The sequence below is a fragment of the Schistocerca serialis genome, chromosome 9 (assembly GCF_023864345.2).
Source record: "Schistocerca serialis cubense isolate TAMUIC-IGC-003099 chromosome 9, iqSchSeri2.2, whole genome shotgun sequence".
Taxonomy (NCBI): domain Eukaryota; kingdom Metazoa; phylum Arthropoda; class Insecta; order Orthoptera; family Acrididae; genus Schistocerca; species Schistocerca serialis.
In genome coordinates, this window is record NC_064646.1 from 187130172 (window position 1) to 188237328 (window position 1107157).

Genomic DNA, 1107157 nt, shown 5'->3' on the forward strand with positions numbered 1-1107157 from the left:
AGAACGTGTTTGCTACCTATCTACCATATATTTTTGTGATTTTATGCTTGTCTACACGCTGGGACAAATAGTAGAATGTTGACGATGATCTCACTTAACAAAGTCTAATCATACCCAACATTGTTGTACATGATGTAGCTTAAGGCCGACATCATGATAGTAATTTAAAATAAAGAAGTTTGTACAGTCAAACAGCGAAAATATCATTCAAATACGTGTGCAATGATCTTGTCATCAGTGGGAGATGGAACATCAATATCCCTCTCCCCTACTTCAATTTACAAGCTCCTGGTACTCATTCGATAAAACCTCTGTCTCCTCAGAGGTTAGAGTATAGCTGTCACAAGGCAGGATGAAAGGGGAGTGTTGGAGGAAGAAGACCTCAAAATACTCGTACATTGATCCAACTGTACAGCATGGTACGATGTCACCAGAGCTGTGGTGAAGATTGCAACTGTCTGGAAGGTTAACGGGATTAGGTTACCGCGAAAACGTCTTGCAGTAATAGCAACACTTTCTGTGGGGGTTGGTGCACGGCCTGGAACAAGGAAGCAGCTCATCCAGAAGTTAAAATTGGCTGCAACTGTGGTGGTATCTGCAGGTGTGGTCGAAACGACTAATGACTGTTGCAGCAGGATGTGCAATGCAACAGAAGACCATCCCTTTGCCAAGTAAATGCAGTCCTCTGACGAAAAAGTCATGATGCCTTTCTCCTCTAAAATATTCCGAGGATAACATAGTCCATTCGGAACTCCATACGAAGAGAGGTCCATTATTAATGATACGTCAATGACGACGTTATTGGAGATGGAGCACAAAGCCCTATTGGGAAGGCATGGAAAGCAAATGGGGAAGGTCGGAGATTTCAACCGTTGTTCTCCGGAAGCGTTTAGAGTGTCTTACCACAGCGCAACCTCGCTTAGTGGTGGGTAACTACTATTTTCATTTATGTGGCACTATTATTTTCATTTGTTATGCTAACAGAACGAGTGAGTATGTGAAAGCAGCGTGTATGAGGGGTATTCAAAAGAAAAGGTACCAAACCACACTGTGAGTGTAATTGAAATCTTTATTTAAAAGTAATCACCAGAGGTCTGAGCACAACTATCCCACTGATTCACTAACCCGAAGGATTACCTGCTCGCAGAATTCCTGTGGTTGTGACACTGTATCCTTTAGATCCTAGTCCAACTTGAAGTTGTAAGTGGGCTGCTTCTGTGTTGGCAGCGCTCTGTAGCGCTTTGCATTGGATCTCTGACTGTGCTTTCTTTGTAAGAGACTCTGTAGCTGGTTGGAATCGTTGTTGGAAGTTAATCGCCAGTAGCGTTGGGCAGTTGGAAGTTAATCGGCAGCAGTAATGGAAATACTTCTGGGTAGTTGGAGGTGAACAGCCAGCAGTGATGGATGTTAAATGTGAGAAGTTAGCATTAATGGAGGGTAGAGGTCTGAAGTGTTAGCGTAGGCTAACGATCTGGAAGTATCCGGCTTGGAGATTGAAAATTATTCATGATTATATATCTTTGCGCTGCATGTCAATGACGATTTATATTCGTGTTTGAACTGGATGTCACATTATTAAGGTAAAAAATGCATTCTTTGGTTTGCAACAAAATCTTTCCTTTGCTAACCACATGTCTGTTAGTAGTTAATGGCTTTAGTAGTTAGAATCTTTTATTTAGCTGGCATATTGACGCTCGCTGTATTTCAGTAGTTCGGATAATGAAGATTTTTATGAGGTAAGTGCATAATGAAGTGTATAGGTTATTGGCAGGATTGCTTCTTATTCAGGGCCATTCTTTTGCATTAATTATTTGAAATCAGGTGGTAATTTTTTGAGCAGTCAGATTGCGTTGTCTAGAATATTGTGGAGCAGTGTTGACATGATGAGAAAAAGTAAAGAGAAAGTAGGCTCAGTACGTTCAGTTTTACTCAACTGTGTCAGAATCAAATAACGTAGATGTTTCATCTCCTCAGAAATTCAGCAATTTAAGTACAGATTCACACATTTAAATAAAGAAGTTTCAAAGTGCTTACCTTTGAGATGTTTCTTTCGCAGACCAAATACAAGGAGCCAGCCGTTGTGGCCGAGCAGTTCTAGGCGCTTCAGTCTGGACCCGCACGACCGCTACGGTCGCAGGTTCGAATCCTGCCTCGAGCATGGATGTGTGTGATGTCCTTAGGTTAGTTAGGTTTAAGTAGTTCTAAATTCTAGGGGACTGATGAACTCAGATGTTAAGTCCCATAGTGCTCAGAGCCATTTGAACCATTTTTGAAAACAGAATGAAAACAAAAACAATTGAAATGTGTGACAAGTTATCCACAGAGTTCTTTTGGTAACAATCCTAAAAGAAATGTGTGTTAGTTGAGTTCGATGAGTATCGGATCTCGGACTTCGAAACAGACGGTGAGCATGACTTTGCCTGCTGAGGGATCTAATGACCCTCCCTTGGCCACTAGAAAAATTATTAAATATTCCCGATAAGAGAAAGAAGAACAACCAGACAAGCAGCCTCGAAATTTTCCACTACAAAATTGATTATTACTACTGTCCCCTACACTTACCAAGTCCTCATTCCTTTCTGGTTTTAAATGATTTAAATAAATCTGTCCTTTTCATCAAAAGTAAAATATTTAGTGCTGTGGATGTTAATTACTATCTTATTGGCTGAAAAAGAGTAAATTATTAATTTTGCCGTAGTACGTGGCGTCTCCGGAGTGAAATCGGGCGCACCCAATGTTAAAGTTCCTCTGAGCAGCCAGTGTAAGAAACAGCTTGTCAAGATCTGCATCGTAACGTAGCTCTCAAAAATTCTTGATACTGTTATAGAAAAGCAAGTCAGATGGATACTATTCTGAACAACTATGATAGTCTGTGTCGGTAGTGCAAGTTCCACAAATTTCACAAAAGAGAATCTGTTCATTCCAAAAGACCGTGATATTAAACAGGGATCTCACAGTACTACCTAGCATTCAAAATTCTAAGTCTTCTGCTTACTTGCACTTTCTACCGTAATTACTAGGACAGGAAAGATGAGCATAATATTCACTTCAAAAATCAGGAAAAGTTTACCTTTTAATATAACAATTATTATTTCATAAAACGTTCTTCTCAATGGTCAAATATTACGAGATTCATCATATTATAAGAGTGTTGTTGTTGTAGTCTTCAGTCCAGAGACTGGTTTGATGCAGCTCTCCATGCTACTCTATCCTGTACAAGCTTCCTCATCTCCAAGTAACTACTGCAACCTACATCCTTCAGAATCTGCTTAGTGCATTCATCTCTTGGTCTCCCTCTACGATTTTTACCCTCCGCGCTGCTCTCCAATACGAAATTGGTGATCCCTTAATACCTCAGAACATGTCTTACCAAACCGATCCCTTCTTCTAGTCAAATTGTGCTACAAATTACTTTTCTCCGAATTCCCACCTAATCTTCAGCATTCTTCTGTAGCACCACATTCGTAGGCTTCAAATCTCTTCTTGTCTACACTATTTATCGTCCATGTTTCACTTCCATACACGGCTAAGCTCCACACAAATACTTTCAGAAAAGAGTTCCTGACACTTAAATCTATACTCGATGTTAACAAATTTGTCTTCTTCAGAAACGCTTTCTTTGCCGTAGCCAGTCTACATTTATATTCTCTCTACTTCGACCATCATCATTTACTCCCCAGATATCCAATCTCATCTACTACTTTAAGTGTCTCGTTTCCTAATCTAATTCCCTCAGCATCACCTGATTTAATTCGAAGACACTCTATTATCCTCGTTTTGCTTTTATTGATGTTCCTCTTATTCCATTCCGTTCAACTGTTCTTCCACGTCCTTTGCTGTCTCTGAGAGAATTACAATGTCATCAGCAAACTTTAGAGTTTTTATTTCTTCTCCATGGATTTTAATTCCTACTCCTTATTTTTCTTTTGTTTCCTTTACTGCTTGCTCAATATACAGACCGAATAACATTACAACAGCGCATACTGACAAAAATTTATATTTTCTTATATCTCGCAGCAATGGTAGCTGTCGTTTTCTTTTTAACAATAGAAGTACACTTCCTTTGAAAATACTTCCTTCCGTTGTCAAGTCGACTATCAGAGATAAAACATTAGTAAAGCCACGGAATACAAAAGTGTGTTAAAATTCACGGAACGCTAACAAGCCATCGATATTATTTACAATGCTGCGCTCTCGCAGGCGACAGTGACAATTCAGGTAATTAAATTATACTGTATAGCTCTTGTGAGGTCACAGAACTGTTCAACGTTTTTAGTATTCTTTCGTTGTTTTATGATTCCAGTTGGTTGAAAAGTTTTCTATCTGCTGGATTAATTGCATATAATAAATTATTCTTATCCATCCGGGAGAAGCTGCATAACGAAATTAACGGGTTAAACCTGTAGAATGAGATTTAATTTACAAATAGTAAAGTTTCAAAAAAATGGTTCAAATGGCTCATAGCTCTTGTGGGTCACAGAATTGCTTAACATTTTTAGTTTTCTTTCGTTGTTTTATGATTCCAGTTGGTTGAAAAGATTTCTATCTGCTGGATTAATTGCATATAATAAATTAGTCTTATCCATCCAGGAAAAGCTGCCTAAGAAAATTAACGGGTTAAACCTGTAGAATGAGATTTAATTAACAAATAATAAAGTTTCAAAAAATGGTTCAAATGGCTCTGAGCACTATGGGACTTAACTACTATGGGACTTAACATCTAAGGTCATCAGTCCCCTAGAACTTAGAACTACTTAAACCTAAGTACATCACACACATCCATACCCGAGGCAGGATTCGAGCCTGCGACCGTAGCGGTCGCGTGGCTCCAGACTATAGCGCCTAGAACCGCTCGGCCACCACGGCCGGCAATAAAGTTTCCTTTCGACAAAAAAATTAAATGTCTCAGATCATCAGATACACATGTGACAGAACAAATACTTTGAAATAGTGGTAATTTGTTCGTTGGTTGTCAGTCTTTTTGATTTTAATGTACACAATGCATAGTATCATACTGTATGTTTTATTAAAGTTCGTACGTTTTGTATACAATTGCAAGTAATACGACGAACACGACGGGGAGATGCTGTCGAAGAATGCCGATGGTTGCAGAGACGGACATCGTCATGAGGTGCTGTTGAATGCGACGATGGTGATGGTGGAACAGTGGAACCGAAGGTGGGAATGGTCTGGATCCAGACCTCACAGCGCCAAGATCGACTCCCCGCCGCATGAAACAGAATACAACAAGAATAAGCAAAGACAGATACTAATAATCCGACAGCGCCTAACTGAAAAGAAACGGATTAGCGTTCAATTTCTAACTGGTCGCTGTAGCAATCAGTATTTTTCGGTTTGTGTATAGATTCACCTTTTCGTGTCCACAAACGAAAAGAAAACGCGAGGGAGCCATGTAATCTGAAGATAGCACTTCCAACTACACCATTGTCTATAATATCCGCAGATACATATACTCCGACACAAAGTCTTCAAAGAAGAATCGGTGCATTCACAGTACATGTTCCTAGCAATTGAGCAGTAAATCACTGCCTATGCTTAGTCACATGTCTGGCAAAAAAAATCACTCCCGTCACGACAGCAAAATCACTGTCCACGGCACAACAGTCCAGTTGAAGATCGTTGCATGAAAGGATAACTCCACATCACAGCAATAAGTATTCACTGTTCACGGATATCGCAGAAACCGATAAACACATTTCCAAAAGATACTGTTCGTAACGGACACTAGTCAGGGTTTATGTTACACAATAAAACTGCACAATTAGATCACAATTACGTTTACAGAAACATTTTACCTCTTGACCTTTTCAGGAAACCAAAAGGAAGATTCCGTCTGTGACCTCAGGTATGCTCTGAATGTGAGCAACAATTCCCTATTTATCTGTTAGGTAAAAACAAAAAATCAAACCCGAAGTCTAAACAAGGAAAGGACTATGCATGAAAGAAAACAAAGACAAAACACTGAGAAGAAAATAACTAATATAATAGACTCTCATGCTAATCAGCCAGTTCAAAAATCGTTCAAATGGCTCTGAGCACTATGGGACTTAACTTCTGAGGCCATCAGTCCCCTAGAACTTAGGAGTACTTAAACCTAACTAACCTAAGGACATCACACACATCCATACCCGACGCAGGATTCGAACCTGCGACCGTAGCGGTCGCGCGGTTCCAGACTGAAGCGCCTAGAACCGCTCGGCCACACGGGCCGGCGATCAGCTAGTTACCAAAGAATAAACTTGTAAATGCATCACACATATACTCTATCACATTCAGCAGAGAAATATAACTTCAGATAATCTGATTTGAATACTAGCATTGCTTGCTGCAAAACATGACTTACATATTTACATAAACTTATACTAAGGTAAAAATAATCATAATTCAAAATCATTTATCATGACAGTTGACTCATGGATTATTTAATCACAAAGAACACACATAACAAAACATTTCATATGTCCAACCAAAATCATATACACTATAACTACGTAAGAAACACTCAATTTTTACTGTCTTTAACAGTCATTTGTAAAATGGTTTCGCATCTTGATGTGGGTAAACACCTTTTCTCTTCATCGTAGCAGGACATGCAAGTACATATGCCCCTGGATGTGGTATATTTACAATCATATATGGGTATTTAAACGTCATTTGCCATTTGCGGTTCTTCTTCTCCAAGACTGAAGGTTGAACATGTGATTTCAGCAATATGAAGTCACCTTCAGCATATATTTGTCTTCTCTTCAGCTTTCGGTCATGATAATTCTTCATTCTTGTGGCCTTCTCCTTCATATTCAGGTAGGCTGAGCTAATCTTTTCTTCCCATGCAACTTCCTTTCGAGGTAATCTTGATAAAGTCTTTATCCATTCATTATCTTTTGTTTCTTTAAACATAAGCTCCTCTGGCGTGTAACCTGCGGTTATGTGCTGTAGCGTATTCACGATTCCTTCAAAATAGTCTAAGAAGTCTATCCACTTAGTTTGTTTTGTGGCACAATATGTCCGCATGAATCTGTTCAGTTCGGGAAACACGCTTTCTATGGAACTGGCCTAAGGATGGTAAGCTTTATATGGGCTTACAAGTCTTATTCTTTGAGCTATGTCGTTTAGAAAACTGACAAAGATTTACATTTAGATTCACAAACAAATTCCCTTAAAGAGCATGAGGACATACACAAGACATCTACAGCTCAAATTTTCATTCAAACGACTAGCAGTTAATGTCATTACTGCTTTTCAGACTGATACCGGTGTTTTTAAGGTAAGATTTTCGAAACGAGAAAATTTTTTATGTTTTTCTTCGCATCGTAGCCCTCAATCGTGACGTTCTTTGCCCTGAAGGTACAATCAACGGTCTCCACGCATGTGACGAATGCATATTTTGGAGTATCTGGATGTAAGTTCTCTACTAAATCTTTTAATTTCCAGTGCAGCCTTGCACAATTGGACCATACCTTCATGAATACTATTTTCTTTTTCTTACAGATTTTCTGATGATGCCCCAGAAGAGCGGAATGCTTCAATATGAATATTGTTCTCCCCAGCAACCAAGACTGTTTTCCTTTCGAAAATGCAGTTTCTTCTATTCTAGTAGCATTCGACAAGTCCGCTTCGTTCTTTATAAAATACCCTCAGCTGGCCAGTTACTTCACACCGCAAAGGCGGCGTCTTTCTAAACAGTCCGTGTACGCAGGCTAAGCGGCAACACATACCTCGTAAACAGGCAGTTATCTAGGACGTTTCCCATGCTCACACCCGGGAACGTACTTCCCAACACTTTCTGAACTTTCTACACTGCAAGGGCAACTTTACTCATTCCTGATTACGGACTCCCGAAATGTGCCCCCACACCATCTCCACAGAAGAGCGCTCAAAATTCGCCTCCTGCAACGCGCCAGGGCTGGCGACTCGACTCCTCGATTGCGCCAACTGCCCACCGCTGCGCGACTTTCTTTTCGCATGCAGAAGTTTCAGCCAATCAGCCTCCAGAGAAGAAAGTAGGCACTTGTGTCAATTTCCTGTTAACGCTCGTAGTACTACGTAAAATTTTGCAGTCCGCCCACATTTTCAAGTTTGTTGCCAAAGGGTGCTAGGAAATGCCTACCATCCTGTGAGAAACATTCATCATTGAAAACTACCAGGTCAGGCCAGGCCACCACACTTTAGCCTATTAACCAAAGACCGGATATTTTTCTCGAGTTTCCGCGTCCCCGTTCCCCAGAAGCCAAGAAACCGACACTGTCGTTGTCAATAGCGACCAGCATTCGTCGACGGTAGCGACCTAAAACGATTTATTGCGACAAATATGGTACAATATCCCTAAGGTCAAGTAGCCTCTTCAAGGATTCTAAATGTAAACTCTTTACTTCTGTCCTCAAGCCTAGTAAAGATGAAACTATTTTCAGTTGATTTGCTTTTTGGAAAATACTAAGTTTGGAAAATTATTAAATTAAATTAGGAATTGGGGCTTGGTCAAGAAGGGAATCGATAAAGTTATCTGTGAAAATCTATGAAGTTCGTTGGGTACAGTATGTTTCAGCTAACCAGAATTGAGAATGATGGCGCATTTCGTAAAAATGATGTATGTGGTTGTGCTGAGAAACAGAGTATTCAGGAAAAGAATGAGATGGATAGTAACCAACGGTTCTGAAAGTTTCGAGAATTTTAGAGAATTCTGTGACTTTCTTTTGATGGGACAAAGAAGACAGTATGGCGTGCTAAGCGGTCGACATTCCCAAATTTCAGATTACTGAATGTTGATGAATTGCGTAATAATGAGGGAGCATACAAAACTGATAACAATCGTGGGAACCTTACAACTGTTTACTAGTTGGTAAAAGTTGATATTCTTTTGATAGCAAGTCTCGAGTTCTGTAATTAAGCTGGCTACTATTGACAGGAGTTGCTACGTGCATGAACATGATAATGCTGAAAGGTAACGCTTTGAGGACTGTATAAAAGATTGAGAATGAAGCAAAATTTACTAACAATATTTATTTTATAAAACCAGACATGAATTATGCTAATCAAGTTACTTATTGAATACTGTAAAGAACTAATAGGTGGTTTAAGACCACAATGGTCAAGGATCTTGTGTGGCAGAAGTGAGTCAAGTAATCTGGCCCTAAAAATGTGGATAACGCAATCTGAATTCATTTGACGCTGAGCAGACTTTGATTCATCAAATCTACTGTGGTTTCACTGCACAGGTGCAGCTGAGAGCAAGTGGCGATTGAGATCTTTACGCCCTGACAATGCCTGAGCGGCAGTACGTTACCCTATTTACTTCAAGCGACGATGTAACTTGCATTTGGCCAAATGTGTGCGGGGGAGGCGAGATGTGAGGCGGCACCTGTGAATCGATCGCGGCCACAAAACAAATGCAAAATTCTCACGGTCTAAAATCAGGCAGACAGATCGCAATTTAGTCTCTACCAGAGCCCTGAAATAATGACTGATTTCAGTGTGTGACGCACCCATTCACTGATCGTACCAAGGACCAATTTGGCTCACTTATACGACAGAGGGCACAAGGACACCAAATGTCAAGACTGGTAAATCAAAAAGTGTGCCCTCGGCAAACGAGTGGTCCGAGACGTTTGAAGTCACTCTATCGGTACAGTAAGAACTTCACCACAGGCTTCCCAGTCTAAACTACTCACAAGTGAAGTCAGACTTAGGATAGGTCCCAAGTACCAACCACACAGGCCAGAACTTCGACCAGAAGTGCCCGTACCAGACCAAAGTCCAGCACCCGAGTGCCTCGCATCTCTTCAGAAAAAAATCCGTTTTCCCGCAAAGTGCACGAACGACACCGCCTTCACGCCATCTTGGGTAAATCACAGGGCTCTAGAGGCCCTAAATCTCCCCTCCCACACGACAGCACAAACTCATGTCAAACCAGGGCAATAGTTAAGAAACCTGTGTCTCTGGACAAAAAGTAAACCGCCAATTACTGTTTTTTTTTTTTTAAGTTTTCGTGGAGGGGGAAGATGATTTTCACCAAAGTCATGCCACTTCCCACAGCAACAAGAGAGCAGATACAGTCTTAAAGATCTTTATCTAAATCGCTTGTTCATTGGAGCTTGTTAGTCCTAGCTATGTGGTGTAATAAAGAATCTATCTCCGTTTCTCAAAATGGTTCAAATGGCTCTGAGCACTATGGGACTTAACATCTGAGGTCATCAGTCCCCTTGAACTTAGAACTACTTAAACCTAACTAACCTAAGTACATCACACTCATCCATACCCAAGGCAGGATTCGAAGCTGCTGACTGAAGCGCTTAGAACCGCTCGGTCACAGCGGCCGCCTAAACATTTCTCATACGCCGGATTTTTCTTATACAACCGAGGCAGCTGGGGAATTGGTTCACTGGCCAGCTTCCACTATCTGAAAACACGAAAACAGGTGAATTTTTATTACACATGGCTCTGCACACAATGCCCAGTTTATGACTCCCCTGTGAAGGTGTGTTCCTTCAGTCCATCGCCCCCAGCCCAGCCTTCCAACAGCGCCACAGCAGGTAGCTTGGCATTGTTCTGGTGGAGACCTGTCTTGACAAGGGTCGGCCCTGTCTGCCATGTATGGCTGTGGTCCCGTCCGGCAAGATTTACTGAGGGATAGACTTGCCACCAATTGCTTTCAATTCCAAACATGCCATTTCTATGAGCTAAGAACCATAAAAATACCTCACGCTCTTAGTACCCTACCAGGTTCCATTAAAGTCTGCTCAGGCCATTAACGTTCTAGAGTCTCGCTCAAGGTGCGTCACGTTGTAACGAAATCTTTAATAATTTTCCATATGTGGGAAATAGGTGGGAGAGTAACTTTTCCTCTCTCAGTGCAACTATGAGCAAATGTGTGTTTTTACGTCAGGGACTCCATGTTAGGACGGTCTTAATAGCAGCATGCATATTGTTAAAGTAGGAATATGGCAATAATATTTTAGACAGGAACTTCTTTTACTTATCTTCAATTAGGCGTGTTGTAAAGAGCCCTTTTTGCAGCAGGAAACCGAAAGTACTATACATATAGCGCTTCATCTTAAACAGTTTTTTGGTTGGACCACGTTATGGGCTGCTTCACGTTGGGCTATGGTTCTAAGAAACTCATAAAGCAAGTAACAGAAGTTTCATTAGACACTACAACATTGGGCAGGAATTTCCACAGCTTGCTAGATACGAAATTCTGGAAATGGATTCTGAACTAATTACTGCATAAACTATGAGTTCAATGTAATGGAGGATACAGTCTCTGAGACTAAAAATTATTAAAAAGGTATGGGTGAAGGAAATTTTTCTATAAATCGAGCAGACCCATGCTTCTTTCAGTAGTATTTGAAAATATGTTATGTGTTGTCTCCTGGAAGTGGAAAAAGTACTAAAGAAATATTTTCATTCGTGTGAAAAGAAACAAAGGGAAAAACTAAGATAATAATCGTAACTTCAATGAAACAAAATCAAAGAAAATACAATGTTCATTGTTAACTCTAATTGCGTGGACACTGAATACTAGTAAAACTTAGATCTGTTCTAGTCCTTGTAAGAATAAGACGCAAACTTGCACGCTGACATTCTGTTACGTGGATGGAAAGGTCTGTGATTTAATAATTTCTGTTTGTTATCTCAGAATGTAATTATCGTTCGTTAACATAAAATAACGGTTTTTATGTAATGTTCGTATGTCTATAAAGCATCTTTCCTTCAAGTTATTGCTATTTTCATTCTAGCAGATGTACATTAATTGTTGGCCGCCACTGCTGCAACGTTCTCTAAATTCACCAAAGGCTGGGCACGACGCTCACATATTCGCTAAAAAACTGGCTTCATTAATCAAGAGACATAAAATGTGCAAGCAATACAAGCACATATGGCCAGAATTTTAAGTTATTTCAGGTTCACCAGGACGCAGCCAGCCGCGTGTGTTGAACAACGTCGCAGCTCTTTTTTTTTAAGCTTTTTATAAATGTTTTCTAAGTCATTAGCAGCTGTACATGCAGAACCAAAATTTACTTGAAAATAAGACAGCTTATGTTCTCCTATTTAATTTCTTGTTTAAGAGAAAATTCGTCGTCATACTGTAACGAAGCTAGCCACATCTTTAAGCAAGTAGTAATGATCGTAAGACTTTCGCCTTTAACTTTGCATGAAATCGACAGCATTCTCTGAACAGTGTTGTATGTATCCAACTTATATGAATTCGTATGTAACTTAAAGAACTTTATATTTTTCATCAACTTTAGGGAAATTAAAGTGCAACGTTTTTTTGCTCCCCTTTATTCATCACACAATTTTTTTGATAAGTTAGTATATACTATAACGGTGCACAACGTGGGGCCAGATAATCATAATCTTTATGTATACAATGATGAACATTTTTCAATATTTGTTGATAACTGAAATTTTGTACATGTAAATACCTTTTTTTAATGTGTTAAGGAGATTGTAGTTTCTTTTTTATGTACGGCTATCGGGAACCTTGATCTTGAAAGAGAAACATACTAACTATTGAAGAAAACAGACCAGTAAAATTAAACGACATAAACAGAGTCAACAGTCTACACAAGATAAGGAACTGTGTGCATGTTTTTGCAGTTTACAGGTCCCGTATCACTGAGACTGCAGGGCACACAGCTAAACAGATTTGCGTATAAAATTCTTAAATAATTTACGCCGCACCAGTTGCTTGACCCTTAACTAACATCAAGAGTAACTTTCTCGTACCAATAAAAGAATTTTATATATGCATTTGTGTGTAGTTAGTTGTTATTAGTGCAACATTGTGTGTTCGTACTTACTGGGTTCTCATTGCGTATCATTACGGTTAGGCCAAAGAGGGAAGACAGGACTGACGTGGAAGAAATCCCCAGTGCAGAACATCACGACAGTTTAGCAGATTTAGACAGTACTGTGAACATGAACAGAATGACTTACGAAACCCAAATATGCGGGACAGAAGGGCGTGGCGAAGGTTTTGAGATACTAAATCCCGAGCGCCGAGATGTGTTTAGTGAAAGTGTACTTATGGTGTTAGGTAACAATAAAGTTGTCGATTTTACGGGGTAGGCAGCAGTCACAACTGATCCTTTGCCAGTAATTGCACAGAAATTGGAACTAATTTCTGTATTGCTATAGAAGTCATAATTTCATGAAAAGGAAAGAGAGCAGGAATGTTGAGAAAAACAAAGAGTCCTAGAGCAGGAACGCGAAGAAAAACAGAAAATCTTAGAACAGGAACGAGAAGAAACACAGAGACAACTTCTCGCTGACTTTGAAACATTATAGTATCAAGGAAGGTGTGTCACGTGTACGTAGTGACATTAGCGCTTTGAAAACAAGGTGCCAAGACTTACCACAAACTGTGGAATAACTTAGTGACGATGTGGCAAGTTTACATCTGAATCAGGATCAGTTAGAAGAAAATGTGGAAACGCTGGCCACATCGTAGACGAAATAAACAAAGACATGAAAAAGACAATTAAAGAGGAAGTTAAGTTAGAAGTTGCGAATGTAGCATCAGACGTAGCCTCTGGCAAGGAACATAACAGCCAAGAACTGCGAGAGGAATCTGATAGTCTTAAGAATTTAGTTCAGTCCACGTTTGCAGCGTGGCAGTATCAAAGTACCAAGCAGGTCCGAGAACCTAAAAAAGAAATAGAGGGCGAAAGACATTACGAACAAAGGAATGTGTCTCGTTCTTCATCTTAGCAAGGGAAAAGATACATCACCATTTGAAACTGTGTTTCATGGAGATGCAAGTCGTGTAGGTTCACATTTCCCGGAGGTAAACAGAATGAGTACTAGCTTAGACCAGCAGTACCAGAATTGGCCAGTCTGATGCAGGAGAAAGGCTTGATTAAGCATCGGCATTTCCAGAAATTTAATACGTTGCTGCGGTAATGGACTCTCGAGTCCGGTATGACCAGTGAGTAAGTAGGTAAGTAATTCCAGAAATTTAATGAAACCAAAAAGACAGTCCACCCTGTTGTATTTGTAAAGAACTTCAGTAGTGTTTTGCCTCGTTCGTGGACAGAGCGACAAAAAATACAATTTGCAATATCACACATAACGAGAGACGCCTCGTTGAGGGCGCTACAAGTGGCGGAAAGTTTTCACATTTTCACAGAGTTCGAAGAATGTTTCCTTGGAGGATTTTGGTCAAGTTCTGCACAAGACCGTTTACGTAAACTAATATTTGGTGCAGAAGCAAATAACCCAAAACATGGCAGTCTCAAGAAATATATTGAGAAGTATCTAAACACGACAAGGTATGGGATGAGCCAATGTCACACATAGATGTGCTGCGAATATTACAGACACGTGTGCCTACCTCGAAAAATGTGTGCATGTGCCAGAAACAGATGTCGAAAACTGCTTTGCTGTGGTTGACCCGTTGGACCTCACACAAGAGGATGATTTTTTTAGGTCATCAGTCTTCTGACTGGTTTGATGTGGCGCTCCACAAGTTCTTCTCCTGTGCCAACATCTTCATTTCTGAGTAGCACTTGCAACCTACGTCCTCAGATAATGGATGTATTCCAGTCTCTGTCTTCCTCTACAGTTTTTGCCGTCTAAGTCCCCTCTAGTACCATCGAATTCATTCCCTCATGTCTTAACAATGTCCTTTCCTCTCCGATACTGCACAGAACCTCCTCATTCCCTACCTTAGCAGTCCACCGATTTTTCAACATTCGTGTGTAGCATCACATCTCAAATGCTTCGATTCCCTTCTGTTCCGGTTTTCCCACACTCCTTGTTTCACTATCATACAACACCAGACGTACGTTTTCAGAAATTTCTTCCTCAAGTTAAGGCCTGTGTTTGATACTAGTGCAGTTCTCTTGGCCAGGAATGCCCTTTTTGCCATTGCTAGTCTGCTTTTGATGTCCCCACTGCTCTGTCCGTCATTGGTTATTTTAGCCTAGGTAGCTGAATTCCTTAACTTCATCTACTTCGTGACCATCAATCCTGATGTTAAGTTACTAGCTGTTCTCATTTCTGCTACTTCTCATTATTTTTGTGTTTTTCCGATTTACTCTCAATCAGTATTCTGTACTCATTAGATTGTTCAGTCCGTTCAGCACATCATGTAATTCTTCTTCACTTTCACTCAGGATAGCAAAGTCATCAGCGAATCGTATCATTGATATCGTTTCACGTTGACTTTTAATTCCACCGCTGAAACTTTTTTTTATTTCCATCATTGCTTCTTTGATGTACAGATTGAAACCTAAAGGATTTATTGCTGGCCAACTCCTTCTACTCCATTGACGAATTTCTCAGTAAAACTGATTTTATATATATATATATATATATATATATATATATATATATATATATATATATATATATATATATAAGCACAATATAACTTTTGCGCAATTGCAGTGTAGTAATGTGTTCATTGTAAATGTGTGTGTGTGTGTAAGTACAATCTAACTTCTGCACCATTTCAGTGCAGTAATGTGTTCATTGTAAACAAGTATTATAGTAGTTGTATTACATGTTTATTACCTTATAAATAAATAAAAACTTTTTTATTTTAAATTCAGTGCATTAGTATTTGTAAAATGACTTTCATATAGTGTTCATCAAAAAATGACGATCATTCCACTTGGGACCTGTGGAATGGTACATTAGCTTATTTGTTTTAGTTGTAAATATTTGTCATGTATTGTTGTTTTTCTGACATGTTCCACATCCTGGAGGACCTCCTCACTATGGATCAATTGGAATGAAAGTAAATCTAATCTAATCAAAACAGCAGGGGAAAGACTTCATACCTGTCTTACACCCTTTTTAATTCGAGCACTTCGTTCTTGGCCACCCTCCTTATTATTCCCTCTTGATACTTGTACATATTATGTATTACCCATCTCTCCCTAAAGCTTACCCATAAATTTTTCAGAATTTCGGGCATCTTGCACCATTTTACATTGTCGAACGCTGTTTCCAGGTCGTCACATCCTGTGAAAGCGTCTTGATATTTCTTTAGTCTTGCTTCCATTATCAACCGCAACGTCAAATTTGCCGCTCTCGTTCCTTTACCTTTTCTAAAGCCAAACTGATCGTCATCTAGCACATCTTCAATTTTCTTTTCCATTCTTCTGTATATTATTCTTGTCAGCAACTTGGATGCGTGAGCTGGTAAGGTATTGTGCGGTAATTCTCACACTACTCTGCTCTTACAGTACTCGGAATTATGTGGAAAATATTTTTTTTCAAAAGTCAGGTGGTATGTTGTCAGACTCATACATTCTGAACTCCAACGTGAATAGTTGTTTTGTTGCTAGTTTCCCCAATGATTTTAGAAATTCTGAGGCAATGTTATCAATTCCTTCTGCCTTATTTGATCTTAAGTGCTCCAAAGCTCTTTTAAATTCTGATTCTAATACTGGATCCCCTATCTCTTCTAAATCGACTCGTATGTCTTCTTCCCCCTCATAGAGGCTTTCAATGTATTCTTTCCACCTATCCGCTCTCTACTCTGCATTTATAAGTGGAGTTCCCGTTGCACTCTTAATGTTACCACCCTTGCTTTTAATGTCAGCGAAGGCTGTTTTGGCTTTTCTGTATGCTGAATCTGTCATTCCAACAACCATTTCTTTTTCGATTTCTTCACATTTTTCATGCAGCCATTTTGTCTTAGCTTCCCTGCACTTCCTATTTATTATATTCCTCAGCGACTTGTATTTCTGTATTTCTGAATTTCCCTGAAAATTTCTGCACTTCCTCCATTCATCGAACAAATGAAGTGTTTCTTCTGTTACCCATGGTTTCTTCGCTTTTACCTTCTTTGTACCTATGTTTTTCCTTACAACTTCTGCGATGGACCTTTTTTAGAGATTTCCATTCCTCTTCAGCTGTACTACCCACTGAGCTACTCCTTATTGCTGTATCTGTAGTCTTAGAGAACTTCAAGCACACTTCGTCATCCCTTAGTACTTCTGTATCGCACTTCTTTACGTATTGATTCTTCCTGACTAATGTTTTAAACTTCAGACTACGCTTCATCACTACTATATTGTGATCTGAATATATATCTGCTCCTGGGTACGCCTTACAATCCAGTATCTGATTTCGGAATCTCTTTCTGACCGTGATGTAATATCTAACTGAAATAATCCCGTATCACCCGGCCTTTTCCAAGTATACCTCTTCTTCTTGTGGTAGAATTTGGAAATTTGTGGTAAGTTCCTATGGGATCAAACTACAGAGGTCATCGTTTCCTAGGCTTACACACTACTTAATCTAACTTAAACTAACTTAGGCTAAGGACAACGCACACCCACCAACGCCCGAGGGAGGGCTCCGACTTCCGATTGGGGGACCCGCGTGAATCGTGGCAAGGCGCCGTAGACCGCGCGGCTACCCGGCGCGGACCTCCCCTTGTGATTCTTGAACAGAGTATTTGCTACTACTTGTTGAAACTTGTTACAGTACTCAATTAGTCTTTCTCCTCTTCATTTCTTTCCATAAGCCTATATTCTCCTGTAACCTTTTCTTTTACTCCTACGCCTACAACTGCATTCCAGTCTCCCATGAATATTATATATTTCGTCTCCCTTTACGTACTGTATTACGCTTTTAATATCCTCATATACTTTCTCCGTCTCTTCATCTTCAGCTTGCGACGTCGGCATATATATCTGAACTATCGTTGTCGGTGTTGGTTTGCTGTCGATTCTGATAAGCACAATTCTATCACCGAATTGTTCACAATAACTCATTCTCTGTCCTACCATCCTATTCATAACGATTCCTTCTCCCGTTATACAATTTTCTGCTGCTGTTGATATCATCCTATACTCATCTGATCAGAAATCCTTGTCTTCTTTCCATTTCACTTCACTAACGCCTACTATATTGAGCCTTTGCATTTCCCTTTTTAGATTTTCTAGTTTTCCTACTACGTTCAAGCTTCTGACATTCTACGCCCCGATTCGTAGAACCTTATCCTTTCGTTGATTATTCAAACTTTTTCTCATAGTCACCTCCGCCTTGGCAGTCTTCTCCCAGAGATCCGGATGGGGGACTATTCCGGAATCTTTTGCCAATGGAGAGATCATCAAGACATTTTTCATTTACAGGCCACATGTCCTGTGGAAACACGTTACTTGTCTTCAATGCAGTGGTTTCCATTGACTTCTTCATCCTCATGCTGATTCTTCCGCCTTAGAGGATGCTAAGAGGGTGTAGTAATGGGAAAAGGGATGGAAATCATAATAACCATTGGAGTGATGGAAACCATAAGAAAGTGGTTTCAAGCCTTATAACAACAACAGCAATGTGAACATCGGTTTCTCTAACCAAGATTCAAATAACAACGTTAATCGTAGTAACAGTATACAGCAGTCTGATAATCCCAGTTATTGTAACTACCATAACAACTGCAACAATCCAAATCACAAAAGACGAGGTGACAATGGATTTAATTCCAACAGGCATAAGAACATGCACACTTCAAACTGGTCTTGGCAGGATCTCAGACCCAGCAGCTGGAATCCACAACAACAACAACATGTACCGCTAAAACATGTTACCGCGAAACCAGTAATTGAGACATAACACCTGTCGCAGTGTAGCAAATAAAATCAAATACTGCCGCGCTGTGTACGTATTGTGGAGGTAACGGAAAGTCATCGAAATTAACCTTCAGTATCGTCAAACTAGGCACGGCCCCTGTAAGCCTACGTCAGGTGGTCGCGACACAAAGTGAACGCATACAATACAATCTCATAAACATGGTTAGATACGGTGACGGTCAAGACCTCAGGCAAGAGTCGTCCGAGGAAAACCGCAAATGAAAAAAGGAATGTGTCGAAATTTCCGCGGTGTAAATGGTATTCAAGTGCAATTAATAATCGATACTGGCGCATCAGTTTCGGTTATGAATAGTAATTTCAACAGACGTGTGAACCAAGTTGAGAGGTTACCCATCCTGCCAGTACAGAATCTCAAAGTAGTGGGTGCCACTCGGGTGGAGAGTCAGGTACTTAAGCACCAGGCGCAGGCTGAGGTGGTTTTCGGGAAAGAAGCAATAAAGTGCACTTTTCTTTAAGTGAGTACTGTGTTGGTACCTGTCATCCTACGTTGGGGCATTATGCAAGAGAGGGACACACAAATTGACCTCTCCTCTGGACTTATTAGCTTTAGGGTCCACGATATCAAATTGGTACTGGAGATAGTAAAAGGTGTAGATGGCAAGTTTTGTCAGGCAGTTAGTGTCCAGTATATCCGACCGAACATATTGTGGGTAGACGATAATCAATCACAAGAGGGTTACTGTCAGATTGGGAATTATCGCACGTCAGAAACACAAGAAATAGAAAGTTAAAGGATCTCAGCAACTAAGCCCGCCACAGCAAGGTGAATTATCACACCTTTTGAAACAATATGAAGCTGTATTCTCGGAGAAACCAGGCGGTATTCGGGGAAAGGTATATGACAAGCAAGTTTATAAGCATCAAACATACTGTCGAGCTGCCTACTCGGTGCCGTGGACCCGAAAAGAGACTGTCATGATGGAAATGAGAAAGATGCTGACTTGGGGTATAATAGAACCGTTATTTTCCCCATATAGTAGCCTATTATTGTCTGTTGTTAAGTCAGACCATATCTTTAGCTTGTTACTCGACGCTCGGGATATAAATAAAATAATAATCCGAGAGAGGAATGTACTCGAGAATTCAGAGGAACAGCTACAAAAGACTTTTGGTATGAAATATCTCACCTCGATTTATATGAGGTCATCCTACTGGCAAGTAGCGTTGTCTGAGTTACCCGGAAAATACACTGTGTTTGTATTTACTGGATATAGTTGCCAATTTAAGGTATTACCGTTGGTATCAATGTAGCTGCGGGCGAGTTTATTGTTGCATTTGATACTGTGTTAGATCCTGAACTGACAGATCAAACTGCTGTCTATGTTGATGACTTATTTGTTACCACCAGTACTTGGCAAGAGCACGTATAATTGGTGGAGAGTTGGCCGCCATCGCTACATTTTATAAATTCACCTAAAGCTGACCGTAGAGCTCACATATTCACTAAAAAATGGTTTCATTAATCAAGAGAAGTAAAATGTGTAAGCAATACAGACACATATGGCCAGAATTTTAAATTATTTCAGGTACAGCAGGACGCAGCCAGCCGAATATGTTAGAAAACGATGCAGCTTATATTCCTGTACTTTTTTCAGCTACTTATAAATGTTTTCTAGCTCAACAGCAACACACATTTACCTTGAAAATAAGATAGCTTACGTTCTCCTATTTAATCTGTTGTGTAAGAGAATAATCGTCATCACACTCTTAGGAAGCAAATAGTAATAAGTGTGAGACGTTCGACTTTAACTACGTATAGTATTACATGAAATGGACATCATTCTCTTAAAAGTGTTATACATGTATCCAACTTACATGAATCTCGTATGAAACTTAAAGAACTTTATATTTTTCATGAAGTTTATGGAAATTTAAGTGCAACTTTTTTGTTCCCCTTTATTCGCCACATACATTTTTTCGGTAAGTTAGGATATTTTACAGTTGCAGTACTGAAATGTATTAAAAGCGGTCTACTCTTTTTGAGTCCTATTAATCCAGGTAGGCATTGCCAGGTATAAATCTCCTACTCCCTTCTCCAACTGTACTCCTACCAGGTTTAATGGTCTAATTTGCTGTTATCTTAGTAAAAGCACTTTTTGCCATGTAACCACGTACTTTTTATTCACCTTGTAGTCAAAAGGGGGGATATTAATAGTTTATTGATTTTCTTGCTTACCAGAGCAGTATGACGTAGACAATGTCGTCTATTCCTGGTTTTATATATATATAGGGTGTCCCAGCTATCTTGTCGATCCAAAATATCTCTGGAACAATAACAGCTATTGGAAAACGACTTTCACCGGTATCAATATAAGGCTGGGGCCCATGAATGTACATATTAGGAAACATGCTAAAACGAAAGCGTATGTGTTTTTAACACAAACTTATGTTTTTTTAAATGGACCTCCTATATTTTTTCTTCAGCAATCCATAGCATGACAAAGCACATACACAATGGCGTTGATTGCGTCGCAATATTCCCATTACATCCCGTGATATTGAGACGCGAAGTAGACGCTTGAAACACCTGACATGCGCTGCTAGCGCACGTCCTGAGGCTCAGGAGTGAACCCCATGCTGCCCGTAATCGCGATGTGATTGACATGCGTTGAAACGTCCCCTTTGAACAATTTATATACGACTGTGCTTAACCTGACACACAATATTTTGTTAGCGCAACGCAATCTGACTTTCAAAATTCCCTACAAAAGAATGGCCCTGACTAACATTAAACTATACCTTTCACAAATCACTTACCTCACAAAAATCTTCGCTGCTCAAGCTACTGCAATACAGCGAGCGCCACTACTGCCAGCTAAATAAAAGATTCAAACTATGGAAGGCACTAACTACTGATAGGGATAGTTAGCAAATGAAAGATATTAATAGAGAACAAACAATGTATTTACCTTGATATCATCATATATAAATATAGCAGTTCATGACAAATTACAAAACTCCGCCATCTCTCTCCCCACATCCACCACTGCTGGCGGCTCACCTCCAACTGCGCAACGCTACGCGCTGTTCACAGCCAGCTGCCTAACACTACAATGGCGAGTATTACAACAATGCAAAGCAGACACAGACTGCCCACAGCACAGCCAGTGATTTTCATACAGAGGTGGCGTTACCAATAAAAAAAACCTAAACAGCCTACTTACATAGAGAAAACATAAACAGCCTACTTACATAGAGAAAACATAAACAGCCTACTTACATAGCTACTTACATAGAGAAAACATAAACAGCCTACTTACATAGAGAAAACATAAACAGCCTACTTATATAGCCCGCATGCTCCCCACAAAAAATTTTACAAAATATTTTTGGGCAGTGGCCAATAATGATTTGATAAAATTTTTCATAATTACAATAACAAAGGTATAAAATGCACACACCTATTGATACAATGTTGGTGAAAAGCTAAAAATTTCTCACAGTCCATAAAGACAGTCCACATTGTTCATCACAGTAAAAATGCAGAGTTTTTCTCAAAGTCTGAGCAGTAAAAGAAAATGCACATAGAAGTGGTGGATTTCCATGCAGTCTTGAAGAAGTAGTGTTGTCCTTCCAACGGAAAGACAGTGCTGACTCTTGACATGCTGACAGATCATGGGCCACAACAGAGCAAACCCACAGCAGAGTCAGTCGTAGTTTGGAAGAATATTGGTAGGTAGGTCATCACAGAGCAGACCCACTGTAGTCCTGATAGAGAGTATGGTATTGGTGGGCCACCAGAGGTGCAGACCCACTGCAGACCTTGCAGAAATAATGGCGTTGGTGGGTCATCAAAGATGCAGACCCACTGTAGTCCTTGTAGAGATGGCCAGCAGCCATCTGTTGTGACTGTGCAGGTGCACAATCACCACTGAGGAGTCTTGCGGATAATACAGAAAGTCCATAAACCACCACTTGTGCACTCACAAAGTTTTCGGAACTGTCCTTAGAACGAGCAATGCTGTTATCCAGTCCCTTGCTGAATTATCAACACACGTGCAAACACTAACAGTCCCTACTTCTCACATATTGTCCATATACTATGACCAACGGAAATGTGTGCAGTGAAATGAATGCTTACAAGTTACTTAGTTTGATAAACTGGTGTCAATTACAATTTTATAACATGAGAATACAATAACAAAGTACAAAATACATCATTAAAAACATAACAATACAGATAACATTTGTAGTACAGGCTTTACAAAAGAATCGAACTAACATATACATCAGTGGAATTATGACATGAGTACATACATAAAAGATCACAATAATTTTTGAAACATCAACTTCACACATGAGCATTAAACAGAACAGAATTAATAATGTCTAACATCTTTACAAAGTAAATAACATATTATTAATGCCAATTATATTTGAGGATAACAGTATTCCTCATCATAGTGAATGTAGCTTAGTATTAGAAGAAGAAAAAATCGTATGAAACTACACAGAGACAGGAAGAAAACAAATACACAAGGGTATACAAACACATAGTGGGATAACACCAATAGGAAAGGACAGGGTTCGTTTTCAGTGTAACATTTGGTACTGCAGTCCAACCCAAAACTTCATATATCTTTCCTCTTATTTCATCCTTTGTTTCCACCAAAAAAATTCTATCTAAGCATGCTTTCTGTATATATATGTTCACACATTTCTTACCTCAACATTTATTTCCAAGAAAATCCTACCTAAACCTGTTTTCTCAATGCATTTCTTCCAATTCATCGCAACTCATTCTCTTAGAGGCTACCCCCTCTTAAGCTAACTTAAATCTACTGAGCTCAGATGCTAAACTAAGGGACGAGGCAATGCAGCAGCACATAAAAAAAATATATAAACAGCAATGAAAAAAATGGAAAATCGCAAAGCAAGCTACAGTAAATCTAAATTAACAGAAAAAATGCAAAATTACAACTAATATGAGCCAATGTGCAGCAACAAGAAAAGCTTAACAGAGTAATACAAAGCTAAATTTAGCAGCACTATGCCTGGCAAACAGCAGTAACTTATACCTAAACATGACATAGCTCAAGCAGAAAAAATATTACAGTAAAAACAACAATGCAGATACGGGAAATGTATATTCACATCTTAATGTCTATGTAATTAAAGTGGTGCACCACAACAACTTATTGTAAAAGAAATATTACCATGTACTTGAAAAGAAAATTATGTGTTACTGTTACTAGTTCCTTCTTATTGTTCTTTCCTTTCCAAGTGCTCCTTTTTTAAAGAATGTGGATCATAAAATAATTATTGAATAGATCTGTTGACAGAAAGTGTTCACATTAGCAAATGCATTTCATTTTATAAAAGCAATGCTGCAACACAGCTGGAAACCAGATATCAAATGAAATAAGCAACTATGAAAAGCAAAGCATAAAAATATCATTCAATAGTCATGTGGCATTTCGTAAGTCAGTAGCTCTCAACTCTTATAGAACGACACTTGTCATAATCAGGTGTGCATATGTACGAATATTTCCCATCAATTCATAAGCATTGCAGTAATTAGCACAAAGTACGAGTAATCATATGTTTTCAGGTAATGAGCGTCTAATATTTGCGATGCTTTCTACAAAGGAATGTCAATAGCAAGGTTAATGGAAGTAATGAGGGTGTCGCATTTGCAATATTTTCTCTAAAGGAATGTCAATGGCGAGGATAAAGGCCTGCCTTTTTTCCTTTTTTTTTTCTACCTGTGCTTCCGGAAAGGCACACCCTAATGGCTTGTTCTCCAGGTGTTTGACACAGCTGCGTGCCCACGACGCATTACGTGCAGGTGGTCACTTAACTTTCTTACGGAAATATTTACGACACCAGTTTCTGCTACAGTGACAGTCTCACATAAAAATATTTCACAGGTCAAGAATTAGCGTTGCAAATCTGTAGAAAGAAAATCCTATAAATATAAGTGTCCAAAAAAATTTTCGCCGGCATTGTGATACATTCACGCATTTACACACACATTTCATAACTCTTAAAGTACGATTCTCGGTTTCCAACATCCTTTTTCACAAGTCAGCGTCCCTAACCACTATTCATTACTCCTTACCTTATTCGTCGACACTTCTTCAATATTGCATCATAACAGATAAGTATCATAATCAAATAACTCATATAGCATCAGCCTATTAATCATAAACATACCTCAGCAGCATAATACCCATCGTCGTCGTAAAAATAACATCATAACACCTCAGTCAAATCTCAAAATCGTCGTAGCTTCCTCCAATAATTAAAAAAATTCTCTGTTCATGTCAAAAGTGTCATCTGCCTCAAACGTACTTTAAAAATCATGAATCCATACCAAATATATCATTCAAAGCTCTCATAGTATCACAATGGTTCCGAAAAAATATGAGCATTTCACAAAGTACAGACAAAATACAATTTCATAAGTGTGAAGTTATCCAACTGTGTAATTGCGTAAACATGTGTCACTGATGTAGTAAAAAAATGTTTATCTCTCAGTTAAATGATCAGATAGCTGTGTAATTTGTGTGTTAGAGAAATATGGTACCGATGTGTAAAGTTGTATAAGCAAATACCATATTAGCTAGGGTTCCTTGTGGTTGCCACACACATGGTACACAAAGTAAGCGTGTACCCCCCTGAGGATTAATGTAATTATACCCTCAGGTGTTACGGATTACAGCAATAGAATGAAATATATCACGGAAAACTTTCTTTGTAATTCAAAAATCTTGAAAAATAAATGGCTTAAGTACAAAATCTCTCAAATGCGTGTCCTGTAGCGCTAAATGTGCGTCTTGCTGTAAGATAATTCTGTGGAAGTGTCGTACTTATCGTCCTCCGAAAGCCAAGTTCTGCAGAAGTCAATGTACTTACCTCATGATAAACAAAAGTGAAATACTTTATGTATAGATATCTTAGTTATTACGCTTATTGCCGTGATGAAGAAAGTACTGTGCTGTAACGTATTGTTGTGCTATGGAAAAGGCAGTCTCATTGTAGCTATACCACAAAAGTTACTACTAAAACCTGTTTTACTTTCCAGAATAAAACAGAAAACTGTGCAGATATAAAACAGATACACCGCAAAAGCAACATTGTATATTGTCACTCATTAGTAGCGTCGTGATAAAATCGTGTAGCTGTCACATAAACTAACCACTGTGTCATCTGGTATCTCACAGAAAGTACTTTAAAACCAGAATGTATTTTCAAGTAAACCAAAATGTTGCATTAAAATCTCATTAGCAGTACTGGTAAATGTTCTAAGTATGTGAGCCTTATAGTCGTTACGTAATCGTGCAACTAACAAGCAAGAATGTACAAATACAACACTGTGTCGTCTGTTCACTATAACAATGCATTCGTAATTTCTGTTTAAAAATGTTCTCTTGGTTCTTGACTGGATATTTCACTTCAAACATTGTTACATGTTAACAGATTCTAAATCTGACAAAGCATACTAGAAATGTGAAGTGAAAAGTTTGATGGCAAAGACAAAGTTAAAAAGCAGATTATCTTTCAATAAACGGTTTTACATGTGAAATGTGGTGTAAACCTTTACTCTTCCTAGTACGCAGAGTTTCAACTTCAACGCAATTATCATGTGGTATACGTCGGATTCTGTAAGGTCCATTGTAAACTAGAAAGAATTTGTGACTCAAGTGTTTCTTCTTATGTGACAATGAATGAGCTTTAATGAGAACTTTCTGACCAATATACAATTTCTTTGCATTTGCTTTACCGTGTACTTTTCTCCTTTTGTCTGCTGCAGATTTTATATTTTTAAGAGCCAAATCAATTATGTCTTTGTGTCGAAGTTTACGTGTATTTGGGAAAGGTACAAGCTCTCTGATTCTGTTCGGTGGTTCTTCATTCTTTAGTACAAGAGTAGGTGGTAAAGCAGTGGCATCATGAGGCATTTCATTCAGCACATTTTGAAATAAGTGTAAATATCTGTCCCAATGCTGATGCTTTCTGTGACAATAAAGTCTGCAAAGCTTACTGATTTCTTTCATAATCCGTTCAGACGGGTTACTATGTGGTGAGTACAATGAAATAAAAACAGGTTTGATTTTATGGTTGCGAAGCATGCGTGACCAAACAGCAGATCTGAATTGCGGTCCGTTATCTGAAATGACTTTACTAACGTGTCCAACTTCACGTAAGAAATTTTTAACAAAGGCGTTGGATACAGACCGTCCAGTGGCTTTACGTAACGGTGTGAAAGAAACAAATTTTGAAGTAAGTTCAACAGCGACTAGAACGTACGAAAATCCATTAGATGTTCTGACAAGCGGTCCCAAGAGATCAACAGCAGCAAATTCTTTTAATTTAGAAGGAATGATAGGAAACAGCGGAGCACTATGGGAGATAGTAGATGGTTTCGCCTTTTGACAAAGTTTACAAATAGACAAGACTCTTCGAATTCTCTTTTCCATATTGTTAAAATAACAAGTCGTTCGAAGAATATGATAACATTTTCGTGGGCCAAAATGTGCGTAGCTGAAATGAATGTACCAAATGAGCTTATTAACAAAATCGTCGGGAATGCAAAGTACCCATAGCTTGTCATCAACAGTGCAGCGTTTGAAGAGTATGTTGTTTCTAACCAGGTAATAATGCCGAATCTGAGTGTGTGTCTTTTCATGCCATTTACTTTTGATGTCTCTCCAAATCGGATCTTTATCTTGTTCATGAGCAATGTCTTTTAAAGATGTGGTGATGAAGTTTTCAAAGGCGACTTTCTGAATGTAAAGAAAACTGAAATTTTTCTCGAGGTTGCCTTCTTTGTTACTTTTCTCAAGCCCAGCCGGTGCGCGTGACAGTGCGTCCGCAACAATGTTCTCCTTGCCGGGAATGTAGACTATTGCGAAGCGGAATTCTTGCAGAAACAATGCCCAACGTTTTAACCTGTCATGATTTAATTTTGAAGACATAAGAAATTGTAATGCACGATGATCACTGTATACTTTTACGTGCTTACCAGAAAGAAAGAAACGGAATTTGTTAAATGCCCAAACGATAGCTAAAGCTTCTAATTCAGTAACGGAATAATTTTTTTCAGATTTTGTTAGCACTCTGCTAGCAAAAGCAATGGTTTTCTGAATGGTAGTGTCATTTTCTATGGCTTCTTGAAATAAATGGGCACCAAGACCGACTTTAGAAGAATCCGTGCTAAGGCAGAAATCTTGTGACAGATCTGGATGAGCTAAGATTGGCGCGTGAAGTAACGCTTCTTTCAAAGAATTGAATTCCAACTGTGCTTGTTCGTCCCAGTTCCAAATAGTATTTTTTCCAGTGAGAGAACAAAGTTTTGGTGTAACAAGAATTTGCATATTCAGAAAACGACGGTAAAAATTTACGAGACCTAGAAAACTGCGGACTTGTCTTTTTGTGGATGGAACTGGAATGGCTCTGATTGCTTCTAACTTTTCAGGATCCGGCTGAATGCCTTCAGAAGAAATAATATGTCCCAAAAACTTCACCTTTGTCCTACCGAATTCAGACTTTTCCAAGTTAACTGTAATTCCAGATTCTGCAAAAATACGTAACAAACTGTTGAGGATGCGATTATGTAGTTCCCATGAAGCTTCTGCTATTAGAATATCGTCCACATATAAGGTGATGTGACGTTTTAAGAACTCAGGTAATATGGAATTTAGCCCGCGAATGAATGCTGCTGAAGAAATGTTCAAACCAAAAGGAAGTTTCCGAAACTGATAACAAACGCCGAAACAAAGGAAAGCTGTGTATTTTCTACATTCTGGATGAAGTTCGATCTGATAAAAGCTGGATCTGAGATCAATGGAAGACAACACTTTTACACCATTAAAATTTTGAAGAAGTTCTTCCATCGTCTGCGGCCTGTCTGTTTCAGGAATAATGATAGTATTGATTTGTCTCGAATCTAAGACAAGCCTGATCGATCCATTTTTCTTCTCAACAACATGTAATGGATTGTTGTATGAGCTTACTGCAGGCTCAATAATGCCCTCGTCGAGCATAGATTGTATTTCTGTTCTAACGCGGTCCCTATAATGTGCTGGAATTACATATGGTCTAACACAAAATTTAGTATGCTCACGAACACGAAATTGGTATTGAAATCCCTTGATTGTTCCTGTTTTATGAGTAAAAACTGTGGAATGTTCTTGTAAAATCTCAAAAAGGTCCTGCCTATCAGTGTCATTACAATTCTCAATTGTTTGAATTTTATTCTGAATTAACTTATTAGTGTCAAATGCGCCGTCGACATCATCCCTGTCAGTACTTGCAGAGTGATTGTTAGTGTCTAGTTCCGTAGAAAATTCCGAACTGTTGTCTAACAGAAGGTAAAGCCGATTGATTTCTTCGCCATGGTTTGAGAGCCAATCTTCAAATTTCAAAGCTATTGACTTACCTTCCTTCTCTAAACCTATTTCAGCATCGTGAAAGTTTAAGATTGCTTTGTATTCATTCAAAAAGTCTGCTCCCAATATAATTTCCGTCGACAATAATGGAACAATGAGAAAGCTCATAGAGAAGCTGTGGCTTTGACAATAGAATTCTAAGTTGGTTTGTTGGCGTACATTTACACTTTTTCCAAAGATTGCACCTTGTAATTTAATCTTACGTAACGGAAGTGTGCGACAATCGTTCGATTTGTTGCATTTGCTAAAGGCTGTTTCACTAATTACTGAAATGGGACTGCCAGAGTCAAGTACTGCCGTAAATTTTACATCATTTACTGTAATGTGAATCACAGGATATGCAATATTGTTATGTTTTATGTCGTGTTCCTGGAGTAAGATGTCCCTAATGTCTTCCATTTTTACGTAATTACTAGCTAGGGCAGCTGCGTCGTTAGTGTCATAAGAACGTTTAGTGGCTGCCAGCGGTGTGAGTCATTGCCTATTGTCTCTTTGTTGGCGAGCGTCGTTATTGGGATTTGGAGACCTAACTTCTACAAATTCACCGTGACGAGAGGGCCCTGCCCTGTTTAAATCCCGCCAGTTCTGATGCAATTCAGGTCTGTCGTTACGATCACATCGTCTGTCGTCATGTCGGTAGTTCCTGTAGTTCCTTTCTTGTCGGTTAAGTGGTGGAGAATTTCTCCCTGAATCGTAACTGCGCGTTGGACCGTTGCGTCTAAAGTTATTCTGTCTCCCTTGATAATAATTATTTTGGTTCCCAAATTGTCTGTTTCTCTGATTGTCTCTGTGATAGTCACTACCGCGGAGAGGTGATCTTTCCCTGTAATTATTACTACTCTGCCAACGGTTGTAATACGGGTGGTGTCTGTTTCGGTCACGATTTGTGTTGTGAGAATAGCCTTGTCGCGTCCAGTTATTATTTCTTTCATCGCGGAATTGCGACTGATGTGATCTGTAATTGTTGTGCTCCTGTGTTCCGCGATTGTCAGTGTCACTTTCCAGTTCTTGTAACAGACCCTGAAAAGCTTCAATGTCGTCTTTGCAACGTCCTGCCAAAATAATATGTCGTAAATGTTCAGGTAATTTGATTAAGCAAATGCGGATGAGTTCTGAGGGGCTGTATGGGTTTGACAGGTACTGATTCTTGTGCAACATGTCTTCAAAATATTTCACAAGACTGGAGAATTCAGATTGTTCGAAATGTTTCATCATTATGATGCCATGTTTTACGCGGTCTTGTGTGGCTTGAGACCAATATGCTGAGAGGAAGGCATGGTAAAATTCTCCTTCACTGTGGCAATCGTGAATGACCGATCGCATTCTTACAGCTGGTTCATTCTCTAAGTAGCCACACATAAATTCTAATCTGTGCTCCAATGACCAGTTGGGAGGAAAACAATGAGAGAATTGATGGAGCCATGCTTGTGGGTGAATGTCGTTGCCAGAATTCTTAAATGTTTTGAATTTACGTGTAGTAATTAACAGCTTATAGTCAAAATCATCATGTCGTCGAGTCGCATATCGGTCATTGTTAGGTCGTGTCGGCCGTTCCATCTCAAAATTCGGTGCACATTGCCAATTTCTTTCATAACTTCCGAAATGCCCTGTGTTATTATTTTGTGGCTGTTCCGTATTTCTGTGTCCCTCTTCCCGTATTGGGGCGCGAGTATCCTCTGAAATACGTAATTCTTGTATTAACTGTGTCAGCTGATCTTGTATTTCCCGGATTTCTCTTTGGTGTTGCGTATTAATCTGATTCTGATTTTGTTTGAATTTCCTAATTTGTTCGCACTCTTCAGTGTCAGTGAAGGCTACAGGTCTTGTGTCATTCAGATCATCATCTACCTTTGTAGATAAGTTAGTGAACTGATCTGAAAGTTCAGCTACTTTATCCGATAGTGAAATTATTTCCTCTTTATGTTTTTCTGAACCAAGTTTCAGAGTATCTACTGTGTCCTTTAAGTTTTCCTGAGTTTTTGCAAGTTGCGTAACCGAATTGGTAGATGCAACTGAGTCAATTTTAGCTTGCAAGGTGTCGTGATTTTCATGAACAATGGTTTGCAGTTTTTTTATGGCTGCTTCGTGATTCTGTAATACATTTTCATGCCGCGAAAAAATAGGTTGAAAATGCTCACAAATTTGTGTTTTTACGTCATTACAGACTTTTTGACATTTCGATTCAATGTTATGTAACTCAGTAGTTAAATCTTCACGTGTTTGTTCAAGCGTGGTGTGAAGATTTTGTTCCATTGCGTCTAACTGTTGCTGTGTTTGTCTCTGGTGTTGTTCCATTGTGTCTAACTTTTTAAGATTTTGTCCCATTTGTCTCTGATTTTGTTCCATTTGTTCCATTAATTGCAATAATAATGTATTAGTGTCTGGAATCTGTTTCTCTACGCTTTTCGGCAGTGCATTTGCACCGGCAACATTCACATTTTGACAAGCAGAAAATGTGTCTTGACTTATTTGAGAAAACGGTGATGACCCAAAACCTGAATCTACAGTATTTGCGATATTGTGTTCTGTCATTCGCGATTCCTGAGGCGAGCTGTTGCCGACCAATCGATCGATAACGCTTCCCTGTTCACTACCTGTTTCACTGTCTACACCATTGTTTGCCGCCCGCTCCATTTCCCTATGCGCAATTACCAAATTACTACTTTGAACATTAGTTAATTCATTACTCTGCGGCGCTAACACACTGCTTTCATTTTCACTGTCATTTCTCAGTTTACTTTGGAGCCTAGTATTACGTTTTTCACACGCCATTATTGTCACAGTATTTCACACGACAACACAGAAAAACACAATTTGAAGATCAAAAATAAGAGAACACATTAACATAGCACTGAAAATAATATCTAGTTAATTGCAGCTGCGAAATACTTGGTGCAAATCTACATGCATGCCACAACTGTTTTACTGTACAACAATGAAAGTCTGCAACTACAAAGGAGATTTTCTCTACAATTACGCGCTAGCAATAAACAATAGCTACACTAATTACACAAACTACAAGAAAAAATCAGAAGATTCCAGTGAGGTATCCTCGGCTAAGGGTCGACATATGAAACGTCCCCTTTGAACAATTTATATACGACTGTGCTTAACCTGACACACAATATTTTGTTAGCGCAACGCAATCTGACTTTCAAAATTCCCTACAAAAGAATGGCCCTGACTAACATTAAACTATACCTTTCACAAATCACTTACCTCACACAAAAATCTTCGCTGCTCAAGCTACTGCAATACAGCGAGCGCCACTACTGCCAGCTAAATAAAAGATTCAAACTATGGAAGGCACTAACTACTGATAGGGATAGTTAGCAAATGAAAGATATTAATAGAGAACAAACAATGTATTTACCTTGATATCATCATATATAAATATAGCAGTTCATGACAAATTACAAAACTCCGCCATCTCTCTCCCCACATCCACCACTGCTGGCGGCTCACCTCCAACTGCGCAACGCTACGCGCTGTTCACAGCCAGCTGCCTAACACTACAATGGCGAGTATTACAACAATGCAAAGCAGACACAGACTGCCCACAGCACAGCCAGTGATTTTCATACAGAGGTGGCGTTACCAATAAAAAAAACCTAAACAGCCTACTTACATAGAGAAAACATAAACAGCCTACTTACATAGAGAAAACATAAACAGCCTACTTACATAGCTACTTACATAGAGAAAACATAAACAGCCTACTTACATAGAGAAAACATAAACAGCCTACTTACAGCGTAATCACACTTCCATACTTATCAAGAGGTCCGAAACGAATAATACGGTCTGCTGCCATCCTGCATTAACGTCGTACATTCCAGCAGGTATTTATCGCATAGGCTAGGGGTGATGCGGTTCTGTAACATATCTGTGTATCGCAACGTTAGTCACACAGTTAACTTCGCTCATCGTTCATCCGTTACTAAAAAGGTAATGCCGTTCAACGCTAAAACTTTACTTTACTGTAGATCTAGCGCAAGTGACAGTTAATCATTCACTCGTGATAGTAAAATTCATGTTGATGGTTTTAGCGAAACGAGCAAGTGGACTAAAAGTTTTACCGTTGTTTAGGTAAAAATGTTTTGATTTGGGAAGTTCAGGTAGGACATAGAAGATGAATGTAAATATGTTTAACCAATTAGTTTAATTATCACATAATTATCAATGTTATGTTTATCTAATGCGTTAAATGACAAATTGTTGCAAACAAATGTTTCTTAACATCACTGGGTAAAATGGCCCTTTGTAGAAACTTCCACTGTGATACCAGCACTACATACTAAACATAGCGTTCACATCTCATGCTCAAAGTGATGCCCATTGGCCTGCATACATAGGGTCACTCTGCGGATGAAGGATGCCCTACTTCGTGCTACTGTCTCCTCTTTGATGGCTGTACAAGCATCAATAATGCGTTGCTTCAGGTCCTCTGGTGTTGTTGGTTCATGTTGCTAAACAGCATCCTTCACTGCTCCCCAAAGAAAATAATCCAGCGGTGTAAGGTCCGGAGATCGGGCAGGCCACCTAACTGGGCCACCTCGTCCAATCCACCTACCAGGGAACTTACGGTTCAGAAGTCGTCGTGCTCGTAAGGCGTTATGTGCAGGGCATCCGTCATGCTGAAACCACATGACCAATCTCCGGTTCAGAGGTACGGTGTCCAAGAGAACAGGAAGATTGTGTCGTATAAATCTGGAGTATTGTCTGCCATTTTGGATGCCATTTATAAAGAAAGGTCCGATAATGGTATCTCCAATAATCCAACACCAAACATTAACTTTCCACAGACATTGATGCTATACCTGACGGAGCCATTTTGGATTGTCTGCAGACCAGTAATGAATATTCCTCATATTGACGATTCCTTTGTTGGAATGAGAGTTGATAGCAGCAGACCGTATTATTCGTTTCGGACCTCTTGATAAGTATGGAAGTGTGATTACGCATGTCAATCACATCGCGATTACAGGCAGCATGGGGTTCACTCCTGAGCCTCAGGACGTGCTATGGATTGCTGAAGAAAAAATATAGAAGGTCCATTTAAAAAAAACATAAGTTTGTGTTAAAAACACATATGCTTTCGTTTTAGCATGTTTCCTAATATGTACATTCTTGGGCCCCAGCCTTACATTGATACCGGTGAAAGTCGTTTTCCAATAGCTGTTATTCTTCCAAGGATATTTTGGGTGGACAAGATAGCTGGGACACCCCACACACACACACACACACACACACACACACACACACAGTATATATATATATATATATATATATATACTAACTCCTGAACGTAATGGGGAAGCTAGGAAAACTGAAAAGGGCATTGCTGAGGCTCAATATAGATATAGTGGCCATCAATGAAGTGAAACGGAAAGAAGGAAAGGGTTTCTGGAAAGAAGATTATAGGTAACATCAATAGCAGCAGAAAATGGAATAACAGGAGTAGGATTCGTTGTGAATAGAAAGTAGGGCAGAGAGTGAGCTACCGTGAACAATTGAATGATACACACTAACCGATTTCCGCGTTTCCCTAGTTCATCGGCTACACTTCGTTCTATACCTGTGATAGTTAAGTTTGGCCAATGAATAGTGAGGTTGTGTTCGCCTTGCTCGGGCATGCTGGTTTTCGAAAGAAGGAAGTGGCAGCTGTAGTTTAGCAGTCAGCAGGAGTACATTTGTTGTTGTTGTGAGCAGACAGACAGTGCTGGCCCAGAAATGGTTGCTAGTAGTTGTATGTGATAGTCTGACAACTTAATGGTCTCTTCGGTCATGTAACTGCTGTGAAGAGAAGACGTGATATTATTTCTGTTTTGTCGGCTACTGTGGGCTGTCAGCACCGACACAAACAAGGATGAAGAGAAGTGGCGATGGCCGGTGACGGGAATTCAAAACGATCTGTACAATAAACTTTCTAATTAACGGGACACTTTGCTTCTAAAAAGAAAAGAAACATAACTTCTTTGATGTGCTTCTGTCCCTCCTATGCCCAGTTACTTCTCGCAGAACGCAAGCTAAGTACCGTCTTCCTATCACTCACTACCGAAACTCTGGAAGTCTGCTACCGAAATGGATCCGACTCCCGATGGTGGGCTGGTTAAGTCAGCGTTGGCAGGGGGCGCTGAACTCTGTCTTCGAGATATGGCGCTGCCCGCTCTTTCCATTGAAGCGCGGGTGAAAGCCTTCTTGACGCCGTTCCGCGGCGCTGCGTTGGTATGTGTGCAGTCGATACTTTAGCACCTCACAGATTTAAAGTGTTAATGTGTGTCGCACTGAAAGGGGCAGAGGGAGAGAGAGAGAGAGACTTATATGAGGGCAGTAAGAAGTTTATGGGTAAGTGAGAACAACAAGCATATAGCACTCCTCTCTATTTGTTCGCCCACCAACACAGGATAATGTGTACAATTTCTCCGTGATTTTAAATTTTACATTGGAGCAATGTGGTTGCTCACGTACTCTTGTTAAAAGTGCAGGATAACGGCACGAACGGCTACTACAAATGTGTGTCACATCTTGCTCTGTTTATACAGGGTGTTACAAAAAGGTACGGCCAAACTTTCAGGAAACATTCCTCACACACAAAGAAAGAAAATATGTTAATGTGGACATGTGTCCGGAAACGCTTACTTTCCATGTTAGAGCTCATTTTATTACTTCTCTTCAAATCACATTAATCATGGAATGGAAACACACAGCAACAGAACGTACCAGCGTGACTTCAAACACTTTGTTATAGGAAATGTTCAAAATGTCCTCCGTTAGCGAGCATACGTGCATCCACCCTCCGTCGCATGGAATCCCTGATGCGCTGATGCAGCCCTGGAGAATGGCGCATTGTATCACAGCCATCCACAATACGAGCACAAAGAGTCTCTACATTTGGTACCGGGGTTGCGTAGACAAGAGCTTTCAAATGCCCCCATAAATGAAAGTCAAGAGGGTTGAGGTCAGGAGAGCGTGGAGGCCATGGATTCGGTCCGCCTCTACCAATCCATCGGTCACCGAATCTGTTGTTGAGAAGCGTACGAACACTTCGACTGAAATGTGCAGGAGCTCCATCGTGCATGAACCACATGTTGTGTCGTACTTGTAAAGGCACATGTTCACAACACAGGAAGAGTATCCCGTATGAAATCATGATAACGTGCGCCACTGAGCGTAGGTGGAAGAACATGGGGCCCAATCAAGACATCACCAACAATGCCTGCCCAAACGTTCACAGAAAATTTGTGTTGATGACGTGATTGCACAATTGCGTGCGGATTCTCGTCAGCCCACTAATGTTGATTGTGAAAATTTACAATTTGATCACGTTGGAATGAAGCCGCATCCTGTAACCTCCCCACAGTAAAATAATATAAATAATATTCACATTTAGTGTAACCTCCCAAAAGAAAAGTTCCGTAACCTCCCAACAGTAAAAAATATAATTATTTATAGCATTCAGCGTAACCTCCCACAGATAAATTCCGTAACCTACCAATAATACAATGTGACTAACCACTCAATTAAATTGCGACTCACTTAAATAATCTTTCAATAAATGACTATGAATTTAAACCGGTAAACTTTGGACGACAGCAGCGCTGCGACATGGCCCTGAAAATTCATTACGAATAAATTGAAAAATCTTACCTCAATTAGGTCGCCGGATAACGCGTATATATCTGCTCCTATAAGAAATTTTTCTGGCGCAGCTCAGTGCAATGCTGGCAGATAGATTTGTCATGTATAAAAGGAAACAACTGATTTTTCTTTACAATAATCGCGATGACCATGGATTGGAGAAATTTGTGAATGCTTTAAATTGAGATGACTGATTGTCAAAAGTTACTTTTTAAGAGAAAGATTAGTATTATTAACTGATTTTTTTAAAACATTTACATGGGACCTGATATAACAATACTACATATGCGCGAGGCTGTTTGTACCTTATACTACAACGCTTAGGCTCCGCCATCGCTCCACACGACCGACCCAGCCAACACGATACACCAGACTGCTCGCTAGCAACTACTTACTCCAACTACCACACAGTTCCTACTGCATACAACACTACTCTCTGGTCTGAGATTCTCTTATACCTTACATATCGCAGGCAGCGCGTGAGCAATCCATCGAAATTACATCTGCTCAAGTGCGCTAGCAATGAATTTCTTAATCATGGACCTCTTACATAACCCTCCACTGAGGGGGCAAAAATTTGGCAGCGATGGTGAGTCAATTGGACTTGCGATGAGCAACAAATTTTTTTATAATCTATTTAGTTACTAAGTCTACAGTCACAGAAGCATATACATTATTGATAAGTGCAAAACATATTAAGAAATGAAATAGAGTGCACACGTACTCTATAAGTCTTTACCATTTGACAAGTATTTAAACATATTGAGAAATGAAATAAAGTGCACATGCACTGTATAAGTCTTTAGCATTTTACAAGAACTGGATACATTAATAAAAGAAATAAAGTGCACACACACTGTAAAGTCTTTACCATTTTACAAGAACTAGGAAAGGAATGGGAAGGTTTGCATCATCGTTGTAGCACAGTACGTTGCATGTAGCTGCACTGAAAGTTCATATCTTTCTACAGAAGCACAACACCAAGTGAGACACTCTGAAGTTCTCTTCCCTGAAGTATTTATCAGTGTAGCCAAGACGCTGAAATGTTGTATTCATATTGTATGTTATCATTTTGGTAGTACATTAGGTACACCAAACAGTAGGACCATAATAACATCTCCATCGTTCAAGGTGGTGGACAGCTTGATATGTCAACACCACATTCTTGTAGAATGCATACTCTTACATCAACGTAGAATTAGTGCAAAAACCAAATATTGTGCTCCATGATCATGAGGATGGACAGGACATACGGATATTGCAGTAATTGGTGGTAATTAGGTCAGAAGGTGAAGGACATTAAGTCTTATGCTCATCATCATTCAGAATTACATTAGTGTATCAACTGATCTGAATAATTATTGGCACTCATTGGCCATCTACTAAACATTTATGTACTATGTATGGAGTATTACAGAACATTAATCATAAGTCATCTAATTACAGTAAATATTGGCATAGCATTCATGCATGTCATCTTATAACAGTAATTACTGGCATTCATTTATGCATAAGTCATCTCATTACAGTAATCATTGGCATCATAAGACATCTCATTACAGTAATTATTACAGAACATTATTCATAAGTCATCCAATTACAATAATTGATAGCACAGCATATTCATGACTCATCTCATTACAGTAATTATTGGCATCATGTCATCTCATTACAGTTTACGGTGACCATTGGCATCATAAGACATCTCATTACAGTAATCAGTGGCATTCATTGGCCAGTTACTAAACATGTAGCAAGTATTGAGTATTACAAAACACTATTCATAACTCATCTGATTGCGGCACTCATTGGCCAGTTACAAAGTATTCATATAGCTTTACAAAACATTATTCAGTATTATTCACAAGTCATCATTCAAAACAGGAGTTATTGAGTGTAGCATCAAGCTACTGGTGTTTATATATGATATCATGTAAGTGACATAAGACACATTTAAAATATAAGACATTGGAACTATTACTCAAAGTCTGTAGTCCAATAATACATAGACATAAGCGAATCAATACTTCAGAAAAATTTGCATTATATTTAGGACTAAAAATATATCTTAAACTGGTAGCATTATTTAGTTGTAAACTAGTAATAGTTGGGACTGGTAATAATTTTTTTGTGCTAGCAATGCATTGCTGGGGCATGAAGATATTTACTTTTGACTTATTGCTGGAATTAAGGATTAATAACATCATTCGTCATGAGTCAGCTGTAGCAAGGTTATGAAACAAGTAAAGTATATGTGATCACATTCATAAATGATAAGACACAACTGGGTAAAAAAAATATGCCAGTATTAGAACAGGTTTAATAACTAACTGCTTATAGCATATTATTGTCATGATAGCTTCTCCTGGAAAAATACCAAATGGGTTATTGACCTGAAAAAATATATATATATTATGCTCTAAAGTGGTAAACTTCGAATTAACAGCTAATGAAACGTGAACTTAATATGTATGTACTCTAGCTGTCTTTCCCAAAACATTCAGTCATTATACTATGCGACATAACACATACTGTCAAAAGGAACTGCAACAAGTACATAAATAACTACATACCATTTCTTAATTAATACAAAATATATAAATCTCATCATCTGCAAAGACAAACTTCATTATTCATATTACCATATTCTTCATATAACTATTCATCATCATTTATTATCATCTGCAAAATAGACACTTCATTATTCATTATTCATATTACCATTTAAAAAATGGTTCAAATGGCTCTGAGCACTATGGGACTTAACATCTGAGGTCATCAGTCCCCTATAACTTAGAACTACTTAAACCTAACCAACCTAAGGACATCACACACATCCATGCCTGAGGCAGGATTCGAACCTGCGACCGTAGCAGCAGCGCGGTTCCGGACTGAAGCGCCTAGAATCGCTTGGCCACAACGGCCGGCTATTACCATTTACTTCATACAACTATTCATAGTATAGAGTTCCTTACTTCTAGCATATTTCATCACTAAAATTAACATGTGTAGTTCTGTCTGACAGCCTGCATCAATCGCCTTGTATTCTGAAGGAAAAATAATTAGTTAAGACTGCTATTATACAGTGTGTATAGTATATTCTTGTTAATGCTTGTTCATTCTGAGCCATTTACTCTTCATGACAAGGTATTTCATTTTCTTTCGTTCATTCTGATGGTAAAATTTCCATTTCATAGTAAACCACTGTGGTTGTATAATTTATTTCTTTTACATGGTATTGCTTTCTGAAAATGATGAAAAAGGATTAATATCTTGCATTTAAATCATATACCCATAAAATAAAAACTTGTTTCTAGTGATATGACTAAGCATACAGCATAGCATGACAAAAGATGTATTATGTCAAAAACATAGTTTCCAAGTGCAAAAATGTACACACAGTATCATAATGCAGTAGCAAAAAATGTAGAATAGTCAGGATATTGAGATATCATAAGGAAAAATGTCAAAGTCAACTGGTGTTTGTTACATCTGAAAGATTTCATAGTGCATACAGAGAAAAGTCTACTTTCAATAGGAAAATAATCATACATACACAAAAAGTGGAAAATGTGCAAGGTCTGATATATAACCACAAGAAAAGCGACCTGCTAACCTTACCCTACCGGCTACTTGCCAAGAAAAAATATAATCATCATCAGTAAGTGGTCATATAAATATCTGGAAACTGCATTACAGTGTGATAAATCATAAAGTATGTTCATCCAATAAAGGGTTTAATATTGGAGACATGGTGATTGCCTTCGGTTTTTCTAGTTCTCAAAGTTTCGACATGTACTACGTTGGGGTGAGGAATGCTGCGTATTCTATATGGACCTGCGTATAGAAGCTCAAATTTACTGCATCTACTCTTTCCTCTGTTGGATATATAGTGTGTGTGTACTAATATCTTCTGTCCTATGTGAAAGTCACGGCAAGTACAAACCTGTTTTTGCTGTCTTCTCCGGCGCTCTGCGGCACGCTTGATGTTGTTGAGTGCAATGTCAATTATTTCATGGTGGCGTAGTCGACGAGATGTAGGAAAAGATACTAATTCTTTAATTTTGTTAGGTGGTTCAACATTTTCCAATATAACAGTCGCAGATAGCATAGTAGATTCATTTGGTATGGAGTTAATTACATCCTGGAATGAGAGTATGTGTGCGTCCCAATCAATATGATTTTTATGGCAGTATATTCTACATAGTTTACCAATTTCTTTCATTAGCCGTTCAGAAGGGTTCGAAGAAGCGTGATACCTGGATATATAGATCGGAGAAATGTTTCTAGCTCGTAACATACGTGTCCATATCGCAGATCGAAATTGTGGTCCATTGTCGGAAATTACTTTCAATACATGCCCTACATGAAACAAAAAATGTTTGGCAAATGCATTCGAAATAGATTTAGCAGTAGCTTTGCGCAACGGAGTGAAGGTAACAAATTTCGAAGTGAGTTCAAACAGCGATAAAGATGTAGCAAAAACCTCTATTAGTTCTGGGAATCGGTCCAAAAATGTCTACAGCGGCCATGTGTCTCAATTTAACAGTTACAATGGGATGTAACGGAGGAATATGTGAAGTCGTGTCTGATTTAGCTTTCTAGCAGATTTTACATGACGCTAAAACTCGTCGAATACATTTCTCCATGTTGGCAAAATAACAGTTCTGTCTCAGTATACGAAAACGTTTTCTGGCTCCGTAATGTGCGTAACTTAAATGAGTATACCAAATTAATTTGTTAACAAGTTCGGCAGGAATGCATAATAACCAGTTGTTGCTGTCAGGGTGAGACCGGCGAAACAGAATGTTATTGCGTACAGTGTAATGGTTTCTAATGGTAACGTTATTCTTATCTTGCCAAAGGTGTTTAATTTCTTTCCAAACGTTGTCTTTGCATTGCTCCTGTGCTATGTCTCGTAATGACGACGAAATGAAATTTTCAAATGTAACTTGTTGGATGTACAGGACGCTAAAATTTGCTTGGCAGAAGTTGGTTGCGATGTCTTGCTGATTGTTGCTGAGAGAACGGGATAGTGCGTCTGCTACAGCATTTTGTGTACCGGGAATGTGAACAATTGTAAAATTAAATTCCTGTAAATAAAGTTTCCATCTGCTTAATCTGTCATGTGTAAATTTAGCGGAAAGTAAAAACTGTATAGCTCTATGATCTGTGTAAACGGTAGTGTGTCTTCCATAAAGAAAATGCCTAAATCTGGTAAATGCCCATACAACACATAATGTTTCGAGTTCTGTAACAGAATAATTGCGTTCAGCAGGTGACAGAATGCCACTTGCCAAGGCGATGTTTTTAATTACTGTATTACAGTCTTCTTCAATTTCCTGAAAAGTGTGTACGCCTAAAGCTGTGTTAGAACTGTCGGTGGCAATGGAAAAATTTCTGGTAGGATCTGGGTGTGATAAAAGTGGTGCGTTGAACAAAGCTTTTTTTAGATCGACAAATTCAGACTGTGCTTGGCTATACCACGACCAAATAGCGTTTTTACCCGTCAACTGGCACAATCTAGGGCTGTCTAAAGCAGAGTAATGAATAAATTTACGGAAAAAGTTAATTAAACCCAAAAAGCTGCGTAGTTGTTTCTTCGTCGTAGGAAGATGTCACGTAAAGCTTGAAGTTTTTCCGGGTCAGGCGCAATGCCTTCTGCTGAAATTACATGTCCAAGAAATTTTATGGAAGTTATGCCAAAGTGTGATTTGCTAAGATTAACTGTGAGTCCTTGTGTACGAAAAGTTTGCAACAGTTGTTCAAGAATCAGATTGTGTTCAGACCAGTTAGCTTCTGCGATAAGGATGTCGTCTACATATGTTGTGATTCTGTCTTTTAGTTCTGTCGGAAGTATAGTATTCAAACCGCGAATAAATGCTGCTGAAGAAATTGTTAAACCGAACGGTAATTTGCAAAATTGATAACAATCACCAAAACAGAGAAATGCTGTGTACTTTCTGCAGTTCGGATGGAGCTGAATTTGCCAAAATCCCGATTTCAAATCTAATGTGGAATAAACTGCAGTACCATGAAATTTCTGTAGAAGTTCTTCTAGTGTCTGTGGGCGATCTGTATCATTAATAATAATGTCATTGACATGACGCGAATCAAGTACGAGGCGAAGTGAGCCATCCTTTTTCTTAACAATATGGAGCGGGTTTATGTACGGACTAACTGCCGGTTCAATAATTCCTTGGTCTAGCATAGCTTGTAATTCTTTCTCAACTTGTTCTCTGTAGATATACGGAATAGGATAATGTTTGGTTTTAAATGTGTCATGCTGTTTAACTTGAAATTCATACATAAAACCGGACATAGTACCAGGGATGTTGTCAAAAACCGGAGCTTGCTGTAAAAGAATTTTGCGTAGCTCTGTACGTTCGTCGTCTGTATTTGCACTGCTTTGCTTTACTTTCTCAGAAATCATTTGCATAATGTCATAGTCAGCTTCGTCTGGTGTATTGTATTTGTGTACGTACATATCTGTGAACAATGTGGAATGACAGTCCCTGTTACGCGATGTAGAAGTGACCTCTGTTCGATTAATTGCCTGTTCATCTGCAGATAAAGCGTGCTGAAATTCTAATGCCAGTTGTACACTATCATCCTTTAACATTAAATAGGAATGTTGTACCAGAAAATTCGTACCTAAAATAAGGTCTGTTGTCAGTAAGAGAACAATCCTAAAATTTGAGTGGAACGTATGACCTGCAATACAAAATGATAATTGTGTCTGTAATTTTACATCTACTCTTTACTAGATACTGCTCCTTTTACTTTAGTTTTTCCTAATGGTAACGTAGGATAAATATTCTCTTTGTTACATTCGTTGAAGGTTTCTTCATTTATAACTGACATAGGTGATCCAGAATCGATTACTGCTGAAAATGTGGATGATCCAATCTTTACTTCAATGACAGAGTGGGAAATGGTTTTTTGAATAACAGGTTTTTCATGCAAAAGAGAGTCTCGGATGTCGTCAAAAGTAATAACATTTTCGTGAACAACATTCTGCGTGTCAAAAGTAGTGCTTACGTTGTTGGAAGATGCAACCTGTACTGTATCTAGTCAAATTCTTTCTGACGTACCGTTATTTGCGGAAGGATGCTGTGGCATATCAACTATTTGTACCGTTCTGCTATTTCGTCCTGACGCATTAGGTTCGGGATGATACCTGCTGTCTGGTTCATTAATGATAATCTGTGGTTGCGGATGATTCTGCTGCTGGTAAGACCTACTGTTATTAAATGTACGCTGAAATCTGTGTTCATTACTTTTACGCCTATCACGATAGTCATTGCTATACGGCGCGTTGCGATAGGAGTTGAAATGATGTGTTTTCTGTACGTACTGATTTCCTTGTTGCGGTGCGTAACTGTTTGGTGGAGCCGACGCTATACGTTTAGGCGGCGAAACATTAAGGCTTGGTTGACCTTGCACATTACATTGTTGGTTAGGTATGGTAACCGGCTGGTTTTGTTGCTGTTGCGGGGAAAAACCTCTATTGTTACCAAAATGTGTTTCCTGTTGCTGATAATTTTGTCGATACTGATAATTAAAATTTTGTCTGTTATGAAAGTTCTGGTGGTTGTCGTTCCTGGAGCGTCTATTACCTTTGCTATTGAAATAGCGTGGCTGATCGTAATTACTGTATGTTTGTTGGCCTTGATTATGATGTGAAAAATCTTTGTTTATGAAAGAATAATCTGATTGCTGAACTTCCAAAAGCTGTAACAGATCTCTGAATGCCGAAATATTTTCTTCCTGCTGTCCTGTTAAAAGTGACACTCTTAACGATCGTGGCAATTTAGAAATACATAATTGGATAAGTGCTGATTCACTGTGTGGCTCACTTAAGTATTGGTTTTGTTGTACCATGTGTTCAAAAAATTGCGTGACAGTGGGAAAATTTGAGTTTTCGTAATTCGGTAGGCTAATTAATTGATCCTTGATTCCGCGCTGTGTCGTCTTCGACCAATACGCTGACAGAAAAGCATTCTGAAATTCTTCTACCGGGTAGCATTGTCTCGCGATCGGTCTCATACGAGTTGCCGGTTCGCCTTCCAAAAAACTGCAAATAAATTCAAGTTTGTGTGTTACGGGCCAAGTTGGTGGAAAAGCAAAGCCCACTTGTTGTATCCAGTCCAAGGGGTGAATCTGCGTTCTGTCATTCTTAAATACCTTAAATTTTCTCACGGATAGAAAGTGCTTATAATCAAAATTATCGTCTCTGTATGTCTGAGCAGGTTCAGGATTGTATGATAATCTGTTTGTCTGTGACTGTTCGGAATCTAAGTCACGTACACTCTGTAAATTACCTAAATTACACTGGCTGTGTGAATGTGACAAATGTTCACAATGTGGCGTATGCTGTGACGTGTTAGAGGCTGAAACATTTTTCATTGGAATTCGGGTGGTTGATGGAAAGAAACTGGTGACGTATCGTCTGATTTGATGTCATTGTTATTTTCGATAACGTCAATACGACTGGCCAATTCATCAAATTTTTCAGTCAGTGCTTTTACGTGGTCGTCGTTTTTAGTGTCACAAGCATTAATTTGTTTTTGTATTTTACGTTTGGTTTTGTTCAATTTCTTAACGTCAGCTTTGATGGCATCAGGATCCTGTATTAATTCTGATTGTTCAAGTCTGTTGATCACTGTCTGAAAGGCTACTGTGTGTGTGTCTGTTTTTGTTTTAAGATCGGAGATTTCATCATGCAATTCGGTGTTCAGCTGTTTGATTTCGTCTGATACTGTAGCAATATTGTTGTCTACGTATGTTTTTGCATTCGTAAACATTTTACGCTTATCTTCCTGTCTCTGTGCAGTAATTGTTTCCATGACTTGTTTCTTTACTTTGTTCTGTTCCTGTATGAATTTACGGTAACGCGTTTCACTACTTTGCACGTGGTGATTAAAACGTTCGTCAATTAGGCTGTTTTGTTGTTCAAATTTCTTGTCGACTTTCGCGTCCAGCGTGTGTGAAAGTTCTTCTGACATTAATTTAAACTCGTCGCGTAACTGTGTTGCGTTTTCAGAACATTGTTTAGCGACTGCACTAATTTCATCTCTAAGTAATTTCGTTGTGGCTGCATGTGTATAGCGTATCGCTTCACTATTATTCCTGGCACAGGCCTTAATTTCCTCACGTAATTGTTTTTTAGTTTCACTACATTGCTCCGCAACGGCTGCAATCTGTTCAGTAAGCTGTTCAATAGAGGTGTCAAGTTTTTCATTAATTTGTTTGAACGACCTGTCGTGTTTTTCATTCGACTGTTTGAAACTTTCATTAAGTTGTTTGAAATTGTTGTCATGTTTTTCATTAAGTTGTAGCAATAATTCCATAAATCGATCCATGCCAAAATTAGCTGCTGTATTCTCTGTGCTGTGTGATGGTGTATCTGCATGTGTCACGTTTTGAGTACCGGTAACCATTTGGTCATTGTCTGATTCACAAAAAGGTTTGCCAATCGGCTGTGCACTGTTAGTCACTACATCGGAATCAAATAAATCTGACGTGTTTTGTGTATATTGTTCACCTTCGTTAGAAACATTTATCTGCTCACTGTATAAATTTTGCAAATCAGGTGTGTTAAACTGGGCAGCGTTCATTGTAACGGAAAGTGCCGCGTCATCAATTGTCGTTAAATTTACAGAGGACGCAATTGAATCTGTTTGCTCATCATTTAGATTAGAATCATGACTGGTGGTCGGTACGCACTGATTGTCTGTAACTGTAGGATTATCATTAAGACACTGAGTGTCGCTAGTATTATCATTCAAATTATTCAAATCGGCTTTTTCACTCATCACGGATCGCGATGTACTGTTAGCAGTTTTTCGCGGCATTTTCACAAGTCAACGATAAGCACAAAATCAAACAAAGACAAAACAAAAATGGAACAAATACAGTGACAACAAAGAGCAATAAATTGCCGATGGTCTGTGAAAGAAAGGGTGACAAATCAGTAAATGCGTTGCGCCAGATGCAAACTACATTTAGCATCAGGTAAATAAAAGCAGATATATGACTACTTCTCAGAAATACACAAAAAAAAACGATCCTGGCAGGTTGTCGACAAGTGTAACCTCCCCACAGTAAAATAATATAAATAATATTCACATTTAGTGTAACCTCCCAACAGAAAATTCCGTAACCTCCCAACAGTAAAAAATATAATTATTTATAGCATTCAGCGTAACCTCCCACAGATAAATTCCGTAACCTACCAATAATACAATGTGACTAACCTCTCAAATTGCGACTCACTTAAATAACCTTTCAATAATTGACTATGAATTTAAACTGGTAAACTTTGGACGTCAGCAGTGCTGCGACATGGCCCTGAAAATTCATTACGAATAAATTGAAAAATCTTACCTCAGTTAGGTCGCCGGATAACGCGTATATATCTGCTCCTATAAGAAATTTTTCTGGCGCAGTTCAGTGCAATGCTGGCAGATAGATTTGTCATGTATAAAAGGAAACAACTGATTTTTCTTTACAATAATCGGGATGACCATGGATTGGAGAAATTAGTGAATTCTTTAAATTGAGATGCCTGATTGTCAAAAGTTACTTTTTATGAGAAAGATTATTTTTAACAGATTTTTTTAAAACATTTACATGGGACCTGATATAACAATACTACATATGCGCGAGGCTGCTTGTACCTTATACTACAACGCTCAGGCTCCGCCATCGCTCCACACGACCGGCCCAGCCAACTCGATACACACGACTGGCCGTTAGCAACTACTTACTCCAACTACCACACAGTTTCTACTGCATACAACACTGCTCTCTGGTCTGAGATTCTCTTATAGCTTACATATCGCAGGCAGCGCGTGAGCAATCCATCGAATTTACATCTGCTCAAGTGCGCTAGCAATGAATTTCTTAATCATAGACCTCTTACAATCCGTAAAGAGAACATTTGCACTGAAATGAGGATTGACACATTGTTGGATGAACCATTCGCAGAAGTGTACCCGTGTAGGCCAATCAGCTGCTGATAGTGCCTCCACACGCTGTACATGGTACGGAAACAACTGGTTTTCCCGTAGGACTCTCCATACAGTGACGTGGTCAACGTTACCTTGTACAGCAGCAACTTCTCTGACTCTGACATTAGAGTTATCGTCAACTGCACGAAGAATTGCCTCGTCCATTGTAGGTGTCCTCGTCGCTCTAGGTCTTCCCTGGTCGCGAGTCATAGGCTGGAATGTTCCGTGCTCCCTAAGACGCCGATCAATTGCTTCGAACGTCTTCCTGTCGGGACACCTTCGTTCTGGAAATCTGTCTCGATACAAACGTATTGCGCCACGGCTATTGCCCCGTGCTAATCCATACATCAAATGGGCATCTGCCAACTCCGCATTTGTAAACATTGCACTGACTGCAAAACCACGTTCGTGATGAACACTAACCTGTTGATACTACGTACTGATGTGCTTGATGCTAGTACTGTAGAGCAATGAGTCGCATGTCAACAAAAGCACCGAAGTCAACATTACCTTCCTTCAATTGGGCCAAATGGCGGTGAATCGAGGGAGTACAGTACATACTGACGAAACTAAAAAGAGCTCTAACATGGAAATTAAGCGTTTCCGGACACATGTCCACATAACATCTCGTCTTTATTTGTCTGTGAGGAATGTTTCCTGAAAGTTTTGCCGTACCTTTTTGTAACACCCTGTATACTGAACTCAACTCATGATCGTGTTAGTCTAAGTCGATACTCCAGAATGAGATTTCCACTCTGCAGCGGAGTGCGCGCTGATATGAAACTCCCTGGCATATTAAAACTGTGTGCGGGAGCGAGACTCGAACCCCTTTCTTCCAGGATGCTAGTTCTGCAAGGTTCGCAGAGAACCTTCTGTGAAATTTGGAAGGGGGGAGACGAGGTACTGGCAGAACTGAAGCTGTGACAACGGGTCATGAGACGTGCTCGGGTAGTTTGGTGGGTAGAGCACTTTGCCGCGACAGGCAAAGATCCCGAGTTCGAGTCTCGGTGCGGCACACAGATGTAATCTGCCACGAAGTTTCAAGACGACAATTCATTCATCAAATAGATCTTGCACTTTTCGTACCATTTTTGTTAAGGAATTCCTATTTGCTTGACTATAGAGAGAGCAGCAGGTGTTTGAACTGTGTAAGGCTTTTGTAAGTTTTGAAGTACAATAACAATTACAAAGTTAATGCAAAACTTCAGTTTTATGAGATAGTAGAAGGGAGCAAGTGGGGGACATAGCGCAAGGACTATGTGTCAGTACTTACAGTAAATATTCTCCTGCTTAATCTAAATTGATATTTTCCATCAAAAAACTGTTTCTGCTCGTAGTAGGAGCTCACAATGAACAACTTCTGGATTGGTACATTATTCTCAAGTCAGCTAAAGTAGGTCACTTCGAAAGATTCGAGACGGCAGCTTCTCGACATTTTATTCACTTGTTTTGTAGTGTTGGGGCATTGCGAGGTGATTTCGATGAAATTTAACAAAATTGTTTAGTTTTGGCATGCTAATATACAAGATTTTAAATGAAACGAAATGTTCCGTTGAACTTTATAAGTTATGGATGTCCGTAGAGCCACAGCTGAGAATAGTTAGATTTCATTTTGTTAATTTGGGCCCTATTCATTTTTGAAGGAACTCACATTTATAGATCAATATATTTTATCAAACGTCTGACATCTGTCGACTGTCCTGCCAGGATTCAAACGTACAGGGGTTACGTTTTTAAATAGGTCGTTTAACAAATATATTTCTTAATGGAAAAATTAAGTATATACAAAACAATCTGAAGATTGTGGGGGAGAGCTTAATAGGTCAGATGTTTTGATAGAGGCGAATCACAGCAGAGAACTTGAAATGAGAGATACTTGGCAGGAGAAATTGAACTGCACGGCGAATATTATAGGGAGAACGGTAGAGCACTGAGGAAGTGGAAGGACAGGAAACTATAAATCAGTGATAGCAACATGATGAGCTGCAGGATGTTTTAACAGAAGCTTTTTGCGCGTTTTGGTGTTAGCCACAATGAGAGTCTGTATATAAAAATGGATACATATGTAATATAAACGTTTGGAGATACTTAGGGATGGCATACAGCACACAGAAGGTACGTCAAATAATTGCATATAAGGCATACGCCCCGGCAACTGGAAGTGAAGATCTAGTGTGTCATTTCATTTCACAGCATTGGTAGTCATCCGCGGCACCCTTACAGTACAGCGGCACGTCGACGACCTTCTACTCCCCGTTTTATTGCCATTCATGGCACGCCATATTGAGTTTAAATTTGAGCAAGATAATGTCCGCCCACACACGGCGAGAGTTTCTGCTCCTTGTCTTCATGGTCGCCAACCCTACCTTCGACAGCGAAGCTGCCAGATCTCTCCCCAATTGAGAACATTTGGATCATTATCGCTGGGCCTCCAACCAGCTCGGGATTTGGCGCTCTAAGGAGCCAGTCGGACAGAATTTGGCACGATATCCCTCAGGAGAAAAGCCAACAACTCCGTCAATCACTGCCAAGCCGAATAAATGCTTCCATAAGGACCAGACTTCGACCAACGCGTTATTGACTTGCCCAATTTGTGAAGCTCTTTCTCTTGAATAAATTGCCAATTGTTCTGAAACTGTAGTCATTTGTTTGTCTCTACATGTACGTCACATCTACCGATTTCCGTCTCACTCGGATAATTCCTTCATGTGCATCGTTTTTTGTTTTTTTTTTTTTTTGTTTTAATGGAATTTTATGTTGTTATCCTCTGATGTGTAGCTCTGCCTTCACGAACTGTAAAAGGACTGAAAATTAAGTTCATTTGTATTATTATCGGTTGTCAAGAAGGATATTTTATATTCAGTGAATTATTTGGAAAAGTGAACCTACGTCTGCATAACACGCAGCCCGAACCACACTCCACCCAAAGCATACGCTAAAAGACATACGGTATTTTCTTGTACTCAGATCTATGGAAAAAAGCCTTGGTCGCTTATAAACTTCTCAAGCCCGCTCAGGAGAACGCATTTCCGTATTCTCTCTTTTTCCAGTATTGCTAGGAATAAGTCGGTTCATCACGAAGGATCACTGACTACAGACTCTGTGAGAGCACCACGTCCGCACCCGAGGGCACACGTCTTCTGCGCCGCAAGACAGCCGTCAGCCGACTCTCCATATTTTTGAGCTCCACCAAACCGCTCCATGAAACATTCAGGCCTCTCGGCCAAACAGGCATACACGCAGATAATTTCGTTGGCCCACTCAAACTAGTAACACTTGTAAGTAGGCTGTTTGGGTTTTTATGTTGGTAACGCCATGTAGAGCTCTGTATGAAAATCACTGACTGTGCTGTGTGCAGTCTGTGGCTGGTTGGCCTCATTGTTGGTATATTCGCTTGTGTTGTGTTGCGCAGTTGGATGTGAACAGCGCGTAGCGTTGGGCAGTTGGACGTGAGCTGCCAGCAGTGGTGGATGTGGAGAGAGAAAGGCCAGAGTTTTGAGAGGTTGCTATAAGTGGACGATCTGGACCAGAAAAAGGAATTTGTACAGATGGATGTTAAGTCCTGAGACTGGTTTAATACAGCTCTACATGCTACCCTATCCTGTGCAAGCTTCTTCATTTCCCAGTACATACTGCAACCTACATCCTTCTGAATCTGCTTAGTGTATTCATCTCTTAGTCTCCCTCTACGATTTTTCCCTCCACGCTGCCCTCCAATGCTAAATTTGCGATCCCTTGATGCCTCAGAACATGTCCTACCAACCGGTCCCTTCTTCTTGTCAAGTTGTGCCACAAACTCCTCTTCTCCCAAATTCTATTCAATACTTCATCATTAGTTATGTGATCTACCCAACTAATCACCGGACGGTGTGGCCGAGCGGTTCTAAGCGCTTCAGTCTGGAACCGAGCAGCCGCTACGGTCGCAGGTACGAATCCTGCCTCGGGCATGGATGTGTGTGATGTCCTTAGGATAGTTAGGTTTAAGTAGTTATAAGTTCTAGGGGACTGATGACCTCAGATGTTAGGTCCCATAGTGCTCAGAGCCATTTGAGCCATCTAATCTTCAGCGTTCTTGTGTAGCACCACATTTCGAAAGCTTCTATTATCTTCTTGTCTAAACTATTTGTCGTCCATGTTTGACTTCCATACATGGCTACACTCCATACAAATACTTTCAGAAACGACTTCCTGACACTTAAATCAATACTCGATGTTAACAAATTTCTCTTCTTCAGAAACGCTTTCCTTGCCATTGCCAGTCTACATATCATATCTTCTCTACTTCGACCATCATCAGTTATTTTGCTCCCCAATAGCAAAACTCCTTTACTACTTTAAGTGTTTCATTCCCTAATCTAATTCCCTCAGCATCAACCGACTTAATTCGACTACATTCCATTATCTTCGTTTTGCTTTTGTTGATGTTCATCTTATATCCTCCTTTCAAGACACTGTCCATTCCGTTCAACTGCTCTTCTAAGTCCTTTGCTGTCTCTGATAGAATTACAATATCATCGGCGAACCTCAAAGTTCTTATTTCTTCTCCATGGATTTTAAAACCTACTCCGAATTTTTCTTTTGTTTCCTTTACTGCTTGCTCAATATACAGATTGAATAACATCGGGGAGAGGCTACAACCCTGTCTCAATCCCTTCCGAATCACTGCTTCCCTTTCATGCCCCTCGACTCTTATAACTGCCATCTGGTTTCTGTACAAATTGTAAATAGCCTTTCGCTCCCTGTATTATACCCCTGCCAGCTTAAGAGTTTGAAAGAGAGTATTCCAGTCAACATTGTCAAAAGCTTTCTCTATGTCTACAAATGCTAGAAACGTAGGTTTGCCTTTCCTTAAACTTTCTTCTAAGATAAGTCGTAAGGTCAGTGTTGCTTCACGTGTTCCAATATTTCTACAGAATCCAAACTGATCTTCCCCGAGGTCGGCCTCTACCAGCTTTTCCATTCGTCTGTAAAGAATTCGTGTTAGTATTTTGCAGCTGTGACTTATTAAACTGATAGTTCGGTGATTTTCACATCTGTCAACACCTGCTTTCTTTGGGATTGGAATTATTATATTGTTCTTGAAGTCTGAGGGTATTTCGCCTGTCTCATACATCTTGCTCACCAGATGGTACAGTTTTGTCAGTACTGGCTCTCCCAAGGCCGTCAGTAGTTCTAATGGAATGTTGTCTACTCCCGGGGCCTTGTTTCGATTCAGGTCTTTCAGTGCTCTGTCGAACTCTTCACGCAGTATCACATCTCCCATTTCATCTTCATCTACATCCTCTTCCATTTCCATAATATTGTCCTCAAGTACATCGCCCTTGTATAGACCCTCTATATACTCCTTCCACCTTTCTGCTTTCCCTTCTTTGCTTAGAACTGGGTTTCCATCTGAGCTCTTGATATTCATACAAGTGGTTCTCTTTTCTCCAAAGGTCTCCTTAATTTTCCTGTAGGCAGTATCTATCTTACCCCTATTGTGATAACCCTCTATATCCTTACATTTGTCCTCTAGCTATCCCTGCTTAGCCATTTTGCACCTCCTGTCGATATCATTTTTGAGACGTTTGTATTCATTTTTGCCTGCTTCATTTACTGCCTTTTTATATTTACTCCATTCATGAATTAAATTCAATATTTCTCTGTTACCCAAGGAGTTCTAGTAGCCCTCGTCTTTTTACCTACTTGATCCTCTGCTGCCTTTACTACTTCATCCCTCAGAGCTACCCATTCTTCTTCTACTGTATTTCTTTCCCCCATTCCTGTCAATTGTTCCCTTATGCTCTCCCTGAAACTCTGTACAACCTCTGGCTTAGTCAGTTTCTCCAGGTCCCATCTCCTTAAATTCCCACCTTTTCGCAGTTTCGTCAGTTTTAATCTACAGGTCATAACCAATAGATTCTGGTCAGAAGCCACATCTGCCCCTGGAAATGACTTACAATTTAAAACCTGGTTCCTAAATCTCTGTCTTACCATTATATAATCTATCTGATACCTTCTAGTATCTCCAGGATTCTTCCATGTATACAACCTCCTTTCATGATTCTTAGTGTTAGCTATGATTAAGTTATGCTCTGTGCAAAATTCTACCAGGCGGCTTCCTCTTTCATTTCTTAGCCCCAATCCATATTCACCTACTATGTTTCCTTCTCTCCCTTTTCCTACTCTCGAATTCCTATCACCCATGACTATTAAATTTTCATCTCCTTTCACTACTTGAATAATTTCTTTTATCTCATTATACATTTCATCAATTTCTTCATCACTTGCAGAGCTAGTTGGCATATAAACTTGTACTACTGTAGTAGGCGTGGGCTTCGTGTCTGTCTTGGCCACAATAATGCGTTCACTATGCTGTTTGTAGTAGCTTACCCGCACACCTATTTTGTTATTCATTATTAAACCTACTCCTGTATTACCCCTATTTGATTTTCTATTTATAACCCTGTATTCACCTGACCAAAAGTCTTGTTCCTCCTGCCACCGAACTTCACTAATTCCCACTATATCTAACTTTAACCTATCCATTTCCCTTTTTAAATTTTCTAACCTACCTGCCCGATTAAGGGATCTGACATTCCACGCTCCGATCCGTAGAACGCCAGTTTTCTTTCTCCTGATAACGACGTCCTCTTGAGTAGTCCCCGCCCGGAGATCCGAATGGGGGACTATTTTACCTCAGGAATATTTTACCCAAGAGGACGCCATCATCATTTAACGATACAGTAAAGCTGCATGCCCTCAGGAAAAATTACGGCCGTAGTTTCCCCTTGCTTTCAGCCGTTCGCAGTACCATCACAGCAAGGCCGTTTTGGGTAGTGTTACAATGCCAGATCAATCAATCATCCAGACTGTTGCCCCTGCAACTACTGAAAAGGCTGCTGCCTCTCTTCAGGAACCATACGTTTGTCCGGCCTCTCAACAGATACCCCCTCCGTTGTGGTTGCACCTACGGTACGGCCATCTGTATCGCTGAGGCACGCAAGCCTCCCCACCAACGGCAAGGTCCATGGTTCATGGGGGAATACATTATATATATATATATATATATATATATATATATATATATATATATATATATATATGATGACTTTTGAACACTATTAAAGTAAATACATTGTTTGTTCTCTATCAAAATCTTTCATTTGCTAACTATGCCTATCCGTAGTTAGTGCCTTCAGTAGTTAAAATCTTTTATTTAGCTCGCAGTATTGGCACTCGCTGTATTGCGGTAGTTCGAGTAACGAAAATTTTTGTAAGTGATTCATGAAAGGTATAGGTTATTGTTAGTCAAGGCCATTCTTTTGTATGGATTATTGAAAGTCAGATTACGTTGCGCTCAAAATATTGTGTGTCAGTTTAGTGATGATCAGAAGAATAAAGAGAAAACTGTTTGAGTACGTTGACTTTTTTGCTCAGCTGTTTGAAAATCAAATAGCGTAGATGTTTACCAGCACATTCATTGATAATTTTTTTACGGGGACGTTTCACACTCTATTCGCTTCAGACATGCTACCGACCCACTTCACATCTCGCTTACTACTGACTTCCTACGAACGCTAAAGTGCGGTCTCTCCCGCCAACAATGCTTTATGGTGCAGACAATCCCTGCTACCATTACAAAATGTATCAATGCGCGGTCTTTCTCGCTCTTTTCGTAAAATGTATCCATACGCGGTATCTTCCGCCCTTTTTAAAATTATATCAATGTGCGGTCTCTCCCGCCAACAATACTTTGGTGCAGACATTCCCTGCTACCACAATTATTTCCAAAATGACAAATATTAATTATTCCTACTTAATCCTATTAATAAAATATAAACATTTCTCATAAATTGTGGTTTGACAATAGACAATAGCAATATACACGTCTTACACCCATGATAACACAAGGCCCTATATACGCGTAAGTCTGCGCAACCGAGAGGAGCTCGCAAATCTTCATTAGACTGTTCTTCCTACAGCCCGGATCTCTAACCTTCCGGTTTCCATCTGTTTGGCCCAATGAAGAAGGCACTCCATGGGAAGCAGTACGTGGATGATGGGGAAGTTATTGATGCAGCAACACGTGTTTCCGATGTCGACCTATAGAGTGGTACCATGCAGGCATACAGGCCCTCCTAGAATGGTGGCCTATGGGCTCCTCATTGAAAGGAAGCTATGTTGAAAAATAGGGGTTTGTAGCCATAACAGTGGGGAATAATATGATGTATTGGAATCCTGAATGAAACCAAACAGCTTTCAGAAAAAAATGTGTTATTGAACGCCCCTCGTAAGTACTAATAACACTCTTCTGTAAAATGCTGATTACTACCAGCCTTTTAATAACTTTATTCCCGTCAGATGGTGGTGAACAACTACCACTACGGAAAAATCACTCGCTCTTGAGCCAGCCCAGTATGTTTCTACAACAATCCATTTAGGAGGGTTTGGGAAAGATCGGGTGATCACCTCGAGGCTGGAGAAAGGCTCCTTTCTCCGGATACCTAAAACCGGCTGTAGAGTACAAAATAGCAAAAGGACGAGCGCGCAGGCGCGGGGGCTACAAGCACTGAGTAACATAGACTACTGGCCATTAAAATTGCTTCACCACGAAGATGACGTGCTACAGACGCGAAATTTAACCGACAGGAAGAAGATGCTGTGATATGCAAATGAACAGCTTTTCAGAGCATTCACACAAGGTTGGCGCCGGTGGTGACACCTACAACGTGCTGACATGAGGAAAGTTTCTAACCGATTTCTCATACACAAACAGCAGTTGACCGGCGTTGCCTGGTGAAACGTTGTTGTGATGGCTCGTGTAAGGTGGAGAAATGCGTACCATCACGTTTCCGACTTTGATAAAGGTCTGATTGTAGCCTATCGCGATTGCGGTTTATCGTATCGCGACACTGCTGCTCACGTTGGTCGAGATCCAATGACTGTTAGCAGAATATGGAATCGGTCCGTTCAGGAGAATAATACGGAACACCGTGCTGGATCCCAACGGCCTCGTATCACTAGCAGTCGAGATGACAGGCATCTTATCCGCATGGCTGTAACGGGTCGTAGAGCCACGTCTCGATCCCTGAGACAACAGATGGGGACGTTTGCAAGACAGCAACCATCTGCACGAACAGTTAGACGACATTTGCAGCAGCATGGAGTATCAGCCCGGAGACCATGGCTGCGGTTACCCTTGACGCTGCATCACAGGCAGGAGCGCCTGCGATGGTCTACTCAACGACGAACCTGGGTGCACGAAAGACAAAACGTCATTTTTTCGGCTGAATCCATGTTCTGTTTACAGCATTATGACGGTTGCATCCGTGTTTGGCGACATCGCGGTGAAGGCACATTGGAAGCGTGTATTCGTCATCGCCATACTGGCGTATCACCCGGCATGATGGTATGGGGTGTCATTGGTTACACGTCTCGGTTTCTTCTTGTTCGCATTCACGGTACTTTGAACAGTGGGCGTTACATTTCAGATGTGTTACAACCTGTGGCTCTACCCTTCATTCGATTCCTGCAAAACCCTTCATTTCAGCAGGATAATGCACGACTGCATGTTGCAGGTCCTGTACGGGCCTTCTGGATACAGAAAATGTTCGACTGCTGCCCTGCCCAGCACATTCTCCACATGTTCACGTCTGGTCAATTGTAGTCGAGCAACTGGCTCGTCACAATACGTCAGTCACTACTCTTGATGAACTGTAGTATCGTGTTGAAGTTGCATGGGCAGTTGTACCTGTACACGCCATCCAAGCTGTGTTTGACTCAATGCCCAGGCGTATCAAGGTCGTTATTACGGCCAGAGGTGGTTGTTCTGGGTACTGATTTCTCAGGATCTATGCACCCAAATTGCGTGAAAATGTAATCACGTGTCAGTTCTAGTATATTTGTCCAATGAATACCCGTTTATCATCTGCTTTTCCTCTTGGTGTAGCAATTTTAATGGCCGGTAGTGTATACAGCGTTGCGTTGAAAGTAAGAGGCCAGTTGCCGCTTCCCGGGAACCCGACCTCGTGTTAACGAAATATCGGCACCGGCGTGATTATGCCAGGGAAGTGAAGCGTACGTGCCGAGAACGCGGATGGCGTCGGCGGGCAGATCGTTCGGAAATGAGAGCGCTATCTGGTGAGCAGGATCAGCGCCGGGCGGCAGGTGCGTGCGACTGGCGGCTGGCTAGCACGGTGGTCCGGCGCGCTAAGCAAACACCGGCTGATAAATGGAGGCAGATTGCGCCCTGACCTGGCGCCCGTCATAAAGACGTCGCTGCCGGCCTGCACTAGCTGAGCCGGTCCCGGGCCCGGGTCCGGCACCTGCGCCGTGGGAGCCAGACGGACTTCTCGGCTAGTGTGGCAGCGCAGATGGTGCTGCGAGGCGCACGCTGGTCAAATCCGCTGTCGCCGACCGTGCGGTGGGACATCCGAAGTCGCGATTTGTAAGGCACTGTTCCAGTGCACGGTCACGACAATAGCCAACTAGCGGTCAATGCGTGTTGGACGAATGGTAAGGGACCTGTAAACTTCTGTAGAGTGCAGACTTTTCGTCGACTGACCACAAGGCCTATCGCCAGCCTGCACTGCCGCATGGTCCAGCTCAGTGACAAAGGGAGAGTGTACAGATCAAGCTAAATCAATAAATTTGACTTCAGATTCTGGTTGTTCGTTAAATTACCTTTCGTTTGATATGCCCCTAGAGGTGATAAAATAATTACATCAGAAACCTTATAATTAATTTTTAATCATAAAATCTCAAATTAATTTCCCCCACGACTTGTTACCACCGTCGAATTGGTGAACGAAGTGATTAGGAGCTCGTAGAGGACGAATTTTCAGGGGCCAAATACAGTTAAATCTGCAATCCCGCAAGATGGCGAACATCGGCAGAGGCTAGCCAGCCATTAGCTTCAAATCCAGGTCACGGCTCCGCCGCTGAAGGACGCACGAAAGCCTGCCGTTCCCGCGTCATTCCTACCTCTGTAAGAGCATCAACCTCCGAGCAGGAGGACCCGCATCGCTAAACAGGGTTGCTAATGGTAACAGCCACGGTGGTTGGGTTGACTATACGCCCCTCCTCTTGTCGGCAGAAGCATATTATCGCGTAATTTTTATTTTTTGTAAATGAGTTCAATTAGAATGACATCATGCAACGATAACTGTGCCGTTATTCCTATTGCATAAAATGTTTGTTAAAAGCCACGGCTAATTTTTGTCAGGGCGCTATCGCCAGAAATATCATACGTATCCCAACATGAGGTCATCCGTCTTACTCACGATGGATTAAAAGTCTTTGTTTAATATTACGCGATAATCCATTAAACACAATGCTTAATTATTTTTTCTTCAGTGGGGCTTGATGCTCCAGGATAACTGCCTATGTGCAATGGCAGCGTACACATTTATAGATATTACTATTAATAAAAAACTGAAGCCGGCCGGTGTGGCCGTGCGGTTCTAGGCGCTGCAGTCTGGAACCGCGTGACCGCTACTGTCGCAGGTTCGAATCCTGCCTCGGGCATGGATGTGTGTGATGTCCTTAGGTTAGTTAGGTTTAAGTAGTTCTAAGTTCTAGGGGACTGATGACCTAAGATGTTAAGTCCCATAGTGCTCAGAGCCATTTGAACCAAAAAACTGAACCTCTGGCCTAATATGACTGGGAAAATATTACAAGACGCCGTTTTCAGTTTATTGACATTATTCTTTTTAATGGTTTTAGCATTAAGTGACTGTTAAAAGAACTTATATGATTTTTGTCATCAATGGCGTCGCTACAATAGTGAGCTTACACAAAATGGCCAGGGCAACATTTAATTATTACGTAACTGAATCATATGCAGGATAGGTACACACTACTGACAAAAATACATATTACCATAATTAATTTCATATATATTAAACAAAATGCTATTATTACTACAGATAATTGTATCAGTTACAGGCTGTGAACAATAAGCGACCGTCGGCTAAAACATCAGAATCGATAAGACAAAAAAAAAAAAAAAATACGTTCACTCTTCTTCTACAAAAGGACAAAGATCATAATACAAATTGCTATTCTGAGAGCGCAGATCACGCTTCAATTGTTGAGTATCGATAACTTATTTATACTCTTTTTAACCGGAGGCTGTGCTATAATATCGTGCTGAAGGCTCCTCGGGTAAGTGGCGAGAGACGGCAAGGAAAGGCAGTTGTTAGTAGGGGACTGAGCTGGAATAGTCATCAGTTCGGAGCCAGCCGCCATGTTGGCATCGCTGATCAAGTTTAGTAAACCGTTTTCCGCCGTCGTCGTTCCACTCACGAGACGACAGATAGTAATTTCTATCAGTACCTACATTCAGCGGCGTCGACGGTTATACTAATTATCGTGCGGCAGGCCAAAGGCAGGGAGATGTTTAAGGTGATTGCTCAGTAATTGTGTGAAGTGCCTTGTCCGGGCTTCTGTTACCTTTCTTGCCGACAGTCAGCGCTCTCCATGGTTTCTCTCCTCGCACTCTCGCATAGTTCAGGAGCTGGACCAAGCTGATTCAAAGCTCTTCAATCGATTGAATGATTTATGTGTAGTATTTTTGACCTGCAGCATGAAGAGACAAGAACTACTTTTTATAGATGTACCACCACACATATGAATCAGGCTACCTTAACTTTCTGTGGTTTTACCAGAACAGACGCGTTTTCTCTGGTCTTTAACTTCAAAAAAATGGTCCAAATGGCTCTGAGCATTATGGGACTCAACTGCTGTGGTCGTAAGTCCCCTAGAACTTAGAAGTAATTAAACCTAACTAACCTAAGGACAGCACACACATCCATGCCCGAGGTAGGATTTGAACCTGCGACCGTAGCGGTCGTGCGGTTCCAGACTGTGGCGCCTTTAACCGCTCGGCCACTCCGGCCGGCTCTTTAACTTCCCCGGTTTTCCAGTTTATTATTTCAATCAAACATCAACTAATCCCCTCCTACAACAAAAGTAGTTCGATGCCAGCCACATCGGGGCAGCAGCCGAGAGTTAAGTGGATAACACATCTCACCACTGTAGAGGGAATGGAGAATTCGTCTTTTCCTGTAATCATCTTACTTAAAGTTCATTAGTTATCATGCCATCATCTCTACCAGACCTCTGACGGCTACACATTGATGATAAATTGCTGGAAACAGCATCCACCGTACAATATCTAGAGTAACTATCCATAGCGACCTTATGTGAAATAATCACATGGAATAAGTAATAGGAGAAGCAGATGCCAGGCTGAGAGTCAGCCGGCCATGGGGGGTCGAGCGGTTCTAGGCGCTACGGTCGCAGGTTCGAATCCTGCTTCGGGCATGGATGTGTGTGATGTCCTTAGGTTAGTTAGGTTTAAGTAGTTCTAAGTTCTAGGGGACTGATGACCTCAGAAGTTACGTCCCATAGTGCTCAGAGCCATTTGAACCCATTTGAACTGAGAGTCAAAGTAAGAATCTTAAGAAAATATAACTCATCCACGAAGGAAACGGCTAGCAAGTCTTGTTCTGTCGATTCTTGAATGCTATTCAACAATCTGGGACCCATACTAGGTAGGAGTCACAGACGTGATAGAGAGGATCCAACGAAGAGCGGCATGTTTCGTCACGGGGACGTTCAGCCGGCGAAGGAGCGTTACAGAGATGCTCAACAAACTAACTCCAGTAGCAGACGTTAAGAGAGAGTCGTTTTCCATCACAGAGAGGTTTACTGCTGCAATTTCGAGCGAACACTTTCCGGGAAGAGTCGGACTCGTATTACATACTTGAAAATGACCATAATGAAAAAAATTGGGAAATTAAAGGTAATACAGATGCTTATCGAAGCGCATTCCTTTGGGAAATGGGAAGCGGGAATCTGCTAGTGGTTCCAGACGTACCCTCCGCTACACACCGTCAAGCGGCTTGCGCAGTACGATGTAGATGCAGGTTCCACAATGTATTTCGAATGGCGGCATTCACACAGGCCGTCAACGTACGGGACGGATCGGAGCGAGATGTAAAAATAAAGCTTTGGGGAGTTTTATGGCATTCATCAGTCTATTATTTACATAGTCGACTTACAAATCCGCAAAGCCCTAATACACTCTCTGATCAAATGTATCCGCCCACGCCTGTGTACAGCGGAATTAATCACCTGATGTTACGAGTCATGGGTGCAACAGTGTAAAAGGAGGCAGGGAATATAGTGTTGTGAGCAGAGAAGTAGTGACAGCACAATGTATAGATCAGGAACGTTCAGTGACTTCAGATGTGGTTCACTCATTGGATGTCAGCTGAGTGACAAATCCAGCAAGGAAATTTCAGCGCTTCTACAGCTGCCCAGGTTTACTGTTAGTGATGTGATGGTGACGTAGAAACATGAAGGAACACTGTCAAACCAAGGCCTCCTGTTCTGACTAACAGGGATCGTCGAGCTCTGGCAAGGGTGGCTGCAAAAATCACAAAGGAATCAATCGAGAGTTCCTAAGTGTCACCAAAAGTTCAGCTAACACAAAGACTGAGCGTGTGGACTTAACAGGATGGGGTACAATGGTGGAGTGGCCCCTATAAGCCACGCATTTCTGTAGTCAGTGCCAAGCGAGGTGGAGTAAAGAGCGGCGTCACTGCACGGTGATTTACTGACTGATTTGGGGTGATGGATCACATGGCAGTCCGATGGAAGGGTTTAGGTTTGGCGAATGTCTGCCTTTTATACCCAGTTTATATTTTTTGTGATTTCCCCAAGTCGTTTGATCGTGTAGATCGTGTTACAGTTTTAGAAAACTAAATGTTTAAGGGATCGTTAGCTTTACCACTTAAATTTTGATTAATAATATGCACTGGCGGCCGAAGACTTCCGGCAGCCTTGTCAAAGAGGGCGGAGGGGCGGACATAGGTTCAGGACACTCTTGTCCTTGGGATAGGAAATTGCCCCTAAAGGTGGAAGAATTAGGAATGATCAACGGCGTGAGGCAGTAGAAGGCAATGTAAACCACTGCATTCAAGACACGTAATGTGTATCCACAGGACATGTGGCCTGTAACTCAAAGAGAGTCATGACGATCTCTCCATTGTCAAAAGATTCCAGAATAATACCCCATTCGGATCACCGGGAGGGGACTACCAAGAACGAGGTGAACATGAGAAAAAGATCGAATAATCAACTAAAGGATATCGTACTATGAGTCGGGGTGTGGAATGTCAGAAGCTTGAACGTGGTAGGGAAACTAAAAAATCTGAAAACGGAAATGCAAAGGCTCAACCTAGATACAGTAAGACAAGAATTTCGGGTCAGATGAGTATAGGGTAATATCAGCAGCTACAGAAAATTGTATAACGGGAGTGGGACTCGTTGTGAATAGGAAGGTAGGGTAGAGAGTGTGTTACTGAGAACAGTTCTGTAATAGAATTGTTCTTATCAGAATCGACAGCAAACCAACACCGACGATGATATCTCAGGTATAAATGCCGATGTCGCAAGCTGAAGATGAGGAGATAAAGTATATGAGGATATTGAAAGGGTAATGCAGTACGTAAAGGGAGATGAAAATCTAATAGTCATAGAGGACTGGGAAGTCATGGGGGACTGGAAAACATTTACATCTACATCTACATACATACTCCGCAATCCACCATACGGTGCGTGGCGGAGGGTACCTCGTGCCACAACTAGCATCTTCTCTCCCTTTTCCACTCCCAAACAGAACGAGGGAAAAATGACTGCCTATATGCCTCTGTACGAGCCCTAATCTCTCTTATCTTTGAGGTCTTCCCGCAAAAGATAAGTTGGCGGCAGTAAAACTGTACTACAGTCAGCCTCAAATGCTGGTTCACTACATTTCCTCAGTAGCGATTCACAAAAAGAACGCCTCCTTTTCTCCAGAGACTCCCACCCGAGTTCCTGAAGCATTTCCGTAACACTCGCGTGATGACCAAACCTACCAGTAACAAATATAGCTGCCCGCCTCTGAATTGCTCCTATGTCCTCCCTCAATCCGGCCTGATAGGGAGCCCAAACGCTCGAACAGTACTCAACAATAGGTCGTATTAGTGTTTCATAAGCGGTCTCCTTTACAGATGAACCACATCTTCCCAGAATTCTACCAATGAACAGAAGACGACTATCCGCCTTCTCCACAACTGCCATTACGTGCTTGTGCCACTTCATATCGCTCTGCAATGTTACGCCCAAAAATTTAATCAACGTGACTGTGTCAAGCGCTACACTACTAATGGAGTATTCAAACATTACAGGATTCTTTTTCCTATTCATCTGCATGAATTTACATTTATCTATATTTAGAGTTAACTGCCATTCTTTACACCAATCACAAATCCTGTCCAAGTCATCTTGTATCCTCCTACAGTCACTCAACGACGACACCTTCCCGTACACCACAGCATCATCAGCTAACAGCCACACATTGCTGTCCACTCTATCCAAAAGATCATTTATGCAGGCCGGCCGCGGTGGCCGAGCGCTTCTAGGCGCTTCAGTCCAGAACCGCGCGACTACTACGGTCGCAGGTTCGAATCCTGCCTCGGGCATGGATGTGTGCGATGTCCTTAGGTAAGTTAGGTTTAAGTGTTTCTAAGTTCTAGGGGACTGATGACCTCAGATGTTAAGTCCCATAGTGCTCAGAGCCATTTGAACCATTTTCATTTATGTAGATAGAAAACAACAGCGGACCTAACGTACTTCCCTGGGGCACTCCAGATGATACACTCACCTCCGATGAACACTCACCATCGAGGACAATGTACTGGGTTCTATTACTTAAGAATCCCATATGCTCGTACCTTAATTAGGAGTCTGCAGTGGGGCACCTAGTCAAACGCTTTCCGGAAGTCAAGGAATATGGCATCCGTCTGATACCCTTCATCCGTGGTTCGCAAGATAACATGTGAAAAAAGGGCAAAGGTGACAGTGTGGTTCGGGTTGACGGCATCGTGTATAGTAGTCCTAGAGGAAGAAGTAGAAGAAAAGATTACAGGAGAACATGGGCTTGGGACAAGGGATGAGACAGGAGAAAGACTAATTGAGTTCTGTAAGCAATTTCAGCTAGTAGTAGTTAATACTCCCTTCAAGACTCGCAAGAGAAGGAGGAGGTATACTTGTAAAAGGCCGGGTGATGCGGGAAGATTTCAGTTAGATTACATCATGGTCAGATACTGCATTGTAAGGCTTACCCAGGAGCAGATATAATCTCAGATCACAATGGAGAAGTGATGAAGAGTAGGCTTAAGTGTAAGAGATTAGTCAGGAAGGACCAGAACGCAAATAAGTTGGATACGGAAGCACTAAGGACTGACGAAATACGCTTGAAGTTCTCTAAGGCTATAGAGGCAGGGAACAGCTCAGTATGGAGCACAGTGGCTCTAAAAAGGGCAATCAAGAAGCTGGAAACGAAAACATAGGTACAAAGAAGGTAACTGCGAAGAAACCATAGGTAACAGAATAAATACTTCAGTTGATCTATGAAATGAGGAAGTAAAAAAATGTTCTTGTAAATTCAGGAATACAGGAATACAAGTCGCTGAGGAATGTAAAACATAGGAAGTGCATGGAAGCTAAGACGAAATGGCTGCATGAAAAATGTGAACAAATCGATAAAGAAATGATTGTCGAAAAAACTTACTCAGCATATAGGAATGACAAAACAACCTTTGGTGAAATAAAAAGCAGGCTTGGTAACATTAAGGGTGCAATCCGAATTCCATTGTTAAATGCAAAGGAGGGACCGGATAGGTGGAAACAGTACACTGAAGTCCTGTATGAGTGGGAGGATTTGTCTGATGTGATTGAAGAAAAAACAGGAGTCGGTTTAGAAGAGATGGGGGAATTTAATGGATCTTTGGAAGACTTAAGATAAAATAAGGCAGAAGCGACAGATAATATTTCATCAAAAGTTCTAAATTCATTGAGGAAAGTAGTAACAAACCGACTATTCATGTTGGTATGTAGAATGTGTGAGTCTGGCAAAATACCATCTGACTTTCGGAAAAATGTCATCCATACATTCCGAAAACCGCAAGAGCTAAGTGCGAGAATTATCGCACAATCAGCTTAACAGCTCATGCGTCCAAGTTGCTAACAAGAATATATACAGAAGAATGGAAAAGAAAATTGAGAATGTGTTAGCTGTAGAAAGAGATCTATTGCACAGAATGACGCCACATTTGAACAGCATGTTATTGACGCAGGGGGAAATGAATGTCATGGAACAAAAAAATTAACTAAAATTTGACCAATAGATGGTGCTGAAGCGTCAGAATATGCAAACCAACATACGCGCGGGACACTGCAGTTTGCATCCAAGACCTCCAAAATGAGTGTCTCCATGAAGAACAGCGCGCTGCTGGGGAAGCTCTTTATATAAGAACTTTGAGTGTGCGCCAGTAGCCCTGCAGAAGTTCCGGACACCTAAGGGATGGGAAAAGTCTCTGGTCCGATGTCTGCTAAGGGTCTGCAGAAAATGATTACAAATATGAAAAGACATGTCCTTCTGAAGTGCAGTATGGCAGAGGGGGAAAGCGGTTGATTCACGTCTGTTTGACATATGGCCACAGTCTGCGGGAGGGATTGAGCAGTCAAGTTCACACATTCAGTGCACTTGGAATAGCCCAAACGTTGGATATGCATGAGAGCACAGTGCATTAAATCATACGAAACATCCTGTATTACTATCCACACCAACTCGCCCGTGTTCAGGAGTCTGCCTACCTGCCAGCAATACAAACGTTAGCTCTGAAATTTTTTGCTATCGTGGAAATGGGTAATGAATGGCCAGGGAAAATTCTGTGGACAGACGAAATCCATTTCCACTCCAAAGGATATGTCAATTCGCAGAATTGCAGAATATAGGCGACGAAAAATCTGCGCACACAACAACCGGTACCACTTCATTCTGCAAAGGTGGCAGTGTGGTGCGGGTTGACGGCATCACGTATCGTAGTGTGTATATTTTCGACGAAGTGAGTCCTGTGGGTCCTCTTACCTGTACCGTCACTGGTAAACGTTACGAGAGTCTTTCGCGCACAAACGTCATTCCAACCCTTCGACAGTGAGTTTGAGTATGATCATTTTTATGCATGAAACCGCTCCTTCGAGTCAGTGAAGCTGCTACCGCAGAGGCAACTAGAATTATCAGCCGCCGTTTCCTTACCGCCTGGCCGTTGAGATCACCTGATATTAATCGATGTGACACCTGTCTGTGGGGTTATCTGGAAGATGTGCTCAGCGCTGAACTGAAGACATGCATTGCGCAATGCATTTTGAACGTTACCTCAGAGCCACTGCGATCTGTTGTGTAGCATACTGTTTCTCGATTTCAGCTTGTGGCAGAAAATGGTGGACAGCATATTGGTCTTGCGCTAGACTCACGACAGTTAGAAACAGGTGTCATTTTGTTTTTTAAGCGGTTTAAGAACGGATGTAATTTCGCTTTTTATGCTGTTTTGGTCTCAGACAGTTAAAAACCGAGTTTTCCTATTCGATATGGTACGACATTGCATGGTGGATAGGCATACCTATCTATCAGTGCCACAACTGTTGACTGCCGAATTTTTGCAGTCATGCACATTGAACAATACGGAGGGTGTAATGTACAATTGAAGCCATAGCCACTGCGATTCATCTGTCATTTGTAGCCGACCACATTTACGTGCATTGATAAATTTTTCTTTAGTTCTTTTTTTCATGACATTTCCTTCTACATCAATAGTACGCTGTTCAAATTCGATGTCATTCTGAGCAATGGTTCTTTTTCTACAGCGTTTTGAAATTGGAAATGAAAGTTGACACCATGTATATTTGTTTCTTTTGGGAAAAAAACTATCGATCATGACCACCGACTACTCAATGTTTCAAGCTTAATACTTCTACAACAGTAACGTAAACAGTCGTGTTTTAGCAACACAACAAACAACGAAGTCGTATCACCAGGAGCAACGCTAATGTCGTTTGAGCGGATCCTCGTCGTAACTTCACTTGGAGAAGCGCACGTAGAAACTGCCGCACGCTAGTTGCTTCTAAAGGTAGGCCAGCGCGATTGTGGCGGTACGGCTGTAACAAGTTCTGCGAAACCCGAGCTAGCCCATTAGCGGATGTGTGGCACGTGCGTGCCCCTTCCCGTCCTTAATCATTGCCCATTACAAGCGAAACTTACAGCTGCGGCGCAGGAAGTCGCTAAGTTGCCCGTATCACGTCTTAAATCTCTACACGCGATTTACCTTAGGCCTGCGACTGTTTCACCCACACGCAACTCAAGTTAGTCGCAACATGTACATACGCGTGTTTGTGCAAAATGTTAATTCAAGAAATTTACTCGTAACGAGGTATCGTCGAAATTTCGTTTTCAGCAACTTGTTCCTCAAAATATAGAGAAGACGAAAACTTACTCTTCCGTCTTTTACCCTTTAATTGAAAAGCAACAGCGATATCTAATAATTGTTGTACGAGTAAACACTTATAATTTATACAGAAACCAGATGGCAGTTATAAGAGTCGAGGGGCATGAAAGGGAAGTAGTGGTTGGGAAGGGAGTGAGACAGGGTTGTAGCATCTCCCCGATGTTATTCAATCTGTATATTGAGCAAGCAGTAAAGGAAACAAAAGAAAAATTAGGAGTAGGTATTAAAAACCATGGAGAAGAAAAAAAAAAAACTTTGAGGTTCTCCGATGACATTGTAGTTCTGTCAGAGACAGCAAACGACTTGGAAGAGCAGTTAAAAGGAATGGACAGTGTCTTGAAAGGGTAAGATGAACATCAACAAAAGCAAAACGAGGATAATGGAATGTATTCGAATTAAGTCGGGTGATGCTGAGGGAATTAGATTAGGAAATGAGACACTTAAAGCAGTAAAGGAGTTTTGCTACTGGGGAGCAAAATAACTGATGATGTTCGAAGTAGAAAGGATATAAAACGTAGACTGGCAATGGCAAGGAAAGCATTTCTGAAGAAGAGAAATTTGTTAACACCGAGTATAGATTTAAGTGTCAGGAAGTCGTGTCTGAAAGTATTTGTATGGAGTGTAGCCATGTATGGAAGTGAAACATGGACGATAAATAGTTTGGACAAGAAGAGAATAGAAGCTTTCGAAATGTGGTGCTACAGAAGAATGTTGAAGATTAGATGGGTAATTCACACAACTAATGAGGAGTTATTGAATAGAATTGGAGAGAAGAGAGGTTTGTGGCACAACTTGACTAAAAGAAAGGATCTGTTGGTAGGACATGTTCTGACGCATCAAGGGATCACCAATTTAGTATTGGAGGGCAGCGTGGAGGGTAAAAATCGTAGAGGGAGACCAAGAGATGAATGCACTAAGCAGATTCAGAAGGATGTAGGTCACAGTAATTACTAGGAGATGAAGAAGCTTGCACAGGATAGGGTAGCATGGAGAGCTGCAGCAAACCAGTCTCAGGACTGAAGACCACAACAACAACATACACCTATATCTACACCCAAAAAGACAGCTTATGGTGTGTGCCGCATACTTTATGTATTACTGTCGCCTCCTTCCTTTCCAGTTCCAGCTGCGAAGAGTACTCAGGAAGAACGATTGTTGGTAAGCCTAGGTGTGAGCTGGAATTATTCTAATTTTGAATTTTCGTCTTTTCGCCAATCACACAAAAAAAGGAAAATAGACTTGCCACGAAGGAATTATCCGAATTGGCGGAAATCAGTAGATGTGATGTGCATGTATAGACAAACAAATGATTATACAATTTCAGATTCATCCAAAAGAACGAGCTTTACAAATTGAGCAAGTTTGTAATGCGTTGGGTCACCTCCGGTTCTTCAGCAAGCAGTTATTTGGTTTAGCATTGATTGACAGAGATGTTAGATGTTGTGCTGAAGGATAGCGTGCCAAATTCTGTCCAATTGGCGCATTACACCGTCAAAATCTCGAACTGGTTGGAGAGCCCTGCCCATAACGCTCCAGACTTTATCGATTGGGGAGAAATCTGGCGACCTCGTTGGCTAAGACAGGGTTTGGCAAGCATGAATACAAGCTGAAGAAACTCTTGCCATATGCGGACGGGCATTATCTTGCTGGAATGTAAGCTCACGTTGTCTTGCCATGATGAGCGACAAAAGGGGCGTAGAATGTCGTCGACGTGTCGCTGTGCTGCAAGGATGCTAAGGATGACAACCAAAGAAGTCCTGCTATGAAATGAAACGGCGTCCCGGACCATCACTCCTGATAGTTGGACCTTATGGCGGGAGACAGTCGGACTGGTATCCCACCGCTCTATAGTGCGTCTCCAGACACACTTCGGCCTGGAATCTCGTTGACTGGAGTAGAACTGCCTTCAGTGATGAATCCCTCTTCGAACTGAACACCGATGAGCATCTGAGACGTATCTGGAGAAGCGCCAGACAGTGATGGGGTACCAACCCGACTGCTGCCTCCATACGCCCTGACAACCAGGAGTGATGGTCTGAGGTCCGTTATATTTTCATGTCATCCGCCACGTCTTTACAGCACTTCATTATTATCCAGCCTCGGCTTACATTTCAGCAAGATAATGCCCGCCCGTACATGGCGAAAGTTTCTATTGCTTGCCAAACCCTATCTTGGCTATCAAGGTAGCCGGATCTCTCCCCAGTTGACAACTTCTCGCGCGTTATAGCCAGGGCCTTTCAACCAGCTCGGGATTCTGACGATGTGACGCGCCAGTGGGAAAGAATTTGGCACGTTATCGCTCAGGATTACATCCAGAAACTCAGTCAATGAACGCCAAGTCGAATAACTGCTTGCATAAGGACCAGAGGTGAACTACCGCCTTATTGACTTGCTCAGTTTGTTAAGCTCTTTCTTTTGAATAAATCACCCAGTTTTTCTGAAACTGTAAGCCTTTGTCTGTACATGTGCACGACATCCACCTACTTCCGCCTCATTCGGATAATTCCTTCGTGGAGCATCGTATGTTTTTTTCCGAGTATATAAGCAGATGAAAACATTATATTCGTTGACTATTCCAGGGACGTGCACTCTCGGAATTTTAAGAGAAAACCACACCATGATGCGCAACGCCTCTCGAGTAGCATCTGCTACTGGGGTTGGATGAGCATCACTGTTACAATTTCGAGCTCAGTATCTGAATATTTGACGAAACGCATCGCTCTTCTTTGGACCTTTTCTGTTTGCTCTATCGATCCCAGATGATCCGGGCCACAGACTGATCAACATTATTCACGTATCGGTCGCGCGAGTGTTTTGTAAGTTACCTGTCTCGTCGGTGAACTGTAACATCTCTCTGGATTCTTCCAATGAATCTGTCTGTTCCACCCTTATAAATAAATAAATGTCGCGTGACTAGGGCCTCCCGTCGGGTAGATCGCTCGCCTGGTGCACGTCTTTCGATTTGACTCCACTTCGGCGACTTGCGCGTCGAGGGGGATGAAATGATGATGAGTAGGACAACACAACACCCAGTCCCTGAGCGGAGAAATCTCCGACCCAGCCGGGAATCGAACCCGGGCCCTTAGGATTGACAGTCTGTCGCGCTGACCACTCAGCTACCGGGGGCGGACTTCCAGCCTTATGTACTTATGTGTTTTAACTGACTTATTAGTCTCAGTCATTCATTGGGTACGCACGTACGGCAGTGACCATGTTCGTAGCACGATGCTGGATTGCCACGCACGAGGGGCCCGGTTTCGATTCCCGGCTGGGAAGGGAGATTTTCTGCCCTCAGGGACTGGGTGTTGTTCTGTCCTCATCATCATTTAATCCCCATTGTCGACGTGCAGCTCGCCTAATGTGGCATCACACTCAATAAGACCTGCACTTGGCGGCCGAACTTCCCGTCTGGGAACTCCCAGCCACCGACGCCATACGATAATTTCCATTTCTACAGCACAGTATTTTGTCGTCAGATGATACATTTATGGCGGACAGCATAAAATTTATGCGCTGCCAGATGGCACATGCTATTTTGATTTAGTAATATTGTAACAGTATACTGTAACATTTTAGTGAGTGAAATAACTCTATTTCATACTAAAAACTCCCATATTTTTTAAATAAATTTATATCAACATTTCATTACACTCTAGAAGCCCCACATAATGCAAAAATAAAAGTATGTCATATGTCTCAACGCTTCGAATATGGGTAATGTCCGACACTTATGCACTTATTTAAAAAAAAATCCAAAATTTATCGTATACTGAAATTTTTTGCTAGCTCCAGTATGGTCGGCCGTGGTGGCCGAGCGGTTCTAGGCGGTACAGGCTGGAACAGCGCGGCCGCTACGGTCGCAGGTTCGAATCCTGCCTCGGGCATGGATGTGTGTGATGTCCTTAGGTTAGTTAGGTTTAAGTAGTTCTAAGTTCTAGGGGACTGATGACCTCAGAAGTCAAGTCTCATAGTGCTCAGAGCCAGCTCCAGCGTAAGTCCAGTTTTCGATCTCTATCGCCATATCTGATATGTCAAGAGAGTCCGTTGAGTCCTGATCCACATCCACTGCACTCCCCAACTCATCGGTAACGAATTTCACTGCCTGCACTCCCCAACTCATCGGTAACGAATTTCACTGCCGCACTTAGCCGAAGCTCGCCTGTATTCTCTGCATTACAACGTATTGGTTTTAGGTCAGGGCTCGGCGTATCCCACCTCAGCCTGTAGGCAATTTTCTACTCTATGCACTCCTATCCGATTTGCATTGATACTTTTCCGTAATACATCGCGATAATTTAAGAAACTCGAGAAACTCCTTTTTATTGTACCATCTTGTAATTTTTGTGATATACACTTCGAGTCTCGAAGGGCTTGTAGCACGGGCACTTCAAAGCAACTCTCTGTTTTTGAACACTTGTTACAACTTCGAAAACTATTGGACTCATTTCGAATGAGGTTCTGCTACCGTGAGTATCGGAGTTGTACGGGCACAAATTTTTTATCCTTCCAAATAAAACTCCTTTTCGATATTAGGACCCGTTATTAAGAAACAGTAGAAACCGGCGTTGCGATCGTTTTTGTAGCATTCCTCTACAGGGTGACTAACCTGCTGCATTATATTGATGGTCTTCCCCATAAATTTCCCTATTTCTGTTGTCACAGACAACGGATGTCACTTACTGGAACGGTGTTGGACAGTACCAAGTAGAGACACCTTTGAAAGGCTGTTGCCTATGGTACTCTGGCAAATGATTGCCAAGTAATAGCGAATCGGTAGTTTGTACGAAGGGGTACCATTGTCCTGCAGCTAGACGTCAATGCCGCACTGCAGTTCTCTTGTGATTGTTGCTTTATACTGTTAAGACCGGGTCTTCAAGCCCTGCTGGCTGGTGAGCTCACGCGTCACGTTGGACTGGAATCGCTGGCGGTCAGACCGTCAGCAGTTTGCGGCTATCCTCTGCGTTCACGATCCTCACGATTTATAGTGGTACTGGATAGAGTAGCTGGAACAAAGGACTGAATATTAAAACTTCGTCAATGATAAGCCTATTACTGTGGCAGAGAGAATAAGCAGAGACTGACTTCGCACATGCTCCTGAAGAAAGAGAGAAGAACTTGAACTTCCATGAACGACAGCAAACTGATAAAATTAGTAAAACTTAACGTCTCAACATAGGTATGAATAGAGCACGGTAATTAATGTGCCAATACCCAGTTTGATCATTTTTGGGAAGTCCACAGCAGTATAAATGGTATTGAAATTTTAAGAGTTTGCGTTTGGACGTGAGATACAGGCCAATAATTTTTGATTTATTTGTAAAGTTTATCAACTACCGTATTTTTCTGTTCTTGTTTACGACTGCGCAAAACAAGCGTGACGACAAGTGTCGCCGGCCGCGGTGGCCGTGCGGTTCTAGGCGCTTCAGTCCGGAACCGCGGGACTGCTACGGTCGCAAGTTCGAATCCTGCCTCGGGCGTGGATGTGTGTGATGTCCTTAGGTTAGTTAGGTTTAAGTAGTTCTAAGTTCTAGGGGACTGATGACCTAAGATGTTAAGTCCCATAGTGCTCAGAGCCATTTGAACCATTTTGAACGGCAAGTGTCAAATACGTCGCAAGGTCTAAAAATAATTTTAAGCCTGTACGATTTTGATATAAGGGGTATCTGTTACGCTCTGTGGGACAATGATAATGGTAACTGGATAATTATTATTATTATTATCTTTGTTGCGTAATATGCTCCATACGATGTGTTTTCGTTAAATCTTAGGATTCAACATGATCTTCATTGGGAGCTACGCTTAGTACACTAAGAATTTTTATTCAAAACATATTAGAACTGGAAAATAAATGGCGAATAGATTTGGATATTTTGTCTTCTGAAAAACGAACTTCTAATCAGAATGTAAGTAGTGCCAATTTTTTTAAGTATGCGTCTAGATTCCCTCGTATTGTATTTGATACAGGGATTTTGCACTGTAGCCAATTGAATCAGGAAAGATTCTTTCGTTATTTACTCAAAGGAGTACGCAGAAAATTTTATTTTAATCTGACTGGGTATGTTACTGATTTTTTAAAGTGGTTGCTTGACCTTAAATTCATATTTAAATATAACTTTTTTCATTCCTTCATAACCTAACGGTTACAGAGTTATAACTGTACTGGTATTAAAGAATCAGCTCTTTCTATCAACCATAGAAATAGGTTTCTGAACTACTTGTTACTTTATTTTACCAAAATCAGCACACTCGTGATCGTGGTGTTGAGTCGAAAACATCTAATTATCCCACTACTTGTGTATTATATCCGAATTAAGCTTACTTATAACAAAAACGGGGAAAGTTGGAGCAGGACTCACGCACCGAGGGTTCCGTGCAAACTTATTATATAACACTGAAGAGCCAATGAAACTGGCACACCTGATCGTGTAGGGCATCCGAGAGCACGCAGAAGTGCCGCAAAACGACGTGGCATGGACTAATGTCTGAAGTAGTGCTGGAGGGAACTGACACCATGAATCCTGCAGGGCTGTCGATGAATCCATAAGAGTACGAGGGGGTGGATACCTCTTCTGAACAGCACGTTGCAAGACATCCCAGATATGCTCAGTAATGCTCAAGTCTGGGCAGTTTGGTGGCCAGCAAAGGTGTTAAAAGTCAGAAGAATGTTTCTGGAGCCACTCTGTAGCAATTCTGGACGTTTGTGGTGTCGCATTGTCCTGCTGGAATTGCCCAAGTCCACCGCAATTCACAATGGACATGAATGGATGCAGGTAATCAGACAGGATGGTTACGTATGTGTCACATGTCAGAGTCGTATCTAAATGTATCAGGAGTCCCATATCAATACAACTGCACATGTCCCACATCATTACAGAACCTCCATCTGCTTGAACAGTCCCCTGGTGACATGCAGGGACCATGGATTCATCAGGTTTTCTCCATGTCCGTACACGTCCATCCGCTCGATACAATTTGAAATGAGACTAGTCCGAAATGATTCAAATGGCTCTAAGCACTATGGGACTTAACACCTGAGGTCATCAGTCCCCTAGACTTAGAACTACTTAAACCTAACCAACCCAAGGACATCACACACATCCATGCCCGAGGCAGGATTCGAACCTGCGATCGTAACAGCCGCGTGGTTCCGGACTGAAACGCCTAAAACCGCTCGACCACAGCGGCCGGCGACTATTCCGACCAAGCAATATGTTTCCAGTCATCAATAGTCCAATGTCGTGCTGACGGGCCTAAGCAAGACGCAAAGCTTTGTGTCGTGCAGTCATCAAGGGTACACGAGTGGGCTCTGAAAGTCCGTATTGATGATATTTCGTTGAATGGTTCGCAAACTGACACTTGTTGATGGCTCGCCAATGAAATCTGCAGCAATTTTCGGAACAGTTCACTTCTGTAACGCTGAACGATTCTCTTCAGTCGTCGTTGGTCCCGTTGATGCAAGATCTTTTTCCTACCGCAGCGATGTGTTACCGGATTCCTGATTTTCAATGTACACTTGTGGAATGGTCGTACGGGGAAATTCCCACTTCATCGGTACCTCGGAGACGCTGTGTTCTATCGCTCATGCGCCAACTATAACACGACGTTCAACTCACTTAGGTGTTGATAACTTGTATCAGCAGTAACCAATCTAAGAGCTGTGCTAGACAATTGTTGTCTTAAATAGGCGTTGCTGACCGCAGTGCCGTATTCTGCCTGTTTATATACGTCTGTATTTGAGTACGCATGGCTATACCAGTTTGTTTGGCGCTTCAGTGTAGATAGATCATCCATTCCGACTATTTTTGCCTGTTATCGATATCGAAACTGGCAAGGTATAAAAAATCTGTCTTAAATGACATTATCTTTTGACTGCATTGAAGTAGAAGCTTAAATGCTTTACGACACAAAGGAGCGTGGACCCTAGTAAGTGACGGAAATATCAACTTCATACGCCCACCCGTTCTTAAGAAAATGGGGTCTTGCCTGACGGACGGACAGACAAACAGACGGATGACAGAAATGATAAATTTTTTTGTGTGAGACAATCACAAATGAACGATTTTCAGCTTTTTCTTTTACATTTACAGTGAAAGCTTACTGCTTGCCAAATTTCATAATTCTTTGTCAACGGGAAGTACCCTACATGTTTTGACGAGTGAGTTTGCGAGTGTCAGAATATGTGACGTAAATGGACGTATCTTTTGAGTGCACTGATATAGAAACAAGTTTTTTACACCACCAATACACCTTAGACCTTAGTATCTGAGATAAATTTGAAATTGATACGCCTTCGGGTTACTAGGAAAAAGGAGTCTTAACCCACGCACAGACACAATCGGATAACAAATGACAAGAAAAAGTTTTTGTTTGAGATAATTACACATTAACAATTTTCAGATTTTTTGCTTTAATTTAACTGTGAAACCTTGCCTCTTGCCAAATTCCATGATTCTAGGCCCAAGAAGGTGTCATAGTGGTGTTAATGAGTGAGTTTAAGAGTATCAAAATATGTGACATAATTGGTTGTATCTTTTGATTGCATTCACGTAGAAGCGTAAGTTATTTACACTGACACAGAACCAGAGATCTTCGTATGTGACATAAGTTTCAACTTCATACGTTTACCAGTTCCTGAGAAAAAAGTGTCTTAACAGACGGACTGCCAGGCAAGCGGGCAGTCGGATAACAAATGAGAAATTTTTTTGTGTGAAATAATTACAAATTAACAATTTTAGAATTTTCTTCTTTTAGTTTTACCTTAACACTTTGCTACTTTCCAAATATTATGCTTCTAGGCCAAAGGGAAGTACCATCCAGGTGTTGATGAGTGATTTTGAGAATATAAAAATGTGTGACGTAAATGGGCGTATCTTTGACTGTGTTAACTTAGCACTGCATTTTTTACAGACGAACAACAAAGTGATCCTGTAGGGGATCCACTTTAGTTGATTGAGGTACAGAACCATAAAAATAAAACAAAAATTGTATTTAGTCTTATTTGGGACCTCCACATTTCAGCTATAGTACTCAAACAGCACGTCTGAGCTGAGAATTAAAATACGCTCCTTTTAATATCTTCCCAGCGTGTTATCAAAAAAAATCTTATACATCACCAAATTTCAATTGCTGACACCAATTTCATACTCTTTATGAAAGTTACTTGAACTAGAGAAACTGTGTACAGCGTTTCTGTATATCTTAAGCTCTCTCATGCAGCATAAGATAAATCCAAGAGACTAATTACAACAAATAGTAACCTTCCTGCCAAAAGATAGAATATGAGGACACACGTCACAAGGCCGTGTCGAACACAACACTTAGCTAAAAAAAACTGTTTTAAACCTTACAGGTGTTTCAAAAAGACTTTGATGTTGTGGTTCTGTGCAAGCTTCTTCATCTCCCAGTACCTACTGCAACCTACACCCTTCTGACTTTGCTCAGTGTATTCATCTCTTGGTCTCTCTCTACGATTTCTACCCTCCACGCTGCCCTCCAATATTAACTTGGTGATTCCTTGATGCCTCAGAGCATGTCCTACCAACCGATCCCTTCTTCTAGTCAAGTTGTGCACAAACTCCTCCCCATTTCTATTTAGTACCTCTTCATTCGACTTCGCAACTTTAAAACTTTAAATATTCATATATATATTTACTGAAAGAAGATATAGAGCTGGGTTTATTGTTGTTCTGTAGGGAAACACACCAAGTTTTTTTTTCTTTTTTTTTCCTTAGACTAAAGATGTTGCATGTGGCTTCCGTTGGTTATCGTGCACACATCCCATCGGAAGTCAATTTCTTCCCAAACTCGCTGCAGCATTGCAGGTGTAACTCGCTCAGTGGCGGCGTCAGTTGAGGTAGAGAAGCCAGCACAGGAGTTACAAACGCCATATCCTTGATGAATCCCCATAAAGAAATCAAGTGCTATCAGATCTGGGGAAAGTGCGGGGCCATGTAATTGGCGCATTGCGGCCAATCCATCGACCTGTAAAGAAGTCACTGAGAAAATCCCGGACGTCAGCCAGGTAGTGGAGTGGTGCACCATCTTGCATGAAGTAAACATTTCGTTCTTGATCATCCTCATCGATGTGGTAGTAAGGTTAATATACATAATATGGTGTCAATTGCTGCCAAGCGCAATTCTTCGTTAAAAACTATTTAATTATAGTCTCGATATTCTGAGTGGTGAAAATATGTAACAATAAACACCCAGTGAAATCAGGTGAATAAAATGGTATCTTTCAATTGATAAACTACACACAGAATTCAAAGACGTGCTAGATAGTATAAAATGAGCTCAAAGCACTAACTGCAAAATTGGACTTGTGGGGGAATAAAAAAGTCCAACAGTCTCCATAGAGTTAACTACACTCCTGGAAATGGAAAAAAGAACACATTGACACCGGTGTGTCAGACCCACCATACTTGCTCCGGACACTGCGAGAGGGCTGTACAAGCAATGATCACACGCACGGCACAGCGGACACACCAGGAACCGCGGTGTTGGCCGTAGAATGGCGCTAGCTGCGCAGCATTTGTGCACCGCCGCCGTCAGTGTCAGCCAGTTTGCCGTGGCATACGGAGCTCCATCGCAGTCTTTAACACTGGTAGCATGCCGCGACAGCGTGGACGTGAACCGTATGTGCAGTTGACGGACTTTGAGCGAGGGCGTATAGTGGGCATGCGGGAGGCCGGGTGGACGTACCGCCGAACTGCTCAACACGTGGGGCGTGAGGTCTCCACAGTACATCGATGTTGTCGCCAGTGGTCGGCGGAAGGTGCACGTGCCCGTCGACCTGGGACCGGACCGCAGCGACGCACGGATGCACGCCAAGACCGTAGGATCCTACGCAGTGCCGTAGGGGACCGCACCGCCACTTCCCAGCAAATTAGGGACACTGTTGCTCCTGGGGTATCGGCGAGGACCATTCGCAACCGTCTCCATGAAGCTGGGCTACGGTCCCGCACACCGTTAGGCCGTCTTCCGCTCACGCCCCAACATCGTGCAGCCCGCCTCCAGTGGTGTCGCGACAGGCGTCAATGGAGGGAAGAATGGAGACGTGTCGTCTTCAGCGATGAGAGTCGCTTCTGCCTTGGTGCCAATGATGGTCGTATGCGTGTTTGGCGCCGTGCAGGTGAGCGCCACAATCAGGACTGCATACGACCGAGGCACACAGGGCCAACACCCGGCATCATGGTGTGGGGAGCGATCTCCTACACTGGCCGTACACCACTGGTGATCGTCGAGGGGACACTGAATAGTGCACGGTACATCCAAACCGTCATCGAACCCATCGTTCTACCATTCCTAGACTGGCAAGGGAACTTGCTGTTCCAACAGGACAATGCACGTCCGCATGTATCCCGTGCCACCCAACGTGCTCTAGAAGGTGTAAGTCAACTACCCTGGCCAGCAAGATCTCCGGATCTGTCCCCCATTGAGCATGTTTGGGACTGGATGAAGCGTCGTCTCACGCGGTCTGCACGTCCAGCACGAACGCTGGTCCAACTGAGGCGCCAGGTGGAAATGGCATGGCAAGCCGTTCCACAGGACTACATCCAGCGTCTCTACGATCGTCTCCATGGGAGAATATCAGCCTGCATTGCTGCGAAAGGTGGATACACACTGTACTAGTGCCGACATTGTGCATGCTCTGTTGCCTGTGTCTATGTGCCTGTGGTTCTGTCAGTGTGATCATGTGATGTATCTGACCCCAGGAATGTGTCAATAAAGTTTCCCCTTCCTGGGACAATGAATTCACGGTGTTCTTATTTCAATTTCCAGGAGTGTATATAGAGTACACCTGCCACAAGATGAAAGCGAAAAACTGCTGTATGAAAAGGAGACGACGGAATTCCCCTGGGTAACAGCTGCAGAAATAGATTTGGAGACAGACTGACACAATTCTGACGATTGTGCAACCACTACCTATTAGTAGATCCACAACGGCGGTTCATGGGAAAGGAAGCTGTATTGCTTCTACGAGAACACGTCTTCCTGTTAACTACCCACTATATGTTACTCAGTAGATGGCTTGGTGTACTAATCTAAAGCCTAAGGTGTCCACTTGGGTACGGGGAACGCCAGTATCTGTAGAACGACTGCAGCAGAGAGGCACAAATGCAGTGCAGAACAGCGGGTCGAAGGAAATCTCAGCGCATCTTCGGCTGGCTTAAATATAAACGTGAAGGCTCCGAAGGGAGTTTCCCCGGCGGTGTGTGTGGTGTGATGAGTGAGCTGCCGGCGGCGCGTCCGGATGTGCTGGTAAGCGGCACGATTTTTAATGGCGGCGCCTTACAGAAACCAGGGGAGAACTTTAGAGTCGTCGTGGCCGCTATTCAGAGGGAAAAATATCACGGAAACTTTCATCGTTAAGGCGCGCACGTGAGGGAGTAAAAGTTAAAATCGTAAAATTATGGTGCGACCGCGTCCGAAGGGACGGTCGCGCTCTTTAACGGCTGCGTGCGAAGGGCGCATAACCGCGCCCACTTCCGTCAACAGGTCATTCAAACTTGTCTGCTCTGCCTACCGCGGGCTGCGGCGCCGTAATCCCGCCGCCAGCTGGCGATTTGATTTATGACCGATGGAGCACGCTCTGCGTGGCTGTTCTTCTCATCAGGAGTGCAATTAAAGAAATTAATGGGCTCGTAATTCCCACCAACGCCACTGGGAGTTATTGAATATGTGTGAAGGTACGATGAGGATGTCATACCAAGAGCGTTCATTCGGCAGTGGAGGGACTCTTTCCGTCTGAGATACGAGCATAAACACAGCGTCCGAGGGCACACGCTAGTTGCTAGCGTATAGCATTTCAAGATTCTCCGCACCCGCCAGGGATTTGGAGCCCTACTTAACAAGTGCTGGCTCGTCGTAACAGAAATTTCTTCCCTTTCATTACTTCCAAGTGTTCATATTTACATCTATCCGGGGTCTGTTATTGAACTGAGCTTCCGTTTTTCGATTAATACACTGCGCAGCAGAAGTACAGGATTTATTTTTCGACATCCCGTAATTGTTTCCTGTCGGGACGCAAAAGCTTGAAATTTGGCTTAAAGGTGCCTACAAACTTCCTCTGTTATGGTGCAAAAGCCTGGTGCCTAGCGAATGCAACCTCGGGCTCGGCGACACATGCGAGAAAAGTGTCGACGCATGCGAGAAAAGAAGCCTGAACTCAGAAGCTCATCTGAAGTGTAAGGTGGGTTAATGATGTCATACTGTAAACAATTTTCACTACAATTCTGCCCAAGGGCACAGTGGACACGTTAAACAATCTAAAGGTCGTCCCAAACACTCTGACCCACGTTTCACCCTTTCATTTGACACTTCTGCGATGGAGATCAGAACGGTGATGGTTCAAATGGCTCTGAGTACTATGGGACTTTACTTTTGAGGTCATCAGTCCACTAGAACTTAGAACCACTTAAACCTAACCAACCTAAGGACATCACACACATCCATGCCCGAGGCAGGATTCGAACCTGCGACTGTAGCGGTGCACGGTTCCGGACTGAAGCGCCTAGAACCGCTCGGCCACAGAACGGTGACGCCCAGCATTGAAATCAGGGGCCGAGGGAAAGATTTCGGACACACCGTCGCTCGGAATCGACACGAAAAGCCCTCGGATGGTGGCACAAAGGGCGTCAATGAAACACCCCTTTCCTTGGGACGTTGATTTCCACACATTTCGCGGTCGAAAACGACAACCTTTGATGCTGATACACGTTCGGCCGTTTCAGCTCCTCTCTGAAGTCATGTTGGGGCTTCATCTCCATTAAACGTGATCGTGCTCCTTTGAAGTGCAAGGTGACCGCAAATTTTGCTCTCGTGTGCCATTAGGAACCATTTAACATCATTCGACGAAATCTGAACGTGATTCGAAGCAGTAAAGAGTGCTTATGCTTTTCGGCCCTCTTGTTTCACGCCCTCCGGTGATGTGACCATGGAGGAGTGCGCACATACGTGAATACAGCGGCAAAGGGTCATTTTAAGGCGCCTAATTCGGCAATATCCTAGGTGGCACCTGCCCACATTTATTGAGAATTTTAAAAAGTTGCTTTACAGAGAACACCTGCAAAGTGGTCCTACTCGCCTGCAGGCAGGCAGCCACGTGACACACCACCGATACCATCAGCGTCGAAGCTTCTCAAGAACGTCGTCCTGTAGTTCATCGCAGTGAGAATTGTCGTTTCCGACTACGAAATCAGGGGGAATCAACGTCCCGTCCCTAGGAAAGGTGTGTTTTCATTGACCCACTTCTGAGATCTTGCTGAAGCGATTCTGAGCGGTGATGTCCCTGAAATCTTTGTCTCGGCGACCCGTAAAAAAAAAAAAAAAAAAAAAGCTTGATTTCAGCCATGGATGTCACCGTTTCCACATCCGTCACAGAGGCGTCAAGGGGCAAAATACGTGTAAGATGAGGTGTGACGTCGTTCCCATCGTGCGACACGGCCACGGTGGCGTCGGTCAGAATGGTTGTGAAATTTGTTGCTGATGTGACATCATTAACCCACCTTGTAACCTCCCCCTTCCTAAATCGCCATACTGGATTGCGATATAATTGATCGTGGTCGCGTACGCCTACTAAAATTTTACAGTGAGTATGGATATCCTTACCAAAGGAAAACAATACCGGTTAATAGGAGGAAATTGTACAATAGACACTTCTCAAGGAAGAATCTAGTCTAAACGTATTCTAAATACTCATGGTAATTTATAAATGGGTGGAAATAAAGTGAACTGCTCGCGAACCACGCACGAGGAAAGGGGTACTTCGTAATATTTAATACAAAGGAACTATGGATTAGCAAAAAAAGGGTAATTAAACGGTCGCCAGTCTACAAGGGCAATGAATATCCAAAATTATAAGAATGATAATGGTAAAGAAAACTAAGCAAATAACAGCTGACCTGGTAACAAGGTTCTCGCGCTTTTCTACAACACAGCAGTTCACGAGAAAATAAATGAATCAGAAAGCACTGAGTTTCCAATTGCTTAATCTGAAATACTAAATTTCGATAGTAAAGTTGAATGAAGTTGCTTGTTGAATTAATAACTCGCTGTAATTTGGTTGCACAAAATGACTTTCAGTATAACGTATGCAAAATTTAGAAAAGGCAAGCAATTTTCTTTTGATTATTGAAAGATTGAACTGAATTTGCTTTAAGCAAATGAGCAAATGATTTACTTTTAACATAACAATAAGGTAGGTGCCAAGCCAACAGAAGTCACTCGCTAAGCCAAATACAGAATAAATTAAATTGTGCACTTTTAATTTATGCTTCATCGTTAGTTATTACCGCGCGGGGTAGCCGTTCATCGATAGTTACTGTGTCATGCATTGAACTCAAAATAAGCACATTTTTGTTTCTTTTCCCCTGATAGCATGTTAAAGTCATGTCAGCTGACTTATAAAGAATAGTTGTGTGCAAAGGTGCTGCAGCAGATTTTTCTGCTCGAGGTATTTCGCTTCTAGATTTCTTCACTGTGCCTGTAATGGTTGCACTCTTACGTTTCAAATTTTCTGCAAGGCATTTCGTTGTGCGCCGGCCGCGGTGGTCTAGCGGTTCTGGCGCTGCAGTCCGGAACCGCGGGACTGCTACGGTCGCAGGTTCGAATCCTGCCTCGGGCATGGGTGTGTGTGTTGTCCTTAGGTTAGTTAGGTTTAAGTAGTTCTAAGTTCTAGCGAACTTATGTCCTAAGATGTTGAGTCCCATAGTGCTCAGAGCCATTTTGAACCATTTCGTTGTGCAAAAATTGTCGCGGGTTATGTTTCTTCCTGCGGAAACAAAGGGCTGCGTAAGACACGTTAAAACATGCTTTGCAAGGGGAACATCTGAGGAACGCTGCTCATCTTTGCATAGGTAAGGAAACCCATTCACCAGATACTTAGAATTCGTATGAACTGCAAGTCAAAACTTTATTCCAAATTTGTCTAGTTTATTGCTCATGTATTGAATGAAAGAGCATCTAGCCTCAAAATGGAAACAGTTGCTCATCCACAGTAATATTTTCACCTGGAATATAACACACCAAGGAATTGGCAATGAAAGGATTCCACACACGGGTGGCAGGTGCAAAACGATTTGTCTTTAGTCTATGTGAACGTGTGCTCTTTTCGTCAAATCGCATAAACTGCAAAATTTCGGTGAACTTATTTCTGCTCATTGTGCTCCGAAAAAGTGCTGGTCCTCATGTATTCGATCATAACACCTTCAATGGAAAGCTTTTTGCTCCATATAAGCCTCTTAAATACGTAAGCGATATTATAGCTTCTATTGCGTTGACGCTAATGGTCCAATCATCATATTACAGCTCTTGGCGTGCTCTATTTCCTATACACTTCTTTATATTTTGAAGCATGCTGTCATCAATTAGCAATCACCATTCACTAGAATATATACGTTTCCTGACAAACTTCTTCGCACAGACTGTAGGTCCCGGTGCTACCTTCAAGATGTTCTGCTGTGGACGTCTTACACGAATAACTTTCGTAGGTGTAACAGTCCATGTTGATCCGTCATTAGCTGTCTCACTACTCCCAATTGAAGGATTTCCTTGCAACTGAATTTTTCCTTTCACTCTGCCACGAACGCCTCTGGTGCTGTTAGCTGGAGGTAAGCGCACACTGAATTTAAAATTACAATACAGAAGAATGGAAAACATTCATAATGCTTTCTGAAATATCAGTTGCGACAAAATATAAAAGAATAATACTATGTTTATACAAACGTACCTGCTATAGGTAAAGCAACATTCGTTTGCAGTTTTTCGGCTTGCTCTTGTCCAGTAGTTGCAACATCGCTGTCTGAAGAGTCACTGATTTCATTGCTGGGAGGGATATATTCCTCATCATCAATAGCGCTTGCAGCGTCATGTTCTCGTAATTCATCAGCTTCACAAACATCACGAGGGTCTTCTCCTTCCGATTCACCGTCTGACATTCACATCAAATATTTTAAAATTTCTTCAGCAGACAAACCGCGTCTTTGAACCGCCATTACGAAACAATTGAAATGTGGACAACACAAACTGCGCCACTTGAGCAACAAATCACCGTTGCTCATCGACAATGGATCTGCAGAATACAATAATCCAATTAGGGCTGTAAACAGCGTTATCTCTGGATATGGCAGAAAGCTATTGTTTACATTTCGGTACCCGCCAAAAAGACGGATTCCGGTCCTTGCAGTTGGAGTTGTTGGGACACTTTTCAGATTGGTCCTACTGGGTAAATTCTTTGCAGACGCCTACCTAACAATTATTGATGGAAAGTCATAGAAAATGTGACCAGTAGAAGAATCCATTAAGAAGAAATAAGTCTACAGAAGTAGAATACCCGTCAAAATGAGGGGCGCCGTCCTTGTAGTGTTAAGCGAAGTGCGGTGCGTGAGACAAATAACGTGACGTGTTACTCTACCGATTTACTTGGAAACTATTGCCAAATACGAATTAATCCTCTCCGCTGGCACAATATTAAAACATTCTAGATAAGCGGCGCCACCCTTGCTTTAACACATAACACAGGGTTAAACTTCTCCCTAATCCCCACTCAGTAATTAATATCGCAGTAGCTAATTTCTTATATAATGATACTGAGATCCGGTCACTTGAATGGAAGAAAAGGGAATGAAGATTAGGTTTAATATCTCGTCGACATCGAGGTCATTAGAGACGTAGCATAAGCTCTGATTCTGTCAAGGATGGGGACGGAAATCGGTCACGCCCTTCCAAAGGTATCATCCCAGCCAGCATTTGCATGGAGCGACTTAGAGAAATCGCGGAAAACCTAAATCCGGATAACTGCACACCGGTTTAATCGTCGCTCTTCCAAATGCGAGTTCTGCTAACCACTATGCCACTTTTCCCGATACTGGACTGCAAAAGGCATTCTTTCCTTATTTTTTTTATTTTTTTGTCATTAACTTTAGTCTTCTGACTCGACTGATGCGGCTCGCAATAAATTTCTCTTCTGTCTTGATCTGTCCATCTCAGATTAGCGGAGGAGGAGATTAGTGTTTAACGTCCCGTCGACAACGAGGTCATTAGAGACGGAGCGCAAGCTCTGGTGAGGGAAGGATGGGGAAGGAAATCGGCCGTGCCCTTTCAAAGGAACCATCCCGGCATTTGCCTGAAGCGATTTAGGGAAATCACGGAAAACCTAAATCAGGATGGCAGGAGACGGGATTGAACCGTCGCCCTCCCTAATGCGAGTGCAGTGTGCTAACCTCTGCGCCACCTCGCTCGATTCAGATTAGCGCTTGGACGCTATGCCCTCAATTATTTGTTGGAAGTCTTTCAGTATCTACCTTTCTCGATAGTTGTTCCCCTTAATAGTTCCTTCCAGTACCTTGGAGGTTATTCTTTGAAGTCTTAACGCAAGTCGTTTTATCCTGTCCGTTTTTCTTATCAGTGTTTTCCTTACGCTACTTTCTTCACCCATTCTGCGGAGAAGCTCCTCATTCCTTAACTTACCAGTAGATCTAATTTTCAACATTCACCTGTAGCGCCACATCCCAAATGCTTAGATTGTCCTCTGTTCCAGTTTTCGCACTGTCCATGATTCACTACGATACAATGTTGGGTTCCAAACGCACGTTTTCAGAAAATTCTTTCTCAAATTAGGAATCACGTTTAATACCAGCGGTCTTTTCTTGGCCAAAAATGCCATTTTTGCTAGTGCTGGTCTGATTTTATGCCCTCCTTGCTTCATAAATCGTATTGCTCCCAAGGTAGCAGAATTCCTTAACTTCGTCTATTCGCCATCACAATTTTAATGTTAAGTTTCTCGCTGTCCTCATTTCTGCTACTTCTCATTACCTTTGACTTTTACGACGTATTCCCGATCCGTATTCTGTGTCCATTAGACTGTTCATTCAGTTCTTCTCCACGTTCACTCAGTGCAGCAGCAGCAGCATCAGCGAATCTTATGAGTGATTTCCTTTCATCCTGAATTTTAATCTGACTCTTGAACCTTTCTCTTTATTTCCGTCAATACTTCTTCGATGTACAGATTGAACGGTACGAGTGCTTGACTGCATCCCTGCCATACACCCTTTTTAATCCGAGCACTTCATTCTTGGTCTTCCGGTCTCATGTTCCCTCTTGGTTCTTGTAAGTACTGTATATTACCCATGTTTCCCTACAGATTATTTCTATTTCTCTCAGAATTAAGACATCTTGCACCATTTTACGTTGTAAAATGCTTTTTTTAGGTCTACAGATCCTATGAGCGTGTCTTGATTCTCCTTTAGCCTTGTTTTCATTACCAAGCGCAACGTGAGAACTGCCTCTCTGGAGCATTTACCTTTCGTAAAGCCAAACTAATCATCTAACAGATCCTTAACTTTTTCCCATTCTTCTGTATATTATCCTTGTCAGCAGCCTGGATGCATGTGCTGTTAAGCTGATTGTGCCATAGTTCTCGCACTTACCTGTCCCCGCTATCTTTGGAGTTGTGAGGATGATATCTCTCCGAAAATCTGATGGTATTTGCCAGACTCACAAATTCTACACACCAATTTGAATAGTCGTTTGTTTTCCACTTGCCCAAATGATTGTACAAATTCCGAAAGAATGTTGTCTACCACTTCTGCCTCATTTTATCTCAAATCTTCATGAGCCACTCTAAATTCTGACTCTAATACTGGATCCCCTATATCTTTCACATCGATTTCAATTTCTTCTTCTATCACACCATCAGGCAAGTCCTTCTCCTTACAGAGGCCTTCAATGTTGTCTTTCCATCTAGCCGCTCACTCCTCTGCTTTTAACAACGGAATTCGCATTGCAGTCTTGCATACGCCCACTGTAGCAAATTTCAGTAGCCAATAATTTTTTGTAAATGACTTTATGCGTCGTACCGTAGGCTAAAGAAACAAAAAGAAATATAAGGCAGAAGCGCACTAACCTAAAACAGAAGTAATCAAGAAAGAATGAATACCATTCCAAAGAAATACGCGAGCAAGTAGAAGAATGTTTTAGGATATCTAATTCTAAAGCCGGCTGAAGTGGCCGAGTGGTTCTAGGCGCTTCAGTCTGGAACCGCGCTACCGCTACGGTCGCAGGTTCGAATCCTGTCTCGGGCATGGATGTGTGTGATGTCCTTAGGTTAGTTAGGTTTAAGTAGTTCTAAGTTCTAGGGGACTGATGACCTCAGAAGTTAAGTCCCATAGTGCTGAGAGCCATTTTTTTTCTAATTCGAAATGTGGTTTTCAAATTAACAACACTCTAAAAACGTTGAGAAGTGCATACAGACAAATTCGATATCTCTGGGATATGGAGCTTTGGCTGTAATAATTGTGGTAAGTACTATATCGACCAAACCGACCGCTCGTTTAATGGAAAATTTCAGATGCATTTAAAGACACGTAACAAAGCCGCCTTATGACTGCATTTACCAGAAACAGACCATACCATAGGAAGCACTGAGAACAGTGTGCGTAATTCATACAGCGCGTAAAAAGGCCGTGCTCTCTGTTTGTCACAAACGTTTAAAATTTGTAAATGCCAAAGTCAGGAGCCATCAACAGTGTTCAATGGACAAAGTGAAATCGAGAACAGCTACTTTGTTTTGTTTAACAATGTTTTACATTAGGCTCCGAATGCCTCTCTTATGTATATCGTGTCTTAATATAGAGCAGAATGCATTACATATTTGCTTCGTTTCTTAATGTTGATTGTAGTATCATCGGGTCTGAGCCTTCTTTGTTTATACTCTTATAATGTATTATTTTTATCCAAAATCACAGCAAGAGTATCAGTTAAACATATCCTTTTTAATCATTTTAAAAGTAACTTTATTCGTATTTTAAATACGAATTCCATTACCATAATAACTTACAATCAGGTAACAAAAGTTATGGGATAGCAATATGGACATACTCGTATACAGATAGTAATAGTATTGCGTACACAAGATACAGAAAGGCAGTGTATTTGCGGAGCTGTCATTTGTACTCAGGCGTTTCATGCGAAAAGATGTCCGTTGTATTTATGGAAATTAACAGACGTTGCTCACGGAATGGTGGCTGGAGCTACAAGCATGGGACATTCCATTTCGGAAATAGTTAGGAAATTCAATATTCCGAAATCGACAGTTTCAACAGTATGGTTAGAGTACCACAGCAGTAGCACCGGCACATGATCAACATGCCATATATTGTTCTTAATACGGTGAGGAAGTTGCCTTCCACCTAAATATTAAGTTGTGGATGTATGTGTACGTAATTTTCAAGTATCTGAAATTTTCCGGTTTTATTGCATTGAACATTTTCAGTTAAATTCTGTTCTAATTAAGCTCTATTTAAACAATGCATTGGAGTCTGTTTTGCTATTCAAATTGTTGAGCCTGCCTACAAATACAAGCTAAATTTTTCTTTAACTGTACGGCAAGTTGAAAAAACGAGTGACTGCAGTACACGCGAGGTGCCTATTTGCTTCCAGCACCCTGAGTGGCATGCGTAAGTTCTTATTAATGTTGACCAGCTTGCAGTCTTCTATAGTTGTTGTCACTTGCACAGAAAACAGCACGTCGGTTGATAATCAGTTATCTTGAATTTACAATGAAATGTAAACCCTTAGCTGCTTACAGGCGTTGACATACGTCAACGGGGACAGATGAAAATGTGTGCCCCGACCGGGACTCGAACCCGGGATCTCCTGCCTACATGGCAGACGCTCTATCCATCTGAGCCACCGAGGACACAGAACATACTGCGACTGCAGGGCCTTATCTCTTGCACGCATCCCGCGTAATCCACATTCTCAACGTATTGTCCCGCACTACATTCGTAGTGCCCCCGCCCATTATACTCATTACTCGAGGCGCGTTGCCGATTCCCGTAAGAGTTTGGGCACTGTTTGTGCATTCGCACAGAAGAAGAAGAAGATGGTCAAGTGGCCGGTGAGCCGTATATATATATATATATATATATATATATATATATATATATATATATTAAGATGGTATCTTTTCTTTCGGACATGTCCACGGAAGACAAACAAAGGGGTCCTGATATAAAATCAAATGACGTTCCAGATCATATTATACACTAAATGTTCGGACATGTCCGAAAGAACAGATATCATCTTAGTATATAAATAATTCTCAGCATCTTAGTATATAAATAGTTATCTTCAGGCTGTAATAAACTCTTAGCGAGGAACTGATGTTTTATAAATTATTAAATTTCCAATTAATTAATTTATTTGGGATGTCACTTGCTTTTTATTGACAGAATACGAGAAACCGCACAACTATATTCCACTTTCTGAATCATAAATAATCTCCAGGCTTCACACTTTCATAAAAAACAATGAACTGAGGTTTTGCATAATTACTATCAAATTGTTCTTAATTACGAGTCCACATAACCAAAAATTGCGAATAAAGTCTTAACTGACACGGACCGCGGCAGAGAACATTTCTGTCCTACGAGACTGCCGAACCAGTTCTGATCTTAACAGCCAGACCACTTCTCCCGCCATCCAAGTTAGGCGCTAACGGAAGATCTCCGAAGTGCTACGTTTGCCTTTTTGTTTAACAACTGTCTATTAATCTGCTGGTAATTAGCACATTTGAAATAATGGAATGATAGCCTGTTATTGAGAGACGCTTTTACATGAAATTCATGTAAACTCACTCTTTAGTTTTCCTAATATTAATAACAGAAGATTATCATTTTGGCGCTCAACTGCCGAAAGCAGCAGCCAATGGCGGAGAAGGACCATAATTTAAGTGGTCTTCCTCACGATACCCGTACCGAACAAACCATCTGTCATCAGAACCTCACACCACATTACTTCATCTTGCCACTGCTGCCTTTTCAACTTCTTTAAGAGAAACTTTTGTACCCGAAAATGAAGGCTGTAAGGCCAGAAATATTCCAACTTACTCTCCGCCCGAACCTTGGACTTCCATCTGTTGTGCTATTCAGATTGTTGAGCATTCCTGTGAAACCAAATTTTGTTTAATTGTTTCAGATAAATTGTTCTTCGATTAAAGTCTGTCTGAAAGTTCATACTGAATCTCGGTTGCGCTACTTAGATTCCTGAGACTGCCTATAAAATCAAATTTTGCTCAATTGCTTCAAGTTAAAGACTTTGTAATGTCTCTTGCAGCGGTCTCTCCGCGATATTTTCAGAAATTTTATAAATTATATAACTCAGTACATATCTCGAAATATCTCTTCTTATCTTACCGATTATCAATGCAAAGTAGTTTCAAGCCCAATTGTTCCTTGGAGCGTCCATTTACTCCATGGAATAGCTTCTCTGCTATCTATGTTTTCTCTTATGAAAAGAATGAAGGAATTCTTGCCGATTAGTCGTGAAAGAAGGAGGATGTATATGAATGTATTGTTGAGCTAGTCGCCATCTTGATGAGATTCTGTGTGAGAGGGAATTTAATACATGAACTAAACTAAAGTAAGTGTGTTCGCGTATTATTTAACTGATTATTATTGACAGTGTCTGCTTACTACGCTGTGTTGCACGGGATCAGTGGGGAACGTCTGATTTACACTGGACGAACCTGCCGTTTTGTATGCTCAAGATATCCAGTTACTTCAAATAAATAGGCTAACACGGTCTTACCAGCACATCTCCGGTCTTCCCCATGTGATCACCGAAAGTTAATGATTATTACAAATGTTTTCAGGAGATCGGCTGACAATTTTCGTCGCACCGAGACTTCGAAATGGCTTCACTGCCTTATGGAATTTAAGTTAAGCTCAATTTAATCAGGATAGAACAGTATTGAACTGTGTGAATGTGATAAGCCTGCTTTGTGAATGAAAATTCCCTTAACATACGCATGTTTTTACTTTCCTGATCAGTGAAGCTAAATCAGGCCGGTGTGAGAGGGATTTTTTTAAATTTTAGATCCCACATAAAAAAAAAATATTAAAACTTGCCTTAATTAAAGTCTGTTTAAAAATTTGTTCTGGATCTCGGTTGTGGTACTCACTCTGCTGAGCCTGTCTATAAAATCAGAAGTTGCTTAATTGTTATATATATGCTACTAGTGTATTGTGTACTGGCAAACAAAAAATAATCGTATTTTTGCTGTAGTCTCGACTTGGATTTGGTCCTTCCACTCCAGCAGCCCGTGTCCTACTACCCTAACACACCGTTTTCTTACATCGGAAGGAGTGCGCAGAACGGAAATTCTTCGAAGAATCGTGTAAGTTTACGGAGAGCACTGAATGTCCGTTGCAGCTCCGCCGCTCAGTCCGACCTCTGGGGTAATGGCTGCCAAAATAGTTCGCCGTTCTTCAATAATAAGCGCTTCCTCTTACTGGACAATTGCATTGATCTGGACTGTGCGTGGTCGGCTAACAATATCCGTCCCCTGAACCGTTTGTGCCACAACTTGGCTCTTGCAAGGGACATGCAGTGGCATTTTTTGATGAATGCCCGTTCCTCGCACGGCTTACACTTACGCTGTCAAGAGACACACTACAGCCGTTCGTTCTTATTTTTAAACCTTCATTTCTCTCTACTGAACACGACTGGGTGCATTGGATGGCCTCCGCTTGAGGTGCTCACTCTGTCGTCACCTGGGTTTGCGCCCATGTCTCTCTAGCAACGAGTTTGGACCTCAGCGCTCTTACACAGACCACATCTTATTCCGTAGGCAATGGTATTACAATCCGTTCAACGGCTCGTTTCTTTCTGAATGACCCTAATAATTCGCTTTCAAGGTACCATAATTTCTTCAATTCATCTACTTGTTGGTCAGCAATTTTGATGTTAAGTTTATCGCTCATTTCTGCTATTACTCAGTTCTCTTTTCACTTTACTCTCAGTCCATTTTCTGTACCCAATAGACCGTTTATTCCACTCAACGAACTCAGTTTCACTGAGAATAACAACGTCATCCGCGATCATTGATACACTATAGATATGTTAGTATATGTAATACTGATATACTCGTCATTCTTACACCTGAATTTTAATTGCACTCCCGAACCTTTCTTTTATGTCCGTATTGCTTCTTCGTAGTATTGATTGAACAGTAGAGGCTCAGGACTAAATACCTGTCTTGAGCCCTTTTTAATCAGAGCAATTCGCTCTTGATCTTCCATTCCTGTTGTTGCTTCTTCGTTCTTGTACATAATGCGTATTACCCATCTTTCTCCTACAGCGTATTGCTACTCTGCTCAGGATTTCGAACAATTTGCACTGTCTCAGGTCGTCGAGCCCTTTTTCTACGTCGAGAAACCATGTGCACTTGTTTTTAAATGTTCTGCTACAGTTGTCAAGGGTAAAGTCAGAGCAGCTTCTCCGTCTATCTTCCCTGTCCGAAGGCCAAACTGTACATCCAACAGTTCCTCAATTTTTTCCCATTCTTCCGTATCTTATTCTTGGCAGCAAGTTTGAAAGAGTTCTATTACAGGGTATAGCACGAAAAACCGCCCCCGAGTTCTAGACTGCACATTGTCGCTCGCCAGTTGTCATCTACATACACTTATGCATTAGTTATTTGTTGTTTGTTTATTACCTAATTATTACATTTTTATCTATTTGTTGCTGTATCTACCCGTGGCGGGCAACAATTCCTGCGTAACTGGTTAGCATTCTGCACTCGGGGTCGGTTTTCCGCGCGTCACCCTGTATTATCGCGTGAGTAGTGCGGTACTAAATATCCTGTTGTTGTTACATTTTACTAATGACTCAATACAAGGGTTGCCAAATGCCTGCACAGAAATGATTAATACAAAATAAAGGAAGATGTCCTATAGTCTGTTTACTGATTAGAAGCTATCCGATACGTAAAAGAAGATTTGAGCCACGAATTTGTCACAGGAAACAATGACAGTCACGTATAAGTATGGCTTATGGCCTTTGTCAATCTATATTCAAATTAATCCATATTCAAACAAGATGAGATCAGTTAACTACCGAAATGACGTCAAGAAGAATTCGATTGCCTCACATTTATTTTACAAATAACTGCCCACTTGGGAAAAGCTAAAAATGGCGAACGTCTTAGTTCAAAATAACGATAAGCACATGAAGTATCAAACTGTGTCAGTTACAAGTAATGCATGTATAGTTGGTCCGCATGATACTGGGAAAAACAGTGTAAAAGAGGCGCTACAACAGAGATCGCGACTGAATAGACTTTAAATGATGTGGCAGAAATAATTGCGTAGTCCATGATATTGAGGAGAGCTTAAACATTAACCAGCATTAATAGGTGCACAAGGCAACTTAACGTGCAAGTCAATGGTAACTCGAGATTCACTGTAACACATGTGTGTCCCGAAATGTGAAGGAATGGAATTGAAAAGTTAAAAATCATGAGTATAGTTGTAAAAGGACTCTAAATGCTCTTTGAGGCGTCTGTCACGGTACGTGCGTTTCCCCCCACCCCCCCTTCACCCCCCCACCCCCCCGCTCCCCCTTCGCCGTTGGAGATTTGAGTCCTCTCTCGAGCATGGGTGTGTGTTGTCCTTAGTGTAAGTTAGTTTAATTAGTGTGTAAACCTAGGGATCGATGACCTCAGCAGTTTGGTCCCATAGTCCTTACCACAAATTTCCAATGTCCAATTTTCCTGAACTTCACACTGCGCTGAACTCGATTAAATCCTGACATTCTGTCTGTCGCCTCGGATCTCGAATGAACACTAACTGCTTTCCATCGATATCAGAACCAGGAAGCTGTTGTTCTCTACCTCTTTCCAAAACAGAAAGTTTTCTCCACTGCTCTCCGGAACAGAATGTTCGTTGTACTCTTCGTTTCTCTAAATCTGGCGTCTCTACAAAAGTAATTCCGCCAAAATCTCACGTCAGCCAACTATTGCTCATGCTTATTCGTTTGCTCTATCGGAAGAGAGAAAATTTTCCATTCGAGCCCCCACCCCATGTCGTCTTATCAACTTCAGGAAGATCTACACCACATATTTGCAGCCAATAAGAGTATCAATCTTGGCGTCAGCCTACGCCACATGAGGAAAATGCTCGTTTCTCTCCCTCGCATGCTGTTTTTTTTTTTTTTTTTTCAAAATGTCAATACGTGTGCTAAGGCTATTTGATCAGCACACTTCCTAGTGGCGCCAATATGTCGCCTGGGGGCATATACGGTCATCAGTCTCTGAGCTGATTTTTCGGTGCTGGAGCCAACCACCCCTGCAACAGGGGTGTCTTAACCGTTAATCAGTGAAATGTCGTCCCCTGTGTCTACCGCTGAGGCCGAAACATGACAAACCCCTTCTAGGCTTGTAAAGCGACCGCCCCGGGCAGGATCTGCTCTGAACATATTACGTGAAGGTTCTGCATTGTGCGAGTGACAAAACGAGGTCACCTTGCCAGAAAATGTGAGCGAAATGCATGTGAAACTCAGTCATCCTAAAATTAACTCACACAAACAGAAAACTATTATGTCAGTGAGATTAGACTTGCTTGTTGCTTGACCTGATAAGAAAAATACTGAGTTGTCTGTCTAGATTCTATTAAAGTGAGCTAATGACAAGAGTGGTTGCAATTTTTTCTACTCTGTTTTAAACGAAATTACTGATGGAAACCAATCTTAACTAACTTCTAACCGCAGCGAGCCGATGTCTCCGTCAAAATGCAAGTAATGAGACACATTCCAGCAGCTTACATTTTCCCCTTATTAATCTTCCTCTTTGTCGTCTGTTGTCAGACTGGATTATCATATTAGTCGGAGTAGGAAGGAAGTGAGAACTGCGGGTCCAGCTACCATTTATGAAACGTAGAAACCTGAAGAAAATAGTGACACACTTAATTTCCGAACCCTTGGTTGTTTTCGAAAACATTTACCAATTGACAAGAGCCAATCAACAGATTAGTAGGCAAAAAGATATGAACTGGATCTGACAGATCTCTCTCAACTTGTGCCGTTAAACTGTTTGCGCTATAGGTGTCGCACTTATCTGCCCTTGCTATCTTCTCGATTGTGAGTACTGTATTTTCATAGTCAGTCTACAGACAAGTTGCAATTTTTTCATGTTGCACTTTTGCAGTTAGGGCCCGCCATCTAATAACTTTTGTCTGGGCCGTAGTTCTCCACTCAGTCGACTTAGCCAGAATCAGAGGCCCACATCGTACAGCTGAGGCCACGCACCACCACGTGGAGGTGAGACCACATGGGGATCTTTTCTGCTCTTTCTTTGTGTAAATAGCAGCTGTGTTATAGTGATCAGCCAGAACATTATGACCACAGACCTACTACCGATATAACACCGTTCAGGTGATAGCACCGTCAGTTGGCGAGGACTGACTGCTAGTCAGACACATGCACGGTTCACGTACTATCAGCGAGCCTGCTGTCTGTGTGCAGAATGGGTAAGGCGCGCGAACTATCCAAGTTTGACAGAGGGCAGAGTGTGAAGGCCCATGCAGCATGACCACTTCGACTAATGCACTACTTGTCGTATGTTAGAGAAGTGCTGTAGGGAGGTTATTCAACACGTGATGAAACCAAAGTGGAACCACGTCCACGATGTCGAGGGGTTGGGCGACCACCCCTCATTACAGATGTCGAACGTCGAGGGCTGGACAGAGTGGTAAAACAGGACAGGCGACGAACTGTGGTAGAACTAACATTAGACGTTAATTCTGGGCAGAGTAGAAGTGTGTCTGAACACACTGTGCAGCGAACGCTCCAACGATGTGCCCTCCGCAGCCACTGTTAACACCACGACATTGGCAGCTATGACTGAAATGGGCACGTGACCATCGGCACTGAACTTGGCGTAATGGGAGAGCGTTCCATGGTCTGATGAATATCGATACCTTCTTTATCAAGCCAATGGGAGGGCACAATTCCGTAGTCTTCCAGGGGAACAGCTCCTTGACACGTGTACTGCGGAACAGAGACAACCTGACGGAAGCTCGATTATACTCTGGGAAACATTCACGTTGGTGTCCATGAATTCAGTGGGGCCCATGCAAAGCACCATGATGGTTAAGAAATATCGTACAATGGTTCAATGGTTACAGACCAAGTACACTCCTTCATGACCATCGTGTTTCCTGACGGCAGAGGCATTTTTCAGCAAGATCATGCACCGCGTCACAAGGCCAGGAGTTCGATTGAGTGGTTCGAGGAACTCGGTGGCAACTTCCTATTGATACGCTGGTCCCCCAACTGGCCAGATGTGAGCTCGATCGAATACATCTGGGATGTGAATGTACTTGGCGTCAGAGCTCATCACCCCCCTCCCCGGAGTTTACGGGATTTAGGTGACTTGTGTGTGCAGATGAGATGCCAGCTCCCACAAAGGACCTACCAAGGCCTCATTGATTCCATGCCGCGACACCACGTCGCCACTTTCATCCATGCCAAGGTGGAGATACCAGCTATTAGGTAGGTGGTCATAATGTTCTGGCTGAACAGTGTACAAAACTATCGAACATCATATTGGAGAGAGGAAATTATAAGATAAAAATAAGAATAGCGACAAAAGAAGATCCTCGTTCACCACGTTGACAGTTACCGTCGGCGGATCTGCTCACAGACCCCTACAGTCGTCAGCAACAGGGTGCAGTGGTAAGGACCTAGCTACGATCCAGAGCACCAAGAAAAAATTATTGGCAATAACACATTTGTTAAGCAGTAATATAGGATTGCCTACCAAGACATCGCGGTACAGTAGGACCGGAAGAGTGACAATCTCGTCAACAGGAGGAGGTCACCATGCACTCGACTTGCATTTCCGCCAGCACATTGGCATTTCGGGTAGCAGTGGTTATATCACTGGGCAGCCAGCTCTAAATATCGACCTCCAAAGTGCTCTTATTGATGGCGAAGATTTGCACTCGGGAGGCACACCCGCAGGTCCTTTTGGAGTACTCGCTGTCATGCAGGGGTCAGCCTTCAGCACCCATTTAAGGGACAGGTGCCAGCAGCATTGATGTCAGCAAGAGGAGCGGGATGAGCAGCAGCAGTGGCCCTTCCTGGCGGAGCTGGACGGTGGACAGCGTCCTGGCCACGGAAGTCAAGCCTACAGTGTGATGGGAGTCTCCACGCCCCATCACCGTTGCTTCGGAAGTTGGCACTGCAGTTGGCCATGTCAGACTCCTTCCAGCAAGACTTGTGGCTACACAGGAGATGGAAGACGGCTAGGCGTGCTGAAGGTCGACTCCCATAGCTCCACTCTCGCTGGGTAGCTGTAACTTAGACAAGGGCTGAGACTACGCACTGGGCAGTTGGCAGTCAGCACTCAGTAAAGAGGCACTTACGTTGGCACTTTCAATGCGCTCTGTGACAGTGGAGATGGAAATGACATCAGGTGTCCTGGTTTTCTATCTCAGTTACACTACTGGCCATTAAAATTGCTACACCACGGAAATGACGTGATACAGACGCGAAATTTGACCGACAGGAAAAAGATGTTGTGATATGTAAATGATTAGCTTTTCAGAGCACTCACACAGGGTTGGCGCCGGTGGCGACACCTACAACGTGCTGACATGAGGAAAGTTTCTAACCGATTTCTCATACACAAACAGCAGTTGACCGGCGTTGCATGGTGAAACGTTGTTGTGATGCCTCGTGTAAGGAGGAGAAATGCGTACCATCATGTTTCCGACTTTGATAAAGGTCGGATTGCAGCCTATCCCGATTGCGGTTTATCTTATCGCGACATTGCTGCTCGCGTTGGTCGACATCCAATGACTGTTAGAAGAATATGGAATCGATGGGTTCAGGAGGGTAATACGGAACGCCGTGCTGGATCCCATCGGCCTCGTATCACTAGCAGTCGAGATGACAGACATCTTATCCGCATGCCTGTAACGGATCGTGCACCCCGTCTCGATCCCTGAGTCAACAGATGGGGACGTTTGCAAGACGACAACCATCTGCACGAACAGTTCGACGACGTTTGCAGCAGCATGGACTATCTGCTCGGAGACCATGACTGGGGTTACCCTAGACGCTGCATCACAGACAAGAGCGCCTGCGATGGTGTACTCAACGACGAACCTGGGTGCACGAATGGCAAAATGTTATTTTTTCGAATGAATCCAGGTTGTGTTTACAGCATCATGATGGTCGCATCCGTGTTTGGCGACATCGCGGTGAACACACATTGGAAGCGTGTATTCGTCATCACCATACTGGCGTATCACCCGGCGTGATGGTATGGGGTGCCATTGGTTGCACGTCTCGGTCACCTCTTGTTCGCATGGACGGCACTTTGAACAGTGACGTTACATTTCAGATGTGTTACAACCCGTGGCTCTACCCTTCATTCGATCCCTGCGAAACCCTGTATTTCAGCAGGATAATGCACGACCGCATGTTGCAGGTCCTGTACGGGCCTTCTGGATACAGAAAATGTTCGACTGCTGCCCTGGCCAGCACATTCTCCAGATCTCTCACCAATTGAAAACGTCTGGTCAATGGTGGCCGAGCAACTGGCTCGTCACAATACGCCAGTCACTACTCTTGACGAACTGTGGTATCGTGTTGAAGCTGCATGGGCAGCTGTACCTGTACACGCCATCCAGGCTCTGTTTGACTCAATGCCCAGGCGTATCAAGGCCGTTATTACGGCCAGAGGTGGTTGTTCGGGGTACTGATTTCTCAGGATCTATGCACCCAAATTCCGTGAAAATGTAATCAGATGTCAGTTTTAGTATAATATATGTGTCCAAAGAATACCCGTTTATCATCTGCATTTCTTCTTGGCGTATGAATTTTGATGGCCAGTTGTGTAGCTCTTCTAGTGCCTCCAAACTTTGGCAACTTCACCTTTCAGAGGCTTTTTTTCTGCTGATTCGGCATGTGTATACTTATTGTTTTGTTGTGCCTAGGCCTTCCTTGAGGCACTCTCCTTGGCCACTAGTATGACGTTGTCTCTCGGCTACCACGATGATATTATGCTTCGGTTGCAGACTTGGGCGGTGGGTCGTCCCCTGCTGCCGCCATAGCATCCGTGGTTGCCACAATTCGTTCAGCATTTTCTTCTGACAGTGTGTTGATCGTTGACACAGGTGGTTCGGCTTCCTAGAGTTGCCGAGGTAGAACTTGGACGAATGTTTAGATATTATCCTCGGGTGTAAGAGGGCCACAGGCAGTCAGGAAATGAACCGTGCCACGATGTGCCTCTACAGACAGTGGACAGTAGTCCCCCTGGCGAGTGCCGGCGGTAGGGGCCTCGTACCGGAGTGGCAGGCGAGACACCGCTGCTCCGCCGCAGCCGCCGCTGCCGGCGCTCGGCGTCGCGTCGCGTGGCGCGGCGGCGGCTGCTGCTGGCGGCTTGTTAGCGTGCGCTGTCGTGATTACCCGTGATTTAACGTGTCGGGGCGCGCAGTGCCTAGCGCCGCCCGCCACCGGCCATTAGCCGCTGCTGGCATCGGGGCCGCGGCCGGGGGGGCGAGGGGGGCGCGCCACTTGGCTAACAGGTGACACTGTCACAGCACGGCGATTACCCGCCATCGATCTGCTTCGGCGGCTGCGAAAGGCCGCGGCGCGGCGCAGCGGCCCGCCTCGCCCCGTGCCTTTGTGTAACAGTTACCGCGGCCCGGTCCGACGCCGCCGCCGCCAATGCCGACGTCTCTGCGCCGCGCCAGGCGACGCCGCGTGGAGGAACGCGGGACATCGTTGCCCTCGAATTGGCTTCGTCATACATAGTGTCACCAACATATTTGTGAAACTCATTTTTCGTAACACTCGACCTAATATGCGAGTGGCGTTCAATGAGTAATGCAACACTTTTTTTCGCGGAGTTTCTGTTGAAACAATGCGGAACTTGTTGTGGGACATCATGGAATATTCTCGCTTCACAGAATGAGATTTTCACTCTGCAGCGGAGTGTGCGCTGATATGAAACTTCCTGGCAGATTAAAACTGTGTGCCCGACCGAGACTCGAACTCGGGACCTTTGCCTTTCGCGGGCAAGTACTGGCAGAAGTAAAGCTGTGAGTACCGGGCGTGAGTCGTGCTTTGGTAGAGCACTTGCCCGCGAAAGGCAAAGGTCCCGAGTTCGAGTCTCGGTCGGGCACACAGTTTTAATCTGCCAGGAAGTTTCATTCTCGCTTCAGTTCCTATAGTCTCATGAAGTTCCGACAGGTGCAGGCCCTATACATAGCCTTAAAAAAGGCGTCTGTAACTGAGGTGCGTTCCAAGCAGACAGTTTCTTTCGGTGGAAAACCAGAGAATAGGCACTTGCTGAATTTCTACGTGAACAAAAGCCTGGTGAGTCGTTGGGTGAGGCGTCTTTCATCATCGCAACAAGGACGCACAAACCTATCCGATCTACAGCGTGCCATGTGGCCGCACACAGCTGTGACTCCTGCAATGTTACAACATGCGGACACTCTCATTCGAGGTAATCCACCTATCACAATAAAAGGCCTCGCTGCAAAAATGGACGTCTGTTGGTAGTGCTGACACACACGTTCGCCAGGTGTGGTACACACATGTGTGTGCCCGCTAGTTTCGTCACCGACTAACAAAAGATCATAAAGAGTAACTAAGGACTATTAGTGCGGAGCTGCTTAACGCGTTAGGAGGTTGAGCGTGACAATTTTTGTCGAATATGCTCACATGAGGTTGAACCATGGGTTCATGACCTCGAACCGGGAACAAAATGGCAATTCATAGAGTGGGGTCACACCACCTCTCCTCCGAAGAAAAAGTTCAAAGCCGCAGCCTCAGTCAGGGCGACGGTCTTCTGGGACTCTGAAGAGGTCATTCAGTTTGATATCCTCGCGACGCAACTATCTGCTCGAAAGTTTTCTGTGGTACCCTCAGGAAATTGAAGAGGCTACTTCAGTACGTTCATCACCACAAATATGCATACGAACTTCTCCTCTATAATAACGTAGCACAGTTGGGCCTCACAGTGGATTCATGTAAACAGATTGCGATGTTAGACAGATTATTTCAGGGGAGAATCTATATAACTTCTATCCCAATGTATGCTTTGCCAATGAAACAGCATCCCTTTTCTGATTTGTGTCTGTCATTTTTTAGTAAAATTTATCAGCTAGTTGTACAGGGTGATCAAAAAGTCAGTATAAATTTGAAAACTGAATAAATCACGGAATAATTTATACAGAGAGGTACAAATTGACACAGATGCTCGGAATGTCATGGGGTTTTATTAGAACCAAAAAAAATACAAAAATTCAAAAAATGTCCGACAGATGGCGCTTCATCAGATCAGAATAGCAATAATTAGCATAACAAAGTAAGACAAAGCAAAGATGATGTTCTTTACAGGAAATGCTCAATATGTCCACCATAATTCCTCAACAATAGCTGCAGTCGAGGAATAATGTTGTGAACAGCACTGTAAAGCATGTCCGGAGTTATGGTGAGGCATTGGCGTCGGATGTTGTCTTTCATCATCCTAGAGATGTCGGTCGATCACGATACACTTGCGACTTCAGGTAACCCCAAAGCCAGTAATCGCACGGACTGAGGTCTGGCGACCTGGGAGGCCAAGCATGACGAAAGTGGCAGCTGAGCACACGATCATCACCAAACGACGCGCAAGAGATCTTTCACGCGTCTAGCAATATGGGGTGGAGCGCCGTCCTGCACAAAAATCGTACGTTCCAGCAGGTGTTTATCAGCCAGGCTGGGGATGATGCGATTCTGTAACATATCGGCGTACCTCTAATCCGTCATTTTAGCAGTTACAAAACCAGAATCACGCATTTCCTCGAAGAAAAACTGCCCTATAACGGTAGGTGTGGTAAATCCAACCCATACCGTGACTTTCTCGTCGTGCAATGGAGTTTCCACGACAGTTCTAGGATTTTCGGTAGCCCAAATTCTGCAGTTGTGAGCGTTGACAGACCCTCGGAGCGTGAAATGAGCTTCGTCGGTCCACACCACGTTACTCAACCAATCGTCATCTTCCGTCACCTTTTGAAACGCCCACACCGCAAATGCCCTTCACTTCACTAAATCTCCAGGTAACAGTTCATGATGCCGATGGATTTTGTACAGATAGCATCGGAGGGTACGCCTAAGTGCCAACCAAACAGTAGTGTATGGAATGCCCGTGCGACGTGCGATTGCACGAGCGTTGACTTCCTTGTGCTTAGACGAACCCGCTACAGTCTACATTTCTTCCTGAACCGTCCCAGCAGCATTACGCCTTGTGCTCGGTCGGCCACTACGGGGTCAATCGTTTAAACAACACGTGGCTTCGAACTTCGAAATCATTCTCGCCACAGCTGCATTTGTCAACGGACCTTTACCGTTTCGAATCCCCTTCCTATGGCGATAGAATCGTAACGCTGAACTAGCACATTCCCCATTCTGATAATACAGCTTCACTAAAAGCGCCATTTCAGGTAACGTCAACATGCTGCGATTGCTGGTACATCTGATTCTCTCTCTCATTACAGCTCCTTTTATACACGATTGTCATGCGCAATCACTGACGTTTTGCTGTCCAGCGCCATCTGTCGGACATTATGTGAAATTTTTTTTGTTCTAATAAAACCCCATGTCATTCCAAGCATGTGTGTCAATTTTTACCTATCTATCTACATTATTCCATGGTTTATTAAGTTTTCAAATTTATACTGACTTTTTGATCACCCGGTATATAATATCACAAACTTATTTGTGAAAATCATTTTTTGTAACAATCGACCTAATACGCGAGTGACGTTCAATAAGTAATGCAACACTTTTTTTCACGCAGTTTCGGTTGAAACAAAGCGGAACTTGTTGTGAGACATCGTGCAATATTCTCGCTTCAGTTCTTACAGTTTCATGAAGTTCCGATAGGTGTCGGTGCCATACATAGCCTTCTAACAGGCGTCTGTAACTGAGGTTCATTCGAAGCAGAGAGCTGTCATTGAGTTTCTTTTGGTGGAAAACCAGAGAATAGGCACTTGCTGAATTTCCACGTGAACAAAAGCATAGTCAGACGTTGGGTGAGGAGTCTGTCATTATCGCAACAAGGACGCGCAAACCTATACGATACGGCTGGTCCCGGCTGAGGTTCGAGTCCTCCCTCGGGCATGGGTGTGTGTGTTTGTCCTTAGGATAATTTAGGTTAAGTAGTGTGTAAGCTTAGGGACTGATGACCTTAGCAGTTAAGTCCCATAAGATTTCACACACCTTTGAACGTTTGAACCTATCCGATATACAGCTTGCCATGTGGCCGCACGCACCTGTGAATCCTGCAATGTTGGAAGGATCAAAATCAAACGCCTCGCAGCAAAACTAGACGATTCTGTTGGTAGTGCAGACACACACGTTCGCCAGGTGTGGTACACACATGTGTGTGTCCGCTAGTTTCGCCACCGCCTAACACAAGATCATAAAGAGTAACTAAGGACCATTAGTGCGGAACTGCTTACGCGTTGCGAGGTTGACCGTGACAATTTTTTGTCGAATATGCTCACATTGGGTTGAACCATGGGTTCATGTCCTCGAACCGGTTACAAAATGGCAATTCATAGAGTGCGGTCACACCACCTCTCCTCAGAAGAAAAACTTCAAAGCCGCAGCCTCAGTCAGGGCGACGGTCTTCTGGGACTCTGAAGAGGTCATTCAGTTTGATATCCTCGCGACGCAAAGATCTTCTCGGAAGTGTACTGTGGTGTCCTCAGGAAATTGAAGAAACGACTCCAGTACGTCCGTCAACACAAAAATGCAAACGAACGTCTCCTTCTTCATGACAACGCAACACATTTGGGCCTCACAGTGGATTCATGTAAACAGAGTAGATTGCGATGTAAGAGAGATTATTTCTGGGGAGAATCTGCATAACTTCTATCCCAATATATACTTTGCCAATGAAACACCATTCCTTTTCTGGTCTGTGTCTGTCATGTTTGAGTAAAATTTATCAGCTAATTGTTAATAAAACTTGTCATTATTTCGCAAACTTAAATACGCCACTGTTCCCGTTCACACAAGTCTCCGCACACGAGATGAGCTGCCGGCCGGTGTGGCCGAGCGCTTCTAGGCCCTTCAGTCTGGAACTGCGCAACCGCTACGGTCACAGGTTCTACTCCTGCCTCGGGCATGGATGTGTGTCCTGTCCTTAGGTTATTTACGTTTAAGTAGTTCTAAGGTCTAGGGGACTGATGACCTCAGATGTTAAGTCCCGTAGTGCTCAGACCCATTTTTCGAGATGAGCTCACAAGACTTCATTGGACTGTTCTTCCTCACCATCTCTACAACTCGGAACTCGCACCTCCCGACTTGGCCCTATGAAGGGTGCACTCCCTGGAAAGCAGACCCTGGATGATTGCGGGGTTATCGATGCAGAGAGACGATTGCCCCCGACGTCGACGGATAGAGCGGTACAGTGTAGGCATACAGATCCTCACAGTGAATCCAAACTGAGCTTTTCTCTAAAGTTTTCGGTTGCAAAAGGAGGAGAGTCTGGCGGTCCACAGGGAGATCGAGTTACAATCTTATGCCGACCGCTGATAGGTGTCCAAACGATTTCACAGGCAGCTTCAATTTCTGTCTCGGTGGATTTGAGTTTCTTGTCTACTGAGACAAATACAACGCCTTCATTTCCCATTAGCCTATCCGTTCGACACACATTTAAATTTTCCCCAAAAACCTCGCTGCAATCAATTTAAACCAGCTTTCTGTGGCTAGTACTATGTGAACTTCACTGTTTTTCAGGAGCGCTTCAGACTATGGTATATTGTTGAGAATGCTTCGATAGTTAACAGGTGGTATTTTAATATTCACGCCTATGAATGGCACATTCCTTTGGATCTTACACAACTGATTTCGAATCTCATCTACATCTATTCGGACAGCCAGGCAGCTCTGAAATCATTGGCAGCTCCTGCAACAAGATCTAAGATCTCTGGCCACTCAGGGATCTGTGGCAATGAACAAGCCGACAGATTGGCTAGGATGGGGACAACAACTCCATTTATTGGACCGGAACCTGTCCTGACAATCACCATGGCTATGATCAAATTAGAACTACGGAACTGTCTCAGGAAGCAGCACGTAGGATACTGGACCAAGGTCCAGAAACAAAAACGTGGTAAGGTAATGACGCCCAAGCCATGTTTTAAGAGAAGCTCTGTAATTCTGGGATTGAACAGGAAAGAGATCAAACTCATGACTGGACTGATGACCAGCCATGGGAATTTCAAAAAGCACCTACACACAATGGGTATAACGGAAGAGGACCCTAAATGTAGGATTTGTGATGAGGGTGAAGAAACTGCATCACATCTAATCTTTGAATGCAGGGCATTGGAGAGTAAAAGATACAGAATCGTCGGGACAACTAGACCTGAAGAAATTATGTCTAACAAAAAACTGGTAGAGGGACTCTTTGCACTATTTAAGAGCACTGGTTGGCTTTACTAGATAGACAGGGAGCGATACCGCACAATAAACTTAGTTTCGGTGAGGGCAGTGGCGGGTTGGACCTAAGCTATTTTTGCTTCCCTGTTATAATCAAATCAAATCAATTTCGAATCTTCTACGGTGTGGGCACGGTGAAGAATCTCCTGATATGAAAAAACCCTTGTGTGCACCCCACACACAGTCAACCACCTGGTCAGCAGCCTCTGACGTGTAGTGCACTCCTGACCCATTTATGTGGAGTCTACGGTTCTCCACTCTTTTGTGTAATTACAGGACGTTGCAGACTAGCTTGTCACAGAGCCTTCGAAGTCTGTGGTTCAATCCTTCCACTAGACTCAGAACCATGAAACCACGATCATTTCTAGGGAAAATTCTGCAAATTGTGAGCCTCGTTCTAACTCCATGTGCAGGGCTGGTCCGCTCGATCTCTCTGCCAGTCACTGGCATGATCCAAGTATGAACTTGGAGCCCATACACAGATATAGAATCTTTCCAGGTGGCGTTATTGTTAGATTTATTTGTTTTCGTCAAGCTGATTTAAAGTTTATAATTGGCCTTTTTCTGCGCCACAATGTGCAGATGGTTGCACTTTGTTCCCTCAATGACTGCTGGAATAACCTCTTCATCATCTTCAATGTGCAAGCCGTCGCATATGTGTCTGAGTGATGCTAAATATTATTTTTACACAAAGAAAAGTATTATCTTCTCAATAACCTTAAAATCGTGAGTTACAATCTTAACTTTTGTATGTGAATTGATGAATTTGCTTACGGCACTTTCGTTGCCTATTCCTGTTGTCACTTTCAGATCTTAAATTAATAATCAAATTAATTAATTTAATAAGGTTACACCTCAAATTGCTGTTGTACCCCTTTACTACCACAATAAAATAAAAACAGTGGATAGTTGATGGAGTATGAATCATAACAGTGGCACATTTAAGTTTACAGAATAATGACAAGTTCTATTGATATTTTTCTAACTACAATTAGCTGATAAATTTTGCACAAAAATGGCAGACACAAATCAGAAAAGGAATGGTGTTTGATTGGCAACGCATACATTGGGGTGCAAGCTACACTAATTCTCCCCTGAATTAATTCCTTTTACAGCGCGCTCTGACTTTGTTTATACGAATCCACTGTGAGGCCTAGCTCTATACAAATGGAATCGACTACGACCAAGTAAACCACAGACTATGATTCACCTGAGAATAGAGAGCTGTGAATATCATTTAACAACCCTACCGCGGTGCAGCAATATTTTACCCTTTCAACTTGATTCTGGTGGCAGCTAAGGGCGAGGACCGACACAATGCGGCAACTGTAATGTTTTGACACATTCAGGAAAATTTGCAAACTACGAAGCAGATTTCAGTGTGAACCCATTCACTGGTCTGGCCAAACCAATTTGACTTACAAGCACGATAGTGTGTGCAGGAATTGTCAAGCATCAGGCAGTCGACTTATGACGAATAAGTTGACTCTCGTGACACACGATATGTCCGAGATGATATGTAGTTCACAGTCAGTATCGTTGGCAACTGACATTGGCTCATAGTCCCCCGTATTATATAGACCACAAGTCTCACCCACTAGGGAAAGATCTGAAGTTCTCCACCAACGGAGGACCAGAAGACGAAGAAAGAAAAGAATTACAACCACTTTCCACTAAGCCTTGGTACAGGAGCCGAATAAACAAAATGAAACTGCCCCCACATTGCACAAAAAATCAAACTACCCTGTACTCATTGAATCTCCCCTCTTGATTGGTAGCCTGGTAGCCAACTCAGACACAGCACTGGGGCTGCAAGCCTCCACTTTGCATATCCTGAGAAGATCCTATCAGCGACTCCAAATCTCTCTTCTATGAAACAAGATTTTAGACTGGGGAGGCGACGTTCTCATGATAAGCATGGCCATGTTTTGGCAAGAAATATCAGCTTAGATGAAACCACAATCAATAATTTATGGAGAGAGCTAATCTTTTCAGATTCTGAAAGAAGGCTGTTACGTTTCCCAGACAGTCATTCCTGTCGAATATATGTTTCTGCCACTCGCTTAAAGAACCTGGCGGCAGAGAGGATTACAGTCTTTCCTCCACTAAACACGTACACCAGCCACTACGTCTGTATCGTTCCAGCTTCTAACAGGAGAATGCTTGGAGTTTTATGACCTTCGTACCGTTTGCACAAAGGGCCAGTTTGCAGCATTCTCTCCTAAATGGCTTCCTCCACCCACTTTATGCCAAATGGGTACCTTCACGACTGACTGGCGCCTGGCACAGGTAAAATGTTTTGTGAACTGTCACCCCTCTGTCTGACCCTAAATGGGAAGCGGGATATTGCTTTGGCCAGAAGACTCTCTGCAGATACGATCCACTGAGTGCTGCTTCGCAGAATAACTCACTGCTGGTTCGCTGCACTCAGTATTTATGGCCCCTGATGCACTTCTCTCCCTGTCTCCATCGCCTCCATTACGGCCCCTCGGGTACAATTTCGGTACAGCTTACTCATGCAGTAATAAAAACAATCTGCTCACAATTTCCTCACGTAAAAAGTCATAAACCACAAATACCAAATGCATTACTGGCGGACACCGAGATCATGACCCAAAATATGTCCGTTAATCTGACAGACGAGGTTGTTAAGGTGAGAGAGTGGTGTGCCAGCTCTCAAATGAGGCGCCCAGGCATACACACTGAGGGCATCTGGTGTCCCTTGCTGCCATTTTTCTAAGAGGCACCATTATCTGTCATATTTTTGAAATGCTCATACCTTCTCGCGTTTGTGTCCTCTTGGCACAGAACAAAGCAGGTTGCCAAACAGACGAAGTGAATCCCACTGGCTCAGTTTCAGTGGAAGACAACATCTCGAGCCTGTTGATTGGGGGGATATCCTGACTCCTTCCTGGTTCCTGTCAACCCCATACAGCAGGCAGGGCACTCTTTGGTGATCCATGGACCTGATTCTCATATTTACTTCTCGTGAGCCACTTCGTCATGTGACGCGACAGCAGTGCTCCTTGCACATGAAATCACAACTGCAGCGTCCTTTGACGTTAATATTCATGGGGTAACGCATCGATATCAATGTCACTCCTTTCACAAGACGCCAAGCCACGTTAATAAATGCCTCAAAACACGAGTTTTTAAGAGTACATTCATTTAATGTTCATCCCATCTTCAGATGTTTACATTTATTTACGTGTTCGATCATTGTTTATTCTCGCTGGCCGCGCCCGGGTTCCCGGGTTAGATTCCCGGCGGGGTCAGGCATTTTCTCTGCCTCGTGATGACTGGGTGTTGTGTGATGTCCTTAGGTTAGTTAGGTTTAAGTAGTTATAAGTTCTAGGGGACTGATAACCATAGATGTTAAGTCCCATAGTGCTCAGAGCCATTTTGATCATTGTTTCTTTGCTTACGAGATTTTACAATAGCTGTCTTAAAAACTTCCATTGCAAAATTCTGCAAGTCCGTTAGTAAAGAAACAGTATTGACGACACACCATTAAATCTAAAGATCTGGAGATAGGATGCCAAGCACATTGAACTGTCATGAGAAAATAAATGCCTATGAAAGCAAATAGTTGCAGCTAATTCATTATAAAATGTCTTAAACAGTTGAAACTTATTTATTTAAATGTGTGAATCTGTACTTAAATTGCTGAATGACTGAGGAGATGAAACTTCTACGTTATCTGATTCTGAAACAGTTGAGTAAAACTGAACGTACTGAGTCTACTTTCTCTTAACTTTTCCTTATCATGTCAACACTGGCCCACAATATTTAGCGCAACGCCATCTGACTGCTCAAAAAAAATTACAACCTGACTTCAAATAATTAATACAAAAGAATGGCCCTGAGTAATAAGCAATCGTGCAATAACCTATACGTTTCATAAAGCACTCACCTCACAAAAATCTTCATTATGCGAACTACTGCAATATAGCTAGCTTCAATACTGCCATCTAAATAAAAGATTCTAACTACTAAACCCACTAACTACTAATAGGCGTGTGGTTAGCAAAGCAAAGATTTTTTGCAAACCAAATAATGTATTTTGTACCTTAATAATGTGACATCCAGTTCAAAAACGAACATAAATCGTCATTGACATCCAGTACAAAGATATATTATCATGAATAATTTTCAATCTCCAAGTCGGATACTTCCAGATCGTTAATCTACGCTAACACTGCAGACCTATAGCCTCCATCAGTGCTAACTTCTCACATTTAACATCCATCACTGCTGGCTGTTCACCTCCAACTGCCCAGCAGTACCTCCATCACTGCTGGCGACTAACTTCCAACTGCCATTACACTACTGGCGATTAACTTCCAGCAATGGTCCAACCAACCATAGAGTCTCTTAGAAAGCAAGCGCAGTCAGATATGCTACGCAAAGCGCTACACAGCGCTGCCAACACAGAAGCAGCCCACTTACACAGTGTTCTAATACATCCACAATGAACATGAATTATTACTGATGTCAGTACGAGAAAGGCTTCGGTCGCAGGTTCGAATCCTGCCTCGGGCATGGATGTGTGTGATGTCCTTAGGTTAGTTAAGGAGTTTTAAGTGTAAGGCACTGAAGACCTCAGACATTAAATCGCATAGTGCTTAGAGCCATTTGAACCATTTTTTGTGTACGAGAAAGAATAGATGGTATTGTTGAGCGCTGTGTTTCGTAGAAAAGTGCCTTTTAATAGCGTCTTACTTCGCAACAGATCGTGATTCAATACACAGCAAGTAAACATGGTACAGTAACAATCCCTCGTCCATATCTCCTGGAACTGGCGACGTTCAACATCTACTTTTCTCTTCTTAATGGAAGACATTTTGCGAATAAACTAGGTACAGATGCACGGAAACACCAGCACGAAATTAGCAAACAACTAACACACATTTTTACGCGTGAATGGACAACAGACAACGAGTCTGTTCACCAAGTTCTGTCCTCTGCTACCCTAGTTCAAATCGGCACATGTCATGAGTAGTCGATAATTTTAGTGCAACTGTCGCCTACTAGCCAACTTTTGAGTTCTGTTGATGTCTAGCACAGACGTAGTAGGCAGTAAACAGTAAATAACGTGTGTATGTTGGTAGCATTGATCCAGAAGTGAAAATACTTCTCCCCACACTTCTGCACGGTAGTGGGCTGTTTACCCCACTCTCCGCACTCCCATTAGCCATAACTTCGTACTAATACTGGAAACGTGCTTCTTTTTGCAGCTGAAATCAAGCGGCAACGAAATGCCGTTGTTCTTGTGCGAAGTAAGCAAAACGTTCTCTGGTCTGCGTCGTGAGCAAACTCGAGGCGAGTCGAGTGTCGACGCAAATATTCGAAAATGTGGTCCCGGGCGCAGTACAACTTGAACGTCTCGCTCTGTCTCCAATGAATTTCTTCCGCGAGCGGGATTGAAACCAGTCGAGGGCCGGAACCGCCGTTGCCGACCCGTGCTGTACGGGATGCCTATAACTACCAGACTCATCACTTGCAGTCAAGTGGACAAGTAGTGACAGATCCGCACATCCTGCAGTGCAGACAGGATTCACAGGAGCAGACACCTTAATAAACTCTGGTACACGACTCTTCACAGTTCTACCAACATACCGATTCACAACAGCCAATCGCTTGACAGTACTCAGGGAGATTTCCAGCTGCTGAGGGACGTCAGCTAACTCATCCTGTGTTTCGGAACAGCATTCACAGTGAGATTGCATTGTGGCTGGTGCAATATTATGTGACAGTAAAGAAATAACTTTAAATTAAACCCGGTGATCGCCTTTTAATCTCTTGAGCTAAAAGTAGCAGCTTGAAGCAGTTAGTACGTCAAAAGTGATTTCTGTTAAGGCAACATAATAATTACGAGACCTGTTGTTGGGAATCAACACTTTAATGAGGCCAGAATATAGATTAAGGCTAAACCGTCGTAAGTAATTAGGAGTACCAGAGTTGAGATTAGCGATAAACTTAACATCCACATTGGAGACCAAGTACATATAGTAAAGGAAACGAAGGAATGACAAACTGCCTATTGGCTTCTGTCTCGGGTTCTTCGGCCGACGTTCATCTAATGATTTTTCTGACGTTTCGCCAGCACGAGTGGCTGGCGAAACGTCAGAAAAGTCATTAGATGAACGTCGGCCGAAGAACCCGAGACAGAAGCCAATAGGCAGTTTGTCAGCAAGTGGCCACGAAAGCCTTAACAATTTTGTAAACGAAGGAATGATAGGTTTGGTTCTTAACAACTTTACTGCTACCAGTCAAGATTTTATTTTATTTATATTTCACAGAAGGGTTTCAAAAAATGTTTCCCATTTTGAAATGCGTTTTCCTCTGTGTAAGCCATCAGTTTTTTCGTAATTTTTTTGATGTGTGTGGTACTGCACTGTTCCGTTGCCTTTACTGCAGAGTATGAAAACGCGCAACTTTTTTGGAAGAACTTGTACTTACAGTTATCTTGTGGTCCATTTGTGCAGAGTGTCACGCATGTTAAACATCACTATTTTCTGTGCACAGTGAGACGTGGTTTTTACTGGTATTAAGGAACAACGTGGACGGGAGGACCCACCAATGTAACTTTCTTTTTACACAACCTGTTTATTTAACAATATATAATCATCAATTTGTTTCGTTTACAAATTGACAAATTTGTGAAATGAATAAGCTTTTACAAGAGAAGTCAAAACAAGAACAACATGATAATAATTACAAGGGCCGGACCTACAGCCCGCCCGTTATCGGGTGAAACAGCGGTGTTTACTACCGCGCTAGACACAGTTTCTCTCATTAAACGCCCTTCTGCAACACATGAAAGCATGTAAGTAATATTGTGGCAAGAGAGTTTCAATTACTCTAACAAATACCAAAAACCTTTTTTTTTTTTTTTTTTTTACTAGGAAACTGTATGTCGAAAGGTTCGGGGTTAAGATACGCACCTATGCTTAAAGGTTAAACAAATTAGGAAACAATTATGTCAATGATGAGTGTTACTTCAAAGCGGCGAGCAATCTTGTCATTTCAATCAGCAACAAGGTGCGACTGGATCCCAACCCGTCCCTTTTGACTGTCTTATTCTGACTGAAGCCCTGGTGACAGTTGACTGTTAATATGTCAAATTGCTTCTCCGTTATGAAGGTCACTCTGAAGGAACTTTTTAAAACATTACGTATGAGCACTTATTACAAGAGAACTCACTCGGTGGAACCACTCGATCCAGTTAAAAATACATCAATAACGACCCTATTTTTCAAAGACAGGAACGCACATCTTAGTACAACAGGTAGTTCAGATTATATCAAATACAATTACAATCAAGGAATTGAACCGATTGACATCTAAATCTAACCTCAAGACCCCTGTTTGTTTAACGGCAACCTGTGCCTTGGTACAATTGCTCCGACTGTATTTCCGGCCAGGAGCTGATTCATTAAGACATTAATGATCGGGCATGAACTATAAAGGAATGGTAATATATCTGAATAAATTTTCAAACGACAACTAGTGTCTAGTACAATACTACGGTCTATTTTTACGACCAAAGAGCCGGTCGAGTTAAACTCTGAGGGTCGGGTACAAACCAGAAAATAATAGTGAGGGCAGGTAGACGATGACACAAATCACGACGAGTATTATAGAATGTTACTTCCCTTTATCACCAAGCAGCTCCATGGACTCACGGTGCGTCGCGGCGGTTACTGTGTGATGCCGATGACAGCCAGGTAGAAGGAGGCAATCAGGTCACGAGCGGTCGTCCGACTCGAATGTTGCCAACCAACAGACGGGATCGACGCTGATCTTGGTGAAGTCCTCCGGTAACCTTCCTCGGCGCAGGCCCTCCTTGCACAGCTCGTGGCTTGGGCCGCTCGGATCTCGTGACCGCCTCTTGTCGCGACGCTACCGCCAATCCTCTAACTTGGTGTCTCCTCCCTCGGGCCAGCGAACCCGTATGTATATATCCACAAGCAAAGAGCTTCTGAGGGCACAACTCACCGATACCAACTGTTCCTCACAGATATTGGCAACGAGGCCGCAAGAGGGATGGTCGATACTACCCTTGAGCTAGTAACGCCAGACAGGTCTACTAACTTAATGGCGCCACGGGTCACACAGTACACATCAACAAATAGTGACAAAGATGTTTTTAGATGTAGTCAGCAGAGATAATGCTACAGAATGTGATATACCTTTGTGCAGGGTATTTAACCTAAGAGTCTGGGTCATAATTTGCTAGCTCTGGTACGAAAGCATATCATACTCTGCGCAAGAGCTGTACCATTATCTCTGTTGACTGCATCTAAAAACATGTTTGTAACTGCTTGTTTGTGTACGGTTGCATTCTCAATGTATACTCTGCACAGAAAAAACTGTATGTGATGCTTAACATATGTGAGACAAGAACACAATAAGTTCAAATTTTTTACAAATTTCGCCACTAACTACATATAAAGATCGATAATCAAACACAACCTTCGCTTTTTTTTTTGCTTGAATACATGGTGTCTGTTCTTATAAGAGAACAGACGCCACGCAGATCCCGCAGCTATGAAACATTATATGCAAACTGCAGGGGATAACTGCTATCAGCTGAAGTGGGATACCACACATTCAAATAATTGACAAGCCTGGCTGGGCACTGGATCCACTTTCTTCAGTGCGAATGCACAAATACATCCAACCTCCTGTGGGAATCTCTAAGTAGCGAAATGGAGTATGATGGACAGGGACTGCTGATAGATGGTGCGCTCCGTGGTAGTGTGGAGCGGCCGTGAGACGTGTCGAGATAGTCCTTGCGGTTCCGATGTCACCGTGTCCCTGATGGCGCAGTGGTTACCGCACATGCCTAGTAAACAGGAGGTCTCGGGTTCGAATCCCCGTCGCGTACGTATTTTCGTTGGTCTCCGTTGATTCCGCTAAGTGTCCCACTGCAGCTGATAGATCCCGCTTCAATGTACATAAAACACTGACTTTTGTATGTATTGTAGTAAAGTCAACAGAACAATTCAGAACCTCACACACCAGAAACATTAGCAAAAAATGGCATAGTGTACAGAGAAAAATGCACTTGAAAATGGAAACATTTCACAAAACGCTTGTGTAAAACGCAAGTAAAAGAACAGAGTGATCGGGAGCAGAAAAACAGATCTATTGTTTCCGCAATGGAAGGCTTTCACAGACCATTTCTAATGGATCCAATCAGAAGTGAAGGAATTCTGCTACCTTCGAAGGAAAATAACGCATGATGTACGATGCAAGTAGGGTATCAGAAGCAGTCTAGCGTAGGCAAAGAGAGCGTTCTTGGCCAAATGAAGTCTGTTAGTATCAAACAACGGCCTTAGTGTGTGGAAAAAGTTTCTTAATATGTATGCTTGGCTTATAGCACTGTACGGAAGCGAATCATTGACAGTGGGAAAAACGGAAAAGAATACAGACGAGGAGTCTGAGATGTGGTGCTTTGTAAGGATATGGAAAATTGGGTGGGCTGCTAAGGTTTTAAGGCTGTCCAGAAAATCTGCAACGAAACGAACATGCGGAAAACTCTAAGAACGGACAGGATCTTAGGAAATGCCTTCGACGGTACTAGAGGGACATGTTGCGGGTAAAAACTGTAGGACAAGACAGACATCAGAACATACAGGCGGTTCTAGGCGCTACAGTCTGGAACCGCGCTGCTGCTTCGGTGGCAGGTTTGAATCCTGCCTCGGGCATGGATGTCTGTGATGTCCTTAGGTTAGCTAGGTTTGAGTAGTTCTAAGTCTAGGGGACTGATGACCTCAGATATTAAGTCCCCTAGTTCTTGGAGCCATTTGAACCATTTTTTGAAAATCGTCATAACTTCTGAACGGTTTCCATTAGAACATTCAAACTGCACGGTTTGCCGCGGGGTATGATGGGACTTAGTGTGCGCATGCATGGTTTGGTTTAGCCACGAAGCCCATTTTCTTTTGGATGGGTTCGTCAATAAGTAAAATTGGCGCATCTGGGGGACTGAGCATTTCGCGACCGAGAAGTCTCTTAACCCTCAACGGGTGATTGGGTGGTGTGAAGTGTCTAGTTTTAACTGGGCTGGCAGAGCTGTGTAGCGCTTTGCATTGGATCTCTGATTCCGCTTTCTTTGTAAGAGACTCTGTGGCTGGTTGGACTCGTTGTTGGAAGTTAATCACCAGTAGTGTTGGACAGTTGGAAGTTAGTCGCTAGAAGTGATGGACGTACTGTTGGGCAGTTGGAGGTGAACAGCCAGCAGTGATTGATGTGAAATGGGAGAAGATAACATTGACGGAGGATAGAGGTCTGAACGTTAGCGGAGGCTAACGATCTGGAAGTATGCGACTTGGAGATTGAAAATTATTCATTGTTATATATCTTTGTACCGGATGTCAATGACGATTTATATTCGTGTTTGAACTGGATGTCACATTATTAAGGTAAAACAATATATAATTTGGTTTGCAACAAAATCTTTCCTTGCTAACCGCATGCCTATTAGTAGTTTGTGGCTTTAGTAGTTAGAATCTTTTGATTAGCTGGCAGTATTGACGCTCGCTGTATTGCAGTAGTTCGCGTAATGAAGATTTTTGTGAGGCAAGTGCTTAATGAAATGTATAGGTTATTGTTAAGATTTCTTTTTAGTGAGTGTCATTCTTTTGAATTAATTATTTGAAGTCAGGTTGACATGATAAGAAAAAGTGAAGAGAAAGTAGTCTGTGTACGTTCAGTTTTACTCAGCTGTTTCAGAATCAAATAAAGTAGAAGTTTCATCTTCTTAGTCATTCAACAATTTAAGTACAGACACACACTCATTTAAATAAAGAAGTTTCACAGTGACGGAATAATAGGTGTGATATTCCTTGACGGCACGATGACTATCGAACGGTACGAGAATATTTTGGAAGATGATTTCATCCCCATTATCCAAAGTGATCCTGCTTCCGACAAGATGTGGTTCATGCAAGACGGAGCTCGACCCCATCGAAGCAGGAGAATGTTTTCTGCCCCGTAGGAGCACTTTGGTGACAGCATTCTGGCTCTGGGGTACCCAGAGACCACTGGTATCGGCCTCGATTAGCTGCCCTGGATCTGACCACATGCGACTCCTTTTTGTGGGGCTGTATTAAAGACAAGGTATACAGCAATAACTCCAAAACCATTGCTGAGCTGAAAACAGCCATTCAGGAGGTCATCGACAGCATCGATGTTCCGACACTTCAGCGGGTCACGGAAGATTTCGCTATTCGTTTGCGCCACATCATCGCCAATGATGGCAGGCATATCGAACATGTGTTAGCAAATTTGTGGTAAGATCTTATGGGCCCAAACCGCTGAGGTCATCAGTCCCTAAGCTTACGCACTACTTAATCTAACTGAAACTAACTTACGCTAAGGACAACACACACACACCTATGCCCGAGGGAGGACTGGAAGCTCTGACTGGGGGAGCCGCACGGACCGTGACAAGGCGCCCCAGAGCGCGCGGCTACCACGCGCGGCTATCGAACATGTCATAACCTAAATCCGATGTGAAGTGACGTTAACATGTTGAATAAAATGTGTGCATGTCGTAATTTGTAACTAATTTACGTTTTTTATATAATTCAATATTTGTAGCTCCGAATATAACAAGTAACTGAAGTCGTTGGATGCAAGCACCACTCTGAGGTGAAGAAGTTGGCACAGAAGTGGACATCTTGGCATGCTGTATCAAACCTGTAAAAACACAGAGGAATACAAAGTAAAAAGAAGAGACAAAATAGTGTCAGTATACATAGGAAGAAACGTGCTTATAATGAAATTGAGATCCCTTCATTTTGACGGCAGTTATAATGAATATATCGATAACAATGTCGACAGCAAGACGGAATAATCTCAATAAAAAACTTTGAGTTTTGATGTCTTGTTTATGTGTCAAGTTACGAAAAAGAAATCACTCCTTCCTCCTCTACTGACAATTTGATGTTTTGATTCGAACTGTGAGGGAACCTCGGATTACGCAGCTGGTAACGCATTGCATGTGAGAAATAGGGACCTGAGTTCGAATCCCGACGCGACGGACAGTTTTAACTTCTCACAAGAATTCAGAATAACATATACCCCGCTCAGGCGTATAAATGTGTCGTCTACATCTATAATCACTTCACATTCCCGTATTCCTTTCAAATGAAACGAATTTAGAACGCTGTGAGATCTGGTATGCATCCGGAAACAACATTTGCTGCTGCAACAACCGCACTCTGATAATAGTTGCAGGACGTTACGTACCAATGTTGTTAATCAGTCCCACATAGGATTTCACTTTGAGATTTTTCTCTTTTTGCCACAGTCGAAACCTACACCTAGCTATCGATGTTTTCAGACTGGCACTATTGTTTTTCTTGTTGCGGTCTTCAGTCCGAAGACTGGTTTGATGCAGCTGTCCCGCGTCAGCCTCTTCATCTACGAATAACTTCTGCAAACTACATTCTTGTGAATCACCTTACTGTACACATCTTTTCGTCTCCCTTCCACCCCCCACACTTACGTCCAATACTACATTCGTGATCCACTGATATCTCAGAGTATGTCCAGTCAATCGGTCCCTTCTTTAAGTCACGTTGTGCCACAAGTATCTTTTCTCCCCAGTTCTGTTCAATACCTCGTCATTAGTTAGGTGATCTACAAATCTAATCTTCAGCATTTTTCTGTTGCTGCACATTTCAAAAGCCTCTGTTCTGCTGTTCTGCTCTTGTCTAAACTATTTCTCGACCATGTTTCAGTTCCATACATGGCCACTCTCCAGACAAATGCCTTCTGAAAAGACTTCTACACTCTTAAATCTATATTCGATGTTAACAAATTTCTCTTCTTCAGAAACACTCTTTTTTCCACTGCCAGTTTACATTTTACATCCTCTCTACTTCGATCGACATCAGCTATTTTGCTGCCCAAATAGCAAAACCCATTTAGTACTTTCAGCGCCTCTAATTCCCTCAGTATCATCTAATTTAATTCGACTACTTTCCAATAAGGATATTGTTTTTGTTGCTGTTTATCCTACAGTCTCCTTTCAATACGCTCGCCATTCCGTTCGATTGCTCTTCCAAGTCCTTTGCTCTCTCTGACAGAATTACTACGTTATCGGCAAACCTCCTAGTTTTTATTTTTTCCCCCTGAACTTTAATTCATACTTCAAAATTTTCTTTGGTTTCCTTCATTCCTTGCTCAGTGTACAATTTTAATGCCATCTGGAATAAGGTACAACGCTTCTTCACCCCCTTCTTATCCACTGCTTCCCTTTAATGTCCCCCGAATCTCTGCCGCCTGGTTTCTGTACAAGATGTAAGCAGCCTTTCGGTTCCTATATTTTACATCTGCTACCGTCAGAATTGAGAGTATTCCAGATAACACTGTCAAAAATTTTCTTCAAGTCTACAAATGCCGTAAAGGTACTTTTGCTGTTTTTCAACCTATCCTCTAAGAGAAGTCGTAGGGTCAGCATTGCCTCCTCCATGGTGGCAGTATTATTCCAGCAATGAAATAGACTCCAGTCTACACGCCTCTTGCTTCACAAGAGCACGCATACACATCCCTCGATAATTCAAGGAGTGCTGTCTTCTTCAACTACTCAAGTAACTAGCAGCTGTCTAAATCGTTCATCTGGCAAATTAATTCTATAATCGTGAGGTACAACCGCTGAATCGGCGAGAAAAGGAATACATGGAAAATACTGACAACAAGAAGGGCCAGGACGTCTATTAAGACATCAGGGAATAACTTACATGGTTCTAGAGGGAGGTGTAGAGGATAAAAACTGTAGAGGAAGACAGAGATTTGGATACCAGTACATACAGAAAATAATTTAGAACGTAGGTTGCAAGTGCTACTCTGAGATGGCTCTGAGCACTATGGGACTTAACTTCTGAGGTCATCAGTCCCCTAGAACTTAGAACTACTTAAACCTAACTAACCTAAGCACATCACACACATCCACGCCCGAGGCAGGATTCGAACCTGCGACCGTAGCGGTCGAGCGGTTCCAGACTGTAGCGCCTGCTACTCTGAGATCAAAAGGTTGGCACAGGAAAGGATTTCGTGGCGGGCCGGATCAAATCATTCAGAAGACCGATGACTGGAAAAAAAGACTCATGAAGTATGACAGCTATCCAAACAGAACATACTCGCACGTCGTCGCTACCTTGTGTCTTGCTGCTATTGTTTACAATACTCTGTCGTGTCACGGGCAATTACACCCGTATTTATACGCCCTGCACTTCGTGAGGGCGTTCCTTTTACCATAAATTATAGAGGGTTATTGTTATGACCTAAGATAATTTCGGAATAAGTACGTCTACAAGGCATTTACCATCACTGTGAAAACAATGAGATTTTTAACGTTTGTTCCCCTTTTTGTGAAAGTTCCTTGTACTTCTTAGCACGGAGCACTTCCGACGTCTAATACGACGTAGCAGAGGGATATCTTATCGGGGCACACGTCACGGTATCAGATTACACGGCGTGGAGGACGCTCCCCTGACCAGAATTCATCGCCCGCTCATTGGCCTCACCCTTTGGCCCGACTTCCGAGGCGACGTCTCACAGAACGGTGCGTGGCCGCATATGATTTACATTGCCCCGCGTCCTCTCGTTAATATTAAAACGTGCCGCAAATACATCTGCGTCGCTGGGGCCCAGAGATGTCGCGGGGGAGGTATTAATATTTCAGTAAATATTTATAGCCCTTTGCTGCCACTACAGTGGAGTAACCGATGCGCTGGCGCAGCGACGAGGTGATGCTTCACTTGTGATTATCTTATCGCCCCGCCCATCCCTCGTGCCGTCGAAACGCAAAGAAAAATTCAGACATAAATGCCTGCGGGACGAGATAAAAATTTTCCTGGAAGATATTTCACGGTCAGTTACTACACATATTTTTTTAAAGTCTAAAAATTACATAATTTCCATCTTTCCTGTTGGGTAACAGAAAAGTCCAAGGACTTTCCCACTCAAGGTGTGCGTGTTTAGAAAGTTACGTACCATCTCAACTGATGTTACGCTCTAGAGTCACTCTCCCATTTTTAGAGCATAGTTACATACATGTTAGCACGGTTAACTTACATAATTTAGTTGTATGTTTATCTTGATCACGGGTATTTTATCAATTTCCTAATACGTTTCGGTCACTGGCCATAGTCAGAAGTCACAAAATAGATTTACACAGAGCATCTCACCAGTGTTGTCGGTACAAATCATAAGTGCGAACCGAATTTGAAGAGGTTTTATGTGACAAAATGAGTCATTAAATTAATAAAATATTTGTAGTCCAGACAAACAGACAAACATAAGAGAGGAATTCAATAACTAATGTAACACGTTTCTTTCCCCGCCAATTTCGGATGAAAAAGGTGGAATTTCTGGTGGGACACATCGGAATATTTTCGCTAAAGCAACAATAGTTTCATGAAGTTCCGATAGATGGCGGTGCTACAGGTATCCTTCAAAATGGCGTCTGTAGCGTAGGTGCGTTCCAAGCAGAGAGCTGTCATTGAGCTTGTTTTGGCAGAAAGCCAGAGCTTCGCAGATGTTCACAGGCGGTTGCAGAATGTTTCACCTGGCAGTGAACAAAAGCACGGTGAGTCGGGCGAGGCGTCCGTCACCGTCGCAACAACGTCGCGCAGACGTGCCCGATTTCCGGCATGCGGACTGGCCGCACACAGCTGTGACTCCTGCAACGTTCGAACGTGCGGACACTCTCGTTTCACCTGGTCGACGGATCACACTCAGACACCTAGCTGCACAAGTAGACGTATCTGTCGATAGTGCTGACACACTCGTCCACCAGTTGTGGTACACAAAGATGTATGCCCGCCGGGTTCCTCGCGGCCTAACAGAAGACCATAAAGAGCAACAAACGACCGTCTGTGCGGAGTTGCTTGCGCGTTACGAGGCTGATCGTGAAATTTTTTTTGCCAAACATTGACACAGGTGATGAAACATGGGTTCATCACTTCCAGCCGGGAACAAAACGGCAGTCCAAAAGTGGCGCGCCGGCCGGAGTGGCCGAGCGGTTCTAGGCGCTACAGTCTGGAAACGCGCGACCGCTACGGTCGCAGGTTCGAATCCTGCCTCGGGAATGGATGTGTGTGATGTCCTTAGGTTAGTTAGCTTTAAGTAGTTCTAAGTTCTAGGGGACTGATGACCTCAGAAGTTAAGTCCCATAGTGCTCAGAGCCATTTTGAACCATAAGTGGCGCCTCTCCATCTCTCCTCCGAAGAAAAAGTTCAAAGCCCCAGCCAAAGCCAGTAAGCTTGTCGCGCCGGTCAACTGCAACTCTGAAGGGGTCATTCCGTTTCATGTCCTCCCTCATGGTGCAACGATCAGCTCTGAAGTGTATTACGCTACCCTCAGGAAACCTAAGAAACGACTGCAGCGTGTTCGTCGCCACAAAAATGCAAACGAACTTCCCCTTCTCCACGACCACGCAACACCTCACACAAGTCTGCAAATACGAGAGGATCTCCCAAAACTTCAATACTTATTGAACGCCCCTCGTATAATAAAACTATACCGTTATACACTGATCAGCCAGAGCATTATGATCACCTACGTAATAGTTGGTATGTCCACCTTTGGTACGGATAACAGCGGCGACGGGTCGAGGCATCGAAGCAATGTGTCCTTGGTAGGTCACTGGAGCGAGTTGACACCACATTTGCACACACAACTCACCTAATTCCGTAAATTCCGGGAAGCAGAAGGTGAGCCCTGACGTCAATCACACCCCAGATGTTTTCGATCGTGTTCAGACCTGGCGAGTTGTGGTGCCAGAATATGAATTGGAACTCGCCTTTCTGTTCCTCGAACCACTTCATCACACTCCTGACCTTGCGACATGGCACATTATCTTTTATGGTTGGTTGGTTGGTTTGGGGAAGGAGACCAGACAGCGTGGTCATCGGTCTCATCGGATTAGGGAAGGATGGGGAAGGAAGTCGGCCGTGCCCTTTTAGAGGAACCATCCCGGCATTTGCCTGGAGTGATTTAGGGAAATCACGGAAAACCTAAATCAGGATGGCCGGACGCGGGATTGAACCGTCGTCCTTCCGAATGCGAGTCCAGTGTGTAACCACTGCGCCACCTCGCTCGGTATCTTTTATGAAAAACGCAACTGCCGTCGGGATACTTTATCGTCATGAAGGGGTGTACGTGGTCTGCAGATTGTGTACGTTACTCCTTGGCCATCATGGTGCGGTGTACGAGCTCCAGTGAACCCATGGATGTCCACGTGAATGTTACGCAGAGCGTAATGGAGCTGCCGCCAACTTGTCTCCGTCTTGTACTACAGGTGTCAAGGAGCTGTTCCCGTGGAAGACGATGGTCAAGTTCCCATTTCAGTCGTAGTTGTCGTTATCGTGGTGTTAGCATTGGCACATGCTTGCTTCGTCCGCTGCGGAGGCCCACCGTTGGGAGTTTTCGGGCCGCCGTATGTTCAGACACACTTGTTCTCTGCCCAGCATTAAAATCTGAAGTTAGTTCCACCACAGTTTACCAATCCGCCTAGCCTACGACGTCCGATATATGTGATGAGGGATGGTTGCCCAACAGCACAACGTCTGGACGTGGCTTCATCTTGGTTTCGCCACCCGTTGAAGACACTCACCACAGCAGTTCTAGAACACCCGACATGTCATGCAGTTTCCGAAATGTTCGTGCTGAGCCTTCGGGCCATAACAATCTGCCCTCGCTCAAACTCAGATGGCTCGCGCGCCTTCTCAAGTCTACATACAGACAGCACGCACACTGGTACTAGACTCATGCTCATAAATTAAGGATAATTGCAGAATGTGCTGCCACACAACGTGGCACTACACAAAACTGGCCCTAGCATAGGCGCATAGAGAACACACACGACGAAAACCCGGGGAGAGTCACTGTGCAAACTATTCCCCCAGTGACCCTGTACTGTGTTCTTGACACAAAACTTTACGGGCCCTCCTGTGACCAGGGGTCAGTGGAATGCACCTTGCAGGTCTCCGGGCGAATAAAACATGTCTGTTCAGTCGTCTGTAGACTGTGTGTCTGGAGACAACTGTTCCAGTGACTGCAGTAAGGTCCCGAGCAAGGCTACCTGCAGTACTCCGTGGCCGTCTCAGGGCACTGATGGTGAGATATCGGTCTTCTTGTGGCGTTGTACACTGTGGACGTCCCGTACTGTAGCGCCTGGACACGTTTCCTGTCTGATGGAATCGTTCCCATAGTCGTGAGATCACACTTTGTGGCACACGAAGGGCCCGTGCTACGACCTGCTGTGTTTGACTAGCCTCCAGTCGCCCTAGTATTCTACCCGTCATAATGTCATAAATATGTGTTCTTCGAGCCATTTTCAACACACAGTCACCATTAGCACGTCTGAAAACGCCTGCACACTTACTCGCTGCACCGTACTCTGACATGCACCAGAACACCTCTGCGTATGTGGACTGCTGCCAGCGCCACCATGCGACGACGGCAGGTCAAATGCACCGCATGGTCATACCCCTACGTGATTTAAACCCTCAAACCGCTCACCAGAGCGTTGTTTCACCATGTATCAGCATTATCCATAATTTATGAGCATGAGTCTACATGCACCGGGCATGTGTCTGACTAGTAATCATTCCACGCCAGGTGACGGTGCTGTCGCCTGGGCGCGTCTATATCGATAGTAGGTCGGTAGTCATAATGTTCTGGCTGATCAGCACATATGGATGGTGCTTGTTCTCTTGGATTTGCATGTCCTCGCTCTGTGACGTATCGCGTTTGCGACTTAACGTGTCACAATGTGGTGCCGCACACGCAATACACACCAAATAAAGGTCTCCCTTTAAGAAGAATAACACAGATCCGCAGTCCTGGATCGGGCACGCCAACTAAGTGGTGCTAACACCACACCCAAGTCCACGAAAGGGATGCTTAGTAGAGCGCAGAGCAGCACCAGTTGCAAAGTATCGCCTATAGGCATGGCGTCTGGTACCCACGAATATGCCGTCATGTCACCGAGCCAGAAGGTCGCTGCAATTGACGAGCTATTAAATGACATTGGGGCGGAATTAAAGGCCAAACACGTATCGAGTAGTGTACTGAATACGATAAGGAATAAAATATTCCCTTTGGCTTTCCAACTCACGTCAGCAGAAGCAAAGGTTGAGCTGCTGCAAGAGCAGAACAAAGATCTACTGCGCGAACTTCAGCACTCAGCTGACCCAGTTAAGGACCTTAGAATTGAGTCTCTCACAAAACAGGTCAACAAACTCGAGGAAGACAATACAAAACTCGCTGAAATAAACCAAGAGCTCAGGGACCAAATTAGGGATCTGACAGGAAAAGTTACTGAACAGGCACAGCAACAGGCCAAGACACTAACATACGCTGCGGCACTCTCCACTGCACCCAAAGAACACAAACGCATTGAGGTGGCAAAAGCCAAGCAGGCAACCACTCTCTTCATAAAGTCTACCAACAACCAAGACACAAAAACAATAAAACAAACGTTGACAAAACACATCAACCCAAGACGAGACAACCTACACATTAAGTCAATAATAAACACGAAGACAGCTGTGATTGTCGAAGCAGCAACACAGGAGGACTGTAGGAAAATAATAGAAAAGACGAAAGATATTGAGAATATCGCGTGTGAGGGGCCCAGAAAGCGGCAACCTTTGGTGATAGTCTATCGAGTGACAGACACTATCTCGGATAGACAATTTCTTGAGTGTCTATACGACCAAAATCTCAGTGACGATTTCACAAAAGACAAATTCGACAAAGACGTGAAAATCAGATTCCGCACAGGGCCCAAAGAAAAGGGATACAACCATCAAGTGTTGGAAGCCACACCCAGAATTTATTGGTACGTCACCAAAAAAGGAAGGGTGTACATAGACTTCCAATCCCTATCTGTCAAATACTTTACGTCAGTGAGCCAGTGTTACAACTGTTGTGACCTTGGCCATACAACCAAAGCCTGCGCAGACACAGGTACGACCTGTTCAAGGTGTGGTAAAAAGGGCCACAAACGCGCGGACTGTCGAGCATCAAAGCCCATAGATTGCATTCCGTGCAGGAACAGAAACCGAATTTGCAATAAGAGCAGGGGTGGCGTCTGCCAGACATACAAACAGCTGCTTCATAGACTAATTGACAGGACTGATTATGGCAACTGAACATCCCCCTGAGTCAACCAACATGCTCCATAAATTAACCCCTGAAAAAACAGGATCATACAAGTCACCATCCACCAGGCACAGAAACCATCTACGTGCAATACTCTGGCGTAAGAGGCAAAAACTATTACCTGACGACTACCCCAACAATGGTCACATTCCAGGCTTGATACACAATACAAACCTGGAGGACAGCCATCATGCAATCACTGAATACATAGACACTCACAGGACAAATGTCACCAGAAGCCGCCAAACTAATCAAAAGACAAATAATGTACTGGATGACATTCCAGACGACCCTTATGAACAGGATAGACGAACTCGAAGACGAACTACTGAGAATAGACATGATAACCCCAAATCCTGATACCGACAGACCAGAAAACCATACCACACATGACCAACCAAAGCAACTGCACAAAACAGCGTTGCTAACGACTCAAGATCACCCATCCACTCCAGCACAACGACGCACATACGACACTACAAAATGCGAAGGACGCGTCAAACCAATCAAATTCGTACAAGGTGAGACCTTGAACCCAACGGTGCTAAACACAACCGTAACGCAAGCCAGCACAACTGGAGCCGAAACGGAAAACATGGACAAATCAGACACCTCAGACTGTAATCAAATCAAACGCAAAATAACTCTCTCTGACTCACTGACAGAAGAAGAAGACGACGTCTATTATTGCCCTTACGCCAGAGATTGTAGAGTTCATAACAATGATATTCGAAACCGTAATACCGACCTTGAACAGGCCACAGCGCCGGCAGACACCACGAATGCCACACAAAAAGCCGCAGCAACAACCGCAACAAAAGTCTGCGGAGGGTCTGGCAATAGAGGCGACAGTGCGCATAACATACCAAAAGCTGTTATGTCTGTCACAGATAGCGTAGACGAGCAGTCAAGTGGGAACCAAATCACGTCAAATCAATGTAGAATGGAGGCACAAACAACCAACACATCTGATACACATCAAGACTGCACAAATGATACACACACAAAAAACAAACGAATCATTACAGCCTTTAGGAAACTAAACCGCATAGAAAACCCAAACAGCCTAAGAGAGTCAAGAAAGTGAAAGCGTGTGACGACCAATCGCGGCAGTCGCAGGCTGCCTCAAAACCTAGTGATACGAAAGTGCATACCCCTGATGATACCAACACCTTCGCAGCCCCCCAACCAACTACCTCAATGCCGACACCCAAGGAAACCCCCACAACAACCAACGAGGAAGCCAATCCAGCGTCCCCCACAGAGGTGCACAGCAAGGCCACTACACCATCACGACAAGTCACGGCTGCAGAGACGCCAACACACGCCATCGACACCGATAGTTTTAGTTACGACAAAAATTAAGTAGGCTAGAAAAAAAGAGACATCTTAAAACAGCACAGCGGATGCTCATCCGCACCCTACACCCGTACGGCCAATCTGTTTGTTTCCGTACATCAGAGTAAACCGACAGACTGATTCTCAAAACGGAGAATATTCCAACAGATCCAGACAGCCTACTAGATCTGCTCATGCAGGTGTGCGCCCGCAGGGAGGAACCATTCGATATGGACAAGCTTTACAAGGATCACGTAAGGGCTCATGGGAGAACATACTTCGATTACAGTCAAACTGGCAGCAAGTGCTACGCCACCATTAAACACCCAAACTGCTAATAGCACAGCTTAATGCTATGCGGAGTATACTTGTAAATTCGGAGCTCCCACGGGTCCTACGTGAACTAAAAAGTGACATTCTGTGCATATAGGAGCCCTACACTAGACAAGGGCATATCCCCAACTTTCCTCCAAGTGCGGTGACAGTTGCGCAGGGGACAGGCTGCATGGCATCTGTCATAATCCTAAACAAAGAAATACATCCAGTCAAAATTACAGAGCTCTGTTCCGAGCACCTAGTTACAGTTGAAGTCACACACAAGGGGGATATTTGGATCATCGCGTCGCTGTACGCCCAATTCTGTCATTGCATCAAACCATAGGCAGACCTCATCAGAGATGTTGCGCAATACGCTGGCAACAGAAAACTTCTCATCTGTGCAGACATAAATGCCAGATCAACCCTATGGCATTCAGACAGAACTGACGACAGAGGTAGAATAATAAATGACATCATCCAAGAAAACAGACTACATGTACTCGACAAGGAAGGACATCACCCGACTCACATCGGACACAACGGTCATTCATCAAACATATCACCCTCGTTAATAATGCCGCCATCAACCACGTACGAGACTGGACCGTACATGACCAGATCACTGCTAGCGACCACAACATCATCACACTAACCTTAAGTGGCACACCAAACGTCAACACAGAAACACTACCAAAAAGACTATTACTTGACAGAACAGACTGGGACAGAGTCAGACAAAAAATACATGAGCACATACCGCAAGACATTACCGGCAGTGTTGATTACAGAGCACACATGCTGACAGATATCATCACACACACACACAGAACACTTTCATACCCACGCAAAGAATGACAAAACACCAAAATATTCCCTGGACTACACAATTAACACGACTCAAACAAGACTCAAAACGTAAACGTAAGCTTTACCAACGAGCAATTTCAGATAGAGAAAGACAATTACGACTACACGACTACCGGCTTGCTAAGGACAAATATAAACTTGAGCTGAATAAGACCAGGAAAGACCATTGGAACAGCCATGTAGCAGCACAAACACAACTAAACATTTGGGGGGAACCATACAAAATCGTGACAGAGAAAATTAAGAGGCCACTGGTTCTGGGAACGCTGCGACAGGAGGATGGTGAGATGACTAAGGGCTGGAGACGCACAGCGGAGTTCCTGCTGAGCAAACTCCTGCCCGACGATATCGCAGACACGGACACACCACAAAATGCAGCACTGAGACGCGAAGTGGACACAGTATACACCACACCAACCGTCACCTGTCCATTTGCGCAGGAAGAAGTGGCGACAGAGGTCTCAGAACTAAAAAACAAAAAGGCGCCTGGACCGGATGGTATCCACTCTGAGGTACTGAAACAAATTGCACCGCAGATCACCCAGTTTCTCACAACGTTGTTAAACGATGCATTAAGGCTGGGTCGTGTGCCTGCAGTGTGGAAGACCTCGAAGGCGGTTATCATCAAAAAGGCTCCAGACAAAGACCCATCAGACCCCAAGTCATACAGACCAATTTGCCTTATCAATACACTCGGTAAAGTACAAGAAAAACTACTCTGCAAAAGACTACAAGCACACCGAACACTACGGGGACTGACATCACACCAATACGGCTTCAGGGAAGGGAAATCTATAGACGACGCAATTAACAGAGCACTCCAAATAGTACACGACACACCCTCCAAATACACACTTGTAATTATGATAGACATCTCAGGTGCCTTCGACAACCTCTGGTGGCCGGCCTTGTTCAAGAGGCTCAGACACCTGCAGGTACCGGAGTCTCTGTATAATAGTTTCATGGACTACTGCAAAGACAGAACGGTCGTTTGGCAAATGGACAACCAGAAAGTGACTAAACGAATTACAAAAGGCTGTCCACAAGGGTCGATCTGCGGCCCCATCTTCTGGGACATAGTTATAGAACCGCTCCTACAGTTACTAGAGGAGCACATCCTGACAGATGGAGTTGTCGCTTATGCTGATGATCTACTAGTCGTAGTTTCAGCAAACAACTGTGCCCAGCTAGAAGAAAGAGCCAATGGAACACTTAGGACAATAACCCAATGGTGCACAGATAATAAATTAAAGATAGCAGGAAACAACTTACGCATTGCTAAAGGGTATCCTGCGCAGGAACCCAATAGTCAAAATCGGGGACACAAACATAAAAGACTAGCAGTCACACGCTATCTAGGAGCATACATTGATGAACGATTGAACTTCCACGAACACATGCGAATATGCACAAACAAAGCAGAAAAGATACTACACAAACTGGCTAAGCTAAATTCGGAACAATTCAGACTACCTCTGTCAGTGACACGAACATACCATTGCGCTCTCTTCGAGTCAGTACTACGCTTTGCTGCCAGTACGTGGGCCCACAGGTTAAATCTCTCAACCAACAGAACAATTGTACGTCGAGGCCAAAGAAGTGTTCTACTTCGACTAACAGGGGCATTCAACACAACGTCAAACGACGCACTATGTGTCGTCATGGGAATCTTCCCCATAGATATCACCATCAGGTACCGCGCAGCAATGTACTGGCTTAGGATGGGGAGAATAGACCAGGTTCGGCAGATCACTGGTGTACCGATTGAGACAACACGCCAACTCAGAGCATGGCGAGTGGATACCTGGCAGAGCGAGTGGGCCAACAGCGATAAGGGCCGCCGTGTATACAACTTCTTCCCTGACATCCGGGAAAGACTAAAACTAAAACATGTTGATCCCAGCCACGGTATGGTACATTTCATCACAGGACATGGCCCTTACCCCACGCACCTGTACCGCGTGAGTCTGCAGCAGACTAATAGATGCACATACGGGGAAGAAGGTTCCCCTGAACATATTGTCTTCTTCTGCGGACAACGCACGAACATAAGGCACACAGTACACATAAAACGCCTGAACATACAGAACGAACTATATACCATAATACGCGACCCGGAAAGGTGGACTGAACTCAACAAACTAATGGACGAAATCTCGAAGATCCAACAAATAGAATACTTGCGCAACAGACCCTACCGAAGGCAAGTCGGTCCAAACAGACGTCACGATGCCCAGGGGGACACAGATATGATTAGCACCACGAGTGATGAAGAAGAAACAGATACAGACCAGGGCACCAACACAGATATTGAAGCGTCCAGCGCGGATGATCCATAGTGTCAACCAAGTCAAATTCAAAGAACAGAGTGGAACAACCGACAAGAGGTGCACAAGTCACACACAATCCTAAAAACAGATTGCACCTTATATGTAAATAGTTAACAGCATCTCCATGTCTAATGAAATGAAATGAAATGTCGTGTGACGAGGGCCTCCCGTCGGGTAGACCGTTCGCCTGGTGCAAGTCTTTCGATTTGACGCCACTTCGGCGACTCGCGCGTCGATGGGGATGAAATGATGATTAGGACAACACAACACCCAGTCCCTGAGCGGAGAAAATCTCCGACCCAGCCGGGAATCGAACCCGGACCCTTTGGATTGACAGTGTCGCGCTGACCACTCAGCTACCTCAGCTACCGGGGGCGGTTCCATGTCTAATAAGAGCTTAAAGCTGGGTACCTCTTCAAGGGACCTACGCCTTCCGTTAAGAGGCAGCGCACAGTCTGGATGGAAGGATCTTAATTGTGGTCCCTCTCTTTTGAGCCCAACCCGACGGATACCTATGGTAGATGGGGGAAACCACCGTTCAGGTTATGAAACGTCCCCTTTGAACAATTATACATGACTGTCCTTAAATTGATACACAATATTTTTTTTTAGCGCAACGCAATCTGACTTTCAAAAATCCCTACAAAAGAATGGCCCTGACTAACATTAAACTATACCTTTCACAAATCACTTACCTCACAAAAATCTTCGCTGCTCAAGCTACTGCAATACAGCGAGCGCCACTACTGCCAGCTAAATAAAAGATTCAAACTATGGAAGGCACTAACTACTGATAGGGATAGTTAGCAAATGAAAGATATTAATAGAGAACAAACAATGTATTTACATTGATATCATCATATATAAATATAGCAGTTCATGACAAATTTCAAAACTCCGCCATCTCTCTCCCCACATCCACCACTGCTGGCGGCTCACCTCCAACTGCCCAACGCTACGCGCTGTTCACATCCAGCTGCCGCTGCCCAACACTACAATGGCAGACAACAATGCAAACTAGCCACTGACTGCACACAGCACAGCCAGTGATTTTTATACAAAGGTGGCGTTACCAATAAAAAAACCTAAACAGCCTATTTACATAGAGAAAACATAAACAGCCTACTTACAAGGTCGTGTTGTCGGCGGGGCCGGGAGGTGCTTGCACCTTATGTACTCTACTAGGAGCCTTGTAGGCTCAACACAAACCGTTAGCGTCGTTACCTTATTACTTTTACCACAAGTAACCTTTCATTAGCAACTTTGAGCCAAGCGCAAAATCAGTTACCTCTCTATTGTATATCGTAAATAGTTTAGCAGGCTGGACATGGAGGTCTTAGTCTTAGTTTCTAGCTTTAACTTACTCTAATCTCTTCTAGTTAAGTTAATTTTTAGGATGGTAGATGTTAAAGGTATGGTGAGCGACGGCCAGCGTCTTGAGGGTCATTCCAAGACACGGGCCGCCGCCCACAACCAGGTGACGGGCAATATTATACCTATCCCTTCTCTATTCAGTTATCTTCCTTCCTTCTTTCTAAATATTTAATTTCGTTTTGTTTATTAATATCTTACTTGATTTTGTATTAGTTATAAGTTTTTCTAATGCTGCACAAAAAAAATATCAAATGGATCTAAACAAATAGAGCCCGCCTCCACGTGGCGGGACACGGGCAACGGTGTGAGTGGAGACGGGAGCCGGGGTGGTGTTACTTTCAGTCACTCCGGACCCCGGACCCAGTCACAGCGGATAAGTGGCAACATACGACCAACCATAAGAAATTAGACGGTGGGTCATAAAATATAAGCAGCTACTGAAAAAAAAAGTGTCCGGAAGATCAGATAGTTCGATCGACAGCTATAAACAAGACATGACGGAATAAGTATCAGATATTTAGCTGCAGTGGGGCTCTGAGAGAACTCAACGGCGAGATATGAAAATTTGCGCCGGTCCGGGATTCGAACATGGATTTTCCACTTTACTCGAGCAGTTGCCTTAAACGCATCGGCCATGCGAGCACGGCCCCCCGATCCAAATGTCCATCTGCCGCACGCTGCCGTCACGTGTTTCTACAGGAGGTAGTGTTGGTCAAACCTACAAATGGGTGGGAAATCTTATGGGACTTAACTGCAAAGGTCATCAGTCCCTAAACTTACATACTACTTAACCTAAATTATCCTAAGTACAAACACACACACACACGCCCGATGGGGGATTCGAACCTCCACCGGGACCAGCCGCACAGTCCAGGACTGCAGCGCCTTAGACCGCTCGGCTAATCCCGCGCGGCAATTTCCTATAATGATATGTCCGGAAACCAATACCTGCTAAGGTATAGGCCGTTGAAGATCTGCAGTTCACTGCCTCCATTTTATTTACAGATGAAGTTGGATTCACAAGAAATGTCATAGTAAATTACCACAAGGCGCACTTCTTGGTAGATACAAGTCTTCGAGAGATCATGATGGCGGGACATCAAGATCATTTCAGTATGAATGTATGGGCAGAAATTATCGATGACATATTAATATTGCCATACTCTTTATCAAAGAGATTAAAATGTCAGTCCGGAACCGCGCGACTGCTACGGTCGCAGGTTCGAATCCTGCCTCGGGCATGGATGTGTGTGATGTCCTTAGGTTAGTTCGGTATAAGTAGTTCTAAGTTCTAGGGAACTGATGACCACAGATGTTAAGTCCCATAGTGCTCAGAGCCATTTTTGATTAAAATGTGTATCATCAACTGCTGCGCGATGCATTGCCAGCGACATTGGAGAACGTTACCCTTGCAGAAAAACAGCGACTGTGCTTTATGGATGACGGTGCACCATCCCATTTTGTACATATAGTGTGCTAGTGCTCCACCGCAACGTTTGGTGGGCGATGGGTTGGTCGAGGCGTTCCAGTAACATGGTCTGCCTGTTCACGAGATATAAATCCATTGGATTTCTGCTAAGGGGACATTTAAAGCCATCGGTATACGCCCAACCTACTGACAACGTGCATACATTACAGGAGCATGTGACCAATGATTGTGACGCAATCCGAATGGAGCCAGGTGTATTTGAAAGAGTACGAGATTCATTGAGAAGAAGGACTAAAAGATGTTCAAAAAATGGTTCAAATGGCTCTGAGCACTATGGGACTCAACATCTTAGGTCATAAGTCCCCTAGAACTTAGAACTACTTAAACCTAACTAACCTAAGGACATCACACACACCCATGCCCGGGTGGTCAAGGAAGACGCTGCGGAGATAACCGGCAAAAGTTCCTCGGTAAGATGGTTTTCGGGTGAGTGTGCTATGCGAGGTCACAACTTTGTACCAGAAGTCAAGGACTGCATGCAGACCACTCAGCTACCGGGGTCGGACACTATCTCTGCTGTGACCGCTTGTATTTCCGGGTGGTGGTGGTGTGTGTGGTAGTCAGTCGGTTGGGACGGAGCAACGAGGAAGTCTCCGCAGAGCGAGCCAAGCCGGGACCGCCGGCGGCGTCCAAGCGCTGTCGGATCGTGAGGCGCTAGCTGCGCGAGTGACGAAGTTCATTGCCCACCGAACCTGGACGCTGAAGTTGAGTGATCAGTTAACCTGTTACGAAACCTCAACTATTGTGACATCTCTTCGTTTATTTGCGGGTTGTTGCACCCTGGGCAGTTCGGGCTGGGAACAAAGTATAATGTGTTGGAGTCGGCGAAATCTTGCAGCCGTCTTCCCATATTGTGATTCATTATGAAATTGACTGTTACTTGCCAGTGAACTGCACTAGCGGTGTTTAGTGCCCTGTGGCCGTTAACGCCCCAGTTACCTGTCATGGTCGTTAGTGTAGTTTTCCGGCAGTGTGCCTTTCCTCGTCGTGTTGATGCTGTCTGGCACGGCGTGTAGTTCGACAGCGTCTTAAGTTGTTTGGTTCATATTTTGCTTAGACTAGTTATTGTTCCCTTGGCTGTTTTTAGATGCCAATTTCTGAAGAGGTAGTGTTGTTCGTATCCTCGTCCTCGGCTGATATTTTCCCTAGTTGTGCCGTTGGTCGGACGGAAGGAATTTGCTGAAATTGTTGGTCGGAACTTGGACCGTACCCAGTTCGGGTTGCCATCCGATTATTTAACTTCAGCTCTTAGCTGCCTGTCTCACCGTACCTTACGTTTGACCTACCTTCTCAGGCCGATCTTGGAACACTACTGAGCACCACTTGTTCTGTTTGTTTTAGATTGAGATTTTCATTGTAGTTTGAAGTATTGCACGAGGCCTCCGGCCGTGTATTAATTCAGTTCTTTTTTAATTTTACATAAAGGCCTTCAGCCGTGTTAAATTAAAATTTTGAAGATTGATTTTATTTTTAAAAAATATTTTTTCCTTAAAATTTGTTCTATCTCAAATTGTTTGTAATCCAGGCCCTAAGCTGCTAGTTGTTCGATGTGTTATGTGTGCCTTCAGTCAAGGTTTTACGTGAACCACTCTTAATAAGGCCTTCAACCGTGTGTACTCTTTAAAGAAATTTTTTTATAAGAAGCAAGGGGTTTATTTTAAATTGTTTGTCTGACTTGTTGTTCAGGCCTTCAGCCATTGTTTCAAATTTGTTTGTGGCCTTCAACTGTGCAATAAGTTAATATTTCTTTAATTAGGCTTTCGGCCGTTCTGTTGTATGTTTAAAAATAAATTTCTTGGTTAGAAAAAATTCTTTATTAATGTGTTGTCCTTCAGACTTGTAGTGTAGGTCTTCAGCCGCTAATTATTTTCAATTGCATGTTTTTCTTTAATTTTAACTTCTATTTTTAATTGCTTTTGATTTCTAAGCCTTCAGCCTTTCTTGTTTTTGGTGTGGTTTTGGGCCTTCAGGCCAGAGAGCATCTCAAATTTTCTGTAACTAGGGCTTCAGTCGTATTGTATAATTGTGATCTTTTAAAGCAATGTGTAAATAAGTGGTTCTAAGGAAAATAAAGTTGTGTGTTTGATTGTGCAATTCACAGTGTTTACGGCCCCATTCACAATCGTAACCTTATCCTGTGTAGTCTCTGAGTACCTACCAACCAGGTTTCAACTACCATATGTACGAAGATGTGACACCTCTCTCTCAAACTCCCATAAAAGCAACTACGACTACAAAAATGGTTCAAATGGCCCTGAGCACTATGGGACTTAACTTCTGTGGTCAGTAGTCCCCAGTACTTAGAACTAATTAAACGTAACCAACCTAAGGACATCACAAACATCCATGCCCGAGGCAGGATTCGAACCTGCGAACCGTAGTGGTCGCGCAGTTCCAGACTGAAGCGCCTAGAACCGCTCGGCCACTCCGGCCGGCGAACTACGACGACAGCATCTCATTTTACGTTAACGCAATGTATTTCTAGGGGAACTTTCATGTAAGGGAAATGTATTCGCAGCTGTGAATAAGGAAATGGCGAACATGAAAACTTGTGCCGGACTGGGACTCTAGCCACTTTGGCTATCCGTGCACGACTCACGGCCAGTCCCAAACCTCTATGTCGTCGTTCCTGCATGAAACTGTGTACTCGTACACACATTATGTAATTCCGGTTCTGGGGAGGACATTTTAACTGAAAGCCTCTTCCCGGTGTCGTTGGATAAATGTGATATTGCAGTGCCTGCGTTGCTAGGAAGAACGATGCATCGTTCTTCCTAACGACACTGGCAGTGCAATATCGTAACTTTCATGTATTAGCAGAATATGCTTTGCAGAGTTTAAACAGGTCGGTAGTGCCTGGATTCCACTCTTACTACAAACTGTTCAAGACTGTAGACACAAAATAAAGCATTTCATAGTTAACATTGCCGGCCGCGGTGGTCTAGCGGTTCTAGGCGCTCAGTCCGGAGCCGCGCGACTGCTACGGTCGCAGGTTCGAATCCTGCCTCGGGCATGGATGTGTGTGATGTCCTTAGGTTAGTTAGGTTTAAGTAGTTCTAAGTTCTAGGGGACTGATGACCATAGATGTTAAGTCCCATAGTGCTCAGAGCCATTTGAACCATAGTTAATATTGGACTGCTGAATTTCTTTTACACATAACGTCGAAATCCCATGATGTGATACCTCTATGCATCCCAACACATTCCACCGGTATTCGGGCTAGTCTATGCGGAAAGTTCCATCACTGGAGCCCTCATTAACGTTGTTGGCTTATCTCACATAATGTGCGCCGCAGTATTTTTTTAAAGCTAATCAGAATATCTAAACAAGGTCTTTGATAAATAACAATATGCAAAGGGGAGTGTATGGTTAATACTCGTGACTTATCTACCGACATACTGAACTGACCACTTTTTTCTTCATAAATCGAATACCACACGCATTAACGCTGTCGATACAATATAACGAGGGAAGTATAGCGATGCAACACACGCTAGAATTAAGGGTTAAACGTTCCCCAAAAAACCTGATAATGTGAAGGCGAAGTCTGGTTACACAGAAAATAACGGACAATTATAATACATGAAGTGTCCTGTAATGACCCGCAAATACCTGTGTATGTAATTTCCTGGCCGATTACAACTGTGTGCCGTGAACGGTATCTATTGAAAGAATATGATCGTTACATTCAATATACTGAATGGTATATAAAAGATATGTTCAATAAACTATGTATATTCAGATTTAATTCAAAGAGAATTTAATGTAAATTTGGTTCAGTGTCACAATTAAATAAAATTAAACGATTGGTGTACAATTACAACACATCACGATCACGAGTGGAGAAGGTGGAAGAAACACAGATACTTGATAAATCGACATATGTGCATGTAAAACAGATGCAAAAGAAAGATGAATTCAAAGAATGTATGGAATTTTGCCTGATAATGACACACTCAGCTACTGACTCCTCCACCTGGCATGATTTATTAAGCGCACCGAAAGTATGAGATGCTAAGGACATGGGAAATGCAATTAAATTTCGGTAAAACATTATTGATTGACTCATATAGAGCCTTTTCAGCCACTGCAGGTCTCGCATCTATGATCTTTTTGTTTCTTTCTTTTCACGGGCAAGTGCCCTACATATTGAACTAACCAAGCACTATGCGCGCCCTCCTTAACAGCTTTACTTCCGCAGGACTGAACGCTTTTTCAAATATATTTAGATGCTCCTGCGCACAAAATGATCAAAATTAGAGTCGCTTTACTTTCGAACGGGGTGTCTCCTCAAGCTCTGTTATGAAGTAGAAGATGACCAACTGAATCCCTGTCACCGACTGACTTGATGATTAACACAAAGAATAGGGATAATGATGCCATGTACTTGAGAACATACTGCATTCCTTTAACAAAGCACATTGGTATTCAGTACATTCGCCTCTAGAATGGTGGACCGAAGGGGATAACAACAACAGCATCATCCAAGTTCAAGTACAACATTTTATTTAATAAAACATGCAGCAAAATATCCACAGCATCTTCGTGAGTCAGTGGCGTGACAGTGACGAATTATTGCAAACAAATCTTACTACAATTGTTTGGATTATTTCTCATAAATCGTTGAAACTTCTACTTCAAATCCAAAATTATTTGCAGGTGTTAAGTTAATGAATTTAACGAATTTAAAAGTAAACAAAATTCAGAATCTTGAAAACATAAGTTTAAACCATTTGCTAGTTGCATTAAAAATGAAAAGGTTGTTCTTAAAAAAAAAAAAAAAACAACTGAACGAAGTGGATCAGTAAAAGCATCCATGATTAAAGTTAGCAACATTATATAAGATACAACAATAGTAGAATGTTTAAGGAAACTGCTTGGTTCCCCAAGGCTCCGTGTGAAACCGCGGTGGCTTTACGGTGAGGTGGGACACCGAAAAACTGTCCGGGAAACACCGGCCGCTTCCGCGCGCCGGGGCACGTTCACAGCCAGCCAGACCAAATGGAGCACTGCCGAAAACTATTTCAAAAAAAACGAAAGTTGTATTACGTAATTATAGGCCAGCTAACACACGAAGTAACACATCGTTAGAAGGAGGCGTGAGAGGGGCGTGATAGTTAAATGAGCAGGCTCATCTGACAACGCCTAATGCTGCAGAAGGTCTTTTAAAATTTGTCAGTAGCGACAACAAAATTAACTTAAGCATTAATGCCGAAATTGAAGAAATCATTTCATAACACGCCAGACAGAGATGGGGTTAAATATGTGGCCTAAATATTTCGCCAGCTAGCACCAAAATCATAATTACAGACGCGCGGGGTAACCGAGCGATCTGAGGCGCCTTGTCACGATCCTCGCGGCTCCCCGCGTCGGAGGTTCGAGTCCTCCCGCGGGCAGGGGTGTGTGTGTCGTCCTTAGTGTACGTTAACTTCAGATAGATTAAGCAGTGCGTAAGCTTAGGGGCTGATTCCCTCAGCTGTTTGGTCCCATAAGACCTTACCGCAAATTTCCAATTTTTTTCATAATTACATTTTGGGCGAATTTTCAGGGAACTATTGCTATTACTAAGCAATTAGAATAACTCAACCTGCATCTAATGGCCTTTACGTAAGAGTAATCATTACACTCCTAGAAGTCCAACTCAAAACAATGTTCTTACTCAGGTCGTAGTTTACAGACAACTAGGAACCCACGACATAACACGCGGCCAAAAAGCTTGATCAATATGTTTACTTAAAGATGCTTATACAACTAACAAGGAAGGAGTTCTATATTTCAAGACTTTTAAAAATAACCCACAATAAGACAGCCGTTACGGCTTGTACCGCAATACTACACTACTGGCCATTAAAATTGCTACACAAAGGAGAAACGCAGATGATAAACTAGTATTCATTGGACAAATATTTTATACTAAAACTGAGAGGTATTACATTTTCACGCAATTTGAGTGCATAGATCCTGATAAATAGATACCCAGAACAACCACCTCTGGCTGTAATAACGGCCTTGATACGCCTGGGCATTGTGTCAAACAGAGCTTGGAAAGCGTGTACAGGTACAGCTACCCATGCAGCTTCAACACGATACCACAGTTCATCAACAGTAGTAACTGGCTTATTGTGACGAGCCAGTTGCTCGGCCACCATTGACCAGACGTTTTCAATTGGTGAGAGATCTGGAGAATGTGCTGGCCAGGGCAGCAGTCGAACATTTTCTGTATCCAGAAAGGCCCGTACAGGACCTGCAACATGCGGTCGTGCATTATCCTGCTGAAATGTAGGGTTTCGCAGGGATCGAATGAAGGGTAGAGCCACGGGTCTTAACACATCTGAAATGTAACGTCCACGGTTCAATGTGCCGTCAATGTGAACAAGAGGTGACCGAGACGTGTAACCATCACGCCGGGTGATACGCCAGTATGGCGATGACGAACACACGCTTCCAATGTGCGTTCACCGCGGTGTCGCCAAACACGGATGCGACCATCACGAAGCTGTAAACATAACCTGGATTCATCAGAAAAATTCGTGCACCCAGGTTCGTCGTTGAGTACACCATCGCAGGCGTTCTTGACTGTGATGCAGAGTCAAGGGTAACCGCAGCCTTGGTCTCCGAAATCATAGTGCATGCTGCTGCAAATGTTGTCGAACTGTTCGTGCAGATGGTTGTTGTCTTGGAAACGTCCCCATCTGTAGACTCAGGGATCGAGACGTGGCTGCACGATCCCTTACAGCCATGCGGATAAGATGCCTGTCATCTCGACTGCTAGTGATACGAGGCTGTTAGGATCCAGCACGGCGTTCCGTATTACCCTCCTCAACCCACCGATTCCATATTCTACTAACAGTCATTGGATCTCGACCAAGACGAGCAGCAATGTCGCGATACGATAAACCGCAATCGCGATAGGCTACAATCCGACCTTTATCAAAGTCGGAAACATGATGGTACGCATTTCTCCTCCTTACACGAGGCATCACAACAACGTTTCACCATGCAATGCCGGTCAACTGCTGGTTGTGTATGAGAAATCGGTTGAAACTTTCCTCATGTCAGCACGTTGTAGGTGTCGCCACCGACGCCAACCTTGTGTGAACGCTATGAAAAGCTAATCATTTGCATATCACAGCATCTTCTTCCTGTCGGTTAAATTTCGCGTCTGTAGCACGTCATCTTCGTGGTGTAGCAATTTTAATTCCCAGTAGTGTAATTAAAAGAGCGAGTAGTAAAACACGAATTCACTCGGGAATAGAGTAGTTTAGAGTAGTCACAGCCTTTGACCTGTTCTGGGAGAACGCTTTGCACTCTGCGTACAGTCCGTCAGCTGTGTAAGTGGTGGCATAATAGCAGGCGGCGACGCCTGTAACTTCGACGCTCTATAACGTCGTTGGACGACATATCCGGACACGGGTTTCTCTCCTCGATGTTTTACTCGACACACGCTCTAAAATCCCTCGTAGTTTGTTGCAACATTTGTGGGACTGGCTGTGTAACGGAGGGGTTACGATCTAGAAGTCACAGTCAAAGATACTTCTATAATTAACAAGTGTTGTTGTTGTTGTTATGGTCTTCACTCCTGAGACTGGTTTGATGCAGCTCTCCATGCTACTCTATCCTGTGCAAGCTTCTGCAGCTCCCAGTACCTACTGTAACCGACATCCTTCTGGATCTGCTTTGTGTATTCGTCTCTTGGTCTCCCTCTACGATTTTTACCTTCCACGATGCCTTCCTATACTAAATTGGTGATCACTTGATGCCTCAGAACATGTCCTACCAACGGATCCCTTCTTCTCTTCTTCTAGTCAAGTTGACCCACAAGCTCCCCTTCTCCTCAATGCTATTCGATACCTCCTCATTAGTTATGTGATCTACCCATCTAATCTTCGGCATTCCTCTGTAGCACCACATTTCGAAAGCTTCTATTCTCTTCTTGTCCAAACTATTTATCGTCCATGTTTCACTTCCATACATGGCTACACTCCATACAAATACTTTCTGAAACGACTTCCTGACACTTAAATCTATACTCGATGTTAACAAATTTCTCTTCTTCAGAAACGCTTTTCTTGCCGTTGCCAGTCTACATTTTATATCCTCTCTACTTCGGCCATCATCAGTTATTTTGCTCCCCAAATAGCATAACTCCTTTACAACTTTAAGTGTCTCATTTCCTAATCGAATTCCCTCAGCATCACTCGACTTGGGGAGAAGCTACAACCCTGTCTCACTCCCTTCCCAACCACTGCTTCCCTTTCATGTCCCTCTACCCCTATAACTGCCATCTGGTTTCTGTACAAATTGTAAATAGCCTTTCACTCCCTGTATTTTACCCCTGCCACCTTTAGAATTTGAAAGAGAGTATTCCAGTCAGCATTGTCAAAAGCTTTCTCTAAGTCTACAAATGCTAGAAACGTAGGTTTGCCTTTCCTTAATCTTTCTTCTAACATAAGTCGTAGGGTCAGTATTGCCTCAAGTGTTCCAATATTTCTATGGAATCCAAACTAATCTTCCCTGAGGTCGGCTTCTACTAGTTTTTCCATTCATCTGTAAAGAATTCGCGTTCGTATTTTGCAGCCGTGACTTATTAAACTGAAAGTGCGTTTATTTTCATATCTGTCAACACCTGATTTCTTTGGGTTGGAATTATTATATTCTTCTTGAAGTCTGAGGATATTTCGCCTGTCTCATACATCTTGCTCACCAGATGGTAGAGTTTAGTCAGGACTGTCTCTCCCAAGGCTGTCAGTAGTTATAATGGAATGTTGTCTACTCCTGGGGCCTTGTTTCGACTCAGGTCTTTCAGTGCTCTGTCAAACTCTTCACGCAGTATCATATCTCCCATTTCATCTTCATCTACATCCTGTCCCATTTCCATAATATTGCCCTCAAGTACATCGCCCTTGTATAGATCCTCTATATACTCCTTCCACCTTGCTGCTTCCACTTCTTTGCTTAGAACTCGGTTTCCATCTGAGCTCTTGATACTCATACAAGTGGTTCGCTTTTCTCCAAAGGTCTCTTTAATCTTACTGTAGGCAGTATCTGTTTTACCCCTAGTGAGATAAGCCTCTGCATCCTTACATTTGTCCTCCAACCATCCCTGCTTAGCCATTTTGCACTTGCTGTCGATCTTATTTTTCAGACTTTTGTATTCGTTATTGCCTGCCTCATTTACTGCCTTTTTGTATTTTCTCCTTTCGTCTATTAAATTCGGTATCTCTTCTGTTACCCAAGGATTTCTACTAGCCCTCGTCTTTTTACCTACTTGATCCTCTGCTGCCTTCACTACTTCATCCCTCAAAGCTACCCATTCTTCTTCTACTGTATTTCTTTCCCCCATTCCTGTCAATTGTTCCCTCATGCTCTCCCTGAAACTGTGTACAGCCTCTGGTTTAGTCAGTTTATTCAGGTCCCATTTCCTTAAATTCCCACATTTTTGCAGTTTCTTCAGTTTTAATCTACAGTTCATAACCAGTAGATAGTGCTCAGATTCCACATCTACCCCTGGAAGTGACTTACAATTTAAAACCTTGTTCCTCAATCTTTGTCTTGCCATTGCATAATCTATCTGATACCTTCTAATACTTCCAAGCTTCTCCCATATATGCAGCTTTTTTTCATGATTCTTGAACCAAGTGTTAGCTAGCATTAAGTTGTGCTCTGTGCAGAATTCTACCAGGCGGCTTCCTCTTTCATTTCTTACCCCCAATCCATATTCCCCTACTACGTTTCCTTATCTCCCATCTCCTACTACCGAATTCCAGTCACCCATGACTATTAAAATTTCGTCTCCCTTCACAATCTGAATAGTTTCTTTTATCTCATCATACATTTCATCAATTTCTTCGTCATCTGCAGATGTAGTTGGCATATAAACTTGTACTGCTGTGGTAGGCGTGGGCCTCGTGTCTATATTGGCCACAATAATGCGTTCACTATTCTGTTTGTAGTAGCTTACCTGCACTCCTACTTTTTTATTCATTATTAAACCTACTCCTGCATTACCCCTATTTGATTCTGTATTTATAACCCTGTATTCACCTGACCAAAAGTCTTGTTCCTCCTGTCACCGAACTTCACTAATTTCCACTATATCTAACTTTAACCTATCCATTTCCCTTTTTAAATTTTCTAACCTACCTGCCCGATTGAGGGATCTGACATTCGACGCTCCGATCCGTAGAACGCCAGTTTTCTTTCTCCTGATAACGACGTCCTCTTGAGTAGTCCCCGCCCGGAAATCCGAATGGGGGACTATTTTACCTCTGGAATATTTTACCCAAGAGGACGCCGTCATTATTTTACCATTGACAAGTGAAGATTTCTAAATCTAAAGAATCTTAAAAAACGCAATAAGACAGCCATTAAGAATTGTATCGCAATACCATTTAAAAGAGGGAAATAGTAATTTAAACTCACGAATTCACTCGGTAATAGTAAAGTTTAGAGTAGGAAAGCCTTTGACCTGTTCTGGGGGAACGTCTTGAAGCTCAACACACATTTTAACGACCGCAAGATTCATGTAAAAGGTCGAAGTTTTAATTCACTGATGCAATATTCAGACAGCGAACCGTCCGCTTGCATCTAGTAGGAGATGGCCGCGAATCCACGTTTCAGTTATCACTCGCAAATTGACTTCCCTAGATATAGCGCCACAGGCACAAACAGCGGACGCGGGTCATTTCACCGTCGCGTTCCTTGCAAACAACTCCGCTGGCCGTCCAAAACACCCGACTGCCCATACAGACTCACGACTTCCTCGGCTACCAGCAGAATCCTCCGTAGTCACTTTCTTCAAGCCGCGGTCCTTTCTCCAACCCTTTACTGCTTGAAAACCAACTCCCAACTACCGAGACACCGCTGTCGCACCTTAGAGGCGCGCTCAAGCAAAGAGGGCCACCCAAGGGGACAACCGACAATCGAGAGACATCTAAGCGAGCCTCCCGGCTGAATACTGAATCCACGAAAATTTCCTAGTTCCACCTGCGCTGATGAGAGGAGGGGTGGAATAACACCAAACCTGGTTTTGGGGAAATGGGCGGGGAGAAGCGGGTGGCATTACATTCAAAAAGCTGTAATTATAATTTTGGTGCTAATTGGCGAAATATTTAGGCCGCTTATTTAAGTCTCTCTCGGTAAGCTTTACTGAAGCAATGTAACATACAGTTTCCGAGACTGGAGATGCTAACTTTTGTAAGAATAATTATCCGATTTGGGTTTTGAGCCGGCCGCGTTTGCCGAGCGGTTCTAGGTGCTTCAGTCCGGAACCGCGCGACTGCTACGGTCGCAGGTTCGAATCCTGTCTCGGGCATGGATGTGTGTGATGTCCTTAGGTTAGTTAGGTTTAAATAGTTCTAATTTCTAGGGGACTGATGACCTCAGATGTTAAGTCCTATAATGCTCAGAGCCATTTGAACCATTTTTTGGGTTTTGATTCGAGCAGTGACTTAAACGGTCGTCTGAGGCAGACCTGATATACGGCCACGCCTTCTGATGTGATCTAAGATGTCACCGAAGCAAGAGCTGGTGGTTGCAAAATCGCCAGGCTGTGTGGGTTTGCAGTGTTCTCTTCTGTCTTTGTCAGGTAGCTGATTTTCCTTAATCGGCGAGAAGTCGGTTGCCAGGAAATTCACGGTGCTGAATGATCCAATTCAAGTATCTTACTCTCGATAGTAACTGGAGACATCTCTGGTGGATGAGCGTTTCAAACACTGGTCTCCATCTGCATTTTTCTTTTCTCCTGGAATCCCCGATGTTTTTCGGTATACAGGAGAAAAATAAACTTCAGATGTAAACCCATGTTCGAAACCGTTATCCTTCACAGAGCATCACATTCATAGGAGACAAAGCCTGTCTACGCAGCAGCAAGCTCCATTTTCTCGACTGGCTATCGAGGCAATCATTCGTGATCACTGAATAACAAAAAGCATTGGGACATGTTCCGCCAACAGTCTGTCAGTACACAAAGTCACATTTACTGTCTGAGGTGTAGCCTAGTGGCAGGTGTCAGCGCCTATAACTTCCACACTCTATAGCGTAATTCGACGACCTTTCTGGACACTGGTCTTTGTCCTCGATTTGTTCCTCAACACACTCTCTGCAATTCCTCGAAATATGTCGCAACATTTCTGGGACACCTGAGCAATGGAAGAGAAACAATCTAGAAGTCACAATAAAATGTTTAATACTGAATACTAAACCGAAAATTTCCTAGTTCCACCTGCAGTGATGAAAAGAGGGGTGGAACAACACCAAGTTTGGTTTTGGGTGATGCATGCTCCACAATGTTAAATTTTATGAGATTAAATGAAAAGTGATAATTGTCATAGGTGGACATTGCAAGCTTGCAGCAGACAGAATTGAACCGTTGACTCCGACGCATTAACAGTTATTTAATTCTCTAGCGCACAAATGAAGGTGTGGATAAAATATATGGTCCATTATATCGTTGCGGACACCGCAGTTCCGATGAGCTCTAACCACAGTGCTTGGTCCAGTAGACCCTCGCCGTTGAGCATGACCCTTTTCTATCGACTGGCCCGATACATGTTTCATTGAAGTGCAAGAGACGAAATAGCGCAGTGTGACGTAGTTATTTTCCGAAGTTGGAACAAAATATTCCCGTTATGACAAAAAAAGGCCGCGTTATGACCAATTCGACGGCGCCTCCTGACAATTCCTTTCAAGTTCCTACAATGTTTGAAGACTACCAGTTGCGTGATTCCATCCTTTTCACTCACACAAGGTGGGACACTTCTGGATGTAAATGTATACCATACCTCTAATGCAAAAGTCGACCCCGAGAAAGATTTGCATGTGTTCTGTAGAAACACGCGAGGCCATATGAGTTTTACGACTTATCTTGGAGGATAAGTGAGAAACACGAACTTACGTTCATAGCATTAGCAGATTTAGGATTTAGAAAATATTGTGCTTGTGAAACACAGCTAGCTCTTTATTCTCACGAAGTAACGACTACTAGCGACAGGGGAAGTCAGTTTCAAAAAAAAATGTTCAAATGTGTGTGAAATCTTATGGGACTTAACTGCTAAGGGCATCAGTCCCTAAGCTTACAGACTACTTCACCTAAATTATCCTAAGGACAAGCACAAACACCCATGTCCAAGGGAGGACTCGAACCTTCGCCGGGACCAGATGCACAGTCCATGACTGCAGCGCCTTAGACCGCTCGGCTAATCAAAAATGTGCAAATGTGTGTGAAATCTTATGGGACTTAACTGCTAAGGTCATCAGTCCCTAAGCTTACACACTACGTAACCTAAATTATCCTAAGGACAAACTCACACACCCATGCCCGAGGGAGGACTCGAACCTCCGCCGGGACCAGCCGCACAGTCCATGACTGCAGCGCCATAGACCGCTCGGCTAATCCCGCGCGGCCGGACGTCAGTTTCACTCCACATTTTCAGATTTCCAGAAGGGTTTTGATACCGATAAGCGACTTTCAATTGAGTTGCATGACTATGGGGTGTTGTCTCACTTGTGTGACTGGATTAGTGGTTTCCTGCCAGAAAGGTCACAGTTCGTAGTAATTGACAGAAGGTTATCGTGTAAAACTGAAGTAACATCTGGCGTTATCCAAGGAAGTATTACAGGCCCTCTGCTGTTCATGGTCTACACAAACGATATAGGAGACAATCTCAGAGGTCCTCGTAGATTGTTCTCAGATGATGCAGTCATCTACCTTCTTGTAAAGTCGTCAGGTGATCAAATCCAATTGCAAAATGATTTAAACAAGATGTCTGTATCGTGCGAAAAGTGGCAATTCACTCTAAATAATAAAAAGTGTGAAGTCATCCATATGTGTACTAAAATAAATCTGCCAAATTTCTGTTACATGTTAAATCACGCGAATCTGAACGCTGTAAATTCAACTGAATACTTAGGGATTACAGTCACGAATAACTTAAATTGAAGTTTGACCGTTGGGTAAAGCAAACCAAAGACTGCGATTGGCAGAAAACTTATAAAGTGCAACAGGTCTACTAAAGTGACTGCTTACAATACACTTGTCCGCCATCTTCTGGACTATTGCTGTACAATGCGAGATCCGTATCAGACGGGACTGACGGAGAACATTGAAAAAGTTCAAAGGAGGACAGCTCGTTTTGTATTATCGCGAAATAGGGGAGACAGTGCCATGGACAAGATACGTGAATTGGAGTAGCAAAGGCTTTTTGCTCATGAAACTTCAATCAAAAAATTTCTCCTTTAATGGTGTCCACCTACACAGAGAGAAACAATCATCATGATAAAATAACACGAATCCGACCTCGCACAAAAAGACTTAGGTGCTAGATTTTCCAGCGCGCCGTTCGAGAATGGAACGGTAGCAAAATAGCTTTAAGCTGGTTCGATGAATCTGAAACGTCCCCTTTGAACAATTAATTATACAAGACTGTCCTTAAACTGACACACAATATTTTGTTAGCGCAACGCAATCTGACTTTCAAAATTCCCTACAAAAGAATGGCCCTGACTAACATTAAACTATACCTTTCACAAATCACTTACCTCACAAAAATCTTCGCTGCTCAAGCTACTGCAATACAGCGAGCGCCACTACTGCCAGCTAAATAAAAGATTCAAACTATGGAAGGCACTAACTACTGATAGGGATAGTTAGCAAATGAAAGATGTTAATAGAGAACAAACAATGTATTTACCTTGATATCATCATATATAAATATAGCAGTTCATGACAAATTTCAAAACTCCGCCATCTCTCTCCCCACATCCACCACTGCTGGCGGCTCACCTCCAACTGCGCAACGCTACGCGCTGTTCACATCCAGCTGCCGCTGCCCAACACTACAATGGCAGACAACAATGTAAACTAGCCACAGACTGCACACAGCACAGCCAGTGATTTTCATATTGAGCGCTACGTAACGTTGCCAATAAGAAAACATAAACAGCCTACTTACATAGAGAAAACATAAACAGCCTACTTACATAGCCCCCATGCTCCCCACAAAAAATTTTACAAATTGGTTTGGGCAGTGCCCAATACAGATTTGAAAAAATTTTTCATAATTACAATAACAAAGATATCAAATGCACACACTTATTGATACAACGTTGGTCAAGAGCTCAAATTTTCTCACAGTCCATAAAGACAGTCCTAATCGTACATAACAGTAGAATAGCAGTGTTTTTCTCAAAGTCTGAGCAGTAAAAGAAAATGCACACGGAAGTAGTGGATTTCCATGCAGTCTTGAAGAAGTAGCGTTGTCCTTCCAACGGAAAGACAGTGCTGACTCTTGACATGCTGACAGATAATGGGCCACAACAGAGCAAACCCACAGCAGAGTCAGTCGTAGTTTGGAAGAATATTGGTAGGTAGGTCATCACAGAGCAGACCCACTGTAGTCCTGGTAGAGAGTATGGTATTGGTGGGCCACCAGAGGTGCAGACCCACTGTAGTCCTTGTAGAGATAATGGTATTGGTGGGTCATCAAAGATGCAGACCCACTGTAGTCCTTGTAGAAATAATGGCGTTGGTGGGTCATCGTAGATGCAGACCCACTGTAGTCCTTGTAGAGATAGCCAGCAGCCATCTGTTGTGACTGTGCAGGTGCACAATCACCATTGCAGAGTCTTGCGGATAATATAGCAAGTCCATAAACCACCACTTGTGCACTCACAAAGTTTTCGGAACTGTCCTTAGAACCAGCAATGCTGTTATCCAGTCCCTTGCTGAATTAGTAACACACGTGCAAACACTAACAGTCCCAACTTCTCACATATTGTCCATATACTATGACCAACAGAAACGTGTGCAGTGAAATGGAACTTACAAGTTAATAATATGATGAACTGGTGTCAATTACAATTTTATAACATAAGAATACAATTACAAAGGTACAAAATACATCATTAAAGAACATAACAATTCAGATAACATTTGTAGTAACAAACTTTACAAAAGAATCGAAATAACATATACATCAGTGTTACAGGAATTATGACATAAGTGAATATATAAAATAATGAGAATGGTTTTCGAAACATTAATTTCACACATGAGCATTAAATCAGAACAGAATAAATAATGTCTAAACATCTTTACAAAGAAAATAACTTAGTATTTGAAAAATTCTACAACATAAATCTTATTAGCTAAACACATAAAGACAGGAAAAAGACAAATACACAAGGGTACATATACACATACCAGAATAACACAGGAGAAAAGGACAGGGTTTGTTTTCAGTGTAACATTTGGTACTGCAGTATTTTGCGAACAAAACCTTTTTTGTTCTTGGAGATCTCCCTTCGTTCATCATTATTCCCAAAAAGTCCTATCTGTACCTCTTTTCTGTATTCTAACCATATTTCTTTCAAAATAAATATGGCTCATTGTACAATACTCATTTAGGCCCAAATCGTTTTCATATAACTTTCAAAGCATTATTTCCCTATTCTCCATAGTTAGGTTCTTATATAGTCTACCCCCTCATAATATAACTTAAATCTACTGAGCTCAGATATTAAACTATGGGACGAGGCAGTGCAGCAGCACAAAACAATTAACACAAACAGCAATGACAAAAAAATGGAAAGTTGCAAAGCAAGCTACAGTAAATCTAAATTACCAAGCAATTCAACATTACAACTAATATGAGGCAATGAGCAAAAAAAAAAAAAAAAAAATCTGGCTTAGCAGAGTAACACAAATTAAAATTCAGCAACACTATGCCTGGCAAACAGCAGCAGAAAATGATATACCTAAACATGACAAAGCTCAAGCAGAAAAAATATTACACTAAAAATGGCCATGTCTAATACCTATGCCACATCTTAACACTAAGGTGATGCATCACGATAACTTACTCTATGAAATAAATTACCAAATATTGTAAAGAAAATTATGTATGCAGTTCCTGTGAAGGGAAATATCTTTTTGTGCTCCCTCATTTTTTTGAAATATATCACAAAACTATTATTTACTGGATCTGTAGACAGAAAATATTTATATTAGTACATCTATAAAATTTTATTTGAACCAATGCAGCAGTGCAGCTAGAAACTAGATATCAAATGAAATAAGCAACTATGTACACAGCAAAGCATAAGAACATCGTTCAATAGCCATGTGGCATTTCATAAGTTAGTAGAAAAATCTCTCAACTAGAGAGACAGTAGTCATAATCAGGTGTATAGACATAAAAATATTTCTCGTCATTTCATTAGGCATCCAGTGTAATCATATGTTTTCAAGTTCGACCGTGTCGTTTTTGCGATGCTTTCTACAAAGGAATGTCAGAAGCGAGGTTAATGGCATCTTTTTTTTATATTTTTTTTTTCTACCTGTGCCGCTGAAAAGGGCTCGCAATAATGGCTTTTCCTCCAGGCAACTGGCACACCTGGCCGCTCGCAACGCATTACGTCACGGTCACTTACCTTTCTTACCGACATATTTACGACAGCAGTTTCCGCTACAGTGACAGTCTCATATAAACATTTCACAGGTCGAAAATTTGCGTAACAAATGTGTAGAAAAAAAATCCTGTAAATATAACAGTGTTCAAAAAATTTTCGCCAGCATTGTGATACATTCACACATATACACACATTTCATAACTCTTAAAGTACGATTCATGGTTTCCAACATCCTGTTTCACAAGTCAAGAGTCCCTACCCACTACTCATTACTCCTTACCTTATTACATATATATATATTCGTCGACACGTCAATCTTGCGACGACACTTCAATATTTCATCATAATAAATACATAGCATAACCAAATTCCTCATATAGCATCATCTTATTGATCATAAACATATCTCAACAGCATAATACACATTGTCGTCGTAATAATAACATCATAACACCTCAGTCAACTCTCAAAATCGTCGTAGCTTCCTCCAATAATTTCAAAACCTAAAAAAATTGTCTGCTCATTTCAATAGTGTCATCTACCTCAAACGTACTTTAAAAATCATGGTCTCACACCAAATACATCATTCAAAGCTCTCATAGCATCACAATGTGTCCGAAAAAATATGATCAGTTTACAAACTACAGACAAAATACAGTTTCATAAGTGTGAAGTTACCCAACTGTGTAATTGCGTAAGCATGTGTCACTGATGTAATAAAAAAAGTTTATCTCTCAGTTAAATGATCAGATAGCTGTGTAATTTGTGTGTTAGAGAAATATGGTACCGATGTGTAAAGTTGTATAAGCAAATACCATATTAGCTAGGGTTCCTTGTGGTTGCCACACACATGGTAGACAAAGTAAGCGTGTACTCCCCTGAGGATTAATGTAATTATACCCTCGGGTGTTATAGATTATTGCAATGGAATGAAATGTATCACGGAAAACCTTCTTTGTAATTCAAAAATCTTTAAAAATAAATGGCTTAAGTACAAAATTAATCTCTCAAATGCGTGTCCTGTAGCGCTAAATGTGCGTCTTGCTGTAAGATAATTCTGTGGAAGTGTCATAGTTATCGTCCTCCGAAAGCTAAGTTCTGCAGAAGTCAATGTACTTACCTCATGATAAACAAAAGTGAAATGCTTTGCGTATAGATATCGTAGTTATTATGCTTATTGGCGTGATGAAGAAAGTACTGTACAGTAACGTATTGTTGTGCCACGAAAAAGGCTGTCTCATTGTTGCTATACCACAAAAGTTACTACTAAAACATGTTTTTCTTTCCAGAATAAAACAGAAAACTGTGCAGATATAAAACAGATACACCGCAAAAGCCACATTGTAAATTGTCACTCATTAGTAGCGTCGTGATAAAACCGTGTAGTTGTCACATAAACTAACCACTGTGTCGTCTGGTATCTCACAGAAAGCACCTCAAATCCAGAATCCACTCTCAAGCAAACCAAAATGCTGCATGAAAATTTCATTAGCAGTGCTGGTATATGTTCTAAGTATGTAAGCCGTATATTCGTTATGTAATCGTGCAACTAACAAGGAGGAATGTATAAATAACAACACTGTGTCGTCTGTTCGCAATAACAATGCATTCGCAATTACTTGTCTAAGTTACCTATGTTCTTGACTGGATGGTTAGTTAGCTTTAAAACATAGTTGCATGTTAACAGTTTCTCAGTGTGACAAATTATACAAGTGGTGTGAAGTGAAAATTGCAAAGACTAAGTTAAAAAGCAGATTATCTGCAAATAAACTGTTTTACATGTGAAATGTGGTGTAGCCCTTTGCTCTTCCTAGTATGCAGAGTTTCAACTTGAATGCAATTATCATGCGGTATTCGTCCGTAAAGAATACTGGAATTTCTCTCAAGGTTAGCGACTATGTTATTTTTCCCTGAGCCAGCGGGCGCACGCAACAGCCTGCGGTGCGAGTCATTGTCTGTTCCTTTGTTGGCGCGCGTCGTTATTGGGATTTGGAGACCTAACTTCTACAAATTCACGTTGCCCAGAGGGCCCAGCTCTGTTAGAAACCCGCCAGTTCTGATGAAATTCACGTCTGTCGTTTTGTCGGTAGTTTACATAGTTTCTTTCTTGTCTGTCACGTGGTGGAGAATTTCTCCCTGGGTCGTAACTGCGTGCTGGACCGTTGCGTCTAAAGTTATTCTGTCTCCCTTGATAATAGTTATTTTGGTTCCCATATCGTCTGTTTCTCTGATTGTCTCTGTGATAGTCATTACCGCGGAAAGGTGATCTTTCCCTGTAACTATTACTCTGCCAGTGGTTGTCATATGGGTGGTGTCTGTTTTGGTCACGATTTACGTTGTAAGAATAGGTTTGTCGTGGCCGTTTATTGTTTCTGCCGTCACGGAATTGTGACGGATGTGACCTGTAGTGATTGTTTTCCTGTTTTCGCATCCCGCGACTGTCTGTGTCAATTTCTAATTCTTGTAACAGTCCCTGAAAAGCTTCAATGTCGTCTTTGCAACGTCCTGCCAAAATAATATGCCGTAAATTTTCAGGTAATTTGATTAAGCAAATGCGGATGAGTTCTGAGGGGCTGTATGGGTTTGACAGGTACTGATTCTTGTGCAACATGACTTCAAAATATTTCACAAGACTGGAAAATTCTGATTGTTCGAAGTGTTTCATCATTATGATGTTATGTTTTACACGGTCTTGTGTGGCTTGAGACCAATATGCTGAGAGGAAGGCATGGTAAAATTCTCCTTCACTGTGGCAATCGTGAATGACCGATCGCATTCTTACAGCTGGTTCATTCTCTAAGTAGCCACACATAAATTCTAACCTGTGCTCCAATGACCAGTTGGGAGGGAAACAATGAGAGAATTGATGGAGCCACGCTTGTGGATGAATGTCGTTGGCAGAATTCTTAAACGTTTTGAATTTACGTGTAGTAATGAACAGCTTATAGTCAAAATCATCGTGTCGGCGAGTAGCATATTGGTCATTGTTACGTCGTGTCGGCGGTTCCATCTCAAAATTCGGTGTACCTTGCCAATTTCTTTCATAATTACCGAAATGCCCTGTGTTATTATTTTGTGGCTTTTCCGTATTTCTAAGTTCCTCTTCCCGTGTTGGAGCGCGAGTGTCCTCTGAAATACGTAATTCTTGTATTACCTGTGTCAGCTGATCTTGTACTTCCCGGATTTCTCTTTGGTGTTGCGTATTAATTTGATTCTGATTTTGTTTGAATTTCCTAATTTGTTCGCACTCTTCTGTGTCATTGAAGGCTACGGGTCTTGTGTCATTCAGATCATCATCTACCTTTGTAGATAAGTTAGTGACCTGATCCGAAAGTTCGGCTACTTTCTCTGATAATGAACTAATTTCCTCCATGTGTCTTTCTACTGTGTCCTTTAAGTTTTCCTGAGTTTTTGCAAGTTGCGTAACCGAATCGGTAGATGCAACTGAGTCCATTTTAGCTTGCAAGGTCTCATGATTTTCATGAACAATAGTTTGCAGTTCTTTTATGGCTGCTTCGTGATTCCGTAATGCATTTTCATGCCGCGAAAAAATAGGTTGAAAATGCTCACAAATTTGAGTTTTTACGTCATTACAGACTTTTTGACATTTCGATTCAATGTTATGTAACTCAGTAGTTAAATCTTCACGTGTTTGTTCAAGAGTTTGTTCCAATGAGTCTAACTTTTTAAGATTTTGTTCCACTGTGTCTAACTTTTGCTGTGTTTGTCTCTGATTTTGTTCCATTGTGTCTAACTTTTTGAGATTTTGTTCCACTGTGTCTAACTGTTGCTGTGTTTGTCTCTGGTGTTGTTCCATTGTGTCTAACTTTTCAAGCTTTTGTCCCATTTGTTGCATTAATTGTAATAACAATGCACTGGTGTCTGAAACATGTTCCTCAGTGCTTTTCGGCAGTGAAGTTGCACCGGCAACATTCACATTTTGAAAAGCGGAAAATGTGTCTTGACTCATTTGAGAAAACGGTGAGAACCCAAAACCTGAGTCTGCAGTATTTGCAATATTGTGTTCTGTCATTCCCGATTCCTGAGGCGAGCTGTTGCCGACCAATCGATCGATAACGCTTCCCTGTTCACTACCTGTTTCACTGTCTACACCATTGTTTGCCGCCCGCTCCATTTCCCTATGCGCAATTACCAAATTACTACTTTGAACATTAGTTAATTCATTACTCTGCGGCGCTAACACACTGCTTTCATTTTCACTGTCATTTCTCAGTTTACTTTGGAGCCTAGTATTACGTTTTTCACACGCCATTATTGTCACAGTATTTCACACGACAACACAGAAAAACACAATTTGAAGATCAAAAATAAGAGAACACATTAACATAGCACTGAAAATAATATCTAGTTAATTGCAAGCGCAGCTGCGAAATACTTGGTGCAAATCTACATGCATGCCACAACTGTTTTACTGTACAACAATGAAAGACTGCAACTACAAAGGAAATTCTCTCTATAATTACGCGCTAGCAATGAACAGAATCTACAATAATTACACAAACTACAAGAAAAAAATCAGAAGATTCCAGTGAGGTATCCTCGGCTAAGGGTCGACATATGAAACGTCCCCTTTGAACAATTAATTATACAAGACTGTCCTTAAACTGACACACAATATTTTGTTAGCGCAACGCAATCTGACTTTCAAAATTCCCTACAAAAGAATGGCCCTGACTAACATTAAACTATACCTTTCACAAATCACTTACCTCACAAAAATCTTCGCTGCTCGAGCTACTGCAATACAGCGAGCGCCACTACTGCCAGCTAAATAAAAGATTCAAACTATGGAAGGCACTAACTACTGATAGGGATAGTTAGCAAATGAAAGATGTTAATAGAGAACAAACAGTGTATTTACCTTGATATCATCATATATAAATATAGCAGTTCATGACAAATTTCAAAACTCCGCCATCTCTCTCCCCACATCCACCACTGCTGGCGGCTCACCTCCAACTGCGCAACGCTACGCGCTGTTCACATCCAGCTGCCGCTGCCCAACACTACAATGGCAGACAACAATGTAAACTAGCCACAGACTGCACACAGCACAGCCAGTGATTTTCATATTGAGCGCTACGTAACGTTGCCAATAAGAAAACATAAACAGCCTACTTACATAGAGAAAACATAAACAGCCTACTTACAAATCCTCTACCAGGCTCTTAACACTGAATCGCAGAGTAATCATGCAGATGTAGATGTAGAGGTAGAGAAAGCTTTTGACAGTGATGACTGGAATACAACCTTTGAAATTCTGAATATAGTGTGGATGAAATATACGGAGCGAAAGGTTGTCTGCAACAACTTGCATACATCGGAGTCGAAGGGGATGAAAGAAAAATGTTAACTGAAACGGGTGGGAGACAGATTTGTAGCCCATCCACGATGTTCTTCTGCCCCTATGGTAAACATGCTGTAAGGGAACCAAGCAGAACTTTAGAAGAGGAAGGGGAATTTACGTTCTTGGAGAAGAACTTGAGACTAAGATTTTCCGCTGTTACTATAGTTCTGTCAGACATTGCAAGGGAGTTCCAGGAGCAGCTGAACGGAATAGATAATGTCTGGAAAAGAAGTTGTACAATGAACGCCAACAAAAATAAAACGAGCGTAATGGAATGTAGTCGAATTAAAGAAGGAGACGACTTTTGTTATTTGCATTACAAAATAACTCAAGGTGGCTGAAATAGACAACATATAAAATGCAGGCTTACAACAGCAAGAACAGCGTTGTTTAAAAAAAGAAATTTGTAAACGTCGAATAGAAATTTAAGTTAATAATTGGATTGTATACCACTACTTTATTTCCGATAAAAGCAATCGATTTTGGTCATCAGTGTGACCTTCTTCGTGTCCCAAAAAGGTGTTCAGTTGTGCATTGTACAACTGCAAAGCCCAATGAAACCCCATAAACGTTCCATTCTTAGCACAGCAGCCTATAAAATTAAAATAGCATAGCTGCGTATTATAAAGTGCAATTTTACTTTCACTAAAGCTGTTTAACACCGCCTACGAAAATTAAATGTAAGTATTTGAAAGTACGAGGCTTTTATTTTAAAGTAAGGTCCGTTTTGTTGTGGACACTAGTAGTTCACGCGAATACCGCAACGAGCGCTTGCGTCGTGTACCGGCATGCCTTAGGAACAACTATTCTCAGTTTCAGGTCTGTAGCTAACATGTACGGTTCTGTTAGGTGCTTTCAAAATGTTTAAGACTATCAATTCGCCCGCTGCGTGTGAGGTTCGCTCAGTGATACGGTTTCTGTCAGCAAGAAACACGTCTGCTGCAGAAATGCATCGGCAGATTTGCGAAGTGTACGGTGATACTGTTATGAGTGAAATCAAAGTGCGTAAGTTGGTTCGAGAATTCAAAGATGGCCGGGACAACGTGCATGATGAAGACCGCTCCGGTCGCCCTTCTTTGATTACAGACGATTTGGTAGCTTCAGTTGAAGCGAGGATTCGTGATAACAGGCGCTTCACACTAACAGGTCTCTCAAACGAATTTCCTGACGTGTCAACATCAGAGCTTTACAACATTGTTTCTGAACACCTAAAGTTTAGGAAACTGTTCTCCTGTTGGGTCCCAAAACTCCTGACAGACGACCACAAAAAATAAAAATTGAGTGTGCGATGAAGTTCTTGACTCGTTATCATGAAGAAGGTAACAGCTCCTTGAGTCAGATCGTAACTGAAGACGAAACATGGGTTTCACATATCACGCCCGAATCGAAGCAACAGAGCATGGAATGGACACATACACACACACCCCTACACATACACACACGCGAGCGCGCGCGCCTGTGATGGTGAAGGCCAAACAGACTCTGGGTGAAGGCCAAACAGACTGTCTCAACGCAAAATCATGGCGTCGGTGTTTTGGGATAGGCATGGTGTTTTGTTGGTCGACGTCTTCATGCAACGAAGAACCACTATCAATGCAGAAACATACTGCCAAACCATGAGAAAGCTACGCAGAGCGATTCAAAGCAATAGATGCGGCATGAAGACAAAGGGAATTGTCGTTCTCCATGACAATGCAAGACGTCACACTGCAGGTCAGACACGCGATTTATCGGACAATTTTGTCTGGGAAGTTTGAGACCACCCACCCTACAGTCCTGATCTTGAACCGAGCGATTACCATCTGTTCCTCCACCTCAAACAACACCTCAGTGGCAACCGTTATAATTCACGTGAAAACGGCAGTGAATTCTTGGTTATTGGAGCAGGCGGCAAGTTTTTATGGAGAGGGTACTTTAAAATAAGTTGAGAGGTATGATACGTGTTTGAACAAACTTGGCAACTATGTCGAAAGTTAGAGTGAAGTATGTACTTCCCGAAAATGAATTTACTTTTTTGAAATAACCTTTCGTTGTGTACTTATGTTCAAACGGACCTTACTTAAAAAAAACACGCCTCGTATTTCCACGTGCTATTTGTCTGTAGAGTAGCCTCACTTCAGAAGCAAAACATCAATGATAAACAGTTCAGACGAAAAGAGATGTTTTTAAAAAGTGCTGCAGTGGGAGAACGCTTAAGATTAGAAAGGTAGTAGGGGAGTGTGGTTTGACTGAAGTAAGCTGATTCAAATGGATGTAGGCTGCAGTAGTTTGGAGATGAATAAGCTAACACGACTGACCGTCGTGGAGAGCTGCAGCAAACCAGTCATCGAACTGAAGAATGCAACAATTGCTGCTCTGTTGGATTTATTCGGGCCTTTGTGTCTGTGTGATGATATTTTTACAAACATTGAAACGAGCAGCTGGTACGACCATTGCTGTGTGAGCATGACGTGCTGACGCTCGGCACTGGGAAGTGCTATCTGCCTGGCACACTTTCGTGCTAATCACACAAACGATATTCAGACTGGTGTAAGTCTTATATTACTTTTAGCCAGCAAAGTGCTTATCACAGAAATTGAAACTGTTCTGTGATTCCAAAACTGTTAAACGTAAATGAGAGTAATTCTCTTTATTCGTTTATAATATAAATTAATCACATTTCTCACCGTATACAGGCACCTACTTTAGGAGTGAAAGCCATCCCAAAGAGCACAATTAACTTATGCGGAATAAATCGTTCAAATTTCTTTATTGGTGTCGCTTGATCTAATTTGTTGTAGTAGTAAAGAGAGAAACACTCCAGACCACAAGTGGCCCATCGGGACCATCCGATCGCCGTGTCATCCTAAAAAAAAAAATTGTTCAAATGGCTCTGAGCACTATGGGACTCAACATCTGAGGTCATCAGTCCCCTAGAACTTAGAAATACTTAAACCTAACTAACCTAAGGACATCACACACATCCATGCCCGAGGCAGGATTCGGACCTGCGACCATAGCAGTCATGCGGTTCCGGACTGAAGTGCCTAGAACCGCAAGGCCACAGCGGTCGGTTTGTCATCCTCAGTTGAGGATGCGAATAGGAGGGGCGTGTGGTCAGCACACCGCTCTCCCGGTCGTTATGATGGTTTTCTTTGACCGGAGCCGCTACTATTCGGTCGAGTAGCTCCTCAGTTCGCATCTCGAGGCTGAGTGCACCCAGAAAAATGGCAACAGCGCACGGCGGCCTGGATGGTCATCCATCCAAGTGCCGGCCACGCCTGACAGCGCTTAACTTCGGTGATCTCACGGGAACCATTGTAGCCACTGCGGCAAGGCTGTTGCCAGTACTAAGGAAAAGGAGAGAAACAAATCAGTTCTTTTAAAGACTAGATTTTTTTCTCGAAACTGGTTCACAAGCGAAGTGAATATTTTCTCAAAAATGAATCTATGAATAGTTGAATATTTTATGCTCAGATAAAAACAAATTGTCTGTGCAAAAATTTAACAAATCAATTTCCACTATGGATTGCACGTTTATGTGCCATAAATAATCGTTTGAGCAAAACTCTCTTGTGACAGGATTTTCTGATACCAAATGTTTTAACTGAACAGAAGATTGCTATGGAACAGCGATAGGCTATTCAAATTCTGTGCAGATCGTAACCGCAAATTAAAACCAGATCCAAGATCCAGACAAGTAAACACACCGAGGACGAAACACAACGTGAGAAATTTACCTGGAAAGTTGTCAGCTGCTCCGAGCAAAAGCCGGGTTAGCCCCAAAAAGGAGACACTTACTCGATCGATTCAGCGTAAACTGCCATGCTGCTACCAGTCGCCTCCCTCTCTCAGTGAGAAAATTATCACCTGGAGGAGAGGATTTACAACTTTCACACAGTGACGAACAAGAATTGTTCTCAACACGCTGAAATGCCAGGGAGGCCTGCCAAAACGTCTCCACCATCGCGTACAGTATGCCCATTAACTGCCCAGACGTTGGTACTGTCGTGCACGATTTCGTACACAACGGTAAGGACAGGTGAGCTGCACACTGTCGTAGAAAAGCTGGACAGGAGCAGAAATGATTAGTAAACACGTTAATACAGTAATCGAAGAATTACTTAACGTGTATTTGTCAACTACTAAGACTGATTACAAAATGGTTCAAATGGCTCTGAGCACTATGGCACTTAACATCTTAGAACTACTTAAACCTAACTAATCTAAGGACATCACACACATCCATGCCGGAGGCAGGATTCGAACCTGCGACCATAGCGGTCACGCGGTTCCAGACTGAAGCGCCTAGAACCGCACGGCCACATCGGCCGGCTACTCATTACAAATAATGCAGCAAGAAACAGAGTCTGGCAGTCAATGTCAACAAGGATGAGGCCATCTCAACCAAATCACGGGCAATGGTGTCGGAACCGCAGCTAGGCGGCATCTCCGTACCGTCACGCACCGAATAGGTTCGAAGCGCGAATAGGCTGTCCGGCTGCCGCCGGCCGTCACATACCGCGGCGGCAGAGGGCCCTCGTGGAACAGAGCTGCTGAAGGCGTAACTTAGCTGTTAGGTCCATTGCATCCCGCACCAACGCTATCGTTGTCTGATGCGAATTACTCGCCATTAAAATTGCTACACCAACAATAAATGCAGATGATAAACGGGTAATCGTTGGACAAATATATTATACTGGAACTGACATGTGATTACATTTTCACGCAATTCGGGTTCATAGATACTGAGAAATCAGTACCCAGAACAACCACCTCTGGCCGTAATAACGGCCTTGATACACCTGGGCATTGAGTCAAACAGAGCTTGGATGACGTGTACAGGTACAGCTGCCCATGCAGCTTCAGCACGATACCACAGTTCATCAAGAGTAGTGACTGGTGTATTGTGACGAGCCAGTTGCTCGGCCACCATTGACCAGACGTTTTCAATTGGTGAGAGATCTGGAGAATGTGCTGGCCAGGGCAGCAGTCGAACATTATCTGTATCCAGAAAGGACCGTACAGGACCTGCAACATGCGGTCGTGCATTATCCTGCTGAAATGTAGGTTTTCGCAGGGATCGAATGAAGGGTAGAACCATGGGTTGCGTCGGCCGGGTGGTCGAGCGGTTCTGGGTGCTACAGTCTGGAACAGCGCGACCGCTACGGTCGCAGATTCGAATCCTTCCTCGGGCATGGATGTCCGTGATGTCCTTAGGTTAGTTAGGTTTAAGTAGTTCTAAGTTCTAGGGGACTGATGACCTCAGAAGTTAAGTCCCATAGTGCTCAGAGCCACTTGAACCATTAGAACCACGGGTCGTAACACATATGAAATGTAACGTCCACTGTTCAAAGTGCCGTCAATGCGAGCAAGAGGTGACCGAGATGTGTAACCAATGGCACCCCATACATCATGCCAAGTGATACGCCACTATGACGATAATGAATACACGCTTCCATTGTGCGTTCACCGCGATGTCGCCAAACACGGATGCGACCATTATGATGCTGTAAACAGAACCTGGATTCATCCGAAAAAGTGACGTTTTGCCATTCATGTAACCAGGTTCGTCTTTGAGTACTCCATCGCAGGCGCTCCTGTCTGTGATGCAGCGTCAAGGGTAACCGTAGCCATGGTCTCCGAGCTGATAGTCCATGCTGCTGCGAGCGTCATCGAACTGTTCGTGCATATGGTTGTTGTCTTGCAAACGTCCCCGTCTGTTGACTCAGGGATCGAGACGTGGCTGCACGATCCGTTACAGACATGCGGATAAGATGCCTGTCATCTCGACTGCTAGTGATACGAGGCTGTTGGGATCCAGTACGGCGTTCCGTATTACCCTCCTCAACCCACCGATTCCATATTCTGCTAACAGTCATTGGATCTCGACCAACGTGAGCAGCAATGTCGCGATACGATAAACCGCAATCGCGATAGGCTACAATCCGACCTTCATCAAAGTCGGAATCGTGATGGTACGCATTTCTCCTCCTTGCACGAGACATCACAACAACGTTTCACCAGGCAACGCTGGTCAACTGCTGTTTGTGTATGAGAAATCGGTTGGAAACTTTCCTCATGTCAGCACGTTGTAGGTGTCGCCACCGGCATCAACCTTGTGTGTATGCTCTGAAAAGCTGATCATTTGCATATCACAGCATCTTCTTCGTGTCGGTTAAATTTCGCGTCTGTAGCACGTCATCTTCGTGGTGTAGCAATTTTAATGGCCAGTAGTGTATTTACTTTAATAATGTTCAAAAGTCGTCATATATGTATCAATTCATGACATCCATCTTTACAAATTTGCTTTTTCTGGCGGACACACGTCCCGGTCATCTGCTTATGGTAACCTCTCAAAACTCTGGCATTTCTCTCTCCACATCCACCACTGCTGCGGCTCACCTCCAACTGCGCAACGCTACGCGCTGTTCCCATCCAACTGCCCAACACTACACAAGCGAATATTCCAACAATGCCAACCACCCACAGACTGCACACAGCACAGGCAATGATTTTCATATAGAGCGCTACGTGGCGTTACCAACACAAAAACCTGAACAGCCTACTTACACAGGTACACTGCACAATCTATTTCACTGGTTCAGACATTTACGCTACAGCACCTATGCCGATGACCCTTTTGGTTGGCTGACATCATCTGGACAGTTAAATTCTAGAATTTCCTCACACTGAACATGTACAATATCGGTGTCCCATACTTGCAACCGTCGGTAGGAAATGCAGATTCGTTAGACAAGAAATGCTCAACTATCTTCCAAGGCTGTGCCACCTCGCGGACACCACAGATCAGCCAGCATGTTGCCACATTATTTTTGCAACCAGCAGCCCAGCAGGAGAGAGCTTAAGCCTCCGTGCATTCACAGCGCTGGGGCCACCCAAGTCCATTACTGGTCCCTCACAGGAATGCCTTTGGGAATGGAAATTCACGAATCTTACACCAGAAGCTGTGTCGCTACCACTCGGGTCCGTACACCGTCGTAAGTAAACTTACGGTGTACTCAACGAATGTAAGATTTTACCACTTTACTGATATTTACGCCCGAAAGAGCGTGAATAGAGCACTTGGTTGGCGGAGCGGACACAAGAAAAAATCACGATCATATGTGGGAGCTGAATCTAAACTTTGGTAAAATAACTCCCTGAATTCTGATTATTCAACAGCACGAATCACCGCCTTGTTAATATCGGACTGCGTGAGGCACTTTTAGCATTTGTTAAAACTGAAGTCTGCATGGAGCGTTCATGATGACAGAAAAACGTAAACCTAATCTCAGGGATTGTTTTTCGTGTTATCAGATTAAAATATTGCTGCAGGATATCTTTACTGTAGTGAAATTTAATTAAAAGAAACCTTGCACTGAAAACAAGTATTTCCATTTGTCATAATATAATAATCTTCGTCTTGCCGAGAAGCGGCCAATATCTGAACTTAATGGAATTTTCTTAGTTTTTGCATACACAACATAAAATAGTATATTCACTTTCTTTTCTTTAGTAATTATGGTGTAAGTCTTTTAATACGTCCGTTGATGACGGAACGCAATGAAATTTATAATGAAATTTTTCCTACGCATAATGTCTGCCAAGAATGGTCCATTGTTCGATCTCTCTTGTCGTTTATCTAACGTGCTGAAAACCTTACAAATAATATTTTTATTTCTGCATAAAGGTCACTCCGCATATCACGGAAAAAATACACAGTCAGCATAAATTATCGTATGTTATTTAAAATTTACGACTTACAATGCTTAGTGGACGCCGTAGCGTGTATTAGCTTCGAGACTAGAACAATGAGTGAGAACTAAGGTTGGTCTTTTTCGTTTCTTTCGTCAGCGAGTAAAAGAATAATTAGCACAGAGATCTTATACCGTTATCTTATAGAGTCTGTTTGTAATATTATTGTTTCATTTTATTATAAATTACCGTTATGAGAGCTAACTGCACGCTCATTTTCAGAGTTTTCTGCTATTTTCATTTTACTTTGTGTCTGACGTTTCGTCGCACGTTTTAATATTTTGTACAGTATATCGGTACAAAGCCCCTAACGATGTATTTCCGTCCCGCACAGTTAAGAATCTTAAGCTGCCAATTTTACTCGATATCGCAGTGATACACTATGTGATAAAGTATCTGAAAATGACTTTCAAGTTCATGACTCAGTCCATCGGTATGCTGGAATTCAGTATGGTGTTGGCCCACTCTCGCAGGCATACGTTCAACCAGGTGTCTTGGGGAATGGCAGCACATTCTTCACGGAGTGCTGCACTGAGGAGAGGTATCGACGTCGGTCAGTAAGGCCTGGCACGAAGTCGGCTTTCCAAAACATCCCAAAGGTGTTCAATAGGATACAGGTCTGGACCCTGTGCTGGCCAGTCCATTACCGTGATGTTATTGTCGCGTAACCACTCCGCCACAGGGCGTGCATTATGAACAGGTGACGATAGTGTTGAAAGATGCAGTCGCCATCCCCGAATTCCTCTTCAACAGTCGGAAGCAAGAATGTGATTAAAACATCAATTTAGGCCTGTGCTGTGATAGTGCTACGCAAAACAACAAGGGGTGCAAGCCCCCTCCATGAAAAACACGACCACACCATAACACCACCTCCTCCGAATTTTACTGTTAGCGCTACACACGCTGGGAGATGACGTTCACCGGGCATTCGCCATACCTACACTTTGCCATCGGATCGCCACATTGTGTACCGTGATTCGTCACTTCACACAACGTTCTTCCACTGTTCAATCGTCCAATGTTTACGCTCCTTTACCAAGCGAGGCGTTGTTTGGCATTTACCGGCGTGATGTGTGGCTTATGAGCAGCCGCTCGACCATGAAATTCAAGTTTTCTCACCTCCCGCCTAACTGTCATAGTACTTGCAGTGGATCCTGAAGCAGTTTGGAATTCCTGTGTGATTGTCTGGATATATGTCTGCCTATTACACATTACGACCCTCTTCAACTGTCGGTGGTCTCTGTCAGTCAACAGACGAAGTCGGCCTGTACGCTTTTGTCCTGTATGTGTCCGTTCACGTTTTTGCTTCACTACCACATCGGAAACAGTGCGCCTAGGGATGTTTAGCAGTATAGAAATCTCGCGTACAGACGTATTACACAAGTGATGCGCCGGCCGCGGTGGTCTAGCGGTTCTAGGCACTCAGTCCGGAACCGCGCGACTGCTACGGTCGCAGGTTCGAATCCTGCCTCGGGCATGGATGTGCGTGATGTCCTTAGGTTAGTTAGGTTTAAGTAGTTCTAAGTTCTAGGGGACTGATGACCACAGATGTTTAGTCCCATAGTGCTCAGAGCCATTTGAACCATTTGAACACTGTGATGCCCAATCACCTGATCACGTTCGAAATCTGTGAGTTCCGCGGTGAGCCACTTTCTGCTCTCTCACGATGTCTAACGACTACTGACATGGCTGATATGGAGTACCTGGCAGTAGGTGGCAGCACAATTGGGGTGTCCGGATACTTTTGATCACACAGTGTATATGTAATGGCACTATCGCAGCGTGACTGTATGTGTCACATGCGCTACCTTTCCAAATTTCGAGGATTCTTTAACATACTGTATAATATTCTATTTAAGAACTACCAGGCTATACATACTTTGGCGCCATAGCTAAAAAGGTGAGGTTTCTTAGCTAGTATCACTGTTGCGATTCTCTTACGAAAAGTAGCTGAAGGCTACGAAGTATTTCTATTTTGGGCTGTAGGTCATCTCTTGAATGTCACCCAAGCGATGGAGCAGTGAGGCGTCATGCTGATAATCCACAGACGTGAAAGGTATCAATCAAACGGTACTACTAGTTGACAGCTGTCAGCTTTCGCTGTGTAAACGACTGGATCAGAGTTCCCTTGTGTCAGAGGCTCAGGAAATGCCGCTCCGTAGGTGACACAAATATTTTGCATCAGTTGACAGGTGGAAAGAGAAGCAGATGTATAAAAAAACTTCAAAGGTATTCCTACCGTTGTAAAAATAAGGTAAACCTTAAAATAAGTCACAATGACATAAGCTCGATCTAAATCTCTGCAACTTCCGATGTATTTCTCGTAATCGTTCACGACGTGTCGCTTTGTGGTATGAATTCCAGTGTGCACGCAATAAAAAGCTGTCTCTGCAGCTGCTGCAGGCTTGTACGTTCACAAACGGGTACACTACTAAAACAGCTCACTCACTGTGTTGCTAAAAACCCATTTCTCGGAAGGTACTAAATGTAAAATATAAAAATGTTGAAAAAACGGTTCAATGTTAAGTGAAATGATTCGTTTAAAAGGAACAAATGAAACAGATTATCGAAACATTTCACACGCCTCATTTGCTGCATGGAATCTCGTGCATCATTCAAAGGCGACTCTAGTGTTTCATAATCTGATTAACTTCTTATTTTTAGACACATCACAACAAACTGATATATTTTTCATTTTTTTTTTTTTTTTTTACTTTCTGATTTGGTTCAGAGAGCCTTTGTTGTTGTTGTGGTCTTCAGTCCTGAGACTGGTTTGATGCAGCTCTCCATGCTACTCTATCCTGTGCAAGCTTCTTCATCTCCCTGTACCTACTGCAGCCTACATCCTTCTGAATCTGCTTAGTGTATTCATCTCTTGGTCTCCCTCTACGATTTTTACCCTCCACCCTGCCCTCCAGTATTAAATTGATGATCCCTTGATGCCTCAGAACATGCCCTACCAACCGGTCCCTTCTTCTTGTCAAGTTGTGCCAGAAACTCCTCTTCTCCCCAATTCTATTCAATACCTCCTCATTAGTTATGTGATCTACCCATCTAATCTTCAGCATTCTTCTGTAGCACCACATTTCGAAAGCTTCTATTCTCTTCTTGTCTAAACTATTTATCGTCCATGTTTCACTTCCATACATGGCTACACTCCATACAAATACTTTCAGAAACGACTTCCTGACACTTAAATCTATACTCGATGTTAACAAATTTCTCTTCTTCAGAAACGCTTTCCTTTCCATTGCCAGTCTACATTTTATATCCTCTCTACTTCGACAATCGTCAGTTATTTTGCTCCCCAAATAGCAAAACCCCTTTACTTCCTTAAGTGTCTCATTTCCGAATCTAATTCCCTCAGCATCACCCGAATTAATTCGATTACATTCCATTATCCTCGTTTTGGTTTTGTTGATGTTCATCTTATATCCTCCTTTTAAGACACTGTCCATTCGATTCAGCTGCTCTTACAGGTCCTTGGCCGCCTCTGACAGAATCACAATGTCACCGGCGAACCTCAAAGTTTTTATTTCTTCTCCATGGATTTTAATTCCTACTCCGAATTTTTCTTTTATTTCCTTTACTGCTTGCTCAATTTACAGATTGAATAACATCGGGGATAGGCTACAACCCTGTCTCACTCCCTTCCCAACCGCTGCTTCCCTTTTATGCCCCTCGACTCTTATAACTGCCATCTGGTTTCGCTGCAAATTGTAAATAGCCTTTCGCTTCCTGTATTTTATCCCTGCCACCTAAAGAATTTGAAACAGAGTTTTCTAGTCAACATTGTCAAAAGCTTTCTCTAAGTCTACAAATACTAGAAACGTCGGTTTGCCATTCCTTAATCTATTTTCTAAGATAACTCGTAGGGTCAGTATTGCCTCACGTGTTCCAGCATTTCTACCGAATCCAAACTGATCTTCCCTGAGGTCGTCTTCTACCAGTTATTCCATTCGTCTGTAAAGAATTCGTGTTAGTATTTTGCAACCGTAGCTTATTAAACTGATAGTTCGGTAATTTTCACATCTGTCAACACCTGATTTCTTTGGGATTGGAATTATTATATTGTTCTTGAAGTCTGAGGGTATTTCGCCTGTCTCATACATCTTGCTCACCATATGGTTGAGTTTTGTCAGGACTGGCTCTCCCAAGGCTATGAGTCGTTGTAATGGAATGTTGTCTACTCCCGGGGCCTTGTTTCGACTTAGGTCTTTCAGAGCTCTGTCAAACTCTTCACGCAGTATCGTATCTCCCATTTCATCTTCGTCTACATCCTCTTCCATTTCAGCCGGCCGAAGTGGCCGTGCGGTTAAAGGCGCTGCAGTCTGGAACCGCAAGACCGCTACGGTCGCAGGTTCGAATCCTGCCTCGGGCATGGATGTTTGTGATGTCCTTAGGTTAGTTAGGTTTAACTAGTTCTAAGTTCAAGGGGACTAATGACCTCAGCAGTTGAGTCTCATAGTGCTCAGAGCCATTTGAACCATTTTTGAACCTCTTCCATTTCCATAATATTGTCCTCAAGAACATCGCCCCTGTATAGACCCTCTATATACTCCTTCCACCTTTCTGATTTCCCTTCTTTGCTTAGAACTCGGTTTCCATCTGTGCTCTTGATACTCATGCAAGTGGATCTCTTTTCTCCAAAGGTCTCTTTAATTTTCCTGTAGGCAGTATCTATCTTACCCCTCGTGAGATAAGCCTCTACATCCTTACATTTGTCCTCTAGCCATACCTGCTTAGCCATTTTGCACTTCCTGTTGATCTTATTTTTGAGACGTTTGTATTCCTTTTTGCCTGCTCCATTTACTGCATTTTTGTATTTTCTCCTTTCATCAATTAAATTCAGTATCTCTTTTGTTACCAATGGATTTCTACTAGCCCTTGTCTTTTTACCTACTTGATCCTCTGCTGCCTTCACTATTTCAGCCCTCAAAGCTACCCTTTCTTCTTCTACTGTATTTCTTTCCCCCATTCCTGTCAATTGTTCCCTTATACTCTCCCTGAAGCTCTGTACAACCTCTGGTTTAGTCAGTTTCTCCAGGTCCCATCTCCTTTAATTCCCACATTTTTGCAGTTTCTTCAGTTTTAATCTACAGTTCATAACCAATAGATTGTGGTCAGTGTCCACAACTGCCCCTGGGAATGTCTTACAGTTTAAAACCTGGTTCCTAAATCCCTGTCTTACCATTATATAATCTATACGAAGCCTTCTAGTATATCCAGGGTTCTTCCATGTATACAACCTTCTTTCATGATTCTTGAACCAAGTGTTAGATATGATTAAGTTATGCTCTGTGCAAAATTCTACCAGGCAGCTTCCTCTTTCATTTCTTAGCCCCAATCCATATTCACGTAGAACGTTTCCTTCTCTTCCTTTTCCTACTGCCGAATTCCAGTCACCCATGACTATTAAATTTTCGTCTCCTTATAATTTCTTTTATCTCATCACACATTTCATAAATTTCATCATCTGCAGAGCTAGTTGGCATATAAACTTGTGCTACTGTAGTAGGCGGGGGCTTCGTGTCTATCTTGGCAACAATAATGCTTTCACTATTCTGTTTGTAGTAGCTTACCTGCACTCCTATTTTCCTATTCATTATTAAAGCTACTCCTGTATTACCCATATTTGATTTTGTATTAATAACCCTGTATTCACCTGACCAAAAGTCTTGTTCCTCCTGCCACCACCTAACTTCACTAATTCCCACTATTTCTAACTTTAACCTATCCATTTCCCTTTTTAAATTTTCTAACCTACCTGCCCGATTAAGGGATCTGACATTCCTCCCTCCGATCCGTAGAACGCCAGTTTTCTTTCTCCTGATAACGACGTCCTCTTGAGTAGTCCCCGCCCGGAGATCCGAATGGGGGACTATTTTGCCTCCGGAATATTTTACCCAAGAGGACGCCATCATCATTTAACCATACAGTAAAGCTGCATGCCCTCGGGAAAAATGACGGCTGTAGTTTCCCCTTGCTTTCAGCCGCTCGCAGTACCAGCACAGCAAGGCCGTTTTGGTCAATGTTACAAGGCCAGATCAGTCAATCATTCAGATTGTTGCCCCTGCAATTACTGAAAAGGCTGCTGCCCCTCTTAAGGAACCACACGTTTGTCCGGCCTCTCAACAGATACCCATCCCCACCATAGTTAAGGTCCATGGTTGATGGGGGGGGGGGGGGGGGCCAGAGAGCATATAATCCGTATATATTATAAAAATATATGTATACATTTATGTATGTATGTTCCACATCTCCTCCTGAACTGCAGAGGCCGCGCGGTTAGAGGCCCCATATCACGGATTGTGCATCCCCTCCCGCCGGAGGTTCAGTTCCTTCCCCGCGCATTGGTATGTGTGCTGTACTTATTATAAGTTGAAGTTAGTTTAAGTAGAGTGTAAGTCTAGCGACCGATGACCTCAGCAGTATGGTCCCTTAGGAATTCATACACATCTGAACACGTTTTGAACTGCTGGATCCATTTTAAGCAAACTTCCTACACATACACGTTACAGCCAAGCAACAATCGCTGTGGGGGTAGGAACCACCTACCTGTAAAGGGATGTGGGTAAGGGTGAAAAATAAGCGTAGCCCTAGCTCGTGAAATGTGAATTCCCAGTCTTTATTAGTCCATCATTTGCAGACGAGAGCACTTAGCGACTTGCAACAAACTTTACAAATACTTTCAAACCTCCACAAAAAATTTTCACTCTGACGACCTATACAAAATTATGAAAGGAAAACTGTTTATACCTTACCACTTTTCCGCTGTCCATGCAGCGAAAGTACCGCACGAGTAATGACGTTACAGTTTATTACTTCTTCATTACTGTTTGCATTCGTGACACATTTCAAAGACATTATGGGCACATACTACTGAATTTAAGTGCAAAATTGCATCATTATACGATACACATTTCAGCATGAATGACGTCATAAATAGTGAGATGCGTGAAAAGCTACCGCATTATGCGTGACGTTTAAATTTATTACATCTTTGCTACTAACTCCATTCGCAGCGCACTTTGCAGACGATATCCACATATTCCGCTGAATGTACCTACATAATCATATCGTTGTACGACACACAGCTCAGAACATATGATGCCATAAAAATTAAGCACAGCTAGAGATAAACACCTGGGAGCGCAGCGTTTTCCCGCTAGTATAATGCATTTAAATATCGTATCGGTATTCTATTAATTGTTATTAAGAGTGTATAGATAAGGAAAAAGCAGAAAAGTTTCAATTTACGCTGTTAATCTGACATTTATTTTATTTTTTCATAATGAAGGAAAAAATTGCACGATTTCCACACCAGTATAACTTTTTACCCGCAAGTAGCTAGGTCCTGGAAAGATGAACTTTTTGACACTTCATTTACATAGCTAGCGGCAGCTGTTCTTGAAAAATTTCAATTTTTCTCAAGTAACTAAGTTTTTCTTAATTTCCCTGACTATTTTCAAGCAATCAATTACTTTTTTGCAAAAAAAGGTCAGTTTGATATCCGATTCGTCCTTTTCCCACTCTTCGTTGGCGACGAAAATTCGGACGAAAATCTTCCATCACTAATTACGTTTTTCTTCATTACCCGTATTTCTTTCAAGCAATCAAAAGATTCAAATGTCAAATGTGTGTGAAATCGTATAGGACTTAGCTGCTAAGGTCATCAGTCCCTAAGCTTACACACTACTTAACCTAAAATATCCTAAGGACAAACACACACACCCATACCCGAGGGAGGACTCTAACCTCCGACGGGACCCAAAAGATTCCTTGGACAACTAGACTTCTCGCTGCTCTATTTGATAGCCCATTTTTTCACTTCCCATTTTTCATTTAGCTAAGAAAATTGGGATAAAAATCTGTTGTGTTTGTTTCTAGAGAGCTTCGTTTTCACTACGAACATTTGATCAAAATGTAAACAAAAAACAATTATAGATCGATGAAGAAGCCCATATTCAGTTGCAAATATTGAAAATATTGTACAGTAGTTTGACTTAATGTTTTAGCTCTAGAGAGTGATAAGCAACTATCAGTATTCTCGAGAAGACCTATACGTTCACTGGAGCCATCGAACTCGAAAACTCACACGAAGTTGTTTAGAAGAAGTCGTTAGCAGCTTACGCGTCATTGACCCTAGTCCTCTTATTTAACTTTAGAAGGTGATTAGTGCTCTTAAGTAGAGTTATAATGCCGCGTTTGAAGGCTTTAATTTTATCGGCATAACCGGTCCTGTCCGGGCAGGTATGCCAATCTCCAGACCACTACGTTCACATTAATTACACAAATAACGTGTTTAACAACATTTCATAACAGTTATGGTGCTGCGTGAAAAAGTATTTAGGCTATTAGCATCATTTTCCCTTGATTTAGAATGACTAAACAAGCCTTTAAAACCCCACACTGTATGCTATACATTTAACGTCAGTTATCGAAAGAAACAGAAAGGAACGAGAAATCCCAAATTGACTTCCTTGTGTTCCTATCATTTTTTTAAATCCTCCGTTAGTTGTAAGAATTTTTGTGAAACCACACATTATTCCTAAAAAAAACAGTGACTATTTTGATCGTACGAATTCATACATTCATACGCCGTTCTTTTAAATTGCAGTTCTTCACAAGAAGTAACATTTTGATTTATTGTTAAAGACTTCGTGCTAAGTAAAGCTGCATAGATATTATCGTAGTTGCTACAACTATAACTTAGGTCTTGACAAAACATGTTGGACAAATGTTACATAATAACGTAATGTAATCTTCAGAGCGCACGCTGTTGTGAAATTTACGCACTACGAAATTAATTCAACAAGAGAAATTTTCTATCACCCTGAAAACGGCAGAGTTATTTTACGTACATACTGTCACTTAATTTAATGATAATTGCAAAATAACTGACTTTTCTCGACTGTTGACTGTGTGCTGTACTTATTAATGGTCACATCCAACATCGGTGGCCTTGTAACCACTGACACGAACAGTACCATTTCAGTTCCGTAACTGTTACTAACGTCTTTGAAATTCAAATAGCTGTAAACATTATTCTGGAATCTCCTGCATGTCTAGTGTTAAGCCTCAAATCCTCAGTTTCAGCCTTCCAACTCCTAAATTTGCAGAAGCACGGGACACAGCTAAAGCAGTCAACTAAATTCCAATTCTTTGGAACATATTGGTTCCGTTTATATTTCTTCAACAACTTTTTAAGTATTACATTCGCTATTCGTCGTCTAAAGCTAATGAGATGACAATGCAGATGACAAGCAAGCTGTTAACTACTTTCTCATGCGATTTTTCAACTTACTTGGCTGCAGTAAATGTTAATGTCGTGTGACTAGGGCCTCCCGTCGGATAGACCGTTCGCTGGGTGCAGGTCTTTCGATTTGACGCCACTTCGGCGACTTGCGCGTCGATGGGGATGAAATGATGGTGATTAGGACAACACAACACCCTGTCCCTGAGCGCAGAAAATCTCTGACCCAGCCGGGAATCGAACCCGGGCCCTGAGGATTGATATTCTGTCGCGCTGACCACTCAGCTACCGGGGGCGGACTTTGGCTGCAGTAAACGCACCAGACTTGCAGAAAATAAATTATATCTACATGTAATTCCCTGTATCTACCATCTGATGAGTCATATTCTCGACGTTTTCACAGTTCCGCATACTGCCGCGTTGTTTACGCTGTAATGTGGCTGAAGTACCTCCTTCTGATTTTTATACGCTTTGGATCGTTACCCCATTTCGCGCGAAGCGTGATTATTGACTCCATTTGCATCCCACAAGTAAGAAATACCAGGAGAAATAGAGTAGTTCACATCGCCACAATATGTTTACTTTTCAAAATTTTTCATCTGGCTTTTCACGTCATGATTAGACAATTCTTACTTGAAACTTCTGAAGAGAGCTTCTGTGAAGTTTGTGAGGCAGGAGACGAGGTACTGGCGGAATTAAAGTTGTGAGAAGGGGTCGCGAGTCGTGCATGGGTAGCTCAGTTGGTACGTCATCAACGAATGCTAATGAAATCAACAACAAGAAATTGCTGTACATGGACGTTAAAGCATTTCCAGTGTGTGAGGCAAGAACACTCACTTCGTTTATATATTCTTTCCTCTACTAAGTCTTTAACGAGGGAGGAGAGTCAATATCTGACTTTCAACAACACAGCATTCATGAGAAACAAGCGATTCTCACGAATCCATAGACAAGAGAAAAGTTTTTACCATTTACCCACATTATCTAAAAGTAAAAAGGGAACACACGGCACGGACCACAAACCAAAGATATGAGCCCAAAGAAACCGTCGCCAAACGAGATGCGTATCTCATATGCACTACCAACACATACTAATTTCTAAATGCAAAAAATTTAATACTTTAGAACATCAACTGTCTTGTCGTTCAGACAAAAAGAAAGTCACCTTTGCACATTCCTGTGGTTTAACCACAAACTGCAACTGTGTTCCAGGGAATTTCACACTCATGAAGAGAGAACATAACTTCATTACATATAATGAGGAATGATTTTAGTTTCATCACACAACAAGCAGAAATTTTCTTACTTTACTTCAGTTCGATATATTCCTAAGGGGAGAAATTGTTTCTTAAACAGTTTTTAACAGTTCTAGGAGTCACATTACTTTGAGTTTTCTGAATGGCAAAGAAGCCAGGCCGATGAAAGCATTTTTGGTGAGAGCAAGGAAGTGGTACAAGGAGAGTTGCGAGGCCCTAAAAACAAAACAAAAAAAAAACAAAAACAAAAAAGGGAAGATGGTCGAACACTTAACCCGCGAAAAGCAAACGTCCCGAGTTCGAATCTCGGTCCGTGACACAGTTTTAATCTGCCAGGAAGTGTCATATCAGCGCACTTCTAGAACTTCTCATTTACTTACTTTTGTCCATGGTCCTTTCATTTGATTAGTGAGCTGCTGTATCCTATTTTATGATCACTTTGTAGCAGTGTTCATATCTGCTTTCTTTCAATTATAATAATGTATAATTTCCTTTCCAAGTATATCGACTAGTGAAACCCATCGAATTTGTTCATATTCATGCTATTATCAACTTCCAACTACATATTCTGTATGTTTTGATAATTTTATTATTTTTTATTTTCTCTAGAATCATATCGAATCATTAAAATAACAATGTAAGCTATTAACATGTCTTTGTAAGTAATTCTTCTGCATCTGTACCAGCGATTATCTTCCTTGACTTCGCGAATTGTAAGTAGTGATTACAATATGTTGCCTAATTTTAGAGTGGAATGATTAGAAATTGATTATGTCATTTCGTAAGAAAGAATTTATGTCTACTGACGATCGGAAAAAATACCTGCGTTCTGTTTCATTAGAAAGAATTGTGTGTCATTTTATGAGCGCTGTAAGAGAGTTTCTACTGATATTTACAGCGCAACATGAGATAACCACCATACGTATCGTCACTATACAGGTAAATGTGCTGTGCTTCTAGCAAGATGTTTACGCTGAATTTACGTCGCTTAACCTCAGAATACTTGCTCTTAACTCGGGGTGAATATAGCTAATCGCTACTATAACATACGCGTGGTTATTCGTACAGATAAATTATAATTTCCAATTATTTTAAAAGCTTACTGCGTCTTACGAAAATTAGAATGTCCTCGTGTCTCATTCCTCTCAGGTCACTTCTTGTTTTTCGTATAGAATCACAGTGCAAATAGCAATTGCTACGAAGTGAATTAAAGTGAAGAAATTTTTAGAACAAATTCCAGCCAATATAAAAATGTAATATTAAATATATCCATTTTGTTGAGGGGATACCAGACTCTAAACGAGGCAGTTAGTCATCAGGATACTGGCGTACATTTAGAAACAGTTGATGTCATACTCCGTTCGGGGTAAAAATTGTAAGTGGTGGTACCCGATTTAAAAATACATACACTTTACTAAACAAACGGAGTTGCTTTCCAGATTGTCATTTATTGACTAATTTGCTTTACATTTGAATGATTATTTAAATTTTGTTGATTATGAGGTTATTTTCTGAAAATTCTGCGTCGGTTTTCCCGACAAGCGAACAGGAAAAATTACGTGCTTTTTAAACTAAATTCGAGAATTCTTCCAAAGAGAATACTTACAGTGACACAGTTTTGCAGTGATAGTTTTCTCAAAAGCAGGCGCGAAACTATTTAAATGTGGGGAACAAGGCTGCCTACATAGTGCAGTTTGGTACCGTTGCAACGTAAGCAATGCTTAACGAGGTTCTGAGCGATGTTTTGGCCTTATGTGAACAGTTTCTGTCTACTGTTTACCAATAATTTCGCGAGGAACTGTAAGAACTTTATGCGAGAGCTTCTGACTGGTTTTAAAACTGTCAATTTACTAAATAATACAGTTGCTCCAGTAGCACAGTAGCCTATAAAGATACAAATATTAACACTATGACAAAGGACTCACCCCACAGTACGACAAAGAACTCACCCTATTGCGTGTATCATTCGCTGAAGTATTTGTTTTATTACATTAAATCATTCTTAACCGGGAAGTCATACACATAATACATATGTTTTTGCGAAAGGCAACAGGCTACTCTAATTTTATTCTTCTGCTATCTACATGGTTTATATTTAGTATTTGAAACTACCATAATTATCTTTCGCTGCCTCCTCTTTCTCGTCTAATGTCTATAAAAAAAAGTTTTGCTTTTTGTCCTCACTCATACATTAGTATCATCATCATCGTCAGTTTTCTGCAGTGTTAACAGGTCATTTGTGTCTGTATTTCCGGCAGTCCATCGCTTCTCCCTTGAACGCAGCTGTATGTGCTGCTGTCTAGACCTTGCTCCAGGAATTCCGCCATGCGGTCTTTTCCTCCCTCCTCCCCCGTTACTCGTGCCCTTCTAAGGCTGTTTTTATTAGCTAGTTTCTCTTTCCTATTTTCCTCTTTCTTCTTCTTTTTTTCCACTCATTGGCTGTCTCTGCTCTCCCACTTTTTTCATTACCTCGTGGTTTTAGTTGCTGTGCTGCACTTTCAGTTGCTTTCTTTTCTGCTTTCTAGGTATTTAAAACTTAGCACATGCTCTAATGTTACTCCATTGAGCATTCTCTTCATCATTTTATTTTCTGCTATTTTCTTGTGTTTTCACACTGATTTTCATTCCGTAGCTCTTTTCTTCAGCTACAACGACCTCCGCTGTTTCCTGAAACTCTTTTTCTTCCATTACTAGAAGGATCATACCGTCTTTAAACCTCGAACTCTGTACCCTTCGTCCTCCAGTTTTTACCCCCATGTCGTCCAGTGGGCATTGCTCAATCATATTTATCACATTCAGACTGGATATTAATCTAATCCAGTTTGTACTTTCTCTTCTCACTTTCACTTCTACTTTTACGTTTAAATGTAACGAGTTTGTAAATCTCCAGCTTTGCCAGTCAAATGATATCCCTTTTCATAGTTGTAAGCTTATCCGAAGCATCGTGATCAAATGCCTTTTCCAGGTCGACAGCCACGTGTGTAAGCTGTCCCTCAATGTGATCAGTATGATTTTTAGGAGAGGTACAGGCGAAGAAACAATGTAACATAGCAGCCAAAATGATGGCTACGCTACTGCTCTCAGGCACGTAGTACGCGTTGTGATTTAATATTTGAATCTGTTCACTGATATTTTAGTTTTTTTAACCAACAAGTTGTTTATGTTATTTACTTTTAAAGTGTTTCGGATACCTGATACTCTTGAATTTTGGTCTCTTGACTAATTCGTTGCTAAAACTGAATGTTGTGCGTGTCGTTTATAATATACAGGGTGTTGCCGGGGGTTGGGGTGCGAATGGCCAATATTCAGAGAAATGACAGGAACGATCATTCGAAGCTCTCCTAGTGCAAGCTCTTTGCTTACCACATTTCGAGAGGTGGTAGTATGGATAAAAACAAGAAAAACTGTAGTAATCACGGGCTCCAAAGTGCGTAATTTAACAGATAAGAGCACTTGTTCATCTTCGCTACTGTGAAACCCGTTTCTACTGAACAAGTGCTCAAAGCTCGTAAGGGGAGGTTTACTATCTTTTGGTTCAAAAATCGATTTTTTTAATTGCATTTTTGGATCAACAAAAGTGTTTAGCATCCACCCCTGCAACGGATTTTCCTAATACGGAACGGAAATGTTTGTTATTCGTGGTTGAACAAAAAATAATGCACCTGCCTGAAATCGGCCTTTTTCATGCACCAGTTTTTTTTTCTTTCGGAGGAAGAGTTACTGTACCGGTGCTTGGGAGGAAACGCACAAAATTCAAATGAAAGTTTGAACACGTGTGTTTGGAAGTTAGCCCCCAAGCATTTGCATTCTGGTGCGAAGACTGTGGAGATTACGACTTTCCTGGCAGTGGGCAGCTTCAACGAAGGGTATTCAGCAATTCTGAAGTCCATGACAACGATGGACGTCACCCTGGGACTCTATTCGACGCAGTTCGCCAAGCATTCGGACGACCACCTGATTCAAGCGGCCGAAAACCGCTTCTCACCGGCCGTACGAGCGGCTCTGGAGCAGCGCAGGATGGCCCAGATCTAGCAGAACGCCCTCTATGAGGAAGAAGAAGGGCTAGTTTATGGACCTGATATAGCAGACAGAACGTAAGTTGCATAATATTGCATTTATATGTAGTCCAAACTTCAAACGCGTTTTTCTCCTAATGACTTTTTTTATCGCGCAGTATGGTAACTTCAAATCTACTGAACCGAATGGCATGGTTCTTTGTTTCTGACGAAGCTAACTAAATTGTCTAGGAGTTGGACCACTTTTATTCCGATTCATCAACTATAAATAGTTTTACTTGGTCGACGAAGTCGAAAAATCGATGAAAAAAGTCCCTATTTTTTTCAAATGGCCACCATTTTGTTTCTTATGGCCCAAATAACTTAAGCGAGGTACAACTCCTAAACACTCTTATATACTTTGCTAACGTCGACTCAATTTTTATTTCAGAAGAGCCGGCTGACCTGTGACATACCACACGTGGAGGTGTACATCGAAATTTTGTTTCGTTCCGACGGCACTTCCGCCTTTGCTCTTCGATATTTCTGCTAGAAAAAATTCCAGTTTGTAGAGAAAATATTCATAAATATTTTGACCAAATTTGATATTGATATCTACAAGACATTCGAAGAAAAAAATTCTCAAAGAACATGCTTTTTTCGGGCCAAAGGTAGTAAACCTTCCCTTAAAGTACCCATTTCAGTTCAAATCTTTACTAGACTTTTTTTCCTGTTTTGGGCCCTACTACAACCAAAATATGAAACGTACAGGGCTTGCGGCAAAAGAGATTTGTTTCAAAATATGAAAGATAAAGGAGTGTTCATAGCGCTCTTAACGTATGCATTTTAGAGCCCATCTTTTTTGCTTCGAATGATCGTTTCTTTTATATCCCTAAATGCTGACCATTTCGTCCTGGGACACCCTTTAACCTCAAAAGGGTACAGTAGTGTTTCACTTAACTAAAAAACTAGTCGTTTGATGAAGTCTCTATGAGAACTTCACATAGCAAGGTTTGAACAGTACGACGCGACAGCAGAGACCGAAGGGATAAGGTAAACTAGCACCTCTACAACGACGAAGGTGCGCTATGTAATTACAAGTACCGGACCTCCATTAGTGGACATTTATGAGTGCTTGAATTCTGCTGCGGACACTTTCAGTGGGGTGTCTGAAAGTCTGTGGAGAAATAGCAGCCCATTCTTCCTCAGGAGGCGAAGCTAGAGGAGGTATTGATGTTGTACGCTAGGGCCGGGAGAGAGGTCAACATTCTAACTCATCCCAAAGGTGTTTCGTTGGTTTGAGGTCAGAACTCTGGGCAGGCCGATCGATTTCAGGAACCTTGTTGTCCAAAAAACCTTGCCTGAGAGATGCTGCTTTATCAAAGGGTGCATTGTCTTGCTTATACAAACAATTATCATCTGCGAACTGTTCTTCTAGTCTACGTAGTATGTTGTAAAAGTGTTCATATCCTGCCTCATTTAGCGGTTCCTTAAGTGCAATACGGGGATCATACACTGACAACGAGAAACATCTCAATACCCTAACACCACTGCTCCACAGTTCGGTGTTGGTACTACACATGATGGTATGTAACGTTCTCCAGGGATTCGCCAAACCCATACCATTCCTTCGGATTACCACACGCTATACCGTGAATCATCACCACAAATCACTCATTTCCAGTCATCCACTATCCTGTGGCGTCGCTCTTTACACCACATCACGGGTCGTCTAGCACTGACTAGATTTACCTATGGTCACTACTTCGCGTTTCCACTTCAGATCACATTACCAACAGTCGACTTGGGCAGTTTTAAGAGGGTTGCAAAGCCCCTGATGGAGTTTTTACGCAGATGATATCCAATGTCTAGTCCACGTTCAAAGTCAGCTCTTCTGATCACTCCATCCTACTGTTCTTGCCTCTCTACTGACAACATAACACTCTTCGCCTCCAATTATACTAACGGGTACTGTTCGTGGAAAGAAAGATTGTTGGTATGCTTCTGTGTGGGCTCTTATCTCTCTGATTTTATCCTCATGGTCTTTTCACGAGATATACGTAGGAGGGAGCAATATAATGCTTGACTCCTCGGTGAAGGTATGTTCTCGAAACTTCAACAAAAGCCCGTACCGAGCTACTGAGCGTCTCACTTGCAGAGGCTTCCACTGGAGTTTATCTATCATCTCCGTAACTATTTCGCGATTACTAAATGATCCTGTAACGAAGCGCGCTGCTCTCCGTTGGATCTTCTCTATCTCTATCTCTTCTATCAATCCTATCTGGTACGGATCCCACACCCAGTGAGCAGTTTTCAAGCACTGGACGAACAAGTGCACTGTAACCTAGTTCCTTTGTTTTCGGACAACATCTTCAGGTTTAATTAGACCAGGAAAAGAGGTAACGACGATAAAAGTTACAGAAGTATGACATTACAAGCATTACCATCATAAGCTGCAAAATTAAAATATAGCTTTAATGAAAATAAGCTCACACAAAGTAAAACTAAGCTAGGTATGCATTTATCAACGCATAAACATTAAATTACTACTATTGACAGTAACATGGAGGTTTTGCGTTGAACAAACTAAGGGTGGTACCTTTAAGTAGTAGAGAAACTTTAAATTTATGCTGCAAAAAGAAAAGAACCTGACAAGAGTCCTAAAGAACAGAATTAGTTTTCTTTAATGTTTATGATGATTCCTCCAGTAGGTACGCAGTACCGGGTGTTCTTCGTTCCAAAAAGAAATTAATTTGTTAATGAAGATAGGAGGTAGTCAGCGCGGAGTACACCTAGTGATAGGCATAAATATACTAGCGCATCACTCGTGCTCGAACTGCTCACTCTAGCGGTCGCTCTATGTCTCACACTGTTATCACTAGACGTCTTTATAATTGCCGGTCGTTGTGGCCGAGCGGTTGTAGGCGCTTCAGTCCGGAACCGCGCTTCTGCTACGGTCACAGGTTCGAATCCTGCCTCGGGCATGGATGTGTGTGATGTCCTTAAGTTAGTTAGGTTTAATTAGTTCTTAGTCTAGGGGGCTCATGACCTCAGATGTTAAGTACCATAGTGCTTAGAGCCATTTGAACCATTTTTTCTTTTTATAATTCGTATTGTTCGCAGAAAAGTTACTGTTATTCTTGGAACTGTATTTCCTCTTCTCCCTTTTTTTTAGTAATGGTTCTCAATATATTTGTATTATTATTCATTTAAATGAAGGGTCTTTCTTGAAGTTGTATTTTAACAAATGGAAGACTCGAGCTATGCTGATCAGATATGTTCGTTAATTTTTCAGCGTTGTTTAAAGTGTAGAAATGAGAACGAAAATGTACGAAGTACAGTGTACTGCAAGGTTGTTTTCTACGCCTCTTTTATCTTTTATTGTATGACGCATCACACTTACGGAAATTTATTTCTTGTTCACGTCTTCTAGTTTATTTTATTTTGTGATGGAGGAATCCCTTTGACGCTGTTGTTTTAATATACTAGCCTATGACATATGCACAATTTTTTTACTTTAGTTACCAAATTGCACTTTACAGCGCCAGGTATGTGTGGTTCTCATAGTATTTTGTTGTTGATTCAAAAATGGCTCTGAGCACTATGGGACTTAACATCTGTGGTCATCAGTCCCCTAGAACTTAGAACTACTTAAACCTAACTAACCTAAGGACATCACACACATCCATGCCCGAGGCAGGATTCGAACCTGTGACCGTAGCGGTCACGCGGGTCCAGACTGAAGCGCCTCGAACCGCACGGCCACACCGGCCGGCTGTTGTTAATTGTGCAACCTCTGATGTTAATGTTTGTAATGTCAAGCTTTTGTAATCTTTATTGTAGTTGGTTCTTTTTCCTGTTCCAAACAGACCTGAAGATGTTCTGCAGCACAGATTGCAATCGGCAGTCAGCAGTAAAAGAAGTGATCCACGCGGCGTTTGTTTACTTTTTACAGCAGCAGGGATCACAGTTCCGTATGAAACGTCGTCAATTATGAGTCTCGATACTTTTCATCAGGTCAAGGAATTCCCTTGTTTCACGGAAGATGAGTTTTATTGATGCTTGCAGTTAATAGCTTGTTTTATGTATTGAGTGACTAAATCGCTCAAGTAGTATATTTAACTACACAGGGTGTCACAGGAGGAATGATCATTATTCAGGGATATAACAGGGAAAGGTTTCTGTTGGTTCAGGCAACCTTCATTTCGATTACGAATTTGTGCGTATCGATAGCGGGAGAGTTCTTTGGCATATTTTTCGACCTCTCGCTGGTGGACCTAAATATCCCTCTGCTACAGAGGAAGTATATAGATGTCACGAGTGATTGTGGAGTGAGTATCTTGGCCAATCAACGCCTAGAGCGTAGTCGTGCCATGTGAGCATGAATTTGAGGGAAGGAATGAGGCTGTGGAAGGGAGGTAGTTGTAAGGCGGCAGCTGTATAGCAGAAGCTGTTCTGTGGCAGTCAGCCTGTTTTTGTCTGATGTGCGCAGTCCTAAGAGGTTCTTCCATTTAATGCAGTGCATGTTATTATGAGTTAGTCGGTGATGAGCAATTTTGCGCGTGAACTGCGTGTTGGTGCGAGCAGACAGTGCTGAGCCGTAGCAGGCCGATTGCAAGTTGTTTGTATCAGACAAGCTGTGATCTCATAATTCTATTGCCATTCAGTTGAAAAGAAGGAGTGCATGATATTGGTACTGGTGTTGAGAGTGGCTGCAATGTTAGTTTTGAGAGAGCAAGCTATGTTTTTTATTTATTGACTTTGACAAGCGCATGTTGCTCCTTCCTGTGTATTGTTCTCAGTGAACCGAGGTGAGGTTAAGTTCCTTGTTCTTACGGCTTGACGTGTGTCCAGTGGCAGTGTGCCTCATTGGGTTTCCCGACGAACAACGTAGGAGAGTGACTATTAGGCTGAGCCCAAAATTCGGTGTTTGGTTACTATCACGTCCAACATTTAACTCGCGATCGGGAGTTAGTGAATCATTGTTTTCACTCAGTCGGAAAATACTTACGTATTTTCTTAATATTACCGATTCAGGAATTGAGCCACATGTAACTTTATTAAGTGTAGCAGATGCCATGTGTTGTATTAAATTATACAGTGATTGTAGTAATTATTCTAATAAAATGGTTCAAATGGCTCTGAGCACTATGGGACTTAACATCTATGGTCATCAGTCCCCTAGAACTTAGAACTACTTAAACCTAACTAACCTAAGGACAGCACACAACACCCAGTCATCACGAGGCAGAGAAAATCCCTGACCCCGCCGGGAATCGAACCCGGGAACCCGGGCGTGGGATTATTCTAATAAACCAGAAGTTTATTTGAATCTTCCTGTTCCTTCACTTTGGTCAGACTAATACTCCCATCTCATGCATTTTCTAATAATCAATAAATATTTTGAATAAAAAGTTCTCGGACTTCCCCAAGGGAAAACCGCGCTGCACTAACTAACGGAGTGATCGAAGGGTCCGAGGAGGTTAAGCAGCGAGGCTGCAGTTCCTCCATGATCTTCTTTGGTGATGTGATGACCTCTCTTGTAACTTGACATAACTCTACTTCTTCAGGTTGTTGAAGTAAGCGATGGCGGCATGACCTTCTGGGGCAGACTTCTTCCTGCCGGAGCACCACTCTTCCTTTATCCACTTCTCCGAGACTCGGTAGATGTGCTCCTAGTCCAGGGGGGGGGGGGGGGGTGAAGATCGGTGGGCGTTGATTATGCGTAGCTCCTTCCTGAACGCCACCTTGTACAACAAGCGACGAATGTGGCTGTGGTCCTACGGATAGTGGTGAAGGGGAGGCTTGGGGTTGTCAGCTGGTGTGAATGGGTATGGATTGTACCAATGGGGCAACTGGTATCCCCTGATGTACACAAGCAGCCGGCTGTAACGCCAGTCTCGCTCACAGCATCGCGGTATACGAGGTGCGACAACAAAGTAATGAGTCTGATGTGAAAAAAAAATGTTGCTTACCGTTTTAGTCGAGATTAATGATGTCTCCTTCAAAGTAGTTCCCTTCTGATTGCACACACTTTTTCCAGCGCTTCTGCCATTGATGGTAACATTTCTGGAACTCATCTTCTGTAGTATCCTCCAAGACCCTCGTCACAGCTTTCTGGACATCTTGTGTTGTTTGAAAATGGTGTCCCTTGACCGCCGTTTTGACTCTTGGAAATAGAAAAAAGTCGCACGGAGCGATATCTGGTGAATAAGGTTGCTGTGGTAGTACTGAAATTTGTTTTGAGGTTACAAATTGCTGTACTGAGAGAGCAGTATGGGATGGCGCATTATCGTGATGCAGAAGCCAATTATCAGCAATGTTGGCGCGGACACGACGAACTCTTTTACGAAGTCTTTCTAAAATTTCTTTGTAGTAATATTGGTTAACTGTTTGTCCAGGGGGCACCCACTCTGTAAGAACAATTCCCTTGGAATCAAAGAAGCATACAAGCATGCATTTCACTTTTGACTTTGACTTGCGAGCTTTTTTTGGTCTGGGTGACCCCTTTGAGCACCATTGCGTACTTTGGCTTTCTGTCTCTGGATCGTACTGAAAAAAACAACTTTCATCACCGGTGATAACACGGCTCAACAATTCTGGATTGATTTCCGTTTGCTCTAACAGATCGGCTGCCACATTTTTCCGTGTTTTTCGCTGTTGTGGTGTAAGCTGACATCCATCCGTGAGGTTGATGGTCGTCCACTGCGGTCTTTATCTTCAACAACGAAAAACTTGAGCTCTTGATGTAAACTCCTCTCCAAAGGCCTTCTGAAGTTTACCGTAAGTTGTCGTCACGTTTTCGCCTGATTTAATGCAAAAAGAAATGGCATACCGTTGCGCAGTATTATGCGGTGTCATTTCCGTGACGAGAGACACAAACACGTGTTTACTGATTACAGCACAACTCACGACTGAGCAGTTGCATCGATGTGCCGCTTGGACTAGAAGCAGCTTATAGACCAAGGTCAAAGATATTGTGCCTACGCAAGCCTGCAGGGTTGCCACATCTTGCAAAGACAATAAGTCTCATTACTTTATTGTCGCACCTCGTATGAGCATACCAGCAATCGGCGTTCGATGTGGCCGCTTCTGCTGCGCAATCGCTGGATCTCACGCTGGGTACTGTCCCTAATTAGGACGTTATCGGTGATTTTTCTTTGAATGGTGTCTTTAACTACACAGGCAAGAAGCTGCTAGTGCGAGCCACAACAGGGATTTCATCAGCTTTAACCGGTGACACTCAGCCAAAGCGGATTTCTCGGGATAGTGTAGGCGATAAAACCTCTCATGCTCCTTCCTGCGTTGTTCTGCAGTTTGTACTGTTTGTCCGACGCAAGACGGCCACAATCGTAAGGTATCTTGTAGACCCCAGGTGTCTTTAACTTGTCTTAGTAATTGGATTTTTGTCAGAGGCCTGAAAATCGATTTGACCTTGTGTCTGTTCAACAGGCGGATTATCTTCCCCGACATGGAGCCACAGAATGGCAAGAAAGCAAATCTTTTTTCCTGCCTCTCGTCGGTGTTCTTATTGTGATTCTTGCATGAAATCCCTTAATTTGATGAACGTTATAGCCATTGTTACCAAAGTCCTTGTGTAGCTGGCTCACTTCAGGGAGTAGGTTTTCAGCGTCTGAAATCATCCATGCACGATGCAGCAATGTTTTTTTTAATGTCGAAAAATTGAATATTTTGGTGGGCCACTTGGCAACAGAATCAGGGATTGATTGCACTATTATAATAACATACGCTGAGCATTAAATACCTGAATAAGAGAAACATTATCATTTCTGAGCATTTTTATTTTCGCGATGTGGTCATACTCGGAGCAACACTAAGGGACCAGAAGATTTATAGACTTTAAAAGAAATGCAACATTACACAATTAAAAAAAAGTTGGTTCAGAAATAATAGGAAAACGATAATGTTCCTTCTGCCTCATGCTGCGTACGGCCCATCATCGTGATCGTAATTTCTGGTGATGAACTAACACAAAATAATTATCAAATAAGTAAATGAGGAGATGGAAATCATCAAGGTTAATTTACTAAAATAAGCGCACTTATCCTTAACACACTTTTTTTTTAATGCTACGCACCTTTCCACATTAAATTACAATAGATGACCATTGTGGTTAAATACTTTATACATAACAGTCAAAATGTCCTTTTGATGCTGCCTGCTCGTAATCAGTTACAAGAAACTACATGTTTTCTGATTGGAAAAAATAACAATTAGCATATTCACTCAATATTTTCACATGAAATATAAAATACCGTTGCGAAACGCAGCAAGTCCGCGTCCGCCTTTCATGCAATACAAACAGTAAAAGGTGAGTCGCCAAATGCCTCGTTTGTCTTGAAACAACAAAATTCTTTTTTATATCATTAATCGATACATGTACATAGAGATTTACAGACACCGCGCAAGAACGGTAAAGATAAGGAATAATCGATTCTGTCGCTGCTATGCGATGGTTCATTTCTTTTACTTTACAATTCTTCGATAACTTTAGGCCAGCAGGCGTTTACTACTGAGCGTATATTAATGTTTGTTAGACGAAAATTACTAATATTACACAGTATAAGAGGTTTGTTTCACAGTATCAGAGACAAAGAAGTGAGCATAGCTCTTAAGGTACACCCTAGAATCGATGTTTACATTTTTTTCTTTGCAAATGTTCCTTCCTGTCATATACCTGAATAATGACTATTCCTCCCGGGACACGCTGTGTGGGACTGTGTTGTTACTTTGCAATAGGTTTCATGCAAATTTTGGGAGAGATGTTTACTGAAACAGTACATTAATGCACATCGATTTTTGATCTTCTCCGATTCTTCTCTGTATTCGTTAGTCCCTCTTCACGTTACTGTTTTTCTTGAAATTTATTTTATTCCTCTCCCCTTCACCCACTCCCCCATCCCTCAGTTTACTGCTTTCCGTATGCTCCCCGCAAAAGTTTTTGTAGACGTCAGTTTATGTGGAGAGGTTTCGTCGCCCGCATCCGTAAGTCAAACCCCTCGAGTTCGGTAGCAGGGACAGCCGACTGGCTAGCCCTGACGCTCCTCCAGCCTGCGGAGCGGGTGCGCGTAGACAATAACTCGGAACGAGCGCAGCACCACCTGGTACGCGGGCGCCGCTATAAAACCCCTTCCCGGGGCGGATTTAAATTCTCCACCCCCGCCGCCCCCGCCGTCCTTCGCGCCGACGACAGTGAGGAGAGAGAACGCGTTTGTATCTGGCGGGAGGTGGCACCGCTCGCCCGGCCGCTCTTGTTAGCGACACGAAGGGTGGCGGCCGGGGCCGTTCTTTAACAGCGCGCCAAGCGCAGCGATAAAACTAACTGCTTCCCCCAGCTCGCTCCCTCCGGCGTCGTTTGCTGGCTCCAGGCGCACCTGCCGCCACTTCGCGCCGCGCGAGTCAATTGTCCGGAAGGCCGCGCACTCTCCGTCACTTCGGATCCCGAGTCCGCCTCATCCTCTCCTAAAGACGCACGGCAGCTCCTAAAGAGCAGTCGAAACACTCACCCTGTTTCTTACCTCCACACGAGAGGGGGAAGCCAGTGAAAATGGGGCTACACTGTGTCGCAGTAGCAGTTACTTCCCCATCAAAGCCTTGTTCGCAACTGTATCATTAAATAAGATATATTCTTCTTACAGGACTGTTAATGCAGGCATAGATACAAGGAGCGAGGGTCGTGGGGCTAATGTTCAGAGATTTGCTATTATTAACGTCCTGTACGGAACACCGGCTACTGGCACATGTATAGTTGTCACGTCCCGGCACAGCCTCACTATACCAGAATGAAGTGAGTACGAACTGCGTAGCGCAATCGGGACGTTAACGACAATGGGTTAGTTATAAATTGCTGTCAACCTTTATATCGGAGATGAGAGGGAGAGAATCTCCTTGGTTTGAAGCAAATAAGTTTCCTGAAAATAGGTTACAGAACTGCAATAGGCAGAAAAGATTGGTTAGTTTCTATCAAGTTTATTCTCACATATACTTATGTGAGGTGTTGGACCATAAACCCCTTAGTAAGATTCAGTCTATTTATTCGGACTTGATGCTTCAAAGCTAATTGCCAGTACATATAAGAAACAAGTACAAAGCAATCACTTATTCTTGGTTAGCACTGAAATCTCTCTAAGTAATTGAGACAAAGACTGACAGCCTCTGGTCAACACTATTCCAATGAAACTCTAAAAATCCTACTTGACCTGCAGTTCCTGGGTGTCCACCAGAGTCTATCACCGTCTTCTCGTAGCTGAAGTCTTTATCAGCTGTATCGGCTGCTATGGGCCTACTCGGCCCCACTGGCGTCTCGCTGTGGAATCTCCAAACTGCCGGCACTGGCTCTGAATCTGCATCTGAATCTCTGCCTTTAGCCACTCCGCTGCCTGGCCTTTTATATCGTTTCTCATGTACTTGGGTGCACACAAATTAATTTGTTTCACACGACCCTTTCATTTCTAAGTGATCGGATAGCACAAGACTGCCTATGGTTCCACACGACACTCTCGTTTCTAATTGGTAGGCTTGCGCAAGAATGCCTTCGGTTCCACACGACACTTTCGGTTCTAGCTGCACTCAACTTAGTTTGGTTCCACACGAGTCTTTTCCGCACATGACTGACACTCTCTCTTGCTGTATTATCGCCCTGGTGTTCGCGTCTTTCATTGCGCAAGTTTGATTCATGCTGCTTCCTCTGGCAGCAAGTCAAACACTAAGTTATTTGATCAACAAGCCATACTTGGCAGCCTCCGCCGCTTATGTTGTCCCTACGTCCTGGTGGACTATTTCTTAATGTCGGCTGGCTGTTTGCCTATGGAGCCTAGACTCTTATTATGGTCACAAAAGCAAGAATAAAAATTAAAATTTTCTACAGTCACAACATAGTTTCGAATTTGAGTCATAGAACGCCCAGGTTGTCCTCTCCTCGCCGCCTAAGGGCATCTAGGTACATCCTCGGACAGTAAGCAGGCTATATCAGCGTCCAGATCTTTGAACAACGTGGTCACTCATTGCCACTTTTTCGACACCTACTCTGACTTGTGGACCGGTGTTCCGTATAGTGTAAATTTCTTACCCTTCTGACAAAATGTTATTTCTCAGTGTGCGTATTATTCACTTGGCCTCAGAGACTCGTGTTCCCTTTGTCGTGGAACAGTTAATGAGATCGATGTTTCTCTTTAGGTAAATTTTGAAAAGACTTTGTTTTTTGTGTTTGTTTTATTCATATCCAATTTTTCTATAACACATACTCACACAACCTGTATCATTTGTTTTGTTCATCAGATTGGCGGACATGAGCAGAGCACCCACCAACATTTCTGTGCGGACTAAAAAGGTTTTAGGTCTTCCATTAGCTACAAGTTCGGATGAGGACTCGACCTCTACTCAGAAGACTGTTACGTTCCTTCGGAAGATGATGAGGACGTTACAACGCAGCTCTGACAGTTGAAACTTCCCCTTTGAATGAAAAGAATGACTGTGCTGATAAAACTTCTACGTTACTTGATTTTCAAACTCCAGAGTGAAACTGAACGTACTGAGACTGTTTTCTCTTTACTTATTCTGATCATTTCTAAACTGACACACAATATTTTAGCGCAACGCAATCTGCCTTTCAATAATCCCTACAAAAGAACAGCCCTGACTAACAATAACTTATACCCATCATGAATCACTTACCTCACCAAAATCTTCGTTACTCGGACTACTGCAATACAGCGAGCGCCAGTACTGCCAGCTAAATAAAAGATTCTAACTACTGAAGGCATATAGTTAGCAAATGAAAGATTTTGGTAGAGAACGAACAATGTATTTACCTTAATAATGTTCAAAAGTAGTTTTATATATATATATATATACTCCTGGAAATTGAAATAAGAACACCGTGAATTCATTGTCCCAGGAAGGGGAAACTTTATTGACACATTCCTGGGGTCAGATACATCACATGATCACACTGACAGAACCACAGGCACATAGACACAGGCAACAGAGCATGCACAATGTCGGCACTAGTACAGTGTATATCCACCTTTCGCAGCAATGCAGGCTGCTATTCTCCCATGGAGACGATCGTAGAGATGCTGGATGTAGTCCTGTGGAACGGCTTGCCATGTCATTTCCACCTGGCGCCTCAGTTGGACCAGCGTCCGTGCTGGACGTGCAGACCGCGTGAGACGACGCTTCATCCAGTCCCAAACATGCTCAATGGGGTACAGATCCGGAGATCTTGCTGGCCAGGTTAGTTGACTTACACCTTCTAGAGCACGTTGGGTGGCACGGGAAACATGTGGACGTGCATTGTCCTGTTGGAACAGCAAGTTCCCTTGCCGGTCTAGGAATGGTAGAACGATGGGTTCGATGACGGTTTGGATGTACCGTGCACTATTCAGTGTCCCCTCGACGATCACCAGTGGTGTACGGCCAGTGTAGGAGATCGCTCACCACACCATGATGCCGGGTGTTGGCCCTGTGTGCCTCGGTCGTATGCAATCCTGATTGTGGGGCTCACCTGCACGGCGCCAAACACGCATACGACCATCATTGGCACCAAGGCAGAAGCGACTCTCATCGCTGAAGACGACACGTCTCCATTCGTCCCTCCATTCACGCCTGTCGCGACACCACTGGAGGCGGGCTGCACGATGTTGGGGCGTGAGCGGAAGACGGCCTAACGGTGTGCGGGACCGTAGCCCAGCTTCATGGAGACGGTTGCGAATGGTCCTCGCCGATACCCCAGGAGCAACAGTGTCCCTAATTTGCTGGGAAGTGGCGGTGCGGTCCCCTACGGCACTGCGTAGGATCCTACGGTCTTGGCGTGCATCCGTGCGTCGCTGCGGTCCGGTCCCAGGTCGACGGGCACGTGCACCTTCCGCCGACCACTGGCGACAACATCAATGTACTGTGGAGACCTCACGCCCCACGTGTTGAGCAATTCGGCGGTACGTCCACCCGGCCTCCCGCATGCCCACTATACGCCCTCGCTCAAAGTCCGTCAACTGCACGTACGGTTCACGTCCACGCTGTCGCGGCATGCTACCAGTGTTAAAGACTGCGATGGAGCTCCGTATGCCACGGAAAACTGGCTGACACTGACGGCGGCGATGCACAAATGCTGCGCAGCTAGCGCCATTCGACGGCCAACACCGCGGTTCCTGGTGTGTCCGCTGTGCCGTGCGTGTGATCATTGCTTGTACAGCCCTCTCGTAGTGTCCGGAGCAAGTATGGTGGGTCTGACACACCGGTGTCAATGTGTTCTTTTTTCCATTTCCAGGAGTGTATATCCTGGGGGAGTTGCTAGTCTCCTACCAGGCGCCTCCCCAGGTGGCGGATAGGGGAATGCTCACCAGATATGGTGGGTACCGGGGAAATAAAATACCCGGGGTGGACCAAAACTAGCAAACTAGGGCACGACGGTTCCACATGTCAGTGGCGGTTTCCCGACAGCGTCTGTTCCACATGTTAGTGGCGGCTGATTTGTGTTTCAAGGCTCCACAACCTTGATCCTACCAACTGGCACATGTCAGACCAAAATACAATTACAAGTAAAATCATGGTTCGTGTATGTAATAACAAAAGTACCCCTGGTGGTGAAATCCACCCACCTAGCATATAGGTGGCAACCGGTCTATCGGATTCTGGGGAGACCGGACCTACACGACTTGTGAGTGGATCGGAGCACTCTGGAAAACTTCCCAAAAATGAAGATTACATTGGAACAGTAAACATACGGAAACTAATACAAACCGGAAATTTATACACATTATCAGAAGAATTAAAGAAGCTGAAAATCCAAATCCTAGCAGTACAAGAGACCAGATTTCCTGATAATCAAATCACTGACTACAATGGCTTCAGAATTTTCAAAAGTGGAACGGACAGAAAAATTGGTAAAGGGGCAAACATGCTTGGTATGGCCTTTATGGTCGAAAAATCCTCAGTTAAATTTGTAAAATCTGTAAAAACTATTAGCAATAGACTAATGTTTCTTAGGTTGAAACACAAGAATAAATATTACACCCTAATTAATGTTCACGCACCCTGCAACGTTGACAATAGAAAGGACCTAGACAATGGGGCTAAATTTTGGGAACGATTAGAACTTGAAATGTCAAAGATACCGAGGAATGATGTCAAAATACTTCTTGGAGATTTCAATGCACAGATTGGCAGAGAAAAGAAATACAGGAAGACGGTTGGGCTATACCCAGCACACAAATTGACCAACAAAAATGGCATGCGACTAATCCAACTTTGTCAACAATTCAACATGAAAATCAGCTCAACGTCGTTCAATAAGAAACCAAAAAAACAGAAGACCTGGAGATCCCCTATAAGCCAATTGGGAGAATTTCAAATTGACCATGTGGCCATCTCATATAACTTCCAAAAAGAGATCAGAGATATCCAGGTTAGGAGAGGTGCAAATATTGACTCAGATCATTATCTCACAAGAGTTCGGGTCCAATTCACCCCAAGAAGGAAAACACCAAGAATTCCACCAGCAATCCCAAAATTTGACCTACAAAAACTAACAGAATCAGAAACAATTAAAAAATGGGAAAATTCTCCCGCAAACAACTGGGAAACATTCAAGGAAAAAATCACAAAAATAGCGAAGGAGCGAATACCACTGAAGAAGAAGCACAAACATCCATGGTGGAATATGGAATGCGAAAAGGCAATTGAAGTTCGTACAGAAGCCTTTGCGAAGTACAGTTCAAATAAAAATGAGAAAACTCTTCAAAACTTTTTAGAAACACGGAAACTTTCAAATAAACTTATTAGACAAGAGAAGAGAAAGTATGTAACTCAGCAACTGGAATCAATAGAAGCAGATTTTAAAAATTATAATACGCATGGATTCTACAAAACTTTTGCAAACCAAATTAAAGGGTATATCCCTCAAAATGTCTGTTTTCGGAAATCAGATGGGAATCTGGTACTAAGCGACGAAGAAAACTGTGAAGAATTAGCCAAATATTTTGAAACGCTACTAAACTGTCCAGAACCAACAGAAGCTCTTCCAATATCCAGCACTAAAGCCCCGCAACAGCAAGACTCTGTACCGCCAACTGAAGAAGAAATTATCAAACACATAAACAAACTCAAAAATAACAAAGCATCAGGAGAAGATGGAATTGTAGCCGAATTTCTCAAAAGTCTAGGGTCTAACTCAAGAAATGAGCTAGTTAAAATTATTCAAAACATATGGGTTTACTGAAGAAATACCAGAAGCTTGGAAATGTGCCCTAATACATCCGTTACATAAAAAAGGGGATAAGTCGGATGTGAACAACTATAGAGGAATCTCCTTACTTGCCGTCACATACAAGATATTATCAGCTTGTCTTCTTGAAAGAACACAAAAACTGCTAGAACCCAAAATCTCAGATTTCCAAGCTGGTTTCAGACCAAACAGATCATGTCCAGAACAAATTTTAAACTTGAAATTGATTACAAGGATGAGACAAATGCGAAGGAAGCCTACAGTATATGTCTTTGTCGACTTTAAAAAGGCATATGATTCAATTCACAGACCCACACTATTTAAAATTCTTGAAGAACAAGGACTGGATAAGAAGACACGGAACATCATAGAGCAGACATTAACAAATACAAAATGCAAAGTGAAATTCATGGGAAAACTTTCAAAATCATTTGAGATAAAAACTGGGGTTAGACAAGGTGATGGATTATCACCTCTGTTATTGAACTTAGTTCTGGATAGAGTCATGGCAGAATGGGAAAAAGAACTCAAAAAAGAAAAGTACTGGAAACCAATATCACTGGGAACCAAAAAAGATGACCTACAAATCCCCTACTTAGCCTACGCAGACGATCTTGCAATAATGGCAGATCCTAGTGAAATGGCAGTCAAACAGATAGAAACCTTAAAAGAGTGTGCAGGAAAAGTTGGCCTACAAATATCTTTTGAGAAAACGGTGTTTACAACAACAAATCTAGAAATTTCTAAGTTACAAACCAAATATGGAGAAATTAAGAGGGTACCATACTTCAAATATTTAGGAGAGATAATTTCTGAAAAATACTCACAACAAGAAAGAATAATAAAAGCTCGTAGGGGTCTAGGGCTGGTCCAAAACATTTACAATAAAAAATGTCTATCTATAAATACAAAAATTAAACATTATAAGTCGGTAATTAAACCAATAATGCTATATGCCAGCGAAACCTTGACACTTAAAAGGAAAACAGATATGGAAAACCTGAAGAAAGAGGAAAGGAAAATCATTAGGAAAATTCTGGGACCAAGATGGACCAAAGAGGGGTATAGATTACAGAAAAATTCTAAAATTGAAGAATATTCTAACATAGAGATAGACATGAGGAAGAGGCGTCTAAAATTCTATGGCCACATAATGAGACTTCCCGATCACAGACTTACAAAAAAAATAGTAAGATACGTAGCATCCCTTGTTAATGGAGGAGAATGGATCAAAAATGTAAAGAAAGATCTGGAATTAGCCAACATTACTACTGAAGACATGAACAAAAGAAACAATTTCAAACTTAAAGTTGACAAATGGGAGGTCAAACCAGAGACAAAAGCGCCGAGAACTGGAACAAAATGGAGCGAAGAAAGAAAAGCTGAATTCTCGCAAAGAATGAAGACCTGGTGGGCAAACAAGAAGAATAAGAAGCCCCAGAAGTGAACCATCTTTACTTAGCGTCTTCCATGTTGGGAGCTCTACGACTAATAATTATATATATATATATATATATATATATATATATATAGAATTTAACAGAGTTCCTTTTTCTGACGGACAGACGTCCAGATCGTCCGCTCATATTAACATCTCAGAACTCTGGCCAACTACACTGGCGAATAACTTTCAACAACGAGTCCAACCAGCCACAGACTGCACACAGCGCAGTCAGCGATTTTAATGCAGAGCGCTACGTGGCGTTACCAACATAAAAACCTAAACAGCCTACTTACACAGTGAACTCTCGTATGATGAAGGCGAGCAGGCAAATTCAATGAGAGCAGAATATGTGGGATCAGCTACCGACAAAGAGAGCCGCGAGTATATAGTCAATGGCAGGCCATCAAGGGGTGATTTTAGAGGGAGGAATTATATTTGGATAAAAGACACCCATAAACAGCCGCTCGAGCAAAAATATTATAAATATTAAAACATCCACTCTCAAAGACCCTGCGAAAATTTACGTCATCCCTACCCTGATGACTGGGGACTCCTTCTCACTCATGATATTCCCGAAGAAATTGTCACATGGATCTGAAATTGAGTTCTAGGCGAGAGAATAGTAATTTTAGTGATAACTTATATCCGCCGACAAAGGTCGATGAAATAAATGTGTTATTAATATTGTTGATTTTAAGCTGTATTTACAAATCGGCTAGAGTCACTATCGTCCCTTTTTTTTCCACAGGGCCGCGCATGCAGTTCGATATACCACGCTGTGATGTCAGAAAAGCGATTCAATATCCTTATCAGAGCATTACGATTTGATGACTCCAGTACTCACCGTACCAGGGAAGGAAAGGATCCGGTAGCTGCGATTTCTGAAATATTCAGTAGGTTCATAAAAAGCTACCAGCAACTCTACGAAATCGGGGCCCTTTGCCTGTGTCGAGGAGACACTTGTCCCATTCCGGGAAAGAAACAAGTTTAGGACGTATATACCTAATAAACTTGCTAATTATATCATAAAATTAGTTTTCCTGGCTGACGCTCGACATTTTTACCTTTCACACGCTTACATCTACGTCGGAAAATATAGTGATGGGCTGACTCTCACCATTGAAGAAAGAAAGTTAAAAAGCCGAATCGAGCGAAGTACGGTTAGCCAAGCCTTTCTACTGCACCAATAGGAGCATCGCCGTAGATAATAAGTTTATGACTATGAATCTAGCAGAATATTTGTGGACAAGTCCTTGACAGTCATGGGGATGCTAAAAAAATTCCAAAAATTACTGCTGTTCAGTCATATTTGTGTGGAGTCACCAGATCACCAGAGGATTGACACTTTTATCGCATGTGCCTAAAAAATCCATGGCTATCATTCTCCTTTCACCAGTGGATCACGAAATATACGTAGACAATAACAATAACAAGCCGGAGATAATTTCATTTTGTAATTGCTCGAAATCTGGAGTCAACACGTTGGATATGAAGTACAGCATGTATTAGGCCAACCGAAAAACCAGGAGATTGCCTCTGGTAATTTTTTATCATTTCTATTCATTTTCTGCAGCAATGGCTACGTCATCTACGAAACATATGACAAAAACAAAGATCTACGTCGACTTGACTTCATAAACAAATCAGGGCTGTCACTGGCAGCAAACCGTCTGCGACGACGACTTACCATTTACAACCTCCCAGTGGGTGTCACAGCAACAATAAAATATTTCCTGACAAGCATCCATCCTGGAGACGGCCCATACCAGAGAGAGACGAAGACTAATTGCTCGGCTTGCTCTATGGAAATATGCACGGATTATGTCTCGAAATTATAATATAATTCTAGCATTCATCCATTTGTTTCATATCTTCTTGTGACATGGATCTGTCGTCTAAATTGTTTTTATACTTTATATGTTTCTTCTTAGTTAACTGTTCTTTTCTATTTCTTTTTATTTTACACTTTTTGCATGAATGACATCTGCATGTGCTTTTAATTTCGTTTCGGGCAAAGTGTGATAATTAGCTACATAAAATGTTCGTAACTTCATAAAATAGCGTTAGTTCCTAATCCCACGCTAATAGTCATATTTCATTTGGCTCCTCCGTTGAGGCCTGTCGCACTAGAATGGTTGTGCCAACAACTGTGCCGCTGCCTTCATCATTTAACCGTTTATCGTTTACCACTCTACATTCAAACTATTCTCAATGTACGAGGCGTGTGTTTTAAGGAAGGTCCGTTTTGTTGTAGACACTAGTAGCTCGCGCGCATACCACAACGAGCGCGTGTGTCGTGTAGCAGCATGCCTTGGGAACAACTGTGCTCAGTTTCAGCTCTGTAGCTAACCTGTACGGTTCCGTTCTGTGCTTTCAAAATGTTCAAGACTATCAATTCCCCCGCCGCGTGTGAGGTTCGCTCAGTGTACAGCTTTTGTCAACAAGGAACCTGTCTGCTGCAGAAATTCATCGACACATTTGCGAAGTGTGCGGTGATACTGTCGTGAGTGAAAGCAAAGTGTGTAAGTGGGTGGAATTCAAAGATGGCCGTGACAACGTCCATGATGAGGACCGCTCCAGTCGCCCATCTTTCATAACAGACGATTTGGTGGCTTCAGTTGAAGCGAGGATTCGTGAGAACAGGCGCTTCACAACAACAGGTCTCTCAAACGAATTTCCTGATGTGTCGAGCTCAGTGCTTTCCAACATTGTTTCTGAACACCTGAAGTTTAGGAAACTGCGCTCCCATTGGGTCCCGAAACTCCCAACAGAGGACCAGAAAAACCAAATATTTGAGTGTGCGATGAAGTTCTTGACTCGTTATCACGAAGAAGGTGACGGCTTCTTGAATCAGATCGTAACTGGAGACGAAACATGGGTTTCGCATATCGCGCCCGAATCGAAGCAACAAAGCATGGAATGGAGACACACACACTCGCCTATAAAGGTGAAGGCCAAACAGACTCTGTCCCAGCGCAAAATCATGGCGTCGGTGTTTTGGAATAGGGATGGTGTTTTGTTGGTCGAAAAAGGGAACTGTCCTTCTCCATGACAATGCAAGACCTCACACTGCAGCTCAGACCCGCCATTTATTGGACAGTTTTGGCTGGGAAGTCTTGGACCACCCACCCTACAGTCTTGATCTTTCGCCGAGCGATTACCATCTGCTCCTCCACCTCAAACAACACCTCAGTGGCAACGACGACGTGAAAACGGAAAACGGCAGTGAACTCTTAGTTATCGGAGCAGGTGGCAAGTTTTTATGGAGAGGTTATTTTAAAATTGATTGATAGGTATGATATGTGTTTGAACAAACTTGGCAACTATGTCGAAAAACAGCGTGAAGTATGTACTTTCTGAAAATAAATTTCCGCTGTGGCCGAGCGGTTCTAGGAGCTTCAGTCCGGAACCGCGCGACTCCTACGGTCGCAGGTTAGAAAGTCTTTAGGTTAGTTAGGTTTAAGTAGTTCTAAGTTCTAGGGGACTGATGACCTCAGATGTTGAGTCCCATAGTGCTCAGAACCATTTTGATAATAAATTTACTTTTTTGAAATAACCTTTCGTTGTGTACGTATGTTCAAACGGACCTTGCTTAAAAACCAGGCCTTGTATCAAACTGGCCAAACATGAGAGAACTAGAAAACTATTATAAGCTTGTAGTGACAATTAAAATTCGTGACAGAACGCAAAAAGCTCGATAAATGATAATTTTATGGAAGAGTTTACTTTTGAGATACCGGCTTGGTCTTGTTGCTCCATCTTCTTTAAAGATGTTATATCTCTGTCGTTGTCTCTGTCTAAACAGAATTAGTCAGGAAGTTTATGCCACCATTCCTCTTCCACCTTTCCTTCCTGATATGGTATTTGCTCATGTCGTTTCCTTTTTGGCTATATTGTATGAGAAAGTTTATGTTACTAGCTTCATAAAATAGCGTTAGTTTCTCTGACTCTTGTTCTCGGCTGTGCGGTACTGGTGATGCGGCAGAGTGCTGTCACTGTGAGACATGAAAGAGGCGCTAGTGTCTCCATGGTCGTGCTGCGGAGAGGATTCATGGATTCGAGCAGTCGGCTGGACTCAAGTAGAACGGACACCTCTCTCACAAGCAAGTAGCAAGTCCGACATCGGGGCCACTGGAGCGCCGTCGATGGTCAGTGCGGCAAGGAGGTCTGTGTAGGCTGTCAAGGCTGGAGGCTCAGCCTATGTTTAGAGATGGACAGCCAGTGACAGGGAATTGCTGCAGAGACCTCGAGGAAAGCAGTCCTGCGGAAAGCCAAGAACCTCACCGAGTTGGCTTACAGTGGATGGACACTTCCAGCATGGGTGGTGCTGGTTCGCTGTCAACAACTTGTAGGAGCCCATGCTGTTTTCTCCAGTCTCTACAGAAAGGTGAAAAAAATCTTTAGCATATTGCAAGGAGCACAAACGGAGTGTTTTTGATTTCCTGGTGATATCCTCGTGCTCTTGTGTTCAAGTTAGGTCACAGTGTTTTAGGCAAAGACGCATTAAGTGAGCGTAATTGTAGCTCACTTCATCTGGAAGTTGTGAGTGTTTAGTTACGGCCTGTTGTGGCTGTTCCACATGTCGTCTTGCTAAGTGAATATTGTGTATTGCACCTGGAGTGCGCTAAAGTGAATATTGTGTCATAAAGCAAGTCGGCTCATGTCAGTATGTGCGGTGCGTGTGATTGCGCAGAAGTCAAATTCAATTTAAAATCTTGTTACAGTGGTGGATCGGTTACTCTGTGGCTTATATTTTGATTCAGTATGGATCTTTTTATTGAATATGTTGTTCATTCATGTATATTACGAATTGTAATTGGTGTACTGATACTTAGACGTAAGCGTGGGTAGTTGAGTAGAATGTTAATAGGTGTATTGCTGACTGGACGAAGGTAGCAATAGCCACGCAACCTGTAGCTAGTAACAATTTTACTCAGTTAGAAAAGTGAACATTTCGTTGTATAACGAGTTGCTATTTTCAAGAGTGATGGAGACAAAATGCCGTATATTGGAAAGGTACATCGTTATTTGGGTTGCCCATGGGAGGCCATGTTGAATTGTTTTGTGTGAATTATTGTTACTATTTCAAGGAGAAATTCTGTGTTATTAAAGCTCTGTTTCAAGTTTATTCAGGTCACGAAGAATCGGTTGTTTATACTAGTATTTTCTGTCTTTTTAAATTGGTTTTTGCGTGGTAAATAAAGCAGTAGTAAAAATATTAAGCCCCACGGCTGCACCACCCACAGCCCAAACACTTCTCCACATAATTCACAAACTACAGTAGTGACACCAATATTTTGGTTTGTCAGTATATAGCTGGATGTGTGATATTGAGCCACGTTATTTATTTATCAATTTATTTTTAAAAATTCGATCATGTAAGTGAGGGAGATAAGAGAAGAGGAGTATGGTACACATTTTTTGAGACTTGGCTGTTTGTTGTGGCTCCTGGAGACAAGAAGTGACAAGAAGTGAGAGTGAGAACGAAGAGGACAAAGATAATGTTAGTCTTAGGCCGCACGTAAAATTGATCTCACCAGGAAACAAGAAAAAAAATCTTCTGTCGTTGTTGTGGGAGGAGTGTGTGTATAAGGGGCAGTCAAATGAAAACAGGACAGATGGAAATAAGTAAGTAAACAGTTTATTATTTCAAAATTAGTCGCCATAATTCCTAATACATTTCTCCCACTGTGAGACAAGACGCCCAACGCCTTCCTGGACAAATGTTTGCAGTTCTACAGAACCATGTTCGTACACAGACGTGTACCCTTTTGTGCGAAGCAAATCTACAGCCACAACTGAGAGAGGCCAAACCGTTTTGGCTTGTCCTCTCATTTATTTTCTTCAACTGCCCTCTCGGGGAATGATGTTGGGAAGGTGATCGGGTATCAAGGGCTCTAATTACTCTTTGCTGAATTTAAATGTGATAGGTCTTACTCCATTTTCTACATTTTTCAAGATCTCTTGGTGGACATTTTGTGCGGGAGAGGCATGTGGGACAGGGGACTGGCGCTCCATTTCAAAGACACCCTCAGCTTTCTCTCGGCTGGAGGGAAGGCAACGAGGATTGCGTGTCTCTCTCAGGGCAGCGCTGTGGGAAAGAAGCCACAACGGTTTTTTTTCTGTCATTGCGTCCTTTTGACTTGTACCCTGGTGACAGGCGCTGAGACCCACGACCAGGCACAGTTGGCAGCTATCTTAATTTTTTCGGAGTTTGTGTAGATAACTGAATTTCTCTTGAAACTCTGTTCTGGACCACCGGAGAGGAGAAGTCGTGAAACAGAGATTGGAGATTGGATGCGTTAAGAGTATTCACTGTGTCAGTAGCTCGGACAGAGTTTTTGCAAGTGCTGATCCGGACTGCTGGTCAGCATAACTTGGGCTCGGTTTCGCGACTTATGGGAACATCGTGTACAGCTACAGCTCGTTAAGGTGGTCAGCAGTCCCGATTACACCCTACAGTGTAGTCCATCGCTGATAGCTGAATCCACACGAATTGCCACAGCGTTTAGTAAATTATTCGGGTATATCTTTTTATAACGGGTTTTATTCAAAGGATTTAATTCTTGAGATGGTTTGTTTAAGATGAATTAATAGTTTTAAACATGGCTGCTTGGTTCAGTGGCCGTTCCTAAACTAAAATTGAAACAAATGAGCCCTCGGTCACAATTACTTTTAGCGTTATTGACCAGGTTTCAATACTTCTAAGAGCGCCTTCATCAGAATTAAAACAATTAAAATGGCCTATAAATCTGCAACTATGTTATAGGCCATTTTAATTGTTTTAATTCTGATGAAGGTGCTCTTAGAAGTATTGAAACCTGGTCAATAACGGTAAAAGTAATTGTGACCGAGGGCTCATTTGTTTCAATTTGAAATAATTATTTTTTTTTCTTTTTTTTTTTTTTTTTTCTACAGGCAGCTGCAGTGCCCCCAACACCGCCCCTACCCACACAGCGCCCAAAGCAGGTCTAATTTACAAGTGGGATGACTGTACCAGAAGTTAGCAAATAGCAATCTTTTAGGATAATCAGCCCACTGAGAGTGGACGAAAGGGGATTACGATCATTTGATAGACCCCCACTTCAACTCTGGCAACTAATTATTCATGGAAACTTGTTTTACTTGTCATGTTTTTGAATAGTCACATACCGTCATAATATTTGAACATTTCCTTCATTTCTGCTTTAAATCAATAAATCTCATTGTGATAGCAAATCCCTCTATCGTTTCAGTAATTATAGAAGCACATATGAATACCAAGCAATTAATCACATTTTTGGGGGAGGTTATTAAGTACATGTAAATTATGTAAAGGGGCCAATCCATGAATTGTCATTAAAAGACAGGGCCAAACAGATTCTTTTTCATTCAGATATCCTTGCGCAGAACAGGGAGAGTGACAGTTCCTGGCATGGTGTGTATGGTTCAAATGGCTCTGAGCACTATGGGACTCAACTGCTGAGGTCATTAGTCCCCTAGAACTTAGAACTAGTTAAACCTAACTAACCTAAGGACATCACACACATCCATGCCCGAGGCAGGATTCGAACCTGCGACCGTAGCGGTCTCGCGGTTCCAGGCTGCAGCCCCAGAACCGCGCGCATGGTGTGTATCTTCACAACATTGAGATGCAGGTTTTACTCAAATCAGTGCACTAGTTTCATCTCGCGACCAAGCATCCTTTCATGTCTTTCTTCAGAACTTCAAAAAATTAAAATCGCCTGGGGAGAGAAACTCGAAGCGCAATAATAAGTCCAAACGCCCAGGAATGTTGACGGACTGCATCATTCTATTGCAGGATAATGCCCTCCAACATGTTGCCAAGGTTGTTTCGATTACGCTGTAGAAGTTTCGCAGGAAAGGCCTTACACATTCATCATACAATGTCAATATCTCCCTATACGTTTTCCATATTTTTGGAGCCCTGAAGAAAGACATTCGTAGACGTCCATTTGCCTCATATGAACAGATGCATACCTGGGTGCAGTCATGGTTCTGCAGGCATTCGTAAACATTTTCCGAGGAGGGTAGTGACCATCCTGTCTCACAATGGGATTAATGTATTAACAGTTATGACGATTAAGTTCGAAGTAATAAACGGATTAATAAGAAGTTTACTTACTTTCTGCTATTTACATCGTTTTCTTTTTACTGCCCCTCATACAAGAGCAACTGGCTTGACAGCTCGGCAGGAGCCAGTGCAGGAGGTTATCTGAAGCCAACTTCCGAGCAAAGGACAATAGATTTCGTGGTGGAACAAGAGAGCTCTGTTAGAAACGTGTCTTGAGGCAGTCTCCGAGGAGGGTGAGTTTCTGAAACTGGGTCTATGTTCCCTTGAGGTCACTCACCACAGGAAACTACGTTACAGTCCGCAGAATGGAAAAAGTGAAGTTGCATGGCGTTGTTGGGTGGGAGAATCCGAATAGCATGTTCAGCCCCCTAAGTGGAAAGATTCGTGGGCAATGACAGCTTTCCTTCCCGAAGTGTGACACTTGTGTGTTAAAACGTATCCGACAGGTGTAAATGACTGTAGTGTGTGTGTGTGTGTGTGTGTGTGTGTGTGTGTGTGTGTGCTTGAATGTGGTGTGTGTGTGTCTGAATGTGGTGCCCGTGTTTGAGTGTGGTGTGTGTTTGAGTACGGAGTGTGTCTGAGTGTGGCGTGTGTTTGTGTATGGTGCGTTTGTATGTGGTATCAACGTCTCTATTCGACGGACAGTCACCATCAAGTGTGTCACGTTTCCCGCACTTCGTGACCCACCGAGGGGAGGTTTGGAATTTGACACAGAACATTGATGCAAAGTTTTCGACCAGGAACTTCATACCACCGTACTTCTTCCACTTTGCCTTGAAGGCATAGAGAAAGGAGCAAACAGCCTGTGACATACTCAGTCGTTTATTCGTGCAAGTTCTGGCCTCATCTGACATTGTTTAGCTTCGGCGATCAGACGAGAATCGATGATTCAGTGAAGCAAGGCCGTTGACATGTGCGGGTTAACTCTCCATGCATAGCGCAGCCCCGGTGCGACTGCTGCTCAGATTACTCCCATGGCCAACGACATTCTGTAGATTATGAAAGCCAGTAAGAATACATCTGGTTTTTTTTACCACGATTATTATGTTTACAAAATCACTGTGTTCACATGCTTCATTCATCAAATAGACGTTAATGCAGCACAATGATGAATCATTTTAACTTTCAATACACTTGTCACTGTCAGTGTAATAACCCTTCCATTCTGAAGTCGTAAAGATTTTTAAGAGGGCCGTTGACAGTTTCATTGATCTTATACCAAACATTTCTAGTCATACGTGATACACAAACAGCAGCCAGACCATGAGACAAAGTTTCCAATGGATGCATTACCCTAGAGCAACCTCCAAGGTAGCTTTATCACAGTTTTCAGCAACTACATAAGTGACCACTGTTACTTCAAACGATACAGGAACACGTAAGACACAAAACAAATGCTGGTACGGTGGAAAAAGGACGCATGCGAAATTACACATAAAATCAGAAAGAGGGGTCTTTTACATGTCAACACAACAGCTTCTCTTTCCACAACACAGTGCATTGAAACCAATTTAGTGGCACTTCCTCCCAAATGGGTTATAATAATTACTTAATAACTATTCTTATTATAGGTCGAAAGTAATGCAAATAGACGAAAATCGTAATACCGACACTGTTTTTTAACTTTTGCAAGGGGTGTCCAGAAACTAAGTTCCGATCGGTCGCGAAATGGAAACCACAGTGAAAATCCTATGAAGCTTTGCACGCATATGTTGGACAGTGTCTCTAGTATGCCTTCGATCTCGTCACGTTGCAGTTTGCAATTCTGAGATCACAGCGAGTACGTAAAGATGCCTAGAAAATAGCGTCTCCCGCCATTTGTGAGTGCCTGTTGAGAGATTTCGCATGATTTCATGCAGCTCACATAACGTAAATCTCATGAATTTTCTTCCTCGTGACAATTCTTAGCTGCACACTGCAACGGCCATGAAATCGCTCCTGTGGCATTTTCGATGGGATATGTTTGATCACCCGCCACCAGCCCGGACGTGGTTCTCTCTGTTTTTAATCTCTTCTCACATGAACCACTAGCTATGGAGAAAACATTTTGGCACAGACAAGGAAATGCAGACGAGAGTAGGGAACTTACCGAAACGACAGGTGGCTGTCTTCTGTGACAAGGGTATTGGTAAGCTGGTACAACGCTACAACAAGTGTCTAAGTCGGAGCGGCGACAGTGTAGAGAAGTGGCTGCAAGGTGTTGCTAACTGTTTCAAATAAAATATTTCTGATTTTCACTGTGGTTTCCATTTCTAATTTGTCCTCGACCCTCCTAGTTATTACTGTGGATATTCACATATTCATTCACATCTGCGGAAACGTGTCATGGTCAGGGTTTTCTGCTCTGTAGATTGCTCCTCGTCCTACACTAATGGACATATTTCATTTGGTTCCTCCTTTGAGGCCTGTCGTACTAGCATGGTCGTGCCAACAGCTTTGTCACCGCCTTCGACTTCGTTCATCATTCATCATTTAACCGTTTACCGTTTACCATTCTACAATGTATTAAACTGCCCAAAAATGAGAGAACTGGAAATCTATTATACAGGGTGAGTCAGCTAACTATTAAAACCTAGAATAACCCGAAAGTATGATAGTAGCTGAAAAGTTTGTGGGACGAATGCTGCATGGGACAACGGGAGCCATAATACGACGTTGGTCTTTTGCTGCTAGGTGAGGTCGCGTCGGAGATATGAAGGTCAACTTTGTTTTTTTTTTAATTGGGATGCTATAGTTTGGTAGTTATTTTCTGATAACGGCTAACGAGACGAATCCAATGATGTGTAACTGTAAGGTCTTTGAAGGTCAACGAAGGTCACAAAGGTGGCATGAAAGTCCATTTACAGGTGTTCGACGTGATGACCATTGGTATCAATGCAGTGCTGCAATCTTCTTATCATGGATTCAGTGGTATTCCTTATCACTTCGGCGCTTATCGAAGCACGTGCTCTGACAATTCTCTCTCGTATATAGTGCAAATAGTAAACATTCGCCTAATACGGCGTATCCATCTAACATGCCATGGACATGTAAACGCCATTCGACGGTTTCTCAATACAGCACTAATAGGAACGGTAAGAGCATTATCACCTAATCAAGTGAATGTGAATGATGTATTTCTTCGAAGAGCAAGTCTATATGCTTATCATTTACGGACAATGCCAACAAAATTCAGTGAGAGCTAGAGACTTAAACGCTGAAAGATATGCTCAACGTACTCACACTACACGTCGTACATTTAAATATATGTCTGTGATGAATTGAGAACAACTGGATCTTTAACGTATCAGAAACATATCCAGCAAAGGAAAGTTACTAACGAGGAAATGGAAATTGATACTCTTGCCATTGTGGTTCGAAATCCTTGTGTCAGTTCGCGTCAGATCGCAAGGGAATCTGTCATGAGCCAGAGTTGTGTTGTTCGTGTTCTGCATCGCCTTAAATATCATCCTTACCGTAACAGTCTCCGTCAAAAATTAACTGGTACGGATTGTGTGCATCGCATTGAATTCTGCCGATGGGCTCATCTTCATTCTCAGAGGGATGACACATTGATTTTATTTACTGATGAGGCTACATTCACGAACCATGAGAATGTTAAATTGATTAACTGCATTACTGGGCAACTGAAAAGCCATGTTGGCTGCGGCGAGTTACATACCAAAAACCGTGGTGGCTGAATGTATGGTGTGGGATCCTGGAGGACAGAATTATAGGCCCCTATTTCATCGAAGGAAAATTCATTCAGACAACAATCTAGAAGGTGAAACCGCAGCAGAACTCCATGCAGAATTTGCAGGCTTGGCAAGGCGTACAGTTAGTGAGAGTGACAAATCTGACTCACGAAAAAACGTCGCAGTGCTATGGAATCGCGTTCGTCGATTCCTGGAGGTATTAGGGGAAGATCACAATTTGAGGGCGTCATGCAATTTATGCAGGAAGCAGAGAAGAAGAGGCAGGAGAAAGTGAAGATAGCCACGAAGGAGATGAGGGACGTAATCACTAAATTGACGTAGGAGCAACGGATGGTAACTGAACAGCTTGTTGGAAGTGTAGAGCAGGTTAAGAAGGAAGTCGCACGTATTAAAGAAGAGGCAGAAAGCGTCAAGAAAACATCGACAGAGACGCAAGAAATCGTGAACAAGGCAAAACGCGATGCAAGGGCGGCAACATTAGCAGCCGAAGGTGCACGTAAGGACGCTTTGTTAGCTAAAGAGCATTCAAAAGACGCCAAAACCAGATGTGCGAAACCAAAAAGGTACTTACCAAGCTCCAAAGACGGGGAGGAATGATCGTAAATGAAACACAAGAAAAGAACAGTGAGAACGTAAACCGCTTCGAACAGATTATGAACAAACAGGCAGAAATTTCAGAGGTTAAAGAAGAGCAGAGTCGGATCAACTCACAGCGGAACGAGCTAGCAAAAGACGTCCTGCAAGCAGGTGAGCGGGTTGAGCAATTGCAACCATGGTCTGGTACAGCAGCATTCCAACATGATCAGGGAAGCAGATAAGATTATGTATTACTACATTTTGATGCGCAGTATGAGGCTACATCACCAGCACAAAGGCGAATACCGCAGGGAAAGGCACCAGCCGCCATAGGGCACACGACAGAGTGCGCCGTCGATGACGCAGAACAAGAACACGATTGTGTAAGCATTACTCCGTAAGTCTGACGACAGAAGACGAGGCCTTAAGGGGCTCCGGAACGCCCTATACTTGCAATGTTAAAATAACGCTTATAAATTACATCTTTCCTCACCAAGTATTTGAGGTAGGAAGTTGAACTTTTTACAGATTATTTATTGAAATATGGGCTACAACTTAACACAGGGATTTTACAAAATTTTAGTTCAGTTATTAAGGATGATTTTTTTTCAATTGCAATTCACAACATTTTTTTGCAATTTTTTATTTATATATTCAAAAATATACAGTTTTTTGGAAAAAGGCTGTGTTAAATTATGCAGAAGGTACTGTGTAACATTTACTGAAAGTTTGAAACAAATATGTTTGGAAGATCCTTAGAAAACGTGTAATTAGTATGAGAAAATAAAAGTTTTGGGAATCGAGCGACAAAGATTGGATTAACTTTTTAGTGCATTCCAGGTCCATAGGATGGATTATCTTCATCCTCTGCAAACTCCTCCTCCAGCTTCCTCTTGTTCCTCCTCCTGTTTACTCTTGCTTGTATTTCTAGACTCTTTACAGCCCTGTCTGCAGCCCGAAGGCGTTCCTTGTCTAAAGCAAGCATCGCTCGTTGTTGTGTTCGTAGATTTTGCTACCGTTTTCTTCAGTTGCAGTTACTGCAACACTGTTCCAAAAGGTGGTCATGTATGAACACTTATCACATTTCAGTTGTATTTCACTAGCAAGTCCTACGTGCTTTATTATGGAGAGTTCCAGACCAACTTCACTACAATGAATACATCTTACACAGTTCGAAAAAATTCCTTTGAGAACCGACATATCAAATATTTCATTCACATCCGATTCGCCCATAAAACATTCATAGTTTTCACTCATTGAACCGAGCTTCTTCTGTGAAGTATTTTCTTTCCCACTTTGACTGCTATGGGGAGGTGTACTTGAGAGGTTAGGTTCACTCACTTGGTTATCGTCTTTATCGTTTACAGTAATAACACATACCTTTGGCTTTCCAACATTTCTCCTTTTCTTAAAAGCCTTCAGAGGATTTCTAATAACTTTACTTTTACTCATTATTATACTTCAACAAAACAGAGACTCAAGAAACAGAATTAATTACGAATATTTTCGAGATAACGACAGATTAAATAAACATGAAACAATCGACAATCACACCAGCGATATATATTGAACCATCACAAGTTAGCCACAACACATACTTTATCTCACATCACTAAAATGTACCTGATGAACACGGACGTTAATAATAACACCATTTGGTAGCAGTCTAACAGCGCCACAGTGGGTCACACCCATGTAGAACACATTTCAAAAAAAATTTAAAAATAGTTGTAGTCTTCGGAATTGAATAAATTATATATCTATTAAAAGGTAATAGTCTGCAGATTCAGGAAACGCAAAAAAGTAAAAATTAAACTTTTCATGATTTTGAGCCTTTCCGGAGCCCCTTAACAGTGCACGAGGATCTACATCTATATCTACATCCATACTCCGCAAGCCACCTGACGGTGTGTGTCGGAGGCTAACTTGAGTACCTCTATCGGTTCTCCCTTCTATTCCACTCTCACATTGTTCGTGGAAAGGATTGTAGGTATGCCTCTGTGTGGGCTCTAATCTCTCTGATTTTATCCTCATGGTCTCTTCGCGGGATATATGTAGGAGGGAGCAATATACTGCTTGACTCCTCGGTGAAAGTATGTTCTCGAAACCAACAAAAGCCCGTATAGAGCTACTGAGTTCTCTCCTGCAGAGTCTTCCACTGGAGTGTATCTATCATCTCTGTAACGCTTTCGCGATTACTAAATGATCCTGTAACGAAGCGCGCTGCTCTCCGTTGGATCTTCTCTATCTCTTTTATCAACCCTATCTGGTACGGATCCCACACTGATGAGCAGTATTCAAGCAGCAGGCGAACAAGCGTACTGTAACCTACTTCCTTTGTTTTCGGATTGCATTTCCTTAGGATTGTTCCAATGAATCTCAGTCTGGCATCTGCTTCACTGACGATCAACTTTATATGATCATTCCATTTTAAATCACTCCTAATGCCTACTCCCAGATAATTTATGGAATTAACTGCTTCCAGTTGCTGACCTGCTATAGTGTAGCTAAATGATAAGGGATCTTTCTTTCTATGTATTCGCAGCACATTACACTTGTCTACATTGAGATTCAATTGCCATTCCTTGCACCATGCGTCAATTCGCTGCAGATCCTCCTGCATTTCAGTACAATTTTCCATTGTTACAACCTCTCGATGTACCACAGCATCATCCGCAAAAAGCCTCAGTGAACTTCCGATGTCATCCACAAGGTCATTTATGTATATTGTGAATAGCAACGGTCCTACGACACTCCCCTGAGGCACACCTAAAATCATCCTACTTCGGAAGACTTCTCCCCATTGAGAATGACATGCTGCGTTCGGTTATCTAGGAGCTCTTCAATCCAATCACACAAGTGGTCTGATAGTCCATATGTTCTTACTTTGTTCATTAAACGACTGTGGGGAACTGTATCGAACACCTTTCGGAAGTCAAGAAACACGTCATCTACCTGGGAACCCGTGTCTATGGCCCTCTGAATCTCGTGGACGAATAGCGCGAGCTGGGTTTCACACGATTGTCTTTTTCGAATCCCATGCTGATTCCTACAGAGTAGATTTCTAGTCTCCAGAAAAGTCATTATACTCGAACATAATACGTGTTCCAAAATTCTACAACTGATAGACGTTAGAGATATAGGTCTATAGTTCTGCACATCTGTTCGACGTCCCTTCTTGAAAACGGGGATGACCTGTGCCCTTTTTCAATCCTTTGGAACGCTACGCTCTTCTACAGACCTACGGTACACCGCTGCAAGAAGGATCGTTTGGACACCGATTTTCGGAGACACTTGCTACGGCAAATGTCGAACCATTCGACACAAATATTTCTTATCCCTTCAAAATTTCCAAAATATACAAAAAGAATAACAATAGATTACATCCAAAAGTTTGGATAGCTCAATACGATGAAGTGCTAGTGGAATCATGGCCACTGAAATACGAGCTGGAATTTATCTGCGGACTTTTAGAGGGTTCGATGGCGGCACATATGATCAGAGATGCTGAGAGCTGTCACTCATGCAAAGAGTTCAAGGACATGTTCCTTAACACATATTGGTTGCAGAATACGCAAGAAAGAATCAAGCAAGAATTGTACTGGACAAAGATCTAGACACGTCAGGATGCTGTAGTCTGGTGAAGTTCTTTGAGTCGCTAGTCAAGAACAATCTGTTTTTGGACCAGCCGTACAGTCCCAGGGAAATTATGAGGCACTGTTACGTCAAATTACCTGTGTACCACCAACAACTCCTCATCCGAAGGTGCAGTGCTTCCACTGACTTCTTCCACAGCGCGTTAGGCGAATTAGACTATGTTAACGAGAGACAAAACACAAGAGGCAGGAACAGAAACTATAACCGCGGTTGGCAAGGTTCTTCAGAAGAGAACGACAACAGACGAAATGGGGGAAAATGTCGAGCACATTGAAATAGCAGTTCAAACTAAGGTTGTCACCTTAAGAAAGCACCATACAGACAGCACAGAAAGACATATACATTGTACAGTAACAAATTAACCAAAAGTATAGCAGATAACGGGAAACACAGAAAAGAAAGTTCAATCAAAAAAAAGGCTTATCCCTGAAATACAATTCCTCAGATAAATCATTGCTACACAAAATTCAGGCCTCTTAGCGGCCTCAACATGTTTCACCAAAATACAGTTCAAACATACAGCGCACTGCTCCATGATTTACAGGCCCGTAAGAGGCCACACAGTGGTTCATCAACTAGAACCTTGGCAATTTCAATGGGTATCAGGACAAAATGGTGCTCTACAAGCCTATCTTAAAGGAAGCATGCTTAAAGGAAACCCCTCTTTCAATAGCAATTTGTCTCTCCTAGCTAGCGTGAATGACCTTGGCTGATTCATTAGTATATCATCAACACAGACTTCCAAGACGATAACAGCCACACAAATCTGTGAATATCCTAAGGAAACGACATCTCTATGTAACATGGAAAACAATAAAAACTTTTCAAACATATTTAAACACATCAACATTTAAGACTGAGAAATTCCAAGAATCAGGCACGTACAACTCAATGCAGTGCAGTGTATGCTCGAGTGATAAGCAGGGATTTAAGTCCAAGATATAAATAATATATCACATATTGGAAGTATGACATTAATTACTCCACATCTGCAGAATAGAGAACTTTCCGCGTCTCAAACATCTATGATGTATATATGCAGAACAACGACGAATGAACATTTGCATCAAGGCCAGGATCAAATACAGCAGTTCACCTGCTCACTAGCCACATTCTCTAACCACTGTGCCACATTATCACAGTGCCCCCCTCCTCAGTAGGAATGTAGACTGAGAAGGGTGGTGCGCTACGGTATTCTGTGAAGTTGTGCAGAACCACTCGGCGTAGTGATTAGTGCATCTGCCTAGTGAGCAGGAAACCTGGGATCGAATACTGGTCTTGAGACAAATTACATTCTTCGCTTCAGTTTGCATATATACAAAATAAACATCACAATTATTATATCATTCAAAAGCAGTAGTGGAGAGTGAACAACAGATAAAACACCAGACAAACAAAAGTAACAACGAGCTACTGAAACTGCCCTCTCACTTTCTCTACCTCCCTCACCCCTCTCTGTCTCTGTCCCTCTCTCTCTGTCACACCCACGAAAATACACTCCTGGAAATTGAAATAAGAACACCGTGAATTCATTGTCCCAGGAAGGGGAAACTTTATTGACACATTCTTGGGGTCAGATACATCACATGATCACACTGACAGAACCACAGGCACATAGACACAGGCAACAGAGCATGCACAATGTCGGCACTAGTACAGTGTATATCCACCTTTCGCAGCAATGCAGGCTGCTATTCTCCCATGGAGACGATCGTAGAGATGCTGGATGTAGTCCTGTGGAACGGCTTGCCATGCCATTTCCACCTGGCGCCTCAGTTGGACCAGCGTTCGTGCTGGACGTGCAGACCGCGTGAGACGACGCTTCATCCAGTCCCAAACATGCTCAATGGGGGACAGATCCGGAGATCTTGCTGGCCAGGGTAGTTGACTTACACCTTCTAGAGCACGTTGGGTGGCACGGGATACATGCGGACGTGCATTGTCCTGTTGGAACAGCAAATTCCCTTGCCGGTCTAGGAATGGTAGAACGATGGGTTCGATGACGGTTTGGATGTACCGTGCACTATTCAGTGTCCCCTCGACGATCACCAGTGGTGTACGGCCAGTGTAGGAGATCGCTCCCCACACCATGATGCCGGGTGTTGGCCCTGTGTGCCTCGGTCGTATGCAGTCCTGATTGTGGCGCTCACCTGCACGGCGCCAAACACGCATACGACCATCATTGGCACCAAGGCAGAAGCGACTCTCATCGCTGAAGACGACACGTCTCCATTCGTCCCTCCATTCACGCCTGTCGCGACACCACTGGAGGCGGGCTGCACGATGGAGACGGTTGTGAATGGTCCTCGCCGATACCCCAGGAGCAACAGTGTCCCTAATTTGCTGGGAAGAGGCGGTGCGGTCCCCTACGGCACTGCGTAGGATCCTACGGTCTTGGCGTGCATCCGTGAGTCGCTGCGGTCCGGTCCCAGGTCGACGGGCACGTGCACCTTCCGCCGACCACTGGCGACAACATCGATGTACTGTGGAGACCTCACGCCCCACGTGTTGAGCAATTCGGCGGTACGTCCACCCGGCCTCCCGCATGCCCACTATACGCCCTCGCTCAAAGTCCGTCAACTGCACTTACGGTTGACGTCCACGCTGTCGCGGCATGCTACCAGTGTTAAAGACTGCGATGGAGCTCCGTATGCCACGGCAAACTGGCCGACACTGACGGCGGCGGTGCACAAATGCTGCGCAGCTAGCGCCATTCGACGGCCAACACCGCGGTTCCTGGTGTGTCCGCTGTGCCGTGCGTGTGATCATTGCTTGTACAGCCCTCTCGCAGTGTCCGGAGCAAGTATGGTGGGTCTGACACACCGGTGTCAATGTGTTCTTTTTTCCATTTCCAGGAGTGTATATAACTTTTGTCCACAGATTCACAAAATGCATTCCACAGCTGGTAAAACTACATAACACAAAATATTTTAACAATATATTAAAGTTAAACTTTCAAAACGCTGTAGGAATGACACCACTGGTCAGAATGGCGTCAAATTGCAACGGAATACTGTCGGAGAAGAGGAAAACGTAGGGCAGAAGGAAAAAAATAGTATGAAAATTGATCAAGGATGGCACTGTATGTGTCAGAATACGTAAATGTAAACACCTGCAATACGCAGGACCCATTGAAGTTGGTGTAAACACTCCGGGTACATGGCTTTTCCTCTTTTCGCATCTGCGACGTCCGTCATGACTGTTTCAATGCACGATCGCTCTTTGCTTGTAATGGTGACTGTGCTCACGTCGCTCCGCAGAAGTACCGGACACTTAAGGGTTTGAAAAATGGCATTGGTCCGATGACTGCCATGGGTTTGGAGAAAATGATTCGGAAATTCGAAAAGGCAGTTTGTTTTGGTGTGCACCCTGGTAGAGGAAGGAAACGAATTGATTTGACGTCACTGGAAGCAGTGGCCACAGCACTGCAGCAGGGGACGAGTGGTGGTGTGCAAACGTGCAGTTCACGGAGAATTGACAGATCATTGGACATACCAGCAAGCACGGTGCGTAAAATCCTAAAAACATCCTTCTTTGCTATTCATTCAAAATTACCATGTGTACGAGTTGCTTCCTGTTGACCTGCCAGCGAGAGAGACTTTTGCTTTAGAATTTCTTGCTCGCATGGAAGTGGACGACGATTAGCCGCGGAAGATTTTGTGGACAGACGAAGACTACCTCCATCTGGCAGGACATGTCAATACACAGAATTGTCGAACATGGACAATGAAAGATCCACAAGCAAATCAATCAGTACCGCTTCATCCTGAAAAGTTCACTGTGTGGAGCGGGTTTACAGCATCATTTATCATAGGGCCATCTTTTTTCGAAGAGACAGATGCTTCCGGTCCTGTTACCTGTACCGTCACTGGTAATCGCTATGAGTGTCTTTTGCGCAACCACGTCATTCCAGCTCTCCAACAGCGTGGATGTATGGATGGGACCATTTTTATCCAAGATAGCGCACCTCCGCACATTGTAAATCGAGTTAAGCAGCTGCTGAAGCGCCATCTCGGAAATGCCGCCATTTCCCTACAGCCTGGCCGTCGCGATCACCTGATCTTAATCCTTGTGACTTCTGGCTGTGGGGCTGCCTGAAAGATATTGTGTTCAGTGATCCGATAGCAAACTAAGTTGCATTGTCAGCACGAATTGCGCAACACAGCCTGAACGTGACCCCGGAAACACTTCCATCAATTGTGGAACACGCTGTTTCTCGATTTCAAATTGTTGCGAAAACGGTGTACAGCATATTGAACATACAGAGTGATTATAATTATGCACATAAATTAAGGATAATGCTGATATGCTGATACATTGTGAAACAATTGTCTGGTGGGCGGTTTGCGGGTTTAAGCCACCGTGGGGTACGTCCATGCGGTGCATTTGACCTGCGGTCGTCGCACGGTGGCGCTGGCAGCAGTCCACATACGCAGAGGTATGTTGGAGCATGTCAGAATACGGTGCAGCGAGAAAGTGTGCAGGCGTTTTCAGACGTGCTAACGGTGACTGTGTGTTGGAAACGGCTCAAAGAACACATATTGATGACGTTATGAGGGGTAGAATACTAGGGCGACTGGAGGCTGGTCAAACACAGCAGGTCGTAGCGCGGGCCCTCCGTGTGCCACAAACTGTGATCTCAAGATCATGGCAATGATTCCATCAGACAGGAATTGTGTCCAGGCGCTACAGTACGGGACGTCCACAGTGTACAACACCACAAGAAGACCGATATCTCTCCATCAGTGCCCGCAGACGGCCACGGAGTGCTACAGGTAGCCTTGGATCAAATGGCTCTGAGCACTATGGGACTCAACTGCTGAGGTCATTAGTCCCCTAGAACTTAGAACTAGTTAAACCTAACTAACCTAAGGACATCACAAACATCCATGCCCGAGGCAGGATTCGAACCTGCGACCATAGCGGTCTCGCGGTTCCAGACTGCAGCGCCTTTAACCGCACGGCTACTTCGGCCGGCCAGGTAGCCTTGCTCGGGACCTTACCGCAGCCACTGGAACAGTTGTATCCAGATACACAGTCTACAGACGATTGAACAGATACGGTTTATTCGCCAGGAGGCCTGCAAGGTGCATTCTACTGACCCCTGGTCACAGGAGAGCTCGTCAAGCCTGGTGTCAAGAAGACAGTACATGGTCATTGGAACATTGGTCCCAAGTTATGTTCACAGTCGAGTCTAGGTATAGTCTGAACAGTGATTCTCGCCGGGTTTTCATCTTGCGCGAACCAGGAACCAGATACCAACCCCTTAATGTCCTTGAAAGGGATCTGTATGGAGGTCGTGGTTTGATGGTGTGGGGTGGGATTATGATTGGTGCACGTACACCCCTGCATGTCTTTGACAGAGGAACTGGTGTATCAGGACGTCATTTTGCACCAGTATGTTCGCCTTAGGGGGGTGCAGTGGGTCCTACCTTCCTCCTGGTGGATGATAACGCACGGCCCCACCGAGCCCCCATCGTGGAGGAGTACTTTGAAACAGAAGATATCAGACGAATGGAGTGTCCTACCTGTTTTCCAGACCTAAACCCCAACGACCACGTCTGGGATGCTCTCGGTCGACGTATCGCTGCACGTCTTCAAACCCTTAGGACACTTCAGGAGCTCCGACAGGCACTGGTGCAAGAATGGGAGCTATACCCTAGCAGCTGCTCGACCACCTGATCCAGAGTATGCCAATCCGTTGTGCGGCGTGTGTACGTGTGCATGCTGATCATATCACATATTGACGTCAGGGTACATACGTAAGAAACAGTGGCCTTTTGTAGCACATGCGTTTCGGGACGGTTTTCTCAACTTATCACCAATACCGTGGACATGCAGATCTGTGTCATGTGTCTTCCCTATGTGCCAGTTTTGTGCAGTGCCACGTTGTGTGGCACCATTCTGCAGTTATCCTTAATTTATGAGCATATATATATATATATATATATATATATATATATATATATATATATATATATGTGTGTGTGTGTGTGTAGTTTATGCCCCGTGGTGAAAACTGTTTTTAGTACTACGAGGAAAACAGCATCGTCACCAGCACTACATCAATAGAACATGTAGAGAAATATTAACAAATACACTCCTGAAAATGGAAAAAAGATCACATTGACACCGGTGTGTCAGACCCACCATACTTGCTCCGGACACTGCGAGAGGGCTGTACAAGCAATGATCACACGCACGGCACAGCGGACACACCAGGTTGGTTGGTTGGTTTGGTTGTTTGGGGAAGGAGACCAGACAGCGTGGTAATCGGTCTCATCGAATTAGGGAAGGATGGGGAAGGAAGTCGGCCGTGCCCTTTCAGAGGAACCATCCCGGCATTTGCACGGAGTGATTTAGGGAAATCACGGAAAACCTAAATCAGGATGGCCGGACGCGGGATTGAACCGTCGTCCTCCCGAATGCGAGTCCAGTGTCTAACCACTGCGCCACCTCGCTCGGTGGACACACCAGGAACCGCGGTGTTGGCCGTGGAATGGCGCTAGCTGCGCAGCATTTGTGCACCGCCGCCGTCAGTGTCAGCCAGTTTGCCGTGGTATACGGAGCTCCATCGCAGTCTTTAACACTGGTAGCATGCCGCGACAGCGTGGACGTGAACCGTATGTGCAGTTGACGGACTTTGAGCGAGGGCGTATAGTGGGCATGCGGGAGGCCGGGTGGACGTACCGCCGAATTGCTCAACACGTGGGGCGTGAGGTCTCCACAGTACATCGATGTTGTCGCCAGTGGTCGGCGGAAGGTGCACGTGCCCGTCGACCTGGGACCGGACCGCAGCGACGCACGGATGCACGCCAAGGCCGTAGGATCCTACGCAGTGCCGTAGGGGACCGCACCGCCACTTCCCAGCAAATTAGGGACACTGTTGCTCCTGGGGTATCGGCGAGGACCATTCGCAACCGTCTCCATGAAGCTGGGCTACGGTCCCGCACACCGTTAGGCCGTCTTCCGCTCACGCCCCAACATCGTGCAGCCCGCCTCCAGTGGTGTCGCGACAGGCGTGAATGGAGGGACGAATGGAGACGTGTCGTCTTCAGCGATGAGAGTCGCTTCTGCCTTGGTGCCAATGATGGTCGTATGCGTGTTTGGCGCCGTGCAGGTGAGCGCCACAATCAGGACTGCATACGACCGAGGCACACAGGGCCAACACCCGGCATCATGGTGTGGGGAGCGATCTCCTACACTGGCCGTACACCACTGGTGATCGTCGAGGGGACACTGAATAGTGCACGGTACATCCAAACCGTCATCGAACCCATCGTTCTACCATTCCTAGACCGGCAAGGGAACTTGCTGTTCCAACAGGACAATGCACGTCCGCATGTATCCCGTGCCACCCAACGTGCTCTAGAAGGTGTAAGTCAACTACCCTGGCCAGCAAGATCTCCGGATCTGTCCCCCATTGAGCATGTTTGGGACTGGATGAAGCGTCGTCTCACGCGGTCTGCACGTCCAGCACGAACGCTGGTCCAACTGAGGCGCCAGGTGGAAATGGCATGGCAAGCCGTTCCACAGGACTACACCCAGCATCTCTACGATCGTCTCCATGGGAGAATAGCAGCCTGCATTGCTGCGAAAGGTGGATATACACTGTACTAGTGCCGACATTGTGCATGCTCTGTTGCCTGTGTCTATGTGCCTGTGGTTCTGTCAGTGTGATCATGTGATGTATCTGACCCCAGGAATGTGTCAATAAAGTTTCCCCTTCCTGGGACAATGAATTCACGGTGTTCTTATTTCAATTTCCAGGAGTGTACAATGCAAAGTAATAAAACACTTACTGAGCAAAAGATGCCTACGTCAGAAACGTTTGTAGTTTACGCAGTCAGAGAATACGTAAATTGAAAGTGCTTCATGATGATAATGAGTAGGCCACTGATGATGCCTTAATAAATAGAGGCGAAACGTGCACACATATTGCCTTTATTTAGTTGCATACAGACGGTCCTAAACTAAACATTATTAATGTGTTGGTGTGCTTGTCCCCCTCACCTCACCCCCAACATATCAGAATACTCGTGTTTGTTAGTACACCACCTCCGAGATTCGGTGAGGCGCGCCGACAGAGTAAGTAATAAAACATGTATTGACCAAAACGTCCTTAGCTCAGAACTGTTTGTGGTTTATGCTTGCGTGTACCATAAGAGAATATGTAAATTGAAAGTGTTACATACAAATGACAATGCGCATGTATTGGGTTGGTGCTTAAATTTGTAACGTTTTTCCATACGTTCAGATACACGTAACAGAGACTTTAGTCATCATTCACTATTTACAACAGTCTGCCACCGCTGGGGTAGCTTTTCGATTCTGCGACTGTAGAAATCACGTGGTTTTGAGGCGAAGAACTCGTCGAGTAGTGCTCGGAACGCATTTTCATCCAGAAAGAAAGTTCCTTGAAGATTCTTCGATAGAGATCGAAAAAGATGAAAATCTGAAGACGCTAGATCAGACGAATAAGGTGGGCGCAGAATAATTTTCCAACCCAAACTCCTGTGTAGTGTTTGTCGTCAAGTGTATTAGTATGCAGCCGGGTGTTATCGTGATGTAGCACACTTCACGCAGTCTTCCTGCTCGTTGTTCTTGGATTTCGTCCGCAAGACGTCTCACTTGTTGACAGTACATGTCAGCAGCGATGGTTACACCTCGGAGAAACGATTCATGGTACAACACACCGTTGTTGTCCTACTAGATGCACAACGTTATCTTTTGTGGATGCGCGCAGGTCCTATTACGGGGAGTTGCTCCATTGTTTGGGCTCAACCGTTCTTTTCTTTTCCTTACGTTAGAATAAAGACAGCATTTCTTGTCACCGGTAATGATATACAATATGAATGGTCGGTATTGTTCAGTGGATGACGACCAAGCAGAGATTCACTGTATGTATGACCACCTCATGATCTTGGCTTAGAGCATAAGGTATCTATTCACCCGATTTTTGAACCTTCCCCATTGAAGGCAACTATCGCACGATGGTAGAATGATCACAGTCCATCATATTTGTCAGTTCTCGAGTACAGTGACGAGGATCATTGTGTATTAATGCGTTTAAACTATCTTCATCAAACCCCGAAGGTCTCTCTGAACGTGGAGAGTCACTGATATCAGAACGATCCGCCTGCATACCAGAAAACCATTTTCTCGCCGTGCTCTGTCCAGTGGCAATACACCATATATGGCCCAAATGTTTCTGACTGCCTCCACTGCTGTCACCCCTCTATTGAACTCAAACACAAGAATATGTCCAAATTGCTCCGATTTCTCCACTTGGCACTCCATCTTCTAGCGTCCACAGCTTTGCAATATGTAAACTCAAATAGTAACAGTCAAATGGGACTTAACTGCAGTGGTCATCAGTCCCCTAGAACTTAGAAAAATGGTTCAAATGGCTCTGAGCACTATGGGACTTAACATCTATGGTCATCAGTCCCCTAGAACTTAGAACTACTTAAACCTAACTAACCTAAGGACATCACACACATCCATGCCCGAGGCAGGATTCGAACCTGCGACCGTAGCGGTCGCTCGGTTCCAGATTGTAGCGCCTAGAACCGCTCGGCCACCACGGCCGGCTAGTAACAGTCAACTACAAACAAAAAATGATATTATACAAATAAACTCATAGCGACCGAAATACCAACATGCAAAACAAAGCCGCTACGAATTTACGCACTAACCTAATATTTCATGCTACTGCTGATGCCTTAATAAATAGAGGCGAAACGAGTCGCGCAAAACAAACGTTTTGCCTTTATTCAGTTGAATACAGATGGTGGCAACACAAAAATTATTAATGTAATGGTGTGTGTGTCACCCCTCCCTAGCCGACACTTCCGGGCTTTGGTGAGGTGCTGTTGGCCCCCCCCCCCCCGGATCGAATCTGCTCAGCGGATTAACGACAAGGGTCGGTATGCCTGCATGTGTTTTTAGGTGGTTTCCCACATCCGATTAGGTGAATACTGGGCTGGTATCTACGTTCCACTTCAGTTACACGATTCACAAACAGTTCGATAAAACGTTCTCACACTACACGCAAACAGATGGGGAGCACAAATTCCGTTCCGGAAGGGGTAGGGGAGGGGGAAGAAGCGAGGGTGGCCACAGGAAGGGCATTCATCCATCCTGTGCCTGCCGAATCCAGAACAGAATAACGTATCAACTCTGTGAAGGTAAGACCAAGTAAAAAGAAGAAAGAAGATGCCCTCCACTTCTTTTTTTCCACTGTCCAAAATCCATTGGTAGATACCCAATTTAGAATGTTTAGTGAGGTCGGTCGAATGAGATGTGAGGCAGGATGTCTCTGACATTTATGGGATATGCACAGTATCGACCGATCACTCAGACACTCGTGACAGAGTTAGTCGCGTGCAGTTTGCGGTAAGGAACTTAGACCTCTGCGTCCATATCAGAAATCAAAGATTCTCGTGCAACGACTAGCACGACAATTTCGCATATTACCAAACATACTGCACGCTCGGTCGGAAGAACCATAACTAATTCAAAACCTCGACAAGTAGGAAAGCAAAATAATGGAATACGAACGATGATAGCAATTTCAGACGTAACAGTACTAAACCCGGTAACTAACTTTCAGACATTCGCCGTGTAAGGGATTTGTTTGCTGTATTCTGTTCCTACACGTACTTTGTACATGCATGCATGCATTTATTTTATTACAGGCAAATTTCCTTTAGATTTCAGTAAGTATCTAAATCAAAAAGAGTGAAGTTATTTATTTAAAAAATATTCATACACCAGTTCCACTGAGTGGTAAGCAAAATGTGACTTAAAAACATTACAGCAGGGACACAATTCGAAATCGTAATAGCGATGGATAAATTTCTGCTGGAGGTTCTATTTACGTTTTATTGTCTCTAAACGCTGTTTGAGGTATGTAGTTAGCTACAAGTCTCATAGACCACATTCACAATAAATGTTGTGATGCGGATCATGTCAACTGAACAAAATTTGCACACATCCCTAAAAAAAAAAAAAAAAAAAAAAAAAAAAAAAAAAAAAAAAAAAAAAAAAAAATTATGCTGCCAAATGCCAACCTTTGACATGTTTATACTTCTGCTTATTTATGTTCAAGATATCCTCGATGTCACTGGAGAAGTTTTTAAAAAATTAACTTTAATCCACAGTTGAAAACACTGTAGCGATCAGTCAGACCTTTTATTTCCATGGGTCAAATACGTTTATTGTTGTGCATTTCAGAGAGCAAGATGTCTAAATATCATCAAACACATAAATCGCCCACTTTAATCTTCTCAGAACCAGATCGTTATTAGAAACGAGTCTCACGATTTTTGGAACCCATTCTCTAAAATACCTTTCTCCCTTAAGCTGTTGGTAGGAGGTCGCGAGGAGGAACTGAGAGAGGCTGCGGACAGGAGCACTGATGGACGAAGGTAGGTAGAAGTGTTCAAGATCCCGTCTGAGGCACCTCATTAATCTGGCAAAAATACACAAGAGTACGAATGAATGCGAACATGCATTTAAACAAAGTACAAAGATTTACTGGCAATAGATGACAACTATGCTGAACATATTTAAAGTTGTAATTGTGTTTCTGACAATATTTCATCCTAACTTTGCAAACAGAAGCTGTTGAAACAAAGAAATTACAAGTACGAGGGGCGTTCAGCAAGTAAAGCAAAACATTTTTTTCCTCCCAATTTCGGCTGAAAAATGCTGCATTTGTTGTGGAACATCGTGGAAAAAAATATTCAAATGTGTGTGAAATCTTATGGGACTTAACTGCTAAGGTCATCGGTCCCTAAGCTTACACACTACTTAACCTAAATTATCCTAAGGACAAACACACACACACACACACACACACACACACATATGCCCGAGGGAGGACTCGAACCTCCGCTGGGACCAACCACACAGTTCATGAGAACATCGTGGAATATTCTCGCTTCATCCCCTATAGTTTAATGAAGTTCCGATAGATAGAGCTATATGTGGCCTTCAGAATGACGTCTGTAAGTGAGATGCATTCCGGGCTATCACTGAGTTTCTTTTGGCGGAAAACCAGATCACTGCAGATATTCATAGGCGCTTGTAGAATGTTTACGGAGACCTGGTGTTTCGTTGAACGAGGCGTCTGTCATTATCGCATCAAGGTAGCGCAAATCTGTCGATTTCCCGCGTGCCAGCAGACCGCACAGCTGTGAGTCCTGCAATGTTGGAACGTGCGGACCCTCTCACTCGAGGTGATCGACGGGTAGAAGTGAAACACATCGCTGCTCAACTGGACGTCTCTGTTGGTAGTGCTGATACACTCGTCCACCAGTTTGTGATACTCAAAGGTGTGTTCCTGCCGGGTTCCTCGCCTCCTAACAGTAGACCGTGAACAGCAAAGAAGGACAGTCTGTGTGGAATTGCTTGCGCGTTACGAGGCTGATCGTGACAATTTTTTCTCGAACATCATCACAGGCGATGAAACGTGGGCTCATCACTTCGAACCGGAAACAAAACGAAGAAGATATGCAAAGCCGCGCTCTCAGCCGATAAAATCGTAGCGATAGTCTTGTGGGTCTCTGAAGGGGTTATTCTGTTTGACGTCTTCCCTTACGGGACAACGATCAACTCTGAAGTGTATTGTGCTACCCTCAAAAAACTGAAGAAACGACTTCAGCTTATTCATAGCTGTAAAAATGCAAACGAACTTCTCTTACTCTATAACAACGCAAAGCCTCATACAAGTCTGGCCACTCGAGAGAAGCCCACAAAACTTTATTACATTCTACATCTACATCTACGTGATTACTCTGCTATTCACAATAAAGTGCCTGGCAGAGGGTTCAATGAACCACCTTCAAGCTGTCTCTCTACCATTCCACTCTCGAACGGCACCCGGGAAAAACGAGCACTTAAATTTTTCCGTGCGAGCCCTGATTTCTCTTATTTTATCGTAATGATCATTTCTCCCTATGTAGGTCGGTGGCAACAGAACGTTTTCGCAATCGGAGTGGAAAACTGGTGATTAAAATTTCATGAGAAGATCCAGTCGCAACGAAAAACGCCTTTGTTTTAATTATTGCCACTCTAATTCACGTATCATGTCTGTGACACTATCTCCCCTATTTCGCGATAATACAAAACGAGCTGCCCTTCTTCGTACCGTTTCGATGTCATCCGTCAGTCCCACCTAATGCGGATCCCACACCGCACAGCAGTACTCCTGAATAGGGCGGACAAACGTGGTGTAAGCAGTCTCTTTGGTAGACCTGTTGCACCTTCTAAGTGCTCTGCCAATGAATCGCAGTCTTTCGTTTTCTCTACCCACTATATTATCTATGTGATCGTTCCAATTCAGGTTATTTGTAATTATAATCCCTAAGTATTTAGCTGAATTTACAGCCATCAGATTTGTGTGACTTATTGCGTAATCGAAATTTAGCAGATTTCTTTTAGTACTCATGTGAGTAACTTCACACTTTTCTTTATTCAGGGTCAATTGCCACTTTTCGTACCATACAGATATCTTATTTAAATCATTTTACAAGTCGTTTTGATCATCTCATGACTTTACGAGACGGTAAATGAGAGCGTCATCTAAGACGGCTACTCAGATTGTCTCCTATGTCGTTAATATACTCGTAGATCAGGAACAATAGAGGGCCCGTAACACTTCCCTGGGGAACACCGGATATTACTTCTGTTTTACTCGATGACTTCCCATCTATTACTACGAACTGTGACCTTTCTGACAGGAAAACACGAATCCAGTCGCACAACTGAGGCCATCTCCGTAAGCACGCAGTTTAGTTGGAAGACGCTTGTGAGAAACGGTGTCAAGAGCACTCTCAATTTCGACTTCCGTGTGTTTGGCGCAGTGAAGAACGCACTCCGCAGGAAGTAGTATGTGTATTATGGGGAGGTTATTGATGCAGGAAGACACTGTCTATGACGTCGAGCAGTTCAGTGGTACCGTCTGGGAATACAAGCACCCCCCCCTCTCCGTCACCCCCCTCTCCCTCCCCCCCCCCCCCTTAAGGTGGCGTCAGACCTTTGCACTGAACTGAGATTATGTTGAAAACTAAGGTTTTTTAGCCAAAAGAGTATAAGAGAGGGAAGTAAACTTTCGCCCATGGTATTGAATCTATACGTCGTAGAAGCAATAACGGAAATAAAAGAAAGGTTCAAGAGTGGGATTAAAGTTCAAGATGAAAGGATATCAATGTTAAGTTTCGCTGATGACATTGCTATCCTCAGTACGAGTGAAGAAGAATTACAGGACTTCTTGGATGGAATAAACAATCTAATAAGTAGAGAATATGTATTGAGTGTAAAGATATGAGAAGTAGCAGAAATGAGAACAGCGAGAAAATTAATATTATAATTGGTGATCACAAACTAGATGAAGTTAAGGAATTTCATTACCTAGACAGCATGACAACCGATGATAGACGGAGTAAGGAGGACATTAAAACAGTCGAGTACTGGAACAAAGGGCATTCCAGGCGAAGAGAAGTCAGCTAGTATCAAACACAGACCATAATTTGTGGAATAAATTTCTGGGCATGTGCGTTCCGAGCACAGCATTGTATGACAGCGAGATGTTGACTGTGAGAAAACTAGTACAGAAGAGAATCGAAGCATTTGAGATGTGGTGCTCCACAAGAATGCTGAAAATTAGTTGAAATGATGTACTGTTTCTCCTGAGTGGAGTTGGATTTAAAAAAACGTAAACTAAATATTACGATAAATTTTATAAATAATCGACAAGTACGCCAAAGAAGAAGAGATAGAACTACAATGGACATGCTATTCCATAGACTCTTGCCCTTGTATGCATGAACTATCTTTCCTTTGTTTTACCTGCTTGGATTCGAACCTAAGAAGACGTTCTTGTGTAAAGCTCATCTTGCTGTCCCAGCTGATAATGTAAGTTGTACTTAAAACCCGAAAAATATGATGGTTATTTTGTGTATGTGGTCAATCAATTGGTAGTCTGATACCTGGATTGTCTTAAGTAAATATGGGCGTTAACAAAGAATTTTCATTGTTACGCGCCATCTTAGAAAAATCTTTAACATTTTTCTTGTAGCTCATGTACAAGACGTGCCGTCGGTTAGGACAATTAACTTTATTTCAGATCCCACGAGACCGGAGGCAGCTACTAATAATTTAACAATTTTACTTACAGATTTTCTTTATATAACGAGATAACATCACAGGCAGAAAAGGTCTGCTCAAAGGATTCCAGTTCCATAATAGGATTTCACATGTAGATGCTACTCTTGCTGTCTTATATTGGGGAATCGAGACGAAACCACGATGTTAAGTTACGTATTGCAGTAGTGTACATCGAACAGACTTGGCAAATAGTCTCTGGTGCAATAAGCAAACGACTTCTCACGAGCCTGGAATAGTATCAGTAGTGTTGAGTAAATAAGAAAAGGACAATTAATTATCGACGATTACGTAACTACCCTGAGAACTGAGCTAGTTTACTGAGTGCTTATACACGTCGGGCTAAATTAAACAACATGTTACACTGTTAATAATATTCCTACATTAGTTATTTCTCTTTTATGCTGAGTCATTGCATTAATGTGTGTTTCTTTTTTAAATAAGTCACGGCTCATATTCATTCTATTACATTACACTGACAGCAAAGGAAAAGGAGTCACAAATAATTTTGATTTTATTACATTAAGGTAACGAATGAGGAGGTACTGCACAGAGTCGGCGAGGCAAGTAATCTATGGAAAACACAGACAACAAGAGGGGACAGGGTGACAGGACATCTGGTAATATATCAGGGAATAACGTCCATCATACCAGAGGGAGCTCTAGAGGTTAAAAAGTGTAGAGGAAAACAAAGATTGGGATACAGCCAGCAAATAATCCAGGACGTAGGTTGCAAGTGCTATTCTGAGGTGAAAAGGTTGGCCCGGGAGAGAAATAAATTCGTGGCGGGCCTCATCAAACCAGTCAGCACACTGATGACCCAAAAAAAAAAAGAGTGGGGAATAATATGGTTTATTGGAATCCTAGGTGAAACTAACTAATGATAAAGAGTAGTGTGAGGGAATGGATGGAGCAGAAGAGGAATAAATGAAGGGGGAATTAGCTGGGAAGAAGAAATACAAGAGAGGAGAAAACCTCTTGGATTTTTTAGGAAATTAGAGAGACGAACAAATAAGTGCTCTTCCAAAGTCTTAAGGTGAAGTTTACCTGGGAAGTTGACGTACACCATTATAGTAGAGTTGTTTGTCTGAAAATGTGACCAAATGGAATCTAGATTTACTTTCCGCATTCAGAGATAATGCTGATATTTTGTTCACAGAAAATGTTCCTTTGAGATATGTCAGAGCCTCGGATGCTCATTTTCACACAAGTAAACAATTACGCTAACACTTAAACTGATTAAATACTATTTTCAAAATTAAAATAACTATTCATTGCTGAAGTTGTTGAGATGGGATTAACTGAGCTCTGAGACACGTCATCGACATAGTTTGGTCTGCACATTGTTGTTGTAGTTGTCGTCTCTAAACTTTCCCTTTCATTTAGCAATAATTTGTAATATTAACACTGTCTTGAAAACAGCCTAGTTATTACTAGAAGAATTGTCTATCGCATTAGCCGTTGGAAAGATGATAGCAGCGAAAACATTCCCGACACTGACTTGCCTTCATAAAAGAGGGACATCTACTGCCTATAACACAGTAGGATATGTATCTTAGCGGCACTGATGTCTTGGAGCCGATAACAGTTAGGGGGTGTACTTCCTCTCCACGTTGGCACGGAGCTGCTCCGAGTGAAACATTTCGTTATACGGTGTCTCACTATGTCTTGAGACTACATCACGACTTCAACGGCTCCATAGGAACACAGATGGCACCACAGTGATTGCGAAGCGACTAAAAACTATAAAGGATTTTGTATCTGCACTGTAACCATTAGATCCGTAGGCATGTCTCGATTGTTACAGCCGGCCGCTGTGGCCGAGCGGCTCTAGGCGCTTCAGTCCGGAACCACGCGGCTGCTACGGTCGCAGGTTCGAATCCTGCCTCGGGCATGTGTGTGATGTCCTTAGGTTAGTTAGGTTTACGTAGTTCTAAGTCTAGGGGACTGACGACCTAAGATGTTAAGTCCCATAGTGCTTAGAACCATTTCACCCATTTCGATTGTTCTTGTCCTATGCTAAATACATAAGACGAATAAACATTAGAAATTAGTTTGATTCTTCCTTGTTAAGGGGCCACATTTGTACGGGAAGTATTGCCATTGTGATGTTCGTTAGTAAGAACAGGCACTTTTAGTACAGAATGAGATTTTCACTCTGCAGCTGAGTGTGCGCTGATATGAAACTTCCTGGCAGAGTAAAACTGTGTGCCGGAGCGAGACTCGAAGTCTGGACATTTTCTTTCGAGAGCAAGTACTCTACCATCTGAGCTACCCAAGCACGACTCACGATTCATCCTCACAGCTTTACTTCTGCCAGTGCCTCGTCTCCTACTGGGTAGCTCAGATGGTAGAGCATTTGCCCGCGCAAGCAAAAGGTCCCTAGTTCGAGTCTCGGTCCGGCACACAGTTTTAATCTGCCAGGAAGTTTCATATCAGCCCACACTCCGCTGCAGAGTGAAAATCTCATTCTGGAAACATTCCCCAGGCTGTGACTAAGCCATGTCTCCGCAATATCCTTTCTTTCAGGAGTGCTAGTTCTGCAAGGTTTGCACGAGAGCTTCTGTAAAGTTTGGATAGTAGGAGACGAGGTACTGGCAGAAGTGAAGCTGTGAGGATGGAGCGTGAGTCGTGCTTGGGTGGCTCAGATGGTAGAACACTTACCCGCGAAAGGCAAAGGTCCTGAGTTCGAGTCTCGGTCTGGCCCACAATTTTAATCTGCCAGGAAGTTTCACTTTTAGTGCAGCCTAAGTACGTCACGCTTCAGATGGAACCATTTGGTTCGAACTATTCGCCAACAGATGTACTGCAAATGTGACAGATTTGTTAATCGAACGGTTGATGAAATATGAAAAATTATTTGGTCTATCATAGTAATGTGGAGCGTACTTTATGAAATCCCAACATACGTAAATTTGAAAACGCTTACTGTGTTTGAACCTAGTTCTCTCTCTATAATTTATACAAGCCATATTTCCCTGCATCACCTAGCTTACGATTCCTTAGTGCCTCTTTTAACCAAGGTTGCCTCGTAAACTTTTTTTCTTCCCGGTTAGATTTAGTACCTCCTCTTTCGTTATTTCACCTACCAAGCCAGTCTTCAGCATTATTCTACAGCATCATATTTCAACAAATTTCATTGTGTTCTTGTCTAAAGTGTTTATCGTCCAAAGACAAACGTTAGGAAGTGGAATGTAATGGAAAGGTAGTGGGTCTCTTTGCCTATTTGTGCGCAACAGATTACTTTTACTGACTTTAAAAATTGATTAAAAACAATCTTGACCAAAATACAATATTTATTTGAATGGTAACCAGTTTCGGGCAGAATGTGGCCATCTTAGCACCATTTATACTGACGTATAAATACGGAATGGATTTAGAGGGAACTTTTAATAGAAATTTAAAAAAGTAATTATACCCATGATGGTTGGTGGTGGCGGTGAAGAGAACAGGTGTCGTGGCTCTACGGAAGTCAGCTGCGTAGAAGAGCAATGGAGTCACTGCTTAAATACACGGTGTTCCCCCCACCGCATAACGCGTTACGTCAGCAATAGCCAATCAGGCGTGCAGGACGTAACACAGTAATAACGATACGGTATATTCTGAACAGTTACACAAAAGTTAATAACAAATGAACAAATAGGTACATTACATTATATAAAGTAACTGCTATAGACAGCTTTCGTCAATATGTGACGAAATATATACAGAAGAGATAACCAGTAATAATCAGTCGCGAAAAGATGGGTAGCGTTCTGTGGAGATTTGCCAAAAGCTCGTTGATGGTATGACAGCCAAGATAGTGGTAGACTGACGCCAATAATTTCCATGGAAACGGCGTAGACATACCAGTCTGCACCATTCAACGGAGACGAGTTCAGAGCTGCAGCAGCGACTGGGTATTAAGAAAGTACTGGCGTGCAGGAAGAAATGTAAAAATTGTCTGTCAGGTACTCTACAATGCACCTAAACGTAGTGCCAGTCAAAACAGTGCTTGAGCGAAGCCGTTATTTACCATGGAGGCGGCGTGGAAATGAAGATGATTTCAAAGCTGCCAATGGGACTAGCTGTTACAGAATACTGGTGTGAAAGAAAGACAACTGTATGTCAGATCTCCAGATTATGATCAAGTGGCCAAAGATGGAGTAAGGAAAGCAAGGGTACAAAATATCATAAGCATGGCCGCTGTCGCAACTCTGAAATCGTCTCCACTGGATGACGCGTATCGAAACCTACACGCCGTTTCCATGGGAAGCATTGGCATCAGTTAATCACTATCTTTGCTGGAATAAATCTACCAGTTTTCGGCAAATCCTCTCAGATGGCTATCGGTCTTGTCACAGTAAGCTTTTGTGTAACTATTCTGTATACACCTTATTATAATAACCGTTTTACGTCCTGTACGCCTTATTAGCTATTGTGGACATAATGCGGTACACTGTGAGCGGAGTATCGTATATTTACGCAACAACTCCGTTGCTCTCCTCAGCAGCTGACACCTGCTTTCTTCACCGCCACCATCTACCATCATGGGCATAATTTTTTTAAACGTTGGTTACATATCTAGTATTTTAAATGTCACTGCCGTTAAGACTTCCCTCTAAATCCATTCTGTATTTACATTTCATTATAAACGGGCTAAAGATAGTTACATTCTGACCGAAACCGGTTACCAGTCAGGTAAATACACTGGTCAAAACAATTAGGGGATCAGTTGAGATATCTAGGTTCTGAAGTATTGTCATCGGCAGAATGAACTAAAATGGTTCCACGTCTTTCTGTCGGATCTACTGAGTAGAGACAACAACATTACGGTCACCGAGACGGTGGTAATAACGGAAAGTTGCTGCAGAGAGGGTTATTGTTGACTTGTGTTTACTTTACCAAACGAATTACACAAGCAGTTGGGTTCAGATAGTGAGCAAGTAGTGCAATGCAACAAAAACGTGACTCACCCGAAGCTGTGGCATGAAGAGCTGTAGGACGGTTGGAAGCAGGACAGACACAGATGGACGCGATTTCAGACAACAGGAACCGTTAAAAGAAGGCAAGACCAAGGTCGTCCACGGACAGCATCAACAACAGATGAGCGTTGGTTAACAGCCCGTCGAGACAAGAGGCTGAATGCAACTCGGGTGCAGCGTACCCTCCAGGCAGCAACAGGACGCGCAATATCGACACAAACAGTCCGAAATCGCCTTGGAGGATGTGGCGTCTACGCACGGGGGCATGTGGTGTGTGTCCCATTAAAACTACGACATCATTTAGCCGGCTGAAACTGGGCGGAGGAACATCAGGATCGGAGTAGTAACGAATGGCCTCGGGTGGTGTTCACAGATGAGTCAAGATTTTGTGCTCAGCCGAACAGTCGTCGTTCCCTCATCTGGAGAGAACGTGGAACTCGGAACAATCCTGCTTATGTGCAAGGAAACATTGCCATATCATGGTGGTGGGCGAATGGTGTGGGAAGAAGTCAGTATTGGCGGACATACAGACCTCTATTCCGCTCAGAGTGACGCTTTGACTGCTCAGAATTATTGAGACGAGATCCTTCGACCTTTTGTTGCGCCCTACGCTGGTGCCATAGGAGGTCGGTTCCTTCTGGTGGACGATAACGCTCATCCCCACAGAGCCGCATTGGTGGACACCGTGGTTGAAGCTGAGGGAACTGAACGAATGGAGTGGCCAGCCTGTTCACCGGACTTAAACCCGATTGAGAATGTCTGAGATGGACTTGGCAGACGCACTGCAGCCAGGCCAGCACCTCCCACAACTGTTGCAGAGCTGTATATTCCACTCGTGGAAGAATGGCCAGATATCCCTCAAGAGCTGTTTGATAACCTCATACTGTCCATGCCACGCAGGTGTGCAACTGTACTGGCCGGCCGAAGTGGCCGAGCGGTTCTAGGCGCTACAGTCTGGAAACGCGCGGCAGAAGGTCCGAATCCTGCCTCGGGCATGGATGTGTGTGATGTCCTTAGGTTAGTTAGGTTTAAGTAGTTCTAAGTTCTAGGGGACTGATGACCGCAGAAGTTAAGTCCCATAGTGCTCAGAGCCATTTGAACCATTTTTTGCAACTGAACTCGCCGTCCGAGGTGATCCCACATCATATTATAGGGCAACGAGATCTAATTGTTTTTAGCTGTGTATTTTACTACAGTGAAGTATTTTAATGGGGGTAGGACGTCAAACGGGGTGACTTGGAGCAGGAGAGGCATCACAGGACATTTTAATTTCCACTATCTATACTTTTACAAATAAATTCATAAAACTTTGTCAGCATGACCAGGAAGGATTCAGAATTTACACTCACAGCAGTGGAAGTTCGAAAACATAAGAAAATAATTTTTTTTTACATGTGAAATTTCATCATTTCTTTCACTTACTAATGGCAGCATTTGTTGCTATAGGTACACTTTTCTTCATAAGTAAGAGACATTCTTCGATGAATTTTGCACAGCATACAAACCATACGCAAAGGTGTATGAAACTCTAGGATTTTACAAATGTATTAAAAACTGTGGTAAAAATTGAGGTAATTAAGTAGAAAATTTGTGTTTTTTCTAGCATGAAGTTTAAAATATAACAGCTCATTCGTTTTTTCATAAATTAAATAAAGTCTAGAGTTTGATACACCTGTAAGTATGGTATGTATGCTGCGCAAAATTCATCGAAGAATCTCTCTAACTTATGAAGAAAAGTGTACCTATAGCAACAAATACAGCCATTAGTAAGTGAAAGAATGATGAAATTTCACACGTAAGAAAAAATTTATTTTGTTACGTTTTCGATCTTCCACTGCAATGAGTGTGAATCCTGAATCCTTCCTGGTGATGCTGACAAAGTTTTATGAATTTATTTGTAAAATTATTGAAACGTCCCCTTAGAAAATTTATAAATGACTGTGCTTAAACTGACACACAATATTTTTCGCGCAACGCAATCTGACTTTCATTAATCCCTACAAAAGAATAGCCCTGACTAACATTAACCTATACCTTTCACAAATCACTTACCTTACAAAAATCTTCGTTACTCGAACTACTGCAATACAGCGAGCGCCACTACTGCCAGCTAAATAAAAGATTCAAACTACTGAAGGCACTAACTACTGATAGGCATAGTTAGCAAATGAAAGATTTTGATGGAGAACAAACAATGTATTTACCTTAATAGTGTTCAAAAGTCATAATATATACAGCAGTTCATGGCATCCAGTCTTACAAATTTACTGTCTCTGATGGACACACGTCCAGATCATCCGCTCTCAAAACTCCGCCATTTCTCTCCCCACATCCACAACTGCTGGCGGCTCACCTCCAACTGCGCAACGCTACGCGCTGTTAAACATCCAACTGCCCAACACTACAATAGCAAACAACAATGCAAACCAGCCACAGACTGCACACAGCACAGCCAGTGATTTTCATACGGAGTGCTACGTGGCGTTAGCAATAAAAAAAACTAAACAGCCTACTTACAGTATAGACAGTGGAAATTAAAATGTCCTGTGATGCCTCTCCTGCTCCAAGTCGGTCCGTTTGACGTCCTACCCCCCCCCCCCCCTTAAGGTATTTTAGCCAGACCGCTGACTGTCTGCACAAGAAATGGTCTCAAAACTTGCATTTATTTACGTTCAGGGACAATCCCATTTTGAGAGTCAGGGAGGCGAGGGAGGAGGGGGAAGATTTCAGCTATGTGAAATAGTTTGTCTCGACGTGCCTGTTTTCACGGTCAGTCATAAATTTGCCTTCGGACCTCCACTCAGCTTGCTCTAGCGCCGCGTAACTACGCGCTCTGGGGTGTCACACTGACGCCGCTTACAGCGTAAAGAATTTGGGCCTGGGCGACTCCGGTTGCTTTCCCCCTGAGCTGTCAGGGCGCGTGTGCGTTAAGCGGCTGAGTGTTTTCGATCGACGAGCACGGAGCAATAACATTTCCCAAATGGCGGTAGAACACGTGTATTCCGACAGGCAGGCGATCGAGCCCGTACATCAAAGCCAGCGAGCGGCTTCATTTTCTGTCTCCTGCAGGAACAGCCACGGGGAATGGCTCGGGCGGACGGCGTGGCGTGGGAGGTAGCAAAGGGTGACGGGTAGGGGTGGGGGTGGTTGGGGGGGGGGGGGGAGTGGCTGAAGTGTGGGAGAGGAGGTCCGGGGCAGGAAAGGGTGGCCAGCACGAACACGATTTATCGACGATAATTCCAAACACGAATGCTCTTCTGCGGTCTGAGCCGGAAGGGGGTGGACTTTACAGCATTTCGGGCCTCTTTCTAATGTCCCAGTATTATTTCCTGCGTTATTAATAGACAGTGGCCCAGCAGTAGCTCATCAGCGTGCCGCACAGCCAACTTACATTAATGAAGGACCCTGACTCGTTCTGCTTCGTTCCTGGCGGTGAGCAGCCAGCGTTCTGTCGTGACTGTGTGGAGGGTGCAAATCAATTACACACCTTCACGCTCGATCCAGATAACAGATGTCGGAAATTTACTGTGTTATGACGGGTAGAAAAATATGACTTGTGTGACGCATCGTGTCGTGAATTGTAGCAATAAAGACGTGGATCTGAGCCAGTTGCTTGATTTTGTCTTCAGTTGTAGAGATATTAGGTAAGAAATGTTTCTCTGCACGACACACAGAACTGTACTTACTACAAGCGTAATGTCGCACAATGAATCTGTGGAATACGTAGCAGTGTCGTGTGACCGGCTTAATTAGCTGTTTTTCAGCGCTTGTGATCCCTAGTAGGAAAACAGTTTGTGAAACATCCCCTTTGAAAAATTAATGAAGGACTGTGCTGATAAAACTCTTACGTTATTTGATTTTCAAACAGCTGAGCAAAACTGAACGTACTCAGACATTCAGTAAACTGACACACAATGTTTTTAGCGCAACGCAATCTGACCTTCAGTAATCCCTACAAAAGAATGGCTCTGGCTAACAATAACCTATACCTTTCATGAATTCTTACCTCACAAAAATTTTCGTTACTCGAACTACTGCTATACAGCGAGTGCCAATACTGCCAGCTAAATAAAAGATTCCAACTACTGAAGGCATTAACTACTGACAGCATACTTAGCAAATGAAAAATTTTGATAGAGAACAAACAATTTATTTACCTTAATAGTGTTCAATACACACACACACACACACACACATATATATATATATATATATATATATATATATATATATATAAGTTCATGACATCCAGTCTTACAAATTTACTCTTTCTGATGGACACACATCCAGATCGTCCGCTCTCAAAATTCTGCCATCTCTCTCCCCACATCCACCACTGCTGGCGGCTCACCTCCTACTGCGCAACGCTACGCGCTGTTCACATCCAACTGCCCAACATAGCACAGTCAGTGATTTTCATACAGAGCGCTACCTGACGTTACCAACATAAAAACCTAAACAGCCTACCTACAAGTTGCTTTAATTTATTGCGTGAAACTTGAAAGCTGCGTCTGGCACAACAGATCTGACTCAAGGAGTGGAATGTTTGTTATAAACCAAAGTCTGAGTCACGCAAGAGGAGCAAGAGTAATGCTTGTTTATTTCTCTGAAGCATTAGTGTAACTGATCGCTAAGTTTGTCCACTGTGCACAGCGAAAACTCCACCACATTAAAAAAAAAACTGGATGTACAACAGGATATTTTTGTTATTTTTGGGTCGCCCAACAGGGAAAAAGCTGAGGCTGTTATTTATTTGCTCTAATCATTGATACAAATCGCAGTAAAATTAAAATACAGCAAAGTTATCTAAAACTCATTTCAAATTACAAAATGACTCTTAACGCCATGGGAAAGTACCAAAAAGGGTGGAAGATTGTTTGGAAAAAATGTTACAAGATCATCTCATCTGGGCAGCTCGCAGGATCAGAGTTAACGATAACCAATTTAAGCAATGCAAGTTGGGTTGCAAAGTGAGCAAATAACGAACTGCCCAGAATGTAGACCACAGTACCACAGTTTGTGGCGCTTCCATTCTCCAAACCAGCTAGCGTGCACAAATGGGCACCATCCATCCGGAGGCGACTTCGTCTCATTGACGGCCCAGAGACGAATGCCCAGAATCTACGTTCACAGACTGCCGCTCTATGGGGTATTACAAACTCAATGACAAAACTACAGAAATTGATTCCTCATGTAACAATGTAAGTAGGCTGTTTCTGTTTTCTTAGTGGGAACGCCACGTAGCGCTCTGTATGAAAATCGCTGGCTGTACTGTGTGCAGTCTGTGGCTAGTTTGCATTGTTGTCTGCCATTGTAGTGTTGGGCAGCTGGATGTTAACAGCGCGTAGCGTTGCGCAGTTGGAGGTGAGCGGCCAGCAGTGGTGGATGTGGGGAGAGAGGTGGCGGAGTTTTGAAATTTGTAAGACTGATTGTCATGAACTGCTATATATATTATGACTTTTGAACACTAGTAAGGTAAATACATTGTTTGTTCTCTATCAAAATCTTTCATTTGCTAACTATGCATATCAATAGTTAGTGCCTTCGGTAGTTTGAATCTTTTATTTAGCTGGCAGTAGTGGCGCTCGCTGTATTGCTGTAGCTTGAGTACCGAAGATTCTTGTGAGGTAAGTGATTTGTGAGAGGTATAGGGCCATTCTTTTGTAGGGATTTTTGAAAGTCAGATTGCGTTGCGCTAAAAATATTGTGTGTCAGCTTAAACACAGTCATGTATAATTGTTCAAAAGGGTCATGACATCCAGTCTTACAAATTTCAAAACTCCGCCATCTCTCTCCCCACATCCACCACTGCTGGCGGCTCACCTCCAACTGCACGAAACATTTTACATCTATTGTCTTTCTAGTTGAGAGATTGCTCATTTTGTTTAATATCTGGTTTCCAGCTGTGTTGCAGCATTGGTTTTATAAAATAAAATAAAATGCATTTGCTAATGTGAACACTTTCTGTCAACAGATCTATTAAATAATTACTTTATGATGCACATTCTTCGAAAAAGGAGCTTTTGGAATGGAAAGAACAATAAGAAGGGATTAATAACAGTAACTGCATATATAATTTTCTTTTCAAGTACTTGGTAATTTTTGTAGAATTAGTTTTTGTGGTGCACCACTTTAATGACATAGATAAAAAATATTGTGTGTCAGTTTAAAGACAGTCATGTATAATTGTTCAAAAGGGGACGTTTCAACAAGAACAAAAAAGGCCATGTCATCATTGGTGCTGAAATGCATCATTACTAGTTTATTCGACCTCCATTTCCTAGGAGCTGTGCTGTAAGCCTGTAACGCCAGGTGGTGCACACTGGTTATGTATCAGAGGAAATATTCAAAGTGACCCCCTCCAGCCTGAATAGGGGGCTACGTTCGTCGCCTCACTGAATTCCGTACACGATCAAAAATGCCTGGTGTAGTTCGTACTGTATCAAATGCTGCTACAATGGATGCATGGAGAGTAGGTCCATCCACAACAGCACTCGAATACACAAGGGACTTGACAAGTAGTCACAGGTTAAAAATACAGGATGTGTAAGTGAGGAAAGTGTGGATTCAGGTAGCTCCGGTTCAAATGGTTCAAATGGCTCTGAGCACTATGGGACTTAACACCTATGGTCATCAGTCCCCTAGAACTTAGAACTACTTAAACCTAACTACCCTAAGGACATCACACAACACCCAGTCATCACGAGACAGAGAAAAACCCTGACCCCGCCGGGAATCGAACCCGGGAACCCGGGCGTGGGAAGCGAGAACGCTACCGCACGACCACGAGCTGCGGACGGTAGCTCCGGATAGACAGACTCAAATACGAAACACAGTTGTTGACGAGAATACTCGGGCATTGCAGTAAGCAAGAAATCTGTGTACTTATGTCCAGTAAGTCCTCCTGGAAAGACCTAGGGCTCCAATAAGCAGTCTCCAACAATAGTTTACCAGATGTTAATTGAGGACATCCGTTAGTGAGACGATTGGACTGTTGCATCAGAATTTGTGTCCATCCACACGTGATGGTTGAGCAAATTTTGGATTCCGTCCCTTGTGAATGTCACTTCATCTGTGAAAAACACGACAGCTGCGAAGTCAGGAGTCATAAAACACTGCTGTCGGAATCACTGGCAGAACGTTATCCTTGGACAAGGCTTGTAAGCGCTGCAGATGGTAAGATACAGCACGTCTTCACGTAAACGTCTCGAGATCGTCACGTACGGCACATTCCTCTGCAAGCCTAGCCGCCCTGTGCTGACGTGAACGATAAACAGCTCAGACAACAAGATAACAGAAACCTTTGAAATGTGGTGCTACAGAGAATTAGAAGGGTAGGTCGCATATCACTAGGGGTAAGACAGATACTGCCTACAGGAAAATTAAAGAGACGTTTGGAGAAAAGAGAACCACTTGCATGAATATCAAGAGCTCAGATGTAACCCAGTTCTATGCAAAGGAAGGAAAGCAGAAAGGTGGAAGGAGTATATAGAGGGTCTATACAAGGACGATGCTCTTGAGAACAGTGTTATGGAAATGGAAGAGGATGTAGATGAAGATGAAATGGGAGATATGATACTGCGTGAAGAGTTTGACAGAGCACTGAAAGACCTAAGTCGAAACAAGGCCCCGGGAGTAGACAACATTCCATTAGAACTACTGATAACCTTGAGGAGCCAGCCCTGATAAAACTCTACCATGTGGTGAGCAAGATGTATGAGACAGGCGAAATACCCTCAGACTTCAAGAAGAATATAATTCCAATCCCAAAGAAAGCAGGTGTTGACAGATGTGAAAATTACCAAACTATCAGTTTAATAAGTCACAGCTGCAAAATACTATCGCGAATTCTTTACAGACGAATAGAAAAACTGGTAGAAGCCGACCTCGGGGAAGATCAGTTTGGATTCCATAGAAATGTTGGAATACGTGAGGCAATACTGACCCTACGACTTATCTTAGAAGATAGATTAAGGAAAGTCAAACCTATGTTTCTAGCATTTGTAGAGTTAGAGAAAGCTTTTGACAATGTTGACTGGAATACTGTCTTTCAAATTCTGATGGTGGAAGGGGTAAAATACAGGGAGCAAAAGGCTGTTTACAATTTGTACAGAAACCAGATGGCAGTTATAAGAGTCGAGCGGCATGAAGGGAAGCAGTAAAGGAAACAAAAGAAAAATTCGGAGTAGGAATTAAAATCCATGGAGAAGAAATAAAAACTTTGAGGTTCGCCGATGACATTGTAATTCTGTCAGAGATAGCAAAGGACTTGGAAGAGCAGTTGAATGGAATGGACAGTGTCTTGAAAGGAGGATATAAGATGAACATCAACAAAAGCAAAACGAGGATAATGGAATGTAGTCGAATTAAGTCGGGAGATGCTGAGGGAATTAGATTAGGAAATGAGCCACTTAAAGTAGTAAAGGAGTTTTGCTATTTGGGGAGCAAAATAACTGATGATGGTCGAAGTAGAGAGGATATAAAATGTAGACTGGCAATGGCAAGGAAAGCGTTTCTGAAGAAGAGAAATTTGTTAACATCGAGTATAGATTTAAGTGTCAGGAAGTCGTTTCTGAAAGTATTTGTGTTTAGTGAAGCCATGTATGGAAGCGGAACATGGACGATAAATAGTTTAGACAAGAAGAGAACAGAAACTTTCGAAATGTGGTGCTACAGAAGAATGCTGAAGGTTAGATGGGTAGATCACATAACTAATGAGGAGGTATTGAATAGAATTGGAAAGAAGAGGAGTTTGTGGCACAACTTGACTAGAAGAAGGGATCAGTTGGTAGGACATATTCTGAGGCATCAAGAGATCACCAATTTGTTATTGAAGGGAAGTGCGTGGGTAAATATCGTAGAGGGAGACCAAGAGATGAATACACTAAACAGATTCAGAAGTATGTAGGTTGCAGTAGGTACTGGGAGATGAAGAGTAGCATGGAGAGCTGCACCAAACCAGTCTCTGGGCTGAAGACCATGACAACAACATCGCGTAACTTACGCGGAAGTACTGGAGGGAGAAGCAGTTTGTGGCATAACTTGACAAAAAGAGAGGATCGATTGATAGAACACTTTCTGAACCATCTAGTAATCACCAATTTAGTATTGGAGGGGAATGTAGGGGTAAAAATTGTAAAGGCAGACCAAAAGATGAACGTAATAATCAGGTTCAGATGGATGTAGGTTACAGTAGTTATTCGGAGATGAAGAGGCTTGCACATGTAGCGTGAGCAGCAGCATCAAACAGTCTCCTGACTGAAGAGCAAGACAACAGTACACTGTAATTATTACATCAGTGTTGGAATAGGTCACAGTATTTGTCTTGTTCAGTGTCAAATACATCGCTTTTTCTTTCGAGATGTTTAGTGAATTAGTCCGGTTGTTGGTGTTCTTACCGCGGGAGCCTTGGATTCTACTGCTCAGTCGTTTGATCACAAGCAGTTGCCAGAGAGAAACCTGCCAGCAACGATACCCGAATGCACACACACACACACACACACACACACACACACTCACTGAGGAACCAGCCGGCGGCAGCGGGCGAGAGTAACGCGATCAGTGCGCACGCAATATCCGTGTGAAGCGGCGCGTACAAATGTCACGCGGAGGTCTTTGTGTGCGTGCGGGGGGACGCGTGCGTGCGTCATCGCCCCCGCCCCCGCCCTCTGCCCACCACCACCCAGCTCCGTATGTCACGTCGCGTCACGACCAGCAGGAGTCGCAGGCGCTAGGACTCGCCGTGCAGCAGCGGCGCCCAGCTGATGACTGGACGCAGCTCCGCAGTCGCGAAAAAGCATTCCGTACGGGACCGCAGCGGCGGGCGTTGTGCAGTCGGACCTCCTGCTATGAGAATTTATGAACTAGCCCAAGTCTCCAGAACGAATTTTCGCTTTGCGCCTGTGAGGCCGGCTGGTCGGTCCTGACTGGGTGGCTCTGTAAGTAGAGCTTTTGCCCGGCGAACAGAAAGGTCCCAGGTTCGTGTCCCGATGCGATACACAGTTTTAATCTGACAGAAAAAGTCAAGCAGGAGATTTGTTAAGCAGTAGAGTAACTGACAGAGAAAAGTACCTCTTTAACGCAAGGTGTCAGCTAAAAAGATCATTTTTAATTAATGCCTTCTAGATCTTTTCCGTTCAGCCATAATCCGATACACGATGCTCTACAAATCGTGAGGAACAATTACAACACGTTACCAACACGACAGACATTTCAGTCATGTCGCCGGCCGCTAGTGGCCGAGCGGTTCTAGGCGCTTCAGTCTGGAACCGCGCGACCGCTACGGTCGCAGGTTCGAATCCTGCCTCGGGCATGGATGTGTGTGATGTCCTTAGGTTGAAGTAGTTCTAAGTTCTAGGGGACTGATGACCTGAGATGTTAAGTCCCATAGTGCTCAGAGCCATTTGAACCATCAATCATGTCATAGATTTCTAAGATATGATAATTCATACACATTGTAAAAATGGATGTGAGTGTGTGAGTGTGTGTGTGTGTGTGTGTGTGTGTGTGTGTGTGTGTGTGTGTATGTGTGTGTGTGTGTGTGTATGTGTGTGTGTGTGCTTCACATCTCCCCCTAAACCACTGGACCGATTTCAACCAAACTTGGAACACGTATCCCCTACTGTCAGACAGCAATCGTTGTGGGCTAAGAACCACCTGCCTATCATAGTTCAGAAGATATGGTGACACAAACACTGAGATGCATGAAAAACTGCCGTACGATGTATAACTTTTAAATAGAGCTACAAGCTCTATTCACAATAAATTTCCCAGGCGGTTTCCATAAGTGCCACTAAATGCACCTAGAAAATTATGTCATGGAACCACACATAGTACAAGAGATGTGGCGTCGTAAGCACTGAGATGCGTGAAAAGCTGCCGCATCGTGCATGACATTTAAATTTATTACTTTATTGCTACTGACTCTATTAGCAACATATTACGCATCTATCCATACATGTCGCTGATTGTGCCTATACACATATCTCATTGTTTAAGAGATATGACGTCATAAACACTGAAATGCCTCAAAAAATTCCGTTGGACAAGTAACTGGGAATATTGAAACTTCCTGGAAGATTAAAACGGTGTGCCAGACCGAGACCCGAACTCGGGTCCTTTTCCTTTCGCGGGCAAGTGCTCTACCGGCTGAGCTACCCAAGCACGACTCACGACCCTTCCTCACAGCTTTAATTCCGCCAGTACCTCGTCTCCTACCTTCCAAACTTTACAGAAGTTCTCCTGCGAGGACGGGGCGTGAGTCGGGCTTGGGTAGATCAGATGGTTGCCGGCACGGTAGCTCAGTGTGTTCGGTCAGAGGGCTACGTGCTCCCTGTAATAAAAAAAACTGAGTCAAGGAATCAACGATCAACTTGAACGGATGCCTTGTGTCGTCCGAACAGACCAAACGCAACGAACTATATCGTGAAGAAAAAGAAGGTAGAGCACTTTCCCGTGAAAGGCAAAGGTCCCGAGTTCGAGTCTCGGTCTGGAACACAGTTTTAACCTTCCACCAAGTTTCATATCAGCGCACACACCGCTGCAGGGTGAAAATTTCATTGTGGAACTAGAAATATTGTTAATAATCAAACTCTGAGTTAAATAAACGTTACAGAGACTCTGTATGTTGCATACTACGTTTCTTAATTTGTATACTCCACTTGCACATTTCTGTATCATGCATATCTCTTTGTACGACTCCTTCATAATTTAGAAGCTGATTTCATGAATACATGGAAATGAAATTTTTTCGGAATTGCGCTACAAACACAATTCCCTTTCTCATTTCTAGGAGAAAATTTTCAGCTAGTAGTAAATAAAATACCCTCAACTTGCAGTTGTGGCTTTTATTTCATGATTTCATGATTGATTACGAGACTTCATGTCTCATCTTCAGCTACAGCTGTGCACATAGTAAAAATTTTAGTCAGTCAAAGAATATGTTGTTGTTGTTGTGGTCTTCAGTCCAGAGACTGGTTTGATGTAGATCTCCATGCTACTCTATCCTGTGCAAGGTTCGTCATATCCCAGTACCTACTGCAAAGTACATCCTTCTGAATCTGTTTAGTGTATTCATCTCTTGGTCTCTCTCTGCGATTTTTACCCTCCACGCTACCCTCCAATACTAAAATGGTGATCCCTTGATGCCTCAGAACATGTCGTACCAACCTATCCCTTCTTCTAGTCAATTTGTGCCACAAACTCCTCTTCTCTCCAATTCTATTCAATACCTCCTCATTAGTTATGTGATCTACCCATCTAATCTTCAGCATTCTTCTGTAGTACCACATCTGGAAAGTTTCTGTTCTCTTCTTGTGTAAACTATTTATCGTCCACGTTTCACTTCCATATATGGCTGCACTCCATACAAATACTTTCAGAAACCACTTCCTGACACTTAAATCTATACTCGATGTTGATAAATTTCTCTTCTTCAGAAATGCTTTCCTTGCCATTGCCAGTCTACATTTTATATCCTCTCTACTTCGACCATCATCAGTTATTTTGCTCCCCAAATAGCAATACTCATTTCCTAATCTAATTCCCTCAGCATCACCCGATTTAATTCGACTACATTCCATAATTCTCGTTTTGCTTTTGTTGATGTTCATCTTATATCCTTCTTTCAAGACCATGTCCATTCCTTTCAGCTGCTCTTACAGGCCCTTTGCTGTCTCTGACAGTGTTACAATGTCATCGGCGAACCTCAAGTTTTTATTTCTTCTCCATGGATTTTAATTCCTACCCCGAATTTTTCTTTTGTTTCCTTTACTGCTTGCTCAACATACAGATTGAATAACATCGGGGAGAGGCTACAACCCTGTCTCACTCCCTTCCCAACCGCTGCTTCCCTTTCATGTCCCTCGACTCTTATAACTGCCATCTGGTTTCTGTACAAATTGTAAATAGCCTTTCGCTCCCTGTATTTTACCCCTGCCACCTTCAGAATTTGAAAGAGAGTATTCCAGTCAACATTGTCAAAAGCTTTCTCTAAGTCTACTAATGCTAGAAACGTAGGTTTGCCTTTCCTTAATCTATTTTCTAAGATAAGTCGTAGAATCAGTATTGCCTCACGTGTTCCAACATTTCTACGGAATCCAAACTGATCTTCCCCGAGGTCGGCTTCTACCAGTTTTTCCTTTCGTCTGTAAAGAATATATACATAAGATTATTTCTTGTACAATATGCATCGTAAGCTAACCAGTCTACCTGTCATAAGGTTGGGTTAGAGGTCTTGCGCTAAAACCATGTAACATAGCAGCTATAACTAGTCGCACCAATACCAATACCAGCTCAATAACATTTTCTGTCTTCAAATGTTGAAATCGTGCTACAGTTTCCGGGTAAAGTGAACCTTGAGTGTATAACCTCTCTCTAACACAGTAATATTGACAAGTATTACGCCCCACAGTCTATGCATTCGAAACGAAGTTATGCCAAGATCCTCTTGTAGGAACCTCACGAGATAATACAGAACAGATAACAGAAATAGTAATTAATAACAGCAAATACTAACACTAAGTCAATAATATTTTCTGTCCTTATATGTTTGTCATTACACATTGTTATCATTCATGTACGAGGGGGAATGAACCTAAATGCGCTGTTAGGTATGCATGCATGTCGGGATGAACATTGCATCGTAATTCAAAATAAGGAAGGCACTGCAATGTCGTATTCATCCGCAGACACTGGGCAAGCGACTTTCGAGAAAAATGTCTACCGTGTACGGGAATATGAATAGTAGCTGTACGAGTACAGGTCGTAGACACATCGTTGACGACACATGGAAGCCTGGGTCTGAACGGGAGTGGTGCTCGGATATCCTAATGGTAGCCGGTACGGTAGCTCAGCGTGTTCGGTCAGAGGGTTAGCCGCCCTCGGTACAAAAATATTCATAAAATAAAATAAAATATAATAAAAAAATATAAAAAACCTGAGTTAATGGAACGACGAGGAGCTTGAACAAGCGTCATGGGACGTCCGCCCGAGCAAATAGCACGATCAGTCACGACCAAAATGAGACAAAAAAAGCTAAGGCAACCGCTCGCGATATGCAGGAAGTCGGGGCTCGAGTCGCGGTTCGTCGCAAATTTTCATTGTTGTCATGCCACTATACAGCTGATGGTTGTCCGTATTCGCAACTGCGAATACATTTCTTCATTTTAAGACAGTTAGATCTTTATTTTTTCAGCTGCTAATAGGTGGAATATATGCTTCTGTATGGATACTGTTTTTGTTTCAAGCACTGTCTTCTCTCCGGTAAGAGTTTATCCAGCTGCAACAGACTGAGTGTTGTTGCTTGGTACCGCTGTGGGTAGTCGAAAATGATGACGTCGGTCTTTTCTTCTGCGTCACAGTCATTCAATGCTGTGTCAAGCCGTTGTAGACGGTGTAAGTCTTTTGAGAAATCAGAAACTAAATATTGTCAGAAAAAATGTTCTATGGTAAATCCCAAAGAAGTACCACAGTCACGTGAGGGTACTCTGCACTATGTATAATTAATATTTTCTCGTATGTTGGTATGACAGGTGTCACTTGTTACTCCATAAAGCTCTGATTCTCCGTCCCACATCCTGGCTAAGGTCTGTGTATGGAACACGGCCATACGTATTAGTTCTACGGTGGATATCACTCTGATCAAGAGTCTCGACAATTTCGTTTCCTCTGATTAGTCCACAACATCGTAACCCTCTTGTCGCAAGGTGTAGTATTGCTATTCGTTCTGGTATTTGGTGCACCAATTGATTGTTAATGTCCATGTTGTTGTGGTGGTGGTGCAAATTAGCAAGTAACTCCGTTTTAAAAGTTAATTACATCCTCACGGCCGGCCGGAGTGGCTGTGCGGTTCTAGGCGCTACAGTCTGGAACCGAGCGACCGCTACGGTCGCAAGTTCGAATCCTGCCTCGGGCATGGATGTGTGTGTGATGTCCTTAGGTTAGTTAGGTTTAATTAGTTCTAAGTTCTAGGCGACTGATGACCTCAGAAGTTAATGCTCAGAGCCATTTGAACCATTTGAACCGTCCTCACGGTTCAAACAAAATAGTGTCAATGTGGCGAGAAGGATACGTAAATTACGAATATCGATTATACTGGCTATATTCTCCCTGAAGACCATCTAGCTAACACGTTCTGCCTTTGACGAGCGCAGGAGCTATGACACTCTGTGCCTATAAACGTCACTGTCCCAAATAAACTTAAATTCGTACCATGACACCTGCGCGTTACAAATACCCTGTCTGTCTGTGACATGGTTTCAGCTTGGTGCCTGGCCTGGACTAATTAGTTACGTATCGTACACGGAAAAGGGGACTGCTGTATTGAGCAGTGTAAGTGGTTATATTAGAAGAATGTTAAATGTTAAGACAAATGCAAGAGTTGCAATGTAATTGGAAGATTATGACCAGGAGATAAGTGACCGTCTAGATCCGATGACGTACTGAAAGCTAAGCGCGCAGCAGACGCAGCGTATCATACGGTGTATGAATCGGTCAGTCTAGGCGTCTTCTCTCTCGGGGGATGTACAGAGGAACCTGCACAACATAAAAGCTCTATCACCTTGGCTGTACGAGTTAACGGTACAATAAAATCGAGAAAGATGGTGTACATTATGACCGATAGCACGCGTTCCTCGCTCACCGAAGTATTAACTAGCGAAAACTTTGATCTCTCTTCTTCAGCTGCACGTGGAAAAGACGAACACAAACTCGGGAACTTACGCTCCGAAGTTTGACCAGATGATATTATGGTCAGCTTTGATGTTGTTTCTTTGTTTACCAAAGTACAATTCAACGATCTCTGGAGCATATCAGTTCTATTTTCGCGCAGAACATAAGCTGTTTTACGTACTTTTACCTCAAGCTACTTCATGTGGAATGGTGATTTCGACAACACCTGGAAGGCGTCCCATGGGAAATGCACTCAGTTCGGAGACTGCCAATTTCTTCATGAAACATTTCGAAAGAGAAGGGCTGGACTTGGCACATTGCAAACCAGACTTGTTGTAGAGATAGATCCGCAATGCCTCCACCGTGTGGAGACATTATGAGGAACACCTCAGAGTACTCTTAAGACATCTGAACAGTCTCCATGCCATCATCAGGTTCACTACAAAAAAAAAAAAAAAAAAAAGAAATAAAGCCACACTAGCTTTCCATGATGTGTTGGTTACGAGGAATAGTGAGAACCCAGGGCCACAGTATGTATATAAAACCGACACACGTGGACCAATACCTGCACAAAAATTCAATTTTTTTCCCTAGCCAGAAAAGAGAAATGGTTAATACGCTCGTAATGCGCGCAAGCACATCGGACGCGAGTTGCTACATCTGGAATGCGTTCTCAGGAGCAATGGGTACTGCACTAGCTGTATAAGAAGAGTCACGAAACGTAACAATTGGCGAAATAACAGGTAGGAAGAAGGAATGTCGGGGAAGGTCTTTCTGCCACACATCCCAGGGGTGACGCACAGAATCGACCGTACATTGTGCAAACATATTTACAAGCCGACCAAGAAGATCAAACGACAAAACGGACACACTCGCCATGTTGGGAATATACTGCATGACTGGAAGAATCATCAGCGCTAGGATCATCAAACATAAAGGGTACACCAGTTTTAGGCAGGTGGATAAATACAATGCAATATCGTATTTTTAATCGTTTTTTAACAGTTGCACAGTTATATTCTGCAGCAACATTGAGGTTAGGGCCAGTTTTTCCAGCTCGGTTTTTGTTTGAATATCATATGTGGCAAACTATCCGAGCAGGTTCTACTTCCACATCTCCATGGATACTCCGCAAATCACATTTAAGTGCCTGGCAGAGGGTTCATCGAACCACCTTCACAATTCTCTGTTATTACAATCTCGCATAACGCGCGGGAAGAATGAACACATATATCTTTCCGTACGAGCTCTGATTTCCCTTATTTTACCTTTGTGATCGTTCCTCTCTATGTAAGTCGGTGCCAACAAAATATTTTCGCATTCGGAGGAGAAAGTTGGTGATGGGAATTTCTTGAAAAGATTCCGTCGCAACGAAAAACGCCTTTCCTTTAATGATGTCCATCCCAAATACTGTATCATTTCTGTGACAATCTCTCCCATATTTCGCGATAATCCAAAACTTGCTGCCTTTCTTTGAACTTCTTCGATGTACTCAGTCAGTCCTATCTGCTAACGATCCCACGCCGTGCAACAGTATTCTAAAAGAGGACGGACAAGCGTAGTGTAGGCAGTCTCCTTAGTATGTCTGTTACATTTTCTAAGTGTCCCGCCAATGAAACGCGGTCTTTGGTTAGCCTTCCCCACAACATTTTCTATGTGTTCCTTCCAATTTAAATTGTTTGTAATTCCTAGGTATTTAGTTGAATTTACGGCTTTTAGATTAGATTGATTTATAGTGTAACTGAAGTTTAACGCGTTTTTTTAGCACTCATGTGGATTACCTCACTCTTTTCGTTATTTAAGGTCAACTGCCACTTTTCGCACCATTTCGATATTTCTTCTAAATCGTTTTGCAGTTTTCTTTGATTTTATGATGACTTTATTAGTCGATAAACGACAGCGTCATCTGAAAACAACAGAAGACGGCTGCTCAGATTGTCTCCCAAATCATTTATATAGATAAGGAACAGCAAAGGGCCTATAACACTACCTTGGGGAACGCCAGAAATCACTTCTGTTTTACTCGATGACATTCCGTCAATTACAACGAACTGTGACATCTCTGACAGGAAATTAGAGATCCAGTCACATAACTGAGACGATATTCCATAAGCACGCAATTTCACTACGAGCCGCTTGTGTGTAGTTTTTCCACGTAGTTTTTAGTAGCTTTCTTCCCGTAAAAATATTCAGAAATCGTAAAAGAGACAGAGGAGAAGTTCCTCTAGATGCCATGTTTGCAGCAGTGAAGACGTTAAATAAAGGACGGATTACCAATTCGTAAAACTCCAGTTGATTATCAAAACAATTATCAAAATTTAACTGTAAGAAAATTCCTCAAGATGAAATTGACGGACGGTGAAAATATAGTTCAGCCTTCCACCACCGTTTGTTATTTTCCAAGCAAAAACAGTGTTTTCTCATTATGGCGAGAAAGAATTCAAGAAATGCGTTCATAAGACAGTTGAGGTTTACTATGTTTTAAAGCCAAGACAAATCAAAACTTCGGCTAATGATCTATAAGTGTTAAGTTTAAATAAACCTAATAAATAAAAATGGGTGTCGCTGACATAAATGCTTCGCTGATTTGTTGAAAAGACAGCCAAATGTGACAAGCTTACCACGAGTTTCTAGCATCAACCTAAAAGTACGGAAACTTTTTTCAGTAATACGACAACAGTTCACAGAAGACGTAATCTACCTGGTGTGTAGAAAGTAAGATTTGGTCTCACAAAACTCGCATATACATGAAAGTTATAAGGGTGCACTCAAAAGTGACTTGGCTAATGCAGGATATTTTCTTAAATACTTACTTAAATTACTATTCTATTGTGCATACTGGTCTTCAATATGCATTAGTAGCTTATCACTGTCAATGTTCGATATTACTTTCCTTAACAGAACTTTTTATAATAAATAATTTTATTTTTGCTATCTAAATACAGCGTGGCAACCAATCCCAGTGTCTGTGACAACTAACCTGGAGTCGGGCCAAGTTGGCACAAAAATTTCCTCCTACAGAACTGTTCTTTTTGGAAAGTCAGTTATTACTAAGGCCTCGAATTAGTGGTAAAATATAGGCAGGGACACATACCACGAGATGAAAAGATAGAAAGGGAAACTGTTAACACTGCCTCATCAAAAGTTAAAAAATCATAAATTGTCGCAACCAGTCCTGGTGTCTCCTACACCTTTACACATTTCAGGTAATAGCTCCAAACTCACGGTAATCGTAAACGCAATAAACACAGCCTGAGAGGCAAAAATGAAGCACCCAGAAGGAGAGGAGGAGAGAAATGACATCTCACGGGTTGAGAGGGTATGTCGTGTTATTTCAGTGATTACGAAGTCAAGTTAATTCACAAAAGAATTTGGCAGTACCAGTTCACTTACCAGAATGAGGCTACACGCCAAACAGCTGGATACAATTTTGAACGAAACTAGACGCATTTTGACTGGCTGCCTATGACCAATTCCTGTGACCCACAATGTAACAAATTACGGGTATAGCGTCACCTGACAACCGCAGAAGAACACTAGCAGAAATGGAGGAAAAAAGAAACAGGAAATCGATCCCACATATCCCCTGTCGGCAAAATGCTAGGCAAAGGTCAAGAAGGAGTTTCATGTACACAACATCAGCAGTTCCATCAGTACCTGGAACTCGTCGAACAGAGCTACGCTGAAATTCATCAACCAGAGTGGTTGGGGAGAATGTCAAAGAGGAACATGCCACGGGATTCCATCTGTCGTAAGTGTGACATGGAGGGCACTAGATCAAATGAGGACAGGAGTGTCGCGATGCAAGAAGAACATTAGGAAGTACAGTTTCATTCGTGAATACGAGTTCTGTGAGTGTGGCGACGTGCAGGACCCTCTCCTAGTCTGCAGAAACATGCCCGATCCTTGCGACACAAAAAACCTATTTGCAGCAGGTGATAAGGCCGTACAGAAAGAGGGATTCTGGAGCTTACAGTACATTTGACAGAAAATCAACAGCATCTTGTAGAATTTTGTCATTAATTTGATTTACTTTGTTGTATTTTCATTTCTTGTACTGTATTTTTATTATTTTATGTTATCTAAGTCCTGGACATGAAAATAAATAAATGAGAATGATTTACGTATGTTTGCAGGTGGGGATATTCAGCCACCAAAGAATTGTTAAAATTCATGGTGAAACCTTCAGCTGTCATTTATTTTGCCCAGTTGGCCACTAGTTTCCGTCAGTGACCATTATCATGGCTTCAATGCCGTGTTAGAAAATCGCTACGTAAACAAGAGCACTTCATCTCAGATACAAGAGAAATAAAAACCTAGCTGGCAAACAAAAGCTGAACGAATCGAAAATGAGCGTAAGGGGAACAATGAGAAAAGCGTTCAATGATTTTGAAAGGAAGACGTTGTCAACCGACCTGAGTGAAAACCCTAAGAGTTTTGATCGTATGTAAAATCAGTAAGTGCGTCAAAATCATCTATTCATTCTCTCAGCGACCACACCGGCACCGAAACGGAAGATAACAGAGAGAAGGCTGAAATAAAGAATTCGGTCTGCTGAAGTTGTTTCACCGCGGAAAATGTTAACACTTTCCCTCCCTTCAACCGTCGTGCGAAAGTCGCAATGGCAGATATTGAGATATCCGATCGTGGAACTGAAAAGCAGCTACAATCGCTTAGTAGTAGAAGAGTGTCAGGACCAGATGAGATACCTGTAAGATTCTATAAAGATTATGCGAAAGAGCTTGCTCCCCTTCTGGCAGTAATTTATCGTAGATCGCTTGAGCTACGAAAGCTACCTAACGACTGGAAGAAAGCTCAAGTCATTCCTGTCTTTAAGAAAGACCGTAAGACAAACACCTCCTCTATAAAAATCAAAAATGCTCAAATGTGTGTGAAATCTTATGGGGCTTTACCGCTAAGGTCATCAGTCCCTAAGCTTATACACTACTTAACCTAAATTATCCTAAGGACACACACACACACCCATGCCCGAGGGAGGACTCGAACCTCCGCCGGGATCAGCGACACAGTCCATGACTGCAGCGCCCTAGACCGCTCGTCTAATCCCGCGCGGCTCTATAAAAATCAGCACGGATTTCACAAACAGAGATCCTGCGAAACACAGCTCGCTCTGTTCCTCCATGAGATCCACAGCGCAGTGGTCAACGGCCCTCAGGCTGGTGCCGTGTTTCTTGATTTCAGTAAGGCATTTGACGCCTTCCCGCATTGCCGTGTAATGAAAAAAAAATACGGAGAATCGGAGGAGACTTGCGATTGGATTCAAGACTTTATGGCAGATACAACACAACACGTCGCTCTTAAAGAACAAAATCGACAGATGTAAAGGTAATATCTGCAGTACCACGGGAAGTGCTATAGGACCGTTGCTGTTTACGATGTATGTAAATGATCTAGCAGAAAGCGTAGAATGCTCTTTAAGGCAACTCGCAGATAATGCAGTTTTTCATATCTAAGTAACAACGCCAGAAAATAGTAAGAATTTGCAGAACGAGCTGCAGAGAATTGATGGATGGTGCAGGCTCTGACAGTTGACCCTGAACGTAAATAAATGTAACATACTACGCACTCATAGGAAAAAAAATCCACTACTGTACAGCTAAACTATTAATGACGAACAGCTGGAGACAGCGCCTACCGTAAAATATCTAGGCGTAACTATCCAGAGCGACCTTAAGTGAAGTGACCTCATAAACAGATAGTGGGAAAAGCTGATACCAGATCACATTCATCGGAAGAATCTTAAGCAAATGTGACTCATCCACGAAGGAAGTGGCTTATAAGGCACTTGTTCGCCCTATTCTTGAGTACCGTTCATCTACCTGGCATCCCTATCATGTAGGACTTACAGAGGAGCTAGAGAAGATCCAACTAAGAGCGACGCGTTTCGTCACGCAATCGTTTAGCTGGCGAGAGAGCGTTACGGAGATGCTAAACAAACTCCACTGGCTAACGTTACAAAAGAGGCGTTGTGCGTGACGGATAGATTTACTATTGAAATTTTGGAACAAGACTTTTCAGGAGGAGTCGGACAACATATCGCTTCCCCCTACATACATATCGCATATTAACCACTAGGAGAAAATTCGAGAAATTAGAGCGAATACAGAAATACAGAGGCTTACCGACCATCATTCTCCCCACGCACTATTCGCTAGTGGAACAGGGTTGGAGGGATCAGACAATGGTGCCGAAAGTACCCTCCGCCACACACCATTAGGTGGCATTCGGAGTATGATGTACATGTAGATGCAGCTGGTGTAAACAGCAGCAGACTATACCGTAATTTGAACAAAAGTATTTTGCTATTTTAAGTCCACCATAGTACGTAAAAAATTTCTCACGATAATAACTGTGTACGATAATGGAAAAGGAAGAGAACGAAATGTAGTAGTTGAATATGGATTGGGGCTAAGAAATGAAAGAGGAAGCCGCCTGGTAGAATATTGCACAGAGCATAACTTAATCATAGCTAACACTTGGTTCAAGAATCATGAAAGAAGGTTGTACACATGGAAGAACCCTGGAGATACTAGAAGGTTTCAGACAGATTATATAATGGTAAGACAGAGATTTAGGAACAAGGTTTTAAATTGTAAGACATTTCCAGGGGCAGATGTGGACTCTGACCACAATCTATTGGTTAGGAACTGTAGATTAAAACTGAAGAAACTGCAAGAAGGTGGGATTATAAGGAGATGGGACCTGGATAAACTGAAAGAACCAGAGGTTGCACAGAGTTTCAGGGAGAGCATAAGGGAACAATTGACAAGAATGGGGGAAAGAAATACAGTAGAAGAAGAATGGGTAGCTTTGAGGAATGAAACAGTGAAGGCAGCAGAGGATCAAGTAGGTAAAAAGACGAGGGCTAATAGAAATCCTTGGGTAACAGAAGAAATAATGAATTTAATTGATGAAAGGAGAAAATATAAGAATGCAGTAAGTGAAGCAGGCAAATAGGAATACAAACGTCTCAAAAATGAGATCGACAGGAAGTGCAAAATGGCTAAGCATGGATGGCTAGAGGACAAATGTAAGGATGTAGAGGCTTGTCTCACTAGGGGTAAGATAGATACTGCCTACAGGAAAATTAAAGAGACCTTTGGAGAGAAGAGAACCACTTGTATGAATATCAAGAGCTCAGATGGCAACCCAGTTCTAAGCAAAGAAGGGAAGGCAGAAAGGTAGAAGGAGTATATCGAGGGTTTATACAAGGACGATGTACTTGAGGACAATATTATGGAAATGGAAGAGGATGTAGATGAAGATGAAATGGGAGATGAGATACTGCGTGAAGAGTTTGACAGAGCACTGAAAGACCTGAGTCGAAACAAGGCCCCGGGAGTAGACAACATTCCATTAGAACTACTGATGGCCTTGGGAGAGCCAGTCATGACAAAACTCTACCATCTGGTGAGCAAGATGTATGAGACAGGCGAAATACCCACAGACTTCAAGAAGAATATAATAATTGCAATCCCAAAGAAAGCAGGTGTTGACAGATGTGAAAATTACCGAACTATCAGTTTAATAAGTCACAGCTGCAAAATACTAACGCGAATTCTTTACAGACGAATGGAAAAACTGGTAGAATCCAACCTCGGGGAAGATCAGTTTGGATTCCTTAGAAATGTTGGAACGCGTGAGGTAATGCTGACCCTGCGACTTATCTTAGAAGAAAGATTAAGGAAAGGAAAACCTACGTTTCTAGCATTTGTAGACTTAGAGAAAACTTTAGACAATGTTGACTGGAATACTCTCTTTCAAATTCTAAAGGTGGTAGGGATACAATACAGGGAGCGAAAGGCTATTTACAATTTGTACAGAAAGCAGATGGCAGTTATAAGAGTCGAGAGGCATGAAAGGGAAGCAGTGGTTGGGAAGGGAGTGAGACAGGGTTGTAGCCTCTCCCCAATACTATTCAATCTGTATATTGAGCAAACAGTAAAGGAAACAAAAGTTCGGAAGAAATAAAAACTTTGAGGTTCGCCGATGACATTGTAATTCTGTCAGAGACAGCAAAGGACTTGGAAGAGCAGTTGAACGGAATGGAGAGTGTCTTGAAAGGAGGGTATAAGATGAACATCATCAAAAGCAAAACGAGGATAATGGAATGTAGTCGAATTAAGTCGGGCGATGCTTAGGGTATTAGATTAGGAAATGAGCCATTTAAAGTAGTAAAGGAGTTTTGCTATTTGGGGAGCAAAATAACTGATGATGGTCGAAGTAGAGAGGATATAAAATGTAGACTGGCAATGGCAAGAAAAGCGTTTCTGAAGAAGAGAAATTTGTTAACATCGAGTATTGATTTAAGTGTCAGGAAGTCGTTTCTCAAAGTATTTGTATGGAGTGTAGCGATGTACGGATGTGAAACATGGGCGATAAATAGTTTAGGCAAAAAGAGAATAGAAGGTTTTGAAATGTGGTGCTACAGAAGAATGCTGAAGATTAGATGGGTAGATCACATAACTAATGAGGAGGTATTGAATAGAACTGGATAGAAGAGGAGTTTGTGGCACAACTTGACTAGAAGAAGGGATCGGTTGGTACGACATGTTCTGAGGCATCAAGTGATCACCATTTTGGTATTGGAGGGTAGCGGGCCGGCCGGTGTGGCCGTGCGGTTAATGGCGCTTCAGTCTGGAACCGCGTGACCGCTACGGTCGCAGGTTCGAATCCTGCCTCGGGCATGGATGTGTGTAATGTCCTTAGGTTAGTTAGGTTCAAGTAGTTCTAAGTTCTAGAGGACTGATGACCACCGATGTTAAGTCCCATAGTGCTCAGAGACATTTGAACCATTTTGAGGGTAGCGTGGAGGGTAAAAATCGCAGAGAGAGACCAAGAGATGAATACACTAAACAGATTCAGAAGGATGTACGTTGCAGTAGGTACTAGGAGATGAATAAGCTTGCACAGGATAGAGTAGCATGGAGAACTGCATCAAACCAGTCTCAGGACTGAAGACCGCAACAACAACACAACGATAATTTTCGCCAAGAAGCAAGTCGACATCGATTAGCTGTTGAAACTAGTAGCGAACGGTGCAAAATAAATGACAGTTGGAGGTTTCACCACGAATTTTAAGAAATTAGAATAGCGTTGCACCGCCTCTGGTCTGGACGCATGCGCTGACTGTGTTGGGAAGGATATCTCAGTGCCCTTGTACCCTCTTCTGGGGTAAGCAGGCCTTCAACTGTTGTAACTGGTCGTTGATATCCTCGACACTGGCACAAAGACGGGGTTGACGTCCGAGCTGCTCCCATACATGTTCCATCAGAGACACATCTTGGGATCTTGTTGGCCACTGCAGTACCTCGACGTCACGTAGACAGTTGTTAAAGAGATTTGCAGTATGTGTACGAACATTGTCCTGTTGAAAAATTGCATCAAAATACTGCCACGTGAGAGGTAACTCATGAGGACAAAGAATGTCTGTTCCGTACGTTTATGCAACCAGTGTTGCCTCCATCACAACCAGCTGTGAACTGAAGTCGTACCCGATGCCTCTCTGCATCATGATACTAGGAGTAACACTGGTGTGCCTCTCCGTAACATCGGAGTAACGGGACCTCTCGATAGGTCGCTGCCAAACTCGCTGACAATAGTCATCCGGGATGAAGGGTATCAGACGGACGCCATATTCCTTGACTTCCGGAAAGCGTTTGACTCGGTGCCCCACTGCAGACTCCTAACTAAGGCACGAGCATATGGGATTAGCTCAAAGACTTCTTAAGCAATAGAACCCAGTACGTTGTCTCGATGGTGAGTGTTCATCGGAGGGGAGGGTATCATCTAGAGTGCCCCAGGTAAGTGTGGTAGGTCCGCTGTTGTTTTCTATCTACATAAATGATCTTTTGGATAGGGTGGATAGCAATGTGCGGATGTTTGCTGATGATGCTGTGGTGTACGGGAAGGTGTCGTCGTTGAGTGACTGTAGGAGGATACAAGATGACTTGGACAGGATTTGTGATTTGTGTAATGAATGGCAGCTAACTCTAAATACAGATAAATGTAAATTAATGCAGATGAATAGTGAAAAGAATCCCGTAATGTTTGAATACTCAATTAGTAGTGTAGCGCTTGACACAGTCACGTCGATTAAATATTTGGGCGTAACAGAGCGATATGAAGTGGGACAAGCATGTAATGGCAGTTGTGAGGAATGCGGATAGTCGCCTTCGGTTCATTGGTAGAATTTTGGGAAGATGTGGTTCATCTGTAAAGGATACCGCTTATAAAACACTAATACGACCTATTCTTGAGTACTGATCGAGCGTTTGGGATCCCTATCAGGTCGGATTGAGGGAGGACATAGAAGCAATTCAGAGGCGGGCTGTTAGATTTCTTACTGGTGGGTTTGATCATTACGCGAGTGTTACAGAAATGCTTCAGGAACTCGGGTGGGAGTCTCTGGAGGAAAGGAGGCGTTCTTTTCATGAATCGCTACTGAGGAAATTTAGAGAACCAGCATTTGAGGCTGACTGCAGTAAAATTTTACCGCCACCAACTTATATGTCGCGGAAAGACCACAAAGATAAGATCAGAGAGACTAGGGCTCGTACAGAGGCATATAGGCAACCATTTTTCCCTCGTTCTGTTTGGGAGTGGAACAGGGAGAGAAGATGCTAGTTGTGGTACGAGGTACCCTCCGCCACGCACCGTATGGTGGATTTCGGAGTATGTATGTGGATGTAGATGTAGTTTAGAACCGCGGTTTATCGATAAACACAACTTGATGAGATTCATCACCGGTCGATGCTTCGTGGTCACACCACCATTCCACACGCAGCCGTCTGTGTTGAGATGTTACCGGTAGCCTACGCATCGGACATTAATTCCGTAGTCCATCTGCTAGTAGGGCCCGAACAACGGCGCGGCATGATTCTGAATGTTGCAGGGAGAGCATTATTTGTTCCCAAATTGTAAACGCAGAAGTGAAGGTGTTACAATGTGCTCGGTGCACAGTATGGTGTGAAAAGTGTTTACCAGGGGGAAGTTAAAGTCCAGCACAAGCGCTGTGGTGCAGATGGGGATCCCAAGGGTAACACAACAACAACACCATTAATAGCTAAAAAATTTTAACAGAAAATTTATTTAACAATTGGCAAACTTGTATTTATGATGATGAAATCTGAAGAGAAAAAAATTCTTAGATCTTGCTCAGCTTTAACAGTCTCAGGTATATTTAAAATTATGACCTCTTGAAAGAGATAAAAATTAGCTTTAACAAATCTCAAGAAAATGGTATTTTATGTAAGATGCTTGCTTTACGTATTTATTAACTATTAAGGTAATCAACATCTTGAATTACAAGCAGCTCCCTGAATTCGTGTCAAAACTTGAAGCTAACAAATAGTTACGTTGTAAAACGACTGATTAATATTACAATATCAAGAATACTAACACAAACAACACCATAAACATTTATCAAGACACACAACTGGCTAAAATCGTAAAATCGACATTAAATAACTGGACAGCAATAATTTACTGAGATTAAAATGTGGTTAAATAACCCGACAGCTTAGCCGAGCGCGCTAACGCGCTACTTCCTGGACTAGGATAGGCGTGCCGGCCCCGTATCGCATCCGCCCGGCGGATTAACGACGAAGGCTTGTGTGCCGGCCAGCCTGGATGGGGTTTTTAGGCGGTTTTCCATATCCCACTTGGTGAATACCGAGCTGGTCCCCATGTTCCGCCTCAGTTACACTCGTCGCAGTTATTTGAAACACTTCCGCACTATCTCACGATTCACACTAGACGCAGACTGTTGTGGTACACTGATTCCGTCCCGGGGAGGTACGGGGTGGCGGCAGGAAGGGCATCCGGCCATCCCTAACACTAACACTGCCAAATCCGTTGTAACCACGCCGACCCTGCGATCGCTCCGGGACTATGGTGTAAGCGAAAGAAAGAATTAAAATGTAATTAAATCAATTTCGTACACTCGCACAGACTGTAAGGAAATATTGATAGGCACGCACTTAAACACTGTTCAGTTGCCAAGTGGCAAGAAAATTAAGCGACGCACTTGAACAAACCTTTAAATATAATAACTTTAACACAACTATTATGTACATAACTTAGTCCCCTAATAAGCCAAGGGAATCTCTGATCCGTTCTCCTTCATCACAATAATATTACAAATACGGTCAATAAAATTCTTCTGCGTTTGAGGCCGCATTCTCAATTATAAAATTCCGACGTTTTGACGACTATTGCAAGACGCCTTCCTCAGGATGATTAGCTACCTGCATTACACCCTGACGAAGACTTCTTGAAATAGTCGCCGAAGCGTCAGAATTTTATAATTAACAATGCGGCCCCAAACGCAGAAGAATTTTATTGACTGTGACAACGGCCGCCGAAGCCTACGTTTACAATTATAAATACGGTTACTGCATTTTATAGTTCCCTTAATCCATCAACTAATCAAACCAGACCATTTGGATTGCCATAAACAACTCGAATTGCTTACCCAACAATTTGGACGGAAAGGCGACAAATTACAGGACCGAGGAGTAGCGTACTAAAACAGATTAAGTTTATAACATTATTAAGGAGCAATAGCTGGCCACACCGAAAGCTTATATTGCTTAAAGACGTGCTAGGAACATGAGCATTGACACAAGGTTAAACTCCCTTATCTGACAACGATGAAAACAATGTACTAAGTTACTGCCAGCTTGCACTAATGAGTTTCAATGTATGTGATTACAGCATGCACGACACGGCGAGGAAGCATCTACAGTTGTGAATGCTAACAGACTGGATAATGAAACTTCCTGGCAGATTAAAACTGTGTGCCCGACCGAGACTCGAACTCGGGACCTTTGCCTTTCGCGGGAAAGTGCTCTACCATCTGAGCTACCGAAGCACGACACACGCCCGGTTCTCACAGCTTTACTTCTGCCAGTATCTCGTCTCCTACCTTCCAAACTTTACAGAAGCTATCCTGCGAACCTTGCAGAATTAGCACTCCTGAAAGAAAGGATACTGCGGAGTCATGGCTTAGCCACAGCCTGGGGGATGTTTCCAGAATGAGATTTTCACTCTGCAGCGGAGTGTGCGCTGATATGAAACTTCCTGGCAGATTAAAACTGTGAGCCCGACCGAGACTCGAACTCGGGACCTTTGCCTTTCGCGGGCAAGTGCTCTACCATCTGAGCTAACCAAGCACGACTCACGGCCGGGGTACTCACAGCTTTACTTCTGCCAGTACCTGTCTCCTACTCCTACTCTACTCAGTTGGTAGAGCACTTGCCCGCGAAAGGCAAAGGTCCCGAGTTCGAGTCTCGGTCGGGCACACAGTTTTAATCTGCCAGGAAGTTTCATATCAGCGCACACTCCGCTGCAGAGAGAAAATCTCATTCAGGAAACATCCGCCAGGCTGTGCCTAAGCCATGTCTCCGCAGTATCCTCCCTTTCAGGAGTGCTAGATCTGCAAGTAAAGCTGTGAGGACCGTGCGTGAGTCGTGCTTCGGTAGCTGAGATGGTAGGGCACTTGCCCGCGAAAGGCAAAGGTCCCGAGTTCGAGTCTCGGTCGGGCACACAGTTTTAATCTGCCAGGAAGTTTCATATCAGCGCACACTCCCTTGCAGAGTGAAAATCTCACTCTGGAGACTGGATAATGTAGTTCAGCTGACCAAGCTATACCACAAAGCCACATGCAGATGTATGCTTGAGCCTGCTTAACTTGTGACACCTTGAAGCAGCATGCATAGTTATAGGCATTAACCTCGATTCATAATAAACGTTCACAACCAGCTTGTGATCCAACTCGACACTTTATAAACAGTCGTTATACGCAGGTTTGCCAGACGTGCAGCAATGCTCAGTGCTTTCAATCGCCGAAATTAGTCCCATGAGACATCGTACCCAGTGGTATCAACATGCAAGAGGCCATCATTTCACAGCTCCACGGATCACTCTACCGAAGGACAACCGTAGCCGACCAAGGCAGCAGCAGCCGATTGATTCCGGGCCTTCCTCCACACCCCGTGCGGGCACACAAGACTCCTCTCGGTTCCGATCGACTTCTCGAAATTCTCGCAAAGTTCTTCTTTCTGTATCAAAGCGACCCCTCGCACTGAGCGCCGAGGCTCATGGTGACCCTCTTTTGAGGGGGTCAGATTTGGTCGGCAGACCGTTGAAAACTAGTACGCCTGGGGTCACTTTCCCATGGACCAACACCGGCCCTCTGTTACATCCGAAAGCCCCACAAGTCTTGGTAACCGGTGAAAATGAGGACCACAGTACGGTCTCTTTCGAACTCCTTTAAGTGCTGATAAAGCACATACGAGTAATAGGCATCTCCGTGACCTTCAGAGTGATCAGTCAACAACTGAACTGTTCACGCCTCTTATATACGTTGCCCGGTCTAGTAAAAACGCTAAACCTGAATAACAGTAATGCTCTCTGGTGCCGTTCTAGCTGTCACAGGGAACTGCAATTCAAATCATTTTCACTACTGGTCCTTAAAATTGCTACACCACGAAGAGGACGTGCTACAGACGGGAAATTTAACCGACAGGAAGAAGATGCTGTGATATGCAAATGATTAGCTTTTCAGAGCATTCACACAATGTAGGCGCCGGTGTCGACACCTACAACGTACTGACATGAAAAGTTTCCAACCGATTTCTCATACACAAACAGCAGTTGACCGGCGTTGCCTGGTGAAACGTTGTTGTGATGCCTCGTGTAAGGAGGAGAAATGAGTACCATCACGTTTCCGACTTTGATAAAGGTCGGATTGTAGCCTATCGCGATTGCGGTTTATCGTATCGCGACATTGTTGCTCGCGTTGATCGAGATCCAATGATCTGAATATGGAATCGGAGAGTTCAGGAGGGTAATACGGAACGCCGTGCTGGATCCCAACGGCCTCGTATCACAAGCAATAGAGATGACAGGCATCAACAGATGGGGACGTTTGCAAGACAATAAACATCTGTAAGAACAGTCCGACGACGTTTGCAGCAGCATCGACTATCAGCTAGGAGACTATGGCTGCGGTTACCCTTGACGCTGCATCACAGACAGGAGCGCCTGCGATGGTGTACTCAACGACGAACCTGGGAGCACGAATGGCAAAACGTCATTTTTTCGGATGAGTCCAGGTTCTGTTTACAGCATCATGATGGTCGCATGCGTGTTTGGCGACATCGCGGTGAACGCACATTGGAAACGTGTATTCGTCATCGCCATACTGGCGTATCACCAGGCGTGATGTTATGGGGTGCCACTGGTTACACGTCTCGGTCACATCTTGCTCGCATTGACGGCAGTTCTAACAGTGGACGTTACATTTCAGATGTGTTACGACCCGTGGCACTACCCTTCATTCGATCCCTGCGAAACCCTACATTTCAGCAGGATAATGCACGACCGCATGTTGCAGGTCCTGTACGGGCCTTTCTGGACACAGAAAATATTCAACTGCTGCCGTGGCCAACATATTCTCTAGATCTCTCACCAATTGAAAACGTCTGGTCAATGGTGGCCGAGCAACTGGCTCGTCACAATACGCCAGTCACTACTCTTGATGAACTGTGGTATCGTGTTGAAGCTGCATGGGCAGCTGTACCTGTACACGCCATCCAAGCTCTGTTTGACACAATGCCCAGGCGTATCAAGGCCGTTATTACGGCCAGAGGTGATTGTTCTGGGTACTGATTTCTCAGGATCTATGCACCCCAATTACGTGAAAATGTAATCACATGTCTGTTCTAGTATAATACGTTTGTCCAATGAATACCCGTTTATCATCTGCATTTCTTCTTGGCGCAGCAATTTTAATGGCCAGTAGTGTACATTATCGCAAGTCCAACCAGTCTTCCGGGTGCTTCACACCTTTTTGACTGACAGTGTGAATGAATATTTGAGTCCAACAAATGGCAGCCATTGCGGAAGACTGTGAAGAGTCTGAAAAATTTGCCGCTTGCACTCAGAGGTGACGCCGTAACAACGCCAACGCACACATGCCCGCTTTATTGCAGTAGCTTCCGCTTCAGGCAGCCCGTTTTTCTGCTCCGGCGTCGTTACCCGCGACACGGCTGGCTGGCGAGTAAGTTACGCCAACCATCGTCTTCACGTCCACCAACGCGGCCACAATGCGACGGGAATAATGCCCGAACTCGGCCCGCCGGCTATCTCCGCAGATTATCTAAATTTGCCGCAATTATCAGATCCATATTTCTGTCGTGCGCTCGAGCACCCACGACATGTCGGCGCGGTTACGGCGGCAGAGCGCGGCGGAAACGCTTCCGGAGCGAATAAAAGAAACATGGTAATGAGCCGGCGAATAATGGGCCCCGAACTGCCGCCCACCCCGCGACAAACTCGGGGACGCTCGCCACGGAGAGGCGAGCCGAGCTGCTGCTTTCAGTTCTGTGCAACTTCTGTCCCACCCTGTGCCCTGCGTGACTGGTAGGGCAACTTTTTAAAGAGCTATATCATCAGCAAACGTCCACCTCTTCGAAAATATTGTTTCAAGTACAATGAGATGGCGCCAGGTAGCGGTGACAGAAAATAAGACGTAACCAGAGAAGTACAGAACTACGTGAAAATTTTATCAGAACACTCACGACATGGGGAAACATTGTTTAGTATGCAAAGGTAGATCAAAAATACAAAAGAAATAACTGGGCGTACTGTTATAGAGATAAGTAAAACGCTGTGGATTTGGATTGAGAAGGGAAGCGTGCTAGGTTGTCCGTGCAGTTGTGCAAAGCCACTGTGCACCGCTCGCGAAGTGCTTAGTGCACCTGCCTACCGAGCAGGAGACCCGGAATCGAATCCTGACATTGAAACAAATTTTCATTTGTCGCTTCAGTCTGCATTCATGCATCATGAATGTTTGACACTTCAATAGGTGTCTGTGACCATATAAGGTGAAACCTCTCGAGGAGACAACAGCTTTAAGCCGATCCCCTCTCTAAACGACAACATTTTTAAGGAAAGGAAATAAACTTCCATAAGAACAATCCATCTTTATCCCATTTAAGATGACCACCTCTTTTCCGACCAACGACAACTCTTTAACTAACAATGTCTTTCCTTTAAGACGGCCGGCCGCGGTGGCCGAGCGGTTCTAGGCGCTTCAGTCCGGAACCGCGCGACTGCTACGGTCGCAGGTTCGAATCCTGCCTCGGGCCTGGATGTGTGTGATGTCCTTAGGTTAGTTAGGTTTAAGTAGTTCTAAGTTCTAGGGGACTGATGACCTTAGATGTTAAGTCTCATAGTGCCCAGAGCCATTTGAACCTTTAAGACGACACTAGCCAGTCATAGAAGAGGGAGTTACAGTACTGTATTACTGTAAGGTTTCTCGTCGACAATGTGGCACATCAATCTCTAGAATTTCATTTTCATTTTTACTTCTAATAGCAAACAGTTCTGTTTTTTCCTCTGTAGTAAAGAGTCATTGCTTCTTCAAGTAAGAGAAAACTAGTTAATCTTTCACTTGAAAAGCGAATTTTTGTTATCAGAGAGAGTGAAAAAGGAAAGTCTGAGCGTTGGTTAGCGAATGACTTTAACTGCGGAAAAAGTCAAATACAGAATACAATTGCAAATAGGGAAAAGTATGTTAAGGAATGGGAAGAAAACGCCAGCAAAAATTCAAAGGAAATACGGTGGCAACCATTTCAAGATGTTAATAATGCAGTCTCAAAGTGATCTAATAGAGCACGTGTCAAAGGTTTGCCTATTAGTGGACCGATGTTGCAAGAAAAAGCTCTCAAATTTTCCTCTGCTCGCGGAATTCCTAATTTCAATGCAAGCAACGGCTGGTTGGGCCAGTTCCGTGTTCGACACAGTATTGTTTTCCGAGCGTTCTGTGGAGGAAGAGCAGAAGTTAATCAAGATGTTGAATCCGACTGGAAGTCGAGGCTGAGCGTAATTACAAGTGCATATTGTGATAGAGACATTGACAAGGATGAAGCAGGTCTATTTTTTAAACTTATTCCAGACAAAACACTGACTGTGAATGCTGGACAGTGCAGAGGCGGCAAGACAGAGAAACAAGGATCAACGTTCGGTCTTTGTGCTAACCTCTACGGTGAAAAAGAAGAACCAGCAGAGATACATACAGCAAACCGTGCTTCAAAACCAGTAGCATTTCCTTCAAAAACAATGACATTTTCTTACTTGGTGTCTCTTGGCATTCAGATAAAAATGCATGATTGACGTGTGACATGTCTCGTTCTTGGCTGAATAACTTAAGTTCGATAATGACCATCCAGAAACGTAAAATCCTACTTTTCGTGGATAGTGCACCATGTCTTTGCAACGAAAAGTTATCAAATGTGGAAGTAAAATTTTTTCTGCCAACATAACACCGTGTATTCAACCTCTTGATCTAAGAGTGACCCGGCCTTTAAATTATCGAAAGAAGTTTCTGCGTTCCCTAGTTACGAAAATAGACAACACCACGACCTAGCTGAGTCTGTGAGCATAGGTGATGCTGTCATCTGTATTAGAAGCGCGTGGAATGCAGTGGAAAACGATACAGTTAGATAATCCTTCATTAATCCCGCTTTTTAGTCTTCACAAAATGTGGACGCTGGAAAAGCAAGCAAGACTGGCATTCCTTGCCACGTCAGCCAGCCGGCCGAAACCAGAAGAGAAATCTCTTCTGATCCGAAGCGACACACATCGTTGGTACCGACGTGAGCCACCACCGGCAGGTAGCTGCACCTTCTGCTCTTCATGGTATCCGGAAGGACCCTTTCCACATCTGTAATGACTCCACCCAGTACACACAGGGAGTTCACACTGGACTCCTTCCCCTCCTTTGCAGCCAAGTCCCTAAGGCTCTCCATTACGCGCCTAACGTTGGATCCCACACCTACTAGCAAACCCACCCTCTGTGAATGTTCAGACCTTGTGGGTTGAGAGGTTTCCTCTACGACAGGGGGAGCATCTGCATCTGACTCAGCGAAACCATCAGCCACAGATAGTGCCTGAAACCTGGAGGTGTAACCCAAGGGTCACCAACTCAACTCGCATCTATACACATCAATCACAGTCTCTATCCATACTAACGAAGGTGTACACTTGACAGTTAACAAACGCAGAACTGCGCATGATAAATAACTAAGCACGAAATTAACGACTTTAAACCAAAGAGCACTCAAACATGAAAGAAATTACAAAAATAAACTATTAACTACACAGGTAACTGAAAATAAGTCGCTCCTGTTTGTAGCTTGTAGAAATACGTAAAAGGCGTATTCCGAAAGTAGGGTCGGATCAGCCGTGAAATGGAAACCACATTGAAAATCCGTTAAAGCTTTGCATAAGAGTGTTCCACAATATCTCTAGTATGTCCACTGTTCGCATCTGTCTTTTTAGTTTTGAGCGTACATTGAGCACATGAAGATGCCTGGAAAATAGTGTCTCCTGACAAGTATGGGTGCCCATGAGAGATTTCACCTGATTTGATGCAGCCCACACAACATAACAGTCAGGCATTTCCTTCTTCATAACAGTTCATGGCCGCACTCTGCAGGGCCAACGAGGACGCCCCAGCAGCGTTTTCGATGGGAAGCGTTTGATCGGCCTCCACACAGCCCCTCCCATGGACCATGGACCTTGCCATTGGTGGGAAGGCTTGCGTGTCTCTGCAATACAGATAGCCATATCGCAGGTGCAACTACAGCAGAGGGGTATCTGCTGAGAGACCAGACAAACGTGTGGTTCCTGAAGAGGGGCAGCAGCCTTTTTAGTAGTTGCGGGGGCGACAGTCTGGATGACAGACTTATCTGGCCTTGTAACATTACACAAAACGGCCTTGCTAGGCTGGTATACGGAAGGCTGAAAGCAAGGGGAAACTACGGCTGTAATTTTTCCCGAGGGCATACAGCTTTACTCTATGATTTAATGATGATGGCTTCCTGTTGCGTATAACATTCAGGAGACAAAATAGTTTCCCATTCGGATGTCCGGCCGGGAGGACGCTGTTATCAGGAGAAACAAAACTGGTGTTCTATGGATCAGAGCGTGAAATATCAGATCCCATAATCGGATAGGTAGGACAGAAAATTTAAAAAGGGAAATGGATAAGTTAAAGTTAGGTATAGCGGGAATGGTGAAGTTCGGTGGCAGGAGGGACAAGACTTCTGGTGGGGTGAATACAGGGTTATCAATACAAAATCAGAGAGGGGTAATAAAGGAGGAGGTTTAATAATGAATAAAAAATAGGAGTGCGGGTAAGCTACTACGAACAGCATAGTAAACGCATTATTGTAGCCAAGATAGACACGAAGCCCAGGTAGACACGAAGCCCAGGCCTACCATAGTAGTACAAGTTTATATGCCAACAAGCTCTGCAGATGACGAAGAGATTGAAGAAATCTATGATGAGATAAAAGAAATTATTCAGATAGTGAAGGGAGACGAAAATTTAATAATCACGGGGGACTGGAATTCGATAGAAGTGCAGGAAATGTAGTAGGTGAATTTGGAATAGGGGTAAGGAATGAAAGAGTAAGTCACCTGGTAGAATTTTGCACAGAGCATAACTTAATCATAGCTAACACTTGGTTCAAGAATCATTAAAAAAGTGTGTATACGTGGAAGAGGCCTGGAGACTCTGGAAGGTTTCAGATAGGTTATATAATGGTAAGGCAGAGATTCTGGAACCAGGTTGTAAGATATTTCCAGGGGCAGATATGGACTCTGACCACAATCTATTGGTTATGAACTGTAGATTAAAACTGAAGAAACTGCAAAATGGTGGGAATTTAAGAAGATGGGACCTCGATAAACTGAAAGAACCAGAGGTTGTAGAGAGTTTCAGAGAGAATATTAGAGAACGATTGACAAAAAAGGGTGAAAGAAGAAGAATGGGTAGCTTTGTGAGATGAAATAGTTAAGGCAGAAGAGCATCAAGTAGGTAAAAAGACAAGGGCTAGTAGAAATCCTTGGGTAATACAAGAGATATTGAATTTAATTGATGAAAGGAGAAAATATAAAAATGCAGTAAGTGAAGCAGGCGAAAAGGAATACAACGTTTCATAAATGAGATCGACGGGAAGAGCGAAACGGGTAATTAGGGATGGCTAGAGGACAAATATAAGAATGTATAGGCATATATCACTAGGGGTACAATAGATAATGCATACAGGAAAATTAAAGACACGTTTGGAGAAAAGAGAACGACTTGTATAAATATGAAGAGCTCAGATGCAAAACCAGTTCTAAGCAGAGATGGGAAAGAAAAAAGGCGGAGGGATTATATAGAGGGTCGTACAGGGGCGATGTCCTTGAGGGCAATATTATGGAAATGGAAGAGGATGTAGATGAAGATGAAATGGGAGATAAGATACTGCGTGAAGAGATTGACAGAGCACTGAAAGATCTAAGTTGAAACAAGGCCCTGGGATTAGACAACATTCCATTAGAACTACTGATAGCCTTGAGACAGCCAGAATATAATAATTCCAATCCCAAAGAAAGCAGGTGCAGACACATGTGAAAATTACCGAACTATCTGTTTAATAAGCAGTGGCTGCAAAATACTAACACGAATTCTTTACAGACGAATGGAAAAACTGGTAGAAGCCGACCTCGGGTAAGATCATTTTGGATTCCGTAGAAATGTAGGAACACGTGGGGCAATCCTGACCCAACGACTTGTTTTAGGAGATAGATTAAGGAAAGGCAAACCTACATTTCTAGCATGTGTAGACTTAGAGAAAGCTTTTGAAAATATTGACTGGTATCCTCTCCTTCAAATTTGAAGGGGGAAATGTTAAATACAGGGAGCGAAAGGCTATTTACAATTTGTGCAGAAACCGGGTGGTAGTTGTAAGAGTCGAGGGGCATGAAACAGGAGCAGTGGTTGGGAAGGAAATGAGACGGGGTTGTAACCTATCCCCGATGTTATTCAATCTGGATATTGAGCAAGCAGTAAAGGAAACAAAAGCAAAAATTAGAGTAGGAATTAAAATCCACGGAGAAGAAGTAAAAGCTTTCAGGTTTGCCGTAGACATTGTAATTCTGTCAGAGACAGCAAAGGACCTGGAAGAGCAGTTGAACGGAATGGACAGTGTATTGAAAGGAGGATATAAGACAATCATCAACAAAAGCAAAATGAGGATAATGGAATGTAGTCGAATTACATCAGGTGATGCCGAGGGAATTAGATGAGGAAATGAGACACTTAATTAGTGAAAGTGAAACATGGACAATAAATAGTTTAGACAAGAAAAGAATAGATGCTTTCGAAATGTGTAATTAAGTAGTAGAGGAGATTTGCTATTTGGGGAGCAAAATAACTGATGATGGTCGAAGTAGAGAGGATATAAAATGTAGACTGGCAATGGCAAAAAGGCGTTTTTGAAGAAGAGAAATTTGTTTAAATCGAGTATAGATTTAAGTGTCAGGAAGTCTTTTCAGAAAGTATTTGTATGAAGTGTAGCCATTTACGAAAGTGAAACATGGACAATAAATAGTTTAGACAAGAAAAGAATAGATGCTTTCGAAATGTGGTGATGCAGAAGAATTCTGTAGATTAGATGGGCAGATCTCGTAACTAAAGAGGAGGTACTGAAGAGAAGTGGGGAGAAGAGAAACTTGTGGCACAACGTGACTAGAAGCAGAGTTTGTTTGGTAGGACTTGGTGTGAGGCATCCAAGGGATCACTAATTTAGTATTGGAGGGCAGCGTGGAGGGTAAAAATCGTAGAGGGAGACCAAGAGGTCAATAAACTAAACACATTCAAAAGGACATCGGTTGCAGTTGTTACTTGGAGATGAAGAGGCTTGCTCGCTGCATCAAACCAGTTTCTGGTCTGTAGACCACAACAAAAATACAGCCCGAACTTTGCTCCCTCTGATTTTCATCTCTGTTGTCATGAACCGATGTCTATGAAGTCAATGTTTTGGCACAGACAACGAACTGCAGATCAGTGTAGAGAATCGGTGAAAAGTGCAGGCGGCTGCCTTCTATGACGAGGATATTGGAAAGTTGGTACAACGCTACGCAAATGCCTCAGGCGGAGAGGCGACTGCGTAGAGACGTTGCTGTAAGGAGTGGCTAACTATTGCAAATAAAATACTTTTTGATTTTCACAGTGGATTCCATTTCACGACTGGTTGGACGTTACTCTCGGAATATGCCTATCAACAATCGAACGGTGTATTCGCTTTGCTAGCTGCAGGAAAGCGAAGTGCACTCGCACTGACGTTATAACCGACACTGAGCTCTTCTAATCAAAACGAGCAGAAACGTATACGACACGAGGGTCGATACAAGCGGCGATAACAACGGTGGTAAAATGGCTCTGAGCACAATGGGACTCAACTGCTGTGGTCATAAGTCCCCTAGAACTTAGAACTACTTAAACCTAACTAACCTAAGGACATCACACACATCCATGCCCGAGGCAGGATTGGAACCTGCGACCGTAGCGGTCGTGCGGTTCCAGACTGTAGCGGACAACGGTGGAACTCCACTCTACACTGTTATTAAAATTTCAAGATGTGGGGCCTTCCAGATCCCCCGATATGAATCTATGTTACTTCTGCTAATGGGGATATCTGGAAGATCGTGTCTATCAGGGAGCTATCGAGACTCTTCTTGATCTAACCGATAGCGTACGATGACATATCGCTCTGATTACTCCGGATATGCTGCGAGCAGTTGTCGACCATGCTGTGTTGCGGATGCAGCATGTTGCTGAGTCGGAAGATCATATTGTAACTTTTGACCATATCCTAGTAAACATGCCGGAACTACCTTTATTATTGATCTTTCCTCCCCTTTCCTGCAGCTACATATTTTTCTCACTGCTTACAGCGTCATGTTTTCACCTAGTGTCAGGAAGAGTAACTATTATTTTTTTCTGCATTCTCCGCGAGCTCACCGATCAATGAACACACCTCCGATGTTTCAGCGTCCTGAGAACCACCCGGTATATTGAGGATCCGGTAGACATCGTCGGAAGCTCCGTGTGGCTCTTTGAATACGGTACTGTTGTGTATATAAATGTTGCAACGCCAGACGACTTTAGCGAAATGCAGGAACATGTGCAGAGCTTTGATTTGATCCATAATGGATATGCGGTCGTAGTTCCAACAATCAATGTTAAAATGGCAGTTCAACCATCAGTTTACAGTGTAACAAACAACAGAATTTACGCGTTTTGCAGGTCGCACTATCATCAGACATGCCGTACAAAAACCTGTAAAAGTGAAGAATACAAAATTTTAACAGTAACAATAAACTACAATAACTTGGTTCTTCCCTTGCAGTAGTGTTTCCTTGAGACACAACGGAAGCACCAACTTTTTTTTCGTTTGTTTGTTTATGTTTTATATTGGTCGCTTTTGCAGGTTCTTGCACAGAAATTCTGTTGATAGTTTGAGCTTGATTTCTAGTGTTTTGTGCACCTACACTAGTTCAGCTGGGCGGTCTGTTGCTCAGCAGTTAACTGCACGTCTATTCGCCCGCGCACATCTCACCCCTGTTATATATGGCCCGTGGTGCACCGCTGCTGCCTTGGCACCGGTTTCAGGTAGCGCCGTTTTGATATTCACGATGTACTTTAACCATGGGAGGATGCGGACAAGTTGCAAACTTAGTCGTTTCGCAATGCTCTCACGCTTGGCCCGAAAGCCAATGATCATGCCCTTTTTAATGTCACGTAAATCGCTCAATTTCCGCATTACGACAACGACTGCATTGTTTCCCGCTTCCCCCCGACATGCTTTGTATACCTTCCACTGCTACTGTTGCCACTACCGCCTGTGAATGGTTTTACTCGATGACGTCGAACATAGGAGGTGGTCACATTAATGTGATTGGACCATGTAAGTATACTGAATTAATCCGTCATTGGAAACGAGGTTATTTCGTTACTAAACACTCTTTCTTTGTACAGAATTGGACTGCACAGCTGCTCAGGATTCTCCACGTGTGTTACATTTCTCAGAAAAGTCTCAGGATTAGACAGAAGAACTACAAAGCCCAAAGTCGAAAAACGGCCACCGACTAATACGCATCGACGAATAACCATACCGGACAAAAGATTAGTCACTTGTAGCAAGGTAAAACCGTAACAAGACGAAAAAGGGAGTCAAGAAGTTCCATTAGGTACGGTACACCCAGATGAAGACATTCACTGATTATTAGATCCAGTATGGCTAGCATGTAGAGAGGATGTTGATATTTACGTTTTTCGCGATGACACACGTTGCTTGTGTAACTAAATGGTTCAAATGGCTCTGAGCACTATGCGACTTAACTTCTGAGGTCATCAGTCCCCTAGAACTTAGAACTACTTAAACCTAACTAACCTAAGGACATCACACACATCCATGCCCGAGGCAGGATTCGAACCTGCGACCGTAGCGGTCGCTCGGCTCCAGACTGTAGCGCCTAGAACCGCACGGCCACTCTGGCCGGCGCTTGTGTAACTGCGTAACCTCTTTTGATGCTAGTCAGTTCTCAGGATGAGCATTACTGCAAAGGGCATTTGATTCTAAGGCTTTATGTCACGGTGGAAAACACTAAATAAATTACTTTTTCTCTCTTAACAACATGTGGGCAGGGTGGGTTCTTCCTTGGATCGGGTATGAGGTAGAATGAAACAGCATTTTTAAATAAGATAACTTTTATTGAAAGTTTTGTACAATGGTTTCCTTACTGGATTGTTCTGGCTGGGAGAGCGGCAGCTGTGTCGTTTGCGAAGCCTTCTGCTGCGTGAGTGCCGGCGTCTGATTACCCCTGGCGGTGTGTATCCCCTGTCGTTGTTTCGCCCATTTGACTGAAGACGCGCATCGTGAGGTGGCCCGTTTAATTATTGAGAACGAAGTCGTGAATCGGATGGTGATTCCTTGGATGTGGCGTCCCAGTGTTTCTCTTCTCTATGCGGCCGCATGTGTCAGTGTTGTGCGTCGGGCAGCGGAGCGGCGCGTGCGGGGGAAGGCCAGTGTCCTGGACTCAAACAACGGACTCCAGCTTGCCAGTCTTCGGCTGTCAGATCTTCATCACCAGCTCACAGGTGACTGCTGATGTGAGGCCGTCTCCTTCCCGTCCTCACGAGTCACCCGGGTACGTAAAAATCAGCCTTCAAATGCCTTCTAACTTCTGTCTTCTGGCGGTGAGGCTGCTGCTTGCTATTCCATTACAGCGGCGGACTTGGTGCTTCTGTGTACGATGTAGCCTCTTCCTGCATGACGGTCTTCAGCACCGACTGGACTGTACTGGAACTGAACTCGAACCTAAGCTGAACTGAAAACTACTGTCATACTCACTGCGTCTCGCGTATTTATTTACTTCAGTTCACTGGAGGTGAACGACTTCACGGTCATTGCCTCTTCTGTCACACTGAAAAGCTTCTCGAAGAATATTCTTAACGTTGGTCATTGGCTCTTGGAATGTAGGCGAGGGCCTTTGATCACATGTGACAATTGAGAAACACGTGAGCCAGTCGGGTGATGCCCTGACGGCTGAATTGACAGCTTCCGCTTATATGGAGAGGGCGATGGCTTCTCCTGAACGTGCTGACTTGGAAGTGCCGGCCGTTGCCACTGCTGCTCTGCCCGCTGTTTGCCAGTTAATATTTATTTCTAATTTCTACACACTGATCTTGCCAAAAGCCGAGAAGCGATTCTTCTTAGTGTTGTAGCCCACTGGGGCACTCTGGGATGCTCTCTGGGGCACTGTGGGATGCTCTCTGGGCACTGTGGGATGCTCTCTGGGCCTGTTTTTGATGCTGTCTGTTGACTCTCTGATTATCTATCGCTCAGTTTTTGATCCTTTATCTCTTATTTTTTATTTTATTATTCAGTATAAAGTTGTGAAGCATCCTTATCTATCTCGTGAAATTTTTTTTTAAAAAGTATACCTCTACTTAACTTTAAGCTCTTATCTTTTAGATCTATTCATTAATTAATATTCATTATTATAATGTATGGGTTGCAGGGGTTCCGACCCCTGGGGAGGTGGGTGGGTGTATATGCATGGCTGTGTTGACTTAGCTGCTGCAGCTACATACAGCGCCAGTGGCTACGTAGTTCGCCTGGCTGCCGCTAGAGCTCGGAGGATCGCGCTATAATTCTAAAGTAAACTAAGTGTTTCATTTATTTTCTAATTTCTACTTTACTTCACATTGATTTCAGTAATTTATTTACCTATCTTAAGTATCACTCAACACTTGACATCCTTCCATGAGATAAGGTTGAGGTGGTGTAATGGGGCAGTCGAGGTGCAATAAGATCCCATGTGTTCGCGAAACCAGGAACTTCTGCGTGCAGTCCTATGAATGAACGTGACTGTTGTCATGCTGGAAGGTGGGAGTGTCCACAACATGCTCACAAGAAGATGTAGAAGAAAGGAATACACTAGGCCACAACTGAGAATGTAGAAATAAACGACCTGGTTCACGTTCACGGTATCCTGAACGAGTCCCCCCAGGTGACTCGTAGTTCTTTCGTGAGTTTGTGCGGGATGCACAGGAGGCCCAAAGGTACTGCAGCCCATTCTTCCTTCCCTGACTCCAAATCCTTCAACGTGCCCCTCCCTCCCTATCCTCACTCCTTCCCCGTTGCCCCCTCCTTCCCCTCTCTCAGTGTCCTGACCTACGTCGACCTGGCTAGTTCCGCATATTGTTCGTAATTTTGCCCCTCCTGCCTGATCTCTTTCATCCTTTCCAGTGTTTAGGTCCCCATTTGAGGTTTGACCTCCAGTTCTAAATTTTCTGTTTTTAATGTGAGCCTCCCTCCCTAATGTCTATGGCAAGGATTCCTCTCCCTCTTTCCTTCTCCTCCTTCTTCCCCACTGTAGTCCCCTCTATCCCACTAGTTCACCAACATGTATACCCAGTCCTTGTGGTGGGGCTGTTATGTATCCATCTGGCTAAGCCCCCTGACAACACAGCTATCACACTGCTGATACCTGAGCTATTTCATCCCCAAGTATGCCAAGGAGTGGTTGCCTATCTTCCTGGAGCATCAGAACTCCCAGCAAAAGTCACTGTGCCAGGTGGCCCATGATGGGCTGGATGGCGTGCATGGGGTGAGCACATGATCGGAATGGATGGTATCAGGGTGGGTGCTTGGCGCACGAAACATATCAAACTGCAAAAATCTGGCCATTCTCAAATGGCCGTATCTACGAATGGTAAAGTATCACTGAATAATACTTCGTATGACCTGGCAGCCATCGCTTCCCTGGTTAGACCCTGGTAGGAGGGTCAGGTTCGACATCTTGAAATGAAACGCCTTCCCTGCTACCTCATCTGTACTAAGATAGTGGAGCCTCTCAGTAAGATGCGATCGGACTCCCTGTTGATCAAAGCTTCTTCTGCCTCCTAATCTGCTGCTCTTCATGCTTGTAACATGATCCAGAAAGTAATTTTTCATAAGGGCCTCAACCTAAAAACTGATGAGGAATTCCGGGCTAATCTGGAAGGACACAGTGTTCATTTTATTCGATGTGAGCAGAAGGATCATAAAGACAACCGCACTGATACTGGCGCCTTCATTCTGGCTTTCGAGGCAGATACCCTCTGATAAAAGCTCTAGGTTATGTGCTACAGATGTGACTTGAAGATGTACATCCCACCAACTATGAGGTGCTTTTGGCGCTTGCGTTCTGGGCATATGACTTCCTGCTGTATGGCGGACCCTCTGTATGGTGGCTGTGGACACACACACCATGAGGGAACCCCCTGTGTGTGTCAATTGTCATGACCATGACTGCCACTCTCCAAGCTCGCCAGATTGCAAAACTTACAAGAATGAAAACAAGGTCCAAGAGTACAACTCCCTGGATCATCTATCTTACGCTGAGGCTCACCAAAAATATAATAGTGCCACTTTCTTCAACTTTTGCGTCCTTTACACCCTTTTACCCTCCTGCCTCTTTCTTACCCCAGCTCCATCTTCCCGTCCCCTCTCTCTAGGAGAGATTCCCACACCCCTCTGGGGGCCACTCCTCTCCCCAGCCAAAGAAGTGCCCCCTTTCTTCGACACCTGCCGGTGATGGTATTCCCCATGGGACCCCTCCCCCTGGTGTCTCTCAGGCTGGAAGCCTACTACTACAATTCGTCCACAAGATGAACCATCTGTGCACCCTAAGGTCACCCATTCCCTTTTGGTTCCAGAATTGGAATTGTAACGAATATTATCGTCACCTACGGGAAATACAACGCCTTTGTTAATTTATGGCAAGTCTTGAGTTTGAGTCCTGTTATGTTAATGACATAATCTTAGTTACTAGAAAAGGCATAAAAGCCCTAAACCAGGGTCGTAATTAAAAAAACAACTCTGTCAAATGGCAGTGTCATCATTTAAAACTTATTGTAAGACTGTTGTTCAGCAACACAGAAAAAAATTTGTTTCCTGTTATTCTGCGTTCTGTCTTGCTCTTCAAGAAACGCTCTACTGTGATGACCACTCTCCAGAGTTCCATGGTTTTTGGGCGTTCTGTCAGAAAAATGCCGTCCCCAGAATAGCATCTGGAGGGGTCTAAACTTTGGCTCGAGCCGATGTCATTAGTGACTGAATCCTACTTTGTACCAACTGGGAAGCAACAGCGGTTAGAGTACAAACGACTCCGGCAATCACCATTTGCAATGTCTGCCTCCCACCAGGTAGGTCATTTCCTTACGTTGAACGGTCTACCTTAATACAGCAACTCCTGCCCCCATATCTCCTCTTCGGGGACTTCAATCCACACCGCTCCCTGTGCAATAGTGCCAGTTTGACAGGTAGGGGTCTTCCAATTGACCAACTTTTTACAGATTTGTGTCTCCTCAATGACGGTTCCCCTATCCACAACAGGGGCGCTCGTGGCACCTTTACTACTATCGATCTCACGATCTCTTCCCCTGCCCTCGTGGCTTCCCCATGATGATCTTTGTGACAGTGGCCACTTTCCGGTGATTCTATCGTTCCCCTGCCACCGCCAGGCAGACAGGCCCCCATATTGTGGATTCCACAAGGCCAATTGGTTTTTATATACTTCTTCTGTGCATTTCGACACCTCTCTCTCGAACTGCATGGATGCAGTCGTGCAGGGCATCTCTGCTGCCACTTTTCTTCGTGTTGCTGTCACTGCTGTGCCCTTATCCACAGGTCCCCCTCGCCGTCGACCGGTACCATGATGGCCCAGTGGGCCATGGACGTAGCAATCGCTATCCAGGATCGTCGACAGGCGCAGCAGTGATTTAAACGACACCCTTCACAGACCAGTCTCCTCTCTTTTAACCGTCTCCATCCTAAGACGCTCTATCTTATTATGCAAAGTAAAAAGAAATACTAGGAGCACTATGTTTCCTTTCCGGGAATGTATGCTTCATTATTGAAGGCTTGGTCCAAGCTGCATAGCCTTCTGGCCCGCCGGCGACGGTCAACCATACAGGGTCTTATCCTCCACGTTGCTCTGTGTACTGATCCATTGGTCCATGTAGAACACCTCGCGACACACTTTGCGACAGCATCGACATTCTCTTCCTGTCCTGTTACTTTCCTCTGGCAGAAATGTTGAGATGAACAGACTCCCCTCTGTTTCAGCTCCCACCAAGCTGAACATGTGGGATCCTGCCCACTCGGTTCTTATAGGGTGCCTAAGAAGCTGTTTCCGCGGATAACTAGACAACATACAAGCAAATCATTTTAATGGAGTTTATGACAGTGATTCAATTGACAATACTTAACTTTCGTTTCTACATGATGGGTCGTGAGCAAAGGCTACATGCAAACAATCAGTTTCCTTTGATAGATACAATTTCCATGGAAGCTAATCACGCAAGTTCATAAGTAACTGCTATCCTTGATATCACTGCAGCTCTTCTAGTGCGGCTCTTCTAGTACTCGCTTCCAGTGCGTGGCCACGGCTAGGCGGCGCATCGCTTTTATGCTCTTCGTGTTGATGCCACTCCTATCGTGATGACGTCCTAGTCAGCGTGCTGTTGGTTCACGTCGTCTCACAGCTATCTCTCCCGTATCGTTCTTGACCTTCGTGCTGGTGCTTGTTACGCCGGAACAGAGCTCTGTACAGAATTTTTGCAGGCTCTTACCTCTGAACATGACATGGCGCCACATCCGGATTCCATCCACAACTAGATGATCCAACACTTGGACGTTACAGGGTTCTCAACCGCATTTGGCTCACAAATGCCTACCCTTCTCAATGGCGAGACAGTATAGTTACCCCGTTCTTAATCCTGGGAAGAACCCAATGTTCTGGACAGCTACCGCCTGATTGACCTGACGAGCGTACTTTATAAACTGCCTGAGAGGATGAAACTTCCTGGCAGATTAAAACTGTGTGCCGGACCGAGACTCGAACTCTGGACCTTTGCCTTTCGCGGGCAGGTGCTCTATCAACTGAGCTACCCAAGCACGACTCACGCCCCATCCTCACAGCTTTAATTCCGCCAGTACTGCGTCTCCTACCTTCCAAACTTTACAGAAGCTCTCCTGCGAACCTTGCAGAACTAGCACTCCTGAAAGAAAGTTTTAATCTGCCAGGAAGTTTCATATCAGCGCACACTCCGCTGTACAGTGAAAATTTCATTCTAGAAACAACCTGAAGGCTGTGGCTAAGCCATGTCTCGCAGTATCCTTTCTTTCAGGAGTGCTAGTTCTGCAAGTTTCGCAGGAGAGCTTCTGTAAAGTTTGGAAGGTAGGAGACGAGGTACTGGCGGAATTAAAGCTGTGAGGACGGGGCGTGAGTCGTGCTTGGGTAGCTCAGTCGGTAGAGCACTTGCCAGCGAAAGGCAAAGGTCCCGAGTTCGAGTCTCGGTCCGGCACACAGTTTTAATCTGCCAGGAACTTTAATATCAGCGCACATTCCGCTGTAGAGTGAAAATTTCATTCTATGCTTGAGAGGATGGTTAGCTTCCGACTATGTTGGGTACTCGAATCTCAGGATATTTTGTGTGACTTCAAGGGAAGGACGATCTCCAACTGACCGTTTACTCAGATTGGAAACAGCAATCCGACAGGCTTTTAGTAACAGCTGGCACCTTGTTGCGGTCTTCTTTGGCCTCCATACGGCATAAGACAGGGGTTGGCGACATCACATTTTAGTTAACCTCCATGACTGGGCTTTCGCGGCCCCAATCCGATTTTTATCAGCAGGTTTTTATCCTACTGGTTCTTCCAGATTCGAATTGGCACTTCACTCAACGCCCTTCAGATTCAGGAGAACGGTATACCACAGAGTTCTGTGTTAAGTGCCACAGTCTTCCTCATAGCCATCAATGGGCTTGTAACCTCTTCTGGGCCTTTGGTTACCCTGACGCTGTATGTTGAAGATTTTTGTATCTGGTACAGTTCCCACTCGGTAGCATCTGCTGAGCGCCGGCTCAAAGGCGCCATCCGACCGGTCTCTGCATGGGCTATCTCCCATTGCTTCCAGTTTTCTCCCTCCAAATCGCGGGTTATGCATTTTTGCCTTCGACCCATGTACACCCCGATCAAGAACTTTATTTAGGCGATCCGCTCCCAGATATTGTAGCACAGTCCCATTTCTTGTGCCTAATTTTTTATAAAAAGCTGACGTGGCTGCCCCATTTTCGCCACCTGAAAATGATATGCATGCGGAAGTTTAATGCTCTCCTCCTCCTGGCCCACACATCTAGGGATGCAGACTGTGCTAATCTTCTCCATCTGTACCATGCTCGGGTCTTGTCCATACTAGATTATGGTAATGTTTATGATAATGCAGCTCCTTCCCCTCTGAAAATACTTGACCCAGTTCACCATTGTCAGGTGCGTCTGGCTATTGGTGCCTTTTGTGATAGTCCCATTGACAATCTCCTTGCAGAAGTGGGGATTCCCCCTGTACAAACACGACGGAGCCAATTCCGCCAACTCCTGGTTTCTTACGCAATCGCCATTCGCCAATTCCCTGACCACCCTGTGCATCCTGTTCTCTTCGCAAATGAGGGATGTATGCCTCCTGATAACCACTCACAGGTGGGATTGCCGGTTGGAATGCATCTGAGTTCCCTCTGTCAGGATATCTATCTCCACTCACTGGAATGCAAACTGTGTATTTCCTTCCACACATCCCTTGGAAGGTGCCTAGACCATGGATTAGGACCGACCTATTCCAGTGTCCTAAAGTCTCTATCGCCCTTATTGTGTTCCGGGCTCTACTATGTTCCATCGTTGCTACTGTCTTGTACACTGATGGTTCTCAGACGATAGGTAAGTTCGGATACGTTTTCACGTCTCCTACTGACTTAGAGCACCACTTATTGCCGGAATCATGTACTGTGTTCACGGCAGAGCAGCTAGCCACTGACAGGGTCCTCCACTTTGTTACTCAGGCCTCCCTCCACAGTGTTTTAATATGTACCGACTCAATGAGCAGGCTGCAGGCAATCAACCAATGCTACTCTCATCACCATTTGGTCTCTGCTATCCATCACCTTCTCTCTACCCTTGACCATGCCGCCTGTTCAGTTGTCTTTCTCTGGGTCCCAAGACATGTGGGTATCCCATGGAATGAACTGGCTGATCGTCTGGCTAGAGAAGCGGATACTTGCTTCTCATTCCCTTTCATGATTCCAGCCGCAGATATGTGGATCTTCGTCAAATATCTCTTTACCCAGAAGTGAAATGACATCTGGTGCGCTTCTGCTCCACACAGTCAAGGAGACAACTGCGGTTTTGTGCTCTTTCTTTAGTTCCTCTCGGAATGAGTCTACTGCCTTATGCCGTCTACGCGTTAGTCATAAAAGGCACACCCATTGTTTCCTCTTGCGTAAAGAACCACCCCTACAATGTGGTTGTGGAGCCAGACTGATGATATCCCATATATCGGTGGAATGTCCCTTCTTTTGGCCATTTGTATTAAGTATAGTCTTCCAGATTCCTTACTTTTAATATTAGCAGACGATACGCGGGTGGTTCAACTAGTTCTCAGTTTCCTTCATGACAGTGGTCTTTATTTTCAGATATAAGGTTTTGCTTTACTTCTGGTGGCCTGGTGGTTGTGGTTGAGTGGTTCATGTTTCCTCGGTCTGGGACCACATGACCACTCCCACATGGAAACACAGCACTTTTTTCCAGCTTTTATATTTGGTCTAACTAGTTTTAGCTGATCCTCTCTCTTCCGTGAGTAAATTTAGAATCGTGGGACTGATGATCTGTTTAGTCCCATAACCACTCTCAATCAGTCAATCAATCAACCCAAACGAGTGGCCTCACGTTATGGCACAGGAAACACCCAACCACATCACAGAAACACCTCTAGCCCGAACCGCACCTTCCACCAACTACGGGCTCAATGCTTCATTCGACCGGCAGTGCTCTCGACAACTTGCCTGATTTGAAAATAGGAAAAATCACGACTCGTCGATTCACGCCTCCATTCAGCTGCTGTCCAGTTTCTGTGTTGTTCGTCCTGCAGAAGAAGTGCTGCTATGAGCAATGGCATTTTGCACGGTAACCGTTTCCAGTTGTTGATGGGAGCGCAATGCGCTGGAAGCTATGTTTCTGTATGATTTCCTGTCCTACTCGGCGTATGGCGAAAACATTTTATAACTCGAACTGACGGTGACACAGAGAACCGGTGGAACAAACTGCCAGTGCTTGAGGTCGACGATGGTGGAGTTTGTGAAGTGAAAGGCTTGCAAGAAGCAGAAGTCCAGAGCCAAACATATGTACTGTAACTTTGACAAAGTTGTTAAAAAACGCTTGATGGAGCAACAAGTGGCTGAAAAGGGCTTTGCCTTCCTGCAGCCCGCAATCCGTCCCAGTGATGAAGTAAGGCTGTTTGGAATCCACAGTCCAGGCAGAGAGTAATCATAAAGCCATAAGTCATAGCACACGAAGAAGACGGCAGGGTCAGTCGTCGAAGTATTGTGCGCAAATGGAATTACAAATTCGGCTGAACATACAGAAGCACACGATTAATTTGTAGCCACTCATTTCCGTGTATAAATGGCTAACAGAAAAAGGCCAAATGAAATACATTGCGGCGATAAAAGTCGTGGGATACCTCCAACTATCGTGTCGGACCTCCTTCTGTCCGACGTAGTGCAGCAGCTCAACGTGGCACAGACTCAACAAGTCTTTGGATGTGCCATGCAGATATATTGAGCCATGTTGCTTCTATGGCCGTCTATGATTGTGAAAGTGTTACCGGTACAGCATTTTGTGCACGAACTGACTTCTCGATTATGTCCCACAAATGTTCGACGGGAATCACGTAGAGCGAGGCGATCTGGGTGGCCAAATCATTCGCTCGAATTGCCCAGACCATTCTTCAGACCGAACGGGAATAATTATGGCCCAGTGACATGGCGTATCGTCATTCATAAAAATTCCATCGTTGTTTGGGAACTTGATATTCGTGAGTGGGTGCAAATGATCTCCAAGTAGACGATCATAACTGAGCTGTGCTGCGGCTCGCGTTGGTGCTGTTTGTAGGTTTATGCCCTCTGTTGGAGGCCAGACCACATATCCTTTAGTTGGCATGGTTGCAGTTGTCCGTCTTCTTCTCGTCTTGGCTGGCACCCCTCGTTTCGTAAGCGTTGCCTGTCCGCTAGTGGCAGCAGCGGCGGTTATCGATATGTAGTAACTGTTGCCCTATCTTTGGGGCGACGTCGTGTGAGTATGGGAGTTCGGTTGGGGATTCAGGAGGAGCCAGGTCCGCACAGTGCGAGAACAAGCTGGGACCGCTGGCGGCGCGCATGGACTGCCGGATGGAGGGGCTGTGGTCACGAGGGTGCACGACCTCGTCGTAAACCAGATTCTGCAGGCTTTCAATTCAAGTAGAGAAACCTCCACCATTGTGACACCTCGCGATTCTCCAGTGACTTGGGTTTGTGTTGCTGCTCGTAGTGTTGCCGAGGTGAAGAGCAGCGAGTGGAGTCCTTGGGGAAGGCGGATCTGGTTAGTCTGATTAGCTTTCCTCGAGTTCTTATTACTATTTACTGAGTTCAGCTTGTTACAGTGTGTTAAGTTCAACCAGCGGTATTTGTCCTGCCTGGTGGTCGCTAACGCCCCAGGTACCTGCCCTTGGGGTCAGTGTATGTAATGGCAGTGTAGGTTTCCTCGCCTCGCCGCTGCTGTCCGGTGAGGCGTCTAGTTTTGACAGCTTTCTTGACTGTAGGCCGTTTGTGATTCTTCTACTCTGGTGGCAGTGAGTTGCGGGCGCTCTAAGCGCAGTATTCTGGGGGCGTAGTGGAGTCCGCCGCTTTGGCGTGTTGTTCCATTCTTGCATTTGGTATATTGGACGTCCGGTAGCTTCAGCAAGATTATCATTAGTCATTCGTTTGACTGCCACTAGTCCTAGTTACCATCTTGTGAAGTGAATGTAACTCTTGGCTGGCTATCTCATCGCTTGCGAAAGTGTATGTTGCCGGGCCTTCTCAGAGGTCGATTGCTGGAGCAATGTCTGTGACTGGTCCTTGTGTTTTATTATTGTATTATTTATTACCATACCTTGCAATGTTTACATTAAAGGTTATGTATACCTAGTTATAGTTCCGGTCGTTTTCTGGAATAAATCTAGCAGTGTAATGGTTGTGTTACAAGGTTACGATCATCTATCTTATTTTACCCGTTTGGTGGTCAGTTGCTTGTTTCTTTTAGTTAACCTTTGTTTGTATTTGCGGTTTTACAGCAGGTTTCTAAATTTTTTATATAATTGCCGTTCCTGGCGTATAAGGCCTTTAGCCAGGATTGTGGTCATTTGCTTTGAAAAAATATTTCGATATTTCTATTTTAGTAGTAAGCCTTAAAACCTTATTCATAGCCATTCCCGGCGTCTGATACCTACTGCTGTGTTTATGGCCACTTACTCTTTAATATTTCAATACCTACAAGTTGTAATTGCAGCGAGTTCTTAAACATTCCTCATTTATTGCCATTCTTGGCGTGTAAGGCCTTCAGCCGTGATCACAGTGGCTTGTTTTTTTAAACATTTGCTAAACTGTAACGCACTGGAAACACTATTATTTACACAGTTGTTTATTCCTTCATTAATAACGTGTGTTATTTTTTATTTGTTGTTGAGTCTGGAATTGTGAAAGGCAATCAATAGTAGCTGATAACGGCCCCACAATCGTAACCGAATCTGCCTTCCCTTGACTATAAGGTTTCAATAACCTTCCCCAGTCAGTGATCCATGTAATCATAGCTCGCACCGTTATGAAGCCACCAACAACTTGCACAGTGCCTCGTTGACAACTTTTGTCCACAGCTACTTGGGGTCTGCGCCACGTCCGAAACCTACCATCAGCTCTGAAATCGGGACTCGTCTGACATACTACAGTTTTCTAGTCGTCTAGGGTCCAATCGATATGGCCACGAGCCCAGGAGAGATACTGCAGACGATGTCGCGCTTTTAATAGAGGTTCAAATGGTTCAAATGGCTCTGAGCACTATGGGACTCAACTGCTGTGGTCGTAAGTCCCCTAGAACTTAGAACTACTTAAACCTAACTAACCTAAGGACATGACACACATCCATGCCCGGGGCAGGATTCGAACCTGCGACCGAAGCGGTCGTGCGGTTCCAGACTGAAGCGCCTTTAACCGCTGGGCCACACCGGCCGGCCTTTAATAAAGGAACTCGCGTCGGTCGTCAGCTGCCATAGCCCATTAACGCCAAATTTCGCCGCACTGTCCTGACAGATACGCTCGTCGTACATCCCACAATATTTTCTGCGGTTATTTCAAGCAGTGTTGCTTGCCTGTTAACACTGACAACTCTAAGAAATACTGCTACTCTCAGTGGTTAAGTGAAAGCCGTCGGTTATTGCGTTGTCCATGGTGAGAGGTTATGCCCGAAATTTGTTATTCTCGGCACACTCTTAACACTGTGGATCTCGGAATATCGAATTAGCAAACGATTTCCGAAATGGAATGTCCCTAGAGAGCCTATATATGGAGAGAGTGGCCAATCGGTCCGTAGCCGCCATGTTTTTACCAGATCGCGCGCGGGATGTGCAGTTAGGTAGCGACGCAAGCAGAAAGCTAACCACTTCTCGAGTAAAATAAGGCATGTGTTTGACGCATGAGACCAAAGCAGATCTTCCAGCTTAATACTCAGTACATGATTAAAACAAATGCCATTCGTCTATGTTTATATAGGCCTAATAAATATGTGAGCCAATGGAAGTATCATGAAGCAGTGTGTATGTCTGCCGAATTTCAACAGCTGTATTTTATGATGCTATATAAGCACTGACAACTGATTAATGAGAAAAAGAAGTTTCATTTAATGTATCTCAGAGTACATGATGCTATTTCAAGCCGGCCGCGGTGGTCTAGCGGTTCAGGCGCTCAGTCCGGAACCGCGCGACTGCTACGGTCTTGTGTCTTGAAAGGAGGGTATAAGATGAACATCAACAAAAGCAAAACGAGGATAATGAAATGTAGTCGAATTAAGTCGGGTGATGCTGAGGGAATTAGATTAGGAAATGAGACACTTAAAGTAGTAAAGGAGTTTTGCTATTTGGGGAGCAAAATAACTGGTGATAACTGATGATGGTCGAAGTAGAGAGGATATAAAATGTAGACTGGCAATGGCAAGGAAAGTGTTTCTGAAGAAGAGAAATTTGTTAACATCGAGTATAGATTTAAGTGTCACGAAGTCGTTTCTGAAAGTATTTGTATGGAGTGTAGCCATGTATGGAAGTGAAACATGGACGATAAATAGTTTGGACAAGAAGAGAATAGAAGCTTTTGAAATGTGGTGCTACGGAAGAATGCTGAAGATTAGATGGGTAGATCACATAACTAATGAGGAAGTATTGAATAGGATTGGGGAGAAGAGAAGTTTGTGGCACAACTTGACTAGAAGAAGGGATCGGTTGGTAGGACATATGTTGAGGCATCAAGGGATCACCAATTTAGTATTGGAGGGCAGCGTGGAGGGTAAAAATCGTAGAGGGAGACCAAGAGATGAATACACTAAGCAGATTCAGAAGGATGTAGGTTGCAGTAGGTATTGGAAGATGAAGCAGCTTGCACAGGATACAGTAGCATGGAGAGCTGCATCAAACCAGTCTCAGGACTGAAGACCACAACAACAACAACAACAACAACAACAACAAGCTTAGTGACTGATGACCTTAGCAGTTAAGTCCCGTAAGATTTCACACACATTTGAACATTTGATCTTATGACATTTTCTTATGCTGGCAAAACACATCATTCTGTACATATCTTTTAGGAACTCTATACCACAGAAAATCGGAAAAATGTCAATACTTAGGTACTCTACTGAAACAGCACAAAGTAATTCAAAACAGGTAACTGAATATCCACACGGTAATTATAATTTACAGAAATGTGAGTAGCCAAGACTACAGTGCCAAGTGCGAGTCGCCAATAGGAAGTACGGAGACTTAGGGTTCCGTATACATGTTAAAACACCATTAAAAGTCTAGAAAATAACGTTCAAAAAAAACCTGGATAGAGCAAGATTCTAACTCACGACCTTTGGATTACAAATTTTAAACTCAACCATTTTTTTTTAATCTCATTTCTTTCGTTGTATCTGCTCGGGGCGGACGTCGCAAGACACCCGTTTCAGGTCGTCGTTGATCCATTAACACTCAGTTTTTTTTTTTTTTTGTTTTGTTTTTTTTTCCGACGGCAGCTAACCCTCCGACCGAACACGCCGAGTTACCTTGCCGGCCCCTGTCTGCTACAACGCCAACGCCACGTTCGTAGAGCTTCAGTGTTTATATACTTTTACTTTCATGGAGGGGATGTATCAGTAAAAAGATTGTTTTGTAATTTTTTAATTTCGTTTTGTAGGCATTATAAGCATATAGAAAGAAATTCATTGTTCGATACACAAAGAAACCAAACGAGCTTTCTTACAGTTTCTTCATTTCTTGGGAAAACGAGCATTTTCACTTCGGTTTTTGCACCCAACACCGGAGCAACCAGGAATTCCTCTTGACTGTACTTGATGATTTTGTAATTCATATTATCAGTGACGCTCAGTAAATCACTTTAAATAAAAATTTTGCCCCTAAAATTGCTGTGAAATTTTAAAAGTATCGTCATAGATCCGATCAACAGAGTGACTGTAAGGCAATTTACGCAAATAGAACCGACAGAGAACATGCAAAAGTACTTCAATATTACCGTATTACAACCTGTACATAATTGTACAATGCAACTGACGTCCGAAGCGTTGAAGAGAACCAATGGTACAGAATTACACATAGTATTTACTTATACTCGTACCAAGTCAGCGTCCTCGGCTCTTAGCCAGTCAGCGACGCTATCACCATTGGCCACTCTCTCCCTCTATATAGGGTGTTACAAAAAGGTACAGCCAAACTTTCAGGAAACATTCCTCACACACAAGTAAAGAAAAGATGTTATGTGGACATTGGTCCGGAAACGCTTAATTTCCATGTTAGAGCTCATTTTAGTTTCGTCCACCTACGCTCAATGGACCATGTTATCATGATTTCATACGGGATACTCTACCTGTGCTGCTAGAACTTGTGCCTTTACAAGTACGACACAACATGTGGTTCATGCGCGATGGAGCTCCTGAACATTTCAGTCGAAGTGTACGTACGCTTCTCAACAACAAAATGGCTCTGAGCACTATGGGACTCAACTGCTGTGGTCATAAGTCCCCTAGAACTTAGAACTACTTAAACCTAACTAACCTAAGGACAGCACACAACACCCAGGCATCACGAGGCAGAGAAAAATCCCTGACCCCGCCGGGAATCGAACCCGGGAACCCGGGCGTGGGAAGCGAGAACGCTACCGCACGACCACGAGGTGCGGGCTCTCAACAACAGATTCGGTGACTGATGGATTGGTAGAGGCGGACCAAATCCATGGCCTCCACGCTCTCCTGACCTCAACCCTCTTGACTTTCATTTATGGGGGCATTTGAAAGCTCTTGTCTACGCAACCCCGGTACCAAATGTAGAGACTCTTCGTGCTCGTATTGTGGACGGCTGTGATACAATACGCCATTCTCCAAGGCTGCATCAGCACATCAGGGATTCCATGCGACGGAGGGTGGATGCATGTATCCTCGCTAACGGAGGACATTTTGAGCATTTCCTGTAACAAAGTGTTTGAAGTCACGCTGGTAAGTTCTATTGCTGTGTGTTTCCATTCCATGATTAATGTGATTTGAAGAGAAGTAATAAAATGATCTCTAACATGGGAAGTAAGCATTTCCGGACACATGTCCACATAACATATTTTCTTTCTTTGTGTGTGAGGAATGTTTCCTGAAAGTTTGGCCGTACCTTTTTGTAACACCCTGTATAGGCTCTCTAGAATGTCCCACGCGTCTAGCTCCACCTACCATTCGGAGTTCAAAGCCTGTTAATTCCCGTTGCGTGGCCGTAGCCACGTTGGAAACCTTTTCACAAGAATCGCCTGAGTACAAATGACAGCTCGGTGAGTCCACTGGCCTTTTAAACCTAGTGACCGCCGTCTGTATAAGACTATAAGTGCTATCGCTATCCCGTGACTGGACTGTGCGGCTGGTCCCGGCAGAGGTTCGAGTCCTCCCTTGGGCATGGGTGTGTGTGTGTTCGTCCTTAGGATAATGTAAATTAAATAGTGTGTAAGCTTAGGGACTGATGACCTTAGCAGTTAAGTCCCATAAGATTTCACCCACATTTGAACCTTTTTATCCCGTGACTTGGTCACCTCAGTGTAAACTGCAAAGGAAATGTCGACGAACATTGTCAGTGTATTATTGGACACGTGAGCGGTTAGCGGATGCGGCTGCCGGCGCAGTTTGTCCTGCGGTGGCCTTCCAGCCGGCGCGGCCGGGCCCCCGCGGTGACGAGTGGTGTAGTGTGTGAGTGTGCACGCTGCCGCCGCCGCCGTCGCCCCCGCCGCCCCCGCAGCCTTCCGGTGTCGCCCGCTGTGCTCGGCGAGGCCAGACGGCGATATTTTTCCACGCCAGGGCCCTCTACCCTGCCATGCGCGGCCCGGCCCTTCCTGCTGGCCACGGGGAGCCGGCCCGCTCATATCCACCCACACACCCACACACCCTAATGGAGTCATGCGCGCCGCCACACTGTGCTCCGCGGGCGATTACAGACGGCTTCCTGCCGCCACTCCCCACACCGCCTGTCGGCGCCGCCTTAAGGTGTGCCTAATGGCGGTTGCCTGCCGGAAGCGCCTGCGAGTAATCAAAAAGCTGCAGGTGGGCTTGTCTAGCGGTAACTGGCTGTAGTTCATTTGGATTACAATACAACATCACTCCTGCGCAACTGTACTCAATGACTTTTCATTTTGAAGGTAAAATCTTTTAGCCTGTTACACCATGTCGAGTTTGATATGGCGCGTGCCGCTATCCTGTGATGTTTAAGAGCGCGCGCTGTAATCGATTATAGTTCGCTGTTATGGTGCGGGTGGTGCTCCGGTAGTGATTTGCTATTACGTCGCTGGCGTGTGTGTGCGGTGGCCGGCGGAAAGCGAGAGGGTAGTCGGTTTCCGGGTATTGCACGGAACGTGAAGTTCGCTCTGCCTGACCAGCTGGTGACGATTCAAATGGCTCTAAGCACTATGGGACTTAGCATCTGAGGTCATCAGTCCCCTAGAACTTAGAACTACTTAAACCTAACTAACCTAAGGACATCACATACATCCATGCCCGAGGCAGGATTCGAACCTGCGACCGTAGCACCTGCGTGGTTCCAAACTGAAGCGCCTAGAACCGCTCGGCTACAGCGGCCGGCCCTGCTGGTGACTAGCGCTAAGGTTGTTGTGCCTCGCAATATGAGCAGAGTGGTCTGGGGCGGAGGTGACTCGCCGCTGTGCTGGTCATACGGTGGTGATTAATTGGAGTCGGCGTACTTGATCTGCCTGCCTGTCTGATGTGCAGGTCCGGTGGGGTCCTGTGATACTCTGGCCAGGAGACAACTAGTTGCTGAATTTTGGAGTCGTCTGCCAGGTTAGGGTGTGGGCTCTGTTGGCTCGTCAGATTTTCCGCTCGAAGCTCCAGCAGCGGCTTCTGAACTTCATTCTGATGTGGGACGGTGCTGATGGAAGTTTTGCTGTGTGTGTGTCGCACGTTACGATATTTGTTGGTACTAATTTGCTCAACTGGAGTATCTTTTGGTTATCCCGCTGAGTGGGTCGTTGCCCACCCGGTCTGCTCGGCGCTACCTTTGGGGGTGCCTGTTTGTTCCTTTTTGAAGAAATTCACATAGGTGGTTCCTGTTACCTGCCCGGAGTTGCGTTCATGTATGGTATATTTGGCATTTGACGTGTTAGGTAAAGTCTGCCTAAGAAAGGCGGTTTTGGACAGTATATGCATAGTGAATTACTGCTGATTGGTTTATGTGGTCTTCTGGGACCTGGACAGCACGATATCGTCAATTTGGTTTGTGTAACGGCATTTAGTGGTATGTTCTGTATTTTCATCTCACTGTATTATTATTAACTTGGTGGAATAGTCGCGTTTGCTGTCGTTAAGGCATTTCTAAGACTATAGTTTGATTATTCATGTCCGCTTGGCTTTTAATGTTTTGTTTTAAGAAGCGAGAATAGTTTATTAAGATTTGTGTGTTGGCTTCCGGCACTTGTTAAGAGCGCCCGAGTTAACGGCGCCGTGGTTATCATGTGCTGTCGGAATGTTATATTATTATCTGATTTTTGAATTTTTATCTTGATATTATCTGTCGTGTGTTACAGAACATAACCAAGGTCCGTAAATGATGGGCAGTTGTGGGAGGCATGTCGCGGAGCACTCAGCGCTTTATTTCGGGGACTGTTTCTAGTGGGAAGGTTCCGAAGTGTTGAGAGCTCGCTCGTCTGTGATTGCGTTGGGAGTTGCCCTTTCCCTCTGGTTGTATCAAATTATTATTTTGTTATTATATGTATTGGTTGTGTGTTGCCCTTATTTGATTCTATGGTGCCAAATGCCACTATCTCTCTCAAAGTTTTTTTATGTAAATGATTTTAAGTTGTATTGCCAAGTTAACTTATTATTGTATTTTGTCTCTTGGGTAAACTCTAAAAGCACTATTGTAAAAGGTTCTTTGATTTTATGGCGGCAAGCCGCCGTTATTGTTTTTAAAGCTCATTCTTTTAACCATTTGTTAACTTCTGTAAGTTATATGAATTTGTTGTTACTTAAAAGAGTTTAGTTTTGGCAATTTAATAAATTTTGTACAGAGTCTGCTGTTCGGATAGTATTGGGAGGAAATCCTTGGATAGTTGTCCTATTAGAACACACATTCCAGGGTTCGTCTCCAATTTCTTCTTCACGTTCGAGGATTAGATCACAGTGATACGATCTTCCTCAAGATCTTCTGGCGTTCACGGTTAGCTGCTCAGATCCTGAATAAGATCCCAGCAGATGCTAAAAATCGATCGTGTGCAAAAAAATTCAAGAGGAACATCAAGCAAGTTTGTAACAGTTGTGCAGTGTGATATTTGTGTGGAGATAGAATGTGTTGACATTACTGCGGAGCCCAAGACACTTCAGGCAAGTTTTCGCTTCCACATTCGTTAATATGGCCAACTCACAATCAGACTGTCACATTCCAACGTAACCAAGAACTCGGGCTAAGCTACAGACCAGACTGTCACCAAACCAGGTTTTTTGCTTTCACATCTGTCGGCTTCGCCAGCTCACTACCAAACTGTCACTTTCCAACCTAACCTAGTCCTTGGGCTGCGCTACAAATCGGTCTGTCACCACAGACAGGTTGTCCACTTTCACGTTCGTTGACATGGCCAAGTCGTAAGCAAACTGCCACGTTCCAACCTAACATGGACCTTGTGCTAAGCTGCAGATGAGTCTATCACCACAACCAGGTTTTTGCTTTAATGCTCATTTCTTCACCATCTCACAACCACACTGTGCAGTGTACTCTAACGTAGACCTCCGGCTAAGCTACAGATCAGTCTGTCTCCACAAGAAGGGTTTTTTTGCTTTCACTTTCGTTGGATTCACCAACGCACAATTGACCTTTCACGTTCCAACTGGCCGGCCGGTGTGGCCGAGCGGTTCTAGGTGCTTCAGTCTGGAACCGCGCGACCGCTACGGTCGCAGGTTCGAATCATGCCCCGGGCATGGATGTGTGTGATGTCCTTAGGTTAGTTAGGTTTAAGTAGTACTAAGTTCTAGGGGACTGATGACCTCAGATGTTAAGTCCCATAGTGCTCAGAGCCATTTGAATCACGTTCCAACTAAACCTAGACCTCGGGCTTTCGCATTCGTTGGCTTCGAAATCTCACAAACAGACTACCTACAAAAGTCCTCTTATTTCAGCAAGAGCCCCATGCTGCTCAGAAATGTGTCTACATAGATGTGTCACTACGCACAAGTATTCCAACCCCTATCAAGCGGCCTAATGACTTAGAACATTTTACCTTCATTGATAACGGCAACAACCTATACACTTCCAATGTTCTTCCCAATTTTATATTTTTTTATTAGTATTTCATTTGACCCTCTAATGGCTACACAGATTCACTGGTTGGCTTTATTCTTTTCGTTCTTCTTTTCCTCCCAAAACTTCTTCATCCTTATGGTATTTTCCCATTCGCTTGGGGACGTAATTCAGCTGACATATTTACGCAGTAAAATAGTCCGTGAGATTTTATTAGCTTATACTTAGCTAAGGCGGCCTGGGTATTACGTAGTAGTCTGCAATCTCATGCCGGAGACGTCAAACGTAATTTAGATCATCATATATTTTCGTACGAAAGCTCCACGTTCGAACAGTAATTAACAAATTGAACTATAAAGGTAATTACTGATAATCTGTACTAATTATACAAAATAAACCACATATTTTGCGTTCATTCTTTAAACAAATGTGTTATACTGCGAATTCTTCCGTAGCTCCACGTTTAAAATGCTTCTGTTCTCTTCGTGTCTTTGCTGGTTATCGCCCGCATTTCAGTTACCTCCACTGAAACGCTAAAAGAAAATATCTTTAGAAAAGACTTCCTAACACTTCAATTTATATCCGATGTTAACAAATTCCTCTTTTTCAGAAATGCTTTTCTTGCTGTTCCCAGTCTGCATTTTGTACCTTCTCTACTTCGATCATCTTCAGTTATTTCGCTGCCCATACAATGAAACTAATCTACCTCATTTCCTAAACTAACTCCTTCATAATTGTCTAAGTTACTTCAGCTACATTCCATTACCTTTATTCTAGTTTTGTTGATGTTAATCTTATAAATTGTTTTCAAGATATTACTTATTCTGTTCAACTGATCTTCCTAGTTCTTTGCTGTGTCTGATAGCATTATAGTATCAACATCAAACCTAGAAACTTTTATTTCATGTGCCTTATATTTAATTCCCTTTCCAAATTTCTCCTTGGTTTTATTCTCTGCTTGATCAATGTACAGACTGAACAACATGTGGGATAAGCTAAAACACTGTCTTATCCCCATCTTAACTGTCATTTTCGTTTCATGTCAATCGACTCTTAAAACCACAGTCTGGTTTCTTTACGATTACAGGTAGTCTTTCGCTCTCCTTATTTTATGTCTGCTATCTTAAGAATTTAGAAGAACGTATTTCAGTAAACATTGCCATAAACTTTCTGTAAATTTGCAAATGCTATAAACTTACGTTTGCCTTTCATTAATCTGTCTTCTACGATAAGTCGTAGGTTCAACATACAACCATTATTTGGTAATGTAAAGATCTAGTGATAGACTTGTCATTCATTGAACCCCAGTCACGCACACAAAACACTCACTATATACTAGGACCATAATTGTGATATCTGCTTTCCATTCTGAATACTGCAACTTTCCATTTCTTTGTTAAAAAATTGAGTGAGTGAGATGTTAAGGTCAGAAATTAGAAAATTGTAGCGAAATGCAGGAAGATCTGCAGCGGATAGGCACTTGGTGCAGGGAGTGGCAACTGACCCTTAACATAGACAAACACATAGAAAGAATGATTCTTTATTGTATGATTATATGATAGCGGAACAAACACTGGTAGCAGTTACTTCTGTAAAATATCTGGGAGTATGCGTGCGGAACGATTTGAAGCGGAATTATCATATAAAATTAATTGTTGGTAAGGCGGGTACCAGGTTGAGATTCATTGGGAGAGTCCTTAGAAAATGTGGTCCATCAACAAAGGAGGTGGCTTACGAAACACTCGTTCGACCTATACTTGACTATTGCTCATCAGTGTGGGATCCGTACCAGATCGGGTTGACGGAGGAGATAGAGAAGATCCAAAGAAGAGCGGCGCGTTTCGTCACAGGGTTATTTTGTAACCGTGATAGAGTTACGGAGATGTTTAGCAAACTCAAGTGGCAGACTCTGCAAGAGAGGCGCTCTGCATCGCGGTGTAGCTTGCTCGCCAGGTTTCGAGAGGGTGCGTTTCTGGATGAGGTATCGAATATATTGCTTCCCCCTACTTATACCTCCCGAGGAGATCACGAATGTAAAAGAGATTCGAGCGCGCAAGGAGGCTTTCAGACAGTCATTCTTCCCGCGAACCATACGCAACTGGAACAGAAAAGGGAGGTAATGACAGTGGCACGTAAAGTGCCCTCCGCCACACACCGTTGGGTGGCTTGCGGAGTATAAATGTAGATGTAGATGTAGATGTAGAAAGAGGGTAGGATGTTATTATTATACATTGGTGGTTTTTTTTTATTTAAGGTTTCCTGAAAAAGAAAAAACGAAATTATACAGCGAAAAGTGTTTTGAAGCGAGGTAGGTATTTTCTTATTTTTTACTTGTGATACATTTTTACCACATTCCTATTCTGTGATTTGTTAGTAATCCGGCACCATGTAAAATATATGCTTGAAAGCAACTTCTTAACCGCTTTTTCAAAAAAGATTTTGCTAGTGTATTTAATCTCAGGCAACTTTTCAGTTTTGGTTTTATGTTTATACTTTCTTAGTAAATGTAAATCCATTATAGATCTAATTTCATAGTCATGGAAAGATTTGTTTGTGTAGTAATTACAAGAATATTTTATATGAACTAGTAAATGCACTCACATGGTACAGATGAAATCCTCAGTGCTTTGAACAGACCTATGCAATATACCCGATTACTGTGTTTGTTATTGTTACGCCACTTTTCTGTAACTGAAAACAGTACTCATATTTTCTATTTTGTTCCACAGAAACGAACTCCATAACTAAGGACTGAATACATATATGTATAGTAAGTAACTAAAAGGCACTTGCTATTACACATTGATCATAGTTTTTTAGCGGCGTAACATGTTGATGACATTCTGCTTGCAAGTATCGTGTTTTGATACCACATCAAATAAGAATCGATATTCATTGTTATAAATGTTTTGTTTCTTACGCAGTCGTTAGCGGTACCGTCTATATTTAGTTCAACAGTGTCATTTTCCCTCTACTACCTTGGAACTTACTCGCTGAAGATATTCATATCGGGTATCCAACCGGAACATAACGTCATCTTGACACAATATTTCTGCGGTCCGCCTGGCCGCATTCTTAAGGTAAGTCGTCGCACTAACTCTCCTGGCCGCGTGTAGTGGCCGCACGGTTTGAGACGCCATGTCACGGACTGCGCGGCGTCTCCCGCCGGAGGTTCGAGTCCTGCTTCGGGCATGGGTGTGTGTGTTGTTCTTAGCATAAGTCAGTTTGAGTAGTGTGTAAGTCTAGGGACTGATGACCTTAACAGTTTGGTCCGTTAGGAATTCGCACCCTCTTTTTTTTTTTTTAACCCGCCGGAACAGAAATCAAATAGCAGCGGCGGTTCCTTAATACCGCCTGTAGGTCCTCTGCGCGTGCGCGGACGTAACCGCCCTCTGCGCAAAGGACGACAGCTCACCTGTTGGCGAAAACTCTCGCAAACGATAAATCTATATCAAACACTGTTGACATCTTTTGATGGCCGAAACAAAGACCGTTATTTTTTTAATGTCAGAAAACAGGATTCCAACTCTTACTTAAAGGATACCGACTTATCTCTGTTTATAACATTGTCAGACACCGGATTTCAATAGCTTCTTTCACTATAAGTCCCAATAACGCGACGCAGGGGTGATCACTTGCGTCTCATCATACAACATTTTATGTCATTCTGTAAGACAATTTTCCGCAACAGCGGATGTGTCTGGCTGAAATGAACGCGTGTGGCGATGGTGTTGCTCGCATCGATCCTGGACCGTACGAATTTGTGCAGTACCAGCTTTCCCGCAATGGCAGGGAATTTTATAGACACCGGACTTCTTCAAACCCAAATCATCTAGTCTTGGCTGGCGGGTGGAATACACCGTTAATATCAAATCTTTTAAAAATTATTCCTATTTTTGAACATATGCTTCCGCGAAAGGTAGGAACGCCACCGATTTGCTTGTACGAGGGTAAGTCAATTATTATCCGCAAAGTAGTTATAAAATTTTATTGTCATCAAATAGGAAACTTACAAGAAAATCATTTTTCGACATAGTGTCCTTGCGTTTCAACGCACTTGGTCCATTGTTGTACAAGCTTCCTGATGCGCTCATAAGAGAAGGTTCTCGGTTGAGCTGCGAGCCAGGAATGCACTGCTTCTTTCACTGCTTCGTCCGAGGCAAATCGACGTCCCCTTAATGCGTGTTTGAGTGGACCAAACAAGTGATAGTCAGAAGGGGCAAGATCGGGACTATATAAAGGATGTTCAGTACTTCAAATTTGAGTTTATGGAGCGTTTCAGCGGTGTGGGCAGCAGTATGCGGACAGGCATTGTCGTGCAAAACACAACAGCTTTTGACAGCAATCCTCGACGTTCGCTTCGAATTGCAGGCTTTAGCCTGGCAGTAAGCAAATCACTGTTACGAATACTGTTTATTGTTGTGCCCCTTTTCTCCCCATAATGTTCCAGTACTGGATCTTGTGCGTCCCAAAAGACCGTACGCATCAGTTTTCCTGCGGTCGGTTGGGTCTTGAACATTTTCTTGCAAGGCGAATTTGGATATTTCCATTCCATACTCTGCCTTTTACTCTCCGGCTGGTAATGATGAATCCATGTTTCGTCACCAGTAATGATCCTGTCTTAGAAGTTGTCCCCTTCGTTACCATAGCGATCCAAATGTATTTTACAGAAGTCCAAGCGCGTTTGTTTATGCAACTGTGTGAGTTCTTATCGGGCCAAAACTTTATGAAACCTAAGTCTGTTGTGGATGATCTCGTAGGCAGAACCGTGACTAATTTGCAGACGATGTGCTACTCCGTCAATAGTTAATCGTCTAAGAGACTCACTTCACGTGAAAGCTCAACGGTTTCTTCATTTGTGGCGGTAAACGGTCGTCCGACTCGTTCATAGTGCGTAACACTTGTGCGACCATTTCGGAATTTTTCAATCCATTCGTAGATGCTCCGCTGTAGCAAAACACTGTTCCCGTACTGTACCGAAAGTCTTCGATGAATTTCGGCCCCTGATACGCCTTCCAGCCACAAAAAACGACCACTGAACGTTGCTCATCTTGGGTGCAAATACACAGCGGAGCAGCCATAATTAACAGCACGACACCGATATTGCAAAGATACAATAACAAATAAACAAAGCATACATCATCAACGTAAAACCAAAGTACTACCAAAATAAACAAAAATATAACTAAATTTCGGATAATAATTGACTTATCCTCGTATCTTCTGTTTGTTCCCGCGAGGCTCCAATGTGTACAGCACGACGGATCTGATTGTCGATATAACCATCCTGCTTCAACAGTGTTTTTAGGTGATACAGTTTTTGTGTCAAACTATCTGCATCTGAGTTGGTATAAGCTTCTTTTACGAATGTACGTATGATCCTTTGCGCTGGGACCCTGCGGTTTCATTTCAGTTGTGGTGAGTAAGTGCGACGGCTTACTTACCTAAGACAGCGGCCAGGTGGACCGTCGAAATATTGTGTCAAGATGACGTTAGGTTCCGGCTAGGGACTCGATAAGATTATCATCAATTACTACGCCACGAAAATTTACGGAGCTTTATTCACTGATGTCTCAACGCATGTCCTACCATCCTGTCCCTTCTTCTTGTCAGTGTTTTCCATATGTTTCTTTCTTCGCCGATACTGCCGACAACATCCTCATTCCTCATGTTATGTGTGCACCTAATTTTCAGCATCCTTTTGTAACATTATATCTCAAACGCTTCAGTTCTCTTCTGTTCCTTTTTTTCCGCTATCCATGCTTCAGTACCATGTAATTCTATGCTCCAAACGTACATTCTCAGATATTTCTTCTTCAAATGAAAGTCTCTTTTTGATACCAGAAGACTTCTCCTGACCAGGAATGCCCTCATTGCCTGTGGTTGTCTGCCTTTTATGTCCTCTTTGCTTCGCCCGTAAGTTTAGTTTACTTTCAAAATAGCATAGTTCCGTAACTTTGTCTATTTCGTGATCACCAATTTTTATGTTAAGTTTTTTGCTATTCTCATATCTACTACATCTCATTACCTTTATATTTGCCGGTTTACTCTCAAACCATACTCTGTAGTCATTAGACTGCTCATTCTGTCCAGCACATCCTGTAATTCTTCGTCAGATCCACTGGTGATAGAAGTGTGATCAGCGAACCTTTTCATTGAAATCCTTTAACCCAGAAATTTAACCCCACTCTTGAACCTTTCTTTTATTTCCGTCATTGCTTATTCAATGTATAGCTTGGACAGCAGGGGCGAAATACAGCATCCCTGTTTTACACCGTGTTTAAACGAGCACATCGTTCTTGGTCTTCCAGTCTTATTATTGCCTGTTGGTTCTAATACATACTGTACATTATCCTTCTTTCGCTATAGCTTAAAACTACGAGAGTTGGAACTTTAATAGTGGCAATTACTTATTTACAGCTTGTACAAAATAGATACGTGTGTTTTACTGACCTTCAAAGTAGTCACCAGCATGGTGTACAGCCCGTTGCCAGCGATGTGGAAGTCGTAGGATACTCTTAGCAGTGCCAGTTGCGTTGACAGTTCGAGAGGCGCGGTCTATTGCCGACGAATTTGTAGCAGAAAGTGTCATCACTTCTGTCTCTATGCTGTTCATTTTTGGAACACAACCTACGACCAGCTTAGAGACAGAAGTGATGACATTTTCTGCAGGACCTGACCATCATTTTGCAGGACAATGCTCAAGCACGTACAGTGCAAGCTGTTACTGATTCTGGCCGTGCGGTTCTAGGCGCTTCAGTCTGGAACCGCGTGACCGCTACAGTCGCAGGTTCGAATCCTGCCTCGGGCATGGATGTGTGCGATGTCCTTAGGTTACTTAGGTTTAAGTAGTTCTAAGTTCTAGGGGACTGATGTCCACAGATGTTAAGTCCCATAGTGCTCAGAGCCATTTTGTTACTGATTTGTTTGATTGGTGGGGTTGCTAAGCGCTATACCACCTACTGCACTCTCCTGACTTAAGACCTCGTAAGTTCAACTCGGTTTCTAAACTGAAGGAAACACTTCACAGCATTCGCTTCAGAACTGCTACAAATTCGTCGGGCAATAGACCGCGCGCTGACCGCAGCTAGTGGTCGTGCGGTAGCGTTCTCGCTTCCCGCGCCCGTGTTCCCGGGTTCGATTCCCGGCAGGGTCAGGGATTTTCCCTGCCTCGTGATGACTGGGTGTTGTGTGATGTCCTTAGGTTAGTTATGTTTAAGTAGTTCTAAGTTCTAGGGGGCTGAAGACCATAGATGTTAAGTCCCATAGTGCTCAGAGCCATGTGAACCATTTTTAGACCGCGCCGCTCGAACTGTCAACACAACTGGCACAGCTAAGAGTATCCTACGACTTCCACATCGCTGGCAACATGTTGTACACAACGCTGGTGACTACTTTGAAAGTCAGTAAAGCTTCGAAACACGTATCTATTTTGTACGAGCTTTAAATAAATAGTTGCCACTACTAAAGTTCCAACCCTCGTATTTTTCTCAGGATTTGTAACATCTTGCACCGTTTTACATTGTGAAACGTCTTTTCTTGGTCGACAGATCCTATGACCGTGTCCTGATTTTTCTTCAGCCTCGCTTGCAACATCAAACGCAACGTCAGAACTGCTTCACTTGTAGCTTTACCTTTCCTACAGACCAAATGATCGTCATCTAAGAGATACTCGCATTTCCTTTTACATTCTTCTATATATTTTTCTTCTCAGCAGCTTGGGCCCATAAGCTATTAAACTGACAAAGTGATAGTTCTCGCACTTATGTGCCATTGCTGTCTTCGGAACTGTATCTATGATACTTTTCCGAAAATCTGATGGTACGTAGCCAGTGATCTCAAGTTTACCTCCCACGTACGACTCTAGTAATGACCACGACCAACAGATCATAGAAGTCACTCAATTTGAAGGCCTACTGGAGACTAGCTCCGACTCAAGCGCAACAGGACAGGCGTGCGTTAGTGACGTTTGGGCCGGGGATTGGGGAGGTATGGTTTTTACATTTGACCAGGCTAAAGATACACAAACAGGTTGAAAGACTTTAATTAACTCTTTTTGGGTATTAGACCGACTCATTATGAAGCGTTAAAATAACTAAAATACTGACTCGTGATCTTCTTTGCAGCGGTCCTCTCCACGGCGACAAACTGCACGATCCTAGTGATGGTCTCCCCCAATACAAGATGATTATGCTAAATGGGCACAAACTGCAGGAAGTGCAGATATGCCTCGCCTTTGAGACGTTGTGGAACGATGATTGGTCCTCCCGGGGCGGACGCCAATAATCCCCGCCCACACATTGGATCTGAACCGGTGCTGATGGTACGCTGCCACCATAACATGGGGAATGTCCGAGGCGCACAAGCGTGCGTTCTGAAGGTTGACGATACCGCAGGGTCGCATAATACAGCCGCTATAACACTTCTGTTTGACGAGAGCACATTTGCTCAGACGTTTTAAGCCTTGGTGTGATTACATGTAAGTACATTCTATTTGTACATAATTTATAGAAGTAAACCTATCAAGTGCATATTATTCCTATCCATGTTATTATATTTTTAGGTATTCCATGTAACATTATATTCTGATGAATATGGCTCTGGTGCAATTTAAATTTGACAAAATTGACAAAATTTTGTGCAACTGAAGTGGCTGTATATACGTCCTGTAAGTATTCAGCGTACGGTTGCTGGATCACGGCCAATCAAAGGTTTCAAAAAATTTTAAACTAAATAAATAAAAAAGCTACACACACGTGGGCAGTGCCCAATATCCACCCTTCCTCCATTCCCACCCGAACACCTCACTTCAATCTCCGAATATCCATCTGTCAGTTTCCATGATCCCTTAGTCTAAGACAAATGACCAAGAACAGTGCAAACATGTGCAGCTTTCTATGGTATAGGCTATGTCCAAAAAACTATTTACTTGAAGATATCTATACCATGTGCATTTAGCTGCCGGCCGGTGGGGCCGAGCGGTTCTAGACGCTTCAGTCTGGAACCGCGCGACTGCAGGTTCAAATCCTGCCTTGGGCATGCATATGTGTGATGTCCTTAGGTTAGTTAGGTTTAAGTAGTTCTAAGTTCTAGGGGACTGATGATCTGAGATGTTAAGTCCCATAGTGTTCAGATCCATTTGAACCACTTTTTTCAGTTAGCTCATATGGTTAGGAAATGAGACACTTAAAGTAGTAAAGGAGTTTTGCTATTTGGGGAGCAAAATAACTGATGATGGTCGAAGTAGAGAGGATATAAAATGTACACTGGCAATGGCAAGGAAAGCGTTTCTGAAGAAGAGAAATTTGTTAACATCGAGTGTAGATTTAAGTATCAGGAAGTCGTTTCTGAAAGTATTTGTATGGAGTGTAGCCACGTATGGAAGTGAAACATGAACGATAAATAGTTTGGACAAGAAGAGAATAGAAGCTTTCGAAGTGTGGTGCTACAGAAGAATGCTGAAGATTAGATGGGTAATTCACATAACTAATGAGGAGGTATTGAATAGGATTGGGGAGAAGAGAGGTTTGTGGCACAACTTGACTAAAAGAAAGGATCTGTTGGTAGGACATGTTCTGAGGCATCAAGGGATCACCAATTTAGTATTGGAGGGCAGCGTGGAGGGTAAAAATCGTAGAGGGAGACTAAGAGCTGAATACACTAAGCATATTCAGAGGGATGTAGGTTGCAGTAGGTACTGGGAGATGAAGAAGCTTGCGCAGGATATAGTAGCAGGAGAGCTGCATGAACAAGACACAAAAATGAATGCAAGCAAAAACAACACAAACATACAATTTCAAACAGAAGTAGTTAGATCCAAGCAAACTGAAAAAAAATTAAAACGCTACAATTCTCACATCAAAATATAAAACATGAATATCTAAATAATTTTATACGTATTATAGACCACTGAAGATGCCGAACATGAATAGGCGAAACATGTCTGGTACACAAGAATAAATTTCAGTTTTCTTATCTATATGATGAAACATAATTGAAGTTGTTATTTGCTACTGATGAAAATGGCTGAAAATAATGACAATACTACGAGCTGTGAGGTATAGTGAAAAAATAACAGAAAGTTACAAAAGAATTTATTCTTGTTGTTCGTTTACCTTATTGAGAGGTGTGCAGTTGCTACTCTGAGATGGAAAGGTTGACACAGGAGAGGAATTTGTGGTGGGCCGCATTAAACCACTCATAATACTGGTGACTCAAAAAAAACTTTTATTTTTGTTAGACGAAAATAGATTAAAATTTGATACATGTAAGCAAAATATATTACTGTTAAATGAAAAGTTATATACAGAAGTAATACTGTGCAATTTCTTGAAATAAAAATTATTTTATTTTGTTTCCATGTCGTACTCTTACTGTATGAACGGTGAAAAAGTCGTAGGCGAAGACTTTCTTCCTTACGTCGCTTAGTAGGAGCTGTCAATGAGAAAAAGTTTCCTAAATGTTTGGCGTTATGTGTAAAGTTTGTGGCAAGTCACTGAGTGCGCTCATTCTCAAACACTTGGTGAATTAAGTCTGGGAATTCACGCGTTGCGGGAAACGCTTCTTTTTCCCCAACAGCCCCACCGCTTTAATTAGCTAGTTGGTTCTTACCCAACAGCGATTGTTAACTGACAGTAAGGTATTGTGTACCAAGTTTGGTTTAGGACGAGATATGCAAATACACGCACCCACTCATACATAAATACATCCCTTTTTTAACATTCATGGATATGAGATAACTTGTTTTCTCCATTAACAGTTGCATTTGAAACTTCCCGACAGATTAAAACTGTGTGCGCCGACCGAGACTCGAACTCGGGACCTTTGCCTTTCGCGGGCATGTGCTCTACCATCTGAGCTACCGAAGCACGGCTCACGCCCGGCCCTCACAGCTTTACTTCTGCCAGTGTCTCGTCTCCTACCTTACAAACTTTACAGAAGCTCTCCTGCTAAACTTGCAGAACTAGCACTCCTGAAATAAAGGATACTGCAGAGACATGGCTTAGCCACAGCCTGGGGGATGTTTCCAGAATGAGATTTTCACTCTGCAGCGGAGTATGCGCTGATATGAAACTTCTGCAAGGCTCGCAGGAGAGCTTCTGTAAAGTTTGGAAGGTAGGAGACGAGATACGGGCAGAAGTAAAGCTGTGAGGGCCGGGCGTGAGCCGTGCTTCGGTAGCTGGGATGGTAGAGCATTGCCCGCGAAAGGCAAAGGTACCGAGTTCAAGTCTCGGTCGGCGCACACAGTTTTAATCTGCGAGGAAGTTTCATATCAGCGCACACTCCGCTGCTGAGTGAAAATCTCATTCTGGAAACAGTTGCATTTGATAATAAATAATGAATCTAAAATAAAGTACTAGTGACAATGGAATAAGTATAACACACTATCGTTTCAGCTAATGACGATATAACAACTATTTTTGTTTTTGTTTTTGTTATGTCAGTGAACTTCAAAGCCTCTAATTTTGAAGGAAATCGAAGAGGACCACTTCGTAAAGTCTCCCCGTAAGTTCAAACCAGTGGACTGACGATTACTGTGACGGCAGCACTGCACTTTTCTCGCCTGGTTCCGAGTTGCCCCTGGCGACTACGCTGCCCGCGGCGCGCCGCCGGTGCCGCTACTGTGGTGTCGCCGCGACGGAAGCGCGCTGGCGGGCGCGCCCTGTCGCCGCGCCTTATCTGCCATCTGCTTTTCGGCGTCGGCGTCAGGAGGCGCCGCGGCGCGTGACGCCTGGCTGCGGCGCGGCGTTTGACACAGGATTTCCAGCGGCGCGCTTCCGGCGGATGGCCGCCGCCTCAGGGCGTTGCCGCTGGCACCGGCCGGCCGTGGCCGCGCAGGGGCGCGCCCCGCTATTAGGCAGGCGCTCTCATTAGGTACACGGCGGCGCGGCGCCGTCTGTGCTTTGTTCTGCCGCGGCCCGCTTCCTTCCCGAGATGAGTAACGCTCGTCGCTCTAAACGGTGCTCACTCTGTCGCCGAGCAGGAAATTCGCCCTCGTGTAAGTCGAGCTGGAAGCTCTCCATCAAATCATCCGGTCGCACGTTGTGCCTTTGTCGACTAATTCCGACTACGAACTGGAGCAAAGGCCCCCATATACAGGCCGATCAGTCAGCCAAAGTCTCCACTCCCCTGCCGGGCGGGCCTACCTCGACCGTTCACCGTTGGGTGGGCGATTTTATAGCAGTCGGGTCCGCGGTGTGTGTGCGTCGATTGACTGGCGGACCTCTACCTCTCGCCGCGACCATTACCTGCCATCCCACCTTTCGTTAGTGCAGGCAGGTAGTGTCAGTGACGCAGTCACAGTGTGCCCACACATACTTGCACAGACAAAGTAGCGCCAGGTATCTGGGCGTCTACATTGATGAGAAGTGGACCTTTACACCTCATATTGGTCGAGTTGCCACCAAGGCTATTACTTTCTTCGGTAAAATAATAAGCATTGGCCAAAGGCAGTTTCATCTGCCTGCAGAAGCCAAAAAGATTTGTCACAATGCTATATTAGCACCAATAGTCGGGTACAGCTAATGTATATGGACCCACAGACTCACTTTGGTGAGGCCAGCTATGATGATGAGGCGAATAAAAGGAATGTCATCATAAGATGTATCGGAACGACGCCCACTGACGCTCTGTTGCCAATAATGTGGCTATGTCGTTTGTGTTATGATGATGACGAACAAGTCGTCGCCAGTGTTGAATAGTGGCCAATGCTCAAAAGAAACATATGAATCGCAGCAGGTTTGTCAGTAACGTCGGTAAGGTGCTGGCTGCATGGTCTGGATCTGCAACGACTAAAATAATTAGAAGTCGTTGGTAAAAAATAATACATATTGTACTTAACTGGTTGTACAGGATTCTTCTTGGCTGCATACATATAATTATAAACAGATAGCTATTCAGTCCTCACTTAGGCCATAGGTTACTAAGCGCCTTGTTAGAGGTTGCTTCCTATCGGCTAAAGGCTATGCTACTTTACTACTTGACGTCCCGAGCATGAGTGGGCGAGAGCTCGCTAGAAACTTGATACAAGCCGCGGTGCGGCGCTAGCGGCGTTAGCAGCGCTGGTCGAGACTCACGGGTCCAACGATACTAATACAGTCCGTCGTCGATAACTGCAACCCCAACAAGTGTGGTATCGAACGTTATCACAGTTTGGATCTTCTAATGAGACAGAAAGCAGCCGTTCACTGGCTTAAGAAGAGTAATCCAGGTAGGGTAACTCAACTAACTGGAATGCTATTAGGTACAATTAAGAATATTAAAATTCGAATAAGAGAGTTGTGGCAGTCGCAGTGGCAGACGTCAGACATGGATCGAAGAGTATTCGACCTCTTTCCGAACATCTATGAAAGACTGGAAATTAAATATTTGCAATTAACACCGGGACATGGTGCTTATCCTGCGTATTTACACAGAACAGGGAGAAGGCCGACTCTCGAGTGTGGCTGTGGAGCTCCTACGAGAACGCCAGAACATATCATATGTTACTGTCCAGACTTTGCACAGGTTGCCTCTGAGGAGAAGCGATTTCTCTGGACAAATGTGAGTCGGGATATTATTCTTAACCGAGAGAAATACTTCGTATTCCAGAGGATGGTTAATAAAGTCTCCAGGCACGCTAAACAAGAATTCGTGCAAAACAACTAATGATTGAAACTTAGGAGAAAAAAGTCCCACCCCCAGCATGAACTGAGGTGTGCTGGCATCCATCTCAAAGTCAGAATACGAGAAGTTATGACCTGGCTACATCTCGTTACATTAATACTCGTTTGAGACAGTGTAGAGGGCAGGGTAGCTGTGCTGGTAAGACTCCCCTGTCTTCTAGAAGATAGAGAAGGAGGCTGACTCAGGGTGGTTCCTCGCTGATGATTGCTTCCGCAATAGTCCACACTACGAACAGTTGACGCGGGACGAAAGAGACCATCCTTTAACATGCAGAGAATGAACATCTAAATCATATTTCGTAACCGTGCAAGCAATAGGTTGTTGCAGGCCCAAAAGACGCAAAATTGTAAATTAAATCGTTTTTGTATAAAATGGTAATGGTATAAGGTAGTTATTATATTAATACAAGGGTTGTGGAGGGAACTGTAAATTAAAAATTACAGACAGTGGTTAACAGCTAGTACGGCCCCGCTCAACGTGCCTAGGGAAGGGCAACGTCCTGGGGATTGTCCTGGGCGGCTAAGACGCCAAATGTAGATTAGGAATAGTATGCACTGTCTAAGATGTAGAGTATGTAAAGTAGCATAGAAATGTCTACTAAAATGTACTTTGGTGGAGAGCTTGGTTTGGATAATAAACCTGGGGGAAAACTTGGGAACTTGTGCCCATACACAATCAGATGGGTCAGTCAGTGGGTGAGGGAGGGGGGTGCTCGGCCGACCAGTCGACCAGCCCCCATGCCGAGCTGGTCTGCCCAAAACGTTCGCCTTTGCACCGGGCGAGATTACAGTCGTCGGCTCCAGCGTCCGGTTGCGTCGGCCCCACCAGCCGTTGCCTGCCACCCCACACCCCATCGTTAACTCTTCCCTTTTGGCATGGTGAAAACTGCCTTCCTGCCGCCATCCTGTAACCCACCCCTGGGACAGAACTCCCAGCTCTCTGCATGTAGTGCTATTCACGTGGAAAAAAGTGAGTTTCTTCAAAATGTTGGCGAATCCTGTATCGGAGGCGGGGTTGAGTGCATATCCAGTTCAAAAATGGTTCAAATAGCTCTACGCTCTATGGGACTTAACATCTGAGACTTACAACTACCCCAACCTTGTAAGTAGGCTGTTTAGGTTTTTATGTTGGTAACGCCACATAGTGCTCTATATGAAAATTCTGACTGTGCTGTGTGTAGTCTGTGGTTGGTTTGCATTGTTGGAATATTTGCTATTGTAGTGTTGGGCAGTTGGATTTGAACAGCGCGTTGCGATGCGCAGTTGGAGGTGAGCCGCCAGCAGTGGTGAATGTGGGGAGAGAGATGGCAGAATTTTGAGAGCGGACTTTCTGGACGTGTGACCATCAGAAAGAGTAAATTTGTGATATTGGATATCATGAACTGATATATATGATATATATGATGACTTTTGCACATTATTAAGGAAAATACATTGTTTGTTCTCTATCAAAATCTTTAATTTGCTAACTAAGACTATCAGTAGTTCGTGCCTTCAGTAGTTAGAATCTTTTATTCAGCTGGCAGTATTGGCGCACGCTGTATTGCAGTAGTTTGAGTAACGAAGATTTTTGTGAGGTAAGTGATTCGTGAAAGGTATAGGTTATTGTTAGTCACGGTCATTCTTTTGTAGGGATTATTGAAAGTCAGATTGCGTTGCGCAAAAAAAAAAAAAAAAAAAAAAAAAAAAAAAAATGTTGTGAATCAGTTTAGTGATGATCAGAATAAGCAAAGAGAGAAATGTCGTCTGAGTACGCTCAGTTTTGCTCAGCTGCTTGAAAATCAAATAACGTAAGGGGTTTATCAGCACTGTCATTCATAAAATTTTTCCAAGGGGCGGTTTCAACCTAACTAAGCTAAAGACATCACACACATCCATACCCGAGGTAGGATTCGAACCTGTGACCGTAGCAGCAGCGCAGTTCCGGACTGAAGCCCCTATAACCGCTCGGCCACCGCGTTCGGCGCAGTGAGCTGTGTGAAACAGAGTAATAATGACACAAAAGGGGTCACACGTCAAATGTGTTCAAATGTGAGTGTGAATTCCGAAAGGACCAAACTGCTGAGGTCATCGGTCCCTACGCTTACACACTACTTAAACTAACTTGCGCGAAGGACAACACAGGCACCCATGTCCGAGGGAGGACTCGAACTTCCGACGGAGGAGGCCGCGCAGTTCGTGACATGGCGCCTCTAACCGCACGGCCACTTCGCGTGGCTGGATCACATTTCTCAGTGATCTAAAACACACATAATGAACAATTGTAACCCTTGTCTTAAAATGAAATGATCAACTTCATCCTTCACACTCTAAAGGAAAGAGGAACACATTCACGAGTAATGTGATTTGAAAAAACAAGTGATGGAGCTAAAACAGATCTAAATTATCGGCCCTGTTGAATAAAACTCTATTCTTGACTACGACTTAAACAATGTTTTAACAATACTTGGACAAAATATGAGGCATTAAAAGATTAAAACAAGTTCCCCACAGTATGATTTTAAAAGCACCCTGGGTGACATGAACCACAGATTAGCTAAAATCTGTCATTCTCTAAGGGAAACAGATCTCTAATCTTAACCAAGAACAGAGCTATCGAAATATATTAGGTTTTTGTAGCAATTATAAAAAACACATTGCAAGGATGAAGGTGTCTTATGTCACACATAATTTTTCAAAACACTGCACCAACAAGCATCAACGTGAGTACACAAAACTTAAAGGCGCTCTACCAAAAAAAAAAAAAAAAAATACTGAAAGGTCTCGAAACCATCTGACTACACAGTGTACAACTCGCAATAAAGTCTTGAACACAATCCTCTCAAACACCTTGAGACCACTAAACAATATTAATCGGTGGCGTACATTAATTTCAAGGATGACAAATGTTTGCAGATCAAACTGCAAAGCTATTCGTTTATTCGTATGGACTGTCCCTTCATTTGCTACGATGAAAATCCAGAAGCAGTACGGCGAAATCCGACCAAATTTCTAAATGACACGAGCAGCACATGTGGCGCTTGTTGAAGTTTGGATAAAACACACAGCACATACACAATTCTTAGTCCGGACGGAGAAATAGCTGAGCTAGCAGGCATAACACTTTCATGTCACGCTTAGTTTAAACACCAAATACATCTGAATTCCACTTCAGTTACAGATGACCCTGCAAACGTCTACTGCAAATGCTGCCACCGAACTTCCGTCCAAGGTAACACTTTGCCATCTCAGCCGTATCAAATTCACATCTGAACAGCTCCCCCGTTGTCCGACAAAACTTATACCTCTTGATTCGCTGGAGATGACAAGACCTTGAGCCAGACCGCGTATAGTGCTTTAAAGCCACATCGCACGAGTCGGCCTACACCTGGCGAGACGTCGGGAAAGGCGTTACCAAGAGACGCGGCCTCGATATCTTCGAATATCGATACTGGACAAGCTCAACTGGACAGGGCATTGTTACGTCACGTTCAGCGTCACGTGCATAGCTGTCATAGGAAGTGGAGGCGAGCAAGCAACTGCCGGTATGCCTCGTCGATGTCAAAGGGTGCGATATCAGTATGTGAGTTCGAACGGGTCTCTGGGAAACAGGTTTGCTGTATCTTAACAATGCGGCTTTACAGGGCAAGCTGCTATGACGGTGATACGTGAGTGAAAACAGTGGACATAAGAGGGTCGACCACTGCCACGAGCGCGTTACAAAACGTGACCAGACAACTAAATGACCAAATGACGACCGTCTTATCTGCATGGCAGTAACCGACAGAACACCTTTTCCTCAGTGTTGGCTTGCCTTTGGAGGACTGCAAAGGCTGTAAACATATCTGCGTCGAAGCCGCCAACTGAGGACAACTTGCGGCACGCGTGCCACTCCGTCGGCTTCCATTGCCCAGAAACTACCAAGTCAAATGCAAAGGGCATGTGAAAGCCGTCACTGGAGTGTCGAGGGGCAAAATGTTGTACTTTCGGACGATTCCGGGTTCAGTTTGTCCTACAGTGCATTAGACGCTACTGAGGTGAACGCAATCGAGCGGAATGCATTGAAGAGTGTCGCAGCAGACAAAAACCAAGTTCGATGCTTTGGGAGATTTTGGCTATAACATCCTATCTAGTTTCCTATGTATTCAGTACTATTTGAACAGCAAGCGCTAAATCACGCTGTTTTTAAAGCTCGCGGCACTGTCCCTCCTGCATGCAGCTCCATATGCCACAAACATATCCCGCAACCATGTGGTTCATGTCGGATGATACCCTGTACCACTACGAGTCACTTACTTTACTGTTCCACTCTCAGTTGGAGCGAGGGAGAAACGATTGTCTTAATGCTTCCAAGCGATCCCAAATTTTTCTCGTCTTCTGTTCGTGGTCCTTGCGTGAAATCTAGGGGAAGATGGCTATCGATCGACCACCTAAGGAAAATGTGTAATAAAAACCTTCGGATATTTAATAAACATTTTATTATCAGTGTAACTTGAAAATTTTCTTTTGCATTTCACTATAGCAGGCACAGAAGTCATAAATATACACCAGTAATGAAATATTTGAAAAATAAAAAGATGTCATTGACCCAATCAATAGACCGGTTTCCTTCAGTGGGCTAGGCATTTTCCGTAAATGGAAACAATAACTGTCTAATAATTGGCAAATATTACACACATCCGAACAAGTATCAGTAGATTTCATTTTTTTTTTATTTTTAGCAGCTTTTTGTTGGCGTCTGAAACCGAATAACATGTATTCGAAACCAAGGAGGCTGAAAAAGGTAATGTCATATTTTAAGGTAAAAAAAAAAGCAAATTTCACTGGCTATCAAAACACAGACTATTAGGAAACATATGTATAATAAAAACAATTACTTAAATTTTGCTCATAGTGGCCTACTTCGTCCTAATATTAAACAAAATTTGAGGAAGCTCACTCAAGGCAACTCGCGCTGCGTAGGTTAACAACACCAAGTCTCCGTCCACAGCACGTAACTTTATATTGGCAATACGTCAAAATTCTGTGAATTGCTCATTCTCTCCAATGATGGCTGCAAAAATTTAATCACTATTACCACATCACTACGACGTTTCAATCATTAATGCTAGTCAATTACAAGAACATAGTGCAAAGTCTACCATTTTTCACTGTTGTTTCGTGCCTTCGTGGAACAAGTCAGCAAAAAGAGGACAAATCTGTGGCAACACAAGGTAGACTTAATGCCAGCTAGTATGTGCCTATTGTTAGTAGCCAGAAAGAAATCGAACTGGCCCGTCGGTGGAGTCGGTGCATGGATAGGAACCCCTCCCTACGTTGATGGGAGTAGACCCGCAGTGCAGTTACCAGCGTATGCCGGTTCTCTACATTTTCTAACAGCGTTCCGCGCGGAGAACGTAGTCTTCCTTCCATGAATTCCCATTAGCCTTTACGAAGCACTCCCGAAATTCTCATGTGTTGATCGAAACTACAAGTAGTAAACCCAGCAGCAAATATCTGAATTTGTTCAATCTCTTCCTTTCATTTGACCTGGTGAGGATCGTGCTGCAGAGATGTGTTCCACTTTCTCAGAATTCTCCCAGTTAACTGAAGACGACTATTCGCCTTCCCTACTACCTACCTTATACGCTCTTTTCATTTCAAGTCGTACTGCAACGTTGTGCCTACATATACAGGGTGGTCCATTGATACTGAATGGGCCAACTATCTCACAAAATAAGAATCAAATGAAAAAACTACAAAGAACGAAACTCGTCTAGCTTGAAGGGGGGAACAGGGATGGCGCTATGGTTAGCCCGCTAGATGGCGCTGCCATAAGTCAAACGGATATCAACTGCGTTTTTTTTTTAAATAGGAACTCCCCTTTTTATTACATATTCGTCTATTACGTAAATAAATATGAATGTTTTAGTTGGACCACTTTTTTCGCTTTGTGATAGAGGGCGCTGTAATAGTCACAAACATATACGTACGTGGTATCACGTAACGTTCCACCAGTGCGGACGGTATTTGCTTCGTGATACATTACCCGTGTTAAAATGTTTACCAATTACGGAAAAGGTCGATATCGTGTTGATGTATGGCTATTGTGATCAAAATTCCAAACGGACGTGTGCTATGTATGCTGCTCGGTATCCTGGACGACATCATCCAAGTGTCCGGACAGTTCGCCGGATAATTGCGTTATTTAAGGAAACAGGAAGTATTCAGCCACATGTGAAACGTCAACCACGACCTGCAACAAATGATGATGCCCAAGTAAGTGTTTTAGCTGCTGTAGCGGCTAATCCGCACATCGGTACCAGACAAATTGCGCGAGTATCGGAAATCTCAAAAACGTCGGTGTTGAGAATGCTACATCAACATCGATTGGACCTGTACCTTATTTCTATGCACCAGAAATTGCATGGCGACGACTTTGAACGTCGTGTACAGTTCTGCCACTGAGCACAAGAGAAATTACGGAACGATGACAGATTTTTTGCACGCGTTCTATTTAGCTACGAAGCGTCATTCACCAACAGCGGTAGCGTAAACCGGCCTAATATGCACTATTGGCAACGGAAAATCCACGATGGCTGCGACAAGTGGAACATCAGCGACCTTGGAGGGTTAATGTATGGTGCGGCATTCTGGGAGGATGGATAATTCTCCCCATTTTATCGATGACAATCTAAATGGTGCAATGTGGGCTGATTTCCTACGTAATGTTCTACCAATGTTACTACAAGATGTTGCACTGCATGACAGAATGGTGATGTACTTCAACATGATGGATGCCCGGCACATAGCTCGCGTGCGGTTGAAGCGGTATTGAATAGCATATTTCATGACAGGTGGATTGGTCGTCGAAGCACCAAACCATGGCCCGCACGGTCACCGGATCTGACGTCCCCGGATTTCTTTCTGTGGGAAAAGTTGAAGGATATTTGCTATCGTGATCCTCCGACAACTCCTGATAACATGCGTCATCGCATTGTCAAAGCATGTGCTAACATTACGGAAGGCGAACTACTCGCTGTTGAGTGGAATGTCGTTACACGTATTGCCAAATGCATTGAGGTTGACGGACATCATTTTGAGCATTTATTGTATTAATGTCGTATTTACAGGTAATCATGCTGTAACAGCGTTCTCAGAAATGATAAGTTCAAAAATGGTTCAAATGGCTCTGAGCACTATGGGACTTAACATCTGGGGTCATCAGTCCCCTAGGACTTAGAACTACTTAAACCTAACTAACCTAAGGACATCACACACATCCATGCCCTAGGCAGGATTTGAACCTGCGACCGTAGCGGTCATGCGGTTCCAGACTGAAGCGCCTAGAACCGCTCGGCCAAATGATAAGTTCACGAAGGTACTTATATCACATTGGAACAACCGAAATAAAATGTTCAGACGTACGTACTTTCTGTATTTTAATTTTAAAACCTACCTTTTGCCAACTGCCCGTCTAAAATTGTGAGCCATATGTTTGTGGCTATTACAGCGCCATTTGTCACAAAGCGAAAAAAGTGGTCCAACTAAAATATTCATATTTTTTTACGTATTACACGAATATGTTATAAAAAATGGGCGTTCCTAGTTAAAAAACGCAGTTGATATCCACCTAGCGGGCCAACCATCTGGTTTTCCCCTTCAAGCTAGACAAGTTTCGTTCTTTGTAGTTTTTCGTTTGACGCTTATTTTGTGAGATATTTGGCCCGGTCACGATCAGTGGACCACCCTGTATAACGTCGTGACTTTGTCACGCCGCACACCTCTAATACAGTATTCCGAACATTAGAAGATTATTTCTCCCAGTCGACTGTCTTAACTTACACTTTTTCCTACACTTATAGCAAGCTGCCATTCATCACATCAAACAGAAATTCTGTCTAAGACATCCTGCATCCTGACCTACAGTCACTCAACGACGACACTTTCCACTACACTGAAGAGTCACCAGCAAACGTTGCGGACTGCTGCTCGTGTTGTGAGCGATTTCATAGACAACTGTAACGAGAGGTGCAGATCAGAGTGGTGCAGCAAATGTCATTGCAGGAAAGCTGGGCAGCAACAGAAATGATTAGCAAGCAAGTTATCATGACAAACAGAAGATTAACTTAACTGGTATTTCTCCAAGCATACAATGACTCAATACAAATACTGCAGCAAGAAACAGAGTCCAGCTTTCACAGAGTCGACAAGCATGAACGATGGAGTTGGAGTCGCGACTTAGGCGGTACCTGTGTTGTGAAGTGGTTCCAAGCGTGAGTGGGCTGAGTTGCTGCCGCCAGCCATCCTACACTTCGCGGCAGAGGGTGCTCTTAATCCAGAGCCGCTGGAAGTGTGGCTCGGCGGACATGCTCCATTGGGTCTTCCGGATCTTGTAGGACCACTGTCGACGTTATGGAAACTTACTTCATTGCTAACACTGAAACGCCAGCAGGGTGACATCGATACGCGATACCACAGCTCACCCTTCCCATCAGATCACTTTTGTAAACAGGGTGTTCAGAAACTATTCCTTCAAATTAATGCTAGATATAGAGAACATCAGAGCAAATATACACTACCGTTTGTGAAAATTGCAACACCAAAAAGGAAACACATGAATTCAATTAATTTAATACTACAGGTTAGGTACATGACAAGTAACAAATGATTACCTCTTCAAATCTGTACATGTCCTTTGAGACCTACTATTCAGTATGTCGTGTGGCCACCATGCGCTGCAATTAGAGCTGCTATATGCCGTGGCATTGAATAAAAAAGGTTCTGAATACGTTCCTGAAGGATTTCCCTCCACACAGTTTGTGTTGGAGCCCACAAATTTGTGACACCAGTTACTGGAGGACCGTGAGGCACCAGGTACCGACCAACCGTATCCCAGACATGTTCGATGGACGACATGTCTGGCGCACGTGCAGCCCAGGGAAGTAATGGTACCCGTCACTCTTCGAAGAAGGTCTGTACATTCCTCGCAATATGTGGCCGGGCATTGTCCTGTTGAAATGTGGCCTGTGGAGATGCCTGAATCAGTAGGAGTACCTCAGTCTCCACAACCTCCGTTGGGCACCGGTTATCGGTTGTTGTAACCAATGGCGCCCCAAACTATGACACCTGGTGTTTGCCCGCTATACCGTTCCACAATGCAACCCTCCAGGTTGCGCTCACCACGGTACCGCCGGACACGTATGCGGGCATCACTGTAGGACACTTTGAAGCGGGACTCATCCGAAAAGATTACATGTTGCTGCAACTCAGCACCCCAATGACGGTGTTCACGTGCCCATTGCAATCGGAGGAGCTTGTGGTTTCCGGACAATGGAAGCCGACGTAATGGCGTGCTTGAAACCTGTCCAACCTACAGCACACTGCGACGAACTGTCGATGCAGACAAGTTCACACTTGTTGCAGTGCTCCAGCAACGAGCCAACACTGTAAATGACGCTGTACGGTCCGTAATGGCCATGCGGACAAGATGCGTAGCAGCATGTCCAGTACGAGCCGAAATGTCACAGTATGACAACCCCGTTTCCCGGAGACCGATCATTCGGCCCCGTTCTAACTGGCTCACTTGACGATACGGCTCCCTTAGACATCGACGAGGCATACTGGCACTGTATTGTTTCCACCTTTTGTGAGAGCTTTGCACCGACTACGCTAGGTGCAACACCAACCCTCTCCTGACCGACACGAGAGGCCTATGTGTACCCCATCTCACTGCATAACATATCACGTATTGCTTGCAGACCTGTCGCCACTCCCACCAAGTGTAGCGCTATTCGGGTAATTCCTTTTCGGTGTTGCACTTTTCACAAACGGCAGTGTATTTCCACAAGAAACTTATGGTCTCTGAAGTCAGCTTGTAATGTTATCGAACATTTTGTTAGTGGTGCGGACATAAGCTTTTGTGTCGGTGCCACTGAGTGGGAATGTGTACTGATATTCAAAACTGCTCTGTGCGCAAATGGTTGACTCTGAGGTCTGCTTGGAAATGCACAGATTCATTTGCGAGTATCACCGCCTTGTCGCAACACCGGTGATTTCCTTGTAAACACTTCGATTCAGTCGCAAGTATTACCACCTTGTGACAACAACAGTGAATATGAAGCGGTGCTAAAATGGCTGGCTGACATGCATGGCTCTAAATGGTTCAAATGGCTCTGACGCACTATGGGACTTAATATCTGAGGTCATCAGTCCCCAAGAACTTAGAACTACTTAAACCTAACTAACCTTAGCAAGGGGCACTTCCTGTGTATGACACTGCTGTAACTAAAATGTTAAACTACCTTCGGTGTACAAGACATGTATTCGCAGTTGCGAATATGGACAACAGTCAGCTGTATAGTGGATTGATGACAATGAAAATTTTTCCCAGACCCGGACTCGACACCAGATTTCCAGCTTATTGCGAGCGGTCCCCTTACCATTTGGCTATCCGGAAGTTTGGGTCTGGCCTTGGATGGGGCTCGGATAACCAAATGGTAAGGCGACTGTTCGCTAAATACGGCTTCGTGTCCCGGTCTGACACACATTTTCACTGTCGTCATCTCTCTGTACAGCTGCTGGTTGTCCATGTTTGAAACTTCCAATACATTTCATAACGGGCCCCAATGGCTGCTGCTTTGGACATGCGTTTATGTCCCAAAGAACACTACAAGATTGCCAGTGCTACTCATTTGCATTAACTTGCATTTTTCTACTTTTCCAGTAAACTGCCATTTGTCACACCAAATAGAAATTTTATCTGAGTCATCCTGTATCCTCCTACATTCACTCAACAACGACAGTTTCCTGTACATTACAGCGTACTCACCAAACAGTCCCAGACTGATGTTCATTCGACCCGTAAAATTGTGTCCGAATATAGAAAACAGGGACGGCCCTCCCACACTTCCCTGGGACATTCCTGGCGACACCCTTGTCAATGATGAACGCTTGCACTCCAGGACAACGGACTGAGTTCCATTCCTGAAGAATACTTCGAGCCATTCACGTATCTGGAAACCTATTACGTATGCTCCGACCTTCATTTACGGTCTGCATTTGGGAACTGCAACAAGACAGTTCCAAGGCACATGGGACGAAGAACGTACAAGCCCTCTTCGAAGAACGACCGGTGTAACTGCTTCCTTTGTTTGCGCATACTCCTTAACACATTGCCGATCGATGTTGCCTGGAACACGGTCGGTCGGCAGCATGTTGATTCTGGTTCTAATGCAACCACTATCGATGCTTTGAGGACGCGCCTACATATCATGATGCAGTGTGTTCTGCGGCATTATATCCATGCCTTATTTGTCTCCATGCGATGTGGTCTAGAGGCTCGTTCGGCAGCTTGGCACCGTACTAAATTCTAACACTCAAAGAGCTTGTACAGGTTTGTAATTCTAATCATTTGTTTAGTATCATTCCCTAATCTGTGTAATAAATTTCACTGTAATCGCTGAGGAAAAGGTTGTAAGGTGTAGCACCTTTCCAAACATGTAGCTATTTTGACACCGACAGGACAGTATATGGGGACATGAAATGAAGCAAGATAAGAACAGTTTGTTGCACTTTTATTTGCACTTTCTTGTGTGACTATTGCATTTGGCTCCTTTTCCCTTCTATTCCACATCTAGGCATTTTTTACTGATTTTTACCTGCTTGTTTAGTAGATTAGACAGTATTTTTTTTCTTCTTGCATAGGATTTAAAGATACTGTCTAATCAGATTTTAACAATGGTCAACAAATGTTAAAATACAATTTATGGGAAGCACAGTAACTATTCATACCCCAGGTACAACGGTCAGCTTGAGCAGCAACAGTGAAACTCAGTAAAAGCTGGTCAAACTGCAGCTGTCAAATCAAATCAAACCTAAAAACAGTCAGTGCTGGCATGAGCAGTTCCTATTTGTCGATTGCGTACTATCTTTTTGGCAGCATTGGTGTTTTACCAGAATAGATTTTTCACAACAAAATCAGGCCGCAAGATAAGAAGGAGAAGTTGCGTGCCCTTTCCAAAGAGATCAACACTCAGTTTATCGAAACTAATGGCATCCTTCTGCGATGTGCCGCCTCTGAAGTAAATATTGCAATCGATGAGCTTGCATGAAAGAAACAGAATAAACCAGCACATTCAGACCAACAAATGTTCAAAGACCTCTGAGCCACGCAAGTCGCAACCTGAATAAAGTTCCGTGATACAAGCCTTCACTTCATGATCTGAAAAACAGCGATCATTGAATTAGTTTAGTGACAATCTTGCAACGGCATTATTCCCCTCAAGGATTCCAATCGACAAGGTAAATAACCCCGCACTCATGTCATTTCTTGAGAAGTACACACAAAGGTCAATAACGAATGAGAACTCGGAGAAAAAGTTACATACAACCAAATTTTGAGAAAATAAAAGGCGGTCGGCAAACGTGAAATGGGATTCGTTTGGATCAAATGTTGTGAGCTAAAAATATATACACTACTGGCAATTAAAATTGCTACACCAAGAAGAAATGCAGATTATAAACGGGTATTCATTGGACAAATATATTATACTAGATCTGACATGTGATTACATTTTCACGCAATTTGGGTGCATAGGTCCTGAGAAATCAGTACCGAGAACAACCACCTCTGGTCGTAATAACGGCCTTGATGCGCCTGGGCATTGAGTCAAACAGAGCTTGGATGGCGTGTACAGGTACAGCTGCCCATGCAGCTTCAACACGATACCACAGTTCAACAAGAGTAGTGACTGGCGTATTGTGACGAGCCAGTTGTTCGGCCACCATTGACCAGACGTTTTCAATTGGTGAGAGATCTGGAGAATATGCTGGCTAGAGCAGCAGTCGAACATTTTCTGTATCCAGAAAGGCCCGTACAGGACCTGCAACATGCGGTCGTGCATTATCCTGCTGAAATGCAGCGTTTCGCAGGGATCGAATGAAGGGTGGAGCCACGGGTCGTAACACATCTGAAATGTAGCGTCCACTGTTCAACGTGCCGTGAATGCGAACAAGAAGTGACCGAGACGTGTAACCAATGACACCCCATACCATCACGCCGGGTGGTACGCCAGTATGGCGATGACGAATACACGCTTCCAATGTGCGTTCACCACGATGTCGCCAAACACGGATGCGACCATCATGATGCTGCAAACAGAACGTAGATTCATCCGAAAAAGTGACTTTTGCCATTCGTGCACCCAGGTTCGTCGTTAAGTGCACCATCGCAGGCGCTCCTGTCTGTGATGCCGCGTCAAGGGTAACCGCAGCCATGGTCTCCGAGCTGATAGTCCTTGCTGCTGCAAACGTCGTCGAACTGTTCGTGCAGATGGTTGTTGTCTTGCAAGCGTCCCTATCTGTTGACTCAGGAATTGAGACGTGGCTGCACGATCCGTTGCAGCCATGCGGATGAGACGCCTGTCATCTGGACTGCTAGTGATTCGAGGCCGTTGGGATTCAGCACGGCGTTCCGTATTACCGTCCTGAACCCAACGGTTCCATATGCTGCTAACAGTCATTGGATCTCGACCAACGTGAGCAGCAATGTCGCGATACGATAAACCGCAATCGCGATAGGCTACAATCCGACGTTTATCAACGTCGGAAACGTGATGGTATGCATTTCTCCTCCTTACACGAGGCATCACAACAACGTTTCGCCTGGCAACGCCGGTCAACTACTGTTTGTGTATGAAAAATCGGTTGGAAACATTCCTCATGTCAGCACGTTGTAGGTATCTTGTGTGAATGCTCTGAAAAGCTAATCATTTGCATATGACAGCATCTTCTTCCTGTGGGTTAAATTTCGCCTCTGTAGCACGTCATCTTCGCGGTGTAGCAATTTTAATGGCCAGTAGTGTATTTTGAACGTATTGTATATTTTTAATGAATGGGTTAAACTCATGCTTCTAAAAATGTACCAACTCGAGATAACAAGTGCCTGCGCTATAATGCAGTCATTCAACGACTCATGAATGAGCCAAAGGGCTTATAATGCGAAACAGTTAGGCTGGTGGTGACTGATCAAGCACGCTACATGCTTTTGGCTTTTCGATAATTGCAGGGCATGTAAGCCAACCTCAACAATGTGACATGTATTGCACATGATGGGAGCCGTGTTTGTAAAAGTATCAGTTGGCATTACTGCCGTATAAGTGACTTCATTACTGCTCTGAAGAAGATTCTGGTAAAGACTCCTAGTCGTTAAGTTACGTTTCAAGAAATGATTAAATCAATACCTTCGCTACGCGGTAACAATGGTAATGTTAGTGATGATAACGCATTAACACAGAGTTGTTAAAGACGTTATTCCGAAATTTCTTCACAAAATAACACGAAGTAAATATTTCAGAATCCGAATCAAGAACAACTGACGAGTAGCTTAGAAACAGATATCTTCGTTATATCGAACCAGCTTAAAACACCTACGAAAGCCAAGGCCCCTGGTTTACACTGTATTCCAGTCCGATTCATTTGTGAGTGTGTTGATACAGTAGTTCCATACTTAGCAGTCATATGCTAGACTGGAAAGTTGCACAAATCACACGAATACCAAAGAATGGAGAAATCCGCTGAATTACAAACCCATATCAAACTTCGATTTGCAATAGGCTTTAGAAACACATGCTGTGTTCGAAGATTATGAATTACCTCGAAGAAAAAGATTTTGACAAATAGCCAACATGGATTCAGAAAATACAGTTCTTGTGAAAAACGACTAGCTCCTTATTCTCACGAAGTAATGAGTGCTATCGACAGGGGATATCAAATTGATTGCATATTTTTAGATTTCCAGAAGGCTTTTAACCACCGTTCATCACAAGCGACTTCTAATTAAGCTGAGTGCCTATGGAGATATCAGTTGTGTGACTGGATTCATGATTTCCTGTCGTAAGGTCCACAGTTCGTAATAACTGACGGAAGGCATGGAGTAAAACAAAAGTAATATCTGGCGTTTCCCAAAGAAGTCTTACAGGTTCTCAGTTGTTCCTGATTTACATAAACGGTTTAGGAGACAATCCAAGCAGCCCTCTTAGATTGTTTGCAGGTGATCCTGTCATTTACCGTCATGTAAAGTCATCGGATGATCAAAATGAATGGCAAAATTATTGTGTCCTGCCTACTCGTCGAATGTGGGGTGCCTAGGAAACCTGCTTTCTCGGATAGCTAGACAACAATTCAAGGACATCGTATTAGTGGATTTTTATTACAGTAAGATAAATGACAATACTTTGAGCATTTCCAATGGCGTGTTGCAAGCAAATGGCGACAGATAAATGAAGACGAGGATGATGTTTGGTTTGAGGGGTGCTCAACTGGGCGTCCATCAGCGCCCGTACAAAGTCACATTTTTTACACAGTCCAATGTTTAACTCAATCCAATCTAGAAACTGTCACGAATGATGGTGCAGATGAAGATGATGAAATGATGAGGACAACACAAACACCTTATTTTTTTCTTTATTGATTTTCAATTCCCCCCGAAGGGGGCGGCCTGGCAGCAGCTTACTACGCTGCTCTACAGCCTATAGACTTTTTTTAAATAAAGGAAGAAGAAAGAAACAAGGAAAAACAGGCGATAAAATGGTGATTTAAAGTGTAAAATGGCGTAAAATTGCGGAAAGTTAAAACAGAAAGCAAAAGGGGTTGGCAATGTAGATAAAATACACAGGAATCAGACAAGTAACAAAGTAGACACACAAATAAAAACACATGGCGACAGTCTGGTTTCTGTTCGCAAGAGATAAAAGGCACACCCAGCGACAGTATGATGGCCGTTCGCAACAAGTCCCAAAAAACACAACACGGAACACTCACTGTAAAACACGCACTGTAGAACACTCACTGTAGAACACTGCACGAAAGTGGCAGCACAAAGACGACACTCCCGAGCCAAAGGCAGATGGGGGGGGGGGGGGGGCGACCTGCAGGAGGGGGAAAAACAAGGAGGGAGGAGAGGAAAAAACGAAAAGGGAGGGAACCAAGGAGGGAGAGGACTAATAAAGGGGGAGAAGGGCAGACGTGAGAGGGAATGAGAGGAGGCAGAGGAGGGAAATGGAAAAGGACGCGGGGGAGAGAAGGGGGCAATGAGAGGGGAGGTGGGGAAGAAAGAGGATGGAAGGGGGGGGGGGATAGGGAGCCCGGGAAAAGGACAGAGGAAAGGAGGGGGAGTGAGGATCAGAGTTGATAGGATGGGTAAATGGAGGGAGAGAGGGCATCATCCGGGAGGGGGAGTTGATGGAAGCCACCTTGGCAAAGGAGATGTAGGGTGTAGAGATGGAGGATAGGGGGGACACAACGGTGAAGACGTGGCAGGGGAGCGGGGATCGGAGAGGAGAGGAGCTACCAGGGGGTGAGGGGGTTCAAGACGGCGGGAGCTGTAGAGGATGCGGATGTGTTCGAGGAAGAGGAGCAGATGGGGGAAAGGAATGAGATCATAGAGGATCCGCGTGGGGGACGGGAGGCGTATACGGAAGGCGAGGCGGAGTGCATGACGCTCAAGGATCTGGAGGGACTTACAGAATTTGGGGGGGGGGGGCAGATATCCAGGCAGGACTGGCATAACAGAGGATGGGACGGATTAAGGATTTGTAGGTGTGGAGGATGGTAGAGGGGTGCAACCCCCATGTCCGGCCGGACACAAACACCCAGCCCCAAGCAGAGAAAATCCCAACCCGGCAGGGAAGCGAACACGAGATCCGCGGCAGACAAATAAGAAGGCTCTTCAGTGTATACACTACTGGCCATTAAAATTGCTACACCACGAAGATGACGTGCTACTGAGGCGAAAATTAACCGACAGGAAGAAGATGCTGTGATATTCAAATGATTAGCTTTTCAGAGCATTCAGACAAGGTTGGCGCCGGTGGTGACACCTACAACGTGCTGACATGAGGAAAGTTTCCAACCGCTTTCTCATACACAAACAGCACTTGACCGGCGTTGCCTGGTGAAACGTTGTTGTGATGCCTCGTGTAGGAGGAGAAATGCGTACCATCACGTTTCCGACTTTGATAAAGGTCGGATTGTAGCCTATCGCGATTGCGGTTTATCGTATCGCGACATTGCTGCTCGCGTTGGTCGAAATCCAATGACTATTAGCAGAATACGGAATCGGTAGGTGCAGGGGGTAATACGGAACGCCGTGCTGGATCCCAACGGCCTCGAATCACTAGCAGTCCAGATGACAGGCGTCTCATCCGCATGGCTGTAACGGATCGTGCAGCCACGTCTCAATTCCTGAGTCAACAGATGGGGACACTTGCAATACAACAACAATCTGCACGAACAGTTCGATGACGTTTGCAGCAGCATGGACTATCAGTTCGGAGACCATGGCTGCGGTTACCCTTGACGCTGCATCACAGACAGGAGCGCCTGCGATGGTGTACTCAACGACGAATCTGGGTGCACGAATGGCAAAACGTCATTTTTTCGGATGAATCCAGGTCCTGTTTACAGCATCATTATGGTCGCATCCGTGTTTGGCGACATCGCGGTGAACGCACATTGGAAGTGTGTATTCGTCATCGCCATACTGGCGTACCACCCGGCGTGATGGTATGGGGTGCCATTGGTTACACTTCTCGGTCACCTCTTGTTCGCATTGACGGCGCTTTGAACAGTGGACGTTACATTTCAGATGTGTTACGACCCGTGGTTCTACCCTTCATTCGATCCCTGCGAAACTCTGCATTTCAGCAGGATAATGCACGACCGCATGTTGCAGGTCCTGTACGGGCCTTTCTGGATACAGAAAATGTTCGACTGCTGCTCTAGCCAGCACATTCTCCAGATCTCTCACCAATTGAAAACGTCTGGTCAATGGTGGCCGAGCAACTGGCTCGTCACAATACGCCAGTCACTAATCTTGTTGAACTGTGGTATCGTGTTGAAGCTGCATGGGCAGCTGTACCTGTACACGCCATCCAAGCTCCGTTTGACTCAATGCCCAGGCGCATCAAGGCCGTTATTACGGCCAGTGGTGGTTGTTCGGGGTACTGATTTCTCAGGATCTATGAACCCAAATTGCGTGAAAATGTAATCACATGTCAGTTCTAGTATAATATATTTGTCCAAAGAATACCCGTTTATCATCTGGATTTCTTTTTGGTGTAGCAATTTTAATGGCCAGTAGTGTACAATAACATGTAAAGTTTCTCCACATACAAGAAGCTGTTCAGCTCAAAGCAACTGCGACATTGTGCCAGAAACGCTGAAATGATGTTTGTAATCCAATGTAACAGAACCCTCTAAACGGGATAAAGAATGTTAATGTAGATGGTTTACACCCAAATAACATCATGTGCACTTTTTTTGCACCTTTTTGTATTTGTTTTCATAGTCTTTTTCCCTCCTTTTCTGACCATAATTCGCACCATAAAATTCTTTCACTAGTAATCACACTCCCTTGCAATTTTCACAAACAGTAGTGAATGCAGAATTCGTTTATGTCAGAAACTTGCAACGAGCAACTCGGTAAGAGCCTTAGAACACTGACGTTGATGGGGTGTGACGACCAGCGTAGGTATGGAAGGAAGACGGAAGCGTGCCTGAGCCGCAGAAGGCACGCGCCCACACGCGCACGCAGGTTTGCTCGCGGTGCGTGAGACACGCATCGCCTGTCCGCCGAGACGCGCGTTCCGCCCGCGTTTATCTGAAGCGCGGCTCGCTCTCTTCCCGAGGGACGCGACCTCCACGAGTTCCCCAGGGGACACTAAATACGGCCCACTGGCAGCGGCAGCGGCGGCCGTATGTGCGATAGCAGAGGCTTCTATTGTCCGGCGCTGTGCGTCGCGGGAGCTCAATCAGCCGAGATAGCGGGGGGCGTGCGAGTACCCGTCTCTACCGCGCGCTGCTAATAAGGATGGAACGTCTCAGAAGGGAAGGCCACCACGCTGGGGATCACGAATTTACTCCAAACTTTGTACACATTTAGTAGACCATTAAAACGTCATAATGTACAAGGAGTAAGGTGCACTACACTGGCAATTACGAGAAAATCAAAAGAGAAGTTTTACTCGTCTATTATGTAACTGATCAAAATCAAATAGGGGTAATGGAGGAGTAGGTTCAATAATGAATAAATAAATAGGAGTGCGGTAGACTATTACAAACAGCAAAATGTTCAAATGTGTGTGAAATCTTAAGAGACTTAACTGCTAAAGTCATCTGTCCCTAAGCTTACACACTACTTAACCTAAATTATCCTAAGGACAAACAAACACACCCATGCCCAAGGGAGGACTCGAATCTCCGCCGGGGCCAGCCGCACAGTCCATGACTCCAGCGCCTGAGACCGCTCGGCTAATCCCTCGCGGCTAAACAGCATAGTGAACGCATTATTGTGGCCAAGATAGACACGAAGCCCACGCCTACCACAGTAGTACAATTTTATATGCCAATTAGCTCCGCAGATGACGAAGAGATTGATGAAATGTATGATGAGATAAAAGAAATTATTCAGATAGTGAAGGGAGACGAAAATTTAATAGTCGTGGGTGACTGGAATTCGATAGTAGGAAAATGAAGAGAAGGAAACGTAGTGGGTGAATATGGAATTGGGGGTAGGGAATGAAAGGGGAAGCCACCTGGTAGAATTTTGCTCAGAGCACGACTTAGTCACAGGTAACACTTGATTCAAGACTCATGAAAGAATGTTTTATACCTGGAAGAGGCCTGGAGATACTGGAAGGTTTCAGATAGATTATTTAATGGGTAGACAGAGATTTAGCAACCAGGTTTTAAATTGTAAGACATTTCCAGGGGCAGATATGGACTCTGACCACAATATATTGGTTATGAACTGTGGATTAAAACTGAAGATACTCCATAATGGTGGTAAATTAAGGAAATGGGACCTGGATAAACTGACAGAACCAGAGGTTGTAGAGAGTTTCAGGAATAGCATGAAGGAACAATTGACAAGACCGGGGGAAAGATATACAGTAGATGAAGAATGGGTAGCTTTTAGAGATGAAATAGTAAAGGCAGCAGTGGATCAAGTAGGTAAAAAGACGAGAGTTAGTAGAAATCGTAGGGTAACAGAAGAAATATTGAATTTCATTGATGAAAGGAGAAAATATAAAAATGCAGCAAATGAAGCAGGCAAAAAGGAATAAAAACGTCTCATAAATGAGATAGACAGGAAGTGCAAAATGGCTAAGCACGGATGGCTAGAGGACAAATGTAAGGATGGAGAGGGTTATCTCGCTAGGGGTAAGATAGAGACTGCCTACAGGAAAATTAAAGAGGCCTTTCGAGAAAAGAAAACCACTTGTATGAATATCAAGAGCTCAGATGGAAACCCATTTCTAAGCAAAGAAGCGAAAGCAGGAAGGTGCAAGGAGTATATAGAGGGACTATACAAGGGCGATGTACTTGAGGTCAATATTGTGGAAATGGAAGAGCATGTAGATGAAGATGAAATGGGAGATATGATACTGCGTGAAGAGTTTGACAGAGCACTGAAAGATCCAAGTCGAAACAAGGCCCCGGGAGTAGACAACATTCCATTAGAACTACTGTTTACGCTGGAAAAAATTAGCTCCAGGTTTGGCCATCAGGTGCAAAAATCTGGCGCTGGAATGCAAAAAATACGCATAGAAAAATTTCCATATTTAATGTATTAGTAACAGGACGTGGGCAGAAAAAGTGAAACGAGTGAGAACGCGTAATGTTGATTTTATTACTAACAGCTCTTACAAAAATTATTCAGTACGAGCATCGGAGTCGGCGACGAGATGCTGCATTCGTAAAACGACATGATCAACAGTTGCTCGCAGCAGCTGCAGTGGAATCTCAGCAGTGTGTTTCTGTATATTGGGCTTTTCAGGTAGAGAACGAACGTGCTCTGGCAAACGCGTTTTTGTACATATCCCCAGAGCCAAAAGTCAAATGGTTTCAGAGCAGGTGATCTTGCGGGCCATGTATCTGGAAAACCTCTGAAGATAACACATTTGTGGAATGTTTCATTACGCAGACATTTCACTGGCCGAGCGACATGAGGTGTCGCCCTGTCTTGCATAAAAATCATGGTTTCCACACAGTTGCACTTTTAAAAAACAGGAATCAAATGCTGCTGAAAGAGGTCTCGATAATATGCAGAAGTCACAGTGCCCCTGACAGGCTCCCTAGGTGTATTCTCTTCAAAGAGTAGTGGGTTGAGAATAAAGATGTTTGTGAATCCACATCACAGTCACATACGCATGGTACAATGGATGTTCGTGCACAACACACGGTTTAACAGTATCTCAAATTCAACAGTCCCGTGTAGCCACTGCAGCTTGTAGTGTAAAATGTGCCTCGTGGGTCCGTATAATCTTGCCGAGCCACAAAGTCGATCCTTGCCAGAAACCGAAGAGCAAATTCAGAACTTTGCTGCGGATCATGAAATTTCAGTTACTTTACCGTCTGGATCTTGTACGTGTGCATGAAAAAAAAGAGTGTAGAACCTGTAAGACGTCGTGGCCTCCTGACCTTCATTGCTTACATATTCTGCCCTCACAATCATATTCCACACATCAAGACGCTTCATTCGAACCCGAACTCGATAAGATAAAATCAATGTTGTATGAATTCATGTAAACGATATGCAAATAACAAGTTACCACTGGGGTTGAAATACTGGAGGCTGGCATACACACACACATTCCAGACACGACGGTCACAGGAGCTTTTAGTTCGAGAGAGGCAAACCACACACCGGGAGGCCGGTCCCTTCAGAGGATAAGTCAACCTCGGTCGCTCGTGGAGCAGACAGCGTGTGCTCGAGTGAAAGGGGAAACGACCCCGTGTTCGGCTTAAAAGCAAATTCCGCTACATTGTGTGGGAGCGTCCAGCCTACACATTCTTTACACATAGCACGCAGTTTCAGAGATTTTCACAGGGAGACAGCAAACGCCAAACGCCGATACTACAGATTTCCGGATTGGTCGCCTTAAACGAAACGTCCCGTTTTAGAAGAGCAATGCTGATTTGCAGACGATATTTCTGACGCCTTGAGCTGAAGGAGTAATGGAAGAGACCGAAAGATATACCCCATCAAGTCTGGCGTGGAGAGGCGCCGTTCCGTTGTCGCTCTTGGAGTGAGGAACAAGTCTCTCCTCCGTACTTCACTGGGAGAGCACCTCTGTCGAGAGCGAATCGAAGTGCGACTCTATTTTTAGTCCTTGCGATTAAGCGTTGTTCACTGTGTTGGCCGACACACTTACTGTGCGGTGTGAACGGACAGAGTTACAGTTAAACGCCTGCGAGCGAATTTTTGAGTGGCATCGCGGTGGACTGGTTATCTGACCGGTGTACCACGCCAATAGTTAGACTAGGGGCGAATAGGAATCCTGGACTTCATCAAGGCGTAGGGGGAGTTTGATTGGCGAAGGTCAATCCAGATAGAACGAGAGTTATCTTATTTGTCAGCAGCGAGCGGCGCAGACAGCAGTCATCGCAGCTTACGGTATTGTGTGCTACAGCTATTGCGAGCCCCTTATTTCCTCCACAACAGTACACTTCATTGCATTTCACACGTGACAGCCTCGACCGTACCTAGCAACATTCTAAAGTATAATTATTCAAGTTGAGTAGGCGCGCCTCTCAGCCATTCTGCCAAGTCAATAACAATCTTAAACTTTGTATAGAAATTTCATTAGCGAATCCTATCCTTGAGAGGTAACTTCACATTCCGAAAAGAACCAGGCTATAACTTGTTCAATTCATAACTAAAAGTGCCATTGTGATTTCTCAGAATTTTTGCAAAATAAATAATAATTTTCGTTAGTTTCATGTTTTTCTTACACTAACTAGCACTACTCCAGTTCCCAAGTATCCCACTAGTTACGTAAGTAATTTTGTGAATTTTTGTGTCATTTCCTTACAGCGGACGACTCCAGAAGCTATTTATTGCTGAAAGTTTTTCAGGCATTTCTCTTTAGAACGTTAGGAGCGTCTGTCTGACTTCTGTAGTAGTGTGGGGGTGGAAATTGCATCTTGCAGGAGCCACAGGGTAAAGCGTACATCTCAGATTAATCCGTTGCGCAGAATAACAGAATAGCAGATCAGTCCCACACCACAGAAACCTTCCATACTGTTGACTGTGGACTGGACAATTCTTGTGACATTGCATTACCACTACCTGGGGCACGTACTGCATGGTCAGTTGCAGCAACAGCCGCGCCGTCAATAACTCCCATTGGGATAGGACGTCTTCTCCTTCCAGGTGCCACAACAAACTCACCCGAATTTTCGAATTTCAATAACATCTTCTTTAAAGTATTTAATCGCATGGGACCTTTCCTCAGACCCTTCAGTGGGCGATGCCTTCTCAGTGTAGTGATGTCATTTCTGCTGTTCACATAAAACAATTTCACTTACAGTGCACGGTCCCGCGTCTCGACAGCCGTACTGTTCACTCACGTTCTAGCTTGTCAAATAAAAGCGTGGACGTCATACAGTCAAACAGACAGTGTACAGCGCCAGGTTTGCACCTGGTGGCCAAAACTGGAACTAACTATTTCCAGCGTACATCGGTTCCACATTAGCGCATTAACAAATTTACCACGTTTCGCTGCCATATGATAGTTACAAATCCCAATGGACCTCTGTGAATAGCTGCACTTTAATTATAACCACCCGGTATTAGTAAGTTGAAAACCACACGAGACAGTGTATTCCACTCGCCAGTAGGGTTCAGACAACGACATAGATACTCTCTTTTGGAGGATATTTACGCTGGATGGGATGGAGCCCTTGATAGGTTAGCATCATCACTTCGAGTAAACGATCTCTCTGTCAGCATATGGCTAAAGGAAAACGTAGATCGCCCAAATTTTACGTACGCCAAACAGGTTGAACTTCTGTTGTCCACTTTAGAACATTGTAACGTAGGAAATAATAAAACAGCTTTTGATACTCAATTGAAAAATGGAGACATCAAGTACGACATCTAGATTATCTTGATATCTGTCATTACGTTCTGTAAAAAGAGCGGCAGGTGTTCTCTGGTGGTGGATGGTGTGTTGGGGTGAGTCACTGCAGCTCGTTGTCAGTAGTAGCCTTTACTTCTGTCCCAGAGTATTCCATGAGGTTCTTGCCTACATCAGACGAGGGCTTGGACAGCGAGTATCGTGGTCTCGGTCGCCTGTGTACAAATGTAGTAGTGACGTAGCCTGGCTGTCACTTACATATGGCTCAGGACAGTGGCACAGGGACCCCTTGGCATGATCGCACTTAGGGTGCCGACAACGCTGGCACAGCTGTGGAGCGAGATGGCATGAATGGTCTTGGCTATGACGGTGCTGCCTGGCTGGCAGTGTCCGGTGCCGACGGGTGTCCAGTGACTCAGTAATTGAGAGGGCCTCTAAAATGAGATTTTCACTCTGCAGCGGAGTGGACGCTGAAATGAAACTTCCTGGCAGATTAAAACAATGTGCCGGACCGATACGCGAACTCGGGACCTTGGCCTTTCTCTGGCAAATGCTCTCCCGACTGAGATACCCAAGCACGACTCACGACCCCTCACAGCTTCATTTCTGCCAGTAGCTCGTTCCCTACCTTCCAAACTTCACAGAAGCTCTGTTCGACACTGGCCCATCAATGATGCAGTTGCACTCTCTGGCAGATGGTCCTGTCAAGATGATGGAGCTGTGTCGGCATCACGCCAGAAGCGCGTCCTACAGCGGACGCCAACTCTATGACTCGCCGACGGCCAGTATTTATCTACATCTATATCTACGTCTGCATTTATACTCCGCAAGCCACCCAATGGTGTGTGGCGGAGGGCACTTTACGTGCCACTGTCATTACCTCCCTTTCCTGTTCCAGTCGCGTATGCTTCGAGGGAAGAACGACTGCCGGAAAGCCTCCGTGCGCGCTCTAATCTCTCTAATTTTACATTCGTTATCTCCTCGGGAGATATAAGTATGGGAAAGCAATGGATTCGATACCTTATCCAGAAACGCACCCTCTCGAAACCTAGACGGCATGCTACACCGCGATGCAGATCGACTCTCTAGCAGAGTCTGCCACTTGAGTTTGCTAAACATCTCCGTAACGCTATCACGCTTACCAAATAACCCTGTGACTAAACGCGCCGCTCTTCTTTGGATCGCCTATATCTCCTCTGTCAACCCGGTCGGGGTACGGATCCCACACTGATGAGCAATACTCAAGTATAGATCGAACGAGTGTCCCGTAAGCCACATCTTTTGTTGATGGACCACACTATTCAAGGACTCTCCCAACGAATCTCAACCTGGCACCCGCCCTACCAACAGTTAATTTTATATGATCATTCCACTTCAAATCGTTCCGTACGCATACTCCCAGATATTTTACAGAAGTAACTGCTACCAGTGTTTGTTCCGCTATCGTATAATCATACAATAAAGGATCCTTCTTTCTATGTATTCGCAATTCATTACATTTGTCTATGTTAAGGGTCAGTTGCCACTCCCTGCACCAAGTGCCTATCCGCTGCAGATCTTCCTGCATTTCGCTGCAATTTTCTAATGCTGCAACTCCTCTGTATTCTACAGCATCATCCGCGAAGAGCCACATGGAACTTCCGACACTATCTCTTAGGTCATTTACATATATTGTGAAAAGCAATGGTCTCATAACACTCCCCTGTGGCACGCCAGAGGTTACTTTAACGTCTGCAGACGTCTCTCCATTGAGAACAACATGCTGTGTTCTATTTGCTAAAAACTCTTCAATCCAGCCACACAGCTGGTCTGATATTCAGTAGGCTCTTATTTTGTTTATCAGGCGACAGTGTGGAACTGTATCGAACGCCTTCCGGAAGTCAAGGAAAATGGCATATACCTGGGAGCCTGTATGTAATATTTTCTGTGTCTCATGAACAAATAAAGCGAGTTGGGTCTCACACGATCGCTGTTTCCGGAATCCATGTTGATTCCTACAAAATAGATTCTGGGTTTCCAGAAATGACATGTTACGCCAGCAAAAAACATGTTCTAAAATTCTTCAACAGATTGATGTCAGAGATATAGGCCTATAGTTTTGAGTTTTGTGCATCTGCTCGACAACCCTTCTTGAAAACTGGAACCACCTGTGCTCTTTTCCAATCATTTGGAACCTTCCGTTCCTCTAGAGACTTGCGGTACACGACCGTTAGAAGGGGGTTAAGTTCTTTCGCGTACTCTGTGTAGAATCGAATTAGTATTCCGTCAGGTCCAGTGGACTTTCCTCTGTTGAGTGATTTCAGTTGCTTTTCTATTTCTTGGACACTTATTTCGATGTCAGCCATTTTTTCGTTCGTGCGAGGATTTAGAGAAGGAACTGCAGTGCTGTCTTCCTCTGCGAAACAGCTTTGGAAAAAGGTGTTTATTACTTCAGCTTTGCGCGTGTCATCCTCTGTTTCAATGCCATTGTCATCCCAAAGTGTCTGGATATGCTGTTTCGATCAACTTACTGATTTAACGTAAGACCAGAACTTCCTAGAATTTTCTGTCAAGTCGGTACATAGAATTTTACTTTCGAATTCACTGAACGCTTCCCGCATAGCCCTCCTTACGCTAACTTTGATATCGTTTAGCTTCTGCTTGTCAGAGAGGTTTTGGCTGCGTTTAAATTTGCAGTGAAGCTCTCTTTACTTTCGCAGTAGCTTCCTAACTTTGTTGTTGAACCACGGTGCGCTTTTCCCGTCCCTCACAGTTCTACTCGGCACGCATTTTACGATTGCCTTGTACTTTTTCCATAAACGCTCAGCATTGTCAGTGTCGGAACAGAAATTTTCGTTTTGATCTGTTAGGTAGTCTGAAATCTACCTCCTATTACTCTTGCTAAACAGATAAACCTTCCTTCCTTTTTTATATTCCCATTTACTTTCATATTCAGGGATGCTGCAACGGCCTTATGATCACTGATTCCCTGTTCTGCTCTTACAAAGCCGAAAAGCTCGGGTCTGTTTGTTATCAGTAGGTCCAAGATGTTATCTCCACGAGTCGGTTCTCTGTTTAATTGCTCGAGGTAATTTTCGGATAGTGCACTCAGTATAATGTCACTCGATGCTCTGTCCCTACCACCCGTCCTAAACATCTGAGTGTCCCAGTCTATATCTGGTAAATTGAAATCTCCACCTAAGATTATAACATGCTGAGGAAATTTATGTGAAATGTATTCCAGATTTATACGCGCCACAGCGGTTTCGTTGGTCTGTGATTGCGGCAGGTGTAAGGTATGCCATGTGTCGAAGAGTCCCTGGTTTCGGCAATCAGCCGGTCACCGACCGGCAGGCGGGCTACTCCGCAATGCCGCATCAGCGTACTGCAGCAAGTGGCTCTCTGGAGCTATGTTTCCCCTTGCGTTTGCCGCCAGTGTGACATTATTAACCCACCTAACACCTAACATGAACTTTTGAGCTATGGCCTTTTCTTCGCAAGTGTCGACACCTTGCTGTTTGAAGCGTATCCCAGCCCGAAGATAACATCGCAGAGCGCCAAGCTTTTGGACCATTACATAGGAAGATTGCAGGCACCTTTGAACCAGATTTCAAACTTCTGCATCGTAATGGGAGACAATTATGGATCCTCAAAGAAGTTAACCTTCAATTACGCTGCGCCCTGTAGCTACACCTAGGTATTTGTATGAGTTTTCTGATTTATGGCTCATTGAAATTGTAGTCGAAAGGTACAAAGTTTTTAGATTTCTTAAAATCTGAAGTGAGTTTCCAATCTTTGCACCACTCTGAAATCTTATCAATTTCTGCATGAGTATTATAGCAGCGTCTTTCGTACGATTCACTACGTCCATTGAGAATGGCGAATTCCAGCAGCTATTTAGACGGATAAATTAGCTGGTTATAATATGCGGATATGAAGCCAGTGACTATTTTTTTTTAAATTTTGATACGATTTATTTTCTGTACCATTAACTAGTTTGGACACACTGCATGCTCTTCATCAGATGGAGGTTTTACAGGAATATTATGTAGACGATGTACAACAAGACGCTGACGTCGTGGTGCTGGTAATAATAATGGCGTGTGACGAGGGCCTCCCGTCAGGTAGACAGCTCGCCTGGTGCGAGTCTTTCGATTTGACGTCAGTTCGGTGACTTGTGCGTCGATGGGGATGAAATGATGATGATTAGGACAACACAACACCCAGTCCCCGAGCGGAGAAAATCTCCTATCCACCCGCGAATCGAACACGGGCTCTTAGGATTGACAGTCCGTCGCGCTGACCACTCAGCTACCGGGGGCGGACGTGGCGCTCGTGGAAATGACGGAAATTTAGTTACCTGTACCTAAACGTTTACGAAACGAAAAGGTAGTCACGTTTTAGGATACTTACATTGCATTGACTCGTGTTAGCTATGGGAAATCCATCCTCATAATGCACATTTTGCAGGTTATGAGCACATATACACAGTTGCACTTGACTTCACAGTCATTCACTGTAAGTAAACACCGACCGTAAGTACATAGAATGTAAGTATGCTAGATACCACATTTTTCCGCCTCGCAGTCTTTGACTTGAGGCACTGTGCACTATAGAATAAATATTTAAAAGCACAGATAATGTATGTGCGGAAACACTGCAAGCTGCAAGTGTGATCTTATGTTGACAATGTGTACTATGTGATCAAAAGTATCCAGACACCTAGCTGAAAATGACTTACAAGTTCGTGGCGCCCTCCATCGGTAATGCTGTAATTCAGTATGGTGTTGGCCCACCCTTAGCCTTGATGACAGGTTCTACTCTCGTAGGCATACGTTCAACCAGGTGCTGGACGGTTTCTTGGGGAATGGCAGCCAATTCGTCACGGAGTGCTGCACTGTGGAGAGGTATCGATGTCGGTCAGTGAGGCCTGGCACCAAGTCGGCGTTCCAAAGCATCCCAAAGGTGTTCTTTAGGATTCAGGTCAGGACTCTGTGAAGGCCAGTCCATTACAGGGATGTTATTGTCGTGTAACCACTACGCCACAGGCGGGCAGGTGCTCGATCGTGTTGAAAGATGCAATCGCCATCCCCGAATTGCTCTTAAACAATGGGAACCAAGAAGGTGCTTAAAACATCAATGTAGGCCTATGCTGTGATAGTGCCACGCAGAACAACAAGAGGTGCATGCCACCTCCATGAGAAACACGATCACACTATAACACCATCACCTACGAATTTCGCTGTTGGCACTACACACGCTGGTAGATGACGTTCGCCGAACATTAGCCATACTCACACCCTGCCATCGGATCGCCATATTGTGTACCGTGATTCGTCACTAGACACAGCGTTCTTCCACTGTTCAATCGTCCAGTGCTTACTCTCCTTACACCAAGCTAGGCGTCGTTTGGCATTTACCGGCGTGACGTGTGGCTTATGAGCAGCCGCTCGACCATGAAATCCAAGTTTTCCTACTTTCCACCTAACAGTCATAGTACTTACAGTGGATCCTGATGTAGTTTGGAATTCCTGTTTGATGGTCTGGATAGATGTCTGCCAATTACACATTACGACCCTCTCAACTGTCGGTGGTCTCTGTCAGTCAACAGACGAGGTCGGCCTGTACGTTTTTGTGCTGTACCCGTCCCTTCACGTTTCCACATCACTATCACATCGGAAACAGTGGACCTAGGGATGTTTAGGAGCGTGGAAATCTCGCGTACAGACGTATGACACAAGTGACACAAAATCACCTGACCACGTTCGAAGTCCATGAATTCTGCGGAGTGCCCCATTCTGCTCTCTCACGATGTCTAATGACTACTGACGTTGCTGATATGGAGTACCTGGCAGTAGGTGGCAGCACAATGCACTTAATATGAAAAACGTATGTTTTTGGGGGTGTCCGGATACTTTTGATCACATAGTGTACATGTAACATGAATCAAAAATTTCCACAAAAAATAAACAAATAGAGTGAAATCTTTACGACAAAGCGTGAGTTACACCTCTATATGACAGAGCTTTTCTTCGTGGGTTCATTGGCAATATAAATAATAAAGAACAAAATGGTTATGAGCAAACACATCCTGACACAAAACATTCTACAAAAACGACATAATATATATTCATCCTCCTCCATAGCTACTATTATTAATAGGTGTAAGGACTATGTCAGTCTGGCTTTTTCTTTCTTTTTTTTTTTTTTACTCATATCTGTTTCGCTCTTTGTTATTTATGCCGTCTTGGTACTACGAAGAAAAGTTCTGTCTCATATAAGGCAGTAAGACGTTCACTCTTTAATTATACGGTAAACATTTTGCTCTAATTCTTTATGTTTTGTGTAACGTTTTGATTCATATTACGTGTACGAGTACTTTGTCAATTTATGACATCGTCAATTTCTTCACAGGTAACTGATAACCTACAAAAAGTTTGAAAACAATGTTAATGTGTCTGGCAGGTCTCCGTGAGTTGTGGGTGGCAGCTGATCGGCCATGGATCAGGATACAGTCCCATATCACCTTCGGTGTCTCGTAGCGTCGAAACCACGATCACAGTCGACTCGTTGTCATCAGCGTCAAATAGGATGCGACAAGCTCCTAGGTAGGTGAATCTAAATCAGTTGCTGACGACTGTATAAAGACGATGTTGCGACATGTATTGCATATTTCTGCTTCTGTCCCACCGTACAGTGTGTCCATAAAGTCCCGCCATCATTTAAAAAACACACACAATTTAGAAACTATAAGAGACAGAGAATTGTGGTTTGCTGTAAAACGTTTAGCAGCTCTCAAAGTTTTTTCCTTCGTGCTTTGATGTGGTTTTGAAATGGAATGCTTCAAAATGGCGACAGACCGGGTAAAGTCGGGAGGTGTCATCTGGCGTGCAGAATTGTGAGAAATATACTGTGGGATTATCGAAGCTGATACGGGAGAACACCAACGGCAAACAACAAGCACAGTGTGATAGTTCAAAAACTTTGAAGAGACACGCATTGTAAAGACCTTCCTCAAAGTGGGCATCCAGCTGTGTCTCAAGAACACATTCACAGAGTGCAAACTGCACTTCAGCACAGCCCCCAGAACTCATTTCGTCGTCCAGTACACTAATAGCAGGAAGCAAATCAACTCAAAAAAATGTCTCTGAGCACTATGGGACTCAACTGCTGTGGTTATAAGTCCCCTAGAACTTAGAACTACTTAAACCTAACTAACCTAAAGACATCACACACATCCATGCCCGAGGCAGGATTCGAACCTGCGACCGTAGCGGTCGTGCGGTTCCAGACTCGCCTTTAACGGCTCGGCCACTCCCGCCGGCGCAAATCAACTGTTACTAAAGTGTTACATAACCGGTTATATGCCTTCTTGCACGCAGAGTGCAAGTGATCCGAGCATTGCAGTCTAATGATTGTGCTCTGCGGTACGTATTCGCGTGTTCCACCCTGGCCTCCACAGGCGCTGACAATGACTAGCTGAAAAAGTGCCTGTTTTTAGAGGAGGTAACGTTCTGGAATTGTGAATCACTACAAAATTAGGACTTGGGGCACTGGAAAAACATACAACACACGTGAACACGTTCGTGATAGACCGAAACTTAATGTCTGGTATGGCCTATTGCACGGTAGGGTGATAGTCCTACTTTTCTTCGAAGAGAAAACCGTAATGGGAAAAGTTTATCTGGACAAGCTCGAACAATTCCTGCTACCAAAGATCGAAGATGCGGCAGCCGTTCGTCGCCTTACAGCAATGCAGTTTGAACCCGATGCCACGCCGTTAGACTTCTGTTTGTGGATTACATCAAGGTTTGCGTGTACGCAACATTGGTCAATGACATTGCTACCCTTCGACCACGAATCAATGAAGTGATCAGAATTGTTGATGCTGCAGTACTGGCCAGTTCTGGGGCATAACTCAAATACCGCCTGTAAGTGGTACCACACGCTGAAGTTCTGGTACAACAGAAAAAAAACCATTGAGAGCTGCTAAATGTTTTACTACAAACCACGATGCTGTATCTTTAATAGTTTCCAATTTATGGTTTTCTGTAACGATTCCGGGTATTTATGGACTCCCTGTATAAACTGTACAGATACTAATCACTCATGTTTTCCACACACACGTTGTGACGTTGGAGGCAGTCAGAACAAGTGACTAGTCGTTGGAAGACTCTAATACTCCAGTCACAGAAGGAAATACGATAACAACAGCGTGCAGGAGGCATAGCAGCCGAGCCACTGTAGGTCTCGTACTGAAGTGCAGAACCCTCGCGAGGGCGCGCCTGGCGGCTGCGAGTGACAACTTTAAGACACGCACTGATTACCGGCCGCCCTCGGGCGAGAGCGGGGTGGGGGTCTGCGAAACAGGGGCGACAGCGAGAGGGGGGAAGGTCGGTGGGAGGTGGAAGGGCGGGAGGAAGGGAGGGAGGCAGTCGCGAAGAGTGTGCCCTGCGACGTCCAACTTTCGTTATTTACTTAATTTGTCAGGGTGACCCCCATATAAGTTGCGAGCACGGAGCAGACCAGAGGGAAATTAACTCGTAACTGCCGGGGAGCAAGACGTGGGGGTTGGGGGGGGGGGGGGGGGGGATGTTCGATGTCTCTGCAGGGTTTGTGTTCACTCACATGTGTCCAAGTGGCCGTGGGGCTGGGAGCGAGTGGGTGACAACTTCCGGCTGCTTCCCGATACGTCGCATCCCTAACAGGTGAAGTTGCGCACTTGTGGATAAACGTACAGAATTGATCAAAGCTGTTCGGGTTTTTCCTTAGTAAACGGAGTGCACTGCACAGTAAGAAAAATAAAGACGTCTTTGTAGGATTTGTCGACCTATAAAAAGCTTTCGACAAAGTAAAATGGTGCATGATGTTTGGGATTCTCAGGAAAAGTAGATGATATGGAAGACGGATAAAAGGTCGAAGAATTTACGATAAGAATTAAAAATCAAGAGAGAAGTGCTCGCACTAATAACGGCGCAAGACAAGGACACAGTATTTCTCTCCTCTCCCACCCCCACCCCCCAACTCTGTTCGACCTCTCTATCAAAGAAATAATGAAATATTTTAGTTGCCACGTGTGCAGAGTTTAATGCTTTGGAAATGTAAAATTGCATCATCTCACAAGAAGGTGTGCACATCAAGATTGCCGATGACTGAGGCTAGCTGCTTATTGTAAACTAGGTGCATTAACGTGCGTTTTATAATTTTTTTATAAATTCTTTTGGTACCTGTGGGGCAAGTAACGCATTTCTGTAAATTGTGTCGTTTTCTGTAAAAAGCAGCACTAACCTCTAGTCAGATAAAACAACTTAGGTTTCTTGGTTAACGGCCAGGAAAATGAAAATGGTGAAATTTTTCTCTGATTTGTACATTTGAAAACGCTTATGCTATTCACAGTAAGTCATTACACAAGTATGCTACTCGTCAGTGCTGTGTTTTCCAAAGAGGTACATAGTTTCAGACGCGCTACCAGAAGCTGGTCACTCGTGGCGTCTCCGAACGAGGCGCGCCTGACATTTCTCACGTGCGTCGGGGACTGTGGCTATATTGAGCCAACCACGAGGAATTTCGGTTGTGTGAAAGCGTGTATTCTATTTCGTTCGGACGCCCCTGGCCTCATAACTGTGAGGTAGTGGACTCTGGCAGCAGCCTTCATCAAGCTGCATCGTGCTCGCTGGGTGGGACTGAAACATGCTCTACATGCAACACTTTTCATCGATGTCAGAGTGCATTCGTTTAGACGCGTTAGTTTATCGAGTCATAGTTAGCCGGAGTAAACTTTCATGTGATGTGATTGCTCAAAATAAAATGTAACTTGGCTTTCCTTTATGATCAGTACTGGGTTACATGTCCACATGGATAGCAATATGCAGTCGTATCTCAATCATCCGTGAGCATATGTGGCATCCAGACCCACTCTCATTCTGTTATGTGTGAGGAAATTGAATTACGAAAAATATTTTTTGTGAATATTGTAAAACTGTGTATATTATGCGCCTTTGTGTAACACCAGAAATTGCTTATAATCGCCTGTGTAAACCTGCTCGTTAGGAACCTCAAATAGTCAGCACCAGAATCATTGTACAAAGCTATCTGCATTCGCCTGCTTACTCCCTTTGTTAATTCTCTGAATTACATGGTTTGCATGTTCGCACCCAACAATCGTTGTCTTTGTCCTGTTTAGCGGCTATGGTTAAACAAGCCACGCACTTGGTTCGTAGCACCACATGTTATTCTCCATTTTTGCATTTGTTTTGTATTTCAGTCTTCCGGTAAGTATTTTACTGCTCGCTGCAGTTCCGCAGACAGCTCTATTCTTCAGGTCAGAGTCCTCAGCTCGTGGTCTAGTGGTTAGCCTTGCTGCCTCTGGATCACAGGGTCCCTAGGTCGATACCCGGCCGGGTTGGGGATTTCCTCTGCCCGGGGACTGGCTGTCTGTGTTGTCTTCATCATTTCATCCTCATTCGTGACAGTGGCTAAAGTGAACTGAGTAAAATTTGGGACTTTGTACGGGCGCTGATGACCGCGCAGTTGAGCCCCCCACATATCCTGTGCAGCAAGCTACGTAAATTTAAGTATTAACTGTGTTTTTCTTACCAGTCACTTCTTTTTCCGTGTGTTTTGTTTTAGGTTCAAATGGCTCTGAGCACTATGGGACTTAACATCTATGGTCATCAGTCCCCTAGAACTTAGAACTACTTAAACCTAACTACCCTAAGGACATCACACAACACCCAGTCATCACGAGGCAGAGAATATCCCTTGCTTTTAGGAAGCTTGAATTTTCGGGTACTAGTAATAGTGTTCCACAGATTTCGTGTTTGTTGTGAATACTGTCCGGTGACAGTTAGTGCTTATTTTCATTGTTTCCAACAAGAAGTGTCTAGTAAGCACAGTTTACTCAGCTATCAGTCGCCTTTAGTGGATTAGCAATCGAGTTAAAAGTTGATTTCTTAACTCTCCCCAAGGGGAATGGCGGGTTCAACGGCGTTCGCGTCGCACGAGACGGAGGGTCAATGTGGAGGCTGGCCGTGTGGCATCGCCCGCTCTGCCTGTGAGTGGACATGTGGCCGCTCCTTCAGCAAGGTCCGAGCAGGCACACGGGGGGAGGGGTTTATTAGTGATTGGGAGCTCCATGTTAGGCGGCTGATGGAGCCCCTTGGGGAAATAGCGGAAAGGTCGGGGAAGAACGCCAGTGTTCACTCTGTCTGCTTGCCGGGGGGCCTCATCAGAGATGTGGAGGAGGCCCTGCCAGAGGCAATAGAGAGCACTGGGTGGACCCGACTGCAAATTGTTGCTCATGTCGGCACCAATGACTCCTGCCGTCTGGGTTCAGAGGCCATCCTCAGTTCATAGAGGCGGTTGGCGATGTTGGTGAAGGCGGAATGCCTCGCTCGCAGGGTGGAATCTGAGCTAACTATTTGTAGTGTCATTCCCAGAACCGATCGCGGTCCGCTGGTTTGGAGCCGAGTGGGAGGCTTAAACCAGAGGCTCATACAATTCTGAGGAGATCTGGGGTGCAAATTTCTCGACCTCCGCTATCGGGCGGAGAAATGTAGGGCCCTCCTGAATAGGTCAGGCGTGCACTACACGCAGGAAGCGGCTACAAGGGTAGGGGAGTACGTGTGGAGTGCACATGTGGGTTTTTTAGGTTAGAGAATTCCCTCCCTAGTCCCGACAAGACACCTCCTGAGACACGGCAGGGTAGGAGTAGGGAAAATGCAACAGGGAATAACAATATTAATGTGCTAATAGTAAACTGCAGGAGCGTCTATAGAAAGGTCCCAGAACTGCTCTCATTAATAAACGGTAACAATGCCCACATAGTACTAGGGACAGAAAGTTGGCTGAAACCAGACGTAAACAGTAATGAAATTCTAAACTCAGATTGGAATGTATACCGCAGACAGGCTGGACGGTGAAGGGGGAGGCGTATTTACAGCGATAAGAAGTGCAATAGTATCGAAGGAAATTGACGGAGATCCGAAATGTGAAATAATTTGGGTGAAGGTCACGGTTAAAGCAGGCTCAGACAGGGTAATTGGATGTCTCTATAGGCACCCTGGCTCAGTAACTGTTGTGGCTGAGCACCTGAAGGACAATATGGAAAACATTTCGAGTAGATTTCCCCACCATGTTATAGTTCTGGGTGGAGATTTTTAATTTGCCGGATATAGACTGGGAGACTCAAACGTTCATAACGCGTGGCAGGGCAAAGAATCCAGTGAAATTTTTTTGAATGCTTTATCTGAAAACTACCTTGACCAGTTAAACAGAGAACCGGTTCGTGGTGATAACACATTAGACCTTCTGGTGACAAACAGACCGGAACTATTTGAAACAGTTAACGCAGAACAGGGAATCAGCGATCATAAAGCGGTTACTGCATCGATGATTTCAGCAGGAAACAGAAATATTAAAAAAGGTAGGAAGATTTTTCTGTTTGGCAAAAGTGACAAAAATCAGATTTCAGAGTACTTGACGCCTCAACACAAAAGTTTCATCTCAAGTACAGATAGTGTTGAGGTTCAGTGGACAAAGTTCAAAACCATCGTACAATATCCATTAGATGAGTATGTTCCAAGAAAGATCGTAAGAGATGGAAAAGAGCCACCGTGGTACAACAACTGAGTTATAAAACTGCTACGGAAGCAAAGGAAACTTCACAGCAAACATAAACATAGCCAAAACCTTGCAGACAAACAAAAATTACACGAAGAGGAATGTAGTGTGAGGAGGGCTATGCGAGAGGCGTTCAACGAATTGGAAAGTAAAGTTCTATGTACTGACTTGGCAGAAAATCGTTAGAAATTTTGGTCTTATGTCAAAGCGGTAGGTGGATCAAAACAAAATCTCCAGACACTTTCAGACAAAAATATTACTGACACAGAGGATGACAGACTAAAGGCCGAAATACTAAATGTCTTTTTCCAAAACTGTTTCAAGGAGGAAGACTGCACTGTAGTTCCTTCTCTAGACTGTCACACAGATGACAAAATGGTAGATATCGAAATAGATGACAAAGGGATAGAAAAACAATTAAAGTCACTCAAAAGAGGTAAGACCGCTGGACCAGATGGGATACCAGTTCGATTTTACACAGAGTACGCGAAGGAACTTGCCCCCCTTCTTACAGCGGTGTACCGTAGGTCTCTAGAAGAGCGTAGCGTTCCAAAAGAATGGAAAAGGGCACAGGTCACCTCCGTTTTCAAGAAGGGATATCGAACAGATGTGCAGAACTATAGACCTATATCTTTAACGTCGATTAGTTGTAGAATTTTGGAACGTGTATTATGTTCGGGTATAATGAATTTTCTGGAGACTAGAAAACTGCTCTGTAGGAATCAGCATGGGTTTCAAAAAAGACGATCGTGTAAAACCCAGCTGGAGCTGTTCGTCCACGTGACTCAGAGGACCATAGACACTGGTTCCTAGGTAGATACCGTGTTTCTTGACTTCCGCAAGGCGTTTGATACAGTTCCCCGCAGTCTTTTAATGAACAAAGTAAGAGCATATAGATTATCAGACCAATTGTGTGATTGGATTGAAGAGTTCCTAGATAAAAGAACGCAGCATGTCATTCTCAATGGAGAGAAGTCTTCCGAAGTAAGAGTGATTTCAGGTGTGCCGCAGGGGAGTGTCGTAGGACCGTTGCTATTCACAATATACAGGGTGGTCCATTGATCGTGACCGAGCCAAATATCTCACGAAATAAGAGTCAAACGAAAAAACTACAAAGAACGAAACTTGTCTAGCTTGAAGGGGGAAACCAGATGGTGCTATGGTTGGCCCGCTAGATGGCGCTGCTATAGGTCAAACGGATATCAACTCCGTTTTTTTTTTCATAGGAACCCCCATTTTTATTACATCTTCGTGTAGTGCGTAAGGAAATGTGAATGTTTTAGTTGGTTCACTTTTTTCGCTTTGTGATAGATGGCGCTGTAATAGTCACAAACATATGGCTCACAATTTTTGACGAACAGTTGGTAACAGGTAGGTTTTTAAATTAAAAAACAGAACGTAGGTAAGTTTGAACATTTTATTTCGGTTTTTCCAGTGTGATACATGTACCTTTGTGAACTTATCATTTCTGAGAACGCATGCTGTTACAGGGTGATTACCTGTAAATACCATATTAATGCAATAAATGCTCAAAATGATGTCCATCAACCTCAATGCATTTGGCAATACATGTAACTACATTTCTCTCAACAGCGAGTAGTTCGCCTTCCGTAATGTCCTCACATGCATTGACAATTCGCTGACGCATGTTGTCAGGCGTTGTCGGTGGATCACGATAGCAAATATTCTTCAACTTTCCCCACAGAAAGAAATCCGGGGACGTCAGATCCGGTGAACGTGCGGGCCATGGTATGGTGCTTCGACGACCAATTCACCTGTCATGAAATATGCTATTCAATACCGCTTCAACCGCACGCGAACTATGTGCCGGACATCCATCATGTTGGGAGTACAGTCGTGCTCAAAAGTATCCGAACGACCTGAATTGCATTTCGCCTGATTCGCAAGCAACACACATATCGTAGCTGTCTCGCAGGTGCTCTAATCGTTCCTGGGTACAGTCGTTTCACTATTGAAAATAGTTCCAACAAGTCACCACTAGAAAACACTGCTCTGTATCGCAATAACTCAAGATGAAAAGTAATACCACGATATCACAAATATCAGTGGACACCTTATGACAGATAAGACTGTCCTTAAGGTTTATAAGCTCACATTTACTGCGTTAAATGACATATCTGAAATGTTACCACTCTCATTATTACGTCAGATAGGTAACGCACGCAGTAAGTTCGTCGTAGTCATGATTTCCTCTTCAAAGTAACATACTGGTCATATTTTTTAACACAACATGACATTAAAAAATTAAGTTACGCACTAGCAGCTAGTTGAGAATATGTATGAACTTTAAATGACACGACGAACCGTTTCGTTGTGCACATGGATTCAAACTCAGGTCATGCAGACTAAGCAAAGATTTCGTGACTGATGGAAACTAAACTCGTTCCTGACTATATGTGTATATGTGTGGATGGATATGTGTGTGTGTGCGAGTGTATACCTGTCCTTTTTTCCCCCTAAGGTAAGTCTTTCCGCTCCCGGGATTGGAATGACTCCTTACCCTCTCCCTTAAAACCCACATCCTTTCGTCTTTCCCTCTCCTTCCCTCTTTCCTGATGAGGCAACAGTTTGTTGCGAAAGCTTGAATTTTGTGTGTATTTTTGTGTTTGTTTTATATATATATATATATATATATATATAATGGAGTTAAGAATTTCCAAAAAAAAAATTCTGTAACAAAATCGGAAGAAAACTTTTACGCATCAAGTCCTTTTGGTAGCTCGACTCAGTAAGTTGTGTTAATGGTCATAGATCTCGGCTTTCTGTCTGCCAAGCTGCTTCACAATACAAGCGTCTCTGAAGAAATTCGAATTGACTGTCAACGATACGAATTTCAATATTGTTCTTCACTTAAGACTCATATGCCAGGGTAATAACTATGAAGGAAATGAACCTCTTGATTACTATAGGGCCTCTATGCTAAATTTCCACAATAGGAATTAGGAACTATCTGCAGACATTCACTAACAGCGGCTGTGGCAACTTACTTTTTCTCTGGGTAGCTTCAAATACGGGCAATTGGCAAGTGACAGAAAGTGAAATATATTGTAGATTCACTTCAGTTACACTAATTGCTTCAGCACCGAGAGGAAAGGGGCGATAAAAATTTTGTCGATGTGTGCTTTCGGTTGCCCAGACGTCATATTAGCTAGTCTCGCGTTTTACCTCAAAACTACGGTCGTATTCAAGAGTGATGTACTCAGACTTCAGTAAAGTCTTCCTCTGGGAAGTGCTGCAGTCTACAATGTTGCCAGATCGAGCATATTGCCGCACATAGATTTCTGAGGGGAGCACGACCGTACTGTCTACCTTACGTGAACGACGCGGTGGTCAAAACATCTCCACATATTGCGCGTGAATGGGTTCGAATCCTGGCCTGGCACTAAAGTTTTCATTATGTATTATCAAGTTCTAGCATAAGAATACCTATCTGTTGGTGGATAATAATTTTGATTTTTAAGGTATTGTCATTCGTTGTCAACACTAACGTTATGTGACATTTTTGACTCCCAGTGAGACACAGAATTATTTGCGAGATCACTGTAAGTTCAAGGATGTTATTCCGAGCTGCTGGTGGAAAAAAATCGGTAGCTGACGTCTCTTTGTGTGTAGTCAACAAGGTTATGTGTGGGATTCGATTCCCAGTCAGCACTGAACTCTTCGTCATATTATTTCTAGTTCAAACATGCTCGCTGCTGGCGTAACAAACCTGTATTTGATCTTCGTTTTCTCTAGAATATAACAACGATAGGTGCCGTGTTGGAGTCCTGGGAAGGAAAAAATTAATGTTTCGTCTCGTCATTTCAGTTAAAACATCTAGCTACTGCCGAGAAAATCCGATATGTCACAGTTGATTGTGCTTCGACATCAATCCGATTAGGTCCCGTGTTCGAATCCCTGTCCAACGCAAAGCTTTACCTCACGGCATTTCAAGTAAGTTACTTGTGAAGAAGCTATATTTACCATCTCTCGTAGTTCGTTAACAGGGACGATAGATGCTGGGTGGGAATTTGCGTCCGCTAAAGTGTTTACGTTACGTAATTTAAAGTTGATATTTACTAACTGACTCTGTCTAAAATCGAGGTATATCACTCTCTGTATGCCTAGTCAGGAATGAGTGTTAGTTTCCATCAGTCACGAAATCTTTGCTTAGTCTGCATGATTTAGGTTTGAATCCATAAGCCGGCCGCGGTGGTCTCGCAGTTCTAGGCGCGCAGTCCGGAACCGCGCGACTGCTACGGTGTCAGGTTCGAATCCTGCCTCGGGCATGGATATGTGTGATGTCCTTAGGTTAGTTAGGATTAAGTAGTTCTAAGTTCTAGGGGACTGATGACCACAACTGTTAAGTCCCATAGTGCTCAGAGCCATTTGAACCCATATGCACAACCAGATGGTTCGTCGTGTCATTAAAGTTCATACATATTCTCAACTAGCTGCTAGTGAGTAACTTAATTTTTTAATGTCATGTTGTGTTAAATAATATGAACGGTATATTGCTTTGAAGAGGAAATCATGACTACGACGAACTTACTACGTGCATTACCTATCTGACCTAGTAATAAGAGTAGTAACATTTCAGATATGTCATTTATTGGAGTTAATGTGAGCTTACAAACCTTAAGGACAGTCTTATCTGTCGTAAGGTGTTCCGTGATATTTGTGATATCGTGGTATTAACTTTTCTTCTTGAGTGATTGCGCTACAGAGCAGTGTTTTCTAGTGGTGACTTGTTGGAACCATTTTGAATAGTGAAACGACTGTACCGAGGCGCGATTGAGCCCCTGCGAGACAGCTGCGATATGTGTGTTGCTTGCGAATCAGGCGAAATGCAATTCAGGTCGTTCGGATACTTTTGAGCACGACTATACGTCGCCATTCTGTCATGCAGTGAAACATCTTGTAGTAACATCAGTAGAACATTATGTAGGAAATCAGCTTAAATTGCACCATTTGGATTGCCATCGATAAAATGGGGGCCAATTATCCTTCCTCCCATAATGCCGCGCCATACATTAACCCGACAAGGTCGCCGATGTTCCACTTGTCGCAGCCATCGTGGACCTTCCATTGCCCAATAGTGCATATTATGCCAGTTTACGCTACCGCTGTTGGTGAATGACGCTTCGTCGCTAAATAGAACGCGTGCAAAAAAATCTGTCATCGTCCCGTAATTTCTCTTGCGCCCAGTGGCAGAACTGTACACAACGTTTAAAGTCGTCGCCATGCAATTCCTGGTGCATAGAAATATGGTACGGGTAAAATCGATGTTGATGTAGCATTCTCAACACCGACGTTTTTGAGATTCCCGATTCTCGCGCAATTTGTCTGCTACTGATGTGCGGATTAACCGCGACAGCAGCTAAAACACCTACTTGGGCATCATCATTTGTTGCAGGTCGTGGTTGACGTTTCACATGAGGCTAAACACTTCCTGTTTCCTTAAATAACGTAACTATCCGGCGAACGGTCCAGACACGTGGATGATGTCGTCCAGGATACCGAGTAGCATACAAAGCGCACGCCCGTTGGGCATTTTGATCACAATTGCCATACATCAACACGATATCGACATTTTCCGCAATTGGTAAACGGCCCATTTTAAAATGGGTAATGTATCACGAAGCAAATAGCGTCCGCACTGGCGGAATGTTACGTGATACGACGTACTTATACGTTTGTGACTCTTACAGCGGCATCTATCACAAAGCGAAAAAAGTGGTCCAACTAAAACATTCATATTTCTTTACGCACTATACGAATATGTAATAAAAATGGGTGTTCCTATTTAAAAAAACGCAGTTGATATCCGTTTGACCTATGACAGCGCCATCTAGCGGGCCAACCATTGCGTCATCTGGTTTCCCCCTTCAAAGTAGACGAGTTTCGTTCTTTGTAGTGTTTTTCGTTTGATGCTTATTTCGTGATATTTTTTACCCGTTCACTATCAATGGACCACCCTGTATATAAATGACCTTGTGGATAACATCGGAAGTTCACTGATGTTTTTTGCGGATGATGCTGTAGTATATCGAGAGGTTGTAACAATAGAAAATTGTAATGAAATGCAGGAGAATCAGCAACGAACTGACGCATAGTGCAGGGAATGGCAATTGAATCTCAATGCAGACAAGTATAATGTGCTGCGAATACATGGAAGGAAAGATCCTTTATCATTTAGCTACAATATAGCAGGTCAGCAACTGGAAGCAGTTAATTCCATAAATTATCTGGAGTAGATATTAGGAATGATTTAAAATGGAATGACCATACAAAATTAATCGTCGGCAAAGCAGACTCCAGACTGAGATTCATTGGAAGAACCCTAAGGAAATGCAGTCCTAAAACAAAGGAAGTAGGTGACAGTACACTTGTTCGCCCACTGCTCACCGGTGTGGGATCTGTACCAGGTAGGGTTGATAGAATAGAGAGAGAAGATGTAACGGAGAGCAACGCGCTTCGTTACAGGATCATTTAGTAATCGCGAAAGCGTTACGAAGGTGATAGATCAACTCCAGTGGAAGACTCTGCAGGAGAGACGCTCAGTAGCTCAGTACGGGCTTTTGTTGAAGTTTCGAGAACATACCTTCACCGAAGAGTCAAGCAGTATATTGCTCCCTCCTACGTATATCTCGCGAAGAGACCATGAGGATAAAATCAGAGAGATTAGAGCCCACACAGAGGCATACCTACAAGCCTTCTTTCCACGAACAATACGAGACTGGAATAGAAGGGAGAACCGATAGAAGCACTCAAGGTACCCTCCGCCACACACCGTCAGGTGGCTTGCGGATTATGCATGTAGATGTAGATATAGATCATCATCATCATCATCAGATCAGATCTCTCAATACATTCTTCGAAAATCACTAGATTTAAGAGGTACACGACTTTCTGGTGTGCAGTTCGGATTTTAATGCTAGTTGAGACCACAGAAATGCACGAGTGCCTATAAGATCTCTTATGCTGAAATTAACTAATATATTTCGTACTGCAACACGTGAACAAATGTTACGTTACAGCTTGCGAAAGTTTGATCGTTGTCACTGAATATTTTTGGGTTAGACTAAGTTATCACACAAGTCTGCCTAAAATCTGGTTAAAAAAATTATTAAAAATGTTCCAGAATTTTATTACACAGTCATGTTAAAGCTTCAAGGCAAGGGATGTATTTCAAACTAAACTGGGTTTTCAAAACTAAAATTTCATTGTGTCTAATAAGGGAAATTTACAACGACCGTGTTTCAAGTTTTGCCTTATGTCAGTGAGACATTGACATTCAGTGTGTTCAAACATCTCAGTAAGGAATGCAGAGCAGAAAGTTAGGAAACATTAGAAAAAATAAAAACAAATATACAGATCAGAGAGCAGACTGGTATGCATGACACAATTAGGAGATCTAGAAGGCTACCTGAGGGACGGATGATAGCAAAAAGAACTTGAAGGAGTAACGTAGACGCATATTGCTGAAATCAGTGCATGGAGACATCTGGAGTTGTCTTTTATCGAGCAGTGGATACTAAATACAATCAAGCACAAGGAACTACAAGTAAACAGAAACACTCTCGACCGTAAGAAACCTTTATTTGTGTTGTTACCGGTTTCGGTTAGTAACTGACCAACTTCAGGCCACATAACATGATGGTAGGCGGTGGCGGAGAAGGGAGCAGGCGTTGCGAAGTCGTTCGTCTGCTATACTCCAGGAGAACGTTCTTAGAAGTTTCTTCCTCAAATTAAGGCCTATGTTTGATACTAGCAGACGTCTCTTGGCCACGAATGCCATTTTTGCCATTGATAGTCTACTTTTGATGTCCTCCACACTCCGTCCATCACTGGTTATTTTATTGCCTAGGTTGCAGAATTCCTTAACTTCATCTACTTCGTGGCCATCAATTCTGATGTTAATGTTCTCGCTGTTCTCATTTCTGATGCATCTTATTACTTTCGTCTTTCTTCGATTTACTCTCAGTTCATATTCCGTGCTCATTAGATTCCTCATTCCATTCAGCAGATCATGTAATTCTTCTTTACTTTCACTCAGGATACCAATGTCATCAGCGAATGCTATCGCTGATATCCCTTCACCTTGAATTTTAATTCCACTCCTGAACCTTTCTTTTATTTCCATCATTGCTTCTTCGATGTACAGATTGAACAGTAGGGGGGAAAGACTACGTCCCTGTCTTACACCTTTTTCAATCCGAGCACTACGTTCTTGGTCGTCCACTCTTATTACTCCCTCTTGGCTCTTGTACATATTGTATATTACCCGTCCCTATAGCTTACCCCTATTTTTCTCATAATTTCGAACATCTTCCTTCATTTTACATTATCGAAGGCTTTTTCCATTTCGACAAATCCAATGAACGTGTCTTGATTTTTCTGTAGTCTTGCTTCCATTATCAACCTCAACGTCAGAATTGCCTCTCTCGTGCTTTTACCTTTCCTAAAGCCAAACTGATCGTCATCTAGCATATCATCAATTTTATTTTCCATTCTTCTGTATATTTTTCTTGTCAGCAACGTGGATGATTGAGCTGCTAAGCTGATTGTCCGATAATTTTAGCACTTATGAGCTCTTGCAGTCTTCGGAATTGTGTGGATGATATTTTTCCGAAATCAGATGGTATGTCGCCAGACTCATACACTCTACACACCATCGTGAATAGTCGATTTGTTGCCACTTACCCCAATGATTTTAGAAATTTTGATAGATTATTATCCATCCCTTCTGCCTGATTCTAATACTGGGTCAACTATCTCTTCTATATCGATTCCTATTTCCTCTTCTATCACAGCATCCAAATCTTCCCCCTTACTGACACTTTCAATTTATTCTTTCCACCTATCCGCTCTCTCCTCTGCATTTAGCAGTGGAATTCGCGTTGCACTCTTAATGTTACCACACTTGCTTTTAATGTCACCGAAGGCTGTCTTGACTTTCCTGTATGCTGAGTCTGTGCTTCCGACAATAATTTCTTTTTCGATTTCTTCACATTTTTCATGCATCCATTTCATCTTAGGTTTCCGGCATTTCCTGTTTATTTTATTCCTCACCGATTTGTATTTCGGTATTCCTAAGTTTCCCCGAACATTTTTGTGCTTCCGCCTATCATTGATCAAATGAAGTATTTATCCTGTTACCCAAGGTTTCTTCGCAGTTACTTTCTTTGTATCTACGTTTTTCTTTCCAACTTCTGTGATTGCCCTTTTTAGAGATGTCCATTCCTCTTCAACTGTACTGCCTACTGAGCTATTCCCTATTGCTGTATTATAGCCTTAGAGAACTTCATACGTATCTCGTCATTCTTTACTATTGACTCTTCCTGACTAATGTATTAAACTCAGCCTACTCCTCATCAATATTATATTGTGATATGAGTCTTTATCTGCTCCTGGGTACGCCTTACAAGACAGTAATGTAATCTAACTGAAATCTTCCGGTATCACCAGGCCTTTTCCAAGTTTACCTCCTCCTCTTGTGATTCTGGAACAGAGTATGCGCTATTACTAGCTGAAACTTGGCAGAACTCAATTAGTCTTCTCTCATTCCTTGTCCCAAGCCCATAGTCTCCTGTAACGTTTTCTTCTTCTCCTTCCCTTACAACTACATTCTAGTCTCCCATGACTATTAGATTTTCGTCTCCCTTTACGTACTGTACGAGAAGGTACCTGGATTCCGCTAAGAATGATTTTGAAGTAATAGGCTCAACATCAGAAGAGGCACCAATGTTGGCACTCAAAAGGGGATCATGGAGGAATTTTATAAGGGAGACTATGCTCCAGACTGAACGCTGAAAGGCGTAATCAGTCTTAAATGATGATGATGATTTACGTACTGTATTACCCTTTCAATATCCTCATATACGTTATCTGTCTCTTCGTCTTCAACTTGCGACGTCGGCATATATACCTGAACTATCGTTGTCGGTGTCGGTTTGCCGTCGATTCTGATAAGAACAACCCAATCAATGAACTGTTCACAATAACACACTCTCTGCCGTACCTTCCTATTCATAACGAATTATACTTTCGTTATACCATTTTCTGCTGCTGTTGATATTACCCTACAATCATCTGACCAGAAATCCTTGTCTTCTTTCCATTTCACTTCACTGACCGCTAATATATCTAGATTGAGCTTTTGCATTTCCCTTTTAAGATTTTCTAGCTTCCCTACTACGTTCAAGCTTCTGGTATTCCACGCTCCGATTCGTGTAACGTTATCCATTCATTGATTATTCAATCTTTTTCTCATGGTAACCTCCCCCTTGGCAGTCCCCTCCCGGAGATCCGAATGGGGGACTATTCCGGAATCTTTTTCCCATGGAGAGATCATCATGACACTTCTTCAATTACGGGCCACATGTCCTGTGGATACACGTTACGTGTCTTTAATGCAGTGGTTTCCATTGCCTTATGCATCCTCATGTCATTGATCACTGCTGATTCTTCCGCTTCTACAAGCAGTTAAAGGCATCTTGCGTAGACACAGGTAACAGAACACTTGTTTTCTGCGTTTATTGTAAACTATGAATGAACCGTTAAGTTTTAAGTTTTCTGCTTATGTTTTGTGACAAGTTTGTTGTGGCCCCTCCTGTCTTTAATCTTTTAAATCAAATGGAAGATTATACTTGAAATGGTTCAAATGGCTCTGAGCGCTATGGGACTCAACTGCTGAGGTCATAAGTCCCCTAGAGCTTAGAACTACTTAAACCTAACTAACCTAAGGACATCACACACATCCATGCGCGAGGCAGGATTAGAACCTGCGACCGTAGCGGTCGCGCAGTTCCAGACTGTAGCGCCTAGAACCGCTCGGCTACTCCGGCCGGCAATTGTACTTCATTGATACCGCATTTTGTAAAATACTTCCAGATTAGGGTTGGTGTCATTCTGTGATACACCTGCTGTCCGAAGACGAAAGTGAGACACTAACATATAGCCCAGATGGGAAAAGTCCTGCACACTGTGTGTGCATGCGTACCATCTAATAGCCCACACCACATGGCACCAGATACATTATTGTCTCAAGAAAACTGTACCAGTTGTTACGCCATGTGTTTGTTGCTCGTTTCTGTCAGTATTTTTGTTCAAATAGCACTGATGCATCTCCCAATTTCTTTGATAACGCAATATTAAAAAGCAACGCAAATTTTATGAATAAAAATTACTCGTTCTTTAAAAAAGGTATGTTTAATAATGAAAATTTTAGCACTGGTTGTATGCTTAATTGATATTTCGGTATTTTTGCCCGGTTATTAGTGAATATGAAAAACATCTGTTATAACAGAGACCAAATGAATGCTGAAACATACCGGTTAATCAGAACTACAATAACGCTTTTACCCGGTCGGTTTTCACCATCCTTAATTCAGAACTAAAAGCGGAAAAAAGCCGTCATGGGAACAGGGAGGTGAGCCGAGGGTGGGAAGAGAAGAGAAAAATATGTAAGACAAAAAAACAGCGGTGACCGCGGTGTGGTTTTCCGCTCGGCGAGGCTGGCCCTAGGGAGCGACGGTGCGTGACCAGCAAGCGAAATGAGCGCCAGGCCGGAACTCAGCAGATAAGGTGGACTGCGCTGCTGGCCCGGCTCTGCTCTGCTCTCTATGGTAATGCGGCCGGCGTCCCTCTCCGTCGCCTGAAGCGGCGTGGTCAGCGGTCAGCCGAGGAGGCGCCCCGGGCGGCGACACACAGTACTCGCCAGCTGCCGGCGTTCCACGTGCTAGAATGTCTACACTGCTTGACAACTGCTGAGGGACAGAGATATTGTTGGATAATCACAGGAAATGATGGACGACAAGACACAAAGTACATAGATAACAGAGATGGGGTCGTACACTACTAACCATTAAAATTGCTACACCACGAAGATGACGTGCTACAGACGCGGAATTTAACCGACACAAGAACATGCTGTGATATGCAAACGAATAGCTTTGCAGAGCATTCACACAAGGTTGGCGCCGGTGGCGACACCTACAACGTGCTGACATGAGGAAAGTTTCCAACCGAATTCTCATACACAAACAGCAGCTGACCAGCGTTGCCTGGTGAAACGTTGTTGTGATGTCTCGTGCAAGGAGGAGAAATGCGTACCATCACGTTTCCGACTTTGATGAAGGTCGGATTGTAGCCTATCGCGATTGCGGTTTATCGTATCGCGACATTGCTGCTCACGTTGGTCGAGATCCAATGACTCTTAGCAGAATATAGAATCCGTGCGTTCAGGAGGGTAATACGGAACGCCGTGCTGGATCCCAACGGCCTCGTATCACTAGCAGTCGAGATGACAGGCATCTTATCCGCATGGCTGTAACGGATCGTGCAGCCACGTCTCGATCCCTGAGTCGGCAGATGGGGACGTTTGCAAGACAACAACCATCTGCACGAACAGTTCGACGACGTTTGCAGCAGCATGGACTATCACAGCGATTCCCAAAGTGGACCCCAAGGGGTCGATATCGGTTTCCTAGGGGTCGACATAAACGAAAACTGATTTAATTAAATTGACACAAGTTCTTATTTAAAACTTTCAAGATAGGTAGGTACTGTATTCTTTATGCTGTGTTACGTGTACTAAGAATAATTAATATTTTTGTAGGAAATAGCATTGTTGTAATAATGTAAAGTCTCAAGTTCGTCCAAGATGAAAAACTCGGCAAGTCTGTGTGGACAAGTTTGTGCAAGATAATGAGTTCTGGGGGTCTGAGGTAACAGTTCATTTTGGAAAACGGGTCACTTGTCCAAAATAGTTTGGGGATCCCTGGACTATCAGCTCAGAGACCATGGCTGCGGTTACCCTTCACGCTGCATCACAGACAGGAGCGCCTGCGATGGTGTACTCGACGACGAACCTGGATGCACGAATGGCAAAACGTCATTTTTTCGAATGAATCCAGGTTCTGTTTACAGCATCATGATGGTCGCATCCGTGTTTGGCGACATCGCGTTGAATGCACATTGGAAGCGTGTATTCGTCATTGCCATATTGGCGTATCACCCGGCGTAATGGTATGGGGTACCATTGGTTACACGTCTCGGTCACCTCTTGTTCGCATTGACGGCACTTTGAACAGTGGACGTTGCATTTCAGATGTGTTACGACCCGTGGCTCTACCCTTCATTCGATCCCTGCGAAACCCTACATTTCAGCTGGATAATGCGCGACCGCATGTTGCAGGTCCTGTACGGGCCTTTCTGAATACAGAAAATGTTCGACTCTGCCCTGGCCAGCACATTCTCCAGATCTCTCACCAATTGAAAACGTCTGGTCAATGTCAATGGTGGCCGAGCAACTGGCTCGTCACAATACGCCAGTCACTACTCTTGATGAACAGTGGTATCGTGTTGAAGTTGCATGGGCAGCTGTACCTGTACTCGCCATCGCAGCTCTGTTTGACTCAATGCCCAGGCGTATCAAGGCCGTTATTACGGCCGGAGGTAGTTGTTCTCGGTATTGATTTCTCAGGATCTATGCACCCAAATTGCGTGAAAATGTAATAACATGTCAGTTCTAGTATAATATATTTGTCCAAAGAATACCCGTTTATCATCTGCATTTCTTCTTGGTGTAGCAATTTTAATGGCCAGTAGTGTTTATTTATAACGAAAAATGGTACCGATATTACCGCATTGGAAAGTAGGATAACATGCATAAGAAACGTTCTGGTTTTTCACCGGTCAGGCTCGCAACATACAGGTCGATATCGGAGTCCAAGTAATGAATATGTCCTCCTCGGGCACTAATGCACATTTTGCACCCGTTATTCATGGTGGCTAACAAACTGTTCAGGAGTCCTTGTGGGATATTGTACCTCTCCTCTTTCAAGGTGGTTTGCAAATATTTGGGGAGACGGTGTTCGTTGAGAAACACGTCTTCCAAGAGCATCCGAGGCATGCTCCAGAGGGTTTACGTCCACGGAGTATGCAGACGATTCCATACATTCAATATCTTCACCTTCCGGAGTGTACAACAGCTCTACGGTCTTATGTGGGCGGACACTGTCATCCACAGACAGAAAGTCGGGACCTACAGCAACCCTAAACAGACGGACCTAATCTCCCTACTGTAACAGTACCTCACACGAAGATATCCAGCGGTGGTCGCTCGTTGTACATAATGCCTGCGCACATCATAACGCCAAGGCCATACCGATGATGTTCATGAACATTTTAGTTTTGTAACGCGTCCGCCTCTCTCCATACTGAATGGTGGCCAGAATCATTTGCCACAGTAAAAAGAGTTTCGTTGGAGAATATCACTCTTGACCCCAACCAACATGCTCCCCGTTCCAAAGAACTCTTACTCGGCGAAGGCATTTAACAGCCTTCCGAGCATGCAAACCTGCCTGATTTAATCGCCACGAAATGGTTCTGACCGAGACGTATGTTCATAAACGGAAGGGTTTCACGACCGGATGATTCACCAGCAAAACAGACACTTCTACCGATAGTGGTTGCAAGGTCTACAACGATCTAACTATGAGTGAGATGGCTGTTCCTTTTCGCCACTGGTGCTACGTATCGATCCTCCTGCGGTGTGGTGGTCTGCCTACGATGGTCCGTCTACGACCCTTCAGCGGTCTGTTTTAACAGCGAGATGACACTTTTAGACACCCCCATTACTGTGCCCATAGTAGTGGCACTTTGGTCGGCCAGGCCGGCCTCTATGGACGAGCGGTTCTAGGCACTTGAGTCCGGAACCGCGCGCCTGCTACTGTCGCAGGTTCGAATCCTGCCTCGGAAATGGATGTGTGTGATGCCCTTAGGTTGGTTAGGTTTAAGTAGTTTCTAAGTCTAGGGGACTGATGACCTCAAATGTTAAGTCCCATAATGCTTAGAGCCATTTGAACCATTTGAACATCTAACAGTCTAGCTGCTCGTCCACAATAATAAACACTCATCTGGTGACTTGCACACATGTTGCCGTACCACTGGAATGTCGAACTAATCTGTTCCACAACAACCTTCGTAGCACACTGTACTGCATGAACTGTCGAATCAATGCAGAGGGTTGGTGTACAGGCTTCGCTGCAGTTAACACGTTCCGCCCTCTGCATTTTCTCCTACTATATAAACAAATTGAGGATGTGTTGAATGACAATATGTTTGGGTTTAGGAAACGTAAAGGCACTAGAGAGGAAATTCTGACGTTTCGATTGCAAGACGTTTCGAATGCAAGACTAAAGAAAAATCAAGACACGTTCATAGGATTTGTCGGCCTGGAAAAAGCGTTCGACAATGTAAAATGGTGCAAGACATTCGAAATTATGAGAAAAATAGGGGTAAGCCACAGGGAGAGACGGGTAATACACAATATTTATAAGAACCAAGAAACGATAGTAAGAGTAGACGACCACGAACGAAGTGCTCGGATTAAAAGGAGTGTAACGTAGGGATGTAGTATTTCGCCCCATTGTTCAATCTCTACATCGAAGAAGCAGAGATGGAAATAAAAGAAAAATTCAGGAGTGAGATTAAAATTCAAAGTGGAAGGATATCAGTGACACGATTCGCTGATGACATTCCTGTCCTGAGTGAAAGTGAAAAAGAATTACATGATCTGCTGAATGGAATGAATAGTCTAATGTGTACAGAAAATGGATTGAGAGTAAATCGAAGAAAGACGAAAGTAATGAGAAGTGACGTTTGAAGTCAGTTGTGCATTTTGCGACATATTTACACTTAGTCTTAAATATGGATATTTGTGGGAATGCACTTTGTTTGTTTCATCACAGTCTGTGCGTGTAAAATGTCATCAACTTTTAATGCATATCCATTGTCAAATTTGTGAGTATCCGTTGAAACTGTCCAGATTAACTTTTATTCACTTTTCTTTTCTCTAGTCGATTTCAGTGGGTTCATTTTTTGTTACGTAATCCTTAGATTTAAGAAATTTGCGAATTTTTCTTTATATTTGTTTTTGTTTACCTTAGGTTGTGATGCTGTGTAGTGGTATACAACCCGATATCTACCTTGTCTACCTTGCTTTTATTTTCTTCTGTTAGTACGTAGCGGATTGTAAGTCCTTTGATCCAGTTCACGGCATTGCGTTTCTGGGTTCAGAAAATATATTGGTGTAATGTATTTCAGGGCTGTTCTCTTTGTACTCACTAGCTACAACCTGACAACTTGCCAAATTTCAATTGCTTTTGTACGCACAAATCTCTACTCTTTGCTGTCGATTACAACAGACACGATGGTGAGTCTCCTAGGTCGAAATCAGAAAGTCTTGAGTTGCTCCATACTTTTCTGTTAACTGCTTTATACCAGGATGCCTTCACGTTTGATGGTAGAGTCCGACACTTTTTTTTCAGATGGCTTTCGAATCATAGGCTGGAAATTTTAATTCTGTCGCGTTTTTACTTTTGTTTTCCATCAGTTTGAGATATATTTCCCTTGTTTTCGTCATATCCTGCATCGAAATGTTTATATAAATATAAAACTGAATTCGATTAAAAATAATTTCAGATGATGAAATCCGGTTAGGACACATTGTACATTTATAGGCGTATTCACAATTAACTGTAGTGATTTCGTTGAGCAAATGGGAAGTTAACCTGTTGAATGATCTTTCCCTAAGTCATGCATTGCACGTATAAATAAGGCTTCAAACTACATACTAACATCTACGAGCTTTATTCCACGGCTTACTGCAAGGAGAGTTAGAGAGTGTCAAATTTAACTTCGAATAATTTTCCACGGGTTGCAGTGATCCAAAGGCGACATGATTCTGGTAGCCGTGTCTCAAGAATGGGTATCGCTTAAGCCACGCAAATGAGTTTTGCAACGATATGTATGTCTGCCAGGGGTAGCCCATGAAATTCGCGGAGTTTCCTCACGCTATGCTCTTGTACACTTACCCGTACGCGTGCGAGTACATTTTCTGCGGTTAGCGGCGATGGTGTGCTTCATGTTGGATCTGTAATCGATACTTGATATTTTCATATGGGAGACAACCTTTAATTTTCCTGAGTTTTTCATGGCTTTGCTGCTGACACCAGTTCGTACTGGCCAGTGATTTGTAGGACCCTCTTTACATCATTTTTATTGGTAATCACGAGACCCACGTCATGAGCGTGACTGCCCTACATGGGAGCATTTATGTTTATTCCGCATAACTGTTGTTCAGAGTGCCTAGTAGAGGTTCTAACGCGATGGCGAACTGGGCCATCGGCACTAGACATCCTTGTCTTACCGAACTAATGCAGTGAAAAGTTCTCGTTAGCTGATTGTTTATTGGGATTCTGGACGAATCATGGCTTAATATTCAGTGTTAGTTTGAGAAAGCGTAGTGGAAAAACCATTGCCTTCATCTTTTCGAATGGGTAATGATGGTTTACTGTGTCAAGTGATTTTTGAATGTCCAGTTTAACAGTTATCGCAGTTTCAGGTGAGCAATTGAAACAAAAAAAATTCAAATATTATAGTTTTGAGGCCGCAAATAGAATAAAAATCGTGAAATTTGTATGAATTTTTTACAGAAATTATCGAGACCGGCAGAAGGTGTCACGTAGGTTTCGAAACATGGTTGGGTAAAGAGAGAAAGAAATACATTGTGTTTTGCAGGACGCGCAGTTTAAAAACCCAAATTTAGTCTGCAGACATCTACATCTACATCCATACTCCGCAAGCCACCTGACGGTGTGTGGCGGAGAGTACCTTGAGTACCTCTAACGGTTCTCCCTTCTATTCCAGTCTCGTATTGTTCGTGTAAAGAAGGATTGTCGGCATGCTTCTGTGTGGGCTCTAATCTCTCTGATTTTATCCTCATGGTCTCTTCGCGAGATATACGTAGGAGGGAGCAATATACTGCTTGACTCTTCGGTGAAGGTATGTTCTCGAAACTTCAACAAAAGCCCGTACCGAGCACAAGGAAAAAAGTCAACAGGAGCTTCCAAGCCTAGCGAGGCTGTATTTGTTTATATCAACAGACAGTTATGGCCGTTGAATGACTGATACTGCTCTAGAAATCCTACGGAAACATCAAAAGATATGGAGGCGGTACGGGGCGTAATCTGTGCCCCTGATGGCTCTCATGCGTCTCCTCCGTTCTGACCCTCGACTGTGTTCGACCTCTGGAGACGACGTGGGGACCAGACGTGGCGTGGTGAGCGATCGAGGCGTGTGTCGCCGGCGCCAGACGGCCGGCATCACCCCCCCCCCCCCCTCCCATCCTGCCCCCTCGCCCCACCCCCCTCCTCCCCAGAGTTCTTTTAAAGAGCGCCGCTGGTCCGGCGTAACTCGACCCGGGGCGTCTAAACTGCGCCCCCAGCACCCCCTGGGGACAGAAACGGCCGCCTCATGCGGGCGCCTTGTTCTTCATCGCAGCAGGGTGGCGGCAGCGGCAACCGTCCGGCCCATCACACCGACACGCTCTGCCTTCCCCGTAAGGTCACTACACGCCGAGGTCCAGCCAGTACTCGACGTACAGTCCACTCGTGTTATCGTCACCACGCGCTACAACGAGTTTTCTATGCTAACAAGGGAACCTCCACATCGCACCCCCCTCAGATTTAGTTATAAGTTGGCACAGTGGATAGGCCTTGAAAAACTGAACACAGATCAATCGAGAAAACAGGAAGAAGTTGTGTGGAACTACGAAAAAAATAAGCAAAATATACAAACTGAGTAGTCCATGCGTAACACAGACAACATCAAGGGTGGTGTGAGCTCAGGAGCGCCGTGGTCCCGTGGTTAGCGTGAGCAGCTGCGGAACAAGAGATCCTTGGTTCAAGTCATCCCTCGAGTGAAAAGTTTACTTTCTTTATTTTCGCAAAGTTTTGATCTGTCCGTTGGTTCGTTGACGTCTCTGTTCACTGTAATAAGTTTAGTGTCTGTGTTTTGCGACTGCGCCGCAAAACGGTGCGATTGGTAGACGAAAGGACGTGCCTCTGCAATGTGAACCGAAAACATTTGATCGCAAGGTCATAGGTCAACCGATTCCTCCACAGGAAAACACGTCTGATATATTCTATACGACACTGGTGACGGCATGTGCGTCACATGACAGGAATATGTTGTCGACCCACCTAACTTGTACACTTGGCGAAAGGGTAAAAAGATTCTTCTTCCTTGCCCGATTTAAGTTTTTCTTGTGGATGTGACAATCACTCCCAAAAAAGTGATGAAAACGTAAGAATTTGTCACATAAACTGCAACAAATGAATGCAACAGTTTCACAGTCGCACAGTTTTCCCTGTGCTCTGTCAAAACGTATGTTTCTAACGTTTTCAGATTTTTCCGTGTGTAGACCATCAGTTACCTCGCATCGGACGGACGGACGGACAGACAGATAATAATTGTCTGAAAATAAAAAATTAAACTTTTCACTCGAGGGAAGACTTGAACCAAGGACCTCTCGTTCCGTAGCTATTCACGCTAACCACGGGACCACGGCGCTCCTGAGCTCACACACTCCTTGATGTGGCCTATCTTGCGCAAGGACTACTCAGTTTGTATAATTTTGCTTACTTTTTTCATAGTTCCACACAACTTCTTCCTGTTTTCTCGATTGATCTGTGTTCAGTTTTTCAAGGCCTATCCACTGTGCCAACTTATAACTAAACCTGAGGGGGATGCGATGGGGAGGTTCCCTTGTAAGCGCTCCACAAACGACGCAACCGGCGCGTCTGCAGCTAAGCGGGAAGAGACATCCCCGTAGGCAGGTTGAGATCGCATCATGACGCTGCGACCCCTTCCCACAAGTCTGGCGGTACTTTTTCTTGCAGCTTTGGTCAGTTTTGATCGTAACCGCTTTCTTTACCTGTGTGTTGCGTACCTATCAAGTGTTATCTCAATTCAGCCACTTTGTTTACATATGTGATCAGCGTCTGGGCTGCGCAACCTACAGAACATTTTGGTATACATACCTATCCTCCTGCCTGTTACTTAAAAATAAACAGTATTTACGGCAAAATTAAGGACTGTCATTGTTTAATTCAGGTTTTATTCGAAAATTGTTGATTTGTATCGAGAAACTAAGGGAAGTTGTAGCCAAAGAAAAAATATGTATACAGATATATCATATAGCGCTAAAAAACGCAATTTCCTCAAAAAAGTTAAAATTTTAAAAAGTGCAAAACAAAAACACATCAAACATAGCTTCAGTATGTCGTTGAGCGCGTGTAAAACATGTTTCTGTTACTCATTAACAGCTTTCACACTTATAAATAATAACAGGAAACTCTTGCCCTTGATCATGTTGAATAAATTTCTACTGGGTGCAAAATGACATCAATAATTACATAATGTTCATGCAGGAAAGTGTATTTGCATCAACAGCAATTGCTTTGCATACACAAAATAGCAGAAGTTCAGTAATGAGTTAATTTTTTTACTTACAAAATGCAGTTTATATTTTGTAAGGATGTAAAGTACGCAAGAAACTGATACCGAATAACGTGCGGTTCTAGTTAATTGCAAAACAAACAGTCAAACAAACTAGAAACAGAGAGAGGTCCTCAGCTCCCAGTTTCTCTGTCACACATTCATTTATTTTTCTTTCCCACCAATGCAACCAGTACCACCGGTAATACTATCGTTTACTACATCGTTCATCTATTGTTCTATTGTACTAAAACTACTAGTTTTGGTAGAGCGCAAATCTAGGCAGGTGGCGTATCGCCCGTGTAGGCGAGTCAGTAGCGGCCTTGACACGAAATGGTTGGGCCTTAAGGTAATAGATGGTCGTTACGAAACCAGGTGGCTCAAAGTCATAACTTCAAGTTGCAGTATTGTGAGTTAGCAGCAATTTAAAATGTTAGTAAAAACTCCGAAAAAATTTACACATTATGATGTATGGGTAGCTACAAATTAGTTACAAAAATGACCTTTAATTGTGCAAAAGGTAAATATTTTACAGAAATATTTGATACGGCACTGAATGCAGCGTATCTTCAAATTTTATTTACAAATGTTCAATGTGGCTTAATCTTGTAGCACAACAAATGTCTCGTCTGTAAACAGTTTCCTCCCAAACTCTATGAAGCAAGTCTTGATGTTTGATAGCAACTGACTGTGTTGTATGTTGTCCACAGTTCGTTGACTTTTCCTAGAAGCAGAGAAAGAAACACTCTGTGTTTAATGTAACCCCATACTTAGGAAGTCCATTGGGGTTAAATCAGGTGATCCTGGTGGACAGAATATTCCACGACTTCCAATCCATTCGGCACTTTCCTACAGATATATACGATAACTTCGCGTTGATAATGTAGTGACGCACCGTCTTGCTGGGAAATAAATTCTGTTTCCACATTCTATTGTAATTGAACCGTTAGATAATGTTCAACCATGTCCAGGTAACACTGCAGAACTTGTTCAGTTGCTGCTTCGGAGACTTCCAGCCGACCTTGACCTGGCGTCCTATGTGATATACAGCTAGTTTTGGTGAAACAATTGTACCACATAATAACAGCTTGTTTTTGAGGTGGTGCCTTGCGGTATTTCGTCCTCAGTTTTCTCCAAACTGTAGTAGAGGATCTGGATTCACGAAACCCTCAACAACACTATGCAACCCTACACCGTTACAGGACTCCATGATGATTGTTGGAATAACTCATTCGAGCAGGCCACCTAGCAGGAAGGCCCGGAACTAACAGCATTTGGTGGGATTAATACTTGAAGATACACTGCGTTCCGTGCTGTATCAAACATTTCAGTAAGTTATTTACCCGTTTCACAATTAAACATTACTTTTGTTCAAAAAATGGCTCTAAGCACTATGGGACTTTGAGGTCGTCAGTCCCCTAGACTTCCAACTACTGAAACCTAACTAACCTAAGGACACCACACACATCCATACCCGAGGCAGGATTCGAACCTTCGACCGTAGCAGCTGCGTGTTGCCGGACTGAAGCGCCTAGAACCGCTCGACCACACCGGCCGGCTGATTACTTTTGTATAACTAATTTGTAAACACCCTGTAGTTTCCAAAAGAAATGTCTTGAAAGTCACCACGAAAAAATCTAACAATTGAAGTTAAAAGTTTAAAATAATTACTTGGGTGAAAGCAAACTGCGTTGTTAGCAACAATGAAAAACTAGACGAACTTGCTTAAGAAACCATAACAGCACGGTTATGTTTAAATACAAAATTAACGTCATATAGAATTTTACAGCGTTTTCTAATCTAGCACTAATTTCCTTTAGCAAGAAGACTGGAATTCATCAAGGCAATTAAAGGACAGTCACTACGTAGCAGCTCAAGACGAAATCCCAGCGAAATCTTGGTTCCACAAAATAACAACGATGAGGCTAAACCAAGGGAATTTTCCAAGCCTTTTGTTGGGCTTCGGTCTTTGTGGCACATACACACACACGTACACACACACACACAACGCCCCTTGTTAGGGACTCAGCAAGAAGAATATATCATGGAAAAATGTACCTATCTCTTTGCCCTGTAGCACTCTGTTGGGATTCGGAGTGGTTTCTGTCGACGACATAGTTATAAGATACCTATACAAAAATAGCCTAGGCGAGGTGTGTTCAGTAAGTAATGCAACACATTTTTTTCCCTCGGCCAATTTCGGTTTAAAAAATGTGGAATTGGATGACACATCGTTGAATATTACCGCCTTAGCCCCTATGGCTTAATGAAGTTCCGATGGATGGCAGCACTGTACCTAGCCTTCAAAATGGCGTCTGTGACGGAGGTGCGTTCTAAGCAGCGAGGCGTCGAGTTTCTTTTAGCGGAAAACCAGAGCATCGGAGACATTCGTAGGCGCTTGTAGAATCTCATCGGAGACCTGGCAATGAAGAAACGGACGGTGAGTCGTTGGGCCAGATGCCTGTCATCGTCGCAACAAGGTTGCCAAACCTATCTGACCTTCCACGTGGCGGCCGCCGGTCAGGAAATTGAAGAAACGATTTCAGCATGTTCGTCGCTTCAAAAATGCAAACTTACTTCTCCTTCTCCATGAACAACGCAAGCACTCACACATATCTGCACACCAGAGATGAGCTCACATAACTTCATTGGACTGTTCTTCCTCATCCATCCTGTGTCTCGTATCTTCCGACTTCCATCCATTTGGGCCCAATTAAGAATGCACTCTGCGGGGAGCAGTACGTGGATGGTGGCGAGGTTATCGAAGCAGGAAGACTTTGGCTCTGACGTCAACCAGTAGTGCGGCACCGTGCAGGTATTAAGGCCCTACCAGTAAGGTGGCGTAAGGCCGTCGCATTGAACGAAGGTTGTGTTTAAAAATTGGGTTTTGTAGCCAGAAGAGTGGGGAATAATATAGTGTATTGTTAGCCTCATAAAACCAACCTGCTTTCAGAAAAAAAACGTTGCATTACTTATTAAACACTCCTCTTATACAGGGTGAGTCACCTAACGTTACCGCTGGATATGTTTCGTAAACCACATCAAATACTGACGAACCGATTCCACAGACCGAACGTGAGGAGAGGGGCTAGTGTAATTGTTTAATACAAACCATACAAAAATGCACGGAAGTATGTTTTTTAACACAAACCTACGTTTTTTTAAATGGAACCACGTTAGTTTTGTTAGCACATCTGAACATATAAACAAATACGTAATCAGTGCCGTTTGTTGCACTGTAAAATGTTAATTACATCCGGAGATATTGTAACCTAAAGTTGACGCTTGAGTTCCACTCCTCCGCTGTTCGATCGTGCGTATCGGAGAGCACCGAATTACGTAGGGATCCAAAGGGAACGGTGATGGATCTTAGGTACAGAAGAGACTGGAACAGCACATTACGTCCACTTGCTAACACCTTTTTATTGGTCTTTTTCACTGACGCACATGTACACAGGTACACGTACACACGTGGTTTCCGTTTTCAATTACGGAGTGGAATAGAGTGTGTCCCGACATGTCAGGCCAATAGATGTTCAATGTGGTGGCCATCATTTGCTGCACACAATTGCAATCTCTGGCGTAATGAATGTCGTACACGCCGCAGTACATCTGGTGTAATGTCGCCGCAGGCTGCCACAATACGTTGTTTCATATCCTCTGGGGTTGTAGGCACATCACGGTACACATTCTCCTTTAACGTACCCCACAGAAAGAAGTCCAGAGGTGTAAGATCAGGATAACGGGCTGGCCAATATATGCGTCCTCCGCGTCCTATGAAACGCCCGTCGAACATCCTGTCAAGGGTCAGCCTAGTGTTAATTGCGGAATGTGCAGGTGCACCATCATGCTGATACCACATACGTCGACGCGTTTCCAGTGGGACATTTTCGAGCAACGTTGGCAGATCATTCTGTAGAAACGCGATGTATGTTGCAGTGCTCTCCGATACACACGATCGAACAGCGGAGGAGTGGTGTTCAAGCGTCAACTTTAGGTTACAATATCTCCGGATGTAATTAACATTTTACAATGCAACAAACGGCACTGATTACGTATTTGTTTATATGTTCAGATGTGCTAACAAAACTAACGTGGTTCCATTTAAAAAAACGTAGGTTTGTGTTAAAAAACATACTTCCGTGCATTTTTGTATGTTTTGTATTAAACAATTACACTAGCCCCTCTCCTCACGTTCGGTCTGTGGAATCGGTTCGTCAGTATTTGATGTGGTTTACGGAAGATATCCAGCGGTAACGTTAGGTGACTCACCCCGTATAAGAGGATTGTTTCATAAGTAAAGCAACGTTTTTTTTCTGAAAGCAGGTTGGTTTTATAAGGCTAACAATACACTATATTATTCCCCACTCTTCTGGCTACAAAACCCAATTTTTAAACACAACCTTCGTTCAATGCGACGGCCTTACGCCACCTTACTGGTACGGCCTTAATACCTGCACGGTGCCGCGCTACTGATTGACGTCAGAGCCAACGTCTTGCTGCATCGATAACCTCGCCACCATCCACGTACTGCTCCCCGCAGAGTGCATTCTTAATTGGGCCCAAATAGATGGAAGTCGGAAGATACGAGACACAGGCTGCACGATGGATGAGGAAGAACAGTCCAATGAAGTTATGTGAGCTCATCTCTGGTGTGCAGATATGTGTGAGTGCTTGCATTGTTCATGGAGAAGGAGAAGTAAGTTTGCATTTTTGAAGCGACGAACATGCTGAAATCGTTTCTTCAATTTCCTGACGGGCGGCCGCCACGCGGAAGGTCAGATAGGTTTGGCAACCATTGTTGCGACGATGACAGGCATCTGGCCCAACGACTCAGCGTCCGTTTCTTCACTGCCAGGTCTCCGATGAGATTCTACAAGCGCCTATGAATGTCTCCGATGCTCTGGTTTTCCGCTAAAGGAAACTCGACGCCTCCCTGCTTAGAACGCACCTCCGTCACAGACGCCATTTTGAAGGCTAGGTACAGTGCTGCCATCCATCGGAACTTCATTAAACCATAGGGGATAAGGCGGTAATATTCAATGATGTGTCATCAAATTCCGCATTTTTTAAACCGAAATTGGCCGAGGGAAAAAATGTGTTGCATTACTTACTTCATGAAGTTTTCTATAAAGGTATCCCTTCTTTTAGGTAGAATAGTGTGATGGAGCTCTTTTATTCACAATTCGATTCGGTATCTCTTCATTAGTTACTCGATCTCTCCTACCTGATCTTCAACATTTTTCTGGTGCAGAATATTCCTTAGCATTTACTCTGTTGTTGTCTGTAGAGTTTGTTGTCCACGTTTCACTTTCATATAAGGCTTAATTCTAGATAAATACTTTCAGAAAAGATTTGCTAGCACTCAGATTTATCGGGTGATCCAAAAGTCAGTATAAATTTGAAAACTGAATAAATCACGATATAATGTAGATAGAGAGGTACAAATTGACACACATGCTTGGAATGGCATGGGGCTTTATTAGAACCAAAGAGAAAAATACAAAGTTCAAAAAATGTCCGACAGATGACGCTTCATCTGATCAGAATAGCAATAATTAGCATAACAAAGTAAGACAAAGCAAAGATGATGTTCTTTACAGGAAATGCTCAATATGTCCACCATCATTCCTCAACAATAGCTGTAGTCGAGGAATAATGTTATGAACATCACTGTAAAGCATGTCCGGAGTCATGGTGAGGCATTGGCGTCGGATGTTGTCTTTCAGCATCCCTAGAGATGTCGGTCAATCACGATACACTTGCGACTTCAGGTAACCCAAAGCCAATAATCGCACGGACTGAGGTCTGGGGACCTGGGAGGCCAAGCATGACGAAAGTGGCGGCTGAGCACACGATCATCACCAAACGACGCGCGCAAGAGATCTTTCACGCGGCTAGCAGTACTTTGTTTTTGTTTTGTTTTTTTTCTAATAAAACCCCATGTCATTCCAAGCATGTGTGTCAATTTTTACCTCTCTATCTACATTATTCCGTGGTTTATTAAGTTTTCAAATTTATGCTGACATTTGATCACCCAGTATGTTCAAAGTTAACATATATTTCAACAGTTTACGTCCTCTCTATTTCTGCGGTTACTTTGCTCCCTATATAGCACTATGTTCAGCGTCTCATCTCCCAGTCTAAATGTCTTGGCATAACCCGGCTTACTTCGGCTATACTGTTCCATTGTTTTATTTATGTTAATCTTACAATCTCCTTTTAAGACACCATTATCATCGGCTTACGAAGTTTACCTTCCTTCTTCCTGGACTTAAATTCCCTTTCCAAGCATCTCCTTCGTTGCTTTTCCATTTCTCCTGGCTTAGTGCAGCCACTGAGTAACTTGGGGGATAGGCCATAATCCTGTCTCACTCCCATCTCAATTACTGTCTCCCTCCCACTCTTATCAACTATATAACCCAATCCGACACTCCCTCATTCATTACACTCCATACGCGAAACAATTGCAGTTAAGACTCGTGACACGCAAGCCACCCGAATGGAGACGGCTACAGATTTCCACCAGTGTATGAGCAATAGAAAATAAAAGTCGCACGAGACTGCCAAATCACACTAAATATTTATTAGTGTTGTAGTCACCTCCTTGGTCAACTATAATCTGCACGATGATGACAAATCTGCAACCAATGTTTACGTTTAATTGATAAATTAGTGCCCCTCCCTGTCACAAAAATACTTTTTTCTTCTTGCTGTGCAATGTACTGAAAGCCCTACGGCTCTACCTTTAGATGCTTTGAATCGAAATGTGCCCTCTCGATTGATAAAGTTCATCTAAGGAACAATCCACCAACTAAAAGACATTAAAAAATGCGAATGTTATGAAAGTTTCGAGTGCGTATTTCGCCACGTCACTAAGGCATATTGCAACGGCGGTGGGATTAGCTTTTATACTTATAAAGGACGTAAAGGCCTACTATAAAAATGTGATAGCTATCTGAAAAGATGACAGTTATCTGTAAGGTATATTCCTATTGCAATTAGAAAAAAAAGACGATATCTCAGACAAGTGCGTTTTGGTTGTCTGCTGTCGTTCTGTGCGTGGCTCCCGACCGTGAAAATTTAATAAAATTCTTACAGTGAGAAAACGTAGAAATTAATGTAATCAGACATCGATATTAACGAAGATAGGTTATTTCTCTATCAAGAAAATTATTAAAGAAACATAACAAAACAAGTTCGAATCGTTTGGTCGTTGAAAATATGTTATTCACATAGGGTATTTTATCTACGAAATTTTTGATGTTTCCATTTATGAAAAACATTTTCAGGAACGAACGAGACGTTTAAGGCTCACAGAAAATCCTAGAACCCAGAAACTTTGCACATTTTGTTTGGCAACCTCACTGCCCTTAGATAAACGTCGTTTCCGGACTGTGTTCTAAAGAAGGCTGTTGAAATAAGTGGTCGACGGCCTGATTAATAGAGACAATGACTTCATTCTCAGTAAAGCGAGGAACCCAGAGCTTAGCCAATTGAAGCCACTGGCCTCGGTTGAGTAACTTGCGCTCCCGACAGGGGTGCAGCACATCTGAGATCGGTCCCCCCCCCCCCCCCTCCCATCTCCATCACCATACTCCACCCGACGCAGCGTGCAGCTGGATAGTGGGAGAAGGGGTGTGTGGCGGTAACAATATAAACGAGGCGCAATGTGGCGAAGATGTCCTACGTTACCATCCATCATGCCAATTCCCGCACCTTCTACCCCTCTGCCGGTGTGCCCCAGGGCTCTGTCCTCTCCCCTCTCCTCTACCTCCTGTACACAGCCGATATGCCCCAACCCCTCCCCCCTCCAGTGCACCTCTTGCAATATGCTGATGACACCGCATTCCTCGCCCTCGCTCCTACCCTCCAACGGTCCCAACGCCTTCTCCAGAATCACCTTGACCTTTTTGCTGCATGGTGTAACCAATGGCTCCTGAAACTAAATCCTTCCAAGACCCAGGCAATCATCGTAGGTCGTACCACTCGCTCCTTCCGGCTCCTGGATTTCTCCCTTACTGTCTGCACGCGTCCTGTCCGTCTCACCCCCACCCTCACCTACCTTGGCCTCACCATTGACCGTCACCTCACCTGGATCCCTCATCTCCGATCCATCCAATCCAAAGCCCACAACCGCCTCCGCCTCCTCAAACTCCTCTCTGGCCGGACATGGGGGTTGCACCCCTCCACCATCCTCCACACCTACAAGTCCTTAATCCGTCCCATCCTCTGTTATGCCAGTCCTGCCTGGATATCTGCCCCCCCCAAATTCTATCAGTCCCTCCAGATCCTTGAGCGTCATGCACTCCGCCTCGCCTTCCGTATCCGCCTCCCGTCCCCCACGCGGATCCTCTATGATCTCATTCCTTTCCCCCATCTGCTCCTCTTCCTCGAACATATCCGCATCCTCTACACCTCCCGCCGTCTTGAACCCCCTCACCCCCTGGTTGCTCCTCTCCTCTCCCATCCCCGCCCCCTGCCACGTCTTCACCGTTGTGTCCCCCCTACCCTCCATCTCTACACCCTCCATCTCCTTTCCCAAGGTGGCTTCCGTCAGCTCCCCCTCCCGGATGATGCCCTCTCTCCCTCCATTTATCCTTCCTATCAACTCTGATCCTCCCTCCCCCTCCTTTCCTCTGTCCTTTCCCTGGGCTCCCTCTTCACCCCCCCCTTCCGTCCTGTTTCCTCCCCACTACGGCTCTCCCTACCTCCCTTCTCCCCCCCAGTCCTTTTGTATTCCCCTCCTCTGCCTACCCCCCTCCCTGTCGCGTCTGCCCCCTACCCCTCTTATGGGTCCTCATCCTCCATCAGCTCCTTTCCCGGTTCCCCCCCGCCCTTCGCTTTTACTCTCCTTTCCCCCCTTTTTGTTTTCCCATCTCCTGTCCAGTTTCCCCCCACCTGCTCTCGACTGTGGTGTCACCTTTGCCGACTTTTTCGTGCTGTGTTCTAGTGCCTATTCAGTGTTGTGTTGCGAACAGAAACCATGCTGTCGCTGGGTGTGAATTTTCTATACTTTGCGAACAGAATCCAGACTGTCGCCGTGTTTTTTTTAACTGTCTATTGTTTTCCCTGTCTGCTCCGTATGTATTTTTATTCGCTTCATCATCCCTCTGTTGCTTGTTTTAATTTCCCCATTTTCTTTTCACCTTGTTACCCACTAAGTCCCCGATTTTATCGCCTGTTTTTTATTATTATTTATTCTCCTGCTCTTTGTCAGAAAATCTGTAGGCTGCAGAGCGGCGTCCTAAGCTGCTGCCAGCCCGCCCCCTTTGGGGGGAATTGAAATTCAATAAAGAAAAAAAAAAAATAGCGAAGATGGTCATTCTATAGCTATCGCCTGAAGTTATGGGTAAGGTACGCTGTCGAAAATCGTGTTTCATAAACGGCAGTAGCCGGCTGGACACCCGAGAGCAATACAAATCACTGGACAAGCTCCGAAATATTGTCGGTGGAATTAAGGGTCACCCTGTACCCGTTCTCCACCAATGTCTTTATCAAAATACCAGTCTATTTAACTCAAAACACCAATAACGAGCGCCGTTTCCAACAAGATAGTGTATTTCCAACACTATTTCAGGAACGTAAATGTACCTTCACTTGTGAAGATATCCTTCGGTGCCATCGAAGGAAAACCAAATGCGTCTATGTCACTACGTTTCGCTCCGGGAATACTTGATTACCAAACGTCTCACTCTCGTGTGTAAATATTCTCATGCAACACAAAATTAAATAATGTGTTACCTAAGGTGACTGGCAGTTAGGTTGCTCATTTTCTTGCTTCAGGGGTCGGCTGTGAATTAAATAGAATCTCGAAACCACCTGCTGTCTTTCTAACCAGTCACTTGCAGACCACCAAATATTTCTAAACGCCGTTTAGTTTTCTTGTAATGTACAGTGGCAATAATTCACCATTTCGAGCTATATGCCTTTCGCTTGCCTATTGTGCTCAAAGTAGCTTCATTTTCCTGTAATGCATCGATAGTATTGTACAATATTCGAGACTAGATTCCATGGTAAAATTCGTAAAACTGCCGTTGGATACAGCCCAAAGGTATGTGGATTTAGTCGCGGCGGAGAAAATACTTTTCGTTTTAGAAATTCTGAACCCGACAACAAAGAAAAGGTTATGATGGATGGTTGCGAGTTGTACTACCATAAGCATATCCATTGATTTCATACCACCATTGAGTCCATGGAATTCATTCTATTAAGTAAGTATTTTGCTGTGTGTGAATCAAAAAATGGTTCAAATGGCTCTGAGCACTATGGGACTCAACTGCTGTGGTCATAAGTCCCCTAGAACTTAGAACTACTTAAACCTAACTAACCTAAGGACATCACACACATCCATGCCCGAGGCAGGATTCGAACCTGCGACCGTAGCGGTCGTGCGGTTCCAGACTGTAGCGCCTTTAACCGCTCGGCCACTCCGGCCGGCTGTGTGTGTGAATCGTCCAGTTATTTAGCAGACGAGTAGCTCCAATTTTCCTGACGTTATTCTGTTCCTTTGCCCTTGTAATATCTTCTTCTTCTTTTCCTCGTACCTTCATCCAACAGTTTCTCAGGGTCGGCATGATTGTGGTACGATTTGGTAGGTTTGGTATAAGGGGTGGCTGGATGCTCTTCCTGTCGCCACCCCGTTACGCGAATGATGATGATGATGTTGAAATGATGAGGACAACAGAAACACCCAATACCCAGGCAGAGAAAATCCCCAACTCAACCGAGAATCGAACCCAGGACCCCGTGATCCAGAGGCAGCAACGCTAGCCACTAGACCACGAGCTGCTGACGCCCTTGTAATATACCAAAGGAATAGTTTTAACTAAGAGTAATTGACAATTACAGATTTTTTTTAAAAAAAATGGGTTGTATATTGGTCTTCGTTGGACGGAGCAAACGTAATTCAATTATTTTTTATCCTGCCACTGCACTATTTTAGTCCGTAATTATCTAAGAGTGCTGACACATCTGGCGTCTAGCAGCTCAATAGAAATCATCTCTCTTCTATGGTATTGGACATAAAGTTATTAATCCCATAAAAATGTAGGTATCATAAGGCGCTGTTAGTTTGGCTGTGATATAAACATTTAAACCCTTTTGCATCTGTTCGTTAGCTGTGCTGCGCAAGAGTTAAGTGTTGTTTCGAATGTGTACCTTTCTCGTGTAGGTGACAGTGATGGGCGCCTGTAGACAGTAATATCGTTACTGTTATTCATGATGATAAGAAATTATCACATGGCTTTCTCTTATCGGACACTACCTAGGGGCGTCCCTCGGGAAAGGACATTGTCAACAGAGTCAGCAACCCCTCGTGCGTTAGATCCTACTAAGACGTTTGCGATTCAGCATGTGACATTGATGCAAAGTGTAACTAGGAACTTTACGCACTACATGTCCTTGGCGAAAAGATGTAGATTGTGAAAATTTCTATCTTCCAAGGTGAAAAATACATATTGCGAAAATTTCTATCTTCCAAGGTGAATGCCACTATTCTGAGGTACGTTAGCAACGTCGCCTGTGGGTTAACGCAGCACATCTTCTTTACTGTAATTCAGTTACATCGTGCCAATCCAGACGAGGTGCTTCAAAGAAAATTAATCGTTGCTCCGCAGGCTAACCACAAAATCTGACGTAGACACGAGAGCCCAGATACACCACTTGGGGAAGAGGGATAGTGCGGCACCCTACACAAAGCCATTCGGGCTGTATAGTCATAAATGCAAACGCGACGGGGCGTACTGTAACTGCCGCATTTAAAAAATGATGAACGTAGCGGAGCGTATTGCGGTAAACCATGTTTCCTCTCGCCCAGACACTGAGCAGAGCGCTGCTATCACCCCGCGACGACATTTTAATATACAGCGTCAGTGGTCGCCGCGCGGTTTTAGTAGCAGTAACAGCGTGTGATGTATGACGCGCGTCGCAAAACGTTAAACCCGAGGCGGAACAACTGCCGCGCGCGCGCCCGGGACCATCAGTCACTGCGCGGCGACGGTGGCGCCGGGCTTCGCGCGCGGCCGGATAAAACTTCCGGCGCCGCCGGTGCTGCGCCCAGCGGAGCGTGTCGCAACTAAATCACCGGCCGGCCGGCCGGGCAGCGCGCAGTAACTGCGAAAGCGGACGGGGGCGAAAAGGGAGCTGCGAAAAATAGGGTAGGAGAGAAAAAAAAAGAAACTAGGCAGGGGAGCGTGCACAGAAGGAAGTGAGGAGAAAAAGAGAAAAAAGGACGCCGTGCCGCGACTTGTAAGGAACTGTCACGCGCACCCACATGCGTCCGGAGTCACCCGCGCGTCCAGCGCCAGAGGAGGGTACAGGGACAATAAAATAAGCTGTAATTTGGCGGAACCGTAGCCATCCATATTACATGACCAACACATATCTGCGTTAAATGGCTGGGAAAATTTCGACTAATAAATTTTGTGTGCTAGCCGTCAGCGTGGGCAAACCACCGCTGCCTCCACCCTCCCAACACCCTTCCTGCAGACACACACACACACACACACACACACACACACACACACACACACCAGCTGACTGGGCTTACTGACTGTCGTGTCTGTGTAGGCGGCGGCTAACACGTCATTCGTGGCATGGTACCGGCTAAATGTATTAAACGTTGCCCCGTTTTCCACGCTCGGAAACTCACCATTCCGCTCCATCTCCACCCGCTGCTGATTGGAAGCGAACCTCGCGGAAGGACTGTTTATTTATGTAGGATTTATTCAACATTTCATCCGAACGAAGATAACGGAAATGACTACATAACCTATTGCGAATATCGGCTCATTGTTCTTTAGCTTTATTTCAGGGAGGGCACAACTGGAACCTAACCATGGTGTAGGTCGTCTAGCTAAGAAACGTAGTGAGACGCCCTGCTAAACCCGCAGGACAGGACAAGTAGTAGAAATTGTGGAAGCGGGCCAGAATGAGCAGCTGTCAGCAACACTCCAAACATAACACTTTATTTAGTTGTCCAAACATTACACCACAACTTCTAAGCTTGAACATCGACAGAAAACGTCTTTCATTCTAATCGTTTACGGCTGAAGGCCCATCAATTAAATACAATTTATTTTATTTTATTTATTTATTTTTTTTTTGGAGACAGAAGGCTCTAGGCCTTTAACCTTAAATAGTATTGAAGGCCAAGCGATGTAAGACTTGACTAGTCAGATAGATTAAATTTTTTAAAGCGGCTAAAGGCCGATAAATTTAAAACAACATAACTACAATAACCTTTCAATCGGCAGAAGGCGCAAGCTTTATAACCAATAAGAAACCTTACTCCAAAACGGCTGAAGGCCTTTGTTTAAACAACAACAAAAAAACTGCAACCAATTTTCCAAGGCAGAAGGCCAAAAGCATTTAACCTTAAATAGTATTTAACAATAAAAAATACACAATTAAACGCCAATAAGGAGGGCAGTATAGGCAACAGCGCTCAGAAGTTTCCAGGGGGCTCAGTCTGCCCTTGAAATCTTAACATTCGCTTAGGTGAGACAAGAAGTCGGCCCAACTAAACTCGATCCGCCGACAACACAACCAACAGACAGTCAGGGACCCACCGGCAAGACGACTTCCTAACCACCGACCAGTATACGAGAATTCCAAAGCTACAACGTTACAGACATAGCCGCCCACAACCAAAAATATATTAAGCTGTCAAAAACTACACACCATGTTGGCCATCGACAACAGGTGAGGAAAGGACACTGCCTGAATTTACGTCAGCGACCAGGACAGGTAACCGGAACACTAACGGCCACAAGGCAGAAAATTGCGCTGGTGCACTTGAATTTCAAACCGGATTCCACCACACGGCGGCTAAATCTTCACCAACTCGAACACTCGCTGTTGCTCCCAGAAATACCGCCAACAGCAAACCACCAACCAAGAGGACAACGTGAACAGATGTGGCTTCGGTAGTTAAATCATCACTCAACTCTCATGTTCGGGGTCGGTGAGCCACGAACCTCCTAGCACTCGGAACAGCTCCCACACGCTCCGACACTGCATAGAGATCGCCAGCGGGCCCGACCGACTGTGCTGCTTGGAGACTTGCTTGCTGATCCGCTCCAACCGCCCGAATCACTTCCAGTATGCCGACAACATTCGAAACAAGTTGTCAGTGGAAGTGACACCAACTACACACACAGTTTGACAAACACTTGCACGAAGACTTGAACGACACTCAGCCGTGGCTGTGCAATCACGAAGACAAATCGGGAGTCGATACACACACACAGCCAACTCATCAGCGATCAGCAAGCCAATTCACGTCGTCCAGTAGGACGACCGACCGACGATCCACGAAGACCGTCCCCGGCTCAAGTGATGCATGGCGGCAACGGTCGGGCGAGCCATGAACTCCCAGGCCTCACTGCTGCTCCAACCCGACTGAACTAGTGCCGCGTTCCAACTCCCCGACTGGCAGGTTCCTACTCCCTCCACGACAGACGACAACCGGGAAGTAATAGCATTGCAGCAAAGATAACATGTGAGGGCTATATCGATAGGCGCTGCTGCTGCCGCTCACGGGCAGACAAAGCAGCAATAGAAATGGAAACTAACATAACGAGGTGGCAACACGAAAAAAAAAAAAAAAAACAGGATATAAAATAAGAGATGGCACGAGGGCGAGCCACGCATGGCTCACGTAGTTTGACGCTATCATCATCTGCAATGTATCTATATTCCGAGAATCGCTGCGATTATGGGGGGGGGGGGGGGGGATTCCCTACACTAGTTCTTTTAAATGATTTTGTTCCATTAGCAGGTGACTCCTGAATAGTGCCAGCTTCCACAGCACTGTCCAAACAATAGTTTATGCCACGTCATCACTATTCCTTAGTGAGCGATATATCTGGGACAAAATTCCTTACTCTGAGAGTTCCAAGAAATAACTGTTCAACTGCACTCTCTGGTTGCTGAAAACCAAATTCAGAAATATCAAACCACAATACTGCTACCTAAGGCAAAGATATTACGCTGTCCAGTCACATCAATGTGAGCACCTGTCAAAAGCCTGATTAGCCACCTTTTGCAGCGCAGACAGCTGCAACATCTGCAGGAACAGCCAAACGATGTTCTTAAAGGTGCCGACAGGCATGTGGAGCCATGCCGGCTCTAGCACCGTGGCAAGTTGCCCTAGGTTTCTCTGCGGAGGGTACGTGGCGCGAACTACCGGAACGAGTTGACCCCACAGATTCTCGATTAGCTTTAAATGCGGGGAGTTCGTTGAGCAGGGGAGTACAGTGAACTCATCCTGGTACTCTTCGAACACGCACGTGCACTGCAAGCTGTATGACGCGTTACATTATGGTGCTGGTAGAAGTCATTATGTCGAGGAAAAATAAACTGCATTTAGGGGTGAACATGTTCCTGAAGGATAGATTCATACTGGTGTTGACCCATAGTACGAGGTGCATTCAAGTTCTAAGGCCTCCGATTTTTTTTCTAATTAACTACTCACCCGAAATCGATGAAACTGGCGTTACTTCTCGACGTAATCGCCCTGCAGACGTACACACTTTTCACAACGCTGACGCCATGATTCCATGGCAGCGGCGAAGGCTTCTTTAGGAGTCTGTTTTGACCACTGGAAAATCGCTGAGGCAATAGCAGCACGACTGGTGAATGTGCGGCCACGGAGAGTGTCTTTCATTGTTGGAAAAAGCCAAAAGTCACTAGGAGCCAGGTCAGGTGAGTAGGGAGCATGAGGAATCACTTCAAAGTTGTTATCACGAAGAAACTGTTGCATAACGTTAGCTCGATGTGCGGGTGCGTTGTCTTGGTGAAACAGCACACGCGCAGCCCTTCCCGGACGTTTTTGTTGCAGTGCAGGAAGAAATTTGTTCTTCAAAACATTTTCGTAGGATGCACCTGTTACCGTAGTGCCCTTTGGAACGCAATGGGTAAGGATTACGACCTCGCTGTCCCAGAACATGGACACCATCATTTTTTCAGCACTGGCGGTTACTCGAAATTTTTTTGGTGGCAGTGAATCTGTGTGCTTCCATTGAGCTGACTGGCGCTTTGTTTCTGGATTGAAAAATGGCATCCACGTCTCATCCATTGTCACAACCGACGAAAAGAAAGTCCCATTCATGCTGTCGTTGCACGTCAACATTGCTTGGCAACATGCCACACGGGCAGCCATGTGGTCGTCCGTCAGCATTCATGGCACCCACCTGGATGACACTTTTCGCATTTTCAGCTCGTCATGCAGGATTGTGTGCACAGAACCCACAGAAATGCCAACTCTGGAGGCGATCTGTTCAACAATCATTCGGCGATCCTCCAAAACAATTCTCTCCACTTTCTCGATCATGTCGTCAGACCGGCTTGTGCGAGCCTGAGGTTGTTTCGGTTTGTTGTCACACGATGTTCTGCCTTCATTAAACTGTCGCACCCACGAACGCACTTTCGACACATCCATAACTCCATCACCACATGTCTCCTTCAACTGTCGATGAATTTCAATTGGTTTCACACCATGCAAATTCAGAAAACGAATGATTGCACGCTGTTCAAGTAAGGAAAACGTCGCCATTTTAAGTATTTAAAACAGTTCTCATTCTCGCCGCTGGTGGTAAAATTCCATCTGTCATACAATGCTGCCATCTCTGGGACGTATTGACAATGAACGCGGCCTCATTTTAAAACAATGCGCATGTTTCTATCTCTTTCCAGTCCAGAGAAAAAAAATCAGAGGCCTTGGAAGTTGAATGCACCTCGTACCTCCAGGATTACGAGATCACCCAAAGAATGCCTCGAAAACGTTCCTCAGAGCATAATGCTCCCTCCTCCAGCCTGGGCCCTGTAATGTCTCTTGCAGCGGCCTCTTCGCGATATTTTCAGAAATTTTTATAAATTATATTACTCAGCACATATCTCGAAATATCTCTTCTTATCTTACCGATTCCTAAACTTTACTATACGATGATTATAAATGCAAAGTAATGTCAAGCCCTATTATTCCTTGGAGCGTGCATTTACTCCATGGAATAGCTTCTCTGCTATCTATGTTTTCTCTTATGAAAAGAATGATTCAGATCTTGCCGATTAGCCGTGAAAGAACAAAGATGTATATGTATGTATTGTTGAGCTAGTCGCCATCTTGATGAGATTCTGTATGAGAAGGAATTTAATACATGAACTAAACTAAAGTAAGTGTGTTCGCGTATTATTTAACTGATTATTATTGACAGTGTCTACTTACTACGATGTGTTGCTCGGGATCAGTGGGGAACGTTTGATTTACACTGGACGAACCTGCCGTTTTGTACGCTCAAGATATCCAGTTTATTACTTTCAATAAATGAGCTAACACGGTCTTACCAGCAGATCTCCGGTCTTCCCCATGTGAACACCGAAAGTTAATAATTATTACAAATGTTTTCAGGAGATCGACTGACAATTTTCGTCGCACCGAGGCTTCGAAATTGCTTCACTGCCTTATGGAATTTAAGTTAAGCTCAATTTACTCAGGATAGAACAGTATTGAACTGTGTGAATGTGATAAGCCTGCTTTGTGAATGAAAATTCCCTTAATATACGCATGTTTTTTACTATCGTGATCAGTGAAGCTAAATCAGGCCGGTGTGAGAGAGGTTTTTAGATTTAAGATCCCACAAAAAAATATTAAAGCCCCTCCGATGATTGTTGCTTTCCGTCCCATGGCGCATAGCTCATCTTAAACGCCACTCAGTGGACGCCCAGTTGCGGTAATAACCTAGAAAACGTGATAAAAATTAAATTTTGTACATTTGCTTCCACGATCATAGTTTCATATCTCAGTGAAATGTGGATAAGAAATGTCAAGGACGAAAGTGGAATCCAGATGACAAAAATGGAACGTTTTAGACTTTTAACAGATGTGTGAGAGACTCCATGTTCCGAGACTCCTGCCCCGGCGCGTGTTAAGGCAGGTTCACAATGAGCGCGCCGCGCCGCGCCGCGTCGCGCCGCTGCAGCCCGCTCACAGCTGTAGCAGAGAGGAGTGCGCCGTCCGCGGCCCGGCGTGCCGCTCCGAGCCGCGCACCGTGTTCCAGTTGGAGCGCGAGCACGGTATGAAGATGGAGCGAGCCGAAGCCCCGTCTAAACTGAGCGCGCGCAAACGTGCCACTTCCATTGATGTAGCGACAACAGCCGGAAAACTGCGCGGCACGACGCGGCGCAGCCTGGTTCGCCGTCCACACTGAGCGCGCAGAGCCGCGCACCGCAGCGCGGCGCGGCGCGCTCAGTATGGACCCGCCTTTACAATTCGAAGGCTGGAGAGCTGTTCTGTCCACTGTTATCTCTGGCTTTTGTGTATTAACTTATTTACTCAGGCACTAAATGCTGCTTTACGTAACTGTGCAACATTACGGGATACTGCTAGAACAAAAATTTACATACACTACTAGCTATTAAAATTGCTACACCAAGAAGAAATGCAGATGATAAACGGGTATTCATTTCTCAAATATATTATACTAGAACTGACATGTGATAACATTTTCATGCAACTTGGGTGCATAGATCCTGAGAATCAATACCCAGAACAACCACCTCTGGCCGTAACGGCCATGATACGCCTGGGCCTTGAGTCAAACAGAGCTTGGATGGCGTGTGCAGGTACAGCTGTCCATGCAGCTTCAACACGATACCACAGTTCATCAAGGGTAGCGACTGGCGTATTGTGACGGCCCAGTTGCTCGGCCACCATTGACCAGACGTTTTCAATTGGTGAGAGATCTGGAGAATGTGCTGGCCAGGGCAGAGTCGAACATTTTCTGTATTCAGAAAGGCCCGTACAGGACCTGCAACATGCGGTGGTGCATTATCCTGCTGAAATGTAGGGTTTCGCAGGGATCGAATGAAGGGTAGAGCCATGGGTCGTAACACATCTGAAATGTAACGTCCATAGTTTAAAGTGCCGTCAATGCGAACAAGAGGTGACCGAGACGTGTAACCAATGGCACCCCATACCATCACGCCGGGCGATACGCCAGTATGGCGATGACGAATACACGCATCCAATGTGCGTCCACCGTGATGTCGCCAAACACGGATTCCTCCATCTTGATGCTGTCAACAGAACCCGGATTCATCCGAAAAAATGACGTTTTGCCATTCGTGCATCCAGGATCGTCGTTGAGTACACCATCGCAGGCGCTTCTGTCTGTGATGCAGCGTCAAGGGTAACCGCAGCCATGGTCTCCGAGCTCCATGCTGCTGCAAACGTCATCGAACTGTTCGTGCAGATGGTTGTTGTCTTGCAAACGTCCCCATCTGCTGACTCAGGGATCGAGACGTGGGTGGACAATCCGTTACAGCCATGCGGATAAGATGCCTGTCATCTCGACTGCTAGTGATACGGGGCCGTTGGGATCCAGCACGGCGTTCCGTATTACCCTCCTGAACCCACAGATTCCATATTCTGCTAACAGTCATTGGATCTCGACCAACGCGAGCAGCAATGTCGTGATACGATAAACCGCAATCGCGATAGGCTGCAATCAGACCTTTATCAAATCGAAAACGTGATGGTAGGCATTTCTCCTCCTTACACGAGGCATCACAACAACGTTTCACCAGGCAACACCGGTCAACTGCTGTTTGTGTATGAGAAACCGGTTGGAAACTTTCCTCATGTCAGCACGTTGTATGTGTCGCCACCGGTGCCAACCTTGTGTGAATGCTCTGAAAAGCTAATTATTTGTATATCGCAGCATCTTCTTCCTGTCGGTTAAATTTCGCGTCTGTAACACGTCATCTTCGTGGTGTAGCAATTTCAATGACCAGTAGTGTAGTTTGCACAACTGAACAAACGTGAAAACTAAATCACCTTTGACAAGCTACCTGTTGGCTTCTGTCTCGGGTTCTTCGGCCGACGTTCGTCTGGTGATCTTTCTGACGTTTCGCCAGAGTGGTTGGCATTGTCAAACTTTCACCCTCCATTGCTGGTGGTGGACTGAAGCCCAGCTCGCGGCTGCAGGCTATATGTATCTGGCGCGCCTACGTCCGAGGGCTTCGCCACGGTCATTTCCGGTGCGGTTCTCTTCTTGCTACCTGCGACGGTCGTTCCCTGCAGCACGAGAAGCCAGGATCAGTTTACCTTGAGGCTTTCCTCTTTCTTGTTGAAGCTGTTCTCATGTTTGTGTATTTATAAAGATTCTCTGAACAAGCGGGTGTACAGTTCTTGTCCGCAGCTCGTGGTCGTGCGGTAGCGTTCTCGCTTCCCGCGCCCGGGTTCGATTCCCGTCGGGGTCAGGGATTTTCTCTTCCTCGTGATGACTGGGTGTTGTGTGATGTCCTTAGGTTAGTTAGGTTTAAGTAGTTCTAAGTCCTAGGGGACTGATGACCATAGATGTTAAGTCCCATAGTGCTCAGAGCCATTTGAACCATTTGTACAGTTCTTCTCTACAGTCAGAACTTCCGTGTCGGCGAATTTTACTTCGTGGTCAGTCTCACACAGCGCGTGCTCTGCCACAGCCGATTTATGCACCTGCCCCAACCTGCAATGTCGCTTATGTTCTGTAATCCAGGTGTTGATCGATCGTCCAGTCATTCCAACGTAAACTTTTCCACATGCACACGGTATGCAAGTGGGTCCTTTTCTCCTTTGCCGATCTCAGACTCTCTTCGATTTTCTTTGTCGGTTTGTAACTAGTCCTTATGCCGTGTATGCGCAATATACGGCCGATTCTGTCCGTCACTCTGGGAATGTACGACAGAAAGACCGTACTCGACATTTCTTTTACTGATTTCTCACTTTGCCGAGTTTTTGGCTCTATTATGCTTCTATTATCACTTGTGGTGTACTCGTTGCTCCTCAGAACAATTTCCAAGAGTTGTATTTCGCGTCTGAGGAGCTGTGGCTCACTTATCCGTCTTTCCCGCTTTACGAGCGCCTTAATCATGCCTCTTTTCTGGCTCAGTTGGTGATTTTATAGTTTGTGCAAGTATCTGACCGTGTGTGTCGGTTTCGATACACGCTGTGTTCCAGGTTTTCACGATCCCTTGTGACCAGCACATCCAGAAATGGTAGTTTTTTGTCCTTCTCTACTTCCGTAGTAAGTTTTATGCTGTCATGGAGACTGTTGAAGTGTCTTAGGAAGTCACCGAGCTTTTCTTCACCATGGTTCCACACAACGAAGGTATCACCGACATATCTGTATCACACTTTAGGTTTACGAGGTGCGAAGTTCAGTGCCTGTGCTTCGAAGTGTTTCATGAAGAGGTTGGCCACCACTGGACTAATTGGATTACCCATGGCGAAGCCTTCCAGCTGTTCGTAGAAGTTGCCATTCCACGTGAAATAGCTTGTGGTGAGGCATGCAAGGAAGAGCTTTGTGATGTCTGCGGGGAGATGGAACCGACGTGCTCCAGGAGCGCTAACAATCGGTCTTAGTGGAACGTCATTCTTATGGATCTTCGGTAATCCACACAGCCGAGGTGGTAGGGCTCCTGTGTTGCGCAGGTTCCTCTTTATGTCCGTCGGCAGAGAAGACGTCGTGATTAACCGATTCGTATTCCGTGTGGTACGCTGCGTCGGATCTGCGCTTAGTTCCCGGTACGTCGTCGGGTCTAATAGGTCTCGGGTCTTTTGTTCATAATCTTCGGTCTTCATTACGACAGTCGCATTTCCCTTATCAGCAGCCAGAACCAATATACTCTTGTCGGCGTTAAGGTTCTTAATGGCTTGTACCTCTTCTTTCTTGAGGTTTCAAGCTGGTGATTTTGCTCGGCACAGTATCATGACTGTTTCAGTGCGTATTTCGTCTGCCCTTTCACAAGGAGGAGTCCGAATGGCCGCTTCGATGTTAGCATAGGTTCAAATGGTTCAAATGGCTCTGAGCACTATGCGACTTAACTTCTGAGGTCATTAGTCGCCTAGAACTTAGAACTAATTAAACCTAACTAACCTAAGGACATCACACACAACCATGCCCGAGGCAGGATGCGAACCTGCGACCGTAGCAGTCCCGCGGTTCCGGACTGCGCGCCTAGAACCACTAGACCACCGCGGCCGGCTCCTTCATAGGTATAGTGCACGAGATGATAGAGAAATTCCCTCCTTTTTGAAGAACGAACACTTCCTCTTCGGTCAGTTGCCTATCAGTGAAGCTGAAGACTGTGCGTGACATGTCGGGAATCACCTCGTCAGTCTTCTTCCGGCATCTTGCAACTTTTTTCTTCTGTCGCTCAGTGCAGCGCTCGAGTTTGTTCCGCATGCTCCTGTGGGTGATGCTGTCGATCTTGTCTCAGTCGTCTCGATGCATTCTGCTACTTAATTGATAGTAAATGTCCAGAAGTTCCTCATCCGTTCTTGACAAGTCCCTCCATGTTATGTGAATTCGCTCACGAAGAAAAGCTCGTTCCATTCTGTCGTCGATACGATGTGCTTGGGCGGTGGTGAATAGGCGCTTACATTTCAAGAAATGTCTACAGGAGATGGGGACGCAAGTACACGTATGTCTGAATGGCACACAAATGACAATTCCTAACTTGGTTCCAGAACACAGATAGAGGTCGCTGATAAACAAGTTCACCAGCTAGGGTGAAAAAGCTCCTGACTATTGCAAAGGTTCACAGGACTTATTGACTGCAGTAACTTGACGTAGGGGTGTATATTAAGTTCAACCGTCGGAATACTTTCCTTGAATCACAGAGTCCAATGAGGTTGTGGGCAGTGGAGAGAAAGCATCCGTGGCGACTGCATGGCTGCTCGTCATGGTGCTTCTGGTCGATCCTCCAGGACAGGTGCTGCAGTTGGAACTGGTGGCTCTGATGTCAGGAAGTCATTTAAAAACAGACCCAGTGAATGCATACTTGCCGTGGACTCAGTGGGAAAATGATCCGTAGAGGCAAAGTAGTGTCGTGAATGTAGCACCGCCTGTAGTAATCCAAGTTATATAAATGCACTTTTAATAACTTGGAGTTTAATCTCGTAGTGCTCTTCGTTATACCTCGGATATTTGCGAAAGAATAGGCACCACGTATTCATGTAATTAATAGGCCTAGCTGGGCAAAGGATCCGCCTTCTTCAGAGCGGATGCACAAATACGTCCGACCTCCTGTGGGAGTCTCACAAGGAGGCGGCACGACCGTGGGGTCCGGGATTTGTCCGAATTTTTGTGTGGTGAAAGAGGACCCCTGACACCTCACGTGGTTAAAATATTAGGACGCACTACCCGGAAAATCCCGGGAAAAATCGATCGAAAGTTTCTTAGGTGCCTTATGAGTATAAAATCTTAGTCCATTGCCGAGCCGCCGTCTGGCCTACATGTTTAGGGCTCGGACTCTTACGCCAGAGGACTCACCAATCATCTGTCATGCTCGCAGCCGAAACAGTGTCAAAAGTATGCACAGTAGTGCTACCATTGTTTGTACTATACTGAATAGGAAACAAGCATTACTTAGTGGAAAGTGCCAACTACTTATTATTATTATTATTAGATTTTTTTTAAATGATTTCCTTTGCTTTGTGCCTATAAAATTCTATTGATTACTCACACTATCCTTTCTGCTTCTCTTATGTAATATGACAAAATTTTCTCTCTTCTTCAATTTAGGTATATTCTGTAGTATATGTAAAAAAAAAAGTTTCTCCCACTTCTGCTCCAGCTATCATGGTGACGTTTCCCCCATACTGTCCCACTTAACAGTGTAAAATAGAGGAAGAGATCAAACCAGAGTACACAATGTGCCTGTGGCAGACACAAGTGCATCACATACAGAAACATAAACTCAAAATCAATGAATCGATGCCAAATATAAACTGTTATGCCTGTCCTGGAATGTCTACCCCCTCAAAAAAGAAAAAAAAGACGACAAATGGCCATGTAAAAGGGTTTAAGGAACAACAATAAGAGAAAAACGAAAAAGGAAAATATAAAAACGACAACATATAAAATGACAGTAATATTAACCAACACTAGGAATATAATAGATTAATAGAATAAAATGTCTTTTTTTTAAATGTATCATTGTTAATATATTTAAATAAATATATATGGTTACAAAAAAAAGAGGACTAGGGTTCTATTCTTCCTTTGGCACTTTTTTCTGTTTCATTTTCTTTTGTTATTCCACCAATTATTCAGAAAGTTTCCCAAACCTACATTATCTTTAACAAATTAGTTACATTATTGAATAAAAATTATTTTCTTTTTGTCCAACAACACAATTTATGGCGGTGAGTTTTCCATTTTTCATTGTAAAGTATATGAGGAGAAACATTGGGTTTTTAGCCAGAATAACAAAGTCGATAGGGAAACCTTCAATTTCTATACACATAATAATTATTAACAAGAACGTCAATGGTAATCATCGTAAAAACAAACAAAGCAATAATGTTTGCGACGTCTTGCACAACATATAACAGCGGATTTTTTACAATCACAGGGCGTTTGCAATAAATCTGTACAAAAACATGCCCCATTAACATTTACGAAAATATTTTAAGTTCCTGATAATTTTGAGGCAAAGCAGGAATATTGAATCATGTCTCGGAATATTGGTGACGATAATTGATGGTGGTTTATAGAATGAATTTTTATACAATCTTCCCGGGAATTAATTTCACGTTTCTCCTGTAACAATGCGCTGCAATTTTGCAAGCAACAGAAATAAAAGTGCCGGAGAAGGAATCGAACCCGAGACCTCTAGCGTAAGAGTCCGAGAGCTAACCACGTATGTCAGACGGCGTCTCGACAACGGAGAACATTTTATACTCATAAGACACCTAAGAAACTTTAGATCGATTTTTCGCGGGATTTTCCGAGTAGTGCGTCTTAATATTTTAACCACGTGAGGTGTTGTAAGTAGGCTGTTTATGTTTTTTTATTGGCAACGTTACGTAGCGCTCTGTATGGAAATCACTGGTTGTACTGTGTGCAGTCTGTGGCTAGTTTGCGTTGTTGTCTGCCATTGTAGTGTTGGGCGGCTGGATGTGAACAGCGCGTAGCGTTGCGCAGTTGGAGGTGAGCCGCCAGCAGTGGTGGATGTGGAGAGAGAAATGGCGGAGTTTTGAAATTTGTAAGACTGGATGTCATGAACTGCTATGTATATTATGATTTTTCAACACTATTACGGTAAATACATTGTTTGTTCTCTATCAAAATCTTTCATTTGCTAACTATGCCTATCAGTAGTTAGTGCCTTCAGCAGTTTGAATCTTTTATTTAGCTGGCAGTAGTGGCGCTCGCTGTATTGCAGTAGTTCGAGTAACGAAGATTTTTGGTGAGGTAAGTGATTTGTGAAAGGTATAGGTTAATGTTAGTCAGGGCCATTCTTTTGTAGGGATTATTGAAAGTCAGAAGTCAGATTGCGTCGCGCTAAAAATATTTCGTGTTCGTTTAAGGACCGTCATGTATAATTGTTCAAAGGAGACGTTTCAGTGTTAGGGGTCCACTTTCACCACATAAAAATTCGGACAAATCCCGGACGCTACGGTCGTGCCGTCTCCTTGTCAGAGCAGCGAACATGCAGTCAATGGAAAGAGACTGTGGATAGGTCGCGCTCGATGGAAATGTGGATCGGTCGTGTGGCGTGCCGATATACACCGCGTAGTTGCTATAACGCTTTGTCCCAGATGACGCAGTTGTTAACAAACATACCTAGTAAGCAGGAGATCCCGGATTCGAATTCCTGTCTGGTATACATTTTCGCTCGTCGCCGTTGATTCCGCGAAATGTCCCGCTGCAGCTGACAGCAGTGATTCCCTTCAATTTACATACAGTGATGCAAGTGCAAATGGTTGCGATACGGGTGCCACACGTTCCCGTGGAGTCCACCACAGGTTAGCATGTAAACATAGTACCGTGTATCGGTCTGGCGATGTGTGAAGCCGGCGGTAAACTTATAGCACGCAGCCGGCCGGTTGCGGATGTGTAACAGGTAGATGCAGTCGCAGGATAGAGCACATACCGATTATAATTAAAGTGACGGTGTTCCAAGTGCTGCAGAGTGTGCAGCGCACATCGCAGGACGCTCTCGTAATATGTTGAAAAAATAATAGTTCCCCTTTCTGCCCCCAGCTGAATGAGTGGCGATGTAAGCAGTCTGAATGTAGTGTGACGGCAGGAAAAGGGGAGATACGGTCAAAAACAGGATAAAGGTGGTTGTGGCACTTTTTTTTACGATATGGTCACACGTTACAATATGTATTCAATATACTCTCCCGACTCAGCAATGCGCCGCAAATTGGGTGAGAAGGAGATGGAGAGAGGATGAGAAGATGGACAGAGAAATGGAAGTGGAGGAGATGGACAGAGAGAGGGGCGCAGAAGATGGGTGGAGGGACGGAGGGATAGAGTGAGGGAGAAGGTGGAAATCTACTAGAAAAAAAACTGGAATAAATGTATAAGCGGGCGACGCCAGATACTCAGCCAGTAATACACTGAGGGAAAAAATAATCGCAACACCAAGAAGGAGTTGTGCGACATGAAGGAAAGTTGGTGGCGTATTTCTACATCTGAAATATAATATGTATTCGAATTTCGCGCCAGTCGTGTAATAGTGGCTCTAGCAGTGCCACTTCCAGGATGCAAATCAAGGCCGCGAGGGATTAGCCGAGCGGTCTAGGCGCTGCAGTCATGGACTGTGCGGCTGGTCCCGGCGGAGGTTCGAGTCCTCCCTCAGGCATGGGTGTGTGTGTTTGTCCTTAGGATAATTTAGATCTAGTAATGTGTAAGCTTAGGGACTGATGACCTTAGCAGTTAAGTCCCATAAGATTTCACACACATTTGAACATTTTTTTGCAAATCAGGTTTGCTTCAAATACAAGCTGTAACGATCGGAAGCGTTAGTTGTCTTTGAGACCGGACGTGGTGAGATGGTGTGAGTCATGAATGCCTTGGTGACAAAGACGCCATTATCAACATCTCGCTGAATTTGAACGCGTTCGTGTCATAGGGCTGCTAGAAGATGGATACTGCAGAAAGACTATACAGTAATCTAGCCACAACACATGTGGCCAACGGCCTTGCCGCAGTGATAACACCGGTTCCCGTCAGATCATCAAAGTTAAGCGCTGTCAGGCTGGGCTAGCACTTGCATGGGTGACCATCTGCCGAGCGCTGCTGGCAAGCTGGCTGCACTCAGCCCTTGTGAGGCAAACTGAGGAGCTACTTGATTGAGAAGTAGCGGCTCCGGTCTCGTAAACTGATATACGGCCGGGAGAGCGGTGTGCTGACCAAATGCCCCTCCAATCCGCATCTGGTGACGCCTGAGGGCTGAGTATGACACGGCGGCCAGTCGGTACCGTTGGGCCTTCATGGCCCGTTCGGGCGGAGTTTAGTTCTTTTTTTAGCCACTGTACATAACTGATGGGAGCCGTGGTGACGAGAATGTACAGTCGCAAGGAGACTGGGCTTCGGACGGCCACGTTGCAGTGCCAAGAGGGAAGATCATCGTGTTCAGCGTATGGCTCTGACACATCGTACTGCATCTGCAGCAGCAGTTTGAGCAGCAACTGGCACCACTACGACTCGACGGACTGCTACAAATTGGTTACCTGAGAGCCGGCCGAAGTGGCCGTGCGGTTAAAGGCGCTGCAGTCTGGAACCGCAAGACCGCTACGGTCGCAGGTTCGAATCCTGCCTCGGGCATGGATGTTTGTGATGTCCTTAGGTTAGTTAGGTTTAACTAGTTCTAAGTTCTAGGGGACTAATGACCTCAGCAGTTGAGTCCCATAGTGCTCAGAGCCATTTGAACCATTTGGTTACCAGAGGACAGCTCCGAGCCAGACGCCCTGTAGCGTGCATTCCTCTGATCCCAAACCAGCGCTATTTGCGACTTCAGTGGTGTCAAACGAAATCTCATTGGAGGACGGATGGTAGGGGGTAGAGATCCTGTTTTCTGATGAAAGATGGTCCTACCTCGGTGCTAGTGATGGCCGTGTGTTGGTTAGAAGGCAGCCAGTTGAGGGCCTACAGTTAACCTTTCTGCGTGCGAGACACACTGGAGCTATACCTGGAGTTATGGTTTGGCGTGCGGTTTCGTATGACAGCATTAGCATTCTCGTGGTTATTCCACGTATCCTTACTGTAGATTTGTACGTCAGTCGGTGATTCGGTCTGTTGTGCTTCTATTCCAGCATTTCAGGAGAAGTTTTCCGACTGGATAACGATCTCCCAAAAACCGCTGTTGTAGCCCATCATGCCTTACAGAGTATCGACATGTTGCCTTGGCCTGCTAGATCACCAGATCTGTGTCCAAACGAGCAAAAATGGGACGTCAGTGGACGAAAACTCCAGCGTCATCAACAAATAGCAGTACCCGTCCCTATCTTGACCTACCAAATGCAACAGGCTTGGAACACCATCCCACAAACTAAAATCGGTACCTGTACAGCACAATGAATGCACATTTGCATGCTTGCATTCAACATTCTGGCGATTACACCGGTTATTAATGTACCAACATTTCACGTTTACAACGGCTTATCCTGCGCTTGCATTTACCTGTGAACTTGCAATGTTGAACACTTCCATACGTTACCTAGTCAAATGTATTTACGAAGTTTCGTTACTCTACATTAATTATTTTTGTTGTTCCGATTTTTTGAAAGTAGAAAAGAGTACAACACTGTATATAGATGGTGTAACTCGTCAAGGTAGTCGGCGTTTAGACACGATCCAACCCAGATCTTCGTGTATGCCACGATTTTAATACTTTCCATTTGCGAGTTAATTATGTTAGCTTTGTCAGAAGTGTTATTCCTAAAGTTCACGGTGATTATTTTCAATAAACTAATCATGATGGCATTCCTATTTCCCATTTGTTAATGATACCTATTTGCATTTCTATAAGACGCCAAGCTTTGTCAATTAATAGGTCGATGACGCTACTGGCTATGATGGCCATTATCAAAAGAACTGCTATAAGGAGCAGGTAGAACAAGGCCTAAATTGTTAGGCGGGAGGGTAAGTCGAGGATGGTCTAACTTCACCTTGCATTTGTCAGTACCATGATTTTGCCCGGTATATCGATATGACAGCAAGGTCGTTGCCCACGGGCAAAGCGTCTGCTTCCAATTAAGAATGTTAGATGGCAAAGCATGACGGGACTGTTGCAGTTGGGGTAGCTTTCAGGAGAACGGCGGTTCTAACCTCCGTCCGGCCATCCAGATTTAATTTGCACGCAGTTTACGTAAAGCACTTGATACAAAAGACAAAATGATTGCTTTGGAAAGGGCACAGTCAATTTCCTTCCTTACCCTACTCCAAACTCAACTTGTGCCCATCTTTAGTGACCATGTGTGACACCAGTCGTTAAAACCTAATCTTCCTTACTTTCGCGCTGTTGAAGCACCAACAGTTAAGCTAATCGTATTTAGCCTGTGCACGTGTTTGGTTGTGTGTTTCTATCCTCAGTGCCTATCAACAAAAAATAAAGAAAGCTGGAGTTTTTAGAGGATTGCAAGCTTAATCTGGAAGTACATTTCAGAAGATTTTGTTAATAAAAATGTGAGAACAGACCACTGAAAAGCCCACGACCTAACAAAATTTAAATATGATAAACTAAGAAATATAATGAAGAGTCAGGTTTTAAATAAAATGCTGTACTTGCACATGCGGGGTCCGCCTCAGTAACGGAGCATTCGGCATGCCTGATTGCCAAACAAAGAACATGGGTTCAATTCCGCCTACTACTAGAGATTTTTTCCTCGGTGGCAGGACTGGGCTGGACTACATTCAGCCTGGTGAGGCAGTTTTAGAGGTTTCTTGAATGAGAAGTAGCGACTCCAGTGTCTAGAAAGCCGACAACGGCCTCGAGTGCGGTGTGCTGAAACCAAGCCACATCCAAATCACATCATATGGCACAGGATCACATGGCGTCTGCTCGGCATCGCATGCCCCTCTGGACTTGATCGCAGCGTTACGGTTTTCAGTTGCTTCTACTTACAAATGTGGATCTGTGACCGAAGAATTTCGTTATCCGCTTAACGTTCTATAAGTCTCTATGAAATGTCAGAACTTTTACAGCTTGAGAAAAATCTCCAGTAGCAGATTAATTAATACGTTATATTATTATACCATTTTTATCTGAAACGAAATAAAATGTCAGTCACTTGGTACTTCCTTCGCTTACATTGTAGACACGGGACTGATCACACCAAGACAGCTGACTGAATTACTGGTGTGAATTTTCCTCGTGTTTCCATTTGTTCGGTGTAAACTCCAGCAGCCACTCGAAATAATTGCTACATGTGCTGGTGCAGGAGAGTCAAAATCAATTTTGTGTTGGATTTCTAATAGCATAATCTGTTCGTGAATGTTACACTGTGATACGTTTCTGAACAAGTGTTGAGGAGAGGAAATGGGTTAAAGAATACAAATACAGGGCGATATTTAAAAGAGACGAACTGCCGTTCATATCTCGTAACGAACAAAATTACAAGAAAAACAGTCATGCTGGTTAATGTCAACCTGATAGCTGAATAACATTTACTCGATACATTTTTTTTTCTTTTTTTTGGGATGGTCATACGTATTATACGAGACTATCTGTAACTGTGATGTCAGCACTCCAACCATTAACTGCCGACTCTGTTCGCAGTTGATGGTTGAAGTGCTGACATCACAGTTACAGATAGTCTGTATAACCAGTTACGTTGGCCACTGATGCAGCGCATATGTGGATCGTGATAATCCCTTCAGCATGAACAACGACCTGAAGATGGCACGCTGAAGCACCGAAACTGGTAGCTACACATTAAGTAAGGTCATAAGGACGGCTGTAGGCGTTTCATTTTCTTACAATAGTGAACGGACGTGGTCTCCAAGACCTCCAGTCAAAAGGATGGACGTATAAAATCTTGTGATTCTTCAATTTCTCCCGGGGTACTTCATGACGAAAGTGTTCACGGGTGAACAGTCGGGTGTTAGTGTCTAACGTGCACAGTATTTCGGCAAGCGACCACGTTGCCATCATCAACTCCACAGGCGAACTGAGCCCCGAGGCGTCGGCGCAGGACGCCGGGCTTTTATCTCCTCCCCCCATCCCTTCCCCCTCCAGGTGTTACCAACGCGGTCCGCGACCAATCGCGGAGCGTCCAGCATCCGTTCCGTTCGCGGTCCGTGCCCAGGGGCACGCGCCGGCGGCGTCTTCTTAGTATCTCTGACAGTTCGCGAAGTCAGTTCGTGGTGGGATGTCTTCTTTCTCCTTTTAATCAGATTCAAAGCGAGTTCCCAGGCCTTACTAATTATGTAACCGCTATCTCGATTGATCAGCGGTTCCTTCTCGAATCTCGATAGATTCTTTAATGACACAGTCCTAGTATTTGCACATGCCTTTGTTAGAACCTTCATCTGGTCGTAATTCATTCTGTGTAATTCCGAGAGGCAATGTTCAGCAACCGCCGACTTAGGCTTCTGCAGTCTGGCGTACCTTTGGTTATCTTGGAAACGATCTTCGATAGTACGCACTATCTGCGGGCTTTCAAATAATGATGAAATGATGTGATGGTGGCCCTCTACTACGTATCCTCAGACTCAGAGTTGAAATAGAAAAGTTTTGGCTGGTATCGTTGTCTAAGGGCTGGGATATGTAGTTGACGCATTACAGGCCGAATACTGCTGAGTCGACAGCATACAATATAAACACGCACATGAATCGAATGGTTGAAGGTTCCTATCACTCGGCAATTGCGAAATTTGAATGTTATATAGACATTTATAAATTAAAGATTGCAATTAAATAAAATCTGCAGGTACTATATTAACGACTTTAAATTATGAGTACGATAGCATAAGTACCTTCAAGAATGCCCTTTATTACGATAAAACACTTATTGGTGTCGATGGTCGAGCAATTAAATAAAATATAAGTGGAATAACAGGGAAACAACAGATTCCTACTTCACGTAATTAGTTATGAACAACAACATAGTTCGCAAGATATTTACTTCTAAATGCATACTATGTCTTCACTGCAGAATCCATGGAAATCTCACAAGTGCACAAGTCCGCAATACGACATATTTCCATCTCTCGCGACCACGCGCAAACTTCTCCACTGTCCTAGTCTTTCCTGCGACTGTGCGTCCGTCGTGCCGTACTGTCCAGCTCTCTCCATCCAGCACCTCCTGTGTCATGTGCTATACTCCCTCGTACTGTCCAGAAGCCCCTCCATTCACTTCGGTAGTCGCCTCCCTTAGTAACGAACGCTGTGATTGGCGACAGCGCTCCCGTCATGTCTCCAAGCCAACGCACACTCACAAACATTTTGAAACACATTCGAAATACTGGATTTACATTTAAATACCTTGAAATTAAATAAATATTCCTACTGCTGGACCATAAACACGCTCTAACACACATTATTAAATACATAAACAAATTAAATAAACATATATCAAAGGAATAGAACAGCAGTAAGCCAGTAGCCTAATGTCTCTGTGCTTTCTGAAACACAATAAATAACTGACCAATTTCTTCATGAATAGTATATGTCAGATATAAACAAAGACACAGATGAATTAACAAAAAATGGTTCAAATGGCTCTGAGCACTATGGGACTTAACATCTATGGTCATCAGTCCCCTAGAACTTAGAACTACTTAAACCTAACTAACCTAAGGACAGCACACAACACCCAGCCATCACGAGGCAGAGAAAATCCCTGACCCCGCCGGGAATCGAACCCGGGAACCCGGGCGTGGGAAGCGAGAACGCTACCGCACGACCACGAGATGCGGGCAATGAATTAACATATTAATGAGCATACTGCTGCCGTTTTTCGTGTAACTGTGGAGCACTTATGGACTGACACGATCGATTACATGCCTGTAATTTATAGCAATTTAAATTTACACTAATAGCTTTCTAAAGGCACGTCAATCGACACAATCAGATGAACCATTTAGATTTTGGAAATTCGTTGCTGGGTGTTACTTGTGTTGTGGGTTGGCAGGAGAGCCAACACCGGGTACTAGAGGAAGCCGAAAGGCACGCGTTTTAGCTCACGCAGGCTGGCGTGAGGTCTGGAACAGGACAAGGAAATTAGACTTTAGAAAAACGGACGTAGCTGGTGGAATACTTATCTTTAATCCATAAATGGTGAACGTCGCTCTTGACGGTACATTATTCATAATCTCAATAGTAACTGGTAATGGCGCCTTGCTAGGTCGCAGCAAATGACGTAGCTGAAGGCTATGCTAACTATCGTCTCGGCAAATGAGAGCGTATTTTGTCAGTGAACCATCGCTAGCAAAGTCGGTTGTACAACTGGGGCGAGTGCTAGGAAGTCTCTCTAGACCTGCCGTGTGGCGGCGCTCGGTCTGCAATCACTGATAGTGGCGACACGCGGGTCCGACGTATACCAACGGACCGCGGCCGGTTTAAAGGCTACCATCTAGCAAGTGTGGTGTCTGGCGGTGACACCACAACTTGTATAATTTATCGTCAGATACTAAACTTTAAACTAATAAAGATATTGAAAATCTAATTACACCATCGGAATAGTCGTGAAAATAATGGTAAGGCACATGTTTCTTTTTGAGGTCTCGTGATTCATCTGGCTACTATTAATTTCTATATGAACTGTGAAACGGCTGCCATTAAGTTTTCACAAAATCCGCCATCTTTGGCACTCCCAGCATGTCTCCTTTATCGACACAGCATCACCAGGGAATTCGCAGCCATGTGGTCCCTGGCCCCCGGCTAACGTACGGCACCACGGGGCTGCCGACGAGCCATAGCCCGCTGGGAGGCCCCAGCGCGGCCACGCCATCTCAAAACTTAGAATTTTTCAGGGCGTCAAAACTCGCCCGTTACCTCACACATCTAACCTATGTAAGTCAAGCCACATTTGCAGGGTATATGGTAGACTCCAGATTTCCGTAGTCCTAGATCGTCCTTGACATTACCAAGCAGTGCCTGTGTCTTAATTGGTGGGAGGAAGACAGTCTTCACTTGATGTTTTTGAAGAATTCCATCTATCTTTCCCGATAAAGCGCCACAGAACGGAATAAATGCTATGCCCCCATCCTGCTGAGTTTCCTCTTTTGTTTCCTCCAGTTGTACAGTCGGTGTGGGACGAAGAGCTCTCCGAATTTGCTTCTCTGTGTAGCCGTTTCTTGCGGTAAACCGACCTGAAAAGACTTGACAAGCTGCACCACAGGAGAAGCCGTTTACTGAGAGCATTTGCATTCCTTATGAGATGCGGGAAGAGTGTACGGTGCCGAACTCCACCAAAGGTGACGCATCACAGTGATTCAGCTGCAGCCAGAAGAATCAAGAATCGTGCCAGTCTTGCCATTGAAAGAATACGTTTTACTCGCTGGAGCCTAGAATCGACCAACAGAGAACCTCTCAAACTACGTCTACAGCTGGCCAGCCAGGTCAAGTCATGGACGTGGGAATGGATTGATGGTGTCACACGGGCCTCAGCAGTCTCTACACAAAGGAACGCCACTGTACGTCAGACATCAAAATTCGAGCGTTTATCACACGACAACCTTCTGAGGCTCCCTGCAAGACCATCATCAATCTAAAGGCCAGGCAACTGGATGAGGACGCGCTCTCAGCTCTCAAGAGAGGACTCAACTTTGCACTAGCTCCTAAATCGGCATCTATAATGGATATCATCCGTGCAGTGGAACAGGCAGCTGCACGACTTCCAGCTGAAGCAGCTGAAGAAGTAGGTCGCGAAACCTGTCGTGCTCTCACGCAAACTAAAACTGTGAAACGAACATCTCTAGCCGGGAGAGGACGGCCACACGGGAACTACGAGAAGATCCAGATATCGCGGTCTTACCAGCCAACAACGCAACTGTGATCGTATCAGGATTACATTTAGAAAATGAAGGACTTGCTAGAAGGCAGTGCATATCGGAAGATCAACACTGATCCTACCAAGAGAGCGGAGAGGAAGACCATGGCTCATCTCCGGGAATCCGATTGTAAAGAAGCTACAACGGAGACCATGTGTTCCACCGAGACTTTACGGACTCCCGAAGGTACACAGACAGGGACTGCCTTTGCGTCCGATTATTAGCAACATTGATGCTGGAAATTTTATGAAAGATCAGTTCTGAAGTCTAAAGTGTAGCCTGAGTTTTTGACCAGCCTATACTGTCTGTAATAACTTATGCCTATGAGACATGGTCATTAAACGAAATAATTATAACAAATCTAATAGTAGCCCAAAGAGGAATGGCAAAATCAATTTTGGGCTGCTCAAAGAAAGAAAGCAGTTGATATCAGGCAGATAACAAAGGCCAGTGACATAACGTAAAAGACGAATACCTAGAAATGGCAGTGTGCTGGTCATGACACTCGAAGAAAAGGTGAGACTTGGTCAAACAGGTACTAGACTGGATCCCAGTTTGATAAAAAAGACGAAGGGGAAGACCACTGGACAGATGGGACAGGTATTTAAGGAAGCAAGATTGAACAAGCAACAGGAAGCTCAAGATAGGCAGAAATTTATGTTCCATGCCAACTCAAAGGGGCCACTTCACCAAGTGATCAAATGTGGTTCAAATGGCTCTAAGCTCTATGTGACTTAACATCTGAGGTCATCAGTCCCCTAGACTTAGAACTACTTAAACCTAACTAACTTAAGGACAGGATTCGAACCTGCGACCGTAGCAACAGCGCGGTTCCGGACTGAAGCGCCTAGAACCGCTAAGCCACAGCCACTGGCCCCAAGTGATCGAACTTGCTGATGATGTCGATGATGGTGGTGGTGATGAGTCCAAAGCCTACCAATAACTCTCAAGAAATGGACGAAAGAGGTTCTAACTGCTGGTCGCTGCTTGTTTCCAGCGCGGCTGGCTGTCTTGGAATTATACTCGCATCATGAAAATCTCATGCTCATCATTGCGGAAAAAAGTCATCAGATTGCAGCAGGGAATGAGTATCCTTTCTGTATCTGATAAACAACATTGTACTTAGTTTTGTTAAAATAGCCCATTAGCGTAATGTTTCAGAGCTGTCGTGTGGAGACTGTGTTAACTTAAGGTAAGATTGGGAACATTTAAGGAAAATTGGAACGAAAATGAAAAACAGCGACATTCTGCAAGTTCTAGGGCGAGTTTGTTTCAGCAGCTGTTTACTATGAGCCCTATATCGTGAAAATAAGTAATTATCTACACGGTTCAGTCACATTAATGCGACCACCTCATATGTTCGACGCCAACGTGCAGCAACCACTCACAGACGGTGGAAGCACTAGCCTAGCAATGAATGCTGGACAAAGAGTGTCGGAAGCAGGGTGGAATGCTAACTGCTGTTCATCGGCGATGAAAACTGGAATTTGCACGCAATTTCGCAACAGGGCTGTCCACTGGGTGGCCTTTACAGATGAATCACGTTTTGTGCTCCGTTGGATAGATGGCCTATGGCGTGTACGGCATGAAACGTCCGAAAGCAAGTGCCCTGCATGCTTATAGTCTGAGGAATGTTTTCCTTGCATTTCCTGGGTGACCTCTTCATTCTGGAAGACCCAATGAATCAAAACGATTATTCATCTGTCCCTGCCGACCATATTCGCCCCTACATGCAGTTTGTTTCTACTCGGCGCGAGGGCATCTACCAGCAGGACAATGCGAACGTGTGACACCACACAGTGTACGAGAGCATCTGGACTAGTTTACCGTACTACCTTGACCACCAAACTTCTCGGATTTAAACCTAATCCAGAATCTGTGGGACTATATGAACAGGGATGTCAGTGCCATGGATCGCCAACCGAGAAAGCTAGCCCATATGGCCATGGCACTGGAATTGGCGGACGATACATCCCTTTAGGTATCTTCGAGATACACCAATTCACCACTTAATGTAGATTATCGCCAACCGAGAAAGCTGGCCCAGATGTCCATGGCACTGGAATTGGCAGATGCTACATCCCTTTAGGTATCTTCGAGATACACCAACTCACCACTTAACGTAGATTATCGCCAGCCGAGAAAGCTGGCCCACATGGCCATGGCACTGGAATTGGCGGAAGCTACATCCCTTTAGGTATCTTCGAGATACACCAATTCACCACTTAATGTAGATTATCGCCAACCGAGAAAGCTGGCCCAGATGTCCATGGCACTGAAATTGGCAGATGCTACATCCCTTTAGGTATCTTCGAGATACACCAACTCACCACTTACTGTAGATTATCGCCAACTGAGAAAGCTGGCCCAAATGGCCACGCCACTGGAGTTGGCGGACGCCACATCCCTTTAGGTGTCTTCGTGATACACCAACTCACCACTTACCATAGATTATCGCCAACCGAGAAAGCTGGCCCAGATGGCCATGGCACTGGAATTGGCGGACGCTACAATCCTTTAGGTATCTTCGAGATACACCAACTCACCACTTACCGTAGATTATCGCCAACCGAGAGAGCTAGCTCAGATGGCCACAGCACTGAACTTGGCGGACGCCACATCCCTTTAGGTATCTTCGAGATACACCAACTCACCACTTACCGTAGATTATCGCCAACCGAGAAAGCTGGCCCAGATGGCCACGGCACTGGAGTTGGCGGACGCCACATCCCTTTAGGTATCTTCGAGGTACACCAACTCACCACTTAATCTAGATTATCGCCAACTGAGAAAGCTGGCCCAGATGGCCACGGCACTGGAGTTGGCGAACTTTCTTTTAGAGACATGATCCGTAGGACGTTTCATTTTATTTCATTCATTATCCTGTTCCTCCTTGTCTTAGCGACGATCCCTCGTAGAACGCGCATCTCTGTTCCTTGTATTCTGCTCAGATATTTAAGTCCAAAATTCTAATCTATAGGTTAAAATTCTTAGAATGTCACGTAACACGATATCAGGAGATGAAACCGGTATCAAACATAGGCATTAATTTTGACATGTAACGAAAATCTGTGTTCTAAAAGCAGCGGAAGCATTGTCTATTCGTGTACTCATCTAACTTCAACCTTGGACCACACAGACTAACAGACTATGCACACACGAGAAGGGTAGTGTTTACCGATCGTGTGACTTCCGACAGGCTGAGCATGACGAAGTAGGCTGCGCTTCAGAATATGCTTAAATATAGCAACCTTCAAGCAAGTGACTCCTATGTAAGTCAGACGTAATTTTCGAGGGCATCCATAATATGGTATTATACAGTGGTGACGGGTATTAAGTTCGGGACCCGCCACCAAAATGGAAGACAGTACGGTAGGAATCTGTGACGCTACTCCTGTGTCGCTCGTCGCCAGGCAAAGGACATAGAATAATTAGAGATATCGCCTTGTACCTTCACGAAGGAGATAGGCGCGGTTTTGTAGGAAGCTGGATTGAACTGCTGCGAACTCTGAGTTCATTACAGGAATCACTGACAAGGAACCCCTTGAGTGCGTGCACGAAGAAGGCCAATGCTGTCTACGACGTTCGACGCCGCACATCTTGTCTGCCATGGAACCACAATATTGGCTACTAATGGCAACTTGGGAACGGGAACGGAGTTATCCAACGATGAGCACATCATGACGCTACGGAGCATAGTTGAACAGCTTAGTCGACGAGTAACTCACAACAGTGCTACAGTTCTAGTGATGTTGATGCAAAGCGTAGGAATGGCAACGACAAACAAATCAAACATTGCATTATATCTACAACAACAGTTTCCGAAGTTGACGTTTCTGGGCCGCGCGGGGTAGCTGTGCGGTCGGGGGCGCCTTGCCACGGTTCGCGCGGCTGCCTCCGTCAGACATTCGAGTCCTCCCTTGGGCATCGGTGTGTGTGCTGTCCTTAGCGTACGCTAGTTTAAGTTAGATTAAGTAGTGTGTAAGCCTAGGGACCGATGACCTCAACAGTTGGGTCCCACAGAACTTGCCACAAATTTCCAATTTTTTGACGTTTCTTCAGAAAGAAACCCAAGAAAATTCGTAGAGTGAGAAAGAAGCTGAAGATGCAATAGTAGCGTTTCTGCAAGATGAGTCAGTGGAATAAGTGCGTGTGCGTATACACGCGACTATGAGGACAATGTAGGCTACGTGAGGAGTACAAGGATGACGATACGTGCTTAGCAAGTGAAATTGATACTGAAATAGGTGTTGAGCCATGTAGTTCATCATTCTTCTCGGACAGGGAGCACACTTCTCGTCTCCAGTGAAACATGGTAATGGACAATCGTTGTCCAAGGAGTGGTTACTAAACGTAATGACTTACATGGTAGATCATCCGCACCGTAGTACAAAAAAATTGAGTAGATTTCGTGTAAGTCCTCAGCAATATGATGACGTAGTGCACACGAAAAACTACGGATATTCAAGGGAGAACGAGGGGCACTTGTTACGAAAACTGACGTTTGTACGTTTCGGTGAAGCTCGACACCATTTGCAGGCTGTGCATGATAGTGGCCTAATACGTTACGCACATGGAATTGTGTGCGAAATTACAGTGATTTCAAGGGAAGCGGTTGATGGTTGCGTAACTTCAAACGACGGTAATAAGATAACGAAATTTAAAGCAAAGCGATAAGTTGACGATGCACAGCAAACTACGAAATCGACCGAAATATTTGTGGATGAGATAAACAAACTATTCCCATCGTTCAGTAAGGAATTAGTTTTCACCTCTGACTAATCAGGATTAGTAGAGGAAACACATATGAAAGGAACCCTGGAAATTAGAGATACCAGGAAAGTTGTATCAAGATCAGTTAACATCAGTGCCATAACGCTTATGTATGCAACTATGCCGACTGTTAGTCTGGATGGTAAATTGACTGGAAAGTTATTTATTGTGGTGCGAGAAGCTGGAGGTGCTCCGGCCCTACAATTCTTTCTCATGTGTGTGATCTTGAAAGGGCTGACGGGAGTATTTACGTCACAACAAGCGTGGTTGGGAAAATAGGCTTAAGAGGACTACAACCATGGTATGAGCCCTGCTTTTGGCCAATATGTGCTGAGAATAACTTGCTTTTGCTTCATTCCTTGTCTGCGTATAACAAATCGTACTTATTTAGAGGAAACTGTCCCTCATGAAAAATCTCTCGATGTTTATTTTTTTTCGGTGCCTGTAAAACAGATTAACGCACTATCTGCAGCTAGTCCTTAAAGGATACCCGGTTCCATGACAAGCTCCACACAGATTGTTTCGCGTTCGGTTGCATACCCTCACATTCCATCAGTCCCCATCACGATTCTATATGCTTTCTTTAAGAGTGTATACCTAGCTGAACGTCCTGCACGGTTTGTAGCTCCCAAGGAGTTCCCCTTCGATGTAAATGTAAATCTCGTGTGACTAGGGCCTCCCGTCGGGAAGACCGTTCGCCGGGTGCAAGTCTTCCGATTTAACGCCACTTCGGGGACTTGCGCATCGATGGGGATGAAATGATGATGAGTAGGACAACACAACGCCCAGTCTCTGAGCGAATAAAATCTCCGACCCACCCGGGAATCGAACCCGGGCCCTTACTATTGACATTCTGTCGCACTGACTACTCAGCTACCGGGGGCGGACGACTTCGATCTTGATGCTGCTTACCTTTGTGATCACTGTGGCGCCCCATTTTTCGTTCTGTGGTGCAAGTTAATGATTTGTTTTGAACCTTTCTTGAATGTCGACGATATCCATTTTATGAAGTGTAATACAAACATCCCATAGAAGGTTGATCTCTGCACCTACCAGACATTTATTTTCTGTCGCCTTCCTGATGCACAGGATGAGTAATTAGGAGTTTCTATTTTCCTGTCGTATTTTTAAAACAATAATTTGAAATGAGCCTTACAAAAGATTGAATTCGAGACCTCGCACTCAGTGGGTTCCTTGTGACGCAGAGCCCGTCAGTCAGTAGTACCAGGAACAGATTTCCGTAGTTATGAGAGGTTATTATGACTTTCATTTACGCTGAGTTTGCTTCAGAACTACACCGAGTTCCGTATCACTGAAAACACTTTGCAGCCTTTAGGCGAGTCGCAGTTGGAGTTCTGCAGGCTGCCCACACTATCGTCCCTCACCAATTGCGTCGATCCCTGTCGTCCACAAAGAATCCTTCTTCTCCCTCTAGGGACAAGGCAAGATAATATGACTTGTAGATTATGATTTTTGTTGTGACAGGTCTTTTCCAATTTCTAATTATAGTCCCTTCAAGTTTAGGAAACTAAATACTACACAATCATAAGGCTGCTCCATATTGTTTTGACTTCTGTTGTGGAATGCTACAATACCTTGGGGAGGTGATTTCAGTCCTTACCAGTACTGCAGACATGTACCAGCAAACAAACAGAAAAATTAATTACGTGATATTAGTTTTCGATGTGATAAACTGTATGAGTGACCCTGCTGTGCGACGCACTGGTGTAAGCTGTCAGTATCGAACATGAAATCTACTCGCAAGCTGAATAAGGAAATGACGACAGTAAAAATCTGTACCGGACCGGGGCTCGAACCCAGATTTCCCGCTTTACGCGAGCGGCCGCCTTAGCTGCTTTGGCTATCAGTGCAGGATTCACGGCCATATCCAAACTTCCATATGTCGTCGTTCCTGTGTCACAAACTGTACTCGTACACACATTATGTAATTCCTGTACGGGGGGAGGCCATTTTAATTGAAAGCCGCTGCGTGGAATCGGCGGGTAAATATGATATACACTGCCTGTGTTGTTAAGAAGAACGATGCAGTGCTCCTTCGGAACATAGGCACAGCAGTGGGGTATTTATCAGCCGACAATGGGCAAGCAACTTTCAATTAAAATGTCTCCCCTACACCAGAATATACACTACTTGTCATTAAAATTGCTACACCACCAAGATGGCGTGCTAGAGACGCGACAGGAAGAAGATGCTGTGCTATGCAAATGATTAGCTTTTCAGAGCATTCACACAAGATTGGCGCCGGTGGCGATACCTACAACGTGCTGACATGAGGAAAGTTTCCAACCCATTTCTCATACACAAACAGCAGTTGACCGGCGTTGCCTGGTGAAACGTTGTTGTAATGCCTCGTGTAAGCAGGAGAAATGCGTACTATCACGTTTCCGACTTTGATAAAGGTCGGATTGTAGCCTATCGCGATTGCGGTTTACCGTATCGCGACATTGCTGCTTGCGTTGGTCGAGATCCAATGACTGTTAGCAGAATATGGAATCGGTGGGTTCAGGAGGGTAATACGTAACGCTGTGCTGGATCTCAACGGCCTCGTATCACTAGCAGTCGAGATGACAGGCATCTTATCCACATGGCTGTAACGGATTGTGCAGCCACGTCTCGATCCCTGAGTCAGCAGATGGGGACGTTTGCAAGACAACAACCATCTGCACGAACAGTTCGACGACGTTTGCAGCTCGGAGACCATGGCTGCGGTTACCCTTGACGCTGCATCACAGACAGGAGCGCCTGCGATGGTGAACTCAACGACGAAACTGCGTGCACGAGTGGCAAAACGTCATTTTTTCGGGTGAACCCAGGTTCTGTTTACAGCATCATAATGGTCGCATCCGTGTTTGGTGACATCGTGGTGAACGCACATTGGAAGCGTGTATTCGTCATCGCCATACTGGCGTATCACCCGGTGTGATGGTATGGGGTGCCATTGGTTACACGTCTCGGTCACCTCTTGTTCGCATTGACCGCACTTTGAACTATGGACGTTACATTTCAGATGTGTTACGACCCGTGGCTCTACCCTTCATTCGATCCCTGCGAAACCCTACATTTCAGCAGGATAATGCACCACCGCATGTTGCAGGTCCTGTACGGGTCTTTCTGGATACAGAAAATGTTCGACTGCTGCCCTGGCCAGCACATTCTCCAGATCTCTCACCAATTGAAAACGTCTGGTCAATGGTGGCCGAGCAACTGGCTCGTCACAATACGCCAGTCACTACTCTTGATGAACAGTGGTATCGTGTTGAAGCTGCATGGGTAGCTGTACCTGTACACGCCATCCAAGCTCTGTTTGACTCAATGCCCAGTCGTATCAAGGCCGTTATTACGGCCAGAGGTGGTTGTTCTGATTTCTCACGATCTATGCACCCCCCAAATTGCGTGAAAAAAAATGTAATCACATGTCAGTTGTAGTATAACATATTTGTCCAATGAATACCCGTTTATCATCGTGCACGTGCAGCCAAGGCGGTTAAGACCACCACTCGCGTAAATTGGAAAAAGCGGGTTCGAGTCTCGGTCTGGCGGAAATTTTAATTGTCGTCATTCCGTTATACAGCTGAGGTTGTTCGTATTCGCAACCGTATTTCATAACGGCTGCATTCATGTCAGAAGAACATCGCGTCGCTCTTCTTAACGACACAGGTTCTGCAGTACGGTATCCTATGAGTATCGGCTCGACTCGGGAATGCTGCACGGAGTTCTTCCAGCAGCCTTGAGTCGGAGGAGGCCCGGCTAAATGGCACGCCTCAGGGGTCGCGAAAGATCCCCCAGCACAAACCGGAGCGAAGGAACCGAACGAATCAATAAAAACGGAAACGAATTGGGGGTCTTAACTAGATTGCAAGCGCCGACCACCCCAGATCCACCGCCCCACGCCCCCGCTCGATGTCGCGGCCCAGGCTGACCTCCCAGCTTCCCCTACCCCTCTTCCGGAACACACACACACAACGCCGCCCGCTGGATCGGCCAATTCGCGGAACCTAACTTCATGTGACATGTTGTGGCAAATTGCGCGAAAGTAGCAATCCCTTAATACCGCGCGTGGCTGGGAGACGGGCCTAACAGCTTCCTCCGTGGCGGTACACCCGGAGGCAGCCACTCATGACCCTCACCAGAGCTCCCCCGCAGAGTCAAGCGTTTCGCCGCTACTGTCTAAATACTTCCTCCCTGTATTCCCTCCAAGTACGGCGGTATGGCGTTGCTTTCCTCTGCAGTGGTCGCGAATGTTTTGCGTTAACTGTTAAACACTGTCGGAAAATGAAAATGCAGCACCCTCTGGACAAGGTCATTCTATTCACGAGTGAGAGTTTAGAATCCTATGAGAATACTTTATTGGCCTAGATCACAAGTTTTGTTATCACTTTTACACAGGTCAATAGCCATTTTCAGATCCATGGTCACAGAACTTATTACACATTGTATAAAATGCTAATCACTCTCATGTAGTGCAAAGAAAAAAATGGATGAGAATCCCACGTGTATGATTATCATACATTTTCTGAGATAATAACCATAAGCAATGTAACATGCTATTCTGCATGACATGGGAACCAGTTGAAGTTGTGCCGCCGACGGAAATATTTTACAAGTTCTGTGATCATGGATCTAAAGACGGCCATTGAATTGGCTGAAATTGGTTATCTACGTAACAAAACTTGCTATCAAGGCAATAACGTATTCTAAAAGGATACTAGAATCTCGATTTATAATCTCGCCACCTGGTTCCACTGACGGTAGTAATCAAAATATTATTGACAAGTGATCATTCTAGAAGAATATGATAACAAATTCAGACCAAATGAAACACACAGGGGGCCCAAACAGTCGCATCAATACACAGCATCAATACAAAGCAGGCGTGTATTCTCGCACGCAAACAGTCATAAAGGAGCATACACAGCATCAATACAAAGCAGGCGTGTATTCTCGCATGCAAACAGTCATAAAGGAGCTGAAGAACATCCTGCGATATATTGTCTCAAGCGTCTTGCATATTTTGTTGCAATTCGAATCAAGCAGGCTTTTGGGAACGAGTAAGTTCCCGCTTCACCACACCCATATGTGCTCAGTAGGCAAGTGATCTGGTGATCTTGCTGGACAGGGTACTTGTTGTACGCCATGTCGCAGTCGCACATGGATATGCATTGTCCTATTGAAAAAGGCATCATTTTCCTGTCGAAGAAATCTCAGAGTAGCACTGGGATAACAACCTGTGCACTAGTTACTTTACCCTGCAGCAAAATAAAATGTAATTGCAACTTGTAACTGATGCCCTCCTCCCCACCATGAAGCCTGAGATGGGACCCGTGTCTCGTGCGGGGGTGGGGAGGAATGAACATACATATGCCTTACATATGTACATACATCACTCGCATGCAGAAAGAAGCTACTAGCATCACTGAAGACAACAGAGTGCAGTTCCACTTCCCAGTCGACTCTTAAACGACACCACAATAGCTATGCTTGGTGGTGTCCAGAGGCACACATTTCCTTAGTGTTGCTGCAAGCAGACGGTTCCCAATAGTCCTTCATGACGCAGCAAGGCTAACATGTGTCCAGATTTCTTCCCTGGATGATATTCGGTCGGCCACCACTGCTCGCAGAATGCGTCGATTTTGATGTGCCTCTGCACTACTTGGATTTCCAGAATGTGGTCTACAGGTGCGAGAATGTTACACAGATCACTGCTGAATGCAGCGACACGCCGTCGATACATTATACCCAACTTCTGCAGCAATCCGGCGATATGTCCATTCAGTTCCTGTAGACCCACAATGCGAGCCCGTTCACCTGGTTAAAGTCGATCAGTAGGAGTACGTATTTGGCAGTGGAACGTGGTTGTACCCTAAAACGAATGTTGCAAACTCTGTCGACCTCTAAACTCAGCACAGTTATTGGTTGCAGAGTCGCATAAGGGCCTCCCAAGAGCCATCTGATCTCTGATGACGACGACAAATGAATCACAACTACAACCCCTTTGTATGCAGTTACTGTAACCCACTGCCACTGAACACAATCCTTGAAGATGTTCCGACTTTTTTCCAGCAGTGTAGTTTCACAGTCTCCGAGAGTAAAAGTAGTCGAATGAAATAAAGTTAAGGGAATATATTTCTTCACATTTTCGGGTTTTTATCCCGTAATAAAAATAACAATTTTTTCAATACAATGGTATTTAAATCACTTAACATCTCCCTTTGGAAGTATTCTCTTTCTTTTTTTTTAAAAAAAATATCGTTTGCACCAGTTTAAAATGCAAAAGAAAACATTTACATACATGATAGTTAACTGAAACCCTCAGCTGCTGACAGGTGTTGTTTATATACTTCGATGGGGACAGCTGAAAATGCTTACATGGCAGACGCTCTATCCATCTGAGCCACCGAGGGCACATACGAAATGTGCCGGCTCAGATTGATAGTGCGTCTGCCATGTAAGCAGGAGATCCCGGTTTCGAGTCCCAGTCAGGGCACACATTTTCAGCTGTCGCCATCGAGGTATATCAACAACACCTGTCGGCAGCTGAGGGTGTCAGTTAATGATAATTTATTCTAGATAAGCTGCACGGTCATCAATGGTATTTGTTCTTTCGAGAACACTTACTGTCTTCATATACATTTACATACGTTCAAGACCATGAACAATAGGTAACTTTTTATATAGAAGGCTGTAGATGGGAGCGTTACAAAGGTGAAATTATGTTGTTTCCATTGCCAGCAATGTCGAAGCTTTTCATGATATAAGTTTGACAGACTCCCGTATGGACAACATATTAATGAGCACCCCTGGCGTAGAGAAACAACTGAAAGATTTGAAAGCAAGTAACTAACCAGGTCTGGATGCAATCCCAATTCGTGGTTACAAAGAATATTCTGCGGCATTGGCCCCTTGCCTAGCTTGCATTTATCGCGAATCTCTCGCCCAGCACAAAGTTCCAAGCGACTGGAAAATTGCGCAAGTGACTCCTGTGTACAAGAGGAGTAAAAGAACGGAACCGCAAAATTACAGACCAGTGTCCCTAGCTTCTGTTTGCTCCAGAGTCCTTGAAGATATTGTCAGCTCGAATATAATAAACTTTACTGAGACTGAAAAGCTTATTTGCACGAATCAGTATGGTTTTAGAAAGCATCGCTCATGCGAAAGCTTGCCCTTTTCTCACATCACATACTGCGAACTACGGATGAAGGGCAACAGGCAGATTCCATACTTTTAGATTTCCGGAAAGCATTTCACACGGTGCCCCATTGCAAGCCGTTAACGAAGGTACGAGAGTACGGAATAAATTCACACATATGTGAGTGGCTCGAAGACTTCTCAAGCAATAAACCCCAGCATGTTGACCCCGACGGCGAGTGTTCATCAAAGAAAATGATATCGCCAGGAGTGCCGCAGGGAAGTGAGATAGGTCCGTCGTTGTTCTCTATATACATAAATGATTTGGTGGACAAGATGGGCAGCAATCAGCTGTTGTTTGCTGATGATTCTGCGGTGTACGGAAAGGTATCGTCGTTGAGTAGCTGTAGGAGGATACAAGATGTCTTAGACAAAATTTGTGATTGGTGTGATGAGTGGCAGCTAGCTCTAAACGTGGCCAAAAGTAAGTTAATGTGGATAGGTAGGAAAAACAAACCTGTACTGTTCGGGCGCAGCATTGGTTGCGTACTGCTTGATGCAGTCACGTCGTTTAAATAATTGGGTGTAACTTTGCAAAACTACATGAAGTGGAAAGAGCATGTGAGGACCATCATTGGAAACGCTAATGTTCGACCTGGTTTATTGGGAGAATTTTTGGAAAGTGTTGTTCATCTGTAAAGAACACCTATTCTTGAATACTGTTCGAGTGTTTGGGATCAGTACCAGGTCGAATTGAAGGAGGATATCGAAGCAATTCAGAGCGGGCTGTAGATTCGTTACCGGTAGGTTCGAACAGCCCGTAAGTGTTACGGAGATGCTTCCTGAACTCCAGTGGGAATCCCTGGAACGAAGGCGACGTTCTTTTAGAAGAACACTATTGAGAAAATTTAGAGAACTGCATTTGAAGCTGACTGCCAAATGATTCTACTGCCGCCAACATACGTTGCGCGTAACGACGATGAAGATAAGGTACGAGAAATTAGGGTTCATATAGGGAACAGGATAGGAAATGAGTAGTAGTGATACAGTTGCCCTACGCCACACAGCGTACGGTGGCTTGCGGAGTATCTACGTAGATGTAGATGTAGAAAAGAAATTTTCTGATGATGAAAACAAAACTATTGATGCACTACAGCAGTATTATGAAATTGTCATTAGAAACAACATATGATTTGTTCAGAATGAAACAGGCAGTGTGGGTTACCTTCTTCCGCAATCTGTCAGCAGATGCCAAATCAATACATCAACTTTTCCCTCCTGGACCACTTTCACGAAGCAAGCATCAAATGACCAGTCCTTAAACACTTCATACAGCCATAAATATTCCATCCCAGTAGCACTTTCGCAAATCCTCAAGCCCGTTTACAGAAAGCTGGCACAACCTGACTTGCTAATGTGTCTACATGGGCAGCCTCAGATTGCAAATGAGTCTTTCAACAGTCTCATATGATCTCGTATATCAAAAAATGTTTTTGATGGAAGGAAGACGCTAAAATGCGAAATCTATGAGGTTGTTACTGTCTTAATGATAGCAGGATTGCTACGATAAAAGTACTGCATCATATGGCAATTAATCCTGGAGTAAATTACATAAGAGAACTTCAACAGATGAATGGTGTTTCTTCGGTAAAGCACAGTACCCAGCAGAAACGGCCACTGAGCGATCCAGAAGGGAGAAAAGAACGTGATCTATGGAAAATGAATAATCATATGATACACCATATTGTGCAGTTGTGCATGGAAGGTTTTAGTCATTTCAAATTGAGGAGTCTCTTGGAGTACGGAATCAAATTTTCAGGGAATTACGAAATACGTGTACTGCGTCCACTGAAACAACGAAACAAAATGATAGGTATAATTAAAATTATTTTGCGGGAAGTTCGAGAGATTTATACAAAATTTTAACCACAATGTTAAAAAATTGTTTTATTCAACCAGGTACTCAAATGCAATGATTTTATTTCAGGACAACAGAGGGTTGGGTTGTCTGGGGGAGGAGACCAGACGGCGGGATCATAGGTATCATCGGATTAGGGAACGACAGTGAAGGAAGTCGGCCGTACCCTTTCAAAGCAACCATCCCGGAATTTGCCTGGAGCGATTTAGGAAAATCACGGAAAACCTAAATCAGGATGGCCGGACGTGGGACTGAACCGTCGTCCTCCCGAATGCGAGTCCAGTGTGCTAATCACTGCGCCACCTCGCTCGGTAGAACACTAGGAATATAGCTTGTAATGTTCTATAAAAGTGTCATGTGCATTCGAAGTGGTTTCTGAAGTACAAAGAAGCCAAGTAACAACATTTAAGTGTTGATATAGGGCACTCTAGCTCCACTTAATAAATGAGACACTAAAAATTGTAAAAGATTTTCGCTATTTGGGCAGCAAACTGGCTCAAGTAGAAAGTGTATGTGATACACATTGATAATAGCAACAAAAACGTTTCTGTAAAAGCGAAGTAGTTCAACATTCAAGGTAAATCTAAATTTTAGAAAAAATTTAGAAAATTTAAGAATTTGGTACAAGAGAAGAATACTGTAGATTAGATGGGTTGGATGAGTTAACTAATGAAGAAGTAATCACTGAATCGAAGGGAGAAAAAAAATCTTATGGCGCAACTTGACTAAATGAAGGGAGCAGTTGATAGGACACATCCTGAAGCATCAATGAATCGTCATTTTGGTATGGAGCCACGTTTGGGAGTAAAAATTGTAGAAAGACACCAAGGCTTTTCTACACTAAGAAGGTTCAAATGGGTGAGGGTTGCAATAATTAGGCAGAGGTGAAGAGGCTTCCATAGGACAGACAGTTCTGAACAGCTGCATCGAACCAGTCCTCAGACTGAAGACCAGAGTAACATAATCTTCCCTTAGAGAATAAAACCATCTAGGTTGGTAAAAAAATTCTTTGTTTACTACGACGTTTTGAATACTGGCATAATCAGATATCAAAAACTTTGAACTTGCGAAACAAGGTTTGAGAAGTACCAGCCGGTTCCCGAGCTGGTACTTCTCACTTTTAATAAGCAAAGGAAGGGAAAGCAGAAAAGTGGAAGGAGTATATAGAGGGTCTATACAGGGGCGATGTTCTTGAGGACAATATTATGGAAATGGGAGAGGAGGTAGATGAAGATGAAATGGGAGATATGATACTGCGTGAAGAGTTTGACAGAGCACTGAGAGACCTAAGTCGAAACAAGGCCCCTGGAGTAGACAACATTCCATTAGAACTACTGACAGCCTTGGGAAAGCCAGTCCTGTCAAAACTCTACCATCTGGTGAGCAAGATGTATGAGACAGGCGAAATACCCTCAGACTTCAAGAAGAATATAATAATTCCAATCGCAAAGAAAGCAGGTGTTGACAGATATGAAAATTACCGAACTATCAGTTTAATAAATCACAGCTGCAAAATACTAACGCGAATTCTTTACAGAAGAATGGAAAAACTGGTAGAAGCCGACCTCGGGGAATGTCAGTTTGGATTCCGTAGAAATGTTGGAACACGTGAGGCAATGCTGACCCTACGACTTATCTTAGAAGAAAGGTTAAGGAAAGGCAAACCTACGTTTCTAGCATTTGTAGACTTAGAGAAAGCTTTTGACAATGTTGACTGGAATACTCTCTTTCAAATTCTGAAGGTGGCAGGGGTGAAATACAGGGAGCGGAAGTCTATTTACAATTTGTACAGAAACCAGAGGGCAGTTATAAGAGTCGAGGGTCATGAAAGGGAAGCAGTGGTTGGGAAGGGAGTGAGACAGGGTTGTAGCCTCTCCCCGATGCTATTCAATCTGTATATTGAGCAAGCAGTAAAGGAAACAAAAGAAAAGTTCGGAGTAGGTATTGAAATCCATGGAGAAGAAATATAAACTTTGAGGTTCACCAATGACATTGTAATTCTGTCAGAGACAGCAAAGGACTTGGAAGAGCAGTTGAACGGAATGGACAGTGTCTTGAAAGGACGGTATAAGATGAACATCAACAAAAGCAAAACGAGGATAATGGAATGTAGTCGAATTAAGTCAGGTGATGCTGAGGGAATTAGATTGGGAAATGAAACTCTCAAAGTAGTAGAGGAGTTTTGCTATTTGGGGAGCAAAATAACTGACGATGGTCGAAGTAGAGAGGATATAAAATGTAGAGTGGCAATGGCAAGGAAAGCGTTTCTGAAGAAGAGAAATTTGTTAACATCGAGTATTGATTTAAGTGTCAGGAAGACGTTTCTGAAAGTATTTGTATGGAGTGTAGCCATGTATGGAAGTGAAACATGGACGATAAATAGTTCAGACTAGATGAGAATAGAAGCTTTCGAAATGTGGTGCTACAAAAGAATGCTGAAGATTAGATGGGTAGATCACATAACTAATGAGGACGTATTGAATAGAATTGGAGAGAAGAGGAGTTTGTGGCACAACTTGACAAGAAGAAGGGATCGGTTGGTAGGACATGTTCTGAAGCATCAAGGGATCACCAATTTAGTACTGGAGGGTAGTGTGGAGGGTAAAAATCGTAGAGGGAGACCAAGAGATGAATACAGTAAGTAGATTCAGAAGGATGTAGGGTGCAGTAGGTATCGGAAGATGAAGAGGCTTGTACAGGATAGAGTAGCATGGAGAGCTGCATCAAACCAGTCTCAGGACCGAAGACCACAACAACAACAACAACAACAACAACAATAAGCAAATCCAATCTGACTTTGTGTGAGCAATGGCACTGCTTGGTGGCTAGCGGGTAGCGGTTTGCTGTGAAATTGACACATCCAGACCACAGACCCGCCCACTAGAAAGTCACCCATACACAGGCAAACTGGTCAGGGTAGACACACTCAGCAGGGGGGAGGGGCCAGTTGACTGGTCAGCCTGTGTATGGGGCCTTTAGACAGGCCAGGAGAAGTGAGCCAAGATGCCCCACTGTATTAAGGTCCTATACACGGGCCAACCCATCAGCCAGCAACGCCTCCCAAACAGGTGTGTCCTGACCCATTCGCCTTTGTGTGGACGATTTTACAGTTGTTAGGTCTGTGGTCCAGAGGCATCAATTTGTGGCGAACCTCTAACTGTTTTCCACAACCGCTACCTGCAATCCCACACTCCATCAGTACAAGCAGCCACACTTCACCACAAAGTTGCAGGACGCCCAAACACAGTGGGACGAGTTGGCAACCCACGGAACTGGGGGAGGGGGGCAGTCAGCTGACCAACTGGGCTGTGAATGGGCAGCTTTACTCTCCTAGGGATGGAGGGTGACTTAATAAGTTTTCGCTGACCAGGGTGGTGAGATTTTGACCCTAGCAAGATGCCAGATGAGGCAGGTATGCTGCCAGCCTTCTTGTTTCTTAGCATTGTTCTAGTGCCTGTAGCAAACGTATTCCTTGTTATTTAGAAAACAGTGAACAGGGTGAGAGTCCAGCACAACGTTAAAAACAGTGACCCATGCAGATTCGACAGAGCAAACAAATTGCTGTTTTACAGCTGTGGGCATTGTACCTTGCTCAGTCACTTCTCAGAATGCTGGTGGAAGGGGGTTCCATTACATTTCTAACAGATGGCTATCTGCCTGCCTCTCCCAAAGGCAACCATACTATTCAGACTCATTCTCCATGATTTTTACCTATTGGTGAAAGTGTGTTTTGATAGACAGATGTCAGGACGTGGTGCGGTGTGACATTTTCTTTTTTCAGCTCATGGACAAGATAGAAATGCATTAATTGTTCTTAAAAACAGCTAGAGTGGTCGTCCAGGACCCATTTTTTGAATTTTTGTGCATGAAATGACGAAGCATTGGTAGTATAAATAAGCGAGATGATGGTGCAGGCTCGCGAACCTCAGAACAGCAAAGGTGAAAAGACAGGCGATCAGAGATTGATTTTTACACAGTTTCTGATGGGGGAAAACAGTAACATAACAATTATACCATTGGTTGGAGCTGGGCGACCTTTTTCTTATTCATGAGTGTTTTTGAGACGTGAACTCTGAGTGGAACAGGTACAAGAGACTTTGATGCAGAGACCCAATGATTTCATTTGGAAGTATAGATATGGACAAGTTAGATTTGCACTTTAGACTCAGAGGAGGAAGACTGGTGCTTTAGGCTTCATGCTGCTTGTGAGACAGCTTGAATCGGCAGCTGAGTTCCGTTGACATCCAGCGGCGCTATTCACATCTGTGATGAGAATATAGAACAACATTGGCTGGTTATGATGGATCAAAGTTAGGGGTTTTAGCATATTTCACTAACTTCATATAGGCTCATCCACGACCAAACAGACAGGAATTGTTGCATTTTTAATTTCATTTCTCCTTCAGCTGTGAATGTACAATCACTGATATCCAAACATGGCTATGAGTGCTGAATTAGTATGTTCGGAAGATGATTACCACTGGCCCCATCTCCTTGTCAAATAAGTTTGTCAAAGTTATTAATGTTTATTACAGTGCAATTTCAGGTTTCAGTTAGATGTACTTTGGCATGTGTTCAACAAAATTCTGTGAACATCCTTATTAAATTGCGCAAAGTGATCAGTTTGAAATAGAAATTGGTTCAAATTAGCCAGGTTTTTGATTTTTTACTTAGTGAATCCCTCTCTAATGCGGTTTACTAATACTCAATTATGGGATGCCAGTACCCAAGAGAAAGAGTGCTGCACCCAACCTCTTCTATAACAACATTACATAAACTCTGTTCCATAACATTTTTGTGGAGTATCCGATTTCTTCGAGGAGAATCTGCCTCACAGCATCTCAACTGATGCAGACCATTATAGTAGTAGGACAAAGCTGATGTGGCCCCATTCTCCATTGTTGCAAATTAAATCAAGATGGCGGATTCAAGATGGTGGCAATAGATACGACAATGTGTGAATGATGTCATGGCGGGATGTTCGAAATTTGGCGGGAGAAAAGGTCAGTTGGGCTACCTTCACTAACCTAACCCCCTCCCCAACCCACTCTCCAAGAAAATGGCGGGATGTTCAAATTTTGGTGGGAAAAGAGGTCACTTGGGCTACCTCCATTAACCTAAGTCATCCGACAGCCACCTCTTCCTTGCAATTGGTGGGAAAAGGACTTAGACTCTGCTGGATAGGATGGAAGTAAGTCTTCCTTCTGCATGCTGTGTTTATTTAAGCAATTTGAGTTGTTATTGGCAGTAGCTCTACCTAGTGTGTTCACCATGAGGTCCAGAGTCCAACTGACCTAGTACACATTACTGCCACCAGAGGGTACTGTCATCCCATGGCAGTCTGGGGGAAAATGGTGGGAAAGAGACTCAGTTTGTGTCCAGCTGCTGGAGAAAGGAAGGAGTGTACTTTATTTATTTTGGAATAATTTTTTTAGGGATGGATTTCACCTAGTTTATTTATTACAATTATACAAAACGACTCACATTGACGTGATTGGAGTCACAATACACAGCCTACAGACCCGTAAACTACACGTTAAATATCGAAATAATGCAGTACACTGATGTACAGACACGCAAACATTTCGTAAATTACCGAAATAGTGCACTGCACAGCCCACAAACCTGCAAACTACTCGTATATCACCGAAATAACGTACGTAAAACGCTCTGCAGACACGCTCACTAATTGTAAACTGTCGAAATAATGCATTGCATAGCCTACAGACCTGCAAACTACTCGTAAATCACCGAAATAATGAAGTACACGGAGGTACAGACACGAAAAAACTCGTAAATTGTCAAAATAATACATGTAAAACGCTATGCAAACACGCTCGATAATTATAAACTGTCGAAATAATGCATTGCACAGCCCACAGACGTGTTCACAAAATAATGCAACAGACAAGAAAACCACTCGTAAATTGTCAAAAAATAATGCATGTGCAGCATAATGCAAACACACTCACAACACTTAAACAGCCAAAAATATTGCACTGCACAAACAATCATTGTACATAAAAACACATTCGAACTATCGTCAACCGCAAGATATGAGTGAACTCTTCCCTACAGAGCTCCAAGGTGTGCAACCTGGGCAGCGCACTCACGCCAGTCACATACGCGAGACGCTTCTGGGCTGTGTACACATCTATACCGTTGCTACCACGATGTCTTTCTACCTGCGATCCATCAAAGACCTAATTGCTGAGCAACTCACCATCGTAGGTGCAGATACAACGTAGTCAGTGGTATACTAGCGCCACAGGTCGTGCTGTAGAAATCTGTTACAATGCTGCCCAGAATAGCACAGGGTGCATTGTTCCTACCAATCCTAAAAGTGCATTTGAGATGCATCTAGTTGCACACGTGTTTACTTTGGCTGACACATAGCTGCATGTAAAGCATCAAGCGATAGACGTCTGACTAGCTACTCACCGTCACACACACAGCTGAAAGGTTCTCAGTGTTATACTGACTTCACATGGCTATGTAAAAAAGAGCCATGTCTGCCTCTCAGAAATGGTAAAGTGCCACAGAAATAATTAACGGTCGCATTTGTAGGAGCTTTTGTGATGTCTCAGCTTATCCGCGTGGAAATTCTTGCCCTAATAGGAGCTGTTTATGAAAATAGCTCAGAATAACACCGAATGCATTCTTCCTGATGATGCTAACAAGACATCCTGTGCTACGCTTCCTGGAAATCGTAATATCCTGCTTTCATCATACATCTCAGAAATGGTAAACGTTCCCACCGCTATGTACAGGCTCCTATCTCCCAGCAAAAAGGATGTCTTCTGAATGAATGGAGCATTCCAATTGACTCTTACTCAATTTACCCACCAAACTGCTGCTGCTGCTGGTGCGGGAGCACTGTCCACCATTTTTTTCTGCTAAAGAGTCTTTCAGCAGCAAAACTATTTTGTACAGATATCCATATTGCGCTGAGAGTTAAACCCTGCGAAAGTGGCCTACAGATCATATGGAAAGACATTTGCTCAATTACACTGCTCTGCCACTGCGGACAGAAGCTTGGATATTACAGCATGAAACCAATCTCCAACCTGCCAATATACCATCGTGTACCGTATCAATGTAGTAAATATACAATTTGTATCCTGTGCCATACAAAATCGCCCCTTTTGCATCATGCATATAGCTATTGACCGTTAGACATTCGTCCATATATCGCGAAGTCAGACAGAATAAACACATACATATACACCTCAGCGGACCGAAGTATCTCTCCAAACTGTTCTACAAAGTTGGTGTTGGTTCCCCTCGGCACAAATGCGTTAGTGTTTCTGACCCCGAGCTGCTTGCTTGCTTGCTTTCTACACCCATCTCTGGACTCTGGGATTACGAGTGCATATGTAATTTCACAAGGTCTGCCTGAATATCGTACCATTTTCGCGATACTTCTCGATATCAAGTACATAGCAATATCGCTTGCACAGCAGTATCACTTCCACAGTATAATTCCGAAGATATAGACTGGAAATATATTTCTCTAGAAACCCGAAACTTAAGCGAGGTGCAGCATGTTGTAAACCACTGAGTAACTAGAAACTTATCTCGTCTGGAATGACCTTTACGTGAAACCTCGAAAAAATAGGGGAAACTCATATTTCCAAGCGCAAATACCAATGTCGGTGGTATAAGAGATTCCAAATCATCCTTTTGGCCTCTACAGCTCCATGGAAGTCATTTCATGATATCTTAATTGATGTCCTATCATCTTGACCCTTCTCCTTATCAGTTCTTTCCGCATTTTACTTCCTTCTCAGATTCTGTGCAGAACCTCATCATTCCTTACCTTATCAGTCTACCTAATTTTCACCAAGATTCGTCTGTAGCACCACATCTCAAATACTTCGATTCTCTTTTATTTCTGTTCCCATAGTCCGTGTTTCACTACCCCAATGCTGGGCTCCAAACGTACATTCTCAGAAATTTCTTCCTGAAATTAAAACCTACGTTTGATACCAATAGAATTCTCTTGGCCTGGAATGCTCTTTTTGCCAGTACTAGTCTGCTTTTGATTTCCCCCTTGCTCTGTCCATCATTGGTTATTATGCTGCCTAGGTAGCAGAATTTCTTATTTTCATCTCCATTGTGACCATCAGTCCTGATGTAGCTTTCTCGCTGGTTTCATTTGTGCTACTCTTCATTGCTTTCATCTTTCTTCGATTTATTCTCAGTCCATATTCTGTACTCATTAGACTGTTCATTCAATTCAGAGCAACATGTAATTCTTCTTCACTTTCACTCAGGATAGCAATGCCATCAGCGAATGGTATCATGGATAACCTTTCACCCTGGACACAGTTCAAAATTTTAATTCCTCTCTTGAACCTTTCTACTAGCTTTTATGTAGGGCATATTATCATGTCAGGAAGTTCTAAGCTCAGTGTTTACATAAATTTGTGTATCCAAAAAGTTACTTTAGATAATAAGCTAATTCATATTGTTGTTAATTATTATTATTATAAAATTTTGTACAAAGTTTCATCAAAATTTGGTTATGGCAAAGGTCTGTTTCAATTTATATTAAAGAATATGAAATTATCTTCAGGTACCTACACACAGGACATGACTCATTGCGTGTATCAAATTAGCTACAGTCTGATTTTATGTGTGCTATACACTGCTATGCCACAAGGTGACACAAAAAAATTATGTTGCAGAGAATCAATGATCAACGACTCACTTCGAGAAGTGTATGAGAATATAATAAATAAAAACTCTGAGCTCCAGGTTGCAATTAGGTGGGTGGGTGGGTGGGAGGGGAGGGAAGTGAGAAAGGATGAGGCAAGTTCCCCTTCCCCTTTTGCATCTCCTTGCAGGTCCCTGTGATCACATGTAAGTTAGTTATTTAGGTACAGGTCTGGAGTGTGCTTAAATGGATATCACAAATGCATGTTGTATGAGGAGATGCTGTTTCTTTTTCTGTAAGGGAGTACCTTGATAAATCTAAACACATATTAATTTTACAATGTATAATATAATTTTAATATACAATATTGCAAACTTGTATACTTTTATTGGATGTGCTAATTTAAAACACCTCAATTTCATGAAGACAGAGAATGGACCACTACTGAGGACGGTTTTGAAAAACGTCCTAGGCAGCTGAAGTGTTATTGATCTAACACATATTGTCATATAATGACGTATGCCTCAAGAAGTTTGTAGGACAGTCGTTTATCCTAAAAGGGACAAGGTTGTCTCAAGAACTTAACTAGACATGAAGTGCACTAAACTTAATGTATTTTAAATCATAGTTAATTATTCACTCAATATATTTTATAGGAGCATTTTTTGGTACTTGAATGGTAAGCGTTTTTCGCCAGTATAAGTAAAATACATTTTTTATTATTAATATGGTTGGTTGGTTGGTTCAGTAATTAAAACTTCCGGGCTAAGAGGCCGTGGTCCAATAGCAGAAATACTTCTCCCTGACGTTTCGTCGCCAGCTGCGGGCAGCATCATCTGAGGTGAGTCTACGACTGGCTGCTAGGTCGTGGAGGTCCTGTTTATATAGAGCGCGTAGAGGGCGCCACCACTCGTCACGTGTTGTCAACAGTAAAACTATCTGTGGCTGACGTCATTACTCTCGATCGAAGGTAATTGATTGTCACATCTTTGGTACGAAGTCGATCGCCATATCTTATCTAACTTCAAGCCTTCTTCTTTCCTGTTAAAATTATTGTGGTGTTTAAAAATCTCTACAGCCTCTCTATACATACGTGCATAATAATGCGATGTCTTAGCTAGCACGCTCGTCTCACTAAATTTTATTTCATGGTCACCCGTTTCAAAAACATGTTCCGCTGCAGCCGATTTGTCCGTGTGTCCCAGTCGACAGTTCCTTTTGTGTTCAGTTAGGCGAGTATTGATACTTCTTTTTGTGGTTCCAATGTAAACCTCCCCACAACTACACGGAATTTTATACACACCAAAAGTAGCTAAAGGGTGTCGTGCATCTTTCGCCGATCTTAAGCATTCACTAATCTTCTTGGTGGGTATGAAGATTGTTTCAACTCTGAACTTGGCCAGCTCTTTCCCGACACGGTCCGTAATATTGTGGATGAATGGAAGAAAAACTTTCCCCACCAATGGTTGTTGTTGCACTTTTTCGGACATTTTTCTTCTGGGATGGAGTGCGCGATCTATCTCCATGCCAGTGTACCCATTTTTCTGGAAAGCGGTTCGCAAGTGGTTTAATTCCTCTTGCAAATAGGTTGGCTCACAGATTTTATTAGCCCTGTCCACCAATGTCTTGATAATACCTCTCTTCTGCCTGGGATGATGGTTCGAATCCTTATGAAGATAACAATCGGTATGCGTATCTTAACATTTAGATCCATGGAACATAGTGCAGAAGTGTCTACAATAGGCAGAAGAAGACGTTTGAAAATCTACAGAAGAGCAGACAGGAAACACCGGTTATAGACAATTCTCGAACGGTTATAAATTTGTCTGGAAAAGAATTATCCAGGGAAGAAACTTCTGTTCTCTCGAAAGGAGGAAATTCTGCAATTACTCCACTGAAGATTCCAACGGAGGATATTGTAGCTAATATAGAGGCGGGGATTCGGCTATTACCATCACACACTGCTGATGAAGTTAGGATGGAATCAGCCAGGATACTGCGTAAAGCTAACCCACCTAGCAGTAATCTGTCTCAAGGAGAGAAGAAAGCATTACGGGAGATTAATGCGGACAAGAGTATTATTGTAGTTTCTGCTGACAAGGGAAATGCTACCGTGGTGATGAAGAGTGAAGACTACCACAAGAAGATCAGTGACCTTTTGGATCTTACCACTTATAAAAAGTTGAAAAAGGATCCTACAACGAAAGTGTTGACAGTTACCAATCAATTAATAAAAAAAGTCTTCTATTCCTTCAGAGGATAAAAAAGATCTTTGCAAAACGGAAGCTTATCCTCCTAGATTGTATGGGCTACCTAAGGTGCATAAACCTTATGTCCCACTGAGACTGATAGTAAGTGCTATTGGATCCCCCACTCAAGAGCTGGCTAGACATCTTGCCACCATGTTACAACCGTTAATTGGAAAAACTGATCATCATATTAAAAACTCTATGCACTTCATCGAAAAATTGAAGGAGATTACCGCCAGCCCCAGTGATATCCTTGTCAGTTTTGATGTGGTGTCTCTGTTCACCATGGTTCCTGTCAATGAAGCTCTTGCTTGCATATCAGACATAGTTCCTACTGATATAGTAGCTTTGTTTAGACATTGCCTTTCCACGACTTATTTTCAGTACAATAATGAGTTCTATTAACAAATTAATGGAGTGACAATGGGTAGCCCTCTAAGTCCAGCAGTTGCTAATATTTTTATGGAATTTTTTGAATAGCAAGCACTGCAGTCAGCCAGAAAAAGGCCTTTGAAGTGGTATCGGTATGTGGACGACACTTTTGTTATATGGAATCACGGTGAAGAAGAACTGAACCGTTTTTTGAAGCATTTGAATAGCATCAATTCAAAAATACAGTTCACTATGGAGACAGAGAGTAATGGACAGATTAATTTTTTGGACGTCTCAGTAATTAGACGAGCGGATGGGACACTGGGTCACAAAATCTACAGAAAAGATACGCATACCGATCGTTATCTTCATAAGGATTCGAACCATCATACCAGGCAGAAGAGAGGTATTATCAAGACATTGGTGGACAGGGCTGATAAAATCTGTGAGCCAGCTTATTTGCAAGAGTAACTAAACCACTTGCGAACCGCTTTCCAGAAAAATGGGTACGCTGGCAAAGAGATAGATCGAGCACTCCATCCCAGAAGGAAAATGTCCGAAAACGTGCAACAACAACAACCATCGGTGGGGAAAGTTTTTCTTCCATTCATCCACAATATTACTGACCGTATCGGGAAAGTGCTGACCAAGTTCAGAGTTGAAACAATCTTCAGACCCACCAAGAAGATTAGTGAATGCTTAAGATCGGCGAAAGATGCACGACACCCTTTAGCTACTCCTGGTGTGTATAAAATTCCGTGTAGTTGTGGGAAGGTTTACATTGGAACCACAAAAAGAAGTATCAATACTCACCTAACTGAACACAAAAGGAACTGTCGACTGGGACACACGGACAAATCGGCTGCAGCGGAACATGTTTTTGAAACGGGTGACCATGAAATAAAATTTAGTGAGACGAGCGTGCTAGCTAAGACATCGCATTATTATGCACGTATGTATACAGAGGCTGTAGAGATTTTTAAACACCACAATAATTTTAACAGGAAAGAAGAAAGCTTGAAGTTAGATAAGATATGGCGATCGACTTCGTACCAAAGATGTGACAATCGATTACCTTCGATCGAGAGTAATGACGCCAACCAGAGATAGTTTTACTGTTGACAACACGTGACGAGTGGTGGGGCCCTCTACGCGCTCTATATAAACAGGACCTCCACGGCCTAGCAGCCAGTCGTAGACTCACCTCAGATGATGTTGCCCGCAGCTGGCAACGAAACGTCAGGGAGAAGTATTTCTACTATTGGACCACGGCCTCTTAGCCCGGAAGTTTTAATTACTGAAGACGCCGGCCGTGAAAGCCTACACCCTATGATTGGTTGGTTGGTTGTTTGGTGGCAGAGACCAAACAGCGAGGTTATCGGTCTCATAGGATTAGGGAAGGATGGGGAAGGAAGTCGGCCGTGCCCTTTCAAAGGAACCATCCCGGCATTTGCCTCGAGCGATTTAGGGAAATCACGGAAAACCTAAACCAGGATGGCCGGATGCGGGATTGAACCGCCGTCCTTCCGAATGCGAGTCCAGTGTGCTAACCACTGCGCCACCTCGCTCGCTCTATTATTAATATGAAATTGATATAAAGTATCTTCAGTTAATGATCTTGAATTACAGCCTTATATAGTAAAATCAAGCTTATGCGATTAATAAGGTAGTAAAGCTATAAAATCTTCATGAGGTATATCTCTCTTCATATTGTGGTAATGTTTGGGTCATACTGAAAATAAAAAATTGGAAATATAAATGAGGTCAGAACCACACAGATCATCTTTCTGGATATTATCAAAATGAACCAGTAAGAAAGTCCATTCGTTACTATTTGAGACAAGAAATAAAATTTACGATCTCATTTATACTATTTGTTTATAATGCTTTATAGTGGATCGTTTTAACGAATCTACTGCTTTACTTACATGTATGACATTACTTTCACATATCGCTAAGTAATATTGTTTGATTTTCTGTGACTACAGGAACTGTGGGTTTGGATGGGAGGTCCACTCCTGCTCTGGTCTGAAGAGTCCTATTGTCATCGGAAGGCAGTTTTGAGGAAGTAAGACTACAGTTTGCTTTGGGCTTTTGTGAGTAGAGCCATTATTCGACCTGGCTGAGGACAGGTGACATCATGCCACCACTGTGTGTGCAGAGAATAAATGAGTTAGAGATTGTTGCCTTTTTTGTGTTGACATCAGACGTCGAGACGCCACAGTTCCGCCTGGCCAGCATAAGAAAAACGGATGCTTCAGTCCACAATTTTAGTCATCCTGTCCAGTTAAGTTGCCACACCAACGTGCTTGGCACATAGAAGCTTATCAATCAAAGAGATACTGCAACAGCTCGCTACCCCCATCATGCATGTTAAAATGTTAACGTGCGTTTTTTGTGCTGTGTTCTCCTGTTTTTCTTGAAATAAGTAACTCGCACTCTGGAGGGCGACGGTTCAATCCCGCGTCCGGCCATCCTGATTTAAGTTCTCTGTGATTTCCCTAAATTGCTAAAGGCAAATGCCGGGATGGTTCCTTTCAAAGGGCACGGCCGACTTCCTTCCCCGTCCTTCCCTAATCCGATGAGACCGATGACCTCGCTGTCTGGTCTCCTTCCCCAAAAACAACAACCCACCCTCAGTGAAGCATATTTGGTTTCTGGAATTGTAGAAGTACCAAATCAGCTGTAGTTCCATTTACAAAAGTGGTACTTGATGCACTAGACATAGATGAAGGTATTATAGCAATATTTTTACTTTCATCAAAGAACTTTAATACTTGTAATGTAACATACTGAGACTCTAATACTGAAGTACATAATGCATCTATATATTACCAAATGTGATACACACTTCTTAGTATAACACACAGTGTATGATATCAAATATTTCAATATTTGATAGTCACATTTTCCATTTATTATTCCTTACGTAATTCTGTGAGGAAATATTGTGAATTACATGAGTTTTGATTATAGAAACATTAAGTCTTTAACCAAACAAGAAATTTAATAATTTGTAATAAGTCATTTATGACTTTATAACTAACTAAATGAATATTGTCGAATTTAAAAGAACAGCTAGTTTTGAAAGAACAACTGTTTTCTTATAAAATTGTGATTATGCAACTTTTGGAGAAATGAGAAAATAGTATTAAATCTCTTTGGTATTATATACCATAATGTACAAAGAAACAGCTGAACTATAATACAGAACTCCCGAATGATGTCTTGTGCGAATGTTGGCAATTGAAGTATTTATGTAATAAAGAAGGAGTACAGAGTTTTTTGGAACTAATATTTACAGAACATGCAAAGTTCGCAGGAGAGCTTCTGTTAAGTTTGGCAGGTAGGAGATGGGGTACTGGCAGAAGTAAAGCTGTGAGGATGGGGTGTGAGTTGCGCTTGGGTAGCTCAGTGGTAGAGCACTTGCCTGCGAAAGGCAAAGGTCCTGAGTTCGAGTCTCGGTCCGGCACACAGTTTTAATCTGCCAGGAAGTTTAATATGGTATATTATTGCTAAGGAATTTTCAATCATTTTGCTTAGTCAATGAATGCCAAATTGATGTTCCTAACATTAATTGTACATAATTTTTTTCTCTGTTATTACATTTCCAGTGAGAGAGCTTTATCAATATGATATACATAAACTTTTTAATATAATTTATAATGACATATTTCATGATACGTGGAATTGAGTATTGTTATATCTTGTAACCATATGTCACATGTATTGTTTTTTTATTATTTAATGTTATCCAGAAATATTGGTATTTATATGCCTCTTGACAATAAAGACTTGATGTCATTAACCAAAGATCAAATTTAAGTAAATCGTAATAACATATTTACAAATGTATAGTTAGCTAAATGATTGTTGTCAAATTAAAAAGTATATGATCTCAGTTCTATGGTGCACCTATTTGCCTAAAAATTATCATTTTGAATGTTCTAGGGAAATGACAAAGTAAAATTAGACCTGTTTAGAAGTGTATATCATAAAATACAAAACATCAGCTGTACTAAAATACACATCTCCTGAGTGACTTTTTGTGTAAATTTTTGTGATTCGAATAATTGTCCAATTAAGAAAAAATCTAGAGTTTGAGAACCAGTTATTTACAGATTGCACTTTACTAAATGTTGTGCAGAAAATAAAATCTTTTTCGAATTCAATTAATGTCTAATATTTTCCTCCAGTTTGTAAAGTATAATATTACACTTTGATGCATGTGAATGCATAAATTTTCGTTATAAGATAAATAAGGCAACTATTTGAGTAATATGCTTGTAATCTTGTATCGTTATACACACCACTGCAACACCACCCACACACTTAAGTGGTTTTTATGATATAATCTGACAGTAATTGTATTGAGTAACACTTATGACCTGTTAATTTGTAATGTCAAAATCGCAAACTGGGTTAATCTGAAAAACTGAACAGATTTTTGCTGAAATTTGTAAATTTGTCTGCTGCATCTGCAAAGAATGGAAGCTATGCGCTTGTGGTTCATATTTACACCAAAGCACCTATAATACAGAGACTTTGTGTAGGTACACAACACGCAAAATGGCATAACAGCAGTCAATGTCATTCCTTATAACAGATAAAGAGAGCCAAATAAAATTAATTTCATAATGCCAAACACAGATTTAAGTTTTCCACAAAATTCTGAGCTAATTGATAAGAATCTCAGACTGGACATATAGTTAATTGAAAAGACATTAAACTTAATCAATCAATTTATGCAATTAAATTAATTTGCACCTACCAATGAATATTGGCGATGGATTGCCTACACAGAGGGGCTGAAGTAATTTTCACATTCACCATTGGGTAATTGTAAAAGTGCTCAAGATGACATAGTTCTTTAAAAGTCTCTGGCCATGGCAGTTGAATTTAAACTGAAGCCACATGGTGGAAGAGGCATATCGTGTCACCCTTATTTGGGGAACTGGCATCCAAACAAGTGTCCCAAATTAAGAGTCAAAGAAACTGTCATGCCCATTGGAGTGAGACTGCACTAGCAGTTCATTTCTTCCCCCTTCCTTGTTGGTTATGGAAACCCATTTGTTATCTGCAGATGCACACTGCCAGGCAACACCTGAGTTCACAATTGACCTGGACAGAAACTCCTCTCCAGGCCCATTTGTATACTTCACAAATAATAGTAGTATAGCAATTACTGCTGTTTCGATAAGGAAGCGTTGCCTTCCATCACCTGTGGGCTAGCCATATGTTAAGACTATCTGGTTTGAGCAGCTTGTTTCAAGTTAGGAAACATGCAGCAGTTATGATGGTTGCTTTTGTGTGATCATGCTGTTTTTCACCACAAGAACCCAATATTGCAGTTCCACTGACCGCAATGTGGGGAGCTGTGTCGTTCACCCTTGGCCAGTGTGTATGTGATACAGAACTACACAACTCATGGCTTTCAACTCTCAATTTCTTGATTAATAACAACTTAGAGTAGATTAGATTAGATTTACTTTCATCCCATTTGATCTGTAGTGAGGAGGCCCTGCAGGATGTAAAACATGTCAGCATTTCTCACTCGCTTTCTCTAGGCTCTACTCTCATTTACAGTTCTCATTGTGTGTGTGTGCTTTTATTAACTTCTTGTCCTACAGCAAGGTGGTATCTTGCCAAATGATCCAGAATTGCACATTCTTTCTATAAAACACTTGGACAGGCACCTCACATTCTTGCATCTTCCTACAGTATATATTTAAATTTTATCTCATTTACTATCATTTTTCTGTAGATTTTCCTCTGTCCCTTTTTTAAAAATTAAGCTATGGATCAATGAAACATCTGTCACTAGAAGAACCCTGACATCTTTACGGCCCAGGGACAGAAGATTAGCAAATCAGTGTTACTACTTGTCCAATAGGAAAATGGTCACTAGCAGTGATTTTCCCAGTTTAATTCTTACCAGTCATCAATTGTCAGCCAGTTGATACAAACCCAGGACCTTTTTATTCAACATCATTGTTAAGTATAGCATTTTTTCTCACTGATAACCAATCAGGTATAGACTTTTGGTTCACATTCCTACTAAATTGCAATGTTAATACATTTATGCAAAAATCTAATAATTAATTTATTGAGCTCAAACAGTCGTATTGGAACATTAGATACTGTTGACCATTAAGTTCTCCTAGAATCATTAGTGTAAGAGAAACTGGCAGTGACTGGTTCAGTTTAGGTAATAAAAGCTTTAAATGAAGCAAAGCTTTGGAGGAAAATTATTGGATTATTATTCAATATATTAACATAAGAGTCATTCTGGGCAGCATCTTAGAGCCAATATTATTTTTAATATGCATGAGTGACTTTCCAGACAGTGTTACATATGGAGGAACAATTCTTTTTGGTGATAACAATAGCATTGAAATCACAGTTTGTAGACAAGAACTGCTACTAGATAAAACAAATGTAACACTAAAAGATGCTTATAACTGGTCATCAAGCAATAAATATATGCAAAATGTAAAGAAAACGAACTGTATGAGTTTCTGGTTAACAATGTAAAATAATTCTGTACAGTTAAATGTGAATGAAAATATCATAAATTGTATAGCAAATACAAATTTTTTAGGAAATAGTGTTGACTGTCACCTGACATACAATGAGCATCCAAGTACACGAAAAAGGAATGCAGCAATATGCTAAGCACTTGGAGTCCTGTCATCAGTGTGTAGCAGACAATGCCTTATTGTTACATGATTTCCTGTATGCACCCGATATTTGGCAATGGAATCGTCTTTTGGGAGTCCCACATAAAAAAAACATGGTCACATTTTACAAGCTACAGAAAATGATCAGTAGAATAATAATTAAAAATAATAAATGAGTCAGTCTAAAGATCTGTTTAAACAGAAGGGGATTCCACTTTCAGTACGCGAGTGCCTCTACCAATTGGTTACATGCACCAGAAAGAACATCAGTTATTATCTCAAAAACAGTAGCATTCATAACCTAGACTAAATTTATAAATACAAAACAACATATTCTACAAGGGAATCAAACTTTACAATAAATTTCCAAAGAAGAGTAGAGAACCAACTAAAATCCAAATACTCAAAAGTCAACTAAAGCATACCTCTTAGACAGGGTGAGTCGCCTAACGTTGCCGCTGGATATATTTCGTAAACCACATCAAATACTGACGAACCGATTCCACAGACCGAACGTGAGGAGAGGGGCTAGTGTAATTGTTTAATACAAACCATACAAAAATGCACGGAAGTATGTTTTTTAACACAAACCTACGTTTTTTTAAATGGAACCACGTTAGCTTTGTTAGCACATCTGAACATATAAACAAATGCGTAATCAGTGCCGTTTGTTGCATTGTAAAATGTTAATTACATCCGGAGATATTGTAACCTAAAGTTGACGCTTGAGTACCACTCCTCCGCTGTTCGATCATGTGTATCGGAGAGCACCGAATTACGAAGGGATCCAAAGGGAACGGTGATGGACCTTAGGTACAGAAGAGACTGGAACAGCACACCACGTCCACATGCTAACACCTTTTTATTGGTCTTTTTCACTGACGCACATGTACATTACCAGGAGGGGTGAGGTACACGTACACACGTGGTTTCCGTTTTCAATTACGGAGTGGAATAGAGTGTGTCCCGACATGTCAGGCCAATAGATGTTCAATGTGGTGGCCATCATTTGCTGCACAGAATTGCAATCTCTGGCGTAATGAATGTCGTACACGCCGCAGTACATCTGGTGTAATGTCGCCGCAGGCTGCCACAATACGTTATTTCATATCCTCTGGGGTTGTAGGCACATCACGGTACACATTCTCCTTTAACGTACCCCACAGAAAGAAGTCCAGAGGTGTAAGATCAGGAGAACGGGCTGGCCAATTTATGTGTCCTCCACGTCCTATGAAACGCCCGTCGAACATCCTGTCAAGGGTCAGCCTAGTGTTAATTGCGGAATGTGCAGGTGTACCATCATGCTGATACCACATACGTCGACGCGTTTCCAGTGGGACTTTCGAGCAACGTTGGCAGATCATTCTGTAGAAACGCGATGTATGTTGCAGCTGTCTGGGCCCCTGCAATGAAGTGAGGACCAATGAGGTGGTCGCCAATGATTCCGCACCATACATTTACAGTCCACGGTCGCTGTCGCTCTACCTGTCTGAACCATCGAGGATTGTCCACGGACCAGTAATGCATGTTCCGTAGATTCACTGCCCCGTGGTTTGTGAAACCCGCTTCATCGGTAAACAGGTAGAACTGCAACGCATTCTCTGTTAATGCCCATTGACAGAATTAAAAAAACTTAGGTTTGTGTTAAAAAACATACTTCCGTGCTTTTTTTTATGGTTTGTATTAACCAATTACACTAGCCCCTCTCCTCACGTTCGGTCTGTGGAATGGATTCGTCAGTATTTGATGTGGTTTACGAAATATATCAAGCGGTAATGTTAGGTGACTCGCCCTGTATAATTCATACTACAGAGTCAGTATTATTTTGCTAACACAGAGTATGAGCAATACAAGATTAACATTCTTCGGCAGTAAACAACTGTCATTCTACAGTAAATTATCATAGTTTAGTGAATCTTATTGTAAAATCCTGTGCTCAGTATCTATGATGAATAATCCTAACCTCTTTCCATTTCCTTGAGATGATCATCTCTTCCACAGCACTGATGTGTTAACTCAACCTTAACAGACAGGCCAAGGCAACAATACGAATTCATGAACAAGATCCTATTGTCAGCCAAAAGTGTGTATGTATATATATGTATGTATTTGTGTATGTGTCTGTGTCTGAGGTATGTGTGTGTCTGTGTAGTGACCAGTGATGTGATGCAAGTGAATAGTGTAAAAGTATTTTGTTAGATTAATTGTAAACTTGTTTGCAAATATATAAGAAAGACTCTGCACATCGTATCACACTTAACAACAAAACATTTTAACATGATTCATATGAGATAATACAACTGTATGCTTGTCTGAAGGAAAAATATAATTTCCAATGAGCAGCCATGCAGAAAGACCAAATGTAAACATTGTGACTGTTAAATCCACAGTATTTCCGCTTGCCAGGTGCAGGTCCAATGAGGGAAGGGAGAGGAAATCATGGAGTTCATGACCACCCCTCTCCATCAAAATACACTGCACGACCTGCATTAATATTTTAAATAAATCGATGTCCAAATTAAACAGACAACATTGGAAAATAAAGTAGCATGAAAACCAAGAGTGGTAACAAATTCTATAAATTGCAAGCTACACTTACATATATATCATACTCCGCAAGCCACCTAATGGTGTGTGGCGGAGGGTACTTGCAGTACCACTATCCGATCCCTCTAACCCTGTTCCACTGCGAATAGTGCGTGGGAAGAATGATTGTCGGTAAGCCTTTCTATTGGCTCTAATTTCTCACATTTTCTCCTCGTGGTCAATACACGAGATGTTTGTGAGGGGAAGTAATATGTTGTCCAACGCCTCCTGAAAAATGCTGTCCCGAAATTTCAATAGTAAATCTCTCCATGATGCACAACGCCTCTTTTGTAACGTCTGTCAGTGGAGTTTGTTTAGCATCTCCGTAACTCTCTCTCGCCATCTAAACGATCCCCGACGAAACGCGCCGCTCTTCGTTGGATCTTCTCTGTCTCCTCTATCACTCCTACGTGATAGGGATCCCAGATAGATGAACAATACTCAAGAATTCGGAGAACAAGCGCCTTATAAGCCACTTCTTTCATGGATAAGTAACATTTCCTTAAGATTCTTCCGGTGAATCTGAGTCTGATGTCTGATTTTCCCACTATCTGTTTTATGTGGTCATTCCACTTAAGGTCGCTCTCGTTAGTTACTCCTAGATATTTTACGGCAGACGCTGTCTCCAGCTGTTTGTCATCAATAGTGTAGCTGTACAGCAGTGTATTTTTCCTATGTATGCGCAATACGTTACATTTATTTACGTTCAGGGTCAACTGCCAGAGCCTGGACCATTCATCGATTCTCTGCTGGTCGTTCTGCAAATTCTTACTATCTTCTGGTGCTGCTACTTTGGTATAGACAACTGCATCATCTGCAAATAGCCTTAAAGAGCATCCGACGCTTTCTTCTACGTCATTTATGTATACTGTAAATAGCAACGGTCCTATCACACTTCCCTGTGGTACTCCGGATATTTTTTTACATCTGTCCATTTAGTTTCGTTAAGAACGACGTGTTGAGTTCTGTCTGCAAGAAAGTCTTGAATCCAATCGCAGGTCTGCCCCGACACTCCGTAAGCTCCTATTTTTTTTCATAAAACGGTGATGCGAGACGTTGTCAAACGTTTTATCGAAATCAAGGAAAACGGCATTAACCTGTACACAGTTGTCCACTGCGCTGCGGATTTCATGGAGGATCAGAGCGTGCTGAGTTTCGCTGGATCTCTGTTTGCGAAATCTACTTTGATTTTTATGGAGGAGACGTTCATTTTCCAAAAACGTCATAATTCTTAAGCATAAAATATGTTCCATAATTCTACAACAGATTAACGTCAACGATATAGATCTGTAATTGCGTGTATCTGTTTTACGGCCTTTCCTAAAAACGGGAATGATCTGCGCTTTTTTCCAATCGTTAGGTACCTTTCGTTGCTCAAGCGATCTACGATAAATTACTGCTAGGAGGGGAGCAAGTTCTTTCGCATCATCTTTATAGAATCTTATAGGTATCTCATCTGGTCCTGAAGCCTTTCCGCTAATAAGCGACTGTAGATGCTTTTCAATTCCGCGATCGGTTATCACAATATCTGCCATTTCGATGTTCGTACGACGATTGAAAGGAGGGACAGTGTTACGATCTTCCGCGGTGAAAAGACTTTGGAAGACCGAATTCAGTATTTCGGCCTTAATAAAGATTACTTTTTCAGTTGCTTATGTGGGAGCCTGTACGTGTGGCTAGGATTATGACTTGACTGGTAACATGCTAGCCAGGTAAAAGTGCACATACCCAGGCTGACTATACCTGCTATTAATAACCATAGGAAGTTGAGTAAGGGAAGCCAGAAAGCGAAAGACCACCCATTAAGAAAAACAGAACAGGAGAAAGACTGACATAGGTCGCAATGACAGAAAGAAACAACATTTGTTTACGTATTCACGTGATCAAACTCTTCAGGTCCGTTGGTATGCTCTTAGTGCTAAGTAAAGTACTGATAATGGTGCGATAAGCTTCGATTTTATTGTCTAAACTATAATGTTTACAAAGTTATGACTTTTGTTACTGTCATAGTTCTTAAATTAGTTGCCAGATAAATTTTATTCTGAAATTTTCAATGCTGTGTACATTTGATCTGCTGTAACTTGGATGTTATTTATGTTACTGTAGTTATTATTAAAATTGTAGGTATCTATGGAACATGGACAGTATGTGTGACCACAAACAAGGCATAGTTCTCACTCAGGCGGTACAATATGTGGTATGATACATAATGCAACTTGTGATATGGTGAAGAAGCAACCTGAGTTGGTGGAGTGCATAAAAAAGTAATTGAAGTGATTTAACTGGTTCACGCTGGAATAACAACGATATGACACCGACAAGTATCTCTATCATATCACCTGGTGCAGCCCGAGTGCTGGTTGTTCCACACAGCTGGAGTCACCAGAAGCGCCCCGAAAAAAATTGTTTATGTAAATGACGCTGCTGTGCGACTAATTTTTCTAAATCTATCCCGTAGCTAATATAATTTCAGAATATAAAGATGCCTTAAATCGGAAAAATTATTAAACATCGAGAAATGAAAAGCATATTAGTACCAGTGATTGTCAGCAGTTAATTACCTTAATTTACATTTTTATTCGGGTTTGTTTGGGGTATGTTGGGTTTTGACACTCAGGCGGTTGGCCGCAGAAATTCAAGCGCCCCGCTAAACAAAAAAAATGGTTCAAATGGCTCTGAGCACTATGGGACTTAACATCTTAGGTCATCAGTCCCCTAGAACTTAGAACTACTTAAACCTAACTAACCTAAGGACATCACACAACACCCAGCCATCACGAGGCAGAGAAAATACCTGACCCCGCCGGGAATCGAACCCGGGAATCCGTGCGTGGGAAGCGAGAACGCTACCGCACGACCACGAGATGCGGGCCCCGCTAAACACAGTTAGTGTCAGTCGTTCTTATATCGTACATGATAGTGCACGAAACTGCTCAGCCTTTGGTTCGAGTTTGATCCTTAATATCGCCCCACGTCCACCTATTACATCACTCTCTTGTCGAACTTTAGGTAACCGAACGGAGAACTGGTTTGACGTCACCATCTCTGCCTGGGCACTTAAATTTGGGCACGCAACAGCCTGATTGACGAACTTCAAAGTTAATTAACTTAGGAATGGCGCAACATATCCATTTTTGTCTTAAAATTAATTTCTCAGTACAATCTACCCTGCAGCATCCTTACCGGTTTTTCAGACTGTTTCCGAACACCCTGTATAAGTATGAAGCCATTTGGAGGCTTACTAGGATGAGCAGCCAGCACTTGATCAAGGTTCTGTAGCTGGATAGGAGGGCTGCCCCAAAGGAGTTCTTTGAAGTACACGCCAGACAGGGCACAGGTCAGTGCCACCCGCTTGACCAGAATTCCCTGGAGTTGCCTCAACTGGACGCCGTTAATCCTACAAGCAACATAGACACAATCTGCCAAGGCATAAGGCCTCCAGCAGCCAATTTTTATAACTCGAAGGTGTAAAGAGGAGAAAAGCCGGTTTTAGCAAGGTCCAGAAAACGCACTATTGTGAAAAAAACGTAGAAAGCCATCTCTCTTTGGAATTACCGGACACCGCAACTAACATCTAGGAAATGGTGTTTGAAACCACTTTGTAAACACAGGATGCTACAGAACATCGAATTCACAAAAACTAAATATTTAGGCAGTAAATAAACCTGAAGTTAGAGAGAGAAACTTGACTGTTCTACTAAGGTCCCACTTCATTGCCCACAGAAAGCGAGAGAGATACCATTTCTTCAGCACTAAATGCTACAAAGCTCATTACTGGTTAACCACCTGAAGAAAAACTAAGCAAAGAGGACCACCATCTTTTAAGGGATCTTTTTAATGACTGACTCCCGGAATAATTGTATTCCAGCTAATCCATGCAAACTAAAGAACACAAAAAGCATTTTCCTTTTTGTGAATTAGTAGGTCAAAATTCATTTGGCACTTCGACTTCTTCTTAGCTTGACCACTTTGTAAGAATCAGTCAGTACAAATTAATTTGACACTAGGCCTTCTTCTTCACTTGGCCACTGGGAGCCGTCTCCTCCGTTGGCCTTTTTCCACTGGCGGGATCCATCGCCTAGCAGTTGAGCTAAGTGATTTAGAAAGTTTTGGGTTGACTCGACCTTGCCCACGGGTGTGCGTTGTTCGTGTACTGCCAGTGACTGACCATTCAGCCGCTTCAGCCTCCACCTACAGTCTGATATGGTGATATCGAGCCGCGACAGCAAAATGTTCAGTAGAGATAGTAAAGTCATTTTTCATAATTTCAGTAATCTCAATCTTCACTCTGAAGACTTGCTTTCAGCTTCGAGTGACCAATTTTCTTCCAGCTCTAGCCACAAATGAAACACATTCCTTTCTTTAGTACTATCTGTCTTTTATACTAACATTGCGACAATCGTGACACAACTTTGCGACTGCAACTATTTCATTTTCGTATTCGATTATTACAGTCTTGCCCCAGCCCCTTCAGTCATATGTGCCAACGTATTAGTTAACAATTGCTATCGTTTGTCAAATGATCCGTCCCTTCACAAAGCAAAGTCACATCTGTCTTAGTAAAGCTTTTACACTTGATTAAAAAGTTAAAAACTATGGTTTTTATTTATTTATTTATTTATTTAACCTGGCAAGATTAGGGCCATCAGGCCCTCTCTTACATCTAACCAGGCATTCTACTTATTTTACATTCATATGTTTTAGTAGGCATGTCAAACTACATCTAGTACAAAAAGTGAAATAAACAATTAGAAAGGTACACCTGGAAAAATACATACATATAGAGTTTGTATTCGTAGATCATAAGTACTGTTATAATTAGACATTATTGAAGAGACAGATTTTAGATAGGAGTGCTAGCAGCAGGGAGTATGAGGGAGACTCATGATGAAGGGAGGAGAAGAACAGAGAGACATGATGAAACATAATTAAGGAAATATAAAGGAAAAGAAGATTGCGTGGCTAATAGAGATAGATGAAGAGGAAGGCATCCCAGGAGCAAGATAGGAGACGCTAGCTTTGCTATTTGACAGATGACAGGATTGGCCTGGTACATTAATTTTGTGGAGAACTTTATGAGGATGATAGTAGGAAATGCTTCAATTTCTTCTTAAAAGCAGCAGGAGATTGAATTTTGCGCAAGGTAAGGGCAGTTTGTTCCAGAGGCGGACAGCGGCAACTGAGAAGGAGTTTGCAAAAGTTTCTTGTTTTGTGAGTGGGCACAGTTAGGATACCAAATACGAGTGACCTCGTGTTTCGATTATGATGGCATGACAGGTTTTTAATCTCTGAAGCAAGGTACTGGGGTGCTTGCGCGACGAGGAGTCGGTGAAGTAGACATAGAGTGCGGTAGTCACGCAATTTGTCCGGCCGCAGCCACCCTAGCTCGGAGTATGAAGCACTAACATGATCATATCGGCGAATGTTGCAGGTGTAACGCACACAGGCATTCATGGTTAGCTCTAGCCGTCTTTTGTTTTCACTACTCGTGCCTTGTTGAATCACATCACAATAGTGGAGGTTCGGTAGAACGAGTGCTTGCACGAGCTGGCGTTTCAAGTCCTGTGGAAATATGTTCCGAAACTTTCTGAGAGCATAGAGACAAGCAGACGTCTTTCGGCACACTGCGACTGTATTCTCCGCCCAGTTGAGATGCTCATCCAAAGTTACACCAAAGTTCTTCACTGTTATCTGATATGGTATTGGAGTACCGTCGAGCAGAATAGGAGGTAGCCGTTCGCGGAAATCTGAACTTATTAATTTCTGATGGGCTATTAAGATTACTTGCGTCTTTTTTGCATTTAGTTTAAGCCCCAGGTTTTTCGCCCATGTCACTACTGAAGACAGATCATTATTCATCTGAGCGATTGCAGTGTTTACATCTTCAGGTCTGACGCTTAGGTAGAGCTGGAGGTCGTCGGCATAGAAATGATATTTACAGGAGGACAGAACCGACGAAATATCGTTGACATATAAAGAAAACAAAAGTGGTCCTAAGACTGATCCTTGTGGCACTCCCGAGGAAACATGTTTCCAGGAAGATTTTTCATTTACGCAGACAACACATTGCTGTCTGTCTTTTAAGTAGCTTTCAAACCATCTCGTTGCACTATCAGAGAAATTAAGCTATTGCATTTTTCTGAGCAATATGTCAAAGTCAACAGTGTCAAAAGCTTTGCTGAAGTCCAGTAGCGTCAATATTGTTGCCTTTCGATTGTCGATGGCGTATTTCAGGCCATCAGTTACTTTAATTAGAGCAGTGTTTGTGTTGTGATGTTTACGGAAACCGGATTGAAATTTGTCATATTGGCTGAATTCATGCAAGTGTTCAGTGATTTGGTCATGAACAATATATTCAAGTACTTTGGAAACAGCAGGCAATATGCTAATTGGTCGGCAATCACTAGGCAATTGCGGGTTTTCGATCTTAGGGATGGGTCGAATTATGCTTCTTTTCCATGCAGTGGGGTATATTCCGTTCACGAGGGAAAAATTAAATATGTCAGTTAAGACAGGTACTAAGATATCGGCAACATTCTTAATCATGGTTATACCGATACTGTCGTTGCCTATTGCATCAGAAGAGATTCTCATTATTGCTTTTCTTGCCGTATTTGTTGTTACATGTTTTAGATGGAGGGTATCGTTGTTAGTTATCCTGTTTGGGGATTCTTGTGGACGGTAATTATCAGCCGTGCTGGTATTCAGAGGTGAAGAGAAGAATTCATTTAATTCGTTAGCTGACACATGAAAAGTAGTTTCCGATTTTGCCTTTCCGACCCCCAAGCTACGGAGATTCTTCCATAGAATCGTGGGCGTCAGATCGCTGCATACAAGGGAGCGAGCATGCCTGATTTTAGCATTGCGAATGCATTGTTTCACTCTGTTCCATAGCTTTCTATATTCTTCGAAACGCTCGGGTTTCGGATCCGCCTTGAAACGCCTTTGGGCAGCATCCCTATTAGTCATCATTTGACGTAATTCAGCTGTCAGCCATGGAGCAGGAGATTTTCTTACACGGATTGTGCGCACAGGTGCATGTTTGTCACAGAGGGCGGTGAGTTTATCACCAAGTTCATTAATTTTGCCGTCGATTGTAGGCTCTCTGATTATTTGATGCCATGAGATTTCTGAGCAATCGGCTGTTAGAGCATCAAGGTCAATACGTTTCATGTTCCTACAAGTTATGTAACGCGATTTGATCCTTGGGGGCTGCACAGAGTAGGCCAGGAATATTACATCATGTGCTGAGAGGCCAGGGGCCGATGTTTGACCAACATCTCTTACTTTGTCAGTCTGTTTCGTTGCGATTACGTCTATAAGAGTATGACTGTGCGCCGTATAGTGTGTAGGTTGTAATGGAAGAATGTTCATGCTATTGCAACTAAACAGTCTTCTTAGGTTTATTGCGGAGGGAGTGTCTCTTAGCAGGTCTATGTTCAAGTCACCCATTTCGATGACATGTTCGTATTGACACTGAAGTGAATGTAATTCCGACTGGAAGGAACTCATTGAGTTTATTTTTGGCGGCTTGTACACGACGCCAGTCAAGAATTTCCGACTTTGTATATTTATTTAAATGAACATAAATTCAGCCTCTTTTTCTTCAGCAGGATTTGACGTACATAAGACTTTCGCTTTGAGATCTGTTCGTATATACGCGCCGACCCCGCCACCTCGCTTTTTTGATCTGTCTGCCCTAAGAAATGTGTACCCTGGGAGATGAATAGATGCAGAGGGTATGTGTGGTTTCAACCACGTTTCGGATAAGAGGATTACGTGGTAGTTTAGTTGGTTGAAGAGGAGGCTAAGTTCTTCGTAATGTGCAGGCAAAGACTGGATGTTGCAGTGAGCTGCTAAAAGCTCTGACGCGTTCCGCTGAGCAGCCTGGAGTAGGGTGGCAGACTGGCTTGTCCCTTTGTTAGGCACTACCTGCCGCGAGGGGCACTGGCAATATTTTATATTTAAATGTGTAATTTATTTTTCCCAGGGGCATTTTGCCTTTTTCTTGCTCTAAGGCATCGTCAGTGGGATTTATAACGACACAATTTTGTTATTTTTAGATTATCAAACAGTTCACGTGGCGATTTTTTATGTAAATAAGTAATTACTTACGGTTTGCTGTGATCTGCGTTTCCTCTCATCTCATCTGGAGGTAGCACTACCACTTTATGCTTATGTATCGGTAATAAATCATTAATCATTCTGCAGAATTCATGGAATTTGTGTTTGTTCTGACAGACCTCACGACAAACCACAGCCGAACTATGTTTGATGTTTGTAGTATTGTATGGCTGCACCCAGTAGGTCGCAGGTTCGAATCCTGCCTCGGGAATGGATGTGTGTGATGTCCTTAGGTTAGTTAGGTTTAAGTAGTTCTAAGTTCTAGGGGACTGATGACCTCAGATGTCAAGTCCCATAGTGCTCAGAGCCATTTGAACGTTTTTTCCACCCAGTACGACTTTCCTTTTTTCAGTTGTCTGAGCTTTAAGCAATGATAGGTCACAATAACCTCCTCTTCAGAAGAGCACATAGTTGAAACTGAAACAGATACATAATTCCTACTGTCTTGTTACTTTTCGTATCGCGAGTCACACTGCATGTTGCATTATCCAGTGTGATCACAAATGTTGCACGAATAAGCGTCGCACCGCGCGACCTTTATTGCACCGAGTGGTATCGCAAGTTGCTTCGCCTCAGTGAGAACCGTACCTAATATTTGGTGGAGAAAGAGAGGGGGGGGGGGGGGGAGGAGGGGAGTAACGAACTTTCACACACCTCCGTAACAGAATCAAACTCTGAATCTGCACTTGACCGTCGCACTTGTCAGTATTCTATATGCGGTTTAGTAGACGATTATTTCTGGAACTGTGTGAGAATTCTGCTATTACAAATAATTAAAAATTCTGTACCCGAGATTCCAAGAGGGGCAAAAGGTCTCTCCCTTCCAAATGCCTATGACTTCAGCTGCAAGCTAACAAACAATGTTCTCCTAATGGTTCTTGTAGTTCGTAAGTCTGCTGCTTTACTTGTATTAATGCAAGATACAATCGGAGAGCTAGCGATGGTAATTTATTTCAAAACAGCGATCAGTTTGTGTTCTACAAAATACTACTCTGCCAGCAGATTATTGCTTGATTGGTGACAATACAGTCCCCATCAGACCTTGCTTAAACCATTTCTAGCAAGCCAATTGACAGCTATGCATAATACGCTTTTCAGGAACAGTACTACGAAATCTTATAGAATGATCGAGTTCTTGGGAGTCGAATGTGATTTTCTAAAATGACTGTCGGAAATTTACGAATCATTCTATCAAAAATTTAAATAAACCTCATACTCATCAACAAGTTAAGGACAAATATGGTTATTTAAAAATGTTTACGAAATTACGACTACTTTCGATTTTGGTAGATTCTGTATTAATATTATGGAAACCTTTGCCTAATATCTTCAGCCATTTAATGCGAGGCACATTTACTGTGTCAGTGGCTTTTCGAATCCTTGACTTTGTGAAACGTATGAAAGTATGTTGGTTTGTATGTCTCTAACAATAATATAGTTTCCCTAATAATACTGTACTATACTGTACAATAAATGTATAAATAACAAGTTTAATACATCAGTACATGGAAATTTACGGTAATATCACAAAATCCAATATCATGATGTATCACAGAACTGCTCTTCGTAATATCGTCCTAAAAAGTTCAAAATATATATAAATTATAACTTAATATTTTCAGTTTACTGGCATACCGCCTACTATCGAAGTCCAAGTATTCCCACTGCGTTTTTCAGCTCATGGGCCAGGTCTCCCTAGGCTAATTTTCTTCTGTACAGTGGACATTTCGCAATTACTCCTGGCCCAAGTAAGGAACAAATTTGATGAGTTATGGAGAGGGGGCAGAGAGGGAAAAATTTTGACTATAGAAGAAAATAAGAATTGCGTCTGACGTTCTTCACCCATCTAAAGCTTTCCTAAAAACATAATTTATGCTTAAACCTTCCCTTAATGGCTGCATTTATGGACGAAAAAAAAAAAAATAGGGAGCTTCAGGTAAATGTCTTACAGTTATCTCTAATGAGCCCCTGTGCAGTTCCTCTAAACCCAGTAAGTAAAAGAACGTAAATAATTAAAATGGGCATTAGTCTGCGACTGTTGATTCTGTAACTGGGTTGATACTAGTATAAGGTGACAATATTTTTGAGATAATAGAAGGAGATATTTAAAATTTTTCTCGATGAAACAAGGGAAAAAAGAGGATGTGTAAAATTTTTAGCTGTAAATTTAAATGTTTCTACGCTATTAATAAGTAAATAAATAATGTGTAACTTACATTCGGAGTAGCTCTAAATTCAAAGAAGTACTACTGCAGGAGTCATTCCTCATTGATATTTTCCTGATGAATGGCTCTTTTTCAGCAAGTCCACTTTACTACATAACATTTTTAAAAATTGACACAGGTGTGATTAAAGTTCTCCTTCTTAATAAATGTAGCTTCCAAAGTATGTACTGAAAGAGTGTTCTCGTCATTTGTCCACAAACCATTAATTAAGGGACCATTTTTATAACTGCTCAGTACCCAGAGTGCAACAGTGCTCTGTAACAGTTGCACGTTATTAAAGCTTACAACGAAATGAATAATAGTTGGCACCACATGATAATATAACAAACACAACCTAAAACACAGGCACATTCCTCGTCAGTGTATAGTTAAAACATACTTAAATCTTAAACGTTTCCAATCAGAGCACACCATTTGCTTAGGTAACTACACAAAGATTTTAACACTCATTTGTTCATGCTTCCATACTTTTGTGATGAATGAATTTGATTCAGCAAATGTTTGCTTCCCCTATAAATTTAAGAACTAGAATTACAAACTCTCTTTATTGTGAATGGGTATCTGTTTTAAACGTAAATGAATTACATAAAGTATGAGAGTTTGTTTGCCCAAATTTGACGTAACTAAATCAGGGTTACATCACATTTTTAAGATTTAAGTATGCTTTAACTATACAGTGACGAGGAATGTGCCTATGTTTTAGGTTGTGTTTGATATATTGTCATGTGGTGCCAACTATTATTCATTTCGTTGTAAGCTTTAATAATGAGATTATGAGTACGTTGCTTACATTTCCTGAAACTCTGAATTGAAAATGTAGTGCCGTTATGGCATTGTGGAGTTGCTTGCAGTCCAAACAAAGTAAAGAAAGAACCTATTAGCTGTTCTAAACATCCTGCAGTACTCACACCAACGAAATAAAAGTGCACATGGAATCCTTAGGGTTACTGCTCAGAAAATTCAGCTCAGTAATACCAACTTCAGAACAATTATAACTGAAGATCTTGAACTTGAACACGTCATGACGTAAGCCATGTGAACACATTTCATAATACGGCGCATCATGGTATTTTAGATTAGGGATGCGATACGGAAATGAAGTACAAACACTTTTACAACGCTAGAAATATAAGAAGTTATATCTTGAGATCGTGCACGACCGAGAATTTGATTTGATTTATAAAAACCGGAAAATTTTGGCGACCTGGCAGAGACTCTGATGGGGATAAGGGGACTGGACTCAAAAAACAGGAATCGTCTTTGTCAAATCCGGACGTGTGGTCACTTTACATTCATATGAGAAACATTCGTTCAATGGGGGCGTTAGTTCAGGTAAACAAAGAAGAAATTTTAATATTTTAAGAAAACTGGTATAAGGCACATTGTTCATATTACAATACGAAATAATTTCTACCCAATAGTCGCTAGGCGATGTTTTTTTTTCCAGTTTACATTTTTTCTACTATTTTCGATGATATATATTGTTTGGTTACACAACTCATCGTCTATTATATTTCTTGAAGGAACCAGTTCACAAACAAAATCTTCAGTCTTTCATATGCCCATTAATTGGGGTACTCCTGCCTTACATGTTACCCAGCAGCAGTTCCACATACTTTTAATGGGTTGAAGCCACTTAATTAAATATTCAGGTGCAGTCTGATAAAATGTATGAACATATAGCTAAAATTTTGCAATCTCTGATAGTAAACTCGCGTTTACCAGTTTCCAATTGCTCTGGTAGCTGATGTTATGAAACAGTTTTCATCCTTCGAAAGTAAATTACTTTTTAAATCAGTTAACTCAGAAATTGTTTCGCCCTCTACTCTTTGAATTGCAGCGTGAAAAGTCACTGCTTTGTGGTGAGGAAAGTACAACCAAGCTTCTGATAAAAAATTATCAAACAATGATTTGATGACAAATGGACATTTATTCTGTGATTCGAAATATTATTTCAGTCAATAAATTCTATTGCAGGGAGTAAAGCAACTTAACTTGTCTTGCTATAGCCTAAAACTTATTTGTACTCATGGTCTACAAATTTACCAGATTCCTTAAGGTTTTCAACCCCTACAGGATATACAAGAAAAAAGAATAAGTTGTAGAAACAACATCTTCAGTATCAATAGGAAGGATATCAGGAGATATCTGGATAGTACCAGTACTGCGTTATATGAGCAGAACACCCAATCCCAAGTAAGTTATGAACTAAATTTCCATTCAGTTTTGTGAAGGAGTTGTTGATGCCCTTTCTACATACACCTTCAACTTAGCACTGCGAATTATCTGTACAATTATTTGTATATTTTCTTTAAGTTATCACTTTCCAAACACGCACTCAAAAAAATACCAACGATTTGCGAATTTTCTCCAGGGAAAGATCAAAAACATACCAACGATTTGTGAATTTTCTCCAGGGAAAGATTTCAGATCCAATATTTTAAACTTGAGTCTCATCAGCAGGATCCAAGTACTTAACAAATAATGTAAATGTTTTTCTGTCCTTGTGATTCGATGCATTCGTCATTACTGAAATAAAATTAGCTTTCCGTAAATCAAATTCTAGTTGCGAAATGGAAAAAATGGAGTTAAAACATTTAATGTATTTGCTTTGGATTTGCTAAGACTACAAATAAATTTGGTTCAAAAGTGCGATTGATAAGTTTAGCAGTATAGACTGTTGATCTGAAGAGTTGGTTTTGATGGACAGTATAGTAAGTGAACGCTCCTTCAACAGCTGGTAATTTGTATGTTTACCATCAAAACCTTCATTTAAAAAAAGTAGTCAATATGATGCTGAAGAAGTACTTGCATATGCCATTACCTTATGTTTTTCACTATTTACGTGTTGCGGTATATCAGATCATGCCTCATGTCTAACACTGAAAGCGAATGGACACTTATTACATCGAACATCAGAGTCATAAACCTTTTTTTTTCTGATGTATGGGTATTCCTTTTGTAGGTCACTATTAAAAAAGCATTTCCTTTTCGGCAGTGGTATATTATTAATTTCAAGTGTTTTACCACTCGCGGCTTACAAAAGTTCATCGTGTTTTGTTTCACAAATACAGAGCACAGTACCATGTACTGTCTGCTACCAAAGTCACAACTGTAATGACTTTCTTTTGACTCACACTCAAATATATGCAGGGCCATGTTAGGCGTTTTGCCGGCCTAGTCTGAACAGATTAACGACGCTCCCTCTTTTTTACTTCCATTAGTTTGCCAGATATCCTCCCTCCACTATCACCAACATCCAACGGCACAACAGTGCAAATTTCCTATTATACTTTTAATCATTAATCTTAAGTGACCAGACGTCCTCATTTTCTGGTGACAGTCCTCAGTTTTCAAGCTTTGTTCTTTAAAACTGACTGAGGGCAATAGCTGTCCTCGGTTTCTTATTTTTTTGTCCCCAATTTTTTTCGAATTTCTCGAAATAACTGAACTAGGAAGATTTGGCGAACATTTTAACTAGAACTCAGACTGAATATACCAGTGCAACCAAATTTGGTATCAATAGCTTATTTTATTTCATTGAAAAAAATGGTCTGATAAAGGTGTGGAACTATTTTCTGGTGCTAATGAATCTTTCCTTGAATTCAGAACTTACTTTATACTAATGGGAGACATTCCGAGCCTCAAACCTAGTCATCTGGATAATGTGATGTTATTTCGTTTCTCTTTTAACTGAAATATTTTTAAAATGAGGAATAAAGCAGTCTTTTTTGCCATCCACTTTCTTACGATTAAATATACAAATTACTCTTTGTCTGCATTTTTTGTTGAGAGTTCTACAACTTTTATTAGCCGCCCCCGTGGCGCAGTTGTCTCAGCGACTTCTGTTTTGTACACATAGTCAGTAGCGGCAGCTTTAGTTTTGAGGTAGGTGGAGGCATTGCCTATATTTTCGCCGAAGTAAGTAAAGACGCCTTATCTGCATTTTTCGTGTAGAGTGCTACACCTTTTATTAACCGCCGTGGTGGCGTAGTGGTCTTAGCGATTTCTATTTTGAAGTCATAGTCAGTAGCGGCAGCTTTGCTCCTGAGATAAAAAAATGGTTCAAATGGCTCTGAGCACTATGGGACTCAACTGCTGTGGTTATCGGTCCCCTAGAACTTAGAACTACTTAAACCTAACTAACCTAAGGACATCACACACATCCATGCCCGAGGCAGGATTCGAACCTGCGACCGTAGCAGTCCCACGGTTCCGGACTGCGCGCCTAGAACAGCGAGACCACCGCGGCCGGCGCTCCTGAGATAGGTGGAGGCATTGCCTTTACTTTCGCCAAAGTAAGTAAAGACTGTTATGTAACTATTTTACTTGCTTCTTTTTCTCGTTATTTGCTCAATTTTTTCGCTGTTTGATTTGAGGTTAATTTTTGCCCTAAGATTCTCCCGCCCAAGGCTGCTGACCCGTCTTGCGGAATGGTGGAAAGGGGCCTGAAGATATGAGTTCACGGTTTCCGTTACTGCTGGCAGCTTTCACGTTAAACACATGTGATTACCATTTATTGTTGATAACGCAGACAGGCACTGTTCAATCGTAGTACGCAACTATGCTTTTCCAAGCGAAGTCTCCAAACCGTGTCAGGTGCACGGCATATGTACCGTAGACCCAAAAAATTGGCCGCGCTTTCCTTTGTCAGCTATTAGTATCTTTAAATTTTTCATCAAACTGATGTAAAACAGTATTTTTGAATTTTTGAGAACTATAGTCAATGGCGTTTTACGCCGATAAGTCACTGAGACAAAAAAGGGACGTTTTGGCGTACCGTTCCAGCTTCAGAAAAAAAGGAAAAATACGGGACGCCTGGTCGCCTTACAACTAATATAAGTTGGTACGAATTACATGAAAATCACAGACATTCAAACTAGCCTGAAGCAGATGTGAAAGTTAGGTGGACCTTTTGTGACAGGTAATGAAATGTTATGCACAAGTCAACTGACCTTTCGTGACAGGTAATGAAATGTTATGCACAAGTCAACTGAAGATTTATTACAAAGAAAAAAAAATGTTGTATTTATATGTAGCACAGAGTTAGTAATTTTGACTTTACGTTATCACCGCATATGCAACTGTAACTTATTTTAATAAATGAAAAGCACCAGTTTGCTTTTGTTCTACAATATTATTTTTATTGCTAACCGGTTTTCGGCTTACAAGGCCTGAAGATGGCCTTGTAAGCCGAAAACCGGTTAGCAATAAAAATAATATTGTAGAACAAAAGCAAACTGGTGCTTTTCATTTATTATTATAATGTTGTTCTACCAAGAACCGACGGAAGATTCTGTTAATATGTAACTTATTTTGTGAATTTATTGTTACCGTAACGTAAGTACTTGTCCAAGCAGGCCCAGAGTTACATCTGTCAGTAGAACGAGAAAGGTTAAGTGTCATGCTAGTGCTAATGCAGACAGTAGTTGGTTGGTTGGTTGGTTTGGGGGAAGAGACCAAACAGCGAGGTCATCGGTCTCATCGGGTTAGGGAAGGACGGAGAAGGAAGTCGGCCGTGCCCTTTCAAAGGAACCATCCCGGCATTTGCCTGGAGTGATTTAGGGAAATCACGGAAAACCTAAATCAGGATGGCCGGACGCGGGATTGAACAATGCAGACAGTAAATTATGATACATGTATTGTAAACGTTGTAATTCACAACTTCGTTCTTATTGTCTTCTGAAATTTTCATAAAAACCCCTGCAATTCCCTTGAAATACATTTTAAAAGCGCACAGCTTTAACATTTTCATTCTGGAGTTAATTTCACGACACGAAACATATTTCTGACTCCTTCACCTAACTTACTGCTAAAGTAAAGGTCACATGGTGGCACGTCTTACAACGGGCAAGTCAAATCACGCACCTAGTTGTATCGTCCTACCAACATAACTGCGATACGTCGCCATGCATGCAAATTTCGCTGAAGGCAGTAGTTGTTGGCGACACTGACAAAACACGATCGTGTCACGTGGCGTTGATAAACACAAGAAGCGCGCGCACTCACGAAGTGATAAGCTTGTCAAGTCAGTCTTTTTAGTGCAAGAGCGTTGTTGTTTTATAAAGTTTTTGTTTACTGCTTGCACTTAAAAATGTTTAGTGTATATTACTGTGTTCAGTGATGAAATTTGCAGTGAATCTATCGTGTGGTTACTGTTTCGGGGCACGAAGAATCGGTATGTTTACATCTGCTCCCAGTCAATGAATCAGCTGTTGGAAGCTTAGAGGTAAATCAGAATAAGTGATTAATTCATTCACTTGTACGATTATATGGGTCGTCATTCTTGACATCTTAATACGCGACGTAACGTACAACTTGTCGCAAGATACACCTAACCTATACTGGTCTTTGTAAATGCGAATATCTGAACATATTTCAGTAGTTCAGAGTTTTTCTATTTGTTGTGCCAAATAGGAGAAAAGAGTCTTACTCAGAGACTTGTATATCTACCCAGCGGTGTTCATCTGGTAGCTGTTTATATGCAATCTATTACAAATTAAGCGGTAGTGGCAATGTCATAAAGTTGCTCATGAGAACATCAGCGCATAAATGTACATACAGAAGCCTATGATAGACATAGTGGTCTACAAAACAGAAAAAAATCTTCCTTAATGTAAATGGTTAACAGTAACAGGTAGCCCAAATGATTGATTCTATAATCCTATCGTTAATTTACCCTTGAGTTATTGTTTAGTGGTTTCTCTAGTACTAGTGACAGATTAATTCACTGTGTACTGATTCTTCATACTGTATAAAAGATGATTTCCCAGTCGCATGTGAAAGCTTTTGCAACATCTGTGGTTAGCCTATATGGTGTGTTATATACAGTTTACATTTTCGGTGTCATACCTCTCTTTGAAGTTTGGGACATTTCATTTCTCATATACCGGTACATACAGCAACTGAAAAACAGCACAATCATGTCTAGGAGACGAAAGTGCTTCGTTGTTAGCCAAACATTCAGCAAGGAAAATACAGGTGTGATATACTTTGTGTCTTCCCAACTTATTTCTGATTTATGTATCAAGCATTGCACAAAAACATGAGAAAAGTGTTGTTAAACATGATGAAAGTGTTGTTATTGGTACATGGAGCCTCATGTTTGTAGCTGACAGCAAAAGTGCAGTGTAACTATTGGTTCATGAAAAATTGTATGCGTTGACAGTTATATTTCAAGGATTTATATTAATGTTTGACAGTTGGTCCACATACGTGACAACATTTTACAGAATTGTGGATTTTCCCCCATTAAACAACAAGTGCACATGTTAGACACTATCCATAAGTTTTTGCACATTTGTAGGATTGCCAATGACATGATATTTATACATTCAAGATATATCCACAAGTTTTTGTGCACAATTGTAATAATGTCCAGCATCATAGTTTGTGCTGTGACAGCAGGGCACAGTGCTTGGATTGATAGTATGGTAGGCTAATTCAAGTGTTCAATATGTGATTAGTGTAACTGTGAACTCTTTGGTCACATTCCACATAAAATTTGAGTGGCACATTTTTGTTTATTCACAAATTGAAGTGATTCATTACAGTGCATGTTTAGCATGGACTGTTTTGCAAAAAGAATGGAATGAGGTGTCCTGAAAGAACATTGTTACTGGTTTTTAAAAATATATGGCTGAATATAGTCACAAAATATGTCTCCCACAAAAAGTGTATGACAAAGGCAGCCAACATGTGAAAGAGACAGTAATCATATTGAACAAGGTTCCTGAGATATTTATGTTTTAAAGAATCTGATGAGTGGATCAGTACTTAAATGAATGGTTTGAGAATCAGCCTTTAACATGACTTTGTGCTCTGGTAAGGTTTCATGTGTGTGAAGAATTTGTAGCCTCACTGTTCTTCAGATTTTGTATCAGGTTGCTGTCAGACATTGGCATAGTACCTCCAACAGTCATATACTAGTAAGGGGTCTAGTGTAGCAGGGGATACAACCTGTCGGCTTTGGACAATGACGTCACAAGTCGCCAGAGAGCAGTTTACCATTTTCGCTTTTGCTGTTATGTTTCAGTTTCGTTTTTTTACTGATTGCTTAATAAAGTGGATCTGTTTATTCTATCTCGTGAGATTTTTTTTTTTTTTTTTTTTTGAAAAAGCCAAAAAACACTTATCAGCTACTGAAGGGAGCTACAACACTAAGAAGAATCGCTTCTCGTTTGGCGACTTGTGACGTCATTGTCCAAAGCCGACTGGTTGTATCCCCTGCTACACTAGTCCCCTAGTAAGAGCACTGTGCTGTTTTTAAACAACCTTCCACTTCATGAAATTTTTAACTTTGATTTAGAGTTCATATGTATGATGAATGTGAGAGGAAGTGAAATAAACTGACCTGGTTATTGAAATGGTTTTCTCAATGCGCCATTGATAATGATAGCAAATTTGAAGTACAGGTATGTTAAAAAGTGGGAATCAAATCAAATAATAATGATCCCAAAAATGTCAATAGATTAAATTGTAGATGTTGTGGAGATCTGATAGAGTGACATGGTGGCAAAAATATGTGCCATGTTATTTGGATGAAATACTGTGCATATTGATGTAACTACTCTTTTGTCTGTGAGTTTTACAGTTTTTTTGCTTAACTAAACATTACCAAAGTACACACACGAGACTAAAGAAAATTGATAGAAAGAGGGAGTATTACATTGTAAAATGCTAGACTTGTAGCAAGGATGAAGTGGGAAAAAAACAAAAAAAAAAAAACACAGTCTGTCCATTTAACTTTAATCTTGTATTGTTTTCAAGAAGCATCTAAGCATTTATTGGGATGTCACCCTCAATAAGTTCATGACTGGTTCCTTCTATATCATTAGTCAAAACTGCTGGAATGTAATAACAGAGAATGGAGTTATGTTTAAACAGATAAAATAATCAAGATGTGAATTCAAAATTAGTGTTCATGGCTGTGTTACTTTTGGAACCTAATGGCAGATACCCTGTGTGCTTTCATTTCTTACAATGATGTGTTTATGTGAAAATGCCAAATTGCACCATGATTCAGAGTCCATGTTAAATTGTGGGCTTCCTATAAATCGCTGAGAAAATAACCTTGAATAGGAATATGCCTAGTAAAACAATAATGTTTAAACAGTCTTTGCTTTAAGCACAGCTTTGTTTTACATTTGACAGAGTCCCTTAGAGCTCTCCTGCCCCTAAATTACAAAACTCATATATGAAACCACATTTTTTGTCATTGTTACTACAATACAAAATCAGATAATGCATCTCAGTCCTAGCAATACAACCTCTCTTTTTAGCTGCATGTCTCAGAACATTCAATGAATCTCTTGGAATTCCGATCTACTTTGTTGCCACACTGCAAGTTGTTGCTATTGTGGTTATCTGTTTGTGTAAGTATAACAGGTTACTGAGCTCTCTGCTGTTGAAAAATTCATATCTATGTGCCAACTGCATTGTAATCCAAGCCCAATGTTCAAAATAGACATCATCAGCAAAAAGCAGTGAAAAAAAAAGTTTTGCATTGGATTTGCTTGAGATGTTTATGATGTTATAACAAAGCCAATAATATTTTTGCCAACAGAAGTAACAATCTAAATTAACTCTTCTCTTCAACTCTTGCAGATTTGATTGTACCAAGGAATTTTCATTCAATTATTGCACTGTTTTTTTTTTCTTTTTCTTTTGTCAATGGTCACACATTCTACTGCCTAAATGCCAACTTAAGACTTTATTATACTGCAGAACAGCTGGTATTAATTTATGTTTATATATAAAAAGTTAGTTTAATCTTTTTTGTGGCTAAAATCTGTGTCAATAGATTCTTAAGAGCAGTGGTCAGATAGGAGTAGGCTAGTTCATTTTGCTGTTCATTTTAGAATGTTAGCTGTTTATGAATGCTCCTGAATATTAGTGTTGTAGATATCTTGGCAGCAAAATGAATATAGGAAAGAAACACACTGCATTCCTGAAAACCAATAAGCGGACTGTTGAACGTTCTCATCAAATTGATGGACCACCTGTCAGTAATGCCTTGTGTTCTCCCATGGTCTGGGTCATGTAGGGCTACCTTGGACAATAGCATGTTGTGTAGAAATCAATAAGCTTCATGTTGCTACTTTTCTTGTTTTGGTGTCCAATTTCCAAGGATGAGATTTTATACTTATTACAATTTGAGTTTTGTACTTTCTGTATAAGCACTTATCTTTCACTATTCATTAAGTCTTGCAGGAGCTAAACAGATGGACACAACATAATGTATGGAGTTTCGAGGTTTAGGAGTTTGAGGTACTGTTTAGAGGGAGAGCACTGAGGAAACCATGTCTGTATGAAAGTAGATACATATGTAATAATAATTGGAGTGTGAGAAACAGAGAGGGGAGAATGAGTCAAGAAGTGGAATTTGGGGCTAGACAGGGGACTAGTGGAGATTGAAACTAAGAATATTACAGGACTGAAGCATGTGTTGGAGGGTGTTTATTACTGGAACAATTCTGATAAGTTGGTATGAGGGGTGAATATCCAGATGGCACATGCTGTGAAGTAACCAATTAAGTTCAACTATGCCGTAAGCTTACTGATTTATATGCCTTGACAGTAGATGATCAAACTTGGTATTGGTAATTGTTGAACATTAGCCATTCATATGGTTGGTTGGCGATAATGCTCACATAAAAGATGTGCAGTAGTTACAACAAATCTGATGTAGTTGCAGTTTAAGTAGGTGACTGTGCCTCTAATGGGATAGTGATAAGAATGAATCAGTTTGATGAAATTTTTTCAGGTTATCACCTGAGTCACGATGTAGTGTTGTCACAATGTTATGATGAGTTTTCTACATTTACATCTACATACGTGCTTTAAAAGCCACTGTATGGTGCGTGTTGGAGGGTATCTTGTACCACTACTAATAATTTCCATTCCTGTTCCAACTGCAAATAGAGGGAGGGAAAAACAACTGTCCACATGCCTCCATGTGAGCCCTAATTTCTGTTACCATATCTTCATCTTCCTACATTGGCGGCAGTAGAATCATTCAGCAGTCAGCTTCAAATGCCGGTTCTCTTTAATTTTCTCAAAATTGTTCTGTGAAAAGATTGTCATCTTCCCTCCAGAGATTCTGACTCGAGTTCATGAAGCTCCTGCGCAGACTTGCGTGTTGATCAGATGTACTCATCATTTTCAGGTGAAGTTCCCATCTCATGTCCATTGTGTTCCTTTATAGCCACTGGACCACGGACTCCTCCACCTAGGGCTCAGTGGTTTGGCCAGTCACATGCCTCCAGAAGAGATGTTGAGGGCAGCATCGGTGGAGGGTGGGTGGGAGATGTTGAGATAGTGGGGCAGACTGTGCGTCGAACCCTGGAGTTATTTGTCTGTTCTGCCCACTGCATTCACTTCAGTGATATCCTGGTGTATTTCTGCTAACAGCAGAGGCAGCTGGTGAAGTAAGCAAACAGCTCCAGAATTCAATAATAGGGCTCCTCCACTATGCAGAGAAGCACCCTCTCCCCCAACACCACCACTAACCACAGTGTCTTTTACAAAAGGCAAATGACTGATCCATCTGTTGGGCCTGGCAGAGGAATCTTGGGTCCAGGGACTATAAGGGAACAAACCAAATGTGAGCCCGACACATTGACCGAAGATGTTGAATAAGTAACTCATTGAAACATTGCAACAACATGTTTCCGCAACTTGACTGATAATCCGAGGGGATTTCATCAATAAAATTCACCAAAAAAGCCCACATTCCCATGTGGATCAGTAAATTTTGAGTAAATTCATAGGGCAGACATTGTAGCTTGGTCTTTCAAACAGGTATAAAAAAAAGTGGAGAGTATTTTGTGAGCAGGAATGACCCAAGGGTATTCCGTAAGTTGGGCAGCTGGTGGAATACCACTTGGAAAACAGCAGGATGAAATTTAGCGAGGATATTCATCATTTGAGAACATGATGAAGAGTATTCAAGGCATTGTGAGAGAATGTACTTCATCTGTTATCATTTTTGGAAGGGGGTGCGAGGTTGTGGCTGGCTAATGTGCATAGTTAGGGTATTAGGATCCTGTGAGCATATGGCTTAGGGTGCTTGTGAACCAGATTTGAAAGGTGGGAGACATTGCATGTATCTGTGAAGACCTTGACAAGGTTTGCAGCATAATGGGGAAGAGATTGCTGATCACTACAGATGTGGTGTCCATTAGTGGCAGACTGTAAAAGCACCAGAATAATATAATTGCCAGACTTCTATGGTTGAGTGGGTTTCAAGCCAAACAGAGGTTCACATTTGCCTGTGATTTCAACTGGAGTTAGGAATGTGCAGAATTTACGAATTTTCTTGAAATTCATCAAGTGTGTATGCAAATTTATGTTTAATGTCCACATTTCTTGCAGTTAAGGATGGATTTGTATGACCAGTATCAGTTTTATCTGCTAGTTCCCATATGTTTTGTGTTCACACTGCTCTGTCATTGAGCTGAAAACAGCTTGACTGAACTGTATGTAATACCACTATTCCCCCACCCACCCACCAACCCAGGGGCTTACAGTCCTTTCGTGAGTATGTGCATGGCGATTACGGGGCCCCGAACTATCGCATCCTTCCTTCTTTCCTGGGCTGCATTTCCTTTCCCTTCCCCTCCTTTCCTGTCCTTGCTCCTTCCCCTCCAGCACCTCCTTTCCCCCTCTTGGTGTCTTTGCTTGTTTGTCCCCACTATTCTCCTGGTTAGGTTGGTTTTGCGATTTGGTTTTGTTGAGTAATTACCTCATCCTTTTGACATTCTCTGGTCCCCCTCTGGGATTTGATCTCAGTTACTAAATGTCTATTCCGTAGTGTGAGCTGTTTGAGGAAAATCACCTTACCTAGTGTCTCCTGCATTTGCTCTCCTAGTTCCTTCCATCTTTTCCTTCACGTCGTTGTCTGATGCTAGGGTACATAGCACAGTAGCCAGCCCATGTGGTGGGGTCACTATGTACCCTTTTGTTTGAGCCCCCAGAAAACACAGGGATCACACTTTTGATACCTGAACTGTGACCACCTCAGGTAAGCCTAGGAGTGGTTGCTTGTCTTCCTGGAGCATCAGAACTCCCGATAATGGCCGCCGTGCCAGACGGCCCATGCTGTGGCTGGATGGCGCCCATGGGAAGAGCCCCTGATTGGAGTGGGTGGTATCAGGGCAGATGCTATGCAAATGGAATGCATACGGGTCCAGAACTCTGTCCGTTCTTCTACAGCTATCTCTTTGAATGGAAATGATTCTTTTAGTGCTGCTTCCTCAGCCCCTTCCTTGGCTACCCCCTGGGAGGAGGGTCAGTCTCGTTGGCTAGGGGCGAAACCTTTCCCCTGCTATCTGGTTTGCACCAGGACTGATGGGGATACTTTCACCAATGCCAAACCTTTGTTTTTTTGTGGGACACATTGAAGACAAGTTTGGCTAGGTGGACTCTGAGCAAGATGCGATCGGGTTCTTTATAGATCAAAACTGCTTCAGCTGCCCAGTCTGCCGCCCTTCGTGCCTGTGACCATCTTGGCACAGTTCCTGTGTCCATTACCCCCCACCAGTCTTTGAATATGGTTCAAGGTGTAAATTTTCACAGGGACCTCATCCTTCAAACTGATGGAACTTAGGGACAATCTAGGACAGCGAGGTGTTCCCTTTGTTCGCCGTGTTAAGAAGGGCCTGAAGGACAATCGCATTGATACTGGTGCCTTTATCCTGGCCTTTGACGGGGATACCCTCCATGTGAAGGTCAAGATTATGGTTTATTGGTGTGATGAAGCCGTACATCCCACCACCTATGAGATGTTTTAAGTGCTTGCATTTTGGACACGTCTTCCCACTGTTTGCAGACCACTTTCTGTGGTGAATATGGACGTCCACTCCATGAGGGGAGTTCCTGTGTTCACCCTCCTGTGTGTGTTAAATTCCATAGCAGTCATTCTCCATATTCACTGGATTACCCGGCTTATAAGAAGGAAAAGAAGATACGGGAGTATAAGTCCCTTGATCATCTAACCTACACTGAGGCTCGTAAGAAGTATGCACGTCTTCATCCTGTGTCAATGACATCAAGCTATGCTTCAGTTACATCTTCACCCCTTCCTTACCCCAGTCCTGAACCCCCCTCCTCTCCTCCATATGGTTCCCACACCCTCCCCTCTGGGCGCCGCTCCCCCTTCCCAACCTGAGAAATGTTCCAATTCTGTGACATCTGCCGGTCAAGGGCGCCCCTCCCGGGACCCCCCCCCCCCCCCCCCTTCTCGGCACAAGGTCTGCTGCCACACGACGACCATGAGACCCACGGTCTGTGGGCCCTCAGGTTGCCTGCTCTGTTTCTGTTCCAGATCTTGCTGCAGCTGACTCCTTTTTGCAGCACAGCCCTCCTCAGTATCAAACAGAAAAGAAAATGAAGCGTAAGTCCTGGGACAAGGAGCCTCTGGTGTCGCCAGAGGTCCTATCCCCACCTTTGCAACCTGACTCTGACCTGCTGTTCACAGATGTCGCCCCCTCCTTGTCGGTGACAGATGGTGACCCAGCGGCATGACTGGCTTTAGCCTCTTCACCCCCCATTTGAATCATCATTCTGTGATTAGCCAATGGAATTGTAATGCATATTACCATCACCTTGCGGAGTTGAAATTCCTTATTTCGTTTTACTCTGCAGCTTGTGTGGATCTACAGGTATCTCATTTTACTGATGATCCCTCACCAACCCTCTGTGGTTTCCGTGCTTTCTGTCGAAATCGGGTCTGCCCCCTGTGGGCCTTTGGTGGCATTTGTATGTTGGTCCGTACGGATGTTGCTAGCACATGGATTCCTCTTCAAACTACATTGGAAGCGGTTGCTGTTAGGGTCCACCTGGACTGTGGGGGTCACAGTTTGCAATATTTATCTCTCTCCTGACCAGACTCTTAACACCTGCTGCCTTAACTGCCCTTCTTCAGCAACTTCCTACTCCCTCCTCCCTTCATTACACTGGTCAGTACATGACGACCTTTGCGATAGTGACCACTTCCTATTGATTCTCTTGCTCCCTGATTGACAGGTTACCTTGTTAGTCTTTCCAATGTGCCGATTGGCCTCTATATGCTGCACAGGTCATTTTTTCTCCCTCTTTGTTGGGTTGTATTGATGATGTCCTACGTGGCGTGTCTGATACGATTGTTCGCACTGCTAGCCTTGCTATCCCACGCTCATCTGGACCATTTCACCGCCGGCAAGTCCCGTGGTGGAGTACGGCCATTGCTATTGCCATCTGTGATCACCGTCGAGCTATGCAACACCTTAAGAGGCACCTATCCGCTGCCAATCTTATTACCTTTAAACACCTTCACGTCAAAGCCCTTACTTAATCAAATGGAGCAAATGGGTGTGTTGGGAACACTTTGTTTCGTCCCTCGATCCTACTGTCCCTATGTCACGGGTATGGGCTACTCTTTGCCCTCTCCAAGGTTGCCATCGGCAGTGTACGCTCCCAGGCATTGCCCTCCCAGATGGCCTTTGCATGTACCCATTGGTTTTCGCGGAACATCTTGCGACCCATTTTGCAACAGCATTAGTATCAACCTCCTATCCAGCTGCTTTCCTTCACCAGAAACAGCGGGCGGGCCAAAGCTTCCGCCTTATGTTTTACCCCTTGTCAGTCACAATCTTACAGTGAACTGAATGGGAACTTCTTCCCGCACTTTCTTCTTCTCATGATACGGTACCTGACCCAGGCTCCATTCATAACCAATTGCTTCAACATCTCAGTGCTCCATGACGACATCTTCTCCCGGGTGCTTAACCGTATTTGGTTCCAGGGTGACTTCCCTTAAACCCCAATCAACCAACCAACCATTATTTCCTCACTTGAAACTCCAAAATTTCCATTAATTCGTAAGTGTGTTCCAGAAACCACATTTGACTGTGACCAGCTGCATTGGATATACTTGTCTGCCTCTCTTCTGGATGAATTTACAGTTGTTTTGCTCTGACATGTGGGTCACAGAAAGAGGCAGTGGGATTTGTTGAGGGCAGCCTCAAACTGGTTTACTTATATAGACAAATAAACTTTCTGGCAAACTGAGGTCTTGATGTGTGATGATTGGTGATTGTGACCCTAGTTGTGGTTGCTGAATTTTGTATTGGTTTAGTACTATGACAGTTTGGTACAGGATTCCTCATAGTCAGCCTGGGGTGATGTAAAGTGCGTAAAAAATTGTCTGATCTGTTATTTTGTTTGGAAGTGCTAATATTTGAGGAAGGTCATGACTGGTATTTCAAGCTTTACTATCTAAGAATCATGTTTATTCCTTCCATCACACAAGCATTGAGTATGTTATCTGTAGACTTCAGTTTCTATAATTATGGTCTCACTCCTCCTGTGTATTTCCTGACCTTAAATGAAGATTATTTTCATGTTTAACAATATTTAACTATTTTAAATATGGAGTTTCATGTTCGAAAAAGGTCGTAGTTCATGTGAACTGACATTGTGCCTGTTTACTAAAGTTCTGCCAGGTAAGTCTGTAAAGTATTCACCACCGATGATGCAGCAAATCTAAGTTTAGACAAGAGATTGTTTTTTTTATGGCAGTGTTTTCAAATCCTTTAAGAATTTATTTATCGTGTATGTTGATGGACTGTGTGTGTGTGTGTGGACTGTTTCATTTGGCTATCTGATAGAGTGAATGTGATGTCAAATTCAGTAACATGAAAATAACTTAGAATTATTTGTTTTACAAAAGATGTTCTAAAAATTAAGTCTCTACAGTGTTTATGAAAGATAAATTTTTAGTTTATTAGTTTGGTGTATATAATTCTTTAGAAATGTTTGGGCTTTTTCTGATTAGATTTGCCTTTCTTAGCATGTATCTCATATCTCCTCATCACATATAAATTTTCTCCTTTTCTTGTCTCATTGCCATGTATTGTTGTATTTATGAAATCCTGTACAATATTTTTCTTGGTGTGTTTTATGTAGTTAAGATCCCAACTTCTTAGTGATAGGCGAGATTTGTGGTTTTGACTGTGGCTCTGTTACTAAGAACAGCCCCAAAATTCGCTTGTGATTTGGCAAAACAAGGTCAGATTTGCAGGATCAGATAAAAAATAACTCGTATCCATTGTACAATCAATCTCTTTACAGTTTTTCATAGCTGCTAGTCATGTGGCCTGTTGTTTTAACTTGAAATGAGTGTTTGTTATATGCATTTAATCCACAAATGATTGCCAATATATTGCAGCCTCACATTGATGATCTTTTCACTATTAGTTTTGTCTGGTGACGGGCCCATTTCAATTAGCAATTTCTTCAAGGAAAAAGTAAGAACACAAACCTAATGAATTATTTAAGTTTTCTGTACACAGTTTTTAAGGGCCTGCTAGTTAAAATGGGACTTTCATTACAGTACTGTTTTAACTCACAGTTTGTTTTAATAATCTGTTTGTTATGTAAAAGAAATTTGCAATGTATGCCATCAGCATTTTGATTTTGTAGTCAATACCAATATTTGCCCTGTGATCAGATGGTATGTCCCTCTTTCACAAAAACTCTCTGCTGTATACTTGCAGAATATACACAAACCCTTACTCTGGAAGCATATCACCAGATAAAAGAATAGATAACTGGCAATAATGCGAAACCATCATCTTGAATCCCACTAGGGTGTGGCATCTGCTAGAAATGACTGAAAATTTACCACAAGATAAATGCTACCAGTGAATTCATATTAATAAATAAATAAATATCTTCCATCCAGTAAATTAGATTCGTAGATAATCAATAACAGTGTGAGTAGTTGCGTCCACAATGCTGAGAGTTGTACAGATTTATGGATTTCGTCGCCCTTTATAATGCTTCAAAAACTGCCCAATTCCCAAATGTATTTGACATGGGTCTAAAAGATACCAGTACTAAAACATATTCAGCACACTCCAAGTCGGAGGCTAGAATGATATACCCTCCTTATAACATACTTTGTTTAAAATGGAAAGAGTATTTAATAATAATTATGTATGTTGTGCTTGGAATCCTTCTGAATGAAATGTGTATTAGGTTGCAAAATAAAATTAAGTTGACATGTCATCTGATTAACAAGGATTTAGGTCGAAACAGAGGTTCTTACATATGGGATTTCCCTGTGTATTTGCTCTTCTTTGGTTTTTAATGAGGTCAGTGACTAGATATTCCAGAGATTTCATTTGACTTGTGTGGAATCAAGTCCAGTTTCAGACCTGGTAGTGATTGATTGTTGTCGTCATACCTCTCATTGTCAGTTTGAAGACTGCTTTGATTTAGCTGTTCTTGCTCTTCTATTCTATGCAAGCCTCGTCGTCTCTAAATAACCTCTGCAACCTACATCCATTTGAACCTACTTACCGTATTCAAACCTTGGTCTCTACTGTAATTTTTACCCCACGCACTTCCTTCCATTATCACATTGACAATTCCTCCATGTCCTATCAACTGAAACTTCTGTTAGTCAAGTTGCACCTAAAATCTATTTTCTTCCTAATTAGATTTTGTACTTCATATGTAGTAATTCAATCTACCCATCTAATCTCCAGCGTTGTTCTGGTAACACCACATTCCAAAAACTTCTGATGTGAATTGTTAATCTTCCACATTTCACTCCTGCATATGGCTCAAGACAAAAGCCTTCAGAAAGTACTTGTATTATCTACATTTAGTTTCCGTATTAACAAATGCTCCGTTTTCCGAAATGATTTTCTTGCGCTTGCCAGTCTGCATTTTATATCTTCCCTACTTCGTTCTTCATCAATTATTTTCCTGTCCAAATAACAAAACTCATATACTGCTTTCAGCGTTTCGTTCCCTAATCTAATTCCCTATGAATCGAATGATTTAATTGTACTGCATTCAGTTTCCCTTGTTTTGTTGATGTTTATCTGATAACTTCTTTCCAAGACAGTATCCATTCCGCTGAATTACTCTTCAAAGTCCTTAGACATCTCTGACAGAATTACAATGTTATCAGCAACCCGCAAAGTTCCTATGTCTTCTCTGTGAACTTAAATTCTCTTTCCAGATTTATCCTTTGTTTCCTTCAATGCCTTCTTAATGCTTAGAAGATAACTGCGAATTGGTACCCAGTTGTCAGAGATAGTGTTTTCCTTTTGACGTTCAGCTGTAGCTCAGTGAAGGCATGAGGATACCGCTTCTAATAGGGCCAAACCAAGTAAAGAACTGAGGTGCTCTAACCACCATTCAGGTCGAGGATAGCTTTATTTAATGCTCAGTGGTCGTTGGTTCATGTGCTTACAAAGGTTCTTTGTTTTGTTGACTTGCCAACAAATGTGTCAACTCGAAACTGGAGATAATATAGAGTAAAAACCCGTCTGTAATGAGCGTCGGTGGAAGTCCAGCACATTATCGAGCCTACGTGATTTAATTTTAAGATTTGGCAGACCATTTCTTTCAGAAGGATTTACATAATAAAGCTGACACCACCAATGAAATTCCACCTTGTTATATTTGTATCTTTTTCTTTGCAGGTCGGCGTATTGAATAATGGCAGCCCACCAAGGAGCATTTGAAGATATCACCAGCATGTCTGCCTCCGTCTCAGACATGGACGAGACAGTGTTGTTTCCTCTTACGCCAGGCGCCGAGAACCACAAACAGCGTTTCCAGCCGTCAGTGACGTCAACACAGGTTGACCCCGGGGGGGACGGTGACGGCGGAAGTGATTTAGACATAACGCTAACCCAAGCTGCCAGTAGGCTGATGGACAGCGCTTCGAAAATCGTGGGTTTGACACGCAGTAGGGAGTTACGGACGAGTACTCCTAAGAGAAAGAGGGGTCCTGAGGGAGATGGAAACAGTGGCGGAGGAGTGTCGTCAAGTTCCGACGATCGCCCCGACTGGCAGGAGAGCACTACCGTTAGAGCAAAGCGTTATCGCAAACGAGAAATGAGAAATCAGAGAAGAAAACTATTGAAAGACATGACGCAGCTACTGAAAGTTATGGTAAAGGAAGAAGAGGAGTTGTCCTCCAGCTCAGATGAGCACCCTGACTGGATCGAAAGCCCCTTTGAAAGGCGCCGGCAGCCTTTCAAAATAGGAAAACAACAGTCGAAAGATAAGAAACCAGTTCAACCTGCTGTGGCTGCGAAATTTAAGACTGCTGAAAACGCCAAGAGAACATCTGTACACAAGAATGTACCAGAGTTTGACAATTATTTAGGCGATAATTTATTTCTTGACGCAACTCCCGGCACCATACCGCGCAAGGACGCTTACACTGCCGAGGACAAGGGAGAAACCGCACAAAAAGCTAATAGTCCAAAGACAGCTCACGAAACAACATTCAGCGAGGAGGAAGCTATTCAGCAAATGCTCGACGCTGCTACACTAGAGGATGACGTTTCGTGTTCAGCGACATGTACCTACCAAACCCAGCGGTCAAGGACACCCGTAAACAGTCTTTCGTCTGAGAAAGTGAAATCTGTCGCGATAGTGGACGAGACCTTATCGAGTGGGGATGACATCGCACAGGACTTGATGAATGTTGCCAGAATACATGAGGCAGTAGACAGTGAAATTTCCAGTTCGCGGAAAGATGTAAGTCAGAATCCTAACGATGCTACCACTGATGCAGAATTAGCCTCACATCATCTCAGACACGATGTTACTTTAAGCGAGGAAGAAGCAATATACGAGCTGCTCAATCACACTGTGGTGGAAGAAGACCAGGAGGAAGATTTGGAAGAGGAACTGGTTAAAAGAACGGTACAATCAATACAATCCCCAGTGAAAGCAGAATCATCTAGCAGGGACAGCACTGCAACAGAATTTCAGCAGCCTGGGACTACAGGAGGATTTGCTAAAACGTGCGAGAACTTGCGGAAAGAGGACTTACAGACAGTTGACGTGTCTTCCCCATCTTTGTTAACAAATTGGGGTCGAGAGGCAGCTGCAAGTGGGATGCAATTTCTCCACAGTCATGATCACCATCTGGACATGAATAATGCCGAGGATCGTAATAAGGACAGTGGAATTATGAAAGTAGAGCAAAGAAGCCACAAGGAGGAGAAAGAGGCTAAAATGCCGAAATCACTTCGAGAAAATGCGCCCTCGCCGTCCTTTGTAGAGTGCTGTGAAGAAGAGGCAGTAACTCGCGAGGAACAACTAGTTGATAATAATAAAAATGCTGAACAATGCACCGACGAAACAGTGTACATGGCACCTACTAGCACCAATTCCGAGTTAAAAAATGACGATGTGGATACAAATTCCAAATCGGTAAACAATACTGCTGTGTCGTCCTCCAGTTCCTCTTCTTATGAAGAGTTACGTGCCTATATGGCTAGAATAAGGCGAAACCAGTCTGTGCAACCCTGTCTTGAAAAAATCTCCCCGCACCATACTGCGTCATCGCTTGGCATCGTCAATCACATGGAGTATAGCGATAAGCAGGCAGACCCTGCGGGACGTGCTGAAGTGCAAGAATGTAATATGTCGCCTCAAAAGGATGTGGCCCAGGATTCCGGGGAGAAAGATTCATTGAGGGTTCAGGTGGCAGTTTCAGAAGACAAACACTTTGCAAGTGCATACCTCGATGCCAAGAAGAAACGGAAGAAAGCGGATAGTCCATCATTCCACCGCCAGAAGAAAACAAATAAGGACGAGAAACGTCGTACTTCCCAGACGACGTTATCTCAGTGGTTCAAGGACCAGAAGGATGCTGGTAGTAGCAAACAGCCAGCGAAGACAGAACAGCACTCGAAGCCTGTCGAAGTGGTTCAGCTGTCATCACCTGAAGACGAATCAGTTCGTCTTGGCCCATGGAGTACTAGGGAAGATTCACCGGAGCCTGTCCACTTTGATGTTTCTTTGGTCAAGAAGGTACTCCAATACGACGACAAGCCTTATGAACGAAAGGAAACTGTACCAGAAGCGCGGGTGGAGACGCAGTTATCTTTCTGGTTCGGTGGCGTCAACGTCTTCTTCCCCTGCAAGCCATACAAACCGCAGAGGGCGATTATGTCGACAGTGAGTAAAAATCAGCATACCACCCTTCTACAGTTTGGTACGTTTTAAGTTTCTCATAGTTTTTTATTTATAATGTCCATGTTTTATTATTTCTAGACTTATTTGGATGCGAAATAGCCCCTCTAGTACCGCACAAAATACTTAAAACATCAGTTGACCTCCCTTTGTGCCCATAATTCTTTCACTCTTCTGCAACGAGTTTGTTTTGTTTGGACCAAGAGCAGCGTTGTTCTTGGTTCTCTTTTGGTCATGTTGCCATTGTTGAAGTTTGGATCCAAATACTTCCCTTTTGTGGATGTTTTATTTCATGATTCCTACTAATTATATATAAATTTTAATTTCCTCGATCCTTTTCATGTTTTCTTGAAGTTCAGCAATTTGTCTTTTAAGTGCCTGGTTTTATTTAGTGTATCTGTATGACCCGAAAGCTGTAATCTGCGTTTTCTAATGTCTGTAATGTGTGTGTGCCGTGCGAACTACTGGTTGCTTACTAGTCTAAAGTAATCGCCCTCTCAATTTGCTTCCGGAATTTTCCTTACAATTTTTGTCACTGTTTTTCAATCTATCAATGTCGATTTCCTTTTAAAATGTAGTGCGTCTCGAACCTAGAGATATTATGGTTCAGTGACAGATTTGTAAAGGTTTGTTTCAGATTTTGGAGATGCACTACGTCTTGTAGATATTTTGGGTTTGCGTACGCTTTTTATTCCGACCTTTATTAGATTTCTCTTCAGTTCTGTTTTCCCGATTTAGGCTATCACAGTACTTGCATTGGAGTCTTTTGTTTTTATCAGATTTTGCTACCTTATATATTTATGCTTCTTTGGCTCAAGTATACTCTGTTTTCTAATGAATCTTGCAGGTCTTGGCTCGTGGTCCAGAAAGCGATTAACCACTCTAACGTGCAGAAAACGTTGGTTTGCAGACAAACCAAACTTTTCTGCAATTTTGTAAAGAGATCACTCTGTTTCTCGACCACGAGCCAAGACCGCAACATTTTTTGTTATTAATTGTAACGAATGCTTCCACACGGGGAATATTCTCAAATAGTTGTCATTTACAGTGAATAGTTAATTATTTCGATTGACAACTATGCAAAATGTGCAATTAAACCTCTAGTATCTCTCGATGCATGTGCACAGTGGGAAATGCCACATGGTCTTCGCCTAGAACCGAGCAGCTTGCATCGGACTCTTTCGTCATGCGTAAGCCCGATCCTTTCGGTTGGTTCGCTCCATAATTATGTCACTGTTTACAGTACTTTGTAGGAGAACTGATATGGACTCAAGGAGAAAGTGCTTGCTCCTTCGTTAACTAAATCATTTTCGTGGTCATTCCATCCACGCTCACCCTCATCACGTAACTACCAAGTCTCAAACTTTGCAGCCTGCTTTCTTTCCTCTAACCTTTTCATGGTCGTTACTGTCGTTTTCGCAGTGACACCGACCTTCCATCGATCAAACCCTTCCATTCTTCACCTGTCGTCTCGTCCACTGTCTACGTCTTCACTCATACTCCACAAGCCATTTTACAGTGAATGGCGAAGGATATTTGGTAATCATGTTAACAGTTTTCTGTCCTGCTTCGTTCGTGTATTGAGCTAAGGGAATAATGACTGTTCCTTTGCCCCTGTACGCGATCTGCTGTAACCGTATTCTCGCGATCGATACGTGAGATAAACGATGGTGGCAGCACTAAGGACAACGTCAGTAAATTTGGACCAACTCCAGTGAAGCAATATCATGTTTTGAATTTGTCAGAACACACACGGTTTTTGTAAAGTCAAGCCACAGCCCTATCAAAAATGAGACAATTACGTAGTCAAAGACTCCTCCGAATATAGGTTCTGTAAATTGGCCCATCTTCGGGAGAACAGTGTCATCTTCCTCTTTATTCAGCACTGGACGATTAATTTCATTTATTGCTGTATTCTGAAGTACTACGAGTCTTTCTAAAGAGCATAATTCCACTTGAAACTTCGTGAAAGATTAAAACTGTCCCAGACCGATACTCGAACTCGGGACTTCTGCGTTTCGCGGGCAGGTGCTCCACCAGCTGAACTACCCAAGCACGACTCCGACGTTACAGCTTTAGGCTACTTCTGCTGTTACATCGTTTCCTACCTTCAAACATTTCGTATCAGCGCAAACTTCCGCCGCAGACTGGAAAAATTCAGTCTGGAAACATCACCCCGGCAGTGACGAGGCCATGTCGCTGCAATATCTTTTCTTTCACAGTACTAGTTCCGCAAGTCTGGCGAGAGAGCTTCTATAAAATTTCAAGGTATGGGACGAGCTACTGGCGGAAGTAAAGCTGCGAGGACTGGACGTGAGCAATGGGTAGCTCAGTTGGAGGATAGTTGCCCGGGAAAGGCAAAGGTCCCGCGTTCGAGTCTCGGTTCGGCTCACCGTTTTAATATGCCACTAAGTTTTATGTCGGCGCACACTCCGCTGCAGAGTGAAAAATTCATTTTGAGTTCCCCATCGTCTTGTACGTTTGTGTCTTTCGTCGTAGGAAATTTTCGAATACCGCAAGTATGCTGAGAGTTTTTAGCAGCCTGTGTGCAGGGTGTATCATAATTAACGGCGTAAACGCATACAGTTGAAAGTACACAACGATAGAAGCAAAAGAAAAAAAGAAATTACAACTCCATCTTGGGCCCAGGAGCGTGGGACAGCGGCTAGTCGATGAAATGTAATAATACTGTACCAACAGAAGTTATTTTGATATTGTTTTATTAGCCAACCAATTTCGACCCGCACTTCATGAGCATTTGCTCATGAAGCGTGTGTATCTACGGAACCAGATATGAATACTGAAGCCTTGTCTTACACATGCACGTGTGCTACTTGGTGTCACTCATGCAACAGGCGTGAAGATGACGTGATTGGAACATCGAAACTGGTCGCCTAATAAAACAATGTAAAAAATAATGGCTGTTGGCACAGGATTATTAATTAGAAGCAAAAAAGTCTAGTCAACATGAACTCTGAAATTAATGCCTCAAGAGCTATATGAGCACTTACTTCTTCATCTCCGCTACTGTGAAATACACCTCTTCTAGTGAACAAGGCTTCATAGATCTTAAGGTATCCATTTTAGAGCCAATGTTTATAAAACTTTTTTTTACGCCTAGTATCGTGTACTTTCAGTTCTGTGCGTTCACTCCATTAATTATTGTACAATGCATAGTTTGTGGTGATTTTTTGCATGAAGGCAGGTACAGGTTGAATTACAGCTAGGTTGATAGACGCTTGTTCGCTCCTTGCAGATAAACCTCTGTTGACAGGTGGCGCAGAGCTGTAGGCTGGGCCAGTTTGCGCTGCTGGAGAGCCCCACTGGTACCGGGAAGACGCTGGCGTTGCTCTGTGCGGCCCTCGCCTGGCAGAAAGCTGAGAAAGGTAGGGCCAAGTTACAAGTGTACGGTTTATTTCGTGATCTGTTTTTGCAGGTGCCATTATAATCCGCAGGCACAGTGTTTGATTGGCCACCGTCGGCGAGAGACAGTGTCCAATTCTGATAAAACCCAACGGTTTCGATGACTGCCTCCATCATCCTCACCAGGGGCTAACCCTGTCGTGAAATCGTCCGGATATCGTATATTATTCCTTAGAAGCACAACAAGACTTTGCCCGTCTTACCTCTAGCATGGCTTTGTAATGACTGAAAATGCCGGGTCCTTATTGCTGTAAAAGATTGTGTTTATTTAGGGTTGTTGTCTGTAATCTATTGCCGGCCGGGGTGGCCGAGCGGTTCTAGGCGCTACAGTCTGGAACCGCGCGACCGCTACGGTCGCAGGTTCGAATCCTGCCTCGGTCATGGGTGTGTGTGATGTCCTTAGGTTAGTTAGGTTTAACTAGTTCTAAGTTCGAGGGGGACTCATGACCTCCAGAAGGTGTGTCCCATAGTGCTCAGAGCCATTTGAACCATTTGTAATCTATTACATCCTGAATTGTCTGATGAGAGTGGACAGGTCTTTTATATGAAGCACCGGAGTATTGATGAATGAGTTAGTTGGTGGGTCGAAGTGGAAGCCTTCTCAAAGAGCTTTTCTGATTTCATATTAATGTAGGTATAGATAGATGGTTCGCTTAAGAGGTCTCAAATGTGCGTGTTTGGCGTGTATCTATCGGCGTCGGCTATGACACGGAGGATCTGTTCTGCAGTGATTGTAACTTGTTCAGATTTGTTTCTGCCGCCATGGACCACACCTCTGATTGGTACATTTCTATAGATCCGTAGATTAGTCCCTACCGGTAGCCCCTCCCCCCCCCCCCCCCCCCCAGGTTTGTGAAGCTGGTACAGCTTATAGGATATAGCGCAACCCCTACTTCTTGCTGTATTAATTTGTCTTACAAACGTTACGCCTCTATCAACCTGCAGGCCGAGATAGGTCACCGAGGTGCTCCATTCTATTACTTTGCTAGTCACAGAGATCTGGTGGTTTGAAGGCGTTATCTTGCTTGTGAACATTATTGCGACGCTTTTGTCAGACTTAATCGTTACTTTCCAGATCTCGCACCACTGGGTCATAGCATCTAGATTTTCCTGTAGTTTCTGTGCAATGAATTTGAGGTTTCTACTACTTCTATAGACCACCATGCTAATTTAGCCACCTCGTTGGTATATAGTGTGCATAGTATGGGGCCCAGAACCGAGCTATGCGGGATCCCGGCCACAGTGTTCCTGGTAGTGCTAACATGCTTGCCGCACCTGAAAGTGTGTTGCCTCCCTGCTAGGAACGAGTCAGTCATGTAGATCATGAGTTCATGCTCCGATAAACCAAAACATTAATGACCACCTGCTTAATAGCTTGTTTTTCCGTCACTGGAACCCAACCGATTCTGCATATGAGGGATCCGACAGTTTGTCGGTAGGTTTGTGGAGATAAGTGGCATTAAGTGTCTACGCATAGGTCATGTAACTCGCGTAAATAACGGGCCGCTGGTTTGCGTACGCGGTGATCGCGCCCCATAACGACCCAGATGGGTTCCATAGGATGTACATCGGGCGAATTTGGTCGCCGAGACATCATGCTCCTCAAACCACTGCAGCACGGTTCTCGCTGCGAGACACGGACAACTATACTGTTGAAAGATGACATCGCCGTCAGGGAAGAAGGGATGCAGGTGGTTCGCCAGCGTGTCTTCGATTATTACCATAGGTCCCATGCAAGCGCAAGAGAATGTCTCCCGTAGCATAATACTACTCCCACGAGCCTCCGTCCATGGAGCGCTGCACGTTGCGAGCCGCTGTTCATTTGTTTGACGGCATTTGTGGAGACGACCATCGACCTAGCTTAGCAAGAATGTGATTCTCCCGAAGAGCCGACACGTTTCCTTTGATTGACGATCGAATTCCGATGTTCCCGTGCCCACTGCAGTCGTAATTGTCGATGTCGTTGGGTCAACGTGTGAACACGTAGGGGTGGTCCGCCGCGGAGCTCCATTTTCAACAATGTACGATGAACAGTGTGCACCGAAACTTTTGTGCTTGCATCAGAATTGTGCACTTTTGGCAAGATGCCACATATCACCATCTATCCTACTTCACAGAGCAGACTAGCCTCCGAAACCTACGTTCTGTGACGAGTCGTGGACGTCCAACCATTTAGCGCCTAGTGGTAGTTTCACCGTCTTTCCACCTCTTTCCGTAGATGCTCACGACAATAGCACATAAAAATTCGACCAGCTCTGCGTAATAATAATCAGCCCTTTGTCAAAGCCCTTATCTCAACGGATTTCTCATTTTCAGCCCATACCTTCGCTATGGTGATCCCCCGCCCGTGTCTGCTCCGCGTACTTGCCACGTGTCCGCAATGCCACCAGGCGGCATCAACGCCACGGTTAGCAGTGGTCATAATGTTTTGACATATCAGTGGTGATGAAGTAGAGTTACACCTTGTCGGAAATAGCACCGTACGTGTGGTGGAACATGTGTGCAGGGCAATAATTAGGATACACAGCTCGGGAACATCTTTCTCGACATCGAGAAAGCCTTTGACAAGGTCTGGCATGATGATTCAATTAGTGTCAAAGTATCTTCTACAAGGTCTTTCGTAAAATGGGTGCCCATATCGAGGCTGACCATGACTTCGCGTGGGTATATCTCCATCTGCTTCATGATATCTACAAGGGGCGTTCTAAAAGTCCATGCAAAAAGAAAAACTACTTATGTGTTTGGAGTAAACCTTTTTTTATTTTTCGACATAGTCTCCTTTTAGACTTATACACTTCATCCAACGATGTTCTAATTTGTTGATCCCTTCCAAATAATAGGAATTGTCCAAATCTGCAAAATAGCTATTAGTTGCTGCAATCACCTCCTCGTTTGAATAAAATCTTTGTCCCGCCGGCCATTTCTTCAAATTGGGGAACAAATAGCAGTCCGAGGGAGCCAAGTCTGGAGAACAGAGGGGATGTTAAACGAGTTGGAATTCTGTTTCCACTAATTTTGCGACCACAACTGCTGAGGTGTGTGCTGGTGCATTGCAGTGATGGAAAAGGACTTTTTTGCTGTTCAATCGCCGGTGGTTTTCTTGCAGCTCGGTTTTCAAATGGTCCAATAACGATGGATAATATTCACCTATAATAGTTTTACCCTTTTCCAGGTAGTCGGTAAGAATTATCCCTTTAGAATTCCAAAAGACAGTCGCCATAACCTTTCTGGTCGAAGGAATGGTCTTCGCCTTTTTTGGTACAGACTCTCTCTTGGTAACCCGTTGTTTAGATTGTTGTTTGGTCTCAGGAGTGTATTAATGTATCCATGTTTCATCTACAGTGACGAAACGACGCTTAAAGTCCTGCGGATTCTTCCTGAACAGCTGCAAACCATCCTTGCAACACTTCACACGATTCCGTTTTTGGTCAAGTGTGAGCAATCGCAGAACCCATCTTGCGGATAGCTTTCTTATGTCCAAATCTTTATGCAAAATATTATGTACCCCTGCAGTCGAGATGCCCACAGCACTAGCAATCTCACGCACCTTAATACTTCTGTCGTCCATCACCATATCGTGGATTTTATCAATGATTTCTGGAGTCGTATCCTCCACAGGGCGTCTAGAACGTTCAGCATCACTTGTGCCCATATGGCCACTCCGAAAATTTTGAAACCACTTATAAACTGTTCTAATCGAAGGTGCAGAGTCACCGTAATGTTTATCAAGCTTCTCTTTAGTCTCCTGAGGCGTTTTGCCTTTCGTAAAGTAATGTTTAATCACCACACAAAATTCTTTTTCGTCCATTTTTTGACAATCACTCGACTCCCTTGATTCACACGAATGCCAAACACAAAGAAATCGACCAGTATGGCTGAAACTTGTTGTGGGCTCTTTCCAAAGATCCTACTAACTAAACATGACCTCGATACGCGCCGTTCGTGCTATCTCTCGGACTTTGCACGGACTTTTCAAACGCCACTCGTACAAACATTTGACAGTTCTTGGTATGAGGAATAGGGCGATCGACTGAAGGTGCCAGTGATCTAGTTAACTACTTTGCCAGCCTGTTTGTAGGCAAGCCGATAAGAGTAAGAAATGTTGGAACTGTCGGCCGATCACGAGGACCGGTATCACATTTTGCTGTATGCTATGAAGAGCAACGGCGGTAAACGAAATACGTACTTACGAGATTCTGCTTTATTGGAATAATAAGCTGGCGGAATTGGGTAATATTTTATTGCAGTGCCGCTTAGAGACTACACACTAATGTGGATTGCGTGACTTTCTGACTAGCATCATGTGCTAAATGCTAAATAACGTGGTACCCAGCGTGATGCGATAAGATAAGTCGCACAGTCATCACGGCAGTACTTGAACAGCAAATATCTCGGACGATAAGCACTTTTTCTATAAATGTTGCGTAGTTGTCGAATATATGTGGTTGAAACCCGTTGGTTGTGTTTCTGAGGCAGTGTCTAAACAAGTTGTCAAACGTTGAAGATGTAACTGTGTCACAGCTACAAACCTAACTGTTATTAGAACTTAACTGTTATTAGTATGTAATATTTTGTGTATTCTGCCCATTTAGTTGTTTTCCAATGACCTGGTTTTGAAGACGTCCCTCTGCGCGCCCCCCCCCCCCCCCTCCCTGCCCTCATTTCCAGTATTGAGTGTTCAGATGTGTGATACAAACATTTATGATGCGTCAGAAGCTGGCTTAGTAATAATTGCAACATTTAATTACAAACAGAACGCCCAGCAATTGATAATTAGCGAAATTCCTGATCTGTGGAATATCAGGAAATAGTAATAATAATAATTATTATTATTATCGTCCTTTTTGCTAGTCTTATACCGTTTGTACACGGGTTTCTGCATGTTAATCTTCATTTGGCAGTGTTGATAGTATGGGTTGCCAGATGTGGTCACTGTAGCCACCTCTTCTAATCAACATCACATTAAAATACCAAACATCTGAAGAGACAATCTTTAGATTACGAAATATCCAAGTATTGACTGCTTCTCTACACAGTGCGGTTATATGTTATACTGATCTCTAGTTGAGTTAGTTACTTTTGAACACTCATGTTGACAGAATTCGAAATAGCCACTGCCATCGTACAAGGCGAATTTACTTGCTGGCACTCATCGATTTTCTTCAGACTTGCTGGATGTGAAGGTCAGTGCCAGGACATACATTTCCTAAGGCAGTATGACGTGATTATAGAAAAAAAAAACTGGAAGAAAATCGCCAAGATTTCCGACCGCTCTTACCTAGAAAACATTCCCATCATACTAGCGGTAGCCGAGTGCATAACATAAAATTTTAGTAAGCGTAAATTCATTGGTTTCAATCTCGTTGGTAGCCATTTTTTAGTTATGGAAATTCCACATTTATTAACAAATGGAAATGTTAACCAACAAATATTGAATCAAATTTTATTAAATAGAAATAACATTTATATTTTTGTTACTAGTTGCATGAAATAAAGTAAGATGTTATACATACGCAAAATGTGTTGTTGTGCGATGAAGTTACATACATGAGCAATATTGTTGAATATCTAGAAACAAGCAAGTGATTTTTTTTGTACAAGGTGATACTTGTAGAGAGGCAAAGAGCCTCCAGACACTGTTAACAGTGTTATTTACTCACACAAATAACGCAGTTAGCAGTTTCGGACAGACGGGGTCATCTTCAGATGGCTGTCGATGTTTAGATTAGATGTATTGTAGTTTACTTTCGCAATAGACTGCCGTCACACCTTTCTCTGCTGTAAGGCACCACTACCCCAAAAATCTTTCGCCACAGGAAAAACGACAACTACCGTAAAGAACAACAAACATAATGCAAACGTGAATAGTTTTCTTCTTTGCAGCAATCAACTTGCATTGTGCACACAGCTACGGTCTCAACACGTGAGTTTTCGACAAAACAGCATTTTATTTCGTATTTAATGTTTTGCCTTTTTGTATTAAATTTTAATACGCGATGTTTTGGGTATAAGTGAAGATAGTGTTATTGATAAGTGAGGACAGTGAACTGAGCAACATTACATCAGTATTTACTTCATTTGCTGACGAATAATTATAGCTATTATGAGTAGTATGTTTTTAGCTTGGTTAGTACCTCCAAGTACGCATGGCACTCGCAATCCGTTAATTTTTATTTTCACCTGGGCAGTAGGTCATGCATTGAAATGTGGACACATGAATGCAATATGAAAAATCTACACTGACAAGTATAGTCAGCTTTGCTGTGTGGTTGCGACTGTCCACAAATCATCAGGCAGTAAATTATGTAATGTGTTTGTGGGGAGACTGTTAGACGCAGAGAAAAAACAACACACTGAAGTGGGTGCGTGTTATGGTACCAATGCTCTCAGTACCTGTACCTGTGCCCGTGCCCGCATCTCGTGGTCGTGCGGTAGCGTTCTCGCTTCCCACGCCCGGGTTCCCGGGTTCGATTCCCGGCGGGGTCAGGGATTTTCTCTGCCTCGTGATGGCTGGGTGTTGTGTGATGTCCTTAGGTTAGTTAGGTTTAAGTAGTTCTAAGTTCTAGGGGACTGATGACCATAGATGTTAAGTCCCATAATGCTCAGAGCCATTTTTGAACCTGTACCTGTAATAACTGGAATCGAGCGAGACCGCAGCGCACGGGCCACCGGGCTGACGGCCTCAGTGGAAACGCCGGTACAACGCAGAGCGCACGGTGAAGTACTAAGACCAGAGAGCAAAACCAAATTGGGTTCCAAGGCGTAGCAACTATCTGCGAATAGAACAACGACGAATAGAATAATGATCAAGAGCGCTGTCGGAATACGTCTGCGGTCTGAGCTCCTGCGCTGCCGGCTTTATACATTGAAGAGCCAAATAAGCTGGTACACCTGCCTAATATTTTGTAGGGTCCCCGTGAGCACGCAGAAGTGCCGAAACACGACGTGGCATGGACTCGACAAATGTCTGAAGTAGTGCCGGAGGGAATTGACACCATGACTCTTGCAAGGCTATCCACAAATCCATAAGAGAACGATGGGGTGGAGATCTCTTCTGAACAGCAAGTTGCAAGGCATCCCAGAATGCCCAATAATATTCATGTCTGCGGAGTTTGGTGGCCAGCGGAAGTGTTTAAATTCAGAAGTGTGTTCTTGGAACCACACTGTAGCAATTCTGGACGTGCGGGGTGTCGCATGGTCCTGCTGGAATTTCCAAAGTTCATCGGAGTGCACAATCGACATGAATGGATGCAGGTGATCACACAGGATGCTTACATATGTGTCACCTGTCAGAGTTGTATCTAGACGTATCAGGGGTCCCATATCACTCCAACTGCAAACGCCCCACACCATTACAGAGCCTCCACCAATTAGAATAGTCCCCTACAGACATGCAAGGTCCATGGATTCATGAGGTTGTCTCCATACCCGTACACGTCCATTCGCTCGATACAATTTGAAACGAGACTCGTCCGAGTAGGCAACATGTTCCCAGTCATCAACAGTCCAATGTCGGTGTTGACGGGCCCAGGCGAGGCGTGAAGCTTTGTGTCGTGCAGTCTTTAAAGGTACACGAATGGGCCTTCGGCTCCGAAAGCCCATATCGATGATGTTTCGTTGAATGATTCGCACGCTCACACTTGTTGATGGCCCAACATTGACATATGCAGCAATTGGCGAAAGGGTTGCACTTTTTTGTCACGTTGAACGATTCTCTTCAGTTGTCGTCGGTCCCGTTCTTGCTGGTTCTTTTGTCGGCCGCAGGAAATCGGAGATTTGATGTTTTACCGGATTCCTGATACTCACGCTACATTTTGAAATGGTCGTACGGGAAAATCCCCACTTCATCGCTACCTCGGAGATGCTGTGTCCCATCGCTCATACGCCGACTATAACACTACCTTAGAACTCACGTAAATATTGATAACCTGCCACTGTAGCAGCAGTAACCGATCTAACAACTGCGCCAGACACTTGTCTTATATAGACATTGCCGACCGTAGCGCCATATTATGCCTGTTTACATATATCTTTATCTGAATACGGATGTCAATAACAGTCCTTTGGCGCTTCAGCGTAGGTCATCCGTGCGCGCCGATAGGTCGGCGCAGCGGACGTGGCCTGCGCATAGGGCTGTGGCGGCGACAGCAGCTCTAGCAGATCATATAGGAGTCGCCTGGCGGATGTCTTCTACCTCCATACCTTTCGGTGGGGTGTCAAAATTGTCGGACCAGAATACGAGACTACTCCTAACACCCTGTATATTGTGGATACTCGGATTTTTAGAAAGCTGGCAATCAGACATAGATAGATGTTTTTTTATATAAAGCACTCCGTCTTCAGGCCACGAGTGGCCTACTGGGACCATCTGACCGCCGTGTCATCCTCAGTGGAGGATGCGGATAGGAGGGGCGTGGGGTCAGCATACCGCTCTCCCGGTCGTTATGTGGTATTCGTGACCGAAGCCGTTACTATTCGCTCGAGTAGCTCCTCAATTGGCATCACGAGGCTGAGTGCACCCTGAAAAATGGCAACAGCGCATGGCGGCCTGGATGGTCACCCATCCAAGTGCCGACGACGCCCGACCCTTTTGAATAAAATAATTAAGATTCAGTCTTTTCCAACATTTCTATTTATGTAATTTCAATAAACGTACAAAAAAGTTGCTTCGAATCAAATTCGAGCTAAGGAGGTTACGATTAGTAGACTTGTTTCGTTAAGCTCTCAGCCGCTTGCAACTTCGTTATTAAACTAGAATTGTTCACACTGCCTTGGGAGTTTGGCTTGTGGTCACTGATCTTCGTATCCTGTAGCCTAAGTAAGAAGAAAATCGAAGAGGGCGAGTCCTTCCGTAGAAGCCAGCGACGCTACCAGTAAACAACGGAGCCAGGTATCAAAACTTGTTTAAAGACGGAAGGAGATACGGGCAGGTTGTCTTGGCTCTAAGTACTATAGGACTTAACATCTGAGGTCATCAGTCCCCTAGACTTAGAACTACTTAAACCTAATTAACCTAAGAACATCACACACATCCATGCCCGAGGCAGGATTCGAACCCGCGAACGTAGCAGCCACGTGGTTCCCGACTGAAGCGCCTAGAACCGCTCGACCACAGTGGCCGGCGCAGGTTGCCTGTCGCAAGACGTTCGCTCTTAAAACACTGTGTGTTTATACCAGCCACCGCGTTCATGACTGTTTCACGTAAAACACGCGCGTGTCGAAAAACAGTGCCGTACGCTGTCATCTTTGAGGGCCGCGATAAATTCCCTAGAGCTAATAATTTTTGGTGTGGAATTTCAGCTAGTTTCATTTCCGCATTGTGGGGGGTTTTAGCGGCATTGTGACGGCGCCTTCCGCGTCGCCCGGCGCCGTCTCGTGATCTCATTTGGTCGAGCCGTTTCCGCTGTCCCCCCGGCTGATGACGATCTGCCGCTGGTGCGGACGTCACCGAGACGGATGCCCCACCCGCCCCGGGGTGCAATTTCGGCCGCGGGCCGGGCAATTTGCGGTGACAGCTTGTCAGATAACTGCCGCAATACGCCGCCCGTCCGGAATGCGTGCCGCGCCGCCGCTGTGGAATGCACCCTACGCCCCACACCAGCAAAGCGCGACGCTTCCCCGTTGCACCCAAGCGACGCCTCCCGAGCTTCTCTCTCGACGACTTTCGTAAGAGATATGTCGCGTTACGCTAGCCTACATGCAAAGGGGTAAGCACCACGGACGAAAAGCTATTCACCCCAAGGACACACAGTGGTAATGCCGTTAAGTGATAATGATCTCATTGCGGCAAGCCAGAGTCCACAAATTTCATTACGTATTTCATATTAGTCTGAAGCCACTCATTGATGATTAGCTGCTGTAGAGCTACTGTAGAGACGTTTCACACATTGTGACAAATAGTCCAATGACATAAAGACTAGAATTTAAAGGGCCAGTCGAGGTGCGTTAGTCTTCGTCAAACTAGAAACTTACTTTTTCTGACCAGAAGTATCCGGACACCTCTGGCCTCTAGATGTCACGAGAGGCGGACCCGCCAGTATAAAAGGAAGTTGGGGGGGGGGGGGGGGGGTATAGCGTTGTCAGTAGAGAAGTAATAACAGCAACATCGTTAGCTCAGGAGATCTTAGTGTCTTCAAACGTGGATTAACCACTGGATGTCACCTGAGGAACAAATCCATCAGGGACATTTAAGCCCATCTAAGGTTCCCCAAGTCGACTGTTGATAATCTGATTTTGAAGTGGAAATGTTAAGGAACAACCACAGCAAAAGCAAGATCCGGCAGACCTCATTTATTGACAGACAGGGACCCTGAGTCACTGCGCAGGGTCATCACAAGAAATTGCGTTAAATCATCAGAAGGAATCACTAGTGAGTGCTGAAGTGTTACCAGCAGCATAGCCAGCACAATGACGATATTGTGTAGGGATTTAAAATGAATGGGGTACATTGGTCGAGCAACTCCTCATGAGGCACACTTTTCTGTAGTGAGTGCTAATCGATAATTGAGATAATGTAAAGAGGAACACCACTGAACAGTAGATGACATGGAAATATGTGGGGATCGTTTACTGCAGAGTCCTGTGTTCAACGATGGGTGGTGAGTGGTGTGCTCCAAAACACTTGTCTGCACCAGCATTGTAGTCTGTTGAAATATCTCCCACACGTCAGTGCGTATCCTGCTTTGTAGAGTTAGCAAGTCTCCAACCTACACATTCTGTGATGTTGTGTAGATATCCAACACCTCCCCACCTAATTGTGGTTTCACTATCCTTCAGACACTTTCCGTAGGTGCTCATGATAGCAGCATGTGAACAGTCAACCAGATTAGTATTCTGAGATACTCATTTCCAGGTATTGGGCCATAATAATCAGCCCTTTGTCAAAGTCTCTTATGTCAGTAGATTTTCCCATTTGCTGAATTTATCATTGCTAGCTCGTGGTCTTGCGGTAGCGTTTTCGCTTCCCGCACACAGGGTCCCGGGTTCGATTCCCGACAGGGTCAGCGATTTTTCCCTGCCTCGAGATGACTGGGTGTTGTGTCGTCTTCATCATCATCATCATCATCCCCATTACGGTCGGAGGAAGGCAATGGCAAACCACCTCCGCTAGGACCTTGCCTAGTCAGCGGTGCGGGTCTCCCGCATTGTCCCCTACGCTCCTCGGAGTATGGGACATCACCATCATCATCATCATCATCATCATCATCATCATCATTGCTACAATGATTCCCCTGCCACAAGTGGGCATACAACTTCGTGGTAGGTGTAGTCATCATGTTTTGACTCATCAGTGTATTCTTTCTCCGTATCATCCCAAAAATTCATTTAAAAATGTACAGACATAGCATTATCATCATAATAGTAGGAACGCAACATTATCCAAAACTTGAGAAAATTTATTTATTGCAGCAGTTGAAGCACATGATCCACATGAGCCACATGAAAGCAATTTTAGTTTTTGCAAACATGTTTGTCTGAGGTTACAAAGGAGATATTCTGCAAAACGCTACCTTTCTCAGATACCTGTGTACAGGTAGGTAGTTAATGCAAATAGCCTTAATAGGGTGAGAGTGTTGTATTTCAAAAGCTCCAGAAGCTTTTCAATACTTTAATAGAATTTATTTGAAAATATTGAAGTGCCATTAGTGTCGGTTTTGTGATGAGTTGTTAAGTTCTTACTACATTCGCCTATATTAAATATCATTGTGATTACTCACTGATTTGTGTTCTCAGGTAATAAACATGTGTGTTATTATACTATATGTCTCAAGAATTAGAACCAACAAGACCAATAACTATAAAAAACATGTTGAAGAATGGATATAATGTTTAGAAAATCACATACAAATAAAAAATGCATAAATGTATAATTTAGTAAAATGCACGTTGTTGCAACCAATACCAGTGGTGTGTGGTATGTACAAAATGAAACATTTTGAAGGTACTCACAAAATACGTGAAAAATTTGACTGAAAGTAGTGAACCCCACACAATAAGTGATGTATGTATATAGAACTGACAAAAAACTTCTCTGTGAATAATCTATAGGTTGACAAAGAGGTCCTATATGAGAACCAAGCTTTAAGGGATGAATCAATAACGTCTGTAAAAAAGGAGAACATCTGACTGCAATTGAGTTACTTGAAGTGATGAAGTACTGTATACCCTGTTGAAATCCAATACAATAGTTTGGATTTGGCAAATGTCAGAATAATGTTATTTGCCATCAGATGTTGTGTCAACAGTGAAATACAGACGAGTGATGTTACGGTATGAGGGTATTTTTCGTGGTTAGGGCATTGTCCCCTTATTGTGCTGAAGAGAACACTAATAGCGGAAGGATGTGAACACGTTTTGCAGTGTTGTGTACTGCGTATAATAGAGGCACAGTTCACAGATGATTGTGTTTGCGTGACATTGCATCCTGTCGTAAAGCAGCACCTGTGATAGTAACATTCTAGAAATGGACTGGCCTTTGGAACGATTTAGAACGTGGACTTCGCTCCAGCCCCCAGTGTCCAACATCACTATCTTCCCTGGTTTCGGCTCTTGAGGAGGATGGGCTGGCATTCTTCCACAGACATTCAGACACCTCACTGAAAGTGTCCCCAGCAGAGTTCAAGCCGTCACAAAGGCAAAGAGTGGACACACCCTATATTGGTGCCCACTAATTGGTGTGCTGACACTTTTTATCAGATAGCGTGTGCTTGCAGCCCTGTGAAAACAGTTGTTATTATCTGCAAAGATATGCAGTATACTCCTCATGAAGACGTAGAAGAAAAGGCAACAATTGGTCATCCAGAACGGTGAAATAAAAACATCACGCATCATGTCAGTGGTAACCTCAATAAGTAGAACCAAGACATGGTTCCAAAACACCTCCAAAACATCACTGTCCTGAACTGTGCTCTCAACACACTTTTCGTTATATGAAAAGAAGCAAAATTACTGTACGGCGCAGCATACTTCACGCCACCAGTCAGCAACTGTCGTGTTTCTGTATTGTTTGCCCCATTGATGATGTAGCTTATTATGTGCCACTGTGAGAAATGGCTTTTTGCGCGGTACACGAGTCCAAATGTGCATTTGCCTGCTACGGTCGCAGGTTCGAATCCTGCCTCGGGCATGGATGTTTGTGATGTCCTTAGGTTAGTTAGGTTTAACTAGTTCTAAGTTCTAGGGGTCTAATGACCTCAGCAGTTGAGTCCCATAGTGCTCAGAGCCATTTGAACCATTTGCATTTGCCTGAAGTTTCCCTCGCAATGTTCGCTCGGAAACTGTTTGAGATGGTCCTGCGTTCTTTGACAGCAGTAAGTCCTGTCGGTTGTTAAAATGATTGTGGTGGTGGTGGTGGTGGTGGTGGTGGTGGTTAGTGTTTAACGTCCCGTCGACAACGAGGGCATTAGAGACGGAGCGCAAGCTCGGGTTAGGGAAGGATTGGGAAGGAAATCGGCCGTGCCTTTTGAAAGGAACCATCTCGGCATTCGCCTGAAACGATTTAGGGAAATCACGGAAAACCTAAATCAGGATGGCCGGAGACGGGATTGAACCGTCGTCCTCCCGAATGCGAGCCCAGTGTGCTAACCACTGCGCCACCTCGCTCGGTTAAAATGATTGTCATGGGCAATGCGTGTCATTCGTCGCCGAGCCCTGTCAGTTAGAAACTTGTTTACGACCAATGTTCTTACGCCTTGTTGTGTGGCTGCGATTGGTATGCCAATCTTTGTACCCTCACTGGATACCCCACTTTGACGCACCAAAATACCTGGCAGCCTCATTCACGGTATGGTCAGGGCCACATCAGCAGATGGTATGATGCCCTTTCTGCCATTGTCTCACGCCTCCACGTTTTACGGCACTGATTCCATACAGTCGACCACTACATACCCACCAACTCACTGCCTTGACCAGTGGACGGTCACATGATTGCCCGGTAACAGTTCTACACCACCTTTAGCGCTACAAAGCGGCCAATATGTGTTTTAAAGGAGTGACTAATATTTTGACCGGTGAACTTCCAACTACCGCCACTGCGTTAAAGATAGAAAATTAGGGTTTAACCACCCGTCAAAGACGATGTCGTTAGAGGCGGAGCACAAGTTCGGATTGGGGTCAATGATGGGGAAGGAAATCGACCGTGTCTTTTTGACTGAAAACATCATCGTATTTGCCATAAGCTATTAGGGAAACGACATAAAACCTAAATCAGGGCCAGGCGGGGGTTTGAATCTCAATGCCGCCGAACGCAGGTACATCGTCGTAACCCGTACGCCTCCTTGCTCAGTCAGACAATGGACTCGTTACTGGGAGGGAGCAGAATAAAATTCTCATTCAAGCGAACTGACTCGGTTCTAGCGAGATGGCACTGTAATAATGCACTGGACTTCCATTCAGGATTAAGATTTTTTGCATGTTTCCCTGAACAGGTTAAGGCACGTGCTTGGATGAATCCTCTGTAAAAGACTCGTGCGATTTCCTTTTCCAACCTTCCATAATCCGATGTTGTACTTCGTCTCTAACGATCATGTTGTCGACGGGACATTAAATCCTAGTGCTCCTTTTGTAATTTACGTTTTATTCCTGAATTTTTTCTACCGAGTCCATGATGGCATGGCCTTGTTCGATTTCATCCCACGGTCTGACCGCATTCTGACGCAGTAGTTAGCACACTGGACTCGATTTCGGGAGGACTGTAGTTCAGATCCCCGTACGGCCATCCAATTTGTTTTTGTGCTGTTTCCTTACACATATTGAGTCAAATTCCGGCAGGGTTCGTTTGAAAAGGACAGGGCTGGATGTTTAACCAACCATTGTGCTACCCGAGCTTCTGCTCCTTCTCCAGTGATTGCATCGTCGACGAGACATTAAACCCTATACTTCGTACCTTCCTAATGCGTTCTTCGTCGTCTGCAGAGTCCAAAGAGTACTAGTCTTACGAACGAGTGATCGAGCGATCTGACGTTACCAGTACCATCCCTGGAATGAAACCGCTAATCAAGCAGGCTCTTCTGAGCCATTTTGCGTGTAGGCAATTTAGATGCACGCACACGTAGTTAGCTAATATCTTGTTAGGAATAGAACTTGGTTTGTGCATGCCTTTCTTCAGCTCTTAATTATGTCCAAATATTAAATAAAACTTCACGGATGACGAAGTCGTGTGCTTTTTTTTGATCTATAAAAGATGTTCTCTCTCTTAGTAAGTATTTGGACTGAATCTTCGTTGTGGTGTTGCTCGACTTTTTCGCAAACCTTGTTATTCTCTAGTATATGCTCAACTAGTTGTAATAAGTGTTTTGCCAAATATTGAAAGGTTTTTTTGTACAGTTCTCAAGAAATTATATGCTACAATAATTATTGACATATTTTTTTTTTTTTACAGCGGATGAATCAAGGTTAATGTCCAGTCTTGATGTACTTCGTCTTTCTCCATTATGCTTACTGTGCTCATATCTGAAATATGCGTTGACCAGCGGAAAAAATGCTCCTGCCGGAGCACAAAAAATGTGAATATTTTTCTCTTTAAAAGACTGTGATAGAAAAGTAGGAAACCAGCTGCCTCAATCATCTTTTCGCCTTCCTCACACATGCGAACATATTCACATTCTTTTAACACAGAACATCGTAAATCCTTTTATACCCAGTTTCTCTTCACACTCGGCATTTCCCTCTCACTGCCACAGGCTATAGATGTGTATCCGCCTATCCGCGACTACCTCCTTTTCCTCTCATTGATATACAGCATATCCTACTGTCACTCTCTCCACAACACCGTGACAGCTCAGAAATTCCGGGGAATTTTTTCCTCTATAACCACGTGTTCAAAATTTCCGTCTAAAATACGCCTTCCCCTCTACCATACGTGTTCAAAGATCGCCGGTCTGGGAGGATTGAGACGTCCCCACCCCTACCCCCAAGCCTGCGTATGTTCTCCGCTCATCTGTATTTTTCATTTCCACTGCCTCCTCTCTCTTTTGCTCCCACTGCTTCTGTCTCCATTTATCTCTTCTTGTCTTTTACTGCCATTGATCATCAATATCTCCTCTCTTTTTGGATACCATTTCTATTGTCTTCATCCATCCATCTTTCATTCTCTTCCACTGCCACTTTATCTCTCCCACTATCGCTGCCTCCTCTCTCTTCCTCTCCCACTGGCACTGTGTCATCTCCCTTCCACCGTCACTGTCTTTCTGCTACTCTCTTGTAGCACAAAAACTGCGGATATGTTTGGTGAGGAAGGTGCAATAAGAACTAAGGAAGATAGGTCCCCATTTCTCTTCCAGAGTCTTTTAAAGAGGAACATTTCCCCTTTTTTTGTGCTCACACAGGAGAATTTTTCCGACAGTTCCCTTCTTGTTCCTTGTACAGTATGGTGTGCTCCTTATGTAAGACGAATTGTATAGATCAGTAAAGTTTTAACAGTTTATTTATATTCTTCGTCACCTTTCTATATTTCGGCACGTATAAAAAGCGAATAAGCACATGTAACATACTGTTAACAAAAAATCGTTTGCTTTACATTTTTTCTGGATACTTTGCTCATCGATCGTAATTGATCGAAAATGGCCAGCTTATGATTTGTATTGTAAAAGAGTAAATATTCTATTAGGAGTACTTTACTGAAATTGCAGTCTTTCCAGTTTTACATAGCTTTTGCAAGTCATTTTAGCTCTTTTCAGCCATATTGAGACCCTTTTTAGCCAATTTTTTGTCACTGCATTAACACTTTGGGCATATTTGTATAGGTGTGAACTGCCCATTTTACAGAGATAGAGCGTAAAAGTTTTATTGGTGAAAAAATTCGGACTAGAAACCTTGTGTGATGACCTCAGAATCCTTGCGATGATGCTAGAATTCTTGTCATGTGTTCTCTACGTCACTTAAAGCTACCTTTATGCCTGAGACCAGATATTACGTGTATATTTTACGGGCATAAGTATGGTAACTTTGAACCTCTTGATTTCGGTTGCGGGTACTGATATAGAAAAAAAAAAAAAAAAAAATCGAAGTTCACGGAGAATTTAATCTTAAGAACGTGGTTAAGATTTCGACCTTCTGCTGTGAATGGAATCACAGAAGTGGCCATCACCACCATTGGTACTTTTCGTACACAGAAATCGTGATTTTTCGAGGCGTTCGCAGGAACCACCCATTAACAGATGATGTAGTTATAAGCCGCCTAAGGTCCAGTCTATACCGTCCGCAGCTCGTGGTCTCGCGGTCGCGTTCTCGCTTCCCGAGCAGGGGGTCCCGGGTTTGATTCCCGGTGGGTTCAGGGATTTTCACGTGCCTCGACATGACTGGGTATTTGTGTTATCCTCATCATTTCATCATCATTCATGAAAGTGGCGAGTTTGGACTGAGCAAAGGTTGAGAATTTGTACGGGTGCTGATAACCGAGCAGTTGAGCGCCCCTCAAACCAATCATCATCATCATCATCATCATCATCATCATCATCATCATCATCCAGTCTATACCACACCTAATCCAAAATAACCAAGAGATTTGGTTGGTTTTCTTGGGCCGGAGGAAGTGTGTAGTGTTTAAATTTCGACCTGTGTTGTAGGATAGCTACAGTATACTCGTTCTTCCGATAGGTATACAAATGGTTACTAGGCCAAGGACTATCCAAAACACTTGACCCTTTATATCTATGATCAGTAGAATCCGAGGAATGTCCTCGTGAAAAATCGCAGTTTCGCTCTCGGCTTTTTGAAACATACTGGTACCGTGTACTGTTGTGCACGGATCGATGACAGAGGACGAAGCTACCGTAATGGTGCTGTTAAGGAGCCTACTCCAACAGTTTTGTTGTTTTACAAACTTTGTATATTATATGTTAATTTTTTCCTCCTCCTCCTCCTCCTCCTCCTCCTCCTACTCCTCCTCCCCTTCTTCTTTGAACAAAGACTTTTTTGTATTGTAATCAAGCGGTCAGCAAGACTTGTTGGCCCGTCTCGCGTAAATCATTTCGTGTTGCTCGCGGCCTTTCGTAACAGATCCATCACCAGATACCTCTCACGTGACGGGAACTGTGGTTCATCTGCCCAAGCGGGCATGCGCGGGCTATCGCAGTCGGGCTTAAATTAAGTCGCAGCCTGTCCACGTGGTAGAGGCACGACAAGTGCCGTGATCCTATCTGTGACTGCGGAAGGAACTTGTAATTCCGCAGAGAATCTGCTGTCCTGTCCGGGCCGCCGCAGTATCAGTATCTGTCAGAGGAGCCGCGTGTGAGGGATATAGAGTCGTCAGGGGATTCGGTGAGGGAGAGGGAGCTTCGAGGGTCATTTAATCTCGGCGTATATTGTGCGTCCTCCGGTTATATAACGTCCAAATAAGCCGTATGTTTGCGATCGAGAGCGATGGCCGGTGGACGCGGGCGTGTATCGGCGCCTGCCATCGCCGCCGACAATTACGGTATTGCGGCGAGTCCATTAGGGCAGCGAGGCGTCGTCGCACTGAGGAAGCTGCCGCGCTCCGCGGGTATCAGCAGATAGCGACCGCCGGCGTCGCCGCGCTGGAATGGGGCGACGTCACATTACTGGGATTAGCCGGCCGTCTGGTGCACTCGTGCCTGTCTGTCTCTGCCACTTTTACATCTCCAGGAGGCTGGACTTGAGTAATTGGGGTCGAACTGGAGTTAGGATCAGTTTTTAGCAGAGTAAACAAAGAAGTAAGCAAGTAGTACCTCCCGTTGCCTTCATGTCTGAGATTACTATATATTGTGGTATATAACACGCGACCCATGAGTCCGTGTTTCCCTGTTTAGAGTTATCGTAGTGAAAAGTATTTTCTCACTGCTTCACTGTGGAGAGGGTACGGGGTGATAATGTACGGTTCACGAGCAAGTTTGGGCCAGTGGCTCGAATTAAATTGCAAGGCTCCTCTGAAATCAAAGAAAAACATCGTAACTTACCTCCCTTCAGCCGATTCTTCCAAGAGCCGATCGCCCGTGCAAAAAACAGCTTCAAACGTCTTATTATTTTACAATATTTGACTTTAAGCTTGTAAAAACCTTTGAAGTTGAAGACGCAAAACCTTTATTATGTTGCTTTTATTTGTTTCGGATTTTTGGGCCATAGACTAATGGAAAAGCCAAAACCAAAACAGTGGTAACTCCTTTATTTGTTTGTGTATGACCTTTTTGCAAATGGTGCAAAATGTCAAACATTTAATTTTAGCCTTTATCGCAGTTCATTAATTTGTGGTGCTCTATGCGAAAAGGTTTAGGAAAGACTTGAAATTGTAAGGTGCACTCAAATGCAATCCAGACATCCGTCACAACGGGACCATGGAATGGTTACATTCAAAAGTAATCACCACTCTCGTTAAGACATTTTTCCCACTCTGAGACGAGACGATCAATTCTTGTTCCGTACAACGCGGTCTGCCGGTGCCGCGCGGCATTAGCCGAGCGGTCTCGGGCGCTGCAGTCATGGACTGTGCGGCTGATCCCGGCGGAGGTTCGAGTCCTCCCTCGGGCATGGGTGTGTGTGTTTCTCCTTAGGATAATTTAGGTTAAGTAGTGTGTAAGCTTACAAAGTAGTGTGTAAGCTTACACACACATTTGAAAATTTGGTCTGCCGATGACGTATCCTCAAGTGCGCCCACGTCCTCGTCCGATTGAACGCGACGTCCATGCATGTTCTATCTTCAGATCGCCAAAGATGTGAAAATCACACGGTGAAGGATCTGAGCTGTACGGAGGATGTTGCAGTGTTTCCCCAACCTTCGTCCAGTTGACAGTGGGACGGCAGACGTTATCGTGCAACAGAATGATTCTGTCCAGCAGCATTCCTGGGCGTTTTGACTTCAAGGCGCGTCGCAGTTTCTGTAAAGTGTCTTAGTAGCACTGCGCATTGATTGTTGTTCCATGCTCGAGGTACTCGACGAGCAGAGGACTCCTGTACTCGAAGGAGGTCATCAAGACGTTATCGAAACTTGTCGGAACTTTTGGAAATACTCGGATTAATCCACTGTTCTACTACACTAATAAACGTGTGTAAATAAGGGTCCTCATTTTAACCCAACGTTAATAGTTGAAAGCCTTGCTACTATACCACTCTTGCCGAGAAGATTCCGAGATTTGGCTACAGGACTGGAATACGTTCATCACAGCACCCCCATCTGGTTAGTAGCAGCAACTCACGCCAATAATCACAACAACAAGACAGGAGTACATTCATTCTCGAGTTTCCACAGAAACAAAGCGAATTTATTGGCACGAATTCACACTAGCCAAGTTCCTAGCTTCTATTCCACACCACCTCCAGCTACCTAATGGTCCCATACTCTGCTATGACGTTTCTCTCCTTTACCGAACACACTCTCTGAGAAAAGCAGGCAGAATTACACGCCCACGCCCGAGAAAGCACTTCGGATTCTCTCAGTCTTCTGTACTGGAATAAGTAAATCACTTGATGCCGAAGGATCACCTACAGCCGACTTCAGAAAAACACCTCTACCGCCCCAGAGGCCAAACGACTTCTACACCCCACAAGGGCCTCTGGCCGCTTCTTCCATTTCGCGATCTCCAGCCCTACACCAAATTATTTAAGGCCTTTCTCCCAATCAGAATTAGCTGCATAATGTAGGCATTTTAATTGGCCATTTACTGTACCTATTTACAGTACTTGTGTTAGGTACTGCCTCCTGACAGGTCTTAAAGAATTTTTTGTTTTTGCAGCGTATGTTGGAAACACCAAACATCATGGGTAAATTACTCGCTCTGTAAGTCAGCCATGTACGTTCCGGCCACAGTCCATTTCGGAGGAAAAGAGATGTTAGGGGGAAGTAGAATAAAAAGGGTATCTTAACTTTTGTGCGATTTAAATTATTTTAAGTGGTCAATAAATTTGTAAATTGAGTTATTCAAATCTCGTACCTATTCAACGACAAGGCAATAGTCCGGTTTCTGCTTAAAATAAATTATCTCAGCATTAAAAAAATATTATCCTCCTGTGGTGCAAAATACCTGGTTTTGTCCCACCTGTGGGGTAAAATGGGGTACCCATTAAAATGAATGGGAAAAATTTTAAATCAAGAAAAAAAGATTTGTTCTGCTGCTGAAAATATATGAAACCATGCAGAAATTCTTAAATTAATACCAAGGGAATCCATAAGTCTATTTTAAGTACCTAACTGGTGTCTGACAAATATCCTTATTTTTTCAAAATATTGCACTAATATAGACAAAGTTCTCAATAACTGGACCTAAAACATTTTAAAACATGTTATTAATAACAAAATCGCAGTCGAAGGTGTCTCTTTTCTCAGCCTTGGAACATTGCTCCTGAGTAAAGCCATGACAATAGACACTGGTTCCATCCCACCTTCTACGTATAATCAGCCTATATCCTGTTACAAAATGTGCATGCTTCGTCTGGGTCGGCTGCGGTGGCCGAGCGGTTCTAGGCGCTTCAGTCCGGAACCGCGCGACTGCTACGGTCGCAGGTTCGAATCCTGCCTCGGGCATGGATGTGTGTGATGTCCTTAGATTAGTTAGGTTTAAGTAGTTCTAAGTCTAGGGGACTGATGACCTCAGATGTTAAGTCCCATAGTGCTCAGAGCCATTTGAACCATTTTTTGAGCTTCGTCTGGGTCTTCTCAGTCTGATGAAGAATAATTTTTTTCGGTTTTTTAGCCCTTCTATGCTTTCTAACTATTATTTTCTGCTTCTTCGCCTTCTTTACGGCTTGACCCGTGTGGCTCTCCTCTACAAAAAAAATGTTTTCGGTTTGAGTTTTTCTTTTCTCCTTTCTCTTCTCTTCTTTTTCTTCAGCAATGAAATAATTTTTCTCCGAAGAGGAGGTCAGTATTACTATTTTGCCCTTTTTCCTGTTGGTGATTTTCTTTGCAATTTTTACCAAGTCAACCTTTGGAGGAGGGATTAGAAGCTTTGGTACCACACAGAATGACGATGGCATGCCGCCACAGAGAGTAAAGATGGCGTGCCAGAAATTCCACCAACCTCAGCCAGCCCATCGGATGTCATTTCTGAAGCCCCAGAAACAGCTATCAGCTCATCTTCTGGTTCTGGAAATTTTTCGGTTGTAGGAGATCAAGAAACTTCATCTCGTAGCACACTTTCTGGACGGACGTCGTCTTGAGGTGTCTCAGGTACTGATACTTTCTCTTAAGGTTGTTTGCCACGTTATTGTCTTCTGTTTTGTCCCACAGTGCAACACTACACGAAACATGGCGGTGGAAGATTAGCATTCATCACAAAAACATTGAAATACCCTGAAAAACGCGCTTATTCGAATTACTTACTTACCTGTTTCTTATCAAGTGATGTTTCTTTTAAAAACACTGTTATATGAAATGCCTAGATCGGAGAAAATTTTAGCAAGAATATTAAAGGACTCTAGAAGGAAAAGAAACAGGTCTCTGGTAATCACGATTATCTACAACTCCCCGATATGGGAGCTGCTGGTAGCTCCGAGCGTTATCAGACAAATGCCAGCACTTGTCACAGATATCTGGAGATACCCAGTTGTACCCTACTCTTCCCTACATCCTACCAAATTGAAAAGATAATCTGCACAAAGATGAAGCAGGATAACAGTTTACGTCAACAGGGAACATGTCCCACAAAAACGTGGCACATTTCCACGGAAACAAATGGAGTTTATTGGATACAATTAGACCTCACCAAGTCCACTAATTTCATTGGACATAGCCTCCAGCTAGCAACTTTACCAGCAGTGTGGTATAATTCCCTGTCCTCCGGCCGGAGTGGCCGAGCGGTTCTAGGCGCTACAGTCTGGAGCCGCGCGGCCGCTACGGTCGCAGGTTCGAATCCTGCCTCGGGCATGGATGTGTGTGTTGTCCTTAGGTTAGTTAGGTTTAAGTAGTTCTAAGTTCAAGGGGACTAATGACCTCATCAGTTAAGTCCCATAGTGCTCAGAGCCATTTGAACAAGCCATAATCCCCTGTCTACTGATCGCGTGCTTCACGCTCCCAAAACCGCAACACTGGCCTATATGACTAGAAAAAATTCGATCAAAATTCTACATCTGCATCAATGGGAAGACACCTGCGAACCCTTTCAATGCTTTCCGTACGGGCAGAACAACTTCATTAATCACTGAGGATCACTCACTCCTTACTTCGTACCTGCAACGCCACCTTCATGCCACAGGAGCCCACGTCTCGCTTCTTCCACTTCCGTGGTCTATCGGCCGTCTCCTCCGTTTCGCCAGCTCCAAATCGCACTATTAAGTTATTTAACATGTAGCTCTCAGCGACAGAATTCAGGAATTTCCGTTCCCTGTTTCTTGCTCCCTCTAATAGCACTTATTATAAGGTGCTGCATTCTACCAGGACTTTTAGAAGTTTATTTCCAGTGGATATTGGATACAACAAACCTACACAGGAAATCACCTGCGCTTAAGCCAGCCTAGTCGACTCCGACCACAGCCCATTCAGAAGAATTATGGAAATACACTCCCAGTATATACAAGCCAAACAAAAGCATTAATGTCCTGTGAGTTTATGACAGAATGAAATTTTCACTCTGCAGCGGAGTGTGCGCTAATCTGAAATTTCATGGCAGTTTAAAACTGTGTGCCGAACCAAGACTCGAACTCGGGACCTTTGCCTTTCAGGGGGCAAGTGCTCTACCAGCTGAGCTACCCAAACACGACTTACGAACCGTCCTCAAAGCTTTACTTCCGCAGTTACATCGTCTCCTACCTTCCAAACTTTACAGAAGCTCTCCTGCGAACCTTGCAGAATTAGCACTCCTGGAAGAAAGGATACTGGGGAGACATGGCTTAGCCTCAGCCTGGGGGATGTTTCCAGAACGAAATTTTCACTCTGCAGTTCAGTGTGAGCTGATCTGAAACTTCCTGGCAGATTAAAACTGTGCGCCGGACCGAGACTCGAACTCGTGACCTTTGCCTTTCGCGGGCAAGTGCTCTGCGAAAGCTCTGAGGACGGGTAATAAGTCGTGCTTGGGTAGCTCAGTCGGTAGAACACTTGCCCGCGAAAGGCAAAGGTCCCGAGTTCGAGTCTCGGTTCGGCGCGCAGTTTCAGGTTCATGAGAGTTGTGCGGAGAACATTTGTGCAGAGATGGAATTCGTTGACATTTATGCAGAGCCCAGAACACTTCAATAAGTATCTTGCTTTCAGATTCGTTGACTTCGAAAACCCAAACCAAGCTGTAGCATTCCAACCGAGCCCAGATCTCAGACTAAGCTACAGATCAGTCCGTGACCAGAACCAACCGGCATTTTGATTTCAAGATTTTAAATTGGGCTGAAACAGCAAAAATATTCAAGTGTGTGTGAAATCTTATGGGATTTAACTGCTAAGGTCATCAGTCCCTAAGCTTACACACTACTGAACCTAAATTATCTTAAGGACAAACACACACACCCATATCCGAGGGAGGACTCGAACCTCCGCCGGGATCAACCGCACAGTCCATGACTGCAGCGCCTAAGACCGCTCCGCTAATCGCGCGCGGCCACGGAGGCACCTTCAGCTGAAACAGCAACTGTTGAAATTGTGCACGGTACATGATAACAGCCAAACAGTTGCGGGATAAAAATTTATTAAAATTGTTGACCACGGTTTCGGTATATGTAATTATGTTGTATAAATGGAGATAATGTTTTAACTACTGACAACGCCTTTGGCACAATTGTTTTATGTATCTCCAGTGCAGGATGTGATTTTAGTGTATTTTACTTCTGATGAAGGTTCCCTGTCTGCCGGCCGGAGTGGCCGAGCGGTTCTAGGCGCTACAGTCTGGAGCCGCGATACCGCTACAGTAGCAGGTTCGAATCCTGCCTCGGGCATGGATGTGTGTGATGCCCTTAGGTTGGTTAGGTTTAAGTAGTTCTATGTTCTAGGGGACTGATGACCTCAGAAGTTGCGTCCTATAGTGCTCAGAGCCAGTTTTTATACCGAAACCGTGGTCAAGAATTTTAATAAATTTTTATGCTGCAACTGTTTGGCTGTTTTCATTTACCGTGAAGATTTTGATTTTACATTTGTTGGCTTCCCAGCTGAAAACTAAATTGTCATATTCCAATCTAATCTAGACCACGGGGCTAAGCTACAAATCTGTGTGTCACCACAACCCGATTTTTTGCTTTCACGTTAGTTGGCTTCCACAACTCACCACCAGACTGGCTTATTCCAATCTAATCTAGACATCGTATTAAGCCACAAATCAGTGCCGAGTCAAAAACAGAATACTTGCGATAAGCCACTTATCCCTGTAGGAACCCCAGGTTTCATAGACATGTCTCTCCGCGGAAGAGTCGCTATGCACAAGTGTTCCAACCCCTTCCCTTGATATGGGAATCCGGACACTATCGTCCACAATAGCGAACGGGACGAGCACACTAGCACGCCAAGGAGATATGTGTCAAATGGACCTCAAAACCCATAATAATCACTTCTTAGAGGTCAAAGAAACAAGTGGTGTATGAAGAGGCGTATTAGGCGTGGCCTACTTTCTCAGCTTCATTCACTGGCGTCAGTGCAGAAACTGGTCAAAATAATATTTCTCGATTGCCCATCCGTCAACATTTTGATTGAATGAGGACCCGAATTTGTGGGGCGCGTTTTAGGAGGCCGTCTTACAATCTGCAGCTGACGTTTCTTTTGCTGCTTGCAAAGCACGACAATTGGGCCCTCGGCGGAACAAGTACCCTAGCGCTCGGTAGCAAGGGCACGGGGTGGGGGGGACACGAGATCCGGAGTACTGGAGTGGGTGCGGGAACCACACCAGCAGCACTCCTGCGGCCTAAACAAACCGCCGGCAACTGGTGCGCTGTCGCGGCGCCTTTGATGGCGAGGCACGGCGCGCTGGCGTCTTCACTTTCCTCGGCGGCCGAGGCGGCCCGTGGCTCGGGACATCGACCCGCGCGTCGCTTTGTTGTCGCAGCAGCGCCGCCTCGCCGCTGCTGGCTGGCGGCCAGAATGGCGTTCTTCTTAACCCACTCCTCCTCCCACGCGCTCGAGTACGCCGCCGCAAGGTGAGGCGGCTGTGGGAGGGCCCGCGGAGACCCCCGAAAAATAATAAGTAGGTCCTCGGCGCCGCGCCGCCTTTGATGTCTGGCGGCGCGAGTTTTTGGGCGCTCCTTTTCTGTCGCCTCGGCGCTCTTTGCAGATCCTCCGTAGCGCTAAGCGGCTCTCGAGGGCTATTGGCGCGCAACAGGGATTTAGGGGACGAGGACTGGCGAGGATTGCCCGAGTGAGATAATGCTGCCGAGCTGCGGGCCCTCGCGGAGAAAGGAGGCCGAGAGAACCCCGCCGGCAAGGCCGGCGTCTCCGAACGGCGAAGTCACGGTGTCTGCCTTTGTCACGCGTCAGTTTTGCCGAGGTCACTCGTGCAAATCCAAATAGTGCGAACCGTTTTTTGACAGGCGCCATTTTCACCCGAAGCGTAAAACGGGCGTGCGCTTTGTCACCAATACTGCTCAGTTTGTCTATGAGAGATGCATCTAGAAACGTGCTGTAGAAGTTATACACTACTGGCCATTAAAATTGCTACACCACGAAGATGACGTGCTACAGAAGCGAAATTTTACCGACAGGAAGAAGATGCTGTGATATGTAGATGATTAGCTCTTCAGAGCATTCACACAAGGTTGGCGCCGGTGGCGACACCTACAACGTGCTGTCATGAGGAAAGTTTCCTACCGATTTCACATACACAAACAGCAGTTGACCTGCGTTGCCTGGTGAAACGTTGTTGTGATGCCTCGTGTAAGGAGGAGAAATGCGTACCATCACGTTTCCGACTTTTATAAAGGTCGGATTGTAGCCTATCGCTATTGCGGTTTATCGTATCCAATGACTGTTAGCAGAATATGGAATCAGTGGGTTCAGGAGGGTAATACGGAACGCCGTGCTGGATCCAACGGTCTCGTATCACTAGCAGTCGAGACGACAGGCATCTTATCCGCATGGCTGTAACGGATCGTGCAGCCACGTCTCGATCCCAGAGTCAACAAATGGGGACGTTTGTAAGGCAACAACCATCTGCACGAACAGTTCGACGACGTTTACAGCAGCATGGACTATCACCTCGGACACCATGGCTGCGGTAACCCTTGACCCTGCATCAGAGACAGGAGCGCCTGCGATGGTGTACTCAACGACGAATCTGGGTGCACGAATGACAAAACGCCATTTTTTCGGATGAATCCAGGTTCTGTTTACAGCATCATGATGGTTGCACCCGTATTTGGCCACATCGCGGTGAACACACATTGGAAGCGTGTATTCGTCATCGCCATACTGGCGTATCACCCGGCGTAATGGTATGGGGTGCCATTGGTTACACGTCTCGGTCACTTCTTGTTCGCATTCACGGCACTTTGAACAGTGGACGTAATATTTCAGATGCGTTACGACCCGTGGCTCTAGCCTTCATTCGATCCCTGCGAAACCCTACATTTGAGCAGGATAATGCACGACCGCATGTTGCAGGTCCTGTACGGGCCTTTCTGGATACAGAAAATGTTCTACTGCTGCCCTGGCCAGCACATTCTCCAGATCTCTCACCAATTGAAAACGTCTGGTCAATGGTGGCCGAGCAACTGGCTCGTCACAATACGCCAGTCACTACTCTTGGTGAACTGTGGTATCGTGTTGAAGCTGCATGGGCAGCTGTACCTGTACACGCCATCCAAGCTCTGTTTGACTCAATGCCCAGGCCTATCAAGGTCGTTATTACGGCCAGAGGTGGCTGTTCTGGGTACTGATTTCTCAGGAACTATGCACCCGAATTGAGTGAAAATGTAATCACATGTCAGTTCTAGTATAATATATTTGTCCAATGAATACCCGTTTATCATCTGCATTTCGCTTTGGTGTAGCAATTTTAATGGCCAGTAGTGTAGAAACGTGCTATAGAAGCTATACTTACTTATTGGTTACAGTTTATAATAATGATCTAGTGGGTGTCGCTGGTCGAGTCCCCGCGAGGCTGCTCCCAGATGATGCTATAGTCTATAGAAAGGTTTAGTGCCAGCAGAGTGTAGCGAAATGCGTGCACAGGGTTGCCGATTGGTGCGAGGAATGGCAGCTGACCCTAAACATAAATAAGGGTAAGCTATTGAGCGTTAATAGGCGAAGAAGTCCACTAATGTACGATTATGCTTTTAGTGACAGATCATTGGAAACATTTAACTACAGTAGAATACATTGATGTGTCAAAGTCATGGGACTGCGATATGCACGTATACAGACGCCGGCAGTATCGCTTGCGCAAGGTATAAAAAGGCAGTGCATTGGCGGAGCTGCCATTTGTGCTCAGGTGATTCACGTGAAAAGGTTATCCCGTATTTGTGGCCGCACGATGGGAGTCAAGACTTTCTGTGTGGACTGGTAGCTATAGCTAGATTCATGGAACATTCCGTATCGGAAATCGTTTGGGAATTAATTATCACGAGATCCACAGTATCAGAAGTGTGCCGAGAATACCAAATTTCAGGCGTGTCCTCTCACCATGGACAACGCAGTGGCCGACGGCCTTCACTTAATGACTGAGAGCAGCGGCGTTTGCGGAAAGTTCTCAGTGCTAACAGGCAAGCAACACTGCGTGAAAGAGCCGCAGAAATCACTGTGGGATGCGCGACTAGCGTATCCGTTAGGACAGTGCGGCGAAATTTGGCGTTAATGCTCTACGGCAGCAGACGACTGACACGAGTGCCCACTGGAAAACCGTAGCATAATCAAATGAGTTCCGATTTCAGTTGGTAAGAGCTGAAGAGCTGATAGAGGGTACGAGTGTTGTGCAAACGCGACGAAGCTTTGGACCCAAGTTGTCAACGAGGCACCGTGCAATTGCTGGTGGCCACATAATAGCGTGGGCCATGCTTACATGGAATGGACTGGATCCTCTGGTCCAATTCAATCCATCATCGATTGGAAATGGTTATGTTCGGTTACTCGTAGGCCATTTTCATTCACGAAATTCGTATTCCCAGACAACTATGTCACAAGGCCACAATTGATCGCGATTGGATTGAAAAACATTCTGAACAATTCGAGTGAATGATTTGGCCGACATGAATCCCATCGGACAATTATGGGACATAATCGAAAGGTGATTTCGTGCGCAAAATTCCTCACTGGAAACACTGCGTGAAAGAGCCGCAGAAATCACTGTTGGATGCACGACTAACGTATCCGTTAGGACAGTGCGGCGAAATTTGGCGTTAATGCTCTACGGCAGCAGACGACTGACACGAGTGCCCACTGGAAAACCGTAGCATAATCGAATGAGTCCCGATTTCAGTTGGTAAGAGCTGAAGAGCTGATAGAGGGTACGAGTCGAGTGTTGTGCAAACGCGACGAAGCTTTGGACCCAAGTTGTCAACAAGGCGCCGTGCAATTGCTGGTGGCCACATAATAGCGTGGGCCATGCTTACATGGAATGGACTGGATCCTCTGGTCCAATTCAATCCATCATCGATTGGAAATGGTTATGTTCGGTTACTCGTAGGCCATTTTCATTCACGAAATTCGTATTTCCAGACAACTATGTCACAAGGCCACAATTGATCGCGATTGTATTGAAAAACATTCTGAACAATTCGAGTGAATGATTTGGCCCCCATGTCGCCGACATGAATCCCATCGGACAATTATGGGACATAATCGAGAGGTGATTTCGTGCACAAAATTCCTCACTGGAAATACTTTCACGATTGTGAACGGCTATAGTGGCAGAATGGCTCATTATTTTTGCAGGGGACTTCTAACGACTTGTTCAGTTCGTGCTGCGTCGAGTTGATGCAGATACAACACGATATTAAGACGGTATCCCATGAGTTTTAACACCTCAGTAATTATTGATGGTGTATCGCATAACGTTGGAGGCTCCTTGAGGCTATTTGCAGACGATACTGTTGTATATGCAGGAAGACTGTAACGCCAGAAGACTAACGAAATGCAGGAAGACCAGCGGATGATGAACGACTGGTGGAGGCTCTGGCAGATGACTCTGAACGCAAATAAATGAAACGTATTGCGCATAAATAGGCAAAGAAGAGAATCAAAGCGTATGAGATGTGGTGCTACAGAAGAATGTTGAAAATTGGGTGGACTGATAAGGAATGAGGTGGTTTTCCGCAAAATCGGCGAAGAAAGGAAAAATCGGCGAAGAAAGGAATATATGGAAAACTCTGACAAGAAGAAGATACAGGATAATAGGACTCTGTTAAGATACCAGAGAATTACGTGCATGATACTAGAGGGAGCTGCAGAGGGTAAAAACTGTAGAGGAAGACAGAAGTAGGAATACGTCCAATAAATAATTGAGGATGTTAGGTGCAAGAGCTACTCTTAGATGAAAAGGTTGGCACAGTAGTGGCGGGCGGTATCAAAAAAGTCAGAAGACTACCATTGTTGGTGACAGATCACTGGGAACAGTAACCACCATATAAATACGTGGGAGAAATCAACCGAGGTGATCTAAAGTGGAATGTCTACATAAAACAAATAACAGAAATTTAATTCATCTGTAAACTAAGTGTTTAGTAAAACACTTGTTCTACCGGCTCTTGAGTGTTGATCATCAGTGTGGGACTGTAACCAGTTTGGATTAATAGAAAAGATAGACAAGATCCATTGAAGAGCGGCGTGTTTCTTCACAGGATAGTTTAGTCGATGCAATAGCATCACGGACATGCTCAGTAAACTTCCATAGCAGGCGCCACAAGAAAAAACGTTGTGCGTTCGGAGAGGTTTGGTGCTGAAATTCCAAGAGAGTGCTTTCTGCACAGAGTTTGACAACATATTACTTCCTCGCACATACGTCTGGCAAAATGACCACAACGAGAAAATCGGAGAAATTACGCTAATACGGAGGTTTACCGACAGTCATTCTTCCCACACGTCATTTGCGAATGGGACATGAAAGGGGGGGAACAGAAGTATCTTGCGAAGTGTAGATGTAGACGTGCATGTAGAGCAGAAGCGCAAAGACGACATATAACCATGCTGTTTTCGCGGAAGGGGGGGGGGGGGTCCTCGTCATCGGTATGGTGGCTGATTTAATGCAGCCCGGCGCGAATTCCTCTCCGATGCCAATCTTGCCTTCTCCTACAGTTTTTTCCCGGTTTTGGCTTCCTCTAATACCATGGAAGTTATTCAATGAAGTCTTAACACATGTCCTATAATTCCGTCCCTCCTCCTTGTAACTACTCTCCATATGGGTTTTTCCTCTTTGATTCTGTGCAGAACCTCCTCATTTATTCTCTTATCAGTCTACGTAGTTTTCGACATCCTCTAGAGCACCGCGTCTCAGACGCTTCGAGTCCTTTGCATATTACGCGGAAAACATCTTCTGGCAGGAAAATTAGATTCATCCAATGTGGGTAGTGTAATGATCTCTTTTCTTTTCCTGCCTCTGTGAGAAATTCCATCCTACACATTGCGCAGGCTTACAACAGGCCGAAAATAAGTGAATCTTCGAAAAACAGGAAGGGAAATCTCAGTCATAATTGCTTAACACTTTAGATGATTTTAATCTATAAATTCACAGATTAAGGATATGTTTTCGTAGAAAAACACTGAAGAATATAGAGCCTGCAGCAAAGACGTAGCAAGTGTCTTTTAAATTTGTAACCACGTATGCTCATTGTTTTTTTCCTTACATCTTGTGGCCGTTTGATGTATTCCAATCTGTCTTCACCTACAGGTTTCGCCCGTTGCAGTTCGCTCTACCATGAAAATTATTCCCTGATGTCTTAACACGTTTCGTATCATCTTTTCCCCTCTTCTTTTCTGTTTGTTTCCTTATATTTCTTCCTCGTTAAGTCCTCAAATAACCTTCTCATTTCGTAGCAGTCCACCTAATTTTTGACAGACTGTACAACACCATATTTCAAGCTTTTCCGGTTTTCCACAGACCATGTCACCCTCCAAACGTTCATCCCAGAGAAGTCTTCCGTAAAATCAACGCCGATGTTTGATACTAGTAGACTTCTTTTGGCCAGGAAGCCCCCTTTGCCTGTGCTAATCAGCTTTTTATGTCTTTCACGCTTCGCCTTTCATTCGTAATTTTGCTTCCAAGGTACCACAATTCCCTTGCTTCACTCGTAAGCATTTTCCCCGCCAGTGTGAGAATCAAAACGTTTATAAAAACAAAGTTATTACCTGCCTTTTTTTTTAAAGTTATTGCAGCAAGTAATATTTACATCCTACATTTCCATATTGTGTGAAAGTGCAGTTAAAATTTTGCGTTATTTCTTATATTTGAACTGTTTTTGTTGATATGAATTCGGAAGCGCAGTTCTTAGCGCAGCGTAGGACTATCACAGATGATAAATCTATGTTCTGTCGACTGTTCAGCGTCAGTTGTCAAAGGACTTGAGGGAAAGATTGCATCCCACCCTCAATGGGAAAAATCTGTTCTAATTTCGCCATTGCCGAAGTTTCAGTACGCCAGTAGAAGAGACGTTGTACAGAATTGAGTTATCTACACAGTAAAATTAGTGTAAGTATATCATAACGCAAGTTACAGAAAAAGTATTGTCTGAAATAAGTTGCTGTGCATGAAGTGCTGTTTGAACCGTTTCGTGTATGAAACATTGGCAGCAGAAGTAAAAGATTTTAGGTGTCGATTTCAGTTGCAATTTGGATTTCAGTTAGTAGTTAAATGAGTGCTTTTTCCGCGACAGTAGAATTCACTTTACGAAAACAGTGAAAACTAGTAACTTCTGCGCGATAAGTGACGAAGGGAAAAAAGTTTCATTTGTTGAAAAAACAATCGTATAAAATGAAAACCACAACTGCATTATTCGTTTTCAACACTGTAGAAGACACTTAAATCAGCAGAGAGGAGAGACTCAGATAACTCGAAGGAAGCCCTGTCGTTCCGCAGAATACATGTGTTCGAGGAGCAGGTACCGTTTTCTCATCTTTCAAAAATTCCAGCCTCAGTGCGTATTTGATCATAGCGCTTGTGATATGTGATGTAGAAGTGCAACCAGTTGCAAATTGCAGGCTCGTCGCCTATTTATTCATAATGCTCGTAAGATGACCTATAGGGGGACGTGTTTATTGAATGAAACACGTAATTCCCGGATAAGTCCATATTTTGTAGTGATAGATGTACTTAATCTAGTTCAAACCAACCACTGGTCATGAGAGATCAGTTTAACCTTCGATTGACGATAGTTGGCTATATTTCTCTCATGCAAACTGAGTTCCAATAGCCATTTTACGAACACTTTAAGACATAATGCATTTTAAGTAACATTGTTGCTGTCAGTTATCCATTAATTCCACACGGTTGGCAGTACATATGCTTGTAGTCACCAGATGGTACATTTACGGTTGGTTATACAAAAACTGTGAGCTGTTGGGTGATATGTTTTTTACTGGTTTTATAACACAAAACACAGGTTGATCTTCATTGATCTACATAAAAATTAAGTAATATCTTAGACATTGGAAGTACTAAATTTATTAAAAATCATTAATTTAGAAAACCCCTGTTACTCGGAAAAACAACATTTTTTCAGCAAATGAAAGAAACGGCTAAAACAAAGTGAAATTGATAAATGCAGCAGCTCTTCATAAGCAAAATCGTTGTTTCGCGGCCGTCATTGTCGATAAATGCTACGAGGGCGTGCTGAAAAGTAGTCCCTCCGAGTTTTGTTTGTGTAAACTCTTAAAGCTTTTTGAATAAAACAAACACTATTAACATTGTACATCTTTAGACTTCATTTCTACATATCTGCAGTCCTCTGCCGTTAGAGGGCTCTGTATTGTAGCGTGTAACATGACGGTGTGTAACGTAACAGCCGGCCGGAGTGGCCGAGCGGTTCTAGGCGCTACAGTCTGGAACCGCGCGACCGCTACGGTCGCAGGTTCGAATCCTGCCTCGGGCATGGATGTGTGTGATGTCCTTAGGTTAGTTAGGTTTAAGTAGTTTCTAAGTTCTAGGGGACTGATGACCTATAGTGCTCACAGCCATTTTATAACGTAACTACACTCCTGGAAATTGAAATAAGAACACCGTGAATTCATTGTCCCAGGAAGGGGAAAGTTTATTGACACATTCCTGGGGTCAGATACATCACATGATCACACTGACAGAACCACAGGCACATAGACACAGGCAACAGAGCATGCACAATGTCGGCACTAGTACAGTGTATATCCACCTTTCGCAGCAATGCAGGCTGCTATTCTCCCATGGAGACGATCGTAGAGATGCTGGATGTAGTCCTGTGGAACGGCTTGCCATGCCATTTCCACCTGGCGCCTCAGTTGGACCAGCGTTCGTGCTGGACGTGCAGACCGCGTGAGACGACGCTTCATCCAGTCCCAAACATGCTCAATGGGGGACAGATCCGGAGATCTTGCTGGCCAGGGTAGTTGACTTACACCTTCTAGAGCACGTTGGGTGGCACGGGATACATGCGGACGTGCATTGTCCTGTTGGAACAGCAAGTTCCCTTGCCGGTCTAGGAATGGTAGAACGATGGGTTCGATGACGGTTTGGATGTACCGTGCACTATTCAGTGTCCCCTCGACGATCACCAGTGGTGTACGGCCAGTGTAGGAGATCGCTCCCCACACCATGATGCCGGGTGTTGGCCCTGTGTGCCTCGGTCGTATGCGGTCCTGATTGTGGCGCTCACCTGTACGGCGCCAAACACGCATACGACCATCATTGGCACCAAGGCAGAAGCGACTCTCATCGCTGAAGACGACACGTCTCCATTCGTCCCTCCATTCACGCCTGTCGCGACACCACTGGAGGCGGGCTGCACGATGTTGGGGCGTGAGCGGAAGACGGCCTAACGGTGTGCGGGACGGTAGCCCAGCTTCATGGAGACGGTTGCGAATGGTCCTCGCCGATACCCCAGGAGCAACAGTGTCCCTAATTTGCTGGGAAGTGGCGGTGCGGTCCCCTACGGCACTGCGTAGGATCCTACGGTCTTGGCGTGCATCCGTGCGTCGCTGCGGTCCGGTCCCAGGTCGACGGGCACGTGCACCTTCCGCCGACCACTGGCGACAACATCGATGTACTGTGGAGACCTCACGCCCTACGTGTTGAGCAATTCGGCGGTACGTCCACCCGGCCTACCGCATGCCCACTATACGCCCTCGCTCAAAGTCCGTCAACTGCACATACGGTTCACGTCCACGCTGTCGCGGCATGCTACCAGTGTTAAAGACTGCGATGGAGCTCCGTATGCCACGGCAAACTGGCTGACACTGACGGCGGCGGTGCACAAATGCTGCGCAGCTAGCGCCATTCGACGGCCAACACCGCGGTTCCTGGTGTGTCCGTTGTGCCGTGCGTGTGATCATTGCTTGTACAGCCCTCTCGCAGTGTCCGGAGCAAGTATGGTGGGTCTGACACACCGGTGTCAATGTGTTCTTTTTTCCATTTCCAGGAGTGTATGTCGTATCGTGGAAAACAGCATACTGTAATCGAAATTCGAATTCGAAGAGTTCGCCCACACATGGAATACCATCTGCTTGAGCATGACAATGCCAGGCCACATATAGGAGCGCTGCGACGTCTGCAACTATCCGACGTCTTGAGTTCACCGTCATCGATTATCATCCATACAGTGCCGATTTGGCCCCTTCGGATTTTCGTCAGTTTCAAAAACTTAAAATACCACCTTCGAGGACTTCACTTTGACAGCGATGAAGCGGTGCATAAGTGAGGTTGTGGCTTCGTCAAGTAAGTCTACAGTGATGGTATCAGCAAACTGGTCTCTCTTTGGGAGAAATATGTTCGTCGCCAGGGTGACTATACTGAGAAATAAATATGTACGTATGAAGATGTAGAGTGTTGCTAACCTTTGTTTTATATTGAAAGCTTTAAAGGATTGTCACATAAAAAAATTTGCAGCCGTTGCTTTTCAGCACGCCTTCGTACGTTTACTTCAGTAATGAACTGTGAAGCGATGGGTTAACCCGTAATTTCATTCATGGAACGGGTGTCTAACATTTCATGCATGTAAAGTATATGTCGACTGCACGCAACAGTTTGAACAGGAAATGCGTTTTGAAATTGTGTCATTCAGTAATGTACGGTGTATTAGCCTAGTTTTACCGACAAGGAACCCATCGAGTGCCAGGTCGCTAGTTCAATCTTTAGCAAGACTAATTTGAAAGGGTCGTGTTAACAGTTATAAAGGGAAAAACATTAGCCGCTAATGACTCACCCTGTGCATCAGGAGGGCGACAGAAAATGTGCATGCGAGAGGTGCAGAGATCGGCCGTGGGATGTATGTAATACAGTTCACAAAATGAACTTCGTCGATATTGAAGAAATGCTCCATCAAACCATTCACTTGCACCATGAACACCGAATGAAAAATGGCGCGCCACAGTGATCACAAAGGTTCGTATCATCAAGATCGAAGCGAACTCTTTGGGAGTAAGAAGTCGTGCGGCCGCCCAGGTAGGTATCCGCCCCTAAAGAATGTGTATAGTATCATATTGGTGTAACGGGGCTGATGAGAACTGACGAAATGTGATGGGATGCAACCGAATGCGAAACAGTCTGTCGTGGAGCTTATCGTGAAACTGGCCATACTTTAAGGCATAGCTGTAGATAGGGTGATAATACGTTTCATAGGCACGGAAAGAATAAACATCAAGAGGCCGAATTTGCCCAGTGGTTCCGGGTGGTATGAACACAACCCTTTCAACTGAGCCTTACTGGAGATTGAACTTGCTCCCTCGCACTCGAAGGGTTCCTTGTCAGTAAAACTAGCCTAATACACCGTTCATTACTGAATAACACAATTTCAAAGTGCATTTCCTTTGCCGGGGGGATGGTTTTCTCTAAAGGAGTATGATTTTTTTACGCAGATCAGGAATCAAACAAAAGCAAATTATTTTGACCAGCTATTGGCCAAAAGTAGTGCTCATAACATAGTTGTAATCCTCTTATGCCCATTTTCCCTACCCTTGCTTGTTGTGACGTAAATATTCCATACTACCGTTGCAAGATCACGCACACGAGAAAGAGTCATAAGGAACGGAGCACCCGAAACTTCTCGCAGCTCAATAAACAATTTCTCAGCCAAATTATCATCCAGATTAGATCGACATAATCATATACGAATGGGGATGAAAATTAGTAGGACAAAGTCAGAATATTTAGCCCTGAAGGATGTGTAGATGAGGTCTTGCAAGATCCAGGATGATGAGCTGAAATCGGTCTGCAAATTTAAATACCTGGGGTCGTACATACAGAGGGTTGGAGGACTGGAAAGCGAGATACAACACCGAATAAATTGCGGTAGGAACAACTGGAGGAAAATGAGTTCAGTGTTGTGTGACAAGAAGGTGAGTATTGGGTTGAAAGGCAAAGTGTACAAGTCGGTGGTAAGGCCTGCTATGATATACGGGGCAGAGACATGGCCAATACAGTAGCCCGGGAAAGGAAGATGTAAGTGGCGGAAATGAGGATGCCGAGGTGGATGTGTGGGGCAACAAGGAAGGACAGAATTAGGAATGAATTTGTTAGAGGAGCTGTGAAAGTGGGACCCATGGGGAAAAAGATACAAAAGAGCAGACTAAGGTTGTACGGACACTTACAGAGAAAAGGGGAAGAGTATATCGAAAACAGAGTTGAAGATAAAAAGATTGAAGCAGCGAGAAGGAGAGGAAGACTAATGATGAGGTGGAAGGATAAGAAATCCGGGGACCTAAGGGAGAAAGGATGGAAGAAAGAAGAGGCCTTGGATAGAGAACTATGGAGGAGAAGGATCCAGAAGAGCAACGCCGACCCTACGTGACGTGGGACAAGGCGACGATAAAGAAAGAAAGAAAGGGTTAAGGCTTTGATGTTAGTTGACCTTGATACAACTCTCTTGGTTCCTCTAGTTTCTAGGGTTCCTTTCACATATGCATTTCCTCTTCAAATCCCGATTGGTCGGAGCTGAAATCAAGTTCCTTACTGAACAATGGGATACGTTTGTTTATCTCATCTACAAATTTTCGGACTGATTCTGCAGTTTGGTGTTCGCCCTCAAGTTGACTCTTTGCTTGAGATTTCATTATTTGACATCTTCCAGTTATGTAGCACTGTTAGAAGTTGTGCAATCATCCACTATCTCCCTTGAAATCACTGTAACTATGTCGCCTCGGAACCACGCGACTGCTACGGTCGCAGGTTCGAATCCTGCCTCGGGCATGGATGTATGTGATGTCCTTAGGTTGGTTAGGTTTAAGTAGTTCTAAGTTCTAGAGGACTGGTGACCACAGATGTTGAGTCCCATAGTGCTCAGAGCCATTTGAACTATGTCGCCTGTAATTTGATGAGTATAACGTAGGTCACTATCATGCACTTATTGTAAATGGTGTCGAGCATCCTTGAAACGCGCGAACACCAGTATTCGTAACAAGTGAGCCTTGTTCTTCCTTGAATACCCATAGTTTTTCGTATGCACTACATGGCCATATTGCTGCTGACGTACTCAAAATCTGTACTTTTACTTACTACGCTGCCGATGATTTCCCCTGTGCGTAATTATGTCTAGTACCCGTTCCTTGCTCAATGATTGTCTTTTACTACAGTTCACTGGAAACGGGATTTGTGGTTCCCTGTCCGACAAGGCTGAAGAGCTATATATGGCTCGACACCTGTCTTAATGATTTTCACTTTTTAACCACATATCGTCATCATTGTACGTTTCATATGCTTTGTCCGCACAGTCGAGTGTGTGCGACACCAGGCATTTCACAGACTCGTCTTACAGAAACGCTAATATTTCATCTGTCACTTCTTTCTCACTCCGCGAGATTCTTTGGGTCCCTTGTTGACGAAATGTCAACTTTGGCAACTGTTGTAGATATAATGCAGTGATTAATTTGTTTATCGTTGCCATTTTTCTGCTTTGTATCAGCGCCACTAGCACTGTAGCAATATTGTGCTTACATGGTAGGCAATATGTGGAGCGTCGAATGCCGTGAACATCATTGGCCTTTTGCGACCTCGCACTGAAGAGATTCCTTGTGAATCTGAAAGCGAGACTTACGCCATAATAGCTTTTTATGCAGGGATTGTTCCAGACTTCAGATGCAGTGATATGCAAGTTGCTTTTCGTCTTTAGGCTATTTGTTTCAGTTTCAAATATTGTGAATCAGGTACACTGTAAACGATAGACTAAAATTCTATAGAGGGATGAATACATGTGTAGGTCACTGACCTATATTCAGTTGTAGTCAGTACCTAGCGATTGTATTGTTTACAGTGTGAGATAACACAAATGATTCCGCGCCATCAATGAGCCATATACATTTTCACTATAGTGAAGTTAACGTATTACGTCGTTAGGCACATGGTAGCATTCAAACACACAATTGTAGCGCCTGGTATAAATATAAATTCATTTCGTTCAGTATTAGAAGTCCTCATTCAGCGATTTGATTTATTGAAATGTACGTGTCCTAAATGCAGTATTATATGGGACTGAAATTGATCTCGCAAATAACAAGACAGTAATGAATAGCAATTCTTGACTTAGTTATTTTATCTACTGAACGTAATAATAAATCAAGCAATGGAAAATCCAGGATGGAATTGACGAAGGTTTTGCTGGCCGAAAGCTTATTTGTGACAGTCTTTTTGTTGTGCCTATCTGCAACTCAACATCTCCGCTATATGGTGAGTAGCAGCTTTGCTTTTCATAGTATTGGAACATAATAATAAACATTTATATAAATTATAAACATAGACGCAATAAATATATTAAAAATATGTATTAAATGACGTCACGGTTGATCAGTATGGTAGTCATAGGATGCTACGTCATTGGTTTTGTAGAGTTAGGTTGGGCGCTGGTGTAGTTCCCTGCTCCATCTCTAGTGATGTGGACAAGATATTAAATTCTAATCTTCTATTTTCTAAACATGAAGAACTGCACTAGCCCCATTTAGCTTTATTCTGTATAAAACACTTTTTCGGAAATGGTTTATGGAGTTACTTCTCTTTGACGGGACTAAAAAGGAGGAGAGAAATGCATTAGCGCTTGCCAGGAAGTGTCCATTACATTTCTCCCGTATTCCCGCTGAGATGTGAGCGCGGAGAAACGAATGACAGCGGATTCGAGCACCGCATTCCGGCAGCTGTTGGGGAGCGCCTAAGGCTTGTCTCGATAACCATCGGAGCTCGGCCGAGCGGCCAGTCATCCGCGGGCCTGTAAGAGAGCCGAAAGGCAGGAAATGACATTTCACCCACTCTGCTGCCTGCCGCCTACAAGATAATAAAACGGCCTCCGTTCGGAAAGGAACAAAATTCTTAGGACCCGATAGGGATCGCGCCACCCTCGAAACAATGCGCCGCCTTCGTACAGTGAGAGGATTAAAAAGGTGCCTCCGCTCCTCTGTCCGACGTGGCGGAAGGAGCATCCCCTGTTTACGTCTTGTTGTACCTGTCGAACCGGTGTTTCGGACGGTATCAGCTGTTAGTCGCTGTAGGTTTACGTTGTTCTCACCTACGCATTAAAATTTGCACCTGAGTACATTTTATCGCAATAACCGGGTTTGTTGCATGCATTACAAAATGCTCTAGTTGATGATCTATAGTTGAGCTTTTGTACTTAGCAGGTAATTTCTGAAATATTCAAAAGTTCGTTTTAACTGGGCGTTATGCAGATTCCACAATTGCCCTGAATCCTTTGTCAAAGTTTTATGGAGTTGATAATTCGGAGTTTACTTATTGACTTATAATTTTTTTCCAGATTTTAAACTGCAGCATTATTTCCCGCTGTTTACAGAACACTATTTCTAGCAACTGATTCCATCTTCTTATTCCTACTCAAACTAACTCCAGACTTGAACCGTAAAAAAGATAAGCTCTCAGAAAAGAAGACATAATGAATAAGCATGTCATTTCAGAGGCAAATTGCATGTTGCGAAATATTAACTTTTTATATAATCTATTTATATTCTTAAATTTTATTGTTGATGTTTAGATTTACAGGAATAAAAATAACTTTTACATTCGTACATTTTATGAAATTTACTTCAGTATACAATATAACTTCAGTTTAGAATAGAACTTTAGAGGGAGTGAGAGAGATTGGAATACATGTACCAAATATTTGAGGACGTGGGTTGCAAGTGTTACTCTGAGGTGAAGAGGTTGGCACGGGAGTGGAATTTGTGGCGGGCCGCATCAAAGCAGTCAGAAAAAAAGATCACAAAAAAAATCTTACATAACTCCACGAAGTATAAAAAAAGAATTAATTGACACCGCATGGGGCCAGTAAATGAAGAGAGTGATACCCCGTGGACCGAAAACTCATCCAACCCTTCAGCTTGTCATTTGTTTCACGTCACAGTTCCCCAGCTCCACAGAGGCGCTCTAGTTTGCGGTCAGTCCGTGAAACGTGTTGTAATAGTCGACTGGATAACATGCTTCTCGCGAAATGCAGCGCGATTCGCTTTCTATTGTTGTTCTGACGCATATTTTTAGCATTTTACAAGTGTTCCTCTCAGCCTGTTTTGTAACTATACTCAGGAAGCCACAGTACACTGAACGGCGAAGACCACCTCCACCCCCCCCCCCCCCTTCCCCGAGTGGTGAGAATGACCGTGGGAGTATGACTGCGTATGACCTCTTATTTGCCTGGTTTTTCCGTGCTGGTCATTTCGCAAGGTTTATTTATTTAATCGTATGGTGATTTTATACAATGTACAGTTAATATAAGGCAAATGATTTTATACGCTATAGATATAAGACAAGATAAAACCTTAAGGTCCGTGTTTTTCAACCAGTTAATTAAGCTAGGTGAGAGAGTGAACAAGTCATCGGGAATTCCAGGGGCCGGCCTGGGTGGCCGAGCGGTTCTAGGCGCTACAATCTGGAACCGCGCGACCGCTACGGTCGCAGGTTCGAATCCTGCCTCGGGCATGGATGTGTGTGATGTACTTGGATTAGTTAAGTTTAAGTAGTTCTAAGTTCTAGGGGACTGATGACCTTAGAAGTTAAGTCCCATAGTGCTCAGAGCCATTTGAACCAGTTTTGAATTCCAGGGTATGAATGAAGTGAACAGCGTTGGACTAAATGTTCAGTTGTCTGTCCTTCTTGATTACATTCACACATTGGTGAACTGATCCACCCCCATTTGTACCTGAAGTAGCTACAACAACCGTGTCCAGTCCTTAACCTGTTGAGGCGGCACCAAAGTTTCCTCGGTAGGACAAAACCGTTTGGCTTCTTTGTGGGATCAAGGTGATGGGCTCTTGTTCCCAATGTTTTTGTTGACCATTCATGCTTCCAGCTTGCATTTAGATCAAAACCATCCGTGATGAGTTGTCCTGCAGTAACACTTGCTGGTCTTCTTGATCGCAATCGTTGCTGTGGCGGATGACAGAATTCCTGGTGCAGTGATAGAGAAGGTGATGCAGAGATTTTCTTGGCCTCACACAGTAGAGATTGTTTCCGCCTTAAGTGAGGTGGAGGGATGTGACTCAGTACAGGTAACCAGTGGCATGGGGTTGATTTGATGGAACCAATAATGCAGCGCATTAAGTTTTGTGTCTACCTTCTTCACATGTACACTTTCCAACCAGACAGGTGCACAGTATTCGGCAGCAGAGTACACAAGACTGATGCCAGCTAAACGCAGGCAGTCAGCAGAGGTTCCCCAGGTGGTACCACTGAGCTTACGTAGTATGTTGTTCCTTGCAGCAACTTTATGAGAAAGCTTGGTGATGTGCTCTTTACAGCTCAGGGTTCTATCAAGCAAGGTGCATTTGGGAGAAAATAATATGCAGGAAGACTCTCTTTGGAAATTAACGCTATCACATGTTCAACAGTAATCATCTCTGTAATGAACATGTTCATAAAGCTCTCATACTTACAAAACGAATCAGTAACGATACGCGCTCCTCTTCTTTGGCTCTTCTCTCTCTCCTGCAGAACAGTATGAATGCTTTCTGGAAGTCAAGCAACACGACATCAACTTGTGTACAGTCCTCCGGATCTCGTGCCCTATCAGAGCTGGGATTTATCAGGTCCTCTTTGGTCGTCTTAACATATTACTCGCGTAAAAATCAGGATGTAATTACAGTCAAGCCCTTATCATAGTTTACTAATTGCGTCCTGTTCCGTGGTGGAAAGTTTACTTTCGTGAGACCGAGCGAGGCGGCGCAGTGTTTAGCATACTGAAGTCGCATTCGGGAGGACGACGGTTCAAACCGCGTCCGGTCACCCTGCTTGAGATTTTCCGTGATTTCCCTAAATCGCTTCAGGCAAATGCCGGGATGGTTCCTTTGAAAGGGAACGGCCAACTTCCTTCCCCATCCTTACCTTATCCTATGGGACCGATGACCACGCTGTTTTGCCGGCTGGTGTGGCCGAGCGGTTCTAGGCGCTTCAGTCTGGAACCGCGCGACCGCTACGGTCGCAGGTTCGAACCCTGCCTCGGGCATGGATATGTGTGATGTCCTTAGGTTAGTTAGGTTTAAGTAGTTCTAAGTTCTTGGGGACTAATGACCTCAGATGTTAAGTCCCATAGTGCTCAGAGCCATTTGAACCATTTTTGAACCTCGCTGTTTGGTCCCTTCCACCTACTATCCAACTTTCCTACGGGAACGTTTTTGTTAGTTCCAAAGGTGTTTTGCACCTTATTTCTGCTGTAGCACCTCCGGTAAGAAGTCAAACCGCTTCCTCAGTAGAACTACAGTGTAGGCGATGCGGCGTTGTCCAAGGTTATGTGCGTGAAACTGGCCGTGGTGCGTCGAAATGTATTTCTCGCTGTGACTGTTGACAAGCGGACGAACTTCCGTAATTGTCAGGAGGCCTTGTCGCCCGGGTCAAACAACCGAGCCGTTCCGAGGCGAAGGAAGGGGAGACTGAGGGTAATCTCCAATTGCCGGCAGCACGGCTGTTGTGAAATTGCCTATAGTTCCCGCCGAGTAAAATTAATCCTGTACTGCATGAGTGTTAGGCGACCCTTCTTGATCTGGCGAATTAATGTTTCAATTAGAGACTCTAGGTTAGTTCTCATCGTGGTTCTCGCAACAGTTGGCCGTACATTTTTCGTATTTCAATCCTTTAATTACAAACAGTATGAAATATTAAGGCTCAAGGGCGCGAGCAGGGCTGCAATTGAGAAGCAGCAAGTGACCGTTCTGACAGTCAGCCGCAAGCGTAATCTACTGCAACGAATGTAGTAACGGAGCATATTGGAGTGGAGACGGTAGTCCACGTGTGAGAAGCATATAACATAACGGCGGAACACACTCGCAACGTAGAGCCACTACGGAATAATTTGACAATAAATAAACAACAGCCACAAATATTGACTAAAGGAGGAATCTTCTTATAAATTTCCTGCGTTGGTTAACTGAAAAGTGAGAGATCTATAAAACAGTTGCTGGCATGTTGACGAGCAAGAAAACGTCGAAGGCGACTCGAAGCTTGCCTAAATTCGAATGCTGAAATTTATCAAGGTTGGGTGTCAGCCTTTGGTCGGTTTTGAACTGGGATTAATTAGGTTTTGCGTGTGATGAAATTATAGTTACTCTTTGATTTTTTTGTGCCGTTAAATTAATCAGTACTTAAGGCAGAATATAAGAACTTAGAAATTATGACACATCACGAGTGATTTTGTGTAATATATGTAGTTAGTGTGATTGTAGACAAAGTTGGAAATTTGTAAGGTTTTTTCAGTTGAGCATTCCTCTGCTTCGAATAAATTTCTATTATGGCATCCCCCCATATTGTTAAAGGCGACTGCACCACAATATCGCCCACAACATGCGACTGAAGTTACTTTCAGCTGAGAGCCACATCTGCGAGGGACAAGAAGTGACAACCTAGGGTTAGGTAAGTGCGTCGCCGAGACTAGATCGACGGCGGCTCAGAGTTTAGCACAGATGAGTACAGTAGAAACCCGATATGAGGCAGCTGTCAAGAGTCATGTTTTAGCCTCACATCGAAGCACAATTGAGGTATGTCGAGAGTGTGCTGTGGAATGACAAACCACACATAAAGAGTTTAGAAAATCACAAAATGAGGTCCATACTGTACTGTGTATTTTGCAGTATATAAAGAATATTGGAAGTAAAACACACAAAAAACGATATACAGTCTCAGGTACACGTCAATCAGTTGGCGAGCAAACAGTAACATTACTGTAGTTAGGAATAAAACACTGCAATGCGCTGTGGTATATAAAACACTTGACGATTTTGACATTGTTTGCAAGCTATTGTAGATTCGTTCTTTAACTCGGTAAGAACTCAGGCTGTGGCGGCATTTTCTTTTCTGCGGTTGCTTATGTCCATCACATGCGGTAACTTAATATGATCTGGTTCACTGGGTCTGCCCATCCACGTCGTCACTTCATGTATGTTATCCAGCGTTTCATGTGTGTTGGGAACATCCATGTTTGATTCTTCATCATCCTTATCATCTGCAAGGGTAAATGATACTACAGAAACGCTCATGCAGAGTAATAAGGTTTTTACACCGCGTTACATTCGAATCCACAGTAAATCGATGTGGTATATCAGGCTTTCACTGTACTAGACCCAAACAACAACAACTCCCTATACGACATATCCGCGAGAGAAATTATATGATGGCGTCAGTAAAGGCCACGCGTAAAGTGGTAGGACTGTTATACAACTGATCACAGAGGATCAGTCCTAGGTGAAACAGGTAGCAGACAGGGGTTCGTTGGGAACCTCAATCAGTCTACCAAGGAGAGTGCTTACAAATCGCTCTTGCGACGAGTCCTAGAATACAATACGAGTGTGTTGGACCCGTACCATCAAATAGGTCTAACAGGGGATGTTAAACGTGTACAGAGAAGGGCAGCACGAATGGTCACAGGGTTGTTTGAACCATAAGGAAGTGTCACAGGGATGATGAAGGTATTGAACTGACAGACAATTTGACACACACTTGAAGACAGACGCAAAATATCCCGAGAAAGCCTACTTAATGAAGTTTCAAGAACTGGCTTTAAATGACAACTGGAATATGCAACAGCCCCCCTACGTATCTCTCCCTTACGGATAGGACTAGATTAATTAAAGCGCATTCAGAGACATTTAAACAGTCATTCTTCAAGCGCTCATTACGTTAATGGGACGGGAAGAACCCCAGATGGGAAGTTCCTATGCCACGTTCTTCATACAGGTTTGTAAAGTATGGGTGTAGTATAGATACAGACCATGGAGGTAGCTCGCAAGTGGTGTTCAAATCCCTGTTCACCCATACAGATTTAGGGTTTCCGTAGTTCCTTTAAGTCGATGAAGGCTAATACCAAAATAGTTCTTTTGAAAAGGACGCTACCGGTTTTCGGCCCCCCATCCTTGATCAACCCCTATTTGTGTTCCCTCTCTGACTTCTTGGACGTGCCGTTAAGGCCTTTATTTTGGCCGTATCACACGAGGCGATTTTTGTCGCTGCTACTTGAATAGCAGAAAGTCATTTCTTCATGTGACGAAATACTCGGTGCTACTGGCTCGATTAGCAACTGTTAAAAACTAACGAAGACTGAATTTGAGCGTGTCCAATTCTAGCAGCCGCGTGTGGCGGTCTTATGACCTAGTCTCCGCTACACAGCGCTGTTGTCGCCTAGTCTGACAGCTCAATCGCAAGTCGCTCTCTTGTTATCGGACGTAGAGCTCAACTCTCTTTTTATTTGTTCATTGGTTTTGTTTTGTGCATGTTTCTTTAGTGTCGTGGTGGAAAAACTGGAAGGAAATTTGTGCAACTGGCCAGGCAAGGACTTGTGGGAAATTTTTGGATATTTATCGGAAATTTAAACGACTATGGGACGCGAATAACGATAACTACCTGAAGAAGAATGCGCGGCAAAATAATTGTTGAAGGTTACTTGTACAACAGAATGAATTTGGCTTGATAATTTCCCCAGAGAGGGAAATCTGAGAAAAGAAATTCAGAGTATTAACGACGTATACAGAAATGGATTAAACAAACTGAAGAAATCATTGGAAAGTGGCAAAGTAGCTGAGAACGTCTATAAACCCAAGTTATTTTGGTTCAACAAAGATTTTTTTTTTAAGTGATGTCATGAATGCTCGTCAATACAGCTCAAATATGGCAAGTCTATACAATTAACTTTTAGTTGGCCGATTGCGGCCACAAACTGATCGCTACATGTTTAAGGTTAACTTTGTGCACTGTGGTTTGCTCCGGGGACAAAATCTGCTCGGCGTTGCTGACACTGTTGTTAAGAGATGCTGGCCGTGTAGGACTTCGTGGGTTACTTGCGTTTGATGGTGCCCGGTATGAAAGGAGGTCTGAATAAATAACGCAGAGATTTCAGGCTATCATTACTTTCCAAGTAGCGCAAGTCTGGTTTTTTATGGAATCGCACCACTCATCAGTGTAGTATCTTTATTCGCAGTTCAAGTAATTCATCAAACTATCCTTCAATTAACCATACAGTATTTATGTAGGCAAGTGGATCCTCCAAAGCTAGTTCTCTCAAGTGCAACGTAGAATCATCCACTTTTTCTTTTCGACTCATCCAGTCGCGAACCCATTTTCTTTCTTTCTTTTTTTTTCAGAGTTTTTGTATTTTACTCGACAAATCTTTACCCGACACAGCAAAGTCGTTTCAAAACTATTCGGATAGATTTGTTCCGTATTACAGACGAGGAATGAGGTTTGTACGACACTTCACTAGCTACTGTCATCTCGTACATATCAACAGCTCACATCCGACCCGTGAGTAGCGGCTACTTGTAGTGTCGACCACTCGCAGCGAGTAGTAGTAGTAGTAGTAGTAGTAGTAGTAGTAGTCGTAGCAGCAGCAGCAGTATTAGTAGTAGTAGTATTAGTGACAAAAATCGACCCGTGTGACAGAAGATTTTCTTTCCTTTGGAACGAGTGGAGTTGAAATCGCCTACGATCATCCTAATTGAAGTTTGGTGTGGTTTAATAAAATCATCTAATGCTAATGCCGTGATGGTTTCTTCTTCAAGGGCAGTCCCAGTTTGCTCCATCGGCCCTGTTCACCTGATATTACGCGTCACTCTTAATAACATGTACGTGGACGAGACGTTCGTATTAGTTAACTGGCATTAGACAATTTAGCCCGTATAGCTACATCATCAGTTTTGTTAACGCTTGTGACTTAAACGTATTCATCATCTAAGTAGTATGACCCAACAAGACGGGTCCCAAACCCGCGACCTCCGCTTTACATGGCCACGAGCCCACAGAGGCTACATATTAAAACTCAACTTTCCTCGCTTCCTGTTCCTTCCATCTGAATTCGATGTATCATTTTAATAACACTTTGTTTTGAGTCATAAGTCTTCATATTTTAGTGTTGCACTTGAGTTTCTCTTCAGTCATCTATGATATTCACGTCGATCCATCAATTTTTGTCTTGCTGTGTCCGAACTCTCTGCCATTTCTCTTCTTTTCCTCTATTTACGTTCGTATGCATCGGGTGGCGATTGCAGTTACGCAGTCCATTAGAACAGCCTGTGTGAAATTCGACTTCACGATCCATGAATTTTGAACAACAGCTGTGTAGAATATCAAAGCGCTAGCATCGCTGCAGCAGGCGTCCCGGCTGCGAATGTGACAGTAAGTGTCTTATACTCGTCGACAAATGGCAGAGGAGCAATGAGGCAACGTCAAGTTTTGCGTTAAGTTAGGCGTATCAGCTAGTGAAGTCTCCGAGTTCGCCCAGAATAATACTAAGAGGCAGGGTTATAGTCGCTCCTCCACAACAACGTCCCAGCCCATAAAGTGAAGATAATGCGCAAGTGTTTGGCCAGCAAGCGGATCTCAGTCCTCGACCACGTGCCGTGATCGCCAGATTTCGCCCCAACCGACTTCTGATTGCTTCCCAAATTGAAGGTGACATTTAAAGGACACTGTGAGATGTATTTAAGGACATCGAAGAAAGTTGTGCCGCAGTACTAAGTGAAACTCCCCCCCCCCCCCCCAAAAAAAAAGGACTACGGTGACTGTTTCAAGATATTTTTCAAACCATTTGAACTGTGTATTGATTCAGGGGGAAACTATTGTGAATAAATACAGTGATTTTTTGAACATATTTCATCACTTTTCTTTTGTAGAGACACAGTCCTAATGAAATTGGACGCACTGTGTATACTAAATTATGCAGTAATAATTATTGGACAACATTTCAACGACACCGGCCGCTGTGGCCGAGCGGTTCTAGGCGCTTCAGTCCGGAACCGCGCTGCTGCTACCGTCGCAGGTACGAATACGGCTTCGGGCATGGATGTGTGTGATGTCCTTAGGTTCGTTAGGTGTAAGTAGTTCTAAGTGTAGGGGACTGATGACCTCGGATGTTATGTCCCATAGTGCTTGGAGCCATTTGAACTTCGGCGACTGGCGTATCCCTAACCTAACCGAGTTATCCAACCGGGTAAAGGGGACACGCAATTTAACGTGGAGTCCGAACCACCTGTCGTTTCTGGCGACTCGTCTGCTCGTTGAGAGCCGAAGGCTAGGTTAAACCGCAGAAAAATCCAAAGTTCGACCGGGATTCGATCCCGCGACTTCTTGGTTTCCAGTCAAGCGCTTTACCGGTAGGCAACCAGGGCAGACAATTATGAAATAAATTTCAGAGAACCATCTAAGTTCTGGTATTAATTTTTTTATTACTTGATCATTAGTTTTGATGCTACGCTTAGGCAATATTAATTTTCGTTGTTAGTTGATAGTCCACAGCTCGTGATCTCGCGGGTGCGTTCTTGCTTCCCGAGCACGTGGTCCTGGGTTCGATTCCCGGCGGGGTCAGATGTTTTGGCGGTGTTTTGTCATCACCACCACCATCATCATTCATCCCCATTACGGTCGGAGGAAGGCAACGGCAAACCACCTCCATTAGGACCTTGCGTAGTACGGCGGTGCGGGTCTCCCACATCGTACCCTACGATGTCAAGAAACATGGGACTTCATTTCCGTTTTTCCATTAGTTTATAACTAGAGGCTATGATTAGGCTCGAAACCAGTCATCAAGTAATTAAGAAAATTAATTTCTCGGCTTTGACAGTTCTCTGCAATTTATTGCATAATTTGGTAAACCATACAGTTGCTGACGTCATGCTGTACAGAATGCCAGAAATCAGTAAATAGTTTACGGTTGTTATCTGGCGCGGTTAGATCTGCAAGAATAAATAAGAGCGAGCTATACCTGCCCTGCCGACACAACGGAACACCAACGAGTACGAACCACCTTTCCTTCTACGTGTCAAGCCGTGCAATTCTGGCCTTGCGGCTGCAGAGTTTTTCGCGGCGCACGAAACGAGGTATAAACAGAATGTGACGAAAATCCTTCCGATTGCCTTTTGTCTCCGCGATGCCGACTGACGACGAGGTGGCAGCTGAAACACAGACGCCGACACAAGACTTCTGTACACCTCTCAGGGGAGCAGAAGAAAGGTTCCGCCCAACAAGCCGCCAAAGGCTAATAACAATAATAGTGGTAATCGAAAGCTGATGACGCAAAGAAGAAAAGAGCGTGGGCGTTGGGGGGCGGGGGGGGGGGGGGGCTCGCGGGTGGAGGAAGTAAGAAAGTACGGCGCGGCTGGCTGAATCGCGAGGGGAAGTGGGGGGGGGGGGGGGAGTGGGGAGGGGTGTAAGACGGCAGGAAACAAAACTGTGCCACCCTGGCGGCAGCTGCCATTGTGCGGCCGCTGCTCCAAACAATCGCTTTCATTATGACGGCTCGTCAAAAGCGACGCGGCGGCGGCGGCGGCGGTGGCTGTGGCGGGGGCGGCAGAATCGATGCAGAGGCACAAAGCGTCGCCACAATGGCAAACCGTGCCGCGCCAGCCGCCTGCCGCCTCTACAGCCGGATCTCTGCGGCTGCGGCGACGCTTTTCTCCTGCTGCTCGCGGTAAGCTTGGAAGCTGGTACTGCACGCGACAGCGCAAGCCTCGATTGACGGAAGGGGATCTGGCGAAATTCCTCAGCATCTGAGACACATAGGGGTGTTTCAAAGTAATTTTATCAAACGTCTAAGGGTGATAGATCTCGTCATGGGAAACAACTTTTGTTACAGACAAAATGTTCACTGACACTACCCGGCGACGCTAGACGTTCTGCAGTACGCGCCAATCCCGGACGACGAGGTTTCACCGATCTAGCAGGGTTTACTAATCATGTGTGCTACATACTTCAGCTTCTTTTTCTTACGCCTTTGTCCCGCTTCGGCGCAGGGTCGGCATGGTTATTAAACCTCCGTTACTCGCGCGATACTTCCTAACACGGTTACTCGTGCGGATGATAGGAGTCATTCATAATATAAACTGTGTGTTTGAACACTTTGAACAGTGTACATGAATGATTTTAATAGAGCATTGTATTTAAATCCAAATATAATACGCTTAATACACAAACATAGTAAGGTATGCACTAGGTGATAAATATTTTTGGCAGCTGTTTGTAAATAGTTCCAGTACTTCTCTGATAGCAGCCAACTTGTCATTATCTCTGCATACACCTCTGTCAAGGTTATTGTCAAACCTTAGACACCTGAAGTGCAACCTGAATCGGTTTTCACTCATGCATAAGTAGCATGATTAAAGTTCGTTGTCCTTTTGAGTTACCCACAGCTCTGATAAACTCTTTGTAGAACTTCTCAGAGATCGACGCAGATGTTACAGACCACTGAAAGCTCTGATCTCTGCAACATATGTTTGTTTAGTATTCCTTTTCCTAGAAGAGTTACCACGAACTTCATTGATGTAGATATTAGTACATTAGTAAATGTTGTAATAAGCGGTATTATATTTTTATCCAAAAATAACTTAGTACTATCTGTTTCTGTTCTGTTTCTGTCTGCGTTATACATCTCACGTTTTTGGGTCTAAGTAAATGCGTAACAATACTACAAGATCTTGCTCTAAACTGGTAGTGCATGTACTTTCCCTCCATTTACCTGTTCCATCTTTTCCTAAAGGAAATTCGTCCTCTTAAATTAATTCTTCCTGTGATTTATATTTATCATTTTCTGACACTTCTTGTTCTCTTCCTGAATCATGACCACTTTCATGCACACAGCTTTCGTTCTCTAAGTGAGCAATATCACTGTTAAGATCTTCATCACTCAGCTCTTTGAACCATTCCAGCCATACATCAGGAGCTCTGCTAAATTCTGTCTTAAGTTTTTTTACCTTTGGCTTTTATTCCACAAACTAAAAGTACAGAGAATATTTACTTTTCTTAGGTAAGTATTCTAAGTAAAAAGCAAATTAATTGTAATTAGTTTTGATATGCCTGAAGTTACGTACATGAACGATCGAACCTAGGAAAGCAGTGGAGGAACATACACTTAATTTGTTTGACATTGTGGCAGCAGTGTTAGCGCGGATGGCCAGTGTCCTCCGGGGCATAATAACGATTCGTAAACAATACAGCCCTGCGTAATTGAAACCCAATCATGGCTGAAGCTAAGGGATGAAGAGTTAACGGAAAATGGAGCGAACTCAATCCAGTCCAGTCAGGTAAAATCATCTGGATGGCGAGTGTCATCCGCGCGCAACGGGGGGTTTCGTCTTTGGCGCCCCCCTTCCTGTCACCAGCCCGTTACTACCTCCCCCCCCCTCCGCCCCCACAGGCGGGGAAGAGGGAATGTGTGTGCCGCAACTGTGTCTGCTTGTAGTGCTATTCTTGTGAAAGTGAGCGAAAGGTTTCTAAATGTTTGCAGATTGTATAACTGAGGCGCGATTTGGGTACCAGCACGGTAGTAGTCACGTGGTGGGAAGGGGGAAACCGCATGAAAACCAAATCCAGGCTGGCCAGCTTACTGACCTTCGTTGTCAATCCACCGTGCGAATTCGATCCGGGCTCCGCGCACCTCTCCGTCCCGGAAGCGACGCTTTAACACCCACGGATGTCCGGGCGGGTAGGTGTGCTGCATACTACCTACCCCAGCAAATTGTTAGAGTAATTTTCTTCCAAGAAGACCATAAGAATGAGTGTCTCTAAGTGGAGAAAGATATTTAGACTCGAATTAGGAACTAGACCTACCCCTTTTCATATGGAGCGATGACAAGGTTGTAGGCCACGCACGGTCCTTACGCACGCAGCAGTTGTTGGCAGATTACGGATCGCGGGCCACATGTGGCCCGAATCTAGTATTAGTGCGACTCCAAGTCCTCAACCGTATTATACTGTATAATAATATGCAACTAGCAGACGAATCCAGAAAGTCAGCTAACGTTAACAGATCTTTAAGATTGTAGTTTTCTTGCTCAGTAAGAAACCAAAATACTTACAGAGCCAGTAATAGTGTAAGATGTGCTTAATTTTAATTGACGTTGGTGAATTCGGCCGTGAGAGAAGTAATGTTGGGCGCTCACCTATAGGGCGGTAAGTTTTGCCATCGCTGCGGGAAGGAGGATATAGGGGGGGGGAGATGTTTTGTGGTTTCTCTTCCAGTACTGACATCTCAGGGACACGCGCCACTCGTACCGCTCAGCTGCTGTGGGACAAATTTCAAACGGGAATAACAGGGATTCCTAAATGTGCATAGTAGAGACGCTCATCTTCAAATGTGGTACATATTTATAGCCAGGAATATCAAGTTAAATTAAGGCTGTAGTAATATAACACAAAGAGTAGAAGAAAAATTACACTGAAAAACATTTATCAGACATTTGTGACCTTGTCTCATATTGCACAATGGATTTAAATGTAAGTTCAGTAATTATTACTGTTGTTAATCATCCGCTCACACAGGCAACACAACACATCGTCAGGCAGTTACAGTGTCACAACTTTGGGATCGCTGAGGGTGGCAAGAATCTGAAACAGAGGACAGTCGACACGAAGTGTTCGAATGGCATTGACTTCGACGATAACGCCTATCGCGCCTTTATCAAACCTAGCCTACTGAGAGCTCACAACATACTAATTCAGGTAGGTTACCAATTAATAACAAGTTCGGTACGTATGCGGTGCAAGGTGCTGCCCCACAGTCAGTATTGGCTCTTGAGCAAAGAAGTTCAACGATCACTGGCCTGAACCGTGCCGCCTCTTAGGGGCGTAACCAATAAAGGAGAGTGCAGCATCGCCAGAAAGTGTCAGCGAACATTTTGTCTCTAACAAAAGTTTTTCCACATGACGTGATCTACACTACTAGACGTCCATTGCAAAGACTGAAATACCCCGTATAGAAATTGGATTAGTCGCACTGTCAGACATGTTGGCGTCTTAAGGAGACGGCACGCGGAAAATAGAAAATCCAGGTTCGACTCGCGGTCTGGCACGGAATATCTGGTGTGTGTGTGTGGGGGGGGGGGGGGGGGCGAACTGTCACCAAATGAACAAAATAATACGTGCATGTGGAAAGTCGGACCAGCTTAGTGATTCAGTGATAAAGATTGAAGAGTTCCTAGAAAATAGAACACACCCTGTCATTCTATACGGAGAGAAATTTGAAAACATATAAAGTTATGCTGACCCACCGCAGGGCCATTACTGTTCATAATATACGTGAACGATCTAGTGGATAGCCTCGGAAGCTCCATAAAGCTGTTCGCAGATGATACTCTTGTATTGAGAGAAGTCACAGCGGTAGAAAACTGTAGTGAAATTCAGGAAGACCTGCAGAGGATCGTCGCAGGTTCAATCCTGCCTCGGCCATGGATGTGTGTGATGTCTTCAGGTTAGTTAGGTTTAAGTAGGCCCCTAGTTCTAAGTCTAGGGGACTGATGACAGATGTTAAGTCCCATAGTGCTTAGAGCCATTTGGAGAGGATCGGCGCTTGTGCAGGGACTGGGACCTGATCCTCAACATAAGCAAGAAATGTCACGTAATGCGCATATGTATGCGGAAAGATCCGTTCTTGTATAATCGCACGATTGCAGAGCCACCAGTAAAAGCAATCGTGTCCATTAAATATCTGGGTGTAGGGGAATCGAGCGGTTTAAGGGGGAAAGATGGCATAAATCTAATCGTATGAAACGCAAATGTATGAATGAAATTCATTGGAGGAATCCTGAGGAAGTGTATTCCACTCAACGAACTTAGTTGGTTGGTTTGTTGGGGAGGGGACCAGACAGTGAAGTTATCGGTTCCACGGATTAGGGAAGGGTGGGGAAGGAAGTCGGCCGTGCCCTTTCAAACGAACCATCCCGGAATTTGCCTGAAGCGATTTAGGGAAATCACGGAAAATCTAAATCAGGATGGCCGGACGCGGGTTCGAACCGTTGTCCTCTAGAATGCAAGTCCAGTGTGCTAACCACTGCCCACCTCGCTCGGTCACCCACGCAGTAAGTGACTTACAACACTCTCGTCCGACTGTTACTTCAGTAATTGTTAGTCAGTCTAGGAACCTTACCAGATAAGTTTGATAGAGGAAGTAGTGAAGATGAAAGGAGGAGTTCGACGCAGTCCGCAGCGAATTCTTCCCTTGTGCCTAATTCTTCATCTCAGAGTAGCACTTGCACCCTAGGTCAACAGTTATTTGTTGGATTTATTCCAGTCTCTGCCTGCCCCCACAGTTTTTACCCTGGGTTTTCTTTATGCTAGTGGTCTTTTCTAAGTCAAGAACGCCCTCTTTGCCTGTGCTAATCTGCCCTTTGTGTCCTTCTTACTTCGTCCTTAATAAGGAATTTTGTTTCCAAAGCATCAGAATTCTTTAACTTCGTCTACTTCGTTGTTGCTAATATCATTTCAGCTACTCATTATTGTCGTCTTTCTTCGCTCTAAAATCCATTTTCTGTACTCACTACATAGTTCATTTATTCAGCTTGTGCTGCAATTCTGCGCTTCACGTACAATGAGGCTATCAATGTCATTATCTAATCATATCATTGATATGTTTTCACCTTGAATTTTAATCCCACTCTTGTACGTTCCTTTTATTTCCTGGCCAAAAGAAGTCTGCTAGTATCAAACACAGGCCGTGGATTTCAACAGAGTTTGGGAGAAAGGAACAATTAGGAAATACTGACAAGAAGAAAGTGCAGGATGTTAAGACACGAGGGAAAACTTCCGTGGTAATAGAAGAAGCTGCAGACCGTAAGAAGTGTTGACTGAAAGACATCCAAAAAAATAATTGACGTAGGTTGCAAGTGCTTCTCTGGGATGAAGACCGTTTAAATTCGAGCAGTTGTTTTACGTCCTCAAGCGTTACTGTTTCCTTCTTCGTTTGGAACATATTTCATATTACCGTATAGTTTACTTCTAGATTTGTTAGAATTCCGAATATGTTGCGCCATTTTAATTGTCGAACGCTGTTTTGATGTTGATAATTCCCACGACGTCTAAGGGGCGTTGCTGCAGCGTATATGCAACATAGCGCGATTCCGATGCGGGTATATAAGCACCGACATGTAGGCGACGGATTAGGGTGGCATTCGTGTCTTTCCGACGTGCATGTGGTAAATGCGGAAAGGTGAATTATGGCACGTTATTATCAAGTAAGCCTAACATGCTGTTATTCTCTTTTTATCTGCTGACTACCACCTTTGCGGAATAGTGCGGCAAAGGGTCTGCTGCTGCTGCTGCTGCTGCTGCATAATAACGCACGTCGCCACGTCGCAAATGATGTAACATAGAAGTTACACCAACTCAAGTGGGAGATACCAAGCACCCGCTCTATAATCTTAATCTCTCCTCATACGATTATAGCGCCTTCGGTCCATTAAAAAAGACATTGAAGAGTCGAAGATTCCTGTCGGACGAGAACATCCAGTAGGCAGTTGAGGACTTCTTCACATAGCAGGATACGGTGTTTTACCAAATGGGTATCTTCAACCTGGTGCGGCAGTGGGATGATTGCTTCAATGCTCACGTCGATTTTGCCTGATTGGACTGTACGGCCTTCGAACGGAAACTTTTTGACCGCCTCTTATATCGTAATTTTTCTTAATTCTTTCTTCCATTATCGATCACAACGTCAAAACTGCGTCTCTGGTGTCTACTTTTCTTAAAGACAAACTTATCGTTATTTGGCAGCTCCTTGATTTTCTTCTACATTCTTCTATATATTATTCCTGTCAGCGACTTTGATGTGGAGATGTTAAGGTTATTGGGCGATAGTTCTCACAGTTATCTGCCCGTGCTACCTTCGGGATTGTGTGCACGTGTTTTTCAGAAAGTCTGAATGTATGTATCCAGTCTTACAGATTCTGCAAACCAGCTTGAATAGTTATGAGGTTGCCACCTTCCCAAATGATTTTAGAAATTCCAACTGGATATTTTCTATTCCTTCTGCCTTATTTGTTCGCAACTCTTCCACAGCTCTGTCAGACTCCCTCCTCTCTGTTATTGGACCCCCTTGACTTCCATATCGACTCCAATTTGTTCTTCTATCACGTCATCAGACAAATCCCCCGCCTCGTAGAGGCCTTCAGCATACTCTTGCCACATATTCTCTTGTATCTTTGAGTTTATCATTAGAATTTCCTTTTCATTATTAATGTTGATGCCTTTGCTTTTAATTCTACCGAAGCTTGCTTTTCTGTTTATTCGATGACCATTTCTTTTTCGAATTCTTCACGTTTTTCATTCAGCCGTTCCGTCTTCACTTCCCTTCTAGTTACTTCGCTCCTAATTGCTGTATTCCTGTATTTTGGTGACAAGTTTTGTAATTTCTTTTTTCGTCGATCAGTTGAGGAATTTATGTTAACCCAAGGCTTCTTCGTGGCTATCTTCCTTGTACCTATGTTTGACGGTCCAGCCTCTGTAGTAGCTCTTTTTTGAGATGTCCGTAGTCTTCAACTGAGCTGCCTGCTGTCGTGTTCATTATCGCAGTGTCTGCAGCCTTAGAGAATTTCAAACACATCTCATCATTCCTAAGTACTTCAGTATCCCACTTCTTTCCACATTGATTTTTCCGGGCGATTCTCTTAAACTTCCATCTATTCTTCGTCCTAGTTTCTGCTCTTGCGTACGCCCTACAGTCCAATCTCTGAATCGGAATCTCTGTCTGGTCATGGTGTATTCCTGCTGGTATCATCACACGTCTCCGGGCCTTTTGCAGTCGTACCTCTTCCTCTTGCGATTTTTGAAAAGTGTATTCGGTATTACTAGCCGAAACTTACTGCAGAACGTAGTCTTTCTCCTATTTCATTGCTACTAACGAGCCCATATTCTCCTGTCGGCTTTCTGTTCATTCCCCTACTACCGCATTCCAGTCCCTCATGATTATTCGATTATCATTTCGCTTTACAGAGTGGAACTATTTTAATATCCTCATCTTCATCTTCTGCTTGTGACGTTGACATATATACTTGAAGTATTGTTGTCGTTGGTTTACTAGCGATTCTGATGGTAAGTCCACAATAACTTACTTTCTGTCCTACTTTCCTGTGACTGACTATGGCTACTCCCGTAATCCGCTGTTGATGTTAGCCTATATTCGTCTTAGCATTTCTCCGTTCTTAGATTTTGTAGCGTCCCTACCACGTTCAAACTTCTGGCATTTCACGCTTCAATTCTTAGAATGTTGCCCTTTCCTTCCAAGGTCAAGACAGTGCCTTGAAACCACTTGCTATAGAGAAGATACTGTAGCCCGCCACATAATCTTCAAACTTGGCTGAAAACCATAAGTGTGTATTTTAATGCACTATCGTTCTTCAATATTGCATCCTTATCGGGGACTAGCTTCTGCATTGGCTAGTATCAGTGATTCAGAATGAGATTTTCACTCTGCAGCGGAGTGTGCGCTGATATGAAACTTCCTGGCAGATTAAACCTGTGTGCCCGACCGAGACTCGAACTCGGGACCTTTGCCTTTCGCGGGCAAGTGCTCTAGCATCTGAGCTACCGAAGCACGACTCACGCCCGGTACTCACAGCTTTACTTCTGCCAGTATCTCGTCTCACCGGGCGTGAGTCGTGCTTCGGTAGCTCACAAGGGAACATCCCCATCGCACCCCCCTCAGATTTAGTTATAAGTTGGCACAGTGGGTAGGCCTTGAAAAACTGAACACAGATCGATCGAGAAAACAGGAAGAAGTTGTGTAGAACTATGAAAAAATAAGCAAAATATACAAACTGGGTCGTCCATGTGTAATATAGGCAATATTAAGGGCAATATGAGACGAGGAGCGCCGTGGTCCCGTGGTTAGTGTGAATAGCTGCAGAACGAGAAGTCTTCAGTTCAAATCTTCCCTCGACCGAAAATTTTAACTTTTTATTTTCAGTTTATGTGAAAAACTCTTATGTTTTCATCACTTTTTTTGGAGTGATTATTACATCCACAAGAAAACGTAAATCGAGCAAGGTAGAAGAATCTTTTCACCCATTCACTAAGTGTACTAGTTAGGTGGGTCGACAACGTATTCCTGTCATGTGACGCACATGCTGTCACCGGTGTCGTATACAAAATATCAGACGTGTTTTCCTGTGGAGGAATCGGTTGACCTATGACCTTGCGATCAAATGTTTTCGGTTCCCATTGGAGAGGCACGTCCTTTCGTCAACTAATCACACGGTTTTGCGGTGCGGTCACAAAACACAGACACTAAACTTATTACAGTGAACAGAGACGTCAATGAACGAACGGACAGATCATAACTTTGCGAAAATAAAGAAAGCAAAATTTTCAGTCGAGGGCAGATTTGAACCAAGGACCTCTCATTCCGCGGCTGTTCACGCAAACCACGGGACCACGGCGCTCCTCACCTCACATTGCCCTTAATATTGCCTATCTTACGCATGGACGACCCAGTTTGTATATTTTGCTTATTTTTTCATAGTTCCACACAACTTATTCCTGTTTTCTCGATCGATCTGTGTTCAGTTTTTCAAGGCCTACCCACTGTGCCAACTTATAACTAAATCTGAGGGGGATGCGATGGGGATGTTCCCTTGTCAGATGATAGAGCACTTGCCCGCGAAAGGCAAAGGTCCTGAGTTCGAGTCTCGGTCGGGCACACAGTTTTAATCTGCCAGGAAGTTTCATATCAGTGATTCACTTTGATTGCGTGCTCTAGTCGTCTGTAAGAGCGAATGAGACCGTGGAGTCAGTGACGTGTTGGACTCGTATTCCAGAGGGTCTAACATCCCGTCCTGCCACCATGATCTGGATTTGCTACCCTAAATCATTTCCGGCGGACACCTAGAGAGTCACCTAAAAGGCCACTGGTGATTCCTTTGCATGTCTTTGTTCAGTCTAGTTTGTGCTTCGATGGAATGGAATTCAAATCCCGTCCGGTAACCTAAATTTAGAGCTTTCATGGTTTCCCTTAGTCGGATAGTGGTATGGTTTGTTTGAAAGGACAGGACTGATTTCCTTCTCTTTCCTCCCCCCCCCCTCCCCCCCCCAAATCCCCCAACCCCGATTTGAGCGTGTACCCCGTCATTGACGGCCTCAACGTCCACAGAATATTACATCATGCTGTTTATTTCTTCCTTCGGCAGTGCGAATGCTATTGGCAATGTCATTGCGAGAGTCAACAAAGTGATTTACGGCTGTAGCAAATTGTATATAGGCGAAATTGGAAGGACAGTAGAAGATCGTACTAAAGAGCACCAACATCTGCGGACGGGATGTCGTTCGGTGTGCTGGCCAAGGACTGCAAGATTTACGAGAAGAAAGTTCGAGAAAAGGTTGAAATTCCTAAGAAATTCCCCGGCACTAAATCATATTCCGGAGTCAAGGAATCACCTCGACTGACGGAGTCAAATGTCTAGGGGTAGCTCTAGATAATAAATCACTCTACAAGCCACATATTCAGGACAAGAGGACTGCACCAACTTTACCCCATATTGTCCAGAATGCTCGAGGGAGGACTCGAACCTCCGGCAGGAGGTTCCGCGCAATCCGTGACATGATGCCTCTAACCGCGCGGCCATGTGGAACATACTATGCCAATGAACCAAGAACAAATCAAGAAATTTACACAGAAACTTCTGGAAAAATAGACGTCCTAAGTCCGACTGCAAGACACTTGTGTCATCAGATTCCGTAGCTAATGAACGATGGCGCCGGGTAGAGTGGCTCACGAAATGGTGGAGGCATCCCAATAACAATTGAAACGTAGGACCATCGCCACCGTCGAGCCTATGGACCAAGAACCGAAGGCTATACTTAAGATTCAATAAAGTCAAAATAAAATGAAACGCTTTCCTCAACCCTGAAGTCCAGCCACGAGGGAACTAACTTCAGAGATACGAAACAAACAACAAAGCACACACACACACACACACACACACACACACACACACACACAGAGAGAGAGAGAGAGAGAGAGAGAGAGAGAGAGAGAGGGAGGGGGGGGGGGAGGGGGGGGGGGGAGTAAAAATTAAAAAAAAATGCTGCGTCTCCATTGACGATAAACCACCAGTAGTAACCGGAAAAATTTCACTTAGTAAACCCCACTTACTCAGAACAAGCGCAGGAAAAATTCTCTTCTATAAGTGTACGCGCACTGGTGTTCGACAGTTTTCAGTCAACCGGGGACACCGGAAGATCCTGAAGGAGGTCACATCTGAGAGGTCGAAACGTCTATTGTGTAAGAAGTAATTGAATAGAAATGTTTGACGCGGCTAACAACATAGAAGATTTTGCCTTCTATGACAACGGCCACCGAAAGTCTGCACACTTCATAGAACGTCGCCACCTGGAGCATCAGTAGCTAATCCGTCTCTAATCAGCGTGATGTCGACGGGGCGGTAATCCTTAATCTACCTTACTTCCAGTAACTCATCTTCAATCTTTACAATACAAACCAAGTAGTTGTCAGTAAGATTTCTTTCTTCGTTTTCCATGCATAAGGACGCCCTGGTAAGGCATGCCATTATTTGAAACACAAATAGACGTGCCTTAGCACATTTAACAAGCTGTCATACCGTCATTTCTTCAGTAGTGTATCTTCTTATATTGTTGGTATTTAATGCCTGCAACTTTGCCAGAAATATTTCACTTATGAGGCCACCGACAGACTGTTTTTGCAGAATCAATTAATTCACCGCGTTCACTAAGTAGCTGTGTGTTGGATGAACTACTCTTTAGTCAGCTTCAGTGATATGTGACTCCAGTCAGCTGAAAGAGGAATTTTAGACTTCTTGTAGCTGATGCACATTGCCTCATAGTCGGTTCTTCAAGCTGCAGGAGAGGGGCATTGTAAAAAATGGTGCAGATAAAAGTCGTCCATATGCATTCGTTGAAATTTTTGGTAGTTTCTCCGTTTCTTAGGACGATTTAAGACCAGTTACACCCACGTATTAGGTAATTAACTGTTAGCGAAGTGCTAGGCTGAGAATACTTCTCAGACTTTTTGAATGAAGTGATGCGCATTGGCTTCAAAACACTTTTTACGAAAAGTCACGACCGGTTTCGCGTCAATTGAAGGTGCAACCTCAGATGGTCTGTACAAAATTAATAAGGAACTTTTTTATACGAAAGATTCTTAACAGTGGCCTGAAGAAAACTTGATGTATAGAAATACTTGAAAGTCCTCACAGATTTTCTGTAACAGGTCTTAGCGGAAAGGTAACTGCCTTAGAGCCACTCACCATGATTCACGTCAGGTTATGAACAGAGCGGTAAAAGCGGTGGTCCTTAGTTAAAATGAAGAGGATAGCAGAACCTACGGAAATAAAGACCAAACAGGCCAAATAAAGCTGTAAAGTAGTAACGCACCCTGACAATTTCAATTGGATTCATAATCCAATAAACGAGAAGGTTCTAGGCGCTCAGTCCGGAACCGCGCGACTGCTACGGTCGCAGGTTTCGACTCCTGCCTCGGGCATGGATGTGTGTGATGTCCTTAGGTTAGTTATGTTTAAGTAGTTCTAAGTTCTAGGGGACTTACGACCACAAATGTTAAGTCCCATAGTGCTCAGAGCCATTTGAACCATTTTGAAACGAGAAGGGCTTCACCGTCCTACGAACACGAAGGTGGTTGAGCAGCAGCAACCAGAGGCCACGGAAACAAAACCATCGCTTTAGAAGGCGTGAAGGCTGGGGGACGGTTGTACATGTTCTAAACCGCTTTAAAAATAGGTAAAATGATTGAGTCCCATTTATAAAAATACTGAAAGCGGACAGTTAAATTATTAATAAAAACTGAGTGGTATTGCTGTATAAGACTGTATATACTACTTTTTAGTATCATTTCATTGTCATACCACTGTTAAGAATTCTTTGTAAAAAAAAGCTTTTCCTTATTATTTTTGTGCATATAACCTGAGAATGCATCTTCAGTTGACACGAAACCGGTCGTGACTTTTAATAAAAGGTATTTTACATCCAGGGCGGATCATGTGGAAATTTGGCTGCGATCGCCGGCAATTTAAAATAGCGTATCTAGGGCTGCCATAGGGATGGTTTTGATTATAATGATTGTAAAATTTTTTTTTTTTTTTTTTTTTGCATGTTGTGCAGTATAGTGAGTTGTGTGTAAAATCTCTGCGGAATAGTTTCATTTATACATATTTAAAAATAGTCCTGTTATATTTGCCTTGTTTAAATTGATAAACTGGAATACGATACCAAAATCAGTGTGGTGCATATTATTCGAAGAATTTATATGAAAAAGCTTTTGTGCAAAATGGGTGTTGCACTAATTACGAAAATTAAATGTGAATACTGTTTTCTTAGTGATTTTGTGGTAGCTTTAAATTTAACCCAGCTTATTTTGTGCACAAATTTGTCACTATGAATGACACGTGATTTAACTTCTTAGTGCCAGAAACGCAACCTCAGTCACGGTGGTGGGTGTAAACCGGTGGTTCTCAAACAGAAAAAGTAGAATCTATTTTGCCTGCCGCAGAGATTGCAACTAATGGTTGCTGTAATGCCAAAGTGATTCACCTTAGTGATTAACAAAATTGTCCAATACTATCCGAGACGTTTGGATCGACTGGATAAAAAATACGGCGAAGAGACGTGGAATAATAAAGGGATCATTTTCGTTCTGGAAAATTCACATTCCTTCAAAGGTACTTAGCCAAGAAGGATTTTAAATGCGAGTCAATGGAATATCCACCAGATTCTCCCTATTTGGCACATTGTGACTCCCAGATTTCTCAAATTTTAAGAAAATTACATCATGGGAACGATTTGAGTCTAATTTAATAGGTAATGGCAGAAATAGGCTGGTATTTTCCAGTGCTTTTTGACCTGTCAGATAAACAAATTTTCTCCTTGCCATCGTGCTGAGACAAAAATTGCAGCGCTCAATAATCATTTATTACGACTTCAACTAGCGCTATATTGTAAGTATTTGTTACCTATAGATTACCTCAGCTTGAGTTCAAAGTATTTTATGTATCGGATGTAAATAATAACTTAGTTATTGAATATTCGTGGCAAATTTAGGCTGTGTACCGGGAGGCACATTCCTAAAAACTTGGCCTATTTTGAGCTACGGTTTCACCATCTGAATAAGCCGAGAACGTCCCATGTCCCATTTTACAACTGTACGTTAAATGGTGCAGCTCAGTGTGTTATATCTCTTACGATGTCGGTGTGCAGGTGATGTGATAACCATGTTGTTGTTGTAGTTTTCAGTCCGAAGACTGGTTTGATGCAGCTCTTCACGCTAGTGTATCCTGGAGTAGCCTGTTTTATCTCTGCATAGCTACTGCAATCTACATTCATCTGAACCTGTTCACCGTATTTATGTCTTGGTCTCCCTTTACAATTTTTACCCCTCCCTCCTCTCGTTATCAAATGGACGATTCTTTGATGGCTCAGGATGTGTCCTGTCAACGGATACATTCCTTTAGTCAAGCTAGGCAAAAAAATCCTCTCTTCTGTAGCATCTTCTTGTTTGAGCTGCGTTAACGTCTGCGTTTCACTTCCGTACATGGGTACATGCCAGACATTTACAGTCTGTTGCGTAAGATCGTGATCTGGTTAATTAGTAGAAAAATATAGTTGACAACAAATTAAAACATGTGGACATACATCATATACGAAACACAGAAAAATGAAATTACAAATAATAATACATCCGATCACCCACAGCGTCGGTAAATGCAGTGCATCTCCGAGGCATGCTTGAAACGTAATTTCCACGTATTTACGTGGAAGAGACCTCCAAATTCGTCGAATTTGCGTTGACAGCCATTTCAAAGTGGATTTTGCTTGCGCTTGACGTAATATTAAAAATGGCTTCTCCGAAAAAACGTTGTTGTTGTTGTGGTCTTCAGTCCTGAGACTGGTTTGATGCAGCTCTCCATGCTACTCTATCCTGTGCAAGCTGCTTCATCTCCCAGTAACTACTGCGACCTAAATCCTTCTGAATCTGCTTGGTGTATTCATCTCTTGGTCTCCCTCTACGATTTTTACCCTCCACGCTGCCCTCCAATACTAAATTGGTGATCCCTTGATGCTTCAGAACATGTCCTACCAACCGATCCCTTCTACTAGTCAAGTTGTGCCACAAATTTCTCTTCTCCCCAATCCTATTCAATACCTCCTCATTAGTTATGTGATCTACCCATCTAATCTTCAGCATTCTTCTGTAGCTGTAGCACCACATTTCAAAAGCTTCTATTCTCGTCTTGTCCAAACTATTTACCGGCCATGTTTCACTTCCATACATGGCTACACTCCATACAAATACTTTCAGAAACGACTTCCTCACATTTAAATCTATACTCGATGTTAACAAATTTCTGTTCTTCAGAAACGCTTTCCTTCCCATTGCCAGTCTACATTTTATATCCTCTCTACTTCGACCATCATCAGTTATTTTCCTCCCCAAATAGCAAAACTCCTTTACTACTTTAAGTGTCTCATTTCCTAATCTAATTCCCTCAGCATCACCCGACTTAATTCGACTACATTCCATTATCCTCGTTTTACTTTTGTTGATGTTCATCTTATATCCTCCTTTCAAGACACTATCCATTCCGTTCAACTGCTCTTCCAAGTCCTTTGCTGTCTCTGACAGAATTGCAATGTCATCAGCAAATCTCAAAGTTTTTATTTCTTCTCCATGGATTTTAATACCTACTCCGAATTTTTCTTTTGTTTCCTTCACTGCTTGCTCAATATACAGATTGAATAACATCGGGGAGAGGCTACAACCCTGTCTCACTCCCTTCCCAATCACTGCTTCCCTTTCATGTCCCACGGCTCTTATAACTGCCATCTGGTTTCTGTACAAGTTGTAAATAGCATTTCGCTCCCTGTATTTTACCCCTGCCACCTTCAGAATTTAAAAGAGAGTATTCCAGTCAGCATTGTCAAAAGCTTTCTCTAAGTCTACAAATGCTAGAAACGTAGGTTTGCCTTTCCTTAATCTAGCTTCTAAGATAAGTCGTAGGGTCAATATTGCCTCACGTGTTCCTATATTTCTACGGAATCCAAACTGATCTTCCCCGAGGTCCGCTTCTACTAGTTTTTCAATACGTCTGTAAAGAATTCGTGTTAATATTTTGCAGCCGTGACTTATTAAACTGATAGTTCGGTAATTTTCACATCTGTCAACACCTGCTTTCTTTGGGATTGGAATTATTATATTCTTCTTGAAGTCTGAGGGTATTTCGCCTGTCTCATATATCTTGCTCACCAGATGGTAGAGTTTTGTCAGGACTGGCTCTCCCAAGGTTGTCAATAGTTCTAATGGAATGTTGTCTACTCCCGCGGCCTTGTTTCGACTCAGGTCTCTCAGTGCTCTGTCAAACTCTTCACGCAGTATCATATCTCCCATTTCATCTTCATCTACATCCTCTTCCATTTCCATAATATTGTCCTCAAGTACATCGCCCTTGTATAGACCCTCTATATACTCCTTCCACCTTTCTGCTTTCCCTTCTTTGCTTAGAACTGGGTTTCCATCTCAGCTTTTGATATTCATACAAGTGGTTTTCTTTTCTCCAAAGGTATCTTTAATTTTCCTGTAGGCAGTATCTATCTTACCCCTGGTGAGACAAGCCTCTACATCCTTACATTTGTCCTCTAGCCATCCCTGCTTAGCCATTTTGCACTTCATAATCATTTTTTTCCACTTTCAGAGTCACTTTACCAATTGAACCATGTATTTCAAAATCATCCACGTTTTTAACCAGTTTACAGCTGTTAACCAAATTTTGTACAAATGACTTTGATTTCCCGGTATATTTCGAAGCCGCGACATGTCTCATTTTCAGACCTTGGAGACCGTTACGGAGAAACCCCGCCTCAAAACGCGATGCGTAAGCTGCACATATTTCTCTTCTTCTGTATCTCCCTGAAGAATTCAAAGTAAACTAATGCTTTATGGCCATCGCATGAAGAACAAAGGTTCCGTCTATTGGGTTGTGCAAGAACTAAGGCAATATCTTTTACAATCTGTGTGTAATACCCACCACGTTCTTACATAACAAACTGTACCTTCAGAAAAGACACTTAAATTATATTTGGTGATAACGAATCTTGCTTTACAGACAGAAACTCGGCTGTTGCCAGTAATTTTGCTGGTGGTAGCACTAACGCAGCAAAAATGGGTGCTCTGTTCCTTTGCTGTAGCGTACTGTCGTTAGAATTAAGTACAAAGGAAAAGATAGGATCGCGAATGATACATGTCGAGTAATCAGAATAACTCGTAGTTGCGCAGTTCCATAATTCCTCTCCACTGACCTAGTTTTCTGATTTGTAATTTTTGTTGTTTGTGAAGTTAATGTTAAAGTGCTCTGGCAGCGCCCTCGTTTTTAAATTTTTGAGTGTTCTGCTGCTGCAGTTTCTCCATTTTCATAGTGATTTCATACTAATTCTAGTGCGGGTAGCTGCAGAGTGTAGTTAAAAACTTACTGCCGTAGTCACTGTAAAGGGTGTGTCAGAAAATAACGTAAGTATTTCGGGAGCTGATAGTACGAAATATTTGGAATTAAAATGTTCATACAAACAAGTTTCTAGTGGATGTCATGTTGATAATAAAGAGGAAACACATAGCTTAGTGAATCGATTTATTGATACAAACAACGCGGATATTTTACAGCCACTTAGATTAACATGTGAGAATACTGCCACGGTATTCAAACAAACGCGTTTCAATGAAGAAACAAACAGTCTTGGTTCCAAGGTTGTAATTATTATTTATTTATCAATGACGCGTTTTGCCTGATTCAGGCATCTTCAGATCGGCCAAGACAAAAAATTTATATTTCGTTAGAAGTGGCAAGACCCCATTTTGCAAAACTGGAATTACTGGCAAGAAGTTGTAACATGACTTACTGATATTAGACGTTGTTAGGCACGTAAGCATATAGGACGTCCCAGTAAATAATTGCCTTTGTTAGATATTCGGAAACATTCCGCAGTATTCTGTAAATAAGTAGAACGGTATAAACCGAAAAATAGTCGCACTCGGTGAGCGCAATTTTCATAAAAATTTATGTTACACCACCACGAAAATACGAGAAGAAAAGAAAAACAGAGAAAACAACCGATTACCGTGTTGAGGCACGCGACGTAGCCCGATGAATGCTAAATTTCTTGCTAGTAACTTCAATTTTGCAAAATGGTGACCTGCCACATCTAATGAAATATAAATTTTTGTGTAGGCCAATCTGAAGATGCCTGAATAAGGCGAAACGCGTCATCGGTAAATAAATAATAATTACAACCCCGCAACTAACACTTTGTTTCTTCGTCATATATTACCGGTTGCTGTACCATCCCTTCCATGAACTGGAGTAAGTTTTAAACGCGTTTCAGTTATCGCCACTACATGTACACGTCAGTGAGAATGCCTTGCGCAAAATGGGAACTGCATTCTCAGAATGTCTTCCCATCATCTGAACGGCTGATTCGTGTATTGTGTCTGTATTTTTTTTCTATGTGGGGTTCGTGTATTTATTCAGTTTCACGTACAAAAAACTGCTACAATAAGGTCCACTTACTTTGGTGATAAAGGAACATAACTGCTGTAACCGATCAGGGAAAGTTTGATTAATGTACTGTGTGACTAACACCAAAATGTGCAAATAGTCATTCTCAAATAATAGACATGTTGCCAAAGTAACATCTTCAAACTGTATCAAAAAATCTATGACGGACTGCAAATTATGTCGATTCGAAGCTTGTAATAGAAACGGTGTACCTCGGGAATGCAGCAGCAGAGCAAAGTTCAACGTCGGCGCATGTTGCGTTCTCAAGAGGCTTATTTGCGGCATGTAAGAAAAATTGAGATTGTGTTCATACATTCATCTGCGCAAACTCTCCCGTCCGCACAAAGCACCGAAACGAATATTAAGAGCAGAGATAGATAAATATAGAGTACAGAGAATTAGTTGCATTTCTTAAGCGAAGTTGCTTTGCCGGCTGTGCACGTGGTGCTTGTGAGAAGGCAGCGCTCCTGCCATCTGTAGGCAGCGTCGCCAACTAACAAGCGTCTCCTCGCAGTTGGTGCATGCACGGAGATCTTGGCCGGAACATTATGCGAAAAGTAGTACAGATGCCACACAAAAACATGACGGGCTTGAAGTGAAGTATGATGGTCTCTATATATGTGACGGAAAGCGCAATGTTTCAGGAAGTGTAGACATGAAAGGGACTGTGCGGTTAAACGTTTCTGCCTTACGAGATGCTTAATTGTCTCCTCTCACTGTATTTATCTTCAAAACTAAAAAAAAAAAAAACGGGTTCGATTCCCGGCGGGGCCAGGGATTTTCTCTGCCTCGTGATGACTGGGTGTTGTGTGATGTCCTTAGGTTAGTTAGGTTTAAGTAGTTCTAAGTTCTAGGGGACTGATGACCATAGATGTTAAGCCCCATAGTGCTCAGAGCCATTTGAACCAAAACTAAAAAAAAGTTACCATATAGGAAATCATCGTTGAGGACTATAAAAATGTATACGAAAAAAAAAAAACCGCCAGTACGCTAATGGTATGCTTCGAGCATATAAGACGTGGATAATGCTTTCACGGAGAAACTCTCATGCAAAAGAGAAAATTTGAGTCTACTAGAAAACAAAGTTATTTTAGCTCTTTGTATTAACGAACTGGAACTTGAAAAAGGTGTAAGGCAGATTAGTGCCTGTCTCCTACTGTTTACAAATTGTATCAAGAGGCTGTGATAAAGAGCGGTTCGATAAAAATAAAAGGATGCAAACTAAACGTAAGACATGATAGAATTTGAAGTTTGGTCCTGTTAAAAGAACTTCAGGAAATGGTTGTGGAGTGAAAAATGATATTTATGCACATTTAGGGACGGAAAAAAATCAGAAAATTATGTCTAATGGAGAAAACCTAGAATATTCTCAAAATATTGCAGTAAATTGGGCACTGGTGGAGGAGGGGAACAGGAACGAAGCTTTCGGTATGGGAACATGTAACTTTAAAACCAGGTAAAGCACAGCTGAAATTCTCCACAATGGATAAAATGTCCTGCGCTCAGGTTGCGACCGGTGTCGCATTCTTAAAATGCATCATAAGGTGAGATATATATTTCAATGTCATGTACAGGAAAAACATTGTAGCCAAGTCACAACGGCCGTGTTACCTCCCTGAGCAGTCAGCGAATAAGGTGGTTGTTCTGACCCCGTCATTTTAATTTGGACCACCGCTTTACAGCGAGTTACTTACTTTTATTGCTTTGACGATGAACGATGAGACTAGGTTATAATTGATTTCCTGTGTACTACAACGATTTAAAACAAAGTATCACATGATGATGCATTTTAAGAATGTGATACCGCTGTCATCTTTCAGTAAAAAGACTTCAACAGCCTGAGCAGAAGACTTTTTATTCAACATTTCGGTATGTGGATGTGATGAAGAATGCAAGGGATAGAATGGGTCAGCAAATTGAGAAAAGAGTCAGAACTAAGAAGAGTATAAGATACCAGGCAGTTATTGGCTGAAATAAAAACTGGTGGGGTAATTTTGAGGGAAAAAAGAATCATAAAACGGGAAGGGCAGGAAGGCAGATTAATTTTCTGCAAATACAGCGAAAGTAAAAAAAAAAAAAGGCGATGAATGATACTAATCACATTTACTCATCAAATTTTTACCGTCAGCATTCAGCAGAACTGTAAGGAGCCAGTAGCCTGTCTAGATAGTGAAAAATACCAAAGCTACTGAGGTAACCTTCGCAAGTCATTCACATGCCACATAGGAAGTTTCAGATCCTGTAAGAATATTGATATTGCAACATTTTAATTTTCAGAATATCTAAAAAAAAGAATTTTTTCATAGTGTAGTGATGCTATTTTATGACCCGTGGTGTTTCGATTTCTCGCTTTCCTGAGGAATTATATTTCGAGGTTGGACAGCAAGCATATTTTTCTCCTATCAGATCTTCTGCTACCATATAACATTTCTTGGATAACCAGCCGAATCAGATAGTGAATGTACTTTCTTGCGATGAGCTCGATTTGCAGCTGATTTATAGTCATATTGCACTGAAATAAAAACGACTTGTTGTACATACAAAGTTTTTAAAAATTCGCGACGAGTCAGAGAAGTGCAAGATAATCTCTGTACTTAGAACGGCAAATATTTGCAATAAATGCCTTCATTTTGTCCATGTTTCTGCACGTCCTCATCATCCACTGCTGGATATAGGTCTCTTCCAGACTTCTCTTATGTGAGCCATGTCGTCAGAACTATCTGCTGTTTGAATTTGTTTACTCGTTCTGTTTGCCATTTATTTATGCGATTTTATTTCGTGTACACAACTGCGTGGTAGACTTTGCACTCAGCGAAAACACAGACCATAATTAAAACATTTAAGACGAACTTCCTTTAAGATCTTAGACATTATGCCTAATGATACTGGTTGTGCTAATTTTCTGCAACAGCTCGATGTCGCTCGTCGTGATACGAAAATTTTTCGTTTACTCGTATGCTGTAGATTTAATGCTGACTTTCAGCTGCAGCTTCGAAGTTCTTGCATAATTGTATTTCGTAAACCAGTCACTCACGTACTGAAAGAAATAGGTTACAGAGCAAAGAATACTGAATGAACTTTTTCCTGTCCTCTAAACCAACACTGATTTCGTCAGCCTCCGCCAGTTATCTAGATTCAGTGTCCTACATGATGAGTGTTTGCCGTGCTTGTTTACCTGCAGCGCATGTAGCAGCCACATTGTCGAACAATACAAATTTTTGTTGGTACTGTTTTTCTCGGTCGTAATTCGTAACGTACCACATTCTCACACAAGTCAACTTTTCTAATATGTTGTTGTTGTTGTGGTCTTCAGTCCTGAGACTGGTTTGATGCAGCTCTCCATGCTACTCTATCCTGTGCAAGCTTCTTCATCTCCCAGTACCTACTGCAACCTACATCCTTCTGAATCTGCTTAGTGTATTCGTCTCTTGGTCTCCCTCTACGATTTTCTAATATGTATATGTAATTAATCAACAGGGAGATTTATACAGATCTTACGAAACCTGCAAAATTGTCGTTTTCGAATACGCGCGCGTACGGCGATGAAAAAAAAGACGCTGTTTGCTAATGAATCATCGTTATGGTAATGAGAGCTACTGACGGACACAAACGAATTATTTTATATACGTAAAACGGTTTATTGGATGTAAAGCAAATTACGATATTAGATTGGAACATTATCCCGCTCGCTGTTCGTAGCGTTGCGTAATTCCATCGGATGTACGGGAGGGCAAGCATTAATTATTTCGTGCGTGGAGCGTAGGCGTGGTATAGCACGCGCTGTACCGCCACGGAAGTGAGCACGCGCGCCATCTGTGATCTCACCGGGGAACTACCAACTCTGGCGCTTCGCACCGGATACCGCAGAATCCTTTGTCCGCCGAGCGAGGCAGCAAATGGCTGAAAATTACTCAAACGGAAAAACGGTGAACCATTTTTTTTCTGGCAGAGAGGGGAAAAAAAGACGAAAGTATTTTAACTCAGCCTAATTTTTTTTCCGTATTTTCATTAAGCTACAACGCGCATTGTAAAAGGAAACTTTCAGTTCATTTTTACTTATTATTTAATAAATCTCTCATAATAAAAAAAATAGGCACCTCCGTGGAAAAAGGACTTAGTTTCCCGGTGGCTGTCCCTAATTACAGTAAATCCAATTGCTAAATTTTGCTAATTAGACGCTGAATGGGGACTGTGAAATTACACTGAATAATTTAGAGTTTCGCGTTTAATGGGTAGCTGACTGACGTCCACAGGAATCGGACTTTTGCAAAAATTTCTCATTTTATTAACAGTTTTGCACATTTTACGGATCTCGCAGTGTTGTGTGCAGCGTGCTTTATCCTATTACGCTAAAGAATCGCTTAAATTTACTCTGGGCGTTCCGCGAGATTAACTGCATTCATCAACGTACGCTATATGCTGCAAATTCTTAAATTCAAGCCACTTTTCCTCTCTGATTTTCGTTACAATCTCTTGGTTATGCCACGCTTATGACTTGAGCATCGTTGGTCATACTTATCTTTCAGCCGTGTTAGGAAACAGATAATTCGAATAGATAATGGTTCAATTGTCGTACGTTCAGGCTTAGACATTAAGTCTAATAGGAACGACGCGATCCATTATCAAGGATGTTAACAGAGAATATTGAAGTACTGGGTCCCAGTTTGAAGTACTGTTGAAATGTGGCGGGACCTACACAATAGTAAGCACATATTTATGGGCAAAGCCGGAAGCTGCCAGTAGGAAAATACAGCCTCCATATAATGGGAATTGTAGCAGAAAAAAGAATCTTAAATAAACTGAGATAAAATTTGAGGCTCGTGATGCGAAATCCTTAGGCGTGAATGATAATAATAAAGACTGGGATGAAAGTTGTACTAGGCTCATTCTGTCATCACCAAACCAAACTGTACTAGTAACTGATAACGTCAGCGAAAACCTTCGAATACGTATGTTTCCAAGCCACGCGTGCTACAACAGACGGAGAAGCTTTTAACTACCACACAATTGGTTGGAAAAATTACGAGGGATTGCTGAAAAGTAATGCCTCTGAATACTGTATGTGAAAACTCTGAAAGTTTTCTAAATAAAACAGACATTCTACATCTTTATTCCTTATGTCTGCGTATCTGCAGCCCTCTGCTGCTACAGGGCTCCGGGTGTAACATGGCGGTGTGTAACGTCGATGCAAGAGAAACAGAATGCCGGAATCGAGTTTCGATTCGAATAGATCGTCCACAGGTGACAATGCCAGATCACACACTAGCGCTGCGACATCTTCAGCCGTCCGAACCCTTGGGTCCACTATTATCGATTATCCTCCATACGGTTCGTACTTGGCTCCATCCGATTTTCATCTTTTTCCACAGCTTAAGGCAAACTTTCAGGGACTTCATTTTTGATAGTGATGAAGCGGTGCAAGTAGACGCGAAGTTGTGGCTCCGTCAGTAAACTTAAACATTCAAGAGTGACGGTATCAACAAACTGGTATCTCGTTGGGAGAAATGTGTTCGTTGTCACGGTGACTGTGTTGTGAAATAAATATGTAGACCTGAAGAATAAAGATGTAGAATGTTAATAAAGTTGGTTTTATTTGAAAAGCATTGCAAGCTTTCAAATGGCTCAAATGGCTCTGAGCACTATGGGACTTAACATCTATGGTCATCAGTCCCCTAGAACTTAGAATTACTTAAACGTAACTAATCTAAGGACATCACACAACACCCAGTCATCACGAGGCAGAGAAAATCCCTGTCTCCGCAGGGAATCGAACTCGGGAACCCGGGCGCGGGAAGCGAGAACGCTACCGCACGACCACGAGCTGCGGACTGCAAGCTGTCACATAAGAAATTCAGAGGTACTACTTTTCAGCATTCCCTTGTACAACTTCACGAGAGGCAGACGAGAGAGAACTTCCTCCCAAATAATTATAAAAACTTTGTTTGAAAATTACGTAGACCAGTGGTCCACAACGCTACCGATGATGGAAATATACTACCTACTCTCCTGGGCGCCAACTAGAGCAGTCCTCCTTGAGGACATTTCAGTAGGCACTGAGATCAGTGACAAAGTCAGAGTTGGAGCAACAATGAGAACCATGGTGCAAAGAGCTAGGAAAGTAAACAGAAAAGTTTACGTATCCAGTAAAGTCGAGAAAGAAGAGCTTATTTCATTTGTCTGACAAAAATAATTTGATTTGCGCCTTGAACACACAAACGAACTGTGGATAAAGTTCAAAAGAATAAATGAACCAGGTCGTTCGAATTTGGTGGCGAGGACACCATTGTTGAGCCCAGTATCCGGCTCTTCAAATCACTGTAGCAATGTTCTGCTCTTCTGAGACACAGTTATCTGCTAAAAGCTGCCATTGCCGTCAGGCAACATGTCAAGCATAAAGGGATGTGGGTGGTAATCAATAAAGTTCCACTTCTTTCTTTTCAGCACCTCCTCCCCTCTCTCTGTCCATTTCCTTCTCCCCCTCACTTTGTCCATCCCCTCCACCCTTCTCTCTGACCGTATCCTCCTCACCCCACTGTCTGTCCATCTCTTCCTCCAACCCTCTCTGTACATCTGTCTCTGTCCATCTCTTCCTCCTCTTCTCTGCTTGTCTATCTCCTCCTGCACCCTCTTGTTCATCCATCTCCTCGTCCCACTTTCCCTGGAAACTTCATCCTGCCTTCTTTCACTATACATCTCCTCCTCCCCTTCTCATTATCCATTCTCTCCTTCCCCTCTCTCCTTCTCAAGCAACTCTCTCTGTCCAAACCCCTCCCCCTCTCTCTGTTCACTACACCCCTCTCTCCTGGCCATCTCCTTCTTCACACACTATCTCTCCACCTCTTCCTCCTCTTGCTGTGTCCAAGTCTTACTCCCCCCTCTCTTTGTCCATCTTCTCCTCCCCCTCACTGTCGATCTCCTCCTCCTCTTCCTCCCCTATGTGTATCCTTCTATTCATCCCCCTTTTGCTGTCCACCTTTCCCTCCTACTCACTATCCATCACCTTCTCCTGCCTCTCTCTGCTTAACTGTGACCATCGGCATGCATAGCCACTAAAACACATTCTAATAATACTGGCACAACATGCATTTCATTCAGGGTAGCCTAGATGTTTGGAGTTACGAGCCCCATGTATCCCTACTGGCAGTGTATCAAGTAGTGCCATTCAAGACACACATTCATAGCTTGTAGAAGATAAATCACAATAAGACTCAGTTTTTACAGTTTCTAATGCATTAAAGCTGACAGTCTGATATACAGAGTGTACGTGTGATTAGTGAGTCTGAACAATTTTTATTCCTAGGAGTTCAGGTAAATGCTAAGCTGCTGTGGAAAGTGCATGGTCAGGATATTGTTCAAAAACAGAGTGCTGCTATATTTACCATTAGATCATCTGTAATAAGTGATAATCAAAGAAGAAAATTAACCCACTTATTTTCATTCACTTATGACATACAGTTTTATATTCTGGGGTAACTGTTACCACTCACAAAGGAGACTTGTGACTCAGAAATGAGCAATTTGAACAATATGTGACATAATTTTGCAAACCAGTTGTCACCCTCTGTTCAGAAGTCTGGGGATTCTGACACTGGCCTCTCAGTATAAATTTTCTGTAATGTCTTATGCTGTTAACACTGTGAGTTTATTCAATAGAATTAGCTAGTTTCACCCAGTTAATATTAGGCAGAAGTCCAATCTGCCTTTGGATTGTACCTCCTTGAGTCTTGTGCAGAAAGGCAGTACTCTACTGCATTGATTTTCATTAATGTACACGATAAGTAAAAAAAATCTTAGCAGTAATCGTCGCAGTTTCGAGTCTAAAACGGAAGAATTTTCTTGTTGTTCAAAGGTTACTTTCTGTTGTCGAGTTCATGATAAATGTTAAGCAAATTGCTGTGTTATGTCGTTGTTACGCTAATATATAATTGGCAGCTTGTTATCTGAATAGGATCCGTGTAAATTTTATTATGTTTATTTTTAACTTTACTGATGTAATACCATGTACTGACTTATTGACCATGGAGATTATTGACTCCTCAATTTGGTTCTACGTAAATAGACATGTAAATAACAAATAAAAGCAAGAGGTGTAATATAGAAGTGGCCATTCTAGTCTCTCATACGCGATTCTGTTTAACAGGTGCATCACAGTTTTCCAGAATCCTCCCATTGTTTCCTAAATAACGTGTAGCATTTTTTAAAGAAGCGATTGTTTCCTTGTGGATAGCTGAAGGCCTTTCGAAGGCATGAACTAACATAAAGTGTTCGTAAACATACAGCGATTATTGAAAAATTTGTACCAATCCGGGACTCGAACCCAGATTTCCTGCTTATTGCGAAGCCACCGTAATTGTGTACATTAGGCTATCTCAGTATGCATTCAGGTCAGAATCAAACTTTCATTGTCTCTTATATTTTCTCCTAGGATTTCCTAGCACTGATAACAGACGTTTTCGCCACTATAACATTCAGTTTATCAAAAACTGAAGAACAATATTATGTGCTGAGACAATGTCTCTGAGCACAAGTATCGCCTTATCCAATGTGGTCTCGAAGGTTATCATCCTTGCCAGCTCGATCAGCAAAACCTTATCCCCATTAAGCCTGCGAATGGCGTGATCGGTCTACCTCTCGTCTGGTTTTCATTTTTACCGCAGCCCTTGACTACACTTTCAGATCAAAAGTATACGGACACACCTGTGTAATGCAGAATTGACCTCTAGATGTCATGAGAAGCGGACCCGCCACTGCAAAATCAGGCGGGGAGCATTGTGTAGTCACTAGAGAAACGGTAACAGATGAACGGGTCTGTCATGAGAGCTGTGTGACATCGAACGTGGACTAGTCATAGGATGTCAGCTGACTAACAAATCCATCAGTGACATTTCAACTCTCCTCTTAAGCTGGCCAAGGCTACTTTGGATGATGTGATTGCGAGGGACCAACTAACCGCAGCAAAACCAAAACTAGGCAGACCTCATGTACTGACGGATAGGGGTCGTCGAGTATTGCGGAGAGTGGTTGAAAAAAAAAAAAATCGCGTGAAATCAGCGGGAAGTATCGCTCGTCAGTTCCAAAGTGGTATCAGCGGTCCAGCTAGCACAGTGACAGTGCATAGCGAGTTTAAAAGAATGGGATTCAGTGGTCTGGTAGCTCCTCGTAAGTCACACATTTGTGTAGTCAGTGCTAAGCGGCGCCACTGCACGGCAGATGACTGGAAACGATTGACTTGGAGTGAAGAATCATGCTATTTGCTGTGCAGTCGGATATAGGCGTTTAGGTTTTGCTAATATATGGAGAATGTTACCTCTCATCACGTGTAGTGTCATCAGTGAAGTATGGGACTCTTGTTGGTGGTGCGAGTGTGGTCCCCTTGTTGTACTTAAGAAAACTCTAAAGGCGGAAGGATACATACAGACTTTACGTCATTGCGAAGTGCATACGGAGGAGGAACAGGTTTTAGACGATGATTTTATCAGCACGACAATGCACGCTCTCATAAACAGGCATCTGTTGCAATGGTTTGTGGGCAATAACATCCCAGAAACAGACTGGCCGGCCCGTACTCCAGACCTGAACCCAGTTGAACACGTTTGGAATAAGTGAGAACGTCGACTTTGCTCCAAACCACAGCGTCCAAAGCCACTGCCTTTTCTGGCTTCGGCTCTTCATACCTCCACGGACACTGACACCCCCACTGAAAACGCCCCGAGCAGAGTTCAAGGCGAAGGGGGGGGGGGGGGGGAGGCGCATAACTGGTGCCGGATACTTTTGATCTGATAGCGTAGTTACGGCAATAAGTGGAAGTAGCGCGGAATACTATCTTTCAGCTGACATCGGCCGTTTCCCATGATCTTCTGTAGGTTTGCTAGTCTGTTTTGCAGCCAAAGAGACCATTCAAGCTACTGAAATTGTTGTCCAACTTATTCTGTTCATAGGCTTGTGTCCCACAAATTATTACGCTGTAATGTACATTGTTTAAAATATGTGACTATGATTTCATTCGTATTTCATGTTAGTCACTTCACACCGCGTCCGCCATGCTAGAAGAATGATCCCTCTTCCCATTTCCTTTTAAGGTAGGATTCGGATCACACTCCTTGAATACTAACCTGTGGTGGTGGCTCTGTAATTCGAGACATGAAACCGTAAGCTCTCGTTTATAAGGTCGGAATCCTGGAGCAATTGACATTCGCTATGCTTAAGGTGCACCATAACTTCGCTGCCGACTGACAAGCTTTAAATACGGGTTGCCAAGCTGCGCTGTTAGCAATTCCTTTATCCCGGTTATAAAGAGGTATAGAGTGAATTTTATCCATACTGTATGCTGTTGAACTCCGTGACTGTTCCTTTATACGGTGTAGAAAAATTTCCGCTACCAGTCACAATAAAAGATTATTTAGTCGTCACACGGCCGGTTTCGGGCTTGTGCCCATCCTCAGGTGTTTATACATTAATGTACATGTTTATATTGCTGGAGATCACAATATGAATACAAAGAAAATTATTTGCTGGTGACTAAACAGATACAAGTGGAACAATTGTAAGTGGCAAGGCAGCATTTGTCGAAAATATATCTGTACCTACATAAAGATGAAGCATCGTTATTATAATTACGCTGCGGTGACAGTTTCTCCACTTAGTTGCACGTTTGTTATGATATTCACTGTCACTTACTTAAAATTACAATCGATGTTAACATCTTTCTCTTTTACGGAAACGCATACGCCATATCGAAATGATGTTGTATGACGGGGGACAGTACGGCGACAGGTCGGCATCGCGAGATCCTTTGGACCAAATCGTGGAGTATCTTTGTAATGCCGATTTTTAAGGTGGTAATCGGTTGTCGTGAAAACTGGTGCACGTAACACACGCCAAAGGCGATAAAACTCACATTGCGTACTTTTTTGCACCATTACTCTTGCAACATAGGAATGTTTTGTCATTGTCAAACACCAGTCCATTTCAGCTTTTGATATTGATACTAACAGCCCCTTTTCAGCTCCCAAGAGACCGAGAGATGTAGAAACGTAACACGTATCACCAACAGATCGTCATTTTTGGTGTATATCCGGTCTCTGGCCTCGCGAGTATTATGTAGCGATGGCGAATAACGCCGACTGATAATGTGTAATGTCCTGTTTCATTACATCTTACTGTAGTAATCTCTGAGACGGAAAAAGAACGAAATGGGGCTGCCAGAGGCACATTTACAGGGCACATTTACAGGGTTTGCACCAGTAAGCCCATGAAAATCTGATTATGCCGCTTCCATATCCTCCAGGGTATCAGGAAGCGGTGAAATAACGCGAAACCTTTGCTCTTATTGTCATCAGAGAACTAATGACGTCGCGCAAATTTCACTCGCTGTCTCCCTGGAATACGAGTATACGCACTGTCACAGATGTCAGCGTGCGAGACTAATTACACTGATCAACGAAGAAACAATTGGTGGACGTGGGTCAGTTGTCGGCACTGCTACACTTAATAAGGGTTGTCATTCTCGGTATGTCCTGCGAGACAGGGCTAAAATTGACAATACTGTAACATCAATGAAAAATTTCGTGCACAGTCTTATTGCGCATAGTTGAACCACAACTTCCACAGCTGACTGTTAGTACAATGCACCCAACATACAAATTCTGCACAAATCTCCAAAAAGGCAAAACGAAGCAACAGTTCGAACCTATGAAATTCAAAAGTTACACTACAAGCATAACACTTCGTGCAATTTACTAACGGTAATAAGACTGCACCAGTTCCGTTTTTTCCGTCAAAAACTACATAGCTAGCTACAATTCCCTTTTAGGAGACTTGTACTTGTCTATAAGTCGCACCTTTTAGTAAGCTCCTGAGATCACCAAAAAACCGAATTCGATTCCCTAGCGCGGTAACGCTTTCTTAATTTGCAAACATAAGTTTGTCCATCAAATGTCATCAGTTTTCTGGCTGACCTCTGCGATGCAGCCCGCATCGAATTACACTCCTGCGCCAGTACCTTCATACCAGACTAGATGACTCAGAGTCACCTTCAGGTATACGAGTGTTCCTATCTCTGTTTTCTCCTATAGTTTTCACTCTCTGCGGGTCTCACAAATACTGTGAAAGTTACTTCTTCTTGTCAATGTATTCCACTTGTGCCTCTCCTCGTCGGTTCTACGAGGAAAATCATTTCTTATCAGTCCACCCAACTTTCAACATTCTTCTTCAATTACACGCCTCGTGCCCTGTGGATACAAGTTGTGTGTCTTCAGTCCATCGCTTTCTGTTGCTTTGCATATTCTCATGCCTTTGACCTTTGCTGATTCTTCCGCCCTTTAGAGGCGGTTTCCCATCTCATGGGGAAGTGAGTGCTCCGAACACTTGTCCAAACCTCCGCCCTGTTAGAAAATACCACTGACCAAACGTGACTCCTTATACGGGAAGTCTTCGCGCAAAGATTTTGGTTCCCACAGTAAAAACTCTTCTCCCCTCCCTGCACTCGGCGCTGTTTCAGAGTGAGATAGGTTCATCATAATCATCATCATCATCTTCTTCTTCTTCTTCTTCTTCTTCTTCATGCATTACGCTCTTCGATCTGTTGCGAACTTCAGATGTTCATATTTCCATCTTCTCTTTGATACACACACAGATTTTGGCAAATGTTCCATCGCTAATCCGTTCTGCATGAGCTCTCCAATTCTTATGTTGTTCCGAGCTCCTGACTTTTAAACTGCAAATGTTGTCCGTCCATCGCCTTCATTCCTCTTCTTGTCCCTCGTTGTCAACTCCACGGCAAACTTACGATGCTGCGCTCCTACTGCAAAGCTATGCTCGTGATAAACGGTGGGCGATAACGTGAGCAGAATGCGAGCTTACGGAGTATCAGACCAGATTTGCTGCTGTACTCAAGATTTCCTGGTAGACAGAACTCAACTCATTGTTCCTTTCGGTGCGAAATACACCACTAGCCATTAAAATTGCTACACCACGAAGATGACGTGCTACAGACGTGGAATTTAACCGCCGGGAAGAAGATGCTGTGATATGCAAATGATCAGCTTTTCAGAGCATTCACACAAGGTTCGCGCTGGTGGCGACACCTACAACGTGCTAACATGAGGAAAGTTTCCAACCGATTTCTCATACACGAGCAGCAGTTGACCGGCGTTGCCTGGTGAAACGTTGTTGTGATGCCTCGTGTAAGGAGGAGAAATGCGTACCATCACGTTTCCGACTTTGATAAAGGTCGGATTGTAGCCTATCGTGATTGCGGTTTATCGTATCGCGACATTGCTGCTCACGTTGGTCGAGATCCAATGACTGTTAGCAGATTATGGAATCGGTGGGTTCAGGAGGGTAATACGGAACGCCGTGCTGGATCCCAACGGCCTCGTATCACTAGCAGTCGAGATCACAGGCATCTTATCCGCATGGCTGGAACGGATCGTGCAACCACATCTCGATCCCTGAGTCAACAGATGGGGGCGTTTGCAAGACAACAACCATCTGCACGAACAGTTCGACGACGTTTGCAGCAGCATGGACTATCAGCTCGGAGACAATGGGTGCAGTTACCCTTGACGCTGTATCACAGGCAGGAGCGCCTGCGATGGTGTACTCAACGACGAACCTGGGTGCACGAATGGAAAAACGCCATTTTTTCGGAAGAATCCAGGTTCTGTTTACAGCATCATGATAGTCGCCTCCGTGTTTGGTGACATCGCGGTGAACGCACAATGGAAGCGTGTATTCGTCATCGCCATACTGGCGTATCACCCGGCGTAATGGCATGGGGTGCCATTGGTTACACGTCTCGGTCACCTCTTGTTCTCATTGACGGCACTTTGAACAGTGGACGTTACATTTCAGATGTGTTACGACCCGTGGCTCTACCCTTCATTCGATCCCTGCGAAACCCTACATATCAGCAGGATAATGAACGACCACATGTTGCAGGTCCTGTACGGGCCTTTCTGGATAAAGAAAATGTTCGACTGCTGCCCTGGCCAGCACATTCTCCAGATCTCTTACCAATTGAAAACGTCTGGTCAATGGTGGCCGAGCAACTGGCTCGTCACAATACGCCAGTCACTACTCTTGGTGAACTGTGGTATCGTGTTGAAGCTGCATGGGCAACTGTACCTGCACACGCCATCCAAGCTCTGTTTGATTCAATGCCCAGGCCTATCAAGGTCGTTATTACGTCCAGAGGTGGTTGTTCTGGGTACTGATTTCTCAGGATCTATGCACCCAAATTGCGTGAAAATCTAATCACATGTTAGTTCTAGTATAATATACTTGTCCAATGAATACCCGTTTATCATCTGCATTTCTTCTTCGTGTAGCATTTTTAATGGCCAGTAGTGTAGACACATGTTAACAGTAATGTTGAGAGAATCTCAAGGCAGTGTTACAGGGTCGTTGCTGTTTATAATAAGTACACTGTTCTATCACATAAATGTGACCACCTGTCGAACGCCTGAATGGCAAGGTTTCGCGGCGTGGACCGATGCGAGACGTGCAGGAAGAATGCCAATGCGCTAGGTTTCTGAGTTGACGATCCATGACGTGAGAGACTGATCGAAGAGGTCCCACAGATTCTTGAGTAGGTTAAAAACCGGGCACTTCGGTAATCAGGGGAGTACGATAACCTCATCTTGGGTGATCTCAGAAACACACACGCACACAGCGAGGTGTGTGACACTTTGCATCGTCCTGTTGGTAGGGGGAAAAATTGCTTGTAGGAGTGGACATGGTCTCCAAGGACAGATTCGTGCCGGCCGGAGTGGCCGAGTGGTTCTAGGCGCTACAGTCTGGAACCGCGCGACCGCTACGGTCGCAGGTTCGAATCCTGCCTCGGGCATGGATGTGTGTGATGTCCTTCAGTTAGTTAGATTTAAGTAGTTCTAAGGTCTAGGGGACTGATGACCTCAGCAGTGAAGTCCCATAGTGCGCAGAGCCATTTGGACCATTTGACAGATTCGTACTTGTATTGAGCCATTGTAGCTTCCTGAATGATATCATCCAGGGAATGACACGAAAACGTACCCGAGACCATGACGCTACTTCCTCCGGTATGGAGCTTTTGCTTGCAGACGTTTCTCTGCCTCGTGATGACTGGGTGTTGTGTGATGTCCTTAGGTTATTTAAGTTTATGTAGTTCTAAGTTCTAGGGGACTGATGACCATAGATGTTAAGTCCCATAGTGCTCAGAGCCATTTGAACCATTTTTGCTTGCAGACGTTCCACGCTTCAAACGCAGACATCTGTCCGATGAAGCATAAAGCGTGATTCATCTGCAAAGGCCACTTGTCGCCACTCAGTGGATGTTAGCTGTAGTATTGGCGTGCAAATTCCAGCCTTCGTCGCAGATGAACAGCAGTCAGCATGGTTGCATGAACAAGTCGCCTGCTGCAGAGGTCCATACGCAGTAACGTTCGCTGAATGGTTGTTAAGAAGATATTTTGGTAGCTCCTTGGTTTATCTGGGTGGTCAGTTGTTCGACAGTTGCACGTCCATTCGCCCGTACGTATCTCCATAGCGCCGTTCACCGCTGTTATGTGTTGCCCACGGTGCACCACGGTTACCAGAGCACCGGTTTTGGATACCGCCATTTTGTCATGCACGGTATACTTTAACCAAGGCACCACGCGAACGGTTTACAAACTTAGCCTTAACGAAAATGCTTCCACCGTTGGTTCGAAAGCCAATGATCATGCTCTTTTGGACATCAGAGCAATCGCTACGTTTGCACATTACGACAACGACTGCACTATTTTCCAGCACCCCACGATACGCTTTATTATACCCTCTACTGCTATTGCTGCCACCTACCGTCTTTGCATTGTTATTGCACGTTGACGTCGAATATAGCGGGGGCCTTATTAACGTGACTGGACCGTATGTAGTGGGCAGTCAAATAAAAATGAGACAGGTATGGAAAAAAGAAAGTAAACTCTTTGTTACTTCAAAAGTAATCGGCGTAACTCTTAGTTCATTTATCCCACTGTAAGGCAAGACGGTCAATGCCTTGCTAGCAAAAGTGTTAGCGGTTGCCTACGCAACTATGATTGTACCCAGACATGCACCACTTCGTCCGAAGCACATCAACGGTCTCGAACATCTTTCTTCAGAGCTCCAAAAATACGTTAATGGTGTGGTTGAAATTATGCCAGCATATGATCCAAGAAAAGTCGGACAGTATATTACTTCCTCCCACACGTGTCTCAGGACGCGATCACGGCGAGAAAATCAGGGAAAATAAAACTCGTACGGAGGTTCGTCGGCTGTCGCTCTTCTCATGCGATATTCGCGAAGGGAACTGATATGGGGTCGTGGCGGGGGGGGGGGGAGATTGTGGTACTAGAACTATCCCATGCTACATGCCGTAAGGTGATTGATCTGTAGACTATAGTTGCAGATGCAGTCGTATACGTGGATAGAGGAGTAACCTCTCTTTGAAAACTCTTACCATGGTATAGCTAGCAAGGCTGGTAGAACTTTATTTGTGTTTGTGGCCAGGATTACAGTCGAAGATGGCCAGCGGTCACGAAAATGGTGAAGAGAGCATAGGAGGCTAGCGGCACAAACCCCTGAAAGAAAAGCCTGCCGGTCAGGAAGCAGTAAGCTAACAGCCGTAGCATCAAACCTACACTGCGCGATGCCTATAGCGGTACCAGGTGAATGTGAAATCACGGACAAACTTATGCCTAACTTCGGAAATTGGACCGTTAGTTTATCATCGTATTGTCGTGTCGGCTACCGAAGGAGTCAGCACAGAGACAAACAAGGAGGATGGCCGTGGCAAGAATCCAAAATAACCTGCACAAAATTTTAAGATTAATTGAACACTTTATTCCTAGAAAGAAAATAAACATAACTTCTCTTTATGAAGCGGCTTCCTGTGACTCCTACTTGCAAGTACTTTAGCCACTATTACTACCAGCAGAACGCAGACTAAGTAACGTCTTCAGTACTGGTGCTCTCGAAGTCTGCGACCGAACTGGAGCCGACCAGCGATGGGCAGCTGGTTAAGTCAGCGTTGACGAGGGCGTTCAACTCTGTCTTCCTGGAGTTGTGGCGCTGCCTGCTCTTTCCATTGGCGCACGGGTCGGCGCTTTCTTGATACCGTTTCGCGGCGCTGCGCTGGTTGGTGTGTAGTCGATGCCTTAGGACTACGTTTTAGACTTCCCTGTTACGCCTACTTATAGAGATTAGACGGTCCTTCTATTTGGTTTCGGGCCTCCCTATGTTTCTTTGTGCTCTTGGTTTCAATTTGTATAGTATTTCTTGTAGTCTGTTATCCTCCATCCTCCTCATGTGCATTTTCCGCTTCCTCTTTTATTTTCTGTCGTTTTCTTTTTTTAATTTGGAGAGGTTAACCTTAATTTTGCTGTTATTTCCATATTTCATTTTTAACCTTGTGTCTTGCGGACCCTGCCAAGTACTAAGAAATCTCATTGACACACTCTGGATTCTGGTTCTCTCATACTTTTTTTTTTTTTTTTTTTTTTTTGTCGTTATACAGCTTTCGTTTCCTTGTGATGTTTCACATTCCGATACTTTGTTGCTTGCTCTACTATTTTCACATTTATTGCAGTTTTGTATGTTCCACGTAATGTTTTCTATTAGGTATCGGTTAGTCATATGAAGCACAGGTTTTCTGTGGTTGAATCTGGTTCTTGGTTGGTTGTTAGCGGTTATCTCAAAATAGCGTCATCGGTATATACTCTGGATTTTTGAGATTAAAAGAGTAAAAAGTTAATTTATACATTCAAAATGTATTTCGTTTATGTAGATATTTAAAAACACTACTGATTAACTGCACAGTTATAAACTGCTCTATTTTGATTACTTGCGATTGCAGCAGATATATGTGGCTTCTCATACATACTGTTTGTGATTTTTACTAAATGGTTGATTGGACGCACTGTTTACAAGTTATCTCGAAGACGTAGCTATTTTGACACGATCGAAAGCATCAGTGACATCAGTGATGATTTGTAAGGGAGTCTTGGAGTAGAAGTACGCAATTAGTGGAACAGTCGGGCTATCTACCTAATCTGACTATTTGTACATGAATCTGCCAGCCAAACCCCTAGTTATTAATAATTCCAAAAATAAATTCATTTTTACTCTTGAGACTTACATAATATGTCCAATGTTTGTTCGATGGACTTCAGGATGAAATAACAAGTTATCGGGCCTCCACTATCTGCATATTCGAATATTATCGAGTATTGTCGTCTGCGTAAGGAGGGGTCCTCATTTCTCTGTAAAATCTCTCAGAGTATTGAAACAGTTCCTTGTGAGAAGTGGTACAAAAGTTCATTGACCAGAAGACAAGTTAATGAAAATTAGAGTTGAGTGTTCGGCGACGATGAGGTCATTGGTGACTGTAATACATTATTCCTGGCTTCTCCTTTTGACTAGTGTGGAAGCGAGGGCCGGCTTCTAGATTGAAGCGCCAAAGAAACTGGTATAGACGTGCGTATTCAAATCAGAGCTATGTAAACAGGCAGAATACGACGCTGCGGTCGGTAACGCCTACATAAGACAACAAGTGTCTGGCGCAGTTGTAGATCGCCTACTGCTGCTACAATGGCAGGTTACCAAAATTTAAGTGAGTTTTGAACGATGGGACACAGCATCTCCGAGGTAACGATGAAGTGGAGGTTTTCCGTAAGACCATTTCACAGTGTACCGTGAATATCAGGAATCCTGTAAAACATCAAATCTCCGACATAGCTGCGGCCGGAAAAAGATCCTGCAAGAACGGGACCAACGACGACTGAAGAGAATTGTTCAATGTGACAGAAGTGCAGCACTTCTGCAAATTACTGCAGATTTCAGTGCTTAGCCATCAACAAGTGACAGCGTGTGAACCATTCAACGAAACATCATCGATGTGGACTTTCGGAGCCGAAGGCCCACTCATGTACCCTTGATGATTGCACGACTCAAAGCTGTACGCCTCCCCTGTGCCCGTCGGCACCGACATTGGACTGTTGATGACTGGAAACATGTCGCCCCGGGCGGACGAGTTTAGTTTCAAATTGTATCGTTCGGGTGAACGTGTACGGGTATGGAGACAGCCTCAAGAACTAATGGGCCCTGCATGTCAGCTGGGAACTGTTCAAGCTGGTGAAGGCTCTGTAACGTTTTGGGGCGTGTGCAGTTGGAGTGATGAGGGACTCCTCATATGTCTAGATACGACTGTGACAGGTCACACGTACGTAAGCATCCTGTCTTATCACCTGCATCCATTCATGTCCATTGTGGATTCCGACGGACTTGGGAAATTCTAGCAGGAGAGTGCGACACCGCACACGTCCAGAATTGCTACAGAGTGGCTCCAGGAACACTCTTTTGAGTTCAAACGCTTCCACTAGACACCAAACTCCCCAGACATGAACATTATTGAGCCCCAGACATGAACATTACTGAGCCTGTTTGGGATGCCTTGCAACGTGCTATTCAGAAGAGATCTTCACTCCCACGTTCCCTTTCGGATTTATGGGCAGCTCTGCAGGATTTATGGTGTCATCCCTCGAGAACTACTTCAAACATTAGCCGGGCCTAAGACACGTCGTGTTGCGGCACTTCTGCGTGCTCGCAGGGGCCCTACACGATGTTAGGCAGGCGTACCAGTTTCTTTGGCTCTTCAGTGTAGCATCCAGTGGAAAGCAGACTTTACCCAGCGTGGAGATGATGGATCTGTCTTCCTGTAGTCCTTCTGAAACGTTTGTGCTTAGGGCTTACTATGCCGAATTCAGCGCTAGCGACTTTCCCATTACGGCAGGAGTTTTTACAACACCTGGTGGAAATATACTGTTGAAAAGTCGTGGCAAGAAGGAGTGTTTTACTGAGGAGTTCTATTTGCACGAACAGGAGATGGCCAGCGATGGTACCTACATTCTCTTTGAGATTCGTAATGGTTGAAAGCAATTTCGTGAAACGGGGGAGCTCACGAAAACAAGGAGTCGACGAGTAGCTTTCCCTGGTGTAAAAGGCGGGACGTGGCTCCTCTGGGGTCGGAGGTGATGTGTTAACAGTGTTCTGTGTATCCACTCGTGAGTGAATTTCCGATCCTTGAAAATTGCAGACATAGTATTGTAATTGACAGTTTTCCGGCCGCCTTGTGAATGTGAATGTGCACTTGGTCGTTAGGCAAAGGCGAATCCATAAATTGGCTGGAAAAGGCGTTTAATGAAGGGGACAGAGTTGGCGAGATGTAGTAGAAGCCTTGGAAACTTCGCTTGTGGAATTACTGTGTGACTTTTTTCTCTGTTGGCTTTGAACTGATTGGCCACATTATTTCATTGTAGCAGATTGCCCTGCAAAAGACAACGTCAGTGACGGGAACTCATGATTTATACAGCTTCCATATTCCGACTGCTTCCACGCTTCGAGAAATGTGGCATACGAGCAATGGGAACAAAACTGGAAAATATCGCAGCGGGAAAAGGGATTTCCGTTCGATTCAGTCCGCTACACTGCTCCAACAAAACCCTGGTACAGCCACAAGAAACTTCACAGGAGACATGTGACATCAGTTCTTCGAATAAGTTTCGGACACACATGTTGCCCTTTGCAGCTCTTTCAAGATCGAAGTGATAAACTCTCTCGAGCAAACATCCAGAAGACGACGGAGATGTTAGCCATATCATTTTGGGAGTTTCTGAATTTGCTCCACACCAAAACAAACTGCGGGAACACGTTCCAGAAATGAGGATTTCCTTACCAACAAACAGTAAAACAGTGATAAGTGAGAATAATCTCGAAATTAACTGCTTAATAACGCGTTACGTGCAAGAAGCTGATATAAATCTCGGACTATAAAATACTGACATTTGTAATTTTATACGCGGTGTAACGTAAGGTACAGATATTTTTATTGGCGAATATGGGCAGTGTACTGAACAACATTACATCAATATGTACGTGATTTCCAAAATAATAATTATAGCTATTAGGAGTTGCATGTTTTTATGTCGGTCAGGACATCCAAGCACTTGTGCCAAGAGCAAGCCATTGACGTTTATTTTCCACTGAGCAGCAAGTCAGATGTTGAAGTGCGATGCAAGTAGTTAGTCTCTACTGACAGCCGTAGTCGAGTTGGTGGAGCAGTTAAGAGCGTGTAGAAAATGTCAGGTACAAAATTATGTGACGTGTATGTCAGATACAGAGGAAAAAAAAAGATAAACGCACTGATATGTGTACATACGAGTATTAAGGTATCACGTATGAAAAATCTGCACTTACACCTGTTACACCCTGTACAGAGTGCATGACAAAGTGAAGCACACAGAAGTGGAGGAGGACACTAAATAAAATTTCACGGGTTGAAAGGGTATGTGATGTTATTTCAGTGACTGCAAAATCGAGTCAAATTTACAAACAACTTCGCAGTGCAGTATGATCGCACTTATCGGTATGATATTCGTGGAGTTACAGCCCCTGGTTCCCATGTATAACAGTTAAGTTTTAGTTAATCAGCCTTGCACTCAACCTCAACTAAACATATGATTTTTTTTTTCTTTCCTGAAGATGTTCAAATTTATGTTACCCAGGATGTAAGGCACGACTAAATTTTTTGAAGTCTTCTGATAAGCGCTTAGTAGATTCGAACGTCGAAAGACTCTATCTTGGGCAGAAGCACTTTCACCTGTACTGGTAAAAAATGTGAACTTCACCGAAAATTGATGAAGCCTATCTCTGAAATAGGCAGCTCCAAAACTAATCTGTTGGCTGAGTTCTCATATTTGCGCCAATCATTAATTTCAAATTATTTTGAACTATCGATAGCAGTTTTTACTCAACGCAGTTGGAATAAATTTTTTGTAGATATTACAAATATTCAGTCATGTATGCTTCTTGAATGATAAGTCTAATGACTAATTTCCACTTCTTGTGGACTTCATCATACGCAAATGCGTAACAGTTCTTGACAGTAAGACACCAATCGGCCTGCTGATACTTAATCCTCAATACGCGTCAGTCAGTTAACACAACGACATTCATTTATTTTCAGTGACAATACTTTCCTTAAGTAATTCAAGTGACGGCAGTGATCGGCAACAACTGCTTCTTCTGCATGCTGGCCGTCATTTAGTACGAGGCAGTAGTCGGCCTATTATCTGTGGCGGTAGCGACGAAATATGCTGCCGTCGGTGCATTATGGCACTCTTAATCACGACGTAAGACAAACGAAAACAAACGTCTATGTACAAAAATTATCAGAACAACATATTTAAATAAGATACAAATTCGGAATCCAGTAACTTAGTAGTTATCATACCATTATTTTCTTTTTCTCATCTGTACTTACTGGGGCGGTAAGAATCCTGGTTTAACTGCCTCCAGTTTTCGTTACATCACACGTTGCACCCCCTCAGGGCTGATGCGTCTGCTGACTCCGTTGGGAAGGCTGTCACTAAGCCGTATTATGCTCTCATGAGGCAAACTGGCTCACAATGGGTGTAACTGACTCTAGATATCTGGATATTGGCATTGGGACGAGGTTGATGTCCGAGATGGTTGTATCCGGGGCGGATCTGGGGATCTTGCGGGCCACGAGAGTACTTCAGCTTCATGCAGACAGTTCATAGAGACACGTGCTAAGTGTGGACGAGCATTGTCTTGTTGAGAAAATGGCACCGCGATACTGTTGCATGTGAGGTAACACACGGGGTAGCAGAATGTGCGTTACATCCCGTTGTGCCGTCTGAGTTCCCTCTGTCACTGCCAGCAGTGAAGTGAAGTCATTCCCGATGGTTCCCCACACTATAATGCTGGGAGCAACACCGCTGTGCCTCTCCAAAACATTGGAAGAATGGAGCCTCTCCCCATATCGCCACCATATTCGCCGGCGATAGTCATCCGGTATAGTTCAAACCCGAGTTCATCGCTGAAAACTACGATGCTATTCATCAGCATTCCGGTCACTCCAAACACAGCCTGCGCATGGAGGGGAAGGGGGGGGGGAGAGGAGGAGTAATTCCATAGTCCGGCTGCTGACAGTCTTCGGCCAAGTGTACGGATGGTGCAGTGAATCCATTACTTGTTCTCAGATGTCAAGCGCAGACGTGAAGGGGTTGCAGTGTGTTCGATGCGCAGAACAGCCATTCTCACTTTTGGTAACTAGACTTGGTCGAACGGAACACTGAAGACGAGTAGCCCGTATGTCTGCTCTGATATTCCCACGCTGTCCAGCCTTGGGCCGCTCCCACATCCGAATGTCCCACAAATCTGGAAATTGCACGATTTAATAAGCCGGCCAAATGGAGACACACTCTGAGGTTCCTTTCAAACTCTGTCAGGTGCTGTCTCACGCGACGTCTCTAGGTTCTTCACAGCGACCACTCAACGTCTGACGTTGCTTACACCCTGGTACACCCTACCAAGACTAATGACAACAGTAAACTCGAGCAATAGTAAAGCACTCTGGTAGTTGTTCTACATACTCGACGATGATATGTGCGAAGGTACATTGACATTCGACCATATCTTCTTCGATGCATTACGTTTCCGATGAGGCAGTGTATATACAGTGTGTCTCAAACCTTTTGGGTCAAACTGAAATGGATGATTATGGGTTCACAACCGATTGTATTGAGATAGAGAGGCAATGGTCGGAAACGCGTATTTATTGTGTTATGGACATACGCAGCGTACACTCCATAACAACGTAGCTCATAGTAATTGTTCAAAGTGACGACCGGCAATTTCAATGCATGCATGGCAACGGTGCATGAAGTTGTGCCGCACTCTCTTAAAGAGCCCTGTACTAGGAGACAGGCAACTTGGACCGTAGCAATCAGGTCTTCATCCGCTTCTAGTGGGTCTCATACACGAATGTTTTGACGTAACTCGAGAGGAAAAACTCTAGAGGCATGAATTCGGAGATCACGCTGCCCATGGGACAGGACCTCCCCTACCAATCCATCGATAAGAATACGTGTTGTTCAGATGTTCTTGGACATAGACATCTAAATGGGCTGATGCTCCGTCGTGTAAAAACCACACCATTTTGCGGACAAGCTGGGTAAGTCTCCAAGCGGCACATCTCGCAGGAACACGGTGTAACCTGGACCAGTAAAATGGGGAAGCAAGAGATGAGATTCTCTTAGGTGATCCTGGACAACGTCCACCCATACGTTGACAGAGAATTGTTGCTGGTGGCCACAAGTGTCGGTGGCGTGGGGATTGTCCTTACCCCAGACATGATTGTAGTGGCTGTTGCAAACTCCGTCACGGGTGAAAGAGGCCTCGTCGGTGAACTAGATAAGCTACACAAAGTTCGGCAGGTTCATTTACAGTGAACAGCGTAGGTAATCTCAAACAATTACTTTTCTTCTGATAGAGCAGTATTCTGTTTTTATGAACATTTCAAATCAGAAATTGCGCTTAACTTCACGAAACTTTGATAATGTACTTCAGTAATGAGTGTCGGTTACATAGTTTTCACTGAGTACACAATTAGTTGCTTTTGTCGTTTAATGAGCTTAGTTTTCGTTAGTTCAAAGTCTGTATTTCACTCAGTTTAAAGTTTTGTTTCACGACACTGTTGACATGCACAACACAGGGACAACGAACAGTCAGTTTTACTCAGCAGTTGAATACGGTATCTAAAGCACACGTCACTCGAGGAGAAAGTTTTTGAAAAAAGAATATTCAGTATTTTAATTTATAGTTAAATTATTGTTCAAAAAATGTGTGTGAAATATTATGCGACATAACTGCTAAGGTCATCAGTCCCTAAACTTACACACTACGTAACCTAAATTATCCTAAGGATAAACACACACACCCATGCCTGAGGGAGGACTCGAACATCCGCTGGGACCAGCCGCACAGCCCATGACTGCAGCGCCTTAGACCGCTCGGCTAAGTTAAATTATTAGAGAAAACTTACACTGCATGCACCGTTGCAGTGCATGCATTGGGACTGGCGTCATCGCTTTGATAGTTACTATGAGCTACGTTGTTGTTATTCGGTGATGTTGTATATGTCCATAACAGAATAGCTATGCATTTCCGATATGTGGTTCTCTGTCACATTATAATCTGTCGTGGACCTTCTGTCACCTGTTCGAATTTGACCCAAAAGTGTTGAGACACTCTGCATAGAATAGCTGTCTACTTAAGAATTAACTGTCTTCATTAAACTTAATTAAAAACTGCAGTGTTGTAGCATAAAAACCAATAATATTAAATAATGAAAAAATATTATATCATACAGTTCCTGTAGCTGTGAGTAGAGGCAGATAACAGTGAAGTTGGAGGGGGAAAAAAAAAGAAGTGGTATGGAGATAGCTTGAGAAGTCGCAGCTCGCTGCAGAATGAACAACAAGTGCATAATAGTGTAATTACTACAGAGTATAAAATAGTACGGCTGGGAACTGGAGTCGCAGGGAAGAGTGGAGGCACGTCGCGCAACGCCCGAGGGTACTCCCGGGTTGCAATTTTGTCGCTGCCCGGCCCGGCCCGGGCCGCTGACAATGGCCGTGCCGACGCTGCAGGGAGCGAGAACAGAGCAGAGGAGAGGAGAGACGCCGGCGCTGGCGTCGCGCGGCGTCGCCGTCTGGCGTCCATTGTGCGCGCGGCGGATCCCCGGGCCCGCCCGCACTCGGCAGCGGACGGGACCGTCGGAGCACGCCGCTGCAGATTGCCTCGCCGCGGCTGCCGCCGCCGCCGCCGCCGTGTGGGTGGGCGCCGCCGGGCAGCACAATGGAGGCGCCCGCAGAGAGCCCAGAGGCGGGCAGGTAATGGGAGCCGATTTGGCGGCGCGGAGAGGTCTGCCGCGGGCGCGCGGGGAGCCGGGCCGGCAGTCGGAGGCGCGCGCCCGCCGCCGGGAAAAGTCGTATCGCCGAGGTGCTCCACTGCCACATTTACCCACACGTCTACTGTACACTCAGCTGACAGAAGTCATGGGACACCTCCTAGCATCGTGTCGCACCACCTTTTACCAGGCATGGTGCAGCAGCTCGACTTTACAGAGACTTAACAAGTCGCCGGAAGTCCCCTGCAGAAAAATAGAGCCATGCTGCCTCTATGTTGTTGTTGTTGTTGTGGTCTTCAGTCCTGAGACTGGTTTGGTGCAGCTCTTCATGCTACCCTATCCTGTGCAAGCATCTTCATCTCCCAGTGCCTACTGCAGCCTACATCCTTCTGAATCTGCTTACTGTATTCATCTCTTGGCCTCCCTCTACGATTTTTACCCTCCACGCTGCCCTCCAATACTAAATTGGTGATCCATCGATGTCTCAGAACTTGTCCTACCAACCGATCCCTTCTTCTAGTATAGTTGTGCCACAAGCTCCTCTTCTCCCCAATTCAATACCTCCTCATTAGTTATGTAATCTACCCATCTAATCTTGCCGGCCGAGAAATGCGGATCGGTTCTAGGCGCTACAGTTTGGAACCGCGCGAACCACTGCGGTCGCAGGTTCGAATCCTGCTTCGGGCATGGATGTGTGTGATGTCCTTAGGTTAGTTAGGTTTAAGTAGTTCTAAGTTCTAGGGGACTGATGACCTCAGAAGTTAAGTCCCATAGTGCTCCGAGCCAACCCATCTAATCTTCAGCATTCTTATCTAGCACCACATTTCGAAAGCTTCTATTCTCTTCTTGTTTAAACTATTTATCGTCCACGTTTCACTTCCATACATGGCTACACTCCATACAAATACTTTCAGAAACGACTTCCTGACATTTGAATCTATACTCAATATTAACAAATTTTTCTTCTTTAGAAACGCTTTCCTTACCATTGCCAGTCTACATTTTATATCCTCTCTACTTCGACCATCTTCAACTATTTTGCTCCCCAAATAGCAAAACTCCTTTACTACTTTAAGTGTCTCATTTCCTAATCTAACTCCCTCAGAATCACCCGACTTAATTCGACTACATTCCATTATCCTCGTTTTGCTTTTGTTGATGTTCATCTTATGCCCTCCTTTCAAGACACTGTCCATTCCGTTCAACTGTTTTTCCAAGTCCTTTGCTGTCTCTGACAGTTTTTATTACTTCTCCATGGATTTTAATACCTACTCCAAATTTTTCTTTTGTTTCTTTTACTGCTTGCTCAATATAAAGATTGAATAACATCGGGGAGAGCCTACAATCCTGTCTCACTCCCTTCCCAACCACTGCTTCCCTTTCATGCCCCTCAACTCTTATAACTTCCATCTGGTTTCTGTACAAATTGTAAATAGACTTTCGCTCCCTGTATTTTACCCCTGCCACCTTCATTTGAAAGAGAGTATTCCAATCAACATTGTCAAAAGCTTTCTCTAAGTCTATAAATGCTAGAAACGTAGGTTTGCCTTTCCTTAATCTTCCTTCTAAGATAAGTCGTAGGGTCAGTATTGCCTCACGTGTTCCAACATTTCTACGGAATCCAAACTGATCTTCACCGAGGTCGGCTTCTACTAGTTTTTCCATTCGTCTGTAAAGAATTCGTGTTAGTATTTTGCAGCTGTGACTTATTAAACTGATAGTTCGCTAATTTTCACATCTGCCAACACCTGCTTTCTTTGGGATTGGAATTATTATATTCTTCTTGCTCACCAGATGGTAGGGTTTATAGTCGATCATAACTGCGAAAGTGTTGCCGGTGAGGATTTTGTGCACGAACTGACCTCTCGATTATGTCCCGTAAACGTTCAATAGAATTCACGTCGGGCGATCTGGGTGGTCAAACCATTCGCTCGAGTTGTCCATTTGTGGCCCAGTGATATGCCACATTGTCATCCATAAATGTTCCGTCGTTGTTTTGGAACGTGGAAGTCCATGAGTGGCTGCAAGTTGTCTCCAAGTAGCCGAACCTAACAATTTCCCGTCAATGATGGATTCAGTAGGACCAGAAGACCCTGTCCACTCCACGTAAACACAGCCCATATCATTTTGCTGCCCCACCAGCTTTTACAGTGCCTTGTTGACAACTTGGGCTCATGGCTACATGGGGTTTGCGCCACACTCGAATCCTATTATCAGCTCTTACCAAATGATATCGGAACTTACTCGACCAAGTCCCGTTTTACCAACCATCTAGAGTCCAACCGATACGGTCACGAGTCACGTATCCAGAGGAGGCTCTACACGCGATGTCATGCTGTTGGCACAGGCACATGCGTCGGTCGTATGCTTCCAAGGCCCATTAACGCCAAATTTCGCTTCATTGTCCTAGCGGATACGTTCGTCGTGCGTCCCACTTTGATTTCTGCAGTTATTTCACGCAGTTAGCTTGTCTATTAGCGCTGACAACTCAACGCAACCTCCGCTACCCTCGGTCGCTAAGTGAAGGCAATCAGCCACTGCGGTGTCCACGGTGGGAGGCAATACCTAGAATTTGATATTCCCGGCACACTCTTGCCACTGTAGATATCGGAATACTGAATTCACAACGATTTCCGAAATGGAATGTCCTGTGCGTCCAGCTCCAACTACCATCCCGTGTTCATAGTGTGTTAAATCCCGTCGTGCGCCCATAATCACGTCGGAAGCCTTTGCATGTGAATAACCTAAGTACAAATGACAGCTCCGCCAATGCACTGCCCTTTTATACCTTCTGTACGCCATAAAACCGCCATCTGTATATGTGCATATCGCTCCCATGACTTTGGTCACCTCAGTGTATTTCTCTCAAAACTGGACAGCAAGTAGCGCTACTGGAAAAACAATCGCCGGGACATTAAAGCAGTCCTCACACGGGTCGTGTCTTTCATTGTCAAATACGCCAGATGTGCCTTTCATCGTGGTTGGATCGCGTTTAAAAACAAACTGGTACATCGCACGGAACGTGCTTTTCAAAGTGATTTGCGACTACAGCGCTCTCCAACGCAGTCGTGGGTATATCCTGCGCGCAAATCTCGCAGTTATTTACGAGAATGGAGGTGCTCATATGTTACGCTTGAAGTTGTGTCCGTAGTTCACATATATCAAAACTTCAATATCCATGAACATGATACAAAGGAGAAACTGAATTCCATGTCCAGCCGCTAAGGTCATCAGCCTTTACAACTTCTAGTACAAATAGTGTGATACTGTTTACAATAGTCTTCAACTAATATAAAAATTGTTTCATCTTTCTCAATTCTTGGTAAAACCTTGAGGGAACCAGGTAGTGAAAAATAAGGGAACCAGGTAGTGAAAAATCTGTCGAAATAACGATTTTTTTTATTTTGTTAAGTTATACCCCATCCTTTCTGTAGAAAAAAAAATGCAGGAAGAGGATGACTTGATAGATTCGAAGGAGGCTGTGAAAGAGTAGGTGTAAATTCTTGTAGCCTACCTCGACGTGTATTATACCAAATACTGAATGTTCGTATTGCAGGTGTTCGCAAACTGCGTATTGGAAAATTAATTAGGAACTGTACATCTACGTCTGTCTCCATAAGCCACCGCACGGCGTATGGTTGAGGATTCAGCAGATCTTTGTGAGAAAGGGGTGCCACATGTACTTTTATGGGATTACACATGAGACTAAAATCGAATATACTTAATGTCGATGGAACACATTGTACTACCCTTTTCTTATAGGGTATTTATTTTCAGTGTTAATGAAAACAGCTTTATGGAATCGTCTTACAATTTATAATCACTCTGTTTCTCAGTCAGATGAAGCCATGCCATATAATATTTGTAAGCTTTCACTCCCTGTCCATATATTTCAATGAAGCTATGGTTACAAATTTAATTTAAGGCAGTCGGAAATTATTTAGTTAGGGCGAAGAACGCTCGTACATGTGAACAAGATAAGGTTAAGAATTGTGACAGTGTTCATAATAACAATCTAATATCTCTATTTCCTGGAAATTTCCCCTCGAAAATGACTAACTTTTTAAAATATTGTTTGTTGCTAATGTTCACAGATTTGATTAACTATAGAAATGACGTAATATAACACTTGAAACTGCTGAATAATTTATTTTTAGCTGAATGGCCGGTTTCGGTCAGAAACAATTTTACAATACCTCTTGTACAATGTCATGGATACAGGATGAGTTTCTTGGAAAAATGATATTTCAAAATTGTAATAAGATACGTACCATAGTAAGGTACACATAGTACTTACAGTTGGTATTAACAGGAGTCGAATGTCTTATAAAACAGAACATCAAAATATATTAAGCTACGGAAGGTAGGTGCATGGAGGGTCCATTGCACAACTATTCAAAGAATATATAAAATGAAAGGAGTTACTATTATGACCTGATTAACTAGATTTAAAGTATTAACATCCCACCGAAGAGCAATTTTCCTTCATTAGATGTTGTAAACTTATATACAAATGTCTGTATGAATGAAACAATTAATATTCTAAAGAACAAATTTCTGAAATATGGGAAAATTAACCAGGCAGAAATTGTTGAACTTACTGAACTTTTATAACTAAACGTATCCTACAACTACTTCATTTTTCAAAGAGCAACCTATGCTACTTGATAAGATAATGTGTATGGGGCGGTCAAAAAGTTTCCATTTGAGGCAGTTGCTGCAAAGGGCACAGGGGGCCGAACCGCACAATAACCCCTGGGTTCGGTGTGGGGGTGGCGGTGGGGTGAGTGGACTGCTGTAGCCTGTTGTCGGGTTGTGAACCACTGAGGGCTACGGCAGGGACGAAGCCTCTCCGTCGTTTCTACGTCCCCAGTTCCATACAATACAATATAAACAGACTGTCAAAACTTTACTGACCTATAGGATTTTTTTTATATTATCTGCATACGCCGTTATAGCAAGGAAAAAACGGGAAACGGCGGAAAATGCTCCTGTCGGAGCACAAATAGACGAATATGCTTCTCTCGAAAAGACTCTTTGACAGAAAATTGAGGAACCTGTCGCCTTAATCCTCATTCTGGCTTCGCGTTTTTTTGCACTGAAAGACAGTAGCTAGGATACAGCGACTGTGGACGAGAGAGGAGACAATGCCGGTGGGCGAGAGGAGGAGACAGTGATACTAGGAGAGAAAGTGTCATTGAAAGAGAAACAGAGATGGGTGAAGATATTAGCAGATGGAACCAATGGAAGAGGAGATATTGATGGTCAATGAGAGTCAGTGGTAGTAAAAGAGAAAGAGAGATGAGTGGAGACAGAAGCAGATAGAGGAAAAGAGAGAGGAAATACTGGAAATGAAAAAGAGATGAGTGCACACTACACACAGGCTTGGGGCGTCTGGACCCTCCCAGACCGACGAACGTAGGGAATGGTGCATTTTGCACCGAAATTTTAAACACGTGAGTACAGGGGGAAAGTAAGTTGGAGTATTCTATCTCCACTCGTTCCCTGGCGTGCTCACATATTTCACTAAATAAACATCACCTCAGTCGGATATAAACCGTCATTAGTCGCGCAACGGGTAGCGTATTATAATCTACGTACCTGTAACACAGTCAATGTCACTTTGCGAGCCTTTCTTTCCGGAAATGTATGAATCGCGGTAGTGATGGCTAGTTACTTTGCCAAATTGCCAAGGTTCCCAAATCTGTGAGACGTTATTGATGCGTAGTTCATCTGAGACAACTTTTAACACGAGCCAGGGTGCTGAATGACCCTTCTGCTCCATATACAGACACTGGAAGACTGTGAAAGATGCCCATAGCTCTGGAAGACTGTAAAAGATGCCCATAGCTACATGTGCGAGTACATTCGGAAACAAGCTTAAATTTTTACGCTATTGCCTCTCACTCAAGAGTTGCAATGGTTCCAAAGTAATATGTTAAAAGTCTGAAGTATGAACAGTTTTCAAATATTTAATATCTTCTTCTAAATCAATTTTGACATCATTATGATATTCATTGATAAATAACTTGCGTGCCTCAGCCACCTGATAGTCATCTTTGAGTATTTCCGTAAAACCCAAATATTTCATCTAACATCGTCAGTGTTTATAATCGGGTTTTCAGTTTAGACACTGGTTTGTCAATAATGACAAATAGAACATTTGTTTTGAATAAATCTGTCACTTCATTCCTAGCTTCATCATTAAATGATTACCTTTTCTTAGCGCGCCTCCGAATGTTCAGGATCTACATTAATTGTAGTAGCAACAGTTTTCGCTATGATATTGTAAGTCATTTTACAAGGTCTCGTGTAAATAGATCCCACGATTAAGCACTTGAGTGATCTCATATAATCCAAAACACCTCGTACCATAGAACGTGTTTCAGTTGACAAGTTTAACTTACTGAGAGTTCCAACAGCAATGGGAATCTTTTACAAGTGTGGTGCAGTTGACATTGTAACGTCAACCCGAGCACTCCAACGGGTATCAGACATGGAATATAAACACCTTCCAGCACACTGTTTCATAATTTTCCATCGTTGTGGATTGCTAATAAACAGATTGTAAAGAAGTTGAATCTTTTCGAATAAAGTGTTTTCTTCATAACAACCTTCAGCTGCGTGTACTCCACATAAGACTATGAAAAGCCCGTGGAAAAACTTTACAAGAGGATCTCACTGAATAAAATGTGTCTGAGCTCCTTTCATTATCATAACCTTGACCGCGTAATTCACCGTACGAAATGAGCGTTTCACAAGTGTTCATCGAATTAAATATGAAATAACAACTTTCGTTTTCTGATTACAATCTACAAATTCCAATCCCGGTCATTTATTTCTTATTTATCAATTTCTTTGTTGATATAAATATACGGGAAGAATGCTGTCTGTTCAGTATGATCTGAACTAGGAGTTGCATCAACAATTAGTGAATAGTACTTCTCATTTTTTCTCTGTTCCAGGACACAACTAGAAATAAATTCATTCTGAGTGTCACTTGACAGATAATGCTCCTGTAAACGTTTTCCAGCTTCTTTTCGCTCTGTGACCTTGCCAGTATGTTTTGCAATAACTGGGTCATAGTGATTCAAGAGCTCTAGTATTCCGAGGAAATTTCAATTATTTGGTTCTCCAATTTGCTGAGGTGAACCTCTCAATGACAGGCCTCCTCGTCCGACGAATAATGTCACATTAAGTAACATGAGAGTTACCATGTAACGCAGCTATTCTACGATCGAACAAAAGAAAAACACTCTCTCTTTTCTTCCGAGCATTAGCATCGCCAGTGTACCTCTTTCATGTCATTTCATTTCTTCACTTGCACGATTTTTCTAGGACAAGTTTTTAGAAATAGAAATATTTTATTTTGTGTTTATTCTTGTATGCAAAATATTTTGTGTGTACTCATTTCTCGATAAAATCATCTTAAGTGCCTTACTTTGAATACTGTTGGCAGACGTACCAAATTATAAGAACACTGCACAGCTGTTACCGTGTACATTTTTGTCGGGGAAATGGTTTTGTAGGATTTCCAACAACATGTAAAGAAAACACATTCTGACTCCATCACAAGGTGGTTTTAGTGCACGATGTCTACAGAAAATGTAGTGCATTCAATATTAAACACGAAATAGAATTCTACGCAATTTGTGTGACATGACTCATAAACCTGTAGAACTGAAATTGAAATGAATAGCTAGATTGGTGATGCCGGTGCTGGGGTAATGTTCTTTTATTTATTGTATAATATAAAGCTTACTTTACCATAGCAGCCTGATATTTTCCAAGTTAGTACCCTGGAGAATACGAATCCGTGAGAGACTTGGGCCCTCATTAGGCTTCGACGCCGTGGTTTTGTCCCCCTTACCCCATTCTCTCGTCAGGCCTGCCTGTATTCATAAAGTTGTAGAAAAGGTACTGGAAAGTGGTCTCTGACCGAAATCGGTGGATCAATTAAGAATAAATTATTCAGCAGCTTCACATGTTACATTATGCTGTTTGTCTTCATGCTTACGCAATTGTTGGCTCAAAGTACTTCAGCCATTTAAACACCAGCACAACTTCTTACTACCAATTTTGCTCGAAATTCTCCAATTAACATCCGTTCTCTCGTGGCATTTCCATGTCGTACTTGTCGTGGACATTTATTTAAAATTTAAAATTCACTGAGTTACGTCTGCATACACACTACTCTGGAATTAACACTTCTGTTTGGCTGAGGGTCCATAGAACCACTCTCAGACCGTTTCTCGGCCGTTGCAGTCTCGAACAGCACGTCAGAAAAACGCACGTCTCAGTCTTTCCGTGTGAGGTCTGAGTCTCCTACTTTATAACTATCTTCTTATCTATGTGAGAGTCAGCAACGTATTCTTACTTCAGAGGAGAAGTTAATGACCACTATTTCTCGAAAAGATCATGCTGCAAAGAAAGATGTCTTTACGTTAATGGTTGCCACCCCAACTCACGTACTATAAGTGTGACACTCTCTCCACTGTATCGCTACAATGCAAAACGAGCTGCTCATCTTTAAACTTTTTGGGTGTCCTCCGCCAGTCCTCCAAGGATACCATATAGCGCAACAAAACTCCAGAAGAGGAAGGACAAGCACTGTGTAGACAAACTTATTGCATCTTCTAGTTGTTCTGCCAGCAAAACGCAGTATTGGGTTCGCCTTCCCCACAGCATTTCAAGTTGTTCGTAATTGTAATCCGTAAGTAATCGGCTCAATCGACGACTTTAAATTTGTTGTATTTATAGTGTACCGGAATTTAACAGAGTTTTTTAATACTCACATGCTAGACCTTACTCTTTCTATTGTTGTGCGTCGGTTGTGACTTTTCACTCGATACTCATATCTTGTCTAAATCATTTTGCAATTCGTTTTGATTTCTGATGTCTGCTAGACGGTAAACGACAGAATTGTCTGCAGACAGTCTAAAACTCACTATAACTGTATTCCGTCCATGATTCTATCTCTCTGCACTTGCGACGCAACCCACTGATTCACTCTCCTTCTACCTTGCTACGAAACGCACGTCCGCTAAAATCGTAAACCTCGCATTGTAAGCATGACGATGCCAAACGAATGTCCGCCTCCCAAAGAACTTGACCCCTTCATCATAAGTCGCTGTATTCATTGCTGAGAGTCGTGACCCAATGTACCAAGCGTCTCTATCCTGGAAGGTTACTAGCTTGTCTTAGACCCTGCTAGAGACTGGCGATCTTCTTGATTTGATCTACACCTTCTCGATGCTGTCTTTTGGTCTCGTGCCCCCTTAATCTTTCCTTCCATTATTTTTTTTTTCTAGATTTTCTCCTCTCTTCTCACAATATGGCGAAAGAACTGGAGAATTTTTTGGTTGACCGAGAAGAAAGGCTCCTGGAGATATTAAGTTGCTCCATAATATGTACATTAATTCCTCTTTCGGCCCATTTTATGCCCAGCATCCTGCGCAAGCACCGGAGCTCAGATGTGTCAACGCGTTGCCTGCCTTTCGCCTTGAGGATCCACGTGTCGCAACCTTGAAGGAAGACGAGAAAACTTGTCCTTCAGTGAGGCAGATCTTTGTGCTGTCCACTATTGCTTTGCTGTGCCAGATACTGGTGAACCCATTCATAGCCAATAGCCACTCACACTAGTACATTCCGCCTTCTTATCTCATCTTCACAACTTACCGTGTCGCAGATGTTGACCCAACATAGTTTGAAAGAATGCACGACTTCCAGTTCGTTTAACCGACCTGCGACTTGAACCTGTCCCCTTCGACCTCTTCTCATGAATTTGGTCTTGCCTTGCCGAGACTGATGAATACACTATCGTCCATTTCTTTGTTTTCAGTAACTCATCAAGTTCATCTTCACTTCTGGCTAAAACCACTATGACATCGGAAAATCTAAGGTTTTTAATAGTTCATCCGCCAGTTGCTTTAGTTCAGTTGCTGAGGCATCTTCGGTGTACACACGGTCCAGTCACATCAATGTGACCACTGCCTATCTTCGACGTCAACGTTCAATAACCACTCACAGACGGCAGGTGGCAGCACTACCGCTGGAGAGTAAATGAAGCGTGTGGGAGAGATGCGGAAAACAGAGCAGTCGTTGTAAAGCGGAAATGGAGCGGGTTATCTACCGTCGGAAAGGGACGGTCATAGAAGCATTTCCGAAACAGCTAAGTTTGTGTAGACTGGGGCTTGCCGCCGTGGTTTTTGTATACCGCGCATGATAAAATGGCGCTATCCAAAACTGGCGCCGAGGTAACTGTGGTGCACCACAGGTCATAGATGAAAGGAGTGAATGACGTCTGCAGAGATGTGTATGGTCAAATAGGCGTGCAATTGTTAAGCAACTGACAACCCAGATGATGTGGTACAAACAGTATATCCTCAACGACCTTTCAGCGAACGTTGCTGTGTATGGGCCTCCGCAGCAGGCGTGTGGTTAATGGACACGTGCTAACTGCTGTTCGTCGGCGACGAAGGCTGGAATTCGCACTCCATTGCTGCAACTGTGCGTCTACTAAGTGGCGACAGATGGCCTTTGCAGATGAATCACTTTTTATGACCCATCGGTTGATGGTCGTTGGCGTTTACAGCATGAAATGGCTGAAAGCGTCGGGTCAAGGCCGGAGGAGGTAGCGTTACAGTCTCGGAAATATTTTCGTTCCATTCTCCGGGTGATCTCGTCATTCTGTAAGGCACCGTGGATCGACACAAATATGCATCTATCCTTCGGGACCATGTCCACCCCTACATGCAGTTTTTTTCCCCCAGCATGATGACATCTACCAGCAGGACAATCAACTTGTCATACAGCTCGCTGTGTACTTGCGTGGTTCGAAGAACAACAGGATGAGGTTACCGTACACCCCTGATCACCTAACTGCCTAGATTTAAACCCAATCGAGACTCTGTGGGACCACCTCGATGAGTCTGTTCGTGCAATGGATCCTCAACAGAGAAAAGTAGCGCAGCTGGCCTTGGCACTGGAGTCGGCAATTCCAGAACCTTATGGATCTCTTCCTACACGTCTTGCAGTGCAAAAGGTGGTTGTTCAGGCTTTTATCAAGTAGTGTATGTTGTGCAGTTGGGGTATGATACACAACCCTGTCATCTTTAGATACCGTGAAGAAATCAGTTATCCTCCGTGCTACGAGGTGATTATTGCATATACATCTGATCAATGCAATGTAGTGTGTTGATACAGTGACGTCGGCAACAACCTGCTACAATTTTTCTCAGACTTTAAAAGTAACATTCAGAATGCTAACACGAATTCTTTACAGACGAATGGAAAAACTGGTAGAAGCCGACCTCGGGGAAGACCAGTTTGGATCCCGTAGAAATATTGGAACACGTGAGGCAATGCTGACCCTACGACTTATCTTAGAAAATAGATTAAGGAAAGGCAAACATACGTTTCTAGCATTAGAGAAAGCTTTTGACAATGTTGACTGGAATATTCTCTTTCAAATTTTGCAGGTGGCAGGGATAAAATACAGGGAGCGGAAGTCTATTTACAGTTTGTACAGAAACCAGATGGCAGTTATAAGAGTCGAGGGACATGAAAGGGAAGCAGTGGTTGGGAAGGGAGTGAGACAGGGTTGTAGCCTATCCCCGATGTTATTTAATCTGTATATTGAGCAAGCAGTAAAGGAAACTAAAGAAAAATTCGGAGTAGGAATTAAAATCCATGGAGAAGAAATAAAAACCTTGAGGTTCGCCAATGACATTGTAATTCTGTCAGGGACAGCAAAGGAGCTGGAAGAGTAGATGAACGGAATGGTCAGTGTCTTGAAAGATGTAAGATAAACATCAACAAAAGCAAAACGAGGATAATGAAATGAAGTCGAATTAAATCGCGTGATGCTGAGGGTATTAGATTGGAAAATGAGACACTTTAAGTAGTAAAGGAGTTTTGCTATTTGGGGAGCAAAATAACTGATGATGGTCGAAGTAGAGAGGATATAAAATGTAGACTGACAATGGCAAGGAAAGCGTTTCTGAAGAAGAGAAATTTGTTAACATCGAGTATAGATTTAAATGTTCAAAAATGGTTCAAATGGCTCTGAGCACTATGGGACTTAACATCCGTGATCATCAGTCCCCTAGAACTTAGAACTACTTAAACCTAACTAACCTAAGGACATCACACACATCCATGCCCAAGGCAGGATTCGATCCTGCGACCGTAACGGTCACGCGGTTCCAGACTGAAGCGCCTAGAACCGCACGACCACATATTTAAATGTCAGAAAGTCTTTTCTGAAAGTATTCGTGTGGAGTGTAGCCATGCATGGAAGCGAAACGTGGACGATAAATAGTTTAGACAAAAAGGGAATAGAAGCTTTCGAAATGTGGTGCTACAGAAGAATGCTGAAGATTAGATGGGTAGATCACATAACTAGTGGGGAGGTATTGAATAGAATTGGGGAGAAGAGAAATTTGTGGCACAACTTGACTAGAAAAAGGGATCGGTTGGTAAGGCATATTCTGAGGCATCAAGGGATCACTAATTTAGTATTGGAGGTCAGCACGGAGGGTAGAAATCGTAGAGGGAGACCTAGAGACGAATACGCTGAACAGATTCAGAAGGATGTAGGATCCGGCAGGTACTGGGAGATGAAGAAGCTTGCACAGGATAGAGTAGCATGGAGAGCTGCATCAAACCAGTCTCTGGACTGAAGACCACAACAACAACAACAACGACAAATGTAACATATTTAGATTTAAGAGCAATTCTAGTCCACTGAGATACCACAGGTGGAGTTGCACTGCCAAATTCGATGTTTCATTTGCAGCCGTCTCTGACAGTACCGTCCCGGGCATTATTTGTTTTCTGGTGGTCGCGATATTTGACAGCAGCCGCAAGTGAGGCGCACCCTGAAGGCGTAGCCCTCGCTCTGCCCTGCAGGTACCAGGGGGCCGGCGTGTTTGTTGTTTCTGGCGGAGCCGGCTCGCTTCGCTTCGCGTTTATCCGTGCGCGACTGGTCGCGCAGCCTTCTGGGATGCTGCCCGCCGGTGTCGGCGGGCTTCGCCCGCCGGCAGCCAGCATTCGTTCCGGTCCCCAGCTATCTTCCTTTACTGCGGAGAAGTATACACAAGCCGTTTCGCTACTGGTCTCGAAATACTCGGGCGGCCTCGGTGAGAACGAAAAAGAAGAGATAGTCAATGGAGAAGACTGTTCGCGCCGTAATACCACTGACAAGCGCTCAGGGCAAAGCATTCCTTTGCTGATCTGTATTTTTTCTCCGTCGGTTGCGGTGGCTCAATTTCTCTCTATAAAGCTGCCGCCTTGAACGGCAGGGAAACTACTGTGCGTTGCAGTCTCTTGTAGTAGCCGAGAAGACCCCGCAGCCCACAGTAGAGGAATTGTTGTGCCACTTGGGTGGGAGGGTGATCCTCGTCCGAATGGGAGATAACCTGCAAACAGTTTACGTAATAGCGACGTACGAGCAACCCGCTTTATTATTGTCCATCTGTTAAACAATCTGTCTGGCGCATTCGAGAGCAGAGGCAATTACGAGTATGTTTTCCAAGGTTTCCTAAATCGTGTACGACGAATGCCAAAAAGTATCTCTTCCAGTTGTCACATCAAACTTCATTCTTGCTGCGTGTGACCATAAACTCTATCTCAAATGACGTCCACATCTGCATCTGTACTGCGCAAGCCACGTTACGGTGTGTGGCGAAGGCTACTCTGTGTGTACCATTGTTACTTATTCACTTCCTTCTTCCACTCGTGGATGATCCGCGGAAGTAACAATTGTTGACAACCCCTGTGTGAATTCGAGTCTCTAATTTTACTTTCGTGGTCTTCCCGCAGGATATAGCAAAGACGAGTCTCTAATATTACCTTCGTGGTCTTCCCGCAGGGTATAGCAAAGAAGAAGCAGTATATTTGTGGGATCTTCTAGAAACGTAAGCTCTATGAATTTTTACAGCGGACCACACGTTCATGCTGAATGCCTCTCTTGTAGTGTCTGTCACTGAACTTGGCTGAGCATCTCCGTGACGCTTTCGCGCTTACTAAATGAACTTGTGACGAAACACGATGCTCTTCTTTCGTTCTTCTGTATTTCTTCTATCAACCCTAACTGGTACGCATCCCAAACTGATGAGCACTGTTCAAGTATCAGTTTAACGAAGGTTTTGTAAGCTACCTCCTTTGTGAATGGACTGCACTTCTTGAAGATTTTTCCAGTGAATCACAGTCTGGCATCTGCCTTCCCTGCAATTAGTTTCATACGGTCGTTTCACATTAAATCGCACTGCACGTATACTTCTAGATATTTTATGGATGCGACTGTTTCCAGTAATTGTTCTGCAATCGTGTGATCATAGAATAGTAGGTCTTTCCGCATGTTTATGCGCAGTATTTTAACATTTGTTGAGATTTAACAGCCAAGCTCTTCACCAGGCGTTGATTCTCAGCAGGTCTCCTTGCAGTTCGGTTCGATTACCTAGTGTTGCGATTTTTCTGTGCATCATCCGCGAAAAGCTTCATGGAACGTGCGACGTTATCCAGTGGGTCATTTCTATATATTGTGAAAAATAATGGTCCTACAACGCTCCCTTGTGGTAAGCCGAAGTTACTTTTCCGTCTGAAGATTTCTCTCCAATCGCGGACTCCTACCTTTCCATCCAAACAGCCTCAAGCATGGTGGTGCGCATGAAGAAGAGCTCCTGCCGACTGAATTGTCACGGCCAAGGGAAATGGTTTTTAATCTGTACGCCCTTTGTATAAAGGGGGTCGTGTTGCGTTAAGACAGCAGCCTGGTTTGCTTTCTATTAGGGCTGTTGATAAAATATCGATATATCGATGGGTTTTCCAGAATGTATCAATATATATACGAGATATTCCTCTCCGCGATATATCGATATATTTATATCTAAACGGCAATATCGAATACCGATATTTTTATTTTATATTATATTTTTTCGCAATTTTCGGTAAATATTTCAAATTGTTCTTTTGAAATTGTAGTAGGACGTAATTTTACTTTCGCTGTGAAGGAATCTTACTACTTTTGAGCTATCATCACGTTCTTTCTCTTTGACTGTGTGAAGCAAGTATAGGTGGCACAAGTAGTAGTCCGATGCTCTGGGGATGACAGTGTGAGTAGAATAACAAAGATTCCCGATATGGAGAAATAGCACACCACTTGCGTTAAAAAACAATTTTTAGCGCAGCTTGTGTGCTATTTCTTCCCATCGGCTTTCTTGAAAAACAGTTGCTGAGAAATGATGAACAAAAATCTGAATGACAAGATTGCTATTTGCGGTGAGCGGACACGTATGAGGGGAACTGCTGACGTAATCGGCACTCGGCGCCAACAACAGAGATTGCAACGTTTAGCTTCTTCACGCAATTTTGATACTACAGCTGCTAGGTCGCTGGCGTTTGCTGGTACGAAAAACGGAAAAGTCGACATGAAGTAATGTGTTCCGGACGTACCCGAACGACAACCCATCGGACACCTTTTATTGTGCTATTTACCTGCAGTTACCATTGTTAAAAAGTGGTTATCGCCAAGCATAAACGTGCATCGTTTTTTCAGTTCTTGCTCTAAGAGGGATAGACATGCTGCTAGCTTGTTGATGTATAGAAGATCTAATAACAAATCAATGCTTAAATATACAGCTCTAAAAACGGCAGTATGTTTAAATTGTGGAGCCAATATTTTTATAGGCCAGTGCTTCGATATTTTTTCCGCCAATATATCCATACTTTTTCTCGTCATATATCGAGGGCCGATAGTGATATCTTTTTAAATATCGATATATCGGATTCCTGATTTTTTTTTTTTTTTAAATATCAACAGTCCTACGAATTAAGTCAGGTGATGCTGAGGGAATTAGATTAGGAAATGAGACACTTAAAGTAGTAAAGGAGTTTTGCTATTTGGGGAGCAAAATAACTGATGATGGTCGAAGTAGAGAGGATATAAAATGTCGACTGGCAATGGCAAGGAAAGCGTTTCTGAAGAAGAGAAATTTGTTAACATCGAGTATAGATTTAAGTGTCAGGAAGTCGTTTCTGAAAGTATTTATATGGAGTGTAGCCATGTATGGAAGTGAAACATGGACGATAAATATTTGGACAAGAAGAGAATAGAAGCTTTCGAAATGTGGTGCGACAGAAGAATGCTGAAGATTAGATGGGTAGATCACATAACTAATGAGGAGGTATTGAATAGAATTGGGGAGGAGTTTGTGGCACAACTTGACAAGAAGAAGGGACCGGTTGGTAGGACATGTTCTGAGGCATCAATTGATCACAAATTTAGCATTGAAGGGCAGTGTGGAGGGTAAAAATCGTAGAGGGAGACCAATAGATGAATACACTAAGCAGATTCAGAAGGATGTAGGTTGCAGTAAGTACTGGGAGATGAAGCAGCTTGCACAGGATAGAGTAGCATGGAGAGCTGCATCAAACCAGTCTCAGGACTGAAAACAACAACAACAACAACAACAACTGTCTACTGCTACCATATAGGTTCGCCTGTAAAGAAAATAAAGGACTACACAGCAACAGTAACGTAAAATAAAGCTGTCTTCAACTTGAAGCGAAATTGAAAACTACTTTACTAGTCATGATTGTGCTGAAGGTGGCACCCTTTTACGTTTCTCTGACGGTTGAATCGAGTTCTCTAGCCAATTAGAGGGACCTACAGTGGTCGAATTTTCAGATACTGAGTGAATGAAGTCTGGGAATTCACCCGTCGCGGGCTATGCTTCTTTTTCCCCTTCATCTCCTTGACAGGTAGGTGGTTCTTATCCCCACAGCGATTTTACCTGACACTAAGGTATACAGGGTGGTTCATTGATCGTGACCGGGCCAAATATCTCACGAAATAAGCGTCAAACGAAAAAACTGCAAAGAACCGGTAGCTTGAAGGGCGAAACGAGATGGCGCTATGGCTGACGCACTAGATGGCGCTGGCATAGGTCATACGGATACCAACTGCGTTTTGTAAAATAGGAATCCCCCTTTTTTATTACATATTCGTGTAGTACGTAAATAAATGTGAATGTTTTAGTTGACCACTTTTTTCGCTTTGTGATAGATGGCGCTGTAGTAGTCACAAACGTATAAGTACGTGGTATCACGTAACATTCCGCCAGTGCGGACGGTATTTGCTTCTTGATACATTACTCGTGTTAAAATGGACCGTTTACCAATTGCGGAAAAGGTCGATATCGTGTTGATGTATGGCTATTGTGATCAAAATGCCCAACGGGCGTGTGCTATTTTAAAAAACGCAGTTGGTATCCGTTTGACCTATGGCAGCGCCATCTAGCGGGCCAACCATAGCGCCATCTGGTTTCCCTCCTCAAGCTAGACGAGTTTTATTCTTAGTAGACTCTTCGTTTGATGATTATTTCGTGAGATATTTGACCCGGTCACTATCAATGGACCCCCCTGTATGTGTGTACCAAGTTTGATTGAAATCGGCCCGGTGGCTTAGGAGGAGATGTGGAAATCGCGAGAGCGCGTGCGCGCTCTCTCTCTCTCTCTCTCTCTCTCTCTCTCTCTCACACACACACACACACACACACACACACACACACAATTTGTATAATATGTAGGGATTTGTTTACTTATTTATTGTCACTGATAGTCTTTTCACATTTTAGGCGCTATATCCGATTTACGTGAATGCGTTAATTTTCTGTTAAACGTTTCTGGGCAAAGTTCTCAGCAGAGGACGAAAGGTACAGCTGTAGTGGCAATTTACAAGGTCAGTGCTTGAAATAAACTATTCTATACACGTTTTCCTCTAGCAGAGTAGGCGGCCGAAAAGACCCGAGTGTGCAGAAGCAATCTTTCTGGACGAAGATGTCCTAAGTGGTTGGCCAGCCCACTCAAAGGACGGCCCGGTAAGGGAGAGCAGTCGCCGGCACAGTACTGGAAACGCACGATGGGTCTTCCCAGCTCCAGTTTAGAAATCGATCTGCGAGCGAATGGCTCACCGTGCGGGTGCGCGCCGCAGGTATCGAGTTCTCTGCCGTCCATAGAGCGCGACTGCGGTGAGCGGCCTGTTTATCGCGGCGTGTGCATCTCCCCAAATTTGTACAAACGTTTGTCCAGCCGGCACAATGGGCGCTGTCTGTCTGCGCGCTTTGTGTCGCCGCGGGACGCGCCCTTGTGTCTCTGCGAGCCCTCGGGACTGTTTCCGCGTCTTCGGCGAGTCCTCGAGGCCGGCAGCTGCGTTGCATGCCGAATGCAGTTCGATACGTTCCACCGGGTCGTGGGAGTCGGCACAGCTATTGTTGACGGCTGGCTTTGTTGTCAGGTTTCTGTAGGACGATCCCGCACGCACAAAATGTAATACAGTCGATGGAGTTCTTTAAGGACGGGAGTCTGGATTGGGGGAGGGGGGGTGGTGGGGGGGGGGGGGGGAGGCAGAGGGAGAGAGAGAACAACACTGAGTGATCTGCTGGCAGGCTACCTGCAAAACATTCTGTTGCGTCAGGCCAAGTCCCAGTGGAGAATAAGAATGCGTGGCATTATGTTGTGTTCGATCAACTAAGCGGGCAATAGCGAGTGGTGGTCGTGTTTTGGTGACGCCGCTTAAGTGAGTCGGTAATTCCATATTTGTGTCTGTACTGGTGTTCAAGGCGTCCTGAAGGTCAAGATTTGCAGTGGAGGTGGCAGCATAGTCGTCATCTCGGCGAAAGCACGCGTACACTTTATGGTCCATAGATCAGGCTTTTTTATTGGTCGTCCAGTACTCCTTCTTCATCTGGTCTGTACTCTGCAGCTACATCGCGACTCTCTGTTCCTAAATGTGTTCGTGCACCGATGTGTTGACCATGAAAACTGTAAGACCTCAAAAGCGGCCTACAACAAAAGTCAAGTTGGTCTGAAGTGTTCTACATACTTGGATACACAAATGACTGGCATTTCTGTGCAACTGCACAAAGTACGAGGAACGCCGTCGACATTCTGTGTATAAGAAAGGATAACGCAACTGTTTTCTTAATGAGAAATTGCTTTTAATTGTTAGTTGTTGGTGAGAAGATCGTGTTGTGATCGTGTAATGAGAAATGTCAACTAGCAGGTATCTGAATTTTCGACAGCGGCAGAATAATGGCTCGTCAAGAATGCAGTTTTGCTGCTCCTACTATTTGGGATCCTCCGATTGTTATGGCAATAAAGGAGGTGTGGATTCAGAAGGACCATGTCCAATGCCATGCAGGATCTAACAGCCCCAAGCGACTAGCGCTCGAGAGGGCAGAAATATTGTTCGCCCGGCCATGCAGGATCTTACAGCTCCGTCACGTACGTGGAATCAGGAAGTGGGCTTGTTTGCAGCAAGACCAGTAATCACACAGATAGAGCGACTACGCCTGGAGCATGACGGGCAGCCACAACGGCGACCAGTGTTGCGACTTCCCCTGACAGTGAGATACACGAAGACAGTGGTGTGCCCAACAACACTGGTCACAGGTGTGGCACCGCGTCGTCTTTGCAGACGAGTCGCGGTTCTGCTTACTGCGTCAGGACGGCCGTGTCCTTGTGTGGACTCTCCGAGGAGAACGAAAGTTGCTAGACTGCATTCGCCAACGGCATACCGGCCCTAGTGCCTGCCCTGATGGTAAGGGGTACCAAAGCGGGTAATTTGCCGAAATAGTTTCTCATATTGCGACTGTACGTTGTCGTCAGCTGCTTGCGACACATGAAAATTTGTGCCGGACCGCTACTCGAATCTGGATTTCTCGCTTATCACGAACGGTCGCCGTAGCCACTTCGGCTATCCAAGCACGCCTCCAGAGCCGATCAGAACTCACGTATATCACCTAGTCACGGTCCTCCTGAACGCGGAGACAAATGCCATATCGCAATTTTAGCCCGTCGAGGCATAGATCCATCATGTCTGTATATGCGTACAGTGTCCGTATTTTCACGGCAGAGCAATGTATAGTCGCAGTATGCAAATCTGTTTCGTAATGTTTACCAATGCTGTAATGGTAAGTGTTCCTTCAGACATTTTATTGTGAAGACACTGTATAAACACAGATACTATAACCTTCAGCCGTGTAGTGTGGACTGAAGCTCTTACATTTCTGAGGTGTTGAGCCAGTTTCTGTGTCCTGCATTCGAGATTCCCGTGACATTACGTTTCAGCACAGGACCACTTGTTGCCAGTGCTATCCTGACACATCTCGACACAACGGGTGTTCGACTGTTGCTGTGGTCAGCACCTCCTCCACATGTGTCACCCATTGAAAACATCTGGTCATGTGGTGTCGAGACACTGATGCGCCACAACTTTGCTGCCACTGCGACTGATAAACTCTGTCATAGACTAAAAGCAGCACGGAATGATTTAGCCGCGTCTGTTATCCAAGCTTATTTCGACACGATGCGCAGCTGAGTTAGAGCCATTGTTGCTGCTAGACGTAGAAACTCGGTACACTGTAATTCGCGCCCTGTATACTTCCATTGCATCTACAAATTTAATCACGGGTTCTTCCCACCAGACTGTATATGCATAATAAGTAAAATTTTGTCATTTGCTGCCCTTCATAGTGTTGCAGTATTAGTGGCCAGCAGTGTACACCCCCCCCCCCCCCCCCCCACAAGTGATTATGGCCAGTGGAAAGACAAAACAATATAAAATTGCATTGTATTGTTTTTAAATATTTATTAAGCTCAAAAAGTACATAGGTACCTGTTAAATTTTAGATTCCCCAACATAACCATCCTTCGCTTTAATGCTGCCTTGCATACTCACGGCATGCGATTGGTCACTTTTGCCAAGGTTACAGTTAGAATTAGTCTCCATTCTTGCCGCAGGGCCTCGCACAAGTGTGTCCCACTCAGGATTCTCCGTTTTTGGATCCTCCTGTCGAACTAATTCCATAGTAGCTCGACTGCGTTGCAGTCAGAGGACTGGGGAGGCCATTCCACGGTTTTCAAAATCTTCTGAACCTCCGTAGGCGTCACGTAGTTCTGGCACAATCGGGATGTATGTATCGGGTCGTTGCCTTGCTGCAAGGCAAATCTTTTCCCATTGAGATGCAAATCAGATGTTTTGCCATGTCGCTAAAGATGGCATGATAATCCTTTTGGTTCATTTTTCCATCTTCTTTCACCAAATCTCCGACTTTATTCTGTCCAAAACGTCCCCACGCCATCACAGAACCCTTCTATGCTTGACAGTCGGGATTACGCAGTGAAGATTCAAGCGTTCATCTGGTAAACGGTGTACAAATTGACGGCGTTAACTTCCAAATATTTTTAACTTGGATTTATCAATGAATAAGACTCTTTCCCGTTCACCTACTGCTCAATATTGCTGTGTCGTAGCCCATTGAAGCCTTTTCTTCTTGTTAACAGGGCGCAACAATAGTTTCCTTGCTGCTACATAACTCTGGAGGTTGTTTTCTGCTAGGTGCCGTCTCACTGTTGACTCATCCACCAGTGTATCTCTAGTTCTGTTTAGTTCAGCAGTCAGTGGTTTTTTTATGTAATACGTGTACTGTTCACTACCAAATACTTTTCCCTCCATAATGAAATTTTTCTGGATGCTCCTGAGTGAGGACGATCATCATAGGAGCCTGTATCTCGATGCCAGTGCGTGATCTCGACATCTTCACTGATGGAAATCTTCAATTTCATTGATATTTGCCGGACACTATTGCCTTCTTGGTGCAAAGTGCTTATATTTACCCGTTAACCATAAGGAATCTGGCGCTTTAGGGCCATTTTAAATTACGTTCGTTGCGTGTACTAACTTCTTTCGCGGTGTGTTCTACCTTCACACAAACGGAACTACAGCAGAACCGAACTGTAAACGACGTAACTATACACAGTCGTCCAGTCTATTGGCGCCACCTGACTTGTTCAGTAGAATGGACAGGTAAAGGCAATTTATATGAAACTGAGAAATACCAGTATGTACTAATATGTATGTATGTGTACAATAATTATCTGTACAATACTTTAAGTGTCATTATTAATCATCGTTTGAGCATACTATTCTTTATTCTAACCAGTAACTCGCTTAGGTCACTCCCATCTTGCTCCATTGTAATAAGCAGTACGGTATTTCCAAACTTACTCACACACAAGTAAATTCCAGGGAGGGGAGGGGGGCGATGAGCCCTGAGGTCAAGTTCAATCACATCCCAGATGTGTTCGATAGGGTTCGGACCTGGAGATTTGGGGGCCAGCACATCAATTGGAACTCGCCACTATGTTCCTCGAACTACTCAATCACACTCCTGACATTGTGACACGACGCATTACGTTGTTGAAAAATGCCACTGTCGTCGGGAAGAACGGTCTTCATGGAGGGGTGTACGTGGTGTACAAGCAGCGTACGGTACTCCTTGGCCGTCATGATACCTTGTACGTGCCTCACTGGACCCATGGATGCGCACGTGAATGTTCCCCAGAGCATAATCGAACCGCCTCCAGCTTCTCTCCGTCCCACTGTACCGTTGTCAAGGAGCTGTTCCTCTGAAAGACGACTGATCGCGCCCTCCCATAAGTGTGATGAAGAAGGTATCGGCATTCATCAGAGCATGCAGCGTTCTGCCACTGCGCCAACGTCCAGTGCCAGCGGTCACGTGCCTATTTCATTTGTAATTGCCGATGTGGTGTTAGCATTGGCCCATGCGGGGACCATCGGCTGCGGAGGCCCATCGTTAGGAGTCTTCGGCGCGCTGTGAGTTCAGACACACTTGTACTCCGGCCAGTATTGAAGTTTGATGTTTGTTCTACTACAGCTCACCGCCTGTCCTGTATTACCAGTCTGCCAACCCTACGATGTCCGACATCTGTAATACGGGTGGCCGCTTAACCCCACGACGTCTAGACTTAGTTTCACCTTGGTTTTGGCACGTGTTGAAGACACTCATCACAGTACTCCTCGAACACCCTGCATGTCATACAGTTTCCGAAATGCTGGTGCCGAGCCTCCGGGCCATTTCAATCCGCCCTCTGTCAAACTAAGATCGCGCACCTTCCCCATTCTACACACGGTCAGCACGATCACTGATACTACATGCACCGCGCGTGCGTCTGCCAAGCAGTCATTCCTCGCCAGCTGACGCTGCTGTCGCCTGAACGGGTTTATAACCATAGTAGGTCGATGGTCATAATGTTCTGGCTGAGCAGTGTACTTATTAGTCATACACATGTGAAAGTCAACTGTGACGTAAGGGAAAAAGAGGGGGTGACTTTCATTGGAGTTCGACATGTTCCCTTTCTGCAGTACAATGCATTTTCAAATTAATTGTTTTTAAATAGAATTCCAAATGCAAACATTTTGTATTCTGTTAAACACTGAATTAGTGAATAATATTTGAAGTTTTTCATGGTTGCATTACTCAATTTTCTTCATTTACATCATGAGATGCCGTTGTTGTCGGTCATGTTGTGACTGAATTACAAAACTGGATCTTGTCATGAGAGTTATAGTCTAAAGATTTTTTGATGTCGTCCATTTAGTTATTATTTATAGGCTGTACAGATATTTAGGCGTCTTTGAAGCGAGTTCCAAACATTGTACAACCTTTTTCAGCTTAAAGGTCTCCATCTTCAAGTCAGCAATATTCGTGTTCCACGGAACACCATGCAGATTTCCAGCTGTCCAGCTGAAAAGATCATGTGATGGTATTTTGATATAGTGAGAACCTTTTTCAGATGTCTAGAAATGACTTTACCGTACGAGTCATCACTCAGGCAAGTTCTTTCATGGAAGATAGATCACCAGGAACTATAGTCGATGAAAGAGTCCGCCTTCATTTTAAGAATTGAAAAGTTGTTATCGTATTCTCTCTCTCTCTCTCTCTCTCTCTCTCTCTCTCTCTCTCTCCCCCTCCCTCTCCCCTCCCAATTGTTTTTTTGACAATGTGATCGACTGTATAGTATTATTCCTCCTTTCGCCAACATGCTCCGTACTAGTTCCCTACCTGCAGTAAACAAAAAATTGACATTGCCAGACACACGTTATCGTGCAAACTGGTTTCATTTTTGTGGTAAACAATGCATTGATCCACTCACTCAGAACCATACTCGTCAAAAAACGGAAATTTAGAAGTTTTGGTCTAGTCGCCTTTCTGCAGTAAGCAATTCATATCCTCTTCAGTTTTGTTAGTGTCGGCAGAGAAGTGTATTTGTTCTCGCGATTGTGTCATTTATTAAGCAATTTCACAGCAGGGGATATCTCTGTCAGACACAAGTTCTTTTTGAAATGATTTTATTGTACTGTTTCGGGTCATAATAGATGCTGTAATTTCTTGCGCAGCCTCATATCGTTCGTCCCGTAACCACACTAAGAAATATCATTCGATCACATGATTTCTGCTTGTGATCTTGGCTTCTATACGCATTTTCTCTCCACACAGTGTGAGTGTGGCATTTTCATTAAGGAAAACTCATTGTGTTTTAGAAAATCCCACTTTGTGTTTCGGCTAAAGTGTGGTTCACAAAACAGTACTTTTTAAAAGTTTCTTTGTACGAGGGCAAGTCAAAAATTATCTACACTTTTCATTCTATCGTTTATTAATATGAAGCTTGGGGTATACAATGCACATCATTTTCCTACGTAATCTCACTCCTCAATGCACTTGGCCCAACGGTCAACGAGCTTGCGTATTCCTTCCAAATAAAAGGTTTTCGGTTGGTCGTGAAACCACTTTTGCACCGCATTTCGCACGTCCATATCTGAGGCAAATCGGCGACCACGCAAAGCATCCTCGACTGGCCCAAACTAGTGAAACTCACTTCACTTGGAGCAAGGTCTGGGCTGTAGGGAGGGGGTTCCAATACCTCAGATTTAATCTTGTCGATGGTTTCAATAGTGTGACGGGCCGTGTGTGACCGTGCATTGTCATGCAGCAACAATACCTTCTTCGACAGCAAACCTCGGCGTTTGGTGCGAGTTGCCGGCTTCAGCTTCTTTTCCAACAATTCACTATACCCCGCGCTGTTGATAGTTGTTTCGTTTTCCATGAACTCTGCCAGTATGGGTTCCTGTGAGTCCCAAAACACGGTTAACATAACCTTACATGCGGATGGCCCCGGTTTTAAGTTTTTTCTCGTCGGCGATCCAGGGTGTTTCCACTGCATACTCTGGCTCCTTGACTCAGGCTCGTAGTGACGCACCCATGTTTCATCTCCGGTGACGATTCTGCTCAAAAATGCGTCACCTTCGTTGTTGAAGCGATTGAGTAAGCGTTAACAGACCCTTACACGGGTGAGCTTATGGTCGTCGGCAAGCTTTCTTGGTAGCCACCTTATGGAAACAGAGTTCGTCGTGAATGATGTGATGGGCGGAGCCGTGGCTGATGTTCAGAGCAGATGCTACCTCATCAATAGTGATTCGCCTATTCGCCACGGCCATCTCTCGAGCTTGCTGAATATTCTCATCTGTAGTGGAGGTTGATGGCCCTCCCGCTCCCTCGTCATGCTTTACACTTGTTCGACCACTTTTAAACTTCTCGATCCACAAAAACACACGTGATAGTGCACTTCCCCCATATTGCGACCGAGCGAGGTGGCGCAGTAGTTAGCACACTGGACTCGCATTCGGGAGGACGACGGTTCAATCCCGTCTCCAGCCATCCTGATTTAAGTTTTCCGTGATTTCCCTAAATCGTTTCAGGCAAATGCCGGGATGGTTCCTTTGAAAGGGCACGGCCGATTTCCTTCCCAATCCTTCCCTAACCCGAGCTTGCGCTCCGTCTCTAATGACCTCGTTGTCGACGGGACGTTAAACGCTAACCACCACCACCACCACCACCACCACCACCACCATATTGCGATGATAGTCTTCAATAAATGCCTGTCCCTTTGACACCCTCCAACCAGAGGGATCGGATCACTGCCCGTTGTTCCTCTTTGGTGCACGCTTCCAATGGAGCTGCCACATTATATCTGCAACAGAAGGAAAAACAATGGCGGAAATAAGGTCAAACTGTCACAGCATTACAACAATATAACACTGACATGTGCGAGGACAGAAGACAATGTGCGCAATGTAAGAAACGTTATGGCAAGAGTGTAGATAATTTTTGACTTGCCATTGTACATAGCATGTACTGTTAGTGATGTTCAGTGACGTTGGAAACGTAGTGAAAGGTGATTGAATACCTTTTCTAAGGCAGTCCAGTCCGATGTAAGTGATTAAAAAATGAGCTCCTCGTCTAGGCCTTGAAGGCTCAAGGGAAGACGACCGACCGCCGTGTCATCCTGTGCTTTCTGGCGTCATATGGACGCGGTATGGAGGAGTCACCACGACGTTCTCCCGGCCGTTTTGCCGACGTTCTGGACCGTGGAGCATCACTTGTCATTAAAATAGAGGATGTGTAAGGACTTCCCAGCGAACTTGCAACGTAGTCGAAACAACCTACTAACAAAATGGCCGCACCCACACGTTGCCAAGGTTGTTTCCAGAACGCTGCAGAAGTTTCGCTGGAATCCCGTCCGCATCCCCAATACAGTCCTGATCTCTCTCTATGAGATTTCCACACTTTTGCAGCTCTGAAGAAACATATTCGTGTCCGTCGATTTGCTTTGGACGAAGATGTGCGCGCCTGGGTACAATCATGGTTCTGTGGGCAACCACAAACATTTTTCCATGAAACCGTTGATCGTCTTGTGTCACAGTGGGGTAAATGTATTAACAGTAATGGCGATTTCTTTTGAAGTAATGATCAGTGTACTTACTTTTTTTCCATCCTCCTCGTTTTCATTTGACTACCCCTTATATGTTCTGAAAAGTAATGCTCCTGATTTATCTCCGTTAAGAATTAAGCACTCTGGTCTGTTTGTTGGTAACTTTTCAGTCCAATCTCAGAACTTATTTGATGTTCCATGCCCTCGTATTTTATACATTAGGCGGGAGTGCAGAACTGTGTAGACTGCATTTCGGAGTCAAGGAGTACGTCTTCTGTTTGGGCGCCCGTATCTGCTGCCTTCTGGGGCCCATGTATGAAAGAGCGAGCCGGGTTTCACATGATCGTAGTTTGCTGAATCCATATTGATTAGAAGAGCAGATTTTCAGCGTCCAGAAAGGTATTTTGATATTTACTCTTTAATTTCTGAAGGATTGTTCAAATAACTCATGTTGAAACTTGAGTTAATATTTCGATGAAACTGAATATGTGACGCTGTCAGCCGTGCCATGAATCGTTGCGTGTTCCTTGTAACAGGAGAATACTAGATGCATTATTTGTCCGACCGGCCCTTTATCACTGAAGGGAATTTTCCTGGTGCTACGCTATGCAGATAAGACGAAAAACCTGATAAAGAAGGTGCTCCGTGCTCGTTGGTAAATTTCGGTACTGCAGTAGATTTGTCCGCAAATTTGCAAGCAGTGTTTTATTTGCTTGTCAGACATACTGCTGTTATTGTGCCCAGTGAGACGCCTAGGGCGTAGCTAGACGGCAATTTTATTGTAGCGTTTATCGAGGTTGATTTAGGGAATACTATTAATGCGCTCCCAGCTACACATTTATTGGAATTATCAAACACACAGTAATTTGTTGTTGCAGTATGTTGTTTTTAGCTGCGGGGTAATTTGTTTGCATTGTTTTGTTTACGTTATAAACAAAAGTAGCTTACATACTCTCACGTAATAAGAAACATAATACGATGTCGTTACTGCTAATTTGATTTAGTCCAGCTCCGAAAGAATGACTTCTCACTGTTAGTAAGCAGCAGCAGCAGCAGTGGTAGTAGTAGTAGTAGTAGTAGTAGTAGTAAAGCTGAAGAGATGCGCGCCGTTTTTCTCACGATATTTATCGGAAGTTAGTCTCTTAGTAGCCCAAGAACTAATTTAATGAGTGGCTATTTTGATGGTAGCCCTCTTTTGATGACATAAGTTGTTAATGCTGGTCGGCCGGAGTGGCCAAGCGGTTCTAGGCGCTACAGTCCGGAACCGCGCGACCGCTACGGTCGCAGGTTCGAATCCTGTCTCGGGCATGGATGTGTGTGATGTCCTTAGGTTAGTTAGGTTTAAGTAGTTCTAAGTTCTAGGGGACTGATGACCACAGCAGTTAAGTCCCATAGTGCTCAGAGCCATTTGAACCATTTTTTGTTAATGCTGAAGAAAGGCTATGAACAAAACTATTTAGAATTGCTGTTTTTCTTTCTGGGGGGAGGGGGGGGGGGAAGGTGGGCAGGTCTTTTTTTTTACGAAATTGTGAAGTCCCAGTATAAAAGTAATTCATATTTGGGTGCTAGTTGTTTACGTAAGTAGGTAAATTGTGTGACTGAAACGAAATATTTCGGCTGGTGTGATGTATTCTAGAAATCGTCTGCTTTCTTTTGTATTCGTTACTTCAGACATGAAAGTAAACTGTTCCACATGAGTCACCTACAGTCACCTTAAATTTGTTGATAGGGTCGTTGGAAAGTGCTTTACATCTGTATTGGAAGTTACATAGAATGCACCGGTGCGGTCAGTTCTGAAGTATTTGGAGTCTTCGTTTAGTAGCCGTGATAACAGACATCGGTGAATTCAGAGACACGCTTTGGTGGTCGTAGCAATCAGTGTAGCCCATAAGTAAATGTGACAGTGATGCTCAAGGAAGTTACATGAGTATCGCTGGAACAATGCCGTCCTTGCTCTCGCAAAGAAGACCGTGCTTCGCTTTTGCTGCCACAGTCACAGTTAGGCGTATCTCGTAGCGATCATGACTACGAAAAGAGGTTATGTGACTCAAAGCGGTAATCGGTAAAGCATCGCTCAATGAGCAAACGCAGTAGTACAGAAAATTATATGTACATGTTGCCCCTAGATGTTGTATACACTCTGAAACCGAATCTCTATTTAATTAAAGAAGATAGAAGTAATTATTTGTGGATAATAATTAAGAATATGGTGGAAAAATTGGCAACGCTTCCGTTCGGTGCAGGACTGGAAATAAATATCGCGTTATGGTTTGAAGAACAAAAGTAAGTGCTAAAGGATTATTGGGAAACAGAGAATGTGAGTGAGAGTCGACAACGTTGGAGAGTTGAATTTGGAACACGATCACCTTCACGGTTAACATTTACAAGAATATAAGACAGGTTTGAAGTCGATGGAATGGCACACGATGTGCAGAAGGAACGTAGCAGAAGAGAGAGACATTGAACGGATAATGAAAGTGCTGATGCATCGATTCAGGCGTACACACAGTCCACTTATTAATCTAAGAGGGGATTCTGTCATGAGACCGGGATCACCGGAACCAGTGTTCAGATTTTGGGGACTATCTATGCTCTGCACAAGCATGGTCTCGATAGGCGGATTGAAGTTTGTCAGTGTTTCATCAATATGTTTGAAGGAGATGGACGTTTTCTTGATGCAACTCTTTGGTCGGATGAAGCGACCTTTAAACCTAACGGAACGATTGAACGCCATAATTCTGTGTAATGTGATAAAGAGAATCCATACATAACTGAAGAAAGGCATGCCAATCTACCGGGAGTATCGGGCTGGTATGGTTTGCTGTCTATTCTAGAGGGTTAATCGGACCGTACTTCTTTGAAGAGACTGTCACAAGTGGCTCTTACGTAGAAATGTTACACGTGATAACTTCACGTCTTAACGACGGATTTGTCAATGAAGATTATTACTTTCAATAGTATAGAGCGCCACCTCAGTTTCAATTTGATGTGAGGGAATTCCTCAGTCGCACATCCACTTCGAGGTGGATACGACGAAGAGGAAGTGTTGTGAATTATCCAGCTCGATTGCCGGATTGAACCCCCTTTAGACTTCAAGAACAGTGTACGCCGCAAAAAAACAAACACTGGATGATCTAAAAGAACAAACTGAGAATACCTGCGTTGCTGTTCCACGAGAAAAAAATAAATTTGTATGTCATTGTCATCCAAGTCGTTTTGACAATGTATTGCGGTGGAAGATGGTCATTTAGATCACATGCAACCATAAGTTACACCATGATTCATACGCCACCAAAACATTTTATTTCCCGATGATTTAATTGAAGAGGTATTCCATTATTTTGGGGTAGCCTGTACATAAGGGGATGGGGCTGTGTATGAAATATAACAAAAACAAAAGAAACCGGTTTAGTTCAGCTGCAGTAACCCTGTACCAGCCCCCCCTCCAATTATTACAAAACACTGGTTCGGTGTAGTTTGGATAATTTGTGCTCAGATTTAAGAAAATCTCAATGTTTATGACGTCATATCTCCTGAACTCGTATAATGATATAATTTTGCAGATACATTCAGTGATGTGTGATATATATGGATGCTGTCTTAAGATGTACTCTGGATAGAATCTGTAGTAAAGAAATAATAAAATAATATGTCGTGCTTCATTCTGAAGTTTTATATTATGTGAACAGTGAAAGTGTAATGAGAGATAAATATTTTTCCTTTCATTATTTTGTGCAGGAAAAAGTTCCAAAAATTTTGTGATAATGAAAAAAGTGAGAAGGAACCTCAAGAACGCTCACTCACAAGTAATTAATGTATAGAATCAGGATAAGTTGCCTTGAGTTAACAAGCCTGAATACATGTACACAGTTTCTAACTGTAATATGTGACTTATTATGTTAAACCTGTAGTATAAGATTATACATCTTAATGCGTAAATTATGACAGCATTTTAAATATTTAAATCCAGGCAATAATTATATGACACGTTGAAAATCAAATTTTGTTTGCCGCTGGAAGCTATTAGATACGCAACCTGCAACTGGAACCGATTGACCGTTTTAGCCGTTTAGTAATATAGACCACTACAGTAACATGCCTATTCCACTTCGCAAAAGCCGGAGACAGAGAATCGCTCGATGCTTGGTAACGTCACCCCTGCAGCGCAGTAATTAGGCAACTTGCCGGGCAGCGGAGGAGTGCGGTTAGCGTCTGCTTACGCCTGCTCGATATTGGCCGCCCTTGTCCGTGAAGCCGGCAAGAATGCAAGCAGGTACAATGGTGAGCTGCATTCCACTCTGCTCGGCCTGTTCTGTCGAGTTCGATCTGCACCGAAGCGGACTACAAGACCGCGGCCACCGCAGAAAGTGGTCATCCACCATTCCCCACTCAACTTCGCTCCGCATTGCAGAATTGGGGACAGGGTAGGGACGCCAGCACTTGAGAAAGGCCAGTGGCCTCGTGACCTGTTCTGTTTTCGCACAAAACCTTCCTTTATTTGCATGAAGGCAGATGAGGAGATGAACCTTTTTCTCAAAGTGCCAGTCGTGATGAAACTGCTGTCACCTGAAATTTTGCCATTGTTCTCTGTAAGAGCCTGCAGTTGGGAACTATAATGGTGACAAACTGCCTATTGGCTTCTGTCTCGGGTTCTTCGGCCGATGTTCATCTAATGATTTTTCTGACGTTTCGCCAGCACGAGTTGCTAGCATTGTCAAAGCTTCACCCTCCATTGCCGGTGGTGAACTAGAGCCGAGCTCGCGGGCGCAGACTATATGTACCTGGCGCGCCAACGTCCGAGGGCTTCTCCGCGGTCATTTCCGGTGCGGTTCTCCTCTTGCTACCTGCGACGGTAGTTCGCTGCAGTACGGGAAGCCAGGATCCGTTTACCTTAAGGCTTTCCTCTTTCTTGTTCAAACTGTTCGCGTGTTTTTGTATTTCTACAGCTTCTCTGAACAAGCGCGTGTGATAATGGTTCTCTACAGCCAGAACTTCCGTGTCGGCGAATTTTATTACGTGGTCGGTCTCAGTCAGTGCGTGCTCTGCCACGGCCGATTTCTCCACCTGCCCCAACCTGCAATGTCGCTTATGCTCTTTGACCCTGGTGTTAATAGATCGTCCAGTCATTCCGACATAAACTTTTCCGCATGTCCATGGTATGCGGTGTATTCCCGACATTGCAAGTGGGTCTCTTTTCTCCTTCGCCGATCTAAGACACTCTTTGATCTTCCTTGTCGGTTTGAAAATCGTCTTTACGCCATGTTTACGCAATATACGGCCGATTCTGTCCGTCACTCTGGGAATGTATGGCAGAAAGGCCGTACCCGACATTTCTTTTTCTGGTTCCTTACCTCGCCGAGTGTTTGGCTCTGTTACACTTCTAATATAATTTGTGGAGTACCCATTGCTCCTCAGGACAGTTTCCAGGTGTTGCATTTCTCGTTTGAGGTGTTGCGCCTCACATATTCGTCCTGCTCTCGTTACGAGCGTATTAATCATGCCTCTTTTCTGGCTCGGGTGGTGGTTTGACAGTTTGTGCAGGTATCGGTCCGTGTGAGTCGGTTTTCGATACACGCTGTATCCCAGGTTTTCGCCGTTCCTTGTGACCAGCACATCTAGAAATGGCAGTTTCTTGTCCTTTTCTACTTCCATGGTAAATGTTATGTTGGCATGGAGGCTGTTCAAGTCTCTTAGGAAGTCACCGAGCTGTTCTTCACCATGGCTCCACACCACGAAAGTATCATCGACGTACCTGTACCACACCTTAGGTTTGCAAGTCGCCGAGTCCAGTGCCTGTGCTTCGAATTGTTCCATGAAGAAGTTGGCCACCACTGGACTGAGAGGACTACCCATGGCGACGCCTTCCAGCTGTTCGTAGAAATCGCCATTCCACGTGAAATAGCTCGCAATATTCTACATCCCATCTGGTTGCCCTTCCTGGCAAGCCATCCTGGGCTAACATTTCAGAAAGATAAAGCCCGCCCGCACGCGGCGAGACTTCCTACTGCTTGTCTTCGTGCTTGCCAAACGCTACTTTGCTCAGCAAGGCCGCCGGATCTCTTCCCAGTTGAGAACGTTTGGAGCGTTATGTGAAGGGCCCTCAGTTGGACAGAATTTGGCACGATATCCCTCAGGAGGGCATCCAGCAACTCAATCAATCAATTCGAAGTCGGATTACTGCTTGCGCCAGGGCCAGAAGTGGACCAACGCGTTACTGACTTTCTCAATTTGTGAAGCTCTTTCTCTTGAGTAAATCATCCAATTTTTTTGGATAATATCTTCGTGGTGCGTCTTTTCTTTTTATGTGTAGTTCACGTAGTCCAGACTCTTTATAGTTCCTTCGATTACTACATAGGGTCCCACGGTAGTCCAGGTGCATGGCACCCAATTTGTACACTGTCACCAACGGCCGGTGCCCGTAGCGCGGTGCACGCTTCGAGTAGCCTTTCTCCTTGATGATTGTGTAGGCGTAGAGGACCAACGGCCTGCTATAACAAGAAATGTTTCCATTGACCCACGGTCCTATCTCGATGATCCTCACTGCAGTCGCAACTTACGCTGTCTCTGGTTCAGCATGTCACTTGCAGAGTCCCAACAATGTGCAGCCGGCCGGTGTGGCCGTGCGGTTCTAGGCGCTTCAGTCTGGAACCGTGTGACCGCTACGGTCGCAGGTTCGAATCCTGCCTCGGGCATGGATGTGTGTGATGTCCTTAGGTTAGTTAGGTTTAAGTAGTTCTAAGTCCTAGGGGACTGATGACCACAGATGTTAAGTCCCATAGTGCTCAGAGCCATTTGAACCATTTTGAACCCAATAATGTGCACGGAACGGTGTACTCCGAAACATTTGTGCGTGCACCAGCATTGTACTCTGTCCTGCTTTAAAGAGGGGCAAGCGTTTGGCGTCCACGTTCTGTGATGAAGCGCGGACGTTCAGCACATTATGACATACTCGTGGTTTCATTGCCCTTCAGCCACTGTTCGTTGATGTTCACTGCGCGAACGGCCAACCGCATTCGCTGGTTCCGAGATGCTCCTTCCCAGGCGCCAGACCAAAACATTCTGCCCTATGTCAAAGAGGCTTATGTCAGTGGATTTTTCCATTTGCTGCCCATATCATCGCAGCAGTGATTAGTCTCTGTTGCTTACGTGCGCGTGCCTGGATCGATGAGGGCTGTCTTTTCCTTCTGGCAATAATCCAATCTGAGAACAACATGTTTAGGGAAAGCTTGTTCACTGCCATGTTGCACACATTTGTCGTCGGCGAACAACATCGCGAGGCTGCACTTCTAGCAAGAATATAATACCTCATCCATGAGATACTTTTTTTGGAGTCTCTCACGTTGTTATCTATATAATCTAATGCGGTTTTTTTTTCTGTTGCATTGGCCCTTGTATACACGATGTCTCGGAAGGAATGGCCACATTTCAGGGATGTGACAGGAACGATCATTCAAAGCATAAAGTCAGGTTAGCTACGAGCATTTCTCCGGCTTCAATACTGTGAAACGCATCGCTTCTACTGAACAAGCGGTCATACCTCTTAAGGTATATATTTTAGAGTCAGTGCTTGCAAGACAATGTTTTCTTGCTTTGGTTCATGCTACCTCCTCCCAAAATATGGAAATCAAACATCTTGCAATTGAAGATATTTGTTTCACAGTATCAGAGATTAAGAGGTACTCACAGCTCGTAAAGAAAGTTTGAGAGCCAATGATTAACAGATCTTTTGCTTCGAATGATCATTTCTGTCATATCCCTGAAACTGAGCACTCCTCCTGGGAAACCCAGTATTGAAAAAAGAAAATCTTCAGTTACAAATAAATGACACCCTTATGTAAATGAATTTGAAAGAAGAAATTATGCTAAAATCCAATGTGCGGGCGGCTCGACATATCACGCAAATTTAGAAATTGTGGATGAATTATCCAAAATATAAGAAGTATTCTAATGTGTAGAAGGGGACATAAATGACATTTTATGAGAATATGTCGCCCCCTTGCTCACACATGGGAGAAGGTTCTCGGTATTTATTAATAATCATCAAAGTAGAGTACCAGAATGAGAAATGAGCGCTCATAGAAGAGTAATTGGCTGTTTAAAAAATCGAATTAGAAATTAAACGATGAGAGAAGAATTACAAACACGCAGCTCCGTTGAAAGATTGGATAAGCATCGTTTGCGGTGGAACGAGTTTCTGGAGAGAATGGACATTGAAATATTACCCTTACGAGCTACAGCTTACAAATGTCTATGTAAAAGAAGGATGGGCATTCCACGCAACATATGGGTGTCGCAACGGGGTATACTGTTTAATCATTAATGTGAAGAAGATAACTTCAGTGTTAACGGTGGTACAGACCTGCCGAAAATGAGTAAGAGTTTTCACTTTTCTAGACTGCAATGAATCACATTTGATTCGCGAAACCAGTTACAAGTAATTACACAGAGAGAGAGAGAGAGAGAGAGATGGTAGGTAGGTAGGTAGGTAGGTAGGTAGATAGATAGATAGATAGATAGATAGATAGATAGATCCCTTATCATTTAGCAACAATATAGCAGGTCAGCAACTGGAAGCAGTTAATGCCATAAATTATGTGGGAGTACGCATTAGGAGTGATTTAAAATTGAATGATCATATAAAGTTGATCGTCGGTAAAGCAGATGCCAGACTGAGATTCATTGGAAGAATGCTAAGGAAATACAATCCGAAAACAAAGGAAGTAGGTTACAGTACGCTTGTTTGCCCGCTGCTTGAATACTGCTCAGCAGTGTGGGATCCGTACCAGATAGGGTTGATAGAAGAGATAGAGACGATCCAACGGAGACCAGCGCGCTTCGTTACAGGATCATTTAGTAACCGCGAAAGCGTTACGGAGATGATAGATAAACTCTAGTGGGAGACTCTGCAGGAGAGACGCTCAGTAGCTCGGTACGGGCTTTTGTTGAAGTTTCGAGAACATACCTTCACCGAAGAGTCAAGCAGTATATTGCTGCATCCTACGTATATCTCGCGAAGAGACCATGAGGATAACATCAGAGAGATTAGAGCCCACACAGAAGCATATCGACAATCCTTCTTTCCAGAACAATACGAGACTGGAATAGAAGGGAGAACCGATAGAGGTACTCAAGGTACCCTCCGCCACACACCGTCAGGTGGCTTGCGGAGTATGGATATAGATGTAGATAGATAGATAGAGAGAGAGAGAGAGAGAGAGAGAGAGGAGGGAGGGGTGGAGGGTTGGGAGGGGGTTTAAATCACAGAAACAAATAGCAGAAATGAAATAAATTGCGTCTGGTAGCAGTAAACTGTCTTGTTTCAGCCGATATCAGTGACAGTCACGATAAAGCCTACTGTAAAATGTTCGCATCTAAGTTGAACGGAAATAGTGCTGTCGCTCTTGGTTCGGGTTGTATCTCTTAAAGCAGCACAAAATTACTTTCGTTTACCGCAGACTGTAGGCAGAGATAAATCATCCAGCTCGTCAAGAAGTATCTGTTGCATACGGACATTTGCCCTCTTGGCTGCCCCTCGTTTTACTTATATTCTTAAACGTTTTAATAAAGCAGATAAACCTATGCCCATCATTCTTCTTTCTTTCTCTGCTTCTTTTCTTTCACCTCCTTTTTATTTTTCATTTTTAAAGGGAACGTCGTTTTATTAACATCTCATTCCCGTGTCTTTCCTGTCTCGATTCGACGGGAGGGGACAGGGGAAGACACTTTGTGTAAAGACAGAAGAAGACCGCTGGTACCACCAGGAGATGGCAAAGGAGGTCAGACAGGCTACGGGAAGAGAATATAAGGTCTCTCCGGCAGGGGCGGCGTAGTTACAGCCGCGGGGCTTCGCTGATGCAATATCGCGTCCCCTGGGACCTCCCGCGGATCGACAGGCGCCTGGCGGGGCCCTTCTTTCTCCTTCTCCCACCACTGCCGTCATCTCACCAGCCTCCCCCCTCTGCCCCTCCCCCTACCCTACCCCCTTCACCGCCTACTTGTGTGGTCCGCACGTCCTCCATCTCTCTCGTTCCCGAGGTCGGCGGCCGCCCCAGCCTTTCGTCGTAATATCGGCAAAGCGACGTTTGCGGATAAAATATATCGCGTAACAACTCTCTGGATTGCCGCGTTTCGTGACCCCCATAAAAAGGAGGAGAGGTTAGGTAAATGCGAGACTCGGTCACGCTGCGTAAACACGAGCGTCTTCTGCCGGCAGTGTTTGTCCTCCGTTAAAGCGCTCTCTAATGGCGGCCTTTCTCCCAACTTTTGGACTCTGGTCTCGTGAGAGTTCACTCTTGCCTGCTTCCTCGTCGTCCTGTCCGACACACGTACCGCTGCCTCAACAGCCTTTGGGGAGCTCCAGCAGTGGCTGTCATTGTTTTACAAAGTTTCTGCACCAAATATTGTTTTTATATCGTGTCCTGAACCTCTCTGGTCAGTAGCATCAACTTATAAACCGTGTCCTCCACCAATGCACTAATTGGAGGCTCTAGCAATACCACTACTTGCAAAGTAGGTTAGAAATCAGATTAATAATGTTGCTAACGCAGCATATGTTCGCTTTATCGGGCAACAACAAAGTTATTGACTGTGGATGGTATCGTCAGAATGGAAATAATGAGGTCATTGTAAAAAAGTCATTAATTTGGCACTTATCTTGAATGGACTCCCACGTAGATTTCGTCGAAGTCGTTGTGGCTCATCTTGTTGATTCCACTTTGACTGCTAGAAGGTCCAGATCTGTATTTTAGCAGTATTTGAAGACCTAACAAATGCGTTTTTCAGGATATTCTTAATGATCAAACAATCCCAAATCAGAACAATGTCATGGTAGTAATAATTTTTGACTTGGTGTTCACGATCCACATTTTTAATAAACTTCTTGTAAATTCACATATAGTTCTTCTTAATTGTCACATCATCAAGAAAACAGTTTTGTATCAATCTTCATATATTTAATTTCCGCTTTAACCAAACACAAGACTTGATTGTTCTTTTACAAAGCGAAATAACAACACAACTTCTGCCAAAGTGAAACAAAGACTGCTCTTTGCGCATTCGCGGCAAAACGGTTACAAGTAAATAAAAGAATATGACAGTCTCACAGAAATGAATACACACAAGAATCGTATCACTGTAATATATCGTGACATCGGAGTACCTATACATTAATAAAACCAAATCTGAATAATGTCATAAAAATATGTTTGTTACTTCGCAGAAAAGTAGTACCATATTACTGGTATCGAGAACTGGGGTTGGAGTGCCGTAATGGTCACGTAAATAAAGAACCTTTACAAGGCCCTCTCAAGTTTTGCCTCGCCATCTAGTGCTAGCAATAAAAATAGAAACTGTACACCTAAGGAAAAGCAGGCTGAATAGCCCGAGTCTGTGCAAAGCATATTTTGTTCCCTCTGTGCTCTACAGCTCATAATTTTTAGGAATTTTGCGGTGACTAAAATATTGACATAATTTTTCTTTATTCCAGCGTAAGTTCACAAAGAGCTGACGTGAGACTAGTTCCGTCCATAATGACCGCCTTCAGATACGATTAAAGCAGGCGAAGCCTGATTTGGTAGGATATTAGGATAATAGAAGAGCAGGACGGAATAGAAGAGCTGGACGGAATGGACAGTGTCTTGAAAGGAGGATAGAAGATCAACATCAACAAAAGCAAAACGAGGATAGTGGAATGTAGTCGAATTAAGTCGGGTGATGCTGTGGGAATTAGATTAGGAAATGAGACGCTTAAAGTAGTAAATAAGTTTTGCTATTTGGGGAGGAAAATAACTGATGATGGTCGAAGTAGAGAGGATATAAAATGTAGACTGGCATGGCAAGGAAAGCGTTTCTGAAGAAGAGAAATTTGTTAACATCGAGTATAGATTTAAGTGTCAGAAAGTCGTTTCTGAGAGTATTTGTATGGAGTGTAGTCTTGTATGGAAGTGAAACGTGGACGATACATAGTTTGGACAAGAAGAGAATAGACGCTTTCGAAATTTAGTGCTACAGAAGAATGCTGAAGATTAGATGGGTAGATCACGTAACTAATGAGGAGGTATTGAATAGAATTGGAGAGAACAGAAATTTGTGGCACAACTTGACTAGAAGAAGGGATCGGTTGGTAGAGCATATTCTTAGGCATCAAGGAATCACCAATTTAGTATTGGAGGGCAGCGTGGAGGGTAAAAATCGTAGAGGGAGATTCAGAAGGATGTAGCTTGCAGTAGGTACTGGGAGATGAGCAGCTTGCACAGGAGAGAGTAGCATGGAGAGCTGCATCAAACCAGTCCCTGGACTGAAGACCACAACAACAACATTAGGATAATACAAGGATTCGTCTGTTTTAATCAGACCTGTCATTATGGAGAGAAATCGTTAGTCTGACGTCATTTAACAGATTCAGAAGGATGTAGCTTGCAGTAGGTACTGGGAGATGAGCAGCTTGCACAGGAGAGAGTAGGATGGAGAGCTGCATCAAACCAGTCCCTGGACTGAAGACCACAACAACAACATTAGGATAATACAAGGATTCGTCTGTTTTAATCAGACCTGTCATTATGGAGAGAAATCGTTAGTCTGACGTCATTTAGACTGGAATTAAGCTAACAAATTCTGTACTTATTGGATCACCATTCATATTTTCTACAGCTTGCAAAATCTAACATTTACAAATTCATATATGCATCTGCGCACAGAGGTTAGACAAAGGCGTGGAAACTCCACGACCAATGCATGCTTGAACGTAAATGTAGATGTTAGGCAAGCCTGCAGATTGCGCTGTTGTATTTGTCCTACAACGGCAACTGTGCTACGTCCTCAATACATTGCAGTGTCAGTCATAGTGAGAACAATGTTCTCCGTAGTTCTGAGTGCATTATGTCGGAGCTAAGTGAATTCGGACGTGAGCAAATTGTTGGTGTTCGTATAACGGGAGCTTCCGTAATCAAAATAGCAGAATTGTTTGGTATTTAATGAGACAGCATATCGAAGAAAGTGGGTAAAACGTCATCTGCTGAGTCACAACGTGGTCGAAAATGTATGTTAATTGATCGTGTCGGACAGTCATTGAAGAGCATTGTGACGAAAAATAGGAGTACGACAGCTGCAAAAGCCATTGCAGGACTTAACGTCGCACTCACCAGCCTTGCCAACAACACGAAAGGAGCTCCTCAAGTAAGGAATAACAGAGCGGTTTGGAATTTCAAAAGTACTCGTCATTGATGAGTACTTTACTACAAGAAAAACGTGGTGCTGAAGCCATAGCGATGGAAGCAATGGAGCAATGGAAGAATGAGATTTGGGCAGATGAGTTTTATTACACTCATTTTCCAACTGTTGACCTAGTTTACGTTGCAGAAGTGAAACATGGCGGGGTTCGATGATGATTTGGGTAGCGATATCGTTGTATTCCATGGGCCTCATGGGTACTCTTCAAGGTCACATTACTGCCAAAGATCATGTGACCATTTTGCCTGCTCAAGTCCATCCCATGGTACAGTGTTTGTTCCCCAATGGTGATGCTGTGTTCCAAGACGACAGCGCCCCCATTCACGAAGTTCGCATCGTCCAGGACTGGTTTTCTGAGCACGATGATGAACTATCGTATCTTCTCTGGTCACAACAGTCACCATATCTCAACATTATTGTACCTCTGTGGCCTACTTTGGAGAGAAGAATGCGTGGCCGCTGTCCACCTCCATCATCGTTATCTGAACTTGTCACTGTTTGCAGGACAAATCGATGATATTCCCTTGAAAATCATACGTGACTCGCATTTATCCATTCGAGACGACTGCAAGCTGTTTTGAATTGCAACGGTTTTCCTACACCGTATTTGGCATGGTAATGTGTTGTGGCTTTTCCACATTTTTTGCCCACCCCTTGTACACAGGGTGGTCCATTGATAGTAACCGGGGCAAATATCTCACGAAATAAGCGTCAAACGCAAAACTACAAAGAACGAAACTTGTCTAGCTTGAAGGGGGAAACCAGATGGCGCTATGGTTGGCACTCTAGATGGCGCTGCCATAGGTCAAACGGATATCAACTGCGTTTTTTAAAATAGGAACCCCCATTTTTATTACATATTCGTGTAGTACGTAAGGAAATGTGAATGTTTTAATTGGACCACTTTTTTCGCTTTGTGATAGATGGCGTTGTAATAGTCACAAACATATGGCTCTCAATTTTAGACGAACAGTTGGTAACAGGTAGGTTTTTTTTTTATTTCGGTTGTAACGACATTCCTCCGAACAGCAAGTAGTTCGCCTTCCTTAATGTTCGCACATGCATGTTGTCAGGCGTTGTCGGTGGATCACGATAGCAAATATCCTTCCACTTTCCCCACAGAAAGAAATCCGGGGACGTCAGATGCGGTGAACGTGCGGCCCATGGTATGGTGCTTCGACGATCAATCCACCTGTCATGAAATATGCTATTCAATACCGCTTCCACCGCACGCGAGCTATGTGCCGGACATCCATCATGTTGGAAGTACATGGCCATTCTGTCATGCAGTGAAACATCTTGTAATAACATCGGTAGAACATTACGTAGGAAATCGGCGTACATTGCACCATTTAGATTGCCATCGATAATATGGGGGCGAATTATCCTTCCTCCCATAATGCCGCACCATACATTAACCCGCCAAGGTCGCTGATGTTGCACTTGTCGCAGTCATCGTGGATTTTCCGTTGCCCAATAGTGCATATTATGCCGGTTTACGTTACCGCTGTTGGTGAATGACGCTTCGTCGCTAAATAGAACGCGTGCAAAAAATCTGTCATCGTCCCGTAATTTCTCTTGTACCCAGTGGCAGAACTGCACACGACGTTCAAGGTCGTCGCCATGCAATTCCTGGTGCATAGAAATATGGTACGGGTGCAATCGGTGTTGATGTAGCTTTCTCAACACCGACGTTTTTGAGATTCCAGATTCTCGCACAATTTGTCTGCTACTGATGAGTGGATTAGCCGCGACAGCAGCTAAAACACCTACTTTGGCATCATCATTTGTTGCAGTTCGTGGTTGATGTTTCACATGTGGCTGCACACTTCCTATTTCCTTAAATAACGTAACTATTCGGCGAACGGACCGGACACTTGGATGATGTCGTCCAGGATACCGAGCAGCATACTTAGCACACGCCCGTTGGGCATTTTGATTACAATAGCCTTACATCAACACGATATCGACCTTTTCCGCAATTGGTAAACGGTCCATTTTAACACAGGTGATGTATCACGAAGCAAATACCGTCCGTGCTGGCGGAATGTTACGTGATACCACGTACTTATACGTTTGTGACTATTACAGCACCATCTATCACAAAGCGAAAAAAGTGGTCCAATTACAACATTCATATTTCTTTACGTTCTACACGAATATGTAATAAAAATGGGGTTTCCTATTTTAAAAAACGCGGTTGATATCCGTTTGACCTATGGCAGCGCAACCTAGCGGGCCAACCATAGCGCCATCTGGTTTCCCCCTTCAAGCTAGACGAGTTTCGTTCTTTGTTGTTTTTTTTTCGTTTGATTCTTATTTCGTGAGATATTTGGCCCGGTCACCATCAATGGACTACCCTGTATACGCCTTAAGCCACTATACGTTGGATGGTGAACGGTACGTCGCAACAGTATGATCGATTTTCTTTCCTACACCATACATGTATCGAGCATGGTGAAAATGCCTGCTTGTGTCTCTCTGTACGTGTCCTAATATCTCTTATATTATTCTCGTGGTCCCCACGCGAGATACATTTTGTTGGCAGCGTAATGATCGCACAGTCTTCTTAGAATACAGGTTCTCCAATTTTACCCAACAGGGTGTCATGAGAACTAAGTCGTGGTTGACTTCACCTACGCATAGGATATACTCCACTAGTTCGTTCTGGCCATTGGTGTGTCATATTTTCTGACTAGTCACCCTCCACTTTCGAGATGACCCCCTTCGTTGTTTTGTCATCGCACGACTCATAGACCGTTATATGTATTACATACTTTCCAAACAGAGACATATATACTTCACATTGTAAAAGCGGTGATTTACCTTCAGTAAAGGTCTCATGTACTAAGTGGTCGCAGTAATGTTACTGTACAGAAAACAGTGTGCGGCTACACGAGTCGAAGAACATGAAAAGAAAACCGTTTTGTTGAGAGAGTGAGAAATATTTGTATCCTACGCCTGATGCTACTAAATTTCTATATCGACAAAGCAATAAATGAAACCAAGCAGAAATTTTGAAACGAAGGTCAAAGAGAAGAAATAAAAGAATGTTTGCCGATGACGTAATTCTGCCTGAGGCAAAGGATTCATAAGATCAGTTAAACGGAATGGATGCTGTCGTGAAAACAGATTATAAGATGAATATCAACAGAAGTAAAGCAAGAGTAATGGAATATAACCGAATTAAACTAGGCGAAGCTGAGGGAATGAGGAAATGAGGAAATGAGATACCTAAAGCAGTAGATGAGTTTTGCTATTTGGGCAGCAAAAAAAATGACTATTACCGAAGCAGGGAAGAAATACAATGCAGACTAGAAGTATCAAGAAAAGAGTTTCTGATAAACAAGAATTTGCTTTTCTCGCTTATAAATTTAAGCATTACGAAGTCTGTTCTGGAAGTACGAGTACTTGTCGGGGATGTTGCCTTGCGCAGTAGTGAACTGTAGACAGTGAGCAGTTAAGACGTGAATAGAATCGTTTGAAATGGGGTGCTATAAAATAATGCTGAAGATTAGGTGAGTAGATCCAATAACTAATGAGGAAGTACTGAATCAAACAGGGGAGAAAAGAAATGTATGACACAGTTTGACTAAAAGAAGGTATGGTTGATAGGAGACATTCTGAGCCATCAAGAAATTTTCAGCCTGGTAATGGAGTGAAGAGTGTGTGGGGTAGAACTTGTAGAGGGAGACGAAGATTTAAGTGCAGTAAGTATGTTCAAATGGATGTGGGCTGTAGTAGTTACGCAGAGATGAAGAGGCTGCCACAGTATAGGCAAAATGGAGAGCAATACCAAATCAGGCTTCGGACTGAAGACCGCAACGTCAGCGCCATTACGTATTACGGATACACAGTACACTACAGCGACAATTCCCATGTGCATACAGTGACGGGGAAGAAAATCACAGCGCCAAGGAAGAGTTGTACGACATAAAAGAAATTTGTTAGGCGTGTTGCTACATCTGAAAGATGGTGTTTTCAAATTTCGAGCCAGTCGCTTAAGAGTTGCGCTAGTTGGCTTTAAATACGCGCTGTAATGGTTGTGGGGTTGGTTACCTTTGAGATTGGACGTGGTGAGTTGAAGTTACTCACGAATCCCTTCAAGGCTTCAAAAACATCATTATCTACAATTCATTGAGTTTGAAGGAGGTCGTATAATAAGCCTAGGAGAAACTGCATGTTCTCTCTGCGATATTGCAGAAAGATTTACCAGGAATGTAGCCACTGTACATGATTGCTGGCGGCGGTGGTGACGAGAATGTACGGTTGCAAGGAGACCGGGCTCCGGACGGCCATGTAGCACTACCGAGAGGGAAGACCATCGTGTTTGATGTATGGGTCTCGTGCATCAAAATGGGTCAAATGGCTCTCAGCACTATGGGACTTAACATCTATATTCATCAGTCCCATAGAACTTAGAACTACTTAAACCTAACTAACCTAAGGACATCACACAACACCCAGCGATCACGAGGCAGAGAAAATCCCTGACCCCGCCGGGAATCGAACCTGAGAACCCGGACGTGGGAAGCGAGAACGCTACCGCACGACCACGAGATGCGGGCTCTCGTGCATCACACTGCATTTGCACCAGCATTTCGAGCAGCATTTGGTTCCACAGTGATACGACGGACTGTTGCGAATCGGTTACCTCAAAGTCAGCTCCGAGCCAGACGCCATGTAGCGTGCATCCCACTGGCCCCAAACCACAGTTGTTTGCGACTTCAGTGGTGTCAAGCGAGAGCTCTTTGGAGGCCAGGGCGGAGGTCTGTTATGTTTTCTGGTGAAAGCTGGTTCTGCCTCGATGTGTTGTTTAGGAGGAGGCCAGTTAATGGCCTACAACTAATCTGTCTGCGTGCTGGACACATTGGACCGTCAAAAATGGCTAAAAATGGCTCAAATGGCTCTGAGCACTATGGGACTTAACATCTATGGTCATCAGTCCCCTAGAACTTAGAACTACTTAAACCTAACTAACCTAATGACATCACACAACACCCAGTCATCACGAGGCAGAGAAAATCCCTGACCCTGCCGGGAATCGAACCCGGGTGCGGGAAGCGAGAACGCTACCGCACGACCACGAGCTGCGGACCTAGGGACCATCACCTGGACTTATCCTCAGGGGTGCGATTTCGTATGACAGCAAGAGCACTGTCGTGGTTATACCAAGCAGCCTGACTGCAAATTGTTACGCCAATCTGGCGATTGTGCTGCCATTCGTCAACAGCATTCCAGGAGGGTGTTTTCCAACAGGATTCCTCTTGTCCACATACTGCTGTTGTAACACAACATGCTCTCCAGAGCGTCGGCATGTTGCCTTGGTCTGTTCGATCACCAGGTCTGTTTCCAATCGAGCACATATGCTACATCATCAGGCGACAACTCCAGCGTTATGCACAGCCAGCATCAACCGCCGCTTTATTGACCGACCAAGTGCAACAGGCTTGGAACTCTATCCCACAAAATGGCATCTGGCACCTGTACAGCACACTGAATACACATTTGCATGCTTACATTCAACATTCCGATGGTTACGCTGATTATTAACGTACCGGCATTTGAGATTTGCAGTGGCTTGTTTCGCGCTTACATTAACCTGTTATGTTGCAATGTGAATCTTATGAAAATATTACCTAGACAAATGTATTCCCGAAATTTCATTATTATCCATTACTGCGATTTTTTTTTTGTCAATGTGTATACAACGGATACACAGTATATTACAGTCGCAGTTTATATACACTGTGTGTTTGTTTGTATTTTTAAAGACTCCAAGTCTCCGCGTGGCTCCATACGAGTGGTACCGCCGCCCCCTTGTGAGGAAGGGTACTTCTGCTTTTCTCCCGTCGCTAATCGGATTTGCAGAGACTGCTGAACTCTTTCGACCCCACCTGTGATACGGCGGCAGATATCTGCGATCTCGTCGTCTTGGCGTAATTATCCCCGCCCGTGCACGTGTACTCCGGTGGCCGGTTCCGGCGAAAAGGAGCGGGGTAGGGGGGGATGAGCAGATGGCGCTGCGGGCGTATCTGCCCATCAATGGGAAGCACCCGCGCCCGTCTACCTGGCTGGTCTGCTCTGCTCACATAACTACTCTGATTCCCTATTATCTCCCGGGGCCCCGGACACGGCAAGAATCGCGCCGCCCGGGGTGAATGCCTCCGCCGACAATGCTCCGCAGTAATATTATTTCTTTTCAAGGAGTGCGCCGCTCCCATCCCTCTTGCCTCCTTCCGTTGTGCCGCCGTCACGAACAATGACGTCATATTTTTACTGTCGAGTGGGCAGAAGCAAAGAAAGCGAGCGAGCAAGCAAGCCAGCGGCAGAGAGAAAGAGAGGGCGATTTAAACAGAAGGGATAGAGTGGCAGAGCAAGTCTGTTTCTCCTGTTGAACAACGCGGCCCGAATGAAACGTTTCGGTGGGATGGGCAGCCACCGATCAGATAGCAACAGTTACCGTCTCTGCCTTGTGAGCGCAAGACGCGAAGTTCTGCGCGGGGCCCTGCGATGTAGGATTTCTCTCGGGGCGCACTCCACGAACAGTGGGCGGTAGATCCACATCTTTCGTGTCGATACTTGTGTATCGGTTTGATGTGACATGTCGCAGATTTGTTTTGTAATCTCCCTTGCGACATTCGCCTAATGTGACGGTCACTAACGGAACTGTCGGCTGATGTTGTTCCCCTATCGACCCTACGAGAGCGATGGCCGGTTGCAAAATGTAAGTATTTTACAACGAGCGTTCCTTGTTTCTCGTTTTCCCATTTAAATTATAGCTGGTGCACGTTCTTTGTTTCGAATTCCTTCGTTGTCAGCTAAACTGACAGTTGTTGTATATTTTTGAAAATCAGTTTTTCGCGAAGCCACCATCTGATGCAGCAGTAGCTTCGATACATCTGTGCATCTACTGGTACCGGAGTTACTCAACTGCCGTTACCATGCAGCTGCGTTAAACTGTGTGCTGTACTGTGACACAAAGCTGCACAGGAGACCTGCGTCCGTTAAGCGATTAACTGAACACGCCCTTAGCCGCCCGGAGTGGCCGAGCGGTTAAAGGCGCTACAGTCTGGAACCGCACGACCGCTACGGTCGCAGGTTCGAATCCTGCCTGGGGCATGGATGTGTGTGATGTCCTTAGGTTAGTTAGGTTTAAGTAGTTCTAAGTTCTAGGGGACTTATGACCACAGCAGTTGAGTCCCATAGTGCCCAGAGCCATTTTTTTTTTTAACACGCCCTTAACGCTGCTTCGCGTCGCTTAATAACAGGATTTCACTTCCTGTAAAACTTCATGGACCTTTTTCGGGCGTGGACTGGACTGATTTGGTGGAAGTGACCAAACAGCGAGGTCATCGGACCCGTCGGATTAGAGAAGGATGGGGAAGGAAGTCGACCGTGCCCTTTGAAAGGAACCATCCCGGCATTTGCCTGAAGTGATACAGGGAAATCACGGTAAACCTAAATCAGGATGGCCGGACGCGGGATTGAAACGTCGTCCTCCCGAATGCGAGTCCACCTCGCTCTGTTCGGGTGTGGCCGATCATCAGAATATCAGAAATGAACTTGTTATAAAGTATCGCATCAAGTGATAACTCCGAGCACCAATGTTTGTGAAGTTACCACTTGACACGCGATACTGTGCATCTAGTTCATTTCTGACATTCTGATGACGGATCCTGCCCGAAATGCGCCTGTTTTGATAGCAAGTGGATCTTGTTACTCAGGGTCTGAAGGAGCGTTTAGAGCGTGCTTAGTTAATCAGTGGTACTGATTATTGCAGAACATCAGAGACCTTAGTGCTTAGGCGTTTCCCAAAGGTTTCGATATTCCGGGTTCTGGTAATGTAAGGGCGGGCGTAATTTTATTGGAATTAAGGGAACGATTCAAAAGTAACAGAGAAAGTGAAAAATTAACAATTCGAAAAGTACTGCTGCTATCGCTTTGCGATATTTGCAAAACTTCTTAAATATATGGCCTTTCTTTAATAATGAAAAAAATATACTGTTTGAATAGTTACGTTTGTCATTGACAAGTTAAGAAACGCTTGAGAAATTGTGGTTTTACACTTACTTCAAATAAAAAATGACTTATTATTGTGGACGTTTAAAAGTCCATGAGCAATATTTTCATTTTCTACATGTCAGCAAGTGTATTCAAATAATCGCAGGTGGCGTGTCTGGGAAAACTACAGTATCATATGTGGGCAAGAAATTGAACTGCTTTGGGAATGTTAATATTTTGGTTTCTAAAAGCTGCATTTTCTTTGTTTGGTTTCTGTGAACATGTTGCGCTACTGGATATTGTTATCAAATTCATTTCTTTTTAAATTTTTGTACTGCCAATTTTTCCCTTTGGATAATATCGGCATTGCGATCGTGTAAAGATTGCTTTAGTTAACTCTTTTTAATTCGATGTCTGATCGTTTAGCTGATATTACTGAAATTGTCCATTAACAGCTACAGTTAGTACGACAGAGCTGGCGTTTTTCCTAAACGTCACTCATAACACCTGGAGGAATGTCTTGGAGGGATGATATACAAGGTGTTCCACATAGAATCGGTGCGCCACACGTACCGGTTAATCATCTCTAGTTGAATTGCTAATGAAGTGACATGGATGCCCATGGCCACCACTTCCAACAAATCCTATAAATAGGTAACTAGAAGATTTTTAAAGTCACTATTGTCTATTCTTAGTAGTTAGTTCTTCGTTACTTGAATCTCGGGCGTGAGGCATACCGGTTTTATGTGTGACACTCTGTATATCAGTCTGAGTGCGTGAGCCTGTATGAACATGTACCTCGTAGCTCCCGTCTTCAGTGTATCGTCACTATATTTCTTTGATTGAAGAGGCTGCACAGAACCATACACTCTCTGAAAAAGAGTGGATTTCAGATATACTAGATGTTGTAGCGTGCTGCTTCGTGTAGTATGCTCTGAAGACGACCAGTGATTGGTTGGAACTCCTACAATTCGTTAAACTCTAAATACCTGTGTCACTCAAATAGCACGAAAGGCAGATACTTAGTCACCTATACGGAGGAAATTATGTTTTCTACGTTGAGCACAATTTTTTGCTGACCATATCTCAGTAAACTGGCTTCCTTATTATGATGGTAGTTGTGAAATGTTTCATTGTTATCTTAATGAAAAAACGTTTAATGAACATCTGGATAAGGGAAAAGAAAGTTATTGGGTTTGATAACGGAAATGTGACTCTTCTCGTTGGCCTCGCGCTAACGTATTATCTCACGTTCACACATAAAATTGATTTATTCACTTTTCTTAACTTTAAGTCTACTTTTTTAACTACTTATGCACAACAAAAGTATCTACAGTTGACCAGAGCTGGTAGAAAGCTAACGATTTGTTTGTAGAAGCCTAAAACTCAGGTCATAGGCCTACTGCCTTCAGGGAAAAAATTGCTGTTTTTCTGTTCTGTCCAAAGCTGTGTTCGACGATAATAAAATCGACCGAAGATGAAATAGAGAGAAGAGGCTAGTTGAAGTGCAATATCAGACATGAACTAGAAATGAAACGCAGCGGGTGCAACTACAGAGCTGTGATGTTCAGGCATCGTATGAAATTAAAACCGAGCTATTTGATGCGGATCATGACATTGTGTGACAGTTAAAAAAGTTCGCAATAACATCTTTCGTGTATGAAATTACCTTATTTGTTCCTTATGTGCCATTATTAATATAACTGTTATGGCATTTCTCATATTTAATTTGAAGAGCACACTTGGCTCGTTTCGTATGTGAAATAAGTGCCTAAAGAAACAATAACGAAGTCGTATCGCGGTAGGTGACGTCAGTTGTAAAAGGAGATATTCTGCTTGTTTGTGGTCTGTCTGAGTAATCAGGGATGGAATTCCCTGATTAATCAGGAACGGTTATCCTTGTGTCCCTAGACCTTCCACGCAATCTGTGCTTCTGTAAATTTGAAAATTTGTTGTTTCACATTCAAAAATCATACGTTATCATTTATGAATTCAGATTTTTACCTGTTGTTCAATTCTGGTTTCATCTACTTCGAGTCGCTACGGTCGCAGGCTAGAATCCTGCCTCGGACATGGATGTGTGTGATGTCCTTAGTTTAGTTAGGTTTAAGTAGTTCTAAGTTCTAGGGGACTGATCACCTCAGATGTTAAGTCCCATAGTGCTCAGAGCCATTTGAACCATCTACTTCGAGCCGTCACTCGACTGTTGAGAAGGTAAGTGTGAGGCTACAATAGCAAAGGTCTGGAGTTCAATCCTGACGTTGTCCTACGCCGTTTTTGTCGCGGGTCCCTTCTTCTACTTTTCATAATCATTTGTTGATGTGCAAAGTGCCAAGTTGGACCTGGCTTTGGAGTCCACGATAAATTCTATGTTCCCCTGTAGCTGAGTAAGTAAATTCAGATAACGGAGGAAGGCAAGGGCTTCAACAGGACCATTTCTAGTAAAACATTTTGGGGTTAAAAACCAACTTTCGGTCTGAGGACAGCTTTACTTTGTGTGTAGTAGAGATATTTGCTTGCCATATCGTCAAGTTCTGATACAGTAGGTCGCTCATTTTGGTAAAATGACGTCGTAGCGGAAGGTAACTCAAATATGCAATATAGTTAAGTAGTAAATTAGTTCGAAAATTATTTTGTCTTCGAATTTCAGAGATGTCTTCAGTGCATCTCTAAACATTCGCAGAATCAATATAATGATAGGCGACTGAGAACCACGAGCGCCTTCTGGGTGCTACTATGTTTTCGGAGCGCGTGTGTAGGAAATAAGTTCTCCAATAGCAGAAAAATTCTAAATTTCGCTATTTAGTCTATGTAAGGATAAGACCCTTTTCAGAGCGTTGCCTGTGAAAAACAAATATCTGCGTTCTACTCGTTTTTTGGCGCACAGTTCTAATTCCCAAGGAGCAGCAAGGGAAGACTTGGGTGGCAGGAAACATGAGTCATGTAGTAGATACCCCGTGATGCTCATATACATCAGCTCTCGCCGGCATTTATCGTTAGACGTCACTCCAGTCACAGATCCAGGGTTCGGTTCGGGGTGGGCGGTTCACAATTTGTTACTGCATCTCTCTTCTCCCTGACACTCTGAAGGGGGGGGGAAAAAAAAAACGTGCTGTCACTCTCACTTTTAACGAGTCACAGGTGCGTAAGGTTTTAAAAATAACAACAACGTATTATTATTATTCCATGAAAACATTTTTTATAATTTGTCTGCATAAATGATTACCACATCGTTTTAACATAACTTCCAAGAAACTTTAATTCAGATAAATTATCATCTGAAAACCATTTGCTCGAACTTTTGACACATGCATGTAAAATGCAGTTGTTCTAAGAACTACAGAAGCAACAAACGTTGACAGCTCTGTGACAAATCCTTTGCACAGCATAAAATCAAAGTATACTCACATGCTGTAAGACTGTGAACATGGATCTGCAGACAACGGTTATACGCTCAAATAAATGGGAGGTGGGGAGGGCGGCTGTATCTTTCTGTCTTTCCCACCGACCGTAGTGAGTCTTTCTGTTATTTTTTTTTTTTTTCTTGGCGAAGCGTTATCATTTTGACTCACGAAACGTGTCAGATTTGTTGAAAGCAGGTACCCTTTGTGTGGGTGTCATCGCCCAGTCAGGCTGCAAACCAGTCTTAATGGGCTAGTCCTCAGAAACGCAACTGACAACTAGCCTGTGTTCAACTAAGCTTGTAAATTTTGTTTAAAGAACTTTCTGTCGTCTTCCATGTTTTTAGTTCTCACAGTACTTTATTCTCCGAAAGTTATCTGAAATTTTTTAAAAACATGTTGTTGGGAGGTGGGGGGGATCATACCCTCGTGAAACCTCTGCCCCATTGGATCTGCACAGGCGCCACTTGCCGTACTGTTGCTCCCCTTTTTAAGCCACCCAGCTTCAGTTCACACGTGACGAAGTCGTAAGTCGTTAAAGTGTGAATTAACGCCGAATTTTTAACCCCCTCTAGAAGGGAAAGAAAAAACTAGGCTTTACCCCGAATACCTTCACTAGTAATTGCAAATATCTGGATTTGCAAACACAGGTTATTTACCGATCGGATATTTTAACTGCGATCTCATTAGTTGACGTTGTCAGCGTGTGCGCACGAGTTTAATTTATTTTCGGATAGTATTGGCGCCATTACAGGAGGCCGGATTCGATTCCACGCCTGCCAACCGCCACCCCTACCCCAAACCCCCGCTGGCGCCACCCGTTGTTTCATAATGCATTTTTGCGCGCCGGAATTGGATCTATATCGCTGGCAGAACCCAATTACTAACCTCATAGCGCGTGATATTATCGGGGTTGGAAATTCTGAACGCGCCGCGCCGCGGATTATACACGAGTGCAGTGCGAACGCCGGCGGAGCCGCGACGCCCCCTGCGTGTGTGCGTGCGTGCGTCCGCGCGCGCGCGTGCGCCTAATGAATTGATTTCGCGTGCGCTGTTTGTCTGTCGGCGCGGTTTTTAATAGCTAAAGGGCTAAATCACAGCGCGGCGTATCGCCGAACCTGTTACATCGGTTTATTGGCCCAGATCACAGCGCCGCGCCTGCACGAAGGAGGGGTAAAAAACGAGGGGAAAGGGGAGGGCGTGTAGTGCTGTGGAATTACAACTGTTGGTCACAGATCGTTTCTTTATCAAGGATCTCTCTCTCTGCGAATGGGTTCACGCTGACTACTCGTTGATGACTGTGGACACGGTTTCATCGCCTATTTACGACACTAAATTGCTCCTTTAGGGATTTCACGCAGGTAGTAGATTGCAACTTATTTTCGCTGGTGGAACTCTGTTGCATCTACTTCTACGTTATTACAGTGCAGTTCCCACTTCACTGTTGTACTTTCAGACTGTTTTTCACTCGGTTCACCCTCGAATAGCAGCTAGGGAAAATGAGCACCTAAATCTCTACCTGGTAGCTCTTGTTTCTCTTATTTTGTTGCGATGGTCATTTTTGCATTCGAAGGAGAAAGTTGCCGGTTGTAATTTCTTGAACAGATGTCACTGCAACGAAAAATGCCTTTGCTCTAATGACTGCCATTCTAACTCTTTTATTGTATCCGTGAACTGCCCCTCTTGGAACTTGTCAATCCTACTTCAAAACAGGACAGACAAGCGCATTACAGGCAGTCACTTCAGTAGATTTTTTACGTCTTTTACGTGTTCTGCCAATAAAACGCAGTCTTTGGTTAGTGTTTCCTTAATAACTCCATTTGTGATGGTTTCAATGTAATCCCCATCGACATTCAGGTCACCGCAGTGGCGTCACCAAAAAAGACTTGCACCAGGCGACCGGTCTACCCGATGGGAGGCCCTAACCACACGACATTTCCATTTTCAACGTAAGTTTTCTGTAATTGCAATCCCTAGGTATTTAGTTGAATCTACAACTCTTAAATTGTGTTATTTTTGTTGTAACCGTAACTTTATAGATTGATTAGTATTCACGTGGAGGGCCTCACCTTTTTTATTGTTTAGGGTCAATTGCCATTTTTCGCACCCTGCAAGTATCTTGTCGAAATACGTTGTGTTGTGTCAGCTACTGTAGGAGTCAGCACCGACGCAAACAAGGAAGGAGAGAAGTTGCGACGGCCAGTAGCAGCAATCCAAGACCATCTACACAAAACACTATTTCATTAGGAAGCTTTATTTCCAAAAGGAAAATAACGTAACTTCTGTTTATGAAGTCGCTGCCTGTGCCTCCTAATTGCAATTGCTTATACAGACTATTATTACTCGCAGAACGCAGGCTAAGTAACATCTTTCTTTTACTCAGTACTGGTGCTCTTGAAGACTGCGACAGAACTGGGCCGACCAGGGATGGGCAGCTGATTAAATCAGCGTTGACAGGGGGCACTGAACTCTGTCTTCCTGGAGAAGTGGTGCTGCCCGCTCTTTCCACTTCCGCGCGGATCAGTGTGTTCTTGATGCCGTTTCGTGGCGCAGCGGTGGTCGGTGTACAGTCTATGCTTTAGGACTGTATACGTTGACATTACTAGACGATGAACGGCAGCACATTGGGAAATAGTGTAAGAGGGCTGTGTCTCCTGAATTTTTTGTGTACTCTGTGAACAGCAGAGAGTCTGTAACGCTACCTTGAACCTCAGATATCACTTTCGTTTCTCTAAATCACTTCCTGTCGGTTACAAGGAACTGTGTTCTTTTGGACAGGAAATCACGAATCGCTTCACACAGCTCAGACCATACTCTACAGGCACGTAATTCGATTTGAAGGCGCTTATGAGAAACCGTCTCAAAAGCGTTCTGGAAATGTGGAGATACGTAATCAACTTTAGATTCCCAGTCGGCAACGCTCATTACTCCGTCTGTTTCTCAAGGACGATATTTTCTGAGTTCTTGCTTGTTATGTGTCAGTAGATCATCTTGGTCGAGCTATTTCAAGATGTTGAAGCACAGTATTTGACATAGATTTGCAGTAGAATTGTGAAACAATGGTGTGGATCTGGAATTCAGCGGATACGTTCTTTTGTATCGGTGTGCCCTTCGCAATTTTTCAGTCTTAAGGTACGGATCTTCTGTCTAGCGAGCAGTGTTCTGTTCTTTCTTATGGTGCAACCTTCCAGGAGAAAAAAAAACAAACAAAAAACAAAAAAAACAAACATGTTTATAGCTTGGAGAATGTACTTGGATTTTGGTAGGGCCATTTCAGTGACTATGCTTTTATCGTTTTCGACCGTATGCCTCATTCGTTTACAATTTTTTCCTTTCGAAATTTTTTTTTCTGCACTAGAACGAAATGGTGTTGGATTTCTGCTCTCTCTAATTTCTGCCTTACCGGCAAGTCTCGCCGCAGCACGCACAGTAAGCTCTCGTTTACCCGGACTAATGTGGACCCGAGACTGCAGAGACAGGCTAATCGAAAACAAGAATAATCCAAAATACATATGTGTTTTTCATCGAGAACTTCTATTTATTGCGTTTACAAAAAGTTCTCCATCGCACATTTCAAAGTCTACTGCGTCATTTACGCACTATTCTCCATGCTTACAGTTCACTTTCTGGACATAATCGTCAAATTTTTTCTTTTTCTCTTTTTTTTTTACTTTTTCTGATGGTGGTCTCCATTTTCCGCAGTCAGTACAACCAAAAGAATTTTGTCCTGCGCACTCCAATAACAGATTAACAAATTTAATTTCCTCGGTGTGTGTGTGTGTGTGTGTGTGTGTGTGTGTGTGTGTGAGAGAGAGAGAGAGAGAGAGAGAGAGAGAGAGAGAGAGAGAGAGAGAGAGAGAAAGAGAGAAAGGGGGGTGGAACCGAAAACCATAAATTCTTTTGGTGTATTATTTTCTGAAATAAATTTTATTTAAATTATTTATCACACGATCCTTTGGACTATCATAATGTATTCTCTCTCTACCAGAATGTGTATCTACTTACATGACTAGTCAAGTAAAAAGACGAATAACGAGTACCGTTTATAACAAGACAAAGTCTCTCCAACCAAGTTTCAATGTAATGTGTAGTGCCTTTCCTCCCCTCCCCCCCCCCCACTCTCTCTCTCTCTCTCTCTCTCTCTCTCTCTCTCTCTCTCTCTCTCTCTCTCCACCTCCTCACCCCCCCCCCCCCACACACACCCCTTCTTCCATCTGTAAAGTAATAAATAATGGAACTGGGGAAGAATTTCATGTAGTTCTATTCGCTTTCCGCAGAGAGTTGCTGCATGTTTAAAGTAAGACACAACCTTTCAGCAGCCATGAGTGGTCAATCTCAACAGCGTTGCGCCAGTGACCCTCGCACCAGGACCTCGGCTCACCTCTCCAAAAGGCCCAACAGTATCTAAATTCGGTCGATATACGGTCTGTATATGCATTGAGTCTCCTGAACTAAGCCTTTCATACGAATATAGCTGAAAAAAAAGTTGTCGTTGACCTGATAATTTTAGAAGAAACAACCCCACTTCTTTTCTGCTTTTGATGAAAGTACTCGGTATGAAATTATCTAGCATAATAAGTCTGCAGGTCATGGACTTGAAGGTGTAACTTTGCATTTCGCTGGCATTGCTCATACTGGTTGAACTATCCAGGAACGAGTCGGTCCCTCCCTCACAGCTTAACTTCTTCCAGTGTCTTCACAGCAGTTGTTCTGCATGCCTTGCGGAAGTGAAGCTGCGAGGACGGCGTGAGTTGTGCCCGAATAACTCTGTCAATAAGAGTATTGCCCGCGAAATGCAAGGTGCCTGCTCCGAGTCGCTGACCTGCACACTGTTTTCACCTGTCAGGATGTCTCAAAACAACTCATATAAAGCTGCAGAGTAAAAGATTCATTTTGGACGCCTCAGTATGTTAGGTCTGGCACCAAGTAAGTGTATGAGGAAGTAATTTTGTACGGAATGAAAATACACTGCCTGGCAAAACAAATATTTGTATGAAGCACCCAAAGAGTATACCTATGTGATGTTTTCCAGTTATTACAAAGTCGAATAAAATTTATAAAGAACTTGGCAGTGAGAGTCCACTTATTCACTATGATATTCCGCCCCTCTCTGACATGGATGAATACGCTGAGTCGATGAGGGGGGGGGGGGGGTTTCACAAAGTGTTCCCCTAAGGCATGCTGGCCCGCAACAGTTGCAAATGGTTCTTAATACAGTACGCTGGATCCGGTACTGGGACAGAGTTGGTCCAACACGAGTTCTATTTAGTTAGATATGGAGATCTTGTTGGTCACACGAGTACCTCGTCACTAGGAAACGTGCCATGTAAAGAAGAGCATTGTCTTGTAGGGAAACAAGCACCACGATGCTGTCGCATGAACGGTAACACACGAGGATGCAGGATGCCCGTCACAGTTCGCTCAATCACTACCAGCAGAGATCTTGTGCCATACAAGATGACACTACACATAACACCACTGTGCCTCTCCCAATACACGGGAAGAATGGGACATCTCCTCAGGTCGCCCCCATAATAGCCGACGATCGTCATCCAGGGTACAGGAAAGCGATCCATCGCTGAAGGCAATACGATAGCAGTCCGTGCCTCCCGGTCACGCCACCGCTGCAAACGCAGCCCGGCTGCTACTAGTCTCCGACCAATGGCACGGGACCACACTGTATGTTACAGGGATTCCGTTACTTGTTCTCGAATGGCAGGCGCTGATGTGAAAGGGTTACGATATGCTTGGTGCACAGTACGGCGATCCTCTCGTATGGTGGTCGACCGGAACATATACGAAGAGCGTTCCTGCCGCCAGGTTGGCATGCAGTCGAACATCGGGCTACTGCCGCATCGGAATGCCACACAAATCTGGATGTTGCACGATTCGACCAGTCGGCCAAATGCGGGCCGACAACGAGGCCCCTTTCAAACTCTAGCAGATCTTGGTAACGCTGTTCAAATGGCTCTGAGCACTATGGGACTTAACAGCTGAGGTCATCAGTCCCCTAGAACTTAGAACTACTTAAACCTAACTAACCTAAGGACATCACACACATCCATGCCCAAGGCAGGATTCGAACCTGCGACCGTAGCGGTCGCGCGGTTCCAGACTGAAGCGCCTAGAACCGTTCGGCCACACCGGCCGGCTGATAACGCTGTCTCACGGAAGTAGATAACTTCTGACGCTGTTCACGCCCCTTATGTATCCCACCACGACTGGTAACAACACTAAACACGAAAAATACTACTGCACTCTGATGGCCGTTCTACCTGTCACAGATACTTGCAACTCATAATCATTTACCTATTCGCCGATGATACGTAGATGTACGAAGGTGCAGTGACATCAGACCACGTCTTCTGGATGTTTCTCTTTTTTTTCAAGTAGTGTTTGTTCCCTGTAAACATAAATGGAGATAAACGAGGCGAAAATCTGTGCCGTTGAGATCGTGATAATCCAAAGACGCTCCGAGCACAGATTTTGAATCTGCGTCACCTCTTTCTTTCTTTCTTTCTCTTTCGGCTTTACGTTACGAAATATATGAAATGGTATATTAAAAAAACCTCGACATCGTTTTTGCGAGTTAGAGAGACTGGAGCTATATACGATTGGTGCGGACGCCGTATAGTAATTTGCGTTGTACGATTTAATTTCTTATCTTACTCGGTAAGTTATATTAATATAAAAAGGATAATTCTTATTTCATTGACACTATTCAGCCGGCCGGTGTGGCCGTGCGGTTCTAGGCGCTTCAGTCTGGAACCTCGAGACCGCTACGGTCGCAGGTTCGAATCCTGCCTCGGGCATGGATGTGTGTGATGTCCTTAGGTTAGTTAGGTTTAAGTAGTTCTACGTTCTAGGGGACTGATGACCTCAGATGTTAAGTCCGATAGTTCTCAGAGCCATTTTGACACTATTCAACTGATATTAAACGTGTATAGCTGTGCGTGTTAAATCGCCTCTTCCGGTACGGGGAGATGCCCAGCCGGATTGGGCTTTTCTCTGCCCGGGGACTGGGTGTTTGTGTTGTCCTTATCATTTCATCATCATTCGTGACAATAGCTAGATTGGATTGTGTAAAAATTGGTCTCTGTAAAAACTGGGACTTTGTACGGGCGCTGATAACCGCGCGGTTGAGCGTCCCACAAACCAAACATCATCATCGCAGGAAGGTGCGCTGGCCACGGATCGAGTCCCCCCGGCGGATTAACGACGAAGGTCGGTGTGCTGGCCAACCTGGATGTGGGTTTTACGTGGTTTCCAACATCCGGCTACGTGAATACCGGGCTGGTATAGTTTCCGCCTCAGTTATACGTTACGCAGACATTTAGAAAGCACTCACGTACTTTCACATGAATCACACTACACGCAAACAGTTGGGGATTGGGGTGCACACACATTCCTTCCCAAGAAGTGAAGGGTACCGACAGTGTCATCTGGTCCCCCTCGAACTATGTCAGATCCGTTCATAGCCATGCCGACCCTGCGCAGATAATATGTTTAATCAGAAGGGTGATACGGACATTTCAAGTACTAATGTAATGTGATGCTTGTGTATTTATCTAACGACTTGTTCATTTGGTTATTACTTTCTTATGATTTGAAAGATGTGGATTCAGAAAACCCCTTAATAGTCAAGATCGAAAATACAATTTTATTTGATTACTAATTTCCGCTTATCTACAAGTCATCTTCAGATCATAAACTGATACGGTCATTAGTGTGCACCTGCCAAACGGCGGGACACAGCGTCATAACTAGTGTGAGCGGTATCGTTTGTTGTACGATCGAAAATAAGTCAGTTTACGTATGTCGATACTGCGATCATACTTGCCACATTACGTTATTCCAAAGTAACGTCAGAACAAGAGTCCATAACAATCACTGCGTCTGATCTTACTTTAAAATAACGTGATGTGAAAAGTATGGTCGCAGTATCGACGTACGTAAACTGTTTCAGTCTGTTAGTGCACATTACATATGACTGATTATTCTTGGATAATTTACATCATTGTTCCATTGTAGTGTGTAACAAACGATTCTGCTCACACAATCTATGACGAAGTGTCGCACAGTTTGGTGTTTGTACACTATAATGGATGTATTTTGTTATAATCTGAATATGGCTTGTAGAAAAGCCGAAACTAGTAAACAAATACAATTGTATTTGCGGTCTTGACTGTTAAGAATTTTTCTGAATCCACAGCTTTAAGTATTAATCACAAACCTTAAGTATTAGTCACAAACCTGCATCTTCGTTTTTCTAAAGAACGGGCCTAGACTATAGCAATTTTAACTTCCCGTAATCGCTTGTAGAGGGTGTCAGAAACAGGTTGTTGCAGGATGGGTTGTGCTGATAAATAATTGTTAAGAAAGAGGGCGATAAGTTGCGCAGTTTCTGATTTAATTAACATTGAAATTAACCAGCCAGGGCGTTGTCCGTGCAGATTCAAGGAGTAGAAAGTTTCGCGAAACGTGTTCTTCGTTTGGTTTCCTAAGACCGAACAAGAGAGCGATAGGAAAATTGGACATAGGACGTTATAAGAACCGAACCCAAGTCAGAGGCTGAGCAGTCTCGTGCCGCATCATCCAAGCTATGAGAGTAACTGACGCTAATTGAATCTGGCTGGCCGCTTGAATTTGCCCTCCGAACGGCCTGATTGGCTAACTTCATTCCTAACTCGTAAACACCGCAACATATCGATTTTTTTCTTAACAATTATTTGTCTGCACAGATTACCCTTCTACATCTTTACGATCTTTTCAGACTGTTTCTGACCTTCCTGTATTTTATTTTTGGCAGTCGTCAGGTAGTACAGACGAACGTTTGCGTTTCACTAGGGGTATTCACGGTACTTAAATGGCCGCTATTCTGGTACTTCCGTGGACACACGAATAGATGTTAAGCTGTTTACCTCTTATCTGCGCGATGTACTGTGTTCTCAGGACTATTTTTGCCACAAAAGATTTGCTATTGTGTAATAATCGCGGCGTAAGGGGTCCACCGTTGTGTTGAAGCAACCATACAGCGTCACCGAGCGATACCAGAAAGTTCGCCGACGGACGTGTCAGGCACCCTGTACACCAAACTATGACGCTGTGTCAGTACATTTAGAGCGCTAGAAAAGCGCGAACCGATACTGACGATTTGTATTACGCGCAAATGCTATTCGGAGCTGGGATTCGCCTTGAAACTGAAGTGCAAGCGCTGCGCCTGGCGCGCGCGCCGTGGCGACGCCTTCGGAACACCCTGTGTTTATTACGGGCGCTGGGCGCAAAACGTCCCTGGTGGTGAAACTTGCACCAGGCGGGGCGCGGCGCCGGATATCAGCTTTCGCCCTCTCTCCATCCCCCATCCCCCGACCGCGCCGGCTGTGTGTGCGTGCGCGCTGGCGCTGGCGCGAGAGCTGCAAGATGGCGAACGTGTTCAATAAAAATGGCGGTGGCGGTGTCGGGTGTGGCGCATTAGCGGCGAGGGGCGGCCGTCGCCATGGCAACCCCGCGCCTCGGTACAGTCGGCGCCGCTGCCGGGCGCCCGACGCCGACGCCTGGCGTCGCCGCGGCGAGAACAGCGACGCCTGCCGCTCTGCGGCACCCGCCACGCTGCGCCAAATACGTCGCCGTAGTACTGACAGTGCCGCCGGCAACAGGCACAGTACCAGTACCCAGTAGGGACGAAGCGACAAAAGAGTTAGTAAATGACGTTTTCCAAAAATTTCCGTAAATTTTCTAAAAACACACTACATTCAGTTCTGTGCAATAAATAGTCATACCAATAACTGAGGTAGCACGTGATCAGCAGTCAGTAAGTAGCGTAGGATGCTCCGAATTTTTGGGTATATGTAATGATGAGAAGTTGGGCTAGAAAAGTATATTACTGAACTTCTCAAACAATTAAGTTCAGCTACTTTTGCTCTTCGTATAAATGCTAATGTTGGAAACTATCAGCCTCCTGACATATTTTGCATATTTCCACTAAATAATGTCGTACGGAATGCTTTTCTTGAGTAAATCATCACTTAGAAGGGCCGGCCGTTGTGGCCGAGCGGTTCTAGGCGCTACAGTCCTGAACCGCGCGACCGCTTCGGTCGTAGATTCGAATCCTGCCTCGGTCATGGATGTGTGTGATGTCCTTAGGTTAGTTAGGTTTAAGTAGTTCTAGGTTCTAGGGGACTGATGACCTCAGATGTTTAGTCCCATAGTGCTCAGAGCCATTTTGAAATTAGAAGGAAGTATTGATTGCACAAAAGCTTGCATCAACAATATGTGGTGTTCGCCCACTGACATCATCTAGGTAACTCTTCAAGGAGCTAGGCATTTTAACTGTGCCTTCATATTACATAGCCGGCGGCGTGGCCGTGCGGCTATAGGCGCTACCGTCTGGAACCGCGTGACCGCTACGGTCGCAGGTTCGAATCCTGCCTCGGCCATGGATGTGTGTGATGTCCTTAGGTTAGTTAGGTTTAAGTAGTTCTAAGTCTAGGGGACTAATGACCACAGTAGTTAAGTCCCATAGTGCTCAGAGCCATTTTTTCATATTACATATTTTCGCTAATGAAATTCGTCGTAAACAACCCATCACAATTTGAGAACAGTGATGTACGCACCTAAAACACTAGAGGGTAAAATGATCATGTGCTTATTAATATTAACTGTGATAATGTATAGATATCCTGTAAGCTCACTCGTTCCACATCATTTGGATGAAACAATTGTTCAAATGATCTGTGGAACATGTAACTAACTAACTATTAGCTTTTGATGGCCCTCCATACACGAGTGTACGCGGAAAGGGTACGCAATACGTCTGATCAGATTCTCCACAATTACGTTCTGCGACCGTCATTATAGACCGCGTACGCCTCTACATCTGTCGTGTTAAGACTTGGAATCATGCTACGGAGGCCAAAAAGCCGATTATCCTGTCATTACTCACTTTGAAAAGTGGAGCCGACAGTTTCATTTACACCTGAAATCAAGCTTTGATCTTAATAATTGAGCGGCTTTTTGTATTAGTATTACTCACGCAGGAGAAAAATTAACCTAGCTTTTCTGGAATTTCCAGTATTAATGCAGCGGGTATGGTTTTTACAGTTAAAAGTTTTACGGTTTCAGATATCGTATTGACAGTTCTTCCTTTTTACAAAAGATAGTATTAGAATTATTCAGTGAATTCGTGTTATTGTTGCACTGTGAATCATTTGTTTTATCGCATCCATGCGAATGGAAGACCAAATAGCAGTTCAGCTGAAAAATTTTAATTTGCTGACGAATCTTCAAGAATACGTGTGAAATGCTTTTATAGGAAAATGACATCGGTGTCCGGTTTTTATACAAAATAAGTGTTTATGTTTTATGACTTTTGCTTAATGCCGTAGTCAGTGGGTGTCCAATCCGCGGCCCTGGGGCCGCATGCAGCGCAAAGCGAATGTCAGTGCAGTCCAAGAAATGAACATCTATCACATACCCGTTAAAAAAATAAATTAATAAAATCTGTTTGTAAATTTATGATTAAACTGAATATTTTCAATCTGAACCACGCTATGCTGTTCTCTCATTCATATGTCATGTTTTTTGTCCTTCTTCAGGCTATAGCTAGTGGTGTTAAGTATATTATGAGTGGCCCAAAAATGCTTGCCTTCTTCCATTGTGGTACAGGTAAGCACCCTGCTGTAGACGTAACAGTATCAAAATAAGAAGTATAATATATTAGAAGACGTTGATTATAGAGAAGACTCTTGTAATGAGTTACAAATTAACATCCGTCGTTTCGGAATCTTCTTCATTCACCGAGTTTTAGATTTTAGGAACAACGTATAATTAAGAGATACCTGGCACGTATATAAAAAGCCGTACCATTCAGTTCGTAATGTACTGACACCAATAAATAGTTTTCGCATAAGCTTGATAGCCATATCGCCTCTTGATTGAGTTAGTCTCGAAGAATGACTTCGTAAATACTTTAGTGTCTTTAAAATCACTTCATCTGTGGAACGAAATATTACTTTTTTCACATTTCTTTCCTTGCAACCAAACACTGCACAAGATTTCGTCGCTGTGTTTAAGAAACTTTACTATCTTTACCACTATTAGGATAAAGATAAGTGCAACAGTATTCCAGAAGTCGCCTGCAAACGGATACCTCCACTTCAAATTTCGTTCCAGCCATTCTGTATTAGGATTCCCGTTGTTTTATAAATCGCTTAAGGCAAATACTGTGAAGACTCCCTTGAGATCGATGCAACTGACTTGCTCTCTCACTTATGTGCCATCCGAGCTTGTGGCTTCTGACGACCCTGATCTTCCTTCCTTTCATTTTCTCTGCAGTAGTTTTCATCGCGGATCAGAAATTCAGCGTTTGTCGTGGCTGTGGATAGTTCCGCTAATGGAGGGCTATTATACGTTTACGACTAGGCAGTTACTTTTAATTCCACGGAGGAATATCGTATGCGCCAGCCATCTACGTTACTGGTAACAGCATCCCGTTTTGACTGTTCGCCCCGTTTGTGAGACGGGGACATGCAATGGGACCCAAATTTGATAAATGTATAAAAAAAAAAAAAAAAAAAAAAAAAAAAAAAAAAAAAAAAAAAAATATCGTAACTATCATAAGCATGTGAACAAATCAATACAAAATTCTCGGCAGTAGCCGCATTGTTTGAAATGAAAACGTCCGAGAAGTTGGATAACACGTCGAAGAAAGACGACACCTCTAACCGAACAGAGGTCAGACGTCTTAGCAACAACAGCCTAAAGTTTCACTGTAGTTGAAAGGCCGAACAGTGGCTTTACGGAAAGAAGTCTAACTTCCTAGCCAGCAAAATGTCTTCCAGTACGGTGTTAGTGTTTCTAACGTAGTCTCTAATGATACAATACTGATTTAAACAATACGAGACTTTGTCTGACGTAGTGAGTTTTGATGAATAGTATTCCACTTCATTCATCCTACTCACGTGAAGTGTTAAAAGAGACTGCTAAAATTCTCGTTAGTTTGGGTGAGTATGCAATATCTGAAGGCAAAGATTTAGAACGGACCGTACGATTCGGAAATTTCGTACCATGTACCATATTACGGTCGAAGACAGGCCGTTAACACATTAAATGCTTTTTATCACAAGGACTACTATTCGGAACGTTCGTCCCGTGCGCACCGTGTTGAAGAAACTCGCGAGAAATCGGCTTGCTGAATAATTTTTACACCGTATAGGAACCAGCTGATATGTTCTCACAGAAAACGTTGGTGAAGCATGATAATAACTGCACTCTCCGGAGTGGTTGTATGAACCATCATTTCCAAAAACTGAGCAATTGCATTTTGCGAACATGATTCATGCTGTACAGTGTGGCCTTTTCAGCATTTAGATACAACAGTACTCGACAGTGATTTATCTACAAATCATTTTTCTAAATTTAAATTGTGAGGATGAAAAACAAAAAGCAGTTCCGAAGTGTTACGCCTTTTAATCACTCTTTCGGGTGAAAAGGCTCGGTGGAGAAGAGAATACACACTCATTCGGAAGCAGCAGAAATCCTGTTTGCGACCAGCCATCTTCATAGAGGTATTCCGTAAATCGTTTGAGGCACACGATGCGTTAGTTTTCTCATCAAGGCCATTATCGGTTTCTGTTCCTCTTTGTGAAATGCTAGGGCTTTGTCTCTAATAACGACAACGTCGACCATTTGCTTAACTTTTACCTACCTGTCTTCATACTTTCAGTGTCACTTCCACACAGTTTTAATTTCGGACAGCTGTTTCTGTTGGTTCCAACTTTATGTTAAGTGTAAACTGTGCCGTTCCTTACCCGAATGATGGATCTTGAGTCATTTATCTTCGGCTCGATTTACCTGCTCCCGATTGTTTGCGGCGCTGTTACTACATTGAACACATCTTACTGTGGGGCACCTTAGTTTGAATTTTAGTCTGTTAACAATTAGTTTTGCAGTTGCTATTCAGTGTCGTCGCCAGAATTATTAGTGTATGCCATTAAATTCTTATGCCTTCTGTGATAAGTTGAAAACGTAAACACGATCTTACCTATCGAAGACGCTCAGCCAGTGCAACTTTGAATCAGTTTGTAACAACGAAACCTATTTGAGACAAGTTAGTGGTTAAACGGTCGCTTCAGTAAGTCTCTTATTTTTCTCCATATCCTAATAAGCACAATACTCTATGCGTGCAATAAATATAGGTTTATCGAACACTGAAATCTGTTACGACCATCTCCAGGGGAAGTACATGAAACATTTTAGTTTTGGTGTTCTCCACCGCCGTTTCCTAACCGTTTACGGGGTTCACAGCGCGAGCTCACAATTTTTCACAGGCAAGCACGAATGCAGCACCACTTCATGCGCTACTAATGCTCGCCGTTATTACTGTAAATATGCCACTATAAACGCGTCATATTTGCGGATGGAGGAAAGTGCACACTGAGCAGTGTACGACAAATAAAAACGTTATACTAACCCTTTCTAGCGGTAGTACTGTGCCATATATTCTCACCTAACTTCTAAAAGGTTTCCACTCTGCACTTCCTCCTGTGATACAACAGCAGCTTTTCACCTTTTGTTTATGGATCTGCCTGAGCGAGAAGTGAAACAGAACCATAACAGCATTTCGCTAAGTGCCTGACTGTGTAACTGCAGTAGGAATGATGCCGAAAGATTTTACGCACGACAAAAGGATAGGTATATCTTACAGATTTATATCATTGTGCAGCGAATAACTACTGGCCAGAATACCGCAGCGAAATCGAAAGCAAAAATAGGTAGTTAACTGTCTAATGCTAGCCCGCATTCATTTCATTGCATCTGATGAATATGCTATACGGATATAAGTCCTGCCTCTTAAGTTTAAAGTGGAGACATCGCTCTGAAATCCTTACATTTCTGGAAGAGCAAAGGAGTACCAATTTCATGAAGACTGTTTTTATCAAAATGCATCACTGGAATCATAAAGCCAGAGGAAAGGCTACGTTTCTTGTCGGTGAGGTAGTAAATTTGAACTCTCTCTACCCTTTCTTGAGCGTCCGGCACAACATGGCACTTCCCCGTCGCCCGTCATTTTGAATCATTAATATTTCTTTTGAAAGTTTTTTAGTACCTGATTGGTGGTGCTATAAACGCTGTTTGCTTCTGCTTATTATTATTATTATTATTATTATTACTGTTGTAATTTTGAAGGGGTAAACTGCTGTGTCGTCAGCGCCCCGTTGAGCAAATTTTTTGATGTTGGAAAAAAGTGACTCAGAGTAGATGTTGAGAGGCTTGTTCATGGGGAAAGATCGTGTTTATATTGTAAACTTTTCTGTAAACTCGTACAAATTTGATGCACTGAACTGGAAATTGTGACAACACGGAACGATCTACTTTTTGTGTACGGAGCGTCACAATTTCCATGCGGGGTGTATAACATACTTTTACTGCACAAATTTCACAAGTCAGAAACTCGTATGTCCGCCGCTTTCCTCTAAGACACCCATGCTTCGCAGAATATTGACTGTTGCACCGTTGCAAACTCTCCCGGGCATAGTGGAACGTTTTCGCAGACTTCCTTTGTATTTCGCCTTATTCGCAAACAGGATTGCAACCATACCGTAGAACATTTTTCGATCCAGTAAGCAAAGAGCACTAGTTCAGTACTTCGTTACAGTATCCTAATTTAGGATAACTGCCTGGAACACGGGATACTTCTGACGAAAAAACCAATCTGAATACTTTCAGCGCTCAACACCGTAAAATCGAGCAAAAACGGTGTCTGTTGCGCAATCAGACCGTAAGTACAACTTTGATGAATGTCTTTTTCGGTTACACATAGACTGTAATGCCAAACGAATTATGACTGCCTACTACTTGCTCCTGCCATGAATATTACAGCGACCGCGCTACAAAAACACACAGGATTTCTGTTAACGAGAACAAAGATAATTATGTATTGTCTGTACAATCTAGGAAGACACTTGGCACTGTGGGTGATGCTACCGGGTGAATCAATTGAAATCGATTGTTGTATTGACTGCTTTCTCTGCGTTACCATTTAAAGCCAACACGGCGTTTAGTGCGTCTACGTCTTCGAAACCTGAAGTGATACGCACAGTTCACGGTCGCTGAAATGTTAAATGTAATTAAGTGCGATATCTTCTTATTTATCGACATATTGGACGCATGAAACACAGACAGAGTGTTGTATACTGGTTAAAGTCGATAGCGAACGGAAAATGATCAGTACAACTCCACGTCATTCGATTTCTATAGATGCAGTTATTCGCGCTTGCCACCTCGCCGAGCGACTTCTTGGACCGCGCTTTTAGTATGATTGATCGCTAATTTCTCATAATTTACAGATGTCTCATCTGAGCCTTTTTTCAAATATTTTCATATCCAAGGAGAGTTACTTTGTTACCATTACAAAGTTAGCGCCCTACGCAGTACATTTTTTCCCCTGTGAACAGACAGTTTCACTGTTAAAGTGTTCCAGTTCTCTCTGCTGTTGAACAATACGCATAACATTACATAAACGATACCTCGACACTTACTGGTCTTTTAACTGCGATTATTTCTCAGTGGCTGCACTCCGTTGCGCATCTGTTACAGTTCACTATTCCTCCCTTAAATAATGTTTCAGTGACGGATTATGTTAGGAAAACAGTTCAAATGGTTCAAATGACTCTGTGCACTATGGGACTTATCTTCTGAGGTCATCAGTCCTCTAACTAACCTAAGGACATGACACACATCCATCCCCGAGGCAGGATTCGAACTTGCGACATAGCGGTAGCGCCATTCCAGACTGTAGCGTGTAGAACCGCTCGGCCACTCCGGCCGGCTAGGAAAACAGTGACTTTTGAATAAATAAAAGTTTGTTAATCGCACTCTCTGGCTATTGCCCACAGCATTTGCACGTGTGGCGTTTAGCAGACGTACATTGTTGAAACAATGTGTATAACTCCCGGAAGAACTATGGAAAAATTAGAGGTTAGGGCTCAAGCAGAGGTTTACCAGCAATCGTTCTTCCAGCTGACCATTCATGATTGTAACAGGAGAGGCAGAAGTTGACACTGGTACGCAAAGTACCGCCCGCAACACAGCAAGAGACGGCTTGCAGAATTTAAATGTTGTCGATATAAACAATTTTTTTTAAAAAAAAGCATGATCACACGCTTTTTGTTATATACGATGAGCGTCAATAAGTAATGCAACATATTTTTTATCTCGGCCAATTTCGGTTGAACAAATCCAGAATTTGTTGTGGGACATCGGTGATTATTCCCGCTTCAGTTTATATTTTCGTGAAGTTCCGACAAGTGGCAGCGCTATAAGTAGCCTTCAAAATGGCGTCTGTAAAGGAGGTGCGTTCCAAGCAGGAAACTGTCATGAGTTTCTCTTGACGCAAAACCACAGCATCGCAGAATGTCAACAGAGACCTGACAGTGAACAAAAGCACGGCGAATCGTTGGGCGAGGCGTCTGTCGTCATCGCAACAAAGTCGCGCGAAGCTCTCCGATCTCCCGCGAGCCGGCCTGCCGCACACGACTATGACTCCTGCAATGTTGGAACGTGCGGACACTATCATTTGAGATGCTGGCAGATCACAGTCGGACACCTAGCCGCACAACTGGACGTTCCTATTGGTAGTGCTGACACACTCGCCCACCAGTCACGGTACTCAAAGATGGTTGCCCAAAGGCTTGCTTGCCGCCTAAAAGAAGAGCAACGAAGGACCGAAGGTGCGGAATTGCGCGCGTGTTACGAGGCTGATCGTGAAATTTTTTTGTCGAAGTCCTCAGAGGAGATAAAACATGGGGTTATCACTTAGAACCGGAAACAAGACGGCAAACGATGTATCGGGGGCACACAACTCCTGCTCCAAAGAAAAAGTTCAAAGCCGCACCGTGAGCCGGTAAAGTTATGGGGACTCTGGGACTCTGGAGGGTCTATTGAGCTTGGTGCAACGATCAACTCTGAAGTGTATTGTCCTGCCCTCAAGCAACTGAAGGAACGTGTTCGTCGCCACAAAAATACAAACGAACTTCTCCTCCATGACAGTGCTAGGCCTCACACAAGTCTGTGCACCCTAGAGGAGCTCACGAAACTTAATTGGACTGTTCTTCTTCTTCATCCATCCTATAGCCAGGATCTCGCACCATCCGACTTCCACCTTTTTGGCCCAATCAAGTATGCACTCCACGAGAAGCAGTACGGGAACGACGGGGAGGCTATTGATGCCGGAAGATATTGGCGATGACGTCGATCAGTGGAGTGGTACGATGCGGATATACAAGCCCTCCCAGTAAGGTGGCGTAAGGCCATCGCGCTGAACGAGATTATGTTGAAAAATAGACTTTTGTAGCCAAAAGGGTAGGAAATAATATGGTGTATTGTAATAATGAATAAAACCAACCTGCTTTCAGAAAAAAAGCGTCTTGCGGCAGTTATTAAAGGCTCCTCGTATTTTATGTATTGTTGTAAAGTTCGTGTATGTATATCTTTGTTGTTGCTGTGTTCACAAGCTTTTACCTGTTGTTACGAAACTCTATCAGAAAGAATTAATGAGTACAAATGGCCAAGCGCTGCAGAATATAGTACGTTCCCTGCTTGTTTCCTGTACGTGTGGATTCAGCAACTCTGGCGTGAATAGCGCTAGGGGAGGCGCTTGGCGTGTACGCCAGGGACCAAGTGGCAATACTGCAGCGCAGTTGCCTGCCTGCGAGGCTCGGCGCCGATAGCGGCCAACGCTGGGAGGCGTCAGCATCGGCACGGCCGATGGGGACACGCCATCGGTCGGGTCAGCGTCGGCCTGTCGATACCGCCTCCTCTCTCTCTCTCTCTCTCTCTCTCTCTCTCTCTCTCTCTCTCTCTCTGTCTATCCCTCATCCGCCCTCCCCTTTCGCCCTGTCTCCCGTGTCCCGCGCTCTGCCTCGGTCCTGCCGCGGGGCTGATCAATACCCCTGCAGCGGCTGCGGCCGGCCACCCGCAACACTTTCGCGGGCGCGGTGACTGCAAGTGACAGCAGAGCAGAGCGCGGCCGACCTCGCCGCTGTGCTGAACGTAGCGCTGGGCCGCCCATCGCACTGTGCACATGTCGGCCGACTATGCTGCAGAGACTAACTAATCCGCCGCCCCAGTTGATTAAAGCTAGTTTTCAGAATCAGGCCATTACAGTTTTTGTTAACTAACAATATACAGGGTGTTCCAGTTTCAAAACACTTTAAAAACAGCACCACTCCTCAAAATTTGAACAGCATATTATCGTCGCGGCGTCATCGAATAAAAAGTATAGCGAAAATTTTACCAGTAGATGGTGCTGTAAGCGTCTAAATATACACTGAAGTGACTAAAGTCACGGGATACCTCCTGATATCGTGACAGACCTCTTTTTGCCCGACGTAATGCAGCAGCTCGACGTGGCACGGACTCAACAAGTCGTTGGAAAACCCTTGCAGAAATACTGAGACATGCTGCCTCTATAACCATCCATAATTGCGAAAGTGTTGCCGGTGCAGGATTTTGTGCACGAACTGACTTGTCTATCGGACCCCATAACTTCAATGGGATTTACGTCGGGCGATCTGGATAGAAAAAATCATTCGCTCGTATTGTCCAGAATGCTCTTCAAACCAATCGCGGACGATTTTGACCGACTGACATAGTGCATTGTCATCCATAAAAAAACCGTTGTTGAATAGCAGTAAATGGACTCCAGGTAGCCGAACGTAATCATTTCCAGTCAATGATCGGTTGGGTTGGACAAGAGGACCTCTAAACACACCCCACAACATTATGGAGTCAGCACGAGCTCTCAGAGTGCCTTGTAGACAACTTTAGTCCATAGCTTCGCGGGGCTTGCGCCACACTCGAACCCACATTCGAACCCTCTTACCAACTGAACTTGGGACTCCTTTGACCACGTCGCGGTTTTCCAGTCATCTAGGGTCCAACCGATATGATGACGAGTGCAGGAGAATTGCTGCAGGCGATGTCATGCTGTTAGTAGAGGCACTCGTGTCGGTCATCTGCTGCTATAGTCCATTAACGCCACGTCTCACGTTGATTTCTGCGTTTATAACACGCCGTGTTGCTTGTCTGTTAGCACTGACAACTGTACGCAGACGCCGCTGCCCTCGGTCGTTAAGCGAGGGCCGTCAGCCACTGAATTGTCGGTGCTGAGAGGTAATGTCTGAAATTTCGTATTCTCGGCACACTCTTGACACTGTGGGTCTCGAGGTGCCTAATACTCTAACGATTTCCGACACGGAATGTCCCATGCGTGTAGCCCCAACTACCATTCCGCATTTAAAGTCTGTTAATTCCCGTGCAGCCATAATCACGTTGAAAACTATTCAAATGAATTACCTAACTAGGGAAACTCTTCATCGTACCTCTCAGATTTAGTGGTAAAATGGCTCAGTGGACAGCCCGTAAAAAACTGAACACAGATCAGACATGAAAACAAGAAGAAGGTGTACAGAATTATCGAAAAAGGAACAAAATAGAAACAGTGAAAGATCCAAGCTTCGTGGATGTGTGGTTCCGGTGTTGGACTGTAAAGTGGTGGAACCGTTTTCAAATCTTCCTCCTGTCCATGTTCTTTTCACAAAATTGCTAACTTTCTGCCCGGTCATTGACCTGTCTATTATCCTTCTGTAGTCTTGGCAATTGACGTACTAAACATTGGTTATACCCGTAGAATATGAGTTATGTGGTAAGACTATATTACCGTCGCAAGTGAATGTTTTGAATAATGAGATCAGGCGAGATGCCTTATAGACCTTTCACAGAAATGAAAACAACAAATAAATGGCTGTGCACTTACGTTACAACAAAGAAATTTAAGAGTCAAAACTTCTAAAACGGAACGCAAGAATCGTAACATGGGGTACTTGTGGAGAACAAATAGAAGGTACGTACTTCTGGAGATCCCTTCCCTACACCTCGCTGTTGCAAACGGACGTTGCACCACAACACAAGCACAAATCTGAATACAGTGAACAGACATGTCAATGACCGGACGGACAGTTCATAATTTTGAGGAAGAAAGGAGGACACGAGGGAGTTTTTAATACGGATCTCCTCTTCGCACTCAACCGCCGTCACCACATAACCACGGCGCCACAGCTACTGAAGTGCGCTCGATGTTGCACATGTTGAGCTTGAGCTTGGACCGTCCACTGTTTCTATTTTGCTTCTTTTTGCACAGTTCAATACACCTCCTTCTTGTTATCATGCTTGACTGTGTTCAGTCTTTGACAGTCTATCCACTAGGCCATCTTACCACTACATCTAAGGGGGGTGCGCTGGGCTATTTCGCTTGCAAGTACAACTGATAGCTCCGCAAATTCCCTGTCTTTTATACTTTTATACCTTGTGTATCATTCTCCCATGACTTTAGTCACCGCAGTGTTAATGGCTTTGGCTGCAGATGACAGATGATTCGGAATGTGGTTCGAGCTGCACATTACACCATTCCTACTGCTCAGTGCGCATACGTGCACAAGTTCGGCAGTCCACACTTGGGGGCGCTTAGTTCCGTATGGCCATCCACCACGACAAGGTCGTGTACCACATCGGATGGGAAAAATCGGTTTTGAATTGTCCTGGGGTCAAAAATCGCATAAAAAGCAAAATGACATCGATTTTTAACTGTCCGGGGCCAAAAACCGCATAAAAAACAAAATGACTTCGGTTTCTAATTGTCGTGAGACTGGTGCAAGACATTTTCAATATGCTGTCCATCGTTTTCTACCACCTGCTGAAATCGGAAAACAGCATATTCAACAACAGATAGGAGTGTCTCAGGGGTCACATAGCGAATGCGTTGCGCAATGCGTGCGTTCAATTAATCTACGTTCGTAATTGGAGCACTGAACACAACATCTTTCAGACACCCACACATCATGTGATCTGGACGACTGTAGGGAAATAACGGCTGATAATTTTCAAAATGCCTCTGCAACAGCTGCTTCATTGGCTGTGCAATGTGCTGAGGAGCGTCGTCTTCCATAAAAGATGATCCTACCCACAGATCCACACTGTTGGAGCGTTGAAATGACGTAGATGCGCAAAAGACTTTCATGGCGTTTATCAGTGACGGTACAGACAACAGGACTCGCAGGAGTCACCTCCTCTCAAAAAGTACTGCCCTACTGTCAGCCCGCACCACGTGTCACCTTGTCGCCTTTGCATCACGAAGTGGCACCGGTCGGTGTGCATGCGGATTTTACGCTGCCCATATTTTGCATTTCTGCGGATTGGCGTGTCCTAGGAGATGGAGATGGGCTTCGTCTGTCCACAGAATGTTCCGTGGCCATAAATTGTCTACTTCCACGCGAGCACGTAATTCCAGTGCGAACGTCTCTTCGCAGGTCGGCAGGAAGCAACTCATGAACATGGGTGATTTTGTATGGATAGCAATGCATAATGTTTCATAGGATTTCATGCACCGTTCACACAGGCATGACCAACGTTCGAGCAATTCCCTGGGATGTGCATGTTCGAACACCACCACTCGGCCCCACTCCCGCAATGCTGTGGTCACATCCTCGACAGATATCGTATCAACTGCTTTCCACCCTCTGCCACATTGCAGTTGAAAACAACGTGTCTTTTCGAATTCTGTCATCATTTTTTCCACATCCTTAGTAAGATTCGGACCAATGCCCTTGAGCATCCGGAAGATCTGCAGAGCTATTGGCGCACAGTCACCGTTCTTGTAAAAGAACTGTATCAGCGGCGCGAGACCTTCATAGAAATAGTCGTGAGAGAGTCATGTTGGGTGTCTCCGACGCATACTAAGGAACAGCCATGTGTTGCGCATCTGCTGACACTTATACCACCATGTAATATTCCTTATTTCTGTTGATTTGTTTGTTTCATGACATTTCCTCCTGTGTCAGTAATACTTTGTTCAAATTTGACGTCATTCTGAGTGATGGTTCTCTTTCTGCAGTGTTTTGAAATTGTAACTTTAATTGTGGACACCTTGTACTTCTCACATATTCTCGGCTACTGAACCAGTAATAACTGGTAGCATTCAACGACTTTAAATACGACGAAATTGCTAATGTGACCTTTGACGCATTCGGGCATTGAAATTAATTCAGCTGCGACAAGCGAAAATTTTTTCCAGACCGGGTCTCGAACACAGATCTCCCGCTTTACAAGAGCGATCGCCTTAACGGCGCCGGCTAACCGAGCATTCGGAAAGAACAGACATCTCACATATAAACTTCAGTTGTGCTTCCTGCAAATCAACAAGCCGTTACGAGAGAGTTTTCTCACCACAAAGTTGTCAGCACTCAGTATATTTGGTTAAAATCTGGGGGCGTTCGTAAAATAAAATAAAAACACATTGTAGGGGGACCCATGATTCCATGTCTTTTAGTTTTCTGTTTTTGCGCTACGTTTTGCAGGGTTATTCACTTACTAGCCTTCAACGAGCGTCTTTGATTCGTATATTACAAGGAAAGCAGCTCAAATTGAACTCTTGAGAAGGTAAACAGGACACTGTTTTGAACGACTAGCCTCTGAAATCTTCCCCAAACTTCAGACATGCTAACTGCAATTGAGACAGGGAAGTTCCATGGAAGGCAACAGGACAGGTGAAGAGCTTATGATTGTCTTGGCGCTGACTAGTGTGCGTGAATGCCTCGTCCCAAGAAGACGTCTCGTGGTTACGAATCTTCAGGACCTACATTTGCATCTATACTCCACAAGTCAGCTTACAGTATTTGGCTCGGAGTATTTCTGACACCATTGCAATTGCCCGCTTTCGCCGGCCGGAGTGGCCGTGCGGTTCTAGGCGCTACAGTCTGGAGCTGAGCGACCGCTACGGTCGCAGGTTCGAATCCTGCCTCGGGCATGGATGTGTTTGATGTCCTTAGGTGAGTTAGGTTTAATTAGTTCTAAGTTCTAGGCGACTGATGACCTCAGAAGTTAAGTCGCATATTGCTCAGAGCCATTTGAACCATTTTTTGCCCGCTTTCCTTTTCCTATTGGGAGGAACGTAGCCGCTGTACATGATTGGCAGCGATGGTCACGGGGAATGTACGACAAGAAGACTGGACTCGGGATGGCCACGTGGCACTACCGACGTGGAAAACCATATTGTTCGGCGTATGGCTCTGGCGCATGGCACTGCATCTGCAGCATCAATCTGAGCAGCATTTGGCACCACAGTGATACAACGAACTGTTATAAATAGGTTGGAGCTCGGAGCTAGACACACTGTAGCGTGCATTCCACTGAATCCATACCGCCGCTATTTGCGATTTCAGTGGTGTCAAGCGAGAGCTCGTTGGAGGTTAGGGTGGAGGTCTCTTGTGCTTTCTGATGACAGCTGGTTCTGCATCGGTGCCAGTGATGGCCGTGTGTTGGTTAGAATGAAGCCATCTGAGACCAACATATCTTCATGATTTACACACTGGGACCTACACCTGGTGTTATGGCCTGGGGTGCGATTTCGTAGAGCATGAGCAGTGTCGTGGTTATCCCACGCACCGTGACTGCAAATTGATACGTCAGTGTGGTGATTAGATCTGTTGTGCTGCCATTCATGAACAGCATTCCTGGAAGTGTTTCCCACCAGGATAACGCTCTCCCGCAGTTGTAACCCTTCACGCTGTACAGGATGCTTACATATTGCCCTGACCTATTTGATCATCAGATCTGTTTTGAATCGAGCACATATAGGAAATCAACGGAAGACAGTCAGCCCCATCCACAAACAACCGTCCCCATAGCAGGCACGGTAGCTCAGCCTGTTCGGTCTCTGTAATAAAAAAACCGAGTGAAGGGATCAATAACGAACTTCAACGGATGTCGTGTGACGTCCGCTACGATCAAATGCAACGAACAATAATGAACAGAACGCAAAAAAAGAAAAGAAAAAAAAACATGTGGTTAGCGTTGCTGCCTCAGGATCACGCACGGCGTCCCGGGTTTGATTCTCTGCGTGATTGGGTATTTTCTCTGCCCGGGGACTGGGATTTTGTGTTTTTCTCATCATTTCATCATCATCATCATCATCATTCGTGACAGTGGGGAGATCGGAATGTGAAAAAAATTAGACTGTGAGAAAATTGGGATTTTGTACGGGCGCTGATGACCGCGGAAGTGAGCACCCCCCAAACCGTTCATCATCATCATCATCATCATCATCATCATCACAAACAATCGCTCCTGTATGGACCATCAACTGCAACAGACATGAAACTCCGTCCAACAAACTGACCTCCGGCACATGTAGAACACAATGTATGCAAGTTTGCCTGCTTGCATTCAACATTCTGCCTGTTACACCGGTTATTAATGTGCCAGCATTTCACATTTGTAACGGCTTAGCTCACAGCTTGCATATATCAGCGATGAAGAACCAAGTAAAACTCTGGCATCACTTCAGCTAACACTGTCATAAAATCTGCAGCAACGCTCCTGATGTCGAGGTCCCCACCCCCCGCCCCAAGCAAGCACCGGCTGGTAATTCTCTTCCTCGAAGAAACTGACACGGTACGGGCCATATCGGCCCTGTGATCTTGAAATATTAATGAGTTAAATATTTTCATAGACAAATGTATTCCCGAAATGTAATTACTCTACATTAATTATATTTTGGTATTGCGACATTTTCCGTCAACGTATGTATGCACAATCTGTATTACAACTTTTATCGAATGCAGCGAGATTTGTCTCTGCAGCGAAATTTGTCGCTGCAGCTTGCATATATCAGCGATGAAGAGCCAAGTATAACACTGGCATCACTTCAGCTAACACTGACATAGAATCTGCAGCAACGCTCTTGATGTCAAGGCCCGCACCCTCCCGCCCCAAGCAAGCGCCGGCTGGTAATTCTCCTCCTCGAAGAAACTGACACGTTACGGAGCCATATCGGCGTAGCGTCGGCAAACACCAAAGCGGCCGCTTCCTACGGATCAACTGACGGCGCACAAAAGACTGCGGGGAGCGCTGGAGTCAAATTAGCGGTGTGGCCGGCTATGGTAGCGCCCGCACGCTTCCGAGTCTGCAGCTGCTGCGGAAGCGGGCGGCAAGCAAAGGCGCCGACTCTGCTGCTGTCAGGACACACGCTGACGGCGAGTCAATCTTGGGGGCTTGCCTTCCGTTTTACGGTTTTCCGGAGTGGGGAGGGGGCGGTGGTGGTGGAGGGGGGGGGGAGGAAGAGGAGACGTTCGGTACCAAGTCGGCGCGAGTGCGAAACCAACTACAAGTACTAGGGTCATTGTAAAAGTATTCGAATATTTATTTCTCACATCATATTTGTTCAAGGTAGTGAAAGAAAACTTAGTTTGCAACATATTGTGATACTGTATGAAAGCGTGGTGTGTTCTTTGGGACATCTCCGAAAGAACAGACACCGTAGATTCTTTTTACTGATTCGCCTCGATGAGCATTGAATCCGCAACGTTGAGCGCAGATGAACGATTACGTTCGACCTGCAGCGGGAATCTAATATCTGCGAGCATGGGGGACATGGACAGGGACTACAGATAGCTTGATCTAGGTAAGAGTGTGGGTCGGCGGGGGAGCATATGGAGATAGTCCGCGCATTTGCGTTAAACAGTGTGTCCGGGTGGCGCGTTGGTTAAGGCATCTGCCTACTAAGCAGGATCTCCCGGGATCGAGTCCCGGTCTGCAAACATTTTCATTCGTCGCCGATGATTCTGCACGAAGTTCCTTCCCTTCTTTCTTTTCCTTCCCCCCCTTGCCTTTCAATGTACATGTTGTTGTTGTTGTTGTTGTTGTTGTGGTCTTTAGTCCTGAGACTGGTTTGATGCAGCTCTCCATGCTACTCTGTCCTGTTCAAGCTGCTTCATCTCCTAGTACGTACTGGAGCCTACATCCTTCTGAATCTGCTTAGTGTATTCATCTCTTGGTCTCTCTCTACGATTTTTACCCTCTACGCTGCCCTCCAGTACTAAATTGGTGATCCCTTGATGCCTCAGAACATGTCCTACCAACCGATCCCTTCTTCTAGTCAAGTTGCGCCACAAACTCCTCTTCTCCCCAATTCTATTCAATACCACCTCATTAGTTACGTGATCTACCCATCTAATCTTCAGCATTCTTCTGTAGCACCACATTTCAAAAGCTTCTATTCTCTTTTTGTCCAAATTATTTATCGTCCATGTTTCACTTCCACACATGGCTACACTCCTTACAAATACTTTCAGAAACGACTTCCTGACACTTAAATCTATACTCGATGTTAACAAATTTCTCTTCTTCAGAAACGCTTTCCTTGCCATTGCCAGTCTACATTTTATATCCTCTCTACTACTTCGACCATCATCAGTTATTTTGCTCCCCCAAATTAGCAAAACTCCTTTTTAAGTGTCTCATTTCCTAATCTAATTCCCTCAGCATCACCCCATTTTATTCGACTACATTCCATTATCCTCGTTTTGCTTTTGTTGATGTTCATCTTATATCCTCCTTTCAAGACACGGTCCATTCCATTCAACTGCTCTTCCAAGTCCTTTGTTGTCTCTGACAGAATTACAATATCAACCGCGAACCTCAAAGTTTTTATTTCTTCTCCATGAATTTTAATTCATACTCCAAACTTTTCTTTTGTTTCCTTTACTGCTTGCTCAATATACAGATTGAATAATATCGGGGAGGGGCTACAACCCTGTCTCACTCCCTTCTCAACCATTGCTTCCCTTTAATGTCCCTCTACTCCTATAACTGCCATCTGGTTTCTGTACAAATTGTAAATAGCCTTTCGCTCCCTGTATTTTACCCCTGCCACCTTCAGAATTTGAAAGAGAGTATTCCAGTCAATGTACATAATGTTTTGATGTAGTATCTATATTTCTACGTGTTGTCGTCCAAATTTAAACGTTGGTCGTAGCGTTCGACAAGCTTTCCTATTACTTCCGCATTCTTAGTTGCCACCATATTGTTGAACCAGCCACCGACGTCCTCTTTCAGTACGTTGTCATTTCTGTAGTGTTGTCCGCCCAGAAAAAAAGCTTCAATTTGGTAAAAGATAGCAACCACTCGGGGCCAAGTTCGGGCTGTAAGATCGAATGTTCAAAAACGTCCCACTTAAAGTGCCGACGCAATTCCTTCGTCAACGAACGCAACCGAGTGACTACAGCTTTGTTTCTGGAGAAACCCAGATTTCGTTACAGCCAACATTGTGGCTCAAGAACTCGTGACTTTCCTTTTCGTACCGAGTGAGAAAAGTCAGTGTAGTTCCCACTAGCTGTATTTTGTGTTCATAAAAAGTCGAGGGAGCCACCTGGCCCACACTTTGCTGTAGTCCAATGGTAGTCAGCCTGTTTCCTAACGCTCATTGGTGGGCGTTGCTTTCGTTTACCACGCGCAAACTACCCACATACTACAATTAAAATGTGAAGCTGGTTTACGACAATGAAGTTATTTAATTTAATTGTTCTAATTAACAATCAAATTTAAGAGAACGGAAGTACCATCACAACTACACACAGTTGGCGCGATACTGTGCATAGCTATTTCTTTTGCTAATATTCGTAAACTATTTTATAGTCAAAATGTAAATTGTAATGTGCCGTTTATCGCGAGATGACAGTATATTGGTCTGTGCCGTTCACAGCGTAGTAACTGGCAGGGGTGCAGATACTAATCCCGTCGAAGATGCGCCTTTCGAGAAGGAATTTCATTCAGACGAACGTTGTGGCAACAAAGGGAGTCTGCTGCCTGTTGAGCATTCCATTAAGTTCTCTGGCTTACGGCTTCCATGAACAAAGGTAGTGCGCGGCCTACTCGAGTGACATTAGCAGCTGAGAAGTCATTATGGCCCCTCTGTGCGAGCTGAAATGTCCTTGGGGCGCAGGGACGGTCAAATCTCTGCATCTGTGAAGTGGAGCGTGGCCTTGGCGAGTGACGTTCACTTTGAGAATGAACTTTACGTACCTTTCTCCAGTTTCTGCAGCCGTCCCTACCCGCCTTTCTGAACTGTGCTTCTTTCTTTCCTTAACGGTTAATACTAACATTATTCATGATATATAAAAATTCATTATATGGCATTTGTGTCATCATTCTTATGCCTTTTTGTTGTTTAACATCTTCAGCAATATCGAAGAAAAAACCGTGGCGAACCAGTGATAACGAAAGACATACGAGCAAGGTTACAGTAGTGTTTTCAGGTATACTGTTGCACCTTTTTGGTACAACATATAGCATATAAACTGCCCATGATAACCCATAAAGTGTATTCAATAACGACTCCATGAGGGATTTCTGTAAAGAACCCTCATGCTGATTGATAAGGAAAGAAAAGCGGATGATTAAGAGCAGAAGTCATACAGACGGAGCAAAAGAGGTGATCTTGGAAGGAAACCAGCCGTTATCTTTTTAAAGGTTTTATCCCAGCTTTGCCTTCTCTTTGGCCAGACGAGGATTAGTACGACTGTCCCCCAGAAAGCAAGTCCAACATTTCAAAGCCTTTGCGTCACCTCGCTCGGTGCTGACCGACAAGATACCCACGAGAATGGAATAACTGACTCAGCAGTTGATGGGCATCGTAAAGATCCATTGCTACAGACTGTTACTGTGCAGTACTTCGGGAATCGAACTCAGATACATGCCTTTCGGGATCACATTTCTACCAGCTAATCTATGCAGCACGCATTGCGGGCCAACATTCCAGTTACTGCTTAGAATCACATCTCGTTCTCAACGTACTAGAAACCACTGGCAAGTTCAAGATTTGGGTCAAACAACTGTGAGTGTGAACGAGACGAGGAAATCTGAGAAACTACGAGGGTTGCCCAGAAAGTAATGCACCGCATTTTTTTCTTCAACAGTTCTTTATCGAACATAATGAGAATTACACACACGGAAGAATGGTGTTTTATCTACACACACTATTTTTCCACGTAACCTCCATCCCTGTCCGCAGCTCGTGGTCGCGCGGTAGCGTTCTCGCTTCCCGCGCCCGGGTTCCCGGGTTCGATTCCCGGCGGGGTCAGGGATTTTCTCTGCCTCGTGATGACTGGGTGTTGTGTGATGTCCTAAGGTTAGTTAGGTTTAAGTAATTCTAAGTTCTAGGGGACTGATGACCATAGATGTTAAGTCCCATAGTGCTCAGAGCCATTTGAACCATTTTCTCCATCCCGTTCTGTGGCCTTCTACCAGCGCAAAACAAGGGGGTGTATGCCCTGTCGGTACCAACCCATGTCATGGTGGGTACCGATCCACGTCCTAGGGGCGGAGTCAGTGCTTCACTGTGTGAACTTCCTTTGCTGGTTGACAGATGCAGCGCCAGCTGCCGAGTCGTAATGCGTTTGTCCCCGCGAATGACATCAGCTCGCTGCAACACATCAGGTGTGACAGCCACGGATGGTCTCTCCGACCGCCGAACCGTCTTCTGACGACCACAACCTCCGTGCCCAGCGACTAACTGTGCTTCTGTCGACAGCAGATGCTCCATAGACTTTCCGCAATCGTTTTTGAATATTACCCACAGTTTCTTCTGTGCAGTGAGAAATTCAATGACGACATGTTGCTTGTAACGTACATCGCCTACAGAGGCCGTTTTGAAACAGTCTACAGATATGCTACCTGTCGGAAGTGAGGGAAACTTGGCGTGCTATCTCAGGAGACTTCAAATAATACATGTGTAACGTTACGCATTCGTAGGATTGCTTTCGGCTGAGAAAAAAATGCAGTGCATTACTTTCTGGGCAACCCTCGTAATACACTGTGCAGTCTCATTAATGGTACCGCCGCCTGTGTTCGACATCAAAGTGTAATAACCACTAACGGCAGGTTGCAGCACTAGTAGAAGAGGGTGTATAAAGCGTGTCGGGGGATGCCGAAAGCAATGCAGTCGATGTCGTAATGCGAAAATGGAACCATTTATCTGACGTGCAATAGGGCATTATCATTTGCTTTCGAGCCAAGTGTCGGAGCATTTCCGAAAAGACTAAATTTGTAAGCCGGCCGTTGTGGCCGAGCGGTTCTAGGTGCTACAGTCTGGAGCCGCGCGACCGCTACGGTCGCAGGTTCGAATCCTGCCTCGGGGATAGACGTGTGTGATGTCCTTAGGTTTAAGTAATTCTAAGTCTAGGGGACTGATGACCTCAGATGTTAAGTCCCATAGTGCTCAGAGCCATTTGAAGTTTGTAAAATGTCTGCATGCCACCATGGCTAAAGAATACCGCGCATGGCAAAATAGCGCTATCCAAAGCCGGCGCAGATGCAACTGTGGTCCACCATGAGCCATAGATGACAGGGATGAACGACGGCTGCGCATATGCCTACGGGCGGATAACGTGCAACTGTTGAGTGAGCAACTGACCGTCGCTGTGAACCGAGGGATTACCAAGTGTATTACCTCAATAACCGTAGAGCGCACGTTGTTGAGTGTGGGCCTGCGCAGCAGGCGTCTGGTTCGTGCACCCATGCTGAATGCTGTTCATCGGCGAGGAAGGCTGGAATTTGCACGCCAGTTCAGCAACTGAACGTCCACTGAGTGGCGACAGATGGCCTTTTCAGATGAATCACTTTTCGTGCTGCATCACACAGATGTCCTTTGCCGTGTATGGCCCTGCAGCAATCGTCGGAAGGTTCCTTGGGAGAGGAGTGACCGTTTGTGCTCTGGGGAACGTTTCCTGGATGATTTTGTCTTTCTGGAAGGCACGCTGGACCAACACAAGTTTGCATCTATACTTGGGGACAATGTCCACCCCCTACTTCCACTTTGTTTTTCTCGGCACGATTGCATCTACCGACAGGATAATGCAACATGTAACACAGCTCACAGTGTTCTTGCCTGGGTCGTAGAGCTCCAGAATAAGTTTACCATACTCCCCTGGCGACCAGACTCTCCGTACTTAAGTCCAATCGAGAATCGGCGGGACCACTTCGGTCGGGCTGTTCGCGCCATGGATCCTCAACCGAGAAACCTAGCGCAGCTGGGCACGAAACTGGGAGTCAACCTGCCGACATGTCTCTGTCGGTACGTCCCAGAACCTCATTAACTCTCTACCTGCAAATCTCGCAGCGGTACGTACAGCCAAAGGTAATTATGAAAGCTGTTGGCAGGTGGTCACATTACTGTGACTGGACCGTGTAAATCCAACCGGTGATATGAGCTTCGTTGAGAAAGTGTGAAGTTATTCACCTACATCATTCTCGAAAATCTCTTTAACATGAAGACCGTCCTTACGTAGTTCTGATTTTTTTAAAAATCTTTTCTCTTTTTCGTTTCCAGCAGCAGAGTGAAGAATACTGTACAGATTTAAATTTGTAATTCCGATGTGTTGATTGCGTATAATACTAGAACAACGCTCACCGGACGAAATATTAGCCACCCCCTTTACAGAATACACTTCTCGCTTTGGCGCCCTGTAGATGTGGTTCAAATGGCTCTTAGCACTATGGGACTTAACATCTGAGGTCATCAGTTCCCTAGAACTTAGAACTACTTAAACCTAACTAACCTAAGTACACCACACACATCCATGCCCGAGGCAGGATTCGAACCTGCGACCGTAGCAGCAGCATGGTTCCGGAATGAAGCGCCTAGAACCGCTCGGTCACAGCGGCCGGCGTGTAGAAGTGGTATTGTGCAGTTGTGCAGACATGTGACCCTCCGACGCTGAAATATTTCTTGCCAGTTATGTGTTGTCGGTTGTGTGGAATCAGCACAGTAACATGCGTCGACGTAGAGAAGTGGCAGAATGGCAGAAAGAAGCAATCCGTTTGAATGCGCACATGGCCGCCCAGTGAGAGTAAAGTTGCTCTACTTGCTGGCGTCCAACATGTCACAGAGCGACGTGGCGCAGCGGTTAGCACGATGGACTCGCGTTCGGGAGGAAGCTGGTCCAAATCCCCTCCGACCATCGAGATTTAGATTTTCGGTAATTTTTCTGACTCGCTGAAGGTGCTTAATGCCAGCCGATTTTCCTCCCCACTCTTCCCCAGTTCGAACTTGTGCTCCGTCCCTAATGACCTCGTTGTCGACGAGACAATGAACTCTAATCTTCCTTCTTTCATCCAAAGTTTCTGCAAGGAATGGTGTACCATTCGCTGCCACGTAACACGAAGTAAGGACAGTGGTCTTAAAAAGGTCTTAATCGACAGGTACCAAAGATGACTCCCTACAGACTACGTTCGCAAAGGCACGTAAAGCTGCATGTCTTCAGTGGGGCAAACAACTCAGGAACTGCAGAGTAACTAACTGGAGGCCTGCATTGTGGTCCAACCAGTCACGATATCGCTTCTTCTCAAGTGATGCAAGGAGTCGAGGCTTTTAACCTGGAGTGTGTAGTTCTTTCCAGAGGTGATTATGTGATGTTTGGGGTGTGTCTTTTTGTAACATGAGGTGGGCCCACTCTTTTAAGTCACGGCGAACACTGAAGTGGACATTTGTTTCAACATCTCGGTGATCAAGTGGTACTCTTTCTCCTGTCTTCATGATTATTGTGTGGACACTTCTGTCTTCCAAGCCGTGTTCACAGCATTGCACGCTTCATTCATGCGTTCCTGTTTTAACGAACATTACTGGCCTGCTAAATTTCCAGATCTTAATTACATAGAACATGTCGGGGACTATTTGGAATTGCGGGTGAAGGGTATAAATCACAATCTGCGCAGTTTGATATAATCATCAATGAGCGGTTTCAGCTGGATATTGTATACCTGAAGAAACCTGAGCACTCTCTCCCTCTCCGAATTGAAGTCATCAACGAGGCGATGTTACACACCATTATCGTGAAACGACAGCACCAGTCACTCATGCTGTCGGAATATCAGAGTAATACTCCAGTAACAAGCAGCCGAAAAACCCGAGAAAATGTTGAACGGTAGCACATTAAAAAGAGTACAATAAAGTTTCGTCACTTAAAATATTTGTTTGAAATACATAATTGGCGTTGTTATTTCTTGAAAATACCCCGAAGCGTGTTTCTTCGTGTTTCCACGGCGTATTTCTTGATCCAGTTCTCAGCGACAATCGTGTCACAATGTCGGCAGTGTTCTTTAACTAGAAAGTCGTAATGTTCACGGAAGGGAGTCTGCTACATCTCACAGCAAAATATCTCTGTGCACTGAGGCTAGGTACGTCACCAGACGCTTCCTCTGTGAACCGCGAAATACGTCGCCAGTACTCCAGACTCCCACCAAGCAGTGATTATGGCTTTGTAATGAGGACGGTCATCAGTTTCTCTGACCGCAACCCGTCTCTGGAGCAACGTAGGTGGCCGATGTTGCCTGCAGTTCGTGGCTACGTGAAGACTCCGAAGTACCGTCAAGGCGGACCACCCGGGATAGGCGTGCTCTGGTGTGGGGAACAGCTCCATGGTGATCAGAGTAATGAGCGTCTCATTGAGAGCCTCATAGGCAGCTGCCATGAAGGCCGAGATTGCCTTGCTGGTCGTGGGACAGGGGTGTACACGGAGCGTACAGCGCGATTGGTACTTTTCCTTGAGTTCATCATTCGCCGAGTTTTTCGCCCTCCGACTATTCTTATCTTGTGCTAATCATTTCAGCTGTACACAGCTACTTTACTCAACATCCACGTATCCTGACAATGTCTACCTGCTTCTACAATATTTTGCCTATGCAGCTGCTTCCAGCTCTAAGATAACTAACTCCGATTGGTGCTGTGTTCTCTGACGTCAGGAAGTCATTTGACACCACCCCGCACTGTCGGTTGGTAAAAAAAAAAAAAAAATACGAGTCACCGAGTATCGGACCAGATTTTCGATTGGACTCAAGACTTCCTTACAGATGGTACTCAACACGTCACTCTTAACGGAATGAAATCGGCAAATGTGAAGATAATTTTCGGAGTATCCCAAGGAAGTGTGATAAGACCTTTACACTGTAGGCCTGTATTAACGATCTAGAAGAAAATGTCCGGAACTCTTTAATACTGTTTGCAGATGATGCGGTAGTTTTTAAGAAAGTAGCAACGCCATAAGACGTAATCGATTCGCAAATTGACCCACAGGAATGGTGAATGGTGCAGTCTCTGGCAGTTGACCCTGAACGTAAATAAATGCCAGTTTTTGTGCATTCATGGGAAAAGAAATCCACTACTGTACAAGAGCGCAGTTGATGACAAACTGCTGGAAACACTATCTACCGTAAAATATCTAGGAGTAACTATGCAGAGCGACTTTAAGTGGAATGCGGGGTCCCACACGATATTAGGCAGGTGCACAAGTTTCTTTGGCTCTTCAGTGTGTAAAGAAACTATGAACTCGTCATATAGAGTACGTTATCAAGGACAGAGGCGGTATTAACCCTTTGACTACCGACAGGACACTCGTGTTCCACGATAGGTTATCAGAAAACCATTTGGAATTCGTTGCATGTTATTGCTATGTATCAGCGTCCCACTGATAAATGTAGGCCTTATGGTTTGCAGAATTTTAATAATCTCAGATTGCATTTGTAGGCTGTGCTGTCCCCAAGTTGCATTGTTAATCCTCGTCTCCATAGTGTCACATCGAATTAGTTCGCACCTGCAAATAGGCAACTCAGTCACCAGATTCGCGAAGCGGTCCGCCTTCGCTTGTTCCCGTACACACCGCGTCAACGACTCGTACCCACGACGTGACACTTCTCAAATCACAAACGAAGACCAAACTGAGCACCCGTAGTGTGAACTAGAAACATGGAGAGATGCTCTGTTGACTGATGTTGTTTTCGGTATGTCTTGCAGGTTTTGCGCAGTCGTTTTGAGAAACAGTGGGGGTACTTACGTCCTACCCCGCAACCCCCAAACCCTCTCGGAAAACGGAACAGCAGAAAATATTCTTTTCATATTGTTACTTATGACTAAGACATTAATTAAAATAACCCTACGTTAATATTTTCGAAATAAAATTGGTTCTCATAAGATTAAGCAGTATTAGCGTGATGATGTCTACGAGAGTTCACTTTTTTGTCCGATGTGATTATGGCATGCTTTTCCGTGTAGTCACCACACAGTGCCACCATAACTGAAAATTTCATCGTAATGCTAGAAGAGCACTTAGCTTACGGACATGCGTGTAGTTAGCTTTCCGATGTACTCGTATCAGTGCGACCTAAACGGCAAAAAATTTAAATCGAGCTCTCCGAAATAAAAACATTTATCTCTCTACCTTACGTTTACGGTTCGGGGGATTTATCAGCGAGAAATATGACCGGCTGCGGGATGTTTCCTTTAATCACTCGCTGGTGTTGCCGGAATCGTTTCTGTGTATACCACATTCGGGGGCTCGGTGGTAACACGTTTTTTCTGTGGCGATTAATTCTCTCTTCGCTACTGCCGAAAGTAATCCTCCGCAAATATACTGCACCATCAATCAAACGGCCACAGTTCATTTAGTTTGTACACAATTTAATGTCTCTGAGCAGGAGATCTCGATGTCAAAGCGAATTTAAATAAACAAAATAGCTCTTTCATGGACACAGGTGTTTCTTAAATGAGTCACCACGAAATGAACGAAAATATGGCAGTGACACGAAAAGTGACAACTAGCTTTCAACCCTGTGTCAGAGAACAACTCTGAAATGTTTATGTACATGTGTTAAGAAAAAGAAATTAAACAATATTTTCATGAGTCGGGAGAGGTAACAAGATCGTTCACACCGCGGTATGTAAACTTCAAAACTCAAGTGGAAGTGGCGTGCCATTAACTGCTTTCGATCAATGTACTACTTGTCAAGCGAAAAATTCTGTATATGTCGTCATTAGTACATGGGAAAGTGTGAATGCTCTAGGGCGTTGAACCATTTACGGTCATATAATTTCCTCCTCTTGGAGAGCACAAAGAATGTTTTGTGTTCCTTTCGGGCTTAGTAGAGCCTTGTCTTGCAGAAGGAAGAGGTGAGAACATAATGTAGGTCACTGGTACACTATTTGTTTGAGCAGGTGTACGTCGCCCTACATCGTCTTACTTGGGCAAAATGTCGTTGGTGACAAACCATTAGTTTACTAGCAGTAAAATCTTTACTAGAATTATTATTTTCGTGGTAGATACAATCAAGTACAAGTCAGAAAAAGGTGTTTTATTGTATTTTTGTTATAAGTGGTTTCACACTGAAACCACTGATCAACAACAGCGATTGTTCTCTTTTCGTGGTACTCTCCAAAACAGTTCATTTTACAACTCATGTAGAGCGCAACAATACATGTCTGTCACTCTCATTTGGTGTAGTGACGACGTGTAAACAAGCTGCAAAGCGCACACCTCCTAGATTTTCTGACGCCGGCATATGTGTTGCTTCTTTCACCCGTTCAGCTTGTGAGACGTACGGTAGGTTACAGCTAAGGTGTGCTTTATTTGCTGTTGTTGGTGAACACATCCATGTCCCCATAAACTCCGCAGTGACACAGGTTTAAAATCTTCCAAATTCATTCTGTCCTTTGCATTAATTCCGCTGAAGATTATTCTGAAATTTACTACCACCACCTTCTTAAGAAATAGCATTGTTATACGTCATCATTTAACATCCATTATATCTGTCAGAGGTTGCCAACTTTCGATCACCTGCTAAATATTTCGATATGTGACATATGATGTCACTGGTTTGATCAGCAGTACTTGCGGCACACGAGACACAATTTTAAAGGAAAATTAACACGTACCATCAACAAAAATGGACATTCTGTCGATTGTATGATCACCGTACAACTTGCAAAGGCTAAGAACATAAAAACATGAGCTACAGCAATAGTCTCAAAGCTAATTAAGGCAGCAAATGCATGCTATTCAATATCGAGAACTCTGGGAGTGGTCACTACAGGTCAGTAGCTACCAGCAAACGTCCTGGTTCCTTGGGTAAGCTAGGTATTTCATCTAAAAAAAGATGGCTTCTGCATAGTAACCTCTTGTAAACAAAAGGTTAAACCAGTAGAACTAAGCAACGTTCTGGTCAAACATCAGAATGTAAATACACGGGTATCCTACAGGGGTGGGTGTATGGACAGTGCCTCTACTAAACCTTCGTGGTTGACTAGTTCTTTCTGCCAGACTGGAACTTGAACCTACATACTATTAATTCCATTGATTGGGCATTGCCATCTATATACCACTGTTTGCATATAATCGAAGTACACGTTTTTAATCTTTAAGGATAGTTAACTTTGGTGTACAGTCCATTGCGGACAGTTGAAAGCTTTCAGTTTGTGGTTCATAAATGTTTCGAATTTGGTGGTTTTACCTTACTGATTCTACTTATTATCCCCCGACGAAGGGTAGTTGTCAAGTGTATCAGCTGTGACCTTCAAACTTGCTTATAATGTTACTGCTTCGCTACGTTACCAGACTTCACTGGGACACATTCTTCCCAATGATAGTTGACATGGCAGATTTGAATTGCAGGTCGGTGCTTTGGCTTTCAGGAAGTGTTCCACCTCGAAAATCACCTCTCTAAATGTCTGCCACGCAGTGATGTGTTCCTCCTCGGAGGTCACTGGTTGCCATGTCAGATGATTTCGAAGTGTGAGGCAACATTTCATAGCCCAAAGAAACGTATGTGACCGTTTCTTGGTCAGAAAGAGCTGGGGCATTGTAGCATAGCTGGAACACCCTCTTGGAAAACTTCCTGCTGCACTTCGGTTAACAGCAGGGTTTCAGAATAGGCGTGTGCAGTCTCGGAACGTAGCGGACGGCGACCTCTGACACGTTCAAAATGTCCCGCAGGATGTTGAAAACTGATCGAGCAATGTTTTACACTTTTTCTGCTATCTCCTCGATTGTGCTTTTTCAACAGCAATCCACTTCTCTTGAGATTCTCGTTTGCTCACAGGGAATTGGACGACTTTGCTCACAGGGAATTGGACGACCACTGCACTTCGTACATCGTTATTCAGTCTTGTTTGACCGTACTACAGGAACCAGTCACATTAACGTGACCATTTGCCAAAACTCCGAATAACCACCTTTTGCGACGCGGATGTGCAGGAAGTGAATCAGTGAAGTTGTGGAAGGTACGGAGAGTGCTCTTTGAAAAATGCACGTACGCTGTGAACCGTGTGACACTGCATTGCCGTGCTGGTAGATGTCATCGTGCCGACGAAAAAACAAACTGCATATAGGGGTGGACGTGGTCTCCGTGGATAGATGCATACTTCTGTTGATTCATTGTGCCTACGAAAATGCCAAGATCACTCAGGAAATGCCACGAAAACATTCTCCAGACCGTAACGCTCTCTACTCTGGCCCTGGACTCTTCTGACGATTGTCGCAGGGCCATAGAGGCCAATGGCCATCTGTCCGATGAAGCATAAATGTGATTCATCTGAAAAGTACCCCTGTGGTTACTCAGTGGATGTCCGGTTGGGGTACTGATGTGCAAGTTCCAGCCTTCGTCGCCGATGAACAGCAGTCAGCATGTTCGCGCGAAATAGGTACCTGCTGCGGAACCCTTTATGCAACAATGTTCGCTGATCGGTCGTCGAGGAGACAGTGGTGATAGCCCCCTTGGTTCATGTGGGCAGTCAGTCGCTCAGCAGTTGCACATCTATTGACCCATACACGTCTCGGCAGCCATCGTTCACATCTCTAATGCATGACCCTTGCTGCACCACATTTGCCTTGGTACTGGTTTTGAACAGCGCCAGATTCCCTCGCACGGTATAGTTCAACCACGATGGTACGTGGACAGTTTGCAGACTTAGACGTTTCGGAAATGTTTGCACCCTTGACCCGAATGGCAATGGTCATGCCCTTATGGACGTCAGATAAATCGCTCCCTTTCCACATTGCGGCAACGACTGCACTGTTTTCCGCATCCCCTGAGACGTTTTTATATACCCTCTAGTGCTAGCCCTCCTATCTGACGTCTGTGAATGGTTTTTGTACGTTGAGGCCGAACAAGCGATGGTCGCATTAATGTGACTGAGCCTGTAGAAGCGTCTGCGCCACCAAACCAGTGTGACATATGTGTGGAAGTGTCTGCACCACCACCACCTAACCAGTGTGTCATGATGATGATGATGATGATGATGATGATGATGATGATGTCCCATACTCAGAGGAGCGTAGGGGACAACGCGGGAGACCCGCACTGCTTTACTAGGCAAAGTCCTAGTGGAGGTGGTTTGCCATTGCCTTCCTCCGACCGTAATAGGGATGAATGATGATGATGATGATGAAGAAGACGACACAACAACACCCAGTCATCTCGAGGCAGGGAAAAATCCCTGACCCCACCGGGAATCGAAACCGGGACCCCGTGCGCGGGAAGCGAGAACACGAGCCACCACCACCTAACCAGTGTGTTATAGGTTGGTGTATTGTTGCCACTGTGCTCTTCCAGCAACTCAGCGTGGTTTGTTGCATCGTCGTGTTCCTTCAAGCAGAAAACGAATTACTACTGTATACATTTTATCAACGTGCTGCTCCATGTGGTTTTGGCTCCTCTAACAGCGTGTTGTGGTAGTGTGAAGCTGGGCTGTCAGTTTGTACGAGAAATTTATGTATACATATATATGAAAGTAATGGTTAATTACGTAAGGTAATTTTTCGGAGGTGACGATTAAAAGTTCGACGGCCCGCCCTAAGTTACAGACACTGCCACCGTCGGCTGCGGACTTGCGTAGCAGACTACGGCGGCGCTTGTGACGGGACGCGACTGTACGCGCTGGCGGCGGCGGCGGCAGCGGCGTGTCGGGCGCGGCGTGTGTGCAGCGCGGCGCGGCGTGTGTCCAACCAATCACGGTATGGCCGCCTCTGCCGCCGGCCGATACTGTGTATTAATTATGGACGCGGCGTGGCGTGGCGCTACGCGGCCCGCAGCCAGCGGAGAGCGGCTCCGCGGATTAACTCCGGCGGGTCGCAGCGCAGCCGCTCCCGTGGGCCGCCACAATGGAACGGCCGCCGCCGCCGCCGCCGCCGCCGATCCATATCCGATTGCGCTGTCGCTCGAGTACCGATTAATATGTATCGTGCGCGCCGCGTCTCGGCCGTGCACACGCCCGTTTTGATTAGTCGCTGCCCGCCTCTTTTTAATTATTATTTAATGGCAGCGCCGGTGGTCCGAGTGTCCCTCATTTCCAAAAGAACGCAGCGGATCCGCCCGTCCTTCGCGACCTGCTGGTTTTGGAGAGTGGTACCTTTTTTTAAACGAGACTCGTCGAGTACAACAGCAGGATTTTTTACAGGACGTTTCTCCTAAAATCTGACGCTTCATTGTCATTGCTTTAAAGTTCGGTGATGTGTAAACACAATGTGCCGATTAGCACCTTTCGGTCCCACATCGGACGTTATTTCATACAATATCCGATCAAAAGTCTCCGAACTCTTATTAGTCGACATAATATAGAGTGTGTTCACATTGCGCCTAAGACTTTCATGAAGTCTGAGTGCCTGTCCAGGAATGACAGCTCATTCTTCCTCAAGAGCCGAAACCAGAGAAGATAGTGATGTTGGACGTTGGGATCTGGAGTGATGTAGGCTTACAGCTCATCCCGAAGTTGTTCCGTTGGGTTCAGTTCGGGACTATGGACAAACCAGCCCATTTCAGGAATGTTTTTTGTCCAACGACCATTGCTTCGCAGTTGGAGCTTTTTGACAGTGTGCACTCTCGCCCTGATGGAATCAAGCATCGTCTCCGAACGTTTCCCCTACTGTACGCTGTACTGTAAAATGACTTCATATTCTTCCGCATGTAGAGACTTCTTAAGCGGATTAACGGGACCACATCTGAACCACGAACAACATCCCTATACCGTAACTCAACTCCCTTCGAAATTCACTATTGGCACTACGCGTGATCGCAGGTGACGTTCTCCAGGCGTTCGCCTAACCCAAAGCGTTCCATCGGATAACCACAGGGTATACCGTGATGCATCATTCCAAATCACTCATTTCAAGTCATCCACTGTACAGTTACGTCGCTACACCCTCCGAAGTGATCGAAGGCTCCTTCCGTCAGTACACGAGGAGTGGCTGCTCTTGGTTTAGCTATGATTGTTCCTTCACGTTTCCACTTCACATTCACATCACCAACAGTCGACTTGGCCAGCTTTAAAACGCCTGAGATGTTCCTGGTGGATTTGTTACTCAGGTCTGGGATGACAACTAACGACTAGTTCACGGTTGATGTCACTGGGCTCTCCAGACTGCCCCATTTGCCGTTACTGTTTTTTCTGCCGACGACATACACTGAAGAGCCAAAGAAACTGGTACACCTACCTAATATCGTGTAGGGCTCCCGGGAGCACGCAGAAGTGCCGCAACGCGACGTGGCATGAACTCGACTAATGTCTGAAGTAGTGCTGGAATGAATCCTACAGCTTTGTCCATAAACCCGTAAGAGTACCAGGGGGTGGAGATGTCTTCTGAACGGCACGTTGCGAGACATCGAAGATATGCTCAATCATGTTCATGTCTGGGGAGTTTGGTGGCCAGCGGATGTGTGTCAACACGGAATATGTTCCTGGAGCCACTCTGTAGCAATTCTGGGCGTGTGGGGTGTCGCATTATCCTGCTGGAGTTGCCAAAGTCCGTCGGAATGCACAATGCACATGAATGGATGCAGGTGATCAGACAGGATGCTTTCGTACGTGTCACCAATCGGAGTCGTATGTAGACGTATCTGACGTCCCATATCATTCCAAATACACACACCCCACACCATTATAGAGCCTCCACTAACCTGAACAGTCCCCTGCTGACATGCAGGGTCCATGGTTTCATGTGGTTGTCTCCATACCCGTACACGTCCATCCGCTCGATATAATTTGAAACGAGACTCGTCCGACCAGGCAACATGTTTCCATTCATCAACAGTCCGATGTCGGTGTTGGCGGGCACATACGGGAAGTAAAGCTTCGTGTCGTGCAGGCATCAAGGGTATACAGGTGGGCCTTCGACTGCGAAAGCCCATGTCGATGATGTTTCGTTGAATGGTTCGCACGCTGACACTTACTGATGGCCCAACATTGAAATCTGCAGCAATTTGCAAAAGGGTTGCACTTCTGTCACGTTAAAAGATTCTCTTCATTGGTCATTGGTCCCGTTCTTCCAGGATCTATTTCCGGCCGCAGCGATGCTGGAGATTTGATGCTTTACGGGATTCCTGATGTTCATGGTACACTCCTGAAGTGGTCGTATGGGAAAGTCCCCACTTTATCGCTACCTCGGAGATACTGTGTCTCATCGCTCGTGCGCCGACTATAACACCACGTTCAAACTCACTTAAATCTTTATAACCTGCCATTGTAGCAGCAGTAAGCGATCTAGCAACAGCACCAGGCACTTGTTGTCTTATATAGGCGTTGCCGAACGCAGCACCGTATTCTGCCTCCTTACATATCTCCGTACTTGAATACGCTTGCGCATACCAGCATCTTCGGCGCTTCATTGCATTGCGTCCGTATGCTTTGGTTTCGTGGCAGGCCGCATCGAACAACTCAGAAGATTGATGATAAAAAAAGTACTTTTGGAAAGATAGAGAATAGTAATGCTTTGTTAGACACCATTTTGAAACTTTTTAGATGGTGCCGTATTAATTCGATATCTAAATTGAAAGGTTAATTTATTTTATTTACAACTTTTTAAAGTAAAATTTGCTCTTCAACGCGGAATTTAAAATCACTCACAAAGAGAAGTATTTGTTGTAAGAAACAGTTGTTAGTGCATGGTAATCCGACCTTTCGACAATAATGACAATTTGTTAGGAAAGCTACTGACTGTCGAAGAAAATGGTTCAAATGGCTGTGAGCACTATGGGACTTGATGTCATCAGTCCTGAGGTCATCGGTCCTCTAGAACTTAGAACTACTTAAACCTAAGTAACCTAAGGACATCACACACATCCATGCCCGAGGCAGGATTCGAACCTGCGACCAAAGCAGCAGCGCGGTTCCGGACTGAAGCGCCTAGAACCTCTCTGTCACAGAGGCCGGCGAAAACCGGTTCTGTGACGTCAGACAAAAGAATAACACATTATGGGCGAATAGTTTCTATTTTTATTTGTTTCAAACTTTGGAGTTACACTAAAAAGAATTAACGACAAGTAGAATATACCTGAAACTATGACGACATGCTGAGGTTCACGTCGCGTTGTCGGAATTCAGTACTCGTGCGTTGGTAGTTTGTGGCTCTCAAGTTACACATCCTAGGATTTTTTTCTTTAGCACTGCTTGTTATGTTAAACGTTTACGCATGCACGTTATGCTGTAGATGCATCCCACAACTGGAGTAGTGGGCCACTTCGTTGTGTCATGTAAACTTACGGGGTAAGCGGAATCCCACATTGGTAGATAAGTCATGTCTCTGTAATCGCTCATAGACCTTTCATTGAGCGAGATAAGAGCCTTCGGAAGCGTTGTTACAGTAAGATAATGCCTTGCTGCATTTAGCTTCGATTGTGAAGAACATATTCTACGAACAACTGTACAAATCCTTTCACGTTTATCTGATAGGTGAACGGCCCAATCCGTGTGTAATCTATTTGCACGTAGATTATTCCGAATACTCCAGCGAATACTGCAATTTTTAACCTAATAAGCGATTATCTTGATAGTTTCAGACCACAGGAACCACCATAGTATCTTTAAGTCTTCGATAAAACTAGGATCGAAATTCCTGGGCCACTTCAAGAAAACTATGGGACGTTTCCTTCTGTGAGGCTGCTGTCAATTCCTTCCATTCTGCTTCTGTTTGTTTGCACCGTGTATAATAAACTAGGTTCGGTGATGGGGATTTTTTTTTTTAGGGGGGAGGGGGGAATTGGAGAATGCTTTCAGCAACAACTGGGTTTCAATTCGCATTCTACGTCCTGGTATAGATTCTCTGTGATATCCGAACATTACTTCAACCTAATATCGAGATGATTATTTCCACTACTCAACAGCCGATTTCTTTTATCTTCATTGTCAATATGAGATTGTGCTTGTCTTTGACGTAGATGTTACTGACGAGACATGAATCCACAATCATCTTTCCTTCTTCCTAAGCATACCTTTATTATAAGACGCCGAAATGCAACTCTTGTAATTCCTTCAGCGTTTGGGTCTTGTTTACCACTAAATGGAATTAAAGAAAGTGTCCTCAACCTGTGGGTTGGTTCGTGAACACAACAGTGGTCAGTTAATCGTTGTCACATCGGAGGTGGTAAAAATAGTCGCAACACCAAAAAGTAATTAAGGTAGAGTAATGAAATTTGTGAAATACATTAGTCTACGTTACATATTTAAGTGATTAACATTGCAAGATCACAGGTTAATGTAAGCGCGAGATAAGCTAATGCAAATGGTGAAATGCTGGTACATTGATAGTCGGTGTAACCGCCATAATGTTGAATGCAAGATGCAAACGTGCCTGCATTGTGTTGTACAGGTGGCGGATGAAAGTTTGTGGGATGGAGTTTCAGGCCTGTTGCATTTGGCCTGTCATTGCGACAGTTAATGCTATTTGTGAATGACGCTCAAGTTGTCGTCCGATGATGTTCCAGATGTGCTCGAGTGGAGAGGATTGGTGATCGAGGAGACCAAGGCAACATCTAGACACTCTGTAGGGCGTTCTGGGTAACGACAGCGGTATGTGGGTGTGCGTTATCCTGTTGGAAAATATCCTCCGGAATCTATTAATGAATGGCCGCACAATAAGTCGAATCACCAGATTGACATACAGTTTTGCAATCGGGAATGTGTGGGCTAAACTCGAGAGTGCTCCTGTTGCCATACGAGATCGCACACCAGACCATTATTCCAGCTGTAGGTCCAGTGTGCTCAGCACGCAGATATGTTGGTTGCAGGCTCTGAATTGGCCTCCCTCTAATCAACACATGGCGTTAACTGGCACTGAGACAGAACCATCTTTGATCAGAAACCCCAATAGACTTCCGCCCGGCCTTCCAATGATATCTCACTTAAAACCACTGATGTCGCAAACAGCGGTTATTTTAGGTCAGTGGAAAGCACGCTTTAGGGCGTCTGTCTCGGAGCTGTCCTTGAAGAAACCTATTTGTAACAGTCCGCTGTGTCATTGTGGTGCCAATTAATCCTCAAATTGCTGCTGAAGATGCAGTACGCTGCGCCAGAGCCATACACCGAACTCGATGATCTTCCCTCTCGGTAGTGTTACATGGCCGTCGGAGTCCGGCCTTCTTGCCACCGTACAGTGCCGTTACCATCGCTGCCAGTAATCTTGTGTAGTGGCTGCATTCCTGCGACGTCTTTTAGCAGTATCACAGAAGAAACATCCAGGTTCTCGTAGTCCTATTACACGACCTCGTGAGATGTTGACAATGGCGTCTTTGCTGCCTTAAGGGCGTTCTTGACTAACATCAGCTTACCACGTCCAGCCCCAAAGGTAACTAACGCTCACGACCGTTACAGCGTGTATTTAAAGCACGGATGGCCGAGACTTCGGCAAGCCGGCCATGATTCGGCCCGAGTGCCAAAGTGCTCAGCTTCGCTTCACATATCCCCCACTGTCCGAGCGCGAGGAAGGAAAAATAGCGAACGCGCTGTATTTAAATGGCAATCCAGTCGTACTGCTTACGACTTGGTTTTATATTTCACGTTTCTGAACAACATAGATCAAACTGGAAATGGGCGTATGGTATCGTTGGGTGGGAGGTCCCATTCGGGGAAGTTCGGCCGCCAACTACAAGTCTTATTTCATTCGACGCCACATTTGGCGATTTGCGCGCCGGTAATGAGGATGAAATAATGATAAGGACAACACAACACCCAATCCCCGAGCGTAGAAAATCTCCAACACGGCCGGGAATCGAACCCGGGCACGCTTGCATGGGAGGCAAGCACGTTACCACCATGCTAAGCAAGCGGACAATAGATCACAAAGAAAATAAGTTTCAGTGTTAATCACTTTTTGCGCGCTGAAGACATAATTGTTTATCGGGTGCGTACTATCGGCATACCGACACTCAGAAAATTTCACAGCGTTTCACACTCAAATTGCCACGTAAACGTGACTTATTTAATTTCTTAATCGTAAAAAGTTATTTCGTACAAATATATCAATCGAAATATCGGAGTACTTTTGAAACAGCATTATGGAGACTTGAAAAATCTACCTGAGAAAGGTAATGTAGGCGTCTTGGACGGTTTTAACCTCAAAAGTTTCTTAATTAAAACTGGAATTGCCTTGCTGGTCAGTCACTTACACCTGCAAGTGCACTTGGGGGCTTTTAGCTAAAATGGCAAACGGTCTGGAAAACAGCTTGAAAACAAATGTAAGACTGACGTTTATCGTTGTAATTCTTCTATCTTCAAACGCCACGCGTTGTTTAACGGCAGTGACCTTAGGAAACTGGATTGTCTTTGTCAGAATGTGTCCTTTTACAACGCTATTTTCTTTTTAAATCATCCCCATCAGGTTAGAAAGACGTTACCGTGAAGTGTCTTACTGTGAGCCATGTGCAGTCAGGTCTACTTAAAATGCAAAGTTAGCAATCCATTCCAGATGCTCTAATCTTCGCTCCTCCACTCCTTTTTACTTCATAAATCCAACAGTAGCGAGATTTAAATCGAAAAATCGTTCCAGGCATGCCAGTTAACTTAACCAACGTACTTTGCCGTAATATATGAAGCCTCCATACCCCTCGTTGCCATTGAAAACAGAATAATGGATGCGACTTCAGAAATTTTATTGTTCGTACCAACAATTTCTTGACGTGCTCCATGCCTGCAAATTTAGCACCAAGTGTTTCTTGATGTACAGGACAGTGAACCATGTCTGTTACAGTTTGTAATTTTTTGCTCTTTCGTTGTCCACTAAATGTTTAAATTCGTTCTGCGTGGTATTGTAATGTCGTTTCACACCAGATTTGTAGTACCCGTCGCTTTGCGACAACATAATACAGGGTGGAGCGCGGTAAATTACTGATTTAGGAATGAAATAAAAAAAAAATACACACTTAGAAATCTTCATTTTTATTTTTCTCATATTGGACAGTAATGGAAGTTTCTGATTAATTTGTTTAAACAATATATCTAGCAAATGTCTACCTTCACAATCCACACACTGCCGCAATCGTTTTCTGAAATTCTCATGCACTCTATCAACGATGTCTTCTGGTCTTCTTGCAGTTTCACCCTCAGTGTTGTTCTGTAGGTCTTACAGGGTGCTGGGACGGTTGCAATACACCTTTGACTTCAAGTAACCTCAGAGATTAAAATCGCATGGGGCAAAGTCCGGTGATCGTGCCGATCAGTTGAGATCCCCCGTGCGAAGGATAAGCCTTCCAGGAAACGTTTGCTTCAAAAAATTCATGTTAATGCCCGCTGTGTGTGCAGTGGCACCGTCTTGTTGAAACCAGATATTCTGTAGTTGCATTGCCTCTAAAACCGGGGCCGGCCGAAGTGGCTGTGCGGTTAAAGGCGCTGCAGTCTGGAACCGCAAGACCGCTACGGTCGCAGGTTCGAATCCTGCCTCGGGCATGGATGTTTGTGATGTCCTTAGGTTAGTTAGGTTTAACTAGTTCTAAGTTCTAGGGGACTAATGACCTCAGCAGTTGAGTCCCATAGTGCTCAGAGCCATTTGAACCATTTTTTTTCTAAAACCGGCTGGAGAAACTCTTGCAGCATAGTTAAGTAACGATCCTAATTCACAATTACAGCACGACGATTTACCTGGAAAAAGTAAGGGCCAATGATGCCTACTCGTGATATAGTGCACCACACAGTGACACGGTTTGGGTGTAGGGGTCTGTTGAATTTTTCTGGGGTTCGTGTCGTTCCAGTGCCGCATATTCTATTTGTTTGCACTCCCACTGAGGTAAAAATGTGTCTCATCAGAAAAGAACACATTCACGTCACGGGGTATGGTTGCAAGCATGTCTTCACATAATGTTCTTCGTGTTACATAATCCCGTACTGTCAATTGCTGGAGCGTGCACATTTTACACGGGAGAAAATTCGGTTCATTATGATGAATCCGATGGAGAGAACGTCTTGAAATGCCAATAGCAAGTGCGTGTTTCCGAGCTGAGCGTTTCGAAGACTACAGTACTGCTGCTCCAACTCGTTCGACATTTTGTGGTGTTGTAACGCTTCTCTCAGGTTCTTTCCGTACGGATGACACATCCCCTGTTGTTCTGAATGCATTTACCCAATTTAAAATTGATTGCCGTCCAGGAACACGTCCGCGTGGGGGTACTGCAAATCGCAAACGAAAAGCACGCTTCACTGCAATGATCGAGTGAGAATTCGAGAAATAAAATTCAACGCAAAATGAGCGCTCCTGAGGTGTCCACTGCATTACTGCAACCGAACAACAGTTGAATACAAACCTCCCGTCGGCCACTATAAAACACGCTCACTCTCACCTCTATTCGACCAACAGTGCCGCCACAACGTGACCACTAAAACAGCAATTTACCGTGCTCCGCCCTATATACAGGGTGTTACAAAAAGGTACGGCCAAACTTTCAGGAAACATTCCTCACACACAAATAAAGAAAAGATGTTATGTGGACATGTGTCCGGAAACGCTTAATTTCCATGTTAGAGCTCATGTTAGTTTCGTCAGTATGTACTGTACTTCCTCGATTCACCGCCAGTTAGCCCAATTGAAGGATGGCAATGTTGACCTCGGTGCTTGTGTTGACATGCGACTCATTGCTCTACAGTACTAGCATCAAGCACATCAGTACGTAGCATAAACAGGTTAGTGTTCATCACGAACGTGGTTTTGCAGTCAGTGCAATGTTTACAAATGCGGAGTTGGCAGATTCCCGTTTGATGTATGGATTAGCACGGGGCAATAGCCGTGGCGCGGTACGTTTGTATCGAGACAGATTTCCAGAACGAAGGTGTCCCGACAGGCAGACGTTCGAAGCAATTGATCGGCGACTTACGGAGCACGGAACATTCCAGCCTATGACTCGTGTCTGGGGAAGACCTAGAACGACGAGGATACCTGCAATGGACGAGGCAATTCTTCGTGCAGTTGACGATAACCCTAATGTCAGCGTCAGAGAAGTTGCTGCTGTACAAGGTAACGTTGACCACGTCACTGTATGGAGAGTGCTATGGGAGAACCAGTTGTTTCCGTACCATGTACAGCGTGTGCAGGCACTATGAGCAGCTGATTGGCCTCCACGGGCACACTTCTGCGAATGGTTCATCCAACAATGTGTCAATCCTCATTTCAATGCAAATGTTCTCTTTACGGATGAGGCTTCATTCCAACGTGATCAAATTGTAAAGTTTCACAATAAACATGTGTGGGTTGACGAGAATCCGCACGCAATTGTGCAATCACGTCATCAACACAGATTTTCTGTGAACGTTTGGGCAGGCATTGTTGGTGATGTCTTGATTGGGCCTCATATTCTTCCACCTGCGCTCAATGAAGCACGTTATCATGATTTCATATGGGATACTCTACCTGTGTTGCTAGAACATGTGCCTTTACAAGTACGACACAACATGTGGTTCATGCTCTTGTCTACACAACCCCGGTACCAAATGTAGAGACTCTTCGTGTTCGTATTGTGGACGGCTGTGATACAATACGCCATTCTCCAGGGCTGCGCCAGCGCATCAGGGATTTCATGCGACGGAGGGTGGATGCATGTATCCTCGCTAACGGAGGACATTTTGAACATTTGCTGTAACAAAGTGTTTGAAGTCACGCTGGTACGTTCTGTTGCTGTGTGTTTCCATTCCATGATTTAATGTGATTTGAAGAGAAGTAATAAAATGAGCTCTAACATGGGAAGTAAGCGTTTCCGGACACATGTCCACATAACATATTTTCTTTCTTTGTGTGTGAGGAATGTTTCCTGAAAGTTTGGCCGTACCTTTTTGTAACACCCTGTATACTGCGCTCCGCCCTATATATACTGAGAATTCTCATCCCTCTCTTCTGTTTATTTTTAAAGTCTTGTGACGATAGATCGCCAGACTGCCTCTTTTTGTGCAGACAGCCACTGGATCTGTGAACGTCGTCCATATCACGAACAAATAGCGGAGGGTAAACAGCGCCGACACCATGGTGCTGCCGAACACAAGAGACTTATGTCGACCGAAAAATGCCGTAGCCGCCCCTGATTTAAAGCGAACCTGATTTATATCCTCATAGTGACGCTACTAGCGTTGACTTCATCTTTCATATGTAAAAACACGCCTGCCGACATTCGTTTGCGCCGCACAAGTCCTTCTTGGTGTTGCGATTCGTTTTACGTCAGTCTTTAAATAAACGCGATTTGGTTTGTGAACTCAAGCAGTTTTTCGTGTGGTTTCATGAAGCTAGACAGGTCAGACCTACGCATATCGTAAAAATTAGGTGACATCATTGGGAAACGTGTGTCGTGGATGGGCATCCAGTGACTCGGCCAGCTAGGCTACGAAGTTACCACAGAAACTCAAAGAACCTGTATAAATATCCGGTAAGTAATCTTTAAATATAAGACGATCATGATTCTTACTCGCTGCCAGAAGGTTCGCGATGTAGTCTCGCAAAAGTGACTGTGCTCGAATTGCAGGTACGTAAGGCAGTCGTCGTCGCCAGTTGGACGGCTGCCTAGCACAGTCGCTACCAAGATATCAGCGGCCGCATTCTGGAGCTCGGAATTCTGGCATGGACTCCTGGGAAGGGTCAGTCGAACCCCTGTCCACCGTCGGCGGCAGCGGCTGGATGCCGCGCATGCGCGCTGCGGTCCGGCCGCATCCACAGCGCGCGCCGTATGCCCAGAATGCGAGGCACGAGCGGACCGCCGGCGCCGGACTCGGACGCTGCCCCCTCCCTCCCCCCTTCCCACCCCCCACACGTCTGCTGTCTATTAATTATGGACGGACTGGCGCCCGCAGGCGGACCGGGACCCTGGATTAACTGGCCGGCTCTCCTGGGACCGCCGCGCCCGCCGGATAGATAGCCAAACCCGCCTCGCAAGTATCGCTTTCCGCTTTGCGCCGCTCCGGCAGAGGGGACGACCACGGTTGAGACCGATGGAGCTGGCGGGCGAAACTAGTTCTGAGAGGATCTGCTCTCGATTGTCGGTTTCTCCTCCTTACAAGTGACTTTTATCTAACCTAAAGGCAACCATTTCTGCTGCTGTCTATGTAAGCGCCACTTAATACGCTATCTGATCAAATGTATCCGAACACCCCTACGAGAGGTGCACCCGCCAGTATAAAAGGAGGCGGGGCCGGGGGGGGGGGGGGGGGGGGAGTGGAGGGGTGTACTGTGTTGTCAGTAAAGAAGCAGCAACTGCAGGAGAGTTCGGTAACTTCTAAAGTGGACTAGTCGTTGGATGTCACCTGAGTAGGGCTGTTCTACATGAGATCAGCGGAATGAATCACTCGTGACTTCTGAATTCCTACCAGAAGTCCGACTAACAGATTGAGTGTGCGTAGGGAATTAAAAAAAAAAAATGTGCAGTGGTCGAGCAGCTCCCTGTAAGCCACACATATCGACAGTCCGGGTTTCCCCAAACTGTGTTCCGGGGAACACTGACGTTATTCATTTCATGAAAAAATGTTCTGCGAAAAATTATTAAGAACACAGTGTTTTCTTTTTCGTTATTTTGACGATGTTAAATTTTTGGTGAGTTCTGTGTTATTATTTATGATTTGAAATTGAATCATCGAATAAAACAAGTTTTCTTGAGTTGACGTTAGCGAAGTATATAAGATTCTTTAGGAGTTGCACCTCGCTTAAGTTATTTGGACCATAGGAAACAAAATGGCGGCCATTTGAAAAAAATAGGGTTTTTTCATCGATTTTTCGAATTCGTCGGCCAAGTAAAAATATTTATAGTTGATGGATCGGAATAAAAGTGGTAAACTCCTAGACAATGTAGTTAACTTCGTCGGAAACAAAGAATCAAGCCAATTGGTTCAGTAGATTTGAAGTTACCATGCCGCGCGATTAAAAAAAAATAAAAAATAAAAAAAAAAGTCATTTCGAGAAAAACGCGTTTGAAGTTTTGACTACATGTAAATGAAATATTATGCAACGTACTTTCAATCTGCTATTCCAGATCCATAAACTAGTCCTTCCTCTTCCTCATAGAGGGCGTTCTGCTCGATCTGGGCCATCCTGCGCTGCTCCAGAGCCGCTCGTACGGCCGGTGACAAGCGGTTTTCGGCCGCTTGAATGCCGTGGTCGTCCGAATGCTTGGCGAACTGCGTCGAAGAGTGTCCCAGGGTGACGTCCATCGTTGTCATGGACTTCAGAATTGCTGAATACCCTTCGTTGAAGCTGCCCACTGCCAGGAAAGTCGTAATCTCCACAGTCTCCGCACCAGAATGCAAATGCTTGGGGGCTAACTTCCAAACACACGCGTTCAAACTTTCATTTGAATTTTGTGTGTTTCCTCCCAAGCACCAAGGCCGATTTCAGGCAGCATAACAAACATTTCCGTTCCGTATTCTGGAAAACCGTTTCAGGGGTGGGTTCTGAACACTTTTATCGATCCAAAAATGCAATTTAAAAAAAAACGACTTTTTGTACCAAAAGATATTAAACCTCCCCTTAAAGCTGTACCATGTTTTCTCAAATATAAATTTTCTTTTTCAGAAGGAAAATGGACTGATAAAATCGCATATTGACATAAACGGATGTTGAAGCCATAAAGCTCTTGCCTCGTACGTTGTGCATGTCACTCATAAATATCAACGGTTAAAATGCATAATTGAAAGTAGTAGGCCAATACTGCAGGGCTTTGTCGTAAAACTTTGAACCAAAACACACGTCTCGTTGCGTCCAGCAGACATGTAGTATGGAAAATTCAAGGCTAGTGACGTGAGCCGACTGACTAAGACATGCAGGCACTGGCGATAGTTAAACTATGCTAGCCGCCCGGTGTGGTCGTACGGTTCTAGGCGCTACAGTCCGGAACCGCGCTGCTGCTGCTGCTGCTGCTGCTGGGGCCCCAGGTTCTAATCATGCCTCGGGCAGGGATGTGTGTGATGTCCTTAGGTTGGTTAGGTTTAAGTAGTTCTAAGTTCTAGGGGACTGATGACCTCAGATGTTTAGTCCCATAGTGCTTAGAGCTATTTGAACCATTTCATAAAACTATGCTAAGTAGCCCTGATTTGGGGAACGAGTGTGCACATAGCCACACTGTTCAGCCAACGCCTAATTCAGCAAATAAAATGGTTGATAGCTAAAATTAAAACAGAATAAAACCAATGTAAACGGAAAAACGGGGAGGGGAGAGAGGGGTAGAGTGGCGTTAAAGTCATATGACATGTAAAGCCGTGAGAGGTAAAGTTTGGGAATTCTTGCTGTAGAGTGTAGCGCAAACAGTAAAATGCGGAGGAAGTGATGTTACGGTACGGGGGCGGTTAAGAAAGTGCTACATGGGAAAGAATATGAACACGTTCAATAGCATTGTGTACTGCGTACAGTAGAGGAACAGTTCGGAGGCGACGATTCTTTGCATCAGCATTACAGTGCTGTCATAAAGTAGCATCTGCGAGGCAACGGTCGGTGGACAATAACATTCCTGAAATGGACTGGCCTGTCCAGAGTCCCTGTTTGAACCCAATGGAACATCTTTGGGATGAGTTACAACGTCGACTTCGCTCCATACCCTAGTGTCCAACGCTACTGCCTTCTCCGAATTCGCTTCTTTAGTTCTGAACGGCTGCCTGCGCTCCACAGACATTCAGACACGTCACTGAACGTGACCCGGGCAGAGTTCAAGCCCTCACTGTAGGCGAAGGGTGGACACACTCCTTATTAAGTCTTCTAAAAGATGTCTGGATACTTTTGATACGATAGTGTTCACAAGAAAGACTTGATTTCATTTGGTCTTAGGTCTATACTTGCTATGACTTTTTTCAGTGACTGCAACACTTAATTTTTGTTATATTTTCGTACTGTTGTGCAGTTTCGACCTTGGGCCATTTCCAAGTACCTTGTTCGAAGATTTTCTCCATTAGACATTACCAGATCTCCAGCACGTCGTATTTAGTTAAAGTCTAAAGCAGAACACAAGTTAAACCAGATATAACCACTTACTGCATACATTGCAGACACATCGCGCTTTTCTGAGGTACATCAAGAATGATTCTTTTAACCAAAACGTAACGATCCCCTGTGATCAGAAGAGTATTGAGAGAGAGAGAGAGAGAGAGAGAGAGAGAGAGAGAGAGATTACTGCGAGTATATATTGGATTTTCTCTCTGGGCCGGAGTGTACGCTGACTTGAAACTTCCTGGCAGATGAAAACTGTATGCCAGACAGGCTGCTGGAACCCGAACATTGGACCTTTCCCGTTCGCGAGCACCAGCTCTACCGACTCAGCTATCCACGCACTTCTGACAACTACTTCCGCCATTATCACACCTCCAGGTTCAAGTCCCGGTCCAGCTCTTAGTTTTAATTTGCTAGGATCTTTCCAGGAATTTCTGATAAATATTAAGCAAAAGTGAGCAATTTTCATTCACATGTATTGAATTTAAGATACACTATTTTGAAAATGGAAGTATAATAATAATAATAGTGATTATTATTATTTCAGTGATGTTCTAGTCACTTGGTACGAGCGAAATCAGAAAGGTTATTCCTCCACTTTTCGAGTTCTGAGTCTTGTTCACAGATGTGTAAGAAGGGTTACAAGCGCACGAGATCTTACATGCTGCCCTATTTCTTGACTTCCGGAAGGGGTTTGATACAACTACGCGACTTCGGCGAATAAAAGTTTGTTCTCATGGAATAGGGATACAGGGGTGCGATTGGATTGAAGGCTTTCTTTGCAACGGACTCCAATACGTCGATCTTAATGGAGCGACAACTTCAGACGCAAAAGTAGTGTCTGATGAACCTCAAGTGTGATTGGACTATTGTTATTCACGATGCGTGTAAGTGTATTGACAATCAATGTACCTTTCCCAGCCGGCCGGCGTGGCCGAGCGGTTCTAGGCGCTTCAGTCTGGAACGGCGCGACCGCTACGGTCGCAGGTTCGAATCCTGCCTCGGGCATGGATGTGTGTGATGTCCTTAGGTTAGTTAGGTTTAAGTAGTTCTAAGCTCTAGGAGACTGATGACCTCAGATGTTAAGTCCCATAGTGCTCAGAGCCATTTGAACCATTTTGTACCTTTCCCAGAGGATGTTGGCTGACGACGCAGTTGTTTAGTGACGTCACATTGTTAGAGAATAAATACTGGTTGCAAGATACATCATTGATAAACAGTGTCTATTATAAACATCGGCAGCAAATCTTCAGTATGAATGAATGTTATGTTATGCGCATAAATACCAAAAATATCCGATATCCTCTGCCTACCTACACTATGTGATCAAAAGTATCCGGACACCCCAAAAACATACGTGTTTCATATAAGGTGTATTGTTCTACCACCTACTGCCAGGTACTCCATATCAACGACCTAAGTACTCATTAGACATCATCAGAGAGCAGAATGGGGCACTCCGCGGAACTCACGGACTTCAAGCGTGATCAGGTGATTGGGTGTCACCTGTCTCATACATACGTCTGTACGCGAGATTTTCACACTCCTAAACATCCCTAGATCCACTGTTTCCGATGTAATAGCGAAGATGGAAACGTGAAGGGACACGTACAGCACAAAAGCGTACAGACCGACCTCGTCTGTTGACGAACAGAGACGGCCGACAGACAAAGAGGGCCATGATGTGTAATAGGCAGACATCTATCCAGACCATCACACAGGAATTCCAAACTGCTTAAGGATCCTCTGCAAGTACTATGACAGTTAGGCGGTAGGTGAGAAGACTTGGATTTCATGGTCGAGCGGCTGCTCATAAGCCACACATCATGCCAGTAAATGCCAAACGACGCCTCGCTTGCTGTAAGGTGCGTAAACATTGGACGATTGGACAGTGGAAAAACGTTGTGTGCAGTGACGAATCACGGTACGCAATGTGGAGATCCGATGGCAGGGTGTGTGTATGGCGAATGCCCGGCGAACTTCATCTGCCAGCGTGTGTAGTGCCAACAGTAACATTCGAGGGGGTGGTGTTATGGTGTGGTCGTGTGTTTCATGGGGGAGCCTTAACCCTTTGTTGTTTTGCGTGGCACTATCACAGCACAGGCCTACATTGATGTTTTAAGCACCTTCTTGCTTCCCACTGTTGAAGAGCAATTCGAGGATGTCGATTGCATCTTTCAGTACGATCGAGCATAATGCACGGCCTGTGGTGGAGTGGTTGCACAACAATAACATCCCTGTAATGGACTGGCTTGCACAGATGTTTCGGAATGCCGGCTTCGTGCCAGGCCTCACCGACCGACATTGATACCTCCCCACTGTGCATCCCTTCGTGCCATTCCCAAGAAACCTTCCAGCACCTGATTGAATGTATGCCTGCGAGAGTGGAAGCTGTCATCAAGGATGAGGGTGGGGCAACACCGTAATGATTTCCAGCATTACCGATGACTTCTAAGTCATTTTCAGCCAGGTGTCCGAATACTTTTGATCACATAGTGTAACTGGAGATTAGCGCCTGGACATATAACACCTACCAAGTGTGTACGAATATCTGTGCGGCGCGATATAAAATGGAAGGACCACGTAAATCTTTAGAGAAATAGACAAATTCCAGCATTTCCACATGCCATCTGCAAATGGAATGAGGAAAATCATTCAGGAATATGAACCTTCCTTTCAAGTTTCTACATATAAGATGGAAGAAAAACATTTTTTAGTCCAAAAACTCGTAGTTTATGTGGAAGGAGTAAACATCTTACTGGAAGATGCAGTAAACCAGTGCAAGTTACAAAGAACTTCTGGTTTGAATGGTATCAGAGGAGAGCAAGTAAGGAACTTAAATATGACGACGAAGGAATGGTTGATATAACTTTTTCAAAATTTCTTAAGGAGCCCAAGTATTCCAAAATATGGCGGAGAGCAAGCATAATTGCCATTCTAAAGTCTGTAAAACACACTGAGGACCTCGACAACTATATACCTATATTTCTCCTCTGTCAGTTTTACAAGATATTCCAAAGAATGCTCCTAAGCTGACTTCTTCAGGGTGTTGACCAACAGCTCATCCCACAACAGACAGGCTTCAGACTAGGCAAGAGTGCTGTTGCACATACCCTCAGCCTAACTCCACATATTGAAGATGCTCTTGAAAACAAACCCATCATAGGAATAAGCCTCATCGACCTTACTGCTGCATACGATAAGGTTAACCATCGTATTTTCTTAGAAAAGTTATTTAATCTCGCCAAGGATCCAATTACAGTCTGATATCAACAGTATAGCAGAATTGTAAGTTTTTTGTCGATTTTCAAGAGCAAAAAATTTTGTGGAGAATCCAGAAAAATTGTCTGCCTCAAGGAAGCGTGCCTGCTCCGTTGCTGTTTAACGTCTACCAGCCACTTCAACACAAGAAGTTTTATCTTTGCCGGGGACCCTGAAGGGGGAGAACTCGACACGTACTGTAAAGCTGACCGTCTAAAGCGTAATCCCTCAGAAGCTCTGAGCTTTCCATCTCAGATACACGATGCCTCATGAAAATTGGAAAATTGCATCACTCCAAAGTGCTTTGGAGTAACACGGCACCGTCACCACACCTTCAGAAAACAGTTCTCCAACGTCAAACAGAAAACCAGCACTCGGAATAACATGTTGAGAAAGTTAAGAGGCACAAACTTTGAAGCTAAGCCACAACTTCTTAGAACCTGGCTGTGCATGAAGCGTGCAGGATGATTACAGGATGCTAAAAACCTACTCCTGTTGAAAAGATTACCCTCTTGCCGGTATCACCCCTTCAAGTATTCGTCGAAAAATTGCAGCTGATCATGAACGACTAAAGGCTGAAAACGTGGAAGTTCACACACTGTTTGGCCTGTATTACCTCAGTCTAGGTTTCAACCAAGAAAAAAGTTTCCTTCCGACAGCAGAACCTTGAAAACTACCCCAAGACAAGGCAAGCCTTTTTCGCTGAAAATGCGTATAAGATTGGATAGAACCGCGAGAACACCTTCCGGCCGGCCCCAACAAGGAATGAGTGGACTGAAAGTCCCTTAACCCCTGAAGAACTGACGTCGGTAGGGCGACCTCCTCCCTCAACCGAAGGGGATCAACATTGGGTGACACTAGGTGTGAGAGTGATAATGAACAAACTGTGGAACATCTATGCCAGTGCCTACTTTGTCCATTTACATGTTCAGCGCAGGAGATAATAGGATAGCGCCATAGGTGTGGCTCAGTTTTGAGCGAATTTCGTCTGATTTTTAAAATTGGGCGATGATTTTTCTGGATGATTTTTTTAAAATATGTATCCACTGTGTTTAGCTGTTTGTACTATAAAGATAGGCATGCGCCACGAGTAAATAAAGACCTTATTGAGGTGATGATAATCGGTGTTTCTCCGTCAAATAATCGCTTGTGTGACGTGCTGCGTGACAGTTGGCGTTGTTATAATGAAGTCTTATGCGACCTTTTTTGACAGTTTTTCCTGATTTCATCGGTGCTCTGTGGCAAACAAAATATTGTATACCATTCAGCACTAACTGATCTTCGATCCTGTCCAACACTAGTCACGAAATGCCCACTGTAACCAAAGAAGCAAGCGATCATCTTTTTAAGTGCATCGCAGACGAACCATTTTCATTGTTTTCGTTTCATACTGTGTGCCGCTTAGTTTCCTGCTCTTGCGAATATATTCAAATGTCTCGTCTTGTTACGACTTTGTTCATCGAATTTGCATTTCCTCGGTTTGTTTGTAATTGTTTCCGCATTTCCGGATACCATTTGACCTGAACTTCAGTCAGATTGTGCCTAATTTATTGGGAACACATCTTTCTCACTGTAAATATTCACACAGAATCGAATGTAGTACAGTTTTCGATATGACCAGCCATTCATCTATCTCACCGGAATGCACAGGGCAATATCTTGCAATCATGTTGTAAACATCTTCATTGTTTTGTCGAGCATCAATCGCGTTTGATCGATCCTCACGAAATCCACCTCTTTCCGATCTAACATGAAAGATAGCGGTCTCATCGTGGGCGTGAGGCAATGAATCTTGTGTGAGGACAACTGTAATCCTCCGCAATTGACCATCTCCTTCATCGGAACGAGGGTCAGCAGAAAGTGTGTTTCATTTCTGATTTATGTCCAATAATGAGTGGAAATGAGACATTCCAATCTAGACGAGAGTTCAGCTATCCCGACTAATTCGTCGTAAACTACATACAAGGCCGAGCTAATGTTATTTAGCCCATTTTCTGTTCTCATCGGCGTCGCGGATGCAACTGGAGCGAGATGTAATGGGAAGCCTGATGAGATATTGTTTTTATTGATACCGCCCCGGTTCTTGTGATTCTATAATTGTTCTGTATTATGAGTTTCCTCTGTTCTTTCCAACAGCCAAATGCTGTTTGCGATATCAGCCACGTTGTCTGCTAAGAGTTCATAAATGCATTGCGTTTTGTTCTGTATAGCATTTGAAAAGCGAGCATGGACATTTTTCTGTTAGTGTCTACAGCGGCAGTGTTGTTTGATTCAGAACACAGTCAGCAGTTGGAGGATACTCCGCCCTCTGGATATAATACGTCGCCAGCAAATAGCTCATTTGTAATGTCCCGTTTCAGAATTGCATTATCGAAATGTGTACTTGATTTAGTACCGGGATGTTACCTCACCGTTGTTGTAGAGACAGCATGAAATTTACTTACAGTGCCCGCCTTGCTTTATTTCGCATTTAATGAAGTGAAATGCTCGTAAGCGATTTGTTTGGAGTGCCTTAGGCGCATATCTTGTCTGAAGCTCCCGTAGTACAAAAAAAGGAACATTTGAATTAAAAGTTCCGTTGACCTACATGTTACAGGGTTATGATAGCTTCTACAGCACAGTGAGAGTTCCACATCAGTTGTTTCGACGCATTGACGTGAAGCCACCGTTGAGAACACCAGCAACAGGTCTGCCTTGCGTTATGCGCTAGAGATGAGCAACGGACCGAGTACGAGTCGAATATTCGGGTTGCATACTTTACAAATCAAGGCGCCGCTGCTACATCAGTGGTAATGGGCATCCTTCGTTCCCTCTGTAGTTCCGCGAGAAGTGTAGCCTTGCGGTCGCTTCACACTGTTCGACTCCTCTCTTACTGAAACATGCAGGAGTGTCACTTATTGTTAGTTCGGAAGATGAGTACACGATATTTCTGCTCTAAAGAAGCACAGACAAGGCGACCAAAGACATGACCGATCATCGAAATCAGATGATCTTTAACAAGGCCGTAAGACGAAAATTAATTGATACAAAATACACAGTTACAGTTGTATTCCATTGGAAGAGTGATATCTGGAATAAATTTCACACTACGATTCACGCTTCATGCTTCAGACGACAAACACACAAATTTTGTCCAATGGAAGCAAAGTGGTTGCTGCTACGCTCGCAGGTTCGAATCCTGCCTCGGGCATGGATGTCCGTGATGTCCTTAGGTTAGTTAGGTTTAAGTAGTTCTAAGTCTAGGGGACTGATGACCTCAGATGTTAAGTCCCATAGTGCTTGGAGCCATTTGAAACATAGTGGTGTATTCTTCTTTATTCCGCCGCGACCATGAGAAAAAATATGTGCTACGTCAACCGAAAACTGGGCACAGAGAAACGTCATTGTTATAACCCTGTGACGTTTGTACTTCCACTTGGGAATGACTGTAAATCCGAAATCATAGTTGTGTGGCGTAAATGAATAGTAGTTTACAGTTTAATGGCGGAAATTTCTTTCAGAACTGGTGCGTATGTATTGGGAATGCCGCGAGTCCACGGGTATACTTGCGAACTCGTGTACTCGCTCTCCTTTCTGAGCGAGTCGAGTCCACATGTACACGATATGAGATCCAGGTGACGCGTGGGCTGCGACGGAGACTCACACGAGTCGAGTCTTCCGGCACACGCAGCAGCAAGTTCGGGCATGACGTCATAGGAGTCGCTGGCGCGCTTAAAGCGAGTATGCGGAGCTCATTTCTGTTCAGTAAGAAAAGCATCAGCTGTTTATAAAGCCGTTCGTGAGAGGAAGCTTGGTGGCTGCAGAATACGGGGCGCATCCAGAAAGTAAGTTTACCGATGTAGACGTATTTAGCCGGGAAGATTGCGCATGCGCATAAGATCTATGACGTGACGATCAAATGCCGGCCAGACAGGTCCCGCCAGGGTGCAGGTATCGCGGCAGCAGTGTCCCAAAATGGCGTCCCTTATTCGTTCTTTCGCTGGGAGGTTCGGTCAGTGATAACGTTCCTCATTGCACAAAACATAGCGCCTATCGAAATTCATCGTCAGCTCTGCCAGATCTACGGGCAGAACATCATGAGCAAACAGATGGTGCGTCGCTGGTGCAGACTTTATTCCAAAGATCGTCAAAGTGTCCTTGATGAAGAGCGCAGTAGTCAACCGTCCCTCGTCAATGATCACCTGTTTGAGCTGGTGCGGCAGCGCGTCGTGGAGAACCGTCGCTTCACGATTACTAAGCTTACCAGCTATTTTCCGCAGATATCACGATCCTTGTAGCATGAAATTGTCACAAAGCACCTGCTGGTCAAGAAATTGTGTTACTGACACCCGAGCACAAAACGAAACGCTTTGGAGCAGCACTGACGTTTCTGCAGTGATGCCGTGATGACGGCGACGAGTTCCCCTACAGGATCGTCACGAGCGATGAGCGTTCTGCTTATTTATTTCCTTCCCAGAGGTGAAACAGAGAACGCTACTGTGAAAGAATGCGTAAAATGCGACGTTAGTTCCATTCACAAGCGACAGACTTCTACGACACAGGATTACAAAAGTTGATCCCACGCTAGTACAAGTGTCTCAATAGCTCAAACGTTGTTCTAACTGTTGCCAATAAAGTTTTTCGTGTAACTATGTTGTCATTGTTTAAAAAAAATAGGAAATCTTACTTTCTGGATCGCCTTTCCGGATGCGAGGAAATTATAGTAGGCAACAGCTGTAAGTCTGTACTAAGTTGTGAATCAGCAGGCGGTTTTACTAGATGCTGGAGGCGCATCCCCCAGTCAGTTACAATAAAAGGTAACAACCTGGATACCCGAGCTCGTTGAATTGCCCCTTCCTGGACCCGAGCCTGCCGTTGACCGAAACACTGCGGTTCCCCACATCGAACTACACTGCTGGCCACCGTAAATGCAACACCAAGAAAGACAAGAGGTAGCACAACAAAATTTATTTTGTAGATAACATGTTGACCAAGTATCAAATGATTACGTTTACAGACGTATGTGACATGTGGTTCCTGCCAGAATCAGTAGCCAGAGTAGCCGCCATTGTTGGAGATCACCGCTGCCACACGTCTCGGCATTGAGTCAGAGAGACGTTGGATGTGTTCCTGGGGTACAGCAGCCCAAGCACCTTCCACACGTTGCCAAAGATCATCTGGTGTGGCAGCTGGGGATGTAATCTGGGTCACTCGTTGAGCAACCATGGACCACATGTTTTCTATCGGCGAAAGATCCGGAGAGCGAGCCGGCCAGGGAAGCAATTCAATCTGGTTATTGACGAAGAACCTTTGCACAATGCGTGCCACGTGTGGTCGCGCATTATCCTGTTGAAATATGGCCGAGCCCTGAAGGTAAGGAAGGACAACTGGCTCCAGCACCTCGGATATGTAGCGCCGGCTATTTAAAGTACCGGCAATGCATACTAGAGGCGTGCGAGAGTAATATCCAATACCGCCACATACCATAATACCCGGTGCAAGACCAGTGTGGCGGTGCATAATGCAGCTGTCCAGCATCCTCTCTCCAAGGTGTCTCCACACTCGAATCCGACCATCGTGGTGCTGCAGACAGAAGCGTGCCTCGTCAGTAAAGACAATATCATTCCATTCTGCCGTCCACATCCGTCTGTCATCACACCATTGGCGACGGAGACGTCTGTGGTTCTGCGTCAATGGTAGACGAAGCAATGGACGTCTTGCGGACAGACCACTCTGCTGTAAACGGCGTCGAATGGTACGCGCAGACACTGGATGATGCGTTACAGACGCAATGTGCTGTGCTATGGTTCGCTCACTGAGCGATCCGTCACTGCAATGCGCACAATTTGCCTATCAGCACGTGCAGTGGTGCACAGAGGTGAATGCGATCGACCACGTCGGTCCGTCGTACCCTCCTGCATCCAACGGTCACATATCCGCATTACAGTTGTTTGGTTTCGTCCAACACGACTAGCGATTTCTCTGTATGATAATCCACAATCTCGGTAAGCCACTATCCTTCCTCTGTCGAACTCGGATACTTGATCAAACGATGTTCGCTGTTGTCTACGAGGCATAACTGATCGTCTTGTGAAACAACCACAAGGTAAACACACGTGCCAAACGTACACTCGTCGAAATCGCCAAGCCTTAAATGGCGCTATGAGGTGGCGCCACAGGCGCGCGTGATGTGCGTCTGCGCTGAAATTCTAATCAGTTGCATATCTCATCGCTGCAAACCCATGGTGTAAAGTTCACTTGATTCGGATGCTTCCTTCAGGGTGTTGCATTTACGGTGGCCAGCAGTGTACATAAATACCAGGGTGGTAACCAAGTCGCGACTCCGATAGACGCTATGCAAACATCTAGAAAACGTTCTCATACTTGAAGATGAGATTTAAGCCGCGTTTTCCTAGGTGCAAACTTTATCGCAGCGTGCTTTTGAATACGCTTGTGTCTTCCGCTGTCCGATGCAGCCGCAAGACGCGAGGCAGTGCAGCGCGGCTGTAGTAGCGTGGACAGTCAAGGCCAAACATGCAGCGCAATGCTCGATCTAAAAGCACTCCGAAAGTACATCGAAGTTAGGGACGCTGAGAATGACTGTATATTATTGGGAAGAGTGCTCAGGAAGCGCAAAGCAGTCAGACAGACGTTCTTCCATCATGAACAAGGAGTGTATAACGTTTTAGTACATTTGATCGAAGATGCGGACAAGTTTAAGGCATTTCAGATTAACACCCTAACGGTTTCAGCAACAAACTTGGCAAAGAGGGACATTGCTGAAAATTCAATAAATCTAAAATTGAAAGACTAGTAAAAAATGAATCAGTTCACCAGCCACAATAATCAAAGAATCACTACAAATACATTTACAAGTTTACTACATTGAACATAATAAAAGACGTCCTGGTGAATGTTTCAATAAATTGATCTGAAGAGTTAGATTCTCTGTTGCTGCGCGTGCGCGCGAAACAAATGCTGGAGCTGTCATGTAGTAGCTCGCTGCTCCGTCTGTCGGTGTGAACACCCTGAGATACCGTTAGGACCCAAAGATTTCGGTGCATCTGATGTTGCGATTCAATAAAAGCATTAGGAACATTTACGGGTACCCTGTACTCAAAGAAAATAGCAGGGCAAAATAACATTAATTGTAACTTCGGACTTTTAGCAGATGATGCAGACATCTATACGGGAATACTGTGTGAAAAGAAAAACATTACTGCACAAACAGCCAGTCAGAAGTGGAAGAGATTTCACAATCGTGCAAAGATTAGAAACTTGCTTTGATGTTCAGATATTTAAAATTGTACGCTTCACAAAATGCAGGAAAGTAGCATATGGCTACAATATCAACCAGTCACAAAGTGAGTGAGTCACCTGATAAAATACCAGGTGTAACAATTTGTAGGGATCACGATATTTGATATTAGCCGGAGTAGGATATTGAAATAAACTCAGTGGCGATAAGTGAAAATCTGTGCCGGGTCGCGAGTCGAACCCTAAATTCCCCCTTTATGCGAGCGATCACCCTAAGAACTTCGGCTAACTGAGCACGCTTCCCGTCGAACCCAAATTCCCAACCTGTCGCATACAATATACGTGGCGTCCCCTATCCATTACCCTCATTGCTCACAGCCTCACTCTGCTTTCCCGTAAGAGGTCAGACGGAGAGTGCATCTGCATTGAATTATCAGTAATCTCCGTCAAGGCGCGTATATTTATATGTGTGGTATCTGTTCTTTCGGATGTGTCCGAAAGAACAGACACGCATAAAAGTTGTGGGAAAATGAAATGATCACACCCGAGACAAGCCGGCCGGGATGACCGAGCAGTTCTAGGCGCTACAGTCTGGAACCGCGCGACCGCTACGGTCGCAGGTTCAATTCCTGCCTCGGGCATAGGTGTGTGTGATATCCTTAGGCTAGTTAGGTTTAAGTAGTTCTAAGTTCTAGGGGACTGATGACCTCAGATGTTAAGTCCCATAGTGCTCAGAGTCATTTGAAACCATTTTTGAACACCCGTGACACGCGAAATATATCAGGTGAAAAACTTGGGTTCAGTGGTAGAATACCGGGAAATTGTGGTCAGTCTACGAAAAATGTGGTCAGTCTTCGTAGGAAACACACATTCGACCCATCCTAAAATGTGGAACCCATTTCTAAAAGGTCTATTGAGGATATTGAACACATACAAATAAGGGCACTAAGATAATCAGAAGTTTATTTGACCCACAGAGGGAGGGGGTGGGGGGATGTCGTGGAAGTGCTATGAAGGTTCACCTGGCAGCGGCTTCGAGACAGACACCTACTATTCCATGAAATCCTTCAAAGTTTCAAGAACCAGTTCTGAGTGAAAAATTACGGAATATACCTCATCCTCATCCCGTCGGAGTCGCGAAGACAGGATTAGACTAATCACAGCGGCGTTTAAGCAGTCATTCCTCCAACGATTCTTTATATCTAGCCCGGTGCCATGCACTTCACAATCGCGCATCGGAATGACAACTCGCTGAGATGAAGGGTTGCTTGGCCTCGGTACGATGTTCGACATCGGGCGTTCAGGATCTAAGGACTCCGTTTCCGTTACTCTTTACTTCCTTTCAGATTCTGGAAAGCACTTGCCAGAAGGGGGAAACGTCCAACCGTAACGTTTGTTGAAGGAATACTAGAGTGAGTGTGTGAATCAGATACTAGCTTCTTAACGGGAATTTGTAGATTTTTTTTTTCGTTGGACATGTGACGTTTCCTAGTGTAATTTCCTATTCAGGCTTCCAATGATCGATGGGCCCTGTATAAATAAACTGTGGTGACATAACTCCAAACTCTGTCTTTTCTCCAGATCCTGTCTGTCTTTGTCCACTAAATTCTTACAGATACCAGTCAAGTTGACATACCAGCGTGTGCTGAAAAGTAATGCCTCCGAATTTTTTTATGTGAAAACTATTAAAGCGTTTTAAGTAAAACAAACATTATGAACATTCAGCATTTTTATTCTTCATGTCTGCGTATTTATTTCTCGACAGTGTAACCCAGGTGACGATCTCATTTCTATAATAAGAGAACAATTTGTTGATACCGGCACTGAAGAATATTTGACCTTGTTGACGGGGCCACGACCTCACCCCTGCTTGCACTGTTTCATCACTGTCGAAGTGAAGTTCTAGAAGGAAATCTTTATGTTTTTGAAACAGAGCATAATCGATGACAGTGAGCCCAGTGCTTCGGATTGTTGCAGATGTCGCAGCACTCGTGTATGGTCTGGCATTGTCGTGCTGAAAGAGAGGGTACTCCATGTGTAGACGAACTCTTCGAATTCGAAACTCGATTACAGCACGCAGTTCCTCAGGCACCGACGTTCTTAGATTATACAGCGCCATGTTAGACACTACAATTCGGAGCTTTCTAGAGGCAAGGGTTGCAGATATGTAGACATGAAGAATGAAGATGTAAAACGAAATAAATCTCGGGTGAACAGAATGGTATGAGTGTGCATACCAGACTGTTCACCCGAGATTTATTTCGTCATAAAATAGGCCTTGAGAAATTGAAGAATCACAAAGATGTAAAAAGTTAAAAACGTTTGTTTCATTTCAAAAGCTTTTATAAGAGTTTTTACATAAGAAATTCGGAGGCGTTGCTTTTCAGCAAGCCCTCATATGTTCTGTTACATAGGTTTCCAACGAAACCCAGAAAAGTACAGAAGCACTTTTTGTGATCAACGAGTAGACTATCTAGCCCTGCAGCATACCTAATCATCTCAGTGAAGTTGAATTGTGTACTATTTCGTCCTTCTGTCAGTTCGGTCGCGGATAATCTGGTGCAAGTTGTTTTGACGCTTATAGTGAACAATATGATCTCTGAGAGTAAGAATATGGACGTTACCAAAGAACCATCAATGCGTGTACCTCGTGGAGGTCGTGGGAGACATTCATCAAGCAGAGGTGATATGTAGGTAGCCCATCCAACGAAAAGAAAAAGCACATTTCTTTTGACGAGAGATCCACAACTGTTACATTTCTTGCTAGTGCCGCAGACACCAATATTTTCACCAAAAACGTTTTTCGCCGACCGCATACTGTGGGACTGAAAGCTTGGAATCCCGTTTAAGGCCTTCCACCAACTGCCACCCGTCGGCATGTCAGATTGCAGCGGAGTATTGAATACCGCTCAGGCGTAGCCTAATATGCAGAGAATGGTGTCCTTAATTCTAAGACTGTGTATCCTTTACCACCTGTATCATTGTATTCAAATGAACTACACTCTAATTGCATAACCTTGGCCGGCCGGAGTGGCCGAGCGGTTCTAGACGTTACATTCCGGAAACGCGCTGCTGCTACGGTCGCAGGTTCGAATTCTGCCTCGGGCATGAATGTGTGTGATGTACTTAGGTTAGTTAGGTTTAAGTAGTTCTAAGTTCTAGGGGACGGATGACCTCAGAAGTTGAGTCCGATAGTGCTCAGGGCCATTTGAACCAACTTTTTTTTTTTTTTTTTTTGCGTAGGCCTCCGCGGCCGGTGCCAGTTAACATGAAAGTTGTGTCCTGGGTACGGTAGGGCGTCGTATTTTAGAAAACTATTACTCATGAAATCAAGTTTATGGGAACGGTTACAGTGGCCTTCTTCAGGCTCTACTGCTGAAAGCCCAGAAGAATGTCACTGTAACCGTCTCCGAAAAGTTGCTTTCATGAGTAATTTTTTTTACAATATGACGCGGTACTACTTCCAGAAACTTTCATCTCAACGAATTATAGTTTTTCTGTAGACTGAAGGACAGGAGGCGAGTCCCGTATCTGTTTACGCCTCATACGTCACAGGGAACATCTACAGGCTGTTTACCGCGACTCGCTTAGGGAGTGTTTATTTCCACTAAATACGTTAACACTCTACGACAGCGGTTCCTAGACATTTTGCCTCTTCGTACCGTTTTTAGAAATTTTGCCGTACCCCACATCTTGTTCACTTTTTAACAAATCCTGTGGTGGCAGAGATGGGGTTGAGTAGTGCGGAAGGTTGAGCGAGACTGCCGTAGGGGGTGAAGAACAATACGGGAGGGGAAAGTGGGGGGGGGGGATAATTTTAGAGATACTGTTCAGTGCTGACAACACGTATACTGCTTTTGCGTTGTGCAGATCAACTACTGTGTATGGTAGAAATGTGATACACACAAGTAATCAAGTTTCGTGAAGGACTCCCTTACAGAGTCATTCTTGTTCACATGTGCTACTTACATGTAGCAAATTGAGCTGGTTCTAATACAAATACTCAATGGATAAAGGAGGAATGACATTTAAAACATTTATGAAACTTTTATATCACAAATAATATAATCCTGTTGCGCAAGAGAGTAATAACGTGGACATGGAGTATATAGTAAATTAGAGCCCAAAAAGCTGTTTTACTTCTTGTTTGCTTGGATGTTCACTTCCTGAAATGTCTACGCGTACTCCCATTGGTACGCGTACCACTGTCTGGAACCCCTGCTCTAAGGTATACGGAAATTAGTAACTGATTTCGCCAACGCCAGGAACGCACCCTATCAAAATGCACGTAAATCACTTCACTGCTCGTTGCACTGCACTGCTAAAGGGAAAGATTGTTAGTCATCGTGTACGGCAGTTGTAGCTTCCTTCCAGGAAAAGGTACTCCTCCCCCCTCCCCTCCCCCTCCCAAACACACACACACACACACACACACACACAAACCATGCTGGCTGTTTAGTCGATTTGGCTCTTGTTTATCAGATATCAGAATTCTTCTGCTGATATGACATGTCGGAAAGAACAGACTCCACACATATAATTAAGGCGATGACGGCCAGTGACCCTTTCGGTGCAGCAGATGCTCACCAATCTCGAAGCATTACGGGAATCGAAGAGATACCGTGACTAATGAGGCTAATGTGCAGGGGCACTACATCAGTAGTGTGTGGTAGCCTATAAGTTGAGAATTTAGATCTTCCGGTAGGAATGCTAGGGTAGTCTGTGCGGTTGTGGTGACCATTGTGACTGGATGACGAAGTGGTCACCGCCTCGGCCGAGTAAGCAGGAGACCCGGGCTCGAATCCTAGTTCGCCTCCATTGATATCAATCAATGCACACTTGCAGCTAATGTGTTTAATTACTTTTGTGTCTTGATCCCTCTGCTTATTCATCCATGCGTTGTGCAGTTTCGATCTTCACCAAGCTACTATGCTTCTTTCTTCTCCTCTTTAGCATTTTTGTGACATACTGCGCGTAGTAAACGGACGGACGAGTTATTTTGGAAGTACGTGGCACTGTAATGTGGGACGTTACGGTACGAAAGGAAGGCCTGGTCCCATCTACCCCCTGCCCCCCTCCCTTCTCTCTCTCTCTCTCTCTCTCTCTCTCTGTCTCTCTCTCTCTGTCTCTCTCTCTCTCGTGTTGTCGCGTCTCTCTACGCTTCGGCGTTGGCTGGCGTGCCGTTGTCGTGCGCAGCGCTCCGTAATTTTTCGCTCTCCGGGGCGGGGGCCAGGGTCGGCTCTCAGGGGCAGGTACGGCGAACGAAACGAGCACGGCCAGGCAGGGGCCCTCCTCTTGCTCGCTTTTGCTCGCATGTACGAGCATGCGACGCCCTTAGCTCCCGCTGCCAAACGTAGGCGCTCGTCGGCCGTCTGCGCACCGTGCAAACCGTTAATGAGCGTTGCGAAAAATAAAAAAAGGAGAGAAGTTGCCGCGCAAGCGGGAGAGTTACTGGAGGGGGAGAAAAAAATACAAAAAAGAGGAGGAAGAGTGGTAGCCTGGCACGCGGGCGTCTAATGCTGCACTGCAAATTACTTGCGGCCCGCTCGCCGTCCTAATGATCACGTTTTGTCGGAAAAATAATGCATGGCAGGCGTACGAGGGCGCCCCGGGGACGCTGAAAAGGTTACGCGGCGCAGCCGGGCCCCCGAGGTAATGCCGGGACGGCGAGGCGAACGCTGCGCCGTCCCTGGGGCGACGCTAATTACGGGCTGGTACTGAATGACGCGGCCGCATGGAAAGGTAAGGCAGGTTGCCGTTGCCGCAATTAGGCCGGCCGGCTGCGGCAGCGCTCTGCGCGGAACATCATAAGCACCGGCTGTGCGCACTTGGCGTGTGCGGCGACTGCATGTCGAGAATGACGTCACCAGGGGCGGGAGAGGTTGCCTCTGGCGGATGGCGGAGCTCGCCTGTAATGGTGACCGCTTTTGCTGTCTCTGGAGTGCCTGTGGATGCACAGTCGACACGGCACACTCAAAAAGGCACATCACGAAGCAGTTACGCATATTGGTGACAAATTGATCTTCGCCCAGGTGTCGATGGAAAATGCAATTTTGTGAGCTTTTGCGGACGTGCACCGGCAGTGCACATTTTCGGGAAGATGAACAACAAGTGATTTTCATCAGTTGGCGCTCCCCGCCCCATTCAGCACGGTGTGCACATGTTAAGTCCCTGACGTCATGACGACCCATTTACCCGATATCTTTATCCACTTTTCATAAAAGTAAAATGTAGATGCATTGCTCCAGAAGAAGAAAATTTAATTACTCGATGTAATCTTGCGATTTTACCGGGGTAAGGCGCGTGTAGAAATCGATAACGTTATGTCGACGGATATGCGAATATTGTCGTAGTCCAATGACGCCGACCTCCAGACCTAGGAACAGACTCTCTGTGGGAGAATCAAGTTATTTTGTTGAAGCCGTTGTAATAGTTTTATCAGGCGAGACCACTGTTTCCTAGTGCTCGTCTTCGACGTATGCTCGGCCTCACCGATGTAAAGATGTCTACAGTTCACTACACTCAGAGCCATTACTTTTTTTTAAAGTTTCGTCTACTATCTCTTCCGTTTAGCGTTGTCTTCCATCTTCGCCGGCCGCTGGTGGCCGAGCGGTTCTAGGCGCTTCAGTCTGGAACTGTGCGACCGCTACGGTCGCAGGTTCGAATCCTGCCTCGAGCATGGATGTGTGTGATGTCCTTAGGTTAGTTGTTGTTGTTGTGGTCTTCAGTCCTGAGACTGGTTTGATGCAGCTCTCCATGCTAATCTATCCTGTGCAAGCTCCTTCATCTCCCAGTACCTACTGCAACCTACATCCTTTAGGTTTATGTAATTCTAAGTTCTAGGGGACTGATGACCTGAGATGTTAAGTCCCATAGTGCTCAGAGCCATTTGAACCATTTTGAACCTTCCATCTTCCCGTTATCTTCTGACATCTCATCTCTTCTTCATCCAAGCACTTGAGGAGAGCTGCCTTTGGAAGCATAGTACCCACCATCCTCTCCACTCACTGCGCCCGTCTCCGTGTTTATTCTTGCATCCTGGTATTGATCTCTTTTTACTTTCAATCCCCTTCATATATTTATTCCTAAGCCCGCAATGCCGTTCACATCATTCGTTTGTCCTTAAGATTTGAGTTCATACCTTGCACGTTAGTCATTGTTCCTGTATTGGGACCCAGCACTCAGACCAATAGATCAGTTTAAAATCTGCAACGCTAATGTAAAATTTAATTCTTGTTTCTGGTCTTGTTTATTCCTTGCAGACTTATGTCTGGTAAATTTAGAATCACAAAATTGAGAAAACATAATAATAAATAATGGACATAGACGAGACTGCTGTACGGTACCAACAGTTTTGAACATGTAAGTTCCGTAAATGACATTTTAAAACCAGATGTTAACCTAAGTATACAATCAACTGAAGATACAACTTCAAGCATTTTGTTATGTACGAACGATCATTAATTACAACATTCCATACACAGCATGAATCAGGTCTTTAAAAAAATGCTGCCTGATGTATGCTGTGCCAAAATGCAGAAAATAACGTGCTTGAGAAAACAGTCAATTGTAGTTTAGGTTTTGGAAGAAAAAAAAAACAGATGAAAAAGATGGAAAGATCAATTTGCAAACAAAAAGAAAGTGCTAACTTGACTAGTAACATGGGCAAGTAAACTTGCACGGCATGGTTGGCTTCTTCATGCAATCTAATGCGCAGAGGGTTAACTTAAGGGATTAGGAGGCAACCCAGACCTGGTTAGAATCCCCGTGCCGGGCTGACGACTGTTGGTATGACTCGCTTGCCAGGGACAGTTAGCCGAACTCTGGTCTGTTGATTCACTTATGAGACAAGGCTCTCAGGCACTTGCAAATGAAAAGACGAGCGACATGAATGACGCGAATCACTGGCCGATTTGAACCTCACCATACGTCTTCTCATGTCGCAGGTACTAGAAACTTGGTAATGACAGGGCGGACAAGCGCGAGAAGAAACAGAGCCAGATCTACAGGGTGGCCGGAAACAGTCTGAGAAGCTTGTGGCGTAGGTTATAGAGAGAAATAATAGTTATGAACAAAATTCTATACCTTACCCCGTATCCGAGTTAATTAGCATTGAAGTTAGCCAATCAGGCCACTGCGCGCGCAAATTCAAGCGGCACGCCAGAGACGGTGTAGTCAAACGTCTTCTTCGTTTGATTCCCTAAAATCGACCAGGAGACCGATACAGAAATTGGCTGTGGGAGAGTAGTGAGGATCGAACCCGAGCCAAAGGCTGGGCATTCTCGTGCTCTATCGTCCAATTCAACACTCTTTTCCTAAAAGAAGGTTATTCAGGATTCCAAAACACCATATTATTCCCCACTCTTTTGGCTATAAAATCCTGTTTTTCAACATAATCACCGTTCAGTGCGACGACCTTACGCCACCTTCCTGGGAGGGCCTGTATGCCCCAATGGTACCACTCTACTGCATCAATAATCTCCCCATCGTCTACATACTTCTTTCCGCGGAGTGCACCCTTCATTGGACCATAGCCTTCTGTTAGGCGGCGTGAGAGACAGCGGACACTCACCTTCGTGTACCCCAACTGGTGGACGAGTGTGTCATCACTACCTACAGACACGTCCAGTTGTGCAGCAAGGTTTTTGACTGCGATCCGCCGATGAGCTAGAATAAGAGCATCAGCACATTCCAACATTGTAGGAATCACAGCTGTGTCCGGCCGGCCGGCTTACCGTGCTTTTATTCACTGCTAGGTCTCCATAGCGCCTATGAATATCTGCGATGCTCTATGTTCTCGCCAAAAGAAACTCGGTGACGGCTCTCTGCTTGGAACGCAGCTCCGTCACAGACGCCATTTTAAAGGCTACGTATAGCGCCGCCACGTATCGGGACTTCAGGAAACTATAGGGGCTAAAGCGGTAATATTCAGCGATGTTCCACAACAGATTCCGCATTTTGTCAACCGAAAACGGCCGAGAAAAAACTTATGTGTTGCATTACTTATTAAGGGGCCCCCTTGTCTGCAAGGCCGCTTGAATTTTCATGCACAACGGCCTGATTGGCTAACTGCAAATGCTAATTACCTCGGAAAGGGCACAGTTTGTAGAATTTTGTTCGTGGCAATTATTTCTTAGCGTAACCTACCCTGTAACACTCTTACAAGCTTTTCAGATTGTTTGTGACCACTCTGTATAATGATCGAAAACGTACAACTTGCACACCTAGCGAGGGGGTGCAGTGGTTAGCACACGGAACTCGCATTCGGGAGGGCGACGAATCGAACTCGCGTTCGATCCAGATTTATGGTTCCCTTGATTTTCCTAAATCCCTCCAGGAAAATGCCGGAGTGGTTCCTTTGAAAATGCAAAGACTTCTTTCCCCAACCTTGACACAGTTCAGTGTTGTGCTCCGTCTCTAATGACCTCGATGACGACGGGACGTTAAACCGAGTCTTCTTACTGCCTTCCTTCTTTCATCATGTGCACGTTCTGTGAAGCGGGCATGTTCTCACACTGGTGAAGGAGTAGAACTGTACTGACTCGCTGTTGGAGAATCACTATAGTACCTCAGAGCCTACATTTGCGCTCCATCAGCCACGATGTAGTGTGTGGCGGAGGGTACTTAGTGTACCAATAGCACTTCCCCCGTTCCTGTTCGAGACCCGGATGATGCGCGGGAAGAACAGTTGTTGGTACTCTTTCATTCTTATTTTTCCTTCATGGTCTTTTCGCGAGATATATTTAGGAGAGACTAATAAGTTGGTTGCCTATTCTTGGAAAGTCAGCTCGCAAAATTCTAATGGTAAACCAAACCGTGAACGGCATCGCCTCTCTTTTAGCGTTTCGCACAGGAAATCGATTAGGGCTTGCTAAACAAATCTGTGACGAAACGCTCTGCTCTTCGCTATTTCTTCCAGGGTGACCCCAGCATGATGTGCAGTATTCAACTCTCAAGCGAGCGAGAGTTTCGTCAAGTCCTTCTTTCGTGAAAGGAGTGCACTTCCTAAGGATTCTTCTAATGAATCTTAGGCCGGAATCTCCTTTCGCTACAGTTGGTTTTATGTGACCGTTTTGCATAGATCGATCCGTACGCATACTCCCAGACATTTAATGGATTTGACCGCGTACAGTGATTGTTCAACCAATATGTAGCCATTCAGTAATCAGGATCTCAGCCAGTTTATGCAAAAAAAAAAAAAAAGTTTCAAATGGCTCTGAGCACTATGGGGCTTAAGATCTGAGGTCATCAGTCCCCTAGAACTTAGAACTACTTAAACCTGACTAACCTGAGGACATCACACACGTCCATGCCTGAGACAGGATTCGAACCTGCGACCGTAGCAGTCACGCGGTTCCGGACTGAAGCACCTAGAACCGCTCGGCCACCGCGGCCGGCCCAGTTTATGCGCGGTACGCTACATTCATTCATGTTGAGGGTCAACTGTCAGTCTCTGCACCAAGCGTTTGCAGGTCCTCCTGCGCTTCCCTACAACCTACAGCAAGCGCGCAGTGCGGACAGTGGAAGGTAATACAGAGAAAAACGAAAATCACCAAACGGAAATAATGACTGATAAGTTTGTCTTGATGTGAGTTCTCTCTCGCCTCCATGCTGCGGATGTCCTTCCCATGTAATGATGCTTCCTTGATTATAATGCTGTATCCAGATTTTGTATTTTGCTACCTTGTGTTTGCCATTGGTAGGTAACTGCCATCAGCTTCATTTAGTCACCTTTCCGGACTACAAGTAGACGATCCAAGCAAAACAAGAAAAAAGAGTGATTACTTGTACGTTTTTGTATGTCTAAATCTATAAGCTAGGTCTTAAATTCTGAACACTGATTTAATGTCTCTAAAAATCACATTGCTTTAAACACATGATACTGACGACGAATAATGTTGCAGATCACAGGTATGTGCTAGTCACTAATGACCTTACAGCTGTACAACTGAGCTTATTGAAAAATGAAAGCATATATGTGAATGTTTGGTAGATGACAAACCATTGTAGTCCGGGATGCAGATGCTGTTATCTAATATATATATATATATATATATATATATATATATATATATATATATATATATATATATATATGAAAGCAGAGAACGTACAAATACTGCCATTGTTGAAGCCCAACTATGTTTAGCCAAGATAGCGGTGGCTGAGCACTGCATCTATGGATTCATGTATTCAAGAAACAGAGTACCCAGCCCCTTTTAAAATTTTTGCACTGTAACTCGTTTCTATCTTTCGCCCATCTTGAGGGTATTTTTTTTCTTCATCTCAGAGTAGCACTTGCAACCTGCGTCCTCAATTATTTGCTGCATGTATTCCAATCTCTGTCTTCCTCTATAGTTTTTGCCTTCTACAGCTTCTTCTAATACCATAGAAGTCATCCCCTCATCTCTTAACAGATGTCCTATCATCCTGTCCCTCCTCCTTGTGAGTGCTTTCCAGGTACTTCTCTCCTCTCCGATTCTGCGGAGAACCTCCACCTAATTTTCAACATTTGTCTGTAGCACAACATCTCAAATGTTTCGATTCTCTTCTGTTCGGATTTTCCCACAGTCCATGTTTCGGTACCATATAACGCTGTACTCCAAACGTACATTCTCACAAATTTCTTCCTCTAATTAAGGCGTATGTTTAATACTAGTAGATTTTTCTTGGCCGGGAATGCTCTCATTTGCCAGTGCTAGTCTGCTTGTGATGTCCTCCTTGCTCCGTCCGTTATCGGTTATTTTACTGCCTAGGTAGGAGGATTCCTTAGCTTCATCTACTTTCTTGGACATTAGCCCTTATGTCAAGTTTATCGTTGCTCTCATTTCCGCTGCGTCTCATTACTTTTGTCTTTCTTCGATTTAGTCTCAATCCATTTTCTCTACTCATTAGACTGTTCGTTCCATTCAGGAGATCCTGTAATTCCTCTTACTCAGGATAGCAGTGTCATGAGCGACTCTTATCGTTGACATCCCTTCACCTTCAATTTTAATTCCAGTCCTGAAACTTTCTTTTATTTTCCCTCAGTGCTACTTCGATGTATCGATTGAACAGTAGGGGCGGAAGTCTGTAGTCCCTTCTTACACCATTTTTTAATCGGAGTACTTCGTTCTTGGTCTTCCACTTTTATTATTCCCTCTTGCCTCTTGTACATGTTATATATTAGCCGTCTCTCCTTGTAGCTTACCCCTATTTTCCTCAGAATTTCGACCATCTCGCACCATTTGACATTGCTTTTTCCACGTCGACAAATCCGATCTCCAGGATACTTGACGATATTACTAAACGGATACGGCGACCACATTATGTACGCTGCTGTGCGACACTGTACAGCTTTTAACTGCATCTAATAAGAGTGATATTACAACGACCGGTTCGTCTTTAAACAATATGACAAAAATACTAGTGCCCCTTTTCGATAAAAGGCTCACGAAACTAAGAGAACCAAATGCCCTGAATCATAGTCAATACGGAGGCAGAAAAGGACGTTCGATAGAAGATGCTATAAATTAAGAAATTAGTCTTGTTCAAGACTCTAATGAAGCTTATCTCGTGCGATCAGTGCTCGATATAGCATGTGCATTTGATAACCTGTGGTGACCTGCCTTTTCACATGACTTCGTGAAGTGGAATGTGGTGCAAGAGACTAGGGGATTTAATGCCGAGATTAATCACCACAAGTTGTGTGTTTGATTTATTTGTCTAGGTCCGCTCATCGGATGCGACCATACTCTGATATTCAGTGCTCTGTTGACACCACGTAGGATGTTTAAAGCATTGCTCAGCGCAGTATTCAATTGTACCCCGATGTCGGCGAACAGCTGAACTCTAAGGATTTACAGATATGCAGGTCTTGTACAGATTACACGGTCTTTCCTTGAGACTTATATTAATCCGTTTGCCCGTTTAGGACAATTTCTTCTTTTTACAATGGCATACTTGCAAGAAATTAACTGTCCAGTTGCACGTATAAGGAGGTGTTCCACAAGCAAATAATATCAGACAGCCCTCAAATGCTTGGAAACACAGCATCAGCGTGAGCGACACTGTCTCATTGCCTGTTTCGCAGGGCTTTAGAGAGAGACTTCGGTTTCTGATCACTGTGTTCAACATCTTGTTCGATTTATACTGAGGAGATAACAAAGGGCTTTGGTTCTACAGATACGCCAGAACAACTCTTTTGACAGCTGTTCTTATTTATCCACACCAAAATTATGGCGGAAGGAAAAAACTTCAGAGAAAGGGCGATAAAAAGAATGTACAGTGGTAATGATGATGTCGAAAAGCTCGGGGACCTTTGGAAAACTTCGCCGCATCGGGACCGAAACTCTGCCCGTCTGTAGTGAGGACTTTACAAGGTGGCTCTTTTGTCTCGCCCTTGACGCTCGCTTCTTTCCCCTGTCAACCCCTCCTACTCCCTCCCCTCCTCCCCCCCCCCCCCTACTCCCCTTCCCGAGCAAAGTTTTTAACTTTTAGCGTAGTCGCGGAGTGTCGCCGAACGCAGCTACGTGCAAGAGAAGCGGCCGGGGTCGGTGGGTGGAGTTTTCCGAGGCAGCTACACAATAGCGGCGTCCCCGGACGGTGGCGGCTTTTCGCACGGCCGAGCGAGCAAAGCGTAGCGCGACGGCGGCGTCGGCGGCGTCCGCCCCCGACCCCAACCCTGTCCGACGCTGATGAATAGGGCGGTGCGCCTGTCCACCGCTCCGGGGACCCGCCTCTGTGCGCTAACTAAATTCGTTCTCCGAGCCGAGCGCCGGACGGAAAAAGCTCTGCCCGTCCTGGCACGGTCGCCATTCTCCCTCTCTTCCAGCGTTGCTGCACTTAGCGCTGCAGAGAGGCGGGGTCGCATCCAGTAAATTACGACCCCCCACCCCTCCCCTCACCCTTCATTCCGTGCGTCTTATATAAAATGCACAGCCCGGGCAGAATATTGCGCCGGCTCACTCTCCACGACAATCCACTTTGCAGGCGGGGGTGGCGTTCGGACGCCGTAATCGCGCCGGATATCGCTTCGTCCCTCTGTGACGCCACCCTCCATAGAACTTCGCGCTGACTCAACGGTTTGCGCCTGTCGCCTGGGATGTATATTGAGCGCCCATGGGGGCCGGCAGGGGAAAGTGCCCTGAGGACCTGAAATGACGAGGCAGGAGGGTGGGCGGGGGGGGGGGGGGGGGGGGGGGAGGGGAGGCAGAATACTAATCTCGTCGCCGGCTGTGGTGGGGCGTCTCCTGTTCCCGCATCGTTCTCGCCCCCCAGGACGAACTGCTGCTGCAACGGGATTAAATGGCGGCACCCTTTGGTGCCGCAAATGGAAGTTGCCTCCCCATTCCCCTCTCTTCGACGCCCTCGGCGTTTTCAACCGGCTTCGTTTCGTACTGAATTCGAACGCTGCGGTCACCTGCGCTTATGGTGAACGGGTCTTCTGCACTAGATGGTATCGGCGATAGCAGAATATTACGTAGGAACACCTGAGAAACTGACGGGGCAGGTGTTATCTACAACAGAGATTGGAAGAATCACAGGCGCCATTTTGCTATCGGGGCTTTTATTATGAAGTGTGATGTTACTCCAAAAAGTGCAGAGGACAAAATTCAGAGAAACTGGTCTCCAGTAATTAAATTTATATCTGAGTACCACAAGCTTAACGATCAAGAGCACATTCTTGTTCCTGTTGTTCTTTTTATTATTAGTGTTATTATTATTTTCATTCAGATCAATGCTCAACCCACCTGAGGCTGGTAAATACTCTACAGTATGCTAAGATCAAGCACAATTCAGCCGACAACAGATATTCTTGTCAGTCGATGTACGATTGGCATTGTAAGTGCCACGAAGTGGCAGCATGTGCCTATATACCATGGAGAGTTATTTTCTGTACAGTTAATATTCGTTACTTTTCCCTCTACCGTGATAGTGAATATGTATGTCATGTGTTGCTAAAACTGGGTCGGACAGTGCTTTCCGCCTCTGTGTACCGAAAGTGCCTCTGCGAACGTTCTTGAATGTCGTTACGTAATTACGTAGTTCTCATTAGACAAACCTTTGGTGTTCAACTTATCAGTAGTTGAAACTTTACTCATTTCTGTGATTGTAGCCAGTTATAGTCCGATTAAAATTACTTGACAGTTGACTTTTGTCACTTGCCGCTACATTGTTGCCACATCGGCTGCTGGCTATCGTTCGGTTATAGCTGATGCAGAAACACGGCGGGTCAGTTTACAAATGTTGTTGGTGTGTAATGCGCTCCAATATTGGAAGTGGCCGCCGCGAGGTGTGTCTGAAATGCGAGATACTCCGTCGATAGCTGATTTTAAATGACCAGTGATGAAACTACGGCAGACAACTCTAAGCTAACCACAACCTCGCTATGTGTAGAGTATCCGAGAAAACTGTGGTCACCAATCTGCGGCACAACTGAAATGACGATCGCTTTGTTCACGGCGAATAAAGCTAATCCCTACGAGCAGAATGAAGATAGAAAAAAGTTCAGTTTCAGCGCTGCAAGCAGTCTTATTTCTCGCAGTCTTTTTTTCTCTAACTATCCTCTCGCTGGCTACACGAGCTGCCGCATTACCGATTGTTGGCACTTGGTTGCAGGTAGTAGGTCACATAGATTTCGAACGAAAGGAAAATGATAAGAAAAAAAATAATAGCAAATAAGTCATTGCGGTGGTGTAAATAACGCGGCAAAGCATTATAAATAAGAGTTACATATAAGCCACTTAACTGAATGAAAATAATAACAAAACTCTTTTGATTAGATTTAGAAACAAAGAAAAAATTCGGTACATTTGATGAAATTCGAACCTCCAACCTTCTGTACGCCACGTTTATACGCTCACCATTGCACCACACCACAACACTGGGTTTATTTGTTACATTTGTGACTGCGGTGAGGCAGTCGCAACGATGAATTGCAGCCTTCAGAAATTCGGCTTCACGCAATGTCGTGCGAAACTTATCTAATGAAAACCGATCTCTGCGTCTATTATAACTGTGTGCAAGCTGAGTCGCGTCTTGTAGTATCCGGAACTGTTTCGAGAGTGCAGCGTGTGAAATTGTGTGTGTGTGTGTGTGTGTGTGTGTGTGTGTGTGTGTGTGTGTGTGTGTGTGTGCGTGTGCGCGCGCGCACGCGTGCGTTTATATGGTTATCTTGTGTGGTGAAATACGAAATAAAAGTTCCAGACCCACGATTTGGAATCCACACACGTCGAGAAAGGAAGCCGCACAAGAAATTGGAAGTTAACTAACCGTTGTGACAGTCTGGCAACGGCGAACGGTTCGGGCGTGAGCTCTCTGATTGGAGGAAACCACGTCCAACGCGTGAAGTGTCAACTATCAAGTAATTTTAATCGGACTATAGTCACATCTTTGTTTCACTTCACTTCCCGATAAACTTGTTTTCATATCTTAAATCGTTTATCAAATATGATGTGTACCTACGTTAAATGAGACACTAAATCTGCTATTTGGTTCTGTCTCACTTTCTTCCCTGTTATTTCCCGCCGGCCGGAGTGGCCGAGCGGTTCTAGTCGCTACAGTCTGGAATCGCGCGACCGCTACGGTGGCAGGTTCGAATCCTGCCTCGGGCATGGATGTGTGTGATGTCCTTAGGTTAGTTAGGTTTAAGTAGTTCTAAGTTCTAGGGGACTGATGACCTCAGCAGTTGAGTCCCATAGTGCTCAGAGCCATTTGTTATTTCCCAGTCGGTGTTTGTCCTTGTCTGTGACGACCTCGTCGACTGGTCGTTAAACCCCGATACTCCATTTTGAGTTGAGGGGTAATGATAGAGACGCTTGCGATTCTACGAGCATCGGCTTTTAGCAAGAATATCGATGTATTAGTTCCATTTTTGCACTTTATTGACAGTTCCAGAAAAGGGGAGACATTAGGGAACATTTGGTAGGTCAAGCAGGACCTGGCTCGTAGTCGGTGCTTTCGTCGCATTTAACGTCCGTCTAATTTGTTCTTTGGGGGGTTATCTAGAGTGTTATTTTATGGCACCAGAAAATGCCTCAATGCCCCACTTGGTTATACGCTTCACGACATTGTGACTCAGGGCAGATGGAATATAGGTTGTAAATTTATCGAACATGCTTTATAAAAGGCGTTATTTATTCTCAAAATATTAGTGTGTCGACTTGCGCATACCGATATACGATGGGCTAAACAGGCAAAATCCAACCCCAATTTTTGACTTGTCTTTCCTCAAAGCTTTGTGCTGCAACACCTTTAAGACGACTTAATTATGTACTGCTTACATTTTAAAATTTCGAAAATCTGAATAATGAGAAACACTCGTGTACTTACAACAGTTTTCTGCAGAAAGTCTGTCATTACACCCATCATTAGTCGTTTCTCGATCGTTCTAAAGCACTTACAGTGTACGCAACTTTGTTGACCAGTTGTTAGACCTGCACTACAATCTAAATTCGATACCAATTTTTTTTTTTTTTTTTGGAACAATGTGAGCGGTTTTTCTTTATTAAAATTCCAGCCACCTCAGGTTCGCAATAAGCTTGAAACCATTATGATACTTGTACTCATTTCTTTTCTCGTTTGAGTCATATCTTTTTCATCAACAGTCTGTGTCTAGTGCAGTATTCATTTGACCTTAAGTGTAGCAATTCGCCGTTTGTCGTGTCGGAATGTCCCAACGTAATTACAGCTATTCTGAAGATGTCTGGGTTGATTTTCGCACGCTAATAGAATTCGTTGAAGTAACTGTTGAATTTCAACCTGATTTTGCTGGGGTCATTGTGAATTTGGAAGTGCTGTATCAGTCGCAGATGCATGTAGGATTCACTGTTGTGTTCATCGTATATAATTTGACATTCTGCCTCAGGGCTGTAAAGCAGTAATCACTCTCTGTCAGAGTATGTTAAGTTTTGTAAGCTATGTCGATATTCTACATTCTACGCATTAGAGATCAACAAAGCTGTTAGAGGCTGAGCACAAACTTAATCGAACAAAGGTGTCGTAGTGTACCGGCCGTGACCTTACCGACCTATCGCAGTATTCACTTCAAGTAGCACAGGAACATTATGGGCCAGCTAAACAAGGTGCTTATATGGATGGTCGCATGTCCTCCCGTGTCTTATTCGCAATACCAACTTGTTAATTCTACCGAGCGCCAAACAGTTTCTTAATCAGGGTAGTAAAGCGTCCTCCTCCAGTTCTTCTCCAACTAGCTAATGTTCCGTCTGTAAAATCCTAGACGTTGACGACGTGTCCGTACTGTGCGTTACGGAATGAATGCACAAAACACCACTCGTAGTGGTCATCCTGCCTGATGGGAAGATGGTAAGCTGCGTGCGCCCCCTTATACTCCACTCGAATGATAACCCTCACCACCAAATTCCACTGTTTCTTCCTTCCAGTACAGTCCCTCTAACAATCGATATGCAACATTGTCCTTAAAATGTATTCACCTCTATCACATTATCACCTTTCACTTTCTGCACAGTTCGTAGGGGCTTGAAAGTTTCTACAACTATTACATTATATCAATGCGACAGTGTTAAAATAATAATTATAATAATAATCTCCCATCACATCAAGCGGTACTGTCTTTCCCAGTCCATCGGTCCAGCTTTTCTGTCTTCTTCCATGGATCGATGTAGCGCGCTGTTGAGGCAGTCGACTCGCATCTGTTCTGGGGCGTCCAGGTTTACTTTTTCCATGGTTTCGTTATATCAATTTTACCAATCCTGAGATGGTTTCTTCAAAAAAAGACGCGGTCGACTGTCTTTCCTATCCTTGTCACATCTGATCCTCTCATCCGAATTAAATGAACACGTCATCGAATTGACGTCAGCTGCCATCCTTTAGCGTGTTATTTATTTCCCCTATTTTTTTGCCTCTACCTTAAAAAAAATATTGGTACGTATGTAACTTTATCAAGTTTGATTTGTGTGTCTTTCACCTGTAGTGCCGTCTCGAAATTCTTCTAATCGTTCCGCACATTGTTTGTTTTCGGTATTCCTACTCTAATGGTGTTGATTTGTGTGTCTTCCACCTGTAATGCCGTCTCGAAATTCTTCTAATCGTTCCGCACATTGTTTGTTTTCGGTATTCCTACTCTAATGGTGTACGGCCTTGCATCCGAGACGTTTAAAATGTGTTAGTTATTTTTATTTAACTTTATATGTATTTTTGGTCGTACATTTTACTTGCTGTAGAATACTAGCGCTGTGGAAATGGTAGCCGATGTGCCACAAACAGATGTTTGGGTAAAGGGTAGCCGAGGAGACGTACAGTTTCTGTTAGAGTTACCATACCAGTGTGAAGCAGAACTGCCAGTCCACGCACATTACTAAGAGGAGCTTGGCTGATTTGAGAAGCGACAATCAAAAACCTCTTTGAGAAAAGAGAGCCGCAGGTCAAGTGGTATTTGTTATGACGCAGTATTCACGGGACTTTCCTACCTTTACGGATCCGTTTCCTATGATATCTCATTGTTACAGATAAAGTCTCAACAAACGATAAACTGCACCAAATTCACATTCGTGCGAACTCCGTCTGCAGAAAATTTGAAGATGTTAACTCGCTCGCGCAATCATTTTTCTCTGGAGTGGAGAAAGACATGTGGAAATTTCTTAAACTATATATACACTTGAGAGTTTTTCACTCTCAGGGGCTTTTTGCGAGTAGTGCGTGTAGTGTAACAGGAGTTTTGGAACTCGAAAATTACAATTTAACTCAAAGTAATATAGCTGTATTTATAATTTAATATGACGTGGTATTTGTTGATTATACAGGGCGGGGCAAATAAAAGTGACCCTGACAACAGAGTTCCAGGCTACAAAGAAACAAAGCAGAGGAAAGGAAATACAGTACTAGCCTGAGTATAGCAGCTGCTGAAAGTGACGCATCACTCAGCTGTTGGCATTTTTGGCAAGTTGCTGAAGGCGAATCGAAGCTGGATCGCTGGAATTGCTGCAATCTCATCCGAAATATTCTGCTGCAGTTCTTGAAGACTATGAGGGTTGTTGCATTACATCTTAGACTTAAGGGCTCCCCAGACGAAGTGATCGCACACTGACAGGTAAGGTGTCGCGGGTGGGATGCTAGGGCCGCGTCCAGACTGACCCCTGCTAACAACTACATCAGGCTTGAAGACTGTAAAAGTGGTCCAAGGTTCGGACGGTATATGGGCAGTTGCTCCATCCTGTTGGAAGTAACTGTAGGCCTTTTCCTCCTCCCGTAAGAAGATGGGACCAATAATGCGACGTGCAGACACTGCACCCCAAACTCCAACGTTCTGATCATGCAGTTTCGTCGAAGTTAATGCTGATTATCCACTGCCCAGAACCTGTGATTCTGTGAGCTGACATAACCACTCAAGCGAAACCAGGCTTCATCAGACATAAAGATGATATCCATGTCCAAGCAATTTATAGTTATCTCAGTGAGCAGCCACTCACAAAACCGATGTCACTGAGGAGCACCTGCTGGGTTTAATGCATGAACAACTGACACTCGGTAGGGAAGCATGTGCAGGTCCAGGTGGAGTATTCGTCCATATAATCGACGTAATATACCGGTCTCTTGCGGCAGGCGTCATGTTGATTTGGTAGAACTCTGAAGCATTATCTGTTCAGATGCAGCCACATTTTCTGGCGTGCGGGCTCGTTTCGAAATGTTTTTTGACTTTTTCAAAACTGATCCTTTCTTATGCTTTTTTCGGACTAGGCACTCTGCGCTGGCTCTTTGACACCATTGAAGTCCTCAGCAAGCAACTGACTGCAACGTTTCCACGACTTGACTGTCACGTAACTTTCCACAACGAACAGCTGCTGCTTCACTGCACCATCGTCCCCTTTGCACTGCTCCACTCACACTGACACAGCCCGCACTATGCTCTGAATCGGTGTGAATCACGTGGCGGGCGTACACGTGGTGTACGCATCACGGGGTGTGATTAGATGCATATATTCACGTCCAGTAGTATCCACTCGTCTGGACCACTTTTATTTGCCTTACTCTTATTACCGTATGGATGTTTTATGCAGGACTTTAGAAGTGGTTCCTTAAGACAGTACAAGTAAAAACGTTCAAATAAATGTATGTTCGGGAATGGTTGAAGTATCAGATACCTGCCCCATTTAGCTTTTGAACGAGTGTGGGTATCAAGATAAAATCTGGTGTAATGTTATTTCATCGCGATTGTTGCATTACGAAATGTTAAAAACAAGAAACATACCTGATGCTAGGAATCGTAGTGTCACAAGCAGTCTGTTTTTAACACTAATGGGTGTAGGCATAATTGTATTTGCATTGGCAATTTGAGTCGATTTATAAGGAGTATCTCTTCCATCTCCATGGATGTCATTGTCGTGAAATTTCGATATTTTTGTGTATTTTCCGTGGCAAGCTATACAGTGAGGTTCCTGCATGCTCCAAACTCATCACAAAACCTAATTCACTCTTATCCAACACGAACACGATCGCTTAGGTTTTTACCGCTAAAAGTATTAAAAGTGCAGCTGCAGTCCGGCTTCAGTCCGGAACCGCGCGACCGCTACGGTCGCAGGTTCGAATCCGCCTCGGGCATGGATGTGTGTGATGTCCTTAGGTTAGTTAGGTTTAAGTAGTTCTAACTCTAAGGGACTGATGACCTTAGATGTTAAGTCCCATAGTGCTTAGAGCCATTTGAACCATTTTGCAATCCGGCGCTCTTCCTTCGGGACTTCTTCCTTCACGCACAGAACTACTGATAAATATCGCGGAGAACGATCTGTCAGCCCTCGGACACTCTCACTCTATTATGTGCAAACGCTTCCGAGTTCTGCTCTCACAAGACTTTCAAACACTTACAGAGAGTTTTCGCAAGTAACTAGCAACAATAATATCCGCAAAAATTCACCAGTAATGCAAACAATGTGAGAGTACTATCTCAGAGTACCAAACTGTCTGAGAGCAAAAAACTCTCAGGCGTATCGCAGCCCTTAGCGACCAGCCGTCACCGATTGTGGAACGCACGTTATTTGAACGTTTACTAACTGATGCAGTCTGACCACACATTATACCCATTTACGAAACAAAACAGGTCTTGGGATGATACAACCTAAGACGACTTACATTATCGGAAGCCGTGGCGCTACACTCTCGGGATACTTGTCTTATATTGAAGGGGAGAGCAGAGTCGATTAGCACGGAATGCAAAAAGTCTTGGCACCGTGCTATACATCATGACCAAGTGCCCCTGCTGATGCGCATTATCACAACCAGTCATCAAGTAGTGTGTATCTACACGATTACTCTGGAATGCACACTTAAGTGTTTAGCATAGGGTCCGTAGAGCCATTTGCAGACTGTTTTTTCGACCCGCTCTCGAGGCCTGATTTCTCTTACGTTATTATGATGGTCATTTCTACCTACGTAGGTAGGAGTCAAAGAAACAATTTGGAATACGTCGGAGAAAGTGAAAAGATCTACCACTACGGAAAACAGCTTTATTTTAATAATTCTCTACCCCCCACCCCCCAAAATCGCTTATCTGACCCGAAACTCTCTCTGCCGTATTTCGCGTAGTACAAAATGAGCTGCCCCTCCCTAACTTTTCGATGTTCTTTGTCAGGGATGTCTGCTAAAGATCCCATAACGCGCAGGAATACTCCGGAAGGTGATGTACAAGTGCGTCTTCTAAGTGTTCTGACAATAAAACGCAGTCTTTGGTTGGCATTCCACACATTTTCTGCGTGAGAGTTCCGGCCACTCCATAACCCTCGGAATACTGACGGGGGTACTTTACGCCCATGTTTTGAAAATATTGTAATGTAGTCACTACTTTATATTTTAAAATTTTTGAAGAAGTTATTGTTTTTAACGTTTGTTTTATCAGATTTCACAATTGTTTTTAATTTTTAAGTAAAATGATGTAACCCAAAAATTTAAGTCTTAGTAGTAAATCTGACTTTTGCAACAAATGTCATATTCATGTTTTCAAGTTCAGGACCCTTCTTACACATCTATATATATTTAAAAGGAATTTTATGAGTAAAACTCAACGTCAATTAACAAAATGTGTGTTTCTTTAATTTTTGTGGTGGTCATAAAGAATCCCTCCTATGTGCATATGTTAGGTACAGAAAATGTGTTGGTGCTGCCAAGACTGAGCTAAAAGCTACTTTCAGGTTCTGGAGCCTACTTATATATCAGGACCTACTTAAAAGAAGAGACGTGTTAGAAAAAGTGAACAAAAGTCAACGAAATATATTTTTTTAATAATTTATGCAAAATACGTGGGTATTAGTGTCAAGGCGCCCATTCACAGCCCGACTCGTCCGACTATGTGTGGATACCGATGACTCCGTGGCGGAACCAATCTACCTGCACTGACGGATTCTGGGCTGGCAAGTAGCGGTCGGAGCACGCAGGTAGAGGTTCGTCGGTCGAACTGTTGGACTCTGACCGCGGACCCGTCGCCCAAACCTAGACAAACGGTTCGGGGTGGACCCGCTCGGAGGACTCGTCCGCCCGTGTGTGGGGGGTCATTTGCACCAACCGTGCCATGTCCTTTAATAACCATGCCGACGCTGCGCCGATGCGAGACAAGAAGAATGCTGGCTTGTAATATTTTTGCTATCGAGCCGTAGCTGGTCGGGCGGGTAGCGGCCCTCGGCCGGGGCGCCACCTCCTGCGACTTCTCGCCGTCTCGGCGACCGCTGGCCACTCGCGCCGCCGGGCGCCGTATTGATTCCAAACGCAGCCAGGCCCACCGCCCCCCCCTTGCTCCTACTGCTCCTCCTCCTCCTCTTCTCATTTTACCCTCACGTCGCGACTTTTTTTTTCCCGCCACTCCCTTTTTTTTCGCCGTATTTTCCGCCTCTCTTTTCCGCTGCCGCCTCTTTCTTGCCACTGTCGCTGCAGCCGGGCGGCGCCTTCCCACCTCCCGCTTCCCTTCCCCTTTCGCACGATTTCTCTCGCAATTTCCCGCGTTACACGGCGGTTCCTCGCCACTCCTCCCTGCCCGCAGGCGACGACAGGCTTGCCAGCCACCGCCAGAAATTTCGCCCCGTCGTCCGCACCCCAACCGTTCCCTCGTTTCTTTCTCTCACCCTGCTCCCCCCCCCCCCCTCCTCTCCCGCACCGCTCCCCCACCCCATCCCTCTTTTATCCCGCTCGCTTTTTTTTCTATTTTCCACAATTTTTTTTATCCTCCCTCGCGGACCGGTACCGAGCTCTCTCGGCCGAGGCAAGTCGTTCTTCCCCCGGCCCGTGTTGTAATGATGTTATTCATTAGTGCGTGTTCATTTTCCCGTCGCTGACTTGGCTGCCTCTTATCGCCGCGCCCCCCCCCTCCTCCGCACCGCCCCCCTTCCCCCCTCTCGCGGGATAATAATTACCGCAGACGGACCGCGCTGCTCCGGATCCCGCCGCCTCGCCACCGCGTCTTCTCGAGCCGCGTCCGTTAATGAGCACAAAACCCGTTTTCCTGCAGCGAGCCTCTCGCACGACACGGCAGCTCCTCCCGCGCCTGTGTACACACACTATTCCTCCGCACCCCTATTCGGCATCTTTCCTCCGCTCCCCTATATTATATACGGATTTAATTTTTTTCCCCCCGTCCCACGCGCCCTTTCGTTAGAGCGCGGTGCTGAGCACGGCACCGTGCGGCTCGTTACTCGAAAAGGGCTACATCAGCATCTGCGCGCCGCAATCCACCGCAAAAATACTTTGCGACGCCAGCGCCGGTTCTCTCACGCAAGTGCCCCGTGCACTCGGCTGTCCTACAGGCGCCCCTCTGCGCTTTTTTGTGCCACGCAGGCGCGCCTTCCCAAACGAGGCACTCCCCCACCCGCTCTTTATTCCGTTCTGACTCGGCGCCGTAATTAGCAGATCACCCCTGCGGACTCACAAGAATGGAAGCTGCGCTCGCCAAGTCGTTCGCAGCCGCCTTTGTGCGGCCAATTTTACAGCATCTGACGTGCAGCGCCAAGCCACTTCCCGATACGCCCGCCGGAAGGCTGATCTTCGGATCTCCGAACCGAAGCTTAGCACCATTTGTTACTAATCGTCCTTCGCAGCCGCTCTTGACGTGCAAGCTCCCAGAAAATGACTATGTTCTTGTTCCTTACCATAAACTGGTACTGAATTACATCAACAACAGCCATCGAGGAAATTATTTGCTTCGTCTCGAACGTAGCTTGTCTTCTTTCACTGGTTTATGAGCATCGCGTCGGATAACGTCGCGAAAGCTGGACAATATTTCAACGAGACAGTTGCTCGTCATCTTCAGGTACTTAATGAAGCGTTATTGCATTGGCTTGCCAATATGCACACTGGCTCGCTAGCTTTCTAGCGAGCCAGGCCATGTATTGGCGATCCGGTGCAACGACACTCTTATAATCACCTGAAGATGACGAGCTTCATAGCCAGACAGCGTACGTATTGGCAAACCAATGCAGCGATACACCTGTAAGCACCTGAAGATGATGAGGTTTCCTGCGGGCACCACATATATTGGGGAGCTAACGCTTCAATACATCAATAAGCACCTCAACATGAGCTTTCTAGCGAGCCAGCGCATATTTTGGCTAACCAGTGCAACAAAACGTCAGTAAGCGCCCGAAGATGACGAGCACGCAGGTTCGAATCCTGCCTCGGGCATAGATGTGTGTGAAGTCCTTAGGTTAGGTTTAAGTAGTTCAAAGTTCTAGGGGACTGATGACCTCAGATGTTAAGTCCCATAGTGCTCAGAGCTATTTGAACATGTCTAGGAAAACACGCAGGTGTCTAAAGTCGCAGGCTTCAAGGCGTGTTCCTCGGTGTCTTCTATTCTCTGCAAACCGAGGATTTAAATTCCATTGCACAACGCTTACATGCTGCAGTCTTGCCGTGAAAATGACAGGGTATGCTCCTGTCGAAATATCGGCGGTTGTCGACGAAGTCACCCGGCTGCATTCCAGTACGTTATTTGAATGCCTGTTCTGTTTTAACCCCCTCCGGGTTGAGGCACTTCCCTCGTGAGTGCTGCGTTGAAGGCAGTAAGCAGTAGTGTTCAGTTCTAAAAACCAGTTTTGCACCGCCCATATCGTTTCCGCCATCATCCATCCAGTCACCCTGCTGCGTGCACTGCGACCCATTGGCGCGGACATAAAGGTCGCCGTGGTGGGGCCCCTGTTGAAAGACGCGAGCGCCCTGGCGACAGGCGGTGATTCGCAGATGACGCACCCTCTCGGTTTCCCCTCTAGCCACCCCTCTAAAATGCGAGAGCAGGAGGTAGACAGGCAGCGGGAGAGAGGAGTCGACGCTGCGGCCGGGCCCGCATTCGTGGCCAAGTGGCGGCGGAGTACGAACCCGGGCCTCCTAGCATCGAGTGCAGCCCGCCGCTAAGCGCCCGAGGCACTCCACGGCCTCCGCACACAGCGTCCCGCGGCCTCTCAGGAGCCGCCAGCCAGCCCCGGGCGCTTCATCCATCAGCCGCGCTGCGAACTGCAACAAAGGCCCAAAATGGCCTTTTCTGCTGTCTCTTCCCTGTCGGCGTATGCCACCCGGCAACTCCCCACCGTCCTCCTCCTCCTTCCACGACTTGCCTCGACCGTGAAGAACTGCAGGCAGAGGGAATGGCCTGCTGCTGCTGCTGCTGCTTTGACAATCACAGCTAATTTGCATCTCGGGGAATACGGCGCCATATTGCGGGACAAAGAATCCGCTCCGCTTCATTGCGCTACGCACGGGGGATAGACAAAGACGGTAGGGAGGGGCAACTTAAATGAGGATTAGTCTTCATTTCGGGTACAGATTACGCCGGCAAATACTGTCGTAATCCCTGTTTACGGCTGATTAAGAACGGGGAAATGAGCCGCCTTCTTTTAAGGCTTTCTTTTATTCATCAGTGACGCATTCTTTTTGATGGAGCATTATTGATATTCCGTTGTTCCGATCCAGAGGAAGAAATTGCTGTGAGCAGTTTACTGTAGCGAAGGTATTCTGTTGCACGTAATGGCATGTACCATCTGATTTCGAAGTAGAAGAAACCAGCGTACGTAATTTCGTGGTGTACTTCGGAATACATACTAAAGACAAAGAAACCAACATCTACATCCATACTCTGCAAGCCACCTGACGGTGTGTGGCGGAGGGTACCTTGAGTACCTCTATCGGTTCTCCCTTCTATTCCAGTCTCGTATTGTTCGTGGAAAGAGAGATTGTCGGTATGCCTTTATGTGATCTCTAATCTCCCTGATTTTATCCTCATGGTCTCTTCGCGAGACATAAGTAGGAGGGAGCAATATACTGCTTGACTCCTCGGTGAAGGTATGTTCTCGAAACTTCAGCAAAAGCCCGTACCGAGCTACTGAGCATCTCTCCTGCAGAGTCTTCCACTGGAGTTTATCTATCATCTCTGTAAAGCTTTCGCGATTACTAAATGATTCTGTAACGAAGCGCGCTGCTCTCCGTTGGATCTTCTCTATCTCTTCTATCAACCTCATCTGGTACGGATTCCACACTGGTGAGCAATATTCAAGCAGTGGGCGAACAAGCGTACAGTAACCTACTTCCTTTGTGCTTCCAGTCGCTGACCTGCAATATTGTAGCTAAATGATAAAGGATCTTCTTTCTGTATATTCGCAGCACATTACACTTGTCTACATTGAAATTCAATTGCCATTGCCTGTACCATGCGTCAATGCAGATCCACCTGCATTTCAGTACAATTTTCCATTGTTGCAACCTTCCGATATACTACAGCATTATCCGCAAAAAGCCTCAGTGAACTTCCGATGTTATCCACGAGGTCATTTATATATAATGTGAATAGCAACGGTCCTACGACACTCCCCTGCTGCACAACTGAAATCACTCTTACTTACGTTAGAGATATAGGTCTATAGTTCTGCACATCTGTTCGACGTCCCTTCTTGAAAACGGGGATGACCTGTGCCCTTTTCCAATCCTTTGGAACGCTACGCTCTTCTAGAGACCTACGGTACATCGCTGCAAGAAGGGGGCAAGTTCCTTCGCGTACTCTGTAAAATCGAACTGGTATCCCATCAGGTCCAGCGGCCTTTCCTCTTTTGAGCGATTTTAATTGTTTCTCTATCCATCTGTCGTCTATTTCGATATCTACCATTTTGTCATCTGTGCGACAATCTAGAGAAGGAACTACAGTGCAGTCTTTTTCTGTGAAACAGATTTGGAAAAAGACATTTAGTATTTCGGCCTTTAGTGTGTCATCCTCTGTTTCAGTACCAATTTTGTCACAGTGTGTCTGGACATTTTGTTTTGATCCACCTACTGCTCATCGGTATGTGATGCACACGTACAGGCAAACAAATCGTTACAGTTACAGAAAAATTGGGTGATTTATTCAAGAGAAAGAGCTTCAGAATTTGGCAAGTCAGTAACGCGTTGGTTCACCTCTATCTCTCATACATGCAGTTATCAGACTGTCGTTGTGGATGGAGCTGATGGATGTACTCCTGAGGAATATTTTGCACAATTCTGCCCAATTCGCGCGTTAGGTCGTCAAAATCCCGAGATGGCTGGAGAACCGTGCCCATAATGCTCCAAACTTTCCCAATTGGGAAGAGATCCGGTGAACATGCTGGCCAAGGTGAGGTTTATTCAAGCTCAAAGACAAGCAGTAGAACCCCACACCGTGTGCAGACGAGCATTGTCTTGCTGAAGTATAAGCCCAGGATGGCTTGCCGTGAAGGGAAACAAAACGGGTCATAGAGTATCGTCGAAGTACAGCTGTGATGTAAGGACGCCGCGGATGACAACCAAAGGGTTCCTTCTTTGGCTGTCGGGCCATGTGGCCTGTGACAGTCATGTTCCTCCAGACACGGCTACGCTGGTCATCGGGGCTCAGTTCGAAGCGGGACTCACAAATCAAGACAATTCTACTCCAGACAGTGAGATTCTAGGCCGAATGTGGCCGACGCCATTGCAAACCGACTTGTTGATGTACAGAGGTCAATAGCAATCATATATCTGACGTGCCTGGAGAGACTAGTTTCATTCAACTGAGAAAACGCCTGAACGAGAAAATAACCTGTCGGTTGTCGCATCATTAAATGAAAGAAGATACGGGTTTTACGTATGGTTATAGTCAAGAATTCAAATACCTAGGGGCACTTTTCACTGAGAACTCGTCATGAGAACTAGAGATCAATGCCAGAATACAGGCAGGAAACCGATCTTACCACAGCGTAGCACAACTGCTTCGGTCCAGATATCTCTCCAAACAGTTCAAGATTCGACTGTACAAAACCCTGATCCAGCCTGTTGTTCTATACGGCTGTGAGACATGGAGTATCCGGATGCAGGACTTCCATAAGCTCCTTGTTTTTGAGAGAAAAGTGCATCGGAAGATCTTCGGTCCGGTTCTGGGTGCAGACACAGGGGGATGGAGGATCAGATACAACCAAGAGCTTGAGGAACTATACCAGCAGCCCAACATAGCAGAAAGTGTCAAGGCCAAACGAATGCAGTGGGCCGGCCATGTGGCCCGGATGGAGGATTGCAGATGGCCTAGGAAGCTCCTGGATTTCACACCTACAGGAAAGAGACCGCCAGGGAGACCGAAGAAGCGTTGGAGGGATGGACTCCATGAAGATTTAAACCAAGTGTCAGTAGATGTGAACAGATGGCGGATAGCAGCAATAGACAGAATACAGTGGAGGAGGAAACTTGTAGATGCGTGCGGTCCACTGGGCCTGATCACGTAGCAGTAGTAGCAATAGTCATACTAAAGCTGTATTATTGATGTTTGTTTTCTACCGAAAATATTCAGAGGACAAAAATGTAGTACATATTCCAGACGTTCTATCGGCTGGAACAGCGATCAATACACTTATATATGTTTTAGTCTATAGTCGCATTTTTTTTTATTTTGCCTACTAACTATCGGTTTCGGTACATAGTACTCTCCTCAGGGTGCGTGCCACGTGCGAGTGGATGGCTTGAGGATGGAACTGTGCGTCGTAATTGGGTGTATGTATGTATGTATGTAAGGAATCGCGCTATGAGCTGAAAGTGCGAGAATTTTTCTTCTCCGGCCGAAGTTGTCATTCCAGTCACTTTTATTACGACTTCGAGCTTATGCTCAGAATAAACATTCTGTGCATCGCAACCAACAGCTAATTTTGTTCTGAGTAACTTAGTGAGATGCGGCAGAAATGATAAGCATCGAAGTGGGCGGTATGGTGCAGTGGTAAATACATTGACATCGTTATAGGAAGGAGCAGAAATGGGTTATAAGTAGTTCAATTCACCCACTTCAGAAGAGTGATAGAAATTCAATCTCTTCCGTACGGGCTTATAAAGGGTGCCTGAGATAAGGTGTTCGCGTCTGTAACGTACAAAAAATGGTTCAAATGGCTCTGAGCACTATGGGACTTAACTGCTGAGGTCATCAGTCCCATAGAACTTAGAACTACTTAAACCTAACTAACCTAAGGATATCACACACATCCATGCCCGAGGCTGGATTCGAACCTGCGACCGTAGCGGTCGCCCGGTTCCACACTGTACCGCCAAGAACCGCTCGGCCTTTCCGGCCGGCTGTAACGTACAAAATAATAAGTGAAAGGATTACTTATTTATACAGATAAAGGTAAGAAACGTTCAAGAAATTTACGGCATCATCTAAACCAAGTTCGTCAGTATCACTTTACATCAAATTTTTATCAATTTTAGTTCATGGCCTAGAAGTATTGAGGTTTAGCGATGGAAGCAATATGCTATACTTTACTGGCTGTGTTCAGATGGATTTTCTGGTAGGGGAATGTTCATTTAACTTACGTGTTCAAGCGAGTGCCCATTTTCCTGAATACACAACTCAGTGTACCTTCTAAGTAATCCGTGGACGAGATGTAATGTTGGTGGTCCAACGGGGGATTGTGAGTTCGCTGACGTAACCACGATTTTTTACTTATCCTCACAAAAAAAATCTACAGGTGTTAAATCGTACAACCATGCAGGCTACTCCTGAACACCATTGCGTCCTTGCAACAACGGCCCGAGGCGAGGTACTCGTCTCACGGCGGCGGTGTAGGGTCACATGACCGCCTGATACCACTTCTACACCATCTACAGCAGCGGTTCCCAACATGGAGTACTTATCCCCTGAGAGTAAAATGAAACTTTCAGAGGGGCAAAACCCAAATGGGTTCAATGATGATTTAGTGATCACTCTAAATTGTTTTGAAAGTAATTGCTGTTGTAACTATTATGGTAGACTAATTGTAATGGATCATCATCATCTTTGCCATTTGTCGTTCACTGCTCGATGAATGCCTCCTCTAGATATTTCCTTAGATTGCGACCTTATTTTCTATTGTCGTCTACCAACCTTCCTTTAATGTGTATTCTCAGTCTTCCGTTATTTCTTGGACTCCAGGAAACATCTGTGTTTGCTCATGTACCTTCGGTCCTGCTGTCCACCCCACATCTACTTTCTTATGTTTTGTTCATCATTATTATAGTTACGTCTTCCCCTGTAGCCTCTTCCCTAATCCTTGTACATGGAATGTCATCTGTCCCAGAAATTTGCAATCTGCATCTGTCTGTTGATCGATGAGTTGCTCTAACGTTTTGAATGGTTTCCGTCAAAACCGCGAACACGAACTGTTTGCAAAAGTTAAGTTTCATACACAATAAAAGCTCGAGTTGGAAATTTTATTTATTTTATCAAAACCACTCGTCACCATTTTAAATTTTACTTTCATTTCTTTTGCTGCCCACCCTGTGATACTAGTTATCCCTCGTCGTCATTACAGCATAGCAATAGCAACTATTTTTGTGATCGGTGAATGAACGAATTTTCGCCGACTGTGACCAATTCGTGCGGAAACATATTTTATTAGATATCGGGAAGGCAACACACTCCAAACGGATTGCCTGGAAACCAAAACTGATTTTATTTTAGCGAAAGGTTAGTGATTAGTAGATGTTATTATTGGAAGAACTCTCAAGAATATCGATTCCATACGCAATTTACAAGTGTGAACATAGACCTTCGACTATGCTAGCAATGAAAACAAAAGTGAAGGAGTGAATGAACGTGGCGCACGACTTTACGATGTACAGTGGTGGACACCAGACCAAATATTAAAAAATGTGCTACTACAAAATAAGGAGAACCAAACACCACATTGACGCATTGTGGTCACAACTCCCTCCTCCCTCAGCCGGGGAACGAAGGCGATTAAACACCAGCAACGGCAAGGGCATCCTGTGTCTGAGGTCCTAAAAGACGAAAGTAATTACAAAGAACAAAAGCCCGTACAAGAATTTCTTGGTGTAGTGAAAAACGAACAACACTCTGACGTCTCAAGCTAAACAGTGGTAGCATCTGCAGAGACACGGGGCTACCGAACCAGGCTGTCAGTTTTTTTAGTATTATAGCTTATTTGTTACTTTAAAAGAAGAGTGTTAGTTATTGACAGTCTTATGCGTAATTAGGTTGCAAATTTTGTGCGTGTGAGAAATCTTATGGGACTTAACTGCTAAGGTCATCAGTCCCTAAGCTTACACACTACTTAACCTACATTATCCTAAGAACAAACACACACACCCATGCCCGAGGGAGGACTCAAACCTCCGCCGGGACCAGCCGCACAGTCCATGATTGCAGCGCCAAAACCACTCGGCTAAGACCCGCGCGGCCGCAAATTTTGTTCAGGGTGTTGGATGTCATCAGATCTTCACGGGTGGTGGCCTCAGAAAGATCGGGAACCACTGATCTACAGCATCCGGTGTGCTGGATTAAGGGGTGACCAATGTTTTGCCCTATGAGCTTATCACTTGCATTTTAACCAACATTAGTTTCAGCACCACAAAATGTTTCAGTGGTTTTTAATTGCTCATCCAAGCGGTCCAAAACCGCTGACGACATCTCTGTAATTGCTTCCACCGTGAAATAGAAAACATTCGCAAGCTGAGGCAGATTCTGCAGGGTCTGGCGGCGTGCTCTGCGCAGCAGGCATTTGCGGCCCATGCGGTGAGCCGGGGACGAAGAGCAGCCGCGAGCGCAGCTTTGGCGAGGGTGTCCCCCGACCGAGCCCCCACAGTTATTAATTTCGGCATCGCGGCCGTCTTCCCCGCCCTGGGCGATCGGCTGTGGCTGTGGCTGCGGCGGCGGCGGCGGCGGCGGCGGCGACTGCAGGCGCGTGGCTCTGCCGCCGGCGGCCATCGGCCGCAGATCCAATTTCCATTCTTCTGCCCCCGCCGCCGCCGCCGCCGCCGCCGCCGCCGCCGCCGCCAGTCCCCCGGGCCCTGCACCGCCGCCCTTCCTCTCGCCGTCCTTCCTCCACTTCGCAGTTTCCTCTCGCCTCGTGTCGGCGCTTGTCGCGAATTTTGCCACTTCCGACGGCGCCTGCGGCCGGCGCTCCACACTGCATTCTTCCTACTCTTCCTCCCCCCCCCCCACCACCACCCCATCCTTCCCCCTCTCTCCCCGCCCACACCATCAAAGTTATCGAATGCTTCTCCGCCGTTCATTCTTCGACACCGGCAGCTGCTTTTCCTATCCTCATTTCGGCTGTGCTTGCCAACATTGCGGTTTTTGCGGGCTGCCGCGGGAGATTGTTATCCGGCTGTGGTCCCGCGAAGTACGCTCAGCCCTCCTTTAAATTTATTAAAAAAAGGTCTTCCGTATCTGGCACACAGACTATAAATGTCGTCAATCAGAAGCCTGGAAGAGATCACATCTCTCACACGTCTACAAGGACAGCAGAAGTGATCAAAAAAGCTATCAAACTTCCTGGGCAGATTAAAACTGTGTGCCGGACCGGTACTAGAACTCGGGACCTTTGCCTTTCGCGGGCAAGTGCTCTACCAACTGAGTTACCCAAACACGACTCACGACCCGTCCTCACAGCTTTACTTCTGCCAGTACCTCGTCTCCTACCTTCCAAACTTTACAGAAGCTCTCCTGCGAACCTTGCAGAACTAGCACTCCTGAAAGAAAGGATATTGCGGAGACATGGCTTAGCCTCAGCCTGGGGGATGTTTCCAGAATGAGATTTTCACTCCGCTGCAGAGTGAAAATCTCATTTTGGAACACTATCAGTGTTGTAGTATCTTAGAATGGATTCTGTCGTGAGAGGTAATGAGATGCTTCGAACAGAGTAACTGTCTCCACGCCAGCCTGGATGGATTTCGAAAACATCGATAATGTGAAACCCAACTCGAGTTCTTCTCACAGGACATCCAGAAACCCATGAATCAATGTAGCCAGGTAGATGTAGTATTTCCTGACTTCGGAAAAGAGTTTTACCCAGTACGACACGTAGCGTACATACAAAGTTCGATCGTTTGGGGCTGTTATTTTGTGGTCTTCAGTCAAAAGACTGGTTTGATGCAGCTCTCCGCTACACTGCCCTGTGCAAGATCCTTCATCTCCGAATAACTACTGCAACCCACATCCATTTGGTTAGTCTTACTGCTCTAGTATCTTCCTCTCCTCCTGCAGTTTTTACCCCTCACACGTCCCTCTAATACTAAATTGACGTTGGCTACCCATCTAATCTTCAGCATTTTTCTGTAACAGTACATTTCAGAAATTTCTGTTCTGTTTATCTCTGAACTTTGGGGTATTAAACGAAATTTGGGTTGAGGGTTTCTTGGTAGCGAGGATTCTGGTTCAAAATGGTTCAAGCGGCTCTGAGCACTATGGGACTTAACATCTGAGGTCATCAGTCCCCCAGAACGTAGAACCAGTCAAATTTAACTTACCTAAGGACATCACACACATCCATGCCCGAGGCAGGATTCGAACCTGCGACCGTAGCAGTCGTACGGTTCCGGACTGAAACGAGGACTCTACGTGTTATCTTGGATGGAGAGTCATCGACCCAGAATTAACTTCAGATGTGCCACGGGCAACTGTCTTGGGCTCCTCGCTGTTAATGTTACACGTAAAAGACCTTGCAGACAATAGTGACCTCTGACTGCAGAGACCGACACAAAACTGTCATGCGAACCATCCTAGAATAGTACACAAGTGTGTGGGACCTTATCCAGACATGACTGACGGGTATATTGAACATAAACAAAGGAGGACAGTACGAATGGCCACAACTTTGTTTGACCCATGGGAGAGCGTGACAGAGATCCTGAAAGAACTAAACCGGAAAATGCTTGAAGAGATATGTAAACTATCCATTGAAATCCTATTTTTGTAAGTCTCATGATCGAAGTTTAAGTAATGAATCTAAGAATACAACGTCCTTCGCATCACTCATGTAGGAATCGCGAAGACAACATTAATCTAATATTAAGTGTACACACAGGTGTTTAAACAATCAATTTTCCCGTACTCCTTAAGTGAATGAAACGGGAAAATCCCAAATAAACTGGTGCAATGGGAAGTACCCTCTGTCATGCACTTTACAGTAGTTGTCAGAGAATCGATGTACACTGTACGATCGACAGTATCCGGACACCGGTTAGTGACATTAATATGGGGTGTGTCTCCTCTTCACCTTTATGAAGGTTTGAACTCTGCTGGGGGCACTTCCTGTGAAGTGTCTGAATTCCCGTGCGGGACTGGAACCCGTCATTTTCCTCAAGAGCAGAAACCATTGAAGGTAGTGATGTTGTATGCTGTGGTCTGAAGCGAAGTCGACCTTCAGATTCTTCCCGAAGGTGTTTCATTAGGTTCATGCTGGACTCTGGCCAGGACTGTCCACTTCAGGAATGTTATTGTCTACAAACCATCCCCTCAATGATGACACTGATAGGGCACTGATCCAAACAGTCATCGTGTCTGACTGGTTCCTCTACTGTATACAGTACACAATACTGTAAAATGTGTTCATATACTTCCGCACTTAGCGCTTCCTTAAACTCAATAAACAGATCACATCCTAAACATTGAAAGCCCTCCCATGCCGTAACACCAACTCCTTCCAACTTCACTGTTGGCACTATACATAATGGCGGTGAACGTTCTCCAGGCATTCACCAAATCCTAGCCCTTCCATCGGATGACCGCAGGGTCGTCCACTGTCCATTGACGTCGCTCTTTATATCACCTCAGGCATCTCTTACTATTGTTTACAGACGTGTTTGGCTTACGGGCTGCTGTTCGACCCCTTTCTTTTTAATCCCCTATGCACCGTTACTGCACTAACTGGACAGTGGTAGCACTGTGGAACTCGCGAGCAATTTCTTCTGAATTCATGCGGTGTTTTACAACCGCCCTCCCCAGTGCTCGATAGTCCTTGCCCAGAAGTACGTGAGATCTGCCTGGTTTTTGTTTAGCTACGGTTGTTCCTCCGAGTTTCCACTTCACAATCGCATCACCAACAGCCGACTTGCCGCGCGGGGTAGCCGCACGGTGTATGGCGTCTTGCCACGGTTCGCGCCTTCCTCCCATTCGAGTCCTCCCTCGGACATGGGTGTGTGCGTTGTCCTTAGCTAAAGTTAGTTTAAGTTAGATTAAGTAGTGTGTAAGCTTAGGGTCCGATGACCTTAGCAGTTTGGTCCAATAAGAACTTACCACAAATTTCTAGAAAAACACAGCCGACCTAGGCAACTTTACTTTAGAAGGTTTGAAATGTCCATGACGGTTTAGTTACTTAGTGATTAGTACACGTTTCTAGTCGCTGAGCTCTCCTCACCGACCCGTTCTGCTATTACTGCCTTTCCATTGACAACACAGTACTCCCCCCCCCCCCCCCCCCCCCTCACCTGCTTCCCTACTGGCGTACTAGTAACATCTTGTGGTCAGTTACAGCTTACGTATGGGTGTCCGGATACTTTTCATCAGATAGTGCAGATACAGGTGCAGCTCTGTCCGCTAAGGATGCTGTTGTGTACTGGAAAGTACTGTCTTTGGAGGACTGTAAGGAAGTGCATAACACTTGGACAAAATTTAGACTTGGTGCAATGAATACCTGTAACAGAGAGATAGAACGCGATAGTTTTTTATTACTAGAGCAGCGGTGAACGTCTCGGGTAAGTGAAATCGTATATTTATGGATAATACGAAGAAGGTAGTATCAGTTAAAATCAGAATTCGGGAAGGCGAATGAAAGACTGTGATTTATTGGAACAGTTCTGCGAAGAAACATGGCATCTGCAAAGAATATCACTTACAATACGCTATTGCTGAATTAGATGTTTGAATTCTATGTTTGTTGCCATGTCTACTTGATAAGGACTCCAGATATTCGCTGATGAGGTTCTAAAAGGTCTTTGTACTCCATATCAAAGTGTAACAGATACGCTTGGAGAATTTAAATCTTTAGAAGCTGAACAAAGTAGTTGTCGCCAAACGCTGTTAGGTAAATTTAGAGAACCTCTTTTCTACGAATAATGTGCGATCTTTATGCTGCCACCATCGTACATTGCAGGAATCATGAGAATAAGCTATAAAAAATAAAAACACCTATGTAGGCGTATAGTTCGCACGCTCAGTTCGGAAATAGAGGAGGAAAGAAAAGTTGGTAATTTCGTACGATGTACTATCCACGAAGCGCTGTACAGTGGTTTGCGAAGTTAATATGTGATGCAGGTACAGTCTGTCCTCTGCAAGCCTATTCATCTCCGCGTTACAACTGCACTGTGCATCCATTTCATCCTGCTTACTGTATTCAACTCCTGGTCTCTCTGTCTACAATTTTTACCTTCTACACATTACCAAATTCACGATTCCATAACGTCTCAGAATGTGTCCAGTTAATCGATAACTCCTTTTGTTTAAATTATCTCACAAATTTCTTTTCTCCCTAATTATATTCAGCCCTTCCTCGTCAGCATCCGTTCTACCCACATAATCTTCAGTATTCTCATGTAGCACCTCATTTCAGAAGCCTTGGTTCTCTTCTTGTCTGAACAATTTAACATCCACATATCACCTCCGTCCCGGCTACACTCCCAAGCCAACACTTGCAGGCTTGACCATTGAGATTAACAGATGTCTCTTTTTCAGAAATGCCTCTCTTGCTATTGGCAGTCTGCGTTTTATATTTTCTGTACTTCGGCCACAGTAAGTTATTTTGGTGCCCAAATAGCGAAAAGCATCTATGGATTTTAATTTCTCATTCTTAATCTAAGTTCCGCATCATCTCATGATTTAATCTGAATATCGGTACTCATGCTACAGAATGCGCTATCAGTATGTTCCACAACACCGCGCATAAAAACCGGAATTTTCCAGGGTTCCATACCTCGGGTTCTATTGGTGATCGAAAGGTAATGTCAAGAGTTTGGGATACCCCTTGCGCTAGGAAACATTTATATACCCAACAGAAGCGTCGTCTCAGTATAACTATCTTGCAATACAGGGTCAGTTTTTGGATGTTACACACTTCTCCAGCTTAGGCAACTGGAGCAAGTCGGTTGATTCTTTTTGCATTAGATGTGGTTCCAAAAAAAAGAGCGTTTTTCGCCTTTTTTTTGGCCATCAACAGCGGCTATGTGAATAACTAACTACAGCAAATGGCTCAAAATTTAAGGGTGTATTCTCTAGGCATTTATCTAGAAGCGTCATATTACCATTTTAAAAATCTATCCGTTATCGATAAACACCCAGCACCGAAACCGAGCCGCGGATTCCAAGACGGCTGTGCACGCAAATAGCTGAAATCTCGAACAACCTTCAAAAATTTTTTTCTTGATATCTCTGTCCGTTTCCAAAATACAGAGGTTTCAAGTTACGCTACGTAAAATCCGTTTTGAGACGAAAATACAGTTTATAAAGTTGCGTAACACAGAGAAATACGTTGCAAAGTGCCACCGTTATCATCGTAATGGTTCTAAGAACACCATGTTGTATTACTGAAGCACACGCAAACTTTCGTGCTAATAAAATCCGGTTTGAGGTATAAAATTAGTTTTGTATGATTTGAATTTCACGTAGATAAACTACCAATATTTTAATGAGCCATTAAAAAATGAGCCAATGTTTAATTGAGCCATAAAGTTCTTTTCACATGAGTGACATGCCCTGCTTTAGCAGGGGAAAGAAGGCAACCGGCGGTAAAATTCTCCCATTGGAGCACAAAAGCGGCGATACGCTCCTGTTTAAAAGACTCTGATTGAAAAGTGTGGTGCCAGCTGCCTCATTCTACCCTCCTCAGCACCTTTAAAGTTTTTTCCAGAAATTTTGGTGTGCCAACATGATCGCGCTTTTTGTACTGAGGCTGGAGGAGGAGACAGTGGTAGTGGGAGAGAGACGGAAAAGTAATAAATACCGGAAGTTAGTAGTAGTTGTGATATAGAAACAGCGAAGAAAACATCGGTAGTTTGAGAGAAAGAGGAGGACAAGTGGCTGTGGACCATAGCTAACAGTGACAGAACAGTGCTAGAAAAGATTGAAGCAGACAGTGCCATTGGGAGAGGAGTAAAGAAAAGGAGAAACTGGAAGTGGGAGAGAGCCAATGATAATGGCAGACAGAGTACATGAAAATGAGAACGAGTAAGAGAGAAATGGTGACAGTGTGGAGCGATCAACAGTGGGACGGAATGAATGAGGCAGTAGCAGTAAGAGAGCGAGCAAGAGGCAGGCAGTAACACTAAGAGGAGATGGTAATAGTAGTAGAGTAGAACGAAGGAGACTGGCTGTGAAACAAGAGCCCATGACACTCAGAGAGACAGAAAGAGATAATGACAATGAGTTGGGTTGAATGACTGAGTGAGAATGGGGAAGTGGGTGTGGTTGGGTATGAGCGACTTACAGCGATGGAGTAGTGGGTATGAGCGGGTTACAGTTAAGGGGGTGAGAGGTGAGTTGCATGTAAAAAGAACGCGAATATATTCGCATCCCAAATTTTTTTAAAAATTTTGTGAAGGTTCTGAGGGAAAACAAAAGAGAAAAATCCATTCCATTCAATTGATCTTTCCATTGGCGGCTATGACAAAATTGCATTGTCTTTGTCAAACTGTTAAGTGTCATTTATGCCTTTCGACTTTGATTACCTTCCCAGATTGCTCTTTGGTTTCTTATAGTGCTTGCTCAGAGTACGGACTGAATAGCGCCCGGAACAGGATACAAATGTATCTGACTCACTTTTCATCTACTGCTTCCCTTTAAATGTTGTTACAACTCTTGATATATTTCCGCATTGAATACTGGATATATGGGATCCTCGACTTATAAATGTCCATTGCCCACAGAATAAAACGAATGAGAAATGGGAGAAAGCTAAAATGATTTGTAATCATGCGAAACGCCTCCACATGACTATACTGTGATCACACTACTACAACAAAACTTTGCTCCGTTCTGGAATTAACTTCATTTTCAGTTTATCATAGGGCTCGAATAAAGACGCCCAGAGAAATTTTTATGACGTATCTCCTATCGAGTGCAAAAAATTTACTAATACCTGTGAAATCGACAGAGCCTCACAAAGCTCTTTTCGCCTGTCCGGGTAAGACAGAGGCTAAAAATGCAAAATTGTAGATTTTGTGGTGTGGTGTGTATAGTGTGGAATTAGGCATATATTTGGACTCGTCCACAAAGTCTTTTGTTTTTAACACCATTGACAGTCTCTGGAAACGCCTGCGAGACTGCGACAGTCTCATCTACGATATCAGTGCTGTCAGCCCATCCTGTGAGAGGACTTGCAGCCAGAAGTGGCGTTGCATTGTCCACTTGAACAGTCCGTGCCACATGGAATGCCTCTGTTATCGAGGCTTGTTGAACAGTAGCCGTTATTTGAACGAAGGTGACAATTTCTTTCAGCTGAACTACAGGTACAGCTGTGAGATGCATATATTTAAATAACCGGCCGGAATGGCCGAGCGGTTCTACGCGCTACAGTCTGGAACCGCACGACCGCTACGGTCGCAGGTTCGAATCCTGCCTCGGGCATGGATGTGTGTGATGTCTTTAGGTTAGTTAGGTTTAAGTAGTTCTAAGTTCTAGGGGACTGATGACCTCAGAAGTTTAGTCCCATAGTGCTCAGAGTCATTTGAACCATATATTTAAATGAACAAAACATGAACGAGTGTCTCTTCCCTCTAGACAAGAATGGAGTAGATGTCGTTGAAATGTGTTACGGAAGAGTGCTGCCAGGTGGCCTTTCCATTTGAATCCAGTTGCGGTAATGGCGTACAAATTCCAGCTTTCGTCGCCGATGAAGAGCAGTCAGTATAGGTGCATGAACCAGGTGCCTGCTGCGGAGGCCCATATGCAGCAACGTTCGCCGAACGGTCATTGAGGAGACATTGTTGGTAGCCCCTTGGTTCATGTGGACAGTCACCCACTCAACAGTTGCACGTCTCTTCGCCCTTACACATCTCTGCTGCCGTCGCTCACGCCCGTCATCTGTGGTTCGTGGTACACCACTGTTGCCTCGGCGCTGGTTTTGGATAGCACCGTTTTGCCATGCGCGGTATGCTTTAACTACAGCGGCAGGCGAACAGTTTACAAACTTAGCTGCTTCGGAAAGGCTTCCACTCTTGACTCGAAAGCTAAATGTTCATGCCCTTTCGGACGTCAGGTAAATATTGGTTTCCACGTTAGGAGAACAACTGCTCTGCTTTCCGCGTCCCCGCCCCCACCCAACATGGTTTATACACCTTCTATTGCTAGTGCTGCCACTTGCCGTCTTTCAGTGTTTATTGCGCGTTGACGTCGAAAATAGGCGGTTGTCACATTAATTCAAATGGTTCAAATGGCTCTGAGCACTATGGGACTTAACATCTGAGGTCATCGGTCTCCTAGAACTTAGAACTGCTGAAACCTAACTAACCTAAGGACATCACACACATCCAAGACCGAGGCTTGATTCGAACCTGCGATCGTAGCGGTCGCGCGGTTCCAGACTGAAGCGCCTAGAACCGTTCGGCCACAACGGGGGCGGTCACATTAATCTGGCTGGACAGTAAATATGCCGAAACTGAAAGAGAGCTTATTAGGTTGGTAGGGCACTGTGAAGCGTCAAGGAATAATTAATTTCTTAACCTCGTGATGTGACTGGGTTAGTGGTAAAAACTGTAGAGGGGAACGAAGGCTTGATGTTACTACAAAAGTTCCAGAGTTCGTGAACTGGCTAGAGTACGCCATTATTGATCACAGCGACTTATCAAGCTTTCGGGCCGAAATACTAAGCTTGCCATCTCAGGTTTCTCTTGGAACTTCTTCGTAGCATGGGCCCCAGTGATCCGTTAATCAGGATTTTGTATTTTCAATTGTGATATTGGTTTTTCCTGGCATGGTTTTCGGGCTATATTTATTTTCCTTCTCTGTTGTCACTTAAGCTTACCACCGTCCACCCTCTTCTCTCTCTCTCTCTCTCTCTCTCTCTCTCTCTCTCACACACACACACACACACACACACACACACACACACACACACAAAATTAGCATAAGTGATATAGAGGAGGAGAAAAGAAATTAACTGTGGTACCCTGTAACCAGATCGGAGGACAAAGACGCACGCTGGCCGTTCGTTCTCTCCTCCCCCCCTCCATCTCTGGCCCCCACGGTGAAACTAATCGAACCGCCGCGCTTTCCGCTTTCCTCCGTACGAGTGCTGGGGGGTTAGCGGGATAGGTACGAGAAAGCGAGACAGCGCGCGCGAAAGCCAGGCGCCGCGATGTTGACCAATCCGCAGCCCGGTGGTGTGAAATCCGCGACTGTCATTGGTCGCGGCGCGCCTGCGGGCTTATCCTGCCCCGGACCCTGCCGTGCCATTGTCATCGCGGCCCGCACCCCCCTCCGTGCTTCGCCCTCTCCGCCTGTCCGTTTCTCTCTCTCTCACTTTTCCCTCTCCCCGTCTGTTCGCCGCCAGAGCTGACAATCCGCTCGGCCTGCGACAGCTGCCGCCTGCAGACTGCCCTTTGCGCCGCCGGTCCTAGCCTTATATATTATACCACGTGGCGGAGACGACCTACTGCAAACCCCCACTCCCCCACATCACCACTTTTAATTCTCTCCCTGTATCGATTTACCATATGAACACGCGACCTCTGTGTCGCAGCTGTATTTCAGTCTTTTTCCAATAAGCGGAATTAAAAGTTTTTCTTAGGTATTTTTTCTTTTTTTTTTCGCGTAATCCAACCTTCGAATGTGAATCTCACACTGGTAGCGTCACATCAGCATCTACACGTTTTCTCAGTGCAGTGTGCGCCGGAGCTTGGAGTGTGTACCAGTTCATCTACATATATCTGGACTGCTCTGCAAGTCATGCTTAAATGTTTAGCAGAGGTTCACAGAATTTCTCGATCGCTCCACTCTCGAATAGCGCTTCGAAAAATGAAAAACTAAATATTTCTGTGCTAACGCTGATTCCTCTTATTTTATTGTGGTGGTAATTTCTCACCACGTAAGGGAGAATCAGTAAAATATTTTGAATTCGGAGGAGGAAAGCTGATAATTGAAATATTTTTGAAAAAAATCTCATCACAACGAAAAACGTCATTGTTTTAATGAATGCTTCCCCAACTCGCTTATCGTATCCGTGAAACTCTCTCCCCTATTTCGCGAATATACGAAACAAGGTATCCTCCTCCTAACTTTTTCGATATTTTCCGTAAATCCTCTGTGGCAAGGATCACAGTACCGCGCAGCAATTCTGCTCAAGAAGACAGACAAGTGTAGCTTAAAAAGCCACTTCAGTTCACTTGTTTGATTCTTAGGCGCGTACACACTAGACCGACGAAGGCCGACGAATAACAGATACAGGTTTCGGCCGAACGCTGGTCGCCAACGTATTTGCGTTCTGCTTCTCATCCATGCCAAACGAAGGACTTCATGCCAAGGGATTCGACCACGTGGAATCGAAGTTGACTCTAACTTGCCAGCATTGCTCCTGTTTTGTTATTGTTATAAATATGAGTTTTAATTAAAATTTAACCGACCGATATTATGAGAGAAGAAAAGGATTTAGCATTCGTCTCACGTAAGATGAGTTGGAGTAAGGGCTATTTTATAATTTTTTACCTAATGAGAGCAACAGATCTCGAATTATTATTCAATTGTGTCGGCCCTAAAATTTCCAAAGATAACACCTGTTTTAGGAGAGCGGCACCTGCAGCAGAAAGTTAATGGTCACTCCCAGTTTTGTTTGTTTCTCTTTACCAATCACGGTGAGCTACGTCAATAAAGACGCCATTTTATTTTTCACATCGTGCATATCAGTTTCTATTAGCTGAGTTATTTCCCTCCAAGCATCTAGTCTTTTTTGCAGTTTGTTTTTATAATAGTATTTCATAGGGACCCATAAACATTCCTGTTCACGATAAAACCTTATCACCTCTAATGCTGTCTCCATATTTCACTCTGTACTCCAGTATTTTTAAACACATTAAATACACACTCCTAGCGAGAGCAGGCATTGCCTGCAAAGGAAACGGCGACTGTTGAAATTAAGTTTTTCCGGACAGCCATAAGTCGCACTCAGTATGTTCTATTGATTGGTTTCGTTCTTTAACAGCAAACTACTCTTCTCTAACCCATTGGCTTATATAGACGGCCGCAGGTTTCAAGCGCGTTATTACATTGTCAGCTGTGAGACGAGTAGAGCAGCTATAGCTTCTTCTTCTTCTTCTTCTTCTCTGTTAATAGATGGCATGAAATGCTGTATACCACTGGAAAGCTGAGGGTCGATCTATTTAGTGTGTATAACACACTCGATTTCTTTCGATATTTTGCGAGTTGTAATCAATCGTTTTCTAGTTTTGTTACGTTTATCCCCCTCCCCAATGCCATCAAGAAAGCATCCTCCGGAAATTGTATAGTATCCAAAGCAAGGAAGAAGAAAAATGATACACGGTATGAGTGTGAGAAATTTCTAGTGGCGTTACGAATGCCTGAATTTTTTTGGCTGTACCACACCAACGAAAACTTTTAAAGCAGTATTACCTTCACTCATCACTTCAATAAATGATACGGATGGATTTATAACGATTCCCTTTAAAAAAATCATATAATTTTGAGGAAAGTATGTGAAACAAAGTATGCTGATTTTCGTAAATTTAAGTTGTAAGTATAGGGTCGACAATGCGGAAAAATTTTAGTAACTCAGTGGGTTATACCGTGGATTCTGGAGTTTCTGAGGATGCTCTTGTTAAACTAAAAAGCGAAACCGCTCAGTGAAACATATTAAGAGGTACTTCTGGTTCTTCTGAGAGACAAATACACTACCGTTCTAGACACCCAAAAAGGCGCTACTGAACCAACGAACATTCGAGCCAACGTCCACACTAGGAGAGGGATCCCGTCGATAACCAATCGTCTATACACTTTGATGTTACAGCCAGTAGACCGAACCGCAACCAAGTCCAACCACTTCGTTGGCTCCGAATTGCCGCCCGTACACACTAAGCAAACCTCGACCAGCGAAGCGGTCGTTTGTCGTTCGTTGGCTTTCGTTGGCCTAGTGTGTATGCACCAGGTTTTGCCCATAAAACGGTCTTTGGTTCGCCTTCACGACAACATTCTATGTGTTGTGGTCCGAATTTAATCTGTTCGTAATTTTAATGCCTGCGTATTTAGCTGAGTCGGCAGCCTTTAATTTTGTGCAATTTATCGTGTAACTGCAATCCCACCTGCAGATAGTACTCCCCAGTAGTAGTGTGTGAGCCCTAGTTTCTCGATCTGTGTCATGAGACACATTATAAGAAACGTATTTCGCAAAAATCCAGTGTTTCTTGTAGGGTCTGTTGCACATTTCTGTGATGTTCTTACACTGCCAAAATATATTTGCCACGAATGGCATGTCTTTGCTCTAAAATTTGCGTATGTCTACTGCTAATCCAATTTCGTAGGAACATAATTTATCGTTTCTTTTCGAGCCCAGATGCATATAGTGATCACTGCCATTCTTATAGGTACAGCTTCCTACTGTCTAATTGAGAGATTCAGAATACTAGACACACAGTTCTGTCTCTTCCGCGAGCTTTTGTATCGTAGTTCCCAACCATACGGGGTGCGTTTTTAATTAATTAATTAAATATGCTTAGATTAAGACCTTCAGACACACTCTAACATCGGAACACGGTTTTACACAGACTTTTTGAACTCACTGATTCTTAATGGGAGGTGATCATTTAAATATGAAACATACTAATTGAATGTTACACTATAATTGAAAATAATTTGAAACAAGATTTGAAATATATTATGACATTTAAAATAGTAATAGTGACTAATATTGAATGACAATAATTCTATTGATATTACTACTGGTAATAGTAATGATAACATACTGACAGTATAAGATTAAAAAACCTATTACTGGGTGTTGACGGACAAACTAATGAAAATATCTTAGAAACGTATACGATCAGTCTTCTTGCTTTTATAGGTCCTCCGTCACACTTTTGCTGGTTGCTTTGATGATTTATAGTTTCTTTCAGAGCTTGATGTTAGCTTTTAATAGGTATTATGTGTCGATACTGATGGGTCATTGGGATATACTTTAAAACATACGCGCATCAAGCTGCGGATTTTAAATTAATCGTAGACGTGCACTCACGTTATTGAATAGCTAATTGGACTGACGAAGTATTTTCAACGTTTGGTGACATTTATTCGGAAATTAGCACCGATGTAGTGAATATAACCTTTTTTTCCGCCGGGTGGTACCGATAGCTTCGTTTTGTGCCTTACTATTTTTTGATCTTGTCATAGTCAGTGACAAACGGAAGGTAAAACGTTCGTAGCTTAGCAGTTTAGATCGTCCACTTTCTCCAGTATTTTTAAAGTAAGCATAGTTCATACAAAATGTCGATTGTGAACTGCAGAAGACACACATACGACGGTGATAACCTCTTCATTGGAAGAAATTTCCAGCCGGATAGTTCTTCAGTTGTGGGAACATTATGCATTCCGGCAATACACCACGCGAATTTAAACACTCGAAAATGATCGCTATATTAAAACCTGGCAAACTAGTTGATAGTCCTAAGAGCTATAGACCAGTAGCTCTGCTGTCTGTGACATACAAGCTACCAGACCGGCTTATCCTTAGTAGAATAAGTACAAAATTATCATATCAACACCTATGGAATGGCTATCAGAACTAAGCCACATTCCATCCCTTCAACTACGACGCATAAATGCTCTCGCAATCGAGTACAAAAAGATCATGGATAATAAAAATCTACCAGTCCACCAAGCTGATGATGTAAATCATAACGCTCAAGGCGATTAGATTCTGCACTCTCTCCAATGTTTTAAAAGTGAGCGTAGTTCAACCAACAGATCAATATTGGAGCAAATTAAACCAGATTTCTCCCTGGAAGGTCTAATGTTAAAACAAAAGCTGACCTAATTTGGACACACAATGCGAAGGCATGCCTCGCTGGAAAAAACATTAATGCTGGGGAAGATTGAAGGAACTAGAAGAAGAGGACGTCAGAGGATGAGATGGATCGATGGCATCACAGAAGCAGTGTGTTCCAACCTGGAAGGTCTACGGGAGAAAGTGCAAGACTGGAAAAAGTGGCGTGATTTGGTTCATGGGGTCACGAAGAGTCGGAACCGACTAAACGAATAGGGAGAGAGAGATAGTTCACCCAAAAATGTGGATTGTGGGGACTCTAGCAAGGGTCGCTGTGGAGGATAATATGAAGTAGATTGAAGATTTTGGGGGGGGGGGGGGGGGGGGGGGGGTTAACGTCCCGTCGACATCGAGGTCATTTAGAGATGGACCACACGTTCGGACTGTTTTCAGCGATGTGGAAGGAAGTAGGCCGTGCTCTTCCAAAGAAACCATCCCGGCATTTACCTGGAGCGATTTAGGGAACTCACAAAAAACCTAAATCTGAATGGCCGGACGGGGTCTGAACCATCGTGCCCCGAATGCGAGTTTCAGTGTGCTAACCACTGCGCCACCTGGCTCGATCTCGAAGCAATCTTGCAGTGCATGGACTCACGAATGGACTGTACAATAAAATAACGTGCTGTGTATCACCCAAAAACCACTTTTATTTCATTTATCACACAAAACACAGCCAATGCCAAACAGAATTAGAGTCCAACATGGGAGATGTACATATTATTTAGACAAATGGCGTAAACAACCGTCTCTACTTTGTGATGCGGAGGTTCACAGACCCACACACATTACAGAAGTATGCCCCTTAAGATCATACGGTGGTAGACCAGAAGAGTTCCTGCTGTCAATCCCAAAGTCGATAGATTACATAAACACTCCAGGTATTTGTTTATAAAATTTTATATTGTATATATTATGCTCTACACTATATGTATTTTTTCCATTGTGCCAAAAAGCCATGCGATAAAGAAATGTAGTTGCTCCAGATAACTTGCGTAATACTCGCTAGGGATTTTTTTTTTTTTTTTTTTTTTTTTTTTTTTTTTTTTTTTTTTTTTTGTGCAAAGTAATCAATAGGAAGAGTGTTTTGCACGCTGGAAAGAAACCGTAACCCGTACCACAAATGAAATAGACTTCGCCTGTTTCAGTGCGGGAAATGAGCGACACAGGTTTAAACTACCGTAGTTTATCGGCGCACAAATTCAGATGTATTCTTATTTTTAACCAAAACTTTGAGACATTCGTTTTCATATTTTTTTTTCGTCAGCGTTTGTTTAATTCCGATCTAGTACTCTGTTTCCTGATTTTTCGTTGTTCATGTAAATTGTGCAGTGCTTATTCTTCTGAAACGACTCTGGCGCCTTTAATCGCTGCTCGTCCAACGCCTTATTGTATACGTTCTCAATATTTAAATCTGTAATAGCAGTTTTGAAATGTTCTACTCGTCAAGCATCTTCAGGAACATTAGAAGCACATTTGAATTCATCTGTCCATTTGTTAGGTATTGAAACTAAAGGATGAGGCAGGTTATAAATCACCTTTTTTTTCTTGATAAGCGGAGGAGGAAGACGCCATGTTTAAAGAGCGGAAATCAGAACTCGTTCTAGTCCCGAGAACAAGTTTTTAGGTTTTTTTTTTAAATCGCTTAAGGCATATACTGGAATACTTTCTTTCAAAAGGACACGTACTATTTTGTTTCTAACCTTCGCGAAACAGAGGATCTAATAGTCGATTGATGGTTACATCGACATTTTCCTTCCGACCGTCCTTCTGTATGGAACGTTCTTCAGTTAAAACCAGGAAATACAAAAGAGGTAACTATAATGTGCAACAATTACATTAATAACATAATGATAATAATGAACTTGTTTAACAGATTTCAATAACTGGGAAGATATCGGTCATGGCTTCTCAGTAGGAACCAACCAAGCATTCTTGAAATGATTCGGGAAAACCCAAATGGGGTGTCTAGTACATGGGTTACATGAACCATAATCATGAACAACCGAAAGAAAAGGAAAAGTATCCAGTTTTTTTAGGGTTGCGTTTACTTACCGCTGACAAATTCGTTGCAATTTCTAAAGAAGTATGGCTGTTGGATTTTATCTTTACCTTTAATTTAATATTATTAGTCTTTTGAGAAGAAAGGAGTTCAGATCCCCAACGGGCAGTCCTCAGTAAGGTATTTTACTAGCTTGTGATGTACGCTTTTGGATCATTAAAGCCTCAACTTCCTCATTTCTGCTATACATACATTCAAAAAAATAAAACCTACAAATTTCTGCTTCTATCTTAATTATTCTTGCCTTTACTAAATTCGTAGTAGTGTGTGTAAGAAAAACAGGCAGATTCCACATTCCTAGATTTCCGGAAAGCGTTTACCATAGTGTCATACTGCAAACTGTTAATTAAGGTACGAGTATACGGAATAGGTTATTAGATGAGTGACTGACTTGAAGGCTTCTTAAATAATAGAACCCAACAAGATGTCCTGAACGTCGAGTGTTCATCGGAGACAAAAGTTCTGACAGGAGTGCTCCAGCGAAATGTGATAGTACCGCTCTTGATCACTACACTGGAACTCCACCGATAAATTTTCAGAGGTGGTAGTATGACGGAAAAGAAGAAAAGGTCTAGTAAACATGAGCTTTAAAATGCCTACCTTACGAGCTGTGAGCACTTGTTCATCTTCACTACTGTGAAGCGTAAGGGCTCTACTGAACAATTGTTCATAACTCATAAGGTGTGCATATTAGAGCACTAGTGTCCTAGGCTTTTTTTTTTTTTTCTTGTTTTGATCCGTACTGCTATCTCTGAAAGTTTGTCGATGGAGTTCTGGTACATCTTGCATGCATAAACGATGTAACATATAGGGTGGGCAGCAATCTGCAATTGCTCATGACGCTGTAGTTCACGGGAAAGTGCCGTTGCAGAGTGATGGTGGTAGAATTCGTAATTACTAGGGTAGAATTTCTGTTTGATGTGATGAATGGCAACTTACTGTAAGTGGGTAAACATGGAAGTTGCTGCACACAACTTGGGAAAACAATCCTGTAATCTTCGAATACAGTATTAGTAATGTGCTGCTTGGTACAGTCACATCGATCAAACACCTAGGTGTGCCGCTGAAAGCGACATGAAATGGAACGAACACGTAAGGTCGGCTATGAGGAAGTGGTTTGTTGCAAAGTGTAGCTCATCTATAAAGGAGACGGCGTACGGAACACCTGTGTAACCCATTCTTGTGTACTGCAGAAGTATTTGAAATCCCCACACGGACGTATTAGAGGAAGATATCTAAGCTTTCAGAGTCGTGCTACTAGATTTGTTGCCGGTAAGTTCGATCAGAACGTGTTACAGAAATGCTGCGTAAGCTCAAGTGAGAAACCACAGGTGGAAGAATACGTTCCTTTCGCGAAACACAGTTCAGAACGTTCAGAGAACCGGCACTTGGCGACAGATTGCGGAGCAATCGTACTGCCCCCAACATACATCTCGCTTAAGACAAGAAAAGAGAAATCAGGCCTCATAGAGGAGTGTGAAAACAGTCATTTCTTCCTCGCTCAGTTTGCAAGCGGAACAGTAAAGGGAATGATTAACAGTGGTAAACTGTCCCCTCCGTCCTGCACTGTGTGGTGGTTTGCGAAGTATGTATACAGAAGAAGGTGTAGAGGTCAATAGAGCCAGGCATTAATCACGTCAGAGACAGGCAGTATAGCTGGAGAAAGTACATAGTCCAGGCGTTACCGTGTTGCACGGAATATTTTTAAACAGTAATTCCTACTTGGAAGGAATAGCTGCATAACGTTTGAATTTCACATACAAAAAACGCATCAAAGCTGTCGCGGCACGTTTCAAACCGCATCCCATCGTCGGGCGCGCGTTGCGTATGTGAGTGCGCGAGCGGCCACTACGCGGCGCGGCGGTTGCGGCGGACGTTTTGATGCGGCCGGGCGCGCCTGTCAGTCGTGGACGGCGGCGCAATTTGCGGCCTGACAGGCGCACCTGCCACTGGCACGGCCCGTGTTTGTTTATTCCCGGCGCCACGCCGCGTCACGTCACAGCAAGGAGCACCAGCTCGACCACGCCCGCGTCATTAGCGTTTGCCGGCACAGTTTTTGTATCCCGTTATGATTTTTGTTGAAAATAATGTTTTGACCGCGGATGTGACGTGCCGCTGCCCCGGTACCCTCAGCCACGTGTTCGTGCCTGCTGTTTCGACACGTCTGACAATAAACCTGCCCTGTCTTTATTTACTACCGCAACATTTGTTTTGAAAAAATAAGCAGAAAAAGCTTTGTATCAGATACGCTGCTGTAAAAGACAACTCTCCCAGACACGCCCCTTAACCTTTGTCCACCAATGGGACGTACGTGTCCCACGACAGGATGTCAGCGAAGTAGTGCGAATTTTTTGCAAGATGTTGCTATGTACCAGTTCCATTTGGTAAAGGGAAGCCTGCTAAGAATTCATAAAACTACAGATTGCGCCTCTAGACTGCGCTGTCTTCAAGTTTCGTTGTTAACCCTCTGCTCCGTACTCCGTATTGTCGCATCGCATTAGTTCGCGCCTGCGGTTAGACAACCCTCTGAACATATTTGCAAAGCGGGCTGCTGCAATTTTTTTTCCTTTAATTTACTGTCTTTTGGGATGTGCCCACACAGCTGTCTCAACAGTAGAAAGACGATACGACAGTGTGCTGCGACAATTGAGAAAATTCGTCTCTTGTGAATCGTAACCCTGTACGAAGTTAATACATATATCGTGTGACACCAGGTAGGCGATGTTCGTGTCAGTAATGACGATGCGGAGAGGAGGACAACACCGAGGCCTCGATCGTAGAAAATCTCCGACCCTTCCGGGAATCGAACTCGGAGCCTCTATGGTTAGCAATCTTCCGCGCTGATCCCGCAGCTACCGAGGCGGACTGCTGCTGTCAAATACATTCACACAGGCATCCACTTCTTCATTCTCAGGAAGAAAATATGAATAATCATCTCGAAAACCTCTGAAAGCATTTCAGATTCGTTCACTTTTATCCGCTTCCTGAATAGGGCCATCTATAAAAGCAGGAGGAGCTTCAAGAAGAACATAGTAATAGTAATTATTTGAAATTGGAAAATACTATCAAAATGCTACATAATTGAAAATTACATGAAAGCAATCAAATCTGATACATTGACTACTGGTGTAAACACCTATATATAAGAAGTAGTTAAAATAGATTCGACTCAAATTTCCAACTTATAGCATGAAACGCCATTGAGATCTGTCCGACAGAACAGACACCACCCAAATACATACATTTCTGTAAGAGCGCGAGGAATCCTTGACGTTTGTTTCAGAGCGGATGCAGTAATATCGTCCGAACTTCTACGGGAATCAGTAATTTGCGATTGGGATATTTATGGCTGAGAGATGCTGCATTGCAGCGTGGCTAAATTTGGAAATTTGAGTCCATCAGGGACCGTGTCCGGATGGTCAAAGCTGTTAAGTCAACCGCCCATGAGAAGCGGTAAATTCGGATTCGAATCCTAGTCCGGCACAAATTTTGAACTTGCGCCATTGCGTTACCACTGTGCGCTGTGCGGCTGGAAGTCACTAATTCATACCGATCCCTTCTCTCTCATTCCCCATTTGCTATTTCACATAAATATATGCACCAGCTGCGTCATCACAAGTAGTGTCTGTTCTGTCGGGTATGTCCAATAGAAGAGAGACCAAGTAAATACATACATTCCTAATAGCGCGCGAAAAATTCGGGATCCGTCTGCAGTGTATTAACAGGATTACACGTGCGTAAGAATTAGTTCCCTCGTGTGAGCTTTCATTTATCGAATACCTCGTTTAGGTATCTCGACTCATACATGGTGTTACATCAGAAGAAGATCAAAGACGAGCAGCCTGGGGTTTTTTTCCGACAAAGGGAAGGGAATGTCATGGGTATGATACGCGAGTAGGGGTGGCAATCATTAGAACAAAGACGTTTCTCTTGCGTGAATACGTAGTGTCACTTCTTTCTGGCATGTCCGAAGGAATAGATAGCAAGCAGACTGATTCGCCTCGATGGGCAATGAATCCACCACTTTCAGTGCAGATGCGCAATTACGTTCGACCTCCTGCGGGAATGTTAAAGTAGCGAGCGCGGAGGACATACGTGGCGCTAGGTGTGAAAGTGGGTCGGCCGAGAGGCGTGCGGAGGTAGTGCGCACAATTGCGATAAATACCGTGTGCGGGTGGCCCAGTTGTTAACGCAACTGTTTAGTAAACCAGAGATCCCGAGTTCGAATCCTGGTCCGACACACATTTTCACTCGTCGGCACTGATTCCTCATAAAGTCCCGATGCAGCTGATATCAATAGTCCCCTTTCTTCCCTTTCTTTCCACTCCCCCCCCCCCCCTTCCCCCTTCAGCTTCAATTTACATAAGGGCGTTTCTCGTTGCGGCGAGATCTTTTCACGAAATATAAATCACCATCTTCTGAATGCTAAAATATTTTGTTGACTCTCACCTACGTGGGAGCAATGACCTTTAAGAAATAAGAGAAATCAGAGTTCGCTCGAAAAAATGTAACTGTTTTTCCCTCGTGCTGTTGTAGAGCGGAACGGTAGCGAAATAGGCTGAAAGTGGTTTGATGGATTCCCTACCAGTAATTATCACCTCTTCCACTTTTGTGTGTGACTGTATAAACACTCTTTCGCAGCGTAGTCCAGTGGTCCAGATACCACACTAAAATTTTTGTCCTCAACCATAACTGGCTGACTTATTTGGTTCTCGTATAGAACAACCAAGTGTTGAAATGCACACCAGTGTTCAAATCACCTTTCGGCCCACATGTGGCGCCTTCGTGGCTGATAGCTGTCTCTCACCTCTTTAATGTTACGGCGTTCACAGAAGTAACGGGTTCGAATCCTATTTGTGTAATTCAAAATAACCATACCATGCGTCAGCATCCTGCTTTAAGAACCAAAACTCTGTCAACTGTCTCGTAGACTGAGTGACACTTTTCTGTAAACGTCCGTTGAATGAGGTCGGTAATTTCAGCTACAACCCTGGCACTCTTTCACAGCAGTAATCTGTCTGCTGCGGATTTATTCTCTCGTTCACTTTCATTTCTCACTTATCCGTAATAACACAAACGCAACAGTTTGTTGCTCGAAACACAACATTCGAATACACATTTGAAAATTCATAAGAAGTCTGATAGGATGGTAATGGCAGTACATCTCCACTTTGTCCAAAATAGTAGTGCGGGCTTCGTACACCTTCGCAGACACACTCGTCGATGAGTTTGTGATTAATTTTCTGTATAAGCAGTAATATCGTCTCACTGAAGAACGATACTTCGAATCTGCAGAGGAACGCGTACTTAATGACCGTTTTTGACATGTTAAACCCGTGTGCCAGGCAGCGTTTCACTTCACAAAATACTCTACCCACACGTACGAACACATATCACAGCCCGGCACGAAACAATGATCTGCCAGTACTCTTGTTTTTCATGCACCATGAACACCCTGCCTTTTACCTTGCTAGATTAGAGCCCCTGGAAAGGAAAAGACAGGACTGAGAGTGCTGCATGCACAGCCTAGGAACTAATTCCAGCTCTTATTTTCAGTCTATCTAGAAGGTTAGCCCCACAACAACTCTCAATAGTGGTCATCTGGAGCCTGTGACTAGTGGATAAGCGTCATTGTCAAGTGGAAGCTTTGAATTTGCCAGTGAGGGCCTCAGTAGAGTTTATGCCATGGAAGACAGAGATCTACGTTAATTTTCCGGTCGGGCATACGGATTTCTTTCTTCACGTAGTCTTACTCTACAATCGATACTGTACCAGTACTCACACTTAAAAATGGCAAGTAAAAAGTACAGACAGATTGTCTTTTTTTATTCACATGGTTACTTGTAATTTGATGCAGTAGGTAACACAGTAATACACGTAAAAAAGCACCTCCGTCCCTGGTTCGTTTCTATACTGTCTTTCGTCTAAACGTAAGTTTTTAGAAACATCTTGATCAGTTTTAGGTCAGTGGGTCAAGCAGTAGATTTGTTTTGTTGAAGGATACTTTCTTCCTCTATCTTAGGTAGTCCTTTGTGTGTTGATTGTTGTGTGTCTCCTACAAAATTTTGTGACTATCCCAATTTTGATATTCAGCTGTAAAATTTAGTTTTAGTTGCTTAATTACTTCCGTGGTATGCAAATAAACACTAGAGAAATGCTACAACCCTGCTTTACAATTTGTTTTCAGGCTGCAAATTTTATGTCTCCATTTTATAATCAGTGTGAATAAATGTTTTGCCTCGACATCCGTTCAGAAATTCTGAAAAGTTATTGAAATTTACAGTCTCGATATCTATGTTCATAATGAAGACATAATGTTTTATTATTCTTTTTACAATTTTAATGTTTTACTTCTCGTCTGTAATCCACTTTATCTGGAAATAAACTGATTATTGTTCTGTTTTTCTTTTTGTGCCCTTTCCGAAAAAAACTATGCCTAGTACTGTGATGCTCAAAGTCATGTATAAATTGATTTATAGTGTGTGTTGCTAGTAGAAAATTTGCCATAATGGTACACTGGAGATTGTATGTTTACCTCCTCTGTACTGACGTCTCCTGAAATTGTTTTCCAAGCTTTTCCTACACGAGAGTAACATGTCATCAACTGTTCCGTAACATGAAAAGTTTTTCCAAAGAGACCTCTAAAACCAGTGAATATGTTAGTAGTGTAGAGTACCCAGTTTACTGGAGTTTAGGTTTAGTTAAATTTTGAATGCAAATAATATTGCGAACAGTCTTATAACAAAGGCAGATATTTTTCAGTACATAAGCGATTTTGTTTTGTTCGCAGCCGCCATTGCCCAGCGTCTGGCAGCGAAAGTGTCAGAGTTTGATCGCCAGGAAGAGCTCAGGTGGCAAGCCGCTGCCAACGCCGCAGCAGCCGCCGCCGGCCACGGTGAGTGTTTGAGACCCACAGTTCTCTCCAAGACTTTCAACTCGCTCTGTGTTCCTGCCACTGCCGAATGCACACATCTGCATTGTTCACACCCATCAAAGGTGACGGAAAATAATACTGTCCAACAGTTTATTGGCTTGGAGAATGAGATTTTCTCTCGGCAGCTATGAGTGTGCGCTGATATGAAACTTCCTGGCAGATTAAAACTGCATGCCATACCGAGACTCGAACGCGGGAACTTTGCCTTTCGCGGGCAAGTGCACTAGGAGACGAGGTACTGTCGGAAGTAGAGCTATGAGGACGGGGCGTGAGTCGTGCTTGGGTAGCTCAGATGGTAGAGCACTTGCGCGTGAAAGGCAAAGGTCCCGAGTTCGACTCTCGGTCCGGCACACAGTTTTAATCTACCAGGAAGTTTCAGTATAGTGGCTTGTCTGAAAAGCCGAGAATTGTCGGGGAAAGTGAATTTACAAGAAAAGTTAGGGGATTCAGGAAGAAGGGTTTTCTCTGATACAGCATTGCTGCTCAGTTGTCCTGATGATGGCTAATCGTGGCTTCTATCGTTTAACAGTATAAAGTTTTTGTGCTTGCTCCCATCAAAATAACAAACAACAAAAAAGCTCCATCAGTGTCTCTCGATGAAATATAATTTTTTCCAAATTCTGTGTTACAATGGGGTGAGTGTCGAGGCGGGGGGGGGGAGGGAGGGAGGAGGGGAGACAGATGAAAAGTTCGTTACCGAGTGAGATGGCGCAGTGGTTAGCACACTGGACTCGCATTCGAGAGGGCGACGGTTCAAACCCGCATCGGCCATCCTGATTTAGGTTTTCCCTGAATCCTGTTCCTTTGAAAGGGGACGGCCGACTTCGTTCCCCATCCTTCCCTAATCAGATGGGACCAATGATCTCGTAGTTTGGTCCCCTCCCCCAAATCAACCAACCAACCAACCAACAGTTCGTTGATGGAAAGAAATATACCGAGTCATTTTCTAAGAATTACTGTGAGTTTCCGTTTCGGAAACTGTCGACTGAGCGGTCACGCAGAGAAAACTGAAGAATTACATTGAAATGTAGTATTTTTACTCGGCTACCTTCGGCGCGCTCACTAGTGGTGGATTCTGTTTCCAGATCTACATGATTGTGAGGGCGACGGATGCAATGTGCGCGTGAAAACTGGTCTCAGGTTTTGAACTTTTCATTCGCTTAAAAACAAATATAGATTTTTGTTTTTAATTTTGTGAATAACATGCATACGGATGCCAATCTTTTGTAGATCAGCATTGAATATTTAGTCTTCAGTTCCGTTTTATTAATGTCATTGTAAAAGTAGTACCTTGCCGACTTTATCGCTGTTGTACCGTGAGTAAGCCTACCTTGATTCGAGGAAAACATTCACCGCCGCCATTGAGTTGTGTAGGAAACAACATGATGATGAGTGGCTTCGCCGTGCCGGCCGTTGTGACCGAGCGGTTCTAGGCGCTTCAGTCTGGAACCGCGCGACCGCTACGGTCGCAGGTTCGAATCCTGCCTCGGGCATGGATGTGTGTGATGTCCTTAGAACTACTTAAACCTAACTAACGTAAGTTCTAGGGGCTGATGACCTCAGATGTTAAGTCCCATAGTGCTCAGAGCCATTTGAACAGGCTTCGCGTGTACTGTCACGGCTTGGAACAGCGGATAAACAGGCCTCAGTGCTGTAAATCTGTCGCTAATTCAGCGCTCGACAACGACAATCGGAGAGCAGCGGTACCATCCAGAACTGGCTCCTTGTCCACCACCCCGTGAGTACACCACTACCAGGGCACAGAAATTGAAAGAAATAGGGCGTTCGTGCGGGGACGCTGCCGTTGGACGTCGAAGAATCTAAACGTTTCCCGCGGACCGATGACACACTGTACACGTTGGTTCATAATGACGGCGGGATACGAAAACCACATGAGGCGATGCTAACACCGTACTGTTCGGGCAGGTGTTGGGTGCTGAAATGTTCTTATATCCCGACTTCCGTGGAGTTGCGTCGGAAACGTTTATTTGCGGACCAGGAGTTGTCCTCAGTACTGCTGTACCATGACATGAGTCTAAAGAAGTGTTGGCATCACATACGGTCACGATAACGTTTCCAGCTTGTTCCTAGTAACGCCCGCCGATAATCTCTCGCATAAACAAAAGGGGATAACAGTTTAAAGTGAAAAAGGAAAAAATCACACGAAACATTACACTTCCAGTTTCTACGGAAAAAAATTTACATAAATGACTTCAATCATGTCCGGTCAGATTGGCCACTTTCGTCAAACAACATCTTAGGGATGGCGGTTATCGCCGAGGAAACCCGTTCAACTATACCGTTTTTTTTCCGTATCCAGTTTAACGTGACTGTTAAAACTTTTCAAAACAACGGGTTTATGAAATAACCGATTTTCGGTTTTTTATTGCTACTATTCTAGCAATAAACGCAGACATCGAACAAAGATTGAAAAGATCTGAGACTCCATCAGGCTTTTGCATTATATGTTCCAAGGTAGGTAAAACCAAGATATCAAAAAGTGGATAAATAAAAGAAAACGTATTGCGTATACTGTGCGTTCCTTTTCTTGAAAAAAAAAAAGTAATGACGGGTCGAATAGCACAAAACATTCACCTAATCGAAGATGACACTATTCGGAAATTACGAGTAGTTAGTGCTAAAAGGTGAAAACTGGAGTTTCGAAAATCTATTTTTCGTGGCAAGTTGTCCATTTCTAATGGCTACAAACAGATAAACATCTATGAGGACACAGACAGCATTTCAGCTATTTTTATTGTAAACTGTGAATGAATTGTTAATTTTTTAATTTATTACTGTTTCCATAACATCCTTGTTTATTTATTATCTCGTAGAAGTGACAGACACATAATAACTTATGTGTAAAATTTTAGAGTTTCCTTTAATTACTTCGAATGAAAAACCCGTTTTAATCGAATATATCTTTGCTTTTTAGAGAGAATTTGAAAACAATTGTTTTTTTATTGATATAACAAGAAAAATGCTCACCAAAGAATTCAAATGAACAATTTAGATAGGAGACAAAATACAGCATTTACCAGGAAAAAATACATGACACTTACTACAGTTTCAATAACGCATTAATCCATTGGGCAATATTTATGGCCACATAAATAGTCGTTCTTTAAAGTGTTGACCTGTAAATCGACTTCTTTCATCAATATCATTCGACGATGACACGAATCCTTCAGAAGCTACAGAACTTTCTACCAAACTCGACTCGAAAGAAAAAAAATTATATAAAAACCAAAAACTTTAGCGTTAGTGCTATGGCAAAGTGGTACATCGGTTTTGTATCCAGATATCAGGAAAAAATAAAAATACCTGCTATAACGGAGACCAGCCCAAAAATTATTCAGAACTAAAATTCCAGTATCGGTTTTAACCGGTCGATTTTTCCCATCCTCACACTGTCTCGCTGATGGATCTACGCTTTGCTATGAGGCTTCTGCTCGCTAAGTGCTCGCTTACTAAATCCTTACACTCGCCCACAACACCAGAAAATTAGTAAGGCGAATACCACACTCCGACCTGGTAACACACTTGCAAATTCCTTTATACTTCCTTACCATCTGAATATCTTTCTCAATATTTGAGTGTCACTCACTCCCGACTTCATACACGCATCTCGTAAAATACTACGCAAACCCCATAGCGCGGACGACTTGATTCCTAAATCGCCACGGGCGCCCACCGAACCGCTCCACGAAATTGTTTCAACATTGAGGCCTTCCAGCGCATCAGGCTTCTCTAACAGAATTCAGGCATTTCCATTGACCATTTTCTGCTGCTTGTAATAGCATTATTTAGAAAAGAAATATTTCTTACCAGGTTTACTTCCAACAGGAGCTGGAAAAGAGCTGTAATCTTGTGTAGAGTACTCGCCCCTAGGCCAAGACTGCAATCGACTTATAATGATTCCGAAAGACATGCTCAGTATTTCCAGGTTAGAGAAAGCCATCTTCCCCCGGGTACCGGAAATCGGCTGTGGTGTCCACAAGAACCAAAGGATCAGCCCAAGTACGCAGCCAGGAAACAATTTGTTACATACTCGTGCGAGGGATTTTTACGTTGGATGAAATGGGGCACCTGTTGCATCTGTCGTGGCATATCACTGCCTTACCGTACGATAACGTACTGTCCGATATCGTACATCCGTTTGCTTCCCTACGGCGTCCTACCTTCAACGAGACAAATCGCCAACCTATATTTGTCGAGTTGTGTCAGAATCGCTTGCGTGCGACTCCACATCGTGGGCGGAGGTAAAACCCTGGATTCAGAGTCGGGAGGACAGCAATTCCAATGCTAGTCCGCCCATCCCGATTTAGACTTTCCGTGGTTCTCCCAAGTCGCTTAAGGCAAATGTCGGGACAGTTCCTCTGAAAAGAACCTGGTTGATTTCCTTCCACGTCCAGAGCTTGTTCTCCGTCTCTTATAACCTTGTCGTCGACGGGTCGATATACCATAATCTTCTGTCCTTACTGGCCCAACATCTTTTTCTAGTCGGACCGAATACCGGTGGTGTGTATCACTGACGTTGATTTTCGGTATGATTTTGGAATCTGCACTGTGTTCGAAAATTACATATTACCTCGAGGAAAACGATTTATTGACACGCGGTCAGTACTGGTTCAGAAAAAATCATTTTTTTTGTGAGACACAACTAGCTGTTATTCGCACAGAGCTATCGACAGGGAATCTCAAATTGATTCCCTGTTTCTAGTCCCAGAGGGCTTGTGATACCGTTCCTCACAAGCGACTTCTAATCATATTGAATGTCTGTGGTGTATCGTCTCAGTTCTACAACTGGATTCGTGATTACCTGTCAGAAAGGTCACAGTTCATAGTAAACGACGGAAATTCATAGAGAAAAACAGAATTGGTGTCTGGCGATCCCTAAGGAGATGTTATAGGCTCTCTACTGTTCCTAATTATGTAAACGATTTAGGAGACAATCTGAGCAGCCCCCTTGGATTTTTTGCAGATGCTACTCTCATTTAGCGTCTAATAAAGTCAACAGAAGATCAAAAACAATTGCAAAATAATTTAGACAAGATTTCGCTTTGGTGCGAAAGGTGGCAGCCAACTGTAAATAATGAAAAGTGTGAAGTCATTCACTGGAGTACTAAAAGGAATCCGTTAAATTTCGGTTCCACGATTATTCACACACATCTAATGGGTATCAGTTAAACTAAATACCTAGACATTACAGTTGCGAACAACTTAAATTGAAACGATCACATAAAAAATGTTGTGGGAAGCCGAACCAAAGACTGCGTTTTGTAGGTAAAATACTTAGAAGATTCAACAGGTCTACTAAAGACACATCCTGCGCTACGCTTGTCCATCGTCTTCTGGAATGTTGTTGGGCAACATGGGTCCCTTACGAGATAGGATTGACGAAGGACACCGAAAAAATTCAAAGGAGCACAGCTCGTTTTGTATCATCGCGTAATAAGGAAGAGAGCGTGACGGAGATGATAAGCGAGTTGAGGTGGCAATCATTGGAGCAAGATCTTTTCACGAAATTTCAATCGCTACTTTCTCCTCTAATGCGAATATATATATAATCATTAGAGTTATTTTTTCCTGGCGCTAATCGATAGTCAGACGATAGAGAAATAGTTACAAAATGATTCAGTGAATCCTCCGCCAGGTACTGAGTGTATAGATGTAAATGTAGCTACACGTTCACGTCCTGTGGGATTGCTGTGTTACGATCTCCTCGTGAAACGTTCTAGTATTGTTATACACCCAATACCCATCGTTTACTCACACCGATATTCATCTCTAAGAATGATTGTTTTCAGTACTGCAACTGCTGAAAAATAGCTTGCATAGGATGAAATTTTAGTCAACATATTCTGCTGGTATGGCATTCTGGACTAACGTTTTGGTAGTGTTTTCTCATAATGTAACCTAATGTAACACTTTCCGTTTTTGTCAGCGCATGAACTTCATGAATAAGTGTTTGTCCCCCGTATTTGATTTCCTGTATCTCAATTGTAAGCAACCACTAAACTCCGTGTTCATCCTCAGTAAATCACGCCCCCTTGTCATCTCCTACCCAAGACGAAACTACGCACCAATATGAAGGGGCTTTTGGATAGAACATCGTTCCCCCAATATTGATATCGGATTTTCAAACTCGGAGCCGCTACGTCAAGGTGTAACTCTTTCGTTGTCTTAAGACTGTTGACTGTTTCTCGTTCAGTACTTCGTACGAAGGAAATATTCTTGGCACTGTTGCAATTCTAAGGTGGGACCTCTACGTGGCAATCAGGCATGCTGACTACAAAGTGGAATTAGTTGACGTCTACTGTATGTGCTACAAGATAAATTAGTAATATTTTCGCAGGCTAACTCTATAGTACGAAAGTAGTTCATGTTGTTCAGAGATTATGGAACACGTATAACAACTTACCAGGATCTCTGCAAGCTCTTCGTATTCTCATATATTTAAGCGCGTGTCACAGTTTTATCGAATGTGTATTCAAATCCGCTTGTTGCGAAAAATTATAAATAAATAAAAATGAGAGGCACGCAGATAACTAATTAACGCAAAACGCATGAAACAGACGGCTCCTGTCGGGACACACAGTGTAGATAAAACTTGTCTAACTCATTAACTGAATGCTGCTCAGGTCATGTTGTAAGAACTACCATGTCTTGGTGATACCGAGACTGGCACCGTTATTGTGAGAAAGCGCGTTCATACTTCGTAACGTCAATCCTCACTAACATTTCTGCCAATGACCTAGTTGAATACATCGTCACTCGTCAGATTATTGAAGGTAAGCAACGCCGACTTGGATGGGTAACCTCCTGATACGTTCTGTTGGTTGCTTTCCCTTTGCTTTTACAGCGAAGGGGAGGAGGGATGGTCATGGGAAGTTCCTAATAAGCAGCCGAAGTGGCTCATGGAGTAAGACAATGTGACACAATTGGTGGTCCGTCCAGATTGGGATGTTCAACTCGGCGGGCCCCTTTAGTGTTATTCGAGAAGAATTGGCTATTTGCCAGCGCCGGGTATCAGCCTCTCCATTCTCTCATCATCGTCATCGTCATCATCATCATCATCCAGGATAAACATGATACTATACTACTGACACTCACTGCAGTCAGCTACACTTACCAGGTACGCTTAAACACCCAACTTTTTCACTTCACAAAATAAGGCCAGAAAAACCTTCCGTTTAGGCAGCTGAGACTGCCCTTCGGGGTCTCCCAGCCAACAGTAGCATAGGAATTCACTCTTTTATAACAGCGATACACAGACAGCATCGGGATTCGAACCTGGGTCTCTTACATACTAGGCAGATATGCCAGCCATTACACAGCACAGTTACAACAGCTGCACGGATTACCCTAGTATGTCTCCCTCACCAATACAGATTCCAACTACCGCCTCAGCAGCAGAACCGGGTTCGAATCCCGGTTCTGGTACAAATTTTAATTCATTGCATCGGCTTACATCATTATTATCGATAAAGGTGAGAATCCACTGTGTTTGATTAATGCGAGTATATGACCTACACTTGAGCTACAGGCAGGATTAACCCCATTTTGTTCATTGCTAAGGTACTATACCAACATTGGAGAGCCTCAGCAATACTGATGTAAGTTTGGAAGGGGAACAGCAACGGGCTGAGGCTTGAGTTGGAGTTTGTATTGCGGAGGGAGACGTACTAGGTTAATACGTGCAACTGTGGTAGCAACAATGCCACAGAATAGGTGAAACTCTCGACAACTTCAGCTCTTGCTCGTCTGTCCCGTATCATTCCTTTCGTCACACACAGCCAGAACAAGGACTTTAGTTTTTCCTTAATCATTTTCCGATTGTATCAAATGCCAAGAACGCACTCCCTTACACTTCAGTTCTGTTAGGCATCTTTCAGTTTCAGAGAGGACCGCAGTGTCGTCCGTAAGAGTTTTTGTGGTTTCCTTCCTGATAAATCTCCCAGTTGCTCTCTGACAGTACCACTTACGTAGCGGATGAAAGTGCTAACGAAACTGTGGTATAACGCTGCCAAAACGTATGTGTTTTGTAGGTTCTTGTAATTACTAAACCACGAAACTGAGTGTCATTTTTCTGTGGTTGGATTTCAGCTCTCAGTAGCAATACGCGAGATGCTTTCAATCTGTTCTGGAAATACTGTCGTAGGACAGCTCTTTGTTCACTCATGCGCATTAGCAGCAAATATTACCCTCTTTGTTGTCGTTCGTGAAGGGAACAAAAAATAAATATACCCCGTCCTCTCGCTCTTTTTGCGGCGGACGATATGGCCCTCAATAGTTACCCAGCATTTTGCAATTAGTCGTAATTCGCCGTTTGGAAAATTTTTAAACATTTACCCGCCCGCGTGTACCTGGCGGCCCGGGCGGTCTTATTATTAATTTTGGCGTCGGCGCCGGTGATCGGCCGCGGTGGTCCCGCGGCCCCCGTGCGCCACCGCCCCACCCCCTGCGCCCTTCATAAAATATTCAGTGAGCGCAATATCGCGGCATTTTCCAGATTCCGATTTCATCTGCAGCCGCTCCCTCTGAAGCTGCAGCCATAACTGGCATATTTTGCGCAATGCAGGCGCCGCGAGCCGCCAAATTAAGGCCGGAAATATGCACCTGCAAACTATTTGTGCGATGCATTCCTCCTGAAAATTGAAATGTAATCGCGCCCCCGCTACCGGGACACTTCGGCAGCTGCGTTCTCTTTTTATCAATGGCGGTTTTATTTTTTTTCGTCTTTGACGTCACAACCGAACAGTTTTATAAAAAGTAAATTCGTCCTAGTGACCTACAAAAATTAAAGATTTTTAGAATGTTGGATCGAGCGCAGAAACAGCCAGGCTGTGGCACCGGGCAATGTGGCGCGCTGGTTGAAACACAGTTCTCGTATTTATGAAAAATTGGTCCAAATAGCTGGCCTGTTGTTCTGAGTTAGGGTTTCAGCAGTTTTCCCAAATCACAGTGTGACAGCTACGGTCGCAGGTTCGAATCCTGCCTCGGGCATGGATGTGTGTGATGTCCTTAGGTTAGTTAGGTTTAAGTAATTTTAAGTTCTAGCGGACTTTATGACGTCAGGAAATTAAAGAACGGTTTCCTGCAACAAGATAACGGCTGATTTCCTTTCCCTATAGTTGCTCTACAGCAATGATTTCCAACTTTTCTGAGACAGTCACCCATAAGTGCAATCAAATATTAGCTGGAACCCCTGCTCCCACGCATCTTCACCTCTAGCATCATCAACGTTACGGCGTAATTATGTTTTATAATGAAAAATAATTTTCTTTGAACGCTTACTTTTAAAAGAAGGAAAAATAAATATTAAGTTATTGTTGGAGTTTTAAAAGCACGAGCTAATGACTCATTGATAAAGTTTGAACTGCTTATTTCAAACACTTTTTTTTTTTTTTTTTTTTTTAATAGAATGATGAAGCAACTCTCAGTGCATAGCGAGTACTGTCTACAACTCCTGAGAAAAGGCTGATTGTTTTGAGATTAGACACTTGTTACAAGACATACTTCCTCTGCACCGCTCCTTTCCCTGGTAACAGTTACTTCAATCACACCCTCTATCCCAATTTAAAATCAATCAAATTAAAATGTATAGCCTATTATAATTACTATTCGCATATCACTTGATTGCTGGACTCCTTATTTTTATAGTGATAGAAACTGGAAGACATCAGGATGTCAGTGCCATTTGTGCAACTACTGCCACCAATAATAATAATAATAACAATAATAATAAGTAGTAGCCATTATATAATTGCGTATCGGTCGGCTCAATTATCTTTTGCAAAGTGAAGAATAAAGTAATAGCTGGTTCATTGCAATAACTACCTGTACTCGCAGCAGACGTTTTTACGAGATATTTAAGAATATGTCATCTGTATGTGTGCGTGTAGTGTGGATGGACTATCTGAGAAAGATGTTTTTCGTACTTTCCTCTCATAACCTGCAACTTCCAACGCACTGTGTACGCATTAATGTTAGTATTTTTTTTTAAAAAAAGTTAGTTGGTGGCGGCTTACTAATCGATGTTACAGTCTTGCGAAATAGTGATAATAGTAATGATCTATGCCCCTCCCGCCAGAGGTTCGAATCCTCCCTCGGGCATGGGTGTGAGTGTTGTCCTTAGCGTTAAGTTAGTTTAAGTAGTGTGTAAGTCTAGGGAACGATGACCTCAGCAGTTTGGTCCCTTAGGAATTCACACACATTTGAACATTTGAGTAATGATCTGTAATAGCCGGCCTGTGTGGCCGAGCGGTTCTACGCGCTTCAGTCTGGAACCGCGTGACAGCTACGGTCGCAGGTTCGAATCCTGCCTCGGGCATGGATGTGTGTGATGTCCATAGGTTAGTTAGGTTTAAGTAAATCAGATGTTAAGTCCCATAGTGCTCAGAGCCATTTGAACCATCTCTAATAAATTAGTTAGTTTCGTTAGCTAACCACAGTCGAACCGTTTTGTTTTTACTTCTACGAATATTTTAGTTTACTATTCCTGGGGTAATTGACCACATGATGAGAACCATTGATCTACAGGGATGATTGTTCGGGTGTTGTACAGTAGCTAACCTTCTTTTCCTTTCATTAGACGTAAATAATGAAATTGTCGTCCAAGACAGTCGTTTCCCTTTTTGTGCTCTGCTTTAACGACCTACCGACATCAGAATCGTTAGAGATAGCACGTTAGCTCAGTTGGACAACGAGAAAGCAAAGAAACAGCCTTGACCGAAGAAAACGAAAATTTTTCTCATGAAGTAAAACAGGAACCAAAAAGAGCTGGATTCAACAAAGCTGAACAGGAATTCGAACAATGTTTCTTCGGATTACACGCGCATCATCTCTTACGTTTCGCCTTTGTGTAAATTTTGATATTAAGTAAGCAATGGATTCAAGAAAACCGGTTTTGGAAAGTTGTTCCGTTAGTAGTTGAAATGGTTTAAATAGCTCTAAGCACTATGGGACTTAACATCTGAGATTATCAACCCCCTAGACTTAGAACTACTTAAACCTAACTAACCTAAGGACATCACACACATCCATGCCCGAGGCAGGATTCGAACCTGCGACCGTAGCAGCCGCGTAGTTCCGGACTGAAGCGCCTAGAACCGCTTGTCCACCACGGCCGGCTGTCAGTAGGACCCTATTTTCCTGTTGGCTGTGAATGGGTCCGCCCTGTTACACATTGTAACCTGTCTTTTTCGTGATAAAGTAGTGAGAATATGCTTGAAAAAATCGTTTTATTACAGGTGGTATGTTAGAGTATCAGTATGTCACAGGGCAGCCAGCACATAACGTCTTACAGATGTTATACGTGTCAATGTAAGATGAAAATATGCTTTTAAAATAAGTGCAAGGCACTTCAAAATGAATGTAGCTATTACAACCGGTTTTTCTAATTAATGCACACCGATACCTCGATAAGAATTACAGACAGTGTAAAAAAAGTTCAAAATTTCTTTCAGCAGATTGAAGCATCCAGCCATGCGATATGGAAGTTCGAGATCTGAGAACTAGGCACCCATTGATTGTCCGCGGCTCGTGGTATAGTGGCTAGCGTTGCTACCTCTGGATTACGGATTCCCGAGTTCGATTCCCGGCCGGGTTAGGGATTTTCTCTGCCCGGAGACTGGGTGTTTTGTGTTGTCCTCATCATTCGTGAAAGTGGCTAGATTGGAGTGCGTACAGATTGGGAATTTGTATGGGCGCTGATGATCTTGAGCGTCCAACAAACCAAACATCATAATCATCATCGCCCATTGATTTCTTTTTGTGGGTTTATTTGGAAGACCTTGTGTATGTGCCTATTTGGCCTAAACGATTCCAGGACTCAGAAATGAGCATTTCTAATATCCTCGTGTCAGTGATTCCAAATATGCCTCAGAATGAATCGGTGAGATGGGTTATCGCTTAAATGTTGACCTTGTGATTAAGGAGAGTCATACAGAGAACCTATAAAGTACGCAAAACAAATTTTGAACTTTCTTTTACATTGTCTGTAACTCATACCAGCATATCGCGAAGCATTGAATAGATACAGCCGTTTGTAGTAGATATATTCATTTTGATTTGTCCTGTGTTCAAGCAAAATTATTCATGTTTCATGTGCGTGTCTTACGTGCAATTTTTGAACAAAATTTCCGATCTGTAAATAAAGAGCAACCTTGTCTGACACCCTGATTCACAGGTTTCATATCTGAAACTGCGACACCTGTTTTAATAATTATGTATTTTTGTCTGTATACATATCTTCCAGAACCTTTATGATGTGTTTAGGATAATCTCGTTTCTCTAGCATCTTACCCTACAACAACATGTATATTGCTGAGTAGTGGATGACGTTAGTATTGCAACTAATATACTGTCACTCGCTCTCTTCACTCTCACCGTCACATGATGATGATGATGATAACATTGTAACTTTGCAATCACTGTTTGGTCCTATCGGTGTCATGCCGAAAATTGTCCGTGATCAGTGCTGTCTGTTTGTTAGGTACATCCTATATAGGTTTTTGAAGGCTTTGTTTGCTGTCTCGTAAGTGTCTCATATACCTTGTTCATAGTGGGCGACTCAGCCATAAATTTATTAAGCAGGTGGTACACTTTCCCCCGTACGTTATACGTATTTGTTTAGACTAATACTTCTTTTCACAGTTAATTTCGGCTTTTTCAGAGTAGAAAACGGTACTATTCATATGAAAAAGGCAGCACTTCAACATGATGTGCTCCATTTGTTTTTGATTTACAAGTTGTACTGTTCTTGATGGTTTGGCAGGTGGTTTATCTACTATCCCCCGAAATATCAAGAAAGTAAAATTTCTAAACCCAAACGTACAGAATCAAATCGTGTGAATAGCCTGCCATTTTAATGTATGTGTCACTTTTATATAGCTTAACATTCGATAAGAGCTTAAAAAGGCGAAACTAGTGGTGAAACAAAGAAAAAGTCTAAATAAAAACAGCCTAAGTGAAAAACTACCGCATTCATTTTAAAGAACTGTATATTCTGGGATTCTGTTCCCTCACAACCACACACAGTTTCTTGAAAACTCACGCGATGTGTATTAGGCGATCAAAAATTTTCCTCGCGTTATTGCAGAGTAGCGCTTCTCCGATGCGGGTATGTAAGAACCGACGTATAGACATGGGGTCAGTGTGGCATTTGGGTCTTTCCGACGTGCGCGCGTTAAATTCGGAAATATGAAATATGGTGATGTTATTACCAAATTCGTCCAAATAAGACTAACGTGCTTTTATTCATTTATTGGCTGCCGAAGGGCAAATAGCGGTAGAGATCCATCGGAGAATGAAGAATATGTTTGCTGCAGCGTGTGTGTCGAAATCCGCCGTTGTGGAATGGTGCACCAAGTTCCGTGAGCCTACATGATAATGCACGTCCCCTTATCGCAAAGCCGGCCGCGGTGGTCTCGCGGTTCTAGGCGCTCAGTCCGGAACCGCGCGACTGCTACGGTCGCAGGTTCGAATCCTGCCTCGGGCATGGATGTGTGTGATGTCCGTAAGTTAGTTAGGTTTAAGTAGTTCTAAGTTCTAGGGGACTGATGACCATAGATGTTAAGTCCCATAGTGCTGAGAGCCATTTGAACCATTTTGAACCTTATCGCAAATATCATAACGCAGAAAGTACGCCATCTCTAATGGGAGCCACTCGAGCACCCGTCCTGCAGTCCTGATTGCTTCCCATGTGATTATCACGCCTTCGGTCCCGTAAGAAAGGCGTTGAAGGGTTGACGATTCTTGGGTGACGAGGATATGCAGAACGAACGTATGGACTTCTTCACGAAACAGGACACAGTTTTATATACAGAGTGTAACAAAAAGGTACGGCCAAACTTTCAGGAAACATTCCTCACACACAAAGAAAGAAAAATGTTATGTGGGCATGTGTCCGGAATCGCTTACTTTCCATGTTAGAGCTCATTTTATTACTTCTCTTTAAATCACATTAATCATGGAATGGAAACACACAGCAACAGAACGTACCAGCGTGACTTCAAACACTTTGTTACAGGAAATGTTCAAAATGTCCTCCGTTAGCGAGGATACATGCATGCACCCTCCGTCGCATGGAATCCCTGATGCGCTGATGCATCCCTGGAGAATGGCGTATTGTATCACAGCCGTCCACAATACGAGCACTAAGAGTCTCTACATTTGGTACCGGGGTTGCGTAGACAAGAGCTTTCAAATGCCCCCATAAATGAAAGTCAAGAGGGTTGAGGCCAGGAGAGCGTGGAGGCCATGGAATTGGTCCGCCTCTACCAATCCATCGGTCACCGAATCTGTTGTTGAGAAGCGTACGACCACTTCGACTGAAATGTGCAGGAGCTCCATCGTGCATGAACCACATGTTGTGTCGTACTTGTAAAGGCACATGTTCTAGCAGCACAGGTAGAGTATCCCGTATGAAATCATGACAACGTGCTCCATTGAGCGTACATACTGACGAAACTAAAATGAGCTCTAACATGGAAATTAAGCGTTTCCGGACACATGTGCACATAACATCTTTTCTTTATTTGTGTGTGAGGAATGTTTCCTGAAAGTTTGGCCGTACCTTTTTGTAACACCCTGTATATATCAGTTGGGTACCTTAAACCTGGTGAATTGATGAGACGATTGCCTCAGTGCTCACGGCGATTTTGCCTGATTGTCGTACCGATTCTGCGCTGTGCGGCCTTCGAACGGAAACTTTTTGATGGCTCCTTATAAATGGGTGGAATAGGGACCATATCAACTGAGCTGGGGTCGTCGTGCTTCATCCTCAACTGGTCAACTAAGTCACGGAGCATTGTCGCCATTGGAGTGTTGGGCGATTCAGCAGCGACGCGTAACGTCTGCATCGCAGTGTGAAGGGAGCTCGCTCCCCGGAGGCTGAGGCGATACGATATTTCTGCGCGTTTTATTCTTCACGCACAGACCGGTTCCTCCGCCCTCGGGGCGGCTGGAAGAGGAGCAGGGAGCTGGTGGAAGAGGCGGCTTCGGCCGCACTAAGTAGTAATAAGAGGCCAGGCCGCTCCCCGCAGACGACGGTAAAAGCTTTCCGGGAGGTTTGCGTTCACGAGAGCCGCCCGCCGCTGCGGCGGTCTGGAGGAAGACGGGCAGCGAGCGCCAAGGGCCTCCGGAGCGGGGTGCGGCGCGGCGGGGGAGCGAAAGGAGAAGACAAGTGGATTACATGCGTCTCTTTCTTCGCTCCTGCACTGCGGGGGAAGGAGCGAGAGAGACAGCGGAGGGGGCTCTAGTAGTGAGGCTGCGGCCTGAATGCGGGAATAAATGCCGGCGTGCGCTACGCCGTCTTGAGAGCGGCAGCACAATCCTTGGTGCCTGCGGCGGCCGCACAGTGTTTTGTGAGCGCCACAAGTGCCGCCCGCCCTGATAGACACACAGCAGACAGATAGGCGGCCGCTTCATTCAGCGGATGCTACCCGCGGATGCGTGCAAAGCGTTTGCTCTCTTTCATCGCGCGCCCGGAGCTTTCCGTGGGTGGGCATTATTTCTCTGGCAACAAAGGCCACCACGCCGCGGCAGCGACGGCGGGTGGTGCTGCGCGGATCGGGCCCCGTGTATCGCTAAGCAGCTTCCGCCTAACTGCCGCAGCAAAACTCGCGTAAACGCGAGGCTCTTCTTATCACTCTGAGATTTCCGTTGCGCCGTTGTGAACGTGGCATCTAGGCTTCTCGAACTTGGGAACTCTCGACAGCTCCTTTCGCGATTGTAAAATGTAAACTTTTATGTCTACAACTGTCACTGTTATTAAAATTTTCCGAGCTATTATTTCACGGTCGTTCGTTCCACAGGATTATATTCTGGCCACTATTGACTGTTCATTAACTTTCATGCACCGCTGTCTGAATGGATACCAAAAAGTACCTGCAAGAAATATGCATATTGCCACAAAATTTTGGGAACATCTTGGGATGCAGCAGCAGAAAACACTGATTTATCACTCAAAGACAAAGAAGACGAAACAACAGGAAGGTTTTATCCGAATGAGACGGAGATCGGTAGATGTGATGTACGTGTGCAGATGGACAAAGAATTACAATTTCAGAAAAATTTATGATTTCTTTAATAGAAAGAGATTCACAAAAGGAGCAAGTCAGTTGCGCATTGGTCTACCTCTCGCCCTTATGTAAGCGGCTTGGCTTCGACTTACAGAATTGTTGGTTGCCCTCATGAGGGATGTCGTGCCAAATTCTGTCAGGTTCGCGCGTTAGATCGTCAAAATCCCGGGCTGGTTTTAGGGCTCTGCACGTATTGTTGCGAAAGTTCTCAGTTGGGGAGAGATCCTTCGACTTTGCTGGCAAATCTAGGGTTCGGCAAGAACGAAGACACGTCGTACAAACTCGCGTCGCTTGAAGATGGGCCTTATCTTGCTGAAATGTAAGCCCAGTTTAGATTGCCATGAATGGCGACAAAACGGGGTGCAGAATATCACAAAAGGTTCAGATGTCTCTAAGCACTATGGGGCTTTACATCTGAGGACATCAGTCCCGTAGACTTAGAACTACTTAAACCTAACTAACCTAAGGACATCACTCACATCTATGCCCGAGGCAGGATTCGAACCTGCGACAGTAGCAGCAGCGCAGTTCCGGACTGAAGCGTCTGGAACCGCTCGGCCTCAGCGGACGGCCAGAACATCACGGACGTACCGCTGTGTTGTAACTGTGGCGCGGATGGCAATCAAAAGGTACCTGCTATGAAAATAAACGGTATCCGAGATCGTCACTCTTGTGATTGGGAGGTATGGAGGGCGACAGTCCGGTTGGCGTCCCACCCTTGTACGCGGTGTCTCCAGAAACGTCTTCGGCCTTCAATTTCACTAAATGGAGTAGAATTGTCTTGAGGCCTGCCTCGACTGAGCCCCGATGACCAGCGAGGACGTGTCTTTCTACACCCCAGATAATGGTGGAATACCGACTTGACTGTAGCCCGCCATATGGTCCGACAACCTGGTGTGATGGTCTGGGGTGCCATTTATTTTCACAGGACTCTTTACATCACAACCGTACGTCGATAATATTCTACGCACCATTTCGTTGCTCTTACGGTAAGCCATCCTGGGCTTACATTTCAGCAAGATAATTCCGGTCCGCACACGACGACAGTTTCTGCTGCTTGTCTTCGTGCATGCCAAACCCTACCGTGGCCAACAAGGTAGCATTATGGGCAGGGCCCTCCAACCAACAACATTCCAAAGCGCCAATTCATTTGTTTGTCTGTACATGTACATTACATCTACTGGTTTCAGTCCCATTCAGATAATTCCTTCCTGGTGCGTCTTTTTTGTTTTAGAGTGTAGTTGTATTTATACAGCTGTGTTACGCTGCAGGTGAATAGACTAGCCTTCTGCGGTTTAATTCTGTCCACGCTAAACATGGGGATGTTGCCGTTAACGAGTCGTGTGGACCAGTGACTGCATGTCTGAAACCTTCACCACGGGATAGTCACTACCATTTAGCTGGAAGTGCCCATCCAGACTTCAGACGCGAGGTAGCTGCTTGCAGGGAAAGGGATAAGGTATCTACCTACGATAAACGCCCATCATATGGTCACCGTCCGTCTCCTTCACGACTGACGTCCAGGAAAAGTTTCATGTGGATAACATATGTGTTCAACAGGTTTGTTCCCGCAGCTCTCGTCCTTAACCCGCGAGGCAGATTCGACCGGTGCAGGTTCGCCTCCCCGTAACCGGAAGCGTCGCTGTAACGCGTGTCAAATGTTTTCCAAACTAGAGAGCCGTTGGTCGTCATGGGTTGCTGTCATATGCTAGCGCGTCCTGGTGGAAGACAGGTACACATGTTTTGATCACCGGAATCGAAATATCATTCAGTGTTGACAACCCACCTTCTGACTGAACACGATGAATGATATCTAGGTTCCACTGCTGGAAAAGAGATATGCCAGTCTTCCACTGAAGTCAGCAGAAAATCAAGGAGGGCGTCGGTCTTTCTCAAAATCTACGGCACCCCCTTTGTTGATTTCCCGTGTAATTGGAATAACAAGATATCTGATAGCACACCAGCTGCCATCTGTACAAAAAATTTGTTCGATCACGGCGTAATAGCTCGGAATGTTTTAATAAAAGTAATAAAAGCCACCTTTTCGGTTTGGCCAGAACGTTCAGCTTTCTGATTCGCAGCAGTCAGGAGATGTACCTTGTATTTCCGATATATATATATATATATATATATATATATATATATATATATATATATATATATATATATATATATATATATATTGCAGATTTAGACACCTGTTACCTGACATTTTAAAACAGCCGTACGTATTACAGTTTTCGTTTGTCATGTTTCTTGTAGTTTTGTTTTTATCTGCAATATTTGACACCGAGTATACACTTTTTTAAAAAATAACGGTAAGTTGATATGAAATATAAATAAAATTTGTTGCTTTAAGAAGACTGTAAAAAGATGATAGGATAGAGGAGAGACTTGTGACTGGCAGCGAATACCTCGGAATGGTTTCTTCGAGCTGTTGACTGTAAGTCACAATAATCTAATTAACCGTGAGTAGTAGGTAAATGGTATTACTTATCATAAGCATTAACGTTTGGTATTCATCTATGTACGACATTGGTTGCTTTCGTGACTAGAATGTCAGCACCTTACACTTAATTAACTCTAGTATTCGCAATCCTTTAGTATTATTTGACTGGTGAAAAATTTGTCAGTGCATTTTCGCACGCTGTGTATGATTCATAATTATAGACTTTTACGTACTTTTACATCTCATATTCCTTATCGTCCTAAATTTCACCGTTGTTGCTGTCACTGTGGGTGCCGCTGTCCACCCTCTGGCGATTGTTCAAAACGGTTCAAACGGCTCTGGGCGCTATGGGACTTCAACATCTGACGTCAGCAGTCCCCCAGAACTTAGAACTACTTAAACCTAACTAACCTAAGAACATCACACACATCCATGCCCGAGGCAGGATTCGAAACTGCGACCGTAGCAGCAGCGCGGTTCCCGACTGAAGCGCCTAGAACCGCTCGGCCACAGCGGGCGGCTTGGCGATTGTTGTTAAGTTGCATATATCCATGTCTGTTATGTTTTGTCCGCAGGTACTCTTTATGTGTTGGTTTTGAAATACTGTTTGTCAATGCATGTTGTCTGTATCGGTACATCTGTTACTGTGTGTATCTTATGTACTCTCTCCATCTTTAACCAGTACCACGTAGTTCTGTATTTGATCGTGATATCTATCGGGCACATTCCGAGCACAATACACAGTACATCCACTGAGATGGTGCCGAAGGCTCCTGATAGTGTAAGTAGGACACTTCTCTACCCTCGTCTGAGTGACGCTTTGTTGGTGGCCAGGTTCAGTCTGTACGCCCACGTGTTAACTGCGGGACTGAGTGCTGGTTCGAAGACCGCACATGGTATGTCCTGATAACTGGTAGAGGTAGTCCGTACTGTTTTGAATTTAGCCTCACCAACTTATGTAGTATTTTTTTCTGCTGTGTCTGTTGTAAGCCTTATGTCTTCGCGGAAATTCAGTTTCTCATCTATGTGTACCCCACGACTGCGTGTTACATATGTTCGTTTGAAGTTCGTGTCCCCTATTTTAGCTGAAGTAGTGCTTTGGACTGATCCTTCCGGTAATGCGTAGTTGTTTTGTTTCCGGTTACCCCGAGTTTGTTGTTGTGACATCAGTGTACAATAGTTTATAGTATTCCACTGGCTTTCTCTTCTAGCCGGGCAATGTTTGCAGTGACTACAACTTAAATGTCAACTGCGTAGGCGACAAATACGTCTGACGTTTCATTCCCATCTCGAATTTCCGATAATGAGTGATAGTGCTTCTTTCTTGAGACATGCTGCATAACTACGTGTTTTTCGTGGCATTTCGCATTCCCCTCCGGCCTCTTTGCAGTGCCATTTTTCCCAATCAGTAACAGGTTTGTAATTAAGGCCAACGAGCCTCGTGTTCTTAAGAGATTATGCCATCACTTTTCAGCTTGTTGGCATTCCGGCCACCGGTCGATCCAAGGGAAGCTAGACTTACCCACTATGCTTAGAAGTTGTAGAAATGTGTGCTGTATACAGTGACTGGCTCTATGAAGTACCGGAACGCGCATTATAGGTACTCACTTCCATAGCATGCTGATGTTTGCCATTTCCCGTTCATAATGCCCGACACTCTCTGCCAACGCCGTACAGTGGAATAATGTAGACTACTGACTCATTTCTCAGCGTAATACGTTGTCCAACGCTAATTTCGCCATTTCACTTCGTTTCACTTGCATTATCAACATCTACAACCACACAGTCACAACACTGCTCTGTACCAGCAGTAATCAGTCGTCCATACAACACCTACAACATTAGCACGAATTCTTTAAGATTTTTTTAATTTCCATTAATAACATTTCACGTCACTCACAGTTGCTTAACAAAAAAAGTTTCTATTTTGTGTTTATCACTTAAGGTCTCCGCTATAAGTCTAAATACTCGCGAAAATTTCGTCAACCAACATGTAATTTTACTTCATGCTCGGTCGAGATTTAGGAAACGCTGTCTTGTTATATGGGTTCAATTTAGGAAGAGGGTGGCTATGTTTGTCAGTACATCCACGAGCTTTTCTCGTGGAACAAGTAAATTTCTGCCCCGTAGTTGGTCTCAGGGCAGATAGAAAAAAAAAAATGTTTTTCCATCGTTCTCCGGCCTTACTGGATCTGTTGACCCACGATGAATTAATTTATTGCAAATTCCTAGAAGAAAGCAACAGAGGGCGAAGCTAAGGCGAAGCATGAGAGAACATCAGCGACAGAAGAGTCATCTCGTAGTCCACAATTGCCCGAGCAACCGTCAAAGGGCCGGAAGTTCGCAATCGAGACGTGCACGCGCTTCATCTCTCGATGACTGTGCGTGTAGCACCGGTCGATTTCAACACAGAAGATGAAAGACCTTCCGCCTTTGTATAGGACCCATCGTCATCGAGCCAGCCGCCCATCCTCCAAAGTAGCTCGAAGCCCCGCCTTCGATCCTCGGCATTCAGCACTTCCTTCTTCGTTTTCTTTCATGTGTAGACCTGCACCAGTATCTCTTCGGTAGAACGGATGGATGACGACTCTGTCTGCTGAGTGTTCCAGCGGAACCGCAAGCTCGGCTTCTGTCATTACCACAGCGCGGCGTTGGCAAAGGGATTTTCTGCGCAGAATGCAGTGACGGATGGCATTAAGGGCGCGTGCGCTGCCTGCTTCGTTGCATGTATTTACGGCGTCATGAAAGCAGGCTCACCGAAGTAGCTGCTATCACCGCGTGAGTTCGTCCGTAAGATGAAAGCCAATCCGAGATGCTCAAAGAGAGCATCTGGGCAGCATGTGACAATTCAGTATCTGTGCGCCGGCTGCGTTTGAGGACGTTTCGTAGCTGAGGTGGAAAATAAAACGGGACGTGCGATCCAAGGAGAATAACACAAGGAACGCATCCTTGTACCCTTCCCTGTAGCTTCGTTACTAGCCGAAGTAGCTGCTGATATCAAAATGCATCCGTGACTCGCATAAAACTTTTATTACGGCTTGCTCCCTGTCTCTTCCTCCAAGTATCACCTCGTAAGTCGTCATTTCTCCTTTGAAAGGCTTCTTACAGATTAAATCGAAATTTTCCTACGTTGTTCTGTGAGTCTGGCATTAAAGAGCGAAAGAAGTAAATAACGGGAACACAAAGATTTTCAAAAGTGACTAGCAGCAAGAAACGACTGTTCTTGTACAACAGTCCTTTGTTATCACGACGTTTTTCGCATGACGTCTAATACAGTCGCGTACAGCCGATGGTCAAAAGGCCGTGTGTGATGGAAAACTGATCGGTGTCATTGTATGGGTCAGTGTTCACTGGAGAAACTCTTGCGGAAGGTGCTATGAAATTTGTTGTACCATGGATGGAAATTGATTAAGGGTATGAAGATTATGACTGTCAGTACAAATAATGTGCTAAGAGGCGTAGTGACGGAGAATGTGCTCTGATTGCAACATTTAACACATCGCCAGAGCCCCCACACGGCTCACGACTTACCTACTACACCCATGAGGACCCTCTTATTTTCGCAAGATCGCATGAGTTTCACGAAATTAGTTTACATCTTAGCTAATCTGCTTCAGGAACAGAATTCACACATTTTATTGATTTGGTAATACAACAGTCTGTAACTCGATAGCCGGCCGCGGTGGCCGTGCGGTTCTAGGCGCTTCAGTCCGGAACCGCGGTACTGCTACGGTCGCAGGTTCGAATCCTGCCTCGGGCTTGGATGTGTGTGTGTCCTTAGGTTAGTTAGGTTTAAGTAGTTCTAAGTTCTAGGGGACTGATGACCTAAGATGTTAAGTCCCATAGTGCTCAGAACCTTTCTTTTTTTTTTTTTAACTCAATAAGGAGCGAGGAACTGTAGCATAATCTGAAATAACAACTTATGGCTGAAAGATAACCAAGAGGCATACATAATGACATTAAGACGCACCACGGCGGAACACTTGCCTAGAACAAACCTCAGGGAGGACCAGGAAGGATTTCCTGAGACACTGACAGCCATCTCCCAATCTCTCAGTCTTGGATGTAACAGCAGCAAAGCCCTTCTGAATCCTGAGTTGTACCTCAGTGCGCCGGAGGCTAACTATCAAGATAAATGAGGAAGCTAGCTTGGTTCTGATACCATGTAATAATGTGATTTGTTGTGCTCTATAGTAGTGTAGTTCAGAATTATAAATTACAAAATTTATGAACCAGCAATGCAGCATAGTGTACCAGACCAGAAGCATGTGCCCTTTGGATTCCAGAGAACGTATAGCGACCCGCCAGATGACCAAATTGAGCATGTAGACTTTTCTTCTTTTTTAAAATTATTACTTTTCTTCTGGGTTAGATATACTGTGCAGTTTTTTTTCCTTGAATATCACAATGCTTAGTTATGTTAACACATCTGAAATTATGTTAAAATATTGTGCGCTGTATTCATGTCAATTAGTGCGCAGCAAATTCTGCTCTTCCTTATAGATAACAGACTAAAAGAAAAAAAAGCAAATACATAAACAAATAATTAAATTATCCTTCTACTGCTCCCGCTAACTGCAGTCAACAGCAAAGATGTGCTTTCTGTTAGGGCTTTTCAAAATTTATTTCAAACACGAGTTGAAAAACATTAGCCATCATGGGAAAATAACTCGCTCTTAGGTAAGTATAATAGACCACTACCTACTTAAGTGGATTACGGAGATAATGGCCCGTCATCTCCAGGCTTGACATATCCTCCTTCCATCGGATATCGGAAATCGGATCTGGCGTTCATGTTAGCCAAGCATACAGCCCACAGGCACGATCATAAAACGCTACAGTATCTTCTTATTATTATTTTTCTTCTGCCTGGCCATATCCCATGTCTGCGTGGGGTTGGAATATTATTTCGATTGTGGAATTTAGCGGTATAGAGCTAAGTTCTCTGAGACGGAATTTGCGTACGCCATTTGTCTGCGTCTGATGTCATCTCATGTGCAAGTGTGCGAACTTTTTCTAAATATTTGCGAATCATGTAACTGAGGCGAGATGTGGTTACCAGTCCGGTATTCACCTGGTCAGATGTGGGAAACCGCCGAAAATCACAACGGGCAGTAGACTCGATCGCGCAACCCCGTGTCCTGGGAGCAGGCGCTTTAACCCTACGATGGAACATTTACACTGAGGTGAACAGGTTTCATTGATCACTTCTCTGGCGTTTTCAGTCAGTCATTAGGTTGCAAATGCCTGCAAGGCACAGCACCATTTAGGGAGTGCCCACTGCAGTGGACTGTGTGCATTTCCAGCCTCAGGACTGATTGGCGTTTCCAAAGAAGCGACCATTAACACCTGACCACTGTAGCGAACGCTATGCGCCATAGGTTTAACGCGCGCGGTTATCGGAGCGCATCGATATGGTACAATATGTTTGTATATTATGCTTAGAACAGCTCCAGAGAGCTGCAAAGATTATCTAGCAAGTAACTTATGCGTATCGTGACTAGTTGCGGTTCTAACTTACTTCCATGAGGTGTACGTCGGACCCTGTTTTCGTTTGTAGCGAGTGCTCCCCATTAAGAATGGTATTCAGAGTTCAGTTTCCTGTGAAATTTCAACCCAGTCTCATACCTGCTCTGATATCCGTGCGTTCATGCCGCAAGTGGGGTCAAAAGGCACGCCGTTAAACTAAACCTTTACCTTTTGAAATGTCCCAAAGTATTATTGCGTATGGTCAGTGAATAGTATGTGGAGTTACACCACGCTGAAGATCAGTGCAAGCGACAGTATTTTGAGGAAAGTCACAGCCACCACCTAGCGACCTATTCCTTATGCCCCCCTAGAGTAAACTGTTGCTGGATATCCGTCAAAAGGAATAGCTAGTCCTAGGAAGCGATCTGTCCTATCCTGTTTGCATATCGCCAAATCAGTTATGATGGGCATTCCCGTTGCAACTTCTGCTCTTGCTTTGTGTATGTGTGTGTGTGTGTGGGGGGGGGGGGGGGGGGGGGGGGGGAGGGGGGATAGGTTGGCATCGGCACTGCGTCGGGATGTATGACGCGAACTCCAGCTGACAGACTCTACCCTACTATTGGAATAGCTCCCTCCCCCTTCCCCCACCCCACCCCCACTATACCAATATCCGAAGGAGCTGTTTCCGCCCATGCGGAGATGGTGACGCAGGTCAATGATCCCATTCATCTACTGCATAATCATCAAGCTGTACTCCGTCTAGTTAAATCTAGTGTGAGTTTCATTGCTGGAACTCAACCTCTGGAGGGAACACTAGAGTCTAATCACGTCACCAGATGGAAGAGCAAGCTACTGCTGGATATCCTTGCAAAGAAAGAGCGTCAGGAAACAATGTGCCCTGTCCAGTCTGGATATCACTATATCTCTTAGGGTGGGCGTCTCCCGTGGTAAGGCCAGCATGTAAAATGATTATTTAAATAAAAATAAATTTTTAATATAACATATTTTTAAACTATGAACATACCTCTGAGATTTATAACGAAAAATGTTGGATACATGCAATAGATAATATTTAGAAGGTTCAATTCATGCAACGATTATGTATTGCTTGCGCTTCACTTTTTTCGTTATAACTCTAACAAATATTTACATAGATATTAAAAATTCACAATCACAAATTTTCAGAACTATCTGTAAAGGATTGGAAAACTGTCGAGGAGAAATTGTCTTATACTTTTTAGTCCGATTTAAAAACTTATATAACAAAAAAAAATTCTGTTTGAATAATTATTTCATACTGTTAGCCCAGTTTAAAAACATGTTATATTCAAACAATTTTTATTTAAATTGTATTTATAGTTGCAAACTATTGTGATTGGAATCTGACAGGGATCGGAAACGATCAAATAACCAGCAGAGGCAGGCAGACTGTGCAGGGGTGGTCAGTAGCGGTTAGCTGAGTGTGAACAGGAGTACAACAACAAGAGAAAACCAGACGGCACAGAAGAATAACGACAGTTCAAACGAATAATCCAAGAATGAAAAATTCGTACCAAAATCCGAGACCAGAGCAATGGTGTCTAGTAAGACCAATACGAGAGCGCAGCAAACACACAATTGAAGGCAGACCTTTTTTTTCATGTTGTGTCCAAAGAGTGATCGCCGCAATTTTTTCTTCTGGAGTGGCAAGGTGTGAGAAATGGTTTCACTTAATTGTGTAGTCGCTTGCAAAGGCGTTGGGCTCTCTGTGGGTCCTTAAGTCCTTTGAGGGTTTTGGTCAAGTATTCGTTAGTGATGGATAGTAACTACCACGAATAACGAAGGCAGACCCGCGGCGCGGCTAGCTTTGTAGTGTGGCTCCAAGCTCTAATTAGCCGGTAAGGTGGGCGTGGTCCTGCAGCGTAGCAGAGGCGATACTAGCGCTCGCAGGTGTAGCAGTGCCGTCTAGCGGCGGGCTTAGAGTTCCACGCATACCGCTTGGAACGCGTTCCAATATTACCTACGCAAGATGCCGGTTGCGCAGGACAGGCTAGATGGCAGGCGTTGCCTGCTATATTTACCCAAACTCCACCCCCATGTCAGCTAGGTGGATCAGACAGACAAGAAAGCAAGTTAACACTACATTGTCATCCATTTCAGAGTTATGTTTAAAATTTCAGATGTCTCTGTCACTGGGAGGTTAGTTTAACCTTTTGAGTGGCAGTGGTTTCTGCCTGAAACCACCATTTAATTAATTTTGTTTTGAAGTACTAGTGCCCTTAGCGTGAAACCGCTGGTGTTATTGCAAGACAGAGACATCTAGTGTACACTGACATACTTTCATAAATGTAGTGCATTGTAGCAGTCATTACAGGCATCTAGGACTCTTAGAGGGGAATGAGTACATAATATTTGAAACAGGAACCCTTGTCCAGAAACGTAATGTTTCCGTTTTATGAATGTTTCAATTCAGATGTATAATGCGTCCACATCTGCCGAGGAAAAGTCTCGGAGCTGCTTGTCCTGATATGCTACATGGTAAACAGGGTCACGTGTACTACTTTTTGTGGGGTTGTATGCAAAGTTTGATTTATGAGACTCCTGTAGAGACGGAAGATGTGCTGGCACAAGTTCTGGCCGCTGCTCTATATTGGGGAGGCCCCAGATAGGATGGAGAGTGTGTAACAGAACATGCTTCATTGGTACAATGTCTGTATCAACGTTGGTGGTCGCCACATCGAGCGGCTGTTGTAATGCATCACTACTGTTCCGTACGTACAGTTTGTTGGGTTCCTTTTTTTTGTGGAATGATGTAAACACGTAATGTTTAAGTGTTAATACAAACAAATTTGTGTAAGTGATAAATGGGTGTTTCGTCGTGTTCCTTTCGAATTGTTACCTAATAATTGTACTGTGTCAGTTGTAATTCGATTCCTCAAGCAGAAGTGGATGAGTTACACGTCTGAATTGAAATTGTAGAAGGATGGAAACAGTATGTTTCTAGACATGGATTCCTATTCAAAATATTATGTCCTCACTCCCCTCTACAAGGCCTACAAGTTTGTAACGGGTATTTCCGAACACCCTGTATAACGTTGAAAGCAACTGTCGTTGCAGAGATTATGCTACGTGATTATAGGAGATTGTGAAATTCAGTTTTATTTATGGTGGCCATAATGACTAGATCTTTGACAATGAAAGTAAGCATCTCTAAAGTCAAGTTTGTACTGCTGCTTTTATGAATGGACTCGGAATGAGACCACTGGGGCAGTATATAGTTTTGACACGAAGTTTGTTACATTTTAGGCCCATTTTTGATTGTTATTTATGACTGCAATTTGTTTTAGGCTTTATGAGTTCACAGAAGTCTGAAGATGAGGGATTATGTCTAAAAAAATACGAATAAGCTTTCAAATATATCACATAAAATGATAATTTGTTGGAAACTGTATATCGTAGCACTTCCTAAGTAAAACCACCTCCTTAAAGCAATTGATTGTTTACTTTTTGCCAGTGTCTACTTGTATTCGTTGCTTACTGTGATAATAAAGGTTACTTTTATGAAAATTTTTAAAATTGTGGTTTTTGCGTATTGTTGGGACTCAAAGGGTTGAGATCAGTGCAAAAAGTTGGGCGGACAGACAGATACACAGACAAGAAAGTGAAATAAAAGACGTTTTAAAATGGGAATCCTTCCAGCAAATGGAGACGTTTGCTCAGAATACGGAACACGAAATCCGCACTTGTTCGTATCCCCGCTAGTGGAACGTCCTCGCACAACACAGGACTTGAGCGAGGCAGATAAACTAACCATCAGAGCTGCTGCGCTCTAGAAATCCTGACCGGACACGAAAATGATTGAATGATAGGTAGATAGTTGAGGCTGACAGTACAGTGATGTAAAAGACATGTATATCCAGCATCTCCAGGAGGTAATGGAAATTTGCCTTCATACTAGACATCTGATGTGTTCCACTTCGCTAATCTTGCCACCGCAATAAAGAAGTGGAATGTGACGCCTTACACAATTGTTTGACGATAACCGTTCGAAGAAACCAACGGAGCCTGAAGAGAGCGCGGAGGTGGCGGGGAAGTGTAGCCGCAGCGGCGGCCGATAAGGCAGGCGACTCCCCCACCCCGCGCGCAGCGTCGGTGTGGCATTACTCACGCAACGCAGACGGTTTAATTAAGGAGGCTAGACGGCCGCGCTCGGTGAGTCAGCGCCGCCCGCCCCTATAGCGGCACCCGACTGCGATTTCCTCGACCAATTAATTTTTCCTGCCGGCTCGGCTGTCTCCCCCCTGGCCCCCCTCTCTGGTTTCCTGGGACTTCCGGGCGATGGCTGCTAGCAGGCCAATCAAGGCGCGTCCCTCGTTGCTCCCTGCCTCCCCCAGCGGGCCGACGACAGCGGCTGATTAGCTGCATCTCCCCGCTAAACCTGTCACGCGCCCTGCCTCACGCCGCTCCATTTTCTGTACGCTTCAGATGACGTCACCCACGTTGCTGTCTCTGCTAGCCGTGTTCTTTTAACTCTCTGCTCAGGTAGTTGCAATATTTCAGGAATTAGCGCACTTAAGCCGTTCTCACACGGGAGGTGTTAGCTAACGTTGGCGTGGAGCGTACGACTTCTGTGACATCAGTTATTGTTATTCGAGGCGCAGGAGAAAGACACAGCACGTGACACTAAAGGTCTGACTACCTGCAGCGACCGTCTTCGGCAGGTAGCGAGTTACTATTTGAGACCATTTTAAAACGTTGTAGGCGCGCGTTGAAATAGATTCACGCTCGCGATAACGTATGACAAGTTAAGGACTTTGTTCGGTGCTCCTTCATCACGTACTGATATCCCACCTGGTCCCGGATGCAGCCGAGCGTTCACGAAATATGTCAGACAGTGCAACTAGTCTGACGTCTTAAGTTAGTTGTGGGGCCCATATAAGCAGATACTGTGAGACGCCGTATTGTATTTCTCGTTTTCGGTTGAATCCCATATTTGTTGGGTTTTATAGAGCAACTTACACCCGATGAATATTTGCTGTTTCTAAGAACCGGTACATTGAGGACTTCTCGAAAATGCTTCGTTATTGGTACGATTTGTTCTAATAAAATGACGAGAAACGTCATATTAAAGAATTATTGTACTCAGTTATTTTCGTGTTATAACTCGCGTGTTGTGAAAGGACGCCGTTTTGGGGCAACAACCCATTGAAGAAACAATAAAAAATGCGTCGTTCTTGGCAGAATTTGTTGTTGTTAAATTCAGTTATAAAATATCGGGATTAAAGCCTTCAGAAGACCATTTATTGTAGTAGCTCATTGTAGTGCAGCTGCTGGCGTTAGTGAGTTACGAAACAATGTGTAAGGAATTTGCGTCTTGCTATATCCTATTTTTTTCACAATTTCGTCTTTTCTAGGTTGTGGGACTTTGTTAACGAATTAACAGAAAGATCTTCTGTAATATTCCATGTTGTGTAAATATACGCTCTCTCTTTCTCTCTCTTTCTCTCTCTCTCTCTCTCTCTCTCTCTCTCTGCCTCTCCCTCTCCCTCTCCCTCTCCCTCTCCCTCCCTCCCTCCCTCCCCCCCCCCCCCCGCTCCCTCTCCCTCGGCAGTGAGTTTTTCCGATTTATTTTAATTTTTATAAGCTGATCTCGTTACTGACTAGACATGGAAATCTCCTTTTTATCTTATTATTTTTGTTTAAGCGTACTGCAGACAGAACAACATGACTAGCGTGTAGACAAGGAAGATGATGTACGTTTTAATAGAGGTAACGTCCGCGTCCGTTTTCGTAAACAAATTGTGTCGTTTGCGGTCCAGATATATCCGATAGCTGCCATTGGAGAGCGCCACAGTCGCCAATCACGTTAACCAGAGCTTCCCCATGCGATTCTGGCGCTAAATCACGTGTGGTTGGATTTCCTGTCCGCGTCCACGTGAACTTTAGCTGCCTCTTCCCGTGTGAGGAGCGTTTTAAGAATATATGAAACGCTTCTTTCGTCTGTGTCCCGTAGCCGCCTTTGCGTCAGGGCCGCGGCAAGAATCCTCGTTGCCTTTCTGATTTGCGACGCATGAGACAAATCAAGCCACGTGTTGCGCGCTGATTTACGCAGTAACGTTTTGTGTCACTCCTGGTTTAATCCTTTGCTCTGCTATAGTGTTGAGTCAGTGTAAATAACACTAGACGGCCGTGACTTACCGTGAATCCTTGTGTGCGTTACACCTACAGTGCCCCTCTATTTGCCCACGGCGGTGCTTCACACTCCCGCCCAGGTTGGCTACGGGCAGACAAGTTGCGTGAATAAAAATCTCTCGGTGTACATGCCGCGTCAATTCAGGATAAAACTTCAAGCGGCATGTACACCGAGAGATTTTTATTCAAGAAATACGTCGCGAAAGACTTCGTAGCCAGACAAGTTACGTGACTACCACACGCGATGTTTATTTCATCACATTTACCCCAGTAACTTGCGTCAGAGATTAAATAACTCTCATCTCATTATAATCGAAACTCAAGGTCTCACTTACCTAGCACCCTAGCTGCGCACATCCGTAAAACGAAAACATTCACAAACTCCTTTGTTGCTGCCGTTCACCTTTGAAACAAGTTATCCTGAATTTGCGCACAATTAAATGGCATACTGCTTCTGAGTAAAAGGTGAAACTTTGCCTTGTGCCGCCTGCGTAACGTTTCACCAGTAATTAATGTTTATGGTCAGTTTGTGCCTCTGTCAAACAGTGAAGTAAATGCTTCCATCATCTCCCATTTCGCATCTTGCTCTTTTCATTCCTCGATCAGTTACGCCACTTTCTCTTCCCCTATCTTCATTCATTTTTTAATCACATTCTTCTTTCCTTCCGTATTCCACAGCTTCCGCTATGTCCTCTCATTGTTTAAATCTACTTTATTAGACTTAATTCTATTGCCGTACTTCCTCGTGTCCGTAAACATTACTTTTTTCTCTTTCTGCACTATGGTAGTTACTGAATGTTTTACAATGTATCTGTGTACATAGTGGCGTAGAGATGTACGTATAAAAAAATTATGCAATACCGGAATATAGAGTCTCTGTTATTATTTTGCTGTATGTCGAATCTGAAAGCTTGCATTATTGCACCTGGTACTAGATATGAGATTTTTCACCAGAGCAACACTTCCTTCTTTTTCTATGCGTTATACTGCTTATATTTTTGATCCATCCCCCAGTATGACTAACTTATGATTAACATAATCAGTTAATAGATCATAATCAAATACGGCGTAACCAAAAGCCTCTCACGTTCCACATGTAAGCGTATGGCCTCCGTCTGTTTGTCGTAGAACCTTTAAACGACGCAGTCATTATGAATCTTCAAGCATCTCGGAAGCTATGAGAGACGCGTGAAACGTAGGGTCAAAAATGGGACGGGCTTGTGAATGATATCAGTATGGAGCTAGAGATTTACAAACATTATATATATTCATTACGTTGAATCATATTATGTAGAACATTTCAAACAATAAAAGCGTTTTCAAAAATATGGTAAGGTTAAAAAAAGTCAAGGAATAAATAGCTTTTTCAAAGAATAATTACTGTTCCGTATTTCACGTTATATTCTGGAAATCAATAAATATGTTGTACTACAGACTTTCTAAATTAGCCTATGTTCTTCCTCAACGTTCAAGCTATCTCCATACCAGATTTCACCAAAATCGTTTTAGCAGTTTAATCTTGAAAGTGTAAAAGACAGAGTTACTTTTGCATTTGTATTATTTGCAACAATATAATTAGAACGTGCTTATGGGAATGAATGTGATACACAATATATTGAATGCCTGGTTAAATGTAACAGAGGGCATGATGACCCCAACCTTGCCCTGTTCAACAAACAGGTAAGTAAATAAGGAAAGAAACGTCACCAACATAGCTTTGATCCGCGATACAGAGTGAAAATTTTCACTTCTCGCACAGCACTTACCAGTTGCCTGTATCAGTCCATACTTTCAGAACTCCAACATGTTGCTACTCTCTCCTGCTGATAATTGCCTCCATAACAGAGCAGGATAAGAGGCTAAAATCAAAGAGAATGACACACAAAAACAACACGGTTCCAGTTTCCACTGGAACAAGCACAATTTACACATATGTTTTATCGTACATATCGCCAAGTTTTCCTCATTCGTTAAATACAACGTCCATCTTGGTAATAGCTCGACGCTTTGCTATGTGTCCTTTTCCCACAGAGCTCCTCTACACCCACTAAACTGCAACCCTCACCTAGAAAACCGCCTAATTACCAAATTGGTAACTCACGACCGCGCACTATAATTCGTTTGCGAACTTTTTGGTACCTTTCCTCATGGGCAAAACAACTTTGCTTCTTATGCCTAATGATGACTCACTCGCAACTTGATACACTCATCACTCTTTCGAAACACCACCACCACCACCACCACCACCACCACCACCACAGGACTCGTCGCGATTCATCTGCCAGCCGAATTCTCTATTTCTCGAGCCCCGAAACAGCTCCACGATATTATTTTAGCATTCAGTCTCGGGAACAGAATTCAAACATTTCCGTTGGCCGTTTCCATTTCCCACTAATAGCACTTAGCAAAGAGCTGGTTTCTGCCAGGACGTTTCTAAGTTTATTTCGTACAGGTGCTGGAAAATACGGGCCGTGCTGGGAAAATAAATCGCCCTCGAGAAAAGCATACGTACTCGACCGGACCACTACCCATGTAGGGAAACTAAAGAAATGATTTATTACATACTCTCCAAGAAATTATGCCGCAGCAGCATTCGAACCCGGGAATTGCAGTGCTCTTAACGACTGAGCTATCCAGGCACGCTACAAGCCACTTTCACAGCTCTCGCACTTTCCAAAAATTCTCTCCTGCGTGTCTTTCTGGGCTAGCGCTCTTGGATGGTCAGGTGTCAGGAATCACCAATAAAGCTTAATGCTTTTTCCATACTTGTTTTTTTGAACTGTTTGAATCGGGTATTTGAATATTTTACCAGCGTGCACTTCCACTTTGCAGTCCTATTGGAGGGTGTGTCGCATAGTACTTCTGTGGACTCCAACCCTAACCTAGGGTTGCAGGGGTACGACTTCTGTTACTTGTAGTATAGTCTGCATGTAGTCTACTGTTGCCTCTCATCCTCACATAATCTACACTGGTGTCCAAAATTAAAGCAACAAACGGAAATTTTGCAACACTGCGTTTATTTTGCCACAAATCAGTATAAATAGGTAAAGTAGTATTAATAGGTAAAGTAGAAACAATGTAAAAATAAATAACGTAAACAACTAACATGCATAACGGCAGAGAAAAATGTTCTTAGTTTTTTCCAACTTAACGGATTTGCACACACATTGTGACAACTCGGATAATGTGCTCGGTATGGGGCGTGATCACCTCTGCCAGCAGTGTAGGCTTGACAGCGACAGGACATGCTGTGAATGATGCGATCAATCTCATGTTGAGGCAACATGCAGCGCCACTCACAAGTGTTGTTGAGTGGTTGGTGGATGCTGACGTGCTGCAACCCTTCTCCCTAGTGCTATCCTAGCCATTCGCTATAGGATTCAAATCGGGAGAGCGAGCAGGCCACGTCACGTGTGCAATATCTTCTATTTCCAAGAAAACATCAAGCTCCCACGCTCTTTGAGGTCGAGCATTATCGTCCATCAGTACGAAACCTGCGTCAACAGCATCGTAACAACCGCACGTGAGGCCCCAAGGTCTTAACAAGATACCTGACAGCAGTTAAACCCTGCCGAATCACCTGTACAATTTCTTGAAGAGGTGTTCGAGTGGTCAAGATAATCCCTGCTCACACCAGTAGGGATCTTCCTCGATGTTGGTCTCTTTCCACAATGTTTGGGACCCGAAATCTTGTTCCGCGTTACCTCAGATACAAATCCGTCAAGAATCACTCTCCAGAGCAAATCGAAACTCATCTGTGAAAAGAACATTGGCCCACTGTTCCACCGTCCAGGTGGCATAGCCGGCCGCTACGGTCGCAGGTTCGAATCCTGCTTCGGGCGTGGGTGTGTGTGCTGTCCCTAAGTTAGTTAGGTTTAAGTAGTTCTAAGTTCTAGGGGACTGATGACCTCAGATGTTAAATCCCATAGCGCTCAGGGCCATTTGGACCAGGTGGCATGTTGACGACTCCACTTGAGGCGCTCTCTTCTGTGAAGATGAGTCAGAGGTGCACATACCGCAGGTCTCTGACAATAAAGGCTACTCTGCCGAAGCATTCTGTACACCGCGTGCCTCAATACAACACGTCCAGTGGATGCTGCGAGATGTGATGCCAGTTGCCATGCAGTACTAAGGCGATACAATTATGCCCTTACAGCCAAATAACGGTCCTCTCTTTCTTATGTCACACGTGGTCGGCCCTGCCCTGGTCTTCAGGACACAGTTTCGTTCTCTATAAACAGTAGTCACATCCGAGAAACAACAGAATAATTCACGTTAAGCCACGGGGCCACACCAGTTTGCGACTGTTCTGCTTTCTCTTTCATATGTCCCTCCACCGTAGAGAGTCTGGTAGGCATCTTGTCTGTGCCATACTGCACCGATTGTGACTGTGCACACAACGATTGTGGATGTGGGACTATCCGGAAACACTACCCCATTTGATAGGTGCCCTGCCGCCATCGTTGGCGTGATTGCCTGTTGACCGGAATGTCATCTTCTGTGCAGAACACAATCATACGGACATCTGTTGACAGTTTGTATGATTATATTGTGAATTAGACAAAGGACGGGAAAAGAGCGGTTTGTTTGCTTTAATTTTGGACACCTCTGTATATAGCTCTACCTAGTAGGGCCTTGATATACAGTTACGTGCGAATATTTTATTGTAGGCTTATCGCTGAAGTCGTCACTGGATTCGTGTTCGAAGTAGATTTCGACAGTTTCAGAAACTCGTGGTAAACTTCATTACCTGCTGTTTCTCAGTGTTGAATTTTTGTCTCGGATGCCTGTTAGAGTACAGTTGTATTTAAATTGGTTTAGCATCTGAGCTTCAAAATCCTAAGTTCGCACTTGTCGGGCCAACTACTGTGTCTACAGGCAGCCACCACAAATCAGCGCTGTCAGTGGCAATAAAAAATTGCTTTAAAGTTTATATCTACTGCAGAATTGACGTAAAAATTCCGCAATACACGTTCCGTATGTATCTCTAAAATGTCTCCAAGCATTTAAAAATATACGAGGGCTTGCTGAAATGTAATACCACCGAATTTTTTATGTGAAAACGTAAATCCTTTCACATAAAACGAACCTTATTAACGTTCTACATCTTTATATTTCATGTCTGCATATATCCAGCCCTCTGCCACTGGCGCTGCAGTCCGGAACCGCGGGACTGCTACGGTCGCAGGTTCGAATCCTGCCTCGGGCATGGGTGTGTGTGATGTCCTTAGGTTGGTTAGGTTTAAGTAGTTCTAAGTTCTAGGGGACTTATGACCTAAGATGTTGAGTCCCATAGTGCTCAGAGCCATTTGAACCTCTGCCACTGGGCCCCGAATTGTAGTGTGTGTAACAACTATGTCAGTGCGTCAGAAACGGCGTGCTGTAATCGAGTTTCAAATTCGAAGAGTTATTCTGCACTTGGAGAACCCTCTCCTTCAGCATGATAACGCCAGACCACACAACCGGCCGCTGTGGCCGAGCGGTTCTAGGCGCTTCAGTCCGGAACCACGCTCCAGCTACCATCACAGGTTCGAATCCTGCCTCCGGCATGGACGTGTGTGATGTCCTTACGTTAGTTAGGTTTACGTAGTTCTAAGTCTAGGGGACTGATGACCTCAGATGTTAAGTCCCATAGTGCTCGGAGCCATTTGAACCAAGAGCACTGCGACATCTTCAACAGTGCGTCGTCTTGGGATCATTGTCATCGATCATTCTGCATACAGTCGCGACTTGGCTCCACCCGATTTTCATGTTTCCAAAACTTGAAGAACATCTTCAGCGACTTCATTTCGACAGTGATGAAGCGGTGCAAGTAGAGATGGGGTTGTGGTTCCTTCAACAAAGTCAAACACTACGCACTGACGATATCAATAAACTGGTCTGTCTTTGGGAGAAATGTGTCCGTTGCCAGGGTGACTATGTTGAGAAATAAATACGGAGACGTGAAGAATAAAGTTGTAGAATGTCTATGTTTTTTTTAATTGAAAAAGCTTCAAGAGTTTGCACAAAAAATATTCGGAGTCATTATTTTCAACACGCCTTCGTATGTTCCTAACGAGGGACGGAGTATTTATTTTGAAACGGATGAAAGACTGTTTTAGACTTACACGTCATATTTCGTAACTATTCAACTAACTGAAATACGGTTATTTTTCTCGTTGACTGCCAAAGTATCTCTCTCGTCAATAGATTCTTGAGAAGTTTCGTATCGCATTGCGTTCGCTATAAGCTTTCGAAATCAGCGATTTTTTCCAGTTTTATTTGTATTAGAATAGTAACGAATATGCAGTTAGTCTCCATATCCTACAAAAAATTCTGAAATTCACTACCGGTATAGGCATCCATAGTGTCTCTAAGTATGATAGAAATCTATTTTATTATTATTATTTTAATTAGGGCAGGGCGTTTTATTGGAATGGCAGGAAGAATGCTTCATGTAGCGGAAGCGGTAACACAGTGGAAGCCGACAGTCTCAGCATCCCTGTATTGTACTCTGGTGGGGGCATTCAAATACCAGCTAATTTCTATAGCACTGTATGTCTTGTAGGTAGCTGTGTAACGTATCCTTTCTTACTGGCAGAATAAAATTTGGAAAAAAATATTTAGCTGTTATTAAAATGTATGCAATGAATTTAAGAAAGATTTGCCTCAGTAAATAGACGTCAGAAATGCGATGGCACGATGCGATTTCTAGATTAACACTCAGCACAAAATTTAGTATTATTTGGTTAACTTTCATCAGCTTTAGTATCTTACTCCTGCCATCGCGGCATGCTCTGGTGCCTGTTGTACATCCCAGTGCTTGAAAGCATTGACCATGAGAATATATTATACTGAATTCCACGCACGAAGTGCCAAAAAGTATGAAATTGGACGTACGACACAAATAAATTAAGGATATTAGCTGCAAGTAAGCATTGGTTTATATCTATCGGTAAAGTTAAAAATTTGTGCTGGACCGAACACAAATTTTCAACTATACCCACTGATTTATCAGTGCCCACTGGCAGCCAGTGTCTTTAGTTCCATTGCGTCTTGATTCATAATGGCTGCAGGATCAAAATGATGTATGCTCTTTCGGACATGTCCGAAAGAACAGACACCAAGTGGTTCAAATGGCTCTGAGCACTATGGGGCTTAACATCTGAGGTCATCAGTCCCCTAGACTTAGAACTACTTAAACCTAACTAACCTAAGGACATCTCACACACAACCATGCCCAAGGCAGGATTCGAACCTGCGACCGTAGCAGCAGCGCGGTTCCGGACTGAAGCGCCTAGAACCGCTCGGCCACAGCGGTCGGTAACAGACACCACTTACAGGAAATTGGACCATGTAGAAAAACAATGGAAAGGTTCGTCTTTGTATGTACTTAATGGTGAAACGACCAGACACCGTAGCTGTCGCCCGTTTTGCTTCCAAATAGATGTATGCACAATTCTCATACACAGATCTGAACTGCTAAAACACACAAACCAGATTGAAATATCACTAATAATAGTAAATTGCACAAAGGAGTTACACGTACCTCTATTCACTAACCACACACAAGAAGTAGAGACGTGAACATGAGAAACGGAAGACCTCGCTTCCCTACTTCTGTTTTAAAAGGTGAATAACATTCAGATAATGCCTTCGGTGGTTCTCGCTATACGCAATCTATGACGTTATAATTATCTTTTACGACGCAGCCGTCATATATCATTTCGACAGAACATAAATAAAAAATGAAATTTAGTACCTTTCTGTGCGTACAAGATTCGCTTCATTTGATAGCCGAGTTGTAGTTAGTAAAGCAAGCAAGGCACGCGCTGCTGGTCGGTCTACACTAGCACCGCTGAAGTTTTCTCAGTTGGCCGTCATTCCCTTTGCTGAGGCCGGTCCGGTGTTAGACGAGGCCTGCAATATCTTTGTCTCCGCGGCAGGCACCCATTTTACAGACGCCGCGAAGATGTCGGGTTCATCCCGTCGCAAAACTACCGTCCGCCCTTCCACCGCACAGTAGTACCGCGGTGTAAGAAAAAAAGAAAAAAAATCCGATGGCGCCGCAGGGGGCACGCGCCGTGCTGCGGGAACAAAACGAAAGGCAGCGGAAGAAAAGAGCAGAGGAGTGGGAGTGGGAACGGGAGAAAAGCGCCGGAAGCGTTTTTAATTTGCGCGGCCGGCGCGCCGTGTTGCGCCGCGGGCGTCGGCGGCGGCGCCGCTGCCGCCGGCGGCGCTGACTCGACGCCGGTCCGGTGATAATGCCCGCCGGTCCGCTGTTTATTAGCCGCCGCCCCCACCTCCGCCCCCGCCTTTATTACGCCACTCGCGGGGGAGGAAAATCCACCCGCGAAGGGCTACAGTGTCTCCTCTCCGCTGACCGCGCCGCGCGGAAGGGCAGAGGGGGAGCCATGCCGTTAAAAAATATTACTCTGTACCACCTATTTCTAATTTAATTAGTCGTGAAAGTAAGTATAGCAGTAAAAGTAATGAATTAAGTCCGGGATTTGAACCCGAGTCTCCTGCTTAGTAGACGAATACGTTATCCACTGCGCTACCCTGGGATTGTGGCTGAAACAGCTGCACGGACTGTCATTTTCAAAACCCTCCCTGGCTTCCAGTTCACGTCTAAGCCCATCTTCTACATCTACATCTACATCTACATCCATACTCCGCAAGCCATTTGACGGTGTGTGGCGGAGGGTACCTTGAGTACCTCTATCAGTTCTCCCTTCTATTCCAGTCCCGTATTGTTCGTGGACAGAAGGATTGTCGGTATGCCTCTGTGTGGGCTCTAATCTCTCTGATTTTATACTCATGGTCTCTCCGCGAGATATACGTAGGAGGGAGCAATATACTGCTTGACTCCTCGGTGAAGGTATGTTCTCGAAACTTCAACAAAAGCCCGTACCGAGCTACTGAGCGTCTCTCCTGCAGAGTCTTCCACTGGAGTTAATCTATCATCGCCGTAACGCTTTCGCGATTACTAAATGATCCTGTAACGAAGCGAGCTGCTCTCCGTTGGATCTTCTCTGTCTCTTCTATCAACCCTATCTGGTACGGATCCCACACCGGTGAGCGGTATTCAAGCATTGGGCAAACAAGTGTGCTGTAACCTTTGTTTTCGGACTGCATTTCCTTAGGAGTCTTCCAATGAACCTCAGTCTGGCATCTGCTTTACCGACGATCAACTTTGTATGATCATTCCATTTTAAATCACTCCTAATGCGTACTCCCAGATAATTTATGGAATTAACTGCTTCCAGTTGCTGACCTGCTATATTGTAGCTAAATGATAAGGGATCTTTCTTTCTATGTATTCGCAGCACATTACACTTGTCTACATTGAGATTCAATTGCCATTCCCTGCACCATGCATCAATTCGCTGCAGATCCTCCTGCATTCCAGTACAATTTTCCATTGTTACAACCTCTCGATATACCACAGCATCATCCGCAAAAAGCCTCAGTGAACTTCCGATGTCATCCACAAGGTCATTTATGTATATTTCGAATAGCAACGGTCCTACGACACTCCCCTGCGGCACATCTGAAGTCACTCTTACTTCGGAAGACTTCTCTCCATTGAGAATGACATGCTGCGTTCTGTTATCTAGGAACTCTTCAATCCAATCACACAATTGGTCTGATAGTCCATATGCTCTTACTTTGTTCATTAAACAACTGTGGGGAACTGTAACGAACGCCTTGCGGAAGTCAAGGAACACGGCATCTACCAGGAAACCCCCTTCTTAAATCATCACTATTGCCAAGGCTTTCCGATATTGAAATAGCATACCAGCCTTGTACGTAATGGAGGAATCCTGCCTGTACCTCAGGTTATGATCTACTAGAGTAATCCCAAAAGTAAAGTCTCCTATTTTCTTATACGTACATAGACCACCTTATTTCTACAATGGTTTACATCAGTTTACAGCTTGAACATTTAGCTATTTTTCGACATAATCACCATTTCCGACGATGCGTTTTTGTAGACGCTGTGGCAGTTTTTGTATGCCCATGTCATACCAGCCCGCCGCCATGCTGTTCAGAAAGATAAGAACCTCTTCTTTCACCTCGTCGTTGGAGCTGAATCGCTTTCCGGCCAAATGTTCTTTTAACTTAGGGAACAGGTGATAGTCACTGGGCGCCAAGTCAGGACCATAGGGTGGGTGGGTGATTATGTTCCACTGAAACTGTTGCAGGAGAGCAACGGTTTGCCGAGCGATGTGTGGCCGAGCGTAGTTCTGGAGAATGTGTGCGCTTTTGCTCAACATTCCTCCGGTTCTGAATTGCCCGTTTGAGTTTTTTTTTCAGAGTCTCACAGTACCTGTCAGCGTTAATTGTGGTCCCAGTGGGCATAAAGTCGACCAACAATACCCCTTTCCGATCCAAAAAAAACGGTTTTCATGACTTTACTGGCAGACCGTGTTCGTCTGAATTTCCGCGGCTTTGGCGGAGAAGTATGCCGCCACTGACATGATTGTTGCTTGGTCTCAGGTGTAAAGTGGTATGCCCAGGTTTCGTTTCTCGTGACAGTTGAGTGCAGAGAGCTGTCCTGTTTAGCTGCAAGGCGGTGAAGAAATGCGCAGGAAGAATCAACTCGTTGCGCTTGTGGTCCTCAGTCAGCATGCGTGGCACCCATCTTGCGCACACCTTCCGGTAGTTCAATGTTTCCGTTAAAATTCTGTGAGCGGTGCTTCGGGAAACCTCAGGAACCAACGTGCAGAGATCACAGAGATCATCCAGGATGATCGGTCGATCTGCACGCATGCTTTGCCCAACCTTCCGATCAGCTCAAACTCTCTACGCCACTTACGAACATTTTTGACATCCATGCACGACTCACCATACACTTCCGTCAATTGGCGATGGGTTTCAATCGGCGCAGTGCTCTTTGCGTTCAGAAACCGAATAACTGCGTGCAATTCGCACTTGGCGGTAACATTCAACGGGAGCTCCATTCTCAACGGCTGCCAAGCCAAGACTGAGCGCCTCATGGCGGCGTGCGCATGTTTGCACACAGCGCGTGAAGCACTCTTCATAACAGCGCGACCAACTGCCACACAGAGTTCTGTACTTAAAAAAAACAGGAGACCTTACTTTTGGCATTACCCTCGTATTGATGGAATGTAATTATAGTAACCTGGAGACATTTAAGAAGGGGAAAATCACGATGGGATGAGATATGATTTGAAGTTTGTGTTAGGGAGGGCATTGGACTAAGGTGCTCTTTCCTTCTGTGTCAGCCACAATACCAGGATGGCGTACTGGATGACACATCTGCCTAGTGAGCAGGAGACCCAGGTTCTACAAGTCCAGGCCTTGCTATAAATATTAGTTCATTACATCAGCTTCTACCCTTACCGAAGATAAATTTGAGATTCGGTGTGTCTCCCAGAAAAACATAATTTCATAAGGTAGGGATTTAAAAAAAATCATTTAGAGTCGTACATGCATACAATGGCTTGACTGCCAAACGGATTCCCGTGTGGAGGACATACGAGGCCCATTTCAAAACATCTGCACACCGTAAAATTGTGATTCAAAATCGTCTTTTTTTCATAAAATAACTTAACAGGCTTTCAACGTACTCTGAGGTGACAAAAGTCATGGGATAAGGATTTGCATATATACGGATGGCGGTAGTATCGCGTACACAAGGTATAAAAAAGCAGTACATTGCCTGAGCTGTCATTTGTACTCAGGTGACTCGTAGGTAAAGGTTTCCGACGTGATTGTGGCCGCACGACGGGAATTAACAGTGTCTGAACGCGGAGAGATCCATTGTGTCAAGAGCATGCCAAGAACACCAAATTTCATGCATTACCTCTCACCGCGGACAACGCAGTTGCCAACGGCATTCGCATAACGACCGAGAGCAGCGGCGTTTGCGTAGAATTGCCATTGCTGACAGCCGGGCAACCCTGCGTGAAATACCCGGAGCAACCATTGTGGGACGTACGAAGAACGTATGCGTCACAACAGTGCGCCGAAATTTGGCGTTAATGGGCTCTGGAAGCAGACGACCGACTCGAGTGCTTTTGTTAACAGCGCGACATCGCCTGCATAACCTTTCCTGGGTTTGTGACCATATCGGTTGGGTCTCAGAGGACTGGAAAACCGAAACCTGATCAGATGAGTCCCAAGTTCAGTTGGTAAGAGCTGATGATAAGGTTCGAGTGTAGCGGAGACCCCACGACGCCATGGGCCCAAGTTGTCCGCCTAGCCACTGTGCAATTTGGTAGTGGCTCCTTAATGGTGTGGGCTGTGTTTGCGTGGAATAGACTTCGTCCTGTGGTCGAACTGAACTGGCCATTGACTGAAAATGGTTATGTTTGGCTATTTGGAGACCACTTGCAGCCAGCCATTCAAGGATTTCGTGTTCCCAAACAACGATGATTTTTAAGGATGACAGTGTCCCATGTCACCGGGCCATAATTGTTCACGATTGGTTTGAAGAACATCTGCACAATTCGAGCGAATGGTTTGCCACTCAGATCGACCAACATGAATCCCATCGAACATTTATGGGACATAATCGAGAGGCCAGTTCGTGCACAAAATCCTGCACCAGCAAAACTTTCGCAGTTATGGACGGCTATAGAGGCAGCATGGTTCAATATTTCTGCAGGGGACTTGCAACGACTTGATTCCGCGTCGAGTTGCTGCACTACGCCGGGTAAAAGGAGGTCCGACACGACATTACGAGGTATCCCATGACTTTCCTCACCTCAGTGTATATTCCATACTTCTCAGTAACAGCGGTCCAGCGTTTTGGCAAGTTTCCTATTCCTGTTAGGACTCCATCTTTGTTGACGTGCCTGACTACTGAGATCGTTGCATGAGAAGAAGTGGTTTTGGAAACTTTTCCTTTGTAATGGTTTCTTGAATCAAAATCTGGTGATTTCTTTTTATTACTGTAGGATGGACTGGGTAACATTTCCCGTCCATAATTCTCCAAAACTCTGTCTACTGGTATGCTGTCGTGCGTTATCATGCAAAATGCGTAGCCAACTCCAGCAGTGAAAGCGTCGAGCCTTATTTGGCGAACCTCTGACTGCAAAACATTTCGCAGGAAGTCCGTGTAGTTCTGCCCTGTCACAGTGATATCGTAGGGCACTCTTACCTGTTGCTGTCGCTGCATTCTTGTGATAATCCATATTCGACATCTATATTTTAAATATGGACTGCTGAGGATGGCCTTTGCGGGTACAGGAGGCGGACCGTGATAGTGTGCTTCGAGAAAATACTCTGCCCCCTCCCCCCACAAACTTCAACTAAATGGCTGTGAATTTCAACAATCAACATGGCAGACGCATCAGAGAAGGAAGGCAAAACTGACCCGATCAACAATACAGACGATGATGAAAACTTCCTGGACTAATGATTTACTACATTAGCTGTGACAGGATATTTTAGCTGGAGTCACGCAAAACCTGTACAAAATATTTGAACAGCCGAACATCCATAACAGAGGAACATACTAGTAGAATAAAAAATCCGCTTGTCAGTAATTTCTTATTTATTGCACGACCGGTTTCGAAGCCTAAAGCTTTATCTTCAGGTGCCACCAAATAATTATGGAAACATAGAAGTGTGGCGGTCTGTCTAGTTAGTAATGGGGATCGTAATAATTTGTAACCAAGGCATGGGAGCGTAGCATCAGTAACCGCGGCGCCCGCCTAGGCAGCACAGAGCTGTCACGTAGCTACGTTGCAGCCGTGGGCGCACTGCACATCTACAACTACGTGATTACTCTGCTATTCACAATAAAGTGCCTGGCAGAGGGTCCAATGAACCACCTTCATGCTGTCTCTCTACCGTTCTACTCTCGAACGGCACGCGGGAAAAACGAGCACTTAAATTTTTTTGTGCGAGCCCTGATTTCTCTTATTTTATCATGATGATAATTTCTCCCTATGTAGGTGTGTGCCAACAGAATGTTTTCGCAATCGGAGGAGAAAACTGATGATTGAAATTTCATGAGATCCCGTCCCAACTAAAAACGCCTTTGTTTTAATGATTGCCACTCCAATTCACGTATCATGTCTGTGGCACTATTTCCCCTATTTCGCGATAATACAAAACGAGCTGCCCTTCTTTGTACTTTTTCGATGGTAACCTCCTCCTCCTCCCTCCGCTGGACTTAGGTGGCAGAAACCTACGGGTCATCTCTAATCTTTACCAACTTTAAACATCTTTAAATTTTAACAGATTACTTACACTCTTATTAAATAACTTCCATTTCCGTTCAGTAGTTTAATTATTCTTAGTAACTCATTATTATGACTCCGATTTTTTATTGCTAAACAGTATTTGTTTGGAATAAGGAACAATTTACGTTATCACATGAAATATTTAAAATATACGACTTGATTGTAAAACACAAGGCAACAGGTCTCTAACTGTGCAATAAATTGCATTAAAATTAAATTAAATGAATGTGAATTTCCCCGCAAACTTTAAATCTTGGTGTAAGGTCGCTGGTCACAATGTAAGATTTGACCTCAGTCATTTTCTCCTTCCATTTCAAAACAGCATTTCTCACTCAAAACTCAAGTTGTCATAATACTGAACACTCGTCTTGGTACCTGAAAGTGCGGCTCAACAGCTTTTACTTCGTGCGGAAGTTGTTCCAACGGACGAACACGCTCTCTGTGCAGAAGTTTCGAAATGGCCCTCGAACAATTAGGCATCCCTCGCGTTGACAAGCAGCTGAAACAGTTGAAAACAAATGACCCAGTAGGTTCAGATGGAATCCCATTTCGATTTTAGGAGATCACAACTACCGACCCTCAGAATTACGTACCAGCATAACGTCAGTTTGCTGCAGAATTCGTGAGCGTGTCCTAAGTACGAATATGATAAATTTTGTTGAGACGGAAGAGCTTATGTAAGGGCCAGTCAGATGATAACGAGACCGATGGCAAAAATAAGTAAACTGTTCATTATTTCAAAACTAATCGGCATGTCTTACTACCGGTACAATTATCCCACTGTGAGACAAGGCAGGTCATTTCCTTCGTGGAAAAATGTATGCGGCAGCCTACGGAACCATGATTATACCCAAGAGTTCACCTCTTCGTCCGAATCAAAAAGACAGTCACGAATCTCTTTCTTCAGGGCTCCAAAATATGAAAAAAGCATAGGAAGAGATAGGGACTGTAAGGAAGATGTGTAAAGGCATCCTTCTGCAGCGTAATCAAAAAAACCTTGGCAACTTCCAGGAAGACACATCCATTCACAAGGTGACCGTACCTGCTGCCTTTAGTTAGTCCACTGGTAGAACCAGTGGACGATGGGAAGCTGAGAAAAGGCAAGACAGGAGGCGAAAGATGGAGTAAGAAAAGAAAAAACCGGAAAGATTGTCTTTCTCGAACGTCAAAAATGACAGAATGATACAGCGCGCCCCTATTGACATGTGTTCACAATCTTTGAACCTATTTAAATAATGATAATGCTGTGTGCAGTTTGTACCATTGAAATTATGGAGATGTTAAAGTTTGTAACTAGTACAGTTCCAAAAGCAAATGCATGACAACAGATACTTGTCTACTTTTTGGTCACTTTTTGCTGCACTACGCCGGGTAAAAGGAGGTCCGACACGACATTACGAGGTATCCCATGACTTTCCTCACCTCAGTGTATATTCCATACTTCTCAGTAACAGCGGTCCAGCGTTTTGGCTAAGGGTTTATACATCGCATGTCATTTTTTATTAATAGTTCACTTGTGCTATTTGAATTTACACATTGTCATTTGTAGATAGTGAGTGGAGCTGTGCACGCTAGAAAATGGAGTGCCAAGTGGAGAAATCGGAACTGTTTCAACATATTCTTCTGTTTGAGTTCAATAGAGGGGCGACAGCAGCGCAAGCAGTCAGAAACATTCGCGCCCTGTGTAAGGATAATGCGATTGGAAAGTGCACGGCAAGGAAATAGTTTTCTCTTTTTGAGGTGAATCGTTTTGACATTAGTGCCTCCCGACATTGAGGGATATCTTCGAGGGCTTGATGAAGATCGTTTAAACGCATTAATTTACAATTTACAATGATACAAGTCAGTGTACTCAAGAACGGGAAAATGTCATGAATGTGATCATTCAACCATCGTGCGACATTTTCATGCAGTGGAGAAGGTTAAAAAAAATTGGGTGTACGGGAACCGCATGCTCTACGCTAAAATCACAAAAATCAACCGGTGACCATACGTGCATCTCTGCCTAGTCGTCGTCAATTGTCTCGTGAACAACACCAACTATTCCTATCCTGTAACCTGGTAACGAGAAATGATGCCTTTATAGTAACGTAAGGAAAAGAAAGGAATAGTTGAGCCCAAACAAAGCAGGAACACTCCTTACAAAGACCTGAGCGCTTTCACAAAAGATAATGTTATGTGTCAGGTGGAGCAGTGACGGTGTGGTGTACTACGAATTGCTTCCTCGACGTGTAGTCATGGCTGCAGACATTTATTGTCAACGACTGTGATGTCTTGCAGACGGAGTCCAAGAACAACGACCAGGAAGACTGAATGAAGTGATGCTCCTCCACGATAACGACCGCCCGCATTCTGCTAAGACTGACTAAAGACCCATCTTAATCACCTGATCATGCGCCATCAGATTTCCAGTTCTTGCGCTCTTTATCGAACAACCTTCAACGAACTTCCTTTCCGGATGAAAATACGCTCCGAACGTGGCTCTATGATTTCTCCGCTTAAAAACCATGTGATTTCTACAGTCGTGGAATCGAAAAGCTACCCCAGCGTTGGAAGACTGTTGTAAAAGCTGTAGGAAAATACGCAGTAAAGCGCCAAAGAAACTGGTATAGGCATGCGTATTCAAATACAGAGATATGTAAACAGGCAGAGTATGGTGCTGCGGTAGGCAACGCCTACATAAGGCAACAAATGTTACTGCTGCTACAATTTCAGGCTATCAAGATTTACTTGAGTTTGAACGTGGTGCTACAGTCGGCGCACAAGCGGTGGGACACAGCATCTCCGAGGTAGCGATGAGGTGGGGATTTTCCAGTACGAACATTTCACGAGTGCAACGTGAATATCAGGAACCCGGTAGAACATCAAATCAGCGACATCGCTGCGGCCGGAAAAAGATCCTGCACGAATGGACCAGCGACGACTGAAAAGAATCGTTCAACGTGATAGAAGTGCAACCCTTCCGCAAATTGCTGCAGAGTTCAGTGCTTGGCCACCAGCAAGTGTCAGCGTGCGAACCATTCAACGAAACATCATCGATATGGGCTTTCGCAGCCGAAGGCCTACTCGTGTACCGTTGATGAGTGCACAACACACAGTTTTACCCCTCGCCTGGGCCCGTCGACACCGACATTGCACTGTTGGTGACTGGAAACACGCTGCCTGGTCGGACGAGTCTCGTTTCAAATTGTGTAGAGCGGATGGTCGTGTACGGGCATGGAGACAACCTCATGAATCCATGGACCCTGCATGTCAGCAGGGGACTGTTCAAGCTGGTGGAGACTCTGTAATGGTGTGGGGCGTGTGCAGTTGGAGTAATATGGGATCCCTGATACGTCTAGATACGACTGTGGCAGGTGTCACGTATGTAAGCATCCTGTCTGATCACCTGCAACCATTCATGTCCATTGTGCATTCCGACAGACTTAGGCAATTCCAGCAGGTCAATGCGGCACCCCATACGTCCACCATTGCTACAGAGTGGCTCGAGGAACACTGTTCAGTGTTTAAACACTTCTGCTGGCTAACTCCTTGCACCGTACTGTTCAGAAGCAACCTCCACACCCTTATACTCTTACGGATTTAAGGGCAGCCCTGCAGGAGTCATAGTGTCACTTCCCTCCAGCACTACTTCAGACATGAGTACAGTCCATTCCACGTCGTGTCGCGGCACTTCTGCGTGCTCGCGTGGGCGCTACACGTTATTAGCCAGGTGTACCAGTTTCTTTGGCTCTTCAGCCTGTTATTGGTGATTAAAGTCTCTGTTATGTTTATTAAACTTTTGGGAAAGCACTACGAACTTATGCACCAACTTAATATATCGGATGAAAGGAATAACCTAGATCTGCGCGTTGCGTATTCTGTTTGCCGTGTCGGCGTGGTGGCGGTATCCGACGCGTCGTTTTTTCTGCGCTGCAGGGCAGGAAGGCTGTACTTCAGCACCCTTTCGTTCAACTGCGGCGGCCGGCGGCAGCGCGTAACGAAGTTTGGCCGCTTACAATGGCGGACCGCATCATTTCCTGGTTTGTGACCGCCGGCGCTGCTGCCGCCGCCACCGCCGCCCACGTGCGCTGGCGAGGGCCGTCCATTGTGAGCGCGGTCGGCCCTGGCGTTTGCCGGTGCGCGGGGCCGCACGCGAGCCCATCCTGACGGCGCGCTTGGGTTGGCCGCGATGTCATTAAAGTACTGCAATGTCCGTTGGGGAACCCTTCTGCCCCAGGCAGGAGTGTGAGTCGCTTCGGCCACTGCCAGCACACGTGCAACTGCCTGTATTAGTTAACATGAAAGTTTTCTGGGTATGGTACCGCGTCACACTGAAGGAGGGAAAAAAAGATAGACGACAAGAAGGCCACTGTAGCCGTGGCCGCAAAAAATGGTCAAATGGCTCTAGGCACTATGGGACTTAACATCTGAGGTCATCAGTCCCCTAGACTTAGAACTACTTAAACCTAATTAACCTAAGGACATTACACACATCCATGCCCGAGGCAGGATTCTAACCTGCGACCGTAGCAACAGCGCGGTTCCGGACTGAAGCGCCTAAACCGCTCGGCCACAGCGTTGGTTTCATCAGTGATATACTTTATATACTTTTTTGCAATATGACGTCGTTCCACACCCTGAATACTTTCATGTTAAGTGACGCTAAACTCGGAAGGCTACTCAACTACCCTTCCTGCCTGTATTCGTATCACAACTGGTACACAAGGGTCTGAACTTCTCCTCTGTTCTAAATTCTGGTGGCAAGTCAGATTGTAAACCAGTCTTGGTACGCCCATCTTCCGATGGACCTCTAGATGACAGCTGTTACCATATCTTCATGCGGTAGCAATGACACCGTCAACATTTATATGGCTTGCTTTTATTGGCAAGCGATTTCGGTGTATCATTATACTAACTTTAGGGTCGCCTATGATACTGTGTAGTGACGGTAATACCGGGTAATCTTCGATGTTACACAGCAGTCCTCTGGTTTGATGCTGTTCGCGAAGAATTCCTATGCTGCTCCAGCCTCTTCATTTCAGAGTAGCACTTGAATGCTACGTCCTCAATAATTTATTGGATTTATGCCAATCCACTTCTTCCGCTACAGATTTTATTCTCTGTATATCCCTCAAGTACCTTGGAATTTATTCCTTGACCTCTTAACATATGTCCTACCATCTTGTATCACCCCGCCCCCAACCTCCCCTTTTTCAGTGTTATCTACACATTCCTCCCATCAGCGGTTCTGCAGCAACACATCTTGCAGACAGTATCCACATATATCACCGAATGTACCTGCAAAATTGCACTGTCCAGTCACATTGAAGTGACTACATATCAGAAGCCTGAATAACTGTCTTTTGCAGCGTTGAGCGCTTTGAGACGTGCAGGATGAGAGTCAGTGAGGTTCTGGACAGTGATGTAGAGCCCTGCCGACTCCAGTGCCGTGGCCAGCTGCGCTAGGTTTCTCGGCTGAGAATCCATGGCGTGAACAGTCCAATCCAAGTGGTTCTAAAGATTTGCGATTGGATTTAAATCCGGGGAGTTGGTGGCCAGGGACCAGGGCATCCTGGTGCTCTTCTAACCACGCACGTACAGTGCGAGCTGTGTGGCACGTTGCATTATCTTGCTGTTAGATGCCATCGTGCCGAGGAAAAACAGGGGTCGGCATTTTCCCCCAAGGTGTGACGTATATATATATATATAAATTTTCGGTGCCTTACAGTGTCACGTCTTTCAGTGTCACACAAATTTTTATTTTTAAAGGGGATCACTTAAGACTATTTCCAAGGGTTCGCCCCCTCAAATTTCTCCCTCATATCACAAAATTGTCGTCTGATGTAGTACAAACTGAAAAAATAAATTCCTTTTAAAGCACAGTTTCGTATATGATTTATATTCAAAACCTTACACCTGTGTCACGGAACAAATCCTGCATCGAGAATACTTTACACAAGTTTAAGGGAAGAAATGCTTCCAATAATTATTACAGTATTTAAAGAACATCAAATTATGAACAGACTGAAATGAATAAACAGTACATGAGACTATGTTAATCAATTCAACTATAAAAAGCTAAGGAGCATATTATTAGCAAAATGAAAAATATGCAAAAGTGAAATGCCAAAATGAGCATTTCTCACGTGGGAATAAATCAAAACAATCAGAATGGCTGAAAGAGAGCACAATAACATGAGCCATAAACGAATAAGTGCTAAGCAACTAAGCAAATAGGCAAAAATGAGAGCTGGCCGGACTCCGTCGGCACTTTTATATGGTTGCACTCGTGGCGCCACCTCGCGGCCCGTTTGCAACACGCGCGCCTACGATCGCAATGCACTCTTAGCGCTCGCGGCGGCGTCTAGCGGCCCGTACGCAAGTTGTGCGATTACTGTCGCAGGTCGACCCTTAATCTATGATGTTACAAAGGGTAGATGCGTACTTCTGTGGACCCGTTGTGCCTTCCAGAACGACGAGATCACCGTGGGAATGCCACGAAAACATTTCTCTGAGCATAATTGCTGCAGCGTGTTTGCTTCAGACGCTTCACACAGTACACGCCAACGGCCGTCTGTCCAGTGGAGCATAAAACGTGATTCATCTGAAAAGGACCACCTGTCGCCGCTCAGTGGACGTCCAGTCGCGGTATTGGCATGCAAATTCCAGCCACCACCAGCGATGAACAGCAGTCAGCATGGGTGCAAGAACCTAGCACGCGCTGTGGGGCGCCGTACGCAGCAACATTCCCGAATGCTCGTTGAAGAGGCACTTTAGTAGCCGCATGGTTCAACAGTTGCACGTCTATCCATCGGTGCAAATCTCCGTAGTCGTCGTTCACCCGTATTATCTGTGGTGCATAGTACACCACAGCCCGCCCCGATAGCTGAATGGTCAGCTTGACGGACTGCCGTCCTAAGGGGCCCGGGTTCGATTCCCGGCTGAGTCGGGGATTTTCTCCGCTCAGGGACTGGGCGTTGTGTTGTCTTCGTCATCATTTCATCCCCATCCGGCGTGCAGGTCGCCCAATGTGGTGTCGAATGTAATAAGACCTGCACCAAGGTGGCCGGACCTGCCCCGTACGGGGCAAACGCTCATTTCCAGTACACCACAGTTGCCTTGGCGCCGGTTTTGAATAGCGGCATTTTGCCATGCGCGGTATACTTTAAGCACGGCTTCACGCGAACAATGTACAAACATAGCCATTTTGGAAATGCTTCCACCCTTCGTCCGAAAGTCAATGATCGTGTTCTTTACGACGTCCGATAAATCGCTCCATTTCCACTTGTCGGCAGCAACTACAGTGTTCTCCGCCCCCTTCCCCTCTCCCACACCCCCCGCCATATCCCTCCTTCCTCCCGACACGATCTATATACCCTGCACTGCTAGTGCTGCCACCTGCCACATAGTTCAGGAGATGTGTGAAAACTTGAGTTTTTTTTCTTTAGCCACAGAGGCATTACACGCGTAACGTCAAATATTAACACATTAAATTATCTGTAAAGAGATAAGACATTTATTTGCATTGGTTGGTACTCGGGGGGGGGGGGGGGGGCGTGCACTTTTACTGGTCATCATCTAACAGATCCTCAAATTTCTTTTCCATTATTCTGTATATTGTTCGTGTCTGCAACTTCAGTGCAGAAGCCGTTAAGTTGATTTGCGATAGCTGTCACGCTTATCTGCCATTGGTATCTTCAAGAATGTGTGGATGATGTTTTTTTTTCTGAAAATCTGATGGTATGCCTCCAGGCTCATACATTCTACACTTCATCTTTATGATTAGCGCACTCTCTCTAAAATTCGTGTTTAATGGAGAAACTGCTGCTCGCTCGTCGATGATGGACTACTATTTTATGGTCGTAGCTCCACTAAGGAGCAATTCAGACCAATGATTATTTGAAAAAGTTTGTTGTATTCGATGTTCCCTATTGTACTTTGACCTTGTTTTCACATTGTTTTTTCTCACGCTTGACGCGTAGGCTCGAATCACGTGAGATGTCTTTGACTATTCTGTAAGCAATATTTCTGGATGGCAGGAAAGCGCTAATACTAATTTGAATCTGGTCTGTTGCCCATAACAACTTGTTGACCACAATGAAAAGACTATGTAATTTAAATCAGTAGTATTTTTGGACGGAGCACCCCCTTACTGCTTTGGAATGGCTGCCAGACACCCTTCTCCCCCCTCCCCGCCACATACCTCCTCACCTCTCTGCCCAACACCGCCATACCACGCCACCATCTCCGGCTACCGACTGTCAACTCCACAAGTCTTTCTAGTTACGTCTCAGCCAATATTTACCTTGCAGACGAATTATTACGAAACATTTTTTAACTTCTAATGAAATTTTTAAAGTTTACATTTGTAATATTCAATCGTCTATTTCAGAATACTGAACATACTTTTATAAAATTTTATAGATACCACATCAAAAGCCATCTTGTCGATTCTTTTCAGAATTGTGTCAGTACTAAACTAATTGATTTCGTCCTGGATACACGTCAGGCCTTTGCGCACTAATTATAATGTCTGCTACTGTTAGAGATATAAGCGTTTTCGTCATTGTATGTGAGTTACCACATATCACTCTTAAAAACGACGCAAAGGCCTTCGTCAGCAGTGAAAGTAGGTTCTTCAAATAACCTGCCCCCAGTGTTGCATTTCCCAGAATTTGGTTTTAAAAATTGAAAAAAGTGAATTACACTTATCGGCTTTGTCACCACGCAAGTTTTGAATGTGACCACCTGCTCTGGAGGGCTGCAAAACTTTATTTGAAAATATGAAGAAAGTCATATATATATAGGAACCACTAAGAGCTTTCATTTCATTTATTCATCGTATGTTACATGGCAGCAGCACATATGCTAGTATGAACACAATAGTAAACAAGAACACAATCTGTAACACATATAACGACGTAATAAGTACAATAAATACACACAGTTTATATATGCTACATGCGAGTTTAGTTGTTATCTACGTATCGATGTACAGATCTTGTTTCCACTTCGTAGCACTGGGCATGGCTTTTATAAAGTCCTCAGCTGATCCATCATATTTCCGTATTGGGAAGGAATAATACGCCAAAAATTCTATTCAAACGCTGACCGTGCTGCGTCAACCCTATTTCACAGTATTTATCAGCTGCATCAGAAACAAAAAATCAAGAGCTGCTGGGGAACTAAGCAGATTCACCATCTAATTTCGATCAGTCTATCATCATCGGATAAAACGAAATTATTTACAACAGCCTGTACGGTATTGTTGCTACACTGGCGGAAAAATAATAAAATCATTTTTCTTCTCTGAAACTGTCGTTAAAGTAAAATTCCTTAACATAGTTTAGTAAACTTAGCTCAGGGTTATATTAACTTACCATCATTCTGTTTGAAGTACTACACTCTGCATAGTTTCGGGGTAGAGGGGAAATGAGCTTAATATATAGAATCAATGAAGACTTCCCAATATTTGTGTCAGCAAACAAATACAGTTGAGGTTTCCTCGCCTTCGTAGACTGAAAGGACGCATTATGCCAGGCTACGACTTCCTTAGCCCAACCGGAATACAACAATCTAAAATGCGACAATTCACGACGTTCCTTCAGATTTTGCTGAAACGCTTCCCAGTACTTCTCAATAAACTTCGCACGCGACCAATGACTAACCAAGAACGGGTCGGTGTAATCGAACTTCTTGGTACGTTTCGCCCACCTACGTAATCGAACATTAAATGACATGGCGGATTCATTATAATTTGTAAAAGGTTCAGTATCATACTTTGTAATATATATTAATGCTGACGTCCTACTCTTACAAGACTGGACATCAAATACACCTACAATAAGTCCCAACATCCATTCCAACTTAGTCCTAATATCGGACAATAAATAAATACTGGATGTTTTAAAATACTCATGTAAATGCGCCTTCTCATCTTCAGCAAATTTCTCTTCGCACACACAAACTGTTACAAGTGTTCCGCCTCTTGAAATTGTTTAAATCAGATTCCCTAGAGGTAGAGAGAAACACGTGACTGTAGAAGAGAGATACGGTCATTTTAGCCTAGTCATCTAGCAATCTGATTTGCATTAGGAAATATTATAATAAATACAACATATGGGATTGAAAAGAATAAGATAGATAGTATAAAAGTGATCTTGGGATTATATAAAAATTAGAATAGGAAATGCGCTTAGATGTTTTAAATCTGAGTGAAATCGGAGTGGAAAAGTTGTCCGATAATGCCGCCTGTCTTTCCCACAAGATAAAACCTGGTAGAGGCGTTTCTCGTTTCAATTAAAATCTTTTGGTCGTAATGTTTCATCGTATTGGCCCAATTGTGATGTACTAGTTCTAAGTATGCTTATAGTAAATTACAAGAAATGACATATACCTCGCTTTTCCAGCACTTTTCAGAGTTCCCGCAGGATAGCACAGGTATCTTCCACCCTGGTACTTCTATGTTTGCTAAGCTTCAATTGCGCGTAAGTTTTTCAACGAACAATGCTAAGATTGAAGCTGCAGTAGTTTTTACAACCGCGTTCTTTGGCGCATTCGAAGTCGAAAAAAACGCGGACATAATAACGAGACGATTGGTTATGTGGTCACCATTGCTCGTTATAGTCTCGTAAAGATGCGCTCGAGAGCATACAGCCAGCAATCATGTGCATTAAAATCCGTAAAAGGCCAACGGCGCGGCTGCAAACCAAATCCCTCTAATTATCGTTACGCGTGTTACCGAGCGCGGCACGACACGAAATGCTGGTACCAAAGTCAACGCAACGCTCCTTTTTTTATGGTTTTGTACCGACCATATAGATGATGTAAAAATCAGGTAAAAAAGTAATATTGTTTTTTGTTATAAAAATACGTGAATCTGTTCGTTTGCACGCACACTATCACGTCAGCGACTGTGGCAGGAAATAATTAACGTTTGTGTAATTAGAGGTCGCAGTCAGCAAACTGATACGCGATAATCATCATACGTCATTGTTCAACGTTTTCATAATCTCTACCTTCGTTTTGACAAGCGTTTGGCTGTTCGAAACTAATAAATTTTGTGTCGTAACAGCCTGAACTGAATGGATAAAAGGTTGGTGGAACACCTTAATTCCCTCCTCTCGCAGTCAGACGGAAGCAACCCTGCTGTCGAACTCTTCTAGGAGATGCGTCTAACTATAAAACGTGCCATGAAATCCACTTGCAGGAGAGATTTCGGGGAATTAATGAAGCTGATGAAGTACACTTTGCAAGAATATCCATCGGAGCGAAATGCAGCTGTTTGATCTTTAGCTGTGAAGCCCCTCGTCCAAAAGGAACGCGACTTCAGTGTAATTCTGTATTGATTTAAAATACATGTGATGAAGTTGCATATCTTTTTATGGCAATGTTCATAATACCTTGGAAAAACATTAATACTTTTGAAAGATGCGTAATTTTATTAGAAATCTGTATCAGTTCTCATTTTTTTTCTTTTAATACTGGTATGATTAATCCTCGGTAGGGAATGCGCAACACTAGCTCATTAAACGAGTTATGGTAGAAGGAATCGATCGCGAGTACGTACTACAACGTGACAGTCACATAAAAAAAAAGTTTTCTGAGTTCACAATTCACGGTCTATTGACAAAATGCTTCACGTTGAGCTCCACCTGTAGTACTGTTATCAGATTGTTAATTTTTTTTAAAATTACCATCTCTTTGTGTAATCATCTGAAATATAGTGGCTAAATGGACAATCTTGATTTGGAGTGGTTACAACGGCATCTAGTCGGAAGTTCTAAATTGCTTTTTAACTTAACTGGTTTCCAATACATTATTTTCTTTTTAAATTAAAAATATTTCGTATGATTCAAAATGTGTAAGTGGTAATCTTCTGTCAATAAATATGGTTTGGTGTATATTGAATTTCTCTTTGAGTGGCCACTTTACATCCACCCCGCCACCCTCTTCGTGTGTGGCTCGAGTCGCCCTACATGTCAGTATTGGCTCTTAAGGAAAAACGTTTTGCGGCAACTGATACAAGGGGACCGCAGGGAATGTTTTGGGTCCTTTAATACCATACTTGAATAATTTTGTTGTTTTCGTTTTGGTAGTTAATTTTTTATCCTGGGCATTGAATTTTACTGCCATATTCGTTAAACTCTGACAGTTTATCGCAAATTAACACTTGTTTATTGTTAAATAATCTTAATTTTCACCATTCCCTGCTGTATTATCTAAATAGTGCTTTCTCTTTCACTTAAAATGTTTCGTATGATAGCTTATAATGTTTAGATTCAAAATGTGTAAGTGGTAAGCTTCCATCAGCAATCATGGTTTGGTGGCAACTTAATTTCTGTTTGATTGGCCACTGTGCATTCTCCCCCCACCCATACCCCCACCGCTCCACCCCGCCACCCGTTTGTAATGCAGCCCGGTGTTATTTAAGAGGTACGGTTCAAATGAGTTTTTAAATATCTGGATTATAATTGTATCTTTACTCGCAATGTTATTCCTTTTCAGGAAAAAACTTTTTTTCTCGTGACTAATGTAACTTTCATGTGTCTCTTGCGCCATGATCATAAATGCTGCTGCCTGCGTGATAATTCCTGATGTTCTTTATGATGTACGTAACAGATGAGTAGATTATTCACATGGCGTAGTTAGAGTCCCCAGCTATTTACACAGTTCTTTGCAGAGAGTTCGGTTACTAATTTTTGTTATTAATTTAATGGCCCTTTTCTGTAATTTCTGTGCATGTTTTGTCTATGGCGTCGCCTAAAATTGTTCCATAGCCAAAGACGCAGTGCGTGTAGAAGTCGTATGTAGTAATAAAGCATTGTCAGTTACTCATTGAAGGCACTGGGCTTCTTAAAACCATTTCATAGGCATGTGAAATACTCACCCTTCGGCACTTACTTGATGGCTAGTTCATAGTTAGAAATGGTGTAGTGCTTTACTTCCGCCAAACTTGTTAGCAGTGTAAAGTGCTGTCTATCATAGGCCTTTGCTAGATGGCAGTACCTTCTCGCAGAAACACATCGGCGATAGTCTCAGCAGAGAACCGTCGCTTCGCTGGCGCAGTCCTTCGGTCCTGCGCAGTACCGCCGTTGTTTTGACGGAAAATATCCGCGGGCCAGGTTGTTTATAAACACAGCGGCGGCGGGCTTCTTTCTCGCTTGTTTATGGACGGCGCGGATCGTTGCCGTAGCAACGCCTTATTTACGTTACATCTCTAGCGGCGCCTTGCTATCTGCGCAGAAACATGCTCCCTCCAACGCCAGGACTGGCGGGCAGCAGGTGTTTCGTGTGTCTTGGTCACCGGACCGTCTGTGTTGGCAGAGAACTCGCGGTCCACTGTAAACTTCCGCCTAGCAGGTCGTGTCGTGCTGCCCCCTGTTTACTGCCTCCTTGTCTCTAAGTTTCAGCAATTCCCCTCAGAGCCGGCCATATTCCCCATATTTTCCTCTCCCTCGCTTTATTCTTTTTTTTTCCGCCATGACAGTGGACATAGTTCGAGTATATCCTTCTCATATCTTTCTTGGAAACAAAGAAAAGAACTGAATTATCCAGCGAAAAGTTTCATCTATGCAGATGACCGCGCAATAGCAGCAGAATAGACAAGTTTCGATCGTGTTGAAAGGAAGCTGTTGCAGTTTAGTACTGCTAAGACAACCAGTTAAAGCCTAAACCATCAAAAACACCTAAAAACAGGCAAACAAGAAGAAATTGTTGGTGACGTGGGAAGACACTACACCCAAAAATTTAGGAGTCATCATTGTTCGAACACCAACTTAAAAAACCACTGCTTAAACGCCAAAAGAAAGGTAGCAGCAAAAAATAACATCCTCCGGAAACTACCTTGTACTACTTTGGGCACACAGCCTCTTTTTCTGAGAACTTCGCAGCAGAATTCGCCTGTCTTGTCTGTTACAGCTCCAATCGTGTCACACGGGACGACGTTGCGCTAAACGAGACTTGCAGGATCATTACAGACTGCCTAGGATCAACTCCACTGCAAAATGCCTACTGCCTAGCAGGTATCCCACCCCGCACAGCCGCCGTGAAACTGTCCCCCGTCTTGAAAGGAATAAAGCAACAACTCTAGAGATCCATTCTGTGTATGGGTACTTACCAAAAACTGCGCTACTCAAATCAAGACGAAGTTTCCTCCATACAACAGAAACTCTCACTGAGCAACCTTCAGCATTCAGACAATGCTCGGCGTAACCGAGACCACAGCGTAACAGAATGGATGGTACCGTATGAAAACTTACCTTTTGACCATAAAGAAAGCTGACCGACAAGCAAAACTATCCGACGTCAGCAGGTGCAAGACGAATGTGAGTGCAAGACTAATCTGAAGAAGTGAGGATTCTCTTGTGATTTCACCCCGAGCGAATGCGGAGAAGAGTAAACCATGGATCATCTCCTCATTTGCAAGTTATGCCCAACTACATGCTCCCTAAAAGTACTAATGTCAGCTACCATTGAAGCCTGTGAAGTGGCTAAATATTGGTCACACAACATTTAAAATGCATATTATTACGTACACCTCTTTGTAGAAAGCTGGTAATACTTATAGTACCAGACTGAAATTTGCTATAGATTGTTTTGATTATGTGAAGTATGTTTTCTGACACAATTAAATAAATTGTACAATAGAGGATATCAGTGGTTCCCTGAGTTTCTGTCGATGATGCAGTGTGTCAGCTGCAAGTTGGCTTATTAGCTCCATAGTCCTGAATCGGTAGGAGTCTGTAGGCTTCGCCCGGTGTACATTTGTTTTTGGCCCATGACGCTGGGTAAGTTACACGTTCTTGACTGCTGCATCATTGAGTTGTTCTTCACTCTGTTTCGTACTGTTTCCCTTCCTGGTGATAAGTGTGCGTCACTGTTGCGGTTAAGATCTTTATTAAATACGTCAGTACATAAGACGATTTCAGTTTCGATTACGAACAACATTTAAGCGATCTTTACCTCTGTGCCTGACTTCTACTTCTGCAGAACCATGAAGCACATGTTAAGGTGCCTGTACGCTGGGAATCACGCGGCGGTTGTTTGAAGTTGGAACACTTGTGAGCAGTGATACTTCCGCGGAGAGTCATTTCAACCAGAACAAGCGACGTCTCGCAGGTAGCACACACAGACACACTAAAGTATGTCTTTCCTGTCCAGCAGTATAGCACAGCGTGCTGTTATCTCCGACACGTCTTAGTATGAATTAGTTTTGATGCGCGTTGAAAAGTAGGAAAAACAGTGATCAGTCACTATTTGATGGTAATTTCTTTCGTCTTTACCGTTTTCAGGCTTGTTTGCCCATCTTAAAATTATGTTCAAATGTTGGACTTACCTGCTAAGGTCATCAGTCCCTAAGCTTACACACTACATAACCTAAATTATCCTAAGGACAAACACACACACACACACACACACACACACACACACACACACACACACACACACACACACGCCCGAGAGAGGACTCGAACCTCCGCCGGGACCAGCCACACAGCCCCTGACTGCAGCGCCTTCAAATTATGTCTAGGTTGGATTGGAATATGACGTTTTGGTTGCGAGTAGGCGAAGCCAACGGATATGGAAGTGTTCTGGGCTCAGCAGAAATATCAGCACCTCCCATCTCCGCACATTTCGGTTGTGCCTCTCCCTCCCTCCCTTACCATCACTTGGTTCCTCACCTGTTGCTGTCAGTGGCGGAGGGGGGGGGGGGCTGCTTCACGCGCTCCCCACAATAGTCTGGTCAGTTTTCAAACATGTTACTAAATCTTTATTGCCTGTATTGCGACAATGATAGCAATGAAATTCTAAATTCCAGCTGGAGTGTACGTCGCAAAGATAGATTTAACACCACCACGAAGCCTTATTTACAGCTCTAAAAAACACGATATCTAATGAGATTAGTACAGATTCCTAATGTGAAATAATTTGGTTAAAGGGAAGTGTTACTGGAGAATCAAACATGGTCATCGCATGTCTTACAGACGTCGGGCCTCAGCAGCAATAGTGCCGGAACATTTGTGGGAAAAGTTGGAGAAGTGTAGCCTACATTTCCAAGCCACGTTGCGGTATGATAAGGGTATTTCGGCTTACCAGCTACAGACTCAAGTAATAAAGGTGTGCAATCAGGAAAGGAAGTCATGTGAAATCATTCTAATTACCTTGAGCCGCTAATCAGAGAACTAATTATTGAAGGCAGCATACTAGACCTCCTGGTCACTAACAGACCCGAACCTCTCCACACAGCGTAGAACAGTCATCAGAAAGCCATTATAGCATCGCTGAATACAGTAGAATATAAGAACGTAATGAAGAGTAAGAAGATATTTCTACTTAGCAGGAGCTACAAAAGACGGATTCCAGATTGCTTGAGTGGTCAACATGACAAATTCTTCTCAAGGACCGAAAATGTTGAGCATCAATGGATATAGTTCAAGAGTTTTGTACAAATCGCCTTAGTCAGGTATGTACTGAGAAAAATTGCGAGAAACGGGAAAGATCCAACCTGGTTCGACAGCCGTATTAAAAAGCTGATACGGAAACCGAGAGAGCTTCGCTGCAAATTTGAACATAGCCAAAACCCCACAGACAAACAGAAACTGAACGAAATCCAAATGAGGGTAAAGAGAACCACGGGTTAAGCGTTCAACGAATTTAGAAGTAGAGTTTTTTATATTTCGAGTCAAAAACATTACAACAATATTTACAATATATACAATATAACAAATCAGGTCAAATCATAAAAGAACAAACTAAACGGTATTAGCCCAAAATTGTGCAACGGCAGCAGCATTGTCTGAAACATCAACAAGCTCTTGTGTGGAACATGATACAGGACATCTAGGACAGTTAATTAAATGTTTGGTTGTCTGTTCTTCTCCGCAGTCACACAAGGTGGAAGATTCCTTCATGAAGCCCCATTTAAACAGATTGTCCTTAGTTCGTCCGACGCCACTCCTGAGCCGATTTAGAGACTTCCACACTGTCCAGACTTGATTTCCACCAGGAGGAAGGGTCTCAGAAGGAGTCATCCAATCGTTACTGTCAGATTTTGCTGTCCACTGAGATAGTCTGGCTGCTCCAGTCCGACCGGTGAGGGGTGTAGTAGTTCTCATGAAGCTCCTCCTAGATTTGAGTCTACTAATTGGTAGCTGGTATCCATGTAGCAGGTGATCGGTGTTATGATCTGCTTTATGTCTCTCAAGTTTGGCTGCGACTTCACGCCTTATGTCTGGAGGAGCAATACCTGCTAGTTTATGGAGTTTATCAATAGGTGTAGCTTTGAGGCATCCCGTTACTGTCCTGCAGGTTTCGTTCAGGGCCACATCAACCTGCTTTGCATGAGATGACTTGTACCATACAGGACATGCGTATTCAGCTGCGGAATAACACAAGGCCAAGGCTGGTGTTCTTAGTAGTTTGGGATCTGCACCCCAAACGCTGCCAGTGAGCTTCCGCAGGATGTTGTTACGAGCAGCAACTTTCTGCTTGGTGTTAGTGCAGTGTTTTCTGTAGGTCAACGTTCGATCTAAGGTGACACCCAGATATTTGGGGTAGAAACAATGTTCAAGCTCTTGATCTTCCCAAAACACTGTAAGTTTTCTATAGGCCTCTCGATTGCGTAGGTGGAAAGCACAAACTTGAGTTTTAGCAGGGTTCGGTCTTAAGTTATTGACTCTGTAGTACTCAGATAGGTCCTTGAGAGCAACAGTAAGCTGGTTTTCTACTGTGTCAAAATCTCTGGCTTGTGTGACTAAGGCAAGATCATCTGCATAGATGAAACTCTTTGTAAGAGAAGGTTGAGGCTGGTCATTTGTAAATATGTTGAACAATATGGGGGAAAGGACACTACCCTGAGGCAAGCCATTCCTTTGACTTCTCCATCTACTCTTTCTTCCTTGGAACTCCACATAGAATCGCCGGTTTTCCAAAAGTGTCTGCACAGTTCTGGTGAAATTAATGTCTCTAGTGATGTAGTAGACTTTGTGCAATAATTGTCGATGTTGAATGGTGTCATATGCTGCTGTGAGATCCACGAAGACAGCCCCGGAAATGTATCCTTTTTCATATCCCTCTTCAATATGTTCAGTCAGATTAAGGACTTGTGCTGTACAATTCTTTCCAGGTCGGAAACCTGCTTGTTGAGGTATGAGTTGTTTTTCAACAATGGGAGTGAGTCTATTTAGCAACATTCTTTCATAGATTTTATACAAATGGCAAAGGAGCGAAATCGGTCGGTAGTTCTTGGGATCAGCTGCACCCTTTCCAGGTTTTAGTAAGGGAATAACTTTAGTTTTCCTCCAGATGGCAGGGATCTGTTTCCGCTTCAGACAACCATTATAGAATTGCAGAAGCCATCTTTCCGTGATGGGACCAAAATGTTTAATTTGCTCAATCATTAGGTCGTCTAGACCAGGCGCTTTACCATTTTTGCATTTCTGAATTGCGGTTCTGAGTTCTTGTAAGATGAAGTCATTTGATATATGGTTGTTTTCACGTTCAAGTTCTCTTTTGAGTTTTGTTCTATCTTTAGAACAATTGACCCTTCCATTCTGAACTAGATGATGAGCAATTTGATCTGGTGCAATGTTTGCATGGCCATGATTGTGGACAGGGTCGTTGTTCAGGCGTCGCAGCAACTGCCAGGCTTTCTGACTGCTTTTAGACATATCAAGGTTCTCGAGTAGCTCTATCCATCGTTCTTTTTTGGATTTGGCTAAGGCTGAGGATAAATTTTGGCCAGCAGTTAAGGTTTCAATGCTGTAAGGATTATCATTGAAAAGTTGGATATAGTTATGTAGATGCTTCACGGATTCTTCTGTCAAGCCAGGTATGTAGTTAACTCGACAGCCTCTGGGAGTTGAGAGTCTTGAGCATCTTTTCACGGCTTCTACAAACTCATCATAGTTGGAAACTGAGGGTTCTATGCGTGAAACTTCTGAGTCAAGGAGATCAGCAAACTTCTGCCAGTCTGCTTTCTTGAAATTGTATCGCCTTCGGAATGATGTGATTCTAGGAGTAATGGCTGCAAACACTTGGCAGCCTATGGGGCGGTGTTGAGTATTTGGTATCGGATTTAGAACAGTTTTTCTGCATTGGTGAGCTATGTTCTCGCTAACAAAAATTAAGTCGGGGTTATACCCACGTTTCCAACGCCCACTGTTAAAAGATGGTGGGAGTTTATTATCATGGACAAGATTAAGATGGTTGGTATCAGCCCAAGTCAAAACTGCTTCACCATTACTGTCGTCCTCAGCATAACCCCAAACACTGCTATGACTATTGAAATCTCCAACAATAAAGTGAGCTTGTTGATTGGTGTAGTTGTCTGTAGGTGAAAATTGGAAATCTGCTCCTGGGGGTTTGTAAATTGACGACACAATACAACCATTCAGTTCTACAGACAGTATTTCAATATTGTTGAATTCTGTAAGTGAGGTAGAGAGAACAGCTATATCGTTCCTCACAAAGATAGCACTGCCATATTGTCTATGGGGTCGCTCAACTGCCAGTTTCATCCCAAGGATTTTTGGTCTTCTCATGGTGTCATCTCGATGGGTTTCTTGTATACATAAAATATCACACCTAGGTTCCTTGGCAATATGTTGCAGGAGTTCTTCTTTGGCAACAGACAATCCTTCTATGTTGATTGATACAATCACAAGGTGAGGTCTTGATAAAGACCTTTGGTTTCCATTCATAGTGAAACCTATAATGCAATGCTTTTGGAATGCTGACGTTCAGTTCAGTACTGGAGAATCTAGTCCAGTACCTATGCAGGGGCACCACGTGCAGGAGTCAGCTTCACCCCCAGAAGTAGAGTTTTCTCTACCGACTTGACAGAAAATCGTATGAAGTATTGGTCTCGTCCTAAATCAATAAACAGATCAAAGCCATCGGTCCAGACTCTGTCTGACCATAATGGCATCGACATGGAGGATGACACAAAGAACGGCGAAAGACTAAACGTCTTTTTTCACAACAGTTTCAGGAGGAAGATCTTACTGTGGTTCCACCCTTAAATCGTCGCACGAACATCATAATGACAGATATCGAAACGAGTGAGTGTGAGATAGTAAAGCAACTAGAATCATTCAACACAGGAAAGGCCTCTTAGATCTGACGTGATAGCAGTACGATTTTACATAGAGTAGGCGAAAGACGTAGCCGCTTTTCTGGCAGCAGGGTACCGTAGTTGCGGTGCGGCAGCGAAGTATTCATCTTGATTCGAAAAAAGCACCCATCATTCCCGTTTTCAAGAAGAATCGTTGAAGAGACGCACTAAACTATAGACGTATATACGCTATGTGATCAAAAATATCCGGACACCTCGCTGAAAATGACTTAAGAGTTCGTGACGCCCGCCATCTGTAATGCTGGAATTCAGTATGATGTTGGCCCACCCTTAGCCTTGATGACAGCTTCCACTCGCAGGCATACTTTCAATCAGGTGCTGGAAGGTTTTTTGGGGAATGGCAGCCCATTCTTCACTGAGGAGAAGTATTGATGTCGGTCGGTGAGGCTTGGCAAGAAGTCGGCGTTCCACGACATCTCAAAGGTTTTCTATAGGATTCAGGTCAGGACTCGGTGCGGGCCAATCCATTAAAGGGATGTTATTGTCGTGTAACCCCTCCGCCACAGGCGGTGCATTATGAACAGGTGCTCGATCGTGTTGAAAGATGCAATCGCCCTCCCCGAATTGCTGTTCAACAGTGGGAAACAAGAAGGTGCTTAAAACATCAATGTAGGCCTATGCTGTGACAGTGCCACGCAAAACAACAAAGGGTGCAAGCGCCTCCATGAAAAACCCGACCACACCATAACACCACCGCCTCCGAATTTAACTGTTGGCACTACGCACGATGGCAGATGGCGTTCACCGGGCATTCGCCATACCCACACCCTGCCATCGGATCGCCATATTGTGTACCGTGATTCGTCACTCCACACAACGTTTTTCCACTGTTCAATCGTCCAAAGTTTACGCTCGTTACACCGAGCGAGGCGTCGTTTGGCATTTACCGGCGTGATGTGTGGCTTATGAGCAGCCGCTCGACCATGAAATCCAAGTTTCCTCACCTCCCGCCTAACTGTCATAGTACTTGCAGTGGTTCATGATGCAGTTTGGAATTCCTGTGTAATGGTCTGGATAGATGTCTGCGTATTACACATTACGACGCTCTTCAGCTGTCGGCGGTCTATGTCAGTCAACAGACGAAGTCAGCCTGTTCGCTTTTGTGCTGTACGTGTCCCTTCACAATTCGACTTCACTATCACATCGGAAACAGTGGACCTAGGGATGTTTAGGAGTGTGCGAATCTCGCGCTCGTGTTAGACAGCCGCTGGAGATGTGGCTCAGCAGGTGTGCTTCATTGGGTCCGCCAGATCCCGCACGGCCGCTATCGGCGTCTGACGGAAACTTGCAAACATTGACGCCCGTGGGATGGTATCGATACGTGATACCACATGATCTCTCTTCCGATGTCATCTCTGCTGCGGCCATCGTCATTTATTTTGCTGCCCAAACCGCAATGCACCGACTACTCATAGTGCTTCATTTCTTAATCCAATTCTATCAGCGTCACCTGAATAATTTGTTTGCATTCCATTACCCTTGTTTTATGTTGTCGATATTCATTTTATAACCTCTTCTCAAACCTGGCTACGTAGCCGATGTCGCTAATGCACTCCTGTATGACGGCGCTCGATTCAGAGGTGAGCCGGTTAGAATCCTGGTTGTTGATGAAATTTTCGCTGCCAGTATTTGGCCGACAAAGGGAAGGGAGGTAGTGGTGTAAAATTTCTGATCACCAATCTTTGCGCCATCGCCGTGGATTAAATCTCAAACCTCTTTGCAGAGTCTCATGAAGTGAGTGCATGTGAACATTGATAGTGATCGTCCATAGGATGGAAACATTAAGATCGGCGCCCGCCTTGGTGCCTTTCGAGAGAAGTAGGCTATATGCTGGCAACGGGTTTCATCCTTTACCTTCTTTCATAATCTCCAACACGAACGTGACACTAGACTACACACACACAAACACACACTCTATGGTCACCGACACTTAGCAGATACATTTGCAAACACCGATCGTAGTACATTTACAAACACCGATCGTACGCGAAGGAAAAATTCCTGCGGGCGAGGATGGAAAAAACTTTCCAATTTGGCGACTGAACCTGCCCTCCGGGTTCTCCCAGCCATTCGTTCTATACGATTGTACTTTTACATCTTCTTAAGACACTGTCGATACCGTTGAACAGCTCTTACAAGTTCTTCACCGTCTTTGTGAGAAATACAGTGTCACTGGCAAAACGGAAAGTTTTCATTTCCTCTCCTTTCTCCTAAAGTCCCTCTACGTATTTCTCCTTGGTTGCCTTCACTGCTTACTCAATGTACAGAATCAGTATCATCGGGGAGAGGCTAATTCATCATAAAGTTTCACTTTTTGAATTAAAAAAGCCTTGGTTACGATTTATTCTTTTATTAACAACGCGTTTCCTTAGATTAGATTATCTACAAGAACAATAAAAATAAGCAAAAATAAGGGTATGGTCCTAACATGCACGATTCTATCTGTGAATAAGGGATGGTTATTAGCTTTAAAATTTTGCTTTTATAACATTTCAAAAACCATGAAACGGCTCTATGCTGATTGAAGCATGCGTCAAATTAGATAAACCCGCAGAGGCCTAGCCAAAAAAACAACTGATATAAAATCGTGTAACGGCTGGATAAAATTTTATAAATAATCAAACTGAACGAAACAACCTTAATAAAGTCGTATCAGCAGGCCAGAATGGTGAAATGGTAGAATCACGCTCACAAAGAAGTATACATATTTAAACAGAACACACAGAGATGTCGCCGCAATTTCACGACAGGAGCGTCAAGCGGGCACACATTCAAGCAGTGGAATGAGGCTTGCATACAGTGACTGCAGAGGACACACACGGGTGGCGCTCAAAGCAGTTATATCACTGTCAGCGTATTTAATATTTATAAAAAAATTGGTTGAATCACTGTAATGAATACAATTAATCAAAACACAGTCGCGCTTAAAGGGAAACTTTAAATTACTCCAAACAGATAAAATAGTAGCATCAGCCGTAACTAAATAAAGCGTAAAATAACCGCCAAAGATGGGCATTATTCCGATAACTGGGGACAAAACAAGCTCTTAAAACAGCAAGTCCCGTCTCGACATGAAAGGTGTAATGTCTAAGAGCGAATCAGTCGGGCCGGGGTGAAATTAATAAAACCAGAATGGAAAACCATTAGAAGAGCATAACCAAAATTATATGTATTTGGAAAACTGACATCACTGAGTCATAATAGCTTTGGTTTCTACTATTGAGATGAACGTTCAGCAACTGTTCGGCGAAACGCGTTGTTAACTAAAGAATAAATTGCAATCAAGACTGTATTTGATTGAAATATTCTATATGCGGTTGTTGTACCAGACGGCCTAATGTATTGAAAGATTTTAGGATAAATTTTCACTTTTATCTTTGTTGTGTACACGATTGCTGTACCAGAAGGCCTAATGGAATGAAAGATTTTACATTAAATTTTCACTTTTATCTTTATTAAAAGGTACAAGTAGACTCTGGTGGATAGAGGCTCAGCACTGTATCATTGCTCTGAGTGACCTTAAACCGACTCTGCCGAGAGGTTCTAGGCGCTACGTTCCGTAACCACGCGACCGCTACGGTCGCAGGTTTGAATCCTGCCTCGGGCATGGATGTGTGTAATATCCTTAGGTTAGTTAGGTTTACGTAGTTCTAAGTTCTAGGGGACTGATGACCTCAGCAGTTAGGTCCCATAGTGCTCAGAGCCAGTTTTGAATATCGTGTCAGATATCCTTTTGCCCGGCATAGTGCAGCATCTCGGCGTGGCATGAACTCAGCAAGTCTTTGGCAGTCCCCTGCAGAACTGCCTCTGTACCCGTCCATTATTGCGAAAGTGATGCTGGTGCAGGATTTTGTGCACGAACTGACCTCTAGCTTATATTCCATAAATGTTCGATGGGGTTCATATCGGGCGATCTAAATGGCCAAACCAGTCTCTCGAACTGTGCTGAATGTTCTTCAAACCAATCGTGAACAGTTGTGACCCGATGACAGGCACATTGTCGTCCTTACAAATTCCATCGTTGTTTAGGAACATGAAATCCATGTATGGCTGTAAGTGGTCTCCAAATAGCCTAACATAACCATTATCAGTCAATGATCGCTTTAGTTTGACCGGAGGACCCGGAATAGACACTATTATGGAGCCACTACCAGCTTGCACAGTGAGGGCCTTGTTAACAACCTGGGCCCATGGCTTCTTGGGTTCTACGCTACACTCGAACCTTACCATCAGCTGTTACCTGAAATCAAGACTTATCTGACTAGACGATGGTTTTCCAGTCGTGTAGGGTCCAACCCATATGGTAACGAGCGTAGGAGAGGCGCTGCGGGTGAAGTCGTTCCGTTAGCGGAGCCACTCGCGTCGGTCGTCTGCTGCCATAAACAACTGACGTCATATTTCGCCACCGTGTCGCGACGGATACGTTCTTCGTGCGTCCTACTCTGATTTGTGAGGATATTTCACGCAGTGGTGCAAGGTGTCAGCAATGGCAACTCTACACAAACGCCGCTGCTCTCGGTCGTTAAGTGAAGACCGTCTGCCACTGCATATTCCGTCATGAGCGGTAATGCCTGAAGTATGGTATTCTCGGTACACTCTTGACACTGGGGATCTCTGGTTTCTTGGCATGTTCTTGACACCATGTATCTCGAAATACTGAATTCTCTAACGATTTCTGAAATGGAATGTCCCATGCGTGTAGCTCCAACTACCATTCCGCCTTCAATGTGTGTTAATTCCCGCCGTTCAGCCATAATCACGTCGGGGACATTTCCACGTGAGTCACCTGAGTGCAAATTAAAGCTCCGCCAAGCACTGCCCTTTTACATCTCGCGTACGCGATGCTACCGCTATTTGTATATCTGCGTACCGCTATCCCATGACTTTTGTTCCCTCAGTATATGTCGGGCATGAAATATGGTGCATGATATCACTAGAAAAACTTAGGCTTTAGACGAGAAATCGCATTACGCTGTAGCAGTAATCTCCCATCAGAACTACTTCGACAGACACTTTGCCTTTGGATTGTGCTCGGGTGACCGTAGCGATTGTTGCCGCGTTGGCGGAAGGCGGTTATTTGTCGCTAATCCGGTGCCATGGATGCGTGCGGCGGTGTGGCCGTAATTTGGCGTGCCTCGCATTGAATCGATTTGTTGCGGTCGATATGGGAAGGCAGGTGACACGCGACGCTGCACCTGTCGCGCCGCTGCTGCGCGTCGCTTTTGTGAGTCTGCACGCAGCTCGCGTGGGACCGCGCTCCAGCGGCCGCGAACACCTGCCGTCGCAGAGGAAGCCGCCAAATTCGGTCTTCTTTTACCTGGATTTGCAACAAAGTAACGTAAGTCACACTTGAAGTTAACTACTACCGGTTGGAGAACGGACGTCATTCTTCAGTCGATCATCAGTTTTGTATCGTTTAGAGGTAGTTACTTTCGTATATAAAATGCGAGGCCGTTCTTTGACGCAGGTACCAGACCAAAAGAAACAAAGTACGTTTTCGCTTCGTGAAAGTCGTACCCAATGATCCCTAATGCTTCCTTTGTCCCGTGTGCTAAACACAGAGCTTTCAAGTAGGATCGTTTGCGCTACTTGAGGCGGCGTCCATCGCTTTCATAGCGTATCCCGTCGAGTGGGGTCAGCTGTTTTCATTATTTCGCAAATATAAAGTGCGAAACAAAAAGATATAGCCAAACTTTTAGGAAATATTCCTTACACGTAGAGGGAAAAAATATGTTATTTGGACATGAGCCCTGAAACGCGAGGTATACGATGGATGCAATAGTTATTCCAGGGCTGCTACCGATACTAACAGTTCAAGTTCATTAGGCATTGTTCCGCAATAACTTCGTCACCTTGATTTCGATTATTTCCGTTTCTGTTGCACTGCGTTGACGTTAATTCATTCCACGACTCACGAGTAGCATTCCTGCGCTGAGTCGTTCGGCCACATTTTCTACATATCCACTGTTCATCAGCCCTTGTCATTACTATAAAGCCGCTGATTAGACAGCAGTCATGTGTAATGTTCTGAGGGTCTAGGATTAGTTTTCAGTGATAGCTTTTTAAGTAGTATACTTAGGAGGGAGCAATATATTGGTTGACTCTTCCAGGAACGTATGCTCTCGGTGAACACTAGGATAAACGAAACCGAAATGCGAAATTCCTCTGTTGCTGGGTCTACCAATGGAGTTGGTTGAACATCTCCGTGGCGCTTACGAGTTTACTAAATGAATCTGAAACGAAACGCCCTGCTCATCTCTGGATCTTTTCTATTTCCTCTATCTGTCCTATGTGGTACGAATTCCACACGGACGGGCAATGATCATAACAGTCACTGTTCCTTCAGTACACTAGTGTCCTCTACACCCCGTGTGGATTTGTCCCAAAAAGTTTGACACTTCTATAGTTCTTATACGTTCTGCTGCTGTGACATTATTCTCTAATCTGCAGCGAAACAGTGGCGATACACTATGATCGGATTCGATTGACGAAACGAATTTTCATCTCCACAGTTTGCCCGGCAAGGAGACAAAAATGAGTGGTTTGTTTGCCACTGCAGTTCGTTAAATTTTAAACCATTGAAAATTAGTGATAGTCGGCATTATTCTCAAGTTGGAGGCCAAAAGTGACTTCGGTGTTTCGATAGGAGTAGGCTATTTCTCGCCATTGCAGTTCAACCACTCCATCCCATTCACTGGATACTCATCCAGAACACAGCCACATCGTAACACTGCGTCCTCTTCAGCCAATTCACACCTCTACAGCGTTTGACACACTTGTGAGATCTAAAAGTAGAGGAAAGAGTGTCGGTGCCTCTCGAGAGCCTAACCAAGAACACCAATAAGAGATTTAAGCATTGTCCGATAGACTCACTGAGCGCAAGGTTATTAACCAAGTGTTTATGTTCGCATTAAACTCGGTAACAGTAATTGAATAAACGAATTGAGAGAGAAAAGGAGTCTACACACTAGTTCAAGTGGAACAGTGCGGCTCTGCAACTTAAAAACACTGAATGTGCCTCGTTATCGGCTAAACCACACTACTCAACGCGATAAACTGACACGCAACTATGCACTTACAACATGACTCTTGGTTATAGGTCCCAGTCGTACCGCCACAAGACAAAGGATACAGGATGACTGAGAGCTAGAACTCATGCAAAAATTATGTTTTATAAGCCATGCGGTCCCTAACGAGTAATCCGTGCGGAGAACGTGTTTACACTCTGCTTTATCTGTAATAGCGAACAACTGCCTACCGCCATCGACGTCGAGGGCCTTAGCTTTCTAAAAAGTACACGTTGTCTTGCTTATGGTTCACGGCTGGTTGTCCGAAATGAAGGTTGCAGGTAAATATTAAATATGTCCGCCGCGGTAGATGCGGGGCAGATTGCTAACTGAAGGAGTCTGCGTTCGATTCTCGGCCGTGTTGTATTATCTTTACCTTCGTTCCATCATAACTGTCACTAAAATCGCTTGCATGGCGTCACATGACAGTCTAAGCCTACGCAACTTCGTCACAGGGTGCGGGTTGGACACAATGAATATTCTGAACTGTGGAAACGTACTGTCGTATCTTCCATTGTTGTACACAGAGTAAAGTCGTAACAGACGCCATCTAAACTGTAGAACCCACCGGAAAGGTCAAGGTATCGAATCCCTGCCGGAGCTCGGAATATTTTAGAGTCTATTTTTCAAACTAGTCTTCTATTCTAAATGGCGTGCAGATTCGCCAGGAATTACCGTGGTTCTTATTCCACGTTGAAATGTAGGTCCAAATTCCGCGTTAGGGTAACTAGGGTAGGTTATGACGCACAAGTCGCTGAAGAGACATCAAACTGAAACACTTGCATCGGCGGTTGAGCCACACGCAGTTATTAGGGGCGTTCAATAAGTAATGCAACTCATTTCTTTTTCTGAAAACAGATTGGTTATATTCAGGATTTAAATACAGCATATTATTCCCCACTCTTTTGGCTACAAAACCTTGTTTTTCGACTTAGCGTTCGTTCAATGTGACGACCTTGCGCTACTTTACGGGAGGGCCTGTACACCCCCATTCTACTAGTCAAAGTCGGAACCATCATCTTGCTGTACCAGTAACCTCGCCATCATCCACGTACTGTTTCCCGCGAAGTGCATCCTTCATTAGGCGAAACAGGCGGAAGTCGGAAGGTGCGAGATCCGGACTGCAGGGTGGATGAGGATGAACAGTCCAGTGAAGTCTTAATGAGCTCCTTTCGTGTGCGCAGACTTGAGAGAGGCCTTGCGTTGTCACGGAGAAGGAGATGTTCTTTTGCATTTGTGTGGCGACGAACATGCTGAAGTCGTTTCTTCACGTTTAGCCTCGTAACGTGCAAGCAACTCCGCTCATACGGTCCTTCTTTGCTCTTTATGGTCTTCTGTTGAGGGGTGAGGAACCCAATGAGCACACACCTTAAAGTACTCCAACTGTGTAAGCACTAACAGCATATATTTCCACGTGAGCATTGAGGTGTTTGATAGCGATCGCTCGATCACCTCGAATGAGGAGGTCCGCACCTTCCAACACCACAGGAGTCGCGGCTATGTGCGGCCGTACGGCACGCAGAAGTTCGGACAGTTTGCGCGACATTGGTGCGTTGATGATAGACGCCTCGCCCAACGACTCACCGTACTTTTGTTCACTCCCAGGTCTCCGTAGAAGTTTTCAGCCAAATTAAACTAAATAACCGGTATCTGCTTGGAACGCACCTTCTTTTAGATACGCCATTTTGGAGGCTACCTATAGTGCTGCCACTTCATGATACTATAGGGGCTGAAGCGGGAATATCCCACAAAACATTCCGCATTTTTTCAACCGAAATTGACCGAAGACAAAAAGTATGTTGCATTACATATTGAACGCCCCTCGTATTTTTATCTTTGGCGAAGTGACATTGAAGAAAGTACTGATCGACGTATCTCGGAACGACTCTCGGAGGAGACCTGTTCTTTTAAGGAAAGTAAATTACAGATAAAATGATTGTATGGCATTATTGGCCGCCTGATGCAAGTCTTTCTGCCTGATGCGTCTTCTATGCGTGTTTGTGATGGAGATGAATAGGACAACACGAACACAGAGTCCCAGAGTGGAGGAAGTGTCCGGCCCGGTCGGGATTCGAACCCGGGACCCCGCGACCTAGCGGTAGTGGAACTAATCAATAGACCACGAGCAGCGCACAGCAAATGAGAGAAACCTCTTCTTTTCCCCTGTAAGCTTTCGCCCTTGGCAGAGCGTGCCCCTCGTCCGACAGCTGTCGTTCCTTCACGCTGTTACTATGGCGCGGATGCGTCATCCTGCTGTCGCCTAGAGAGCTGAATAGTCTGCTCATCAGTGGCGTCTAGCCCCGGTAATCGTCACACTGAAAAATGCAGGCGGCGCGGAGCTTAGCTCATTCGCCTGCGCCTGCGTCACCCCGCCTTCCTCGGCACTCCACTAGCTGAAGTGACACAGCATAGACGCCGCTGCCGGCGACACTGGGCGCTTTTGTGCGCTGCTAATGCGTGCGCCATTTCCACCACGGCCACGTCGTTACCAGCGTCGCTTATTACACGTCTCTGACGTCAGAAAACGCATTTCTGCACAAAAACAGTGGCCACTCAGTGCGTCGCGGTGTTCTACTGCCCATCGGCCTCCTCTGAATTAATAATTTGACTATAAAAGTAAAAACATAATTATTTCGTCTGGTGAAACCATTCTCGTTTTGAAAGTTCCCGCCAGATTTGCATTATTTACCGGACCGGGATACTGACCCGGAAACTAGCAGTTACTGTTTCCCAACTTCACGGAAGCTCTCCTGCATAGCTAGGCTAGCATTCACGAAAAATATGATATGATGGAGAAATGGTTAAGTCAACCTACGAATTGTTTACAGGATGACTGTTTCACTGCCGGCCGGAGTGGCCGAGCGGTTCTAGGCGCTTCAGTCCGGAACCGCGCGACCGCTACGGTCGCAGGTTCGAATCCTGCCTCGGGCATGGATGTGTGTGATGTCCGTAGGTTAGTTAGGTTTAAGTAGTTCTAAGTTCTAGGGGACCGATGGCCTCAGAAATTAAGTCCCATAGTGCTCAGAGCCATTTGAACCATTTGAACTGTTTCACTCTGCAACGGATCGTCCGCCGTTGTGTACCTGCCTGACAGATCAAAGGTGTGTGCTGGGTGAGACTCGAACTTAGAATCTTACCTTTCTCAGGCAATGCCCGTACCGACTGAGTTATTCAGGCACGATCCCCGGACCCTCCTCGTGGCTTCAGAGCAGTTTCAAAACAGTGCACATTCCATTGCGAAGTGTAACACTCTTTCTGCAAGTGCTCCCGACTACACTGAATTTGGGCTAATATTCACGTAATTTGTTAAATTCAACTGACCAATGATACTGTGCGACACCAGAACGAGAAACAAAGACAAATAGAAGCGTATCTGCATCGAGTATTGCAACGACCAATCTCCTTTGCACGTCCAAGAAAAATGAGTTGGTAATTCAATGGACTTCTCGATGTCATCTTTTGTTACCCGCATCGCACCGCCCAGTGCAGTGAAATTATCTCTCCGTCCGAACAGGTCTCGGAAGGGCCAACGGTACTGACCGACCGCTGTGTCAGCCTCAGCCGATAGGCATCACTGGATGCGGATATGGAGGGGCAAGTGATCAGCATACGGCTCCCTAGGCCGTCCCGCTTGCCAACAACGCTCGGCAGACCTGTACGGTCACACATCCAAGTGCTAGCCAAGCCCAACAGCGCTTTACCTTCGGCAATCTTACGGTAACTGGGGTTGCCACTGCGGTAAGGACATTGGCAGACTTACAGTAAAGTTTATGCAAATTGCTGCATTGAGAATGAATAGTCTGAATCATTCTAAACTTGTGCGAAATGTTGAACAGTGTACCGCCAATAATTGACTACGACAGCAGAGAGATGGTGCATACGTCCATGCAGCAGTACCCTCTCTGATGTGACTTGAAAGATCAGTATTACACCCAACTTAGTTAAGGACCATCAAAAGAAGTGGAAACGTAAAACCAAATGCCAGCATTTCTCGTCAGTGTCAGTGGACGGCGTTTTAGCAAGCGATTGAGCCCTTACAGGGTGGAATGCTAAGTGTTGACCAAATAAGTTTGTCATACCTTGACATTTCGTCCTGTACAGGCCTTTCTGCGTCGTCAGGTATCTGCCTAAGGAAACAGTGCACGCAAAAGGATCTTGTGTTGGCATGAGTGCAAACTGGTCCGCGCAGTCTAGTCACAAGCTTGGGCTGACCGCCATCATGTTCGCGTGGCCTTAGCAGGCTGCAGAGCTTCGTCTATGGTGTTGGACTGAAGTTAGAGGCCTGTAAAGTGAGTGGACCTATCTGCGTCGACGGATGGAGGGCAACTGCTGAGGGGTGAATTTGTGGTGCGCACGTCATTTCGTCGGTTTCATTGAGCAAAATCCACAAACGCCTCCTACTACTGTAGGCACGTACAATTGTCGCTGACTAGATGATGTGCGTTAGCGTTTTCATATGAGTTCCGTTTAAACCCACCGAGTGCCGTGCAGCAGTGGTTAAGATACTGGACTCGTGTGCACTAGAACGATGCTTCAGAAATCCACTTGGCCATCCACATTTAGATTTTCAGTGTTTTCCCCAAATCGCTAAAACAAATGCCTTTGGAAAGGACACGTGTTATCGCCTCCTTCAAAAATGGTTCAAATGGCTCTGAGCACTATGGGACTCAACTGCTGAGGTCATTAGTCCCCTAGAACTTAGAACTAGTTAAACCTAACTAACCTAAGGACATCACAAACATCCATGCCCGAGGCAGGATTCGAACCTGCGACCGTAGCGGTCTTGCGGTTCCAGACTGCAGCGCCTTAACCGCACGGCCACTTCGGCCGGCTCGCCTCCTTCCCCAACGTTCTCCCAATCCGAGCCAGTACTCCGCCTCGAAAGACATCGTGTGGGCGCTAAATCTGAACTACTTTCATTTTCGCTTCAACCTGGTCTGTTATGGTCGTCGTATACGTTTTAGAAGCTTTGGTGGAGACTGCAACTAGTGGTGTATGCTATTTAATAGCATAGCAAGTATGCAAAAAGCACTATTAGGTACAAAAAAAAAAAAAAACCGCGACGCCTGCTTATTGAGGACAATCTGAACAGTTACCGTGACATCAGTGCAGGTTTAGAACTTGGAGTACTGCGCCTTCCACGGGTACCTCCAAGCGTCTTGTTTCGGCAGAAGAATTCCCGTTTATACGTAGCAAGAAATTTTCTGGCCTTCTCCGAGGGCCAACAGGTATCAAAGCATGTTTCTCCAGAACCACTGTTGATACTTTGCGTTTGTGTACAGACTGTGTAGGGCAAGCATTTCCAGGAGCAAATCCAAGCCTACGATTCAGTGGCATGACATTTAGTGACTCTAATTGCACCATCGATTACTGCACACTAGTCTGCTGAATTCCCAGCGTCTGAGGGATAGTATATACAATCTTAACAATTCTGCCACGTGTATCGTTTTAATTTTTGTGTGGAGTTGATCAAAAAGGTTCGTGCTGCTGCTGCTCACTTTTGCCGACTATGAGAGGACCGAGTGTAAAATAGGGATGAACGATATTTAACACAACTATGAAAATAATATTGTTGCTGAGTCATGCCTATTAAGCAAACAATAGGTGCCACTCTGCACCCTATTACGTTTTTGGCAAGTTGGGATTCACCAGTAAAAAAGTTCGTTTTCGTCGTTCATTTCATTTTTGAACAGGTCTGAAGAACCAATTCACTATTACCCTTTTTCTTACTGTTAAAATTTCAGTAGTTGAAAGTAATGTGTTAGTGTCTTGTCATTGTAGTAGGCAGTCCCTGAGTTCCTTCTCACAACCTGTTACACACGGATATCTCCGTGCAGTTACGGTGCTATTCGCGCGCCTGTAACATATTCCGAAGGAATCTGCGACCTATTGTCAAAGTCACGGCTCATTAAGATCTCCATACATCAAAGTGTCACTCGTAGCCTGAGTGTGATTGTTTCGTAATCATCAGCCATGCCTACGCTCCCTCGCGGAAGCTGTGACACGTTTACGGCTCGACTGTGTTGTGCGCTCTTATGAACGCTAGCAGAAGGAGGTACACTGATGTTTCTGTCAATTTTCGTTTTGTTTGTTTGCAGTTATCAACAATGAAACTAGAGATAAATCTAATTGTTTTTGGGGATACTTTCTGTAAGAGACGAAAGTACGGAATAGGATATCTGTGGTCAGACACTAAGTTTCAAAACGATGGTTATTTACTTGAGGAAGTATCTGGAGCGAGGTCATCCAACAATCAGTTTATCAGTGTATAGACAAATTGCTACATTAATGTGACTGCTGGTTTCAATGTACGGTACGTCACAGCCCTTGTGGAATGTATTAATTAATGAAAACAGGGTGTGCGAGAAAAGTAATGAGACTGACAACGCTGCGAGCGAGCTGACAATGTCCTGTCCTTCTACTTGTGTAGACCTGTGTGCTCATCCTTTCCAGATGCTCAGTCCGAGTGCTATATCAGTAAAGCTATCACCTGAATTTTGAGAGCGCCATCAGTGAAGCTGTGTTTTGTTTGTGTATTACGAACATGGAACAGCGGAATTCAGAGCAACGTTATGCAGTCAAGTCGTGTGTTAAACGTGGGGAATCTTCGAGTGTGACCTTTGAAAAGTTGGAACAGGCCTATAGGGAATATTCCTTATCAAGAGCACTGGTTTTTCGCTGAGAATAAAACATTTTTGGAAGGCCGAAAATGCGTTGAAGATGAACCTCGCCCAGGTAGACCTTTAACTTCAAAACCACCTTTCACTTCAAAAACCGACGACAACGTCGAATGCGTGCGTGCTCATGTGATAACAGACCGACGTTTAACAATAAGGATGATGATGATGATGGGTGACCTGTTAAACACATTCGCTGTATGTCATATTTTGACAGAAGATTTGCACATGCGAAAGGCTTGTGCCTAAACGGTGCCGAAAACACTCACAAAGATGCAGAAGGGCAATCGAAGAAACGTGTACTTTGATCTTCTTGAGAGGACGACCAATGACCACAAATGAATCAGCCGTGTGATCACTGGTGAGGAATCTTGGACTTACGGGTACAATGCTGAGACAAAGCGGTAAAGTGAGTGGAACACTAAGACATCATCTCGACAGAAAAAAAAATCGAATGAGCAGATCAAAGATCAAAAAATGCTGATTTACTTTTTTGACAGTACTGGTGTCTTCCATAAGTTTTTTGTTACTCCAGGACAAACTATTAACAAAGTCTTTTACAAACGTGTACTTGAAAGGCTCAGAGGCTCAGGAAAAGGGTGAATCGAATGAGACCGGGCAATGCCGACAAGTAGATGCTGCACCAAGCCAATGCCCCGTGTCAACATAGCCACTTCCGCAGGCGCCGCCTCTCTGTTGCCTGAGGGGTCCCGAGCCCCCTCAAAGATTCGGTTGGGGGGGGGGGGGCGGGGGGCTGAGCCTCCCCAATAATTTAAGAAAATTATTAGTTATATTATGCTTTGTAAAATCACAAAATTATGTTGGAATTTTTTATTTTCCTTGTTTGACGATAGTTGCCTTTTAAAATACATTCAGTAATGAGTTAAAACAAATAATTATTACAGTAGTACGAAGGTTAACTGAAAACGAGTGGTGTGGAGCATGGTAGTGTTACGGTACTGCGGGCACACTTAGAATTTGTCCCGGTGCGCGAACTTTCGGGTAAAGCTGGTGCCGGCGGGCCAGCTGTGCAGCTGTGGCGACATCAAAAAGACTGGAGCAGAAGTGCCTGGAATCCTCCGCCTTACGTCGCCTTGACGCTTCGAGACATTACGACGCCGCAGCTATGTCAAGATACCCTGCTGTCGCAGTCATTCAGTGTGGATAGTTTCGTTCCGTTCATGCTGCAGACGTGTTTGGTGTTCCGACTATAGTGTCTAGTGGACTATTTTATATGACTATATTTTATTCGTTTACTTTAGTCTCTTAGTGTATTGTGAATTAAGTTTGCAATGGGAAATTTGTTACCATAAAGGCGCGCTTGGAAGTTCATGATACTGCAAGTCAACCTCCAACAATTATTGTGACGTCAATTGCTTCGTCGTCGCCAGGCGAGAACTGTTCACAGCCGAAACCTGGAAAACCGGTAAGGGAAAATCATTTCAGAAGTCTTGGTTGGTCAAAAATACATGGCTAGAATATGAAGCATCTACCGAAAAAGTTTTTTTGCAAAACCTGCAAAGAGCGAGATGCTAAAAATCTATTACAATTTTCTTCAAAAAAAGAAGACGCATTTACTTCTGTAGGGTTTTCTAACTGGAAAAAGGCTTTGGAAAAATTCCATCTTCATGAAAATACTTTCACGAATAAAGAAGGTGTTCTGAAACTAAATTACATCCTAACCGAAGTGTGGCCTCACAATCGAATGAACAGTTAGATAGTGATAAGTAGAAAGGTCATTTAGCTCTTGAGACAATTTTTACCAGCACGTAATTTCTGTGCCGACGAGGACTAGCAATTAGAGGGCACGAAAATGTAAACTCAAATTTTTTGCAGCTGTTGGAACTCCGAAAGAATGACATACCTGAGTTTAAAGATTGGTTAGGGCGTTCGGGGTATAAGTGGACGTCCCACGATATTCAAAACGAGATCATTGATCTACTAGGAAAGTCTGTGTTGAGAAAGGTACTGGCTTCAGTGAAGAAGACTAAACATTTTTCTATTATGGTTGACGAAACAAGTGATTCTCGATTCACGAATAAGTGTCATTTTGTATTCGTACTGTCGATGATACCTTAATCATCAACGAAGCCTTTATTGGCTTATACGAGACCCCCAACAATGAATCAAAAACTCTGTTTAGTATTTTAAAAGATTTAAAAGACGTTTTTGCTCGTCTTGATTTGTCAATGGATAACTTAAGAGGACAGTGATATCATGGCGCCTCGAATTGAGAGGTAAGTTCAAAGGACTGAAAAAAGTTAGTTTTGGATATACAACCAAAAGCACGTTATGTGCACTGCACTGCTCAGTTTAGACTTTGCAGTTGAAGACAGTCTCCGCCATCTTACGTCTATGAGGGATATTATGGCTTTCACCAAGGACTTTATAAACACCGTAAGGGAATCCAACAAAAAGGTTGGGACTTTTCAGAATCGTACGCTGTGAGAGCGCCCCTTTGCCCGACTCGATGGACTATGCGGGCTACTCGTATCTTGAGAATACTGAAAAACTTCTAAGAACTCCTAGAGTTTTTTGAAACATTTTCTGCAGAGGACAAAACGGAGGCAGGTTACAAATGTGCAGGCTACCTTGAGCCAATGCTACAATTCAAGACTTATTTCTTTTTACCTATGTATTGCCATGCAATGAACCCAGTAGAGGATGTCAATGAAGCCAGCCGGTGTGGCCGTGCGGTTCTAGGCGCTTGAGTCTGGAACCGTGTGCCCGCTAAGGTCGCAGGTTCGAATCCTGCCTCGGGCATGGATGTGTGTGATGTCCTTAGGTTAGTTAGGTTTAAGTAGTTCTAGGGGACTGATGACCACAGATGTTAAGTCCCATAGTGCTCAGAGCCATTTGAACCATTTTTGCTGTCAATGAAAAAATTCAATGCCCTCATCTAAGTGTTGCTGATCTGGAAAAAATATGAGGGCTTGATTTGTATACTGAATGGAAGGCGTGGTGGTTTTGAACCCTTTTAGGAATTGTGTTTAAAAGAAAAACCTTCACAAGTTGTTGATCCTTCGCTGCCTCGAACTCGAAATATACGAAAGAAGTATGAAAACAATGAAGCCCGCTCACCGCACACTTTCAAAACCCCAAAGCAACACTACAAAGCTATTTAAATTGAAGATTGTGAAACGGTGCATCTTGCATTACTGAGCGGTTTGCTTCAACTGGACTCACACAGGTCATTGCAGTTGAACAAGAGTGCTTGCTTTTAGTAAATAGATGTGAAACAAAATTTGGAAAAATCAACTGAGTTTTTCAGAAATAACCTAGACATTGAGAGACTGCGCTTACGCTTGAATATGATAGCCGATATCGCTAGTAAAAAAAAACAACTGGTCGTAAAAAACATGCGTGATGTAAGAAAAGTACATTACACAAGAGCCTGCAGTTGGAGAAATATTATGTGAAGTAGTGAAGTTCATTAAGCTTCTCCAAGTAGTTCCGATCACGACAGCAACAGCAGAACGGTCATTTAGCGCCCTTAGACGTCTGAAGTCGTATCTCCGATCAACAACGGGACAGATGCGATTGAACAACTTGGCTGTTCTTCATGCCCACCAAGATGTTTTGGATGAATTGGACATACGACCAGTCATCAACAACAATATTCAGTAATCCAGTCAGATGGTCGACATTTGCACCTTTCTAAAGACATTCAGCCCTAAAAATGGTGCCGGCCGAAGTGGCCGTGCGGTTAAAGGCGCTGCAGTCTGGAACCGCAAGACCGCTACGGTCGCAGGTCCGAATCCTGCCTCGGGCATGGATGTTTGTGATGTCCTTAGGTTAGTTCGGTTTAACTAGTTCTAAGTTCTAGGGGACTAATGACCTCAGCAGTTGAGTCCCATAGTGCTCAGAGCCATTTGAACCTAAAAATGGTATTTAGAGCAATATTAAAAATCTTTATAAAATAGAGAATTCAATAACTACATAATGTTAAATTTTCAGTTTCGAAATATATTACTATACTACTGTAATAGTTATTTTCAAATACTTAAATGTTTTTAGGGTGTAAGACCCAATTAAAACAAGCTATTTACATAATTTTTGACTGAAAGTGTTAGGCTTACTGTATTAACTGTATTAAAGCAATAACTCTGAGATATTGTTTTTATTTAATGAACCCTGAGCCTGATTCAGAGTAAGCTCAAGTTAGCTATTTCACTTATTAATCAAACTGCTATTACTGTGCGACAGCAGTATTTTATGTTTTATTCTTTTAATGATAGTTAAGGATTTATTGAAATATAATTTCGGTCTTTTCAGAGCTATATATTGATTGCTCTGTAATAGCCTATAAGCATGATTATTACTGTAAATTAAGTTAGCTTTTTATTAAAATACGGCGCGTGTTTATATTTTGTTTCTTTTCTCAAAGCCAAAAAGTATGTCAGGCTTGTCGAGTTTTCCTGAGTGTCGAGTTATCGAGAGTCCAGTTTTCGGGGTCCTAGTGTTGATCATATGACTATAAAATGCTTAAAAAAACTTTAAAACTCACTGTTTTTCATCTAAAATTTAGAAAATTTCCCGGGACAAGATCCCAAGTAAGGGTCCCGCCAATATTTGTTATAAGTCGGCGCCCCTGCCACTTCTATCGCGGTATTTTTGACCTCAAATGACATTCTTGTTGTTCCACAGTCCCGACTGTTCATCTGATTTGAGTCCTTGTGACTTTATTCATTTTCCAAAAACTGAAAAATGTTTTAAAAAGACATCGTTTTTGGATAGTGGAGAAGATTCAAAAGAATGCGACCGACAGTTGAGAACTTTCTGCGCTGGTACCTGGACTGCGAATATCGACTCCGCCGGTGTGTAGTTGCCGACTGGAACTACTTTGAAGGTGACATTATTTTTGTTTGAAAGAAAAAAAAGCAGTGGTGGATAAAAAATCAGTCTCATTACTTTTCTCACACACCTCGTAGGTCTTTGAGACCTATTATCGTGGTAGAACTGGAACATTGTATCCTCTTACTGGTAGGCAATAGTTTAGCCCATTTCTGTTTCGGGACCGATGGCCCTAGCAGCCTGGTCCCTTCAATCCCACGAACCAACCAACCATTCCTGTTTCACACCGCACTACTCAGCGCCAGAAGATGGTCTATGTGAACCTAAAAATTCAGTCATGTGCATCCTTTTTGGTGTAGAAGTATCGTTTCTCAGGTATGGCGACCGTGACAGGATAGAGTATAAAAGTGTACTGAGGCCCGCAGGTGACTTGCGAGGGCAGGAAGAGACAGCGACCTTTCGGGGTCAGTACGCTGCCGCAGCAGCTGGCACAGGAACGTAATCGCCGGCAGATGGACGGTGCGGCTGGGCGCCGTACAGACGGCCGCAGCAGCCGGCGCGGCGCGGCTCGCGTGCCCATTGTGCGACGCGGTCAGACGCGCAGGCAGGCACGCACGAACACAAGAGTCCTCGTGGCGGCGGCACCGCTAATCAGCGCACAGCACCGGCCTCCTGTGTGCCGCCGCCAACGCCGCGTATCGTGGCTCGAGGATCGCTTTCGGCGCGGGCGCGGGCCCACAATGCGCTTCAAACGGAGCCGCGAGACAAAGCGCCGCAACCCGACACTCGCGCTGCGCCACGCCGCTCCGCGCCTCGCCTCGCCACGCCGCGCCAGGCACCTGCGGCCAGTCGCTTCCGCGCTCCCCGTGCTCCTGAGGACGGAACCCAGCCGCCCTGCCGGAACTGTTTCTATTGGGTCGGTGCATAAGTTCATAGCGTTTAACGAACACAATTGATAACGTAACAGAGACTTTAGTCATCAATAATATGTTGACAGATATGAAAATTACCGAACTATCAGTTTAATAAGCCACGGCTGGAAACTACTAACACTAATTCTTTACAGACGAATGGAAAACCTGGCAGAAGCCGGCCTCGTGGAAGATCAGTTTGGATTCCGTAGAAATGTTGGAACACGTGAGGCAATATTGACCCTACGGCTTATCTTAGAAAATAGATTAAGGAAAGGCAAACCTACGTTTCTAACATTTGTAGAATTAGAGAAAGCTTTTGACAATGTTGACTGGAATACTCTCTTTCAAATTCTGAAGGTGTCAGGGGTAAAAAAAAGGGAACGAAAGGCTATTTACAATTTGTACAGGAACCTGATGGCAGTTATAAGAGTTGAGGGGCATGAAAGGGAAGCAGTGGTTGGGAAGGGAGTGAGACAGGGTTGTAGCCTCTCCCCGATGTTATTCTATCTGTATATTGAGCAAGCAGTGAAGGAAACAAAGGAAAAATTCTGACAAGGAATTAAAATACATGAAGAAGAAATAAAAACTTTGAGGTTCGCCCGATGACATTGTAATTCTGTCCGACACAGCAACGCACCTGGAAGAGCAGCTGAACGGAATGGACAGTGTCTTGAAAGGAGAATGTAAGATGAACATCAACAAAAGCAAAACGAGGATAATGGAATGTAGTCGAATGAAATCGGGTGATGTTGCGGGAATTAGATTAGGAAATGAGACGCTTAAAAGTAGTAAATGAGTTTTGCTATTTGGGGAGCAAAATAACTGATGATGGTCGAAGTAGAGAGGATATAAAATGTAGACTGGCAATGGCAAGGAAAGCGTTTCTGAAGAAGAGAAATTTGTTATCATCGAGTGTAGATTTAAGTGTCAGGAAGTCGTTTCTGAAAGGATTTGTATGGAGTGTAGCCTTGTATGGAAATGAAACGTGGACTATAAATAGTTTGGACAAGACTGGCAATGGCAAGGAAAGCGTTTCCGAAGAAGAGAAATTTGTTATTATCGAGTGTAGATTTAAGTGTCAGGAAGTCGTTTCTGAAAGGATTTGTATGGAGTGTAGCCTTGTATGGAAATGAAACGTGGACGATAAATAGTTTGGACAAGAAGAGAATAGAAGCTGTCGAAATGTGGTGTTACAGAAGAATGCTGAAGATTAGATGGGTAGATCACATAACTAGTGAGGAGGTATTGAATAGAATTGGGGAGAAGAGGAGTTTGTGGCACAACTTGATTAGGAGAAGGGATCGGTTGGTGGGGCATATTCTGAGGCATCAAGGGATCACCTGTTTAGTATTGGAGGGCAGCGTGGAGGGTAAAAATCGTAGAGGGAGACCACGAGATGAATACACTAAGCAGATTCAGAAGGATGTAGGTTGCAGTAGGTACTGAGAGACGAAGAAGCTTGCACAGGATAGAGTAGCATGGAGACCTGCATCAAACCAGTCTCTGGACTGAAGAAAACAACAACAACAACAACAACAACATGTTCTTCACTATTTACGACAGTTTGCGAACTCGTGGTTTTGAGGCGAAGATCGCCTCGAGCCAAGTTCGGAAGTTCGGAACGCATTTTCATCCGGAAAGGAAGTTCATTGAAGGAGGTAAAAATCTGAGGGCACAAGGTCATGTGAATAGGGCGGATGCGGAATGACTTCCCAACTCAACGCCTGTGTATGGTTTTTGTTATCAGTCTAGCAGAATGCAGGCGGGCTTTAACGTGGAGTAGCATCACTAGAACCATTCTTTCTGGTCGTTTTTCTTGAACTGCGTCTGCAAGACGTCTCACTTGTCGACAATAAATGTCAGCAGTGGTGGTTAAACCTCAGGGAAGCAGTTTGTAGGACACCACACTGTCGCCATTCCACCGTCGGATGCATAACATGCGCGAAAGTGTTTGTATGGGGAGTTGCTGCTTTGTTCGGGCTCAACCAAACCTTTCTTTTCCTCGTGTTAGCGTAAAGACACCATTTCTCGTCACCAGTAACGATGCAGGATAGGGATAGTAGGTGCTGTTTACGAGCGAATTGCTGAACCGTACACAGAGGTGCACAGATACCAACCGCTGATTTCTGTCATTTTAGCTTAAGTCGTGCCGTACCCACATAACCAGTTTTTTAACCTTCTCATTCCATGCAAATGTCGCACGATGATGGAATGAGTACAGCTCATCACATTTGTCAGTACTCGAGTAAAATGACGTGGATCGTTGTGGGGTAACACGTTTAAACAATCTTCATCAAACCCCAAAGGTCTTCTTGAACGTGAAGAGTCACTAATGTGAGAACAGTCCACCTTAAAACAAGAAAACCATTGTCTTGCCCTACACTATAACTATCGCACTGTTTGACTAACGAGGAGAACACAAGTGCCATAATCCGATTTCCTGGAAACTTCACTCAGTGAAAGAGGGATTAAAATAAGAGAACACGTGTCTCGGATTATTCGTAGACACTGAACCGTTTCTGAGAAAGCGGCGGTCAAAGTTTTCGAGGTAGGTGATGTGCCTTTTAGCGAACGAATAGTTCAACCGATGCGGTGGCACAGTGGCTAGCGCCGCGTAGATTTCTCCAAATCGTAATTTTGGCTTAAACAATTTATCTACTTTAAGGTATAAGTGGTTTCAGATGACAAACTGTGGGACAAAACAGTCACTGCAGAGACACAACACATCAGAAAAACCACACCATGTGGTAAAAAGGTATGAATTCATAATTTATATGTTTTTTCAAATATCTGTAATTACCATTTAAAACTAACAGTTACATGTATACAAAGAGTAAAGAACATTCTTTATCTTTAACAGATGAGAAATAAAAGCCCACTGAAGATGCTGCAACTGCGGTGAACCATGTTTGGGTTAAAAAACAAAATTGTGTTTTGCTAAAGGCGGACCCTATCCAAAAACATACATATTCTCCATAAATGTTCACAAATTTATAATGAAATGGTGCTGTCTTTATTAATTTACTAATTTTATGACTGGTGTTGGATTTAAAGAAACTAAGTAAAAAGTAAAAAAGCAAGAAATAAATGTGTGTGTTTTTTTAAAAATTGTTAATGGTAAAAGTTCTGTAGTGTATCTTGATTCCTAAACAATTGCAAGAGCAAGTGTTCGGTAAAGTTATCCGTTACGGGTGGTTTCCCGCGAAATTATCGCCAGCGCTTATCTTCAGCAATGTTAGCGACGATATATACGACGAAATGTCGCTGTGGAAAACCTGCTTTCGAGTGATGCTCACGGTGTTCAGAACTTCTGTGTTTCGAATGTTTCTACGATCAGTATCATCAAGGAAATGCATCAAATTGTCCTGAAGAATAAAGGTAATAAAGTATAAGACATTGTGTAAGAAAGAAATATAAGAATATGAGAATTTAAAAAGATTGTAACCCTTGTTGTACCCACACATACATTACGTAATACATGTAAAGCTCTTGTTGTGAAACCCAGTTGTATTTTTCATTGTTGTACTTCAATATGACGCCCTTGTATCCCCTAACTTGACCTTCTACTCGGACATAGGTAGATAGATGAAACAAATTAAATAAATGAAAACAAAATCGGGTTTCGATCACAGGGCGCAAAAGTGAGAAGCCGCAACGCTAGCCACTGCGCCACCATTTCCGCTGAAATTACCGCGCGCTAAAAGGTACGTACGTTGCGTTGACAACTTTGATCGTCGTTTTCTCAGAAACGGGTGGGTATCTACGAATAACCCGAGACACGTGATCGCTTATTTAGACTCCTCCACTACAGAGCAAAGCTTCTGAGAAATAGGGTTATGACACTTGCTGTGTTCTCCTCGTAAGTATCAGCTCCCCCTCGAGCAGGAGGGTGCAAAGTCTTGCATTACCATTTTCCGTATTCCGTGAAGTGTTAACAAATTTCCACATTTAGTGGAAAATAAATGCTCTCTGGACACGTCGTCGCAATCTACCAACAGTTTGATAAGGCGCGCTGGGTAATGGCAGGTACAATCCTATGAAGCGAAATGTAGTTGCTCCTTCTGACGCGATTGGGTGGAGAGAGAGGTAAGGGGGACTCACCTGTTCGTTCATCAGATTACACTCTATACCAGCCGGGGAGGGTCCTCGACACTTTTGTGGGTTGAGGTAGGAAATTTTTTGCATTGACAGGTCCAGAAGAACCGCAAATCTTAACTACAGTCTGCACCGAGTTTTGTCAGTCCTTTTCCGTTGATGTTTTGAATTGCCCCAAGTCTAGAACGCAGAATTCAACGATGCCGTCGTAACTCTCTCATAACTGAAACGAGGGTGTTTAAGTAGGTAACGCAAAAGACTAATAAGCTACTGTTAAAAGACACTAACAGGAAATTAGGGCACCAGCTGCCTCATTCCAACTTCCTCACCACGTTTAAAAACGTTACCAGAAGTTTTGGCATGCGAGCACATTCGAGCTTTCTTTAATATGCAACTCGCACTTCTCCAAGTTGTCCTAGCTATAATTCGCCCTTACCCATGAGTAAAATTATACCTTCGCCGACTGTAATTGCACTTTCATTATGTTTTCGTTAAAGGAAAGTTTCACAGCTTGCAATGTAGGAACTGCTAAATCGTTGCATCTTTTTAAGTAATTCGGAGTTTTTTCACCCGTGCTGAGTGTAAACGTGTATTTAAGTTGTACAAAATAGTATTAAATATGTGGAATATTTATTTACACTGATGAGTAATACGACGAAAACTAACTGGGCAAAGAAAACCATGGAAGACCTCAAGAAACTAAATATCTCCACAGAAGGCGGGCCGGAGGGGCCGAGCGGTTCTAGGCGCTACAGTCTGGAACCGCGCGACCGCTACGGTCGCAGGTTCGAATCCTGCCTCGGGCATGGATGTGTGTGATGTCCTTAGGTTAGTTAGGTTTAAGTAGCTCTAAGTTCTAGGAGACTGATGACCTCAGAAATTAAGTCCTATGGTTCTCAGAGCCATTTGAACCATTTTTTATCTCCACGGAAGAAATAACAGACAAAAATACAGAGAAAAAAATCAGGAAACAGAAATTCGAGGAAACACCAAAAGAGGAAAAACCAGGAAAGAAGTGGACAGAAGAGAGGAAGAAGAAACACACTGAATATATGAGAGGTTTTTGGGAAGAGAAAAGAGAGACAAAAAAGTGCCACGAAAATTGTGTTTTAACGATCTCCTAAATGGGGAATCAGCGACGGTAATAACAATAATAATAATAATAATAATAATGAAGAATATGCACATATTTTTGGAGTCAAACTATTTCTTGCAGAAAATTAAGCGTATGGAAATGATAAGGGTATGTATTTTACCGTTAGATTTTAGGCACATTATGCATTACAGGTATATTACTGTAATTTGTAATTTATAAAGAAATCAGAATGTGATCTGTGATGTAATTATTATTAGCAGACATTTGATTTGAAATTGATGTGTGTTGGCAAAAGTCAGAACCGGAATTTTAGAACCTGATTGTTATGAATGCCGCAGATGAAGACACATTCATTCGTCACATTCCGTTGACAGCCACTGATTCAAATACACGCATCAATTTAAAGCGATTGCAGTTTCCCATGCGGCTTGGTTTCGCTATGAGTGGCAGCAAGGCACGGGGCCAATAACTCCGTGTGGCAAATATTAAACAACTCGGGCAACGCCGGACACTGCAACTATTTCGTTATAATTGAAACATTCTGTATATTTTCTTTGCATCTAACATATGCGGATGTACAGGCGAAAGTTCTCTGAGCGGGGAATAATGGTAATGAGGCGAGTGAGTTTGCAGGAGGGAGTGCATTTGGTCAGGGCACGGAATATGTACTTGCGTTTCTTACCATTCCTTCGTGAAGAACCAGACACACATTAGCATACCGTATTTTTTAGCTGCGCTAAGTCATTTTCGCCCCGCTCTGCCCAACAGACAAAGCGAATTTTTCTACCCTCTTTATCTCGCACATGTGTGAGCGTTGCGCGCGTAAGCCAGCGAACGAGAGGCCGCGGCCGCGTGCTCAAACAGTGCGGCGCAGGAACGAAGCAGAAAGAAGGGAAACAGTATTAAAATAAGCGAGACGCAAAAACCTCATTATCCGCAGCAGGTGGAGGACGGGGGGCGGGACGGGGGAGCAGAACAAGTGCGCGGCGCACGGCTAGCTTTGTTGTCCGCGGCCAGGTAATGAGTAACGGGAATTGCCTCGGTTCTGCCTTGTCACCGGCAATTCTTCCCCCGACCGGCGAGAGCGGGGCGCAGCGGAGCGGTGCGTGCCGGTTATTACGACTTTCGGACGACAGCGAGAGTTTTGTTATAAAAAAGATAAAAAGGCACTCGCGCGCACGCGCTCGTTCGCTCGCTCGCTGTGCCAGTCAGCCAGCCAGCGCCGTGCTCCATTCAGCGACTGCAACAAAAGCGTAGCGCTTTTCGCCAGATGTAGCCCGACGACAAGAGGCAGTTTTCCAACCCCCCCCTCTCCCTCCCACCTCACCCGCCCCCTCATCCAACTATCAGCACAGTCGCCGTGTTTTGCTGTCTTTCATAATGCAGCACTTCCCCCGTTCCCGTCAAATGGGTTTTTCCGTCTGCCTTTGTGCGCCCGCTCTGCGGAGATGTGATTGGGAGTCGAGAAAAAGAGGGGCGGGAGGAAAAAGTCCGCAGTCAGAAGTGAGGAAACTGCCGTAAGGCATCGCTTCGGGTAGTTTAGCCACCCTCCCGCGTTACCACCCCCCCCCCCCCCCCCCTCTATCTTCACATCGAGTAGCTGGTTTCATTTTGCGGCGCTTTCCTTGGGAGGCGAAGACGCGCAAACAATCCTAATTGGCTCATGCTCGTACACATTAATCCAGCACTACAGTTTTTAATTATTCACCCCATACACACCCAAGCCCAGTTAAAACTCAGCTGTATGCTTTCTATCGTAAATACAGAAAGACACGTCGTAATCGCGAAGTCTCATGACAAGGAGTTCAGTTGCATGCTACACCATATTTAAAATATTGGGCGACACACTTGGTCTTACGAGTCGACCTCAATGTTATTGCATCTGGGCGTGAGGGTTCTATTATAATTACAGTACGAGTACCAAACTTGACAACTTGGGGTACATCACCGCCTTGGCTCCGGCCCCGGACCTGCCTGTTCCGTGACCTTTGTCAGTTTCTCATGGATGGTACCCTTCTCTTGTTTATCGTCGGGCATTTGTTGCTCTGTGCGCACAAATGAAGGATGCCACATTTATTTACACTGATGGCTCAAAAACATCATTTGGTGTTGGGAGTGCCTATATTGTTGGCGACACCCCTAATCGATTTCGGCTTCCCGACCAGTGTTCGGTTTCTACTGCGGAGCTTTACGCTGTTCTCCAGGCTGGCCAATACATCCGTCGCCATCAGCGGATACAGTATGTTATATGCTCAGATTCGCTCAGCTCTCTCCTCAGTCTTACCCTGTCCACCCCCTGGTTCACCGGATTCAGGACTGCCTCCACTTGCTGCACTTGGGGGGCGTCTCTGTGGCGTTCCTCTGGATCCCAGGACACGTTGGTATCCGTGGAAATGAGGCGGCCGATATAGCGGCCAAGGCTGCAGTCTCTCTTCTTCAGCCTGCTGTTCGCATGGTTCCGTTCGCCGATCTACGGAGTGTTTTATGTCGTCGTGTTGCTCTTTTATGGTACCCACATTGGTCGACACTTCCCAATAATAAATTGCAGGACGTGAAAGCTTTTCTCAGTGCTTGGACCTCTTCCTCCCGAACCCGTCGTCGGGAGGAGGTAATTTGAACTAGACTCCGTATAGGGCACTGTCTTTTTAGCCATCGACATCTTTTAAGTGGCGATCCTCCCCCGCTTTGTCCCCATTGCTCTCAACCGTGGACGGTGAGACACCTTTTACTTGAGTGCCGCTATTTTACTCCGTTACGCGCCCATCTACAGCTGTCGCCTGATATACTTTCCATTTTAGCAGATGATGCGAGGTCAGCCAATCGCGTTCTCGAGTTTATTAGTGTCATTGAGATGACGTCCGTCATTTGAAGCTCTTTTTGGGGACAAACAACCCTCCTTCTATAGTGGTTTTTGAAGCTTTCCTTCTGTTTTTAGTTTCCCCACTTTTTTTTTAGTTTTGCTCCCATTGCTGGTTTCCAGATTTTTTCCCCCTATGTCACAGACCGGGCGCTAATGCCCGTAGCAGTTTTGCGCACTAAAACCATAACAAAAAAAAGTACCAAACTTGGTAGCATTACTGTTCAGAGTATGAGGTGCATGATTTCCATGCGTTACAGCGCCACTGTCCACTTCTAACTATGGCCACCAGGTGCCGTGATCAGTCATCGTGATTCATAGTCACACACACTTGATCAGTCGCAGTGCAGTTGTTGACGCGTCAACATGAGCTTGGACAAAAGGAGCAGTGCATTATTGGTGAAGTTCTATTATTAAAACATCAGTAATGCTGCAGCTGCTCTTCGAGAATATCGCCGGCTGAAAGCTTTATGGAACAGTCTTCTTTCTGCACCTGCTGTGTGGAGCGTGATGAAGTTAGAATCAACTGGAGAACTGGGCGTAGCTCCGGGAAGAGGTCGACGACCGGTTCTACGACAGGTTGTTGATGAAATCGCTGTTGCTGTGGTAGACAACGCTCCGCGCAATTCCCGATCGTCAGTCAGTACGCGTGCTGTGTCACCACAGTTGAACATCCTGTGGTCCACTGTACGGAAGGTGCTTCGAACGACTCTCAGGCGGTATCCGTACAAGATCCACATCGTACAGCAGCTTGCACCACAGGGTATACGACGTATTGACTTCGATCTCCACTTTCTCTCTCAGGCGGTATCCGTACAAGATCCACATCGAACAGCAGCTTGCACCACAGGCTATACGACGTATTGATTTCGATCTCCACTTTCTCGCGAGCATTGGGCGAGGGCTGGCATTTGACCATTCTATGGACAGACGAAGCTCATTTTTATCTTACGGGTGAGGTGAACACACAGGATTTCCGAGTGTGGGGATTTTCATCTCCAGCCACTGTGCATTAGGTTGTTCTTTGTGGTGAACGTATCACCTTATGGTGTGGCTTCACGGCTACATTCATTATTGGCCCATTCTTTTTTGAACAGGTTGGCGCTCAAGGACCAGAGACGTGCAGTGTCACTGGCCACTGTTGCTGCGAAATGCTCCACCAGCATGTCATACCCGCCCTGCAGGATAGAGACGCATTCAACTCAACAGTTTCGACGCAGGATGGGGTCCCACCGCACTTCGCTCGTGAAAGTCACCTGCTTCTCCGAAACATATTTGGTAACGATCGAACTATCAGCCGATCGTTTCCAAATTCTTGGCCGGCACGATCACCTGATCTCACTAGCTGTGATTTCTGGTTGTGGGGCTACCTGAAGGACAGGATTTATCAGGGGAACATTCACACATGTGATCATCTGAAGCGCAGCATATCAAGAGAGGTAGCCAGCTTACTTACGGACATGCTTCGCTGTGCAGTGCAGAATGCAATCCTGTGCTTTCAGCCTCTTCTGGACACTGATGGGCGCCATATTGAGCCCCTTTTGTAGCAATAATGGTACCGGTATGCAATGGTATGATGCACCGTAACAGCACATTAAAAATGTTTCAGTTGAATTTATTCTGCATTGTTTCTCTTCCCCATGTCCTTGACTTTAATGCTACCAAGTTTGGTACTCGGGCGGTATTTAGTTTCCGTGTTATAACGTGTTAAATAAGGAAAGTTTAATTGTAACCACCCGGTATTTGCACAACTGACCTGAAAGCATTGTCAGTCCGATGCGTTTTGCTCAGTCACCAATGTTCTTGTTTACTGTAACGTCACCGCGTGTTTCAGCTAACCGGCCAAGTGCAGTAATATAGTGGTTGAGCTGTACCTTGACTTACAAGCAGCATCGTCATAATATAAGGCTGAAAGGCGAAGCGGGAAATAACGTCCTAAAGATGACGATCAGCATGTATGTGGTATCAGCCTCGAACTTTAAAGAACACCGACGTTTCCAGTCTGCTGTTCCGTGACAGAATGCGCGCTCCCTGTATTGAAAGGGTCTGCCCACGGTAAAGAAGTCTTCAAGCCACTAAAGGATATTGCACACCGAAATACAAATTCTGCGCATTGTTAGAGGAGAAGCAAGGAAAAGCCATCAGTCTTCGAACGAAGTGAAGAGTTATGAGAAATGTGTAAGCGTGTCTGGCACAGTTGGTAAAAAAAACTACTGATCATCTTCATTTTCAATATCTCTCTTCTATAAGCACAGCATTCAGCGCTGCGCACGTTAATGAAGGCAAAAAAAAAAAGAAGAGAATTAGAACGACGCCGCGTATTGAACTATTGCTACAAAGTTCGGACAGATAGAAGGAAAAACACATCGGAATGTTACGAAAAGAGTGCTGTATACGTGAAACTACTTTTCACAGGTTGGACAACGTTTTTCCTGAATTACGTTAAAAAGTTTTAAGAACCGCGGTTCGGAAAAGTTCTATGCAATGCAGATCAAAATGTGGAACACGTGAAACAATATAAGGGGCCATCAAATAGTTCGAAGGCCGTACATTCCAGAATAGGTATGCCATCAGTCCAAATCGCCTGAGCATTGAGACAGTCGTCCCACGAACGTATCAAGTTGAAGATAACCATTTGGTAAAAGACGGTGTCCTGCTGCGCGAAGAAGTCCATAGCTGCCTGCTTGCTGAACGTCCTTGTCCAACGGAATCGTCGACCCTTCAAGGCCTTTTTGAAGGGACCGAAGGCGTGATAGTCATAATAGGAGAGATCAGGACTATAGGACGGGTGCTCGAATGTCTCCCTCTTGAGTTGGCGTAACTTCTATGTTACGACATTTGCAATATGGTGGCATCTTCTTTCGAATCTCGACGTGCACTGAACTTGTCGCACCATTCCACAATGGTGGTTTTCGCCAGACATGCTGCCCCATACACATTCTTCATTCTCCGATGGATGACTATCGCTGTTTGTCCTTCGGTAGCTAAGAAAAGTGCAACAGCGCATTAGTCCTGTTTGGGTGCTTTTGGTAATAACGTCACCATAGTTAACGTTTCCACATTTACCGCACGCACGTCGGACAGACACGAATGCCACACTAATCCCTTGGTTAGATGTCGATACTTATATACCCTCATCGGAATCGCTCTATGTTGCAGCAACGCCCTCAAACAGAAACTTATTGATCGCCCCTTGTATCATGGTATCCTATCAACTACCGAGACACAGTGATAGCGGAACGAATTACAATTTTAACGGCATGTATATAAATTTGACGAAGATATGAACATCACTTCTCAATCTCTAACATGCAACAGTGATGATAATGTCAACAGAGGAAGTTTGTTCGTACATCTGGCCACAAAACTGGGAAGAGGGCGGTTAAGCATCCAGCTGACTAGTGCTAGGTTTCTGATGTCAGAAACAGGAATACATGTATGGTAAGGAAGCGTGACGGCTGGTCTCGTGCAGGATTATTACAAGGATGTCTGTGGCCTGCACCATTTGCCAACGTATGGTATCTGGCTGGTAATGCTACTCCAGACACGCGTCGTGAGAGTGCTGCCAGGGGGAAAGAACAAACCTAGTGATCAAATGCAACCATCCATTACGTGATAATGTACCAAGTGTCCAGAGATTGAGGTCCAGAAGAAGCCTCTTCCAAATGATCATCCAAAGCATCAAAGAAATTGTGGAAGGCACAGATAGTAGACAATCCGCATAGGCCTCAATCATATGAAAATCTCCTTCCTGGTCACGAAGAGAAGTGGACTACATAGTGTCCTCTCAGTCACCTATGGTCTAAAGTCTGGGATTTCCAGTAGTCACTAGCAACTGCATCTGCGCAGAAACACAAACTGTGGATCTCTTGTTCTGCTGGCGGATTGGTCCTGCGTCCTACACCGAGGCAGGGCTTCTTCAGATAGCCCCAAATGCTCTTGAGGTCGATCTTCCACGCGCTTATATCCGGACATGTTTACATTAAGTTTCTCGTTCTGTGTATTCTATAATGTCTATTTCCCGTTTCTGCGTATTAAAGTTCCTCGAGTAAAACACTAACAATACACTCTCCACTGATTGGCTCGAAGTTCCAGCCACAACCAGTTTTATTCTACGTTCAGTTTTGAAATTCTAGCTACCGCATTGAAGTCTAATGAGTGCTATAACATTGACTATTATACTGTTTTAGTATTCTAATGTAATTTTTAATCAGCGTCTTACAATTGCAGTACACATAAATTAATAAAAGATGTAAGAATTAAATACAGTTAACGCTAAATGATACGTCTTGTGTGGATGGCGTTCGTGTTACAAGTTCTTAAGTTTCTTCTGCAACCATACGCAGAGAGCTCGTTTTCTATTCCTTTCTATTATAGTGAACAATAGTTTGTCTATCAAAGCCACGATAGCCGTCGTGTGGTGTGCTAGATATTAGGCCTCCAACAAATGACATAACCCATATAGGCTATAGCAGCCTGTGTATAGTGCATCGAATAATTAGGGTACTGCTTACTGGCGGTTTTCATGCCCCTTAAGAAAACAATCTGGTTTCGTATCTCTACCGGAGAAGCTGAGCTTGTATGCACTGAGGACATAAGGAGCATCTGGCGCAAAGTTTGGATGGTACCCTGGTCAATGACGTTTGGCTCCTCCCCGGTTAGTTGGTTAAATTGTCCTAATTAATTGTTGTGTGTCCAGCTAGGCCACAGTCAGTTGGAAAAAATACGTGGCATGTAATCACGGTTTAAAAAAACTTTTCGTCATTTCAAACGTATTTTCACAAATTGGTTCTTTCTCTATTCCGCTTGATTGTAGAGTTATGTAACACATGTCAGGATTCTTTACCACATGTTTCGCTCTAACTTTGAAGATGGTTCAACTGGTACTTTACCGTCCTCGTTTCAATTTTGTAGTGAGACCAATTGCTCCAAAACGTTAGATGTGATCTTTATCATTTTTTTCAGTTACCTCTACAGTTTCTCCCTTTTTCTTGTTGTTTGTTCTTTAATAATGTTCAGAATTTGTATTTCTCAGTGTGATATTATGAATTTGGGAAATATTCGTCATGAAGTATTCTGCATACGTTACTAGTAAACCTAGTTGCGTTTGCTGGCAATGCAAAGTAAGTACAGCGAGCTATGTCTACATCGCGGTGAACGCTCTAGACGTAGATTTCATTCTCACAATTTTCAAAAGAATTTGGTACTGTTGCTGACATCAGACATCTAGCATTGTTCGGTCTTAGTGCAAAAACAAGAAGAAGACAAATAATTGACGTACGCATGTAGGTAAAAATTGGTATAACGAAGCTTACATTATCGCTCGTGAGTGGTACATTAAAAGCATGCAAATGTTCCATTAATTATTCTTTTTATTTCAAGAATTTCTGCCCGCAGTTATTATTATTATTATTATCTTTATTATTATTATCATCATGTAGACTCATTTTGATTATTGACACCCCTTTAGATATGAACATCAAGGTATGTGTAATAGTGAATATGTGACTTGCTGATGCATTCCATTACTTGAATCTAAACAATACTGGAAACATTTAGGCAAGTGAAATTCGATGGGCCTTCTTTAACTGAATAGAATTCCTGCCGGTGTGGAAGCTGAAACATGTAACTCTTCATCCACACACTGTGTTTACAGATAACCAAAAATATGACATACGAGTAAAAATACCTACGTAATTGTTGTTTCAGTTGCGTACAGATTAGACATGTATTTTCAGTTTCCAAGAATATCTCTGTTCTGTTGTTATGCTGTCGACAATGGAAACATTTGGTAAAAAAAACTGACATCTTTACAGCCGTGCTCTCCGTTTAACAATTATTTCCGTGCATTTTTGTAATGTTACTAAATTCCTTCACACAGTTACTCGCAGTTACACATACATGGTGGACATTAATAATACCGACAAACAGTAGGGACGTATTCCTGACTAGAAATTGAATAAACAAGGTCCTATGTAAATGTGTCCGAAAGCAGACGGAATGCATGCAACAACAAATCGTCTGAGAACACAGTACAGAGCCGCATCGCATTCACACCACAAGAGATGCTCAAAGTTGGCTCCATGGGATTGCAGGCGATAGGTGTAGTAACGCTTCTCATGTAGGACACACATAATCGTACAATGGCTTACACCTTGTTGACCTTGCCTGGAGCTTTGTACTATTATTCATCTCAATATTCTGTAGAATTCCATCCTCCAAACCTTGTTTACGCACATTCCGACGCCTCCCTGTACGTTCGTCTGTCTTAAAGGGACCCTGATTAGAGAAACGGCCAAAGAGGGCTTGAAATGTTTTGTGATTTGGTTGGTGTCTGTGAGGGGACTTGATTTGCTATAGCCTTATTGCCTCTAGACCGTTTCCATCTGCTTTGCCGTACACCAGCTCTGTTTGTTCCCAACATGAATACCGGACCATTCTGAGGCCTATAGTATGCTGTATATCTAGGCTGAAGGTGAGTACGTTGTCATTAGAACTGATGACATGCAGAGGATCATCTGATTTAGTGAGATCGTAGAAGAAAGTAAGTAACTGTCTACATGAACACTAACTGTTAAGTTTGCTGCAACCCCCTCATTGTTTTTATTTTTTTAATTTTTTTTTCAATGCTATGTAATAATTGTAGAAAAAATATCTTTAAGCGTTACCTGTAATAACTCGTCTACGGTACTGTTTCGATGAGGTACCTGTGTCATCATTTATTTTAAAAATGGTTCAAATGGATCTGAGCTCTATGGGACTTAACTGCTGTGGTCATCAGTCCCCTAGAACTTAGAACTACTTAAGCCTAAATAACCTAAGGACATTACACACATCCATGCCCTAGGCAGGATTCGAACCTGCGACCGTAGCAGCCGCGTGGTTCCGGACTGAAGCGCCTAGAACCGCTCGACCACGGCGGTCCTCTTTTATTTCTCTCTCCTTCCGCCACCAGTGCAGTAAAGTAGTGGTTGGGTCACCGAACTCGTGTTCCAAGCGGGTATTGGACGTTCACATTTAGTATTCCGTAAACCATGTGTGTCCGCCTCCGTGGCTGAGTGATCACCGAAAATGGCTGCGCTACCATGCGAAGGGCGACGGTTCGATTCCCGGTATCGCCAAAGATTTTTCCTTGATGGAAGGACTTAACCGACATGCACTGAGTCTCGTGAAGCCAATTGAGGAGCTACTTGACCGAGTATTAGCGGCTCCACGGTCTGGATAATCTATAAGACGGTCAGGAGAGAGGCGTACTGACCATATGGTGCTTTCATACTCCCATCGGCATGACGCCGCAAGGCAGAGGACCAGTAGGCATATCTTGGGCCATCACGGCCTGGAGAGGATCTCGGGCAAAGAAAAAAAAAATACATATGGCAAATCCTAGATATGGCGTAGTCGTTTATACTTTTTAAATTTTTCATTCTCGTCTAATTAGTCTAGCGCCCTAACTAATCACCTCGGACTCATGGATACGTAGTTCAATCTTCCTTACGTCTCTGTTTACTCAATGTCTGCATAGTGCTTGTGAGAACAGATGAGTCACGGAGTAAAGCCTGGAACAACAGAATTCTACAGTAGCAGCTCTCTTTCGAAACTGATGAAGGCCACTGATGAATAACAGTGCATTGGGGCAGCTTAGTTACCGACAGTAGTAGGGGACATCTCGTGATCGTAGCAGGCAGTCAATTTTCACTGAAAACTGTATAATTTTTACGCAACGGTTTTGCATAACAGGCTCCAAATTGTATGTTCCGTGGCAAATTATGAAACGCCGCAACATTTCACACTTCATTTTTACGACAGCACCGCCAGATACGCCATGGGAAAAACTCATTAGAATAAGAAGTTTCAGTTTGTGTGTTATATATTCCGGATTTTTCTGTAACGATGTGACACCTTACAGCAGAGATCGGACTTCCTCACAGGAGCACTGCAAACAGCTTTTTTTTGTACGACGGAAACGTTATTAATATTTACGATATGCAGTCATTAGCAAATTAAAAACTGACCATTATTTCTCTACCGGTGTTGCTTATTCTTCTGTCATTGAACTAAATAGATATTTGGTTTCATATTACAGATATTACCCTTGTGTAGTTAAAATAAATGTATATCTACTTTCGTATCCCGTTCTGCCACGGCTGACGTACAGAAGAGCTTTGTGCAGATTGTATGGTTCTTTATAAGAATCACCAGACGTAGTTTCTCGTGTCTTGTTAAGGACAGATAAAAAAAATTGAAGTGTTGGTAAAAGTTTGTTATAAGTTCATTGGTGATTGATTTGGGCTACTGACTAGTCAGCTGAGTGGTAATAATGATGGGAATGATGGGTGATTAACAGTAGTAATTGAAATGTCTGTATGGAAAGGAATCTTACACATGTTAAAGCTTAGCACCCATTTCGCAGAGCTGCAGATGATGTCTCATTCGCGTAACTTTTTTGTCGAATCTACGATGCACCACAATTCGAATTCCACTATCATACCAGTCATCTGGACAGAGCTCTCACGCCTTTTCACTCACCGAGCGAGGTGGCGCAGTGGTTAGCACACTGGACTGGCGTTCGGGAGAACGATGATTCAAACCCGCGTCCGGCCATACTGACTTCGATTTTCCATGAAGTTCCCTAAATCGCATCAGGCAAACGCTGGGATAGTTCCATCGGAAGGGTACGGCCGCTTTCCTTCTCCGTCCTTCCCTAATCCGAGTTTGTGCTCCGTCTCTAATGACCTCGTTGTGTCGGGACGTTAAACACTAATCTCCTCCTCCTCCCCTCCTCCCCCTCCTTTTTACTCATAGGAAGCTCTCCACCTGTACACTGACCAACTTTATTCTTTTTGGGATACATCGTAGCCATCGCTATCTATGGTACCATTTTTAAATGTCTTTGCTTACCAGGAACAAGGAATAGAAATGATGTGTAAAGTAGAATATTGACCTCTTTTCAGAGGCCTCTCCAAGAATTTTGAAAACTTTCACGTTTTCTTCTTATTGGTGCTTATGGCTGAAAATAAAAATAAATGAATTTAACATTAATTGCTGTTAACACTCCCACAGTATGAAACTCTAAAAAAGAGTTCTTTGTAGATTTAACTTATTTGTTTTTGGCTGAAAGTGAGATGTATTCTACTGCAAGGGTATTCAACGAGCTCACGTAACTCATATTGCGAGAAACTGGGAAATAGTGAGCACAGAAAATTCTCCACATTCATCCAGAAGACATGGTCGGATGTCGATGGAACTTCGAAGACCTAGGTAGTTAGACACTATCGGCGCGTATGTAAGTGACTAAGAGTTCAGTTCTCTGTGATAGATAGGTCAACAGCCTGACCGCATTAGTATTATTCGTGTTAAGTGTTGTAAGGTACTTAAGGGGCGTGACAGCGAGTGATCACTGTGAAGGAAATTGAGACCCTGCTTACTTGTGTGTGACAGCAATATCAGCACCTGACAGAGTTCGAAAGGGCCGTATTGTGGGTCTCTATTTGGCCAGCTTGTCGAGCCGTGCGATGTCCAGATTTGTGAGGCATTCAGATGTGGCAATGGGCCGATGTTGGACTGCATAGAAACGTGAGGGCAGGCATACTTGTTGTCAAGGTCTTGGCAACCACGTCTGACCACCGTAATGGAGGATCGCCGTATTGTACATCAGGCACATCGTAACCTCTTCACATCTGCGAACAAGTAGTGGACTCGTTGCATCATTCTGTGTTGTTGCATATCATTAGTCTGAGACTAGCAGCCGGCCGCGGTGGTCTCGCGGTTCTAGGCGCACAGTCCGGAACCGCGCGACTGCTACGGTCGCAGGTTCGAATCCTGCCTCGGGCATGGATGTGTGTGATGTCCTTAGGTTAGTTAGGTTTAAGTAGTTCTAAGTTCTAGGGGACTGATGACCACAGCTGTTAAGTCCCCTCGTATTTTCTATATACCTGAATGTACACAGGAAACAAGTGTTGTCTCGCACTTGTCTCCTGTTGTGATTAAAGACCGGCCGAGGTGGCTGAGTGGTTCTAGGCGCTACAGTCTGGAACCGCGCGACCGCTACGGTCGCAGGTTCGAATCCTGCCTCGGGCATGGATGTGTGTGATGTCCTTAGGTTAGTTTGGTTTAAGTAGTTCTAAGTTCTAGGGGACTGATGACCTCAGAAGATAAGTCCCAAAGTGCTCAGAGCCATTTGAACCATTTGTGATTAAAATATTTGATTACTTATTGTCAGAGCGAGTTGCAGGCAGAGGTAGAACTCAAGAACAGAGAGCTGCAGCAAAACTCTAACATATGGAGTGGTAATGCGTATTCGTTAATGTGCGAAGTGCGAATATAAAGCGCCACTCTAAGACATCTCTCCGAATTACGTTGACTACTGGGAAAATGGTTCAAATGGCTCTGAACACTATGGGACTTATCTTCTGAGGTCATCAGTCCCCTAGAACTTAGAACTACTTAAACCTAACTCACCTAAGGACATCACACACATCCATGCCCGATGAAGGATTCGAACCTGCGACCGTAGCAGTTGCGCGGTTCCGGACTGAAGCGCCTGGAACCGCTCGGCCACAGCCTACTGGGAAATAAATTGTTCTTAAATTGAATCCATAAGTACTTGTGCCCTTATTCACTTGCTACAAACCAACCCCTCTCCGGTCCAAAGTCACCTATTCTATGCTAACAGACTTTTTCATTCTCATTCATAAATTAAAAATATTAACCTCAGCCCCCATTGTTGTCAACATACTAATTGCGTCACACAGACCACACCTTCGTCCAAAGCTGGTAACAGGACCTTTGCCAGGACGCGACATAGAGATACAGAATACAATGAATAGCTGGATGGACGGATGGAGAAATGATGAACCACTGGACACTTCGTAAAACATTGAAGGAGGTACGTCAGTAGCAAAAGCGTGTCCTGAACCACTTTTGGTGTCTGCCTTCTAGCTACTCAGCACTCTGCCTGATCCGTCCGTCGAATGTCACCTCGTATTCTGAGTCCCTTTGTTGGGAGAAAGCTAATCAGAGGGGAGAGAGCTGACGCAGCGAGCGCGACAGCCGTGGGAGGGTGTTACGAGCCGCAGCTTACGAATCTATTGGCTGAGTGACAGCCCGTCAGGGTCCTTTGACAGTCTAATACGACTTCTTTCTGCCCGTTTCTTTTTTTATTATTATTTTCTCGAGTGCCGATTCGAATGTAGTGCGTCTGTGCGCGTGTGAGCGAGACAGAGAGGAGAGCTCGGCGCGGCATTAAAGAAAGGAATAAAGAGCGAGAGGCCCCGCGTGTCCAGAAAGCCTGCCCGGCCGGGGGTGGGCCCTAGATGCGGACCGTCCATTCATCCCCCGGCGGCCGATCTTAATTAATTTGGCGAAGCGCGCAGATGAAAAGCGCCGCGTGCGTGTGCGCTCGCCCCGGCGCGTATCCGGCCGCCATCGCCACCACCGGCGCAGTTCCCGTGGGATGGGGAGGAGGGGCAGATTGCCTCGCCATTTTACATGATAATGCTCCCCCGGGGCGCGGGCAGGGGGACGTGCCAATCAGCCGGGCCAGAGCCCTGCTCCCAGGGCGGAAGAGCGGGCGAGCGAGGCCGGTGAAGGGGTTAACCGTTAGTCGCGACAGGCCCTCCACGGGCGCGGATCCTGCCCCCTCCCGTGCACAAAAGGGGGAGCGGCCCAGTGACACACCCGCCTGCTTGTTGCAGGGGCGCGAGGCCTGCAGCGCGGCGTCGCTTTCATGGCGGCTGCAGATAGCCGCTAAAGAGAGAGATGGCCAGTGTGGTCTTCATCGCGCCCTTCAAAACAAAACCAACTTCTAAGTTTCGTATCTGTCTGTTGTTATCACTCCTAAGACATTCTGATGCACTTTTGCATACCAGCCTCACATTGTGCGAATCTCTTCATACACTAAGGTGACTCATGGCATAGCGATATGCACATATACAGATGGCGGTAGTATCGGGTACACAAAGTACAAAACGGCGGTGTATTGGCGGAGCTGTTATCTGTACTCAGCTGATCCATGTGAAAAGGTTTCCCACGGGGCTTGCTTTGGCCGCACGACGTGAACTAACAGACTCACAGCGCGGAATGGTAGCTATAGCTAGACGCATGGACATTCGGTTTCGGAATTCGTTCAGAAATTCGATGTTCCGAGGCCCACAGTGTCAAGAGCGTGATGACAATACCAGATTTCAGGCATTACCCCTCACCACAGACAACGCAGTGGCCGACTGATTTCACTTAACGACCGAGAGCAGCGGCGTTTGAGTGCAGTTGTCAGTGCTAACAGACAAGCACCTTTGCGTGGAATAACTGTAAAAATCAATGTGGGACGTCCGTCGAGTGCATCCGTTAGAACAATGTGGCGAAATCCTTAATGGGCTATGGTAGCAGACGACCGACGTGAGTGACTTTGCTAAAAGCACGAAATCGCGTGCAGCGCCTCACCTGGGCTCGAAACCATATCGGTTGGACCCTAGAATACTGGGAAACTGTGACCTGGTCGGACGATTCCCGATTTCAGTTGGTAAGAGCTGCTGGTAGGGTTCGAGTGTAGCGCGGACCCCAAGAAGCCATGGGTCCAGGTTGTCAACAAGGCACTGTGCAAGCTGGTAGTGGCTGTGTTTACATGGAATTGACTCGGTCCTCTGGTCCAACTGAACGGATCATTGACAGGAAATGGTTATGTTCGGCTACTTGGAGACCATTTCCAGCCATTCAAGGCCCTCGTGTTCCCAAACAACGATGGGTTTCTATGGATGACAATGCGCCATGTCACTGGGCCACAATTGTTCGTGATTGGTTTGAAGAACTCTCTGGATAATTCGTACGCCCGACATGTATCCCGTCGAGCATTTATGGAACACAATCGAGAGGCCAGTTCGTGCACAAAATTCCACACTGGCAGTTATAGAGGTGACACGACTCAGTACTCCTGCAGGGGACTTCCAACGACTTGTTGAGTCCATATCACGTCGAATTGCTGCACTACACCTTGCAAAAGGAGGGTCGACGCGATGACTTTCGGCACCCCAGTGCTTAAGCTGCAATAAACTGCGGGAAAGCAGCCGGATGAGGTCTGCGACAACAGTCGATATTTCGAGAGGTGCACGTCCTGTCACTTTCAAGGCTGTGTGACGAGAGAGAAGGTATGACAGGCCACGACTGCAAGAGACCCGCCTTCGCAAAGCAAGATCATCCATTACAGACACTAAAAGTGCCCTAATATTAGACAGTGGGGAAATGTGGGGCCTAAAAATTGTAGAGAGAGACCAAGAGATAAATACAGTAAGGAGATTCATAAGGATGTAGGTTGCAGTGCTCACGCTGAAGTAGCATGGAGAGCTGCATCAAACAAGTCTTTGGACTGAAGACAACAACAACACGTATTTAGTTAAATTCTCTGCAACAACGGAAAAAATAACAAAATTCATTCTCTCTCTCTCTCTCTCTCTCTCTCTCTCTCTCTCTCTCTCTCTCTCTCTCTCTCTCTCTCTCTCTGTGTGTGTGTGTGTGTGTGTGTGTGTGTGTGTGTGTGTGTGTGTGTGTGTGTGTGTCGCGAGCGACCGTGCGTGCTTCGTCTGTTGTATACCCACACTAGCGCCACAGGGAGCGGTGTACACGACCGTTCGTGGGAAGATGAGCAACGTACCCACGAGGATCAGCGGCGGCGTGGTGCCGCTGGTGTGTAACAAAATGGAGCAGAGCGGAGCGGCTGACCGCGGCTACAAAACTGGCGCGGTTAGCGCGCCTTTGTTCCACGCGAGGCCACTTTACCTCGGCAGCGGCTGCGGGGCGAGGATTAGCGACGCCGGCGTGTTTGCCGTGACGCGCCACGTAAATGTAAACCAGGCCAGCCGCGTCACACAGCGCCGCAGTTTGTTCAAACAAGCCGCGTCAGGTGCCTCCTCTGTACGGAACGCTAACGCTGCGCTCCGGCCGCCGCACGTAACGCAGCTGGCGACGTGCGCGTCAGTCGGCCCGGCTCCGAAACACACACACACACACACACACACACACACACACACACACACACAGTTCCCACCCCACGGCAACAAGGCGCGGTCGCCTCTAGCAGGCTGCTCGCAATTGAAATGTAAATTTCCGCTTTTCTGTCCGATTACACAGCGAGCAGCCGCGGTTAACACTCCTCGTGGTCCAGCAAAGGTCTCACCACATCCGAAACTGCCTCTTACCGAACAGGTGCTGTAAGAGATACTCATTTGCACCGACTCTTCTTTACTTACATACTTAATTCGCAACTTAGCTGAGGTGTTTATCGACTTCAGCAAGTAGCGACCTGTAATAATACATTAGGGAAGATAAATTTCTTTGCTATGATCGCTAATAACAACCTTTATTCTCGATAACCGGTTTCGTTTATCAATGTTGCCATATTCAGATCTAGAGAGACAGGGTATTGCATATTGAATATCTGGCAGTATGCGTAGGGAACGATTTGAAGTGGAATGATCATATAAAATTAAGTGTTGCTAAGGCGGGTGCCAGGTTAAGATTCATTGGCAGAGTCCTTAGAAAATGTAGTCCATCAACAAAGGAGGTGTCTTACAATACTGTACTTGAGTATTGCTCATCAGTGTGGGATCCGTCGGGTTGACAGAGGAGATTGAGAAGATCCAAAGGAGAGCGGCGCGTTTCGTCACAGCGTTATTTGGTAAGCGTGATAGCGTTACGGAGATGTTAAGCAAATTCAAGTGACAGACTCTGCAAGCGAGGTTCCCCCTACTTATACCTCACGAGGAGATCACGAATGTAAAATTAGAGAGATTCGAGCGCGCACGTAGGTTTTCCGGCAGTCGTTCTTCACGCGAACCATACGCGACTGGAACAGGAAAGGGAGGTAATGACAGTGGCACGTAAAGTGCCCTCCGCCACACACCGTTGGGTGGCTTGCGGAGTATAAATGTAGATGTAGATGTCGTAAAATAGCAGTAAAAGTATTCTTTCTCATGAAATGGCAGGTACGTAACAGACTACAAGAATCATGCAGCAGCATGTCAGAATTAAAATAGCTACACATCTCAAAAAAAGTTTTGCATCACCTCGGTTCCGAGAGTTCCGGAACCTGTACAGAAAATTTGAATAGATATCAACATAAACACCATTTCCGCCCTTTTTATTGCCCATGAAAACAACACATTGCATGTCGTACCACAATACAGCGAGACCTTCAGAAGTGGTGGTCCAGTTTGCTGTACACACCGGTACCTCTAATACACAGTAGCACGTCGTCTTGCATTGATGCATACCTGTATTCGTCGTGGCATACTATCCACAAGTTCATCAAGCCATTGTTGGTCCAGATTGTTCCACTGCTCAACGGCGATTCGGCGTAGATCCGTCAGAGTGGTTGGAGGGTCACGTCGTCCATAAACAGCCCTTTTCAGTCTATCCCAGGCATGTTCGATAGGATTCATGTCTGGAGAACATGCTGGACACTCTAGTCTAGCGATGTCGTTATTCTGAAAGAAGTCATTCACAAGATGTGCACGATGGGGCCGCCAATTGTCGTCTATGTAGAAGAGTGCCTCACCAATATGCTGCCAATATGGTTGCACTATCGGTCGGAGGATGGCATTCGCGTATCGTACAGCCGTTACGGCGCCTTCCACGACCACCAGCGGCTAACGTCGGCCCCTCATAATGCCACCCCAAAACAGCAGGGAACCTCCACCTTGCTGCACACGCTGGACAGTGTGTCTAAGGCGTTCAGCCTGACCGGGTTGCTTCCAAACACGTCTTCGATGATTGTCAGGTTGAAGGCATATGCGACACTCACCGGTGAAGAGAACGTGATGTCAATCCTGAGCGGTCCATTCGGAGTGTTGTTGGCCCCATCGATACCACGCTGCATGGTGTGTCAGGTTGAAGGCATATGCGACACTCACCGGTGAAGAGAACGTGATGTCAATCCTGAGCGGTCCATTCGGAGTGTTGTTGGCCCCATCGATACCACGCTGCATGGTGTCGTGGTTGCAAAAATGGACCTCGCCATGGACGTCGGGAGTGAAGTTGCGCACCATGCAGCCTATTGCACACAATTTCAGCCGTAACACGACGTCCTGTGGCTATGTTGACGTTGCTGCCAGGGTTCTTCCGAGCCATAGTCCGCAGGTAGCGGTCATCCGCTTCATTAGGAACCCTTGGGCAGCCTGAGCGTGGCATATAGTCGACAATTCCAGTCTCTTTGTATTTCCTCCATGTCCGAACAACATCGCTTTGGTTCACTTGGAGACGCTTGGACACTTCCCTTGGTGAGAGCTTTTCCTAGCACACAGTAACAATGCGGACGCGATCGAACCGCGGTATTGGCCGTTTAGGCATGGTTGAACTACAGAGAACACGAGCCGTGTACCTCCGTCCTGGTGGAATGACTGGAACAGATCGGCTGTCGGAGACTGCCCCCGTCTAATAGGCGCTGCTCATGCATGGTTGTTTACGTCTTTGGTCGGGTTTAGTGATATCTCTGAACAAACTGTCAAAGGGACTGTCTCTGTGATGCAATATCTACAGTCAACGTCCGTCTTCAGGAGTTCTGGGAAACGGGCTGATGCAAAACTTATCACCACATACATGTCTTACGTCACTCACAACGTAGTACATAATTCCAGCCAGGGCACCGCTAGACAGTAGAAACCTACAATGACAATTTTGGTGCAAACTATAGTTTCTCGTATACAAAGTGCTTGACATGGAATCGAATCCCAGAATCTCATGAGAGATAATCACGTGACCTACCGAGCTTTGTTATTAATCCAATTAATTGGAAAAGATTAAGTTACAAATAGATGGACTTAGCTTTCTGTTCCGTAGACACATTCTGAAAAGAGATCCTGAACGACGCAGAACATACCATAAAAATACATAGCAGCTACTTACATAAAAGAAAGATTTGTGGTAATGTTCCTTCCACGGATCCTAAGTGAAATTATGATCAAGGATGTTTATAAAACATCTGAAAGCTATTTTCATTTAAAAATTAGTGATAGTGAGTGTGGATTTTTAAAGAGACTAAAAATCAAAGGTTATCACCTCCCCTGTCCACCGCCCCCTCCATGACGGAATGTGTGTATCCCATCTGTGTGCGTCTAGAGTAAATCTCGTGTGCAAGTGTGAGAATGTTTTCTAAATGTTCTCGTAGCGTATATAGGTGGTGGAACGTGCGCAACAACCTGGTATTTACTCATTGGGATTTAAGGTTTAATATAAGATGCGTCATAAACATGTAAAAGTAGAACATAAGGTATTTCGTAGGATGTAGTGGCTGCGCATCATCAATCAGAAAGTAGTTTACAACACGTATTTCCACATATTACATAACTGCGTGGGAGATGTGGCAAAGTAAGATTGCACATATTTAATATTATTCGTACGTTATTTGATGTTATATATATCCAAAGATATACCGTTTAGACTCCTCTAGTTATATTTTATTAGTAGTTAAATCTTTTTAACTGCTGGCAAGTTGAAACTTCCTGGCAGATTAAAACTGTGTGCCCGACCGAGACTCGAACTCGGGACCTTTGCCTTTCGCGGGCAGGTGCTCTACCATCTGAGCTACCGAAGCACGACTGACGCCCGGTACTCACAGCTTTACTTCTGCCAGTATCTCGTCTCCTACCTTCCAAACTTTACAGAAGCTCTTCTGCGAACCTTGCAGAACTATCACTCCTGAAAGAAAGGATACCGCGCAGACATGGCTTAGCCACAGCCTGGGGGATGTTTCCAGAATGAGATTTTCACTCTGCAGCGGAGTGTGCACTGATATGAACTTCCTGGCAGATTAAAACTGTGTGCTGGCAAGTTACTGAATAATTGACACTTGTCTTGAACAAAGTGACTTTATATCTTTATGTATAAGGTGACAATTATTGAACTATGTGAAAAAAAGTAAATTAACAACAAATCCCGGTGTGCACACACTTTATTAAACATGTAAACGTCACTACAGATATTCAGATTTAGGTTATACATGTTCGATATGCCTACCATCATTGGCGATAATATGTCTGTTTTCAGCTCAGCATTGGTTTTCCAGTTATTGCTGTACACCTTGTGTTTAAAATAGCTCCAGAAAAAGGTCGCATGGGTTCAGATCCGGAGAATATGGCGGGCAATCTAGGATTGTGCCAGTGGTCTCAGGGTACTCCAGAGCCATAATGCTCTCCCAAAATTGCTCCTCCAGGACATCAAACACGCTACTGCTTCGATGGGGTCGTGCTCCATCTTGGGTGAACCACATCTTGTCGAAATCAGGGTCACTTTGGATAATGGGGATGAAATCATCTTTCAAATGCTTCACGTACCATTCGATAGTCACTGTGCCGTCAAGAAATATCGCACCGATTATTCCGTGATTGGACATTGCACACCACATAGTCATCTTATTGACGAACCCATCCAAATGAAAGTGGGCTTCGTCACTAAACCTGCACATACTAATTCCCATCATGCTTCGCGGCCAACCGTGCAGTTTGAACGTCCTAACGCAAACATTTCAGAAATTATGACGATTCTATTTCATATAGTTCAATAATTGTCACCCTGTAAATTATTCTTCCTTCTGTCATTGATCCTAGGAACTGATTTGTTGGATTGCAAAAAATATACACTGACGTAAAAAATGCGCAGTACCCAAAAATAATTGATGTAGTGTAATGAAATTTCGGGGATACATTTGTCTATGTAACATATTTAAGTGCAGAATCACAGCTTAATGTAATCGCTAGATAAGCCATTACAAATGTGAAATGGTGTTCGATTAGAGACAGATCTCGTTACTGAGCAAGCCAAGGCACTCTGTAGAGCGTGTTGGAGTACAACAGTGGTATGTGAGGGAGCATTGTCCAGTTGGAAAACACCCTCTGGAATGCTGTTCATAAATGGCAGCACAACAGATTGAATAACCAGACTGACGTACAATTTTGCACTCAGTGTGCGTGGGATAACCATTTGACGAGATAGCCAAAAAACGTTTAGTTGGCAGTAGCCAGTATTGAAAGGAGAGAGGTGAGGTTACAAATGACTACCCATAAAAGAGATCGACTGTTGTAATCCGTGGGCAGACGATGTAAGTGGATAGGGTAGGCATAAAACTGGTCAGGCAGAAAAATAGGTGATGCCTTACCAGTGGACCCTAGACGACAGCGTTTCGAAGCTCTGTTAATCTTCGCGTTTGTTCATCAGCACTTGCGCCGGAAGATCCGTGTTGTCTGGGGCGACAGCGAAGTGCTGAGTGGGTGTCGCTGCTTGAAGAGGTCACGTTGTCGTCGCGCCGAGTGGAGAAGACGAGGCAGAGAGACCGCCAGCCCCTCGACGCGACAGTGCGCACTTACTGGGGCTCTCCAGCGACGCACTGCTCTGCCCTAATTGGCCGTTAATTAATGGACCCATTTCGTCGCGCCAGGCACTCGTCTGGAGCGCTCCAGCCTCTGATAATTTCTCTTTGTCGTCATCCTCGTAAATTGTTAATGGAGCTGAAAACTCGCTGCCAATCACTCGCGTTCACTTATTTCTGCCTTCCGAGACTTGTTATCAAGTCTGGGTCTGGCTTCTAAATGGTACGTCGGGATATTCTGTAACCTGCTAGCAATCGTGGTCGAACCTAGATTGGTAGCAAGTTATGAAACATTTCCGCGTACCTCCAGGATACGAAGTGAATGTGAGTGGCGAGCAGAACCTGACTAAACGAGAGGTACATTAATAGGACGCATCGTGATGCACCAGGATGTGGCTTTAGTTTCGTGTTTATTTTTGCCTATGGTTTCATGGCCCTTACAGACATTGATGATTTAACCCGCCAGGATAGCCGAGAGCGCTAACGCGCTGCTTCCTGGACTCGGGTAGGCGCTCCGGCCCCGGTTCGAATCCGCCCGGCGGATTAACGACGAGGGCCGGTGTGCCGGCCAGCCTGGATGTAGTTTTTAGGCGGTTTTCCACATCCCCCTAGATGAATACCGGGCTGGTCCCCACGTCCCGCCTCAGTTACACGGCTCGCGGACATCTGAACACTTTCGCGCTATTCCATGGATTACACTAGTCGCAGACAGTCGGGGTACACTACGGTCGCAGGTTCGAATCCTTCCTCGGGCATGGGTGTGTGTGATGTCCTTGGGTTAGGTAGGTTTAAGTAGTTCTAAGTTCTAGGGGACTGATGACGTCAGCTGTTAAGTCCCATAGTGCTCAGAGCCATTTGAACCATTTGAACTAAATTAAGTATCAGTCAACCATCATGTAAGGATGCTGGTAAGATGTCAGTAAACAAGTTAACATTGAACTGTACGTTACTTTATTGTGCCCGCCCTTGGTTGCGATTGTAAAATGATGTCAAAGACAGAGATGCTCGGAGAGCCCAGTGCCCATGGACGAAGAAGAATTACTGAAAACCATAAAATGTCGTTTGCACCTTCCCTAGTTGCATAACTTGGGTAGGTTAGGAACAGGCTAATCGCCGAACTGGCGTCCAATAAAACGCCTTGCAGCAGGTCATTCACTCGAAATTATTATACTACTGAAAATCATTGATACTGGTACTTCAGCGGTGTCACTTTGGAAGAATAGTCTATGACCAGCTATTTTTGAGTCCGCTGATGTAGTTTGCTCACGGAATAAATACACTGGTGGTAATGTCGACCTGTCAGAGTTCGTTTAAGCATTTGCAAGAACGGGCGTTAATGATGCAAACGACCGGTTGCAAAATGATGACGTTGGCTACAGTATGATTTCTTATGAAATTATCGTAGTTCGTTTGTATGCGGCAATGACAACAGAGATGATGGATTATCGGAAGAATTTTTCATTCAATCTATAGACATTACGACACGTACAGAGCCAACAACGCAGCTGAACTAAATTAATGTTCATTTGGAACTCCAGGGGGGAAAAATTTCGACAGATTTGGTACTGGGGTAACACTTACCTGATTGTGCTGCACATAAACCACGTCAGATCTGGTACGACAGAAGTTTACGTATTATTTCAATGTACGAAAAGTCACTGTGTTTTCGTTTCTGTATGTGCTCAAAATTTAAGTGAAAAATGTACACTTCTGTGTTTACATGAAAATACACTATGTGATCAAAAGTATCCGGACGCCCTCATAAACATACGTTTCTCATAGTAGGTGCATTGCGCTTCCACCTGCTGCCAGGTACTCCATATCAGCGACCTCAGTAGTCATCAGACATTGTGAGAGAGCAGAATGGGGCGCTCCGCAGAACTCAAGCACACAGAACGTGCTCAGGTTCTTGGGCGTCACTTGTGTCACACGTCTGTACGCGAGATATCCACACTCCTAAACATCCCTTGGTCCACTGTTTCTGATGTGATAGTGAAGTGGAAATATGAAGGAACACGTACAGCACAAAAGCGTACAGGCCGACGTCGTCTCTTGACGGACATAGATCGCCGACAGTTGAAGAGGGTCTTAATGTGTAAAGGCGAACGTCTGTCCAGACCATCACACAGGAATTCCAAACTGCATCAGGATCCACTGCAAGTACTATGAGAGTTAGGCAGGAGGTGAGGAAACTTGGATTTCATGGTCGAGCGGCTGCTCATAAGCCACACATCACGCCGGTAAATGCCAAGCGACGCCTCGCTCGGTGTAAGGAGCGTAAACTTTGGACGATTGAACAGTGGAAAAACATTGTGTGGAGCAAGGAATCACGGTACACAACGTGGCGATCCGATGACAGGGTGTGGTTATGGCGAATTCCCGGTGAACATCATCTGCCTGCGTGTGTTGTGCCAACAGTTAAATTCGGAGGCGGTGGTGTTATGGTGTGGTCGTGTTTTTCTTGGAGGGGCTTGCACCCCTTGTTGTTTTGCGTGGCACTATCACAGCACAGGCATACATTGTTGTTTTAAGCACCTTCTTGCTTCCCACTGTTGAAGAGCAATTCGGGGATGGCGATTGCATCTTACAACACGATCGAGCACCTGTTCATAATGCACGGCCTGTGGCGGAGTGGGTACACGACAGTAATATTCCTGTAATGGACTGACCTGCTCAGAGGCCCGACGTGAATGCTGTAGAACACCTTTGAGATGTTTTGGAACGCCGACTTCGTGCCAGGCCTCACCGACCGACATCGATACCTCTCCTCAGTACAGCACTCCGTGAAGAATGGGCTGACATTCCGCAAAAACCTACCAGCACCTCATTGAACGTATGCCTGCAAGAGTGGAAGCTGTCATGAAGGCTAAGAGTGGGCCAACACCATATTGAGTTTCAGTTTTACCGATGGAGGGCGCCACGAACTTGTGTGTCATTTTCAGCCGGGTGTCTGGATACTTTTGATCACATAGTATAAATATGACGTGTGTGCATGGCATGTAACCGATGTCATTCTAATCTTTTCTGGATTACGCGGATTTTCGATAATCCCGATGACCTAAGGTTCCACCTAGTCCGGTTAAACAAGATTCCACTGTACGATAGGAAAAAAATTAGCTTAGACAGTATGATTTCATAAATGTAGAGGAAATTTATATCACCGGCGCACTACAGTGTGTATGGCCACTTCATCTTGTACTGATTTAGGTCAAGTTGGAGTCACTCATTCATGTGATGCGTTTTTTCGTGTCTCTTGTTCTCCATCCTGATGTCGACATCTCGTTGCTGCCTCATTCACATGTGGTCTTTTATTGCATGTCTTACTGGCTCATTCTCGGTCCGCATCTTGACTCATTTATAGAATGTAAATGTGCCATTTCCTGAGTATGGTAACACCTAAACCCTTGAAGAGTGTGTACTGAACTCCGAGTATGAACTCTGATGTCTGTTGTCCTAAGCAGAGTGATAACGCGGTAGAAGCCTTAGTTCTTTATATCACAAACTGTCGTGAACTTTTTTTCCGTGACATGGTACTGTGATGTAGTTCACATCTTTTTCGTCTCTACACATAAAAAGACGGGGGCTTAATCAATACAAGTCGAGTAGGTGATATTGAAACCGACCATGATAGAATGTCATACGTACTATTGTTGTATAAAATTCTCTTGCCACCGTCTGACTGAAACGCCTGTGAGTTGTCGGAGTCACAGGGTGTATTTCTGTATGTTTCCTTTTGGTATTAATTGTTGTCCTCCGTTTCGCCCACCTGATTTAGGAGGGAAATCAGTATGCGGTACCTTTGAGTGATATGATATGCCCAGCGTAATTCCTTGTTTAGCCATTTGGTTACTGTGTTTGTTATCGAATGTGCCACTGTGCTCTTTGGTGCAGATTAATGTAACTCCTTTGCACTGATGTTGCAACCAACTCACTTCTTGCATAGTTTCATAGAAAGCAGGAATGTTGAAGAATAGTTCATTTTTTAATGGAGAGAAATGTGGTGGATAAAAATTGTAGGGGAAGACGTAGGTTTTAATACAGTAAGCAGCTTCAAGTGGATATACGATGCAGTAGCTATGCAGAGGTGATGAATCTTACACAAGATGGACTAGCGTCGAAAGGTGTATCAAACCAGTCTTCGAACTAAGGACAACAATGATTACTGTTACTAATTCTTCTTTTTCTTCTTCTTCTTCTTCTTCTTTTTCTACTACACATCCCATCCTTAGTGACTTTTTGTTATATGGGACTTACATCGTGGTCCTAAGCATATTTGTCTGCCTCACGTTACGTCTCATAACGCTGCAGAGATAAGAGGTTTGTTAGAGATTGAACCTACTGCCTGAGTCGTTAGCTTCTGATGATGTTTAGAGAATTAAGAAACGAAACTTCAGAAATATGCCTTAGTGTCCTAACGCCCATACAACAATATTACATCGCATTTTTTATCGTTGTTTTAGAGGACTTCTCCAGCAATTGTCATATCTCTCGTTTTCCGTCATTAGCCATCCGTGCAAGACAATTCCTCATACATAAATTTGTCCTCAAGACGTGGTAGTACAAGGGTGAGGCTACTATAAGACCCGCCTGTCGGAAACGTGTTATATCCATTGCACTTGGTGAACTGGCACTGGTACTTAGCGACGAAAATTACACCACTAGCGGTGTAGAGGTATGCGCTATTTAAACATTCACAAGCGTTGCACTTGCGATGTTTTCATTTTGACGTTACTGTGTCAGTTGCTGTTCGCCGCTTTCCGGCAGTTTTCGCTTTAACTGTGTTTGCTTGCCTGTTGACGAAGGCTAATTATTTTCGCAGTTTTGCGAGTAGCATTTAATTACTGTTATTAACGTCTAGATGCTGCAGTGTTACGTGTTGCTGATTAAAACTCTGTGCAAAATTACGTTTATAATTTCTTCGGGTAATTAAAAGTTGTTTTGTTGTTACTTCCATCAACGCCAAATCTGTCTTTTTCCCGTAGTTATTTAGTACTTCAGTGAACAGTCCCTCTATTTTATTATACCATTTTCTGCGCCAGGTGATAAACATATCATAGTGCTCTCGCTGCTTCATCTACGAGTGTGTTCTATAAACAACTGACGTTCGGCCGCATGTACTTCGTTCCATTAATAGCCTCTCCCTGTTCTCTTCCATTCGCATTTGACCGAAGAATATTGACTCTTTTTATGCTTCTATGTGCATCATTACATCTCTGTCTTATTCGTACGATGACCCTGTTGTTGTTGTGCTGACGGTGGCGGTCTTCCGTCAGAGGGCTGGTTCGGTAAGTATACCTCCTCTAGTCTCTTCACATACGCAAAACTATCGCGTGGTACGTTCACTTGAACCAGCTTATTGTATTCATGCTTTGGTCTCCCGCTAAAATTCTTACCCTCTATACTTCCCTCCATCAGTAAATGAACTATTCCCAGATGCCACAGAATGTGTCCTCCTAACCGATCGCTTCCTTTATCCATGTTGTCCCCAAAAAATTCTTTTCACTCTAATTCAGTTCTGTACCTCCTCATTTGTTATCCGACGTACATTTTTCTGTTGCACAACATTTCAAAAGCTTCTGCTACCTTCTTGTCTGACCTGTTTGATTTCACCTACATTGCAATAAACACTTTCAGTTAAGGGTTCCTACCACTTAAATTTATATTACATGTTAAATCTAATACGAGAAACGCTGTTCTTGCTATTGTAAGTTCACTTTTACATCTTTCCTATCTCCACCATCATCAATTATTTTGTTGCCTAAACAGCAGCTCTCATCTACTTCTCACAGTGTTTCATTTCCTAATATATTTTCCTTCAGCATCTCCTTATTTAATTTGATTACATTCCAGAATATAAGGATACTAAAGAGACGCAGTAATAGGGAATGTAGTGAAACAGTGTTGTAGCATGTTCCCCGCGGTGTACAATCTGTACGTTGAACGGACAGCAAAGAAACCGAAGAAAATCTGGAAATGTAGTTAAAGTTCATGGATAAGAAATTAGGTTTGCCAGTGACACTGTAATTCAGTCAGTAACAACCTTGTAAGGTAATGCCTTCAAAACGAGTTTAAAGGCGAGAGTGTCATGCCACTGTGACATCTTTTGATTAACTTAGCTGACGGTGGACGAGCAGTTAAGTACACGCGTGTTCTTACGATCAGTCTAACACTGTTGTTGACGATGTCTGACACGAGACAGGAGAAACTGACGCTGCAGATTTGATTACTTGACAAATATGTCCAGTTAACGATGAACGCACACACACACTACTGAATTCCATTCTTGACCTGCTCGTAACATTTTTACACTTCGTTTTCAGCGAGGTTGCCAGGACATTCCTCTATTTTTTTGTTCATCGGGTGGAGTTGAAGAAAAAGTTCGTAGTAAAAGGCTCGTTCATCGTCACTAAGGCACTCACTTATAAAGACACTGTTGCCACAGTGGAAGGTCACAGTTCAAGGTTGAAAAACGGGTGCGCGCTAAGTTGCCGCGAGAATAGTTCCTTAGTGGTGGGTGAGCAAATTCGAGATGGTTGAATAGTTGCGCAGTTTCGAAAATGGGTTCTGTAAACTTAGCCAATAGCCTTTCCGGAAACACTGTCACCTTCCTTTAATTTATTTTACTTTGTGCCCCAGAAATCGTATGCACGGGATAGGAGAGAAATACATTCTTACTGAAAATTGGTTGTAACCTAATCCTTAGTATCCACAAGGGACATTTTCGGCGACCTGATCTTCATACAGCGTGGGCCCGGAACTCCTTTACATTTGCAATCCGTGCATGGATCGAGACCTGTTTCTCACGAGAATGGTTTGGTTGGAAGTCTAGCAATGTAGACACATTATACTTCAAAAGAATCGATGAGAAATGAAATGAGTTTTGCATTTAGTGTTCGGTAGGCAGTTAATTCTCAATCGCCTTGTACACACTGTCGTGTTAATTATAGAACGTGGAAGAGAAATTCGGTTTATGCGTCCACCAATAAGTGTTTTTATGATATGGAGCACTTCTCTGGAAAGAGCGGAATAGTTTTCATTAGTTGTTCGTCGAAAATCTGTGTCGCCGCGCGGAGTGGCCGAGTGGTTTGAGGCGCCATGTCACGAACTACGGGGCCTCTCCTGTCGGAGGTTCGAGTCCTCCCTCGGGCATGGGTGTGTGTGTTATTCTTAGCATAAGTTTAAGTAGTGTGTAAGTCTAAGGACCGATGACCTCAGCAGTTTGGTCTCTTAGAAATTCACACACATTTGAACCATATAAAAATCTGTGTCAAGGATCATTTAGGGGCGCCTGGTACTGGAGAGACAAACTACACCGAGAGTTTCATTGACGTTATTCGTAAATTTTAAGGGCGTGTCTACTTTTCTGTGACGGGCTACATCAGATGGGAAAGAAACATGTGAACGTACCACCCGAAGGAACTTACAAATTAACTACGGCACGTACCTTTAAACTTAAAACTAACAATAAAACAGCTGCAGTAGTCTTTACACTGTAACTACGTTTCGTAATAAATACAGGAAGTTGCAAAACATCAGAAAACGGCAAGCCATTTCGTGCCCTCCCAGGCGGGTTAATATGAAAACTGACACAAGGAAGCAAGTCGGTGCGCCCGGTTGGGGATTTTGGTGTTGGTCGTTTTCATCTGGTACTTTTTAGTCTGGTATTAGCACCGGATTCTAGGTTTCCGGTTTTGAGCAGTCGTTCCCTACACACGTCCCCCACAACGTGCCATTCGGTGACTCGGTGGCCTTTGTGAGCTGCTTCCACGCTTGTTGGAAGAGTAATGCGGTAATTAATCCGCCTGTATCGGCCTGGAAATAGACGGGACTTGAAACTGTTAGTGGGGGGGGGGGGGGGGGAATGGAAGGATGAATGGTGGTAGGGCGAGGGAGGAGAGGAGAGGGGGAGGAGGGGAGGGGAGGGGAGTTGGGCAGGGGCATGGAATTAGGGCGGTTATCCAGTTTCTGTTATTGGGTTAACTTGCGCTGGGAACTTCTTTTAAATAGCTACCAGTAATAAACCGTAACGACGGAAACGACACGCAGACGTAGGTATTTTTTGTGTGTTTTGATTTTGATTCTTTATCACGTTTGTCCCGTCAGTAACCGTTCACCTGAATAATTATATGGTCATTTTTTTTAAAATTCATGTGTTCTTCCTCACGTTATTATGAATTATTACCGCCATGTGGACAACAGCACTACCCATTTTTTTATTACTACTTGAAGTCAAGTTACAGGAAAACGCCTTTCGAAGCCCCTTTGGTTGGACTGGGATTTTTTTACTTTTTTTATTTGATGACAAATTATATATCATGACTGAAACAGGTAATTTACACATGGAGCAGCCTTCTAAGCCGGTTATAAACATCATAAGCAACAGATTCTTTCGATTGTCAATTTATTCATACAGCCTGCAAAAATCATGTGTGTATAACTTGCACTAAGTTGTAAAGGGTGACCTGCAATTTCTGTTACATATTTCTGATTTTTATGAACGATCCTCAGTAGATAAAGTTTTTATACAATAACTTATTTGCGGAAAGGAGGATAACCTAATCGATCTATTTTACTTTTACTGTCATCTTGTTGAGTTTAAGTCCGCCTTCCTCTATTGTAGGTGATCACACTGGGTGCCTACGTTGTACGATCACACTGTTCCATGATTACCCCATTTTTCAGGCTGCTTCATAGATAGGATTGGCTCTTGTCATTCAGTAGCTTGTGAAAGTGGCAGTTAGCATGCGTGAGTACACGTGGTCAAAAAATGATTCAAATGGCTCTGAGCACTATGGGACTTAACTTCTGGGGTCATCAGTCCTCTAGAACTTAGAACTACTTAAACCTATCCAACCTAAGGACATCACACACATCCATGCCCGAGGCAGGATTCGAACCTGCGACCGCAGCGGTCACGCGGTCCCAGACAGTAGCGCCTAGAACCGCTCGGCCACTCCGGCGACCACGTGGTCAGATTTGACTCCTGTAGACCGTTTCTTGTGAGATCATTGAAGGAGTCTGCGTCTGCGAGGCCCCTCTACTTTCTGAGGAAGGCTTTGCTTTCTTAATGTTACATGTGTGGTAGAAATGATTCGCTATTCTCTAGCTGTTCTTGGCAGAGTGTATCACGTCTTACTTTCTATATGCCTGTTGTCATGCTGGTCCTTATAACGAGTAATTTTTGTACTTAAGCACCTAGGAAATACTAACAAGGGAATTAAATATGAGAGTCGATTTTGTTACGTATTCTCCTTCGTAAATTTCATCGACAAAATTCCCATTACCCTCTAGAAGCGTGAACTAGGAAATGCGGAACACACTATATATTTGACAGTGATTAGCAATCCTGCCAGACGCAAGTAATTACGAAGGAACATTAGTTTGTGTAACATTAAATATTATAAACGGGACCGACGGAACTCTTGATTCTGTGAAGACAGTCCATCGTGTTCAATTCACGGTTCAGATACTACCACTTACCTTTCGTGTAAGACCCCCAATTCCTACCAGCCATTGACGCTTCCATGAACATGTCTGTGGCTGAAACCTTCCTCCATCCTTCTGCATTCGTTGTGCGCTTTCCTTAACCGTAAGATTGGTTTTAATGCCACAGTGATTAATTAGGCATGGCCCTGTTGGATGTGACATGACCCTTGCTTTAGTCCGATCTTTGAACTGACGAGCATAGCTAGTTACAGGGGCCTGCAGTTAAACGCGGTCTCCGAGCCTGGTATTTTTCACGCACGCGAATAATTACTAGAAGTGAAAGAAACTATAAGTGACAGAAAAAACTCCCAGAGGCAATTGAAGGTTGAAAGGCGGACTTGTGCAACAGTAGTCTCCGAAAATTACTCACTAAGCCAGTGAGGTACTCGCTTTTGGTCCTTCGTTAATGATATCCACGTGAATTTGATATTGTAATATACAAATCATGCTCACAGAAATAGTTCGTATTATATAAACTATCTACACCTGCTGGCGGTGTTTATTGCAAATAAATGCATTGTCTGAAATGGTGAATAAATATTTGTTGTTAGCTCGTACTTCGGTTAAATCTTTCTGCGTCCATAAAGTGCCGTTGCGAAGCAACCAGGTGAATACTCGAATTGATTGAAAACTCAATTGTTTCAGCGGCATTATTCGCGTAAGAGTGTTAGAAGCGAGAATGCGTCTTCCTAGAATACTTCCGACCAGTGTCAGTCGTAGCAGTCAAACGTGGGATCTCAATCACTATTCAAATGTGTGTGAAATGTTATGGGACTTAACTGCTAAGGTCATCAGTCCCTAAGCTTGCACACTACTTAATCTAAATTATCCTTAGGACAAACACACACACCCATGCCCGAGGGAGGACTCGAACCTCCGCCGGGACCAGCCGCACAGGCCATGACTGCAGCGCCCTAGACCGCCCCAATCACTGTGAATTTGACATTTTTCTCTTGTACAAGCGTAGTCGAAGACGAAAGTCCCTTGAAGAGCTGGAGAATATCAATTTACTAACATGTGGAACCCGCAACTTTCGTAATAATTAACAGAATAATACCACAACAGTCGCATTCTTTGAACCTCTTGAAATCTCTTGGCAAGCCTGATATCGAATTATACACATGTACGATGACATTGATAGCTGCTTTGTGTCACAAAACGTGCCTCTATGTTTTGGTTTGTTTTGTACAATTATATTAAACTACCACATCTTCCATAGACAACATTTACAGTCCCTCTTGGCCATGTGTCGTCTGTGTCCTACATAAGTATTACAGGGAACATGTTGCATTACCCTTGGTGGCATCCCTCCAGGGCGAAGGTGCAACCCCCTCAGGCAGCCGCTGAAGGAGCACCAAAGAATAGGGAGGCGCACAGTACCGGGCGATTCGCAAACCTCGTCGTCATTCTACGAAGCAAAGCATATGCGACCTTAATAGCAGCCAGACAGCAGTAAATCCAAGTTTGTATTAACAACGCACTCTGCGCCGCGTTTGCATATTTAACCATTACACTCTAACCGAGCTGAAAGCGCTCGTTGTCTACTTTTAGTTACGGAGGCAGTGTTACATAGTTATGACTGTGCCTAGAGGCTCGCAGGGAAATTTCTCAGGTAATAAATATACGATCCGCCCTGATGCAGTTGTACTGTGCAGTTTCTTTGTATTTATTTCTTATTCAAAATCCTGTGGGCTATTTCCCTGTACTTAATATTCACTACTAGTTTGCTGAACTTAGATATGCTGAACAACAGCAGCTAATGGTACGGACACAAGAAATTGCGGGCGAAGTACTGATCTACAAGCTTCTTTCAATCGCTTCACTTGTGTCTAGAGTATCCGAGAAAAAGAATCTTGCACCGAGGCTGAGGTGTAACATCTATCACAGAACGTCAGTATGCCGTTTCGCGCCGTAGGTGCGTACAGTTAGCTTTTATCCAGTAAGTACGAGACTTAAAAAAATAATCCATCGCCGAATAATGCTCCGTGCGATACTATTCTATACAATTACAAAACTTGGTCTGAGAGCTGTGACTCATCCTATACGACTCACTGTTCCTCATTATTTCCTATTTCACAGTACTTGAAATACGGAAATCACCTTTTGTCTTTTCCGTGTTAAAAGTAAAATTTTCGGGAACCGAAAAATATACTAAGGAAGCGAATGGAAAAAACATACACTAGTCAGTTGTGTTGAAAAAATCTCTCTGGGTAACTCATTTCGAGGTCATTGTAGCATTCTTGTTGTTTCATTTATATACTGTGGCTATCTCGACTGTAGCCATGAGTCGTATGGTTGTGTAGATTTGCTGAAAGAAAGCTGTCCCTAAAGATTTTTGTAACACTGAATTGCGCAGCTAAATGGCGTTCGATTTTGTCGGACATTTCTGCAGGATATTTTTCACGTGAGCGGTGAGTCATATAGAAACGTTCGCTGTGCTATCCATCAAACTTTCATTGCTTAGCCATCATACCGTCCACAATACTTAGACAGTCAAATAGTTGCGTGCTGTAAACAAGGTGCGCCTATTTTATTCCAAGATATCGAAATAAGGTTTTCGGCAAATGATAGTAGTAAGAGGGTAACCTAATTTTGTTTGGGTAACCGAGATATTGATCAAGTATGTTTTTTTCAGATAAGTGAAAGATGTACGTTTCTCATTGCATTCGAAAGCGCATGAAAAAACGAGTATAGTGCATATCCATTCACGGGGAGGGAAGGGGGAGAGGATTACAGCGCCTCCCCCCCCCGCTGGAATCTGCAGCACAGAATTTTTATTCTTATATTGAGTGACGACAACGCCGGAAAGTTGCATGAGAGCCCCACTGACGATGCTTATGTGGAAGATATCAGATTCCGAGCTCTTTGCCTTTCAGTGTCATCAAATTTCTCGCATACTTTTGTGAAAGGTTGCGATGCCACCCTCAGCGTCACTGTACTCGCCTTTGCATAAACCTTTGTACGCCGTTAAAAAAGTGTGTCGCTCTACAAATGAAATTGGAGTTACTGCGTCTTCCGTGCCTGTAATAAACTCTCACTTGGACCAGACGCAATTAGCTAAATTTAAAGCATCTTTAGTGGTCAGTCTTTTGACTCATACATTGTTTCCATGCGTTCTTCTGCTAAAGAAGTTCGATTATGAGCACTATGCACTGTGCTGATACACAATGTTTTCTCGATTGCATATTTTCTGTATCCACATTCATCTTGTGTATTCGTCAACCACAATTTTATTACATCTGGGAGTGAGGGCGCTTCGGTCGGCATGTCGCGAGTTTTTCTTATCGTGATATTTCACGAGGACACGCTGAACCGCTTGATAGTACATGCATAGCTGTCTCTAAATTTTTCACAGTGCGATGCGTTTTTCCTACTATCCACAGTACTTGTTTATTGTAACGTCATAGCGTGTTTCCGATAATGGCCACGGGAGGCCAAGTGCAATAATATCGTGGTCGGGTAATACTTTCGTGCGCGCAAAATGCAATCGTCTTTTATTTTGTTTTTATGGCTGTGGCTACTCCTCTGTGTTTCGATGTTTCCATATCTCTCTCTCTCTCTCTCTCTCTCTCTCTCTCTCTCTCTCTCTCTCTCTCACTCTCTCTCTCTCTCTCTCTCACTCTCTCTGTTCTGTGTGTGTGTGTGTGTGTGTGTGTGTGTGTGTGTGTGTCTCCTACTGGAGATGATTTAAATAAAGCAAAACGCGTCCGCTCCATTTAAGACATTATTACAGTCACAAGAGACGAAACTACTCGTATGGTAGTTGATAACTGAGATTCTGTAAAAGAGGCTCCAAAAAAGAAAAAGACACCTTGTATATCGCTTCAATATCTCGGTTGTCACAACCAAATTGCTTGCCCCTCTGCCTAGCCTATTGTCATTTGCCGAAAACATCGTTTCGATACCTTCAACCGTTCACGAAATAAAAGGGGTGCAAGTTTTCGGCAATTGTCTCTGTTTGTGAAGGCCTTCGTGCCCGCAGTAGTTTTCCATACCACTGTGGTGCAGTTGTTCACTGCAGTGGACAGCTGTTAATGTCTCGTCTTCAGCGTTTTTAACCAGTCGTGGAAGCTGAAAATTCACCCAGCACACAGCATCAGTAGGAAGCATCCACTGGAGTGGACTGCGTGAATTTGCAGCCTCCGGACTGATTAAAAACACCAAAGAAGCGATATCATCAGCCGTCCACTGCAGTGGGCAACTGCTCCGCAGGGATAAAATTATTTTGACTTGGTGACTGGGTCACGGAAAACGAACGACAAAATAATTTGATGGAAAAAAAAGTACGTGACGATTGAGCGTCTACTTCCAGTAACGTTATTTTAATACGTTTAACGTGTTATTTTCTGCGTAAGTGACACCAAATCTGCCCGTTTATGGGAGGGGTGTGCTCGCGGACGTCACCGGGCGCCGCCAGCCGCGCACCTGCAGCGAGCGCGGGCCACCCAGCGGCGGTGTGCTGCGCTGCGGTCACCGCGGCGGCATCGGCGGGCGACGCGCCGCGTGTCCCTGTCCCCTGTCCGACGGCGACGGCGGCGGCCGCGGCGGCCCGCCATTGGCTGGCGGCGGCGCCCCGCAGCTGTCGCCATTGGTCGCGCCCGCCTCAGCCCATTGGCCGAGGTGTCAACATGGCCGCGCCGCTCCCGCCGCCGCCATGTCCGGGACCCCGCAGGGGGACCCCCCGGGGCGCCGCGAGCGCTCTAGTGATGGGGTGGGGGGGCAGCAGCCAGAACCCCAGTCGCGCAGCGCCGCATCCGGCCTAATTGCATCGCATCGCGCCGCACCGCGGCCCGCGCGATAGCCGCGGCTGCCTCCCAAAAGCGGCCACGATCCCCGCACAAAGACTAAACCTGTATATATAGATATAGGCGGCCGCGCACGCGTGTGCGTACGCGTGCGTGCGGGATGTACCGCCCGCCGCGCTAAAACGAAATTACGGCGGCAGGTCATTGTGCGCCGGCGCTCTCTCTCCTCGTTATGGGATTTGGAGAGCGGCGCCCGCTTCCCGCTAATTGCCCAGCCGGAGCGACTTTGAAAAGGCCGCTCGCCCCCCTACCGGCGTCTCACTACCACCGCCCACCCCACCCCCACTCCGAATCCCGACCACTGCAGCACACCGATTTTGCCGGATTTACGCAGAAGCAGTTCTGACGCTCTCGACAAGCGGTCGGCTCTGCTCACGCCCTTTGCCCTGCCTTGCTTGACTCTAACAAATGCTGCACAGGTAAGACGTACCACTTTCATAAGACACTTAATTAAAATCAATACCACCTACTGCAACTTCCTGAAACGAGAAGCCGCTGCAGCTTGCAGGCACCTGAGCTGTCGCCGCCGCGGCTACTTCCTGAACCACCAACATTGGGCTCCTTACCACAACACACTGAGACGACAACAGTCATGAGACAGCGGTATGCAGACACAAATATGGCGTTAGTATCGCGTACACAAGGCATAACTGGGCAGTGCAGTGGCGGAGCTGTCATTTATATTCAGGTGATTCGTATGAAAAGGTTTACGACGTGATTGTGGCTGTACAACTGGGATTAACAGACTCTCAGCACGGAATGTTGGAGCTAGACGGTTGGAATTAGGGAATCCAGTCTCAAGAGTGCGTCGAGATTACCACATTTCAGGCCTTACCTCTCACAGCGGGCAACGCAGTGGCCAACGGCCTTCACTTAACGATGGGGAGCAGCGGAGTTTGCATAGAGTTTTCAGTGCCAACAGACAAGCAACACTGCGTGAAATAACTGGAAATAACTGCAGAAATCAATGTAGGACGTGTCCGCCCCCGGTAGCTGAGTGGTATGCCGCCACGGTAGCTCAGCGTGTTCGGTCAGAGGGTTAGCTGCCCTCTGTAATAAAAAAAAAAAAACTGTGTTAATGGATCAACGACGAACTGAAACTGGTGTCTTGCGACGTCCGCTCCGAGCAGATGAAACGAACAAATGAGATTTAAAAAAAAAAAAAAGTGGTCAGCGCGACAGAATGTCAATTCTAAGGGCCCGGGTTCGATTCCCGGCTGGGTCGGAGATTTTTCTCCGCTCAGGGACTGGGCGTCGTGTTGTCCTAATCATAATCATTTCATCCACATCGACGCACAAGTCGCCGAAGTGGCGTCAAATCGAAAGACTTGCACCCGGCGAACGGTCTACCCGACGGGACGCCCTAGTCAAACGACTTTTTTTTACTCATTTATTTTTAATGTGGGACGTATGACAAACGTATCCATTAGGACAGTGCGGCGAAATCTGGTGTTAAGAGGCTATGCCAGCACACGACCGACGCGAGTGACATTGCTAACAGCGTGACATCGCCTGAACGCTTCTCCTGAGCTCGTGACCATAGCGTTTGGACCCTAAAAGACTAGAAAACCATGGCCAGGTCAGATGAGTCCCTATTTCAGTTGGTAAGAGCTGATGGTAGGATTTTAATGTGGCGCAGTCTCCATGAAGCCAAAGAGCCAAGTTGTTATGGCACTCTGCACGCTGGTGGTGGCTCCTTAATGGTATGGGCTGCGTTTACGTGGAATCGACTGGGTATGCAGTCTGAACCGATCATTGATTGGAAATGATTATGGTCGAATACTTGGATATCATTTTCAGCCACTAGTGGACTTGAAATCCCCAAACAGCGATGGAATTTTTATGAATAACAATGTACCATGTCACCGGCCAACAATTTTTAGCGATTGGCTTGAAGAACATTCTCGACGAATAGAGCGAATGATTTGGCCACTCATCCAACATTTATGGGACATAATCGAGAGGACAGGGCCGGCACAAAATCCTGCACGGGCAACACTTTCGTAATTATGGACGGCTGTAGAGGCAGCGTGGCTCTCAGTATTTCTGCAGCGGACTTCCAACGACTTTTTGAGTCCGTGCCATGTCGAATTCCTGCTTTCCGCCGGAAAAATATTAGGAGATACCCCGTGACTTCTGTCACCTCAGTGTAGAATAGATTCGGAGTGAGAACTTATCAACGAGAATATTCGTTGATGACGTTCCTATCCCACTAAAAGTGAGGAATAACTGCAGTATCTGGTGAATGGAATGAACAGAGTACGGGGACGAAATACGAATTCACACTAAACAGAGGAAAGCTGAAAGGAATGAGGAGTAACCGAAATAAGAATAGCGGGAAACTTAACATCAAAACTGGGAACCACGGAGAAGAGGAAGTTGAAGAACTCTGCTACGTTGGAAGCACACAATCTGAACGAAGCAAGGAGGATGTAAAAAAAGATACTAGCACAGGCATAGAGGGCGTTGCAGGAGTCTTAAGTTGCTAATTAGTATCAAATATAAAGCTTTAATAACAGGAAGAAATTTCTGAGGATGTCCATTTTGAGTCCAGCGTTGTGTGGAAGTGAATCATGGACTGTGGGAAATCCAGATAAAAGAGAATCGAAGAACTTGGGATGTGGTGGTGTAGAAGGATGTAGGAAACTGGAATAGTTTTTAGAAGATGATATATGAGGAGTTTCTCCGTAGGTCTTTGAGGAAATGACTAAGTGGAATACATTGATAAGAAGAAGGGAAAGATTATACGACATAGATTAAGAAGTCTGGGAACAGGTTCCATTGTGCAGGGGGTAAAAATTGTAGCGGATAGACAGAGATTGGAATACATTCAACAAATAAATGTGGACGTTCGGTGTAAATCGCACGACAGGATGAAGGCGTTGAGACAAGAGAGAAAGTCGTGGCGGACCGCATCGAACCAATCAGAAGAGTGACAACCTAAAAGTAAATAAATGCCTACAATGAGCTGGTTGAGGTTTGCCTCTAGGATTTCGCCAATCGTGTTGCGCATATTCGTTATCCCTCTGATAGAGTACAACTTACGGCGCGACCATAGTAAAACACTTCAGCGGCATCATAAAGGAGTTTACTAAGAATTAGATTTTCGTGGTGCAAAGGTGCACACGATAATTCGCTTTTTGATTAGGTGTACATTAAGTACCATTTGGTAGTTCCAGTAGCACAGATAAGCAGTCATCGTTTTACAGCTAAAGGTCAATCAAAATGCCCATGTTGGGCAGTCTCGATCCATGGTCCACATCTCTGAAATACGAAAGTTTGCTTCAATCTCGCACTTAAAAAGAGCTCATTCTGCTAGTGAAACACAGTCCGCAAGAGGTGATAACAGAGTAAACGGCATATGATTTTCTCTCTGTATTTTTTTGAAGAAAAGTCCGTCGACTGTCTAAAATTCCCTTTTCCGATAGAAAATTTCAAAGTGAAACCTCCATCGTCATGGTTTTCAGAATGATGTGAGGCTTCCCGTCATGACCCGGTACACCAGTCGTGCATGAGGGAAGTTATGTTATATAAATATAAGCGCTAGTAAAGACAAGCCACCGCGCTGTAAAATAATTATATTTTGTGAGAATGTATTTCACTGATAAGAAGAAATGTAAAGCTACGTGTTCGAGAATTAGCACGTGCAAGGTCCGTAAAGGTTATAACGGCTGACACTCATATCCCTTCAAATCGTACCCAAATAACAACATTAGCAGAGGATGTCACGGTATTCATGGTCTGAACGTACAGTTTTCAGAAAATATAGAAATATTATCTGGACTAAGAGTGAGACTGGAGAGAGAGAGAGAGAGAGAGAGAGAGAGAGAGAGAGAGAGAGAGAGAGAGAGAGAGCGTGGTGTGAAGGAAACATTTCGTTTTACATTGGTGGCAATACTCAAGCCATAGGTACAGTAGTAAGTCGAGGGTGATTTTATGGTGTAAGTTATTTCGTCACTCGGATCGCAGAACAGTATTGACATCCATTGCCTAGTTTCTACAAGCGGTAAGATAAATTGTGTAATTGATAACACTTCGCAATTTCACTGGTCTTTCATTTTCTTTTGTCAATAGTGCAGCTTCCGCTTTATAGTCCATTTCCAAGAGATTGTTATCCTAGGTAATTAGCCACATTACATGACTTAGCATATGTAAACGTCATAATATGAAACTTCTGACAAAACACTGACGAAATGCTAATCTTATTTGTCCATTTCGCAGTCACTGCAGGTCATAAAAAGCGAACAGCGCGTAGCTCCCACCTTCAGTAGCTTGGTAGTTAGCGATAATGGAGGCAGATCTGTCTCGCATTTTTAAACCGTGGCGCTTCACATTCTATTTGATGATGACAGAGAGACCATCTGTTTGAAAGTGTGTTCGTATTTACAGGTAATTAACTTCCGTCGGGCTTTTGTTCCTGTATTTGACTGCGCCTGTTCGTCGGCCGTTACACAGTCCTCCGCATTGCAACAATTTGTTAAGTGTGCAACATTTGCACTGTAGATTTGGACAGAGCGCGAGCTTTCACATACCAGCCTTGGTAATGACGCACAAACCGCCATCGCGTCGCTTTCAAATACCACAGAACAGCGGTGTTAGCACAGAGCTAAAGCGCGTAATATCGCCACGCGACTCTTACGGAGAATTAATGATACTTTTGCTCTTTGCCTTGTTCCTGGTTTTTTAGCACGTACGCGTTCACGCGCGTGTGCATTTTATCGTCGAGGAGACAGCGGGGCGATGCATATCTAGATTGGCGTGATCCTGTTTCAAAGATGATTTAAACTGTCATTCTTATTCTGATCACTATCTTTTTTTTTTTTTTTTTTTTTTTTGCTTGAAATGTCTATGCTTTCGGAGCCTTGAGGTTGCGGAAGAAACATGTGACGCAACGAAGTTCATCATTACATAAAATTTTTGGAATAGAGGCAGCGGCAGCTCCGCTTTCATCACGGAACTTTCAAGAACAAGATAAAACTGCCAAAAGTGCTGTTTTCTGAGAAGACATTGGAACTATACTGAAATCGGATTGATTCCAAAAAATTTCATGGAAAGCGAATACAGATCCACACATTTATTTATTTAGTGTTTGGTGTAACGGGACATCCTCCTCTAGCATTACTTTTCCTCAACAGTAGTTGTCTATACCAGTATTGTTTTTCGAATTTTGGACATGTCAGTATTATCTCAGTTGCTTTCCTGAAAACTTTAATATACTTTTGTACACAATATGTTATATTTCAAGCAAAAATCGATCAAAAAGCAATTACTTTGTTTTCGATGTTACAATAAGTTCTAGATTTGTGTGTGTACAGTTAAAACTATTTTTTTAGAATCATTTAAAATTACTAATTATTTGGCAGACTTAAAATTTCTGTTATTAATTACCCAATGTAGTACTGTTTACTATGTTTATATCTGCATTCATTTGTGAAATAATATTCGAAATTAATAGAAATTCATATGTCAAGAAAATTTTTAAATCCTTTGGAATATGGTTATTACGGCAGAGTGAAGTAGTAGTAAGCATGCCTCTGATGTGATGGGACGTATATTTGTATTTTGGGCGAACATTGTAATTTTGTTTTTGTTAATGTGAAAATTCAAAAAACTGTATGAGATAATAAAATCTGACCAAATACATTAACGTAACAACAAAAATTCTGCAACAACAATCTTCAAATTTATTTAGATCAATTCAAGTAGGAGAGCTAAAGTTTGAACGTTGTCTAAATGATCTGTCAGAATTTTTTCTCCCCGTTGTACATATGAATGCCCTTTTAATTATCATAATCGTTGGCGCCTGCTGATAGATGTATCATAGTTCATAGAAATAATTTAGCAAGTATCCTTCAGTTAAGTAGTAACATAATAAATATGCATCGAGGGCATATTGCGACTAACGAGACTTACACTGGCAAGTGTGTAACGAACGTTGGTAGCTCTCGAGTCTTACATTAGATGGTAACTCTAAAATTCTCCAAAATACAGCGTCTTCAGGCGATGACGTTGACTTTTGTGTGAAGAGTTCAGCAGAATATTAATTGTGGCAGAACTTCACAGCACATGTGTCAAACAACGGTCTGTCTCATTGGCTGTCTGTTGAACTGCGATGTGAAGTGCTTTTTGTCCTAAGAAAATGATAACAAGGTTTCATAGAAAGAAATAATTTCTCAAGCTATGTACAGATAGTTCGGAACTCCTAACACTTTCTGTTGGATACAGCTGTTACCATGGGAATCTAGATTCTCTTTTCTCTTTCGATTTCTCAAATTTTATTTTTCACTTAAGCAGGTCACGAAATTTTCATTCTTCAGTGCCTCGTATATCCTCTGCAAATTGTGATGTGGACACGAACGCTATTTCTTGATAATGAAATCATTCTATCAGCTTTCACTTATCCAATATGTTCGTATTCAAGCAGAAGATGGGGACTGTTATACTACTGGGAATAGCTTTATATTATTGCTGGTTATAGTTTGCTCCGCTTCGTTACATCAATGTAAATAAGTAAGCAGATGTAATCACATACTGCTTGTGAAGCTCGGTTATATCTTTCGTAAACTGTTCGAGTGTACGTTGTTAGTATATTTTAGTCTCGTACGTGTAATATTTTTGCTAACAACGTTGTTTTCATTGTCTTCTTTTCTAGTTCATTAGGTCTTAAACTTGAAACCTTTCTCAGCGACTTGTCCAGTGCAGATCCGTTCCGCTTTTAATAACATCTATCTTACACGGAACAACCTAAAATGATCGCTAAGTAGTGTTAGCTTTTATTTTTCTTTCTATTTCAACGATGTCTGGGCACTTTCCAATTGCGTGCGCTTCAATAAATGACATATTTTCGCCTGGCTTCCAGTTTGTAATAAACGCAATGTCACTTTACTAATTAAATGCTACTCTGTTTGGGGTAGCTCTGTTTCTATAAATATTATCTATGCAGTTGAGTTTGTTTACTTTCAGTCTTAGTAGGACAGAGTACAATAGGAAAACACAGCAAGAACTAAAAAAGCAAAAGGAATTTTATACCGCCTACCAGCAGACTTATTATCAATTTGCGAGGCATTTTATAGGCTACTCCTTCTATACACTGTATTAGCGGCTGAAATTTAATGTGAATGAAGAATTATATCGGCGCATTTTGTCGTTGGAAAAAAAAAGAAAAAAAAACTGTATCGGATTCCTAAGTAGATGCCGTTGGAAAGCGTTTGTAGATCTTTCAACTTTCTGTATAGAACTGGCACAACTACCGTAGGTATTATGTCGTGACTTTATAGTATAATAAATTTTTAGGCCTACAGATGGAAGTATTTTGATAATACTTCATTAGACAAAAGGCCAGTAAAAGACAATTTTTACTACACAGATTACATGTTGAACTCCAGGCAGGCAAGTCCGAATCCGCTTAATTTAGTTAAGAAAAAAAGAAGAGACGTACCTAGTGCATTTTTAAACATACGTGTATTGCATGAAAAAAAGACCTCAATAAGGCATCAAATAGCAGAATATGGTGACCGAAGCAATTAGAGTACCTGCCAAATAGATCTGGTACTCTGTAAATTATTCAAAATCATTTAAATAGGCAAGATTCAGTCTCCATTACAAGTTAAGACATACGTTGTGAGCATTATGAGGTCCCTGGTTCGTCTCCCGATCTGCTTTGTATTAACCGCGCATACCACGGTCGTCTGTGGTCCATGCGAGCAGCAAGTTCGTCGCGCCACATTTAACGCCGACACTAGAGTGGCTATAATTGCAATGAGTACAATAGTGACATTACGCGAAAGAAAAGCATGTACTTGTCGGAAGTATTGCAGCGTCCTCTTGGTCGACCTGCCTACAACACCGCATAGAACGCAAATGACTTTAGGATTCCGTGATAGTAGTGCGTAAGTACTTCCAAAAACAACTGAGGCCTTTTGCATACACTAACTACGGCAAATATACGGGGTTCTAGATACGAAACAGATTTAGCTATTACACGGAGGAATTAAATGTTTCATATTGTAAGTTCACCAGAGATGAAATGCAAAGAGGAATAATCATATTACACTACATATGAACATGAGAAAGCATAGATAACTAATCAGCAATTATATACAAGCACATAAGCTAAAAAAAATTCGAGAGCAGTGTAAGATATCACGAAAAACTAACATTTCTGTAACACTGAGAAAAGGGTATCAGTTACATTTTATAAGTAAAAGAAAGAATTGTTAAATCGATTGGACTGACCATATAAGGTATTTGGCTTTATGAGGAAAGAAAAACTTAGGAGTAACAGCTGAGAACGCTATTTTATTTCGCTACTTCAGAAAGAAGCTGCTAAATAAAGCTGTAAAACTGAAGGTTCATTGAAACGCCACAGTGCCGTACTAGACTTGGTCGTATTAGGAAGTGGAATGTTTGAACTTTGAACTGATTTACCTTGTGGGTTACTGGGCGGCGTGTGCAGTAATGCGCACTCGGAACTGTGGTGCTTCGTGCCATTTTTCATATATGCAAGTCAAGAAGAGCGCAAACAAGAAATAATGAAATGGGTACGGATTAGTAGAGGGAAGTATCAGAGCTGCAATAACCCTGTAATACCATAGGGGTATACCCTTGAATACCATACTGGGGAACTGTGTACCTGAATTAGCTAATTAATTAAAATTACTGTTTGAGTAGTGAAAATTCATTGTTTTACTGCTATTGAATTGCTGTTGACAGTCTAAGGGATTAATGGACTTAGTTTCCCAGGATATTTTACGGACAGTCGGGGCGTTAAGACATTTGATGCGTGTTGCAAACAAACTTTCCGGCCAGAAATAAGTACAGCAGCGTCTTTCTCCGGCAGTATTCACGTTTTGGATGCTGTGTGGGTGTACAATGTGAGATTCTTTCCCAAAAAATATCATTTCATCATCGAATATGACATCCCCTTCAACTGATCACCATCATTGCACGCATCTTAGTCTATATTAGCCTCCACAGTCGTCTCTTTTGTGAGCATCACTTTCATCTTCACTGTAAAGCATGTAGTGAATCCCCTCATTCAACAACTTTTTCCTCGCCGTTTTAACCAATTCTGCTTGATGAAATAAATGATTAGTCTACTTATCTCTGGAACATGTGTAATTTATAATTATTAGTTCTACAATAATCATATTATTATTAATAATAATACTAGCACAGTTTTCTATCACTATCAAAAAACTTCTTTAAAATAGGGAATCTGAAAAAGAAATGCTTACGGTAGCACTAGTGGGATACGTGTGCCCCTAGAACGCTGTTAATGAGAAACAACCGATTCAGAGTGGTTTCAGCAGGCTACTGGATAACGTGTCCACAGATTAACTGTATTCTCAAATAACAAGAACTGCGATCTTCTAGAAATACTGGATAGTGCAGCTGTTCACAGATGTCCAGTTTGGGCTATAATTATCATATGACCGCGAAGCTTGGTGTTTACTCTAATCTGTTAATGCGGAACCGATTTACGCTGAAAAAAATTAGTTCAAATTTTGGCCTCCAGGTTAAAATCTTCCGCTGTGGATGCAAGAAAGAGGTATAGATTTTGTTTCAAATGAGTAAACTGCAGTTTGACTGTGTGTTACTGTATCGTCTGTACTATCTAGATTTTGGCTTTTATGCCATTATCAAGTACAATGCTGAAAGTTGATAGACCTTTATTATGTCATGCGATGACATAATAATGATCTAACAGCTTTTAGCATTGTGGTTACTAATGGCATAAAAGCCGAAATCTAGATAGTACAGAAGATAAATACAGTAATACTCTGCCAAATAGCGGTTTACTCTTTTAAAAAATGTTGCATTTCTGTGGCTCAATACCATGGAAAACTTTTTACTTATAGAAGTAAGCAAAAAAAAAGAATTAGGAACGAGACGTGAGAAGAAAAGGTGAAACAAGCGATAAATGTACAAATTTGGTTTTATTATTAACCGCCGCTTACACAGTTTGTTCAATATGAACACCGGAGACGTGGACGAGATTCTGTACAACCCCAGATTTACACGTGGTGGCCAAAACCAGAACTAATTTTTTTTCCCCCAGCGTAAACCGGTTCCGCATTAACGCATTAGCATGTTTACCAAGTTTCGCTGCAATACGATAATTACAGTCCACAATGAACCTTCGTGAGTAGCTGCACTTTAATTATAAGCACGAGGTATATAAAATAAAAATCGATGGGGGATACAGTATCCCACCATAGTACACCAAGGTTGAAGAAGAATAATAGCGTAAGGCTAACTACTGACAACGATAGCAATGTGCACACGACTCGATGGGAGACAGAATTAACGTTCAGCCTCCAACGGATCTCACCAACGAGCCAAGCGCTGCGATAGTGACAGTTCTGCTGGCTTGTGGCGTACCATTCATTTATTCAATTTATTTTTATTTTTATTTTTTTTAAAGTAAGAGTGTTTCCTTTCCTCTCGACGGTATAGGCCCCGGCCGGACTGGGCTGTGCGTAAATCTGGCACTGGGAGCTATATTGCATCTGAACTGCAATATAACAGAAGCATGGCACAAGTTAACTTAGAGATGATGTGGCAGATTAGGTGGTCTTTGGTTGGACGAATGCGAAGAGCAAAGCGTGGCGGAACATAAACAAAAGGCGCCTCTGTTACTGCAAGACGGGGCTGCGTCCAATGGTGCGGCACGTCTGCTTTAACGTCTATCTTACGAACTGACAGCAGGCGGAGCGGTCGCTTTAACGGAGGTCGCTGGCGCCACCGTGCCTGCCGCTAATTACGAGTGGCGAGAGTACACTCGTGGTTACGGCGGGCCTCAAATGTCACCTCGGCTGGCGTGAATGTCATTCTAGGGTTATTCGGAAAATCACGTGCAATTTCTTATAAAACATAAACCAACAAATGAAGAAAATCAGAAACTTCAAATATGCAATAATTTCGTGAATTTTAAAAAGGCATATGGCTCACTTGACGGAAATGCACTAATGACCATTTTAAAATAGCTTTAACAGACACAAAATCAAAAGTAAAATTAATGTGGGAACTGTCAAAACCTTTTAAAATAAAATCAGGAGTAAGACAGGGACATGATTTATCCACCCCTACTTTTTAGCTGCACGTCGGAGAAGGTAGTGACAGAATGGAGAAAAAAGCCACCAGTACTAAGGGTGTTCAACTAGGAAGAAACCCAAATAAAATCACCGTAGATTGTCTAATTTGTGCAAATGACGTGGCATTAGTTACTGACTCACTGGAAAGTGCCAAAGAACAAATCACAGAACGGCAGAAACAAGCGGACAAAGTAGGACTAAAAATATCATTAGGAAAAACACAATGATGCCTCTCCAAATCTTAAGAATAACAACAACACAATAGGAGCAAACTGTTTTAAATACCTAGGAGAATCGATAATAAGCAGCACAAGGAAACGATAGCTATAGAAAACAGTACATAAAATAGAAAGGGCATTCCAAATGAGAAAAACATATATAACAAAAAAACTTTGTCCTGGAACACAAAGCGCGAGCGCTACGGTCGCAGGCTCGAATCCTGCCTCGGCCATGGATGTGTGTGATCTCCTTAGGTTAGTTAGGTTTAAGTAGTTCTAAGTTCTAGGGGACTGATGACCTCTGATGTTAAGTCCCATAGTGCTCAGAGCCTTTTGAACCATTTGGAACACAAAACTGTGACACTGGCACACTGCGGTAAGGCCTGAAACGCTGTATGCAGCGGAAACATTTAAACAAACAAGATTTGGGGATCGTGAAAAACTGGGAAAAGTTTAAAGAAGAATTCTGAGGAAAATACTGGGACCTAGAAGTAATACTAGTGCTGAATACAAATTAAGATCAAACAGAAAGCACTATTTGAAAGTGGAAAAAGTAGCTGATCTAATGGGGAAAAGAAGACTACAGTTCTATAGACACACATACCGAATGAGTAATAACAGACAGATCGTCATCTTACTAAACAGCTACAAATCCAAATCCATACGGTTCACCGGAATTGACAAAGATATGAAAACCAGAGGAATTAGAGTGAAGTAAGAGATAACAGAATATTTTTTAAAGAAGCGACACAAAAGTCAGGATTACATGAAGGAAAGAGGTCTGTAAAACGAAGAACATGGACTCAGGAAGAAAAGGAACGGAAATCTCGAAGGATGAAGGAAGACTTGGAGTAAAAATTAAACATAAAGGCGTGAAACCAAAGTTGATTTATCGTATCCTCCGGTAGGGTTAATCGAATAAATAAATAATATAAAGCGTTACAGATTTTTAAAAAACTGTTTTTTATTTAATTCCTTACATATTTCCCTGTTTTGTACATAGTTTTCATATTTGTTGAAACATTTGCCACAGCGTTCTACAAGTCATAGAGGTCTGCCGCTGTGTGACGCCATTCCATTGATTGTCGTTTAGACTCTGGAACCATGAGACAATCCCCTGTATCGTCTCCTGTGACAGTGTTCTCTAAAAAGTGATCACCTTAACTACGATATCGGACCAAGAAATCAAGAGCAGAAGCCTTTCTTTCCATTTAGTGTTTCTCAGTACCAAGCCTGGAAACCCAGCGTGTGCGCGATTTGCGGAACTGCAACTTTTCGGAGACAATTTTGTGCAAAGTTGTTCGACCCACATACGGAAATTCCACTGCTAAAGTTGAATTTATGAGTCGGCGGTCTTCATGAACATTTCCGTCCACAACTTTCACCAATTCTTCTGAGATCACCGGTGCTCTTTCTCATCGCGGTTCATCATTAAGACAGGAGTGTAGTCTTGTGCCCCTGCTGCTCGATTTATACATCGAAGAAGCTGTAACGGAAATAAAAGGAACGTTCAAGATTGGAATTAAAATTGAGGGTCGTAAGATTAGCTGATGACCTTGCTATCCTCAGTGAAAGGGAAGAGGAATTACACGATCTCTTGAATGGAATAAACAGTCTCTAATGCGAAGCGAATGTCGAGTGAGAGAAAACCGAAGAAAGACGAAAGTTAGGAGGAATAGCAGTAATGATACTAGCGATAAACTTGCCATCAGAATGGGTGACCACCAAGTAGATGAAGCGAAGGAAGTCTGCTACCGTGAAAGCAAAATAACACATGGCAGACGAAGCAAGGAGGACATAAAAAGCTGACTAGCAGAGGCAAATTGAGCGTTCCTGACAAAGACACATCTGCTAGCATCGGCCTGAATCAGAGGAATACATTTACGATAATGTACTTCTAGAGCACAGCATTGTATAGAGGGTACGTGGACCGTGGGAAACAACTGAAAAGAAGAAAATCGAAGCGTTTGGGATGTGGTGATGTTGAAGGATGTTAGAAATTAGATGGACTGGTATGATAAGAAATGAAGATGCTTCCCACAGAATCGGCTAAGAGACGAACATACGGAAAAAAACGCTGATAAGAAAAAGGAACGGTCAGGGCGATAGGACCTGTGGTAACTTCTGCGGTACTTAGAGGGAGCTGTAGAGAGCCGGGAGTCGAAGTTTCACCTGGGTGCCTGTTACGCCACTGCGTGCGTGTCATGTAATACATACTGCGGGACTACAGAGGTAAGCCAGAAACGGAACAAACCACATGGCTCATTAACAGCAGCTGCTCTGGCGGGACCAGCTAGTCTGCGTGCAACTTTTAAACAAAAAAAAAAAAAGGTTCAGATGGCTCTGACAACTATGGGACTTAACATCTGAGGTCATCAGTCCCCTAGAACTTAGAAGTACTTAAACCTGACTAACCTAAGGACATCACACACATCCATGCCCGAGGCAGGATTCGGACCTGCGACCGTAGCGGTCGCGCGGTTTCAGACTGAAGCGCCTAGAACCGCTCGGCCACACCTGCCCAACTTTTAAGCATTTTTACACTACTTTGTCGGCAGAGACTGAAGTGATCACCCGTTTCAGGTCAAATGTCGAATGAAACCAGTTATAATATGAAAGCACACAAAACAGAGAGCCAACAAACAAGACTGCACACACACTATTTCCACACGCCTCTCCCAACCTCTGCCCGTCACCTACCAAGTTTAAATATTGTGTTGACAGGAAAGGCATCATACCACAAAATTAGAAATTCTGCATCTAGCGTGGAAACACACCTTTAACATTTTCTGGAAAACAAGCTTCTCGTCACTTATCCGCCAATGCTAAACTCCTGCTGTGGCTAAGCCATGTCTCCGCAATATCCTTTCTTTCAGGAGTGCTAGTTCTGCAAGGTTCGCAGGAGAGCTTCTGTAAAGCTTGGAAGGTAGGAGGCGAGGTACTGGCAGAAGTAAGGCTGTGAGGACGGGGCGTGAGTCGTGCTTGGGTAACTCAGTTGGTAGAGCACTTGCCCGCGAAAGGCAAAGGTCCCGAGTTCGAGTCTCGGTGCGGCACACAGTTTTAGTCTGCCAGAAAGTTTCTAAACTCCTTAGACTCAAAATCAGCCGCCTGATAAAACTAAAAGAAGTTTATTAGTTATTTACTCACCGTTCACATAAAATTCCTAGAAATATAAATTGTTATGCCAAAGACGTGAGACCATTATTGTTAGTACCTAAATATTTCATAGCATGTTAAATGGAAATGAGCGTTTGGCGTCATTGGCTGGGAGGCCCCTTGCGGGGCAGGTCCGGCTGCCTTGGTGCAGGTCTTATTACATTCGACGCCACATTGGGCGACCTGCGCGCCAGATGGGTATGAAATGATGATGAAGACAACACAACACCTAGTCCCTGCGCGGAGAAAATCTCTGACCCAGTCGGAAATTGAACCCGGGCCCGTAAGACGGCAATCCGTCACGCTGACCACTCAACTATCGGGGCGGACTTCATAGCATGTAAATTTTGTTTGGTTTTCAGCTCACGAATTCCATAATCTCTCTGCTCAAGAATAACTTTTTACTTTAATATAATCGTCTAACAATTATGTAACGACATAACAAAATCTGGTAACGAGTTAATTATATTCTTTTGGCATGCATGATTTCGATTTTTTTCCTCGTTCTGTATCTTAGGCAGCGTTTCAAGTTTTCTAATATTTTGTACCATCTAAGTTTAACTTAATTTTTAAAGCCAAAATGTAAAAAAGAAAAAAAAAAGAAAAAATTGATTTGTGGACTTACCCCGATGACAATAACATTAAAGTATTCTAAATCTACTTTGAGTCGCAAGGAAACGATTTGTAGTTTTGATATGCCAAAACCTCTCAAGAATACGAACAGGAATTTAAACAGATCAGCATCAGTACAAAAGTAGTCAAAATTTTAGAACCACAAAAAATACTTCATCATCTGGAGTGAGTGTCACTCGCAAAGAGGGAAAAGATGGACTACCAGATTTCATGCTTCTTTAAAATTGTGTCATGTCAGAACTTATTACAAGTAAATAATGTTTTAAAGATTGAACGCTTGCAACATCGGTATACTTTGTAAGTCGTTGCCGACTGGTTTTCGGCGAAATAACATATCCCCTTCGATCGCGTAGAGGCGACCGCGAAAATTATTGAACATCGCGCGACGGTGGAAAACGGTTTTAGACCAGCACTAAAAGGGAGATGATGTACATGTTAAGATTGGCGTCCGCTACAAAGTGAAACATTTTTTCAGCTTTAAAGTAATCTTTAATCTGTTGTGCTACTCTAAGCCTCACACCAGTTACGAAAGATTAAATAAAGCGGATGTGGCGCGCTATTTATACGAGTATATTAAACGCGGCGCTCTTTTTCTACCGCAGTGAGTAAACTCGTTGACTGATGTCGTTTGATAAAATACACTATTTTTGGACGTTCTGTTAAAATTTGACAGGCGGAATACCAGTTCCACAGGGACTTGGCGAGCAACAGTGAGTGTTTTAGTCCAAAGACGTGGCGCTACAAAGAGGTATTTGTAACAGTGCAAATTTCGTATTACTGTAATGATATACGTACTTTGTGATACGCACTATACGGAACTTACCCTTCCCTGTAAGTATATCGTATCCACGTATCAAACTGTTGTTCAAGCAACGATATCTTTTTTTTACTTTATTTGTATTGTATGTCAAAATCAATACTAGGAACTTAGCCGTTCCATGGCTTGTAATATTGTCCTAATTTTTTGCCGAACTTTTAATCTCCCGTCCCCCTCCAACCCATCACCAATTCTTCTGCAAGAAATGTGTCTCGTCATAGTGGACAACGTTCTGTTTGCAGAAATAACTCCGCTGAGAGAAAATCTGCTTTCCGCTCTAACGAGTGTCATTGATTGTAGGCTTGAAGTCTACAGAAGTCCGTATTACAAATTCACGAATATTATTTTACAGTTGTCTTGAACAACTTCCTTATAGATAAACTAGCTCAATTCTCGAATTATAAAATATATTTAATCGTGTACGATTTACAGAAACGGCAGACACGGGACAGCCTTCCTTTTCTTACTTTTTCGTTTCTCATTCAGATTTTTCATAAACTTCAAAAGTAATTTTTATTCTTACATTGAAATAACTTATTAGTTTGCTTGATACCTACTAAACAACGACTCCTGTGCCACTTTATTCAAATGTCGAGTATGATTTGACTGCCTGCAAGAGCAAATTCGATGGCAGACACTAAAGGTTGGATTTTAGATTATTGCCCCTGTAGTTTCACTTTTACGCTGGCGGAGTTTGGGAGGACATTTCGGAAGAGTAATAAAAGTGTGTAAGTGTCAGAGATGCCAATGCGCAAGTTTGCCAGTAATGATGATGAACTCCTGGCCGAAGAAAAAAATGGCTCTGAGCACTATGGGACTTAACTTCTAAAGTCATCAGTCCCCTAGAACTTAGAACTACTTAAACCTAACTAACCTAAGGACATCACACACATCCATGCCGGAGGCAGGATTCGAACCTGCGACTGTAGCGGTCGCCCGGTTCCAGACTGAAGCACCTAGAACTGCTCGGCCATCGCGGCCGGCTAATGTGTCCACATACACTATCAGTACACCCCCTGAAAGTATCCGGACACCCCCAAACACAATATGTTTTTCATATTAGGTGCATTGTGCTGCCACCTACTGCCAGGTACTCCATATCAGCGACCTCAGTAGTCATTAGACATCGTGAGAGAGCAGAATGGGGCGCTACGAGGAACTCACGGACCTCGAACGTGGTCAGGTGGTTGGGTGTCACTTGTGTCATACGTCTGTACGCGAGATTTCCAAACTCCTAAACATCCCTAGGTCAGCTGTTTCCGATGTGATAGTGAAGTGGAAACGTGAAGGGACACTTGAAGCACAAAAGCGTACAGGCCGACCTCGTCTGTTGACTGACAGAGACCGCCGACAGTTAAAGAGGTTCGTAATGTGTAATAGGCAGACCTCTGTCCAGACCATCACATAGGAATTCCAAACGGCATCAGGATCCACTGAAAGTACTCTGACAGGCGGGAGGTGAGAAAACTTTTATTCCATGGTCGAGCGGCTGCTCATAAGCCACACATCACGCCGGTAAATGCCAAACGACGCCTCGCTTCGTGTAAGGAGCATAAATATTGGACCACTGGACAGTGGAAAAACGTTGTGCGAAGTGACGAATCAGTACACAATGTACGGTCCGATGGCAGGGTGTGGGTTTGGTGAATGGCCGGTGAACTTCATGTGCCAGCGTGTGTAGTGCCAAAAGTAAAATCCGGAGGCAGTGGTGTTATGGTGTGGTCGTGTTTTTCTTGGAGGGGGCTTGCATCCCTTGTTATTTTGCGTGGCACTATCACAGCACAGGCATACATTGCTGTTTTAAGCACGTCCTTGCTTCCCACTGTTGAAGAGCAATTGGGGGATGGCGACTACTTCTTTCAACGCGATCGAGCAATGCACGGACTGTGGCGGGGTGGTAACACGAAATAACATCCCTGTAATGGACTGGCCTGCACAGAGTCCTGACCTGAATCCTGTAGAACACCTTTGGGATGTTTTGTAACGCCGACTTCGTGCCAGGCCTCACCGAGCGATAGCGAGACCTCTCCTCAATACAGCACTCCGTGAAGAATGGGCTGCCATTCCCCAAGAAACCTTCCAGCACCTGATTGAACGTATGTCTGCGAGAGTGGAAGCTGTCATCAAGGCTAAGCATTACCGATGGAGGGCGCCACGAACTTGTAAGTCACTTTCATCAGGTGTCCGGATACTTTTGATCACATAGTGTACGTGTGATCAAATAGTGTAGGAAACAAGAAGTACATTGATGCAGGCAATGTATGCTTTCTTCTATTAAATGATCTCTTCCTGAGTTAGATATTCAGATGGAGTTGCGAAATATGTTCCTGAGAGTGTACAACTAGAGCTCAGTATTGTATGGAACTGAAATGTCGGCCGTAGGAATCCTGGAGGAGAAGACACTGGAAACATAAAAAATTAGTGACTAGAAACGTAGAAGTGTTTGGAAGAAGTGCGGACGAGAAACGTCTGTAGAAACCCTTACCAAAAGCAGAAACAGGATTGGAAGACTGCTGCTACGGAAGTGCCATCTTTAATTTAATAGAAACACAGCTGCCACCAGGAGTGCAGAAACATTGTAATACTACTTTGAGAATCGTTAGGATTTACTCATGCGCGTAAGATGTATAGGTCATATTGTGATACGCATACTTCCTTTCCTCGTGTGATACTGAATTTCTTTTCTTTTAGTATAAAGCTTGCCGTTTGTAGTTGCAAAAGTTTCGATTTTTTATATCTGGAGAAAATTATTGACGGTGTAGTATGTAGTCTTTTAAATCACGCGTTGAATATATAATCTCTCTTTTTTTGCCGCTGACGTTTAGGTTTTCTGTAACCGAAATGGTGATGACATGCTCCTGCAGCTGGACCATTACTCTGCTTTCACTGCTTCGTAACAGCGGAGTGTAATGTTGAGAGACCGGTTATCAACGGCGCCAGCGCCAAAGCGCTGCATACATCTGCTCATTTCGGCAAGCCTTAAGGACCCTTTGCGCAAGGGTCGTAACGTTTGTGTAGAGTACCACGGAGGTCTCTAATCGGCTCTAACAGCGGTCTCATTGTTGCCTCTAATTGCTCCATTTGTTGCTCTGAGGTCTGTCGGGTCGAAATATTTGTACTGCATTGTAAACAACACTCGAGATGAATCCTGTACTTTAGCGATTGTATTAATGCTCTTTTGTTGATCCATTTAACTGTTGTCCTTTTTTTCTGTTGGCAGTGCAATGAGCGCTACAAAGAGTTTGAATTTTTCTCATTTTACTTTGTGATAGATTTATGATACGCGACAGAAATTCCCATTGTTTTTAAGGAACTTCAGTAGCTCCTCGATGAATTATCACCAAATTCTCGATTATGACACTGGAATCGCAGTCGGCAGGACTACATTTCAGACCCCCGCCCGGCCCTCCAGATTTACGTTTTCCGTGATTTCCCTAAATCGCTCAAGGCAAACGCCGGGATGGCTCCTTTGAAAGGGTACGACTTTCTTTCCTAACCTTCCCGAAATTGAGCTTGCACTCTGCCGCTAATGACCTCGTTGTCGACGCAACAAACCGTAATCTTCCTTACTTTTACACATCATTAATTCTTTTATGGCTTTCTAATACCTGTTGAAAGGCCTAAAATTTTATGTACGGTGGTAAGAGCTCTCGTTCAATTTTATACCAAGCCAGTATATTAATTGCGTTTATCTTTTATGATTCAGTGTTACTAAAAGCATTGAATCCTTGAACAGGTATAGTGCTAAGTTGTTTGCATCACACGTCGCGCCATGTTACAAGGAGCTGTAATGGGAACCTGGGACTGAAATGAGAAGAACACAATAATAACAACGGGAAGATACAACTAAGCAGCTCCAGTATCGATGAATGTAGTGCTCGAGGTAACCACTCGCGTTGAAGTATTTTCATAAAATCCTGCGTTGAACGTTCAAAAAGAAGTAAACCCATTGTCGAGAAATCTGGCACAATAACAGTACAAGTATTTACTCTCTAAGAGAAACTTTAACCCGTATATCCCCACAACTTTTTTTGAGGAGGAGTTCTATGGTTTTCACATGTGCCATGATCATAGACAACAGGTGTAACAGTACTTTGTAGTTGTGAGTTCTGAAAGGACGTGTCTTTCAGTATGTCACCAATGACACCGTGGACACATACAGTCGTGCACACTTGTGGAACAGCTGGTCCAAATGGTTCTGAGCAATATGGGACTTAACATCGGAGGTCATCAGTCCCCTAGAACTTAGAACTATTTAAACCTAACTAACCTAAGGACATCATACACATCCATGCCCGAGGCAGGATTCGAACCTGTGACCGTAGCAGTCGCGCGGTTCCGGACTGAAGCACCTAGAACCGCTCGGCCACCGCGGCCGGCTCTTGTGGAACAGGAATGATCAAAATGAGAGAGATTTTGCACTAATCAATCTTTATTATTAGGGATTTCATAATCAGTCTTTATTATTACGAGTTATGAAACATTAAATAATCGTATTAGGTGGGTAAGGAACATGAAACATCATTATGCGTAACTCTGCAATGCATTTATCATGCAGGTTTAAGTTACATTTGAGGCACATTTTGACGTCTTATTTTCAAAAAGCGGAAACCTACCTCTTCTTCTGACCTTACTACTGAGGATAATATGGCGACCTTGTCGGCTCGCAGGGTCGTTATCGGACCTGTGGGCATATATGGGTTAACGACGTCGTACAAAATTTACATACCGTTGCCGCTGTTATGTTATAACTAAGAACTACAGTTAAAGCGCCACGGGGTAATTGTGTTATTTTTTAGTGTTTTAATTGAAAACAGTTTTTACGAGCGCAGAACTGTGTTTTTTATGAGAACTATCTGTGTGCACAAAAATAATACAGAGAACAGGATAGATGACACCCCGCATATTTTCGTGAATTATTCATAATAACTTCAATGCTGACGATTTACCGACAATCCGAATAACACAGTCTGTAATAGATTCATTTACAGTTGCTACCCTTTGAACGTTTTCTCTATCGTGTGTCTACAACTTTCAGCACGCTGCCCGCGGTTTAACCGTTTACTCGGTTCTCGGACTACCCTACCACGTGGCGACTATCGCCAACGCGTATGCTCCGTAATTTGTAAGGGCAGTTTAAATCTGAATGTGCTTCTGAGACCAGGCACCAGGTTTCTGAAGTTCCTTTTGCTGCTTTACTTGCGTTACTTAGACAGTTCCTCAAGATTGATGGAGTCCTCTAACGGAAAAACTGGTTTGGCTCTACACTCTTTTCAGTTGACGCGGTCCAGTTTCTGCTTTCCTTCTCTTTTGTTAGCCACGTTAAGCTGGTGCTACAGTCTGGCCACGCTACAGTCTAGCCACGTTAAGCTGGTGCTGTGATTCTGACTGTGGTTACCGTTAAGTCCAGACCATTGCAGATCCTGTTATTTAGCACGCGTAAAATGTTTTGTTAGAGTTGGAAGTCGTATCTAATGCAGAGAAAGGGAACAGCGTTTGGATGAATAATATAATACTTTAATGCGCTTCGAAATCACACAGCGGTCAGTCTCTCTGTTGATGGTACTCTACTGCGACATAGCAGATACAGCGAAGTAACAGAAAATTCGCCAATTCGGGAAATATTGGCAGTTGCGCGATGCGGTTGCCATATAAATGCACAGAAGAATTGGGATTTTTTTAACTAATGAAACTATTTACGGATAGTGTAATTGAATATTTCAGCAACTGTTGCAGTCTCGCAGCGCCCGCCTGTATTTAAGTAAACTGATTTACTAAATTAGTCCAAATGGAAAAATAATACGGGCTTCCCACTAAAGGACGTGTAGACAAGCGAGGAGTATCTATCACTCAGTCCCACTGTTTACACGGGTAAAAATTTGTTTTGTTCTTTTAGCCTTTTCATTAACCTTTCTCGCTGCTTACTCAATTTCCATAAGCAAATCTTTTGTCGCGTGTGTTTGACTTCTCCCGGCGTAATTCATGATTAGATAATTTGCGAGTAAACGGTCGGATGTCATTGTCCAGCATGCACAATATCTCGGCAGCCACCCAATATGTAAACTGATACGGTCCGCTCACATGTTGAGTAGCTAGTAGTTACAGCTTACATGTATTGTAATGCGTTCATATGGATGTAATGACTTCCTCTCATTCACGTGTCGTATTGGGTATGGACTATATAAAATCTGGGCCGGCCGCCGTGGCCGAGCGGTTCCAGGCGCTTCATTCCGGAAGCGCGCGACCGCTACGGTCGCAGGTTCGAATCCTGCTTCGGGCATGGATGTGTCTGGTGTCCTTAGGTTAGTTAGATTTAAGTAGTTCTAAGTTCTATGGGGCTGATGACCTCAGATGTTACGTCCCATAGTGCTCAGAGCCATTTTATATAAAATCTGGCTACAAATGTGGAACAGAAATTTCAATTACGTGCCATATTTTATGTGGTGCTCATCCACGCGTGTTTGATTATGATGTAATTGTGGAAATCGGCTGATATCACAACCAATAAGAAATAAAAAGGGTACAGCCTACTAGGCACCATGCCTTCCTTCATCTAATCATTTACATACCCACTGATGGTTTGCACGTGTACCAAGTTACATTGGCATTGGGCACGTCTCGCGAGTTCTTCATTCTTTTTGACAGCCATTGTGTATAGAGACTGTGCTTCGAATTATTGTATACTGATATCTCCTTAAATATTTACTATTCCTGCTGAAACACCTTTCATACAGGGTCCCTCTCCTAACAGTCGGTTGGCACATAAGTGGAATTTTACGTGTTCATTCGAGAGAGCGTTCCCAGATTAGTGTGGTGCGGATTTCGTTTTATCGCTGCGTGGAAACAGTAAAACACGAAGAATAACGGATATTCCAGTAGCGACAGCATCGCCCTGGCCCGCGCTGATTGCCACCACCATGCAGAAGCGCTGCTCAGTCGCTACTGGAGTTTTGATTATTCTTCGTGTTTTACTGTTCCTGCTGATGCATATCGATAAAACGAATAATGCATTAGACTAATCTGGGCTCATTCTGTCGAAAGGGCTCGTAAAATCCCACGTTAAAAATCATCTTTTTTCTTATGGGAAACAAACCGTCGCTTTCCATCCACGATGAGCGTCTTATGAAAGACATGATGAGCAGGAGGGATTTGTTTGGGCAGATTCCAGCCACACGATTCAAAAACGAGATAGCAAATATATTTCGAAACACCAGAGAAAATGTGCCTGACGAACCATGGAACAGGCAGCCGGTGTGCACTGAGGTGACAAAAGCCATCCAAGGGATACCTCCTAACATCGTGTCGGACCTTCTTTTGCCCGGCGTAGTCTAGCAGTTCGACGTGTCATGGACTCAACAAGTCGGTGGAAGTCTCCTACAGAAATATTGAGCCATACTGCTTCTATAATCTGCGAAGGTGTTGCGGGTGCAGGATTTTGTGGACGAACTGACATCTCGAACATCTCCCGTAAATATTCGATAGAATTCATGTCGGGCGATCTGGGTGGGCAGATCGTTCGCTCGAATTGTCCAGAATATTCTGACATAGCCAATTGTCATCTATAAACATTCCATCGTTGTTTGAGAACATGAAGTCTCCAAGTAGAAAGTGGTTTCTAAGTAGCCGAACATCATTTCCAGTCCATGGTCGGTTAAGTTGGACCAGAGGACCTAGTCCATTCCACGCGAACACAGCCCGCATCATTATGCAGCCACCAGCAGCTTGCACATCGCTTTTTTGACGATCTGGACCGATGGCTTCGTGGGGTCTCGATCCCTACTATCAGCTCTTTCGAACTGAAATGGAGACTCACCTGAACAGGCTACTGTTTTCCTGTCAACTGAGGCTCTACCGATGGGGACACGAACCCTGGAGATATGCTGCTGGCGATGTCGTGCTGTTACCAATGGCACTCGTGCCGGTAGTCCGCTACCATAGCCCTTTAACGTCACATTTCTTTGGACTGTCCTAACGGATACGTTCGTAGTACGACCCACATAGATTTCTGCATTTATTTCATGCAGTCTTGCTTGTCTGTTAGCACTGACAACTCTATGCCAGGCCGCTACTCAAGGTCGTTAAGTGAAACCCGTCGGCCAGTGCCTTGTTCGTACGCGAAACGTAGTATTCTCGGCACAGTCTTGACACTGTGGATGGCGTAATATTGAATTTCCTAACGATTTCCGAAATAGGATGTCCCTTGCAGCCGGCCGGTGTGGCTGAGCGGTTCTAGGCGCTTCAGTCTGGAACCGCGCTGCTGCTACGGTCGCAGGTTCGAATCCTGCCTCGGGCATGGATGTGTGTGATGTCCTTAGGTTAGTTAGGTTTAAGTAGTTCTAAGTTCTAAGGGACTGATGACCTCAGATGTTAAGTCCCATAGTACTCAGAGCCATTTGAACCATTTTTTTGTCCCTTGCATCTAGCTCCAACTACCATTCCGCGATCAAAGTCTGGAAATTCCCATCGTGCGACCATAATCACGTCGTAAACCTTTTCACATGGATCACCTGAGTACAAATGACAGCTTCGCAAATGCTTTGCCCTTTATATGAGCGTTGGAACTTAAATAGTGGCAACTATTTATTTACAGCTGAAACAAAATAGATACGTGTTTCAAAGTTTTACCGACCTTCAAAGTAGTGACCAGCATTGTGTATAACCTGTTGCTAGCGATGGGGAAGTCGTAGGATACTCTTACCAGTGGCAGTTGTGTTGACAGTTCGAGCGGCGCGGTCTGTTGCTCGACGAATATGTAGCAGTTCTGAAGCGAATGCCGTGCAGTGTTTACAAATCGAGTTGAACTTACGAGGCCTTAAGTCAGGGGAGTGCAGTAGGTGGTAGAGCACTTAGCAGCCCCATCAGTCGAACAAATCAGTCAGTAACAGCCTGCACTGTACCTGCTTAAGCATTGACCTCCAAAATGATGGCCAGATCTTGCAGAAAGTGTCATCACTTCTGTCTCTAAGCTGGTCGTAGGTTGTGTTCCAAAAATGAAGAGCATAGAGACAAAAGTGATGACACTTTCTGAAGGACCTGACCATCATTTTGCTGGACAATGCTCAAGCACGTACAGTGCAAGCTGTTGCTGATTTGTGTGACTTATGGGGCTACTAAGTGTTGTACCACCTACTGCACTCGCCTGACTTAAGACCTCATGAGTTCAACTCGATTTCTAAACTGAAGGAAACACTTCACGGCATTCGCTTCATAATTGCTGCAAATTCGTCGGGCAATAGACCTCGCCGCTCGAACTGTCAGCACATCTGGCACTGCTAAGAGTATCCTATGACTTCCATATTTCTGGCAACGTGTTGTACACCATACTGGTGGCTACTTTGAAGGTCAGTAAAACTTTGAAATGGTTCAAATGGCTCTGAGCACTATGGGACTTAGCTTCTGAGATCATTAGTCCCCTAGAACTTAGAACTACTTAAACCTAACTAAACTAAGGACATCACACACATCCATGCCCAAGGCAGGATTCGAACCTGCGACCATAGCGGTCGCGCGGTTCCAGACTGTAGCGCCTAGAACCGCTCGGCCGCCCTGGCCGGCAAAACATTGAAACACGTATCTATTTGGTACGAGCTGTAAATAAATAGTTGCCACTATTAAAGTTCCAACCCTCGTATCTTTTGTACGAGATACTACTGCCGTCGGTATGTATGCGTATCTTTATCCCGTGACTTTCGTCACCTCAGTGTACGTAGGCGCAAGATCGTATTTTCCATCTGTTGTAAACGGTTGGCGAAAAGCGCTGTCCTCGGGTCGTGTTCTCGTTCGTCATCGCCGTGACTGCCCATTCCTGGCGACTGTCCGATATCTATTGGGTCCGGCCGGCTCCGAGGTCCGACCGGGCGGGCGGTGTCGCCGGGGATCGATACGGGTGCCCGAGAGACTGCCTCTCTCCTCCCTGCCCAGCATGCTCGAGAGCGCTGCCCCCTCTCCCGCCCCACGCCCCTCGGAAAGCCGTCCCTTCCCGCCGCAGCGACCGCGCCGTCCGCCCCCGCGGCCGCGTCGTCTCTGGCCCCGTCGCTCCCAGCCGCGCTGCGGTTTCGGGCCGAATAAAAACCGCTCGCAGTCGCCGTCTGCGAGACGACGTCGTAGGCAGTCGCCTGCGCGAGATGAAAGCGGCCGCCGCACTAGCTATTAGATCAGCTGCCGGGCGCCCCTGCGGCGGATCAAAGCGTTATTAGCGGCCGGAGGCACGGCGCCCCGAGCCGCGTCGAGTGCTGCTGCTGCTGCTGCCACCGCTACCGCTGCTCGCTGCAGCTGCGGCAGAGACCCCAGCTGCCGGCACAACGCCAGCCACTCGCCTGGCGCCGCGCGCGCGCGCGCTGACGGGTTCCCAATGGTCGGACCACTGACTCCTTCCGTAGCAGTCACGAATAATGTAATCAGTGACGCAACTACTGAGAATTCAGCTGAACCAAACTTTGACTGCAGCCAACATTTCGGGCCGGCTGCGGTGGCCGAGCGGTTCTAGGCGCTTCAGTCCGGAACCGCGCGACTGCTACGGTCGCAGGTTCGAATCCTGCCTCGGGCATGGACGTGTGTGATGTCCTTAGGTTAGATAGGTTTAAGTAGTTCTTAGTTCCAGGGGACTGGTGACCTCCGATGTTAAGTCCCATAGTACTGAGAGCCATAACATTTCGGCTGTAAACCGGGGAGCCACCTTCGGAGCAAGCCGGAAAGACTTCCGCTGCCGTCCACGTTACACAGCAGGGCCCGCCACGGCGTCCTTAACTTCACGCGCGCGGTGTGTGCGGGCCGCGGGCGGGCCGATGCCCGACTTGTCATTCGGCTTCGCTCGTCCCTTCTCGGAAGTATCCGGAACAGTGCGACATTTCAGTTGCCATAGCAGTGCGGTATTTTGTGGTGGGCACAACTCCCTCGAGTTCGGCAGACTCGTGGTGTCAGCGCATTTGTTCGTAGTATGAGGGACGTTCACAGGTCCAGTGGCGCTCTGCACTAAAAGAGACAGTCTAGCGACCTATAGTCACAAGCCTTTAAAATGAATGTTAATGACAGAAGAGAGGGATGAGAATTCTCACTTCGCATAAGCGACGGGTACTGCTTATTTGCTACGAAACGACATTACTGTACCATGCTGAAAGATTTCAAACTTTAAATGACAATAAAACAGCAAAAAATGACAACGACCGATAGGCGGCATTCATTGTTCTGTACATAAAGAAACACTTTGTGTCAAATTTGCAAGCATGGAGAACTCCAAGAAACTGATCGTACAGATAGTAAAATTTCTAAAGACTCGCCAGTTATTCCATTTTCAGTTGCACCAGTTTGCAGTGAAAGTGAGCGAAGAGTATGGAGATTTCATATATTAATGCAAAGTACGTTGGCTAAGTAAAGGGGCATGCCCTGAACGATTTTTCGAGTTAAATCTCGTTGTTGTTGAATTTATGAAGGTAAAAGAAGTACGGGAACAGGAAAATTTAAATGCGACGCGTTCCGTGTTTTCGCCTCTCCCCCCCCCCCCCCACCCCCTGGCGCTCAGACAGTGCGGCGTGGGAGTGAGGGAAATGTCAAGCGAGGCTAAGCGCGTTCGCACTGGGGCCCGGATGTGGGAAAATCTTGGCCACCCCTTTTATACAGGGTGATTCAGCCGCCTCTACCTATTCGTTTTATGCAACCCGCAACGCCTTCAAAAACCACGCGCTAGGTTTTAATATTCTCTTACTCACTACACGTAAACCATAAGCCCTACAGAAAAAAATTAACAGGACTTGTTTGGGGAAATTGAATGTAGCTAAATTTTGTATTGGGATACATATTCGCTGGAGGCCACAGTTTGAGTTTTTCAAGAAAAACTCATTTGAAAGTCACTTTTGTGCGATTTTATGGAATCCCATTACAGCTGGCACCTGCAGCGAAAATGTATCCTGATGCAAAATTTAACTGTTCTAAATTTCCTACAAATAAATACTGTGCTAGCTTATCGAAAATATCCAGACACCTATCCATGGTCGTTAATATGGGACTTGCCCAGTCTTCGCGTTTATGGCGACTTAAACTCTGCTGAAGACTCTTTCAACTAGGTCTCTGAATGTCTGTGGTGGTAAGTATGGAGAAGGTAGTGTTGGAATGAATACTGGGATCTGGAGCAGAGACGACGATTTAACTCAGCCAAGAGGTGTTCCATTGAGTTCAGATGGGAGTCTGGGCGGGACAGTCCATTTCAGGAATGTTATTGTCCACAAACCGTTGCTCCACAGACTCTGCTTTATGTTCAAATATGTGTGAAATCTTATGGGACTTAACTGATAAGGTCATCAGTCCCTAAGCTTACACGCTACTTAACCTAAATTATCCTAAGGACAAACACACACACACCCATGCCCGAGGGAGGCCTCGAACATCCGCCGGGATCAGCTGCACAATCCATGACTGCAGCGCCCAAGACCGCTCGGCTAATCCCGCACGGCTGCTTTATGACAAGGTGGATTGTAATGCTGGTACAATCAACATCTCGAACTGTCCCTCTGCTATAAATCTATGCAGTTCACAATGCTGTAACATCTGTTCATATCCTTCTGCATTTAGCATTTGCAATAAGGAGACCACACCACAGTCACGTGAAATACATCCATACTGTAATACTGCTTTCCCATATTTCGATGTTGGCGCTACACGTGATGGCAGGTAATGTGATTCACCACTCTAGATCACCTGTTTCCAGTAATTCAGTGACCAATGGCGTCGCTGTTTACACCATCTCAAGCGTCGCTTGGCAATGGCTTATGAGGATCTGCTTGATCATTGTACCCGATTCTTTTTAACACTCTGCCCACAGTGATTGTGCTAGCTGGACTGCTGGTAGCACTTTGGAGCTTCGAATGATTCCTTCCGCTGATTTCATATGAATTTTTTTTTTTTTTACAACCCTCCACAATGCTCGAATGCCCCTGTTCATCAGTATATGAGGTCTGCCTGGTCTTGGGGATGCACCGATTGTTCCTTCGCATTTCCACTTCACAATGAATCACCAACAGTCGACTTGGGCAGCTTTATGAACATAGAAGACATGTCCGTGGTGGATTTGATATATAGGTGACATCCAATGACCAGTTCTCGTGATCGACCAATACTGCTGCCACGTGCTCTCTGCTGAGAAAGCAATACTGCCTGCCTCCTTTTATATAGGTGGGTCCACCTCCCTTGACATCTAATGGTCAATTTCACATTACATAAGGTGAACGTGTGACCTTTACCATCATTCTTTCTGGCCCAGTTCGAAGATGTCCGAAATGTTCACAGCCGAAAATATTATCAGCAGACAAAGTTTGGTTTTGGGTGAATTCTCGCTTTTTTTATGAATCAAGGAATAAGTAGTGAGAATATGAAGATTTACATAGTGACGCAACAGCTTGAAATGAACTCGACAGCACAACAGATTTGACGTCTAAGTCCCTGCACTCACAGAATGAACGACAGAAGAGACTTGAACTAACACACATGATACAACAGACGAACCGAGAAGTAGATAACGAAAACAAAGTAAGTGATGGGACAGAGGAGAATGTCGATCACGACACTAGTTAGACCATAATACATGACAGAACTCACGGACTTCGAACGTGGTCATGTGATTGGATGTCATTTGTGTCATACGTCTGTAAGCGAGATTTCCACTGTCCTAAACATTCCTAGATCCACTGTTTCCGATGTGGAAACATGAAGGGACACGTACAGCACAACAGCGTACAGGCCGACCTCGTCTGTTCACTGACAGAGACCGCCGACATTTAAAAAGGGTCGTTATGTGTAATAGGCAGACATCTATTCAGACCATCACACCGGAATTCCAAACTGCATCAGGATCCACTGCAAGTACTATGACAGTTGTGCGGGAGGTGAGAAAACTTGGATTTCATGGTCGAGCGGCTGCTCATAAGCCACACATCACGCCGGTAAATGTCAAACGACGCCTTGCTTATTGTAAGGAGCGTAAACATTGGACCACTGGACAGTGGAAAAACGTTGTGTGGAGTGACGAATCACGGCACACAATGTGGCAATCCGATGGCAGGGTGCAGGTATGGCAAATGCCCGGTGAACGTCTGCCAGCATGTGTAGCTCCAACAGTAAAATCCGAAGGCGGTGGTGTTATGGTGTGGTCGCGTTTTCCATGGAGGGGGCTTGCACCCCTTGCTGGTTTGCGTGGTAGTATCACACCACAGGCCTGTATCGATGTTTTAAGCACCTTCTTGCTTCCCACTGTTGAAGAACAATTCGGGGATGGCAATTGCATCTTTCAACAAGATCGATCACCTGTTCATAATGCATGGCCTGTGGTAGAGTGGTTACACGACAGTAACATCCCTTTAATGGACTGGACTGCACAGAGTCCTGACCTGATTCCTATAGAGCACCTTTGGGATGTTTTGGAACGCCGACTTCGTGTCAGACCTCACTGGCCGACATCGAGACCTCTCCTCAATACAGCACTCCGTGAAGAATGTTCTGTCATTCCCCAAGAAACCTTCCAGCACCTGATTGAACGTATGCCTGCGAGAGTGGAAGCTGTCATCAAGACTAAGGGTGGGCCAACACCGTACTGAATTCCAGCATTACCGATGGAGGGCGCCACGAACTTGTATGTCATTTTCAGCCAGGCGTCTGGATACTTTTGATTACATAGTGTATATAGGGTAACCGTGGTCTAGGGGTAGCGTCTTTGATTCATAATCAAAACGTCTTCGGTCCTGGGTTCGATCCCCGCCACTGCCCAAATTTTGATATATAATCAGCATTGGCGGCCGAAGACTTCCGGCATAAGAAGTCAGCCTCATTCTGCCAACGGCCTTGTCAAAGAGGGCGGAGGAGCGGATAGAGGTTCAGGGCACTCTCTTGTCCTAGGGGTGGGAAATTGCCCCTAAAGGCGGAAGAATCAGCAATGATCAACGACATGAGGATGCAGAAGGCAATGGAAACCACTGCATTAAAGACACGTAACGTGTATCCACAGGACATGTGGCCTGTAATTGAAGAAGTGCCATGATGATCTCTCCATTGGCAAAAGATTCCGGAATAGTCCTCCATTCGGATCTCCGGGAGGGGACTGCCAAGGGGGAGGTTACCATGAGAAAAAGATTGAATAATCAACGAAAGGATAACGTTCTACGAGTCGGGGCGTGGAATGTCAGAAGCTTGAACGTGGTAGGGAAACTAGAAAATCTGAAAAGGGAAATGCAAAGGCTCAATCTAGATATAGTAGGGGTCAGTGAAGTGAAGTGGAAGGAAGACAAGGATTTCTAGTCAGATGAGTATCGAGTAATATCAACAGCAGCAGAAAATGGTATAAAAGGTGTAGGATTCGTTATGAATAGGAAGGTAGGGTAGAGGGTGTGTTACTGTGAACAGTTCAGTGACCGGGTTGTTTTAATCAGAATCGTCAGCAGACCAACACCGACAACGATAGTTCAGGTATACATGCCGTCGTCGCAAGCTGAAGATGAACAGATAGAGAAAGTGTATGAGGATATTGAAAGGATAATGCAGTATGTAAAGGGGGACGAAAATCTAATAGTCATGGGCGACTGGAATGCAGTTGTAGGGGAAGGAGTAGAAGAAAAGGTTACACGAGAATATGGGCTTGGGACAAGGAATGAAAGAGGAGAAAGACTAATTGAGTTCTGTAACAAGTGTCAGCTAGTAATAGCGAATACCCTGTTCAAGAATCACAAGAGGAGGAGGTATACTTGGAAAAGGCAGGGAGATACGGGAAGATTTCAATTAGATCACATCATGGTCAGACAGAGATTCCGAAATCAGATACTATATTGTAAGGCGTACCCAGGAGCAGATATAGACTCAGATCACAATATAGTAGTGATGAAGAGTAGGCTGAAGTTCAAGACATTAGTCAGGAAGAATCAGTACGCAAAGAAGTGGGATACGGAAGCACTAAGGAATGACGAGATAAGTTTGAAGTTCTCTAATGCTATAGATACAGCAATAAGGAATAGCGCAGTAGGCAGTACAGTTGAAGAGGAATGGACATCTCTAAAAAGGGCCATCACAGAAGTTGGGAAGGAAAACATAGGTACAAAGAAGGTAGCTGCGAAGAAACCATGGGTAACAGAAGAAATACTTCAGTTGATTGATGAAAGGAGGAAGTACAAACATGTTCCGGGAAAATCAGGAATACAGAAATACAAGTCGCTGAGGAATGAAATAAATAGGAAGTGCAGGGAAGCTAAGGCGAAATGGCTGCAGGAAAAATGTGAAGACATCGAAAAAGATATGATTGTTGGAAGGACAGACTCAGCATACAGGAAAGTCAAAACAACTTCTGGTGACATTAAAAGCAAGAGAGAGCAGATAGGTGGAAAGAATACATTGAAAGCGTCTATGAGGGTGAAGATTTGTCTGATGTGATAGAAGAAGAAACAGGAGTCGATTTAGAAGAGATAGGGGATCCAGTATTAGAATCGGAATTTAAAAGAGCTTTGGAGGACTTACGGTCAAATAAGGCAGAAGGGATAGATAACATTCCATCAGAATTTCTAAAATCATTGGGGGAAGTGGCAGCAAAACGAGTATTCACGTTGGTGTGTAGAATATATGAGTCTGGCGATATACCATCTGACTTTCGGAAAAGAATCATCCACACAATTCCGAAGACGGCAAGAGCTGACAAGTGCGAGAATTATCGCACAATCAGCTTAACAGCTCATGCATCGAAGCTGCTTACAAGAATAATATACAGAAGAATGGAAAAGAAAATTGAGAATGCGCTAGGTGACGATCAGTTTGGCTTTAGGTAAAGTAAAGGGACGAGAGAGGCAATTCTGACGTTACGGCTAATAATAGAAGCAAGGCTAAAGAAAAATCAAGACACTTTCATAGGATTTGTCGACCTGGAAAAAGCGTTCGACAATATAAAATGGTGCAAGCTGTTCGAGACTCTGAAAAAAGTAGGGGTAAGCTATAGGGAGAGACGGGTCATATACAATATGTACAACAACCAAGAGGGAATAATAAGAGTGGACGATCAAGAACGAAGTGCTCGTATTAAGAAGGGTGTAAGACAAGGCTGTAGCCTTTCGCCCCTACTCTTCAATCTGTACATCGAGGAAGCAATGATGGAAATAAAAGAAAGGTTCAGGAGTGGAATTAAAATACAAGGTGAAAGGATATCAATGATACGATTCGCTGATGACATTGCTATCCTGAGTGAAAGTGAAGAGGAATTAAATGATCTGCTGAACGGAATGAACAGTCTAATGGGTACAAAGTATGGTTTGAGAGTAAATCGGAGAAAGACGAAGGTAATGAGAAGTAGTAGAAATGAGAACAGCGAGAAACTTAACATCAGGATTGATGGTCACGAAGTCAATGAAGTTAAGGAATTCTGCTACCTAGGCAGTAAAATAACCAATGACGGACGGAGCAAGGAGGACATCAAAAGCAGACTCGCTATGGCAAAAAAGGCATTTCTGGCCAAGAGAAGTCTACTAATATCAAATACCGGCCTTAATTTGAGGAAGAAATTTCTGAGGATGTACGTCTGGAGTACAGCATTGTATGGTAGTGAAACATGGACTGTGGGAAAACCGGAACAGAAGAGAATCGAAGCATTTGAGATGTGGTGCTATAGACGAATGTTGAAAATTAGGTGGACTGATAAGGTAAGGAATGAGGAGATTCTACGCAGAATCGGAGAGGAAAGGAATATGTGGAAAACACTGATAAGGAGAAGGGAGAGGATGATAGGACATCTGCTAAGACATGAGGGAATGACTTCCATGGTACTAGAGGGAGCTGTAGAGGGCAAAAACTGTAGAGGAAGACAGAGATTGGAATACGTCAAGCAAATAATTGAGGACGTAGGTTGCAAGTGCTACCCTGAGATGAAGAGGTTAGCACAGGAAAGGAATTCGTGGCGGGCCGCATCAAACCAGTCAGTAGACTGATGACAAAAAAAAAAAAAAGGGACTGTTATGAAGGAAACAACAAAGATGTAGACGAATAAGTAAAATTATTACCAAAAAATAAAAATACACGTCGTACATCGTCGTCGATGGAAGCTCGTTTTCAGAAGTAAAAAGTTACCTCGAGCGTAAAACGAGTGCGTGTAATAGGACCATAACTGTTCACAATTACTTAATGACCGAGACTACGTACTAGTTCTGATCTCTGGTTGTTGTGTATTTTAAAAAAGCTGTTCCAAACTTGGAGGGAAGTATGCAGTGATGGCGCAAAGACTAGCAGGTGACTCTAGCAAATATAATGCAATATGCAATGGGAACGTAGCAAGACATCGATCTGGTCTTATCCTCATCATCGATAATGTGAAGAAATGTAGGGAGCTAAGTGGTGTTTTTCATTCCGTAGAGACAGAGATCACTGCAGAGCATTAGCCCTTAGTTAGTCTAGGATGAGGTAAAGGCATCAGCCTCCGTCGCGTTGTAGGAATAACCGTAGAATTCACATTAAGGATGAGGGTCGAACACGGCAGATCTGCATCGGGATGGACGGATGAGAACCTGAAACGGCCACGGCAAATGTCGAGATGGTGCCTTTCAAAGAATACGGCTGATTTCTAGTCCCCAATCCGATGTTGTGCTCCGTCTCTAATGACCCCACTGTCGACGGGACGTTTGTTCTTGATAGGCTGCTTTACCGGAACAGAAGTGTCTCTTCTGCATAAGTGCCGGCTACAGACGCCAACAGAGAGAGAAATTTGTCAGACTAAATCTTGTTGATGAAAGGGACCCTAGTAGCGTTTTTAAACAGAGTTTCTACCGGGCTCGGTATACAGTTATCTAAAGTTTTCTTGTTGTAGCAACTATTCCTAAATTAAGGGGGAAAAAAGGCAGGTCTGCTTGACAGATTATAACTAAGATGGACGAAATTCACCCGGGCTCCAATGCTGAAGACAATTTACTTTTGAAGTGCTTGAATTTCAGAGTGACCGTGTAGGTACTGAAGAAGAACATAACTCTTTCCGCCCAGTGGAGGAAGGGAGGGAGGAAGATCAGAGTTTTAACGTTCCGTCTACGTCGAGGTCATTAGAAAGGGAGCACAATAATGAATTGTTTATTATAGGAAATGGCCCTTGCTCTTTCAAGGAAACCCTCCCGGCATTTGTCTGGAGCAATGTAGGGAAATGACGAAAAACCTAAATCCGGAGGGCCGGACGCGGATTTGAACCGTCGTCCTCCCGAATGCCAGTTCAGTCTGCTAAGCACTGCGCCACCGCCCGCAAGGTTGAAGTTAAAACAACGGACATTAACATTTCTATGATCTAATGCAAGACCGCAGAATGAAAATACAGGAGGACGACACAATATCCTGACGAGAAACTAGATTGTTGACTTGACTACAAACGTTTCCGAGAGAAAGTTTCGACGCAGTCTTTTTTACAGATTCGTTATTGCAGTTGAAATCCAGTTCAGTCACCACCCGTAAAAGAGTGAAGTTCGATGAGAAGCTGCCAAAATCGGTTTCTTCAGCTATTAAGATGACCACCGTAGTCCTTTTAATTTTTATCTGAGGGCGTAATGCTCATTTATTACTTGGAAAATGTGAAGAACCTTGACTGGAGTCATATTGTCCTTCGTTGTTGGCTCCTGTGAAACATTCCTTGAATGATCGGGATGCACGAAATACCCGTTTGCTTTAAGGGGTGATGAAAAGGCCTTGCAATGCAAAATCGATGTGCCAATCAGGCAAAATCGCCTTGAGCGTTGAGACATTCATCCCACTGACGCACCAAGTTGAAGATACCCGCTTGGTAAGAAAAAAACCATGTACTGCTGCTTGAAGACGACGTCCTTAGCTACCTACTGCACATTCTCGTCCGACAGAAAACGTCGACCCTTCGAAGCCTTTTTTAAAAAAGGGACCGAAAGCGTGATAATCGCATGGGCAGAGATCAGGACCATACAGCAGGTGCTCGAGAGTCTCCCACTTGAGTTAGTGTAACTTCTGCGTTACATTTGCAACACAGGAACGTGTATTATCGTGAAGCAGCTGCACCCCTTGGCACACCATTCCACAGTGATGGTTTTCGACATACATTCTGCCTTATAATATTTTTCATTCTCTGATGGATGTCTGTCATATTGTTCAACAGCTAAGAAAAGACTAACAACACGTTGATCATGTTTGAACGCATTTGGTAATAAAGTCGCCGCAGTTCACGTTGCCGCATTCACCGCACGCACCTCCTAAATACACGAATGCCATAGTGAACCCTTGCCTTCATGTCAGTGCTTACACTGAGGTGACAAAAGTCGTTGGGATACCTCCTAAGCCGGCCGGAGTGGCCGAGCGGTTCTAGGCGCTACAGTTTGGAAGCGCGCGACCGCTACGGTCGCAGGTTCGAATCCTGCCTCGGGCATGGATGTATGTGATGTCCTTAGTTAGGTTTAAGTAGTTCTAAGTTCTAGGGGACTGATGACCTTAGAAGTTAAGTCCCACAGTGCTCAGAGCCATTGGAACCATTTTTGATACCTCCTAATATCGTGTCGTACCTCCTTTTGCCTTGCCCGGCGTAGTGCAGCAACTCGACGTGGCATGCACTCAACTTGTCTTTGGAAGGCCACTGCAGAAAACTAGAGCCATGCTGCGTCTATAGCCGTCCATAATTGCGAAACTGTTGCCGCTGCAAGATTTTGCGCACGAACTGACCTCTCGACTATGTCCCATATATGTTTGGTGGAAGTCATGTCGGGCCAAGCCATTCGCTCGAATTGTCCAGAGAGTTCTTCAAACCGATCGCGAACAATTGTGGCCCAGTGACAAGGCGCACTGTCATCCATAAAAAATTCATCGTTGTTTGGGAACATGAAGTCCATGAATGGCTGCAACTGGTCTCAAAGTAGCCGAACATAACCATTTCCAGTCAGTGATTGGTTCATTCTAAGTTAACACAGTCCACGCCAATATGGAGTCACTGCCAGCTTGCACAGTGCCTTGTTCGCAACTTGGGTCCGTGGCCTTGTGGGGTCTGCGCGAAACTCGAACCCTACCATTAGCTCTTACCAACTGAAATCGGGAATCATCTGACCAGGCCACGATTTTCCAATCGTCTATGGCCCAAGAGAGTCGCTGCTGGCGATGTGCTGTTACCAAAGGCTCTCCCGTCGGTCGTCTACAGCCATAGCCCGTTCACGTTGTCTGTTGGCACCGAAAACTCTACTCCAAAGCGCTCTGTCGTTAAATAAAGGCTGCCGATCACTGCGTTGTCCATGGTGAGGAGAGGTAATTCGTGAAACATGATATTCTTGGAGACTCTTGACGCTGTGGATGGCGCAATATTGAATTCCCTAACGATTTCCGAAGTCCATGCGTCTAGCTCCAACTACCATTCCGGATTCAAAGTCTGTTAATTCCCGTCGTGTGACCATAATCACATCGGAAAACTTTTCAAGTGAATCATCTGAGCACAAATGACGGCTCCGCCGATACACTGCCCTTTTATACCTTGTGTACGCGATACTGCTGCCATCTGTATATGTGGATATCACTACCCCATGACTTTTGTCACCTCAGTATATGTACCTGCATCTGCGTAGCGCTACGTTGCGTAAACGGTGGAGCAACGCGCTCAAAGGGAAACTTCACGATCGCCGCTTACAGTACAGTGGACGATCCCAAACTGATGTAGTTACAGTGGAAAAATATATTAATTGGGATTCTAATCGTACTTCATTGGTACTGTCCTCCTCATGTTGTTCGAAGTGAGTTTTTTCTACTGCGCAACTTGAAAATTTCGCTTACTGAGAAGAAATCAGCGTAAAATCAGGAACTGACCATGGCTGTCATTGCCTGTTATCCATAGTTTGCAAAAAATCTATTTCTTCTTCGTACTGAAAATGTAGAAATTCTTAGGAAAAAGTGTGCAGCTATGAATGGAGAATGTGTTGTAAAATAAAGTGACTCTTTTATTTTAAATATACGTTTGTTTGCTGTTTTATCACATTTATCAAAGACCTTCATACACTAAAGTACAAGCAGCCGCTTTTTTCACGCACGGTTCACGAATGGAATAGAGGGAAGGAATAACGATACTGGTGTGCACTGCGTACACACGGCTTCTTTGGCAGACTGTAACAAAGACCTGCCTACAGACGAAGGCACACCAGGGTAATTGATGGTTTTAATGCCATTGACAACAAAAGCTCGAAAGATAAGCTACGTTCTGCGTGGATAAGCACAACTCTCACGCCCTGAAACAGAGAACTTCCATTCAACTGTTGGGCACGGTACACTGGATGATGATCAGATAACTATGTATGGAGCTCAGTATCAGATGGCAAGGCCGAACTCCATGTCTATCAACGTGACCCTTTCATGCTCAGTATGAAGCCTGGGACAGCTCTTTCAGCACTGGGTTCTGACACTGGACTATGATTGTGCTTATCCATTGAGAATGATGTAGCATGGTCTAAAAGATGCCCTTGTCAAGTTTGTTTACTTTTTCCATTCCGCTGTGTTTTAAGCACTGCATTCAGATTTCACATTTTCACTTACACTGGCCAGTCAGATAACTGTGACAACATGTGAAAAGCTTGAGTAACCACCGCTTGGAGCGCAGACCGCTGCGAGACGTGCAGGAAAATAGTGAGGTTCTGGAAGATTCCGACAGGGCTGTGGAACCAAGCCGACTTTCCCTAAATCACTCCACGCAAATGCTGAGATGGTTCCACTGAAAGAGCACAATCGATTTCCTTCCTCATCCTTGAATCAGTCTGAGCTTGTGATCCATCACTCGACGTCTGAACGTTAAACCTCATTTTCCTTTTCGCTGCGCCAGGTTTCTCGGTTGAGAATCCATGGCGCGAACGGCCCGATCGAGGTGGTCCAAAAGATTCTCGGTTGCGTTTAAATCCGGGGAGTTCGATGTCCAGTGGATTACGGGAAACTCATCCTGGTGTTCATCGAACCACGCACGTACACAGCGACCTATGTGACATGTTGTATTGTCCTGATGGAAGAGACCATCGCGCGGAGAAAAACAAACTGCATGTAGGGGTGCTCGTGGTCCACACGTTTAGATACATACACTCCTGGAAATTGAAATAAGAACACCGTGAATTCATTGTCCCAGGAAGGGGAAACTTTATTGACACATTCCTGGGGTCAGATACATCACATGATCACACTGACAGAACCACAGGCACATAGACACAGGCAACAGAGCATGCACAATGTCGGCACTAGTACAGTGTATATCCACCTTTCGCAGCAATGCAGGCTGCTATTCTCCCATGGAGACGATCGTAGAGATGCTGCATGTAGTCCTGTGGAACGGCTTCCCATGCCATTTCTACCTGGCGCCTCAGTTGGACCAGCGTTCGTGCTGGACGTGCAGACCGCGTGAGACGACGCTTCATCCAGTCCCAAACATGCTCAATGGGGGACAGATCCGGAGATCTTGCTGGCCAGGGTAGTTGACTTACACCTTCTAGAGCACGTTGGGTGGCACGGGATACATGCGGACGTGCATTGTCCTGTTGGAACAGCAAGTTCCCTTGCCGGTCTAGGAATGGTAGAACGATGGGTTCGATGACGGTTTGGATGTACCGTGCACTATTCAGTGTCCCCTCGACGATCACCAGTGGTGTACGGCCAGTGTAGGAGATCGCTCCCCACACCATGATGCCGGGTGTTGGCCCTGTGTGCCTCGGTCGTATGCAGTCCTGATTGTGGCGCTCACCTGCACGGCGCCAAACACTCATACGACCATCATTGGCACCAAGGCAGAAGCGACTCTCATCGCTGAAGACGACACGTCTCCATTCGTCCCTCCATTCACGCCTGTCGCGACACCACTGGAGGCGGGCTGCACGATGTTGGGGCGTGAGCGGAAGACGGCCTAACGGTGTGCGGGACCGTAGCCCAGCTTCATGGAGACGGTTGCGAATGGTCCTCGCCGATACCCCAGGAGCAACAGTGTCCCTAATTTGCTGGGAAGTGGCGGTGCGGTCCCCTACGGCACTGCGTAGGATCCTACGGTCTTGGCGTGCATCCGTGCGTCGCTGCGGTCCGGTCCCAGGTCGACGGGCACGTGCACCTTCCGCCGACCACTGGCGACAACATCGATGTACTGTGGAGACCTCACGCCCCACGTGTTGAGCAATTCGGCGGTACGTCCACCCGGCCTCCCGCATGCCCACTATACGCCCTCGCTCAAAGTCCATCAACTGCACATACGGTTCACGTCCACGCTGTCGCGGCATGCTACCAGTGTTAAAGACTGCGATGGAGCTCCGTATGCCACGGCAAGCTGGCTGACACTGACGGCGGCGGTGCACAAATGCTGCGCAGCTAGCGCCATTCGACGGCCAACACCGCGGTTCCTGGTGTGTCCGCTGTGCCGTGCGTGTGATCATTGCTTGTACAGCCCTCTCGCAGTGTCCGGAGCAAGTATGGTGGGTGTGACACACCGGTGTCAATGTGTTCTTTTTTTCCATTTCCAGGAGTGTACTTGAGTTGATCCGTCGTGCCATCCGAAATGACGAGATTACCCAGGGAATGCCATTAAAACATTCCTCACACCATTAACGCATGCAGGGTGGGTGTTTTTTTTTTTTTGAAGTTTCACGCCGTACACGCTAACGGCCATGTTTACGATGTCGCATAAAACGTGACTAGCCTGAAAAGACCACCAGTCGCCGCTCAGTGGACGTCCAGTTGCTGTTTTGGCGTGCAGTTACCAGCCTTCCTCGCCGATGAGCAACAGACCGTATGGGTGCATGACCCACACACTTACTACGGACACCCATATGCAGCAACGACCACTGAACAGTCGTTGAGGAGACACTGTTGGTAGTCCTTTAGTTTGTCTGGGCGGTTAGTTGTACAACAGTTGCCCGGCTGTTTACCTGTACACATCTCTGTAACCGTCGTTCACCCCTGTCATCTGTGGGTCGTGGTGCATTACACTTGCCTTGGCGCCAGTTTTGGACAGCGCCATTTTGCCGTGAACGCCATACTTTAACCGTAGTGGCATGCGAACAGTTTACCAACGTAGCCGTTTCGGAAATGCCTTCACCCTTTCCCCGAAAGCCAATGATCATGCCGTTTTGGATGTCAGACAAATCACTACGTTTCCGCTTTACTACAACGGCTGCACTACTGTCCACGTCCGCACCGACACGCTTTATGTACCCTCCACTGCTGGTACTGCTGCGAGCCATCTGTGTGTGGTTATTGCACTTTGAAATCAACGTGACTCGACCGTATGGATAACCAATAAGAGAACAACATTTAGGGAAATAAGCCTGTGTACTGTATGTGTTAACAAACATTGTTTCAAGTAAATTTTTACCTTTCGCCAAATAATATCTCTTTACCTACTCCAGTGACTCTGCTGGTCGTAACTGCCTGTCTCTCCTGCGGTTTCTGATCTTTAGATTTCATGATCTTCAAACATTTATTCTACACAATGAATGGCAGAACAGACATATTTCCGTATTTTAAAATAATTTTTTATTCTGTTATAACCTTTATAGCTGGGATACTTTACTTGTTAGCTTAACGCTGTGGACGGAGTCTAATCAAAAGCATCCACACACCTCTATGTAATGCGGAAATGACCACCACGTGTCACGAGAGGCGGGCCCATAAGTATAGAAGGAGATGGGGAGTATTGTTCTGTTAGTAGGGCAGCAGTAGCCGCTCAATGTGTCGACTAGGAGAGCTCAGTGACTTTTAACGTGGACAAGTCTTTGGATGTTACCTGACTAACAGATCCATTAGGGCAGTGATTCAAAGTCTGAGGGGTAAAAACTAAACGATTCGATATTATTTTAGTCGCGAAACTAAATTATTTTCAAAAGATCAGTACTATTATCACAATTTTGAAGACTCTAACATTGATTATATAAGTTATCAATAATTACTTTTTCTCGGTTAGTAGGATTCATGCGTTGGAAGTTACATGTTCCTCACATAGTCCACCTCCGTACACACGTATGTTGTGCTCTACCCCGTACATCACTGATGATAAAAGTGAAACATATACGTAACAAATGATAATATCTCCAAAAAATGGCTTCTCCGAGTTGTAGATAGCAACTGCAGTAGTCCAGAAATTGCTTCATTACTCGCATCGAAACAGATAAATGAATTAATTGACAGCACGACACAGCAATAACTACATTATGGCTACTAAACTGCTGTGCACGCGTTATCATTATTATTATTATTATTATTATTATGTTAGTGGCTGTGGTCAGACACAAAGCATTAACAACCTGAAGTCTTCCAAATGCACACATTTTAAATGGAGTTGGTGTGTGCAAGAGAAGCAAGTGTCGCAACGGAGAGGAGTAATGGAGGGGAAATATGTTTTTTAACAAGTGTCTACCCTTACTGTGGATAGTTAGCTTTATCTGAGAACGAGTTGTGGGTTGCGTAGCACTTGCGAAGCACCACGAATTCCTTCGTCATTAATTCTAAACACACACACACACACACACACACACACACACACACACACACACACACATACACGCACTAAATATAATTCATCGTTCATCATTTTAAAAATAAAAGTGTTCAAAGAGAAGTCTTTCATTTCCCAGAATAACTTAGGGGAGGGGGCGGCAACAGCCAGCAGGGTGGGGGGAGGGAGGGGTACTAGCTAATATCTAATTGCACTCAGAAAGGTTATAGACACTTCAACCCTTCTAAAGCTGCCTGAGCCGACTGCGGGTTATGTGATTGACAAGTGGAAACGTGGAGGAACAACCACCGAAAAACCAAGACCTGGAGGACGCCATATGTGACGGACAGGTACTGTGGAGAAATGCGGAGGGTGGTTGTAAAACATCGCATGAAATCAGTGGAAGTGCTGTCGGCAGTCCAATTAGCACAATGACTGTGTTTAGCGAGTTAAAAAGAGAGGAGTATGAGCAGTTCCTCATAAGTAACCCATTTCTATAGTCAGCGACACTTGAGGTGATGTAAAGGGCGACGCCACTGGGTAGTGGATGACAGGAAGAGAGTTGGAGTGAATCGCGCTATACCCTGTGGCAATCCGATGGAAGGGTTTGGGTTTGACTAATGCCTAGAGAACGATATATGCCATCATGTGTGGAGCCAAACAATGAAATACGGTCGAGGTTGTGTTACGGGTGTTTTTCGTTATTGGGGTGTGATCCCTTTGTTGCGCCTAAGAACACGCTAAATGTAGAAAGTTATGAACACGATTTACATTAATTTGTGCTGCGTAAAGTAAAGAAACAGTTCGGAGACGATGATCGATTGTATCAACATGACAACCATTGTCTCATAAAACAGTACCGATGAGACAGTGGTTTGGTGTCAGTGACATTACTAAAATCGCCTGGCCTGCCCAGAGTCCCGATCTGAATTGAATGGAATACTTTTGGGATGAGCCAGAATGTCAACTTCGGCCCGGACCCCAGGGTCCATCATCATATCAGTGCCTTCTCCAGTTTCGGCTCTTGATGAAGAGTGGACTGTCATTCCTCTACAGACATTCAGTTACTTCATTGAAAGTGTCGCCAGCAGAGTTCAAGCCGTCATAAAGGTGACGGTTAGAGATACCCTATATTACTCTTCACTAACGGGCGTTCGTGTGCTTTTGATCAGATAGTCATTTTGTTCTGCTGTTAATGTAGCTGCTAGAATATTGCAGACGCCCATTACTACAATATATTCAGACAAAGACTTTAGTACCCTGTATGTGCGACAAAAAAAATTAATTCACGACATGACTTAAAAATCCAGGCCACAGAGAAAGCAGTACTTTACTAGCTTGCAACTACAGCTTTGTTCTTGGAGCAACATTGTCATTTTCCTCCTTTTTTTATTCGCTGTATGCTGCGCGGGGAGGGGTTAATATTCAGGAGAGTCGGCTTCATAATACACATATTACAAAGTGAGGACGCTGCTGTACAAGAGGCTTTTGAATTTTGTTGAGTGCTGTCGAGCTTGTTTATCGACCCGGACAGGACGCGCCTAACCGTGTTCTGCTATACACTCCATGCAACATGGCAGTAGTGCGTGTGGCCTAAGCGGCCTGGCGTAAACGTTGCTTCGGCAATGTAGTAAGCGAGGACCATGTCCGTTAACTACGTCTACCGCATGTTCCCGCAAGAGAAAAGTTGTCCGTATCTTAAACGACGCTCCTCTTTTTACACGCCCTTCTGTATTGGTTCCATTTCTAAATGTCCCATCTCCTTAGTTTCTCACATGGTGCCGACAGGCTACAGTGTTCAATTGTGTTATTTTGAAATCAAGTTCAGGAATGACCAAATAGTCCCCGGAAATTTCCTTTGCGGAGCGATTAACATATCAGAATGACTCAGATCTGCTCATCGCTTCTCTCAAGCCTTGACTCTTTCAGGAAGATTTTGCACTCTCAGTACATATCTGTTGATACATCCTTCCATATTTCCTCCACCTTGCTTACAATTCCCTTGTCATTTTGCCATCCGTGCCTGAAATCATCCTTGAGATAATCACTTGAGTTGACAGGAGATTGTATTTTATTCACTTGGACTTCTCCAAGCAGTACGGATTGAAAAGCAGAACATTGCTAAGAGTGTATCCCAAATACTAGCAGCTGCCGTCGCGTGAAAGCGAAGCATCCGATATTGCGTAAAAGGCTTCGCCATTTACGGTTCAACGATCTGCCACTGGTCAGCGAAGACCAATACGCCGGTAACTGGTTCATATCGTAACACTCCTTTTAAACTGCACAGTGAGATCAAAGCACTAAGATGGGCAGGGCGTGCGGAAAGTTCGCCCTCCGCACGCATATCCAGTCACTTAGTAACTCCGTACAGTGCTATTCCCTCAATACTTCGAGGTGCTCGTATGGCTCCATAGTACGCAGAGTGACTCCGTACAGTGCTCTTCCCTCAATGCTTCGAGCTGCTCGTGTGGCTCCATAGTACGCAGAGCATCGTTATGTTGCACTATTCCTGATTCGTGGCAATATCTTCTTTCTTTTGATATCTGTAGCCAACATATTGGTTGAGAAAGGGGCGAGATAACATGGAAACATTTACGTAAAAGGATGCTTTTCAGGCCTTTTTTGGGAACAGACAATTCTGATAAGCCACTGTCCCAGTCCACATTTTCGAGAACGCAGTTTAAACATTACGTGGTATAGAATTTTAATTATCACACGAAAAATTCTAGATACTAAATGAGTAATAACAAAGAGCAAGCGTGAGTTTGAAAGCAATAGAGGAAGATGACAATTTTATTCCGGTAAACAGCATATGAACGGTGGTCATAAAAGTAGAATTTTTACTTTAAAAAATCAAGCTGCGATCGCGAAACTTGCTGATGAGACGGTCGAAGAAGTGTTCGCGTAAAAGTGTCATCGAGGTTCTTGCCGTGTGAGGCGTGGCACCGTGTTGTTGAAACCGGTCATCCCCAAGTCCATTTTTTCAAGTTCGGGAAGGAAAAAAAAGTCAACACAACCCTCAGAAGAGACCGTAACTGCTCTATCGCCGGCCGGTGTGGCCGGGCGGTTCTAGGCTCTACAGTCTGGAATCGCGCGACCGCTACGGTCGCAGGTTCGAATCCTGCCTCGGGCATGGATGTGTGTGATGTCCGTAGTAGTTCGATGTTCTAGGGGACTGATGACCTCAGCAGTTAAGTCCCATAGTGCTCAGAGCCATTTGAACTGCTCTATCGTATTCTTTGAAAATCAGTGAGCCAATAATTCCATTTTGGATAATGCACGCCAATCACACGTTGTGTATGCAGGGGCCGATCATGAAGTTGATGCCACTCCAAAGTCGCATATTTTGTTGATACACGTATCCAGACAAATGAAAATACGCCTCTCCGTGAAGAACACGAGTCGTGAGGCAGGCTTTCGATCAAGGCTTCACACGCGTTTTTTCGTGAAACAAAGTCACGTGGATTAAGTGTGTGCAGCACTGCTAATTTGTATGGACGATATTACAAGTTTCCATGAAGAATTGGTCTCACTGTGCGATCAGAAATTGCTAGAGCGGCTGTATGTTTGCGTGCAGATCGCTTGGGGGAAATTCAAAATCTCCAGCCTTACTTTATCGGTGTTTTCTGGTGTCCTAGTGTTCCTGAAGGTCCAGGTTTATTCTTCTGGAGTCCACAGCTCCTGGTCTCGCGGTCGCGTTCTCGCTTCCCGAGCACGGGGTCCCGGGTTCGATTCGCGGCGGGGTCAGGGATTTTCACCTGCCTCGAGATGACTGTGTGTTTGTGTTGTCATCATCATTTCATCATCATTCATGGAAGTGGCGAGATTGGACTGAGCAAAGGTTGGGAATTTGTACGGGCGCTGATAACCGCGCAGTTGAACGCCCAACAAACCAAACATCATCACCATCATCTTCTTCTTCTTCTTCTTCTTCTTTTTCTTCTGTACACTACCCGTATTCATAAACGTGTCCATTCACGTAAGAAACGATTTTCGACCAGGAATATTGCCTGCATGCGCGTTATAAATATACCCTGAATGCACGCTGGGTTGCGATCACCGAACGTCCAGTGGAAAAGTAAGACACCACCGTGAACGCTCGCTTCCACTGCACGATCGCTATTGAACTAAGCTTTAAAAAAGTTGGGTCCGGGCCTTAAGGAATGCGGTCAACCCCACACAACAATAACACCTGCAGTGTGCCGCGCGTTTGAAATGAGGAATTCCCGCGCTGCACCCTGTATTTCATGAAACCGAAAAAATAGATTAGAAAAGTGGACTTAGAAAATGTAAGATATTGGAAGTTTTGCAACAATACCACGCACCGCCACTGATAAATATAGCATTAGATGTATCTCTGTGTTACATTTTACTTCATTCCACAAATTCGTGATTTTACGTAGATGTCAATACCATCAACGTTTTATGGTCGATTATTATCGGCCATCGATATGTAGACATTGATGATGATGATTCGCCAGCATGGCACATCCGTAATGTCAACTGACAGCATACTCCCTTTCTTCGGCACACGACCCGCAGCTCCGAGTCATATGCGCGAACAATAAGGCGTTCCAACCCTTGGCTCACTCGTCGAGCCACCCACGCGGGTCTCTTCGTGAGTCACTCCTGTTGCCATCGAGGTCGGTCACATCGCCTTCCCTTATCCGCGCCGGCGGCCAGGCGCGGCGTTACCGTCTTGGTAGTGGGCGGCGGCGTTATTGTTCTAAAGCCGTGTCCAAACACGAAGATGGGCCGGCCCCACAATGGGGGAGCGGCGCTCTCAAACACGCTCCCGTCTCTTTGCCTTCCTCTCCAGCCGGGCCGTAATGTGCGCTGCGACCCTCCGCCGCCGCTGCCGCCAGCTCTGTCGGCGCGTTTCATTGTCAGCGCCCCGCGGGCACGCCGGATCAATAGGCCCGCCGGCTGCTGCCATCTGCCGGAGCCGCCCGCGCACCTGCCGGTGCTGCCATCTCCGCGCGCTGCCGACAACCGCGTGAGGGAGGTGAGAGGTGGAGGCTGTAAGACCTAAAAGTAATTATAACTACAGGAACCGCGATGGGCTGCGAGTTGGCCACAGTTATTACTTCAAGATGGGGCGCACTGCTGCGCCTCACGACATACAGTTTACCCTGGACTCCGACGAGAGCAGAATTTAGTGTGCACTAGGTGGAGAAATCTACTCCAAACGATGAAAGTAAGAAGAAAATTAGAGACATTCGGTTGATAAAATTTGAACTCTACAGGGTGCACCAGAAATGTTACGACAAACTTCAAGGGGTCCCAGAGAGTGTCTTGAGGAACAAATAGAGGACAGCCACCCACTTCCGGAAATGTCATCCAACGAGGCTACAGAGCGTCGAAGTTATAGACACAAAAGTGCTGCATGGTTTCAAGTCATACCTCGCTAACAGGAAACAAAGGGTGTCAGTGCAAGGGACTAGTGAATTACGTCATCACAAGGATCCATCTTAGGGCCATTGCTTTTTCTTGTGTACATTAATGATCTCTCATCAGTTACACTGCCAGAAGCAGAATTCGGTTTGTTTGGAGATGACACAAGTATTGCAATAAATAGTATGTCGAGTATAGTTCTAGGAAGATCTGCTAATGATATTTTCATGGATATTAATAAATGGTTTAAAGCCAACTCACTGACATTAAACTTCGAAAAGACTCACTATATGCAATTCAGAACCTGTAAGAGGTTTCCACCCAGCATATGCATAAAGTATGAAGAAGAGCAGATAGAAGAGGTTGACAGTCTTAAATTCCTGGGATTACAACTTGACAATAAATTCAGTTGGGAGGAGCACACCACAGAACTGCAGAAACGCCTTAACAAATCTGTATTTGCAATTCGAGTGTTAGCTGACATATGCGACATAAAAATGACAAAGCTTGCATACTTTGCCTACTTTCATTCCATAATGTCATATGGTATAATATTTTACGGTAACTCTTCAAGTCAAACAAAAGTTTTCAGAGTCCAAAAGCGTGTAATACGTATTATTTGTGGAGTAAATTCACGGACGTCCTGTAGAAACCTCTTCAAAGAACTGCGTATACTGACAACTGCCTGTCAGTATATTTACTCCTTAATGAAAATTGTCCTAAATAATATATCTCTCTTTCCAACAAACAGCTCAGTTCATACATACAATACCAGGAACAAAAATTATCTGCAGAAGGACTTAAAAGCATATACTTTAGTTCAAAAAGGGGTCCACCACTCAGGAACACTCATCTTCAATAATTGCCAGCAAACATAAAAATTTTAGTTACAAATAAAGATCAGTTTAAAAGGAGCCTGAAAGACTTACTAGTGGCCAACTCCTCCTACTCCAATGGAGAATTTTTTAATCTAAATAAATGATGTATTGTATAGATTCATACTATTACTATTGTTATTTCAGCTTTAAAAAAAATATTGACATGTTCCACATCCACGAGGATCTCCTCAGCACGGATCTGTGGAACGAAAAACTAATCTAATCTAATCTAAAGACGCCCGGCGCCCGCCACTAGACCACCCTTTCGCCAGCAAACATGTCTTTGTACGCTGACGGACTGTATGCGAAGCGTCTCGCAATATTGTTATTCGGTGATAGCCACTAACGGCAGTGGAGAAGATGGAGCTAGCTTCTGCGTAGAAAGGCCTTGTCTCCTGTGAATGCGATGCTCTGTTGCCTTAGTGGATGACAGTTTGGACACAGGTTTCCGTCTGCAGTTTATTTTTATTATACCGAAAACAATGGAAATTTTAGAAGCTTCCAAGAAAAAAATTAACTGCGGATGGAAACACGTGTCCGAAACCCCCATCTACCGAGGCAACAGAGTATCGCATTCATAGGAGACGAGGACCGTCTACGCACCAGCTAGCTCCATCTTCTCCACTGGCGATCGTGGAAGTCAGTTGCGATCACTGAATAACAACCATCACTGGAGACGTTCCGCCTACGCCGTCAGCGTACAAAGGCACCTCTGCTGACGAACTGATAGCTTAGTGGCAGGCACAAGCGTCATTAACTTCGACCCTCTGTAGGTTTTGTGGATGACTTTTCCGGGCAGTGGATTGCTCTCTTCGATTTCTTGCTTAAGACACCTTGTATAACAGCATCACCGACAAAAAGCTCCATTGAACTTTCGATGCACCCATTCGATCATTTATACATATTGTGAAAACTAATGGTCGTATGAACACCCATGGAGAAAGCCTCAACTTACTTCTACTTATGAAGATTCCTCTCCGTTAATACTTTCACTATCAAGGGAATATGTATGTCTAACGAACCAGTGAGAATTTTCTGCATGTTATTGATATGTATCAATGGCAAACTGGTATAGGGAAGCCTGTTAATGTTTGCAGAATTCTTATAATTACAGTCTGCACCTGTAGGTTGTGCTGTCTTCATGTTTCGTTGTTAGTCCTGTGTTCTGCTCCGCATCGAATTACACTCATCGTCATAAATTAAGGATAATTGCAGAATGCGGTGCCACACAGCGTGGCACTACACAAAACTGGCGCTAATGGCATAGGCACATAGGGAAAACACACGACACAGATCTGTAAGACCACAGTGATAAGTTGACAAAACTGTCACGAAACACATGTGCTACAAAACGCCACTGTTTCCTGCGCATATACCCCGACATCAATATGGGATATGATCACCATGCACACGTACACAGGCAGCACAATCGGGTTGGCATACTCTGGATCAGGTGGTCGAGCAGCTGCTGGGGTATAGTCTCCTACTCTTGCACCAGTGCCTGAAGTGTCGTAGGGGTTTGAAGACGTGCAGCGATGCGTCGACAGAGAGCATCCCAGACATGCTCGATGGCAGCTCAGTGGGGCCGTGCGTTATCATCCATCAAGAGGAAGGTGGGGCCCACTGCACCCCTGAAAAGGCAGACATACTGGAGCAAAATGACGTCCCGATACACTTGACCTGTTACAGTTCCTCTGTCAAAGACATGCAGAGATGTACGTGCACCAATCATAATCCCACCCCACACCATCAAACCACGGCCTAGATACAGGTCCCGTTCAAGAACATTAAGGGTTGGTATCTGATTCCTGGTTCACGCCAGATGAAAACCCGGCGAGAATCACGGTTCAGACTATACCTGGACTCGTCCGTGAACATAACCTAGGACCACTGTTCCAATGACCATGTACTGTGTTCTTGACACCAGGCTTTACGGCCTCTCCTGTGACCAGGGGTCAATGAAGTGCACATTGCAAGTTTCCGGGCGAATAAACCATGTCTGTTCAGTCGTCTGTAGACTGTGTGTCTGGAGACAACTGTTCCAGTGGCTGCAGTAAGGTCCCGAGCAAGGCTACCTGCAGTACTCCGTGGCCGTCTGCGGGCACTGATGTAGAGATATCGGTTTATAAATGAGTCTCTGCGAGAGAGTGGATGTACAGCAGAAAAGGGAAATTGGTCTGAAACTTTGAGAGTGGTCAGCTGGTTTACCTGGTTTCAATTTTTTTTTGTCTGTAGTTCATTGGCCAATGATCCATAATGTAGAACGTTGGAGAAGAAGGGAACCAGCCATTTTTTTGCACCATGGCCCATGTTTGTCAGAAATTGTTGTATTCTAAATTGTCCCCGATAAAACTTTCTCAAACAGGTACACAAGGTCTGTCAAAAATACTTGTACAATCTTCTGCGATTGGCGTCCTCACACCAAAACGAGAGAAAAGTCCATACAACAATATTTGGTAAATTATTCTTTTTGTCGTTACTAATGAAGCAACATTTTACAAAGCTTTCAAGTACAAAATCTGCCAAATGGCTTCCGCTATCTCGTACACAAGCATAGACTCTTAGCATCGAGATCTGTTACACCCTTTCATCCCTCCCCGGACGCTGTCGAATGATTTTACAAGCTTCCATGTCACTTCGTTGAAATGCTTGTGTCTGCGTTAGGAACGTCTAATGCACTGTTTTATGGGTGGACCACAGATAATTATCCAGACGACTGTGGCCGGGGAACGTGCAGGCCATGGAACAGGTCCTCTCCTTCTGTCATGCAAAAAGCACATGCTTTCCCGTTTTTCAGGGCACTTCCTCATTCACTACATACTTTACTTCGAAAAGCTTTCATTAATAGCTCAAAAACCTAATTTCTAACATTCTAACATCGACCTTTCTTTTGTTGTTTTGGTATGCGGAGTTCGCAAGTCTCTAAAAGTTTTGCTGATAAACCTTTCACATCTGCGTTAGTCTCTAAACAAACAGAGAACCAAGTAACACTAACATGCACCATAATATTTGGTACTCATTAATTGGCCTCACCATATTTCATGTATTATTGGAACGACTTCCGGAAAATTAGCTTTACTATCTCCTGGAGGTTCGAATGTTGGGCAAAGCGGAAGAGGTCTTTTTTAAAGATAGTTGTCATTAGTTTGTTATTATTTGTTTCTTTTGACTCATAGGAGCCTCGTGCACGATAAATTTTGTTTCGTAGAGAATCCCGCTCCATTTTTAACCCAACCGTCAGTTCGCGCTTACAAAGGGAAATGCAGTTATTCTCCCTTTGTAATAACGTAATCACGCAACAAAAAGGTGCCGTAATACACAGTGCTGGTGGACAAAGAACTTCACGATATTTTTTTGCCTCGTTTGTTACACACGGCTCGGACTGTAATACCGCGTCGGTCCTCATTGTCTGGTACACTCTGAGAGGTCGGGCGCAGCTTGTTTTCTGTAGTATTGCGCAAAGAAAGGGGGTATCACACCGTGTCGTCTGCTACCTGTCAAAATATGATAACAATAACGGCCATATGCTGTACGCCAGCACGTTCCTATGTGTGTGGGAATTTTTTGTAAAGAGGTTTCCTCGTAACTTTGTTATGACAACGCTTGATGTTCTGAACAGATTCTGAAAACATCTGCGAAATCATTGTTAACCATTGAAACGTTCTATAGGGTGGTCCATAGGAGTCGGCCGCTGTGGCCGAGCGGTTCTAGGCGTTTCAGTCCGGAACCGTGCTGCTGCTGCGGTCGCAGGTTCGAATCCTGCCTCGGTCATGGATGTGTGTGATGTCCTTAGGTTAGTTGGGTTTAAGTAGTTCTAAGTCTAGGGGACTGATGACCTCAGCAGTTAAGTCCTATAGTCCTTAGAGCCATTTGAAGCATTTTTTGGCCCATGGGAGTGGGATCACCTTTCCAAAACAAATCAGGAGGACAAACAGTCAAATGACTTTCATCACTGGCGATTCTTCGGATAACTGAAGGAAATAAGGTGCTGAATCCGTGTGGAACTGCTTGGTCAGTGAGAACTGAATCGATGAGTGTGTTCTCAGATCGAAGGAAGGTACGGACATGTCGCCTCCAATAACGGCGTATATAGTAAACATTGTTGTATTCCAAGCAAACCTAAGGTTGATGAAAGGTATACTTTTAATTTTATGACACTGAATGATACCTTGTAGAGGTGGGGTGTCTTACGTGCCTCAACTGTGCAGACAACCGCTAGTGGGTATCTGTGGAGAGGCCAGAATAACCCATGGCTGTATGAATGCATTATGTGTTCTTTAGGACATATCCGAAAGAACAGACGCCACACATTTTCAAAGTAGCGAGAGTGGCCGATAGGTGTGCCGAGATAGTCCGCTCAATTGCGATAAACACTGTGTGCGGGTGGCGCGGCGGTGAACGCCACTGTCTCGTAAGGAGGAGACACCGGGTTCGAATCCCGGTCCGGCACACATTTTCGCTCGTCGCCGCTGATTCCGCAGAAAGTCCCGATGCAGATGCAGTTGACATCCGTAGTTCCTTCCCTTTCGTTTTCTTTCTTCCCCCTCCCCCTTCAGTTTACATAGCCCTTAGCTCCTGGCGAGCAGCAGCATCCTTGATGTGCTGTTGCTGCGAACGGCTGAAAGTCAAGTGAAACTACAGTCGTTATTTTCTTCTCCATTGTCATGCAGTTTTGTTGCATGATATAGTGGTCCAGTCTCTCCAGTCATCTTATGAAATAAGCGAGTTTTACTTTCTTTGGGAAAACTATTTAAGCAGTCAGCGTAAATATTTTTGGACATTATTTATTGATTCTTGTTCATTTCATAAAATGTCCTTTGAATCCCCTCCACCTCACGAACCCACGCTTGGAAAAACCGAGTTGTCACTGCTGCAAATTCCGACAAACGATATCACTTGTAACGCCCCAATGCGGCGTGCACAGCTGTGGATAGCCCTACACCTTCCCCAAGCGTGCGCTTCCACGTTGGTGGGCTGATACGATAAGGGAAACTCCGTTCTCATTTGCGTGCCAGGCCGTCGCTGTAGGGGAAACGTTCGGTTTGAGTTGGCCTGTGCGTAGAGGAGGGGCCCCCTCGCCAACACCCCGCCTCCACGAACGTGTGTCGTCTCGCACAGGATTATTTAAAAATAAAAGCTCCGGATAGGGTAGTTTCCCGAGGGCGGCGACCAAAGGCGAGCGTCTCCACGCACGCTCTCTCTCTCTCTCTCTCTCTCTCTCTCTCTCTCTCTCTCACACACACACACACACACACACACGCAACGGGCACAAGGGCAAGCAGCAGGCGGGGGCGCGTCGTGCTCACAAAAAGCATGCGAAATTTGTTTCTAAAACGTATTTCGCCCCCGCCTCACAGGCGGCGCACGCAGGCAAAACTCCTCGCCTCCCTGTGCCCTCTCCCACCTCCTTGCAGCTTGTCCTGCACGCCTCCTCCTCTTTACTACTTCACTTTTTATTTTTTCTTTCTTTTTTTTCCTCAGCCAACACACGCAGCCTCTTCTGTCAGAGACAGTTTCACTCTCTGTGTTTGTCAGCAAGTGCGCCGCTATCTGTAATCTGGATTCTTTGAGAGTACTCGGGTCGGAGCAAGGAAATGGTGGAAGGGAGAGAGGTGAACATTCTCTCTCTCTCTCTCTCTCTCTCTCTATTCTTCACGTTTCTAGCAACTAGCTCGAGGCAGCTTAAAAAGAAACAGAAAACTGCGACGAAAGGTGGAACAAACAATAATAGTTTAAAATTAAATTCGTGTAATTTCTCTCCGGTGTCGGAACCACAGTTCCTGGAATCTTAGATACTCCTTGTAAAATGAATGAGAAAAAAAGAAAAGGACGTTATTTCCTTCCAGCTGTTCTTGAGTACATCATTTCACATAGGTTACATTCGCGAGAAGTAGAAAACCTTTTCTTGTATTTTTCAATTAACACAATGTACTTTGGGCCAACTTCTGAAAGCGCTGCCGTGTTTTCTGTCTTTCTCGGAGACGAGGTATTTAATAAGTCTTCTTACGAACTACGAGAAGGAAGGAAAGGAGTTAGATTAGGGTTTAACATCCCGTCCACGACGAGGTGAGTAGAGATAGAGCACAAGCACGGCACCGGGAAAGGACGGGGAAGAAAACTGGAAAAAGGAACCATCCAGGCATTATCCTTAAGCGATATAGAGATATTGTGGAAAACTTAGATCTGGGCGTCATTTTGAATCCTGCTCCTCCCGGAGACTAGAGTCTTAACCAACGCGCCATTTCCTTTTCTTGTAGATTAGATCTTGTCACGCAAGAGGAATCTGTTAAGTGAGAACCTAAGTCTGTTATAGTAACTTTTGGCCATGCCAGCTGGCGCGCGAAACTACAGCCTGATCTACGAACATTGACCCACTTACGACCACTGACAATAACTGCCAACACGGCTATCTTAGAATTGGATACCCTCGACGTAGCGAAGCAGCTTAATTCGCGTAATAAAGGGAAAGCATTCAGTCCAGATTGTATACCAGTCAGATTCCTTTCGGAGTATTCCCATACAATAGCTCTGTACGTAGCAATCATATAGAACAGCTCACTCTTCGTAAGGTCCGTACCTAAAGTCTGCAAAGTTGCACGATTTACACCAATATCCAAGAAAGGAAATACGAGTAATCCGCTGAATTACAGATCCATATCATTACCGTCGATTTGCAGTAGGATTTTGGAACATGTACTGTGTTTGTACATTAGGAATTACCTCGAAGAAAACGATTTATTGACAAATAGTCCGCAAGGATTCAGAAAATATCGTTCTTGTGAAACACAACTTGCACTTTATTCTCACGAAGTAATGAGTGATATCCACACGGGATGTCAAATTGATTCCATATTTTTAGATATCCAGAAGGCTTTTGACACCGTTCCCCACAAGCGTGACTACGGGGTAAAGTCTCGGTTGTGCGACTAGACTCATGATTTCCTGTCAGAAAGGCCACACAGTTCGTAGTAACTGACGGAAAATCTTCGAGTAAAACAGTAATATCTAATCTCTGTATGCACATCCTTGTAATAGATGGTTACAACGACTTCGGCTGTTCAATACGAAATGAAAACACCTGCAGCCGTCTTTTTTTCACTTAATTTATTTGCGCAACCACTTAGGCGTTGCTTTACACCATCTTTAGGCCCCCTGACCAATGTAAGTTGAGAGGAATCCAACCTCGTGTTTGATCATAGCAGGAGCTAATAGAAAGTAACCGGTGTCCGTTCATCTCTGCTTTACACGACACTACCCCTTCGTTCGTCAACCGAACGTAAAAAACATTTTGTACCTGAAAATATTTTTCTGTCATCGCTTTTGTGAAAACTTTAAAGGTGTACCTCGCCGTGTTTGGGGTGCCTATGGAGGTGGTACAGTCTGGGGCCAGTCTCATATCTTAAGAGCCAATTAATTTTCAGGATCCTTCCAGAACACCACATCTCCAACGCTCTAGTCCTCTAACCTTTTAGGTTTCCTCGCCGTCCATGATTAACTTCCACACAACGCTATACTCTAGTGGTACATTATGAGCTATTTCTTCTTCAATTTGAGATTTATATTCGATACTATCTGTTCCCGGCCTCGCATTACTGTGGCTCACTCTGGTGAAATGGAAAATAAAGAGAAGTGGAAGCTCACGTTTTTAATAAGTGTGGGAATTGGCTATATCCTTCTCCTCCCTGTCTCTGTCCATATGCGCCTTTCCCCCGCCTTATCTATATTCTCCTTCTTCCCTCTCTCCCTGTCCATCACCTCTTCCCCCCTTCTCGTTCCATATTCTCCTGTCTCCCTCTCCTTCTGCCTCGTATCTCCTCCTCCCATCTCTCTATCTCCTCCCGCCGGCCGGAGTGGCCGTGCGGTTCTAGGCGCTACAGTCTGGAACCGCGTGACCGCTACGGTCGCAGGTTCGAATCCTGCCTCGGGCGTGGATGTGTGTGATGTTCTTAGGTTAGTTAGGATTAAGTAGTTCTAAATTCTAGGGGACTTATGACCACAGCAGTTGAGTCCCATAGTGCTCAGAGCCATCTATCTCCTCCCACATTTCTGTGTCCATCTTCGCCACGCCCCTCTCTCTGCGTCTCCTATCTCCTCCTGCCCCCCCCCCCCCCCCCGTTCACAGTCGCGGCTCGTGGTCTAGTGTTGCCTCTGGGGACTGGGTGACGAGATCGGACAGTGAAAAAGAGTGGAAATTTGTACGAGAGCTGATAACCACGCAATTGAACGCCTCACAAACCAAATATCATCATCATCATTATCATCATGCCCCTCCCTCCGTCCATCTTGCCCTGCCCGCCCTCTGTCTTCATTTCTTCCCACCCCTTTGTCCATCTGCTATCCCTCCCTCCCCCCCCCCCCCCTCTCTGACCTTGAGCCGTGTTTATTGTTGTTATAAATTCAGATTCTATAGTAGTATTCTAATCATTAACCGATAAACCACAAATACAACTTTCCTGTTTCCTAACAACGTTTCACTTATACGGTAACGTGTAAAAATCTGAATTAAATTCGTCGAGTACTTTTTGAAATTTTTGGTAACAGTATATTTTACATATACTGTGTGAAGAAAAAATGCCACACTTGGAGGTCGGCATACGCCGCCTCGTCCAAATTCAAGACGAAAGTTAGCAAAATCATATAGGATGCATTTTGAAAACACGTGTATGAAAACGAGGAGCTGGCAACACGGCCACATGGTGCAGCGCATCGGAATGTACTGAGGGACGTGTGTCACCCCCCACTACCGTACCAGCCGTCGTAGCTCACTGAGTAGGCTGGTGGGATATCAAACCCATCTCCACCATGGAATGCCAGCACGGTAGCTCAGCGTGTTCTGAAAAAAAAAGCTGAGTGAAGTATTCAACGATTAACTTGGAGCAGTGTCATGTGACATCCGCCCAGACCAAAAGACGAGAACAGTGACGAGCAAAATCAAAAGAAAGAAAACGAAAAAAATGGAGCTATGGTTGGAATCGTCGTGATGTTCCTTTTTTATTTTTTTTAGTCATCCGGTCCCTAGTTCTCGTCGTTCGGAAGCAGGATATCATTTTGTCACATGACAATAGCCTATCACATGACAGTGGATTCCATCCATTAAATTGCATGCATGTGTCTACTAACAGCATAGTGCGCAACCATAACTAGTCCTGTCGTGGTAAAATATGGCGGTTTCCCGATGGAGAGCACAAACGATGAATACGTTGATATCCCATTTGATGATGCGGGTATCCGATAACTTAGGTGCTGCCGCTGCTCGTGCGTATGCTGCACGGCACGCGCAAAGGCGCCATCTCGCTAAGAATGTTTTTCATTTCCTGTAGCAACGCTTTCTGGAAACCGGCAATCTTCGTCCACAGGTAGCAGACATACTCAACAAACAGTGGACACGATGTTTGAAATTGTTCCCAATTACCTCACAAAAGTACCCGTAATACTGCAAAGAATTTCCAAATATCTCAAAGACTCGCTGTTAAAGTATTACACTTTGTAATACTGCACCCAAATCATTGCATGTTAAAGTAACGAACATTTTGTAAAAAAAAAACGTGACATCAACTGACGAATCTAGCTTCCCTCTTGAAGATATTTTCAACCTCCACAAAAGCCGTTATTGGTCGGAACACAGCCCACATGCTTTGGCGTTAACCTGTGGGTTGGAATCGTGGGAGGATTGTTTTTGGGTCCTTACCTGTTTCCGGAAAAGCTGAATGCGGCCGGCAATCGTACGTTTGTTTGCAATACTTTGCCTGACCCATTAGATAACGTTCCACGTGGTGTTCGGCGACAGTTATTGCTTCAGCATGATGGTGCACCGCCATACTTTAGAGTGATTATGCGACGCTATTTAAATGAAGGATTTCCAGGGAAATGGATTGGTTGAGGAGGTCCAGTGTTCTGGTCTCCACGTTCCCCGAACATTAATCCACTAGATTTTTATGAATTTACACGACCTGATAGCCGCTTCGGCAATGGTGAATGTAGGTGTGTTGCGGAGGGTCCAACAAAGTGTGATCCAGCGAGTGGCGTAGTGTTTACAAATCCAAGGTGGTCGCTTTCAACATCTTCTCTGAAGTGAACGTTACTCATAAGTGTACATATCGGCTCCGTGAAGACAGACCTGGACATCAAACGTACAGAATAGAATTGTTGTACCTAGCATAACATGCAGTCTAGTGTAGCCTACCTATTGTGTTTTTATTGGATACAAGTGGTAATATGAATACAATTTGGTATTTTAACTGAAAAAAAACGTTTGGCCGAATGCGATTCCAACATCCTTATCTGCATGTCCGCTCCCCATGGCATTCAGCTCCAGCACAGTACAGAAGTTCATGCTACCTGTTCTTGGCCACACTGCACCCAGTTGCACATGTATACGCCATATGGCGCATCATTAGATACATTGAAACGGGCGCCTATTGGAATGTAGCGTTGTGTCAAAATTTCAAACGAATCGGCGAAGAACTTCCAGAGATTTAAGATGTTGAACAAACGAACTTGAGATGTTTTCTGACAACGCCCCCCTTTTATTACTTTATATATATTTATGTGTCACATGACGCTCCAGTAGGTACATAAAAAGATGCTCATATTCGATTGCAAGGTTGTGTTAAAATTCCAAAGTGGTTGGTGAAGAACTTTCGGAGATATACGATTTTGAGCAGACATACATTCACATTTACTTGTATCAATTATAGACTCGCCTTCGGTAGAGTGCAGTTTAAATTCCTGTCTGGTCATTCTCATTTAGTTTTTCCGTGGCATTCCTAATAAGTATAGGAGACTGCTTGGTCTTCATTGATCTTGTCAAAGAGATGTTAAATTCCAAATTTCTTGTTATTTTTCTCTTCAGTGACGAAGCATTTTCTAAGTTGTCAAGTATTGCGAAAAAAGCTAGTTCATTCTTTCACTGTTTGTGAAGGTTTTAAGTCGCACACTCGCGTTGCACTTTCGCTGGTCTCTTTCCGGGAGATCGTTGTCATTTGAATAATATTTCGTTTCAGTGTAGTTCAAAAAACTTTGTGTCGCACACAAACTCATACAGACTTCCACTATGGCGTTCATTGTTTGGCAGTTAGTGCCAGGTGCTTTGCAGTAAAGCGAAATGCTTGTGATGAAATATTTTTCATTCTATTGCACCAATTCAACAAATACAATCTCTTGTGCTAAAAGAAAATGTGATTGAACTTCAAAATATTTTCGGCCAAGTCATGCAACTGATCATATAGATCTGTGCTACTCTTACATCAGAAAATTTTGTGTGGATATCCTGTCCCATCAGTCATCCCAAATGGAAAAAAAGTGCCTACATTGTACGTGACCTTTGCATGTCAGGTGGCTGTGCAAATCGAAAAGATTTAATGTCATACTCATGATGTATATTTATTCAAGACTGTCTGTTGTTCCCGTTTTTTTCGATGATTTTATAACCCAGCTTTTCGTGAGACCGTACCTGACTTGCCTCCAAGGTGTGTGTGACGCAGATTATTTAGTATCTCGTATCAGTCAATAGGACACTCTGATAACAATGTAGGACTAGTACGAGCAAAAAATGCGATTAAGTTCTCAGCGCATCTGCCATGATTCAGGTTTTCTATGGAGTTCACCAAACTGCTTGATGTAAACACACAAGTTTTTTTCAAGGGTTCAACAATCCCTTTTTACGACATCCACTTATCTGTCCAAGTCAGCGCTGCGTGACTGGTAGAGTCGCTGTAGATATGCAGCATAGCTCTTCTCTTTAATCAATATCCTCCATTAATTTACTCTGGAAAGACATTCAACATTACTGAACAGTATTTAAGAGGAATTTTTAGAAAATATGTCGCTGACGGCCTGAGAGTCGGCTGCAGTTGTATCTCAGGTTGTGTGCGACATTTAAGGAAGTGATGCCTGTTGCCACCATGTGTTCATTTTGTTGCTCTTATTTTGCATGACGCATTTTTTCTTTTTTTCCCAGGTGCAGCACTTTTTGGCCCAGGAGGCATTTTTGATATTCATCTTCAGAATCAACAACCCAGCGTGCAGGTAACGCCACAGCGATGTTTACTGACATTACATCATTCCTAACATATAGTGGACCATCTTGTGTGTTTATTTATTATCTTTAAATCATTAAGCTTCAGATTTCACTGCATCATCATCTACATTCATACACTGCAAGCCACCATATGGTACCTGGTGGAGGGTACCTTGTACCACTACTAGTCATTTCCTTTCCTGTTCCACTCGTAAATACTCATAGAGCGAAGGATAAATGACTAGCTATATGCCTCCGTATGAGCCTTAATTTGTATTATCTTCGTGGTCCTTTTGTATGTATATTGGCACCAGTAGAATCATTCTGCAGTCAGCTTCAAATGTCGGTTCTCTAAATTTTCTCAGTAGTGTTCCGCGAAGAGAACGTCCTTTTCCTTCCATGATTCCCATTTGAGTTCACAGAGAATCTCTACAATACTCACATCACGATTGAATCTATCAGTAATAAATAAACAAATCTAACAGTACTTTTCTGAATTGCTTTGAAGTCTTCCTTTAATCCGACTTGGTGGGAATCCCACACACTTGATAAGTATTCGAGAATGGATCGCACTAGCATTCTACACACTGTCTCCTTTGCAGATAAACCACAATTTCCTAAAATTCTCCCAATAAACTGAAGTCGACCGTGCGCCTTTCCTACTACCCTCCCTATGTGCTCATTCCATTTCATATCGCTTAGCATATTTAATCGATGTATCTGTGTTAAACACCACAGCACTGATACTGTATTCGAAAATTATAGGATTGTTTTTCTTATTCATCTGCATCAATTTACATTTTTCTACATTTAAAACTAGTTACCATTCATCACACCAACTAAAAGTTTTGTCTAAGTCATATTGCATCCTCCGTCAGTCACTTAACGAGTACATCTTCCTGTACACCACAGCATCATCAGCAAACAGCCGCAGTTACATAACTGGGGATCCAAAAAATTATAGGCCAGTATCCTCAACATCACTTTTGTATGGAATCCTTGAACATGTTCTTAGTACGGATATAACAAATGTGATTGATAGGGAAAAGCTTTCATCCACATATCAGTGTGGATTACCTTGTGCTTCCTGAACAGACCAATTCCATTAGCGACCCTTTGTCTGTATTACCATCAAGGAAAATGTGGCAGTGTTGATTGAGACCAACTGCATTCACATTCCGTTATAGTAACATGATTTAAATTTTCTTTAATATGCATTATAGACTCCAAAATCCAAGGCTTCTAACGCCTAGCATCTTTTGACTTTGTGTCAAAAAAGCATTGCACTTTGATACAAATGTCTTTTGTTGTAATTAAAATTTGTTCGCAGATGTTTGTCAAAATCATGTATGATATGAAATGCTACATCGTATCAAAATCTGAAATCTCATAACACTCACAATAAGTAGACTGTAGCTGGTATTTGTTAATGCAGTGAAGAAAATAGCATGCATTTTCCCAACATAGGTGAAGCACAGTTGTTAAGATATCTTACTTTGAACAAGAACAAACTGTGAGAAATTTAGAATGTACAACTAGATGCAATGATGCTCTGATTTATGTATGGCTTGGCTCTCATAAAATGAAAATTTGAAAGAAACAATTGCAGTACTGAATACAAATTAGATAAATGTTAGACTATAACATTTTGATGGGCAACCAAGTCAGTCACATTGTTGTTAATCAACAGGGTGGGCCTGGTCCAAGATTTACACTTCAGGTAGATGCTGGAGAAGGAAATGGCAGAGAGGAAATACCCCCATGGGAGCTCGATGCTCTGCAGCAGGAACAACTGCAGTCTGCCGGGTAAGCTAGAATGTCTTAATTACATCTCTGCCTAGCCGATTTTCAATTTATATTTGTGTAGCAATGTTACTTCTTATAATAATGTTAAGTTATTACTTGCATGGCTCATGGTCTAAACTTTCAAGGCTATGAAAAAGTTCAGGTGTACATTAAGTGTAGCAGCTGTCAGAAATTGCATTAATAATCAACGGTTGTTTAAGTGCAGTAACCATTTCTGACTGCTGAAGTTGCTTAAAGTGGATGCACTCATTTTTTGTCATAGGCCCCTTTTAGGTTAATTCACTTTGTGCAGACTTCTGATGGGTTTGATGCTGCCCATCACGAATTATTGTCCTGTACCAACCTCTTCATTCATAGCAGCACTTGTACCGTACGTCCTCAATTCCACTCTCTTTCTTCCCTTGGAGTTTCTACCCTCTACAACTTCCTCTAGTACCATGGAAGTTACCCCTGGTATCTTAACATCTGTCCTGTCATCTTATCTCATCTTCTTTTCACCCTCTTGCGTGCATCTCTTTCTTCACTGATACTGCAGACAAGTTCCTCATTCGTTATCTAATAGTCCACATAATTTCCAACATGCATCTATACCACCACATCTGAAAATCTTAAATTCTCTTCTTTACCACTGTCCCTACAGACCATAATTCACTTCCACACAGTGTTGTGGATTTAAAGCTGATGCTTGACACAAGTAAATTTCTTTCAGACAGGAATGCCCTCATTGCCATGCTAGACTGCTCTTTATGTCCTCCTTGCTTGATATGTCATGTATTATTTTGTTTCCAAGGTGGCAGAAGTTTAACTTTACTCATTAGACTGTTCAGGCTGCTCAGCAGATCGTGCAATGTTTCATTGTTTTCACTGAGGATTGCAGTGCCACTAGCAAATTTTATCATTGGCACCCCTTCCCCCTGAATCCTAATCCCACTCTTTCTGTTTCTGTCATTGCTTCTTTGATGTATAGATTGAACAGTAGTGGTGAAATACTGCATGCCAGCCTAGTACCTAAACTGAGCACTTTGCTCTTTGTCTTCCATACTTACTGTTCTCTCTTGATTCTTGTATATTACCTATCTTTCCGTATAGCTTACTCCTATTTTTTCAGAGTTTTGAATATCTTGCACCATTTCACAATCTCAAATGCCTTTTCTAGGTCAACAAATCCAATGAACATGTCTCGAGTTTTCTCACATCTTGCTTCCATTATCAAGTGCACATCCTTGATTTTCTTTTCCTTTTTTCTGTATAGTAGTCTTGTCAGCAACTTGGATGCATGAGCTATTAAGCTGCCTCTGCTTTAGTTCTCATTCTTATCTGCCCTTGCTGTCTTCAAGATTGTGTGGATGATATTTTTCTGAAAGATTGATGATATACACCGACTTGAATAGTCACTTTGTTGCCACTTCCACAATTGATTTTAGGAATTCTGAAAGGATGTTATGTGTTGCTTCTATCTTTTTTGGTCACAAGTCCTCCAGTGCTTGGAATCTTCCTGTCTCTCCATTCCTTTCCCAAGTATACTTTCTTTTCTTGTGACTTCTATAGAGTGTATTCACTATTACTAACTGAAATCTGTAGCCTAATTCAGACTGACTTTCTCCTCTGATTCCTACTGCCAAGTCCATATTCTCCAATAACTCTTCTATTCATTCCCCTGCTACAGTGCTCCAGTCACCCAAATTGGTATACTTTCATCTACCTATATATATTGAATTAACACATTCAGTACAATCAAATACTTTCTATACCTCATCATCTTTTGCTTGTGATGCCAGTATGTATGCTTCAGCCATTGTTGTTGACATTGTTTTTGCTATCAATTCTAATGAGAATTACTCTGTCACTGAACTGTTCGCAGTAAATCACTCTCCCCCCTACCCTCCTGTTCATAACAAATCCCACTCCCATGATACCATTTTCTGCTGCTCGTTGTAGCACCTAATATTTGTGTGACCAAAAACCTTTATCTTCCCATTTCACTTCACAGACCACTATATTTAGACAAATGCTAAGCCAAGGACATATTGATTACTGGTCAAAAATGCTGCCCCTAGACCATGGGTGTACAGCACCGTAGTACACAGAATCATTGCCTTGATCGAAAACGATTTTTGTCCTTCAAAAGCCAGACATCCTTTCATGTAAACTTTTATCCATTATGGATGAGGAACACTGCAACTGTGATGAATAGAGGTTTCTTGAAATTACAGCAGACAGTTGCCTTTTGTTTTGTTCTTCAGTTCTTTTATTTTCCCATTACCAGTTTCAAACCACTTAGCGATTCATCGTCAGATGATACATATTTATTGTTTGTCTGCAGCAGCGTGGGAGTTATGTAGCTGTGGCAAGATGTATAAACAAAACATGTAAGCACTGAGTATGGCAAGAATTATTCACATTATGCAATAGATTTTGTTGCTTTCTTACTGTTAATCAGTATCAGTTGGTTGCATGTTCATGTACACACCACTCTGGAAAACATAATGAATGTTTTCCAGTGATTATAACTGTACTATACTTTGCATGCTTAGCCACAGGTAACAAGTTCCACATGCTTTACAAAACATAAATAAACGAAAGAGTATGGCTAAAGTTATGTCAAGAAGTTTCTGTTTGGATGAAGAGTCTCTTTCTCCATCTCTTGTAATACACACTGGCATCAGTAAGTATCTCTCTCTCTCTCTCTCTCTCTCTCTCTCTCTCTCTCTCTCTCTCTCTCTCTCTCTCTCTCTCTGTGTGTGTGTGTGTGTGTGTGTGTGTGTGTGTGTGTGTGTGTGTGTGTGTGTCAATTCTCACCACACTCAATGCTTACATGTTTTGTTTACACATTTTGCCACAGTTACACGACTTCCACACTGCTGCGGACAAAACAATAAATATGTACCATCCGATGATGAATTGGTAGGTGGATAGAAAAACAAATAATGGGAAAATGAAAGAACTGAAGAACAAAACAAAAGGCAAGTGGTTGCAGTAATTTCAAGAATTCTTTATCCTTTCATGTATCATTTCATCCAGTTGATACAGAATAATATGTTTCTTTAATTCAAGTCCATCATCACAAAAGTTGTCATCAAACTATTAACTTTGGTCTGTTGTGACTACCTTCAGGTCTGTTTAAAAATATCCTAATATGAGAGTGGCAGTATCAAGATAATAATAAAAATAATTTATTATGTGGACGACTTACCAGTTGTTGTTTTACACTATCCGACCTAAGTTGTCTCATAGTTAATTCCTGATATAAAAATTACATATCCTTTCTTCTTATATATGTACCATATCATTAGTTTCTGCACCTGTAATCACTTATCATCCAGCACCATACTGTGTAATTCCTTTATCTCAACAAAGGTGAAAGGTCAGTCAACAGCTGCACAGGAAAACCTTTATTTGGTTTGCATATAGCTGACAAAGGATGCAAAATGAATCTTTAGAAGTTGAAATTTGTAAACATACCTGCTTTAACTCTAAAAGATTTACTGAATGTCCAACTTGCATTGAAAAACAGACTGTTCTTTGATTGTCTAGCTTCTCTGTTAAATGATTAATAGTAACCTACTTCGTGTCCAACTCGTGTTGTATCTGACTACACAATCAAAGCAGGCTTTCTCACAGATTTTAAAGTAATTTTATATTGTTGTTTGTATCCAATACGTATTAATGACTTCCTTGTAACATAGGGTTTTTACTTTCTGATGATGTCTTGTCAGTATAGCCATGAATACTCCTCATTTTAGCCATGACTGCTCCTCATTTTAGCCATGACTACTGCTTATTTTTAATATGTAAATATCACATGCAAACTTGCTAAAACTCCTACCAATATGTATTAGCTTCCACACCCTAGCTTTTATTCAGCATCTGATAAGCTACAGGCACAGCTCTGCACACCAAGTCAGCTTTGTATACCCACTCTGGGGCCCCTCACACACTGTTGGGTCAGGGCAGTCCACTCCCTGCTGTCAAAGCCCCGAGTGCAATTCACTCGCTTGTGTTTGCTGTTGACGCACATCCAGTGGCTGGCCTCGTTTCCAGGATACTGAACAGTTCAACGTATTGTGGCTGTTCCAGGGGCCCATGGCATCACCATAAACTGATAATCGCAGTTTACCATCCTTCCTTTGCTTAGCTCTCTTTACAAAGTACTGATGTTATTTTTTTGTATGTCTGCTTAACATGTGATCCATGGGTTATTGTCAGTTTAAATGCTACTGCTAATCTTTTTGTACAATTTTATAAGGCTTGTTGCACACTTGTCTTGCAGCTGTTGTGGGTTTAATTACAGTTTTTATGTACACTGGCACTCCCACTTTGTGATAAGCATGGTCAATGCACTTCATGTCATCAGTGTGTTGGCTGACTTGTGTTGCATGTACTATGCACGATTTCCAATGTGGCAGTTCATGTTTGCGATTCATCATACATATATATATTTTTAGTGATGTCCCTCTATTTCATTCATTTCATAACAAAGATATCTTGTGGCTCTCAAGCTTAACATTTCACATTTGCTTTAACAAACCTCCTTCTGCTGTTCAATCTTTGACTATTTGTTTCCTATGTACTTGCTTTATATATGTATAATTTGCCAAGCCATTATTTTTGTAGTTGGCTTACCAGTGATCTGAGCCTATTTCACTTCTGAAGATGACAGTTTAAAGTGTCAAAACCAGTGAAGTTAAACAAACAAAATTTTTCTTGTGCATCTGTAAACTGATGTTTTTTCGTCGATGAAATATTCTGGAGCTACTGAATTCCATATGTCAACAAAATCATAATTTATGTTTTATTTTGCTTGCAGTTTTGAAAGATCAGTGATGTTGAGTATCTGCAGTGTGAATACAGTCACATTTGTACCAACCACACCATTTCTTAATTGCTGAAAATGAGGACATAGACTGTGTATAAACCTTCATCGTCTTTGTAAGAATTCCATTCATGGTGAACTGTCAAAAATAATTTATTTACTGATTGCATGTTGTTCTCATTTATATCCCTTTGAGTGAAACATGCATAAACAAAACTATTCTGTTGTTCAAGCTCATTATGTGCTATCCTTGACAATGCCAGATACATGTACAGACAAATCATCAAAAAAAGTCACTGTGAAAATGTCGTCTGAAGATTCTGAGACACAAACCCACAGGCAATATGTCAACAAGTGGCCACAGAAGCCTGAACAACATCTACTAACTTAATGAAATACCAATGCCTGTGTCAGGATACAACAGACTAATAGCAATAGCAGTAATAGTAGTCATAAAGTACTCAGAAGGTGAAAATGAAGCAAGGAAATACCTATATTTTCCATAATCTTGGAGAACAAAGACAAATAAACTTCTTTTATTTTATGAGCAGATATATGAAACAAAACAAATGCTCATCATTAAGCTTCTAAAGTATAAAGTTTGATCATTAACTTTGGCGGGTGAAATTTTATAAAATTCCATTTAAGAGAGACTGCACAATATTGTTATATTATTTTCAGTTTCTGCAGGTAACAATGCCACATGATCTCTTTTTGCAAACACAAAGATTTGCAAGATGTGTACATGCTATTAATTGCTGGGGAAAAAATGTTAGAACCAACTTATCATTGAATGTGACCCTTGACCGAGTGAGACAGTGCATTAGTTAAGGTACTGGGCTTGTATTCAGGGGTCATTGGTTCAAATACCTGTCCAGCCATGCAGCTCTAGGTTTTTAATGATTTTCCTAAATCAATTAAGGGACATTCCGTCTTCCCAACATGAGCTTGTACTCCACCTCTAAATACTTCATTGTTGATGGGCCATTAAACCATAATCTTCCAGTGTTTCTTTCCTAGACCTTTGGAATAATAACTGAGACTTGCACATGCAGCCGTCAATCTACAATTTATTCTATTGTAGTTTATCAGAAGACATTGTCACTGTAGAAAGATACTCAGACAGCAGTAATAAATTACGAGTGCGTATGTACTCATAGGTGCCTCAATATAGCTATATGTTTAAAACAGTAATGTATTATAAATAATTTTGTATAACTTACAGCTGTAACTTTATCAAATTGTAGATTATCAGAAGACATGGTGATTGTTGTGAGATACTCAATCAGCAGAAGTAGATAGACTTTTGAATTATTATGTTCCTGTATTTCCTTTGGGAGGGGGGAAGGACAGATATTTTATTAATTTTTATATGAGCTGAAGTTGCAATATTGTTGTAAAGTTTTGTCTTCTGTAAAAAATGGTAACCAATGTTACTAAAACATCATAATTTAGATCCAGCTTCCCACCCTTTCCCTGGTCATAGGAATTTTGAGCTTTTACATTACATCTTAGTTCTTTGTAACTGAAAATTGCACTTTTTATTTATATTAATTTGTTTCATCTGATGTCACTGATGAAAATAAATGCACTGAACATGTATGTCAAGACAAAATGTATATAGTGAAAAGAAGTTACTATAAGGTACCATACTATTTGAAGAGATATCGCCTCAGGGCAGAAAAAAATTACGTTGCGGTTTGGGAAAATACAATGAAATAAAATGCAAATTATATTTTGAATTATACACCAAGTGAGACATTATAATAATGCAATGAAACAAATTTGTTCTCATGATACTAGTGTCAAGATTTAATCAAGTTCAGATTACATATTACTAACAAATGTGACTTCTGTTCATTGTTGACCATCAGAATTTCCTAAAGCTTATTGTTGTTGCATATTCTACCACATTTTATTCTAGAGGGATTATGTGTTAACTGATAAGTTCTATTGCACTTGTGTCTCACATGACAGTCTTTGAAACAATCATTACAACTGCATGTTGTTCACACGCCATGACTTCCAACTGTCTCAGACTCAAGTCCCCAAAATGCATATACTCAAAATAATTTGATCTACATTCTTATCATTTTACATTGTGAATTGTGAGCCATCTGTTTTGAATGTATTCAATTATTAAACAGCTCTTGCAATGAAATGATGCCTATTTGCTCTTTCCTATGTGATAACCAGTTCTACCTCTCTGTGTGCTTTGATGGCTGTTTGTCAGATTTTCTACTTTTGCTTAGGAAAAGACCTAACATTCTTCTACTTGTTTTGTTACATTATAATAACTTTTTCTGTCTGTTACTGTAAAATGGGGTGAATAGAGACAGTTTTCAATTTTAAAAGAAGAAACTGATAGTTTTGAAAAGAAATATGAAAATCAGATTTATAAGATAGTGTAGCTCAATCTTTTATAACATAAAGAAATAAAAACTATACATCAAGTCACTGACATCATGCTCAAAAACAGTGTCTTTGAATCTACACATCATACCACAAGAACTAAGGAAGAGCGTTTGAGCAACATCTCCTTGACTAAAAAATGGCTCCTTATGTTTTAATCAGTTTTGTTTTTCTTTCAAAGAGATATAAACGTAACCTTTGCCATCTAAATAATAAATTCTACATGCATACAATCCAAATGACTGCTTGCGTTTTCATATACTTTAATGACAACATAATCTCCTCGGCTGAGAAAAGTGCCAGATGGTTCTTCATTTCTGTCAAATTCTGGGTCTTCCTCTGAAGAAACACTGGCGGTCACTGCTTCAGTTCACCCCACAAATTCCAAAAGCAGAATCCTACATTTTCAATTAGCTGAAACATAAGTCAGATTAAAGAATACTTTAAAAGTTACTTTTGGTTAATGAAATGGGATTGAAAATTTACTTGCTGTGTACTTAAATTAAAACAACAAAATTTATACTGACACCTTATTTGTAAGTTTGAAGTAATCAAATTCAATGGTACATCCAATTTTTGTTATAGAGTGAACAAAACATCAACTGACAATAACATCAACTTATTTCCCCGTTAGACTGGTTCACTACCAACCTAGACAAACAAAACTTTTAATTGTTTGAATTATATTCACATTTGTGTACCAACACAATACCAGAGAACTTTCTTGGATGTTTCATTTCTATTTACCCCATTTTATAGCATTCATTTTATTCGTGCATTCCATTATGAGGTGGAATCCAAAATTTTCGGGACTGGTGCTGCCATCTGGAAAGTAGGAGTAGTTGATCTTTGCACCGCTAGCTGGCGAGAGCTGCATATCTGGCGAGTCAGTGTGCATAGTGGCATTCAGCTGGGGGTAGATGTTGCGTGTCCACAGTGATTCCTGTCATACTCTGTGTTTGATGTGTGGCGATTTTAAGATGGATCTGCGAACAGAACAGCGCTTGTGTATCAAATTCTGTGTGAATCTCGGGAAAAGTGCTACGGAGACCCTTGCAATGATTCAAAAAGTATTTGGGGAACAGGGCATGAGCCGTACACTGTGTTTGAATGGCATGCTCGGTTCAGGGCCAGCCGTACAGACGTCGAAGATGATTCTCACACTGGAAGGCCTGTTAGCCGCACAACACCAGACATTGTTGCCAAACTTCAACAATTTGTTTGTGCGGATCGATATCGAACCATTCAAGATGTTGCAGATGAAATCGGTATTGGTTATGGAACATGTCAACGAATGTTGACTGATAAATTGGGCATGCATCGTGTCGCCACAAAATTTGTTCCAAGGATCTTGACTGCTGATCAGAAGCCACAGTATGTTGAAGTGTGCACAGACCTTCGTCAGACCGCATCTGATGATCCAACCTTCTTGTCACGGGTTATCAGTGGTGATGAGAGCTGGATTTACGGTTATGACCCAGAGACAAAGCAACAATCATCCCGGTGAAAGAGCCCGGGCTCTCCAAGACCCAAAAAAGCGAGACAAGAGCAAAGTGAAGAGCATTGTGGACAAAGAATTTGTCCCACCCAACCAAACAGTGAATTCCGCATACTACTGTGACGTTTTGCAATGGCTCCATGAAAACATGCGGCGACAATGGCCCGAACTTTGATGTCAAGGGAACTGGCTGCTGCATCACGACAATGCACCCTGTCACACATCCATGCTCACTGGGACCTTTCTGGCAAAAAACAACATGGCGCTTGTACCCCACCCACCGTGTTCGCCAGATTTGGCACCTTGCGACTTCACGCTATTCCCAAAACTGAAACTCAAGTTGAAAGGTCGTCAGTTCGACACTCTAGAGAGGATTCAAGAAGCATACCTGATGGTAATAAACTCCTTCAAGGAACAGGACTTCCAGAAATCGTGATGGTGACCATTAGTCCAAGGTAAGGTTTTCAACAGATGGCAGCACCAGTCCTGAAAATTTTGGATAGCACCTCATATTATCAATTTTTGTAAAATGTTACTGTTTTGCACCCTTAATTCTATTAGACACTGTTGCTTTAGGATTCCTTGCATTAAATCAGTAACTGAATTTTATTATTCCAGGTCTAGTATAAAGTGTCCCAAAATCTTCTATGGAACCAGAACACACATGCAAATAAAACATGTCGTTTCTGAGCTGCGCAAAACAGCATATAGGGATGTGAGGTAAGATAGCATAGCATACTGTCTGCATAATGTATAAACACTCTTCAGTTATGAACTATTTGTAGCCTGCCTCTGGTTTGATATTTGTGACTTAAAAGCACAGCCAGTATGAAAGTCATGTACATACATTGAGTGAGATGGAGCAGTGATGAAGACTCTAGACATATCTGGATTCCTGTCTGGCCACTTTATAAATACTATGTAGTATGTTAAGTGAAAAATGTAGTATTGCAAACTCTTTAGGTAGCTACAGTTGAAAATGCTCTTACTAAGTGTGTTACCTTCTCATGTGTTTTTTATTTGTGCAGTGAAGATGCACCATGTGTTATGCAGTAATAAAAACATCAGTGACTTGTATCATTACATGAAACCACAGTTCCTCATAATTTTTTCAGGATGTGTGTCCTGGCTAGTCGTGAACAGTTTTGCATTCATGAAGCAGCTGATGATAAACAATTCCAAAGCAAAACTGAACTCTGCCGCCAACTGCTAGAAGAGGAATCAGTGAAGGTTAATGGCGCTATGGTAAGTACCAAAGGCAATTAATTTCTTATTTCTGATGTTGATGAGGTTGGACGCAATGTTAATCATTGTAATATGCACAGATTGTTTCATCTATGTAGCCCAAGTGCTTCTATAAGCTGGGCTGCAATTAAACAGAATTCCTGCTAAGCCCTTGCTTGTTGCACTGCCATGTATTTTCTTTCTTCACCACAAAGAACATTATACCAAATGCCTACATACCCGTTTTCCACAGATCATGAACTTCATACAGTTCACAAAAAAAAATTCAGTAAAAATGTTGTGAAATGTTCAACAAGTTATTTTAAACACAGAAAAATGTTTTAAAATGATCAAAAATTATCATGTGTCTAAGAAAAACCTTCATGATTTGGAATGAGTAAAATATTGATCAGTTTAAATGGAGCCAAGTATTAAAAAATTGATTCTGAACCAAATTCACACTTGGCTTCATTCAGGCTTCATTCAACATGCAAGTGACTTACCGAGCCAGTTATAGGACCAACCAATAGATATACGTAGCACCCTAACCACAGTGGAACTCTATTTCTCACATATACAAAGCATTTCTTAATGTTAAAGGTACATCAACTGGCAGAAAAAGTCTAACAATCTCTAGACCTATGGATTTGTAGTTTTAACTCTTTTTTTGTACTCATCATATAGTCATGTCTATGCAATATTATTATTATTTTTTTTCAGGGTACTGGCTGTTCCTATTGTGACAATGTAGGCATCATAAAGACACATGATAATCTCAGCCGTCTAGGTTGCCCAACACCAATGGATATAGAAGATCTTGTTGATATAGGGCGCAAAAAAAATGCTTGCCCTTACTTTGCATCACGTTCCTTAATTACTACAGCAGACCTTATTATCTGCCCATATAACTATCTGCTTGAGCCTGCTGTAAGAGATTCAGTAAGTAATACCAGTTAAATTGTAATAATATAATATAGCATAAGAAGTTGCATTCTTCAGGAAAATATTTTTAGTGTAATTAATAATCACTTTGGAGCTGGGATTTTAAATATTGGGTGAGTAAAATTTCTCATCATCCTTTTATTTGAGCATAAGAAGAAATAAAATAAATTATGAGCAATTTAGAGCTGGCCGAAATGCAGATGGAAGAGTGAATACTTTTGTCTCTTCAAATTGTGAAAAATTAAGGAGAAAATGCAATCGTGCAAATGTATGATGTTTCCGTGATTTATCATTAAGCTGAAAAGCACTGTGCACTATCAGTAAGACAGAAATGCACGAAATGTTAAGTTAGTGTAGTAGTGGAAAATATAGATTGACATAAATATGGAAATGCAAGCCTGACAGAATTAAAATAAGATTGCAAATAACAGTCTGTGACTATTGATAAGTTTGACATAAACAAAAGTACGGCGTTAGACAGCCCTCAAAGGAAATATTATCAAATCTGGAGGAGGAGCATATAAATATTGTAATGCAACAGACAACATTTTTAGCAGAATCTTACCAAAAATATTTCAGTCCATCATAAGATACAGACAGCCCTACATCAAATGTGAATTTGAGACAAAACAGAAATTACTACTACTGAAGCTAAAAGAGTTGCACTCTTGAACTGCTTAAACACTTGGTCCACAGATATGAAGCAATTGTAAATCTAAATAAAATTCATTGATTTGATAATGATTTGCTATCTAGATGTTCATCCAGAAGTTGCTGTACTTCATCAGCAAGAAATGTTGTGAAAATATCAGTAGGAACAGTGGAGCAGGTATAAATTTCAGACAGTGATGAAAGTGGTAAGTGTGCTTACTGAAAGGCAAGATTTTGTGTACAGCAGACACTAATGTGGGACATTAATACTACAATAACTGAAATTGTCTAGGGGTGTCTTCTAAACATTTGAGAATTACCATAAATAAAAATTTACTGCAAAAATTTTTCGGTACACTGCTTTTGAAAATGTAGTTTATGTAAAATAAGTGTATTATTCGAAAGAGAAATCTTAGTGGACTGGATGGTAACACTTACGAAAATATCTGATCTTTATAATACTGTCTCCTCTTTTTTATCATTGTGATTTAGTGCAACTAGAAAACAAATACTGGACTAAATATAACTGACTTGCATTTTACTTTTCAGATGCAGCTAAATCTGAAAGGAGAAATAGTAATCCTAGATGAAGCTCATAATATAGAAGATATAACAAGGGAAGCCGGAAGTGCATCTTTCAATATGCTGTCTGTTATAAAGGCCAAGAAAGACTGTTCTGCATGTGCTGTAAACAATCCACTTTATACTCCACTGGTAGGCTTTGTTTTCTGCAAGTAAAGTCTCATAATCATTCTCATCCAATTGCATTTGATTTCTTGCTCTTATGCCAGCTGTGACAGCTAGTAGCAGCTCCTGTCATGTACTAGTGAAATAAAACCATGGAATTCATACAGACACTTATTCAGTAATGGAATGCTAAGTATTTTTTAAAATCATTAAAAATAAATAATAAATAAATAATAGCAATTGGATCATCTTTGTTATAATTAAGAAAAGTTTAGTATTTATTATTCACAATCACAGCACTTCCTTATGCTAACAAACGAATTACTGGTAAATTCTACACCTATTGATTTTTGCTTCTCATGTTTCTATATATTTTATTTGCATCTGCATACTGTGCATTTTTACTATCTTAGCTCTCATCCTTGATCTGTTAGTTTCCTGGAGCCCAGTATTGTCAGTAGTTTCAAATTTTAAACTTTGCAGTTAGCTTATTGACTGTTCTAATTCTTTCTGTCAGATTCATGTAGTAGTAGTAGCAGCAGCAGCAGTGACAGTAGCAGTGTGAGAGTGTCTGTAGCCATACCACTGGATGGTGGTCTGGATTACTCCAAATCCTGAATCATGAGAAAGACAAGACAGAAATGAGTCAGATTTACTAATTTAATAACAGTTGTGATTCAGTTTCCAAGACGAGTTGCCAGTGCTTTATACTTATAGGTAAAAAATACAGTTAAACTCAAAAGAAATCTTAGTATTTCATAGGATTGTTAGATAAAATAAGGGGATGAGAAAAATATGAGACCTGGCGAATCAAGGAAAAGTATATCATTACTTTTATATACAAAAGAAAGTATTAAAGTGTGTCAGACTGGAGAATGAAAACGGAGAAGCAAAGGGAAAGAAATTTGTTAAAAATAAACGTAAAACAAACCTTGAGAAAAGTATATGTTTACTTTCTTGTTTAATAAACCTGATAAAATGCATGTTTTTGTGAAAAACTGGGGATAATGGAAAGTTTGTGATGGAACATACATTCTGAAATATAGATTTATATTGAATTAGACAAGAGAGGCTTTCAAATGCACTAGTGCAATACATGTGAATGAAAGCATATATTGGCCATTTCTCCTCCCCCTCCCCCTACCTCCTCCCCACTCCCTCATCCCCCCTCCCTCCTCCCCCCCCCTTCTGCCCTCAGTCTGTGTCATATACAAGTACTATTGTGTGTATGTTTCCTGTTTTCAGGCGGAATTTTTAAACAGCTTCCATACCTGGTTCACATCACAGACATTGGGTCAAAGAGATGATGCAGGGAAGGAGACACTAATTCTTCCAGGAGCAAAAGCTATTGCTAGTCTGGGCCTGCATAAAATAGATGAGCAGAGAATTGTACAACTTAAGGTACGGCACTGCTTAGTGTAGAAAAGTTTATACGGCTTCGTACTTGCCTTATTTATATTGAAGTGAACTTTTAAAAAGTTTTATCTGTTTTTAAAATAGTTGTAACTTCTGTTTATACCTTTTTTCTGATGATTAATATTTATAAATAGAAAATTGTAGTTTTCTTACATGTCACCTTTACACTGCAACATAACCATGAAATTATTCATCAGTCAATGCAATCAAAGAGAAAGTTGAGTGCCTGCATTGCTCATATGACTGCTTCTTTTCATGAGAAACTTTAAAAACTGTCCCAAGTGCTTGAAATGTATGGACACAAGTTTATGACATAGGGGTAGGGTAGGGTACATGTAGCAACATGATTCAGCTGTTAATTTACATTAATTTGTTTTGATGGTCAGGACTGCAAATTTTCCTAATTATTAATTACATGTGTTTATAAACTTCACCTTACAGCAGACGGAGCCCCCTCATCCTATGGTCTGACTGACATGCTCTTCTTTTTTAAACTTTCTCAACTCTAACATATCTTTCTTTCATCCTTGACATGGGAACAAATAGTCTCAAAAGCTAGGATAGCTTCTTCTAATTTTATTGTTTCTGTGTTACAGTACTAAGAATTTTGCATCTTGTAGGTAAGTAAGTACTGATCAATAGTATGTCATAATTTTATAGTTTTCTCAAGTGAATTTTCCTTTTGATACAAAAGTAAATCATATGCACTTAGAATAGAGTGATGTAGAAACAAAACGGAGAAACAAGTAATTTAAAATATCATCATCCCAGTGGAGCAAAATGATTTTGTAGATATGGTATATACTGAAGACCAACTTGCAAAGTTTCAACTGTGTTCAGGTCAAATTACCATTCTCCTGAGACATTAAAAAAATAGAAAAAACTGCTATTTCAATTGTTTGAAAAATATTATCCGAGTTAACGTGTGCGAAACAGAATAAAAAAGGAAGACTTACAAATTCCATTACAGGTTCAGCTCAGTGACATAGTAGAAGAAATACGACAAAGGAGAGAAGAAAGGAAAGAGAGGAGACAGAGAAACAACAAAAAAATTCCTATATCATTTTCTCCAAACACTCGTCAGTTGCTTGAAAGTGTTGTTCGTGTTCTTCAGTTTGTTTATGGTGAAAATCTTAAGCATCTGGAGGATTATGATTTTGTCCTTACAAGAGATAAGCATCAAAGAATGCCAAAGGGTCTGGTAAGTTCATTTCTAACTACCCACATGTTGTAAATCCATCATACAATAAACACATAATCAATATATGCAGTGTTCTTGTATGGTCCCAAATTGTGTTCTGTAGATTTCAGCCTGCAGGAGAAAATTCAAGAATTGATTTAAAGTCATGAAGTATATTCTTAAACATTAGTGACTACTGCTGTACACTACACTAATATTGGCAGTAGTTTCATGTACCTGATGTCAGTTAAGACCATGTGGTTCATTCTTTTCCAAAGGTTCATTTGAATATCCCAGTGTTCTACAGGACTAGGCTCTATTGGAGAGGGTATGTCCTTGCCCTCTTTTAACATGTTAATCTGCTCACTCAGACACTCAAAGTAGGCCACATCTCATAGAGCGTCCGTACCATACCAACTTGACTTCCTCACATACACAAGAGAGGAAGGTACTTCGTTTGCAGTAAGGATTCTAGTTTCACTCAAGTTTGTATTCCACCTTTAATCACCAAGTAAGGTGGTGCAGATGTTAGCACACTGGACTTGTATTCAGGAGGGCAACAGTTCAAATCTGCATCCAGCCATGTAGAGGTAGGTTTTCCACAATTTCTCTCAATTAACCCACTCAAATGCTGGAATGTTAACTTTGAAAGGGCACAACCAATCTCCTTCCTCATCCTTGAAACATCCCAAGCTTGTGCAGCATTACTAATGATCTCAACATTGACGGTATGTTAAACCATAATCATCCTTCCTTCCTTCCATGTAAAATTACTGACTGATATGTCCTCCCCCATAAACAAAACAAAAATTACATTCTGAGTGCTGAAATAAATTAAAATCAGTGGAATTGTCTTGAGAAAATGTAGATAGTAGGAAATAGACTATTTGAAGTGAGAATGATTACAGCTATTGAAATTATGATACATTGATTAAAGTAAGTTTATGTAACTTATGAAACTTTCATATAATTCATTCCTATCTCTAGCTGATAATAACTTTTTGTCTGTTGCATTGTCTTTGTAGAATGAAGCTGACTTGCGTGCTGGATCACTGTGGCAGTGCAATTTGGATATTTGGTGCCATAATTCAGCTGTTGTCTTCAGTGAACTTAGTTCTGTTGTGCGCTCCTTGTTACTATCTTCAGGGACATTGTCGCCAATGCATTCCTTCTCATCAGAGCTGGGAGTCAGTTTCACAAATTCTCTACGTGGTCAGCATATTGTTGACAGTTCCCAGGTATATACCAGTTTATAGTCTCTGAAAAAATTTTGAAATTTTATTTGTCATTACCTCATGTCTCCAAAAATGACATATAATTCCAAAGATGGTCAAATATAGTAGAAACATAAATAAAAATGTGAATAAATAAATTTTACAGTTCTTATATTCAGGAGGTGGTTTCCATTATTGCTGATAAACACATTTAAGAGGTGGGGATTAATAGTCCATCCTCATGGAGGAAAGGTGTGTCATTATGATGCCAGCTCACAAGTGAGAGAAGGTGAAGAATGTTTGATGACTCATGTATCCAGTCAACCAAGGCACGTAGCGAGAGACAGAAATGCAAAGCATTCAGGCAGCAGTGATGGCTAAGCAACAGGATAAGAGGTTTTCCCCTGTCCATATAGCATACCTGCTGGCTGAGAAAGTTAGACTTGAGACAAAGGTAGAAAAAAGGACAAAACAAAGATGGAAATCAATATATTTGAATGAAAATATATTACAAACCTTCCAAACATATTACAGGAAAAGCAGGGATGCCAAAGAAATCTTGGCAATGAGATGAGATCATTGCAACTTAATTCTTGACCTAAAATTATGAAAGTTGCGATTTTTTCTAATTACTGTAGTTTATAAAATTAATAACAAATGAACCACCAATGCAATATGCTCATAATGTGTGTCATAAGAAAGTTGAGAAAGCCAGTAATCACCTCAACAAATTACATTTCAAATTGGGCATATGTATAAAGAATTACGGAAGATTTATTAAAAGTTAATATGCAATGTGCCAATACCAGTGATGCTCCACAGTTACACATAAAATGAAAGCACCATGCATGTCCCACAGCTTTACCTGACATCTATAATGGATGAGAAAACACTATCTGCTATTTGATAGGTTTGAGAATGAAAACATGGTCCAAATAGGCTGTATTCTTATTTTCTGTGCAGTTGGCTAGTTTCAACCATGGGTCATTTTGAACACATATGTTAAGATTCCAGCTTCATTTCACATTCTAATACATCACTGGTGCGTGTGGACAGGTATACATCATATTTCTGCGAGTATGTGGCACAAAAACAATACAGTCGTATACATGATTATTTCCATTAGCTGACTCAAACAATAAACTACCATAGTATAGATGCAGCTGTTGATATCTTAACAGCTGTACCTATACCATGAAGTGACAGCTTTCTGTTTGTGTCAGCTAATAATCACAATCATGTGTATTGTATTGTTTTTGTGCCACATAAATATGATGTATACCTGTTCACATGTACCTGCAATTTATTAGAACATGAAGTGATGCTGGAAGCTTATGATATGTGCTTCAAAATGACCCATGATTGAAACGACCAATTGCATGGAAAATAAAAAGAATACAGCCTGATTCACAGAAAGGAAAAAGAGTACAGCCTACTTAGACCATGCTTTCATTCTCAAAACATGGTGTAGCCATGGACCCTGCACAAAGATAAAATTTTAAAATATTTGATAGATATTTATAATTTGGAGTTAAGTTTTGTTGCATTGCAAAGATGGATGTAGGTATGCAGTCATTAACTTCGTTGATAAAATGTTTAAAATAGTGTAGATACTTTCATGAGAGGTAGCAAGGTAATCACAGTAATTTTGTCTGTTTTGTAGTACATTATGTCTATGTATAATAAACTTTAAATTTGAATGGAGGCTATTATTTAAGCAAGCAAGGATGACATCACAAAGGGCATTTAAGCATAAGCAGTAAGCCGTAGATAGTCTTTTGCTGGTCGGCAGTTCTTTGAGCAGTGCCTTTAGTAAGTTGTGAGAATCGGTGAGTTTGTTGAGGAGGCTACACGGTGAAGCAGATGTACGTGTGTGGTAGAGACATTGGAAAGTCCAGGATGGAATAACAATAATACTATGAAAAGGGTACATTGCTGCTCACCATATAGAGGAGATTCTGAATCATGGAGAGCTCAACGAAAAGATTGATATACATTCAAACGTCTTCTGAAGTAGAATACACACACATCCACAACTCACATGCATGACCATTATCTCCAGCTTCTGTGGACAGAAGGCAGACAGCAACTGCAGCTGATTGGAGAATCAGTCTGGTGTGGGTGTTGGATGTAAGGAGGGTTGGGGCAGGGGGGGGGGGGGGAGCAGAGTAGGGGTGGAGAAAGATGTAGTGTTGTAGTGTTACTTGGAGGAGCATTCAGGGATGTGATGGGGGCAGGTTAGGGCTACTAGGTGCAGTCAGGAGGTGGGGGGGGGGGGGGGGGGGAGCAGGGGAGTCGAAAAAGAGAGAAAAGAAAAAATATTAGTGTTTGCACTAGTGGAATCAAAGGCAGAATAGTGCTGGAGTGGGAGCAGGGTATTGGATAGGTAGGTGAAGGACAGGGACTAGCGAAGGTTGAGGCAGGGGGGTTGAGGAAACATAGGATATATTGCAGAGAGAGTCCCCACCCACGTAATACAGTAAAGCTGGTGATAGAAAGGATCCAGATGGTGCAGACTGTGAAGCAGTCTTTGAAGTGAAGCACACTTCATTGAACATTGTGTTCAGCAACTCAGTGATCCAGTTGCCTCTTGGCCATAGTTTGTCGGTGGCCATTCGTGCAAACAGACAGCTTGCTATTTGTCAAGTCCATGTAGAAATCAGGACAGAGGTTGCAGCTTAGTGTGTAGATCACATGACTGCTTTTACGTGTTGCCCTGCATTTGATGGTATAGGAGATTCCTGTGATTGGACTGGAGATGGTGGTGGTGGCGGCAGGGTGTATGAGGTAGGTCTTGTATCTAGATCTATTACAATGATATGAGTCATTAGGCAAGAGGTGGGGAGCAGAAGTAGAGTAGCGATGGGGGAGGATATTGCATAAGTTCAGTGGGCAGAGGAATACTACTGTGGGAGGGGTGGGAAGGATAGCGGGTGGCATATTCCTTATTTCAGGGCACCAGAGTAGTTGGAACTTGGGCAGAGAATGTGATTGCTCCTTTGTGGCTGGATGGTGGGTATGTGGAAGGTGGTAGTTGACTCAAATGGTAAGGCATAGGAGATCAGTTTCTACTCAAGGTTGGAAGGGTAATTTTGGTCTCACACTCCAAATACACCAAGGGCCTCACTGAAGCCTTCACAAAAGGGAATTACACTCATAACCTTGTACAGAAACAGATCTCCAGTTCCTTCTCTTTCCAGTCACCTTTTGTCCTTCATACCCACTGACTGGGTATGAAGAAGCAATCCCCTTGTGACTCAGTGCCACCCAGGACTGGAACAACTGAACTGCATTCTCCACCAGGGTTTCATCTATTTTATTTTTTGTTAATGTGTCTGTCTACTACATCAGAGTTTGAGAAATATTTCTATATTAAATGAGTGGGTTTCAAAGCAACTGTGTGTGACGGGTTCCTGAGACATAATGAGGAGACAAGCCAACAAAGAATTAGATCGACCATCACCCACACCGGTTGCGACATATAAAACTGCCAATGTGCATCCCACATGGTAGCTGGACTATGGCCCGAGGTGCAGAAGTTGGTAATCGTGTGCATGGCGTGTGCCTGCTTGTATGTATGAATGGTGTGTTTCTCTCTTTTGCTGATGAAGGCTGTGGCCTAAATTTTTATGTAAGTGTCTTTTAATTGTGCCTATCTGCAACTTAACATGCCTTGTTTATGGTTAGTAGCAGTCTGTCTTGTTGATATTCCTTCCTGGAGTTTCCATTGTTTAAACTTCAGTTTATGTTGCAACTGAAAGTGGGAGCTGCAATTATGGACATAAATGTTTCTGTTTTCATGAGGTACAGTGCAATTAAATTAACTTCGTTCACACTTGTTTCTGTATTCAATGCTTTGCTTACACTATGTAACTACATATTTTGCACCACTTAATGAATCATTTTAATTGTTTTCATTTGAATGTGAAAATCCATGTGAGGCCACCATTCTTATATGTCCAAAGTTAATTAAATAAATATGCTTTAATTTGAAGTTTACCTATCTGATTTAGCTTACATCATTGCCATACGAGAATTTTATCCACTTATTTCATATATTTTGCCCGCATTAGACTTATGTATGTGTCCTTTATTTTTTGTTAATGTGTTTGTCTACTAAATAAGAGTTTGAGAATTATTTCTATATTAAATATTTGGGCTTCAAAGTGACTGTGCATGACCAACCCCTCAGACGTAATGAGGAGTCAAACCAACAAAAAATTAGGTCGACCATAACTCACACTGGTTGCAGCATATAAAACTGCCAGTGTGCTCGTAATAGGGTCTTTTTAGGGAAGGAGGATAGTTCACCCTGGCCCCAGTTTGAGTATGATTCACATATTGTGTATTTTTGTATTGTGTGCCACAGCAATATTGAAATTTGGCCTCCTGCTTGGAAGTACTACTTAGTCATTCTGTCTCCTTGTAATTTTACAACTCACTCAAGCGAGCTGTCCTGCTTGTATGAGTAAATAAATTAGCTAGTTGAAACATGTTAATAAAAAATTAATGTTAAGAGTGCTGAAAATAAATTAATATACATCCCCTCAAAATTCCAGTATTTGTAAATGTCTAGTCAAATATTAGTGGGTTCTAAAAGGTGTACAGATTATGTAGTGAAGTACAGCATTATTATGTATATAACATTGGTATGTGTAAAGAGAGTCACTCATGGAAGGAGGGGTCCAGCAAATGATAGATACAGAACAAGAAGTTGAAAATTCTAACACAATCTTCATTTTTTCTGTTTTCTTTTGTTCCGAAGTTGCTCCAAATTCATGGAGGTATGTTCCGTCTTTGCAACTAAATCAAAGGCAGTTTTGTTTTTGCCATACACATTTCACTTCTTTTCTTTATGAAGCAACTTCAGTGGTGATTTATAATGTTGTTATTCTAAATGTGTGGTCCTGTAGATATGTGCATTCGGTTCCCATGCTCCAGTTGGCTGATTTCCAGCATTTTACACTGAGATTTATTACAGCGCATCACTTGAACTTTTCATGGAAGTGCATGTGATGTTTTATAATAAATGTGGGTGAAATAATGCCGAAAATGGCCAGCTGGCGCATAAGAACCAAATGCACACATGTACGGGACCACACATATAGACTAACAACATTTTAAATTGCTACTGAAGTTGCTTCATAAAGAAAAGAAGTGAAATGTGTATGGCAAAAACAAAACTGCATTTCATTTAGTTGCAAAGACGGAACACATCTCTATGAATTCAACATAAAACAATACACTGAACTATATTCTCCTAGTTTTGATGATATATTACCTCTGTGTTGTGAGTGAGTGGTTGACTATACTCATTCAGTTACTTACAGTCCACCAAAGTAATTTTTTGTTCATGTAGCACAGCAAAAACTATGGAAGTATAGAATATAAATTTATTTTGTAGAAAATGGGGTTAACAGGTTTCATCATCAGGGCAGTCACAGAAACATGAAATTCAATAGAAGAGGAAATAAACAAACGCTTCTTGATGCTGCTGTGGTGAAACACATTTGGTCAAAGACAAACAGATAATGGTGGTCTTGCTAGAAGGCAGACCATATTACACATGTAGGCCTTCTTACTGTGTAAAAATGATTCTGATTTTATGTTCCCAGGTGTTTGTTAGGTCTGTTTCAAAAGGACCAAGAGGCAACCTTCTGAGCTCAGAGTACAAACGTGCTAGGAATTTGAACTACCAAGATGATCTGGGAGAGCTGCTGTTGGGCATCTGCCAGATTGTTCCACAAGGAGTGCTTTGCTTCTTCTCTTCTTACAGGTTCATGGAACTAATTACCACAAGGTGACTAATCATCTCTTGCTCATATTCTTTCTTCTACTACTTAGAAATAAGATTCTTATAAATATTATTAAAAATAGTGTAGTGAATATAATGGTATAGATGTTGTTTTTAATTATTGCTGCTTACCCCCTTTTTAAATAAATTCATTCTTGAAGATTCAATTTGTCACAAATCTGTGGAATTTATTTAATAAAATATGTTATTGTTCCATACATATTTTGTTACTCATCAACACTTTAAGCATAATCTGTCTTTAATTAGTAATGTCCAATTTTTTCACTTGTAAGTGCAGATAAATCATCTGTGTGTTTGTTATAAGTTTATGGAATTATGCTGCTTGTTAAAACTGTAGGCTATTGTAAGCTTCAGGTTTACAGTGAATATCTGACTTCCAGAGCCATAGATTTCCACCTTACGACAAAGAAAATGGAAGAAACTGGGAACACGGAGAATAAAAACACTAACTAGCAGTCGTAGAATACTAGGGAAGTGCAATCAGCCTGCAGAGGAGATTGCATGCAATACAAGTATGTGACCCATCCTAGAACACTCCGCAAGCATGTGGTACCAGATAGAACTACCGTGGGACTACCGAATGTCCACAAAGGGGAGGGGGAGGTGCAACACAAATGGTCACAGGCTCACTTCACATAAGAAAGAGTGCCACAGAGGTGCTGAAAGCACTGAATTGGCAGACTCTTGAAGATTACACAGACTGAAAGAGGGCTATGGGAGTGCAGCAGTATATTTCAAATTGATGTGTTCAATCCCTGCCCACCATTATGTCAGATAAGTATTTGTGTGTGACAACTTATTTGTTGTGAAATTTAAAACTTCACATTGTAGAACATCAGCAGTATACTCACGTTCTCCAACCCATAAGTTCGCTGTTGCCAAATACTGTATTTTCATTGGTCATTTGATGAAATACAATGAAACACACACAGTGGCCTATGCGTCAAACGTTTGGAGCTCCACCATCAGGGAATCAGTGGAAACATGACTGTCTGAGTTCCTTATCAGTTGATATGGCACAGGGTGTCTACAACCCGGGACAACTGGGGGATCCGGGAAAAACCCAGGAATTTTTTCATCTGGGAGAAAGCCGGGAAAAACCCGGGAATTTTTTTGAATTCTGGGAATTTTTCATTGTTTTGGTTCTCAGTTAAATTTTTGTAATTTTGACTGGTAAGAAGCAATACGCTAACAAAGAATATTACTGTATCCTGCTACTGCAGAATAATACTGCAGCCATAAAACATGAACGAGAGAAAAAACTAAAATAAAACTTAAATTGCAAAGCAAATGCGCCATATACAGCAACAAAACATAGTGCTCATACAAGCGTCTGCCAACAGCAAAATGTTTCAAAGGCTTTAGGAAGACTATGCAATGCTTCGTAACAACAAATTGCCTCCGATGAGCATGACATCACAACTGTTAACATTAGATTTATTTTAGCAGTTACGAGTGGGATCACGCACATGTGCAGTTGAGTAGTATCTTCTTCCACTTCTGGCTACAGAAACATGGCCTTTGGCTGTGTAAGCAGTCGCAGTTAAAAAAAAAAGCTAGGTGCTACCGGGGTAAAATTTTGCTGGTGCACCCAAGCTGCCAGATTGCACAGCAGCAGCAGCCCTGGATCTAGTTGGGGGGGGGGGGGGGGGGAATTCGTATAAAACTTGTTTCTCAAAGCGCTTAGCATTCAGCGCACGTTGGTCTATCGATAATTTGAATGACTTTGAACATTGTTGAACACATTCTAAGTTGATTTCTGAATGAATCATAAGTTGATTTGTGAATCCGTGCATAGTGTACGTGATGTCTCTGTCAGTGGAATCCTCGTCACATCTAGAAATAATCTTTCCTGCAGACAAAAGGGGCTATATGAGCTGAGCAGAGTATAGCTGAACGAAAGAAAGCCAACCACTGTCTGATTATGTGGTTGATAGGGTTTGAGAATGATGAGCGTTGTTACGATTGCCAGCAAAATCCATAGATTCAGACTACCAGAGTGTGAATAAACGACTAAATTTACTGGCACATTTGTGTGATATGTCTTAAAATGTAATACGTGCATAAAAGACCAACATTATATGTGAAAGCTTTGTTTTTCGTGTAGCAACATTATATATAACCTTTAACTTTTCCTGTTCGTGTGTTCGTGCTACTTAATGGTGATGTCGCTATTGGCTGACTACACCACATGTCCGAAGCTCTGAATATCCACTGTCATCGGCTGGCGAGATCACGTGACATGATCTATGACTGGCTTACAAATACGCATCGCAATCTCGATTTCAATGCTTCGGAAAGTAACATGCGGTGCCTGGTGGAATTCGAATTTATACTTTCGTAATACAAAAATATGCAGCGTACATGTTACTGCACATCAAACATCTTTCCAAAAGGTGTTTCGTTTTCTAAAGCGCCGGGAAATTCTACGCCCATGTATAAAAACATAACCATTCAAAGGATTGATAAGTTATACAGTTCCGAGAGAAAATATACTGTCAATTAACAGGGAAAAACTATGTTTCCACCCGGGAAATACGGAAGAAATCTGGGAATTTTTTTTCCTTGTCCACATATACACCCTGTGGCAGCTTGTGGATACGTTCTGCATACAATTCTGTCATAGGAAAATGTTGTACTCTGCATATCTAGCATATTCTGTGATTTTACTGTATGAAGACATTAGATTTTATATCAATGAGACAAGCTTTCACCATGGAGGGTGTGCGGCACAGTGCACATACTTGCAGCAGAATAGCATGCGCTCAAACAGCACATGCACATTGCCAACTGGATACATCACACTTGTGCCAGTGGGGGCTTAAATATGAGAGATCAGTGCATTTTCGTCAGTATTCACTAAATGACAGCCAGAATACTCCCTGCCGAAATATCATTCCATCAGTTCACCTGAAGTTGTATGGAACAACTTGTGTGTTGTCCACCATGTTGTCACCTATTGATACCATTACGTATCAAAATAAAAAATTTGGTTTCACAATTGAATAAATGTCTCCTTTACAATGTTATAATACATCTGTTGTATATTTTGGTAGTTTTGATTGGAGAGATTTTCATTTCCTACATTCTGTTTTTCATGTTACCTGTCTATCGCTATCTTAGTGTCAAAAAATCTGTTTATAAGTGTTGAATGTTAGACTTACCCTTTTGATCAAATTTGTGCCTGATGGAATCCCTGTTGGTTCTGTATTAAATCTGTGGTTGTTTTAACTCTTCTTTTAACTATAGCAAAATACTGTGCCCAATGGTAGGAAGAAAACACAGGTTGTACTCATTTACAAGAAGGGCCACAGAAGCGGTCCCCAGAGCTATTGGCTAGTAACTTGGACACCTATTTGTTGTAGAATCTTAGAATATATTCTGACCTCAAATGTAATGAGGTACCTCCAATAGATTGTCTTCCTTCTTGCCAGCCAGCATGGATTCCAACAACATTGATCATGTAAAACATTTTTTGTTGGGGGAGATTATAGCAAACTTCCTCACATGTTCAAAAATGTAAAACTGTCCTCTTCAGAAAGTGAGAAAATGGAGTATCATATGACTATCATATCAGTGAGTCACAGTTGGAATCAGTCAACTCATACAAATACCTTCATGTAACCGTTTGTAGTGATATGAAATAGAATAATCACATAGGATCAGTCATAGTCAAATCTCTTGGCACAGTGGGGTTCATTGGTAGAATACTAGGGAAATATAATCAGTCGACAAAGCAGATTGCAAGAAAGACACTTGTGTGACTCATCCTAGAATATTGCGCAAGCATGTGGGACTCAAACCAAATAAGACTAATAGGGGATATTCAGTGTTTTGTTTGAACCACGAGGGATTGTCATGGAGATGCTGAAACAATTGAATTGGCAGATTCTAGAAAATGGACACACACCATTCTGTAAAAGCCTACTTAGAAAGTTTCTAGAACCAACTTTGATTGATGTATTTGATTAGTTGTTCTGGTTTTAACATCTGAGGAAGTAGTAGATACTGCTGTCAATAATCTTAGGATTATATTGTGCAACATTTTTACGTAGTGTAAAGCCTCTTGCATCATAACTCATGCCATCTTGATTCACGTTACGTTAATAATATTATTGAAGACACAGTTATTACATTTGTGTATGTGTGTGCGACACACAAGATCAACATCATGGCAATTCCGTGGCATTTCATAGTCCTTGAGATTCTTTTTAAGCATTCTTGAATAGATTTCCACTTTTTCTACTGCAGAAAAGAAACACTATAGTAAGAATTAGGTTTCTGTGAAACTAGATTTCTTGGCACAAGTTAGTGATACTTCTTAGTGTTTGCTTATGTTCTTCAATACGTTTAAATTCTCGTAGTTTACCTTATAGTGTTGTTATTACTTTTCTTCAAGTTACCTTAATTTTGTTCATTCAGTTAACAATAAAGTCTGGTGAACTGTGCTGTATTTCACAGATGGCAGCAGACTGGCCTCTGGGAGAAAATTTCACAGTATAAAAGAGTCTTCTTAGAGCCACGAACTTCTGCTGAATTGGAACCAGTGATAACTGAGTATTATGAATGTACAGCAGCAGGTGCACTGATGATGGCCGTTATGCGTGGTAAGATATCAGAGGGATTTGACTTTGCTGATGGTAGAGCTCGTGCCGTAGTTGTGGTGAGTAATTTTGTTTGTTCTTAATCTTAATACTAGACATTCTGGCTTCTCATTTGTTGTCACATTTTGGGGCGTTAGGAATTCAGTTTATGGTAATCTCAAAATAGACCTTAATACTACTTTCCTTCTAATCTTGTATTACAGTACCAACAATGTAGGAGAAGATATATTGCTACTTACCATAAAGCAGACATGTTAAGTTTCAGACAGGCACAATTAAAAGACACGTACACAAAACTTTTAAACAGAAACAGAGAAACACACCCTTACCCTACTATCCCTCCCCCTCCCTGCCGCAGCCTCCTCCTTACCCCTACCCAATCGCCACTCCCATCATGCACTGGTGCTGCAGCTCGCAGTGTTGCTTCAGTTGCCTGAGACTGCAGTCGTGTGTGTGTGTGTGTGTGTGTGTGTGTGTGTGTGTGTTAGCTGGGCATATTCTCACAAGAAGCTACAAGTCTCACAAGAAGCTACAAGTCCGACACAGCAAGAATTGCAGCCTGGGCCTCTTTGTGGAACAAGTTATCACATGTCTAACTTTGACAACTGCTGTCAGGAATTTAACACACTGGCTGCAGAAACAGAATGTACCAATGCCAAGCTAGATCACCACACGTCCAAGAGAGAGAGAGAGAGAGAGAGAGAGAGAGAGAGAGAGAGAGAGAGAGAGATATATATATATATATAGATAGATATATATATATATATATATCTATTTTTGACGAAGGCCTTACAGCCTGAAAGCTTTATTTGTGACAGTCCTTTTGTTGTGCCTGTCTGCAACTCAGCATCTCCGCTGTATGGTGAGTGGCAACTTTCCTTTTCATAATATGGAAAAACACACCATCCATGCTCAATTTCGATAGTCAGAGTTCAAATATTGTTGCTCCATCCAAGCAACTATAAGTCAGAACTCAGTGTGGTGCTATGGTGTGAAAAGTGTCAGCTTGGTGATATGCTCTTGTGATATGGCTACGTATGCAGAAGAGAAAATATGCAAAACTGAAACTAAATATAAAAAGTTATTTGTAGAGAAATTAAGATGAATCTGGCCAGAATATGTTAAAAAAACAAAACGTGGGAGAATGCCGTAAAACGAACTAGTAGCACCAGAAAGAGGCAAAAATGTAGATACTTTTTTGTATGACAAAATAAAGGATAGAACTGAGAAAACAAGATTGTGAACAAGTAAAGCAATCAGCAGTTCATTGATTAATGTAAAAGCTGCATTTATTTACTAGTCACTGTCCTGCTGAAGAACATATGTCCTTACATTCTCTGACCTGATAAACCTCCAGCCACTAGTGTTGCAGGAAATCCTTAAATCCAATTGCCAAAATATTGCAAGTTTCCATGATTCTTATCACTCAAAAGAATTCATTATTGATTGTAAATACCACTTCTAAAGCATCTTGAATTTATGGTCATCCCACTTTTGTGTGTTTCATTTTATTTAAGAAAGAATTTCAACTCTCTTATTATCAATGTTCTAAGCTACTGAACATGCCCTCTTCTAAAAACCATCCATTTCCTAAGGAAAAACTTAATCATATATCATTAGCAATTAATTTTGAACTGTAAATATTTCATCAGGGCAGATCTTATAACAACATTGTTTTGATCTCCTGAATTTAAAATTTCCAATCCACTATCTTATGCCATACTAATTACCCAGATGTTTCCATTTTGTGTACTAAACATGCACACTTTTTTGTGAGACAGTACCAAGCTGATGATGATAAGGATGAGTTTGTCCCAAATTCATAATCCCACTCAGAATTTATAAAATACTTAACAAGTGGCAAAGAAGGATTGTACTTTCAACATACTGAAACTCCTACAGAGAGAGTTTTCTTAAATTGAGCAGTTCAGTGTTATGTGTGCTATCCAAGATATTCCAATGCAATCAAGAACAGTGTGTTGTGAATAATGTTCCATTTACATAATTAGAAAAATACTTGATAATACCAGAGCCTCATAATTGTGGATTCCTGACATTTATTGCAATGTCAAAATATAATTTTAGTTTTGTGTCCATGCAACATTTGTGACAAACCATAATGTACCTCATAGAACATAGTGACAGAACAAATAATCAGTAGGTAGCGGCAATTTGATTCTAATGAAAAAGTGTTTTCCCACCTAAAAAGCACAAACACTTGTATGAGATGTGAGATATTCCTTAGTTAAACTTCATCAGTATTTGATTTCAGTATTGGGACAACTCAAAAGACACATTGTTCCTTCTAACTTTGATAAACCACTTTTCTCACTTTTATTTACCTTTATTCTATCCCGATCTCTGCTAGCAATGAAGACTCAGCCTCTCAGAAAGCTTTAAATTCAACAAAATGTTAGCTACTGTTATTCTTTTAGTTATTTTCTGATTTTACCAACTAGTAAGCAGGTACTATTCTTGTATCTCAAATACTGTTTCATACATTAAAGAATTTGTGGCAAATGTATGACAGTCCATTCCATGTTCTACCAGTTGAAACTACATGTATTAACCACTGTGATGTTCCCAAAAGTGATAATTTCCTTTTTGTAGCTTTCCTGGTTATCACATTTTTGAGAAATTGGAGACAAAATTGTAAAGTAGCAACACACAAAAAGCGTCTGTCCAAATTTATTTTTTCATAGTGTTAACTTTAATTATATTAAGATTTTTTATACTTTGTTACTAATTTTAGGTTGGTATTCCATACCCCAGTGTGAAGGACCCACAAGTCACATTGAAGCAGAAGTACAATAACCTGCACCCACAACTGCAGAATGGACGACAGTGGTACACTACACAAGCATACAGGTTTGCTAAACATGATTTATATTAAATATGACAATATATTTATTTTGAGTATCCTGAAGTAGATTTGTTTATAAGGGAACAAAGAAGACTCGTATTTGAAAACAACAAAATACAAAACAAACTAAAACCCTTACTTCATTTTTATACCTTCATTTCTTTGCACAATGAAGGCATGTATAACTATTTGATTACTTAATTGTTTCCACATTGAGATTTTGGGATGGTCTCAAAGTCTGCTGACACAAGAGGTCAGAATTCTCAAAACATTACACCTTACATTGCATGTCACAGACTGGTACAGCATTTAATGTCATTTCCTCTTTGACTCATTTTTTATATGAACACACAGTCTGATCCATAAGCTCCCAAACTGAGGCAGCAACAAATTCAAAACCAGCTGCAAGTAAGTTTTAGTTGTCTATTCACTCAATTATGTCATTCAGTGTGAGTTCTGGTAGTAGTAGTGTGTCAGGATTGAGGGTAAGGTCAGATACCCCACTACAGGTTGCAATGGCTGAATCTGGTCAGATTTGCTGGTACAGATGTGTGACTCAGTGCGGAAAGCACTTGAGCGTGCAGTGTTGAAAAAAGGACTGCTTCATCATTGATCTGGACCTGCAGGGGAAAGTTGGCAGTAGTATAGTGTGCCCACATAAGGCAGGTGGCCGCTCAGCAGCTGGTCAGGCTCCAGGTGTGAACCATGGAAGACCCCCCACCCCCTGATAGGTCCCCTGAATTTGGTAGAAGTCAATCAGCATTTTGGTCTCCCAGATTGGAGGCATCAGTTCAACTCCCAGTGGCATTAGGACTAAGTGGTGCAGCTAGTAGTCCCACAGCCAATAGAGGCGATGTCTAGTAGTAGCAGCTAGATGGTCCATTTAAGCACTACAACTGTAGGAGAGTACCTCTCGTAGCTGGCTGCAGGTGACGATCGACACTAAATAGCTGAAATTGGCAGTATTTATGGTGGTTTGACCCCCACTGTTTTGCCAAGCCATCACTCCTCATCACTTTGAACAAGGAAGCAGTCCATAAACGGGCTTGGACGTGTGGTGATCTAGCTTGGCATTGGTACATTCTGTTTCTGCAGTCAGTGTGTTAAATTCCTGACAGCAGTTGTCAAAGTTAGACATGTGATAACTTGTTCCACAAAGAGGCCCAGGCTGCAATTCTTGCTGTGTCGGACTTGTAGCTTCTTGTGAGAATATGCCCAGCTAACTTCCCTTCTCAGAGGCTTCTTGCGTCAGCCCTTGGTGATACTTTCTAGTAACCGAGCCGTGAGTTTTCAACTGCCAAATGAAAGAGGCCATAGTGCAACACAGTCTTGTCATATCCTTATAATTGTTTCAGAATTGTTTTGCAGTTATCAGTCAAGCCTCATGGGTCTACTCAATTAAAGTGATTTTGAATCCTAAAAGGAGAAATATTTCAGAGGTGTCATATTTGGTGAAGAAGTTGTAATGTTGAGACTTGCTTTCCAGTGAGGAAGCAGTGGCTCACTACTGCTGATTGAGTCAAGGCATTGTTGTGTAGTACAAAGAAATCATGAATGTGAAGAGGTCTAGACAGATTCATTGAATTCAAGCTTGAATGCATTTTAACACTTTCTGATATATTTTCTTGTTTACTGTCCTGCCTGAAGGCAAGATTTCTTTGTGGGCAATACCACAGCTATTGCAAAAATGTGATCACCATAATTTCAACCAGTAGGCCGTAACAGGCAGATGTCTAATAAATGCAGAAAGAAGAAATGATTAAAGAAGCATCAAGAAAAAAATTCCTAAGTTAAATATCAAATATTTCTTTAAACATGTATATGGCTCATGATAAACCATTTATTATTCTAATTACTTCACTGGACTCATGTGAAACACTCTTTAGGTGAATTACCATCACAAATATACACCAATGAGTGAAAATATCATGACAACTTGCTTAATTGGGTGTTGGTTTACCTTTTCATTGCAATGCATCATTGATTCTGCGTGGTTTGGATTCAACAAGTCCTTTGTAGGTTTCTGGAGGTATGTGACATCAGATGCCAACACACAGTTCCTGTAAATTATAAATTATGGGCCAGTGGTTTGTGAGTACAGAGCCGGTATCCAGTAGCGTCCCAGAAATGTGCCATCAGTTTCTGACCAGATTAATTTGGTCTCCAGTACATCAATATGAGTTCACTATTATGCTCCTCAAATTACTGTAGCATGATTCTGGCCTTGTGAGATGGGCAGTTATCCTGCTGGATGATGTCATCCCAATCTGGGAAGAGATGCTGGTGGTGCACAGTAATGTTCATATAGTCCACACCTGTCATGGCACCCTCAGTTACTACCACAGATCACATGGAAGCCCAAATAAATGTCCACCATAGCATAATACTGCTCCCATTGCCCTGTGTCCATGATGCAGTGCATGTTTTGAGCAGCCATTTACCAGATGTTGGGTCAACATGGGAACACAAATGGGTGCTGTGGAACCCCATGATCAACAATGTACTCTGAATGGTGTGAGCCCAAACACTTGTGCCTACTTGTAATTGTACTCTTTAAGATATGCTGCAGATCCCACCTGCCCTGCTTTATAGAGTGGGCAAGCCTCCAGTCTTCACGTTCTGTGATGAGGCTTGGACATTTGCATACTTAATGGTTTCACCGTCCTTCAGCTATTTTCCATATACACTCACAACAACACAGAATGAACACCTACCCGGCTTCACCATTTCGAAAATGTTCATTCCCAGGCATCAAGCCATAACGATCTGCTATTTATCAAAGTCACTTACGTAATAGGATTTCCCCATATGCAGTCCATATCACTGCTAGAATGATACCTCATCACATTAATCTCTGACCCACTTATATACTCTCTTTACCGTGTCGTATGCCTGGAGTACCACCAGGTAGCATTCAGTCTCTGGTCAGCAGTAGTCATAATGCTGTGGCTAATCAGAGTATATTTCTATATTCCTGCAACATTGTCCTCTCTTTCTCCACACCTCTCCCCCTCCCACATTGTCCTCTCTTTCTCCACACCTCTCCCCCTCCCACACTCCCTTCCTCCCTCCCCTCCACCTCTTACTCAATTTCATTTTTGCCCTCATTGTGTACTTGTGGATTTCTATAGATTAGTTATTGTTAATATTTTTGTCATTTGTAAATTTTCAGGGCACTCAATCAGGCTCTAGGAAGATGTATAAGGCATATTGGTGACTGGGGAGCTATGATTCTAGCAGATCATCGATTTGAAAAAGAAAAGGACCATGCTCGCATTTCTCAGTGGCTTTTGGAACAGGTAAGTCAACAATGACTTGATTTATTGTTGTCGCTACAGCTTCACATTCAGTTCATTGCAAAAACTACTATAGACCTGTTACTATCATATCTGGAAACTAACAAACAGTGAAATTTGTAACTATAATTCGAAAAATCTAGAAATAATGTTAATAACTTGCCCAACTATGGCACAATATGTGTATATAGGTTGATTTAGTACCCTGTAAACAAGCATAGTAATAGATGTCAGGCTTTGTATTTTTCAATCTCTAGCAAAAGTGGCTTAAAAAAGTCTTGAAGCAAACAAGATAAAGATTAATAATGTATTTTGTAATAAAAGTACCAATGTAGTTATACTAGTGACACATTAAAACTGTATTCTAAACAGGTACTGATGGAGGTGTGTGAGGAATGAGAAAGTTGTAAGTTGTTGATAAGCAGTCACATAAGTTACTAATAAAAACAACAGTTGTGTAGAATATCAAAGAAAAATAAATTTCAGTAGAGTGAAGAAATGTAGAACTTCATACTGTACATGTTTTTAAGCTTTCATAACTATTGGCATATATTTATTTAATATTTTGTTAAATAGTTGCTAAAATGTTGAAGCCAGGCTCAGGAGCTGACTACACTTTTCATCATGACATTAAATTGCTCACTTCAAGAGTCACTAAATTTATGAATACAATAAGGTTGGTTTGTTATCAATATGTGACCTGTGTGAAGGCTTCACAATTGTTAACATACACATTAGTATGAAAAAATGATTACCATTCTACTTACAAATGGTTACAATAAAATTAAACAAGTATGTTTTGTTTCTGTAGCTTTCCCAGCAGATGTATTGTTCCATCAATTTCTCAGGGTGGTGTCTGGAACATTATTATTTCATCTTCAGGTGATTTTGCTACATTGCATAGCAATTACTGATTGACTTCCAAGGATATTGCTCTATTTGTTTATTCACTGAGATACCAGTGTGATTTAACAAAGAAGTCACAGAATGTGCACTAAATTTCATTTAAAACATGGAAACATGAGGTGAAAGATGCAAAACCATAAATGCTTATGCATCATATAGTTCATCATTCAGATTGTCAGGCAATGCAAAACCAAATCTAAAATGCCTATGAGAGCACACAAAAAATATGACTGGACTCCAAGTGGTGTCTAAATTGAAACTCTCAATCCAGTTATAAGATTGTCTGGTAGTAAGTGCTTCTTTCACCATGAAATCTGAGATTGTTGAGTATCTGTTGTTATGACTGATGGTGTGGACAGTACAAGGAGCAAGTAGTGCTGATCTAGAAGCAGTTTTTCCAGAGGCAGAGTGTTTATGTCATTTCAATCAGAACCTCTGAGTAGTTCCTATTAAATAAGGAGTGAGGGAATTTCAGTTAGCTGGGGTACATATCAGAATAATGTTGCTTCCTCAGATCCAGTATTGCAGTGTGACCAATTCTGATATCTTTACAAAGGCATCAGTCTGGCTGATAATGGCTGGTGTGCTGCTGATGTTCAATGAATTATTCTTCTGCAATATGTTGGACTTCCTGTACACTATGCACCTTATTGATGAAGAATTCTATAGCTTCCTGCCTTTTCTAGCTACAAATCCTCTTATTGATCCATACATTTGCTTAGGAATTTTTGTTCGTAGTTTGTACTGCCTGATAATTTTAATGGCAAACCATTTGATGTGTCATTACTATAGATTGGCAGTCTAGTTTGAGTGTTCATGGATCTTAGATGAATGTTGGTGCATGTTATTCATGTCTTATTGTGTATTCACATTGGCATCTCAGAGAATAAATAGTCACAGCATAATTTGGTCAACGTACCACCTTGACATTGCCTGTATGGTTTGTAAACAAAATGTTGAAAGATGAAATAACATTGCCATGGACACACTCCTGAAGGTTGTTGGAATAACATGTATGATGATGAAGGAAAACATAATGACATTCCAATCACAATCCTGAATAAGGCCCTACAAATAAAGAACTGAAGAAATGTTACTAACACAGAAAGAAAAAAAAAGAGATTGAACCTTGAATGGCATGATAATGAATGTTGCTAATATACAAGTGACAACCTATCAAATAAAAATAATATAAGTCCTTGAGCTGTGAGCGAAATGAAGAATGGGTTTTGCTTTTAGAATTTTAACATAAACTACTACAACCAGGTTACTTTTTAGTTTATGCCTTTCTTAGTAACATCCGAGAGCTTCAAAAAATTTGGTAAACAAACATTTGTTTCAACATTGCCCGTATTGTGGTAATAACTGCCTTTCATCTACATCTACATCTATACTCTTCAAACTACTTCGAAGTGCATGGCAGAGGTAACATTTAACAGCAGTGTTTTCTCCTTACTACGGCTCCAGCCACCTTTCCCCTTTTCTCTCCTGCTCCACTGACTGCCAAGATGCAACTTCCTTTTGTCAATAGTGGATCTAATAAACCTAAATCCTTATTTTCAGCTTGGCCACTACCACAGCTCCAGAGATCTACTGGAAAATCTTCACTCTTTCATAAAGATGCGGATGTCTGTTCAGTAAGTATTTAGAGATATAACCACATTCTGTAGATCCCATAATGAGGAAGAATCGTTAGCAACTTAGACGTGAATGTGATGTACAGCTTCAGAGATTCTGTAGACTACATAAATAACTATATTTAATTATAGGCATCATATGTTATACAGTATATCAAGGGCCTTGTCATATGATGTCTATTTCAAAACACCACAAATTAGTTTCAGGAAAACTATTACACCGAAAGAAGGTGCTCCTTATAAATGGTACAATGAAATACCAGAACTGAGCTAGGCATCAGAGTGGTGAAGATACTGGATATACATTCTGTATGGTGCTTTAAATACTGTCAGCTCACACACAGATGTTTCCCATGTTTTCCCTAAATCACTTAAAATAAATGCTGTAATGGTTCTTTTGGAAACAGTATGTGCAGTTTTCCTCCCTATCCTTCCCCAATCTAAGCATGTACTCAAGTCTCCAATGACCTCATCACCAGTGGGATGTTTTCTTCGTACCAATATGCTAAAATTTGGATTAGAAGATGGAAGACCTCTGTGAAGTTACAGAAGCTGATAAAAAAGAGTGAATTCCACTGCAAGATGACAATTTGGTATTTCAATGCAACAAAAAAAAAAAAAAAAAAAAAAAAAAAAATGGTTCTCAAGTGAGAAACTTTTGGAATGACACTAGAAATGAAAAGTTAATACATTGTTGGATTTTTCTGAGGACATCATGTTTGTCCTTAACACGTTCAATCAGATGAAAACAAATAGAAAATAGACTTAGCAAGGACCAAATTATACTAAAAAAGCAGCTGATTATAATTTAAACTTACAAGGAAACAGATTGGCTGAACAGTACTTAACTTTGGGAAGTAAAATGTCAAGTACTGCTGGCACAAACATTTAAAAGCAGAAGCAGTGGTCTATGCAAAGTTCGATATATCTTTCCCATATTTAAAGACATACTAGCACAAAATTATGCTATTGCACATTCAGAAAGTCTTTTGTAGAGTAGGAGTTGATTCTTGCAATGTACCCGTCCATCACAATTTGTTGTCGCCACTACTATTTTCGATGGTAAAGTATCATTTTTTTTTTCAAAAATACAAGAGGAGTAAGATTTACAATAAACTTTTTACTTGTCTGCTTTTCTTGTAGTTGACTCCAGTTCTTCACATCTAGGGCTGTATTCTTGAAGCTGAAATTTTCATATTTTAGGATCTCATGGTTCCAATTGACATAATTAACTTTGAACTAAGCCTGTGCAATTTTTTTTTTTTTTTTTTTCCATGATAATTTATTCTCTCACATTTTTCTGTATCACATTGTCTTTTGAATCTTCACATTAACAATGCCAAAATTACATTGTTCTTCCCAATTAAAATAACGCATCTGGTCACATCAGAGGCATGCCCACTATTACTTCACTCTGTGCTAATAACAATATTCCAAAGGGTTTACAAATTTTCTTGACAAATGAAATTCTGTTAATTTATAAATGAATCCAGAAATAAAGATAATAAGCAATATCAGATAGTGTAATTAATAATAGAAAGTTTCAGTGTGCCAAATATTTCAAAATTTCAAATGTTTCTAAGAATAATAATTTTAACTGTACATTCAGAGCTAGTACTTATCTATTGTAACAAAGAAAATAAACTAATTTCTTTTTATAGATTTTAGCTTGAAATATAACACATTGCGTACAAAATCATATGAAATTTTTCAGAAAAACAGCTGAGATAATATTAACTTGTTCAAAATTCAGATATGTTTCTGGTATTGACTACTTCTGTTGAGTAAAAGAATGCTAGAGGATGGTGTCACTTTATAATGTCCCCCTCACAAAATTTGGAAATAATGTGTTTACAATATTTTGTGACTTACTGTAAAGTAAGTAACGGTGTACAAAATGATACCAAAATATGGAATACAGATGTATAGAAGTATCTGATACATAATATTACAAAAAACATGAGAAAAACATCTACTATACAAGTAATAATTTATACATATACCAGGACATGGCTTTCGGATTTTCAGATCTGTGGAACATTCTGTCACAAGACAAATGATACAAAAGTCAAAACTGCGGCACGACCACACTAAACTATATAAATAACAGCAGTGACAATGTAAATTACAACCATTACAAATTGCAAGCTTACATCTATAAAATCATATCTTCAAAAGAGAAGAGCAAAAATTCAAAGCATAAGTGTATGACGAGTGAGCCAACTCGAAACACTTATGACGACAGGTACAGAGTAGAAGAATATACTCAGTCATGAGTAGGAGTATAACACAAAATCATTCAGCCACATAAAACATAGTATTTAGGATATGTGGACTCATGAAATGAGAAAATAATGAAAAAATATTAGGGCCTAAGCTTATGGTGTGGGGACCGACCCATGAATCCAAACCACACTGGGTACACACCAAACAAAAAATGTTTAAACACAACAAAATCAATAAAGTTCATAATCGTATCATTAAGTTCAATCATATGTAAAGAGTAATTATAGGAAGCATCTAACCTCAATCAATAGTTACACACTCTCCTTGAGTACACTCACAGTCACAATGACCAGGAGTACCCAAAATAGAGTTAGGCATGAGTTTTCCCACGGCTCAAGTTCCATTGAGATACAGTATTGCAGTACTCAGGATAAATACAGATAATCAGAGTCATAAATAGGTTTAAATGATGACATAATCGAGTAGCTTGAGGACCAAAATAGTGTATGAAATCTGACATTAGTACATCTTGTTATACTGTCTATACTAATAAATGTCTTCCACACTATTTGTTAATTGTTTATACAAATTAACCTATGTACATATTGGCCTAGAAGATTCATTTACAATTGATAAAAAAATACATAATGTATTGGGAAGTTAATCCGCCTACTTGAAAAAACAAACATTTATGTGGATTAACACTGTCCATAGCAGTGACTGTTCTAGTTCCATGAATTCTTCATGTGGGATGAATACTTGGCTAACAATTTACAAATCCCAGTGACAACACTGATGTAGTTGACAAAGGGTTGAGTACATTACCCAGCATGTGTGATCTCTTGGAAGTCGACTGGACCAGCAGGGTACAGCCATACAGCAGTGTGGGAATGGATCCACCCACATCTTTCAGTTTTCTCCCTAGATTTCTCATCACACAGTCCAACAGATAGGTAACTTCCCATCTAGCATTCACATCAAATCCTAAAACATTGTTTTGTGTACTAAATATGCTGTTCAATACCTCCCTCACATCACACGGCTCTGTCTATTTATATATATTTAAAAAAAAAAAAGTATAGGATTTACATCAGATAGAATTAAAAAGTGTCTGTATATGAAACTTTAATAAACAGAGATAAATGCAATGAAAAATGAACTAATAAGGTGATACATACAGATATACTGAGATACTATTTCTAACTAATTTTAAAGCACAAAACATAATTGTATAGTTGTATGAACCTCCAAACATAGTGTTTCATAAATTTAACTCAATCAATAGATAAGACAGAACTTTAGAAATCTCATGATCTTACATACTACATTCCTGATAAACAAAACACAATTATGTAGTTGTATAATCTGCAAATATAGTGTATATTTTCTTCCAGACTAGGGATCATTACACATTCATGTTCATAGGTTTTGTCCTCTATACTAAAACTTAACAGTACTTGAGATTTTACAAATTTGCTTTGCATACCAGAAGCTCCTCTTATCTATACACGTACAATGGGCATTTCCACAGAATTCTTACTGTATTTGATCGTGTTTCTAAATTGTTCGTATATACCACAAATTGGGCTTCCTGTATCAATCAAACAGTTCCCTTCCCACTGATCAGACTTAATCTTAATCTAAGGACACCCAAAATCTGAATCATTTGCTCTGTTATCAGACACTTCATGCAAAATATTACTTTCGATTTCATCAAGTGCTACATCCACACTGTCTTTACAGGGTTTTATCAACTTCGCTGATATCATAACATTACTTTGATTACTCATGTTGGCAGGTAAAGATTGAATATAATGAATGGATTCCATGATACAACTAACATCACTTGTTACAGAACAAACACAAAATATATTATTGTCAAAATTACACATCCTGCTTAGATCTTCTTTCACTTCATTCCACCAATTTGGATACAAATTCTGACTAACCATAGCTAACTTATTCCAGAATGCACGTTTATCTATGTTGTCATCAATCTGGTCCCAAACAAACTTCAAAAAGTTTTCACCTTTATTCTCTAGGCTCACAGATAACTCACCTTTACTGTTTGGATCATTACTCTGCGTGACATTAATGAAAAACTGTTTTTACTGGACTGGTATTCCATGACTTTCACTTACAATGTCACATACATCACTTACCTTACCTGTCTTGTCAACATCATTCACAAATAACTCTGAAACTTCATTAAATTCCGCAAATACCTGTTACCCATCATCATCATATTTCGCCAAAATTACTTCATCAACAACATCACTAACATTTCAAGTCTCATCTCCATCAAAGTCACTTACCTCACCTACATTCATTTGCAGAAAGTCACCAGTCTAAGACTTACCAACCTCAGTTATTTCACATCTCTCATTCACATCTACATCAAAAATAACATCTAGTTCAGATCCAGTACAGTCATCACCTGATTTACATACATCAGTAACACTGCTTTCCAACCAAGAGAAGAAATCATTAGTAAATACTACATCAAAATTCTCACTGCTCTCACATTCTGGTTTGTGATTAGTACCTACTTAACCATAATTAAACATAGTATCCCAAGACTTTAGATCAAAACATAAATGAGAAATCTGATATTCCTCATGTTCAGTTTCGGATACATGTGCCACATCATTAAGGACCTCCATTGAGGCAAACTTCCATTTCTTGAGTAGTTACTTCTGTGATTGTTTGTCCTATTAAAATGCCATGGTTATCTCCATTATTCCTATCCTGCTGATGTTCAAAATTTCTGTCTCTATTAACACTTTGATTCTGTTTCTGTAATTATTCCCATTGTGATTTCTATCATTCTGATTATTATGGTACATACTTCTTTCTACTGAGCTATCCAGCCTGTCAACATATTGCAAAAATTGTTCAAGACAATCGTCAGGTCCATGTACTAAATACCACTGCAACCTTTCTGGTAGTCTCCTTTTAAGTGCATCAGACAAGGTGATTTTGGCGAATGGTTTGTCAAGGTGTGTTAATTTTTTAAGTTGATTCTTACAAAACTCTTTCAAAGTACCGTCCCTACTCCTACAATTAGGACCATTCAAAAATTCACTTTTGATTCTCCCCTGTTCAGCTTCCAAGCAAATTTTATTTTAAAAAACTTTTTCTGAATTTTGATATGTTTCCCACTGACTTAAATTTAAATGTACCCATGATAGAGCTTTGCCTTCAAGAAATCTTTTAACAAATTTAATTTTTTGATTGTCATTCATGACTGGCACAAAACTATCTCTACAGGAATGCAGAAAATCCACTGGATGTAAATTGTCTGATGGAAAACTATTGATAGGAGTGTTGGACCACACGACACCATTGTTTGTGCACAATCTTTGGTTTACATGAATTTCTTGAAACGCTGGAATTTTTTTATCTATAACAGTTACATTAATTTGCATTTTTTTTTCAACATTACATTTTTTTTTTGTTTAAACTAGTGAAGTTTTACGCAGTTTTTTCCTCTACAGCCTTCTGTTCAATTCTGATCTCATCAATATTCTTCGATTGTCTTGCTGATTCAACTACGTACTCATTTTTCAAAACAATAAATTTATTTTTTTAAATATCAACTTTTTCATTCACACTTTTTAACCCCTCTGACAACCCATTTTTTAGCTCTGAAACTTGGTCCATTTGCTCTTGTACCCTGTCCATTTTACTGTTGTTTTCAGTTCTTATTTAAGTTAACTGATCATTAACTGGACTAAATTTGCTATTGTTATCTGCTTTCATTTCCTATAGTTTTGCCAAAATTAACTGCAAAATATCAGTTTTTACTGTTTCTTTGCTGAGTACGATTCCACTTAGCTCAGACATGTCATGACTGGATCCTACAGCTTTCACTTCTACCTAGTGTCTACCCTCGTCTCTATTCATTTTGTTTACAAGCACATGAGTCCACAAACAAATTAACTCCACAAATAGTTTGTACTTATCTTTCCTTTTTGTAAAGTGCTCTTTCATTCGATCCGGTCCATCGTTGGCGGTAGTACATCATCACTGTTGATACTATTTACTTTGTTGGGCAGCCCTTGGTCTTCTTTCTTCATGTGATCAGAAATCCATTCATACATTAACTGCAAATGGCGCAAATCACTCTCTCTTCTTCTGAAACAGACAAAACTTCATTATTAGTCAATTGATCCCAGACCACACCACTATGTGTAATCTCTCACTGCCACAATTTGTTGTTGTCACTGTCTTTATAGTTAACTGTTTTAATAAGTTTTGAGAGGAGTAAGATTGACAATAAACTTTGTACTTACCTTCCTTTCGTGCAGTTGGCTCCAGTTCTTCACGTCTAGGACCTGATTCTTGAAGCTGAAATTTCCATATTTTAGGATCTCAAGGTTCCAATTGACTTAATTAACTTTGAACTAAGCCTGTGCAATTACTTTTGTTTTCATGATAATTTAGTGTCTCACGTTTTTCTATATCACACTGTCTTTTGAATTTTCACATTAACAAAGCTGAAATATTGTTTTTCCCAAATAAAATAACACATCCGGTCACATCAGAGGCATGCCAACTACTGCTTCACTCTGTGTTAAGAACAATATTCCAAAGGGTGTACAGATTCTCTTGACAAATAAATTCCTATTAATTTAGAAATGAATCTGGAAATAAACATAATAAACAGTATAAGGTAACATAATTAATAATAGAAAGTTTAAAGTGTGCCAAATATTTAATAATTTCAAATGTTTCTAAAAAAATAATTTTAACTATTCATTCAGAGCTAGTGCATATCAATTATAACAAAGAAAAGAAAGTAATTTCTTTTTATAGATTTTAATTTTAAACGTAACACATCGTGTGTGAAATCATATGAATTTTTTTAGAGAAACAGCTGAGATAATGTTAACCTGTTCAAAATTCATATATGTTTGTGGTATCAGCTACTTCTGTTGAGGAAAAGAATGGTAGAGGGAGGTGTCCCTTTACAGGCTACGGTTGATATATAAAACATTTTCCCAGTGTTATATCACTGTGTGTGGAAGACACTTTTGGAAGTAAAATGATAACTGCAGTCAGAGACAAAACATCAGATTGCAGTTTTATGTATCAACCATAGGCTCTCAGCCCAGAAGTTTTAACTGAAGTTAACCCCAGCCACAGGCACCTACATTGTAAGATATGATTTCATTTTGTGCTTGAAGTTGATACATTAAATTTTTTATGTCACTGGGCAGATGAGCAAACATTTTTTTTGGTTGAATACCTCACCTGTCTACAGACTGTGATTGATTGTTGATAGTAAATTTCATAAGAGCATAATACTGTGAGGCTGTTGGCAGTGTGCCCAACTGTTAGAGGTTGTAGAGTGGACACCAAATTTATCCTCGTCTCATGCTTCTGTGCAACAAACACATTATTTCTCGATGATGAGCTATGCTAGAATATGATGGCATAAAACATTAGTAAATGAAAATATGAAAAGTAAGTCAACTTTCTGACATTTTCAGCTCAAAATCTGACATTATCTATAAAGCAAAAGTTGCAGATTTTGGACATTAAAGATGATCTGTGACTTCTGAGATCTAATTCAGGTTCTTCTCAATATAAACACTTCAGAATGGAAAATGCAGGATGGATTAATGACAGTATTATGAAAAGAATAGTTGCTACTCACCATATAACAGAGACACTGAGTTGCACACAGGCACAACAAAAAGACAGACCTTCATCAGAATTAAGCACCACACAGGCATTAAAGAGACTGTGGACATGTGTCTGTGAGCTGCGTTTATGTGAGTGTGTGTGTGTTTGTATGTTGTCTAATTCTGATGAAAGCCTGTTTGTCCAAAAGCTTTGTCTGATATACTTTTTGTTGTACTCATCTGCAATTCAGCATCCCTGCTGTATGGTGAGTAGCAACTATCCTTTTTATTGTCATTAAACACTTAAGAAATCAGAATACACTGCTTCATTTATTGATTTACACATGAGCATTATTTCTAATGGTGTAACTGGGCCATGTGCAGTATTTCATTGCATGTTGATAAATTCTGTCTGTGCTTGGGCCCACAGACTCAGTATGCAGGCCCACCTCCCCTTTGAATGTGAATGCAATATTTCGGCTTCTGAAAGAGTAAACAGCTACAAAAAATTGACAGCTTTATGCAATAATTGATTGTTAGCTTTCTTCTGTCAGTGTTTCGGTTTATTTCATCAGTGAAGCTAGACATTTGTCTTTGCAGTCTGCAAAATTGCCTTCTTGATAGGAGAAAGAATTGAAATTATGGAAGCATGTGTGAAAACAAGTTTGATTAAGGAAACTAGCAAAAGCCAACCTCGGGGAAGATCAGTTTGGATTCCGTAGAAATGTTGGAACATGTGAGGCAATACTGATCCTATGACTTGACTTAGAAGAAAGATTAAGGAAAGGCAAACATACGTTTCTAGCATTTGTAGACTTAGAGAAAGCTTTTGACAGTGTTGACTGCAATACTCTCTTTCAAATTCTGAAGGTGGCAGGGGTAAAATACAGGGAGCGAAAGGCTATTTACAATTTGTACAGAAACCAGTGTGCAGTTGTAAGAGTCGAGGGCATGAAAGGGAAACAGTGGTTGGGAAGGTAGTGAGACAGGGTTGTAGCCTCTCCCCGGTGCTATTCAATCTGTATATTGAGCAAGCAGTAAAGGAAACAAAAGAAAAGTTCAGAGTAGGTATTAAAATCCATGGAGAAGAAATAAAAACTTTGAGGTTCACCGATGACGTTGTAATTCTGTCAGAAACAGCAAAAGACTTGGAAGAGCAGTTGTACGGAGTGGACAGTGTCTTGAAAGGAGGGTATAAGATGAACGTCATCAAAATCAAAACAAGGATAATGGAATGTAGTCGAATTAAGTCGGGTGATGCTGAGGGAATTAGATTAGGAAATGAGACACTTGAAGTAGTAAAGGAGTTTTGCTATTTGGGGAGCAAAATAACTGATGATGGTCGAAGTAGAGAGGATATAAAATGTAGACTGGCAATGGCAAGGAAAGCGTTTCTGAAGAAGGGAAATTTGTTAACATCGAGTATTGATTTAAGTGTTAGGAAGTCGTTTCTGATAGTATTTGTATTGAGTGTAGCCATGTATGGAAGTGAAACATGGACGATAAATAGTTTAGACAAGAAGAGAATAGAAGCTTTTGAAATGCTGAAGATTAGATGGGTAGATCACGTAACTAATGAGGAGGTATTGAATAGAATTGGGCAGAAGAGGAGTTTGTGGCTAGAAGAAGGGATCGGTTGGTAGGACATGTTCTGAGGCATCAAGGGATCACCAATTTAGTACTGGAGGGTAGCGTGGAGGGTAAAAATCGTAGAGGGAGACCAAGAGATGAATACACCAATTTAGTACTGGAGGGTAGCGTGGAGGGTAAAAATCATAGAGGGAGACCAAGAGATGAATACACTAAGCAGATTCAGAAGGATGTAGGCTGTAGTAGGTACTGGGAGATGAAGAAGCTTGCACGGGATAGAGTAGCATGGAGAGCTGCATCAAATCAGTCTCAGGACTGAAGACCACAACAACAACAACAACAAATGCCTTTGAGAGGGTTTGAGAAGGTACAATAAAAATTTGTTAGGAGAAACAGCTAAAAACACTTACAGCTAATATATCAATGAAAATAATATTTTTGAAAATTCCTGTATATGAAAGCCGATGTTGTGACTGACTGACTGATTCATCATTGCCCAGCCCAAACCATTGACGATATAGACTTGAAATTTCCAGAGGGTGTTGATCTTATACTGTAGATGTCATTTAATAACAGATTTTTCAAAATTCCATCCGCAGGGGGTTGAAGTAGAGGCTGAAGGGTTTATTGAAAAATGTTGCTATTAAGGTAATTTTGAAAATGTTCGAGCATTTTTTGGAAATTTTAACCTTGTGGGAGTGAAATAGTGAATGAAAGCTGTTTTTGGAAATATATTGTTATTAAAGAACTATTAAAGTAGTTTTAAAGCTACATCTATGAACATTGGTATTTGATTTTTGGGGTACAAATAAAAAAAAAATTGTGTTTCAGTGTTTTTGGAACTTGAACCCGTAATGGAATAAAATAGGGGATTTATGAAAATATTTCATTATGTATGCATTTTTAAAGCTATATCTATGAAAATTTCAATCTGGCTTCTCAGTTTGAAATGGGGGGAAAAAAAAGTGTTTCACTGTTTTTGGAAATTCATCCTCTATGGGGGTGAAATGTGGGATGAAAGCTTTTATTGAAATATTTCATTGTGCAAGCTCTTCTGAAGCTAAATCATTAAAAATAATTTGTATTTTGCTTCTTTGTCAGAAATAAAAAATATACATCACTGTGTTTGGAAATTCAACCACTAAGGGAGAGAAAGGGGGGGGGGGTGAAATATTTTATGAAAATATTTCATTGTGAAAGCATTTTGAAAGCTAAATCTTTGAAAATTGGGGTTTGGCTTCTCGATTGGAGATGAAAAACATGAGTGTTTCACTGTTTTTGGAAATTCAGCCCCTAAGGGGATGAAATAGGACCACACTGAATCACTGACTCATCATCGCCCAGCTGAAACTGCTAAGGATAGAAACCTGAAGTTCGGAGATGGTGTGAATCTTAAATCATAGGCATCGTTCAAGAAGGGATTGTCCAAAATTCCATTCCTAAGGGGGTTAAATAAGGGATGAAAGGCTTTTTGAAAGTATGTCACTATTAAGCCAATTTTGAATCTAGAACTACGAAAACTGGTATTTGGTTTCTCAGTCAGAAATAAAAAATATGTGTTTCAGAATTTTTGGAAATTCAACCACTAAGAGGGTAAAGTAGTGGGTGAAAGTTTTTTTTTGAAAGTAAATCATTGCTAAAGAACTACTACAGTATTTTTAAAGCTACATCTATGAAAAGCAGTATTTGACTACTCGGTTAGAAATTTAAAATAATGTGTTTCAGTGTTTTTGCCAATTCATCCCCTAAAGGAGTGAAATAGCGGCCGAAACTTTTTCAGAAAATATTTCATTACATTAAAAAAGTTTTAGGCCTAAATCTGTGAAAATTGGTATTTCTCTTATCAGTTAGATATAAAGAAATATTTGTTAGGGAATGAAAGTTGCTATGGAAATATCTCCACAAGAATGCAAAAGGCATGATTAATAAAAAGTTTGGACTCCAGCTACCAGAATCACTTTTTGGTCAGAAGTACATTTGGAAAAGAGCATGCTTCTATGGCCTTAATTAGCTTGAAAAGCTTAGAAGGTGTTGCAGTTTGTCAGCATCATAAAAATTTGATTAAATAATAACAGAAAAATCTCTGCAGATCTACACTCTTCGCAGGTGAAGCAGCAGGCACTACGCTACCATAATCTAATTGGATGGATAAAAAAATCTACTCACAAGGTGGCTGCAGCAGGAGAAAACATTTGTAAAGGTTTAGGAAATTTGCATGCTTTTGGAGTCTGTGGTTCCTTCTGATAGAAGGGTTGGAAGGGAAACCCTACTGGTTTAACCGGCATGAGTTCAACATATGATCTTTTGTGTTTGTGAACCTGCTCCAGTCTACCATTTTCAGTGATTTGTGAGAGTAATTTCTGTGAACATTTCTCTTGGATGCAAGAAAATATTTATTTTTGATGGTAACTGGTTTTGATCATAAAATGACCATCTTCAGACCATATAAAAAGTGTGATCAAAAAGTAACAGGAATGTTTTAATTTTGTTGTTTTGAAACATCCGTTTTTTTTTTTTTTTTTTACCATGTTTCTGATGACATTTGCATTTTCACCTTTTTTGAATTTTAGCTTATCATTGACACTTTAAAACATTATACGTGTTTTTGAGTGCTTGGCATATTTTTAGTTTAGAAAGAAATGGTTCAAGGAATTTGCATTAAATTTCACTGGAAAAATGGAATAAAGTGCAGCATCACATTCTGAAGGTTGACTGTAGCTTTTGGTACATCTACTTTGGGTAAGGAAAGAGTTTACAAGTAGTATAAACTCTTCAAAGAAAGGCGTGTAAGACATTGAAGATGATGAAGAACCTGGATGCCCTAGAACATCAATTACCAATGACAGTGTGGAAGAAGTAAAGAAAATAGTTCTGGAAAATTGCTGAAACGCTATCAGAGAGGTTGCTGATGGCGTTGGTGTCTCTTTTTGCTCATGCCACCAATGTTTTCAGATGTTCTGGCAGCAGCAAAGTTTGTTTTGAAATTGTGGAATTCCAGCAAAAAGTGAAGTCATGTGGACATCACACTGGAATTTTTGAATGAATCTGGCAATGGTCCAGAACAAACATGGGTATACAGGTATGACGTCAAAAACAAGGCCAAGTCGTCTGAATGGACACTGCATGAAAAGCCAACACTGAAAAAAATTCTGCTAGTTATTCACATGTAAAGGTTCTTATTGCACTTTTATTCGATTACAGTGGGATAGAGCATCATGAGTTTTTGCCTTGTGCTTGTATGGACAGTAATGCATACTACCTGGAAGTTATGTGCTGTTTGCATGAAGCAGTCCATCCCGCGTCCGGCCACCCTGATTTAGGTTTTCCGTGATTTCCCTAAATCGCTCCAGGCAAATGCCGGGATGGTTCCTTTCAAAGGGCACGGCCGACTTCCTTCCCCGTCCTTCCCTAATACGATGAGACCGATGACCTCGCTGTCTGGTCTCTTTCCCCAAACCAACCAACCATGAAGCAGTCCGAAGAAAATGACCAGAATTTTGACAGAACCACTTGTGGAAATTTTGTCACAGTAACGCTCCCACTCACACCTCAATGCTTGTTCATGATTTTTTTGGCAAAAAAGAAAGAAAGAATGAAAACTGTTATGTTGCCTCAGCTACCGTATTCACTGGACATGGCTCGCTGTGATTTCTTGCTATTCCCGAGGCTGAAGAGAACCATGAAAGGATGTTGTTTTGCGGTCATTGATGAGATAAACCGGAATCACTGAAGGATCCAAACACCGTAAGAAAAAGTGAGTTCCAGATATCTGTGGGGGAGGTTTCTTTGACGGTTACAAAGTTAATGTTGGTAAATAAATAAAGATTCCTTAAGAAAAACAAAAATTTCCATTATTTTTTTATCACGCCTTGTAAATCATTATGGTATGGGGTGTCAAGAAAGGAACAGGTATTTTTGCTCCATGAGCACTTGATGTTTATGGAGCCACAACACTGCCACCACCTACCATTGTGGTATAAAAGGTATAAAAATGATCACTTTATGACCAAAACTGGTGACCATTACATATAAATATTTTATTGTGGTCAAGTAAGTTTTTAATCTGTTTTAAAGGTTGGTAAGAAATTGTGCCCTCTCTTTGTTTCTTTTGGTTTTTACTTATGTTTTACAGTAATCATTCACTCTTTGCCTTTTATGTGTTAAACCTCAACTTATGGAGATTAAATGGTTTCTTCTAGGTGAAGGAAAGGAAAGCAGTTTTTCCTACATGAGAAGCAGTGCTTGTGATGTGTAGCATGGAGACAACATTGTTGCAGCAATCTTTTCAGTCTTCATTGTGGAAGTTTTGTAAACAAAAGAGAGCTAGTCACTTGTTTCATATGTACATAGCGAGATGATGTTGAAGCTTTTACAGAACACACGAATGTGTATAAAACAAGATAATTTTTATGGTTTTTAAAGGCAATTTTATTCATGACCGTATATTTGTTTATAACTGTATCATCAAGTGAAACATGTGTTTTATCAATTGTTTTTACTGACACTATTTAATTTTTAAACCAGAGCACTTTTCTGATCACAGAATCAGTGAATAATAATTGTAGTGTATAATGGGTTCCCATTTTCAGTGCTTTTTTTTTTAAGATATCACCTTAGAAGGATCTTAGAGCAATTTTTTTCATACTAAGTGTTGTCATATGACTGCAGTATGGTAACTACAGCAAATCTACTGTTATTAAATAATGAAATAATGGTTTTTTCAATCTGTTGCTTGCTATAAAATCTATAAACTATGTTTATGACAGATAAATGTCAGTAAGCAGAAGTGCAATAAAAATTACTTAAATTACTTGAACGTTTGAGTTCTCCAAGACCAAACACTTATTCTATGCAAAAGGTATACAGACAAAAATGAGATACAAAGTGCCAAAAGGCACAAATATAAATCACACAATCACAGGAGATATAATGTACAGTGGAGCCGAGGAAGAGACAATAGTGTTCCTATTAAGTTAATGAAAGTGCTTTGAGGTGAAGTTGTCACATGAGGTCAGAATACAGTCTTTAAATGTTAACAAAGACTGAATGTACAAGCTCACTAGTAAGCTGAACAGAGCACAATTTTTTATTCTGAAATTTCAGAATATGTTGTCAATCTTTGTCCATCGCCAATTATTTCGTGAATATGTCTACTGTACTTGTCATCAATGTAGCTTGCGATTTTCATGTACAATTTTTTGGCTATATTTTATAGCGTTTTTTAGAGATTTTACATTGTTGTAAATGCATATTTTTATAAGAAGATACTGTATTTTTGTATTTATGCAATATATGTATAAAATGTGAGACTATATACAGAAGTGATTTATGAAGAATTGATAAACAGAAAATGGTAATACTATAATGTCTTTGTCTTGTGTTTATTGCGCTATTTCCTCCCAACAAATATTTCATTTATTCTCCTATGTTGTCTCCTATAAAACAGCAATTCCCAACCAGGGGCTAGTTATCCCAAGGGGTAAAATGAAATTTTAATTACAAATCAGTAACAAAACTAAATTGTTTCAAAAAATCAACATTACTACATTTTTAGATGTGTAACTAATTCTAAAATTAAAGTTGTGGCTTCAGAAAAACCTTAATAGGCAACATCGTAAATGTAATTGTACTTGTTACTAGTTTCAAGCCATCTTCAGATCACAACAGAATACATTGATTACCATACAACTGCCAATGACAGGACACGTCGTAGTAATTTGTGTGAGTAGGGTCATTTATTACACAGTCCAATGGAGAAATTATGTAAATTATGCGATAATGCTGAGGGAATTAGATTAGGAAATGAGACACTTAAAGTGGTAAAGGAGTTTTGCTATTTGGGAAACAAAATAACTGATGATGGTCGAAGTAGAGAGGATATCAAGTGTAGGCTGGCAATGGCAAGGGAAGCGTTTCTGAAGAAGAGAAATTTGTTGACATTGAGTATCGATTTAAGTGTCAGGAAGTCATTTCTGAAAGTATTTGTATGGAGTGTAGCCATGTATGGAAGTGAAACATGGACGATAAATAGTTTGGACAAGAAGAGAATAGAAGCTTTCGAAACGTGGTGCTGCAGAAGAATGCTGAAGATTAGATGGGTAGATCACATAACTAATGAAGAAGTATTGAATAGGATTGGGGAGAAGAGAAGTTTATGGCACAACTTGACTAGAAGAAGGGATCGGCTGGTAGGACATGTGTTGAGGCATCAAGGGATGACCAATTTAGTCTTGGAGGGTAGCGTGGAGGGTAAAAAACATAGAGGGAGACCAAGAGATGAATACACTAAGCAGATTCAGAAGGATGTAGGTTGCAGTAGATACTGGGAGATGAAGAAGCTTGCACAGGATAGAGTAGCATGGAGAGCTGCATCAAACCAGTCTCAGGACTGAAGACCACAATAATAATAATGCGTTAATAAAAGGTCCTCATAAATAATGCACACTGACAGAATCAGACAGTTCTCATATGTGGACAATGAGATCGTGTTTGCCTCATTCCGTTATTCTAAAGTAAAGTTGTAAACAGTGACACAACATTAACACAAGAGCTTGCTTATCTCCAAATTTGACCATGTCAGATAATAAGATAAATGTGCTAAGTCAGGTGACTGGAGGCAACAGAAAACTGCTTAAGTGAAAGCATAAAGTTTATTTCAACAAAAAGTGTTTATAGTTGAAAGTGACACCTAACAATGGAAGAATAAAAATATGTATAAAGCAAAGTTAGCACAAATGGTTAAAGTTAAAAGGAAACAGTTATAACCATACAAATCTGCAATGCACATAGGGACAAAGATTTAATTCTCACTAATGTGGAACAGCATCTCATTCTACAGTCCCTAACAGTCACTGCTTGTAACTTGACTTCATAATAACGTAATGTGGCAAGTATGCTCTAAATGTCCACATATGAAGACTGCCTATTCTGTCAGTGGGCGTAACATATAACATTTTATTCGGGGATGTATGAGGTCTGTTCAAAAATTTCCGGAACATTTGTAATTTCATGCCAATAGCATGTTGTAGCGAAATGCAGTTGGCATCCCTGCACATGCCTGTGTTCAATGTGTAACTGCCAGAAGTTTCATTGTTGTACGCCTCTTATTGTTCAGTGCCATATTGAGTAGAATGTTATGTCGCACAGCTTGTGAATTAAGAGATGACAGAGTTAGAGCAATGCGTCCGCACTAAATTTTGCATGAAACTCAAGAAAACTTTTACAGAGGCACACCAAATGATGCAGGAAGCATACAGTGAACTTGACTATGGGTCAGGAAAGATTCTTCAAGACGAAACAAAGCTCATCAGGTCAGCTCAAATGCCAAAGCCGTGTTGATAGTTTTCCGTGACTTTGTAGGATTGTTTCACCATGAATTCATGCCTTAAGGATAAACTGTTGATCAGTGGTACTAACGGGATGTGTTGCAGTGCATGCAAGAAAATGTGATAAAGCCTGAAATGTGGCAAGACAATTCATGGCTATTGCATCACGATAACGCACCTGAACTTTCATCCCTGTTGGTGCATGACTATTGCACAAAAAACAAAATCATTGTGCTGCCTCATCCTCCAGACTTTCCAGACCTGGCCTCGGTGGATATTTTCTTATTTTCAAAGCTGAAAACCACATTAAAAGGATGAAGAGTTGCAGAAGGTGAAATAAAAGAAAACTCGAAGACAGCTCTTCGCACAATTCAGCAAGAGGCTTACGAAGACTGCTTCTGGAAGTGGAAACGGCATCGGGAGTGGTGTATCGATTGTGGAGGAGAGTATTTCGAAGGAGGCCACACCCAATAAGTAAAAGGTAAGCGTAGAAATACTTTGTGGACATAGTTCCAGAATTTTCTGAACAGACCATGTATATCATTGTTCCATTGGATTGTGTAATAAACGATACTGTTCACATAAATTATGGCAGTGCACACTTATGTTTGACAGTTGTATGTGAATTAATGTATTTTGTTATGGTCAGAAGATGGCTTGTAGACAAGCCAAAATTAGCCCTGTAATCAGTAAAATTACATGTGCAATATTGTCTATTTAGTGTTTTTCTGAATCCACAGTTTCAACACAACAGATTTCTTATCTCCAAATTTGACTATATCAAATAATAAGATTTCATTTATTAGTCAGTCATTTGTTGGCCTACCAAGTCAATAGACACAAGCAGTGAATGCATTGTTGGTGTCTCCAGTTTCATTAACTTCTCAAAGTATTTTGTATTGTTAGATGAGAAACAAGCAAGTGAGGGAATTTTTTTTTCTATTCAAGTGCCAACTACTGAGTAAAAAATTGCTAATTTGTAGCACTGACTTTCATTTTCTATTGGATATAAGTAGCTGAGTTGACGTGATGTAATAACTGTATAAGTTTCCTCCATATTTGTAGTTGCAGTGACACCAAACAGTAATCTTAAAACTATCACTGTAAATGATATACACAGTAACAGTCTCAAAATTGCTCCACAGTGAGGACAAAACTGAATGCTGCATGTCCTTCAAACTGGCTTTTCCTCTGCAGTATGAAAATTGCACACAGAGGTCTACAATTTCAAACATATTGGTTCCAGACTTTTGAAGTTGAAGAAATTTAGGGTGAGGAAAAACCTTATAGAAGTTTATGGATCGTATTTTGTTATTATATCGTCATTAACTTACAAAAGGAAAAATATTCACTTTTATCTCTTTACAAAGAGAGATTTTGCTTGCAATCAATGCTACAACGAATTTAACATCTGGTGATGCCTCAAAAGACAACACACAGTATGTGCTGCATACCGTTGTCTATTAGCCCCGTTTTTATCATCATGCTTGTGCTTTGCAAGCTTCCCACAAACCTTAATATGTACTGATTCATTGTTCAGAGTAATTGCCAAAATTCTTTGTAGCAGACTCTTTGCGACAGACTTTTTGCCTTGCCACACAAAGAAACATGTTCACTTCTAGGTTTGAGTCAAGAAAGGAAGGAAGCTGGAAGTTGGTTCACTTGTTGTGCTGTAGACGAAAATTCCTTTATGTGAATGAAGCAAAGCTGCGTTCCTTGCAGAAGTAGTTTTTTTGGAAAATGTTTCATTTTTTGGATAGAAAGTTAAGAACTGCAGATATTGGATTTGCATGTTGTCAAACAATTGCAGGAAAACTATTTGGTAAAAATATTTGATTCTTTCACACTGCAGAGTGAAGTAGCTATCTTTTTGTCACCAGTCATAATTACCGTGACACTTTTAAGTTACTAACTCATTGCCTGTTGTTGCAACAAATTATAAATGTGATTGCTAATGTGAGAGAAGCAGAAACTGACCATCTGAAATTGTTGTCTCCTTTCAAAATAGTCCCAGTATTAAGAAATTTTCTGTAGTCACTGGCAAGGAATTTCTGAATCCTATTCCATTATTCATTTTTAAGGTGTAAAGATGATTGTGTCCATATCTTTCCCTTTTTAAGAAGCTCACAAATCCACCAATGTTTTTGAGCAGTGAAGCTACTTTTTGGTTGACGCACTTTAAGTTATACAGTGCTGCGTACAAAATGTAGCTATCGTATCAAAATAATTTTGTGTGGTGGTAAAAAGTGTGCACATTTTCCCCACCATTGGAGATTCATTTGCCAGTCATGTGTACAAGGGAGTAGAAAAAAATGGAATAACATTGCCGTGGACGGGGCATTTGTAGTATGCATTTCTGCCATTAGGTGTGCATAGCGCAGCTCATTGCCAATTCAGTGCCTCCTGTGTTGTTGGCCTATCTTGTTCTGTTTATCTGCAGGGATTAATTTTTGCTAGTGCTATTATGTTCTTGTTTCATTTTTAATGGTGGATAGTTTAAGTGAACAACGTGCAGCTGTAAAATTTTGTTTTCTTTTTGGTAAAAATGCTTCTCAAACTGTTTTAACACTGAAAATAGCTTATCAAGCTGATGCTACAGGAAAAACTCAAGTGTACAAGTGGTTTGCTCAATTTAAAAGTAACAACATGTCGGTTGATGAAAAACCTCATTCTGGACATCCATCAACTGCCTGAATCGACAAACATACCGAAAAAATTTGGAGCTTTTGTTCACAGACTATCAATAGACAACTGATTAACTGTCAGAGATTAGTGGGTTATCTTGGAGCTCGGTTGAGTGAATTTTAACAGAGGATTTGGGAATGAAAAGGTTTGCTGCCAAGTTTGTTCCTCGGGTTTCCGATGGACAGTCGAAACGAACATAGTTGAAACATATCATGCTTTGAGACAACAGCTCAAAGCTAATCCAGATTTTCTGTCAAAGGTTATTACTGGTGATGAGTCATGGTGCTATGATTACAACCCAGAATAAAAGCAACAGTCAAGCCAATAGAAGACATCATCGTTACCTCATCCAAAAAAATGTTGTGAAGTCAAATAAAACATCAAAACATTGCTGATTTGCTTTTTTGATGCCAAGGGCATAGTTCATTCAGAGTTTGTTCTCCCAAGTCAGACCATCACTCAAACCTGTTATTTGGAAGTTTTAAGAAGATTGCCACACACCTTATTTGCCTGACCTGGCTCCATGTGACTTTCTTGTACTTCCATGCATGAAAAAGGACATGAAAGAGCACAGATTTGACAATATTGAAGAAGCCAAGAAAAAAATAAGGGAGGAGTTGTCAGACATTTCTAAAGATGACTACAAAAAATATTTCAAACAGTGGAAGCACTGGTGAGACAAATTAATGAGTTGTAATGGGAAGTATTTTGAAGGGAATAAGGTTGTCTTGTAAACAATTTGAAAATATATAGCTTTTAAAAAAACATTCTGGTTTTTCTGGGTACCCATCATATAATTTGAAAGTGTCCAAAAAAAAAAAAAAACTTAATATGTTAAGGTGCATCCACATTTGTCAGCAGATCAAAGGAAGCGGAGTGTTCTCACAATCTAAGTTTGGATGAGGCTGTGGTGTGTGGTGCAGAGCTGTGCCACATCATGCGTGATGGTTCCAGTTGGAGGGTATTCAGGGTTGCAGCTGGAGAGGTTCTAGATTACAAGTCCTGTATTTATTTAAAAATGAGGGAAAAACCACCATCAGTGGGTAACACCAGTGTTAAAAAGTTGGGCAATGTACAGCAGAAATAATCTTTCCAGTGATATCCTTGCTGGCAAGAATGGAAAGTTAAAATTTTTATCAAATTTGCTCAGAGACTTTGAACATCTGTTGTATGTGAATCACAAATAATGAACATAAACTGAAGACTTGAAATAAAAAAGGGCCATAATAAAGAATTTTGAAGTTTTGTGTAAAATGAGACCTACATGCCAAGCCCAACAACATACAAAAGGTTCATACTTTCACAAATGGAAATGTAGTACCAATGCAGTCAACAGAGGGCATGTGGTTTAACAGCTGCTCCTGTTACGCTGTGAAAGGCACTATGTTACATGCCCTCACTCCTCAGTGTTCAATAAAATGGCGGAAGTGGCAGGTGTTTGTAACAGTTTGATTAGAAACAAACAATGAAGCAAAGGAGAAGGTACTGTGGCTGCGGCAACAGAAAAGCTGAAAAACGGACAGAATGAATACAAAAGCTCAAGCAATAAGCATATTCCTGCAAAGGCTTATCCAGCCACTTTTTTTTTCCTTGCATGAAAGCAACATTTAGGTCCCACTAAATTATGTTGACTGCAACAAAATAAAAAAAATAAAAAAGTGTCATGAGATATATTGCACAGAGTTCTCCTCCTTTGTTTCAGTGTTGGTGTGCTTGCAAGTATAAATGCAAGAAACATAGCTATGAACACAGTCATTTTGTTTGATGATTTTATGCTCTGGAAGATATTAAAAGGCAAGGGAGTTGCTTGATGGTATTGTTGCAGGTATTCAGAGAAGACATCGTGGTACCTACAATGACCCTTCACAGAGCAGGAGACAAACCACCGTTCATTACATTGTTCCAGGTGGGCAAGGTGGCTTGGAGCAAGTTTGCAGAGGAACGTTTCCTAAAATATTTTCGTTAACTCAGAAAAAATCCAAATACTAACTGAGAAGAAGAAGAAAGGCATAACCATGTACAAGGGGACAGTAGGTAAAAATAAAACACAACACATAAAAGTCAGTCAAATGAAACTACATGGTTCCAGAGACCTTTTCAGTTCTCAAACATCTATGATGTATAGCTGTGGACTGAAGCGATGCATGAAAATTTGTTCGATGCTGAGTTGCTATTGCAATACAGTTGGAGAGCATCTGCAGTGCTGTTTCAATTTAGGGGAAATACCAAGTGTGCAGAGGCATGAATGGGAATTTGCATTGAGGAGGGAGGCATGTTAAGGGGACCACACCCTGCCTATCTAACCCATGTTAATTTAGGCAAGTATTTGACCCATTTCTGAAAAAACTATTTGATGCAGGACAGTAATATTTTTACTGTATGTTACATGATGCTAGTATAGTCAACTGTATTAAAATCTACTTTATCCATTTTAAAGTTTTTAAGAAATACTTTTTTAAATTTATTAACAAAAAATATGAAGTTTTTTCTGCAGAAAATATTTGTTTGTGAATTTGCTAATGGGGGAATAATAATGAATGTAGTACCAGAGGTGGCTTTTTATGTTATGCAGAGTCTTCAAAAATTTCATTCATTTATCTATGGTAGTTACTGATATAATGGGGCATAGGTACTGAAAATTTAAGTAAGCAGGAAATTGACTTTAAAGAAAAAACTTTTGAAATTTGTTACAGTTAATTAAAACTGCCCTGCTGCATATTATGGCCCTTCTTTGGCCTCTAGGCGGTCTTCCAGCTTCTTTTTCACCTTCCTGGATGTTTGTCTTGGTTTCTTGGACATATTAGATGCAGGCATGTTTGCATCAGCTATCCTCATTTTATCGCAGTGTTGCAGCCCAATGATAATATTTTCACCAGGATTAATTCCAAGCTTTTTCAGTACCCAACACTTTCCAGTATTACCACAATTGAATGTAATAACAGCATCATGAACTCCTAGTTTCATTGTATGCATGCCTACAAATACAGTTTTGGAAGGCGGTTCCAAATTATGCTATTGAAACATTCATTTGGATTCTGTGTCTGCCCATGCAGACATTTCCTTAGAAGGTCAGGATGAGCCAAGTCTCTGAAAATAGGTTTAATTGCTGTAATAACAGCAGCAGGAAGAGAGTGCTGGTGAGAATAAGATTCTCCAGTTGCCTGAGCCCTATTGTATTTGCACCACAAATTTTCTCCTGATGGACACAATCCATCACATGGCTTATTATCAGTAGAGGACTTATGGAAGGATATGACCCAAACATCTCCCTTCATTGCCTCCAGATTTTCTTTATTTCTCCTAATTTCCTGCCTATAGTATACCTGCAAGTTTCCTATTTCATTTTTAGTTAACCGATCCTGTCCGGTCAACAATTTTCCATCGTCTAATTTTGTTCCTCTCACAGCAACAGTTAGTTTTCTCAGCCATGTTCCCAAACGTTTTTGAACATAACCTACACATTCTGTTTTGCTAATAATGACATCTCCATGTGGCTTAGAGTTCACCATATTGTTGTATGCCTTACTGTCACCATTGCCCAAATATTTGGTGTACCATATGCCTCTTGTTTCTACGGAGCGATGAAATATTTGTTGTACTCCATGAACTTCCATACCACCACTTGTTCCTCTAAAATTTGCCACACAGTTGTGTTCTTTATGTTCATTGACTTTACAACATTTCCAAGTTTTAAACATTATCTCCTCTGTCCGCCCTGGTAGCTGAGTGGTCAGCGTGACAGACTGTCAATCCTCAGGGCCCGGGTTCGATTCCCGGCTGGGTCGGAAATTTTCTCCGCTCAGGGACTGGGTGTTGTGTTGTCCTAATCATCATCATTTCATCCCCATCGACGTGCAGGTCGCCGAAGTGGCATCAAATCGAAAGACCTGCACCAGGCGAACGGTCTACCCGACGGGAGGCCCTAGCCACACGACATTTCCATTTATTACCGGTGTCTACACTCGTGGCAGTCACTACTCCATTCAGAGAAGTATGTCCTCTTTTCTGCCAACTTCCATCAAGTGCAACTGCAATATCCAAACATCCATGATTTTCTTCCACTGCTTCCCTAGCAACGAGTTTCATGCTTTCCTCACTGACCTCACATACAGCTTTCTTTCTCTAATATTGTAGTCAGTCTTTCAAATTTATTTGGTGGTTGATGTAAGTTCATCACTGAACAAAATGTTCTCCCTGTACCCATGCCCTTGCCCTAATCTAGTATTGATATCATAAGGGCCCTTGCATCTGGTTTTGAAGAACTCATAAATGAAATAACAGCTGAGCATTTAGTGCAAATTAAATCCAAAGCAATTGCTAGGCCTTTTCTCCCACTGGCACTCTCTCAAATTTTCATACTCTGTAACTCACCACACTGTCTGCATTGTACAAATTTAGAAATTACTTCTGATAATATTCTCAAATTTATAATAATGTTACTGCACCCTTTGTCACGTACAGTAAATTCGTTGTAACTCTCTTGAAATGGTGAGAGCTTCTTTGATGATGCACTTGTTGAAGAATGACAATTAGAAACATTGTTGTCAGGCTACACAACCTCTTGTACAGAAAGCTTTCTAAACTTGTTTTCTCTAAATTGTCATTTATCTAAAAACAAAGATGATGTGACTTACCAAACGAAAGCACTGGCAGGTCGATAGACACACAAACACTTGTTTGTGTGTCTATCGACCTGCCGGCGCTTTCGTTAGGTAAGTCACATCATCTTTGTTTTTAGATATATTTTTCCCATGTGGAATGTTTCCCTCTATTATATTAATATCACTAAATTGTCATTTCTTTGAAATGCCATTACGTTTTGTCCTCTTCAATAAACACAACAAAATACACGTAAACAATCACTGCAAACATAAGAATAACTACTACTCGCAATCACGCTTGAACGAAACTAACCGCATGTTTGAAAGCATGTTATTTACAAACAGCAGAAACAAAAGAATAACGACCGTTGCATTCCAAGGATAGCCAACACACTCAGGAGAAAAAAAAATCCCTAATGTGAAATGTAGGGGGTATAAAGATCTAAAATTTATGCAGAAAAGTCGGTGACAGAAAGGTGGGCATGGCACATAAACACATGTGGTAGCAAAATGCTTGAAAAAAAAATCAGCTTAATTCTTTTCAGAGTACTTAAATAAAACCTTAATCTATCGAAATATGATGAAAACCGAAAATCTATTTTTTTCTATGTGAACCGGTGTGGTCTCCTTAAGGTAGTCTGCGCAGTTGTGCAAAGTCAGTGTATGAGTGTGGCCCATTGCTTAGCACATTTGCCTAGTGAGCAGGAGACCTGCATTGGAATCCTGCACTTGGTACAAATTTTCATTCCTGGCTTCAGTCTCCACATATACGTCATATGAAAATTCAGTGTTGAAATAGAAAATCAAGTAGTACAGTATACAAATGTTTTCCTTGAAAGCAAAGTCACTATAGCAGATGAAAAACTGAAAAGGAATGTCTCAGTCCCAATCTTAATGAACTTTGAATGTTCAGTGCCTTCAAGAAAATCTACTGTGATGCCCAAGTGACATACTATTATTATTATTATGATATTTTTAAGAAGCATTTCCATCACCTCTCTTTTCACCATCCTCGTTCAGACATATGTGAGACATGTGATCAGTTACATGCACAGGCTCTGATTAACCCACAGTCAACAGAAACTAGCCTTGAAGCTTCATATTGAATCACACTTCTGATTGCTGAAACCAAGAAACCTCATACAATAGAAGAGGGTCTCATCATGCCTTGCTTGCTAGATGTGATAAAGCATGTTCTAGGAGAGCAATAAGTGGAAAAGATAAACACGATATCTGTTTCTAGTAACACAATCAGAAGCCATACTGAGGACATATTTTGGACACAGAACTTAACTAAATAAGTTCATTTCTTTGCATTACAGTTAGATTAATTGATCAACATAGCATCTTCTTCCCAGCTGCCACTCTGTTTGACACAGATATATGATGGCCTGAAAGAAGAATACTTGTTCTCTAAATTGATGGACACTATTACAAATGTCAAAGATGTTTTCAATCACTGAAGAATTCATAGGAAAATGAGATACAGTAGTCAAAGGGTTTTTGCATGTACAGGTGGAGCACTTTTAAAGTTGGGTGTTCACTATGGGTTCCACACATTGGTAAAAGAAGTAGCTCTAAATACAACATTCAGCTACTATACTATACATTGTTAGGCTTTGGCAGTGAAAACACTTCCACCTGAAGTTTTGACAAGAAGTTGCTTTGTTTCTGAAAAGAACAAGGACAGAAAAAGAAAACACTTACATGTCAAAAAACAGAGAGCATATTTAGTTCCAAAGTGACATATTTCCTTGCAGAAATAAATATGCTTAACCTCAGCTGGCAAGGAAATATGGTGAATATTTTGACAGTATAACATAAAATAGCTAGTTTTCATCACACTGTAATGCTGAGGTTCAAGACATTTTGATGTTTTCACAACTGGTAATGATGCTTGATACCAACAATAAAAATGCTCCTTCACACATGACATGATGTAAGTCAGGACTTATCATCACATAATAGATTATATGAGTAAGTATTTTCCTGAACTGGGAAGTCAACTAGTAAATGTCTGAGTTTTAAGGCCATGAATGAAAGAGTATTTTTAGATAATAACGTTGAAATCAAAGCAGAATTTCTTGGACTGCATTAAGACAACACGATGAAAAATAAATTTCTCTAAAACAGAACATTTTGGCAGAAAGACTGGTGAAGAGTATGCAATACTAACAACAATAGCCTGATGAATACTTGTTCCATTCACCACATCTTACAGGCATGAAACTGGATTTGCAATGTACATTGGCTGAGACCAAATTGCATATAAAAAAGACTCTCTGGGATAAGCAGTATAAATCATGTCATTAAATTTCATTATTTCTTGATTTAATATTGTTGTTGTTGTTGTTGTTATTGTAGTTGTGGTCTTCTGTCCAAAGACTAGTTTGATGCAGCTCTCCATGCTACTGTACCCTGTGCAAACCTCTTCATCTCCAAGTAACTACCACAACCTACATCCTTCTGAATCTACTTACTGTATTCATCTTTTGGTCTCCCTCTATGATTTTTACCCCCACTCCCCTCCAGTACTACATTGGTGATCCCTTGATGCCTCAGAATGTGTCCTACCAAATGATCCCTTCTTCTAGTGATGTTGTATCTCAAATTTCTCTTCTCCCTAATTCTGTTCTGTACCTTCTGATTAGTTATGTGATCTACCTAATATTCAGCATTCTCCTGCAGCACCATATTTCAAAAGCTTCTATTCTCTTCTTGTCTAAACTGTTTATCATCCATGTTTTGCTTCTTCTATACATGGCTATACTCCAAACAAATACTTTCAGAAAGGACTTCTTGACACTTAAATCTATACTCAATGTTTCTTTTGTTCTGAAATGCCCTTCTTGCCATTGGCAGTCTACATTTTATATCCTCTCTACTTGACCATCATTAGTTATTTTGCTCCCCAAATAGCAAAACTCATCTACTACTTTAAGTGTCTTGTTCCATAACCTAATTCCCTCAGCATCACCTGATTTAATTTGACTACATTCCATTATCCTCATTTTGCTTTTGTTGATGTTCACTTATATCCTCCTTTCAAGACACTGTCCATTCCGTTCAACTGCTTTTCGAAGTCCTTTGCTGTCTCTGACAGAATTACAATGTCATCAGCAAACCTCAAAGTTTTTATTTCTGCTCTCTGGACTTCAATTCCTACTTTAAATTTTTCTTTTGTTTCCTTCACTGCTTGCTCAATATACAGATTGAATAACATCAGGGATAGGCTACAACCCTGTCTCACTCCCTTTTCAACCACTTCTTCCCTTTTGCCCCTTGAACTTATAACTGCCATCTGGTTTCTGTACAAATCATAAATAGCCTTCCACTCCCCGTATTTTACCCCTCCTATCTTTAGAACTTGAAAGAGAGTGTTCCAATCAACATTGTCAAAAGCTTTCTGTAAGTCTACAAATGCTATAAACATAGTTTTGCATTTCCTTAACCTATCTTCTATGAGAAGTCGTAGGGTCAGTATTCTCCAGAATCCAAACTTCTTCCCCGAGGTCTGCTTCTACCAGTTTTTCCATTCATCTGAAAAGGATTCGTGTTAGTATCTTGGAGCCATGACTTATTAAACTGATAGTTCAGTAGTTTTCACACCTGTCAGCACTGCTTTCTTTGGAATCAGGATTATTGTATTCTTCTTGAAGTCTGAAGGTATTTTGCCTATCTCATACATCTTGCTCACCAAATGGAAGAGTTTTGTCTTGGCTGGCTTATCCAAGGCTATCAGTAGCTCTAAAGGAATTTTGTCTACTCCTGGGGCCTAATTTTGACTTAAGTCTTTCAGTGCTTTGTCATATTCTTCACTCATTATCATATTTCTCTTTTCATCTTCCTCTCTGTCCTCTTCCATTTCCATAATATTGCCCTCAAGTACACATTTCTTGTATAGACCCTCTATATACTCCTTCCATCTTTCTGCTTTTCATTCTTTGCTTAGGACTGGTTTTCCATCTGAGCTCTTGATATTCGTACAGCTGGTTCTCTTTTCTCCAAAGGTTTCTTTAATTTCCTGTATGCAGTATCTATCTTACTGCTAGTGGTTTAATATAACACCTACAAAAACATTTGAGTTTTATTTGTTGAATGTTAATGAAATATTGTTTATTTTCCAGTAATTTTGAAAACAAAAATGTTCAAACATTTTTTCCCAGCATCATCATCATCATCATCATCATCATCATCATCTTGGACAGTTTCCAGCCTCTGGCTGTGTCTGTATGGAACATAGGCCTCTCCATTGTCTTCTGTCTTGCCACCATCTCTCCATCTTCATCTTGGTCCAGGCTTCTCCATTCTTCTGGATGCATTCCTTTACTCCTTTCAGCCACCTGTCTCTCAGTCTTCCTCTTGGTGTCTCTCCTTCCATTTTCGTCTCATGTATCTTCCTGGGTATCCTCTTTTCCTCCATTCTCTTAATGTGTCCATACCATCTCAGCCTTGATTTCTCTATCTCCTGTAATGGTTCCAACTTCATTAACCCTCTGATCCTCTCATTTCTTAACCTGTCTATCTTTGTCTCTCCAGTACTGTTTCTCAAGAATTTCATCTTACTAGCTTGTACTTTGCTTTTCCCTCTTCCTTTCATAACCCAGGTTTCTGATGCGTATGTCAGGATCGGGACATAGTATGACTGGTATATAACCTTTTTACTGATTTGGGGTACATCCTTGCTCCATATCAGGCTTCTGACAAACTTCCAAAATGCTTCTGCTTTCCTCCCCCACTCATTTATTTCTCTGTCGTTTTTTCCATCTTCCTGTATCAGACTTCCTAGGTACTTGAAACTTCCCACTCTCCTCAATCGTTCCCCACCAACTGTTATTCCCATTGTTCCTCTCTCCTTCTGTCTTGTGATAATCATCTTGCTCTTACTTATACTAAGTTTCATCCCATATTATTGTACTGTTCATTCCCATATGTCCAACTGCTCTTGTACTTCCTCCTCCTTATTCTCCCATATCATCAGATCATCTGTACTCATTGTATCATCCATCACTACAATGAAGAGTAATGGTGAAAGTGCACTGCCCTGCCTCAAGCCATTCCTCTGTTTAATCCAAGCTGATCTCTCTCCTCCCAGTTTCATACAGCTCACACTTCCATGGTACATTTCCCTTATCCTCCAAATAATCTGTTTTGCTACTCCTCTGTTCTCCAGGGCTTTCCACACTTTGCTTTTATATACACTTTTTCAATGTCCATGAAGGTCATTAGTATATATATATTCCATATTCATAGTGCTGTTCCTGCAGTTGTCTTACAGCAAAAATTAGGTCCACCGTGGACCTTCCTGTTCTGAAGCCATGTTGCTCTTCTTTTATTCTTCCTTTTAATTTTACCCATATTTGTGCTTCCAAAATTTTCTCAAAAATCTTTGCACAATGATATAATCTTTAATAAACTACCAAACAATAATTGGGGGGGTGGGGGGGGGGGGGGGGGGGGAGGCTATACCGTATGATGTTGCATGGCGGAGGGTGCCCTGCACCACTACTAGTCATTTCCTGTTACATTCACGAAAAATAGAGTGAGGAAAAAGGACTGTCTGTATGCCTCCATATGAGCCCTAATTTCTCATATCTTATCTTCATTATCTTTATGCGCAATGTATGCTGGCACAGTAGAATTGTTCGGCAGTCAGCTTCAAACTTCAGTAATCAGCTTCAGGGTAAAAGTCTCAGAAAGGTTGGGAATTTTGCAATAATATGTGTCACCTACTGCTGGTGACAAAGACTGCAATACTTTTGTACTGCTATTGTCTACATAAAACTGAATCATGGCAAGGACAAAGATTCTTGCCAGAATGATAAAACCATCTATAGAAAAATACATATAATGCAAGTTAATGTACCCATACAGATAAATCTTTCAGGATCTAGAATTAATAAAGAGTATCAAGAAGATTCTTAGCAAATGATTATTGTTTATATAATAGATGCCCTTAATTTTGTTGGTTTATCTTTTTCTTTACTATCTTAACTTTTCTGTAGCTCTTCCTTCCATGAAATTACTGAATCCAGTACCTATTTATATATTAATCACTCTGAAACGATGACTAAAACATCTTGTCTTTAGCAAAACACAAGTTCGTTTTTTAACCCAAACATGTTTCACTGCAGTTGCAGCATCTTCAGTGGTCTTTTATTTTTCATCTGTTTAAGATGAAAAATAAAAGCCCACTGAAGATGCTGCAACTGCAGTGAAACATGTTTGGGTTAAAAAACAAAATTGTTTTTTGCTAAAGGCAGACCCTATCTGTTAAAGATGAAAAATAGAAGCCCACTGAAGCTGCTGCAACTGCAGTGAAATATGGTTGGGTTAAAAAACAAAATTGTGTTTTGCTAAAGGCAGACCTTATCCAGAAACATACGTATTGTTAAAGCAAACATGGAAAAAAAAGAGCTTCAACCCCAGGGTGAAGTACAGAATTTGTATCGAATCTGTTAAACAATTATGAATATGTGGCAACTTGTGTAGAATTTAAATAGAAATAATTTTCTGTCAAGGCATTATACTGGTTGTAATAGGTATAAGTGCAGAACATTAGTGTTTATATCATTTGCAGATTAACATTTATAGCCATTACAAGTCGTATGGTTTTAGGTTGGTAAGTATCTACAAATACATGTGGAAAGAGCAAGCCATTAATGCTTATGTTCCTCTGGGCAGCAGTTCAGGTGTTAAAATGTTAATTTGTGGACGCAAAATGATTATTGTATACTGACAGATATAGTCCACTTAGTTGCACAGTGCAACAGTGCAGGAAACTTCAAGTTTGTGGGAAGATTGTTTGATACAGAGAAAAACCAACACACTAATGTGTGTATGTCTTGAGGTACCACATATAAAAATATCGGCACTTACACCTGTTACATCCTGTGTGTCCAATGGCTGATGATGTTGTTTATGGCACCTGTTATAATAAGGTAAATGATAAATGGAAAGTAAAGTAGAGGCATTCTCATAGTTCACTGGGAGACCTGTAGAGGTTCATTCAGCTGTGTAATTGGACACTTTCCTCCACAAAGTGCAAGAGCTGTATTTTAAGTGTTCCTTTTGAGTGGAGCTGACTGTGATGTGTGTGTGTGTGTGTGTGTGTGTGTGTGTGTGTTGTGTTTGCATTGTATAATCATGACAGAAAGGAGAGAGTGAAACCCAGTGCCAGCATATAGCCTACTCCTCTCAAATACTGATAAAATATGTAAATCAAAATTTATTTTCCCATCAGGATTCTAACCAGCTGATTCTGAAGTACATGCCACCACACAAGCATATGTCAGAGACCTAGGTTATGATACTATGTAGGTAAATGATACATATGAAAAAAATGATCAAAATATGAAATAGAGACCGTTGTTGAAGAATAGTACAAGGCACAAGACACACACTTATCTTATGGCTATTTGCACCTCCCCTCCCCCCTGTTTTTCAACATAAAATGGCAGTACTGATACAGTTTACAGTTTTCATCTATTATGAAATTTTATTATAGTGTACATTTCACTCGAATGTGAGAATGCCTCTTTGTAAACAAACTCTAGATCATGGCTAAGTAATTTTCTATCACATGCTTTTTCCCCAGGAGTTCTAGGTCGGCAGGCATACAGGAGAGTTTCTGTGGAGTTTGGGTAGAAAAAGAATGGTAGTGGATCATGCTTGTGATAACTTGATATGATTACCTTCAGAAGACCAGATTTGAGTTGTGATCTGGAATGCAATTCTGCCAACTAGCCCCACAGTAGATAGAGATATTGAAAGGATGTATGATAAAAACAAAATTATTCAGATAGTCAAGGGAGACAAAAATTTGATTCTGATGAGTAGCTAGAATTTGGTAAGAAGAAAAGTAAAAATAGAGGACATATGCTGGGGAAAAGGAATGAAAGAAAAAGCTGCCACGTGAAATTTGCACACAGTATAATTTAGTAATCACTAACACTTGGTATAAGAATCATGAAAGAATGTTGTATACATGGAAGACACCTGGGGACACTGGAAGGTTTCAGACTGATTATGTAATGGTAGGAAACAGATTTTGAAACCAGTTTTTAAACTCAAAGATGGTTTCCAGGGACAGGTATGGACTCTGACCAAAATTTATTGGTTATGAACTGTAGACTAAAGCTTAAGAAACAGTAAACAGCAATGAAATTAAGGAGATGGGACATGGGCCAATTAAAGGAACCAGAGGTTGCTGAGAGTTTCAAAGAGAGCCTTGGGGAAAAGGAATCCAATAGAAGATGAATGGGTATTTTTGAGAGATGAAATAGTGAAGGCAGCAGAGGATCAAATAGGTAAAAGGAAAAGGTCTAATAGAAATCCTTTTATGACACAGGCGATACTGAATTTAATTGATGGAAGGCGAAAATATGAAAATGCAACAAATGTAGCACGTGAAAGGGAATAAGAAGTCTGATAAATGAGACTGACAGAAAGTGCAAAATGGCTATGCAGAAATGGCTAGATGACAAATGCAAGGCTGAGAGAAAGATAGAGAGATGTTTGAAAGTTATAGAAGCAGTTGTTGTGAACATCAAGAGCTTAGATGGAAAAATACAACAAAGCAAAGGAGGGAAAGCTGAAATATGTAAGATGTAAGCATTATATAGATGGGCTTTACAAGAGAAATGAACTTGAAAACAATGTCATAGAAATGCAAGAGGAAGTAGATGTGGAAGAGATGGGAGTTAGGATACTGTGAGAAGAATTATTACAGATAAATCAAAACAAGGCACCTGGGGTGGACAACATGCCCTTAGATGTATTGGTATTCTTGGAAGAGTCAACAATGACAGAACTATTGCATTGTCCATGCAGGATAGATGAGAAGGGTAAAATACCCTCAGATTTCAAGAAGAATGTAATCATTTCAATTCCAAAGAAAGCCGGTGCTGACAGGTATGAACAATAGTGAACCAGTAGTTTAATAACTCATGGTTGCAAAATATCAACATAAATTATTTACAGAAGAGTGGGAAAGCTGGTACTGTGTTGGGTATTGGCTCTGTGTCTGTCTTGGCTACGATAATATGTTCACTGTGCTGTTCATAGTAGCTTGCATTCCTGTTTTCTTATTCATTATTAGACCTACTCCCATGTTAATGCTATCTAATTTTGTATTTATAACTCTGTTCTCATCCAATTGGAAGTCCTGTTCTTCCTGCCACCACACTTCACTAATACCGACTATACGAGGGGCGTTTGAAAAGTCCGTGCAAAGTCCAAGAGATGTCACCACCAGTGTGTATCAAGGTCATGTTTAGTTAGTAGCATCTTTGGAAAGAACGCACTCCAAGTTTCAGTCATATTGGTCTATTTCTTTGTGTTTGGCATTCGTGTGAATCAAGGAAGTCGAGTGATTGTCAAAAAATTGATGTAAAAGAATTTTGTGTGGTGATTAAACATTACTTTATGAAAGGCAAAACGCCTCAGGAGACTTAAGAGAAGCTTGATAAACATTACACTGACTCTGCACCTTCTATTAGAACAGTTTATAAGTGGTTTCAAAAGTTTTGGAGTGGCCATATGGGCACAAGTGATGCTGAATGTTCTGGACGCCCTGTGGAGGTTACAGCTCCAGAAATCATTGATAAAATCCGTGATATGGTGATCGATGACAGAAGAGTTAAGGTGTGTGAGATTGCTAGTGCTGTGGGCATCTTGAATGAATGGGTACATAATATTTTGCATAAACATTTGGACATGAGAAAGCTATCCACAAGATGGGTTCCGCGATTGCTCACGCTTGACCAAAAATGGAATCGTGTGAAGTGTTGCAAGGATGGTTTACAGCTGTTCAGGAAGAATCCGCAGGACTTTAAGCATCGTTTAGTCACTGTGGATGAAACATTGATACATTACTATACTTCTGAGACCAAACAACAATCTAAACAATGAGTTACCAAGGGAGAATCTGCACCAAAATAGGTGAAGACCATTCCTTCAGCCGGAAAGGTTATGGCAACTGTCTTTTGGGATTCGCAAAGGATAATTCTCATCGACTATCTGGAAAGGGTAAAACTATTACAGGTGCATATTATTCATGGTTATTGGACCGCAAAAAGGTCCTTTTCCATCACGACAATGCACCAGCACACACCTCAGCAGTTGTGGTCGCAAAATTATTGGAAATAGGATTTCAGCTCATTTCACATCCCCCTTATTCTCCAGACTTTGCTCTCTTGGACTACTATTTGTTCCCCAGTTTGAAGAAATGGGTGGCAGGACAAAGATTTTATTCAAACAAACAGGTGATTGCAGCAACTAATAGCTGTTTTGAAGACTTGGACACTTCGTATTATTCGGAAGGGATCAACAAATTGGAACAGTGCTGGACGAAGTGTATGAGTCTAAACGGAGACCATGTCGAAAAATAAAAACGTAGTAGTTTTTATTTTTGCACGGACTTTTCAAATGCTCCTCGTAGCAAACTCCAAACCATTCATTTCCTTTTGCCAGTTCTTTAATCTCCAAAGCTTATAAAGGAATCACTCAATGACACTCTCACTCAATGACAACCAGGTTTGATTTTCCTGATGGCAGTATCCTCTTGAATGGCCCCATCCTTAGATCCAAATGCAAGACTCTTTCATCTCCAGAATATTTTACCTAAGAGGATCTCATCATTCTTCAGTCATACAGGAAAACTGTTTGCCCTTGGGAAAAATAACAGCTGTAGTTTCCACTCACTTTCAGTCATTCACAGTACTGACACAGCAAGGACATGTTGGCTAATGTTACAAGGCCAAATCAGTCAATCACCCAACTGTCGCCCCTGCAGCTGCTGTAAAGGCTGCTGCCTGTCTTCAAGAAACACATCTTTGTTGGGCCTCTCCACTGATATCCCTCTATTGTGGTTACACCTGCAGTACAGCCATCTGTATCGTTGAAGCACTCTAATACCTCAGCAAGTTTGTAGTTCACGGAGATGACACCAGTGAAATGAATTTAATAAAAACAACAATTAATGTTTAGTCTCTGATATAAATGGGATATTCTGTAATTCATAGATTTGTGTGTGTGTGTGTGTGTGTTTCCCATTCATAATTCAGTAATTAAGTGTTTGCTAATTTAGAGCTTTCAGCATTTGTACCACATTGTGTTGTGAACCTTTTCTTCCTTTCTTTGCAGTTAATCAAAATGTGTTATTAATCTTTCACACACATTTCATGGTGACTTGCCCCAGTTTATTCATGACAGAAGATACATACATGATAGTTCCCAGAAACAGTGCAAATTATTTTTTAAAGAACATCACATTTACCATTGACTGGAGAGATGATTCATTTTACAATTGAAATTGTGGCATTTGGGCCATTCTCAGTGGTTCTGAAATTATTTTGCTTCAGCTCATGTCAGACATAAAAATCCTTCACCATGTCTACATGTCACTGTAAAAAATAAGCTGTTTCATTGTAGAAACATACTTTTTTAGATGATGGCAGGTGTACATGTCAGAGGATTTTAATGTATGACATGTGCTGAAGCAAAATCTTTTGCAGCACAACTTGAAAGTGGCCCAAAGGCCAAAACTGCAATTCTGAAATAAATAATTTCTACAATCAGTGGCAAATATGAAGTTGTCTAAAAAAATCTACATGACTGTGAACCCTGACCATGAGAAGTTAATCAGTGCAAGTTATCTTATATCCATACGTTCCAAAGTGAGGTCAAGTGACCTTGATTCTGACTTAGAATTTTTCGCTGCCTGAGCTGCTGCCGCCTATATATTTACTTTGCTCGTTGTTGCTCGAAAATTCACTTCTGGTTGCGTAACCGCACTGATAAGGAGCTGATAAGGTTCGCTCTTCGCTATTTCAAAGTTCCACTTATCACAAAAATTCCCTAATCTAAACACCTTAGCCAAGCTTATGGCACTCTCTCCATGCAGTGAACAGTTTGCATTACAATTAGCTCAGGCTGGTCCTGGACCAGTTTTTATGTTGCATTCTGGTATGGTTTAGTCAGAGGGCATTCCACATGACTAGCATTCTCTGCGTATTAGCTCCACTGTTGGTTAACAGCCACCATGGGAAAAGATGCACGTGGTTTGCGGCCCAGAGGAGCCAACACTGAAAAAAGTGATGGGTCGACCTCCACGAGCATCACTGCAGAAGGCTATGGTAGGGTGAGGCTTGATGGAAAATGCTCAAGTCACCATATGACCAGGTGTTCCACTGGGGACAGAGAAGCTGGTGGCTGGTGAACAGGATGGTGGAGGCAAATTTGATTTTGATGGCACCACAGAAGACAATGGATGGAAGCTGCTGTATACATAACAGAAATGCAGATCCAAGCTGGGTGCTGCCTGAACTGTGTCCACTCTGTGATATCCACCTAAAAGGTAGATGCCTTGGTGACTGAGCACCAGTGCTAGTTGTAGCATATCCAAGAGGGTGTACTGAGGGGCAGTCACACAGCTGGTCCACCAGGCTGTAGCCCATGATCAAAGTAGCCCTGTGTGTTACCAGACAACTAGATAGAGTATTAGAAATGGTGTTAGACATCAGTTCCTTGTGGAACTGGGTTTTGAAGGTGTAGGTAAAGTATTCTGCATGAGTGTTGGAGATTTGAAGAAAATGTGCAATGCGAAGATGTTGAAGCTGTTATTGGCTGCAAACCAATTCAGAGTCATAAGAGGTAAATGCTGTCGCATTATCAGAAACGAAATGCATGGTACACATTCAAGGACAACGAGTTTTCTTCAAGGGTGCAATATTAGTAGTAATAGTGACCCAAGACATGTGAAGCATAGTAGGAAGCTGAGAAAAGGAATCTGTCATGACCAATCGCATGGAGCCAAAAAATGGGTCTGCAAAACCTAAGGTGATATGCCTCAAAGGCTCTGCAGCATCAGGCCAGGGAGAGAAACACTGAGAGATGCAGTTTGATGAACCAGACAGGTAAAGCATTGGTGAACCAGGGACAAGATGTCAGAGTCAATATTCGGGCAGAATATGCATTGTTGTGCCAAACATTTAATCCAGGACATGCTCCAATGGACAGTGGGCAGGAGGTACAGGAGTTGTGGCCAAAGAGAGGGAGGAATCATGATGTAGCAGTGGTCCTCATCCAAAACCTAGGGGTAGTGACCTGTATGAACGAAATTCAGGACCGAGAGGCATGTCCAGGCACTCATATTGTACAAAGTGAATGATACAGTGTAACATCAGGTTCTTCTGGGTGATATGCGTAATGTGAAGGAAGAGACTGAAACAGTCGAATCCATGTCTGAATTGAGAAGGAAACACATCAATTCATGTTAATCGGAGGCTGGGTCAGGCCCAATGGGGAACATGGGCAGCATGTCCACTTGTGCATATAATCTCACTACTTAATAGTGAATAGAATATGAAAATGAGACAATTACAGCACCTAGCACTGGAGTGAAAGACAGTCCAATGTGGTAAGTGATGCTTGGGAGCAAACATGGTGAGAAATATGCAATGATCTGTGATTAGATGAAATTTTTGACGATGAACGAACAATTTAAATCTTGGACTGTGGTAATTATAGTGAGGTCCACACACTCCATTTGAGAATGATGCTGCTGAAAAGCATATAAAGTCTTAGAAGCAAATGTGATATGGTATTCAGTGCCATCAGAATATTTATGGTACGTCACTTTGCTGACACCATGAAGGTACACGTCAGTTGCTATTACCAGAGGCAGACTTCTGACGTATGTTGTCAAACACAGTGCCAATTGAGGTAATCTTTTGAACCATGGAAAGCTGGTTGGTATCAAGGTGACCATTCAGATAATGCACCTTAATGATGTAGCTGGTTCAATGGGTAAGAGTGTTCTGCTGGATTTATAATGAATGAGGCATAATAGTACATCTTACCCAGAAACACTTATAAGTATTTTATATTTGTGAGCAGCTGCATCTTACCTCTCACTGTAACATAGCCTCTTATTTCTTCTGGTCCATTTATAGGGAGTTTAAACCCTAAATATGTCAAGGAACATCACATGAAATAGAGCTTGCACAGGTTGCATTTAAGTTGTTTCACTAGCAGCCTCTGGAACAAGAGCTTGAAATTGTGAAGGCATTCCCATGGTGCCACACATTTGACCAAAATATCATCAAGATTTGCAGCAAACTGAGAATATCATGTAGAAATGGATCAATAAAATTTTTAAGTATGGCAGGGCCTAAAGAGATCTCTAAAGGCAAATGATTATAATGCTAAGCATAATGCAGTGTATTTAGCACTAGGTAATCTTGTGATGCTGCATCTAAAGAGATTTGTAAATGTACCTCTGTGAGATCAGTTTTGCTAAATAAAGTACCACGGTCTAATTTTGAAAAGAGTTCACCTGGGATTGGAAGACGATAAGCTCCCATTTCAGCTTCTGAATTTATCATTACTTTAAAGTCATCACAGAATGTCAAAAAGCTGTTGGGCTTTTCATGATGTTCCCAATAGATTGGCACATTGACTATGGAGAATAGGCATTAACATGTAGAGCCAAGAGCTTTGGGCAAGTTTTGAACAAATATGGGGCAGCTAAGATTTTAAGTTTGATGTGAGCTTCGAAATCAGTTGTCTTCGCTAATCCAGGTGAGAAGATTTGAGCACATCCTTCACAGATAGTCTTTAATGCAATGCAAGCCCCTTTGGGCTTGCACCCTGTGCACTGTTTCATATACCATAAATCCAATTTTCTGAAGACAGGATTTCTCATTTCCAAGTTGGGCAAGACCCGCAGTATAACGCCCCTGTTTAAAGAGCCCATGTAGTTCTGGCTGTCGCAAACATTTGAAACTGCAATTCGTACTTAATCCATGTACAGCAGTGAAACAGTCTGCATAAGATAGAATGGGGCCCATTTTCCTCTGCCAAAATTTTAACCTGGCTGCAATACATGTTTTTTGGTTGTAGTAAAGAAAATATTCTACACAACTCAGGTTTCACTGGATCTATTAACAGCTGTAGTTTCTCTATTAGGTAATACAGTTTGGGATTTCTTTACAAGAATGTGGCTTCTTGTCTTTCCAAGACAGAAATTTGACAAGCTTAAAAATATGACAACAGTCATGATGGCATATGTCCCAATATTCATGTTGTTCATCTAATGGTGGGAAAGCTGTAAACATGGGTGACACTGGAGACTTTCCTATTTTAACACACTTGACACGCACTCTGCAGTGACCAGTGTAAGATTCCACACTTGCGATCCAGGAACACAGCTATGCTGCGCACCACAGAAGTCACAAGACACTAACGCCGGCAAGGGCCTCCACTCTTGTGTGTCCAGTGTCTCCGTAGTGCACTCTACCGGCCGGCTGATGGCTTATAGAGTCGGACCCAGCCAGCCTCACTCTGTCACATGTTCACATTCAGCCTATGTGTCTTGGCAAGTGTTTCACTGTACCAATACTTTTGAACTAATAAAGTCTTGTGTTTGTTGTTATCTGTGTGTTCTTGCAGTCAGAACACATTGGCGATGAGTGGGGTCATTTTTCACTTGTTGTGCCATTGCTTTCCACATTTGTTTGTGACATTTTTCTTATTGCAACATGGAAGCTCTGATTCAAACGTTGATGCAAGCACAGACAGAACTTTTTATGGTCACACAACAGGCTGTGCCAGTGTTACTCTCTCCCCCTTAATTTCTGGCTGTTTTGCCCCTCTTTCCTGCCATTTGATGAGGCAGTGGAAAATTGGGAAGTGTGTGAACACCACCTATGGCAACATTTACATGTCTTCCACGTTATGGATGCAGAGGTATGTTGTGCACTGTTTTTGTCCTGGATTTCTCTTGCCTCGTATCAGGTGTTGCGGCAGTTGGCCGTGTTGCAGGATCCTTCTCCATTGTCTTTTGACAGTGTATGTTCATTGTTGTCATCCTATTATCACTGCCAAACACATGTCGTAGCCACTAGCATTGACTTCTACCAATGCAAAACAGCCCCATCAGTCTTATTGTGCCATTTTATCACATCCAAGTCATGGTTCATGTTATTATAATCCACTCTGCCACAGATAAGGAAGTCTGGCAATGGGCCCTCCAATTAGAAAACCCTTTCGTTGACAAAGTGTTGTCTATTTACCAGTTGTATGAGGTCTAACACGCCACTGGTTGGCAGCTGAAAGCTTGGTGCAATGTTGCAGCAGTGCAGAGTGGCACAGCTGTGTCCACTGTGTTCAGGGAGGGCGACAGAGTGGCAGAGCAAGTAGGCTTATCCAGTGGCTTCTATGCACCACATAAACAGCATTCTGGTCACCACTCCCTGTTGCTATCATGTGCACCTTGTTACTCCCAACATGATAGATTAGAGTGCCCCCACCATTGTGCCATCCAGTGTAAGTGTCAGAAAAAGGCCACATTGTAATAATCTGCCACTCAGTGGCACAGAAAGCAATATCAGAGGACATGGATATGGATATCCAGGAAGTGTCATCAGGTCCGGTACCAGATCAGGAGTCCAGCAAGACTTTTATCAAGGTTTTCGTTCACTCTTGGCAGATGTGCCTGCAGGTGGGCACTGGTGCAGCAGTTTCCCTGCTTAATGCCCAAATGTATTCAGACCTCAGGTCTTCTCCACTGTCACCAGTAAGCAAGCACCTACAGGATTATGGTAAACAGCAAATGCCCTTGCTCAGTCAATTCACAAGTTACATTACCTATAGGTCAGTAGCTCAGCCTATTACCTTTATTGTTGTTCATAATGCTATTTCAGCAAATCTTTTTTGGTTTGATGCCTTTGAGGCCTTTGACTTTTCAATCATGACCGAGCGGGGTGGCGCAGTGGTTAGCACAGTGGACTCGCATTCGGGAGGGCGACGGTTCAAACCTGTCTCTGGCCATCCTGATTTAGGTTTTCCGTGATTTCCCTAAATCGTTTCAGGCAAATACCAGGATGGTTCCTTTGAAAGGGCATGGCTGATTTCCTTCCCTATCCTTCCGTAATCCAAGCTTGTGCTCCGTCTCTAATGACCTCGTTGTCGATGGTACGTTAAACGCCAATCTCCTCCTCCTCCCTTTTCAATCATGAATGCCATATCGATGGTATCTGCCGAAATTCCTTATCAGTCATTGGAATCACTGTGCTCTGAATTACAGGATATTTTTTTCAGAAGGCAGACTTTAAAACCAGCATAACATTTAACCAGTTGGCTTGTCACAGATTTTTTTGTGCTTGGCAGATTCTTACAGCCCTCCATTCCATGTTAAGTTGTAGCTGGACCACAATGGGCCACACCCCTTGCTATTGTGATGAAACACTCTGTTAAAGTGTGACTTTTAGGTGATTTTAAGGTCACTAAGAAATCACAGTCTGCTGTTCATACCATGCCATGTTTGGAAGAACTGTTCACGTGCTTAGCAGGGGGTCAACCCCTAAAGCATATCACCAGTTACCCTTGGATGAGGAGCCCAAGTGAATCATGGTTCTTAATATGCCTTTGGCCCATATTGATACCAGTGCTTAATGTTTGGTGTGGCAAGTGGCCCCACAATTTTTTAAAACTATCTGGAGCAGGTCATGATCACTGTCCCACATTGCTTCAACTATGTGGATGACATTATCGTTACTGGAAGTATGATGAGCTACCACCTGCACAATCTCTGGGCCCTTTTTTGAAAAACTTCCAGTTTATGGGTCTGCACTGAAATCTACAGAAGTCTAAATTTTTCCACACATATCATGACAGTGCGTCCAATCCCTGGCAAATCTGGTCAACGTCATTGTGGACATGCCACATCCCTCATTGCTGCACAAACTGCAGGCTTTCTTGATTAAAACTGCCTATTATCACAGGTTCAGTGCCAAGGCATCCACCATTGTATGCCCTCTCTACTTTCTTCCTCATGAAGGTGCTTGCTTTGTCTGGACTTGAGCATGCGACCAGGCTGTTTCCACACTGAAGGGCCACTTCTGGTCAGAACTGTGTGTAGCTACTTTTGATCCTAACAAAATGTTGGCTTTGGCTATGGACACCTCACAGTAGGGAGTGGGGGCAGTCCTTGCCCATTGGAATGTAGACAGCTCAGAGCAGCCACTGGCATTTGCATCCAAAACTCTCAGTCCAGCACATGTCCACTACTCTCAGATTGAAAAAGAGGCTCTGACCATTGTGGATACAGTCACCAAATTTCACATGTTCTTTTATGGCACCAAATTCTAACTCATTATGGACCACAAACCATTAGTTTTATTATTCAGTCCGTGCATGTGAATCCCCAATAAGGCAGACTACAAGTTACGGCAGTGGGTCTTGTTTCTCTCCAAATTCCACTGACATACATTTTCACCCCACTGGGTGCCATGCCAGCACTGATGACTTATCCATACTGCCTGTTGGCCCAGAGCCCAAATTTGATTGAGAGGAGCTCATGTATTTTCATTTGAAAGTTGCCTCCCACCAAGCCGTAGATGGCTTTCCGATTACTAGTACCTGGATTGTCAAGGCTGTCGTGTCTGACCCCCTCCTCAAGCAGATTGTCCACCTCATCCAGCAGGGTTGCTCATCTCATACTCCAGGCCATGCTTCTGAGCCACTTTATAACTACTTTGTCTGGGACCATCATCTCTTCATCTTGTGTGGTCCTCCTCCTCTCCACAGATGACACAGCTCTCAGGGTGATGATTCCTGGGAGTTTGCAGCAATAGGTGTTACAGGTGTTACATGAGGCTCATGGGCATATTTCCTGCACCGAAGCCTTGGCTTGCAGACATGTGTACTAGCCCAACTCAAGGCTGGAGCATTTGATTGCTGTGTGTCCCCAGTGTGCTAGTCAACTGGCGGTTCCCAAGGTTTTGTCTTTCCCTTGTCCTCCAGCAATCCTGGGAGTGCTTCCCTGTGGATTCTGCATGTCTGTTTCTGAATGTGTTTTCGCTGAAACCACTACTGAAGTACATTTGAGGCTCTTTCAAATTTTTTTTAAGGTCTCCCGGTTATTCTCATTTCTGCCAATGGACACCTCAGTTCTTGCCCCCAGCATTTCATCATTTTCATGTGCGATCCAGCATTTGCAATGTTGCTTCTCTCCCTTTCACCTTCAGTCCAATCGAGAGGCCGAGCACATGGTTTGCACCTTTTAAGACCCAGATGTTGAAATATCTGCTGGACTTTCCTGCTGAGGAGACATTACTGTTTTTTTTTTTTTCTGGCAGCCTACCGGATCACTCCTATTAATTCCCTTAGCCCTGCCAAGCTTCTCCATAGGCACCAACTACGGATGCTGCTCCACCTCTGCCATCTAGGGTCTCACCCACCGTCATGTTCCACTGTACCATGCTTTCTGCCAGGGACAGTATTCTGGGCACATGGCTTTGGTCAGTATCCCCACTGGACACCGGCAACTATCATGCATCAGAATGGCCACCTTGTCTACACTGTTTGGATGGGAGACCATGAGGTCTGGTGCCATCAAAATCACCTCTAAGTCCAGGTGGGCACCCACCCATCCCAACTGCAACATCGCCTTTGCTGGTGCCCAGTCACTGGGTGCCACCTCAGTCTGTGGTGGAGTCTCCTCCACCTTCCCCACCAATCCAGATGTCGCCATGGATCATGGCTTGGACTGCCTGTCACCAGTACTGTCTCATGCCCCCGCAGGGGGACATTGGGGTGCTACTTGCACCGGCCACTTTTGTTCATATTCCAAGGTCTCCACCAACTGGGAATTGGTGTAACCTCTCACCTCCAAGGCCTGCGTGGACATGGGCTCCCTCTCCATGTCATGGCCATCCACTCCTTGGCCAGGGAATCAGCAACATTTTGATGCTGAGGAGGGAGGCATGTAGTTATCCACATTAGATTCTACACCTATGATCTGTACATGCAGCAGTATGGCACACCACAGAATTCACAAGGTGGTAGCACTCACTCCCCATCACTTGTTGACATTCAGTTTATATGTCTTGTGCTAGTAGTACAGTCGTTCCATGGTAAGTATTCTTGAAGTAATAAAGTGTTTTGTTCGTTATTATTGTGTGCTTGTAGTCAGATCACATCACTACTGACTAAGAGTGGCCTTGCACCAACTGCTGGATTTTGATGAGATTTTTTTCAGAGGGCACTCCTGATGGCAAGTCACTGTGGGCAGTGGTGTCACAGTGGTCAACAGTAACAATGTGCCAGCTCCATTTGATGGCATCACTACAACACACAAGTGTTTTGTAAGTGATGTCTTCTGTTCTTGACCTGTATTTTAACCATATCGTACCAGCAAATCAAATCATCCAGTTTAATTTTCCCACAAATTATAAAAGTAATTTTTCATTTAATATCAGCTTACATAGTCACTCCCTGGTTTTTGTTCGACTGACTCCTGTTATCAATCATCAATTGTATAATTAAAACAAACAAAATTATTTACATTTTGGGAAGTGCACATTACTACAATATTTATGTGATAATACTTTGTTATACTATCTTAAAAATCTACACAGAAATGGACGAAGGGCACAGGGATGTGCATAAAAGTTAAATAATCCCTTGTTGTCAGGGTGGAAAGTGGAATTAAGGTGGAAGATGGGTGAAAGCAGGGAATGGATAGGGGAAACATTCTGGGCATGTAGAGGACAGGCAAGTGTTGGGAAGCAGAATAGAAAGAAGCAGACGGGCCTCAGCAGCAGCAACAAAACTGAGAATGGTCACAAGCACCAAACTCAGAAGCTTATGGACCAGGATGTGAGAAAGATAGAAAGGAGACTACCATGCTGGGTAGAGAGAGGACTGAAATCAAATGTGGAGAATGGCAAGAGACAATAGAGGGCAAAAGCAAGTGACTGGTCAGTGACAGGGCTGTAACAGGATGTGATGGGTCGTTGTATAGGACAGGTCTTACAACTGAGAATGTTCTTTTGGGTGTGGGGTTTAGGGCAGAAATGCCATAGGGATAGACAGGGATGTTGCATAAATTGGAGATGGAAAACTACTTTGGTGACAAAAGGAGAACAGATTTGACATCCACTAGAAGACTAAGGTTGCAACAAACATTAAGTCAGTGATTAGTATTATAAACAGTAATTACCTTATCACAGATTTCTGGGGCACATTTGAAATATTCTGTCATATTATATTTGATATTAAATTTTCACCCCACTCACAAACGTGGTTAAAATTTCACATGAATGTATACTGTTTAGTAGACATTGTTATGGTACTGATGAGAAAATCTTCCGAAAATCTGGAAACACCAAATCCATCCGGTCTATGCTCCTCAGAGCATTTTGAAACTGTTCTTCCTGGAATCATCAGTGGTCTTCATGGAAAAATTCATTTTGTACCAGTAGGTTTTCACACATGTGCGGAGAATGTTGTAGATGTATGTTAAAAGCACAGATGAGTGACACATAGGACACTGATTCTGGTGATCCATTCTTTTGCCTGTATTCTTCTTTTAATCATTGGGAACGGTTCCCTGTTCAAGGGATTTGCAGAAAATTTTGCATAAGAATGGAGATAATCCCATCAAGAATTTAATGTAGAACTTGACAGGGTCTCCACCTGCTCCAGGGGCCTTACTAAGTTGTAGAGAAAGCAACAGGATGAGTACCAATATCTATATCATTCATCTCAAAGATATCTATATCATCCATTTCAAAGTGGTATAGCAGTTGAATAATGGTAAATGTTTCTTTTTGAAGGAACATTAGAAAATGAAGTTCATTATTTTTGCTTTTGTTTTGCTGCTGCTGCTTACAGTTGTACTATCATTAGTAAGTGTGTTAGACACTGACAGCTTCAAATTTCCAAACTTAATGTGGAAGTCAGTTAAGAGCAGTAATTGAAGCCATTGCACATTGCCCAACTGATAACTAAGCTGATATCATTTAACACGTTGCAGATCTGTGCATTACTTTGTACCTTTTTGCAGCATCTTCTGTTTCCTAAACAGATTTAAATGTGAGACCATTACTACACGGTTAAAAATATAAAACAACCCTAGTATCCTTAGGGTCGGGGATTTTGAAATTGGTGACACAAAAAATAATCAAAAACAACCAATATTTGGGTTGAATCCAGAGGTTTTGGCTCTGTAGCCTGATTGGTGGTGTTCCTGATGACAATTAATCCTTATGGGAAGAAGTAGCAGGTTATGTGCAAAACATAACTCTGTAACATGTGGAGTAATTTCAAAGGACCTTGAAAAAAATACCATAGTGTTTGGACACTCCTAGCAATCCTTCTAATGTTTACACATATGACTTTCTATCATTAAAATTAAAATACTGTGGATTTAAGAAGCTAAAAAGTTTACTTTATAGCGTGAATAGTATATTTATACTTTAAAAAAATGTAAATCAACTGTACACATATTTCATTCATTTTTTGGTCTAATATAAGGCTGGGACAAAAAAGCAACCATATAAATCTTACCTAGTATATATTATCTATCATCTTCAGCTGTTGTGACAGGATAATCACTTAGAATTGCCTCTCCAAAGATCTCCGTGCAGTTAATTTGGGATTTTATCCTACTTTCAGTACCAATCAATTTGGTGCAGCATGTAAATTGATACTGCCACTCAAGTTGACAACAGACACCAAGGTGCATAGTTTACAGAAACAGTTGGAGCCCACTTTGGACTGTACACAGACAAGCCGTGAGGGCCGAGGAAAGAGGGCGATGTAGGGCATCTGAATTACCACCTGAAACGTAAATACTCGGATAAAGCCACAATAGGATATCGCACTGGAGACTGCAGAACATTATTCTAAAGGTAGTAACATTAAACATTTCAAATTATTTTATTTTCAATGGGCAGATTTTATGCCAAAGTTCTAGGACAACTTGAGGCAGTCAATAGTACTATCAGTAGCAATTTTCTGCATGTAAATAGTAACTTTGAAATGGTTAATAACAAATTTGAGATCATGAGACAAAATATTGGAATGTGAAATAGGGCTGGTAATAAAACAAATCTTTTTTATTGTATTTTTCCAGTGTCAGGACTCACAAATAATGTCATAGCAAGTTTCAACTTCTTAAAAAGTCATCATCAGATGATTTGAATATTGCAAGGTTGTAACCAGCATCAGTATTTTCAGGGATGCTGACTCAGTTTCTCACGATAACAAATGGGAAGTTGCGGTACAGAAAATGGCCCAGAGATCACCAGTCTCTCTCTCTCTCTCTCTCTCTCTCTCTCTCTCCCTCTCTCTCTCTCTGTATGTGTGTGTGTGTGTGTGTGTGTGTGTGTAGTGAGTGAAGTGTTATGAAACTATGTGTGTGTAGTGTGTGCTGTGACTGATAATGAGATTTGAGTGAACAGTGGGGCATTACATTATTTAATAAGTGATTTGTAAAAAAAAAAGTATTGTATACCAGGAGTAAATGTAATGATTGTCTTTAACTTGTCAGAGATTTTCTTCGCTCAGGAACTGGGTGTTGTGTTGTCCTAATCATCATCATTTCATCACCATCGACGTGAAAGTTGCCGAAGTGGCGTCAAATCGAAAGACTTGCACCAGGCGAACGGTCTACCCAATGGGAGGCCCTCGTCACATGACATTTATTTATTTTACTTGAAGTCTGTATATATATTTGTGTATATGAATTAGCTTATTTTAAATTGGTCTAAAATTGTAAATACACTCCTGGAAATGGAAAAAAGAACACATTGACACCGGTGTGTCAGACCCACCATACTTGCTCCGGACACTGCGAGAGGGCTGTACAAGCAATGATCACACGCACGGCACAGCGGACACACCAGGAACCGCGGTGTTGGCTGTCGAATGGCGCTAGCTGCGCAGCATTTGTGCACCGCTGCCGTCAGTGTCAGCCAGTTTGCCGTGGCATACGGAGCTCCATCGCAGTCTTTAACACTGGTAGCATGCCGCGACAGCGTGGACGTGAACCGTATGTGCAGTTGACGGACTTTGAGCGAGGGCGTATAGTGGGCATGCGGGAGGCCGGGTGGACCTACCGCCGAATTGCTCAACACGTGGGGCGTGAGGTCTCCACAGTACATCGATGTTGTCGCCAGTGGTCGGCGGAAGGTGCACGTGCCCGTCGACCTGGGACCGGACCGCAGCGACGCACGGATGCACGCCAAGACCGTAGGATCCTACGCAGTGCCGTAGGGGACCGCACCGCCACTTCCCAGCAAATTAGGGACACTGTTGCTCCTGGGGTATCGGCGAGGACCATTCGCAACCGTCTCCATGAAGCTGGGCTACGGTCCCGCACACCGTTAGGCCGTCTTCCGCTCACGCCCCAACATCGTGCAGCCCGCCTCCAGTGGTGTCGCGACAGGCGTGAATGGAGGGACGAATGGATACGTGTCGTCTTCAGCGATGAGAGTCGCTTCTGCTTTGGTGCCAATGATGGTCGTATGCGTGTTTGGCGCCGTGCAGGTGAGCGCCACAATCAGGACTGCATACGACCGAGGCACACAGGGCCAACACCCGGCATCATGGTGTGGGGAGCGATCTCCTACACTGGCCGTACACCACTGGTGATCGTCGAGGGGACACTGAATAGTGCACGGTACATCCAAACCGTCATCGAACCCATCGTTCTACCATTCCTAGACCGGCAAGGGAACTTGCTGTTCCAACAGGACAATGCACGTCCGCATGTATCCCGTGCCACCCAACGTGCTCTAGAAGGTGTAAGTCAACTACCCTGGCCAGCAAGATCTCCGGATCTGTCCCCATTGAGCATGTTTGGGACTGGATGAAGCGTCGTCTCACGCGGTCTGCACGTCCAGCACGAACGCTGGTCCAACTGAGGCGCCAGGTGGAAATGGCATGGCAAGCCGTTCCACAGAACTACATCCAGCATCTCTACGGTCGTCTCCATGGGAGAATAGCAGCCTGCATTGCTGCGAAAGGTGGATATACACTGTACTAGTGCCGACATTGTGCATGCTCTGTTGCCTGTGTCTATGTGCCTGTGGTTCTGTCAGTGTGATCATGTGATGTACCTGACCCCAGGAATGTGTCAATAAAGTTTCCCCTTCCTGGGACAATGAATTCATGGTGTTCTTATTTCAATTTCCAGGAGTGTACTTTGACATGTCCTATATCCTTGTAAATAGAGATCTGCGGATGAATAAAGCTGCTGCTACTACTACTACTATTACTACTACTACAACTACTACTACAACATTTTAAACCAAGTGGTCCAAACAGACAAAATACTGTGATTGATGAAATTGTAAATTTTTGGGTTTATGGATTTATGCATATATGATCAGCTTTCATTGAAGCAAGAAAAAAAAAAATAAAAATAAAAAATAAAAAAAAAAACACAGTTTCTATGTATAAAGAAGATTATCACCATATCTTAATTCTGAAACCCTAAGGATTGCATAATATGGATTAGTGTCTTATGGGATTGTACTGTGGAGTGTGACACGCCAAACTAATATGAAAATATTGCCATACTGCAGAAGTTAGCCTTGAGGATTATAGCAAAAGTAACACCAGGAACTTCTCGCAAACACATTAGACACAATATTCTCGCAGTTTATGCCATGTATATACTAGAAACTATAATGCTAGAGAAAGAAGACACTAACATCCCTAAAAGAAACATGGATATTCACAACTATGAAACAAGGCATAGAAAAGACTTCATATGGTTAACAGAAGATTAATATTAACAGCAAAAAGCCCCTATGTCAAAGGAGCTGTTTTTAATAACTTGATATCAAATGAAGCTAAGATATTGACAGGGGATACATTTAAAAAGTGAGTCAACCCATGGCTTAGCCCTTATAACTTGACTTTATCATGAATTATAATGTAATAATAAATAATGCAAACTAAAAAAAATAATTGTAATAATTTATATTTAGTTAAAAATGTGCATGAATGTACAATTACGTATTATGAGCAATAACTTGAAATTAAATTGAAAGTACAACACTTAGCACTGAAAGCATGTTTGTTATGAACACCAATGTACAGCCAGAGAAGAACTGAACTGAACTCCTGGACCAACCATGAATGTTTCATAATATGCAAAAATGACAACTTTCAAGGTCCTTCCAGTAATGATTAATACTAAATAACAAGTAATTGTTAATGATTAAATTAAAGCTGGTGACCTTTAGTAAACTGCCTCGTTATGCTAACCACTACACCACACAGCTTGTGACATTGCTTCTTCTTTTGGAGAAACAGCAACCTGCTGTTTCAGGAGTTCTCATTGGAGCTGACTACAGCACTCAGGAACTAGATGTTCTTCACATCTTCATCCGTATGACAAGCAATGAAGGTAGCCTCTTCCATCAAAGCTTTTGATCATTGAGTGGGTCTTTAGTTTCCTTGAACAAGGAGCCACCATTGTCAATTTGCACTTCACAGTTGCAACAGGACTTCATACAGAGGACAAGGACTGTTGTAGCCTGCACAGGGCTAGGTATATCATAACCAACTTGTTGGTGACTGGAGTATAGTGCATGAAGAATATATTGGTTCCCATGCAGACAAATAACAGGATTCATTGATACTGATACAGTGAACACTTCACACGGACTTACCAGATGGAAGCTCTTACTCAGTAGCGGTCCGTATTTCTTGATTTCCTTTTGTGTTACAAAAAGACTTAGCATTTGGCAAGTAACTTTCCAGTAACCCAAAAGTCTAAGTTGGTGTCTGGATCAACATGAAATGGCTATCATAAGCTTAGCATATGCTCCATTGGATGGGCCACTGTATATGTCTGGTGTAAAGCTGGGAATGTATGCTAGTGAGGGCTATGTGTGTGTTCTTTAGGATAGGCTACTGGACTTGCCCAGCAAAATGTCGAGTCCATACGCTGAGTGGCAAGCAAGAGGTGCTGAGAACGACAAGCCAGCATGTTTTGGTCACAGTTCAGAAAGTTTACATACACTTGGAGCACGCACCACCTGGTACTGGCTTGCCAGGATGTAGGCTGGTTCCAGCTGGTGATTGGAGCCTGGCAATCTACAGGATGCAAATATATGTTTCTTTGCCAAACTAGTCAGTGAATGGCTGTAAAGCTTCTCTACCTGCTTAGGGACGAATGGTGGAGCCACCTCTAATAATTGAATGTCATCCATCCTCTTCCCCCTTAGGGGAAAAGCGGGGGGATCATGATGGTAGTGCATCATGGCACTGGCAAGTCATGGCACTGGTGTGTCATGGTGCTGGTGTGGGGAGCTCATGGCAGCTAAGTTGTGGTCATTGGCATCCAGGACCTGTAGTTGAGAGGTGGCGTCTGATAAGGTTGTGGATGGACCAGGCATGGCTGCGAGAACTGGAATGCATGGAGCATAACTGAAAACAGCAAATGGATGCAGAAACTCAGTGTGCCAGGATTGATCGTGTAGAGGCAATGAAAGTGAGAGATGAATGGTAAGGAAGGTGTGCAGAAAAACAAGAATGGAGCACAAGAGAAATCGATTCCTTGCAAAGCCAGTGGAGTATCTGACATGTAAAAGCATGACAGCAGAGCGCCAGAATAGTCTGTTGTGTGTAAAGCTGTCAGAGCATCAGAGCAGCTGATGAATAAGAGCACAGAAAGAAGGGGGCAGGAGTGAGCCTCAGTAAGGGATGAGGATTAGTGGTTCCTGTAGATGCATTGAGGGGGGGGGGGGGGGGAGAAAGCTGAAACAATGAAAGAAATAGAGAGCTGTACAAGTATCATCCAGAGGTGGCTGACCTTGGAGGCACTGCAGGGATGGTGGCTGGACATCTCTGCTGCCACAGTGATGCCGTTCAGAGCTGCTTGACTCTTTAGATACTGTAGACATGGCAGCTGGTCACCACTGGCATTGCTGATCCTTTGACCACACATAGTACCACCAGCTAGAGGAGGCCCAGAGAGGCAACCAGGCAGATGTGGCCAGAGTGTTCCTCATCAAATGGTGTTCCATTGTCTGGTTAGTTGTGCCTGCTGCAGGCGCTGCAAGAACCGGAATGGGGGCTGCCGTGTGATACTGTATGATGCACATACTTTAGCAAGAGTCAGAGTGTGCCAAGGATGTGGAAAGAATGTTGAGATGAAAGCACCATTTACCTGATAGGCAATAAAAAGATCTACAAAAACTGTCTGAAAACTTTGACACTAACAACAAAGAATGGAACATCACAAACATGGATCACCGTCATCAGTGACAGAAATATTACACCAAAATGTGGATACTTCACTGTCAACACAAGACAAATGTGGGACCTCATCATTGATGATAGAAAAGGAACTTTGCAAGAAAGTCTTCTACCCTCATTGCCAATTATGTTTTATCTCACAAAGGAATGGGTATACCAGGACCACCTGCATATGGTGCATGAAAAAGACATTGACTCCCAAGTAATCAAAGAACATTCTTTGTTGGTAATGATACATTGAACACCTGACGGTGAGTTATTAGAAGAAATACTCTTAGCCAGTAACTGACTGTGCATCCCAGTTTCCCTTTGTGAGTTACAAGAAGAGATAAAACTTGGCAAGTAACCACAGTGCTTTAGTTGGTTATAAAAAGAAATTACACTTGACTAGTAACTGCCCATTAATTCACAACTTCAAGCTGATATCCTGGTCAGTATTTAATGGCTACCATAAGCTCAATGTCTACTCCAGCGTTCTGGTGACTGGACATGACCTCCTTACAGATGAGAGAATACTTTGACGAGAGCATGGCATGTGCTCCTTAGGATGAGCCACTAGGCACAACCAGGTTAAAGCCCAGAGAGACTGCTGAGTGAGTGATAAGCAATGAGCATGCACTCTGACTGATGAGACACTGAACAATATGAGCATAGAGCCTGAGGTAGATACTAGATGAAAACTTGTGCTCCTAAGGATGAGCTGCTAAGAATGGTCAGCATAAAGTCCGGAGCATAAGCAAATGCTACTTGCTAGTCATAGAGCTGGCAGAAGCATTTCTGTGAGGAGCACATGACCTGATTGCAGTGCCTTTCTTGTATGAAGCATGCTCTGCTGGCAGCATGATTGACACTTCATATGAATGCTGCAGGAAATGCCTGGAACAACAAGCCAGTATGTTTTGATCATTATCTGAGAAGTTTACATTCACTTGAAGCATGCGAGAGCTGGAACTGGCTTACCAGCAAGTTAGCTGGTTCTGGCAGGTAACTTGTGCATGGAAACCTGCCAGCTGCCAGAGTAAGGCTGGTTGCTAAAGTTGTTATTGTTGTGGTCTTCAGTCCAGAGACTTGTTTGATTCAGCTCTCTTTGCTACCGTACTCTATCCGGTGCAAGCTTCTTCATCTCCAAGTGACAAATGCAACCTACATCCTTCTGAATCTGCTTACAGTATTCATATCTTGGTCTCCCTCTACGATTTTTACCCACCATGCTCCCCTCCAATACTAAATTGTTGATCCCTTGATGCCTCAGAATGTGTCCTACCAATTGATCCCTTCTTCTAGTCAAGTTGTACCACAAATTCCTCTTCCCCCCAGTTCTCTTCAGCATCTCCTCATCAGTTATGTGATCTTCCCATCTAATCTTCAACATTCTTCTGTAGTACCACATTCTGAAAGCTTCTATTATCTTCTTGTCTAAACTATTTATCATCCATGTTTCATTTCCATATAAGGCTACATTCCATACAAATACTTTCAGAAAAGACTTCCTGACACTTAAATTTTACACTCAATGTTAACAAATTTCTCTTATTCAGAAATGCTTTCCTTGCCATTGCCAGTCTACATTTTATATCCTGTCTACTTTGGCCATCATCAGTTATTTTGCTCCCAAAATAACAAAACTCATCTACTACATTAAGTGTCTTGTTTCCTAATCTAACTCCATCAGCATCACCTGATTTAATTCAACTACATTCCATTATCCTCATTTTGCTTTTGATGATGTTCATCTTATATCCTCCTTTCAAGACACTGTCCATTCCGGTCAACTGCTCTTTCAAGTCCTTTGCTTTTTCTGACAGAATTATAATGTCATCGGCAAACCTCAAAGTTTTTATTTCTTCTCCATGCATTTTAATTCCTTCTCCAAATTTTTCTTTTGTTTCCATTACTGCTTGCTCAATATACTGATTGAATAACATTAGGGATAGGCTACAACTCTGTCTCACTCCCTTCTCAACCACTGCTTCCCTTTCATGCCCCTTGACTCCTATAACTGCCATCTAGTTTCTGTACAAATTGTAAATAGCCTTTCACTTCCTGTATTTTACCCCTGAAACCTTCAGAATTTTAAAGAGAGTAATCCAGTCAACATTGTCAAAAGCTTCCTCTAAGTCTACAAATGCTAGAAATGTAGGTTTGCCTTTCCTTATTCTATCTTCTAAGATAAGTCGTAAGGTCAGTATTGCCTCACGTGTTCCAACATTTCTAGGGATCTAAACTGATCTTGCCTGAGGTTGGCTTCTACCAGTTTTTTTATTCTTCTGAAAACGATTTATTTTAGTTTTTTTCAGGTGTGAGTTATCAAACTGACAGTACAATAATTCAACAACTGCTCTTTTTTTGTGATTGGAATTATTATATTCTTCTAGAAGTCTGAGGATATTTCGCCTGTCTCATACATCTTGCTCACCAGATGGTAGAGTTTTGTCGTGGCCAGCTCACCCAAGGCTATCAGTAGTTCTAATGTAATGTTGTCTACTCCTGTGGCCTTGTTTCAATTTAGGTCATTCAGTCCTCTGTCAAATTCTTCTCACAGTATCACGTCTCCCATTTCATCTTCATCTACATCCTCTTCCATTTCCTTAATGTTGCCCCCAGGTACATTGCCCTTGTATAGACCCTCTATATGCCCCTTTCACCTTTCTGCTTTCCCTTCTTTGCTTAGAACTGGTTTTCCATCTGAACTCTTGATATTCATACACGTGGTTCTCTTTTCTTGAAAGGTCTCTTTAATTTCAGTATCTGTCTTTCCCCTAGTGATATATGCCTCTACATCTTTTCATTTGTCCTCTGGTCATCCCTGCTTCGCCATTCTGCACTTCCTGTTGATCTCATTTTTGAGATGTTTGTATTCCTTTTCACCTGCTTCATTTACTGCATTTTTATATTTTCTCCTTTCATTGATTAAATTCAATATCTCTTCTGTTACCCAAGGATTTCTACTAGCCCTCATCTTTTTACCTACTTGATCCTCTGCTGCCTTCACTATTTCATCTCTCAAAACTACCGATTCTTCTTCTACTGTATTTCTTTCCCCTGTCCTTGTCAATCATTCCCTAATGCTCTCTCTGAAACTCTCAACAACCTTTGGTTCTTTTGGTTTATCCAGGTCCCATCTCCTTAAATTCCCACCTCTTTGCAGTTTCTTCACTTTTAGTCTACAGTTCATAACCAATAAATTGTGGTCAGAGTTCAAGTCTACCCATGGAAATGTCTTACATTTTAAAACCTGGTTCCTACATCTCTGTCTTACCATTATATAATCTATCTGAAACCTTCCAATGTCCCCAGGCATCTTTCATGTATACAACCTTCTTTCATGATTCTTAAACCAAGTGTTACCTAGGATGAAGTTATGTTCTGTGCAAAATTCTACCAGGTGGCTTCTTCTTTCATTCCTTACCCCCATTCTATATTCACCTACTACTTTTCCTTCTCTTCCTTTTCCTACTATTGAATTTCAGTCCACCTTGACTATTAAATTTTCATCTCCCTTCTTTTATCACAGCATATCTTTCTTTCTTCAATCACTTCATCATCTGTGGAGCTAGTTAGCATATAAACTTGTACTACTGTGGTAGACATGGGCTTTGTGTCTACATTGGCTACGATAATGCATTCACTATGCTGTTCATAGTAGCTTATCTGCACTTTTATTTTTTATTCATTATTAAACCTATTCCTGCATTAATCCTAATTGATTTTGTATTTATCACCCTGTATTCACCTGACCAGTAGTCTTACTCCTCCTGCCACCAAACTTCAGTAATTCCCACTATATCTAATGTTGTGGATTGGCAAGAGAGCCAACCCACCATGAGAGGAAGCCGAAAGGCACGTGTTTTAGCTCACACAGGCTGGCGTGAGGTCTGGAACAGGTCAAGAAAATTAGACTAGCAAAAAAGGACGTAGCTGTGGAATACTTAACTTTAATCCATAAATGGTGAACATCGCTCTTTACGGTACATGTTTTACAGCATCAATAGTAACTGGTAATGGCGCCTTGCTAGGTCGTAGCAAATGACGTAGCTGAAGGCTATGCTAACTATCGTCTCGGCAAGTGAGAGCGTATTTTGTCAGTGAACCATCATTAGCAAAGTCAGCTGTACAACTGGGGCGAGTGCTAGGAAGTCTCTCTAGACCTGCTGTGTGGCGGCGCTCGGTATGCAATCACTGATAGTGGCGACACGCGGGTCCGACGTATACTAACGGACCGCGGCTGATTTAAAGCCTACCACCTAGCAAGTGTGGTGTCTGGCGGTGACACCACATTCCTCCCCCGCAAATCGGTGGACGGTTGTGGCATAAGGCTTCCGCCCGCCGTGGGGATGACCCCATGTTGACGTACGCGACGAGGTGGGGAGCCTAACTACAGGCGAGGCTGTGCCACCCGCACCCTGCCATTCAGACCGAGGGGAGCTAGGAAACGCCTGAAAACCTGCTCCAGGGTGCACGCCAACATGCGGTGTATGCGCCCTTAGAGAGACAGGAGGGGCCGAAGGGTCGACCTTCATCGGGCCGGGGCACCCGACGGGCGAAGACGACATATGGTCCGGATCGGGCAAGAGTTCCATGTCGGAGGACAACTGGTCACGGGAAGTGAACGGCGGCACGTGGCCCAGGGAGGCAGCTGGCGGTTGCAGCGACGCGTCCACTATGGGCGTCGCCGGCGGGAGAATAGGCGGCGGCGGCGGCACGTCGCCATGGGGCAAAATGGAAGGCAGCGTCGGTAACACCTGGGGCTGAGGCGAGCCAGTAGATGGGTCCCCAGGGCGCTGACCAGACGGCACCGTCGCTGAAAGCAGACGGGGAGCGGCAGATCCCGTGCGACGACATAGGCGCAGCTGATTGAGATGCCGACACACCTCACCAGAGGCCCCCAAAACCAGATACATAGCACGGCCGAGGCAGCGAAGAATGCACCCTGTGAGCCAACGCCATGAACCTCGATAGTTGCGATAGTAGACAACGTCGCCTGGAGCAAAAGCAGGTGTCTGCCGCTGCACAGGAACCTGATGCGGCGGATGTAGCAAAGACGACAAGGTGCGATGAGGGCGACCGTGCAGCAACTCAGCCGGCGAGCGACCATCTCGGGGCTGAGAGCGATACGAGGACAAAAAGAGCAATAACGAGTCCTCCCGAGAATGCGACGCTTTCAACTTCAACATCTGTGACTTGAAAGTCCTGACCTGACGTTCATCGGCACCGTTTGACTGTGGCGAAAACGGCGTGGACGTCAGATGTTGAATACCATTGGCCTTGCAGAATGACTGAAATTCTGCGGACATGAATTGTGGGCCATTGTCGGAAACAATAGTCTGTGGAAGACCTTCAATGCAAAAGATAGCGGATAACGCTTGGATGGTGGCAGATGACATTGTGGAAGACATCCAGACAACAAAAGGAAAATTACTGAATGAATCTACCACAACCAACCATCGAGCATTCCAGAATGGATCAGCAAATTCGATCTGTAAGTGTTGCCAAGGGGAAGTGGCTTGGCCATGCAAATAATTTCCGCGGTGGTGCGGATTGTTGTTCGGCACACGCCATGCAAGATGAGCACATATGCGTAATCGCAGCATTGATTCCGAACCAAGTACAGTGCTGACGAGCAAGTTGTTTCGTTCTCACTATACCCCAATGTCCTTGGTGGAGAAGCTGTAAGACAGAGGACTGTAACGAACATGGGACCACGACCCTGGACTGATCATTATCAGAACGCAACAGCAAAACACCACGTCGTACAAAAAGTCTCTCCTTGTGAGCAAAAAATCGGCGAACCAACGGATCCCTGATCCGTGACTTTGACAAGGGCCATTGCGTAGCAACAAAATGCAGAACGGTAGCAAGGATAGGGTCGGCAGCTGTGGCTATAGCTACACGACGAAAATCAATCGGAAACGATTCGACCACATCATCGGTTTCCGAATCAATGAAAATGCAAGCAAGTTCGGAGGAATCGAATGCTCTATCTTCAGCAACAGGCAAACGGGACAACGCATCAGCGTTTCCGTGCTTAGCAGTGGACCGATACAAGATATCGTAGTGGTACTGCGAGAAGAAAATAGACCAGTGAATGAATTTCTGCACTGTACGTGGAGGTACAGGCTTGGTCAGATGAAAAAGCGTTGTCAAAGGTTTGACGTCGGTGATGATGGTAAAGTGACGACCATACAAGAAATCATGAAACATTGTAACACCAAATACGAGAGCCAATGCTTCTTTCTCGATCTGTGAATAATTTCGTTGCGCAGACAGGAGTAATTTGGACGCAAAGGCAATAGGGCGATCGTGCGATCCATCTTTGTGCGCAAGCACATCACCGATCCCAACATCCGATGCATCCACCATCAACAAAAGGGGTTTCTGGGGATCGAATGGCGTAAGGCAAGTATTTGAAAGCAACGCCGATTTCAACTGGCGAAAGGCGCGTTCGCATTCCGTCGTCCAGACGAACGGAACACCTTTACGGCGTAAGCGATGAAGCGGAGCTGAAATGGAAGAGGCATTGCGCACATAGCGATGGTAGTAATTTATTTTACCCAGCACACTCTGTAGCTGCTTCAAATTCTGCGGCGAAGGCAAGTCTTGTATGGCACGGAGGTGCTCTGGACTGGGATGTATGCCTTGGGCATTGAGTACATGTCCCAGATAGGGTAAGTCACGAGCAAAAAACACACATTTGTCCTTCCGCAAGCGAAGACCATTTTGTCGCAAGACCTGAAATAATGTTCTGAGATTGGCTAAACGTTCTTCTTCCGTCTTTCTGGAGATCACAATATCGTCCAGATAGTTTGCTGCAGTAGGGACCGACGCACAAACAGTTTGCAGATATTGCTGAAACAATGCAGGGGCGGATGCACACCCGAATGGCAGTCGTTTGAATCGATACAAACCAAGATGCATGTTAACCACTAAAACACGCTGGGATTCTTCGTCCACCGGTATTTGCAAGTACGCATCTGCTAGGTCCAACTTCGAAAAATATTTACCCGGGCACAGTTTGTCAAAAAGATCTTCCGGGCGGGGTAAAGGAAAAGTTGCAGTCACTAGTTGTGGATTCACTGTTGCCTTGAAGTCCACGCAGAGTCTCAATTTCCGGAAGGTTTTTGCAAAATTACTAAGGGTGATGCCCAGAGAGAAGCCTGCACACGTTCAATTACACCTTGTGATTCCAAATCGTGTAATGTTTTGTGACCTCATCACGCAATGCGTGGGGAACATTGCGCGCTCTGAAAAATTTCGGTTGCACGTTTACTTTCAGTTCCAAATGTGCTTTATAGTTCTTAGCGCAACCAAGGCCTGGTGCAAAAATGTCTGCAAACTCTTCACATAGACGAGAAACACTGTCTGAAGGCACAGTCTGGTTCACTGATAGGACCTGATTTACTATAGACAAGTTAAACAACTGAAATAAATCGAAACCAAACAACTTCACTGCAGAAGAAGAATGAAGGACGTACAATGACACAAGTTTTGTTTGTCCCTTGTATGTTGCAAGAAGGCTGCACTGTCCTAACACAGGGATCGCTTGTCCTGAATAACAACTTAACATTTGCGGCACGCAACGGAGGTGTGCCCAGGTGTTTGTATGTGTCGTCATTGATCAGTGAAACTGCAGCTCTGGTATCGAGCTGGAATGGTATCATTTTGCCGTTAATGTCCAAATCTACAAAAAGTTTACTGTCCTGCTGACAACAAGAGCGACTGTCTCGTGCAACGTGAACTGACACTGGTACATAATCACTTGCGACTTGACGTGATTTCCGGCGACGTCGACGCACACTGTATGTGGGACGAACACAGTCACTGTTAGAGAGAGTGGCACTGGGCAGAGTGGAATGAACTATATGAATTTCCATGGGTGAAGTGTCGTGAGCCTGAATATCCCTGGTTCGATTCCGATTCCGGCACGAAGCAAAGGGCCTGGAATGGTTTTGAGCTTCCGATTTGAGCTTTTTCTGGCAAAAACTTTGAACATGTCCTTTTTTGTTACAGAAAAAGCAAATAGCCTGGCATGACAGGCAATTCTCACGCAAATGTCTAGTAGCACACCGCGGGCAGGATTTCACCGCATTTGCTTGCCAGCGCGGTACACGTGGCTGAGAGCCAGGCGGCTTTGGCACTCCCGGGCGCGAGGACTGTTTACTGTTCTGTGCAGCTCGCCCAGCAGGCCGGTTAACCTGACACACAGCTGACGACGTTTCAAATGATTCCTGAGCAAAGTCAGGTGTGTCCTGCCGATCCAATATATCCATCACTTGTTGAAGGGAGGGATTGACTAGTTTCAAAATCTGTTCCCGTATACGAACATCAGAAACGTTCTGTGCAAATGCATCACGCACCATAGTATCTGAATAAGGGAGCCCACATTGACACTCAAAAGCACAATCCCTAGTAAGGCCTTGCAAGGTTGCAACCCACTCCCGATTAGTCTGACCTGCCGTACGTTTTGTATGAAAGAAGGTATACCGTTTGGCTACTACATTGACTGATTCTTTGAAATATGCATATAATGCAGACAAAAGTTCTTTGTAGGACAGAGTTGCTACGTCGCGTCGGGGAAATAATTTGACTATCACACGGTACGTGGTCACTCCTACGGAGGACAACAAAAAAGGCTGCCGCTCGTTACCTTGAATTCTGTAGGCGGCGAGATGGAATCCAAATTGGCGTGACCACTCCGTCCAGCTTTCCAGTGCAGCATCAAAAGGACGAAAAGTTGGTGCAACTGCGTGTTGTGGCTGCGTGCGCGGTGGAGCAGCAGCTGCCGCATTGTTTTGCATTGCACGTTGACCCTGGATGAGCTGTCCAAGGGCATCCAGTAAGGCCTGCATCTGCTGATTCTGTAAGCGATAAAATTCGGACAGTACATCTGGAAATGGTGGCAAAGCCATTACACAAGTAAATCAGGGCAATATCGATACGAACGCGAATTGGCCTCGTCGCCAAATGTTGTGGATTGGCAAGAGAGCCAACCCACTATGAGAGGAAGCCGAAAGGCACGCATTTTAGCTCATGCAGGCTGGCGTGAGGTCTGGAACAGGTCAAGGAAATTAGACTAGCAAAAAAGGACGTAGTTGTGGAATATTTAACTTTAATCCATAAATGGTGAACATCGCTCTTGACGGTACATGTTTTACAGCATCAATAGTAACTGGTAATGGCGCCTTGCTAGGTCGTAGCAAATGACGTAGCTGAATTCTATGCTAACTATCGTCTCGGCAAATGAGAGCGTATTTTGTCAGGGAACCATCGCTAACAAAGTCGGCTGTACAACTGGGGCGAGTGCTAGGAAGTCTCTCTAGACCTGCCGTGTGGCGGCGCTCGGTCTGCAATCACTGATAGTGGCGACACGCGGGTCTGACGTATACTAACGGACCGCGGCCGATTTAAAGCCTACCACCTAGCAAGTGTGGTGTCTGGTGGTGACACCACATCTAACTTGAACCTATCCATTTTCCTTTTTGAATCTTCTAACCTACCTGCCCAATTAAGGGATCTGACATTCCACGCTCCGATCCATAGAACGCCAGTTTTCTTTTTCCTGATAACGATGTCCTCCTGAGTAGTCCCTGCCCAGAGTTCCGAATGGGGGACTATTTTACTTCCAGAATATTTTACCCAAGAGGACGCCATCATCATTTAACCATACAGTAAATCTGCATGCCCTCAGGAAAAGTTACGGCTGTAATTTCCCTTTGCTTTCAACCGTTCACAGTACCAGCACAGTTCAGCAAAGCTCTTTTGGTTGATGTTACAAGGCCAGATCAGTCAATCACCCAGACTGTTGCCCCTACAATTACTGAAAGGCTGCTGCCCCTCTTCAGGAACCACATGTTTGTCTGGCGTCTCAACAGATACCCCTCCATTGTAGTTGTGCCTATGGTACGGTTATCTGTATCGCCGAGGCATGCAAGCCTCCCTACCAACGGCAAGATCCATGGTTCACGGGTGGGAGGGTTTACCAAAGTAGTTGATGAATATCCATACACATGACATGGATGACATCTTTGCATTTTTGTCTTTTTGATGAAGGGTGACAGTCATTGACTTCATATGCAATAAGGGTGTACACACCTAGGGACAACTGGGAAATCTGGGAAAAATGTGGTGCTTCTTCATCTGGGAAAAATCAAGGATAAAACTGCGAATTTTTTAAAATTCTGGAAATTTTCATAGTTTGACTTCTCAGTTAAATATCTATAATTTTGAGTGGTTACAATTAATACTCTAACAAAGAATTTAACTTTAGCCCACTTTAATTATTTTATTTAATTGTATGGCTAGGGCCCCCCGTTGGGCAGACCATTCGCTGGGTGCCGGTCTTTCAATGTGACATCACTTCAGCGACCTGCAGTCAATGAGGATAACAGGATGATGATGAGGACAGCAAAACACCCAGTCCCTGGGTGGAGAAAATTCCCCGACCCATCTGGGAATCGAACCCGGCCCCAGAGGATTGACAATCTGTCACTCTGACCATTCAGCTACTGGGGGTGGACTTTAGCCCACTACTATAGAATAATAATGCAGCAGTAAAACATTAGCAAGAGAATAATACCGAAATAAAACTTAAGTTGCAAAGAAAATGTGCGATTTACAACAACAAAACATAGTGTACACACAAGTGTCTGCTGACAGAAAAATGTGTCCAGGCTTTAGGAAGAAGACTATACATACTTTATAACAACAAACACCTTTCAAAGATAGTGACATCACAACTGTTCCCATTTCTAACATGTCACAGGATAATATTGTGAATGGTGGTTTGAGAAGTATTACTTTAGAAGTAAAATCCCTGTAATTCAAGATGAATTATGTTACATGTGAGAATGTACAATGAATTTCTTAAATCATGGAGCATTTGAATCTCATTCAAAACTTAACACTTTGAGAACTAGCCACCTAGAAAAATTTTGGACCCAGAAGACCAGCCATTATTTAAAATTTAGTTGGATTTTAGTGTTTGATATTGTGGTGCCGATGGGGTCGACACCGGCATCGATGTGCGTTTGTCTCTGGACTCCGAGCATCATATTTGGACGCTGAGCAAAGATTGTCTTTACTTTCTTCCACCATGGCAAGTTCTTTGTGAGCCTTGCATGTGTAAAGAGGTGAATAAATGAACCATCATTCAAATGGTGTTGTTTGGTGTAACTAATGTGAACATTCACCTCACTGGTGACCCCGAGTTGTTATGTCATCCGTTTTCATCATTTTAATGTGTCTGTGACCTCCGCATTGGTTATTGTCGTGTGTATTATATCAACACAGCATTTGAACAATGACTTTGGCCCAACACCTAACGCCAGATTTTGTGATAGACATGCACCATGTTGCGGGCGATGTACACCCGCCAGGACTGCAACACGATGCCTCTCACTCGACGATTACGCTGATTTCACTGGACGTTTTCGAGCCCGCAACAATAAGTAAGGTTAGGAGCGTGCATGACTCCGGCTATCAGATGCCTTTGTTCCCTCCACATGTGCCCTCCCTCATCGATTGTGCAGTTACCTCTTACGGATCTCTGTGCAGTGCGGGACCAATGCCGATTTCTGCAAATGCTTCGTTGGACAACCCACCGCCGCCAGGACAACGATTTGCCATGCCTCAATCCACACTGTACCACATGGATTCCTGCCATGTGGACGGAACTGCTTCGTTCACAGGTCAACCTCCTCAGCATCTGACCACGCCTGCGCCTGCCTCGGTTCAGCATCAGCACATGCCTTCCTGCTTTGATACCTCGGCCTGAAACAGGAACAATAACTTGTTATCTGTGCCTGACCTCCATATCCGTCCCACTGCTATGCCTCAGTGTTTTGTGCTACGACGTTCACCTTATCCACACACCGTTTTTAATGGAGTGACTATGAACAGTGAACATTCACACATCCCGTCCCACGTTCGACATCATTTCCCACACTGTGCTTCTGGACTGCCCGCACCTCTGCAGCATCCCTGCAACACAGGTGGCCCCAGCTCTGATCGAGCTTTCCACGGACAAACACACAATCTCGAACTTTGAACTTTTTCTCACCTGTCGCCCCCGCGCTGACTCCAGTCGAACTTTCACTACCGTTCTCGGCACATCTCAGTGTCTCATCTGCATCAGTCTTCCACGACACGTCAATCCGAACACACCTGCAATGTGTTGGGCTTCTGCAACTGCAATCGACACATTATGGTGTCCCACCCGCGTTGGCCTTCCGTGTCGTGATTGTTTGGTCTCAACCACAATGCATCACCTTCACTCTGCCACCCTACCAGCCATCGTCGCCACATCCCCTGGAGGCACACTCTCCTGGATTACTACATCAATAACAGCTCGTTTCAGGCAGTTCCCCAACGAACTCAACTCAACCTGTTCTTCCGAACATTCTACAACGCTTGCTGACGCTGCCGCCGTTTAATCCAGACAGAGCCACAACCTGGTTCAAAATTGTCGACAAAGTGTTCGACCATTACAAACTCGACGAGTCAACCAGGTTTCTGTGCCTCATTACCCATCTGCACGACCAGGAGGACTTGATTGCTGACCTAGTCGACGCCCCGGACTCATCTACCCGGTACACTCTAGCCAAAAAGACAGTTCTACGTTGGCTTGCACACTCAACTGAGTCAGCAATACGGCAAATGCTCCACGTCGAGCAACTAGGCAATGACAAACCTCCCAGCTCTGGAGACAGCTATGTGCCCTAGTCAGTGCCGATCTACTCTCTGACACAGCTCTCCTCGCCATCTGGTCAGATAAAATATGTCCTCACATCGGCTTTGCTCTGGCTCAGAGGTCTCCCGAACCTGTCGAGCAAAGAATGACAATTGCTGACAAGCTATACAATGAATCACTGCTCTATTTCACCAGCCACTGCCTACCTGACAAGTCTCGATTCAGGCTCATCGTCCTGCGGCCGGACGCAGCCGGGGCTGCACTGTGCTGACTGTTCTGCTCGCTCCAGGAAGCAGTAAACAAGCTACTGGGACGTCACCAGCTCTGCCCAAGGTCATGCCGCCTCCTGCAACCGAGCCTGCTCCAGCCACCAAACCTCGACCACCACCACCGGCAATGAACGTTCCACAGGAAATGCAGCCACACTACCTGTGCTGTTACATTCACACACGGTTTGGTGAGGCAGCACAGAACTGCAGACCACCCTGCTACTTCCAAAACGCCAATCGCAGGTAGGTTCGGTTGCCGCCTCCTGCACACAACATGACAGGCACCCCCCAGTACTCCATTCTGTCTGGGAACAACCAGATAATTGTGGACGACTTTACATTAAAGACATTTCGTTAGGATACCTTTTCCTAATGGACACAGGCGCCGATGTTTCGCTGCTGCCTACGTCCTTAGCGTCGTTGAACATCCACCCTCATCATACTTCACTGCAGGCCGTGAATTCAACTAAACTACAATGCTTGGGTTCAACTTCCCACGTCATCTCACTCTCTGCAAACTGCAAACTCGAGTGGACTTCTTTAATGTGCGAAATTGACGATCCTATACTAGGCATTGACTTCTTGTGACACCACAAACTTTCACTGGACCTAGTGCAAAACACCGTGTTTCATCACCCATCCAAGACTCACTTCCCCTGTGCTCCGTCAAGCAAACCCCCCCGTGACACATTGGTCTGAGCTCATCTCATCTGCACATTCTTGTCTCTATCGACGATGTTACAAAAAGCAACGCACAAGTGCCTTGTCGAGCTTGAAAATGTCGCTCGCCTACACAAGGAAAACTTTGATCTCTCCCTCCAGCTCCACGAAACTCAGCTCCAGCTCTCCGATGCAGCAAAGGAATTACAGACACTACAGCAAGGACAAAGCAAGGTCAGTAAGTACGCCGAATCTGCTTGCAGTCCCAGAATCAAGCCTCCATCTATTTACCTCCCGCTACCCCTTGCAACTGTGCTATCAAGACTGCCATAACATGTACTTACAGCTCCTCAGGACCACACCCTTCTAACATGGCAGCATTTGACAGTCAGCTGGACACAAGTGCGCATGCGCGAAGAGCGTCATGTGTGCCCAATCTGACAGCTTCTACCCCGCCCCTCGCGGACAGCACCTCAAACTATCCAACTTCGGCTCCTGCACGCCGCCGTGTGACTGCCACTGACAGCACAAACAGTGCACTTGCGCCAAGTGTTTCGCCCGCGACCGTGCTGCCACACGCCGCACCCTCGAACAATGGACTCACTAAGGCTAGGTGCAAATTGAGACGCGTATAGCGCGTGTGGCGAGACGCAGCGCAGCGCGCGTTTTTGTAACATCACAGGTTCAAATGGGACCACACAAATTGCGACATGACGCGACTGGGACCCGACACGCACCTGCGCCAGGTCGCGTTGTGGTTGAGGCACAGTTTCTCGCACCACACGTCACGCGTGCCTCGCTAGCACCGTGGGAAATTTGAGGCGGGGAGCGGAAAAGTAAACCGGCCATATGATCACATCGGAACGGCGCATATGAGCAGTGGTACTATTGCCCGTACGATAAATTTTGCCTCAGTGTGTACTAAATTTGGTTGCATTTGGGTAGTGTTTCGTTTTTCGCCAATTAAACGCTCTGGCTTTCTTCATTAGTACGTTATACTTTTCTGTTATTTATATCTGTATACTTTTGTTTTGTTTTTCTTCTGTCAAGAAAAATGTATATTTCAGTAACTGATGAGCCACTGGCTGCTGGAATTGTATCATATGCCTCCGCGATGTTTTCAGATCGCAAGAAGGGACAGAGTGTAGTGAATAAGGAAGCAAGGAATATTATAAAATCATGTGATTAAGAGTCAAGGCAGGAAAGTAAAACAAGGTTATCTTCTCATTGCCTTCTAAGCTGGTGTATCTCTACGATCTGTTACAAAAATTTAGAAAGGGATAATCTCCACAGGTGTGATCCTTTTGTGCTCCTGGTAAAAAAACATCCAATATCTGAAGTATAGAAGTCTCACTGTGTTTACTTAGATATGGATGTAATAATGTAATGTGACAAACTGTACTACATGCATGTGAACATCACATATCCACTGCAAGCTAGAAACAGTGGAAAAGCAGTCACAAATAACAATGTTTTAATTGGTTCGCCGTTATGAGAAAAAGCATTTCAATTGTTTCATGCACATTATCAACATTAATAAACTAATTATACAACAGGCTACACAAATGAAGAAAATGGTCGGTATTATTATGAAAGCAGGAATACCCTAAAAGAATGTTATGATTAGATATATTTAATTTGCTGAAATGTACTGCTGACAACGGCAGACCTACTTTCATGACAATGTTTTTCGAACTCCAACTCACAAGGCACACATGGCTAGTTTGTGCATTCCTGTCGCGCGCATTATCCTCCACTGCTGACAATGCGCTGACCATTGTGTTGTGCGACAGATCAATTGTTTATTTTTCTCAATAACAACTATTTTATTTGCGATCACACATTGTCAGTTTGGCAAGCCATAGGTGAGTAACCAGTATTTGACATGTGACTATCATTCCACCTGAAGGAACGCTCGTCATTATTTTACTACTGCTCAGATCAAGAGAAGGAATAGAATCCTTTGGTAAGTTTCCATTCCAGTCGCTCAGTCTAAAAAATACGATGGGTTACGAGGATTTCACCAAAATTACAACAGAATTGGCAATCTATTTTTGTGAGAGTTGTTAACCTTTTCTCATTCTAAGAAGCATCACCATTAGTGAGTAACGGCCACATTTCTCTTGGTGGCTGGTTTAACAGTACTTCCTTTGTCACAGTGTAATTTGCTAAACTCATCTCACAGCAGCTTCCGAAACGGGTGCCTCATTAAACAAGTATTTGGCAATCACAGAGCTTAATAGCTTATGAGAAACCTCATAGTGTCAGTTTGCAGTAACATAAAAGAAGAAATTTCATGTTTATTTTCATACTAGGAAGCTCTTGTTTCACTATATGTCGATAACTCTTAAAAAATTACAGCACTGGAGTGAAATAAATAAAAAGGGAAGTATAAGTATTGATATATAACCATAGGTAAGAAAGTTCCGTGTGTTTAAGAGTTGGCAAAACACTCTCCTCCTTGTGTGCTATCATTCGCCAAACTTTCGTTTGATGTCTCAAGCGGTTTAGGAGATATGAGAGATGTTGCGAGTATTTCATTCTCGCGGGCGTGAGATCGGAAGTGAGCGCGCTACATGGGATCCAGTTTCTCGAGATCGGAGGCAGATAGAGACCTCCTCCCAGGTCTAAACAAAAATTCAGAATGTTAGCTAAATTTCATACGCAGCAACATATGGTGTAATACACACCAAAGGCAAAATCATAGTAACCCCTAATTTTCGTTGCAAACTTTTTGAGTTTTGCGTAGTGTCTTACTAAAATGTGTACATCACAATAAGAATGGTCATAAGGCAAAAATCATATATTTTCAGTCAATAGCTTCTGTAAAATCGTTTGTGAAAGATACCAGGTTGCTCGCGCTTTGGTTCTGTCAGCGCAGAGCGTTGCCAGTCGGCGCATGCAAAGTATGGTGTACGCGTCGCAATATGCGCTGCACCCGCACGACTTGTGTGGCACGTGCGAGTCGCGCTACAGTGTCGTGTCACGTCACACATGCTATACGCGTCTCAATTTGCACCTAGCCTAATGGCTCTCAAGCTCTACTGAGCTCACCTGACCACGGTGCCACTGCTTCGGACCGGTGGCCATCTTGTCGCGTTGACTCCTGGGACACTTTGCCGCCTCGGCTCCCGTCAGATCTGCCGAGTGGCTCTGAACACCATGCCTTGCCCGCCCCAACCGCCACACATTGTAAACAAACCGCCTCCCGCGCCGCCGGCAACATTTCCGTCATCACTAACGGCACGATTCACAAGCTTTGCCTCACGCCAGGTCCCCCGATCTCCAGTAAACTACGTCGACTTTGTCCCGAGCGCCACTCCGACCTTAAAAAGCAGATTTCTGAACTACTAAGCCCCAGCGTCATTGAACCCTCTGCAAGTAGCTGGTCTACGCCCATACATATGACACCCAAGAAAGACGGGTCCTGGCGCATGTGCAGAGACTACCATTGACCAAATGCACGAACAATTATGGACACCTACCCCATACCCAATATTGCCGACTTTACCAGTTTCCTCGCAGGTGCGACCACGTTCTCTGTCATTGATTGCAAATGGGCCTACCACGAGATCCCCATGGCACCTGAAGACATCGAGAAGACAGCAATCACCACCCCGATTGGGTTATTTAAGTTTCGATTCATGCCCTTCAGTCTGAAAAACGCAACCCAGACCTGGCAACACTTCATCAACAAAGTGCTATTCAACCTAAAATTCTGCTTTGCATATCTTGATGACACTCCTGTGTTCAGCTCCTCTGTCGAGGACAACATTCGACATGTGCAAACTCTTATGAACACTATTGCGGCATCAGGCATTGAGACCAACCTGGACAAATTACAGCTACATCAACCTACTGTTACTTTTCTTGGTTTTTGGGTCTCTGCCAATGGCATTTCACTGCCCCCTGAGAAAGTACAAACAATACTAAATCTACCCAGACCTGCGTCATTCAAAGCACTCCGGCGCTTTCTGGGGATGGTTAATTATTATTACCGACATCTACCTCGAGCTGCAGAGATTCAGGCTCAACTGACAGACGCCGTGGCAAGCACCAACACTTCTGGATCTCGGCCCGTTCCATGGACCCCTGCTATGACTGACTCTTTCACTGCCCTCAAAAATCTTCTTGCTGAGGCCTGCATCATCGCGCATCCTCATCCCAATGCGCAGCTTTTCATCACCACAGACGCGAATGATACTGCCATCGGCGCTGTCCTTAGCCTCTGCAGTTCTTCTCGCGCAAGCTCACCAATGCACAATGGAAATATTCCACATTTGACAGGGAGTTGCTCGCGGTCTATGAAGTGGTCAAGCAGTTTAAGACTGACATTGAGGGATGCCCTTTCTATGTTTTAATGGACAACAAACCCCTGGCTGCGGCCATTACAAACCCACCAGCTGACCCGTCTCCTTGCCACTTCAGATACATGGACTTCATATCTCAGTCCGCCACTGATGTCAGACACATAAAGGGTACTGACAATATAGTTGCTGATTTCCTTTCATGAGTCGACGCCGTCCATTCGCTGTTAGACCTCTCTGAACTGCCTAACCTCCAACCCACTGACGAGGACACACAAAACCTGATTTCAGACTCTACCTCTTCACTACACTTCGTCTGCACCACCTTCTCTGGCATTTCTGGTGAGATCTGGTGCGACGACAGTACGGGAACGTTACACCCCCTCATCCCAACCACGCTCCGTCGAGCTGTCTCCAACGCATTGCATAATTTAGCCCAGCCAGGTGTTCATGCGTCCCGCCCGCCTCGTAGCGGAGTGCTTTGTGTGGAGAAATGTCAACAAGGATTTCCAGCAATGGGCATGCTCCTGCGTCGCATGCCAATGATGCAAAGTACACAAGCACACTTCACACCCCCCGCCCCCCTCGGCGCCTTTTCGATCCCTCCCGGGCATTTCCAGCATATCCATATTGACATTGTTGGCCCTCTCCCCCCCTCTAACGACTTTCGTTATGTTCTCTCGTCTATCAATCGAACAACTCACTGGGTCGAGGCTGTCCCCCTCCCCAATATTACAGCAGAAACTGTTGCTTGAGCTTTCGTTGAGTCATGGGTATCACGTTTCGGATGCCCAGCTATCATCACAACTGACAAGGGCAGACAATTCGAGTCGGCCCTGTTCAATGAGATTTGTAACATTTGCAGCATCTGGCACATCCGTACCACAGCATAGCACCCACAAAGTAATGGGCTAGTTGAGCACTGGCACCGCACTTTCAAGGCGGCTATTCGATGCCACGACTCTCTATGGACAGAGGCCCTTCCCCTTGTGCCACTCGGCATTTGTGCAATCTATAAGGAAGACCTCAAAGGCACAATAGCCGAGTTCGTATACGGCCAGAACATTGTTCTCCCTGGCGAACTTGTGAGCCTTTCCGCTTCTCTCCCTCAGTCTGACTTACCTTCCTTCATGGAACGCGTCAGACGCCACTTCATCAACGTCCATATCCCTTTGCCCACCAGCCACTCCCGCCCTAAGGTTCACGTCGTGAAATCTCTGGACAATTGCGAGTACATCATGCTCCGAGATGACACTGTCTGTGCTCCCCTCCAACTTCCATATACTGGCCCATACCGAGTTCTCCGGCGCTCAGCCAACACCTATGACATCCAGATGAAAGATTCAGCTGTTACAGTCTCTCTCAACAGACTTAAACCTGCTCATGTCCAGCCTTCTTCTACACCCTTCAGGCCACAACCACGCCACTCACTATCGTGGCTCACGAAGCTCCAACCACCCCCTCCACGTCAGACTTACACACTCAGTCGAGTGACTTCCAGCTCCAATCGTCGAGCTCTCCTCCAACCTCGCCCTCTACTCCGGTCTCACGCACTCCGTCGAGTGACCACATGCTCCACACGTTGAGCTTACCTACAATCACACGCTCGCTGCTGGGCCCTTCCCTGGTCCCTTCGACCTCTCCACCGTCGCCTGCCTCGCCCTGTCGAGGTTTCTCACGCCCCTCCATCTTGAACGTGCCCCCGCTCAAGGTGTTTGTGACTGTTCCCCCAGACATAATCCATGACATCTCAATAATACAATGCGATTATACACTGTTTGTCATGTATTTTCCTTCATCTGGTGCTCATGACACAACCTCCGCCATTCCCTGCCACCAGGTGAAATGTGTTCCCCTCTTGCCCGACGTCAACCTGGACACGCTTTGTGTGTTCGCCACGCCCATGGGAGACATCGTCGTCGTCACTCCGTTCCACCCACAAACCACCAGCCTACCTGTCGCCGCACAACCAGCACGCCCAGTACAACGCCCGGCGCGCTTCAACGACTTCCAGGTGGCCAAACCGTCCTTCACAACATCTACCCAAGCAGCTTCCCTACGACGCTGTCAAGCTGACCATGGTCCAGCTCCTATGGACCACCCCTGCCGACGCCTTATTAACCCCCCCCCCCTGGCCTCTCAAGAGTACTCCGTACTGTGGGGGGGGGGGGGGGGAGGGGGGGGGACTATGTGATGCCGATGAGGTCAACACCGGCATCGATGCGCATTTGTCTCTGGACTCCGAGCATCGTCTTTGGACGCTGAGCTAAGATTGTCTTTGCTCTCTTCCACAATGGCCAGTTCTTTGTGAGCCTTACATGTGTAAATAAGTGAATAAATGAACTACTGTTAAAATGGTGTTGTTTGGTGTAACTAACCCGAACATTCACCTCAATATAATATATTAAAGGTATCAATATAATGGAAGGAAACATTCCACGTAGGAAAAATTATATATAAAAACAAAGATGAGGTGACTTACCGAACAAAAGCGCTGGCAGGTCGATAGATACACAAACAAACACAAACATACACACAAAATTCAAGCTTTCGCAACAAACTGTTGCCTCATCAGTCATGAGGCAACAGTTTGTTGCGAAAGCTTGAATTTTGTGTGTATGTTTGTGTTTGTTTGTGTATCTATCGACCTGCCAGCGCTTTTGTTCGGTAAGTCACCTCATCTTTGTTTTTATATATAATATCTTAAAGGGTAACACATGCTAGAAAAAAGACCAAGCTTCAAGGTTAGTTTCTCATATTTATTTTACTTCTTTCATAGATTACAAATTATGCAGTAAGAATGGCAAATAGTGTAATTATCCTTAAAAAAGTTAAAAGTGAGTTCTTGACTAATGTCACATACAACTGTGTTTTCTATGGAAAAGTTGAAGTGCTTGACAGAATATGCATTCAGCCAGGTAACCCACATCAGTGAAATTTATATTAAAAAAAAAGGAAAAAAGGCCACTTTTGGTGACCTATATTATATGTGAAAGCCTACACTTTCTTGTAGCTATACTGCATGTTTTTCTGATTTGAGCCATTAACTTTTTCCATTTGTGTGTTTGCACTCCTTAACAGCAATGCTGCTATTGGCTGACTTATTTTTTTATTTATTTTCATGTTCCAAAGATCCTTGATGTGAATGAATCACTAGGATGTAGAATGTGTCAGATTATTACAGTAATAACCATACCTAAATGGTCATGAGACTTACAAACTAAATCATGTATAAACAGATACACGAGGTTCAAGTGTTTAAACAACACAGATTACAGTACTAATAATGATTACAAAACAAATCATGAGCCTTACATTCTAATACATAAAAAAACATTCTGTCTTCAGTGATATGCTAGTGCTACATAGTCAGTTCTTATAGGAATGCTTAAAATTAACCACATATTACTAATTGCTATGCACTGTCAACAAATTCCTTTAAAGAATAGAAAGAACTATTGAAAAGATAACTAAACAAACACTGTTTTTGGCCTTGTTTCACAAATTTATTATTATTGTTATTGCACATCCTATGTTTCGGGTTATAAGCCCATTTTCAAGTACATCACTGATTCCCAAAGATGATAATGCACAGATAAACAAGATGACAAAGCAAAGATAAACATCTCAACTTCTTAAGGTATCAATCCATAGCTTAATGTATTTTTAACAAATTACGTATATTATTACACATTCAGGAATTACACTACAATGACTGAATTAAAGTTATGCATCAGCTAAGAGCTTTTTAACTACATTGGACTGGGGCCCAAAGTTTTGCTTCTATCCTGGGATTGTGATCTCATCTAAAAAGAGGTGAATAATTGAATTGGGTTTCCTCATTTAATAATAGGTGTGGGGATATACACATCTGTCTCTTAATTTCTAAAATTTCTAATTGGTTGAGTTTGGCTCCCTTTTCCTCTGTGTGTAGTGGGACTTGCATGTCTATTGTGTATTTGTGGGAGATTCCTTCTCTGAAACTTTCATCCCAGCTTCCTCCCAACATCCTACAACCTACAAACATGCAGTATTCCATCACATGATCAACCATCTCCTTTCTATCCCTATGTCCCAAGAAGACTTTGACCAGGAACTTAATAAAAACAATAGCCAGAAATAATGAATTTGACCCCGATACTGTTGATAAAATTTTAGGATAAAAATGAAGAAGCAAGCCAGCTGCCTACTGTCCCCAATGAAAATCACAGACAAACTGGAAAAGAAATGGTGCAGATTATCTTTTATAGGGAAAACATCAACTAGCATAAGTAACATCTTAAAGCCAAAGGGTTTCTCTGTGTTTCCCTATGTCTGTCAGACAATAGGTAGCTTCTTGTTCAATGCAAAAGACAAACAACCAGATATGACAAAAAGTGGGATTTATAAAATCACATGCTATGGGTGTCAGTCTGGCTACATTGGACAGATGGGAAGGTCAGTCTGTACCAGGCTTAAAGAACACCACAGAAGCTGGAGATTGAAGGAGCCTGATTCAGCCTTTGCAGAACATTGCCTGAACAATAGCCACAAATACGCAATAGATGTACAAGTCTAGTATTTACATTGATGTATGAGAAAGACTTTTTACATGGAATACACAGTTGATATTAGATATAACACATACAGTTCTAGCACTTTTGTACATATTATTTATTTAGATCATAGCAACAGTCAGATAAAAATTACTATTGGCACAGAGTACATAAATATAATTGTTTAGTATGAAGCTATTCCAGGTATTCTTTTACACTATAATAGCAGTTGGTCATTAAAAATTTGAATACTGCTTCTGTAAATGAAGACAATTTTTTTATTTCTTTTATCTTTACCGGTAGTTTGTTATACAATCTGCTTCCTTGTATGTTTGTTTGTTTCTGCGCCAAAGCCTTGTTAACTCTTTTTATATGAATGTCATTGCACTTTCTTGTGTAGATGTATGTATGTAGATCCGAGTTGGATTGGAAATTGTTAATATTTCGTTTTACATTAATTACACTTTTCTGTATATAGAGGCACGGTAGGGGTAGAATATTCAGCTGTTTAAATAATTGCTTTGAAGGAGTTAGCCTTGAACTGTTTGTAATTATTCTAACAGCTCGTTTTTGTAGAGTGAAGATGGTTTTGAGATTTTTCTTACTATGGCCCCAGAAGATGAGGCCATAGGTAATAGCAGAATGTATATAAGCAAAGTAAACAGCTCTGCTACATTCCCTACGACATACAAAGCTAATAATGCGTAAAGCAAAGCAAGCAGAGCTTAACTTATGCAAGAGATACAGGATATGGGATTTCCAGTCTAAATTTTCATCTATATGTACACCTAAGAATTTTGTGGTAGCAACTCTCACAATTTCTTTATTTTGTATTCTGAGATCTAGATCAGAGTGTGACTTTGCTTTCCTGTAATGGATATAATTAGTTTTAGAGATATTTATGGTTAATTTGTTCACTTCAAACCAATTTTGCAAATATTCTATAACTCTGGTTGCAGATGTTGGCAATACCCGGTTTATGTCAGTTACTACAATGTTTGTGTCATCCGCAAACAGAGTTATATGAGTACCATTTACTGGAATCTTGATATCATTTATGTAAAGAAGAAATAGGAGAGGTCCTAGAACACTCCCCTGCGATACCCCTATTGGCACAGTCTGAATATTCGATCTGTAAACAATACTTTGGTTTTTACTGTTTGTTGTTGCAATTTCTACTACCTGTTTCCTACTATGGAGATATGACTGAAACCACTTTTTAGCTACTCCTCGTATACCGACATATTCTAATTTGTCTAGCAGGATATCATGTTGGACAGTATTGAATGCCTTTGAGAGGTCCAAATTTATTCCTATTGTACTGTTGTTCTTATCTAGCCCCGTTACAATATTTTCAATGAATTGGGTGATGGCTGACTCTGTACTCATTCCTTTGCGAAAGCCGTGTTGGTTTACAGACAATAGATTGAATTTCTCAAGGTAATTTGTAATTCTGTTTTTCATTACTGTCTCTGTTACTTTTGAAAATACCGATAATAAAGCTATTGGTCTATAGTTTCCCACCTCATGTATATTGCCCTTTTTATACAATGGTTTTACTTTTGCAATTTTTAATCGTTGTGGAAAGACACCTTCTGAAAATGATATGTTTATGATGTGTGAGAGTGGGTCTGATATGACACTAGCACATCTCATCATGACTGAGCAAGGTATCTCGTCAATCCCTGAGGACATTTTTTCTTCATTGTTTTTATTATTCGATTAACTTCCAATTTGTTCGTGGGAGGTAGCAATAATGAATTAACACTTTGTTCTTCTGGGATTGATGTTCTACTAATCTTAGAACAATTTTTATGCAGATTGATTGGACTATTTATGAAGTAGTCATTAATGTAATTTGCTAAAGTACGATTTCTGACTTGCACACCTTGATCATCTTTTAAAACAAAGTTACCTGGATTTCTAACATTTTTGCTTGGGCCTATTTCTTTTTTTACTACATTCCATATAGCTTTTGATTTGTTTGCTGACCCAGCAACTACACTGTCATTGTGCATTGTCTTGGCTTTTTTGATCACCTTCCTGTAAATTTTCTTGTATGTCTTAACATAATCTGTGAAGTGTTCATCTTTGTTATCTTTTTTGAGTTGACGGATATGTTTTAGTGTTTGACTAGATACTCTAATAGCAGGTGTTATCCACTGGCTTGTGTTCCTAGGCATGACATTGATCTTTGTGAGCTTTTTTGGGAAACACATCTCAAATAGGGACATGAATGTACTAGAAAAAGCATTGAAAGATTCCTCGGTTGTTGTTTGTGCAAAGACATCTTCCCAGGTTTCATTAGCTAACAACTAGATGAAAGTATTTACTTTTTCTGTATAGAAGTGCCTTTTGTATCCCCACTTATAATTTACTGCCTCGGGGATAGAGTAATTTATGTATGTTAATAGTGTATTGTGATCCGAAAGACCTAAGTTTATGTTTAGTGGCTCAATGATACCATTCTCCATATTTGAGAAAATATTGTCTAAAAGAGAAGATGACAGTTCTGTTATTCTGGTGGCATCTATAAAGAGTGGTTTCATGTGGAAGCTGCTGAGTATACTCAAAAGCTGTCTTTTTTCATCACTTTCAATTAACAGGTTAATATTAAAATCTCCACATAAAAATAATTTCACTTCATTACTATAAAAAGTGTTTAATGCTGCTTCTATTTTCTTGAAGAATATGTTTTTGTCACCCAGTGGAGATCTATATACTGTAATGACAATTAGTTTTTCACTCTTCTCGGGGACTGATGACCATAGATGATAAGTCCCATAGTGCTCAGAGCCATTTGAACCATCACTCTTCTCCTCAGTTTTTAACTCTATGGCACATGATTCAAAATGTTTTTCTATATTTAGATGGTCCAATTCTGTTTTCACTTTGAACTGCAGTCCTACTCTAGAGTAAATGCCATTTTTAAAAACACTTCGGCAATAATGTGTTGTTAAATTAAACTTGCTTATATTTATGAGACTTAATTCACTAGCCTTGCACCAGTGTTCAGATAAACAAATACAAGAGACATCAGCAAGATTATTTAAAGCTACTTCTTGATCTAGTACTTTGTTTCTGAGGCATTGAATATTCTGACACATTATCCTGACTGTTTTGCAAGTATTTTTTCTTTTGTCATTACCTGGTAATGTGCTGCTTTTTCCATAGTAGTTGTGACTTATCTGCAAATTTTCTTGCTGATTTGTCACAATCTTCTCCATTTCTTTGTCTGAGGCCATAAAAAATCCTTATTTAATGATGTAGATGTACCTTGTCTTTGACTCCTCCTTATGCAGTGCTGTGTTGCTGCAACTGTTGTTGATGGTTTTGTTGCTGCTGCTACTGTTGTTGTTGGTTCAGTTGCTGGTGCTGTTGTTGCTGCTGGTGCTTCTGTGGCCGGAGGTGGTGGTGGTGGTAGTGGTAGTGGATGTGGATGTAGTGGTGGTGCTGACAGGATTCTTCGTGCTGTTGCTGCCTTTGATTCTTTTATTGGCACTATTTCTGTTGGTGGTGGATCTGTTGTTGTAGTATCTGTTGGTTTTGCCCTGTAATTGCTGATGCCTGTGGTTTCCTTCCTCTTTTCTGCCAGTGACTGTAGTGGAACTGCTACAGTTGTCGACACCATTTCTGCTTCTGTTGCTTGTGCTGCTGCTGTTATTGGTCTTGTTGCTTGAGCTGGTTCAGATGTTGCTGGTTTTGCTGGTGCTGCAGTTGTTACTGAATTTGATCGTGATGCTGTAGCAATTTGTGGTTCTGCAGCTGCTTTAGTTGTTGTCTCCAAGACAGATTCACTTCCTCCATGGTTGCTTCCAGTAATGTATTGGTAGTTCATTACAATGGCTGGTACTGACTCATAGATACTTTGTTTTTTATATGGTTCTAACGTTTTGTAAATAGCTTTGCACAGAGATAACTTGCCTCTTCTATTCAGGTGCATGCCATGTTTTGTAAAGCTGCATCTATCCAGGAAATCAATTGATAGAAAACTTATGTTTGGGTACACTTTACACACTGTTTGTATCTGTTTATTTGCTTCCTGACACACAGAAGAAAAGGGGGCCAAACTCAACCAATTAGAAATTTTAGAAATTAAAAGACAGATGTGTGTATCCCCAAGCAAACCCAATTCAATATTCGCTTCTTTTAGATGAGATCACAACCACAGGATAGAAGCAAACTTTTGGGCCCCAGTCCAATGTAGTGAAAAAGCTCTTGGCTGATCCATAACTTTTGTCCACTCATTGTAATGTAATTGCAGAATGTGTAATAATGTATGTATTTTGTTAAAAAGGGTCATTGATGTAATTGTACATTAAGCTGTGGATCAATACCTTAAGAAGTTGAGATGATTATCTTTGCCTTGTTGTCATGTTTATCTGTCCATTGTCATCCTTGGGAATCAGTAATGTACTTGAAAATCGGCTTATGACCCGAAACCTAGGTTCTGCAATAACATTAACAATAAAATTGTGAAACAAGGGCAAAAAACAGTGTTTGTTTACTTAATTTACCATGTTTCACCAAGAACCCACGCAGTTGATTCAATTAAAATGACTGGAAAGATAAAGTTCCACCTGTTTTTTGGATTTAGTCATGTCCCTAATGACTGATTGAGCATGAAATGGAAGTTTATTGTTTACTTTTATGATTGAATAATGTACTTCTTTCAGTATGATGCTGAGATTTTTTTATATCTTTGTGAAGATCATGCTTACTTCTTGCATCGTGATCACAGTATTCACTGTTTGTTTTGTAAATTGTATGATTAGGGTTCACAAAGCATATTAGTGAAAAACTGTACTGAGATGGCATGGTGAGGATCCCAAGCTGTTTGAATAAGTTTCTGCTAGAGCATCTGGGTACACTCTAGCCATAATTCTCATAACTCTTTTCTGTGCAATAAAGACTTTGTTTTCTAATGTCTTGTTACCCCAAAATATGATTCCATATGCCATAAGTAAATGGAGATATCCTCGGTATGGAGCTTTAATTGTTTCCAAGTCCAAACATATGAAATTGAATGAATGCTCCTAAATTCAGTCTTTTATGTAGGTCATCAATGTGAACTGAGCCGTTTAGATTGTTATTTACATGTAATCCCATGAATTTGGAACACTCAGCTCTCAATATTTCACTGTCACCATATTTTATTTGAATATTTTCATGTTTTTTACTTGCTGTTTGAAACTGAATGAAACAAGTCTTGTTAACATTGAGTGACAGACCACTTGAAGTGAATCAATCTAGAGCTTCTTTGAATACAGTGGTCGCAATATTCTCTACAGTGCAGTTGAGTGTTTTGTCAATCATAATGGTTGGGTCAGAAGCAAACAGAGTGAAGTGTACTTTTTGTGTCATACAGCATGACAGAGCATTGATAAAGATGAGGAAAAGTAAGGAACCAAGCATGGAGCCCTGTGGCACTCTACATTTTACTGTGCCTCAGTCATAGCAGGCAGGTGCCATTGCAGAATTGTTCAATACTGCCTTCTGTTGTCTAGACAGGACTTGAGCCACATTCTTACTTTCCCATTTAATCCATAGTGCTCAGCCTTGGTAAGTAGAATTTTGTGATCTACACAGTTGAATGTTTTAGACAAATCACAGAAAATTGTAACTGGTGACATTTTATTGTTTATGGATTCAAGAAGTTGGTTGACAACTGAGAAAACAGTGTGTTCAGTTGAAGTACCCTTTTGAAATCCAAACTGATTTTTGTTAAGGATTTTATTTTTATTAAGACAATCCATGATTCTCTTGAACATTAGTTTTAGAAAGACTTGTTAACAAAGAAATTGGCCAGTAGTTCAAAACATCAGCTTTATCACCTTTTTTGAACAGTGGTTTCACAATTTCATATTTGAGTCTATTAGGGACAGTACATTGATTTATGGACTTATGAAATATGTGACAGAGAACTTCAAGAATAAATCTGCAGCAGTGCTTCAGTACTTTGATAGATATATTAACCACATCAGTGGGATTTTTATTTTTCATTTTCCTTGTTACTTGCTTAATCTCTTTGGTTGTAGTACAAGGTACATGCATCTGACTAATTTTGTTCTCACTGTTTCTTGTCAAAGACTCATGTTTCAACTCTAGACCCTTCACTACCAATTTTATCTGCTACTGTCAAAAAATGGTTGTTGAAGATTATTGGCAAATATATCATCTACCAAGCTTCCATTATGACACACTTTGATACCACCTGTACAGTATCTTCTGTAATTTTTCCTGTCTCCCTTTTGACCATCATCTTCCAAATAGTTTTTATTTTATTATTTGAATTGTTAGTTTCAGATTTAATAAACATGTGCTTGGATTTTTTAATTACACTCTTCAGGGTGCTACAGTGTAATTTGTAGCACACCCTATCCTGAGGTTTGTCAGAATTTCTTGGTGAGACATAAAGCATTCTCTTTGTTTTACAAGATATTTTGATTCCCTTAGTGAGACATTGTCCCCTGCATTCACTCAGATGAATTCATTCAGGAATATGTTAAATTTATCATTGACACCTTTAACCTTATATACATTGTCCCATTCCAACTGCTGCAACTGCCTGCTGAAGGTTTCCAGATTCTCACTATTGATTAGTCTAAAAGCTCTATTGGTAAAACTACTCATGTTATCCAGGCTTGCATCATTCATTTTTAACAACTGCCCATCCTATTCGGAAAGGTCATTTGAGATTTGTGTTACACATATGTTATCAATTCTGTTGTTGTCTACAAAAATAATGTCAATCAGACTCATGCAGTTCTTAGGCCCTCTTGTAGGAAAGTCAACAACTGCCCTCAGATTAAAAGAGCTTATTACATTCTCAAAATCTGTTCTATGATTATTACAGGTAATGAAATTTACTTTAAAATGACCAAGCTTTTTTTTTTTTTTCATCTACGGACTTGTGCACTATATTATTTTTAGTATACATTATTACTCCTCCTTTATTTGTTGTATTTCTAGCATAATAAGCCACTGGGTTGTACTTACCGTATATAGTTGCAACATTTCAATCCTTTCCATCAAATGTTATTCAGTAAAACATAATATATGGGCATTGTTTAATGTATCAGTGTTACTAATGCAAACACAGCTGGTCCAGCTTGTTTCTTAGAACCATTATATTCTGATGGAAAATACAAAGTTTGTCATTTCCTAAACTCTTTGTTCTGATGTCACTGTTTTGTTGTAAATTAAAATTAGAGATTATAGGCAGTGTACCTGCAGATTTTTGACTTAGGTTAGTCCTGGAGCTGAGGCTGGGTACCAAATATCCTGTAGAGTTGTGCATTTCCTGGCTCTTGTGCTTCTTATGCTTGCCTCTGTTAATGCTGATGATAGAGACACATCAGGTGGAGCAGGATCTTGTACTGCTGTAGATTATGAAGGACTAAGACTGATGAAGTGTCTTGAGCCACTGATGGAAGGTCAACAGTAGATGAAGTTTCTACCACTGCTGCTGGTGAATGCAGGGAGACATCAGTTGCAGGTGTGATGGCTACATTTTGAGATTCCAATGTTGCTGCACCTGAAGTTTGTGGTAGTGTTCCTGTTGAGTAATCTGCTGTTTGCACAGATATGGTTGGATCTTCAAAACTTGTCACTGAAGGCACGGGGATTGGGATACTGTTTATTTTACTTGTTGATAGAACAGCTTTCATTACTACAGCACACATGCCATCTTTACCACTGCTATTTTGGTGCAGACCATCTTTTGTAAAGTGCACTCTCACACTGCTGTCAAATGGCTTGGAAGTTGCAGTGGGAAATGATTTACAAATTTTTCATGTGATTTCAATATTAACACATGATTTTTCTATTAAATCATACCTCCATGGAATAACAACAACAAAAAGGTAATTTGTGGGTTATTTCGAATGCTGTCTTTCAAAACCCTCGTTTCCCATCTTCTTTCATTACAGTATATGCCGTTTGTGCCTCCTATCACAATAAAGTTGCTTGCAGACTATAGGGAGCTTTCACAGTTTTTTAGAATTTCAGATAAAGGCACTCCTGGTTTGACAGTGCCAATTCCTTTACCATAGATATCTGCAAGAATATGTATTTTGCTATTTTTCTTTGGTACATGAGTATATGCATGATTTTATGTTTTTGTTAACAGTGTCTAAAGACATGTCCTATTCTCTGAATATGTGCTGTCATTGGCTGGCAAGATCATTTGACATGAGTTATGATTGGCTGACGAAAGCATGCCACAATATTGAGTTCAGTGTCTCAGCAGCTGCTGTGCTGGATTTGATGGAATTTTTATGTACACTTTTGAAATCAAAATATAAAGTGCACGTGTTACACATTAAAAACTTTTCCTGTACTCCCTTTTTGTCCACAGGTGTGGATATCCACACCAAATCTCCTGAGCTGTACCTCACTGGCTGGTGCTCGGTATTACAGTGGTCTAAGTCTTTCCCCTGGATGTCTGGATCCGTATGTGAGCCGGCTGTCTTGCTTCTTTGGCCCTGGTGATGAGGGGTTTCACTTGAAACAGGAACAGCATTTTGGCCTCAGAATCATGATTAGAACGAAGGGCATGAAGCTTATAGTGTCTTGCTTCTCTATATTGTATACAAATGTCACAATGGGCAGTATTGTATTCAAATCTCTCTGTTTGACATTGACTTACATTGAGAGCATATCTGTCAATGATCTTGGATGGTAGGCAATTGTCTTCCCGAGGGTGACTTTGCAATATGAAATACCTCTTATACTAGTCTTAATTGGAAACCTTTACCATAATCAGAGGTCATCACATAGGATGCTCTGAGCTCTGAAATGACGTCTTCTGCAAGGAACATTCTAATTTTTGAAGTTTCAGCATTTGGTGCAGCTTTGATGTCAGCGTAGTAAGTGAGGTAGTTCGTACAGATCATTACCCATCAGTTCCCATTTGTCATCTTTGGGAACCTCCCCAAGAGGTTGATACCAAATTTATGAAATGGCTCTACAACAGTTACAACTGATACCAGATGCCCCAAGGTAATTGTGGCATGTGCTTTCATCATTGGCATTTTGTACAGTGACTCATATAATGTCTAATGGACTGGTAGAAACCTGGTCAGTGGTACATGCATCTACTACTTTTAGTATCTCATTTCAGGTTATCAGATGTTGGAGTGTCATGGGAAAACTTTGAGGTAATTGCATGTCAATGGGCTGGGAGGACAAACAACCATTTCTCCTCCATCAGATTGTAGTTCCTCTTATACGATGTTCTGTTTATTGTTTTAGTTCTCCTTTGCTTAGTTCTTCATTCTTCAAGGCTGCTGTAGTTTTCAGCAGCTCTGGATCTTCCCTCTGTTCTGCAGCAGTGTCATTCAATACAGCCATGACTGAAATTTTGTCTATGTTGCTGTAGTCCACCAAAATTTCCTTGAAAGGCATTTGACATTCTTGTGTTAGTGGTTGCTTTTGTCTACCACTCTAACACTGTACTCCTCAGGTCGCAGTACCTGTCTCTCACCAGCCAACAACCCAGCAGATCCTTCAGGCTAGTTATCCAGCATTGAGAATAGTGACATGTCACAACGATAAGTAGTTTTCAAAGCAAATATGACCTGAATTTGTTGATGGTCCAAACATTCTTTCTCATTTGCAGTGTAGTTCCTCTCAGTCTTGGAGAATACTTTGAAAGCAAAAGCTATCACATTTTCAGCATCTTCCTGAATTTGTATTAGATCGGCATTCTTGTCATACAGCATTACAACAGTATTGGAGAAGTTTATAGCACCTCCTTAAGGCAAGGAAAGATTTTCTTTGCACCTTGTTCCAGGAAAAGTTGGTATCTCGGTACAGTAATTTTTATAAGGGATGTTCCTTGGTACAGGAGTCCTTTATGAATTGCCAGTAGTATGAGTACAGTCTGGGAAAACTTCCCACTACACAAATGTGCCAAGGAGTCTGAAAATCTGTGATTGCTCTCATTTTCTATGTATGAGGTCTAACTCCATCACCAATTTTCTTTTTCAGAAACATTTTTCTTGCTGTTGCTAGTCTGCATTTTATATCCTCTCTACTTCAACCATTTTCAGTTATTTTGCTCATCAAATAGCAAAATTCATCTACTACTTTTAGTATCTCATTTCATAATTTAATTTCCTCAGCATTACTTGATTTAATTCAAAAACAGCCTTGCTTTAATTCTGTTGATGTTCGCCACACAAACTGTTTTCAAAATGCTATCCATTCCATTCAACTGGTCTTCCAACTCCTTTGCGAAATGCAACAGAATTACAGTGACATCAGCATATCTTAAAGTTTTTATATCTTCTCCATGAACTCCAGTTCCCTTTCCGAATTTCTGTTTGGTTTCTTTTACTGCTTCTTCATTGTACAGATTGAACAACATGGTGGATAGACTGTAAATTCTTTCTCAATACTGCCTCACTTACATGCCCTTCGACTCTCATAATGGGAGTCTAATTTATGCACTTGTAGATGATCCCTTGCTTCCCACATTTGATCCTTTCTGTGATGAGAATTTCAGAGAGTGTTTTCTAGTCAACGTTGTCAAATGCTCTCTCTAAATCTGGAAACACTGTAACTGCATGGTTGCCTTTTTAAGATTTGACTTCTATGATAAGATGTTGGGTCAGTATTGCCTCATGTGTTCGTACATTTCTCTGGTACCCAAAATGATAAACCCCAAGGATGGCTTCTGTCAGCCTTTTCTATTAAACTGATGGCACATTAATATTCATATCTGTCATCACTTGCCTTATTTGGAGTTGAATTATTACATTCTTCTTGACAACTTAAGAAATTTTGCCTCTCATGTGTCTTGTATACTTGATGGAATAGTTTTGTCATGATTGGTTTTCTCAAGATCTCAATAATTCTGAGAAAATGTCATTAACTCTGTGTACCCTGTTTCAATGTAAGTCTTTCACTGCTTCATGAAAATCTCCTCTCAGTACCATATCTTCCATCACTTCTTTATCTGCTTCCTCTTCCCTTCCCATAACATTATCTTCAAGTTTTTCATTTGTATGTTGCTTCTATATAGAGGATCCCAGGTAGGAAAACTATAAAAATATTTATATGAGTGCCCCCACCCTCCACTCCACCTCCCCCTGAGTAGTCCATGTTCTGTTGGTAGCTCCACACAGCACTTGCTGTGATGTAAGGGCATCTCCTGGAGAACTCCACCCATTGCAAGCTGCACTAAGAGTACTTCAAACAAATAATGCAGCACGAAACAAGTATTTGCAGTGATAGTGACTATCCTGAATATTAAAATAACACACCAGCATATTTGTGAAACCTCATTTATGTTTGTGTTTGCAAATTTAATTCTATAAAACTTCTGTAATCTTAACCTTTCTATCTCTCTGTTTTCCTTTCTGTGCTTAATGCTCCACTGCATCATTTAAAAATCATGGGTTCCCTCTGGGTAAAATATTCCAGAGGTAAAAATACAGTAGTCTGTGATTCATTTCACTTGTTGAACAATGCTCAGGGAGATATAATAAAATGAAACACCTGCAGCCACTGTTTTAATATTATTTTATTACATAACAACCAGTTTCGGTGACTCAGTACACCATCTTCAGGCCTTAACTGATATGGAAGGGGTGAACTCCAGTTGTATACACAATCCCATCAGTGGCCAAGATCTGTGAACTAGCTTTCATAGAATACTGTAACAGTGATGATGTGTCTGTTTTATGGGAGCCATCTCATAGATGTTGGCCATTGATGGGCTTATGTATGATAACTGGAATTCATCCTCTTATGGTCTTCGATAGAGAAATGAGTAGGTTGGAGTTAGATATAGTACAACCTCCATAATTGCATATATATACAATCCCAGTTGGACCTTTTATGCCAAGAAATTAATAAGTTTTATTGTCTTTCTCTTTCGCTGAAATATAAACTCAGTAGCCACTCATTCGAGCCACCTACACACGTAAGCCGAGTCAATATATCAAGGCCAAGGGCAGTACAGAGCTCATACTACGCTGCTGCATAGTCCAGCATACTTTGAATAAACAATGAAGTTGTGTGGAAAAGAGGCCATGTGATTGCCTTCTGCATTGACATACAGAGGGATGTCCTACAGGGCTGCCTTCTACATCGACATACAGAGGGATGTCCTACAGGGCAGATAGCTTTATACCATCTGCTCCTGTCTCCCCTGTGTTTTAGCTATACTCCTGGACAGATGGCCACTATTTAGAACTAGTGTCTGTCCTGCAGTTTGTTATTCAACTTTCACCCCTGTGATATGATTATTGCTTTAAAATTCCCTCTACTTTTCACCACCCAACCCTGCTGCTCATGCAACTGGCATATGCGAGAACTAATATCCTTTCTGGAGGATCCCATTGTTGTCTGAATCCACAACAAACTCGGGCATTCTATAAGTATGACTTTCATTCACCTCTGACAAACCGCTTCTTTCATTCCACCCACATCCCACTCAAGCAGTCTAGCAGAATATAGTGGGAACTAGTGAAGTGTTGTAGATCAGACTTAGAGTCTTGATGGAAATATGCAGCCATAATCACAATCAATATAAATATGACTCTAAAAATGCTCAAAACCTGCAGAAATAAAGGAGATCTTGATGTGTTTTGAGCAAAGCCCAATATCAGAGCACCTAGTAACAAATACAAAAAACAATACAAATACATACAGTGGCATAGCATTCCAATTTGTTGAAAATGTATAGAGCAACTAAACAAAAGGAAATACATACCACTTCTTGCTGCAGATGATGAATAGATTGAAAATAAGTGTGGTGAGGTAAAAGCAAGTATTCAGGGAGACAATAATTTAATTATGATGAGGGACATGAATCTGATAGTATGAAAAAGAGAATTAATAGAGAAGGTGGAGTGGAGGTAAGGAATAAAAGGGAAAGCCACCTGCTAGAAATTTTTACAGACCACAGTTTAATCCTTGGTAACACTTGGTTTAAGAGTAATGAAAAAAGAGATTTGGAGACACTGAAACATTCCATCTAGCTATATAATTGTGAAACATGGATTTAGAAACCTGATGGTAGACTTCAAAACATTTTCAGTAGCAGATGTGTATTCTGACCACAATTTTATTAGTTGTGACATGCAAATTACAGGTGAAGAATTTGTAGAATAATAGGAAACTGAGGAGGCAGAAACTTTGTAAAGTGAAACAGCTAGAGGTTGCTGAAAGTTCAAAGGGACCATTAGGCTGTAACTGACTGAAATAGTGGTTTTCTTTGTTGTGATTGAATAAGTTACAGAGAATTATTTGTCTTAGTTACAAATAAGTTCAAATGTTTACAAGAAAATATTTCAAAAATATGAAAAGTTGTCTTTATTTTAATCTTGACAGAAACTTTTTGAATTTATAAAATCTTTTATTTTTACTATTTAAGTAAATACTATATTACAATTTGAAAAACTTCTACGGTGCAAATGTCATAAAAGATGATTAATTTATAAAGTTATATCTTTTGAAGTTAACAATTGATGTGTAATTGTAACCTCTTTGAACTACAACATGATACCAGCATTGCTGTCACTTTTTATGGGAGCTGGATTTTGCCACAGATATAGTAGTTCACACTGAATACTGTACTTGAGAAAGGTTAGTCTGTTTTGTGCTGCTGTCTGATAGAAGTTGGAAGTGTTCTGATGTGTCATTGCAGATTAAACCCCTTTTTGTCTGAAAGAGAAACTGCCTGTAACAAGTTCATCTTGAGAACACATTTTTAAGTTGAACTATATCATCCTCCTGTGTCCAGAATTTTATACCTCTAGATACTGACCAATAACAAAAATGACAAACTTCAAAAATCAAAATGTTAAGTTAAATAATGAAATATATCAATTTCTTTTTATTCATGAACGTTATTTTATAAATAATTCATCCTACACTCATATTTGTCATAATTAGTTGACAGCTTGATACAAACAAACAAAGTAGCATTTTTGATGCTTTGCAATATAATTATTTTTTTTTAATTTGAGCAGGAAGGCTTGAAACAGACATAATGGAATAACAGAAGTCTAAAAAACAAGACTGACAGAAAGTGTGAAATGGAGGAGCAGGAATGACTTAAGGAGAAATCCCAAGTTGCAGAACCATGCATGACTATACGGAATAAGATACAGCATATATTAAAATTAAAGAAACCTTTGGAGATAATAGAAGCAGCTGTATGCAAATCACGAACTCATGTGGCAAGCCAGTACTAAATAAAGATGGGAAGGCTGAAAGGTGGTAGTAAAATACAGAAGAGTTTTATAATGAAAATAAACATAAAGAATATATTAAACAAGGGGAAGGGGAAGTGAATGAAGATGAAATGTGGATAAATACTGTGAGAAGTTTTTGAGAGAGGACTGAAAGACCTTAGTTGAAGTAAGACTTCTCGGGTAGGAGCATTCCTTTAGAATTCTTGGGAGAACCACCCATGACAAAACTGTTTCATCTGGTATGTAGGATATGTAAGAAGCACCCTCAGTTGGGAAGTGTGATTATTATTGTACCAGCAGTTTAATAAATCAATATTAACATGAATTTTCCTCAGGAGAATAAAAAACTGATCACTATTTAACTGAAGGATGATGAGTGTGGGTCCTGAGGAACTAGAGCAACACCTCAAGGCAATTGTGGCCTACAATTTACCTTCGAAGATATACTGAAGAAACACATACTTAGATTTATAGCATTTTTAGATTTAGAAAAAGCTTTTGACAGTTCTGACTGGAACACTTTTACACAAAGTAGGCAGCAGTTGTAAGAATTGAAAGACATGAAAGGGTAGCAGTTGAGGAGATGTTGACCCAGGGTTGTTGCTTGGCACCTGTGTGATTCAGTATTTACACAGAGCATGTGATGAAGGAAACTGTGGAGAAATTGGGAAAAGCTTCTAAAGATCAGAGAGAAGAAATGGAGACTTTGAGATATCCTGATGACATTGTAATTCTGTCTGGGACTGCAAAAGATTTGGAAGATCAGTTGAATATAATGAATAGCACATATAAAAGAGGTATAGGATGACAATAAAAGTAAATAAAGATAATGGAGTGTAGCCAAATTAAATCAGGCCATGTTTAAGAAATTAAATCAGAAATGAGACTCTGAAAGTAGTCAGTATGTTTTGCCTGTTGGGCATCAAAATAATGGACAGTGGACAAAGTAAAGGAATATAAAATGCAGAATAGCAATAGTAAGAAATGCTAACATTGAATATAAATTTAAGTTTTAGGAATTAGGGCCTATTTTCTGAAAGTGTGGTACTCAAGGGTAGTTTTGGACAGCAAAAAATGCAGACACAAGGACAACTGAAGCTTCTGAAATGTCATGTTATGGAATAATGCCAAAGATCAGGTGGGTAGACTGAGTATCTAATGAAGAGGTGCTGAAACAAATTGGAGAGTAAAGAGCTTTATGGTTCAACTCAATTAAAAAAGGCATAACTTGACAGGAGACATCCTGAAGCATCAAGGAATAGTTAATTTGGTCATGAAAGGAAGCGTCAGGGGAACAGCTGTAGTTTTTCCCGAATTGCTCCACCCTTTAACGTGTTTTGGCAGCAAAACAACCACATAACCTTTGTGCACATCGTTGTCTACCAACCCAAGTTCACCACAGGATCAACATAGCCCAGCTATAACCAACACCTTTTCGCCTTTTTTCACACCAGATCTCCAGTTGCTTTCTAGTTCACCTAATCTCTCGCCATTTATTTTCATTTTCATTTCAGCCTCATGTTACACTTTCCACCTTCTAATACCATGTCATCCTCATAACATCCCCACAACGACCCCATTAATTTTTATTTACATTCCCTCTGCAAATATGCCTTCGCCCTAGCCAGATTACACTCCCATATTTTATTTTCTCAGGCCTGTCTGACATTTGGCATTACCCCCAAAGGCCTCACACTTAAAGTTCCCATCTCTGGCTGTAATCCTTCTTTCCATCAGTCCCTATACCAGTTCCAAACTGAACAATCCATTGCCCTCACCCACCTAATCCTTCACCTACACATCAACTCAGCCAATGAAGTGCCTTGTGTCTGTGTATGTGCGGATGGATATGTGTGTGTGTGCGAAAGTGTATACCTGTCCTTTTTTCTCCATAAGGTAAGTCTTTCCACTCCCGGGATTGGAATGACTCCTTACCCTCTCCCTTAAAACCCACATCCTTTCGTCTTTCCCTCTCCTTCCCTCTTTCCTGATGAGGCAACAGTTTGTTGCGAAAGCTTGAATTTCATTATTATTTAGTCACATATACAAGTGTCTCCCTTGCAGTCTTGAAGCCATGTTTCCACTCATACCATCTCTCTCCTGACAGTCTGCAGAGATCTCTCTTTGTGTGTGACCATGCAACTGATTGGCAAACTCATTTCTTTTCTTTTTTTCACATTAAAACTGTTTCTTAACTGTATGCCACACACAATTCCCATGGTGAAAGATCACACACAACTGCTCAAGAAAATTATTCTTAGAAGACATTCCCTCATTTGGTTAGTTGGTTTGTCCCTTAAGTGCTGATATTCTGTGTCCTGTGAACATGGCCATTTGTTATCTCCGCATTTACAAACGTCTTCTTTCACTCCAGACTGATAATATGGGTTTGGATTCACAAGCAGTTTGATATCTGTTTGGATGTGCAATAGATGTTGGATGATTTCCTTGTGGCATCCCTTGGCCTGTGACTCCAAATTGCACGGATGTTTGCCACTTTGTCACCAGGTGGATGCTGTATATGGGAGGCATCTGGCTGATATATTGCAGACTGAAGATAACAATAAACAACAACAACAACATGTTAATGCTGAACCCAACTGTCAGAAATTGGTATAAAGGAGAACTGAAGATCCAGTTGGTATTATGACATAAGGGCTTCATACCAAAGTTATGGTAAAGACTGTGAGACTGTAAGGTAAATAGGACCAAAGAATTGCCAATGCAACTTACATAGTGGAAGAAACAACCCTCATTGTTGGGAATAGTACAAAGAGGAGCATTATCCTGGAGGACAGCAGCATTTCTTCTTGTTGTCACAATTGATGGGAATTGTATGGTCATAGTTATGCTACCTGTAGGTGTGGCTGGGATGACTTTCATGGTTACATTGGTGCAGTATGAAAGGAAATAAGAAAAAACGATGTTATTTTTCCCTGGTACATGTAACACACTATAAAAAATGATGTGATATTCTGGAGGTAAAATTTCCCTCATTTGGATGTGTGAGTGGGGACTATTTGGGAGGACTTGAACAAAGAGAGAATGCTAATTACGGTGGACATGTGGAATGTTCAGAAACTAAGACAATGTGGGAACCTAAGAAAAGAATGCAGATTGATATTTTAGAAATCAGTAAGATGTGGTGGCCAGAAAGGGAGAATTTTTGGGGATCATCATATTATTCTTACTGGGTCAGATAATGGTACAGCGAGAGTGGATATAGTAATGAATTGGGAAATAGACAATACAGCTAAGATGTAGATCCAGTAAACAGAGTAAACATCGATGGTGAAATTGAATGTTTTTGCAAAAGATATTTTAGTCATACAAGTATGCATGTTAACCACAGTGAAATTGAAGAAGTGGTTATTACTATTAATAAAATGATAAAAAATGGTAAAGACAATGAGAATGTTGTGATAATGGGAGACTGGTATGTAGTTGTTGGCGAAGGCAGGAGCAGAAAATAAAGTGAGATTCAGTCTCAGCAAGCAAAATGAGAGAGAGAGAGGAGAGAAATTAATAAAATTATGTGCTGGGTACAAGTTGATCATTGTATTGCATTGTATTTTACAGTCTTCTTATCTATAAAAGCAGTTTATGCATAAGACATCGAACAAGTGTGTGTATAATGGATCACGAAGCTAACACTTTGTATACATATTTAAATTACAAATCATTTCTACTTATATAATGCACTTCATACATATAAATATTTTTAATGGAATGAAGTGATGATGTTGTAAATATGACTTGAAAGATTTTCCCACATTAAGATTTTCTGTATGCTTATTCCATTTTAAATTGCCTTGGAACCATTACCCTGAGAACTGGCTTCTGAACCGTTACTATCTGGTTCATCAGTGACAAAGATTAATGAAGTGTATATGTCTTTGTTTAGAGCATTGTGAACTTCTAGTGAATTTTTTCCCCCTGCCTATTATAAACTGATTGTTCTCTGCCCACTTGCTGAGTTGCTTTGTGACAGTGTTTACTGACACCTTAAATTCTTCATCAGTTTCCTCTTTTACTACATTTGGTCATGTCATTGGTAAATATGATGGTTTTATGAGGATCAATGTTTAAGCTTAGCTCATTAATAGGCGAAAGGAATGGAAGTTGTCCTATTACATATTCTTGAGGTGAATTATATTTAAAGGAAACTGATTCAACCGTTAGATAGATCTCAAATACCATAGTGTTCAAGATTTTATAGCAGAATCTTGACCCACCATGTCAAAAGCTTTCACTGGGTAATTTCTGTTTTATTTCTGTCAGTCTTATTATATATTTAATGCATTCATAAATCACAATTCTTGTTGCTCTCTATTTTTGAATCCTTGTTGTTCATTATATAGGCTTTTATTTTTATTTATAAATACTGTAAGTTTGTCATATGTAATTTTTTCTAATATTTTTGGAGAGCAAGAGGAAATTATGAAGCACATGTAGTTACTTAAATTGTGTCTGCCATCCTTTTTATAAACTGTTATTACCTTAGATGCAAAGAGAGAGCAGTTGTATAAGCATGTAAGTACTTCAGTTAAGATTATTCTTCTTTAAGATTGTTGTAGGATCATAATCAATGCCTGCAGAGTTAAAGTTTCTTAATCCTTTTATTGCTTTTGCTGTTTCATCCTGTGTGCCTACTGATGTACATTGACCTACTACATATTTGTAAGATTGGCTTTTCTTATTTGTGTATAATTTAGTCATATTGTCTGGAACACATGTAAAAATGTGTCACTACTTCAAAGGTATTTGTTACTTTTTTAATTTCTTGTGATAGTTTTACATTTTTATATGGTGCTCTGTTTTCACCAGTTTATTTTTTTTATTTTTACTCATTCCATGCGACTTTTAATTTATTTATTGACTTATATATGTATATATTATTATGCATTCTTTTTACTCCTCTGATTACTTTGCTAGTATTTTAGAATATTTTTTTATGATATAGAAGGGGGTACCCAAAAGAAACAAAACTAATTTTTTGGTGGGAAGAGTTCTTGTAATACTACATTTTCCTTCTATGATTGCATAGAATGAACATTCCTGTGAATAGAATGAGCATTCCAAACTTTTAAAATGTTAAAAATTGTGTACAAGTATGATGCTATGGGGAAAACTAAACTGTTTGACAGGTTTTCCCATTTCTGAATTGGTGAAATGTCAATTTGCGACAAACCTCTTTCTGGTCACGTTTTTGTTTTTTTGTTTCCTAGAATGAAAAGAGACATTAAGGGAAAGCATTTTGCTGATGTTGCTGAGGTGAAGAAAAAAATGATGGAAGCAGTGTCAAGCATCATGAAAGATGAATTTAAACAATTTTTTGAAAAACACAATAAGATATTAGACAAGTGTATTAGTGCAAGTGGAGAATACTTTGAAGGGGATTGAATATTTATGCTTAAAATGTGAATAAATAAGTTAAAAAGAAAGTTTGGTTTTTTTGAGTAGCCCTCTCATATGTGTAATTCTGGTAGAGTATTATTCAAGTTACAGTGCATGTTTAATGCAATAGTCTCTTCTTCTGGGAGAAAACTTTTATTCTCTTTGCAATACAGCTGTTTGTTCTGGAACTGCCACTTACGGTTACATTTTTATGTTGAAATGCAGTTTGAAACTAACCATATCAATATCATGCAGGGTGTATAAAAAAGAATTATCCACTTTTAAAAACTCATAACTGTTATGTTATTTGAGGTATGTGCTTGAACAATGCACTGTTGGAAAGAACAGACTCTAGAGTTTTACATGGTTCTTGCTAGGTAGCAGCAATGTGCACCCACTTTAGTTCTAGTAAAAATTGTGCTGGGACATCAGAAAGTGTTCTATGTCTTGCACAGTGTGGGTCAGTCATAACTGTTCAGCGTGACTTTTGTACTAGGTATTGTGTGGATCCTCCTACAGCACAGAGCATTAGACGATGGTTTGAACAATTCCAAACAATAGGTTGTTTGTGTAAAGGCAAATCACCGGGCAATCCCTGAGTGTCTGACACAGACATTGAACGCATCTACCATAATTTCTCAAGGAGTCCACAGAACTCCATTTGCCGTGCAGCTTGACACCTCAACATGCCCCTGAAGTCCATATTGCATGTGTTGCATCGACATTCACACATGAAACTATACCAAATTCAGCTACTGCAAGCTCTTCATGAAAGTGACAAACAACAACACATAGGATTCTGTAATTTCATTCTCGGCAATTTGGAGGATGACAGTTTTCTTCCACACTTAGTGTTTAGTGACCAGGCAACATCCATTTAAATGGAAAGGTGAACTGTCATAATATGAGAATATGGGATATGGAACAACCACATGAAGTTGTTCAACATGAGAGGGACTCTCCAAAATTTAATGTATTTTGTACAGTTTCATGGGAAAAGGTGTATGGTCCATTTTTCTTTGCTGAGAGCACTGTTACAGGAAGTACATATCTCAAAATGCTTGAGAACTTTCTTTTCCCACAGTTGGGGACTAATTCGAATGAGTTCATTTACAAACAGGATGAGGCACCACCACAATGGCCTCAGGAAGCACAAGAATTTTTAAATCAAAGTATTACTGAACAATGGATCAGTCACCCTGAACCAAATGATTCAGCCTTACATTACTGGCCTCCAAGGACACTGGACCTGATTGTATGTGGTTATTTCTTGTGGGGGTTTATAAAAGGCTCTGTTTATATGCCACCATTACCAACAACAATGAGTGAACTGAGACATTGCGTAACAGCAGCTGCAAAAGCTGTAACTGAAGACATGCTCGCTGCAGTGTGGGAACCTATGGAAAGGTACGGAAAAAAAAATTGAGTTGCCCATTTATCAGAAAACAAAATTCATTCTATATGTTTCAGAAATATAGATGTGCCAAATTTGACAATTCTTTTTGATACACTCAGTGTATTAATGATAATGTTAAATGTTTCATTTAGGCCTCACCTTAAACCCTACACCCAAATTTAATGATGCTAGACTTGTCAAAGACCTACTCTCCTTCTCCTGATCCTTGCAATGGAAGCACTTCTTTGCTGCCAATCTCTCCAACCAAAAGCACCCCATTTCTGGCATTGAACCCTACCTCTTCCAGTTCATACCACCATCCAACCGTAATCGTACCTTCCTCTCACCTAACCAACTTCTGATCACCTTCCCAGAATTCCTTACCTCCAACTTAATCTCATCATCCTTCCCCAGGTCTCTTTCTCAGAACACCAACTTTTCAGTAGTAGAAAGAACAGCCATACACAATGTCAAAACAAATCCTGACATAATCATCCTACCTGCAGACAAAGGTTCCACGAATGTTGTCATGAATTGCAGTGATTACCTGGCTAAAGGCCTCCACCAATTATCTGATTCCTCCAAGTATAAACTCTGATAGAGTGATCCCATCACAGAAGCCTAACACAACCTCCAATCCCTACTTAAAGCCTTATGCCTTTCCCAGAACATCTCCCCTGAATCTATTTCCCTCATCACCCCTATGACATCCTGCACACCCACCTGCTATATGCTCCTCAAAATCCACACACTCAACAATCCTGGATTGCCCATTGTGGCTGGTGATTGTCTCCCAGTAAAAGAATTTTGGTCCTCATTGACCAATAACTCCAAGCAATTGCATGTAATGTAGCCTCCCACGTCAAAGACACCAACCACTTCCTTCACTGACTCTCCATGATCCCCAGCACTTTACCTCCTGTACCACTATTTCTAAATGTTGATTTCACCTCCCTATACACCAAAATCCCTCATGCCTTCACAACCTCAACACCTTCTCTCCCATCTGCTTCATGTGGTTCTCCTTAACCTAGCATGCCACTTTCCTAGATGTTGGCCTCCTTCTCTCTGATGGCTCCATCTGCACATCTGTCCACATTAAACCCACCAACAACCAATAGTACCTGCATTTTGACAGCTGTCATCCTTTTCCCACCCAGAAATCCCTCCCATACAGCCTGGCCACCTGGATGGTTAACTGCAGTGACAAAAATTCCCTTCCTCAATATGCTGAGGGTCTTACCAAGGCCTTGACAGACAGACACTATCCCACAGACCTAATTGTCAAACAGATCTCCTGTGCCATTTCCCCTCACACCCCCAGTCCTCCCATCATCCCCAACAACCAGCCACAAAGGAGTGTCCCCTTTATCACCCAGTACCATCCAGGACTGGAGCAACTGAACCACATCCTTCCCTGGTCTTTGATTACCTATCAACATGGCCTGCAATGAGGCACATACTACCTGAGATATTTCCCACCCCTCCTAAAGTGGTGTCCCGTCACCCACCCAACCTCCACAACATCGTAGCCTGTAGAAGGCCCAGCTGTAAAATCTGCCCAATCCACCCACCCAGCACTTTCTGTTCCAGTCCTGTCACAGGTTTATCTTTTCACATTAGGGGCCATGCCACCTGCGAAAGCAGTCATGTCATTTATAAGCTCTGCTGCAATCATCGCACAGGTTTTTATATTGGCATGACTACCAACCAGCTGCCGACCAGGATGAACGGCCACCACCAGGCTGTGGCCAAGAGTAAAGTAGACCATCCTGTGACAAAAATATGCAGCTGAGCATAAAACACTTGATTTCACTGACTGCTTCATCTAGGTCCTTCCCTCCACCACCAGCTTTTCTGAATCATGCAGACGGGATTTATCCTTTCTCCACTCCCATAATTATTCCCGGCTCAACCTATGGTAACTTATTGTCCCCACACCCTCCTCCCAACAGTTTCCACCCAAACTGTCCTGTCATCTCCTTCATTTTCTCATCTCCCACTGTGTTTATTTTCTTGCCATTACCAATGTATCTGCCCATCTTTCCTCCCTCCTCCCCTTTTTTGCTCCTTTTTCCGCACCTCCTTGCCCCAAAACCTTCTGATGCTGTGTCTCTTGGCTTTCTAGTCCTGCCACACTCCACCAGATAGCTTTCATCTCTTTCCCCACCTGCACATTACTGTCCCTTCCCCTTCCCCACCCCCTCTGCATTGCTGTTTGTATCCCACATGATAGTTGCATTCCAGCTCGAGATGCCAGAGTTGGTGGCCATGTGTGCATGAGGTGTGCTTGCTTGTGTGTATGAATAATGTGTGCTTCTCTTTTACTGATAAGGCTGTGGCTGAAAGCTTTATGTCAATGTCTTTTAATTGTGCCTATGTGCAACTTAATGTGTCTTCTTCAAGGTAAGTAGCAATCTGTCTTTTTCCTACATTGTTGATATTCCTACTTGGAGTTTCCATTTGTTAATAAGAAAAGAAGATAGAAACAATACTTTTAGCTGCCCAGAGGAAATTAGAAACAATACTTGCAGTTGCCCAGTAGAAATTAGACCAACTGAAAATTTGATCATGGTTCATGGTTATCAACATAGGGGAGATTCAACATCTGTATCTGAATTTCAAAAATCTTTGCATGAATTTGGATAGAACAAATTCCCAATTATAGATGAAAAACCATCAGAAATCTTACCAACAGCAGGCAAAGTGATAAAGCAAGAACTTTACAAGCTCATGAAAGAAACATACAGTGGAAATTCAATAAGATTCTGAAAAGAGTGTAATCACCATGCTTCTGAAGAAAAGAAGAGTGGTATGATGTGAAAATTACTGGTTAATCAGTTTAGTATTACATCTATCAAAAAAATTTTCAAGAGTAATTTGCTGAAGAAAGAAAGGAAAAATTCAAAGTATATTAGGAGAGGGCAAGTGTTTGGAAAATCAAGGGCACTTGCAAAGCAATTTCAACACTGCGGTAGATACTAGAAAGATGTTTAGAAAAATCAATGAAACAAACTTTAGTATTATTTCCAATTTCTGTGGATGAGACAGCAGTTGCTATATTGAGTCATTATAGCTTAGAACTCTAGAGCAGTTTTTCATAAAATGCAGGAGAATCTTGAAATGCATTGCTGTATTATATAAACATTGCTGTAATGTGTATTAAATGTTACTAATGTTTAATGTAGGACCTATTCATTGCATTTGTAGATTTGCAGGAGGATTGATTAATTGGTTTTAAAGTGTTGCAGAGATTGGCAACTTGCTTTAAATGTTCAGAGACATAAAATTGTCCACAGGAATGAAAAAAGTGGCGTCCTTTGACTGCAATAACAGTTATTTAATTGGTCAACTCCATCAAACATCTGGTTTTAACAATTTGTAGGCATGTGAAATGGAATGATTACATAGGGTCAGTCATATGTTAATCAGGTGGCAGACTTTGATTCATTGGTAAGATGCTAGGAAAATACAATCAGTCTACAAAGAAGATTGTTTACAAAACACTCATGTAACCCATTCCTATAATATCACTCAAATGTGTGGTTTATGTTCCAAACAGGACTAGCAATGAATACATGTTGAAGATATATGCAAACTATTCCATGAAAGCCTAATTATAAAGCTTTAAGAATATGCTTTAAGCAAGAAATCTATCAGTATACTACAACCTCCAACACATCATTCCCATAGGAAATGAAAGGACAAGATTAGAGTAATTACAGCATTCACAGAGGCATTTAGGCAATCATTCTTCCTTTGTTACATAAGTGAATGGAACAGAACAAGCACTAATGTTGTCTGCTATGTTCATCACAGTGGGCTGCAGAGAAGGGATGAACTGTAGATGTGGAATGGATTAAAATGTTTTTTTATTCTTAAGATGTGTGTTATCAAGCACAAGGATAAAATGTAATCTATTCTCTCTCTGCAAAGGAGACTGGAATAGTCAGCACTGATGAGATTATGCAAGATGCCAAAATCAGGAAAGGTGCAGCAAGGCAGGGATTCTCATGTCAGCACTGATATTTAATTTGCATAGTAAAGAAATAAGGACAGAAGTACAGGACTATATTGATGGTTAGTAATTTGCTACAAACAGAAAATCAACAAGATGTGTCTCTACATCTACATCAACACCTACATACATACTCCACAAACTACAGTACTGTGAAAGGCACAGAGTACCACATTCCACTACTAGTCATTTCCTTTCCTGTTCCACACAAACAGAATATGGGAAAACTGTCTAGAAGCCTTTGTACAAGCCCCAATTTCTTACATCTGATCTTCTTGGTCATTATGCAGAATGTACTTTGGTAACAGTAGAATCAGTCCACAGGCAATCTCAAATGCCAGTCTTCTAAATTTTTGCAATAGTGCCTTGCAAAGAGAACATTGTCTTCCCTCCAGGGATTTCCCTTTGAGTTCATAAATCATCTCCTTAATATTTGCATGCTAATCAAACCTACAGTTAAAAAATCTAATCCCATGCATCTGAATTGCTTAAGTGTCTTCCTTTAATCTGACCTTGTAGTACTTAAGAACAGATCAGCTAGCATTCTATACACCATCTCATTTATGGATGAGCTACACTTTCCCAAAATCCTTGCAATAAAATGAAGTCAAACATTTGCCTTCCCTACTACCAACCTGATGTGTTCATTTCGTTTCAAAACACTTTGCAACTTTATGCTTAGATATTTAATCAGTGTGACTGTGTCAAGTGGCATCCTGCTAATGCTTTATGCAAGCATTACAGGATTGTTTTTCCTACTCATCTGCAATAACTTACATTTTTCTACATTTAGAACAAGCTGCAATTCTCCACACCAACTAGGAATTCTAAGTCATCTTGTATACTCCTACAGTCACTCAACAATGACATCTTCTCATACACCACAGCATCATCAGATAACAGCCATTAACTGCTGCTCATCCTGCCTGACAGATCATTTATGTCTGTAGAGGAAAAGAGGGGTCCTGCCATATTTCTCTGGGGCAGTTCTGATGATATCGTTGTCTCTGATGAACACTCACCATTGAGGAAAGGTACATGTTTTGAGAGGTGATAGTATCAGTGATTCTGAACAAAAAGCTACATATAGACGTATGCTCTATTCCAAATGTTTTCTGAGCTAGCCCTCAGGGGCTCAGCATCTGTTTGCTAGGTATGGGCTTGGCAACCACAGGGTTCCTGAGCTGGGGACTGGTAAGTGCTGCCGGTCTCCTGTTACCGTAAGCTATGGGCATGCTTGAATGACCATTGTATGGCACAGCAGTGTAACGTTGTATGTTGCAGTGAATAGTGATCTTGGCTTGACTGCCCAGATCATGAGGATGGTAGAAACCTCTACAAAAAACCTTTCAATCTCAAGGTGTGCTGCACTGATGAGATGCATGGCTGTTGAGATGAAACAGTCATTAGTGATCAACCTCTGGGGAGCCTGCCACACCTCACTTGTATGAGGCTTACTCAGGCATGCCGGGCTCTGTCTGAGTGGATATAGTTTCCCTTGCTGCTCGTGGGACCGAGCTGGAACCCTCGAAATCATCTTCTCCTCCCAGTGGGAAGAGTGTACCGCCTGGGGGTATTCACACCCAATCCTCCAAATGAATGAGGGAGCCTAGCCCTCCTAGTAATCTGCATCAGTGGAATTATAGTAACAGGGCTGAAGGAATCATAAATCAAAATGTGTTTTTAGTCATTAAGAGGAAGGAAAATATGTTTGAAAAAGTGTCCCCCTTCTATATCCATAAAGGCTTGTAAGGACTTGCAGGAAGCCTGAAGTCTGTTAAGCGGCTGTGGAATGGTTCCCTAGTAGTCGAGACTAACAGAGCAAAGCAGGTGGGACTACTTATGAAGACCAAAAAACTGAGTGAATATGATGAAGCTGTTGATCTGCATAACTCTCTTAACTCTAGCAAGGGTGTGGTCACATACCATGACATTATGGATATTGACATAGCCGAACTTAAACTGGCATTACATGAGATAGTGGACATAGAGCAAAGCATGCATAGGAATAATGGAGAAATTGAGAAGACTGCCACCTTCATTGTGACCCTTAATTCTCCAACGTTGCCTGACCACATCATGCCAGGTTTCCTCCATCTTAGGGTTAGGCCTTATGTACCTAACCCTATGCAGTGCTACAAATGCCAGTGTTTTGGTCACACAACGCTGAGTTGTGGGGGTGAAGCAACCTGTGGGAAATGTGGAAAGGCAGCCCATGAAGCTGGAATTGGCTGTCCATCTCCAGCAGTCTGCATTAACTGCTCTGGGAGCCACCCAGTCTGGAGCCGAGACTGCCCTGTTTTTGCAGAGGAGTGAAAAATTCAGGAACTAAGAGTCACCAAGCACATCCCCTATGCAGCAGTCAAAAAGGAATATAAGGTGAGGAAACCTCCTGTCTTTACCACTTCTTCATGCTTCCATGGTGCAGAAATTTGTTCCTAAGGTTGACACCTCAACGCAGATGTCATCCAATGTACAACCATCCACCACCATCACCTATACTTGCATGTGTTCATGCCCATGCAAAATGACTAAGGATAAAGGAATCCAATCAGCCATCATAGAAAAGATCAGCAACAGTTCAGTAGTGAGTGTCAAGAAGGCACACAATAAGCAGAGTGCCTCTCAATGTCCCCTTTGCCCCTCATCCCCAAAGAGACAGGGGGCAGGGAAAGGTTCACAATGTTCAGATAAAAAGCTGTCCCAAGCATCATCAGACATCATTCTTTCACATTTGACTGATGAGGAGAACATCATGGGTAGAGCCAACTGGACACTTTATAGTCAGTTGGCCCAGCTTGAACATTGTGTTTATCTCGAGACACGGGTGGATCATATGATCCACTACACTGCTGCAGCAGCCATTCCATACTCCAAGGGACACCAGAAGAGGCCACCTGTCCCTTGTTGGAGTGCCGGATGCCACTCTGCATTCAAGACCAGGCATGTGGCTCTACATAGGTTCAAGTGTCAGCCAACTGCAGAGAATCTTGCAGCCTTTTGTGTGGCAAGGGCAAAGTGTTGCCGAATTATTCAAGAGTGCAAGAACAGGTCATGGCAACAGTTCCTGAACACCATTAATCATTCCACCAAAAGTTCCATTGTGTGGGAGACCATCAGGTGAATTTTCTGGGAGATGAGGCAGGTGCCCCATGGCTATTGTAATGGGGAATGGCACTCTATAAACCAATGTGCAAGACATTGCCCAGACTATGGTGGTGTATTTTGCCACAGTTACTGCAACAGCCAATCAGCGTCCAGGTTTTTAGTGCCATAGAGTGGTTGCTGAGAGGTGTAATTTGGACTTCCAGTCCACCTCTGATAAAGATTACAACTGCCCATTTTCCATGTGGGAGCTGGATTCTGCATTTTTTGTGGCTCATGACACATCCCCTGCTCATGACAGGATCCAATACAGTGTGCTGCGGCACCTCACAAGGCAAAACAAAGATACCCTCCTTACACATTTTGATGCCATTTGGGTGTCAGGTCACTTTCCCGACTCATCATATGAGGCAATTTTAATACCTCTTTTAAAACCTTGGAAACACTGTACATGCCCAAATAGTTACCATAGTGTTGCCCTCACAAGCTGCATGGGGGAGACCTTGGAGCAGATGGTAAACTGCCGCCTTGCCTGAATCTTAGAGTCCAGGCAACTCCTTTGCCACTTTCTGTGTGGGTTCAGGAGATAATGCTCCACCTTTAATAACCTTACCCTCCTAGAGGTGGCTATACAATAGGCTTTCCTATGCTGGCATCACCTTCTAGGTATATTTTTTGACACCAAGAAGGCCTACAACACTACTTGAGGATATCTTATCCTAGAACAGCTTTACAAATGGGGTTTTCATGGTTGACTTCCTATTTTCATTCAGTCCTTCCTCTCGCTATGCTATTTTAGATACTGAGTTGGTGACATCCTATCTGATCTCTTTGAGCATGAGAGTGGTGTCCCTCAAGGTAGTGTTTTAAGTGCCATAGCTATTGATAGCATTACATCCATAGTGAAAAGTCCTGTCCAGTTTTCTTTGTTTGTGGATGACTTCTCTGTGTTTTGCTCTTCTTCAAGCCTTGCAATGACAACATGTCAGTTGCAGCTAACTCTGTGACATTTGGATGAATGGGTGCAGAAGAGTAGTTTTAAGTTTTACACCGAGAAGTCTGTGTGTGTTCTTTTTAATCATTCTCATTCCATTTCCTGAGTTGAGGATGAGGGACACTGTCCTTACTTTTAAAGACAGAGTGAGGTTTCTGGGCCTCATATTTGACTCCAAGCTTACATTGTTACCAGGTCTTAAGAGCCTGAAAAAATGGTCTCTTAAGGCTTCAAGTATTTTAAAATGTCTTAGCCACAGTACGTGGGGATGAGACAGGACTTGTCTTCTCCATTATGTGATCTCGGCTCAATTATGGGTCATGCTGTATGGGTTTGCAAGACCTTCTTATTTAAAGATTCTGGATGTGGTGCACCCTAAGGGATTCGGTTGGCCACTGGTGCATTCAGAACAAACCCCAAACCAAGCCTCTGTGCAGAGGGTGGTGAACTGCCACTTCATGTCAGGCAACAGCTACTTATGGTGCATCAGGTGTATAAAACACTGCCCACAGGGTACACACCCACCTACCGTACCATTGCTCAACCACCGCTGGAAAGGCTTTTTTGTAACCAGCAACAGGCAACAGGCCCAATGGGATTCATGCACAGGATTGCCTTCTAGAGATGGGTGTGGCTGGTCTTCGTGTTTTACATCATGGTGGGAGCAGATTTCCAACTTGGCTTCTCCAGAGGAACAGACTTATTTTAGACTTGGTGAATTTTAAGGAAGATCATACATCAGATTTTACATTTCAGTCTCTGTTTTTCAACATTTTATATATGCATCAAGGTTTCACAATAGTGTATGCTGATGGCTCCAAGCAAGGGAATTCCCTTGGCTGCTTTGTCATGTTGCCCCAGTCATGTCACCAGGATTCGCCTTCCTGACGAGTATACTATTTTCTCGGCAGAGCACCACATGATCCTGAAGGCACTGGAGCAGATGTATCATATTTGGGGCAAACAGTTTCTCATTTGCTCCAATTCCCTTAGTGCCTTACAATTGTTACAGAACCTATACCCAGCCGAGGAGTTAGTCCAGCTGATATATGACTGACTGTACTTGCTCCAAAGGCAGGGTATGCAGATGTGATTGTACTGGGTTCCAGGTCATGTAGGGATATGGGGAAATGAACAGGCTGATCAGGCTGCCGAAGAGGCAGAGGACAGGATGTGGCACAGTGTCCTATTCCCTTGCAGGCTGTCATTTCTGCAGTACACAGGAAGTGCATGCAGTTGTGGGATGAGGAATGGCTGGCAGAACTATGGTTGATGAAGTCAACAACCTGGCTGTAGCATTCCTCCTGCCAGTTGCTCAGGCAGGATAAAATGGCCCTCATGCATCTCAGAACTGGACACTGCTCTCTCACACATAGCTTTTTACTTCAGCAAGATAATTCCTTGTTCTTTGATGCTTGTGGTGTGCACATCTCTGTCCACCATATTTTAACAGAATGCATTTTATGTCATGATGCAAGGGCAGAAGCAAATATTGGTGAGGATCTGCCCTCTATTTTAGCTGAAGATGGGATGAGTGCGACTAAGGCTTTAAATATACGAAGACAGTAACTTGTTCTCGAAAGAACAGTTACTGTTGATGACCGTGCAGCTTTTCCCTGGAATAAATGATGACAAGCTGACAACCTCAGCTGCCGACAGGTGTTGTTGATATACCTCGATGTGGACAGCTGAAAATGTGTGCCCGGACCGGGACTTGAACCCGGGATCTCCTGCTTACATGGCAGACACTCTATCCATCTGAGCCACCGAGGACACAGATGAATAGCGCGACTGCAGGGACTTATCCCTTGCACGCTTCCCGTGAGACTCACATTCCTAACTGTCTATAAGGCACAATACATATGTAGAATTGTGGACAGTTGGGAATGTGAGTCTCACGGGAAGCGTGCAAGGGATAAGTCCCTACAGTCATGCTATTCATCTGTGTCCTCGGTGGCTCAGATGGATAGAGCGTCTGCCATGTAAGCAGGAGATCCCGGGTTCGAGTCTCGGTCGGGGCACACATTTTCAGCTGTCCACATCGAGGTATATCAACAACACCTGTCGGCAGCTGAGGTTGTCAGTTAGTCATCATTTATTTAAGGTTTTAAAGTTTTGTGATGTGTCTGGACTCTGGCATAAACTTTTAGGCTGGAGGTTTTAGTGTGTTGCAGAGTGGCTGGCTTCTCCTTTTTTTTATTCTTGTGATCAGCCAGTAATGTCCATCTGCTATGTTGTTTCAGTTCCTTATACCACTTTCTTTCTGTGTCATTAATGTTTAACCACTGGTGCAATATTTCATTCTGTGATTCTGTGCAGGTATGCACATAGCTTTCCAACTGTTGTTACCCGTGTTTTACACACTGTTTTATCTTCATGTTTTGTGTATTTTACTGACACTCATGTCAATCTGTTTTTGTGCACGTGCTAAAGACCTTGCTGTCGTGCACCCATACATACATGTCCCTGTCCATATCCATTTCTGAGTTAGAACAAATTTAATATACGTTGTTGTATTATTTAAACAGTGTCATTGCTTAAAACATACAACAGTAGTGTAGAGGAAATTGAGATGAGCAGGAACTGGTGGTCTATCAAGTGAAGAGACTACCTCAAATTGGCCTACAAAAACTACTTCAATTAAAGTGCGTGCACAATGTGGAAGATTTTCAGTATTCATGTATTCTCTTTGTGCATATTGTGGTGTCTATGGCGCAGAGCACCCTATCTTTGACTCTGATCTCTTTGAACTGCTTTGTTCTATGTCTCACTCAGCACACAACTTGTGTACTGCCACGTTTTGTTCTTCTTGCTTCATGTCTAATAAATGCATTTACAATATTATTTAAAGTGTGTTATTACTGATCAGCATTATGTGTGAACCACAATATTATTAGTTCTAGAGAAAAAAATGAGTAGAACCCTTTTTGTAGGAAAGTTAATGTAGCTTAATTTTTTACTGTGGTACATTTCCACTGGTAGGTGTTGTTTTGAAGTTATTCAAGAAAAATGTACAAAAGTGATATTAAATATGTTCTGTCTCAGAAATCATTTGGAATAGATCATATGTGAACACGAAGTTTTTTGTTCAGAATCACTAATACTATCACCCCTCAAGGCATGTACTTTTCCTCCTGACATACTCTTTATACAGGGGTCACCTGTGCTTTTTTTTTCCCAGTCACATACACTGACATAGCAGTGTTCACAGAGAGTGAAAGGAAACAGAGTCAGGTGTTTAATGAACTAATGAACTAAGGTAATTGTGTGCAAAGCAAAAAGGCATGCTGAATGACTAAATGTTAAACTCTTGAATAGTCGTGTATGTATAGCAACCTGTTTTTAGAAGTTCAGAAATGATTCATTAATAACACTGAGTTATAAGATTTTCTTTTCCTTTCTCTCAGGGATTTTGTCTGTTCACAGGACTGTTCCTCTGACACAAGCTCCAGAAAAGGTCACTGTTGCTGCCTTAACATAGTTCCCATGGTTGGATACTGCTGGCAGAGCATACTAGCAAACATCACCTGCAGCAGTCCACATTAGGAAATGTGGAAACATGTCACATGGCACTCCAGATGTTACATGCAAAGCATGGGTTCCACAATTGGCTCTCTCTCTCTGCCTTCAGCCTCTGGCCAGACAATAAGAGCCCTTTCCTGGATCCTCCATAAGTTAGTCAAAATAACTGCTCCACACTTCTGGCAGCCTGAACATCTTCTGTAGGTGTGGCCTATGTAGTCCATATCACGAATTGCAGAATGATTTCTGTTTAGCAAATCTTCCTGTTCTTATTTAAAAATATACTTTGTGTGTACACTCCCAGGTCCTTCTGTCACCCACCTGCACACCTAACATCAGAACTGAGATCTGGCCCACCTTATGTCCCAGAAGCTACCTCTATTTTTGTGTATAGGTGTCACAATACACACATTGTCATGGTAAAGGTTGGAGTAGTCATATGAGTGGCCTGGGCCTGCCCACTGTTCATCCATTGGCACTATCAGGTGTGAGCCTGTTTGTTGTACTGGGCATGGGTTGTCCTCAGCATCTGCCAAGAATGAGAAAGCTGAGAGTCATAAAATGTTCCAAAGTCACTGCACGTTATTGACTATGCCCTGATGCCGTTATTAGAGCGTGGTCATCACTGAGGAGCTGCTTGCCTGTCCTACCACAATGGCAGCAGCCAAGCAAAGTCCAGCTGCACTGTGACACACTAAACTTGTGCCACCTACGTGTGAATAATGATCAAAGCAGAAGAAATGAATTAAACTTTGTGCTGCAGCTGGGACTCGAACTCGGATCTTCTTGCTTGTTAGGCAGAAATACTAACCATTACACTACCACAGCACAATGGTCAACATTGCTGCACAAACTACCGAAGTTGAGTGCCCTCCCCAACACAAACTTCAGTTCATATCTTCACCTTATTTTCCCGACTACTTTGTCACTGCTGCCAGGTCTCTCTGGCATTGAAATAGCACCCCAGCATTGGACATAATGGGGAAAATCCTGTACCATAGGTGATCTTATAGATTTTATGATTAAATGAAACCCTGAGACATTTAAGTCTCTTCTTTATCTACCATAATGACCTAAGCGGAAGAAATGAATTAAAATTTGTGCTGCGGACGGGACTCGAATCCAGGTCTTCTTGCTTGTTAGTCAGAAATGCTAATCATTACAAAACCACAGGACAAAGGCCAACATTGCTGCATGAAGCACTGCAGTGTTGGACATGCTATTCCAAGGCTGGAGAGCCCTGGCAGTAGTGACAATGTCACATGTCGCCGAAGTGGCGTCAAATCGAAAGACTTGCACCCGGCAAACTGTCTGCCTGACAGGAGGCCCTAATCACATGATATTTTAGTGACAATGTACTAGGGAAAATAAGCTGAAGATATGAATTGAAGTTTGTGTTGGGGAGGGCACTCAACTCGGGTAGTTTGTGCAACAATGTTGACCATTGTGCTGTGGTGATGTAATGGTTAGCATTTCTGCCTAGCAAGCAAGAACCTGGGTGCGAGTCCCAGCTGCAGCACAAATTTTAATTCGTTTCTTTTGCTTTGATCATTATCATAGATAAAGAAGAGTCTTAAATGTCTCAGAGTTTCATTTAATTATGAGATCTATGTGAACAATGCTTTGCTTTGAACACAAATGCCACCACCACAGATTTGCTGGTTATAGGCTGCATTTAGAGAAGTCTATGAGTGCATCACCCAGTGGTGCCACTCTGTCCGTTGTTGTGTGGCTGGGCTTGTGAGCCCCACTGCCTAGCTGCCTCACTGCTACATGGCGTGCTGGATGGCTGAGTTGTTTCCACCAGGAGCCACACTGTGTGCTGCCAATTATGCTGTGGCCTCCATTCTCCCCATTCATCTGTGCAGCTGACTGCTGTGCATGTACCTGCCCTGCTTGAAGGTTCCGGGTTCAACAATAGGGACCACACCACACATTGCCACCATTGCAGGTAGCCCATGTCGTCATCCGCGCCACCTTCATACGGGCACTGTGTGCTTGCTGTTGCACCTACCACCACTCAGTGCATGCTAACCCACCTGTCACATACATTTGCTTCTCAAACATTACATCACACTGTGCTGTGTCTCATGGCAACAACTGTAAATGCCAACAAACCAGCTGGGTTGGCCCTGTGACATCGATAAGTATACAGGATGAACATTAATAAAGCCAAGAAAGTACAGGGGCAGAGTCCTGACTTGAACTGGAGGGAAAAAGCTCCTACGAACATATGCCTGGAAATGGACAGTGTACATGCAACAATGACAAATCATCCCAGAACACAATACAGAGCTACATTGCATCCATCTCACAACAGATGTTCAAAGTGGCCTCCATGAGATTGAAGGTGATAAGGATAGTAGCTGTTGGCAAGCAGAAAACATATAACCATACTTTGGCTTGCACCAAGTTGGTGGGCCACCTACCTGGAGCTTGTACTAGGATTCATCTCAATATCCTGTTGAACCCGGTCCTTGAAATGTGGTGTACACACATTCCACCACCTCCTTGCATATTTGTCTGTCTGAAAGAACCCATAATCACACAAATGCTCAAAAATTGCTTGAAATGTTGTGTGATGTGGTTGGTGTCTGTGAGAGTACTTATTTTGGTACAGCTGTGCTGCCTCTCGACTATTTCCATCTGCCTGTCCATACACAAACATCATCTCAGCTTGCTCCCAATGTGAATACCAGACCATTCTGCTGCTTACAGTATGCAGCATCAATCACACAGCATGTAACACACAAGGAACACATGGCATGTGGCCAGAGAAACTGTCATTCATAAGTGCCATCTACCATGGCAACAATGCATTTCCAAACATATGTTCATAGGTCTTTTTTCCCCTCCTTTTCCAGTCAGGAATCTATCTCTGCAGTTTTCTCGGTTTTATTAATATTCACCATGTATACATGCATGCTTACCACACATTTAACAGTCACAACATATGTGGCCATTAATTCCATTGCAAACATCACATGAAACCTCAAGCACTTTTGAAAAGATATCCTGTCAGTTACCGGGCAGTTTTCTGGTACCTAGTGCTAGTACTGCTTGCTGATATGATGATAGGAAATGTTGCAAAGTCATTTTTAAACAACTTCATAGTACCTTATGATAGTCCTGATGCTATGTTAATGGATCAGGAAAGATGAAATATCCATCTTGAATGGATCCATAGAACTGTCATTCACATGTTATGTGAATAAATTGCAGTCTGGTTGGGACTGCGATATTCTGTTAATCCAGTCTGCTTGCAGTAGCAGAATTCACAAAGCAACTGGGCACACCCCCCACGATATGATTTATGCTTGTGCTATGACTTTGCACTTTGAGATAGACAAGCTACCTCCAAGTGTGGATTCAAAGGAAGTAAGAAGCTTGTCACATAGACTCAGAGTGATCTATAAATGAGTATGGTAAAATAATATTAAAGTCACAATAAAGTAAGTGCAGAGAGGAAATAATTGAATAATATTACCCCCTCATCAGCTGAGTGACTGTGAACAGCTGTGAAACCCAGTAATCAAGAAGGGAAAAACAAAGAAGTTGAATCCCTCTTACGAAGGTTCACACCAAATTACATATTTAACATCACCTGACAATATGGACATAAATTAGCTGACTTCTCCATGGTAGTGCATTTTGACAGCCTAAGGCCTTATCAGGGGAATGCTGTGCCACCTCCACCTGCTGCCATAACAGAACCACCCCAAGACAAACTAAACTATACATTGGTAAAGCACCACTGAAGAGAAAAATACTACAGCTCCTATTATGAACAAGATCCACTCTATGTTCAAATCAGCCATACGTATTATGATCACATGATTAGGAGCAGCCTATTGCCCTCATTAATGAAGTTCAGAACCACTATTCTCCAGGAACTCACAATTGGTAAGATGTAGTTGGTGTCCATAGAGTATTGCTAGTTGGTTTCAGTGATATTTCCTTTTACATTTTTCTGTTGTGACGTTTCCTTCCAGCTTTCATCTTTCCCTTGGTATTCTTTCAGCAATGGTCTCTGTTTAAAGAACATGATCCCACAAGCTCTCTTGATTGGTTGCTGTGGATGATTTTATGGCACATCTATGTGTTTCCATATTATGGTAGTTTATACTTACTGACGTGCTGCACCACCTCATTCTCAACTGCCTAGACCAGCCTCATGCCTTTCTTTTGCAGTGATGGATCAATGTGACAGTGTCAAACATCTTGCATTGCTATGTTATGCTGTGATGCTGGCTTTTAGCATATGGCCTATTTAAGATTATGTATATTTTCAGTTTGAGCTTTCATCCAACCTTCTGCAGTACTTGTACATGCAGAGGGAGAAAGAGTAGAGGTTGCTACCACCTTTTATGCAACGTTCTGCAGAATTTGTATATGCAGAGGGAATAAGAGTAGAGCTTACTTACAGCTTTTATGTAACCTTCTGCAGTATTTGCATAGGCAGAGGGAACAAGAATAAAGGTTAGCTCCTTTATTGCGAGACTATTTGCAGTCATTATACTCTCTTGTGAGAAATGTTATGTTGTAATGCTAGGAACAGTCCTGTGATGAGATTATGTAAGCAACAAACACTTAGAAAAATTCTAGGGTACTTCTGAAAATAATCATGTCTTAAACTTTGCATGGCTGTAAGGTTGAATGTAATTTAGTGGTAAGATACCTTCCTCACTTATTGTGTAGACACTGAGACTTATAGCTAGATAACCCAGTACATTATTCTATCATTTTTGTGTGCTTCCTGTTGAGTCCTTGGGATGGCATTGGTTCGAAGCCATGTCTTATATTAGAACTGATAGCATCTTACTAAGCATGCCTTCACAAGTGACCTGGATGCCATCAGTACAGCTAATTATATAAAATGTAGACTGGCAATGGCAAGGAAAGCCTTTCTGAAGAAGAGAAATTTGTTAACATCGAGTATAGACCTAAGTGTCAGGAAGTCGTTTCTGAAAGTATTTGTATGGAGTGTAGCCATGTATGGAAGTGAAACGTGGATGATAAATAGTTTGAAGAGAATAGAAGCTTTTGAAATGTGGTGCTACAGAAGAATGCTGAAGATTAGATGGGTAGATCATATAACTAATGAGGAGGTATTGAATAGGATTGGGGAGAAGAGAAGTTTGTGGCACAACTTGACTAGAAGAAGGGATCGGTTGGTAGGACATGTTCTGAGACATCAATCGATCACCAATTTAGTATTGGAGGGTAGTGTGGAGGGTAAAAATCGTAGAGGGAGACAAAGAGATGAATACACCAAGCAGATTCAGAAGGATGTAGGTTGCAGTAGGTACTGGGAGATGAAGAAGCTTGCACAGGATAGAGTAGCATGGAGAGCTGCATCAAACCAGTCTCAGGACTGAAGACCACAACAACAACATGGACTGAAATATACCACTTGTGGAAGTAGGTATGATGGCTTAAATAAATACGCTAAGATTCCACATACACAGATAAGAACTTTAATAATCGGCTTGATACTGCTATAGATCAACACACAATCAGTACAATTGAAAATGAACTGAAGGTCCGCACACTATCATCCACAAACCCACACTATCATCAACAAACCCGAAGAAGGCAGTCCAAAGATAGGCCACTTGACCAACTGCATGCCGCCACTGAGCCTCCCCCTTGACAGTGCAGACCACTTGTGGCATTATGCAGGGGAGAAGGCATCAGGGACACTGTGCACAGGTGAAGATCCAGGAGCAGTAGGTACATCAGAGTCTGTAGGCAGGGCCAAGTGCGAGTTGCTGCTGATGGCTGAGAGGGTGGGTTTGGGGGAAGGTATGACGTAGTCCTTATGCCACTTTGGTGGGTATAATAATTGGCCCACACATGAGGCCTTTAACATTGATGAAGGAAGAGATTGCATTGATTTCTGTGCCTGGAGGGAATTGGAGGTGTTTGATGATAGAAATGGAAGAGGTGGGAGGGTTGTTGGCTGAGTGGGGCAGAGCATGAAGGATGAAAATGAAATTGTCACATACCTATAGAGAGATGTCGTCCGGGGAAAACTGAGATACATCTGTCTGAAGGCTAAAAGAGCTAGGAGGGGAAGGGGAAAAGTGGGTAATGGGTGAGGAAAGTCAACCCTCACCCTCAGGGCTCAGGCTTGGGCAGGCTGTAGTTGAGCCGGTGCCAAGCAGCTGTCGAGAGGCGAGATGTTGGTGTCAGTGGAGATCTTGTGCTATGGTGCAGGCAGCTTGACAGGAGCAGGCTTGTCCACAGCGTTGTCAGCAACAGTCCATGCTGGCTTCCGCCAGTGGACTGAAACAGTGAGAGGTTGGTCATATAGGAGGATGTCAAATGTGTTCATTGTGTTCATTGCATGAGCTAATGTTTTATGAGGGCCGGAATATGGGCACTGTAAAGCTGCATGCACTGAGTCATTGCATTGCATCACATAATCACAATTGTTTAGTTTCTTGTGGATAAACATGGCTGGAGTGGAGTGAGAACGGGGAGGCAGCACACGCTGTTGAGAAATATGTGAGCACACCTGCTCTACTAGAGGAGGAAGTTCAGTGTCTGCAAGCGGAGGTGACTCCTCAATGAACTGGGCCAGAAGGACCAATGATTCAGCATACAATATTTTGGCCACGGAGGCCTTAAGGTCCTCTTTGAAGGATGCACAGATACCCAGGAGAACCCAGGGTAATGCGTGAGATCAGAAGGAGCTGTGGCACATGTGAGCAGCTTTTAAGGTCTGATGCCACTGCTCGATGAGTCTGTTACTTTGGGGGTGGTAGGCAGTAGTGCAGAATCATGCCACCCCACACAGTTCACATAATTTGGAAAAAAGTATAGATTCGAACTGTTGGCCTTGATCTGTTGTAACATAGGATGGACAGCCAAAATGAGAAATCCATGTGGCTGTGAAAGAACAAGCAACAGAGTCTTCAGAAACGTCCACCTTAGGGGTAGCCTCTACCCAACAGTTCAACCTATAAATAATTGACAGGATGTATCCATAGTTTTGTGAGGGGGGCAGTGGACTGACCAAATCAAGGTGTGTATGTCTGAAGCAACCTAGTGGTACATCAAACCTGCCAGTCGGGGGGTTGCACATGCCTACCGATCTTGGAGTGTTGGCATGCAACACATGCTCATGGCCAGTCATGGCACTGAGCTTTAATTCCAGGCCACACAAAGCATTCAGTGATAAGCCTGGTCATGGTCTTGATGCCCAGCTGGGTGAGGTTGTCATCTTGTAGATGATGGGATGAATGAGCAGAGTGAGCCAGTTGAGACATCACAATCGAGTAGGATGCTTGACCCATGGAGCATGTGAGGCTCGATCTTAAGAGCAGTGGAATTGTCCTTGAGTAATTTCACGATTTCTGCATCATGATGTTGCACTCAAGCGAATCCATCAAAGTCAGTGACACTATCTATGGCACAGATGCAGGAGAGATAATAGGCCACGACGTTGTCTGCTCCCTGTATGTAGTGAAAGTCGTTGGTGAATTGGGCAATTAGGTCCATGTGGTGAGACTGGCAGGGAGGGGAGTCCGCAGGTGTGTTGTATAAAGCATCTGTAAGGGGCAGTGGCGAGTGAAGACTGCGACGTATTTACCCTCAATGTCTTTGTGGAAATAACATATACCTTTGTACACAGCAAATAGCTTCCGACTGAATACCGACCATTTCTTCTGGGAGGGCAATAACTTTTTGAGAAGAAATGTAGGGGTCGTACTTCACCTCCATTGTGCTGTTGCAGGACATCCCCAATCAAAGAATCGCTGGTGTCTGTGCTGATGGAGATTTTGGCATCTGTGACCAGGTGAGCTAAAGTGACACCTTGCATGAGGGTCTGTTTCAAATCCACAAATGCATGCTCCATCTCCTTGGTCCATGGTACATTGCATGTGCCTGTTGTATGTGGGCCAGGCAGAGCATCTATAAATGGTGTTTGTAGTGACACAGCCTAAGGGATGTGGCAAAGGAAGAAGGTAATCAACCCTGAAAGACCTTGCAAATCACAGTACAATTCTGTCTGAGGTGGGTCTAATACCTGCAGCCAACACTTCGTGGCTAAGAAAAGTGACCAAAGTGCATCAGAGTTGTGTTTTGTCCTCGCTGATTACCACATCATTATCATATAAGATACAAAGGACTGCCTTGATAATGTTCATGTTCTTCTGCTGATGAAAAAATTAGAATATTGTCAAGATATGCATAGCAAAATGGGAGCACAAGAAGGAGGGTGTCCAAGAAGCATTGCCATGTCTGTGCTGCATTCTTTAAATGATATGGCATGTAGCGATACTCAAAAAAGCCAAAGGGTGTGATTATAGCAGTTTTATGTGCATCAGGATTTGATGATATGCTTTATTGCATTCTACCACGCTAAAAATCTTAGAATCACTTACTTGTTGTGCAAAGTCCTGTATATGGGGAACTGGGTAATTGTCCAAAATGGTCCTATCGTTTAGTCTATATAATCCCAACAAAGCCTGAATGAACTATCTTTTTTTTGGAGTGAGTCAATTTGGTGACAACTAATCACTGGATGAGGGGTGAACAACCCTGCAGTTAAGAGTTCCTGAATAATAGACTTAGCAACCTTGAGTTTATGAGGGCTCAGTCTCTGAGCTTTATGTCTAACAGGGAGGCCTTCGGTAGTGTTCAATTTATGACACTTACTGTTGGTGACAGCCAAAAGACTTCGCAACTTGGGGTGGGGATCACACTATTCACTAGGTAAGGCAGGAACACTGAGCTTAGTATCATGTGTCGCACAGTGGTCAGTGTCGGGGGCAGATGGTGAGGTGGATCAGTTGGTGCTGTAAAGGCTGGAGATCTTGTGTCTGGTGAGGTTGAGGGCATGATTAGTATCTTTGAGTTGTCGTAACATGGCTTGATTAGTTTGGAGGTCATTAATCTGTTGGCATTGAGCTACAATGTCACAAGTTGCACTCATGAGCTTAGCTGTAACCAGAACACACTCGGCTGTCAAAGAGCTAAGAGAACTGTCACGAGGAGGTGGGGTTGTGCTCGAGAGGCAGATGTGAGAGGAATAGTCACATCAGTAGGTAGATGATGCAGGGTATTGTCTAACATATTCATGGAAAATGAGAAGTGATGTACGAAATCAATGCCTGTCACAATGTAAATGACTTCTGCTACATGAAATGTCCATGGAAACTGCAGAGAGGTGGATAATTTCAATGTGAGTGGAGCTGTACCAAGAACATTGATTTCTGAATCATTTGCAGCCTGCAGTAATATTGGCGAGGGTAGCAGATTCGGAGGTGCAAGTGATGGGGCATTGGCACTTGTGTCAGCCCCGCTGTCAATCAAAAACTTTTGGTTAGTGGTAGCATCATGCACATCGAGGCATCTATCAATGTGTGAGGCATTATGTGCTGGCTGCTCATGACTGTGGTGCCATGTATTTTTTGATTTGAGATGAGACGCCTAATGCATCTTGCATTGTGTGTTTTCGGCTGCACATGGTGAGCAACAGTTGTGGGCGGTGTTGCTAAAGGTGACACGTAATCAGCATAAGGGATAACATGGAGTCGGTGGTTGACTGGCCATAGTAGTACTGGAGGTTGCTGCTACACAGTGCTGTGTGTCACTCAAGTCTGCCAGTGTGGAGGGGACGGGGTTGGAGGGCACAGGCTGCAGTGCATGAGGCAGCCAGATGGAAGCACTTGTGCTGGCTGCATGGACAATACCGGGTGGTGGAGGGGACAGTACTGACTGAATGGGGAAACTGGAATGTGAAATGAAAGTTCGCATTGGCGAATTATCCTGAAAGTGCCGTCCACCACCAATGGTTTCTCATTGAGTGACCTTGATGTGAGAGGCAGGAACTGTAGTTGTAATGCTTCTGGTAGTTTTATTAACCAGATCAACCACAGTGCTGCATCTGACAGAAAGTCACATGTTGCAAGGGCATATAGATGACACCACAGTGCAGAGGGAGTGAGGTTGCTTAAATGTCCATTGTGAGTAATTTGGTGAATTATCTCGTCACATGATAGCGACAAACATTCACAGATAATTCGTTTAACATTTGTGTATAGCAGTGGAAAGGAGGGGGGGGGGGGGGGGGGGGGCACAGTGTCACTGATTAAGTCCAAATGGTCGTGTAAATGGCTGGTGAGGCGTACGAATTTTGATTCCTTGGAGTGGACACCGGTAGCATAAAAAATAGAGTCCATGAGTGCAGACCAGGTGTTTGGCTGTTCCTTTACAAAAGTAGGCAATTTGGGAAATTTGGCATGTTGGAAGTCTGATAACACAGCGGTTCTTAGGGGCTGATTGCACATAACTGTTTGTTTGGTAGTGGTAACACTGGAGAGAGGGGAACATGGGGTCCCAGAAACTTGACCAGGCGGGCGAGGTTTCTATTGCAGCTAGGGCTTTGGGAAATGTTGTGGCAAGGTAGTAGCATCTTCCATATCAATCAATAATGCACTGCTCGGAATGTGTGATAGGTGTGGGAGAGAGTTGTAATTCAGTTGGAAGCGTGGCTGGTATGCACAGTGCTGCAGACTTGACCTTGGCCAAAGCAAGACAGCACGGTTTGGCAAACTGGTGTTGTACGAAATTGGATGCAGTATATTCCGGAGCATGAGGCACAGTTTGTGGTACATCACTCTCTTGTTCAAAATGTCCATACATGTATGAAGGCACAGTCTGAAGCAATATGGTGGTGGCTGTGTGGCCCCTGTTAACCTGAGTCGAAGCACTCTCAGGCACAGTAGAAAGATGAAAGTTCATGTTCGGAAGCTCTGGTTGCAAAGCTGGAAGTTATGATGGCATCTGGTTCACTAAGTAAGGTGCTTGAGTCATGGTAGGTGAAGGTAGCTGCTGTTGGTTGTTGAAAGGCCATAGCAACAAAGCAACAAAAAATGATACAAAGAGCGCAAAATCAGTTCGGAGCACTTGTTTTTGGGGCCACCAATTTGGAAGTAGGTATGATGGCTTAAATGAATATGCTAAGATTCCACAAATAGAGGTAAGTACTTTAATAATCGGCTTGATATCACTAAACATCAACACACAATCAGTACAATTCAAATCTTCACAATGAACTGAAGGTCCACGCACTATCGGCCACAAAGCCAAAGAAGGCAGTCCAAAGATAGGTCACTCGACCAATTGCATGCCCCACACACTTATACCATGCTGCTTTAATTTGTGAATTCTCCTCAGATTACTATCAATGTGAGTGTTACACCATCAACATCAATGCTTTCCCTGATGGTGGCCCCGTATCAGATTCATAAATAAACATTTTATTTGTTGAAATATAACAAAATCTGAATACAAAAGAAAACTGAGTGACAAACATTTCTGAGATATTTTGCTTGTGCAACAGACTGTTCACAGTTAGAGAAAGTTTTGTCTGTGAAAGACAAGTTCTGTGTTTCTCACTAAGTGTACTAAAGAGTAATAAAGTGCACCTGAGGTTTTCACCGAATATTGTGCATTCCAAATAGCAATAAATTTTGTTATAATTTTCTTCTTTAAGAAAAGAGGAAGAAAGAAGATTAGAGGCATTTGAAATGTGGATTTGGAGGAGGATGGAAGGGATAAAATCAATAGACAAAGTGACAAATGAGGAGATGTTGAGAACAGTGGGGGAATATAAAGAAATTTTAAAGGGAACACAATTGGCTTGGACATTGGATGAGAAGAGATTGTCTACTGACAGATCACATGGAAGCAATGGTGAATGGAAGAAGAAGAAGAAGAAGAAGAAGAAGAAGAAGGCACAGAAGGTAAGAGATGATGGATAGTATAAGGACAGAAAACAGTTACAAGAAAATGAAGAGAGTAACAAATGGTAGGACTGCATTGAATGCTACATGCCCTAGAACACTACACTGATGACAATGATTTTTGAGAAGTGTATTATGCCCCCTCCACTGAGATTCAAAGTTGAATATGTGGCCCTTGTGGTGTAATAATGTAGAAATATCTATTCCAATATAACCCCTTCTTCGTTTGTCTGCAATGATGATCGCCATGATTGTTAGTGTGTTACTTTTGTGTGTTTGTATTAACCATTGTTAGTGTGTATCAGTACTTATGTGGATGAAGACTTTGCCCTTTAACTTTTGTGTTGCCTAGATTCCCCCTCATGTGCGTTTTCTTCTGCATTTTTCCTGTGTTTTGCGATGATAAATGTAAGGTGAGAAGTGTCCAGTGAAGCAGTATTATGACCAGCCCTTAAAAAATAGTCCCTTAATATTAGTGTGTGTACATGCCCCTGGGAATGGTATGTGGATGGGAATTATTATGTTGTGATCTTACTGTGACAGGCTTTATGCCTGCTGAACACCAAAATCAAATCGGCCTTTGTGCTTTTCACTCTATGCAAAGTCCTGTGAAGTCGACGGTTAATAGGCTATGTGTGTGTCACAGACCAGTTGCTTTTATTTGCTTCTGGTGAATTCTGATAGAGTTAATTACATTATTCTCAAGCAACAGGAGTTGTTGCAAGCACAAGATTCATGTGTTGCAGTGCTTAAAGTGCTGCCACGAGCGATGCCGTCATGATAGAGGCAGAGCCTATGTTCCCTTGCCTACCTGCCCCACATGTATTTGCTGCCATTTGCATGAGCTGACATGTGGCCCACCAAACGTTACACCAGTACTATAGCAATATACACACATCTTTTATTCACACTACACGTCTTGCTATTATAGCTACTTAACCTACGTTTCTTAAATATCATGTGCCCTCCTTAGCCTTTTATTCAGCCTATTTTCTCTTCCATAACCCTAACGTATATTGGATATGCCCACACAGGGTGTCCAGAAAAAAGTGTCAAATGCTTTGAGGGGTGGTAGTTTGTATGTAAATAATGAACTGGGAACCTAGAAACGACGGAGAGGCTTCGTCCCCGCCGTAGCCCTCAGTGGTACACAACCCCATGACAGTCTACAGCAGTCCACTCACCCCGAATCCATGGTTATTGTGTGGTCTGGCCCCCAGTGGAACCCCCTTCCCCACCCCCTCCCCCCACCCCCCTGGGAACATCTCATTCCAGACGAGTGTAACCCCAACATTTGTGTGGTAGAGCAATTATGGTGTACGCGTATGTGGAGACAATGTTTGCGCAGCAATCGTTGACATAGTGTAACTGAGGCAGAGTAAGGGGAACCAGCCCACATTCGCTAAGGCAGATGGAAAACTGCCTTAAAAACCATCCACAGGCTGGCTGGCACACCGGACCTCGACACTATCCGCCGGGCGGATTTGTGCCAGGGCCTGGCACACCTTCCCGCTTGGGAAGCAGTGCATTAGACTGCATGGCTAGCTGGGTGGGCTACGAGGTGATAGTGCTCAGCAAAACAAGAAGAACAAGTCCAGTTAACACGTGTCCAGAAACTCATATTTTCTGAGATAAACACATGTTTATAGGAAGGGCTGCACGACACTTGGTTGTGGATGTTAGCACAGTCATTGCACTGGCACATTATCAAATGTGTTAGCAGGGTATAATGATGCCTTACTCACAGTACTCTACCTGCCATTAGGTGGTCTGCAGTCAGTTGTGTGGTTCGAGTCATGTAGTCTGCTTTAGTTTTTGGTACCTTATTGTACAGCACTGTTAACTTTGGGTGCATATCAAGGTGTTTTACATTCTTCCAAATGCAAATTAACTTAATTGTTTAGTGATATTGTGCTGTTTTTTTTTTTTTTTTGTTACAAACACAGGATTAGTGTAGCAGAAGGCAGTTCTGTCAATGGCTGTTGCAGAAGTGTGCCACAGAACCACTGTTCACATCGAACATTTTATTTACTGATGAGGCAGGGTTCACAAGAAATGGTGTTGTGAATTTCCATAATCAACATGTATGGGCAGTTGTGAATTCCCAAACATTTCAGGAACAAGGGCATTAACTTTGATTCTCAATTAATGTATGGGCAGGCGTACTTGGCAGTAGGGTCATACATGTTTCCACAAAGATTAACCGAGTTGCATTATGTGGACTTTCTGCCGGCCGAAGTGGCCGTGCAGTTAAAGGCGTTGCAGTCTGGAACCGCAAGACCGCTACGGTCGCAGGTTCGAATCCTGCCTCGGGCGTGGATGTTTGTGATGTCCTTAGGTTAGTTAGGTTTAACTAGTTCTAAGTTCTAGGGGACTAATGACCTCAGCAGTTGAGTCCCATAGTGCTCAGAGCCATTTTGTGGACTTTCTCATTAGTGTATTGCCCACCTAGGTGGGGGCTGTGCCATTGCAGTAGCGGATACAAATGTGGTTGATGCATGATGGTGCATCAGCACTTTTCTCGCAATGTGCACGACCATCTGACACAGACATTTCAGGACCACTTGATTGGTCATGGGGAGGGGGTGGGAGCACACTTTGATCTGCTCATTTCTCAGACCTCAGTCCCCTAGACTTTTGGTTATGAGGACGCATGCAAGAATTGGTCTCTGGCATGCCACTCAACAATGTACGGACACTATAGGGTCACATCTTCAATGCATGCCAGCAGATACAGCAACAACTGGGTATATTTCAAAGGGTGCATCTTTCCTTGCACCAGAGGGCAGAGGGGTACATTGTCATGAATGGATACCACATTGATCACCTCCCATAAACATGTATTTATTTCAGAAAGTTTGCATTTCTGAATCCACGTTTATTGAACTTACCTCAGAAAGTATGCATTTCTGGACTCATGTTTACTGGACTTATTTTCTTGTTTCAATGAGTGCTACCAACTCTGAAACTATTTGACACTTCTTTTTGAGCACCCTGTATATATTTCACAAGACCTTTGGGTAAAAACACCAAACCTCCTCACACAACTGTGCTTTGTCCACTGGCAAATTGTATTGCACTGCCATCTGGAAATCACAGCCTTGGTATGTAGTGTGCTATAGCTAAGTGGGCTATTTCTTCAACTTTAACTGTTTTTAGTTTTAAGAGAGCCATTGTTACAAACCAAACCTCTTATATTCCAAGCTCTGCTTCCCTCTTGAAGTTAGTGAACATGTGTGACACCTATGTTTGTCGTGGTGATGAGTGATGAATAGAGGCACGTGGGTCCAGCCCCATAACAGGACTGACCTACCTTCCTCCTATCCCAGAATGTCAGAATGCTAGTAAAGGCCAACAGCCCCTCCCCCCCCCCCCCCCCACTCCCCTCTCCTCCCTCTCTTATTTCTGTAGAGTCAGCTTGCCTGCCATGCATCCAGCTTGCCTGTTGTGCATCCATCCAGACATCTTACATCTTCACGCTGCCTGTAAGGCGTACCAAGATGCACACATGTCTTTGTTAACTTAACTTATTTGCATACATGGAAACCCTGCTTATGAACATGGTTACAATCACAGCTGTCACCAGTACTACCCTCCTATTAATAGGAATGTTGTACCTTATGACTATGTTTCTCAACTTATTTTCCTGTGGGGCACACTGAAGTACATTTCAAACTTTTGGGACACCCCTCCATGTGAGTTTTTTCCTATATGCAGGAAAGAAAACACAAAGAACATACAATATATATTTTTTATTGTGTAACAACTATGAGATACAGATTTTACAAATTTTGTGTGTGACCTTTGAATAGGGACCTATGAACACAAAAGTAAACCATACAATAAAAGAAATTTATTACTTTTAAACAAGGACATAAAGATCTCATGACACATGTAACACACATGTATATTCCTAACAAACCAATGTATTGTGACATGGCGGTGGTTGAGAAAGGCTGTGAGAATGCCATGCCATCTGTGGTGCTTCCGTTTTCCACGCACATGCACATGGCTTAGTATAGCACTCAGCCAGTGCAAGGATTTAATCCAGTCTGGGCTTGAGTAAATGTCCTTCCTGAATGGGCATGCAACTTTTTCTGCCTGTTTAAGAGACATTTTCCATTGCACTTCTGCTATAACCTGATAAGATGATGAGTTTCAACAACCAATTTTTTATCCACTACTAAGCAAACTAAGGGGTTCCACTGGCTATGTGAATCTCACCTTTAGTTTCCAGATCCTGACAACTTATCTTTTTCCACCAAACTGAGTCTTGGTGTTCAAGTCTAACATCCAAATGACTGTCTCACACTGCACTATATCCTACACTATATTCACTATCATTTGCCACTGGGAAAACAAAAGGCTGTATGTGTAAATTGGAGGGATTGTCAGAGTCATTTTGCATTGCATACAATTAACACCTAACACATGTAACATGACTCTATATATGCCACTGGTGGCCACTGAAGCATTTCATTGAGGGTGCTAAAAAAAGCTTAGTTTGGTAGCACTGAACGATTATGAATTTTTTTCAATATTTCTCACATTTCTTAACATATTATATCAAACAAACCTTATAGGGGAAACAGAAATAAACACTTACTACAACAGTGCCCTTCTTATGCACTATGCACAGTAAGAGTTTGATATATTCCTGGAGAACATGATAGCAAGCATTTGTGAACAGAGAGAGAGAGAGAGAGAGAGAGAGAGAGAGAGAGAGAGAGAGAGAGAGAGAGAGAACTTTTTCGCATGTCTGCAAGAGATCATGAACTAACTCTGAAAATACCTCTTGCACACACAAATGCACATGTGCCATGTGCGCACACATATCAACAGCACAGTTCTTCACTGCTCACAGGGTATGTGTGGTCACTTTTACATGGCAGTCATGAGTAGGGGGTGTTTTGATGTATGGTTGCTTAAGATACTGGTGGAGACTGGGCCTGAATTACTATGTTAACGATGCTTCCAACCTCAGCTAACAATTGAGCTTTAGCCATTGCCAGATGATTTGTGTGTACTGCTTTGCTTTGAGTTGTGCTTGCTGGTTGTTTCCTTTTCTTAATTTGAAATGAGTGCAGAGAGCAATCTTGATTTGTCACGGGGTTCGAATATGATTCTCACAACACCAGATGGAATCAGTGATCCATATGCCCATTATTACATTGGTTCTGCCTTCCCAGGAGCACAGAACTCATACATAGTCTGCCAGCCCTGTGTGAGGGAGGTGTGGCTTGTCGCCCACTCCGCTCTTCTCCTCTCGACAGCCAGATCTGCTTATTTGTTTTATTTTCGCAGCCAACTGTCAGAAAAGTGTCCACTACAACATGAGTGCCAGTAAGAGAAATAACAGAGCATGTATAAATTATCTGAACTTGTAATCTGGATTTTGCAGATCACATTTAATCAGATTACCAACATTTAAAACTAAAAGTATTGTACTCACCAAAATGGGCAGTTCCATGACTTTGGGAAGACTGCTTCAAAATAAGTAGCAGAAAGGGTAATGGAATACATTCATCACTCCTTCTTGTTGGCAAATAAATCTGTCACTCTCAAACCGAAATATTCAATTTTACACATGATTGAGTTTTCACAGGATAGCATCCCTAAGGCACTTAGTCATTCTCCTTTCACGGTGTTTTGTAGGAATGTTTTAATTCTCTTGAGCATTGAAAAGTGCCACTCAGCTTCTGATGTTGAGATAGGCATCATGCTTAGCAGTTTCAAAAATTTAACAGTCTTATCGAGTGTGTCACAAAGTTCATCCTTTAGGATCAGCAAAAGAAATGGAACTGCGCCAGAAACTGCTCTCAACTCACGCCCAGCATAGAAGACTTGAAGCTCATCCATCAACTTTCTTTTTTCGAGAAATGTATATGCGTCTGTGATTTCAAGATATTTGTCTGGAAAATGTGTAATGTATTTGTCAAACTGATTTACATCAAATAAATTGGCTGCAATGAGGCGTCCAGTGAACTGAAAACGTAAATTTATTTCAGAAACGATGGAATTGCACACTTCCAAAGCATCTCTTTTTTCATTTTTATCAAGAATCTGTGGCTTCTTGGCAGACATCGTTTCATCATTTTCAAAACTAATCTCATTAAGGATGGAATCAATGTCATCTCTGACATTTTGCATTACTGCCTCAAACTTCTGTGTGCCTTGTTTTGCTTTGGACAGTTCGGTTAACTTCTTCTGAAGCTGATTAAAAAGTACATCTGCATGAGGCATTATCTTATAGAAAAATGATAGCCAGGGAAAGAATTCATTATCTTTCAGTCTTTGTTTGTGTGAACCAGCTTTTTCAATAGTAAAACATAGTTCTGTGCTCTCACTTGTTTCAATTACTTCCATAACAGTAATAAGATTTTCCCTATTTTCAGAAACATCTTTTACTACTTGTGAATGTTAAGTCCATCTCATAACACACACATGGAGCAAGCTTTTTTGAATAATTTTATGCAACACTTTTGATCTCTGTGGCGAGTTAGAAAAGAAGGAAGAAATACCTGAAAGATGTGCAAAAAAGATGCTGGCTTTGCAATTAACAGAGACTGGCATAGACACAATAATGCTCAACTGAAGCACTTAACAATGGATGTAGCTTGCATTTGGGTATTTGTCTTTATTTAATTTCTGAACCCCATTTGACTTTCCACCCATAGCGTTTGGACCCTCATAATTCTGGGCTATTAGTTTTGATAGGTCATCATCAATTAATGGTTCAATTTCTTTCAGAATACTCTCAGTTATAGTATGAGCATTTTGACTTTCTTGATCAACAAAGTTCCAAAATCTTTCAACAGGTTTCCCTCAGAAACATAATGCAAAACAATAAGCAACTGAAATTTGCAAGACACATCTGTAGTTTCATTCGCAATTATTAAAACATAATCAGCACATTTTATTTCTTTATGAACTTCAGCATGGTATACTTCCAACATGCATTGCAGTAGTTTATTCTGAATAGTCTTAGAAATGGCTTTGAACACTGATGCGTGACTGAGATGAACTTGAAGATCTTTATCCAGTTCCACACTGAACTGAATTAGTTCACAAAAAACCCACTTATTTTGAGAGGCATCAGATTTGTTATGGCCCTGGAGAGCCAGTTCCAAAGCACCACAGAATCCACTACACTTTACAATTAAATTCAATACGTATCTACTCTTTTCGGAACATTTGTTGTGGCTGTCAATTGTTTGTCTGTATAGTGAATCCAATTTCTGCTGAATGTTAGTTTTGCCTAGAAATGAAAGGTTAAACCCATTACTCATGTGTGACTTTGACATTTCATGTACCTTCATTTTAGGCCATGTGTGCCAATATCAGTTACTCCGGTCTTACATCAATGAACATCTGCCCCAAATAACACACAAGGAAAACAAAAAACAGCATTACTTTCTTCACAGCCACAAACCCATTTGTTCTTTTGGTAAATTTCAGGATTGAACGTATGGCATCGGGTTTTTGTTTATTGATGCAGATTCAGATTCAGGAGTGCCCTCCCTGGTATTTGCCCCGGCCATCTGTCCGTCTGGACTTGGCACAGGGACCCAAGGACTCGGTTCCACCTGTGGCCCTCCGTCGCCGTTTTCTTGCGCTCCACGCCTCATTTTCGGGCTGTGAGACTGTCTACACTGATGGTTCCCTGGTTGATGGTCGCACTGCCTACGGTTTTGCTCACGCTGCCCATGTTGAACAGCGCTCCTTGCTGGCTGGCTGCAGTATTTTTACTGCAGAGCTGGTGGCCATATTGCGCGCTCTTGAGCATACGCGTTCCTGCTCAAGTACGTCCATCGTCATCTGCAGTGACTCCCTGAGCAGCCTCCAGGCTATCGACCGCTGCTATACCTCTTCTCCTCTGGTATCATCTATTCAGGAGTCTGTTTCTGCCATTAGCCGCTCTGGTCGTTCAGTGGTCTTTGTTTGGACGCCCGGTCACATTGGCATCCCGGGGAACGAACGTGTCGACAGGCTGGCCAAAGGGGCGATCGACGCCCCGGCTTTGGAGATCAGCCTCCCGACTCGTGATCTGCAGTTGGTGTTGTGCCATAAGGTGCTTGGGCTGTGGAATGCTGAGTGGCATGGCCTGACATCCCCGAATAAACTGCGAGCTGTTAAGGAGTCGACCGATGTATGGCGGTCCTCCCTGCAGGCTTCTCGCAGGGACTCTGTCGTCCTGTGTCGGCTCTGCATCGGCCCTACCTACCTGACGCATGGCCATCTTTTGCGTCAGGAGGATCCCCCCCTGTGTCAGTGTGGGTCCTGGCTGACGGTCGCCCACATTTTGTTGGAGTATCCCCGACTGCGCATCCTCCGGCAGTCTTTTAATCTCCCGGGCACTTTGCCTTTGGTTTTATGCGATGATGCCTCCATGGCTGACGACGTTTTAAATTTTATCCGTGCTAGTCCTTTTTATGGTTCCATTTAGGGAGGTCCTGCACCTTTCCCTTTCTGTGTCTCTTGTCCTCGAGTCTCTCATAATTGGTTGCAGATTTTGATGTTTAGTCGGATGGTTAACTCTTTCCCTTTTTTTGTTCTCGTGGTCAGTCAACCAGTCTCCGGCCATCTTCTTTTCTTCTGTTTCTATTTGTTTCTTTCTGTCTGCTGTTCATCTGTACTCTACTTGTCTGTAGTGTTCGTTGCCGCATTTGTGTTCTTTCAGTGCCTGGGTGGGTGTCTCCTTCCCCTTGGGGTTTTTACCTGCTCCGCAAATTTTTGGCTCGCCTGTTTTTGGAATGGGGGACTGATGACCTTAGCTGTTTAGTCCCCCTTAAACATCCCGACAACCACCACCATCAGGAGTGGCCTACTAGTATTTTTTATCTGAATTTTTTTCCTGTGAGTCGTGCTGTTAAATGGCATTTTTAATAACTCATTTATTTTGTTCATATTTGCTAATTTCTCAGTCAACTGAATTTTCCCTTACAGATAACACTGTGCACACAACAAAATATGGTTAATTACCTGACCTCACAATAACTACAAAGTGTTTGTACTGAAATGTATTACACAAATGTTATGAGTGTACACAGAAATACTACACTGTTGTTTGGAAAGCAGATGCTGAACAGGTGGTGAATACATTAGTTTTTTTGTTCTGTAACAATAGCCCTGCTGTTGTTAAATATACCAATACTGAAATAATGCCTCTCAGTTTCAAAATCTAGGGACATAATTATATTCAAATTATAAATAGTTATTTATAATTATATTTAATGATATTATTTCTCTTTTCAATTTAATTAAGAATTAATTTGCATTTAAGAATGTATTAGTATTAAATTGCAGAAGGATTGTAAAACTGGATTACAAGAAATTTGCACTCCAGTGTATTCTAACGTGGCCATTAGGTGGCAGATTGTGCTTCTATAGGTTCTTCACTTTACTGCTCTCTGGCAGATGGAACATAAAGCTCTGAGTCAGTCGAACTGTGGCTCCATCTCTGCCGTTAGAAGTGTGTGGAAACCAATGGTTGAGCCTTAACACAGTGCCTATGAGGGCAGACAGTGCCAATCTGCAGTTGGCTCCAAGCTTCAGAAAACTACCGCGAGAGCATGCATGGCGAAACTTGCCTCTCCAAATCAGAAAATCCATACTCCGCAACAACGCTTTATGCACAATTTGCATAGATTTCTCTTTCTTCCTTCTTCATACAAGTAGTGCCACTGCACAGCAGTAGTACCTTAGAAGCTGCCCCTGACGTATGCACAACCTTGCTGACACACCCCTGTTTCATACATCTTTCAAGGATGCAATGGAGCAATTCCCTTCCATCATTCATTTTGAATTGTACTACATTGCTTAGTTTATATACCATAAGGCATCACACTAAGAAATGTGACCTGGGGAACCTTTCTGCTGGGTTTTGGTGTAACCTGTCTAACAAATGGACAGTAAGAGAGAATAGTTCCAACATATAGAGTGTCCAAGTTAAACATATAATAATATAAAATATTATAGCTTGAAATGCAATTGAGATGTTTATTGGTGATTTGCTTCTACAAGTATGATAACTCAAAATGTTTTCTGTGTTCATTTGCGGCAGCTGCTACTGCATGTTGATGCACATAACTACTTTGTTCATGTAAAAGTGTGTTGGTAGCCATGTAGAGTCCACAGCAGGAAGTATTCCGTGAGCTTCCTCTCACAGAGCTAAAGTCTGTTAATCTGGTACAACTTTGTTTTCTGTGTGAGTATGGACTGTGACCAATTGACAATGTTCCCACTTACTTAATGAAATGTGACAAGCAGCTTCAGGAAACTGGTAATTTGCTTTCAGTGTTGGGCCACCATGCCAAGCATGCAGTTCCAGAGGCTACTGTTGAATTAATCCACATATGCTTCCAGCAGCATCCTCAAAAGTCAATCTGACAAGCAAGTAGGCAGTTGCAATTACCTTGTTTGACAGTACATGATGTCATCCATAGGAGGTTGTGCCCATGAACATACAAACTGCAGCTTCATCACAAAATCAAGCTTGATGACAGACTGTTTCTCTTGGGAGTCGTGTAAGGCTACATTCCACAATTCCAGCACTGTAAACATGCACAGTTATTGCATATGGGGATCTGAACCCTTCCTCCCTCCCCCCCCCCCCCCCCCCCCCCCCTCCACACACACACGCAAAGTAACTAACAAGGTTATGGGCCTGTTCTTCTTGGTGGAGCCTACAGTTAATGCAATAAGTTGGAGTTTTATGCTGTGCCAAAACTTACGTGTGATGTGATCTTTCAAGCAGATGCCACACCATGCCATTGTGCAAACATTGTGAGGGATTTATTGGATCATAAGTTTCCAGATCAATGGACTGGGAGAAGTAATCTATTAGTTGTGCGAAGCAATTTGTCTTCATGTTTTTGATCATTTTATCTCTACCATTTTTTGTTCATTGTTGAGTTACCATACTCGTAAAAGCAAACCATCAATTAACATCTCAATCAAATCTCAAGTTATAACATTTTATATTATTATACATTTAACTTGTACACCCTGTATGTTGAAACTATTTTATATCTACTATGGATGTGATACAATCTCTCTAACTGTTCATTTGTTAACTTGTCTCATTGTTTAACAATATAAAAAAGAAACTGTAAGTCTAATGTTAACCTGCAACAGAAATAAAAAAAATTATATTGTGTAATGGCAGTAACAGTGAATGTGTTTATTGCCCACTAAATACTGGAAACTGTTTTGTTGCACATAAAAGAAAGACTGATAAAGACAATGTGAAGATAGGTAAACCTAGGAGTGCTTTAATGATGCTTTTCTAATGCATAAAGTGAAATTTTCTGTTTCAACTGAAGCCTTTGGACTTGCAAATTAAATATAGACAGCAGTGTTCTTCAAAATCTCCTGCAGTAGCTCTACTGTGTACAACTGAATGTAGAATTTGCAAGGGCCTACTGTAGAGATCAAACTGTGCAGCAAGGGGAGGTAATGTTCTTGAGGAACAGATGACAGGCCATGCTGCTACTGCCACACTTTTTGAACTGGAATACACACTTCAGGGTATTATATAAGTTCTGCAAATATTCACATCCACCTTGACTGCATACAGCATTGAAATTGGCACAGCACCAAGGAAGCATGATAACCTCACATGATTGGCATGAAAATAAAAAAAATAAAAGTCCCAAGACAAGTAGTCATTGCTAAAGTCACAATATTTCCCATTGTGTCAGGCAATGTTAATCTGCAGTTTAGGAGCATCACAGATAATTGTTACTAGAACTATAAGTGAACTCTTTAAGAAATAAAAAGCCTGTTCCCAGGTTCCAGGCGGGGCAAGTGCTCCACTTACAAAGAGCTATGAATCCATGAAAATAGCAAAATGTAACCTAGCCAATTTTCAGAACATTAAGTAGTTTCAGAAATCACACCATAGCCTGTCTTTAAATAGCCAGCCCTTCCTCAAAATTGCCAGTCTGTGACCAACAAGCATTTGAAGTAACTTCTCTCTGTCAGTTCATGAGAGATCTGGTTGAGCAAGTAAGCAAGTAACATATATATGATTTAGAGTCTGCGACCAGCAAGCAAAAGTGTAACAACTATAATGGTTAAAGTGAAAGTCTACTGCCAGTATGTGGCTATACCATAACTAAGTCAGTTAAAGTGAGAGTCTGTGCCACCAATATCATAACTGTAACAGCTATATATGTAAATATTCTGCAGATATGAAATACTTTTGCTTTGTAGAGTCTTGTGTCTAATACACATAAACTTGAAGTTAATGTTACACAAATACTGTTTATGGTACAGAGTAACTAATTTTGGTGATTATACTGCAAGTTATATCAAGTCCACTGAGATTCCAAGTTCCTGTCATGAAAATCATGCCACTGTGGAATTCAACAAATAATGTGTTGCTAAATAATATCTGTATTTTTTTCTCTTCTGAATGTACTGATAAAGGAAGGGATGTGTGTCTCTTTATCTGTATAAATGTGGTCCGTAATACAAGAACTGGCCACCAACAACTTAGTAGTGCTAATAAATTGGGTAAAGCCACCTTAAAATTCATGTACTTTGTGGCACTATCCTTTATGTAACCAGTTTTCAGCACATTATTTCAGAAAATCAAAATATGAGACTCAAGATATATGAAACCAAGTGCATCAACAGATAGGGGAGTGCCACAATGGGAGCAGTGATCTAGTGTGTGTTTTTTGAATTTTGAAGTTAGGAACCATTACAGAAATATATCCTATGTTCCTGTGCCTTCCCTGGCCTCAAGCTTTACTAGTCCCTATCATCCAGCTACCTTCTCCTTCCCTGCCCCCACTCCAGCACTACACAGTCTCCTATTCCACCAGTGCAGCCACTGGTTTTTTCCCCTTCTCTACATCTCACTTTCCTCCCCCTACCTCCCCCCCCCCCCCCCCCCAAAAGAAACCTCCCAACAGAACCTGGCAGCATTGCACTACCCTGTCTGCACTACTCGTATGTCCCTGCAAGATGAGTAATAGTCTATTTGGTTTATAATATTGTTGCTGTAGAATTCTAAGAGGTATCCTGAGCTCAAAATAATGAAATATCTCAAACACAATGCCCTCTTCCATGCCAACCAGCACTGATTCCAAAAACATTGTTCGTGCAGAAACCTACTTGCTTTTTTCCCACATGAATTTGACTCAACACCAAAGATTATTAGTAAAAGTATAATTACATGCAATATCAAACCAATTTTTGATTGGGTTAAGGCTTTCTTGGTAGGGAGGACACAACAGTTATCATGGTTGAAGAATCATCCACAGAAGAAGAAGTAAGTACAGGCATGCTCTAGGGGAGTGTGTTGGGACCCCTGTTGTCCATGTTCAATATTAATGACCTAGCAGATATTATTAACAGTAACCTAAGATATTTCACTCATGATACAGTTATCAATAATTGACCACTATCTGAGGAAAGCTGCAGAGACATTCAGTCAGATCTCGATAAGATTTCAAATGTGTGCAAAGATTAGTGTTTTGCTGTAAATGCACATATGAGTACTGCAGAGGAAAGAGCAAACCATGAGGGCATTAGATGGGTCATACTGTAAACCGTAGAGATGGTCACGAAAACTTTATCACTTAGCCTGCTGCCAAAGGCTTTCAGTCTACTTCCCATTTAACATGAGAGAATAAATCTTGCATTTTCATGTGACCTGTACTTTCAGTTACTAAAGGCTTACTCTAGTCACTTCATGAAAAGCAAATGGTGCTATGTTGTGGAACCAGTGTGTGGTTTCTGAGTACTGTATCTCCCTCTTTAAGTATTACTTTTTCTTGCACTAACTCTCAAACGGAATTAAAGAAATGACTTGGCCAAAGTGTGGCTGTATGTTTGAAACTGGTGGATCACCGGTGCTACTTGAACTTTAATAAGTTTAACAGCCAATTGATTATTCAGAGTGTGCTCAGTCCTACAACATCATTCGTGTTTTTTGATTTCTTTCTTCAAATTGTCTTACCTCTTCTTAGTGTTTCCTTGGTGATTTTGTAACCATGATTAAATAATTACTTTTTGTGATTTAGGTCTCAGTGACACATAGTCACACACTGTGTGCCTTCAGCTATCAACCATGTATACAATCATGACATCTGTACGTGTACATCCCATTGTCTTCCTGTTGCTTTCACCTCAATGTATAAATTCTGTGAAAATTGTTGGTAGTGTTGTTGCACATCCTCAGCATAATGGTCCATAATTCTCATACTATCACTCCCAAGATCACAATCTCACCTGTAACATATTTAACTAAATACAGTGCATATATGGCTACATGAATATAAAGAATACCCATTGCATATAATCACAGGCGTAGCATACAAGTTGTCTCAATTCCTGGGCATAAGTCACAGTCATTGAGCTTGTGTTAAAGTTATGAGTCTTTTTCAAGGACAAAACTCACTGCATTTAGGTAACATTTAGATCAAGTCAGAGTAGCAATTAACTTACTTGCAGTGGTTTAAATTCATGATTAAAGTTTAATAAGAATGTTTTAAAACTTGCATTAGCCACAAATTTTTGACTGGCCCCATTGTTACTTGAGGAAAATTTAGAGGACATTTCAAATTGTTGGCAGTTTGAATTTATGTGATATGTTCATTTGCTTAGGTTTGATACTAATGTTTGTTTATCACTTAGAGTGATGTGCACATGATGGGAAAAAATACTATAACAAGTTGCAGTGTATGACTAGAGATTTCACCCAACAGCATCATTCTACCATATGTGGCTGTAGTGTGTGCTTAAAGGTGTGCATAGAAGTTTTAGTGTTGATTTTCATGTTAATTTAGGTATGGTCAGGTTGCTTATTTGGTGTAGAGTTCATTATGGATGGCATAGAGCGAAGAGAACAAGTATTAAGTTAAGAAGTGACAACAATAGTTTTCAAAGTATATGAATATTTGTAAAGGGAGCCAGAAGCAGAAACAGTAGTCCAGTGTGGCATTTATTTCAGAGTTGCCAGTTGTCTGTGTAGGCAAGGGCTGAATTGAGTGTCTGGGAACAGAGACAGAGGGCACCCTAGTGCTTCTGCATAAGTTATCTGTTCCTCTCCGGGTAGAGAGTGTCACCCAGACACTTTATTTGCACACCACTATAGCTGTGATTGGCTTCAGTGTTATTTTGGTGGTAATGATATTGAAAGAATCTCATCATACTTTGTCATTTGTTTTAAACAAGACAGGTGATATTTCATTCAGAGATAGAAAGATTGTGGAACAGGAGGGGAAATTTCTGCCCTTCAGGCTGAGTTAGATGAGGCTAGGTGAGAACTGGGCAGTTTAAGGGGGGAGAAGGGTAAACAGGGGTGGGAAGTGGCAACAGGCATAAGGAACAGGCCAAGAAATTCTTCTGACAGCTTTGTTGTTAATGTACAAAATAGGTTTGACCTGTTGCCTCAGTCAGAAACCGATGAGCCTCTCACAGAAGTAGATGTAGACAAGGCTCAACAAGCTTTCAGCAGCAAATTGAATAAGAATGTAGGGAAGTCTGCAAAGAGAAAGAAAGTCTTGTTGCTAGGTAGTTCGCATGCTAGGGGTGTGGGCCAACTTCTGCAGGATGAATTAGGGTCAGAATACCAGGTCACAAGTTTTTGCAAACCTAGTGCTGGACTGGGGCAGACTACAGAGGATTTAGGTTCACTATGTAGAGGCTTTACTAAGGAAGATACCGTGGTTATTGTGGGTGGGCCGGGCAACAGTATTGACAGAGATCTGGGGTACAGCATAGAGTGTGACCTGGCAAAGATTGCATCAACATCGAGTCATACCAGTGTTGGGTTTGTGTCGGTTCTGGAGCGCCACGACCGACCTCATTTGAGCTCTTCTGTCAGGAGAGTTAATTTGGAGTTGGAACGGCTACTTGGATCTGGCGCAGGGTCACACATTGGTGTGGTTCCTGTTGACTCACTCTGTAGGTGGGACTATACTAGACATGGCCTACACCTCAACCAGAAAGGGAAGGGTAAACTGGCTGGGCTGATAGCAGGAAATTTAAAGGGGGGAGGAACTACATCTCATGGTGGAAACTCTTTTTTAGTGTAAGATCAGTGTCTAGTGGGAAACTCAGCCAGGCAAGTACTACAGATGTTAAAAAAGTTCAAGATACTCACAAAAGTAAAGTGAAAAATAATGTTAGTATATTTCATCAAAATATTGGGGGACTGAAGAATAAAATTGATGAGCTTCTGATTTGTTTAGAAGATATAGAAACTGAGAATGTAATAGATGTACTATGCCTGTCTGAGCATCACATTGTCACTGATATGCAAAAGGTTAGCAACCAATGGGTACAAATTAGCTGCACATGTAAGTAGAGGTAATATGATGAGAGGAGGAGTTGCCATATATGTCAAAAGCTTCCACAGTGTAAAAAATTTAGAAACTAAAAAATTTTGTGTAGAGCAACATATGGAAGCATGTGCCACTGAACTAAAACTAAATGATGGCACTTTCATAATTGTAACAGTGTATAGGTCCCCCTCAGGGAATTTCCAGCTATTTCTAGAAAACTGGGATGCTTTGTTGTGCTATCTGTCAGACAGGGGGGAAGCAAATTATCATTTGTGGGGATTTCAATGTTGATTCCCTGAAAGAGTGTAATAGGAAGAATGACCTTGTAGTATTACTTAGTTCTTTCAATTTGAGCTCCGTCATTGATTTTCCTACTCAGATAACAGAGAACAGCAGGACATTGATAGATAACTTTTTTATAGACCAAGATAAAAAATGCTTATCCTGTTGAGAATGGTGCACAGCTAGTTACAGTACATGACATGGCTCCATGCAGTATATCAAATCAGAATTTCAAAGCAGTGTGTTCAATTAACAATATAAATATTGCAAACTTTAGGGAAATCCTACAGCAACTAGACTGGGATGAAGTGTATAAGGAACCCGATGCAAACTTGAAATATAACTTATTTCACGATACATTTTTAAGGGTATTTGAAAATTGTTTTCCCAAGAAAATAGTTAAACATAATTCCAAGAAAACATATAAAAAACATTGACTAACTAAAGGAATAAGAATATCTTGCAACCATAAAAGAGAACTGTATCTAACAGCAAGAGGGAGTACTGACCCCATAATTGTTCAATATTATAAAAACTATTGTGCGGTACTAGGAAAAGTTATTAAAAAGCCCAGAAGCATGTGTATCATGTCTGAGATCAGTAACTCTGATAATAAAATTAAAGAAATTTTGAATATTATTGAAAGGGAAACAGGGCAACCAAGAGCACAGGAAGACTTTAGTGCCATAAAACTGAATGACAAGTGTACTAACAAACAATCAGAAATTGAAAATATTTTCAATAATCATTTTTTAAATGTTGTGGAGAAAATAGGATCTAGATCTTCACTAGAAGAGGCAAGGCTACTAATAGAAGAGGCCATACCTGTGCAATTTGAAACAACTGTATTTCCACCAACCTCTCCCTCTGAAATCAGTAAAATAATAAACTCACTGAAAAGTAAAAGCTCTTACGGAATTGATGGCATTTCCAGCAAGGTACTTAAAGCTTGTTCCCCACAGATAAGTAGGATTCTCAGCCACATATGTAATAGCTCTTTGGAGCAGGGTGTTTTCCCCGATAGACTGAAATATGCCATTGTAAAATCATTGCATAAAAGGGGGATACGTCGGATGTCAACAACTATCGCCCAATCTCTCTTCTGACAGCTCTATCAAAAATTTTTGAGAAAGTAATGTATTCAAGAGTAGCCTCCCATATTTGTAAAAATAAAGTACTAACAAAATGTCAGTTTGGTTTTCAGAAAGGCTTTTCAACAGAAAATGCTATATACACTTTCACTGATCAAATATTAAATGCTCTGAATAACCGGACATCACCCATTGGTATTTTTTGTGATTTCTCAAAGGCCTTTGATTGTGTAAATCATGGAATTCTTTTAGATAAGCTAAATCATTATGGTTTGAGGGGGGCAGTGCACAAATGGTTTAATTCATACTTAACTGGAAGAATGCAGAAAGTTGAAATAAGTGGTTCATGTAATGTTAAAACAACAGCTGATTCCTCAAACTGGGGGGCTATCAAGTACGGGGTCCCACAGGGTTCGGTCTTAGGTCCTTTACTGTTCTTGATATACATTAATGACTTACCATTCCACATTGATGAAGATGCAAAGTTAGTTCTTTTTGCTGATGATACAAGTATAGTAATAACATCCAAAAACCAAGAACTAAGTGATGTAATTGTAAATGATGTTTTTCACAAAATTATTAAGTGGTTCTCAGCAAACGGACTCTCTTTAAATTTTGATAAAACACAGTATATACAGTTCCGTACAGTAAATGGCACAACTCCAGTAATAAATATAGACTTTGAACAGAAGTCTGTAGCTAAGGTAGAATTTTCAAAATTTTTAGGTGTATCCACTGATGAGAGGTTAAACTGGAAGCAACACATTGATGGTCTGCTGAAACGTCTGAGTTCACCTACATATGCTATTAGGGTTATTGCAAATTTTGGTGATAAGAATCTCAGTAAATTAGCTTACTATGCCTACTTTCATTCACTGCTTTCGTATGGCATCATATTCTGGGGTAATTCATCATTGAGTGGAAAAGTATTCATTGCTCAAAAATGTGTAATCAGAATAATTGCTGGAGCCCACCCATGGTCATCCTGCAGGCATCTATCAAAGGATCTAGGGATCCTCACAGTTACCTCACAGTATATATATTCACTTATGAAATTTGTTGTTAATAATCCAACCCAGTTCAAAAGTAATAGCAGCGTGCATAGCTATAACACCAGGAGAAAGGATGATCTTCACTATGCAGGGTTAAATCTGACTTTGGCACAGAAAGGGGTAAATTATGCTGCCACAAAAGTCTTTGGTCACCTACCAAACAGCATCAAAAGCCTGACAGATAGCCAACCAACATTTAAAAATAAATTAAAAGAATTTCTAGATGACAACTCCTTCTACTCATTGGCTGAATTTTGAGATATAAATTAAGGGAGGGGAAAAAAATAACTTAAACATTAGTGTCATGCAATATTTTGTGTAATGTAATATCTTGTACAGACATCTTTTATTAACCTGACACGTTCCACATCATTACGAAGTGTCGTATTCATGATCTATGGAACAAGTATTAATCTAATCTAATCTAATCTGGTACACAACTTTATTGTCGGTTGGATTTCAAGCCTATTGGTAGTTTCTCACTACATTTTATAGTGTCCTGGAAATGCAACACGTGGTGTTTCAAACAAAGTTGTATTCTACAGAATGAAATGAAGCTCTGTGTGATTTTCTGTATTTTGAATTGCACTAGAAACAACAAGTCTGCTGATATCTTGTATTAAGGTGTGTATAAATACATAATAAGCTTTATTTGTATGTTTATTCAGTAAAAATTGTAATTACTGAAAATAAAACAAATAAATATTTCTTAGTATTCCAGTGCTTACCCCAACAACGGACAGAACAGGAGGCAGGAGGATGGGAAACATCACATGTATCAGAAGTTTTTCAGTATCTGGGAGAGAGCAGCATCCAAGAAGAGTTGCTACATCCCTCTTGTCATAGTCTCAGTGTTTACCCATAGCCTGAGTATGTGAGAAAAGTTATTTCAAGTTTTTGGGCAATGCAGCACTGACATATTGAAAATGAGAAACATTACAAACACTGTAAAACATGTTTTCAGATATATATGACTTATTTGACAGGCAAGTTCCATGTAAAAAGTTTTTCCTTTTTTTTATATTGGAAACTGAGTAATGATTCAGTAAACTGTTCACACTCAACAAGCTAAATAAACAACTATTATGAACACTCTTCAGAGACACATGTAGTGCTGAGACGAATATTTTGTCATCTTGGAATCTGATCCGTTTCACAATGAAAGAGGGGAAAAATATTTAACTGTAACTGATTATGCCAGTAATCTGGCTGTCTCTGCAACATTCTGGGAAAAAAATGGCATTGCCAATGTTAGGATTGGCAGATCATCATTTTTACACGACTCCTCACAAATATGAGTTCAGTGTGCCATGTGGTTTGGTTATTTTTCCAAATGAAACAAATCCATTTGTGAACAATGATGAAAAAGTATGTAAATATTAAATGGTTCTCTGAGTTCTTCATGGGCAAAGCAGGTGGTAGATTTCAGTTCAGTGGTAGAATACTTGGGATGTGTAATCAGTCTACAAAGGAGATTGCTTACAAACCACTTGTGCAACCCACCCTACAATACTGGTCAAGTGTGTGGGACCTGTACCACACAGAAAGGACTAATAGGGGATATCGAACGTATACATACAATGGCAGCCTGAATGGTCACAGGTTTGTTTAGCCCATGGGAGATTGTCACAAAGATACTGATGGAACTGAACTGGAAGACTCTTGGAGATAGATGTAAACTATCCTGAGAAAGTCTGTTAACAAAGTTTCAAGGACTGGCATTACATGCTGACTCCAGGAATATACTACAATCACCCTATGTATCACTCAATATGTATCATGAGAATGAGATAAGAATAATTAGTGCATGTACATAGGCATTCAAACAATCATTCTTCCTATACTCCATTCGTGAATGGAACAGGAAGAAACTCCAGTAACTGGTACAATGGGATGCACATTCTGCCATGAACCTCATTGTGGTTTGCAGAGTATAGATGTGGATATAGATGTAGATTGCATAATGTGATAATAGTCCTTTTTTTGCTTCAGCATGAATATAGGGGAAAAATTCAAATATTTTTGCTTCTGTACCTCTGTTCTCATTTTCTTCTATTTAAAAAGTGCGTTACAATTGTTAAAAGAAACTCACATTCATATGTTTTACTGGACCTTCTGCCAGATTCAAAAGTAACACCTCCTTTCTTTCTTGTATATTTGTGGTTAAAATTTCCATTTTCTCAAATTTTTCAGTTCAGCGGGAAAGAATGTTTTAAGACTCTCTTAAAAAGAATTGAATTTTATTTTACACTTGTGTGTTTGTTACATTATGTACATTATGTTACATTACATTGATATACAAAAGTCTATACAAAACTTTATAAAAGCCCAGCTTACTAAAATATATAACAAAAGTCAATGTAGTTCAAGTTTACTTCTACAAGAGCATGAGATGCCGACAGTAGTACGAAACATAAACACCCTTTCGGTGTGTGATTATTCATTACTTTTAAATTTGTTTCAGTTAAATGCACCACCATTTCATTAGCAGTTGTTCACTTTTTTGTAATGTGATGCTAGGAACAGTTCTAATGTCAACAACACTATTTATGCACCACAAAAAGTAACAACATTGACTATTATATATATGTATATCTGTTATTCAAGAAACTCATACCTCGAATTGACCTACTGAAGTGGAAGAACTTTTACTTTAGAAGAAGATGACCATGAAATTCACATTTTTAATTATCTGCACAAATATATATCAGACAGACTATGTCAGGACGGCTACATACATCGCTGAAACTATTCAGAGAAACACTGTATCAGTTTATTGAGTTTCACCTTTTATCACAATTTGTCTGATACTATAAAAATTTTTATTTTTCATAAATAAGGAAAACAAACAGCTCTCAAAATATGTTAACAGCTACAAATATTTTATTGCACAAATAAACTGTATGTTATTTATTGTATCATTTTTTCAGAGGGCATTTAATATATTCCATATTCTCAAATATAATTTTGAAAAAAAAAAAAAAAATCATATCAATCCTTGTTACTGGTTTCTTCATGCAGATCTATTTTTGTTGACTGTTCTAAGATGTATTCCTACAGGATTATTTTATTCTGATTTAGAACAATCAAATGTATTTTTTTGTTGCACACATCTGTTTATCAAAAGAGAAAAGGTCTAAGCCTTTAACAGTCATTGGGGTTTTATAATAGGTATACTCTTAAGTTGAGTTTGTTTCTGCACACTTATGGTACATACATAAATGGAGCAGGCAAAAATTGTAATGTATGGTACAATTGGAAGTACCCTCAGCCATGCATTTCATGGTAATTAGTACTGTATGGATGTAGATGCAGACTTTTGATTGGTTACAACTTGACGTGAGAGTAATGAAGCTGTAAATACATTAGCCAACCCAAACAACGTCCAATGACTGCCTTTCTTCATAGTGCAATCAGTTGAATGTTGCCTCCTGTCAGATAATGTTGAAAACAAAGAAGCAGAAATTTCATGAAACATTATGATGTAAGATTAATTGAATAAAATATACACTACTAAAGGAAAAGAGGGTTTTGTTTTTCATTTTATCCATGAACACAGGCTGAAATTAATTGTACTGTGGAAAGTATTGAAATTTGGCATACATTTAGAAAAGTAACCTTAAGAAACCTTTGCTAAAGGGATATAAGTTTGCTGTTCTTCCTACAGACATAAAATGTCATGGGAAAGTTTACATCTTCTAGTGAAGAAAAGTAAGAAGCATTTTTGTGCTTAAACCTTAAAATAGGTGACAATTAGTTCATGAGATTTGCCAATGTTTTCCAAAGAACATGTTACCACGGTCTATAATATAATCTCAAAACACACAGTGATAAACAAATAATTTTAAGAATAACTTTTATAATTATACATGACAGCAATATTTTGAGGTACCTTTTCATGTCTGAGATAACTAAACACATTTATAAGCTACTGTATTTGTTAGGAAAAATTTATCTGTTCATGTACAGGGCAACTTAATTAGTCACGTGTGAGCTATGAGCAGTAGCTGCGTTAAGGAACCTGTGAACATGTTAGCTCTAGTATTTGTGGATTTTATGTATGATTCATTGGGAATAACAACAAACAATATGATTTTCTGAAATGTTGGGAGAGTGGGATAAATTAAGTGAAACTTTTTGAACCAAGACTATGGCTTCAGTGCTGGTATTATCTGCTGATACTTATCTACTTCCAAATAAACCAATGTTATGTTCACAATGAGTTTTTCATCTTAAACTATTGAATACACGGTAGTACATGATCATATGGTTTATGATACAATCTGTGTCTTTATATCAGAATATATATTAAGTGAGCATCTTCTTATTGTTTTAAAGCACTTTTATTTACAAAAACAATTTGAGAGCAGAGGAAACTTAAACTTGTCGTTAGTAACATCAGCAATCATAATCTGTGTGCAGAACCACTGTCCGAAGTTTACAGATCAGCACATATTTACATTTTGTGTAGGCAATACATCATTCCATTCATACTAATTACTTACAAAAAGATTTTTATGCTGTCATGGATTATTTCTGTTATTTACAATATAATACATACAGTACACTTGAGGTACAACATAAAATAACTGATATGCATGTCGTTCTAAAATGTACCACAGCGTTTGACACATACACAATTCCTCTACAGATTTCTTAAGAGGACACTAAAATTGTTTGACTAGTCAGCTTAAATTTAATTGCTTTCATTATGGTCTATGACTGCACAATGCAGCGGAATTGGTCACTAGTTTTGTGAAAAACATGTTACCAAACCAGTGTCACAAATAATGTATTGTATTAATAGCATGAACTGGAAAACAGGAGATGTGGAACAGAGTTTTTTCATAATTAGATTTATGTTTATTGTGCATTAACTATACTTTAAAATTAATTTACAATCCTTCATCAGTCCCTTGGAAAACAATGACATTAATGTTAACAAAATTATTCAATGTATGCTAACATTGTGAATTTCATGAGCATAAGTAATATGATTGTAAATGAATTCTCTAATAAACATATTGGTTTTCAGGTGACCTGCCACAATACACTCCAAATAAGTTAACTGTTTACTCTCTTTGGCCATTGTTGCTAAGGTTTCAATACATTATCCTTTATGATGCATGTGCATCAATGGCCAATCTTCACAATTGTTTTTAAAAGTCATATAAGACTGAAAACACATAATCAGTAGAATGAAATAACAATTCTAAATCATCATTTGTCACATATTTCCATGCATATCATGAACTGAAGATCACCATAATACAATGACAGTATGTTACTTATTATTACAGAGTGATACTTTGTCACTTACTGTCTGTCTGTCCTGTACAGTGTTCCAGAGTATTCTAACAGAACTGATTCCACATATTACTGATTTCTGTCATTATGTCATCCAAAATTAATTCAAGTGCTAAAATACTATGTAATTAACTAAATTAGCATAAAACTTTTATTTGCCTTTTACGTATTATAGACTTTTGAACTAAATCAAAGCCGTTTCAATAAATTATTTTAATACAGCCAGTATTCACCTTGATTGGTAGTAGGAATACCAATGATCGTATCTAAATCAGTTACCACAAAATTGCAAAATTTATGACATGTAGACATAGCCCATTAATCTTAAATGGAGAACATTTCTACTGTGTAATACAAAAGTAGTCAGTGAGACTTTAGTGCACAGTGGCAACAGTACATATAACATGTGTTGTGCAGGTGTTATTATTCATAGTATTTGTTTTATTTGCTATATTAACAAGGAATAATCCAATATGTGGTGAAGATGTAAAGGACAGAATAAATGCCTTTTGGATAGTCCTTTCACAGAATTTTAGTTACAGGTATTTCAGAGGCAATATTATACCACCAATTCTTTTAGGCCTTTTAGGCCTTCAGTATTATTAAATTTTTTTCTGGTTAGACACTCCCCCTCCCATCCCACAGTAGGCCTCTTCTGGGTGCATGCTGTATAGAAATTCCATGATATACCAAATGTGATAAGCTATAGTTGTAATAACAATTTTAACATTTTTGCTACCAGTTCAATATACATCATTAAATACAAAATGGCAGTTAATCAGCTATAAAATGCAGTTTCAAAGTTCTATAAAATGAAAATATAATAAAATTACAATTTAGGCAGTCTTTTAGTTTGGTACATCATTGCCAACAAACAGTATTATCGAATAGGTTCACTGGCATTTAAAGGCTGTTTCTCATGTTGATCTCCAGAACTGGAACTTGATGCTGAATTACCAAGTGGAAATGGTCCATTAGCAAACATGCTGGCTAGTTTGTTAACTCTCTGACTGCCTGTGCCACTTCCTAAAGTATTGCTGTTAGATGACTGTGACGTGGGATAGTTTGGTTTCTCGTATGCTGGAACATCATCTGTGAAATCAAAAGTTATGCTTTATTGCTGTGTTACTTATAATCAACAACAGTTTGCAAAAACTATAGGTGTGAATAATTATTATCCTGTATGAACATAAAATGGTACACAAACAGTGATTGGTCTCTTTCACGTTTTCCTATTGACCTGACATCAATTCCAGACCTTAGTTGACTGGGTTACTTTAAGAAAGAGAGCACACTAATGCTAATATATATATAACTTTTTATCTTGTTTTTGTTAGATCCTAACAGAAGAGCATCTTCTGCTGTAAGAGAACTAAAAATCTCAGCCAAGTATGAATAGGACTCATGCTCTGAGGGCTCCATACAAACTTAATTACTTATATTGATACTTCATTTGTAGGTCTTGATGAGTTTTTTTTTTTTTTTTGCAAGTATCAAAGTATGTGATGTAAACGACTTCATTTGTGTTACCACCAGCAGTCCTTCGTTTAAATACAAAAAGTAAATGCTACATCTTAGTGCTATGTTTCACAACAGGCTCTATGGTGTGTCCCACAAGAAAACAGATTTATTTTAATAATAAAACACATAATTTATATGAAAATTGCTAGTATTATTATGTCAATATGAAACACAAAGACTGTGACTAAACATGAAACAAAATATCAGGCAAATTATCCTCCATTGGTTTGTCTGCATGCATCCACTCTGTGGACAATATTTTTGACAACTCTGGACTAAAGTTCCACTTGAATTTGACCCAAGACATGTCTAACTTTTTCCTCTGAATTGAAGGACAGTTTGTGGATTGTTCACATAAACACAAGTTTTCATATAGCCCCACAATAAAGTCTCATTGCGTCAAATATCATATTGGTAGCCAGTTCTGACTGCCTTTGCGAGAGATGAGGTGAGCAGGGAACCATTCTCTCAGCAACCTTGTTGTTTTAACAGCGATGTGGCAGGTTTCCCTATCCTGTTAGAACCACATATTTTCCACATTCAGTTCTTCCAGTTGTAGTCATAAATGCTGTGTTATCATGTGGTGTAACGATCAGAGTCACTGTCACTGCTCTTCCAGTCTTGTTTTCAAAAATAATATAGCCCAATTACTCTGCTAGCTCAAAACCTTCACCAAACAGTGACTCTTTCTGGATAAAGACACTTCTCATGGGCCATGCGAGGATACTCTGGGCCCCAAATCTGGCAAGTTTGTTTATTCACATAACTATTAAGCTGGAAGTGTGCCTCATCACTAAATATTATTTTCTTATGAAAGTCACTACAGAATTCTTGTTTTGTGATTACCCGCTATGCAAATGTTTGATGCTTCAAATGGTCTGTAGACTTCAACTTCTGTGTTAGTTGGACTGTAAAAGGATTCAAATTCAGATGTTATGTCAAAATTCAATGCAAAGTGCTTTTTGGAATCGCTAATTGTTGAGGACGGTGGCAAATTGACTTCATTGGACTTGTAGCAGTGCTCTCACTGACAAGAGCGACATTCTCTACTGATCAACAAGAACAAAGACATCCAGCTGATTTGATTTATTTATTTTTATTTATTTTATTTATCCACCCGTTGACAATAAATATTGTATGGATGTTGTCAAGGGTACATGTAAGCCATTTCAAAGAAATGGGACACCAACAATATATACGTAAAAAAGTACAAAACAAAATAATACAATGAAATTAATATAGCCTATATACATCCCTGCTTGTTATTTTAAATGCAAGGTCTGTTTTTCATAAGGCTTTAGTTTTTTCCTCCCTAAACGGCAAGTCCTTATATACACAACACTGCTTAAGTATATATTTACATCACACAACAGCTGTCCTTTAAGTATGTAAATGTAATGAATGGTTAGGTACAGATAGAGTATTTTCCATTTTGCCTTTATAAATATCATCAGAAAAAATTTATTGACCTACATAGTCATTTACAGAATAAAAGCATTGTTCTACTAGAAATATTTTAAATTCTGTTTTAAATTTGTTATCATCTTCTAACTGCCTGATGTTGATTGGCAGTGCGTTGTACAGTTTTGCACCGATATGGCTCACATGCCTTTGTGTATTCGTTCTTTTTGTTCGCTGAGTATGGAGTGCTGCGCTATTACGGGTATTGTAGCTATGAAAGTCGGCATTTGTCTGAAAATCTGCAATGTGGGTCCTGACATACATTACACATTTGTATATGTATAATGATGGTATAGTAAGTATTCTAAGATTTTTGAATATTGATTTGCAGTGTGTCTGTGGATGACTGTGAGTTATTATTTGGATGGCCCTCTTCTGCAACAGAAAAATTTGTTTTATGCGCTCTGTTGCGGAACCCCAAAATATTATTCTGTGTGTGGCAAGAGATTGAAAATAGCCGAAATATGCCATTCTGGCACCCTCTGAGGTACAAACATTTGCAATAATTATGAGGGCAAAACAGGCTGAATTAAGTTTCTGTGCAAGTTTTATTACGTGGTCATTAAAATTTAAGTTTTCATCCACATGAATCCCCAGCAATTTTGTAGATATCACTCTGTCTAAGGCTTTGTCACCCCACACCAGATCGAGATTTACATTTTGACATCTTTTCCCAAACTGCATATAATTTGTTTTATTTACATTCAATGTCAACCTGTTTGCATTGAGCCAAGAGTGGATGTAATTTAGTACTTTATCAGAAGTGGTTGGTAGCAATTGCTTTGGTGCACTTATTATCACACTAGTATCATCTGCAAATATTATTGCTTTGGCTGCATCATCTGAGGTGTGAAAATCATTTATATAGACAAGAAACAATATGGCCCCTAGGATGCTGCCTTGTGGTACTCCTATTTCTACATTTTTTGCCTCTGATACTGAATTTATTTTGTGGTTGGAGTAAGTTGATGTCAGTCCCACAACCTGTGTTCTGTTTTTTAGGTATGATTCAAACCATTTTTTCCCCATCCCATGTATGCCCAACGCTTCCAATTTTTCTAAAAGAATGTCCTGGTTCACAGTGTCAAAAGCTTTGGAGAGGTCTAGATTTACTCCTACTAAACTATAATCTTTTTCTAGATTTTTGATTTTTTGTTCAGTGTAGCACATTACTGCTGTTTCAGTATTTTTATGTGCTTGGAAGCCATGCTGATTTCTGTTAAGTAAATTATGGTCATTTAGATATTTGTTGATTCGGTGCTTCATCAGTTTTTTCTAATATTTTTGAAAATGCTGGGAGGAGAGATATTGGGCGATAGTTTTCTACCTTATACTTGCCGCTGTTTTTAAATAATGGCTTCACTTTTGAAATTTTCAGCCTCTCTGGAAAAGCACCTTCACTGAATGATAAATTGGCTATGTGTGCAAAGGGCTTTGCGATTTGTGGTGCTGTCCTTGTTATGATTGACACAGGCACCTCATCTATGCCAGCCGACATTTTGGGTTTCAAGCTTTGTATCACTTTCAACACTTCACCCACATTTGGTGGCTCTACCCTCATCCTACAAGCTGTTTTTGGATATTCAGGTTTTTCTTCGCTTGTGAATTTTTAGCTTAATGAAGTTGTTGCATTTATGAAATAATTGTTAATATAATTTGGCAAATCTTGTTTATTAATATTGACATTTTTTAAATTTTTGAGGCTAATGTCCTGGTTTTCACAACTCTTCCCCGTTTCAGTCTTCACAATACCCCATATGGCTTTTGATTTGTTTTCAGACTGTCTTATAAAACTATCATTACTCATGTTCTATCCTCTATCTTCCAATTTCCTTACCAGTCTCTGCACTGTTGATGTATTAGCCACATTTTGCTAAGTAAAAGTTACATTAAATATTTTAATGGTCTCTGAAAAACATGCACCATATTTTAAGTGCACTTTCAAAATCTGGACGTTGATCCACTATGTATCATTCAATTTTAGCTGATAACAATATGCACAAATGCCGACTGACAATTAAAATTGGTAATCATGGCTGGTATTGCAGTTACCAATATCAACAGAGAAAATTGCTTAAATT

At 43.1% G+C, this 1107157-nt stretch overlaps 3 protein-coding genes across 3 annotated transcripts in view; 2 read left to right on the plus strand and 1 right to left on the minus strand.

Annotated features, from left to right (window-relative positions):
* The first annotated feature begins 265509 nt into the window (after positions 1 to 265509).
* On the plus strand, positions 265510 to 265977 carry LOC126419462 (tigger transposable element-derived protein 6-like). Its single transcript, XM_050086649.1, has one exon. The coding sequence runs from the start codon at positions 265510 to 265512 to the stop codon at positions 265975 to 265977; it is 468 nt and encodes a 155-aa protein (XP_049942606.1).
* Positions 265978 to 449163: 183186 nt separating this feature from the next.
* LOC126419117 (uncharacterized) lies at positions 449164 to 973820 on the plus strand. The gene is made up of 19 exons (XM_050086215.1): positions 449164 to 449352; positions 462605 to 465104; positions 468394 to 468505; positions 735703 to 735807; positions 922059 to 922126; positions 923809 to 923924; positions 933266 to 933367; positions 933763 to 933892; positions 934592 to 934810; positions 936014 to 936178; positions 937397 to 937552; positions 938538 to 938768; positions 939773 to 939985; positions 945577 to 945761; positions 950238 to 950439; positions 953133 to 953248; positions 956416 to 956542; positions 959009 to 959082; positions 972728 to 973820. The coding sequence occupies exons 2-19, from the start codon at positions 462621 to 462623 to the stop codon at positions 972729 to 972731; spliced, it is 4809 nt and encodes a 1602-aa protein (XP_049942172.1). The 5' UTR covers positions 449164 to 449352; positions 462605 to 462620; the 3' UTR covers positions 972732 to 973820.
* A 125221-nt stretch (positions 973821 to 1099041) lies between these two features.
* Positions 1099042 to 1107157, minus strand: part of LOC126419463 (protein sax-3-like) — a 93217-nt gene continuing 85101 nt past the window's right edge. The window contains exon 22 of the mRNA XM_050086651.1: positions 1099042 to 1103186. Within this exon, the coding sequence (XP_049942608.1) occupies positions 1102975 to 1103186 (212 nt within the window). The 3' untranslated portion in view covers positions 1099042 to 1102974. The remainder of the gene's footprint in view (positions 1103187 to 1107157) is intronic.

Coding starts and splice junctions, on each gene's coding strand:
- LOC126419462 (XM_050086649.1), top strand. CDS start 265,510: ATGTTGCAAGAAAAAGCTCTCAAATTTTCCTCTGCTCGCGGAATTCCT.
- LOC126419117 (XM_050086215.1), top strand. CDS start 462,621: ATGGCAGCCCACCAAGGAGCATTTGAAGATATCACCAGCATGTCTGCC. Junction 934,811..936,013: donor AGCCTGCTGTAAGAGATTCA/GTAAGTAATACC, acceptor TTTACTTTTCAG/ATGCAGCTAAATCTGAAAGG. Junction 938,769..939,772: donor AAAGAATGCCAAAGGGTCTG/GTAAGTTCATTT, acceptor TTGTCTTTGTAG/AATGAAGCTGACTTGCGTGC.